Source organism: Rhinatrema bivittatum, chromosome 9 (assembly GCF_901001135.1).
Source record: "Rhinatrema bivittatum chromosome 9, aRhiBiv1.1, whole genome shotgun sequence".
Taxonomy (NCBI): domain Eukaryota; kingdom Metazoa; phylum Chordata; class Amphibia; order Gymnophiona; family Rhinatrematidae; genus Rhinatrema; species Rhinatrema bivittatum.
The window spans coordinates 213020689-214012233 of NC_042623.1; the positions used below are offsets into that span (position 1 = coordinate 213020689).

The following is a 991545-nucleotide window of genomic DNA, read 5'->3' on the forward strand; positions in this document are numbered from 1 at the left end:
TTTAATAGGACTGGGCCTCGGCGCGCGTCTGGCGTTGGGGCCCCCCCGGGTGGGGAGGGCGAGCACTGACCTGACCTTCCCCCGGTGGGGCTCCGGCGCCGGTCGCGCAGGTCTTCGGTCATGGCCGGGATCGCGGCAGAGAGGATGTGAGTTAATAGCAAATTCTGCTCAAGGCAGCAGTTCCGCTCAGTCACTCTGTCTTGAATTAACGTAGGACCGTAGAAACTGTTTAAGCATTCTGTTCATTCTTTCAGTCTGTCCGTTAGATTGGGGGTGGTAAGCAGAAGTCAAGTCCAAGGAGATGTCAAACTTTTGACATAGGGCTCTCCAGTACTTAGCAGTGAAATGTACTCCTCTGTTGGACAGAATATGCTTAGGCATTCCATGAAAATGGAAGATATGTTTGATGAAGAGTCTCGCTAACTCCACGGCTGAGGGTAATCCTGGTAAGGCTACAAAATGTGCCATCTTGGAGAAGTGATCAACGGTGACCCAAATGGTATTGTTCGCATTGGTGGTAAGTCTACCACAATATCAGTTGCTATGTGTGTCCAGGGTTCATCCGGCGCTGGCAGGAGTTGAAGCAGGCCCCACAGACGTCCGGCTGGCGGCTTTTGCTTGGCACAGACAGCGCAGTAACCCACATAAGCTTATACATCTTTTTTCATGGTGGGCCACCAGTAATACCACTGTAATATGGCCAAAGTGCGACTCTGGCCAGGATGGCCAGCCAGGCGGGAATTAGCGCCCACTTCAACAGTTTCTTCCTTTGATTTCTAGCCACAACCGTCTTTCCAGCGGGTACAACATGAGTGGCTGCAAGAACCACCCTCCCGGGATCAATAATGTGACAGGGTTCGTCAGGCACATCCTGAGGTGAGAAGGATTGTGACAGTGCATCAGCCCGGATGTTCTTCTCTCCCGGACGGTATTTCAAAAGGAAATCGAATCTGTTAAAGAACAGTGACCATCTTGCTTGACGGTGATTGAGTTGTTGTGCATGTCTGAGGTACTCCAAGTTCTTGTGATTGGTATACACTACTATCTGATGTTGTGCACCCTCCAGCCAAGGACGCCACTTCTCAAAGGCCAGCTTAATTGCGAGTAACTCTTTGTCTCCGATTCCTTAATTTCTTTCGGCAGGCGAGAACTGCCTTGAGAAGAATGAGCATGGATGGAGCACATTGGATTCGCTGTACTGGCTCAAAACCGCTCCCACGCTGACGTCCAATGCATCGACCTCGACGATGAATGGGCGATGTGAATCTGGATGGCAGAGGCACGCTTTTTTTGAAAAGCCTCTTTGAGAGACAGGAAGGCTGATATAGCTTCAGGAGACCAGTTGGCAGGGTTGGCTCCGTTTCTGGTCATAGCAGTGAGAGGGACCGTCAATGATGAATAGCTCTTGATAAAGGAACGGTAGTAGTTCGTAAAGCCCAAGAAATGGCACAGTGCCTTCAGGCCTGTAGGCTGGGGCCAATCTTGGATGCTTTCTAATTTCTTGGAGTCCATCTGAAACCCGTTTTTTGAAACAATGTATCCCAGGAAGGGTACAGATTCCTTGTGGAACTCACACTTCGAGTTTCGCGTACAAGTGGTACTCCCATAGGCGTCTTAAAAACTCTCTTGATATCCTCTTGATGTGTTTGTAGATCCGGGGAAAAGATCAGGATGTCATCAAGATATACTACTACACATTGATATAGTAAGTCCCGTAAGATGTCGTTCATCATATTTTGAAAGACTATAGGTGCATTACTTAATCCGAAGGGCATTATGAGATATTCAAAGTGTCCATCGTGGGTGTTAAAGGCTGTCTTCCATTCGTCACCTTCACGAATGGGCACCAAGCTGTAAGCTCCTTTGAGATCCAGTTTAGAAAATATCTTGGCTCCCTGGAGTCTGTCAAATAGTTCAGAAATTAAGGGCAGGGGATACCGGTCAATGATGGTAATTTCATTCAGACCCCTATAGTCGATGCAGGGATGTAAGGTGCCATCTTTTTTCCCCACTAAAAAGAAGCCTGCACCAGGCAGGGATTTGGAGGGTCTGATAAAATCTTTTTGAAGGTTCTCTTGTATATAGGCGGACATGGCCTTAGTCTCAGCTGCAGAAAGAGGGTAAACTCTCCCTTTAGGAGGCTCAGAATTGGGTTTCAGGTTTATAGCACAGTCAAATCCCTGTGGTGTGGAAATACATCTGCTGCTTGTTTAGAGAAGACATCCTGGAAAGAGGCGTATTGTGGAGGTAGGCCTGGTAACGATGGTGTAGTGGGCATACATATCATTGGAGAAACTTCCGCGAGACACCAGCCATGACAACCAGGTCCTCACCGGGATAATTCCAGCATTGCCCAGTTAAACTGTGGCATATGATCTTGTAGCCAGGGCAGTCCAAGTACCACCAGATGCATGGCCTTTTCCAATATGAGGAAAGAGATGGTTTCAGAGTGTAAAGCTCTGGTGTGCAGGCCGATGGCCTTGATAATCAACGAAACTTCTCCAGGCAATGGTTCCCCATGGATTGATGATAATAGCAATGGCTTAGCTATTGGTGTGGTAGGAATCTGTAGATGTTCTACTAAGCATTTAAGATGAAATTTCCTCCGGCACCGGAGTCTATGATGGCAAGGGTCTGAAACTCAAGACCTCCGCAGAGGAGTGAGACTGGTAGAGACAGTGGAGGAGCGGTGAGGCCTAGGAGGAGGAGTCCTGCGGATCCTAGGCCTGCCAGTTTCCCAGACTGATGGGACAGGTTTGGACAGCGTGGCCTGATTGGCCACAGTACATGCATAACCCCACGCATTTGCGGAATCGTCTTTCTTTAGAAGTTAAATGACTTCTTCCTAATTGCATAGGCTTGTCTTCTTCTAAAGGTGCAGACGGTAGGCTTGAGGCAATTGGCACAGGTTTAGGACAGTTAGCTCCCGGGACGGGCTTCCGAGGACTCTTAGCCTCTTGAGTCCGGTCTCGAATCCAGCGGTCTATTCTCCCAGCCAGTTCCATGAGAGATTCAAGGGTATCAGGCAGATCGTGAGCCACCAGTTCATCTTTTAAGCGAGAGTTGAGACCCTCATGAAGATAGCACGTAAACGTCCTGTGTCCCAGTGTGGTTCTGATGCTAAAATCTTGAATTCGATTGCATAGTCTGCTAGCGGCTTATTACCTTGCTAGAGATTGAGCAGAGCAGATCCAGCGACTGTGTGGCAAGCCGGGTCATCGAAGACAGACTTGAAAAGTTTCAGAAATCCTGATATGTCATTCAGGATAGGATCTTCACGTTCCCATAATGGTGAAGCCCAAGCCAAGGCTCTTCCTTCAAGTAGAGATAGGATATACGTGGTCTTGGAAGCTTCTGTGGGAAAGAGGGTAGGTTGCAAAAAAAAAATGCATATTGCATTGGTTAACAAACCCTCTACACATTCTTGCTTCACCCGTGAAGCGGGTAGGCGTGGATAACGGTACGGTGGTCTTAACAGTCACCACCAGAGACAGCAATTCTTTCACTGGAGTTGCTGAAGTATTCAGTTGTGCATGTAACTGATTGAAGGCAGCAGCCAGGCTTTCCAGAGACTTTGGTTGCCCAGGAATGGCCTGCAAGGCTGTGAGCTGAGCCGAGTCCATGGAGTTCGCAATCTGTTGGGTTTGTGGCATATTGTGGACTTTTGGTCGAAGTGGCGATGACTCCTCCCATGGGGAGGGGCCCTGTGGGGAACCACAACGATTGGCTAGACTCTAGTAAGCAGACACTGAGGAAAGAAAGCTTTATTAACAGCTGTTGATGAGTTGAATCTTACCCAAGGAACGGACAGTGCAGTAGTCCAGCAATGTTACAGTAAGCTCAGACAGTCTCTGTAGTAGTTGGTCTCACCCCGATGAAGCAAAGGTCCGATAGTGTTCCGCAGTGCGGGATATGCCGTTAACTTGAAGGATGGAACAAGGAGAGCTGGAGCGTAGATACTCACAGAGTAGCAGTGCTGATAACTTCCTTAGGTAGTTGAATGAAGAGAGGGACCCAAGGTCTGAGGTGCGGGATACCCTGAACAGAATAGGCCCTCAAGGAGCGAGTACCTAGGAGCGTCGAGGGTTCCTGAAAGAAAGCAGACAGGACCCCTGAGGAGTGGGTGTCCTTCAGAATAGGCAGATTAACCCCGGAGGGCGAGGAGAAGCGAGAGGCCCCGAGGAGCGGGTAGCCTGAACTTCCGTAGGAGCGAGATACCCCGAAGGGTAGTGAGGAATCCAAGCGAGCAGCTTGGAAGTGGTCAATGTAGCAAAACCGAAGTCCTTGCTAACTCGTTGAATTGGAGCGGAGCGGAGGTTTAAGTACCCGGAGGTACTGACGTCATGCGGTGGGGCCACCCCCGAGGTTCCCGCCATGACGTATTCAAAAACGTAGGCAGCAGGTGCGCGCATGCCCAAGAGGCCTCAGGAAGAAGCATGGTGGACGGGGACGCCCATGCTGTTCGGAGACGCTGAGGGTTTCGGCAAAAAGCAGCGGATGCAGCCATCCTTCCCAGGGAGGAGGAAAAGGGTAAAAGAGAGGTGAGGCAGAGCGGTCGCAGCTGTCTGAGACCGACAGACGCAACATTCAGTTTATACAAGGGGTAATAATCACATAATTATATTTAAGTGTTATCACCACTATAAAACTCAATGGAGGTAATTTTGAAAAAGATTTATGCGCATAAACATAGCATATATTACATCAGTTTTCAAAAGCCCATTTAAGTGCATAAAAATCTTTTTAAAATTATCTATTATAGCTCTAGGGCAACTCTCAACAAAGGCTGCATGTGACCTGGAGGGAGGACTTTTTTATTCTTGTTTATCTGACAACAAGTTTCAGCTGGGGCCTTCATTTGGGAATATGCAGGCTTTTGCCCACTATTATTCCTCTCACCCCTCCCATCCAGCCCAGGCATTGCAGCAACTTTCCTCTGGCTTACAGGCCTGGACTATTTGAGACTAGTGGAGGATGGCAGAAGTGTGATGTCAGGTAAGTAATTTTCAAGAACTGACCATTATAAAAGGCATTCTGACTTTCCCTGTTATCACCAGGACCTGGCTGCTGCAATAAGGCGCACTCAGCCAGACAGACAGTTTAACCCACATCTGAACTTATATTTTGTGTGTAAACCTTACTGCCAATGCAGGAAGGAATTTAATGCTCACATACTGAGCGCTTGAAAATGTGAGTACTGCTTAGCGCCCTTGCATGAAAACCCCACACAAATGAGGGCATTAAGCAGTGCTCCCAGATGCAGAGAGGAGCGGTGGCCTAACCCAAGTTTTTCTTAACCTTGGAAAATTTACTCCTGGTCAGAGGTGGAACAAAGTTTCCAGTGTTAGTGGCAGAAGTGGCTGAGCCATTTCGAGGAGCCAATGCAGGAGTGTGAATGCCTGACAAACCCTTACTGGTCAGCTCATTGGGCTCCAGCCACTGCCCACACTGGTCCTCAGCAAAGCAGTGGGGAGGGGGAGGGAGGAAGAGGAAGCAGGCGAGCCTCCTGCAGCAGCTTTCACTTGTGGCAGTGCAGCAGAGACAGGGAGGGAGGGAGCTGTGAAGCACCAGTGTGGAGCCGGCCGGCCAGGAGGTGCAGTCTGCAGCCAGAGTAAGTCCTCGCCATGCATCCCTCCCTCTCCACAGGATACCTGCCATGAGCCTGCTTTAGGGGAGTCCATTTTGTGGCTGGGCATTAGGGAAGTGCACTGCAGAAGCTGCGCTTCCTCCCCACAACTGAATTTCAGTGCACAGTTTCAACACACAGGTAATTGCATCAGCCAGTGAACTAGCACTAGGCCCAGATTCTCACATAGGCAATGGCCTACTGTGTCAAACTTTAAAGGTGTCACCCAATCCTGCCAATGGCACCAGCCCAAGGTTCAAGGCATACAGGCCTGGATCCAGGTATTGCCTTGCCCACAGTGGAAAGACAATGAGCACGGGGCCTGTGAGCTGGCACACGCTCACAGACCGTGCAGTGGCTCTTTCTGTTGCACAGGTTTCCTGACTGGCAGGAAGCCAGTATGGAAGGAGGGGGTGTTGCAGGGCCTGTGAGTGTGTGCCAATCACGGGCTCTCATCTTCTTTCCATTGCTGCCGTGGGCAAAGGTAAGGGAAAGACTGGGAAGGTGCCATAGGGTAGTGGTGTTTATAGAAGGAGGAACTCCTGCTAAGACCTTTTTCTTCAATCCCACGACATCTAGGAGACACCTCCCACCTTGAGTGTCCCTATACACACTGGAGCCCTAAATCCAGGCCTGGTTAACACAACTGTTTTATTAAGGTTTTCTAATGTAACTTGTCTCTTTACCTGTAATGCCATGAAACACATGTAAGTAGCTTTGGTTTATGAAAGCATGGCGTGTGCTACTTACAGGGAATGAAGCTCCAGAGGTACAGCCCAATTGGACCGTGCAGAGTTTCATATGGATTGCCGAATGCATTGAACATGAAGAAACCTGTTCCCACCAGAGCAAACGCTATCAGTGCGGCGGCGAAGAGGAGGACGCTGACATGGATACTTGCAGGGATTATGTTCAGCAAATCTGGGAAAACTGAAAAACAAATAAGGAAGAAGTTATCGCAAACATGTAGGGGGTAACTTTCAAAAGCTTCGGTACCTTTTATGCTGACCGAAATAGAGCTAGGCCGCCTAAGTCAGCCTTATCTCAGTAGATGAATGTTTAGCTGTCTGAAACCTTTGTCAAAAATAATGCTTTTGGATTGAATATTGCTGCACTGCATGATAAGATCATATGTTTATCAAATTATATTGAGTATGTTTCGGCACTGGGATGTTTGGACTTTCTGTTGGTATACCAAATGTTTAGATTTGCCAAGGGATTGGATAACACCATACTAAGTGATAAGACTGTTGCGATTCCGGGCCGCCCCCGGAATCGTCACTCACCGGCTCGCGGGCTGGCACGGGCTCCGCGCTCCCCAGGGCTCCGGGGACACCAGAGACTGCAGGCCCGGCGTTTCTCCAGCTCGCCCGGGCCTGCAACTGCTTCTACTGCCGCTTCCCTGCCTCGTCGGTGCAGCCGGCGCCTCGCGGCGCTAAGCCCCGCCCCCTAGACGCGCGCGCGCGTCTTTCTCTGTTTTTTAAAGGGGCCAGCGCGGGAAACCTTGGGGACGCCCCTGGATGACGTCAGACGCCCCCAGGGTATTTAGCCCTGCAGCCAGATCCCAAACGTCGCCTTGCAACGAGGTTCCCAGGGTTGTTCCTGTCTTCAGTTGCTGCGTTCTGCTTGGTGTTCTTCCTTGGCTCCTGACTCGGATCGGCTGACGTCTCTCCTTGGTTTCGGACCCCGGACTGGCATTGGTATCTTCTGGCTTCTGACCTCGGACCGGCTTACGTTGACCCTCTGGCTTCTGACCTTGGACCGGCTTACGTTGACCTTCTGGCTTCTGACCTTGGACCGGCTTACGTTGACCTTCTGGCTTCTGACCTCGGACCGGCTTACGTTGACCTTCTGGCTTCTGACCTCGGACCGGCTTACGTTGACCCTCTGGCTTCTGACCTCGGACTGGCTGACGGCGATCCATTGGTTCCTGACTCTGGTTCGGCGAGCAACGACCCTTCGGCTCTCGACCTTGGATTACAGCTGACCAGGCCCCTGCGGGCCCTCCTAAGTCCCAGCGGCCGGGTTCCTACGGGCTCCTCCTGGGGGGACTCCGGCTTCCAGGGTGAATCTCCTAAGTCCCAGCGCTGAACTCCTACGAGCTCCTCTCGGGGGAGGATCGGCTTCCAGGGCGAAGGTTTCCTCCTCACCGAGCCAGCGCCACCATCACCTCCATCCTCGCCGGAGCCCTTGGTCGCATAGGGCCTCCAGAGTCCCGTCTACGACCGGCCATCAGTCTGTCCCTGCCGCCTCCCGGTCGGGGTCGCTGCTTCTACCACCTACAGCAGCTCTTCCTAAGGCTCCGATCGGCCCAAGGGTCCACGAATCCAACAGATTGCAAGGCCATGGACCCGGCGGATCTTGCCGGTCTAAAGGCCATTCCCGGCATTGCCCAGAAGCTGCAGCAACAGCAGTCCTGCCTGGATACGCTGATGTCGGCCGTCCAACGCCTGGCGGATCGCGTAGATGGGGCCTCCGCAGCCCACTCCGCAGCATCCACATCTATGGTCAACCCGACTTCTTCTGTCCCGGTGCAGATGCCAGCGCCCCCGAGGTACTCGGGGAATCCGAAGACATGTCGAGGGTTCCTCAACCATTGTTACATCCGGTTCGACCTCCTGCCTGCGCAATTCACCTCAGACCGGGCAAAGACGACTTACATTATTTCGCTTCTGGACGGGAAACCGTTGACTTGGGCTTCCTCCCTGTGGGAGCGCCAAGATTCCCGCTTAAATAACTTAGTTCAATTTGTCCAAGCATTCCGGAGGATCTTTGACGAACCGTCCCGGGCCTCCACAGCTGCCTCAGAGCTCCTCCAGCTGAAGCAGGGTAACCGTCCCCTTGAGGAATTTGCGATGGAATTCCAGACCCTGGCTACAGAGCTGGCCTGGGGCGAGGACAGCTTGCATGGGATCTTTCTGGAGGGTTTGTCCTCTCGGCTCCAGGATGAGCTTGCGGCACGAGATCTCCCAGACGACTTGCAGGAACTCATCGAACTCGCTGGACGTGTGGACCGGCGTATCCAGCGCCGCTTCCGAGAGCGAAGGCCCGCTCAGGGATCCTCCGTCCGGCGATCCACTCCGCCGCAAGCCCGGTCCTCTCCTCCTGCAGCCACAGCTCCAGCTACAGACGAACCCATGCAGTTGGGCCGTGGTCCCCTTTCCTCCGAGGAACGTCAACGCCGACGTGCCCAGGGACTGTGTCTATACTGTGGGGGTCAGGGGCACTTTTTGGCCCGCTGTACCGAGCGTCCGGGAAACGCCCGAACCTAGAGCTCAGCGGGGAGTTGACTCTAGGCAACATTTCACCTAGCTCCCCATGTACCGTTCCGGTACGACTCTGCCTTCCGGAGGGAGGCTTTGATACCCTTGCCTTAATCGACTCTGGGTCCGGGGGGAACTTCGTCCTCCGGGAGCTAGTTGAACAGCTACAGCTCGAGGTCTGCTCGCAAGACCCGCCTGTGCGGGTTTCCTCCATTCAAGGGAGCCCACTTCCTGGTTTAATATCCACTCGCACCAGTTCTCTGAAGCTCCAGGTTGGAGCCCTCCACCAGGAGGAAATCTCGTTTCTTATTTTAGAAAAATCCATCCACCCGGTCATCCTGGGTCTACCCTGGCTTCGGCAACACTCTCCGGTAATTGATTGGGGTACCCTCCAGATTACCTCCTGGAGTCCTGCGTGCCGTCGGCATGCCTTCCTGCACGTCCACTGCGACCTATCGCACTCTGCACAGCTCCGTTAATGGTACCTCCACAATACCATGCCTTTCAGGATGTCTTCTCGAAAGAAAAAGCAGAGCTTCTCCCGGAGCACCGACCCTTTGATTGCGCAATCAACTTGCTACCAGGAACCACTCCGCCCCGTGGGAGAGTCTACCCTCTGTCTCTGCCTGAGACCCAAGCTATGTCAGCCTATATTAAGGAAAACCTGGACCGGGGTTTCATCTGACCGTCCAAATCCCCGGCCGGGGCCGGGTTCTTCTTTGTAGGAAAGAAAGACGGGTCTCTCCGCCCCTGTATTGATTATCGGGGCTTGAATCAAATTACTCGCCGAGACCGTTACCCGTTGCCTCTGATTCCAGAGCTCCTGGATCGCCTCCAAGGGGCCCGTGTCTTCACCAAATTGGACCTCCGAGGTGCTTACAATCTCGTTCGTATACGCCCTGGGGATGAGTGGAAGACCGCTTTTAACACCAGAGACGGCCATTACGAGTACCTTGTTATGCCATTTGGGCTTGTAACGCCCCAGCGGTGTTCCAAAACCTTATGAACGAGGTCCTCCGTGACTTCTTATACACTTCAGTGATCGTATATCTGGACGACGTATTAATAATTCCCAGGATCTCGAGACACATCAACAACACGTGCGGCAAGTCCTGCTGAAGCTAAGGGAGAACCACTTGTACGCTAAACTGGAGAAATGCCAGTTCGAACAGGATCCTTACCCTTCCTGGGATATATTGTCTCCTCGACGGGCTTCCGAATGGATCCGGACAAGGTGAGCGCCATCAAGGGTGGCCACAACCATCAGGAATAAAAGCGCTTCAGCGGTTCTTAGGATTCGCCAATTTTTACCGCCACTTCATCCCGCATTACTCCAGCCTGGTAGCTCCCCTGACGGCCCTCACGCGGAAGGGTGCGGATGCACGAAACTGGTCCCCTGCTGCGACGCAGGCTTTCCAGGATCTCAAGGAGGCGTTTCTTCAAGACACTTGTCTTCGGCACCCTAACCCTCAACGCCAGTTTATAGTAGAGGTAGATGCTTCTGCTATCGCGGTAGGGGCAGTGCTACTCCAAACCTCTCCCACTGGCAAAACCTGGCCGTGCTCATACTTCTCCCGCAAGTTTTCACCGGCCGAAAGGAATTACGGGATTGGCGACAAGGAGCTGTTGGCCATAAAATTGGCGTTCGAGGAGTGGCGTCAGTGGTTGGAGGGAGCCCAACATCCGATCATAGTATATACCGACCACAAGAACCTGCAGTACTTGTCTCATGCTCAGAGGCTCAATCCCAGACAGGCCCGCTGGTCCCTCTTTTTTAGTCGGTTCGACTTCTCGCTTCGCTACCGACCCGCAGCCAAGAATGTACGGGCAGATGCTCTATCCCGCACCACCGAGGTTGATGATACCACGGAGACCCCTCAGTATATTTTGGACCCAGCCAAAGTCCTACTGGCAGCCACAACTTTAGGGTCCGAAGGTAGGACGGTGGTCCCAGTCCGTTCGCGGAGGAAGGTTCTGGCATGGGCCCACGACTCCCTGACGGCAGGCCATCCTGGGATTTCTCGAACCCTTGAATTGCTCACTGAGTTTTACTGGTGGCCACGTGTGAGGGAGGATGTCCGGCACTATGTTAACTCCTGTCCCACATGCGCTCAGCAAAAACCCCCACCGGGACGTCCGTGGGGCCTACTCCACCGCTCCCTATTCCCGCAGAACCATGGTCCCACCTCTCCACAGACTTTGTGGTGGACTTGCCTCGCTCTGAGGGGAAAACCGTAATTTGGGTCACTGTCGACCGCTTTTCTAAGATGGCACATTTCATCCCGCTGCCCAAGCTGCCCACGGCTCCTGAGCTGGCTGACCTATTCGTCCAGCATATTTTCCGGTTACATGGACTGCCCTCGCATATCGCGTCGGATCGCGGTCCTCAGTTTACGGCCAAGTACTGGCGGGCATTATGCAAGAAGTTTGGCATACAGTTGGATCTTACCACGGCTTTTCATCCCCAGGGCAACGGCCAAGTGGAGCGGACCAACCGGACACTGAAAACCTTCCTCCGAGCTTTTGTGATGAGCTCCAAGACAACTGGGTCTCTCTCCTTCCCTGGGCGGAGTTTTCATACAACCGCCACAAGCACTCCGCTACAAGCCAGTCTCCCTTCCGGCTAGTTTATGGGAGGATCCCCAGACCTCCACTGCCGTTACCGGTACAGGTCTCTTCCCCCGCAGCACAACTAACAGCTAACCAGCTCCATCACCTTTGGATGCCACGCAGGAGAAGCTTCGCAAAACAGCAGCCCGCTTCAAGGCGTATGCGGACCGGTCTCGGCGACCCGCCCCAGTATTCTTACCCGGGACGAGGGTATGGCTAAGCACGAAGCACATTCGATTGCGGACTCCCTCCATGAGGTTAGCACCCCGTTACATTGGACCTTTCCCGGTGGCAGAACGCGTAGGGGCGGTTTCTTACAGATTGCGGCTGCCCTCCTCGCTCAAAATCCATGATGTCTTCCACGTGTCCCTCCTCAAGCCGCTGGTGCTCTCTCATTTTCGGGCAGCTCCGCCTGTGCCCTCCAATGTTTCCTCGGATCCGGACGTCACCTACACGGTAAGGGAGGTCTTGGATGTCCGGTGCCGTCGCCACCGTTGGGAGTACCTACTGTCTTGGGAGGGTTATGGTCCTGAAGAGAACTCGTGGGAGCCCTCCGCCCACATACTCGACAAAGACCTCCTTCATCAGTTTCATTTGGCCCATCCGGATAAACCACGGCCCCCCGGGAGGGGGCGTAGGAGGGGGGGTACTGTTGCGATTCCGGGCCGCCCCCGGAATCGTCACTCACCGGCTCGCGGGCTGGCACGGGCTCCGCGCTCCCCAGGGCTCGGGGACACCAGAGACTGCAGGCCCGGCGTTTCTCCAGCTCGCCCGGGCCTGCAACTGCTTCTACTGCCGCTTCCCTGCCTCGTCGGTGCAGCCGGCGCCTCGCGGCGCTAAGCCCCGCCCCCTAGACGCGCGCGCGCGTCTTTCTCTGTTTTTTACAGGGGCCAGCGCGGGAAACCTTGGGGACGCCCCTGGATGACGTCAGACGACGCCCCAGGGTATTTAGCCCTGCAGCCAGATCCCAAACGTCGCCTTGCAACGAGGTTCCCAGGGTTGTTCCTGTCTTCAGTTGCTGCGTTCTGCTTGGTGTTCTTCCTTGGCTCCTGACTCGGATCGGCTGACGTCTCTCCTTGGTTTCGGACCCCGGACTGGCATTGGTATCTTCTGGCTTCTGACCTCGGACCGGCTTACATTGACCCTCTGGCTTCTGACCTTGGACCGGCTTACGTTGACCTTCTGGCTTCTGACCTCGGACCGGCTTACGTTGACCTTCTGGCTTCTGACCTCGGACCGGCTTACGTTGACCTTCTGGCTTCTGACCTCGGACCGGCTTACGTTGACCCTCTGGCTTCTGACCTCGGACTGGCTGACGGCGATCCATTGGTTCCTGACTCTGGTTCGGCGAGCAACGACCCTTCGGCTCTCGACCTTGGATTACAGCTGACCAGGCCCCTGCGGGCCCTCCTAAGTCCCAGCGGCCGGGTTCCTACGGGCTCCTCCTGGGGGGACTCCGGCTTCCAGGGTGAATCTCCTAAGTCCCAGCGGCTGAACTCCTACGAGCTCCTCTCGGGGGAGGATCGGCTTCCAGGGCGAAGGTTTCCTCCTCACCGAGCCAGCGCCACCATCACCTCCATCCTCGCCGGAGCCCTTGGTCGCATAGGGCCTCCAGAGTCCCGTCTACGACCGGCCATCAGTCTGTCCCTGCCGCCTCCCGGTCGGGGTCGCTGCTTCTACCACCTACAGCAGCTCTTCCTAAGGCTCCGATCGGCCCAAGGGTCCACGAATCCAACAAAGACAGTATGTGAGACTGCACGGCTTTTATATTGCATAAATAAGAAAATAATTCTTGGGGGAAAAAGCAATATTATTTGCAATAATAAATTATCCCGGGTGTTGACATTTGCCTTTGGGCAATGATTATATAGTACAGTGATTTATAATACATAATAGGCCATTTTTTTGTCCTATAAGATATTCCAATCACAATTATGAATGCCCGATATTAATTTAAATGTTTTGTTGCCATGCTTCTTTGGGCCACAGTGATTTCATTTCATATTTTAGCTAACACGTGTACTTTTGGCTGCCTAAAAAAAAAAAAAAAAAAAGAGGCATTCTGAGCAAGGTGGGATTGGGTATGTGAGCGTGTGGGGGAGGGAGGATTGTTTTGGAAGCATGTTTGAAAACTATGCACTTATGTTTCATTTTCAGGAAGGATGCCAGTGCCATGCGCCACCTTTTCATGGAAGGGTATGCACCAGTTCTTTTAGCTACATTAACAATCTCATATTCAAACCACAATGTGCATGGGCTGATAAAAATCGGTGCTTTTGCATTAGACGTCTTACTGAAAATGTACCTTTCACTTCTCTAGGCCCAGTGTTACATAATCTCTTTTCATTTATTTATTCAGTCATCATTTCTAATTATATTCTATGCAGAGAACAGGTTATTTAAAATGGAGAGGGAATGCGGGTTCTAGGACCCTGTGGCTCTATGTCAGAGGGGAATCGATCGATCAACATAGAACAATTTTATTCTATATCAAAAATCAATTTTTTAGGACAAATTATCACCAGATCTTGAACAGTAATAAAAAACTGACAGGGTCAAAAACCCTCATACCCTTCGAACCACAGACTATTAGGACACCAAACATTCAATTAAAAAATGTAACAAACATACCTTGCATCCACACCAATCACACAGCACACTTCACACATCACCACAAAAATAAAAACCATGTATAAATGCTCAACTTGTACCCCTAGATACAATGTATACAAAATTCTCAAAGTATACCCCTATTTCCTGTTGCGTCCGTCAGTCTCAGACGGCTTCAACCTCTGTGCCTCACCTTTCTTCCTTCTCTCTCCTCAAGCCTTGGGAAGATGGCTGCTGCCGCGTCTTCATGCCGCTCTCTCTGGCGTTCCCGGATCGGCAACGGTGACTGTGTTCGCCATGATTTTCCCGAGGGCCTCCTAGGGTGCACGCGTGCACGCCACCCACGTCTATATCCATGTCTTGGCGGGAACCTCGGAGGCGTCCCCTCTGAGTGATGTCATCACATCCTGGTATTTAGCCTGCCCTTCGTTTGCTAACAAACTGAGTTAGCAAGAATTGGAATTGCTCCAGTCTAAGCAGCTCTGCTGCTTCCTAGCTGTCACAGGAAGCTCTCTTTGCCCTTCGGAGTAATTCTCCTAACCTGGGTACCCGCTCCTCAGGGGCCCTTCTGCTCTATTTCAGGTACCTATCCTGGGATTTCGGGTACTCGCTCTTCAAGGGCCTGCTTTCCCTATTCTGGTGCCTGCCACTGAACAACTTCTGCCTGCCTGGACCATCAACTATACAGCTTCTGCTTCAGTGAGTACTAACCCTCTCAGTCTCTCTTCTCCAGCTTCAGCGCTCCTTGCCTACATCCGGGACCTATCCCTGCTACGCCGCGCTGCCTATCACCTACTCGAGTGTGAGACTGGTCTCCTCTGCTGAGGACTCCTGGACTACTTCACTGGGTTACCTCCACTGCTGCCCGCTCCCCGGGCAGTACTATCGAGCTGTACAATAAATACAAACTTCTTTGTGTCTGCGTGTAAAGAGTCTAGCCTAGTACCTCGGTTCTTCATGGGCTCCTCCCCGTGAGAGTGGCCATCACCGCAGCACCCAAGAATCCACTCCAACACCTCATAACCATAACATTTCCCAACAACAAACCAATTGAAGATACAACTGTATACATGTTCTCTGAAGTATAACTAGTCCTGGGGGAATTCTGCGCTACTGCGGAGTACAGAATTTGTGCAGAATTCCCCCTGCGCAGAACTGCCATTTTCTGCGGAGAAAATAGCAGAGGAGACCCTGGCATTCCGCAAACAGAACGCGCGAAGACGAAGGCCCACGTGTGCCACGGATGCGCTCCACTCGCGGCAAAGATGAAGGCCTTGGTGCGCCGTTTATGGCAAAAATGGAAGGCCCCCATGTGCCGCGACCGGAGTGTGCTCCGCTCGTGGCGAAGATGGAAGGCCTCCGTGTGCCATGAACAGAGTATGCTTCGCTCGCGGTGAAGGTAAAGGCCCCGGTGAGAGAGAATGTGTGTGTGTGTGTGTGTGTGTGAGAGGAGAGGTAGAGGGGTGGGAGAAAGGGGAGGGGGGGTGAAGAAAGGGGAGGAGAGGGTGAGAGAGCATGGGAGGTAAGAGAGCTGTGGAGGATGCTTGAGTGTGGGTTTAAGAGAGAGGGAGCCTATATGAGGAGATTGTGAAGGAGTGTGAATGTGTGTGAGAGATTGGGAGCTTGTGTGTTTGAAAAAGGGATCGTATGTATGTGAGGGTGCTAGCCTGTGTGAAGGGATTGTGTATGTGTGAGACAAAGCCTGTGTGAAGGGGTGCGTGAGAGAGAGACATAGGTAGCCTGTGTGAGGATGTATGTGTAAGAGAGAAAGGGAGCTTGTGTGGGTATGTATGCAAGAGAGAGGGCCCTGTATGAGGGGATGTGTGTGTGTGCGAGAGAGTGAGGGAGCCTGTATGAGGGGATGTGTGTGTGTGCGAGAGTGAGGGAGCCTGTATGAGGGTGTGTGTATGTGTATTAGAGAGAGGGAGCATGTATGTGAGAGAGGGAGAGACAGAGGGAGCATGTGTGAGGGGCAGTACTGAGAACGGGGTCAAAATCTGGGACTGGCAATAGAGTGGAAGGGGTTGATTCTAGTAGGTGGAGTAGTTGGGGCCTGAGAGGGCAAGTGGCCAGGGGAGTAGGGAGTGGAAGGGGCACTCTTACAATGAATTTCTAGGGAAATTCTGCTCAAAATATTTAAAATTCTGCATCTTTAAGTAATAACTTTTTTCTGTATGAATTTAAAATGTAATTACTTAAAGACTGTCATGTTGCGATGGAGACAATCCGGATGTGGATCCTTAGGCCGACCGACCCGAAGGAACAGTCGGTAGGCAGAACTCCCACTGGGCAATTGGAGCTTCAGCTGGAAACCCGTGACTCCTCCAGAGGAGCTGTGGGAGCCCGGGTTGCTAGGACTTAGGAGTCTTCGCCCTGGAAGCCCGAGGTCCCCCCAGGAGGAGCCCGTAGGGACCCGGATCGCTGGGACTTAGGCGAGAACGAAGAAACCCAGGAGTGGAATCCGGACTGGAGTCTGGGCAGGCGGCGAGCAAGCAGTGGTCGGGTCACGAACCGGGGTCAAGGCAGGCTGAAGATAACAGGAGTCGAAGTCACGGACCGGAGTCAAGGCGGGCTGAAGATAACAGGAGTCGAAGTCACGGACCGGAGTCAAGGCAGGCTGAAGATAACAGGAGTCGAAGTCACGGACCGGAGTCAAGGCAGGCTGAAGATAACAGGAGTCGAAGTCACGGACCGGAGTCAAGGCAGGCTGAAGATAAGCGTGGTCAAGCTATCCGAGGTCAAGGCAGGAGACAGGCAAGCGGAGTCAGGCAAGCAGGGTCAGGCAGGAAACAGACAATCCAGGAACGCAACTCAGAGCTACCAGAAGTAGGGAACCTCGTTGCAAGGCAAAGAAGGCTAGGAACTGCAAGGCTTAAATAGCCCAGCAGCGTCTGACGTCAGAAACGGGAGGAGCCGAGTTTTCCCGCGCTGGTCCCTTTAAAAACGGAGATCAGCCGCGCGCGCGCCTGGGGGCGGAGCTAGCCGCGAGAGAACGCCGGCGGCCGTGAGGGAGCTGGCGCATGGCGTCCGAAGGCCCCATAGGGCCGCGGGGGGGTCGGAGCGGCAGGAGGAAGCAGCGGCAGAGGTCCCGAGTCCGCGGAACGCGGGAGGAAGCAGGGGCTGAGGACCCGAATCCGCGGGCGCGGCAGCTCTCCGGGACCCGAGGAGCAGGTAAGGCCTCGGACGCCACGGTGGCGACCAGACCGCAACAGTACCCCCCCTCTACGCCCCCTCCCTCTGCCGAGGGCCAGGCTTCCCGGGATGGTCCAGATGAAATTGAGTTAGCAATGATTTGTCCAAGATGTTCCGAGCTGGTTCCCAAGAGTCCTCCTCGGAACCGCACCCCTCCCATGCCAGCAGGTACTCCCAGCGACGGGCATGGAAGCGAACGTCCAAGACTTCTCGTACCTGATATGTAGTCTCTGTAGACGTAGGAGAAGATAGTGCATCAGTGGAAGGACGGTGGTACCGGGACAGCACCACCGGTTTCAGCAGAGATACGTGGAACACGTTATGGATGCGAAGTGATGACGGGAGACGAAGTCTGTAGGATACTGTACCAATACGCTCTGCAACTTGAAAAGGGCCGCAGTATCGGGGAGCCAACTTACGAGAGCGGTTAGGTAGCTGGAGATTCCGAGTGCTTAACCACACCTTGGTACCTGGCAGAAAAACTGGTGCTGGTCGTCGAAGACGGTTGGCATACTGCTGGGACTTCCTTGCTGCCGTGGTCAGTTTGAGTTGAATCCCCTTCCAGAGATGATGCACTTGACGAGCTGTGGTTAAGGCAGCAGGTGATGGAATAGAAATAGGAAGCGGCAATGGTGGTCTTGGGTGACGTCCATAGACGATCTGGAAAGGGGTTCGTCCTGTGGCAGTATGGGTGTGATTGTTGTAGGCGAACTCTGCCCAAGGCAGGAGAGAAACCCAGTTGTTTCCCTTTTCGGAAATGAAACTGCGGAGGAAAGTTTTAAGAGTGCGGTTCGTGCGCTCTGTCTGGCCGTTAGTCTGGGGGTGAAAGGCCGTGGACAAATTTAATTGGACCCCAAATTTCCTGCAAAGGGCACGCCAAAAACGAGCTGTAAACTGTGGCCCTCGATCCGATACGATACTCTGTGGTAGTCCATGAGCCCGGAAGACGTGGAGAGTAAACAGAAGAGCGAGTTCAGGTGCAGAGGGCAGCTTAGGCAAAGGTACCAGGCGAATCATCTTGGAAAAACGGTCTACGGTTACCCAAATCACCGTATTACCGTCCGATGGGGGTAGATCCACTACAAAGTCCGTGGCTATGTGGGACCAGGGTTCCACGGGAATAGGCAGTGGCTGCAGGAGCCCCCAGGGCCGCCCACTAGGCGGTTTCTGTCGGCACATACTGGACATGAGTCGACATATACTCGGACATCTTGTCGCATTCGAGGCCACCAGTAATATCGGCTAAGCAGATCGAGCGTCCTCTCCCTGCCGGCATGACCCCCAGAAAGAGAGTCGTGGCCCCAAGCTAAGACTCTTCTGCGGTCTTTGTGGGAAACCACCACTCGTCCTAGGGTGGAAACTGTGGTGCTGGCTAACTGGATTTTAGCGGGATCAATAATGTGTTGTGGGAGGTCTCCTTCTCCTCCTGCATTTCATAACGGGAGAGCGCGTCAGCCCGTATTTTCTTCAAGGCGGGCCGGTACTTCAGTATGAAATTGAAACGATTAAAGAAAAGGGACCAACGGGCTTGTCGAGGATTAAGGCGTTGGGCCTGGTTGAGGAACTCCAGGTTCTTATGATCGTATAAATTGTAACCGGATGAAGGGAGCCCTCCAACCATTGTCTCCACTCCTCCAGTGCAAGTTTGACCGCCAACAACTCCTTATCCCCAATGCCGTAATTGCACTCGGCAGACGAGAATTTCTTGGAAAAGTAGGAGCAGGGTAGGAGATGTCCGGAGTTAGAGACTTGCGAGAGGACCGCTCCCACAGCGATGTTAGAGGCATCGACTTCGACAAAGAATGGCCGTGTTGGATCCGGGTGCCGTAAACAAGTATCGTGGAGGAACGCCTTCTTTAATTGTTCGAAAGCCGCACAGCACCCTCAGGCCAATGGCGGGTGTTTGCTCCTTTCCGAGTTAGCGCGGTTAGAGGTGCCACCAAGCGAGAGTACTGAGGAATAAAGTGTCTATAGAAGTTAGCAAACCCCAAGAAACGTTGCAATGCTTTTAGCCCCTCGGGTCGGGGCCACTTCCTGATGGCGAAACCTTGCTGGGGTCCATCCGGAAACCAGTAGAGGAGACTATATACCCAAGGAAGGGTAATGACTCTTGCTCAAAGAGACATTTTTCGAACTTAGCATACAAATGGTGGTCTCGTAAGATCTGGAGTACTTGTCTCACATGTTGCCGATGGGAGGTAAGATCCGGGGAGTGTATGAGAACGTCATCCAGATAGACGATCACGCAGGAGTGCAACAAATCACGCAGAATCTCATTCATCAAGTGCTGGAATACAGCGGGAGCGTTGCACAGTCCAAACGGCATCACTAGGTATTCATAATGACCGTCCCGGGTGTTGAACGCCGTCTTCCATTCGTCCCCGGGGCGGATTCGGACCAGATTATATGCGCCGCGGAGGTCCAATTTAGTGAAGATTGGGCTCCTTGGAGTCTGTCCAACAATTCCGGAATGAGAGGAAGCGGATACAGGTTCTTCTTAGTGATAGCATTGAGCCCACGGTAATCAATGCAAGGCCGCAAGGCTCCATCCTTTTTTGCAACAAAAAAGAAACCTGCTCCGGCGGGAGACTTGGAAGGGCGTATGAAGCCCTTGGCCAGATTCTCGTGATGTATTCGGACATAGCCCGGGTCTCAGGCTGAGACAAGGGATAGACTCGTCCTCGGGGGGGTTGTAGTACCTGGAAGCAACTCTATCGCACAGTCAAAACGCGTCGGTGTGTTGCGGTGGTAACAATTCTGCTTTTTCCTTGGAGAAGACGTCCAAAAAGACAGCATACGGAGCCGGTAATACCGGCGAGGTGTAAGCCAGCGGAATTCGTTGGAATCTTTTCGCTTGGAGGCAGGATTGGAAGCACTCAGAACTCCACTGGGTTAATCTGAAAATCCTTTCCAGCGAATCACAGGAGAATGTTTCTGAAGACCAGGGTAACCCAAGAACCACCGGATGAACAGCTCTCTCCAACACAAGCAACGAAATCTCCTCTGTGTGTAATACGCCCGTCTGCAAAATCAACGGTATAGTCTCGGAGGAGATGCACCCCGACAAGGGGGTCCCCTGAATGGAGGTTATCCGCAAGGCAGGAGTCCTGGATCGCGTAGGGAGATTCAGCTGTAGCACCAAATCTTTAGTAATGAAGTTGCCTCCAGCCCCAGAGTCAACTAGGGCTTGCGTGAGGAAGGAAACGCCAGGATATTCCAAGGTTACCGGTATAGTACATTGAGGAGCAGGGCTCAGGCAGCCTAGGGGACACTCCTCCCTTACACCTAGGCGCGGAGTTTTCCGCCCGTTCTTTACACTGTGCAAGGTAGTGGCCCTTACCGCCACAGTACAAGCACAGCCTCAAGTCCCGGCGTCGCTGTCTTTCTTCGGGTGGACAAAGACGAACGGCCCACTGCATGGGCTCGTCAGAGGCAGTTGCTGGGCAGGTGCAGTTCCTCGTGACCCCGAACTTGAATTCGAGAACCTGGGGGTCACGGACGTCGAGCGTCGGAACGGGCGCCCCTCTTTCGCCCTCTGCTGCAAACGCCGATCAATGCGACCCGCCACGTCAATCAGGGAAATCAGGGTCTCCGGCAGATCCCGAGCCGCTAGCTCGTCCTTAATACGACCGGCTAAACCCTCCAGGAACACGCCCCGGAGAGCCTCATCCTGCCAGCCTACCTCGTGGGCGAGGGTGCGAAAATCCAACGCGTAGTCCGCCAAAGTCCGTGATCCCTGCCGGAGCTGGAGTAACTCAGAAGTAGCGGAGGCCTGGCGCGGCGGCTCATCAAAGGCCGCTTTGAATCTTCCACAAAACGGTTCAAATCCCCCAAGGCAGGATCATTGTTCTCCCACATGGGGGAAGCCCAATTCAGGGCCCGTCCGTCCAGAAGGGCAAAATGTACGCCACCTTGGTGCCATCAGTAGGGAACTGGTTGGGCAGTAATGCAAAGCGCACATAACATTGGTTTTAAGAACCCTCGACATGCCTTGGCATCCCCGGCATAGCGAGAGGGTGCTGGGAAGCTGCGTAGGGGACTGGAGGGTTACCAGTGGTGCAGGAACGGGTGCTGGTACCGGAACAGGAGCGGACGGCTCGGTATCCATGCGAGACGCCAGCCGCCTCTACTGTAGCCGCCAGGGAGTCCAGACTTGCTGTTGCTGAACCAGCCGCTGGGCCAAACCCGGGATGGCCTGTAGCCCGGCGAGGTCTGCCGGATCATGGCCTTGCAAACTGTTGCGATGGAGACAATCCGGATTGTGGATCCTTAGGACCGACAGACCCGAAGGAACAGTCGGTAGGCAGAACTCCCACGGGCAATTGGAGCTTCACCTGGAAACCCGTGACTCCTCCAGAGGAGCTGTGGGAGCCCGGGTTGCTAGGACTTAGGAGTCTTCGCCCTGGAAGCCCGAGGTCCCCCCAGGAGGAGCCCGTTAGGGAACCCGGACCGCTGGGACTTAGGCGAGAACGAAGAAACCCAGGAGTGGAATCCGGACTGGAGTCTGGGCAGGCGGCGAGCAAGCAGTGGTCGGGTCACGAACCGGGGTCAAGGCAGGCTGAAGATAACAGGAGTCGAAGTCACGGACCGGAGTCAAGGCGGGCTGAAGATAACAGGAGTCGAAGTCACGGACCGGAGTCAAGGCAGGCTGAAGATAACAGGAGTCGAAGTCACGGACCGGAGTCAAGGCAGGCTGAAGATAACAGGAGTCGAAGTCACGGACCGGAGTCAAGGCAGGCTGAAGATAACAGGAGTCGAAAGTCACGGACCGGAGTCAAGGCAGGCTGAAGATAAGCGTGGTCAAGCTATCCGAGGTCAAGGCAGGAGACAGGCAAGCGGAGTCAGGCAAGCAGGGTCAGGCAGGAAACAGACCCAATCCAGGAACGCAACTCAGAGCTACAGAAGTAGGGAACCTCGTTGCAAGGCACAGAAGGCTAGGAACTGCAGGGCTTAATAGCCCAGCAGCGTCTGACGTCAGAAACGGGAGGAGCCGAGTTTTCCCGCGCTGGTCCCTTTAAAAACGGAGATCAGCCGCGCGCCCGCGCCTGGGGGCGGAGCTAGCCGCGAGAGAACGCCGGCGGCCGTGAGGGAGCTGGCGCATGGCGTCCGAAGGCCCCATAGGGCCGCGGGGGGTCGGAGCGGCAGGAGGAAGCAGCGGCAGAGGTCCCGAGTCCGCGGAACGCGGGAGGGAAGCAGGGGCTGAGGACCTGAATCCGCGGGGCGCGGCAGGCTCTCCGGGACCCGAGGAGCAGGTAAGGCCTCGGACGCCACGGTGGCGACCGAGACCGCAACACTGTCATGTAAATTGTGTTATTTTGACCAATATAAAGTTTGCAGAATTTTAAGTTTTGTGTGCAGAATTCCCCCAGGAGTAAGTATACTCCAACACAGGCCACAGTTTCGCTGAAACAGCTTCTTCAGGGTGATTTGTTAATGAATAACATGCATATATATATCAACATTGTTTTTTAGAACATGTTTACATTGTAATATTTTAAGATAAGTTTTTATGGACACATAACTCACTTGTTTTCACAGGAGTGGTTGGTGGAAAACTCGATGATAAATATAAAAGTATATGGTCTCTGAACTTGCAACATATCTTGTTGATTCCCGATCATTGACGCGTCTACTTTCCTTTCTAAAACCTTTATATTAGCTGACATTCCCACCATCATTTCCCACAGTGTCTCAAGTGTTACCACTGCAGGACGGGCGGGTAGTCCTGGATTATTACCTTGGGATTGTTGTTGCAAATTCCCATCTAAAGGAGTTGCTAACTCCAAATCTATTCCTACAATAGATGAGTTGCACTCCTGGTAACAGGTGCTTCACCTCCGATAACCTCGGCTGAAGCTCCCTCGGGACTTAACTCCCCCAGTCTTTGTGCAGGTGGTATGCCGATATTAGGGCTAAGAGAAGTCTCATCCGCAGGCACACTCAACCTTCCCTGGTTGAGTGGCACACCGGAATCCTTGGTCTTCTCTACATTAATAGCAGGAGAGAGCATAAATCTACTTATTTCCTGTTGTATTGGTGATGGTAAGGGAAGTGGGGGAAAAATCCTCACTTTCCCTTTACGCTTGGGAGGCATAATTCTATATAAACAATTCAATTACAGGATATAACGTAGTTATGCTCTGCTTATGAAACCCAATCACTAACGAAACAACAGAATCTTAAGCAGAGGGATGGTAATAAGTTACAGTCCATAATATTTGAAAATACCTTTGAAAATGTCCAACATAGATGTTGCAAGTTCAGAAACAGATCAAGGAGTCAGTTGACAGGATAAAGGACTAGAAGATTCCCATAAGAAAAATTTAGAATTTCAAGCAGCAGTTGTTAAAGACAGGGGAATAATTACTAGGAGACTGGAGACTCTAGAGATAGTGCCAAAAAATATAATCTAAGATTCTTGAATTTTCCTAGAGTGATTGGGGAATTACCCTCAGTCACTCTGAAAAAATTTCTAAAGGATATACTTGGCATAATCTCTGGAGAAAATATTTCTATAGTAAATTGTTACTTCCTGCCAAAAAACAGAAATATTAATAATAGAGAGGAGTTGCCATTTCAAGGAGACCTCACCAACTTTCTTGAGACTAGTGCTCAGATAATTGACTGGGGAACCCTATTAGTAAATTTTTCCTTAATTAGTGATATAAATTTAATTATGAAAAGTTATTTTCAAAAATATCCAGTCAACTACATGGAAAAGTCAATAAAGATATTCCCTGACCTGGCATATTCTACCCAATTAAGAAGGAGAGCCTTTTTGGCTTATCGCCAAGAGGTGATTTCGTTAGGATATACCTTTACACTAAGATTTCCGTGTAAATGTATATTAAGAAAACAGAATGATATTTTTCTTTTTTTCATACCGGAACAATTAAAAGATTTTCTCGAACAGAGACAAGTTCCATCTTCATCCCCAGTCTCAAGTTAGTAAGATGATATGTGTTATAGTAGAACTTATGAGATACCCTATTACAATTTAATAAAAGTTTTTCTTTATAAATTCCCCATGGTTTCTATCTAACGCTTCAACAAGCTCTCAAGGCTGTTTGATACTAATGATTTTGAAGTTGCACTCAAGATTTAAATTGTTAATTAATGGAGAAAATGGAATTTCTTTTATAGTTGCAACTCAACTCATGTATTTCCAAATGCAATACTATTTTTTATGTTTGTATTGTTGAAAATGAGAAATAAAGAATTAAAAAAAAAAAAAAAAAAAGTATATGGTCAAGAGAAAGTTGCTGTGCAAAGTGCAACAATAGCCTATTGAGTATGAGAGTTATGCCTCTTTCACAAACAACTTTTTGAGATATATTTACTTGTTCATTTAAATAGTTAAAAAATTGGTATAAATTTTTTTTTTTTTGGGGGGGGGGGGGCTGGATTAATTAGTGTGTGTACTGAATCTTTGCTTCCAGTTGGCTGCAAAGCCTCTTAGTTCAAATCCTACAGGTATGTCCATTTATAGCCTGAATCGAATTACACATCAGGAGCAATGAGGACACAAAGTAGACCTTAAAATTCTTTTGTAAGATTTTTCATGTAGTTTGCTGGTCCTTAGGGTGGCAAGCTCAAGGTTCCAAACTTTGCATAGGAACTTAGCAGCAAAGGATGTAATAATTCACAAAATTTCAGGGCCCCTAACAGGGGTTATTTGGCTGCAGTGCCCGGACAAAGTGGCCATTTTGTGTTGCATGGAGAACAGTACTCTAAGAGTGACCTTCATTCAGCTGCCTCTAGTTCTTGAACCAATAGAGATCCAGCCGAAAAATTGTGCATATGTTGTGTGAGGCCCTAGCAAATATCCACAAATTTTATTAATTTTGAATGATCTAGCATGGATGATTTTCTAAATTGGTCCACTTGACATGAAATGTTTCCTAGGCCATGTAATGCAAACAGAACTTTTGCATCACATGAGAAAAGAATATCAGCATTGGTCGGATTTGGTGAGAAATAGTTGACAGGAGAAGTCTGATAAACCTATCTGATGATGCAGTGAAGTTTTAAACCCAATGAAACTAGTGCTATTTTACCTTCAAGTTTTATTTCCTAATATTGATACTGCCCTTAGGCAGCAGCAATATTCATGCAGCGCCCCTTTCAGGTAACGTAGGTACACTGCCACCAAAGGAGAGGGAACTGTACAAGAAGACTGAACCCCACCTGAACCCATGGGTGGAAGTGGATAGGGTGGGGTTGTGGGTACATTAGCACTGGGGGTAGATAAAACCAGGTGCCCCCTATTCCCCTCTGTGTTTGATTCTTTCTCCCAAGGCCCTTTCTTTCTCAACCCTACTCCTGGAATGAGGTATAGCAGGAAAACTCGCTACACTGATAGAATACCTTCGGTGCTCTTTACTGTGGATAGGTAACACATTCAGTAACAAGGACAAAAAGGAAAGAGGACATACGTAGAGTACAGGTTAACAGAAATAAACAACAGTGTAATCGGTACTAAAGCAAACAATCAATATAACAATGAACCATGTAATTGCAAGTAGTCATGAACTAAATAGATTTGCAATGAGAATACCCCCCTCAAATTATAGATTCTGAACTCTTGCTCAGACATTGGGCACCTCCACAAAAACCTGTTCAGTCTTTATTAATATGGTTTTGTCCTTTTGTAACTGTGCACAGCACCACCCCCAAAGCAGAGGAGAGGGGGAAAAAAAAATAAAAAAACCTCTTGTGGAGTCCAGATGGCAGCAAAAAATAATTGGTAACCTATGTAGTTAAAAAAAGTACACAATCCCACAGATAAAAGTTTTTTTTTTTCTTTCTGTACGTGTATTTTCTTTGTCAAACTAATTTCTACCCACTAGTGTTCTCTTAAAAAAGCAGCAGATTTGAGTTTGCAGGTCCCAGATTACACAGGAGCTGGCCTATGACCAGCAGGGCCAGTGCAAAGTTATTTGGAGCACTAGGCAAACCTTCGACCATGTTTCCCCCACCTCCAGCACAGCCCTTCCTCCTACCTGCAGCAGTAACTCCAGCACAGTACTCCCTTCTTTGGCAGCATTGGCTGTGGCACAGCATCCCTTTGTGCCTGGTGCTGGCAGGATTTTGCCGCCCCCAAAATGTTGGCGCTCTAGGCGACCACCTAGTTTGCCTAATGGTAGCACCAGCCCTGAGCTATGACCCTGTTTGTATAGAGGATACTGCCCAAAGGACTCTCTAATAGCATAAACTCCTAGAATGTCTTCATCACTTAACTTGTCCACAGCTGCTTCCACACTGAGACTCTCTTTCTCCCTCTGGGAGTCTGTCTCCTTCCTTCTGTCTGCCGGCTCTCCACCCAGCTCCCAGGATCATTTTTAACCACACCCCTCCAATACATGGGCAGGCATACAGGGATGTGGTTTATTTTTTCTTTAGTTGTTTAAGTTACTGTGCTTCTTGGGCAGAGGTAAACACTATGCAGCTGGGTGCTCCAAGATGTAAGAGTCAATGTCCCCATGCTGCAGTGATAAAACAATAAAGTTATTGGAAGCTCCTAAAGTCCCTTCCACAAAACTATTTTATGCAAATCAGTTCACTTATCTGAGTTCTGCTGGAGAAAAAGTGTATCTGCTGGGCTCTTTTAGGAATCCTCTTAGGCACATCTTTTTCTCTCTTCTGGCTAGCTCTCTCTCTCTCTCTCTCTCTCTCTCTCTCTAGGGCAATGCAGGACACAGCCCTACTCCTCCTCTCAGCCCTTTCCAGCACCATACTGAGGCTCTTTTCTTGGTCTAAGAAAACACCACTAGCAGCCATGTTTTTAGGTTCTCTGCTCTCTGATTGGTCAAATGTTCTCTGCTTTTCCTGGGTGATTCAGCAGGCAATACTTTTCTTATGTGGAAACCCAGTGGATGTGGGACAACAGGATATTTGGACTTTGGCCAATTGTTTTTTTGGCTACTGTGGGCCGCCTTTAAAAATGCCCACAATGATTTACCTGGCTCCCCATTGGCTCATATTAGCTGTACTTCCTCTGGGGCCAATGCAATGAAGTGCATTCAACCTAGCGCACAGGTCTATGAGCGGTTGGGCTCACTACACTAGCATCTGATGCAATAAGGAGATTAGCGCATCCAAAATGCATGCCCAAATTTGTAGTTGACAGTACCCATCACATGTAAATTCCATGTAGATGAGACTATTAGCTATTACCCCTCAATGCAGGAAATCACAGGGCACCCAACGCACATTTTTAATGTCTGCAAATTTAACTCCAGCCCCAGAGGTGGCGTAAAGTCAATTCATGAGTCAAGGGCTCATGAAAAATAAATATGGTCCTCTATGCATCATCCCACTTGGTATTGCTATGACACTTAACTTTACTACTTGTGGGGTTGACAAATAACGCAAAATAATGCAGAAATTGGCCTGAAGAAGCGAGTTAAAAATGGACACTCGTATTGCGTGCCCGCTGCAATTGTGGGCACCCAATGCATTTCAGTGCGATGGACGCACAATTCTTCCCTAGCGTGCCCTTTTTTTGTGCAGCCCCTCATTTAAATACTGCATCGGGTACCCAGGGGATGCGGCTGCGTGTGCATTAGGAAAACAGGCGCTCAATATGAGTGACTATTTTCAGTGCGCAACTTATTGAATTGTCCCTCTGTGTTTTCCTGTGTCAGCTCTATTCTGTTAGCATCAGGAAGGGAGGGGAAGGCTTCTTGCTCCTAAGGCTTAATCCTGTAACATCTGACTCAAGAGGTACAAACTGCTGCACATAGTTAATTTCTGTTTCTGTATAGCAGCGGACTGACTTCAAATTGCAAGTGCCTAACTTTTATTAGCAAACCTGAGGTACAGTGCATCAGTTCAACAGCACTCATTGTCCATGCACTGCCCAATCCCCATACAAATACAAGCTGGGAATTATGCACTTACTTTTAAACCTGCTTCGTTAAAAAAAGAAAGGTCTATCTGTGGCTGTGTCTAGGTTGAGCATGTAAAACAGTGCTTGCATGCATGCTCGCACAAATAGGAGTAAAGAACACAGACGAATGTTGCAGAGTGTCCTTAACATGGCTGCTCATTTTTAAAGCAAAATGATACAGCTGGGTGTCCCTTGGGTAACTAGATGCAAGGCATGTGGGCTAACAGTGCCAACAATGCGAGTTATTCAACATTGTTCTGAATGGAAGCCCATGTGCACTGTTAGCCGCTTACAGAAGGGCAGTGTTCAGAGAGGCCCATTTATCCTGGTACAGTGTTATTTGTCCAGGTAAATGGCTTTAGAATTTGCCTTCTCCATTACCAGCGTCAGCAAACATCTTACCATAACGCTCTTCTGAAACGAGCATGGTCACTAAAGCAGCCTGGTGCTGCTTCTACTGTGCCACGACTGCGATGAGCCCCAAAGGAAACCGTGTGAGCTATGAAGTAGGTCTGAGGCCTCCTACGGACCCTGTGCATAACCAAATGTTACTGGCATTTTGCCATGGAAAGTACATTTACAGTTAGAGTGTCATTAAAATTTTAAAAAAGTGACAACATCGGGGAAAATTGGCCACAATGGTGCTGTTCTCTTGAATGAGAAGAAACGCTTCTTCACTGCAACAAATGAATCTGCGTGTTGGGTATGAATGCCGGCGACATTTAGAAAATGAACGGATGACCCAGAAAGTAATGGGAATCAGCTGGGAGTCAGCGAAGCAGAAGGCTTTCCCACCCAGTACAACAGGGATTGCTGGCTGAGCAAATCCTCCCCTTCCCTTTTTTTTTTTTTTATCATCCAAAGAGATATACTGGTCACTAGGGAATATTTAATGGGAGCAAACACTGAATTAAATCATCTAACCTCGTTTACAGGGTCTATCTTAGCTGACAGGCTGCAGTCCACAGAGATAAGTTGCAGACACAAAGACATATATCATGCATAAGAGAAACATTTACCAGGACGTTTGTAACTCATTATAAAGTGCAATCCCTTTATTTGTGTGCACTTATGGAGACATGCATGACACACAATAATATCCCTCAGCAAGGTCATGAAGGTTACACAGCCATCAGGTTACATCCATCGACTGGCAATGCCTCCAGCAGCTCTACCCTAAAGCTGCATTTACAGCTCTGAGTGATATTCTGCTATCAGTAAGCTGAAAACTATACTTCACAGAGGGGAAATTAGGGATTTGCAATTTCCAAGGGAGAGCACCTGAAGTGCTGATCGAAAAAAGGGGGAAGTGGGGAATAATCCCTGGAGAATTCTCCCAGGATGACTCCTACCACACTTCGGCTGCAATGGGCCATCTCACAGTGACAGGTTGCTGAGGGCTAGGGGTGATCTTAGATTATAGATCCTGTCACTGTATTCTTCTCAGGACTTCCTCCAGAGTTGCTGGCAATGAAATGTTGCAATGGCACATGAACAAAAGGAATGATCAGGAAAATGCATACAGTCTATGTGTGTGTAGTGTGAGGGTATCATTACTAATCAACACCAGGTAGCCTATCAGAATACACCAGATCATTAGAAAGTCCCCTCCCTGAACAACTGTGCCAACATGCTTATTGATTTTACAATATCAGATTTATTTATTTTTTTTAATTTGATAGGTGAATCCTCTGCCTATGGAAAAAAATAAAACATTTTCAGCACCTCCTCCTTCTCCTGCCCTTGTCAAATTTCAGTGAAAAAGCATGCAGCAGATTTCACAGATTTGTAGGCCGCCCTGGCATTAAGTATTAGGTTGCTTTGGGTCCCTGCCACTTCTTTTACGGGGTAATTTTATAACAGCCCACCTGAATTCGGCAGCAAACACACGCACAAATTACACCAAATTTCAAAGTGGAGCTGCACGCATAAATCCACCTTGAAAATGATCCCAGCAAAGCTACGCACCACAATTACACCTATTAATGTGCATGGAAAATCTACATGCATACTTCTGAAGATGCATAAATCCAGACCCCACCCTAACTCCACCCCCAGGAACACCTGCACTCAGTAGGGTGAATTTTAAAAGCCCTACCCATGCCAAAGATGGAAGATATGTGCAAAAGTCAGGCCGACGCGCTCTGCGCAAATTTATTAAAGTGCCTGCTTAGGTGCTCATCTCCTGATACACGCACAAATACGATGAAAAAAAAGGGCAGGGTGCGGGCGTGGTCTGCGTGGAGTATGGGCATCCAGGACTTTAATATGAAATGGGCACGTATTTTTGCACACAAGCGCACACTGGGGTCCCCTGCCGTTTAACTTTACTACTGCTATGGATGATGTGCAAGTAATAAGCAAAAAAATAAATAAAGTAATCAGTGGGGTTTTAAGGATTGGCGATAGGGTAAAAGGAAGGCTTTTTAATTAGGGGGGTGTTGAGCTGGAGGTGGACTCTTGGCCTGGTGCAGGATTGGTAGGGCCCTCAGGGAGGTCCCCGAGGGCGCCTGCCGCCAGGAGGCGGAGCACACGAGGAGACAGAGGCAAGCTGGAGCTTCACGAATAACAGTCCGGGGGTTCCACAGGTTGAGCCCTTGGATACCCGGACTGCCTGGGCTTAGGTGGGCCTGGAGAGGTAGCGGAGAGATGTGCCCACCAAGAGCAAGGGTGCGCGGCTAGTGGAGAACAGCTGAGCTAGACTGGAACAGTGTACCGAAGACCACTGGAAGAGAACAGGAACTGAAGGTCCTCCAGACAGGATAGGCAGAGCCTAGTGATCTAGCTTGTAGAAGGCCGCGGGCAGCGTCAGAGCAGGCAGACCTGGTGGTCACAGGAGAAGCGAAGAGAGTTTCTGAGTGAAGCACAAGGGTCAAAGCCAGGGTATCCGTCCGAGGGTGGTCAAAGGTGAGCAGAGGTCAGTTCCAGGTATCAGTCCGAGTGTGGTCAATGGTGAGCAGAGGTCAGTTCCAGTCAGCGGTCCAAACGTGGTCAGTGGCGAGCAGAGGTCAATATTGGGTATCAGTCCAAACATAGGCAGAGACAAGCCGAGGTCAGTACCTTGAATCAGTCTGAGAAGGTACAACTTGGGAAGCGGAGCAGGAATCAGGAACAGACGCTGGCACACAGGAAGGACCACGGGAACACAGACGCAGGAACACTGGAACAAGCACAGAAACACAGGATCGCAGGAACCCTGGAACAAGCACAGGATCAAGGAAGCAGGAACACAGGATGGCAACTAGCCTCTCACGAATGAGACGACAAGAAACTGGAGCCTGCCCTGCCTTCTACGCAGGGCTCAGGCGACTTCATCGTCGTGCACCGCTGAGGAGTTTCCCGCACTTGGCCCTCCAAAGGGCCAGGTGATCCGCACGCGCATGCCCAGGGGCAGACCCAATGCCGATGAGGACGCCGAGCCCCGCCGCAAAGAGCAGTGCGAGGTCGAAGGCCCCAAGGGGCCTGTAGATGTCATGGGATGCCACAAGCGCTGGGGGCAGGCTGCGGCTGCGAGGGAAGATGAACCAGGCCTCACGGAGGGGAGCCCAAGGTGAGCAGGCCCGGCCATGGCACCAGCGCGGCCGGGGCGCGCAATAGTACCCCCCTTCTAGGCCTCCCCCCTTACCAGTCTAGGCTTCTCCGAATGCTGATGATTAAAGGTGCGAAGGAGATCTTTATCAAGGATATGGTGGGAGGGCTCCCATGAGTTCTCCTCCGGACCAAAGCCCTCCTATGCCAGGAGGTACTCCCAGCGCCCTCTATGGCGACAAACATCTAAAACCTCCCGCACTTGGAGGATGGCTTCTGGTTCTGCAGCAAGCTGAGTGGGTTGCGGTGGTCTTCGCAAAGGCTAGGATAGGACCAGTGGCTTGAGTAAGGATACATGGAATGTACTGTGAATCCCAAGTTTCGGAGGCAGTTTCAGCTGGTAGGTTACTGCTCCCACTCAGCGAAGAACAGGGAACGGCCCTAAGTACTTAGGGACAGTTGTTGCGAGGGCAGCCGGAGGCAGATGTGCCGTGTGCTGAGCCAGACGTTTTGTCCAGGAAGGAATACAGGGACGGCCAGACGATGAGCGTCCGTCATCCGCTTAGCACACTTGGCTGCTTGACACAGGCATACTTTGACCTGATCCCATAGGTGGCAGATGGTTTGTGCTGTGGCTTGCACTGCAGGAGATGGCACGCTGAGAGGAACTGGTAGAGGCAGATGGGGCTGTCAACCGAAAACTACTGCAAATGGAGATGTCCCAGTGGTGGATGTAATGTGGGTATTATGTGACAGTTCAGCCCACGGGAGAAGGTCGACCCAGTTATCTTGCTGGTCATTAATGTAGGACCAGAGGAAGGCCTTCAGAGAGCGGTTGGTCTCTCGGCTTGGCCGTTGGCCTGCGGATGGTAGGCGGAGGTCAGGTTTAGGGTGATGTTGAATTTATTGCAGAGGGATATCCAATAGTTTGCAGCGAACTGAGGGCCACGATCCGAGACAATCTCCTGCGGCAATCCGTGGAGACGGAAGATGTGATTCAGGAATAGTCATGCAAGTTCAAGAGCCGACGGTAGGCCAGGTAAAGGCACAAAATGGGCCATTTTGGAGAAGTGATCTATTATGTCCCAGATTACTGTGTGCCCCTTGGAAGGGGGCAATTCCACAAGGAAGTCTGTTGAAAGACTAGTCCAGGATTCAGTGGGTGCTGGGAGAGGCTGAAGAAGCCCCCAAGGTCGTCCAGTGGAGGGCTTTTGTTGCGCACAGACAGGGCAAGAGTCTACGTAGTCTCGGGAGTCTTTTACCATACTGGACCACCAGTAATGTCTGTGGAGCATCTCAAGTGTTCAGGCCCGACCAGGATGGCCAGCGAGTCAGGAGTCATGAGCCCAACGTAAAACTCGCTCTCGGAGACGAGGCACCACTGTCTTACCAGCTGGCATGGTGGTAGTCACTGCGATGGAAATACATGAGGGGTCAATTGTGTGAGCTGGAGTTTCGGGGGTATCCTCCGGCTCTACCGAACATGACAAGGCATCGGCGCGGAGATTCTTCTCAGCCGGGCGGTAGTGCAATTCAAAATTGAACCGCGCGAAGAAGAGAGCCCAGCAGGCTGTCGTGCGTTCAAAAGCTGAGCCTCTTTCAAATGTTCTAAGCTTTTATAGATGGTGTAAATGGTGAATTTGTGTTGTGCTCCCTCTAGTCAGGGGCGCCACTCCTGGAGGGCGAGCTTCACGGCCAGAAGTTCACGGTCCCCGATGGTATAATTGTGTTCTGTGGGAGAGAACTTATAGGAGTAGAATGAGCATGGGACAAGGACTCCCTTCGTAGAGTATTGGCTGATAACTGCTCCGGCGCCAATGGCGGATGCGTCAACTTCTACGATAAATGGACAATTCGGGTCCAGATGGCGGAGACATGGGCCAGTACGGAAGGCCTCCTTAAGGGCCTGGAACGCAGACTGGGCTTTGGGACTCCACTGCCGGAGGTCACATCCCTTCTTAGTCATGGCAGTGAGTGGAGCAGCTAGTGTGGAGTAGTCTGCAATAAAGTGATGGTAATAGTTCGTGAATCCCAAGAAACTGTTGAGAGCCCATAGGCCAACCGGCTGGGGTGAGTCACGAATACCTTGGAGCTTGTCTGGGTCCATAGTGAATCCTTGGCTGGAGATGATGCAGCACAGGAATGGGAGGCTAGACTGCTCAGAGACATTTTTTCAAGTTTGGCGTAGAGGTGATGGTCTCTAAGATGCTGGAGGATGGTCTGGACATGAGAGTGATGGCATTCCAAGTCTCTGGAAAAAGTCAAGATGTCGTCCAGATAAACTACGATGAAGGAATAGAGGAGATCACGAAAGATCTCATTCATCATCCTCTGGAAGATGGCTGGAGCGTTGTATAGCCCGAAGGGCATGACTACATATTCGTTGTGTCCTTCCCGCGTATTGAACGTGGTTTTCCATATTTTGTCTGGTTGAATGCGGACCAAGTTGTAGGCCCCGCGTAGGTCCAACTTAGTGAAAATTCGGGCCCCCTGTAACCAATCGAAAAGCTCACTAATGAGCGGTAGTGGGTACCAGTCCTTGCGAGTGACGGAGTTCAGGCCTGAGTAGTCAATACACGACCTTAAAGTACCGTCCTTCTTCTTGATCAATAAAACAGATTTAAATATAAAACAAAAAAAAAAAGAAGAGGAGAGGAGAGGCCCAAAAAACAAGGCAGAATTAAAAAGAAAATTAAAAAGAAAATTCTTAGGAATACAATTCTGCCATAAGCTAACAGAGCATCATCCCCAGTAGTATAATGGGTACACGATCAATCAAACTGATTGACAGGTGAGATAAGGATGACAGCAGCCAATCAGCGTTCACTTCCGGTCTAAGCCCCGCCCACGCCCCGCCCACTCCCCATAGAAGTGAATGGGGGCATAGCCACGCCCCCCCCCCGCCCTCTACCACGCCCCCCAACCACACCCCTTCCGCCACAGGCCCCACCCCTTCCGCAGCCAATCAGCGTTCACTTCCGGTCTAAGCCCCGCCCACTCCCCATAGAAGTGAATGGGGATGTAGCCACGCCCCCTCCCACCTCATCCCGCCCCTCCCACGCCCCCAGGCCCCACCCCTTCCGCCACAGGCCCCACCCCTTCCGCCCCGGCCCCACCCCTTCCGCCCCTGGCCCCCGCCCAGACCCCATCGATGCTCCTCCCCTCCCAATAGAAGTGAATGGGGAGCCCCTCCCACACCCCACCCCCAAACCGCCCCCCCCATGATGTCACGGATGACCCCGCCCACACCCCAACCCCAAGCCACACCCCCCTGTGATGTAGCGGGTATGACATCACCGGACGTCCACCCCACACCGCCCCCCAAAAACACACCCCCTAAAACGTCATCAGAAAGGGTCCTGTCGCTTTTTTAATGATGTCAGTATTAATGGACTCTGGCTGTTTTTGATGATTTCACCGGAAGTACAATACAAAAGTCCCGAAATATGCGCTCCTAGAACCTCCTGATGCCTTTTAATGATGTCGGAGCCGGGTAGTATGCTTTTAGGAGGCAGGAAAACTGCAGGAAATATGCTTTTTTTCTAGCCACTCTGTTTTTAAAAAACCAAACAAAATACAAGCTGATAGGAGGCAGAAAAACAGTGGCTCGTTCTGTTGACAAGGATTTGGTTTTTTTTTTAAAACAAGTGATTGAAGCTACCGGTGGTGAATTGCATGAACTGCAGGATCAAACTTTGCAAAAGACAGGTTTTTTTTTTCCAAAAGACTAGGGACCGGGTAGTATAAAGGGTACGCTGTCACTCAAACCCCCAAGCCAAACCCCCCAGTGATGTCACCAGAAGCCCAAGCCCACCCCTCCAAGCCCTTGCTGTAGATAGGCATGCCCCAATAAAAAAAGTTACCAGAGAGCAGGCAGGAAACTGTGACTCATTCTGTACACAGAGACGGAGAATCCAATTACACCCCTTCCCTCCGCCCCCTCTGCCTCAATCCAACCTTCCCCCAGACCTAAATCTGAGCAGAGGATAATTGAAAGCAGTGGGGGGTGTAGGTTTGCAATGGTGAAACACAAGGCTTTAGTTTTGTTTTAAAAAAAACAGACTTCTGTATTTTACAGCCATATAAAAAAACAAGAATGCACCAGCGGATCTTAAAGAAAATTTATAATGAGCCAGGAAATACCGGCAGTTTTGGCGGTATAACACCTCTTTTGCAGGCAGCTAAAGCATGTATGCTGTCTGTGACCAAGAAACAAGTGATTGATTGGCTTACAGAACAAGATGCTTATTCTTTACACAAACCTGCTAGGGTACGATTTAAAAGAAATAAAACCATAGTGTCAGATATAGATTGGCAATGGCAGGCAGATTTGGTTGATATGACAGCCTTGTCTGGTTATAACAGAGGCTACAAATACATTTTGACGGTGATAGATGTTTTGTCAAAATACGCATGGGCTGTGACCCTAAAAACAAAAACAGGTCGTGAAGTGGCAGAGGCCTTTGAAAATATATTTAAAGGTGGTCGTGTTCCCAACAAAATACAAACAGACAGAGGTAAAGAGTTTTTAAACAGATCTGTGAAGAGTTTGTTAAAATACAGGGGCATTCAGCATTTTGTGACCAACAACGATGTTAAGGCAGCAGTTGTGGAGAGATTTAACAGGACTTTAAAATCCAAAATGTGGCGATACTTTACAGCGCGCAACACTTTTCGCTATGAAGATGTGCTTCCGGCTTTTATGAACAGTTACAATCGCAGTTTTCACAGAACAATACAGGCCCGCCCCATCGATGTAACAACCTCAAACTCACTGCGGTTCTGGAAAGTAATCTACGGCAATAACAACAAACATGAAACTGCTAAGCCTTTTTTAAAAAAGGGGGATCATGTTAGACTGTCAAAAACTAAAGGGAAATTTGAAAAAGGTTATGAACAAACATGGACAGATGAGATATTTATAATTACCGACGTCCTAAGCAGGGGACAGAAAACAGTGTACAAGATACAAGATTATGGTGAGGAAACCATTCAAGGTTCTTTTTATCCTGAAGAATTACAGAAAGTCAACCCTCAACAGGACAGAATATACCGCGTTGATAAGGTTCTAAAGGTAAAAGGGAGAGGTAAGAACAAGCAGTGCTTTGTGAAATGGCGAGGATGGCCTGAAAAATTTAACAGCTGGATAAAAGCATCAGAGATTCAAAACATTTGATTTGAAAAGGCCTTGTCTCATAAAAAGAAAAAAAATGAATGAAGGGGGATTTTACGTAACGCTGCCTAGTAACGCCTCTGTGAGAATATTTCCACAAAACAACAGCTCTAATTTCACCACACAATTAGCTAGACCTTTGGACCTACAGGGACCGTGGGAAGTGGGTCTGGTGGAAATACAGTACCCGAACACATGGGATAATATTAAAGAAGACCATAAATATGTTGTCACCACTGGTGAAGGAAGCACAGAGCATCACTTTGTTGTACGAAGAGGGTATTATGCAACCGTTCAAAACCTGACGGATCAAATGAACCACGACATGAACAGTGTCCTCAAAGCCACGGCACCACGAATCATCTATGACCCCAATATCCGAAGAATCAAATTAAAATCAGAGGACAAAGCAGTAATTTCTGCAGGGGGTGACTTAGCGACCATTTTGGGGCTAGAAGCTAAAACGAATACGAACCGCTCGCTATTTCCAACGGATATCACAGGAGGGTTTAATACCCTATACCTGTATACGGATATTGTAGAGCACCAGCTGGTGGGAGACCATTTTGTACAGCTGCTTCGTTGTGTTCCCACTAAAGGGGGTAAGGACGAGTTTATCACCTTCACTTATGATAAACCGCATTATGTTCCTGTGAACAAGCAGCACATAGACACCATAACATTTGAAATAAAGACGGACCAGAACCAACACGTCTCATTTCGCTATGGGAAAGTGATCCTTAAGCTACACCTGCGACCCCGGAAAACTATTTTTTAAAATGGTTGTGGTTAAATACTATGGGGACCCTGGCGCATACAGAAATTACTATGCAGCACAGGCCGGTGAAGGCCTTTCGGGGTATTACGGTGCTCCGGTCATGTACGGGGCTGGGATAGGCGGAATTTTTCGTAGTCTCTTTAGAAAAGCAATACCTCTTTTGAGAAGGGGTTTTGAGATTGTTAAACCTCATGTGAAAAGTGCAGCAAAAAACATCGCCAAAGATGTTATGGGCCGTGTCACAACGGCGGTTCTGCATAAAATGAACAATAACACAGAGCAGGAGGGGTCAGGATTAGTGGTTATTAGAAGAGCTGTTAAAAGAAAGAGAACCAATCAACAGGGGCCTCCTGAACCTTTTAAAACAAAGAAGACCAAACGTGCCAAGTCTCAAAAGACTAACCGCAAGGGGAAGAAGAGAAACCTCTCCGCCAAGAAGCAAGATATATTCTAAAAACTATGGCTTTTGTACATCAGGGGTCTGAAGAATGTTTGAAATCAGAACTGGATCTGTTTCAACTGGCCCCCACACAAACCAGCATAGAAAAAAGTGTTTATGTGGAGATTCCGCCATTATCTGCCTTGTCAGAAACAGCCCCTTTAGATTTTTATATAGCCGGACATGGCGAGGATTACCTGGATTTGAACAACACGTTGCTGTACCTGACCTGCAAAATCGTGAACGAAGATGGGTCCGATCTTGAAGTAGGGGCCAGAGTAGCTCTCGTGAACTATCCAATAGCCTCTATTTTTAGCCAGCTGGATGTCACTCTCGGAGATAGACTCATTAGTCAGAGCAACAACTGTTACCCTTACAGAGCCCTCATAGAACTGTTTCTCAATTACGGCGAGGGTCCTCTCAAAACACAGTTTACAAGCGGTCTATTTTATAAAGACACAGCCGGAAACCATGAAGTGAGAGACGTGGGATCGCGTAATAAAGGTTTTACCGAAAGAGCTGTTTTTACAGCCGCTAGCCATAAAGTAGAGCTTCTGGGACATTTACATAGCGATCTGTTTTTTCAAGAAAAGCTGCTCATAAATGGCGTGGATGTGAAAATTAAACTAACGCGGAACAAAGATACGTTCTGCTTAATGAGCGGAGATGCCAACGAGAGGTACAAACTCATTATTTTATCTGCAGCCCTCTTTGTAAGGAGAGTGAAAGTGTCACCGGGAGTGCGCTTGGGGCATGCAGAAGCGCTGCTGAGAGCTAATGTCAAGTACGCCGTGGACCGTGTAAGTCTGAAAGTCTTTAGCATACCGGCTGGCGCCCGTGTGACTAACCAGGAAAACCTCTTTTTGGGACAATTACCCAAAATTATCGTATTGGGCTTTGTGGATAATGACGCTTTCAGCGGTAATTACTCTAAAAACCCCTTCAATTTTAAACATTACGATATTAACTTTGCTGCGCTGTATGTGGATGGTGAGCAAGTCCCAGGGAAACCTCTCCAGCCGGATTTCGATAACGGCTGTTGTATCAGAGAATACATGCAGCTGGTTCAAGCAACGGGTAAACATTTGAAAGACAGTGCTCTCTTGATTGATCGTCAAGAGTTTTACCAAGGTTATACCTTGCTGGCCTTTGACCTATCACCCGACCAAGAGTGCACGGACCACTACTCTTTGATTAAAACCGGTAATCTGCGGGCTGAAATCCGTTTTGCCATCGCTTTGCCACACACGGTGAATATGATTGTGTATGGTGTCTTTGACAACGTGATAGAAATTAACCACAGAAGGAACGTCCTTTTTGATTATCTATGATGATGAACACCGTACAGATCTACCGTATTTTAAAGAAGGATCCGTATGTTACAAAATCTTTTGTAGACGTCCTACCCAGTGACTGGCTGTCTGATGTACAAATAGAAAGGAAACCTGCAAGCTTGGTGGTAAATACCCACCCCCACGACCTTCCTGGAGAACACTGGCTAGCAATATACGTGACTGAAAACGGCACAGGAGAATTTTTTGATTCCTACGGGCAACAGCCTGATAGTTTGTTCTTCCCTAACAGTATTATGAACTTTTTCAATAAACATTGTGAGGATGTTTTATACAGCAGCAAACAGCTGCAACACCCTGTATCTACAACCTGCGGTAACCATTGTGTGTTTTTCCTACATCAACGTTGTAAAGGGCTGTCTTTTGAAAATATTTTAAAACTGTATTCCGAAGAATCGTTGCAAAATGACAAAATGGTTTTACAATTTGTAAAAAACAACAAACAGAGAACATGTTGTATGTCTAAATCTTTTCGCTGTCTGTTTCATACCCCCCAGGTGTGTGTACCGTACCAAGAACATTGTACTAATCCTAAATAAAAACAATCTCTCTTGAGAGTTTTTGAAAAACAAACCAAACGTCTATAGTCTATATTTTAAAAAAGCCTTTTTTTTATTTGAAAAGATATAATTACACCTTCAACCATCTGTTTGTATCAAGTACTTTACGTCTTTTACGGGGGAGGGGGTCTTTGCACTTTGCAGTCTTTGTGTACATTTCAGCAGTTGTCGCTGAAGGATTTTCCTTGAGCTGTACCAGCAGATCCCTGTTGGCTGGATTACCCATGACGGTGGAGGGCATGTTTAATTCTGCCAGGGTTTGCATGAACTCTCCCCAACCTTTGGGTATCCTCCGATGTGAAAGAGCACGGGTCTGTGTAGCTCCACGAATCAGGTCTAATAGGTTAGAGCCACTTACAGGTCTTCCCTTGTATACAAAAGTCCCATTACTCTCCCAGGATGCAATGTCCTTATTCTTTGACAGTTTATTGAGCAGTATTTCTGCATTTTTTCTACGGTGCATGCTGATGCTGTTTAACACTTCCTGCAGGATGGGGTCTGGGGGGCTTTTGTGCTCTAGAAATGCAGAGGTTGCTGTATCATCCTGTGGGGGTAGATACAGATTTATTCTTTCTTTTTCCATTTCTCCGTGTCTGTTAAGCACCAGATAGCGCTGTAGCACTTCTGAATAGCGTTTGGCTTTCTCATATTCAGACATACCAGAACTTTGAAGTATACCTTTCATTTCTTCATCGAGTCTTTGAACAGCTGTGGTTCTAATATTTTCCTCATGAACTGAAGGGCTTCTCAAACGGTCAAGTTGTTGACTAGACACTAAATACATTTTTTCTGTGTGCTGCATTAGTATTTTAGCTCAAAAGCCCCGTGATGAGTGGTAGCGCGAATCCTAGCAGAGGCCCGATAAACCCCCCTGACTGTTTGACCAGCTTCTTTTTTTTCTTAAGTGTTATTCTTTTATCACCCAAAATCCTTATGGCTTGACGTTTCCTTTTCAAGATGTTTATCTGCTGTTGTGATAAAGGAACATTACCTCTCAGAGTGTTTAGTGCGATCTCCGCTATGGCCCCCACTAAATCGTTAGAAGCGGCCTTTAGGATAGCTTTTCTCCGTTGCGGAGAGGCTTGAACTAAAAGTTTTAAAAGGGCTAGGTTCCGCTTTAAGCGAGCAGACATGATCTCTGGGACACACACAAAACAAATATGTGGGGGAGAATATATATTCACTTCTTTTTATGGAGGGGTTGTGTTTTTTCACAATATACAGTGGTCCATTCTGGTGGAAAGATGTTTGTCCTCAATCTGTAACGCTCAGGGGTCGTAGCATTTAAATCCACGATGAGATATCCATATGGCTTTCTGGTGGCATCCTCAAAGGCTTCTAAAAAGAAGCGTGACTTACCGGGGTACATCTGTCTGGCTAAAATAGCGATTTGCAACTTGTCTCTAGGATTCTTAAAGAGCACCATATATTTGGTATTTAAGGCTATAGTTCTGCTTGTTTTGCCTTGACAGAAGACATTTTGTACAATATATATAACAAGCCATAAAGCCCGTTAAAACGGGCTACATCCCTCTGTCTCTCACCTCCCCCTCATTCTCTCTCCCCTCACTCTTCACCACCCCCCTCCCCCACCCACTCCTCTCCACCCTCCCTCTCCTCTCACTCAGTCCCCCCTCTCCCTCCCACTCAGTCCCCCCTCTCCCTCCCTCCCACTCACTCAGTCCCCCTCTCCCCCTCTCCCTCCCTTCACCCACCTCCATTTCCTCCCGGCGCCGTAAGCGCGACTTCCCGCAACCCTCACCCGGCTCCATTAACTCCTCCCGCTCCTGCCGGCAGATCTCGGGGGGGGGTCACTCCCGCGCGCGCGGCAGTGACCCCCCCGAGATCTGCCGGCAGATCTGGGGAGGAGAAGTAGCGGCACCGCGCAGCGCGCGGTGCCGCTACTTCTCCTCCCGCTCCTGCCGGCAGATCTCGGGGGGGGGGGCGCGGGAGTGACACCCCCCCCCGAGATCTGCCGGCAGATCTCGGTGGGGGGGGCGCGGGAGTGACCCCCCCCCCCCCCCCGAGATCTGCCGGCAGATCTGGGGAGGAGAAGCAGCGGCACCGCGCGCGCGCGCGGCGCCGCTGCTTCTCCTCCCGCTCCTGCGGCCCCACCGCCATTTTTTTTTTCTGATCGACATCCTTGCCCGCACATGCACAGTAGAGCTGCGCTCTACTGCGCATTTGCGGGCCGTCGGTCACAGGCCATTTATAAGGTAGATACTCAGATTTCTGTGATGCACGTATTGTGTGAAGGCTTTCTCGATTTCATCACTTTTACAAGCAGAAGCCATCAAATCGTCTATAATAACCATATTTATTTTATTGGTTGGAAACAGTTGATCATCATTAAAAGTATCAGGCAAAGAATCCATAAAGGTAATAAAAGGATATTTACACAGCATTTCTTTATACAAAGGTTGCCAGCAACTATAACACCATACAATATTATCAGGCATGTCAGTCAACACACGTCCAGCGTGATCTAGCAGGTTTTTAACAAAGAAGCTTTTGCCGCTATTTGACGGTCCGGCTAAAATACACGAAAATGGGTGCCTCCAGCGCACATCCACAAATTCAGTATCCATAAGGCAGTGTATTAAAACCCTCTTTTATCACCCTTTTATCGTATACGACCCTTTGTGTTTTCTTAAGTAGGCCGGTCTCTATCGCCCAGGTCTTTTTGTTTCTAATGATCCCAGATTGTTGTACCTGTATCTTTTTAGGACTCTTGTCCACGGCGTCAGTTTTATAGTCAAAGACGAGGTCTTTCAAATTAGTGAAATTGATCTTTTTACAATTTTCTACATTTAACGTAAACCCCTTCACTTTCATACAGGTCTTTCCGCTGGATAGTTTGTAGCCATATGTTTTGGGCCCAGCCGATACAAACTCTGTGATATGCTCGTCTGCGGGTATCTCGCTCGTCAACTGTCCTAAATAATCTCCCAAAGGGGGATCGCTGGCACCCTCACGACTCACAAATATCACAGAGTCTGTATCGTGGTACAGACAACGTTCTTGCAAACTGTCAAGCAGTTTGTACAGTTCTAAACGAGCATAAGCAGTTGTGAAACAGGCAATGAAGATGTTTGTATTACCTGACAATATGCTGCGGTCTTTTGAATGCTTCCATGTCACACAGGCTGTTTCATCATCAATAAAATCGCATGATGAAACATCATATTCGGGTGAAAACAAATACTTATACAGATCGTCAGGATCTCTCACAATACTTGTAACAGGTAGGTTTGTTCTTTGACCAAACTTCCCCCACAAAGAGTTTAAGAAAAGCTTGGCAATTTGACGCTTTGCGGGGTTTATACTAACCTGTTCAGGCCTTAAAACTACACCTTCTTTTTTGTAAAAATCAGATATATACATGTTTTGTTTTTCTACATCAGTACACCACTGAGGGTAACCAGAGGCCTCCTGTTTTTGACGGAGATGCATTTTTATGTATTCAGAAAACAGGCTGACAGATTTACATTCAAAGTGCCATATTTCACATATTTCAGCAACCACATACCCTTTTGCAACAGCCTCATTCATCTCCACAGTGCACCAAGTCCCTACGAGGGCTCTCTCCTCATCCGTGTGGTTGCACATATCCTGCAGACTGTTGTCAGCGCATGTGCGGCACAGCGGGAACATGAGCTTACCGCTCACACGGACCGGTAATACTGGGAAAAAGATCTTTCGTGGTGGATAAACTTTGGCTTTAACAAGCCCAAAATAGTCTGAGAGGGGACCAAAGCTGTCATAAATGATTTGCGGGTGGCCAACAGGGTATTCCTTGGTTTTATTGACAAAGGGGTAGAGGCTGGTAAAATCATAGTAATGTATTTTTTCATCAGCCCTGGCTTTATAGTACAAACATGTAGCATTGGTTCTACCACCAAAGAGGGCATCTCTGGGTACTAGCTGCTGCGGCAGGCCTGATTTAACCAGAAAGTCTGCACAATCCCTGATATTTTCTTTCACCATTCTCTTCCATTCGTGTTCCCACAAGCTTATGACCTTAAACCCTCTTCTTTTCAGGAAATCTGCTTTGATTTGTGTTTTGTAATTGAGAAAACCAAAGGTTGTAGCCGTTAAGGGGTTCTGGTCTTTATCGTTATAACAGCTCGGACAACCGTGGAAAAAACAGCCGTTAAATTCAAAAGCTGTTGGTACCCCATCAATAAGTGCATAACCGTCAAGAAAATAGGGACCCACCTGCTTTTCACCCCCCTTTAGAGCATGGGTGATCTGTATTTGCTCTGTGGCCTCTGTATACATCAGCCACTGTATAGAGGGTGTTGAATATCTCTTTGTGTGTCTGTGATAGTTGTCTGGAGGGACGAGTGCCACGGTCTTGGGTTCTAAGAACATAAACCTGTACATAGCCATGCACACAGATGCCAGTGTTATATATTGGAAGGGGTCTATACACCTTTTCACAGTTTTAGATCCACCATCCTGCTCTACAACCACCTCTCTCTCTGTCAAAGCCATGATTTCATTTCTGTATAAGACACAAGCTTGCCTCAGAATGTTCACATCCTGTTGGCAATAATAGGCCAGCTCCTTTTGTAAATCAAAGGTGTTATTTTGATTGTCCCTGTACCATTTTAAAAACTCCTCTCTTTCTCCAGACATCATATACCCATCTCCATAATACTCAACACCGGGCATAGGTCCCACATAATTTTGATTAACCCTGGTGTTAAAAAAATGCGGGAAATAACCCTTACAGCCTTGAAACCCCAGGGCTTGCGGAAGCTTGCTAAGCTTCATGGGCAGGAAATTTAAAGAGTCTTTAAACCGTATACCCAGGGGTTCTATCGTGATTTCTAAGAGCTTAGCACCCTGAGCTAACAAGCGCACATCCATCTTTTCCTTTAGCAGCTCTCTAACTACAAAATAACCATCATAGCCTTTAGAATTATGCGCTATGAAGGTGTATCCTTTGAACTTTTTGTCACAAAAAATCTTAACAAACTTAGAAATACTCTCAAGACCTTTGAACTCCCAGTTTCTTGTGTTGTTTAAATCTGTTGCATATATATAATTTGGAACGTGAAAGCCTGTTTCCTGAACACATTCACAATCATAAAATATATATTTTTCAGATATTTGTGCATGATCAATAGGGGGCATAAAACACAAATGCTTGTCACCAGCGATCAAGGGCTCAGAACAAAGCTTACATTGTCTGACCCGGCATTTATGTTTTTTATCAACATACGATTCACATTTTTCGCACAGTATTTTAAGCAAACACTCAACTTCTTTTTTTAAAGCCAGAACTGTATGCCTTTCTAAACACTCTTGAGAACGACAATACAGCCTGCATTTCGGACATCTCTGTTGTACCCCGATATTGTCTACACACATTGCTGTTAAACAGAGACGGCACCATAATGTACAATTATGATCGTGACTATATGGTTTCTGGCAAAAATGACAGAAGTTTCGCTCCCCATAGAGCTTTTTTACATCTAAGATTCCATAAAAATGGTCATCATGTAGCAATATAAATACAGTTTTCTGGAATTCAGGTCTGTCCTTTGTCTTAAAACACCCCCATTCTTTTGTATAAAGCACAACTCTTATGTTTATACCCAAATGTTGTTCAAATGTTGAGACATCATCTAGCATGACCTTTTTATGTTCTGACCACCCTAGCTCTGTGTGCAGTTTTTTAGCACGGTCTAATAGCTCTGCATCTGTGAGCTTTGTTGGTGACATGAGCACTGTAACACTCCCTGCAAAACATAGTTTATTATCTGTGTTGTTCAAGTCTATTAAATGCCTTCTCTTTTTATGTATGATTTGACTGTACAGAATAGACCTTAAAACCCTTCGTGACCCGCCCCCTCTGTTCCTTATAACAAGAATGACTATGCGGAATGTCTCACCAAACTGTATCTCTCTATAACTCTGCAGGAGTTTACTAACTTGATCTAAGAAATCATCAGCGTTCAAATCCTGAGGGTTTAACTTTCCCGAATACAAAGAATTATGAAAACCTGTAGAATGTAAATGAATCTGTATATAATCATGGGGGGACACGTTATGGCTTATTTCATTTAGAACATGCTGTATGCCTTGTCTCACAACATTTTGCGCATCTATGAAAGAATCTATTCTATCTAAATTAATAAAACGAAATTCCTCTGAATAAAGCACGCCATTAAATTTTTCTAAATCACGGTTCCACCTTCTCACAAATTGCACAAAATTAACCGGTTCATTTTCTACAGCTGCATTTTCAGAGGTCTCTGGTATACAATTATTTACCAACCCCCCTGAAACATTGTCATCGGTACAATTATCTAAGAACATGCTTTCACATTCTTTCTCTACTTCCACCCTGTGCACAGGTCTGTTGCTGTCTCTCTCATCTTTTCTTTCGGAAATAGGCTTTTTTGCAGTCTTTTCACGGTCTAAAATTAAAAATAATAATAATAATTAACATGGGTGGGCTCATACTTTTTTTTTGCAATATTTTAAGAAGAATTTTTCTTAAACTATAACAGTATAGATTCTTACTTTTTTGTTTATCTCTCGGTTTTTTGTACGGTCTTTCGTCAGATTTCTTTGGCATATGCTGCTCATGGTCTGTTATGTAAAAAAAACAAAAAAATGGTAATACCTTTTCTTTTACACAGCTGTGAACTAATTGTTGTTTTACCCGTACAGATATAAAAAAATACTTCTTACCTTCAACTGCATCTTCAGACTCCTTTCTCTTTCTTTTGGAAATAGTTTTGTTTGCACCATTTTCACATTCTAAAAATTACAAAATAAAATAAAAAACACAGGGTCACACACACTTTTGATGTCTTTGTAAATAGATCTCTGCTTCGTTGACTGTTATGAAGGAAAAAAAGAGAGACATTTGGGAGGGTCATAGACATTAAGGAAAACCTATTTCTCACCATTATTTGTATTGCCTTGTTGATCTAAGGCATTACTGCAGCCAGGCTGTTCTTCTTCTTCTATGTTCAAATGTGTGTCTGATTTTGCAATATTTTCCTGTTCTAATGATAAAACAGACAAACACTGTTTTTACTACTGTTTTTTTTTAAAATCATATCTAAAAATATACATTAAAACTATTAACTCACCTTTTAATTTTCTTTGTTTTCTACGTTTCGTAAGTGACATTTTATTAATAAACACAGGCTTCTGCCTTTCTTTGTTTGAAGAATCCATTTCTGTTTCAAACTCCAGACTGCTGAATCTTTTCTGGTCACCGGCTATACCCTTTTATCACCAGCATTAGGTGGGGCGTAACCACCAACAAACCTCAAAACCTGTGTATTGAAACAAAAAAAAAAAAAAAGCTACCTGGCCTCTCTGTCATGTGATGGACATCTTATAGAATAAGATTGTTCTCTTGCTTGGGTTATCATTTACAGGGCTTTTTGTATGTATTATCAATATCTCTTTAGATCTGAAGCCCATTCACAAAACTATAGTATATTGAACCTTTTTTTTTTTTTTTTGTGATTTAATGTTTTGCTGACCATTGTTTTTCCCTGATTAGATTATGTGTCCCAGACAACTATCCGCACCTACCTCATTACAATATACATCCCCCCCTTTTGTTCATGAAAGGTAGTGTGTTACCAGAGCCCTCTTAGGTCTTGGGGCACTTTACAAAATAAAAATCGGCCTCTCTTGAATGTCTTGTCATTCTGGTCTTTTTTTTTCCCTTCCAAACATTGTCTCATTCTGATTAGATTAACCATTTACAGATCTTGGATCCAGAGAACTTCCCCCCCCTAAAAACTTCCATATCACCTTAAAGCACAATTGACACATTTTGTTAATTCTGATATATTTATTAGTTGTTTTTATTAACTAATTTATACACATGGCAAAATTTGTTAAAATATTACAAAGTATTTCATTGTCAATACATACTTCTGAAATACAGACAAGAAAAAAACAAAGACTGCTTTATTATACATTTTTAAAAAAGGACTGGTGTTTTCTACCATAGATGATGGCATTTATATATTTTATCATTAAAATCTCATCTGTAGGTTTAAGCAAACTGTTTAGTTTTTGAACAGGATTTTCAGCAGTTTTCACACTGTGTATAAGATATATGATCAGATTCATATCGTCATTGTTTAGGCTTAATACACCTCGTTTATATGCAGCTAGTACCACAAGATTCAAAACACGTTCTAGGCACAACCTGTTACAAGCGGTCCTTAATTGTTCCTGTGTGTCAGAGGCAGTCCAATAAACGCAACTATGATCATCCTGACTCGGATCGTCGAGAACACAGCCTTCGCAATTTTCATACCGTATGCCAGACAGACATTTTTTAAGAATACTATAGACAGCCACCCTTACGATCGATCTAAATGTTGTTTTTCGAAAAACTCCATGCACCGGCGGTGGTTTTGGGAATCCTATATAGCTCCACCAGCTGAAATCGTGCACATCTTCAGGATTGTTGTTTTTTTTTTGATCACATGTATCTGGTTCTTTTATATTTGGACAGAAGCAGCAAATACAGTTCATTTTGATACCTGGTGTGTCTCCATATTCTTCTGTTTGTAAAGATCCTTCATTTTCCTATAAAACATAATGTAAAACATTAAATTAAAACCTCTTCTAAACAAACTCTCTATTATAGATAGCTCCCAAACACGCCACCCCTAAAATGCATCATTAGAAGGAAAGAGATTTTTTCTTACCTTACACTCAAGCTTTTCCAATAATCTGCTTCGGCATCCAGAGCAGCTTTGTGCAGCTCTAAATCTTCAGAATCTAAAGCATTTTCATTGATCAAGTTTGGATCCTGCGAATCAAAAAGCTTTTGCCCCAACGGAAGTTCATCAAAATCTGGGTCAGTGCTTCCTCCTTCTTCTTCTGCCCTCCGCTTTCGTTTATGGCTCCTCTTTAGTTTTGGCTGTTGAACGATTTTCATTTCAAGACGCTTAGGTGTTTCATATACGGCCATTTTCAGGAACAATTACAACAACTCTGCTTGAAGATTGTTCTCACGTGATCACTATCACATGATTATTTCTATATCCGGTCTTGCAAGTTTGGGCGTGTCTAACAGAGAGGGGAGGAGGGAAGGGTTGTGGGGGAGAATACAGAAGTCTGTTTTTTTAAAAACAAAACTCCACATCAGACACTATGGTTTTATTTCTTTTAAATCGTACCCTAGCAGGTTTGTGTAAAGAATAAGCATCTTGTTCTGTAAGCCAATCAATCACTTGTTTCTTGGTCACAGACGGCATACATGCTTTAGCTGCCTGCAAAAGAGGTGTTATACCGCCAAAACTGCCGGTATTTCCTGGCTCATTATAAATTTTCTTTAAGATCCGCTGGTGCATTCTTGTTTTTTTATATGGCTGTAAAATACAGAAGTCTGTTTTTTTTAAAACAAAACTAAAGCCTTGTGTTTCACCATTGCAAACCTACACCCCCCACTGCTTTCAATTATCCTCTGCTCAGATTTAGGTCTGGGAGAAGGTCGGATTGAGGCAGAGGGGGCGGAGGGAAGGGGTGTAATTGGATTCTCCGTCTCTGTGTACAGAATGAGTCACAGTTTCCTGCCTGCTCTCTGGTAACTTTTTTTATTGGGGCATGCCTATCTACAGCAAGGGCTTGGAGGGGTGGGCTTGGGCTTCTGGTGACATCACTGGGGGGTTTGGCTTGGGGGTTTGAGTGACAGCGTACCCTTTATACTACCCGGTCCCTAGTCTTTTGGAAAAAAAAAAACCTGTCTTTTGCAAAGTTTGATCCTGCAGTTCATGCAATTCACCACCGGTAGCTTCAATCACTTGTTTTAAAAAAAAAACCAAATCCTTGTCAACAGAACGAGCCACTGTTTTTCTGCCTCCTATCAGCTTGTATTTTGTTTGGTTTTTTAAAAACAGAGTGGCTAGAAAAAAAGCATATTTCCTGCAGTTTTCCTGCCTCCTAAAAGCATACTACCGGCTCCGACATCATTAAAAGGCATCAGGAGGTTCTAGGAGCGCATATTTCGGGACTTTTGTATTGTACTTCCGGTGAAATCATCAAAAACAGCCAGAGTCCATTAATACTGACATCATTAAAAAAGCGACAGGACCCTTTCTGATGACGTTTTAGGGGGTGTGTTTTTGGGGGGCGGTGTGGGGTGGACTTCCGGTGATGTCATACCCGCTACGTCACAGGGGGGTGTGGCTTGGGGTTGGGGTGTGGGCGGGGTCATCCGTGACATCATGGGGGGGCGGTTTGGGGGTGGGGTGTGGGAGGGGCTCCCCATTCACTTCTATTGGGAGGGGAGGAGCATCGATGGGGTCTGGGCGGGGGCCAGGGGCGGAAGGGGTGGGGCCGGGGCGGAAGGGGTGGGGCCTGTGGCGGAAGGGGTGGGGCCTGGGGGCGTGGGAGGGGCGGGATGAGGTGGGAGGGGCGTGGCTACATCCCCATTCACTTCTATGGGGAGTGGGCGGGGCTTAGACCGGAAGTGAACGCTGATTGGCTGCGGAAGGGGTGGGGCCTGTGGCAGAAGGGGTGTGGTTGGGGGGCGTGGTAGAGGGCGGGAGGGGGCGTGGCTATGCCCCCATTCACTTCTATGGGGAGTGGGCGGGGCGTGGGCGGGGCTTAGACCGGAAGTGAACGCTGATTGGCTGCTGTCATCCTTATCTCACCTGTCAATCAGTTTGATTGATCGTGTACCCATTATACTACTATCCCCCAAAACCCGCCCCCAAAACTTCCCTGTTAGAGGAGCTTCCCCTAACAGGGAACCGAGAATCAATGAAAAAACAACTGAGAGGGATCAAAGAATACATATTTTTCAGAAGGAAATGTGACCAGGGAAATCTCAACAGAAAAACAGGCTCCTAAAGCTATAACCTCATTACGCATATTAAGAAATTTCTTTCTTCTCTCCTGGGTAGCCTTAGAAAAATCAGGATATATCCAAACATTGTACCCCATAAACAAAATATGAGCCAATGAAAATGCAATCTAAGAATCCTAACAATCATGTAATGAAACCAAAGTAACGAACAAAGTAGCCCTGTGATCTTCATTTATACCAGCAGATTCTAGCAACTGGTGGTCCAGTGGGGGTCCCGGGAGCGATCTCCCGCTCTCAGGCCGTCGGCTGCCATTAATCAAAATGGCGCTGATGGCCCTTTGCCCTTACCATGTGACAGGGTATCCGTGCCATTGGCCGGCCCCTGTCACATGGTAGGAGTAATGGACGGCATGTGCCATATTTAAAAATGGCGCAGGCCATCCAGTGCTCCTACCATGTGACAGGGGCCGGCCAATGGCAAGTCTTGGGGGGTTCAGGAGGGTGAGGGGTTGTAGTAAATTAAATTTAAAGGGTTGGGATTTTTTTTTGGGAAACGAATACATATGTAACTAATGAACGGATCGGGGTCCCCCGAGAATGGATGCAATGGATTTGGGTCCGGACGAATAGGAATCCCGAATGGGACGAATCCATCCCTGCTGCACATCCCTATACGCAGCTGGCCCAAAATCTGGAAGCAATAAAGATACAAAACAGCAAGATGGTATTTTTGAAGATTCTACAGCTCCTTTTATCAGGGCTGGGATCAGCGTTTTGTGTGCCTGGAGCAGATATTTAGAATTACACCCTTCCCCTCCCCTTGACTTATGAGTTGTTGCTCTAGCACAGTGCTCTCTCCTTTGGGGCCAAGGCACAGCTCTCCCTTCTGTGGCAGTGGCTTCACCAAACCACCCCCTTTCTCTCTCCTCCGGTCCAGTATTCCCTCTCTCTTCATCTCCATTTGATGCCCTGCATCCCCCTTTTACTCTCCACACCCACTCCTTGTCATGCATTCTCCTCTCCACTCTTTGTCCAGCATCGTCCCCTCTCTTTCACATCCATCCATTACTGAGTGCATTCTCCTCTCTATCACCCAACCCTTGCCCAATGATTCGAGTCTCTACCACCCATTCCTTCCCTGGCAGTTTCCTCCTTTCTCCTGGCAGCTCCCCTCTCTCTGCCCAACAGCAGTCCTCGCGCTCTCCCAACTGCCTGCTGTCCAGGTCATGGCTGGCTGGTGATTGAATAACCCCCCAAGGCAGGAGTAGGCTGGACCCTCTGGCTAGCTGGCTAGGAGTCAAGATTTTCTGCCTGACCAGCCACCTCCCTTTCAAATTGAGCTCTCTGGTTCTGGTGGCTGGCAGGACTTAGCCAATGGTGCGCAAAGACAGGAATGGGCATACCTGGGAACTTTTGACTTCCAGTCACCTTGAGATTACCGTGGATTAGTGGGGGGGGGGGGGGGGGGGGACGGGGACGACAGGGGGAGGCCAACTGCACAGTGGGACCGGATACTCACAAATCTGCTCTCATAAACACTTTTACATGCTCACACTTACTTTCACTGCTCATTCTCTCACATTCTCACATGTCCATTTACACCTTTACTTCTGCCATTCTCCCACCAACACACACACATACACCTCTCCCTCTTCCATACACACATGCCCACTCACTTTCACACCCATGCTCACTTGCACTCAGCTCTCTCCTACTCTCCTACTCACTTACATACACTCTCAGATCTCTTCTTCCTACACAAATACATACTCGCTCACTCTCACAGACATGCTCATTCATTCTCTCTCCCCACCTTTCAAAACACACTAGCAACAGCAGACTCTAACTTGGGCTCCTGGAGCAGTAGCAGCCTCTTCCTTCTTCTCCTGTGCTGCAGAAGTGGACGCTGCCTGTTTCATACTCCTCGTTTGATGTACGGGCAGGAAATCGCAATGTCAATTGGCCAAGGTAAACAGGATGGGGTGGGCAAGTGGCTGGTTACAGGAACAGGCTGTGCAGGAGCAGGTGGTGTCACGAGGAAGCAAAGTTAAGAGTTAAAAAGGTCCGGAGATGGTAGAAATCACTGTTGAGTTCCACCTTTTTCAGCCGCGCAAGACCAATGATGTTCCTTTCTTCTTTCTGGGTCCAAGTAGATTGGTTTTGCTGCAGCACCCGGAGATTTCCGGTATTTGCCCGGAGACCCATGACCAGGCAGACAGGTCCACCGGGGCATACCCAATCCCCAACTAGGCCAATCTGTCTCTGGTTCCTGCACAAATGAAGTCCTGAATGCTATAGATGTTTGTGCAGTGGCAGCAGCAATAGCTTCAGAAACTTGAAACAACATTTGCACAGGGCCTGCAAGCCAGCATGGACTCACAGGCCTTGAGGCAGACCCGACCCCTCTCCCGCACAAGCTTATTCATTGTAGATAACCTGAATGACTGAGAATGCCCTAGGACAAATTTGAGAACCACTGCGCACTGCCTTCAATTAACAACCTGTCCCCTGCAGATAGGAGGAAAGCTAGGAACAAGAGGAAAGGAGGGGGCTGGATTAGGGAGTAGAGGGCTCTTTCTTGCTTTTTCACTGTGCTCTGTTTGCTCCAGGTTCAACCACCCTCTCCTGTTCCTTGCACACTGCCTGGGAGGGGAGGGTTTGGAACAGGCAGCAGAGGACTGTTCTTTCTTACCTGACATTCAGGGCACTGGCCAATGGAGGCATCAGGACAGAGCCCTGTGTGCTGATGCAGTGGGCCCCCCTGCTACAACCATAGGTAAAAGCAGCCCTTCTGGGGATGCCTTCTTGGGCCTGACACCCAGGGCAGCCGCCCCCCTTGTCCCCACCCCCCCAGTCCCGGCACTGGCTTTTATTAGAACTGAAAATGACTATTAACATGAGTCAAGCGCAGATTTGAACTCTGACCTCTCAAGCTGGGCATCCTAAATCATCAGGTTTCCTGAAGGTACGCTAACCAGTTCTTCAATTATTTTATTACGCTAGGTGTCTCAAATTTAGTGGTGGTGGCTGGACAATTCAATTGGCAAAGTTATTGTTTTGAGTCCGTGCCCAAATTCATTAGCAGAATATTCCGTGCATGCACAAACAGCTGGCAAGTCACCCAGGGCCGGGTCAGCCAAGTTACTGTTTCATACTGTCATTCATCATGTGATATATCAGCATTGTGCTAAGCTTGGGTGCTGGCGTTAACAATAGGTAACTCTAGCTGCTCCATTACCTTAATGAAGAGAACCTAAGCCATCTGTGGTCTTGATCCGCTCTCTGCTGTATAATCACTAGTTCAGAACAAATTCCTCTAGAGCTGAAAATAATTCTCTTGGGGGATGCAGTGAAACTCGTATCACCCAAGAGGACCAAGGCTAAGGGGGGGGGGGGGGACCATTTCATTAGGATTCAGAATGCAGAGGCTGTATTTTAAACTGCATATCACTATGGGATTGATCAGTGTTACACTATAGTCTCCCCTGCTTCACAGAAGGATGTTTTATAGTATATTTGTAATCATAAAACCAGCAAAATGTAAGGTTTATTTATTTATTTATTTATTTATTATTTTGTTATACCGAGTTTCATGACTAGAATCACATCAACCCGGTTTACAATTAACAATGTGTGTAAGGTAGAGAGTAACATAGTAAACAATATTCCCAATTCAAACTTCAAATACAGAAAACAATATTACGGATGTGAGAAAGTTACAATAAAACAGGGAAAATTAACTAGGATCTGGAAAGGGGGAGAAATTGAACAAAGAAATATTTACATTTCAGTCAATTGCATCAATTAATATAATTGTATAGCAAAAATGAATATATATGATACAGTTGTGAAAGACGATAATATGGTGCTGTGTGTGAGTGGGTAGTTGGTGGGTTCTTATTTCAATCCAATTTTTGAATACGAGTTTGTGCTGATGGGTGGAGGATTTAATCAAGGCCTGGGAATGCTTTTTTGAAAAGCCAAGTTTTTAGTCTTTTCCTAAATGTTAGAGTGCATGGTTCTTGTCTCAAGTCAGGTGGGATAGAGTTCCATAGAGTTGGACCTGCTGAAGAGAAAGCTCTGAGACTGAAGGATTTATGTTGGTAGGTTTTGGCATGTGGAGCCTGAAGTGATTCTTTGTAGTATTCCCTGATGGGTCTGGCAGATGTGTGTTTTTTAAATGGGATTTGTAGGTCGAGTTGAGTGTGTTGGTGGATGGCCTTGTAGATGATAGTGATGGATTTGTACATGATTCTGTAGTGGATCGATAACCAATGAAAGTCTTTGAGAATAGAGGAGATGTGGTCGATTTTCCTGGAGTTTGTAAGGATTCTGGCTGCTGTGTTCTGTACCATTTGTAGAGGCTTGGTATAAGAAGCTGGGAGGCCTAGTAGTAGTGAGTTGCAATAATCTAGTTTGGAGAAGATTATTGCTTGCAAGATTGTTCTAAAGTCCTGAGCGTGGAAAAGTGGCTTTATTCTTTTCAGAATATGTAATTTGTGGAAGCAATCTTTGGTGGTTTGGTTAATGAATGGTTTGAGGTTAAGACGGTTGTCTAAGATGGCTCCTAGGTGAGCGGTTTGAAGGAGGGCTGGTGGCTTTGAATGTGTGTTGTTGTTTTCCGGTGATATGAGCAGGTATTCCGTTTTCGAAGCATTGAGGACTAGGTTTAGGCTGGTGAGGAGATGTTTGATTTCTAATAAGCGACTATCCCAGTATTCCATTGTTTTCGAGATTGATTCTTTTATAGGGATCACAATCTGTACGTCGTCTGCGAAGAGGAAGTGTTTCAGGCTTAATTTTGTGAGTAGTTGACATAGCGGTAGCAGGTAGACATTAAAGAGCGTGGGTGAAAGCGATGATCCTTGCGGCACCCCTCGGTTGGAAGGGTGATATTGGGATTCTGTATTGTGAATTTTGACTCTATATCTTCTGTTTTCCAGGAAGGTTTTGAACCAAGTTAGTGTAGCACCTGTCACTCCTATGTTTGCCAGCTGTTTTAGAAGGAGGAAATGGTTGATGGTGTCAAAGGCCGCCGAGAAGTCAAGGTACTAAACTATTGTGAGTTTTATGCAAAAGACAGTCAAAATGAAACAAAGTGAAACTATATGATATAATATAAAGGGTGTGCCAAAATCTGAAGGAGCAATCCATGACGGGGGAAGGGGTGGTGGTGGGAAGGGTTGGTGAGATTTTGATGTGTGCTAACCAGGAGAGAGAACCCAGGGTGATCATGTCTGACGTTCGGAGTCCAACGACATGATCACCCTAGATAGAGGAAAACCGTGTGATAAGGCGGTAGTCAGAGCCAGAGGGACCCTAGGGTGCAAAGTGAGAGGTGGTAATACCTTCGTACAGGTCATTGGTGAGACCTCCGATGGAATACTGTCTCCAAGTTTGGAGGTTTTACCTCCAAAAGGATACAGAAAGGGTGGAAAAGATCCAGAGAAAGACTCTGAATGACTTAAAGCCCTAAACATGTATACCCTAGAGGAGAGGAAATGAGAGACAGGGGTGGGAGGGAGATATAACAGAGATACTTAAATACCTCAAAATTATAAATAAAACAGAATAAACAAATCTATTTCAGAGGGAAGATTTGCTCCAGAACAAGAGATCACTGTTACGCCCGTCAGTCGCAGACGGCTGCGAACGCTCTTGATCACCTCTTTTTACACAGCATTGACTCTGTTGGAAAGACTTGCAGCCTCTGCCAGCTATTGCCGGCCTGCCTACTACTCCCAGGCCTCCCTTGTCGGCATGGACGCTGACGACCGCCATCTTGTCCTTGGAATCCCATAGGCGCGCGCGCGCATGGGCCAGTCTTAAGCACGACATGGCGGGAACCTCAGGGACGTCCACTCCGGATGACGTCATTCCACCAGGATACTTAAGCCAGCTGGCCCTGCCTACCGACGACTTGGCAACGAGTTCCGTCATTGCTGAATCTGCTTCGCTCACTAGGGACTTCCCGTTCCTGTCGCTGCCTCTTCGGCATGAGACGCTCTGGGTACCCGCTCCTCGGGGGCCCCATTCCTCGTCTCTGGCTATCCGCTCCCCGGAGGGCCTAATGCCGTGGACTTCTGCCTGCCCCGTTCCTCGGGGTTTCTCTTGGAACCTTCGCTACTGTGAGGACCTCTGCTCTGCGGACCACTACCGTACCATCTTTCGTGAGGAACCCTCTTCAGTGTACCCCGCACTGCGGACCACTACCGTATCACCTCTACTGAGGAACCCTCACCGGTGTATCCTGCGCTACAGACCACTACCGTATCATCTCTATAGAGGAGCCTCATTGGTGTACCCTGCTCTGCAGACCATTGCTGTATCTTCACTATAGAGGTATTCCCTATCGCTCAGACCCTGAGACTTTCTCCTGCACTCCCCGCTCCTCGGGCAGTGTTCTCTCTTTCTTAATAAAGACTAATCTATAGCTGTTTCTGACATCAGCTGAGAGCTCACCTCCTGACGGTGAGGCTCACAGGGCTCCTCCCTGTGGGCGGTACCATTTCTCACCTCAGCCCAGGGCCCACATACCTACAAATCCTAGCAATCACAGTATGATGCTCCAAGGGAGTAGACTGGGAAGCAAGATCAAAAAATATTTCTTTAATAAAATGTATGGTGGATGCATGGAATGATCTCCTGGTGCAGCTGGTGAAGCAAAAGAGAAACAGAATGTAAGAAAGCCTAGGATAAGCACAGAAGATCCCATGCCAGAGATTAACTTGCATCTATGGCATTGCATCAAGAATGAAATTGTTCTAAGATCCTTGTCTGCTGTTATATTCTATGTTATTATATATGTTGCAATTAAAGCTGGAGTAAGATTTTGACTATAGAAACAATGGGCACCTTTCATTTTAGCCTTTCACACCTAAGAATCCCGCCCAGATGAAGTCCATCTCAACCCTTCCCACTGCCATTTATAATTGGGTGTTGGAGCGATGGGCCACCCATGAGCTTTTCTCTAATTAGTCCCCGCCCTCCTCTCTTTGTGACCAATCAAGGTAGCCACCCTCAGTACAGGGCCACAGACCACAGTTTCCTTTGGAACCTGGTATGTGTGCATCCTGCGCCCCCGCTTGCTGATGTCACTTTTGTGCAAGGACTGGAATTTACCAGCCCTCGTTGGGGAGCAGAGGTGGCACAGTGAATGTTGCCCCTGAAGTTTCCCCAGCACCTGGAATCAACCCTAAGTTTCTTGCACAGTGGTGTGCAGTGTTATCATTGGGTCGGCCCATAGAAATGATTTGTGGTGTTGGGTGCAACAATAATAACTTGTTCCGGAGAGGAGGGATATCTTGATGTATGGGAAGTTGTCTTTGATGTACTAAATAAGCTTCACCTGTATACTATGATGTGGTGTTTAAAAATATATTTCATCTGCATTATAAAATTGAGGGACAATCCACAGTTATTAAACCAGACAAAATAAACAGTGATTGGATGAACAGCGATTGCCAGAAAACTAACTCTTTAAGAATTTTACATTCCAGAACATACCTGATGTTTTTTTTCACAATTGCAATGAGCTATAGTGCGGCACCCAGAACATGACAAACATGACAAAAATGTTGGATCTCAAGAATGTTTGGGGTTTTTTTTTGATGGATGGAATATTTGACCCAGCGACCATTACAGAAAAATGGGATGAGGATTTAGCATAAACTTTGGATGAAGATGACTGGAAAGATATTTGGGGTTCGACTCTTAAACTGTCTAGCTGTAACAAGGTCCAGGAGTTAATGTTCTGCCCGAGATATCCCCTGTTTTTCTCTAAATTTAGTGCTTCTAGCCCTTTATGCTGGCGGGGGTGTGGAGAATCTGATCTCATTTTCATATGTGGTGGGACTATTCCATTGTAAGTGACTTTTGGCAACGGGTAGAGGCTTTGATTAGAAAAATACTGGGCTGGCTTATTCAGTTTATTCTCTGCCTCTGTTGGGTAGATGGGGTGATATAGAGTTGAGTAAACCTGCTAAATCCCTTGGTGTTCATATATTGCATGCTGCTCATATTATGACCGCCTACTATTGGAAGTCAACTCCCTTGATTGCACACTGGAGGTCAGTGTAAGTGGACATTGCTATTATGGAAAAAGTCTCCTCTCTCCTTAATAGGCCCGAGGCCTATGATAATATAAGGACGTTATACGGACAGTGGAAACAACGTATTGAGTGATATTTTTGAGTGTTGTTATCTTTGCTATTACCTCCGTCAACACCTCTGTTCTTTTATATTTTCAATTATACTTTTATATTATTATTTTTACTTCTTTGTTATTGATAAGGGTCATGACATGGTATCCTACTTCTCTTCATATTTACAATTTTGCTTGCAGTGATATTGCACAACTGCTTCCTCTTAGTAATGTCTTGTGTTATTGCATCCCAAAATAAAGACAAAAATAAACCCTACCACTTTAAAAGCAATAGATAACAATTCATAGTGCAATCATAGGTCAATCTTTCATGACTCTTCAAAAAAAAGTGCTGATTTTTGCCGGTGGCATAAAATGGGAGAACGTGCTTACTGAATGGAACTCATATTGCAGCCTGATCTACTAAAGATGTTTATTCCCCCTCTCATTTTGCGTCTCTGAGAAAAAGTAAATAAATATGCTCCTAGAAAGTAATTTTCTTATTCAATCTTCACAAATTACTTCCAAGTTCAAACTGTCTCTTTGAAAAACATGTGGCTGGGATTGTTGGTAGATAATGTTTAAAGCGACTTAGTAACAGGGCCGGAGCATCCCAATAGGCGAGCTAGGCAGTCACCGAGGGCGCCAGCCATTAGTGTGGTGGCAAAGAGCAGCCATGTGGGGCTGCAAGCGGAGCCCATCCCACTCACAGCCAAGAGCAGTAAAGACTCGGCAGGCCGCAAGTGGAGCTTATCCCGCTCGCGGCTGAAAGGAATAGAGACTCCACAGGCTGCGAGTGGTAGAGACTCAGCGGGCCATGAGCAGCACCCACCCTGCACACAGCTGAGAGAAGCAGAGTCTCGGTGGGAAAGGCGCTTACATTTGTGTGTGTGTTCAAGAGAGCAATGGTGTTAGTGAGAGCGAGGGAGAGAGCCTGTGTAAGGGTGCATGTGTGAATGAGATAAGAAACCTAGGTGTGTGTAAGAGAGGGGGGCCTGTCTGAGGTATGGGCCAGAGCCAGGGCTTGGCGGGGATGGGGAGGAGAGGGAAAGGGGAAGGGGCAGGCGCAAGGCAGAAGATTTGCCTAGGGCGCCTAATGCCCTTGCATCTGCCCTGCTTAGTAAGGTATAAAAAAGGACTGATTATTTACCATAAAAAGAATGTTGCTGTTATTGCTGAACAATTCATGGCAGTAATGTACCATAAACTAGGAACAGTGTCCTTCCTAACAGGTAGATGCACAATTTGTAGCGCAATTGATTGCAAAAAAACATGTCAGGGAGCAGTTTTTGTATTTGACAATTTCTAGGTATGATGACTAAGTGAGTGTTAGTATCCTGCAAGAATAGATTATGTACTAAGCTCATTTGTCCTCTCATACAATATCTTCCATTCAAGAACGCGTCAAAACGCTTGCAAAAAAACGTTTGCTAATATAATAATAATATAATTATATTTTTTAAGTGAGTTAGGCTTTAGATAGCTGGGAAATTCCTCCAGGGTATTCATTAAACAATTCGGAAGCTCTAGGTACTTACATGAAAATCTGACAGGTCTGCCGCCTAGCCCGCACTGCCTGACCCATTGGCCATGGAAAAGCCCGTACTGGATGTCGCCGAGAAACTTCTGCAGCTCTTCTCCGGTGGCGTTCACCAGCAAGGCTCCGGTTTTGCAGAGCACCGACCCCCGGAGCCACAGCTGAGTCCCGATGGCCGCGGCCGCGCCGAGCGTGCAGGCGAAGCTGAGGATGCCAGCCGTGCTGAACAGTACTTTCTTCTGCCGGGTCGGCATGCCTGCTCAGCCGGCGGCTTTCGGGAGCACAGCGGCCCCAGGACCGCAAAGAGCCGTCACGGCCAGCGGGAGAGCGCGAGCGCAGGGAATCGCGCGTTATCTACCGCAGGTCGCGCTCTGGCCAGCGAATCCCAGGGAGACGTTCAATTCCCCTCTTCCTGCACCGGCCGGTTCGGGACGCGAGTCTCGATTTTCCAAACCTTCTAAGCAATAAGCAGCAGGCAGTTCTGCGGCCTCTCCTTTTCCATCCCTTAGTAACGGCTGCCAAGGGCCGGAGATGTCATTCGACGAATCCGATCCGTGTAATTTGATAAATGCCTCCGCTCCCCTCGCTCCTCGGCAGCCTTTCGCCTGATTGGACGAACAGCGATTGCCAGAAAAGGAGGCTTCGATCCCCTCTTAACCTGCCTGTCCGTCCGAGATGCTAATTTCTTTCTCTGCATTTCATTTTTCCCTGGAGGCCTATAAAACTTTATAATTTGCAGTTATACCAATTTCTTTCTTTACTGATTTGGAGGCGGCTGCACAAGCTGATGCAGGGCAAGATTAATGACCGCAGCCAGAGAAGTGGTGGATAACGCTTGCCCTCCTCCGCCTCTCTACTACTAATAGAGAACTCGGCCAGTTTGTGTGCCTGTTCTGGCAGGGCACTGCCCACTTTACCCGCGCAGACATGTTCTTATCTGCAGTATTTTATAAATCGAGTTCCAATTTGTGCATTATGCATCAGTATAATGCAATAATATCGGGATTTCATGTGCATGCCTATGTTTTTGACGTGTGTGGATACACGCACAGCTTGGAAAGGGGTGACAGGGTGTGTATATATATAAAAAAGGAAAAAGGCCTGCGTGGGGCTGTTAAATGGCAAATGTGTGATGCATATATCTTTCTCTGTTGTGGCCATAAGTAGGACCAGGGATCGACCACCCTATGGGTTGCGTCAACCCCACCTCAGGCCAAGGGTCCACCTCCAGTGCAACATGAACTTTCCACACACAATTAAAAATTATGCATTTATAATAAATGATTTTCCATGGAAAAGGACATTGAGTTAAAAATATTACTTACAACATGCATGTTATATTTACATGTAGTACTGTGGTGCCAAGAAGAAAACCCTGCCAAAACAAGACACTTGGAACCCATATGGACTTAGGTCTATTGTAACACATACTCGTGTGGTCTTGACCCTCAGAAAGCCATGAGTAAACTGAATTACAATTACAATATAGTAAACTCCCAAAACAGTAGCAACCCTACCAATGAAAAGAAAACTCTGCAAATATTACACCAGGCCCTAAAACACCAATACACCTCCTATTAGAAAAACAGAACAAGTCAAGCTGCAATAGATCCTTACACAGAAATTACATGCTAGCAGAATATAGACTTAGTTTTTGGGTACTTGCCAGGTTCTTATGGCCTGGATCGGTCACTTTTGGAAACAGGATGCTGGGCTTGATGGACCCTTGGTCTGATCCAGTATGGCATATTCTTATGTTCTTATTTCACCTCGGTCATACATGCGGAACACCCAATACAGAATAAAGAGATCATAATAAAGTATAAATAGAAACTTGTAGACAAAAACTCAACTCAGAACAACAAGCCAGACTCTGTATGCAGTGCAATATTGGAAAACAGAATTACCATGCCTCATAAAACCTCAATCATAATAGTAATACGATACAAATAAAACATAAAAATTTCAAAACAGCTGACAAAAAGAATAAAATCCAACAATTAAACTCCTTTTCAAATACTGTAAAATATTTCAAAACAGCAGACAGCAAATAACACTCAATAATTAAAACTAATAAGAATTTAAAGAACCCTTTCTGTTATGCTCAGGCTTGTGAACCCTTGGACCGACGAGAGGATGGTATACCTTAGGAAGTGGATCCATAGGTTCTCCCGTCGGGTGGCGAGGCAGAACAGAGGAAGTGACCAGCTGATCCTTGGCACTGGAGACTGAGGCGACTGTGGAGGCAGACGAAGAGTTGTGACGTCAAGGAGAGGAACTGTGTCTTCGCCACTGGAAGCCCACGGTCCCCCCAGGAGGAGCCCCTAGGGACCTGGGCCGCTGGGACTTAGGTGGACCTTTGAGAGGTCAAGGAGCCATGAGGTCAGTGCAAAAGCTAACTGGAGCTTCACCACTGGAAGCCCACGGTCCCCCCGGGAGGAGCCCATAGGGACCCGGGCCGCTGGGACTTAGGTGGGCCCTTGGAGACAATAGTCCAGAAGAAGTCCAAGGTCAAGTGCCAGAGGGTCGTTGCTCACCAGTCCGAGGTCACACACCAAGGAATCGCCGCTTGCCAGTCAGAAGTCACACACCAGGAATCACCACTTGCCAATCCGAAGTCAGGAACCAGGAACACCAAGACGAGACAGGAACCAGGAACAAGGATCCAAAGCACTAGAAGACTCACCGAAGCAAGCAGACTTAAACAGCACTACAAGAGACATTGCCAAGTCAAAGAATGAGCAGAGGCAGTCTCCTTATATACTTCCTCTGCTCTGGATCATTGAGAACAGCTGAGAGTAGTTAAAGGGATGAGGTCCCTTTAAATCTATCAAGGAGGCACGGCCTCGTGCCTAAGATGGCGGTGGCCATCTTGGATTTCCTCCGCGGAGGAAAGACTGCCTAACGCCGCGAGGGAGGAGCAGGGACGGCTCCCCACCCGGCGGCCATCCCGGGGCCCATGCCGGAGCGACGGGCACAGACTCAGCAGACTCATAGAAGCTGCCGCGGCGGGTTGCCGCCACGGGTAAGGTAGGGGGCCGTGGCCGTAGCCGCCCACGGCCGCGGAACACAACACTTTCTCCATATCTGGGAACTTTGATTTCCAGTCATGCTGAGATTGTCGTGGATTAGTTAGCAGAGGCAGGATGGGGGCACACAATCTTTCTCCTCTCTTTCCCTCACATGTTCTCTGTTCCCTGCCCCCACTCACATATACATATGTTCTCCCACAAACACATGCTCTCTGTATGCCTCACACAGACATATGCTCTCTGTCCCCCTGTCCCCCATGCCATTCCTCCCACACTCCGTGTTCCCATCTCCCCCCCCCCCCCCCCATCTCTGTCCCCTGGCCCTCACAACACACCTGCTCTCACACACACACATCCATGTTCTTTGTCCTCCCCCCACCCCACACACAGAAATGCACTCTGTTCTGCTCACACAAACATACACGATCTGAAGCACCACATATGCACTATTTCCTCAGATAGTGCAAGCAGCAACCTTCTTTCTCTATTTTGTGGGATAGACACTTTTGTCAGCTGCATGGGCCCTACTGTACCACATCCCCTCTTTGGTTGTGCAGGCATGGCTGCAGCTGCTTCTGATCCCATCTTCATCCACACAGGCGCTACAGCCGCTCCCGATCCCCTCTTCAGCCGCCTGGGCCCAGTTGCAGCTGCTCCTGATCCCCTCTTCATCCACGCGGGCCCAGTTGCAGCCGCTCCCGATCCCCTCTTCAGCCATACAGAACCAGCTGCAGCCACTCCCGATCCCCTCTTCAGCCGCGCGGGCCCGGTTGCAGCCACTCCCGATCCCCTCTTCAGCCGTACCGGCCCAGCTGCAGCCGCTTCTGATCCTCTCCTCCAATGCTGGTACTTTCTTCTAGCCCTGCAGAGCCCCTGCTTCCAGTCTCAGATTGGGTCTCCTTCTTCCCGCCTGCACGGACCCACTTCCTCTTCCAGCTCACGTGCGGAAAGGAGGCCCAATCACACTATCCTGCTCTAAAGTCCAGGCTGAAGAGAGTCGGTGGAAGCTCTATGCTGTCAACCCCAAACCTGTGGCGCTCTAGGTGGCTGCCTAGTTCACCTAATGCTTCCACCAGCTCTGATCCTGTTTCCCCATCTTTTTAGCATTTTTTACATGACCTCACTATGAAGGGTTATGCACATGATATCCAGGTTCCCCACCCCCCACCCCACCCTGATTATGAGTGATGGAATGGAGGAGGTGGGCAAGGTTAACCAAGGTTTACAAATTGTGATGTAATGGTTGGATCGAAACAGAGTGAAGCTAAATAGCAGTGAGTCTGAAGTGCTGTGGTTGAGTAAAGTAAATCCCCATGCAGATTTTTGAATTGTGCTTAATAGATTAAATTAGATCAGGAACTATTAATTAATGGACAAATTTCTGTAGTTGTAGAGTCTTCATTTGGTTTCTTATGCATAGTCTGTCAGATACGATGTTATTTATCTTCTGTTCGGTATATGAAATGTAAGGGCATATTCCATGCCATCCAATAATATGGACAATAATGTATTCTGTAGTGCGTAATTCAATAGCAAAATTATTTTATATCAATTTATATTAAAAATTTCTGATAGTCGTATTACAAAAACTGGAGAGGAACAAAGGAATAGAGGAGTATTCATATCACACATTGCTAAAATGCAGAAAGGAATCACCCTTAATTCACAGGTGACGTTTAGTTGACTTTAGCTATAGGATCAGTTCTCGACTACTCCTGAACACAGAAGCTCAGAATATGAAAGAGGAGCATGAATCCTAGCAAAACACTACTTTTGGAATTTAGGCCACCATACAGAAGATAAATCAATAACAAAATTATATTAAATCAATTTATATTAAAATATCTGACAGTCTAATTGATTTATCTTCTGTTAACATAAGAACTGTGGTACAGGCATCAGGCATTTCATGACTGTAATTCTACAATTTGGTACACTGTCAGAACACTACAGCCAGATTTGTTAGATGGTCTGAGAATGAAAGAGCATGTCTCCCCTCTCCTAAAGCATTTACAGGGGTTGCTAATCTGAAGGGTGAGGAGGTATTGATGTTACCTATTAGAGCAGCAGGTAGATTTTAATTTGGGGTACATTTTAACTGTATGTATGTATTTTGTTTGATTACTTTTAATTTTGTAAATCAATATGGGCCTTAGGGTAGCAGCAATAAAGAAATGTAAATTATAAATAAAAATACATAAATCTCAAAATCAGGCTGGTTCAGTTCCACTGGTAAGATTGATACAGGATCATTTTGATTTTGACCTGAATGACCCAAATCCCCTCTAGGTCCTCCCCAGCTTCAGCAAGGTAACCACGACTGGGCTCAGATTTCTGTATTCTATTCTGTATAAATTTCAAAAGCAGTGTTTTGCTAGAGTCATGGGTTCATGCTCCACTTTCATATTCTGAGCTTCTGTGTTCCTACAGTTCTGTTAGGCTTGGCTCCTCAAGGAGTTAGCAATCTGTTATGATTGACTCCTCAAGAAGGGAGGAGTTAGCACTCTGTTGTGGATTAGACTGCAGAGTTAGCAATCTGTTGTAGATCTACTCCTCCAGAGAGGAGGAGTAGCAATCTATTATAATTCTGCTGCTCGGAGTTAGCTATCTATTATCGAGCTCCTCCTGTAGGGGGGGAGTTAGCAGTCTGATATGGATCTCCTCCTGGAGAAAGAGGAGAACAATCTGTTATCAGTCCCTGCTGCAAAGGGTAGTAATCTGTTATAAGTCCGCCAGGGAGTTAGCAATCGATTATGGATCACCCTGCCAAGGGGAAGAGCTAACAATTGTAATACTCCGTAGGCGGAGTTAATGATCTGTGGTGGGTTGGCTTCCCACAGAGTGGCAGTCGTATAATACCACTCTAGTAGTGTAAGGAATGAACACTTGAGGTAAATTGGTGAATCCCTGTGCTGATGGCAGATGACAGCGCCCCCAGGAGGATATCCTGAGAGGGGCCACCGGCTAAACTGGAGACAAACACAGATAATTCTTTATTTAGACAGGAAGTAGAACCACCAGAGGTGGCAGTAGTGAGCTGATGTGCCCGGCAGGGCTGAAGTTTCTCAGACTCTGGAATTGCGGTCTCTGGGTTGCTGAGCTGTAGAGAGAGACTATATGTAGTGAGTAGACAGGGTATGCTGGATACATAGCCAGTAGTAGATGATACACTCACAATGGTAGAGGTCTGTAATGGCTTCTCTGCAACAGAGTCTTCAGTATATTCAGGAACAGGAGAGTGCTGGTTCCTATAAGCAGTCTGAAATGAGAACTCACAATATCTGTGTGTGAGATGGCTTATGGAAGAGAAGAGAGTCTTTGGAGGGTTTTAGGAACATAGGCCCTTGAGGAGCGAGTACCGGTTCCTATCTGCAATCTATAATAGTAATGCACAAGATATAGGTATATAATAGCTTCTGAAATAGAAGAGAGTTGAGAAGGGATTTAGGAACATGGGCCCTAATGGAGCGAGTACCGGTTCCTATCTGCAATCCACAATAATGACTCATGATCTCCGTACCTGCAATAATGTCTTAGACAGAAGGGAGTCTTGGAGATTAGGAACATAGGCCCTCGTGGAGCGAGTACCAGTTCCTATCTGTAAAAGAACTCACTGTGTTCACGTCTGCGGGGTGGGTTTTTTGTTTATCGGCTGGGCAGCCGATAAACAAAACGCGAACGGGCCCGATGGGAAAAAACCCACATGTGAATCTGAACCGGAATCCGAACCAATTCCGGTTCCGATTCACATCTCTAGTAGCAAGCAAAGACCTGTTAAAGTGGAAGCAGATGATGTCACTTCGGGGGGACGCCCCCGAGGTTTGCGCCCTTGCCGGTACAAACCAGGTGTTGCGATTCCGGGTCGGCCCCGGAATCGCCACCCACCTGCTCGCGGGTTGGCGCGGGTCTCGCGCTCCCCAGGCCCCCAGGGACGCCGGCGGCCGCAGGCCCGGCATCTCCCCAGCTCGCCCGGGCCCACAGCTGATTCTGCTCTCGCTCCCCTGCCTCGCCGGAGCAGCCGGCGCCTCGCGGCGCTAAGCCCCGCCCCCTAGACGCGCGCGCGCGTCTCACTCAAATATTTAAAGGGGCCAGCACGGGAAACCTTGGGGACGCCCCCTGATGACATCAGACGCCTCCAGGGTACTTAAGCCCTGCAGCTGGACCAGAACGTCGCCTTGCAACGAGGTTCCCAGGTGTTCCCTGCCTTCAGTTGCTGTCTTCCTGCTCCGTCTGATTTCCGGTGTTTCCTAATCCTGGTCTGGCTTATGGCGATTCTCGGCTTCTGACTCTGGACCGGCTTACGACTACTCTTGGCTTCTGATCCTGGTACGGCTTTCGGTGTTCCCTCTGGCTCTGGACCTCGGACTGGCTTACGACGTCTCCTGGCTCTCGGACCCCGGTTTGGCTGACAACGATCCTTTGGCTTCTGATCCCGGACTGGCAAGCGACGATCCCCTGGTACACGACTCCGGCCTGGCGAGCAACAACCTTGGACTCCGTCTGACTCTGCCCCCGCGGGCTCTCCTAAGTCCCAGCGGCCGGGCCCCTACGGGCTCCTCCTGGGGGGGCGCCGGCTTCCAGGGTGAATCTCCTAAGTCCCAGCGGCCGAACTCCTACGAGCTCCTCTCGGGGGAGGCTCAGCTTCCAGGGCGAAGACCACCTCACCACTGGACCAGCTCCACAGTTCCTTCTTTCCTTGCCACGGCCCTTGGTCGCATAGGGCCTTCCAGGATCGTCTTCCAGCCACCCACAGCTCCGTCCTTGCCGCCTTCCGATCGGGACCTCCGCTATTACCCTACTCAGCGGCTCACCATCTGGTTCCGATCGGTCCAAGGGTCCACGAATTCAACAGATTGCAAGGCCATGGACCCGGCGGACCTTGCCGGTCTAAAGGCTATCCCAGGCATAGCCCAGAAGCTACAGCAACAGCAATCCTGCCTCGACACCCTGATGTCAGCCGTCCAACGCTTGGCGGATCGCGTGGAGGGGACTTCCGCAGCTCGTCCCGCAGCATCCACGTCTCAGGTCAATCCGGGCTCTTCTGTCCCGGTACAGATGCCAGCGCCCCCTAGGTACTCGGGAGATCCGAGGGCGTGTCGGGGATTCCTCAACCACTGCTATATTCGCTTCGACCTCCTGCCGGCGCAGTTCACCACGGATCGGTCTAAGACGACTTACATAATTTCCCTCCTGGACGGGAAACCTTTGGCTTGGGCTTCCTCCCTATGGGAGCGCCAAGACCCCCGCTTGAATTACCTCGTGCAGTTCGTCAAGGCTTTCCGGCGGATCTTTGACGAACCTTCCCGGGCTTCCACAGCCGCCTCAGAGCTCCTCCAGCTGAAGCAAGGCAATCGCCCCCTCGAGGAATTTGCAATGGAGTTCCAGACCTTGGCCACCGAGCTGGCCTGGGGGGAGGATAGTTTGCATGGAATATTCCTCGAGGCTCTTTCCCCCCGGCTCCAGGATGAACTTGCGGCTCGGGACCTCCCAGACGACCTTCAGGAGCTGATAGAACTGGCCGGACGCGTGGATCGGCGCATCCAGCGCCGTTTTAGAGAGAGAAGGGTCACCCAGGGACAGCTCGCTCGTCGAACCACGCCACCTCAGGTTCGAGCTTCGCCTCCTGCGGCAGCCGCTTCCCCGCCTGAAGAACCCATGCAGTTGGGCCGGGGTCCCCTCTCGGCCGAGGAGCGGAGACGTCGGCGCTCGCAGGGCTTATGCCTTTACTGTGGTGGTGCAGGACACTTTCTGGCTCGCTGCACAGCGCGCCCGGGAAACGCCCGAACCTAGGGTCTAGTGGGGAGTTGACTCTAGGCAGTATTTCTCCGGACTCCCCATGTACTGTTCCAGCTAAACTCTGTCTTCCTGGAGGGGGTTTCGATACCCTGGCACTCCTCGACTCCGGGTCCGGGGGGAATTTTATCCTCCGAGACCTGGCGCAACAACTACAACTCAAAGTCGTGCCTCAGGAACCACCCTTGCGAGTATCGTCCATCCAGGGGACCCCCCTCCCAGGAACCATAGCTACTCGTACGACTCCGCTTCAGCTTCAGGTGGGCCTTCTTCATAAAGAGGAGATCTCTTTCCTCATTCTTGAGAGGTCCATTCACCCACTCGTCCTCGGACTGCCCTGGCTAAGAAAACATTCTCCGGTGATCGACTGGTCCTCTCTCCAGATCACATCGTGGGGTCCAGGCTGTGCCCACCATTGTCTTCCTGCTCGCCCGCTACAGATGCTTCCGCTCCTGGCCACTCCTTTGACTGTGCCACCCCAGTACCAGTCTTTCCAGGATGTCTTTTCCAAGGAGAAGGCAGAGTTACTCCCAGAGCATCGCCCGTTCGATTGCGCAATCGACTTGCTCCCGGACACCACGCCTCCTCGTGGGAGAGTATATCCTCTGTCCTTACCCGAGACCAAGGCTATGTCCGCCTACATTAAAGAGAACCTGGACCGAGGGTTCATCAGACCGTCTAACTCTCCGGCTGGAGCCGGCTTCTTCTTCGTGGCCAAAAAGGATGGGTCTCTTCGGCCCTGTATTGATTACCGGGGCCTGAACCAGATTACCCGACGAGACCGCTATCCATTACCTCTGATTCCGGAGCTCCTGGATCGCCTGCAAGGAGCTCGCATTTTCACCAAGCTGGACCTTAGAGGGGCATACAACCTCGTACGAATCCGACCAGGCGACGAGTGGAAGACCGCCTTTAATACCAGGGACGGCCATTACGAGTACCTCGTCATGCCCTTTGGTCTCTGCAACGCTCCAGCGGTGTTCCAAAACTTAATGAACGAGGTGCTACGTGACCTCTTGTACACATCAGTCATTGTTTACCTTGACGATGTGTTGATTTACTCCCGGAACCTCGAGGAACATCGGCAGCATGTACGACAGGTTTTGCTAAAGCTGAGGGAAAACCAACTGTATGCGAAATTGGAGAAATGCCAGTTTGAGGAAGAATCTCTGCCCTTTCTGGGATACATTGTATCCTCTACCGGCTTCCGCATGGATCCTGAGAAGGTTGCTGCCATCCGGAACTGGCCCCAGCCAGTGGGAGTGAAGGCTATCCAACGGTTCTTAGGCTTCGCCAACTTCTACCGCCACTTTATTCCGCACTACTCCTCCCTGGTGGCACCTTTAACGGCCCTCACGCGCAAGGGCGCCGATGCACGAAATTGGTCTTCAACCGCCGTCCAGGCCTTCCAGGATCTCAAAGAGGCCTTTCTGCAGGACACTTGCCTCCGACACCCGGATCCCCTACGTCCGTTCGTTGTGGAGGTGGATGCCTCCAACGTGGCCGTGGGAGCCGTCCTGTCCCAAGTCGCCAAAGACGGGAAGACCCGGCCATGCTCCTACTTCTCCCGAAAGTTTTCGCCTGCTGAGAAAAACTACGGCATAGGAGACAAGGAGCTACTGGCCATTAAGCTGGCCTTCGAAACTTGGCGTCAATGGCTAGAGGGGGCCCAACATCCCATCGTGGTTTACACGGACCACAAGAACCTTGAATACTTGTCCCATGCACAGAGGCTCAATCCGCGGCAAGCACGCTGGTCCCTCTTCTTCAGTAGGTTCGATTTTGTTCTCCGATATCGGCCAGCAGCCAAGAATACTAGGGCAGATGCCCTCTCACGCGTCTCTGAGAGTGAGGACGGTCCCAACCCTCCTCAATACATTCTGGATCCGGCCAAGGTCCAAATGGCAGCCACCGAACTAGCACCGGCAGGGAGAACGGTGGTTCCTGTGCGTGCCCGAAGGAGGATCCTAGCATGGGCACACGATTCTTTGACGGCGGGGCACCCCGGGGTAGCCCGGACTCTCCAGCTTCTGACTGAGTTCTATTGGTGGCCGAGAGTAAAGGAGGATGTCTGCCTTTACGTCCAGTCCTGTCCCACATGTGCGCAGCAAAAACCTCTGCCTGGTCGCCCCTGGGGACTCCTTCAGCCACTCCCTGTACCCGCGGAGCCGTGGACCCACATCTCCACAGACTTCATCGTCGAGTTGCCCCCGTCACAAGGGAAGACGGTGGTCTGGGTCACGGTTGACCGCTTTTCTAAGATGGCTCATTTTGTGCCACTAGCCAAACTACCCACGGCTCCTGAGTTGGCAGAACTCTTCGTCCATCATGTTTTCCGCCTACACGGTTTGCATTCAGCAGCTTTGGCACTCCACGCAAGAGAAGCTCCGCCACACCGCCGCACGCTTCAAGGCTTACGCGGACAAGTCTCGGCGACCCGCTCCGGTATTTCTGCCCGGTTCCAGGGTGTGGCTCTCTACCAAGAACATCCAGCTCAGAATTCCCTCCATGAGACTAGCTCCTCGCTACATCGGGCCCTTCCGGGTAGCCGAACGGGTTGGCACGGTTTCCTACCGCTTACGTCTTCCCTCTACCCTTCGGATACACGACGTCTTCCTCGTTTCTCTCCTCAAGCCAGTGGTCCTCTCTCGTTTTCGACCTCTGCCTCCGGAGCCTTCCGAGATTGCTTCTGATCCTGGGACCACGTACACGGTGAAAGAGGTCTTGGACGTTCGGTTCCGTCGTCATCGCTGGGAGTATCTTCTCTCCTGGGAAGGATACGGCCCTGAAGAGAACTCGTGGGAGCCCTCTGCCCATATTCTGGATAAGGATCTCCTTCGCCAATTTCATTTGGCACATCCGGATAAACCACGGCCCCCTGGGAGGGGGCGTAGGAGGGGGGGGTACTGTTGCGATTCCGGGTCGGCCCCGGAATCGCCACCCACCTGCTCGCGGGTTGGCGCGGGTCTCGCGCTCCCCAGGCCCCCAGGGACGCCGGCGGCCGCAGGCCCGGCGTCTCCCCAGCTCGCCCGGGCCCACAGCTGATTCTGCTCTCGCTCCCCTGCCTCGCCGGAGCAGCCGGCGCCTCGCGGCGCTAAGCCCCGCCCCCTAGACGCGCGCGCGCGTCTCACTCAAATATTTAAAGGGGCCAGCACGGGAAACCTTGGGGACGCCCCCTGATGACATCAGACGCCTCCAGGGTACTTAAGCCCTGCAGCTGGACCAGAACGTCGCCTTGCAACGAGGTTCCCAGGTGTTCCCTGCCTTCAGTTGCTGTCTTCCTGCTCCGTCTGATTTCCGGTGTTTCCTGATCCTGGTCTGGCTTATGGCGATTCTCGGCTTCTGACTCTGGACCGGCTTACGACTACTCTTGGCTTCTGATCCTGGTACGGCTTTCGGTGTTCCCTCTGGCTCTGGACCTCGGACTGGCTTACGACGTCTCCTGGCTCTCGGACCCCGGTTTGGCTGACAACGATCCTTTGGCTTCTGATCCCGGACTGGCAAGCGACGATCCCCTGGTACACGACTCCGGCCTGGTGAGCAACAACCTTGGACTCCGTCTGACTCCGCCCCCGCGGGCTCTCCTAAGTCCCAGCGGCCGGGCCCCTACGGGCTCCTCCTGGGGGGGCGCCGGCTTCCAGGGTGAATCTCCTAAGTCCCAGCGGCCGAACTCCTACGAGCTCCTCTCGGGGGAGGCTCGGCTTCCAGGTGGAAGACCACCTCACCACTGTACCAGCTCCACAGTTCCTTCTTTCCTTGCCACGGCCCTTGGTCGCATAGGGCCTTCCAGGATCGTCTTCCAGCCACCCACAGCTCCGTCCTTGCCGCCTTCCGATCGGGACCTCCGCTATTACCCTACTCAGCGGCTCACCATCTGGTTCCGATCGGTCCAAGGGTCCACGAATTCAACACCAGGCCACAAGAACCTGACAAGTACCCAAACACTAAGAAGATCCCATGCTACTGATGCAATTAATAGCAGTGGCTATTCCCTAAGGGGCAGATTTTCAGAGCCCTGCTCGCGTAAATCCGCCCAAAACCGGGCGGATTTACGCGAGCAGGGCCCTGCGCACCGGTAAGCCTATTTTACATAGGCCTACCGGCGCGCGCAGAGCCCCGGGACTCGCGTAAGTCCCGGGGTTTTCGGAGTGGGCGTGTCGGGGGCGGGCCCGAACCGCGCGGCGTTTTCGGGGCGTGTCGGGAGCGTTCCGGGGGCGGGCCCGGGGGCGTGGCCGCGCCCTCCGGACCCGCCCCCAGGTCACGGCCCGGCGCGCAGGAGGCCCGCTGACGCGCGGGGATTTACGCCTCCCAGAGGGAGGCGTAAATCCCCCGACAAAGGTAAGGGGGGGTTTAGACAGGGCCGGGCGGGTGGGTTAGGTAGGGGAAGGGAGGGGAAGGTGAGGGGAGGGCAAAGGAAAGTTCCCTCCGAGGCCGCTCCGATTTCGGAGCGGCCTTGGAGGGAATGGGGGTAGGCTGCGCGGCTCGGCGCGCGCCGGCTATACAAAATCCATAGCCTTGCGCGCGCCGATCCAGGTTTTTAGCAGATACGCGCGGCTCCGCGCGTATCTACTAAAATCCAGCGTACTTTTGTTTGCGCCTGGAGCGCAAACAAAAGTAGGCTATTCGCGCTCCTTTTAAAATCCGCCCCTAAGTAAACTTGATTAATAGCCATTAGGGATGTGAATCGTTTTAGGACGATTAAAATTATCGTCCGATAATTTTAATATCGTCTTAAACCGTTATGGAACACAATACAATAGAGATTCTAACGATTTATCGTTAGAAATCGTTAGAATCGTAAAACCCCCTAAAACCCACCCCCGACCCTTTAAATTAAATCCCCCACCCTCCCGAACCCCCCCCAAATGAGTTAAATAACCTGCGGGTCCAGCGGCGGTCCGGAACGGCAGCGGTCCGGAACGGGCTCCTGCTCCTCAATCTTGTTGTCTTCAGCCGGCGCCATTTTCCAAAATGGCGGCGAAAAACGGCGGCGGCCATAGACGAACACGATTGGACGGCAGGAGGTCCTTCCGGACCCCCGCTGGACTTTTGGCAAGTCTCGTGGGGGTCAGGAAGCCCCCCACAAGCTGGCCAAAAGTTCCTGGAGGTCCAGCGGGGGTCAGGGAGCGATTTCCCGCCGCGAATCGTTTTCGTACGGAAAATGGCGCCGGCCATACGCGTATGGCCGGCGCCATTTTCCATACGGAAAATGGCGCCGGCAGGAGATCGACTGCAGGAGGTCGTTCAGCGAGGGTTCCGGCGCCTCGCTGAACGACCTCCTGCAGTCGATCTCCTGCCGGCGCCATTTTCCGTACGAAAACGATTCGCGGCGGGAAATCGCTCCCTGACCCCCGCTGGACCTCCAGGAACTTTTGGCCAGCTTGTGGGGGGCCTCCTGACCCCCACGAGACTTGCCAAAAGTCCAGCGGGGGTCCGGAAGGACCTCCTGCCGTCCAATCGTGTTCGTCTATGGCCGCCGCCATTTTTCGCCGCCATTTTGGAAAATGGCGCCGGCTGAAGACAACAAGATTGAGGAGCAGGAGCCCGTTCCGGACCGCTGCCGTTCCGGACCGCCGCTGGACCCGCAGGTTATTTAAGTCATTGGGGGGGGGGGTTCGGGAGGGTGGGGGATTTAATTTAAAGGGTTGGGGGTGGGTTTTAGGGGGTTTTAATGTGCCGGTTTTGCGATTTTTCGATTTTTCGATTTTTCGATTTTTCACGATTTTTCACGATATTTTACCCCCCCAAATGGCAACAATACGATTCCCTCCCCCTCCCAGCCGAAATCGATCGTTAAGACGATCGAGGACACGATTCACATCCCTAATAGCCATTAATGGACTTCTCCTCCAAGAACTTATCCAAACCTTTTTTGAACCCAGCTACACTAACTGGTTTGGGAACACTATTTCATTCATTTCTTTTAATTTTATATTTACTAATTTTTAAAACAGTAACAATAAAAATTAAACAGAGGGAAAATATCATTGGTTACATCAATATCTAACAAAAGAGCAAATATAACAATATCCAAAAGGGAAAATCATTCACTCAGGATCCAGGAATCTCCTTCCTGAGAGGACACAACCCCCAATCAAATGATAGGAAAGAAAGACAAACCACTAACAACTGAACTAACCTATTTCCATCTCTGCTCCCACCCCCACCCCCCACAAAAACATCTCTATGGCTTAATCGCTGCCTACACTTAGGATACTATTGGAGGTCAAATCTTGAACTTCCATCCTTCTGTTATAAGACATAAATGGAACCCATAAGTGATGAGAATGTCCAAATTGTTTTAAAATCTTTTCTGATAAAAGTCAATTTCTAGTAGAAACCATGAACAATTTATCCATTCCGTTGAGTCAGGAGAAATCCTTTCAATGAACAAAAATCAATGCTCAAGCAGCATTCAGAAGGTTTTCAGAAACAAAGCAGTCTACCCAGCTGGCAAAAAAAAAAAAAAAAGGAGATACGAGGCCAGAAATACATAGTCAAGGATCACTGGAAATAATCACCTTCAAAATACCTGCAATTATCTGTTGTAACTTACTCTCCAAAATCTGTATGACAGAACAAAGGTAAATAAGATAAGTTCCCCTTCTCCTCACTGGCAGGATATATAGCATCTATCCTATTAGAAGTCAAATAGACCGGACAGAAAATTGTATGCTGCCTTCCTACTATCAACAACGAAATGGAACAATAGACATTAAAAGTAAAAACTGCTGTTCCATTCTTTCCCAGAGAGCTCCTTTCCTATTGCCTGAGCCCGAATGGTCAGTACCTCTAACTGGAGTGAGCAAGCATCTACTTTTCAAGCTTTATATCAGTTCTACTATACCTGCCCTGGCCTCTATTCCAAGGGAAAATCCACACTTTTCACCAAAGATGGAAACCTGATTAGCAAAGGTCCTCTGAGGTTGTTACAGCTCACAGCAGAAAGAATGCAAACACACAGGCAAGGTTAGATTAAAACGTTTCAAAAGAACAAAAGAAAAAACTATATCAAATTGCTGAGAGAACATACAATTTATCCATTCCTTTGAGTCAGATCTTTATTAGATCTTTAAGAATTGAAGGGGGCACCAACACAGGATTTATGGAGAAATGTCCTAGTTCCTTGGCCTTACAACCTGGAAGCCCCAGCCCACCCTCTGCCCAAGCCTATCCTGGCCTTTTTAAAATTTCAAATAAAAGCAAAACCAATTCGATTTAAGGAGGAGAAAAATAATTCCAACCTTTTGAAAAGCTGTGACAATACCGGAACAAAGCAAGGGGAGGCTTACAGGTGCCAAACCTAGATTGGTATTTTAGTGCTTCCCAGTTGAGTGCGCTTATTCAATGGCATTGTCAGGAGACTCCAAAGGCTTGAGTCAGAATCACAGCGGATGGAGCAGGTGATCCACCTTTATTTATTAGGACCTGGCAGAGAGGGAGGATGGATGTCTCAGGCTTATGTCCGCACTTACAACTGATAATGGACATTTGGGAGACGTGGAGGCCTCATTTAGCTGGGGGGGAAACCCGCTTTTTTCCTTAGGTCCTTTCTGTTTGATAAGCCCTTCTACCCAGGCACACTGCCCTATAAGATCAGGTTCTGGCGGGACAGAGGGCTTTACACTTTGGAGCATCTATGGAATGGTCGTACTATGCTACCCTTTAGCGATCTACAGAGGTCACATTCTCTGTCTCCTAATGATTTCCTTACTTACAGTCAACTTTCCTACTACTACTATGCTTCAGCACTCATTGGCAAGGCTCTTGAGCAAGGCAAATCTCTTTTTGAAAATTATTGCTCCAATGCAGAGAAGGTGGCTAAACCTATCTCCAAGATCATGACACTCATCAAAGGGGTACCTCAGACTAAGCTGAAATTTCAATTAGCCTGGGAGCGTGATATGGGGGAGACGCTAGGGAATGGTGACTGGGAACACTCATTTATTGCAACTAGTAGTTCGTTGTCCTCAACAATTAAAGAGAATGCATATAAAGTTTTATATCGCTGGTATCTCACCCCAGACAATGTCGGTTTTGAGGGGGGGCAACAACCTGTGCTGGAGAGACTGCGGTGCGGTTGGTACCTTTTTTCATTTGTGGTGGGAGTGCCCAAAGTATAGCTCGTTTTGGGACGAGATACTTAATTTTGTCTATGAGGTAATATGCATTCGCATAACCAGGGATCACAAAAGTTGTCTGCTAAACATGCTCCCACATCAAGGTAACAGATTGGCCAATAGATGGATCCAACAAGTGGTTTCTGCGGTCAGGTGTGAGATAGCGCTTTGGTGGCGTAAGCAGGGGCCTCCTACGTTGGGATCCATCCAGTCCAGGTTAGATAGAATCTATCATATGAGTAAACTCAACGCAGTCCGCCAGGCTAGATTGACCCTCCATAGGGACATTTGGTTGTACTACTTAACCTAGAAGCTTGGTAATGCGCCCAATTCGGCTGACTGAAGATTATAACTATCCCATCGAATTATCTCATTCTCTCTATGCCTCATTTTTTGTAATAATGACTGGGGAGGGGGGGGGAGAGGGTATAAAGGTGGGGGTGAAAAAATCCAGATGAAATCAGTTTAAGGGGTTGATGCTGCTTGTTTATTGTTTGGTACCATTACAAGATGCTTGTAGCTATTGTTGTTAATTGGTGCCTGTGGTACTGGCACTTTGTTTGCTGTTATGTTCATTTGGTTATATTCAATAAAAACTTCAATTACAAAAAAAAAAAAGCTGTGACAACCATTTCATTTTAACTGTATTAATTAACTGCATTAATATTCCCTAGCCAACTAATAGGAAAATATCCAAACACAGTCGACAATGTTCCCTCTAATTTTCTGTGGGCTGTGTGCACAAAAATGGTTCTTGGGTGGAATCACTGGTTCTCCCAGCAGATTCACCTTTATGTTAGCTTACTTTCCTCAATGTCCTGCAGTGATTCAAATTCAGAAGGCGAAATATAAGCTTCCCAACCAGTCAGACCCTCCTGTTCAAGACCAGCCAGTCCTGACTGCAGGGCAAACAGAAACACCGAAGTTCCAGGCTCGGCCACCAGGTGGTATTGTCCATAACTTTCTTTGGAGAAGACGAAGGATTATTTTCTTCTCAGGATTATCCTTTGACTGCACAGGAGTGCCTCCATCATTTGGGAACTTTACTGCCTTTTTTGACAGGGCAAAAGTCACTTCAGCATCTAGGCTAGGGGTTTTCAACCCAGTTTCTTAGGTCACACCTAGCAAGCCAGGTTTTCAGGATATTCACAATGAATATGCATGAGCTAGATTGGCATGCACTACCTCCATTGTATGCAAATCTATCTAAAGAATATTCATTGTGGATATCTTGAATGCCTGACTGGCTAGGACTGGGATGAGAATCCCTGGACATTCCATCACCTATGTGCACTCAGGAGCTGCTCCATGTGAAAGCTAGGATATGTCTCTGGATAATAAAGGAGTCTCTTTATTTGAAGACTCTGGCACATCTTTAGACAGAGAGGGTTAAGCGCATCAGAATGTTCTGGTTCATTCTTTGGCTTTCTACCTGGAGATAAGCACTGTGCAGTTATTGGTATGCCTGTAGCTTCATACAAAGGTTCAAGAGTGCGTTCAAAGCAAATGCTGCTTAGTGCCCTCTATGGGTGCAGGCTCCAACAGGAATCACATGTTATGCGTGCCGGCTGTGGCAGACCCTCACCTTTCCACAGTGGCTCCAGCTCCAGGTTCCTCCTCGCTGGTGGTGGTGGGCTGTCAGCTCCATCCTCGGGCCTCCCCCGGTGCCTCCGGCCCAGCTGCAGTCCCTGGTCCAGCTACAATGTCTAACACTTCTCATTGGGCCTCTCTGCATGGCACGCGGAAAGATGCTGCTACTCGACTCCGTGCTCCTCCCTAGGTGCGCACGCATCAAACAGTGTTTAAGCAGGGCCCGAGGCGGGAACCTAGCCGTGGCCCTGGGTGATGACATCAGCAGAGCTTCAGTATTTAAGCGCAGGCTCCGCTCCATAGCTTTGCCTTTGCAACAGGTCCCCTCGCTGGTCGAGTTCTCGTTGCCTACTAGTGATTCATCTCTGCATTCCTGTTCCTCATGTTCCTGGTTCCAGTCTCCTAGTTCCTACATTCCTGCCTTGTACCATACCTCGGATTGCCTACACGGACTTTGACTCTGCTTTGCCTGACTTCGCCTTTGACTCTCTCCAAGCCCGAACCTCTGCTTCGCCTGATCACGCCATTGATTCTCTCCAGACCCAGACCCCTGCATTGCCTGCCTATGGCGTTGCCTCCCTCCAGACCCAGACCTCTGCATTGCCTGACTACTCCGTTGCCTCTCTCCAGACCCAGACCTCTGCATTGCCTGACTACTCCGAAGCCTCTCTCCAGACCCAGACCTCTGCATTGCCTGACTATGTTTCTAGACTATCTCCGTAAGCAGACCTCAGCCTTGCTTGCCACTGCTTCCAGATTGCCACCAGACTTGACTCAAGCCTGTTTCTCAACGACTCTCCAGCTTACTTCCTGGACTTGGTCTACTCAGGCTTCGGCCTGCTCTTGCTCGGGCGCCCTCTGTCTGCCTTCGTTCCTTAGGTGCCCGAGTCTCTGGGATACTACCTTGTCCAGTTTAAGACTGTACCATCTCTCTCCTGCTGTCTCTGGGCTGAACCCGATCTCCACATCGACTATATACCGAGACCCACCTAAGTCCAGCCAGCCCCGGCACCCAAAGGCTCAACCCATGGGGAACGAGGGCTGGTATTGGTGAAGCTCCAGCTGGCCTCTGTCCATCAGCCCACTCCGCCTGCCGACAATAGGTCCCTACCTATGGGTTGCTTCAACCCCACCTCAGCCCAAGGTTCCACCTCTGGAGCAACAGGTTGCAAAGGCCATGAACTCCTCGGAGCCGCGTGCCCTCCAGGCCATCCCTGGCCTGGCATCCAAGGTACAAGAACAGCAGCAATTTTCTGAGGCACTGGCCTCCTCTTTGGATTGCCTCCATGCCCGGCTTGATGCCCTCACCAGCAATCCGGTTCCAATACCAGCTCCTCCTCATCCACAGCCGTCATCTTCTATGCCTTGAGCCCTGCTGGCCCTACCAGCACCCCCACGCTTCAACGGTGTCTCCAAGTTCTGCAGAGGGTTTATCAACCAATGCTATATGCAATTTGCTCTGCAGCCCTCCATCTTCCAGGACGAATTAACCAAGGTCACCTTTTATCCTGTCTCTTCTCGAAGGGAAGGCATTGGCTTGGGCTTCGCCCTTATGGGAACGATCAGACTCACTCCTAAGGGAGTTCTCAGTTCGTGGCTGTGTTTCGACAGACCTTTGATGATCCTGGGTAGCATGCCATGGCAAGCACCAGCTTGTTACATCTTCATCAAGGTCAAAGAAGTCTCTTTGACTATACCATTGAATTTCAGACTCTGGCTTCTGAGTTCGTTTGGCAGGAAGACTGCCTATGAGCTATCTACCTGGATGGACTTTCCTCGCAGCTGAAGGATAAGTTGGCTGCAAGGGAGCTCCCGTCCTCCCTCGAGGACCTTGTAGACTTGACAGGCCAAATTGATAATCGTCTCCATGAGCGTCACTGGGAGAGTCAGATGCCCAAGAAGCCCTCTCGGGTTTGATCTCGTTCGCCACCGACCACCAGCCCTGCCTCAGGTAAGGTCTCTATTGTGGCCAAGCAGAAGAACCCATGCAGTTGGGCCGTGGGTGGCTGACCCCGGAAGAGCGCCTCCGGCGGAGATAAACCGGTCTGTGTCTGTATTGCGGAACACTTGGCCATCATCTACAGACTTGCCCTGTCCATCCGGGAAACTTCCCGGCCTACGTTCAGTAGGGGTCCTGAACTTGGGCGCACCCTCTCTGGCCCCTCAACTGTCTGTGCCGGTCACCCTGATCTGGGACTCCCAGTCCTTCCCAATTCTTGCTCTGGTGGATTCCGGAGCAGGAGGTAATTCCATTCTCAAAGACTTAGTTCAACTCCTGGGTATAAAGACCCGTTCTCTGGAGACCTCCTTGTGCATAACTTCTATTTATGGGGAACCGTTACCCGGTCAATATTCCTCACCACTGAGCCAGTTCAATTACGCACTGGCGCCCTCCATATTGAAGAACTTGAACTGTTAAACCCATTTTAAAAAACCCAAACTTGATTTTACGCAATTGAATAATTTTAGACCCATATCTCTTGTCTTTTTTAGCTAAAATAATAGAAAAAGTTGTTCAAAAACAACTTGATAATTTTTTAGAATCCAACAATATTTTATTTCCAAATCAGTTTGGTTTTAGAAAGAATTTTAGCACAGAAACAGTTTTAATTGCACTAACAGATATGGTTTTAATGTAGGACAGAGTTATTTTTTAATACTTTTAGATTTGTCCTCCGCTTTTGATACTGTGGATCACATTATTTTAATTAACTGTTTAAAAGAAATAGGAATTTCAGGCATAACCCTTAAGTGGTTCGAATCTTTTCTCTCCAATAGATCCTTTCAAGTCAAAATCAGTAACCCCTTTTCAGACAAAATTCAAATTCAGACAGGTGTACCCCAAGGCTCCACATTGTCAGCCACACTTTTTAATATCTATGTTCTACCTATATGCCACTTTCTTGCGGCTTTAGGTTTAAAGTTTTACATGTATGCAGACGACATACAGTTTTTAGTACCTATTGAAGAATCCATTGAACATACTTTTAAAATTATTAATGTCTATCTTTCCGCTATAAAGCATTACAACAGTTAAAGTTGATATTAAACATGGATAAAACTGAAATAATTTTATTAGAGAGAAAATGTAGCTATAAACCCATCCCAAATTTAATTCTTGAAAAAAATGTTATTATAACTCCTTCATACTTTGCTCGCGATCTTGGAGTAATCATTTACACCGAATTGAATATGAAAAAGCATATCGCTATAAAATTGAGAGATGGATACTTCAAATTATTAACATTGAGAAGACTAAAACCGCTTCTGGAACATCAAAATTATAGAACTGTTCTTCAGTCCCTCATATTTATAAACTTAGGCTATTGTAACACTCTACTTCTTGGTTTACCTGCCTCCACCATTAGACCACTTCAGGTACTACAGAACTCCGCAGCTAGAATTCTGACAGGAAAAAAGAAATTTGACCATATTACCCCAGTGTTGGTTTCGCTTCAATGGCTACCAATAAGTTACCGAATACAATATAAGGCTGCCTGCATAACACACAATTTGATTTATGGAGACCAAACAGAATGGCTGAATTTTTCTTTAAAGCTACATGTACCTCAGAAGAACTTACAATCTGCTAATAAGGGCCTGCTAACAATACCAACGATAAGGTCAGCCAGACTGAGCCAAGTTAGAGAGTGTGCAGTGTTGATAGCGGGAACCAAACTTTGGAACAATTTACTAACAGAGTTGAGATTAACAACAGATAAGAAAAAATTTAAGGCCGACCTTAAAACCTGACTTTTCAAATGCACGTACACAGAAAATGGAATACAGGTTTAAATACATGCACACAGATTTTAAAATGCGCGTACACAGATTTTTTGGCCAGGCAGATGTTGAATTGTTTAATATTTAGTAATGTCTAATACCTTTGTTTTTTACTGTTTATTAGCTTGTTTGATTTTTAGTTATTTTAATAATACTTTGAGGATTGGTTTTATTTTATTTTTAAATTTTTAATTCTTATCTTTTAACAGCTAAACTTTATTATTGTGCTTTCAAACTTTTAGCTGTTATCTCTTATTATTGAATGTATTTATTTTATTTCATTATTTGTTTTTAAATTGTAAACAGCTGTGAAGGCTATGGCCAATGCGGTGGTATATAAAAAACAATAAACTATAAACTATAAACTAGTTTTGAAAAAATCCATCCACCCGGTGGTCTTAGGACTAACATGGCTCCAATGTCACTCTCCCCAATTTGACTGGGGTTCACTGAAACTGGTGGAGTGGGGTCCTTCCTGCCACCAGTCTTGTCTATGTAAAGTGGTACCGCCATCTGCAATTCCTCTGGCTGCCACTTCTTCAGGTATACCTGCTCCTTATGCGGATTTCGAAGACGTATTTTCCAAGCAGAAAGCAGACCTTCTTCCACCACTGCAGAGGTTTGATTGTCTTATAGACCTCCTACCTGGGACCATGCCTCCCCGAGGGCGTACCTATCCTGTGTCTCTCCCAGAGACAAATCCATGATGGATTACATTCAAGAAAATCTTGCGAAGGAATTCAATCTACCCCTCTACCTCTCCTGCTGGAGCAGGATTCTTTTTTGTGACCAAGAAGGATGGGTCGCTTAGGCCATATATTGACTATCGTGGCCTGAACTCCATTACCCGTAAAGGCAAGTACCCTCTGCCGCTGATCTCAGAACTATTCGATCGCTTGCATGGAGCATCTATATTTACTAAGTTGGACTTACGTGGGGCGTATAACTTGTTATGAATCCGTCCCGATGACATTTGGCAGACTGCTTTTAACACACGAGATGGGCATTACAAATACCTGGTGATGACCTTCGGTCTTTGTAACGCGTCCGCAGTTTTCCAACGAATGATGAATGACATTTTCAGAGATTTGCTGTATACCAAGGTTGTGGCGTACTTGGATGATATCCTTGTTTTTTCTAAAGATCTGGCCACACACCGCACTGATGTCTGTACCATCCTCCAACGACCTCTTGAGAATCACTTATTTGCTAAGTTGGATAAGTGTCTATTCGAGAAGTCCAGTCTGCCTTTCCTCGGATATATTATTTCCCAATGAGGATTCTCTATGGACCCTGCCAAGTTGAAAGGAATCCAGGACTGGCCACAAACCATGGGTCTTAAGGCTCTCCAGTGCTTCCTGGGATTCTCAAATTATTATTGCCATTTTATTCCACTCTGACTGCATTGATTTGCAAGGGCTAAGATACTCGAAGTTGGACACCAGAAGCCATTGCAGCCTTCCACCGCCTCAAGCAAGCCTTCCAGGTGGGGTCTTGCCTTCATCATCCAGACCCGAACCGCCCCTTTCAAGTCGAGGTGGATGCCTCCGCAATTGGGGCTGGGGCGGTCCTGATTCAATGCACTGCTTCTGGATCTACAGTGCCGTGTTCGTTCTACTCTTGCAGGTTCTATCTGCGGAACAAAATTATAGTGTCGTGGATCACGAGTTACTAGCCATCAAACTAGCCTTGGAAGAATGGCGTCCATGGTTAGAGGGCACACAACACAAATTCATCGTATTCACTGACCACAAGAACCTGGAACATTTGAGCCATGCCCAATGCCTTAACGCCTGTCAGGCCTGATGGGCCTTATTCTTTTCCAGGTTCAAATTTGAGCTTTGTTACCATCCAGCTGAGAAAAACCTCCGGGCAGATGCCCTATCATGCTTTTTCAAACCTGAAGATAGTCCAGAAGAACCCAGTCACATAATAGATCCAGCCTGTATTTGACTATCCGCTACTCACCCAGTCCCTACTGGGAAGACTGTTGTGCCCTGATGACTCCGAGAAAAAGTCCTCCGGTGGGCACATGATTCAAAGTTTGCTGGTCACCCAGGGCGAGCATGAACCTTGGTGCTGCTCCAGCGGTTCTTCTGATGGCCCACTATGGTCTCTGACGCTAAAGCATACGTCGAATCATGTAACACTTGTGCGCAACAAAAACCCCTGGTCGGTCAACCTTGGGGCCTACTTCAACCACTTCCAGCTCCCGAGGAACCATGGACCCACCTGTCTATGGATTTCATTGTGGACTTGCCTCCATCGAAGGGCCACACCGTTATATGGATAACCATAGACCGATTTTCAAAAATGGCCCATTTCATCCCTCTACCGAGCCTACCAACTGCTCCTGAACTGGTACACGTATTCTTCCGTCACATCTTCAGATTACATGGCCTACCCAAGGACATTGTCTCTGATAGAGGTCCACAATTCATTGCTAGATATTGGCACGCTCTTTGCCGAAAATTCGGCATTAACATCAGTCTAACAACTGCTTCCCACCCTCAAGCCAATGGACAAGCTGAGCAAATGAATCACTCTTTAAAGGCCTTTCTCCATGCTTACATTAATGATCGTTAGGACAATTGGTCTGAACTTCTTCTTTGGGCATCACCGTTCTCCATCGTCTAAGGAAAACAACCACGACCACCACTGCCCATACCATTGTCTGTATATTCCCAAGACCTCTGCTTCACCTGACCACGCCATTGACTCTCTCCAAGCCTGGACCTCTGCTTCACTTGACCACGCCATTGACTCTCTCCAAGCCCGGACCTCTGCTTCGACTGACCATGCCATTGACTCGCTCCAAGCCCTGACCTCTGCTTTGCCTGACCACTCCGTTGCCTCTTTCCAGACCCAGACCTCTGCATTGCATGACTACTCCGTTGCCTCTCTCCAGACCCAGACCTCTGCATTGCCTGAGCCTCTCTCCAAACCCAGACCTCTGCATTGCGTGATCAGGCAATGCAGAGGTCTGGGTCTGGAGACAATCCGAGGTATGGTACAAGGCAGGAACGCAGCAACAAGGAGTCTGGAAGCAGGAACATGAGGAACAGGAATGCAGAGATGAATCGCTAGTAGGCAACGAGTACTCGACCAGCGAGGGGACCTCTCTCCAGACCCAGACCTGTGCATTGCCTGTCTACTCCGTTGCCTCTCTCCAGACCCAGATCTCTGCATTGCCTGACTACATTTCTAGACTATCTCTGTGATCAGACCTCAGCCTTGCTTGCCACTGCTTCCAGATTGCTTCCAGCCCTGACTCAAGCCTGTTCCTTGACGCCTCTCCAGCTTACTTCCTGGACTTGGTCTACTCAGGCTTCGGCCTGCTCTTGCTCTGGCGCCCTCTTTCTGTCTTCGTTCCTTAGGTGCCCGAGTCTCCAGGATACTACCTTGTCCAGTGTAAGACTGTACCATCTCTCTCCTGCTGTCTCTGGGCTGAACCTGATCTCCACATCGACTATATACAGAGGCTCACCTAAGTCCAGCCAGCCCCGGCACCCAAAGGCTCAACCCATGGGGAACGAGGGCTGGTATTGGTGAAGCTCCAGCTGGCCTATGCCATCAGCCCACTCCGCCTGCCGACAGTAGGGACCCATAGGTCCCTACCTATGGGTTGTTTCAACCCCACCTCAGCCCAAGGTTCCACCTCCGGTGCAACAGGTTGCAAAGGCCATGAACTCCGTGGAGCTGCGTGCCCTCCAGGGCATTCCTGTCCTGGCATCCAAGGTACAATAACAGCAGCAGTTTTTTGAGACACTTGCCTCCTCTTTGGATTGCCTCCATGCCCGGCTTGATGCTCTCACCAGCAATCCGGTTCCAATACTGGCTCCTCCTCAGCCACAGCCGTCATCTTCTATGCCTCGAGCCCTGCTGGCCCTACCAGCACCCCCACTGTGACTCCAAGTTCTGCAGAGAGTTCATCAACCAATGCTATATGCAATTTGCAATGCAGCCCTCCATCTTCCAGGACGAATTAACCAAGGTCACCTTTTATCCTGTCTCTTCTTGAAGGGAAGGTGCTGGCTTGGGCTTCGCCCTTATGGGAACGATCAGACTCACTCTTGAGGGAGTTGTCTCAGTTCGTGGCTGTGTTTCGACGGACCTTTGATGATCCTGGGTGGCATGCCTTGGCAAGCACCAGCTTGTTACTTCTTCGTCAAGGTCAAAGAAGTCTCTTTGACTATACCATTGAATTTTGGGCTGAACCCGATCTCCACATATTCACCATTCTGTGAGCAATAGTGAGCATAAAAATATTTATAAATCTTGGGCACCAGTCTAATCTTTATGTACTAGGGCAAAAATGTTTATCTATAATTTTTATGTTTTCTATGCTTATTTTGCTTCCTTCTCTCCAGTATCACTGTTGTGGCAGTGGACCCTTAAACCAAGAGGGAGTTGGTGCAACCTGCAGGGAGGAGCCCTGAAGGTCCCCTCTGTCGGCAGGCGATGCTGGCTGAAGTAAGGGCCCAACTGGAACTTCACTACTACCAGTCTTCATTTCCCTTAGGTTCAGCCCTCAGGTGCCGGGGCTGGCTAGACTTAGGCATGGGCCTCTGTGAAGTTGAAGATTCATTGAGATGAGAGATGCAGGCCAGCACAGAGAAGAACAGAGTTAGCATCCAGCAGGGGTCAGGGCAGGCGGTAGGTGAACAAGGTCCATTTTTGGCTGTGGTTGGGCAGGCGGAGTTCACTCAGCATCAAAACTCAGGCTGGGGTCAGGGGCAGACGGAGGTCTAGCAGCATCAGGGTCCAGTCTGAAGTCAAAGCCAAAGGTCCATCCAAGGAGACAAGGAATGAAGAAGGAGCAGGAGGATGAGGAGCCACACGAGCAAGGAGAAGACACTGAAGACAGATGGAGACAAAGACTGACCACAAAGAAAACAGGATCTCAATCACACAGCCATGCAGGAACCAGGAACAAGACAGAACTCAGGTACACAATCAGGAAGACACGAAGCAGGAACCAGGATCAAGAACATGCAGAGGCAAACCACCGCTCCAAAGGAGTTGACCTATTACTGAGGCATCTGAGGGGCGTCGGAGGAAGCCTTAAATAGGAAGCTGCTCTTACGTCATCCGAGGGCGCCACGGGTGATTTCCTGCCATGGGACCTTTAAAAGATAGCAAGTTTGGCGCGCACACCTAGACATGCCCAAAACAACTGGTGGCGGTGTTCCTCCGGCTGGCACGTCGGGCCTGTTCATGCGCGGCGGCCTGCTGCACTGTCATCCAGGAGGCCTGCCCCAATTCCAGAGAATACTGCCCACAGTTTGGGGCTGGAGGTAAAAGCCACTGGTCATGGGTCCGTCTCGCAGTCAGCCAAACGCAACACTCTCACTCCCTACTCTCTTTTCCTTCTCTCCAGCCTCTTTTTTCCACATCCCTTTTGCTACTCTCTCCCTCCCCATTCCTCCCTCCAGCCATTTTCTCCTCCCCTTGGGCCTGAGCTTTGGCTAGCTTTTCCTCCTTTCAGGCCACAGTGGTAACAGCTTTTGCCAGGCACTAAATTTGAGCATCCAACCTTGTACATAAATGGTAGTGCTTTATTACAATTCATATTTTTGACACAAACTGCATTATGAAATTGCTTTTATGGTTGTAATTTTGGCCTAGCACGTCACTATTTATTTACTTGTGTGTTTTTATCTTAGATGAAGGAGATTCTTGCACTGGATGATTTCACACAAAGTGCCAGAACAGTTTTCACTGGAAACAGTCTCTGCTTCAGTGCTTATTGCATATTGTCCATTGTTCCTCCTGAACAATGGACACTGGCATTTCCTGGTTAAAGCATATGCTCTAACCCGTTAAATTATTCGTATCATGTTATATTTATTCTACCTGCCTCTATCTTCCTTCCAGCTTGTCTTTAAGTCTCCAAGTTTTCCATACCTTGTTGATTGTAATTTTGACTTATTCCTTTTCCTTTGTTATCTATTATTTACCAGAATTGTTACCTCAGTTTTACCCTTTGTTAAAATGTAAACCGATCCGATATGGTTATCTACTATGAAGGTCGGTATAAAAAACTGCTAAATAAATAAATAAATATATATATATATTGATATGGTCATCCAGCCATGAAGGGCGGTATAGAAAAGCGTTAAATAAATAAATAAATAAATAAATATTGGGTAATGTTTCTAATTACACTGTGATAGCTTCCATTTGCTTGAGCAATACACTATATACAGTTCCTTGGAATGGGGGTTTGTCCAAGCCTGTGGATTATTTCCATAACCCCTCTTACTCTGCCTTATCATAAAAACACCATTTGCTTCCACTTACTAACTGAATGAAAATGTCACACATAGAGGTTGATGTAATAAGACCTGTGCAAAAAATGTGCACTATTATTTTTCTGGTTTTTTTTTTAACAACCATGCTAAAAAAAAGTTTTCTAATGTAATAAGAATGATATGTACAGTACTTGATAACAAAAAAAAATCAGTGCTATTGAGTTTCTAATTTTACTAGCCTGTCTATTCTCTGTTAGCATTTTACAGTCTGTTTTACCATCCTTTTTTCTCAAAATGCATCTTCAAGTCAAGGAACCTTTGCATATATAAGAGTCACACTTTGGCTTAATGTAAAGCATAGGTTTATTCCATAAAGTGGTTAAAACAAAATAAAAAGTCCTGATTATCTTTAGGATAGCAATATTCTGTTGGATAGCAATAAAATTATCTGAGTCAGATAGAAGAGGACCGGAAGGCTCATCTGCATACTGCTCCCAGCATCCCCCAGGAGAGGAGTCCAGAGGTCACCACAAGTGATCCAGGGATTGAATTCCACAGTCCCAGCTTCCCGAGACCCTGCCCCTTTGCAGTAGAAGAAGACGGAAAGGATCATCTGCATACTACTTTCAGCATCTCCCGAGAGAGGAGCCTAGAGATCACCGCAAGCGATCGAGGGATTGAATTCCACAACCCCAGCTTCCAAAGTGTTGCAACTGTCCCTTTCTGATGGCTTAATTCTAGTGTCTGTCTTTCCCACCCACTCTGTTACGAGCGCGCGCGGGCGCGGTCGTCTTGGGACGGCAGGACCCCAGGAGGAGCCCAAGGCCACACCGTGGGAGGTGAGCTGAGCAGGCATGGTGAGCCAGGCAGGCAGGAACAGAAGCAGGAAGTCCGGACCTCAGCCGGACCTGCATGCCCATGGTAGCCAACACGGGGAAGTTGACTAGTGAACGGTCCCCCGACTGTTCCCGGCCCTTTCGGACCTGCCGCAGGGAACGGCAATGGGCAGCAGGCCGGACAGAGGCGAGGGCAGACAGAGTCCTTAAACAGAAGACATCAGACGGGGCAGAAGCAAGATGGAGACATCAGGTCAAGGGCTGAAGCGAGACACAGGAAAGGTCCAGGCGAGCAGGAACTCCGATGCTGGGATACTCACATCCGAAGCCCCCTCGGCTGGCAGAAGCTCAAGAGCCCGTGGGACGAATCCCTCCTGTTGGCCACTCCAGGGCCCAACAGGACAGAAGGCTCAGGAACCAGGTCAAGGCAGAGACAGGTAGACATCCGGACAAGGGCTGAAGCAGACACTGAAGACAAGGCTGGACGGGAACATTGCACTGTCCATCAGGGCGCCCTACTCAGCCCACCCGTGGGACTGAGTCGCGGACCACCCTGTCCCAGACGCGCCCTACACAGCCTAGGAAGGCTGGTCGCGGACCACGCTGAGAAGGAGGGCGCGGGGAAGACCCAGGCGAACAGGACTCTGATGCTGGGAAACTCACATCCGAAGCCCTTACGGCTGGCAGGCACAGGAACAAACATCTAGGCAGGGTCAGAGACAGGCATCAGGAGACATAGAGGTCCTGGACCGGCAAGGTTACAGACAACTGTAATGCACAATCTGCAGGCCAAAGACAAGCAGGAGTCGGAGTCACGGACCGGAGTCAAGGCAGGCTGAAGACAAGCAGGAGTCGGAGTCACGGACCGGAGTCAAGGCAGGCTGAAGACAAGCAGGAGTCGGAGTCACGGACCGGAGTCAAGGCAGGCTGAAGACAAGCAGGAGTCGGAGTCACGGACCGGAGTCAAGGCAGGCTGACGACAAGCAGGAGTCATAGTCACGGAGGACCTGGATCGGGAGAGGCCACAGGCAACTGTGTAACCCAATCCGAAGGCCGAAGACAAGCAGGAGTCAGAGTCACGGACCGGAGTCAAGGCAGGCTGACGACAAGCAGGAGTCGGAGTCACGGACCGGAGTCAAGGCAGGCTGAAGACAAACAGGAGTCGGAGTCAAGGCAGGCTGACGACAAGCAGGAGTCGGCATCACGGAGGACCTGGATCGGGAGAGGCCACAGGCAACTGTGTAACCCAATCCGAAGGCCGAAGACAAGCAGGAGTCGGAGTCACGGACCGGAGTCAAGGCAGGCTGAAGACAAGCAGGAGTCGGAGTCACGGACCGGAGTCAAGGCAGGCTGAAGACAAGCAGGAGTCGGAGTCACGGACCGGAGTCAAGGCAGGCTGAAGACAAGCAGGAGTCGGAGTCACGGACCGGAGTCAAGGCATGCTGACGACAAGCAGGAGTCGGCGTCACGGAGGACCTGGATCGGGAGAGGCCACAGGCAACTGTGTAACCCAATCCGAAGGCAAAGACACAGTGAACAGAAAGTCCTTAAATACTGGAGGTAGAGGGCAACTCCCTGGGAGGAGCTTGCCAGGACCGCCCACCGCTGGTCCTATAACTAGGGTAGAGAGCTGCGGGCCAGCCCCTAGGGAAGGGCGTCGCCCAACAGGAAGTCCAAACACTGAGGCTGCAAGCCACCGGCACAGCTAGGCCTCTCAGGCCCTGGAGCAAGTCCTGGATGATGCGCAGGCGAGGCCCTGGCTTCAGAGCGGCCTCTGGAGGAAGGTAAGAGACCTCCTGCAGCGCAGCAGCAGGGGGGATCGCAACACACTCAACCCTTGATTTCTAGACAAGAGACACTTTCTCATTAAAAATCAATCAGGCTCTTACCTAAATCATACCATTGTACCAGCCCTTATTGAAAATTTAATCATCCCCTTGTAGGACCCTAGCTGATTAATTAGTAAATATACCTGTAATTTTAAAGTACTAAAATTCCATCTCCCTTAGTATCCTAAACTTAACTAGGAACTCAATAAAATTAAATGAAGGCAGCAGTCCAGCAGTAAGAAGGGGGTTTTCCAGTCTTTTGCATTGAGTGTCACATGTACAATTTTTTATCCGCCGGTGAGAGATTGTATGTGTGCACTCGGTGCAAAGAGCTCCTGGATCTCAGGGAACGAGTCCGATCTCTGGAGGCTAGAGTAGCAGACTTGGAGGAGCTGAGGCAGACAGAGAGGTACATTGATGAGAACTTCAGGACATAGTAGGCAAGTCCCAAATCCAGTCTGGCAGCCCCAGTGCTGCCTTGGATCAGAAAGGTCTCCCAGTAGAACATCATCCTGGTTAGCAGGAAGTGATCCTGTAGCAAAGCCCTGCTCTCCAGGTGATGTATTGTCCTCTCACATTAAGGACCAGTCTCCCAGGGCTACTGCACAGGAGGGAAGGGTTAGGCTGGCCATCATAGTTGCTGATTCAATTATTAGAAATGTAGATAGCAGGGTGGCTGGTGGACATGAAGACTGCCTGGTAACTTGCTTGCCTGGTGCGAAGGTGGCAGACCTCACGCATCACCTAGATATGATTACAGACAGTGCTGGGGAGGAGTAAGCTGTCGTGGTACATATGGGCACTAACGACATAGGAAAATGTGGGAAAGAGGTTCTGGAAGCCAAATTTAGTCTTTTAGGTAGGAAGATGAATTTCAGAACCTCCAGGGTGGCATTCCCTGAAATGTTTCCTGTTCCACGTGCAGGTCCCCAGAGGCAGGCAGAGTTCCAGTGTTTCAATACGTGGATGAGATGATGGTGCAGGGAAGAGGGATTCAGTTTTGTAAGGAACTGGGGAAACTTTTGGGGAAGGGGGAGACTTTTCCGAAAGGATGGGCTCCACCTTAACCAGAGTGGAACCAAGCTGCTGGCACTAACTTTTAAACTAGAACAAGGGGGAAAGCCGACAGTCACTCAGCAGTGAATGAATCCTTAAAGGATACTAATGAAACAAGAGAGTTAGGGCATTCCAACAGAGAGGTTCCAATAAAAGTAAACGTAGTCCATGTGCCTATATGTAAAAAATCACCTGAGCTAAAGATTTCCAAATTATCCCTAACAACTGAAAAGCAGGTTGTTAATACAAACAAAAAACACATTTTGAAATGTATGCCAATACTAGAAGTCTAAGAAGTAGGATGGGAGAGTTAGAGTGTATAGCAGTAAATGATGAGATTGACATAATTGGCATCACAGAGACCTGGTGGAAGGACGATAACCAATGGGGCGGTGCTTGTTACGTCAGCCAACCACGGAACCCATGGCCAGCCTTCTTCACCTACCACCGCTGCCATCCTGGGAACAGACATGGGCTCCTCTGCGACACGGTGGGAGCGCCTGCACTGCCCCCCTCTTGGCAATCCTCAACGTAGTGGCGCGGTGGAGATGCCGCTGCCATTTCTCCCGCGGTTATGCCTCGCGGCAGAAATGCCACAGTCGGCCTGCCTCCTTCTTCTGGGTGCCCCAGGCGCGCGCACACGCCTCTCAGCTCAATTTAAAGGGCCCGCGATGCGCTAAGGCTGCCGGCCCGTCCAGGTGACATCATCACCAGGACCTATTTGTCAAGCTCTGACAGTCAGAGCTTGCCTTTGCAACAGGTTCCCTCGCTCCCTATTGTCTCCAGCTTATTCTTTGGATTCCTAAGTTCTTTGCCTTTGGATTGACTTTCTACAAACTTCGACTTCTGCTTTGCCTGACCACGCTGTTGACTCTCTCCGAACTTCGACCTCTGCTTTACCTGACCACACCATTGACTATCTCCGAGATCAGACCTCAGCCTAGCTTGCCATTGCCTTCAGATCGCCGCCAGCCCTTACTCAAGCCTGCTCATTGACACCTCTCCTAGCCTACTCCCTGGACGTGGACTTATTAGGCTTTGGCCTACCTTTGCTCAAGCGCCCTCAGTAAACCTCAGTTCCATTGGCGCCCGAGTTCCAGTACCTTACCCAGTCCAGAGTATTTATTTATTTATTTAAAAAAGTTTATATACTGCTTTTACAATTCAAAGAATTGATCAAAACGGTTCACAATAAACATACATAAAATGATATTTAATGAACTAAAAACAATTAATTAAAATTAACTAAGACACACCATAACAACTAAAAAAGACCTGACAATAAACAAAAATACTATCATAAACTGATTGTATAACTAAGAACTGTTAATGATTAATGTAAGTAATGAGGGGTTGTAATGGAGTTTATATTTAAGAGGTGATCAGTGAACTATAAGCTTTCTGAAATAAATACATTTTTAATGATTTCTTAAATTGTTGTGAGGAGGGTATAAGGCGGAGGTAATCGGGGAGTGTGTTCCAAAGTATAAGGCCAGCTACTGAAAAAGCCCTTTTCCTAGTTATTTCAAGTGTAGCCAACTTTATAGTGGGTACATCTAGGAGGTTTTTTGAAAGTGATCTTAGTTGTCTGGCCGGTGCATAAATACGGAGGTTAGCATAGAGCCATGTTGATGTTGCGTTATAAATGAGTGCATGAATGATGGTCAATACTTTGTAATGAATTCTAAATTTAATCGGTAACCAATGAAGGGAGAAAAGAATTGTGGTGATATGTGACCTATGAGCAACGCCTGATAGTATCCGTGCAGCTGAATTTTGTATTAGTTGCAGTGGATAAATAGCTGAATCGGGTAAACCTAAGTGTAATGCATTGCAATAATCCAGACCAGAGAGTATCAAAGACTGTAAAACTGTACGGAAATCCTGAAGAAAAAGAAATGGTCAAATTCTTTTCAGTAAATGAAGTTTGAAAAAGGATTATTTTGTAATATTGGAAATATGATTTTGCATTGAAAGATCTGAATTAATTATGACTCCCAAACTACTGGTAAAAGTACCAATTGGAATAGAGATACCCTTGAAAATTAGATGGGAAGGAGGTCCTGTAGATGGACTAGCAATAGATGAAAGATGTGTAAGTGTAGTTTTAGATGGATTCAATTTTAAACATTTATAATCCAGCCAAGAATTTATTGTGGATAGGTACAATGAAATTAGAGAAAGAGTATCCGACCAAGAAGTTTGATATGGAACTAGCATTTGAATGTCGTCTGCATACATTCGAAAGTAGACGTTTAGTGCTGCAAGAATATGACATAGAGGAAGTAAGTATATATTAAAGAGTATAGGGGATAATGATGAGCCTTGTGGGAAACCAGAAGAAGATGGATAGGGATCTGAACAATAATTATTAACTTTTATTTGTTGATATCGATTTGCTAAGAAAGATTGGAACCAAGAAAGAACAGTAGACTGAATCCCTAAAGATTTTAAACCTAAAAGAAGTATATGATGCTCCAAGGTATCAAATGCTGCTGAGATGTCTAAAGATATAAGAATGTATTCAGTGTAAGCATCAAATCCACGAAAAACTGTGTCAAAGCAAGATAGTGTCTCTGTATTATTATTATTATTTATAGTTTTTATATACCGGGAGTTCCTGTATACAATACATATCACTCCGGTTCACAATTAACAGAAGAACTACTGCCGGGGGGCAGTTTACATGGAACAAATCTTGGAACAAGTAAGAACAGTTGATCTAAATAAATAGGAAAAAACAAAACTAAGCTCACTTTAAGTAAATAAATAGGCAATAGATAGTCTTGATTAAATAAGGCAGAAAAACCGTACATTAAAACCAAAGGACAGGGTTGTTAAATCTTCTAGTTCTTAGCTCTCAGGGAATGCTTGCAGGAAGACCTTTCCTAAAACCATGTTGGCCTGAATGAAAGAGATCGTTATCAGCAAGGAAATCAGAGAGTTGGCATAGGACCACTGATTTGATTAATTTAGTTAAAGGAGGAATTAAAGCTATAGACCTCAAGTTATTGAGGTCTGAACTATCTTTTATTTATTTTTTTGAATTGGGAGAATTGCAGTGTTTTTCAAATTATACGGAAAAATTCCAAATGAAAGTGATTGATTGACCAAATCACTTAAGAAATTACATGTAAAAGGAGCAATAGCTTTAAACAAAGAACCTGAACAAGGATTAAAAGGTGAGTTAGTTATTTCTGTTTTTGAATAATTTTCAAGATTGTGGTATCTGAGACGGGATCAAATTCCGACCATACCATATGGTCTGACGGCTCTTTAAAAGTGGGATAAGGTAGGTGCTGAAATTCTTTTGAAATTTTTTTGATTTTGTTTTTAAAATGAGAAGCTATATTATTACAGTCTATAAGACTATAACACGCCACCTATCGTCTGCTGTCTCTGGGCTGAACCAACCTCTCTTGCTAAACAACCTCGAGGCTCACCTAAGTTCTGCCGGCCCCAGCACTCAAAGGCTCAACCTGCGGGGAATGAGGGCTTGTATAGGTGAAGCTCCAGCGGCCTCTGCCTATCAGCCCACTCCATCTGCCGACGGTGGGGACCCGTAGGTCCTCACCTACGGGTTGCGTCAACCCCACCTCAGCCCAAGGGTCCACCTCCAACGCATCAGGTTGCAAAGGCTATGGACTCGGCAGAGCCGTGTGCTCTTCAGGCCATCCCAGGCCTGGCTTCCAGAGTACAGGAGCAGCAACGATTTCTTGAGGCTTTGGCCTCCTCCATAGAGCATCTGCACGCCCGACTGGATTCCTACCCAGTGGATCTGGCAGCATTGAAATCCATTCCCAGACTCGTAGTGAAACTTCAAAATCTCCTGGCAACCTTGGAAGAGGTGGTGGCGGATGTTAACCATCTAGCTGCCCAGCAAGACTCCTTGACTCAACTAAACGCCCCACCGCCTTCCCCAGCGGACTCCTTACCGGCATCCGTCTCTGGTCGGGCGATCATTCCTCTCCCCCAGCTCCGCCTTGTTATTCAGGGGATCCCAAATAGTGCTGGGGATTTTTAAACGAATGCCATATGCTTTTCACTCTCCAAGCGACGTTGTTCCCGAATGATTTGGTCAAGATGACCTTTATCGTATCCCTTTTGGATGGTAGGACGTTGGCATGGGCCTCTGTTTTGTGGAAGCGCTCCGATCCCATGCTCTCCAACCTTCTGCAATTTGTGTCCGCCTTCAAACAAGTATTTGAGGAACCTGGCAGGCTTCCAGCTATGGGATCAGATCTTTTACAGCTACGCCAAGGAACTCGCTCTCTTTCTGACTACGCACTTGAATTCCGTACCCTGGCCATGGAATTAAATTGGCAGGGGGACAGTCTGCACGCCATTTTCCTGGAAGGATTGGCCCCAGGATAAAAGATGAACTGGTGGCATGGGAACTTCCTACTTCCCTCGAGGGCCTTATCCACCTAACTGGGAAGATTGATAGGTGTCTTCAGGAGCGGTCTCGAGAGAACCGCTCTACCCTGAAGAGTCGCCCCAGGGAATCACCCCTTTCTTGCGATCATCCCCTGCCTTCTGGAAATTCTTCGGAGGAACCCATACAGTTGGGTCACGTTCATCTTCCAGATGAGGAGAGATCCCATCGCCGTCAACTCGGACTCTGTCTCTACTGTGGGAATTCGGGTCATCTGTTACCTCAGTGCCCAAGGAAGAGTGCGATCTCAAGTCGAGAGACTCCTAAGGCAATAGCTCTAGGCCTCACCATGGCATCACCTTTATTCCTGCTACCTGCCTCTGTAGAGACATCCTTCATCAGTTTCTCCACTCAGGTCCTTGTGGACTTCGGCGTGGGGGCAAACTTTATCCAGCAGGATCTCATGGACTAGTATCAAATTCCCACAAATGCTTTAACTCTGCCACTGGCTCTCTCTTCGGTCCATGGGAACTTCCTCCCCGGAGTAGTGACACGGGCCACTCAACCCCTTACTCTGAAGGTCGGCCTGGATCACTCAGAGCTTATTTCCTTTTATATTCTTCCTACGGTGGTAAACCCTGGGCCTCCCATGGCTATGGAAGCACCAGCCTCAATTTGATTGGGCCACGGCCAATCTGATCCAGTGGGGACCACAGTGTTCTGAATCCTGTCTGGAATTAATTGAGTCTCCCGGTCCTTAACCGTGGCTACCGTCCTTCCCAATCTTCTTCCTTGCCAGAAAAAGGAAACCAGACCAGATCCAGTTCCCCTCAAAAGGATGTTTTGAGGGCAGTCTTCGCTCAACTGGAGGACTAACTGACTCACAATACGGCTGAAAATGAAGCCCTCATAAAGAAACATACCCGGGCCATGGAAGGATTCATGTCCCTTTTGACCTTTAAAGAAAATGAGGTCCGGAACTTATATGCTCTTTTGCAACAAGGGAAGGAGAAACCTTGCTTCACTCTGGTTCCAGCCGACGCCTCAAGTAACTCCGGAATATCTTACTCTTTACCTTCCATAGCACTGCAGGCACGAGATTCCCATAATTCTGAGAATATTCAGTACCCCAAGCCATGAAACCCTCAGAGGGGGGGCCTGGAGGAGGGGGTACTGTTACGTCGGCCGACCACGGAACCCGTGACCGGCCTTCTTCACCTACCGCCGCTGCCATCCTGGGAACAGACACAGGCTCCTCCGCGACACAGAGGGAGCGCTGCCTGCGCTGCCCCCCTCTCAGCAGTCCTCCGCGTAGTGGCGCGGTGGAAATGCCGCTGCTGTTTCTCTCGTGGCTCTGCCTTGCAGCAGAAATGCCGCCCTCGGCCTGCCTCCTTCTTCCGGGTGTCCCAGGTGTGCGCGCGCCTCTCAGCTTGATTTAAAGGGTCAACGACATGCTGAGGCTGCCGGCCCGTCCGGGTGACATCATCACCAGGACCTATTTAAGGCAAGCTCTGACATTCAGAGCTTGCCTTTGCAACAGGTTCCCTCACTCCCTATTGCCCCCAGGTTATTCTTTGGATTCCTGAGTTCTTTGCCTTTGGATTGACTTTCTCCGAACTTCGTTCTCTGCTTTGCCTGACCACGCCATCAACTCTCTTCGAACTTCGACCTTGCTTTGCCTGACCACACCATTGACTATCTCCGAGATCAGACCTCAGCCTAGCTTGCCATTGCCTTCGGATCGCCGCCAGCCCTGACTCAAACCTGCTCATTGATGCCTCTCCTAGCCTACTCCCTGGACATGGACTTATTAGGCTTCGGCCTACCTTTGCTCGAGCGTCCTCAGTTCCATTGGCGCCCGAGTCCTCAGTTCCATTGGCGCCCGAGTTCCAGTACCTTACCCAGTCCAGAGCAGGACTAACCCATCTATCATCTACAGTCTCTGGGCTGAACCAACCTCTCTTGTTAAACAACCTCGAGGCTCATCTAAGTCCTGCCGGCCTCGGCACCCAAAGGCTCAACTCGCGGGGAATGAGGGCTGGTATAGGTGAAGCTCCAGCGGTCTCTGCCTATCAACCCACTCCACCTGCCTACGGTGGGGACCCGTAGGTCCTCACCTATGGGTTGCGTCAACCCACCTCGGCCCAAGGGTCCACCTCCGACGCATCAGTGCTTTATCAGGGTACAAATTATATCGCAATAATAAGGAGGATCAGCTTGGTGGGGTGTGGCACTTTATGTCCGGGAGGGTATAGAGTTCAGCAGTAGAATCTATATAGATAGAAATCCCATGTGTGTTGAGTAAGAGTATAGTGATAGGACTTTACTACCATTAGACAGATGATGAAATGCTAAGAGAAATCAGTGAAACTAACGAATTTGGCAGTGCAATAATAATGGGAGATTTCAATTACCCCAATATTGACTGGTTAAATGTAACATGAGGACTTGCTAGAGACATATAGTTCCTGGATGTAATAAATGACTGCTTCATGGAGCAATTGGTTCAGGAACCAACGAGAGGGAGCTATTAATTTTTAGTGGAACGCAGGATTTGGTGAGAGAGGTAATGGTGGTGGGGCCACTTGGCAATAGTAATCATAATCTGATCAAATTTAAACTAAATTTATTTATTTATCTATGTTATTTATGCCATTTCTATACCGTCTTTAACAATACAGGATTGAACAGGATGGTTTACAGTAATTTCAAAAATAAAATCAATCATAAAATAATATAAATATATTTTGTAAAATTAAAATAAAATATTGTAAAATATAAAATAACATATAAAGTAAAATAAACTATAAATAAATAAAATAAAATCAGTAAGAGAGAAATACAATTTGCATAATAATTCCCTATACTTGTAAAATACTACACTCTATGTTCCCTATACTTAAATTACTAAAAATTCAAGAAGCAGCCAGAAATATCGAAGAATACGAAAACTTAGATCAGAAAATTCCCGTGAAAGTGATTTCTAATGATGATCTGTAAGTGCCCTATCCCTGATACCGGGGTTGTTGAGATCTTCCTGCACTGAGCAGGGATACGGCACTGCATGCAGGAAGATCACAACACTCCCGGTATCATGGTTAGGGCACTGTGTGCAGGAAGATCACAACACTCCCGGTATCAGGGATACGGCACTGCCTGCAGGAAGATCACAACACTCCCGGTATCAGGGATAGGGCACTGAGTGCAGGAAGATCACAACACCCCCGGTATCAGGGATAGGGCACTGCATGCAGGAAGATCACAACACTCCCAGTATCAGGGTTAGGGCACTAGTGTGTGCAGGAAGATCACAACACTCCCAGTAACAGGGATATGGCACTGAGTGCAGGAAGATCACAACACCCCTGGTATCAGGGATAGGGCACTGTGTGCAGGAATATCACAACACTCCCGGTATCAGGGTTAGGGCACTGTGTGCAGGAAGATCACAACACTCCCAGTATCAGGGATATGGCACTGAGTGCAGGAAGATCACAACACCCCCGGTATCAGGGATAGGGCACTGTGTGCAGGAAGATCACAACACCCCTGGTATCAGGGTTAGGGTACTTCATGCAGGAAGATCACAACACTCCCAGTATCAGGGATATGGCACTGAGTGCAGGAAGATCACAACACCCCTGGTATCAGGGATAGGGCACTGTGTGCAGGAAGATCACAACACCCCTGGTATAAGGGTTAGGGCACTGCATGCAGGAAGATCACAACACCCCTGGTATCAGGGATAGGGCACTGTGTGCAGGAAGATCACAACACCCCTGGTATCAGGGATAGGGCACTGCATGCAGGAAGATCACAACACTCCCGGTATCAGGGTTAGGGCACTGTGTGCAGGAAGATCACAACACCCCTGTTATCAGGGTTAGGGCACTGTGTGCAGGAAGATCACAACACCCCTGGTATCAGGGTTAGGGCACTGTGTGCAGGAAGATCACAACACTCCCGGTATCAGGGTTAGGGCACTGTGTGCAGGAAGATCACACCACTCCTGGTATTAGGGATAGGGCACTGCATGCAGGAAGATCACAACACCCCTGGTATCAGGGATAGTGCACAGCGTGCAGGAAGATCACAACACTCCCAGTATCAGGGATACGGCACTGCATGCAGGAAGATCACAACACTCCCAGTATCAGGGATAGGGCACAAGTTCTAGTCACATTGACTGATCACATTACTTTTTTTGTCAAGCTACCAACTGTTTCCATTTCCCATCCCCCATATATTGTCAGTGGGAACCTTGGTAACATGAATAAATAAGAGGGCAGCCAATAGGAATACATATTCATTCCTAAACTGACCTTAACTGACCTGAAAAGTGTCAAATTGTATCATTTTCTGTTAGCGCGCACTAACAATGGTTAGTGCGCACTAACTGGTACTTTTCCAAACTGTTTAAAACAGTCCTCAATCATACCCATTCAAAAGAAAAAATCTATTGCTTTTACAGATTTTTCCAATTTGAGACCAATTGCCATGCTAACTTCTTTCTCAAAAACATTAGAATCCACTGTTCTACACCAATTAAAAGAATACCTATCAGACCATAACTTAATACATCCGAATCAGCATGGTTTCAGAAAGGGACATTAGGGATGTGAATCGTGTGCCCGATCGTCTTAACTATCGAAATCGTCTAGCAGGAGAAGAAAATCGTGTTTGGCACGATTTTTTAGTTAAAAAAATCAGTTTTTCCGATTAGTGCGCACTAACGGGAGTTAGTGCGCGCTAACAGGAAGTTTCTAATGATTGATTTATTATTGCACAAATAGGTTCAGGGTATGTTTCACCTAAGCTTTTAAACAGCCGTCCAGGGCAAGGATTCAACGGAGAGTTAGATAATTTTTGTTTGTTGATGATTTTTTGAATAGTTTCAACTGAAACGATGTCAAAAGAGGACCAGTGATTAATGGGTTATTGGTCATTATAATTGGGATAAGGCAGGTTTTTAAATTCTTGAGAGATATTGGTAACTTTTGATTGAAAATATGATGCAATTTGATTACAAGTATTGTTGTCAATATCAGGTACTACTTGAGAATCTGGTGATGTTAGTGATTTAACAATATTAAACAGTGTAGCTGGGTTATTGTTGGCTAGTTTAATTTTGTTAGCAAAATATGTTTTTTTCTCAAAGTTAACCTCTCGCCTGTATATTCTTAAAATGCAGTAGTAGTTAGTTTTGGTAAGGGTGTTTTTCTGTTTTCGCCATAAGCGTTCTTTCTTTCGTAATACCGTTTTTAGTTTACATAGTTTGTCATTATACCAAGGAGACTTGGATTTTTGTTTATGTAAGGATATCACAATAGGCCCTACAGAACTTTAAATTGCTGATCCTCTCGGCGCCATTTCTTTTAGCCTCTGCCGCTGCTCTCTGAAGGGAAGACCTGCGCAATCGGCGCCGAGCCCTGTCCGGGGAAGGTTTGTAAGGTCTGTAATCCAGCTCCCTCCCGAGCGGCCTCAGCGCCGATAGCAGAGCCTCAGGAAAAGTTTAAAAACAAACCAAACTCTGAAAAAGAAAAAAACCGCGCCGAGACACGCCGAGTCCCGCCCACCTAGCCAGCTGCAGCCTATCACAATAGGCCCTACAGAACTTTAAATTGCTGATCCTCTCGGTGCCATTTCTTTTAGCCTCTGCCGCTGCTCTCTGAAGGGAAGACCTGCGCGATCAGCGCCGAGCCCTGTCGGGGGAAGGTTTGTAAGGTTTGTAAGGTCTGTAATCCAGCTCCCTCCCGAGCGGCCTCAGCGCCGATAGCAGAGCCTCAGGAAAAGTTTAAAAACAAACAAACGCTGAAAAAGAAAAAAACCGCGCCGAGACACGCCGAGTCCCGCCCACCTAGCCAGCTGCAGCCTATCACAATAGGCCCTACAGAACTTTAAATTCCTGATCCTCTCGGCGCCGCGCGCCGAAGGAGTGCGACAAAGGGGCCTGCCCCTTTGTGCGCCCCTTCGTGCAGCCCTGCAGAGCAGCCCCTTACAGTTCAAACTGACCCGGAATTTATTGAAACAAGCCTAAATGCACCTGTATCTCATTTCGCAGCGCAGTTCAGAAATTCATCCCAACACATTCTTATTCCTGGTCTTTCACCTATGCCTTTACCATTCATTCAGCATGTAAATTAGCAGGCAACCACCACCTATCACTCAAATAGCAACAGACATCATTGTCCAAGCACTCTGCAGTTACCAGCATTCCAGCCTTTCAACGTCCAACCCACTCTCAACCAACACCCAACACACAACATTCATCTCAGAACCTCAAAACATCTCTTCAAGAATCCCTCCCTCACCTCATGCATACATACAAGCTGCATCCAACTCACATCATACACTCCAAGCTGCATCCAACACGCATCATCTGGTTCAACACAGCAACTAAAACTTCATCCAGCACTCCTCAGCCTGACCTTCAATCAACCTCAATCAGCATCCAACACTACTCATCCAGACCTCAGTCATCATCAACCAGCATCCAGCACTCCTCATCCAGACCTCAGTCATCATCAACCAGCATCCAGCACTACTCATCCAGACCTCAGTCATCATCAACCAGCACCCAGCACTCCTCATCCAGACCTCAGTCATCAACCAGCACCCAGCACTCCTCAGCCTGACCGTCAATCAACCTCAATCAGCATCCAGCACTCCTCAGCCGGACTTCAGTCATCCTCATTCAACTTCCAGCATTCAACACAGAGTTCGCTAAACATCTAGCACAAGCACTCATAAGATGGAGAAACCATTTAACCCTCATCTCCACAATAGTCACAACAGTCACAAACACCTTATAAACATCCCACTTATGAAAAATAACAAAAACTTACTTTGCCTCACCTTTCTTCTCATTAATGCTCAATCATTAACCAAAAAATGCATGTTAATATCAGACATATTACAAGGAAAAAACCCTGACTTCATCGCCATTACAGAATCCTGGTTCAAAAACACCGATCAAGTCATTCTGAACCAACTTGACAACAATGCCTATGACACTTTCTCAATCCCTCGTAATTACCGAAGAGGAGGCGGTCTTCTCCTACTTATCAAAAAACATTTTTCATTGAAAATGATCCCACATAATCTCCCAAAATAATTCGAAGTTGCACTCTTCGACTCACCAAATTTACAAATCTGCCTTGTCTACTGCCCACCTAAGCTTCTTGATAGCAACATCTCTCCACTGCTCGAGTTCCTTTCTACCTATATTAATTTGAAAAAACCTACAATCATTCTTGGTGACTTCCACCTTCATATTGATGTCAACCCAAGATCCCTAAATTGCCAAACCCTTATTGACATGCTTTCAAGCTTAAACTGCTCCCTTCAAGTGCATAACCCCACTCACAAAGCAGGTCATACTTTAGACCTAATTTTTACTAATAACTACTTCTCTAATACCACCATTTCCCATAGCCCAGTTCCATGGTCTAACCACCATCTTCTACTATGCAAGACCCAAATAAATTCCAACAATCCAACCTACTCAAAGGATACACAAAATTTCTTCAAATACCAACCTCCTTTTCAATCTGATCTTCTCCTGCAAGAACTGGGTTATCAGCTTTCTAATCTCGACCTCTCTAACATAAATAACGCCATCCAATCCTGGTTTCAAATTACTGAAGAAACCGCTAACAACATTAACCCAGAGAAAATCAAACGTCTAAGGAACAAAAGAGAACAACAAAACCCCTGGTTTAACACCACTCTTAAAAATATGAAAACGGCTCTCAGGAAAATCGAAAAAGAGTGGCAAAAAAACAAACAGCCATTATTACAGCAGAAATACCGCACACATCTAGCCGCCTACAAAAAAACCATCCTGAACACGAAACGTGATTACTACAGTAAAAAAATAAATAACTCAGCCAACAAATCTAAATCATTGTTCAACATAGTAAACAACCTCATCGCCGAAAACAACAATCACAATACCACCACAACAAAAAATTTAAGCCAAGACTTAGCTATCTTCTTTAAGAACAAAATTTCAAGAATTACTGACACCTTCAACACCCCATCAATCATAGAAAAGCATCCTTTATTAAACATAAGTCCTTGGCTTGAATTCAATCCCATTTCCAACTTGGAAACTGAGAAAATGCTGAAAAAAATAAACCCTGCACGTCATGACTTGGACACCATCCCAACCCGAGCTCTAAAGGAAATCGCTCATCCCATAGCCCCAACAATAGCAGCAATCATCAACAAATCTCTTATTGAGGGTGAGCTTCCTACCAAACTAAAAATCGCTACTATCACGCCACTACTTAAGAAAAAAAACCTCAACCCAGAAGATTTAAACAACTACCGCCCAATATCAAACCTTCCCCTCTTTGCCAAATTGACAGAAAAGGCGGTTCTGAAACAACTAAACGAACACCTTGATGACCATAATATTCTATTTCCCACACAACACGGCTTTAGAAAAAACCTCAGTACAGAAACCCTCCTACTCAATCTTTCTGACACCTTATTAAGAGGCCTCGATAACAAACTAGATCACCTTCTGATCCTCTCGATTTGTCAGCAGCCTTTGACACAGTGGACCACAAAAGGCTTATTTTTAGTCTGGAATCCATCGGTCTCGCTGGAAAAACCCTTAACTGGTTTTCCTCTTTCCTTAAAAACAGATTTTTCAAAGTTTCCTACAACAGCTTTTCATCTGAGGCCATCCCTCTGGATACTGGAGTTCCTCAAGGGTCAGCTTTATCACCCATTCTCTTTAATATCTACCTTCTTCCTTTATGCCATCTTTTAACTAGCCTTAACATTATTTTCTACATGTATGCTGATGACATACAACTTCTCATTCCCATTACTTCGTCTTTAGAAGATTCAATGTCAAAAGCAGCCTCACACCTTGAAGCAATACGAAAACTACTAAACAACCTAAAATTATGCTTAAATATGAGCAAAACAGAATGTATACTAATTACAAGGAAAAACTCTGGTATAACATACACTCCTCCCTTCCAATTTGACAACATTCAAATTCAACTCAAAGACAACGTTAAAGATTTGGGTTTCTGGCTAGATAATTCAAATTGTATATATTCAATTCAAACTGTATATATTGTATATAGGTTAGATGCTACAAATTATACTCCCATTCATTTGTATTCATATGTTACAATGTTTTTTACTTCAATAGTTTAATCAATTGTTATCTTGTTAAATGTAAAATAGGGCAGATCTCGCCCTATTCAACCTGTTACCTGGAAACCGATGTGATATCTCGATCGAATGTCGGTATACAAAAGAAATAAATAATAATAATAATAATGAGCTAAATCTTAAAAAACACATCGCAGCAAAAACAAAAGAAGGCTTCTTCAAAATTCAAACACTCAAACACCTTAAACCGCTGCTTCACCCCCGGGATTTCAGAACCGTTCTTCAAACCCTCATCTTCTCCAGTATTGACTACTGCAACTCCCTTCTAATTGGCCTTCCCAATGCAACCTTAAGACCACTGCAGTTACTCCAAAATGCAGCTGCCAGAGTCCTAACTGGTAAAAGAAAATCCGACCATATATCCCCAGTACTCCACAACTTACAGTGGCTTCCTGTTAAAAAAAGAATAGAGTACAAAGTCATCACAATTCTACATAAGACAATTCACAAAGCAGACTTCACTGCCCTGGACAATATTATACATCTGCATAAATCATCACGTACAACAAGATCTACATATAAAATTCAGCTGGATGTCCCTTCATTACCACAAGCCATACTTTCCTCCACCAGAAATAGAGCCATCTCTATAGTCGGCCCAAAATTATGGAACTCTTTACCTCTACACCTCAATTCACAAGAAAATCTTAAATCCTTTAAAAAGGAACTTAAAGAATGGCTACTCTCACAGTCTTACAATGACTGTTCACCCAATGATAACAGAGCATAAAACCTTTTTCATATCCACCTCTTGCCCCTTTTTATTCCAACAATCCTGATTCTCGCCCGACTTGCAGAAACCTTCTCTCTCATTAACGGCTTCAACCGTCAACTTCAAGCACTGCATACATTCTTATCTAATGTTCAATGTACTTGTTAACTTTTTACTAAGTTAATACTCTGTTTCAATCTGTTTTAATGTTATGAATTCAAATGTAACTGGTTCGTTGTAATGTAAACCGGAGTGAAGGCATTGTCAGCTGTACCTCGGTATATAAACAAATGCTAAATAAATAAAAATAAATAAGATATGGTTTTCAGTGGGGATATTGAGTCCAGAGTTTCAGAGATGATGGTATTCCGGTTTTCTATTGATTTTATTCACGTCTTCTAGCAGAGCCATAGGTAATTTGGGTATCACGGACTCAAGAAAGTCCTCAGACATGATAAATTTTTCTCTTTTTTATGGTTTTGACCGAACCTTTTACTTTATCTGAATCTCTGACAAATGTGGAAAAAGAGATCAAATGATGATCAGACCATGGGATTTTTTTCATTTCTATATTTATCTCGAGGTATTACAACATGATCTGAATTATAGAAAATGAAATCTAGAGTGTTGTTTTTGGAGTGGGTGGGCTCTGTAATAAGCTGCTGCCATCCTAACCCAGACATGGCTTCTAAGAAAGAGATTTTAGTGCTCAATTGGTTGTTTGAATTAACATGTAAATTGAAATCACCTAAGATTATTGTCTTTTCTAACTAAGTTCAGTGAGGTGATAAGTTCAAGAAATGTAGATAAATGTGATTCTAATGTTGTCGGAGGACAGTACACAACTATTATATTTAAAGTCGATGACATTATTACAAGCAGTTCAAAAGGATCTGTGTTTGGAGTGAGTTTCCTGATTGGGCCAAGGGAAGATTTTATAAAGGCCAATACTCCGCCTCCTTTACGTTTTACTCTAAAGAAAGAGAAGGCGGTGTAGTCTTTTGGACATAAACTGTTTATGATCACAGTGTCCGTTTCGGCTGGCCATGATTCAGTAATCAACAGGAAATCTGTTTTTTTTATCATTTAAGATATCACTGAAAACAGGAGTTTTTTGTCTAACAGATTGAGCATTGCAATAAATAATGCTTAAGGCAGAAAAAAGCACAGAACATGTCATTAGCATAGGAGTAATTACGTTTAAAGGATGCCTGTTTATGTTTTTTGAAATATAACGTCTATTGCAAGAGATTATTGAGGGATTATAAAGACCATTACCAATCACTATAGGAATCTCCATGATTTAGCCGAAGCCGACTGTATCCTTCTCAGGTCTCATGAAGGGGCTCACAAAGGGGCATGCCCCTTTGTCTTGCTCCGGCGTCACCGCGGGTTAAAACAGCATCACCCCTGATGACATTTCAGAAAGGGGGCGTGTCCAGCCGAGATTTGGCTCGCTGCAACGTGGGACAGTTCAGGTTGTAGAAATAAGCAATTCAGCAGACTTGAGCCAGGTAACAGCGCCCTTGATGATAGTAGAGCTGCAGAGGACATGGCAGGGTTCTGCCCCTCTGGCATCACTGTGGGTTAAAACAGCGACGCTCCTGAAGACGTTTCAGAAAGGGGGCGTGTCCGGCCGAGATTTGGCTCGCTGCAACGTGGGACAGTTCAGGTTGTAGAAATCAGCTGTTGCGATTCCTGGCCGGGACAGCCCCCGGCCAGGATCCCTACCTTCACTCGGGCACCGATGCAGGACCCCCTCCCGAGGAGGCGAACAACGCGCGGGTCGCAGCGCGATTCCCCCGGCGTTCCCTCATGCCGCATCGGCAATTATCAGATGCCTTGTAATTAAGGTTTGGTGTGGTGGTCTAGCTGTGTACTCTCTGCCTTGCCTGCTGCCTGCCTTGACCCTGCCTGGACTCCAACTCTGCCTTGCCTGCCGCCTGCCTTGACCCTGCTGGACTCCGACCCTGCTTGCCTGCTGCCTGCCTTGACCCTACCTGGACTTCGACTCTGCTTGCCTGCTGCCTGCCTTGAACCTGCCGGGACTCCGACTTGCTTTGCTTGCCCCCTGCCGTAACCGTTGCCTGGACTTTGCACTCCACCTCCCGGAGAGGAGTTCATCAGGACTGTTCCGTGGTGAGTACCGTCCGGACCAAGGGTCCACAGCAGTACAGAATTACAAGGCCATGGACCCGGTGGATTTGTCTGGCCTCCAGGCTATTCCGGGCCTGGCTCAACAACTCATGCAACAGCGGCAACAACAGCAGCAGCAACAGCAGTGCCTAGAGACTCTGACGCGAGGAGCAGAAGCTGCTGCCCCTCCTCCAGCAAGCCCTAATCCTTCAACTTCCGTGAAACTCATGCCAGCTCCACCACGATTCGCCGGAGAGGCTAAACAATGTCGAGGATTTCTGAACCATTGCTTCATCAGGTTCTCTTTGCAAGAACAACAATTCCCTACGGATCGTGTGAAGACCTCGTTCATCATCTCCCTATTAGATGGAAAGGCGCTGGCTTAGGCCTCCCCAATCTGGGAACGCGGAGACGCCATCTTGAATGACTTGCTTCGGTTTGTTCAGACCTTTCGCCAAGTCTTCGATGAGCCTGGTCGTCTATCCACCGCCTCCTCTGAACTCCTCAACCTTCGCCAAGGCACCCGCACCTTGGCCGATTTTGCAGTGGAATTTCGTACCTTGGCTTCCGAGCTAGGATGGCATACAGATTGCCTAAGAGGTATCTTCCTGGAGGAGTTGTCTCCCCGCATTAAGGATGAATTAGCTGCACGGGAGATACCAGACGACTTGGAGGCATTGATTGATCTGGCAATCCGCATTGATCGACGATTACAACAGCGTGCTAAAGAATCTAGACCAGCCCGACGCATGGTTCCGTTAGCCCCTTCCTTCTCCCGCCCCATGGTCAACCCAACTACATCTGAGACATCTTCAGAAGGCAGAGAGGAACCCATGCAGTTGGGGAGGAGCCACTTGACTACCGAGGAGAAGCAGTGTCGATGAAGGATGGGGCTTTGTCTTTACTGTGGAAACAAGAGACATCTTCTGGCCCATTGTCCTGAACATCCAGGAAACTTTCGGACCTAGGCATCATTGAGGGGCTGACCCTAGGGAGCAATTTCGCTCCTCACTGTACTGTTCCAGTCACGCTACATTACCACCAAGGATCCCTCATGACATTGGCTCTTATCGATTCGGGATCAGGGGGAAATTTCATCCTAGCTGAACTGGTCCATCAGCTACAATTACCAGTACTTCATCGCAAATCACCCTTATACATTTCTTCGATCCAAGGGGAGAATCTTCCAGGTCAAATCATTGCCTGTACCGCCCCGATAATCCTCCATACGGGGATTCTTCATAAAAAGAAGATATCCTTCTTTATTTTGGAAAAGGTGGTCCACCCCATTATACTGGGCCTCCCCTAGCTGCAAAGACACGCGCCCATCATCGACTGAAGGACTCTTCAAATTACAGCCTGGGGGTCGGATTGTTTCACATCTTGTTTGGACCAGAGACCACAACCCAAGGTTCAATTAGCTGCCACCAAACTCCAACTGCCTCTTCAATATGCAGATTTTGCAGAAGTCTTCTCCAAAGAAAGGGCAGAGATCCTCCCAGAACACCGTCCGTTTGACTGTGCTATAAATTTGCTCCCTAATACCAGTCCACCTAGAGGGAGGGTCTATCCGCTATCTGGCCCAGAATCACTTGCCATGTCTCAATATATCAAAGAGAATCTTGAACGGGGGTTTATTCGTCCATCTTCGTCCCTGGCCGGAGCGGGGTTCTTTTTTGTTCCAAAGAAAGACGGGTCTTTGAGACCATGCATTGACTACAGAGGACTCAATGCAATCACTCGCAAGGATCGTTATCCTCTCCCAATGATTCCGGAATTATTAGACCGTCTGCACGGAGCCAAAGTATTTTCTAAATTGGACTTGGGCGGCGCATACAACCTGGTTCGAATAAAACCAGGTGACGAATGGAAGACCACGTTTAACACTTGCGATGGTCACTATGAATATCTGGTGATGCCGTTTGGACTTTGCAATGCGCCTGCGGTGTTTCAAAATCTAATGAATGAAGTATTTCGGGACTTGTTACATCAAGGAGTAATAGTTTACCAGGATGATATACTAATTTATTCCAAGAATTTGGCCACACACCACACCGATGTCCGAAGAGTTCTTCAACGCCTGAGAGAAAACCGGCTATTCGTCAAACTGGAGAAATGCGTGTTCGAAAAGCAATCCTTACCATTCCTGGGCTTCATTGTCTCCACCACTGGCTTCTGTATGGACCCGGACAAGTTAGCTAGCATCCGGGAGTGGCCGCAACCAGTGGGACTCCGCGCCGTGCAACATTTTCTTGGTCTTGCCAATTTTTATAGGAATTTCATTCCACAATATTCGCACATTGTGGCACCCATCACGGCTTTGACCATGAAGGGAGTGGATCCCAGGAATTGGCCTAGCAAGGCTATCCAGGCCTTCGAGAGACTCAAGACAGCATTTCTTCAAGAGCCCTGCCTCCATCACCCAGATCCTGCTCGGCCATTTATTGTAGAAGTAGACGCCTCGGACGTGGCCGTAGGAGCAGTACTTAGCCAACACTCCAACCAAGGTACACTCCTCCCATGCTCCTATTTCTCCCGTAAATTTTCTCAGGCCGAGAAGAATTATGGCATTGGAGACAAGGAGTTGTTGGCTATAAAGATGGCGTTTGAAGAATGGAGACAATGGCTGGAGGGGGCACAACACACTATTACGGTCTACACAGACCATAAAACTTGGAATACCTTAGCAAGGCACAGCGGTTGAACCCACGCCAAGCCCGCTGGTCGCTATTCTTCAGCCGCTTTGATTTTGTATTACGATACCACCCGGCAACCCAGAACATCCGTGCAGATGCCCTTTCTAGGCTACACGAAACCGAGGACACACCTGAAACCCTTAACTATATTATAGACCCAGCTAAAGTGATACTTGCCACTACGGAGACGGCGCCACCAGAGTTGACGGTGGTCCCCCTTCATCTGTGTACTAAAGTACTCTCTTGGGCACATGATTCCTTTACGGCTGGTCATCCTGGAAGACAACGTACGATGGAACTGTTATCTCACTACTACTGGTGGCCCCAGATGGGTCGGGACGTGCGTGCTTATGTTGACTCTTGCCCGAAGTGTGCCCAACAAAACCGTTACCTGGCCGGCCATGGGGCCTCCTCCAACCCCTTCCACCACCTCAAGAACCCTGGACCCATGTTTCCACTGATTTTGTAGTGGACCTCCCTCCTTCCTCTGGGAATCGGGTTATATGGGTCGTGGTCGACCGATTTTCAAAAATGGCACATTTCATACCGCTGCCCAAATTACCATCTGCCCCTGAGTTGGCTGGGCTCTTCTCTCTTCATGTGTTCCGCCTGCATGGTCTCCCACGCCACATAACGTTGGACAGAGGGCCACAATTTACCGTTAAATACTGGGGTGTGCTATGCAGGAAATTTGGTGTGCAGTTGGACTTTACCACGGCCTTTCATCCTCAAGGGAATGGGCAGGCAGAACAGATCAACAGAGGATTGAAGTTGTTTCTTTGCTTATTTGTGAATGACCGCCAAGATGATTGGTCCACACTGTTGCCCAGGGCCGAATTTTCGCATAATTTCCACAAGCACTCTGCTACGGGGAACTCCCCATTCCAAATTGTCTACGGCAAGCTGCCATGACCTCCTCTTCCTCTATCCTTCTCTGTCACTTCTCCAGTAGCTCATCTTTCTGCACTACAACTGCATGAACTATGGGAGGTCACTAAGGCCAAACTTCTATGTGCGGCTGAGACTACCAAGCGGATGGCGGACAAACATCGTCGACCTTCTCCACTGTTTAACACGGGAGACCGAGTTTGGCTCAGTACACACCACATACGTCTCTGGGTTCCATCCATGAGACTCGCTCCCAAGTATATTGGTCCTTTCTTCATTAGTAAACGCCTGGGACCTGTAACTTATCGCCTGCGGCTTCCAGCCAGCCTTCGAATCCATAATTCTTTCCATGTCTCATTGCTGAAACCAGTGCTTCTCTCTCGGTTCCATGCTGATCCACCTCGCTCACCGACTGTTGCATCTGAGGATGATCCAATTTATCAAGTACGCGAGATTCTGGATGTCCGTCGTAAGCACAGGAGGTGGGAATATCTGATTGCATGGGAGGGATTTGGCCCGGAAGAGAACTCGTGGGAGCCATCAGCGAACATTTTGGATAAAGCTTTACTCCAGCACTTTCATCTAACCCATCTTGGGAAACCCGGTCCTTCCAGAAGGGGGCGTAAGAAGGGGGTTACTGTTGTGATTCCTGGCCGGGACAGCCCCCGGCCAGGATCCCTACCTTCACTCGGGCACCGATGCAGGACCCCCTCCCGAGGCGGCGAACAGCACGTGGGCCGCGGCGCGATTGCCCCGCGTTCCCTCATGCCGCGTCGGCAAGAGCGCCGCAGGCCCCGCCTCTTAAAGGGGCCGCAGCGCGAAGACCAGGCCGGCCCCGGAAATTGACGTCAGCACCCAGGGAGATTTAAACCTCTCCCTGGAAATTATCAGATGCCTTGTAATTAAGGTTTGGTGTGGTGGTCTAGCTGTGTACAATCTGCCTTGACCCTGCCTGGACTCCGACTCTGCCTTGCCTGCTGCCTGCCTTGACCCTGCCTGGACTCCGACTCTGCCTTGCCTGCCGCCTGCCTTGACCCTGCCTGGACTCCGACCTTGCTTGCCTGCTGCCTGCCTTGACCCTACCTGGACTCCGACTGCATTGCCTGCCGCCTGCCTTGAACCTGCTGGGACTCCGACTTGCTTTGCTTGCTGCCTGCCGTAACCGTTGCCTGGACTTTGCACTCCACCTCCCGGAGAGGAGTTCATCAGGACTGTTCTGTGGTGAGTACCCTCCGGACCAAGGGTCCACAGCAGTACATCAGCAATTCAGCAGACTTGAGCCAGGTAACAGCACCCTTGATAATAGCAGAGCTGCGGAGGACAAGGCAGAGTTCTGCCCCTCCGGCGTCACCGGGGTTAAAACAGCGTTGCCCCTGATGATGTTTCAGAAAGGGGGCGTGTCCGGCCGAGATTCGGCTCTCTGCAACAGCTCTAAGACTACATTTTCAAAAGGGAAACTTTGATAAAATGAGGAAAATAGTTAAAAAAAATGAAAGGTGTAGCTGAAAAGGTTAAAAGTGTTCAACAGGCATGGACATTGTTTAAAAATACAATTCTAGACACGCATTCCAGATGTATTCCATGCATTAAGAAAGGTAGAAGGAAGGCAAAATGATTACTGGCATGGTTAAAAGGTGAGGTGAAAGAGGCTATTTTTTTTTTGTGCTATTTTCCTTCAAAAATTGGATCCATCTGAAGAAAATAGGATAAAGCATAAGCATTGTCAAGTGTAAAACATTGATAAGACAGGCAAAGAGAGAATTTGAAATGAAGTTGGCCGAAGAGGCAAAAACATAATAAAAACTTTTAAAACTATATCCAAAGCAAGAAACCTGTGAGGGAGCCGATCAGGGTTAAAGGGGCTCTTAGGGAAGATAAGGCAATTGCAGAAAGACTAAATGAATTCTTTGCTTCCGTGTTTACTAATGAGGATGTTCGGGAGATACCAGTTCCAGAGATGGGTTTCAAGGGTGATGAGTCAGACGAACTGAACCAAATCACCATGAATCTGGAAGATGTAGTAGGCCAGACTGACAAACTAAAGAGTAGCAAATCACCTGGACCAGATGGTATGCATCTTAGGGTACTGAAGGAAGGTTAGTGCAGTTAGTGTAGCTGGGTTCAAAAAAGGTTTGGATAAGTTCTTGGAGGAGAAGTCCATTAATGGCTATTAATCAATTTTACTTAGGGAATAGCCACTGCTATTAATTGCATCAGTAGCATGGGATCTTCTTAGTGTTTGGGTAATTGCCAGGTTCTTGTGGCCTGGTTTTGGCCTCTGTTGGAAACAGGATGCTGGGCTTGATGGACCCTTGGTCTGACCCAGCATGGCAATTTCTTATGTTCTTATGTTCTTAAATTTCTGATCTATTAGTTAAAATTTGTAACCTATCATTAAAATCATCCATTGCAGCTGAAGACTGGAGGGTGGCCAATGTAAACCCAATATTTAAAAAGGGCTCCAGGGTGATGAGTGTGCCTGAATAGAAAACCAACATGGAGAAAGGCAAATGCCCCAGAATTCTCTGCTTAGCCTGCCTTGGCTGTATGAACTCTAAGTGACTTATTGAGAATGACTTGCAGAATTCCCAGGATATCTGGACAGGCAGTCAAGCTGGCTCCATACTGTGATGACTAATCATAGGGTCACAGAAAGCAGAAACCAACGGCAGGAACTTCAGGCTATATGGACACTACAGAGGCAATCTTTCTCAGAGGTTTCTATAAACATAGCCACAGATGTGTTAAATCCCCTGACCAGCAAGATTCTATCAGAGCAAAAGATTACCTAAAAAGTGTTGGTAAATGGGCCCCACCTTGGAGAAATACTCAGGGGTAGCTAGGGATGATCTTATCATGCTGTTGACATGACAACCAATGTAAATTATTCTCTAAGGCAGTCACGCACACTAGAATCTTCTAACCCAGAACAATATTGAATGTTATCTATAAAAGAAGGATCATTTCCTGTATATGAGATGCTGGTGGTCTGTTTGTAAGGGTAGTTGGAGGTATACCTATTTAAACAGGCCTTAGAGTGTGCATAGGTATTCCTGCAACCGCTCACTCCCTGCACACTGCACAGTCAATTGTATTACCAGCTGTTTTAATATTTTGTTTTGTTTGGTATTGCATTAGGTTTGAATCATATTTTAATGTGTGTTCAGTTGTAAACTGCCATGAAGTATAGATGTGTCGCAGGCTATAAATCTTTTAAATAAGTAAATAAATAAATATAGTGGGAGAAATGAGGCAATGGCAACCGCTTTTACCTGGAAAATATATTGCTCTGAAAGATCATCTTAGAAATGTAATGGATAAGGCAAATCAAAATAATCTAATTGAGGACACAGGGCTTACATAACTGTGGCAAAATGGGGTTTTATGTGCCTGTTACAATTCTCTGCTGTGCCCCTATGTCCTCTGCCTTCTACGGTGAGGATGTCCTCCCTTTGCACATCCCTAAGTTACCATGTTAGAGTTATAACCTGATTTGTGCAAGGTTCACAGTTGTTGGCGGCCCAGAGGCTTTCTTTTGGTTATCCAGGGCTGATGGAGTTAAAGCTAGTGCATTTCTTCAAAACAGAGGCATTAAATTTATTTTCCTCAAGGGGTGTGTGGCATTGTAATGTTCTGCTAGTGTGGTAACCAGGGATGTGAAGTGAAACTGTTTTTCATTTTTTTTTCATGTCATTTATTATTTTTCAGCTTATTTTTATTTTGCTTGTTTTTCATGTAATCCCCATCTCAAGCGTACATGCAGGCAGTCACGGGGCTCAATACTGGGGCTAAGTCTTGGCAGTACAGCTCAATCTCGTTCTTGCCCTAAAAGGTAGATTCTATGTGGGGAAAGATGGGAGAATAAATCTCCTAGGCCCTGGGTGTTCTCCCCCCCCCCCCCTTATCTTCTAAGTGCAATAAACAAGCATGGATATTGTGTTGATGTTCCAAGATAATCTTCATCAAGGTAGTTGCTTAATAGGAGTAGAATTGTTCTTGATACAAGACTCTTCAGTAAAATCCTTAAGGCAACTCAAACATAGTACATTGATGAATCTGTAATCCCTTGATCTATCTCTCAGGGTCTCTTCTTTTTCCTTGGAAAGAATGTGAAGCCTTCCTGGATAAGTTAGAATGGATATTCCTTCCCTGAAGGACCTTCCTTGAAATACCTGGGATCTAATGCTTGCTTCTGAACTCACCAAACTTTCTCTTCTCCTTCTCTCATATACCTTATAGGCACTTCCATAGCTTTTGGTACCTCTGTTCCTCCTTGCTTTTTCCGGGTACCATATAAGCTGGGTATCCACTGATTACCGAAATGGAAAGGGAATCCCTTGGAAATAAGTAATACTAGGATGACCAAGAAGTTTAATCACTCCTCTCTCAGGGTAAGAAAAGTGGACAAATATTATGTAAAGCATAACTACTAAAAGAAAAAATTACTTAGATTTAATTTATCAACCACTGGGTGTGAGCTGGAAATTAACCTCTTTACTTTCTAAGGGGGTCATTCTCTAATGCTATCGCTATAGCTCGGGACGGAGTTGGCCCTGAAAGAGGAGGAGTTGGGGCGGCACCGGGGCCGACGCTGCGGACACATCGCTGGCGGTGAAAGGTAAGATTCCTTATCGCCGCCAGTTTCGAGCCGAATAACTATACCTTTTATGGTGTAGTTATTTGGCGCGAAAGCCGGCAGCGATCGCACCGCAGAGGTGCGATCACTGCCGGCTATCGCAGGACCGTCCCCCGCTTCACCCCCCCATTACCACCGGATTCTCTAAGGTCTGCGACCTTAGAGAATTCTCTAAGGTCGCAGACCTTAGAGAATCCAGGCCTTAGTTTCCTCAGCCAGGGCTTTAGGCTTTTACATTACAAGCTTAAGGAAATTGAAACAGATCCTACTATTTCAAATGCAAATTAAAAAAATCCACACAGACACTAGGATTAACTTGTTTCTATGCAAGCAGGAATAAACCATTGCAGCAGCCTCCAGAGGGGATGCTATGGCAAAGATGGTACATTCCTCTACTCTAGACTGCCCTGACCAAACTAATTAGGAAATGCAGTAGAACAGTCTTGAAATCAAGATCCTATTGCAACTTTGCACAGCATCCTGTGGACAGACCACCGAGCTTCCCCGGTACTGGCTAATTACCGTAAATTTTAATTAGGTAGTGTTAGTTGTATAATTCATTTTTCTTGCTTTCAAGTTAAATATTTTCCAGTTCACTGTACCTCCTTTTTTCTTAATGAACTGTTTAGTTAGTTAGTTAGTCCTGTGTCTGAATGATCAGTGACCTGTAGAGATGAGCTTTTGGTTATCCCAGTATTTTTTATATTTAGTCTATAAGGTGTTATTTCTGAGAACTGTGAGTTCCCCTGGATTATGTAGGGGTTGCATTGTCACTAGAAACCAAGGGACAGCTTGTGGGGCACAGCATGTTCTGAAAGGATTCTAGTTAATGGGTGGGGCATGTGCACAGGTGCAGGCAAGATCTGTGCAGTGTTTGCTGGGATCTTCCCAATGACCAACGGGTTAATCCTGAGTGGGTGCTAAGGGTAGCGCTTAGGTGTTACATAACAGTAGCACTGATATCTAAGAGAGCTATAAACTAAGTAATAATATAAGCTTGTTTAAGATAATGATGTCAACAGAGCTAGCATTTTTTCAGTACAAAATTAGATGCTACTCAAGATGTGACTGTAACCGGTGTTTGTTCAGTTATATTAAGATTTTTTACAGAATCTGTGAATGAATGCCTAACCTCTGGACTAAGCTCATCTACAGACAAAGACAAGCACCATTTCTTCAAGAACATGGATATGACATAAAGAATATGTTAGAAGCTCCACTGACGGGCCTTCAGAATAACTAGGCAGCTGCACGAATTTGCATCATGGCTGGCAAAGGAACCACTAACCACATTCATGTATGGTGTTAATCTTGTGTCTTAAACCTGATGTTAATGGATACAACAGGATTGTCAACAGAAATTGTTTTGCTGTTCAGATATTTGAATTCCCTCGCCATATTTATTAGTGTTGCATAAAAGGATGGACTTTAGGTGCAAACACTCCAGTGATAGACACGCTCTCTCTCTCACAGGAAAAAAAAACAAAACAAAACAAGGTAGTGATCAAAAGAGGTTGCTTTAAGAAAATCATTTGGGGATTTCAAAGAGCCAGCCAGTTCATTGCATGTGGCAGTCTTTGAAACATTCATTCCTACTGCTTCAAACAGAGCCATTTTAGCTCTCTCATTTGTCACTTCCGAAGCTTGAAATCACTTTACTGCCCAGAAGGATTTGAACTTTTTCAAATCAACCATGCTACTTTGAAAATAGCGTCAAACAAGCAGCATGAACACACTGACTTAAAATACTGAAAGCCAAGGACAGTGTCTGCCACAGTAGAAACTTCAAAAGGCAAAAAGCCAGAGAACCTTGATTCCTGTTTTGAAGCAGTACAAACATTGGTTTTGTGAATCAGTCATCAATGTGAGGGAAAGAAAGACATTGATATGGACACAGAAATTGCCCTGCATGAAGTCCGAAGGTGGTTCAAGAAGAGAATGAATTAAGAATATCTTGTGATCAACCCACACCTACACAACAGACGTTTAAATAAATACTGCTGTGCAAACAGTTATCTGCAACCCAGGAGAGCAACTCATGATACATTCAGGTTTTGCTGCAGATGTTGCCTACCTAGATTTAGAAAGCTTTCACAGTATAAGCTCCATGCCTAACCCAGCAGTGAGTTTGTGAGACATGGGGTGGGGGATATTTTAAGACCGCCCACATCAGTGGAAAGTCCATGAATAATTTTTATTTGTGGGATTTTTGCCCATTTTCAAGGTGGAAGTAGGTGCCTACTTCCACTTCGAAAATTACCCTGGGAAAAACTGCCCGCACATGTTCGCACCCTCTAACTTGTGTGGATCGTCTCCTGGGAAAAACCTAAGTTTGCCTAGCTCCCAAGCCTTCCCCATCTCCTTGCTGGGGAACAGTGCTTGTCGCTGCAGATAACAGTCTGCACATAGAGGCCCTAGCCACATACTTCTACCCACATTTAGGGCAGCCACTTTTCTAAAAGTTCATTTCTGCAGGCAATGCATTGTTTTGCCTGCTGGAGTGACTTTGAAATTTGCCCTCTTAATTGGGAAATGCAGTAAAGGTATCTGTATTCATAATCTTAAACAAAAGATTTGTTCTCTGCAAAAAAAAAAAGAGAGAAAGAAAGAAAGAAAGGGGGGGGGGGGGGGAGGGGGGAACACACTAAAATACCTATAGTACCTGAAAGTAATCTGCTTTCAACTGCTTTCAAGCGTCTGAAAAAGTGGAATATAAAATAATTAAAAAAATAAAATAAACATGAATTGCTTTTATCTGAGAAGGAGGAGGAGGGCCATTCAAGGAAAAGTCACAAGCAAAAAAGAAACAAAGGTTATAACCTGTTGACCCCCCCCCCCCCCCCTCCACACACATGCACACAAAAGACAGAGGTTTGAGCATGCTACCACTTAAGTGAACAGAAAGGAAAAAAAAAGGGGGGGGGGGGGGGAGGACAATGCAGCTGTGTAACATGAGCCACCAGCCCAGGAAACACAGAATGAAATTGAAAAGATCATCAGACCCTTTAGTGTGAAGGTACTTAACTGACCATTGAATAGATTAGTCAGATATTCAGGTTGGGGATTTGCATGTACAGCCCCCTGGACATCTGCTGGAAAATTTTTAAGAAATATCACTAAAAAATCAGGGAATATATGAGAGAAATGTACTGGAATACAGTCCTAGGAAGGCAACAGATTTTCACCCTAACAAATGTATTCAGACATGTGGGTATCAAGATCTGAGACAACAGGCGGAAGGCCAGGCAGGATAGAGAAGTGTGCACATTCTTTATCTCTCTCTCGTCTTGCCTAGGCCTTTTGGTTGAGAGGTGACCCAAACAGGGTCAGACAACAAATAAAGCAAAAGCCAGGCTGAGAGAAAGTGGCTTATCCAAGCTGGGTAACTGTTATGACTGTCGCTGCCTGACATCTCCACTCCGCCCTTCTTACCTCTCTGGTGACTCCTCCCACGGTTGACGGACGTCTGGCTACCGCGGCGTCTGCCTGCCGTCCTCTCCGGCATCCCCGGTCCGGCTTGGACGCTGCCTCCTGCCATGCTGTCCAGCTGGCTTAGGGCGCATGTGCTGCGCGGCCCTGCTTCAAATACTTTCTTTGGCGCGAATCTCAGGGGCGTCCCCCTGTGATGATGTCACGCATCCCGGATACAAATAGCCTACGCTACTGCTAGCTAATCGAGTTAGCAAAGGGATTAATTACGGATGGGATTCATTCTCCGTACCTAGCTACTCTGCCTCTCCATTATTTGATTTACTCTATTGAGGTACCCGCTCCTCGGGGGCCTCTCTCTTCTCTTTCAGGTCGCTGTCTGGAACCGGTACTCGCTCCTCGAGGGCCCATGTTCCCGGACTCGCTGCCTGGACTTCACTTCTGCCTGGAAGATACCGCTGCCTACACCATCTGTGAGTTACTATCTACTTCTCTCAGAGCTGTTCCCTGGAACCAGGTACTTGCTCCTCGAGGGCCTACCTCTATTCCAGCTCCTGTGTTTCCTACCGAGAGAAACCACTGTCACAGCCATCAAGGGATGGCTGTTCCAGAGCCCTGAGGGACTACAAGCCCAGCCGGGCTTCATCTCTGCTCACTACTGCCACCTCTGGTGGCTCCTCAATACTGTTAATAAAAGATCTATCTGTTTTGTGTGTCCTAAAGCTGAGCCTGACCTGTGGCCCCTCATGGGGCTTCCTCCTGTGGGCGTGGTCATCTGCCACAGTGTCCAAGGGTCCACCCAAAACCTTATAAACAATGACAGTAACAGCACATGATTAACTATGAGCTTAGTGGTGCTAAAATCAGTGAAAGCTGAGGGAGGAGAACAGGAGGACAGCAGCAGGCCTGTAGTTCCCCCTTTGAGTGAGGTGACCCCAATGACAGATCTGGAAATCAAGTGGTTCCCCCCCATGAGCAAGGGGATCCCAGCGGCAGTCTGGGAGTGTGGAGTTGGATCCCCCAGGAGGGCATAGACCCCAGTGGCAGACCGAGAAGCTGATTTGGGTCCCCCAGGAGGGAAAGGACCCCAGCAACAGACCAGGAGGCGGAGTTGGGTCTCTCAGCGGAGCAAAAGGAGACAGTTTAGATACAACGACCCTCTCCCAGGCCAACACTGCCCACCAGCCCAGTTGCATCCTTTCACATGGATAAGACTTGGGATAAATGGGGGAGGATAATAATAATACTTGAGTAAGGGGGAACACAAGAGGTCCCTTCTAGCTATAGGGTGGTATACTGTGGGGGCTCAAAAACCCAAAACTGCCAAATATTAAATGTTCTTACTACCTTGTAGAAATGTAGATAGTTGTGTAGACTGCGACTACTAACTACAAGTAGATAAGTGTGCTGCTTGAATGGTATTAGGAACGTACATATTCATGTAGCAATGTATATACTTGTAAAGGCTAATAAACCTGTATATATTTGTACAAACTGCCAGCCTTGTTCACAGTCCCATTTGTTTTCCTTGGAGTGAAGGAGGGGAAATCCCACCCACTTCCTCCCCAGGTGGAGGCACCAGGTGCCAAGGTCATGAGGACCAATGGAGTTTGCCCTAGCAGGGGCTCCCGCCAGGTCGGTCCTGGACTGAGGAAAGCCCTGCAACGTAAGCGGTCAAGGGGGCATTACACTGCGTTCAGAAACACTGTAAATATTTTCATCTGCATTTTCAATATTTATTTGGCTTAAAATTTTGTTTTAGACTTTGAAGAGAGCAAAAGACTCCACCCAGGAACACACCGCTTTATCAAAGACTTATACAAGATCATTTACAAAGCTTCCTGCTGATGGCAACAAACAATTCGACCTTGAAGAATCAGAATGCTGAGGATATAATTCAATGTATTCACTGTAAGATGTAAAACTTCCAGAAGAATGCTTTTAGGTTACTTAAAAAAAAACCCAAAACAAAGCATAAAAAGTGGCTGAATTAGCACAAGTTTGAAACTTATGAGCAGTAGCACATCTTTCATGTTCATAATACAGTTACCTTAAAAAAATACATCTTTACATCCATTCACCTCATGCTTAGATCAGGAAGGTTTTTTTTTTTTTTTTTTTGATAAATTGTAATTTAAATTGAATTCAAATTTGATTTAAGGGATCAGAAAACCTTTGGGGACATTCAGTTAATTTCAGGTTTTAATTAAGAATCTTCCACTTCAGATGTTTGGATGCTATGAAAGTGCTTAGAGTTCCCAACTTGTATGATAGAGGACTCTGTAGTCATATAGAAGTTGACCATGAACTTCAGAAATAAGTCATCAACTGAATGCACTTTTTTTTTTTTAGATTCACTAACCCACATCATTCAATGTACCTTTTCCAAGCCTGACAAGTTGATCGACTTTTAACATTTATTTATTTATTTAGAACTTTTCTATACCGACAATCATGTAAGAATACATATCACATCGGTTTACAGCAAAACATCAACATCAGTTTACAGTGATATAACTATTTTGTAATACCATTACATAGAACAGGGATTACATCAACTGGGATTTAGGGTTATAAATATGAAATGAATTAAAAAGTTAAACTGATAACATGTAGAACTATAGAACTGGTAGCAACAGAATTGTCAAAGTAAAGTGTGCTGGTAAAAACATGATTAAGACGTGTCACATTATTTTCTACAATTATTTGGCTGGGTTCAGCTTAGCTTGCTCCCCTGTGATGATACAGTTGTTTGTAAACTGAAATGGTCTTCAGCATTATGTCCTATTGTGTTTCAGGTGGACATTTTCTTCATCTTGATTTTGATGGGCTCCCAGTGGTAATGTCACCACTCAGCTTGATGTACTTTACTTTCTAATGCTGTCCTTTAATGTACTTGGATATATCTATGAAGCAATACATTTTATCAATTTTAATTTTTGTGCAATCATATTTTTTAAAGCTATCTAATTTAGGAAATCATATGATAAATTCATATTTCTCTTTTTTTTTTAGTTTTGAAAAAGGAAAGGTTCAGTAGTGTGAGGATCACACTTGTCCAATGCATTTTCTTATTTCATGATTTGACGTAAATAAATGTAGGCAGAAAATGTATGTTGTATATTAATTTCAATTTTTAATATAAGCTACCTTTTTATCCCAGAATTCCTCATTATTTTTTAAATCTGACATCCAAGGAGTGTTGTAGGACTGGGTCTCCCTCCAAACAGCATAACAGGTCTCTTAAGAAGTAGAACAAGTTCACTGGGCCAGTTGGAGGAGGAGGGGAACAGAGGTAAAACACCAAAAGGCAGCTGGAAGGCGACGTTTCTGAAAATCTCGGAACCCGGCGATGGTGCTGCAGTCTGGGTCGAAGTTCCGGTGCCACCAGCAACGCCGTTTCTTTAGCCTGCTACTGTCTACTCTCCCTGCCCCTTCGGTTGTTGCACGGAGGGCATTTTTTTTTTTCAGTTTCGGAGTGTGCTCTCCTGCCAGGGTGGAGAGCATCCAAGGTGCAGTCGGTGGCGATGGGAGGGAAGTCGGGCGCGGTGCCCGAGGCGTTTCCCCATGCTCAGCTGCCCATTTCCAACCTATCATTGCCATTGCCATCCCAGAGAGATGCCGTCAGTTACCGAGAGGTAGGGAGCAGCGCCTGGAGAATTTGAAGGCGCCCCTCCTTGCTCTCCTCCCCTCCCCTTAATTGCTCTGACGTAGCCGGCGACAGGGCCGGTGTCAGGCGGAGTGAGGGGAGCCAGCGCCGGCTCTCCTGCAGTATCCGTGTCCGGCTGCGCAACTGCATCCGTTAGCGCCGAAGTTCAGGGCTATTTTATTTTTTTCAATTCCATTTGAAACCGGTTTAGTTGTGATTGGAACCCCCCCCAAAAGGAGCGGGAGAGAGCGAACAGGAGAGGGGGTGCGCCGGCCGATGCACAGGAGCACCTGGAGGCTCCCGGGAGCGGGGCGCGGGCCCCAGCAGGTAGAGCCGGTGCCGAGGCGCCTGACCCGGAAAGCGAAGAGGCAGCGGGTTGAAGCGGGCGCTTAGCAACCGAGCGAATTAAGTAAAAAAAAAAAAAATATCTCTGATTTCCTCTCCTCCCAGCTTTCCTTGCATGTAGCGAATTGCTTGTTGCAAGAGTGGACGGCGGCGGCAGCACCGGCATCGGTTTTCCGCTCTCCGGAGCTTGGGGGTCGGCTATGATCGCGGTGGAAGTGGGACGGGGGCACCGGGAAACGTCCCGCCCCCACTTCCCAGTGTCGCCCGGCTCCAGGTTAACCCCGGTGGGAAATTTCCCCTCCACGAACAGCAGTAGCAAAGCCCTGACCTGACCACAATGCCCCCCCCATGCACTTTAATATTTTATACTTTCCCGATCTTCAGAAATAAACGACTCAAAGTAATCGCCTCGCCTTTTTTTCCTCCCCTTAATATAAGGCCGTTCTTACGAGCTAACCCGGCTCCCTCAAGCGTTCTGCTCTCACAGTGCTAACAGGTGCACGGCAAAAATGCAAAGGAAAGCGGCAGCCGCGCGCCCGGGCATCCTCCCGGCCGGGCTGCCGTCTCGCGCTCGCCCTCCACGCCGTACTTTTTCCTGAAGTTGGGTCGGGCTGACGCGGCGCTCCCCGGCCGCTTTGCAGTGAACTCATTGCCCCGTGCGTGCTCTCTTTCTCTCTCCTTAGGCTGCAGAGAGTGCCGCTTGGCTGCTCCCTTTCCCGTTCCTCGCGCCGGCGAACATGAAAGATCATGGCCGCCTTCGGGCTTCTCAGTTATGAGCAGAGACCTCTCAAACGCCCCCGCCTGGGGCCGCCCGACGTCTACCCGCAGGACCCGAAGCAGAAGGAGGTGAGATACGGCGGGGCAGGCGTGGGGGATAGAGGGAGGGGTAGGGGGAATCCTGCGTCGGAGGGAGCCGGCAGGGCTGCTGTTACTCGCTGCAAAGAATTCGCCTGGAGAGCAGTGCTCGGTCTGGGCCTGAGCACTGCCTCGTTTTACTTTTCTGTTACACTGCATCAATTCCTCTCACTCTGGCCAAAATTAAAAAAAAAAAAAAGCGTCCTATATTGCATTGCATTATTTATTTTTTTACTCACGTAACTGAAATGGGATTGCACAGCTTGTCATTCTCTTCAGAAGCAGATTACTTTTCAAAATCCTAAATTCTTCATTAATTATTATAATTGTTTTTAAAGTGCTGTAGACTCTGAGCCTCCAGTCAGCCATTTTTTTAAATTGATGTGTTTTTTTTATCCTAGAATCATGCAAATGTATGCAGTTTTGAGCTAATAGGATTATCATTGATCATCAATATCTCTTTAACTGCAGTTGTCTTTGCCTCATTTTTCTTCTTGTCTCTACAGATTTGGGAGTAAAAGTAAATTACAGTAACTATGCTATGCATATGCAATGGCCACAGTAGGCTGCAATTAAAAACAAGTAATTATAAAGAATTTTTGTTGTAATTCTAATTGGCTGCAATTTGTCATGGGACTTGTTTGTTTTTTTTTTTCTGTCACCTGCGCCCCTGTCTGCACCTTCTGATATGGTTTAGTATTCACATACAAAAGCAGGCTGAGATAATACTATTTTTTGCTGTAATAGTTAAGTCTCACCTGTCTCTTAACAATCAGCCTATTCAATATTTTGGTTACATTTTAAGTGTGTTGAATGGTTGGCTACCCAAACTGTAACGTTTTATGGGAATTGGGACTCAATTGTGCAGATGACACTAAGATCTGCTAAGATTGGATGACCCTGAGGGAGTAAACAGAATGAGTTGTGATCCAAGGTAGCTTGAGGAATGGGTGCGTGTTTAGAGGTGAAGAGTCATGCATTTGGGGTACAGAAATCTGATTATAGTATACAATGGGAGTTGGGGGGTGGGGAACAAGATACTGATGCACTCTAATCATGAGAGAGACCTCTTAGGTGATTATGTCCGATCTCAAGGTAACAAAATAGTGTGATCAGATCTAGAGGGATATTATAATGGCTATGGAGAGGCATAACTAGTAGAAAAAATGGAGGGGTGGGGGTGATAATGCCACTGTCCAATGAGTTTAATGCTAGAGGTCATTCCTTCAAAGGAATACAGGCAAGTTGGAGGTGATCCAGAGAAAAACTTCCAAAATGCAGTGACTATACCAAAAGCCATATGAGATTGATGTAAGGCCTACCTGTGTATACCCTAGAGGGGAGACATGAGGGAGAGATGATACAGACATTAAAGTACCTCAAAATGTAAATACAGTAAATGCACAAGAATCACCTTTTTGTTTTTAGAGGAAAGAATGAGCTAGCACAGACCTTTTCAAACCTGTCCTGGGGATCTGCATGAGACAGTTCCATATACAGAGTCTGCTTGTTATGCAAATTTATCTCATGCATATTCATTGTGGATATCCTGAAAACCCGACTGGCTTTGGGGTCCCCAGGACAGGTTTGGGACACCCTGATCTAGAGCAGGAGGGCACTGTGTGAGGTTCCAGAAGGGTTAACAGGGGCGCAGCACCAGAAAGGGTGGTGGATCAAGGAGGCTGAGGAAACAACACCCCTAACAAAAATTCAAGAAAAGTTGGGATAAGCACAGATGGTCCCTAGTTCCAAAGAAGTGAGGGGAAAGCCAGATCCTGCCTGGGATGTATGGCATTGCACCAGGACAGAAATCAGGCAGACTAAAAGGGCCTTCTGGTCATTAGCTGCCATCATGTTCTAATTGGGAAGGCTCAGGCTGGCCTGTGTATTCAGGTCTGAAAGTTGGGTACATGCATATGGCTTAATTTTAGCTTTAGTTTTGGTTTTCCTTGTCCGTGATTAGGCAGATTCTTTGTGCATAAGACAATATGCTCTGTGGTATAATGTAAATAATAGGGCAACTGCCCAGATAGCTGACATTTAGAGTACTGTGCCTGGCTGTATCTGCAAGCCGAGCATTAGCCCAACAGGCTTATTACCTTTTGTTGTGATATATAGATTGAAACATGGCCTAAAAGGAAATATTTGTTCATCTGACGTGCGTGAGTCACATTCTTTTATGGTTAATTAGCTAAGAAAAGATAAATTGGTGGTTTCATCATGGATTTCTCAGTGATAATATATTATAGTGCAACATGACCAAGTTTTAACATTATTAGTTTAGGAAAAGAAATACAGGGTGAACCCAATGTGCTTTATAAACTTACTTGGGCAAATGACAAAATTATCAGGCATATAGGATTTAAGTTGTTCTATTGTCATCTTTCTTTCTTTTTTATAGTTTTTACATTTTAATACTGACCTGCCCAAGACATTGTAGTAAAATAAGTACAAATAAGTACAAAGAAGAATATTTGTATCAACTGAGGGAGACAAAGAAATTAATCAAGTTGGCAAAAAGTCAAGCGGAAGAGAGGATTGCCAAGGAGATAAAAAATGGTGACAAAACATTTTTCAGATACATCAGCGAAAAGAGAAAGGTCCAAAGTGGTATAGTGAAATTGAAAGGTGGTAATGATCAATGTGTGGAGAGAGACGAAGAAATGGCAGAAATATTAAACGAATACTTCAGCTCTGTGTTCACTAAAGAAGACCCTGGAGAAGGACCATCTCTACACAACAAGAAACTGGAGGGAAGTGGAATAGATGAAAATCCTTTTACAGTAGAAAATGTGTGGAAAGAGCTAAAGAACCTGAAAGTGGACAAAGCCATGGGGCCTGATGGGATTCATCCAAGGATATTGAGGGAGCTCAGAGATGTTCTGGCGGGTCTGCTGTGTGACCTGTTCAATAGATCCCTAGAAATGGGAGTGGTGCCGAGTGATTGGAGAAGAGCGGTGGTGGTCCCGCTTCACAAGAGTGGGAACAGGGAGGAGGCTGGCAACTACAGACCGGTTAGCCTCACTTCGGTGGTGGGAAAAGTAATGGAGACACTGGTGAAAGAGAGAATAGTGAACTATCTACAGTCCGGAGAATTGATGGACCAGAGGCAACATGGATTCACCAGGGGAAGATCCTGTCAGACAAATCTGATTGACTTTTTTGACTGGGTAACCAAGGAATTGGATCAAGGAAGAGCACTCTATCATATACTTGGATTTCAGCAAAGCTTTTGATACGGTTCCGCACAGGAGACTGGTGAATAAAACGAGAAGCTTAGGAGTGAGTGCCGAGGTGGTGACCTGGATTGCAAATTGGTTGACGGACAGAAGACAATGTGTGATGGTAAATGGAACCTTCTCTGAAGAGAGAGCGGTTTTAAGTGGTGTACCGCAAGGATCTGTGTTGGGACCGGTCCTGTTCAATATCTTTGTGAGCGACATTGCGGACGGGATAGAAGGTAAGGTTTGTCTTTTTGCGGATGACACTAAGATCTGTAACAGAGTGGACACGCCGGAAGGAGTGGAGAGAATGAGACGGGATCTAAGGAAACTGGAAGAGTGGTCGAAGATATGGCAGCTGAGATTCAATGCCAAGAAGTGCAAAGTCATGCATATGGGGAGTGGAAATCCGAATGAACTGTATTCGATTGGGGGGGGGGGGGGGGGAAGGCTGATGTGCACGGAGCAGGAGAGGGACCTTGGGGTGATAGTGTCTAATGATATGAAGTCTGCGAAACAATGCGACAAGGCGATAGCAAAAGCCAGAAGAATGCTGGGCTGCATAGAGAGAGGAATATCAAGTAAGAAAAGGGAAGTGATTATTCCCTTGTACAGGTCCTTGGTGAGGCCTCACCTGGAGTACTGTGTTCAGTTCTGGAGACCGTATCTACAAAAAGACAAAGACAAGATGGAAGCGGTACAGAGAAGGGCGACCAGGAAGGTGGAGGATCTTCATCGGATGACGTACGAGGAGAGATTGAAGAATCTAAATATGTATACCCTGGAGGAAAGGAGGAGCAGAGGTGATATGATACAGACTTTCAGATACTTGAAAGGTTTTAATGATCCAAAGACAACAACAAACCTTTTCCGTAGGAAAAAAATCAGCAGAACCAGGGGTCACGATTTGAAGCTCCAGGGAGGAAGATTCAGAACCAATGTCAGGAAGTATTTCTTCACGGAAAGGGTGGTGGATGCCTGGAATGCCCTTCCGGAGGAAGTGGTGAAGACCAGAACTGTGAAGGACTTCAAAGGGGCGTGGGATAAACACTGTGGATCCATAAAGTCAAGAGGCCGCCAATGAAGAGTGGGTGACTCGCCATAATGATGGCTACTGCCTGGAGACAATACCCTTATTCAATAAACATACACATGCTTACTGTGACTCCAACATCGCTCTAAGCTTCAACAGCAAGAGGAAATGTGGAAAAAAGGATTTGCACTCACAAAGAGGGGAGTAGCTGGCTTGTTACGGCGGTTACTACCCCAAACCAAATGTGCCTGATACTTCACTTTCGATGCATATCCAGCATAGCTCTCTGCTTTAACAGCAGGGGAAAAGAAAAACTGATGCTTCACGCATATCCAGCATAGCTTCAACAGCAGGGGAGAAGAAAAAAGGATTCGCACTCACAAAGCGGGGAGTAGCTGGCTTGTTACGGCGGTTACTACCCCAAACCAAATGTGCCTGATACTTCACTTTCGATGCATATCCAGCATGGCTCTCTGCTTCAACGGCATGGGAGAAAAACTGATACTTCACGCATATCCAGCATAGCTCTCTGCTTCAACGGCAGGAGAGAAGAAAAACTGATACTTCACGCATATCCAGCATAGCTCTCTGCTTCAACGGCAGGAGAGAAGAAAAACTGATACTTCACGCATATCCAGCATAGCTCTCTGCTTCAACGGCAGGGGAGAAAAAAAAACCTGATACTTCACGCAAATCCAGCATAGCTCCCTGCTTCAACGGCAGGGGAGAAGAAAAACAACCAATAAGGGCTGTATAACATAGTCTGGGTAAAACAAATAAGCATGGGTGTAGCTTGCTTTTTGCGGCGCTTACTACCCCTACTACACCTAACTAATCAAGCTAGATATTTCACTTGGATGCAGCTCCATCACTGCTCTCTACATTAATGGTGGGGGTGGAAGGGAAATAGAACCAAGAGCTAAGAGAAACAGATAAGTATGAGAGAAAAAATGTGTGAAGCTTGCTGGGCAGACTGGATGGACCGTTTGGTCTTCTTCTGCCGTCATTTCTATGTTTCTATGATTTAAATTCAGAATTTTGTCACATGGTAGGTAGTGGCTGAAGTGGACCAATCATCTCATGCAGCCTGTGCAGTCGTACTGTCCCCACTGCTAGGGATACATCCCAGCTGCCAGCTACGCTGATCTCTCCTGAGCCATCTTTCTACTCCACTTTCTCAGGTAGATGAGGATGCAAGATCCCCACTCGGTTGCCCCCCAGCACCCACTTTTCTCATATTGAATAATTCCTATCTATATATCGGGGAGGGGGGGGGGGCAGGAAAGTAGTGCTTACCTGCTCCTTCACTCAATTACTATTTAAAAATTGTAAATGGAAAAGCCAGGTTGATTTTCCACAAGAGAAATTTGAAAACAGGTAGCAGAAATAGGGAGGTGACAAATGTTAAAACCAGACATTTAATGCTTTTCTTACTGTGCTCTGTTTTTCAATATTTATTGAAGTTCTAGTACTTTGTACCAGACCTTATTGATCTGTTTATACAAACAAATGTGTGCTTAAGTATTTGTTAATACTATGGTGGAATGGTTGGTCATCGAGTAGGGAACAGTATAGATTAGTGATGCCCAAACATCTCTTGACCCCAAGGCTGGTTGGATTTTCAAGATTTCCATAGTGAATATGCAGGTAGTTACCTCCAGTACCTATGTGTAATTCGCATTAAAGAGCCTGAAAAGCGGAATATAAATCAATCAAATAAATACATAAATGAGATGATTTGCACACACCAGGTCTCAGATGTATACCGATATTTCTGGCTTTGTTACTGTGGGGCTACAAAGCCAGATTTTGGAACCACTGTAATAGTGGAAGTTTCAGCTGTTTTGGTGGCTGGTTGAGGTGTTGATTGTGTCTAAAATGAGTTCTAGGCTTGTTCCATTGTTTTATGTTCGACTAGCTTGATTTGCATGTGAGGTGATTTCCTGCTGTACATGTAAATAGCAAATCACATTTGAAAATTTGCACGTATGTTTTTGCTTTAAGTTGCAGGAGACAGAAGTATATCATAAGTTCAATTACAAAAACCTGTGAGCACACTGGTTGAATAACATCTTTAGTGTGCCAGCCAAAACTAGTCTCTGTTTTGATTGTTTCTCCCTATTTGTACCTCTGAGTTAAGGTACTGAAACACAGATGCATATAGAGTCATTAGAAGGTGCCTTATCAATTTATTTTATTTTTTTCTTTGAAAAAAAAAATCTAGTATGTGTGGAGTGAATTGCATTAGTCTGGTTCTGAAGCTCTGTTGAATACATTTTGAATTTTTGTTCTGTTCCTTTCTGGTGAAGCAGCTTCCTGAGCATTCCTTCACGTTTTACCAGTAGGGAATGTTATTAGAAGATAAGTGTGTACCATCCAACAGGACATACCCCTTACGAAACCAGTTAGGCATGCATGGAAATTAGACAATTTCATGATTGACAGCCGGCTTAAATGTCAAATCCAATATACAAATTCTCCCTACAGGTGCTTGGATACAATTTTTACACAAGCTTTGATGAAGCATTTTGATGTTCTTCAAAGTTTTTAAACACTTTTCTGCAGAGATAGGGTGGAAGAGCAGTAAAGCCAAGGAGTCTTGCTGGGCAGACTGGATGGGCCGTTTGGTCTTCTTCTGCCGTCATTTCTATGTTTCTATATATGAGTGTGGGCTTAAAAAAAGACATTTTACATGGCATGCTTATTTAGTCTGGGTTATGAACAAATGAAAATTTAGTAAATGGAACTGATATAGACTTTTAATGATTGCAATGGGATTTGCTCATGAGAAAATGTGTATTCTTTTTCCACATATCGATTCATTTTAAGTGAAGATTTCCATTCTCCTTCTCAAGGCTGCTTGACCACTTCAAAGTGGATTACAGTGTGCTAAGGAGGTTGTTGCAGGGAGGTTAGGCGTGTTTGATATAAAACAAAATACTTTTTGAGGGCATGGGTTTGGTGTGTAACAATGAGGTGGGGGTACATAGTCATTAAATGCAATGGGTAAAAGAATATCCTTAGGGGTCGGACGCTGGTAGAATAGGCGCTAATCAATCCCCTAATGCAATAAGGGGATTAGCGCATATTCAACGCGCGTCCAACGCTGAGTGAATCTAATAGCACTCATCACATGCAAATGCACGTGAATGAGACTATTAGGCATTCACTCCCGATGCAAAAAAAAAAAAGTGCGTCTTGGACACACATTTAACTGTCATCTTTTAACCCCTGCCTGGAGCAGGTGTTAATACTGTGCGCATTAAAAAAAAAAAGTACAGAAAAGCAGAAAAAACTGCTTTTCTGTACTGCCTCCTACTTAATATCATTGTGATATTAAGAAGGATGAAAAATAAAAGAAACAAAAGTAAAAAAAAAAAATTGACAGTCTGACCCATCACGAAAATCACGGTTTTCTACCGGTGGACAGCCAAGTCACGAAAACGGACTCTGATAAACCCGGCATCAATTTTTGGGACTGCCACCCGCCTGTAAGGAAAACAGACGCCGAGTCTGTCGGCGTTGATTTTCGTGAACGCCATCCGTCGGTAAGGAAAACAGAGGCCGATAAACGCGGCCTCGGTTTTCCTTACTGCCGTACGCCGGTCACAGAAACTGCCGCCGGGTTTATCGGCATTTGTTTTCGTGGCTGTCCGCCGGTAAGGAAAACCACTGATAAACTCGGTGTCGGTTTTTGTGACTGGCGTATGGCAGTCACGAAAACCGATTGGTTCGCGTTAGCAAGGATGCGCTAGGGTCACGCAAAACTGAGCAAGCAAAACGCGCTAGTGTCCCCCAGTGCCTCTCTTACCGCCGGGCCTAATGTAACTAAATTGAGATACTGTATCGCACGCACAGGAGAGCGGGCGTTTGCCCTCTCTCCCACGTTTTTACTGTATCGGCCCCATTTGTTAGTTCAGTCCCATTACTTAGATCCCTGTCAATCCAGGTTTTTGGTGAGCTTTTAGTGCTAACTGCTTTAACCTCATTAGTTTAAGACAAACAGTAGATAGCGGGACTTTGTCTTTGCTGATGCTGGAAGATGGCTGCCTTTGACACCATGGATCACTCAATCTTGCTTTCAAGGCAGGTGATGTCTGTGTCAAGGGCCATGGCTTTCAGTGCTTCACCTTTTTTTTTTTTTTTTTACCCAATTGATAGTTTGGAAGGGAGGATTTCTATTCCAGGTCTTGTGGAATATGGAGTTCTTCAGTGAGCTGTGTTATCCCCTACTTTTAACATTTATCTTTGCCCGTTACTGAGTTTCTTCAGATCTCTTGGTTTTAAAGTTCACTGCTTGCTGACCACCTCCATATGTATTGTCCTTGTTTAGGCAATCGATGGGAGTTAGTCCAGCATGTGGTGTTTGTTTGATGTCACTGCTTGGATGGGAAATAAATTAATGCTTAATCCCTTCAAAACAGGGAATATTTAGCTTGCTAAACCTGGAATCCCTACTGATCAATTAGCCAAACTTTGTGCAAAGTGGCTTGGAATGCTTTGAAACCCTGCGCTCTTGCTGGTGTCGTATACTGCTTCTATTACAAGCCAGGCTCAGTTTAAAGTGCCCTCAAAAACCTTTCCTGAGAGAGTGTAATCCTCCAGGTTTATGCTTCCCTCAGCCTGAGTATTGTATTTCTCTTTTTGTGGCATTACTTCTAGAAAACTTTGTATGGGTTGCAGATGATGCAACATGCAGCAGCTTGCATGGTCTGTGATGGCCACTTTACACGGGCTTCCGTTGCCTTGTAGAGTACGTTTCAAAATGCTTTGCTTTGTTTTTAAAGCCATTCCTGGTTTGAGGCCAGACTATCCTTAGAGTAGTGGAGTTCTTTTTGGCTGCTTTTAGTTAAAGATTGTCAGCTATCCAGTGCCTGAGCAGGGTCTTCTACCTTGGCATCCGCCATGGTTTCTAACTCCCTTCCTAGGGAACTGCAGCAAGAGAATGACCCATTACAGCTTAGATAAGATTTAAAAGCTTAGATTTTTAGGGAAGTTTTTAAACTGAATCTTTTATACTGAATCTTTCAGAAGTCGCTATTACATTGCTGGCTCTCGAGTTTATTTGGTTGACTCATTTTATTTTAATGTTTCTTTTTCATTGATTGTATTCTGACTGCTTTTATTGTTTTTATGACCTTTGTTGTGATTGTTTACTGTATTTATTTTTCTCTAATTTGTGCAATGCTTAGAGCCCTAGAGTTAGCTAATAAATACAAAAAAAAAGTATTTTTATTCAGGTACACAATGATAACATACAGATTGTTTCTCCAGAATGACTTGTGCCACGGATGAATGTTGATAGCCATTTAAGAATGGGTTTTTAAATGAAAACTGTCTAGTGTATGGCATTTATTTCTAGGACAAACATTTAGGGAGAGCAGTATTTGAAGATGTTGGCAACTCAATTGTAACTAATATAACTGAGCTCTAAGGATTAAGCCTCATTTTCATATTAAGACTATGTTAGGCTTTCTCTTATTGACATCAATAAACATCTTGGCATTCAAAAATTCATGACCATTCATTTAGAATATAAATGTGTTTTATTAGCATCTCGTCAGCAAACCATCTCCCCACAGACACAACATGGAAGAAATATAGAAACCTGATGGGAGAAAAAGACCGTATGGCCCATCCAGTCTGCCCATCCATTCAATTAATTTAGCATAATTCTCATCACTTCCTTAGAGATCCCTTGCATTTATCCCATGCTTTCTTTAATTCAGAAATTGTTTTTGTCTCCACTACTTGCACTGGGAGGCTGTTTGCATTCATCTGTAAAGAAATATTATCTAAGATTACTCCTGTCTTTCCTCTTTCAACCTCATCACGTGAATCCCCCTTATTCTAGAACTTCCTTTCCATTGAAGAAGGCTCACCTCCTGTGCACAGAAATCTTTGAGATATCTGAATGTCTCTATCATACCTTCCCTGTCTCCCCTGTCCTTTCCTCTAGGATAAGGTGGCCTGAGTCGGGCACAAATATATATGATCGCATCTCCATTCAAATAAAGCTCAACATTGGACTATCTTTTGGCTTCTAATCCAATCTGTTACCCTTTCCTCTAGGATATACATGTTCAGATTTTTCAGTCTATCTATACTGACCAGTTTAGTAACCGCCCTCTGGACCGATTCCATCCTATTTATATCCTTTTGAAGGCGCAGTCTCCAGAATTGTACACAGTATTCCAAGTAAGGATTCACAGGGACCTATACAGGGGCAATATCTCCTCCCTTTTTCTGCCTACCTTTCCTTTCTCTGTGCAGCCAAGAATCTTTCTGGCTTTTATCGTTGCTTTATCCATTTGTTTGCCCACCTTACCATCATCAGATACAATTACTCACAGGTCCTGTACTTCCTTTCTGCTTAGAAGAATTTCACCTCTAATAATAAATACATTATGCTGCATTTTCTTTAGCATTAAATCTTAGCTGCCAGATCTTAGACCATTCCTCGAGCTTCAATAGATCACTCCTCATATTTTCCACTCCTTCCTGGCTCTCTACCCTGTTACAGATTTTGGTATCATCGGCAGGAAAACAAACCTTTCCCGACAATCTTTCTGTTATGTGCGCTCACAAAAATGTTTAAAAGAACCAATCCAACGACTGATCCCTGAGGCACACCGCTAATAACACCTCCTCCTCCTTAGAGAAAAATCAATTTACCACTTCCCTTTGTCGCCACCCAGTCAGTCACTCTAGGATCCATATCAAGGGTGCACAATTTATAAGTCTTCTGTGCAGAACCATGTACACTAAATCTAATGCTCTCCCTTGATCTAACTCTCTGGTCACCCAGCCAAAGAAATTGGTCAGATTCATCTGACAAGATTTACCTCTGGTGAAACCATGCTACCTCAGATCTTACAATCCATTGGATTCCAAAATCTGCACTATCCTCTCTTTTAGCAGTGATTCCATTAGTTTGCTCACCACAGAGGTCAGAATAACTGGTCTGTAGTTCCCAGCCTCCTCTTTACGTTCACTTTTATGAATAGGAGCCACATCCACCCTTTTCCGGATTACTCCAGACTCTAAAGAAGCATTGAAAAGGTCAGCCAGTGGAGATGCCAGGACATCTCTGGGTTCCCTCAGTACTCTTGGATGTATCCCATCTGGTCCCATTGCCTTATCTACTTTAAATTTCATTAGCTTCTCAAGAACACACTGTTCTGAACATCAGCTCAGTGTGCTATGGAAGTCCAAAAACGCAAACAATTTAGGAATTTTAGGAACTTAACATATCATATTTATATTCCGTCATATTTACTTACTTAGTCATATTTATTCACAGCGCTATACAACTATATTATTTAATGAATCTGGCTGAAATGTAAATATTGCATTGTTCTTTATTCACCGCGCTATATAACTATATTATTTAATGAATCTGGCTGAAATGTAAATATTGCTTTGTTCTTTTTCTCCCCTTTTCCAGATCCTAGTTAATTTTCCCTTGTTTTATTGTAACTTTCTCACTTCCTTTAACTGTTATACTGTATTTAAAGTTTAATTGGAAATATTGTTTATTACGTTACGCTCTGCTCTATTCACTTTGTTAACTGTAAACCGGGTTGATGTGATGCCAATCATGAAACTCGGTATAACAAAAATAATAAATAAATAAATAAATAAATAATTAGGAAGGGAATAGTGAATAAAACGGAAAGTGTAATAATACCTCTGTATCGTTCCATGGTGAGACCGCACTGTGTGCAGTTCGGTCGCTGCATCTCAAAAGAGATATAGTTGTGATGGAGATGGTACAGAGAAGGGTGACCAAAATAATAAAGGGGATGAAACAGCTCCCCTATGAGGAAAGGCTAAAGAGGTTAGGGCTGTTCAGCTTGGAGAAGCAACGGCTAAGGGGGGATATGGTAGGGTCTATAAAATCATGAGAGGTCTAGAACGGGTAAATGTGCATCTGTTATTTACTCTTTCGGATAATAGAAGGACTAGGGGGCACACCATGAAGTTAGCAAGTAGCACATTTAAAACTAATGGGAGAAAAATCTTTTTCACCCAATGCACAATTAAGCTCTGCAATTTGTTGCCAGAGGATGTGGTCAGTGCAGTTAGTGTAGCTGGGTTTAAAAAAGGTTTGGAGAAGTCCATTAACTGCTATTAATCAAGTTGACTTAGAGAATGCCTTTGCTATTACTGGCATCAGTAGCATGGGATCTACTTAGTGTTTGGGTAATTGCCAGGTTCTTATGGCCTGGATTAGCCTCTGTTGGAAACAGGATGCTGGGCTTGATGGACCCTTGGTTTGACCCAGTATAGCAATTTCTAATGTTTTTTTTACCTCGTTTCCAATCTTGTTTTATATGGTCTTCTCCAGGCCCTTCCACAGTGAACATAGAACAGAAACATCTGTCATGCAATTTTGCTTTCTCCTCCGCATCTACATATTCCTCCCACTCACCGTTGAGACTCAAAATGCCACTTTTGCACTTCTTTCTATCACAAAAAAAAAAAAAAAGTATTTCTCTGCACTGTAGAAATGTTGTTATACTTTTCTTGTTTGGAGATTGCCGATTTCCAAATTCCACTCTGCAATAAGTGGTTTGTGAACTTGCAAAATTGATAAGAATATAAAATTTACCATATTTGGTCAGACCAAAGGTCCAAAAAAGCCCAGTTTCCTATTTCCAACGGTGGCCAGTCCAGATCACAGGAACCTGGCAGTATCCCAAAGGGTAGATAGATTTCATGCTGCTTATCCCAGGGATAAGCATGGATTTCTGCAATGCCATCTTAGTAATGGTTAATGGACTTTTCCTCCAGGAACTTGCCCATACCTTTTTTAAATACAACTAACTAACAAGCTTTCACCACATCCGTTGACAACGAATTCCAGAGCTTAATTATGCTTGAAGTAAAAAAAATATTCTCTCTTAGTTTTAAATGTACAGCTTGGTAACTTTGTTTTGTGTTCCCTAGTTCTGTACTTATTGAAACACTAAACAATTGATTCACATTTACTTGTATCATGCCACACATTATTTTATAGACATAAGAACATGCCATACTGGGTCAGACCAAGGGTCCATCAAGCCCAGCATCCTGTTTCCAACAGTGGCCAATCCAGGCCATATGAACCTGGCAAGTACCCAAAAACTAAGTCTATTCCATGTTACCATTGCTAGTAATAGCAGTGGCTATTTTCTAAGTCAACTTAATTAATAGTAGGTAATGGACTTCTCCTCCAAGAACTTATCCAATCCTTTTTTAAACACAGCTATACTAACTGCACTAACCACATCCTCTGGCAACAAATCCCAGTGTTTAATTGTGCGTTGAGTGAAAAAGAACTTTCTCTGATTAGTTTTAAATGTGCCACATGCTAACTTCATGGAGTGCCCCCTAGTCTTTCTATTATCCGAAAGTGTAAATAACCGATTCACATCTACCTGTTCTAGACCTCTCATGATTTTAAACACCTTTATCATATCCCCCCTCAGCCGTCTCTTCTCCAAGCTGAAAAGTCCTAACCTCTTCAGCCTTTCCTCATAGGGGAGCTGTTCCATTCCCCTTATCATTTTGGTCGCCCTTCTCTGTACCTTCTCCATCTCAATTATATCTTTTTTGAGATGCGGCGACCAGAATTGTACACAGTATTCAAGGTGCGGTCTCACAATGGAGTGATACAGAGGCATTATGACATTTTCCGTTTTATTCACCATTCCCTTTCTAATAATTCCCAACATTCTGTTTGCTTTTTTGACTGCTGCAGCACACTGAACCTCAGCCATCTCTTCTCCAACTTGAATAGTCCTAACCTCGTTAACTATTCCTCATAAGGGGATTATTTCATCCCCTTTAAGGTGAATTTTAAATCGAGTGCGCATGCGCCCATAACGCATGTATCAGTGCAAGAGTGAGGATACACTAGAATTTTTAATTGTGCATGCACACTAAACACGTGTATGTTTTAACATTTACCAACCGCGTGGAAGTATGCTCCTAATTTTAAGAGACATACACACAGCTAGCACATGTATGTCTTCAATAGGACTATGTTGGCTTTTATGTGCGTATGTCAGCGAATTCTAAAAAATGCTCGTGTGAGGCACATTCCCCGTTTTCCGCTTAGTACACCAGTTTGTTCAGTGAATTTCAAGATCTTTCACACCTCTCTGGCTCTTCATCTTGTATACTGCCCAGTTGACCCAGACCCCTCATCCTGTCCCATAAGCCCTAAATCTTGAGATCTATAGACTTGTTCCTCATCAGGAGCAGCAGTAAAGTTGCGCGGATATCTAGCCTATGCACGCTGTGATTTTTGGTTTTGAAATTCAGCATTATATGCAAATGTTTTGGCCCAGCCCTGGAACAACCATGCTCCACCCCTTTTCTACCCCCTTAATCCTCACACTCGCACTACATAAACATGTATTTTGTGGCTTTTTAAAATCTGCGCTGCGCTTATTTGGGCATTTTTGCACGAGCGACACTTTTAAAATTGCCCTGATTATCAGTTTGGTTGCCCTTGTATGTATCTTTTTTAGTTCTGCTCTATCTCTTTTTGAGATGTGGTAACCAGAACTGCACAGATTATTCAAGATGAAGTTGCACCATGGAACAATAGAGTTGTCATGATATTCTCTCTCTTACCTTCCATTCGTTTTCTAATAACCCTTAGCATTCTATTTGCTTTCTTGGCTACTGCTGCCCACTGAGCAGAAGATTTCAATATATCAATGATGCCTTGATCCTTTTGCTGAATGATGACTCCAAATGTGGAACCTTGCATTATGTAGCTATAATTTGGGTTACTCGTCCCTAATGCATCACTTTGCAGTTTTCTGCATTACATTTCATTTGGTATTTGCATGCCCAGTCTTCTAGTTTTGCAACATTCTCTTGCAATCCATCACAATCCTTTTATGATTGAATAATTTTGTGTTATTGGCAAATCTGAGCACCTCACTCATTGTTCCCGTTTCCAGATTGTTTGTTTATAAATGTGTTAAAAAGCAATGGTCCCAGAGCAGATCCCTGGGGCTCTCCATTATTCATCTTTCTACATTGGGAAAATTTACCATTTAGCCCTACCCTCTGTTTTCTATCTTTTAACAAGTTCCCAATCCACAATAGCACACTGCCCCCTATCCCATTACTTTTTAGTTCCCTAAGAAGTCTCTGGATTCCAGAAAGCATTTAACAATATCAGTAATTTTATTCTTTGATAGTTTCTACCATTTTGCCTGGCATAGACATCAGACTCACTGGTCTGTAGTTTCCTGGATCACACCTGGATTCCTGTAAAAAAATAAAAAAATTGGTGTTACATTGGTAACCTTCCAGCCTTCAAGTACCATAGACGATTTTAATGATAGTTTACAAAATACCATTAGCAGGCCTGCTTTTACACTATTCAGTTTTTTCAGCCCTCTGGGATGTATATCAACTGGTCCAGGCGATTTGCTACTCTTTATTTTGTCAGTTTGCTCTATTACATCTTTCAGGTACATTGAGATTTGTTTTACTTCCTCTGAATCATCATCTTTGAATATCATTTGTGGAATGGGTATCTGCCTTACATCTTCCTTAGTGAAGACTGAAGCAAAGAATTCATTTAGCCTCTCTACTATGACCTTGTCATCCCGGAGTGTCTCTCTTTTATCCCTTGATCATCTAGTGGTCCAAATGACTCCCTCTCAGGCTTTTTACTTTTAATTATGAGTTTTTGCATCCACGGCAAGCTTCTTTTTAAATTCTCTCTTAGCCTTCCTTATCAGTGCTTTGCATCTAACTTGCCAGTTCTTATGCTGTTTGCTGTTTTCATTTGGATCCATTTTCCATTTCTTGAAAGATGTTCTTTTAGTTATTATAGCCTCTTTTATCTCACCATGCCAGTAAGTCATTTAGTCTTCCTTTGTCCTTTTTCTAATGCATGGAATATATCTGGTCTGGGCTTCCAAGATTGTATTTTTAAACAACGTCCATGCCTGATATAAACTCTTAACTTTTGCAGCTACTCCATTTTCCTCATTTTATCATAGTTACCCTTTAGAAAGTTAAGGGGTAGATTTTCAAACCTACGCGAGGGCGTACATGGATGCCCGATTTTAAAACATGCACGCGTAGGCGGGCATGTTATAAAATTGGGGGTCGGCGTGCACAAGGGAGATGCAGACTAGTGCATCTTGCGCATGCCGACACCTGCGGCCTTCCCCCGTTACCTTCATACCCTTAGTCCTATTCTAACCCCCCGACCTCTGTCTTAACTTTTGCGCCTACCTCCGGGCAGGCGTAAGTTGTGTGCGCCGGCAGCCTGCCAACACGCGATCCTCCAACACAGCGACAAATGGCTGCTGTGCCAGAGGCCTCTGGCCCTGCCCCACCCCCGGACCGCCCCTTTTTTTAAAGCCCTGGGACTTAGATGAGTCCCGGGGCTTTATGCACGTCGCCAGGCCTTTATAAAATAGGCCCGGTGCGCATAAGCCAGTCTACGCGCGTAAATCCTTAAAAATCCGGCCCTAAATGCACAGTAGATTTCTCCAGTTAAGTCAAATTTAATCATGTTGAGATAACTGTTGCCAAGTGGCTCCAAAACTGTTACCTCTCGCACCAAATCTTGTGTTCCACTAAGAACTAGATCTAAAATAGCGTCCCCTCTTGTTGGTTCTTGTATCAGCTGATGCATGAAGCAACCATTTATTCCTTCTATGAACTTGACAGTCTGCTGCTGATTTTATTAACATTTCATTGTCTTCATTGTGGCCAGGCCGATGGTAAAAAAAAAACAAAACCAAAACAGTGGTAAAGGGTGGAAATAGCAAGAGATGGTTGAAAGGAAGCCCATCCCAGTTTGGCTGTTTTTGGAGACCCTGTTTTATTATGCACAGCGTCACATGTGCATTAGTACAGAACCTCTGCTCTTGTGAACCTGTTTGCCCTCTGTCATTGCTGCTATTCACCTTAAGCTGCTACATGCGTTCCCAGCACCTCTTGGGCCCACGCCCATGATCAGAGTGTCGCGGTACTTCAGGGATAGTAGATAAAACTCCTTTTATATCCTTGTGAACAAGACTAGTTTACATCTTGTGATATTTGGCAGCTTTCATCCACTTTTGTGTCGTAGCCCTTAATTGCTCATTGTCACTATGTAATGTTCCTTTGTTAGACGTAACGAGTATGAACAAGAAAACAGAATTATCGTCAACCCTGTGGTATTCTTTAATGGGGGGAAAAACTTCTGGGAGAGAATCAAAATGGCGCCTTGAGGGGCAGACGCGATTGCTCAAGCTCCGGTCTTACCTTGTTTTTTTATCTACTTTGCTCTTGGTTATGCCGCACACTAAAGGAAAGGCCAATTGAGGGTTGTAACCTCAACTCCCCCTCAGCCAGCAATGATTTAAACGAGGATAGAGGGCTTCTGCTCTGGTGCGGGACTTGCTCCCGACGTTGGCTCCGCTGTCTGCGCAGGAGTAGATCAAACTCCTGCGCCATTGGAGGAAATATCTTTAAGCCCCGGAGCTCCGGTGACTCCCTCACCACCATCACACGATGCGGCTGGGAGACCGGGCGGTTAGTTGGGGTGGAAGACGCCCGAAGAAGAGACCGCCATTGATGCAGGCCCTCCAGCTAAATTTGTGTCCTGTGATGCCAACGTTGGAATGTGGACATCTACCCCACTGGTTGCAGAAACAACTATAGGCTCAGCGGCAGGACAGTCTGGATTCCCCGTCAAAATGCCAGCCCTAGAAGGGAGAGAGCTCATGGAAGACCCCCAGAACAGCGATGGATATCCTCAATCTCCCATGGTAACTTTTTCCTATAAACCATTTTTGGTTAAACCTTCAGTTGTGACTTTAGATTCGGTATGGAAGGCTATATCTATGTTAGAAAGCTCTATTGTTTCTTTAACAACGGCTTTGAAAGACTCTCAAAACCAATTTACCTCTTTAAAACCTGAGGTCACAACACATTCATCTAAAATAGAAGACCTAGAATTTAAAGTGTCTCAAATTCAAAAAACCCAGACTGCTCTAATACAGGGAGAATCTATAATATCTAAGAGAGTGGAGAACTTGGAAAATTCAACTAAATATCTGAACCTCAGAGTATTAAATTTTCCTAAATGTCAATTCGTTTCTCCTAGAGAGCAATATAAAAAGTATTTGCAAGAGATACTGCATTTTTCACTGGACATGATACCACCTATGTCAGTTTATTTCCTTCAAAACAGTATGAAAGTGAGAAATTCCTGATTCTATGCCAGTTTTGTCATCGAATGTAAATCCTCAGTCACCCGTGAATGTCTCTGAATTTTTGGAAACATCTACTGAAGCTCAGGTTGAAAATAGAGGAACTCATTTTTGGCTAAATTTGTTTTCTCTACTGATCGGGACAATGTCCTCAAGATATTTCTTCGAAATAGAGAATCCTTGTATTTAGGCCAGGGAGTTTGGATTTATCTAGACATCTCCAGAGTAACACGTCAGAAAAAATCTTGAATTTATGCCCTCTGGCGCGATTGCTGGGTGCTGAAATAACTATACGTTATCCTTGTAAGTGTGAAATTAAAATTGAAAATAATAGATATGTATTTTTTGAACCTTCCCAATTGGGTTATTTTTTGGATTCCAAGCAACAATCTGGTGAAGACAACCAAGTAGCTACCGGTGAATGAATAATCCTGCACTTCCCCTCTTTAAGTACTTATTTTTTGTGTTTAGTATTGCTCTATTTTGTATTGATTCTCCCCAATTACATTGTAATTCAAGAAATGGTTTAAATATGCAAGTAGAATTATTAATTTTTCTTTTGATAATTATTTGCCAATCTTGTGTTTTCCATGACATGTTATTGATGTCTATATAATTGAAAATTCAATAAAGAAAATTATAAAAACTTCTGGAGGCTAATTGAAAGAAATGTATCTCCTCTTTGATATATATATATGCTGGCATTTGAATTCCTTTTTGATAGCAATTATATATAAACATGCTTGGAATTGGATACAAGGAATTAAAAGCTTTTTGGGTTAGATGGGTCACGAACATAAATAAATTTATGCTTGAAAATTTCCCCAGTCTTCAATAGATGGGAAAGATAGTCGTCCCCCCCCTGCCATTTGCCTCTCGTTATACAGTGTTAAGTATTTGATACTAGCAAAATCTATGCACTTGGAGTTGAGAGGCGGTTTCTTTTTTTGGAATTGCTGAACTAGGCTTAATAATTGTTTTGTCACTTTTCTGGTCACTTTGAGTTTCACTGGCTGCTGTTCTGAACAGATTTGTCTCTCTTTAAAGGATTTATTCAGGCAACTGATTATTTATTACATATTTGTATAATGCAAATCAAACTTAAGCAGTTTCCAGTACTGATATTCATAAAATTATTTAAAACAAAATTAAAATGTAAAGAAAACAGTAGGAAAACAGACAAGATAAAGATAATATAAAAAAATGAACTTGATATAATCTCAAAATTTAGCACATCTTGCAAAAACAATTATTCGTTAATGCATATTATAAACCTGCAAGAAACAGATTTAAAAAATAACGCAAAATACTCATTAAAATGCAAGGCAGACGTTTCCAGAAATAAATAAATTAAAAGGTCATGACAGTACAATTCATTTAAAATTACTGTGCCCATCATATTTTAAATCAGTTAAAAGCCTCCTGAAAAAGAAAACCCTTGACCAATTTCCTGAATGTTAATAAGATCTCTTCCTTGATAGGACTTAGTGCATTCCAAAGCTTAGGCCTTTTTAGATTTTTTTTGTTTTTGTTTTGTTTTTAAACTTGTGATTCATCCAGTCTAATGACTTAAAAAAAATTTTGCAAATTAGATCTCAGTGACCAATGGGGACAGTAACATTTTAGAAAAGCATTAAAACTATCCAGAACAAGGCCTTGTATACGTTTAAAAACTAGCATCAATATTTTTAATTGAATCCACCAATGTTTTGGTAACCAATGATATTTTAAAAGTACAATGGACCCTTGAGTTACAACCAGCCTGACATACGAACAACTTGGGTTACAACCAAAATTTTAGTTTTGAGTTACAACCTGAATGCCGGCCAAGGCCATGTGTATCCGCTTGTGCGTGCGGTTGCATCTAATTGGGCGTTTTCCCCTGTCAATCGTGTTTTTTTGGGCTTGGTGGGTGGGACTTCTGCTCTGCTTTTGCAGTGATTGGCTGCTGCTGCCGATGATGCCTGTCCATATCAGGCGCACCCAGAGCTGCAAATGTTCACAGGAGCACATAAGCAAACTCGGCATGGCATTGCAGCACGCAACAACATCACTGGTGACCAAGGAAGCTTCTGTGCAGCAGCAGAAAGGGAGTGTAGCACTCAGCTGGCTACAGCAAGGTATCGGGAGAGGAGGAATGAGTATGCTGGGAGGGGGAAATCCTCCCCTTCCTCCTTTCCTGCAAGCCAAAGATGTCATCTTGAATGGTGGGTACAGTATGAAATTGTTTCTGGTAGGCTAGGCACATTTTATAACTTTTTGGTGAGTACACTATGAAAATTAATTTACCAGAAACACAAATAGACATATTGTTCAGCCCTTTTTTATTATGAAAAGGTTAAGAAAGGGGTGTTTTGGGAGGTTTGGAATGCATTATGGGTATTTCCATAATTTCTTATTGGAGAAATAGTTTTGAGTTACAACCAGCCCTCGCGAACGAATTGAGCTCGTAAGTCAAGAGTCCACTGTATTGGCAAAATATGTTAGCGGATTGAGGTCCCAGACACTATTCTGGCAACTGAATTCTGTACACATTGCAGTGCTATAAAGATTGTTTGAGGAAGACTGAAATATAATCAAGAGAGGTCATGACCAGGGGGTGAACAATGATTTTCAAATCTGTTCCATTCAGTGAGGCAGATTGCACCCTCACCTGACCTATAGTTTCCCGCATCACCTCTGGAACCCTTTTTAAATATTGGGGTTACATTGGCAACTTTTCAGTCTTCAGTTACAATGAGTGGTTTAGTGATAGGTTACAAATTACTTGTAATAGGTCTGAAATTTCATTTTTGAGTTCTTTCAGATCCCTGAGGTGTGCATACCATCTGGTTCAGAAGATTTGCTGCTCTTTGGTTTGTCAATCTGGCCTGCTATATCTTTCAGGTTCACAGTGATTTGGTTCAATTCATCTGAATCGTCATCCTTGAAAACTGTCTCCAGAATGGGTATCTCTCCAATATCCTCATCATTAAACACAGAAGGAAAGAATTCATTCCATGATGGCCTTATCCTCCCTAAGTGCCTCTTTAACCCCTCAATCATCTAATGGTCCAACCCACTTTCTTGCAAGCTTCCTTCTTCGAATTTTTTAAAAAGTTTTTATTGTAAGTTTTTGCCTTTATGGCAAACTACTCTTCAAATTCTCTTAGCCTGATCTGCAAGCCCCAATGGTGGAGGCGGACTTGGACGTTGTTGCTGTCATGGAGATGTGGTTCACGGAATCTCATGATTGGGATACGGCAATACTGGGCTGTAACTTGTTAAGGAAGGACAGAGAGGACAGGATAGGAGGAGGAGTGGCTCTTTATGTCAGAAACAATATCCAAGCATCTGAGCTGCAAGGAAGATGGGGCAAAGAAGAAGCACTATGGGCCAACCTAAAAAACGATGATGGGGCATCCATTTTTATTGGAGTGGTTTACAGGCCTCCAAATCAAATGGAAGAGCTTGACAGAGATCTGTTTGAAGACATCCAAAAGATGGGAAAGAAGGGAGAAGTGGTGATTGTTGAAGATTTTAATCTGCGGATGTAGACTGGAGAATCCCTTCTGCAGAATCTAACAGTTGTAGAGAGATAGTGGATGCCCTGCAAGGGGCTCTGTTCAAACAATTGGTAATGGAACCCACGAGGGATGAAGCTATACTAGATTTAGGGGTAGATTTTCAAAGGGTTACACGCATAACCCCCGAAAAGCTGCCCCTGGATGCATGTATGTCTCAGGGCTTCGAAAAAGGGGCGGGGCTGGGGGCATGACGACGGTCCGGGGGTGGGGCCGAGTGCTCCGACACAGCGGCCTGTGCCGGGGCATAGCGCACCGGCGCGCGCAAGTTACAAATGCCTCGGGCAGGCGTAACTTTTTCAACAAAGGTAGGAGGGGGGATTTAGTTAGAGCTGGGGTGGGTTAGATAGGGGAAGGGAGGGGAAGGTGGGGCGGGAGAAAATGTTCCCTCCAAGGCCGCTCCGATTTTGGAGTGGCCTTGGAGGGAACGGGGAAAGCCATCAGGGCTCCCCTTGGGCTCGGCGCGCGCAAGGTGCACATGTGTACACCCCCTTGCGCGCACCGACCCTGGATTTTATAACATGCGTGTGGCAGCGCGCGCATGTTATAAAATCGGGCGTAGATTTGTTCGCGCCGGGTTGCACGAACAAATGTACGCCCGCGCATAAGTTTTAAAATCTGGCCCTTAGTGCTCACTAATGGAGATAATGTCTCTAATGTCCAGGTGGGTGCCCACCTCAGCACCAGTGATCATCAAACGGTATGGTTTCATATCACAAACAGAATATGGAGAAGAAGCACGAAGACCCGAGGTTTGCAGTTCAAAAACACAGACTTTGATGAAATGGGGAAGTACCTGGAGGAAGAACTAGAAGGCTGGGAGAACAAGAGAGATGTAGAGCAACAGTGGGCCAAACTAAAAGGAGCAAATACCAAGACAATCTTTGGGAAAATTGTTTTCAAGAAATTAACGATCTCTTATCCAGCTTAAATCTAATTCTAAACCAATCAAAAAGCGAATTCCTGCTAATCTCTCCGGATAATTGCAAAATCACTACAAACCCGCCAGCCAACTTGCAAATCTCAAAAGTCAGAGATTTAGGAGTTTCCATAGATAACCGGCTAAATTTAAAATCGTTTATCAACCAAACAACCAAAGACTGCTTCCACAAACTTCACGTATTAAAAAGAATAAAACCCCTATTTCATTTCCATGACTACAGAACAGTGCTCCAAGCAATAATATTTGCGAAAATAGATTACTGCAACGCTATCCTACTAGGCCTCCCAGCTTCCCATATAAAACCTCTCCAAATGATACAGAACACGGCAGCAAGAATTCTAACAAACACAAGGAGAAGAGATCACATTACACCAGTCCTTAAAGACCTTCACTGGTTACCAATCCACTACAGGATAATTCATAAGTCCCTCACCACAATCTACAAAAATATCCATGGACTGGCTCCACTCCATCTACAAATAGCTCTCAAAAAACACTCCTCCAACAGACCCATCAGAGAAGCGTATAGAGAATATCTACAAGTACCACACACCAATACCACCCAACATATAACATTGAGAGATCGTGCCTTCTCCACAGCAGGTCCACCACTCTGGAACTCAATCCCCTTAGAATTACGACAGGAACCATGTCTTCCAACCTTCAGGAAGAGACTTAAAACATGGCTATTCTTGAAAGCATTTCCGGACCCTTAATGATTCTCTTCCAACAAATGCAACATCTTCTATTAATCGGAACCAGACACTACCAACCATTCAATACAACGTTATGTTTCTCGTTAAACTTTTATCTTTCCTCTCACTCTACTCCCAGTTAGAATAACCCCTGTTATATTGTAACTTATTTTTCTATGCACTTGTTATAATTTGTAATGTATACTCTTATGTTTTAGTTATGTTCGTTATAATGTATTGCTCACCCCTTGTTTTATGTAAACCGACATGATACGAACTTCCGTGAATGCCGGTATAGAAAAACACAAATAAATAAATAAATATGTTAGAAAAGTAAAGAAAAGCAAGAGAAAAATCAAACCTATCCCCAAAGGGAGGAGCACAAGGAAGAATATCTGGTGGAACTGAGGGAGACAAAGAAAATAATCAAGGCAGCAAAATATCAAGCGGAAGAAAGGATTGCAAAGAGGTAAAGCAAAGTGACAAGCATTTTTCAGATACATCAGAGAAAGGAGAAAAGTTCAAAGTGGTATAGTGAAATTGAAAGGTGAAAAGGATCAATATGTGGAGAGAGACGAAGAAATGCAGAAATATTAAACGAATACTTCAGTTCGGTGTTCCCTAAAGAGGACCCTGGAGAAGGACCATCGCTAGTTAACAAGAAACTGGAGGGGAATGGAGTAGATGTAACTCCGTTTACAGAAGAGAATGTATGGGAAGAGCTAGGAAAACTGAAAGTGGACAAAGCCATGGGGCCTGATGAGGTTCATTCCCAGGATAGTGAGGGAGCTCAGAGATGTGCTGGCGGGTCCGCTGAGTGACCTGTTCAATAGATCCTTAGAAACGGGAGTGGTGCCGAGTGATTGGAGAAGAGCGGTGGTGGTCCCGCTTCACAAGAGTGGGAGCAGAGAGGAGGCTGGAAACTACAGGTCGGTTAGCCTCACCTCAGTGGTAGGAAAAGTAATGGAGTCGCTGCTGACAGAAAGAATAGTGAACTATCTACAGTCAAGAATTGTTGGACCAGAGGTAGCGTGGATTCACCAGGGGAAAGTCCTTTCAGACAAATCTGATTTGACTTTTTTGATTGGGTGACTAAGGAATGAGATCGAGGAAGAGCGCTCGATGTCAACTACTTGGATTTCACGAAAGCTTTTGATACGGTACCTCACAGGAGGCTTGTGAATAAAATGAGAAGCTTAGGAATGAGTGCTGAGGTGGTGGCCTGGATTGCAAACTGGTTGACGGACAGAAGACAATGTGTGATGGTAAATGGAACTTACTCTGAAGAGAGAATGGTGTTAAGCGGAGTGCCGCAAGGATCAGTGTTGGGACCGGTCCTGTTCAATATCTTTGTGAGCGACATTGTGGACGGGATAGAAGGTAAGGTTTGTCTTTTTTGCGGATGATACTAAGATCTGCAACAGAGTGGATACGCCGGAAGGAGTGGAGAGAATGAGATTGGATTTAAAGAAGCTGGAAGAGTGGTTGAAGATATGGCAGCTGAGATTCAATGCCAAGAAGTGCAGAGTCATGCATATGGGGGGTGAAGGGCTGATGTGCGTGGAGAGGGGAGAGAGAGAGTCTTTGGGGTGATAGTGTCTAACGATCTAAAGTCGATGATACAATGTGACAAGGTGATAGCTGGGCTGGGCTACATAGAGCGAGGAATATCGAGTAAGAGAAAGGAAGTGATGATCCCCTTGTTACAGGGCCTTGGTGAGGCCTCACCTGGAGTACTGTGTTCAGTTCTGGAGACCATTTCTCCAAAGGGACAGGGACAGGATGGAGGCGGTCCAGAGAAGGGCGACCAAAAAGGTGGATGGTCTTCATAAAATGACTTATGAGGAGAGATTGAAGAACCTAAATATGTATACCCTAGAGGAAAGGAGGAGCAGGGGTGATATGATACAGACTTTCAGATACTTGAAAGGTTTTAATGATCCATGGTCAACAACAAACCTTTTCCGTTGGGGAAAAAAATCAGTAGAACTAGGGGTCACGACTTGAAGCTCCAGGGAGGAAGACTCAGAACCAATGTCAGGAAGTATTTCTTCATGGAGAGGGTGGTGGATGCCTAGAATGCCCTTCCGGAGGAAGTGGTGAAGACTAAAACTGAAGGATTTCAAAGGGGCATGGGATAAACGCTATGGGCCGGATTTTAAAAGGGTTACGCGCATAAGGTACACGTGTAACCCTTTTAAAATGCCCCTGCGCGCGCGCTGAGCCTATATTGCAAAGCCCCGGGACGCGCGTAATTCTCGGGGCTTTCTTGGGGTTGGGCTTGTCGGGGGGCATGATGCGGTCGGTGTGTCATCGGGGGGTGTGTCGGGGGGGCGTGATGCGGTCAGCGCGTCATCCGGGGGCGGTGCCGCAGGCGTGGTTTCGGCCCGGGGGTGTTCAGGGAGCGTGGCCGCGGCCTCCAGACCAGCCCCCGGACCGGAACATGGCGCATGGCAACCGGCCTGGCGTGCGCAAAGTTACGCCTGCCTCGAGCAGGTGTAACTTGTGCGACAGAGGTGTGGGGGGGGGGGGTTTTGATAGGGCCGGAGGGGTGGGTAAGGGAGGGGAAGGTGGGGGGAGGCGGAAGAAAAGTTCCCGCCGAGGCCGCTCTGATTTCGGAGCGGCCTCGGCGGGAACGGGCAGTGCGCGCAGGGCTAGGCGCGCGCAAGTTGCACAAATGTGCACCCCCTTGTGCGCACCGACCCCAGATTTTATAAGATACGCGCGGCTACACGTGTATCTTATAAAATCCGGCGTACTTTTGTTCGCGCGCGCGCTGTGTTTTAAAATGTACCCCTATGGATCCATAAAGGCTAGAGGATGGGAATGAAGAGAAGAGCCATGGGGGTGGATTACTGGAGTGGAGGCTACTTCCTGGTGATTACTACCCTTACTCAATAAACCTTCACAAGATTAATGCAACTCCAGCATTGCTCTCTGTTTCAATGGCAAGGGGAAATTTGGAAAGAGGATTTGCATTCAAACAGCAGCCAACAAGGACTGAACGTCACAATCTGGATAAACAAATAAGCATGGGTGTAGCTTGCTTATTACAACCGTTACTACCCTAAACCAATTAAGCCTGATACATCACTTTGAATACATATATAGCGTTGCTCTCTGCTTCAACGGCAGGGGGAAATGTGGAAAAGAGGATTTGCATTCAGACAGCAACCAATAAGGCAATGATCTGTGCAGTCTGGGTAAACAAGCATCGGGGTAACTTGCTTGATGTGGTGGTTACTACCCTTAACCATTAAGCCTTATGCTTACCTTTGATGCAACCAACATTACTCTCTACATCAATGGCAGGGGATGGCAGGAAACTTGAATCAAACAGTTACCAACAAGGTCCCTGAAACTGGTGGTTGGTGAAACAGATACGTATGGGAAAATAAGTGTGGGAGCTTGCTGGGCAGACTGGATGGGCTGATTGGTCTTTTTCTGCCGTCATTTCTATGTTTCTATGTTTCTTATCCGTGTTTTACACTTAACTTGACAATGGTTATGCTTTTTCCTGTTTTCTTCAGATGGATCATTCTTCCAATTTTTGAAGGAAGATATTTTGGCTAAAATAGCCTCCTTCACCTCACCTATTAACCATACCGGCAATTGTTTTGTCCTTCCTTTCGCCTTTCTTAATGCATGGAATACATCTGGACTGCACTTCTAAGATGGTATTTTCTAACAATGTCCACACCTGTTGTACACACTCAGCTTTTGTAGCTGCACCTTTCAGTTTTTTCTAACAATTTTTCTCAAAGTTTCCCTTTTTGAAAGTTTAGTGCTAGAACAGTGGATTTAGTTACTGTCCCCCCTTCCAGTCATTAATTCAAACAATCATATTATGATCACTATTGCCAAGCAGCCCCACCACCGTTACCTCTCTCACCAAATCCTGTGCTCCACTTAGATCTAAAATAGCTCCCTCTCTCGTCATTTCCTGAACCATTTTATAACATGCGCGCATGTGTGTGCCAAATTTTAAGTGGGGGCATGCAAATCCCATTTCTGTTGTGTAAGTTGGGGGATTTTAAAAGAGGTGTGTTTTGACGCCATTACCAGTTCCATTTAACAAGCTAGGTCCTTCAGACCCCCTGGTTTGATAGCCTGTACCCTCCCCAGTTATCCCAGACCCTTTAAACCTCTCTGAAATGGCTCTAATGTTTTCTTTTATAACTTGCACGTCATACATAGCATAAGTAAAGTTGCATGACAGGGGACCTCGGTGTGCACTGGGATGCGTAAATATTTACACAGTCCTCTCTTGGCTAGGCTTTGAAATGCCCATGCCTCTCCCAGACCATGCCCACACCCCGCTCCTTGAAAAGTTTTGAGATGTGCATGCTGGGGCATTCACGCGTGTATCTGGGCACTTTTTAAAATACGGTTGGTGCACGTGAGCCTGACTTATTCGTGCATCCCCTAATTAATGCACGCATCAAGCTTTTAAAATTCATCTTTAAAACTGTGGAACATATTTAGTGAGGGGTAATGAGCCAAGTAAAGTGCTTCAGTTTTGCTCATATTTAATAAAAGTTTGTCAGCTAGCCATTTTTTAATAGAAGGTAAACAAATCAAGAGGTAATTAGGGTCTTCCTTATAGGACCTTTTCACTGGATATAAAATTGGATATCATCTGCATAGATGAAAACCAACAAAGCTTGCCCAAGACCTTATAGATTGGGGTGATGTAAATTTTGAACAGGGATGCTGAGAGGGTGGACCCCTGTGGGACCCCATTATACAAATCAAACAGCTCTGACTTCTGCCCTGGTAATACAATGCACTGAGTTCGTCACTGTGTGTAAAAAAAACCCCAAAAAACAAAAAAAAACCAACAAAAAAAAAATCCCTGAATCATTGAAATAAGGTTTTTTCCCCTCCTTCCCCATCTGTTAGCTGGTCCGACATGTATGGGCTTCAGCGATGGATTTGGGTCATATAGCATCTTGCGCTTTAAATTTTCTTGAATAGAACTCTCAAATGATTGCGTTTTCCATTGCAGAATTTGCTTGTCTGCCACTGCTCCCCTTGAAGTATAGCTGGTTTGTCTGAAAACATCATAAGAGTATGAATATTGTGGTTATAAGAAAGTTGTCGTGAAACTCCCCATTCGGATGAGCTTCTTGTTGCAAACTGCTTTGGCATCTAACCATGTTAGAAATATACCTGTGCCTTTAATGCTGGATCCCAAACAAACTTATTTGTACTTGGATATAGAAATATGCACTTGCATCTCTTCTGTATCATATTGCTATGTTGTAGTAAAACTCAGAACAATATTTTGATGTAAACTTTCCCAGTCAAGTCCTGTGTTTTTTTTCTGCAGGATGAGCTGACTGCGGTGAACGTAAAGCAAGGCTTCAGCAATCAGCCAGCGTTCTCTGGAGATGAGCATGGATCGGCCAGAAACATTGTCATTAACCCATCAAAGGTAAGGCCAGGCTGATATGGTGACATTACGCTTGTGTTAGACGGTCAGCACCACCTACCAAGAAATCCTCCTCCTGCAGACTCTCTCTTATACAACACTATATGTCTGTGGGGCAGTAAAGTAGTGGGTTTTTTTTTTTTAATTCCATGTTTTGGGTTTATTTTGGATATCAGGCTGTGCTCTCCTCAGGAGTAGCTTTGGTAATGTGGCATCTTTTGACAAGTTGGGGACAGGACGTTCCTGGTGGACACAGTTCATGAACTACAGAGGCCAGACTTTAGTTTACTTTCGTACTTTCCCCATCTAATAACACTTCTTTAGTCATCTTTCCACATCAAATTTTCAGTATGTCAGAGGGTCCAAGGAGATCCTGACAGGAGTATATATTCTGGAAAGTAGGCTTTCTATTAAAATTGAAACAACCCCCATCTCCCCCCCCCCCCAAAAAATTATAACCTCCCCAAAAATCAGACTTGTATAAAAGAGAAGTACTGTACATATCCCTGAGAGTACCATTTTGATAGCCAACTTTCATATCTGCTCTGTTGAAATGCCACTCTAAAATGTGTATCTCAGTGTTGGAGGTTCTTTATGGCTAAATTGTTCTATGATGAAGTAAATAATATTGACATTTTGAATTGCATGACATGCAAATATTTCTCTGCTGGAGCTTTTGTTTTTATCTTGTTTTTTTTAATGTCATGTGTTAAAATGTTCCTGTGCTGTCTAGCCAGGTTATAAATGCTTGAGTGGGTGTCTCAGGGCTTGAAGTGTGTGCTCTAGGGCAGTAGGCCTCCAAATTAGTCCTTGGGGATCCCCCAACCAGTCCAGTTTCCAGGCTACTCGCAATGAATGTGCATGGGATAGATTTGCGTACGCACGTGCTTCACATGCTAATCAAAAAATCCACCATACACTTCCAGAGTTACTGCTTAGTGAAAATGCTTACGGTGTTTTCGGAAATCAACAATCAAATTTGGCAATAGGCAAATATAAAATGAGGATTTGTCAATTACAAGCTAAGCACATAAAAAAGGGTGAAGAACCTTTAGTACTTGAAGACTACAAACCAGATTTTCAGGACCTCTAATGACTGCATGAGAGAGTTGTATGCACACTGCCTTAATTATATGCAAATCTATCTCATTCGTATTCATTACATATGCCCTGAAAAGTGAACTGATTTAGGGTTCTTCAGAGCCAAGGTTTCCCCCTCCCTGACTTAGAACAGTGAAGTCTTAAAACAGCCCCAAAATAAATTTTTTTTTTTTTTTAAACAATCTAAAGATTTTTTTTCTTTTTGTGGAGATGAAATGTGTTCTTTTGCATAGATATGAAAAATATCCAAAAATTACAAAAGGGAATTTATCAATTTATGATCACTTGTCTATAAATACCCAGTTTCAAACCCATGAACGTCAATTTCACAAGATATCAAATGCATAAATAATAAATCCATGAATACTATTGTGTTTACAAAATTTGCATATTATTCACACTTAAAAAAAAAAAATATATATAACCAATCACACATCCATACATTCCATATGTATTCCATTCACACACACGAATTATATATTATGAAAACCTGTACATTTTTCAATTAAGACACAATTTATAAATCTTCAATATATGCGCACAATTTTTTCAATGAATTCTCCACAGAAAATCTCAAAATCCCGATACTGCTGAACATGTTCTTCTCTCAATATGCTGACAAAATACTAGTTAATTCAGTAAATGTTTATTTAAAATCTTGATGACCAAAATTTGAACACTTCTTCATAAAGTTTCACTGCGTGTATACCACGGAAATGTATAAATTAGACTTGAATTAATGGTGGTAATTCACAAGTAATCTCACAGTCTTCTAACACTGTTTGTCTTCCTTCATACTACGATGAACTGCAATGGCGGCAGTGTAGTAGCAGTAAATATTAGGGATGTGAATCGGGCTTCGGACGATTGAAAATGTCGTCGATTATTTTCAAAATCGTCAGAAATCGGGGGCTCCCCCGAAACGATAGGAAAACCCCACGATATTGATCGTGGGGGTTCTCTTATCGTTTTGGGGGAAAAACGGCAGACAAAAATAACCCCTAAACCCATCCCGACCCTTTAAAACTAATTCCTTTGCTACCCCCCCCCCCTCCAAAAACATTTTACAGGTACCTGGTGGTCCAGTGGGGGTCCCGGGAGTGATCTCCCGCTCCCGGGCTGTCGGCTGCCACTAATCAAAATGGCGCCGATGGCCCTTTGCCCTTACCATGTGACAGGGTATCCGTGCCATTGGCCGGCCCCTGTCACATGGTAGGTTATAGGAGGGAGGAGGAATAGCCTAGTGGTTAGAGCAGTGGACTATGAACCAGGAGACCAAGGTTCAAGTCCCACTGTCACTCCTTGTGACCTTGGGCAAGTCACTTTACCCTACATTACCTCAGGTACAAAAACTTAGATTGTAAGCCCTCTGGGGATAGAGAAATACCTACAGTACCTGAATGTAAACCGGTGTGATATCTCAATTGAGATGAATGTCGGTATATAAAATAAATAAATAAAATAAAATAAATAATAATAAATAATCTTAAATTGATAAATTCCCTTTTGTGATTTTTGGATATTTAATTAGTAGGGAATTAGCATATACCTTCAGTGATATTTTTGAACCTGCAGATATGATAAATGCCATACAGATTTATGTTAGACATTCTGCTCTACTGTATATAAACAAATACACATTTCAGAAATTAAATAGTTTTAGAGGTCTAACAGACTTTTTTGGTGGAGGAACACTGTCTCTTATTGATATAAAAAACACTTAGAAAAGGCAGCTTGCATAAAATTAACATTGTTTAGAATACAGGTACTGTCTGACTTCAGTATGTCAACAAATGCTGGGCTTTGAACATGCAAAGTTTGATTTAAAAATAGATCAGAGAAGGCGGAAGGGAGGACCTGCAGAAGCATGTGTGTATGTTCTGAAAGATGTGCATATAGCATTAAGGCACTATAATTCATAAAATAAAAATGGATGGCAATAAAGTGTACCTTTTTTTTCTATCTGATAAGCCTGGTTTTAAATTCATTAATTAAAAAAGGCTAAACTTTAATTCAGTACCTGCGGCTGAGACATCATACCATGCACTTGTATAGCTATCACGCTCCTGCAGTTGGCGTAATTGCAATACATTCACCTTGATGAGGGCACTTATTGTAAGATGTAAGCTTAATGAGATCTGTGTCTTGCTAGGATGAGTTCATGATAGCTGTTCTTTACTTTCAGGGAATTAAAGCAATCTATGTTCCATATTAACTTTTTAAAACTGTGCACTTCTAGGTTTTACCAGGCTTGCTTTGCTGGAAATAATGCAGTACAATTGATACCATATTTCCACTACTTTTTTGATGGCTTTGATGTAGCTTATGGAGAGGGAATTTCTGCAAAAATTGTAATAATCAGACTAGAACACACAGGCCCTTTCATGCATCCACTCTAAGCAGATGCAATGAGTCAATTCTTCCAGAAATTTTCATCATGGGAAGTGTAGTTAAAAAGGCCACATTTCCTGTAGTATTACATTTCTGTCGTGCTTGTCATTGTACAACATGACCTGACAGTGCATGATGTGCGTCTTTCCTTGGGGTTCTGGAAGAAAAACGTAGTCGTTGGAGCTCTCAGTAACAAGTGAAAGGGGGGAACATAGCTCTGTCAGGTCAGAGTCAAGAATTGGAGAGAGGAGAGAAACAGCTTGGACAGAGGATCTGTCACCTCACATCGCCTCTTCTGTCCCCTTTCCAGGAACCACCAGGATCTGGAACTGCTTTCTCCCTCATTGGTAGTTTGTGTGGTCTGGGCAAGCAACTTCTTTCCACCATTCTCTCCCTTCCCTATTGGGCTTGGGCTCATTTCCTTCTCTTGTTGGCCTACTCCTTCGGCTTCCCTTGTGCTGGGGAATAGCATGACTGTGACCTCCGACCCACACTTTCTTCTCGTGCCTTAGACCAGCCACGTACTGGGAAACGCATGACCCAGACACACTCCTCTCTCTGCCAATCAGTACTTAGTGGAAGGACAAGCCGCTTCTTCTCTTCCTAGTTAGCACCAGCTAATTGAACAAACCTTGAAATTACAAGGAAAAATTAGGTATTTTTCAAAGCCATTTTTTGTGGATACAGTTGGGTTTACCTATGGGAATGGACTGTTTGCACGTTGCCCATCTTGGTGCAGATAAAATTGCATGTAGTGTTCTGCAATGCGTGTAACTTTACCAGCCTTGTCTGCTGAGGGGGCTGTCTTTAGGTCGGGAGAGAGAAATAACACATGATGTTATCTGCATTGTTCTCAATGATAAAATACTTGCAGGAAAAAAGCAGGGTGCAGATTTCAGCGGATTCTTTTTCCCAGGCCAATAATCAGATGAAAAGTATGTGCTTACTGTTGCTTTGTCTTGGTGCAAAATAGGGCAGTTTGATTATTGGTCCCCAAAAGAATAACTGACAATTTTTTTTTTTTAAACTCTTGACTCCAGGAGATTAAATTGCAATCAGAATTACGGACAGAATGAATGGACAATACTGACGACATCATTAATCCTTTTTCATGCCTCCTTAAAAGGGGATGCAGTTGTTTTTTTTTTTATTCTTTATAAGTTTTTCATTCACATTTACATAAAGTGAATAAAATGGAGTAATGTTTTTGTTTTCTTAAAATGTACGTTCACCTTGCCAGTTCATCAAGTCCAGTGAGATATTTCAGTATATGAGTTGCAGACTCTTGCCACACAAACTGGGCATGTTTGGTTTACATTTTCGTTCAGGGGCCTTTGTGCGTGGTACCTGTGTGCTGAAAACACACGTCAGAACGTGCGTGGCCTGTGTGGACTTTCCACACGTGGCAGCCCCTTCCTGTGGATCCCTGCAGCCATGCTTGTTTTTGGTCTGGTAGTTTTCTTCCGTTTCCTAAAAGCAGACACAATGCAAAACTGAGTAAGTGAAGACAAAAAATAAAAATAAACTTGTCCTTCTGGCACTGTCAAGCAAGAATAAGTGTATTTTAGTTTCTGAGTTACAGGGGGAGGCCTGGTGCAGTAAATTTCCTGATAAAGAGGGCAGTTTCAAGGGGATTTCTGTGGGCAGACAGTTGTTTGTGCCTTTAATTTGTTTCCTGTAAGGCTGGATAATTAGCCTGAGGATGGTGTGAGCGGTCTGCCCCTAGGTGCTTGTAATTTTCCTCCTCATCACAGAGGCATTATGGCTAAAATTCAGTTTCCATTGTACTTCCTGCTTTGCCCCCTTCTTAATGTGCCTTGGGCAATTGTTGTTACTGTTCCTGCTGTATTTATTAAGGACTCCCCCTCCCCCCCCAACTTGAAGAGCTCCAAGGGGGGGGGGACCACTTCCACCCATCCCAGCTGCTGTTGCAGACACAAGAGCCAGCAATATGACTCAAGTTCAAAAATGTGTTTCCACCCCTCTCCTTAAAGAATGTTCTTTTTTTGATGCATTGTGACAGCAGTAACATAAATGCCAAGAGTATTGTTTTTTCATTCTATGTGTTCATGATTCCCCCCCCCCCCCCAATGTTTCTGTGATGAAGCAATTGTCTGCTTATTTTTTTTTTTGTTGAGGAAAAAAAACTTCCTTGCATATAGTTTTTTTATTTTTTAGTTTTTTTATTTTTGAGAAAAGAAAAGGAGTTTGCTATGAGAAGGTTCTTGCTGTTTTTTTACACCTGTGATTTCGCTGTTTTGTTTTGTTTTTTTAATCCCGTTCCCCTCTTCTAAATTGTGCACAGTGCACGAGTGTGCACATTCACTGGTGATCATCTTGTTCTCCTTTTCATTCCCCAGATTGGCGCCTATTTTAGCAGCATTTTGGCAGAAAAGCTTAAACTCAACACTTTCCAGGATACAGGGAAAAAGAAGCCACAAATTAATGCCAAAGACAACTACTGGCTGGTGACAGCTCGCTCTCAGAGCACAATTCACAACTGGTTTACGGACCTAGCGGGAAACAAGCCGTTGACTGCGCTGGTGAAAAAGGTACCACGGCGTCCATGCTTTGCATCTTCCTTCAGAGCCATGCACGGAGTCCACATTACTGCCATTTTATCTCTTAAGTCGCTTTTGTTCAGGTTGAAACCTTTGAGATGGCTGCACAGCAGGATCTGTTTTTAGGGGAAGAGCTGAAAGGGTTGGGCCGACATGCTTTTGGTCAATATAGTCCTAATCCACTCCAATATATCACAGAATACAAAATCTGCATTGGACCCTGTGGCTAATATGAACTTTGCAGATCAGTGTAGAGTTAACGACTGGCTCTCTGGGCAGCCTGAGCCAGACTTCGTTCTATCACGTTGCCTCTATGGATTTGCCCTTTTTGTAAGAAAAGTAGAACTACAAGTTCGTGGCCAGAATGATATAAAAACAGGCCTAGCTTTTTCGGTCTAGACTGCAAAAACTAGTAGCAAAAAGCAAATTTTTGCAAAATTCGGTTCAGATGAGTATAAGTGGAATGAAGATTCCTGTAGTATGAGATGCAATGCCACATTGGTATCTCTGCACGCCTTCCGTCTAATTGTGGATCTCCAGCATTTCATGTGTTCTGAACTAGATTCATTACATGCAAAAACCCCATTCAAATTTTAAATAAATATAAATCAGTTGTGAGGATGATAAAGTACTTCCCAGCTGTTCAACAGCTCCAAGCTCATGTCATCCAAAGATTTGTCTGCAATTTATTTGTGTTTTGTTTAAAACTTGGATGTGGCTTTTTGCACGTGAGGGTAATTTTTATAATTGCCCACGTACGCGCATACCCCTGCGCGCGGGATACGTGCACACATTTCCGCCTGCTTGGGAGCAGGCGTAAATGTGCGCTCATATGTTCAGAAAAAATTGAATGTGCGCATAAATGGTTTCCCCTGCCCCATCTCTGCCCCCTGGGAGCGCCTCCTTCAAATACGTATGAAATCGCTTCCAGTTGCAACCCCAGGGTAATTTTCAAGAAGCCCGTTTACGGGAGTTACTCCCAACAAATGTACTTCAGACTTCATGGAGAAGCTGGAGATCCGTGATTGTTCGGGAGGAAAGCAAGAGAGACTGTCGTGGCTTTGACCCTCATTTTATGAAAATCTCTGTTCCCTGTACGTTCCCGGATCAGTCCAGACTCCTGGGTTTTGCCTCCCCTCCAGCAGATGGAGACAGAAACGTTTTAACGGACTCTGCCCTATACTCTGAGGTGCCACCTAGAGTCTGTCAGTATTTCTGTCTCCAGCAGATGATGGAGGTGAAAATCCCTTCAGTCTGGTTTAGCTAGTTTTTACTTTAAATTAGGATTAGATTCTAGAATTTGGTTTAATTTTTTATTCTAAGGCTTTCCAGTTTAAAAAAAGAAAAGCGGATAGTCTTTAAGCCTCCCAGGGGGTTGTCAGGTCCTGGTGGGACCATCCTCCCTAGTAATAGAGGCTGAGGAGCAGGGGGTTGAGGACCCAGTAACTGCCAGCGACTGAGGGTGATACCGGGGAGCCTGGTTCACTCACCCTCAGAAGGAAGGAGTGCAGAGCCTTTAAAAAAAATTTCTGGTATTTTTCTCCATTTTATAGCTGGCCCAGCGTCCTCTTCGGCTCCTCCTTCCCTCTCACTGCTGCTTGATAGTCTGGCTGCGTACCGCTGAGCTCCCGGGTTATTTTTAACCCTCTGCTTACCTCCGAGTCTCCGGGCTAAATTTAGTCTTCTAGTCATGCCACGTGGTGCGGCCTGCTCTGCATGTGGGAGCACGCGCGGCTCTCAAGAACCGGCATTTCTTCTGAATGCCTCTCGGGAGGGGAGGGCTGTCGGCTAAAATTCACACAGCAGCGGCTCTAGAGTGCACCGAGAGCCTGGGAGGCTTGATTCACAGTGCCAGCCCTCAGACCCGTTCCTCTTGAGCGCGGGAATGGAGGCCATCTTAAAACATTTAGAGATCAGGAGAAAGCTGCTCTGGGGGAGGAGAATTCCCCTCCACCTCTTTCACAGTGACCTGGGACCTCTGGGGGGGGAGGGGGTGGCAAGTTGCAGGTGGATCAAGCATTCCTCAGGAGATGACCCCATGGGAGGGCCTCGGATATGTCGTCTTCTTTATTCTCCTCAGACTTTGTTTTATTGCTCCACAAGGTCTTTAAGGCCCGGAAAGCAGCTAGATATTAGGGTAGCAAGGTCCCTCGTCCAGCTCCAGCGTCTTCGGGGACTGGAAAGGAGGCCTCCTCGACCCATAAGTGTCCCAAGTCCCCACCGGTGGTGGGATCCACGAAATCCAAACGTCATGTCAGGTCTGTTTCTTGTCCAGTGGACAGTTTATCTTCGGACCATTCAGATGACGGGGAGACCCCCCCGCAGGATTATCAGGGGCCTGATGCAGACCAGGATAGCCAGCTCCAGTCTACCAAGCAACTGGGTGTGCCTATGGTTGAAGGTGACAATCCCAAGGTGGTACGCTTGTTCCGGAAGGATAAATTAGGACCATTCATCCCAGCTATTCTGGAAGAGTTGGGGATTGAGGTCCCTCAAGAGGATTCTCGACTTGGTGCTGTGGATCTGGTGATGGTTGGACTCAGGGGTCCAGCTCGATCTTTTCCCTTCCATATGTCAGTTACTGACCTCTTGTTTCGTGAGTGGAACATTCCGGACCTGAGATTGAAAGTCAGCCAAGCTATGGACAGATTATACCAGAGGAAGCTCGGGACCTTCTCAAAGTGCCCAAAGTGGATGCGGCGATCTCAGCAGTGACAAAAAAGACCACCAACCCAGTCACCGGAGCCACAGCCCTTAGGACTTGCAGGATCACGTTAGAGTTGCAACTTAAGAAGATTTTTGAAGTCTCGGCTCTAGGGGTTCATGCTGCCATGTGCAGCAGCTTTGCACTGAGGGCCAGTCTCTGCTGGGTGCAGCACTTACAATCGGCGGCATCCCTTTCCGATGCAGAAGCGGTTCAGGCTGGCTGCCTGGAGGCAGTGATTGCCTACAATGCAGGTGCGCTTTATGATCTCCTGCGTACTTCGGGCAGAACTATGGTTTCGGCTGTCTCAGCCCGCAGACTTCTCTGGCTTAGGAACTGGTCTGCAGATGTTTCTTCCATCTGGGATGGAAGAAACATGGAAGATGGAAGATCCCATCCAAGCTGGGACCCTTGCCCTTTAAGGGAAAGCTGCTCTTCAGCCAACAGTGGAGGACATGATTAAGTTTCTGGGGGAGAACAAGGTCCATAAGTTACCAGAAGATAAGCCCTGGACGAGAGGATTCTTTCCTCAGCTGTCAAGATTCCGAGGGAATCGCCATTTTCGTTCTTCCCGATCCTCCAGGTCTTCGTCTCATCAGGGTCCAAGCTGTCAACATTCCTGGAACCAGTCCTTTCGAGGCAGACTTCCTGGGAGGGTCGGTGCCCCACAGACTCATGGGGGCCTCAAGTCAGCACAATGAAGCGAGGCCAGTTTACTCCTCCATACCAAAGATAGGGGGAAGGTTGTCTCTTTTTCTAGAGGAGTGGACCATCTTGACCTCCAATCAATGGGTCCTAAATATAATAGAACACTGCTGCACTTTAGATTTTGCTCGGCTGCTCCAGGAGTGCTACCTGGTTTCCCTGTGCTCTTACCAGCAAAAACGTCTGGCAGTACAAGACACCCTAGGACGTCTACAGGACTTGGTTGCCATAGTTCCGGTACCCACAGGAGAACTCAGGTGAGGTCGCTACTTCAATTACTTCGTGGTACCCAAAAAGGAAGGCATTTTCCGACCCATCCTCTACTTAAAGAGAGTCAGTTGGACTCTAAAGGTGCCTTGTTTTCGCATGGAAACTCTTCGCTCTGAGATAGCGTCCATTCACAGGGGAGAATTTTTGACGTCTCTCGACCTGACAGAGGCATACTTGCACATATCCATCCGCCCTGATCATCAGAAGTATCTGCGGTTCACAATCCTCGGACATCATTTTCAATTTTGTGCACTGTCTTTCGGTCTGGCAACGGCACCCAGGGTGTTCACCAAGGAGATGGTGGTAGTAGCAGCGGCTCTTCGGAAAGAGGGTGTACTGGTACATCCCTACCTGGATGATTGGCTGATTCAAGTGAAATCAGAGGACCTTTGCCGGACGGCGATTCAGCGGGTACTGCAACTGTTGAGCTCGTTAGGCTGGGTTGTCAATCCCAACAAGAGTCATCTAGTTCCTTCCCAGTCCTTGGAGTTTCTGGGTGCTCGGTTCGACACGCTCCAGGGCAAGGTTTTTCTTACCGAGGAGAGACTGGCCAAGGTTCAAACGCAGGTGCAGTCTTTGCGGTCCATGCCTCGTCCCAGAGTCTGGCATTATTTACAGGTTCTAGGTTCGATGGCTTCCACTCTCGATCTGGTTCCTTGGGCCTTTGCGCATATGTGTCCTTTTCAGTCAGCCTTGCTCTCCAAGCAATTTCATCTTCTCCTACCACTGACAGACTCTGTGCACTCCAGTCTTATTTGGTGGCTCTGGCCAGACAATTTGCGTCGAAGGGTGGACTTGGAAATTCCCTCTTGGACAGTGGTAACCACCGATGCCAGCCTCTCCGGTTGGGGAGCAGTCTGTCGGGGGAGAGCGGTGTAAGGCCAGTGGTCAAGAACGGAGTCCTTCTAGTTGATCAATCGATTGGAGGCCAGAGCGGTTCGGTTGGCTCTGCAAGCTCTCCTTCCTTTGGTAGAGGGAACATCAGTAAGAATACTCTCCGACAATGCGATGACTGTGGCCTACATCAGTCGTCAGGGTGGAACCAAGAGTCTTCCAGTGGCGACGGAAGCTCAGCTTTTAATCAGCTGGGCGGAGCAACACCTGTACAAGATAGCAGCCTCATATTGCCAGAGTAGACAATGTGCAGGCCAATTTTCTCAGCTGCCACCAGTTGGACCCGGGAGAGTGGGAACTCTCCGAAGAGGCTTTTCAACTTCTGTGTAACCACTGGCCCAAGCCCTCTATGGACGTGATGGCGACATACAGCAATGCCAAGGTTCCTCGATTCTTCAGGAGCAGAAGGTGTAGATGCTCTTGTCCTTCCCTGGCCGAAGGACATTCTGTTGTATGTATTTCCGCTGTGGCCGTTGGTCGGCAAGGTTCTGCGCCGAATCGAGACTCATCCCGGTGAAGTGATACTCGTTGCGCCAGAGTGGCTGCGACACCCATGGTGTGAGGACCTCGTGAATCTGGCAGTGGACGGACCGCTGAGATTTTGTCCATCTCTTCTGCGCCAAGGCCCCATTTGTTTACGAGAGGCAGATCGCTTCTGTCTAGCGGCATGGCTTTTGAAAGTCAGAGATTAAGGAGTAAGGGTTACTTGGATGCAGTGATTGCCATGCTCTTACATTCTTGTAAGACTTCAACCTCCATGGTGTACATTAGAGTTTGGGGTCTTTCGAGACCTGGTGTCTGGACCACGAGGTGGAGCTGTCCAGGGCTTCGATTGCGGATGTTCTGGCCTTTTTGCAGGCAGGTCTAGCTAAGGGGTTATCTTTTAATTCCCTACGAGTTCAGGTGGCAGCCCTTGGTTGTTTTCGGGGGAAGGTGCAGGGTGTTGCTCTAGCATCCCATCCAGATGTGACTCGTTTTCTGCGTGGAGCTAAGCATCTGCTTCCTCCGGTTCGGAACCCCTGTCCCTCGTGGAAGATTAATTTGGTTCTCCGTGCCCTTTGTAATGCACCTTTTGAGCCGTTGAAGCGAGCGACCCTGAAAGATCTGATGTTGAAAGTCGTCTTCCTTCTTCAGCAAGGCGTGTTTTGGAGCTTCAGGCCTTATCTTGCAGGGAGCCCTTCTTACGGATTTCTGAGGCAGGAGTTTCCTTGAGGATGGTTCCCTCTTTTCTCCTGAAAGTGGTGTCCCCCTTTCATTTGAATCAATCGGTGGAGCTCCCTTCCTTTGCGGACCTGGATTCTTCTACTTCCAAGTCTAGGAATTTAAAAAAGTTGGATATCAAACGGGTGTTGTTGCGTTACTTGGAGGTCACGAACAGTTTACGTCTCTCAGACCATTTGTTCGTCTTGTGGAGTGGTCCCAGGAGGGGTCATAAAGCTTCAAGGGCCACTATTGCATGCTGGCTCAAGGAAACTATTGTTTTTGCATATCTGGTTCAGGGCTATCCGATCCTGGTGGGGCTTCGGGCTCATTCTACTCGGTCGCAGGTGGCCGCCTGGGTGGAATGTCAACAGGTGTCACTGCAGGAAATTTGTTGGGCGGCTACATGTAAATCTACACATACTTTCGCCAGGCATTATCGCCTGGATGTCCGGGCCCCAGAGCCCGGTTCCTTCGGGGCCAGTGTGCTCCGAGTGGGACTCTCTGTCCCACCCTGGTTAGGGAAGCTTTGGTACATCCCAGGAGTCTGGACTGATCCGGGTGCGTATAGGGAAAGGAAAATTGGTCCTTACCTGCTAATTTTCATTCCTGTAGTACCACGGATCAGTCCAGAGTCCCGCCCATGGAGAAATGGAGAGTCCGCTCGGCCAGTTGTAATTCATATTCTGCAGATTTATCGAATGTTCTTATACTGTATGCCCCCCTTTACAGGGTAAGAGTATGGGCATGGTTTCTTTCGTTCATTACGTTACGAGTTTTCATTCTCTGTGTTCTTCGGGGGGGGGGGGGGGAGTTTTGATTTAGTGGATGTTATGGTTTAACCTTTCTGCTTGGGTACAGTGTAATACTGACAGACTCTAGGTGACACCTCCGGGTATAGGGCAGAGTCCGTTAAAACTTCTCTGTCTCCATCTGCTGGAGGGGAGGCAAAACCCAGGAGTCTGGACTGATCCGTGGTACTACAGGAACGAAAATTAGCAGGTAAGGACCAATTTTCCTTTTAGCATGTGATGGTGGTGGTGTGGTGGTGGGTGGGGTGCAATTTTCAAAACTTCGCATTTTTGATGCCCGCAGGTGCTGCACCAGCATTGAAAGTAGGTGTAAGCGCATGCCTTTCCTTTTCAAATTGACGGAAAGAAAGTACCACCTGCAGAGATTTGCAACCCCAGTCAAAAACGTGCATAGTTTTGAAAATGCAAAAGTTACATGTGTGGTTGGTCTCTCCACCCCTTGCCTAACATGGCCTCAGAAAAACATTCAGGCAAATGTAGGCAAAAGTTCATGCGTTGTGGCACAAAATGTTCCTTCCCCCATGTAGCCGGGGAAAATTGCCCTCATTATGGGTTCCTTTTTGCTTGATGATATTTTGAATTAAGTTTTACAAACATTTATTTTGATGTTGCTTTTTGGAAACTTTATAGATGTGAAAGGCACAGCATTTTATTCTTTGTGGGCAATGTCATATTTTTATTCTGCCTGGATGACAGGGAGCCAGGTGCTAACCCTGTATGAGTCTAACGCATTCCTACAATGATTCGGATGGGAGAGTTGACGGGCCATCCAGTGTGGGGCCCTAGCCACAGCTCTTGTAACCCATTAGACGAGAGCAGAGCCTTGGAGGACTTCCAGTTCAAGGCAGATTTGAACAGACACAGAGGTTTGAATTCTTTGAGGATAGAAATTTAAAATACATGAGCTGCAGAAATGTCCTCCATATTTGAGTATCTTTTAAGAAGCTAACTTCTTCTCCTAGTGCCTAACATTGATTTTTGTTTGCAAAATAGTGGAACCCTTCAGAGTATGATTTTAGGCCATTGAGGGAAGAAGCAGCTGGCTGGAGGGCATATCAGGATTTTTGATAGGGAAAAGAATTGACTGGATGACTGAGAAATTTTCTAGACATGACTTCAGGTAGCTGGTACCTTGAATTTTTGCTGTTCTTTAAAAATGTATAATCCAAGTAAAGAACCTGAATTAACAACCCAAAACTTGCTAGCAGAGAGGTTACTTTCTTTATCTCCTTTCTTTCCTTTAAGGCTGTTTTTTTGCAAAACCTGTGCTCTATGTTAAGGTTTATGCTGGAACAGACTTTCTGCAAAGGAGAGGACAAATCCTGTCACACTGTCCCCTTTGCTTTAGTGTGTGCGTTTCTCAGTTGGGCTCATAAAGGCAAGGTGTTGCTTATACTGTAAGCCATTTTTTTGCCAGCTGCTTCCTTGCAGTGCACAAGTGGAGAGGGAAGGGAATCGTGCAGATCAGTGTTTTCCAAATGTTTTTGCGCTGTGGAACACCCGGCACAGGGTTCATTTCATCGTGGCACACCACCACCTTCATAATCATCTTTTCTTCCTTGTCATCCCACTGCTCACATCATCACCTCCCCCCTCTCCCCCTCCCCCTCCCTTTCCTTTTCCCCATCCTTCACTTTTCTTCCTTCAACCCCCTAGCATCATCATCATCTTTGTCCTCTCTTCCTTCTTCCCCCACCATCCTGGAATCATCACCTTTCCCTTTCCCCTGACATCACTTTCTTTTCCCTTCTCTCTCCCCCACACACTGACATCACCACCTTCCCTCTCCCTCCACCCGTATGGCATCACCACCTTCCCTCTCTCTCTCCGACCGTACGGCATCACCTCCTCTTCCCTCCCCCTTCATCTTTCTGGCAGCATCACCACCTCCTCTTCTCTTTCTCCTAACATCACTTTGTTTTGCACTGGCATTATCACTGCTTTTTCTTCTTTCTCTCTCCATCACCTGCCATCATTATCATCATCTCTTCCCTCTCCCATGGCATCATTACCACCTTCCCTCTCCTCCAACCTCTCTCCCTACATTCACTGGCAACATCACCACCTTCTCCCTCCACCCTTCTAGCACCATTATCATAATCTTCCGTCTTCCCTGGCATTATCACCTTCTTACCTTCCCTCTCCTTCTTCTCCTCTGGTATATCATCACCTTTCTTGTCCCCAGCCACCCATCCCCAGTCTAGCCCTTTGTCATCGTCATCATCATCATCATCATCATCATCATCTTCCTCCCTGTTTCCCATCCCCAAAGCCAGCACAAGTATGGGAAGTGCTTACCTGCTGCTGCTGCTGCTTCCTCCTGCAATAGTGACAGCACGAGGCCCGTGTGTCTTGCAAGAGAGAGCGAGCAGAGAGGGAAGCAGCAACAGCAGCAGATAGGCGAGGCTCTCCGTCACCCTCTGCAGGCAGGTGGACATCCTGCAGGCTAGGAAGGGAGAAAAACAGAAGACTGCCGGCGCCTATCTCTTCGTACCTAGCTCTTCTCGCGGCACACTGGTCGGGAAATGCTGGTGTAGGTTGATCTTCGTTATTGGGTCCTTGCGTCTTATTGATGATTGCGGACACAATCATGGCATCATTACCAATCAGAAATGAAGCCGTTTGTTAAGTTATGCCTGGTGAGTGTTGCTTTTCTTATCTGTATTTACAGGTTCCTATCCTAAGTAAAAAAGATGATGTGTTTGCTTATTTGGCCAAATACTCTGTGCCACTACTGCGAGCAGCATGGCTGATCAAGATGACATGTGCGTACTATTCCTCTATCTCCGAAGCGAAAATTAAGAAACGTCAGGCAACAGATCCAAATATTGGTAAAATATATCATTAACTTTCATCCGTAGCTGTGAGTTTTTGTCTTGACGAAGTTAGGCTGGGTTACCCATTATAAGAAATAATAAAAGATGATGTACGTAAGCTTTTAAGACCATTTGGGCCCCTTCTTCACAGATCATATCTAAAACTAGAACCTCTCCATATCTAAAGCTCATGTGCTGCATATTTGGATAAATCTTATGCTGGTCCAATGGAAGGTATCTCCATCTGCATGCATTATTTTGTCTAAAATGTTTTTGTTTAACAAAAAAAAAAAAAAAGCAAGATCTTGCAAAGTGAGTGTGGTGTTCGGATTTTTTTTTTCTTTTTTGACTTGTTGGTTTCTTCCTGTTCCTTTGTATTTCCAGCTCAGTTGGAACCAGCACTGGGATTTTGGCACCATGAGCCTTCATTTGCAATTAACTGGGTATTTTACACCTCTTTTATATATCACCCTCCTAACTTAAATTAGTCCAGTCATCACAGTGCCAGTCCTTGGCAGGTGGACTTTAAACCGGGGTGCCATCTGAAACTGGGCCATCATGGGTCCTAAATCCAGCCACTAGGTGTCACTGTAGTGTGTTGACTGACTGACCTTTCCTCCTCCAGGATCTGCGATCGTAGCCTCCGCAGCATCCGACCCAGGGAATGGGATAACCTAAGCTGTGAATTGAACTCAGTTTCCTCTGCATGGCAGTGTGGGTCATTGAGCCACCAGGTCACCCCTAACCTTCAGGCCGATACAGTACAGTGCGCTCCGATGGAACGCACTGTTAGCCTGCTCTGGGACACTCGTTTTCCCTTACCCCTTATTCAGTAAGGGGAGGAAAACGCACGTCCAACCCGCGGCACCTAATAGCGCCCTCAACGTGCAAATGCATGTTGATGGCCCTATTAGGTATGCGCGCGGGATACAGAAAGTAAAATGTTCAGCCAAGCCGCACATTTTACTTTCAGAAATTAGCGCCGACCCAAAGGTCGGCGCAAATTTCTTCCAGCACCGGGAAAGTGCACAGAAAAGCAGTAAAAACTGCTTTTCTGTGCACCCTCCGACTTAATATCATAGCGATATTAAGTCGGAGGTCCCGAAAAGTTAAAAAAAATAAATTTTGAATTCGGCCCGCGGCTGTCGGGCCGAAAACCGGATGCTCAATTTTGCCGGCGTCCGGTTTCAGAGCCCGTGGCTGTCAGCGGGCTCGAGAACCGACGCCGGCAAAATTGAGCATCGGCTGTCAAACCCGCTGACAGCCGCCGCTCCTGTCAAAAAGAAGGCGCTAGGGATGCGCTAGTGTCCCTAGCACCTCCTTTTACCCGGATCTACCGTGTCACCTAATTTAAATAGAGAATCGCGCGTACCGGCGAAGGGCCGGTGCGTGCGCCGGGAGAGCGGGCATTCGTCCGCTCTCCCGCGGACTTTACTGTATCGGCCTGCTTGTTTGTCTAATGGTTTTCCTATGGGCGTCATATATGAAACTTTTTTTTTTTTTTCTGAAATTGAACCCTTGATGGTAGTAGCTGGTGACACTGCTGCATGTTGTAACAGTACTGAGAAACTCTATTTAGTTTGACCATACCAGAATTTTGTTTTGGAGGCACAATGTGAGAATGATCTGGAAAATATGAATTTACTGAGCATCTTTTAAAAAAAAATCTTTTTATAACCATTTTCTACTTTGGGCGTAACAAATGTCTTGTTGTATGCCAGCCCTTGGTACTTTTGGCATAAGCAGTTTTAGCAGTTCTACAAGAAACATACAGATCTATTACAGTATGAGCCAGTGGGTTTCAACCCAGCCCTTGGGACACACCCAACCAGTCAGGTTTTCAGGACATCGTCTATGAATATGCATGACAGAGAGTTGTATGCACTGCCTTCGCTCCATGCAAATCTATCTCATGCAGTTTAATTGTGGATATCTTGAAAACCTGACTGACTAGGTGTGTCCTGAAGACTGGGTTGAAGCATTTTACATTGCTGGAAAGCATCTATCACATTTGAAAATTCCTTTTAAATGGAAAAGATTTGCCCGTGCCAGCATTGGCAAGTATTGTCCAATCTTCTTGGCTTTTAATCATGCAGTTTCGGGGGGTCTTGACACGTGGTATGTGGCTTTTGGAGATGGTGGGGGCCGCTTTACCCTAATTTTATTCCTGAGTATTGGGAATGAGATAATGAGTGTGGGAGAAGAAAATGCTCAACACATAATGCGAGACACACATGCAAGCACTCTTTTATGCTTGGAAAGCCATCTCCTAACTTGCCGTGCCCCATTGGCTTCATAGGGGGGGGGGGGTCACACTAACTTTTTAACGTTGTAATGAAACACATTCTCCACTTGTTGGGTTTAGAACAAGCTGAGGAAATTGCCTCTGGAGATCTTCATATTTCTAGCTTGGGCTCATCTGTGAAGATGGAATGCAGTGGTTGGTCCTGAGCTTGACTCAGAAAGCCAGTAGGATAGGTGGAATATCTGGTGCATAATCTCATTATCTTCCTGATAAGAGTGGCAGAGCACTTAAACGGTCTGCAGAACTTGTGTCGTGTTAGCCAGTAAGGCTCATGGCACTTTTTAGCACCTTTATCTGTTACCATGAAAGCAATTTCATGGTAACAGGTAAGGTTTGTCTTTTTGTGGATGACACTAAGATCTGCAACAGAGTGGACACGCCGGAAGGAGTGGAGAGAATGAGAAGGAATTTAAGGAAGCTGGAAGAGTGGTCGAAGATATGGCAGCTGAGATTCAATGCCAAGAAGTGCAGTGTCATGCATATGGGATGTGGAAATCCGAATGAACTGTATTCGATGGGGGGAGAAAGGCTGATGTGCACGGAGCAGGAGAGAGACCTTGGGGTGATAATGTCTAATGATCTGAAGTCAGCAAAACAATGTGACAAGGCGATAGCTAAAGCCAGAAGAATGTTGGGCTGCATAGAGAGAGGAATATCGAATAGGAAAAGAGAAGTGATTATCCCCTTGTACAGGTCCTTGGTGAGGCCTCACCTGGAGGTACTGTGTTCAGTTCTGGAGACCGTATCTCCGAAAAGATAGAGACAAGATGGAGGTGGTCCAGAGAAGGGTGACCAAAAGGTAGAAGGTCTTCATCGAATGACTTATGAGGAGAGATTGAAGAATCTAAATATGTACACCCTGGAGGAAAGGAGGAGCAGAGGTGATATGATACAGACTTTCAGATACTGAAAGGTTTTAATGATCCAAAAACAATGACAAACCTTTTCCGTCGGAAAAAAATCAGCAGAACCAGGGGTCACGATTTGAAGCTCCAGGGAGGAAGACTCAGAACCAATGTCAGGAAGTATTTCTTCACAGAGAGGGTGGTGGATGCTTGGAATTCCCTTTCAGAGGAAGTGGTGAAGACCAGAACTGTGAAGGACTTCAAAGGGGCGTGGGATAAACACTGTGGATCCATAAAGTCTAGAGGACGTGAATGAATGTGGAAAAAAGGATTTGCATTCACAAAAAAGCAGGGAGTAGCTTGCTTGTTACGGCGGTTACTACCCCAAACCAAATAAGCCTGATACTTCACTTTCAATGCATATCCAGCATAGCTCTCTGCTTCAACGGCAAGGGAGAAAAACTGATACTTTACGCATATCCAGCATAGCTCTTTGCTTTAACGGTAGGGGAGAAAGACTGATGATTCACGCATAACCAGCATGGCTCTCTGCTTCAATGGCAGGGGAGAAAGTCTGATGCTTCACTTTCAATGCATGTCCAGCATAACTCTCTGCTTCAACAGCAGGGGGGAAATGAAGAAAAGAGGATCTATATACAGACAACAACCAAAAAGGACTGAATTACATAGTCTGGGAAAACAAATAAGCATGGGTGTAGCTTGCTTATTGCGGCGGTTACTACCCCTAACTAATTAAGCTAAATATTTCACGTAGTGGTGGTGGTGGGGGTGGAAGGGAAATAGAACCAAAAGGCTACTAAGAGCCAAGAGTAACAGATAAGTATGAGAAAAAAATGTGCATAGCTTGCTGGGCAGACTGGATGGGCCGTTTGGTCTTCTTCTGCCGTCATTTCTATGTTTCTATGTTTCACAAAACCCCCAACTCTTTTTTTTTTTTTTTAAATTACTAAAAGAAGCCATATTTTTCTGCTCCTGTTTGCCCAAGGCCTCTTCTTTGTGGGATCTGATGGGTACTTATGAAAAGGGGATGGAAGGATGAGGAATACCCCTAATTTTGTGCTTCCCATCTGTGAAACGTCATCGGGGCCTCCTTTTTGTGCATCCTCCTCTTCTCTTGTGAGGTGGGAGTAGTGGGGGCAATCAGCAAAGCCATTTCCACAGGTAAGATTCTGTTTGGCCCACGTCTTTTTGATGATTACTTGTCCCACGCACAGGTTAGAGAACCTGTGTACGTAAGTAGTTTGGTTACTTTGATCCGCGCATCTGCACAGGTGTTCCCAGGGCGGGGTTTGGTCGGAGGAGGGCACTTGGGCAGTTAATTTGAATAATCAAAACTGCGCATGTAAATTTGTCTTAAAGTACCTGCACAAAAAGAGCAGGCACAAATCTGTGCTCGTGCTTTTCAAAAGTCAATAATCGAAGCAAAACCACCAGCGTGTTTTTTTTGCTTTGATTATTTTGGCAAATCCTGTGGGTAAAAACTACCCACAGGGTTTGCTGAAATGCATTCGGGTTGATTGCCTGCATGAAGGGCAATCTTTAAAAGTATCTCGCTGAACTTTAATGACCTGAATCACAAACAGCTCGATACTGTAAGGTGCGGTTGGAGATTAACTCGCTGTGGGCGCACAATTGGGATGCGTAAGGCGATCCTGCGATACAGTCTCCAGTTTCACGCGTCCTTAGCGCTTCTTGAAACCGACCCGTAACCGACCCGCACGCAGCATGTAAATGATATGTAAATGAACGAATTAGCTATTTAATGAACGAATTAGCTATTCCCTCCGATACTGTGACGCGCGCTCCGACTATCGCTTTTTTTCCCTGCCGATTTGCCGCACGTTTAACCTGTTAGTTTACCGCCTACCCCTACCCCTGCGATAGAGGCAGGAGTAAGGGTAAGCGGCACACTTTCCCCCAGCCCCCGCTCACCTGCCCTGGCTGCGTCCATGGGTGCCGGTCTCCGGGGTAGCCCCAGTCCTCTCCCTCCTCCCGAAGCAAAAAAAAAAAGCGAAAAAAAAAATCCAATGCGGCCCCACTTCGGCAGCTCCCATTTGGCGGAGACGGCAGTGTAAAGCGAGACGGACCTTCGGCGGAGACGGCACTGTAAAGCGACACAGACCGCGGTGCAAGGAGAGGAGGAGAGAGAAGACGCAACTTACTCCAGCCAGCCAGCCCTCCTCCGGACAGCGGCTCCTCTGCCTCCCAGCTGCCGGCGAAGATAGACGCCCGAATGGGTAGGCCCCTCGTGCAATTTGACCTCAAGGCGTGACGTCACGACGTTTGGCGTCACGGCATGCGACGTCACGCCTTGAGGTCAAATTGCACGAGGGGCCTACCCGTTCGGGCGTCTATCTTCGCCGGCAGCTGGAAGGCAGAGGAGCCGCTGTCCGGAGGAGGGCTGGCTGGAGTAAGTTGCGTCTTCTCTCTCCTCCTCCTCTCCTTGCGCCACGGTCTGGCTCGCTTTACAGTGCCATCTCCGCCGAAGGTCCGTCTCGCTTTACACTGCCGTCTCCGCTGTAGGGGGGCTGCCGAAGGGGAGCTGGCTGGAGTAAGTTGCGTCTTCTCTCCTCCTCTCCTTGCGCCACAGCCCCCCCCCCTCTCCGGACATCGGCGACGACCGCGGCTCCTGCTCCAGCCTCCAGCTGTCAGACAGACGCATCGCACGTGGGGAAAGCGGTCCCTATGCGTGCAATTGGCTGCTCAAGACGTGACGTCACATGCCGTGACGCCAAACGTCGTGACGTCACGTCTTGAGCAGCCAATTGCACGCATAGGAGCCGCTTTCCCACGTGCGATGCGTCTGTCTGACAGCTGGAGGCTGGAGCCGCGGTCGTCGCCGATGTCCGGAGGGGGGGGGCTGCAAAAGTAAGTCGCTTTGTCGCTTTAAACTGCCCCCCCCCCCCCTCCCGGAGCAAGGCTGCTTTTCGCGCCCTGCTTCGGGAGGAGAGGAGAAGGGACTAGCAGGCTCGAGCCTAGGATTGCCCGTCTCTCCCCTCGCTCTCTTGCTACTTTTTCGGTTTTGTTTTTTTTGCTTCGGGAGGAGGGGACAAGACTGGGGCTGCACCGGAGACCGGACGCGGCCAGGGCAGGTGAGCGGGGGCTGGGGGAAAGTTTGCCGAGCATCGGAGAACATAACTGTCCACTTCCTGGTACCTGTCATTTCAAATGTCATTTGAAATGCCATTTGAAATGACAGATACCAGCGTGGCTGTGAAGCGTTAGGCCCGCACACCCAGGATACTGTATAGGCGCTCTATACAGTAAAATGGGTTGCGCGGGCCTAACCTTCGCCTAACGCTTCGCAGACGCGGCATGCATTTGCATGCAATTTGAAGAGAGTATCGAGCAGTAGGTGAAGAGAACTGTGCGTGCGGGGAACGAGGGTGCGCCTGGCACTGCCGCACTCTTTCTAACGCGGCATAACTGTATTGACCTGAAAGGGAGCAGGGCTAGGGGTGGGGTTAGGGCAGGGAGGGGAAAGTGCGCTCATGTATTTCATTTTGAAATCCAGGCGCTTAACTCTTGCACATACTTTACACCTGCGGGGACTTCTGTAACCACACTTTTAGCTAACCTGAATTTTCAAAGGACAACTCCTGGCGGAGTTCTGAAAATTTAGTTTGCAGGACTTGCATGCTACGGTAGTTGTGTTTCTGCCAGAACTACTCTCTAAAATAAACACTACAGGATTTCTTTCTAGAGTTAAGGGGTAGAATAATTTTCTGAATAACTTTAGGCATCAGCCATAAGATTTTAGGAGCCAGGGGAAAATGCCCAACTGAAGTGTAGGTTTTTTTTTTTTTTTTTAAACTCATTTCTTTTTTCATTAATTTTTCTTGTTAATTTTTTTTTGTTTATTTCACTTTTGCCTTTATTCTCCTCTAGCCTCTTCTTCCACCCCCATCTCTGCCCCCCTCTCTCCAGTCTCTCTGCTTCATCACTTCATTTCCCCTGGGGCAGCTGCAGCTGGAGGAGTGGCCTCCCTCTTCCTGGGCCCTGACCTTAGCTGCATTATCTTATCTTCTGGTCCAGGCTCAAGGTCTGATGCCAGAGGCTTTTCCTGGGCTGGGGCCCACCGCAGTGGAAGAGGTGGTTCTTCTGGACTGGGCCTGACTGCAGCGCAGTGTAGATCCAACACTCTAGCTGCCATGCTCAACTCCCACCTCCGACCAGCAGCAAGAGAATAATGTGGGCGAATGGGTCCCACAGTACTATGAGCATCTCTGGCTGCTGCCACTGCTCAGTCCCCACTGCCTGCCTGATCTTTCTCTAGTGACACCGTACTCGCATGCAGGAAGAGTGGGGACTAACCCTATGCTCATAGGCCCTTTTTTCAGAGCAAGGCTTGTGAATGCAAGCTTGGTCCTCGGGGGGGATGGGGGGCTTAGCACATCTTGGAAATGAATGAGGGGGTAGAGTGATAGTGGGCAGGGTCTGCCCAAAACCTTCAGTGGGTGAGGTCTTGGGTTGGTGAGAAGCCTTGCTTGGGCACCTTAAAAAAAAAAAAAAAAAAAAATGATTGGGGAAGGGCTGGGAGAATGGGGCTGCGATCTCAAGTACTGGTTGCGAGCCAAAGTTTGGAAAGCATTGGTTTAGTGCGTGCTCTGGAATTAATATGGACCAACCACATTCAGGAGCCACCAGTTGAATTGTGTTCTGGGGAAAGGTTTCAGGCCAGCCCTGACTCTCTCTGACCCTGCATTCTGATACATTTTGGTCTTGTAGTTCTGGTTTCAAATTGAAGAAGCAGGACTGTAAATTGCATGGGGCAGGTTCGCTCAGGAAGCCAAAAAATGGCCAAAAGATTCTCTGCAGAAACGGGGTCACTTAGCAGCTCGGCGGTCTCGTACAGGTTAGATTAAACGGTGACTCTTTTTTTTTTTTTTTCCAGCATTGTTGTGCTCTGAGTTGTAAAACGTCATTCCTCTTGAACCAAACTTGAAATGCCTTTTCAAACTGATACAAAGTGTACATAAGTATGTACCATGTATACATTAAAAGCAATAGGGCTTCAATTTTTAGGTCTTTTATAAAATGTAGATTTAGTTGTTAGTTTTCCAGCTAATTAGGGGGTCTTGAAAGATGCAGAAACTTGGTGTGTGTCGGTGTTTTCGTGGCACAAGTACTATTGCTGGGTACTTTTTTCCTGTTGCAACACGTACAGCTGGGCAGCCATTGGCACGGAAAAGGTACACAATCAGGAGGAGAGAAAACTAATGGAAGTACTCTCTTTCTGGGGTTCAGCTAGTAAACATAATTTTTTTTTTTTTTTTTGCATCAGGTTGTTTATAGATTTTAGTCAATCAGAAGCCCTAAATATGCTACACACAGGACACAGAATTTTCTTTAAAACAAATATCATAAATTAACCTCTGCTGAAATTACTCTTTAAGTTTTAATCTTAAAATGCTTCAATAAATATTGAGACTTCTGGGGTGACAGTTGCCTACTGAAAAATACAGGTTGGGATCCTGACTGCATATATTTCCAAGAAGGCTTCTGTGGTTACAACCCCGACAGCCATGGTACGGCTGTTTCGGGATTTTTAAGAAGGCAGGCACTGGCGCCCTGGTTAATTTCTGTTATATAAAATGGCACTGGCCTAGCCAGGTTCAGGTTGGTATCATTTTCTTATTAAAAAAAGACATTAACAATTGCGCTGGCCTCAGTCTGCCAGCAACATATACAATAGCTGTATCGGTAGGGCTGACGCAATTGAGGCTAGCTTCTACTTGAAGGGGGTTTGGTTAGTTACCCAGCTAGAATTTAGTTGGATAAGCACTCAATATAGCAGGGTAAGCCATTTAACCGATCATTTTTACATTATCCATCTAAATAGCATTTGAATATGGACCTCAATATTTATAAACAGGATAAGTCTAGACCAGTGAGATGTGTGTTTATTTTAAATTATTGAAAACAAAATAAAATGTTCGGTTTGTTTCATACAAATGCACATTCCCTGTAAGTACCAGGATCAGTCCAGACCGTTGGGTTGTGTCTCCCTTCCAGCAGAGGGAGTCAGAGAAAAAAAAACTGAAAAGGTACCCCTCTTCACTGCGATCCCTCAGTATTTTCCCTGACTCTCAGCAGAAGGGTTGACAGAACCTGCAGTCCTGATTTTTCAATTTCTTTAAATTTAGTTACATCTTTTTTTTTTTTTTTTTTTTTTACAGAGTTCTAAGGCTCTGGATGATTTAGTTAACACCTTTGGCTACAGCAAGTTGGTTGTATAAAAAAAACCCAAAATAAAAACTCAGTGCGGTTTTATTTTCCCAGGCTTTTCACTCAGCAGCGGTAGAGGTAAGGCAGGAGCTGGCAGCTCTAAAAGCCTTGTTCCCGGAGGGCCGTCTATCTCTGGACGGGGTTTAACCGGTGGGCCGGTCCCTCCCCTCGGCGACCCGAGACGAGTTTCCTCGGGTGCTGCAGTGTTCTTCTTTTTTCTTTCCTACCGCGCTGTTTGGACCCCCCTCCCCCTGCCGGGATGCCACGAGGGCTATCGTGCTCAGCATGTGGGGAGGCGGGGTTGCGCCTCTCGTGGGATGGGGTTTGCGCCGCTGCCTCCCCGGGGGGAGGGCTCGTCTGGGGGTGATTTTGGGCCCATTTTGCCTCGAGGCACGGAACGGTGATCCGATTTCTCCTCCCAGTCTGAGTCCCGTTTGACCATGCGATCCGGGGCCCACCCCCTCGGGGAGCCCGGTCCTCCCCCCTTAACTATCGGATCCCTTAAAGGGCCAGTCAGTTTTTTCTTCAAAATTTATTTTACTTATGCATAGGGCTTTCTTGGAGGCGGGAGCTCATCAGCAGGATGAGCAGCTCCCTCCCGTGAAGATTGCGCGGCGGGACACATCTCTGGATGCCCTTTCGGCCCCTGGGGGGGGGCTCTGGATCCTGCTCCCTTGGGATCTTTTCTGGATCTCTCCTCCAAAACCTAGATGGGGGTGTTGATGAGTCCGCTCCAGTAGAGGGGGACGACCTCAGGGTTTCTCGGCTGTTTCGCTGGGTGGAGTTGGATCCCTTGATCCCCTATGTCCTGGAGGAACTGGAGGTTGAGGCACCAGTCCCCAGTTCGGAGCCAGTTAAGAGGAAACCAGTACTCTAGGGGCTGCGTGCCCTGCCCCAAACTTTTCCTTTCCACCCAATGCTTAAGCAGTTGGTCACTCGGGAGTGGGAATCTCAGGACGCGACCCTGCGGGTGGGACGGGCAATGGACAAACTCTACCCTTTACCCGAGGAAGCCTTGGATATCCTCAAGATTCCCAAGGTGGACGCGTCGGTTACTGCAGTGACCAAGTGGACCACCATTCCTGTTACGGGAGCAACGGCTCTTAAGGACTTACAGGATAGGCGGCTAGAAGTCCTCCTCAAGCGCATTTTTGATGTGTCAGCGCTCTGTGTTAGAGCGGTGGTCTGCAGTAGCCTCATGCAGCGAGTAACCCTCGGGTGGGTCCAGCAAATGCTCACATCACAGGTGTTGCCGCCAGAGGAAGCAGATCAGGCGAATAGGATGGAGTCCGCGGTAGCTTACACAGCAGATGCATTATATGATCTGTTGCGGGCATCTTCACGCAACATGACCACTGCAGTTTCGGCTAGACGGCTTCTCTGGCTCCGGAACTGGTCCGCGGACGTTTCTTCCAAAACTCAGTTGGGCAATCTTCCTTTTAAGGGAAACTTGTTGTTTGGGGAGGAACCTGACACCCTTATTAAGTCTCTTGGTGAGAATAAGGTGTATAAATTGCCAGAAGACAAGACTAAGTCTTCCAGGCCCTTTGGGGCAGCGTGTTACCGTTTCCGAGGACAGCGCAGATTTCGGCAGTTGCGGCCGCCTGCTTTTCTCGCCAGACACCTCGACCCGATGGCAACTCGGACAAATGCAAAGGCACCCCGGTTTTTCAGTCGTCTGAGAGACCACAGGTCGGAAGGAGTGGATGCTATTGTTCTTCCGTGGTCTCGCGGCGTACTACTGTATGTGTTTCCGCCTTGACCACTAGTGGGCAGAATGAGACCACATAGGGTCTGTCATTCTGGTAGCCCCAGAGTGGCCCCAAAGGCCGTGGTTTGCGGATATGATCTCGTTGCTGCTCGACGGTCCGGTGCATCTCACTCACCTTCCAAATCTTCTTCGATAAGGTCCAGTATTTTTAGATTGAGCAGATCACTTTTGTCTAGTGGCCTGGCTTATGAGAGGAGGCAATTGAGGAAGAGGGGATATTCGGATATTTCTACCCTCTTGCAAGCACGGAAATTGTCCACGTCGTTGGCCTATATTCATGTTTGGAGAGTTTTTGTCTCTTGGTGCCAAGGTTTGAACGTCCCCCCGCGTCTGGCTTCGGTGGCACACATCCTATCCTTCCTGCAGGAGGGACTGAAGAAAGGTCTAGCTGCAGTTCTCTCTGGGTGCAGGTTGTGGCACTGGGTTGCCTGTGGGGCAAGATTGATGGCTTTTCGCTGGCAGCTAATTCAGATGTGTCCCGTTTTTTGAAGGGGACCAAGCATTTGCGCCTGCCGGTACAACAAATTTGTCCTGCCTGGAGCTTGAATTTAGTTCTTAAGGGCTTATGTAGTCATCCTTTTGAGCCCCTCTGGCGGGCTACATTGAAGGATTTGACACTTAAGACTTTTTTTTTTTTTTTTGGTAGCCAATACCTCCACATGGCAAATTTCAGAGCTTCAAGCTTTGTCGTGCCATACCAGAAGGCTTGAAAGCGCACTCTACCAGGTCTCAAGCGGCCTCTTGGGCAGAGAGCCAGTCGGTCTCGCCGCAGGAGATTTGTAGAGCAGTCACTTGGAAATCCTTGCATACTTTTGCGAAACATTATCGTATGGATGTCTGGGATCCAGAGGTCGACTGTTTTGGCAGCAGTATTCTTCGTGCGGGACTCTCCAGATCCCACCCCAATTAGGGCAGCTCTGGTACATCCCAGCGGTCTGGACTGATCCTGGTACGTACAGGGAAAGGAAAATTGGTTCTTACCTGCTAATTTTCATTCCTGTAGTACCAAGGATCAGTCCAGACGCCCGCCCTTGGGTTTTTTGGAGAATCTGTTTTTTTCTGTATGTTTTCTTCCTCCTTACCTCGGCAGAGTTCTTTACAGGCATGGGAAGGAATCTTCTTGATTGATATGTTATGCAGTGGTACGGTTTGTTTCTTTTACCACACGTATTGTTGTAGCCACTGGTTGATATGTTTGGGGATTTGTTCTCCTTTATTGGTTATTCTGCTTTGATATCGTATATACTGAGGGATCGCAGGTGGCACACCAGGTTAAGAGGGGTGTCTTTTCAGTGTTTTTTTTCTCTGAAACCCTCTGCTGGAAGGGAGACACAACCCAGCGGTCTGGACTGATCCTTGGTACTACAGGAATGAAAATTAGCAGGTAAGAACCAATTTTCCTTTACTAGTGACCATTGTCTAAACTATCTATTTATATTCTGATTTTCAGCCATTTCAAATGCAGATTATATTCAGGTACTCTGGGTATTTCCCTGTCCTCAAAGGGCTCACAATCTAAGGGGGTCATTTATTAAGCTTCAATATTTTATCATGGGGAAGGCAAAATATTGCAGGGGAGCATCCCTATGATATTTTGCTCTCCTTGGCAAAATATTGCAGCAGGTTCCTGGTGCTATTTTATCTCATGGAAAAATTTTGCAAGATAAAATATCATGGCAGAGATTATAAAAATGCATAATAGCAGCTTGCTTCCCAGAGAGTCGCCATCGTATTAAAGAGGCCATGCTCCCTGAAACCCTCCCTTAGAAGTGTCCATAGCCCCCCTCCCCCCCACCCCCGGAGAGTGATTGAGACTCCTGCTGTCTGTCAAGATGGCATGGACCCTCAAAATAAAACGTGCACAGTCATGTGGTGATGTCCCGCCCCCTTCACAAACTCCTCCCCTTCATCAGAAGCCTTCCCCTCGGCCCAACAATTTACCCCTTTTCCAAAATATATTTTTATTTATTTTTATTTAAACAAATTTATATACCGTTTTCCAGTAAGGCTTACTGACCAAAACGGTTTACAGCAGTAAATAACCTTAACAGTTAAAAGGTTAAAAATTAATACTAAATAAAACTTAAAACAGTAAAATAGGTATGAATAAAAATACAACATTTTAGGTAATCAATAAAAATAATGATGACTAAACAGAGAATGGCCAATTACATTAAAAAATTTTAAAGTAAGAATAAGTAAAGTAATATAATATAATACAAACTTATTTAGTCTTATTTACTTAGCTAAGATGTTTCTAAATCTTTAAAAGCCTCTTGAAAGAAATAGGTTTTTAAAGCCTTCTTAAATTCCTTCCGGCTGCTTATTAGCCTAAGCGAGTCAGGCAATGCATTCCACAGAATGGGGCCAGCAACCGAGAAAGCTCTATTTCTTGTTATACTCAATGCCGCATTCTTCACTGAGGGAATTTCCAATAAATGTTTTCCTGTAGATCTTAGTTCTCTCTGTGGTTTATAGATATGTAAAGTGAAACACATCCAAGTGGAGTCACTATTGTTCAACAGAGAATGGATTAACATGATGATTTTATAACGAATTCTATATTTAACTGGAAGCCAGTGTAATTTGTGCAGAATAGGTGAGATGTGATGTTTTAGTGGAGTACCGGTAAGAAGTCTAGCTGCCGAGTTCAGTATCAATTGTAAAGGCTTAATAGTAGAATCAGGCAATCCCAAATATAAGCCGTTACAATAGTCTAGACCAGACAGAATCAGTGCTTGAAGCACTGAGCGATAATCATGAGAAAATAAAAGGGGCCGCAATCTTTTCAGAACATGCAATTTGAAAAATGAAGTTTTAACCACTTTTGAAATGTGTTGCTTTAGTGATAAGTTAGTATCTACCCATACACCGAGGTTACGTGCTAATTTAGTAACCTGTATGGTTTCAGTACCTATGGTTAAGCAAGTTGGTGGGGCGTTGGTAGGGTTGGATATAAAGCTTAAACACAGAAGCTCTGTTTTCTTTTTATTGAGCTTTAGACGGTTATGAGCCATCCATTGCTCAATTGTACTGATATAAAGTTGGATCAGAGAAAAAGTATCTGCCCAGGATGACTTATACGGAACAAATAGCTGAATATCGTCAGCATAAAGTTTGAACTGAACATTCAGTGCAGATAGAATTTGGCACAAAGGTAAAAGATAAATATTGAACAATATTGGAGACAACGAGGAGCCCTGAGGAACACCGGTTGATTGGGCATATTTTTGGGAAGAAAAGGTGCCTAAATTAATTTGGCAGATACGGTTTGAGAGAAAGCTTCTGAACCAGCTCAAAACTGTCGATTTGATACCTATAAGTTGTAGAGCAGATAATAATAATTTATGGTCCAGCGTATCAAATGCTGCTGAGATATCTAATAAAATGACTACATAATCCGTATAAGAATCGAAACCTCTCAGGAAGGTGTCAAAATATACATAATCCCTGGTGCCTAGTGGGACCCCATCATTACATAAGAAAAGGGCTTGGTGGTCTAGGGGAGCCTCCTGGACTCCTCCTTCCCCACCCCCAAATCCCCCACCAGAAAGAAGGGTCGTTGATGGAATAAGGTTGGCCTGGAGCATATCATAGCTCCAGGCTGGTTGATGCTATCTTCCAAAATGGTATCAACTGGCCTTTTTGGAAGATTGTGTCAACCCTTCGTTTTGGTGGAAGGTGGTGATGGTGGGGGGGGGAGTCCGAGGAGTCCTCTAGATCACAGGCCCTTTTTTTTATGTAAGGGGAGGTGCACACTAAGCACCAGAAATTGTGTATTTTTGAAAGGGGGAACCAGTGGATGGGCTAATTTGGTTGGGTGGAGGAAGAGTTTCTGACAAAGAGGTGGGATTTGTGAAGGGGTGGGCCATTGCCATGCAACTAGGTGCACTTTTTTTTTTAATTTTAAGGTTCTGCTCAGACAATGGGGAGTCGGGGATCTTGATAGATTCCCAGGGGGAAAGCATTTTTACTGGTTTGGAGGGTGTAATCTGGGCCTCTGTACCCTTTAAATTTTACCACAGGACCATCGGGACCTGCATTAATGTCCTGAAGCTTCTGCGGTAGAATATCTACACCTTCAAATGCAATAAAATAACGGGGCTGGCTTTTTTTCTAAGTTAGCTACTTTATTTTATTTGCATATAATCTTTAAAAAAAAAAAAAAGTGTTAAAAAAAAAAAAAAAAGCGCTGACAGTCGTGTGCAGGAAATGGACACACAATTAACAAGCATCCATTTCCTGAACCCCTGGCTAGGTGCCGATTAGGACGGCCAATGCTCGCGGGCTCCCGTTATTAGGGAGGCGCTAGGGGCATGGAAGCGTCGCTAGCGCCTCCTTGACAACGTGACCCCTCCCAGGAGGGGCGCCTGGGAGCACGTTAGGAAAGTGGGCGCTGACTGTTCAATGCTCGCTTTCAGCGCACAAATATTGCATTGGCCCCTGTATGTGTGTAAATTTATTTGGATTGAGCTGAAGGCATTCTTGCAGGTGGAGTTGGTAAGGGGTTTGGATTTCAGCTCATACTTCTGGATTTTTGAAACTACATAAATATGTCCTGAAAATTTTGTTTGCATACAGTTTAGCAGTTGTAACTTTGTGCAGTATTTTTGGTGGGGTCATTTTTAAAGCAAACCTAAGTGCATAAGCTTGCTTTGAAAACTGATGTAATGTAGGCATGTTTTTGCTAGCTGTTACAAATTTATACTCCTATATAGGATAATTTTGAAGTGCTTTTCTCACGGAAATGACTTATTTAAAATCACCTGCCTGATACAGGCTGCACGTGTCTTAAGTATACCCTCAGTAAGAAGAGGCATTCCTGGGAGTGGAGTTAGGGAGGGGTTTGCATTTTCCCTCATGCTGTTGCATTTTCAAAAGGATTAGCAGGGGTAATTGTGGGTGGGTAATTCTAGTGGGATAATTTTTACAGGGAAAATATGCACATGCTTTATTTTTTGGCTACTGGGGTAAAGTCCACACAAAATTGCCTTCAAATGTATGCAGGGTGATACAGAATTACTCACATAGCGCAGAGAAACCATAGAGGAAGCTTCTTTGGACATTTTATCAACAGATTTATTTTCCACAGAAAAAAAGGAATAGATGGGCTACATCTAGAAGGGAGAGCCTGGATCTCCATCAGTGCAGCTGTTAGACTGTCTCAGCACGTTACCTCACAGGATGATTTTGGTCATACCTATACTAGAACCTACAATAGGAATGTGCAGGGCAAAAAAATTTTGTTTTGGTTCATTTTTGTGTTTCAGTTTGTTTAATGTCTATTTCAGTTCGGTACATTTGCTGAACCACAATAAACATTAGAAAAGAAAAAAACCCCAAACCCCATTCTCTGAAATGTTCCCTGTTCCACACGCAGGTCTCCAGAGGCAGGCAGAGCTCTGGAATCTCAATGCGTGGATGAGACGATGGTGCTAGGAAGAGGGATTCAGTTTTGTAAGGAACTGGGGAAACCTCTAGGGAAGGGGAAATCTTTTCCTAAGAGATGGGCTCCATCTTAACCAGGGTGGAACCAGGCTGCTGGCGCTAACCTTTAAAAAGGAGATAGAGCAGCATTTAAACTAGAACAAAAAGGAAAGCAGACAGTCGCTCAGCAGCGCATGGTTCGGAGGGAGGTATTAGAATTAGGGCATCCCGACAGTGAGGTTCCAATAATAAGAAAAGTAGTCTAAGTGCCTGTAACTAAAAACTCACCTGAGCTAAGAAAAAATCCCAATGAATCCCTATCAATTAAAAAGTAGAATGAATATACAAACAAAAAACACACTTTGAAATGTTTGTATGCCAGAAGTCTAAGAAGTAAGATGGGATACTTAGAATGTATAGCAGTGAATGATGACATAGACTTAATTGGCATCTCAGAGACATGGTGGAAGGAGGCTAACCAATGGGACAGTGCTATACTGGGGTACAAATTATATCACAATGACAGATAGGAGCATCCGGGAGGCGGGGTGGTGCTTTATGTCCAGGATGGCATAGAGTCCAACAGGATAAAGATCCTGCATAAGGCTAAATGCACAATCAAATCTTTATGGGTAGAAATCCCTTTTGTGAAGTCCCTAGTGATACGAGTATACTACCGTCCACCTGGCCAAGATGGTGAGACGAACAGTGAAATGCTAAGAGAAATTAGGGAAGCTAACCAAATTGGTAGTGCAGTAATAATGGGAGATTTCAGTTACCGCAATATTGACTGGGTAAATGTTATCATTGGGACATGCTAGAGAGATAAAGTTCCTGGATGGAATAAATGACAGTTTTATGGAGCTATTGGTTCAGGAACTGACGAGAGAGGGAGCAATTTTAGATCTAATTCTCAGTGGAGCACAGGATTTGGTGAGAGAGGTAACGGTGGTGGGGCCACTTGGCAATAGTGATCATAATATGATCAAATTTGAATTAATGACAAAGGGAGACAGTAAGGAAATAAGCTCTAATGCTAAACTTTCAAAAGGGAAACTTTGATAAAATGAGAAAAACAGTTAGAAAAAAAACTGAAAGGAGCAGCTACAAAGGTAAAAAGTGTGCAAGAGGCGTGGTCATTGTTAAAAAAAAAAACACAAACAAACAAACAAAAAAACCCATCCTAGAAGCACAGTCCAGATGTATTCCACACATTAAAAAAGGTGGAAAGAAGGCAAAACAATTACCGGCATGGTTAAAAGGGGAGGTGAAAGAAGCTATTTTTGCCAAAAGATCTTCATTCAAAAATTGGAAGAAGGATCCAACAGAAGAAAATAGAATAATGCTTAAGTGTTGGCAAGTTAAATGTAAGACATTGATAGGCTAAGAGGTAATTTGAAAAGAAGTTGGCCGTAGAGACAAAAATTCACAGTAAAAACCTTTTAAAATATATCCGAAGCAGCCTGTGAGGGAGTCAGTTGGACCGTTAGATGATTGAGGGGTTAAAGGGGCACTTAGAGAAGATAAGGCCATCGCGGAAAGATTAAACGATTTCTTCGGTGTTTACTGAAGAGGATGTTGGGGTGATACCCGTATCAGAGAAGTTTTCATGGATGATGATTCAGATGGACTGAACAAATCACAATGAACCTAGAAGATGTGGTAGGCCTGATTGATAAATTGAAGAGTAATAAATCACTTGGACCGGATGGTATACACCCCAGGGTTCTGAAGGAACTCAAAAATAAAATTTCAGATCTGTTAGTAAAAATGTGTAACCTATCATTAAAATCATCCATTGTACCTGAAGACTGGGGCGATCTGGGAAAGTATAGACCAGTTAGCCTGACTTCAGTGCCAGGAAAAATAGTGGAAAGTTTTCCTAAAAGCTTTCCCACCTGACACGTAACCTGCCCAAATGCAACTGCAACACACCACGCCCCCCTACACAAGCATCTCGCATCACCATCTTCCCTCCCTTGCACCACCTCCTCCCACCTATCCCCCCCATTCCCCCTTTCAACCCTCCCTGCCAACATTAACCTTAAAATATCCTCAACAAGTCATTTATGTACATATGTTATATACTACATCAAGTCATTTATGTACATATGTTATATACTACATCAAATGTTCCATGTAATCCTGTTATTTCTGTTATAATTCGTTATATTTATTACAATGTTATAATTTATTATATTTATTACAATGTTATAATGTAAAATAGGGCTGTTACTACCCTATTCTTTGAGTTATCTGGAAACCGATGTGATATCTCGATCGAACGTCGGTATATAAAATAAATAAATAAATAAATAAATAAATAAAAAATCCCAGAACATATAGAAAGATATGGTTTAATGGAACAAAGTCAGCATGGCTTTACCCAAGGCAAGTCTTGCCTCACAAATCTGCTTCACTTTTTTGAAGGGATTAATAAACATGTAGATAAAGGTGAACCAGTAGATGTAGTGTATTTGGATTTTCAGAAGGCATTTGACAAAGTTCCTCATGAGAGGCTTCTAGGAAAAGTAAAAAGTCATGGGATAGGTGGCGATGTCCTTTCATGGATTACAAACTGGTTAAAAGACAGGAAACAGAACGTAAGAACATGCCATACTGGGTCAGACCAAGGGTCCAACAAGCCCAGCATCTTGTTTCCAACAGTGGCCAATCCAGACCATAACAACCTGGCAAGTACCCAAAAACTAAGTCTATTCCATGCTATGTTACTAGTAATAGCAGTGGCTATTTTCTAAGGGGCGGATTTTCAGAGCCCTGCTCGCGTAAATCCGCCCAAAACCGGGCGGATTTACGCGAGCAGGGCCCTGCGCGCCGGGAAGCCTATTTTACATAGGCCTCCCGGCGCGCGCAGAGCCCCGGGACTCGCGTAAGTCCCGGGGTTCTCGGAGGGGGGCGTGTCGGGGGGGGGGCCCGGTCGTCGCGGCGTTCCGGGGGCGTCGGCAGCGTTTTGGGGGCGGGTACGGGGGCGTGGCCGCGCCCTCCGTACCCGCCCCCAGGTCGCGGCCCGGCGCGCAGCAGGCCCGCTGGCGCGCGGGGATTTACGTCTCCCTCCGGGAGGCGTAAATCCCCCGACAAAGGTAAGGGGGGGTGTAGACAGGGCCGGGTGGGTGGGTTAGGTAGGGGAAGGGAGGGGAAGGTGAGGGGAGGGCAAAGGAAAGTTCCCTCCGAGGCCGCTCCGATTTCGGAGCGGCCTTGGAGGGAACGGGGGGAGGCAGCGCGGCTCGGCGCGCGCAGGCTATACAAAATCGATAGCCTTGCGCGCGCCGATCCAGGATTTTAGTGGATACGCGCGGCTCCGCGCGTATCTACTAAAATCCAGCGTACTTTTGCTTGAGTCTGATGCGCAAGCAAAAGTAGGCTGATCGCGCTTCTTTTAAAATCTACCCCTAAGTCAACTTAATTAATAGCAGGTAATGGACTTCTCCTCCAAGAACTTATCTAATCCTTTTTTAAACACAGCAACACTAACTGCACTAACCACATCCTCTGGCAACAAATTCCAGAGTTTAATTGTGCATTGAGTGAAAAAGAACTTTCTCCGATTAGTTTTAAATGTGCCACATGCTAACTTCATGGAGTGCCCCCTAGTCTTTCTGTTATCTGAAAGAGTAAATAACTGATTCACATTAACCTGTTCTATACCTCTCAGAGAATAGGATTAAATGGACAATTTTATCAGTGGAGGAGGGTGGGCAGTGGAGTGAATCAGGGATCTGTACTGGGACCCGTGCTTTTCAATATATTTATAAATGATCTGGAAAGGAATACGAGTGAGGTAATCAAATTTGGAGATGATACAAAATTATTCAGTTAAATCACAAGTGTATTGTGATATATTGCAGGAGGACCATGTGAGACTGGAAAATTGGGCATCCAAATGGCAGATGAAATTTAATGTGGATAAGTGCAAGATGATACATATAGGGAAAAATAACCCATGCTATAGTTACACAATGTTAGGTTCCATATTAGGAGCTACTACCCAGGAAAGAGATCTAGGCGTCATAGTGGATAATACATTGAAATCGTTGGTTTAGTGTGCTGCGGCAGTCAAAAAAGCAAACAGAATGTTAGGAGTTATTAAGAAGAGAATGGTGCATAAAACAGAAAATGTCATAATGCCTCTGTATCGCTCCTGTGAGACCGCACCTTGAATACTGTGTACAATTCTGGTTGCCGCATCTTAAAAAAGATATAGTTGCGATGGAGAAAGGTAGAGAAAAGGACAACCAAAATGATAAAGGGAATGGAACAGCTCCCTATGAGGAAAGACTAAAGAGGTTAAGACTTTTCAGCTTGGAGAAGAGACGGCTGAGGGGGGGATATGATAGAGGTGTTTAAAATCATGAGAGGTCTAGAATGGGTAAATGTGAATCGGTTATTTACTCTTTCGGATAATAGAAAGACTAGGGGGCACTCCATGAAGTTAGCATGTGGCACATTTAAAACTAATTGGAGAAAGTTCTTTTTCACTCAGTGCACAATTAAACTCTGAAATTTGCCTGCTAGGATTAGGGAAATGTTTTCATTTTATTAAAAAAAAAAAAACCCCTGAAAACATTTTGTGTATTTTCATGCAACACCGTTTTGAATTCAGATATGTCATTCATTTAGCATCGCGTGGCAGACCTGATTCTTTTGTAAATGCAAAGTAATGTCTTAAGAAAGAGACATCATGAGTTCTTGCAGATGTTGAAAGCATGGGTAAGGGCTGGTGGTTTCGTATCAAAACAAATATTTCCTCCTACATTATTAAAGGATGCATATAGTTACACAGAAGAATGATGGAACTTTTCAATGGGGATGACAATCAGGTGATTCGTTCTGCTGAAAGTGGAACTTATTGTTTGTGTTTAAAAAAAAAATAAATTTCTAAGCAATAAAAACAAACCATAATGAATACTTCACTGAAGATCTTGTTGGAAACTGTGCTGATGCCAGTGCTGGACTTTCTTATTCATTTTTAACTTTTAATTAGGTGACAGCCAGTTTGTGAAAGCTGGGAAGCCAAGGGACAAAAATAACAGGGAAAAGGGTCTGAAAGAGCAGGAGATCATATCATTTTGATTAAAGGTGGGAGTTCCTTGTCTAACCCCGAAAATAAATGGCCCTTAAACAAATTGCAGACCATGCCAAGTGGGCAGCAGAGTTGATTCTGTGGCATTCCTGCGTGGGATATGACCTGTCGTGATACTAGGACAGTGTCTGCATGTTGGCTCTGTCACTGGATCATTCTGGGAGCTGAAAGCCATATGTTCTGAGTGGAGGTTCAGTTCATTGAATATATAGGCAAAAACAATTAACAAAGCCTGCTGCCTGCAGCTCTGTAGGTGCTGAAAAAATTGTATAAAGAGATGAAAAAAAACCTTTTATTTACATGGTTTTTTTTTTTAGTTCTGCATTTGTGACATAGTTTACTGGGTGTCTGTTGCTGTAATACCTGTTGAATCAGGCTGCTGACAGCTTGATGGAAATATTCCATTTTTTAATATGATATGAGGATAATTTTCAAAAGCCATTTATTCAGGTAAAAAGGCTGTCTGAAAACTGCCCACCTTCTATGTGCATGGTACCTTTTATCTACGTTTCTGTAGAAGTGTCCCCTGGGTGGGATTAGTTAGGGGATGCAACAGTATGCATAGTTTTGGCTCAAAAAAGTATCCCACAGACAAAGAAGGTGCAGATCTCTGTGGGCCCTCTTTTCTTTTCCTCAGGCAATTTTCAAAGGGGAAAGTAACTTTTTTGAAAATTGGTGCAAAGCCCTTGAGTAAAAGTACTTGTGGACTTTTCACCTGGCTGCACAGGGTTGAAAATTGCTTCTGTTAGTAGGATCTATAGGCTAAGATGGAATCAAAAGCTACTCCTCTTTATTGCAGCTGTGTGTTCTGCTCTTGAGTTATTCAGGGCTGGATTTACACATTTCTATGCCCTAGGCCAAAGCACAATTCTGCGCCCCTCCCCCTTTTCTGTCCGACCCGACCTGCGCTGAAATACTTTGAACCCGACCTGGCCTGCGGGTTTGGGTCGGGCCAGAGCACAAAATGCAGACGTCTGCCTATATAACCCATACGGGGTACGACAATTACTTCTTTGGTTAGTTCAAATTATTCCCCCAGATGGCATATTCGATACAAAAAACAGCGAATAAAATTGACATAAAATGCAGAAGATTTACATCGATTCTCATCTGACATAGAATTTTATTGAAATGTTTTGTGTCAAACTTACATTACACCACATTAAATGATGTTGCATAAACAAGCCATAAGTTGTGTATGTTTCATGTTTTGTAATAAAAATCTCAGCCCCCTTATAATTTGGGGAACAGCCCCGTCAACTTTTTCTGCTTACTGCTTACTGAATTAACAAAACAGGTACATAAAATATATCATTACTACTTTTATATACTATTATCAGACCTCGGCGATTCCCTCCTGTCCCAGGTCGGCGTCGGTCCATCGGGGCCAAGGGAGTTGGGCTCGGGTTAAACCACCCACTTGGTCACTGGGGAGGCCCTTCACACCGCAAAAGGAAAAATAGCAGCGCCGAAATAAGGAATAGAACCCCGGCTGAAATCTAAACAAAGAAGGGAGCCGGTAAGCCCGCCTACCATACCCCAACGTCAATTCCGGCGACTCAAAGCCCTTTAAAGGGCCGAGACCGCTCCAGGCGCACTCCTTTTCATTTCCTCGGCGATTCCCTCCTGTCCCGGGTCGGCCCTCTCTGCGCGGTCAGCGTCGGTCCATCGGGGCCAAGGGAGTTGGGCTCGGGTTAAACCACCCACGTGGTCACTGGGGAGGCCCTTCACACCACAAAAGGAAAAATAGCAGCGCCGAAATAAGGAACAGAACCCCGGCTGAAATCTAAACAAAGAAGGGAGCTGGTAAGCCCGCCCACCATACCCCGACGTCAATTCCGGCGATTCAAAGCCCTTTAAAGGGCCGAGACCGCTCCAGGCGCCGCGCGCCTGGCGTCGCACACCTAAGGAGCACAACAAAGGGGCCAGCCCCTTTGTGCACCCCTTCGTGCGCACCAGAGCACACCAGACCCTAGCAGTGGCAGACACTCTATACTATCCTCATAGAAATTCCTACACACACCTAATACAGGCCCTCCCAAGCATTCATCCAGCCACCCTCTGCATTCATCCAGGATCCATAGCATTCATCCAGCCACCCTCTGCATTCATCCAGGATCCATAGCATTCATCCAGCCACCCTCTGCATTCATCCAGGATCCACAGCATTCATCCAGGATCCATAGCATTCATCCAGCCACCCTCTGCATTCATCCAGGATCCACAGCATTCATCCAGCCACCCTCTGCATTCATCCAGGATCCATAGCATTCATCCAGCCACCCTCTGCATTCATCCAGGATCCACAGCATTCATCCAGCCACCCTCTGCATTCATCCAGGATCCACAGCATTCATCCAGCCACCCTCTGCATTCATCCAGGATCCACAGCATTCATCCAGCCACCCTCTGCATTCATCCAGGATCTACAGCATTCATCCACCCACCCTCTGCATTCATCCAGGATCCACAGCATTCATCCAGCCACCCTCTGCATTCATCCAGGATCCACAGCATTCATTCGGCCTCCATCAGCTTTCATCCACTCATCCCACGATTTCAATTAGCCAACACAGTACAATCCAGTCTCCCCATCACTCAATCAGCGAAAAACCAGCACCGCCATAATACTTTAATCATTTTTCCCTCTAAGATTCCTCCTCAAGTCCTCAATTCCTTTACGCCTTAGAATTTCATCTGCTGGCAAATCCCATCAAAGTGTTCTCTTTAGGCCATCATGATGTCTGCATACCCGTTACACTCATTGCACCACAATATCTGTTTCAAGACGAAACCTTTGCTACGTTATCAACCAATAACTCGCAGAAATCTCACTCTGGTGATGATCTCTCCCTTTACACAACTGCTGGGACTGGCCCTCTTCACCTTAACACTTTTTAATGCTCAGTCAATTACCAAAAAAACTCACATCCTTCACGACTACCTGCTCGATGCCAAACATAAGAACATAAGAAAATGCCATACTGGGTCAGACCAAGGGTCCATCAAGCCTAGCATCCTGTTTCCAACAGTGGCCAATCCAGGCCATAAGAACCTGGCAAGTACCCAAAAACTAAGTCTATTCCATGTAACCATTGCTAATGGCAGTGGCTATTCTCTAAGTGAACTTAATAGCAGGTAATGGACTTCTCCTCCAAGAACTTATCCAATCCTTTTTTAAACACAGCTTTTCCTGGCGTGTAGCCAGATGGACTCAGAACAAATGGGATAGTATCCGCGTGCTAGCAGTTGGAGACAGATCTGACGTCAGCACGGGGGCGTATATATCCCCACAGGAAGCATAGCTATTCAGTAATTTCCGTCTCCAAAGCAGTTTGGAGTGCCTGCACGCTAGTTGAGCGTGCTTTCCAAGACTACTTTAATTTTTCTCTTTTTTCTTCTCATTCTAGATTCTACTTTATTTTTTCCCGTCTATTCGACTTAGAGCCCCGCGCTCCTGCAGTAGATACCCAAGGGTTCCTCCCCCAGCGAGCTCCCGGGGTGATTGCCGTGCTCCCCCGGCGGTGAAAGTCCTCGGTCCTGCCGAAGCGCGGCAGTGACACAGCCCCCGGACGCAGTTCGGGTGAGGCATACGAGGCCCTCTGTCCCGGCGTGGATGAGGTAGCGGGTGCATATCCTCAATTGCGGCGGTGAGGTGGTCCCTTCCCCCGCAGCCGGAGACCGCCTGTGTTCAAGCCGGGAAGCGCCGAAGCTGGTACATCTCTTCCTACGGGTCTCCGAAGCGCAGAGGATCGGCGGCGTGGCACGCCGAGGAGGATGCCATTGTGGGGCCTTGCTCAGGTACTCCGCGCCCGTAATAGGCGCGGCTTTCTTCCTCCTTTGGCGTATATGGCTTTGTTTCGGTGATTTGCTGAGCTCCTATTTAATGCCACTGAGCGTATATCACCCCACATCAACCCCCCTATTAAAATACCTTGCTTTAAGGTATCCTTTCCTGGCGTGTAGCCAGATGGACTCAGTACGAGTGGGATAGTATCCGCGTGCTAGCAGTTGGAGACGGATCTGACGTCAGCACGGGGTATATAGCCCCACAGGAAGCGCAGCGATTCAGTAATTTCCGTCTCCAAAGCAGTTTGGAGTGCCTGCACGCTGGTTCAGCGTGCTTTCCAAGCCTACTCAAGTATCTCTGGAGATCGCCCCACTGATGGTTTGGGCAGAGGCGAATCTGCAAGACGTCTCCGCCGTCCACATTGCCGGGAAGGACAATACCACAGCAGACTTCCTCAGCAGAGAAAGCCTGAATCCAGGAGAGTGGCAGCTGTCCCCCACAGCTTTCCAGGTGATTGTCGATCATTGGGGGATTCCGGCCATGGATTTACTGGCGGAGAAGTCCAATGCTCAGGTACCCAGATACTTCAGCCGCAGGCGCGACCCGTTTTCGCGCGGCATCGATGCCCTGGTCCAGCCATGGCCTCCCGGGACTCTACTATACGCCTTTCCTCCGTGGCCTCTGCTGGGCGCCCTCATCCACAAGATTCAGACACACCGGGGCCTAGTTCTTCTAGTGGCACCAGACTGGCCAAGACGACCCTGGTACGCGGACATGAGAAGACTACTGGCAGGGGAGCCTCTTCCCCTGCCTCCTCTCCGGGACCTTCTACGTCAAGGTCCCATCCTCCACGAGGATCCAGCTCAATTCTCTCTTACGGTCTGGCCCTTGAGAGGGCTAGACTGAAGAAGTGGGGTTACTCGGGGCCCGTGATTGATACACTCCTCCGCGCTCGCAAGTTTTCCACATCCCTCACCTACGTCCGGATCTGGAGAGTATTTGAAGCATGGTGCGACACTCATGGCACCAATCCACATGCCACCACCATACCTATCGTGTTGGATTTCCTGCAGGATGGACTTCAGAAGGGTCTCTCCCTCAGCTCCATCAAAGTTCAGGTTGCGGCACTGTCTTGCTATGGTCCCAGGAGGGATGGCAAGCCCATCGCCAAGCACCCAGATGTTTCTCGTTTCCTGCAAGGGGTCAAGCATATTCGTCCGCCACTAAAGTGGCCTGTGCCCTTATGGAACCTTAATCTTGTTTTGGATTTCCTCGCGTGATCCACCTTCCGACCCCTTCGGGGCTTATCTCTCCGGTCTCTCACCTTGAAGTGGTGTTCTTGCTGGCGGTGTGCTCTGCACGACACATCTCTGAGCTACAAGCACTGTCCTGCCGTGAGCCCTTTCTACGGATCACTCCGGAAGCTATCCATCCTCGGACGGTTCCCTCCTTTCTCCCTAAAGTGGTTTCACAGTTTCATCTTAACCAAACTATCTCCTTGCCTACCACGGTAGGTTTGAAGAAATCTGAAGAAGGCCGTTTATTACGCCATCTCGACATCGGCAGATTGCTGCCCAGGTATCTGGACGTGACTCAAGACCTGCGAAAGACGGACCACCTGTTCATCCTACACAGCGGGAAGAAGCAAGGTGACGCAGCCTCTCGGCCCACCATTGCCCGCTGGATTAAAGAAGTTGTCAGAGCAGCCTACGTGGAGGCTGGGAAGGTGCCGCCTCTACAGGTTAAGGCTCATTCTACCAGAGCGCAAGCAGCATCTTGGGCTGAATCCGAGATGCTGTCGCCGACTGAAATCTGTAAAGCAGCGACGTGGTCCTCCCTTCATACCTTTTCCAGGTTCTACCGTCTGGATGTCCAGGCCAGGGAGGACTCAGCTTTTGCAAGGGCGGTACTACATGGTCCTCAGGCAGCCGCCCGCCCCGGCGGGGAGTAAAGCTTTTGTACATCCCACTCGTACTGAGTCCATCTGGCTACACGCCAGGAAATGTTTGGATTACTTACCTGGTAATCCCCTTTTCCTTAGTGTAGACAGATGGACTCAGCATCCCGCCCAGCTGCCTGTGCACATGGGTTTCACCGGTTCCGGGTACGCTGGGCATTTGTTTACATGAGTGCGTACACTCTACCAGTCTCTGCACTTTCCGGTTGTGAATGCTGGCGGTCTCCAGCCACTGTCAATCGGTCAGGGGAATCCTGTTTTCACTTTTCACTTTTCACTGAGCGTCAGTACACACATCCATAATAGCTTTTGCAAGGAAGATTACTGAATCGCTGCGCTTCCTGTGGGGCTATATACCTCGTGCTGACGTCAGATCCGTCTCCAACTGCTAGCACGCGGATACTATCCCACTCGTACTGAGTCCATCTGTCTACACTAAGGAAAAGGGGATTACCAGGTAAGTAATCCAAACATTGTTCCCGCCACCCCCCCTCCCTCCCCCCCTCGCTCCCTCCCTCTCCCCCTACCCCTTGCATTTAATTGTACATAAGTGCACTTGCCTCCAATACACTGTAAATAAGTTTATATGCTAAGTTTACAAGTGCACACACACGCCTCCTGAACATTGTTTATGCTTATTTAATCTTACATGGATATCCAATTTTCCTTTTTTTTTTCAATTTACACTTTATTGAAATTTTTTTTATATATATCATCCATAAATTCAGAATAAAAGGAAGAAATCTTGTTATACAACATCCAAAACATTATTACCGATATCAATTACTGAAAATCAAATGTTGAACAAGAAATTATAAATGGGGGAGCTAACAATAAATCATATCTTAACAATAATCAAAAAGGCGAGAGGATGTCAATGGATTTACTTAGACCTTATTTTAGATGTTACTATTCTCTGTTTGTCTCAGATTTATCTACAAGAAATGTCTCCAAATGTGTGGGGTCCGAGAAAATAAATTTATTTCCCTGAAAAGTAATATAACATTTTGAAGGAAATTTTAAATAAAAAGTTGCCCCAATCTCTAGGACTTTACTTTTCAGGGAGAGAAACTGTCTTCGACGTGCCTGGGTAGGCCTCGAGACATCCGGAAATATATATACTCTTTGCCCACAAAAGGAACATTCTTTGTTCCTGAAAAACTTTTCTAATACCTGATCTTTCTCTCTCTCTAGGGAGAAAGAAACAAATAAAGTCGCTCGTTTATTAATAATATCCAGAGATTCCTCTAAAATAGAAGAAATCCCTGGACTTTTCTCTTGATCTCCTAATGGCGGAGTTCTAGATGAAACAGGAAAATAAAAAATCTTAGATATAATTGGGATCTTATCTATATCATAACCAAGATTTTCTATTATGAATTTCTTAAACTTTTCATAAGGTGACAATAACCTCGTTATTGGGAAGTTAACTAAACGTAGATTTTTAATACGTAACATATTTTCTATGTTTTCAATTTCTGAATGTAATGACAGACTATCTACAATATGCATATTTTCGGCATTTTGGATATTTTGCACATTACCAGTTATAGATTTCATAGCAGATTCCAATTCATACAGTCTCTTTCCCTGTTCTTCAATTGAGGACTTATTTACATTTACCAAAGAAGTAAGAGATTCCTTCACATTTGAGACATTAGAGTCTAGTCTGACTAACATCCTCCACAAGTCTCTCAGCGTAATATCTGTTGGCTCTTTAGGGCTCAGCAGATCCTTACTAGGAACTCCCAGTGTAGGTCTATCTCCAGCTCTCTGAGATGGTCCTTCCAAAGGGCTTTCGGGAAGAAAAGAATAACTTTCCTCCCTATTCACACTTATTTGACTGTCCTCAATAGTCCCTTCCACTTTTGTAGTTCCTGGAGGTTGCGGTGGTGTAATTGGGCCATTGCCTGGACTCAAGGACACTTCAAGAGTGGCACTTTCGCAGTCCATTTGTGGCACTTTCCTATTGACGTGGGCATCCATAGGCCCAATATTTGGGGCTGGAGAGGAGGTGAAGACTCTTGCTTTGCGCTTTTTACCCATAAAGAAATCAAAATAACAATTACCTGCTTCGGCAGAGTCAAAGGGAGTGTATCAAGAGACAGTCAGCAGCGGTCGGAGGCAATCCAAGACAATCGGAGGCAATCGAAGGCGGTCGAAGCCAGTCAAAGCCGTGCGCGCCGCTCAGCCGTGGGTTTTAAGTGGTCTCGCGGTCCTGCAGAGATGACGTCAGCTGATTCGGTGGCTCTCGTCGCAGCTGTTCTCCCCTCTCACCAAGCCAGCACAGCAGGTAAGCGTCCAGCGTTCCTCTCGCCTCTCTCTCGCTCCCCAAACACAACGCTCAGCCGCGGGTTTTAAGTGGTCCCGCGGTCCTGCAGAGATGACGTCAGCTGATTCGGTGGCGCTCGTCGCAGCTATTCTCCCCTCTCACCAAGCCAGCACAGCAGGTAAGCGTCCAGCGTTCCTCTCGCCTCTCTCTCGCTCCCCCGGATATCCAATTTTCCATGTCGTTCAACAAAGTTGTACCCTTGCTCGTTAACTCTCTTTCCTTGTACTTCCATATTTTATCCAGCTTTGTATATTATCCAACTATTTCCCAGTTAGCCCCCCATCCTCGTTCATTGTAATTTCCTTTCTCAGTTACTTGTGAACCGACATGTGTCCTACGAATGCCGGTATATAAAAATGTTAAATAAATAAATAAATAAATAAATAAATAAAATAAAATATCACTAGCCGCATATTGCTAAGAGCCTATTGAATGCATATTGAGCGCAAATTGCTGACCGCTTATTGCTGAAAGCCTATTGAATGCATATTGAGCGTATATGGCTGACCACCTATTGCTGAAAGCCTATTGAATACTAATTGAGCATATATTGCTGACCGCTTATTGCTGAAAGCCTATTGAATGTAAATTGTGCATATACTGCTGACCGCTTATTGCTGACAGCCTATTGAATGTAAATTGTGCATATACTGCTGACCGCTTATTGCTGAAAGCCTATTGCATGCACATTGAGCGTATACGACTAACCGCTTATTACTGAAAGCCTATTGAAGGCCATTGCATGTATATTGCTCACTGCATATTGTTGAGTGCCTATTGCATACCATTGAGCTGGTTTCTTGGCCGCCTATTGCTGTGCACACGTTGAGCGCCGGTTGTATTAAGCACCTATTGCTGCCGCATATTGTTGCTGTGCGCCTGCTGTATTAAGCGCCTATTGCTACCGCATATTATTATTGAGTGCCTGTTGTATTAAGCGCCTATTGCTGCCGCATATTATTATTGAGCGCCTGTTGTATTTAGCGCATATTGTTCAATGGATCAGAACACTGCAGAGTCTTCAGCGACGGCGCCGCCTGCTTCAGGCATTGCAGCCCTTGGCCTCTGCTCTGCATGCCACCTTAGGGCCACGCGCAGTGATGAGCTAGACTCTCTATGTGCCCAATGTGTGGAGGCCGTGCGGCCCTCGGGCCAGGACCGGTCTCAGCCACGATTTGTGGACAGTTCCCCAGGGGCTACCCCGGAGTTAGGGGGCAGTCTCGACCAATCAGGAATCCTGGGGGAGCTTGTACCCCGGCGATTAGAGGCTGCTTCCATTTCCTGGGTGGACCTCTTTAAGGGGATTCATGCCTTCGTACAGATGCAAACGGCTTCCCGGCCAGGCCCTGCGGTTCCTGCTGTTCCTGTGGTTCCTGCGGTGGCTGCGCCTGCTGCTGCGGGGGCCGCTCCTGCGGATCCGGTTCCTGGACCCTCACGCCCTTATCGGGAGCAGGACTTCCCGCCGCTGGACAGTCTGAATCAGTCAGACCAGGAGGTCTCACAGGACGAGTCTGAACTCCCGGACGAGGGGGACCTTCCCCCAGGGACTGAGCCATATAGAACCATGAGGCGGTTCTTCCCTAAAGAGGATCTCTCCGACCTGGTGTCTCAGTGCTTGGCGGAATTGGATATTACAGGTCCCAGCGCTTCGGTACCCTCTGCGCAGAACCCCCTGCTGGAAGGTCTTCGCCCTACAGCCCGCCATTTTCCATTCTTACAAGCAGCACAACAACTGATCGATTTAGAATGGGCGGCACCAGCGGCTGCCTTCAAAGGGGGTCGGGTCCTGAAGAGCATGTACCCATTGGCACCGGCTATCCAGGACCTGCTGGCGTGCCCTCAGGTGGACGCCTTGATTAGCGCTGTGGTCAAGCGCACTACCATTCCAGTTGAAGGGGGGACGGCCCTCAGGGAGCCTCATGACCGGCAACTGGACGCCATTCTGAGACAGGCCTTTGAGGTGACAGCTTTGTCTTTGCGGATCGCCACCTGCTGCACGGTGGTGACGCGTGCCTGTTTGTCACAGGTTAGAAACAATGCTCCAGCGGCGGACATGGAATCCGCTCTTTCGTTCCTTACAGATGCGGCATCTGACCTGGTCCGGACAACAGCTAAAGGGATTTCATCCTCCGTAGCTGCCAGGAGGCAGCTCTGGATCCGGAGATGGTCGGCTGATGCGCCTTCTAAGACACGCCTCACCAGATTGCCCTTTAAGGGCTCTTTTCTATTTGGCAGCTACCTTGATAAACTGGCCAGTGCATGGGGTGCCTCTCCAGTGCCCAGATTGCCGGAAGATCGGTTCAGAAGGGGCCAGCGCGCCTTTCCAAGGCCCTCCAGGGGCAGGAGTTCACAGCGTTTCGTTCCTTACAGGGGTCGCTACCAGGCACCACGTCCTCCGGCCAGGAATCAGTCCTTTCGGACCAAGCAGCGCAAGAGGGGAGCGGGCCCGGGCTCGGGTCCCGGCCGCGCCTCCCAATGTGAATCCGCCGATTCATCTGGGGGACGGAGCCATAGGGGGCAGGTTGACCCTCTTCTACCCCAGATGGGTCGAGATTACATCGGACCAGTGGGTCCTCTCCGTTATCCGGGAGGGATATTATCTGGACTTTCATCATCTCCCTCCGGACAAGTTTGTGGAATCTTCATGTCCCATACACAAGAAGGCAGCATTGGAAGCTACTCTGGCGAGGCTCCTGTCCTTGAAAGCCATCATCCCAGTACCTGCCTGAGAAGTGAATTCTGAACATTATTCCATTTATTTCATGGTACCCAAGAAAGGGGGTACCTTTCGGCCTGTCCTGGACCTCAAGTCGGTCAATCAATATTTACGGGTACCGAGGTTTCGTATGGAAACTTTACGCTCCGTCAAGGCCGCAGTACAGCCAGGAGAATTCCTCACGGCATTAGACCTGTCAGAGGCATACCTGCATATCCCGATCCATCCGGATCATCAGCGCTACCTACGCTTCAAGGTTCTAGGCCGCCACTTCCAGTTTCGGGCTCTGCCCTTCGGGTTGGCAACATCACCACGGACATTCATCAAGGTGGTAGTAGTGGTAGCGGCGGCACTCAGGCGGGAAGGAATACTGGTCCATCCCTACCTAGACGACTGGCTGATCAGGGCAAAATCACGAGAGTAGAGCCTTCGGACAACCGACAGAGTGATAGCCCTTCTGGAAAGCTTGGGCTGGGTAATCAACCTCAGCAAGAGCTGCCTACAGCCTTCCCAGTCACTGGAATACCTGGGAGTACAGTTCGACATCCGGGCAGACACAGTCAGTCTCACCATCAAGAGGTAGTTGAAACTTCAGCAGCGTATCCAGTATTTGATGGGAGCCAGTCGGCCCACAGCCTGGGATTATCTGCAGGTTCTTGGTCTCATGGCATCCACCCTGGAAGTGGTCCCTTAGGCGAGGGCCCATATGAGACCTCTACAACACGCCCTGCTCTCTCGCTGGAGCCCCCGTCTACGGAACTACTCCACGCACCTACCTCTACCAGCCAGAGTGCGGACCCAGTTGCATTGGTGGTTGCAGTCCAACCACATGAGCAGGGGGTCGAAGATGTCCTCACCCACGTGGATCTTGCTCACCACAGATGCCAGCCTGAGCGGCTGGGGAGCACACTGCGAAGGACTCACTGCACAAGGGCGATGGAACAGAGAAGAGTCAGCGTGGAACATCAACCGTCTAGAGGCCCGGGCAGTCCGATTGGCATGCCTTCGATTTGCTTACAGACTGAAGAACAGAGCAGTCAGAGTGATGTCCAACAACGCCACCACGGTGGCATACATCAACCGTCAGGGCGGAACCAGAAGCCGACAGGTATCTCTGGAGATCGCCCCTCTGATGACTTGGGCAGAGGTGAATCTTCAGGACATCTCCGCCGTCCACATTGCCGGGAAGGACAATACCACGGCAGACTTCCTCAGCAGAGAAAGCCTAAATCCGGGAGAGTGGCAGCTCTCCCCCACGGCCTTCCAGATGATTGTGGATCATTGGAGATTCCGGACATGGATTTACTGGCGGACAAGTCCAACGCTCAAGTACCCAGATACTTCAGCCGCAAGCACGACCCGTTCTCACACGGAATCGATGCCCTGGTTCAGCCATGGCCTCCAGGGACTCTACTGTACGCCTTTCCTCCGTGGCCTCTGCTGGGTGCGGTCATCCACAAGATTCAGAGACACCGGGGCCTAGTTCTTCTAGTGGCGCCAGACTGGCCAAGAAGACCCTAGTACGCGGACATGAGAAGACTACTGGCAGGGGAGCCTCTTCCCCTGCCTCCTCTCCGGGACCTTCTACATCAAGTTCCCATTCTTCACGAGGATCCGGCTCAATTCTGCCTGCCTTTTCAATTCTGCCTGCCTTTTCAGCACCATTGTTATAGTTATGTTTACTTTGCACCCCTGTTTTATGTGAACCAGCATGATGTGACTGATGTCTTGAATGCCGGTATATAAAAATCTAAATAAATAAAAAATAAATAAAAAATTCTCTCTTACGGTATGGCCCTTGAGAGGCTAGATTAAAGAAGAGGGGTTACTCGGAGCCCGTGATTGATACCCTCCTCCGAGCTCGCAAGTTTTCCACATCCCTCACATACATCCAGATCTGGAGAGTATTTGAAGCATGGTGCGACACTCACGGCACCAATCCACATGCAACCACGATCCCTATTGTGTTGGATTTCCTGCAGGATGGACTTCAGAAGGGTCTCTCCCTCAGCTCCATCAAGGTTCAGGTGGCTGCGCTGTCTTGCTATGGTCCCAGGAGGGAGGGCAAGACCATCGCCAAGCACCCAGATGTTTCTTGCTTCCTGCGAGGAGTCAAGCATATTCGTCCGCCACTGAAGTGGCCTGTGCCTTTGTGGAACCTCAACCTTGTTTTGGATTTCCTCGCAGGATCCACCTTCAGGCCCCTTCGGGGCCTGTCTCTTCGTTCTCTACCCTTGAAGATGGTGTTCTTGCTGGCTGTATGTTCAGCCCGCCGCATCTCAGAGCTACAAGCATTGTCCTGCCGTGATCCCTTTCTCAGAATCACTCCGGAGGCTATCCATCTTCGTACGGTTCCCTCCTTTCTACCTAAGGTGATTTCACAGTTTCATCTTAATCAAACCATATCCTTGCCTACCACGGCAGGTCTGAAGAAATCTGAAGAAGGGCGTTTATTACGCCATCTCGACATTGGCAGATTGCTGCCCAGATATTTGGAACTTACACAAGACCTACGAAAGACGAACCATCCGTTCGTCCTGTACAGCGGGAAGAAGCAAGGTGAAGTGGCCTCGCGGCCCACCATCGCCCGCTGGATTAAAGAAGTTGTCAGAGCAGCGTACGTAGAGGCTGGGAAGTCTCCGCCTCTACAAGTCAAGGCTCATTCTACCAGAGCACAAGCAGCATCTTGGGCAGAATCCAGGATGCTATCGCCTGCGGAAATCTGTAAAGCGGCGACGTGGTCCTCCCTCCATACCTTCTCCAGGTTCTACCGTCTGGATGTCCAGGCCAGGGAGGACTCAGCATTTGCGAGGGCGGTACTACATGGGCCTCAGGCAGCCTCCCGCCCAGGCTGGGAGTAAAGCTTTTGTACATCCCATTTGTTCTGAGTCCATCTGGCTACACGCCAGGAAATGTTGAGATTACTACCTGGTAATCTCCTTTTCCTTAGTGTAGACAGATGGACTCAACATCCCGCCCAGCTGCCTGCATACATGGGTTTCACCGATTCAAGGTAAGCCATGTCCTCTGTTTCCATAAGAGCGTACACTCTACCAGGTGTCAGCGCCTTCCGGTTGGGAATGCTGGCAGTCTCCAGCTACTATCAATCGGTCAGGGGAATCCTGTTTCACTTTTTCACTAAGCGTCAGTACACACATCTATAACAGCTTTTGCAAGGAAGATTACTGAATAGCTACGCTTCCTGTGGGGATATATATGCCCCCGTGCTGACGTCAGATCCGTCTCCAACTGCTAGCACGCGGATACTATCCCATTTGTTCTGAGTCCATCTGTCTACACTAAGGAAAAGGAGATTATCAGGTAGTAATCTCAACAATATTAACTGCACTAACCACATCCTACGGCAACAAATTCCAGAGTCTAATTGTGCGTTGAGTAAAAAAGAACTTTCTCCGATTAGTTTTAAATGTGCCCCATGCTAACTTCATGGAGTGCCCCCTAGTCTTTCTACTATCCGAAAGAGTAAATAACTGATTCACATCTACCCGTTCTAGACCTCTCATGATTTTAAACACCTCTATCATATCCCCCCTCAGTCGTCTCTTCTCCAAGCTGAAAAGTCCTAACCTCTTTAGTCTTTCCTCATAGGAGAGTTGTTCCATTCCCCTTATCATTTTGGTAGCCCTTCTCTGTACCTTCTCCATCTGTGCCATCACGGAAACCTGGTTGAAGCCAACAGACACAGTCTTAATTAATCAACTTCCTACACAGATATATGATATCTTCTCCCTACCCAGAAAAAAGAGAAAAGGGGGAGGCCTCCTCATAGCTGCTAAAAAATCTCTCAACCTCACTCTTCAATCTATCAATACAATTCCCAAACTGGAGATAGGTTTTTTCAAATCTAAGTCACTCCAAATCCTCCTCACCTACGCCCCACCAGGACTTTTAGAACAAGATGCCTCCCCTATGGTGGAAATCATAGCAAAATACGTAAATCTAGATTCTCCAGCCATAATCCTTGGAGATTTCAATTTTCATATCGATGCCAATCCTCGATCTTCTAACTGCGAAGCCTTCCTATCAGCCCTTTCAGACATGGGCTTCAAACAACATATCAACCAACCCACACATAAAGCAGGTCATACCCTTGACCTTATCTTCACAAATTCCAACCTCACCCCACTTTCACCCCCTTTATGCCTCCCGGTTCCATGGTCAGACCACTTCATGATCACCTCCACCATTAAGTCATTGACAGGATTTTCTGCCCCACGTCAGGTGACCACTTTGCACTACAGGAAACCATGTCCTTCAGAAGACCTAGGCAATTCTCTAATCAAAGAACTTCCTAATCTGGATCTATCTAACCCCAACTCTGCTATCACCTCTTGGCAAACTATTACTGAAATGATAGCCAATAGTTTATGCCCAATGTCTAAAAAAACTATAGACCCTTATCGAAAAAATAAACAACCATGGTTCTCTAAGGAGCTCCGTACCCTGAAGCAAATCTAAGACGGAAAGAAAAAGAATGGAGGAAGAACCCCCCAACCCCCATTCTCTGACCACATATAAAGCCGCCCTCCACCATTACAGAACGACAACGCTTCGAACAAAAAGAGATTTCTATGCCCTCCGTATTCATGATATGATCTTCGATGCGAAGGCCCTTTTCTCATACGTATCGGAACTCACCAAAACTGCTCCCCCTACTATTCCAGACGATACAGCCCAATCGAAAGCCAATGATCTGGCCTTATTCTTTCAGAATAAAATCTCAAACACCCTAGCTAAATTACCTACCAACCCAAATTCACTGCCTCTGGATACCCTCCACTGACCAAGCACAGACAGAAGCTTGGAATCCTTTGATCCTACCCACACTATAGAGGTGGAAAATCTGATAAAAAAAATGAAACCTTCGACCCATCCGCTGGACCAAATCTCTTCCAAATTCCTGATTCTCATACCAGAACACATTTCCAAACATCTAGCTGATATTATCGTTCCCTCTCACAAGGAATATTCCCAGACGCTCTCAAATCAGTCACACTTAAACCCATTCTCAAAAAACCGAACCTGGATCCGGATGACCTCAACAACTACCGCCCCATCTCAAATCTCTCGTTTATAGCCAAGATCATGGAGAAAATTGTAAATAAGCAGCTTTCAGACTACCTTGAGGACCATAACATTCTACACCGTTCACAATACGGCTTCCAAAAAGGACACAATACTGAAACCCTTCTCATCTCTCTCCTTGATCAAATTCACATCGGCTTTGACAAAGGTCAATCATTCCTTCTAGCCCTTCTTGACATATCCGCAGCTTTCGATACCGTAAATCACAATACCCTACTAAACCGGCTGTCAGATTTAGGTATTACTGGATCAGCTCTCAGATGGTTCGACTCCTTCCTTAGCAACAGAGGCTATAAGGTTAAAATCAATAACAAGGAATCCTCTCATACCAATGCCCCATTCGGAGTTCCTCAGGGTTCCTCCTTATCGCCCACCTTGTTTAACATCTACATACTCCCTCTCTGCCATGTACTCTCAAATCTAAATCTTAAGTTCTATATATATGCCAATGATGTACAAATTTTAATCCCCAACTCAACACTCAAATTATGGAACTCTCATTTACAAACGATCAACCATCACCTTTCAAGCATTAACCTGGTACTCAACACTTCCAAGACTGAACTTCTGCTAATAACCCCAGAAGGCAGTCCATTTCATAACCAACTGCATTCTAACATACAAATATCTCATGCCCGAGATCTTGGAGTTATAATAGATAGTCACTTGAACTTAAAGCAGTTTATAAAACACACAACAAGGGAGAGCTTCTACAAGCTACAAGTACTCAAAAAACTCAAACCGCTCCTATTCCACCACGACTTCAGATCTGTACTTCAAGCTATTCTTTTCTCCAAGATAGACTATTGCAATTCCATTTTGCAAGGTCTACCGATCTCCACTATAAAACCCCTCCAGTTGCTCCAAAATGCAGCGGCGAGAATTTTAACAAATACTAATCGGAGAGCGCATATCTCCCCCATCCTAAAAGATCTCCACTGGCTCCCTGTAAACTTCAGGATCCTTCACAAATCACTGACAATTATCCACAAAAATATTCACCATCAGACTCCTGTTGATCTTTCACACTCGCTCAAACTGCACTTGACGACCAGACCCTTAAGAGATGCCTACAAGGGATCCTTACATGTTCCCCCAATCAAATTTGTACAACACGCAAACATCAGAGACAGGACATTCTCTACCGCAGGACCCCTCCATCTGGAACGCTATACCCCCGGACCTCAGGCAGGAAACCTGTCTACTAACTTTTTAAAAGAAACTAAAGACATGGCTATTCTGCCAAGCCTTCCCAGCCAATAGCACAACAGCCTGATTTAGATTTATCATATCACTTATGTAAATAATCAAAAGCTAATCATGCTCAAAAGTCATCACGAGATTCTGCCTCTACCTCCCTCCCATACGCCATTGTATATAGTAATTTATTGTATATAGTAATTTATCTTTGTTCTCCCCCTCTTTTTTTCCTTCTCCCAGTTAAGGCATCCTTGTTAGAATGTAACTTTTATGCTCCTTCAAATTGTCTTGTTGTATGGTTGGTTATAGTTCTGCTTCGTTTGATGTAAACCGAGTTGATTTGATCTGTATCAAGAAAGTCGGTATATAAAAGCCTTAAATAAATAAATAAATAAATAAGACAGTGATATGAGCGTCATGAATCACTTGGAATCACTATTGTAACGCTAAATCTGGAATTTTCCTTTAACTCGTGGTTTACGCTGAGTGTGTGAGAGAGAAATAGCAAATGCTTTTTGCTTGTGACTGAGCAAGACAGCGCAAACTGTAGAGATGGGCAGCGTAAATGTACCGCTTAATTTATTTAAAGTATATGGATGTAATTTTAAAAAACAGCATTTTATATGGCCTTTTCAAAATAATACTGAAAAGTTACTGGGACAAAACCTGAGATTTTAATATTCCTCCTACCCTCTGCTGTCCAGCTAAAATTTGTCTGGTTAACTCATTACCCCTACACCAGGGCTTCCCAAACGTTTAGCCAATGTGACCCCATTTTAGCACTTAAATTCACATGACCCCAGAGGACAACCATACCTAATTAGCGGGGGTGTAGTTCGCCTCCAACAATCCCTCCACTCACCATTCCTGCACTGCAACTGATCCCCTCTCTCAACCTCCATCCCCCTCCAGAGGGCCTTTCAACCTCTGCCCCTCCAGCTGAGCCCCTCTTACATCGCCCAGTTCCTCTCCCCTTCCCAGCCTAGCTGCTCGCTCGCTCACCCACTCCAGCTTTTTACATCCTCCCCACTGAATCTCTTTCACCTCCAAGCCATTTTTGTAACCCCAATTGATCATCTGTCATCCCCTTCTTCTCTTTTCTTGCATCCCCCCTCTCACCTTCCACAGCCAATCCCTCTCCCACTGATCCAACCCTCAAACCCTTCCTGTATCTGATCCCTCCCTTCAAACAGCTCCCATCCAAACATCCCCTTGACTAGGATCAGCAGCAATATTTTCCTTTGGGCCTCAGGCGACAAGTGGATGACAACTAGTGGGAAGAGAGGGCAGGCTGATGACAGGGGCAACATTTTATTTCTTAGTTAAGTTCAGTGATGGGAGAGGATAGAGAAGAAGTGATAACCTGCACCGGCCTGTGCACACTCTGCCCACTCTTCACCAACGGCTGGTCCAATGCCTGACGTTGATCTGCAACAGGCAACAGCATTAGTAATGAAAGTCAGCACAGGATCTGTAAGCCAGTAAAAGCTCACAGGCCCTGCACTGGCCCCAGTCCCTCCTCACACATGGCTTCCTGTTAACGTGGAAACTCAAGTGAGGGCGGGACCATTGCAGGACCTGAGAGTGCATGCTAGCGCAAAGATCCCATGCTAATTTCCACTGCTTCTGCTGCTGGTGATGTCTGGAGAGGACTGCCCTTTGAGGCATTTGTGTCCCTGGCTGGAGGTTTTGTGACCTCATTTGGGGTCCCAACCCACAGTTTGGGAAGCTCTGCCCTACACATTTTAGCTGGATAAAAAGAGGCAGTGATAGAAGTTCTAACTGTATGGTTCCATTTTAGCCATAAAGTTAGCTGTGTATGTCTGACTGGAGAAAGATAGCTGTCCTAAATTTACTAACTAACTAACTAACTAACTAACTAACTAACTATTTATTTATTTATTTATTTATTTACTTACTTACTTACTTACTTACTTACTTACTTACTTACTTACTTACTTACTTGCTTAGTTTTATATACCGTCATTCGGTAAAGCCATCATAACGGTTTACAAAGTTCAGATTGCAATACTTTTAACAACTATGATAACCTTAACCTGGTATAGTCAGTGCAATGCTTTGCAAGCTATGTTCTGCTGACTATCTGGGTTAATTTACCGTGCACTGGCCTGTTGAGTATCAACCTCACAGAATAATTTTGGATGCACTGTACCCTCGCCAGTTTTCAAGCAGAGTTCTCACTGAGCACTTCACTGCATTTATGCACACACTTTTATATAAGAGTGATACATTTCTCTGGCTTGCATGTGTCTCATTTTGAAAGGATTAGTCTCCCAGGGGAATCCATCTTGAGTTGGCAGCTGCCTCAATAGGAAAAGTGTAGACATGCTTTCTGCTTGGGAGCAAAGCCTCATCTCGAGAGTGGTAAAGAACAAGACATGCTTGCAGGAAAATGAGCAGGCTTTCATCTGATGCGGCCACTGGTCTCCTTCCAGTTCTCGGACACCCACAACATGGCCTGTCTGAGCTGAATCAAAACTATTTTTGTACATACTGGAAGGGTGTACTAGGTGTAACCTCTAGGTGGGAAAACCTGGATAGTGGACCCAAAGGCTCACATCTCAAAATTTGCACTGTTTTAATCACTCTTATCATGCCACTCCGAGAGTCCAGGATCCCCTGTGGTGGGGAGCTCAACTTCAAGACCCTTTTACGTTGTTCACCCCAAAATCACTCTTCCAGTCCTATATAAACAGTACTGAATATCTCTTAACCAGAATAGCAGCAATGATCACACAGGAAACTGGGTGGGTTCTAACTTAATTTTACTGATAGATTGTAAAAATGATTTGATGGTTCTTTTCAGCTCAAATTGAAAAAATAGCTATTTGTTATAAAATGAGATTTGATAAATTGAGACCATTTTTCTTTTCCAGCAATAAGTCCTCCAATTACCCCAGCCAAATCCTTGAGCAGTCTGAATGAGAAGAAAAATGTACCCTAATTTACTTCCAGCACAAAAGAAAGTCCCATTTCTCATTCCTCTCCTGTAGTCTTCTCTATTCTTCACGTTTCACTCTGTGGTACCAGTGATGTACCATAATTTTTACTCTTACCAGATGACTCTCACCTGCATCAGTAGCACAAGATCTCCCACCATTCTCCTCAGATCCTCTTACAATGGTTGAGAGTCTGTTAGAAACATACATGGAAATGTCAACAGATGAAGACTAAACGACCCATCCAGTCTGCCCTGCAAGCTTCCACACTTATTTTTTTCTCATATTTATCTGTTACTCTTGGCCCTTATTAGTAACATTTTGGTTCTAGTTACCTTCTACCCCCATCACTGATGAAGAGAGCAGTGCTGGAGCTGCATCTAAGTGAAGTATCAAGCTTAATTGGTTAGGGGTAGTAACTGCCACAATAAGCAGGCTACTCCCATGCTTATTTGTTTATCCAGCCTGTGCAATTCAGTCCTTGTTGGTTGTTGTCTGACTATAAATCCTCTTTTCTTCATTCCCCCTGCCGTTGAAGAGGTGAGCTGCGCTGGATATGTATTCCAAGTGAAGATTCAGGTTTAATTGATTCGGGGTAGTAACTGCCGTAACAAGCAAGCTACTCCTCCACTTTTTTGTGAATGCAAATCCTTTTTTCCACATTTCCTTTTGCTGTTGAAGCATAGAGCAATGTTGGAGTCACATTAACCGTGTGCATGTTTATTGAATAAGGATATTAATCACCAGGTAGTAGCTGCCGTTCCCGCAAGTCCCCCTATGCCTCTTCTCTTCATTCACATCCTCTAGGCTTTATGGATCCACAGTGTTTATCCCACGCCCCTTTGAAATCCTTCACAGTTTTGGTCTTCACCACTTCCTCCGTAAGGGCATTCCAGGTATCCACCACCCTCTCCATGAAGAAATACTTCCTGACATTGGTTCTGAGTCTTCCTCCCTGGAGTTTTAAATCGTGACCCCTGGTTCTGCTGATTTTTTTTTCCAACGGAAAAGGTTTGTCATTGACTTTGGATCATTAAAACCTTTCAAGTATCTGAAAGTCTGTATCATATCACCCCTGCTCCTCCTTTCCTCCAGGGTGTACATATTTAGATTCTTCAATCTCTCCTCATAAGTCATTTGATGAAGTCCATCCACCTTTTTGGTCGCCCTTCTCTAGACTGCCTCCATCTTTTCTCTGTCCCTTCGGAGATATGGTCTCCAGAACTGAGCACAATACTCTAGGTGAGGCCTCACCAAGGACCTGTACAAGGGGATAATCACGTCCTTTCTCTTACTAGATATTCCTCTCTCTATGTAGCCCAGCATTCTTCTGGCTTTAGCTATCGCCTTGTCACATTGTTTCGGCGATTTCAGATTGTTAGACTCACACCCCAAGGTCTCTCTCCTGCTCCGTGCACATCAGCCCTTCACCCCTTATCGAATAAAGTTCTTTCGGATTTCCATACCCCATATGCATGACTCTGCACTTCTTGGCATTGAATCTCAGCTGCCATATCTTTGACCACTCTTCCAGCTTCCTTAAATCCCGTCTCATTCTCTCCATTCTTTCTGGTGTATCCACTCTGTTGCAGATCTTAATGTCATCCGCAAAAAGACAAACTTTACCTTCTATCCCGTCCGCAATGTTTCTCACAAAGATATTGAACAGGACCGGTCCCACACCGATCCTTGCGGCACTCTGCTTAACACCGCTCTCTCTTCAGAGTAAGTTCCATTTACCATCACACATTGTCTTCTGTCCATCAACCAGTTTGCAATCCAGGCCACCACCTTGGCACTCACTCCTAAGCTTCTCATTTTATTCACAAGCCTCCTGTGCGGGACCATATCAGAAGCTTTGCTGAAATCCAAGTAGATGACATTGAGCGCTCTTCCTCGATCTAATTCCCTAGTCACCCAGTCAAAAAAATCAATCAGAGTTGTCTGACAGGCCCTTCCCCTGGTGAATCCATGCTGCCTCTGGTCCAGCAATTCTTCCGACTGTAGATAGTTCACTATTCTTTCTTTCAGCAGAGACCACCATTACTTTTCCCACCACCATGGTGAGGCTAACCGGTCTGTAGTTTTCAGCCTCCTCTCTGCTCCCACTCTTGTGAAGCGGGACCACCACCGCTCTTCTCCAATCATTTGGCACCACTCCCATTTCTAGGGATCTATTGAACAGGTCACACAGCAGACCCGCCAGCACATCTCTGAGCTCCCTCAGTATTCTTGGATGAACCTCCTCAGACCCCATGGCTTTGTCCACTTTCAGTTTCCCCAGCTCTTCCCATACATTCTCTATTGTAAATGGAGTTACATCTACTCCACTCCCCTCCAGTTTCTTGTTAACTAGCGATGGTCCTTCTCCAGGGTCCTCTTTAGTGAACATTGAACTGAAGTATTTGTTTAATATTTCTGCCATTTCTATGTCTCTTTCCACACATTGATCTTTTTCATCTTTCAATTTCACTATACCGCTTTGAACTTTTCTCCTTTCTCTGATGTATCTGAAAAATATTTTGTCACCTTGCTTTACCTCTTTGGCTATCCTTTCAACCGCTTGACCTTTTGCTGTCTTGATTACTTTCTTCGTCTCCCACCAGATATTCTTCTTTGTGCTCCTCCTTTTTATGATCCTTTATATTTCTTGAACGCTGCTCTTTTAGCTTTTATTTTGTCAGCCACCTCCTTTGAGAACCAGATAGGTTTCATTTTTCTTTCTCTTTTCTTTACTTTTCTAACATATAGATTAGTTGCCTTGGTAATTGCTCCTTTTATTTTTGTCCATTGTTGTTCCACATCTCTCTTGTTCTCCCAGCCTTCTAGTTCTTCCTCCAGGTATTTCCCCATTTTATCAAAGTCCGTGTTTTTGAACTGCAAAACTCGGGTCTTCGTGCTTCTTCTCCATATCCTATTTTTGATATGAAACCATACCGTTTGATGATCACTGGTGCTGAGGTGGGCACCCACCTGGACATTAGAGACATTATCTCCATTAGTGAGCACTATATCGAGTATAGGTCCCTCCCTCATGGGTTCCATTACCATTTGTTTGAACATTGCCCCTTGCAGGGCATCCACTATCTCTCTACTATTGTTAGATTCTGCAGAAGGGATTCTCCAGTTCTTAAGTGATGACACTTCTTCTTATGTCCTTTCTAGGCAAAGGGTGCCTTTTGCTCTAGGTATCTTAACTCAGAGTCCCTGGGCCCTAGGGTCCTCAGAAATGCAAAATGCAAAAATTTATTTAAAAGGGGAAACCAAACGAGGCAGGAAGGGTGGAAAAAAACTTCCTCCTCGGTTATCCAAAGTTTTCCAATGAACCATGGACAATATACTGCAATAAGGCTCGCTGTCTGCTTACTTGTCCCGGATTCTATTGAGAGAGACCCCAGAATCCTAACCCAGGAAAAATACAATAAACTAGGAACATCATAGGGAAATGCTGCCCTTTAGAAGGTTAACTAGGGAAATCCAACTCAAAAATCCATGCTCTGAGATGGTGGTAGGGGTTTATAAAGGCTTTGAACACACCATTTTCTTCTCCCACATGGGGGAGGCCATAACCAAACTCTCTGATCTATCTCCCCAGAATTTGTTTCAAACTGTAGTGTCTTGTCAGGAATCCTATGGTTCTTTACATAGTGATATAGCATTGTCTAGAGCAGGGGTGGACAATTCCAGTCCTCGAGGGCCACAAACCTGTTGAGGTTTTAGGATATCCTAATGAATATGCATGACATAGATTTGCATACAACTGAGGCAGAGTGCATGCAAATCTCTCTCATGCATATTCATTAGGGATATCCTGAAAACCAGACTGGTTTGTGGCCCTCGAGGACCGGAAGTGCCCACCCCTGGTCTAGAGCCAAGGGGCCTTGCAGACAGTAGGGCTAGTGACATAATATATGGTGGTAAATAGTAACCAATTGGCTCACCCAGTCTGCCCAGTTGCTGTCCTCTCTGAATTTTTAAATTATTTTGGGTAGATGAGCATATAAATTGCTTATATTTAAACCAACACCAGCTCCTGCACCTCTATCTTTTACCCAGCATCTATTCCCTGTCCCTACCACTGTCCCCTACATTTGCCCCATGCATGTTTAAATTCTGTAATGGTGCTGGCCTCCACCGCTGCAGGTTGTAGGCCATTCCAGGCATTGTTCTAGACCCCTTTGCTTCTTAGAAACTCCAACATCCAGGGCCCCTCCTATGTCTTACTCCCGAGCTTTGTAATAATCCACAGGCCAACTTAATAAGGTGCTTGTGCATGCAGACCTTACTGCTGATGCAACAAGTTGTTATTTGCGCACAACATGCGAGTATAAAACTGTGCGTCCTGCTTAGCGCTTTCATATGGAAATCCCGTGCAAATGAGGGCATTAAGCATTACTTCCCAATGTAGAGAGGTATGCTGGTCTAATCCAGGTTTTCTTAGTGCTGGAAACTTTTTTTTTTCCTGGTCAGAGATGGAGTAAAGATTTTCCAGCACTGATCCTGTTTTCCTCATACCGGAAATGAAAGAAATGAAAATGAAAATTTAAGCAAAGAGGTGGTCTCAGCGGTAATGTGGTTCTTTCTCTGTCTCTTTTGCACCTGCTCCTGTCTGCCTCCCTCTCTCAGCTCTTTCTCCCCATCTTCCTCGGTGTCTGTCGCTTTCTCCCAATCTCCTCCTCCTCAGGTCTGCTGTAAAAATTTTATAGGCGTTTTATTTATTTGCAGTGAGTTTTTTCACCACTTTAGTTACTGACGATGAGTCAGACTCTTTCCCTCCTCGCTTCCACATTCAGCTGTGGCCCAAATGCATCAGCTGATGCTCCCCTACCCACTTCCTCCCTCACCCCCCCCAAGTTATGTGTGTTCAGCCTGTGGTGAAGGCACAGTTTCACTGCTAATGTATTAGCATAACAGCTTACTGCAATAGGATTTTAAAACAAAAAAAATGTAGTGCACATTTTCATTGCTTAAGCTTTCTGCATCGACCTATCAGTTGGATTATCAAAACTAGGGAGGCTGTTATCTGACTACCCCGGGCTTGTTGATACTAGAATTGTAACCCTAGGCCCTCTGAATAGGGTACCTCAGCCTTCGTAGAAGCCTAACCCAGTTATATGGCCGATGTTAGAGCTGCATACACGTCTCTTTTGTGCATGGATGCCTGTAAAATTACCAAGTGCCCTGGGCACAATTTTGGCTGATCTATTAATCTCTCTAGCTATTTCGGGAAAGTTGCAGGTTCCTCTGCGGACTTTTGGAAAATAAAAAGGTTTTAGTTGCTATGCACAAAATCTTCGTGGTGACAACGGAGTAGTGAGTAGAAGTAAAAATTCTTAAAAAACCAAACCCTGTAAAACATACATTTTTTTTTTTTTAGTTTTTAAAATTTGCTTTAAACCTTGATTGTAAAATAAAACTCTTCAATTGTAGAATATTCTGGCATATACTGCACCTGAAATCTATACAATGGCCTGTTTTGAATGAAGAATTCTGTATTTTTGAAATGCAAATGCAAATTAAATACTTTAGCAAACTACAGGAAATGCACATGCAAAACCCGTTAATACATAATGAGCCTTGTGTTGCCCTTATCATAATGTTTTGAAATGTTTCTATTGGAATCGGTCCATTAATTGCTAATGTGGATTTATTGAAATGGTAAAATAAAAATAAAAAAATTCCACCTCTTACTAACATTATTTACCATAAAATCCACAGTAGAGAGGGTATTAAGTCACAGACTGAAAGGAATAGAACGGTATACTCAAAATAATGAAATCTGTTTCGTCTTAAATATTTGTTTCTAATTGAGATGTTGCGCCTTGAGATATAAAATGTAAAAACGTATTTATTTTTCATTTTTTTCTCTTTCACAGAATGGACCCAGATTTTAACGCGGTATCTTCGAGAACAGCTGGCAAAGATTGCAGAGTTTTACCATGCAACCTCTAACCAAGGCAGCAGCTGTGCAGCAGTACCTCAGGAGGTAGAGCAAGCCATGAAACAGTGGGAGTACAACGAGAAACTGGCATTTTACATGTTTCAGGTAACCCGGCCCCCGAAACCATCAAAACACCAAACTCTCAAGTATTTGAAGGACCGTTATCTTATTTTTACTGGACAGGAATTGATTTTCAAACTTCTGCCTTCCCTTCCCCCCTTTTTTATAAGGGAAATATTGAAGAAATAATAAAAGTAATGAGATCTGCAGCTCCTCCAGCCTTACAGCATACTACCAGTGTTCTTATAAAGCAATTAAAGTATAATCAAGCGAGCGTGGAGAAATGACAAATGTGTCTAACCACGGAGTTAGGTATCTAGGTCTCCGGGTTAGGGAATTGCCTTGGGCACAGCGGCTAAATGTAACCGCCAGGATTACTGTTGTGACTGCTTACCCTTACTATAGCGCCTTTAGGTGTGCTTGGTGCCACACATGAAACATTTTGATGATAAAAAAAGGAATGGGCATTCTGGATGGCGGGATTGGATCAGAGAAAGTAAAAATTAATATATTGTATGTTTTCCAGTGCATAGTTTTGCCCCCAGATATGGTGGGCACAAAATACATAGGTACTTTTTTTTTTTTTTAAACCTCTGTGTCTTGTAGCTAAGTTTCAAAGGGACATTACCCATGCCATTTCTTTCTAAAAATTAGCTTCAAGGTGCTCTGCCATTTAAAAATAAATAAATAAATAAATAAATAAAAATTAATAATAAAAAAAAATTGGTGGCATTCAATGCCAGAGGGTGTGCTATAGCTGGGTTATGTAAAAAAAGGTTTGGACACGTTTCTAGAGGGGAGATCCATTAACAACTGTTAGCTAGAGAGAGAGAAAGCTGGAAGACTGTCATTTCTCATTTCCAGGAATGATCAACCAGGAGTGCATCTTCCCTTTTTGAATCTATTGAGGGTTTCATGGGACCCAGAACGGCCACTGTGGGAGACCTTTCTTGGCCTGATGCAGCATGACACTTCCTAAGTATCTGTGGACCTTCGTAAAATAGTAAACGAAGACAGATAAGACCAAAATGGCCCATCCTGTCTGCTCAGCAAGGTGTTTAGGGGGTAGTAACTGTTGCTTTAAGACGACCTCAGATCTATTTGAATTTATGGAGCAGGAAAAACAAACAAACAACTTTGATCGTCTTCATTCAGAGTATCAAAATTTCTTTCTTGGTTGGCATGGAACATCTGGGTAAGCTACGCTGTCCCACCTAGTGCAGCACTGAGCTCTCAGCTGCAAAAATGCGTTCACTGAAAGACAACCACGCCAAAGTAATTTAAAAAATATATATATTTAGGTTTTATTTTGGGCTTTCCGTCTGATATTCCAGTCTGCATTTGCTTTCCTTTGTCTTGCCGGTTTTCTGTAATTCCTGTTCTGATGTGTGTGGTAAACTACATGGAAGGCTGAGCTGATATATCGCATGGGCCTGTCTTTTCAAATTTACTTGCAAATGTTGTGCTTTTCTTTCTTATTATTTTGGTTTAGGAAGGGATGCTAGAAAGGCACGAATACTTGACCTGGATTCTAGATGTTCTAGAAAAAGTCAGGCCAGTTGACGACGAACTTTTGAAGCTCTTGTTACCGCTAATGCTGCAGGTATGTAATACAGTTTGGGAATTTTGTGGAGTGTTGATAAATGTATTTTCATGCACATTTTATTAAGAAAAAACAAACAACAAAACCCAGAAGAACTTATAGGGTATTGAATCTTTGGAAGAGAGTCCTAAATTATTTCATGTATAGGTTTGCCGCTTGGCTCCGTGTCCTAAAGTAGTGGCTTAATCCAGTCCTGGATTTACCCTTTTGCATGCAGGGACCTTGTAATTTTGGTTTTCTTAGGTAAATCATTGGGACAGTCGGAGTTACAAGTCCCCCCTACTTGCAGCAAGGTAAAACCAGGAATGGATTAGCCTGTTTCAGTGTGACATGGAGCCAGGTAGCAACGCTACTCATAAACTCCCAGCAGCAGTGATCAGATGATACGAATGACCTTAGGTGTACTGAACGAAGCAATCTGATATCAGCATGTGCGATGTCATTTGTGAGGCTTCCAATCTTGATGGGGCCTAGTTGGAGGGGGAGCAGCTCAAAATGTTCTTAACGTTTTCCCACTTCTCTTTTCTGCCTTTAAGAGGTAGATAAGGGGTAGGAGATGTACTAGGAAAAAGGCATTTAAAACATGCCTTTTTTTTTTTGTTCCTAGAAGGAATGTGATACATGCAACAATCATTTTCACTTTAGTATTTTATTTTATTTAGAACTTTTATATACCAACATTCATTTGCATATCACATCGGTTTACAATTAACAGGGACTTTAAGGTTAATTGCCCCACTGCAACTAAATTGGTTTACAGTTAATGTTTTAATTACAACAGTATGAGCTAAGTGGAGACATTTCTGTGAGTTACAAGGACACAACCCTGGGGTTATCGGTATTTTTACCAATTCAAGGAAACTTGCCCCTAGATTCATCAAAATGCTATAATATCTCATGCATAACGCCTGTGGTAAGAGAAAGGGGCGTGTTTAGGGTAATTTTTAGAATTACCACACCATGTGGGAACACAGCGCTTTGCATAGATAATATCGCGTGGTGCAGTAAACTTTTCACACCCCACAATTCTTCCTATTTCGCAGCTTGCAGAGAGAGAGGCTATAAGCTCTTCACTTTATTCAAGTATTTATATGTCTATAGGAGGGCCAGCTAACAGCTCGAGGTGCGGTGTTGGTGGTGAGTTTAGGGTTTAGGAGCCAGTTTTACATGCAGACTAAGATGTATGAACAGCACTGTACACCTCGGTGAAGATTTGACATCATTGAATACAGTGAAGGCCTCCCCAGAGTCTGTCTGTCTGTCTCTCTCATGGGAAAATTAGAAAATAATATTGTGAAATAGTGGAGTAAGAAAGGACAAGTATTAATTTCACAGTCTCAAAGTATTTAAAGCAAAAATAGCAGATACTGATCAGTTTTGTCCAAAATACAAGCATGCTGGGGCAAAACTGGAAGATATTTGTGGCATGCGCTAAGCCCGTGGATGAAACGCATTCTTGAAGGGGTTTGGTTTGATGACTTCATCTCTTTCAGCGTTCAGGGAAGATGCTCAAACCTATTTTGTTCACAGACCCGTCTTAATAGGGAAAAAAGTGATGCTTTTAGCCTGGAGAGAGAGTGAGCCCCTGAGCGTGGGGAGGGAAGATTTTGGCACTGTATTTTCTATCTCAATATGTGTTAACAGCGTAATTGTAATTTGGGGCAGAAAGTATAACAAAAGACGATGTCTATGTAACTTTATATATTGCACATAAGGAACAAATGTGCATCGTTACTGTTTCTGTTTATTTGTTTTCAATAAACCAGTTTAAGCAGAATTAAAACAAAAGTTTTTTTTTTAAATAAATTCTCTAAAGATAACTTTTTAAATTCTTTAGCATCAGTGCTGCTTCTCTCCATTCATATCGATTTTTCAATAAAAAGGGTTGTGTTTTAAAGGAAATTTTTTTTTTAAACCGCCTTAATTAAATTGATTGGAGATACTGGTTCAGAATTTAACACAAGGCTGATGCTGTGCTTTTCTCTGCTCTGGTGGACTGTGGCTCTGATCTCTGAGCCAGGAGTCCCAGTGGTACTAGCACACCACGGACGGTTCTGGAGGGGGAACCCGGACCTTCCGGCAGCAGAGAAAGGGGGATTCCTCAATGCCTCTCTCCATGCCTTCCACCTGTAGGCTGCGTTTCTTGTCTGCCTGTATCAGAAGCAGCCAGGACCGAAGTCCTTTTCAAAGTAGCACTTCCAGTCGTTGACTCTGCTGCTCTGTTGGCGGTATTTGTGCATGGGGGTCGGGTTATGTAGCCTGGGCAGCCGTGCTAAAGCTGAAGGTTTTCTTAACTTTCAGATTTGGATCCTAGAAGTAGTTGAGGCATTACAAATGCAACTTGACCGAATCTGTAATGCTGATTAGCTCGACGTTGACTAGGGAAAGTCGCCGCCTACTAGAGGTGATAAGCAGCTCAAACGTTGGCTGAGCCGTGCCCAGTCATACTCTCATTCGATAGGTTCGTGCTCCAGATCCCAACTTTCCCTAGCACCTCCCATCCTGATCACTTGACAGGATGAATGAGGCTTCCTTTATCCAGGCTGCCGCTTTAAAGCCTCCCCCCTACTTTAATTGTCACCGATTAAGTTGATATTTAACAAACTGAAATTGAGCAATGGCTGACCTTGGAGAAATGCTTGTTGTTGCAATTTTTGTATTCCAGCATTCGGAAGAGTTTGTTCAGTCCACTTACCTGTCTCGCCGCCTCGCTTACTTTTGTGCCAGACGCCTCTCCTTGCTGCTAAGCGACGGTCCTAGCCTGTTGCCTGCACATTCGCCACATATGATGATTGGGTCAAATAATCCAGCTCTGGCGGCCCCCAGCCCCACCACCAGTGCTCCTGTAGTAAGTCCTGTACAGCTGGCCTGCTCCGATTTCCATTCCTGCCCTCAACACCGTCCATTGGTTTATGGACTTAGTTGCATGCTGCAGGCAAGTAAAATAGTTTTAAGTGTCTTTTTATATATAACAAGTGCATAGATTTATGGTGTTGATATTTTCATGAGTCTTTCTTTTTTAACTGAGTGATCTGTTCAATTACATTCTTTTTTTTTTTTCCCTTTTCCATTTCTATTAAAAGTTTTTAAAGGGACAATGTTCTACCTTCTAAGCACCTTCTCTTCATTTGAATTTTGTACTTACTAAGGTAAGTAGACAGAGTGTGTGGTTTTGATTTTTAGGCTTAAAAATAGTTTGAGCAGATGACAAAAAAAAGACACATTGCTTTGAATGCGCTGAAACCAGTGCAAACTCAGAGCTGAAAGTAATTTCATATCTAAAAAAAGAAACCCCAAATAAGTGTATTAGTTCGATGTCCATTCTTCATTAAAAACTATCTTAAGAGTTGATTCTGTCTACTAAACTTAGAAAATGCAAACCTTATTGGAGAGAAGATGAGTGCTTTGGGTGCGGGGGGACTGAGAGGACGAGGTTATGACAGCTCATTAAAGAGTTTTTGTGGGTTAACTTTCAGAACTGTGCGGGCAGGTGCACAGCCTGAAGGTGCTCTTCCCGGCAGATTTTGTACCAGTTCTGAGGAAAAGTAGAAGCCGACTCCCTCTCTGAAAATTAGCCAGGCAAGAAGTACCCGCAGAGAGGCTTTTCTTCTGTGGGCACTTTTTTCAGCCAAAAAATAAAAAAGCACACGTAGTGTTTGAAAATGGAAACCCAAGCGTTGTTGCCTTCTGTTGCCTTTCCCCAGCTTGGGAGGGCCTCCACGTGAATGTGGGGAAGAGCACATTTGTACAGCAATGCCGGGACCAGCTGACTCTGTGCCCGGGGCAGATATTCAGAATTACTTCCTTCCCCTCCCTCCCCACACTGGCTGCTTTGACTCAATGCTGTGTCCTTTAGTGGCAAAGGAAGAGCTCGCCCCTCTGGTGGTGGCAACTCCAGCAATCCCCCTCCATCCTTTTGTCCAGCAGCCCCGTTCTCTACCCCCTGCTTTCCCCTCTCCCCCCAATCCATTCTGTGCCCTGCATCCTCTTCTTTCTCCCCATTCCTTCTTTTTATCCCTCCACCACCACTCGCCCGGGTCCCCTTCTTTCCCTCCCCCCTTCTTGTTCTGCATCCTCCTTAGACCTCTCCCCCTCTCTAATCTGCATTCTCCTTTCCCTCCTCTAACTCACAACTTGTTCTGCATCCTCCTCCTCCTCCCCCCACTCCACTCCTTGTCCAAGAGCATCCCTCCTCTCTCTCCCACCCACCCGGCCCCTGCCCAGCAGTATTCCCTCTCCTCCATCCACTGCCAGACAGTAGGAGTCATCTCTCATCCATCCTTTCTCGCTCCTCCCTCCCATGCTCCTCCAGCTGCAATGCTGTGCAGATCTTTGTGCAGGGGCAGCAGCATTAGATGCAGAAACTTAAAATCCGCATAGGGCTTGTGAGTCATCACATACAGGCAGGCCCTGAGGCAGCCCCGACCCTTCTCCCACATGGTATCCTGTAACCCTGAGTGGCTGGGAGACCCCAGGACGGGTTGGGGAACCCCTTTCTGAGGTTCTTCAGTGTTAACTTTATAAACTTCCTCCCCAATGAATTTTTCAGGCCCACAGGCAGCCCTGAAATTTTAATAATTAAACTCAATAATCATTGTGTTACGACCATAGCCTTTCCCAGAACAATCCTATAAAATCACATAATTGACATAACAAAATATTTATATATTTGTGTGTGTGTGTGTATATATATATATATAAAAACTTTGTTTTGTGTGTGTGTGTGTATATATATATATATATATATTTATTTATTTATCTATCTATCTATCGAGTTTTATATACCGTCCGGTTTTGCCATCACAACTGTGCCCTGCATCCTCTTCTTTCTCCCCACACTGTTAAATATTAAACTTTGGTTGACACATACACATATATGTTTTAATGACTGATAACTTTATTAAGCATATGAATTTTTGTTCACTCTGTTAAACATCAAAACTTTGTAAACCGTTGTGATGGCGAAACCGGACGGTATATAAAACTCGATAAATAAATATATATATGTGTGTGTGTTAAATATATATATATATATTTATTTATTTATTTTTTTTTTTTACTCAAATTTCAGAAATCATATCACAATTCCTGATGAATATGTCATCTTTGATTTTTGGAGATAGACTGCAAAAAAACAAAAATCTCAAGAAATACCTAAATTTATCAATTAAAAGAAATTCATACTACATTGGTTGAAGGTAATCCCTGAAATGTCTGTCTGGGCTGAATTGGTACTTTCTCCCATTATTATTCACCATAGGAAAAAATTCAGATTACTTTCTAAAGTAACTTAAAACCCTGTAAAAAGTAGGGATGTGCATTCGTTTTTCATGAATTAGACAATGTCAACAATATTGTCTAATTCATCATGGTTCGGTAGCGCCAATATATGAAGCGATTTTTGCTGAAATTTCAGCAAAATTCGTATTTCATGTTAGTGCGCACTAACGGAGTTACTGTTAGTGCGCACTAACGGAGTTACTGTTAGTGCGCACTAACGGAGTTACTGCGCACTGCACATCTCTTAGTGCGAGTAATAATAATTAGTGCGCACTGTTTTTTAGCTAACTCCTCTGAATTGATACTTTTTAATTTTTAAGTAGCATTTTTTAGTGTGCACTAACATTAGTTACAGCGCACTACTACGTACTTAGTAAGTTCTATTAGGGCGCACTAACTAACCTGTTACTGTGCACTAACGGGCCTTAATGCACATTAACATCTAGCTAATGCACACTGTCTCGTTCGGTGTACTGCGCACTAATGCGGAGATAGTGCGCACTAACTGGTTATTAGTGGGCACTAACGCACTTCGTCGAAAATTGCCGAAAAAAAAGAACCGTGGGAAACTGAAATTTTCCACGGAGCGCCCAATCCGAAGCCCAAACCGATATGTTTAAACAAAGCACATCTCTAGTAAAAAGTCACTCGGTGCCTATATAGCAAACCTGCCTTGCCAAAAACGTACGCTCTGAAACAGCAACAACCCTGTATGAAAAGGCAACACTGCAAATATTCCACCTGGCTCTAAAACACCAATACATCTTCTAATGGGAGGACAGAACAAGCTGGACTTCTACAGATCCCAACACACGAGCAGAGTGGCTCACCTCCGTCACATGTACAGGACAAGGGATCATAAAGCAGAAATATGCAGACAAAAACTGAATTCTTCTTTAATCTCCCTTCCCCTCCCCCTCTCCCCTTCCTGTTCCCTACAGATAGGAGGGGAGGGGGTGGTAAGAGAAGATGAGGTGCTGGATTAGGAAGCAGAGGGCTCTTCTGTGCTTTGCACTGTCTGCTCCAGGCTCATCTCCCCTCTACCCCAACATACTTGCCTGTTACCTAGGAGGGGTGGGGCAAGAAGCAGAGCTATTCTCTGTCTTAGAGGCTTAGGGCAGTGGTCAATAAAGTCATGGTGGTTGGGGAGGGGGCAGAGCTTTATTTGCTTTTGTCTATCCATAAAAGCAGCTCTGCTGACGACTCCCCTTTGTGCTTGACACCAGGGCAGCTGCCCCCCCCTCACTGCCACCACCCCCCCCCATCCTGGCCCCAGCATACAGTTGAGCAGTTTTCAAAAAAGTCTTTTTACCCAGACAAATGGCTCCTGAAAACTGCTTTAGGGTGGTGGTCACTAAGGACCTGACTCATACCTTGTGGTTTTTTAAATAATTGCTACTGTTATGGTTTTGTAAACTAGAAAAGGTTCCTAATTGGGAGGTATGATGGGGGTAGGGAGGGAGGGAGAGGAAGAAGATTTAAATTGGCCTTCAGATTTTTGACATAACTGAAAATCTTCAGTGCAGCCCGTAATTATGATCACGCACAGGGTGTGACAGCATGGCACACCCACACAAGTATAAAACGTAACATAGAAGAGGGAAGAGGGCACCGCCATAGCCTGCCAAAAGCAGAATTTGCCTGTTCACATGACTCGTATCTTGTTTTTGGATCTTAATGTTGCTGTCTTTATGCCAACACAAATAGAAAGATTCGAAAAAGAAAATCGAGCAGAGAGGTGGGGAGAAGTGGTGCTATTGCGAGGCTGACGTCATGCATGTGCAGGCTGCAGACTCAGTCCCGCTGTCCTATTGAAGGGACCTTGCTGGTCCCAAGTGTTACTCTCGCAAAAGCATTTGTTAGTGAAGATGGTGCCTTGACTCAAGTACTCTATTGATTTTCTTTTAAACGATTAATTTCTGTTTTCCCTGATAGTGGTGCTGAGAGAGGTTAGGTCCCACCCTGCCTGCTTGTGGATGAGCAGCACCGGTTCTGCACACCCTGGCAGCGAGTCCAGACCTTGCTGGTGCGGGGTTTCTGATGAGCGCTGTGGAGTGCTGCAGTGTTAGCAAGCTACGTGCAGAGAGATTTCAGATCAGATCTCAAACTAGGCCTTTCAGTTAGCTGGTTTTTTGGATCTCCGTTTTGACCAGAGTTTCACTAGATTGGAGTGAATCAGTGAGGAGCTTGATTTTTAGACCTGTAAAATGCTTGAAGAAAAATGTTAATTTCTCTTACGTAAATTAAAATAGGTTGTATTGAAGATGAAGTTAAAAAAAAACACACTTATTTCTCAGATGTTTTTTTTCCCTTGAATTGTAGCTGAATGTTTTCTGTAAAATAGTTATTTCCTGGAACAATATGAGAAGGAAATTGTAGTGTTAAGAACAAAAGTTTTGTAATGAGCACCTGTTTCTTGGAGGTTGAATGCTAATAATTGGTTTGTGAACTGGAAACTGATTTGAAACTGGCAGGGGGCTTTTGCAGGTCTCGCAATATTTTATTTTTTGGGATGGCAACCTTGAGAATCGTGAGACTGCTTTGGGAGTTCTGGATGTCTTTGCTCCTTTTAGCTCAGGCCTGTTTGGAGTTTGTTTGCTGTGCTGTCGAATTGTTTTTACAGCTGGAAGAGTGCCTCATATCTCACTTTTCAGTCGCAGAAAGCGCTCAATCGAGCTGTGGTTTTTTTTTTTTTAGGGTTGATGCACATAAGAACACGTGGTGGTGAGGGGTCGTGCAGGGAATATCTCACCATGGCACTGTTACGCTTGGGCTCTGGTCAGGAGGCGTGAACACCACCCAGCAGGGTGGCTCCAGGTGGAGAGAGACAGGAAGCTAGAAACAGTGTCTGGTTCCAGGCTGGGTCAAGGCAGGCAGCAATAAGCAGTGTCTAGTTCAGGCTGGGTCAGAGCAGGCGGCAAGGAGCAGAGTCTAAGTTCAGGCTGGGTCAGGGCAGGCGGCAATGAGCAGAGTCTAAGTTCAGGCTGGGTCAGGGCACGGCAGGTCAGAAGGCCCGTAGGCCACACACACACAGAAGGCCCGTAGGCCACACACCATAAGCGGGGCAAGGCAGGTCAGAAGGCCCGTAGGCTCCACACACACAGACAGAAGGCCCGTAGGCCACACACCATAAGCAGAGCAGGGCAGGTCAGAAGGCCCGTAGGCCACACACACACACAGAAGGCCCGTAGGCCACACACCGTAAGCAGAGCAAGCAGGTCAGAAGGCCCGTAGGCCAGGTGAGAACTACGAGGAAGGAGGCCCGAAGGCCGCGCAAGGCAAGGCAAGGAAAGGCCCGAAGGCCACGCAGGGCAAGGCAAGGAAAGGCCCGAAGGCCGCGCAAGGCTAGAGCAGGGAGCCCAGGTGAGCTCAATGCCAAAGCACCGAGGCAACTGTCAGGCAGGGTTATAAGGACACACCCAGAGCACAGAGTGGACAGATAAGATGGACTGGGCCTGTCCGGAAAGCCAGCACTAGAGGGACCCCTGGTGGTGAGGCGGTTGCACTGCAGCCAAAACTGTAACAGTACCCCCTCCTCAAGGCCTCCCCCTCCTCCTGGGTCCCATCTTAGCAGGGGGTACTCAAAGATGAGATCTGGCCCCTCCGAGGGCAACAACAGCTGGAGCAATTCAACAGGCTCAGATGGCTGAGTTAGAAAGTCTGTTAGTGGTACCGGTTTGAGCTCCTCCGGGGGTGGCAGCAGGACCGGTTTAGCAGGCTCTTCTCGGGGTAGTGCAGCAGGTTCGGGCCCCTCTCGGGATGAAACAGCAGGCTGGAACACCTCTCCGGGCGTTGTAGCAGTATCGGACCCCTCTCGGGGCGATGAAGCAGGCTTGGCCCCCTCTCGGGGCGATGCAGCAGGCTTGGCCCCCTCTCGGGGCGATGCAGCAGGCTTGGCCCCCTCTTGGGGCGATGCAGCAGGCTTGGCCCCCTCTTGGGGCGATGCAGCAGGCTTGGTCCCCTCCTGGGGCGACGCAGCAGGCTTGGCCCCCTCTTGGGGCGACGCAGCAGGCTTGGCCCCCTCTTGGGGCGATGCAGCAGGCTTGGCCCCCTCTTGGGGCGATGCAGCAGGCTTGGCCCCCTCCTGGGGTAATGCAGCAGGCTTGGCCCCCCCCTGGGGTGATGAAACAGGCTCAGATGGCAGAGCAGCAAGGTTTGAAGCAGTGCACATAGAAGACTCAAGTAGCACTGCTGTGGGCTTGATACCTCGAGCCACACTCTGAGGCTCCTTATTTTGTTTCTGGAGGAGCAGTTTAGAGAAGGCACAGGCAGTTCTAGGACGTCTAGGGAATGTGCTCATTAGTGTCTCAACAGCAGCTGTGGGCAGCAGAGCCCTGCTAGAGTTAATCAACTCTCTCCGTTTGAGAGAAACCTGTTCCTGAGGCTCTAGCACTGGTGTCACAGAAGCCTTCTTGGCCAGGTAAGTCCTGGGTTTTTCTATCCACAAACTGCCAGCAAAAATGTCTGTTTTAGTTGAGCCAGAAACAGAATACTGGTTAGGAGAGCTGATAGCTTTTTTTAATGGCACAGCTGGTCCTAGAGCAGAACACCGGCGGCAGGGTTTGCCTGGTGGTAACAAACACGGAAGACAGGAGCATTTCCACCACCCTGGTTTAGGAGCCAGACAGTTCAAACATTCCTGATAGACAGAGACATTTTTCTTGTTGCAATTATTGCATGACCAGTGTTCCTGACCAACAAGTTCACAGGCTAGACAGTTCTGATAGCTTGGATAATTCAAAGTCTGACAGGAATTGCAGGTATAAAACTTTAAAGAAGGAGGCATCTTGAATTAGTGAAAAAGTTGACTCACCGGCAGGACACAGACCTATCTCTTCCCCTGGAAATTTGATGGCTTCGGCATACTGTTACGCTTGGGCTCCGGTCAGGAGGCGTGAACACCACCCAGCAGGGTGGCTCCAGGTGGAGAGAGACAGGAAGCTAGAAACAGTGTCTGGTTCCAGGCTGGGTCAAGGCAGGCAGCAATAAGCAGTGTCTAGTTCAGGCTGGGTCAGAGCAGGCGGCAAGGAGCAGAGTCTAAGTTCAGGCTGGGTCAGGGCAGGCGGCAATGAGCAGAGTCTAAGTTCAGGCTGGGTCAGGGCACAGTAAGCAGGGCAAGGCAGGTCAGAAGGCCCGTAGGCCACACACACACAGAAGGCCCGTAGGCCACACACCATAAGCGGGGCAAGGCAGGTCAGAAGGCCCGTAGGCTCCACACACACAGACAGAAGGCCCGTAGGCCACACACCATAAGCAGAGCAGGGCAGGTCAGAAGGCCCGTAGGCCACACACACACAGAAGGCCCGTAGGCCACACACCGTAAGCAGAGCAAGCAGGTCAGAAGGCCCGTAGGCCAGGTGAGAACTACGAGGAAGGAGGCCCGAAGGCCGCGCAAGGCAAGGCAAGGAAAGGCCCGAAGGCCGCGCAAGGCAAGGAAAGGCCCGAAGGCCGCGCAAGGCTAGAGCAGGGAGCCCAGGTGAGCTCGATGCCGAAGCACCGAGGCAACTGTCAGGCAGGGTTATAAGGACACACCCAGAGCACAGAGTGGACAGATAAGATGGACTGGGCCTGTCCGGAAAGCCAGCACTAGAGGGACCCCTGGTGGTGAGGCGGTTGCACTGCAGCCAAAACTGTAACAGGCACAGGTTGAATGAATCGGGACCTTGGTGAAACAGCCTTTCAGCAGTGTTCATACAGTGCAGAGGGAAAATACTTTTCTTTTTCTGTGCGAACAATGCATCCATTTGTATTTCTCAGCATTGTTCTAATGTTTCCCATCTGCCTCTGATGGATCATCTCTGCAGCATATGGTTTTGTTTGCAGATTTGAACTTTACCCTAATAGTGATTAATGTAGAACAGGTAATTTTAATATTATGGTATTTCTTACTCTAATGGGATTTGAATTTTTTATTTTTTTTTCACAACCATTTGCTTGCTTTAAGTGATTTTCACTGCTTGTATTAAGGTGCTCTTTTTTATTTAAAGGTTACCCATGTGAGGATCCCCTCTCCTATGCCAGTAGCTATGTGCTTCAAGGGGGGCAGTCGAGGACATTTTATAGAAAAGCAGTTATCTTGGTGGTGGAGCTTGCTAACAAGAAGGACTATTACTTTTTGATAGAACACTGCACAAGTGGCAAAATCCAGTGATTACTCCAATGTCCAGTGGATCTTGCTGCTGATTGGCCAGTGGAAATGGTTCATCTTCTAATTTACATTAAAGAGACTATGTTCCTTTTGTTAAGGCATTGCCCAGTGAATGGTATTTCGATTCTGTTACGTCTTTTTTTTTTTCCTGAGAAAAAAATATTCTTTAACTATTCTTGTGGTTTTGTTTTTTGCATTGTTCCTTGCAGACTGTAACTCTTTGCTGTCCAAGTGCCTTGGTGTGGAATTATTCCACAAACGAAAATAAGAATATGAATCCAGGCTCGCCCCTGGATTTACTTCAGATAGCTCCATCTAGTTTACCAATGCCAGGTGGAAACTCGGCATTCAATCAGCAGGTGGGTTTTACTTTTCATTTGCAGCGGTTTCTAAAGCTGTGTTTCTGTGGGCCAAGGGAGATGCAAGATTGGATGAAAATAAATGCAGTTTTGAATCTGTGAACTTAGTGCTGCTTTTTGAAATACAACTCCATAGGACATTATATAATTTAATGCAATTTATGATGGTAATTTTCCTTGAAGTAGGGGGGTTTGGAAGGCTCTGCTGATTGGCAGAGGTTTTTACATAAATGCCCTCTAGGTCAGTGGTTCAGATCTGCCTTGGATCAGTCAGTAGTGACTGAAAATCCATTACTTTTTCCGAATGCTGTTTTGTAGCCTATGAGAAATCCAATTGGTGGTTTCTGCCCAATTTTCACTGACCAATCGCAAAACACAAACCGTTTTTTTGCGAATGATTTGCACAGACCCTGAGATAAAATTAGCCTTGCAGCTTTTGAGATGGTCCCTCTAGTGCAAGATTGAGTTACACCGGCATGGTAATGTGGGGAAACGTGCAGTGCTGTCCCTGTTTTGTAGACTGATAACTTGACAGCACTGGAAACCAAAGTTCTCCATCTTCATTCTTTATTGGGCCTGGCAGTTTCCTCCTCTGCTTCTTTGGGACTTTTGCAACTCAGTTGGAACCAGGGGGTGGGGTCTGGCACCATTAAGCCTTGATCCACAACTACCTGGGATTTTGCCCTGTTTTTATATCACCGCCCCCCCCTCCCCTCCCCAATCATTTGGCACTGTCATTTTTGGTGGCCATGCACATAGGGCTCCTCCAGAATCCTGCAATCATGATCCTTAACTCTGGCCACTAGGTGTCACCATTGGGCAATGATTGGTATCCGCTGCTCTCGCTGCCTTCACGGCATCCCTAACCCCTAGAAGCAGAAGAGAGGCCCCGAGAATCGAGCATGCAGCTCTGGCACTTTCCATTATATAGATTTTTATATTCTGCTTTTCGCACTTTTTCAGTGCTTCAAAATGGATTGCATTCAGGCACTATAGGTATTTCCCTATCCCCAGAGGGCTTACAGTCTAACTTTGTACCTGAGGCAATGGAGGGTAAAGTGCCTTATAGATCTAAAATGAAACAGATTTGTTGAATCTGCCAGTACTAATATATTAGGATTCTGGAAGCCAATGCTTTATTCAGTTTCATACTTAGAGGTGTGTCAGTTTAGCTGAAGCTGCAGCTTTGTGACATATTGGACTGCGCTGTGCGATACTGCCTGTTCGTGTGGAAGATGTTAGAATGCTCTAGGAAATGAGTTTTAATGATTTATATATAATATTATCTCAAGGTTCGGGCAAAGATTTATGAGGTGGAACAGCAAATAAAGCAAAGAGGACGGGCCGTGGAGGTGCGGTGGTCTTTTGATAAGTGCCAGGAGTCGACTGCAGGTAAAGACGTTAGAAATGTAAAGTGATTGTGTTAGTGGCAGCTTTTCTTTCTTGTTGGTCTAAGTCAACTGAGGGCCTCCCTTGGTCCAGAGTGCTGCTTGAATTTCCCCATCTCATGCGTTACCCCTTTCTTGGGTAATCTCCTGAAAATATTGTTCTAGAAGAAGACCTTTCTTTGACAGTACTGTTATGTGTGCTGAAGGGAGAGGGGGGCCTTTCCTTCCCTTCTATCGCAGGAGTTCCCCGGAAGATGAGCTTTTGAGAAATGCTGCACAGCAATAACCTCTAAAGCATTCAAATTTCCTCACCTTCTCATTTGTTTTCTTTAAGGGGATCCCCATCCCCACAACAAAGCAACAGCTGTAGAGTTCTGGTCATTTCATCTTCAGGCTGTTGTGTGTTGCGAGGTTTAGTTTATGGCAATCTTAGTAGAGCAGGGTCTCTTGAGTTGTAAGGCTGCATTTAGTGCTCCTTTTTTATTTAAAGTACCGAAACAGCAAGGAGAATGATATTGTGTACATTTATAGGAATTAGTTTTCAAGACCACATTTGGTAAATTTTGGTTTACAGCAATAATTTTAAAATTGCATTTGGGCAGTCACCGTTCTTGCCTGTATCCTATGGCGGTAATGTTACAGTTGTTGCCAAAGGCTACAAGAGGTAGTACCAAAAGAATGCCTTAAGCAGGAAGGCTATAACATGACTGCCAAAATATGTTTAGGGCTTGATTTCTTTCCTTTTATGATGAGAACTTTCTACCCATAAACTCTTTCTTGTTGCCTCTCGTGCCCTGTGACTCATCTTTGCAGTGAGACCTCCCTCTCCCACCCACAGCAGTCAGCACTCCTTGTGACCCCTTTCCCCATTCACATGTGAGACCTTCCCATTCATTTGGGTTGTTAATGGATTTTTTATTTTTTTTTTTTGCGTTTTGGAGTTCTTTTGGTGCTGTTGTCCTTCACCTAGTGTTGCAGTTTTTCTTTTCTTTTCAATGTAATTTTGCTGTGTATTTATGTGTTGCACATTTCTTATAATTTAAATTACTTTTTTGGTCAAGCCTATTCAAATCATAGTAAAAGTAGAGGTAATATATTGTCAAACTTCAAGCATCACACATTGCAATATATATATATATATATATATATTTAATTTTTTGTTTTGCTGCTCACTGGATCCTTAGTTTAATATTTTTTCAATGCAAATATTTGAGAAATTTTATTTTTAAATATTAAAACATGTTGCTGGTTCTTTGATTGTAAGTTTCACAGTTTTCAAAGAAATTCTTCTGGTGTAACTGGTTCTCATTCTTTCTAGGTGTTACTATCAGTAGAGTTTTGCACACGTTGGAAGTCTTGGATCGACACTGCTTTGACAGATCGGATTCCAGCAATTCAATGGAGATGCTGTATCACAAGATTTTCTGGCCAAACCAGACCAAGGATAGCCAGGAGGTAATGAATATCTAGAAAAATATATTGATACACAGAAGGTGGTGCCCACCATCTCAGCTGATCATTTTATTTTCCGTTTTGTGATACTGGGACCCTACTTGATCTCAGAAATGTTTCCCATTGCGAAAGATGCTCTGTACTTGTCATGCTTTCTTAATTTTGATACCATTTTTTTATGCACACCATTTTCAGAAAAAGTCCACCTGCTTGTTCACTTGCTGTAAGTGTTCACACAGTGGCAATGGGCACCAGTATGAGTGTTTGTCCCCATGGTGGTAATGAAGCAGGCAGCTATCAGCCTGGGAGCCTAAGATGTGCAACTGTTCAGATTTAAAAGAACTGGAGTTTCTGAAGGGGGAATAAAAAGGACTTGGCATGGATTCATTGGAACTTGTCCAATCAGGCTAGCTTGATGAGGAAAATAGAGATGATATATACTTTGATTCTTCCGGAGCATTGATACTTTTTAGCTCATAGGTACTTGTACAAATATGTGTACAGAAGAACATAAGAAATTGCCATGCTGGGTCAGACCAAGGGCCCATCAAGCCCAGCAGCCTGTTTCTAACAGAGGCCAAACTAGGCCACAAGTACCTGGCAAGTACCCAAACACCAAGGTCATCCCATGCTACTGATGCCAGTAATAGCAGAGACTATTCCCTAATTCAACTTGATTAATAGCAGTTAATGGACTTCTCCAAGAACTTATCCAAACCTTTTTAAAATCCTGATACACTAACTGCACTAACCACATCCTCTGGCAACAAATTCTAGAGCGTAATTGTGCGTTGAGTGAAAAAGAATGTTCTCCAGTTAGTTTTAAATGTGCTACTTGCTAACTTCATGGCATGTCCACTAGTCCTTCTATTATCTGAAAGTGTAAAAAACCGGTTCACATCTACTCGTTCAAGACTTCTCATGATTTTAAAGACCTCTATCATATCCGACCCGCGACCTACCTTTGGCGGACCCGATCCTCGGCGCGGCCTTGGGGACCTGCCCGAAGCCCGACCTTGCGACCGGACCCGAGGCCTGCACCCGACGCTGGACCCGACCCCTGGATGATGAATTGGCGGCTTGCGTGATCGGCACGCACCCGTTGGGGTAAGAGCCCACCTCAAGCTAGGCCTTACCAGGCCCGATTGCTGTCCAGCATCGACGCTTCGCCCCTCCACGTCACAGGAGGCGGAGGACAGCAACAGGCCCTTTAAAGCCTCCTGCTGACCTTAGGCGCCTCGTGCTGGGCGTCGCGCGCCAAAGGAGCGTGACTAAGGGGCCTGCACCTTAGTGTGTCCCTTCGTGCTCCCCTTTCTTGCTCCCCCTTCAGTCCTGTCCACCCTCTCGTCCCTTCCCCCCCTTCCGCCCTGCCCTTATAGCCCTCCACCCTATCCTATCCTGAGCTTCAATACGCTGTAATTTAATTTAATTTAAACTTTTGTCTCTCTGGACCTCTCGATAGTAACACTTCCTTTAATGCTGCACCTTTAATGTACTTCCTTTTTATTTCAACATCGCCATTGCTACGTTATACTGTTTAATAGCTATTCTTACTGTCTGATTGCACAGCATCCTGTATTGCTTGACATAACTACTCCTACTGCTGCACACCTCCCGGCACAACAACCAAATATTTGTAATGGCAACCTACCCCATCCCCTGCATTCACCACCTATCCTTCAGACCCCCTTTCCTTCACCTCCACAAACCCCCTCCCCATCGTAAGTCCCTTATCCCCATCCTCATCTCCCCCCGGACTCAATTACTAGGTCTCACAACCCTTTCCATAGTCTTATTCATTGCACAATCCCTCTCCAAAAAAAACCCCTATCTCCTAATTGACTGTAAGCCTGATATCTGTGCCGTCACAGAAACATGGCTCAAAGACACTGACATCGTCCTCCTCAACCAGCTTCCCACACCCTCTTATGAGATCCTCTCCATTCTGAGACCTAAGAAAAGAGGCGGAGGCCTCCTTTTGGCAGCTAAAAAGTATTTAAAACTCATAAGAACATAAGAAAATGGCATACTGGGTCAGACCAAGGGTCCATCAAGCCCAGCATCCTGTTTCCAACAGTGGCCAATGCAGGCCATAAGAACCTGGCAAGTACCCAAAAACTGTCGAAACTCCCTCCAAACTTGAAATTTGGCCTGTTCAAATCCCCGGAATTACAAGTCTGCCTAGTCTACTCCCCCTGCCTTCCTTGAATGGAACCCATCCCCACTCATTGAATTCTTTTCGGATAATATCAATATTGAAATCCCTGCCATCATACTTGATGATTTCAATCTCCATGTAGACTTCTTCCCACTTACGTCATCCTGTGAAACCTTTCTTAACTCCCTCCACGCTATTGGCTTTAAACAAATCATCTCATCCCCTACCCATAAAGCCAGGCACACCCTAGACCTTATCTTTATCAATTCTTGTTCCCTGGTCGGATCATTTCCTCATTGAAACACTCCTCTCTTTAAATGCCCCGACCAGCAGTAACCCTGACCAAAGTACCACTATTGTGTCCAGAAAACCCTGCTCTATTGAAGACCTAATATCATCCTTATCTGCCTCCCTACCCAAACTTGACTGCACCAACCCTGAAGCTGCCCTAGCCTCGTGGAGCAATCTCACCCTGGACATTGCCAACAAACTATGTCCAATCACTAGACGTGAACTACACCCATCCTCTAAAAATCTGAAACCATGGTTTCTCACAGGACAAGCAGGATGGTTGTCCTCACAAATGGGTGACATCGAGGATGGAGCCCAACCACGGAAAACTTCTGTCAAAGTTTCAGGAACCCTGACTGGCCCCTACTGGGCATGCCCAGCACGGCACTAACCCTGCAGCCAGCAGGGGTCTCCCTTCAGTCTTCTTTTTTCCGCGCAGCAGTAGCCACGCGGTCAAAGAGCTCTAAACCACGTTCCTGACAGGAATTCTTCAATTAAAAATTTCTGAAGAAAATTTGCCCCTCAGGGGTCTCCCTTCTTCAAATTTTTCATCCGCGGAAATTCGGTAAGTTTTTGCCGTCGTTTGGTCGACTACCGTCGAGTTTGGCCCTTGAGGCCCGTTGGCAGTCGACAGTCCCACGGCTAAATTTTTGGCCTATGGCCATGGCGGCGGGGTTCTGTCGGTGTCCGGACTGTACCCGAACTATGTCAATCACAGACCCACATAGAGTCTGTGTTTTGTGCTTAGGAAGCGAGCATGATGTCCTGACTTGCACCAAATTTGCTCTAATGACACCAAAAGGTCACAAAGCCAGAATGGAAATGATGGGACTCCTCTTCCATGCTCGTACCCCAACGCCATCGATTGCATCGACGTCATCGGAACCGGCACCGTCGAAGTCTCATCATCATCGACAGCCCTCCGGTGACCGTCCGCCATCGACGACTTCACGGCCATCGACTCCTGTCCCTTCCCCTGATCATCGAGGGGATCGGAAGGAGAAACATCGCCATCGACGTCATAAGTCTCGGTCCGTCGAGGAATCGATGTCATCGACCTCCGTACCGTCCGAGCCTCCGCCAAAGAAGTCTTGACCAGAAGTGGCACCATCCACTACTGTCTCGCAGACACCGAGGCAACCCTCACCCCTCCGGGGTTTGGGAGCCGCGACTCCACCGGTGACGGTGGTCCCTCCGGCTCAGCCTCAGCCTCCCTCTCCCGTCAAGCCGGGTCTCGTTACCCCAGGTCTCCGGGCAGAACTGGACCCGGTTGGTCCAGGAGGCCATCGACAAGGCGATGCTACGGTTCCAGACTCCTCCGGCACCGACTCCGGCACCGAGAGTGGAACCGGTCACCGATCCGATTCCAGCAGCACTGGCGCCGCTGCTTGCCCGGATGGAAGCGCTTATGAATGCCCTTCCACCGGCAATACCCGGATCACCGACAGCCTTCTCATCAGGTGGAGAAACACCGTATCGAATTCCCCCTTCGGGGGTAGTTCCATCGGTGCCTTGTCGTCCCTCGCCACCGATACTTTCCTCGGGGGCGATACGCACATCAGCTCCACCGAGGATTCCGATGCCGACACCGATTCCCTCGATGCCAACACCGGTTCCTTCGATGCCGGCACCGATACCGATGCCGGCATCGATTCCATCGAGGACGTTCTCGATGCCCCCGGTAATTCCTTCGAGTTTCTCGGAGCCTCAACCGGGGCCTTCAGGTATTCAGCCCACTCATGGTCCTAAGGGTCAGCAACCTGATCCTTATGACACTTGGGGTGATGATACCTCGACTGACACCAATGATTTGCCTTCACCACCCTCTCCTCCGGAGAGTAGAAAGCGTTCTCCCCCTGAGGACCTCTCTTTCATAAATTTTGTGAAGGACATGTCGGAGTTGGTCCCTTTCCAGTTTCAATCTGAACAAGATGACAGGCACCAGATGATGGAATTGCTCCAATTCCTGGATGCCCCTAAGGTCATCACCTCTATTCCAATTCATCAGGTTTTTCTAGACCTTCTCAAAAAGAATTGGGAATCTCCTGGATCTGTTGCTCCGGTAAACAAAAAAGCTGACTCTACCTACCTTGTACAGTCAGCACCTGGCTTTCAGAAACCACAATTGGACCATCATTCTGTTGTGGTAGAATCAGCTCAAAAGAAAGCTAAACGAGTAAAGCCACATTCTTCCATACCTCCTACTAAGGAAAACAAATTCCTAGATAGTATAGGTAGGAAGGTATACCAAGGAGCCATGCTGATTTCTAGGATAGGTTCTTATCAGCTGTATATGACTCAATATAATAGAGTCATCCTTAAACAAACGCAGGAGTTCTCAGATGCCTTACCAGAACAGTTCCAGCCACAGCTTCAATCCCTACTAAATAAAGGATTTGAAGCTGGGAAGCATGAAATAAGAACAGCTTATGACATCTTTGATGCTTCCACTAGACTTTCTGCTATGGCTATCTCTGCTAGACGCTGGGCTTGGCTCAAGTCATCTGACCTTCGTCCGGAGGTTCAGGACAGGCTCTCTGACTTGACTTGTCTAGGGGATAACTTGTTTGGTGAGCAGATTCAGCAAATTGTTGCTGAACTAAAGGATCATCATGAGACACTTAAACAGCTCTCATCCATTCCTCCTGACTTGCCTTCTAAACAGCCGTTTAGAAAAGACTCCAAAAAGTCTTTCTTCCAGCCACGGAAGTATTATCCCCCACTAGCCAGGGCTAGGCCTGCGAGGTCTTACCATAAAACTCAACCTCGCCAGTCTCGTAAACAAAAGCCCGCACCAGCTCCACAACCTGGCCCTGCGGCGGGTTTTTGACTCTCATTTAGAGAGCACTTGCCAAACCCCTCTTCCAGCCATACCAGTAGGAGGTCGGCTGTGCCACTTTCTAGAAAGGTGGCGTCATATCACCACAGATCAGTGGGTGATAGCGATAATTGCACAGGGTTACCATCTCAACTTCCTGACTCTGCCTTCCGACTCCCCACCCCTGCAGGCGTGGAGACTCACCGATCACTCTGTTCTTTTAGAGCAGGAAGTTTCTCTTCTCCTACACTCAAACGCTATAGAACCCGTTCCTCCCTTACAACAAGGACTAGGGTTCTACTCCAGGTACTTCCTGATCCCAAAAAAGTCAGGGGGACTTCGTCCCATCTTGGACCTACAGGCCCTCAACAAGTACCTTCACAAGGAGAAGTTCAAGATGGTAACCCTAGGCTCGCTTCTCCCTCTGCTGCAAAGAGGGGATTGGCTATGCTCTCTAGACCTCAAAGACGCATATACCCACATTGCGATCACGCAATCTCATCGCAAATATCTGCGTTTTCTCGTAGGCCGAAATCACTACCAATATCGAGTGCTACCTTTCGGCCTGGCATCCGCACCACGAGTTTTTACCAAATGCCTCGTGGTAGTGGCAGCTTTTCTGAGGAAGGCAGGTGTCCACGTCTACCCCTACCTGGACGATTGGTTAATCAGGGCCCCAACCCAGCAGATAGCTCGGTCCTCCCTGACCCTAACAATTCAAACTCTGCTTTCTCTAGGGTTTCTTGTCAGTTACGAGAAATCCTATTTAGTCCCATCTCAAACCTTATCCTTCATTGGGGCAGACTTGGACACCTTACAAGCAAAAGCCTTCCTTCCTCATCCACGGGTTCAAATCCTTGTGTCCCTAGCTCGCCAGCTGCAGTCTCAACCCACAGCTACAGCTCGCCAATTCCTCATTCTACTGGGACACATGGCCTCCTCAGTTTATGTGACTCCCATGGCCCGTCTGGCCATGAGAATCACGCAATGGACTCTGAGACTGCAATGGACACAAGTTGTTCAGCCTCTGTCCTCCATTGTTCGCATCACCGATGCACTCCGTCTGTCTCTTGCCTGGTGGACAAATCAATCCAACCTCCTACAGGGCTTGCCTTTTCTTCCACCAGATCCCCAGGTAATCCTCACCACCGACGCTTCCAACATCGGTTGGGGAGCCCATGTAAACAATTTACAAACTCAAGGGTTCTGGTCACCAGAGGAAGCCAAACACCAGATAAATTTCCTGGAACTGAGAGCAATCCAATATGCTCTCAGGACCTTTCAAGATTGCCTATCAAACCACACAATCTTAATTCAGACGGACAACCAAGTGGCCATGTGGTACATAAACAAGCAGGGAGGCACAGGCTCCTTCCTTCTGTGTCAGGAAGCTGCGCAGATTTGGGCAGAAGCCCTCTCCCACTCTATGTACCTCAGGGCCACCTACCTGCCGGGAGTAGACAATGTATTGGCAGACCAGCTGAGCCGTGTCTTCCAACCACACGAGTGGTCACTTGACCCCTTGGTAGCGACCTCTCTGTTTCACAAATGGGGTTATCCCCACATAGACCTCTTTGCGTCCCCTCAGAACCACAAAGTAGACAATTACTGCTCTCTCATTCGGAGCCAGCACTCTCGGCTGAGAGATGCATTCTCCCTCACGTGGACAACCGGTCTGTTCTGTGCATTCCCTCCACTTCCTCTTCTGTCGAAGACTCTCGTGAAGCTGCGTCAGGACAGGGGAACTATGATCCTGATAGCACCGCACTGGCCACGCCAAGTGTGGTTTCCCATACTCCAGGATCTCTCCATCCGCAGGCACATTCCTCTGGGAAAGGACCCGCATCTGATCACTCAAAACGACGGATGCCTCCTCCATCCCAACCTTCAAGCCTTGTCCCTGACGGCATGGATGTTGAAAGGTTAGTCCTTCAGCCTTTTAACCTTTCAGATTCAGTTTCTCGTGTCCTGATCGCTTCACGAAAGCTTTCCACAAGGAAATCTTATTCATACAAATGGAAAAGGTATACATCATGGTGCACTTCTCAGTCACTTGATCCCCTTTCCTGTCCAATTTCTAAATTCTTGGACTATCTCTGGCATCTTTCAGAATCAGGTCTAAAGACCTCTTCCATTAGAATGCATGTTAGTGCGGTAGCCGCCTTCCACAAAGGCATTGGGGGTGTCCCTATTTCAGTACAACCCCTTGTTACACGCTTTCTTAAAGGCTTGCTCCATCTGAAGCCACCTTTACTTCCTCCGGCCCCATCTTGGGACCTTAATCTGGTTCTTGGTCGCCTTATGAAACCACCTTTCGAACCTCTTCACTCCTGTGACCTGAAATATCTCACATGGAAAGTGTTATTTCTTTTGGCTATCACTTTGGCTCGCAGGGTTAGTGAACTACAGGCCTTAGTCACCTATCCGCCTTACACTAAACTCCTGCAGGACCGGGCGGTACTCCGCACTCGCCCTAAGTTTTTGCCTAAGGTAGTTTCGGAGTTTCATATTAATCAATCCATCATACTACCTATCTTCTTTCCCAGGCCCCACTCCAACTCCGGGGAACAGACTCTGCATACCCTAGACTGTAAACGGGCTAGCTTTTTATCTAGACCGTACAGTTGCCCACAGGAAGAGCACTCAATTATTCGTCTCTTTCCATCCTAACAAGTTAGGGCAACCTGTGGGTAAGCAGGCTCTTTCCTCCTGGTTGGCGGATTGCATCTCCTGCTATCAGCAAGCTGGCATTCCTTTTCAAGACCGTGTCAAAGCACACTCTGTGAGGGCCATGGCGACTTCAGTAGCACACCTTTGATCGGTGCCGCTTCCTGACATCTGCAAGGCTGCAACCTGGAGTTCCCTCCATACATTTGCAGCCCACTATTGTTTGGACAAAGCTGGAAGACAGGATTCCATCTTCGGCCAGTCTGTCTTGCGTAACCTTTTTCCAACATGATGTACCAACACCCTTCCACCTTCCCGGTAGGGTGCGGATGCCCTCTCCCAAATTCCACCCCAGTTGTTGTGCCTGTTGCACGCCGTTGGGTGCATTTGGTGCATGTTAGGACATCCTCAGCTCGGTACTCACCCATTTGTGAGGACAACCATCCTGCTCGTCCTGTGAGAAAGCAAATGTTGCTTACCTGATGTAACAGGTGTTCTCACAGGACAGCAGGATGTTAGTCCTCACGAAACCCGCCCACCACCCCGCGGTGTTGGGTTCGTTTTTATTTTATTTTTCGGCACTGCCTGTAGCTTTGAAACAAGACTGAAGGGAGACCCCTGCTGGCTGCAGGGTTAGTGCCATGCTGGGCATGCCCAGTAGGGGCCAGTCAGGGTTCCTGAAACTTTGACAGAAGTTTTCCGTGGTTGGGCTCCATCCTCGATGTCACCCATTTGTGAGGACTAACATCCTGCTGTCCTGTGAGAACACCTGTTACATCAGGTAAGCAACATTTGCTATACCACTGAGCTAAAACTAATGAAAAATAAACTTAGACAGAAAGAGAGAACATGGCGTAAGGACCCATCACCTCTACATACCTCTAGCTACAAATCCGCCCTTCATTGCTACAGACTCTCCACCCTCAAGTCCAAACGCGACTTTTACGCCTCAAAAATACATGAATATATGTACAACCCCAAAGCCCTATTTTCTTATGTTGCGGACCTCACCAAATCTGCTCTGCCCTCCATCCCTGACTCTGAAGCCTCCACTAAATGTAAAGAACTGGCACTCTATTTCCACAGAAAAATAGCAAATATACTCCTTAGATTCCCCAACACTCCATATTCCATCCTACCTGGTACCAGCCCAACTACCGCCTCCCTTGACTCCCTTGACCTCACTTCCTCTAAAGAAATTGAATCAAGTCTTAAAAAGATTAAACCTGCCACCCATCCTATAGACACCATCCTCACCAAAGCACTCCTATCTATCCCCAACTCCATTGCCAAACTGCTAGCTGTCATCATTAATTGCTCACTCTCTTCCTGCATAGTCCCAGACACACTCAGGCAGGCAGTGGTCAAACCCCTACTCAAAAAACCATCGTTAGACCCTAACGATCCATCTCAAACCTCCCATTTATCTCCAAAATTATGGAAAAGGTAGTCAACTCACAACTCATGGATTACCTCGAAAACAATATTCTTCACCCTACACAATTTGTCTTTCGCAAGCACTTTAACACAGAAACTCTCCTACTCACCCTCTCTGACCATCTCATCAGAGGAATGGACCAAGGCTACTGCTACCTCCTTGCCCTCCTTGACATTTCTTCTGCATTCGACACTATAAGCCACAACCTCCTCTCCCGTCTTGCTGACATTGGCATCTCTGTCTTAGCCCTCCTGTGGTTTAAATCCTACCTGACTAATAGAAAATTCTCAGTCAAAATAGGTAATGCTGAGTCCATCCCCTACTCCCTCTCACAAAGGGTCCCACAAGGGTCCTCCCTCTCCTCCACCCTATTTAACATCTACCTTACACCCCTCTGTCAGCTTCTCTAAGACCTTGGCCTAAAGTTCTACTTATATGCCGATGATGTCCAAATCATCATACCTGTCCATGACTCTATCTCTGATTCCCTAAAGTTCTGGGAAACATGCTTTTCTTCTATTAACACCTTACTCTCAAACCTCCACCTTGCCCTAAGCACCACTAAAATGGAACTGCTCTTCATTTCCAAACACCAAACTCTGAAACCCTCCCTGGCAAACGACCCAGCATTCAGCTCCATATCTATGCAACCATTTGTAAGAGACCTCAGGGTCCTCATAGATCAGCAATTGAACTTAAAGAAATACATCAGTACAATCCTCAAAAAGGGCTTCTTCAAGCTCAGTGTTCTAAAAAAAATTAAAACCCTTACTCCATACCCATGATTTCCACACTGTCATCCAAGCCACCCTATCTTCTAAAATGGATTACTGTAACTCCCTCCTCCTAGGGCTCCCCTACTCCACCATAAAGCCGCTTCAAATGCTCCAGAATGCGGTAGCAAAGACTATTACAAATGCCCTTAAATCAGCCCACATCACCCTTATACTTAAAGACCTACATTGGCTCCCCATCCCTTCACGTATTCTATATAAAACCCTTACCATCATCCATAAATCCATATACAGTCACAATTCCAACTGGCTCGATGACCCTTTCTGCCTTACATGCTCCAACCGCCCCACCAGAGCAAATAATAAAGGAACCCTCTATGTGCCCTCCCTCAAAAAGGCACACCTCTCCTCTGAGGGATCGTGCCATCTCCATTTCTGGTCCCACACGATGGAACTCATTACCTTGACTCATTACCTTGCACCACCAAATTCAAAAAGAAACTAAAGACGTGGCTCTTTAAGCAGGCTTTCCCAGATTAGTTCTCTATCACGTTAACCTGAAGCTGCGTCAGCATTTGACCTGAACTCATGTATATAGTGTTAGATATATTGTTCTCCTGTTATTTTTATACTGATAGTTTTTTGATATTTATTCTATTATTTATATTTTATGTGTAGCTCTGTGTGCTTTCTTTCGGCCTCCTCTTTTCTCTTCTGTCCCACCCCCTGTCCCTGTTTTTTGTACTTTCCACCTTTGGTTCGGATGTGAACCGGTATGATGTACCCACTAATGCCGGTATAAAAAAGTTTTTAAATAAATATCCCCTTCAGCCATCTCTTCTCCAAGCTGAACAGCCCTAATCTCTTTAGCCTTTCCTCATCCCTTCATCCTCTTCAGCTGTTCCATCCCTTTTATCATTTTGGTCGCCCTTCTCTGTACCTTCTCCATCGCAACTATATCTTTTTTAAGATGCGGCGACCAGAATTGCACACAGTATTCAAGGTGCGGTCTCACCATGGAGTGATACAGAGGCATTATGACATTTTCTGTTTTATTAACCATTCCCTTCCTAATAATTCCTAACATTCTGTTTGCTCTTTTGACTGCTGCAGCATACTGAGCTGATGATTTTGTGTATATATGTTTTTATTGTGAAATAGTAATACATCATAACAACCATTCAAAAAACAGTGATATTACACGGTGAATCAGACTAGCATACACTCTGTATCTCAACAGACATTAACAAAAAGGCAAAAAGAGTAGCTACTGATTACAACTAAGGAGAAGAAGGTTAAGCAGTTAACAATGCCAGTGGAAATTCACAAGGACAATTTTGTATTATAGCCCTGGTATTTCCATCTATTGATACTCCTACATAACATCCTAACAATGAATCAGAGGCTATTCCCCAAACCCTAATTCCTCCCTCCCCCCCCCCCCCCCCCCCACCCCCAGGGTCTAGCGCCGTGACTTGAATGAAAGTAGAGAGTCCTTCTAGGTTAGTCAGTGATGCACTTGGGGTGCTAGAGGGAGCTACCTCCCATCCGTTGTGGGCCTTAGATAAGAGAAAAAGGGATCCCAGATCTTATGCATTAAATCTCTGCACTTAACCGATAAATTATTTGCAATTTGATATTCATGGGTGCCTAAATTTAACATTTTCACGAACCAGTGATCTATGTGAGGGGTGCGCTCTGACATCCATTCTGTTAAGATTACCTTCTTGCCCACCAAAGCTGCTTTTAACAGAAAAGTTAGCTGGTCCTCCTCTACAATGAAATCTGCTGGGGCCGCACCAAATAGCCATATGTTAGGGTTGGGAGGTATGGGACGGCCCCAAAGTTTCTCACAGAATTGTATCAGCTCCTGCCAAAATATTGTGACCTCGGGACAGTCCCAAAAACAATGTGTAAGAGACCCAGGATTAACACCACATTTCAGGCACATTGGGGAGGCACACAATTTATACTTAAATGCCAGAGCCGGGGCTATATACCCTCTCCATAGAAACTTGTATTGAGACTCTCGTAGAAGCTCATTAGTTGTGATGTTACGAATGGTTTCAAAAGTAGCTCTGAATTCCTGGAGAGAAAGTTGAAACGCCGGCCAAGTTTTCCAGTTCTGGTAAAGTGTAGTAAGAGCAGTGACATCAGAGTTCTCTATTAGTTCTTTGTAAAATCCGGAGATAGTCGGACCTTTCTTAGAGGTAATGGTCAGGAGGTTGGTGAGCTTTTGATTCTTAAGCCAATGTGGAGAGTCCTTGCCAACGGACTCAACGAAATGCCGCAGTTGCAGGAATGCAAAGAAATCTGAGTTCTGGAGTTTGTACAGGACCTGGAGATCTTGGAAGCTGTATACTATGCCTGTTTCTCTATGTGCTATCTGAAAGAGGTAGGTTAACCCTTTTTCCCGCCATTTAGAAAATACCGTGATCCCCTGGCCTGGGGTAAACTGGGTGTTATGAGCAATACTAAGCAGGGGTGTGGTTGTGTACTTGAATCCTGATTTTTTACATAGGTACTTCCACGTGCTCCGGCAAGACTGTAAAAAAAGGTGGGATCTGAGGTCCCTAGGTAAGTCTTCGGACTGCGCATGCAACAGACCATTCAGAGATGATACCCCATACCATTCCTTGAGATAGGTGCAGGGAGTAAAAAATGTCGTCTCAAATAACCAGTCCTTGAGGAAGCGGAGGTTACAAGCCACATTGTACGAGAAGATGTTTGGGCATCCTAGACCACCCTTCTTCTCTGGCTTTTTTCCCTCTCCACAGGAAGTTTGATAGAGTTGTATTTATCACTTGACGGTCCCGCCATTCAAGCCACACAGGGAGCATTTGGAGTGTATACATCCATTTTGGTAAGAGTACCATTTGGTATAAATGGACCCGTCCCCGTAAGGATAAGGGCAGAGGAGCCCACCTTGCTAGCATATCTGTCATTTGTTTTAGCTTTGGTTGAACATTAATTCGATATATAGTGTCTAGGTCTGAAGGGATAAAGATACCTAAATATTTCAGATGGCCTGTTGCCCATTTTAGAGGAAATGAGTCATGCCAAGTAGTCCACTCTGTGTCACAGATGTCTAAAGCTTCAGACTTGTCCCTGTTAATTTTTAAGCCGGCAAAGGCTCCAAAGTTAGATTGAATGTCCAAAAGAATTGCGGCTGTGTGAGGAAGACTAATATGTCATCAGCAAAAGCCGCTATTTTAAAAGCCATCTTTCCTCTCTGGAAGCCATAAATGCCGGGGTGTTCCACATTGACTTTTCGCAATAGCGGATCAATGGAAAGGATATATAACAAGGGGGACAGCGGGCAGCCTTGCCTCACTCCTCTCTGTAGAGAGAATTTCTCAGACTTTTGGCCATTTATGAGGATCCTAGATGTTGGGTGATCATACAACAGGGCAATGTAATTGAGAAATGCCCCTTTAAAGCCATAGCGGTTGAGAACCGAGAAAAGATATTGCCAGGACACTCTGTCGAATGCTTTCTTGGAGTCAAATCCTATGGCCAGCGATGGGATGGCTGCTTGCTGTGAAAATTTCATAGCTGACAGCAGTTTCAACACATGACTTGTAGCCCTTCTACCCTGGACAAAGCCTACTTGGTGTTCGGAGATAAGTAAAGGTAACAGACTGCTCAATCGGTCCGCAAGGATTTTGGCCAAAATCTTGAGATCGCTGTTAAGGAGTGAAATCGGTCTGTAAGACGCCGGGAAGCAAGGGTCCTTTCCCTCCTTCGGGAGTATGGTGATTATCGCACTATTGAACCCGTCTGGGAATTTTTGGCTGTCAAGTCCTGCCTGGTAGTAGTCGGTTAGTGGGACCGTGATGAGATCTTGCAATATTTTAAAAAAATCATATGAGTAGCCATCAGGACCCAATGCTTTGCCTTTGGCTACTCCCTTGATGACTCGAACAACTTCATATGTTTGAATAGGCTGATTGAGAAAATCCCGTTGAGTTTCTGACAGGGATGGGAGAGCGAGATCCGAAAAGAATTCTTGTTCTTGGCTTGGAGACAGGTGTAAGTCGTCTGAATAAAGGGTTTCGTAAAAGCAACGGAACACGTTACCCATGTCTTCATTAGTAGTCACTATCTGACCGTCCTTGGTCCTCATTTTGTGAATGAATGTTCGTCTCCTGGCACCTCGTACCAAATTTGCCAGAGGGCGGCCAATCTTATTGCCAAATTTAAAGAAGTTATGATTGGCAGCCTGTAACTCCTTAAAAGACCTGGCATGTAAGAGTGTGTTGAGCTGTTCCAGGATACAATAGTAACTCTTTTTATTTACTTCAGTCGGATCAGAGAGCCACTGAGTCCTAGCCCTTGTCAGCTGAGCTTCCACTGTCAGGATTTTTGCATTAGTTCTTTGCTCTGGCGCTAAGATATGCTATTATATCACCACGAAGAACTACCTTGCTGGTTTCCCAGAATAAGTGTGGTGTGTCCCTGTGTTGGTGGTTGAATTCCTGAAAGCTTCTCCATTTTTCTTTTAAGAAAGACTGGAAGTCTGGGTCTGAGGCAAGCCTAGTTGGGAATTTCCAAGCTGTGTCTCCCCTTCTGCTCCCATCCAGCTTTAGCTTCACTGTAACTGGTGAGTGATCTGAGATAACAGGTGTTTCAATTGATGCGGTTTGAGCATTAGGAAACAGAGTTCTAGCTATAAGAATGTAGTCTATTCTTGACAATGACCCATGTGGGTGTGAAAAGAAGGTGTAGTCTCTTTCCGTAGGGTGTAGTGTCCTCCACACATCAATAAGATCTAAATTGTGGCACAAAAATTCCATGCCATTAGAAGCAGTGGTACGTGTGGGTGGGCCCGCCTGAGATCTATCCAAGCCTACGTTGTGTACGCAATTAAAATCGCCTGCTATTAGCAGCGATCCCTCGGTATGAGTAAGAATGATGCCTAGCAAATTCTTATAAAATGCCGTAGCATTACTATTTGGCGCATATGTTACAAATCATCACATCTAAACCTTTCCAGCAGCCTATTGCTAGGACATATCTGCCCTCTGGGTCCGCTACTGACTGTTTTAAATTAAAATCTGCAGATTTATGGAACAAGATTGCCACTCCTGCTTTGCGGCCCTGCGCTGGAGCAAAAACACAGTCGCCAACCCAGTCCCGTTTCAACTTCTGACTTTCCCCCACACTCAAATGCGTCTCCTGTAAGCAAGCAATTTCGTTACCTAGTTTCTTAAAATTATTTAGGATTTTTTTACGTTTGATTGGTGTACCCAGACCATGGACATTCCACGATACCAATTTACTCATGTGATGCCCTCGCTTGTATTTGGAACCAGCCGTTTAGGTTGTCAAATCCCCTGGGGGAGGAGCCCAGCCCCTCTCCTCCCCCAAAGATCCAGCATCCCGTCTCACTTCCCCATAGCCTAGCTTCGGACAATCTGGTCTCCCTGTCCCAAAACATGCTTCTGACCCTGTTCCCAAAAATTCCCCAGAAAATCCCCTCCCTCACCCGCCCCCCTCCCTACAACCTATCCCCCCAAAAGAACATATTAAACAGTATATCTCCCCAGAGATGGGAGAGTAGGGGTCAATGTCAGGATGATCCGGCTCCCTGCCGCTGATAGAGAATTTCTTAGGCGCCAGCCTTTTAGGTCCAAACATAATGTCTATGGGGGCTGTAGCTACGTGGCTTTAATTTGTATATCCACGACGTGTGCAGGTTTTGAGGGGAGGCTGCGCGAGCTTTCTGGGCGGCCACCCCTGAAATAAAGGAGTCCTGAACAGCAGAAAATAAAGTCTTTCCGTCTCTCAATAAGCCCCTTTCCGTCCGATCAGTCGTGCTGAGCCCACTCTGGCTAGGCCAGCAGAACAGTCCATAAGTCTATATTCACATTCTTACCACAAAGAACAGCATACCTTTTGGCCCGAGCTTGTCTTCCTTCAGTTAAGAAGTCATGGGCTTCAGAAAATCCGTAGCCGCCCCTGGTGAAGAGAAGGTGTGCATTTTCCCATCTTTCCATACTTTTAAGGTGGCGGGGTATTGGAGGGCAAATTTAGTATTTGTTTCTACGAGATGAGAACTGCCTCCGGAGCTGAGACACGCGGGCAGAATAATCCCGTGTAAGCCGTATCTTATGACTATTATTGGTAAGGTCTTTTTTCTGTCGTGAAGCCGCCCAGATCTTTTGTTTTTGCGCATAGTTCATAAATTTTGCAATCGCAATACGAGGTCGCGGGTCCGCCATCTTTCTCGGGCATACTCTGTGGGCCCTTTCCACCGTGAGAAGTCCTTTGAGCTCGGGTAATCCCACTGCTTCCGGTAACCACATCTCAAGAAACTCCCTCAGTCCGTTATCGTTTACCGTTTCAGGGATGCCTAAAAAACGTATGTTTGATCTTCTAGACCTATTTTCAAGGTCGTCTATTTTCTCCTGGCATTCCCTGAGTACCGCCTCTTGCGTTTGAAGCTTCTTCATTGTTGTTTCCATGTCCGTCTCGACGGCCAGCACCCAATTTTCCACGTGGTCCAGCCGGGGGCCTAGGTCTAATAAGGCCTCACTCACTCCTATGAGCTTCTCGTGGATGCCAGCTAATTTTTCATCTAATGTAGAGGCGACAATATCTCTTAAAGTGTTAGCAGTGATCGCGCCTGGCACATTAGCCTCTGCGTCTGTTTCCGCCGCCACTGCTGCCATCTTGTTCTCGCCAACCTTCCCGCTGTCTTTTTCCTTCTCTTTGCGAGTGCTCCGTGAAGCCATGGGTTGCGGTGTTTTTTTCATATATTTGACAATAGACATGAGCTAGCAAACGGGAGATGTAAAAAAGTCCGTAAATCGCCTTTTTTCAGAGTTTAGCCGGTGTTGTGCGAGCGGGGAGCTCGGAGCTGAAGGGAAACGCGTCCTCCTCAGCACATCACCCCACTTGACCCCCGAGCTGATGATTTCAATGTATTATCCACTATAATTACGGTATGCAAATGAATTGAAAATGTGTTAGATGAATATTAGTAAAGTATTGTAAGTTGCAATGTCTGTCATTGAACAGATGGAATAAGTAAAGTGCTATTGGAGTCAAAGTGGGATTCCTTAATATTTGACTGAGATTGCTGGGAATGAGGCTGTTCTCTTTGGAGATGTAATGCATTTTATTTATGTATTATGTATACTTTTTTCTGTTACATTTTGTTTTGCTTTGTTTCTTTTGTGTATTTATGTGAATATTGTGATTTGTATTTTGTGAATTTTGCTGTATTTTGCCTTGGTCTGGCCTTTGGACTAAGAAAAGTGGAATATAAGAAGGTGAATGTAGGGAGAAGTTAAGATGGCAGCATGGGTTAGCCACGGAGGTTTGCTACGCCATTCTGTTTCTCTTAACCTTTTCTTCCGCTGAGATGTCCCCCAAGAGGAAAGGGAAGGTGACAGTGTTTCCCTTCATGATTCCACTTCTCAATGACTTTGTTGCTTCTATTCTTGCTGGTGGGGTCATGATCCCCATTGGCAATTCTGGTGTAGGAGCACCCCATTTGTCTGGGGAGGAGGCATCTTTGAGTCCCTTTGATTGCCGACTGGCACTGGTGATTCGGAGCAGCTGTTCCACTGGTGCAATTGTGACACAGACCGCTGAGGTCATCAAAGCTGCAAGTGGTGAGGTCTCCATTCTGAATATTTTACCAGTGACAAGGGGAGGCTATGAGGTGTTTGTGGGTCAATGACATCAAATTCTGGGCTCTGGAGGTGAGAGGCTTCTTGAAACTGGTAGTTTATCATTTGTTGAACTGGTACAGCCCTCGATTGATTCAGCTCCCTCTCAGTTTTTCAATGCTGTCCAAGCCAGCAATAGTGACTCTTGATTCTTTATGGGATTTGATGGTTGAACTTGCTGTTTTTCTCTTGGTGTGTACAGCTAAGGTTAACACTATTTCTGGAAAACTGGATACCTTAACGCTGGATCATGAAAGGCAACTGCAGGAACAGTCTGTGAGGACTCAATGCTTAAGAATATAGTTGAAACTATCCAGACTGTAAATGCCAGGATCATACAGGAATGGGGGACTCTCACAAGAAGAGTGGAGTTTATTGAGAACCATTTAAGAATTTAAATTTGTGTCGCCTTAATTTTCCTAGAGTTATTGGGGTATTGCCTCGGGTGACTTTGAGGAAGTATTTGACAGAAGTTCTACGTATTTCCCCAGAAATTATCCCTTCATTTAATAATGTATATTTTCTTCCTTGTAGTGTTATGTGCTGAACACACTTATGACGCTTCTCCATGGATACAAGAACACTTAGGGGCGGATTTTAAAAGGCGCGCGAATAGCCTACTTTTGTTTGCGCTCCAGGCGCAAACAAAAGTACGCTGGATTTTAGTAGATACGCGCGGAGCCGCGCGTATCTACTAAAAAACCTGGATCGGCGCGCGCAAGGCTATCATTTTGTATAGCCGGCGCGCGCCGAGCCGCACAGCCTACCCCCGTTTCCCTCCGAGGCCGCTCTGAAATCGGAGCGGCCTCGGAGGGAATCCTCTAACACCCTCCCCTCACCTTCCCCTCCCTTCCTCTACCTAACCCACCCGCCCGGCCCTGTCTACACCCCCCCCCTTACCTTTGTTGGGGGATTTACGCCTCCCGGAGGGAGGCGTAAATCCCCGCGCGCCAGCGGGCCTCCTGTGCGCCGGGCCGCGACCTGGGGGCGGGTACGGAGGGCGCGGCCACGCCCCCGGACCGCCCCGGGCCGTAGCCACGCCCCCGTACCCGCCCCCAAAACGCTGCCGACGCCCCCGAAATGCCGCGACGACCGGGCCCGCCCCCGACACGCCCCCCCTCGGAGAACCCCGGGACTTACGCGAGTCCCGGGGCTCTGCGCGCGCCGGGAGGCCTATGTAAAATAGGCTTCCCGGCGCGCAGGGCCCTGCTCGCGTAAATCCGCCCGGTTTTGGGCGGATTTACGCGAGCAGGGCTCTGAAAATCCGCCCCTTAGATTTTGTAGAAAGCACAATTTTTTATTGAGCAATATAAGTATTCTTGGGAGATGCTGGATGCCATTTCTCTGACAAACTGACCACAAACATCTCGTATATATGAACTGATCCTTCTTTTATAGGTAAAATACAATACGTACTAGGTCAGAAATTCTTAAGTTGCGTGACCACTTGGAGTATCATTTACATAGGTTGTCATGTCAACAGCATGATAAATAATCCCTAAATTACCCTGACCAGTTCTCCAAGTTGGGGCCCGTTTACCATCACTCTTTAGATAATCCTTTATTCTGTTAAAACCTTGCTGCTCAGGGAAATCATTATATCTTAGGCTGTGTGCTGTGTTTACAGATGCCCCTGTTACAGTTGCCCCTGTAACCAACATTCTAGTCTGAGGTTCTAACCGTTTCCTTCTGCTTTTGTGACCCTATAATTAGGCATCACAAATATTCACCAACTTCAACTGCTGTCCAGGTGTCCTTGAAATTCCTCCAGGTCAGGCTCAGTTGGGCAATTAAAGTTCACATAGCCAGAAAGGCTAAGATAGCAGAGGATTCTGGGTCAGTTGCCGTCTCCATGTTGGTCTCAAGCTCAGGCACACATATCATTAGATCACATGCCAGACAAGAAAGGGTTGTTCAATCCCCATCAGATTCTGTGAATTTCACAGTACTTTTGGAAATTCTGAAAGGGCTATTTTTTTTTTTTGGTTTCTTTTATTTATGAACAAGACTTAAGTTTCATTATGAAGTATTACTTTAAGAATATGAATGTTAATTTTCTGGGTCAAGTTGTAAGGATTTTTCCAGATCAGGGAAGGAGGAAAGGCCTTATGCCAGGGAGTACAAGACTTGGAGGCTTCTTTCCTGTTGAGGTACCCGTGTAAATGTGGTGTTAAACTTTAATGCTAATTGTTGCATCTTTTTTGCTCCAGAACAATTGAGAACTTTTCTAGATTCTAGGAACATTGCTTTGCCATGACTAGACCATGTAGGTCAAGAATAGGCAGTCTTTATTTGTTGCAGGCATCCCATGTTATAGCCCAAGGGTTCCCAGCCTTTCAGGAAACGTGGACCCCTTTTCAGCTTCAAAACATTTCACAGACCTCACACACTTCTCTTTAATATTTACATGCTATAATAAAATAAATAATATACTACACTCCAGAAACGTCCATAGTGTATAAAACTTTGATCTAACCTGAATACATAGGGAGGGCAATGTCCAAAGCTATTTAAAGTTGCCCTAATAATTACAGGTTGAGGCCAATTCACCTTACAGGGCAGCTGCAATGGGGAAACGGAAGCACGTTCAAAACGTTCCATGTTAAATAGCCAGGAAAGAAGGAAAGGTTTTCTTGCTTTACGCCAGGAAGTGAGGGCTCTCAGAGCCTCCTTCCTCCTGCAGTATCCTTGCAAATGTGTTGTTAAGCTCACAGCAGATTGCTTATATTCTTTCTTCCAGAACAACTCCATCCTTTTTTAGATTCACGACAATCTATTTGGCCCTCAGTGAACTAGCTGGAACAAATATAGACCTGACTTGTAGTAGCAGCAGCAGAGATACTCAAGTTAATTGCTGTTTCTTATTGGTTTTATTTTTTTCTTTTTCTCCTCTTATCTCCTCCCTCCCTTATATTTGTTGTCTATAATGGAGTATTTCCTTTTTTTCTTAGTGATGTTAACCTTCATGTTTTTTAATACTTATTATATTTCCTAGCTTTCTGTGCAAAAATAACAAATGTTCCAGGTTGGCAACTTGGTGTGACCTGATGGAAAACCAGCACCAGTACCTGTAGACCTGCAATCTAATTTTCAAAGGGAAACTGCCTGTGGAGTTTCCTTTTGTAAACTCAGTCCCGCAGGAGTCGGCTAATACTTTCGTACCTGTGTACTTTCCATCTGCTTTGAAGCAAGTGCGAAGTACATGCATGACAATATGCCCAAGGATTTCAGCATCCAACCCACGCGGATACTTTCCCCTTACCCATCCTATATATTCCCTATATGCAACACCTTGCACTTGTCCACATTAAACGTCATCTGCCACGTGGACCTGCACGTGGAACAGGAAGCATTTTGGAGAATGCCACCCTGGAGGTTCTGGATTTCAGCTTTCTACCTAAAATCCTAAATTTGACTTCCATAACCTCTCTCCAACATTTTCCTATGTCGTTGGTGCCCACATGTACTACAACAGCCAGCTCCTGCCCAGCACTATCTATAATCCTATCTAGGTGACGCATAAGGTCTGCCACCTTCGCACCAGGCAGGCAAGTTACCAGGCGGTCCTCACATCCACCAGCCCCCCTGCTATCTACATTTCTAATAATTGAATCACCAACCAGAACCATGGTGGTCCTGTCGTCCCCCTCTCTCTTTCTACCTCTGTCCAGCATGATTCCAGGGGGGTCCTTTCCTTCGCTCCCCTGATAGGCTGCCATCCATTCTCACTCCCCTTAACCAGGTTAATCATGGTTTCTGTCCCCTTATTTATCCTCTTATTTCTTTATGCCATTCTTATTCCTTCTCCACTCTGATTTCCTCCACATACAGTCGTAGTTACATAGTAATGACGGCAGAGAGAGACCAAAATGGGTCCATCTAGTCTGCCCAGCAAGCTTCCCAAGGTAATAACTGCCGCGCCGTGCAGGTTACTCCCATGTTTCTGTTAAGGGTAGTAACTGCTGCTCCGTGCTTGTTAAGCTTTATTTATTCCCATCCTCTAGCCTTTAGGGATTCACAGTGTTTATCCCATGCCCCTTTGAAATTCTTCACAGTTTTTAGTCTTTACCACTTCCTCCGGAAGGGCATTCCAGGCATCCACCACCCTCTCAGTGAAGAAATATTTCCTAACATTGGTTCTAAGTCTTCCTCCCTGGAGTTTCAAATCGTGTCCCCTAGTTCTACTAAATTGTTTCCAATGGAAAAGGTTTGTTGATAACCATGCATCATTAAAACCTTTCAGTTATCTGAAGGTCTGTATCATATCACCCCTGCTCCTCCTCCATTTCCTCCTTTCTTTGTTTGAGCCATTCTGCTCACATTTTTGGTGCAGCTATCCCCTCTTCTCTGTCAGGCCAGGCAGAGCGCGTGGCAGTAGTGGGGAAATGTTTGTCACTAGTGTGATAACTTGGCATTCCTCTGCTTTCCTCATAGGCTGCAAAAGGTTCTGGCAGGCACAATTGGCCCCTCTCTTCCCCAGATCCTCAAGAAGTGATGCAGTGGGGGTTTACAATCATTCCCTTTCTTCTCTACCTTCGCTGAACATGTGGCAGTGCAGTTTGAGGCTTCTCATGGATGTGAATGGCCCCTCTCTGTCCCTCTTCCTTCTGATCTGCAGCATGTGGGTGACGTTTTCGGGGCCATAATAGGCCCCATTTTCATTCTCCTGGCCTGTGGCAGCAACCCACTCACTTTCTTCCTAGCTAAGCTTTCTTGCATCCCTTCTGGAGGCGTCCCTGGGATCGTCTTGTGGATCCCAGGTTGGAACCACTGCTATAGCCATTTCTTCCCTTTTTCTTATTGGTTGCTTATTTTTTCATAGTTATTTTTGCTCCCTTTATAAGTGGGGGCTGTGTAATGAGATAAGTTTATATTGCCCCACCCCTTTTTTTTTTTTTTTTAAATCTCTCTGAATGTTTTGTCTTAATGTGAATCTTATTTTGGTTGCTATGCAAAGTTTATTAATTTGTATTACTTGATACAGTCAATAAATATAAAGTTAAAAAAGGACACTAGACTAGAATCTCAGTATTTTGTTTCACATGATCTTGTCGGTAGCCATTGCCAGCATGAAGAAAAGACCAGCATTTTTTTTTTTTAGTTCAAACTTTTTATTTAATATAAAAAATGTCAAAGCCCAATAAACAAATGAGAACAAGAAGCTTGGAGACATTGTATAAGACAAAATACAGAGAAAACAGTATGTAGCACCAAAATCAAAGACTGGGAAGGTAGCTCTGTACAGGACTCCAAATTTGAGACACTGGAAAGGCTCTGCCAGTTTTATCAGCCTCAGCTGTTTCCTATTTATGTATCAAATACACTGTATTCCACCAAAAGGTAACATTTTTAAAAAGGAGCAATCCTTCCAGCATCCCAGAATAGACTGTCAGTGTTGTTAAAATATTTTGTAAGATGGTGATAGAGTATAGCTGCCTTTAAAATAACAGTGCGTTACGGAAGAGGAATATGCAGGGGCAAAAGTTTATACACAACTTCCACACTTTGGAGCTGTTGCAGTACAGTGCGCTCAGCCGAGCACACTGTATAACCTGCAGTCAGACGTGGGTTGAATAGGTACTAATGAATCCTCTAATGCAATAAGGGGATTAGCGCCTATTCAATGCGCTTCCGATGCAAATGCATGTGATTGAGGCTATTGGCATTCACTCCAGATGCAAAAAAAATAATGTGGGTCTAGGGCACACATTTTGTGCTCAGCAATTAACGCCTGCCTGGAGTAGGCGTTAATTCCTGAGCGCTCCTTAAACCAGTACAGAAAAGCAGAAAAAAATGTTTTTCTGTACTGCCTCCTACTTAATATTGTTGCGATATTAAGTAGGAGGAAAAACAAAATTAAATTTAAAAAATAGAAAAAAAACCAAAAACACTGGCAGTCGGGTGCAGGAAACAGACGCTTGAATGACAAGCGTCTGTTTCCTGAACCCCCTGGCTGTGTGGCGTTTAGGGAAACCGACGATGATAAACTCTGGTCAGTTTTCCTAACCGGTGGACCGCCGACGCAGATTGGGTTCTTGTTAGCAAGAAGGTGCTAGGGGCGCGCAAGCAACCCTAGCACCTCCTTTTCTAACGCGACCCCCTAATTTAAATATTTGCATGGTGCCCCCCCATGGGGGCGCCAGGGGCGCATTAAGAAAGCGGGCGCATATTTATTGCATCAGCCCCTTTGAGCCAAAAAGGCTGAACGTTATCACAGTAAAAAAGAATCTGATCTAAAGTACCAAATGCAGAGCTATAAAATCAGCAAAGATTAGAATTTCCTGGCGTGTAGCCAGATGGACTCAGAACGAATGGGTATAGTATCCGCGTGCTAGCAGTTGGAGACGGATCTGACGTCAGCACGGGTGTATATATACCCCCACAGGAAGCGTAGCAACTTAGTAATTTCCGTCTCCAAAGCAGTTTGGAGAGCCTGCACGCTCGCTGAGCGTGTTTTCCAAATCTACTTTCTATTTTCTACTTTCTACTTTCTTTCAACTACAACTTCTACAACATCGAGCCCCGCACTCCTGCGGTGATACCCTAAGGTCCCTCCCCCAGTAGAGTTTCCCGGGGTGATTTCCGTGATCCCCCAGAGGTTTAAGTCCTCGGTCCAGTGGCCGAATCGCGGCAGGGACATAGCCCCCGGGCGAGGTTCGGGTGAGGCATACGAGGCGCCTCGGTCCCGGCGTGGACGAGGCAGCGGGTGCATATCCTCAAACGCGGCGGTGAAGGTATTTGCCCTCTCCCCCCGCAGCCGGAGACCGCCCGGGTTCCAGCCGGGAAGCGCCGAGGATCAGGTAAGGCGTACATCTCTTATTTCTGGTCTCCGAGGAACAGAGGATCGGCGGCGTGGCACGCCGTGGAGGGCGCCATTTTGTGGGCCTTGTTCAGGTATTGAGCGCCCGTAATAGGCGCAGCTCTATTCCTCCTTGTGCGTATATTGCCTTATTACTGAGAGCATATTGCATACCACTGAGCGTGTATTGCTAACCGCCTATTGCTGAGAGCATATTGAATGCCATTGAGCGTGTATTGCTAACCGCATATTGCTGAGAGCCTATTGAATGCCATTGAGCGTGTATTGCTAACCGCTTATTGCTGAGAGCCTATTGAAAGCCATTGAACGTGTATTGCTAACCGCATATTGCTGAGAACCTATTGAATGCCATTGAGTGTGTATTGCTAACCGCTTATTGCTGAGAGCCTATTGAATGCTATTGAGCGTGTATTACTAACCGCTTATTGCTGAGAGCCTATTGAAAGCCATTGAGCGTGTATTGCTAACCGCATATTGCTGAGAGCCTATTGCTTATCATTGTGCGCCTAAATCCGGGAGAGTGGCAGCTGTCACCCACAGCCTTCCAGATGATTGTGGATCACTGGGGGATTCCGGACATGGATTTACTGGCGGACAAGTCCAATGCTCAAGTACCCAGATACTTCAGCCGCAAGCGCGATCCGTTCTCCCACGGAATCGATGCCCTGGTGCAGCCATGGCCTCCAGGGACTCTGCTATACGCCTTTCCTCCATGGTCTCTGCTGGGCGCCATCATCCACAAGATTCAGAAACACCGGGGCCTAGTTCTGCTAGTGGCACCAGACTGGCCAAGAAGACCCTGGTACGCAGACATGAGAAGACTACTGGCAGGGGAGCCCCTTCCCCTGCCTCCTCTCCGGGACCTTCTACGTCAAGGTCCCATCCTCCACGAGGATCCAGCTCATTTCTCTCTTACGGTCTGGCCATTGAGAGGGCTAGACTGAAGAAAAGAGGTTACTCGGAGCCCGTGATAGATACACTCCTCCGAGCTCGCAAGTTTTCCACATCCCTCACCTATGTAAGGATCTGGAGAGTATTTGAAGCATGGTGCAATACTCATGGCACCAATCCACATGCGACCACAATTCCTATTGTTTTGGATTTCCTGCAGGATGGGCTTCAGAAGGGTCTCTCCCTCAGCTCCATCAAAGTGCAGGTGGCTGCACTGTCTTGCTACGGTCCCAGGAGGGATGGCAAGACCATTGCCACGCATCCAGATGTGTCTCGCTTCCTGAAAGGAGTTAAGCACATTCGTCCGCCATTGAAGTGGCCAGTGCCTTTGTGGAACCTCAACCTTGTTTTGGATTTCCTCGCGGGATCCACCTTCAGACCCCTTCGGGGCCTGTCTCTTCGTTCTCTATCCTTGAAGATGGTGTTCTTATTGGCGGTCTGTTCAGCACGCCGCGTCTCAGAGCTACAAGCACTGTCCTGTCGTGATCCCTTTCTGAGAATCACTCCAGAGTCTATCCATCTTCGCACGGTTCCCTCCTTTTTACCTAAAGTGGTCTCACAATTTCACCTTAATCAAACTATATCCTTGCCTACCACGGCGGGTTTGAAGAAATCAGAAGAAGGGCGTTTGCTACGCCATCTCGACATAGGCAGATTGCTGCCCAGATATCTGGAAATGACAGAGGACGTACGAAAGACAGACCATCTGTTCGTCCTGCACAGCGGGAAACGACAAGGGGAAGCGGCCTCTCGGCCCACCATCGCCCGCTGGATTAAAGACGTTATCAGAGCAGCTTACGTGGAGGCCGGGAAGTCTCCGCCTCTACAAGTCAAGGCTCATTCTACCAGAGCACAAGCGGCATCTTGGGCAGAATCCAGGATGCTGTCGCCTGCAGAAATCTGTAAAGCGGCGACGTGGTCCTCCCTCCATACCTTCTCCAGGTTCTACCGTCTGGATGTCCAGGCCAGGGAGGACTCAGCATTTGCGAGGGTGGTACTACATGGTCCTCAGGCAGCTTCCCGCCCAGGCTGGGAGTAAAGCTTTTGTACATCCCATTCGTTCTGAGTCCATCTGGCTACACGCCAGGAAATGTTGAGATTACTTACCTGATAATCTCCTTTTCCTTAGTGTAGACAGATGGACTCAGCATCCCGCCCAGCTGCCTGTGTACATGGGTTTCACCGATTCAAGGTAAGCCATGTCATCTGTTCCATAAGAGCGTACACTCTACCAGGTGTCAACGCCTTCCGGTTGGGAATGCTGGTGGTCTCCAGCTACTATCAATCGGTCAGGGGAATCCTGTTTCACTTTTCACTGAGCGTCAGTACACACATCCATAACAGCTTTTGCAAGGAAGATTACTAAGTTGCTACGCTTCCTGTGGGGGTATATATACACCCGTGCTGACGTCAGATCCGTCTCCAACTGCTAGCACGCGGATACTATACCCATTCGTTCTGAGTCCATCTGTCTACACTAAGGAAAAGGAGATTATCAGGTAAGTAATCTCAACAATAGAAGGATCGATTTTCTTAACAAGGGTCCATAAAATCCAAAGCGCTCGGGAAAAATTGGTTTGTGTTAAGGATTCTGAGAGAGAACAGCAGATCACTTTAATGCAAAAATATTCCCATTGTTTGACAGTTAAATGTCACATTCAACTCATGATCCCATACTCTTTCCACTCCCTTGGGAATTGAAGTAGGGGGAATATTTAAAATGCTGTAAAATCAGGAAGCTATATGTCCATTAGCCATCACTTTAAAACAAGTAGGAATAATCGTGGGAGCTTCGAAAGAAAGGACAACTCCCCAAGATGAGACACAATTGGAAACAGCAGACGGGTGGGAGATTGAATTTGAAGGACAAGACTTGAATTGACAAACAATTTACCATCCCTTAAAACCTTTTGGATGGATAAAATACCATCCAAAATGTTTCTTTGGGCAATTTTAAAGATAGGATTGTTCCAAAGAGGACAATAAACAGAGACCACAACAACCATCTATTTTTTCAGCAGAGTTGAAAGCCCGACAAGTAGAGTTAGACCTGCAATTTTCTTTACACTGCATTAATTGCAGGAAAGCTTTTTGTTTCCATATTTCTGATCCACACATGCTTAGTAGGCAGATGATGCATTTGTTGTTAATGATTTCAAAACACATCAGTGCAGAATTAGACAGTGGCCATGTATTTGTACGCATTTTCCTTGCATATTATAGATAAAATTACATCGTTTCCCAAAAGACAGGGTAGTGTCTGTATCCCAGAATCAACCTCAAGTTTGCAAGTTCCTCTCATTCATCAACAGCTCATCTTAGCACAGGTCATGTGGGTTTAACTGTCCGCTCAATTTAAGTCAGCTGAAATCCTCAGTTAGCTGTAACCTCCAGCATGGATTGAAGCAAATTGGGAGGTGCTACTGTACTGACCAGTTTGTCACTTGATGCCTCAACTATTAGTCCTGAATTTATACTTTTTGAAGTATCACCTTTTGAGAGGAGATTGATAGATTTTGTGTTTTAACAGAATATACTTAGGATTTAATTCCAAACAGATATAAAGCTCTCAGAAATTGCATGTCTCTGGATTAAAAAGGAAAGGAAGCCAAAGAACAGGACCAACGGTAAGCGAGGAGTTGAGAAATGAGGAGCTTGATGCTTTGTGGTGGAGCTTGAGCTCCTGGATTACTGTGTTCTGCACCCATTTTGTTGTGCAGTTGTGTATCTTGGCCACCAGATGGCAGTGTGAAGTAAATAACTTTGGGCATTATTACAGATGTGTGCTTAGTTTCTGTGGCTTTGTTCTCATAGAGTACCAGCGATGGACATTCTGCTTTGAACTTCTCAGCCTATAGCTAAGGTAGTAAAGTTTGAGCAGAATTTAGGTAGGTCCATCTCATGCACCTACTTCTCTGGTCTCAAGAATAAGGGCCCTGCCACAGAAGGATATTTATTTATTTATTTTATTTAAGTTCTTTTAATATACCGATGCTCAAGACCAAGTCTTATCGTACCAGTTTACACTGAAACAAGGAGAAACCATTTAACAACTGTATAGAAGATAAAGATTGTATAGAAGATAAAGATAAAGATTTACTTGTTATGCACGTACCACTGTGATGGTAGTGTTCTTTTTTTTTTTTTTTTTAAATGTAAAAATGCACGAATGAGCTGAGCCAATGTTCCTCTTCAGAATGATTGTTGATCAGATCAGTGTTAAATCATCCTAGTGTTTGAAAACTGCTAGAGCTTGCAAACATGTTTTTATGTATAGATCCTGAATAGCACAAGTATCTGTGAACTTCAGCTGCAGGAGAGATTTATTTTTTTATTCTGCTTTGTGAAAGCAAACTGGCAAAGCATTTTCCATATCCCTGCCTTTCAGAAGAAGGAATAATTGCATTCTGTAATTCATCCAGGGAGAAGGGTCTATGATGATTTGTTGAAATTTTCCAAATGACAGGTTTTTAGGAGTATATTTCTGATGGTCCTGTGGGATCTTCAGTGCCTCTTATTCACTCATGAAGTAGATTGTGTCAAAGGGGCTTTATAGTGAACAAAGTCACCCTGGCACTGGGCCTACATACAGAATAGTTCTGATCCAGTTTTGCTCATGATGATCATGAATTCACCATTTATTTTAATATACTTATAGACCACAACCCAAAAATTTTGTAATAAGCAGTTAACAATGAAGCATGGACATTACAAGTCACATCTAATTTTGAAAAAATAAAGCATTAAAACTCTAGGAGGTCAAAAGCCATTAGACAGATAACTGAAAAGTTATCACTCTAATTGGCTACCCAGGGATATTCAGCGCCATATGCTCGTAAATTCTAGGCACAGATTGAGATATGTGCCTAAAATTTAGGCGCATAAGTTGGAGGCGTTCCGGGGCTGGCCAGAGTCGGCTACATAAGTTATGAGGCTGACTCCGATATTTGGAGTTAGCCGCTTATCCAATGTGGCTAACTCTGGGGCTAACTCTGGTCGGCCCATAGGGCTGTCCTGTGGTTAGCTGGTTTGACATAACTGGCTAACTTTAAGATAGCCGGGGATTTTTAGTCTCCTTTTACTGAACTTGTATCTCCTTGTTTGAAAGTGTACAGTTGCTCGCTTTTTACTACAGCGTTTGTGCAAGAATCGCCTCATTTCCCACTGTCTGTTTTATCAGTAGCATGTTCTTTGCTACAGGAAGCTGTGGCCAGACAGCTTCTTCAAAGAGGCTAAATTTTAAAATCGCATTAGTAGAAATGGCTTTGCTAACAGTCTTTGTTGCAGTAGCAAAACTATTTGCATGTTTTGAGCAATTTACCAGTTTTGGTTTTTTGTAACGTTTTCCATTATAAATGCACAAACTGCTCCATGACTTTTTTATGTCATTGACTTTTGTCATCTCAGTATGTTGGATATATCTATTGTGCCGAGCACTCCTTGCAGACGAACACACTTTTTTTTTGGGGGGGGTGGAGATAACTCATTAAAAGTAATATTGTACTCTGCCTTGACTCTGCTTTGGAAATGCAGAATATAAATACAAAATAAAATACATTTAAAAGCAATTTCTGTAAGGGCGCTGCTGCCTGACCTTGGGGGGGGGGGGGCATGGGGGAGAGGGGTTGGGTTGGGGGTTCTCTATCCGCCTTACTGCAGCTTTCTGAATCTTTCTTTACAGAAAATCAAATTTTGGGGGAAAAAAAAGGAGCACCATCAAAAGCATAGAGGTGGAAGAGAAAGGTGCCCTTCACTGAAAGGAGAGAGGCTGTAACCAAGCGTTAGCATTTAGTCTGCACCTTTAAACAGCTGTACTTCAAAACTTCCTGCTTTGAGATTTCAGCAAGGCCTTTAACACAGTTCCACAAAGAAGACATAAATAAAATGCGTGCCCTTGGTATGGATCTTAGAGTGATTCACTGGGATAGAAACTGGCTGAATGGGAGGCAAGAAAGGGGAGTGGTAAAAGGAGTTTTCTCTGAGGAGGGGTTGTTACTAGTAGTGTGCCTTAGGGATCGGTCCTTGGACTAGTTCTTTTCAGCTTTTTTGTGAGCGACATAATGGAAAGATTTGTCTTTTTGCCAATGATACCAATGGACAGCCAGGAAGGAGTGGAAAACATGAAGAGGGATCTAATGAAGCTTGAGAAATGGTCTAAGGTCTGACAGCTAAGATTTAATGCTAAAAAATTTAGAATAATGCATTTAGTATTGAAGGTGAAATTCTTCTAAGCACAAAGAAAGAGCTTAATCTGCAGGTAATTGTATCTAATGGTGGTCAAACAGGTGGATAAAGCAACGGTAAAAGCCAGAAAGCTGCTTGGCTGCATAGGGAGAGGAATGGTCAGCAGACAAAGGGAGGTGATTTTGCCCCGTATAGGTCCCTGGTGAGACCACATTTGGAATGCTGTGCACAGTTCTAGAGATCGCACCTTCAGAAAAATATAAACAGGATGGAGTCTGTCCAGAGGGCAGCTACTAAAATAGTCAGTGGTGTTTGTTCTAAAGCTTATGGGCATAGAGTTAAGATCTAAACACTGAGAGGAGAGGATCACCTTGCTGGTGGCTGAAAGGAATCAGTAAGTTTTTGCTTTGGACATTGTCTTTTTTAAAAGTATTGGGGCAAAGTTAACTATCTGGGAATATTATTTAGTGTGTTTGTGCCTTTAATAGTCAGAAAGGCAGTGAATAAACAAGTTAGACTGTATTTTTAAATAGTCAATAAGGTAGCTAGTAAGCAGTAGATAGTGTGTTCTGCAGACTTTTAAAGAACTGAGTGTTTGTATTTAATACAAACTGAGTGTATTGAAAAAAAACAAAACACCAAACCCCCCCCCCCCCAAAAAAAAAAGTAGGCAGAAGCTAGAAATAAGCTAGGAGCAGTGTATACCTAAGTAAAAAAAGTTGAATAGTTCAGCTCAGTTACTCACCTTGGAAAGGTGTTGAGGTAGTGTGATTGGGTTTGAATAGGGACCAACATTTGTTAATCAAGAGAGCAGTGAGTCACTCTGGCTGACTAACTGAAGTTAGACTGTTTGTATTTCCCAACCCTCCCACCCCCACCCCTAGCTCATCCCGTAATTTATAGGCAGGTGCCACTTTCACAAAAAAAACAAACAAAAAACTTTATTGAGAATTCAATCAGACCCCGATAGGCCACTACCAGACACATAGTGAACTCACTAATACATTTAAAGGACGTTAGACACATTCCTACTCCCATAGCAACCTAAAACTTAACTAGGAACTGATCAAAATTGAGATGAAGGCAGCAGTCCAGCAGTAAGAGGGGGTCTTCCCAGTCTTTTGCATAGAGTGTCACATGTATGATTTTTTACCCACCGGTGAGAAGTTGTACATGTGCATGCGATGCAAAGAGCTCCTGGCTCTCAGAGAACGAGTCCGATCTCTGGAGGCTAGAGTGGCAGACCTGGAGGAGCTGAGGCAGACAGAGAGGTATATAGATGAGACCTTCAGGGACATAGTAGTCAAGTCCCAACTTCAGACTGGCAGCCCTGGTGCTGCCTTGGAGGAAGAAGGTCTCATGATGGGAGAGCACCAACCAGGTGCAGCAGGAAAGGATCCTGTAGCAAGGACCTGCTCTCCATGTGATGCATTGTCCTTTCGCAATGAGGATATCTCCCCAAGGCCTACTGCCCAGGAGGGAAGGGTTAAGTCGGCCGTCATAGTTGGTGATTCGATTATTAGGAATGTAGATAGCTGGGTGGCTGGTGGGCGTGAGGATCGCCTGGTAACATGCCTACCTGGTGCGAAGGTGGCGGACCTCACGCGTCACCTAGATAGGATTTTAGACAATGCTGGGGAGGAGCCGGCTGTCGTGGTACATGTGGGCACCAACGACATAGGAAAATGTGGGAGGGAGGTTCTGGAAGCCAAATTTAGGCTCTTAGGTAGAAAGCTTAAATCCAGAGCCTCCAGGGTAGCATTCTCTGAAATGCTCCCTGTTCCACGCGCAGGTCACCAGAGGCAGGCAGAGCTACGGAGTCTCAATGCGTGGATGAGCCGATAGTGCAAGGAAGAGGGATTCAGTTTTGTTAGGAACTGGGAAAACTTTTGGGGAAGGGGGAGTCTCTTCCGAAGGGATGGGCTCCACCTTAACCAGGGTGGAACCAGACTGCTGGCACTAACCTTTAAAAAGGAGATAGAGCAGCTTTTAAACTAGAACAAAGGGGAAAGCCGACAGTCGCTCAGCAGCGCATGGTTCGGAGAGAGGTATCTTCAAAGGATACTAACGATGCATTAGAATTAGGGCATCCCGACAGTGAGGTTCCAATAATTAGAAAAATAGTCCAAGTGCCTGTAACTAAAAACTCACCTGAGCTAAAAAACTCTAACTTATCCCTATCAATTAAAAAGCAGAATGAAAATACAAACAAAAAACAAACTTTGAAATGTTTGTATGCTAATGCCAGAAGTCTAAGAAGTAAGATGGGAGAATTAGAATGTATAGCAGTAAATGATGACATAGACTTAATTGGCATCTCAGAGACATGGTGGAAAGAGGATAACCAATGGGACAGTGCTATACCGGGGTACAAATTATATCGCAATGACAGAGAGGAGCAGTCGGGAGGAGGTGTGGCGCTTTATGTCCGGGATGGCATAGAGTCCAACAGGATAAACATCCTGCATGAGACTAAATACAAAATTGAATCTTTATGGGTAGAAATCCCTTGTGTGTTGGGGAAGACTATAGTGATAGGGGTATACTACCGTCCACCTAGTCAAGATGGTGAGACGGACAGTGAAATGCTAAGAGAAATTAGGGAAGCTAACCAAATTGGTAGTGCAGTAATAATGGGAGACTTCAATTTCCCCAATATTGACTGGGTAAATGTATCATCGGGACAAGCTAGAGAGATAACGTTCCTGGATGGAATAAATGATAGCTTTATGGAGCAATTGGTTCAGGAACCGACGAGAGAGGGAACAATTTTAGATCTAATTCTCAGTGGAGCACAGGAGTTGGTGAGAGAGGTAATGGTGGTGGGGCCGCTTGGCAATAGTGATCATAATATGATCAAATTTGATTTAATGACTGGAAGAGGAACAGTGGGCAAATCCAAGGCTCTCGTGCTAAACTTTCAAAAGGGAAACTTTGATAAAATGAGAAAAATTGTTAGAAAAAAACTGAAAGGAGCAGCTACAAAAGTAAAAAATGTCCAAGAGGCGTGGTCATTGTTAAAAAAAATACCATTCTAGAAGCACAGTCTAGATGTATTCCACACATTAAGAAAGCTGGAAAGAAGGCAAAACGATTACAGGCATGGTTAAAAGGGGAGGTGAAAGAAGCTATTTTAGCCAAAAGATCTTCATTCAAAAATTGGAAGAAGGACCCAACAGAAGAAAATAGGATAAAGCATAAACATTGGCAAGTTACATGTAAGACATTGATAAGACAGGCTAAGAGAGAATTTGAAAAGAAGTTGGCTGTAGAGGCAAAAACTCACAGTAAAAACTTTTTAAAATATATCCGAAGCAGAAAGCCTGGGAGGGAGTCAGTTGGACTGTTAGATGATCGAGGGGTTAAAGGGGCACTTAGAGAAGATAAGGCCATCGCGGAAAGATTAAATGATTTCTTTGCTTCGGTGTTTACTGAAGAGGATGTTGGGGAGGTACCCGTAATGGAGAAGGTTTTCATGGGTAATGATTCAGATGGACTGAATCAAATCACGGTGAACCTAGAAGATGTGGTAGGCCTGAATGACAAACTGAAGAGTAGTAAATCACCTGGACCGGATGGTATACACCCCAGAGTTCTGAAGGAACTAAAAAATGAAATTTCAGACCTATTAGTAAAAATTTGTAACCTATCATTAAAATCATCCATTGTACCTGAAGACTGGAGGATAGCAAATGTAACCCCAATATTTAAAAAGGGCTCCAGGGGCAATCCGGGAAACTACAGACCGGTTAGCCTGACTTCAGTGCCAGGAAAAATAGTGGAAAGTGTTCTAAACATCAAAATCACAGAACATGTAGAAAGACATGGTTTAATGGAACAAAGTCAGCATGGCTTTACCCAGGGCAAGTCTTGCCTCACAAATCTGCTTCACTTTTTTGAAGGAGTTAATAAACACGTTGATAAAGGTGAACCGGTAGATGTAGTATACTTGGATTTTCAGAAGGCGTTTGACAAAGTTCCTCATGAGAGGCTTCTAGGAAAAGTAAAAAGTCATGGGATAGGTGGCGATGTCCTTTCGTGGATTGTAAACTGGTTAAAAGACAGGAAACAGAGAGTAGGATTAAATGGACAATTTTCTCAGTGGAAGGGAGTGGACAGTGGAGTGCCTCAGGGATCTGTATTGAGACCCTTACTTTTCAATATATTTATAAATGATCTGGAAAGAAATACGACGAGTGAGATAATCAAATTTGCAGATGACACAAAATTGTTCAGAGTAGTTAAATCACAAGCAGATTGTGATAAATTGCAGGAAGACCTTGTGAGACTGGAAAATTGGGCATCCAAATGGCAGATGAAATTTAATGTGGATAAGTGCAAGGTGATGCATATAGGGAAAGATAACCCATGCTATAATTACACAATGTTGGGTTCCATATTAGGTGCTACAACCCAAGAAAGAGATCTAGGCGTCATAGTGGATAACACATTGAAATCGTCGGTTCAGTGTGCTGCGGCAGTCAAAACAGCAAACAGAATGTTGGGAATTATTAGAAAGGGAATGGTGAATAAAACGGAAAATGTCACAATGCCTCTGTATCGCTCCATGGTGAGACCGCACCTTGAATACTGTGTACAATTCTGGTCGCCGCATCTCAAAAAAGATATAATTGCGATGGAGAAGGTACAGAGAAGGACTACCAAAATGATAAGGGGAATGGAACAGCTCCCCTATGAGGAAAGACTAAAGAGGTTAGGACTTTTCAGCTTGGAGAAGAGACGGCTGAGGGGGGATATTATAGAAATGTTTAAAATTATGAGAGGTCTAGAACGGGTAGATGTGAATCAGTTATTTACTCTTTCGGATAGTAGAAAGACTAGGGGGCATTCCATGAAGTTAGCATGGGGCACATTTTAAAACTAATCGGAGAAAGTTCTTTTTTACTCAACGCACAATTAAACTCTGGAATTTGTTGCCAGAGGATGTGGTTAGTGCAGTTAGTATAGTGGTGTTTAAAAAAGGATTGGATAAGTTCTTGGAGGAGAAGTCCATTACCTGCTATTAAGTTCACTTAGAGGATAGCCACTGCCATTAGCAATGGTAACATGGAATAGACTTAGTTTTTGGGTGCTTGCCAGTTTCTTATGGCCTGGATTGGCCACTGTTGGAAACAGGATGCTGGGCTTGATGGACCCTTGGTCTGACCCAGTATGGCATTTTCTTATGTTCTTATGGTCTTAACCATCCCTCCTCCTGCTAACTCAAAACAATCTCAGGGCACCTGGATATCAAACGTTCCCAGGTATGCAGAGCAAAGCATTTTTTTTTATCATTATTTTTCATTATTGGGTCTTTGTGCCTGTTATTTGGAAATATTTTATTGGTCTCTAGAAATTTTTGGTATGAGTTTTTAATTATTGGATATTTCATTCATCAGCTGGTTTTACTGCTATTGATTTTATATTTCTTGATTTCTTTTATGACACTGGTGATGTTTCTCTTTTTCCTTTGTTACACTGCACACACAATCTCTGGCTTTTTGCGGTTTCCAGTTCAATTTTCATTGGCGTGTTTCTATTTATACTTTATGGTCTCTTTATTCTTTGTTAGGTAAGGATCTGAATGTGTGACTGAGATGAAGTATTCTGCTGATGTGTACTTTCTGTGTAGGACTGTATAGCAGCCTGGCTTGGTCTGTTTTCCTAGTAGGAGGAGTATTGGAGTTTTACGGTCTGGTGTAATATTTTCAGTTTTGCCTTGTAAGTTTGAGTGCTGGAAATTGGCACTGTTTTGATATGGGATGTTTATGCAATTTCTGTTCAGACAGAGTATTTCTCACAGGACAAGCAGGATGGTAGTCCTCACATATGGGTGACATCATCAGGATGGAGCCCAATCATGGAAAACTTCTGTCAAAGTTTCCAGAACTTTGACTGGCCCCTACTGGGCATGCCCAGCATGGCACTAACCCTGCAGCCAGCAGGGGTCCCCCTTCAGTTTTCTTTTTTCCGCGCAGCAGTAGCCTCGCAGTAAAGGAGCTCTGAAGAGATTCCTGACAGGAATTTTCCTCACAGAATTACTAAAAGTTAAATTGCCCCACAGGGGTCCCTCCTCTAACTTTTCTCAGTCTGCGGTACTCCAGTAAGGTTTTACCTGTTTTCCATCGATTACCGTCTAGTTTGGCCCTCGCGGCCTACTGGCCTTTGACCGTACCGTGGCTCGATTTTTTGCCATGGCGTTGGGGTTTCATCGGTGCCCGGACTGTACCCGCACCGTGTCTATCACAGACCCCCATAAAGTCTGTGTAATGTGTCTAGGACGTGAGCACGATGTCTTGACCTGCACCAAATGTGCCCTAATGATACTGAAGGGTCGCAAGGCCAGAATGGAGAAGATGGAACTTCTCTTCCGTGCTCAAACCCCGTCTCCGTCCATTGCATCGACATTGTCAGAACCGGCACCGTCAACTTTGCGCCAGCATTGACCACAGACCGGTGACTGACCGGCATCGACGACTTCTCGGCCATCGACACCCTCTACTCCCCCTCAGGATCGAGGGGATCGTAGGGAAGAACATCGCCATCAGCACCGTAAGACTCGGACCATCGAGGGAGCGAAATCATCGACCTTGCCATCGTCCGAGCTGTTGTCGAAGAAACCCCGTCCAGGAAAGGTACCGACCATTCCTGCGACTGGGTCACTGAGGCAACCCTCACCTGATCTGGGATCGGGAGCCGTGACTCCGCCTTTAACGGTGGTCCCTCCGGCTATGCCTCTGCCTCCTCTTCTGTTCCAGAGCCTGGGCTGCTTGCTCCAGGTCTCCGAGAAGAACTGGACTGGATGGTTCATGAGGCCATCGACAAGGCGATGCAACATCTTCAGGTTCCTCCGACACCAGCACCGCCTGTGGAACCGATCATCGACCCGATTCCAGCAGCGCTGGCACCGCTGCTATCCAGGATGGAAGCGCTTATGGCCGCTTTTCCAACGATGGATCCCGGATCTCTGATGGCTCCAATGCCCTCCCCACTGACAGCATCATCGGGAGCAGAAACACTGTTCCGCATCCCTCCATCGGGAGTTCTGCCTCAGCCATCGATGCCAATACATCCCTCGCCACCAACCCATCCATTGGTGCCGATACGTCGGTCGGTGCCACAGAGTCATCCATCGATGTCCTCGATGCCCGCACCGGTGCCTTCGATGCAATCATCGGTGCCTCTGATAATTCCTCCGATTCCTTCGGAGCCTAGACCGGGACCTTCAGGTATCCAACCACCCTGTCCCCTTCTAGTTCCTAAAGGGATGGGGCTGATTGTTATGATACCTGGGGTGATGATACCTCAACAGACACAGATGATTTACCTTCTCCACCTTCACCCACTGAGAGTAGGAAGTGTTCTCCTCCAGAGGACCTCTCCTTTATAAACTTTGTGAAGGAAATGTCTGAATTGGTTCCCTGCTAATTACAGTCTGAACAGGATGATAGGCACCAGATGATGGAGTTGCTCAAATTCCTGGATGCTCCCAAGGTATTTACCTCTATTCCCATCCATCAGGTCCTTCTCGATCTCCTCAAGAAGAACTGGGAACATCCTGGATCAATTGCTCCAGTACACAGGAAAGCTGACACTACCTATTTGGTGCAGTCAGCCCCAGGTTTTCAAAAATCACAGCTTGATCACCACTCAGTCGTGGTAGAGTCTGCACAAAAAGAGGGCGAAGAAGTCAAAGCCTCACTCGTCTGTTCCTCCTGGAAAGGAACAGAAGTTCCTAGATACCATTGGTTGCCGAGTATTCCAAGGGGCCATGCTCATCTCCCGAATTGCCGCCTATCAGCTTTATATGACCCAATATAACAGGGTCATTGTTAAGCAGATACAAGACTTTTCAGACTCCCTGCCTCAGCAATTTCAAGAACAATTACAAACCCTAGTAAACAAGGGTTTTGAGGCAGGCAAGCATGAGATTAGAACATCTTATGACATTTTTGACACTTCTACCAGAGTGTCTGCAGCTGCTATTTCTGTGGGCCTGGGTCAAGTCTTCTGACCTTCGCCCAGAGGTACAAGACCGGTTATCCGACCTCCCTTGTGTCGGAGATAATCTGTTTGGCGAACAGATTCAACGGACGGTGGCAGAATTAAAGGACCATCATGAGACTCTAAGACAGCTCTCTTTGATGCCTTCCGACTTCTCCTCAAAACAGCCCTTCAGAAAGGACTAACACCCTCAAAGCCAAACGTGACCACTACGCCTCCAAAATTCATGACTTTCAAATCAACCCGAGAGCCCTGTTTTCTCTCATCTCAAACCTCACCAAGACATACCCAACGACTTCACCATGCAAGGACCCTAACACCAAATGCTACCAACTCGCCCAATATTTCCACAACAAGGTCGCCACTATCGCCGCCCGCTTTCCCCAAGTTCCCCCACAGACCAATTCTACTCCAAAAGTCACTGACTTCAAAATGGACACATTCGAAAACACTTCCCCCACTGAAATCTCTGCTATACTTAAGAAAATGTGCCCCTCTACCCATCCCTATGATTTGATCCCCTCCAAAATGCTCTTGACCATCCCTGACAGCATTTCCCTACATCTAGCTGATATCATCAACACTTCCATTGCCACTGGGGATGTTCCTACACAACTTAAATTAGCCGTTGTCAAACCTATTCTTAAGAAACCTAAACGACCCTTCCGGCCTGTCCAACTACCGCCCTATCTCCAACCTTCCATTCGTCGCCAAAATCCTTGAAAACACTGTTAATACCCAACTCTCAAACTACTTAGACCAACACCAAATACTATATCCATCACAACACGGCTTTAGAAAGCGTTTCAGCACTGAAACCCTTCTTCTCTCCCTCTCTGACTTCGTCATCAGAGGCTTTGACCAAGGTCACACATTCATCCTAGCTCTATTAGACATCTCAGCAGCTTTCGATACTATCAACCATACTATTCTACTTGACAGGCTAGCTGACATTGGCATCTCTGGGACTCCACTACGCTGGTTCATATCATACATAAGTGACAGACAATTCAAGGTAAAAATAGAAAACCATGAATCCGAACCAATCGACATCACAAGGGGCGTACCTCAAGGCTCCTCTTTATCATCCACTCTATTTAACATGTACCTCCTCCCCCTTTGCCAGCTGCTTTCAAATCTCAGTCTTCCACACTTTGTCTACGCAGATGACGTACAGGTTCTTATACCGATTTCCGATTCCATCTCCAACGCCCTAAAAAGATGGGATAGCGCCCTCACATCCATCAACTGTCTCCTCACTCAGCTCAACCTATCCCTAAACCCCAACAAAACTGAACTCATGATCATCTCCCCCCAATCCATCAATTCCTTACCTACACTTGCAACCAATTCATCCCCCTCTCTCCCTACATTCTCCCAAACTGTAAGAGACCTAGGTGTCACACTTGACCCTCAATTCAGCCTTCAGAAATTTATCTCCTCCACCATCAAAGACTGTTACTACAAACTACACACTCTCAAAAAACTTAAACCCCTCCTGCATTTTAATGACTTTAGAACCGTCGTACAAGCCCTTATATTATCCAAAATAGACTACTCAAACGCTTTGCTCCTAGGTCTCCCGAAAAAACAGCCTTGCCCCCCTTCAGCTACTTCAAAATGCAGCTGCACGTATATTAACCGGCTCCCGTAGAAAAGAACACATCACACCTGTCCTCAAACAACTTCATTGGCTTCCCATCACTGCCAGAATCCAGTTTAAAACTCTCACCCTCATACACAAAGCCGTCCACAATCCTGACATGCTCTGGTTCTCAGACAGTTTACACATCCATTTCTCCTCCAGACCTGCTAGAACACCCTATACAGCAAATATTCACACACCATCTCCCAAATTTTACCACCTAACAACCACGAAACAACATGCGCTATCCCTAGCTGGACCCTCCCTATGGAACTCTATTCCCACACACCTACGCCATGAGACCTGCGCCAAAAAATTTAGACAAAATCTCAAGACTTGGCTTTTCACACGAGCCTACACATGAACCCCCCAGCTTGTTACTCCTTTTTCCCACACCCCTTCCCCGCCCCTCTCCTCGCCCTTAAGCATACTACCTAATCTCCCCCCCTCGCCCCCCCCAAGCATACCACCGATTCCTCATTTCCCCCCCAAACTCCTTCCCAGAATTTTTATTGTAAATAATTTACTTGTATATAATTTCTCATCATACACAAGTATATAATACTTGTATCTAATTTTTCATTGCTTATATTTAACCATGTTATTACGCTTATATATTTGTACAGGATTTTCCATCTGTTTTTTTCCCCTTTTCTTCCCACTACCCAGTTCCCTTATCAGTTTCATTGTAAAGCCCTGTTGGCCAGTTCATGTTACATGGAAACCGATGTGATGTTTGCTTAACGAATGTCGGTATACAAACATTTTAAATAAATAAATAAGAAGTCATTCTTCAGCCCGAAGAAGTCTTACGTGCCACCAACCAGATCCCATGCCACGAGATCTTATCAAAAACCGCAGTCTCATCAAGCCCGTAAACAAAAACCACAAGCAGCTCCTCAACCAGGACCTGCTTCAGGTTTTTGACTTCCACCTAGAGAGCAGCAGCCAGATTCCTCTGTTGCACATACCAGTGGGAGGTCGATTGTGCCACTTCCACAACATGTGGCATTCAATCACATCCGACCAATGGGTATTGGCAATCATTGCTCAGGGTTATCATCTGAACTTTCTCGCCCTGCCACCAGACTCCCCACCTCTACAGACGTGGAGAACATCCGAACACTCCATTCTTCTGGATCAAGAGGTTTCCCTCCTTCTCCAGTCAAGAGCAATAGAACCCGTTCCATACTCTCAGCAAGGCCTATGGTTCTATTCCCGGTATTTCCTAATCCCCAAAAAATCGGGAGGTATCCGTCCTATTCTGGACCTACAGGCCCTCAACAAGTACCTCCAGCGAGAAAAGTTCAAGATGGTCGCCTTGGGATCACTTCTACCTCTTCTATAAAGAGGAGACTGACTCTGCTCTCTGGACCTCCTGGGCGCTCTCTGGACCTCCTGGACTTATCGCAATATGGGTGTCCATATTGCGATAAGTCCATCTCATCGCAAGTATCTGAGGTTCCTAGTAGGCCCCAAGCACTATCAATACCGAGTGCTTCCATTCGGCCTAGCGTCTGCACCACGAGTCTTTACAAAATGCCTCGTAGTCGTCTCAGCCTTCCACAGGACACAAGGTGTTCACGTCTAGCCCTATTTAAACGACTGGTTAATCAGGGCTCACACTCAGCAAGCTGCTCTGTCATCCCTCAATCTAACCTTACACACTCTAATTTCGTTAGGCTTTCTCATCAATTACGACAAATCCTACTTGGTCCCATCTCAAACCTTGTCGTTCATTGGGGCAGACTTGGACAGCTTACAGGCAAAGGCTTTCCTGCCTCGACAACGAGCACTGACTCTTGTATCTCTTGCTCACCAGCTGCAGTCTCAGCACTCTGAGACTGCACGCCAATTTCTCATCCTCCTGGGACACATGGCGTCCTCAGTCCATGTCACACCAATGGCCCGCTTGGCCATGAAACTCATGCACTGGACTCTGAGGTCTCAATGGACTCAAGCTATTCAGCCTCTGTCGGCCATTGTCCACGTCACAGACTCACTCCGTCTGTCTCTCGCCTGGTGGAAAAATCAGACCAATCTCCTCCAGGGATTGCCCTTCCAGGTTCCAAATCCTCAAATCATTCTCACCACCGACGCTTCCAACCTCGGTTGGGGAGCCCATGTGACCGATCTGCAGACACAAGGATCTTGGTCTCCCGAGGAAGCCAAACACCAAATAAATTTCCTGGAACTTCGAGCTTTTCAGGATCGCCTCTCAAATCAAGTCATCCTGATTCAGATGGACAACCAGGTGGCAATGTGGTACATCAACAAGCAGGGAGGCACAGGCTCCTTCCTTCTGTGTCAGGAAGCTGCGCAGATTTGGGAGGAAGCACTCTCCCATTCAATGTACCTCAGGGCCACCTGGTTGCTGGGAGTGGACAATGAGCTGGCAGACAAGCTGAGTCGCGTCTTTCAACCGCACAAGTGGTCGCTCAACCCCTCAGTAGCGAACTCCATTTTTCAACAATGGGGATATCCTCGAATAGACCTCTTTGCGTCCCCACAAAACCGCAAAGTGGAAAACTACTGCTCTCTTATTCGCAGCAAACCCTCTCGACCCAGAGATGCATTCTCCCTCTCGTGGGCAACCGGTCTGCTCTATGCATTCCCTCCACTTCCTCTTCTCTCAAAAACTCTCGTGAAGTTACGTCAGGACAAGGGAACCATGATCCTGATAGTACCTCACTGGCCATGCAAAGTGTGGTTTCCAATACTTCAGGATCTCTCCATCCGCAGGCATATTCCCTTGGGAAAGGACCCGCTTCTGATCACTCAGAACGACGGGAGCCTACGCCATCCCAATCTTCACGCCTTATCCCTGACGGCATGGATGTTGAAAGGTTAATCCTTCAACCACTTAATCTTTCTGAACCAGTTTCCTGTGTCTTGATTGCTTCACGGAAGCCTTCCATGAGAAAATCTTACTCTTACAAATGGAAAAGGTTCACGTCATGGTGCTCTTCTCAGTCCCTTGACCCCTTTTCCTGTCAAATCCCGAAGTTTCTGGACTATCTCTGGCATCTATCTGAGTCAGGTCTAAAGACTTCTTCCATCAGAATTCATGTCAGTGCGGTAGCCGCCTTCCATAAAGGTGTCGGGGATGTCCCTATATCAGTACAACCCCTTGTAACACGCTTTTTGAAGGGCTTGCTCCATATCAAACCTCCACTACGTCCTCCGGCCCCTTCTTGGGACCTTAATCTGGTTTTGGGTCGGCTCATGAAACCACCATTCGAGCCTCTTCACTCCTGTGACCTTCGATATCTCACATGGAAAGTGATTTTCCTTTTGGCTATCACTTCAGCTCACAGAGTTAGTGAATTTTAGGCTCTAGTTACCTATCCGCCTTACACTAAACTTCTGCAGGACTGGGCGGTACTCCACACTCACCCTAAATTCTTACCTAAGGTAGTTTTGGATTTTCATCTTAATCAATCCATCATACTACCTACCTTTTTTCCCAGGCCCCATGCCAACCCAGCAGAATAGGCTCTGCATACCCTTGACTGTAAACGGGCTCTAGCATTTTACATAGACCATACAGCTGCCCACAGGGAAAGCACTCAATTGTTAGTCTCTTTCCACCCTAACAAGTTAGGGAAGCCTGTGGGTAAGTAGACTCTCTTCTCCTGGTTGTCGGACTCCATATCCTTCTGCTCTCAGCAAGTGGGCATTCCATTCCAAGACCGTGTTAAAGCACACTCTGTGAGGGCCATGGCAACTTCAGTAGCACACCTATGATCGGTGCCGCTTCCTGACATTTGCAGGGCTGCTACCTGGAGTTCCCTCCACACCTTTGCAGCCCACTATTGCTTGGACAAAGCCGGAAGATAGGATACCATCTTCGGCCAGTCTGTCCTTCGTAACCTGTTTACATCGTGACGTACCAACACCCTTCTGCCTGCCCGGTGGGGTTCAGGATGCCCTCTACCAAATTCCGCCCCAGTTGTTGTGCCTGTTGCACACCTCTGGGTACATTTGGTGCAAGTTCAAACATCCTCATCTCGGACTCACCATATGTGAGGACTACCATCCTGCTTGTCCTGTGAGAAAGCAAATGTTGCTTACCTGTAACAGGTGTTCTCACAGGACAGCAGGATGTTAGTCCTCACGAAACCCGCCTGGCGCCCCGCGGTGTTGGGTTCATAACGTTTTGTTATTTTATTTTTCGGCACTGCCTGTAGCTTTCAAATAAGACTGAAGGGGGATCCCTGCTGGTTGCAGGGTTAGTGCCATGCTGGGCATTCCCAGTAGGGGCCAGTCAAAGTTCTGGAAACTTTGACAGAAGTTTTCTGAGATTGGGCTCCATCCTGATGATGTCACCAATATGTGAGGACTAACATCCTGCTGTCCTGTGAGAACACCTGTTACAGGTAAGCAACATTTGCTTTATCTTTCCCTTGTGTCATTCTTAACAATAAAAATAATACTGGGCCTTTATTTTTTATTTCCGCCATGAATTGTAATGAGCAGTGTGTCACAGATGTGAGCGTGGTCTGTCAGGTGTGTCACGATGGGAAAAAGGTTGAGAGCTACTGCTCTACACCATCTTTTAGGTGAAATAATAATAAAGTATTCTAGATTTATAGGCTTTTCTGATATGGGGGATATTTTCCCTGCCATAAAAAAATGTTTCAAATGTGCGTGGCATTTCTGACCTGTGCAGATAACATGAGGAGCCTATCTATCTCACTGCTGTTAAACCATATGAGCTCGTATAGTAAAATGAAGCACGAGATTTCATTTTGTTAATAACAAAGTTGATGTCTTACTGTAATAGCATCCTTTGATGTATAGATTTTTTTGTAAGTTATAATACATTTTTAAATAAATATTTTACCAACTTAAGAATTAGATTGTGGGAATTATCTGGCTAGAGGAAGCTTAAAAGCAGAGGGAACTGCTACAGTTAGTGTATGCATACTTTATTTTATGATAAATCCTTACTTGAAGGTGGAAAACATAGATTTCCACTTTTCCTCCATTCTCACCACTGCAAAGTTTCAGCAGCTGTGATGTTCCTGTGAAAAAAAAGGATTTATTTTATGTGCAAGATTTATCCAATTAGACTGGCATGGGTGAAATTTCAAGACCAGATCGGCCTCCTCTGTTGGATGTATGTGGACTCCAAAGCACACATGCATTGGTGTATTTGGGAAATTCTTATATGGGTTCAGTGAAGGAACCAGAACTCTTCTAGAGTTCTACATGTCTCTCCTTCAAAGAGGAAATAGAAAATATAATTAGGGGAAATGAAAGGTCTTGTAATGAAATAACCAGTCTAATTGCTTGCAGGATTCTGTGTTGACACTTCATTTCCTGTTTGCTTCAAGACTGGTTCTTTTAATCAGCTGCGAAGTAACCGGACCCATGGGAGGTATTTGTATCCTGGGAAATGAGTTTACGTTCTCCCCAGACTGAAATTATTTCTTCGGATTTCTTTCTCCTCTGTCTAAAAGTCACATGTGTAGGGTTGTCTGGCCTCTATGCTGGTGATGCTCTGTGCCGTTGACGCTACAGTGACGTAATTTGACTGCCAATCTTTCTTTTTTTTGTCTTTAGATCAGCATCTTATCGAACAGAGCCACTAATGCATGAGGCACTGTTCCGACACAATCGCTCAGTCTTTGGTTCACCAGCATTTCACCAAACTTCTCCCTCCTCCTTTGAAATGTGGTTCGAACTCTTAACTTTCTTGCCATTTCCTTCATTGTAGCATTGCCGAGCTGCCTACTTTTCTTAGCGTTATTCTCCACGCAGTGGGCGTTCTGCTGATTCCTTGTGGCTTGTTGGATTTCTTTGGAAGCTTTTGCTTTTATTGGCTGCTTATTGTATTATTCAGCTGTATACACTTTCTAGTGAATTCAGGAGGAAAGCAAGCTGTTTTCTGCAGAAATGGCTTTGACTTGGGGAGAGAGAAAAAAAAAACCCCACTGACTTTTGCCAGAAATAGCTTTCCTCCTCTTTAGAAGAAGATGTTCCAGAGTGCAGAAGTCTTTACAGGAAATGCCACTGTTTATAACGGGAAACAACGTGCAGCTGGCGGGAGAAAACTGTCGGAGTTATCATTAATGTCATTTATCTCTGCTGCATCTCCTGAATGTTTTTCTTGGAAGATTTTCGGAGCTGACTTTGTTCTCTTTTCATCTTGGAGGGTCTTATGTTCTTGGTCTTGTTTTGATAAACATTTTGAAATCAGAAACTTGAGTTCCTCCATTTCAGCCAACATTAAACATTAAAGTGCTTAATGTAAATAAATATGGTCTACTCTGCATCCAGCAGTGCACTTTAAAACCTTTCTGTCAGACTGAAAATGAGCTACTAATAAGTGGCAGAGATCTGGATATTTTACTACGCCAGTACGTACGTTTACCCTGCTTTTAGTTTGCATAAATCATTGATCGTTTTTTAAATGCACTCTAACCCGCATTCCTACATAGCAGGAACAACCTTAAGGCCAGGAGCCATGCACCAGGGCTCCGTCCAGAACCTGGTGTCAAGGGCTGTAAATCCCGGGCTGTTGAATTTTGCCCTTATAAATGACCACGATCCCACCCCCCCAACCCCCATGCAGGGGCTGTGAATGCTGCAGCACATTTATATTTGTTGACTAGCAGGCTGAAATACCTTGTTGTGTAGGCAACTGATTCACCATTCTGCATACCTTTGTCCAGAAAAGCAAAATTAACTTGTAAGGAAAAAAAGAATTTCCTTCCTAAGTGCAGGGCTTGTTTTGGGTCCGCTGGTTTGGCGCTATGATACCTTGATTACAAGACCGCACTCTGAAGAAGAACTTTGGTTCGAAATGAAGAGAAGTGGCATGGGGGTGGCTTGTGGAAATGATGGCTACTACCCTTATTCAATAAACATACGGTTAATGCGACTCCAACATTGCTTTATGCTTCAACGGCAAGAGGAAATGTGGTAAAAAGGATCTGCATTCACAAATAAGTGTGGGAATAGCTTGCTTGTTGCGGTTACTACCCTGAACCAATCAAACCTGATCACTTTGAATACATATACAGCGCAGCTCACTGCTTCAACGGCAGGGGGGAATGAAGAGAAGAGGATTTATATTCAGACAACAACTAACAAGGACTAAATTGCACAGGCTGGGCAAACAAATAAGCATGGGAGTAGCTTGCTTATTACGGCGGTTACTACCCCTAACCAATTAGGCTTGATACGTCACTTTGCAGCTCCAGCAGTGCTCTCTACATCAATGGCAGGGGTGGGACTCAAACCCTGGTCTCCTGGTTCGTAGAATGCTGCTCTAACCACTAGGTTGCTACTCCACTCCAGTACTTGTGCACTGTGGATGGGGAAAGAATTTCATGAGCCTGTATCATAAGATAATAGAGACCTAGTGCTGGCCTGATTGCTCAGGTGGCAGGTGCTGTGCACTGCCATGCAGAAGGTATCCTCTTAGTTTGATCTCCGAGTTAGGTCTTCCACTCTAGGGATGCTGCAGAGGCTGCATTCATAGTCCTGGGGAGTGGGCTGGGGTATGTAGGGAGTTGTGGTCATTGCTAAAGAATGACATCTAGTGGCTGGATTAAAGGCCCATGATTAAAGGAAAATTGGTTCTTACTTGCTAATTTTTGTTCCTATATTACCACGGATCAGTCCAGAAACCTGGGTTCATCTCCCCCTATCAGCAGATGGAGACAGAGAGAAAAACCTCGCTGACACCGTATCTAAGCAACCATGCCAGCTGCAGTTCATCAGTATATATCTATAACAAAGCAGATAATAGCAAAAAATATGGAACCATTAAACAATTAACAAGAACATGGAATGCAACAGAGAACAATCTTACAGCTAAGCGGATGACTCTCCCCTTAATATAACCCCCTTCTAATTGGGCGGGCTCTGGTACTACAAGAATGAAAATTAGTAACTGCAAATTTCCTGTGGGGAAACAAGTTGAGATTCCGCCCACGAGGCCGCTTGCGAATGTGTGAAGTGAGCACACAAGCCTTCTGGAACTGGACGACCCCGTGTAATATACGTGGAAGAAATAGCCTCCTTCAACCATTGTGCAATTGAGGATTTAGAAGCCTTGGAGCCTCTGTTAGGACTACTCCACAGCATGAAGAGGTGATCGGACCTCCTAAAGTCATTGGTAATCTCGAGGTAAAGCAATAAAGCTTTCCGAACATCTAGACATTTGAGCTCCCTCGCATTAGGATCTGATGCCGGTAAGTTATGAAAAGCCGGAAGTTCCACTGACTGATTGACATGGAACACTGAAACCACCTTTGGTAAAAAGGAAGGTACCGTCCGTAAAAAAAAAAAAAACAAAAAACCCAAAAACTCCAGATTCTGAAATCTGAAGGAAAGGATCTCGACAAGATAACGCCTGTAATTCAGAAATTCTTCTAGCCAAACAAAAGGCGACAAGAAAAATTACCTTAAGTGTCAAATCCTTTAACGTAGCCCTTCGGAGCGGCTCGAAGGGAGGTTCACACAGAGTTCTAAGAACTAGATTAAGGTTCCAGGACGGACAAGATTTCCGAACTAGAGGACGAAGATTCATCATACCGCTAAGAAAACGAACCATGTCCGGATGAGACGAAATAGAGGAACCTTCAGTTTTGTCACGGAGAGAGCCCAGTGATGCTACCTGCACTTTAAGAAAACTAAGAGATAAGCCTTTGGTGAAGCCGTCCTGTAAGAAAGATAATATTTCAGGAATTAAGACCCTAAGGGGCGAATTCCCCTGACGGAACACCAGGACTCAAAAATCTTCATACCCGAATATAAGAGAGGTTAGTAGACTTCCTTCTAGACTGTAACAATATGATGACTACCGAGTCCAGGTAACCTTTCCTTTTCAAACGTCTCCTCTCAAAAGCCATGCCGCTAGACAAAAGCGAGCAGCCTGGTCGAACAATATAGGACCCTGTCGAAGAAGAAGCATCAGGTGGCCGAAGCGAAGTGGGCAGTCCACCACCAGGTTGACCAGATCCGCAAACCACGGATGCCGAGGCCACTCCATAGCCACCAGAATCACCTCTCCACAATGATTTTCTATATGATGTAGATCCTTGCTCACCAGCGGCTACGGAGGAAAAACATATAGTAGAACTCCCTGAGGCCATGGTAGAACCAGAGCGTCAACCCTTTTGTCCCCATACTGTCTTCAGCGACTGAAGAATCGGAAGGCCTTAGCATTCCGAGAGATTGCCATAAGGTCGATGTGAGATAGGACCCCCCAACGATCTCGAATTAACTGCCATGGCTGTCTCTGAGAGTTCCCACTCGCCTGGATCCAAGTGTGTGCGACTCAAGAAATCCGCCTGAACATTCTCTGTTCCTGCGATGTGGAATGCCGCTAATCTCTCTAGATGTCGTTCTGCCCAGAGCACCAACCTCTGCGCCTCTAGAGCCCACTGCCTTGCTTTTGGTTCTGCCCTGCCAATTTATATTCACTACTGTTGTCGCGTTGTCAGACAGAACTCGAACCGGACGATTCCGTAGTAGTAACGGCAGAAAACTCCTTCAAGGCCAAGTGAACTGCCCTGGTCTCTAGACGGTTGATAGACCACGCAGACTGTCTCATGGACCAGGATCCCTGAATCGAATGGGACTGACAAACTGCTCCCCATCCAGAGAGACTGGCATCGGTAGTAACCACCATTCAATCGGGAACTTTGAGGTCCACTCCCTGATTGAGATTGGAAGCCTGAAGCCACCATGACAAACTGTCTCTGAAAACCCTCGAGAGGTAAGCGGATATGATATTCTTCCGATACTGGCTTCCAGCGGGACCTCAATGCCATCTGTAGTAGTCTCATATGGGAAAACACCCAGGGAATCAAGACCAGCGTGGAAGCCATAGAGCCGAGTACCTGTAAGTAGTCCCAGACCTTGGGTACCTGCAACCACTAAAAACCAGTGGATCTGGGCCTGAAGTTTCAAGATTCGATCTTGAGAGAGAAAGACTCTGCCTACAAGAGTATCGAACTGAGCTCCTAAATACTCCAAAGTTTGTGTTGTTGATAGCTGACTTTTGTCATGATTCACTACCCAACCTAGGGACTGTAGGACTTTGAGAACTCGATGAACTGACTTGCGGCATAGAGACTCTGACTTGGCTCTGATCAACCAATCGTCCAAATATGGGTGAACTAGAATACCCTCCTTTTGAAGGAAGCTGCCACCACCACCATCACCTTGGTGAAAGTCCGCGGAGCCGTGGCGAGCCCAAATTGAAGAGCCCGAAACTGAAAATGTTGACCCAGAATCATAAAGCGGAGAAAACGCTGAGGGTCCTGATGGATGGGAATATGTAGATAAGCCTCCATGATATCCAAGGAAGCCAGGAATTCTCCTTTGCATACAGCCACTATGACTGACCTGAGGATTTCCATCCTAAAGCGTGGCACCTTTAGTTTTGCATTGACTTTCTTTAAATCGAGTATTGGCTGAAATGCGCCCTCCTTTTTGGGGACCTGAAAATAAATGGAGTATCTCTCCTGACGGAGCTCCACTCTGGGAAGTGGTGCTACCACACTTAACCAACATAACCGGTCTAGAGTCAGTTGTACTGCCACTCGCTTGACCGGATAGCTGCATGGGGAAATTAGAAAAAGTTCCCATACGGGACGAGCAAATTCTAAAATGTAACTATTTCTTATCACATTGAAAACTCACTGGTCCTGAGTGATCTTGGCCCACTCGTCGTAAAAGTGCCGTAAGTGACTTCCTATAATAGGAATGATGGAGTGGACTAGCCTGGCATCAATGGGTAGACTTACCTCCTGCCAAGACGCCACCAGAGGACCTCCTAAAGGACCTTCTGGCTCCACAAAAGGATTGTCCCCATGCTTGCCCCCACGAAAAATATTGTCTCTGTGGTCCCGGCATACCTCAAGTAGGCCACGATCTTCTTTTGGACCGAAAACGAGACCATGATTGAAAAAACTATTACCCTTAGGTTTATCCTTGGGTAACCTGAGGACTTTATTGTCTCCAAGAGACTGGATCAGCTGCTCTAGATCCTTTGAAAAGCAAGGATGCCAATTGTGCCTTAGAGGAAACATCTGCCGCCCAATTGTGAAGCCAAAGCAACCTTCCGGTGGCCACAGCTGATGCCATTACTCTGGAGGAAGTACGCACCACATCATAGAGGGCATCTGTACCGTAAGCTATAGCTGCTTCCACACACTCAGCCATATCCGCGTCCACACCTGATTGAGAGAAATTACCTTGGAGCTTCTGTACCCACCTGAGACAAGTACGCTGCAAGAAACTTGAACAAAGCACGCACGCAAACCCAGGGACGCCACCTCAAAAATCCTTTTAAGGTGTAACTCCATCTTACGATCTTGTACGTCTTTTAAGTGCACCACTGGAATCGTGGTGCACTTAATCACAGCAGACACCGCCACATCTACTTTCGGGAGGGAAAAAAATTCTAAATCCTTTCTGGTAGAGGGTAAAGTTTCCCTATGGCTCTGCCAACCTTTAAACCAGAATCAGGAGTCCCCCCATTCCTCTTCTACTAACTTCCTAACCGACTTATGGTAAGGGAAAGAAGTTGGAGGATCTCGGATGGTACCTAGTACCAGGTCCTCGCTGTCCAAATCCTGGTTCTCCTGAGGCATTTTAACCCCAAGAACCTGGTAAGCCAAGGGAAGCAAAACCTCCTGCTCTTCCCTTTTAAAAAGGCGGACCACCTTAGGATCCTCCGCCTCATGAATAAAAGAGACCGAGTCATCCCCTTGACCCGCATCCTTGGTAGCCGGAATAACCGGAGCCACCAGGAGAGCTTGGCCAGACCCCGAACCAGTACCATCAGGAGCTATGATAGCGTCCTCCTGATCAACCGTCCCAGCTGCATCACCCTGCGGACGAAAAATCAAGCCCTGTGCTGAAGGAACCCTATTACCGGGCATAGGAGACCTCCTGGGACCCTCCGGCTGGACTGGTAGAATCTGCGGCTGTGTAGTTCCCCCAAGCCGCTTTCTGTCTGGCCATGTAGGCATCATGAAGTAAAACACAGTCTGTGGAGAAAAGCCTCCCTGCACCAAATCCAGCATGGTCTGGTTGAAAAACAGGCAAACCAGAGCTTTCCTCCCCTTCTGGCCCTCTCTGCCCATTCCCCAAACCGGAAAGGACCGGAGACAGAGATAGAGGACCCTCCCCCACCCCCCATCCCTGGCGACTCGGGAACTGCCACGGCAAAATCCAAAATGGCCATCCTTCCTGCGATGGCCGGGTGAGGTCAAAAAGAAGTTGCAGCCAGTCCAAAAGACAACGATACTCGACACTGTTTAATGGGAGAAGGAGCCACAGATGAACTCTCCCCACCTTCGGCACAGTTAATGCATAACCCTGACCTATTAAGCCGGGAAGAATCAGAGCCGCATGAACAGCATGTCATGCCGTGAGCCATAAGGTAGAGATAAAGTTAAAATCCTTTCTCTGAAGGTACTCACCACGACAGAAGAAAAGGTCCCCCAAAAGCTCCTACCTAAGGGCAGGAAGTCGTTCGCCTGTAGAGCAGTGCTGGTGCAAACATAGTTTTTTTTTTTTTTTAATTAGCTTTAATTAATGAACAACCTGCCCTGAAAAATAGGCAAAAATAGCCAAAAAATTCTTGTAAAAAAGTATTGTAAAGAGCCTGCAGCCACCTCAGCGGCCTGGTGTAGGGAGGGATCTGGACAACCAGATTTACACCTCACGGGCGCTCAGACCAAGCACACACAAGGATACCAACCGCCAGCTCGGCCGCCTCAACCGGACAGGGAAGAACCCTAAGGATTCTAAAATAATAAAAGAAACCCCGGGAGGAAGGCTCAAAAGAAAAAAATTAGTCAACTGCAGCCTCTGCAATCTGCTGGAGACAGAGAAATACTGACGAACTGCAACTGACACGGTTGCTTAGATACGGTGTCTCTGCCTCCATCTTCTGATAGGGAGAGATGAATCCAGGTGTCTGGACTGATCCGGGTACGTACAGGGAAAGAAGTTCTGTGGTTGGCCCCCAGTGGAGGACTGTCACCACAATGATGAAGGAGAGGAGAGATTGTAATGGTAGTGGGGGTGGAGAATCTCTGGGTAGTTGTGAATGAAGGCTTATGGCTCCAGGATCTCAGCACTGGTTCCAATGAGTTGGACGAAAGTACCATATATAAAAAAAAAATGATAAAGCTGCAACAATTGAAAATGCATAGTCCAAAAGGCCATTTGTTGCGGTAACATGTAATGCATGAAGAACCAATGGAATATAAACTAGTAGATAGATAATCAGAGCATGCTCATTTGCACAAATGCAGACTATTTTTCTGATCACCTAGGGAGCTATGTTTACTGCAAAAGGAAAGCTGCAGTGCTCTGCCTGGGAAGCACTCAGTAGCCTGTGAGCACTTAGTTATGGTTGCCATTGAAATTAGGGGCCCGTTTTCGGTTGGGTAAATGTACAGGGTTGGTAATCACAACTTTTCTCTTTTGAGCAGGTTGCGCCCAATGATGAGGCTGTGGTAACCCTACTTTGTGAATGGGCTGTCAGCTGCAAACGCTCTGGCAAACACAGAGCTATGGCTGTGGCAAAGCTCCTGGAGAAGAGGCAAGCTGAAATCGAGGCAGAAGTACGTACTGTCATTGTCTAGCCTTGGAGCAATATTTTGAGCCGTGATCTCCAAACTGAACAAACCAAAAAATGTCTTTTCTGTTAATGTAGCAGCATCTAAACTGCTGGATCATAAGTGACCCATTGGATTCATAGTAAGTTTGAATTGTAAACTAGATAGCACATTTCTTTCCATGATTTAGACGTCATGGTGGTTCTTTTTTATCGACTATAATCTGTTTAAGTAGCTAAGTCACCTGGTTTGGAGCAAGATAAGAAATTCATGGATGTATTTCTCACTCTCTTTTTTTTTTTTTTTAAACAGCTCTTAAATAAAGTTTCAGCAAACACTAGAGTCCTTGTACTTCAAACATGAAAACTGCTGACTGCCTTAATGGAGGCCTATTCCTTAGAATGTTTTTCCTTAATTGTCATAGTAGTTAGCAAAGAGGGCTTTATTTGCTTTACAAACCACAGTAAAGAAAGCGTTTGTATATTTTATTGCAGATCATATTTCAGAAACACGACCCAGTGTCTTGCATGTCCTCTCTCCTCCAACCAGAATGCAGAAATTAGTTTATGAAGTCTGCAGTACAGTTAATCCCCATCATCATGCACTTGTAAACCCATGGGTTAATCCCTCCAAGTGAAAGAGGTTGATTAGTAGTTTCTCAGCCCAGTATGGCCAAAAGCAGTCTTGGATCGTGAACTTTTAAACGACACATGCATTCCAGACTTTGGGGAATGAACCATTTCCCTGTACGTACCAGGATCATTCCAGACGGTGGGTTATGTCCCCCGTCCAGCAGATGGAGTCAGAACAAAAACTCAGGGGAGGTCCCATATAACCACGCCTCCCCGTCTCAATTCTCAGTATAGTTCTGACTCCAGCAGATGTGAGCAGGGGACACTGAGGTCCCCAGCATTTGGCCTTAGGGTTTTAAGCTTTTGGTTTATTTCTTTCTGAGGGATCAAGTACTGTTTAAGAGAATATTACTTGATTAGAAAGTTAGCCTTTTTAAAAGTTACAACTAGGGAACTGCTCCTTTTCCCTAGTTAATGGTGACTTGCTGACAGGCTGTTGGCCGTTGTCTTCTTTTTTCATTTCCTGCCTCCTCCCGTTGGTCTTTTTTTTTTTTTCACAGGGCTGGAGGTAAGTTTTTTGTTTTTGTGGTTTGGTTATTCTAGGTCACCGGAGGATTCTCCGTTTCAGAGCGCTTAGGTCCAAGGGAGCACATCGGTGGGGCTGATCCCTCCCCTCCTGCCCTCATTTTTGGTGTACCCGCCCCACCCCTGTGGTGTGAGGAGCCTCCTGACCCGCGGCCCCGCGACGTCACATTCCCCGGGGCCGCTTGCCGTCGGGAAGTCGCATACCCCGACGGTCTCTTCGGGTCGGTGGGTGGGGAACCGGGCCGGACCCGCAGCCACTTCGTTCCGGCTGCCTGTGGTGATTCGCACGCTCGAACTGCCCCTCCCCCTCCCTCCCTCCAGCGATGCAGCGGCAGACGGGCTGTGAAGACGGAGGCGGTCAGGGGAATTCCCTGTCCTGAGAAGGTTGGCGCTTCAGTGGTTCTTCGGGAGGGGAGGACAGCCCACCTCCGGGGGAGACCGAGCGGCTTCAGGACCGCAGGGGCAGAAAGCAGCAGGCCCCGTTTCCGCAGAGCGCGGGAACTGTGGCCATTTTGTTTAAGGATACGATCGTCGGCCTCTCAGATGACGATGCAGAGGCCCACATTTCGGCGACCCTACCGCTTCCTGGGGCCGGAGCCCAGCCGGTTGGACAGCTTGGTGGGCATTCAGATGTTCCTTTCTCTGGGGTCCTTGCTTTCTCCCCGGAGTTTATAGTCCTGATGCACAGGGCTTTTGTACATAGCAGGGACACTCTGCTGGGAGGAGGGGGTCTGCCTCCAGCTAAGCGGCCGTGCCTGAGCCCATCCCTGGGGGGTCTTTTTCCCCAGGGTAGCACCCCTTCTTCGGGGGGAGTCCCGGGAACTTCTCGGGGGTCACCTTCTACTTTGACAGCGCCGCAGCCAGCGGGGGGTGGAGATCCCCTCATGGACCCGCTCGCCGAGGACCCCCTCCCTGACAGCTCAGGTTGAGGGTGATGATCCTAGAGTCCTCCGCATTTTTCAGGCGGGGGAATTAGATGACCTCATACCACACATTCTTCAGGAGATGGATATTGATCCTCCCCCAGATCCAGTGGCCCCAGACCCGAGCGTCAAGAAGGGGGATCCACTCCTAGCGGGCCTTCGTCCTATGGCTAAGGCTTTTCCCACACATCATAATAACCTTCAGTTGATCGCCAGGGAGTGGGATACCCCGGAGGCCAATCTTAGGGTTGGCAGGGCTATGGATAAATTGTATCCTCTCCCGGCGGATTTTTTAGAGCTGCTCAGAGTCCCCGCAGTGGACTCGGCGGTCTCAGCGGTGACGAAGCATACGACCATTCCCGTCACTGGCGGGACGGCATTGAAGGATATTCAGGATCGGAAGTTGGAAGTGTACCTGAAGAGGGTATTCGAGGTTTCGGCGCTAGGCATGCGGGCTGCTATCTGCAGTTCGCTGGCCCAACGTGCAGGACTCCGGTGGGTACAACAGCTGCTCACGTCTCAGACCCTGCCGGACGCCGAAGCCCAGCAGGCGGACAGGTTGGAGGCCGTGGTCGCCTACGGAGCAGATGCCTTGTATGATCTTATCAGAGTACAAGCGCGAGCCATGGTGGCTGTGGTGTCGGCACGCGTCTTCTTTGGCTAAGGAACTGGTCGGCTGATGCTTCATCCAAAACCCGCCTGGGATCTCTCCCTTTCAAGGGCAAGTACCTGTTTGGGGAAGACCTGGATCAGATCATTAAGTCACTCAACGAAAATGCGGTTCATAAGCTGCCGGAGGATCGACCCCACTCTTATAGAACCTTCAATGCCAACAGAAGTAGGTATCGGAATCAGCGTAAGACACGCTCCACGAGACAGCAGCCGCCTCGGGCTCCCTCCTCTCATTCGCATACTTGGAACCGGTCCTTTCGGGGCCGTCGGCCCGGTAAGGATGGACACGGGACGGGCACCGCTCCGAAGTCATCCCAATGATGCCAGAGGGACCCACGAGTCGATTCCCCGGCTGGGGGGTCGACTTGCGCTTTTCTACGAAGCGTGGGTCCAAATAACCTCAGACCAATGGGTCCTAAGTATTCTAAGACAAGGTTATGCGTTGGATTTTGTGCGCACGCCTCCGGACAGGTTCCTGTTCTCCCCCTGCGGGTCCCTTCTCAAGTGCCGGGCCGTTCGGCAGACACTAGATCGTCTACTTGCTTTGGGTGTGATAGTGCTGGTGGCGGCCTCCGAATTGGGCCGGGGCCACTATTCCATCTATTTTGTAGTGCCCAAAAAGGAAGGGACCTTCCGTCCCATTCTGGATCTCAAGACCATCAACAACTCCCTCAAGGTACCGCGGTTCCGCATGGAAACGCTCCGTTCGGTGCTGGCTGCGGTGCACCCGGGGGAGTTTTTGACCTCCTTGGATCTTACGGAGGCGTACCTGCATATTCCGATCAATCGAGCCCATCAGCGGTTCCTCCGATTCAAAATCTTGGGGCAGCATTTTCAGTTCCGGGCCCTACCCTTCGGGCTGGCCATGGCCCCGCGGGTTTTCACGAAGATTATGGTGGTAGTGGCGGCGGCGCTCAGAAGGGAAGGAATCCTGGTAGATCCCTACCTGGACGATTGGCTCATCCGGGAAAGTCGCAAACGCAGGGGATCCAAGTGGTCGACAGGGTGATTCGGCTCCTCCATTCCCTGGGGTGGATCGTCAACTTCACGAAGAGCAAGCTACATCCGTCCCAGACGTTGGACTTCCTGGGAGCGCATTTCGACACGCGTGCAGCCATGGTGTGCCTCACCCCGGAGAGGGCGCGGACTCTACGCGAACAGATCCTCAGATTCCTGGCTCTCGAGGCTCCGACGGCGTGGGACTATCTTCAGGTCCTGGGAACCATGGCCTCCACCATCAACCTGGTGCCGTGGGCCTTTGCCCACCTGCGTTCCCTGCAGAGAGCATTGCTTTCCCGGTGGAAGCCGGTGTCTCGGGATTACCAGGCGGTCCTTCCAATTCCAGTCTCTGTGAGGAACAGTCTCAGTTGGTGGTTGGATCCTCATCAACTGGCTCAAGGAGTGTCCCTGGAGCCCCCGGACTGGATGGTGGTGACCACAGACGCCAGTCTATCGGGCTGGGGAGCGGTCTGTCAGGACAGCTCCATTCAGGGGCGATGGTCGGTGGAGCAATCGACCTGGCCCATGAATCGACTGGAGGCCAGGGCTGTTCGGCTCGCCCTGCAGGGATTCCTACACTTGGTGCGCCGTCGAGCAGTGCGGGTACTATCAGACAACGCCACCACGGTGGCATACATCAACCGGCAGGGGGGCACGAAGAGTCGACTAGTATCGTTGGAAATCGACAGATTGATGGAATGGGTGGAGCTTCATCTACTGCGTCTGGCAGCCTCCCACATAGCGGGCGTCGACAACGTACAAGCGGACTTCCTCAGTCGACAGCACCTGGATCCAGGGGAGTGGGAACTCTCGGAAGAGGCGATGGATCTGATAGTCATGCGCTGGGGAACTCCCCGCTTAGATCTCATGCGACGGCCAGGAATGCAAAGGCCGCTTGCTTCTTCAGTCGAAGAAGGGAACATGGAGCGGAAGGAGTCGACGCGCTGGTACTACCATGGCCACGTCAGTGTCTTCTGTATGTCTTTCTGCCATGGCCGCTGGTGGGAAAGGTTATTCGAAGAATAGAAGCCCATCAGGGTCCGGTAATACTCGTGGCGCCGGAGTGGCTTCGGCTGTGGTTCGCAGACCTCCTCCACCTAGCGGTGGGCGACCCGCTCCGACTCGGGCACCTACTGCGGCTCCTGCATCAGGGACCAATATTTTTTCCAGCGGCAGATCGCTTCTGTCTTGCTGCTTGGCTTTTGAAAGGCGCAAACTGAGGCGTCGTGGTTACCCTGAGCCCGTTATTTCCATGCTATTAAGGGCGCGTAAGAAGTCCACATCGGTCACGTACGTTAGGGTGTGGAAGGTCTTCGAGGAGTGGTGCGGCTCGCATGACATTCAGGCACCGCAAGCTTTGGTGGGACAGATACTTTCTTTTCTACAGGCGGGACTGGATCTGGGTCTTGCTTATAATTCTCTCCGGGTTCAGGTGGCGGCTCTGGGAGCTTTTCGTCAGGGGGTGGATGACAGCCTTCTGTCTTCCCATCCGGATATCCTGCGTTTCCTTAAGGGGGTGAAGCATATAAAACCTCCAATCCGACCACCATGCCCGTCGTGGAACTTGAACCTGGTGCTTCGGGCCCTCTGCAGTCCACCTTTTGAGCCATTGCAGTCCGCTTCCATCAAGGATATCACCCTCAAGACCGTTTTCCTGGTGGCAATCAGCTCAGCACGTTGGATCTTGGTTGCAGGCTCTCTCCTGTCGAGAACCATATCTTCGCTTTACTCCTGGCGGAGCTTCTTTGCGTACGGTGCCATCCTTCTTGCCCAAGGTGGTCTCGGGGTTTCATCTTAATCAGTCGGTGGAACTCCCATCCTTCCCCTCTTTGGAGCCGGGTGATCTGCACAAGCTAGATGTATGGCGTTCTCTCATGCACTATCTGGAGGTGACGAATGAGTTTCGGCTTTCCGATCATTTATTTGGCCTATGGTCGGGACCCCGTAGAGGGTGCATGGCCTCGAAACAATCCATTGCTCGCTGGCTGAAGGGAGCGATCATAGCGGCATATCTGGGAACAGGTAAGACTCCGCTGTTGGTAATCAAGGCGCATTCTCTTCGTGCCCAGGCAACTTCCTGGGCGGAGAGCTCCTCCGTTCCCGCCCAGGAAATCTGTAGGGCGGCCACTTGGAAGTCGCTTCACACTTTTACCAGGCATTATCGCCTAGACGTCCGAGCGCCGTCGGACGGTCAGCTGGGGGACAGGGTCATTCGGGCAGGGCTGTCTGTGGCCCACCCGTAATGGGAAAGCTTTGGTACATCCCACCGTCTGGAATGATCCTGGTACGTACAGGGAAATGAAAATTATTCCTTACCTGCTAATTTTCGTTCCTGTAGTACCATGGATCATTCCAGACACCCTCCCTCGTTTTTGGGGGTATTTGTGTGTGGGACATCTCTGCTTACCTATCTCTAACATTCTTTTCTCTCTGTACTGCTGGTACTGCGGGTCTGTCTTCCACGCAGTACTGTTTGCAAGTTTCACAGTTTATAGTTGTTAATTCCAAATCTAGTTGCTGGGCCTTTGGCCAGCGATGGTTCTGTTTTTGGTTACTTGATCCCTCTGTTCTTCTAATCTCTTCTCGTTCGGCTTTGATAGTCTGTTTACTGAGAATTGAGACAGGGGAGGCGTGGTTATATGGGACCTCCCCTGAGAGTTTTTGTTCCGACTCCATCTGCTGGACGGGGGACATAACCCACCGTCTGGAATGATCCATGGTACTACAGGAACGAAAATTAGCAGGTAAGGAATAATTTTCATATTGGTATAAGAGAACTTTTGGTGAATCGGAGGAGTACAACGTAAAGCAGTGCTTCAAAAGGGCCAAAATGGATTATAGACTTCAGTCCATTGGCTTGTGCTGCCACCTTCGAGGTCCAGTATCATTTATGAGTATTTTTTTTGGCCCTTTTTATAACTCATAGAGGCTCATTTTCTTTGATGTCCTCTGAAAGAGAATTAATCACCCAGTTTTATAACAGTGTGCTGAGGGCTGAAAGCCACATGCACAAAGCACACGCGGACTTCAGCATTAATTTTCAAAGCAGATTTGTGCATGTTAGTCCTCTTTGAAAATTAGTGGGACTGCATATACACATGTCATAAACGTGCACTTACACCTGCTAGGGCATAAACACAGAAACGTTTACGTGTACAAATGATTTCCCCACCCCGAACTCTACCCCCGAGGCTGGCTATTTGCAATACTTTGAAAAAGTGCATGTGAAATTGCTTCCGTGCATTCTCTTTTATGTGAATAACCCCCTGGGTAATTCACATAAACGCTTTTAAAAATTATGCATAAGTATTCAAGAACCAGATAGTTTGGTGACCACTTTCCTGTCTGCATCCTGTGGAACGCGGTGCTGTGGCTGTCAAACTCTTATTCTTGTGTTTAAAAATGTGTAAAAATTTGAACACCAAAATTGGTGGGGTTGTTCTTTTCTCTTTTTATAATAAGCTACTTATGATAACGAAAGTTTTGTCACATCCAAAGAAGTATCTTTAAGGGGCTCACTGATTTGCTTTGTGTGTTTTTGTTTTATTTTTGAAAGATTCTGCCACTGATTTCACATGAATTATGCAGGATTTCACCACTTTTTTTTTTTTTCTTCCTCCTTGGACTATTTTGATACTAACTCTCATCATGAAAGCTTTGGTGAAAAAAGTAAATGAATTCTCGTGAAATTATTTGAAAGGGGGAATTTGCTGTTTAAATTTCCTTAATTTTGCTGTTAACGCCAGTCTTCTGTAGCACTCCAAGTCTCACTGATGGTACTTACAAATTAATAATGAGCTATATGTATTTATCTGGCACACTAATCATGGCTTGCGTTTGCTAAATTTGCAGAGGTGTGGTGAGTTGGAAGTTCTGGATGAAAAGGAGTCCATTAGTTCCGCTTCTCTCGCTGGGTCCAGCCTTCCTGTCTTTCAGAATGTTCTTCTTCGGTTCCTGGATACACAAGCCCCTTCATTAAGTAAGTACTGGCTTCGGAATAGAAGGTGCAAGATAGTTTAATGGGTTTAGGTAATGAGTTTGGAAATTTTGTGTTAGAAACTCTAGTGAATCTTATTCAAGAACTCTTTCCCATTCTAGACCTGTGGAAAACCTTTTATTGAATTAAGGGCCTATGTATTTCTGTGTGGGACTACCAGTATAATCCCAGTAAACATTTTTTTTTCCCTTTTTTAAATCTCTGAGACAGTTTCCAGTCTTGGACTTAAGCAAAGAACTACCCATCTGAGGATTAAGTTATGTTTTATAGCAAGTAGCAGAGGCCTGTGCTTATAGAAAATTTGTTTCCTGCACTGTAGTCCTGCCACATCAGGGGACCCTCCTCCTGGGTGGATGCAGCTGGAAATGTCTAGGAGTATTGGCCCGTCCGTACCACAGTTGTCTGCCAAATTTCAGCCTAGTCCTTCCACAGAGATGGCCCTTGATAACATGCGTATGGTGTGCACAGAGGCAGCCTGGACGTCGACAATTCAGTCCCCGGGACCTAAAAGTGATAAACTAAACATTTTGTAAAGAGACGGGCACTTCATAGTGTATTTTACACTATGGACAGATTTTTATGTGGAGCTTTTTTTTTTCCCCCTGTCTGAAGTTGTGAGAAATTTGAATTCCTTGGGCAAAATATGCGCCATCTCCAAACTGTGCAAGCAACCCAACCTTCACCCTTTTTAAAAAAAAAAAAAAAATTTTTGCATGAAATTTAATTGTGGCCCCTTGGCTTGATTTGACAGATTCCACACTTATTTTATCCCCTCACTGCACAATCGCTTAGTTTTTTGTTTTTTTTTAAATCGATATAGTGCAGCCGGGATGGAAATGGCCACATCCTTGGCGTGTGGGTTTAGATCATGTGGTGGTGTGAGGGAAGGAGGTGTATAGTTTAATGGTTGGTTTATTTTATGGCTTTTCTTGATAGCTGACCCCAGCAGCGAACACGAGAAGACCGAGTTTGTGAATCTGGTGTTGCTCTTTAGCGAGTTTATTCGACATGATGTCTTCTCTCATGATGCCTACATGTGCACCTTGATATCCCGTGGAGACCTGTCTGTCAGCACAAGAGCTCGCTCGCCTAGTGGAGAAAACGTAGAGGAGCACTTTGCAAAGGATCATGATATTAAGCTGGAGGTACGGAGAGCGATTTCTCAAGTCCTATTCAAATCGGGCTTCTTAACTTGATAGTTAGATATGGTCAAAACTTGTAGACCTGTGTGCGTGCATGTAGAACAGAGGGGTGATAAACGGAAGAGCCAGCCCTGTGTCGCTGGGACTTTGATATCTCAAACAATGTGCCACTTTAGGTCGCATTCTTTCTATTACAGTGGGCTTTATTTTTTGTTCACCATCAGAAGAAAGTGGAAGCTGAAATGTTATAGCCAAATTTTAAAAGTGAATCTGTTTATTACTTGTTTTATTTAAAGCTTTTTTAAAATTTAGTTTTGTTTTTAAAATCTACATTATTACTAATTAAGGGTGGCTAGTCTGGTGTTGTGTGTACATTTTGAATTGTAGACACTCGGCAGTTTCTTGCAGTCAAATTAATGTCTCAGCTTGAACAGTATGTGTATTCTGAAAAAATTATCCTAATTTACATTGTCTATTTGTTAGGAGAGTTGGAGGTATGCCCTATAGTATTTTCTATATATTCCTGGGCAGTTCAGGTCCATAGCAAAGAGGGACAGGCCAAGACTGTAATTGAGTGAATGAAGCCTGTGGGTTATTTTGAAGAATTCTCTTCTCACTGCATTCTTGGCTGTGACCTTTTGCAGAGCCTTTTCTCGTGATGCTACATCCCTCTCTTTTTCGCTCAGCAGTTGTGTGCATCTCTGGCTTGGTCAAGAAAAGGCCGAGGGAGATTTTCAGGCCAGAAGCTGGCCCGGAGGAAGCGGGGGCTTTTAATCTTTGATGCCTCCTTTTGCACCCCCGTGCCTCCGTCTGTACACACTTTCACTCCTGCAGGAAGAGACTCGCTTTCCTGAAGGAACGTGACAGCGGGAAACTTAGCTGGCACCATCTTCTAAAAAGAGGCCTTGTTCTTTTTCATTTTAGTTGACTGCAATCTGCCTGACTGTCAAGCTTTGGAAATATGGATTTAGAGCCTTTTCAATTTTGAAGGGTTTTCTTGCACAAGGGAAAATGTATGTAATCTTCCCTGTTCTTGGAATTCAAAATATCTTGCCTGGTACCATGGTGATTATGTGAAGAGATTTGATTCTGTGTTATGAATTGGAAGATACAACTTCTCTTTCTGGACTGTGACTGTGATTTTTCCTTCTTCCCCCCCCCCCCCCCCCTTATTATTAGGAACATGGTATTGGAGAACATCTAGACATTGACTCAGGAACCGCTAATATATTTGATGATGTAGATAAGAATGACTTCAAAACAGACTTCAGTTCTGAATTTCCAGTAAGCTCAAGCTTCCGTTTTGGGAGCCATTTACTGATTTTTTTTTTTTTTTTTATCCAGTTTGTATTGGTTCATCCTTGTATTTTATCTCAGGTTAACAGTGCCCATCTGTTAGGTTGCTATAATAGTCACACTATTATGTTTCATAAATGCTTGATCTGTGGAACTCCAAAGGGGGAGGCATTTGCTTGGCTCAGATGATGTGCTGAAACTTAGTAAGCCGTGGGATGAATTTTCTTCTTTACATATCATTTAAATTGAAGAAAATTATGATGCCAACTGAAATATGTAATTTTGGTAGGGTTGGAAGAATAAAAGCTAGATCTTGAGCTTGATGAGAGAGATTGTCTTGCAGTCTCTGAGTGCAGACAGTAAGAGGAGGATAGTGGCAAGTGCTGTATGTGGGGAGCCTTCGGTTTGGGCCTCATGACTGGCGTGATTGGGATGTTGAGTCATTTCACAGGTAATGAATTTGGGTCTTAGCCAGGGTTGATGGGCCTACCCCAGTTAAAGGAATTATTGCTAATTAAGAGGGTAGTTTTTACTTTTTTAATGCAAAGTCCATGAATACTTTTTATCCATGGATTTTGCACGAGTTGGATAATTTTCCCTTTGAAAAATATCCAACAATAAAGTACGAGCAGAGATTTGTACCTGCTTTATCCGGGGTACATTTTTCCATTTAAAAAAAAAAAAAAAAAAAAGTGCATAGGTTTAAAAATACAAAATTGTGTGGTGCTGTCTCCTCCAGCATAACCCCGCTCTGGGAACTCCTCCTCGAAAACGTTAGTTAAAAGTGCATATGTTGTGGAACAGAGTGTGTGTATATTTATCCACATATGGGGGAGGGGACAGCAGGAGAGTTTTCAGTTGGCCCTTTTCTCCATCGACAAGCGGGGCTGAATTAACCATGACGTGTGGGGTGACGTCATCCGACGGCACTGAGCAGACCTTCCTGAGTATGCATGGCAGTACCTGAATGAGCACTGCCTCGTGAGACTATTCAGTTTCTTTCTGTCTACGTGCTTCACGGACGGTTACTCTCTCTCTTTCTCTCTTAGTTTTGTGCATCTTAGTGGGGTTGTGGGATTTTTTTTAAAATTATTATTTATTATATTTTTATCTTTTTTACAGTTCTACTGTCTCTTTTCACTGCTTCACTGCCCTGAAGCTCCCACAACAGCACTTTTCAGTGCTATAAAAAAAAAAGATTTGAGGATGCTGGGGAAGGGGCATTGTCCCGAGTGGCTTTCTGGTCTTTGATTGCAGCCGAATCATGTTGCTCTCTCTCTGATGGACACTCTTGTCAGCCACTGCTGCTTCGGTCCCGAGCACAGCTCTGCCGATTGCTACCACTGTGTCTGGATCTATCTATCTATCTATTTATTTATTTATTTATCTATCTATCTATTTATTTATTTATCTATCTATCTATTTATTTATTTATTTAACATTTTTATAGACCGACATTCGTCAGGGACATCACATTGGTTTCCAGAGAACAAATAATGCAGCGTAACAGAGCTTTACAATGAACATAATTTCAACTGGGGAGGGAGAAGAGGGTAATAACAGGGAAAAATATAACAAGCAAACAGCAGGTCGGGGAAAGATATGAAAGACGAGCAGTAGCGATCATATAAATCAGATACAACAGGGGTCAGAGGGAGGGAAAGGAAAAAAGAGAAGGGTGTGAGAGGCCAAAGAAAGGAGAGGCAGTTAGAGGGAGGGAAATGTATCAGAGATGTGTTAAGGCTAAAGCAGGAAAAGCTATAACAGGGCAAAGTATAATAGGCAAAAGGCGAGTTGGGGAAAGGAAGAAGAGCGAGCAGTAACGATCGTATAAATCGGATATGTGATGGTTTACAGGTGACATAATAGATGTCACCAAGAGCACAGAAAAACCTTGCATATGCAATAGCTGAACTTCACAAGACCCTTGAATGCATCACAGTTCCTTGGGCTCTTGTAAGGAATCCTCCCCTCATTCTCCCCTGGGCCCCTCGGGGTAATACTGTGATGTTGGGGGGTCAAGTCAAGATGTGGGAAAACCCTCTCGCTTGCCTACTGCCCGCCCAGAAAATAATCCACTTTATTCTTGCATGTAGCCAGGCTGAAAATGTCTAAAGAGATTCTTAAGAACTCTCTTCCTGCTACATGGGCCGAACATAATGGCAAAACTGACCGGATGGACCAAAAAACAATGGAAGGAAAATCTGGCCTACCTGACAAGCTGGCTGAGGAATGACCTTCCTTATTTGCTCCCCTTAACACAACTAAAACTTTGCAGCAAGTATTTGAAACCTTTTTGGATGAATGCTAACAATAAACTGGGGATAGTAGGCGTGAAGGTTGCTACATTGGTTGATTTAGTGTAAGATAATTCAACGTGAATTGAGTCTGTGGAGACTCGGGTAGAGGAGCACACAGCAAATAGACTGCTGAAGGACATTTCCAGCAAGATGGATGGTACTGAAACTAGAGGCTGCCGTAAGAATATCTCTATAGTGGGGTTCCCGGAGGGAGAGGAGGGTTCCCCGTTTTCACTCTGTGCTGGGCCTCCTAAAGGCAGAGGGCTATATTTTAAAAGCAGCGCACGGGTGTACATGTGCATGCGCACATGTACGCCCAAATTTATAACTTGTGTGCGCAGACAGGCGTAAGCTATAAAATCGGGGGGTCGGCGTGCGCAAGGGGGTGCACAATTGTGCACCTTGCAAGCGCCGAGCCGCGCTGCTTTCCTCCATTCCCTCCCAGGCCACTCCGAAATCGGAGCGGCCTGAAAGGGAACCTCTTCCCCCTAGCTTGACCTTCACGCCCCCCCCCCGACCTTTGTCTTACCTTTTGCGCCTGCCGGCACGCGATCCTCCAATACAGTGGCAATGGCCGCTGTGTCTGAGACCTCTGGCACTGCCCCTTTTAGCAAGCTCTGGGACTTACCTGCGTCCCAGGGCTTTATATGCGTCACCGGGCCTTTTTAAAATAGGCCCGGCGTGCATAATCCCCCCTACGCGCGTAAGTCCTCTGGATTTACACTGGATTTACCAGAATGCGTGCATCGCATGCTTGCACCTCCTCCAGGCCCTGGCAGTCGCCCACGTGCAATTGTTCTTCAGCTGCACCCTTTCCAGATAAAGTGAGGATTCTGGCTGCTGCTCGCATTAAAGGAGAAATCGGTTACAAGCAGCAAAGGATAATGCTCTTCCAGGACTTCTCGGCGGCATTACAGAAAAAAAGGGGCAGCTATGTGCTAATCAAGGTTTTTCAGCAGAGAGGGTTCTCTTATGCTCTACTGCATTTGTCTAACCTTGGAAAGCAAGAAGCAACGATTCTTTGAAACCCCGCCAGCTGAGGCACAGCGTTTTTGGATCAGATGAGAGAAGCCCATATGCTCATGAAAAGAAGACAGATGGGAAAACTAAAGGAGAGGGATAATGTAAATGTCAGCCTAGCGACTGGTCAGTGTGCTGGGAATGGAGAGGCTCTGAGCTGAGCCTATATAGTATCCCCAGACTTGATATGAGGTTGATGATGTTGGTTTTTCTTGAGGTCCATTTTCAGATACAGTCTGCATGGCAAAGTTATCCAGATAAACATATCCGGTTAACTTTGTAGGCTTGTAGCTGACTATTGAATATAGCCGGCTAACTTTAGGACAGGTCTTTGGTCTGACCAGACTTACAGGTCGATACATTTATGCCGCGTTAGAAAGAGTGCGGCAGTGCCAGGCGCACCCTCGTTCCCCGCACGCACAGTTCTCTTCACCTACCGCTCGATACTCTCTTCAAATTGCATGCAAATGCATGCTGCGTCTGTGAAGCGTTAGGCGAAGGTTAGGCCCGCGCAACCCATTTTACTGTATAGAGCGCCTATACAGTATCCTGGGTGCGCGGGCCTAACGCTTCACGGCCACGCTGGTATCTGTCATTTCAAATGACATTTGAAATGACAGGTACCAGGAAGTGGACAGTTATGTTCTCCGATGCTCGGCAAACTTTCCCCCAGCCCCCGCTCACCTGCCCTGGCTGCGTCTGGTCTCCGGTGCAGCCCCAGTCCTATCCCCTCCTCCCGAAGCAAAAAAAAACCAAACCGAAAAAGTAGCAAGAGAGCAAGGGGAGAGACGGGCAATGCTAGTCCCTTCTCCTCTCCTCCCGAAGCAGGGCGCGAAAAGCAGCCTTGCTCCGGGAGGAGGGGGGGCAGTTTAAAGCGACTTACTTTTGCAGCCCCCCCCTCCGGACATCGGCGACGACCGCGGCTCCAGCCTCCAGCTGTCAGACAGACGCATCGCACGTGGGAAAGCGGCCCCTATGCGTGCAATTGGCTGCTCAAGACGTGACGTCATGACATTTGGCGTCACGGCATGTGACGTCACGTCTTGAGCAGCCAATTGCACGCATAGGGGCCGCTTTCCCACGTGCGATTCATCTGTCTGACAGCTGGAGGCTGGAGGCAGGAGCCGCGGTCGTCGCCGATGTCCGGAGGGGGGGTCTGCAAAAGTAAGTCACTTCGTCGCTTTAAACTGCCCCCCCCCTCCTCCCGGAGCAAGGCTGCTTTTCGCGCCCTGCTTCGGGAGGAGAGGAGAATGGACTAGCAGGCCCGAGCCTAGGATTGCCCGGTCGTCGTCGCTGATGTCCGGAGGGGGGCTGCAAAAGTAAGTCGCTTCGTCGCTTTAAACTGCCCCCTCCTCCCGGAGCAAGGCTGCTTTTCGCGCCCTGCTTCGGGAGGAGAGAACAAGGGACCGCAGGCCCAAGCGTAGGATTGCCCGTCTCTCCCCTCGCTCTCTTGCTACTTTTTTTTCGGGTTTTTTTTTTTTTTTGCTTCGGGAGGAGGGGCAGGACTGGGGCTGCACCGGAGACCGGACGCGGCCAGGGCAGGTGAGCGGGGGCTGGGGGAAAGTTTGCCGTCTACCCTTACCCCTGCCTCTAACGCTGGGGTACGGGGAAGGCGGTAAGTTAGCAGGGTAAACGCGCGGCAAAAAGGCAGGGTAAAAAAGCGATAGTCGGGGCGCGCGTTACTGTATGGGAGGGAATAGCTAATTCGCTCGTTTACATTTAATATACATGCCGCGGGCGGAAGGGGTCACCCGGGTATTTTAAGAGGTGGTAGGGATGAGTTAAAGGGGATAGTGTATCGCGGGAAGGGCTAACGCAGCCGGAAAGTGAGTAGAAGGCGAGTTAGGAGCAGGGTAACCGCAGCCGCACTTTACTGTATCGATCTGTAAGTCAGCTAACTCAGTATCAGAGCAGAGAAGATAAAGTATCTGGATGGCCGCTGTTGGTGTAATTCATTGCAAGCAGGAAGATCTGTTTTGGTGGAGCAGTGAAATTACAAAAATTAATAAAGCGTGGGTATCTCTTCTTTTAAAGCATCTGAGTAAGGTAGCTCAAATGTCTTCCTTTGGAGCGATATTTCCTTTCTGGCCGCTGCCCTTGTTGATCGTATGGACTCTGCTCTCTTGCTATGGGAACTGATTGCATTTATGAACCCTGCAAAGTACTTAGGTTTTCTCCTTTGCTCAGTTTTATTTGGCTTTCCAGGCCCTCAAGTACAGTGTTATATGTTTGGCTATTTATCTTTCTTGTTTTTTAATCTGCCACCTATTATATTATATTTTATTTTTTGCACTGATATGAGAGATAATCTAGGGGTATTGGGATGCAGGATGAGAGGGGGAGACATTGGATGGCTGTAGGGAGTGCTGGTAGAATACAAACTAACAGTTCTCTCATAGGTGAGTGTTGGCTGTTTGGGTATATTTTTGGGAAGGGGTCTGTTTAAAGGTGATACATATTCAGCAGTTTCTTGCTCACCTAGGGGTTTTGGGTATTATATTGTTCTCTTGGTGTTACTTGCTCAGCAGAGTCCGTGGCTTGCTAGGTCAGATTTAGTTGGGAGTCTGAAGTGTGTTGAAATTGAGGCGAGAAAGTTAGTGTAATTAGATGGGGGATTTTCTGGTTATATTAAAATCAGGCAAACATTACTTTTCTTTTTTTTTTTCTTTTCATGGTGTGGTCCTTAGAGTCAGAGGCATCTATGCAGATTGTTAGAATTCAGCCACCTTCCCAGACTCCTTGGCTTTGGACACTTACTGCACGGCAGGGAGCCGTAATTGCACACTCCGCACGTATTATTGGGACCCACTGAAGAGACACATAGGATGTGCGTGCACATTTGTGCATATGATTCGGTGCAATCTGGTGAGAGAGTCGGGTAGACACCCCGATAATGATGTCATACGCTCAAGACTACTTAGTTCACCTGGACTCCTTGCCTTGGTAACAGGCTCCTTGGCCTGTTCCTGGTTCCTGCCTTGCTCACTGTGTGCCTAGTTCTGGATGCTGCTCCTACCTGCTTGCTGCCTGTCTCGACCTTTGGTCATTGTGGATTCTGTCTGCTTGCTGCCCGTCTTGACCTTGAACTGTTCTGGATTCTGCTTACCCTGCTGCCTGTCTCGACCCCAGATTGCCTCCTGGCTTCTACCTGTGCCTGATTGTGTCTTGGGTTCCACTAAGTCGTCCTGGCCGTACGCAAGGTCTCAACCTGAGGGAACGACGGTTAGTATAGGTGAAGCCTCCCCAGGTCTCTCTTTGGTACTTCCATCTGTGGTCAGGCTCATTGGTGATGCTTCTTGCTGGCTCACATCACCGCCTGTAGTCCAAAAAGGCTTACAGAGTTGCCGGGTTGCTACCTCCCTGACACCAGCAAGGGCTGCCCTCCTGATACAGATGTACTGGTTGCTCTAAGCGGGATGTATCACTGCTTGATCTTATATAACTACTTTTTCCATACTATTGGAACAGAATAAAATTCTCCCTGAAAATTGGGTGGGGGTGGGGGGGGGGGTGTTTCAAATCGATTTAAAAGGAAAAATATGCTATAGTTCCTTAAGAAGTTGCAGGCTCAAATTGTGCTGATGCAAGAGGCCCATCTCTCTCAAGTGAAACATAATAAATTGAAGAGAATCTGGGTTGGCCAGGTTTAAGCAGCACTTTAGATGTCACAGAGTAGTGGGTTTGTATTCTAGTGGGTAGGAAAGAATATCTTATTTATTTATTTATAGATTTTTCTATACCGGGGTACGTAAGTAACATCACCTCGGTTTACATTCAAACAGTAATTCAGCATTGCGCTTTACAATATAACATAGTAACTGAACGAATACAAAACCATGTATAACTTTGTATTAATGGAATATGAGCAATATATGAGAGACTGTGGAAATTAAGAAGAGTCGTAGAAGATTAAGTTCATTAATAGTAGGCTTTTTTAAATTACCAGGTTTTAAGGTTTTGTTTAAATTTTTTGTGACAAAGTTCCTGGCGTAATTCAGAGGGCATGGTGTTCCATATTGTTGATCCAGCAATGATGAAAGATCGTTCTTTTGTACTAGAGAGTTTAGTCAGATTGGGTGTTGGGATCTTTAGTTTGGCTAAATTCTGGAATCTCGTTGGGCGGGAAGACGTTTTGAATTGTAGTTGATCTGTGAACCAGTGCATATCCCTATTTTGAATGGCTTTATGTATCAGTGTCATAGATTTATAAATTATCCTGGAAGCCACGGGTAGCCAGTGCAAAGATTGAAGTGCTAGAGTGATGTGATCATGGCGGCTTGTGTCGGTGATAGTGCGGGCAGCTGCATTTTGCAACATTTGTAAAGGTTGAATGGTGGCTTTAGGTAGACCCAGTAGCAGAGCATTGCAGTAATCAATCTTTGATAAAATAGTTGCTTGTAAGACTGTGCGGAAATCATATTGGTATAAAAGAGATTTAATACGTTTAAGCGTGTGTAGCTTAAAGAAACCATTTTTGACCGTATCCGCGATGAATTTTTTAAATGTGAGATTGCTGTCAATGATGATACCAAGGCTGCGTACTTGCTGTGAAATAGTGGAGTTGTCTTGTGAAATACCAGAGTTGATCAGTGTTGTATTTTTTGGAGGTGAAATTATGATAAGCTCAGTTTTATTGGTATTGATAGCCAATTGGTTGTCTGTGAGGATTGTTTTAATTTCTAATAAAGCTGCCTTCCAAGTACTCAGGGCATTTGCGATTGTGCTGGTAATAGGTATGAGTATTTGAACATCATCAGCGTAGATGAAGTGTTGAAGACCCAGTTTTGAAAGTAACCGGCATAGTGGAGTAAGGTAAACATTGAATAATGTAGAGGAGAGAGAGGATCCTTGGGGGACTCCTTGAGAGAGGTTTCTTGGCTTGGATTCACTTCGTCCACATCTAACGCTGTATGTTCTGTTGCTCAGGAATGACTGAAACCATAGTAAAGCCGATCCAGAGATACCTATTTCAGAGAGGCGGATAATAAGGGTGTTGTGGTTTACCGTATCGAAAGCAGCTGATATTTCAAGAAGGGCGAGGAGGTATGATTTGCCAGCATCTAAAGCTTTTAGTAGCACCTCAGAAAGTGATATCAAAAGCGTTTCTGTGCTGTGGTACTTTCTGAACCCATACTGGGATGGGAATAGTATTTGATGATCATCTAAATAATCAGTTAGTTGTTTGTTGATGACTCTTTCCATAATTTTTGAAAGGAAGGGTAGATTTGATACTGGTCGAAAGTTTGCGGGATCAGATGAATCTAGGTTAGATTTTTTTATCATTGGAGTTATGATAGCATGCTTAAGTATAGAAGGAACTATGCCTGTGGTGATGGATTTGTTAATAATCTTTGCAATAGGTTTTGCTATTGTAGAACGTATTGAAAGAAGAGTCTTAGTGGGTAAGATGTCTGTGGGGTGGAAAGCTGGTTTCATTTTCTTTAGAATTGACTCAACTTCAATACCAGTAGTGATCTCAAGATTAGTTAGCTTTGTTTCAAATTTATCTTGAGCGGCTGATGTAGCTTGGTTGGTGTGTGAAGGAGCAGGAGATGACTTAAATCGCGTTAAAATAGAATGAATTTTGTTATAAAAGAACGTAGCTAGTTCTTCACATTTTGAATCATCGTTGTTGTTTGGATTGTTATGTGCTGGAGCAGTAACAAGGCTTTTGACATATTGGAAGAGTGCTTGAGAGTTGAATTGATATTGGTGAATTCTGGCAGCATAGAAATCTTTTTTTGTTTTATCGGTGGTTTGGCGATATTTGTGTAGCAATGATTTGAATTTTAATAAAGTCGTAGAATTTTGGTTTCTGCGCCATTCTTTTTCTGTCTTACGTAACTCCATTTTCATAGCTTTAAGATCAGGAGTATACCAAGGTTTTTTCTTGATTATTTTTTCAGAATTGATTTCTTTGGAATGAATGGGACAGAGATTCTCTGCTATGTTACTAGTAATTTTAAACCAAGAAGAGATAGCTGTTTCAGCGTCTGTGAGATCTAAATTTTTGAGATCTTCTGATATCACATTATTAATTTCATCTGTTTGACCTTGTTTTCGAAAGTAGATAGTTTTTTTGCTGTGAACATTAGTTGGTATTTGCTTTATTGTATGGCAGGTGTCAATCCGAAAGTGGTCTGACCAAGGAATAGGAGTGCAGAGGGGAGGTTTTGTTTTAATATGGGAGTTAGTAAAAATGACGTCAAGGGTATGACCAGCTTTATGAGTCGGGTTAGTCACAGCTTGTTGAAAACCTAGAGCATTAAGAGAGGTCAGTAATGCTTCACAGGATGGGGATAGAGGGATGTGATCAAAGTGTAGGTTCAAATCCCCGAGTATAATTGTTGGGAGGTGAATATCAAAGTTTTTGATAATAAATTCTGTTAGTAGAGATGGGTTATTTTCAAGTATGCTGGGGGGGGAGTAGATCAGGCAAATTTGAAGATCCTTAGATTTGAAAAGGCCAGTCTCCATTTTAGAGGAAGGGGAAGTAGTTTGAACTGTAAGGTTAAATTTCTTTTTGGCAGCCAGGAGAATACCTCCACCTTTCTTTTTGTTCCTTGGAATGGAAAAAACATTGTATGTGTCAGTGGGTAGTTGATTTATTATGGCTGTGTCGGTGTCTTTTAGCCATGATTCAGTGATCGCACATATGTCTGGCTTTTCATCTGTGAGGATATCGTTTAGCAGGGTGATCTTTTTTAGTAGAGATTGTGTATTTAAAAGAAGGATGGAGAAAGTTATTAGACCTAACATTTGAGTGATAGGTGCTACCATAATAGGAGTTAATGTTCTGGTTAATGGAGAGTGTTGGAGAAATCTAGCCGGTTTATGATTCGCATTGAAGTGTTTGATAGTAGGAATGTGGCGTGAGAACATTTCTGATTGGTGCATAGTGACAGGCAATTCTGTAGGAATCTTAAGTTTAGCAAAATGGAAGTGGGTGTTTTTTTTTTTTTTTAATGGTACTGAATGAATGGGCGAGACTCAGGGGCAAGCTCTTTTATTGCTGAAGGGCTCAGACTTTAAAACTTTCTAGACGAGCAGGAAGCCTTTGATGGCAGCGTGGTCAGATAAGGAAGGCCACTGAAAAAAGGGGGAAGAAATAGTAGTCCTGAAGATAGTCAGTAGGTGAGGATTTTGGGTCAAAATGAAGCTTGCTGGAGAATGTCTGTGGTTGAGAGAGGTCCGAGTGGAGCTTGCTGGAGTATGTCTGTGGTTGAGAGAGGTCCGAGTGGAGCTTGCTGGAGTATGTCTGTGGTTGAGAAAGGTCCGAGTGGAGCTTGCTGGAGTATGTCTGTGGTTGAGAGAGGTCCGAGTGGAGCTTGCTGGAGTATGTCTGTGGTTGAGAGAGGTCCGAGTGGAGCTTGCTGGAGTATGTCTGTGGTTGAGAGAGGTCTGAGTGCCAGATGAAGTGATATTACTGTGAATGTAGAGTACTGAGCATTTTTGAGTATTTTTGAGTTGTTTATTTTTTTTTTTTGTTTAAATTCTTCGATTTAATTATTTAATTAATTCAAGGAGTGAAATTTGGGAAATGGGGTAGGTCCTGGTCCTGGAGTTCGCAAAGGGGCGCGCTAAGGGGCAGGCCCCTTAGGTCGCGCTCCTTCGGGCGCGCGATGCCGGGATGCTCAAAAATTTAAAGTTCTTTTCCTTCCTTCTGATTGGCTGGCTGTTTAGAGGGGGCGCGGTTTACTCACAGCGATGGCAGGCAGTGAAATTCTTCTCTGTTGATTTTGGTATCGCGTGCCTCCTCTGCACGGCCCACCTCAGAACGGTAGGCAGGCAGTGACTTGATACATAGAGCTGTTTCAGACTTTGATTTTTCTCAAGGTCTCATACCTGTAGGGTAGAAAAGGCACTTCACATCTTGCACTGCAAAAGGAATTGGCCTACTACTTGAGGAGAATGCGGCCTCATCAAGCCTCACAAATGTTTGTATATTTTGATCCCATCAGGCTGGGTATAGCAGTCGCCAAGCATACCATTTCCCACTGGCTAGCGGACTGTATAGGCCATTGTTATGCGATGGTTGGTCTTCAGACTCTGGTCTCTATCAGGGCTCATTCATGGTTACTTCGGTTGCTCATAGAAACATAGAAATGACGGCAGAAGAAGACCAAATGGCCCATCCAGTCTGCCCAGCAAGCTTCACACATTTTTTTCTCTCATACTTATCTGTTTCTCTTAGCTCTTGGTTCTATTTCCCTTGCACCCCCACCATTAATGCAGAGAGCGGTGATGGAGCTGCATCCAAGTGAAATATCTAGCTTGATTAGTTAGAGGTAGTAGGGGCAGTAACCGCTGCAATAAGCAAGCTACACCCATGCCCATTTGTTTTTACCCAGATTATGTTATACAGCCCTTATTGGTTGTTTATCTTCTCCCCTGCCGTTGAAGCAGGGAGCTATGCTGGATATGCATCGAAAGTGAAGTATCAGGCACATTTGGTTTGGGGTAGTAACCGCCGTAACAAGCCAGCTACTCCCCGCTTTGTGAGTGTGAATCCTTTTTCCTTCTCCCCTGCCGTTGAAGTTATGCTGGATATGCGTGAAGTATCAGTTTTTCTTTTCCCCTGCCGTTGAAGCAGAGAGCTATGCTGGAAATTCGTGATGTATCAGTCTTTCTCCCATGCCGTTGAAGCAGAGAGCCATGCTGGATATGCGTCGAGAGTGAAGTATCAGGTACATTGGTTTGGGGTAGTAACCGCCGTAACAAGCCAGCTACTCCCCGCTTTGTGAGTGCGAACCCTTTTTTCTTCTCCCCTGCCGTTGAAGCAGAGAGCTCTGCTGGATGTGTGAAGTAACAGTTTTTCTTCTCCCCTGCCGTTGAAGCAGAGAACTATGCTGGATATGCATTGAAAGTGAAGTATAAGAATGGAGTGATCAAGCTAGTTGAAATGCATCAGGAATAGAGGAAGGTGGAGGTAGTAATTTGGTTATTTGGTTTGGGGTAGTAACCGCCGTAACAAGCCAGCTACTCCCGTCTTTGTGAGTGCAAATCCTTTTTTCCACATTTCCTCTTGCTGTTGAAGCTTAGAGTGATGTTGGAGTCACAGTAACCATGTGTATGTTTATTGAATAAGGGTATTGTCTCCAGGCAGTAGCCATCATTCTGGCGAGTCACCTACTCTTCATTGGCGGCCTCTTGACTTTATGGATCCACAGTGTTTATCCCACGCCCCTTTGAAGTCCTTCACAGTTCTGGTCTTCACCACTTCCTCCGGAAGGGCATTCCAGGCATCCACCACCCTCTCCGTGAAGAAATACTTCCTGACATTGGTTCTGAATCTTCCTCCCTGGAGCTTCAAATCGTGACCCCTGGTTCTGCTGATTTTTTTCTTATGGTAAAGGTTTGTCGTTGCCTTTGGATCATTAAAACCTTTCAAGTATCTGAAAGTCTGTATCATATCACCTCTGCTCCTCCTTTCCTCCAGGGTGTACATATTTAGATTCTTCAATCTCTCCTCGTACGTCATCCGATGAAGATCCTCCACCTTCCTGGTCGCCCTTCTCTGTACCGCTTCCATCTTGTCTTTGTCTTTTTGTAGATACGGTCTCCAGAACTGAACACAGTACTCCAGGTGAGGCCTCACCAAGGACCTGTACAAGGAAATAATCACTTCCCTTTTCTTATTCGATATTCCTCTCTCTATGCAGCCCAGCATTCTTCTGGCTTTTGCTATCGCCTTGTCGCATTGTTTCGCAGACTTCATATCATTTGACACTATCACCCCAAGGTCCCTCTCCTGCTCCGTGCACATCAGCCTTTCCCCCCCCATCGAATACAGTTCATTCGGATTTCCACTCCCCATATGCATGACTTTGCACTTCTTGGCATTGAATCTCAGCTGCCATATCTTCGACCACTCTTCCAGTTTCCTTAGATCCCGTCTCATTCTCTCCACTCCTTCCGGCGTGTCCACTCTGATGCAGATCTTAGTGTCATCCGCAAAAAGACAAACCTTACCTTCTATCCCGTCCGCAATGTCACTCACAAAGATATTGAACAGGACCGGTCCCAACACCGATCCTTGCGGTACACCACTTAAAACCGCTCTCTCTTCAGAGAAGGTTCCATTTACCATCACACATTGTCTTCTGTCCGTCAACCAATTTGCAATCCAGGTCACCACCTCGGCATCATCAGAGGGAAGTTTCCATCAAGGATGTTTTGCAAGCTGAAACTTGGTCATCTTTGCATACCTTCACGTCCCACTACATTCTTTAGCAATTTTTATGTAATAATTTATGATTACTTTTTGTAAACCATAGCGATGGAAGTTTACTCTGCAGCGGTATAGAAAAACTGTACAAATAAAACAAACAAATAAACAAATAAATACAACCTTTCTAGGGTTGACAATAGCTTCAGGCAGGCAGTCTTGCATAACCTGTTTTCTGAATAGTTCACTCTCCAAGAGGACTAATTCAGCCCTGCTTGTTGACAGACTTATAAAATCCTGAGTTGGGTAGAACAGGTAACTAGGAAATAGTTATTTTTTAACCCTATCAAATAGTACTTAGAGAACATGCCATGAAACTGACAGGTAGCAGATTGAAGATGAATCGTGAAAAGTATTTTTTTTTCCCTTGCTGCACAATCATGCTGTGGAATTTTTTGTCAGAAGATGTGGTCAAGGCACAGCTAGGTTCAATTGGGGTTTAGACAAGTTCCTGGAAGAGAAGTCCCTAAACCATTATTAGCCAGGTAAATTTGGGAAAACCACCACTTATCCCTGGGGTTGAGCAAGAAAAATGGATCTGTTGGATTCTTTTGATCTGGATTGGCCACTATCTGAGCCAGTAGGCAGGTTTGGATGGATCATTGGTCTGGCTCAACATGGGATATCTTATGTTCAATGACGGATTTAATTTTTTCTGGCCCTAGGGACAGTTGGTGTTTTCCTGCCCCCTCCCTCTCCCCCGCAACCCTGTGCTCATGACAGGAAGGGAGGGGCAGGATTGAGGAGCAGAGCAGTTTTTTCTTTGCTCTTCTGTCCCCTCTAACCTCACTTCCTCCCTTCCTATTCTCTGCATGTTGCCTGGGAGGAGAGGGGAGGGGCTGGAGCAGGAAGCAGAGGACTGTTCTCTGCCGAGTAAGATTCAGCCAGCCTGCTGCCTGCAGATTGTTGCTGCCCTTGGCTCAGGCCTAGTATGCATATTGGCAAATCTAGGCCTGCTTACGTTCTTAAAAAGGCTACCAACCACGTTTTGTTCAGAGAAGGCTTAAAATGACGTGCCCGTTTAGAGGAATTAGAGCTAAATAAGGAATATTTTCTTGGATCCTTATGACCTACAGGTCGATACAGTATAGTGCGCTCCGGAGCACACTATACTGTATCGGCCCTTGGACGCACGTTTTCCCTTACCCCTTATTCAGTAAGGGGAGGAAAACGCGCATCCAACCCGAGGCACCTAATAGCGCCCTCAATATGCAAATGCATGTTGAGGGTCCTATTAGGTATGCCTGCGTGATACAGTATAGTGTGCTCCGGAGCGATATTAAGTCGGAGGTCCCGAAGAGTAAAAAAAAGTTAAAAAGAAAAAAAAAAAAAAAGAAAAAAAAATGTAAAATGGGCCGGCGGCTGTCAGGCCGAAAACCGGATGCTCAATTTTGCAGGCGTCCGGTTTCTGAGCCTGTGGCGTCAGTGGGCTTGAGAACCGACGCCGGCAAAATTGAGCGTCGGCTGTCAAACCCTCTGACAGCCGCTGCTCCGGGCTAAAAGGAGGTGCTATGGACGCGCTAGTGTCCCTAGCGCCTCCTTTTGCCTGTTTCTACCGCACCACCTAATTTAAATACTGAATTGCTCGCACCGGCGAGTGGGCGTTCGTCCGCTCTCCCGCAGACTTTACTGAATCGGCCTGCTAAGTAGTTGTGTTGGTGGGGGAACTTGGATGATAATGTTCATATACACAACCATTTGTTTTGTGACTTTCAGATTTTTTTCTCCAATGCCTGGTGATTGCCTGGCATGTGAAAATGTGAATCCTGGTCTGGATAGTGGAATCTCTACCAACAGTGAAAAATCTGCTAAAAGGGAAAAACAGAGAGAGTTAATTTTTCCTTCTAACTATGACCTCCTGCGCCACTTACAGTATGCAGCGCATTTCCCCATACCGCTGGTAAGTGAAGTTGCTTAGCTTTGATATTCTATGCTGCTGTTTTTCAAGAACTAAACACAAACACAAACATCATTTCAAGAACTAAACACAAACATCATTTTTGGCCAGTGGTTTATTTCAAGGAGTTCATAATTGTTAGTAGAGAGGTAAGCTCAATTTTCCTTTGAAAAGTATGCAAATGTTTTTACCATAGCTGCAGCCATTGCACGACAGAAGTGGATGCATCAGTTTTGCTGCAGTGTAAAAATGAGCCCAGAGTGGTAAACTGCCTATCTTTTTTTCCATTGGAGGGCTAAAAAAAGGATGATGCAAGTGGTGTAATTATTAGCATGGGACAAGGCTCTGATTTATCTGCTGCTTTGTTCTGCAAATGTGTTTGTTGGGTGACTAATAGGGAAGTCCTGCATTGTATGTTGGATTTTGGTTTTGCATATCCTGAGCAAAAGCTAGTTGTGTTCACTATATCTCCTTTTACAGTAAATGTCACGCTGCTTGTACTTGTTAATGCTGTCAGAATATCTCGGGGGAACTATTCTAGCCTTACTGTTCCATGCATCACCAGGTTTCGGTATCTCTGTTTGCAAATCCCACGGTTTCTCATCAACCTCCCAATTACTTCTTGTCTTTCTATAGCATTTTTTTTGTTTTATTATAATATATATTTTTCTAGGACACAGATTGTCACTGTGCACATGATTTTGTAGGAGATACCACATCAACAGGGTAAAACTAGAGATCATTGCCATTAAAATTGGTAGCTGTGAACCACTTAAGGGCTTTCAGAAGTGCTATTGATACTGCCAATCAAATGATTGGTCAGTGGAGCAGAGTTAGCTCTGACTTCAGAGAAAGGTAAGAAAATCCCCCAAAACGGAAGCAGTGTGAGCAAGCTTGCGAGACGCACTTAGACAACCTAATAGGGTCGATAATGAACTAAATGTAAAATCTGTGGAACTTGCCACAAAACCACAGTGTGCGGGGAGAGGGGTGGTGGCGATGATATGTTGTCCCATCAGTAGTATAAAAGTAGGGATATTACCAGGGTCAATCTGGTGACTGCTCAGAAAAGACCTGTTTATATTCTTTGCGTTTTGGAAGATCATGCAGCTTTGTAAATGCATTTTCTCTCTTTTCATGTATCCAGTGATGGTTTTCTTAAAAAAAAAAAAAATGGAAACGTTGGGTTTCACAGGTCAGAATGGGATTCTTCTCTGATGACAGATGACCTCTTTTACTTTCTTGTCACATGTAAAATAAGGAGAAGATGGTAATCATGAAAAGCGAATTTACCTTAGTTCCTGGCATTTTATAGAAGAAGCTTGAGGAGGTTAAGCCTTCGCCAGATTATTTGCCTGAACTTTTAGTGTTTAGAAAAAAAAAAGTTGCTGGTCTGCTCTCCTTCCTTTTTTTTTTTTATTAAGTGCTAGTTAGTAGTAAAAGGAATAAAAGCAAGGAGGAGGAGGAAGGAATCCCCAGCCCAGCTTGCTTCAGAACCAGGATGGCTGCTGCCAGTTGCAAGCGCCATTCACCGTGCCACCAGCATAGTGCACTCGGCCTGTAGCATCTCCTCCAGTGAAAAGCCCTGAACCATCAGCTTATGCTTGCACTCCCCGCCCAGGCTGTTGGTGTCCGATCAGTGCCGCTGAGCGGGGTTGCTGCAGCCTGGGATCCCTCTGCACCAGGCTTCTGAAGCCCACACAGACCTTGCAGCTCCGAGTGTCGAGAGAAGCAGATTCCCAAATCATTGTGGGAGGGCTGGAAGTGAGCACCAGCCTGAGCTGCTGCAGTATCAGGGGCTGCCCCCTCCCCCCCCGAGTTTCACCCATGAGCCCCCCTGCTGCTCTGGGGAGTAGAGCAAGTCTGGAGGCAGGTAGTGGAGACTGAGTTGAACCTGATGGTTGTAATGGAGAAGATCAGGCTCTTTGTGGATACATCCAGACATTGGGGTATCAGCAGCAGTCTGCAATGCAGTCCCTGGCTGTTATGGAGGTATCAATCCTTGATCAGCTGCAATGGACCTAGTCAGCTGGGAGACTGCAAGGCACACTGGGTACTCCAGCAGTAGCAGCTACAGTCTGAGGTGAGGGAATGCTTTGTTTAGTTAAGAGAAGCTGCAGTTGATGGTGGCGAATGCATTACCTTGCCAAGGGAAGTAGTGTCTGGGGTTATAAGGAGTACATTGCCTTACAGTTCAGAGCTGTAAGAAAAGAAGTATGTTAGAGACTGTGGCAAGGGACTGCAGCTGTGCCATGTGCCCCCCAGAGGATATGGGCACAATGGGTCGCCTCCCAGCAGCCATTATGTCTGTGATTATTACCAATCATGGGAGCCGAAGGATGGAATGGAGTTGGCTGTAAGCGGCAGGCAGTGCGTGCGTGGTCAACAGTGTAAAAGCTGCAGCAAACAGCGGAGGAAGGAGCTTCCCAACCACTTCCTCCCTCTGAAAGATGCAAGGCTTGCTGCACAAAACAAGGCGGGGGTGGCAAAACAGGCAGCTCTGGCAATGTACTATATTGTGTTTGCCTTAGCCTCCCCAAAGGAAAGACTGTCGTCACCTATTCCGCACTACACAAAGGATCCGGGTCGATGACCTGGCAGAAAATCGGCAGTGCATGCATCTTTCTTTTCCGAGGGTTACAGGTTGGCACATTCTCCTTTAGAGAAAAAATACTTCGTGTTAACTGTCTGAGTGTTACACAAATGTGAACCAAAGGAAACAAATTGCACATCTTAACATTCTTTAATACAGTACTAATATTCTCTCACAGAATTCCTTATTCAACGGGATACTCAGATCTATGAGTCACAGAGAGCGTTGAAATGTTTTTGTTCATCTGTGTGTATGGTGATGAGGTGTACCCTTTATTTGTGTATGTGGATCTTCTTATGAAAAGATAAACTTTACACAAGCACTTTTTTTTCTTTTTTTTACAGTACATTTGCAATTCAGTATTTTTCATGCTACTTCACTAATGAGTATATGAGAGAGAGCTCTTAGCAGTCATATACCAAGTCAAAAAACAGGCAAGTGAGGAGGAAAAAAATCGCAATGCAAAAATTGCCCATAGAAAATGTATAAACAACCATAGTGCTTACAGTTGTTCAGGTTCATTTCTGTCAGGAGGAAAAAAGTTGCATTGATGCTTCTCCAGCAAGTTTTTAAACGGTTTGTGTTACATGCCCACCTATAATTGTTGGACTAAAAACCTCTAACTGGTCCACTATTTACTGAAAAAATTCCTGCATCCAAATTTTAGAAATTTTTCTTTTTTTTTTTTAAATTTTATAATAAAAAAACCCAAAAATATAACTTTCCTAGATTGCTGTGTTTCGTCATGCACCAAAACAGCCTCAACTGACAATGGCCAATCATTTCACATAAGCTGCTTCAAGGTATGATAGCACTGAAATTTGTTCAGATTGCCCACACTTAAATGGAGCTCCGCTCTTAAGTGATTTTTCACTGGTTGGAGGTTTTTAGTCCAGTGATTATACACTGGCATATGCCTCAAACCTTTTAAAATCATAGCAGAGAGGCATCAGTGCAACTCTTGAAGTCTTTTTCCTCCAGATAGAAATTAACATGTTCAGTTATAAGCATTGGATTGCACAATTAAAAGCATTGGTTGTTTATAACTTTCTGTGGGGAATTTTTGCATTGTGAATCTTATACCAAGTCAATCTGGTTTTTGGGTTAAATGTAATGAAACCAGACAAATCTCTCAGTCCGGTTGCAGCATACATTTGTGAGTATGGGTGAATACTTAGCTCTTACTATACATACGCATGACTTACTGAGCCACGTAGCACGGAATTGAACCAAAGCCTTTTCATCTGAGAAACTGGATGGATGTATTGCTTTAAGTAGACAACATTTTCTGACTTCCACGGACTTGACATCTGTTTCTTTATATACTTCCATATTAAGACATTATTAGGCAGTTGAAATAAGAATTACAACTAAACTAGAAGTACCCTGCAGAAAAATATTACTGAATAACTGCTGAGGAGGAATGTGGGATAATTTCCCATCACAGAACCCTTCAGTATGGTCTATTTTCTGTGAAGAGAGATATATACATAGGAGGTAAACTTTTTTACATTGTGCCTAAATTACATGGCAAAAACTTATGGACCCAATGTTCAAAGATATATGGCTGCCTAATTTATCCAGATATAATTTATCCGGCTAACTTAGGATATTCAGCAGCATGGATATGCTATTGAATATAACTGGATACATTCTAGTTAGCCGGATAAGTTATATCTGGATAACTTTAAACCTGCTACTGAGGAGGTCTAACTTATCTGGCTAAGAAAGCAAGATAAGTTGCTCCGCCTCGATCCACCCATTGTCTGCCCCCAAGATATTTGGCTATCTACTTTAGCCAGCTAAATACTTACCTGGCTAAGTGGCGGCCACTGAACATAGCCAGATATTCAGTGGCTGCCACTTAGCTGATAAGTCTCTGTTTATCTGGCTAAGTAGTGCTAAATATTGGCCTCTGTGTAAGTTACACCAGGTTTCAAAGTGGACTTCCATTCATAAGTCTGCTTTGAAAATTATCTTGCCAAATTTACCTGCACATATTTGCACCTGCTATTTGGAGAGCATACATTTTCAGGAACGTTTACACTTGCACATTTTGAATTTTTAGAAATATGCACACAGGTCCAAGCCCCTCCCCAGCTCCACCCCCATGAATGTTTGCCCTCAGTCTGGGTGAGCTTACCACTATACCTGACATAAGTTTACCCACATATTGGGTGGGCAATTTTGTACAAGCTCATTTCTGTGTGTAAGACGCTGTTTTATCTCCAGAAGTCTCTCTGAAAATGACCCCTACCATCAGTTGTGGCGTTTGCCAGTTGCCATTGATGGTCTTCTTTCTTGAATTACAAGTAACATGAGAACTTTATTGCAGAGAGATATCTTGCATGTCGTGAGATAACGCACACTGTCCTCTTTGGCTATGGCTGCATTTGTTGTAGACTTAAGTTGTTGAACATTCAGGTCAAAGTGAACTTTAGTGTGCTGTAGCATTGCTGGAACTGATCCCTGGTGTCCTTTTGTATTCAACCGCATGCATGCTGGAGGGACAGTGAGCATGATTTTTTAAATTTCTTTCTATTGACCATGCTTTAGTAACAAGTTTAGGTTTTTGTTATTTTTTTTGCACATGGCAATTATACTAAATACAGAAAATGTTTGGCAAGAAAAAGCTCTATACGGAGCTGCACTGTAACATTTCTGTATTTTAACTCCCAGGGCAGGCAGAACAATACTTAGGTATGGAGTGTGTCGCACAACTTGCTTTGTAAATGTAGGTCATCTGTGTGATCCCGTCCTACTTTCTGTGCTGTGAATGTCCTAGTTATGTTTGATCGGAATGCTTTGGAGAAGTAAAAATATAAGATGGGGTCAAAACATAGGTTGGACACAGAAAGCAACAGGGTGGATTCCTTTGCTTTAAAGAGGTATTGTTTCATAGCACAGTCAGTAATGATGTTACTCTGGCTTAAAGTGTAGGGAATGCGAACAATGTGGTAAGGCAGGAAACATACTATATACCCTGCAGTCACTAACAGGATATTCACCAGTGCTTGTTTTGTGTTTTGGTAATCATCTGTGTCTTTATGTTTGTACAGTTGTTTGATGGCAAGAAAATTAGAAATTAAAATAACGGCTGAGAAGTTGAAGAATATTGCTATGCTTATGAAGTTAGACAACACATGCCAGTCTCTTCCAAATTTCTGTTTGAATTCCATACAGCCCACAACTGGTTGTTCTCTAACATACTGGATGGGAATCAACATGTTTGGGACCATAATAAGAAGAATAAGTGCCCACACTACTGTTGATATCAATTTGGCAAATCCGTGCTTTTGTATTTGATAAAACTTGGAATGGTTTATGATCTGAAGGCAGCGGTCCATGCTGACAAATCCTAAAAAGGTGATGGATAAATACATGTTAATGTAGATGATGGAAGCTGTGACCTGGCAGTGGAAAATCTTCAGCTTCCAAGGGGCAATGCCCAAGTCGACCGCAATCTTAAATGGCAAGGCTAGTGTCAGTAAGAAGTCTGCCGTGAGCAGGTTCATGAGGTAGATGCTGGTGCACTTTCGGCTCTTGTCTTCTCGGGTGAAAGCCCAGAGTGCAAAGCAACTTCCGATGAATCCAACCAAGAAAAACCAGATAGTAAAAATAGGTGAATGGTTCCATTTGGTGTAGATTGAGCATTGTGAAACATGCTTGAAGGTGTCGGCAACATCTTGTAAAAAACATGCAGAAAGGTTGTAAGAAATAGTTAATGATGTAGCAAGAACCTATAAAAGACAGATAGGGGAAATGTTCAACTTCATTTCTGAAGAAAGTTAACATTTAGCTTTTGTAAAAGGAAAACTGTACTCTTTGGGGGTAATTTTCAAAGGAGTTACGCGCATAAATGTAACTACTATTGTAGCAATTTTCAAAAGCCATTTACTCACGTAAAGTGCACTTATGCGAATAAATCCTATGGACGATTCAATGGCATATATTGTAGCAATTTTCAAAAGCCCACTTACTCGAGTAAGTGCATTTACATGCGTAAAACCCAGATTTACGCATGTAAATGCTTTTTAAAATCCGCCCCTTTGTGAACACTGCAGCATTGTGAAATTGCAGAGGGCAAGCAGTAATACCTGCACCGCGTTCACTGAAAACATTACTTTCTACTCATTTTCTGAAGTCCCCTCTTTCCTTGCAGTCAGCATAGAAGGGATAACAAATGATATTAGCTCTGATTCATCCATATTTGTTTCATTAGTCATAAATGTTATGGCTCAGGGTGCTTGAATAAAGTGATATTTGCCTTGTTTAGTCTATGTAACATGTACAAATAAAGATCAACAAACCAGCTATAGGTAGTGTTTTTTCTTTAGACTCAAAATACTTTAGTGACTAGCTTTCCAATGTTTGCTTCCAAAGCCATAAAACAAAAAATAATTAGAAGATGGACAGGGACTTCGTGTGCTCTAAAGGAGGGGCAAGATAGGTGGGGACAGCTATCTACCTTATAAATGGCCTGTGACCGACGGCCCGCAAATGCGCAGTAGAGACCAGCTCTACCGCGCATGTGCGGGCGAGCACGTCGCTCTGAGGCAGCTTCAGAAAGAAAAAAAAATGGCGGCGTCCAGTGGCAGCGGCGGCGGCGGTCGCACGGCGCGTGGCGGAGGGGCGGTGGCGGCGGTAGCGAGCGGCGGCGGGTACCGCGCGGCGCGGCGACGGCGGTACGAGCGGCGGCGGTAGCGACGGCGGTGGCGGCGGCGGCGACGGCGGTTCGGTGTGGGGTGGGGGCGACGGCGGGTAGCGGGCGCGGTGGTGGGAGGGGTAGCGAGGAGGGAGAGAGAGAGAGAGGGAGGGACGGGACTGAGTGGGAGGGAGGGACGGAGAGAGAGTGGGAGGGAGTGACTGAGTGGGAGGGAGTGACTGAGTGAGAGGAGGGACTGAGTGGAGGAGGGATTGAGTGAGGGGGAGGGACTGAGTGAGAGGGAGGGAGTGGGACTGAGTGAGAGGGAGAGGGGGGACTGAGGGAGGGGACGGAGGGAGTGGGGACTGGGAGAGAGAGGGAGGGTGGGACTGAGGGAGAGTGAGTGGGACTGAGTGAGTGAGAGGGAGGGGGGAGGGAGGGACTGAGTGGGAGGGAGGGATTGAGTGAGGGGGAGGGACTGAGGGAGGGAGTGGGACTGAGGGAGAGAGAGGGAGGGAGGGAGTGGGACTGAGGGAGAGGACGGAGGGAGTGGGGACTGAGTGAGAGTGAGGGGGACTGAGTGAGTGAGAGGGAGGGAGAGAGGGGGGAGGGAGTGAGTGAGACTGAGTGGGAGGGAGGGGACTGAGTGATAGGAGAGGGAGGGTGGGGAGGAGTGGGTGAGGGAGGGGGGTGGTGAAGAGTGAGGGGAGAGAGAAAGAGGGGGAGGTGAGAGACAGAGGGATGTAGCCCGTTTTAACGGGGCTTAACGGCTTGTATAAAGATAAATGGGTCTTTATTGGCACAGATCAGGGACAAGTACTTTCCTGAAGGTTTACTAAGGTGAGGCATGTAGTATTAGGGAACAGGCCCCATACAAATGATGGGAGCTGCTGTAAATAACATTCATTGCCACATGCCGCACCTTTTCCGCAGATAAGCAGGTTGAATTAGCCATGATATCTGTCTTAGCCATGATATTTGGGGAACATCCCTCCGGTTCTCTAGGTGGCGGAGCTCCAAAGAGCAACACAGAGTTCAGTTCTGTGTGCCTGCCTGTGTACATCACCACGTGGCTCCCAGCCTGCCTTAGTCATTGTTCTTCCACGTTGCAGGTGGCACGCGGAGCTCCATGTCTCTCATTGATACTTGGAAACAGCTGGGTTAACTCCTCGTGGACTCAAGCAAGCAAAGTGAGGATGCCAAGACCTTCAAGATTCAGATTATGTTGATTACAGATGGATATACTCTCTGCTACATCTGCCTGGGGCCTGATCATGACCAGGCCAACTGCAGGGACTGCAGACAGAGAGCGGCGAAGATTCAGAGGCCTAAGAAAGACTGAAGTCTGCCCAGGGATCCACCCAGTCCTCTCCAGAGCCCAGAGGGAAGGAGAAGAGGGCCTGTTCAGTTGGACCTTCAGATGATGAAAGGGGCCCCATAGAAGTGCACCCTAGCTGCCTTGATAAATGGAAAGTGTCAGAGGAACAGCGATGCCATAAGTCCAGGCAAGTCGCATTCGACACACCCAATGCATCGACGCGAAACACCCAATGCATTGATGCATCGACGCGAAGCATCGACATGAGGAAAGACATCAGACAGCATGGGCGTCGAAGCATGGCCATCATGATGGAAATCAAAGCCCCGAAGAGCATCATCTGATGTTTGCTCAATGACGCACTAGCCCTCATCGGGGACACCACGAAAACCCTCTGAAACAAGGGAGGCCAGCAGACCATTAGGTCCCACATGCGGTAGATATGGGTTTGTCATCTACTGCCCAAGATTGGAAGGGGCTGTGAGATGTGGAGCTTGCATCAGCTCAAGGCTCGAAGGAGTCCTCTTAATCGTCTAGGGTCTTCTCAGACCTGTCAGCGGCTTCAAGTCAAAAACAGGAAGGATCTTACCTACAGGAATCTCTAGAGATAAGAGACAAATGGGACCCACACGCACGCCGAGAACTGGTACATCCAAGAGGCCTGGATTTAGATATACTGCTGGCGGCAGTACCTCCCAGAAGGGGCCCAAGGGAACCCGCCCTAAGGGAACACGGATCTCTATCTGACCAGGCGATGACACAGATATCGCAAGTGCTGATGTGTTTCCTATCTTCGCTGGAACCAACGCCATGGCCAGGAAGTGCAAACTCCATGTATAGCACCACCCCAAGCAGGGGAAAAGTTGACCGACTGGGAATGTCTCCCCCATGGGACCAGCCACAGGAAGTGTCTCCTTATGACTCTTCCGCCTTGTCACCAGATTCCTTGACAGGATACCTATCAGAGGAACAACCTTGGCCCATTTCCCCACCAGAAGACCTCTCCTATTCCAAGTTCATGGAAAAGGTGGGACGTACCCTTAAGGTTGAAACCAGGAAGGTGCAGGACCTGAGAGCGGCGGTCCTGGGGATTCTTAAGATCTTCGAGTCACTGGCGGAGCCGACCTTGTTGCCATCACATGCGGTTTTAGACAAACTGATGACTAGGGCATGGCCGCTTCCCTTCTCAGGAGCATCAACCTTGCACAAAACAGACCTCAAGTTTAGAATGCGTGAGTTGCCCTTTTACAGCATGTTGTAATTTCCTCATGCCTCTATCGTGGTAGAATCGGCCATGAAGAGAGCGAGAAAGCCTCGACTACACGCGAGTGCTCCCCCAGGGAAAGATAGTAAGTAGCTGGATAACTTTGACAAATGCATGTTCCAGGCCGCGATGCTGAATGCACAGATCCACAGCATCAATTTTAATTCACTCAGTACTTGTACGAATGCCTGCAGTCACTAAAACCTATGATGATGGCTACTGATCCAGATGGCAGCCCTCCGCCCGCAACTGCATGCGATGGAAGAGGGACTGCGCCATCTACTCCGTACAGTTTATGAAGCATTCGACACCTCCGCGAGGATTTCTGTGGGAGCCATTGTGGACAGATGCCTGGCCTGGTTACAGGTGAGTGCCATCAGGGAAGATGTACATGAGAAACTTGCTGACCTTCCCTGTCTCCCCGACAACCTTTTCGGGGACAAACTGCTGGAGACGGTGACACAACTGAAAGAACAGGATGTGGCACTACAATCGATGACGTCCTGGGGAGAGCAACAACCTAGAAGGAAGTTTTATTCGACCTCTCAGAGGATGCAGGCACAAAACTGCTGAGGCAGGTCTTACCCTCTTTTTGCCCGCAACCATATTAGCCATCTAGAAAGCCTCAAAATTGCGCCCGACAACGCAATCCACATCAGCAGCTCCAAGCCCCCCAACAAGGGTTTTAGGAGCAACCGATTTGCTGGCCCTAACGTCGAAGTCAGAGACAGCCTCCCAGATTTAACAACACAGGGAGAATGCCATGATCAAGACGAGAACACCACCTCCCCATCGGTATGCCTTCTGGTGGGATTGAAGGGGCTGGTTCCCATGCTGCCTCAGGAATCCAGGGGAAGGCTATATCTCCCGGAGGCAGAGGGCCCACATCCAACGTACCGGTGGACAATACCACTTCTCCCAGTCCAGGGAACGTGGTTTTCAGCGCACGATACCCCCGCCTACACCGAAGCTGCCCTGAGGATCTGTCATTGAATTACTACTTGTTTCAGCCTCACCCCAATCGTGGTGACCGACAAGAACTATCAGCATGGGGGGAAGGCTCCAGGAGGCATACCCTGTGGCAATCACATATTCTGTGTACAGCGGCGTCAGGGGACTCAACAGACCGAGAAGGACGACCCGCGTTGACGGCCTCAACAACCAGCACCTGTTAGCAGGTACACCTGCAGCCCGGGGGAGGCATGACTAATCAGACCCCTGACACTTGCCCCGAACTAAACATGACCACGCAAGAGCAAGATGCGAACAGCATTCCCCTCACTCGCCCCTTGCTGAGGAGGAACAGGGGGCAGAAAGGCACCCCCTAACACCTTCTCCGGGATACAGGACAAGCCACAGTGTCTCCCACTGATGGACAGCATAGAAATTGAGAGAACAGTTCTAACACACTTGGACCTACCACACCCAATTCAGTATGTGCTAGTCTCATCCAGGAAACACTCCACTAGGATGAACTATCAAGCCAAGTGAGCCAAATACTCTAGGTCAGTGGTTCTCTACCTTTTTTCTGTCAGGACACACCTGACAGATGGTTCTCACATGCGTGACACGCTGAACACATGACCATCATAGGGCTAAATGTAAAAGTACAGTTTGCATCCAAAGGAACTCCCCTGACCCACAATTATTGATGTAAAGCAGAATCATGACATTCCCCGTACAACTCATATATTCTGGTTCTAGTGTCATCTCAGTAACAGCAACACAAACTCCAACTACCAGGCTCAATAGCCCTACTTATGAAAAGACAGCAGTTCATCGCTAATGCATGTCTTCTTGAGAAAATACAACAAATAAGACTGATACAGTAAAATACCTCACCTCGGTCACATACACAGAACCGACCTAACATACTCCCAGGATCTGCAGTAATGCACATAAACTAATCCGCACACAGTTACACTTGTATTATGGAATGCACTCAAACAGTAATAACCCTACCTATGAAAAGGCAACACTACAAATATTAAATCAGGCCCTAAACACCAATACACCTCCTATTAGGAAAACAGAACTAGCCAAGCAGCTATAGATCCCAACACAGAAATAATTGTATAACTATACTAATAAGCAGAATAAATGTTTCACAACAACTATGAACAGAATAATATCCAACAATTAAAAACTCATAAAAATTATTTAAAATTCTCCAAATACCAATAAAATATTTCAAAACAGCAGACACACATAATATCCAGTAATTAAAATGGCAGTCAATCAAGAAAATAAACTTTAAAAGCCACCTTTACTAACTCCCTCCAGCAGCTCTCCTACTCCTCTTCCATGCAGGCCAGTAGCATACACCAGAAGCAGTAGTAGCTGAAGCTCTGTACTCATGGTCCTCTTCCTTAGTGCCCACGACCATTCTCTGTCTCTCTCACACACAAACACAAACACACACACACACACACACACACACACGCGTTTCTTACTCCCATGCTGTCTCTCACATACACACACACACGTTTCTTACTCCCATGCTGTCTCACACACACGTTTCTTAGTCCCATGCTGTCACACACACACGTTTCTTAGTCCCATGCTGTCTCACACACACACACACACGTGTTTCTTAGTCCCATGCTGTCACACACACACGTTTCTTAGTCCCATGCTGTCTCACACACACACACACACGTTTCTTAGTCCCATGCTGTCACACACACACGTTTCTTACTCTCATGCTGTCTCACACACACACATGTTTCTTACTCCCATGCTGTCTCACACACACACACACATGTTTCTTACTCCCATGCTGTCTCACACACACACATGTTTCTTACTCCAATGCTGTCTCTCACACACACACACACACACACGTTTCTTACTCCCATGCTAGCTCTTGCCACATGCACAGGCTTCTCATTCCCATAATCACTTTCTCTCACACACTTTCTCTCACACACATTCCCATAATCACTTTTTCTCACACACACACACACTCCAGTCACTTCATTGTCTCTCCTATATACACACATCACCTCTATGACCAGTTTCTCTCAATCACACACATGCTCTCTCTCACACACTTTACATAGATGATCTCATTCAAATGCTCTCACTTACAAACAGGCTCTCAGTCACAGTTACACATGCATACTCTCAATCACACATACATTCTCTCACTTACAGACAGGCTGGCTGGCTCTGTCTCTCATTTCCCCCCCCCCAGCACAAATGGTAGTTTCAGCAGCCTCCTTCTCTAGCCCCCGCAGGCCCAAGAAAGAAGAATCCCATCGGCCACAGGCAGCAAATTCTGCTGTCTCCTGTGCTGATTTCTGGCTGCTTCTGATTTCGCTTCTGGCTCACGCTACTGTTCAGGGCTGTTGCTGCCGCCGCTACTTTTTTGTGCAGTATGACTCTTTCTTCTTCCAGCGCACCCCACTGCACATCACTTCCTGTTCCGGGCCAGGGTGGGGGCAGGTGCGGGAAGAAGAACAGGCCCAGCCACAGTTGTCAGCCTAACACTGCTGCCATTCCCATCCGGGCTTGAACGTGCTGATAGCCTGCCTCTCGCTCGGTGAAGGAAGAAGGGGGAAGAGCAGTGAGAGACTGGTAGCACGCGACACACCTGCAGTTGCTTGGCGACACACTGGTTGAGAAGCGCTTCTCTAGGTGGTGTGGAGAGCAGGGACTTGACCCTTTCTCGTGCCCCTCAGAATGCCTGCTGCATTATCTCCGTCCCTTATATCAAGCAAGACTAGCAACAGCATCAGTCAGAGTGCATATAAGCGCTATTGCAGCCTCCCTCAAGATGGCGCTCCAGTGTCATGCCACCCACTGGTCTCCAGGATTATGAGGGGTGTTCTCCAGCTGCACCTGCCATTAAAAAAGCCGCCAGTTCCGTGGGATCTGAATCTGGTCTTGGAGCAGTTGATGCTACCGCCCTTCAAACCTATGGACAGTAGTCACATGAGGTATCGCTCCTGGAAGGTCCTTTTTCTAGTGGCGCTCACCTCAGCAAGGAGAGTCTGTGAGCTACAAGCACTAGTCCATTATTTACCATACCTGGAGTTTTATCATGATAAAGTGACTTTAAGGACTCATCCATCATTCTTTCCTAAGGTGGTATCAGCCTTCCAATTTAACCAGACGATCATGCTGCCGACCTTCTTCCTGAAGCCACACCAGTCGGAAATGGAGAAACGGATCCACATGCTGGATTGTAAACGAGCCTTAGCGTACTACAAATGACGTTCACAATCAAACACTAGAGCCTCTCAACTATTCATCTCTTTCAACCCAAATGCTCCAGGTCACTAAGAGGAAGGTGTCATCGTGGATTTCCCAATGCATTGGGTTCTGTTACAACAAGAGAGAGGAAATCTTGTTCACCAAAAGCTCATTAGGTCAGAGCAGTGGCAGCCTCTATGGCATACTTAAGTGAAGTGCCTATTCAGGACATATGCAAAGCAGCCACGTGGTCGTCGCTGCACAACTTCACGACACATTACTGCCTGGACCAGCAAGCAGCCGCAGATGTAGCGGAAGGGCAAGCCATTCTGCTGGCGGGAACAACAAAGGAGACTGTCCGCAAAGGAGGGACAAGTTGAGCACACCCCCATGCAAGAATCTGAATGGGCTACGCATCAGCTCTAACGCCAGGGGGTGCTCAACCTTCAGCTTGTGCCTCCTCAGATATCATGGCTAATTCAACCTGCTTATCTGTGGAAAAGAGCAAATTTGCTTACCGTAAACGGCGTTTTCCATTGATAGCAGGGGAATTAGTCATGCTAACCCACATCCCCGTACAGTTTCTGGACAGTGCATTCGCAAGCTGGGATAGCAGACTGAGGCAGGCTGGGAGCTACGTGGTGATGTACACAGGCAGGCACACAGAGCTCAACTCTGCATGTTCTTTGGAGCTCCGCCACTTAGAGGACTGGAGAGACATTCCCAGATATCATGACTAAGAGAGGTATCATGGCTAATTCACCCTTCTATCAATGGAAAACACAGTTTACGATAAGCAAACTTGCTCTTAGTAAATAGACCCCCTATGTTTGATAAGGTTTGAGGAAACCATTTTGACAGCAAATACACGCATCAGTTACACCAGTTTTCAAAGTGAACCTGTGCGCATATTGATTACAAATTAGTAAGCAACTTGTTAAAGCGAGTTTCAAAATGTATATGATTGCTCTGCTTATACTTAAAGAAATTGCTTTAGATATTTGTTATTTTTGTTAATTAAATTTGTCCCTTAACAGATTGGACAAACGTGTGTGTGTGTGTGTGTGTGTGTGTGTCTGTGTAGATATAGATAGTTCCCTGTATGTTCCTGGATCAGTTCAGACTATGGATTATGCCTCCCTTCTAGCAGATGGAGACAGAGAAAAACTTGAAGAGCACCCTCACTTAACCTGGTGTGCCTCCTGCATCCCTTCAGTATTTCTCTGTCTCCAGCAGATGGAGGTGGTGCAAACCCTGCAGTCTTGCCCTGATTCTGGAGTTTAGGCTATTTCCCTTTGGGGGAAAAAAAAAAAAAAAAGCAATCTTTATAGCTTTGAATGAAGCAGGCAGAAAAAAAAAAAAAAGAAACAGAACAAACAGGAGTAACTTTCCAGTCCTCCCAGGGGGTTGGTGGATCCTGCATGGTCACCCCCCTGGTTGCAGGTTTTGGAGGTGGGGTTGGTTACCCCGCATGGCTCCAGCCAGGTAAGGAGCGGGGAGGGGGGGGGGAGATTACTGGTGGTCTGGTCCCTCTCTTATCCTGTGGCAATCTCCAGATTAAAAAAACAAAACAAAACAAAAAAACCCAACGAGCAGCCTGTTGAATTTATTTTTTGGTCGGCTGCAGTCTCTGACGGCTCCACTGCAATTTCGCCATGTTTTCAGGCTCCCTGCCATTCCCTCTCGCCGCGATTTCAGTGAACACGATGCCGTGGCCATCTTTATGCGTTGCCTGCGGAGAGGCTCTCCCGGTCAGTCATTTGCTCCTACTGCCTTCCTGGAGGAGAAGGCAGCTCTTTTACTGGAGCAGCAGCTTCAGCAAAGCCCCGAGGTGCACTTAAAAGGTCTGCACCTTGGGAGCCTCGGGCTGACCCGTTTCCTCTCAGCACGGGAATGGCAGCCATTTTGAATACCTTTGCTGAGGCTCAGGCAAGAGCTATGGGGGCAGGGGAGCTTCCTCCAGCATTATCTCTGGTCCCTGCCAGTCCTGATGATCCCTCAGATCTGGACCAGGACATTTTTCAGGAGGATCCAATTCCCCAGGTGGGGATGGGGTTAGTCCTAATCCTTTTTCTTTGGATTTTGTCCTCTTTATGCATAAGGCTTTTTTGGCTTCTCTGTCTCCGCAGAGTGGTGCTTTGCCTTTGAGACTTCTGCAGGGACTGCCCTCAAAGGTTGCCAAGCGTCTGGAGCTACCCGCATCTCTCCGGGTCGCAAAGTTATGGGGCTCCATGGCTTCAAGCGGTTCAGCTCCTCTGGAGGTTCCAGGCAGTGGGGCTGTGGATGCAGTGGCTTCTCCTTTCCCTCCTGCAGGCGGGGGATCTGAAGAGGAGCAGGGGAAGCAGGCTCCCCTGGATGGAGATGACCCTAAAGTGGTCCGTCTGATTCATAGAGAGGAGTTGGAACCTCTCATTCCTGCAGTCCTCTCAGAGCTTGGAGTAGAGCTTCTTCTTCATGCTGTGCCGCAGGATTCTGTGGACCCGGTCCTGGCGGAGTTGCGACCGCCGACCCAAGCTTTTCCCTTCCATCCCATGCTTCAGCAGCTGATGGACCCGGGAGTGGGACGCTCCAAATGCTGGCTTGCGGGTTGGTAGGGCTACGGATAAGCGCTATCCTTTGCTCGAGGAGTCTCTGGAGCTCCTGCGGTCCCACAGGGTAGACGCTTCAGTATCAGCTGTTACGAAGAGGACTGCAATTCTGGTCGCAGGATCAGCAGCCCTCAAGGATCTCCAAGATTGGAAGCTGGAAGTCCTTCTTAAGCACATCTTTGAGGTTTCAGCCCTTGGTATTCGAGCAGTGGTGTGTAGCAGTTACATGCTGCGGGTGAGCCTGTGCTGGGTCCAACAATTGCTAATGTCCAGAGATCTTCCTCCGGGTAAGTCGGAACAAGCAGAACGCTTGGAAGCTGTGGTGGCATATGGCGCTGATGCTCTGTATGACCCTCTCCGCACTTCCTCTTGCACCATGTCATCCGTAGTATCAGCGAGGCGTCTCCTGTGGCTGCATAACTGGTCAGTGGATATGTCATCCAAGGCTCAGCTTGGGGCTCTGCCGTTTAAAAGGGGGTTTTCTCATCGGTGATGATTTGGAGCAGTTGATAAAGTCCCTGGGTGAAAACAAGGTTCACAAGTTGCCAGAGGACAGACCAAAACCTTCCAGAGGTTTTCCGTCATCCCGCTCACGCTTTCGGGGACAGTGTAGGTTTCGGCAGCAGCCGGCAGGGCAGCGGCAACCTATGGCCGGGCCCCAATCCTGGAGCACTTCCTTTCGAGGCCGCAGACCCTCCCGGGAGGGAGGATCTTCCTCCTCACTCACCTCCAAGACTCAGTGAGATAAGGCCGGCCCATCCCTCGATCCCTCGGGTTGGGGGTCACTTATCCCAGTTCCATGAGGCATGGGCCAGAATTACTTCTGATCAGTGGGTGCTAAGCATTTTAGAACACGGCTACACTTTGGAATTTGCTTGGCCTCTTAAAGATTTCTTCCTAATATCCCCATGCGGTGCACGGGCCAAGAGGCAGATTATTCGTCAGACCCTTGACCACCTACTGTTTCTCAGGGCGGTGAAGCCGGATCCTCCGGAGCACTGGAAGATGGGGAGATACTCCATCTACATTGTAGTCCCAAAGAAGAAGGGATCCTTCTGACCTATTTTGGATCTCAAGAAGGTAAATAAGGCTCTCAAGGTGCTGCACTTCCGCATGGAAACTCTGTGCTTAGTGATCGCGGCGGTCCGCAAGGGCGAGTTTTTAGCTTCTCTGGACCTAATGGAGGCATACTTGCACGTACCCATTCACGAAGATCAGCAAAAATTTCTTCGCTTCATGGTCCAGGGTATGCATTTCCAATTCTGCGCTCTACCGTTCGATCTTGCTACCGCCCCCCACACATTCACCAAGGTCATGGTGAATGTGCGGGGGGCGGTATGAGGCCTCCTCATTCATCCCTACTTGGACGACTGGTTCATCAGGGCAAAGTTGAGGGATCGCTGTGTAGAAGCTATCAGCAAGGTGGCCCGTCTCCTGGAATCGCTCAGCTGGGTGATCAATCAGGCCAAAAGCAACTTTGTCCCTTCTCAGACGATGGACGTCCTGGGAGCCCAGTTCAATACCAGTGTCGGGAAAGTTTTTCTTTCGCCGGACCAAATGACCAAATTGATAGAGCAGATTCATCGCTTGTTGTCGCTCCCACTGCCCAAAGCCTGGGACTAACTTCAGGTCCTCGGCTCCATGGCATCTACTCTGGAGGTGGTTCCCTGGGCCTTTGCTCATATGAGACCATTACAATGAGCATTGCTTTTCCAGTGGGATCTCAAGTCTGAGGAGTTCCAGTTCCCCCTACCACTCACCGATCACGCCAGGTCCGGTCTTAGGTGGTGGCTTTGCCCGCACAACTTATCTCGAGGGGTAGGTCTGGAAGTTCCAAGCTGGATAGTGGTGACCACGGATGCCAGTCTCTCCGGCTGGGGAGCAGTCTGCCAGTCTCATTCAGTTCAGGGCAGCTGGTCCCTGGAGGAATCCAGCAGGTCGATCAATCTTCTGGAAACCAAAGCGGTTTGGCTGGCTTTGCAACACTTTCTCCCGTACCTACGCAATCAGGCGGTCCGCGTCCTGTCCGACAATGCGACGACGGTGGCCTACATCAACCATCAAGGAGGCACCAGAAGTCAAGCTGTAGCCGATGAGGTGGAGCAGCTCACGGCTTGGGTGGAAGAAAATCTTGCGCTGCTAGCGGCATCTCACATGCCGGGAAGGACAACATACAGGCGGACTTCCTAAGTCTGAAGCGCATAGATCCATGAGTGGGAGCTTTCGGACCAAGCAATGGATCTAATTTCCTGCAGGTGGGGGACTCCCCACATGGACTTGATGGCGACGCGAGACAATGCCAAGACTCCTCGCTTCTTCAGTCGCAGAAGAGATCACGGCGCAGAGGGGGTCGATGCGCTAGTACTTCCTTGGCCGACATCAGTTCTCCTGTACATGTTCCCTTCTTGGCCGCTAGTGGGCAAAGTTCTTCGCAGGATAGAAGTTCACCTAGGGAGCGTGGTTCTAGTGGCTCCAGAATGGCCTCTGCGTCCATGGTTCGCGGATCTAATCAATCTGGTGGTGGATGGGCCCCTATGTCTCAGACACATCTTCTTTGTCAGGGTCCACATCTTCTTTGTCAGGGCCCTATATTTTTTGACCAGGCAGATCGCTTTTGTCTAGTCGCCTGGCTTTTGAAAGGAGGAGATTGAGGAAGAAAGAGTATTCAGAGGAGGTTATTACTATGTTTCTGCAAGCCAGGAAAATGTCTACCTCTTTCATATGTCAGGGTGTGGAGAGTTTTTGAGGTGTGGTGTCGTGAACAAGAGATTCTGCCCAGACACGCTTCTATTGCTCAGATGTTAAGTTTTTGCAAAATGGCTTTTAATTCCCTCCATGTACAGATAGCGGTCCTAGGCACTCTGGTTGGCAGCTCAGTAGCATCGCATCCAGATGTGGTGCGTGTCCTCCGAAGAGTAAGGCACTTGAAGTCCCCCGTCCGTCCTGTATGTCCGTCGTGAAGTCTTATTTTGGTGCTTTGCGTCTTGTGCGATCAGCCATTTGAACCCATTAAAAAGGCAACGTTAAAGGACCTCACGATGAAAACTGTGTTCTTGGTGGCTATCTGCTCAGCTCGCAGAATCTTGGAATTATAGGCTCTCTCTTGTAGGGAACCCTTTTTGAGAATTTCTGATTCGGGAGTTTCTGTTCAAACAATCCTGTCCTTTTTGCCAAAGGTGTTTTCAACCTTTCATTTAAGTCACAGTTGAGCTTCCAGCTTTTCCTAATTTATCAGCCGACGCCCCGCATGCAAGAGAGCTTCGTTGTTTGGATTTATGACGATTGCTACTATACTATTTGAAAGTCACAAATTCTTTCAGGCTGTCAGATCATTTATTTGTCCTTTGGAGCGGTACCAGGAAAGGTCAGAAGGCTTCTAAGTAAACATCTAACTAACCTAGGCATCACCTACAACATTCACGCGGATGATGTCCAAATACTCATCCCCTTTTCTGACTCTTTACTTATGGCCTTAAAGACATGGGACAATTGCCTCACCTCCATCAACCATCTCCTCACCAACATGAACCTTGCGCTTAACTCTGGCAAAACTGAGCTCCTCATCATATCCCCTAACACCACACTTACTCCATCTCCCCACTCCCCCTTAAACCCATCTCCCTACATGCACGTAACCTAGGCATTACGATTGACAATCATTTGAACTTAAAACCATTTGTTAAATCCATCTTAAAAGATTGCTATTTCAAACTACATGTACTAAAGAAAATGAGACCGCTCCTTCATTTCTCCGATTTTCGAACTGTTTTTCAAACCATCATTTTCTCCAAAATTGACTATTGTAACTCCCTCCTCCTTGGCCTCCCCACCTCATCCATCAAACCCCTTCAATTGCTACAGAATTCCACAGATAGAATTCTCACTAATACATGCAAAAAAGACCATATTACACCCATTCTGAGCGACCTCCATTGGCTCCCAATCGCTTCGAGAATCCAATACAAAAGCCTTTCCCTCATACACAAGACTCTTTTCAATGAAAATATACAATGGCTACCCGACGCTTTCATAAATCTAATAGACCCACCAGATCAGCTTGCCAAAGAATCTTATATTTACCTTCTCCCAAACTCACACACCTCTCCTCCACAAGGGCCTGAGCATTCTCCATAGCAGGTCCTTCAATGTGGAACACAATGCTCCCCTGACCTCTGCATAGAGCCATGCATACAGAAATTAAAAAAAAAATTTAAAAACATGGCTCTTTAAACAAGCATTCGACTAACACCACCCTCCTTATTCCCCCCCTGCGACCCCATCTCAAATCCTCATACCACCTCCTCCCTTTGATTTTCCGCCTTAATGTAATTCTCTTACATGTGAATCTTACTCTTCCACCTCCCTACTTTCATGAAATTAGCTTTTAACTAATTTACATTTCTGGCCCCCTATCATGTCCTGTCTACTGTCCTGAACCTAGTTTCCATGCTGTTTGATTTATTTACCCATTTTGATGCTAACTCTATTTGGTTCCAGCTGCTCCATGGATCTGTTATGCCTCAGTATAATAAGCTCATATTCTTTGTAAACCGATGAGTTGTACATAGTTTATAATTTGATTGATTTAAATACGTTTTACTTATACTACACCTATATGATACCAATTTGCTCCATGTAACTGTCATGCTTCATACTATAAGCGCTATATTCTTTGTAAACCAATACGATGCTTGTATCTGTTATGCTCCATTCTATAAGCACTGTATTCTTTGTAAGTGTTGTGCTCCATTCTAGAAGCGCTGTATTCTGTGTAAACCGATACGATGTGCAAACGGCAATTGGTATATAAAAGCCTTTAAATAAATAAATACATAAATAAATAGATGATTGCACGCTGGTTGAAAGAGGCTATTTCGTCCGCTTACATTTGTAAAGGGCAACCTGTTCCTGAGGGCCTAAAAGCCCATTCTATTCGCTCTCAAGCAGCTTCTTGGGCCGAATGCCAGTTAGTGTCGCCTCAAGAGATTTGTAGAGTTGCTACTTGGAAGACACTCCACACATTTGCTCGCCATTACCACTTGGAGGTTCAGATTCCAGAAAGCTGCGATTTTGGCAGCGGCGTACTTTGTGCAGGACTCGCAAGATCCCACCCGGTTTAGGGAAGCTTTGGTACATCCCACAGTCTGGACTGATCCGGGTACATACAGGGAAAAGAAAATTGGTTCTTACCTGCTAATTTTCGTTCCTGTAGTACCACTGATCAATCCAGACACCCACCCTAGGATTAGGAGGGGGTAGATTGGGTGTGGGTATTTCAAGATTCCGTGTGCGCATATTCAGGTTTTTATTGCAGCATACTAAGAAAGAACACTACAGGTTGCTTTCAGTGTTACACGTTTATTATTGCAATTTTGTTATTGCTTGATTCGTTGCTATTATGGTTTATTATTCTGCTTGGTTAATCTAAATACTGAAGGGATGCAAGAGGCACACCAGGTTAAGTGAAGGTGCCCTTCAAGTTTTTCTCTGTCTCCATCTGCTGGAGACTGAGCACTGGGAAGGAGAGGAATGAGAGGAGAGGATCTCCTTGCTGGTGGCTGAAAGGAATCAGTAAGTTTTTTGCTTGGGACATTCTTTTTTAAAAGTATTGGGGCAAAGTTAATTATTTGGGAATATTATTTAGTGTGATTGTGTTTCTGCTTTTAATCGTCAGTAAGGCAGCGAATAAACAAGTTAGACTGTATTTTTAAATAGTCTGAAAGGCAGCTAGTAAGCAGAACTGAGTGTTTATATAAAAAAAAAAGTAGCCAGAAGCTAGAAATAAGCTAGGAGTAGTGTACACCTAAGTAAAAAGGTTGAAAAGTTCAGTTCAGTTACTCACCTTGGAAAGGTGTTGAGGTAGTGTGATTTGGTTTGATTAGGTACCAACATTTGTTAATCAAGAGAGCAGTGAGTCACTCTGGCTGACTAACTGAAGTTAGACTGTTTGTATTTCCCAACCCTTCCACCCCTCGTCCATCCACCGCTAGCTCATCCTTTAATTTATAGGCAGGTGCCACTTTCAGAAAAAAAAAACAAACCAAAAACAACAAAAACTTTATTGAGAGTTTGATCAGTCCCTTGTAGGCCACTACCAGACATATAGTGAATTCACTAATACATTTAAAGAACGTTAATTAGACACATTCCTACTCCCATAGCAACCTAAAACTTAACTAGGAACTGAACAAAATTGAGATGAAGGCAGAAGCCCAGCAGCAAGAAGGGGACTTCCCAGTCCTTTGCATCGAGTGTCACATGTATGATTTTTTAACCGCTGGTGAGAAGTTGTACATGTGCATGCGATGCAAAGAGCTCCTGGCTCTCAGAAAACAAGTCCGATCTCTGGAGGCTAGAGTGGCAGACCTGGAGGAGCTGAGGCAGACAGAGAGGTATATAGATGAGACCTTCAGGGACATAGTAGCCAAGTCCCAACTTCAGACTGGCAGCCCTGGTGCTGCCTTGGAGGAAGAAGGTCTCATGATTGGAGAGCATCAACCTGGTGCAGCAGGAAAGGATCCTGTAGCAAGGACCTGCTCTCCAGGTGATGCATTGTCCTTTCGCACCGAGGATATCTCCCCAAGGTCTACTGCACAGGAGGGAAGGGTTAGGTTGGCCGTCATAGTTGGTGATTCGATTATTAGGAATGTAGATAGCTGGGTGGCTGGTGGGCGTGAGGATTGCCTGGTAACATGCCTACCTGGTGCGAAGGTGGCAGACCTCATGTGTCACCTAGATAGGATTTTAGACAGTGCTGGGGAGGAGCCTGCTGTCGTGGTACATGTGGGCAACAACGACATAGGAAAATGTGGGAGGGAGGTTCTGGAAGCCAAATTTAGGCTCTTAGGTAGAAAGCTTAAATCCAGAACCTCCAGGGTAGCATTCTCTGAAATGCTCCCTGTTCCCCTGCTCCGGAGTCTCAATGCGTGGATGAGACGATGGTGCAAGGAAGAGGGATTCAGTTTTGTTAGGAACTGGGGAACCTTTTGGGGAAAGGGGAATCTCTTCCGAAGGGATGGGTTCCACCTTAATCAGGGTGGAACCAGACTGCTGGTGCTAACCTTTAAAAAGGAGATAGAGCAGCTTTTAAACTAGAACAAAGGGGAAAGACGACAGTCTCTCAGCAGCGCGTGGTTTGGAGAGAGGTATCTTCAAAGGATACTAATGATGCATTAGAATTAGGGCATCCTAACAGTGAGGTTCCAATAATAAGAAAAGTAGTCCAAGTGCCTGTAACTAAAAACTCACCTGAGCTAAAAAAATTCTAACTTATCCCTATCAATTAAAAAGCAGAATGAAAATACAAACAAAAAACAAACTTTGAAATATTTGTATGCTAATGCCAGAAGTCTAAGAAGTAAGATGGGAGAATTAGAATGTATAGCAGTGAATAATGACATAGACTTAATTGGCATCTCAGAGACATGGTGGAAGGAGGACAACCAATGGGACAGTGCTATACCGGGGTACAAATTATATCGCAATGACAGAGAGAAGCACCCAGGAGGCGGTGTGGCGCTTTATGTCCGGAATGGCATAGAATCCGACAGGATAAACATCCTGCATGAGACTAAATGCACAATTGAATTTTTATGGGTAGAAATCCCTTGTGTGTCGGGGAAGACTATAGTGATAGGGGTATACTACCGTCCACCTGGTCAAGATAGTGAGACTGACAGTGAAATGGTAAGAGAAATTAGGGAAGCTAACCAAATTGGTAGTGCAGTAATAATGGGAGACTTCAATTATCCCAATATTGACTGAGTAAATGTATCATCACGACACGCTAGAGAGATAAAGTTCCTGGATGGAATAAATGATAGCTTTATGGAGCAATTGGTCCAAGAACCGACAAGAGAGGGAGCAATTTTACATCTAATTCTCAGTGGCGCACAGGATTTGGTGAGAGAGGTAATGGTGGTGGGGCCACTTGGCAATAGTGATCATAATAAGATCAAATTTGAATTAATGACTGGAAGGGGACAGTAAGCAAATCCATGGCTCTTGTGCTAAACTTTCAAAAGGGAAACTTTGATAAAATGAGAAAAATAGAAAAAACCTGAAAGGAGCAGCTACAAAAGTAAAAAGTGTGCAAGAGGCGTCATTGTTAAAAAAAAAAAAAAAAAAAAAAAAAAAAAAAAATACCATCACAGTCTAGATGTATTCCACACATTAAGAAAGGTGGAAAGAAGGCAAAACAATTACTAGCATGGTTAAAAGGGGAACTGAAAGAAGCTATTTTAGCCAAAAGATCGTCATTCAAAAATTGGAAGAAGGATCCAACAGAAGAAAATAGGATAATGCATAAACGTTGGCAAGTTAAATGTAAGACATTGATAAGACAGGCTAAGAGAGAATTTGAAAAGAAGTTGGCCGTAGAGGCAAAAACTCACAGCAAAAACTTTTTAAAATATATCCGAAACAGCCTGTGAGGGAGTCAGTTGGACCGTTAGATGATCGAGAGGTTGAAGGGGCACTTAGAGAAGATAAGGCCATCGCAGAAAGATTAAATGATTTCTTTTGCTTCGGTGTTTACTGAAGAGGATGTTGGGGAGGTACCCATACTGGAGAAGGTTTTCATGGGTAATGATTCAGATGGTCTGAACTAAATCACGGTGAACCTAGAAGATGTGGTAGACCTGATTGACAAACTTAAGAGTAGTAAATCACCTGGACTGGATGGTATACACCCCAGAATTCTGAAGGAACTGAAAAATGAAATTTCAGACCTATTAGTAAAAATTTGTAACCTATCATTAAAATCATCCATTGTACCTGAAGACTGGAGGCATCATGGACGAGGGCTGAAGCAAGACATCATGGACGAGACAGGAACTTGGGCAAAAGGACATTGGCACTGTCTCTCAGGGCGCCCTACACAGCCAGCATGGCTGGACTGGTCACGGACCACCCTGTCCTACAAACGTGGGAGCGGACAAGCGCAGGGAAGAGGAAGCGGTGGGTTACTGCACTCCTGGCAGTCTAGGGCAGGTTGCTGTACTCCTGGCAGCCTAAAGCAGGTTGCTGCACTCCTGGCAGCCTAAAGCAGGTTTGCTGCACTCCTGGCAGCCTAAAGCAGGTAGGAACTTCAGGAACTGGATCAGGTACAAACATCAGGAACATCCGGAACAAACATCAAGGCAACAGGCAGAGACAGGACAAGGAGCCGTCAAGACAAGCGAGACACGGAGGACCTGGATCGGGAGAGGTCACAGGCAACTGTGGAGCCCAATCCAAAGGCCAACAGGAACTGAAGTGAAAGTCCCTTTATACTGCTGTATGCGGCAACTCCCTGGGAGAAGTTCACCTGGACCGCCCCTCACTGGCCCTATAACTGAGGTGGAGAGCCGCGGGCCAGCCCCTAGGGAGAAGGGCGTGGCCGGAACCAGGAAGTCCAAGCAAGCACAAGCAAGCCACAGGCAGGCCTCAGGAACAGCTAGGCCTCCCAGGCCCTGGAGCAAATCCTGGATGGTACACAGGCGAGGCCCTGGCTTCAAAGCGGCCTCCAGTGGAAAGGTGAGATACCTCCTGTAGCGCAGCAACTTGGGGGATCATAACAGTTACACAATGTTAGGTTCCATATTAGGTGCTACAACCCAAGAAAGAGATCTAGGCGCCATAGTGGATAAGACATTGAAATCGTCGGTTCAGTGTGCTGCGGCAGTCAAAAAAGCAAACAATGTTGGGAATTATTAGGAAGGGAATGGTGAATAAAACAGAAAATGTCATAATGGCTCTGTATCACTCCATGGTGAGACCGCACCTTGAATACTGTGTACAATTCTGGTCGCCGCATCTCAAAAAAGATATAATTGCGATGGAGAAGGTACAGAGAAGGGCTGTCAAAATGATAAGGGGAATGGAACAGCTCCCCTATGAGGAAAGAATAAAGAGGTTAGGACTTTTCAGCTTGGAGAAGAGACGGCTGAGTGGGGATATGATAGAGGTGTTCAAAATCATGAGAGGTCTAGAACGGGTAGATGTGAATCTGTTATTTACTCTTTCGGATAATAGAAAGACTAGGGGCACTCCATGAAGTTAGCGTGTGGCACATTTAAAACTAATCAGAGAAAGTTCTTTTTCACTCAACGCACAATTAAACTCTGGAATCTGTTGCCAGAGGATGTGGTTAGTGCAGTTAGTATAGCTGTGTTTAAAAAAGGATTGGATAAGTTCTTGGAGGAGAAGTCCATTACCTGCTATAAATTGAGTTGTCTTAGAAAATAGCCACTGCTATTACTAGCAACAGTAACATGGAATAGACTTAGTTTTTGGGTACTTGCCATGTTCTTATGGCCTGGATTGGCCACTGTTGGAAATAGGATGCTGTGCTTGATGGACCCTTGGTCTGACCCAGTATGGCATGTTCTTATGTTCTTAAGGGAGGTATAACCCACACACGGATCAGTCCTGTAGTACCACTGGACTGATCCGTGGTACTACAGGAACGAAAATTAGCAGGTAAGAACCACTTTTCTTATAGACCTGTTTTGAACTTTCTTCCAAAATACAATTATGTAAAAGGTATTTCTGCAGATAAAGGACTCATACTTGTGGGAAATGCCTTTGAAAATTCTTCTCTGTTTCAAACTCTTTGATAGCTTTTATTTCAGATACTGATGATGTAATCCAACCTACAGTTCTTTTCTATATTTGAACAACATCATATGTAGCTTATTTTGTACTGATTTCTTGAAAGCTAATCACAGATGTGCAATTCTGGTTACTGCACCTCAAAAAAGATACAGCAGAACAAGAATAGATACAGAGAAGGGCAACCAAAATGATAAAGGGGATGGAATGATTCCCTTATGAGAGAGGCTAAAGAAGTTAGGGCTCTTCAGCTTGGTGAAGAGACAGCGAGGGGAGATATGATAGAGGTTCATTAAAATGAGGGGAGTGGAATGGGTAAATGCCAGTATGTTTACTCTTTCAAAGAACATGCCTCGAAATTACTAAATAGAATATTTAAAACAGTACTTTTTTACTCAACACATAAAGCTCTGGAATTCATTGTCACAGGATGTGGTGAAAGCTGTTAGTGCAGCTGGGTTTAAAAAAGATTTGGACAAGTTCTTGGAGGAAAAGTCCATAAACCATTATTAAAGTGGGCTTGGGGAAATTCATTACTTGTCCCAGGGATAGAGAGCATGAATCTATTGACCTTTTGGGATCCTGCCAGGTGCTTGTGACCTGGATTGGCAACTGTTGAAAACAGGATACTAGGCTTGATGGACCTTTGTTCTGACTCAGTATGGCAAATCTTATGTTCTTACATGACAAATAAAAGATATTGCCTACAACATGTTTGTTTGATCTTTTGTTTCTGCACAATAATGTGAAAAATAATATTTAATTGATACAGCATGCATTGTTTTCCTCATTGACAAGCGGGCAAAAATTAGCTATAACGCCTTGGTGATGTCATCTGATGGCGCAGACATGGACCCAGCACTCGAAGCTCAATAAAGACTTTACTAAGCATGTGTGGGAGTTCCTGCATGCACGAACTGTCTCATAAGCCCCTCAGTCTTTTGTTGTTCGAGCTATTTACAGATGTGTCCTAGTTTCTCTCAAGACTTTGGTTTCTGGACTTAGTGCTTTTACTGCCTTGTTCCGTCTTTTGTTTTTCTACTGCTGTCTTGGCAGCCCCTCAAATAGACCTTTTAAGCTCTAAAAGAATGGATAAGGCCATGAAGCTGCAGTTAGTGACTTCAACTGTAGGCACTAGAGGTCCATCACAGATATGCACAAAGTCTGCTGTTGCTACTTGGGCCCACACTGTGCAGCTGTGGTCAGATGTTCCATAGGGTACAGCAACATAATTCCTAGAAATATTGTGCTGCCCATAGGCACAGGACAAAGGGTTGTGATTTTCACTGCCAGACATCAGAGAGCACAGAGCTTATAGATTTTGGGCACCTTAGTCTTCTGCCTTTTCTTAGCGTGTAGCCAGTTGGACTCAGGGCCAATGGGTTATGTGCTCCCCTGCTAGCAGATGGAGACTGAGTCAGGTTTCAAAGCTGACTTCACCCTGGATATACCCCTGCAGTGACCTCAGCCATTCAGTATTCTCTTCAAAAAGCCATTGTGAACATATTATTGAAGAACCTGATTAGAATTTGGATACAACTTGAATAAAAATTTGATTAAAAAACTGGAGACCGCAACTGTACTCAACCAACATAAGTGCTGAATCCCAGCAATACTATAGATGCTCTGAACTAGGGATAGGGCAACAGCTTACCAGTAATCACATGGAATCGAGATTCACCTCATGGGCGATTCCTTGGTGCCTCTCCTGGGCAGCCATGGGCAGGATGCTGAGTCCATTTGTCTACACTAAGGAAAACAAAATTATCAGGTAATTTCTCCATTTCCTAACGTGTATCCGTCCGCTCTTTTCAACGTCATCCAGCACTAGCAGCTTCTTGCTTCAGATCAAAAAAGGGAACGTCAGTAGCTAATGCAATTTAAGCAAGGAGTAGTTTTTTGATGATTTTAAGACTCATGTCACCCCCTCCTCTGGTGGGAAGAAGGGTTCACTCCTTCTTTCCAGAATGGCTCTGTCACCAAGGACTGGTGGCTCAAGGTTACTGCTTATGCTTATCATTCCCTCCTTCATTCCAAGGGATTTTATTCTTAAGCTCCAACCTTTCCCAATTTGCCCAGCTGGAGGTGAAGTTCCTTCAATGGGAGATGGTCCAATTTGTCCCTTTCCAGGAGTGGGGCCAGGGGTTCTATTTCCAGTATTTCCTAATTCCCCATGAAGTCAGGGAAAGTGAGACTTGTATAGTCTTCTAAAAGTCCTGTATAAGTTATTGGTGTGTTAGAGGTTCAAGATCCTTTCTTTCAACCGAGGGATCAGAGGTATGTTGTGGATCTGAAAGATCCACAACATACCTCTGATCCCATTCCCATTCATCCCATTCCCATCCCATCCCATTCATCCCATTCCCATTCATCCCACCCATTGAGAAGTTCCTTAGGTTTGGAGTAAAGAATGTGCACCACCAACATAAGGTGCTCCACTTTGCTCGGCAGCTCTGAGAGCGTTCACAAAATGCCTTGCCATAGGGGTGGCAAAGCTTCATCAGCGTGGAGTCTGTGTTCCCATACCTGGCACATCTCCATCAGAACTTCTGGAGTCCCTCAAGGACTTTTTTTTTTCTTCAAGCCTTTTTTTTTTTTTTTTAAATGTCAATAGCGTAATCTGACACCGAATTCATGTGAAATTTTTTATTCTATTTTTTGCTGCTCAATTGTGTTTGAATCCACCAGTGTTTCCATAGTGATTTTAATATGGCGACGTTCCAATTGTTTTTATTCCCTTTTTATTGGTTGTTGTATGTGTTGATTTTAACTTTGGGGCTGGGTTATTTTTAAGTGCTTCTGCTGTGCAGTCCTCAGCTTGAGAATACACATGAGTAATGGCTCTCTTTTCAACAGAGAAAGCAAGATTTTGCTTTCCTGTAAACAGGGTTTTCTGTGCACAGCAGGATGAATTAGCTATATTTAATACCTTCTTGTGTTTCTGGAACATTGACTTCCTCACTTAAACTTTGGAAGAGACTGAGGGGCTCATGAGGCAATACACTTTCAAATGAGCTGTGAGAGCTGAGTCTGTGTTGGCTCTATCGGATGATGTCACTCATGCTTAATGGCTTAATTCATCTTGCTGTCTATGGAGAACCCTCTTTAGAGGTAAACAAACTTGCTTTATCATAACAATTTAAATCACACACATCCAGGCAGAAAAGTCATTGAACCCATCCCGGAATCTAATTAGGAAATGCATCTTTAAGTGCTGTATCAGTTTTACATGTAGAAAAATGTTTAAAATACCCATATAAAATAAACAACTGCAGAGACATTCCTATAGAACAAACCTGCTATTTATACTCCTGGGAGAATTCTGCGCAAAAAAATTTAAAATTCTGCGCACAAAAACTTAAAGTTCTGCAAAATTCTGCAATACTTTATATTGGTCAAAATAACACAATTTACATGACAGTCTTTAATACAGAAAAAAGTTATTAATTAAAGAAGCAGAATTTTAAATATTTTGAGCAGAATTTCCCTAGAAATTCACTGTAAGAGTTTCTCTTCCACTCGCTCTTCCTACTCCCCTGGCCACTTTGCCTTCTCAGGCCCCAACACCTGCCAGTATCTCTCCCCTCCACCTCTAGACTCAACTCCTTCCACTCTATTGCCAGTCCCAGAGTTTGACCCCGTTCTCAGTACTGCCCCTCACACAGGCTCCCTCTGTCCCTCCCTCTCTTACACACATGCTCCCTCTCTCTAATACACATACACACCCCCTCATACAGGCTCCCTCACTCTCTCGCACACACACACATCCCCTCATACAGGGCCCTTTCTCTTGCATACACATCCACACAAGCTCCCTTTCTCTCTCTCACTTACGTCCTCACACAGGCTACCTATGTCTCTCTTTCACGCACCCACACAGGCTCTGTCTCACACATACACAATCCCTTCACACAGGCTAGCACCCTCACATACACATGAGCTCCCAATCTCTAACACACATACACACTCCTTCACAATCTCCTTATATAGGCTCCCTCTCTCTGAAACCCACAATCAAGCATTCCCCCCCCTGCTTTTACCTCCCATGCTCTCTCACACCCTCCCCTCCCCCCCCACACCCCTTCCCTTGTATAGGCTCCCTCTCTCTGAAACCCACACTCAAGCATCCCCCCCCCCCCCACTCTCTTACCTCCCATGCTCTCTCTCTCTTTCACCCTCCCTCTCTCACACCCATTCTCTCTCACGGAGCCTTTATCTTTGCTGCGAGCGGAGCACACTCCGTTTGTGGCACAGGGGGACCTTCCATCTTCGCAGCGAAAGGAGTGCGTCCCACGGCACACACTGGCCTTCGTCTTTGCGCGCTCCGTTCGCAGCATGTCTGGGTCTCCTTTGCTATTTTCTGTGCAGAATTTGGCAATTCTGCGCAGAGGGGGATTCTGCGCAAATTCGGCGCTCCACAGTGGCGCAGAATTCCCCCAGGACTATATTTAATAACAAATGCAGAAATCGATTGCTTAGAAAATACTGGGTGGGATTACAAGCATGCACTTTGCTTTGATGTAGCTTAAAGAGTGTGCTATGATAACTATGTAATTACATGTGTGCTTAAGTTAGCTGGCGTAGCATAAAAGATTCAAGATGTGTACTACTCGACAAGTGATTATGGGGGGGGAGGACATAGAACAGTTGAATAGTTATATAAGGCATGCTGAACCAGAGTCAGACCCGTGCACTAGCCTACAGCGATCGTTTTTCATTGTACTCTGCTTAATGGGCCAGGTGAGGAACCTCATCATTCTCTTCAAATCTCAGGGAGCCGGCATATGATTTACAGTCCAAGTAATTGTGTCTGATTCATTGCCTTCAAATCTTCATAAATCCTTAGCTGCTAAGACTGAGTGATTCGAGGCAGCCTGCTATGTATAACCATGGATAAGGAGCGAGAATTAGATTTCAGTGCAGCTCCTTTACTGAAAGGTTGGCTGCCCTGAAATGTTGCACCCCAGATTAAAAAGCACAGTATAGATCCTTAAAAGGAATGATGACACTTTTTTTTTTTTGGTTGCATTTTCTTCCAGATTTTTAGAGCTTTTTGCCCTAGACTAACTTTTGTCCCTTGCATCTTTAACACACTGTGTGAAAAACATTTTCCTAGGGTAATTGAGGGCAAGCATGGGCACCCAATGTCAGTATCCCATGATGATGCTATAAAAAAAAAAAAAAAGTTATTTTACTTTCAGAGGTTGCACGATTGTATTTGAGGGCAAGTTTAAATTTTTCTGCAGAGCTTGCGGTCTCGTGGGTACTGTGAGCCCGCTTTCAATAGGAGAGCGCCTCACAGAGTTTCCTTTTGTGGCCGTCGGTTTGTAGCTGTGTTCTTTGCAGCAGCAGGTATAAAGCATGTGCATGGACATTAGAAAATGAAATAACCGCAAGTACTTTTACCCCCCACTTTTTTTCTTGTGGACTAAAGTAAGCATGTGCGTATGGGGGAGGTGGGGAATTTTTACATGGGTAAGCACACATTTATCTAATTAATGCCTTCTAAAATAGCTCTGCATGTAATAGCTCTGCATTTCAGCACAGCCAATTTGGCATCAGCTTTAAATCTTTCCCTTCTAAAACAGGTAATGCAGTAAACTACTGGAACACCCAAAGGGGCCGATGCAATAATGACGCTAATTAAAAAATAAAATAAAATGGGGGGCGCTGTTCTGCCTGCCACGAGGATGGACATGTAGTCCCGGGCTCTCCCTCCCAGATCTGATTTATCTTGCTGAAAACTTAACCTGCAACGCTGCGATTTTTGTGGAGCTCAAGCAAACAACCTCCCGACTGTGTTAGGATGACTACAAAATGTAAAACCGCGGATTTAAAACAGTTTTCATTCTCCAAAGTCCCGGCAGAGCTCACGGACGTCCATGATGCTGGGCCTGAACAGGCCGCATTGGAGAGTAGAGAGGTAAATTTTGGTGCCGCCTGCAGCAATGCGGATTGCGCAACTCGAGCCCCCTGCGCTTATCACACAGCTCCGAGATGAAATCCGGGGCTGGTTTGTTGAATTTAGATTGGACCTGAAATCGCATAAAAAGGAACTGCTGGCGTCTATTTCTGAGCTGCGCGAGGATTTTGCAGCGCTAGGGCAGCTGGTAGATGAAGTGGATCTACGGACAGAAAGCCACGCAGAGGCCATTCACATGATTCAACAAAAACAGGACCACATGGACACCACGATTACTGCGGTGGAGGACAAGCTTGAGGATTTAGAGAACTGCACCAGGAGGTGTAATATCCGCATTCGGGGTGTACCGGAGTCCCCGGCATACTTTAATGCATCAGAGGTGGCGGTGCGGATTTGCTGCTTTCTATTATCAGGAGGCACTTCACCTGATGAGCTGACAGTGATTTGGGCGTTAAGCTTGAAAGAGCACATAGAGCTCTGGGCTCCAGATCTGATGCTAAACCTAGAGACATAGTACTATGTTTCCATAGCTTCACTCAAAAAACCACTGTTTTGGAAGCTGCGAAGAAGCAAAATGTGTGGATGTGGGAAGGTAATTCTATTACCATATATCAAGATTTGGCCTCCTCCACGCTTCGGAAACGGTTTGAGTTGCGAGACATCACTGCCTTTCTCTGCAAAGAAAACATCAAGTATCGATGGACCTTTCCTTTTGGATTACAGTTTCTTATAAAAGGCACCAATTTTCGTGTCAAAACACAGAGCGAAGCTGTGGCAGGGTTGGAAAAAGCTGGCTTCAGTCCTAATATTCTGCCTGCTCAACTACCAGCTAAGTCTCAACGTCTGGCAGACACACCACGATGGCATAGAGTGGGCAAGGGGGGTAGGAGGCTTCGGAGGCACTCAGAGGATTCACAGGTGGCCCTCTCCAATCAAGGCTGACCAGCTGCTGAGACCTTTAGGTTTCCCTACTGATATGTGAGCTTTTGGAGAGGCTCTATTTCTCACTTCCACTTGCCTGGGATTTTCTCTCTACCCAGGAGACTGAGGAGCGATGACAATTTCCTTTTACTTCTGTACTTTCAGAATGTTTGCAGGTTCACAATGTTATTTATGTTATTTGTTATATTGATCTTGGGGGGCCCCCCCCCTGTTCTCGATGGCATGGGGCTCACCCCTACCTATGGTGTTGCCCATCCTGTTTATTGGATGGATGGGGGGTGGGGGTGTGTGTGGGATGGGGGTTTTCATGCTCTCTGGGCTTATACATCTTACTGTATCTCACGGTACGCTTTCTGCACAATTGGAGAATGTGGGCAATACTGTTAAGGTGAAACTTTTTAGCTAGGAGTATGGCAGGTCTAATGCGTGTTATCTCTCTTAATGTCAAGGGTCTCAATCATCCTCATAAGCGCTCGCTTTTGGAGCGGGAGTTAATGGCTAGCGGAGCTTCTATTGGGCTTATCCAGGAAACCCACTTACGAAAACGTTATGAGCGCCTCCTAACATACCGGCAATTCCCATATAAATTTATGGCGGCCAGCACGAAAGATTCTAAGTATGCTGGGGTAGGTATACTATTAGCCAAAGATTTTACCCATAAGGTCCTTTCATTTTTGGCTGATCCCCAAGGGCACTATGTTTTACTTAAGATATGAGTAGGCGGGGAGGTGTGGACACTGCTCTCTATCTATGCCCCGAACACGGGACAAGGCCCCTTTTTCAGATAATCTGTTGTTGCAACATGCTGCTGGCTTTATTTTGCTTGGAGGGGACTTCAATATTACCATTAACCCCACTCTGGACAATTCTGCCCAGATATCCTCCGCCTCCAGAACTGCTAGGTCCTCTTTGCAATCCTTGCTTGACAGATGGGATCTCCATGATGTCTGGCGACATAGATATCCCACTTCTCGCTCATACTCGTACTATTCTCACGTCCACCATTCATATTCTCGGATAGATTTTTTTGTGGTGGATTCCCAGGTGCAGAATAGGGTGGCTGAAGCAGGGATAGATCTGATTACCTGGACGGATCATGCGCCGATCACACTCGCTCTTAGCACCCCGACAACCCATCTTGGGAAAAGATTTTGGAGATTGATTGAGTCTTTATTGAATGACAAGGTTTTCTTGCTCAGTCTAGAAAATAGCTTGCAGTCTTACTTTAAGATTAACTCAACCCCTGACTGCTCACCTCCATTGGTGTGGGAATGTTCTAAGGCTGTTGCCAGAGGGCTACTTATTTCTCAAGCCACCTATTGTAAGAAAAGAAGGAGAAAAGAGGGCACTATTGTATACCACCATTTCTAGTCTATCGCTCCAACACCAGGCCACCCAGTATCCCAAGATATATAAGCAGCTAGACAAGGCTAGAGCAGAGCTGAATACCCTGGACGCTGACGCTACTGCATTAGCTCTGGAGATTACTAAACAACAGTTTTACGAGGAAGGCAATAAGGCGGGTCGACTTTTGGCCCGACGCCTTAAGAAAGTTTTAGCCCAAAATAATGTAGCCCAAATTAAAAGTGCTGGGGGAAAGGTCTGCATGACTTCCGACGACATACGCCAATGCTTTGCTGAGTTTTACTCAGGCCTATATGGGATGGACCAAAACATACGGGAGGGGGATATTGATGCTTACTTGGCGCAGGTTGAGTTGCCCACTCTGACGTTTGACCAACAGAATTGGCTAGATGCACCCATAATGGACATGGAAGTTCAATATGCTATCAAATTGTTGAAGGCCGGGAAAGCACCGGGTCGCGACGGTCTCACCAGGGCTTACTATAAAAAAATTAGCGACTACTTTAATTGGACCTTTGACAAATATGTTTAATTATTTGCGGGGTCCGGTAGGTTTGGCGAATCATGCTAATGTCATCGGCATCACTGTTTTAGCTAAACCTGGGAGGGATCCGGAGCTCTGTGGCTCTTATTGCCCAGTATCTTTGATAAATCTTGATTTAAATATTTTGGCTCGAATTTTAGTGGAGCGCCTTAAATCAATTCTGCCGGGCTTGATTCATAATGATCAAGTCGGATTCGTTCCCTCTAGGATGGCAAGTGACAATATTAGGAAGGTAACTGATATCATCGAATGGGTACAGAGCAAACAAATTCCAACAGTATTGTTAGCCATTGATGCTGAAAAGGCCTTTGACCTTGTTCATTGGCCTTTTCTCTTCCATGTCCTACAAAAAATGGGATTTGGTGCATACTTCCAACATTGGGTGCGCGCACTCTATGATTCCCCGAAGGCCTGGGTAAAGGTGAACGGAGGTTACAGTTCCTGCTTTGATATCCAGAGAGGTACAAGGCAGGGCTGTCCTCTTTCGCCTATGTTATTTGCACTCTTCCTAGAGCCTTTGGCATCCAAGGTGCGGCAATCCTCTGAAGTAACTGGTGTGCAACTTGAAGGTATACACTGTAAAATGTCCCTTTTTGCGGACGATGTTCTTTTCACTTTGACTAATCCTTACGCTTCTCTCGTAGCAGTGGTGGAGGAGTTGGAGGCCTTCCATAAAGTGGCTGGGTTCCGAGTCAATCATGATAAATCTGAATTGCTAAACATTACCCTACCACCCCTGGAAGTGGAATGCATATCTGGAGCATTTCCCTTTCGCTGGGCAAAACAATCTATTAAATACTTAGTTCAGATAGGGGCTAAACTATCGGAGCTTTTTAACTACAATTATACCGCATTGTGGAAAAAAATGGTCCGGGATCTCCATAGTTGGGGGCGGGAACTTTTTTCTTGGATGGGACGCATAGCAATTTTGAAAATGAATGTCCTACCGCGCTTACTATATTTGTTTTCTATTCTGCCCATGCTAGTTCTGAAAGCAATACTTAAAGTATGGCAAAATAAGTTTTTTGATTAAATTTGGAACAGGAGACCACCTAGGGTCTTGCGGGCTGTTCTCTACCTCCGCCGCCAGAATGGGGGAAGAGGGGTCCCTAATCTTTCCTGGTATCATGGAGCAGCACACATGAGGGCTATCATTGCTACTTATCATACTCATGACTTGAAGTAATGGGTACGCTTAGAGCGGGCAATGATAGGGGTAATGCCACTACAAGCTTTATTTTGGCAACCTAAACATACCTGGAGAACTATTGATTTTATGCCAACTGCTTTACAAGCCACACTTACTAACTGGTACCAGTGGAAAACTACCATGGTAGGATCCTTTTCCTATCACCAATCATCCTTTCTTTTTCACAACACTGGCTTTCCAGCAGGATTCACTTCCCGCCTTTTTTATAAATGGGTGACCCAGGGGCATAGTTAATGTCAGTCATTTCTGGAAAGAGGGTACCTTAATGTCACCTCAGGATCTTCAGGACCGCTTTGGTGGGGATCCTGAAGATTTCCTGGGGTTGGCTCAGACTAGACATTTTTTGCATAAGTTATCGGCAACTCAGGTGGTTCGCTCTACTACCTCTTTATTTGAGACATATTGCGCACATGCCGATAAGATTACAGGGGTTATCTCCAAATTATATACTCTATTGAGTGCGCATAACCCTTACTCCTTCTCCCATATAAGAGCATGGACTACTGACCTTGGGGAGGTACTAACTGAAGATAACTGGGATATTGTGTTTCAACAGACTGCTAAAAGCTCAATCTCCTCCGCCATTCAGGAGCACTGCTATAAGTTACTGTATAGGTGGCACCTGACCCCAGTTCGATTGCATGCTATGTACCCGCATGTTTCTGATCAGTATTGGAGGAATTGTGGGCAATTGGGCACATATCTGCATATTTGGTGGACGTGCCCTCTTGTTCAGCCTTTCTGGACCGCTTTGCAAAACTGGCTGCAGGACATTACTGGTATAGATATCCCATTGCATTCCACACAGGTTCTGCTGCTTCTTCCTAACGAAGACTTGCCAAACCCATGCAATCCTTTACGTCACAAGTCTATATTGCTGCTCGCTGTGAAATTGCCAAGGCATGGAAACTACCCCATCTGCCGTCATTATCTGCAGTGATCCATAGACTCCACTTGTGTTATAGGATGGCACATCTAACTGCTCTTCGTCGAGATCATATGCCTGTTCACTGCCGTACCTGGGATCCCTTTATCAAGTGGTTAGCCACTCATGACACCACAGGGCACACATGAGGCATCTGTTACAAACTAGAGCGCGCAGGAAGGACTACTCGGAACCAATCTTGTTCCTTACTGTGATTTCTTTTGAGTTATATACCCTTGGCATTACACTTTGCTTTATATGCTGATGTCATACCTGTGTTGAACACTCTGCCTACATTGAACCTTGACGTTATCTGTATGTCTTTGTATCAATGATACTACTGTATTCAGAATAGCGAGGGGGGAATTCAGGGGGTTATATTTTTTGATAAGCTTATTGACTTACCGGCTTTCTATGTGCTGTATTCTTATGATCTTGTTGTCAATAAAACTTTACATTTAAAAAAATAAAATAAAATAACTCGGCAGATCGCCGAGTTATGAAGACCGACGCCAGTAAACTCGGCGTCGGTTTTCATAACTGGCTGTCTGCCAGTAATGAAAACAGCCGCGATAAACTCACGCAAGCGATCCTAGCGCCTCCTTCCTAGCGCGACCCCCTAATTTACATATTGCATGGCACCCCCCCTGCCTGTCTACCAGTAATGAAAACGGCAGCTGAGTTTATCGGCGGCTATTTTCATTACTGGCAGACGGCCGGTTATGAAAACCGACGCCAAGTTTACCGGCGTCGGTCTTCATAACTCAGCGGTCTGCTGAGCTATTATATTTTATTTATTTTACTTTAAAAAAGAAGTACAGAAAAGCAGTTTTTTCTGCATTTCTGTACTTCTTTTACCTGCGCTCAGCTATTACCGCCTGCTCCAGGCAGGCGTTAATTTCTGAGCGATAAATGTGCGTCTGAGATGCACATCTTTTTGCATGGGGAGTGAATTAATAGGCTCATTCACATGCATTTGTGTGTGATGAGCGCTATCTCATTCACTCCATGTCGGATGCGTGTTAAATAGGCGCTAATCTCCCTATTGCATTAGGGGGTGGATTAGCGCCTATTTATCCCGCGTCCGACTGCAGGTTATACAGTGTGCGCGGCTGAGTGCACTGCATTGCATCGGCACCAAAGAGTTGTTGCTATTGCTTCATCAGTCCCGACATGGGTACCGCCCTGCAATTGACATTTATTTAGGGTTAATTTTACTTGGTGTTCTGGTTTGCACCTCTTTCTTAGGCTGAATTTTTGAGGGTGAGAGGGGCTTAGTGCTTTTATGCCACCTCCTGTTATTGCCGGTCAGAAGAAAAGTCACTAGTCTCACCTCTCAGAGGACCTCAAACTGCTGTCTGAGTTGCAAGAGTCTGCCAAAACTGTACTGTTAAACTTGGCATATGTTGTTGGTAGATCACATGGGAGTTGGTCTTGAATTAAACTGTTGATTTCAGCATCATCCAATCTGTACTGCATGGAAGGTCCTGAGTTTCAGAAGGTAATTTTCTCCAGCCAGTTTGCTGCTGGATATATATATCTGTACCTGATAGTTTCTACCACAGGTTAGTACACAAACTAGATTTAGTGTACCAAAGAAAGAGAATAACCATTGGCTCTTTGCTATGGGAGAGAGTGATATAGTTTGCTGTATTGTATCTTTCTTTATGCACAAAACATAAATTTTAAAATTGTAAAGGCATGTGAATTTAGTTAATATGGTTACCAGCTTTTTAGCCTTTTCTTACGGCCATATAAATATATATCCTCATTCTAATTTATGGAATAGCATTTAGCTTCAAGTTGGATTAATAAGAAATCCAAATATCTCTTACTGAGGGGGGCGTTAACATCTTGAAAATAACTTTTTGCGTTCCAAGTTTCTGCATACTGCCAGTTCGTGGCTCAATGTGTTGCTTACACCTAAATAAATTCCTTGTCTTCCAGTGGCCTAATTTGTTAGTCCATGAGTTTGTTTCCCCTATTGTCAGGCGATACCCAAGCAAGGGGGGTACCCCTCAGACCTCCTGTGCTGTTTTTGGGATGAGGAGCAGAGGTGCTATAGGCAAATTAAAAGAAATGAAAACATGGGATTTAAAGACTGAATTTATGGCAATTGAGTGAGGGCAATGATGTAAATACCACTGTAAAGTTAAAGAAATAGTTCCACACAGAACCACTGGATCCTGCTTTCTGAAGTGCACTCGCTCATACTTCAATTTAAGTCTGAATCCTCTTGGCCACACCACCCCCTGCCCCCCCCCCCCCCCCCTGAAAATTTGGTGTGCATTGTCATGGAATACACACATACAGTGGCTATATAAAATCAGCATCCCCTTTTAAATTGTTTTCCTTGTAGCCTGGAAGTAAAATGCACTACTTTGTCCCCAAGTTCTTTTGATAGGTCCTTGGAACTCATGGCTGGGTCGTTGTTTTGAAATGCACTACCCAACAGAGAGAACCTGGAAGTAAAATGCAATAAAACAATGGTTTGTTCCATGCATCCACGCATTGTACCCCGCAACTGCCAAATAAAAAATATATTCCAAAATTTCTTAGAAAATGAAGTAAAAATAAAAGAACATAAAATACCAAATTCACATACCGACCACCATTCAACACAGATATTCTTAAAGACAATTTAAACAAAGAACTAACGAACATAAACTCTACAAATAGTCACAACGCAACTACCGACTGGATAAACAGAACCCCACTACTTTAGCAAATGAAATAAACCCTCTAAAAATGGCCTACATTAAAGAACCAAAACAAAATAATCCATGGTATAATGAACAAATAAAAAAAACAAAACAGATCCTTAGAAAGAAAGAAAAAGAGTGGCAAAATAATAAAACAACTGAGAATCTAACAATATACAGGAAACAACTAGCCTACTACAAAAAAACTATTCTAGACACCAAAAAAAAAATATTACAGTACAAAAATAGAAAAATTCGCAAACAATGCCAGAACACTATTTAACATAGTGAAAAACCTAACCAGTGACAGCACAAATAACAAACTAACCCTACAAGAGAACCAATGCAACGAAGTCGCCCAATTCTTTAAAGAAAAAATTGAGAACTTAAGAAAAAAAATCCCCAACACAACAAAACAAAAGATTCAGATGCCCATTAGGGACGTAAACAACTGGTCAGAATTTGAAGAAATATCACACACCGAAGTTGAGAAAATGATAAGTCAAATGAACCCTGCTATACATGTAATAGTCACCATACCCATCATAGAACTAAAAAAACTAGCCACCACGGTAGCCCCAACGCTAACCAAAATCATCAACCTCTCACTTGATGAAGGAATAATGCCTGATAACTTGAAGGGTGCCATAATCAAACCAATCATTAAGAAAAAGAACAGCGACCCACTAAATCTCAACAACTATAGACCAGTATCCAACCTACCCCTAATAGCAAAATTAATTGAAAAAACAGTACAAAAACAACTGTCAAACCACCTTGAAGATAATAACATATTATACCCAGCACAACATGGATTCCGCAAACACTACAGTACAGAGACCTTATTATTAGCTCTATCAGATACTATATTAAGAGGCTTTGACACAGGATCACACTACATCCTGGTTCTACTAGATCTCTCCGCAGCATTCGACACGGTAAATCACAAAATACTGTTACGATTTGTGGACCCTTGGGCCGGTCGGGACAAGAGGTGGAAGCTGTGGAGGACCTCAGCTACAGGTCCCAACCGGGAGGCGGCTCGATGGACCGGAGTAGGTTTGAACGCAGGAACAGGATGGAGTCCTATGCGACCAAGGACTCGAGGATGATACGGAGGTTGGACGACGTTGGGCCCTGGAGTAGGGATCTCTTCACCCTGGAGACCGGCGCCCCCCCGAGAGGAGCTCGTAGGAGCCCGGCCGCTGGGACTTTTGGAAATTCGCCCTGGAAGCCGGAGCCCCCCCAGGAGGAGCCTGTAGGGGCCCAGCCGCTGGGACTTAGGAGAATCTTCGGGCCCGTGGAGCGGTGAAGATCCGAGACGGAGTCCAGGAAGGCAGTAGTTCGGAATCGAAGATGGAGCCGGGGCAAGCCAGAGGTCAGAAGTCATACTGAAGTCGAAGGACAATTCCAGGAGCGGAGTCAGGGATGGAGCCGGGTCAAGCCAGAGGTCAGATGTCGTACCAAAGCCAAAGGACAGATCCAGAAGCGGAGTCGGGGACTGAGCCGGGTCAAGCCAGAGGTCAGAAGACGTACCGAAGCCAAAGGACAGATCCAGAAGCGGAGTCGGGGACGGAGCCGGGTCAAGACGGAGAATGGTCAGCAGGCAAGCCGAGTCGGAGTGAAGCTGGAACCAGGAACGCAGCAACTGAAGACAGGAACCCTGTGGACCTCGTTGCAAGGCAAGGAACGTTGTGACTGCAGGGCTTAAATAGCCCTGCAGCGTCTGACGTCATCAGCCGGCACCCTGAATCTCCCGCGCTGGCCCCTTTAAATGCAGAGACTTGCCGCGTGCGGCTAGGGGGCGGGGCCAGCCGCGGAAGGACGCCGGCTGCTTCCTCGGCGTGGAGGCGCCGTGCCCGGGGCCTGTACGGCCTGAACGCGGCTCGAGGGGGCCTGGGACCGAGTGGGCGGTAAGTGGCGATCCCGGGGCCGACCCGGGATCGCAACAAATACTAATCAATAGACTGAAAGAAATAGGACTAACTAACAAAACAATAAACTGGTTTGAATCTTACTTAAACAACAGATATTTTCAAGTCCAAATCAATAACACACTTTCAGACAAAGTCTCACTACTAACAGATGTCCCACAGGGATCAGCCTTGTCTCGCAACACTCTTTAATATTTACTTACTACCAATATGTCTCCCTTAGCCCTCTCCTCTTTCTGGCCTGTTCCCATCCCCTGCCCCCTGTTCATTGTAATTCCTCCTTTAATTGAGTTACTTGTAAACCGGCGTGATGTGCCATACGAACGTCGGTATATTAAAAGTTGTTAAATAAATAAATAAATAAATAAATAATATGTCATCTACTAGCAGGACTTGGAATCATACATTACATATTTGCAGATGATATACAACTACTGTTACCCATTGTAAACACTATTGAGGAAACAATGAAACTAGCCAATATGTACCTGGAAATAATCAAACAACTACTAAATCAAATGGAACTGGTCATAAACATTGACAAAACTGAATTCCTACACCTTGAACGCAAAAAGATACATCCCATACAACCCACAATCATAACCAAAAATAATCAAGCTGTGGAATTAGCAACAAAAGTACGGAATCTGGGAGTAATAATTGACCCTGAATTAAACATGAAACAGCACATCTCTCAGAAATTAAAAGAAGGATACGGTAAACTGATGACACTGAGAAGACTAAAACCCCTGCTAACGATAAACAATTTTCGCACAGTTCTACAAGCAATGATATTCGCAAGTACAGACTATTGCAATTCTTTGCTACTAGGGCTACCACAATCAACAATTAGACCACTGCAAATATTGCAAAATTCCGCTGCTAGAATTTTGACTGGCAAGAAAAGAAGTGACCACATTACAGGAACACTGGCCGAACTACACTGGTTTACAATTGAACAAAGAATTCAATACAAAGCATTATGTATAATCCACAAACTAATTCACGATGAGAAAGCTGACTGGCTCAATACAGCATTACGTGTACACGTCCCAAACAGAAACCTGAGATCCGCCAATAAAGCTCTACTGACCATACCCTCTGTTAAATCAGCACGCCTTACTCAGGTGAGAGAAAGAGCACTGTCACTGGCTGGTCCTGTGCTATGGAACACCATGCCACTCGAGTTGAGACGACAGAGAGATTTTAAATTTTAAATTATTCAGAACCAACTTGAAAACATGGCTTTATAAACAAGCTTTTTGTATAGACAAAGAGAAGGAGAAATACAGCTGAGTGAAAAGGTCGCACCAAGCAAATAAGTTGTTTTTAACTGTAAAATATATCATTACATTAAAATTCAAATCAATATTTCTTAAACTACATATAGGTTTAATTTATACACATAGTTTATTATTACTAAAATGTTACCGTACTTTGATGGCACATAGTTAACTTGTAAATCTATACCATTCATATTTTACTTTATCGTGCCTCCATGTAAACCGTTGTGATGGTTACCTAACTTAACGACGGTATAGAAGAATTTTGAAATAAATAAATAAATAAAATAAATAGCTTGGTTGGATAAATTCTACCCCCCTTCAGCAATCCCTAAATATTTTAAGCTCTAATGTACACACCAAGTCAATTGGCTCTACCTGTTTTATGTTTAGTAATTCACATGATGGCAGGATAAATTCAGCATGCTGGCTCTCTCTGCTGGATAGTGTATTTCAAAACAAAGACACAACCATAGGTACCAAGCAGCTATCAAACAACTCGGGGACAAAGTAGTGGAAAAGCACAGATTTGGGGATAGGTATAAATTAATTATAAAGTCCTTGATTATCTCTTGGAGCATGGTCAAGACAGTTATTAAAAAGTGAATCATGGACAGGACCCTAGATCAAATCATCCCTCCAGACTGTAAATCCAAGCAAAGAGACTGATTAAGGAGGCAACCAAGAGGCCAATTTTAACTTTGATAGAACTATAGGCTTCCATGGCTAAGACTTATCAAAGTATGTATGTGATAGCAATATTTATTTTATTCAGTTTATATCTTGCACTTTCTATAATATCCCAAGCACTCCACAAATGTTCCCTATATAGTAGGGTAGCAAGAAGGAAGCCCATAGTCAAGGAAGCCCACCTTGAATTGTGTTTGAAACATGGAAAGGAAAACTTAGAGGATATTGTAGTTATGTGGCAAAGTTTTGTGGTCTGCTGAAACTAAAATAGATGGATCCATGCTAGGGATGTGAATTTAGATGATCCAAATGTGAAATTTGATCTGAATGAGTCATTATTATGGTCATCCAAACAGAATAGGCCCAGTCCTCTGATAATACCAAATTATTTTCGGCTCATTCAGTTGGTCCCATTAAAATCTATAGAGACTCACAAGCAGAACTACCCCTGTAAAAGTATATATCTTCGCAGTTTTTTAAAAGCCCATTTACATGCATAAAGACCAGTTTTACGGGCATAAATCATTTTGAAAAATACCTCCTAAGAGGTAATGCATATACACATGTATATGACCAAGAGCAGATCTACGCAAGTATTTTATAACATCTAGGTATGATAAATGCACATTTTATAAAATATGTGCATCTCTACCCTGCAACATATGCACATATTTATTTTATTTATTTATTTTTATTTATTTAGCTATTTTCTATACCGGCTTTCACGACCAGGGGTCACATCAAACCGGTTTACATTGAACAGTTTGTGCATTAAACATAGAACTGGAACAACTAACTGGTGCAGAAAATACAGTTACAATGAACAAGGAATTATACAACTGGGAGAGTGGGAAGAAGAAGAAGAAGAGAGTATAACAATTAATAAAAAATGCATTTACAATGGATCTTTACAAAATATGTAACTTAAAGACCCGGACTGGGAGCAGTCCTGGTCTGGAGTAGGTGGTGGATGATTAAGACTTTATAATGGAGTTATGAGATGATGTGAACTCTGAAAAAGTAATTAAGGGATAATATTAACATGGGTTAATCTAAGATCGGAAAGGCTTTTCTGAAAAGCCAGGTTTTTAGTCTTTTTCTAAAAGTTAGTAAGCATGTTTCCTGGCGCAGCTCTGATGGGATAGAGTTCCATAAGCGTGGTCCTGCTGTTGATGGTGCTCTGTCTTCAAGTGATTTGTGTTTGAAGGCTTTGGCGTGTGGAACCTGTAATGCTTCTTTATAGCAATTCCTGGTTGGTCTGACTGTGGAGTGTTTTTCCAGGGGGATTTGTAGATTTAATGGTGCGAGATGATGGATGACTTTGAAGATGGAAGTTATGGACTTATACATTATTCTGTATTGAATAGGTAGCCAGTGAAGGGCTATCAGGATCGGGGTTATGTGGTCGAATCTCCTAGAGTTGGTCAGAATTCTGGCAGCTGTGTTCTGCACCATCTGTAGCGGTTTTGTATGAGAAGCTGGAAGGCCTAGTAGAATGGAATTACAATAGTCCAGCTTGGAAAATATAATTGATTGTAAAATTGTTCTGAAGTCGCGGGAATGGAAGAGCGGTCTGATTCTTTTGAGGATGTATAATTTGTAAAAACAGTCCTTGGTCGTTTGGTTAATGAATGGTTTTAGGGTTAGGCGGTTGTCGAGGATAACTCCTAGATCTCTTACGTTTGTGGTTTGCAGGTTGGCTGGTGGATTTGAGGTGATCTTGTTATTGTCGTGGGCTATGATGAGGAATTCTGTTTTTGAAGCGTTGAGAATCAGGTTCAGACTGTTGAGGAGGTGTTTGATCTCCGTTAGGCAGCTCTCCCAGAGTTCTAATGTGTTTGTAATGGATTTATTTATGGGGATAACGATCTGCACGTCGTCTGCGAATAGGAAGTGTTTTAATTTTAGTTTAGTAAGAAGGTGGCAGAGTGGGAGAAGGTAAATATTAAAAAGGGTTGGAGAAAGGGAGGAACCCTGTGGCACCCCTTGTGAAGACAGATGGTATTGAGATTCTTTATTGTGGATTTTAACCTTGTATCCTCTGTTCTCCAAGAACATATGTATTCTTGAAATGACATATCAATGCATTGAACGTGTGCACTTTTTCTATCTATTTAAAAAATATACTTGCATATATTTAACATGTGAAAGTAAAGTAGGACTTGCGTAGGTTGGCCAATTTTAAAACATGCCTGTATAAACAAATTTAACTAGTTTACCAATTAGTTCACCAGTTAACTCAGTACTTGTCCGGTCATTGAGATTTTTCTCATTCTTCAGTCTGAACTCCCCCCAGTTCACCCAGACCTTCTATCCAGTCTACTATACATTAAACACATTTAATATCGCTTATGGATAATTAGTTGTAAAAAACAAACAAACAAAAAAACCCAAATACATAGACAAGTGTATGTCTTTAAAAATAGCAACTTATGCACGTGTTGGCCCACCCGGAATTCCCCTACGCCCCCTCCCTTTTTTTATTCGCATATATGTATGTGTGAAAATTAAAATATGCTCATAAATTTTATTTTTATAAAATATGGAATATGTGAGTAGAAGCTTCTTAGACGCGCACATGCTAATTTTTACAGGTGTAACGTTTTGAAAATGTACCACTTACATAGTCAACAAGCATGTTTTGGGGGTGTTGTGGGGTTCATACTATGTTGGTGCTCTTTGCTCCTATTTTGATGCCATGGGGTGTTCATGCTATTCTTGATGTCTTGGGTGCTATTGCCTCTGCTGTTCATACCTGCCAGCAAATTTCATAATACTTGGATGTAAAACCCTAAAATAAGATTAAAAAATAGAATGCATTGCTTCCCTCATTGACTTTAGTGTAAATGAAATTCTGATCTGAACTGAATGAATGAGCAGAAAATACAAACTGAAGGTTTTTACCATGTCAATTCCACTCGTTGCTACTGTGGACAGACTGAGACCATTCTGTTTTTGCCCTATTGAATGGATCAAACCAAGAGAAATGCAGGACTGCATCTCCTTGCATGTAATGGGGTAAGGCCAGGACTGGCTCAGGTAGCTCTAGGTGATGTGGAGTCATATGGTAACCCTGCTGTTTACATTTAGATTACCTGATCATGGTGGAGAGTATAATGCAGGGATAGCCATAAACAGGCCAGGTTTTCAAGATATCCATAATAAATATGCATGAGATAGATTTGCATGTATTGTTTCCATTGTATTCAGATATATCTCATGCATATTCATTATAGATATCCTGAAAACCCGGCCTGTTTGTAGCTCTTGGTCACAATTGCTATAATGAATGACACTGTTAACTTAAGTTGGACTTGTTTGCAATTAAAGGACAACAAAAGATCTTCTAGCAGTAGAGATGCTTCATATAGTGAATTTTAGATCACTAAGCATGATACGATTTTGTTGTTTTTCATCAAATAATGCAAAGATAATATGCAAACTTTGTACAAACAATGAGCAGTCAAATCCCCTGATAATTAAGCAGACAGGAAATATATTCTGCCTACACAGAAGTAACCATTATGTGTGGATTCTTATCATGAAAATTGCCAGTAACTACAACCTAAAATATGCATATCTCTACCCCGCAACCTTTAAACTTCTATAGATATTACCTGAATTTTTCTGTTTTTCGCACTTCAATCGCTGGTCTTGAATTGGATCATAAAAATGCGAAAGGCTATAAAGTGACTAATGAGGGTGATGGATGTCAGTTGCTTGCACTTTTATGACATTACAAAAACATTCTGATAGTTACAGGTAAAATCTACTTGAAACAATTAGGGGTACATTTTAAAACACAGAGCGCGTGCGTACTTTTGTTCGCGCACCAGGCGCAAACAAAATCCGGGGTCGGCGCACGCAAGGGGGTGCACATTTGTGCAACTTGCGCGCGCCGAGCCCTGCGCGCACTGCCCGTTCCCTCAGAGGTCGCACCAAAATCGGAGCGGCCTCAGAGGGAACTTTCCTTCCGCCTCCCCCCACCTTCCCCTCCCTTCCCCTACCTAACCCACCCCCCTGGCCCTATCTAAACTCCACCTACCTCTGTCGCACAAGTTACACCTGCTCAAAGCAGGCGTAACTTTGCGCGCGCCGGGCCGGCTGCCACGCGCCACGTTCCGGTCCGGGGGCTGGTCCGGAGGTCGTGGCCATGCCTCCGGAACGCCCCCGGGCCGAAACCACGCCTGCGGCACCGACCCCGGATGACGCGCCGACCGCGTCACGCCCCCGACACGCCCACCCCAAGAAAGCCCTGGGACTTATGCGCGCGACAGAAGCCTATGCAATATAGGCTCGGCGTGCGCAGGGGTGTTTTAAAAGGGTTACGCGCGTACCTTATGCGCGTAACCCTTTTAAAATCTGGCCCTTAGATTTTTATTTTATCATCCTTTTTATTTTTTTAAAAAGATTAACATGTGAAATTAATAGAATTGCATAACTGTTTTCTATTGGATGTATGACTCTTTCACAAGCCTTACTCGTAAGACGAGAGATGTCATGAAGTACCCTGAGTTATTAAAGCCTATCTTTTTTCCTACCTGTTCTGAGCGAGCGAGAAATTGTCATCTGCAAAATAAAAATGTTGCTAAAATTTTAAAATGGAATTTTTAAAATAGTTTATTCATTAATAATAGTAATAAAGCAGAAAGTTGCTTTTATTATCCAGATTATGCAGTTGTCTGGCTTCTCCCTTGTGGTGTTACCACTAGAGAGGCCTTGCTGGCATAATAGCACTGATGACAGGAATTGGAGAGCCTAGTCTATGGCCACCTGAAATTTCCATATGGTAATTGGGACTCATATTTTATTTTATACTTATTTATCTATTTATATGAATTAAAAAAAAATTTTCAAAGTGAATTTAGTGCTCATGAAACATCACAAAGTGACATCATTGGAAACGGATTGCTTTATTCACAAAATAGGCACAGCACAGGCTGTGGCAGTGCAAGCTCCACCCCGCCATATTTTGCTCTGACAATGAGCCTTGGCCTTGCTCCAGAGGTAAGAAGGTAATTTAGTCTCCCTGCTGTGCAATCTTTGGCCCCTCTATTGAGATGGCCAGCTATCAGCCTGAGCTGGTTTTGACCTAGTGTCATGGAAGTGATAGGCTCCAAACAATTGAGAATTTCTGTGAACCATTTAGTGCGTCTTTTTTTTTTTTGGTTTGTATTGGTGACATTTCTTTGGATTCATATTTTTTTAAGTGTAACCTTTACTCATTTTATCATTTACATTAATGAGATAATACAAGATATATGAAAATTACCAACATATTGAAAAAAGGCAATAATTTGGAACAATCATAACAAACCCACTTAATGGGGAGCATTTAACAGAGATGCTAGGGGAAAATAAATTCCATATAGTATAATACAGCACATCAGTTTCGTAGTACTTATTTGTTTCCCCCAGTCTTATCAAAAAGAAAATACTTCAATTGAAGAGGATTAGAAAAAACAAATTGATTTTTCTGTAAAGAAACTAAGCATTTACAGTGATATTTGAGAAAAAATGTAGTACCTATATCTAGTACTTTTTGACGTTGTGATAAAAATTGTTTCCTCCAGGCCTGAGTAGCCCAGGAAACATCAGGAAAGACCTGAACCTTTTGACCACAAAAAAGGAAATTTTTATAGGAAAAATGTTATTTAAACATCAAGTCTTTTATCACATTCCAAACAAAAAGATACGATAAGGTAGCTTCTATCACTCTATAATCAAGACAAGACTCTAAAAAGTTAAGAGACCTTAGGACTATCCAAACCAAAAGTATCAAGTCCTCCCTCGATTCCTTGTAACAGTTTTTTCTTAGGTAAATGATAAATCTTTGATACAGGCATTTAAGGAATATGCAAGATCTCATCAATACCTATAAACGACACTTGACCGACGTGCCGCAAATGCGCAGTAGAGACCAGCTCTACCGCGCATGTGCGGGCGAGCACGTCGGCCTCAGGCAGCGTCAGGGAAAACAATGGCGGCGTCGAGTGGCGGTTCGCAGCGGCGGCGGTTGGCGGTTCGCGGCGGCGGCGGTTCGCAGCGCCGGCGGGCGGCGGTTCGCAGCGGCGGTTCGCAGCGGGCGGTGGCAGCAGCGAGGGAGGGAGGAGAGAGAGAGCGGGAGGGAGGGGGGGAGGGAGTTCAGGGAGGGAGAGGGGGGACTGAGTGAGAGGGAGTGAGTGGGACTGAGGGGGGGAGGGAGTGGGACTGAGGGGGAGAGGGAGGGACTGAGTGAGAGGGACTGAGGGGGGGAGGGAGGGAGTGGGACTGAGGGCAGAGGACAGAGGGAGTGGGACTGAGTGAGAGGGAGGGAGGGAGAGAGTGAGAGGGAGGGACTGAGTGAGAGTGAGTGGGACTGAGGGCAGAGGACAGAGGGAGTGGGACTGAGGGGGAGAGGGTGGGAGGGAGAGGGGGGACTGAGTGAGAGGGAGGGAGAGGGGACTGAGTGGGACTAGGGAGGGAGTGGGACTGAGGGCAGAGGACAGAGGGAGTGGGACTGAGTGGGAGGGAGGGACTGAGTGGGAGGAGTGGGTGGGGGAGGGGGGTGGTGAAGAGTGAGGGGAGAGAGAATGAGGGGGAGGTGAGAGACAGAGGGATGTAGCCCGTTTTAACGGGCTTAACGGCTTGTTAATATATAAATTAATATATTAATATATTTCATAAACAATTCATGTGCAGACAACCTTGTCTTAGGAAAATTAAAATACCTCAAATTCCTAATGCTTTGATTGTCCTCTAATATTTCAAATTGATTATGGATATAATATAAACAGTTCTTAACACGGGATGCACATGTTGCCTGAACTGTAGCCACTCGGCATGTATTCCTGCCAAAGAACCTACTAGTGTGTGAAATTTAGTCTCATGTCCTCCATTCTGAATCTTGGCAAAGATCCTGGCAGAGATTATGATCCAACTTGGCAATTAACCTCCAAAGATCCATTAATGTAACACACTCGGGGTCCACTAAATGTTTGGTGACTCACTGCTGTAAGAGGAACTGATGATATCTTGAGTACAGAAAACTCAGAACAGTGATTGAACCCTTCGATAGTTCCAACTCAAAAAAAATCTCACTTGCCTGAGTATTATTTATATGCACTAATGTATCCATATTAGAAGAATCAGAAACATGAGCATTCTAAGCTTGCGGTTGAGGGGGCGGTGGGTTATTGCCTGGGCTTAGAGAATTTCCAGAAGAAGAGCTCTCCAAGCTTGAATCTTCAATAGGCAATTCTGGAAGTGTAACATGCACGTCCATTGGGCCTTGAGTTATCACAGAAGCCGGGAAGATGTAACTATTTTACTTTTCTTCTTCCTTCCCATAGGCACTTGTGGTATGCCCCTTTGGGGCATGGCTTTGGCTGCACTCCGCGATGCCCTCATTGAAATAGGAGGGCACCGTTGATTGATGACATCACTGGGGCAGTAGGGGACAGCAAAGAAAGGCTGTACCTCGTTAAGTCTCACTCTGGCTCTCACCCGATGTAATCGGTAGACTCACAAGCTGACAGTGCTTCCAGTATCCACTCCATTGTCTGCTAGCTCTCCCTGGATTCATATTTTTTTAATGCTTTTAATCTGTTTTTGTAATTCACCCAAATGTTTTTGCATGTACTTTTTGCTGACTCCATGGATTGTTCTGATTCTGTTATTTACCGTCATATTTTTTTTTTCTTTCCATATACTTTTTTTGATGCTGGGGCAGCCATGTACAGCTGGCTTGTGTATTAAATATGCCAGTGTGCCAGCTGCCTGTGACAATGTTTAGTAAACTCTTAAACTACAGATGCGAAGGCTTGCTTTCCTACTTGTATCTTTAAACATTTTAACAAGTTTTACATTCCATGTAATACTTTCAGCATCTCTTTCTGTGCATTAAAGAAAGGACTGATTTATTGATTTTATGCTGTCTGGAAGGCTGGCATACTTTGAGTGATTTATAGTTAAGCCTCCCTTTGAGAGATGTCTTTGTGACCAGCATCACTATCTTGTTGGTAGAGCTGTAAATTTATATTTAAGCATATTAATTTTAAGAGTTGAAAAAGTAAAGATCCAGTACTGTACCTGTGCTGTTCTTGAGCTCTTGTAGACTTCCTTTCTGACTAGCAGTACGTGGTGCAAGTGGTTTTTCTATGAACAGAATGACGCACTTGAAACTAGAGCTGGGAACTTCACGGAGTGGAAGGCACCTAAAAATGAAACTCATTAAATGCCTGTTTATCAATGTACAAAATACCTCTGTGGAAAAGAGAAGTTTTTATTTTGTCACAGCAGGACTCTACTTTATAATGTGATCATGTACAGCAAGAAATGGCCAATTACATTCTGTTGGTTTAATTCGAGTATTATAACACAGGTTCATAATGAGTTATGTACTTTTCTTCAACATTAATACTGAGATATTGCATGTAATACAAAAAATTTCTCCTAGGACAAGTAAGATGGTAGTCTTCACAGGTGGGTGACATCATCAGATGGAGTCTGGCATGGAACACTTTTCTCAAAGTTTCTAGAAATTTTGACTAGCACACTGAGCATGCCCAGCATGGTACTATCTGTGCAGCCATGCAGGGGTTCCTCTTCAGTCTTGTTTTTTCCGTGAAGCAGTTGCCATCATGGTCTAGGAGTTCTCTCTCCAAAAATTTTTCAAAGTTCTTTTCCTTCGGAATTTTCTGTTTTTTCTTCTGCATGAGTTCTCTCCCGCTATTGTTTCCCTCCACCGTCGTGGTAGGTTTGTTTTTTCCGTTCTTTGCAGTCGATTCCGAGCGTGTCACCTTCTGGTGGCCATCAGCTGTGGACCACTTGCTGGTTTCTTTTTATGGTGTCAACCAGTTTTCGGAAATGCCCCCAGTGCAGCGGACCATGTTCATCACGGATCCGCATGAGGTCTGTATCCTCTGCCTGTGGGCTTCCCATGACGTCCGTGGGTTCCCCAACTATGCTCAGATGACTCCCAAGGGCCGTTGTTCCCAGCTAGACAAAATGGAGCAGCTTTTTGGCGCCATAAAGTCGGCTTCATCGACTCCAGCATCAGGGACCTTAACACCGAAGGGTCGCAGGGACCCCTCCGACTCGGCATCACCGTCCATGTCCCACCTGATCCCCTTCGGGAAGAAAAGGGCTTGGGGGATCGGCCTTCTCCATCATCTGACCATTCCAAGGCATCCAGATTGTGGGCTTCCTCTGCACTGGAGAAAGACTGGGCCGAGCACTGAGGGAAACACCATCACTGTCACCAGTAGTTGTCATCGCACGGCACCAGTATCGATGCCAAGGGAGCACCGGCCTATGATGAGCCTCTCCCAAAGCAACCCTCTGGAGAAGAGGCACCATCTTTTTTCAGGCCCAGGAGTCCCAAGCGTTCCCCACCGATTCCGGTCTCGGGCACTGAGCCTCCTAGGCCCCCCATGGAGGCCCCGGTGACGCCTCGTCCACCTCTTCCTCCTTCATCTGTGCTTTCATTGCCAGATTTTCAGGAGGAGTTGGACCACAGGGTGCAACAGGAAGTACTCCATGCCCTCTGGACCGCCCCTAGCGCTGACCCCATGCCGTTGCCGGAACCAGTGCCTGTGTTGCTAGTGCCCTATTGGGCGCCCTACCAACACAGCTGATCACCAGGGCCCCTCAGTTCCTAATCTGCCTCCGACATCACCCTAAGGAGCGATTCCAGTTCTCAGATCCTCCGAGGAGGAAGGAACACAACTGCATCCAAGGTCCACGAAAGTGCCTCCCCTTCCTGAGCCCGTTCCTGGGCCATTGGGAGTACCGGGGCCGCTGGTTTCCTTGGTGCCTTCGGTGCCTCTGGGGCTATCGATGCCCCTGAGGACTACGGCACTGAGGTTGCCCAGACAACCCTCGATGCCATTACTGGGGGGAATGGGCATTGGTCTCTCTCACTATCCCTCCGGGGACGTTAGTGAGGAGGATGCAACATAAGACTCTTGGGCAGATGATTCTTCTGAGACATTTTCCGAGGACTCTGGCGATTTTCCCTCCGAGCCTTCTCCACCAGAGGAGAGACGTCACTCTCCCCCATAAGACCTCTCCTTCACAGGCTTTGTTAGGGAGATGGCAGAAGCCATCCCTTTCCAACTCCTCACAGAGGAGGACGTCCGCCACAAAATGCTGGAGATCCTCCAGTTTGTGGATATACCGAAGGAGGTGGTGGCTATCCTGATCCACAAGATCCTTTTAGAGCTTCTCTACAGGATCTGGGAGCATCTGGGATCTGCCCCTCCCTTTAACCGGAAGACAGATGCCCTCTATCTAATCCAGCCATGCCCTAGGCTTCCAAAAGTGGCAGCTCCCCCATCAGTCTCTGGTTGTTGAGTCTTCCCTTCAAAAGGCAAAAGGATCCCGCACCCATTCATCCGCCCCTCCAGGCCAAGAACACATGGTCCTGGATGCTCTTATCACCTCCTACCAGTTGTACATGTCCCAGTACAACAGGAACCTATGGAAACAGGTTCAGGAGCTGGTGGAGAACCTGCCTCAGCAGCAACTGCTAGAGGCAGTAGTTCAGAAGGGTCTGGAAGCCAGCCTATTCTCGATCTCAGAGCCTTAAACAGGTTCTTGCACTGAGAATGCTTCAAGATGGTATCCTTGGGCACCCTGATCCCTCTCCTTCGCTAAGGAGACTGACTCTGCTCTCTCGATCTGAAGGACGTTTATGCCTATATAGCCATATTCCCATCTCGCAGGAAGTATCTCCGCTTCTTAGTGTGCCACAGGCACTTCCAATACCGGGTGCTACCCTTCAGCCTCGCCTCTGCCTGGCTGTAATGGTGCACATCTACAATGCAGTGGAGTGTACATGTTCCCCTACCTAGATGACTGGCTCATCAGGAGCACCATGCAAGAGAGTGTTCTATGCTCCCACTGCCTCACAGCCAAGGTGCTTCAGTCACTGGAATTCGTAATCAATCTTCCAAAATCCCATCTCAGCATAAAATGGCATTTTTTGGAGCTCTGCTGGATATGACCCTTGCCAGAGCGCTTCTTCCCCAGGACTATGCCCAGGCCCTAGCGTCCCTAGCGCACTATGTCCACCAGAGTCACAAGATCTTTGCCAGGGTGCTTCTCTGCTTGCTGGGGCACATGGTGGCCTCGATACATATCACCCCACTTGTCCAACTAGCCATGCGCATCGCGCTTTGGACACTTCGCTCTCAGTGGCTCCAGGCCCTCTTGGCATCAGTGCAAGTTACCCCATTACTCTGGAATTCCCTCTCCTGGTGGGAGAGGCTGCCCAACTTGGAAAGAGGTCTTCCCTTCCAAACGCCATCTCCCCAAGTGGTGCTGACCACCGATGCCTCCGCCTTGGGTTGCGGTCTCATGTGGACAGTCTCCGCACGTAGGGCTTATGGTTGAAACAGGAAGCGTGTTATCAAATAAACTTCCTGGAGCTGCGAACAATTCGGTACGTGCTCTCGTCGTTCCACGATTGCTTGGCCCACAAGGTAGTCTTGATCCAGACCAACAACCAAGTTGCGTTGTGGTACATAAACATGCAGGGGGTGGGCTTCTTCCTGCTTTGCCCTGTCCAAGGGCAGGCTCTTATCTTGCAGGGACAGACAATGTAGTGGCGGATCACCTTGAGTTGGGCTTTCCATCCACACGAGTGGTCACTGAACCCGACAATTGCAGACAGGCTCTTCTGCCTGTGGGGCAGTCCAGAAGTGGATCTCTTTGCTTCCCCCCAGAATTACAAAGTGCCCCAGTTCTGCTCCCTGTACAGGGAGGACGGGGAACCATCCTCAGATGCCTTTGCCTGGTTTTGGGGCAAGGGCCTCCTGTATGCGTAGAAGACACTTGGGAAGCACCAGCAGGACAGGGGCATCTTGATCCTGGTTGCCCCATATAGACCATGGCAAGTCTGGTTCCCGATCCTGCAAGATCTGTCAATCCAGGTGCCCATATGGCTGGGCTGCTCCCATGACCTGATCAAGCAGGATCAGGGAAGGTTGCAACACCCGAACCTCCAGTCGCTGGCCCTCACTGCCTGGATGTTGAAAGGGTGTTCCTGCAGTCCCTCGATCTCTCTGATAATGTGTTGCAGATACTGGTGGCTTCCTGAAAGCCTTCCACTAGGAAGTCTTACCGGTTGAAGTGGAGGAGGTTCTCTGTCTGGTGTGAGGCGAAAGGCCTAGATACTTTCTCATGCCCCATTCTGCGACTATTGAACTACTTATGGTCCCTCTCGGAGTCTGGGCTACAGACTACCTTGATCTGAGTCCACCTCAATGTGATCAGCGCTTATCACCAGGGGATAAGTGGTGCATCCATTTCTGTGCTGCCGAAGGTGGACTGCTTCATGAGGGGCCTGTTTCAGCTAAAGCACCCTCTGCATCCTCCTGTTGAGTCCTGGGACCTCAGCATGGTACTATCACGGCTCATGCAGCCTCCAATCGAGCCTATGTGCTCCTGCGAGCTTAAACATCTCATCTGGAAAGTAATTTTCCTGGTTGCGGTCACCTCCGCTTGCAGGGTCAGTGAGCTTCAGGTGTTAGTGATGTATCCTCCCTATCATGAAGTTCTTTCATGATAGGGTGGTTTTACGCACACACCCTGAGTTCCTGCTTAAGGTGGTGACTGATTTCCATCTTAATCAGTCCATAGCTTTGCCCACCTTCTTCCTGAGACCCCATTCCCACCAGGGTGAACGGGCTATGCACAGCCTGTACTGCAAACATACTCTCGCCTTTTATCTTGCGCGCACGGCAGCCCACAGGCAGTTCACGCAGCTCTTTGTCTCCTTTGATTAAAAACAGACTTGGTGTTGTTGTGGGCCACCAGACCCTGTCCAACTGGTTGGTGGACTGTATATCCTTCTGCTACAAGCAGGCGGGCCTTCCGCTTGGAGGCCACGTCAAGGCGCACTCAGAGCCATGGCAGTGTTGGTGGTGCACTTCTGTGCGGTCCCCATCGCTGAGATCTGCAAGGCTGTGAAGTGGAGCTCCCTGCACATGTTTGCCACCCATTACTGTTTGGACAAGGATGATCGCCAGGACAGTACCTTTGGCCAGTCTGTCCTTCGTAATCTTGTCCAGGCATAAGAACCCAACTCTCCCTACCTGGTTCTTGCTGCCTCCCATTGCAACCCGCAGCACTTCTGTTGTTGTGCCCATTGGCATATGGTTTAGTGCTGTTAGTCCTGTTATTGCTGGGGACTGCATGCAGCTTGGTATTCACCCACCTGTGAGGACTACCATTCTGTTTGTCCTAGGAGAAAGCAGAGTTGCTTACCTGTAACAGGTGTTCTCCTAGGACAGCAGGATGTTAGTCCTTAGGAAACCCACCCGCCATCCCATGGAGTTGGATTCACTGTTGGTTTGTTTTTATTTTTCGCTCATCTGTTCGCTAAGATACAAGACTGAAGAGGGATCCCACGTGGCTGCGTGGATAGTGGCATGCTGGGTATGCTCAGTGTGCCAGTCAAAGTTTTCCGTGCTGGGCTCCATCTGATGATGTCACCCATCTGTGAGGACTAACATCCTGCTGTCCTAAGAGAACACCTGTTACAGGTAAGCAACTCTGCCTTCTTACCTGTATGTGTTAATTTACAATTTACAATCCTCAAGGACTGCCAACGTGTCGCTATCCGCAATGAATAGAGATATTTGTATAAATCTGATCACCCGGTTAATTTATATATTTTGACTGTCTTGAAAACCTGACTAGTATGCAGATTTTTTTCTGTATTGGGTAGTGTATCAGAACAGTTTATCTTCTTTTTTTCTGTCTGACATTTGTATATACCTCTGTCAGCTTGAACTATCATGGCATGGGCTTTAGAAATGTTTAGAACAGATGGCCTCCCTTTTGCCCTCATCGACTATCCGTCCGCTGCAATTGTTGCAGAATGCCGCTGCACGGCTAATATCTGACACAAAAAAATTTGATCATGTTTCCCCAGTTCTGATGGGTTTACATTGGTTGCCGGTTCAGTTCCGTATACAATACAAGTGCCTAACTTTAATACATAAAGCAATATATGGCACGAATTCGGAATGGCTGGATGCCTCCTTACGTATCCATGTCCCATCACGAAATTTGAGGTCCCTTGGGCAGGCCTTGTTGACCATTCCATCGCCCAAGCTGGCTCACCTTAGTTCAGTGAGAGAGAGGTCCTTATCTTTAGCAGGGCCAAAAATGTGGAATTCCTTACCCGCTGAGATTCGGACAGAGGAGGACATTAACAGCTTTAGGAAGCAGATAAAAACCTGGCTATTCGAACAGGCTTTTAGCCTGAATAGTTGACCCCGTTTTCCATAGTAGTACAGAGACACTAGGAGAGGAGGGAGAGGAGAGTCTAAGAGGGAAGGAGGGGAGATGGGTGGGTGGAGGGGAGGAGGGTAGATGGATGGGTGGAGGGAAGGGGGGTACCTGGGAAGATGTGGCAGAATTGTTGGGATTTGAAAGGGTTTAGTTTAATATATTTTTAGTCAGCTAGCTTTTGGTTTTAATGTATTTTAGTCATGTACCATGTTTTGTTTTTAGTATATATGTGTTTGAAGGTTGCTACTGCAACTTCAATCAATGTAAACCGCCTTGAAATGAACTTGAAAGCCGGTATATAAGATTGAATAAATAAATAAATAAATAAATAACTCTATTTCACTTCAGTTTTTAGAAATCAGGGTCAACAAAAGGTGATAACTTTTTTTTATTGGATTAACAATACATCTGTGAGGTTCCGTTCATCGGGTTAATGACTAAACCAAGCAATTACATTGAGTTTGAATAGTAAAGGGATGGCCAACTCCGGTCCTCAAGAGCCACAAACAGGTTTGATTTTCAGGATATCTGAGATGAATATGCATGAGATAGATTTGCATACAATGGAGGAATTGTGAATATCCTGAAATTCTGACTGGTAAGATATGCCCTGAGGACTGGGTTGAGAAGCACTAGTCTATATTAAATTCTTTTTTGTGTTGGTTCCAAAGTATTTAATCATCTTAACTGCAAAGGTTTTGCATTCTTGTTTAGTTCCAAAATGTACTTTTAGTACCCTGATTATGAGGTTAAAGTGGCGATCTCTTGAGAAATATTTACATCTTGATGTGTCACCTTATTGTTCTCCGTAAAGCATTATTTTATGTATGTGAAGGTTTATTTTTGTCCTTAATGTTTGGCCTGTTTCACTGATGCCTCCATCTACACTTTTTTTTTTTACTTTTTTGGGTTTGGATCAGGTTTACTAAATTCCTAGAGGATGCTTTTATGTTCAATGTGTTTCCTATATGGGCAACTCTGGTGTCCTGTGAAATGCACTGGCATAGTTTGCATCATGGTATCTTTCAGGGTTTTATGCAATTTTCTCTTTTTTGAATTTGTTTGACCCTTCTTGTTGTTTTTTTTATTTCAGGATAAGTGGTTACTAGAAAGCTAGAACTGGAGGAGCAAGTAATGTTTCTTTCAGTAATGTACTGAGTTAGTCCAATGAAAAGGTCTCTCCTACAAGTTGTTTGTTGATCTTTATTTTTACATATCCAAGTAGACTAACATGGCAATCACAAAATCTTCTCTCGTTAATATATTTTTGTTTAAAAAGGTATATAAAACTCATATGATGTGTTTGTGAATTTCTGTAATTTTAACATCCCTTATGGTTTGGCAAAATGGTCCCTATTTAACCTATTGGTAGAGATAGAGAACACACACACATATTCACACTTGTTAGCACAGTACAAAAAAAATCTGAATTATATCATGCAAGAAAACAGTAACTGGTATGCTCTGCTTTGCTTCCTTTTCTTGGCCTTTCTGGCTGATTAGCTATTGCTGTAATACAGTTTAAAAACATAACAAAACAAAACAAAACTGCAGTGCATCCTCAGAGTACAGTTACATGAGGTGATTCCTGCTATATCAATACAAAAAGTCCTTCAGATACTGTAAATGTAATTGAATTCTTACACATGAACCACAAAATGCAAAACACTGTGGAAAATCAAATTTGAAGTGAAAAAAAGAAGTGTGAAAGATGTATATACATACACCTGTAATCAACCCCTCTCCTCAATATGAAGGGTAAGAAAACATAAGAACATGCCATACTGGGTCAGTCCATCAAGCCCAGCATCCTGTTTCCAACAGAGCCCAATCCAGGCCATAAAAACCTGGCAAGTACCCAAAAAAACTAAGTCTATTCCATGCTGCTTTTGCTAGTAATAGCAGTGGTTATTCTCTAAGTCAACTTAATCAATAGCAGGTAATGGACTTCTCCTCCAAGAACTTATCCAATCCTTTTTTAAACACAGCTACACTAACTGCACTAACAACATCCTCTGGCAACAAATTCCAGAGTTTAATTGTGCGTTGAGTGAAAAAGAACTTTCTCTGATTAGTTTTAAATGTGCCACATGCTAACTTCATGGAGTGCCCTCTAGTCTTTCTATTATCCGAAAGAGTAAATAACCGATTCACATCTACCCGTTCTAGACCTCTCATGATTTTAAACACCTCTAACATATCCCCACTCAGCCGTCTCTTCTCCAAGCTGAAAAGTCCTAACCTCTTTAGTCTTTCCTCATAGGGGAGCTGTTCCATTCCCTTTATCATTTTGGTTGCCATTCTCTGTACCTTCTCCATCGCAACTATATCTTTTTTGAGATGCGGCGACCAGAATTGTACACAGTATATAAGGTGCAGTCTAACCATGGAGCGATACAGAGGCATTATGACATTTTCCGTTTTATTCACCATTCCCTTTCTATTAATTCCCAACATTCTGTTTGCTTTTTTGACTGCCGCAGCACAATGAACCGACGATTTCAATGTGTTATCCACTATGACGCCTAGATCTCTTTCTTGGATGGTAGCTCCTAATATGGAACCTAACATTGTGTAACTATAGCATGGGTTATTTTTCCCTATATGCATCACCTTGCACTTATCCACATTAAATTTCATCTGCCATTTGGATGGTCAATTTTCCAGTCTCAGAAGGTCTTCCTGCAATTTATCACAATTTGCTTGTGATTTAACTAATCTGAACAATTTTGTATCATCTGCAAATTTGATTACCTCACTTGTCGTATTTCTTTCCAGATCATTTATAAATATATTGAAAAGTAAGGGTCCCAATACAGATCCCTGAGGCACTCCACTGCCCACTCCCTTCCACTGAGAAAATTGTCCATTTAATCCTACTCTGTTTCCTGTCATTTAGCCAGACGAAAGGATGTCGCCACCTATCCCATGACTTTTTACTTTTCTAGAAGCCTCTCAAGAGGAAATTTGCCAAACGCCTTCTGAAAATCCAAATATACTACATGTACCGGTTCACCTTTATCTACATGTTTATTAACTCCTTCAAAAAAGTGAATCAGATTTGTGAGGCAAGACTTGCCCTGGGTAAAGCCATGCTGACTTTGTTCCATTAAACCATGTCTTTCTATATGTTCTGTGATTTTGATGTTTAGAACACTTTCCACTATTTTTCCTGGCACTGAAGTCAGGCTAACAGGTCTGTAGTTTCCCGGATCGCCCCTGGAGCCCTTTTTAAATATTGGGGTTACATTAGACACCCTCCAGTCTTCAGGTACAATGGATGATTTTAATGATAGGTTACAAATTTTTACTTATAGATCTAAAATTTCATTTTTTAGTTCCTTCAGAACCCTGGGGTATATACCATCTAGTCCAGGTGATTTACTACTCTTCAGTTTGTCAATCAGGCTTACCACATCTTCTAGGTTCACCGTGATTTGGTTCAGTCCATCTGAATCATTACCCATGAAAACCTTCTCTGTTACGGGTATCTCCCCAACATCCTCTTCAGGAAACACTGAAGCAAAAAAAATCATTTAATGTTTCCGCGATGGCCTTATCTTCTCTAATTGCCCCTTTAACCCCTCAGTCATCTAACAGTCCAACTGACTCCCTCACAGGCTTTCTGCTTCGGATATATTTTAAAAAGTTTTTACTGTGAGTTTTTGCCTCTACGGCCAACTTCTTTTCAAATTCTCTCTTAGCCTGTCTTATCAATGTCTTACATTTAACTTGCCAATGTGTATGCATTATCCTATTTTCTTCTGTTGGATCCTTCTTCCAATTTTTGAATGAAGATCTTTTGGCTAAAATAGCTTTTCACCTCCCCTTTTAACCATGCCGGTGATCGTTTTGCCTTCTTTCCACCTTTCTTAATGTGTGGAATACATCTGGACTGTGCTTCTAGGATGGTATTTTTTAACAATGACCACGTCTCTTGCACACTTTTTTACCTTTGTAGCTGCTCTTTCAATTTTTTTTCTAACTATTTTTCTCATTTTAACAAAATTTCCCTTTTGAAAGTTTAGCACGAGAGCCATGGATTTGCTTACTGTCCCCCTTCTAGTCATTAATTCAAATTTGATCATATTACATACTCTAGTATAATCACGACATGCCAAAAAACAAAATAAAACCCACCTTTTTTTTTTTCCAAGTGGTGTTCCCTGACATTAATTGACAATTTTTCTATCCAAATTTTTTTAGCAAACATTGTTGCTTATTTTCAAGTCTTATTCTTGTCCTAGACACTTCAGGTATTCAGAGTAGTCTTAATGTAGAAGATGTCTACTAAAATGTTTTCCAAAAAAAAGTGCTCAAAAATTGCCATGGAGTCTCAGGACTGAAGCTAACAGGCGGTGATGTAAATCCCAGGGCTCCAAAGTAGACCACATTTCACCCCCGCAGGGCTGCTTTCAGGAGACAGAACTAAGACGGCCTCACAAATGAATAAAGAAGTTTTCATCGTAAGTGGAAGATGTTTCTGTGCGAAAGGAAAAATCTATAATACTTCATTATCAAACCCACTTTAAGTTAATTCAAGAAATATGACATGCCTTCATAAATAAAACAAAGTTTATGCATAGCTGGGACTCAACTTTAAAAACAACTCTGCTCTGGGTGAATTTAATCATAAAATAGGTGGGTAATAAATCCAAAAATGTAACATCTTGCAAGCAACTTACTTCCCTGTGGGTCCAAACAGAACTGAAGCAATCAATATCTGCAGCAACGCCAGTAGGTCAACTAATCAGCTCAGAGTCATGTGATCCTTATTCCACCAGTCACAGAGGAGCCTGCACCCTCTTACATGCATCAAATGAACCTGTAGTTGAAGATACATAAGAAGATCACATGGTGGTACTTGGCCAATCATTTCAGCAGCTGAGCCTTACTATATTGCATTTCAAATAGCTGTGTAAATAAAGAACTGAATTCACAGGAATACTTGTCATTTCATTTCTTTGAACTTATCAGGCTTATGGCCTTCTAATGAAATATCCACTATTGTTCCTGCTGAGAGATCACCCCCCACCCCACCTCTCTGCATTAGCTTAAATTTTTGGATAACGAAAAAAACGAAGATCATGTAATGAGCATGACAAGTATAACTAGGGACCTGTGTTCTCATTTTTATTTTATTTTTTCTTGAATTTCACTGTTATAATAATAACAAAAAAAAAAAAAAATCAGTGGAACAGTGTTTTTTCTCCTGTGTATTGTAACAGTCATTTTTTTTTGTGGATTTCTTTTCTGGTTATAACATTGAAATTTCCCAGGAAAAATAAATTTAAAATGATGATTGCCAAGTACAACCAGTTTTCCACTAAATGGACATCCTTTCTGGCATTTCAAATATAGCTTAAATGTTCAGTAGTACATGTTCAAATTTTCTGTGTTGTCTTTCCAATATAGATCAGTTCAGAAGGGGACAAAATTTCATATCTAACCGGAGATGGCTGACAGTTAAGACCCTTCCAAAAATGTTTCAAAGGTCAACCTGTTTCTCCTGTTGCTGCTGTCTGAGTATTTTCACAGGCCAGCCCTGACTTGGAACAACCCTGGTTGAGCTGGCGTTGGTGCACTCTGCATTTGCCTAGGTTGCACACACTAAAATCGGGCCTAGATCTGATGATCTCTTCTCCCTTTACCCTCTGGCTATGTCTCCCACATCCTTTGATCTGTGTGTCTGTCTCTGCTCTCCCTCTTGCTCTCTGAATCTTCCCCATATACTTGCTCTCTCCCCCAACCCTTTTTGTCTCCTCTTTGCTCTCTCTCTTTGTGCATCTCTGTCCTCCCATTGCTATCTTCATTTCCCCACTTCCCCTTTAAGAACATAAGAACATGCCATACTGGGTCAGACCAAGGGTCCATCAAGCCCAGCATCCTGTTTCCAACAGTGGCCAATCCAGGCCATATGAACCTGGTAAGTACCCAAAAACTAAGTCTATTCCATGTTACCGTTGCTAGTAATAGCGGTGGTTATTATCTAAGTCAACTTAATTAATAGCATGTAATGGACTTCTCTTCCAAGAAATTATCCAATCCTTTTTTAAACACAGCTATACTAACTGCACTAACCACATCCTCTGGCAACAAATTCCAGAGTTTAATTGTGCGTTGAATGAAAAAGAACTTTCTCTGATTAGTTTTAAATGTGCCACATGCTAACTTCATGGAGTGCCCTCTAGTCTTTCTATTATCCGAAAGAGTAAATAACCGATTCACATCTACCCGTTCTAGACCTCTCATGATTTTAAACACCTCTATCATATCCCCACTCAGCCGTCTCTTCTCCAAGCTGAAAAGTCCTAACCTCTTTAGTCTTTCCTCATAGGGGAGCTATTCCATTCCCTTTATCATTTTGGTCGCCCTTCTCTGTACCTTCTCCATCGCAATTATATCTTTTTTGAGATGCGGCGACCAGAATTGTACACAGTATTCAAGGTGCGGTCTCACCATGGAGCGATACATAGGCATTATGACATTTTCCGTTTTATTCACCATTCCCTTTCTAATAATTCCCAACATTCTGTTTGCTTTTTTGACTGCCGCAGCACACTGAACCGACTATTTCAATGTGTTATCCACTATGACGCCTTGATCTCTTTCTTGACTAGTAGCACTTAATATGGAACCTAACATTGTGTAACTATAGCATGGGTTATTTTTCCCTATATGCATCACCTTGCACTTGTCCACATTAAATTTGTCTCACGTCTTTCTCTTGTGCTGTCTAGAGCAGTACTGTGTTGTCTCTACAATACTAGCCAGCCCACGTGAGTGAGGAAAGTTTTCTGTCTCCTTGTGCAGCCTTTTTGTTATTAGCACTTGGTTGTATAGGTCATAGTCAGCCCTGTCAAGTCTCCCACATTCAGCGGATCGTCCTCTTTCCTCCCAGTGGGGTAACAAACTTCTGACCAGTGGCAGAACCAATCACCTGCCCACATTCCCTGTTTATCTTCTTCCCACGCAAGTCCTTGCAGCCACTTGTGTGAGCAGAGTGGTTTGCTGCTTCATTGCACAGTGCAGCTGGTGGCAAGCCCCGTTGACTGTTGTGCAGGCTGAGGGAAGTGCGACTGCACAAAAAAACTCACCCAGAGGTCTCAGCTGCCTGCCAAGCCTGGATGGCTTGGTTAAAATTAAAAAACAAAACAAAACAAAAACCCCTCAGTACTGAAGAGGATCGAAGGTTTGACTTGGCAAGCCAGTGATTTCAGTGGTGCCGCTGAAACGGAACGGTTGTAGTGACAAAAGGACTGTGCAGCCAGTGACTTGGGCAGAAACACTCCCTTGTGTTTTCCTGCTTCCACATTCGGGTCCATGCATTAGAACACTGCTGCCTGAGTATAGACTTTCCTTTGGCCTGCCGCTGTACTACCGGGCTGTGGATCAGAGACGGGCAGGTCCAGAGAGTGCCATGGTTTAGGCTTTGATGTGTGAGCCTGGGCGGGGAGTGAAGGAGATGAGGGTCGAGTTGCTCCAGGGTGGTGTCTTTTGTGTGAGTTGTTGCTCTGGGGATGGGGAAAGTGTTTTGGTCCAGGGAGGAGTGTCTGTATGTATGTATGTGTGTGTGTGAGTTGAGTTGTTCTTGGGAGTTTGGGAGAGTAATGTGGTTAAGACAGGATGGGGAGGGGCTAAAGAGATCAGTGGAGAAGCGAGACTGAAGGGGGAAGGCGACAAAGCAGTTAAAAAAAATAAACAAATATATATATATATATATATATATATATATATATATATATATATTTATTTATTTTATTTATTTTAATTTTTTATATACCGGCATTCGCGATGGGAGTCGCATCATGTCGGTTTACAATTAACAGGGTGTGACAAGAGGAGAAAAACTTAGAACATTAACATGTGATATAAGAAGAAATAGCAGTTACAATAAAACAGGGACATAAAGTAACTTGGAAAGTAAGGAAAGCGATAGAAAATTAACAATGTGATAAAAAGAGTAACAAGGTAATATACCGTATATAATAAATTTATATAATATAATAAAATATAATATATAATATATAACATACCGTATATATAATATACCGTATATAATATACCGTATATAATAAAAGCAACATAAAAAACATAAAAAACATAAAAAAGCAACATAAAAAACATAAAAAACATATATTTGTAGTATATATATATATATATACTACAAATAGATGAAAATAATTTAAAATATCAAATGAACTGAGATCACTGCCAGGAGGAAGAGGACTCCATGGCTATGGCTATGATCTTCACTGATTGCTGCCTTTACTGTTGTCCCTGATAGCATGACATAGGGAGAGGAGAAGAGCTGCTGGAAGATGCTAGAGAAAAAGAAGAGAAGGATGAATAGGAGGAAGAGAAGGGGGAGGGCAGATGCTAGGGCATGGGGAGATTGTGTGGTGGGTAGGAGTGGAGTTGGGGGTGAGATTGGGTACAGAAGGGTGGAGAGATGGTGTAAAGTACCTGAGGGTTTTGGGAAAAGATGGGAGTTGAAGAGAGAACTGGGGGTGGGGGGGTGGTGGTGGTGGTAGAGAGTACTGAGGAAGATGTAGAGGGGACCCGGTTATAGGTGGAAGGAGAGTTAGGGAGTACTGGATAGTGGGTGGAGGGAGAGAGGAACATCCTGTGATGGGGGAGGGCTGAAGATGATAGGAGATGTAGAGGACAGATAATGGGGGTGAGAGCGTGAGGATCCTGGATTGTATGTGCACATTGGGGGAGAGGGGAGACAATGGAAGAAGTGGGAAGGAATGGGAGAGAGCGTAGGAGAAAAGGGAGTAAGAATGAGGAAAGTATAGAAGAATAGGAAGAGGTGACAAGAAGAGAGGAGGTTATTTAAATATCTGCTCTGAAGAAAAAAAAGAATTGAAACAAAAGAAAAACTGAGAGGGGAACTGAAAAGAATTGGGGAGCAGAGAGAAAATGAATTAGAGATACACGGGATGGAAAATGCATTTTGGCGAGGATTTCCTGCCTTTTCATTCTTGTGCTAGAAAGCTGCTAGTCTTCCTGAGGTAGAGGAAATGGCCATCTTTCCTCATTCATCCCTAGTGTTGTCAGTGTAAAAATATTATTGGTTGGGCCTTGGTGGACAGGCATTAAAAAATGCTTTCTGAAAGAACTGGGGTATTTGGGGGATGGGGGTGGCGTGCAGTTGAAAATATGATACACTTCAAATCTCCCTCTTAAAAATTGGACCCTATTGGTACTTTTGCTAAGCAGGTATGACCTCCTTTGAGCATGTTTCATCCACTTCTGAAATGTGCTCCGTAAGGATTGGACTAGAGAAACTATTTTAGAGCTTTATCTATTTATTTGTTTATTTATTTATTTATTTATTTATTTAAAGCTTTTCTATACTGACTTTCATGATACAGATCAAATCAAATCGGTTTACAGGGAACAGAAGCATTATAACGTTAACCATAACCAGAAGGAGCGGAAAGTTACAATAAAACAGGGGGATGTAACTGGGAGGTGATAAGCAGAGGGGGAAAGAAAATAACTAATTACAACTAAAGCGATGGCAGATACTAGAGCCTACATCTGATCTGTGGCATGGCAAGATGCTGGCCTAGATTAGGGGAAGGTTTGTCTGAATAGACTTGAAAGACAGAAGACAGGATTCTTGTCTGATGTCCGGTGGTATGGCATTCCAGATGGAAGGTCCCGCTGTAGAGAAGGCCCGTTCTCTGATAGAAGACAAGTGAGCCACTTTGTTAGGGGGGGCGTGTAGAGCTTCTTTATAAGCTTCCCTTATGGGTCTGGCAGAGTTGTGAAGTTTGAGTGGGAATTGCAGGTCAAGGGGGGACCTGGTGGTGAATGGATTTGTGGATAATAGTGAGGGATTTGTGAAGGATTCTGAAGCTAACCGGGAGCCAGTGCAGATCTTTGAGGATGGGCATAATGTGATCTCTCCTTTTGGTGTTTGTCAGGATTCTTGCGGCTGCGTTTTGGAGCATCTGAAGGGGTTTCGTGGTTGATGCTGGGAGGCCTAGCAGAATAGCGTTGCAGTAATCTACCTTAGAGAACAGGATGGCCTGGAGAACAGATCTGAAGTCGTAGTGGTGTAATAGAGGCTTCAGTCATTTCAGCACCTGTAGTTTATAGAAGCAATCCTTGGTAGTGTGGTTTATGAACTTCTTTAAACTCAGGTGGCTATCGATTATAACTCCCAGATCTCTTGCTTGTGTAATGTTAGGGTGTGACTGCTGGTGTTGGTCACCGTTATCTGGAGCAATAAGAAGGAGTTCCGTCTGGGCTGAATTAAGCACCAGGTTAAGGCTGGTGAGGAGGAGGTTAATCGTTTGCAGACAATTGTCCCATTGCTTGAGTGATTTTGCATTGGATTCGGTTATGGGAATCAGGATTTGTACATCGTCTGCGTAGATGTATTTCAGTTTTAAAGTCGTGAGTAATTGGCAGAGGGGAAGGAGGTAGATATTGAACAGGGTGGGAGATAAAGAGGATCCCTGGGGTAGAATTGATGCGTGGGGATTCCTTATTATTGACTTTGTAGCCTCTATCGCTGAGAAATGAGTCAAACCATCTAAGGACTGATCCTGTTATCCCTATGTCTTTGTGACAGAGAGGATTTTTTGTTCTAATGCAGGATAAGAGAAGATTTGCCTTGCATTTTGATAGTTTGGATTTACTGTACTGTTTAAAATAATGAAAACAGAAGACTGTTATTTATGCATGTTTATGCAATTAGATGTGTGTCTTTTCTGTATTGCTTACTTTATAAGGGCTGCGCTGTTGACCATGCTTCCAAAAGGTCAACAGTACATTTCTTTACCAATTTCTGTTAGTATGCTGCAGTTGTTAATGCATCCCATAAAAGAGCTGTAGGAAACACATTTATGACATTGCATCAAAATTATCTTAAGAAAACACACACCATTCTAATTACTACTAAAAAAAAAAAAAAAAAAAAAAGTATAAGATTTATTTTAAGTACAACATTTTGTTCGTGAAAACAATACGTTTCTCTATAATCATAGATTTTATTTTTGTTAATGTGTAACCACAATTTTTTCAGATTTTCTATTTGATCTTGTAATTATACTGTAGACCCTTCTGTTACTTGGCCTGTTTTCTTAATCGGATCTCTTACTATGGAGTCTACTCATTAAATGATGAGAGAGGGTCAATTGTAAGAAGATAGTTGTTATCTTGGTATTCAGTAAGGCTGTATTGCCAAAATTTTGCATGGTAAAACTGGCAAAAATATACGGTGATAAAAATGTATCTAGCCATCAATCATGATACAGAAATCAGCTCTTGAAAATTCCACTTGCAGACTCACAGGGATGGGAATTTTCAAATCGGTGTGTAGGCGCACATGTGCACGAATGCATCAGTCCGAGCCCTGGGACACGTCTGTTTTATAACTTATGCACATATTATAAAATTGCCTAGCCGCATGCACATGCCCTAAATTTTAATTTGGCGCACACTTGGGTATGCAGATCCGGCTTCTAATGCATAAATTGGGAGAATTTTGAAAGAGGTGCATTCTGACACCAATCCCAGTTTTACCAGTTCGTTCCCAGTTTGTCCAGTTAAGAGAGAGGTTCTCCATCCCCACCTGGTTTGATGGCCTTCACTCCCCCCAGTTAGCATCGATCCTTAAACCCTGCACATCTACCTAATTTTCTTTAAATTTTAAGTTACACGGCATCCAAAGCAGAAATAAAGTTATGTGGCAGGGGACCTTGGTGTGCGCCCGGGTCATGTCAGTATTAACGCACACATCTTTGATTCATGCACCGAAACACCCAGGCCCTGCCTCTTTGAAAATTTTCTAGATGTGTGTGCTCCGGGAGATAAGTGAGTATCTCGCCAGCTTTTAAAATCCTCTCAGAATGCGCGAGCCCAACACATTTGCACATGCCCCATTTAATGCTCTTGTTGGGCTTTTAAAATTCACCTTTAAACGCACAGGACTGAATGTAAGAGTTTGCTGTTCATAGGCAGGGTTGGAGATTGGAAAGAGGGCGCTGTCCCTTTCCTCTACCACCCTCCAACGACCCAGAGTGCTATAGTAGTGCTCCTTTGAAGTGGCCTCGTGGCGCAGGCTTCTCCATAGCACAGTTGCACTCCTCTTTGGCTTGGGCATTTGGCACCTTCAAAATTTCGCATCCTATGTTGCGTTTTCTAAATACCGGCCTATAAATGCGAACAGCCTTAATGGCTTTAAGAACAAGACAAAGGTACTGATGAAGGGCAAGAGGGAGAGAGCTGCTGCTGACACAATGGCCTGGGGCAGACTCCTGCCACTAGGCCAGTATTTCCCAATACTTTCAAACTCAAGGAACACCTATATTACAATAATGTTGTGAGGCAATTGATGTCCACTGGACAGAGAGTGTGGCCATGGAGAGGACTAGTAGGGCAAAAGAAAATCTAGGGAAGTACTGAAAACCGCTATCAGTCTCTCTTTCAAATTTTAAAGCAAAGGCAGAGAGGGGGCTAAAACACACATGAACTCAACACAATAAACTAGCACCCTCTATGTACAAGTGCAGATGGGAAACGTCAGTGTAGTATGGGCATCTAAATTGGTCCGTTACCTTGGCTGCTACATATGACTTCTAGAGTTCTCCATTGTTGCTGCTGCCAGTGTTCGGTGAGTCTCACCCAGTACTCTGAGCACACTCAGCTTCGAGATAAGATAGAGGCTGAAAGGACCCAAAGGAGGCAACTCAAGAGGGGGGAGAAGAGAGGGTGCTGTGTGCAGTATGTGTGATGCACAGCTGTCCATGCCCTGCATGCTACCCGTTAACGCCCACACTCCAGGGTTCATGCTGAAGCTAGAAAAAAGAGACGTGCTTGATTCTACATGTTCTCAGAAAGGAGCTCCTGCATGAGAGGGATTTATATGTGTACTGCCTCAATTGTATGCAGATCTATCTCATGCATATTCATTGTGCATGAGATACCTGACCTGTTGATGGCTCCCGAAGGCTAGGAGTGAATACCACTGGATTATGGAGAGAAGGAAAGGAAAAGAGAAGAAGCTGGAAGGGTGGAAAAGAGATGGAGAGGATAAAAGGACAGAGGGAAGAAGGGAATGGGAAGAGGGGAAAGAGGGCAGAGGGAGAGAGATGGAAGGGAAAGAGGAGGAGGAGACTGGAAAGAGGTTGAAGAGCACCATAGAGGTTGGAGAAAGGAGGAGAGAGGATATAGGAAGCTGATAGAGGGGGTCAAAGGGCAAGAAGCTGGAAGAGCAAAGAACCCCCTAAAATAGAATAGGTGAAAAAAATGGTGGTGGGGTGGGAGCTGGTAATAATAAGGTATGATGTAAGTGAGGATGACTGCACAGCACTGCCACGTCATACCAGCAAATCTTGATAGGTCACTATCATCTTTTTTTTGTAAGAAATTGAGGGTTGATTATGATATGCGATTATATAATTAGATTTCAGACTGTCTTTATTTTATTTCCCAGTAAAAGGACTCAAAATGGGTTGCATCATGAAGAATAAGAACAATAAATCAAAGTACAAATAACAGAACAAAAATCCCTAAAATAGAACTTCCTTTTGGGATCCTGTCGGGTACTTGTGATATGACTTGGCTACTGTTGGAAACAGGATACTTGGCTTGATGGACCCATGGTCTGACCCAGTATGGCAAGTCTTATGTATCCCATTCCTCACTTTCAATACAAGTAGCCCACAGGATATATAAACAAAAAATGATAAATAACATCATTCTAAAAACAATGCATAAACTGTTATATAAAAAAATTATTCCTCAACCACTAAACACACTAACTCATACATGCACTCTTCTTCTCTGAACCCAGTCCTCCCAGTTGGTCCTGAAGGAAGGAACAAGCAGATGAGATATTTTTACAGCTTTCTGCATGTTAATGGTCCAGAACGACACACAAAGTGTAAATCTCATGCTAATATGGGGAAATCATGAAATATAGTATTGAGAACATTAGTCATTAGGTTTTAATAAGTTGAGAGAGGAAATTATGCCAGCTCCAGGCCCCCCCGAAGATTTCTTCCCTTCCCCTGCCATGATTAGGCCACATTCTTTTATTTGATTTGAAAAGTTTTGCCCCTGCTAATTTGTTTTGATCAAAGCTTTAAAAAAAAAAAAGTGAATTACTCTTTTAGGTTAAAAGGCAAAAGTAACAAATGTAATTCATGTATTTCATAAAATAAAAATTGAGCATGCTTTCTCAAAATAAGATTTCAGTCAGTTTATATATATGCACTAGGCTATGTATATGTTCCACTTCGGTGTGACTTAGTGCACGATATCTGCAGATTTTATCCCCCTTTAATGAACAGCTCTCCTCAGTGCGTATGCAAATGACAGTGTTAAAATGTGTTATACCTAAATAGCTAATGCTCACTAAATGTGTTAATGCCTGTTTCATAGCGTGATTCGACTCATCCCATGACTGACCATGTCAGATACTGTTTTACTGAATTAGACCCCTGTTTCTCACAGGACAAGCAGGATGGTAGTCCTCACATATGGGTGACATAACAGGATGGAGCCCAATTACGGAACACTTTTGTCAAAGTTTCTAGAACTTTGACTGGCACCTACTGGGCATGCCCAGCATGGCACTAACCCTGCAGCCAGCAGGGGGTCCCCCTTCAGTCTTCTTTTTCCCGCACAGCAGCAGCCACGCAGTTAAGGAGCTCCACAGAGATTCCTGACAGGAATTTTCCTCACAGAATTAGTGAAAACTTTCTTACCCCACAGGGGTCCCTCCTTCAACTTTTTCAAGCCGCGGTACTCCAGTAAGTTTTTTTCCCGTTTTCGGTCGATTCTCATCGAGTTTGGCCCTTGCATTCTACTGGCCATCGACCGTACCGTGGCTCAAATTTTTCAAGGCCATGGTGTCTGGGTTCCATCGATGCCCGGGACTGTAACCACACCATGTCCATAACAGAACCTCATAAGGTCTGTGTAATGTGTCTCGGATGTGAGCACAATGTCCTGACCTGCACCAAATGTGCCCTAATGACACCAAAAGATCGCAAGGCCAGAATGGAGAAGATGGAACTTCTCTTCCGTGTTCAAACCCCGACGCCGTCGATTGCATCGACGTCATCAAAACCGGCACCGTCCACTTCGCACCAGTATCGACCACCGGCCGGTGACCGTCCGGCATCGACGACTTCTCGGCCTTCAACTCCCTCTACTCCCCCTCAGGACCGAGGGGATCGTAGAGAGACATCACCATCGGACGTCTCGGACCATCGAGGGAGTGAAATCATTGACCTCGCCATCATCCGAGCTGCCTTCAAAGAAACCCTGTCCACAAAAGGCACCGACCTTTTCTGCGACCGGGTCTCCAAGGCAACCCTCACCCGGACGGGTATTGGGAGCCGCGACTCCGCCTTTAACGGTGGTCCCTCCGGCTATGCCTCTGCCTCCTTCTCCCCTTCCGGAGCCGGGGCTGATTGCTCCAGGTCTCTGTGAAGACCGGATGGTTCAGGAGGCCATCGACAAGGCGATGCGTCGACTACAAGTTCCTCTGGCACAGACACTGGTGCCGATCGTGGAGCTGACCACCAACCCAATTCTGGCAGCATTGGCCCCTCTGCTGTTGAGGATGGAAGCGCTTATTGCCGCTTTTCCACCGATGGATACAGGGTCACTGATGGCTCTGGTGCCCTCTCCTCTTACTTTGTCATTGGGAGGAGAAACACCGTTCCGCATCCCTCCATCGGGAGTCTTACCGATGGCTCAGCCATCGATGCCCATGCGTCCGCCACCGATCCATCCATCGATGCCCTTGATGCCTGCACCGGTGCCTTTGATGCTTTCATCGGTGCCTCCAGTTCTTCCTTTGATTCCCTCAGAGCCTAGACCTTGGACCTTCAGGAATTCCACGGCCCATCCCCCTCTGGTTCCTAGAGGGGCAGGTGCTGATCCCGATGATACCTGGACTGATGATTCTTCACCAAACACCGATGACATGCCTTCACCACCTTCTCCTACTGAAAGCAGGAAGCGTTCTCCTCCAGAGGACCTTTCCTTCATAAATTTTGTGAAGGAGATGTCTGAATTGATTCCCTTCCAATTACAGACCAAACAAGATGACAGGCATCAAATGATGGAGCTGTTGCAATTCCTGGATGCTCCCAAGGAAATAACCTCCATCCCTATTCACCAGGTTCTTCTGGATCTCTTCAAAAAGAACTGGGAACACCCTGGCTCTGTTGCTCCAGTTAACAGGAAGGCTGACACCACCTATCTGGTACAGTCAGCCCCAGGTTTTCAAAAGTCTCAGTTGGATCACCAATCTGTGGTTGTAGAATCGGCCCAAAAGAGGGCAAGGAGATCGAAACCCCACTCTTCCTTTCCCCCAGGCAGGGAGCAGAAATTTCTAGATGCTATTGGTTGCCGTGTCTTCCAGGGCTCAATGCTCATCTCCCGAATTGCCTCTTATTAGCTCTATATGACCCAATACAACAGGATCTTATTTAAGCAGATACAAGAATGACAGACTCCCTGCCTCAACAGTTCCAAGATCAACTTCAAACCCTAGTGAACAAGGGCTTTGAGGCAGGCAAGCATGAGATAGATCATCTTACGATATCTTTGACACTGCTACCAGGCTATTTGCAGCTGCTATTTCGGCAAGAAGATGGGCCTGGCTCAAGTCTTCGGACCTTCGCCCTGAAGTACAGGACAGATTGTGCAACCTGCCCTGTGTAGGAGGCAATCTGTTTGGCGAGCAGATTCATTGGACGGTGGTAGAACTCAAGGATCATCATGAGACCCTGAGACAGCTCTCTCTGATGCCTTCTGAGTATTTCTCAAAACAACCTCTCCGAAAGGACACTAAGAAATCATTCTTCTGTCCGAAGAAATCCTACCCGCCACCGTCTAGAGCTCGTTCTACGAGATCTTTCCAAAAAACCCAGTCTCGTCAACTTCGAAAACAAAAGCCTCAAGCAGCTCCTCAGCCGGGCCCTGCTTCCGGTTTTTGACTCCTGCATAGAGAGCAGCAGCCAGCTTCCACTGCCTCACATACCAGTGGGAGGTCGATTATGCTATTTTAACAACAGCTGGCACTCAATCACCTCAGACCAGTGGGTCCTAGCGATAATCGCTCAAGGATATCATCTGAACTTTCTCTCCATTCCACCTGACTCCCCACCTCTACTGACGTGGAGAACATCTGACCACTCTATCCTCCTGGAACAGGAGATCTCCTTCCTCCTCCAGTCCAAAGCAATAGAACCAGTGCCCTACTTTCAGCACGGCCTAGGGTTCTATTCCCGGTACTTTCTAATCCCCAAAAAATCGGGAGTCATTCATCCAATTCTGGACCTCCGTGCCCTCAACAAGTACCTCCATCGAGAAAAGTTCAAAATGGCAACCTTGGGTTCTCTTCTTCCTCTTTTGCAAAGAGGAGACTGGCTCTACTTTCTAGACATCCAGGATGCATACACACATATTGCGATAACTCCATCTCATCGCAGATTCCTGAGATTTCTGGTAGGCCCAAGCACTATCAGTTCCGAGTGCTTGCATCACGAGTCTTCAAAAATGCATCGTAGTAGTTGCAACCTTCCTCAAGACCCAAGGTGTTCACGTCTATCCCTATCCAGACGATTGGTTGATCAGGGCTCCCACTCAGCAAACTGCTCTGTCGTCCCTACATCTTACCTTACACACTCTGATTTCGCTAGGATTTCTTGTCAACTACGATAAATCCTTTTTAGTCCCATCTCAAACTTTATCATTCATAGGGGCAGACTTGGACACCTTGCTGGCAAAAGCTTTTCTGCCTCATCAGCGAGCTCTCACTCTCATCTATCATGCACATCAGCTGCAGTCTCAACACTGCACGAATGCATGCCACTTTCTCATCCTGCTGGGACACATGGCGTTGTCAGTTCAGGTTACCCCAATGGCCCGCTTGGCCATGAGAGTCATGCAGTGGACTCTAAGGTCACAATGGACTCAATCCATTCAGCCCCTGTCGACCATTGTCCATGTTACCGACTCACTCCATCAGTCTCTAGCCTGGTGGAAAAATCAGATCAATCTCCTCCAAGGCTTGCCCTTCCAGGCTCCAGATCCTCAAATAATTCTCACCACCGATGCTTCCAACCTCGGCTGGGGAACCCATGTGGCCGAACTGCAGACAGAAGGATCTTGGTCTCCAGAGGAAGCCAAACACCAAATACATTTCCTAGAGCTTCAAGCAATCAGATATGCTCTCAGGGTATTTCAGGATCACCTGTCCAATCAAATCATCCTGATTGACGGACAACCAGGTGGCCATGTGGTACATCAACAAACAGGGAGGGACGAGCTCCTACCTTCTGTGTCAGGAAGCTGCGCAGATATGGGCGGAGGCCCTCTCCCACTCGATGTACCTCAGGGCCACCTACTTGCTGGGAGTGGACAATGTGTTGGCAGACAAACTAAGCTGCACCTTTCAGCCGCACGAGGGGTCTCTAAATCCCTCAGTGGCAGACTCTATCTTCCAACAATGGGGTTACCCTCATATAGATCTCTTTGCGTCACTTCAAAACCGCAAAGAAGAGAACTTTTGCGCTCTCGCTCGCAGCCAACACTATCAGCCACGAGATGTTCTCCCTCTCATGGGTGACCGGTCTCCTATATGCATTCCCTCTGCTTCCACGTCTCTCAAAGACTCTTGTGAAGTTAAGTCAGGACAAGGGAACCATGATTCTGATAGCATCTCATTGGTCATGCCAAATGTGGTTCCCAATACTTCAGGATCTCTCCATTCCCTTGGGAAAGGACCCGCTTCTGATCACTCAAAACGACGGGTGTCTACGCCACCCCAATCTTCAAGCCTTGTTCCTGACAGCCTGGATGTTGAAAGGTTAATTCTTCAGCCACTTAACCTTTCGGAACCAGTTTCCCGTGTCCTGATTGCTTCACGGAAGCTTTCCACGACAAAATCCTACCTTTATAAATGGCACAGGTTTAAGTCGTGGTGCTCTTCTCAATCCCATGACCCCTTTACCTGTCCTACCACGAAGTTTCTAGACTATCTCTGGCACGTGTCAGAATCTGATCTAAAAACATCCTCCATCAGAATGCATGTCAGTGCGGTAGCCGCCTTCCATAAAGGTATTGGGGACATTCCTATTTCAGTACAGCCCCTTGTAACACGTTTTGTGAAGGGCTTGCTGCATCCTCCGGCTCCTTCTTGGGACCTCAACATGGTTTTGGGTCGGCTCATGAAACCACCATTCGAGTCTTTCCAATCCTGTGATCTTTGCTATCTCACATGGAAAGTGATCTTCCTTTTGGCAATCACTTCGGCTCGCAGAGTTAGTGAGTTACAGGCTCTAGTCACCTATTTGCCTTACACTAAACTTCTGCAGGACCAGGCAGTACTCCTCACTCACCCTAAATTCTTACCTAAGGTAGTATCGGAGTTTCATCTCAATCAATCCATTATACTACCTACCTTTTTTCCCAGACCCCATTCCAGTCCAGGAGAACAGGCTCTGCACACCCTTGACTGTAAACAGGCTCTAGCGTTCTATCTAGACTGTACAGCTGCCAACAGGAAGAGCACTCAATTGTTTGTCTCTTTCCAGTCCATCAAATTGGGGCAGTCTGTGGATACTCAGACTCTCTCCTCCTGGTTAGCGGACTGCATATCCTTTTGCTATCAGCAAGCCGGCATTCCACTTCAAGACCGTGTTGAAGCACACTCTGTGAGGGTCATAGAGACTTCAGTAGAACACCTACATTCGGTGCCGCTTCCTGACATTTGCAGGGCTGCCACCTGGAGTTCTCTCCATACCTTTACAGCCCATTATTGCTTAGACAAAGCTGGAAGACAGGATTCCAACTTCGGCCAGTCTGTCTTGCGCAACCTATTTACAACTTGACGTACCAACACCCTACCGCCTGCCTGTTACAGTTCAGGATGCCCTCTGTCAAATTCAACCCCAGTCTAGTGCCTTGCACACCTGGGTACATTTGGTGCATACTCTGACATCCTCAGCTCGGTACTCGCCCATATGTGAGGACTACCATCCTGCTTGTCCTGTGAGAAAGCAAATGTTGCTTACCAGTAACAGGTATTGTCACAGGACAGCAGGATGTTAGTCCTCACGAAACCCGCCCGCCACCCCGCGGTGTTGGGTTTGTTACTGTTACGATCCCCCCTGTTGCTGCGCTACAGGTGGTCTCTCACCTTCCACCGGAGGCCGCTCCGTAGCCAGGGTCTCGCCTGTGTTCCATCCGGGACTTGCTCCAGGGCCTGAGAGGCCTAGCTGTGCCTGTGGCTTGCATGCCAGCGTTTGGACTTCCTGTTCGGCGACGCCCTTCTCCTAGGGGCCGGGCCGCAGCTCTCCACCTTATTTATAGGACCAGCGAGGGGCGGTCCTGGCAAGCTCCTCCCAGGGAGTTGCCTTCTACCTCCAGTATTTAAGGACTTTCTTGTCATTTGCAACTGGCCTTCGGATTGTGCATTACAGTCGCCTGTAACCTTGCCGATCCAGGTCCTCCATGTATTGATGGCTCCTTGTCCTGACCTTGCCTTGATGTCTGTTCCTGACCTTGCTTTGATGTCTGTTCCTGAAGCTGCCTGATTCCGTTCCTGTTCCAGTTCCGGTTGTTCTGCCCTATGTCCTCGTCTGGCTCCTGAGCCTTCTGTCCTGTTGGGCCCTGGAGTGGCCAACAGGAGGGATTCGTCCCCCGGGCTCTTGAGCTTCCCTGCCTGCCAGCCGAAGGGGCTTCGGATGTCAGTATCCCAGCATCGGAGTTTCTGCTCGTCTGGACCTTTCCTGCACCCTCCTTTCCTCAGCGTGGTCCGCGACCAGCCTTCCTGGGCTGTGTAGGGCGCGTCTGGGACGGGGTGGTCCGCGACTCAGTCCCGTGGGTGGGCTGAGTAGGGCGCCCTGTTGGACAGTGCCATGTCTCCTTCCAGCTCTCCTCTTCAACGTCTTGCTTCAGCCTGTCTTGGATGTCTGCTTCAGCCCCGTCTGACGTCTTCTGTGTAAGGACTCTGTCTGCCCTCGCCTCTGTCCGGCCTGCTGCCCATTGCCGTTCCCAGCGGCAGGTCCGAAAGGGCCGGGAACAGTCGGAGGACCGTTCATCAGTCAACTTCCCAGTGTTGGCTACCATGGGCGTGCAGGTCCGGCTGAGGGTCAGACTCCGTGCCTGCTCCCCATGCTTTTGTACCTGCCTGGCTCCCCATGCCTGCTCAGCTCACCTCCCTGCTTTTGCCGTGGCTCCCCATGCCTGCTCAGCTCACCTCCCTGCTTTTGCCGTGGCCCAAGGGCTCACCACCAGCTCGAGACGACTGCGCCCACGCGCGCTTGTAACAGTTACGTTTCTTATTTTATTTTTCGGCACTTCCTGTAGCTTTTAAACAAGACTGAAGGGGGACCCCTTCTGGCTGCAGGGTTAGTGCCATGCTGGGCACACCCAGTAGGTGCTAGTCAAAGTTTTAGAAACTTTGACAAAAGTGTTCCGTGATTGGGCTCCATCCTGTGATGTCACCCATATGTGAGGACTAACATCCTGCTGTCCTGTGAGAACACCTGTTACAGGTAAGCAACATTTGCTATATTTAATTTTCTTCAGTGGGTTTTCTTTGGTGGAGACTGTATAGTGAGACATCTTATGGTAAACCTCTATAAGAACATAAGAATTTGCCATGCTGGGTCAGACCAAGGGTCCATCAAGCCCAGCTTCCTGTTTCCAACAGAGGCCAAACCAGGCCACAAGAACCTGGCAAGTACCCAAACACCAAGAAGATCCCATGCTACTGATGCAATTAATAGCAGTGGCTATTCCCTAAGTAAACTTGATTAATAGCCGTTAATGGCCGTTAATGGCCTTAACTTCCAAGAACTTAACCTTTTTTGAATCCAGCTAGACTAACTGCACTAACCACATCCTCTGGCAACAAATTCCAGAGCTTAATTGTGCATTGAATGAAAATGATTTTTCTCTGATTAGTCTTAAATGTGCTACTTGCTAACTTCATGGAATACCCCCTGGTCCTTCTATTATCCAAAAGTGTAAATAACCAATTCACATCTACTCGTTCAAGACCTCTCATGATCTTAAAGACCTCCATCATATCCCCCCCTCAGCCATTTCTTCTCCAAGCTGAACAGCCCTAACCTCTTCAGCCTTTCCTCATAGGGGAGTTGTTACATTCCCTTTATCATTTTGCTTGCCCTTCTCTGTACCTTCTCCATCGCAATTATATCTTTTTTGAGATGCGGCGACCAGAATTGTACACAGTATTCAAGGTGCGGTCTCACCATGGAGCGTTACAGAGGCATTATGACATTTTCCGTTTTATTAACCATTCCCTTCCTAATAATTTCTAACATTGTTTGCTTTTTTGAACTGCTGCAGCACACTGAGTTGACAATTTCAAAGTATTATCCACTATGCTGCCTAGATCTTTTTCTTGGATGGTAGCTCCTAATATGGAACCTAACATCATGTAACTACAGCAAGGGTTATTTTTCCCTATATCAACACCTTGCACTTGTCCACATTAAATTTCATCTGCCATTTGGATGCCCAATCTTCCAGTCTTGCAAGGTCCACCTGTAATGTATCACAATCCGCTTGTGTTTTAACCACTCTGAATAATTTTGTATCATCCACAAATTTGATAACCTCGCTTGTCGTATTCCTTTCCAGATCATTTGTAAATATATTGAAAAGCACCGGTGCAAGTACAGATCATAAGAACATAAGAACATGCCATAATGGGTCAGACCAAGGGTCCATCAAGCCCAGCATCCTGTTTCTAACAGTGGCCAATCCAGGCCATAAGAACCTGGCAAGTACCCAAAAACTAAGTCTATTCCATGTTACCGTTGCTAGTAATAGCAGTGGCTATTTTCTAAGGGGCGGATTTTAAAACGAGCGCGAATAGCCTACTTTTGTTTGCGCTCCAGGCGCAAACAAAAGTACGCTGGATTTTAGTAGATACGCGTGGAGCCGCGCGTATCCGCTAAAATCCTGGATCGGCGCGCGCAAGGCTATCGATTTCGTATAGCCGGCGCGCGCCGAGCCGCGCAGCCTACCCCCGTTCCCTCCGAGGCCGCTCCGATTTCGGAGCGGCCTCGGAGGGAACTTTCCTTTGCCCTCCCCTCACCTTCCCCTCCCTTCCCCTACCTAACCCCACCCGCCCGGCCCTGTCTAAACCCCCCCCTTACCTTTGTCGGGGGATTTACGCCTCCCGGAGGGAGGCGTAAATCCCCGCGCGTCAGCGGGCCTCCTGCGCGCCGGGACGCGACCTGGGGGCGGGTCCGGAGGGCGCGGCCACGCCCCCGGGCCGCCCCAGGCCGTAGCCACGCCCCGGAATGCTCCGACACGCCCCGAAAACGCCGCGTGGTTCGGGCCCGCCCCCGACACGCCCCCGACACGCCCCCTCCGAAAACCCCGGGACTTACGTGAGTCCCGGGGCTCTGCGCGCACCGGTAGGCCTATGTAAAATAGGCTTCCCGGCGCGCAGGGCCCTGCTCGCGTAAATCCGCCCGGTTTTGGGCGGATTTACGCGAGCAGGGCTCTGAAAATCCACCCCTAAGTTAATAGCAGGTAATGGACTTCTCCAAGAACTTATCCAATCCTTTTTTAAACACAGCTATACTAACTGCACTAACCACATCCTCTGGCAACAAATTCCAGAGTTTAATTGTGCGTTGAGTAAAAAAGAACTTTCTCAGATTAGTTTTAAATGTGCCACATGCTAACTTCATGGAATGCCCCCTAGTCTTTCTAATATCCGAAAGAGTAAATAACCGATTCTCATCTACCCGTTCTAGACCTCTCATGATTTTAAACACCTCTATCATATCCCCCTCAGCCATCTCTTCTGCAAGCTGAAAAGTCCTAACCTCTAGTGATGATAAGGGGAGCTGTTCCATTCCCCTTATATTTTGGTGGCCCTTCTCTGTACCTTCTCCATCGCAATTATATCTTTTTTGAGATGTGGCGACCAGAATTGTACACAGTATTCAAGGTGCGGTCTCAACATGAAGCGATACAGAGGCATTATGACATTTCCTGTTTTATTCACCATTCCCTTTCTAATAATTCCCAACATTCTGTTTGCTTTTTTGACTGCCGCAGCACACTGAACCGACGATTTCAATGTATTATCCACTATGATGCCTAGATCTCTTTCTTGGGTTGTAGTACCTAATATGGAACATAATATTGTGTAACTATAGCATGGGTTATTTTTCCCTATATGCATCACTTTGCACTTACCCACATTAAATTTCATCTGCCATTTTGATGCCCAATTTTCCAGTCTCACAAGGTCTTCCAGCAATTTATCACAATTTGCTTGTGATTTATGCAGATTATGCAGCACAAGAGGTTGCGCAGACAGCTCTACTCTGAACAATTTTGTATCATCTGAAAATTTGATTATCTCACTCGTCGTATTTCTTTCCAGATCATTTATAAATATATTGAAAAGTAAGGGTCCCAATACAGATCCCTGAGGCACTCCACTGCCCACTCCCTTCCACTGAGAAAATTGTCCATTTAATCCTACTCTCTGTTTCCTGTCTTTTAGCCAGTTTGCAATCCACAAAAGGACATCGCCACCTATCCCATGACTTTTTACTTTTCCTAGATGCCTCTCATGAGGAACTTTGTCAAATGCCTTCTGAAAATCCAAGTATACTACATCTACCAGTTCACCTTTATCCACATGTTTATTAACTCCTCCAAGAAGTGAAGCAGATTTGTGAGGCAAGACTTGCCTTGGGTAAAGCCATGCTGACTTTGTTCCATTAAACCATGTTTTTATATATATCTCTCCCCAACCCTGTTTAACATCTATCTTCTCCCCCTATGTCATCTGCTCTCGTCTAAAGATCACACACTTCGTATACGCCAACGACGTCCAGATCCTGTTGCCAATCACTGATTCTATCTCCAATACCATCAACTTCTGGAACAATTGTCTACAGTCCATAAACTCCCTCCTCACTAGCCTCAACTTAGTTCTCAATACTTCAAAAACAGAACTTATGCTGATCACCCTGGATGACAACTTTCAGGCTGCCAACAATCTAATCACACCGCTAAGGATCTCCCCCAGACACGTAAGAGACTTGGTGCTACCATCGACAATAGGCTGAATCTCAAACAATTTGTCAAAAACACAACGAAAGAATGCTTTCACAAGCTACACATTTTGAAAAAGCTAAAACCTCTCCTCCATTTTCTGGACTAGAAGAGTCCTCCAAACAATTCTATTTTCTAAAATTGATTATTGCAACTCTCTGCTAATTGGCCTCCCAACTATCACCATCAAACCACTACAAATGTTGCAGAACTCAGCTGCCAGGATTCTAATCAACTCTAGTAGAGGAGAACACATCACACCTATTCTAAAAAACCTACACTGGCTCCTTATTAAATCTAGAATCATATTCAAAGTACTAACCATAACCCACAAGGCCATTCATTCCCAAACTTCGCTAGATCTAAGCGACCCACTTCGTCCTCATGCATCACTGAGACCTATCAGAACCAGATACTTAGGCACCATACATGCACCTCCAGCCAAGTCACTGCTAAAGAAACGAGCATTCTCGACTGCCAGTCCCTCTCACTGGAATGCCCTCCCCACGGACCTTCATCGTGAAACTTGTAGTCGAACGTTCAAACAGAAACTCAAAACTTGGCTTTTCACAAAAGCCTTCAGTTAAATGTCTCTCCCTATGGGTTTGATTCACGCATTTCAAACTTCAATAAGCTGGACTAAATCACCTGGACTGGATGGTATACACCCCAGAGTTCTGAAGGAACTAAAAAATGAAATTTCAGACCTATTAGTAAAAATTTGTAACCTATCATTAAAATCATCCATTGAACCTGAAGACTGGAGGATAGCAAATGTAACCCCAATATTTAAAAAGGGCTCCGGGGGCGATCCGGGAAACTACAGACCGGTTAGCCTGACTTCAGTGCCAGGAAAAATAGTGGAAAGTGTTCTAAACATCAAAATCACAGAACATATAGAAAGACATGGTTTAATGGAACAAAGTCAGCATGGCTTTACTCAGGGCAAGTCTTGCCTCACAAATTTGCTTCACTTTTTTGAAGGAGTTAATAAACATGTGGATAAAGGTGAACCGGTAGATATAGTATACTTGGATTTTCAGAAGGCGTTTGACAAAGTTCCTCATGAGAGGCTTCTAGGAAAAGTAAAAAGTCATGGGATAGGTGGCGATGTCCTTTCGTGGATTGCAAACTGGCTAAAAGACAGGAAACAGAGAGTAGGATTAAATGGGCAATTTTCTCAGTGGAAGGGAGTGGACAGTGGAGTGCCTCAGGGATCTGTATTGGGACCCTTACTGTTCAATATATTTATAAATGATCTGGAAAGAAATACGACGAGTGAGATAATCAAATTTTCAGATGACACAAAATTGTTCAGAGTAGTTAAATCACAAGCAGATTGTGATAAATTGCAGGAAGACCGTGTGAGACTGGAAAATTGGGCATCCAAATGGCAGATGAAATTTAATGTGGATAAGTGCAAGGTGATGCATATAGGGAAAAATAACCCATGCTATAATTACACAATGTTGGGTTCCATATTAGGTGCTACAACCCAAGAAAGAGATCTAGGTGTCATAGTGGATAACACATTGAAATCGTCGGTGCAGTGTGCTGCGGCAGTCAAAAAAGCAAACAGAATGTTGGGAATTATTAGAAAAGGAATGGTGAATAAAACGGAAAATGTCATAATGCCTCTGTATCGCTCCATGGTGAGACCGCACCTTGAATACTGTGTACAATTCTGGTCGCCGCATCTCAAAAAAGATATAATTGCGATGGAGAAGGTACAGAGAAGGGCTACCAAAATGATAAGGGGAATGGAACAACTCCCCTATGAGGAAAGACTAAAGAGGTTAGGACTTTTCAGCTTGGAGAAGAGACGACTGAGGGGGGATATGATAGAGGTGTTTAAAATCATGAGAGGTCTAGAACGGGCAGATGTGAATCGGTTATATACTCTTTCGGATAGTAGAAAGACTAGGGGGCACTCCATGAAGTTAGCATGGGGCACATTTAAAACTAATCAGAGAAAGTTCTTTTTTACTCAACGCACAATTAAACTCTGGAATTTGTTGCCAGAGAATGTGGTTAGTGCAGTTAGTATAGCTGTGTTTAAAAAAGGATTGGATAAGTTCTTGGAAGAGAAGTCCATTACCTGCTATTAAGTTCACTTAGAGAATAGCCACTGCCATTAGCAATGGTTACATGGAATAGACTTAGTTTTTGGGTACTTTGCCAGGTTCTTATGGCCTGGATTGGCCACAGTTGGAAAACAGGATGCTGGGCTTGATGGACCCTTGGTCTGACCCAGTATGGCATTTTCTTATGTTCTTTCTTATGTTCTTAAGCTAGCTGTCCGATGCTGTAACCATAAATTCTCCTGTCAGTTGTACTTTAATACGCAACCATGCTTATTAAGTCTGTCGTAAATCCGAGTTTGTTGACTGTTATTTATTTGTTGTTATTTGTAATAATTTTAAGTTGTTCTCAGCTTTATCTATAAGTTGTTACGAAGTTAGCCCTGTTATTTGTACCCTCTTGTTCGATGTAATTTCCAACTTTGGTTCTATGTAAACCGACGTGATATGTACCAGTACATGAACATCGGTATATAAAAGCCTTTAAATAAATAAATATATAAATATATATTCTGTGATTTTAATGTTTAGAACACTTTCCACTATTTTTCCTGGCACTGAAGTCAGGCTAACCAGTTTGTAGTTTCCCGGATCGCCCCTAGAGCCCTTTTTAAATATTGGGGTTACATTTGCTATCCTCCAGTTTTCAGGTACAATGGATGATTTTAATGATAGGTTACAAATTTTTACTAATAGGTCTGAAATTTCATTTTTTAGTTCCTTCAGAACTCTCTGGTGTATTCCATCCGGTCCAGGTGATTTACTACTCCAGTTTGTCAATCATGTCTACCACATCTTCTAAGTTCACCGTGATTTGATTCAGTCCATCTGAATCATTACCCGTGAAAACCTTCTCCAGTACGGGTACCTCCCCAACATCATCTTCAGTAAACACCGAAGCAAAGAAATCATTTAATCTTTCCGCAATGGCCTTATCTTCTCTAAGTGCCCCTTTAACCCCTCGATCATCTAACGGTCCAACTGACTCCCTCACAGGCTTTCTGCTTCGGATATATTTAAAAAAGGTTTTACTGTGAGTTTTTGCCTCTACAGCCAACTTTTTTTCAAATTCTCTTTTAGCCTGTCTTATCAATGTCTTACATTAAACTTGCCAACATTTATGCATTATCCTATTTTCTTCTGTGGATCCTTCTTCCAATTTTTGAATGAAGATCTTTTGGTTAAAATAGCCTTTTTCACCTCCCTCCTTAACCATGCCAGCAATCGTTTTGCCTTCTTTCCACCTTTCTTAATGTGTGGAATACATCTGGACTGCGCTTCCAGAATGGTATTTTTCAACAATGACTACGCCTCTTGCACACTTTTTACTTTTGTAGCTGTTCCTTTCAGTTTTTTTCTAACAATTTTTCTCATTTTATCAAAGTTTCCCTTTTGAAAGTTTAGCACGAGAGCCGTGGATTTGCATACTGTTCTTCTTCCAGTCATTAATTCAAATTTGATCATATTATGATCACTATTGCCAAGCTGCTCCACCACCATTACCTCTCACCAAATCTTGTGCTCCACTGAGAATTAGATCTAAAACTGCTCCCTCTCTCATCAGTTCCTGAACCAATTGCTCCATAAAGCTATTATTTATTCCATCCAGGAACGTTATCTCTCTAGCGTGTTCTGATGATACATTTACCCAGTCAATATTGGGGTAATTGAAGTCTCCCATTATTACCGCACTATCAATTTGTTAGCTTCCCTAATTTCTCTTAGCATTTCATTGTCCGTTTCACCATCTTGACCAGGTGGACGGTAGTATACTCCTATCACTATAGTCTTCCCCAACACACAAGGGATTTCTACCCATAAAGATTCAATTTTGCATTTAGTCTCATGCAGGATGTTTATCCTGTTGGACTCTATGCCATCCCGGACATAAAGCGCCACACCACCTCCCGGGTGCTCCTCTCTATCATTGTGATATAATTTGTACCCCGGTATAGCACTGCCCCACTGGTTGTCCTCCTTCCACCATGTCTCTGAGATGCCAATTAAGTCTGTCATCATTCACTGTTATACATTCTAATTCTCCCATCTTACTTCTTAGACTTCTGGCATTAGCATACAAACATTTCAAAGTTTGTTTTTTGTTTGTATTTTCATTCAGCTTTTTAATTGAGGCACTCCACTTTTTACCCATTTCCACTGAGAAAATTGACCATTTAATCCTACTCTGTTTCCTGTCTTTTAACCAGTTTGTAATCCACAAAAGGACATCATCTCCTATCCCATGACTTTTTAGTTTTCTTAGAAGCCTTTCATGAGGGACGTTGTCAAACGCCTTCTGAAAATCCAAATACACTACATCTACCAGTTCACCTTTATCCACATATTTATTAACCCCATCGAAAAAATGAAGCAGATTTGTTAGGCAAGACTTGCCTTGGGTAAATCCATGTTGACTGTGTTCCATTAAATCATGTCTTTCTATATGCTCTACTATTTTTATCTTTAGAATAGTTTCTACTATTTTTCCTGGCACTGAAGTCAGGCTCACTGGTCTATAGTTTCCCGGATCGCCCCTGGAGCCCTTTTTAAATATTGGGGTTACATTGTCCACTTTTCAGTCTTCAGGAACAATGGATGATTTTAATGATAGGTTACACATTTTAACAAATAGATCTGAAATTTCATTTTTGAGTTCCTTCAGTATCCTAGAATGCATACCCATCCAATCCAGGTTTATTTGCTACTCTTTAGTTTGTCAATCTGGCCTACTACTTCATCCAGGTTCACAGTGATTTGGTTCAGTTCGTCTGACTCATCACCTTTGAAAACCATCTCCGGAACTGTTATCTCCCCAACATCCTCATCAGTAAACACAGAAGCAAAGAATTAATTTAGTCTTTCTGCAATGGCCTTATGTTCCCTAAGAACTCCTTTAACCTCTCCATCATCTAACGATCAACGGACTCCCTCACAGGTTTCTTGCTTCGGATATATTTTAAAAAGTTTTTATTATGAGTTTTTGCCTCTACGGCCAACTTCATTTCAAATTATATCTTTACCTGTCTTATCAATGTTTTACATTTAACTTGACAATGCTTATGCTTTAGCCTATTTTCTTCTGTTGGATCCTTCTTCCAGTTTTTGAAGGATGTTTTTTTCGGCTAAAATAGCCTCTTTCACCTTACCTTTTAACCATGCCGGTAATCGTTTTGCCTTTCTTCCACCTTTCTTAATGCGTGGAATACATTTGGACACCGCATCTAGGATTGTATTTTTAAACAATGTCCATGCCTATTGAACACTTTTAACCTTTGCAGCTGCACCTTTTTTTCTAATTTCCTCATTTTATCAAAGTTTCCCTTTTGAAAATTTAGTGTTAGAGCTGTAAATTTACTTATTTTTCCCCTTCTAATCTAATCTATAGTGAAGGAGGAGTTTGAGGACTTTGGGTATGCAATAATCAAAACATTATTCCTCCCCTCCCCATCACCTGTATAAGTTAAAGCCTGAACCCTGTGGCAGCGCACATATGTTTACATGCATAGAAGGAGCGTGGGCAAACTGGAAAAGTCGAAAAATGCATGGGAATTGTATACTTGAATCTCTGTGTGTACTCTTATGGCATATACATTGCATCTGCTCCTTTACAAGTGCAATGTATGCAGGTACTTTGTACCCGTGTTGTGCACTCCAGCCCTGGTTTTGAATGGGAAACTCCATGAGCTTGTTGCCCCCACAGGACTGCAAGTCCCCTGGACTCGATGTGCATGCGAACGATATGCATTCTACAGTGGCCCTGGATTTTCTCTTGTCAAAACAAGAACAAGGTGGATCCTTGATTGTGTGACGTAATTGGTTGGGGTTTGTAGGACATTGCACGATAGACTAGACCTTGTAGTTATCAAGTCTGTTGGTAATCAGTATCTATTACCTTAAAAGGTAATAGATACTAAAACGTTTGTTTTCTGTTCCCTCCTCATTCTATCTCTTCTCATTTTTCTGTATTATCTTAAATAGAGAATATAGGGAGGGTCATTCATTTTCAGTTTAAACCGATTTTCACCCATAAATTCCCAGATTTTTTTCAAAGCTGAAAATAAGTTTAAACTAATATTCACCTTAATTTTAGGTAAGATTTTAAAGCTGCTCGAGAGCTGAAGATACAGTGTTTTAAGGCCTCCAGCCCCTACTGGGAGCCAGTGTTTCAAGTACCACGCAGGCCATGTTTCAAGTCCCACTTCACCTCCTAAGCAGCCAAAGTGCCTGCTGTCTGGTGCTGCAAATGCATTAGAAGCAGGCCCTGTTGACCAGAAGCTCTCGCCAGCAGTGCTGCAGAGCATGGACATGTCAGTAACGAGCTGCTGAAGGAGAGAGGAGAAGCCTGGTACTGCCACTAGTAAGAGCTGTTTCAGTGTGGGGAGTGGGGGCAGGGGGACAGAAAAGGACATGCTAGGCAGAGGATGGGAATGCTAAGGAGTGGTTTTCAGAATACCCATAATGAATAAGCATAGAATACTCGAGAATCTGCTTAATTTTTTATTGTCCTGGCCTCAGTCCACAAAAATTAATTCCGATACTTGCCCGGAAAAATGAGTTAATTTTTTCAACTGATTTTCTCCTGTTTTTGTGCTGATAAATTCCTGGGAAAAATAAAGAGCAATAAAAACTGAAAATGAAGGTCCCTAAATATAGCAGATAAGAACTGTTAGGCCCATCTAGTCCACCTATTTTCATTCCTGTTGCAGTGCTATGGACTTGCGTTGTTCTCTGGCTTTCCCCTTTTTTCCTTGCAGCCAGGGATTTTCTGGGCTCATGCCATGTTTTCTTGAATTCTGTTAACTGTTGTTTGTGTCCGCCATCTACTTTGGAAGGCCATTCCATGCATCCACCATCATGTGAAGAAATACATTTTCTGGTATTTCTCCATAGTCCAGATCAGAGGCAGGCAACTCCGTTGCTCAAGGGCTGTTAGCCGGTGGGATCTTCAAAATATTCACCCTGAATATTCATGACATTCATTTGCATATACTGCCTCTGTTTCATGCAGATGTATCTCATGCATATTTGTTGTGGATATTCTGTACACCTGACCAGCTTCTGCCACGTGAGGTCTGGGTCTGCTTACCCTGGATCAACCTCCTCCTCCTAGAGCAGTGGTACTCGAACCAGTCCTCTGCCAGCTGGGTTTTAAAAATACCCCTAGTGAATATGCGTATGAGAGATTTGCATGCTCTGCCTTCATTCTATGCATATTCATTGTGGGTATTCTGAAAACCAGACCTCTTTGTGGTTCTGACCTGAGCTTGCCATATTTGGTTTATTAACTAGGGATATCCTGAAACCCCAGCTAACTAAGGGAAGCCCGGGGACTGGTTTGAGCACCACTATTTGAATGTCTTCATCATATCCACCTTGTCCTCCCCCCTGTCCTCTAGTTTAGGGTAAATGTAGCTCCTGTCTCAATTGTGTTGTGCCTCCTCTCCCTTCCTCATTTTAAATCCCTGCTTTTTTGGCTGGGTAGTCAAGATTGTTTCCCTCTTTTCCTGCCTATGAATGTGGCCAGTGGGTGAAGCGTACTTCTGCTGTTGGACGTTATACTGTTTCCCACTGCAAGCACCAAATATTTAACCAAAACACCAACACGGTTTCACTGGAAAAAGGGCAGTGAGGAGGGAAAGAGATAAGGGAAGGTATGTGAAACCCGCTCTTTTTGCTACTGTGCACAACACATAAACTGAGCCAACTTCTTCCATCCTAGCACATAACATTTGCAAGGACCTCCACTGCAGAGTTCAACGAGTGTCACGGTTTTACTTCTGAATTAATTTCTTAGAATTTGTATCTGCAGCTACCAGTAGAACTGCACAGTTCTCCTTCTGTGGATGAGTAACCTAGGTGGTGTTTTTGTTGTTTTTTTTTTCCTGGAGTCCATTCATATTTGCTAGGGAAAGATTATTGCCAGATCACATGCTTCCCTGCTTTTAAACTCTCTATGTTTTTGCCTTTGTCATATTTTTACTGTAATGACATTGAAAGCGCCTCCTGATGCGGAGGTGCAGTGGGATTAATGTAGTCTCAGTGTTTAGCACATGCAAAATTGAGGAAAGTACACCCATATATTTGCAAACAGCTGCTGCTGGCTCCACTCAAATGTACTAACAAAATTACATAATTTGTATCCAATTCAATGTTTTAAGACAATTTAGATTTGAAAACATTAAGGAGAATTAAAAATCCCAGTGCATTCATAAATTAGAGGATGCACGCTGACCGAATTTTAAAAGCTGCCCAGGTGCATGCATATCTCCTGCAGCATGCACATCTCACTTGAGTTCCAGAAAGGGATGGGGCGTGGGCATTCTGGGGTGAGGCCAAGAGATATGCGCATAAGTACTTAGGCGCTTGGGTGTGCTCCCAGGTCTAGTGCTGCATAATTTACTTCTGCTATGGAGGATGTGTAACTTAAAAAAAACCCAACAAAAAACCCAGCCATTTCTAAGGGGTTTAAAGGATCTGGGGGTGTGCAGGCTATTAAAAAGGGGAGTTTGGAGGGCCTAGCTCTTAACTGGGCGAACTGGTGGTTGAACTGCTGAAACTGGCAATGGTGAGGATGTGCACCTGTTTCAAAATACCTTGACTTATGAGGTAGGAGCGGGATTTACGTGACTAGGCTCACACACACTTAGTTTAATACATGTCCAATGTATTTTATAATGTGCACTTGTTATGAAATCACCGCATCCCTGGGCATGCATTAAATTAAATTAAATTAAATTAAGGGTCGCACAGGAGTGGTGGCTGTCAGTGAGGTTTGGGAAAACGGATGCTCAATCTAAGAGCATCCGTTTTCTCCTGCTACCCAGCGTATACACGCACAAGATACATGGCCTGGAACGTATATATTGTGTGTATATATAAGGCATCCAGAATTTTTTTTTTTTTTCAAAAAACTTTTGTTTTACTTCAATCTGCTTTCTTTGGTTTCTCCTACTTAATATTGTGACAATACTATTAGGAGGAAATACAGAAAGCAGGGTTTTTATTTTTTGTTAATGCACCTTTGAGCATGGCATACCTTTCTCACAGGACAAGCAGGATGGTAGTCCTCACAAATGGGTGACATCATCAGAATGGAGCCCTGTACGGAAAACTTTTCTGTCAAAGTTTCAACAAGCTTTGACTGACACTGGCACACTGGGTGCACTGAGCATGCCCAGCCTGCAATTATCCCTGTGAGCCACAGGTGTCTCCCTCAGTCTTCTTTTTTCCGCTCTGCAGTCAGCATAGCGGTTGGAGCTCTGTGAGGATTTTTTAACTAATTACCTGATGGAAACACTTAACTTTTCACTTCAAAAAATACTTTTCCCTGCACGGGTCTCCCTCCGCGTACGTTTTTACGACGCTCGGTGAGTACTAATTCTTATTTTTTCGGTCGGTTCCTGTCACTATCTAGAGACTGTTAACCGACTGAAGCCTTCCCTTCCCCCATTTTTCAGTTAGCTTTAAACAGCTTGCGAGTGTCTCTGTGACACTCTGCTTGCTTATGCTAGTGGGGTAGGGATTTTTTCCTTAACTTTAGGACCTCTGTAGCTTCAGGTCCTTCGTTCCCTGGTACCCTCACGCAATCGATACCCTATCGCTACTACCGGTACCCTCCTAAACCGCCCTGGGCTTTTATATGTCATCAGCGCCCCTCCCCCCATGGTGCCCTGATGCCTTTATCCATGTTTTTTGCCTTTCAGTGCTACCAGGCTTTTTTCCTCCTATGCACTGTTTTTTTCCTTGGGCTTCCTCGGTGCCGTCCCTACCCGGATGCATGCCATTGACGCACATGCTGTTAGTCACTGCCATGCATACTCGGGTCGCCGCCACCTTTGCCCGAGACACTTTTTAACGATCCCAGGGTCACTTCATCGATGCCACCCCCCTTTTTTGGGGATGCCATCGATGCCCCATCCTCCCCACCGATGTCCAGCCCTTTTCCATCGGTGGGCATCGGTGCCACATCGATTTCGTCGGTGGGCATCGATGCCTGATGCTTGTCCGTCGATGGCATTGGTGCCGGATGGCTTGTCCGTCGATGGCATCGGTGCCGGATGGTCTTCCCCGTCGATGGCATCGATGCCAGGTCCTTTTGCATCGACGGACACCGATGCCCAGGTGTTTCATCCATGGGCATCGATGTTAGAATGCATCCATCGAGGGCAGTCGATGCCAGGCTGCTCCCATCGGTGGAATTTGATGCCCAGGTGGGTCCCATCGGTGGGTATCAATGCCGGCTCGATTCCGTGGATGGGCGTCGATGCCAATGCCAGTCTTATGGCTGGCATCGATGCCCATGCCGATTCCATGGCTGGCATTGATGCCGGTATGGATTTCATTGACCGGGAGATCCATGCCATCGATTCCATACGTGCCCTTATCGATGCCACCGACACACATGTCTGGGGCACCGATGCCATGTACACTTGGAAATCTGAGTCGGTCCAAATCGATACCGTCAACGTCTGTGGCCCTATAGTTGATGCCCGTGGCCATGCCACAAAAGGCATAAATGCCCGCCTCCATGCATCGATGCCCTCGACACCTACGTTTTCCTTCGGTGTCCTTGACGCCCTATCGATTCGACTACGACTCAGTCGATGCCGGTATCTTTTTCAATAATGGCAATGTTTTTCGATTATTCGATTCCACATCGTTTCAAAGATACCTATGCCAGTGCTGTCAGTGCCCGTCACTGTCATCATTCTCCTGGCCAGTCATCGATGGTTTTTCCTACCCATTTTTGACGATATCCTCGAGGCCCCTTAGGCTGCCTTCAATATCGTCAATACCGACATAGCACCGCCACATAATACCCTCGCCTCCTCACATTGCTCCACGCTTTGGGTTCTTTTTTAAGCCCCGTATTAGCTTAAGACACTCCATTGTGTCAGGAGCAGAGCAGGTGTGCTGACAGTCCGTCATCGATCGCCTTCCAGGACAGCGAGGGCTTCCATCTCGGCGCTGGGGAAAGACCGGGCCGAGCACCGTGGCACCCATCATCGCCGACATCGTGATCGCCGCTGACGCCATCCAGCACGTCGGTGCCATCCTTCTCCAGGCTGGACAACGCTCGGGCAGAGCAACATCACCACTACCATCAGCACTGTTCCGTACAGTTTTGGCAGTCCTTGGTGATCCAGAACTTCCGGATCCAGGTCAGACGGCTTCTGCATTGGCGTCACGACACATCGAGCCGCTGCGACGAGGGAATGGAACATGAGTTCCATAATGGGCTCCCCTGTTCCTGGCGTGCCCCACCATCAAGTGGTGTGGGACTGTGGCCATCTGTTACACTTAGCAGTCTAAGCGCCAATCACACCTGGCCTGTCTCCTCTGTACCTGTGCCACCATACCGGGTTTCAGAGTGAGATGGACGTTTACGTCCCCGGCCTTCCCCTCGAGGACTCCGGAGACCGACGGAGTCAACAATCTTCACCGGCTCGTCTTGCGGCGATCCACGTCGGATGGTAATTATCGCTTCGGCGGCATTCCCATAGAGTTGTGTTCTCCCATTTGGACCGTGGTTCGAAAAGTTCTGGGTCATGTGCCTTTAAGAACTGTATTAGTGTCACATATCGCTATGTTAGCCACAATACCAGGAGAACCCCTCTATCTTCTTGGGATTGCAGCAGGGCTTCTTCTCTTGTCAGTAACAAGTCCCTGTGCCGACCAATGCTCTGACTCTTGGTTCCCTCCCAACCAAAGTTCCAGCTGCATTGGCTGATCTGCTAAACATGAGATTCAGCAACCATTGCCCCATGTACAAGTCCACCTTGAAGCCTGGCCACAGGTCTCAGTGTCTCCTTGTACAGCATACAGAAATGCGGGTACCACTTACCGCTCACACTCCTGCGGGAGCCTACATGATATCCTCCATTGGGACACCTCCTGGTCTCCCATCTGGTCAGATATCAGAGCGGCCACCCCACCTTGTACCAAAGTCCCGGTACACTCCCCCAGGCGCTACGAAGTGCAGAGGGGAGAAGGGAGGGGGGTTGGGGAGTTTTAATTGCACTATTCTTTCTTTTAACAGAAAATAGTTACTCCCCGCACATCCTGGACCTAAGAAACTCCAACTTTCTTTAGAAGTCACAGGTACAATGGTATCTTTGGTTACCATCACTCCATATTGCAGTAAGTACATTATTTTAATGTTTCTATGTGCTTTATGGTGAGTCAACATTACAACTCCAAGCTCTGCCGCTGGCACCAGCTTCGGTAAGTGAACTGTCTCTTGCATCACTGTTGGTGAATGCTGTTTTCTCTGCGGAGTGTAACATCATTCACTTTCCTTGCATAGACTACTGCTAACCACTTTCAGTACATGCAAGGAGCTCTCACTTTTTTCATGACTCACTATACATTTACTAACTGGGATTACTGTCACTGCCATAAATCCTTTCTGTAACACTTCTGGACACCACAGTCTTAAGACCCTCTTGTCCAGCACGCGCACAGACATTCTGATACATTCGTATATGTCCCTGTGCATATTTTCCATAACCTCAGCCCTTCAACTTTTCATGGTTGGGCTATGGGGTTTCTTCCCACTATGCATTTTTCTCATAATTCAAAACTGCTATGGGTTATATTCAGTGACATTCTATACTCAATGGACCTAAGTGGTTTCATTGCTTTCGTCCCTGATTCTTATCCCAGTTCGAACTAGGACCTAGTCTCCTTCGACTCATGCTCGCAATTCCTTAGGGTTATAAAGTTTCTCCTGAAAGCTTTCAACCCATTATGCGTCTATTGCACTCCAGCATAGTTTCTCATAAACTTCCTGGACGTTGCACCCATGAGTTATGCCCTTATGCCTTCCAATACTGCTTTTGCAACAATTCTTTGTGCATACAGACAGACAGCATAGGGACAATGTGCTTTCCAACTCATAAGCACGCATTACTTCTTAGCTGCTCTGCTAGACAGCTGCGCAGCTCTACCCTTGGCCCTTGTTCATTTCATGCGTCCTTGGGCCACATATTTAAGAGATTTAATGAACGCTCTATCAGACCTTCTCCACGTAGGTTCTATCCTCTCGAATGGTCTCAATTACATGTGTACAGGGAAAATCTTTTAACGCCGAGTTTAACTAAACTTTCCTCTGCGTCTGCATCATTCCATACGATGCACAGGTTCTGCTCCCTGCACATGTTTCCTATGCGTTCCCTTAGATGCCTTTTCTTCCATCAAAGGCCTCTTCAATATATCTCTTCTGCTGCCTCTCGTAGCCAGCATTCTTCTAATGTTGAACTGGGATGGGGTTCATAGAAACATATAGAAACATAGAAATGCCGGCAGATGAAGACCAAACGGCCCATCCAGTCTGCCCAGCAAGCCTCACACATTTTTTCTCTCATACTTATCTGTTTCTCTTAGCTCTTGGTTCTATTTCCCTTCCACCCCCACCATTAATGTAGAGAGCAGTGATGGAGCTGCATCCAAGTGAAATGTCTAGCTTGATTAGTTAGGGGTAGTAGGGGTAGTAACCGCCGCAATAAGCAAGCTACACCCATGCTTATTTGTTTTACCCAGACTATGTTATACAGCCCTTATTGGTTGTTTTTCTTTCCCCTGCCGTTGAAGCAGAGAGCTATGCTGGAAATGCGTGATGTATCAGTCTTTCTCCCATGCCGTTGAAGCAGAGAGCCATGCTGGATATGCATCGAAAGTGAAGTATCAGGCACATTTGGTTTGGGGTAGTAACCGCCGTAACAAGCCAGCTACTCCCCGCTTTGTGAGTGTGAACCCTTTTTTCTTCTCCCCTGCCGTTGAAGCAGAGAGCTCTGCTGGATGTGTGAAGTATCAGTTTTTCTTCAGCCCTGCCGTTGAAGCAGAGAACTATGCTGGATATGCATTGAAAGTGAAGTATCAGGCTTATTTGGTTTGGGGTAGTAACCGCCGTAACAAGCCGGCTACTCCCCTCTTTGTGAGTGCAAATCCTTTTTTCCATATTTCCTCTTGCTGTTGAAGCTTAGAGTGATGTTGGAGTCACAGTAACCATGTATATGTTTATTGAATAAGGGTATTGTCTCCAGGCAGTAGCCATCATTCTGGTGAGTCCCCCACTCTTCATTGGCGGCCTCTTGAATTTATGGATCCACAGTGTTTATCCCACGCCCCTTTGAAGTCCTTCACAGTTCTGTATTCTTTTCCCCACTCCCTGACTGAGATCAGTATGCTTCCCATACTTCTCAATCCATCATATCAGTAACCTTTTATTCTCTCACCAGTCAGTCCCAAATCATAGACTTACTGATGTTCTTAGGTTCTGGTAGCGTCACAAAACCTTCTAAACATAAATCTTGCTGTTTAATATGGCAGGCTTTACCTCCTGACGCTAAAAAAAAAAAAGAGAGGTATTACCCCTTTTACTTTTCCACCATTTTTTCTTACTCCCTCGGATTCTGTTCTCCAGACATCCTCCACATAGATACACCTTTCTCTTAGTAGGTGTATCGTTTTGGGAGTTGGGTTCCCGTTTACGGTAATCCTCTCTGAGTCGGCTTACCATGGATTATCCACTGATCAAGCCGCCTCTATTTCTCTAATCACGGAATGAACATATATATTCTCCTTATAAGTCTCATACATTCTACGTTTGAGCCTTTCCATTCCTCTCTTCCACAGTTTGGCAAGGGAACTTCTTTCCCTCTTAATGTCATTCCTGCCAGCAGGGTCCATGAGTTATGCACTCTTTCCATACTCACCTGACTCCGTTCCTCCGTCACTGAGTGGTTCTACGCATTCAACTTTCTATCCTTTTCAGGTAGATGTTGCATCTCTTTTACTCAGGAAATACTCTGCCAATTTTTCCTAACCTCTCTGTCTCGCCCTAGGGAGAGAGTGGGTTTTCCACATTCCTGGACAGTAATGCTGCGCTTACATTCTATCTACATTGCACTGCATTCCATGTGAATTCCACTTGACTCTTTCCTCCATGCAAGAGTCAAGCAGCGACTTCCAGTGGCCACACAGACCTAATCCTTCTGATTAAGTGGTCTATATTTTCTTTCCTACCAACAAGCAGACATTTCTCTACAACACTGTGGGTATCCACATACTGTTGTGTCCGTCTTAGCCTTAACAGCTTCCCTTTGGTTACTGCTGCTTGTACTTTTTTATCAGGCTGCAGCCTGGAGTCCTCTCCATACCTTCGCAGCCTATTATTGCTTACATTTGACTAGCCGGCATGCTCCATGTTTGGCCAGTCCGCCTACTCTTACTTTTTTCAATTCACTACCCAACATCCTTCCACGAACCCATTATGGTGTTGCGGATGCCCTCCGTTCCCATTTCCACCTCAGTCATTATGCCTTTGCGCATCTGTGGTGTATCTGGTGCATTCTCAGGCATCCTCAGCTCGGTACTCACCCATTTGTGAGGACTACCATCCTGCTTGTCCTGTGAGAAAGCAAATGTTGCTTACCTGGTGTAACAGGTGTTCTCACAGGACAGCAGGATGTTAGTCCTCACGAAACCCGCCCGCCACCCCGCGGAGTTGGGTCTGTATACTTTTATTTTAGTTTCGCTTGCGCTTTTTAGCTATAAGACGAGACTGAGGGAGACACCTGTGGCTCACAGGGATAATTGCAGGCTGGGCATGCTCAGTGCACCCAGTGTGCCAGTGTCAGTCAAAGCTTGTTGAAACTTTGACAGAAATGTTTTCCGTACAGGGCTCCATCCTGATGATGTCACCCATTTGTGAGGACTAACATCCTGCTGTCCTGTGAGAACACCTGTTACACCAGGTAAGCAACATTTGCTTTATGCCAGCCCTGGACTGGCGTAAAATTTGCCGCATTGACCACGCAGGAAGTTTTTTGCATTGCCGGGATTAGCTAATAGCCTCATCTACGTGGAATTTACATGTGATGAGCGCTATTAGCTATGTGGTGATTTGGTGGCGTGTTTTGGATGTGCTAATCTCCGTATTGCATTGAGGGTTATGGATGCAGATCGAAAACGCACATTCAGTCCCATGTTAAACCATGCGCTAGCCGCTGTGCACAGTGGGGTAGATTTACAAAAAATGCGCGTTCGTGTACTTTTGTTGGCGCACCAGTCGCAAACAAAAGTACGCTGGATTTTAGTAGATACGCGCGTAGCCGCTAAAATCCAGGATTGGCGCGCGCAAGGCTGCGGATTTTGTGCAGCCGGCGCGCGCCGAGCCGCGCAGCCTGCCTCCGTTCCCTCCAAGCGGCCTCGGAGGGAATTCGCTTTCACCCTCCCCTCACCTTCCCCTCCCTTCCTCTATCTAACCCACCCCCCCCGGCCCTATCTAAACCCCCCCTACCTTTGTCGGGGGATTTACTCCTCCCGGAGGGAGGAGTAAATCCCCGCGCGCCAGCGGGCCGCTAGCGCGCCAAGACGCAACCCGGGGGCGGTTCCGGAGGGTGTGGCCACGCCCCCGGACCGCCCCGGGCCGAAACCACGCCCCCAGGCCCGCCCCCGAAACACCGCGTCCCGCCCCCAAAATGCCGCGCCGATTGGCCCCGCCCCCGACACGCCCCCCTCGAAAAACCCCGGGACTTACGCGAGTCCCGGGGCTCTGCGCGCGCCGGCAGGCCTATGGAAAATAGGCGCGCCGCAGGGCTTTTAAAATCCGCCCCAGTATTGCATCAACCCTTAAGTACATTAGGGAACAGGAATTTTATAAAACAGGGGAAAAATCCCTGGGTGGTTGCAAATTAAGGGTTAGGGTATCAGGATCCCGTTCCTTGCTTCAAATGAGCTGGAGCCCCGAAGGAGCAGTGCAAAACTGCTGAGTCAAAATAAAAAATCAAAATCTTCTCTACGTTTATATATTAATAGATGTACAATATGTATATATTGTGCTAAGAGTTTATTTCCTTGCATTTTTATATCAACATTCAAACACAACATGTAGAGCAAATGCAGACTTTATTTTTCATGTGCTATATAAATCTTTTGGTTTCTGTTATTTAGCGATCTGTGTTACAGGCATTCACTCCCGAGGCGCAGAGTAAAGGAGAGTACTTAAGTACTTTGCGTGTAAAGGCTCTGTTGCTTGTAAAGGACATTGAGGTACTAACAAAGGCTAAGTAGCATGAGACAGAAATGTAAACTTGCCCTTTGTATTGAAAATGTAGCCAAAAGGGAAGGGCTGTCGGCATGAGCCCCCCCACAGCAGTTCTTGGGGGAGGGTTTTCTGAACGTCATCTGTTTTTAATTTACACCACGTAAGGTGTGCAGGTTTTTTTTCTGATGTCTGCTTTTAACTGCCAGGTTGTTGATGCCATTATTGAAACGCTCTGAATACCTAACAATTGCGTGTGTTGCCACACCCTTTTAGTCTCTGCACCTTTCGGTGTGCGTCCTTTCCATGCACCCTGTATTCGTTCTGCTCTTATCCATGAAGGTGGGAGGGAATCCATGCCACATGTATTATTTATCCTGATATTTCATCTGAGAGTTCTGCAGACAATTAGCGAGCCAGCAGGCATCCTCCCTGAGCACACCGTGGACTTGGAGCATGCCGTAAAGATCTGCAGACACCCTTGGCTCAGTGTTGCTGATGGCTGTTAGCACAAATGTAATCATGGAGACTTTTTATTAGCATTGGAAGACTTGAACGTTTTGTAAAGTATAGGGGCTTTGTCACTATGTTCCTCATTAGCATTTTAGCCCTTAGACTTTTATATTCGATAACCGTGAGCTCCAAGGTGCCATCTCTGCTGCTCCTAGGCTGCTGAGCGGTAAATGCTAACGTGCGTGTTTCCTTGGGGATAGGGGAGGGAATAACGCTGCAGATTCTGAAGGAATAACTGCATTGTTTTGTTTTTTTTGTGGGGGACCAGGGCAGAAGGTTTGGCAGTCTTAAGAGGAGGAGAATACCTCACTATATATGTATATTTCACTCCCTGTTTCACAGAATTGGCAGAAAAATAACAATTTTAAATATGACTCTTGCAGTGCTGCTCAGTTTTTTCCCAATTTGTATTTGTGCATCCACTTCTGCTTTATGGAATTTGTTTCTATTGATTTAAAAGCAAGAGTGAGAAGGGAGCTCTGGAGTGTGGTACAGCAGGTTCTCCAGGCGGTGGCAGGGCATGGAGCATTGTGTGTCTGCAGATCTTAATACCTTAGTGCAAGGGCCAACTCCGGCCCTCAACAGCCACACTCAGGCCTGCTTTCATGATATCCACAATGAATGTGCATATTTGTATGCACTGCCTCCACTATATGTGAATATATCTCATGCATATTCATTATGGATATCCTGATAATAAGGTCTGTTTAACTTTGTGGCCCTTGAGGACTGACGTTTGCCACCCCTGGTCTAGTGGTTAGAGACTGGGCTGAGAAGCAGCAAAGCCAGGCTTCAAATCCCATTTCTTCTGACCTAGAATAAGTCACCTTACCCTCCTGTGCCTTAGGCACCCACTTAAATTGTAAGCTCTCTAGGACAGGAACCTACCTACTGTACCTGTATTTTTGTAGATTGCCTTGAGCACAGTTTTGGAAAGTGAATAAATATTAAGGTCCTACTTAAGCCTTCCCATTCTGAGAAAATAATTTTAGGGAATAAGACTCTAAATTGCAGAAAGTATGTATGATTTATGGTTTTCATTTAGTGAATCTGTGAGCAGGATGCATTTTTTTCTACTGTTAATACATTAAAACTCCGAGGCTTGCAAAGATTGTCTTGCACTCTTGTTTTAAACTGGTAGTTATTGCCTACTTCTCAGGCCACACTCACTGTTCTGGTTTCCAGGATATCTTCAATGAAGAATGCAAGGGATATATTTGCATATCACTGAGTCATATTGGTATATACAGATATATCTGATACATAGTCATTATCAATATCCTAAAAACCTAATTAGGCAGGAAAACTCGAGAACAGGGTTGAGAACCATAGATTTAAACCATAGAACAGCTGTGTTGATAAAGATATGCTTATTTCTTTATCCATGTATGGGTGTAGAATAACATATTTTGTTAAAATTAAGAAGTTGGTGGGTGTGCTATGTCTTACATGTATTAAAACCTTTTTAAAGATAGTTTGGATTATTTTTGGATAAAAACATTTTGTAATAGAAACAACCTCCTCTATTCTTCACTTTTGAAGCTCACCAGACAAGAGAGGCCATATGGCTTATTCTGCTTTCATTTTCTCTGTTTTACTATTTATTTCTGCCGGGAGCTCTTAATTTGGCCTTTAAAAAAACAAACAAACCACATTCATAAGTGTGGTCTATCATTTGGATTCTTGCTACATGGGTTCTTGACTTCTCTTTGTCTCTGACACTCTATCAGGCCGATGCAATATCGGCTCGCATAAAACTGGCACTCATGATTGAGCACCCACTCCTAACGCATGCTGATCAACCTCTCCGGGGCTCCCGGTGCAATATGCAAATGAACTGTCCCTAGCATCTCCGCACCATGATATTAAATCGGAGGAAGAATTTTCTGCTTTTCTGTTCACTTTTTGGGCTCCTCAAAACTTAATGCCTGCTCTGGGGCAGGCATTAATTGAGGGTAAAAATGTGTGCGTTCGGCACACTTTTTTTTTTTTTTTGCATCGGGGGAAATAGCTAATAGCCTCATCAACATGAATTTACGTGTGATGAACACTATTAGCTACGCACGTTTTGGACGCGCTAACCCCTGTTTTGCATTGGGGGTTATGAATGCAATCCAGTTGTGTGTTGAGCTGTGCGCTGTGGCCAGCGCACGGTATTGCATTGGCCTGTATGTGAGTGCAGATGAATCGCTTTGTTTCTCAGTGCCTCTGGGTTCAAGATGTAAAGAAAGGGTTTCTATTAATTTGTTTTCTTCATCAACGAATCATTCTTATTTATGAACTGCACACACTTCCCTGAGGCGTGGGTGACCTTCTGGATTTATACATTTCTGTGGCATTCATGTTTCCACACCTAGCAAACAGTTTCTTAAATAGCATTCTCCGAAATGGTTGGCATAGGAGAAAATAAATAACCGGGTCGAGGCACACGTTTGCAGAGGACAGTAGCAGGGTGAATTCTTTGAGGTAGTAGAATGTGATTTTTGACTGGCAGCTGAAGGTGGATCCAGTCTGACTTGCAGTGTATGGAATTCTGCAGATGTGATAGGGCACAAAACAAATGCAAAATACAAGCATAATGCTGAAAATGTTGCGGCTGGATTTTTTCTTGGCTGAATTTGTTTTTTTTCTGAACTTCCGGTAGGAGTTATATATTTTTCTTGATATGGAGCTATAAAAGAAGATGAGCAAAGAGAACACAATCCAAAAAATACCTACGGAAATGTAGTTTGAAACCTTATGCCACTGTATACCAAGTTCACTCTTAAGTCCTGTACAGTTTCGAGAATGTTCTTCTGTAGGAGTTCTGTTAGTTAAAATCATGTTTGGAATTAATAAAATCATCATAATAGCCCATATGCCTCCAGAGAAGATCTTGCTGCAAGTAACGCTTTGGAAGAAGGAAGCAAGGAAAGGTTTTACAATTTTATAGTACCTGTCAAAACTTATCAAGCCCAAGAATATAATTCCAATGTACATGTTGAGATAAAAAATCACAGCAGAAAACCGACATACGACCACACGCATTTGCCATGGCCCATTGTCCAAATCATTGACAAACTTGAAGGGGAACGTAAAAGTCATTAGCAGGTCTGCTATGATGATATTCTTGAGATACACAACAAAGCTTCTGTTGCTAGAAATGTGGAAGAAAATCCAGGCAGCCGGGCCATTGAGCAGGATTCCTCCAATGAAGATGAGGCCGTATGCCAATGGCAAGATTTGCTTGGTTATAGTAGTGCTGGGAATGCATTTGTGGGAGATGTTTGCACTAGAATTGATGGTATCTGAAAAATTCATTTTGTTGGTCCTAAAAACAGATAATGAAATGCACATAAAGCAACATTCATCAAACAGTTATACACAAACATAAACAAATAAGATTAAAAAAATGAATCAAATAGATCCAGTGTAGATGGTGAACAAAACAGATAAGGACCAGAAAGGGGATGGGGGCGGTGTTAATCATCTGGTTGGAATGAAGCAAATTACATTCAGGGACAGTAAGTATTTCTCTGTCCCCAGAGGGTTTACAATGTGCTTAAGTGATTTGGCCAGGGTCACAAAGAGCATCAGTGGGATTTGTATCGTGGCTTGCACTAGGCTACGTCGTTAAGGATGGATGAGCAGAAGACATTGCAGGAGGAATAAGAAACTTGCTTTCTTTTGTATACTAATATTGTTTATGGTTTATGGGAGTGCTGGTACTGTTGTAAAGCGTTTTATATTGCACCTGAATGGCTATTGAGATGCCTTACAGTTTCTACTAAGCTCCTCCTTCCAGTTGGAAGAGATCAAGAAGCTGATGTACTACAGTGTAGTACAAATTGCTTTAGCTTGATTTCACTGAGGTGTAGATATTTTTTTTTTTTGCATGCTTGTGTTTGCAAAATTGTTTTACAGGTAATTAGGCTATGTGTTCATAGCTAATGAAGAGCCTTGAATAATTTTGTATTGTAGTCACTCATCAATGAATTAAAATAAAATTTTGCAAGTGTAAACTAAATGTGAAAAATATCTATTTGCAAAGCAAACAGTAAAATTTCATGCACTGTGAGGGGGAAATAGTATTCATTATTCCATTTAATATGTACTGTTTGCTCTTTGTACGATTTGTAATCCTGGGGGAATTCTGCGCAAAAAAACTTAAAATTCTGCAAACTTTATATTGGTCAAAATAACACAATTTACCTGACAGTCTTTAAGTAATTACATTTTAAATTAAAACAGAAATTAAATAAAAACAGAAAAAAGTTATTACTTAAACATGCAAAATTTTAAACATTTTGAGTTGAATTTCCATAGAAATTCACTGTGAGAGTGTCCCTTCCACTCGCTCTCCCTACTTCCCTGGCCACTTCCCCTCTCAGGCCCCAACTCCTCTACCTGCCAGTATCTCTCCCCTCCACCTCTAGGCTCAATCCCTTCCACTCTATCTCCAGTCCCAGAGCTTGACCCTGTTCCCAGTACTGCCCCTCACACAGGCTACCTCTGTCCCTCCCTCTCACACACACACATGCTCCCTCTCTCTAGTACACATACACACCCCCTCATACAGGCTCCCTCACTCTCTCTCGCACACACACATCCCCTCATACAGGGTCCCTCTCTTTTGCATACACACCCACACAAGCTCCCTTTCTCTCTCATGCATACATCCTCACACAGGCTACCTATGTCTCTCTCACGCATCCCTTCACATAGGCTCTCTCTCTCACACATACACAATCCCTTCACACAGGCTAGCACCCTCACATACACACAAACCCTTTTTCATACACACGAGCTTCCAATCTCTCACACACATACACTCCTTCACAATCTCCTCATATAGGCTCCCTCTCTCTGGCACACACACTCAAGCACCCCCGCTGCTCTCTCTCACCCTCCCCACTCCCCTCCCCATTCCTCTCTCCCTCCTCTCCCCCTCCCTTCTCTCATACCCCCTCCCCCTTCTCTCTCACACTCACACACACCCCTCTCTATACACATTCACTCTCACCGTGGCCTTCATCTTTGCCACAAGCAGAGCACAACACGCGGGACGCTCATCTTTGCCGCAAACGGCATGTGCTCCATTCGCAACATGCCAGGGTGTCCTCTGCCATTTTCTATGCAGAATTTATCAATTCTGTGCAGGGGGGGGGGGAATTCTGTGCAAATTCTACACTCTACAGTAGCGCAAAATTCCCCCAGGACTAAGCATCGTTCATCAGAATGCGATATGGCGTTAATGCACACATTAACATCATAACGCATGCGATAATAATACTATCGCATGGCGTGAATGCAGGTTTTTGGAAGGGGCGGTATTAGGGAGGGGGTTTGGTGGGATTAATTAAAATGAGGGGCAATATTGCACCGTGCGATAGCATAACTCATGCTGTTGCACGGTTTTAACGCTGGAAATAACTGCACCTTTTTTCCTGGCATTAAGCTGTGTGATATGCCTGAAACGGACTTAAAGCAATTCGCGATAAATTTTGCAAATTGCATTTTACCATTTCTGGGCTTGGGGGGGAGAGAGGGGGAGGAGAGGAGTAGAGTGAAATGGAGAGAGAGAGAGAGCCTCTGGGGAAGCCTTCACAGTATTCAACTATTTATATGTAGGGATGTGCATTCGTTTATTACGAATTAGGCAATTTCATTCGGCCTGGTTTGGGGGACCCGAATCCTGAAACGGATTTTTTGCGAAATTCAGGAAAAATTTGTTTTTCGGGTTAGCGCTGGGGGAGGGGCACATTTATTAAAAAAAATCCCAACCAAACCCAACCCTTCAAATTTACTTAATTACAATCCCCCCCACATCCTGATCCCCCCCCCCAAGACTTACTGAAAGCCCTGGTGGTCCAGCGGGGGTCCCGGGAACGATCTTCCGCTCTCGGGTCATCTGGCCTGCCAGGAATCAAAATGGCACCGGTGGCCCTTTGCCCTTACCATGTGACAGGGGCTACCGATGCCATTGGTCGGCCTCTGTCACATGGTAGGAGCAATAGACGGCCGGCGCCATCTTAGAAAATGGCGCGGGCCATCCATTGCTCCTTCCATGTGACAGGGACCGACCAATGGCACCGGTAGCCCCTGTTACATGATAAGGGCAAAGGGCCACGGCACCATTTTGATTAGAGACAGCTGACGGCCCGAGAGGGAGAGATTGCTCCTGGGACCCTGCTGGACCATTAGGGCTTTTAGTAAGTCTTGGGGGGGGGGGGGATCGGGATGGGGGGTTTATAGTTAAGTAAATTTGAAGGGTTGGGGTGGGTTTTTTTTTTCCGGTTTGTTTTGGCGAAAATTGCCAAAAAAAAAATAAAAACGACCCGTTGGAAAACAAAGTTTTCCACGAAGCGCCCGATCCAACAGATTAAAACGAAGCACATCTCTATTTATATGCCTATAGGAGGGCCAGCTAATAGCTCGAATTGAGGTGGTGGTTTAGGAGCCAGTTTTACATGCAGAGTGAGACATACGAACAGCATAGTACACCTCGTGAAGATTTGAAGTCATCTCACAAAGATGAGATTTCTACTATGTTATCTCAGCCTAGCTTGATGGTACCCTATTATAGAGTCCATCAAGCCCTAGTTAGTGCTTAATGGACTCTATAACAGAACTCTATAACAGTGTCCCCTAAACCCACAGGACACTCAGTAGGGAATGTTCTGGCAAGGGAATTATTTCCTGCTGTGTTGCACTTCATTATTTTCTTTGTGATATTCTATATCTTTCTACTTTAGGTTCTGGGTTTTAGGATTTTGCAAAAAAATTAAAAGGAAACAAACAGTTCTTCGGGAATTGTGAAATAACATAATCTTTTATTAGATTACATGCTTTTCCATCACACACATTGAGTGTGATACAACATTTTAAGACACCTAAAATATTAAATATATACAATGATAAATGTACCATAAAACATCATATACCGTATATAAATCACAATACAGTAAATACAATAGCATATCACTTACCTCTGTTATTAGTATGTTAATTGTTTAATGTTTGGTGGTTTACAACTTGTCTTCACAGTTCGTTAAACCTATAAAGAATATAATTTAATGGGACTGAATGATATTTTGTAAGTCAGCTTACTGTGTGTTATAATCCACTGTAGCATTTTTCCAATGGTCCCTGTTGTAGCTTTCTCTGATATGCCATAAAATAACAGTAATCATATTTATGATTGGTCATACATCATAAAAGGAGAGAACTAAATAAGAGCTTTTATGTGGTTACAATATCACTTTCTCGAATAGCTTACAGCCTAAACTTGAGGACAAAATTGCACAGTGATCTGTAGGTAGAGGAGCTGAATCTCCAAGTTTACTGCACTATGACTTTTTAAATTCAGTGCTACATTGCCAGACGTGTATGTCGCTAAGCTTTTTTTGCGAGAGGAAGAGTATGTATCCTCATTAAATCTTTCTAGTACGATCTGATGTCTCCGTTCGTTATGAAATTAAGGCTAACTAGCAAAGGTTTTGACCTAACATCCAGCCTCTTAGGTCATCGTGGACTTACTGTAGCCTGGTGGCACTAACGTGGTTGGTTTCTAGGGAGTTGTAACCTGCTAGTGCTAACCTGGCTATCCCATGGCCTACAGTATCTCTGGGTTGTGCTTTCTTTCTCTGCCTTTTGTTTTGTCTTTATCTCCTCTCCTCTTGTAAGAGTGAAAGGGGGTTGTTTGCAATACTGCTACCTTCCAGCCATATTTCTAGCACTGTCATAGACGATGACAACCAGATGAGGATCATTTGCCCTTCTAATATGCCCAGTTATATCATAAACACCAGTTGATCTCTGGCTCTCCTCTTACCTCTGTTATTGTGGTTCCTTTGTGCTTATCCTAAGCCTTTTTGAATTCTCTTATTGTGTCTTGTCTTCATTGGGAGGCTATTCTATACATCCACTACCCTTTCTGTGAAGAAATATTTTCTGATGCTGCTCCTCTGTCTACCTCTTTGGAGTCTCATACTGTGACCTATTTTTCTAGAGCAGGGGTGCCAACTCTGGTCCTTGAAAGCCACAATCAGGCCAGATTTTCAGGATATCTATAGTGAATATGCATAATATAGATTTGCATAGAGTGGAGGGCAGTACAAGCAGATCTGTGTCGTGCATATTCATTGTGGATATCCTGAAAATCAGGCCTGGTTCACAAGGACTGGAGTTGCCACCTCTGCTCTAGAGCATTCTTTCATCTGAAAAAGGTTTTTCTTGTGCCCAGTTTATATCTTTGTGGTATTTGACTTTCTTTACCATATCCTCCTATCTCTTCTCTCCTCTAGGGTAAACTTATTTAGATCCTTACTTCATAAGAACATAACTGCCATACTGGGTTAGACCAAAGGTCCATCAAGCCCAGTATTCTGTTTCCAACAGTGGCCAATCCAAGTCACAAGTCCCTGGCAGGATTCCAAGGTGTAGAGTCCATGCAGCTTATGCCCAGCGATAAGCAGTGGCTTTCCCCAAGTCTACCTGATTAATAACTGTTTGACTTTTTCTTCCAGGAGCTTGCCAAACCTTTTTTGACTCCAGCTATGTTAATTGTCTTTACCATATCCTCTAACAATAAATTCCAGAGCTTAATTGTGTGTTGAGTGAAGAAGTATTTTCTCAGATTTGTTTGAAATGTGCTACTTACTAAGGAGTTTCCCCTAGTCTTTTTGAGGTCCATATTCAAAAGCATTTAGCCAGCTACATGAATATTTGGGTACTTATCTGGCTAAATTCTAGCCAGCTACTAAGCTAACTGGATAGAATTTAGCTGGCTAAGTTAGGGTCATTCCAGGAGTGTAACTGGGGGGAGTTCAGTTAGCCAGTTAAGTTATCTGATATTTGGGTTAGCCGGATGACTTAGTTGGCTGAGTCTGGTCGGATCAAAGAGGTGTCCTATTGTTACGCGGCTATAGTTAGTCGGCTATATTCAATAATGCAGTTTCACTATTGAATATTCTTCCAAAGTTAGCCAGATAAGTTTATCAGGTTTACTTTGTTAGCCAGATTGTGTCTGAATATGGACCTCTTTATTTTTTGAAAGCGTAAACAACTAATTTGCTTTACCCATTTCATTTCACTCATGATTTTATAGACCTTTGTCATATTTGCCCTTTGCTGTCTCGTCTTCAAGCTGAACAGCCTTGCCTCTTTAGCTTCATAGGAGAACAGTCCATTCTTTTTAAAATTTTGGTTGTCATTCTCTGAACCTTTTCTGCTGTATCTTTGAGATATGGTAACCAGAATTGCACATAGTACTCCAGATATGGTCACACCATGGAATGATAGAGGTATTATGATATTCTCCATTTTTATTCTCCAGTCCTTTCCTAATAATTCCTTCCATTCTATTTGCTTTCTTGGCCACCACTGCACATTGAGCTGAGCAGTGACTCCTAGTATGAAACAACACTGTGTAACTACAGTTTGGATTACTTTTTGCTATGTGCATTACTTTGCATTTGCCCACGTTCAATTTCATCTGCCATTGGGAGACTAGGCATCCAGTTCTCATAAGGTCTGCAATTTCTCACAATCTGCTTATGATTTAACAACTTGTAGTAATTTTGTGTTTTCTGCAAATTTGATCACCTCACTCGTTCCCTTTTCCAGATCATTTATTAAAAAGCAGTGGTCCCGGTACAGATGCCTCAGACACTCTACTGCAGAGCTTTCCAAAGTGTGTGTCGCGACACTTTGGTGTGTCGCCTGAGGTGTGCCGCGCAAGCCCGGTGCACGTGACACACCGGCAAGTGGGAGCCAATGCAGCCGCCAGTGGAGCTCATCCCACTGGCGGCTGAGCAGTAAAATATCGCTGGCAGGAAGATCGGCAAGGCCGTGGTGGAGCTCACCTCACCACGGCCCGAAGAAGAAAAAGGTCATGTCGAGACGTGCAGGTGCTCCTCCTCCTTCCTGCCCATGCGGCCCAGGAAGAAAAATGTTGCCGGAGCCGCACGGGCAGAAAGGGGGAGGAGCGTCAGCCGCGTCCAGAAGAGGAGCAGCAGCGGGGAGAGAAGAGGAGGAGGCCCGGAAGTAGGGTCGCCGCCGCGATCGGCCCGAGAAGATCAGGGCCGCTGCAGAGCCCATCCTGCAGCGACCCGTGAAGAGGAGGCCCAGAGGTAAAAGAGCGGCTGAGGGCCCGTAGAGTGCGTGTGTGAGGTGAGTTGAACGATTGTGTGCGTGTATGAGGTGAGTTGAGCGATTGTGTGCGTCTGTGAGCTGAGTTGAGCGATTGTGTGCGTGAATGAGGTGAGTTGAGCGATTGTGTGCGTCTGTGAGCTGAGTTGAGCGATTGTGTGCGTGAATGAGGTGAGTTGAGCAATTGTGTGCGTCTGTGAGCTGAGTTGAGAGATTGTGTGCGTGTATGAGGTGAGTTGAGAGATTGTGTGTGGGAGTGAGGACCTGAATGTTTGCAGAGACAGCATGTGAGAGAGTGTGTGTGTGTGTGTGAGAGAGAGACAGCATGTGACAGTGAGAGCCTGTGTATGAATGATTGTATGAGAGAGAGCATGTGACAGTGAGAGTCTGTGCTTGAGCAAGACAGCATGTGGGAGTGAGAGAGAGCCTGGGTGTGTGAGAGTCAGACAGCATGTGCAAGAGAGAGACTGTATGAATGATTGTATGAGAGAGAGCCTGTGAGTGTGTGAGAGAGAGAAAGTATGTGAGAATGAGAACCTGACTGAATGTTTGAGGGAAGAAGATAGATGGAGAGAAAAGAAATAGAAAAAAAGACAATATGAAAGGAATTGGCAAAAAAATAAGAAAGGGGAGGTGGAACAAAAAAGCCTGTGACCAACCGATTAGAAAACTAAGATCAGACAGCAAAGGTAAAAAAAAAAGAAATAAATTACTTTTTACTGATTGGCACATGTAATCTTTGGTAATGTGCAAGAGTAGCACTTTCTCTATGCTGATTTCACAATGTACGAGATCAACATGGAGGAAGTGGAAACCCACGGGTCCTGCACAGAGGAGGCAGCAGAATGGGCTTCAGTGCCAATAGCAGCAATCAGCGCCTCCCCAATAGCCATGCGGCAGCAGTGACAGTGGCAGCAGAGGAATGAGAGAGGCTCCGAGGTTGCTGGCAAAAGAAAGAGAGGGGGTTTGCCTTTAGTGTGTGCCTGCCTGAGGGTGTGTCTGTGTATCAGAATGTATGGGTGTCTTCCTGGGGTTTGTATGTGTGAGAATAGGTGCCGGCCTGTGTGTGGTGTATGTGTGTGTGAGAATGAATTGGTGCCTGCCTGGGGGTCTGTGTGTGTGAGAATGAATGTGTGCATGCCTGAGGGAGTGGTGTGAAATTGAATGGAAGCCTGCCTGGGGGTCAGTTTAAGTGTGTGAGAATGACTGGGAGCTTGCCTGGGTGTGTGTGTTTGTGTGTATGTGAGGAAGCCAGACAGAGTATGTATGAGAAAATCCAGGGGAGTAAGAGTTTGTGTGGGGGTGTGTGTGTGGAGGGAGAGAGAGTGTCTTAGAGCTTGAGAGTGTGTCAGTGTCTGTGAGAGCGAGAGGTTATGGTGGGTATAAGAGCATGAATGTGTATGTATGTGACAGTATATGTGTGAGAGAGAATGGAAATGTGAGTATGTGTGAGAGAGAGAGGATAACCTCCTAATCCTTGACAATGTCAGGGTGACTGGAAATCAAGAGCTCCCACGTATGGACAGCAGGGGCTTTTTAAAATCCTTATTAGTTTTAATTATTGGGTGTTATTTGATATATGTGCTGTTTTGAAATATTTTATTGGTGTTTAGGAAATTGTAAAAAATGTATATGATTTTAATGAATAGAAATTCTATTTATCAGTAGTTTTAAAATATTCTTTTATTAGTATGGTTTTACTATTATAACTGATGCTTTATGTTTCTTGATTTTATTTGTTTTATGAGGAATGATGGTTCTGTTTTTCCATTATTAATACACAGTCTGGCTTCTTGGGGTTTCCATTTCAGTTTTTGTCTAATTTGTGCTCCTTTATTTTGTATTCTTTATTTGGTGAGGGTCTGTCTCTGCTCTGTGTGTGTGACCATGATGAGAAATTCGCTAGCATAGGGATCTATAGCAATTGTTTCCTCAGTAGGTGGTGTATTGGTATTCTAGGACCCAGTATAATATTTACCCTTGCTTTTTCACAGGTAGGGTTATTGTTGTTAGAGTCCTTGGTGTTATTACTGTTATGTTATGATGGGATTGCAGTATAGATTTTGAGTGTCTTTTTTTTTTGCGAGGTTTTATTTTCGTTCACAATGTGCCTGGCAGTGGAAGGTGTTTGTGCTGCTGTTACTGTGAGGTGACACCAGAATTTGAAAACATCTTTTAGTATGATGAGATGTAAGGGAAACATTCAAGCTCATTGTTTGGGGGAATTTCAGTGGATGCACAGAGTTACAGAACTGGAGGTGCAGGATTTATATTGACATTCTGTCCCTTCCTATAAATTCCAGTCTTCACTCTCATAGCCATATAGAATTAGTTGAATGAGGCTATCAAATAATTTTATAGTGTGAAACTGGCCAGCTTTTTAAAATTACGCAGAAGACCCTTTGGACTTTCTTATTAACACCAAATATTCAAATCTGTGTTCATCCCATCAAGCTCATATATCTCATTAAAGAGGTAAATTGAATAACACAATAACTTTGTTTTATTATTGTTACTCATAAATTATAACAATAACTAATCTTGGAATATTATATATTTTTAATATAAATGAAAGATTTTCACAAGATAGGTTGTGTCGTGAAACATTTTATTATGTATATATTTAAGGAAACATACATAAATTGTCGAAATACATTTTGTTCGTTTAACCTTTAACCTCTGGTTTGCTAGTAGACTGAATTACTGTGTCCCGAAATTATGTTTGTCTAAAAAGTGTGTCACCAACATGAAAAGTTTGGAAAGCTCTGCTCTACTGTTTATCTTTCTCCACTGAGAAAATTGACCATTTAATCCTACTCTGTTTCCTTTTTTTTTTAACCAGTTCGCAGTCCACAATAGGATATTGCCTCCTACCCTTGACTTTTTAAATGTTATCAGGGATCTCTGAGAAACTCTTGAAAATCCAAATACACCATATCCACTGGCTTACCAATATTCACATGTTTATTAACTCTTTCAAAAAAATGTAGCAGATTGGTGAGGCAAGACTTTCCTTATGTAAGTCCATGTTGGCTTGTCACGTTAAACTATGTCTGTCTATATATTCTGTAATTTTGTTCTTTAGAATAGTTTATATGGTCTTTCCTTTCACTGATGCTCACTGATATATAGTTTCCCGGATTATGCCAGAGCCTTTTTTTAAAGATTGGCATTATATTGGCCACCCCTCCAGTCTTCAGGTGCAATAAACTATTTTATTGATATGTTACTAATTACTAGTAATCAGAGGCATACTAAATGAGGGGGGGGGGGAACAAGTGGGGTGGTCTGCCCCAAGTGGCAACAGGGGGAGGAGTGCCATTGCTGCCGGCAGGAAGATCCTGCAGCGGCGTGGAACAGTGATGTGGCGGGGGAAATCCCACCAGCAAAAGCAAGGACTTGCAGCAGTAGCAGAGGCCAGCGGCGCTGTCAGCATTTCCTAGAGCCAGCAGCAAAGAACAGGCCCTGCATTTCTGCTGGTGCTTCTGGAGCCAGCGGCTGAAAAAGAGGCCCTGCGGTGCCAACAGCAACCGAAGAAGGGAGAGAATGGCCCTGTGAGCGTAAGTGCCGGTGTGTGTGTGTATGAGACAGTGAATGTATAGAAGAGTGAGTGTGTGTGTGTACGCCTGTGTGTGTGTGTGTATATATATATATGTGTATGTATATGTGTGTATGCTACATACATCTGACACTATACCTACTAAAGCACTGCTGTCCATTCCATATATCATCGCCAAACCATTAGCAAACATAATTAACTGCTCCATCTCCATTGGCAAAGTCCCCGACACTAAAACACGCTGTGGTCAAACCCCCTCCTCAAAAAACCCATCCTTGACCCCAAGGACCCTTTCAACTACCGTCCCATCTCTAACCTGCCATTTATAGCTAAAATCATGGAAAAGGTAGTTAATGCCCAACTTATGGATTACCTTGACACCCACAATATTCTTCACCCGTCCCAATTTGGTTTTTGGAAGCATTTCAACACTGAAACGCTATTACTCGCTCTCTCAGGTACCCTCCTCAGAGGCACAGATCAAGGCCATCAGTATATCCTTGCCCTCCTTGACATCTCCTCGGCTTTTGACACCATCAGCCACCACCTCCTCCTCTCTCGTCTATCAGAAATAGGCATCTCAGGTTCAGCCCACCTCTGGTTCAAATCCTACTTAACCAACAGATGATACACTGTAAAAATAGGAAATTCCGAATCCTCCCATATCCCTCTCTCCCAAGGCATCCCACAAGGCTCTTCACTTTCCTCCACCCTTTTCAACATTTATCTGCTACCCCTCTGCCATCTCCTCTCTGACCTAGGTCTCAAGTTTTTCATATATGCTGATGATGTCCAAGTACTCATACCTATACAAGAATCCATTACCAACTCCTTAAAATTCTGGGAGAAATGCTTATCCTCCATAAACACCCTCCTCACGAACCTCCACCTATCCCTTAACACTACTAAAACAGAGCTGCTCGTCATATCTAACCCACAGAACCCTAGGCTAGCCCCCTCAAGCAACTCCTCACTCAGTTTGTCCTCTTTTCAGCCATTTGTACGTGACCTCGGTGTCATGATTGACCAACACCTGAATTTCAAAAAACACATCAACCCAGTCCTCAAAGAAGGTTTCTTTAAGCTTCATGTTATGAAGAAACTCAAACTTCTACTCCACTCAAATGATCTCCGCACAGTCATTCAAGCGACCATCTGCCCAAAAATTGATTATTGTAACTCCCTTCTCCTGGGTCTCCCGTACGCCACCATAAAACCACTTCAAATGCTACAAAATGCGGTAGCCAGATCCTCACTAACACCCACAAATCCGACCATATAATCCCCGTCCTCAAAGAACTTCATTGGCTCCCTATACCTTCTCAGATCCTCTGTAAAACTCTTACCATTATCCACAAAACATTATACAATCACAACTCCAACTGGCTCGAAGAGCCACTGCACTTCATCCTCCACAACCGCCCCACTAGAACATCACACAAAGCTTCCCTCCACACTCCCTCCCTCAAGAACGCTCACCTCACCTCCACGAGGGAGCGAGCTCTCTCAGTTGCAGGACCCTCCCGTTGGAATGCTCTTCCCACAGAACTCCGCACCAAACCATGCCAGAATAAATTTAGAAAAAAGATGAAGACCTGGTTCTTTAAGCAGGCATTCCCAGCATAGGTCGTCCAGCCCCCCACTCTTTCCGCCATGCTATTTTCATTATGCTATATATCATTTCATCATAATGGCAATTACAATTATGTTAGAACCTTGCTTATTATTATCCTCACTACATTAGATAATTTTATATATTCATGATCTCATTAGATATTCATGATCATGCTATAGATATTTTATTACTTTTATTGTTGTATATATAATTCATTGTAAATGTTAATTGCATGCATTGTGCCAATTCGCACTCTATGCCCTTGCATTGTTAATCCCCCCTCCTGTTCTTCCTACCCCCACTGTTTCGCTGTATTTCTCTGTTCCATGTAAACCGATATGATGTATCCACGAATGTTGGTATAGAAAAATTGTTAAATAAACAAATATATATATATATATATATATATATATATATACACATACACACACACACACACACATGAGGGGGTGTCTCTATGTGCCTGTGTGTGTATGTGAGACAGGAATCATGTGTGAGAGAGAGATGGAGGAAACATGTGCATTTTTCTCTTTCACACAGACACACACACACTCAAGCTCCCTCTGTCTCTCACGAAGCGCGTATGTGAGAGAGAGGAATAATATTTTGTTTGTGTATCTGTGTGTGTACCCCAGTTCACGACAATCTCAGGGTGACAGGTATGGAGAGTGGGGGATTTTAAAAATCCTTATTAGTTTTAATTACTGTGTGTATTTGATGTCTGATGTTTTGAAATATTTTATCAATGTTTAGGAAATTTTAAAAAATTTGTACAGAAGCTTCTAATTATTGAATATTCTATTCATCAGATGTTTTGAAATGTATTTTGTTTAGTGTGGTTTTACTATTCTGATTGATTTATATTTCTTGATTGTATTGTTTTGAGGAATAGTGATTTTCTGCTTTTCCATTGTTGCACTGCATACAGAATCTGGCTTGTGGTTTCCAGTTCAGTTTTTGTCTGCATGTGTGTGTGTGAGAGCGATGGAGGAAGCATGTCTGTGTGAGAGAGAAAAACACAGAGGAAGTGTGTGTGTCTCTCTCTCTCTCTGTCTCTCACAAAGCATGCATGTGCGCATATGAGAGAGAGGGAGCATATTGTGTGTGTGTGCGCATACGTGCTACCAGTCTACAATGATCTTAGGATGACAGATATGGAGAGCGAGAGATTTTTAAAAATAGTTTTAATTATTGGCTGTTATTTGATGTCTGCTGTTTTGAAATATTTTATCGGTTTAGGAAATTTTTAAAAATTTGTATAGGAGCTTCTAATTATTGAATATTATTCTATTCATCAGCTGTTTTGAAATATATATTTTTAGTATGGTTTTACTATTCTGATTGATTTTTTATATTTCTTGATTGTATTGTTTTGAGGAATAGTGATTTTCTGCTTTTCCATTAGAACATTTATTTATTTATTTATTTATTTATTTATTTATTTATTTAATATTTATTTCTATACCGGACTTCACAAATAGAATTCACATCAGGCCGGTTTACATGGAACTTAGGGGATAAACAAGTGTAACCAAACAAGAAGGCTGAAACAAGCAAAGTTACATAAAACAAGGGCATTGAACTTGGGGGCTAAAGTAGCCAGGAAGAAAGGTAGAGCGGAATTAGCAACACATAAATAATATAAAACGGGTTATGAGATTAGTAATTATCTCATTCCTTGGGCTGAGTCCGAAGTGTCATTTTGACTAGGGGAAGGCTTGGAGGAAAAGCCACATCTTCAGTTTTCTTCGAAAAGTATGAAGGCAAGGTTCCAGTCTTAGGTCAGTCGGTAGTCTGTTCCAGAGGACAGGGCCTGCTGTGGAGAAGGAACGATCTTTGGTGGTTTTTAGACGGGTGTATTTTGTGGGTGGGACTTGAAGGGTTCCTTTATAAGCTTCTCTGATGGGTCTTTCGGACGAGCGGTGTTTGAGAGGGTTCTGAAGGTCTAGTGTGAGCTGTTGGTGGATAGATTTGTGGATTATAGTGAGAGCTTTATATAGAATTATATTTTATTGGCAGCCAATGTAAGTTTCGAAGGATGGGGGTAATGTGAGCACGGTGGTTGGTATTAGTTAGGATTCTGGCTGCTGCGTTCTGGAGCATTTGTATGGGTTTTGTGGCTGAAATGGGAAGCCCCAGGAGTAAGGCATTGCAGTAGTCTGTTTTTGTTTTCATGCAATACTGGGTCAGACCAATGGTCCATCAAGCCCAGCATCCTGTTTCCAACAGTGGCCAATCCAAGCTATAAGTACCTAGCAAGTACCCCAAAACTAAGTTTATCCCATGCTAGTAATAGCAGTGGCTATTTTCTAAGTCAACTTGATTAATAGCAGGTAATGGACTTCTCCTCCAAGAACTTATCCAAACCTTTTTAAAACCCAGCTATACTAACTGCACTAACCAATCCCCTAGCAACAAATTCCAGAGTTTAATTGTGCGTTGAGTGAAAAAGAACTTTCTCAGATTAGTTTTAAATGTGCTACATGCTAACTTCATGGAGTGCCCCCTAGTCCTTCTATTATCTGAAAGTGTAAATAACCGATTTACATTTACCCGTTCTAGACCCGTTCTAAACCTCTCATGATTTTACACACCTCAGCCATCTCTTTTCCAAGCTGAACAGTCCTAACCTCTTTAGTCTATCCTCATAGGGGAGCTGTTCCATCCCCTTTATCATTTTGGTTGCCCTTCTCTGTACCTTCTCCATCGCAACTATATCTTTTTTGAGAAGCGGCAACCACAATTGTACACAGTATTCAAGTTGTAGTCTCACCATGGAGCGATACAGAGGCATTATAACATTTTCTGTTTTATTCACCAGTCCCTTCCTAATAATTCCTAATGTTCTGTTTGCTTTTTTGACTGCTGCAGCACACTGAGCCAATGATGTCCATGTATTAACCACTATAACGCCTAGATCTCTTTCCTGGGGTGTAGCTCCTAGTATGGAACCTAACATCGTGTAACTATAGCATGGGTTATTTTTCCCTATGTGTATCACCTTGCACTTATCCACATTAAATTTCATCTGCCATTTGAATGCCCAATTTTCCAGTCTCACAAGGTCCTGCAATTTATCACAATCCGCTTGTGATTTAATTACTCTGAATAATTTTGTATCATCTGCAAATTTGATTACCTCACTATTATTCCTTTCCAGATAATTTATATATTGAAAATCATGGGTCCCTGTACAGATTGCTGAGGCACTCCACTGCTCACCCCCCTCCACTGAGAAAATTGTCCATTTAATCCTATTCTCTGTTTCCTGTCTTTTAACCAGTTTGTAATCCATGAAAGGATATCGCCACCTATCCCATGACTTTTTATGTTTCCTAGAAGCCTCTCATGAGGAACTTTGTCAAATGCCTTCTGAAAATCCAAATACCCTACATCTACTGGTTCACCTTTATCTACATGTTTATTAACCCCTTCAAAAAAGTGAAGCAAATTTGTGAGGCAAGACTTGCCTTGGGTAAAGCCATGCTGACTTTGTTCCATTAAACCATGCCTTTCTATGTGTTCTGTGATTTTGATCTTTAGAACACTTTCCACTATTCTTCCTGGCACAGAAGTCAGACTAACTGGTTTGTAGTTTCCTGGATCGCCCCTGGAGCCCTTTTTAAATATTGGGGTTAGCCACCCTCCATTCTTCAGGTACAATGGATGATTTTAATGATAGGTTACAAATTTTTACTGTCTCACTGCTTACAGAATTTGGCTTGTGGTTTCCAGTTCAGTTTTTTCTGCATGTGTGTGAGAGAGAGAGATGAAGCATTTGTGAGAGACACGGAGAAAGCATGTGTGTATGTGACACTACAAGGATGTATGTGAATGTACAGTATTTTACCCCCCTGTATATATAGACTCTTCTCCTTGTTCCTTATGGACACAGCGTTCTGTGTCCCCTGTCTTCCTGGTCTCCCCTCCCTTGTTTTTTGTAATTTCTGTTAAGATTTATTTATTTATTTATTTATTTATTTATTTATTTATTTATTCATTCATTCATTCATTAATTTTCTATACTGATGTTGGTATATAAACCTTCATACCGGTTTACAATATTTCTTTAAAATAAAATGAAATATAAAATACAATTTTTCATAATAAAACAGAATACAATAAAGTTTAAACCAATCATAAAAAAAACTTCTATCATATAAATACTTAAAATAAAGTAAAATTACATAACAGTTCTCTGTAAACCGATATGATGTACCCACGAATACCGGTATAAAAATAAATAAAATAAATAAATAAATGTGAGAGAGGTACAGAGAGAGTGTGTATGTGTGTGTCTCACATGCATACATGCTCCCTCTGTCTCTCACCAAGCGTGTGTGTATGAGAGAGATGGAGCATATTGTGTGTGTGTGCGCATGCATACCCCCAGTATACAACAATCTTAGGGTGACAGATATGGAGAGCGGGAGATTTTTAAAATCCGTATATGTTTTAATTATTGGGTATTTGACGTGTCTGCTGTTTTGAAATATTTTATTGATGTTTAGGAAATTTTAAAATTATATTTTGGGGGGAGGGGGGTGCCAAAGAAGTATCGCCCCCAGGTGCCAAATACTGTAGGTACGCCTCTGCTAGTAATATACAAAATTACAGGCCGATTCAGTAAAGTCTGCGGGAGAGCAGGCGAACAGGCCACTCGCCTGTTCGCGTGATACAGTATTTAAATGAGGTCCAGCGGTAGAAACGGGCAAAAGGAGGCGCTAGGGACACTAGCGCGTCGCTAGCGCCTCCTTTTTGACAGGAGTGGCGGCTGTCAGCAGGTTTGACAGCCGATGCTCAATTTTGTCTGGTTTTCGACCCAACGGTCCCTGGCAGACTTCCAATTTTTTTTTTTTTTTAAACTTTCTTTACTCTTCAGGACCTCTGACTTAATATCACCATAATATTTCCCATGTGTGGCTTGGCTGCACATTTTACTTTCTGAATCGCGTGCGAATACCTAATAGGGCCATCAACATGCATTTGCATGTTGAGGGCGCTATTAGGTTCGGTGGGTTGGACGCGCATTTTCTGCCCCTTACTGAATAAGGGGTAAGGGAAAACACGCGTCCAATGGCAGGATAACATGCGCTCCGTCGGAGCGCACTGTACTGTATCGGCCTGATAGTAATGATGGCAGAAAAGGCCAAATGGTCCATCTAGTCTGCCCAGCAAGTTTCTTATGATAGTACCTGCAGCTCCGTGCAGGTTTCCCCATGTTTCTGTTGAGGGTAGTAAATGCCAAGCCTTAAGTTAAGGATAGTAATAATAATAGCAACATTTTTATGGGGTGAGCAGCCTTTATAATTCAGACAATGCTACTTATTTATTTATTTATTTATTTATTTATTTATTTATTTATTTATTTATTTATTTAGCATTTTTATATACCGACTTTCCAATAACAGAGTTACTGATCAATTCGGTTTACATTTTAACAGTAACATTGACAAGTAAATGTCTTACAATGAACAGGTCGATATAACTTGGATAAGTATATAAGGGGTTAATAACATTTTAAAAGATACTTGAACTTGAACTTGCTTTACTTTTGGACGGCTGTGGAAGCAGTCCTATGCTTTTTCACTAATGTCTGCATATCAGTATCTCGGACTTTAAAAATCATGGCCCAGTGTTGGCTGTTGTCTGAATCCAATTCCTCTTTCACCTCCACTGTTGAATCAGAGAGCGATGTTGCAGTTGTATCCAAATCATGGAAGCTAATTGGTTAAAGGGAGTAACTGCCACTCCATGCAGGTTATCCCCATATACCCGTTTCTTTATTTCCATGCTCTAGCCTTTAGGCATCCACAGTCTTTATCCCATGCCTTTTTGAATAAATTTACTGGTTTTGTCCTCACGGCTCTAGGGTGTATGTCATCTGGTCCAGGTGGTTTGCTACTCTTTAATTTGTCAGTTTGACCTATTATATCTTCCTGGTTAACCGTGATTTGTTTCAGGTCCTCCAAATCATCACCATTAAATACTGTTTATGGCACGAGAATGTCTTCAACATCCTCTCCTGTAAATATTCTGGACAGGTGGATGGTAGTTTACCCCCACCATACTTTTTCCCATCAGACATGGAATTTTAATCCCTACAGTTTCCACAGAGCATTTAGTCTCATGTAGGATCTTTATCCCTATCCTTGAGATACAATTTGTACCCTCATGCAAATTATATTGTAGTTCCAGGATGGCAAATATTGAAATACTAATTCTCATCTCATATAGTTGTGGGTGCAGGCTCTGTATCAGACTGTTGTCTAATCATTCAAACTGTGTTTCTGAGATCGGCTGAAGGAATCCATTTTATTACTAAGTGACATATCTTTTATTTCCTCCGAAGAATATAGCTTTACATCATCAGGGGACTACTGTAGGAGATGGACATGATGATCTGAAAATTTAGTACTGAAGTTAGCTGCAGGGTATATGAAGAGAACCAGGAAGGCACAACTGGGGAAAAGTGTCTGAAAATTCATAGTAAATAAAGTAAAATTTATATATATTGGTTCCTTTCAAATGAGTATTCTGTTGTGTTACATAATGGTAACGTACATTCATGGAACATCATTAACACAGGTATTAACTGATTTTGCTGGCGCTGAAGGTTTGCTATAACAGTGGCATTTATAAATGTATCTTTTCTCGTATTATCACTTTTTTTTTTTGTTTTTTTTTATTATTTTGCACATTTTAAACTGTAGGTAAGGGGGCATTTATGTGTGTGCGAGAAAGAGATGAAGCGTGTGTGTGTATTAGCGTGCAGTTATTTGCATGTCTTTTTGATGTGCTAAAAAAAAAAGGTTACACGGCCCTTTCCATTTCTCTTGTTACCCATTTATTTAAAAAGGTAGTCAATGTACAGAAATGCTAGAATATCAAACTTAATAAAGACAATTACCAGCATGCTCATCTTCCCCCCTTCCCCCCTACATAGCTCCCCATGCCCACCCCCTCCTTCCCCCTACCCTCCCCCACCCAACCCACTCCCTGTAATAAATCGACCATGTTTAATAATGCTTGATATAATTATATACCTGTAAAACTAGTTATCATGTTAAAATGCTTATTATGTTTATGTTGCAATGTTGCTATCTATTAACATCTTATCACCTTAGCCCCAAGTTATAATGTTATCTATGTTACAATGTATCAACGCTAAGACACCTTAGTCTTACCAGTTTTTCACGAGTTAGAATGTAAACCGATGTGATATTACCCAATGAATGTCGATATATAAAAACAAACAAATACATTAAAATCATTCTCTTTAAACTTGTGGAATTATCTGATAGGTACATCTGGCCCTGCAGTAATTCCCTTCTTGCAAAACCCCTGGAAAGGTCTCGGGGCTCTAGGTTGCAGTTAAGGATTTCACCATGTTTTCATATGTGACTAGCTCATTTTAAGCTTTGGAATATGTGAAGCAGGACCGAAAGGAGCATCCTGATAATGCACATAAGAATTCACATAGCGTCACCAGGTACGATTATAATCTTTGGGAGCAAAAAATTGAATTATTCAGCTTTTACGTAAGCAAGGCTTTTGATTTGCAACATCCAGCTTTAGAGACGTTATAAGTCAACTTACGTTTCTTTGTTGGCATAATCCTTCGTGTGCGGTAAGGAATGTATGGCTTCCATCACACTGTGTGACCTGCAGTTCTAAAACCCTTTTTCTTGGCTGCACTGGAGATCTTAGGAAGTGAATTGTTGAGAGAATGATCTGATGTCCCAAGCTAACTAAACTCTCTCAGCTGAAATAATTGGTGATCAGAATCAGCTTTAGCTTCTAACTTATTTCCTTTTCCTTGATACTACACAGCATGGCAGGGGCAGTGTACTTCTCAATAAAGTGCAAGTTTGATTTTGGTGATAGCAGTGCTGTCTTCCTGGAAAAAAAAAATGTGTTGGTATTCACAGGATGTGTTTTTTTTTTTTTTTTGAGGAACCACAGGGCAAATCAAAAGTTGCTGGTACATGGTACTGACAGGTACCCCTTGAAAAAAAGCCCTGCTTGAAAGTTAAGTGGAAAGGCATGTGCATGTGTTATTCTAAAACAGATTTTAGTTTGTTCTTTCTATTAGTTTGGAGCTGATCTGCTTAACAGTGTTGGTCTCATTTACTAGTGTTCAGCAGTTCTCTTGGTCTGCATGTTTGGTTTTTTTATAACATCAGAATCTGATAACAGTCTTAGTGCATTCAGTAGTACAGGGTCCTTACTTTTTTGTTTTTATTAAAATAAACTAAATTTAGCTGAAAAAACTGTAGAAATTTCTGGTTTAACAGGGACAGAACTGTAGCATGTCTCTTTGCAAAAGTTTCTTTCTTGATGGACTCTGCATGGTCAGAAGGCAGTATCCGAATACAATCTAAGGATCCAATTTACTATGACATATCTCCCATTCTCTGTCAATGTGGAAAAAAAAAGCTTAGTAGATCGGGCATTATATCATGTAAATAGGTTTCTAAAGTTTAATTCAGCAGTGTATAGCTCCTTTTAGAACAGCTTGTAGAAATCTCAATGGCTGAAAAATCAGTTCTCATGACCAGCTTATTATATTATAGATGTGATCAATGTACAATATTAAACTTCACCCTGTGACTGAGATAGGCAACTCCGGTCTTGGTGTGCCACAAACAAGCCTGATTTTTAAAATATCCACAATGAATGTGCATGAAGTAAATTTGCATGTGTTACCTCCACTGGATGTAAACATATCTCATGCATACTCCTTGGGGGTAACCTGAAAACTAGAGCTGTTTGGGGCACTTCAGGACTGGAGTTGCTCTATGATATCCTGTTTTGAGAGAAGGCCGCAGGAACATACAGACTGCTGAGCCAAAACTTGCAAAAGGGGGGGGGGGGCAACATGGCACCCAGATTAGCAATAACCTGAAACAAGCCTTTTTCTGCCTTCATGGTAGAATATGTGGTAAGATGAAGCCAAAAACTACTGCTACAGCTTTGTGCACCTTTGAGCAAGCTTCTTGCCTTTTTTTTTTTTTTTAAGTCATATTGCATAAGAAAAGTTATAACCTACTTACCAGATGTTGTGGTGTAAAGTTCTGGTAACAATCTTAGTTCAGGAGAAAACTGTAGTCTTTTGTAAGCTGATTTCTTTTAAAGGACCAACAAAAAAGATGTTGTAGTACATGAGCTTTCTGGACTCCAAAAGTCCCTTCTTCAGATACTGTGTCCACTTAGTAATATGTTGAATCTTTTCTGGGTGCTGTAGCTAAGGGCAGCGTGCGTCACCCACTAGACAGGTGACAGGGTCCCTCCATCTCCTACTTCATTTCCAAAATGAAATGCTTGCAGCACAGCTTGAAGAAAGTTTTTTGAAATGTTTTAAACCTTGGCAGATGTTAAGTACTGCAGATGTCCAAAACTAGTGCCTGATCTGCCTTCTGCTTGGAGCTAAAAGGATATTTGGCAAAAGAACAAGATTAGCTGAGCTGAAAATCACAGCAAAAGCCCTCCAGACCTTTTTCCCATGCTTATCTGTGACCTCTTTTCTTTAGCTAATAGCTACATGTGCACAGGGGTGTGTTTGGTGTGCATATGGCGTCTGGGACACGACATAATGTTTGCTCTGAGACCTTCCATTGCTCATATATTGTTTTATATAGATATATTTTATTTAAATCTAACTACTCACATTCCAATATATGCATTTTCACAGACATAAGTATTTCACATGTTGCAGCTCTGCACCTTCCCCCAGACAGTCTCGTGCACTACTGATGTCAACTTTAAGGAATCTTATTTCCATATGCTCTTGGTCCATTGTTGGGACTATGATGAAACCTTATTTATTTATTTATTTATTTATTATTTTTATATACCGACATTCGATCTCAATTGAGATATCACACCAGTTTATATTCAGGTACTGTAAGTATTTTTCTAACCCCAGAGGGCTTACAATCTAAGTTTTTGTACCTGAGGCAATGGAGGGTAAAGTGACTTGCCCAAGGTCACAAGGAGCGACAGCAGGAGGACACAAGGAGGACCCTCTGGACCTCATTGTAACCTTATGTTACAATGAGGTCCAGAGGGTTCATAACCTGCTCTGCCCAGCTGCTCTGGGAGGTCCTTTGGGACTAAAAGAGTTGGATGTAAATATCAGATTAAATTATATCCAGCTTTAAACCAGAGATGATACTGTCTATAGTCTGCTACATCCTGAGTATGTGGGCATTGTGATAGGCACTAGCTAGGGAGTGAAAGGATCTCCAGAGGGATAGAGAGTTGTCTTTACTGAGGGAAACTAGATGGAGTGCCTCCAGGAATTGCATGGTGAGCATAAGATGGTGAAGAGCTAAACCGACTTGTCTTAGGAGGGGTCCTGGGCATAATTACCTCTGGATTTTCTCATTGCTTCCAATACAACAACTGTGGAAATGTTCCTGCTAGTGGGTAGAGTAGACCCCCTTGTGCACCTGACATTGCCAGGATTTGGGGTCCGGGTGATGTTTCCTGCCACATTCCAGAACCTTGGAGCAGTCTGCAGCACACGTCATGGGGTGCAGCCAGGTATCTTGTTTAATTTGAATAATGAATGACATAAAGGGAAGAGGTATGACCACATATGTTATTTGTGGTCATATTACAACTCATTGTTTTTGCACCAATTATCTGACCATTGCCTTTGGCACTTTAATTAAGAATTACCCTGAAGGGCTAGGACTGAAAGATATGATCCTGCTGTTTCATTAGGAAATGAGTTATACTGGTCAGAATTATTCCTGTTGGCTCCTTTGCAGACCCAGCAAGGGATTTTGTTAGTCAATTACTGATGAAGCATGGATGGTAAATGCCTGTAAGTAAGATAACTGCTGTTCAGTTAGATGACAACTTTTGAAGCCATTTAGATATATAAATAGCAGTGCATGAATGTGAACCTGCTGTCAGTGTGGCTCAAACTATAGGTAGTGTTCCACAACATACTTACTTCTAATCATGTATAGAGGAGGCGTGGTCGGAGGGATGGAAAATAATGCTCATATATTGCATTTTCAAATCTATGCATGTTGTTTTCCTTTGGGGGGGAAAAAAAAGCATCTGCACAAAAAGCAGGCCTTAAATGCCCATGGATGCTTTTTATCTGCAGCAAATTTCACAGCAGAAGGCCATGTAAACTTGATCTTTGTAAATTAGTGCTAAATCTGTAGATAAAAAGTAAATACCGACTTTGTCTCAATGCAGATGGTTTTAAAATGTCCCCTTTTATCTCAGAATAAATAAATCCCTGGGAAGATACGACAGTGTGGGGTGATGGTTTGTATTGCCGTGTGCTAATCGGATAGGGCTTGGAGGTACAGCTCCTGTAAAGCCCATCTCAGGACCACTGGCTGTGTGGTAAAAGGATGATGACATTTATTTACATGTTGTGTGTCATCTGTTAGTTTGTTTATCTCGGAACAATCTGCGCATCCTAGCCGATGGCCTGTCTGATTGTTGCCAGTTTATGAAGAAAAAGAATCATTTCCTTTAGTTATGCATTAGTCTTGCAAAAGCATCCTTTAACAATGTTGAGGCTACAGAGGAAAGAAACAGGATCTGTACAGTATTGTGGACTTAGTTATACAGGATTATTTACTTTCCTGAATGGCTGTTTTAAGCAGGGCTGGTGGTGGCCACCTAGAATGCCACAGTTTTGGGAGTGCCAGAGACAGGACTGGACTGGACCAGCAACGATTCAGGGCCAAGCCTTGCAACAGCAACTGGAGCTTGTTGATATGCTCTCTGCCATATCCTCTACTGCCCTCGCTCTGCCGGCCTTCTCTCGTGATAGTGGCTTTCAGCAGCACCGTGACCTGGCTTTGCTTACAGGTTCGTGGCAGGTCTGAAAGTGGGAGCTGGTGAAATCACTCCCTGCCAGTTTCTCAGCACACCCTGGGTCCAGGGGCTAGAATGGGGGGTGGGGTAGGAGAGAGGAGCAGGAATGCTTCTGGTGGTGGAGGGTGGGGGTCACATTACTGGTTTCACCTGGGTCTAATACCTTAGTTTTATCTTCATGTTTTGTTTATATTCCTTCTCTACGTACATTTTAAAGAAATAATTAGATCACCTCACTATAAAAAAAAACAGAAAAAACCAATTGCACAGCATCCAGCTTGAGCAACAGTCGATTACTGAGATGAGATATTAGAAGAGAGAGATGGCTGATTGAAATTCACAATACCAGAGATCCAAACCACAAATACAATGAAAATGAATAACATAATAAAGATCATTTATAAATGATGTGACCAGACATCAAGATAAAGTGATAAACAGATTGGAGGAGTGTATCATATAGGCTGAGATACAGGTGCCTTGTTATAATCATTTACCTCCTTCTCACCACTTCTGAAATGCTATTTCTTCTTATTTTTATTTTAATTTTCTCATGTGCAATACTAACCAGGTTTCAGTTCATGAAGCCAAAGCTTCTCATTTGTGACAACTTCACGTTTATGAAAACTTGGCTAAAGGTGATGCAGCAAACAAGCTGCGATAGTATAAGTGCACGATTCAGGAAAATTCACGGTGCTTCAAAAATCTTGCAAAACATGAAAGTACTGAATTTATAAAGAAAACCATATATAATCCAAAACAACTTGCTACATCATTGCCTGACGCAGGCCGCGTTTTGATCGTCCTTCAGCAGGGCTACCATTACAATGGCGCTTCTCTTCTGTCAAGTATAATGGTTGGACTCTGGCTTAAAGTCACGACGGGTGATGTATGCGCTGACTCTAAAAGAGAACCAATCAAAGTCATGACTTAATAGTAAGAAACTGAAAAAAACAAGAGATGTTGAGAAAGAATCAGATTAAAAAGAGCCAGTCTAAGTCTTCATTTAGTCCATTGGGATCCAAAGCCTGCAGCTTATAAATGCAAAAATGTTCACAATAATTCAGTCTTGCATATGTGTCCTCCCCTCTCAGATCTTAGTACTTGATCAAACACAGTCCGTTTGAGTTGGCTGAATTCATGATTAAAGTCAATGCAATGTTGAAGGAGCTTGCAATTTTCTGGCATGAAGGCAACTCCAGTGTTCTAGGAAAGGTCACAGACTGCTCTAGTGGTGCGTCCTACACATATCTTAGAATAGGGACAAATAAGAGATCATAAATTTGGATGTGCAATTAGTAGTGAAATGGTGGACCACTTTGTATTGTATGAGGGAACCACTTTGTATTGTATGAGGGAACCGCTCTTTTGCCAGTTAAGGTATTGACCGCTATTTTATAGAAAAGTGACAGACAGGAACTATCTTCTTACATTAGCCAGCCATCATTCCCTCTCATTTAAAGCAGCACAGTTTTTTTTTTGTGCATGCTGAATTTGCTCCAGCCTAGCAGAATCCAAGAACATGCGCAAATTTGGAAATCTCATTTTTTCAGAATGTGGTTATAGAGCTGTTATACATCAAGCATAGCACAGAGCAAAATTTTCAGATCACACTAGTTTATTAGATTACAAAGCACGTGACTCTGAGTCAAGAACAGGATGTGTGCTTTGATATAACACTAAAGCCGCTAGTTTTGCGGCGGCCATCAAATGACACTGGCATGTTCTACCATTGTACAATGTTTTTAAGGAAACTCCTCTAATATTTATTTATTTAGACATTTTATATATATCGTTCTATGTAACATGTTGTTTCTGTATGTAAACCGGAGTGAAGGCAACTCTGCTATACCTCGGTATATAAAAAATGCTAAATAAAAATAAAAATAAAATAAAATATACCGTCGTTCCATGTAAAGATCACAGCGGTTTAAAAGATGACATTCAGAGTTATAAATTTAACAGATAACATACATGACTTTCTTGTACATGAAGCTTTGATTGATACCGCAGACCCTTCAAAAAAGGAGATTTATGGACATCTTGCCTGTTCTAGCAAAGTGGTTCACCATTTCACTACTAATTGCACATCCAAATTTATGATCTCTTATTTGTCCCTATTCTAAGATATGTGTAGGACGCACCACTAGAGCAGTCTGTGACCTTTCCTAGAACACTGGAGTTGCCTTCGTGCCAGAAAATTGCAAGCTCCTTCAACATTGCATTGACTTTAATCATGAATTCAGCCAACTCAAACGGACTGTGTTTGATCAAGTACTAAGATCTGAGAGGGGAGGACACATATGCAAGACTGAATTATTGTGAACATTTTTGCATTTATAAGCTGCAGGCTTTGGCTCCCAATGGACTAAATGAAGACTCAGACTGGCTCTTTTTAATCTGATTCTTTTTCAACATCTCTTGTTATTTTCAGTTTCTTACTATTAAGTCATGACTTTGATTGGTTCTCTTTTAGAGTCAGCGCATACATCACCCGTCATGACTTTAAGCCAGAGTCCAACCATTATACTTGGCAGAAGAGAAGCGCCATTGTAATGGCAGCCCTGCTGAAGGACGATCAAAACGCGGCCTGCGTCAGGCAATGATGTAGCAAGTTGTTTTGGATTATATATGGTTTTCTTTATAAATTCAGTACTTTCATGTTTTGCAAGATTTTTGAAGCACCGTGAATTTTCCTGAATCGTGCACTTATACTATCGCAGCTTGTTTGCTGCATCACCTTTAGCCAAGTTTTCATAAAAGTGAAGTTGTCACAAATGAGAAACTTTTGCTTCATGAACTGAAACCTGGTTAGTATTGCACATGAGGAAATAAAAATAAAAATAAGAAGAAATAGCATTTCAGAGGTGGTGAGAAGAAGGTAAATGATTATAACAAGGCACCTGTATCTTAGCCCTTATGATACACTCCTCCAATCTATTTTATCACTTTATCTTGATGTTTGGTCACATCATTTATAAGCAATCTTTATTGTGTTTATTGAAATTCACACCATGGTTATGTGTAGAAAAAATAAAACTCTGCTCAAATTAGCAATGCCGCACAGTAGTATTTTAAATGTATATTGAGGCATTTTGTATTAATGGACCTCATATAAAGGCCTGTTCCTGTGCAATCAAATTATTTAACAGCAAGTTCAGCTTCCTTCATTATCTGAAGCGTTAAGATAAGTTTTGGGGCCACTTTGCTTTTACTAGTTACTAGAGGATTATTTTAAGTGCATTGAGAAAAAATATTTTCAAAAAAATATTTATATATTTGGGATTGGTTATCTTGATCCCGGACAAATGATTATAAATGCAACGTAGGCTCTAGCTCAGTTCACAAAAATTAAGCCACCACATCTAATGGTGCAGTCTAGGTGGTTGAACAGTAAATCTGATCAGTGGAAATGTTTACCTTGAATTTTCAATGACGTGTTTCTTACTATTTTGAATAGTTCCTACTAAAAATGTAACCTTTTTAACAGACATGGTTTATAGCCCCGAATGCTTTATTTCCTGTAAAGTTTGTTTTTAAATGGTGCATGAAAATGTGCTTAAAAAAATAAAGGATTGGTCAATTCCAAAATATAAAAAAACCAAAGAAATATCAAAAGGAGAGAGAGAGAGAGCGAGCGCCTCTGTAGAGAAGAATGTCACTCTACTATTTACATCTAGAGTGCATTGTACAAATAAACTCTTCTTGTACCTTTCATAGGTTCCAACAGCAGAAATTCTTCAGTGATGTCAACTTTGCTGTTTGTACCTCCTACTGTGTATGTAAACCCACCCCGAGTTTAAAGTGCCCCTGTTAGAGTGGAGCGCTCTCCTCTAGCCTCCCCTTCGCGGATGCTATTTAATTTTGTGAAGCATTTAACTTTGTCTTGAATAAGAATATGCTGTGTATTCTATTGGTTAAAAAGATTCGTATAGAATTACTTTTATTTTCCTCCTTGGGGATTTGCTATAAAATTCTCTCTCTGAAGCAGCCCCCCCCCCCTACCCTCCAATAAGCAAAATGTATCATGTGTCAGGATTATAATGACGATCTACACAGCCTTTATCCTCTGTTAAGTGATTTGAAGGACTGAATGCACCTACACACAGTGACTGTGACCCATAAATATCATTGAATATTTATTTTGATGGTGTTGATACTACAAAAATTTTGTTTCAAATTTATATCCTAAAATGATGTGACTTGATTATCGCTTTCTGAATTGTCACATTACCTTAGAGTGCAGTCTGATGCCAAGTATGACACTTCCAGGTGCTATATAACATATCAGTGTAAAACAATTATCCTTGACGGTTTGTTTTTCTTTGAATACTTAAAAAAAAAAAAAAAGCGCGCTTTGCTTTGGTCAATCCAAAAGTTCAAACACAATCTCTCCTTTTTTTTCTCGTTGTTATCAGTCATAAGGCCTCTTTTTTTTTTTTCTTCATAGTCTGGGAATAAGAGATGCAACTGCTAGTGAACATTATTAAATTGTGGTGTGTTTGAATGATTCCTGCAGTTTTTGAGGCTCAGTTTTGGAGTGTTAATCCCATAATGGGGCCGATTCAACATTTCTAAATCCTGCAAATGCCATCTACTCAGACCCGCTATATGGTCAGCTAGGCACCCCGCCTAACCTCCGCCTGTTAAGTTAACTTCTGTCCTTTATCTCCGGCTATCCTAGCCCCCCAAGTTCATGTTACCCTGTTTTAATGTAACTTTGCTTCTTGGTTAAATTGGTTTGTTAAGTTATATCCCCCTTGTTTCCTGTAAACCGACATGATATGATACGGTTCATGAATGTTTGGTATAGAAAAGAGTTGGAGGGGCAAGATGGCCGCCCGATAGGATGCCGAGGAGGCAGGCTCTCCGCGTCGAATTCCTATAACCATATTCTTATATCATACTGGACGACGAAAATGCCGCATACAAAAAGGAAGGGGAAGGTTCGGGGGGCACAGATGAGCTTACCTGTGGCAGACCCCCTCCAGACGCAGATAGAAGGCTTCTTCGATGCTGCAGTAAGAACACCGGTGGGGCTGGTCGCTGGGGGAACGGTAGATGAGCGAACACCGTCCCCTCTGACCCCAGATACTTCCTTGAGCCCCGGTGCGCCGGTCAGACCTGTGATCCCTACACAGGGTGAAAGCTCTTACATACCAGCAAGCGCCTCAAGCAGTTTGCTTTTTGAGCTTGAGGAAGCGAACCCAGTGGAAGCTGTAGCCGGGAGAGAAGGAGAGATGGCCGCGGCAGCAGTGAGTACACCGGAGTTTAGAGCGATTTGCCCTGTGCAACGGTATGGCTCCTTGGTAGAGCGGAGCCCGATTCAGCCCACAGAAATGTTGGGTGCTGAATCGCAAAAAGGAACCGATGGGGGAGTGAGAAGTGTCCAGCCGGACCCAGAGACTGTGAATATTATCTTGGGTCAGCCTGAAAGTATTTCTTTGGGGAATGTATGGTCTGCATTAAAGGCAATTGAGTCCACTTTGAAATCTTTGGCAAATACAGTAATGGAAACCAAAAATCAAACAGTGATAAATAATACTTTGATTGGAACTTATAATCTTAAATTTGAAAATCATGAAGAGAGAATAACTAGAGTGGAGTCTGTACAACAAAATATAATTAAAACTGATTTGGTTTTTGAGAAGAGATTGGAGAAAATTGAGAATACGTTAAGGGGCGGATTTTAAGAGCCCTGCTCGCGTAAATCCGCCCGGATTAACGCGAGCAGGGCCCTGCGCGCCGGTGCGCCTATTTTACATAGGCCTACCGGCGCGTGCAGAGCCCCGGGACTCGCGTAAGTCCCGGGGTTCTCCGAGGGGGGCGTGTCGGGGGCGGTCCCGGTCGTTGCGGTGTTTTCGGGGCGTGTCGGCAGCGTTGTGGGGGTGGGATACGGGGGCGTGGCTACGGCCCGGGGCGGTCCGGGGGCGTGGCCGCGCCCTCCGTACCCGCCCCCAGGTCGCGGCCCGGCGCGCAGGAGGCCCGCTGACGCGTGGGGATTTACGCCTCCCTCCGGGAGGCGTAAATCCCCGGAGAAAGGTAAGGGGGGGGTGTAGACAGGGCCGGGCGGGTGGGTTAGGTAGAGGAAGGGAGGGGAAGGTGAGGGGAGGTTAGAGGATTCCCTCCAAGGCCGCTCCGATTTCGGAGCGGCCTTGGAGGGAATGGGGGTAGGCTGTGCGGCTCGGCGCGCGCCGGCTATACAAAATCGATAGCCTTGCGCGCGCCGATCCAGGTTTTTAGCAGATACGCGCGGCTCCGCGCGTATCTACTAAAATCCAGCGTACTTTTGTTTGCGCCTGGAGCGCAAACAAAAGTAGGCCTATTCGCGGAGTCTGAAAATCCGCCCCTAAGAATTCTGAATTTAAGAGTAATAAACTTTCCAGTTATAAAGAAAATCTCTCCACATGAATTGTTTAAGACATATATGAAACAGATTTTGAAGCTACCTGAAACATATTTACCAGTCTGCACAAAAATATACTATTTACTGCAAAGAGGTACTGGAGGAGAAGAAGAGGGGAGAGATTCTCTGAATATATCTGAACTTTTGGAATTATCAATAGACTCTGAAGTTAAAGAAAGGAAGTCTATGTTGGTTTCATTTGCTTTTCTTTCAGACCGTAACCATATTTTGAAAATGTTTCTTAGACACAGGCAGGCCCTGTTTTACGGTGCACAAATCTGGATATATCCCGATGTGGTTAAACTAACACAAAACCGTAGAAAGGAATTTCTTGCAATGAGAGAGAGGGTTACTAACTTTAGGTGCCCGTTTTGTCTTAAAATATTCCAGCAAGTGTTGTGTTAGATACCTAAACAACAATTATGTATTTTTTGAACCTGAACAGCTCAGGGAATTTCTGACTGGCCATGCACAAAGTACCCCTGTTGATGGATCGGCATAATGAGATATTACTGTTAGAACCTATCGAATACCTATAGTAATACTTTTTCTGTTTTCTTCTTCATGCTCAATTTTCTTTTGCCCCCAATAATGCCTATATTTAGGTTAATATACTCTTGAAATTGTATAAATATATTGATAGTTTGTGATCTTTCTGGGTATTGTTACCGTGTTTCTTGGAGAATAATGCATGTAACAAATGTAAAAATTTAAAATAAAAAATGAAAAAAAAAAAAAAGAGTTAAATAAATAAAATTTTGCATGGAGCCTAGTGCACAGGTTAACGAGTGCTTGGATGTGTGTTTTGGATGTACGACCATAACCTCTGATGCAATAAGGGGATCAGTGCGTCCAAAACGCGCTTCCAAAATAGCACATAGCTAATAGTGCTCATCACATGTAAATTCCGTGTAAATGAGGCTATTAGCTATTACCCCGTGATGCAAAAAACTCCTGTGTGCCTGAGGCGCACTTTTTAACCCGTAAAATTTTATGCCTGAGCTGAAGCAGGCATAAAGTCTTCGCGCACATCAAGGGCTCAACTTGAAAACAAAAAAAAGACTGCTTTTCTGTGGTTCCTCCTACTTAGTATTATTGCGATACTAAGTAGGAAGAACCTCAGAAAACAGCATCATGCAAAAAAAAAAGTCTTAACATAAAAAAAAAATTTGGGAGCCCACAATATACACACTCAGGGCTGTGTATATTGTGCATGCATATTGTACCAGTAAATTAGCTGCTGCAGGATAAAACGGATGCTCATAAATTGAGCATCCATTTTGGTAACCTGCATACACAGAGCATTTAATATGAATTTATTTGTTACTTCACTTACTGCTGACCGGTCCATTCACTGTCACATGTCAGTGAAATGGCCAATCCTCTTTCAGAAGGCTGCCCTGAAAGGGGATTGGTATTTTCATTGACACGTGTCAGTGAAAAGGAGCAATTGGGAACAGCCATGCTGGGGGTGGGGAGGGAGATCTGGCCAGGCTATTGTGGATGCACAGCCAGTTCTCCTGGGCTCCCGATGCAGAGTGCTAGGGGCACACAAATTATCCATTGTGCGTTCCTTTTAGCGCGGCAGCTCATTTGCGTATGTCATTGAAAGCCCAGGAGAGGTGGATCTGCGTGCGTTCAAAAAACACGAGTCCACTTTGGACCCACGTTTTTAACATGCGCCAATGAATGTACCTGCTTGGGGATGTATAACGTCGGGCTGATATTCAGCAGGATCTAGGTGCCAAAGAACAGAGTTAAGCACCCAGATTGTGTTTAGCAAAAATGTCCCCCTCTTGGTGCCTAAATTTAGGAATCCAAAAAAAAACCCGGTGAACCTGTAGGCAGGATTTGGTTGGAGGGAGAATATTCAGGTACCTAGCACTGATTTTGAGCATTAGGGAGCCTAAGCTATGTGACCAAAACTAGGTGTGGGGATTGCTTTCTTAAATCTAGGCTTGCTTCATGTGCAGCAAACCTAGCAATCCCACCTCTCATGAGGAAAAAAAAAAAAAGTTTATTTGTCCACCTACCCCTGAGATCTTCAACCCCTTTGATGTAACAATAGAAAAAGAACCCTCCCTCACAATCTTACAATTTCCCTCCCACCTGCCCAGTGGAAAAGAGCAACCCTGCAATCTCCTTTCTGCTTGAAGTGCTGTGTAAAAAAAAAAAAAGACTGAGCTGACAGAGATGTGCGAGTGTAGCAGCAGGAATGGGCTCCTACTGCTGTGGCAGAGGGAGGATTGAGAGAGCACGTGAAAGCCTGCAGGGAGAAGGAAAAGTGGCAGCCATGGGAGGAGGAGGGAAGAGGGGTTAGGGGTGAAAGAGCGGCTGCTGGGGGAAGTAGAGGGGATAAATGTTAGTGACTGCAGGTGGGGGTGCGTGAAAAGGAAAGTGTGGAAAAGTTAAATAAAACCAAATATGTAACTACAAGGATTCTTCGTTTGAATTTTTACATTGCTTCTGTGATTTCAAAATGAATGATTTTTGTAAAGAAGTTTGACTCAATCTTATATGTACTGTGTTAGTTGAGCCGCTAAATAGTAGAAATATATTTGCTGTTATGGTGTTTATAGTATGAATGTAGTGTGCATATTCTATGAAATGATGTAAGTTTATTTGTAGTCGAAAACATTTTGTAAAACCCCCCCAAAAACCTTTTTGAGTACATGTGTCCTTTCTCAGTGTGCTTTTATATAATGCTTTTCTTATACCGATATTCGTTTGCACATCACATCGGTTTACAGAGAACTAAATATAAACAAAAAGGTATCAGAAAATAGAAATTACATCTCAAAAATTAAAACATCTCAAGGTTAAAACAAACAGGTGAGATAAAAGGGAGGAAAAGGATATAAAGGGAATACATAAGAAAATGCCACAGAAAATTTAAGCAAAACCTAAAAACATGGCTGTTCAAACAAGCATTCCCATGACTGACTGTACTCTTTACCTGCCGCATACTTCACTGTTAACCCCCCTCTGACTCCCTCTTCCGACACTTGTTCCCCCCCCAAAAATAAAATCTCTCTACTGTACACTTACTATACGTATTTCAAATATGGTTCCTCTATCAAATATTTCTGTAATCCTTGGTACTTGTCCTGCAATGATATTTATTTTAAAAAATGGTTCTAGTTTCTAAGTTGACTGTAAAGCTTGTTGCATGTATTGCTCCGTTAAATATTTGATTGTAAAGCTTGTTGCTGCATTATGGTTCCTTGTAAACCGAGGTGATGTTCTGAACGTGCCGCGGTATATAAAAATCTCGAAATAAATAAATAAGGAGAAATGAATTATTAGTAGAAATTTATAATTTATATAAACAATATAACATAAGAAAACATTATTAATTGATATGTAGGAGAACTGAGTAAGTGGCGATAATAACGTGACTCGTGTTTGAAGGAGTAGTAGAGGAAGCGTGTGTTGGGGTAAGCTTGATGGAATAGTCAGGTTTTTAATTTTTTTTTTTAAAGTGTGTGAGAGGGTTCGAGTCTTAATTCTAGGGGCCTTGAGTTCCAGATGGAGGGGCCAGCAAGGGATAGTGATCGTTCACGGGTGGAGAGGAGGTGTGTAGATTTGGGTGAGGGTGTAAGTAGGGTTCCAGTGTTAGCGGATCTGGTGGTTCTTTGGGGGGTCTGGTTGTGAAAGGAGGCATCGAGCCAATGAACATTTTGATTATGTAGGGTTTTGTGGATTAGTTTTAGACTCTTAAAGAGAATTCTGGAAGTAATTGGGAGCCAGTGGAGGTCTTTTAGGATCGGTGTGATATGCTCATTTCTTCGGGTATTTGTGAGGACTCTGGGACTGGCGTTTTGTAAGAGTTGCAGGGGTCTGATAGTTGAAGCTGGGAGTCCTAATAGTAAGGTGTTACAGTGATCGACTTTCGAGATTATCAGTGCCTGTAGAACTGCTCTGAAGTCACCGTGCTGTAGGAGGGGCCTTAATTTCTTTAATACGTGAAGTTTGTAATAGTCTTTTATTGTATTGATTATAAATTTTTTAAAATTTAGTTCATTGTCTAAGGTTACGCCTAGGTCTCTCATTTCAAGAGTAATTGGATATTTAATTTGATTGGGTGCCAGGTCAGAAACTATTTTATCATCTATATAAATAAAAATGTTAAATAGTTTGTACGTCGTCGCTAATCTCGCCAACCGCTTAACCGAATGCGTTCAAATTTGCACACAACATTCACTTCCCATACTGGAAGGATCTTATACACTTACATTACATATAGGTCACACCTGTGACAGGTAATTCAAGTTTAAAAATTGCTTACACAAAACAGCGACATCTGGTGGCCGTCGGCGCAAGCGCAACCTCTTACACCTTTCACACACACTCACACACCACACCCCACCCCCACACAGGGCTATTGTCTTTCATTCACACTCCCTCATAACACACAGAAATCCACACTCATCACACCACACACCCCCACCCACACGCCTGCCAATGTCACTTACTTCACCCACCCTCCCAAAACACACCAAAACACGGATTCCTGGCTGCTACATTGGGAAGCCACGCATTTCACACACCCTCCGAATTTAAATTAAAGTACCCTCTTCCACCCACCCACGCACTGCACTCCGATCACACACTACACCTGAAACAAGTCCTTGCTTCTCCGCCGGCACCACAGGAACAGTCCGGGACACATCGCATTCAGTAGGGCCATCGGATGCCGTCAACAAAAATGGCGCCGGCGGACCTTGCCCTTACTATGCTATTCGGAGACAACAATGACGTCGGTACACCATGTGACATAGTAAGGGCAAGAGCCCGTCTGCGCCATATCCTCAGCGGACATTTGCCCTTACTAGGTCAGGAATCCTGACGCACATCTTTCACCGATGATGTTTTGCAACATGGCAGCCGGCGGACCAAACCCTAGCACACACCCTCGCCACCGGCTGGCAGTTTTCACAGGTAGCCGGGGAGGAGCACGGTGGAGGACCGTTCTTATTTTCCGCCGCGCGTTTTTCACAGGGGAGGGGGGGCACTCATTCTCCACATCTCCTGAGAGGGGGGCTGTAGCGTGGGTTGCTGTATTTTGCCGGGCTGGGGGGGGGGGGGGGCGGGCCAGGAAGGTGTGCTTGCATATTTAAACTATTCTTTGCTGGTGCTGTTCATTTGGGGTACAAAAAAAAAACCACACAAACTGTAACCTTTACTGCTCTGTTCTGTTTTTTTCAACTTAACCAGGCTCAGCCACAGCAACGCGTGAACCGATTGCTTTCAAATTTGGACACAAGCTTCACCTCACATACGGCAAGGTTATTCTACACTTACGTTACATATATGTCACACCGGGGGCTGGTAAAAAAAGTTTTAAAATTTGGTTCCACAAAACAGCGACATCTGCTGGACGTAAGCGCAAGGTCTTACACCTTGCACAAACGCTCACACCCCACACACACGTGACCAATGTTTGGGATTCACACACCCTCCAACCAGACACAAATCCACCCTCCTCACACACCCCCGCACACATGCCAATTGTACTTCACACACCCTCCCAAAAGACACAAAAACCCACAAAATTCCAGCATGCTACACCAGGAGGCCACTCACATGCCACATGTTTGCTATTCTCACACCCTACGAACTCACACAAAAACACCCTCCTCACACCCCCCACACCCATGACTTTTCTACTTACTGCCCACACCCTCAGAACGCACGCAAAACGGCAGAATAGTTCGGGCTGCTCCAGCTGGGGGGGGGGGGGGCAACACATCGCATACACTACGGCCGTCGGCTGCCAGCAATCAAAATGGCACCGACGGCTCTGTCCCTTACTAGGACACTTGGGAACGCCAATGGCGGCAGTAGCCCATGTGACATAGTAAGGGCGAGGGCCCGTCGATGCCATTTTCTGGACTGGCAACCGGCGCACCTTCGCCCTTACTGTCTGAGCGAGACGACCGCTCCCATTGCTCCACCCCACTGACAGAGTAAGTTCTAACAGCCGTCGGAGACAGTTTCAGTGCTGGCTGCCAAGGGCCCGGCGCTAATACTTCCATGCAGGAACGAACGCCCGCTCCACCGACTACCATTTTTGACAGGTATCGGCGGGCCTGCAGGGGGGGGGGGGCGTGGGGATGTTCTTGCGTCCATGTTCGGGGGGGGGGGGGGCAGGGGGCGGTTATCCCTATTCTCTTTTCTTTCTTTTCCACCTAACCTGGCTCTGTCACTGCAACGCGTGGCCGGGTACAGCTAGTGCACTCATAAATTTAAGAAAAAACTCAAAACATGGCTATTTAAACAAGCTTATAATTAACTCCTACTTTTCTTCATGTAAACTTCCATCCCTATTATCAATGCAACCATTCTCAACCCTTTATTGATAACTACCGCATCCACCATTTATCACGTATCCCCTCTTCACCATTTAACATGTATCCCCTTCTTCATGTGATTACCGTTTCCTGTTAACATACCTTTACTAAATAACTCTTCATTGTTACACTGCCATGTCTATCATAGATTGGGTAAGCCCACTTCCCCCCTTAACCTTACAGAGTCACCTGCCATGCTCCATTTAACTCTGGTATCCCATTAACATTGCATTTGTGGTTAACTCGTTATTGTTAATGCTGTATATATTTTATACCTTTGTAAAGCCTATCTTTTCCGAGCTTCCCCGAGGTCCCTGCCCTGTTCTATGTAACTTTTTCGTTTACTGATATCGTTGTTTGATGTAAGCCGGCATGACGTTTCCCACGAATGTCGGCATATAAAAATCCTAAATAAATAAATAAATGTGTCTTGTGACATAATAGCAGTTCTGTTTTGGAGGTATTAAGGGCTAGGTTCATTTGGGTGAGCAGATGGTTAATGTTGGAGAGTTTTTGTTATAGATTCACTGATGGGGATTAGAATTTGTACATCATCTGCATAGATGAAGTGCGTGAGTCCTAGGTCAGTTAGAAGATTGCATATGGGCAGCATATATGTATATTGAACAGAGTAGATGATAGAGATGATCTTTGGGGTACCCCTTGAGTTAGTTCAATGGGTTTAGATTCATGGTTGCCAAGTTTAACTTATAAAATCTATTTTCTAGATATGACTTGAACCATTGCAGAGCAATGACAGGCCAATTTCAATCAGCCTGTCTAGTAGGATTTTGTGGTTGATGGTGTCAAATGCTGAAGAGATATCTAACATTACTAGAATGTATGATTGGCTATTATCTAGTCCTCTGAGGACTATGTCAGTGAGGGAGGCTAAAAGGGTTTCAGTGCTGAAAAATTTGCAAAAACTGAATTGGGATGAATATAAGATATTATATTTTTCCAAGACAGTCAGTGTCAGTGTGTGCTAGGGTTGGGCTTGTGAAGAGAGAAGGGAGTGCTGAGGGATCTAGCTGTGGAGGGGGGATGAGGCTTGGGTATTGAGCTGAGCAGAAGGGAAGGAAGTGCAGCATTTGAGTCCTCGTGATACTTAATTTTCCAGGCATCCGATTAGTTTTACTTTCACTCTATATAGATCATTATACAAGCTGCAGTTCACTCCCAAAATCGAAGATTACTTTGAATAGTTGTATTACTCAGAAAGCAATTTTCAAAAGTTTTTGTACGGGCAAAGGCATCTTCTGACAATTGTTTCTGTACACCCACGTAAAAGTACTCTTAGCCCCATCGAGAAGGAGTGGGGCTGAGGGCGGAAAGAGCAAAGCACACACACAGGGATTTCATTTTGAAAACCCTGTGCCTGATTTTACCACATGCACTTTGCATCAGGAAATGACCCCCTGAGAACAAGGGAAACTCTGTTGCTGCAAGCTACCAGCACAGCTTAAAAATTACCCCAAACTGGCCCCTTTTATTGGCTCTACTTTGAATTGCACGCTGCATGCCCACATGATAGTGCTGCTGAAAATCAATTTGCAATAGGTCTTACCACAAGATGGTGCTGTGGTATTTGTTTGTTACTAGCTAGATTCTGAAAAGTATCCAGCTGTTCATAGTTTCTCCTAGCTGAAACCTGTTGAAATTCCCTGGTGGTCCCCTTTCACTGTTTTTCTCCCAAGTCTGAACCTAGCAATCCCTTCCACCCTTCTCAGCCGTGATGCTGCACTTCCTTCCCTTCTGCTCAGCTCGATACCCAAGCCTCATCCCCCTCCACAGCTATATCCCTCAGCACTCCCTTCTCTCTTCACAAGCCCAACCCTAGCACACACTGACCCCATATCCAGGCCAATCCAAGCATACTCTGACTTGCCCCTCCGTGGCTTAACCCCAACACACTCTGACTGTTAAACCCCCCCCCCCCCCCCCCCCCACGATCGGGTCACTCATGAACTCAACCCCAGCACATTGTGCCCCTAAGCCCAGCACGTGCCTCACCCCACCTTCCTAGCCTGACCCCAGCACACTGTGCCCTTTCCTCCCCAGCTCAACCTCTGTACACTGTGATCCTTTCTTACTGGGCTGAGTCCAGCATTCTTTTACCCCCTAACTGGCCCAGCCCCAACATTCCCCCCCCCCCCCCCAACCAGCTCAGGCCCCACACACATTGATTCCCTCCTGGCCTCCTCCCCAGCCTGATCCCAGCACACATTGCCCCCTAACTTGACCCTAGAATACTCTGATTCCCCCCCCTTAATAACCTGAACCAAGTACTCATATCCCTCTCCCCAGCTTGAAATAAATAAATAAATAAATAAATAAATAAATAAAGTAATTGTTAGAAGACTTACCTGTCCTGTAGTTCCACAAGTAGAGTCCAGAAGGTTCAGATTTTTTGGTGGCCAGAGTTGTGCCAGAGGCAGTGACAGTAGCAGGACAGAGACTGAAGACAGCGCCCAGTCCTGCTATGAGGGACTGCCAGGGGCAAAGGCCAGACAAAACTGAAGAAAGGAAAAAGAACCTGTGAGAGAAGGCAAGGACCACAGCTACCCAGAAGCAGCCTTGTGTTGCCAGCGATCAGTTGCTGTTGGTGCTTGTGGCAATGAGTATGAAGTGCACTCAGAATGCAAAGGCCTCCGGACCAAGGTGGGTCACAGCTAATGATGGAAAACATTTCAGGAAGTGACAACAAGCACTGGAGAGAACAAGGCAGAGGATCGCAGGAAAGGAATAAACGAAGAGATAAACCATGAGGATTGAGCTACCATCAATGGCCAGCTTAAATAATTAAAAAAAAAAAAAAAAGAAAGAAAGACTGACACTGTTGTCAGAGATCTCCTCCTGAGATGAGAGCTGCATTAAAAAAAAAAAAAAAGAGAGAGAAGAAGTTGCTGACCTCCTGCTGCTGAAGGTGTCTTAAGGCTGATTTAGGTATTTTTATTTTTTAGTTTGTTCTGGAAACTGACGTGGAGCTGTTGGATAAGGGAAAGCATGTTAGAAAGGAGAGTGCAGGAACTTCAGTGACATCATCACAGAAACCAATGTTGCAAGTACTGTTAGGGGGGGAAGGTTAGCAAGTTTAAGTAAAAAGGAGAAAAATAGAAACTAATAAGCACAAACAGGAAATAATATTCAGGATAAAAAAAAAGGATACCTATATAATTAAATCCAATGAAACTTCTCAGGAAGCATCACTGGCTTCCCTAGTTACCAGTGAGTAGGCTGGCAAAAGTGTACAGAATTTAGACAAAGCACAGTGTAGGAATTTAAATTTCACAGAGATTTAAAAGACATTAAGATTACACAAATTCAACTGAAGTCAGATACTGTAGGGAAAAATAAAAAGGGAAAGAATAAGCATAGTATAAGGAGAAAAATAATCAGCTCTGAGGACTATTTGGCGCTATGATGTCATCAGATATTGAGACCAAGCAGACAGAAAAGAAAAAGACAGTTACAGAATCAGAGCAGTTGGTGCCTGATCGTTGATGGAGCAGGCCCTGTTAAGCCAGTCCTTTCAAATCAAGGCCTAACTAATACAGATAAGTGCAGTTACAGAGGAGAACAGAGAATGTATGATTGAGGAATGATAGTAAATGCAAAGGTAGTAAACAGCATTGGCTGTTTTGAAGCAGTAGTGCTAGGGTTATGAATTATATATATTTTTTTATTAGTTAGAATATAAAGTTGCAATTAAACAACAAGTGCCACACTTGTTGTAGTATGCGGAAGATCCTGGAGCAGTGAAGTTAGTTAGTTTTGCTTCCTTTTAAGTTGTTTAAGATTAAGTTTAGGAGGGAAGATTTCAAGATAAAAGAAAAGAACTGGCCAGCAACGAAAAAGTAGCGACAAAGATAAAAGAAAAGAAGGAAAAAAGACAGATAGGTGACTGTGGTATTGATGAACTCTCAAATTTGAGTAATTTCATACTTCAGTTAATTAAAAGAACTATATAAGTGAAGTGATATATATAATATATATATATATATAGAGAGAGAGAGAGAGTAACAATAAGACAATTCTTATTTCTGATTGTATTTTAATAGTTTGTTTTTTACTTGAAATGATTTCATGTGGTTTTAATGTTATAAGGAAATAATATATATTAATTGTATATAAAACTAATAAATTTTCATTAAATGGGAAATATAAATAAAATTGAGAGTTTGAATTGATTTGAATTGGTTATTCCAATGATTTTTAAGCGGTAAATAGTTTTTCTATATTTAACATCTGACTACCTTGCTGCCACACGACTACACTACTCGGCCACAGGAGTCTTCTAACAGAAGTACATTTACCCGGCTTACACTAGCATGCTTTGAACTTCCTCTCATTAGGTGAAATAGAGGAAAAAAAGACACCCCCCCCCCCCCGAAAAACAAAACATACATTCTTCCCCTGCCTACCAAATTCACTTAAACCAAGGCCTCACTGGCCCCTCCCCCCAGCTTCCTCCCACCCCAGGCTTTACCCCATCACTGCTCCACAGGATTTCTGAGGGCAGGAGCAATTCTCAGTTGTCAGACAACATAATAGCACCAGTTGGGGGTTGACCTGAGGCCATTTTGGAATGCTGGAATAGCTGTATAGGAGCAGCCAGGGATTGCTCCTGCCCCTGAAAGAGCTGGATCTGTGATAGAATAAGGGCTGTAGTGGTGGGAGATCTTTGGGAGGGAGTTCTTGGGCATTGGAGGTCCTTGGTTGAAATGGGTTCAGAGAGGGACCGCAATCTCTTCCTGGACATTTTTTAATTTTTTTTAATTTTCAAAATTCCTGGATAGTGGCTGGTGGGGAGCACATGTGCGCTATCAGCACGCACATATTTATATATGCATGTATCTATAATGTAAATCTTCTTGGATTCTAATATAAACATACTTGAGTCTTTGGTTGATCTGCAGTCTTTTCATCAACTATATGAATCCCCCCCTCACAAGAAATGGAGGTTTGAGCATGCTACCATGTAAGTGAACTGCAGCAGAGAGAGAGAGAAAAAAAAGAGAAGAATGCAGCTATGTAACTCGAGCTGCCAGCCCAGGAAACCCAAAATACCCCTTACTGTGAAGGTGCTTAACTGACCATTGATTAGATGAGTCACAGATTCAGGTAGGGGATTTGCATGTCGCAGCCACCCCTGGACTACTGCTAGTAATCTTGTAGGAAATATCACTAAAAATCAAAGGATTTAAACTCCTAAATTACAGAACTATGACTGTGAAAGGGATTTATGAGAGTAATGTACTGGAGAACAGTCCTTGGAAGCATACAGATTCTCACCCTAATAAATGGTATTCAGACACTTGGGTACCGAGTTTCCAGACAACAGAAGGAGGGGCATGTACATAGTTTCTGTCCATGATCCTGCCTGGGACTTGGCTTTTTGTCTGAGAGAAGGTGACTTATCCAGGATGGGTGACAGTGAATGAATGGCCAAGAGCATAGCAGAGCTAAAATCACTGAAAGCTGATAGTGCAGAGGGCCTGAATCACTGAATGCTAAACGGCCATTAGCCTAGTGGAGCTGTAAAACCCCAGGGTCGCACGCTGAGGACAGGCAGCAGACTGGAGAGACAGGTCAAGGTTGGGGCAGGTGGCAGTCAAGGTCCAAGGCAAGAGGTGAATATCAGAAGATCAGGCCAGAGGGAGACGAGGCTAGGACAAGAAGACAAGCTGGACAAGAGAGGCTGGGCAAGGCTATACAAGGATGGAACAGGAACACAGGAACAAGCTGGAATGCAGGACAATCAGGAATGCAGCAGCAACATGTACTGCTCTTAGGAGGAGACCCATTGCTGAAGTGTCTGTTGCTCCTCTGAGGGATCCTTTTATACTGGCGGTCACATGATGTCATCAAAGGGTGCCAAGGCTGAGTTCCCACCTCTTATCCTTTAAGTGGCTAACTGGTGCACAAGTGCCTAAGGAGGGCTGGAGGACACAGTAGTGTCCCGAGCCACTCCTGGCGGGGCCTAGAAGCTGGTGGATTCCAGCCATGAAGACCTGTCGACAGCACGGGAGTGAGTGAGGCGGCTCCTGGGGCCATATTGTGAGCTGCTGAATCTAATACTATGGGGCTGATTTTAAAAGCCCTATGAGCACAGGGCCTAAAACCCCAGGATGCGTCTTAAGTCCTGGGGCTTTACAAAAGGGGTGTTCCGGGGCGGGGCCAGAGGCCTCTGGCACAGCGGCCATTTGTCCAAAGCAGGTGCAGAAGGTAAATTAAAATTTTTGGGGGGATTAGGATAGGGCTGGGGGGAGGGGTGGAAAGGTTAGTTTAGAGGGAATGGAGGAAGCCCACAGGCGTCTGCGCGCACAGGATGCACAATTGTGCACCCCCTTGTGCGGGCTGACCCCTGATTTTATAACAAGCACACGCATGTTATAAAATCGGGTGTACATGTGCGTGCGCGTACGTATGAAAATCTACCCCTATGAGTCACTGGGTGCTAAGCGGAAATGAACCCATATATGCGAGTTCAGCACTGAAACTTATATAAACCGTTCCGTAGTTGGAGATCTGCAGGGAAAAACCTATTGGAGGTGCTAGCGATACACAGTAGACCTGTCTCAATGAAATCAGGGAGAGAACCTTTTACATTGCTGGCCCATCTCTCTGGAATAGTTTACCTATGATCTTAGGAACATCCAATACCACATAACATTCAGAAAACATATAAAACCTTTTTATTTTTAACAATTTACTGTGGTTAAATCTATGGTTGTACAGTCTTTTTCCCATCAGAAGATGCTTTTTTTATTGTTGCTTTTTTTATGATTCTTATATATTTTATGTTGCTTATTATAACCATTCCTTTTATGTTTTTATCTACTGTTATGCTGTTATAGTTATGTATGAGTTATTTTTACATTGCTTATGAGTGTTTTTGTTGTTGCACGCTGAGAACTGAGGATTGCGCAGACTATAAATGGTAAAAATAAATAAACAAACGCCCTGATTTACCTAATATCACAGTGGCGAGAGAAGGAGTTCCTAGAATCTTCATACACTAATTACATTCTCAGGAATTAAAACTTGGGAACATCTGGCTTAGGGATCTATTTACTAAAGTACATTCATGCTAACACAAGTGCTAAGACTTTATGCAGACTAATGAGAAAAATTGAATGAGCTACATCTCATGCAACTGCATGAAAATAAGCTCATTAATATTAAAATAGTTTTCCACAAATTAAGTAAAGTAAGGCAATTTGAAGTAACCCTTTGTTAAATTTAACTACAGCTCAGGAGGTGTAGCTAAATTATAGTGTTAGACTGGCCACATTGGCCCCTCTCCTTCCCTTGCATCCAAAATGAAGGTCCACATGGTGGACCTCGCCCAGCATCCACATTAAAGTGGCCCCATTGGTCCCTCAGAATAGAGCGTGAGGTCATCTGGAGAGGAGGAGTTTTCCTTCTTGCCACCATATTTTTGCTTTGGAGACTGCAGAAGGTGGGGAGGGGGGCCTAGAGTCAAACCTTGGAATAGGTTTGTAGTGCTCGGGGAAGGGGGGGGGGCCCAGAGAGTTGATATGGAGGGGGTAAAATCCTGAATCCCTTGATCTGGATGTTGGGAAAGGACGGGGGAGACAGACAAGGCCACTTTGATCTGGATTCTGCGAGAGGGACTGCTATGGGGACCTTCATTTTGGAGGCTTGGGAGGGGCTGGGGGAACTATCATGGGGTCTTTCATTTTGAAATCCAGAAGGGGGGGTTAGTCATGGCTCACATCCATCCTGCATGAGCTACTTGGGGGTAAGGTAGGTGCATTACCAGTCAAAACCCCTATTTTAATGACAGCCTAACATCCTTTAGTAAATTGGGCATTAAACTGCTAGCTAATGCCTGCATTAAAATTAATTGTTCACTTATGTTAACTGATTTTAACACACTTTAGTAAACAGGTTCCTTAATTTGTCAGATGGGTAAAGTTATTTTCTAATGCTGCTGCTTTAAGGCTATTCATAAAAACTTTTACAATAGATGTTCATCTTTTTTTGTTTTAAAGCATCCTGTATCTTTATGGCTGGTAAAAGGCAAGTGATGAAGGTTCAAATTTTCAGCAGGTTAAGAGAAAGGAGAGAGGCTCTGCCTAAGTGACATTATTATTTTAAGTTTTGATAACCCAGCAAACAAGTTTACCTCAAAACTTCAGGCAGTTACATAAAAAGTGCAGAGCCACTGGCCATAAAAGAGGGACATTTCTAAAAGGTTTCAGCAGATAAGTAGCATGTATGTGCCAAAGTAGTATTTTTTTGCAAAAGCCTGAAGTATGCACATGCTAGCAGAGCAGTGCTTAAAATGGCAATGCAGAAATAGGGGCAGTTTAAGGGGTCTTCCAGGGCAGGGTTTGGATGTTTGTGCTCGAGTTGGTATTTTGTAAGTACTGTATATTACCAAACTTGTACGCATGATTTTACACCTGCTGAGTTGTGGAAATGAAATTGCACGTCCTTTTTTTTTTTCTTCCCCTTGTTTTTTGGGTGGGAGGGTCTGGGTGAACTGCCGGAGGTGTTGGCGAACTGGTGATTACAAATATGTACACAAGTGGAGTTCATGCATGCTTTATTTTTCCCCTCCTCTGCACATGACCTGCAAGCATTATTTCACGTGTAAAATGCATGCATATACTTCTATAAAATAAGTATAGAAAGTACGTGGCTTCCTGCACTAAAAGAAAAATCTGCTCGTACTGAAACATACACGTGTACTTTCAGGGTACTTTGTAAAATGTGTGGCTCCTGGCACACAGCATATACAATACAGGTGTGACTTTTTCCCTGTGCCCACTTCTGTGTGCATCTGCTGACTTATGCATACCGTTTACCCTCAAAATTTGCTTAAAACTTTGCCTTTTACTGTGCTCCCCGAGCCAGGGTTCTGTTGGAAAGGCTTGGAGAACCTGAAGGTCTGCTTTAAGACGTTTGGGTATCTTATTATCTGAATCATGGTTTGAAGTGGGAGTTGTAGTGAGATTTCCTGAAATTAGTATAACATAAGTTTGAAATGCATTCCTATTTTGGTTTCAAACACATTTTGACGGAATAGAGGTGAAGCTCTTCAGGAGCGTTTGTCAGGTGGATTTCACTGAATGCTTCCATCTGAAGGATTTTGGTGCATGATGTCTTGTTTCACTATTGCGTGCAAAAGGTCACCATGTCAATACAAATGGTTTAGTTTATTAAATTTTCTATACTAGCTTTTCAGTAAATCAAAGAAGTTTGCGTACAGTTGAAATCAAATAAATTCCATTAGAAATTTGTTCCATTGAAATCCACAAAGATTTCAAGAGGGTCTCTGCAGAGTATTTTTTCACCCAGGCATTTCAAGCATAATGTTATGTATTTTTCTGGCAGTGTACCCTGGAGATCAACTTTGATGTATGGTTTTTAGTCCTTGTTAATTTTATCTGTTCATACTCATCTCAGTTGTGTATGTTACCTGTGTAACCCACCCCAAACATTGGAGGGCACGGGATAAAAGTAATTTTAAATAAAATACCTAAATACCATATGTTTAAAGATAATATTTAAAAAAAACCAATAATGAAGATATCATACCACAATTTCATATCTTAAAACATAATTGCATGCCTCAGTTGGACTTAAGCAGCGTGCCATAAAATCTGTCTCCTTTCAGCATGCAATGCTGGCACCCACTGTTATCTTCCCCCTCTTTATTATTTATTTTTTTTTAACTTTTTTTGGACCGTTTCTTCTTTCTGACAAATATTTCAAAACTTTAAAACTTCAGTCCCAGTTCTCCTACTTTTCCATCTCATTTCCAGCAAAGAGAAATTAAGATCATACCTGGGCAAATCCTGTGCTCTTGTTAAGACAGCTGCCTCCCTGAGTCCTGCTGAGGATGATTTGACATTTACAAGTCGGTCAGCCTGTAAAAAGGAGAGAGTAAGATTGGGTAAGGATCGGCATGCATCCCAGCCACGTGGTGTAGGGGGTTTGCGTGTGAATATCCATGTACTGGAATATGGACTTGTTATATTGAGTTTCATGGTAGATGAATATATGGCTGCAGTGAGAAGCAGTAATGTCCAGAAACTGATTGCTTCTGAATGTGACTATTCATGCATGATAGACTATTATTTTGAGACAGAAGTGAGCCTGTATTCCCTTTATGAAACAGTTCAGAAAAGTACATGAAAATGAACTTGATATTGCCTGAAAAATAACTTTTGCTCTTATAGAAAAAGGTAGAGGAAACTAATAGTAAAATCTGTTCTGTTACTTGAAAAAAAAATTAATTACATTTCTTATTGCAGGGGTGAATATCTCTTGTCCTTGAGAGCCCCTAACCAGTTGGATTTTCAGGCTATTTCTAATGAATATGCATGAGAGTTACATGCACACTGCCTATATTATATGCAAATCTTTTTTTATGCTTATTCATTAGGGTTAAAACCCAAAATGGTTAAGGCAAGGGCCCATGTTTCCCAATTAGTTTACCATCAGGTTTGGCATGGGGAAAATCAGCACTGCCTGATGCTCTAGTCCAGACCAGCACCTCGGTTCAGCCCTCACCACTTTGCTGCAATAAGACACTAGCAGAGGTGGTTAAACATGCATGCAAGAGTTCCTTTTTGAGCATGTGTGGTCAAGCATGCCTCTCCTTTCTAGCTTTAGCATGAGCCTGGGAGAGTGAGAATTAATGGACATGGATAGTTGGGTCCCACTTTATGCTGTGCTCAGATTGCACATGATGTCCCTCTTCTCATGCTGTCCAGGAAGGCAAGGGTGCACTCTGTTCTGGGGTTAAAGTCTTCACACAGTTCAACAGCCCTGGGGCATAGATGTTTTGATAGGTGGAAGGATTGTAGTTCTTCAGGGAACAAGGTGAGGGTGTGACTCTGGCCGTGGGTGCTGTTTCAGTAAGTGTAAGCTATGGATTGCTGTAGGCACCCAGGGATTGCCACTGCCTCCTCTTCCCCTTCCTTTCAACCTTTGTCTTATCCCTGAGCTGAATAAGATGGAGAGAATGTACACTTAACACTGGATGTGAGTGCACCCCGTGTGCTGGGAGCAGCATAGGGGAGCTGTGGCAGCCACATGAGGAAGTCAAGGTAACCAACTGATCTGGATGTCCACACCACACTGACTTCTCTCTTCTCCTGCATATGTACATAAAAGAATTTGGTCCATTGAGATGGGTTCATGTATATCTCTGCCCCTTCTCTGCCTTTATTTTAAAATTTGAAAGACAGGTGCTTCCATAGCTCTTCTTATAGCCGTACAAATCGTCTCAATGTCTGCACTGCCTGCTCCACAGAGGCTGGTGTGCTACACAATATTATTGGTGTAGGTGTGGCTCGGGTTTGAAAAGGTTGGGGAACATTGAACTAGGTAATCACTTAGAACATAACAATTTTGGGGGTGGCACCAGGGGCTTTGTTATGCACGAGTACATAGGGCTCTGCTCTGGTGACTATTGGCCAGTGCCTCATGTTTCAGCAGAGAAAAACCCTTTACTTCCTGCTGTAGTCCCTCCCCTCCTAGGCAGAGTACAGGGAACAGGAAGGAAGAGAGGGAGTGAGCCTGGAGAAGACAGAGCAAAGCAGTCCCTCACCTCCTGATTTCCTCCCTTTCTTCCTGTCTGCTGGGAACAAGATGGGAGGGAGTGAGGCTTAAAGTGAACAAAGCATAGCTAAGAAGAGCCACTCCCCTCCCTATTCCATTCTAGCTCCTCCTCTTCTGTCCTGCAGGGGAAGGGTAATGTGGCTGAAGTGGATAATAGTGATCTTATCTGGACCGGTGGTATATAGAACACCTAAATAAATAATAAATATATTTTTGTGTGCATAGTTCTGGTTATAATTTGTGGTCACTTATTCTTTAGGGACCTTCATTTTCAGTTTGAACCAATTTTTACCCTAATTTTATGTATCTTGAACAGCTGCAAAGGCAGCATTTCCAAACCTCTCCGAAGCTAGTGCAGGCAGATCAACATGCTGTATTCAAGCCCCTCCCTCCTTCCCCTCCGCCAAGAAGTGAAAATATGCTTCAGACTTCCTCCCAAAGGCAGCCAAGCTCTCCTACAAGAGCCGAGAAGAGCCTTATAGGCTCAGCTTTGATGACCTAATTTCCATGTGCTGAAAGGAGCCTGATGACCTCACCTCCATGTGCCTGGGAAGTCACTGCTTAGCTGAAAGCTTTCCCGGCACATGGAGATGAGGTCATGCAGAAGTGAGGCTTCATGGCTCTTTTCAGCTCCTTTAGCTGCCATTGGGAGAAGGGTTGGACAACTGGTTGAGCTCTGGGAAAGGGCTGAAACCAAAACATTGGCCAGAGCATGGCAGGATCTCTCCCTCTCTGGCTCAGTGCAGACTCAGAAGTGCAGTGTAGGGCTGTTCGGCAGAGTGCGGGAGCATGAGCTTGCTATCGAGAATGGAGGGAGGAGGAGCCTGGAGTTACCACAGCCTGTAAGGATGAATAATTTTTTTTTGGGGAGGGGGGGGGGGGGGGAGAGATTTTTGAGAGAGCGAGAGAGCTTCTGTGAAGGGTGAGAGAAGGGGGGGGATTCTTGTGGGGGAAGGTGGAAGGAGATTTTTGGAAAGGAGGCAGGCAATGAAAGAGCAGGAGAGTGGGTGAAGAAGGGGGAAATACTGGGGAGAGGGGTAAAAGGATCAGGATCACCTGAAGAATTGTTTGAGGAGAGGTTATATTAGGCGGTTTGGGAAGGAATCTGACACTGGGAGGTTTCTGTCGACCAAAATAAATTGTAATTTTTTTCCACTGATTTTTTCCTGTCTAGTCAAAATAAACCCTGATAAATTCCCAGGGAAAAAACAAATGAAAATGAAGGTCCCTTATTCTGTATATGGTGAGGATTTTTGTGTTCTATATAAGTGACCGACACCAAGTATTCTTTTAATGTATAGTTTCTATGTAATCAGCTTATATTTTCCCATCTGGAGGTGTATTGCTAATTTGGATTTTTAGTCTGCCTTTCCAAATAATGCTTAAGGTGGTTTACAGCATTTTTAGAATTCAGGTACACTAACTCTCTTCCTCAAAGAGCTTACACTCTGAAAGGTGAATTTTAAAAGTTGTGTGTGAAAAAATGAGCACATGCATGCACAATTAGCTGCTATTTTATAAACCTCAAGCATATACACACAAGTAATGGTACGTGAATAAATTTGCTTGTATAAAAGAGCAGGCCAGGAGCTTTCTGGGGTGGGGTGGGGGGGGTCAACATTTATGCAAATAAGGTACTATTTTAAGATTTGTGAACATGACGTGTGTACGGCTGTTACCTGCACATATTTACACCTGCTAAATATCTTGTGTAAGTCAGAATATTATTCTTTGTAGGCAAATACTGACTGGGGTGAGGGGTTTGGGGTAATTGGAGGGAAAGCAGACTGAAGAACCAGGGGGATCTTGATGATCTAGAGACAGATTGAGCAAATACCACCGCTCCTGTTTCTTTCCTAGGTGCGCACCAAGCTATAAAGGTCCCGCAATGGAAACCCATGCTCTTGGTGCCTTCCAGTGATGTCACATGGCCAGGTATTTAAACCGTTATCGTGCAAAACAGGATTGCCTCGGCAATGGTCGTCTGTTGGTCTTCAGCCTTGCTCTAGTCTTCCGCCTTCAGCTTTGGCCTTAGCCTTGTTTCACATTTGCCTTCAGCCTCAGCCTCAGCCTCACTCCACATCTGTTTTCAGCTTCTGCCTCAGTCTTCCTGGACTTGTCATAGCTTGGCTCGTGCAAAGACTCGTTCGCCTGCTGTCAATATAGATCTTAGGGCAGTGCTATGAGGTTGTATCAGTTGCGCCATGGCAAGAGGGGTTCAAGCTCATGTCGCTTGCAGCACATGCCATAATCAGTTTCACCAGTTTGTCCCCCAGTTCACCTTGTCTAGAGCTAGGTCCTCCAAACCTCTTTGGTTTAATAGCCTGCAGTACTCCCCATTAACCTAGACCCCTCAAACCTTTCTGCAATGCCTGGAAAAACTTTTATTTAGAAGTCAATAGCAGAAGTAAAGTTATGTGGCACTGGATCTGGGTGTGCCCCTGGGCATGTAAGTATTTACGCACACATCTCTTGGCCTCGCCCCTCCCAGACCATGCCCCTTTTTCATGCTGTGAGATATTTGTGCCGTGGGAGATGCTCACGCATGTGGTTGTTGCGTGTAAGCCATACTTGTGCGTGCCGGGCTTATATAATTCACCTCTCAGTGTTTATCTGAGGTAACGGGATCTACTCAAGGACACAAGGCATGTTACTGTGGGGATCGGGGGGGGGGGGGGGGGGGGGGGGAAGATGGTTTATCTGGATCTCAGGCCATTCCATTTCCCTTCTGGGGAGAAAGAGTAATTCAGTTCTGGGGCCTGCTGTAATATTTGCATTGATGCCATTTCATAGGTAGGGTTGTTGCTGTTGGACGTTACTGCAGTTTTGATATTGCAAGTTTGCTATATAAGTTCTGAGTGACTTTTTTTTTTTTTTGCAGGGTTTTTTTGTTTCACAATGTGCCTAGTAGTGGATGGAGTTTGTCACTGTTACTGCAGTGCCAAAATAATCTGGAATATTTTTGTATGATGAGTAATAAGGGAAAACACCCTAGTTCAGGCCAGTCAATTCAGAGTCTACCTTCAACTAATATTGTATAGATTGTTTTTAAATGTATGTTTTATATATTTTTTGATTTGTTGTTTTTGTCTACCTTGAAAAATCCCAGAAAACACATTCATCAGGCACTAAGAAGCAATTTCTGAAGTTTATTTGTATTTTATATATATATATATATATATTTATTTATTTTTTTTTATTTTATTTAACAGTTTTATATACCGAAGTTCTGGTAACAGAGTTACTAATCATTTCGGTTTACATTACAACAATTGAATTGACAGTATATAGAATAATGTCTTACAATGAACAAGGTAAATTGAACTTGGAAAAAATAAATAATAATAACTTAAATGAACAAGGAGAGTATAATTTAAATTATATATATATATATATATATATATATATATATATAAAAATACAAATAAACTTCAGAAATTGCTTCTTAGTGCCTGATGAATGTGTTTTCTGGGATTTTTCAAGGTAGACAAAAACAACAAATCAAAAAATATATAAAACATACATTTAAAAACATCTATACAATATTAGTTGAAGGTAGACTCTGAATTGACTGGCCTGAACTAGGGTGTTTTCCCTTATTACTCATCATACAAAAATATTCCAGATTATTTTGGCACTGCAGTAACAGTGACAAACTCCATCCACTACTAGGCACGTTGTGAAACAAAAAAACCCTGCAAAAAAAAAAAAAAGTCACTCAGAACTTATATAGCAAACTTGCAATATCAAAACTTGCAGTAACGTCCAACAGCAACAACCCTACCTATGAAATGGCATCAATGCAAATATTACAGCAGGCCCCAGAACTGAATTACTCTTTTTCCCCAGAAGGGGGAGAGAGAGTAATTCAGTTATATATATATATATATATATATATATATATATATACAGAGAGAGAGAGAGAGCGAGCAAAGTTGTATGAAAGTATGGGGAAATTTTAAAAACTTTACATTTTGCTTCAAAGTAGTGTGCACAGATACTTGAAATAAAAGTATGGTCATACTTGTATTCTTTTAGGGTGAGCAAAATTTCAAAAATTGTCCTCCCTATGTGTGTTGTGTTTTTACAGAATTTTTCTGGGAGGGATGGTGATGATGGTGCCTTTGATATTGGTCAATTAATTAACCAAATCTGGGAGTGGGTGGGTAGCGGAAAGGGTGACCTAGGGGGTGGGACGCAAGGCTGAAAATTCACCTAGGGTGCCCAATACTCTTGCACTGGCCCTGGGTTAGGGCCTTCATAGAGCAGAGTTGCTCATACCTGTCTTGTTGTATAATTAAGGTTTATAAATAATTTCTCTGTAACATATTTTAAATGTGTAGTTTCAGTAACCAATAACCATCTTAAAAAACTTACTTGGATTAGTGACCCAGGGAATGTGAAACTGCAGTCCTTGAGGGCCATAGACTGGTTTGATTTTCAGGATATCCTTAATGAACACACATGAGAGATCTGCATATGCTGCTTCACTTGTAGACATCTACATTTCATGCATATTTATAATGGATATCTTGAAAATCAAACTGGCTTGCATCTTGTCATATCTGGATTAGTTTGGCCTAGTAGTTATTAGCATAATGTGTTTGCTGTCAAGGCTTAAGCGTGATCTAGGATCATACATGCCTAGACCCAACTGAGGCTGGTAGCAGTCCAAGGTGAAGTGATTTTAGCCTGTGGGCTGGAGTTTGGGGGAGACCTGTTTGTAGGGTTCTTAGATTATGCCTTAAGGACCTGTGAGATGGATGCATTTCTTGAGAAGATCGGAAGCTTTTTCAGCCACTGGAGGTCACAGGACAGGTCCAAGCATGACATCTCTGTTAGGGAAGGAGAGAGGATGCATTGTACAAGTGCACCATAGAGGAAATCCAATTGTGTGGACACTTCCTTCATGGCTCTTCATATATATTCTTCCCACATTAGCCCTGCTAAGGCCTGGGATAGATCCAGAAGCTAGTGTAAAAGGTTGGGGCTAGCAGGACAGGACATTTTTTATTGGTCTTTAGGAGTCTAAGAATTGCTCTGGAATTGGAAATACAGTGATGTATCACCACCTGTATTCAGGTTTGACTGATGCCCCAGAGTCATCTGGATTTAGTAATTAATGACATCACAAAATGCCAATCATTACAGTCAAATTGAGACAACCTGTAAAAAGTGCCTTAGGAGTTCATTTAATATTCTACACAAAATGCATATTAGGTTTCTATTAGATGTAAGATTTGTTTTCACAATTCACCCATGAGGGGAAGGGAATCCTTAAATAACGTCTGGCTTTTGCCATGCATGAGTTACAGAAATGCCTGTATTCTCCTGTGACCAGTACTATTAAAATCTTTATGTAATGGGCGGTCTGGATGCTTTCTTTTGTCTCTGTATTTCCTAATCTGTGTGTGTGGATACTCTGATCTCCTCCCTGGAGACTTGTGACATAAATACACTACCCCCAGACCTCCGACAGGAAACCTGCCTCATAAATTTTAAAAAGAAACTGAAGACTTGGCTTTTCGGTAGAGCCTTTCCTGTCTCCTAGACTATATTCTACTAAGATATTATTCAATCAGCTGTGCTTCAATAACTAGCAGAATGTCATATAATCATGTTATAATGCTAGAGTTATTCTCCTGAGGTGGGCTTCAAGCCCCTTCTCTCTGTTATATCTCTCTACTTTGATTATCTTTCTCTTCATTTCCAATTCCAAGTTACTCACCCTTGTTATAATGTAACTTTTTACCTTCTGCTCCCAATCTGTCTCCTCTTTTGAGGTTTGACTAGTTATTGTTAATGTACTATCGTTCTATGTAAACCGAGTTGATTTGATCTGTATCAAGAAAATCGGTATATAAAATCCCTAAATAAATAAATAAAAATAAATAAAGCACAAGAGCAAAGCACAAATGCTTGCTCATCTCTCTTTACTCCTATTCTTTTTTTTTTTTTCCTCTGGTATGTGGAATCATATATTGTAAATCTAAGGTAATACGTGTATTCCAGGCATATCAGCACACACTGGACTTTTTGTTCATTGCTGAGAAAAGATTTTTGTCTCTAAATATACAGGGGTAGATTTTACAAATCTACGCGGGATTTTATAAGATACGCGCGTATCTTATAAAATCCGGGGTCGGCGCGCGCAAGGGGGTGCACAATTTGTGCACCTTGCGCGCGCCGAGCCCTGCGCGCGCTGCCCGTTCCCTCCAAGGCCGCTCCGAAATCGGAGCGGCCGCGGAGGAAACTTTCCATTCACCACCCCCCCCGCACCTTCCCCTCCCTTCCCCTACCTAACCAACCCCCCCGGCCCTATCTAAACCCCCTCCCTACCTTTATCTTAAAAGTTACTACTGCCTCCGGGCAGAAGTAACTTATGCGCGCCGGCGTGGCAGGCCCCGACACAGGCCGCTGTGTTGGGGCACTCGGCCACGCCCCTGAGCCGGAAACACGCCCCCGGACACACCCTGGACACGCCGCTTCACTCCTGACACGACCCCCGACATGCCCCCCCAGGCAAGCCCCGGGACTTACGCGCGCCCGGGGCTTGCTCGCGCCGCCGAGCCTATGCAAAATAGGCTCGGCGCGCAGGGGGGTTTTAAAAGGGTTACGCGCGTACCTTATGCGCGTAACCCTTTTAAAATCTGGCCCACAGATTATTCAAAACCATGAACACACTGACAACCACTACTGTATTACTGTTTTTCTTCTCTTAAGAGGCATAAGCAGTAGGAAAAAGGAGGTCAAACCTCTGTTCAAGTCAGTGTGAGATCTCATCTTGAGCACTGTGTCCACTTCTGGAGGCTGTACCTTTGTAAGGAGATAGGCAGTCAAGGCTTAATTTATGGGGGAATGGGGTGAAACGTAGATCTGGCACTTCTTTTCAGGCTTAAGAGGCAGAGGAGCAGGGGTGCTCTGCTCCAGCCCTTCCCCTCCAGGAAGCCTGCAGGGAAGAGAAGGAGAGAAGCTGAGCCTGAAGCACACAGAGAAGAGAATGGCCACTCTTCTCTCTAATCCAGCCCCCATTTCTTCTGTATTGCAGGGAACAGAAGGGGAAGGGGTGATATTGAAGAAGACATTGTAGTGCAAAGAACAGACATTTTAAAAAAAGGTTTGAATTGGCTCGTTTGAAAGTTATGAGCAGTAATGCCAATTGTTAAGGCTTCAACCCTGATCTTGATGATTGACACATCTGCTCACAAATTTCAGTCTTATACTAATTCAAATCCCTTTTTTTTATCCATTACTGAGGGCTTAATTTCTGGTAGAACAACCCAGCCCAGCATTCTGCCACCTTTTTTCTGGGACCCAAGAAAGCAGAGCAGGGCCAGCAGTGTACATCAGTTCTGGCTTACCTGAGGATCCAGTAGTTGTGTGGATCACTTATGCCCCCCCCCCCCCCAGCCCTCGGAAGAAGCCTGAGACAAGGCTTTGATTTGTGTGTGTGTGTGTGAGATTCACATCTGGCCCTGCCCATTTCACCCCATCCACAGTTCCACTTTCTTTCTGTTGACAAATTAAGCCCTGGGCAGAGAAGGGTTCCCAAAATGGCACAAAGTCTGCTCCAAAAGCCCTATGAAATGAGACTTCAGGACCTAAATATGAATGCTCCACAGGGAGTGAGAAGAAAGTATGGAGAGATTTGAATATTTGAAAGGCATAAATAATGCACAAGAAGTAAGCATTTTTCAGTGGAAAAGAAGCAGAACAGAGTCTTGATAGGACGATCCAAGCGTAACGTTTGACAATATTTCTTTACAGAAAGGGTAGTGGATGTGGTGGAGGCAAAAGCGGTAATAAAATTTAAGAAAAGCATGGGATAAGCACAGAAGTGAAGGGAAAGCTGGAGATTTAGTAAGGTTTGTGGTTTTGCAAAGGAAGAAAATTGAATAGACGAGATGGGACTTATCTCTGTTTCTAGATAAAGGTGAGGGATCTGAGCGTAGTTAATGGAAGATTGATAATGAGTGAGGAAACCAGTCTATTAAGTTTCTGGGTAGTTTTTGAAGCTCCCTTTTAGTATCCTGATCATGAGGTGATTGATGGCATGATATAGCCATGGAAAAAATATTTCCCTCCAGCTGTGCTATCGTGTGCCTGTTCTTATTCTTATCTTTATATTCTTACCTGTGTAGCAGATCTAAAGGATCCCATTCTGGAAAGACTGAACCAATCCTTTGGCAGGGGAGCAGAGTGATGTTTTGGCTCCCCCAAATGGGAGAAGCAGATGGTGTGCTCTGATTGATTATAAACCCCTGCCACCGTCTCAGGGGGGTGGATTCTTAGATGGAGTTTCTTGAGTTGCCTGTCTGTGCAGCCCCCACCTCTGATTTTTTTTTCAGAGGAAAGGACTCTGGACAGAGACCTTTTGCAGACATTTTGTTCATTGAAGAGGAAGGTTTTGTTTTCACCACTCCTGCCTCTTATTTTGCTTCCCTTTTAGGTAAGAATTGCTGTATTGTTTTGCTGAGTGGCCTAGGGACTCAGATTCTGTGTCCTCTAGAGGAGGAGGTGCCTTTCATCCAGGAAGAACCTGAAGAGTAGCTGCGTTATCAAGGAGGAATGAATTCACATTCATTACCAGAGAGAGGGAGTTTAGTGTGTCACTTCAGCGCAGGTTACTATTGATCCAGGTGAACAACACTCCTGGAATTTAGAGACATGAAGAAGGGCCAGCTTGGTACTGCCAGGAGAAAGGAGAATAGGGAAGAATAAAGGTGAGGTATGATATCTGGGACTTTGCATTCTGGTGATTAATGAGAATTAACGTCGTCCAGTTCTATGATCAGAATAGCGGAACATTGACTTTACTGTCTTTGAAGGAGGAGGCGTTAAGTTCTCACAGAAATTGGCTTGATTCAAATGGGAGATATCTGCTGGAAGTAGAAAAGTCACAAATTTATGTGAAATTCTGATTTTACAACAATTGGACTTTAATATCAAGGCGCTGTAAAGAACTTTCATTCCATCTTAACAACTATCTGTAAAATTGAGTTGGAAACCATCCAGCTTCCAGCATGATTATTGCTCTCTACCTTTATGAGATTATCTGTGCTGTTTATGCTGTACTGTGGGGTCGAGTAAGAGCTAAGCAACACAAAAGGGCCTAGAAGGTAATCTTCTCCCTGCAAGGAGTCCTGGACACTCAGAATTTGAAGACCTTTTTGAGAACTGAGCACGTAATAACTGAACTGAGGTGTGCGCGCCTTGGCACCTATGCCATACTGTCTGCCCGGGGGTTATACCCGTTTCACCAGTGGAGTCGTCTTCACTTTGCTTTCACTGGATAAGTACATAGCATGAGTAGAGGAGCATGACTATACGATTCTTTTATGCTAAATATAGTCCAATGTGGACAACTGTAGGGCCATGGGATATGTGCTGACATGGGTTGGCAGTTTTCAAAAAGGTTTTTTAATGTCTGGATAATTAAGCAGTGACCTGGGTAAAACTGGCTGAAAATTGGCTTTCCTCTCTGCGGGTAAAAGCATCCATGCTGTTTCACCTCTGTCACAAAAGGGTAGAGCTGGAAGATAATGCTAGGCATTTTAATTTTCAAAATCCCATTACTGATTTATGGCGTGGAGGTTGCACCTGCTGGAAAATGCATGGGCCAGCCCCACATTTTCAAAGGGAAAGTCTGCAGGGAGCTTCCCTTTGCAAATGTGCCTGTAAGCAACACAGGGAAGTTAACAATAGCCACCCCTCCTAGTTTGTTGCATTGTATTTTGCAGAGTTTCATGCATTTTATTTCTGCTTGTTGTCCAATAGCTCTCCAGCAAAGTGAGCAGCAAGACTCAAACTGCCATTTAACAAGGAGAAAAAGGCACAAAATATAGCAGGTTATTGTGTCTCAGACTGAAGTAAGTAGTCATGCAAACAGATACAAATGTGTGAGTCTTAAAATGAGTCCAAGTAGCCCCATATGTTTTTTTTAAAGAAACTTTTAAGACTAGAGAACCACTTTGCTGAATGAACAGTTTGCACTGTGGCTTCCTGCAGTGAACAATGAGCTATGAATCAGCAGCATAGAGCAGTAGTAATAGGAGGTAAATGTAAGAAGGGCAGAGAAGGAAGAGGAACTGTATGAGGTTTGCTGAAATACCTGCAATATTTCCAGTAGCAATTGCTATGAGCTGGTCTTTTCATGAAGACAGTAAGAATACAAGGCCGGCCTTAATACTGAGACCATCTTCCAGTAAAGAGAGAAGCTGAGGAGCAGACAGCATTGCACAGTATTTGTGGTCCTGTAGAGCTCAGAGCTATAATTTCTGAAAGCTCAATTGGCCTTTACTTACTAAGAATCTGTGGTTCAGCTGTGGCTTAATTTTAATACCGTGTTTTCTGTTTTTTCCCTGCATGCATGACAACTAAGAGTTCAGGTTTCAATACGTAAATGACTGAATATATTTGAGGGGGATGGGAGGGGTTGGTTGGGGGAACGAATGTTCTTGCACAATAGTTTGGCTTCCATATGTTTCCAGATTATAAATTGCATGACCCCCAACTCATGGGGTCTGGTCCTTGCTTTGCTCTTGTTTTAAGGCTAGACTAAAGTGTTGTTATTTTTTGTCTATAGGCAGAAAATTTAGTACATCTGGTTGTTAGTGTCAAGATGCATTTCCTACATTTATCTTGCTTTACCTTATATTGACTTGGCTATGTCCAGTTATGTTCGTATGAAGATATTACCCAGAGTAAATTTAGAAAGTTGAGTGTGTGTGTGTGTGTGTGTGTGTGTGTGTGTGTGTGTGTGTGTATTTCTGAAATGCTTGGATTTTAAAATGCATTAATCTCCTGTATGAATGAAAAAAAAAAAAAATATATATATATTTAATGTTTATGGTAAAATTCAATAAAGATTTGCCCTAAATATATAGGCTGCCACGAGTAACATATATATTTTTATTTCACATTAATATTTACATAATATATATATATGCTGTACAAGGATTTTTTGCAAAGAAACAGGACTGCAATGATGGTTTTATACTTCTGTGTATTCACAATACATGCGCACTTCTGATCTTCTGATGCTCTGAAGTGATCGGACACTTTCACTCCTGGATCTGATATTTGATCTGTTGAACAGCCTTTGTGAAAATGATTTGCACATAAAGAAGTAAATGATTGGATCCAGGCACACATTGCATGCAGAGAGAAAGAGGGTAGACTCCTTGCAGTAGTACAAAACTCTATGTGCAGACTCATCTAAAACGTCATCTAACTGTCTAAAGGTAAAAGGGATTCTGCACAAATGGTATGGTAGAAAGCAGGTGAAAAACACAGCCACAACAACACGTATACTTTGGTTATGTTTTCTTCTTCTGCTTGAAGGACTAATAAATTGTTTACTAGACTTATGTATATGCCTGGAGATTGAAATGTAGCATACAATGAGAACTATCAATACAGCTACAAACAGACACATGTCAATATAAATGACTGCTTCATGCCATCTTACTCCCAAGGAATTTTTAAGCTTTATGCAGTCCTCCACGTTGTCTTTTGTCGGCCCAACGTCCGTGAGAATTACATTTGGCAAGGCCAGGGCAGCCATACCAACCCATATTCCCACCGACAAGGTCTTTGTGAAATTTACATTATACATTTTGGAGCTCCCAAAGGGTTTAACCACTTTGAGGTATCGGTCGATGCTGATGAGACCAAGAAATGCAATGCTGATATACATGTTGGTGTAAAACCAAACCATAGAGTATCGACAGAGAAAGAAGTTAAAGTTCCATGGTCCAAGTCCTGAAGCTTGAATGATTTTGAATGGGAAGGTCAGCGTCATTAAAAGGTCTGCTACCATGATGTTCTTGAGGTAAAAAATGAAGCTTGTCGTACTTCTGATGTGGAAGAAAATCCACACAGCCAAGCCATTTAGCATAATGCTCCCCAGAAAGATGATGAGATAAAGGATGGGTAGTCCAATCCTTATGAGCTCACTGCCTTGGGTAGAATTGATATGTAGATCTCTCGTGGAATTTGATGATATCCTGTCTTTTTGATACAGATGGTATTCTGTAGCGGGTTAAAAAAAGATGGAATAAGCTATTGTAACTGGTTTACTAGGGTTCTGAAACATCTTTTATGCATTTAATGAAACATAATAATTACTTCAGAAATATGTTGGCTTAATTACGTGAGGCTAGACCTTGAATATGAAAGATAAAATGTTAGCTATGCATTATAAATCTGTTCTGAATTGGTAAAATATAATATTCCGTCACTAATGTTCTGGTCTAATCTCCTTTTATCTGGCTGCTTTCAGTAGCTATCTATTAAATATCAACTATTTTACAGAATGTTATGGATCAGATTCATGTCCCAGGTGCTGACACCTATCTCCCGCACAAATCAAAGCCAAATCAACGAGTTTGAAGGTTGGGTTCAATCTTTTTTTTTTTTTTCCCCCAACACAGTTCCTTCCTGTGTGTGAGATGCATGCTGACCCTGTAGTTTGAACTGGGCCCAATATGCAGTGCTGATTATGGATGTTGGGCATCATATCTGGTATATTAGGCCTCACATATGTATATAATGCTGGATTTCTAGAAGGATGCAGCATTCTGTGGCTTTATCTCAGCAGTCCTCTGGAGTGCGGTTGCCAAAAGGTTTAATAGGTGGATGCCATATCATAGAATAAAAGTACTATTTGACCAAAACCAATATGTAAATTAAAAATTCAGTAATCTAGATCAAATCGGTCCTTGGGCTATCCCACAACCAGCTGGGGTTTCAGGCTTGCCCTAATGAATACACATGAGAGATATTTGCAGCTACTGCATTCATTGTATGCAAAAATATTCCATGCATATTCATTAGCGATAACTTGAAAACTCCACTGGCCGTGAGGGGGCCCGAGGACTGATTTGAGTACCACTTGATATAGATGGAGCACACAGGATCAAATTGTGTCTCTTTACTGTAAATCTGTTTTCAAGAATGAGCCTCATGGTTGCAAGGTTTTGGAAGGAGCCCTGGTACATGACAGTCACTGCAACAATTGAACTGAAGTTAGCGGGGAGAGGAAAATTTCCCCGGGTAGCTGCGTATGAAGGCTTACGATGCCAGATCTCAGACCCAGTTTTGAGTGAGTTGGGAGCCCAAATGAGTTAGGAGCAAAGTGCAGGGTTGCAAAAATACAGAATTAACAGCTGTGTTTCTTGGGTTTGATATATGCCTGAAACTCTGTTCCTTCTCTGGTGATGCCTGTTAACCATTCTCCGAGCCCTGTACAAGGCCTGCACTCCTTGTGAAAGAAGCTGACTGATGTGCTTTACCATGAGCTCGCAAGAGAAAGGAGCTATGCCGGACTTTGTCTGATTTTATACAAGTTGTGCAGAAGACAGCTTTTAATTTAATAAGTGGATGTCTCCTTTTCCAGGCATATGATGTGGCATTGTAGCAGTGCACCCAGTTTGGTGGAGGGCAGAGGGATATTTTAGCCTGCTCAACTATTAGCCTGACTAGGTTGAAATAGTTCTTCAACAGTGACTATATGAAACATTCTATAAATTATACTATGGTTTAATATGCTGCAATCTAGTAATGCTTAAATATTGAAACTATTCCCGGAGGCTGACACGTTTTGGTTTAGCTTTCTTACCATAGGTGGTGTTAAAGGGTGGCTAGTTCCACCCTAAAAAAAAAAAAAAAAAAGGCTTGCCACCCTAGTTTTATACATCAGATCAGGTAGAGATAAACCAAAGCCTTGCCTGATTCAATACTGAGACGGATCTGTCAGCCATGCGATTTTCTGGCTTAAATTCACCTCCAAGCTATCAGCAGCTGGCAGCAGGAGTTGTGTTTAAGCAAATGTCTTCTCCTGCTGCTGCAGGGCCCAACTCATAGTTTTTACTGCAAGATCGGCTCTGTGGCTGCAGGAGATGAAGTTGTTTAAACATGACTTCTAGCACCCACAGCACAATCATGGGTGAGGGAGGAAGGCATTCTGCTCCCCCCCCTCCCAAAAAAAATGTAAAAGGACCTGCAATCAGGTGCTGGCCAGCAGATCCTGTCCCACAGGTAGCTAAAGGCAGGCCCGGCACCATCAGATGTGCAAACCATGCAATTTCACAGTATGGCACACCAGGTGGGGTGGCATCGGGAGCAGGGAAAGGCCCATGCTGCCACTGGTGGACCCGATCCCACCCGTGGCAGAAGGAGGAGGTCTGTGGTGCCTCTGGTGGACCCGATCCCATCAGTTGGAGAAGCAAGAGGCCACAGCAGAGGAAGCGTGTCTGGCAGCTTCTCCTCTGGTGCTGGCCCTGTGGTACTGAACACTTGAGGTACTAGAACTTCCGGTATTCTCTCGAGATGAGAATACAGGAAGTGCTAGCACCGCGAGCGTAGAATTACCGCAGTGCCAGCTCAGGAACAGGAGCTGCAGAACAAGATGGAGCAGGCTGGCAGTAGCAGCGGATGAGGAATGACCCAAGGACGCTGACTACCTGGTGTGTGTGTGTGTGTGTGTGTGAATGGGAGGCTGCCTGTGAGGAGTGTGTTTGTGTGAATGGGAGGCTGCCTGGCATGGGGGTGTTTGTATGTATGGGAGGTTAAGAACATAAGAAATTGCCATACTGGGTCAGACCTAGGGGTCCATCAAACCCAGCATCCTATTTCCAACAATGGCCAAACCAGGCTACAAGAACCTGGCAAGTACCCAAACACTAAGAAGAGCCCATTCTACTGACGCCAGTAATAGCAGAGTCTATTCCCTAAGTCATCTTGATTAATAGCAGTTAATGGACTTCTCCTCCAAGAACTTATCCAAACCTTTTTTAAACCCAGCTACACTAACTGCACTAACCGCATCCTCTGGCAACAAATTCCAGAGCTTAATAGTGCGTGGAGTGAAAAAGAATTTTCTCTGATTAGTTTTAAATGTGCCACACGTTAACTTCATGGAGTGCCCCTAGTCTTTCTATTAACTGAAAGTGTATATAACCAATTCACATCTTCTTTTTCAAGACCTCTCATGATCTTAAAGACCTCTATCATATCCCCCCTCAGCTGTCTCTTTTCCAAGCTGAACAGCCCTAACCTCTGTAGCCTTTCCTCATAGGGGAGCTGTTCCATCCCCTTTATCATTTTGGTCGCCTTTCTCTGTACCTTCTCCAGTGCAACTATATCTTTTTTGAGATGCAGTGTCCAGAACTGTACACAGTACTCATGGTGCGGTCAAACCATGAAGCGATACAGAGGCATTATGACATTTTCTGTGTATGAATGGGAGGCTGCCTAGTATGGGGGTATGTGTGTGAGTGAATGGGAGGTTGCCTGGGATTGGTGTGTGAATGTGAGCCTGCCTGTGTGTATGTGCACATGCATGCATGGGAGCCTTCCTGGGATGAGCAGGGTGTGTATGTGTGAGAATGGGAAGCCTGCCTGTGATTTGGGTGGATGTGAATGGGAGCCTGCCCTGGATGAGTGCATGTAAACTGGGAGCTTGTCTGGGGTGGGTGTGTGTGTGTGTGTGTGTGAAAGAGAGAGAGAAAATGGAGGGTGCAGGTGGATTCCAACCTGCCAGCAGCTGAAATGAAGATGAGGACCTGGGGCTACTGGTAGATTCCAACCAAAGAAGAGCTGGAGATGCCTGCGGGTTTGTCTGAGAGCAAGTGTATGTGTGTATGAGCTTGTTGTGTGTGTATATAAGAAAGAGAGGAGAGAGTTTATGCAACCCCCTCCCATTACTCCACGATAATCCCAGGGTGACTGGAAATCAAAAGTTCCTAGGTATGGAGAGCGTGAGTTTTTAAAATCCTTTTTAGTTTTATTTTTCAGGTGTTATTTGCTGTGTCTTCTGTTTTGAAATATTTTATTGGTGGTTGGGTCATTTAAAAAAAACAAATTGTATATGAGTTTTTAATTAAGTGATCTTTTATTCATCAGCTTTTTTTTGAAATATTAGTATGTTTTTAGTATTATGATTATGTATTTTATTACTTGATTTTATTGTTTGATGTTTGAGGAATGCTGATGGTTCTGGTTTTTCATTGTTGCACCGCATAGAGTGTCTGACTTCTTGTGGTTTCCAGTTCAATTTTTGTCTGTGTGTTTGTATTTCTACTTTATGGTTGCTCTATTCTGTATTTGGTGAGAGTCTGTTTATGTTCTGCATGTGTGAGCGAGGTGAGGTATTATGCTAATATGAAGTGTATTAGTGTATTCGGGGTTTCAGACGGTTAAGTCCACACCCAACACACATCAAAATAGGCCTAATACCATATAGGTTCCAAGTGACTTTTTTTGTAGGGATTTCTGGTTGGCATCACAGCAGTGCATGTAAATATAATATAAATTATATTTTTACCTCAGAATACTGTACTTTGATATTTTTCATGTAAAATATAAATGCATAACTCTTAACTGTGTGTGTGGAATGGGGTCGGGGGAGGGGCATGTTGTGTAAGGCTATAAGGTTCGCCTTATAACCTTACCAAGGCTAATACCCTTGCACCAGCCATGGGTTCGGGGAGGGGGTGGTGGTGTCATTTTTAAAAGTTTGTATCACTGAAGGGAGCTGGGCTTTTTTTTTTTTTTGGTGGGCCCGGCACAGAGAATGAATGAACAGGGGGGCAGCAAAGTAATTGTTCTCACAAGGCAGCAAAACGTCTAGCACCAGCCCTGACTGAAGAAAGAATGAGGCCCATCAGACCACCACAGACCCATCCCTTGGCAGTTGAAGGAGCAAAGGACCCAGCGACCACCATGGAACCCATGGTGTGTGTGGAATGGGGTCGGGGACCCAGCGACCACCATGGAACCCATGGTGGTCGCTGGGTCCTTTGCTCCTTCGACTGCCATGGTGGTCGCTGGGTCCTTTGCTCCTTCGACTTCCAAGGGATGGGTCTGTGGTGGTCTGATGGGCCTCATTCTTTCTTCAGTCAGGGCTGGTGCTAGACGTTTTGCTGCCTTGTGAGAACAAGGCAGCAAAACGTCTAGCACCAGCCCTGGGGGTGGGATGGGTTCCATGCCCTGCAAGGCCTTCACCCATCCCATTGGTGGGTGAAGGCCTTGCAGGGCATGGAACCCATCCTTTGGTGGCCCAAGGAGCAGAGGACCTGGTGGTTGCCAGTGGACCCCATCCTGCAGATGGTAAAAGAAGAGGCCCAGATAAGAGGGTGAATCCCTAAGTCTGAGTGTGTGTGTGTAAGAGAATGTGTGTGTGAGAGAGGACAGAGTGTGTTCTTTCCCCCTCCCTCACTCATCCAGGACAGTCTCAGGATGAATGGAAATGAAAAGTACTCTGGTATGGAGAACTTTAATTATTGGATGTTTGCTGTTTTGAAATATTTTATTGGTGTTTGGTAAATTTAAAAAAATGTTTACTATGTTTTAAATTATTGAATGTTCTATTTGTCAGATGTTTTGAAATTTTTTTTTTTATTATCATGGTTGATGATTTTGTTCGTTTTATGATGAATGATGATGGTTTTGTTTTTCCATTGTTACACTGCATATAGAGTCTGGATTATTGCGGTTCCCATTTCAGTTTTTGTCTGCACATTTCTATGTATACTTTATGGTCTGATTATTCTATTTGGTGAGGGATTGCATTTGAGACAGATTTATATTTTTAATTTATTTAAATGTTTTATATACCATTATTCCATGTGAAAATCACTAGTTCATAACGGTTTACAGGTAAACATTCATAATTATGTTACAAGGTGGATGATGTTTTGCAGTGTACTTGTTCTGTTTTTCTAGTTAGATGTATTTGTGTTTTAGGGCCTGGTGTAATATTTCCAGTGCTGCCTCTTCATAGGTAGGATCGTTACCATTTGAGTCCTTGGCTTTAGTGCCGCTAAAGTATGACTGGTTTGCTATAAATGTTCCAAGTTTCTTTTTGTTGGCTTTGTGTTACAACACAAAATGTCTGGCAGTGGAAAGTGTTCGTGCTGTTACCGAGGTGACGACAGAATTTGAAATTTTTTTTTTTTTTTTTGTGGTGGATATATATATATATATTTTTTGGTGAATTGTAAGGGTCAGCGTCCTAGGACTGTTATCTCGGGACTTTCTATGTATGCAGATTGTGTTACAGAACTGGAAGTGAAGGATTTATATTGAGATTCTGTCCCTTCTTGTAGAGATTTTAGACTTCACTCTAATATCCATATAGAAGAATTGGTTGAATGATGCTATCAAATAATTTTAATGGTTGTTTTGCTGGGAGGTTGTTTGGTTTTTTTTGTTTAATTGCACAGAATGATCCTGGGACTTTTTCTTATTGTATCTTTATAGTCAATTTAATGGTGGCCTGGGGGGGGCCATGATGACATTTTGACTCATTCCCTTCCAATGCTTTGCTTGCTCCCCTGTCACCTCCCCAAATACTTCTGTCTAACGACAGCAGTGTTTCTTACCTTCAGTTTACAGAGCATGTACCCACAAGACAGATGTTTATGGCTCTTGAGAACTGGAGCTGGCTGCCCCTGAGCTAGGGGCAAAGCTCCACCCTCACCGTGATTGAGTGGACCCTGTGCTACCGCATGCTCTGCTATGGTTTTTTTTTTTAATGAAATAGGGGCATTGTAACTAAATAAATGTGCTCACACTAGTTGAAGATGCAGTGTTTCATACCCTCTACAAATAATTTAACCATCAAGCTAAGTTTTAGTGTCAACAGCATAAAATGATAATGGTATTGGTAAAAGGTGTGAAAATATTATGCAAAGTAAAGGCAGAATTTTCAGCTCATCTTAGTGTTATAATTTAATTTTATTTATGCTAAAGGTGCTTATTCCAGTAAATATGCACTGCTGCGTTGATGGATGTACTGGTTATAGCAGAGACGAAGGGAAAACCACTATGCTAGAAACTTGTTTTTGTTTTTTTGCCAGTAATCACAGAATTTGACTAAAAGCAATACATGCATTTTCCCAGTGAGAATAGTCTGCCTGCTTCCTCTCTGATGCATTACTGATCTGTTTTTAAATGCTTATACAACAGAATAGCTCTTTTGCAGGTTGGGATTAAATTTAGAGGGGCGACTTTCAAATAGCATGGTTGCAAACTGTGCGGACTGTTTTAATGCATTTATGCAGATTTTGAAAAAGAATCTGTCAGCATTGTTTCTCTTTAAAAATAAGCGAGACCAAAGTCTGTGAGTTAAGGGTCTGCCTGCTTTGCACCTGCTATTTATTTATTTATTATTTATTTATTTTTAATTTTTATATACCGATATTCCTGTAAAGAATACATATCGCACCGGTTTACAAGGAACTGAACAGTCGCCTCCAGGGCGGAAATACATTAAAACAGTCGCCTCAAGGCAGAATACATTAACACAAGTATACAGGAAAACTATTAAAAGAGAACTTTCATAAACTCAATTAAACGTAACTGTCAACCATAAATCAGGAACCATAAATCAGGAACATATGTACAGAGGTAGGTATATCGTCTGTCGCTTCACCAGATTTTAGCTCTCAGGGAAAGCTTGAGTGAATAGCCAAGTCTTTAGCTTCTTTTTGAATGTCGGAAGGCATGGTTCTTGGCGGAGGTCCGGTGGGAGCAGGTTCCAAAGATGGGGACCTGCAGTGGACAGAGCTCGTTTCCTCAATGAGGTTTTTGTTGGCTGGGTGTGAAGCATGTTCTGGTATGCACTTCTGATCGGTCTATTGGAGACGTGTTGCTGTAGTTGGAAGGATAGGTTGAGGGGGGAGATGTTGTGTGTATGTGTGCTATGTGTGTGTATGGCCAGAGGAGAGGCAGAATAGCATGTGTGCATTTGAAAACTGAGTGTATATGTTCTGGTTTTCTCCCCTTGATCTAACCCTCCCTAGGAACTCCTAATTTGAATGTGGCATGTACTTCTCCCAGCATTAGGGAAGGGTGGTTTTACCCGAAGTACCTTTTTTTGAAAATTGCCATCTACGTTGGTTCAGCATAGGTGGTGATGCACAAGAGCTTTTGAGATCACATAAGTCCCTTCATCGGATGCATGATGTTGGCCCCAGTCAAATGTATCTCAACCTGCAAAGAGCACAGCTTTCTCCAGGCCTCATATAGCTACTAGAACTCTCTGTTGTAATAAAATGTGAGACAAAAGTAAAAAAAAAAATTGTAACTACAAAGAGGTATAGTTGTGTTTCTGTGGTTATTTTTTTTTTAAGTGAAATTCAGCTGTCTCAAACTGATGTAACTTTTATCCCTATCCAGTGCAGCTGAATATTAAGGAAAGGCACTTTCATTTCATGTTTTACGCATGTAATGACAGGATGTAATCTCTCGCAGTGGTGAACATGATATTGCTCATCTGGGTGTGTCGGTCTGCATCTGGCAAGATGTTTGTGGAACTGTGGGTGGTGGGTGAAGCCTCTTACAGTGCACCGGGCAGGAAATTGTGCAAAACAATGGGATTCTTCTTTCCTCCATGCAAGTCCAACAGAATGGGGATGTAACGGCAAAGGGCTGTATTAACGTGCAGAGAAGTGTTAGGAAGGGGCAGTTCCCTGTCCCGTGACAACAGATATCATCTGCAGCCAAGCGAGACTTGAATTCACTTTTTTCCTGCCATCTGCTTTCAGTTTACCTGGCAGCTTGTTGTTAGCAGCGTTCAGTCCCATTGTTTCTTGTTGACTTGCATTGAAATTTAGTGGATGCGCTCGTATGAGATCCAGCTTCGACGTGGACCGCGCCACTTGTAAACTCCTAGGCAAGAACACAGAAGGGAGAATAAGTAGAAACATAGTTAGGGTTGCAAGCAGGAGTAGCCTTCAACGTTTTAGCAGGAAAATGAACTTATGGTACTGGTTGCTAGATTAGTCTGCAGATAGAGAACATAAGAACATAAGAAATTGCCATGCTGGGTCAGACCAAGGGTCCATCAAGCCCAGCATCCTGTTTCCAACAGAGGCCAAACCAGGCCACAAGAACCTGGCAATTACCCAAACACCTAGAAGATCCCATGCTACTGATGCACTGATGCAATTAATAGCAGTGGGTATTATTTAACAGGCCGATTCAGTAAACTCCACGGGAGAGCCGGCGCTCTGAGGCGAGTACCCGCTCTCCCGACGCGCGCCCAGGCTCCTCTCCTGGGCGAGCGATTCTTTATTTAAATTAGGGCCCGTGCTAATAAGAAGGCGCTTGGGATCCTAGCACGTCCCTAGCGCCTCCTTATTAGCAGAAGTGGCGGCTGTCAGCGGGTCTGACAACTGACACTTAATTTTACTGTTGTCGGTTGTTGAACCCGATGACAGCCACGGGTTTGGAAAATGGATGCTGGCAAAATTGAGAGTCCATTTTCCAACCTGCGGGCCGTGGGCAGATTTTTTTTTTTTTTTTTTTTAATTTTTGGGGCCTCCGACTTAATATCGCTATGATATTAAGTCGGAGGGTGTACAGAAAAGCAGTTTTTTCTGCTTTTCTGTACACTTGCCCAGTGCCATCTGAAATTAAAATGTGCAGCTTGGCCGCACATTTTACTTTATGTATTTTGGCTGACTAACTAATAGGCTCATCAACATGCATTTGCATGTGATGAGCGCTATTAATTTCGGGGGATTGGCTGCGCGTTTAAGGGGAAATAATAGCACATCAAAAAACGTGTGGCCAAACGGGGGCTAAATGGTATGCTTGGGTGACCGCACCGTTCTGTATCAGCCTTTAAGTAAACTTGATTAATAGCAGTTAATGGACTTCTCCTCCAACTTATCCAAATCTTTTTTGAACCCAGCTACACTAACTGCACTAACCACATCACCTGGCAACAAATTCCAGAGCTTAATTGTGCGTTGAGTGAAAAAGAATTTTCTCCGATTAGTCTTAAATGTGCTAATTGCTAACTTCATGGAATGCCCCTGGTCCTTCTATTATCCGAAAGTGTAAATAACTGATTCACATTTACTCGTTCAAGATCTCTCATGATCTTAAAGGCCCTTATCATATCCCCCCTTAGCCATCTGTTCTCCAGGCTGAACAGCCCTAACATCTTCAGTCTTTCCTCATAGAGGAGCTGTTCCATTCCCTTTATCATTTTTGTTGCCCTTCTGTGTAGCTTCTCCATCGCAACTATATCTTTTTTGAGATGCGGTGATTAGAATTGTATACAGTATTCAAAATGCAGTCTCACCATGGAGTAATACAGAGACATTATGACATTTTCAGTTTTATTAACCATTCCCTTCCTAATAATTCCTAACATTGTTTGCTTTTTTGACTACTGCAGCACACTGAACTGATGATTTCAAAGTATTATCCACTATGATGCCTAGATCTTTTTCCTGGGTGGTAGCTCCTAATATGAAACCTAACATCATGTAACTAAAGCAAGGGTTATTTTTCCCTATATGCAACACCTTGCACTTGTCCACATTAAATTTCATCTGCCATTTGGATGCCCAATCTTCCAGTCTTGCAAGGTCCTCCTGTAATGTATCACAATCCGCTTGTGATTTAACTACTCTGAATAATTTTGTATCATCCGCAAATTTTATAACCTCGCTCGTCGTATTCCTTTCCAGATCATTTATAAATATATTAAAAAGCACTGGTCCAAGTAGAGATCCCTGAGGCACTCCACTGTTTACCCTTTTCCAGTGAGAAAATTGACCATTTAATCCTACTCTGTTTCCTGTCTTTTAGCCAGTTTGTAATCCACGAAAGGACATCGCCTCCTATCCCATGACTTTTTAGTTTTCTTAGAAGCTTCTCATGACTGACTTTGTCAAACGCCTTCTGAAAATCCAAATACACTACATCTTTATTAACCCTTCAAAAAAATGAAGCAGATTTGTTAGGCAAGACTTCCCTTGGGTAAATCCATGTTGACTGTGTTCCATTAAACCATGTCTTTCTATATGCTTTATTATTTTGATCTTTAGAATAGTTTCCACTATTTTTCCCGACACTTAAGTCAGGCTCACTGGTCTATAGTTTCCTGGATTGCCCCTGGAGCCCTTTTTAAATCTTGGGGTTACATTGGCTACTCTAAAGTCTTCAGGTACAATGGATGATTTTAATGATAGGTTACAAATTTTAACTAATAGATCAGAAATTTCATTTTTGAGTTCCTTCAGTACCCTAGAATGCATACCATCCAGTCCAGGTGATTTGCTACTCTTTAGTTTGTCAATCTGGCCTACTACATCTTCCAGGTTCACAGTGATTTGGTACAGTTTGTCTGACTCATCACCCTTGAAAACCATCTCCGGAACTGGTATCTCCCCAACATCCTCAGTAGTAAACAGGGAAGCAAAGAATTCATTTAGTCTTTCTGCAATGGCCATATCTTCCCTAAGAGCTCCTTTAAACCCTCTGTCATCTAACGGTCCAACTGACTCCCTCACAGGTTTCTTGCTTTGGATATATTCTACAAAGTTTTTATTATGAGTTTTTGCCTCTACGGCCAACTTCATTTCAAATTCTCTCTTCGCCTGTCTTATCAATGTTTTACACTTAACTTGACAATGCTTATGCTTTATCCTATTTTCTTCGGATGGATCCTTCTTCCAATTTTTGAAGGATTTTTTTTTTTTTTGCTAAAATAGCCTCTTTCAGCACACCTTTTAAACATGCCGGTAATCGTTTTGCCGTCCTTCCACCTTTCTTAATGCGTGGAATATACCTGGACTGCGCGTATAGGATTGTATTTTTAAACAATGTCCATGCCTGTTCAGAACACTTTTAACCTTTGCAGCTGTACCTTTTTTTTCTAACTATTTTCCTCATTTTATCAAAGTTTCCCTTTTGAAAATTTAGTGTTAGAGCTGTAGATTTACTTATTGTCCCCCTTCCAGTTATTAGTTTAAATTTGATCATGTTATGATCACTATTGTGAAGTGGCCCCATCACTGTTACCTCTCTCACCAAATCCTGCATTCCAGTAAGAATTAAATCTTAAATAGCTCTCTCTCTTGTTGGTTCCTGAACCAATTGCTCCATGAAGCAGTCATTTATTACATCCAGGAACTTTTTCTCTAGCAAGTCCTGATGTTACATTTACCCAGTCAATATTGGGGTAATTGAAATCTCCCATTATTATTGCACTGCCAAATTGGTTAGCTTCCCTGATTTCTCTTAGCATTTCATCATCTGTCTGACCATTTTTTCCAGGTGGTCAGTAGTATACTCCTATCACTATACTCTTACCCAACACACATGGGATTTCTACCCATATGGATTCTACTGAGCATTTAGTCTTGTTGCGTCCGTCGCTGCTCGACGCCCTCTTTACCTCTGTGGCGACTCCCTCCGGGTCTGATGGACGGTTAGCTGCCGCGGCGTCTTCTTGCCATCTTCCTCCGGCATCTCCGGACCGGCATGACGCTGCAGATCTGCCATGTTGCCTGATGACGTAGGGAGCGCGTGCTCCGATTGATGTACCAGCAAGGGCGCGAACCTCGGGGGCGTCTCCCTGGGATGACGTCATCCGCTTCCAGTATAAAAGGTCTCAGTATTCGCTAACGGATCGAGTTAGCAAAGGGATTGCTGGGGATTGCTTCAGCTTTTCTCCCAAGCTACTCTGCCTCCTCGGACTTACCAGGGGTACCTGCTCCTTGGGGACCTCGCTCTTTTTTCTTTATTTCAGATTGCAGATAGGAACCGGTACTCACTCCTCGAGGGCCCATGTTCCTGAACACTCTGAAGATTCTCTACTGCCTGGAAGCTATCGCATATACAGACATTTGTGAGTTACCTTCGCTCTCTCAGAGCTTTCCCTGGAACCAGGTACTCGCTCCTCGAGGGCCTAACCATTTCCAGCTACTGAGCTTCCTTAAGACCTTATGTGAGTTGTCACCCAGTTCTGGCTGTGAACACAGCATACCCTGTCTACTCACTATCTATAGTTTCTCTACAGCTCAGCAACCCTGGGACCGCTATTCCAATACCTGAGGGACTTAGCCGTGCCTGATATCAGCTCACTACTGCCACCTCTGGTGATTCTACTAACCTGTCTAATAAAAGAATTATCTGTGTCTGTCTCCATACCCAAGCCTAGCCGGTGGTCCCTCTCATGATATCCTCCTGGGGGCGCAGTCATCTGCCATCGGCCCAAGGATCCACCTATCTACATTCCTCTACAGCTGAGTGCCCTCTCCAAGCACTCCGCTGGTAACAGATTGCTACTCCTTCCCTATCAGGAGTCTTCAACAACAGATTCATAACAGATTACAACTCCGCAGTCTATACCTTAACAGATCGCTAACTACTCCCTCTACAGGAGCTGAGCATATCAGATTGCTAACTCCTTTTTCCACAGGAGCCAGTTCATAACAGATTGCTAACCCCTTTTTCCACAGGAGCCAGTTCATAACAGATTGCTAACTCCTCCCTTCTTGAGGAGTAGAGCATAAGACTGCTAACTCCTCCCTCCCCAGGAGCCGATTCGTAATAGATTGCTAACTCCTCCTTCCACAGGATTATCCAGCAACCGATCTATAACAAGTCTCTTGTATGATCTTTATCCTGTTGGACTCTGTATCCTCCCGGACATAAAGTGCCACACCCCCACAAGTTGATCCTCCCTATCATTGTGATATAATTTGTTCCCTGATATAGCACTGTCCCATTGGTTATCCTCCTTCTACCAGGTCTCTGTGATGCCAATTATGTCATCTCATCATTTACTGCTATACACTCTAACTCACCCATCTTACTTCTTACACTTCTGGCATTGGCATACAGACATTTCAAAGTGTGTTTTTTGTTTGTATTAACAACCTGCTTTTCAGTTGTTAGGGATAATTTGGAAATCTTTAGCTCAGGTGATATTTTACATATAGGCACATGGACTACGTTTGCTTCTATTGGTATCGTGCTGGTGATAATTTTTATAGAATCCCTTGTTTGTTTTTGGATCCATTCCTAAAATAACATTTTTATTGCATCCTTCATACTAGTTAAACCTCTATGCAAATAAATGCAGTGTGTATTTGGTTTATTGGATTCAGGAATCTTTGTAGATTTTGAGGCCACCATAAGAATAATAGAAAAAAATTGTAGCACTTGAATTTCTGAGATCACATTGGTCTTTGTTAGTCCAATTAAAATTATGACAATCTGCAAAGATTCCAGTATTTTTCTCCAGGGCCAATATGGCCATGAGAACTCGGCACTAATGGAAGCTATACAAATGCTATAGAAAATTAGTAGTTGTAATAGTAATAAGATTCCTTGGAGGTAAAGCTCAATTTTCTATTTCCAGCCCCTGAGTGGTAAATCCTGGATACTGGCCCCAAAAGGCTCGCATCTCAAGTTTGGATCCTAATTGCACAGTTCTCACGAACCAATACCGCACTCTTGAGAGTTCAGGCTCCCCTGTAGGGGGAAGCTCAGCTGCAAGGCCCTTTTGCATTGTTTACTCCATCTCATTCTCTTGAAAACAGCACTGATGATCTCCCAACATAGCAGCAATAATCACACTGGAGATTGGGTGGGTTCCAGCTCAGTTTTACTGATAGGATGTACAAGTGAATTGATGGTTCTTAACAGCTCAGATTGAAATAAATAGGCAATCGATTGTTACAAGATGAAATTTAAAGAAATTTGTGACCATGGCTTTCTAGAAAACAGTTCTCCAATTATTTTAGCCAATTCCTTGAGTAATTGGACTCTCTATTTCTCTTCACTTTGCAAATTACTTCCCAGATCCTCTCATGGGAATGGAAAAGAAAAAGTTTATCCCAATGTACTTCCATTGTATATGAAAGTTCCAATTCTCATACCCTTCCTGTTGTCCTCACTATTTTCCACTATCAATTCTGTGGCAGCTAATGGGCCCCTTTATCACATTTCCCTTCTCCGATTTATGTGTTTAATTTATATTCAGGCACTTCAAAGCAGATTACGTTCAGGGAGAATCATCAGTACCCGAAGTCCATAAGGACCTACCTCAGCTTCGTATGGAAATGGATTTGAGTCCATCCCACTTTGCTGACACTGGTTTTTCCCCAGTCCTTTCTAGGGGAAAGGTGCTATGTCCTCTTTAAAACAGCAGCATCCTATCCCCTCTGCCTTGGGGTGCTCAGTAACACAAAAAAAAGGAAAAAAAAAACCCCAAATCTTACTCAAAAGGGGAAACAGAGTAAGAGGCAGGAAGGGTGGAAAGAGCTTCCTCCTCTAGCAACTAAAACAGTTACCAAAAACATGGGCAAGAGGTACAGGGATGAGGCTTTCTGTCTCCTGACTTGTCCCATTCCCTGCTTAGTACGACCCCAGATTCCTAACCCAGGAGAATAATGAATGAGGAAAGCGGAAGACCTGCTACCCGTTGAAGATTAACCCAGGAAATCCACACTCTAAAATGGTGGCAGGGGCTTTATGAAGGCTTTGAACACACAATCTGCTTTTCCCACATGGGGAAGAAATACCCAAACCTCTCACTAACTAATCTCTCTGTACCTCCCTAGGAAAATGTTTCAGTCCTTTTTGGTAAGGAATCCTTGTGGTTCCTTACACAATGTTTGACTACAGCAATTAATAATGAAGGGCATATCTCATCACCATGGGTGGTAGCTGGAGGGAGCCTTTGTGGGCTTGGGGATTAGTTTTCCAGAGGGTTAACTGACTTAACTTTGCGAGTTAGCAGGTTAAAACTATAAAAAAAAAAAAATTGCTGCTGCTGACTAAATGTAACTCATCTGTATCCACAAGATGATCAGCTAGGCAGAAAAGGGGTGGATTTATGACAGCCAGGTACTGCTGAATTTTTTTATTTTTTTATTTTTAGAGCGAACAGGTATGTTTAGCTGCTCCACCCTGGTCACACACAGAGCAGCTAAACGTTTCTAGCTATCCTTGCCACTCAGGTGGAGTTTTTGAAAATGTAACCATTTCTGCCTAAGAAAAAAGCTTTCAAGTTTGAATCTCCAAGCGTTGCAATGCAGCCCGTGGCTGGATCCACGAGCCGCTTCTTCCCTCCATCCGCTGCCCTGCAGCCTGACTTCCCTCGCGGCCAGGAGGCCGCTATCTTCGCTGCTCCCGCGACCAGACTGGAGCTTCCGACACCGCGGACCCTCGCAGCCCAGCCGCCCTCTTGCCAGCATGGCAGGAGCCGTGCCGGGCATTTCCACCATGGCCTGGAGGTTGCTGAAGCCGGGACCTGATCGGCTGTGCCACCCCCAGACCTCTCCTATGCGGCTGTCGCTGCTGCCGATGGGGCTTGCCCTGAGGCCCTTCTCCGGCTTCCCTCCCTCTCCTGCACTGCAGCGGCAGCATGGCCGCTGTCCATGTTCCTGCCCCCTTCCTCCTAGGGGGGCGAGGCTGCGTCTCCTTTCCCTTTTTAAATGGACAGCGCAGGTGTGGCTCCTGAACTCCTTCCAAGCTCCTCCCAGGAAGTTTCCTCTTCTAGCCCTCTAAAGGGCTCCATTGACATTCAGTCTTTGCCTTGGAATCGGGTCGTACCACTGCTCCTGGTTCATTGTTCACTCCGGATCCCATGTCCTGGTTGACTGCTTCCTGGGACTTCCGTTCCGTCCGGCGTCCGCTTCCATGGTGGCTGGGACCCAGGTCCGGAAGAACACTCACTCTGGTTGATCCCTCGCCAGGTTGCCACTCTGGTGGCTACTAATCCAAGTGAACCTCTGTTCCAGCGTCCTTCTGTTCATGTCCTTGTGTCTTCAGTCTTCCATGTCTCAGGTTCCCTCGTCTCACCTTCCAAGGTAGTACCCCTGGACTGTCTTCTCGGTACTGACCTTTTGCCTGTTCCTTGACCATCCTTGCCTGCCCGGACCTATGCCTGTGACCTGACTATGCTGATTGCCTTCTGGAACCCGACCTTGCCTTGGCTAACTACTCTGGACTGATCTCTTGTTGCCGACCCTGGCTTTCCACATGGACTCCTCTTGCTGGTCTCCCATGACCTCCGGCCTTCTTCCCAGGACAATGACCGCGCATCCTTGTGGTGGTGGGCCTATCCTGAACTGTCTCATCTGAGATCCTACGAGGCCCACCTGAGACCATCTCCTCCTGTACTCCGCCTCCTGGTGGCAGGCACCCTCTGGGTCCGACCGGAGGGCCGGACCAATCCTGCCCCAGGCCAAGGGTCCACTTCATGCGCAACACCAAGTAGTTGTCAAAGTATAACACTGTGTGTTGCTGGGGTACTAGTGAACCACTTGATGCATTATGGATGTTTGGTGTTATTGTTTCAGTGTGTTGTGTTAAAACTTCATTTCTCATCACACCAAAATATCACCACATCAGATGAAAATATTTGCTAAACAGCATGGGTCTGCTATACCAAGAGCTTTCTTCATAGGTAGACTGGGAAAACACATGTTTGTATTTGTGGAGAGTTGTTCTATGGATCGCCTACATCCTTTAATTGTCTGTTTATAGTGCCACCCTCCTCATTGCATTCTCTGTGATAGACCAATTTCTCGATGACTTCCCTTTGCCTTGCTCCTCCATTTTGGTTGTCATATCCTTCTGCTACATTTAACAGTTTTACACTGTGAGTTCGTCCTTCAGTCCAGAAGCTGCAAAGCAGATGATAAGCCACAGCTAAAGACTCATTGGTGTGTCTCCAGCGCGCTTGCTGTGGTGCACTATCAAATCTGTACTTTATACTGAAAACCAGAACAGTTTGTGGCCCTCAGGAGCCAGTATTTAGAACCCTTGATCTAGATATGCTCCAGCAACATTAATTTAGTTCACTTTATTGAAAAAAAGAAAACAGTATACAGCTGATGCTGCCATTCATATCTGTTCGATGAATGCCTTCCACTAAACGAGGGGTTACAGTTTGTGGAAGTGTCTACCAATCTCACTTTCAGACACAGTAGTTTAATGTGGCAGCCAGTGCCACTATTCTGCTTCTAAATGATTGAGAAGTAACTGGATCATCACAGGGTTAATTAAAAAATATATCTGCAAAATACACTAAACTCTTTACTCTGCACCCTCTTTGCATATGAAAATCACACTCTCTCTCAGCAGGAGAACATAAGAAATTGCCATGCTGGGTCAGACCAAGGGTCCATCAAGCCCAGCATCCTGTCTCCAACAGAGGCCAAAACCAGGCCACAAGAAACTGGCAATTACCCAAACACCAAGAAGATCCCAGGCTACTGATGCAATTAATAGTGGTTATTCCCTAAGTAAAATTGATTAATAGCCATTGTAAAATAAAGTAGTTGCTGTTAATGTTTAAAACTTTATTTGATGCATATATAATTACCCATCTGTAATTTTTCAATATTTCTGAATTTGTAAAACTGTATTCCCTTCTGCTTCAAAAAACAGATATTGAAAACAAAGAAATTGATGTATTATTCTTCAGTTTAGCTAGCTCTAAGGCAGGCTTTTTAATCAATGTGTGCACCACAGGTGTCTTTAAATGGCCTTAGTCAAGAGCCTTCCTTAATTGACAATTGAGGCCAAAGGTTTTAACAGACTGGCCTCCATTGTCTTCAATAAATTGGATGGTTCATCCTGTGAGCCAAATCCTCAGTAACAACCTCAAAGAAAGACAAAAGCTATTAGATTCAACAGCAAAATAATATAATTTAGGTCTTTATAAATAACAGAGATTTTATCCCCAAAAAAGCAAACAAATTGCAGTCTGAAGCACTACTAGTAGATAAAATACAATGAACTACAGATGGCGTCAGGAATTTGGTAGCCACCTGAAAGAGACTCTTATTGCACCTTTCCATATGTAGGCCTTCTGAAGATAGCTTATTGCACCCACCCATGAAATGAGACTGTTCCATTTGGTTCTCCATTTTCAATTTTAGTACCTTCTTTCTCCTTCATTTCTGTTTTTTGCTCTTTAAAAACCCTTCTCAATTACTGTGTTTTGCCCCTCCAGTTTTACACTGCATGTCATCAAGGTGTATTTTATTAACAAAAATAATCTGCCCCACAGTTGGAAAGCAGTGACCCCCTTATCAGAGATTTTATGCCAAAAAAGCAAACAAATTGTAGTCTGAAACACTACTAGTAGATAAAATACAATGAACCTCAGATGGCGTCAGGAATTTGGTAGCTACCTGAAAGAGACTCTTATTGCACCTTTCCATATGTAGGCCTTCTGAAGACAGCTTATTGCACCCATCCATAAAATAGGTAAAACCACAGATTCTGTAGCACAGAACTGAAATTCTATGCTTCCTATGAACCATCTTGTATATAGTCTGCTGTCCATGTGCCCACCTAATGGGGATGCTGTAATCCACTATCATAGCCATGAGTTCTTTGATGTTGGCATCATAGAGACTGAGACGGTTCCATTTGGTTCACCATTTTCTTTATTTTAAATTTTAGTACCTTCTTTCTCCTTCATTTCTGTTTTTTGCTCTTTACAAACCCTTCTCAATTACTGTGTTTTGCCCCTCCAGTTTTACACTGCATGTCATCAAGGTGTATTTTATTAACAAAAATAACCTGCCCCACAGTCGGAAAGCAGTGACCCCCCTTATCAGTAAATCTACTACCCTGCCAGTAACTTCCTGCTGAGAATTTCACTCAGCCCATCAGGAGGCTGCCCTCCCTCTTGGTGACTGACAATAGAAAATGGTTGGAGAAAGGTCAAGTCACAGCATGGAACTGAATGTAGAATACTTCCCAACTGGCTCTGGATTCTGGAGGACAATGAAATATGAAATTGCATAGATCAATTCATCAGTGAGACAAAAACAGAAAGGGAAAAAGGGAAAGAAAATATGAGAACAAGGCAAACTAGAGTTAGTGATTGAAGTGTTTAGATTCTTCTTTTGTCTTATGCTTATTTTATTTGCTTCATGCATGTGATATGTCATATCAAGAGATTAATTTAGGAAGTGTAGTCAGCTCCCAGCACTCGAAGGCTAGAAATGTCTCTTATGAATATTGTTGTGGAGATCTTGAAAAAAGACACACCTGCATACAGAGCTAGCTCCTGAGCAGGATAGAAAGGAAACGGGCGCAAGATGAAATGTGTGGTTACCCAAATCCCTCCTGTTAAATCCTCAGGTTTAAACCTTTGAGCAGAATAGAGAGGAAGGGGAAGTAGAATCTGCAGCCCTGGGGTAAAAGGCACCTGGCAACAGTTCAGGATCACAGAGGCCTGCTCATCCTTGCATCCACCACCTCCTCTAGGGAGGCCAGACCAGAGGGAAAGGAGAGCAGTGTTGTAGTAAAATAGAATCTTCTGGAGGTATTCTGCAGTTTGGAAGAGAGACCCAGTAGAGCAATAATGCCAGGTTAGTAGCAGTGTTGAAAAGAGGCTTTTGCGCAGCAGAGATGGATGCATAGCGAGTCACTGTCCTATGCTAGATGTGTATTCATTTAGAGACCAGAAGCAGCAGCAGTAGAAAATAAGAGAGTGGATATCTTCCTGAAAATCTTAGGTCCCTATAAAGCAGAAGTAGACTGGAAGTCTCTATAAAGTATTGTCAAGATGAGAACTGTTCAAAGAATTTTGCCTAATATACTGGTAATGACTTTCGGTTTCTGCTTAGTTGAGGTTTTTCCTCTTAATTTCCAAACATGTATCTGCTGTATCTCTTAATTTAATTTTAATTTAAAAATGAAAGGAGAAAACAAGACAATGCATCATTCTTACTAAAAAAGGGAATAACACAATTCTTCAGGAAGGGGGAGAAGCAAATAAGCATCTAGGCCCAGAGGTGAGGGCAGTAGTCTGCTATGTAGAATCTTCCGAGGAGGGACATGTTGGAGGTATTCCATTATCATTTCAGTTTGGGAATGCTTGCTTGAAGAGGAAAGCTTTTAGGGCTTTTTTTTAAAGAAAGTTCTTTTTTGGAGATATCTTATTTCTTAGGGTAGGCTGTTCCTTAGGAGTGGTCCTGCGGAGAAGAATGCTCATTCTCTGTTTTCCTCAAGGTGGATGAGCTATGGAGGTGGGGCATCTAGTAGCATTAGGCTAGAAGATTTGAGTGGTCGGGAGGGGATGTGGATTTTTTATTGTTGAGGAGAACCATGCAAGCAGGAATGTAATTTTAGGTGTTCACATTCAGTGCAGATCATATTTAATTTCTGGAGTCGGGCATATGCACCTTGAGCATTGTACCAGTTCTGATCACCCCCATCTCAAGAAAAACACAGTGGAACTAGAAAAGATGCAGAAGAGGCCGTCAAAAAAGAATAAAGGGGATGGAAGGACTCCTATGATGAGAGGCTACACAGCCTTAGGGCTCTTCAGCTTGGAAAAGAAACGGCTGAGAGGGGATATAAGTTTATAAAACCATGAGTGGGGTGGAACAGGTAAATAAAGGATAATTATTTATCCTTGCAAATAATAGTGAAACCAACAACCAGTTTCATGACAAATCAGAGAAAGTAGTTTTTCACTCAGCACACACTGTGGAATCTATTGCCAGAGGATGTGATCAAAACGACTAGCATAGCAGGATTTAAGAGTTTTGGACAGGCTCCTGGAGGAAATGTCCATAACATATTATTAGGCAGGTAGACTAAAGAAAGCTGTTGCTATCCCTGGGACTGAGTAACAGGAGTTAGATCTACTTTATGGGATCTTTCAGGTACTTGTGACTTGGATTGGCCACCGTCGGAGATGGGATGGACTTTTCTCTGATCCTGTGTGACAATTCTTATGTTCTTATGATCTGTCTCTCCCCCCCCCCCCCCCCCCCCCCCCCCCCTCATTAAGTTGCCATCCTACATCTTAAACAATGAAGCTCTCTTTGGAGCTACCACAATGCTGCATTTAAAGCTGCCGTCAGGAGTGGAGCTGATACCACTCTTGCTTCAGTGTCTGCAGTCATTGCCTTCACAGCAGTTCCAGCCTCATCTGTCCTAAGAATGGGAAGCCAATAAAATAAACCTAGGTCTCTTATAGAAGTTATCAACAATAAAAGAACACTTGTGCCTGCCTACTATGCTGTCACAAATCTTACTCAAACTGTGGTCTTCCTCCTTCTCCTTTAACACTAAGATCCTTTCTGAGCCAATAATCAAAAGATCTAGGTTCCTAATGTGATGCATAGATCTCCGTAAATAAAAATTTCCTTCTGCTCAGCCCCTAAATTTGGGCACTTAAAATATGGGTGTGTGTTAGGGGTAAGGTCAAGGAAGTAAGTTAGGTGCCTAGCACTGATTTTTGGCACTAAGCACCTAACATAGGTACCTAAGTGTAGGTGAATAAATAGGCCTAAATTTAGCATCCTAAAATTAGACATATTTTCAGCCAAAAACTTAGGTCATGACTGAAAATTTGACTAATTTTAGGCATCTAGGGAATATCGAGAGGCGAAGTAGTTTTAGCTTGCAGCTGAAAATGATTGGGAATTATTGATTGCTGGGAAATATTTGGACTTAAAAGTTTGGGGAGAAGTGAAATTGTGGGGTAAAATAACTTCTAGTGTACCTTGATTAAAAGCTAGGAAAGGTAGATAATTTCTTTGAGGGTGTGTGTGTGTGTGTGCCTTGCTTTGAAAGAAGAAACGGGGAGGCAGTTAATCTCTCTTACAGGGATGCAGTAAAAAATGCGGGAGAGCGGGCGCTCCATGTTGAGTGCCCACTCTCCCGACGTGCACCCAGGCACCTCTCCTGGGCATGCAATTCTGATTTAAATGAGGTGGTGCGCTTATAAGGAGGCGCTAGGGACAATAGCGCGTCCCTAGCGCCTCCTTTTTAGTGGTAGAGGCGGCTGTCAGTGGGTTCGACAACTGACGCTCTATTTTACTGGCATCGGTTTTTCAATGTGCTGACAGCCATGGGTTAGGAAAACGGACACCGGTAAAATTGAGCATCCGTTTTGCTAACTGCTGACCAGCAGGCAGACTTTCTTAAACATTTTTTTTTTAAAGTTTTGGTTCCTCTGACTTAATATCGCTAAGATATTAAATCGGAGGGTGTACAGAAAAGCAGTATTTTCTGCTTTTCTATACACTTTGGGGTAGATTTTAAAAGAAGCGCGATCAGCCTACTTTTGCTTGCGCATCAGACTCAAGCAAAAGTACGCTGGATTTTAGTAGATACGCGCGGAGCCGCGCGTATCCACTAAAATCCTGGATCGGCGCGCGCAAGGCTATCGATTTTGTATAGCCTGCGCGCGCCGAGCCGCGCTGCCTCCCCCCGTTCCCTCCAAGGCCGCTCCGAAATCGGAGCGGCCTCGGAGGGAACTTTCCTTTGCCCTCCCCTCACCTTACCCTCCCTTCCCCTACCTAACCCACCCACCCGGCCCTGTCTACACCCCCCCCTTACCTTTGTCGGGGGATTTACGCCTCCCGGAGGGAGACGTAAATCCCCGCGCGCCAGCGGGCCTGCTGCGCGCCGGGCCGCGACCTGGGGGCGGGTACGGAGGGCGCGGCCACGCCCCCGGGCCGTAGCCACGCCCCGTACCCGCCCCCAAACCGCTGCCGACACGCCCCCGCAACGCCGCGCGCTCCGGCCCCGCCCCCCCGACACGCCCCCCTCCGAGAACCCCGGGACGTACGCGAGTCCCGGGGCTCTGCGCGCGCCGGGAGGCCTATGTAAAATAGGCTTCCCGGCGCGCAGGGCCCTGCTCGCGTAAATCCGCCCGGTTTTGGGCGGATTTACGCGAGCAGGGCTCTGAAAATCCGCCCCTTTACTGGGTTGCTTAGAAATTAAGGCCTGCCATTGGGTAGGCATTAATTTCTGAGTGTAAAATATGTGACTTGGCTGCACATTTTCCTTCAGTATCCCAGGGACTAATTAATAGCCTCATCAACATGCATTTGCATGTGATCAGCGCTATTAGTTTTCAGGGGCGTTGGCCTCGCATTTTTGATGCACTTAAACCCCTTACTGTGTAAGGGGTAATAGACTAGCATTGAAAACGCGCAGCCAATTGCAGGTTAAACGGTGCGCTCAGACGAGTGCGCCTTACTGTATCAGCCTGTTAGTGTCTTTCTTTCCCTCTCACTCACCCCTAAGTTCTTTCTTTGATTTATAAAGTCTTATCCCATATAAGAGGAAAAAAGACATTTTCTTAAAAAAAAAAAAAATCAATCAGGGATTTATCTAGACCAAGGGTATGATCTAGTCCTTTTCAATTAGTTTAATTGACCCCTTGCAGGTCATTGCCAAATTAACATTAAATATTTCACAAAAATTTAAAGGACTCTGATTTACACATTTGCTGCCATAGCAACCTAAATTAACTAGGAATTCAACAATATTAAGATGCTGACTGTATTCCAGCAGCAAGAGGGGGGCCTTCCAGTCTTTTGCACTGTGTGCCACATGTTTGATTATCTGCCATTGGTGAGAGGTTGTATGTGTGCGCCCAGTGCAAAGAGCTCCTGCTCTCAGAATGAGTCCAATAACTGGAGGCTTTGAATGGCAGATCTTGAGGAGCTGAGGCTGACAGAGAGGTGTATAGTGGAGACCTTTAGGGATATAATCCATGTTTCTGTATTACTAATTTATTGTTTTATGTTAATTTATAGTTTGTAATTTTGTTAACTTATTGGTTGATTCTTGATCTCCCATTTCTGTTATTGTTTAATTCTGTCCTATCTTCCGACTTCCATGTTATTACTCTCCCTGTTTTAATGTAACTTCTCATTTCTACTTATACGTTAATTGGTTTCCCCATGTTTTAATGTAAACCGGTACGATAAGACCTGGTCTTGAGTGTCGGTATAGTAAAAGAAGTTAAATAAAATAAATAAATAAATATAGTAGCTAAGTCCCAACTCCAGTCTGCCAGCCCCTGTGCTGCTTTGGCAGAGCAAGGTCACTTGGTTGCAGAGCATTACCCTGGTGTAGCAGGAAGTAATCCTGTAGCAAGGACCTGCTCTCCAGGTGATGTATTATTCTCTCATGCTGAAGATGAGTCTCCGGGGGCTAGCACCCAAAAGGGAAAGGTTAGGACAGCCATCGTATTCAATTATTAGAAAAGTAGATAGCTGGGTGGCTGGTGGACCCGAGGATCACTTGTTAACTTGCCTGTCTGGTGCAAAGATGGCAGACATCACACATCAAATAGATGTGATTTTAGATCATACTGGGGTGGATCTGTCTGTCATGGTACATGTGAGCATCAATGATATAGGAAGGTGTAGGAGGGAGGTTCTAGAAGCCAAATTTAGGCTCTTAGGTAGAAAGTTGAAACCCAGAACCTCTAGGGTAGCATTCTCTGAAATACTCCGTTTCATGTGCAGGGCTGCGAGGCAGGCAGAGCTCCGGAGTCTCAAAGTGTGGATGAGACGATGGTGTAGGGAAGAAGAAGAAGCCTATTTCAAAAGGATGAACTTTGCCGGCATCTACCTTCAAAAAGGAGATAGAACAGCTTTTAAACTAGATCATGGGGGAAAGCCAACAGTTGCCGAGTAGTGTCTGCGCTACCATCCCGCTACGAAAAATCTCAAGGCAGATGCCCTCTCTCATTCCTTTGTCCCAGAAGACGTGGAAGAGCTCCCTCGCCATATATATACCCAGCTCGGGTCATCCTCTCCGCGACCATCACCATTCCTTTGGGGAAGACGGTCGTCCCTCACCGGCTCTGGAACACAGTCCTGCAATGTGCCCATGATGCCCGCACCGCACCACGGACCATCCCAGGAGAGCTCGTACCCTGGCTTCTCTACAACGCTTCTACTGGTGGCCCACGATCAGACGCGACGTCGGTGATTATGTGGATTCTTGCCTGATTTGCACCCAGCAAAAACCTCTCACAGGCCGACCCTGGGGCCTACTACAACCCCTTCCAGTGCCCACAGTCGCACATTGCCACGGATTTTGTGGTAGACCTTCCACCCTCTAATGGCAAAAGTCATCTGGATGATAGGGGACCGGTTCTCCAAAATGGCACACTTTGTCGCTTTGTCCGCTCTTCCCTCCGCTCCGCAGTTGGCACAGCTTTTTGTCCAACACATCTTTCGCCTCCATGGCCTCCCCCAGCATATAGTCTCAGACCGTGGGACGCAATTTATGGCCAAGTTTTGGAGGGCCCTTTGTAAAAAAATTCAATATTTCGCTAGACTTCACCACAGCCTATCACCCACAAGCAAATGGACAAGCAGAGAGGACCCATTGAACCCTTAAACAGTTCGCAGTTACGTCAATGCACAACAGAACAATTGGGCATCCCTCCTGCCTTGGGCAGAATTTGTGTTAAATTCTCATGTCTCCTCAGCGACCAAGACGTCTCCTTTCCACCTTGTATATGGTCGACAGCCTCTTCCTCCGCTGCCAATATCATTGTCAGTATCATCTCCAGCGGCTCAGCTAAAAGCCCAAGAGCTACAGACTCCTTGAAAGATACCCAATGGCTCCTACAAGAGGCCAGTCACAGAGCCAAGAAGATGATGGATGCCCACCGAAGACCGGTGCCTCAGTTCAGGCCAGGTTAAAAGGTTTGGCTCAGCACTCAAAATATCTGCCTTAAACTCCCATCCATGCACCTTGCTCCACGATATATTGGGCCATTCCCAATCCTTCGACGCTTGGAACCTGTCACCTACCAGCTTCGCCTGCTCCCATCACTGCGGATCCATAACTCCTTTCACATCTCGCTCCTGAAACCCTTGGTGCTCTTCTGGCCCACCAGGAAACAACCTGAACCACGGCCAATAGCCTCTGACAACAATGCCACCTACCAAGTTCATGACGTACTGGATATAAGGAAGCGAGGCTGTAGATGGGAATATCTTCTCACTTGGGAGGGTTTTGGCCCAGAGGAAAATTCCTGGGAACTCGCCACCAAAATCCTGGATAAAAGTCTGCTTCTACAATTCCACGCTTCTCATCCCAAGAAGCCAAAACCCCCTGGAGGGGGGCCACTATTATACTCACAGCCCGGGCCGGGCCCTTCTCTGGCGCCATTCCCCGAGGCCGGAGGGCCTCTGTCGCTGCTAGTGCTGGTGCAGGCCTGCCGGTGTGCAGGACGCCCCCGGCAGACTCCAGGCCTTAGGCGAGCGCACATACCTTCGGCAAAGATTTAAAGGGCCCGCAGCAGGAAGATGCCGTCGGCCCTTCCCACTGACGTCAGGGCTCTGCTCTTTAAAAACTCTCTGCTGACGTCCCTTTGGCGACTTGGCAACAAGTCTCCTCTGGCTGTGCTTCTGGTGCCGTGCTTGTTCCTGCATTCCTGTCTTCCAAGTTCCTGTTCCTGTCTCCCGAATTCCTGTTCCTGTCTTCCTTGTGCCTGCTCCTGCCTCCCAGTCCTGTTCCAGCTCCTACTCATTCTCCCTCGGACAGATCTTCCTGGCTTTGACTTCGGACCGGACTTCACGCCTCTTGCTTGCCGCCTGCCCTGGACTTGGATCGGACTTCACGCCTCTTGCTCGCTGCCAGCCCAGCAATAATTGTCGGAGCTTCATCACAGGGGCCCATCTAAGTCCAGCTGGCCCCCGTAACCCAAGGGCTCAACCTGCGGGGAACGGGGTTGGTAGTGGTGACGTGTCAGCTGATCGGCCCCTGTCGTCCATCAGCCTCGCCTCCTGACATTGGGAACCTGTGGTTGGTCTTCCTCCCAGGTGGTGACAATCCCAACTCAGGCCAAGGGTCCACAACCCACATCATGGTTCTAACAGGCCCTTTTAAAATCAGGACTTAATTTAGGAATTATTAGGAATGGAATGTAGAATACAGTGAATGTCATAATGCCTCTGTATTGTTCCATTGTGAAGCCCACCTATAGTGACTGTGGGCAGTTCTAGTTGCTGCATCTAGAAAAAGATATACTTGCATTGGAAAAGTAACAGAGAAGGGTGACCAAAATGAAAAAAAGGGATGGAACATCTCCCCTACAAGGAAAGGCTAATGAGGTTACATAAGAACATGCCATACTGGGTCAGACCAAGGGTCCATCAAGCCCAGCATCTTGTTTCCAACAGTGGCCAATCCAGGCCATAAGAACCTGGCAAGGCTCTTATTTGTTTTATTACCGAGTCACATTATTTATTTGTTGTTTTTATTGGTTTTATTTGATTTCAGTTTTGCTATGTGCTGTTTTATTTTTATAATCATTTAATATATTTTATTTATTTTTATTTATTTATTTATTTTTTTTATATACCGACATTCAAACATGGATATCACATCGGTTTACATGAGAACTTGAGTGATAATGTGACAACGGTCAAATTATCTTTACATTGTAACATTGTGAAACTTACATTTAAGTGAAAAGTTTAACAGTTATAACATTTTAACAAAACATTGACTGACAAACGCTATTTAGTTTCTTGGCATTAATATTGTGGTTATGTATGTAAAGATATTCATTGCCTAGGCCTTTTGTGTTAGACGATCCAGAAATTCAAATAAATGTAAATGTTCAGCTTGGAGAAAAGATGGCTGAGGGAAGGGATATGATAAAAGGTCTATAAAATCATAAGTGGAGTAGAATGAGTAAATGTAAAGTGGTATTTACTCTTTCAAAAAATACATTAGGGGAGACACTATGAAGTTAAGTAGCACATTCAAAACAAATTAGAGAACATTTTTTCATTGTATGTACAGTTAAGCTCTGGAATTCATTGCCAGAGGATGTGGTTAAGGCAGTTAGTGTAGCTGGGTTTAAAAAAGGTTTGGACAAGTTCCATAAGCTGTTATTAACCAAGTAGCCTTAGGGAATAGCCACTACTTATCACTTTATTATAGCAGCATGGGATCTATTTATTTGCTTATTAGTTATTTTATTTGATTTTTAATTTGATTTTGTTCCTAAACCTGCTTTTTTTTTTATCTATGTTGTGTTTTGTAATTACGAATGTTATATTGTAAATTGCAATGACCTTTGAAGTGGAGGTCAATAAATAAATATTTACTGTTTTGAATCTTGCCAGTACTTGTGATCTGGATTGGCCACTGTTGGAAACCAGATACGGGGCTTATTGGACCCTTTGGTCTAATCCAGTATGGCAACTTCTTATGCTTTTATGTTGTTAGATCAGGCGCTCAGCTTTCTCTGAAAATTGACCTCTTTGTGTTTGGCCCTGCCTGCGTGTATTCTGTTACTATTTTGCCTCCTATAATCTCGGCTGGATGTCTGTTCCAGGTGCCTGCTAGCCTCTCTGTGAAAGTATTTTCTCTAATTCCTTTGAGCTTGCTTCCCTTCAGTTTCATCTGATTATCCCTTATCCTTGCACTTTTTCATCCCATTGAAAATCTACCTTCTGGTACATTATTGAAGCTTGCTGGATACTTGAATGGTTTGCATCATAACTCTCTTTTTTATTTTTTCTTCTTCTAGAGAGTTCATCTTTAGATCCTTCAGCCTCTCTGTCTGGCTTACTCATGCACCATTTTGGTGACTCTTCGTTGAATTGTCTCTACCTTGTCAATATCTTTTTTGTAGATGTTGTTTCCAGAACTGAAGTTTTCAAGGTGGGATCCAACTAGAGTGATATTACTTCGCTCTTTCTGCTAGTGATACTTCTCTCTATGCACCCTTGTTGCTATTAGCTTTCCTTTGTTTCACCGATTTGACCACCTTGAGGCAGTGGTGATTTTGTGCCAGGTCAGTGACCCGGAACCTTTTTTGGCCATCTGTAGAGTGGAGTAAGTAGAGTGATGACAGTGGGAAAAAAGCTGGCTGCGGAGTGTGTCATCCAAGCTGTTTGTGTAAGTATTACCTGTACCTATCCTCCACTTCTGGACCTGACGAAAGAATCTGGATGATCACAGCCCCACAGACCTGCACCAGTGCTGCAGTGGTGAAGAACCTTAACTATCCCTGGCAACCTTAACTACTGCTGTCTGAAAGAAGGAAGAGGAGCATGTGCGATTGCACATGCTCCTCTTCCCCCCAGGAACCTTCACCCCCCCAGGAACCTTCACTCCCACTGTCTGGAGGAGGGGGGGGGGAGAGAAGAGTATAGGAGGGGCAGCAGCAGCAGCAAGGTGAGAGTTGAGAAGATGTGGGGAAAGGCTGTGGCGTGCATGAGCTTGGGGGTCCTAGGGGAGAGACTCGGTGATGGAGACAGGATGGTGGGGGGTGGGGGGTGGGGGGAGATACAGAAAGACTGGTAGGGATTGGCTGAGGGAGGCGGGTAGAGAAAGAGATTGCTTGGGGTGGGGGGAGGTTAATGCTGTAGTGGATTTGAATGGGACAGGTCTGCACCACTGTGCTACGTGGGAAGATAAGTTGGGGTGGAAGTGGCGAGAAGGTCAACGCAGACTCCACCTGACCTCGGTACGTGTTTACAAAATTACCTGTGCCTTGAGATGATGACCTCCAGCCCTCTTTATTGTTTGAAGATTTGCTAGTTTTTCACCTCTCCAAAAAGTATTTTGCCGTTGTATTTTTATATCCCAAATGCATGATTTGGCTTTTTCTTTTTGAATTAAAGTGTAACTTTCCATATTTTTTACCATTTTTCAAATTTTTTTGTTATATTGCAGTTTATCTAGTCCTTCTGGAAAGGCTACTCTGTTGCCAGTCTTCATCTCATCTGCAAACAGGCACATTTTCCCTTCTAGTCTGCACAAAATCACTTATAAAGTCATTGAAGAGGATTGGGCCTAGCACTGATCTTTGTGGTGCTCCGCTGGTCACTTTCCCTTGCTAGAGTGGACTCCATTGACTTCCATCCTCTGAGTCTTGTTGCAAAATCATTTTCTCATGCAGTTTTATAATTTTCCGTCCAACGACCCAGACTGCCTTCCTTTTGTGCACCAGTCTTCTATGTGGAGTAACATTATAGAGACAGATACTCCTAAGAACATAAGACTTGCCATACTGTCAGACCAAAGGTCCATCAAGCCCAGTATCCTGTTGCCAAGACAGGTCACAAGAACCTGGCAGGATCCCAAAGGGGTAGAAAGATTCTAAGCTGCTTATCCCAAGAATTTCTTCCGCTCTGCCTTAATAATGGTTTATGGACTTTTCCTCCAGGAGCTTGCCCAAGTCTTTTTTAAATGCAGCTATACTAATAGCTTTCACAACATCCTCTGTCAATGAATTCCATAGCTTAATTATGCGTTGAGTAAAAAAATATTTTCTCTTATTAGTTTTAAATGTATTACCTAGTAACTTCATTGTGTGTCTCCTGATCTTTGTACTTTTCGAAAGAGTAAACAACTGATTGTTTACTCATTCTACTCCACTCATTATTATTTTATAGATCTCTTTCAAATCAGCCATCAGACCACAGCCATCTCTTCTCAGGGCTGAAAAGCCCTAATCTGTTTAGCCTTTGTTCATTGGGGAATTGTTCCATCCCCCTTTATCACCTTGGTCACCCTTCTCTGTACCTTTTCTAATTCTGCTATATCTTTCTTGACATGTGGTGAGCAGAACTGCATATTTATTTATTATTTATAATACTCAAGATGAGGTCGTACCATGGAGCGATACAGAGGCATTATGATATTCTATGTTTTATTCTCTATTCCTTCCCTAATAATCCCCAGCATTCTATTTGCTTTCTTGGCTGCTGCTGCACATTGAGCAGAAGATTTCAACATATTTTCAACAATGATACCTAGATCCTATTCCTGAGTGGTGACTCCTAATGTGGAACCTTGCATTATGTAGCTATAATTTGGGTTTCTCTTCCCTAAGGGCATCACTTTGCACTTGTCTACATTAAATTTCATTTTCCATTTACATACCCAGTCTCCCAGTTTTGCAACGTCCTCTTGCAATTTCTCACAATCCTCTTGTGATTTAACAACTTTGAATAATTTGTGTCATCAGCAAATTTTGATCACCTCACTTGTTGTTCCCATTTCCAGGTCATTCATAAATATATTAAAAGCAGTGGTCCCAGAACAGATCCCTGGGACACTCCATTATTCACCTTTTTTCATTGGGAAAATTTGCCATTTAGCCCTACTCTGTGTTTTCTACTTTTTAACCAGCCACAATAGGACACTGCCCCCTATCCCAACCCTCCAGTCTATGGTTCCCTCCAGTCTTCAGGTACCATAGACTGGAGGATTGCCAGTGTAACACCAATTTTTAAAAAGGGATATAGGGGTAATCCGTTGTAGAAACTATCATAAAGAACAACATTGCTGAACATACAGAGAAGCTTAGTTAAATGGGACAAAACCAAGATGGATTTAGCCATGGGAACTCTTGTCTCACAAATTTGCTGCATTTTTTTTGAGGGCATAAATAAATGTGGATAAAGGAGAGATAGGTGCCTAAGTTCAGGAATTAAGTGGCTAGATCTTCCAACATGGGAATTTTGCTTCTCGACTTTCTAAATTTAGGGGCCTAAAATTGGGCAGGGCTAGGTTGAGGAAAGTAAGTTAGGTACTCAGAGGTCCATATTCAGCCAATGTGCAGCTCGGCAAGTTAAGCTGGATAAAGTTAGTGACGCCGCTGAATATGTCTGGCTATCCTAAAGTTAGCCAGTATCTTTGGCTAACTTTAGGACAAGTCTATGGGCGATCATTCTTAGCTAGTTAACTCTGTTCCTCCCAGTTATGCCCCTGATTTATCCAGCCAAATGTTAGCCAGATAGAAAGTTATCCAGCTAGAATTTAGCCAGATAAGTGCCCAACTAGCAGTCCTAAGTTTAGGAATTGCAGTCTTATGATCCTAAAATGAGGCCCCCATTTTCAGACCACAACTTAGTCCCCTAAATTGCCTACACTTGTAACTTCAGTAAACAAAAGTGAGGTGCCTATGTCAGGCACGCACCCTTTTTTGCAATATTAGCTTGAGGCATTACTGAAATCCAGACAGGACATATCTACTGCAGCCCTCTTGTTCATGATAGATGTATGATTCACTAGCTTGACCCACCAATCTTATGTAGTGAATTGGCTCTGCCCCATCATGAAGGAGACCAGGTTTCCAGTTCTGGACTTCCCCATTGGATCAGCAGTCTTAGGGGTACTAGGGAGGCAGGAGAAGGAGAGCACTTCAGCTGTTGCACAAGGGTGTAACACCTATAGGTGGGATACAGGGTTTATGCATACTGGATTTCTAAGGAAGCATGACAGTAAAGCCAATCAAGGGCTCTATAGCAAATTAATCTTGCTTGTGAAAATCCTGGAAACATCTCTTTTCATTATTCAAAAGTTTTCTCTTAATGAGTAAGAGGTGGGAAAGCCACAGCATCAACACAGAAGAGACATCAAACTATATTGCTTCAATGTCATAGTAATGAAGGCAGAAAAGGACCAAATGGTCCATCCAGTCTGCCAGCAAGCTTCTTATGCTAGTATCTCCTGTGCCATGCAGGATACCCCATGTTTCTGTTAAGGGTAACAACTGCCACTCTGTGCAGGTTACCCCCATAAAAAAATGTACTGCTAGCAACATTTTAACTGGATGATGCACCTTCTTGAAAATTCAGGCAGTGCTGCTTGATGTGCTTTAGTTATGGACTTGACCATAGAAGCAGTCTTGTGTTTTTTTTCCCTTATGTCTGTACATCAGTACCCCAGACTGTAAAAGTCAGGGCTCGTGTTGCTTTTCTCTGAATCCAATTCCTCTTTATTTTCCACCCACACCCCCCCCCCCCCCCCCAAACAAAGTGGAGAGTGATGTTACAGTTGTATCTAAAGCATAAAGGCTTATTGGTTAAGGGTAGTAATCCCACACCTTCTGTTAAGGGTAGTAACTGCTGCTCCCTGCAGGTTAACCACATGCTTATTAGTTCTCTGGCCCATAAAAGACGGGCCGTCATTGGTTGCCTTCTGAATCCAATTCCCCTTTGCCCCCTGCCATTGAAGCAGAGAGCAATGTTGGAGTTGCATCAAAAGTATCAAAGCTTTTTGGTTAAGGGTCGTAACTGCCGTACCAGCAAGTTACTCCCAAGCACCCTTTTCTTCGTTTCCATTCTCTAGCCTTTAGGGATCCACAGCGTCTAACTCATGCCCTTTTGAGTTTTTGACTGTTATAAACATTGTGGATCCTTAAAGGCTAATATAGAGAACATGTACCAAATGTTTCTACTAATACAGTATAGGTACCGATATGGCATCTGTTTTCAATTTATAAGCTACTTAACCGTAGTGCTGGTGGTCTAGGTCATAGTGACATTTGGATCCTTTTCATGTTTTGTTGTAAGAAGTTTATTCTACATGCAAACAGTGCTTATGCTAATTCTGATATTATCCTTTAAATTGAGGATACTGATCTTTGAATCCAGCAGCACATGTTTTCCCTAAATATAGCTGAGCTTATGAGCTGCAAATGCAATACAAATGGTACCTGAAGTATCCCTAAAGGAATGAAGGATACCTTTATTTCTTGGGTGCTTTTTTTTAGCGCAGCCCTGTGCTTTGTGTGATAGTAAGCTATATCTATAAAATAACAAAAGCTGAATGTATTTTTGCAGGGAATATTTGGCTACCAGAGCTTTGCAGATTTATGAGATGGATAAGGCATTTGAAAGAGTTTAGTTTAGCAAAGCTGGATACAAGTAATCAGTCACACAATGTTCAGTGACTCCTGCTTAACAGGTTTTGACATGAATAATCCTAACAGCATGAGTAAATAGAGCCCAACGTATTTGCACAATTCAAAGTCTCCTTCTCTTTTGCTAAAGTTTCAATTATATGGGTGAGCAGGACTAGAATGCACGCTTTCAAAACAGAACCTACAGAAAAAGCCAGATTTTCTGTTTAATATTTTGTGAAAATATAAAATCAAGTTTCTAACTTCTAAAATCCACACAAAATGCATTTCCAAAAGAGAAGACAATTCACTAATTCAGTGCTTATCAAGGCTGTCACTTTCAACCAAAGGGGAGAGTTCAGTAAAAAGGTATTCAAACATACCAGGGTCGAGAAACCTGGTTTACATGTTTGCTGTTTTATAAAACTCCGAAGAAAAGTTAAAGAAGGGAGAGAACAGTATAATATAACAGTATAGGAAGATGTCTGATGTATTAGCTCTCATATGTCTTTTATTATGACTTTTATCTGGAAACAGATAAAGCCCAGCATTCAATAATTGATAGCAACATTTGCATTCTGATATTCATTTAGCAACTTCTCAAAGAATAAAAATAAAGATCTTTACCTGAAATGCTGTTCAATCCATTTGGCTTTGTAATATATCCAGATTAAAAGCTCCTATGTATCATGTCTAAAAGTAATTTCCAGTAGAGCATTTTTCCACAAATTTTAATAAATAAGTTTACATTTTTTTCCCTATTTTCCAACTAGCAAAATGTAATTCTAGTTTTTTTTTTTTTGCTAGCAAAAATCCTAATAACTAGTGCACTTTGAAAAGGTAATGTGCCACCCTTTCAGCATGATTGCCTTTTGAAATACCTGTTGGGAGAGTCTCTAAACTGTTCCAACCAGGAAAAACCACATCCCTCATTTAGTGAGAATGACTCACTGGCAAATCTAAGAGAGCTCTGCAAATGGGTTCCAGTCTAATTTACCACTGGCTGGGCAATTAGACAGTGATTCAGAAAAGAGCAGGTTGTTAGTGCATAGGTTGTGGGGTGACGTGCTGATCTTTCATTAGCGTACCTTTTGAAAAAAATCAATTTTTCAACTCAAGCTTTGTGCTTTGGCTTCATTCTTTGTAGTGTTTTTTTCATGACTAAGTGGAAAAATTTTAACCTGCAGAAGTGACAAATTTCTTGCCTGCTTTATTTTTATTTCTCAAATAAGTGCAGAAAATTACAAGATGTAACAAAGTACTGTATTCAAACCTATGTTCTTATTGATTAATATCTATCTTTATATATTTTTTAAATATATAGAAAACTCTCTGCTGCAGGTTTGGGGAGGGGGGATGGTATGTACTTCTAGACATTGCCTATTTGGTTAATTCGTGGCAGGCTTTCAGCCCTGGCTTGCCACTTCCTTCTGCAGTTCACAGCGCCTGGTTTCCCATCCAAGTGCTAGTCACGCTCAGCTCTGATGGGTTCACGCAAGGTGGTGTGAAACTGGAGGCTGCAGCCTTAGTGGTTTCCAAAGTTGATTTTTGTTGTTCATTTGTTCCCCTAGCATTTACCCTCCTGGTGGTTTCTGCCAGCCCCATCCTCACCAGGAGAGCTGCCTGGGTGGTGCCAGTGACCAATGGCTGCAGGACTGGAGGGAGCGCCGCCTTCGAGCTGCTTCTTCAGTAACATTGGCTGACTGGCAGGGTTTGACCCACCAGTACTGGCAGCTGTCTTTCCTTCCCGAGTCTGAGTATGCTGCTTCTGTGTCAGTAAAGTACTTAGGGCATTCTTTGTCCCATGCAATACTGCAAATGCAACTGAAATTAATATATTTATCAAGCTTTGGAACCAACATTGAAATGTCACTGCATATTTATGGAGGTTGGTACAAATCATCCTTCAGTCCTTGTTTACCACTGACTTGTTGAATACCATAGTGCTGCCGCCTTTTAGACAAATCTAACGTTGCAGCAAGTAGGAGGGCAGCCCTTATTGTAGTGAGGGATCTTAACCACTAGGAAAGTCTATCCAGAAGTGGGTCCCATTTTAGAAGAAACATTTGCTTAGATAGTATACTTGGGAAGCCTCTGGCTTCCTCTTCCTCCTGCGCCTCACTGCTTATGTACATAATCACAAGTTATGTACACCGCCTTACCAAATGTGAGGATTTCAGTCTTGATGCACCATGTTGTACCATTCTAACCTACTTTTTCAGGTTTCTTGGCTACAAATCAGGAACTCCACCTTTGCACTAAAGAAACAGTTCCCTAGCTGTACTAGTATAAGAAGGCACAGTATATATTTCTCATGAATTTAGAAAGTCTAAATTGTTGGTAGACAAATGGCTGCCAGTTGTGATTTTCTGGCTGATCCGTTTTTATGGTTTTATAGATAATGGCTTCTTTTTTGGATATTATTTTATGTATTATTTATAATTGATACTTGTTTTGCATGGTTCTTGTTTGTTTACTGAGCTTTGTTTTATTACTGTAACCTGCTTAGGATAACTGATGGTTAAGATAAATGGAATATGTGTGTAGAAATAAATATCCCCTGATTACCACATATTAAAGTATTTTCTACACTCTAGGCCTCTTCTGAAATAGGAGAGAAGCTATCTAAGATGGGGTTTTTTGTAGCATTCATCTCGAGTGAAGCACCTGATGAAGGGTTGGATTACTGGGCTAACTGGTATTTATTAGCTGTAGTAGATCAGATAATGATAGCCTGAATAGCATACATTGTTAAACCTTCTATATGAAAATGACGTATTATACTGCATCAGGCCTTTTGTTGCTTTCGCTCAGTGTATGTCTACTGCTTTATCTTGGTGGTAGTTCTCATTTCTCTGGCAATTCCAGTGACCTTCCTTATTCATTCCTAGCTGTTGTAGGGGGTTTCTCGGCAGGATGGATACCTCCTCTATTGCCAGAATAGGGGCACAGTTGCCCTTATCGTCTTGGTCTGAATGCATTGTTTCCCTCTTCATGCTGTTAGATTTATCTTCGGGATTTGATACAGTCTATCATGACTTTCTCAATTAAAACAAATCTGGATAGGTGATATTTCTTTAAGGTGGTTTCTTCTTTTCTTCATCAATGGACTTAAAGGATTATGTTGCCTCATCAACTAAAGACAGAGGTTCCTCAAGGCGCTTCTCTTTAATATTTACATTGCTCTTATTTGTCAGATCCCAGCAAATATGGAAGTAGGCTGTTGTTTATATGCTGATGACGTTCAATTTTTTCTGCCAGTCAGTGCTTCGTGCTTGGCTGCCCTTGATAAAATTTGAATCTGTTTATCTACTGTGAATGAGTGGCTAGCCAAGCACAAACTATTGCTAAATTTGGGAAAAAGTGAAATTTTATATCTGGCAAGATTTCCTCCTTCTTCTAGACCTGATCATCTTGAAGTTGAGGGGATGCGTATACCCATAGTGAATCAGACACGCAATTTGGAGGTAATTATGGACTCAACTTTTTCGAGGTGGTGAAGAGCACTTAAGTTAAGCTACATATGCCAAGACTATTAAAACTCTTTCATGATTTATCAAATTTATGAAACATAATGCATGCACTTGTTTTATCCCAACTGGATTATTGTAACATTTTGTACCTTGGCTTGCCAAGGTACAAAATTTCTATCCATGCCCTTCACGTGGTACAGAATTATGCTGTTCACATAGACACTAGCACTTCTTTACAAGAACACATTACGCACAAACATTTAGATTTACATTGACTTCCCATAAAATGTCGAATTATGTTTAAAACCATTTTACTTGTTTCTAAGGGTATTAATGGGTTGGTTTCTTCCACTTTTAATGTTATTTTAAAACTAAATCAACCAATACGCTGCCTGAGGTCTGCTTTACAGGGCTTACTAACTGTCCCCTCGTTTAAGCAAATTAGACTGGAAAAATCAAGGGAATGTCTGTTTTATGTTCAAGGCCTTCTCTGAAACGTGCTGCCAAAAGAGATCAAAGAGGAGCAAAAACTATTGAATTTTAGGAAGCTGGTCAAGACTTATCTGTTTCAAAGAGCCTTTTCCTGAGCAATGTATAACTGTTGACTAAATATTAGAGGCAACCTATTATGTTTCATCTGTTGTGTTTTATTGAAGGTGATTTTGTCTTTGATTGTTTAATATTTTGCTGTTTTAATGTCAGGTATGAATTTTATTGTATTTTATATTGTTTTATGTTTTATCACAATTTGAGTGAACATGTAAGCTGCTTGGAAACATAGACAAGCAGTATATAAGTTAGTAAAATAAATAAACAAATAAAATGTACGTGATAGGCCAGAATTCAATTGGCATAAATCACGAACATGGGTTTCATGCAGCTCAGCTCTGCCTCAGGTAGGGTGACCAACTGCCCGGTTTTGAACCGGATAGTCCGGTTTTCCCCTCAGTTGTACAGTGTCCGGTTACACTGAGTAACCAGACACTGTAAAATTTGGTCGAGACAGGCAGCAGAGTTAGAAAATGGTGGCCAGACTGGGGACCAATCAGATTACTTTGCTTCTGGCTACTGCACCAATCGGCTGGCTGGACTCATGCATCGGAAAAGGGTGGTGCACACAGGGTCCATGGCCCCGCCTGTCCCACCAGTTAGAGAACTGCTGTGAGTGAATGATTGACAAGGTGAGCTTTTATGCTCCCATTCCTGCAACTTACTCGCAACAGAAGTTACATCAAGATGTAATTTCCTCTGCAAGCATGATAAAAAAAAAATCCAACAGTTCTTGTTTTTGCCCATTTTGCCTGTGCTTCTGCTGCTAGTAAGTCTCAGTCTTCTCTGATTTTTGTGGCCACTGTGCTATGTCCTGCATGCACACTGTGCACCATGGGAACTGCTGCCTTAGTTTTGCTGCTGCTGCTGTGTGTGGGACTCGGCAGGACTTGCTGCAGTCGTCATGTGGGGTCTGCTGCTATCTGGCTCAGCACTACCACGTGGTGCACCTGTCTCCAGTCCAGACCCGCAAACCAGGACCACCAGGTCACGTGGGGGTCAGGTCAGGACTTGCTGCCTTCTGTCTTCAATCCAAGCTGGACTTGCAACCTCCAGGACAGGGACCACAGTTATGGAAAATTGTGGATGGATGGATGGGAGGACTACGAGAGCTGGTGTCTGGGGGAGCAAAGCAGGAGCAACGAGTAGGGTGGGGTGGGAGCATTAGAGAGAGAGCAAGAGGACTGAAGGGGGGTAGTGAGGTGAAAATAAAATAGGGGAAAGTAGGAGGGAGGCTGAACAGAAGAGGGGGAAGAGGCAGAAGACAGAGAAAATGGGGACTAAATGGGGATGATAGGGGAATTAGGCAGGTGCTGCAATGGGGGTGAGAGGAGAGAAGGATTTTGCTAAAGGTGGAAGAAACTGTTGGGGGGGGAGGGACTTTTCTCCCCCCCCCTCCCGCCAGCCTCCTCCTCTCTTCCCATCCTCTTCTGTCTCCTCCTATCCCCACTGCCTCTTGCTCACCACCCCCCTGTCCTTTTCTATCAGCCCCTTCTCACCTGCCACCAGCCATTTCCCCTTGCTACCTGTGCTCATCTCTCTTGCCATCTCCTTTCAGCCCTTTCTCTTCCCCCTATTTCCACCACCCTCTCACGTATGCCCAGATGAGGCACATTGGAGATAGCACCTCAGGCCTGGATGGTTGTATGCCCTGGCTCCTCTTTCCACCCCTTTCTGCCATACACCTCCCTACTAGCAGCATTTACTGTGCCCCATCATTTTGCCAAGGGCCAGTACTACAACATCACAAATATTCCAGAAAAATTCCCCATCTCAAGCAACACACACACACACTCACACTCACACCCTCACACCCTTGAGCAATTCCAACCCCCACTCAGAATGCAACCTGTAGCTCACCCTCCCCATCAGGAGCAAGCCATTCCCTCCTCAGTCTGTCGGTCAGCATTCCCATTCCTTAAACTGGCCCTAATTTATCATGTGCATGAGAACAAATGTGTGTTAAGAGGTCTCCAAACTTTATCCTCAAGAGCTGCAATTCAGTCAGGTTTTTAGGATTTCCACAATGAATTCGCATGAGGTCAATTGTATACAGTGGTGGCAGACTGCATGCATATTCATTGTGGCAATCCTAGAAACCTGACTGGATAGAGGCTCTTGTGAGTTTGGGTACTCCTGTTTTAGAGTGTGTGTGTGTGTGTGTGTGTGTGTGTGTGTATAGAAAGAGAGAAGTCCATGCGTGCTGTCCATCCTCAATAATTACATAGTCTCTAGAATCCAGAATTCACAGGTATGGGGTGTGGGGAATTCTTAATTATTCGTTTTAATTATTGGGTGTTAATTGATATATTTGCTATTTTGAAAAATGTTATTGCTGTTGAAAAACTTTTTAAAATTTATCAATTGGATATTCAATTAATAAATTGTGTTGAAATAATTTTTTTTATTAGTATGGTTTTATTCTTATGATGTATTATGATGTATTGATTTTATTTTATGCAAATGAGAGGAAGGGGAGGGGTGCCACCTTCTCAGGCTTTGAGTGTCCAGTCCTGGTCCGTGGGAAAAGTTGGTAACCCTAGCCTCAGGGCCTTTCAGTTTATGCCTGTTTTATAGTACATGCACATGTTTAAATCAGCTCATGCAGTGCTAAATAACTTCTGCCCTATACTGTTCTTTACTTCCATATTTTAAGTCATGAAAGCAAGTTTGTGTAGTCCAGAAAAGGTTAATTGTAGATAAACTACTTTTTGCAATCTTTTAACACCAGTTTTCAAGTTTCAGCTTGTTACAGCCGCTCCTTCCCATACTAAAAAAAAATGGAACTGTAACATGCTGGTAAGAACAATTTGTTAGAACTGTAAAGCTGTGTTGTAATAATCGGCAAAAAATCCACTGACGCAGATAATTTTAATGTAAATTAGCTTTTTTTTTTCTAACTAGCGCATGCGGGCTCATTTGTATGCCAGTGAGTATGATGTTCAGCAATTAACCTTCGGCGATGCTAAGTAACTCCCGGTTTACATGAAAATTGCAACGTCAGAGCAGTGGTGTAATAGGAAGTGAGCCTGGCAGCACCGCACAAGTTATGTTGTGAATGAGCATCTGTTGAAACTGATACGTAAACCTGTTTCTGCTTAATATACAGAAAGGAGACACCTAGGATGAAGGAGAAAGGGGGGTAGAATGAGGGAAGAGGATGATGGATGCATGGAAGAGTGACCCAGTGGAGGTGCTGGAGACAAGGACAGCATCTGAATTCAAGAAAGCATGGGACAAGCACAGGAAATCTCTGAGGGATTGTAGAACCGAGCAGTTGTGAGAATGGGCAGACTATAGATAGGCTTTTTCTGCTCTCGTGTTTCTTTTTAATTATTAGCAGTACAAATATGTAGTGCGTACAGTGCAGTATGTTTTTCTACAGTAAATCTAATACATAACTGGATTGCAGGGGCCCTCAAAGGCCACAACCCATTTGGGGTTTCAGGATTGCTGCAATGAATATACATGAGATCTGTCTGCCTGCACTGCTTCCATTATTTGCAATTTTATTTATTTGTTTAGACCTCATGCTAATTCATTGCAGAAATCTTGAAATCCCGACTGGATTGCGGCCCCTCAAGGGCCACGTTTGGAGACCTTTGGTCTACAGGCTCACGGAGATTCTTCCTCTATGCCTCTTATGTGTTTTGCCTGTTAGCTGCCCTTAGATTTGCAAACTCTAGTTTCACTTTAACATTATTTCCCTGTTTTGCTAATGACTAAGGAAGTAATTTTCAAAAGGATTTACACATGCAAATGTAACACATTATTGTGGCAATTTTCAAAAGCCATATACCTATGTAAAGTGCACAGAAGAACTTTTCCCACGCGGCTCCCTCCGCCTCGTTGAGCCTCCTCCGACCGGCAGCTGAGCTCCGCCCACCGTACTCCCGACCAATCGGAGTTCCTCTTCTTCAGACAGCCAATCAGGCTGTCCCGACCGGCCCATAAAAAACTGCTCCTACAGGCGCCGTGCACCGTGCGTCGCGCGCCGAAGGGGCGCACAAAGGGAAGGTGCGTGACAAAGGGGCCTGCCCCTTTGTGCGCCCCTTTGTGCGCCCCTTAGTGCAGACCTGAGTGCAGACGTCTGGAATATCACCATCCATCCTACTATCGCAACAATCCGACATTTGCAGTAAGTACAGAAAAACTCTGACCAACCCGTACTACTGCATGCCCTCCACAAGCAAAATTATATTTATACCTCCATCAACTCTAATCAGCACGTACACCCCAGGGACATCACTTTACTATTCTAACACCACTTCAAAGAAACACATCAAATTCACGCCTAGATAACCTACACTAAACTACTCACAATACCAAACATGACTGTATCATCCATCCCCATCATCTACAATGCCAAGAAATTCACAACAAAAAAACAAGCTACACCACACTCCTTACAAAAAAGACTCATTCCCATCATCATCTCACCCTTAAACCAACTACTTGGCCTCTCACTCTTCACCTTATCACTGTTGAACGCACAATCTCTGACTAAGAAAACTCACATCCTACATGACTACCTTCTGGAAACAAACACGGACCTATTTGCAGTCACCGAAACTTGGTTAAAACCAGAAGACATCGCTACTATCAACCAACTCCCTACGCACACGTATAACATATTCTCCATTCCTAGACCCAAAAAAAGAGGAGGCGGTCTCCTCCTTGCAGCAAAAAAAACTCTAGGAATGGAGCTAAAAACTACAGTATCCTCACACTCCCTAGAATTCGCAGTTTTTAAAGCCGCCCACCTACAAATAGGTCTCATATACGCTACCCCAGGATACCTAGAAAATGATCCTTCACCTCTAATAGAAAATATAACTAAGCACATCAATACCGACAATCCAGCGATACTCCTGGGGGACTTTAATCTTCACGTGGATGTAAATCCTCACTCAACGAGCTGTGAAACATTCCTAAATGCACTAAACTTCATGGGTTTCAAACAACTAATCAAAGAACCTACCCACAAAGCAGGTCATACGCTGGACCTCATTTTCATAAACCAAGATCTCTCTCCATCCTCCAACCCCACATGCCTCACAGTTCCCTGGTCAGACCATAAGCTGATCAACACTGTACTAAAAATAAACCTACCTACTCCCCCAAAAAAACAAAATAACACTATCCAATTCAGGAAAATATGCAGCCAGGAGACAATCAACAACAAGCTAACCACTGAACTTAACAAGCTGGACCTCACAAACGCGGACTCAGCCATATTATCCTGGAACAACATCACCAGAAAAGTGGCCAATTCTTCATGCCCTATTATCACCAAAGCCACCCAAGCAAATAAAGACAATAGAAAACCCTGGTACACACCAAAGTTAAAATCTATAAAACAGGAGCTCAGAAAAAAAGAAGTACTTTGGCGTAAAAACCCAACATCTCCTAACCTCACGACATTCAAATCCACGATGCACCTATACAGAACATCCATCCTCCAAGCAAAAAAAGATTTTTACTCACAAAAAATTTACCATTTCATCTTTGACCCCAAAGCGCTTTTTTCACTGGTCTCTTCTCTCACGAAACCTCCATCAACAGCCATACCAGATGATAAAGCGGCAAGCAAAGCAGGAGAACTCGCAACTTACTTCAAGAATAAGATCCCTAACCTACTAGCGCAGCACAAGAACAACAACAATTCTACGCTAGACACACCACAGATTACCTGCCCATCACAAAAGACATGCCTGAGCGAATTCGAAACCACCTCCTCCTTAGAGATAGAAAACATCCTAAAAAAAATCAAACCTTCCTCACATCCTCAAGATACCATTCCCATCAACCTCCTCATTTCATGCGCCAAAACCATATCCAAACACATTGCACAAATCATCAATTGCTCCCTATCTCAAGGACTAGTTCCCGACTCTCTCAAAATGGCAATCATAAAGCCACTCCTAAAAAAACCTAATCTTTCACCGGATATACCAGCAAACTTTCGCCCAATAGCAAATCTACCATTCATCGCTAAAATATTAGAACGAGTAGCAAATAAACAACTCACAGAATACCTTAACAACAACAGCATTCTCTCTCCAACCCAGTTTGGTTTCCGCCAATCCAGAAGCACAGAAACCTTCCTAATCTCCTTAACGGATTCCATCTTACTGAATCTTGAAAAAAGATGTCCCTGTCTACTCATCCTCCTAGACCTATCAGCAGCATTTGATACGGTCAATCATAACTCATTAATAGATCGTCTTTCAGACATTGGAATTAGAGATACAGCTCTCAACTGGTTTAAATCGTTCCTTAAGAATAGACAATACAAAGTCAAGGTCAACAAGGAAGAATCGCAACCAGTTGCTTGCGACTTGGGAGTCCCACAGGGATCGTCACTCTCACCAACCTTATTCAATATCTACCTCCTCCCACTTTGCCAACTCCTTGTCAACCTAAATCTCATACACTACCTATACGCAGATGATGTACAGATTCTAATCCCAATCACTGAATCTCTACAAAAAACTCTGGACTTCTGGAATACATGCCTACAAGCCATCAACAACTTACTCGCAAGCCTAAATCTTATTCTTAATCAAAACAAAACTGAATACCTAATCATTTCTCAAGATGGAACATACTCACTTCCCAGCACCAACCTCATTCCTCAACTAACTTTTTCACCACAAGTCAGAAATCTTGGAGTCATCCTTGACAACCAAATGAATTACAGAGCTCTCATCAACAATATAGTAAAGGATGGATTCTTCAAATTACAAGTCTTAAAAAGACTTAGACCACTCCTCCATCTCCACGACTTCCGACTGGTTCTACAAGCAATCATTCTCACGAAAATAGATTATTGCAACGCTCTTCTAGTGGGCCTCCCCGCAAACACCTTAAAACCATTACAGATGTTGCAAAACGCTTCGGCAAGGATTCTAACCAAGACTAACAAAAGAGACCACATCTCACCAATCTTAAAAAACCTACATTGGCTGCCCGTCAATTTCAGAATACGCTTCAAAGTGCTCTCAACAATACACAAAGCACTACATAACCTAACACCACTCGAGCTCAAAATCCCTTTACAACTCCACACATCTACTAGACCAGTGAGACAAGCCTACAGAAACAACCTCCAGACTCCACCAATGAAATCAACGTTAAGCAAAAGAGCATTCTCCACAGCTGGTCCCAAACTCTGGAATAGTCTCCCATCAGAACTCAAATCAGTACAATGCCCCATTATTTTAAAAAAAAAACTTAAGACGTGGCTCTTCCATCAAGCTTTTCCATAACATCAGCCTGCTGAATAATATCTGCCAAGGACCCCTCTAGGTTATTCTCATTCATCCTACAAGAGAGCTATATAAGAACCTCAATTTATTTTTAACAACCAACAAGAGAATTACACAAGAACTATCCAAGTTCAGCTCTGGAACTTCTTTGAAACCCCAAAGAATACCTCAAAAATTCCACAAGGAATACCAAAAGAATTCTTCTAACAATCTTCAACTCCTTGGCAGTCCAAAACCCAATACCCACCCTCTTGACAGTCCCACGCCATTGTTTAGTGCCTCTACCCACCTTTAGGCTTTGTATATAGTACTTTTTATGTTATCAACCCACATATTATTTCCAAGTTATTTTCTTCCTGTTCCTTGTAAGACATTTACTTGTCACTGTTGTTATTGTTCAAAATGTAAACCGAATTGATCAGTAATTCTGTTACTGGAAAATCGGTATAGAAAAGTTCTAAATAAATAAATAAATATATGGTAAATCCTATGGCCAATTCAATGGCATATATTGTAGCAATTTTCAAAAGCCTACTTGGGTAAAGTGCATTTGTACGTGTAAAACCCAGCATTAGGCCCAAATGCTTTTGAAAATCTAGACAGTTATGAGTTATTAGTAAATTGCTTGACTTTAATTGCTGCTGTTTCTTGAAATCATTGCAAGAATTCATGACACTGGAATCCTAATCTTAGGCTGGACTGACGAGAGAGTTTAATTTTTTGGTCACATTTTACACATTTAGTCACTTACTTTTACAAAAAGAAAGAGAAGTTTGTTCTTTAAGAGTGTTGAACTGTTTGCCATTTTATCCTTGAGGGAGTAGCCAGGGGGTGGGTAAACTTTTGCCTGAGTTCCACGTTGGTCCCCTGTGGAGATTTGAAGAGCCAGTTACCCCATCTCCCTCTCGGTCACAGATGGGGAGGGGAGGGTTGTGCTTGAAAACTCTCGCCGCCTTCTACCTCCCACCCCAGTCTCACATTGGCATGGATTAGCGGGGTGGGGAAAGCAAAAACTCTTTCCCTTTCTTCCCCCACAAATGCATGCTCTCGCGCCTTTTCTTTTCGCGCGCGCACATGCACTTTATCCCTCCCAGGGCCAATCCCAACACTTGCCCCTTCCTGCCTGTAGGTCCAACCGCAGCAGTCTCAACTTTCTCACCTTTTCAACTATGGCTGCTACTGGATGTTTCAGCTGCAGCTGCCGCCTCCTGGCTGATATGCCATTGCCTCCTTTTGCTTCTGGCTTGCACAGACTGTTGCCTCTCCCTCCTTCGATCACCAAAAGGAGGACACCAAGCTTCCATGTGCTGAATGTAGCCTGCAGGCTGTAGTTTGCTCCCCACTGAACAAAATGAGGTGTAATCCAAGAAAGCTGAAGGAATGGTCAAGTGTTTGTCCGTTATGATTTGATGCAAAGAAATGCATAATCTTGCATTTTGGGTGGCAGAAATCTGAGGGAGTAGTGCACAATGGGGGGTGGGGGGGAGGTGGGAAAAATGATGTTCATTAGTTAGGTGAGCTTATGATGACCTCCAGGTAGTGAAAAAGTGGCCAGAGCTAGAAGTTATGCTTCTCCCTATGCATCCTAGCATCCCAGTAGAAAAAAAAAGAGCGAAAAGCTCAATACAGTGAGATGTTACCTAGAAAATTGTCATTTTCTGTGAAAGGATATGGACAGAGTGGAAATGACCTAGAGAGAAGTTACCAAAATAGTGCACGGTCGACACCAAAAGCCATTGAAGATGGGCATAAGGCCCTCAATATGTAAACCCTGGAGGAAATGAACTGAGATTATGAGAGACATTCATCAGGAAATATTTCTTCACAGAAATAACATATGCACACGGATGCAGGGAACAGTCTTTATCTGGCTATTTTTGATGGAGACAAAAACAGGAACAGAATTCAAGAAAGCCTGGGTTAAGCACAGAGGGGATCAAGATTCAGATGGTTTGTCCGGCTAAGTTTGGGTCTTAGTCGGATAAACCATGGGTTTTAAAATTTCCCACTGCTCTGAATGCCTGTTTATCTGGCTAAACAGCTAACTGTTTAGCCAGATAAAAATTAGCAGGATGAGTTGGAAGCATTCCAGGGTGGAGTTAAGTTAGCCAGACAATTTGTCCATCTCACTGAAATATTCAGAGTTATCCAGATAACTTATCTGGCTAAGTCTAGTCATGACTGAGAGCTGTCCTAAAGTTAGCTGGATAATTTTGTCTGACTAACTAGGACTTTATCCGCTAGATTCGGTGGCATACCTAATAGGAAGCGCTCTACTAAGCATCCATGACCATTCGCCTGGCTGACTTTTGCTGAATAAATTGTCTGTTTGCTGCACTGTTTACTGCACTGCTGCACATTGACCTCAGAAGTGAGGAAAACCGAAAGATTGTTTAAAACGCCAATGAAAGGATATGCAGCAAAGGTCAGATGAAGGGACACTATATAAATACTTTGGATTTAAATAATACTGAATTGACTCCTTTCCACTGTCCATACAAAGGCCTCTGCTTTGCTGACGTAAGCTTCGTCGGGGGAATGTATCTCAGCACAGCCTTTCCTGCATCAGCAGCATGATGTATTTATGGCGCCTCTGTATTATGGGAGCACAGTTGTATTTCCCGAGTTGCTTATTACACTTTATATGGTAGCTTCTTGACTCAATAGCCCAACATTTATTTAGTAGCATGCATTCAAACACTCAACTGATTATTCACGCTTGTTCACTTAGCAATGCGATGGAACTCGTTCATTCATAGAAACCTTTAGAACACCATTTTGGTTTAAGTGGATCTTCAGCAAAAGAAATGTTTAAATCACTAATACTGCATTCTAACTATTCCAGTGATTGATATATAGTCCTGCGTTAATGTTTTAAGGTTCAGTAATATGTCTAATATACGATTTTTTCTGTGCATTAATATAAATGGTAGATGAGTAAGAAGCACAATATATACAATTTTTCAGGATTGTTTTTATGGTCGGAGTGAATGGGTAGTGATTGACAGGGTATGTATGTGTGTGTGTTTACATGGTGATAGGTGGTTCTTTTTCTCAGGTAGTTTTTTACACCTTGATTAAAAATCTGCCCAAAACTGGTGAATTGAGCCGTTTCAGAAGTGTATCTAATTGGTGTGTAAGGTAAGCTGTTGGGGTGAATGTGAGATGGTGTGTATGAAGGGTTTTGGGCAGATTTTTAATCAAGGTGTTTTTTGGTTTAAAGAGGATTTAGTGGTATGTGGAGATTTGGCGAGAATTCATCCCTGAAGAAGCCTGTGGTTTTCAGGTGAAACAAGGATCGCTTGTTGGAGGAGTCCAGTGGACAGTGCTGAATCGTCATTTGGACGCTGGAGGTTAAACAAACTTTTTATTGGAAAGGTTAAGCCTTTCAGTGATGATATATATTGTAGATCCAGCTGTCCATAAGCATTTTTGGAGAATGTGATTTATTTGATTATTTCTTCGTTGAGATCAATTGAAGTATTTGCACATGGTATTGTTTACCTTTGGGTGGGATTCATTGTACTGTATGTCCATATACATTTCTGATGAATATATAATCGAATATGTGTGCATATTAAGCAATATAAAGTTTTTATTGTTATGACTGAATGGTGTGAATGTGTTGTATGTTGAGCTAGATAGTATTTTCTGTCTAGTTAGGATTTTTATTGTGTGGTCTCATGAAAAATAAAAAAATGTTTTCACAGATTTGTGTTTGATGTGATATAAGCTATCTCACTTACAAACAGGCTCAATCACACACATGCCCTCTCTCACAGCCACAAGCCAGCCAAAAACATGCTCCATCTCTCTTGTACACACACATTGACACACAGAAGCACTCTCCCTGTCTCACATACACATTACACTCTCACAGAAGCACCTTGCTTTCAGACTTGCAGCATTTTTCACTTTTACTAAAAGTGAAAGTGATGATCCCAACCATTAAATAAGAAAACCACATTCCTATCAGAAGGCGAAATGACACCCTTCCTTCAGGTTCTGTCCTCCCAAGGGACAGCCATCACACCATACAGCTTATCTTGTTTTACGCTTTCAGGCAATAAAGCAAGTGTCTTTCTTCAAACTATCAGTGGGAGATATGGAACTGAAAGACATCCTTAGTCAACTTCCCTTTTAAATGGGAAGATTCCAGTCTTAGTCATTTAAAAATATACATTTTCTAAAGGCTTAAAAAAAATAGCAAAACCATTTCAGATTGGAACTATTCTAGTCTTCATGCTTAAATTATGCTTAAAAAAAATAGCAGTTAATGGACTTCTCCTCCAAGAACTTATCCAAACCTTTTTTGAACCCGGCTACACTAACTGCACTAACCACATCCTCTGGCAACAAATTCCAGAGCTTAATTGTGTGTTGAGTAAAAAATAATTTTCTCCGATTAGTCTTAAATGTGCTACTTGCTAACTTCATGGAATGCCCCCTAGTCCTTCTATCATCCGAAAGTGTAAATAACCGATTCACATCTACTACGGTGTGAGTAGTGTGTGGTTCTATGGGAGAGTGAGTGGATAAGGATGAATAGGTGTGCAGGAGGGATTTGACTGTTGTAACAGGTTTTGCACAGATGTGCAAGTGGAGTTAGGGCGCATGAATGGGTGATATGTGATAGTGGTGTGAGTACTGTGAGGGGCAGAGTAGGTGGTGTGAAGGAATGAGTGGGCTTGGGTGGATGTGAGGGTGAGTGCTGACTGTTTCCAGTAGTGTCGGTGCCTATGGTAGGGAGTATGTGGGTGGGGATGTGTGCAGGCCCGGTACAACCGGGTATGCATACCATGCATTTGCACGGGGCAGCACATCTGGGGGGCGGTGGCCCTGCGGCTGAAGGGAGAGGTCTGTGTTTATTTGCGTGTGCGCACCAAGGCACACACCACTTCTACCCTCCCCCCCACCAAGCAGGAAGGCCAGTGGACCATAGTGGAGCTCATCCCACCATGGCCCGAAGACAGTAGGAAGCATGTGGGGCCATGGTGGAGCTCATCCCACCACAGCCGGATGACAACAAGAGGTCCACAGGGCTGAGGTGGAGCTCATCCCACCACAGCCTGATGACAACAGGAGGCCCTGTATGTATGTGTGAGCTTGTACGTGTGTGTCTGTGTGAGAGCCTGTGTGTGTGTGAGCACATGTGTGTTTGTTTGAGAACCTATGTGTGTGTGTGAGAGCCTGTGTGCTTGTGTGTGTGTTTGTGAATGTTTGTGTGCCTGTGAGAGCCTATGTGTCACAGGCACACACACACACACACACACATATATAATGTATCTGTGAGGGAGAAGGAGCCTGTGTATGTGAGAGAGAGAGAGTGTATCAGAGAATTAATGTTATTGTGCATATGTGAGAGGGAAAATAAAATTTGTATGGCCCTATCTCCCCCAATCCACGATGTTCTCAGGATGACTGGAAATCAAAAGATCCCTCGTATGGAGAGCAGGAGATTTTTAAATCCTTGGTAGTTTTTAATTATTGGGTGTAATTTGATAATTCTGCTCTTTTGAAATATTTACATTTTTTGGGGGGAAATAGAACATTTTTTTCATTATTGGATTTTTTATTTGTCAGATGTTTTCAAATATTTTCTTGGTGTTTGGGAAATTTTGTATATTCTATTCATTAACTGAAATATTCTTTTTATGAATATGATTTTACTATTATGATGATTTATATTTCCTTATTTTATTAATGTTTTATGAAGAATGATAATGTTTCTCTTTTTCCATTGTTGCTCTACATATAGAGGCTGGCTTGTTGTGGGTTCCAGTTCAGCTCTTCTCAGCACGTTTCTGTTTATACTTTCTGTTTTCTTTATTTAGTATTTGGTGAGGGTCTCTCTGTGTTCTGCATATGTGACCGAGGTGAGGGGGTGTGGGCGTGCTAGAGAGCTGGGCTTTATTTGATGGGCTGGGACAGAGACTGAATGAATCGTGGTGGTGGGGGGTAGCACAGTAATTGTTCACACGGGGCAGCAAAAAACCTAGCACCGACCCTGGATGTGTGTGAGGGTGTGGTTTTATGGTGTGAGTCATGAGGAGAAATAGGCTTGCAGGGCAGCGGCAGAGTGTTGCCACTGGGTGTGCTTGGTTGTATAGAGATGTGAGGTGCATTGTGGGTGGTGGTGGTGCTGCTGCTGCTGCTGTGAGGGGGTGAGTGGATAGGGATGGATAGGCGTGCAGGAGAGTTGACTGCTGTAACTGGGTTTGCAGAAATGTGCCAGTGGAGTTGTGGGGGCATGTGTGGTGGTGATGAGAGTAGGTAGTGTGAATGGGTGAGTGGTGTAGGTGACTGCGGTTAGAGATGTGTGGAGAGTGTGCGTGGGTGGGGGATGTATGTGAAGGTATGGCTTTTTTGGGGTGTGTGTGGGGGTGGGGAGGTATGAGTTGGCAAGGTGTGGAAGCGGCAGAGTGTTGTGACAGGGTTTGCAGTGATGTGGGGTAGACATATGGGTTGTTTGGTGGTGGTGTGTGGCGGAGTGAGTGTTGTGAGTGGCTTTGGGGATGGTGCATCTAGTGTGTCTGTTGGGAGGTTGCATGTGGGTGGGGGTTTGGAGAGAGGTGCCTCAGGATTTTCTTTTTGTAGGAGTGGATGGTGACCATGCTGTGAGTTGATGTTTGAGGGGGTGAATGGTGCACCCAAAACATGTTTGCGTGATGGGTTGCATATATTAGGGGTGTGTAGAGGACTGGGGGGATGGGGCATGGAATTACATGGCAGCGAGTGCAGGAGTGTGGGCACTCTTTTTTCATTGCACTCTGTCATCCTTCCTACTGTCTGTCTACTTCCTGATCCTTTCCTCCTCCCTCCTGCACACTCTGTCTGCACTTGTCCTGTCTGTTCTCTCCCTTCTGCCTCCCTCTAATCTCTTCTCCTGGGCTGTTTCTCTGCCTGCTGTGTCCTCCCTTCACACTGTCACTGACTTGGGGGATGTTGTAAAGCCCTAGTAGGAGTTTGAATGCTTTGCTGGCTTCCCTTGTGTTGCTGGAGCCTGCTGCAGCATGCAGTTAACCTCCCGTCCAGCAGCTTCTCTAGCTCTCCCACTCAGCATTTTTCTCGTGCTGGGACTTGCTGTCCCATACTATCGGCCGATCTGTGCATGCATTGCAGCAGTGCACACTTCATTGTGCTGAAATGATCACTGGAGCCCCTAATATTCTTAAAATAGAGAGCAACAAATGGCTTGTGATCCACCTCTCATTCATTATACCTAAGACAGGTTTTGCAACATTTTGATTTTCCTTTTGGATGATATTGTAATTATAGTTTTTGATTCAATTATAAGATGGTGACATCTTCCAGAGATGGTTTATAATCATAAACTAAAGGTTTATTTTTAATCAAAGTGAATACTGAATTTTTTCAACTATTAGCAAATCCATGCTATATGTAAATTGTGCTTAAAGGTTGGATCCATACACCCTTTAGTGAAATAAGAAGCCTAAATATGGGCAATAACACTTTTCTCCCAAATAATGGCGCCATAGCTGATTATTCCCATGTTTATTTCTTTATTATAAAATAAAACAATTTTTAGATGCTGTGCACCTAGGAGATGTATAACTCGAAATGGGTTGAATCATCTCAACAGAATTCCGGTACATGCTTGAACACATATGCTTTGGAAACGTTTCTTTTACTTCACAGTGGTTTGACAGAATTAATTGTATAAAGTCTGTGGGTGTCTAGTTATTTTAATGTTCTATAAACAAAATGGTTATTGCCTTGTGAACCACTGTGTTCCATAAACATGCTGGGCTTTGTTTTCAGAAGAATTCCTTGCATCCTTTCTATGTGGCAAAGCTCTTGAAATTAAGATCCATTGGGGCTTTTTTTTTTTTAAAGGACTACTCAGTCTGTGCCTATGGAGAAGGTTTTTGTTTTTTTTTTTAATTCAGTAAGGCTCATTGTGTCTAGGGTTGCCAACTGTCTGGATTTTCTCTGGACAGTGTAGATATTAAGGGTAGTATCTGGAAGGCAAAACGGGAACTAAAATGTCCGGAAATTGTCCAGATTTCAGTCCTCTAAGTGCAAATGGGGAGGGGATTCACCTACCATGTGTCTTCTTTAGCCCAGTGCCAGTGCTGCTTCTCTCTTTCGTGCAGGGCTGTTTGTACTGTGGGGCATTTCAAATAGCTGTCGCTTCCTCTGTGCATCACAGGAGAGGATGAGAGGCTGCGGCATTAGCTGCAGGAGCAGCATCACCTTCATTCTTGTGGTGCAGGCCCAGAAAAAGCAGTGGTGTTGGCCCTCGCCAGTAGGATGAAGGACATACCATTACCAAGGTAGGAGCCGGTTGTAGCAGCTGTGGGACAACATCGGGCTGTAGGACTGAGGAGCAGGTGGCCATGCAGAGTCTGGCTGGCAGGTGCAGGAAGGCCACAAAGTGTCGGGCCTGCAGGGCCGAAGGAAGGCAGAGGAGCAGGAGCTCAAGAGGTAGCAGCCTGCTTGGCTTGCCACCCCAGATTAAAATAAAATCACATTGGGCTGGGCTAAATGATCCTCCCCTCCCCCAGGCTGACAGCAGGAGCAGTCTCATGGTGTGAGCTGAGAGGCTGGCCCTGTGGCAGCGGGAGATGAGGGCCCAGTTAAATGCTGCTCCTGCTGCCGGCCCGGGGAGAGGTTCAGGAGGAAGGCTGCAAGACTTCATGCCATTGGATTGAGAGGAGGGCCTGCCACACAGGAAGAGTTGCTGATGGTGGAGGGAGGAGAGGGAGGAGAAGGGGAAATGAGCCTGTGGGACAGCATCTGGAAGGGGAAGGGGCTGTGAGAAAGGAAAAAGAGCCTGAAGAGGGTAAGAAGGGTATTAGAGCCTGAGGGTGGAAAGCATATTGGGGAGGAGGTGAGAAGGGAAAAGCCTGGGGATGAGAGCATCTGGAGGAAGGGAGTCAGAAGGGGGGGGGGGGAATGTGTCTGGAGGGAGGGGGGCTTTGAGAAGGGTAAAAAGCCTTGGACGGGGTGAGAGAGTATAAGTCTTATAAGAGAGGGTTGAAGAGGGAGTGAGTGAGATGGAAAGATTTAAGGAGGCTGGGAAGGGCTTGGTTGAAAGGCAGTGTAGAGACGGGGTCAGTGGCAGGAGTGTTACTCTTTTCATTTCTCACTTACCACCAGCCTTCCATCTCCCACTGTCACCCTCCTCTCCAGCTCCTTTAATTTACCCTTTTATCTCTCATTTCTTTCTCAGGCTCCTGTTCCTCCTCTTTCACCCACTCCTTAGATCTTCATCTGTATTCACCCTCCCCCAGCCCTCATCTACTTTCCTCTGACTCTCTCTCACCAGCCCCGGTTCCCTCCCTGTCACTCACCTCCCCTGGTATAATCCAGCCCCTTTCTTTTCTTTTGTACCTCCTACCTAGATTCCCATTCCCTCCTGTTTACCTCCTCACTAGTCCCATTTCCAAATTCACCGACTTCACTGACCTATCTCTTCTGTTTTTGTATTTTGCACTTCCTTCACTATTGCACTGCTGTAGTATCTAGCTTCTTGAGGTTTCCATTTCAAGTTTTATCTGCATGTTTCTGTTTCTAATTTGTGGTCCCTTCCTCTATATTAGGTGAGGGTCTGCCCATGTTCTGCATGTAGTTCCTGTGGGGGGGGGGGGGGGCCGGATCTGTAACAATCCAATTTGTTCATTTTCCCTAATAGGAGGTACATTAGTATTCTAGGGCCTGGTGTAATATTTGCTGCTTATTTGTAGGTAGGCTTGTTGCTGTTTGAGTCCTGCGAGTTTTTGTTGTTATGATATATAGTAGGTTTACTTTATAGGTTCTGAGTGTCTTTTTTTTTTTGTATGGTTACAAAATGGCAGTGGAAGGGAGTGTATGTTGCTGTCCTGAGGTGACACTAAAATTTGAGTATATATTTGAGCAGGGACTGTCTTTTTGTATGTTTTTATAGCACTGCCTGTGACGTGTAGTACTATAGAAATGTTAAGTAGCAATAGTAGTAGTGATAAGTTGTAATGGGAAATGTTCTACCTGCATTAATGAGGGAATTTCTGTGGATGTGATGTGTGTTACAGAATTGGAGCTGCAGAGTTTATACTGAGATTCTACACAGATCTGCAGCAATTGGTTGAGTGATGCTATCAAATAATTACAGTGTTAGGTTGCCTGGGTGGCTGAAACTGGCTGGGGGTTTCTTTATGCATAGAAAGCCCTAGTCTTTTATAGCTCATTTACAGGGGTGTGGGGGGGTGGGCATGTTGTGTGGAAATGTTACCTTGACTTGCCCCATTACCTACCTAGCTTTTTATGTATTTATTTTTATTTTTAGCCATGCTGGGTCAGACCAAGGGTCCATCAAGCCTAGCATCCTGTTTCCAACAGAGGCCAAACCTGGCAATTACCCAAACACTAAGAAGATTCCAAGCTACTGATGCAATTAATAGCAGTGGCTATTCCCTAAGTAAACTTGATTAATAGCCGTTAATGGACTTCTCCTCCAAGAACTTATCCAAACCTTTTTTGAACCCAGCTACTCTAATTGCACTAACCACATCCTCTGGCAACAAATTCCAGAGCTTTATTGTGCGTTGAATGAAAAAGTATTTTCTCTGATTAGTCTTAAATGTGCTACTTGCTAACTTCATGGAATGCCCACTGATCCTTCTATTATTCAAAAGTGTAAATAACCGATTCACATCTACTCGTTCAAGCCCTCTCATGATCTTAAAGACCTCTATCATATCCCCCCTCAGCCGTCTCTTCTCCAAGCTCTCTCATTGCTCCCCCCCCCCCAATACTTCTGTATAGAGCAGGACTTCCCAAACTTTTATCCAATGTGACCCCATTTTGGCACTTGAAAATTCACATGACCCCAGAGGATGACCAATACAAATTAGCAGGAATCACTCCTCCTCCTCACCCCTCTCAACCTCTGCATCTCTCACCTCCCCAGCCCATCCCTTCTCTCTCACTTCCTCCAACCCTTTTCACATCTCCCAGTAGATCCTCTGTCACCCACTCCCTTTCTCTTCATCTCCTATTGTCTCCTCCATCTGATCTCCTTTCACCTTTTAGCATCGTTTCCTCCTCTACATCCCTTTTTTCACATCCCCAGTTTTTTACATCCCGCAGTTGATCTTCTGTCATTCCCTCTCTCTCTCTCACTCTCCAGTGCTAATTCCTTTTCATCTTATCCAAACCAAAAAACCCCTCTTGCCTCTCATTCCTTTCTTCAAATATCCCTTTCTCCAAACATCTCACTGGCCAAGGTCAGAGCTAACAGTGGGCAGACTGATGACAGGGGCAGCGTTTTTCTCTTGGTTATGTTCAGTGGTTGGTGGGGAGAGAGGCACAGTGGCAATCCCCACTAGCCCATATACATGCAGTCCTCCCCTTCTCTTCCCGATGTGATCTGCAAGCGACGGCGACATTAGTGATGAAGTCAGCACAGTGCCTGTCAGCTAGAGTAAACTCACAGGCCCTGCTGCAGCCCTGATCCCTCCATGCACAGGCTTCCTGTTACTACAGAACCTATGAGCGCGTGCTGGCTCACAGGTCTCATGCTGACTTCTACTGCTGCTGCTGCTGGGACCTAAAGAGTGCTGTTACATGAGGCACTTGTGACCCCCAGCTGAAGATTTTGTGACCCTCTTTGGGTTCCCACCTCATAGTTTAGGAAGCCCTGGTCTAGAGACATCACTGTGCATGGCCTATTGAAAAAGGAGGAATTCCATCGGCTACATTGTCTGAAAGAGGAGGCTGCTGCGGCAGTCAAAAAAGCAAACAGAATGTTGGGAATTATTAGAAAGGGAATGGTGAATAAAACGGAAGATGTCATAATGCTTCTGTATCGCTCCATGGTGAAACCGCACCTTGAACACTGTGTACAATTCTGGTCGCCGCATCTCAAAAAAGATATTATTGCGATGGAGAAGGTACAGAGAAGGGCGACCAAAATGATAAGAGGAATGGAACAGCTCCCCTATGAGGAAAGACTAAAGAGGGTTAGGACTTTTCAGCTTGGAGAAGAGACGGCTGAGGGGGATAAAATCATGAGAGGTCTAGAACGGGTAGATGTGAATCGGTTATTTACTCTTTCGGATAATAGAAAGACTAGGGGGCACTCCATGAAATTAGCATGTGGCACATTTAAAACTAATCGGAGAAAGTTCTTTTTCACTCAACGCACAATTAAACTCTGGAATTTGTTGCCAGAAGATGTGGTTAGTGCAATTAGTTTAGCTGTGTTTAAAAAAGGATTGGATAAGTTCTTGGAGGAGAAGTCCATTATCTGCTATTTAAGTTGACTTAGATAATAACCACCGCTATTACTAGCAACGGTAACATGGAATAGACTTAGTTTTTGGGTACTTGCAGCCTGGATTGGCCACTGTTGGAAACAGGATGCTGGGCTTGATGGACCCTTGGTCTGACCCAGTATGGCATGTTCTTATATTCTTGTGCTTCCAGAGGGTAGAATGTGTGTGTATGTGGAAGCAGAGTGTGTGTGTGTATGTGGGGGTAGGAGAAGAGTACATGTGTGTGAGGAGGAAGTTTGTGCAGGCAACCACCACCACTGCTCTGTCCTTGCTAATCCTAGACATCCTCAGAGCATCTGGAAATCAAATGTTCCTAGGTATGGAGATTTTTTAATCCTTATTTTAATAATTGGATGTTTGATGTGTCTGTAGTTTTGAAATATTTTATTGGTTTTTGTAAAAGTTCAAAATTTTTATATGAATTTTTAATCATTGGATGTTCTATTCATCAGTCATTTTGAAATATTCATTCTTTTTATTAGTATGATTTTACTGTTGTTAATGTTTTATATTTCTTGATTTTATTTGATGTATTATGAGGAGTGGTGATGTTTCTGTTCTTTCCATTGTTGCATTGCATGCAGAATCTCTGGCTTGTTGCTGTTTCCATTTCAGTTTGTCTGCACATTTCTATGCATACTTTATGGTCTCTTTATTCTGCATGTGTGACAGAGGTGAAGTGTACTTCTAGCATGTAGTTTCTGTGGAGGGATCTGGAGCAGCCTGACTAGTTCTGTTTTTCTAATGGCAGGAGTATTGATGTTTTAGGGCCTGGTTTAATATTTGCAAGTGTTGCTTTTTCATAGGAAGGGTTGCTATTATTTGACTGCTGTTATCACTGTTTTGGTCTGGGAGGTTTACTGTATTGCAATTGTAATTTCTAAGGGCCAAGCCTACACCCAACTTATGTTACAATAGGACTAATACCACATAGGTTCCAAGTGTCTTTTTGCTGGGTTTTCTGGTCGGCACCTCAGCAGGGCATGTAAAACTAACAATCATGTTATTGTTGATTTTTTTTTTTTTTTACCTTGGATTGTATTTTGAATGCCTTTTTTTCATTTAAAAGCTGTTATTGTAAATGCATAATTTTTAACTATGTGGGGAGGGGCACAAGGTTGTAAGGTTCACCTAGGGTGCCTAATAACCTTGCACTAGCCATTGAACAGCCATGAGCTTGCCGGGTTTCCTCTGCTTGGCTTTAAGTAGTATCAGTTTGATGTTTCTGCTAGTCACTGGGGATTTTTAACAATCGCTCGAATTCTGTCCCGGATTTCCCTGGATCCTGTGCTTGTGCCCAAATGAAACTTGTGAAGTTCTAGCAAACACTGCGTTTGTTCTGGGGCTAGCGTGTGGTGATCTCTTTAGCCAGTTGCTCCTGCCGAACTGGATGATGCCCCAGCTGGGGTGGAGGGCTATGGCTGGGGCTGACAGAAGGGTCAGTACTCCAGGATGGGTAAGGAAATGCTTGATACAGCAGATGTTTCTTTGGTTCCTTGGGGTTTTAGTGGTTGTATTTAATGGGCCTTGTATTCTCATTTTATAAATGGAATCTCTGTAGCTTGTGATACTTTATATTGGACCAACAGAGATTATGGTATTTTAAAGTAGATTTAAATTTTCTAAAATAAAAATAATTTAACAATATTTTATTTATTTATTTAATAATTTTTATATACCGACTTTTCATGCGAGCATATCAAATTGGTTTACAGTAGTTAGCAAATATTCATTTAAAAATATTTGCATTTCCAAAGGAAGAAAGGAAGTAGATACATAGTTTCATAATGTAAATAAATAAAATAGTAAACTAAAAATAGTAGGCTAAATAATAATAAATTTTAGACAGTTAGAAATAAGAGTAAGTAAAGATAATAAAAAATATATACATTACCTTGGTATGAGATCATTAGATTGAGATCATTATGTTAACAGCTCTTGGAAGGCTTGTTTAAAAAGCCAAGTTTTAATGCCCTTTTTAAATAATTTGATGTCTGCTTCTAATCGTAATTCCTGTGGAATGGAATTCCATAGTTGGGGTCCAGCAATAGAGTTCTTTCTCTTACATTATTTAGATGTGCAATTTTAAGGGAAGGAATTGGCAACATCCCTGTTCCGGTTGATCTAGTGATTTTTGAAGGGATGTGGAAATGAAGTGATGAAGTTAGCCATTCTATTTTTTCATTGTAGAGGGTTTTATGAATTAGGGACAAGATTTTGTGCTGGGCCCTGTATTTGACCAGTAGCCAGTGGAGTTCTTTTAATATTGGGGTGATATGTTCAGATCTTCTAGTTCCTGTCAAAAGTTTAGCTGCTGAGTTCTGCAGCAGTTGCAATGGTCTTGTGGTATTTGCGGGTAGGCCTAAAAATAGTAAATTGCAGTGGTCTAGTCTTGATAAGACAAGTGTTATGTATGTATTTTAAATTCTTAAAGTTTCAAAGTGTATTCAAAAAAGTTTAAAAATCTCATCCAACCTGAAGAAAATGTGAATTACTTAGTGTACAGTGAGTTATTAGAAAGTTTGTGACACTAATAAATGACTAGTATTTACGATTCTCCCTCAAATCAAATGCATGTGCCCTAAGGGCAGGTGACAGTAACAGTAGTGTGTGGATATGGAAAGAAACTGTCAGCAAAAAGTTTACTTGGTTCCTCTAAGTGTTTGAAATTTTTACAATTGAAAGCTGGCAGCCCTAATTGTGTCCTTATACAGATCTGGAGAAAATTTGTTTAAACACTGCAGACGTCTTCAAAATCAGTTTGTGGAACACTTCAATGAACCTAGAAAAATCAGAAATGTGCATCTGATCATTTTTCTCAAAATCATATGAAGAAATTTGAAGCAGTTTTTGTCAGCTTGCAGATCTGCTTTTAAATTTCTTTCAAATCTTTCCCAAATCTCTAAATAAAATCTGATAGGTTTCCCAGGAAAATCAGAAAATTCTGTTTAATTTGAACCAGAAATCTACCAGATTAAAGTTTGCACATTTCTCTATTTGAGTAATCTTCCACTTGGGGCCTGATTTACCTTCTTGGTATCTAGGCCAGGGCTGAAAAGGAGGTTGCAGGGCAGGGCTGTCCTGAGGATGTGCTACCTATTGTGCAGCCTCTCTGTCAAGTGCTAGTCAGTCTGAGCAGCAACTTCATAAGAACATAAGAAATTGCCATGCTGGATCAGACCAAGGGTCCATCAAGCCCAGCATCCTGTTTCCAACAGAGGCCAAACCAGGCCACAAGAACCTGGCAATTACCCAAACACCAAGAACATCTTATGCTATTGATGCAATTAATAGCAGTGGCTATTTCCTAAGTAAACTTGATTAATAGCCGTTAATGGACTTCTTCTCCAAGAACTTATCCAAACCTTTTTTGAACCCAGCTACACTAACTACACTAACCACATCCTCTGGCAACAAATTCCAGAGCTTAATTGTGCGTTGAGTGAAAAAGAATTTTCTCCAATTTGTCTTAAATGTGCTAACTTCATAGAATGCCCCCTAGTCCTTCTATTATCCGAAAGTGTAAATAACCGATTCACATCTACTCGTTCAAGACCTCTCATGATCTTAAAGACCTCTATCATATCCCCCCTCAGCCGTCTCTTCTCCAAGCTGAACAGCCCTAACCTCTTCAGCCTTTCCTCATAGGGGAGCTGTTCCATCCCCTTTATCATTTTGGTTGCTCTTCTCTGTACCTTCTCTATTGCAATTCAATTCAGACCTGCACACTTAAAGGCTCGGGGTGGGCCTTTGGTAATCCTGTAGTGCTCCAAATGCTGCTGGCCTGCCCCTTCACATTTGGAGGGGTGGGTCTGACAGGATGTTACTATCCACACTGAGTGGTGCTTAGAAGCAATTGCCGCTGGGACTAAGGTACCCCTTTCAGTCTGGCACACCTAGGCAGCTGCATGCCCTGCATAGTGGGAAATCCATCTGCTTCCTACTGTGTGCTAAGACTTTTATATTTAAATGAAAATAGCGTATTAAGCCAAATTAATGTGTCCTAAAATTTGATTCATGCTGTGAATGATAATGAGAGAGGAAAACGTAACTTTGGTAGTCTGTCCAAGATGATATTCTGTCATTCTAGGAAACCTATAGTTCTTATGAAGCACTCCTTTGATTTTTTATTTATATTTTAAAATCCTTACTGTGACAGTTGATGCCTCCTGAATAAAATTTTTATTTAAACATTTCTACTCACCTCATCATAAAATTTGTTTATCTCAAGGTGAGAGAGAACAAAAAAGGTCACATAAAAGTAACAATAACCAAGCATAAAATAATTAAAAAAAAGTTTACAATTACATAACAATTATAAAAATAACATAAGCATCGTAAAAATGTCTAAAATGGCCCACTCACAAAAAATTGGTACTGAAAATTGTGTGTAATGCTGAAGCTTCTGTTCTGCAGCATTTGAGCAGAGTTAGTCCTCAAGGTACTATGATGTGGTGATCCGATTACATGCCAGAACAGTCCCAAGCCCAAACTTGTCTCCTCCATTGTCCTCTCACTATTGGGATATAAAAATATTCACTAAGAAGAAAAAATTAAATTTTCCCTATGGGGAGTGAATGGGAGGCGGTAGAGGATGCCAAAATCACTCCCTGGGGCCTCTGTTTCCCCCCCATTGTAGCAAGTGTCACTTTGCCAGCTCTTCCAATGAGATACCTAGTAAACGTTTCACACAGAATTACTTACAAAACAAGCCAGGATGCTATTCCAGTCTCCACTAGGAGTTGCAGCTGTAAACGTGTACTGTAAAATGAAGTCTCGGAGGCTTAGCTTGACCTCTGCTGAAGCCGGTTGCACTGGGAGCTGGGATCCTGGTCTCAGACACTGTAGAGTCAGCAATGAGAGTGTCATCTGAATTCTCTCCATCAACTTCTCCTAAATTGCATTCATGCTGGTTACTTCCTTTTATACAATGAAGTTTTGTGTCCCTATCATGTAATGTTTTGAAAGTCACTCAATGTCTGCACTGTGTGTGCACGTGTTGGTTCAACAATTTTATTTTAGAATGATGCATAAAGCCCTCAATTCACATTTTAATCATATATTTGGTTTTCCTGAAATTTATAGTAACCTGTGACACTGCATTTGTTTGCATGAAAATACCAGTGCAGTGTCATTTCATGGTCTATGTTTCCTCTATAAGCTTTGTTTCTACTCACATGTGATTGTTAAAGTCCATGTGTAATAAATAGAATTACAGAACTTAATTTATCTCTGGACTGTGGTTTGTTTCAACTTATCTAACAGATAAGTTAAATTTCTAGGTTACATTCTATTTGCATCAATTCTGCAATTTGTTCTTTAACAAAATGCTCATTTTAGTATAATTTTTCATGGCAGTTTTGTAACGATGTCCATCCAATCCAGGTGGGTTGTACTTCTATTTCACACTGTACCTTATGACCATGAAAATCTTTTACACCACAGCAATTATAAAACTGCACTGAGTACAGTGGTCTTGGGGTATACATTTGTGGAATATGAGCAAAAGAACATTAGAATGAAATTAGATGTGATGCTTGTGCATGGTCTACACGGTTGTATGATTAATATGTGTTGCTGGAGTATCCGTTTCCATAGTCGTGCTTATATATCTTCTTCTGGTGACCTTGGCTAGCATTTTTCTGAATGGCTTGCACAGGAAGATGTATATCAGAGGATCCAAGCAAATGTTTGCTGTTGCTATCCACAGCGTGCTTTCTTTAGCAATGAATAACTGGTTTTGCCTCTTGCAGTCAGCCACGCTGCCGGTCTGGCTGAGGGTGTAGGGCACTCTAGTGAAATGAAAGGGGGAAAAACATATGAAAAACACAGCTACAATAATGAATACTCGAAACGTGGTGCTTTTAGTCTTTTGGAAGTTCCTGCTTTTGGATTTTGTGTAGGATTCATACACTTTCTTGGCAATGACCGAGTAGACCAGAACCATGAGAATAAAAACGGTCCAGAAGATAAACTGGCAGATATAATTTACCGCTTCATGCCATTTCAAGCCCAGCTGATTCTTGAGAGAGGCACATTTCTTCACAGATGATGGTGTTGGAGTCTGATTTGATAAAATTATGTTTGGCAGGGAGAGGCTGAACATGAACAACCAGACGAGCATGGAGAGTATTTTCGCAAAGGAAACGTTTTGCAGCCACTTCTTCCCAAATGGTTTGACGATCTTAAGGCATCGATCCAAGCCAATAAGTCCAAGCAGTATTATACTAACATACATAGTCTCATAAAATATAACGGCTGAAAAGCGACATACAAAGGCTTTGAGTTGCCACGGTGCTAACCCTGCGTCGGTTAGAATCTTAAAAGGGAGCAAAAGAGTCATGATGAGATCGGCAACCAGAGTATTCTTTAAATAGACGATAAAAATGGATGTGCTGGGAATTCTGAAGAAAATCCAGACAGATAAACCGTTCAGCGAGATTCCAGCAAAGAACAGGCAGGTGTACAGCGCTGGAAATACTGTCCGTTGAACACTGATGTCTCTCTGGCAGTTTTTGGGGAAGGGGGATGATCCGTTGGAGATGTTGAAAATGTCTGAGCTCATTGTATGAAGGAAATAACTGAAAGATGACGGGGGGGGAAACTTATTACTGATTTTATATATTGTTTTAAAGCATTTAGTCACAGAAATTAAATTTGCTAACGCTATTGGAAAAGTTTCTATACTTTTACAAAAATACACAGTTTGTCTCTGTTTCATTTAACAGTCGTCATGTCTTTTATTTTAAAAATCTGTTTTGAAATGAGAATTAGTAAGAAAGCATGTACTCTTTTAGTGTGAATGTTAAGTTCATGACACTATTTTACAGGAAATCAACCAGAAGGATGTATAAGAACCTTGTCTACGGGATGCAAGATTAAGCTGAGCTGCAAATTGCAAATTGTAGCGCTGGGTTTGAGTGTGTGTGTGGACGGGTCACCGCTGGAAATGTTACCTGTAGTGGGGAGCAGTTTTCAAACCGCCTACCTTGCTGGAAAATTTCCATGCAATTTTTACCCACAGTATTTGTAACAATTGTCATAGGGAAAGTATCTGCGCGCTTTCACGCTGAAACTCGCTGCGGGTGTGGAATATGACAGGCACTGGCGCCTGGCTCTTTCTGCCATCCTCCCATGCATTTTATTCTCCCCCCCCCTCCCGCCCCCTCCCAATGTGGCTAAAACAACATGTGGACTTTTAGCTGCACTGAGGGCAAACCGGTTTTACACGGGTAAAATGCTGGTCACCCCTGGAAATCACTTTGAAAAATGCCCTAAATTGGGAGGGGAAGGGAGAAAAAAACCCTTTTAATCGTCTTTCCTAAAACAATGATTTAATTCAGTATATAGTAATTAAAGTTTACTGGCCCTATAAACATATAATACACTCTAATAAATGGCAGTGCTTTCCTGTTAAAGTATGTATGGCTTACAAATATTAAATACCTAGTTTGCATTTCTGCGCATACCTGGATGGTTGTCAAGATGAGACGTGGTCTTTACTGTTGTCTGCAGAGATGCTTCATCCTCGTTGCAATCTAGTGAGAGTAGCGAAACAGGATTTGTAAGTGTATTAGATGAAACTTGTTTTAATATACTTCCTTATTTGTTTCTCAGGAGGTTTGCATACCATGCTTTCCTCTTGCTTGCTTGACCTCTAGTTTCTGTACTCTAAAATCCCAGTGGTACGTGGTCAGCAGCTTTTTATGAAGAGGCAGAGGATCTCTTGCTTTGAGGCTTTCTGGTGATGAAAATGCTTTGAGAGTCTAAAATGAACCTTGAGAGTTCACTGTAGTTTAGTTTCACAAGCAGGCAATGGTGCACTTCTGCTTTTCTCAATCTTCTGATATATAAGAAATGTTTTATGTCTGTCTTCCTCTCTGCTCGTCAGTTTCCCAGCAGGGGTGGACAAATATTTAGATTTTAAATGCAGCAGGTAAAATTTTTAGGAACCGGGGAAAATAATTTATTTCCTTATAATTTACCTGTTTTCTCTTTTTGTTATCCTTTGGGGTTTTTCTTGTTTTGTTTTATTTTTAATTTTGTTTCTTTACTCTTTTATTAAAAAAAAAAAAAAATTGTTCCTTTTTGCTGTTCTTTCCTCTCCCGTCCTTCCGGTCTCTTCTGCCCTCCCAATGCCTCTTGTGCTCGGTGCAGGGCCAGTGGCAGGAGGCTGACCTGAGCCACAGCAGCAGTGGCTCCTCGTGAGGGGGGGCTAGGATGTTTGGAAATGACCTGATTTTATCTCACCAGCTGCAGGTCGGCATCAGAACCACCCCTGCAATTCTACAATACAGTGTGTGTTTTGGAAGTTACTCTTTATTCTATAGACTTCAAGCTACACTTAAATCAAAGCCTAAAAAGTTCTACAAAACAGTAGCTTGGCCCCTGGGCTGGTGAAAGCAAACTTTTTTTTTTTAAGAGTAAAGAAGTTTGAGAAGTAATGGTCATGATATGAGGCTACAATGGGGTAGACTTAGGAGTAACATCAGAAAATATTTCTTCACAGAAAGGGTGGATGGATGCTCCCAATGGAGGTGATAGAAGCAAAAACAAGAACAATTTAGGAAAGCACAAAACAAATACAGATCATCATGAAAAGCAATGAAGAGAAAGGAAAGCCAGAGATCAACTGGGCAGACTGGATGGTCCTTAACTGCTGTCATATTCTGTTTTTATGTTTGTCTTATGGTGAAGAGTGACAATAAAAGTCATGTGTGTAAACCCCCACCAGTGAAGACAAACATCAGCTCCAAGTGTTGGGAATTTTGACAATTGAAAATTTGTAAGTGTACTTCAGTTGTGTGAGGTTGCCTTGAGTCTAGTTCCATTCTCCCCCCCCCCCCCTCCTCCTATGTGTGCATGTATAAACCTCTCTCTCTCCCATCACATCAGATAAGTGGACATATCATAAGGTTGGCCATACCGGATCAGATAAAAGGTCCATCAAACCCACCGTCCTGTTCCAACAGTGGCCAATCCAGGTCACAAGTATCTGGCAGGATCCCAAAAGGTTGACAGCTTACATGCTGCTTATACCAGGGAAAAGCAGTGGATTTCCCCAAGTCCACCTTAATAATAGTTTATGGACTTTTCTTCCAGGAGTTTGTCTAAAGCTTTTTTAAACCCAGCTGCACTAACAGCTTTCACCACATCCTCCGTTAATGAATTTCAGAGTTTAATTATGCAATGAGTAAACAAATATTTTCTCTTATTTGTCTTAAATGTATCACCTAGTAACTTCATTGAATGTCCCCTAGTCTTGTTGAAAGAGTAAACAATTGATTCACTTTTACCCATTCCACTTCCTTCATTATTTTATAGACCTCTATCTTATTTCCTCTCAGCCTTCTCATCTCCATACTGAACAGTCCTAATCTCTTTATCCTTTCCTCATAGGGGATTTGTTCCATCTCCTTTATCATTTTGGTCACCCTTCTCTTTACCTTTTCTAATTCCGCTATGTCTTTTTTGAGATAGGCACACAATACTCAAGGTGTGGTCGCACCATAGAAAGATACAGAGGCATTATGATATTTCTGTTTTGTTCTTTTCTTTTTCCTAATAGTTCCTAGCATTCTAATTGCTTTCTTGGACACTGCCACCCATTGAGCCGGAGGATTTAAAAATATTATCCACAATAACACTTAGTTCCTTTTCGTGGGTGCATTGGGTCTCTGGCATCTGGGGGCCAATGCATGTGTGCCTCTGCAACACCCCCCCCCCCCAATCCTTCTTGTACTAATGCTTAAGGTCACAGAAAATCAGTGGCATCTCTAGACAAAATAATTTTTTTTGGGGGGGGGGAAGAGCCAAAATAACATTTCCTCTATCATACCCACTTCCCTAGCATGGCCTCCTGCTTTAAAACTGGCTAAAAAATTCTTAATAAGAAAGTCCAAAAGGTCTTCTGCATAATTTAAAAAAGCTGGCTAGTTTCGCCCTTCTAGTAAAACTATTAAAATTATTTGATAACTTAATTCAGCTAATTCTATATGGCTAGGAGAGTGAAGTCTGGAATGTATACAGGAAGAGAAAGAAAGTCAATATAAATCCTGCACCTCTAGTTCTGTGCATCCACAGAAATTCCCCCAACAATGGAGCTTGGATGTTTCCCTTACAGCTCAGCATACAAAAAAATATTTTCAAATTTTGGTGTCACCTCACAGTAACAGCAGCACAAACATCTTCCACTGCCAGACATGTTGTGAGCTAACATAAAACCCCGCAAAAAAGACACTCAAAATCTATACAACAAACCTATCATAACATAACAGTAGTAACACCAAGTACTCAAACATCAAGAACCCTACCTGTAAAAAAGCACAGGTAAATATTACACTGGGTCCTAGAATACCAATACACCACCTACTGAGGAAACAAAACAAACCCGATTGCTATAGATCCCTACACAGCCACTACAAGTGTAGGGATAAATCAATTACTAATGAAAAAATAGAATGGTTAAATGCCTCCTTACATTTACATATCCCAGAAAGGAATTTAAGATCTGCTAATAAAGGCTTATCTGTTCCATTGGTCAAATCTACCCATTTGACTGAAGTGAGAGAAAGAGTTATCTCGATTGCAGGCCCTAAACTGTGGCACTCTCTCCCTGCAGAGCTAAGATTGCAAAATGATTTCCAGATTTTCAAGAAGAATTTAAAGTCTTGGCTGTTCAAGGAAGCATATGAGATTTGACTATCGAAACTGGATTAAGGCTCACAGTTTACGCTGAAGCAGCGTTTCTTTTAGAAGCTTTTTTAAATTTTAATTGTATTTATATACAATACAACTATACAGTGTATAGTTGTTGGATCTTATTTGTTTTGTTGTTTATTTTATAAACAGTTATAATTTTGCAAACAGTCATAATTGAATATAGAATGACGGTATAGAAATGTAATATATAAATAAGTACACACTAGCAGAATTTCTCATCTTGGTCACACGCACAGAGCAGAGACAGACCCTCACCAGATACAGAATAAAGGATCACAAATTACACAAAAACTGACATGGAAACCCCATCAAGCCAGACTCTGTGTGTAACAATGGAAAAGCAGAACCACTATTCCTCATAAAACAAATAAAATCAAGAAACAAAGCATCAATTATAATAGTAAAACTATACTAATAAAAAATATATTTTAAAACTACTGACAAATAGAATAACTTCTATTAATTAATTAAAATCATATTCTTTTTTAATTTCTCAAGCACCAATAAAATATTTCAAAATGGCACACATCAAATAACACCCAATAATTAAAACTAATAAGGATTAAAAAAAAAAAAAAAAAAAAAAGCCCTTGCTGTAGATAGCTGGGAAATCTTGATTTCCAGTCACCCTGAGATTGTCTAGGGTTAGGGGAGGTGCACAAAGTTTGTCCTCTCTCTCTCTCTCACATACTTACATGTCTGTTCTCTCTCACACATACACTGTCACATACACACACACTTTTATGCACACACACACACACACAACCTCTATCTCTCTCTCTCTTACACAGACACTGACACCCTCAGGCTCTGAGACCTTCTTTCTACCCCCACCCCCACACAAGCTCTTACTCCCCTGGATTCTCTCATACACACACATGCTCTCACTGGCTCCCACACATACACACCCAAGCAAGCTCTCAGTCATTCTCACACAGACCCCCAGGCAGGCGTCCATTCAATCTCACCACCATTCCCCCCCCCCCCCTCAGGCATGCACACATTCATTCTCACACAGACCCCTAGGCAGGCACCTATTCATTCTCACACATGCACACACACTCACACGCACACCCCCAGGCAGACTCCCATTCATACACACGCACACACTGAAGGCAGACCCCTTTCTTTCTTTTGCCAGCAACCATGGAGTGTCTTTTGTTCCTCTGCTCCTGCTGTCACTGCTACCGTGTGGCTATTGGGAAGCGCCGGTCACTGCTACTGGCACTGAAGCCAGTAGCAGTGATCGGCCAGTGCATCCTCTGTGCAGGCCCCACAGTATTAAAAATTTGCGGGGCTTCCAGTTCCTTCATGCAGATCTCATATGTTGTGAGATCAGCATAGAGAACGAGCTACTCTTGCACGTTTCCATATGCCAATCACTAAAAATGCAAAAATTTTGTTTTTTACCTTTGCTGTCCGATCTTAGTTTTCTAATCTGTTGGTCACAGGTTGTTTTTCCACCTTCCCTTTCTTGGTCTTTTGCCAATTCCTTTTACAGGGCTTTTTTTTCTTCTGTTTCTTCTCTCTCTCCACCTGTCGTCTTCCCTTCTTCCCGCAAACACACACAGGTTCGCTGTCTCTCTCTCACAGATACACACACACTCAGGCTCTCATTCTCACATGGTGTCTCACATATACACACAGCTCTCACTCTCACATGCTCTCTCTCATACATATACATACTGTGTTTCTTCATATGCTGTCTCACCAAAACACACAGGCTCTCTCTCTCTCTTGCTGTCTCACTCACACACACACACACACACTCACACACACACTGTCTCTCCGAACATACAGGCTCTCACTCCCACACAGTCTTTCAACTCTCACACATACACACTCTACAGGGCCTCACCTCTGGGCCTCCTCTTCCTAGGCCGCGCGATTTTGGTGCCCAATCTTATTTTTGTTGTTATTGCGCCTTGCAGAGCGAGAGAGACCCCTGGACTAATGCAGAAACTTACCGGTCGCTCCCGGACAGCACCGCCCGTTGGGCCTCTGGTGTGACAGCAGAAAAGGAACGCACACTCCTCGGTTAAAATGATACATCAACGATTTGCGGAAGAAAGTAAAAGTTTAAACTTCCACCGCTGCGGCAATCGCGCCAGTCCCCGCACCACTTCCACTGTCTACAAACCGCCAGTGTCTGAAGGGCTTCTGTGGCTTACGTCAACACATTTTGGTGCGATTTGGAATGAATGGCCATGCGATTTTGGTGCGATTTTGGCGTGCGATTTTGGAATGAATGGCCGTGCTCATGGCATGAGCGCCAAAATCGCACGGGCATTCATTCCGGCGGGGGCCGTACGTTCATCCAGGCAGAGGGAACCGGAGGCCGTTTCGCCGCCCGCTCCCTCTGCCTGGATGGATGCCCGTGCGAAATTGGGAGGAAGGGAGAAGGGACTGCCGTAGCAGGCCCGAGCCTTGCTACTTTTTCGTTTTGGTTTTTTTTTTTGCTTCGGGAGGAGGGGACCGGACGGGGCTGCAGGAGACCGGGCTGGACCGGAGACCGGACGGGACCAGGGCAGATAAGCAATGTTTTTTACACTACACTAACGCCTACTAGGGGGAGGCGGTAAACTAGCACGTTAAGGCCGCGGCAAAACAGCGGGTTACTGAGGAGATAGTATCAGCGCCCGTTACAATATCGGAGGGGAATAGCTAATTCCTTCATTATACAGCTTTTTCATTCATTTACATGCTGGGTGCGGAAAGGGTTATGCGTCTGTTTTAGGAAGCGCTAGGGACGCGTGAAACTGGAGACTGTATCGCTGAATCGCCTTACTCGTCTGTATTGTGTGCTCCCAGCACGTTACAGACGGGGAATCTTTAACTGCACGTTACTGTATCGACCTGTATATGTTCAGTAATTTTGTTCTTTAGAATAGTTTCCACCATTTTTCTGGCACTGTAGTTTCCCAGATCACCCAAAGCCGGCGTTACTTTGGCCACCCTCCAATCTTCAGGTACCATTGCTTGATTTATTTATTTATTTATTTAGATCTTTTATATACCGGTATTAGTGGGGACATCATACCGGTTCACATATAACTGAAAGCTTGGAAAATACATTTCAACAAGGAGAATGTAACTGGGCGGGGGTAAACCAAAAGGCAGTAGGAAGGATAGAGAAAACAAGATTTGATTTTAATGATAGTTTGCAGATTACTGTCTGCAATTTCATTTTTCATTTCTTTAACACTCTGAGATGTATACCATTTGGTCCAGATGATTTGCTACTCTTTAGTTTGTCAATTTGCCCTAATACATCTTCCAGGTTCACTGAGATTTGTTTCAGTTCTTCTGAATTGCCACCTTTTAAATATCACTTCTGGCCTGGGTATCTACTTTACATCTTCCTCAGTAAAGACCAAAGCAAAGAATTAATTTAATCTCTCCACTATGGCCTTGTTTTCCTTGCACCCCTTTTACTACTCAATCATTTAATGGTCCAACTGATTTTCTTGCAGGCTTTTTGCTTCAAATGTAGCAGAAAAAGCTTTTGTTATGAGTTTTTTCTTCCACAGCAAGCTTATTTTCAAATTCTGTCTTTGCCTTCCTTATCAACTTGCCAGTACTTATGCATTTTCTGCATTCAGATTCTTTTTCTATTTTTTTTTTTTAAGAATATTCTTTTGGATAGAATAGCCTCCTTCACCTTACCTTTTAACCATGCCAGCAGTCATTTGGCCTTCCTTCCATCTTTTTTAATGTATGGAATACATCTGGTCTGGGCTTCCAATATGGTATGTTTAAGCAACATTCATGCCTGAAATAAACTCTTGACCTTGCAGCTGCTCCTTTCAGTTTTTCCTACTTATTTTTATCATAATCTTCCTTTTGAATATTAAATGCTATTGCAGTAGATTTCCTTAGTGTCCTTCCTCCAGTTATCAAGTCAAATTTGATCATGTTATGATCACTGTTGCCAAGTGGCCCTAACAGTGTTACCTCTTTCACCAAATCAAATGTTCCACTAAGGATTAGGTTTAAATATCTCCCCTTCTTGTTGGTTCTTATACAAGCTGCTCCATAAAGCAATAATAATAATTATTTTTTTAAATCTAGAAACTTTATTTCCTTAGCATGTCCTTGTGTCACATTATTCCTGCCCGATTCTGGCCGAGTTTCGCTCTCATATAGAGCTGCCTCAGGGGCTACTGAATAGAAGAACTTTTGAAAAGTACGCACTTCAGTCAACGATCAGCAATGGTATACATACAAATTGTAAGGTATTCTTAGTAGCGCATCTGCTATTTGTTCCGTGAACACAATCATCTCTGAAATTGTTGTTAAAGCAATATCCACTGGACAACTTGAAACCAGAACTTAATAGCGCGTCTGATTATGTATTGCGAATCATTGTGGATGACTGACCAAAGGCTTCTTCTAAATATAGGAGAAGCCTTTGCTCATAACATTGAAGGTCAGTCCGGGGACAGAGCCGGTTTAGCACAAAACCTTTTTTTTAATTTTCCCCTTCTGAATCCTAGGTGCGTCTTATGGTCAGGTGTATCTTATGGAGTGAAAAATATGGTATATTGCTCGGTACAAAAAAAACTGGATAATCCACAACTCACTGCTGGACTTCTGTCTACACCTTCATTGTATTAAGTTGCTAAAGTTTTAAAGCTGATTATGGAGTCAGCATGTATCTCAATTTAAGAGGTTTTAAATTATTTGGTATCTTTTTAAAATCTCACATTTTTAAAATGATAACTAGGTGACTCTTATTAGTTTGTGAATGATTACTTTTAGTCTTCTTGTTAGTCAATCACTAAAATCAATGTTAATTGTATGTTTTGCAAAATGGCTAACTGACTTGTATTTTCAAGATTTTCTCCTAACTGGTGGTGGTGGAGGCGCGGCATTTATGTAACAGAAAAAGAATCTGGGGTGGATAGGAGATGGGGAAGGGGATACGTAGGAATAAAACTAGTGAGTAGTTGCCTAGGACCCTGTACTCTAATCTTTTCAGATTAAGTAAGTGAACTTTCAAACTCACAGTTTTAATACTTGCAAGCAAATACTAATTTATACAAGCTCAAAAAATAACCCAAAGTCCTATTTCGAAACACTCACAGTTCCTAACAATGGCAAACAAATACTAACTTATACAAGCTTACAAAATTAGCAGCTCAAATCCTATCATCTCTAAAATCTCACAATTCTTAACACTGGCAAATGCTAACTTCTACAAGCTCACAAAATAACCCAAGTCCTATTTCTTCCACTTAATTTCTAACACTTTCAAACAACTACTAGCCTTAAAAACTAACACACAATAAACACAGCCACCCTTTAAGAATGTATTTTTTTTTCAGATTTTAGGCATTCTTACCCAGCAAGTCCAACTTTCTATCCACAGATGAAGGTTCTGCAGTCAGCACTTCCTCTGGAGCATCGCTAGGCATGGTTCTTTCCTCGCTTTCAGCCTTGCAAGCTCATGTAGCATGTGGACAGTGAGCTGATGCGTGCTCAAAGACCCCACTATGTTCCATTTCCCTCCTTGTCTGATGTGAGTTTCATGAACAGGACCTATGTGGGAGGAGGGACTCTAGATGCCGTGCAAACTAGATGCTTGCACTGTAGGTGAGTGCTTATGTGAACCTGGAGAAGAGAGGCAGAGAGAGTGCAGGGGAGCTAGCAACTAAAGTTCCTAGTTGTCAGTAAACTTACTGACAATCAGTAATAAAAACTCAAACATAAAGAGACCAATATTCAGTAGGCAGTTTATTGGAGAAAAGAGAGTAAGCTGTGATGACTTACTCTTCTAGTGCTAGAAGTGTGAACTGTGGGTAGTTTACGCTTCCAGCACTGATTCAGGCAGACACAGCGCTAAATTGCTGGGAGCGGATGAATTGAGATCTTGCTCCTAGCAAGGGTGGGGTTTTTTTTATTTTTGGGGATTGGGATAGGGGGGTGTTCACACCAGGCTATTAATACTGCAGGTGGGTGGGAGGGATTGGGGGAATGTTGCTGGAATAGTACCTGTTTTGAAAGACAAATGGGTTGGGACGGGAGCAGGAAGGGAAGCAGCGATCTGTCCTGGGGACCCCAATCAGTTAGGTTTTTCAAGATATCCACAATGAGTATGCATGAGGGGTTTGCATAAATTGCTTCCATTGCTTTTCAAATTTACCTTATGCATATTGATTATGAAAATTCAGAAAATCTGACTGACTGAGTGTCCCTCAGTACAGGTTTGGGTACCATTGGCACTGAGTACTACAGCTCCCTATTCCATGACATCTCACAACATGGTCTTAAGCACCTCCAACTTTTACAGAACATGTCATCAAGATTGTTGACAGGAGCCAAATCATTTGACCACATGAAACTAATTTTGCAAGGGCTACCCTGGCTCCCATTTGAGAGCAGGATAAAATTCCAACCTTAAAGAGCTTGACTGCAGAGTATCTATCCCAACTGCTGATCACTTAACCTGCCTCAAGGGAATTGTGGTCCTCCCAGCTGGCCCTTTCATCCTGCCCTCTGCCCGCATCAACTAGATTAATATGCACAGGGCTTCATGCATTCATCTGCACCAAAACTATGGTACAAAGTTCCACTAGAGTATGGATACTTGTTACCTTACCTTCCACAGGCAAATCAACACTTGGCTGTTCGAGACCTTCCCCTAGACCAGGGGTGGGCAGTTCCGGTCCTCGAGGGCCACAAACCAGTCTGGTTTTCAGGATATCCCTAATGAATATGCATATGAGATATTTGCATGCACTCTGCCTCTGTTGTATGCAAATCTATGTCATGCATATTCATTAGGATATCCTAAAACCTCAACAGGTTTGTGGCCCTCGAGGACTGGAATTGCCCACCCCTGCCCTAGACTGTAGAGCAGAGGCTTCTCTTCTTATTTACTGCCCTGTCCACACCTTAACTGTTGTAATTCAATCCCTTTCCTTAAGGTTTGTCTTTAATAAGGTTGTTTATGGTCCCCTTATTGTGCTCAATGTATCTCATCATTTCATGTGATCTGCCTTGTGGAATATCAAATGAATATAAAAAATAAAATAAAATATTATAATCTTATATTGACTTTTGACCTGACCATATCAAATAAAAAGAAAAACCAGACAGGCTGGCTGAATACTGTCCAGTTCTTCAGAAGCTATTCTGAAGAACAAAATTCTTCACCATACGAATTGACGCAGACTAATAGGAAGGAGCCAACATGGATTTAGCATAGGGAAGTCTTACCTTTTACAATCTCTTCGATGTTTTTGAACATGTGGATAAGGATGAGTCAGTTGATTCAGAAGACATTTGACAAAGTCCCTCAGAGATTTACCATGAAATTAAAAAGTCATGGGGCAAGAGGCAGTATTCTATTGTGGATTGGTAACTGGCTAAAGGATAGGAAACAGAGTATGACTGAATGGTCATTTCTCTCAATGGATAAAGTTCAATAGTGGAGTGCCGCAAGAATCTATACTGGCGTATGTGATTTTTAATATATTTATAAATTATCTGAAAAGGAGGGTAATGAGTGAGGCGATCAAATTCACAGACAACACAATTATTCAGAATTGTTGGATCATGAGCCAATGGTGAGGAACTGCAAGAGGATCTTGCAAGATTGGAGGATTGGGCGTTTAAATGGCAAATTACATTTATTGCGAACAAGTGCAAACTGATGCATATAGTGAAGGATATTTCAGTGCTATAAAGTACATGAAACTAGGTTGTTCTAGATGTCACCACCCAGGAAAAGGAGATATTGTGGGCAATACCTTGAAATTCTTGGCCTAGTTCGTGGTGACAGCTAAAAAAGCAAACAGTATGTTAGGTGTTATTAGGAAAGGAATAGAAAATAAAATAGAGGACATCATAATGGTCCATGTTTTGACCACATCTTGAGTACTGTGTGCAGCTGTTTTTGTTCCATCTCTAAAAAGGGGTTGCAATGGGGTGACCATATCTAATCCACATTGAAAGAGCTGCATTGCCAGATGATGTGGTTAGTGCAGTTAGTATAGCTGTGTTTAAAAAAGGATTGGATAAGTTATTGGAGAAGAAGTCCGTTACCTGCTATTAGGTTCACTTAGAGAATAGCCACTGCCATTAGCAATGGTAACATGGAATGGACTTAGCTTTTGGGTACTTGCCAGGTTCTTACGGCCTGGATTGGCCACTGTTGGAAACAGGATGCTGGGCTTGATGGACCCTTGGTCTGACCCAGTATGGCATTTTCTTATGTTCTTATGCATTGGTTGCCGGTGCAGTTAAGATCAAAATTTAAGCTCTTTACCCTCGTACACGAGCTTATGCTCTCTCAGAGTGGATGTATTCTACAAAAAAAAAATTGGAATGGTATAAATCAAATCGCAATTTGCGGTCATTAAATAAAGCACTGTTAAAGGTTCTATTGAAAAATATGATTGGTTTACAGAAAACAAGGGTGAGGGCTTTCTTGTATGCAACCACTGTTTTGTGGAGCTCTCTGCCTGACCAATTGAGGACTCTTAACTGATGTGAAGGACTTTTTAGAAGACAGCTAAAATTGATTCTGTTCTCTGAAGCCTTTGAGTGATGGTCATAACTGTTTTTAATTGTTTTATGAATTTATGTATATAATGGTGTTTTATTAATACCTTGTATGGTTATTTAATATTGATTGGTGTGATCTGCACTGAACACTCTGAATGAAGGGTGCAGAATATAAGCTTTTGTATAAATAAATAAAATAAAATAGAAAAGTTAAAGAGAAGGGTGACCAAACTGATAAAGGGAATGGAACTACTCCCCTATGACGAAAGGCTAAAGTGGTTAGGGCTGAGAAGAAACAGCTGACAGGCAATATGATAGTGCTATAAAAATATTAGTGGGGTGGAACAGGTAAATAGCAAACAGTTATTAACCCTTTCAAATAGGACTAGGGGATAATCCTTGAAGCTAATAGGTAGTGCATTTAAAACAAATTAGAGAGAGTATATTTTCACTCAGCACACAGTTAAACTGTGGAGTTTATCAGTGGAAGTGGTGAAAGTAGTGTAGCTGGGTTTGAAGTCCATAAACCATTATTAGCCATGTAGACTTAGGAAAGCCACTGCTTATCCCTGGTTATGAGCAGTGGTGTAGCCAGAATTGATTTTTTGAGTGGGCACAAGGTTAACGGGTGGGCTGTAGGTTTGCAGGTCTGACACCCACCTACTAGTTGAATTCTTATTGATAAATAATGCCAAATACTGCACCCTACAATGGCTTTCTAAGTAGTTTGTTACAGCCAGTATACATCATGCATGAAACTTTAAAATAATTTACCTCAATTATTTTTAAGCACTTACCAGCATTAAAAATGTCTTATTAATCTGAATTATTTATATTTATTGCAGTTTATAAATGCACAAGTATATCATGTAAAAAGCAATCAGATCCAATCATGTAATAAAACAAAATTAATGTATTCTTTCATGAATCATCTTTGCAGAAAGCCAGAAATCTTCATAAATACAATCAAATATAATTAATTATCACAACAGGTGCAGAGCAGAGCTAGGGCAATTCACATTATAACATGAAAAAAAAATTTTCAAATTCTAGTGTCTCCTCAGCAAAAAATATCCCTCCACTGCTATTTTGTGAAGTAACACAAACTCCTGCAAAGAAAGAGACATCTAGAACTTTTCCATACCATAGTCATAGCACTGACTCTCAGGATTCAAATAACAGCAACTTTATGAAAAAACAGCAATGCAAATACTACACCAGGCCCTAGAATGTTAATACATCATCTACTGTAACAACAGAACAAGTTGAACTACTACTACAGAGAAACTACACGCTAGCAAAAATACTGCATTTCAGTCACACACAGGCAAAACATTCTTATGCACACACAGATGCACATCCAGGCACCCATTCTCACCCACATGCACACAACCCTGACTCGCATTCTCACCGACACGCACGTAAACCCAGGCTCCCATTCTTACCCACACACACGTAAACCCAGGCTCCCATTCTCACCCACACATACACGCAAATCCAGGCTCCCATTCTCAACCACACACAAACCCAGGCTCCCATTCTCACCCTCACATACACACATTCAAGCTCCCATTCTCACCCACACACAAACCCAGGCTCCCATTCTCACCCTCACATACTGATGTGTTCTCCATGAGGAGTTAGCAATCTGTTGTCAATCTGTTAACAAAGCTCTGTAGTGAAAGCTGGGAGTTAGCAATCTGTCAGAAAGTTCTGTTGTTAAAGCTGGTATTTAGCAATCTGTAGTTATTTAGAATAGTTGTGGGTGGATCCTTGGACCAGTGGCAGGTGACCACGCCCTCTGGGGAAATCCCGAGAGGGACCACTGGTCAGGCTTAGTGTAGGAGACAGCACACACTAATTCTTTTATTAGACAATATAGTAAACATCAAAGGTGGCAATAGTGAGCTGGAAGCGCTCGGCTGGGCTGTAGTCCCTCAGGTATTGGAACAGCGATCTCAGGGTGGCTGAGCTGTAGAGAAACTAAGAAAGTGAGTAGGCAAAGCATGCGGCGTTCAGGAACAAGTCCTTGATGGTAACACTCACACAATAGTCTCTTAAGGCAGCCCAGGAGATGGTATATATTAGGCTCTCGAGGAGCGAGTACCTGGTTCCAGGGAACGCTCTGATAGATACAGACTCACTGATGTTAAGCAACAAAGACTTCTTAGAAGCAATATATTAAACCACCAAAGGTGGCAGTAGTGAGCTGGAAGTGCCCAGCTGGGCTGTAGTCCCTCAGGTATTGGAACAGCGATCCCAGGGTGGCTGAGTTGTAGAGAAAGTAAGAAAGTGAGTAGGCAGTATATGCAGAGTTCTGGAACAAGTCCTTGATGGAAACACTCACACGATAGTCTCTTAAGGGAGCCCAGGAGATGGTATATATTAGGCCCTTGAGGAGCGAGTACCTGGACCCAGGGAAAGCTCTGAGTGATAGATGGAAACTCACAATGTTGTAAGCAGCGATGTAAGCGCACTGTACTGTATCGGCCTGTTTATGTGGTAGCTTGCTCACAGTGAGGTCAGTATTCAAAATGGTTTGTTCAAACCTGGGAGGGTTAAATAGGTCCCACCGTTCTGATAAGTTTTAGCCAGCGGAATCGGGATAAAGAGATGTTATGGCGGCAGGGCCAAGTAAGTCTATCCTTCCTCAGAGCAGGAGTAAAGTTATCCGGGTATATGTACCTGAGCTGGCTTGGTTCAGTATTTATGTATTCATTTAACAAATGTAATTACCCTCATAATTAGCTTGAACTAAAATGCAGATTACAATAAAACCTACATAATTCCAAAACAATCTGAAATATAAGAAAGATATAATAGGATAATATAAAAATATACATGACAGTAACAGTAGTGCATAATAGTAGCAAATAAGAACATAAGAAATTGCCATGCTGGGTCAGACCAAGGGTCCATCAAGCCCAGCATCCTGTTTCCAACAGAGGCCAAACCAGGCCACAAGAACCTGGCAATTACCTAAACACTAAGAAGATCCCATGATACTGATGCAATTAATAGCAGTGGCTATTCCCTAAGTAAACTTGATTAATAACAGTTAATGGACTTCTCCTCCAAGAACTTATCCAAACATTTTTTGAACCAAGCTACACTAACTGCATTAACCACATCCTCTGGCAACAAATTCCAGAGCTTTATTGTGCATTGAGTGAAAAAGAATTTTCTCCGATTAGTCTTAAATGTGCTACTTGCTAACTTCATGGAATGCCCCCTAGTCCTTCTATTATTCGAAAGATTTAAAAGTAGCCTCAAAAAACTGGGTTTTTAAGACTGGATTTTAAATAAGGCCAGAAAGGTAGCATGATGTACCGACTGAAGAAAACTATTCGAGGTATATAGGACAGCAAGGGGAAATGCAAGGAGTTGGGAGTTGATAGTGGAGAAGGGCACAGATAGGAGTGACTTGCCCAATGAGCCTCCCTCCCAAACCCCTTCGAAATTGATTAAAAAAATATTTTGAGGTCCCAGGTTGTTTCCTCCTTGGTTCCATAATAAATGTCCCAAACTACCCCTTTTCTCCCCCCCCCCCCCCCCCTTTAGGCATGAAGACTCCTCAGCTGGGATCGCAGATCTCGAGTGCTATCCTGGCCACACTCGTGGAGGGGGAGGGGTGGGAATTGGGCCACAGGCCCAAACTTTACCTTTTTTTAAATTGTGCCACTTAACTGGATATCTTTGAATATATCCTGCTAAGTATCAAGTTATCTGGCAGAATCCTGCCAGTCAGTAGCTTTGATGGCAGCTGCGTGTTGTGGAGGGTGAAGGGCTGCTGGCCAGTTTGTTAGCAGCCCTAATCCGATCTACAGTAGGTGTTAGGTAATATCAGCACGGAGCAGCGAAGACAGGGTGCAGTAAATAAATAATGAAGCCTCATTAGCAAGGACCATTAACAGATTTCCGATTGCTTTATGCAAGGAGCCTGGCAGATGCCAATGGCAGATATGCAGTGGGAAAGGAGCACGTGGCATGAATAAAAATGAAAGTAGTTTGTGCTTTGAGCGCTACTGGGCAGGTTTGTCCGATATAGGGTCTGAGTATTGCAGGCGCTGGAAGAGCTTCTCTTCCTGCTCTAGCTGTATGTTAGTCAGATGAGCGTTAATGAAGATACATGCACCACATTTCAGAAAACCAAAAAAAATCTGAAATAGAGCAGAGTAAGATTCTGGTGTGTTAAACCATACTGCATGCAGGAAGTAGTCTCTGTGGTTACTAAAAACAACAGAAAGCCAATTAATAGTCTGCAGTTACTGTTGACAAATTAGTTTGTAAATAGCAACAGTGATTATGTGACTTTATCACTTTAATTACTACAGGTATGGTGGTGCCCAATTTAAGTTTAAAGCTGACTGGTCAAGGGGTTGCAAGAAACAAAATATTTAGGATTCCATTTTTTTTTCTTTTTCTTTTATTCTAGAAGTTGAGCAATAATTTGAAGATTACCACACTCGATCTTTCTATTTCCATCACTTTTTTTTTTACAATTTTCAAATTTTCGTGCATATCCTTCCTGTGAGGCCCATGCCTAAACAACCCAAGTCTCCCAGATTTTCCAAAATACTTCTCCCACTCCCTGCCAGGACTCCTGATACAGATCAGCATCCGTGCTGCTGCTGCAGGCAGAGAGGAGTGGCAGTATCCTGCATCCAGCAGCAGGCAGGGACCTGCAACAGGGCTCACATGCTGTCCCCATGGCAGCTCTGCCTCCTCATTTTCCCAGTGTGCGCTTCCGAAAATCTATGCCACTTCCGTGGGGTTCAAATTTAGCCAGGCTTAAAAAGGACAGAGGCATTTTCCAGAGCAAATTTTAGATGTAATTGGATAACAAGTGTTTTCAGCAGTTAAATTTAAATGGGCAACGCTGGTTGCACAAATATCAGGCCTGTATCTAGCAGATGAACACATTTGAGTGGGTAGATTTAGGAGGCTTTTCAGCTGCAAATTTTGCCGGTTAGGTTTGGCTGGAAATTTTGCTCAAGATAAATGGGGAAAACTGCTCAGTTGTCTTTGAAAAATGAGCTCATAGTAGATGACTGCAGAAAAACTGCAAGTTGGTCCATGCAGTCTACCCAGTTGTTTCTCACTGTAAGGATAATGCCAGCTGCCAGCCATACAAGCGTGATCACATGTAGGATATTGCTCTTTATCCAAGTCAGTTTTTGTTGTCTCATTGGTTTTCTACCATCATGGGTAGTTGAACAACAAGATCACATACTTGCTCCAATAGCCACCTCTTCCCACCCCGTGCCTCATCAACAAGCTTAGCAATCATATAAACAGCTATCAAATCTAGAAAGGTTTGCCTGAACACTCAGCCTCCCGAGTCTCCCTGGCCTTGTTGAGTTGTTCCTGGCTACCACTAATCTGCTGGTATTAACCCAGTTGGTTTCAGGGAGTTGAGGCCTGCAGGTTCCAACCTGGCTACACTGTGGTCTGCTGTATCAGGAGGTTGTGCGACCTTTATCTGTCCTTTGTTTTCATCCTGTCACCTTGCTGGACAGTACCCAGCTATCACCACTCTTCTAGTTTTCACTCATTTGGTTTCAGTGGAATTCTAGCTTACTGGTTCTAATCCAGCTATCCCATGGCCTACAGTATAGCTAGATTTTGTTTCCTTTATCCATCTTTTGTTTTCTCATATCACACCTCCCTGCCTCCAGTTTTGGAGATGAATGGTTTGAAATACTGCAGCTTCCCAAATCTGTTCTTACCACTGTGCTTGAATTCTGTCACAGTACTCTGTCTGCCACCTCTGTTCAAAAGTTACTCTAGGCATCAACCAGCCTCTCAGTAAAGAAGTATTTTCTTGTTTTCTGTCATTTCATGAAACCTAGTCCTAGAAATTATTTTCTAATGGAAAATCTCCCCTTCCTGTGATTTATTGAAGCCTGTCAAATATTTTAATTTTCTGTCATATGTCTCCTTTTCCTTGTTTCCTCCAGCCAGTACATTTGGAGTATCTCAAGCCTTTTTTTTAATAGGGTTACAATATATGGCAGCCCTTGTATCATTTTATGAATGGTATCCATTCTCTGGATGTCTTTACGAAGAATCATCCTCCAGAACTGAACACACTACTGAAGGTGAGGGTTTCACTTGTGACCTACACAAGGGCAATGCTATTTCCTTTTTCCTGCTGAGTGAGGGGAGATAAAGGGTTGAAGGCAGTGGGGGAACCAATGAGCAGAGATGAAATGGGAGCAAAGCCAATGAGAGGAGACCGTAGAGCAAGCTGGAAAGAAGGTGGGGGGAGCCAGAGAGAGGGTTAGTGGAGCGCTGAAGAGGAGGAGGGAAGGAAATGGAGGGCCATTGGGGGCGAGAGAGAGATAGGTAGAGATGGAGGGCTGATGAGGGGGCTAGATGTGTGTGTGGAAGAGACTGACACAGACATGGGGGAAGAGGAAGGATGAGCGACACTTCAGGAGGGGTAATGGAGGGAGAGCAGCAGGGGAGAAGAGGGAACTGAGATGAAAGCTTGAGTGAGAAGTCTGAGAGATACATGGAGGACTAAAGACAGGAGATCTAGAAAAGTTGACAGGAGGAGATAGACAAAATAAAAGCAGAGAAGAAACAGAATAGTATGATTAGAAAAATCCCTCTGCACAACAAAGGCAGATTTTTTTCTTAATTTTCAGTGTAGTTGTTGGAATATACAGCAAAAATGATACCTGTATGAATGAGGAAGTAGCACTGAGCTGCTCCTGGTACAGCTTAAACTCACCAAACGGTATGATTTGCAATTTTGTGCGGAGGGGGGGAAAGATAGGAAAGAGAGATGGCGTGTATTTTCAATATTTTTCAAATAGCGAGTACCGCCTGCTTGGGCAGGTATAAGCTAATTTTTGTGCAAGTAACTCTTTGAAAATTCAGTCCTCTGTTTACATGTGTTAATGGCCATAGTTTACATGCGTTAATTCATTATAGTACATCTGTCCCTGAATTAGTGAACCAACATTAGTTATCAGTATAGACACGCTAAACGATGGTTTATTCTTGCCCACACTGTCAGAGGAACTGAAAAATTAACCAGTGATGCCCAACACATTTTATTTGTATCCTCTGCAGTCTCTGAGTGCCATCTGTTGTTGTACTTCAGCAATTGCTGTCTAGCATATTCAGATCTACTCCTGCATCTTTAAGAATATCTCTGATTTTTTTTAAAATAATCCACAGATCATTTAAAATTTTGTCTTACTTCCCCCTGCAAATCCATTTACTGTAGCAAATGCTCTGTCCTTTGGGGGTGATTGCTCAAATACCAGTACTTTATTGCAAATGACATGGTTGCAAGCTTTGCTTTTATTACACAGATTGAAAACATACTTATATAGTTCTGCTGAGTTACGTATAATGCTACAAAAAATTTAATGTTGTCAGCTCTTATGATTATTTACTATATGCAAATTGATACTTTACAGTTGTGGCACAATATAAAAGTGTTGAAACACAGTCACATAGGTAAGCACAAACATTTTGGCTTACTGCCAGGTACACAGAAACAACCATAAAAGCAGAGGTGTAGAATATGTCACTGAAAAAGGTTCAAGATGACAAATCGAACAGAAAAGATTAATGCGAGAAACATGTTTTAAAATTGTGCCATAGCTTTGAAGAATTATGCTGCTAAGCGATTCATGAGATATAAACTTTATTTAATCAGAGTCCCATTTAATTATTATGGAATTTTCTTTAACGTATTTCCTATAATTTCAGATTATAAATGTGTGTGTGCGCTGCAAGTTAGCCCCCTGAGCCTTAAAAGCAAAAAAAAAAAGAGAGGGCGTCAGGAAACAGAACCTAGATTTTAAAAATCTTTAATTAAAAAAAAAACAACCCAATAACAACCTGGTTCTAGAGTACGTGCTGTTGCTGGAGGTTTGTTTACAAACTCCTTTTATAAACCACTGGTAGGATCCGGGATTTATGCTCCCTCTTTATCTGTCAAAGGAAAGAAGAAGCAAGTCTGAATAGAGAGATGTCTTAAAGATGGCCCAGTGGCAGAACCATGTGGTGCCATGCAGGAGAGCAGAGTTCTGTTCTAGTCCCTGCTCCTGCTCTTTGGAGGCAGCATGACAGTCCTGGGGAGGGAGGTCTGTCCGACCAGTGCCGAAGGAAACCATAGGCTGTGCTTTCTGGCCAAGGACCTTCATTGCAGCAGTTAGATTTGGAGGAGCCAGAAGCTGAGTGCTTAAGCAGCCAAGAAGCTGTCAGGCAGTAAAAAAAAAATAAATAAATAAAGGAAAAAGGTGTGTAGCAGAAGCGGTCATACAGTCAGCATTTTTTCCCTTTGATGTTGCCATTGTTAGTGCTATGCAAAGGTTTATGATGTCATAGTCATCAGATAATGACGGTATCTGTAGAATTTTGCAGGTATAGAAGAACAAGCCTGCAGGAGCAATTTTTTTGTTACACAGGCAGATAATTAGTACTTCCCCCATAGTGAAAAAAAAAATACTATAGAAGCAGAGTTTGGGTCATGCATCTTAACTTTTCATGGGAATGTGGACAAGTTACTATTATAAATATTACTACTTAACATTTTTATAACGCTACAAGACATATGCAGCGCTGTACAAACACGCAAATACGTTCAAGTTCCGTGATATCCCCTAAGTGTGTAATTGTTATAACAGTTCTTGTTAAGATCTTGAGAAAAACTGGTTGTAATGTCTGAGAGCTGATGGTTTTGCGGATTGTATCACAGAATTCTGTTCGTTCACATTGAGATGTAGGCTTTGAGAGGCTGGTTTTGTGTGACGTCGTTGTGCACTAATAAACTACTTTGCATAATTTTTCCTCATAGTAACTTAGCTAGACATTTAAATAAAATTTAGCAAACATACAAGTAGATTCAAAAGTTTTAGTATTTGCAGTCGAAAAACATTTTAAAATGGACTTCCTGTGCTGAAAGGGAAGACAGTGTGCACAGTTGCAAAAAACGACATGCTGTTTGCCATTTTTCCATGTAAAGTGAAGTTTGTGAAATTTCCCTCCCTTTAGTACATTGGCATCATATATTTTGGTAACTCGCTGTAAACTACTTTCAGTTGCATCTTTTTGAACAAGACAGTCTATAAATGTTAAAAAGAAAGAAAAATGAAAAACAAAATAATGCTAAAATGTAAAATATTCCATTTTGGAAGGCTTGTTGGTAAGATCTCAGCATTGTTATCAGTCATTTCCTACCTTAATCATCTTTGTGGAGGTTTTGCACGTGTTTTGAAAGGGTAAGGTGATCTTCTGGGAAGTGAATCAGTAAAAGCCAGTGTGGAAGGCACCTGCACGGATATGTTATGAATTCTTAATATAAACTGGTCAGTTATGGGACTTTGTTCTCGGCTACCTTCATGTGTACGCTTTTATGTGTAATTATAAGATTACTACTACTTAACATTTCTATAGCGGTTCAACATTCCCTGCTCAGTAGAGCTTACAGTCTAATCAAGACAAATATACAGCTCAACAGACAATTGTTAAAATTAGTTAATGAGGCTGTGGGTGGGACCATCAGGGGTTAAGGTTTATTTAAAAGCAGCCTCAAAAAGGTGGGCTTTTAGATGGGATTTCAACAAGGCGAGAGAGGGAGTGGGGAGCATGTTGCACTAGCTCACATGGTGCAGCCAGGTGGAAAGCATGGAGTCAGGAATTGGCGGTAGAGGAGAAGGGCACAGAGAGGAGTGACTTGTCTGAGCAGAATACATGAGGAGAGGTGTAGAGTGAGAGAGGAGAGGTAGTGAGGTGCTGCAGAGTGAAGGCTCTTGTAGGTGAATAAGAGGAGCTTGAACTGTTTGCCAGAACGGATAGGGAGCCAATTCAGTGACTTCAGAAGAGGGTTATGTGAGCATAGCAACTTTGGTGAAAGATAAGTCACACAGCCATTAAGGCACATCTTTTGGACGGTTTATGAAGCTCTCAAAATTTCTGTTCAAACATTTTGAGCCAGATATGCAAAACCAATTGTACCTCCTCCAACCTCAAAAACAGAAAACTGATCAAGGTTGACCAATAAAGCATTGTGGCTGTATAATTTGCACCAGGTATTTTAAAATTAAAATAATGCAGCTTTTGCAGCAAAGTTTGGACTTCAGTGATACCATTATTAATGATTTTTGCAAGGTATCTGAATATTTTTTAAATGCCTTTTCCTACGGTATTCAAATAAATCTTCCTTATTTTTTTTTATTCTGGTTGCTTCTTAGACGTGACTTTGTCTGAAGCTCATGTTTGTAAATTTTTAGTTTTAAGGAATTTTTACCAGTGTTGAGAGCCACCCAACAAAACCCTTCACTTTTATTTCAGAATTTTATGTTTTGATGACAACATATTAATGTCTTCTCGATTTGTAATTTCTTTTCACATAGCCATCCCACCAGCAATAGTACATGGGGATGAGTGTACAGGTTTTTAAAAGAAGAACGCTAAACTACATTGTGGTCATTTTCTCTCCTCACAAGGGTATTACATGTAAGAATTGAACATTGCATTGCCTAAGGAACTGTCACATTACACCATAGTTACTAAGGTGCAAGAAGCAGAGTAAACTCAGCTCTTAGGCCTTGGCAAAATCTCATTCTTTTCCCCAGCACTTTAAGCATGCCCCCCTCCCTTTTTGTCTTGAAATATCTTATGCATTAAGATAGTGTCAAAATGTGGCACAAAAGTCAGCTGTTTGCTTTTACAATAACATCATAGCTTTTGTCTCTGAAATAAATTTGGCACAAAGCAGAAAAGCAGGATGAGGGGAATTGCGTAACCTAAAAAGCTGCAGAGAAGCTGCGCTGGACCAAGCCTTAAATCTGCCCCTTTGTGTTTTTTCATCTGTCTTTTCATCTTTTGATTTTTTTTTAGTATTTATATTTCTAATCAGTCAGTTTCATTTGTATGTACAGTATTTTTAGATGCTTTTCTAGTTACATCGATCATACATTGAGTCTGTACAAAATATAGTGCTTGCTATCTAATAGAAGTTGAGTGCCATTTTATTTCAGTTTTAATTTTGCCACCCTCATGGTGAAGAAGTGACCTGCAAATTATTTTGCAGGCTATGACCAATAAAAAAAAAAAACCCCTTTTAATTAGTCTTTGAGTAGATACAATAAACAGAGAACACAAGACATTCTTATTACCTAAACTGCTGTTATGTGGTATTGCATTTACTGGATATAGATGACTCTCTGATGTCATTAGAATAAATGGCTTAGGTAAAAAGAGCACCTATTAACATAGTGTACTATCAGCCAAAGTTTGTATATGTCTGAAATTCTATTTTTTGCGTAGATAGGTAAGGTTAATGCTGCACAAAATTAACCTACTTCAGTTGAACCTACAATGATGTCTGCTCAGTATTGTCCTTACCATACTTCTTACTTCTTGGTCTTAGTTTTGCATAACTGATGGGCATTTGTTCTTCAACATATTTAATAAGGAACTTTAAAGGACTTGCATAGGAAAAATATATTAAAGGGTCCAGACACGCGTTTAGAGATGCAAGCCACAAGGTGCTTTCTTTCACGTAAAACAGTGTTTTCTGAGCAGAGCACCGAAAGACATCTCTTGTTTGGCTCAGGGTGTAAGGGACCCGGGCAAAATGGAATGGGACAAACAAGTGAAAAACACTGCAATGACTATAAAATACTTTCATATTTACAGTTTTTCTTAGGTTTCCTCCTGACACTTTTGGTTCTCTTAAACGACTTGTATAGCTCCTTTGTTATGAGTACGTAACACACAATTATTATGGCCAGATAATCCAGAAGATAAACTGACAGAATGAAGTTTATTATTTCATGCCACACCAATCCAAACTCAGATTTGAGAAATGTACATTTCTTCACATTTTTAGGGTAGGCTTCTTATTTGTCAAGATCATGTTGGGTAGTGAAAGACAGAACATGATGATCCATATTGCTACAGACAAAATCTTGGCATATAAAAGGTTCCCGGGGCTTGATGACTTGAAAGGTTGGACGGTCTTCTGGTAGCGATCAATAGTAATTAGTCCAAGGAACGATATGCTTATATACATAGTGAAATAAAATACTACTGATGTGATCCGACATACAAATGCCCGCAGTGACCAGGGCCCAAGTCTTGAATCGCTGAGAATCTTGAATGGAAATGTCACGATCATGAGAGAGTCAGAAATGACTGAATTCTTGAGAAAAATGATGAAATTGGATTTACTAGAAATTTGAAAAAATATTCGGATTGCCAGGCCATTCATAACTGCTCCAACCAGAAATATAAATGTATAAAGCAGGGGGAAGAGGACTTGATTTACACGGCTGTTTGTGATGCAGGAGCTGCCATTGCTTGTAGAGTTTGTAATGTTGGGTGCCAGTTTTATTTCTTCTGCGATATCTTCCAGCCCTAAAATAAAACTTCTGTTTAGTAGTGAAATCTAGTATCTGCTTTCATTATGGCTCTCTTTTCCAAAAATCTTCTGCCGGTTCATACTAACATAGTATATGACAGCAGATAAATGCCATGTGGCCAGTCAACTCTGCCCAGGGTTGTTCAGGGTTGTAACTGTCGCTCCATGCAGGTTATCCCCCCATTCAAAAAAACCCCTACAATGTTACCTCCTCCCCACTGATAGCAAATAAGGAGCAATTTTTAAACACTCCACTTGGGTGTAATGTACCCAGTTTTCAAAGAAAGAGCATGCACATACTTCTCCTTTGAAAATGAGCCTTAGGTACAAAGGACCCATGGATTTTGCATCTGCTTTTTCTGTGGGTCAAATTTCAATGGAAAATAGAGTTGCAAATACAATCTACGCACTATGAGGTCAATTTGAAAAGCGTTGCACATGCAAAAATGCACCGCGCACGAGCAACTCAAATTGTAAAAAGCCACAGAGTAAGCGCATATATACTAGTGTGTGTATCAGAGAGCAGGAAAGGGTGGGGTATGGGCAGAGCATGTGCATTCCAGGGCGGGGCCAACAGTTTTGCGCATAACTTTGCATTTTAAAACTGTAGAGTGCGGCACCCGTTGGCTTTTATCCACATAACTTTTCTGCCGCTGCAGACGAGGGGCAAGTCTGTAGATCTCAAGCTTTAGAGCTTACAAGATAGTGTGAGGGGTCTTGGTCAACTGGGGGGCATGCAGGATGAAGAACCAGAGAGGTCTTGAAGACTTCAATATTAACTGGGCAAACTGGTAGACTACTTGGAAAAGCTGGGTTCTGCCTTGCGTGAGCATGTTTTAGAATCCGCCTATATACGCATGTAAAAGCTGGCAAAATTCTAGGAAAGATATGCGAAGTAAATTTTCTCAAGCAGTATACTTTCATGCAAAAGGGGTAGATTTTAAGACACGCGATTTTATAACATGTGCGTGCAGGCGTACGCATGTTATAAAATCGGGGGTCGGCGCGCACGGGGGTGCACAATTGTGCACCTTGCGTGCGCCGAGCCGCACTGCCTTTCCCCATTCCCTGCTAGGCCTCTCCAAAATGTTCCCTTCCCCCTAGCCTGACCTTCCCACCCCTTCCCCTAACTTACCCCCCTGACTTTTATCTTACCTTTTGCGCCTGCGTCTGGGCAGACGCAAGTTGCGTGTGCCAGCAGCCTGCCAGCACGTGATCCTCCGACTCAGCGGTAATGGCCACTGTGTTGGAGGCCTCTGGCCCTGCCCTGTGCCGGACTGCCCCGCCCCCAGACCGCCCCTTTTTGCGAGCCCCCGGGACTTACACGCGTCCCAGGGCTTCATGTGCATCGCCGGGCCTTTTTAAAATCGGCCTGGCGCGCGTAACCCCCCCCCCCCCCTCCACACGTGTAAGGCTTTTAAAATCCGGCCCTAAGTGCGCAGATGATTTAAAATTGCAGTGTATCTCTGTTCCCGCACAGATACGCATGTGTATGGGCACATGTCAATTTGTTTTAAAATTAGCCTGATTGTTTTACAGTTGCACCCATGGGAATGCTAATCTGGATAAAAGTACATGTATACTTTTAGCTGGATTGAGTAAGGGAACTTTTCAGACTGCTACTTCACGCCTGGTAAATTATTTAGCTGCATAAAGTTTTTTTCAAGATTGTAATTTTTACAACCACCAGCATAATGGTAAAGTCTGTGTATTTTTAGTGAGCTTACATGTATAAGTTTGTTTTGAGAATCCTCAGGTAATCGGCTGAGTGCTCAGCATTATAGCTGCTCCCAGCAGAGCATGTTTTGAGTGGGATATAATATATGCATATGGTTTTTAAAATCAAGAAGTATGCTCTTGAGTTGCAACTTCGCTCCCCTGGTGCATGTAAAAATGTTAGGCAACTTATGCGCATGAAATAGGATTTCATGCGCATAAGTTGCTTTGAAGATCAAGCCCTAAATGTGTAGTGGCATTGAACATACACCAGTCTGAAACTGTTTTTATTCCGGCTGTTGTAAAAGGCTATCCTCTTACTCAGAGGAGGAGATTTAGCTGCACGCAGCATGCACTTCTGCTTTAAAATCTTAAAATAAAAACACCTGGTGCCAAGCTTTACCGAAAACACTAGATATGTTACTGGAGCTTTCACATGATGTGTTACTGGAGCTTTCACATCTGTGCTGTATATTCTGGGGAAAAAGGAGAGTCTTTGTAACTTGTTTTTTTTCTTTAGAAAAAAAATGTTATTCCCAGGTGTACAAAAATAGGGATTAGCCCTTTCTAAACTGTATCTTTCATTAACTGGATTTTCTTGTCTGGCACACCTCCTGTTTGAAAAAAATCTACAAAATACTAAGAAAATACAGTGCAGTATGGGTATTGGTTAAGCATCATCTACTAGGGTGAATGATTGGTGAAAGCATGTTCTGTCTGCTTCACGTTTTAAGAAGTCCTTTCTGGATTCCGAAGTTCTCTGTCTGGTTGCTGTTCACATCTGTTCTATATTTTTTCCTGTCTATGTGACCCCTTCTCACCTTTTGCAAGGGCTGAGCACTGACTGCTCATTACTGCACTGAAGTGCTTCTTTCTCTCCCCTTTTAAATAAATGATTGGAAGAGTGACAAATACTCTTTCATCTGGATTTTACCATTCACCAAAAAAATTGGCAGCTGCATATGTGGTGTAAGATTTCCAAGGTTTGCTTCATTTTTCTTACTGGGTCAGTAACAAACTACTGTCAAAAATGAACCAGAGCACATCCTTGCAACCACATTAAGACATTTGAATCTTGGAATCCAAAAATGCCTTTGTTTCTGTATTGCATCATAATCCATTACATGAAATGTTAATGCTTATGTTTCCCACATACTGTATACCATGATTTCAGCCAGCCTTCTCTGCTTCCTCACTAATCTAAATAGCCTTTTTCTGGAATGAGAGAGATCTTGTCAGAATATCTATTTTCTGATATGTGTACTTTGCCCATTGCATTGTATATTTTTGGACGATTAAAATCTAGGACTCCTATTAGCAAATGTATTTCTTGTTGATCCTTTAGAGTAGCGTTTCAACCACTACATCCCCTCTACTGAAAGTTTTTGATGTGGATGTACATATACGATGCTGCTGAACAGCTGAGGTCTCTGCAGCTCAGCAATCCAAGAACACTAAATTCTGTCTCTTGCAAAATAATAATAACTGATGTGTACTTAATTGGAAAGCCCTGTGAAAATAAGGTAGCATAATCCAATTATTTTGAAACCTAAGACTCATTTTGACACTCTCTTTTTTTTTTTTTAAGCAATCTTTGGATAGTATTTTTTTTTTTCATTCCCTATCTCCCTCAGAATAATGCATGCAGAATTACTCTAGGAGGACAGAGGATCTGGACAGCTTTCCTGGTTTTAAGATGGGCTGACTGCCTTGTTCTAAACCATTGCAGTGCAGTTCTTCAATATTGGACTATCTTTTCGTTTAAATCTTTATCTGCAGTATACACATGTGTAAGATGTTGATAGTCTATGAAAATGAGTGCACTACTTGCTTTCACATTTGTATTTTTGGTATATATTTGACTACTGGTAGCCTTATGTTCTCAAAAACATGGAATTAGATACTGATATTGAGGAGCTCAAATAATGTGACATTACTGCTTAACCTAAGATTGTTATTGTATTAGTAAAATTGATTCTAGCTTTACATTTTTTATGAAATTCCTAAAGCTTTTGAGATGAGAATAGTTGTTTCTTTGGCATTTTCATTTATAATATAATGTTTTATAGGTTATTCTAGCCCAGGGATAGGCAAATCTGGTTCTGGAGTGCCACAAACAGGTCTGCTTTTCAAGCAGGGCCGGATATAAGAGTTTTGTACCTATAGGCAGGGGGTGGGAGACCCTACAGATGGAAAGGTGGGAGGGGGAAGTCCCTCCTTCCCCATCACCTCCCAGAGTGCCATAGCAGCACATCTTTGAAGTGAATTGCTAGAGCAAGCTCCTCCTTAGCATAGTTGCACTCCATTTTGGCTAGGTATTTGGCACCTTCAAAATCTGGTGCCCTAGGCAGTTGCCTGTGTTGGCTGTGCCTAAATCTGGGCCTTATATTGAGGGCATCCCCAATGAATATGTGTGAGATATATTTGTATACAGTGGAGTCAGTGAATGAAAATATACCTCATGCATATTCATTTATGATATCTGGAAAACCAGGCCTCTTTGTGGCACTTCAGGAAAGGAGTTGCTCACCCCTTTCCTAGTAGTACAATGGGTGACCTATCAAAAGTAAAATAATTGGTTGGGGGCTGACCTTATGGCTTAGCTATAGTGCTGTAGTGCCCAAAACCCAGCTTTAATACCCAGTTTAGCTTCTGCTGCCTGGTCCAGCTCAGGCTGGGCATGTTGCAGAGGTAGTATTCACAGTCCCTAGGGGCAAGGAGTCCCAGCCATTGTACCACAGTGAACCCTGCTGGCCAGACTTAGGGTGCATATGTGCCAGGTTCCAGAGGGGTCTGTGGGTCCGGGCCAATTACTACAATGGCAGAATTGAGTTTGAATGGAGATACATAGACAAGAGAAAATCTCCAGGAAGCTGCAAATGGAGGCTTATGGTGCCATAGCCTACTAGAGGCTGGTTCTGATTGAGCTGGAAGCTCAAAGAAGCCGAAGGAAACTAACAGATTCCTAAAAAAAAATGGCTTTAATCATTCTAATAAACTATGCAAATGGAAACCAACACAAAAGAATTATCTTTCTTAAAAAGAAATGTTACCTGAATACTCCATTGAAGGATGCAAAGGTGTTCAACCTTTGGGTATGACAGAGAGAGAATATTGCTTGTAGAGCTCACTGTGGTGAGTTAGGACTGAGCTTCAGAAAGATACTTTGACTTTGTAGATTCTTGTAGTAAAATCGGGACTTTGAATTCCGAGTGAGATTGACAGCACCATGTCACAGCTGCAGCCCCTTGGAAAGGTAGTCTTTAAGTAGAAGAGGTCTTGTCTTTGCCTTGTAGGGTTCAATTCCAGCTAATGGCACCAATGCTTCAAACTTTTATGTCCTTTCAAAGAGTGGGAAAATAAAAAGTTTGTTTTGTTTTTTTTTAAATTAAACCTTGTTTCTTATTCTTTAGCTCTAATTATATTTTATTGAAACACAGCATACGGTACATGAAAAAATGATCATGTATTGCGGAGTATCCAGACTTGATGTGCAGTATGACATCTGATATCTGTTTTTTATTCTACCTCCTGGATGTGTTATGTTATTATTTAGAAGCTTCTCTGGCATACTCTTCAGGATGATTGTTTGCCAGGAAAGGTTTCCTCAGGCGTTGAGGAGTCACGTTGCTGTCTGTTTATTACTAATGTGACAGGTAATTGTATTATTACAGAATATGTAGATGCTTTCTGAAGTTTTTATGAGGCTCTTCTTATCTGTAGTTACTATCCTGCACAGCTAGTTCTCTCTCTAGTATAATCTTGAAATGCTGTGAAACAAGCTCCTGTGTATGAAAGCTGATAAGAAACAGATTGATCATTTTTTAGAATATATATTTTTCTTTTTATTCCTGCCCTGTTTTCTATTTTTTTTCCATATCATTTTCATCAAGCTGAATTTCTAGACTACCATTGTTTTGTTATACTGCCCAGCAATTTAGAACCAGAATTTTAACCAGAGGCTCTCTAGCTCTACTCAACTTAGCAAGGCATAACAACATAAGATTTGTCATACTGAGTCAGTCAAAGGTCCATCAGACCCAGCATCCTGTCTCCAACAGTGGCCAATTCAGGTCACAAGTACCCAACAGGATCCCAAAGAATAGGTCCAAACCTTCTTTCTCATAACAAGCGAAAAGCAGTGGCTTTCCCAAGTCTACATGGATATTAATGGTTTATTGACCTTTCCTCCAGGAATTTGTTTATACCCTTTTTAAACCCAGCTATTCTGACTACTTTCATCACCACCTCTGGCAACAAATTCCACAGTTTAATGAATGAATGAAAAAACACTTTCTCTCATTTATTTAAATGTGCTACCTATTAGCTTCGTGTAGTTTCCCCTAGTGCTGAAATCTTTCAAGAGTAAATAACAATTTACTGTTTACCAGCTCCACTCTACTCAAAATTTTATAGACCTCTATCATATCTCCTTTCCTCTTTAAGCTGAAAAGTCCTAACCTCTTTAACCTACCCTTGCACAGGAGCCGTTCCATCATATTCATCATTTTGATAACCCTTCTCTGTATCTTTTCTAGTTCTGCTGTATCTTTTTTGAAATGGGGTGACCAGAACTGCATCCAATACTCAGAGTTCACACCATGGATTGATCTATACCTTTCCTAATAATACCTAACATTCTGTTTGCTTTTTTGAATGCTGCCGACCACTGGGCCAAGGATTTTAAAGAATTACCCGCAATGACTCCAAAATCCTTTTCCTGGGTGGTGATGCCTAATTTGGAGCCCAGCATCATGTATCTTTAGTTTGGATTATGCTTTCCTATATGCATCACTTTGCACTTGTCCACATTAAGTTTCATCTACCATTTGGATGCCCAATCCCCAAATCTCACAAGGTCATCTTACAATTCCTCACAATCGTCTCATGATCTAATAACTGAATAATTGTGTCATCTGTGAATTTGATCCCTTCACTTGTAATTTAACAAGAGGCTCCCAAAAATGTATCTGGGAGTCATCTCCAGCACATTTCTAGTACTGCCACTAAACTGACTAACCTTACCTATGGTAAAGGAAATAGACCTTCAATCCCGCATACAGCCTTCCAGTACTTTCTGTGATAAACCTCCATAATGAGAGCTCCTTATCTCAACATTTTCTGTAATCCAACTTAGTCAACAGGAAAGTGGGATCATGTGATGAGGATGAAAGGAGAATAAACTCAGAAGTAATCTAAGGAAACATTTATGTACAGAAAGGGTGGCAGATGCATGTAACAGCCTGCCAGTGGAGGTAGTAGAGACAAGCACAATATCAGATTTCAAAAAGAAATAGCGAAGTACAAAGGAGATTAAGGGACTGTAACCTGAGTAGGAGTTGTGAATGGGTCCTATGGTCTTTATCTGCCATCATGTTTTATGTTTATGTGAAACCTTTCAGTTTCATGCATTTCCATCCCAGACTCCATGTCACGCCTACGTTGAAACATCTTCCTTGGCATGAGGTTGGAGTTTTGTTTTGCTTTTAATTGGGACTTGTTTTAAGGTTGATCTGGACTGTAACATTTCCTTTCTTTTGATCTTTTGCTCTTTTCTAAAATATGATTTGGTTGAATGAAATTATCTAATATAGATTATAAAAGTCTGTTTTGCTATAAATAGTTGCACAAAACAGTGTTTGCATCTTTGCATCTATTCTTAATTTTTGTACTTGCTAATGGGCCAGTGCAAGTGACTCGCCTGTTTGCAGCTTTTGGGTGGGAGGTCTGGATGAACTGAGGGGAGTTCAGGGTGAAGTACTTGATGGTCTAGGTGAACTGGTGGAGGTATCAGCTAACTGGTGATTTCAAGTATGCATGCAAATATTTTTAAAATGGTATATGTGCAAAGTTTTAAATATACCTGCCTCAGTATCGTGTGAAAATTTAGTACCACAATTTAGATTTGAAAGATAGGCTCCCTATGTTGAAAAGGAGTTTATCTACACCAAACTTTTTATTCTTAAAATGTAGATCTATATAAAGCTTTAATATTCGTTGTTGATATCCTGAAAGTCTGACTGGCTGTTGGGTCTCCAGACCAGGTTTGAGATGTCCTGACCTATAGCATATTTAGTAGATGCTACAGAGATATTTTTGGCCTACACGTTTTCCCCTTCCTTTGATCTTCTAGCTCACTTGGAGCTGACCTCTATGATGTCTGCAGCACCATGAGCCTGCATTCACATCTAGCTGGGATTTACCACTCCTTTCTTGTCCATTCATCACATTATTAAATCTCATCCAGGAGCCACAGTCTCTGACTCCCTTTGGAAACTCTGCACTCCGTCTAGATAGTATAGTTGTGTGCAAACTTTTAGGCACCCCTTGTCAAATTATATGTTTCAATGAATCTCCTAATGAACAGAAGCTGGTATAGTCTCTACATGATACAAAGTTAAACACAACTGTGCAACATTTAATTCAAAATTACCAGTATTTGCTGATTTTAACAGATTGAAAATAATAAAACAGTGAATATGGCATGTGCAAAAGTTTGGACACCAAGTTGATTCACTGGCATTTTTTTTTAAAAGCAGCAGCTGTTAAGAAATGGAAGTTACTGAATTTTGTGTGCTTGTGGCAGAACAAGCCACAAGCATATCAAGGTTTTGTTTTGCATACTGTAGTTGATGAGTTTTGTGATGAGTTCGTAGAAAAGGTTTCTTTCTGACAGCCCTTTCATGCAGCTCATTGCTGTGTAAGCAACGCTGTACTGTGGATGTGTGGACAACTAGTCTAGTGTCGGCTAACCTTTTTTTGCAGGAGGAGGAATAGCCTAGTGGTTAGAGCAGTGGACTATGAACCAGGAGACCAAGGTTCAAGTCCTGCTGTCACTCCTTGTGACCTTGGGCAAGTCACTTTACCCTACATTGCCTCAGGTACAAAAACTTAGATTGTAAGCCCTCTGGGGATAGAGAAATACCTACAGTACCTGAATGTAAACCGGTGTGATATCTCAATTGAGATGAATGTCGGTATATAAAAATAATAAATAAATAAATAAATATTTGCTGTGATCTGTGGGTTCTGTTTGCAGATCTTACTTTTTTTTTTATTCATGAATTTTGAAAATTAACAAGTTAATACAACTTGACAATAAATGGTACACTAGAGATAAAGTACAAAAAAAGGCAAAATGTAATTAGGAAATGTATATCTCAGACCACAAAGAAGGAGGAAATCCAGTGAAAATAGGAGAAGAAATATTCAAAGAAAAAAGAAGAAAAAGACCAATCAAATACTAAGGGTAAGAATCTTCAAGATACATTGCACTGCAAATTATGGAAATTACTGGCTTGGCATTGTCTGGATCTAGCATTAAGAAAAACGTTTAATTGGGAAGGATCAAAGAAGACATGTTTAACACCCTGAAATTTAACAACACATTTACATGGAAAATATAGCCAGAATAAAGCCCTCCAACTCCAAGATGCATCAACAAAAATTGTTTCTCCTCGTTGTTTGAGTTGCTTTAGACGCATCTGGAAACATACAGATCTTGAATCCTAAAAAGGGGACATCATGGTTTCGAAAAAACAATTTCAAAATAAAATCACGATACAAATCTAAAGCAAAGGTGACAAGTAAAGTAGAAGAAACAACTTCTTCATTTGTTGAACTCTCAAAGAAAGAAAAAAGATGAGATGAATCTAGTAGACCAGCATCTGCAGGAACCTCACTCACTTGTCAGTCTTTCAAATTCATGGGAACATAATAGGCTTTGGAGATGGGAGGAAGCAAAGTTTCCTTAATAGATAAATTCTCCAGAAAATATCTACATAACATCTCCACTGGAGTAATAAGCCTTTTCTTAGGAAAGTTAATGATCCTAATGTTCCGACGATATACAACATTCTCAAGATTTTCTAACTTATTTTCAAATATAAATGACCTACCGAAATCGTTTCAACAGATTTCTGCAAAGTTAATCCCATGGTCTCACATGAATCCACTCGCTTTGAAATTTCAAGGATTTGAGAATGCGAAGTTTGAAACAAATTAGCTAACACGTTGCTGTAGCACAAACTGAGAAACTTGATTGAAAAGATTGGCTATAGCTTCCCAAACTATATCCAGAGTAATAATAAAAGGCTTGGCCATGAGAGTTAACATTACCTCTTTGAAAGCAGTCCCATGCCATGAAATAGCAGAAGAAAAAGAACGCAGCTCCTGGCATGCTCAAACCCTCTGTTCTGTGCTCAACTCCACCTTTCGGGCACATCCTGACGCCGAAGCAGTTGGCTCCATAATGTCGTCTAAGCACGACATGGGTGAAATCATCTCGTCTGCAGTAACCTTCCTCCCACCCCTCTGATACGATTCCTAACAAACTCCTCTTATCTATTCCTAAATTCATTGCTAAACCCATAGCTAATATCATAAACTCATCAATCAACTCTGGCTATGTACCAGACTCCCTCAAGCAAGCTATTGTCAAGCCTATTTTGAAGAAACCAAAGCTTGATCCCTCTGACCTTTCCAACTACCGCCCCATTTCAAACCTCCCATTCATCTCTAAACTTCTAGAAAAAAGCTATCAATAAACAGCTCACAGAATATCTCGAGGACAATCAAATTCTCTACCCCTCTCAGTACGGCTTCAGGAAATTCCACAGTACAGAGACCCTTCTACTCTCCCTCTCTGACCATCTTTTAAAAGGTCTTGACAAAGGGCAATCATTCCTTCTCACCTTTCTAGACATTTCTGCTGCCTTTGATACCATTAGCCATCACATTCTTCTTCAACGCCTCACTGAGATCTGAATCTCCGGATCTGCCCTAAGCTGGTTCCAATCGTACCTCAGTAATCGCAACTTCAAAATTAAATTTGGAAACCATGAATCCAAAGCTATTCCACTTAACCAAGGAGTCCCACAAGGCTCCTCCCTGTCGTCCACCCTTTTTAATATTTACTTCCTACCCCTCTGTCACCTTCTCTCCAGTCTCAAGCTTCCCCATTTCATCTATGCAGACAATGTACAGATACTTATCCCTATATCAGACACACTCCTGAATGCCATGAAAATCTGGAATTCCACGCTTTTCTCAATCAACAAGCTACTAAACTCTATTCATCTTGCCCTCAACACCACAAAAACTGAAATTATGCTAGTCACGCCACCAAATCACCCCATTATGCTTCCCCTCCCATCTCCCCAACCCTCCTCATTACAGCTCTCCCAACAAGCCAGAGACCTAGGGGTCATCCTCGACAATCACTTTAATCTGTTCATCAGCAATACCCTAAAACATGGTTTCTTCAAACTCCAAACCCTCAAAAAATTGAAACCTCTTCTACACCCCCCTGACTTTCGCACCGTACTTCAAACAACGATCCTTTCCAAACTTGATTACTGTAACTCCCTTCTCCTGGGGTTACCTAAAAACGTCACTCAACCCCTACAAATTCTCCAAAACACCACCGCTCGAATTCTAACCAATACATGCAGAAATGAGCACATAACACCTGTATGAACTCATGAACTGTATGAACTCATGATTTGTATGAACTCATGAACCTTCACTGGCTCCCCATTACATCACGCATTCAGTACAAATCCCTCTCACTTATTCATAAAGCCCTTTACAATCCTGAAATGTACTGGCTTAATGGCTCCCTTAAATTCCACCATGCCAAGAAACCCTCAAGACACCAATACCATGCTACCATGCAAACCCTTTCGCACAAAACCACTAAACTAGCTTCCACCAGAGCACGTCTTCTCTCAGTATCTGGGCCAACCCTCTGGAACACAATGCCAGTAGATTTACACCTAGAGGTCTGCCATAAAACATTCAAACGAAAACTCAAAACATGGCTCTTCACTAAGGAATACTCATAGTGTTCATCACCAAAGTATACCCATAGTGCTTCTCAACACTATCCTTGTTGCTGCCTGTATTCTCTCCCCTCCCCCTCAACCTTTTTTTTTTCTCCTTTCCCCTCTTCCCAGCCTACCCACAGTCCCTTGTAATTCTCCTCCCCTCCTCTTTCCTCCTTTCCCTCAATGCACCACTTTCCCACGTCCCTACCCCGATAGATCCTTCAGTTCTAAATTCATGGTCTCGCATATAATGTCTATTTCTCACAGTCGCAATTATCTTGTAAATTCACCTATTATGTCATTATTTATATATCCACACAATTGTATATCTTGTAAATAAATCCTTGCAACCTATGCAGTTTTGCCTTCCCCTCCCCTTCCCCCCTCCCCCTTCCCTCCTCCTTCCAATCTTTCCTTCTTGCTACTGCTCCCAAACATTTCTCCTAATGTTATCTCTGTTTACCTATAATTACTATTTAAGTTTCTATATTAAGCCTCGTTGTTAATTTGAAGTTTTTAATCACTGTTTTCATATAAGTTCTATGTAAAGCCTTTGTTTGCTGATTTTGAAGTTTTACTGTAAACCGATCTGATGTTCCTTACGAAGTTCGGTATATAAAAGCCACAAATAAATAACCTAGGGGGGGGGGGGGGGCAGGTTGTGGAGGAGGGGCCGGGTTGTGGAGGATTTTGGCTTGGCTCCGGATTTAATGATAACTCTGTCTGGGGCAGCTGGAGACAGACCACTACTAGACAAGCTGCCCAAAGACGCTTACACGGAGCTAAGGGGAAGATCTTGGCTCCAGAATACATATTTATCCATCAAGCCAGTCATAGACAAGCCTTTGGAAATATCCGGGAACATTCTAGCCTTGCACTTCCTCTTACCCATAATAAAGAAGAAGAAAAGAAAATTTGAAGGTAAATATTTAGAGGGTAAGAAGGGAATTAATGGAGCAACGCCCCTTAGCGTGTGGCTAGATCTGACTAGTTTTTAAACAGTTCTAGCAGAGATTTTTCTTGGTCTTCCCAGGGCTGGTGCAAGGGTATTAGGCGCCCTAGGCGAATCTTCTGCCTTGCCCCCTCCTCCTTCCCCTGGTCCAGGCCTCGGCTCTGGACTCAACCTCATTCACTCAGGCAGGCCCCCCTCTCTTACACATACTTAGGTTCCTTGTCTCATTTACATACTCACCCTTACACAGGCTCCCTCCCTCTCTCTCACTAACACCATTGTTCTCATACACACACACAGTCCCTCTCACTCACGCACAAACAGAAGCACTGCTGGTGGCCAAGTCTCTGCCGCTTGCGGCCTGCTGAGTCTTTACTCCTCTCAGCTATGAGCAGGATAGGCGTTGCTCGCAGTCCCACATGGCTGCTTTTTGCCACCCCCTAATGGCTGACGCCCTAGGTGACCACCTAGTTCGTCTATTGGGACATGCCAGCCCTGGGTCTTCCAGATCTTCCCTTGACTTCAGCCGTTCCATGTAACATTCATTTCTTAACAATTTTTCTAACAGTTGAAATTACTAACTGGAAATGTTTAGAGAACTTTTTATAGCCCTCCCACACTTAGTAAAAGTGAATTATCTTTATTTATTTATTTACAAATGCTCAGGCATCTTCTGCTTTGAGGAGCCCATGGTTGTTGAAAATAGAACAACAATCTCAACCTGAGACGTTTAAAAGGGTTAGAATATTGTTCAGCCATATAATTGTCTTTGCCTGACTAACTGAAAGCCTAATGAGTCAATCAACTTTTTCAAAAAAGTAGTGATGAATGAATTGGAAGGTGTCCAAACTGAATATTTTAAGGTGAATTTTCAAAATGTTATGCACATAAAGGGGTAGATTTTCTAATAGTGCGCCCGTGCGTACTTTTGTTCACGCACCAGGCGTAAAGAAAAGTACGCCGGATTTTATAAGATATGTGCGTAGCTGCGCGTATCTTATAAAATCCGTCGTCGGCGCAAGCAAGGGGGGTGCACATTTGTGCAACTTGCATGCGCCGAGCCTTGCGCGTGCTGCCCGTTCCCTCCGACACCGCTCCGAAATCGGAGCGGCCTCGGAGGGAACTTTCCTTCCACCCCCCCGCGCCTTCCCCTCCCTTCCCCTACCTAACCCCCCCCCCGGCCCTATCTAAACCCCCCGCTAACCATTGTTGTAAAAGTTACGCCTGCGCCAGTGGGCTGCTGGCGCGCCATCTCCCGACCCGGGGGCTGTTCCGAAGGCCTTGGCCGCGCCCTCGGAATGCCCCCGGCCCGGCACCACGCCCCCTGGAACGCCCCCGAACGTCCCGCCGCCCACCCAACACGCCCCGACACGCCCCCCCCTAGCGAAGCCCCGGGACTTAAGCACGTCCCGGGGCTTGCGTGCGCCGCCGAGCCTATGCAAAATAGGCTTGGCGCACGCAGGGGCGTTTTAAAAGGGTTATGCGTGTAACCCTTTTAAAAATCTACCCCAAAATATAGCACATATGAGTGTAAGTAGCCTCTACTTGCATATTCCATATTTTATAAAAGTAAAAAATATACATGTATGTTCACTTGTATGCACACGTGCATGTATTAAAAAGGGCGATCTAAGGGGCAGGGGTAACAGTTATGTAAGTTGTTGTTTTAAAAGACACACACGTACATTTTCCAAATTGCGTATTTTTCACCTGTTAATTATCTGGTGTAAGTGATATTGAATGTGTTTATTGTATACTACTGACTAGAGTTCAGGCTAAAAAAAAACCAGGAGGATCTCGGTGAGCTGGTGGACTAATTGGTAAACTGATTAATTTAATTGACGCCTGCCTGTTTTAAAATTGACTGACTTATGTGTAATTCGGAACTTATAAAAGTAAGTCCTAGTTTACTTTCATCCCTAAAATATTTGCACAAATATATTTGAAACAGGTGGGTAAAATATGTGCATTCAATCTATTGATATACATGCAATGCATTGCATCTTCAGCACATAAGCTTAGGTACATGCATATGTTGCTTGATATCATTTGTGCGTATTATAAAATACAATAGTAAATATGTGCTCGGCCACATGCATACGCATGTGGGGCCCATCACAGTTATTTGAAAGTTATCCTCCCTATGTTCTCTCTTTTATTTTCAATCTATTAAAATCCCCTTTAGTTCCACCAGATATTCTTCCTTGTGATCGTCCCTTTGGGATCCTTTATATTTATTAAATGCTGTTCTTTTAGCTTTTATTGTATCAGCCACTTCCTTTGAGAACCAGATAGGTTTAATTTTTCTCTTGCTTTTCTTTACTTTTCTAACATATAGATTAGTTGCCTTGGTAATTGCTCCTTTTAGTTCGGCCCACTGTTCTTCCACATCTCTCATTTTCTCCCAGCCTTCTGCAAAACTCGGGTCTTCGTGCGACTTCTCCGTATCCTATTTGTGATATGAAACCTTACCATTTGATGATCACTGGTGCTGAGTGTTGTGCGTCCTGGCCGTGTGGGTACCGTGACCGGGCCTGCTCACCTGGCATTACCGTCTTCTAATATAGGCTTACCCACTGCCACTAACCCTCGGCATCCCCGTCGCTCTCTGTGGCCTCCCTCGGCACCTCCATCCCTTCAGGCCTCACAACGGAGCTCCCATCGGGGCTCCGCATCCTTGCCCAGCTTGGCCCCGCTCCTAGGCGCTCGCGCAGCCGCCCTCTCAATTCTTAAAGGGCCCAGCACGGGAAACCGGAAGTCGCGCCCCGATGTCACCAGCCTTCCATATATAAGGCAGGGCTCAAACCCGTGATCTCCAGGTGGAAGCCCATCTCAGTGTTGCACTGGTGGTGGACCCTTAGCCTGCTGCAGGATTGGCAATCAGGTCGACACAGTTGGTGTAGTGAGTTTGCCTTCATGTTCCAGTGTCTCCTGTTCCAGCATCAACTATTCCAGCGTCTCCTGCTCCCGTGTCCTTCCCAGGTAGTGCCTATCTGGACTGACTTCTTGATACTGACCTCTGCCTGCCTGACCATTCTTTTGCCTGCCTGACCATTCTTCTGCCTGCTGCCTGGAACCGACCTTCGCTTGCCACAACTATGCATGGACTGACTCTGGTATTGACCCCGTTTTGGCTGACCTCTCTTGGACTGATATTCTGGCTTGACCTTTGTACTTCACTCGGACACTCTCTTCCGGTCCCCGGTGACCATCGGGCCTACGTACTTGGATAACAACCGCGGCTTCCAAGTGGCTGGATCTGCAGGCACTGCCTGTCTCTTCCGGAGGACCTCTCTGAGCTGTTGCCTTCCCGAGGTCTCCGGAGCTTCTGGTTCTGGTCTAGTCCACTCACTCTGCATCAGCCACGCACCCTTGCTCGTGGTGGGCACACCTCTCCGATACCTCTCCGGAAGACCACCGGAGGCCCACCTAAGTCCAGGCAGTCCGGGTACCTAAGGGCTCAACCTCCGGAAACCCTGGACTGTTATTGGTGAAGCTCCAGCTAGCCTCTGTCTCCTTGTGTGCGCCGCCTCCTGGTGGCAGGTGCTCTCTGGGCCGACCAGAGGGCCATACCAATCCTGCAGCAGGCTAAGGGTCCACCACCAGTGCAACACTGAGATGGGCTTCCACCTGGAGATTACAGACATTATCTCCATTATTGGGCACTAAATTGAGTATAGCTCGATCCCTCGTGGGTTCCATTACCATTTGTTTGAACAGAGCCCCTTGCAGGGCATCCACTATCTCTCTACTACTGTTAGATTCTGCAGAAAGGATTCTCCAGTCTACATCCAGCAGATTAAAATCTCCAACAATCACCACTTCTCCCTTCTTCCCATTTTTGGATGTCTTCAAAGAGATCTCTGTCAAGTTCTTCCATTTGATTTGGAGGCCTGTAAACCATGCCAATAAAAATGGATGCCCATCATCTTTTTTAGGACAGCCCATAATGCTGCTTCTTTGCCCCATCTTCCTTGTAGCCCAGATGCTTGGATATTGTTTTTGACATAAAGAACCACTCCTCCCCCTTTCTGTCCTTTCTTAACAAGTTATAGCCCGGTATGGCCATATCCCAATCATGAGATTCCATGAACCACGTCTCCGTGACAGCAACAATGTCCATAATTTTATTGCCCCAAACTACGAGCATTTGTGCTCGTAGCTTTCCATCTTTTCTCATTCAGGTTACTGCTTTTCTTGGGCTCCTTTTGTGACTTATTTAGCTGACTTTTGTTATCCACTTCACCCTTTTCCATTTCAGTGTACTTGGGGGATGACATTCTAATGTCTTTCTGCCACCCTGGCATCTAGTTTAAATGCCTTATGACATAGGATTTGAATTTATCACTTAGGATCCTTTTTCCTGCCACAGACAGATGTAAGCCATCTTTGACAAAGAGCTTTTTACTGTTCCATACACAGCCCCAGCCCCCAATATATCCAAAACTTTGTTCCTTTCACCAGGATTTGAGCCATACATTGAAGTTATCAATATGGCTTAGCCTCTCCTTCCCCTTTCCATGAACAGGTAACACTTCTGAAAAGGCAATGGTTGTCGCCATGTGACTAGTCTGCTTCGCTAGAGACTAGAAAACTCTCTGTACCGCTTGGATGCTTCTAGCAAGTCGATAGTTCCCAGATGGATGATAATATCAACTTTAGAGTCTTTGCTTTCTTCTTTGTTAGCTTTGACTATCTGAATAGCATTTCTGCTGGCCGATGATCCTGGAAAGCTTTTAACTGTAGTATTTCCCTCAAAAAGAATTCCCAAATTAGTGCCTCTGATGACAGTCACCGAGCACAATGAGCTTTTTCCTTTGGTTAGTGATTGTATTATGGAATTTCTGTATGCATTGGGTTTCTTCTTTCTTTTCAGATAGCACATCAATTTCTTTCACAAGAGTTTTTTCATTATCTAATACAGAGAAGGCATTTTGTATCTGTGTCACTTAAAAGAGTGTGTGTCTCCGCATCACAGGTCTTACTCTACCAGAGCCCACTGTAATCCCATTGTTTTTGGGTTCCTTAATGCCCTGTGTGAGTGGGGGAGTAGACGTGGGCTGCACAGTTGTGAAGAATGGGTGTCTGTGGGTCACGGGTCTTATCCTACCTGAGCCCACTGTAAACCCCTTTTTCTTTGACTTTTTTGTTTTTTTCTGTCATGAGGAATTAATTCCTGAATATTGTAAAGTGGGTGAAACATTCTTTATTGCAGCTAATTCAGCTTTAACTTCAGCTAGCTCCTTTTTCAAGGAAGAGAGTTCTGAACAAATGGGACAAGCCCTAAGTTTCCAGATGATTTCCCTCAAAATAAAGGCTTCACAATAGTTACATTGGATAGTCCTCATTTTGGTAAATTTATTTGATGGATAACACATAAGGAATGACCAAATTTCCAAATTATCTTGTTGCCAATTATGTATTCAGGCAGTCTATATCAGAAAAACAAACCCATGGGTGCGTGCGTAGAGGGGCAGGGTGGGAGGGAGATAAACAACACTTGGCCAGAGCTGTTCACTGGACACTGTATCTGCTATTGATTTTGAACAGACCCTCCCCCATTGGCTACCTAAGTTAAGCTTTTTACTTAGCTCTACACAAGAATCTGTAGTTGTAGCTGTCTCTTTGAAATTCAAAGCAGACTGAATAGTTCATTGCCCCCTGCCCAAAGCTGAAGAGCCCACTCCCTTATTTTTTTTTTGGTGGTGTTTTTTTTTTTTTTTTGCAGAGGACAATTACCCCTAAGGGTATGAAATGCTAAGATGAGCTTGCACTTTTCAGGCTGCATTGGCTATCATCTGAAAGTTTAGCAGAGTTATTTGCTTTCCTAGGGCAACCCAGAAAAATTCAAGTAGCTGCATTTTGCATAATTTGATGTCTATATACAGCTATTGCAGGCAGACCCAAATTTAACACACTGCAATAATTGAGATGAATGAGAAAATAAAGGGAATCACAATGGAGGTTGAATCACTATAAAGAGTCTAATGAATTTTACAACTAACACGAGCCATTACTTTTTGACAGTCTTGGGTATTGATGCGCATACTTAAGGAAAAAAAAACACCACAGGACTGTTTCTATGGCTAAGTCCTCAAGCAAAGCATGTTAAGCAACTCTGACATACACAGGGGTAACATGCACGGCGTGGCAAATACCATGGGAAGCTTTCTGGGCAGACTGGATGGACTATTGTTCCTTTTCTTACATCATTTCTATATTTCTATGAATGTACCAAATAGTGTCACATTACATACAGGCAAAGTTCTGAGGTCGCTAGCAGAGATCCTGAACTCTGACACGAGCCATGTTTCACCACAGGATTGCCTCAAGAGAGGGAAGCATCCATCTACAAAGTAAAAATAATAAAAACAATGAAGTGAGGTGAAAGGAAAAAACCCATATACAAATAAAAAAATTAAAAACCATAAATACATACATACATAATACATGGAAAAGGTATATGTAAAGTAGAAAAACTTACAAACACAGGCAGCAGCACTAAGCTTTGGAGAACAGCTTTGAAAGTGAAAAGTGATGACTACAAGGGTTTTATAAACTGGAAAAGGGCGCCAAAAGAACATGTGATGTCTAGGGACCAATCAGGTACAGGAAAGGAGAACCAATGGGAAAACAGTGTGAAAAAAATAACCAATCAGAACAGGTTAAGTGCACGCCAACTATTCAGTCTCATGATTGAGACCGGACGGGTTTACAGTATTGAGTGAATAGATACACTGCTGTGACGGTACAATAAAAAAGCAGCATGGTTACCTCCACGATGGGGAGGGGACAAGACTCCAGAAAAAACTTTAAATCAGTTATGTTTAGAAAAAAGCCAGTGAAACACTAGAGGAGCTGTAGAGCGAAAAATATGAATATTGCTGCAGTACTCAAAAATGCAAGCTTTAATCCTACTTATAGTTTGGCCAACGTAGAGGAAGGCGCATGGACAAGAAATTACATAAATTATCACAGAAGAGTTAGTCTGTATTGTTTCAAGGGATAAGAACGTCCCGTAGATGGGTGGATAAATTCTGAAATGGCGAGTGAATTATCACAAGTGGTGCAGTAACACTAAGAGTCTTGAAATGGTAATGGGAGTAAATCTGAGGAAACCAAAGTCATGGAGATTATACCCATGTTTAAAAGCGAAATGGAGAGTTATGAAATAGCTGTAGAGGAGAGAGTACTGACTAGTGATGGCAAATATCGTAGATTGCACGTGAATGACGAGATGCGGGTAGGTCTATCAGTGTCGACATTTTTACAATGTGTAAAAAGATGATCTCAGTGATGAAAAGAACCTATTTCAAGGGCTTTTTTATCCACACAGAGTGGATTACCCCATGAGAGAAAATTAGTGGACATATTACGGGCTTTATTGCGAAATGAACATAACCAAGTAGGAAAAACTGATCAATAGGGATGTTTTGTCTGAGAGATCGAGGATGACAGCTATTGTAATGGAGAAGAGTGTTTTTATCAGTGGGTTTTTGATAAGTGGATGTATGAAAACAATTGTCAATAATGTAAATAGTGATGTCTAAAAATGAAATTGTGGAAGAGTGGTAATACTAAGAAAAATGGAGATTGATGTCACATGTGTAAGCAAGTCAATGAAAAGGAAGAATTAAATAATGGACCCCAGTCCAGATAAAAAAAAAAAAAAACAAACCATCATCCTCCCCACCATCATGGCAGTAATCATGCTGCCTTTTTATTGTACCTTGAACAGCATTGGATCTACTCACTGAATACTATACACCTGTCCTGTCTCAATCATGTTGTGGAATGGTTTGGCACATTCAAAATTAAAATGTATTAGTCATCTTACAGTGATTCATCCTCTATTGTGATACCCTTTATTTTTCTCATTTATATTATTGTGGGTATATACCTTTGCTCCTACCTATTGCTATAATTGAGATGAGCAACACGAAGCAAATTCACCACAGATTTGAATGCATTTATATTCTAGAACAGGCACGATTGCCTCACGATTCTAATCTTCAAATAGATGGTACAAGCTACTGCTGCAATTTGGGATTCCAAATTTAAGGCTGAGTTCAATCTGACAACCAGAGATTTTGCCTCAGATATTGGATGAATCAGAATGAAGTATAGGGGACACAGTCACATTTACAGACTGTCTTGACAATCTTTCTTTTGTATGTTTAAAATTAATTTTACTCTGTAGTAATCAGGATGCAGTGGCAGTAAGATAGATGAGTTAATCACTGTAGTAGGATCAGACCTTAGAGAGGGATATCATCTGCATAGATATGGCTAGTAAAATCATACGACCGACTGATCCTTCCTAATGGTTGCATAAAGATGTTAAAAAGCAGCGGCAATAAGAGAGAGCCTTGGAGAACCCCACAGCTAACTTTCCTTACCGATGATCTAGAATTGTTGATATACCAAACTGAATCCTCCCAATAAGGCAGAAATAATCTAATTAAGGACCACACCTGTCAAGTCCACTAATTTACATCTCTGCAAAAATATAGAATGATCCATCAGGACAAATGTGCTTGACAAATCAAGAAGAACAAGAGAGCTGATTTACTTCTATCAGAAAGAGAGCGTGTATCTAAAATAGAGACCAGCATGGACTCCATACTACAACCTGCACGAAAACCAGACTGACTACAATCCAGACCATCAACATTATCTAAAAACTGTGAAATCTGTAACACATTTGCTGTCTCAACCTTTGCTAAGTAGGGAATACCAGATGTAACTCAGCCATGCCTGTCTTGAATACTTTTGCCCCGTGTTTATCTATGGTTTTTGTTTTTTTGCATTTTTAGGGCCCTCCCCTTGGTTTTCCCTACTTTTTTATGGATATGGACCAGAGATATAAATTGCTTCTGGAGCATGCTCAGCATCGGAGAGTTAGGAGATACTGAAAAGAACGTAAGGTCTTTCTGCATCCCTGGCATTCTCATCAAGAGGTGTCTTTCCACTCTTTGGTGGACTAACCAGGTTGGAGGGACTTTGCCTCCTGCTAAAAGGACTGACCCAGTAATTGCTGGAGTATTGAAAAATGAGGTGTTTTGCAGAGAGAATTTTGAAAGATTTTGAGGACTGCAGAATTTTGGATATTTTTGGAATTTGGATCAGTTACTGAAAGAGGGGAACAACTTCCCCTCGCTTGAAGAGTTGTATCTTCAGGTTTTCCTTGCCTTGTGCCCAGAAAACAACAGAGGAGAAGACCTAGATGACATTAAGAAAATGCTATATTGGGTCAGACCAAGGGTCCATCAAGCCCAGCATCCTGTTTCCAACAGTGGCCAATCCAGGCCATAAGAACCTGGCAAGTACCCAAAAACTAAGTCTATTCCATGTTACCGTTGCTAATGGCAGTGGCTATTCTCTAAGGGGCGGATTTTCAGAGCCCTGCTCGCCTAAATCCGCCCAAAACCGGGCGGATTTAGGCGAGCAGGGCCCTGCGCGCCGGTAAGCCTATTTTACATAGGCCTACCGGCGCGCGCAGAGCCCCGGGACTCGCGTAAGTCCCAGGGTTTTCGGAGGGGGCGTGTCGGGGGGGGGGGGGCGTGTCGGGGGCGGGCCTGAACCGCGCGGCGTTTTCGGGGCGTGTCGGGAGCGTTCCGGGGGCGGGCCCGGGGGCGTGGCCGTGCCCTCCGGACCCGCCCCCAGGTCGAGTCCCGGCGCGCAGGAGGCCCGCTGACGCGCGGGGATTTACGCCTCCCTCTGGGAGGCGTAAATCCCCCGACAAAGGTAAGGGGGGGGCTTAGACAGGGCCGGGTGGGTGGGTTAGGTAGGGGAAGGGAGGGGAAGGTGAGGGGAGGGCAAAAGGAAGTTCCCTCCGAGGCCGCTCCGATTTCGGAGCGGCCTCGGAGGGAACGGGGGTAGGCTGCGCGGCTCGGCGCGCGCCGGCTATACAAAATCGATAGCCTTGCACAAGCCGATCCAGGTTTTTAGCAGATACGCGCGGCTCCGCGCGTATCTACTAAAATCCAGCGTACTTTTGTTTGCGCCTGGAGCGCAAACAAAAGTAGGCCTATTCGCGGAGTATGAAAATCCGCCCCTAAGTGAACTTAATGGCAGGTAATGGACTTCTCCTCCAAGAACTTATCCAATCCTTTTTAAACACAGCTATACTAACTGCACTAACCACATCCTCTGGCAACAAATTCCAGAGTTTAATTGTGCGTTGACTAAACATCTTTAGTCTTTCCTCATAGGAAAGACTAAAGATGTTTTTGAGAGAAGTTTGAAGTTATCTGTTTTTCCACAAGCTAATTTATCCTTACCCCTCAGCACCTGGTTAATGCTGCTGTTTCAGAGGACTACCCTTTCTTCTAGGGAGAAGACAATTTTGAGGGGTACATAGATTCATTTGCTAGAGGAAGAACAACATGGGGAATGCACCATGTCACTCTTGTGTTTGTTGTTCTGATTTTTCTGCTGTTAGTTTTGATTTTTATCATTTTGGCCTGAAATTTACTTTTCAAACTTTAAGTAAACTTTTATTTAAACACCATCCTTAGAGAGTCCATGATTTCTTACAAGCCACATCCCCTAGAAGAACTCCTGTGCTGTGAGTATACTGACCAGTTTGAGCCAGTTGGTGTGCGAGTGAAGGTCAGAGACTGTTACACACCATAGCACCAAGGGCTCCTCCCCACCCATCCACTGGATGAATCTGGTGTCCCCAGGGGATCTTGTGAGACATGTTTGAGAGTGAGAGAGGTCCGGGACTTTGAAGAGCAGCCTGGAGAACTATGTGACCCCATTTTATTCAGTGCACCCCAAGAAGGGGGGAATTACACAGGAATGGGGCAGTAATTACAGCTCTGGGAAAGATTTAGAGAATCCTTTTTTTTAATATAGAGGTAACAACAGATTTCTTTAGGGGAGCCAGGAAATGACCCTAGACTAGAGAGACTAACAGTATCTCCCAAACATAAAATGGGATCAGGGAATGACTTCATCAAATAAGATGGGAGGGGTCAAGCTTTAAAAAAGTAGTCTGAGTCCAGGAAGGAATGGACTTAGCACATTAAGCCATGCGATATGCCCAAAAAGGAATTTGCAATATTTATCACAAATTCCTTTTTTTTGGAGGGGAGACGGGAGTGGAGAGAGTGAGAGACTGAATTTATTGAACCTATGTTCATCCAAAATTTACAAAAGGGCCCTCATCAACTGGTGAAGGACAAAATCCTACACAGCTGAACTAAGACAGCCCTTAGCAATTAGTTTTTGATCTAACTCTGACTGTAGCCCAACATTGTTCCAATTGTTCCAATAGCAAACCGGGGCTATTGGAACAATAGGGAGGGAGGCAGGGGAGAGAGAGAGAGAGACTCTTTATAAGGCCCTCATAGTAGTCAACTATTTATACCATTATAGGGGCAAGCTAGTAACTCGAGGTGAGGTTTTGGTGGTGGTCTAGGGTTTTGGGGCCAGTTTTACATGCACTGTGAGACGTACGAACAGCACAGTACACATCGGTGAAGATTTGACGTGATTTGGAGTGAGGAAATTCACAGACACGTGAGATTTCTACAATGTTCTCTCACCCTAGCTACCAGGGTACTATCAAGGTAGGGCGAGAGAACATTGTAGAAATCTCATCTTTATGTGACTTTCCTCGCTCCAAATCACGTCAAATCTTCACCGATGTGTACTGTGCTATTCATTTGTCTCACTGTTCATGTAAAACTGGCCCCAAAACCCTAGACTACCACCAAAGCTTCACCTCGAGTTACTAGCTTGCCCCTATAATGGTATAAATAGTTGACTATTATGTGTGCCACCCCAGAGGCTCTCTCCCTCCCTCCCTCCACTCCACTCCCCTCTCCCCTCCAAAAAAAAAGGAATTTGTGATAAATATTGCAGATTCCGTTTTGGGCACATCACACAGCTTAATGACCGGAAAAAAGGTCATTTCCAGCGTTAAAAGCATGCGTTACACTACTGCATGCTGTGTTAATCCCCTCATTTCTATAGACCCCTACCCAACCCCTCCCCTTTGAATAAATTTCAAAAATGTGTATTTGCATTGTATGACAGGATGAGTAGTATAGAGAATGGCAGAATTGATTGGGGGGGGGGGATTGGTAGGAGCAGTATACAATGCGGAACTCCTATAACATAAACAAGTCAAATGTACATCAGACTATACAGCAATGTACCCTGTAAGATGTGCATGTGTGTGTGTGTGTGTGTGTGTGTGTGTGTGTGATTGTGTGTATGTATGCGCTCACAAGTCGTTTGCAGGAGAACACAGCACGTACAAGAACAGGAAAATAGAATGGTCTTTTATAGAACACTGTGCCCAAATTTCTATACCTTTACGCATGAGAACATTTTTGTGCACACAGCCCTCAAAAGCTTAGAGGAAACATTGGTCATGCAGCAGGATATTATTTGCAAGGCCATGATGTGCCTTGTAACAACGGTTTGAAATAATACCATTTAAAAGCCATCACTTCCTGTTCAGGAGACAGTCTGATGTGAATCGGTTGGCAGAAAGAGAAAGGGAAGATTTTACAGCTTATGTCGTCATGACCAAAAAAAAAAAAAGCATTGGATTCCTTATGATAACATTTATTTGTCAAGGTTCATATATGGTTTATGAGATGGTAAAGCCAATAGGATTACAAATTTAAAAAAAAAAAATTGTTTGAATAGTGGAAATCGGAACATTTGTGTGGACAAGTAAGCATTAATCTAAGTCAACACTTTTCCAAGAATCAGCCATTAATGCATTTCAGCTGAGGTTCTGTTTACACTAAAATTTCTCTGAGGAAATTCAAGCAGTAGTTTATTGAATTAACAAATATTGTGGAAGGCACACACACATGTAAACAATATACCGTGGTGTGCACTCTGCAGAAATCACATGTGGTGTAGAGTCATTTGCACAATTGGTGCCCACGCACCACCAACATAAAAACAATGAGGGTCGATTTTAAGACCCCCAGGCGCACGTGTCCATGTGCGCACAGTTCCTGTCGCGCACAAATGATGCAACCGATTTTATAACTGCACATGCTGGCTGGCTGCTGGCTCGCCCCACCCTCGCCGTCTAGACCACACGCCCCTTGGGCTGCCCCTTCTTTTGGCCCGGCATTTTTGCGCCTATCAGTGGTTATGCTTGTGGCCGGGTCCTTTAGAAAATGCACGCAGGGACCTTTGAAAATCAACCCAAATGTGTACCGTGTGGCACCAGTCAAAGACCCTGCAGGGCTGGAGAAAAGGAAGCTTCTTGAACTACAGCTGAGCAGGAACACGGTGCAGAGAGGGCAGAGAATGTGAGGGAGCAGATTGCAAGCTCTTAGTCTCTGATTCAGATAACTTTATAGGCATGACAATTTTGCAAGTGATCCAAACAGTTGTATTATACATAATTAAAATAAAGGATAAGAAATAGGAAAAAAAATGACAAAATAATAGTCCAGTAAAGATATAGGAAGAACAATATCAAGGACATGTCTCAGGTTTTGGTGCTGGTCCATATTGTCACTGCTCATTCTAGAGGAGTAAAGTTCCTAGATGAAATAAATGACTGCTTCATGGTGCAGCTGGTACAAGAACCAACAAGAGGGGAAACTATTTTAGACCTAGTCCATAGTGGAACCCAGGATTTGTTGCAAGAGATAATAATATTGGAGCCACTTGGCAATGGTGATCAGATTATCAGATTTGACTTAATAAAGAAGGAGCACAAAAAAAGAAATCTACTGCAATTTTCAAAAAGGTGACTGGTAAAATGAGGAAAGTAGTTAGGAAAAAACTGAATGGAGCAACTGCAAAGTTTGAGTTTAGCTCAGGTATGGACGCTGTTTAAAAAATACCATCTTGGAAGCCCAGACCAGATGTATTCCACACATTAGTAAAGGTGGAAGGAAGGCTAAATGACTACAGGCATGGGCTAAAAGCTGAGGTTTGAGAGAGGCTATAATATCTAAAAGAACATCTTCAAGAAATGGAAAAAGGGATCCGAATGAAGAAAACAGGGAACAGCATAAGCATTGGCAAGTCAGGTACAAAGCATTGATAAGGAAGGGAAAGAGAATTTGAAAAGTCAGTTCGACCATTAAATGATCAAGGGGTAAAAGGGATGACAAAGCATAGCAGACAGACGAATTAATTCTTTGCTTCACTGAGGAAGATGTAAGAGATATACTTATGAGGATAAACAAAAGAGATAGATGCCAGTTTGTCTTTTACAAAAATTTATTGTGGTGGAGACGTGTTAAAAACTGCCCGACTCAGGCCGAGTTTCGCCACTCTTAAAGAGGCTGCCTCAGGGGGCTCAAAAACGCTCATTTGGACCGATTCCCATTCAAAAAAGCAAAAGACTTAGTAGTGCACTACTGTTTTAGAGACATCCACAGTGTGGGTTTAACTTTGGTTGTGTGTGTTATATGGCATGTTCTCATTTCTTTGGTATATAAGTGTGTGAACCTCACTCTAGAGATTGCATTCAATACGTGCTCCTTGTGACCGGATGTTCAGTCTCCACTCCTTTCAGTTGTTTTCAGAGATATACTTATGCCAGAAATGATATTCAAAGGTAATGATTCAGAAGAGCTGAAATCTCAGTGAACCTGGAAGATGTACCAGGGCAAATTGGCAAACTAAAGAGTAGCAAATCACCTGGACCAGATGGTATATATCCCAGAGTACTGAAAGAACTGAGAAATGAAATTGCAGACCTGCTTTTGGAAATTTGTAAACAGTAATATCTATGGTACCTGAAGACTGGAGGGTTGCCAATGTAATGCCAATTTTTAAAATGAATCAGGGAGTGAACCAGGAAACTACAGACCAGTGAGTTTGACGTTTGTGCCAGGCAAAATGGTAGAAACTATCAAAAAGAACAAAATTGCCGAACATATAAATAAGCTTAATGGGACAAAGTCAACATGGATTTAGCCAAGGGAAGACTTGCCTCATAAATATTCTACATTTTTTTGAGGGCATAAATAGACATGTGGATAAAGGTGAGCCAGTTGATATAGTGTATCTGGATTTCCAGAAAGCATTTGACAGTCCCTCACGAGAGACTTCTTAGGAAATTAAAATGTCATGAGATAGGGGGCAGTGTCCTATTGTAGATTGCCAACTGGTTGAAAGACAGAAAACAGAGCGTAGGGCTAAATGGTAAATTTTCCCAATGGAAAACGGTGAATAGTTGAGTGCCCCAGGGATCTGTTCTGGGGCCACTGCTTTTTAATATATTTATAAATGAACTGGAAGTAGGAATAACAAGTAAGGTGATGAGATTTGCTGATGACACAAAATTATTCAAAGTTGTTAAATCACAAGAGATTGTGAGAAATTGCAAAAGGACATTACGAAACTGGGAGACTGGTCATGCAAATGGTAAATGAAATTTAATGTGGACAAGTGCAAAGTGATGCACTTAGGGAAGAGTAATGCAAATTATAGGTAGGTTTATTTATTTATTTTATTTTAAACTTTTATATACCAACATTCAAATGGATATCACATCGGTTTACAAATAACTGGGGGGGAATAACTTTAACAGAGAGAATGGAAAATAAAAGTTACATATAACAGGGATATTGAAGGAACGGGGGAGAGGGAGAAAGTGCAAGGTTCCACATTAGGAGTCACCACTCAGGGAAAGAATCTAGGTGCCATCATTGAAAATACATTGAAATCTTTTGCTCAGTGTGCAGCAGCAGCCAAGAAAGGAAATAGAATGCTAGGGATTATTAGGAAAGGAATGGAGAATAAACCAGAGAATATCCTACTGCCTCAGTATCGCTTCATGGTGCAACCTCATCTTTACTATTGTGTGCAGTTCTGGTCACCACATCTCAAAAAAGGTATAGCAGAATTAGAAAAGTTACAGAAAAGGTGACCAAAAAAGATAAAAGGGATGGAACAATTCCCCTACGAAGAAAGGCTAAAGAGTTTAGGACTCTTCAGCTTGGAGAAGAAATGGCTGAGAGGTCTATAAAATGAGTGGAATGGAATGAGTAAACGTTAATCAATTGTTTACTCTTTCGAAAGGTACAAAGACCAGAGGACACACAATTACATTATTAGGTAATACATTTAAAACTAATGAGAACATTATTTTTTACTCAACACATAATTAAACTCTGTAATTTGTTGCCAGAGGATGTGGTGAAAGCTATTATTGTAGCTGCATTTAAAAAAGGTTTGGATAAGTTCCTGGAGGAAAAGTCCATTAATCATCATTAGGTAGAGTTGTAGAAATCCACTGCGTATTCTTGGGATAAGCAGCATGGAATCTTTCTACTCCCTGGGATTCTGCCAGGTACTTGTGACCTGGCTTGGCCACTGTTGGAAACCACATACTGGGTTGATGGACCTTCGGTCTGACCCAGTATGGCAAATCTTATGTTCTGGTCAGATTACATTTCTGGCCTGGTGATTGAATACCACATAGTTTGCTGTAATAGCTACAATTTTTCCTTCCAGGATGAGGCAGAGTTTTTCTTGCCCATTATAAAATGCTATTGAATATATGTAGCATTTTATAATGGCGATAAGTATTCAGAAATAAGTCCCTGCCCCAAAGAGCTTACAATCTAAGAAGAGCATGAGGGGAGAGAGAGGAAGACAGACAGCTACAAACTAAGCCAGGACAAGATAGCTTTGATGTTCTCTGTCAGCTGTGGGAAATGTGCATCTCTGATCTTTGTATTTTGCACAGCACAAGAGGAAGTGCGTTAGTCTCTCTGAGTGCAGGATCACCACAGCCATTGCAGCAGAGCCTGAGCTGAAAACTCTCCCTCAAATGCTAATCTGACACCTTGGTTCCTGGGTATTGGGCTGGGGTAGGGTGGGGTGATTTCTGGAGATACCTGGGAAATCTGAGGGTACCAGCTCCTCCCCTTCTGTTCTCTGTAGGCTGCCTGGGAGGGATGAGAATGATTTTGCTCTGTTCTGGGGAAAACAGGAGAAAACCGTGGCTTATAACACAAACCAAATGTTGTATCCTGCCACCAGGCCAGAAACTTGATCTGTCTGGGTGAATATGGATCAACACCAAAACCTAAGAATTTTCCTAGTTCTCCTTGTAAATTTATCTTAATGCTATCATTTTATAATTTTTTTTTCCATTTTTGCTTTAATCACTTAATGTAAAAATTGCCATGCCAATAAAGTTGTCTGTTCCAGTTTCAGTCTCACCCTCTCATTCCCTGCACCTGGCCGGGGCCAGAAGGGGCTGGAGCTGAGAGCTGTTCTCTACTGAGTGAGATGCCTAACAAGGAGAAAAGTCCTGGGGTCAGGGAAGGGGGATAGTGCTGGGATTGTCCCCTGAGGGGTAGGAGAAAGAGAGAAAAAGTGAGTGTGTGGGCCCAGCTCCACACCAAATCTAAGGATAACAACTGAAAAGTTCCCAGGTACATTTTTTCCTGGGGCCTGGCACACAGCAGTGTGTGGGGAATGGGGAGCCCATCACTATGTGCAGGCCCTGGAAGCTCCAGACCGGACCTGCCTGCTGATACCACTGCTGATGGAGGAGACTGCACTTATATGTGCCATCAAAGGAGGGAATGAAGGAGCACTCTGCTGATCTGGGAACCACTGCTGGTAGAGGAATCAGAACTCGAGAGTATTAAAATCAGTCAATTTGGGGGAGAAGGAGGGAGATGCTGGGCAAAATGGGAATAGCATGTGGGGGAGATAGAAAGGGAGAGAGATGCTGGGCAGTAGGTGAAGAAAGAAAGTGTGTCCCTGTTCCAGAGAGCTTACAACCTAAGCATATAGGCAGAGGATGAGGGAAGAGAGAGGGAGACACTGAAGAATAACCATCATTTTTATAGCGTGAGGGGGGAGAGAGGAGGACAGACAGCTACAAACTAGGCCAGGAGAAGATGACAGCTACAGACAGAGCTGGCCAGCAAGGAGGTAATTAGAGACAGGCAGATGAAAGTTTTGTGGGAGTAGACCCTTGGACCAAGGTGGAGTTGGCTCAACCCACAAGGAGGAGCCATGTAGGTCCCCACCGTTGGCAGGCGAAGATGGCTGGAGCAGAGGCCCAACATGTACTTTACCAATAACAGCCCTCGTTCCCCTTAGGTTGAGCCCTCAGATGCTGGGGCTGGCTGAAAGATGCGAGCCTCTGAGGAGATGTAGATCCATCGTGTAGGGTGTTAACAGGAAAGCACAGAGATAAACGGGGGTCAGTATGAGCAGTGGTTGGGGCAGGTGGCAGGCAGCAGAGACTGGTTACAGGTTTTGGTCAGAGGCAGGCGGGGTTCGTTCAGTGTCGTGGTTTGGGCAGAGGTCTGGGCAGGCAGTGGTCAAAGGCAGGTGGAGGTCAAGCATGTCAAGGTACAATCCGAAGTCAAAACCAGGAGTCCAATCCAAAGGGGCAAGGAGAGGACGAACAGCAGGAAAGATGAGACACTGAAGACAGACAAGGGGAAGCAGACCATGAAGACGAATACTCAGGAGAAGACCAGACTTGCGAGGGAACCAGGAACCTGACACAGGAACTCAACAGGACACACAGCGGAACAGGAACCAGGAATGTAGTAGCAAACCACTACTCCAACAGAGTTGACCTATTGCCGAGGCGAGGAGCAACTGCCAGATTGGCCTTATATACCCCTCAGGCAATGATGTCATCAGGCAGCGCCGATCCCAGTTTCCCGCCTCTATCCCTTTAAAGAAGTGCAGGATTGGCACGCATGCCTAGGAGGGCACAGGCCTAACGCAGTGTCGGAGGCTGGCTGAGCATGGCAGCCTGCTGTGCCAGTGGGGTGGAACAGCCTCGGAGCTCCCAGGAGTGGAAGAGGTGGATGGCTTGTAGCAGGCTGCCACATGCAAGTCTTGGCGTCTTCTGGGGCCTGCTCAGGTCCAGGGCTGGAAGTAAGAGTGGTGGATCATGGAATGGACCCGTGACCCGCCAAATGCAACAGAAAGATAGGATTACAACCTCTCCAGGTCAAACAGGCTGATTCATTCATGGTTTACTCCCTCCCCCTCCAGCACTGCATGTATAGAGTTCCACTTCCTAAGAAAATCAGAGCAACTCCATGCATGCATGCGAGGGGAAGGGGGAGTTACAAAACTAGAACTTGGATCTGCCTCTTTGGTTGACCTGGGGTGAGGTATAACCCTAAACCCCCCTCTCCCCCAAGAAAAACACCTTATTTTAATTATGTGTGTAATCCTTTTCTTGGAAGTGGCATAGTTCTTCAAGGATCCACAAAGTAATTTATATCTCTGGAGCTGTCTACAATGATGTCTTCGCTCCCCTCCTGTATCCCGTAGGTGTGCGTCCTTTCTGTGAGGGGAAGCTTGTGGCCCAGGCGGGGAGTTTTTCTTTATCTGTGTGTGTGGGTTCATTTGAACTAGTGTTGTAATGATGCTTGGCTGGGACAAAAATAGAGCAGGGCACAGAGCTGAGTATTCAAAATAAAATAGTTTACTGATTGTTTCCAAAATGTAATCAATGTCCAACTTGTGAAAATAACTGAAAGTGCAGTTGGATTTGTTCTCTCTTTGTGGCTCAGGTTCCTGGGTGATTCCTCCTTCACTGAGTGTGTAAGGTGCCCAGTCTGAAATCCTGTCCTGCCTAGGATCCTCTTAAAGCATAAAACAGTCCTACCTGAGTTCCAAGTTGATTTCTTAAACCCAGCCTGTGGCTGTGTCCCGGGAGGGAGACCCAATGGGGGGTCTCCAAATCTGGACCGCTCCCTTCTTCCTCAAATCTGTTCTTGGCGACCCTTCAGAGGGAAAGGTCCGGTGCTGCATAAATATTAAACTCCACTGGAGAGGAGAGGGTGACAAAAATCTCCTCTCAAAACAAAAGGGGGTTGTTACTAAAAAATGTCCAAAAATCCTCTGGGATAGGTTCTGTCACTGCAGTCCTCTCTGACCTAGAAGGGAGCTAGCAGGTCTTCAGAGTCCTGGCCCCTGGATCAGGGGAAAGCCCATCACCAGGAGTACCAGGCCACAACCCAACAAGCAACTCTCTGCAAAACTAACCAAGTCTCTTTCTCTAAATTAAGGGGATATCCAGCCTGGCAGGAGGGGCACAGAAAGGAATATCCTCCCCCATCCCCCCAAAAAAGGTGCTGAGTGAGGGAGTAGGTCCCACTATAAAGAAACACCACCAGAGCTCCTCTCTCTACAAACTTCCAAGTGAAATGCCACAGCTCCTATTACCTCAAGCCCTACTTACAAGAAAGATCCACCCACACAGGCTGCCTCTGCAGGAGGTGCTGAAACGTGCTATACTTTCCAGCTGACTAAGGGGATGCTAGGGGCATCGAGTGCCAGCCTGTGGGGGGATGGGACACATCTGACTTATTGTTTTAAAAATTAGATTTTAACATTCTTGGCAGGGTCATCAGAAGTGGTAGGCGAGACGAATGGTTGCCCGGGACACCAGTTACCTGGCAATGGCCTGAATCTAGGTGTAATAACTGATGCAACAGATGGGTGTCGGTACTTGCGTCATGATCTCTGTCCTGCAGTATTTAGCAAATGCATTTTTTAAATTATTTTTGCCATTTTTGGATCAGAGAGGTGTGTTGTGTACAACAACTAACTTTTGCTTCTGTGCCCGTCTCTGCACTGCCTATCTCCCTGAAAATCATAAGTCAGACTTGGGCTTATCTGTAACAAGGTTGCCAGGGCGAAGCGGGTACTTATGTTCTGCTACCTAGCCCATCGCTGGCACAGTGATGCCAGCTCATCCCTGCTTTACACTGCGACCTGCATGTGGACAAAGCGTGAGGTGCTGGGGAGCTGCAGTGATTTTGAAAGTAGCAAGAAAACAGGAGGTAAATACCTCTCCTACCTGTAGAAAAGTATTGGGGGATCAGGGAGACTCATAGGGGAGGGCAGGCTTCCAGGAACTCTGGATAGCCATGTTGGGGGAGCAACAGGGGTGCTGGGGTTTGTGCAGGCTGCTTGTGTTGTGAAGGCAGCGGAACGATCAGCGGGTTGCCAAAGAGTGTAACATTGTGATCCTGTGATGCAGGGCTGGCACGCTATCCTTTTCCCCCACCACTATGCCATCCCATTGTCATTAATTTTCTCATAACTACATGGCTGCGAGAAAGTTAATGCACATTAGTGCATAGGGGAGTATGAGCTTAAAAGCTCATTATCCCTCTTATTAGTTAAATAATTAGCATGCACTTAATTTGTTCTAGAGTCACAGGGCAGAAGCAAATTTTCTGTGCACCATCAATTTAAGCAGTCCCCCTACACCCCTGTCAAGCTGTTATTTTTATCTATGTTTACGACTAATAATAATCTCTTGCAATTTAAGGCTCCTATACCTTTTCTTGACATTGGCAGCATAAATTGTGCTTTTTTTTTTTGCTCTGGTTCATACATGTTTAGCAATGCTGTTTAAAGAAGACATCTGTCAGAGATTATACTGGGATGGATGCTCACCTGTAATCCTTCTCCAACAATTTATTTATTAAAAGTTTCTGACGAAACCTGTTTAACTAAACTGTACCAGACCTGATTTTAATTCTTCCCTAATAGCTATCAGACAGGCCTAAGATATATAATGCACCCATTTCCGGCTTTGGAAAATTGGTAATTATTTCCTTATTCTGGTCCATTACAAACACAGCAGTGCTGTATCTTGATGTCTGCTTTTAGAATCTAAGCAGCGGTCGGAGCAGATTGCCATCTCTCTCAAAACAAAATTTTTTTTTTTTTTTAAATCCATCTTTATTATACTATTGAAAAGAAGTTCCCTGAGGTAGCAGCAAACACCAGTTCTTACCTGTAAACCAGCCACTCTTGCTTTGAGTTTCGGAAGAGAGCGCTTCTGGTTGAACTTGCTGAATGTAAGAGCTCAGACTCCCGTTATCTGCTTGGGTCTGTGCCTTACTGTGCCTGGTGATTATTCACGCAGCCTGAAAGTAAATAAGCTTATTCAGCTCCAGCAGGTGTGCTTCCTTCCTTTTGCAATTTAAAATGAACAGCCGCCTGTTTTCAGAATGAAATAAATAATCATCTCATTTGGCAGGTAATCTTTTATTTTTATTCTTCTCAGCTAGAGTTTGTGTTTGATTTAATTCACTGCTAGAGGGTGATTGGAGAATACATGCACTGTGCCAACTCCTAGAGCAGCCCCCTCCCCCTCCTTCACACATTTTAAAGGTCAGAAAGACAATTGAACAGCTCCAGTTCTGCTTGAAGGCCAGCTGGCAGACAATATTTTATAGAGTTCGCAGATGTTGTTCCTTTATAAAGTCCACCCAGTGATGTCTTCTTTTTTTTTTTAAATGGAAATTAGACTCATGACCACTTTCATGAGTCCCCTCTGTGACTTCCAGGTTGTTTACTTTATTTACTAGATACAAATTTATTTTCTCCCCTTACTCTTTGTTACTGCATGCTGAAGAAAAGCTAATAAAAGTCAAGCTGTCTTCTATCGTCCTATGATATCACCTAGCAATCTGCTGGTTATGGGCTAGTGATTTTACTAAATGGAGGAACATAATGTGAACTTCATAAGTCACTTTCATTAGCAGTTACTGTGCACAACTAAACAACTTTGGCCTAACATCCCAGGGATCTTAAACACAAAACATCAAAAATTCTCATCTCTTGAAAAAAAAAAGTGATTATTTTAAGGAGCTTTTACCTATGAGAGTTATTTATATCCTCCTATCTTTCCCACCCACTCCTAAGTTGTTTCTTCTTAAACAGTTCTTCCAAGGTTTTAAGTGCATAATATTGACCTAAGTAACAATCCAACAGCTTGTTATCAGAATGTATTTTATTTAGTGTAACAACTGTGGTGCTTATATCCCAAGGCATCCCCTTTGGAGACATAAAGGCTGTCCAGTTTTCCTTCAGTTATCTGCAATAAACAAGGAGCTGACTCATCTAGAAGAGGAATTGTTTAGGCTTTGAAAATCCCTCTCTTTCTCACAGTATCCAGAATATCACCCCTAACTCCCACAGAGGATTCTGAAACCCAGGAAAAAATGGATTACACTGGGCTCTGGTAGAACACTCAGTCTCCTCAACAGAAAAACAACCAGGACATCCTCTCCTGCTCCCACAGAGGAATCAAATATATAGGAACAAATTGATTGCAGTGGACTCTGCTAGAATAAGACCTGTGACCCAGAGACAATCCAGTCTTTTCAACTGAGAAACATCCAGGATATCCACCTCCTCTCCCACAGAGGAGTCGGATATCTAGAAATAAATTGATTGCAGTCCAACGTCCCCTTTGATAACCTAACATAATGCCTTTTGAAAGTGAAGCTCATTCTGCAACAGAAAAGGAAGACGACACCCAAGGTAACCAAAAACCATTTAACATTATCAAACCACATAAAAGGAAGCTCCTTCTGCTAGGAGACTCAGTCATTAGAGAAACTAATTTGAGAACTAATTTTGAAGGGGGCGCGTTAGTTAAATGCCTTCCAGGATCCTCAGCTGGTAGAAATGCAAACCAGGAAGTCAGTGCAATTATAAAAGAAAGTAAAGGTTCTGATATCAATGTTATCCATCTGAGAATTAATAACCTCACTAGAAACAGTATCCAAGCAGTACAGAAAGATTTTCAGTGTCACAGGAAGAAGATTAAACATATGGTAAAGAATATTGCTTTTTCTGAAATATTACCTGTTCACAGAAAGGGAAAGGAAAAGATAAGCCAGATAGAAATTTTTAATTGATTGCTCAAAACATGGTATAAAGAAAGGGGATTTGGATACATTGGAGGCTGGGGCCATGTATGGAGCAGTAAAAGACATGACCTACATTTGATAGTGGCAGGAAAGAAGATCCTAAGCGAGAAATTTCAGGCATACATTATCAGGCATTTAAACTAGAGGATGAGGATAGCAGAATGTGGCCAATGAAATTGGAATTCCACCCTCAAGCAATACAGGAAGTGAGAGGAGAAAATAAAATCAATCAGCTCAACATTCCACACTTAAGTAAAAGAGCAGAACAGGTGACTATGAAAAGCAGTAAACCAGGAGAGGAAAGCGGGAATGTTTTTTGACTACAAATGCTTGTAGCCTGGGCAACAAAATCCCAGGCCTGCAAGCCCTAATGATGGAGGTGGACTTGGACATTATTGCTATTATGGAGAATTGTTTCATTGAGTCTCATGATTAGGATAAGGCCATCCCAGGCTATAACCTGTTAAGGAAGGACAGAGTGGAGAGAAAAAGGGAAGAGTAACTGAAATGCAAGGACGTGGGGTAGAGAACAAGCATTATGGACTGTGTGGGAGACCGAGCAGCATTTCCCTAGCTGGAGGCTCAAAGCCACACTGACTCCAGTTTTTTGTGTTTTTTTCAAATGCACTTTCACTTTCTTCAAAATAACAGAACTTCAACACAAGAATGAATGCCTATCTTTGCAATACACTTCCCACTTTATGGGCTTTAGGTCAGCATAGATTTACAGGAGCTGCCTCTCCTGGAGAAGTAGGGGCCTTCTGAACCCAGCTGGGCTTATACTCTTCTCCTTACCTAGCTAATCTTGCCCTTAGGACTCTCCCTGCCCCAGCAGAGTCCCGCCTACAGAGCTCTCTCCCTCTGTGGGGTTTAAGGTGAACCAGGCATCTAGCCTGGTCCTGCACATGCAACAAGGGGGAAAATGGGGTCACTCCATTACAGACTCTCCTAAAAAAAAAAAGATGGTTCTTCATTTACACTAGTATGATCTGCAGGCCTCTGACACAAACTGAGGAACAGGACAGAAATCTGGGAAGGAAGGGCGAGGTGTTGCTCATTGGAGATTTTAATCTGTCGGATGGAATTGGAGTATTGCTACTGCAGAACCCTCCAGAAGTAGAGAAATGGTGGACGCCCTTCAAGGGACTCTGCTAAAACAAATGGCAATGGAACCTACGAGGAAGGGCATACTCACAAATCGGGATAATGTCTCTAATGTCCTTGAGCACTAGTGAACTTCAGACAGTTTGGATTGATATTGCAACCAGAATAGAGAGAAGTCACATGAAGATCCAGTTTTTGGATTTCAAAAATACAGACTTTGGTAAAATGGGGAAATATTTTGAGGAGGAACTTAGAAACCTGGAAAACATGGATGAACATTGGGCCAAATTAAAAGGAACGATTTCAAAGGCCACAAATCTCTATCAGGTCGATACAGTAACGTTGAGTTAAAGATTCCCGGTCTGTAACGTGCTGGGAGCGCACAATACAGACGAGTAAGGCCATCCAGCTATACAGTCTCCAGTTTCACGCGTCATTAGCGCTTCCTAAACCCTTTCCTAAACCCTTTCCGCACCCAGCATGTAAATGAACGAAAAAGCTGTATAATGAAGGAATTAGCTATTCCCCTGCGATACTGTAACGGGCGCTGATATTATCTCCTCCGTAACCCGCTGTTCTGCCGCGGCCTTAACCTGCTAGTTTACCGCCTCCCCCTAGTAGGAGTTAGTGTAGTGTAGTGTAGTGTAAAAACATTGCTTACCCGCCCTGGTCCCGTCCGGTCTCCTGCAGCCCCGTCCGGTCCCCTCCTCCCGAAGCAAAAAAAAACCAAACGAAAAAGTAGCAAGGCTCGGGCCTGCTATGGTAAGTGTAAAAAGTGTCAAAAGTGTTAAAAACAAAAAACCTGTGTGTTATATAAAGAAATAAAACAATTTTAAATACCTGTCGGAGGGCCGTGGGTCCAGGCGGCTGGTGGGCGGCGGGCAGCCATCAGCGGCATCCGGTAGTCCCTTCTCCCTTCCTCCCTCCCTCCCCTGCCTGGATGAGCGCCAAAATCGCACGGGCGGGTCGGCAGCGGGGGGGGGAGGGGCGGCAGCGGGGGGGGGCGGCAGCAGGATCCGGGAGCGGCGGGTAGGCGGCAGCGGGGTCCGGGGGGGGCAGCGGCAGCAGGATCCAGGGGTGGCAGCGAGATCCGGGGAGCGAGTAGCGGCAGCGTGTTCGATCGGGCAGGCAGGTAGGTGGCAAAATAAAGATGGCCGCCTGCACGGGAAAATCGTGCAATTGGCCGCTGAAGACGTGACGTCACGACGTTTGGCGTCACGGGGTGTGACGTCACGTCTTCAGCGGCCAATTGCACGATTTTCCCGTGCAGGCGGCCATCTTTATTTTGCCACCTACCTGCCTGCCCGATCGAACATGCTGCCGCTACTCGCTCCCCGGATCTCGCTGCCACCCCTGGATCCTGCTGCCGCTGCCCCCCCGCTGCCGCTGCCCCCCCCGGACCCCGCTGCTGCCTACCCGCCGCTCCCGGATCCTGCTGCCACCTCCCCCCCGCCCCCCCCCCCCCCCCCCCCCCCCGGCTGCCCGACCCGCCCGTGCGATTTTGGCGCTCATCCAGGCAGGGGAGGAAGGGAGAAGGGACTACCGGATGCCGCTGATGGCTGCCCACCGCCCACCGGCCGCCTGGACCCACGGCCCTCCGACAGGTATTTAAAATTGTTTTATTTTTTTATATAACACACAGGTTTTTTGTTTTTAACACTTTTTACACTTTTTTACACTTCCTGGTGCCTGTCATTTCAAATGTCATTTGAAATGACAGGTACCAGCGCACCCAGGTTACTGTATAGGCGCTGTTACAGCGCCTATACAGTAAAATGGGTTGCGCGGGCATAACCCTTCCCTAACGCTTCACAGCCGCGGCATGCATTTGCATGCGATTAGAGGAGAGTATCGGGGAGTTAGTGAAGAGAACTGTGCGTGCGGGGAGGAAGGGTGCGCCTGACACTGCCGCACTGTTTTTACCGCAGCCTTACTGTATCGAGCCGTATGTAAGAAAAGTAGACAAGTAAAAGGAAAAAGAAACTGATTTGGTTTCTCAAAGGAAATGGATGAAAGAATAAAGACAAAAAGAACAGTGTTCAAGAAGTACCAATGTTCCCCAAAAGAGGAATATAGGGAAGAATACCTGGTGAAGTTGAGGATAATAAAGAAATCAAGCACGCAAAAGGTCAAGCAGAAGAAAGAATTGCTAAAGTGGTAAAGCGAAGTGAACAAAACATTGTTTGGATATATTAGGTGGTTTAGTAAAATTGAAAGGAGACGAGCGATGTCTTGAGAAAGATGATGAAATAGCAGAAATATTAAAAAATACTTCAGATCAGTGTTCACTAAAGAAGAGCCTGGAGAAGCACCATTATTGGTTGATAATATGTACTAGTTAAAGATAATGTATATTATTGTATATAATACTTTTTGGAGTGTATAATTTATATATGGTTATCCACAGTGTATAAGGTTATACAAAGTCCCTTACTGAATGTATAATTTGCAATGCTACTTATGTTCTTCTGTTGTTTTCCATCAGGTACTGTTCCTTTTCTCCTCTTCCTGTTTATCCCTCTCTTCTCTCACCCCTTCTCTCTTCCTATCTGCTCCATCTCCCCCCAACCTGGTTTTTTGTAATTTCCTCCTTCAGTTATATTGTAAACCGGCATGATGTACCCACGAATGTCGATATATAAAAACTAATAAATAAATAAATAATAACATGGATGGGAGTGGGGTATATGCTATGTTGATACAGAAGAGAATGTATGGGAAAAGCTAGGAAAACTGAAAGTGGACAAGGCCATAGGGCCATGAAATACAGCCCAGAATATTAAGAAGTGAATTTTAAAAACTTAGTGTGTGCATCGGGGGATGCGCAAACAAGTTGGGCTTGCACACGCCCACCATATTTTAAAAGCCGCCCAGATACGCTTGTATCTCCCTCAGCGCGCACATTTCATTCTGATTCAAAAGGGGCATGGTCTGGGCAGAGTCTGTGTGGGACATGTGTTCCAGCACAGGGCCAAGAGCCGTGTGTGCAAATACTTGCACACCTGTGCATGCATTCAGGTCTAGTGGTGAGTAAGTTTACTTCTGCTATGCAAGAGGTGTACATTTAAAAAATAAAGAAAACTAGTCATATCTGAGGGGTTTTAAGGGTTCGGGCTAACTGGGGAGCGTGAAGGCTATTAATCTAGGGGGGTTAGAGGACCCAGCTCTTAACTAGATACTGGTGGAAGCACTTGTGAAACTGGCAGTGGTGTGGTCGCGTTACCCTTTTAAAATCCCCCGATTTACGCAGTAGAAGCGGGATTTGCTCACCCACTTACAATTAGGCACACTTGTGTGAACAGCCAGCAATTTTATAATATGTGCGTATATATGCAAGGAAGTTATAAAATGGCCGCGTCCCTGGGCATGCACTGACGCACAAGTGCTAATGTGCACCCATGCATTGGTTTGAAAGTTACCGTATCTATGGGAGCTCCGAGATGTGCTGGCGAGATCCCTAGAAATGGAAATAGTGCTTCAAGATTGGGGAAGAGCTGTTGTGGTCCTGCTTTACAAGGGTGGTAGCAGAGGGGAGGCTGGAAACTATAGTCTAGTTAGCCTCACCTTGGAGGTAGGAAAATTAATGGAAACTCTGAAAGAGAAGATCAGGTGGGATTTTGGACCCGATGCAGGATTGGGTCACCAGGAGAAGGTCCTGACAGACAAATCTTATTGATTTTTTTTTTTAAATTGGTTAACTAGAGAATTGGATCAAGGAAGACAGCTCTATATGCTTTACTTTGGAATTCAGCAAAGCTTTTGAAACAGTCCCTCATAAAAAGCTCATGAATAAAATGGAATGCTTGGGTGTGGGAGTAAGTTACTAACTGGTTGACTGACAGGTGATAATGTGTAATGGTAAATAGAACCTGCTCTGTTGTGAGAACAGTCTTAAGTGGAGTGTCTCAAGGATTGGTTTTGGGACCGGTTCTGTTCAATATCTTCATGAGTGACATTGCAGAGGGATTAAACGGAAAGGTTAGCCTTTTTCGGATGATACTAAGATCCGCAACAGAGTGGACACAACTGAAGGAGTAGAGAGAATGTAAAGTGATTTTAAGAAAATTTGAAGAGTGGTCAAAGAATGGCAGCTGCAATTCAATGCCAAGAAGTATAGGGTGGGGTGCAGTAATCCTAAAGAATTTTATGTGATGCCCCCCATCACAAAGGACTTACGTGCATGGACCAGAAGACGGATCTTGGGGTGATTGTCTCTGGTGATCTGAAGATGTAGAAAGATGCTGTGCTCCATAACCAGCAGGAAAATAGAGGTGATAATGCCCTTGTAGAGGTCTTTAGTGAGGCCTCACCTGGCATATTGCATTCAGTTCTGGAGATAGTATCTCAAAACGTATAGAGACAGGATGGAAGTGGTCTAGAGGAAGATGACCAAAATAGTGTGGGGTCTGTTTCCGAGGACCTTTCATGAGAGTTTGAAGGATCTAAGTATGAATACCCTGGGAGAGAAGAGGTGAAGGATCTAAGTATGAATACTCTGGGAGAGAAGAGTACCTTCAGAACCTGACAGGTATTAACAATGCACAAACTTTAAACCTTTTCCGTTGGAAAGGAAACAGTAGAATTATGAAACCCCCGGGGGGGGGGAACCAACCAATATCAGGAAATATTTCTTCACAGAGAGGGTGGTAGATGCCTGGAATGCTCTCCAAGAAGAGGTGGTAAAGATGAAAACAGCAAATGATTTCAAAAGGCCATGGGAGAGACACTGCGGATCCCTAAAGGCTTGAAGTTGAAATAGAAGAAAGGGGTGGTGTAATGTTTCTGTATGGGGATAACCTGCACGATACAGCAGTTACTACATAAAACAAATTGCTGAACAGACTGGATGGACCTTTGGTCTTTATCTGCCATCGTTCCTATGTTACTATGTTATGTTAGTAATGGAGAGACACTTTACAGCTTTAAATCCTGATGGTTATGTTCACAAATAATCATTGTGCTTTAGTTTAGAATGCACTGACAGCATCCCTTCTGCAACTCCCAACTCTAAGACCCTGAAAACAGATATCTTCCCTCAAAGGTTATATATTCTGCACAATTATTCTGTTTCAGTAAATAAAATCTGTTTTGTTGGATTTCTCTGTAGTGTTTGATGGACACATTTGTTCCACCTTATTAAACAGACTTCATCTAAAATACCATTCATAGCAGTACATTAATACTGGAGTGACAACATTTTTTAAACATATTAAGGAAAGCGTGCATAGTAACTATTCTTAAATGTTGTAATGGGGTTTATGGATTTCTACTCTTCGGTAGCCAGGACTGTGACATAGGTGCCAGTTCTATGGGTGCCTAAGCACTCCTAATATTGAGACATACCTTTTCACTGTATCCAAGGCAGGGTGATTTCTACTGAGTTTAGCACACCCAATCATTTTGAAAGGTTGGCTCCCAAGGACTGTGTAGTTAATAAGATTTTTTTTTTAATATTCTGCTTTTCACACGTTTTTCAGCATTTCAAAGCAGATTACATTCAGGTACTGTAGGTATTTCCCTATCCCCAGAGGGCTTACAATCTAAGGGGTGGATTTTAAAAGGGTTACGTGCATAAGTTGTGCGCGTAACCCTTTAAAACCCCCCCTGCACACGCCTAGCCCCGGGATGCGCGTAAGTCCTGGGGCTTTCCGGGGGGGGGGTGTCGGAGCCCTCGCGACATTTGGGGTGTTCTGGGGGGCGTGTCGGGGGCGTGGGGCCGGCCCAGGGGGCGTTTTGGGGGCATGGCCGAGGCCTCCGAAACGGGTCCTGGGCCGGGGAATCGCGCGCCAGAGCCCACTTCTGGCAGGCGTAACTTTTAAAACAGGTAGGGGGGGTTTAGATAGGGCTGGGGGGGTGGGTTAGGTAGAGGAAGGTGCGGGGGGTGGACGGAAAGTTCCCTCTGAGGCCGCTCCGATTTCGGAGCGGCCTCGGAAGGAAAGGGCAGCGCGCGCAAGTTGCACAAATGTGCACCTCCTTGCACGCGCCGACCCCAGATTTTATAAGATACGCACGGCTACGCGCGTATCTTATAAAATCTGGCGTACTTTTGTTTGCGCCTGATACGAGAACAAAAGTACACGCGGGCGCACTTTTAGAAAATCTACCCCTAAGTTTGTTTTTTTTTTTTTGGTAAACAATTTTTATTGGGTGAGCAGCACACATAAAAACAGCAAAGTAGTAATACAAACATGATCAACATTTCCACCCAATGAGATTTTAACCCCCATTTATGAGAAAGAAAAAGAAAAAAAAAAAAAAAGAAAACACTCACATCCCTCCATCCCTCCCCCTCCCTCCCCACCCCTAGAGAGTCTCCAGACATGTCGTATTGGGAAGCATCAGGATGGCAACCTATAACATTTATGCAGTACAATCCGTATCAGTATAAGCACACAATTTATACAGGTAAGCATAACCCTATGGATTCCCGAAGGGCGCCAAATTTCGAACAGTGGAGGACAGAGATCTGTAATAACATCCCCAAATCTCTTCAAATACCCGTTTTTTCCGGGGAGAGAATCTTTTGTACATAGAGCCATATTCCAATTGGAACATGTCCGTCATCAAAGTACGCCACATCTCAAGCTTCGGAGCTTCGGCCTCTAACCACTTGACCAAAACACATTTTTTAGCCATAAGGCAAGCCTTTGCCATTAATCCCACATTATCAACATTAATGCTATTGTCCCCCACATCATTGTTAAGAATGCAGAACGAGCTTGACCATTGAATATCTATGGCCAATAACTTGGACAAAAATTGACGAATGGAAGACCAAAAAGTCTGAATGGGAGGACAGTCCCACAAACAATGAATAAGCGAGGCAAATGGACTGGAGCATTTGAGGCAGGCTGCCGAGGCCACAATTCCCATGTGAAACGCTCTAGCGGGAGAGTAGACAATCCGGTGGAAAATCCTCTGTTGCATTTCCCGCAGACCCACATTGTTAGTTATAAGGTTGATAGACAAATAAGAATGTTTAAGCATACGCTCCTCCAGCTCTTCCTTGCAATCCCTCGCCCACTTAGGAAGCAGTTTTTGATAGATACCATAGTCCTGTATCACATGTGAATAGGAATATAAACATGATAAGGATCCTTTGCATGACTGAAAACAAGAAATTAAGGCAGCATAGTGTACATTAGTCATCTTCCCAGAATACCCCCGTATCAATTCAGACACAAGTGCACAAAGCGACCCATAAAGGGGTCCAAAAGTTCTCCCAGTCTCCATTGAGCACCCACTTTAAATGGGTGATTTGACGGAAGTATGGACTTAAATATTAATGAGTGTTCCCTAAGTGGGTACTGTGGTGATAAGGAGGGAGACAACCCCAGCATTTGTCTAAGAGTACGCCACACTGTCCTAACAGTTTTAACCAAAATAAAGCGGATCGGTAACTTTAAATAGGCCTCCGCTGTAACATGCAGTATAAGGCTTGGGTCCATTGGGGTGCAAATGGCACGTATCAGATCCAGGTCCGAGTATTCAGCTGTTCCAAAGAACCAGTCCCCCAGAAATTGCCAATTTGCAGCCAATGAGTATAAATAAAAATTTGGAAGACCATACCCCCCTTCAGCTTTCGGCCCCATCAGGGTAGCCATAGAGATACGTGGCCTTTTATCCCGCCATAAAAATCTGCCTAACTCTCTATTTAAGCTCCGTCTATCTTTAGCTAGTATTAGAAAAGGCAACATCAGCAATTTATATAATAATTGGGGTGCAATAACCATTTTGAGAACAGCGATACGACCCTGGAGCGATAAGGGGAGAAACTTCCAATCTTTCAACTTAGCGCACATTTTCTGAATCGTGGGAGGGATATTAAGGCCGTACCACTGATGAGGATCTGAATGTATAGTTATACCCAAATATTTAATCGTGGAAGAAGCCCACTTCACCGGAAAATTCCCCCAAGTATCCTTTAAGGTTCCCAGCAAATCTAACGCCTCAGTTTTGTCCAGGTTTAATTTGAAGCCAGACAGCCCTTGATAAATATGAAAAATCTCCAACGCAGCTGGGAGGGCTGATTTCGCCCTTGACAATAAAAGCAATATATCATCTGCAAATAGTAAGGTGAGGTAAGATTGTTGGCCTACCGTGATGCCTGTCACTGTGGGCGTCGCTTTAAGTTTGCAGATGAGGGGTTCTACCGTTAAAATAAAGAGAAGAGGGGAGAGAGGGCACCCCTGACGAGTTCCTCTCTGCAAGCAGAACTCCCCGGATAGTTCCCCATTCACTAAAATCCTCGCAGTGGGGTTTGAATATAATAGATTGATATAATCATAAATCCTACCCACGAGTCCTACTTTAATCAAAACGTGACGCAGAAAAGGCCAGGCCACTCTATCAAAGGCCTTCTCCGCATCGCATGTAACCAGCAGAGGATCCACAACTCGGCCCTTAGCGCTGAGCTCCAGAGCAACCAGCACTTTATGAATGTTTACCGTGGAGCGCCTTCCCATCACAAAACCCACTTGATCTGGAGAAATAAGAAAAGGCATTAGAGATTTTAATCGATTGGCCAATATTTTTGCATAGAGTTTGATATCTAAATTGAGCAACGATATTGGTCGATACGATGAAGGTACCAATGGATCTCTACCTGCCTTTGGTAGGACAACAATAGTGGCAGCTCTCATAGTGGGGGGCATTTCCTGTTGATCTACCATTTTCTCATAGACTAATTGCAAAATCGGAGCTATCTCATCTTTCAACCCCTTATAAAATGTAGAGTTCATACCATCCGGGCCAGGTGCTTTTTGATTAGGGAGCATTTGAATAGCCTCCAGAACCTCATCTAGCCCAATGGGGCGTTGCAACCGTTGAAGTTGGGCTGCATTCAACTGTGGCATATTTAAGGCCCCCAGAAAATCTGCTATCTCCCCTTCCTGAACCGGATCCGCTGAGTATAATTTCTTATAATAATCAGAAAAAATTTCCGCTATTTCTCTGGAATTGGTCTTGATCCCTCCTTGAGGGTTACGTAAGTTGGAAATATACTTGGAAGATTCCTGCGCTTTCAGCAACCTCGCCAGTAGCCGACCCGCCTTATTGCCATATCGGTAAAAATTAAATTGCCTGTGTCGCAGCGCCTGTGTTGCTCTAGTATGGAGTAGATCATTAAGTGCAACCAGCGTCTCCCGAAATTGGGAAGACAGCTTAGGATCAGAAGTGGAGTATACTTTGCGTTTCAAAGTTCGCAAACGTTTTTCCAAGGAGAGGATATCCCTATCCAATTGTTTTTTTTTTAAACTAAAATAACTAATGATATCTCCCCTTAAGACAGTTTTTGCCGTCTCCCACAAAAGGATCGGTTGATCCATGTGCTGGGCATTGAACTCCATAAAATTTTCCCATTTACCTTTTAAAAAGGCAGGAAAACCTGGGTCGGTCGCTAACGAGGGTGGCAGGCGCCACTGAGTCTGAGCCTGAGGACCCCCGATAGAAAAAACCCCAGAAACTGGGCAGTGATCGGATATGACCAGCGTTTCAATCGAGGATTTTGTAAATTTGGAAAAAATAGACTCAGAAACAAGTAGATAGTCAATCCGAGACTTAGCGGGATGAGCTTTAGCAATATGAGTGAAGTCACTTTCCCCTGGGTGGAGCACCCTCCACAAATCTACAAGCGATAAATGTTGACAAAGGAATCTGGGTCCCTTTCGCTCACTCGCCTGCTGACCCCCCCTAGCTGGGAATCTGTCCAGTACAGGGTCCATAGTAAAATTAAAGTCCCCTCCCAAGACCATAGGACAGTCCCCCATTTTACTGAGTTGCGCAAGAAGATCGGTGTAGAAGGTATGGTCATAAGCATTTGGGGCATAGATAGATGCCAACAAAATTTTGGAGCCCATAAGATATCCTTTTACAAGCACATAGCGCCCCTGAGGGTCCACAACGGACTCTATCAATTGGAACGGGGTGGCTTGATGAATCATTATAGCTACGCCTCTGCTCTTAGATGTTCCTGTAGCAAAGTAAAGTTGTGAAACCCACTTTTTTTTTAGCTTGAGAATTTCGGCAGGGAGCATGTGAGTCTCCTGCAAGAAGACGACCCCTAAGTTTGTACCTGAGGTAATGGAGTGTAAAGTGACTTGCCCAGGGTCACAAGGAGTGACAGCAGGACTTGAACCCTGATCTCCTGGTTCATAGCCCACTGCTCTAACCACTAGGCTACTCCTAAAAGTCTCATTCACAGCTGTATGCCAAATTTAGTGAAAATTAAATTTGATGCAACCTGTTTGACAATCAAATGTTCCACTTTTGTGTTATAAACAGTGACTAATCCTTAGACACAAAGGGGGTCTATTTTCAGCTACTGTGCAGCTATCTTGCTAACTAGCAGGGTATATTGGAGTTAGCCATATAACTTATACGGTTAACTCTGTTCCGCCTGGAAATGCCTCTTGCCTACCCCCAGAATGCCCCTGACTTTTGCAGCTAAATTCTAAAATTTAGCCACATACGGAGATTGACCTCAAAGAGGTAGTTTTTCTAAAGGTTTAACTAGCTAATTTTGGGAGTGGCTAAAACTTGCCAGTTAAAAACTGACCCACTCTGATCAGCCACCTTTAACCAGCTAAATGAGCAATGTTCACAAATTTAGTTGGGTAAAAAGTGGGCAGCCTGAGAGGCAAGATTAGATTGGGGGGAGAAATTTAAGTGATTAATACTGATTTTCAGCGCTAACTCCCTAACTTGGCTGGGCAAATCTAGGCTCTGCAATAGCAATCCCAAATCTGGCTGATTGGCATTCAAGAGCAAATGAGAGCAATCTTGATCAAACTAAATATCGAAGTAGAGAGACGTGAAAACACAAATCATGTGTCTGTTTGTAGGACTGCCCCTAAATCAACCCAAAGATACTCTGAAAGGGTTGAATAAAGATAGGTCTATTTTTATGTTTTATTTATTTATTTATTTATTTATTTATTGCTTTTTTATAAACCATCAATCTGTAAGAACAATCTTAACGGTGTACAGTATTGACAAGAATTACAGTAATGTTACAATATAAAATTAATAAAAAGAATAAAAATAAAATAACAAATTAAAGCATACAAGGTAAAAACAAACTAAAAATATGGTCTCAAGGTTACACATTGCAAGCATACCTTGGCTGCTAAAAAAAAGTTTGTCGTATGCCTTTTTAAAAAGCCATGTTTTCAACATATTTTTAAAGGCTTTAAGATCTTTTTGCATTCGCAATTCACAAAGTATTTGATTTCACATTGTTGGGCCTGCTATAGAAAAAGCTCTCTCCCTGACTTCTGAAAGATGGGCAGATCTAATGGAAGGGACTGATAAGTCCTTTGTTGTTGTGTAAGTGAAGTTGAGCATTGAGCCATTCTGTGTTGTCAAGGTATATAGATTTATGAATCAGACATAATATTTTGTAATCAATTCGGTATTTGCTTGGTAGCCAGTGAAGATTGATTAAAGTAGGTGTATTGTGGTCAAATTTTTTTCCACTGCATATAACTCTTGCAGTGGCATTCTGGAGTAACTGCAGGGGTCTAATACAAATTGAAGGTTAACTGAATAAAATAGTTATAATAATCAATTGCAGAAAATATTAGAATTTGAAGAACTGTTCTGAAATGATTAAAATCTAATAGATCAATAATCACTCCTAAGTCTCTAACTTGAGTTAGTCTGCATAAAATTAGTTCTAAATTGGAAATCTTTATTGATAGTACTTTTCCTGCTCAATAGAACAATTTCTGTTTTTTGATGGTTAAGGATCAATTTCATGTGTGATAATTGTTTGACAGAAGATAAACAGACTTTGAAAGTTTTGAGAGTTTCTGATAGAGAGTTTTAATGGGTCTTAAAAGTTGCACATCGTCTGCATAAATGAAGTGAGTTATTCCTAGACCTGTTATTAACTTACAGAGCGGCAAAAGGTAAAGGTTGAAGAGGGTTGCAGATAATGACAATAGAGATGTGTATCGTGTGATCGATCGTCTTAACGATTGATTTCGGCTGGGGGGGGGGAGGGAATTGAATTGTCGCGGTTTTGTGTTTTTAAATATCGTGTAAATCGTAAATCGGGGGAGGGCAGGAAAACCGGCACACTAAAACATCCCTAAAACCCACCCCGACCCTTTAAAATAAATCCCCCACCTCCCGAACCCCCCCAAAATGTCTTAAATTACCTGGGGTCCAGTGGGGGGGGGTCCCGTTGTGATCTTCCACTCTCGGGCGTCGGGCGCGTTGATAGAAAATGGCCGGCGCCATTTTAAGCAAAATGGCGCCGGGCATATTGCCGTACAGCAAAATGGCGCCGGCCGTGCGGCAACACGATTCGAGTGCAGGAGGTCGTTCCCGGACCCCCGCTGGACTTTTGGCAAGTCTTGTGGGGGTCAGGAGGCCCCCCCAAGCTGGCCAAAAGTCCCTGGGGGTCCAGCGGGGGTCCGGGAGCGATCTCCTGCGCTCGTGATGTCGGGGAACAGAAACCAAAATGGCGCCGGCGCTACCTTTGCCCTGTCATATGACAGGGCAAAGGTAGCGCCGGCGCCATTTTCTATCAATGCGCCCGACGCCCGAGAGTGGAAGATCACAACGGGACCCCCCCACTGGACCCCAGGTAATTTAAGACATTTTGGGAGGGGGTTCGGGAGGGTGGGGGATTTATTTTAAAGGGTCGGGGTGGGTTTTAGGGATGTTTTAGTGTGCCGGTTTTCCCGCCCTTCCCCTCCCCCTTCCCCTCCCCCTTCCCCCGATTTACGATTTTTGACGATAAATCGGGGGAATTCCTATTAAATATCGCCTCTAACGATTTTTGACGATTTAAAATATATCGGACGATATTTTAAATCGTCAAAAAACGATTCACATCCCTAAATGACAATCCTTGAGGAACTCCAGATTCAATTTTGATATTTTGGGAATAGTGAGTGTTTATCTTTACTTGGTAGGAATGATTAGAAAGAAAAGATTTGAACCAGGAGAGATTTTAAAGTGCAAGTAAAAACTTTTAATTTGTACCACTTTTTCTGTGAGTTCATAAAGAGCTTTTTTAGTCCATAAAAAAACAAAAGTTGAGCTGAAAAACAAAATTCATGTCCATATATAAGAACATAAGAAAATGCCATACTGGGTCAGACCAAGGGTCCCATCAAGCCCAGCATCCTGTTTCCAACAGTGGCCAATCCAGGCCATAAGAACCTGGCAAGTACCCAAAAACTAAGTCTATTCCATGTAACCATTGCTAATGGCAGTGGTTATTCTCTAAGTGAACTTAATAGCAGGTAATGGACTTCTCCTCCAAGAACTTATCCAATCCTTTTTTAAACACAGCTATACTAACTGCACGAACCACATTCTCTGGCAACAAATTCCAGAGTTTAATTGTGCGTTGAGTAAAAAAGAACTTTCTCCGATTAGTTTTAAATGTGCCCCATGCTAACTTCATGGTGTGCCCCCTAGTCTTTCTACTATCCGAAAGAGTAAATAACCGATTCACATCTACCCGTTCTAGACCTCTCATGATTTTAAACACCTCTATCATATCCCCCCTCAGTCGTCTCTTCTCCAAGCTGAAAAGTCCTAACCTCTTTAGTCTTTCCTCATAGGGGAGTTGTTTCATTCCCCTTATCATTTTGGTAGCCCTTCTCTGTACCTTCTCCATCGCAATTATATCCTTCCGGTGAAGGAAGAGCTAATGAATATTCCCCGACATGGCACCATGTTTCAACCCTTTATTTTAACCCTTTCAGAGTATCTTTGGGTTGTTTTCGGGGTGGTTCTACAAACATAATACATAATTTGTGTTTTTCACATCTCTCTATTTCGATATTTAGTTTGATCGAGATTGCTCTTATTTGTTCTGGTATACTACAGTCTTAGAATTTGTGCTTACAAGAACTGCAGACTTTTTTCTTTGACTGGCATTCAAGCCATGATGCATTTAAAAAAAAAAAAAAAAAAGTACTCTGAGTACCAATTCCCCCCTCACTCCTGGCACCCAATATGTAAAAAAAAAAAAAAAAAGGTGCCTTTCTCTCTCTCTCTCTCCACTATCCTCCCTTCCAGAATGTGATATTTAAAAGAAACTGTGCCCCACTGCCCCCTCCCCTCTTCAACATCACACATTAAAGAATATGCCCCTCAAGGTCCTGTCCCCCGAATCCTTGAATCTCTTTCCTTATCCCCCTCCTGGTAATCCAGTGCCTCGCCCCCACCTACCACCCTGAATCAACCCTTAGCCTTCTGAAAGGATGAATCATCCCCCCCTTCCCCAACACTATCCACAGCACGGCTCACACCTGAATGTCACCTTCTGAAAATGTGGATCTTCAACTTGGAAACCACTTCCTGTTCATTCTCTGCGCCCCTCAAACCCCAGCATAAAATGCTTATGTGTTACCGTACAAGGAAAATACAGGCAGTTTGTTGATTAAATCAGATATTTAGTTTGCACAGGAAAGTTGTATATTTTCTGTGCAACCCACTTGAAAAAAAAAACCTGTGATTTTTGAATATCTGGAAAATTACAGGTGAAATATACAGTTTTAAGCATGCAATATTTTCCCCATAACAGGAATAGTGTGTGTTTCACAGCATGTGTTGACATGGAAAATTAAATCTGCTTCAATTTTGTTGTCTAGGGTGAAGCTTCAAGTCATGAATGCAACCAGAGAATCATTCTCCTTTATGGTGTTGGGAAAGAGCGCGATGAGGCAAGGCACCAGCTGAGGAAAATTACCAAAGATATTCTGAAAATTCTGAATAAGAAAAGCACTCCTGAAACTGGTGGTAAAATATCTAACAGCATGATATTGTTAACCTTTCTTTACCTTCTTATGTAGTAGGTTGAGCTTCTCACGTACAAACAGCCCAAAGAAGCAATGTTCCAAAAATAGAATCAGTAAACAAGGGGAACAGCAATATAGTGTGATCACCTAAAATTCTGTCTATATTGTGAAAGCTGGTATCGTAGGAGTTGCTCATTTGCCATTAAGCAGGCATATTAGCCATAAGGTATATTCATCTACCAATCTACCCACTACCACCAATTCAACTAAGGTAGTGTGTCTTATATTTGTATTTTTTATGCAAATAAAATCAAGTGAAGAATGTTTACAGAGCACTTGTATTCTTCAAGATACAGAAATTAAAAAAGCACAGCACATGGATACTTAGAGTATATTTTGTCAGTATTCTTTGGCTGTTATTAGATCCAAATGTTCTGCATGCTACTATAAACATCTGCTGGCTTCTGTAAATACCCAACATTGCAGTGTTGGAGCCCAGCACGGAAAGCTTTTGTCAAAATTTCTAGAAGTTTTGACCAGCACATTGAGCATGCCCAGCATGTCACTATCCATGCGTCCACATGAGGACCCCCTTCAGTCTCTTCTTTTCCGTGGTGCAGTTGCCTCGTGATTTGTGGAGCTCTTCTGTTTTCTTGTTTTCTTCAACAGTATCGAGTCTTTTTCCCATTTTTCCTTGTCTGGTCCCCCTTCGTGGTCGATGCCTCCTCTGTGTAGTAAGTATTTTACTGCCTTTTTTGTTGCAATTTGCGGTCGATTCCCAACTTCTCGCCTCACGGTGACAGCCTGTCATTGATCGCATGCTGGATGTTTTTTCATGCATCGACCGGTTTTCGTCAGTGCCCCCAGTGCCCGCGGACTACGTCCATCATGGATCCCTATGAAGTTTGCATCCTCTGCTGGGGGCCTCGCATGATGTCCGTGGGTGTCGTCTGTGTGACCAGATGACCCCCAAAGGCTGTCGGGCGTGCCTCGATAAGATGGAGAAACTTTTTGATTCTTCCAAGTCAGCTCCTTCCACTGCTGGGTCGGAGCCCTCGATGCCAAGAGGTCTTGAGGAGCCCTCGATATACTCCCTATCGCTGTCCCTCTTGCCAGCTCTGCAAAGGATTGCGGGGATGGTGAGAGATAATTTGTGCTTTCACTGCTCTCCCAGACATCGGGGTCCTCCACCTCCTCGGCACCGGGGAGGGACTAGGCCGAGCACCATGGGAGATCCTGCAAGCATTGCCACCAGTCACCGTCAATGCACGGCTACGGTTCCGGTGCGGTACCGGCGGCTGCTGTACCGCCACTGAAGTGACATCAGTCATCAGAGGCCCCATCCTGCGATGCCCCTGGGAGTGCCAGGCACCATGCCACCTCAGAGACCTGAGGATGCTTCATCCCCCTCCCTCAGTCCTGGCTTCATTGGACTTTCAGGAGGAACTGGACTTCAGGGTGCAGTCCGCGGTGCCCAAGGCGCTTCAGAGCATTGAGCTTCCCGTGCCACTGGCCCCCATACCTGTGCTCAAACCTCCGCCGTTGATCCTAGCACCCCTACTGGAACGTCTGGAGGTCCTTTTAGGTGCCCTGTTGACACAACCTGTGCCCAAGAGGCCTTCAATTCCCCAGCAGCCACCGAGGCCCTCCACCGGAGCGATTCTGATCCTCTGGTTCTCTGAGGAGGAAGATACAGCTGGCACCATGTTCCTGAGGCCACGTTTCCCTGAGCCCTTGCTGGGTCCTTCCGGCCTCCCTCAGCTTTTGGTCCCCTTGTTGCCAGGAGAATCGTTGATTTCCGCGGGGCCTTCAAGGCCTCTGAAGGCATCGGAGCCCAGGGCTGATGCCCCAGTGAGGAGGAAGGGCCTTACGACCCTTGGGGAGATGATTTCACTGAGTCATCGACCCCCTTTCAGAGCCCTCCCCACTGGAGGAACGGCACTGGTCACACCTTGAGGATTTGTGATTCATGGGATTTGTCAGGGCCATGGCCGAAGCCATCCCCTTTCAGTTGCTCATGGAGGAGGATGCGCGACACAAGATGCTGGAAGTACTTCAGTTTGTTGATGCTTCCAAGGAGATCGTGGTGGTTCCCATCCACGACATCTTCAAGGACCTCCTCATTCAGATGTGGTAGCATCCAATCTCTATTTCCCGTCAATAGAAAAGCTGATGCCAATTACTTGGTGCAGTAAGCAGTGAGGTTTGAGAACAACACCTCACCCACCAGTCGGTGGTCATGGAGTCTGCTTTAAAAGAAGGCCCGGCGCTCCAGCACACACGCCTCTACCTCCGCTCCCCCAGGGTGAGAGCATAGGGAGCTTGATGCTGCCTACCAGCTATACATGGCCCAGTATAACCGGAACCTTTGGAAACAGGTTCAGGACCTCGTAGAAAGTTTGCCTCAACAGCTACAGGAGGCACTCTCATATCATCCTACTGGGTTTAGAAGCTGGTAAGCATGAAATGCGATCCACCTACGATGTCTTTGAAATGGCAGCCTGCGTAGCCACAGTTGGCATCTGTGCCCGCAGAATGGCCTGGCTCAGAGCTTCCGACCTCCGTCTGGTGGTACAGGAAAAGTTAGCTGACCTCCCCTGCACAGGTGACAACCTTTTTGGGGATAAGGTCCAGGATGCAGTAGTGCAATTGAAGGACCACGACACCCTTCAACAGTTCTCCGCAAGTGCCTCCGATGTCCTGGCCTCGGCCAGAAATCCTCCAGGCTGGGTTCCCGGAAGCCCTTCTATAGGTAGAGGAAGTATTATCCTCCAGCCTCCCAGGCTCGCACACCATGCACTAGCTTCAGGGGCCACCCTCTCCAACAGTGAGCACCTAGGCCCCAACCGGTGCCCCGGCCACAGGTTTTTAACTGGCGGCGAGGGAGCGAGAGTCAGTTGAAGAGAACACATCGGACCAATGGGTCCTTACCATCATCCGTTAGGGGTACCATCTCAACTTCAGTTGACTCACAGGGACCTCTCCTCCCTTGCTCATCGTGGGGTTCATCCGCCCAAAGGTCACACTGCAAACGGAACTCTCCTCCCTTCTAACGGCAGGCGCGGTAAAGCCGGTCCCTCAACCCCAACAGGGCTGAGGGTTCTATTCGAGGTATTTCCTCATTCCAAAAAGGAACGGTGGCTTGTGCCCCATCCTTGACCTCAGTGTATTGAACAAGTTTCTCTTGAGAAAAATTCAAGATGGTCTCTCTGGGTACGCTGATTCCTTTCCTGAAAAGAGGAGACTAGCTCTGCTCTATCATTCTCAAGGAGGCATACACTCACATAGCCATTTTCCCCGGCCACAGAAAGTAGCTCCACTTTGTGGTGGAGAAGGCTCATTACCAGTACTGGGTACTGCCTTTCAGGCTGGCCTCAGCCCCCCGCATTTTCACAAATGTCTGGCTGTGGTGGCGGCCTATCTCAGGCATCGGGTGTGTGCATGTCTTCCTGTATCTAGACGACTGGTTGGTCAAGAGTGATTTCTGCTCAGGGGTACTTAGTGCCCTAGCCCTGACAGTACAGATGCTACAAGCCTTGGGGTTTGTCATCAGCTACCTCAAGTCTCACCTCCGCCTGTCTCCTCAGCTGGACTTTATAGGGGCCAGACTGGACATGGTGCAGCCAAAGTCATTTTTACCCTGGGATCGAGTTCTCACCCTCACCTCGCTAGCGGCCTTTGTACCAGCTGGCAGGTGACTGCCCGCCTTCTATTCCGTTTGCTGGGCCACATAGAGGCTTCTGTCCATGTCACCCAGCTCACCCATCAGTGCATGCAGAGGGTTCAATGGACCTTGTGGTCACAATGGCGACAGGCCTCCCAGGATCTCGAGACTTGTGTTGCAGTCACGACGCCTCTGCGGGTGTTGCAGTCCTGGTGGAGAGGGGAATTCCCTTCCAAACTGCTCTGCCTTAGGTGATCCTCTCCACCGACGCCTCTCCTCAAGGCTGGGGAGCCCATGTGGAGGACATCCACCCGCAGGGTCTCTGGACAGCTCCCGAAGCCGCTGTCAAATAAACCTTTTGGAGATTCGGGTGATCCGTTACGCCTTGTGGGCGTTCAGAGATCGGTTGTCGTGCAAGGAAGTCTTGATTTGGACAGCAATGTGGTATATCAACAAACAGGGAAGCATGGGCTAGTTCCTTCTCTGTTGCAAGATGGGTCGTTGTGTGGACCCTAGGCCCTGACACGGGATGTCGCTGTGAGCGACATATCTGCCTGGACATCTGAACGTGCTGGCGGACCGTTTGAGTCGCTCCTTCTAGCCACAAGAGTGGTCCCTCAACCCGGATATAGCAGCCAAGCTTTCATTGGTGGGGTACACCAGATGTGGACCTTTTCGCCTCCCCACTCAATCACAAGGTGAGCAGGTTCTGCTCCATGTTGTCTGGAGGCGGGCATCTGGCCTGCGATGCCTTCTCCCTCCATTGGGGAAGAGGCCTGTTTTATGGGTACTCTCCTCTGCCGCTTCTCTTGAAGATGCTGCTGAAGCTTCAACAGGACAGAGGGACCATGATCCTCGTGCCGCCCTTTTGCCCCGACAGGTCTGGTTCCCGCTTCTGCAGGACCTGTCGGTCAGGGCCCCTGTCCAGCTGGGGATTGCGCCTAATTCTGATTATGCAGAACCAGAGCACTCTGCACCATCCGAACCTCCAGGCCTAGATGTTGAGCATGTAGTCCTTCAGCCCTTGGCCCTTTCGGACAGTGTCTGCCAGGTGCTGGTGGTTTCCAGGAAGCATTCCACCAGAAAGTCCTAGAACCTGAAGTGGAAAAGATTCTCCATCTGGTGTGTGGGGCATGGCTTGGATCCTTCCACATATGACCCCTCTGCCAGCTGTTGGACTACTTGTGGCACTTTTCCGAGCCTGGGCTTCAAACTACCCCGGTCAGGGTTCATCTCAGCGCTGTCAGTGAGTATCATCGGGGTGTTGCTGGCACGCTCATGTTGGTTCAGCCCTTAGTAGGTCGATTTATGAGGGACCTGCTCCAGTTAAAGGCCCCTCTTTGGTCTCCTGCTGTGTCCTGTTGGTCAGGGCCCCTGTCCAGCTGGGGACTGCACCTAATTCTGATTATGCAGAACCAGAGCACTCTGCACCATCTGAACCTCCAGGCCTAGATGTTGAGCATGTAGTCCTTCAGCCCTTGGCCCTTTCGGCAGTGTCTGCCAGGTGCTGGTGGCTTCCAGGAAGCCTTCCACCAGAAAGTCCTACAACCTGAAGTGGAAAAGATTCTCCATCTGGTGTGTGGGGCATGGCTTGGATCCTTCCACATATGACCCCTCTGCCAGCTGTTGGACTACTTGTGGCACTTTTCCGAGCCTGGGCTTCAAACTACCCCGGTCAGGGTTCATCTCAGCGCTGTCAGTAAGTATCATCGGGGTGTTGCTGGCACGCTCGTGTTGGTTCAGCCCTTAGGTCGATTTATGAGGGACCTACTCCAGTTAAAGACCCCTCTTTTGTCTCCTGCTGTGTCCTGGGACCTCAACATTATCCTGGCACAGCTCATGCGCCCTCCCTTTCCGCTGCGTTCTTGCGACTTGAAGTTCCTCACTTGGAAATTTATTTTCCTGGTGGTGATTACTTTGGCTTGTGGAGTCAGTGAGCTTCAGGCCCGGGCTACGTACCCACCATACACGAGGTTCTTCCATGATCAGGTAGTCCTGTGTATCCACCCTAAGTTTCTGCCTTAAGTTGTGACTGATTTTCACCTTAATCAGTCCATCATTTTACCCATCTTCTTTCCAAGGCCTCATTCCCACTCAGGGGAACGAGCTCTGGACTGCAAGAGGGCCTTGGCTTTCTATTTAGATCACACAGCCGGCCACAGACAGTCCACTCAGCTCTTTGATACCAACAGGCTGGGAGTGCCAGTGGGTAAACAGACCTTATCCAATCGGCTGGCGGATTACATCGCCTTCTGATATGCGCAAGCGGGCCTTCCGCTTGCAGGCAGAGTAAAGACTCACTCTGTGCGGGCCATGGTGAAGTTGGTGGCTCATTTGCGAGCAGTCCCCGTCGTTGAAATTTGCCGAGCCGCAACCTGGAGTTGTCTTCACACGTTTATGGCTCATTACTGTCTGGATAAGGATGGGCGTCAGGACAAAGCCTTTGGTCAATCTGTCCTGCGCAGTCTGTTCCAGAACTGAACCCAACTCTTCCTGTTTCGTGCCTCTGTGGGAACCAGACTGTCCCCTGCTGACCCACAGTGCCACAGTTGTTGTGCCCACTCGCTTTCGGTCTCTCCTTCTATGGGGACAGTCTAGAGCTTGGTGTTCACCCACATGTGAAGAATACCATCCTGCTTGTCCTAGGAGAAAGCGCAGTTGCTTACCTGTAACAGGTGTTTTTCTAGGACAGCAGGATGTTAGTCCTCAGGAATTCCGCCCACCTCCCTACAGAGCGGGGTTCTCCCTCTGATTTGTTTTATTTTTCGCTCGTATGTTTTCTATGTTATGAGACTGAAGTGGGACCTCAAGTGGACATGTGGATAGAGGCAGGCTGAGAATGCTCAGTGTGCTGGTCAAAGCTTCTAGAAACTTAGACAAAAGATTTCCGTGCCGGGCTCCATCGGATGATGTCATCCACATGTGAGGACTAACAACCTGCTGTCCTAGAACACCTGTTTACAGGTAAGCAACTGCGCTTTACTGGAGGTCACAATCATGGCACTATTTTCTAGTATACAACATGCTAGAGTGTTTCTGAAGGATTGTAGAAGTGTGTGGGCATATGTTTCAGTTACCGTAAACAATGGCTCAAGAATGTTCTTCCTTCTACCTGCTTTAAAGGCTGGCGTGCAAGCACTGAAATCAGCTGCTGTGATGGCATGCCTTGAGATGGCTGCATACCATCTTTCTGATGTGCTGATGCCTGGAATCACTTTGCTACCCTTTTTTGGTGCAGGATGCCACTGCTATGTGAAACTGAATTGCTAGTACTATAGAAAAATTAAAGTGAGTGCATTGCACGTTCTGTTCAATTGCAGAACAACGATACAGAAATTGTAAAATACAAGATGCTCAGCCTGACAAATTGTTCAACTGACTGACAGATGCCTTATCTTTTGTTTTTATTTTTTTACTTTTTTTAATTAATGTGCAAGGCCATCAGCAGTTAAGCAGTTTTACTGTGCATGGACAGATGAACTTGGTTTATGCTGTATCTATTTTTCAATGTGAAAAAACCCTGAACAATACAGGACTAAAAAGTTAAATATGTGTACACTATCATTTATGGTACCAGAGTGTTATCTCATGGCACTTGGAACAGGCCGAAGACCTCAATTTACATTTGTCCACTCCTCTCAAGGTGCTCCCACCAAAATGTCCACAGAAATAAATTGTTCACATCAGAAGCGATACCTCATAGAAGACAATTAACTTGCAATGTAGTGTTATCGTTTTAGCTCTTTTTTAGGGTGTAGTTTGTAATTCGAGGTCCTTTTTCACTAAGAAAGAAAAAGAGAAGGAGTCGTTTAAAAATATATATTTATGCTTATTAATGAAAAGTTTGGGAAATTTCATTTGGGCATAAACTGCAGCTTCAATATATAAGCAGTTCAGTGTTGTAAAATGGCATTTGTCAGTATTTTAATTGATGTAATTTGCAATCACTTTGATTGTGCATTCCTTTTTCCTCCTCTTTCCTTGTGGTTTTCAACTGTAAATAGATTTCACAAAAAGACAATTTTATATAATGAAGAGATAGCAAAGGCCAACAGAAAGGTTTGTGTAAAATAAATAAAAACAAAACTGGTACAGAATTCAAGAAAGCCCGGGATAAGCCTAGAGAATCCTTAGTGGCAAGGAAGTGAGACAAAAGCCAGAGGTTAGCTGGGGTCTATGGAACTGCATCGGGAATGAACTTAGGCAGACTACATGGGCCTAATGGTTCCTTATCTGCCATTATTTTTTCTCTGTTTCTATGTTTATAACAAACCTAAAATTTGGTAAAAATAAAGCAAATCCCAGTTAGAAATGTGACTATTGTAATCTTTCCTTAACCCTGTGAAATTCAAGTGCACTGTATCAGAATGGCCTCTCATGAATGACATTCCCTGGACACAGTGGGGCCGATGCAATAATGTTCGTGGAGAGAGGGCGCTGACTTTTTAGCGCCCGCTTTCTTAATGCACGCATGGCGCCCGCAAGGGGGGCGCCATGCAATATGTAAATTAGGGGGTCACGCTAGGAAGGAGGCGCTAGGGTCGCTTGCGCAACCTTAGCGCCTCCTTGCTAACGCGACCCACCGCGGCTGCCGGTTATGAAGATCAACGCCGGTAAACTCTGCCTCGGTTTTCATAACCTGCCTGTTGGCCATTTTCATTACTGGCAGACGGCCGGTTATGAAAACTGACGCCGAGTTTATGGGCACGGTCTTCATAACTCGGCTGTCTGCCAAGTTGTTATTATTATTGTTTTTTTACTTTAAAAAAGAAGAACAGAAAAGCAGTTTTTTCTGCTTTTCTGTACTTCTTTTCAATGCACTCGGCTATTAACGCCTGCTCCAGGCAGGTGTTAATAGCCGAACGATGACGCACATTTATTTTGCATTCGGAGTGAATGAGTAATAGACTCATTCACATGCATTTGCATGTGATGAACACTATCTCATTCACTCTGCGTTGGACGTGCGTTAAATAGGCGCTAATCCCCCTATTGCATTAGGGGATGGATTAGTGCCTATTTATTCCGGGTCAGACAGCGGGTTTTACAGTGCGCTCGGCCGCAGTGATATCCTTGGAATGCCCATTTCCCCCTTTCCCCCTCCCCAAACCCCAGCCAAACTGTTTTTTTTTAGGATGTTTCTAATATATATGCATAAGGTATTTGTATGCATTGGCTTTAAGAACTAGATTGCTGTATATACAGTATCCAATGCATATTCATATTGGATAACTTTAAATCTCAGACCAGATAAGAGAGCCTTAGGACTGGCCTGGTCTGAACATGGTTATTCTTGAGGCCAGGTACCATGTTAGTAGGTACAGTGTGAGAATCGCTTCACTTAAACTGTACATTAGTTATAGTAATGGATTTAGCTTCAGTTATCCATGTTTTGATTAAACACAAGACCATTTTGACTACCCAAAACAAAAGAAACAAGCTGCATTTTTCATTGTAAATTGAGTGAAATAAATACTTTATGCAATTTGTTTTAAATCTGACTAATTCTTCCATGGACTGTCTTCCTTGTTTTAGCATTATTTCAATGTACATTGAAGCTATGTAACTTTTTGCCAGAGAATGTGATCAAGGTGGCTAACACCATCAGCATAGCAGTGCTTTGAGAAGGTTCTCTATGAAGCTGGCCTAGTTTGGTGGTGAAGAAGAAAAAGAAAGATAACAGCAGGGTTTAAGAAGGGTTTGGAGAAGTTACTGGAAGTTATTAACTAGGAGGTCCATATTCAGAGGCATTTAGCCGGATAACTTGCTAGTTATCTGGCTAAATGAATATTTGTGCACTTATCCTGCTGAATATTAGCCAGATGTCTTTATCCAGCTAAAAGGTACCTAGTTAATTTAGGTGCATTCTGGGGATTTTATAGGTGGAGGTATATTTGCTGGATAAGTTCTCACAGGACAAGCAGGATGGTTATCCTCACAAATGGGTGACATCGAGGATGGAGCCCAACCACGGAAAACGTCTGTCAAAGTTTCAGGAACTTTGACTGGCCCCTACTGGGCATGCCCAGCACGGCACTAACCCTGCAGCCAGCAGGGGTCTCCCTTCAGTCTTCTTTTTTCCGCGCAGCAGTAGCCACGCGGTCAAAGAGCTCTAAACCACGTTCCTGACAGGAATTCTTCAATTAAAATTTTCTGAAGAAAATTTGCCCCTCAGGGGTCTCCCTTCTTCAAATTTTTTCATCCGCGGAACTTCGGTAAGTTTTTGCCGTCGTTTGGTCGACTACCGTCGAGTTTGGCCCTTGAGGCCCGTTGGCAGTCGACAGTCCCGCGGCTAAATTTTTGGCCTATGGCCATGGCGTCGGGGTTCCGTCGGTGTCCGGATTGTACCCGAACTATGTCAATCACAGACCCACATAGTCTGTGTTTTGTGCTTAGGAAGCGAGCATGATGTCCTGACTTGCACCAAATGTGCCCTAATGACACCAAAATGTCGCAAAGCCAGAATGGAAAAGATGGGACTCCTTTTCCATGCTCGTACCCCAACGCCATCGATTGCATCGACGTCATCGGAACCGGCACCGTCGAAGTCTCATCATCATCGACAACCCTCCGGTAACCGTCCGCCATCGACGACTTCACAGCCATCGACTCCTGTCCCTTCCCCTGATCATCGAGGGGATCGGAAGGAGAAACATCGCCATCGACGTCATAAGTCTCGGCCCGTCGAGGAATCGATGTCATCGACCTCCGTACCGTCCGAGCCTCCGCCAAAGAAGTCTCGACCAGAAGTGGCACCGTCCACTCCTGTCTCGCAGACACTGAGGCAACCCTCACCCCTCCGGGGTTTGGGAGCCGCGATTCCACCAGTGACGGTGGTCCCTCCGGCTCTGCCTCAGCCTCCCTCTCCCGTCGAGCCGGGTCTAGTTACCCCAGGTCTCCGGGCAGAACTGGACCGGCTGGTCCAGGAGGCCATCGACAAGGCGATGCTACGGTTCCAGACTCCTCCGGCACCGACTCCGGCACCGAGAGTGGAACCGGTCACCGATCTGATTCCAGTAGCACTGGCGCCGCTGCTTGCCCGGATGGAGGCGCTTATGAATGCCCTTCCACCGGCAATACCCGGATCACCGACAGCCTTCTAATCAGGTGGAGAAACACCGTATCGAATTCCCCCTTCGGGGATAGTTCCATCGGTGCCTTGTCGTCCCTCGCCACCGATACATTCCTCGGGGGCAATACGCACATCAGCTCCACCGAGGATTCAGATGCCGGCACCGAGTCCCTCGATGCCGACACCGGTTCCTTCGATGCCGGCACCGATACCGATGCCGACATCGATTCCATCGAGGACGTTCTCGATGCCCCCGGTGATTCCTTCAAGTTTCTCGGAGCCTCAACCGGGGCCTTCAGGTATTCAACCCGCTCATGGTCCTAAGGGTCAACAACCTGATCCTTATGACACTTGGGGTGATGATACCTCGACTGACACCGATGATTTGCCTTCACCACCCTCTCCTCCGGAGAGTAGAAAGCGTTCTCCCCCTGAGGACCTCTCTTTCATAAATTTTGTGAAGGACATGTCGGAGTTGGTCCCTTTCCAGCTTCAATCTGAACAAGATGACAGGCACCAGATGTTGGAATTGCTCCAATTCCTGGATGCCCCTAAGGTCATCACCTCTATTCAAATTCATCAGGTTTTTTTAGACCTTCTTAAAAAGAATTGGGAATCTCCTGGATCTGTTGCTCCGGTAAACAAAAAAGCTGACTCTACCTACCTTGTACAGTTAGCACCTGGCTTTCAGAAACCACAATTGGACCATCATTCTGTTGTGGTAGAATCAGCTCAAAAGAAAGCTAAACGAATAAAGCCACATTCTTCCATACCTCCTACTAAGGAAAACAAATTCCTAGATAGTATAGGTAGGAAGGTATACCAAGGAGCCATGCTGATTTCTAGGATAGCTTCTTATCAGCTGTATATGACTCAATATAATAGGGTCATCCTTAAACAAATGCAGGAGTTCTCAGATGCCTTACCAGAACAGTTCCAGCCACAGCTTCAATCCCTTCTAAATAAAGGTTTTGAAGCTGGGAAGCATGACATAAGAACAGCTTATGACATCTTTGATGCTTCCTCTAGACTTTCTGCTACGGCTGTCTCTGCTAGACGCTGGGCTTGGCTCAAGTCATCTGACCTTCGTCCGGAGGTTCAGGATAGACTCTCTGACTTGCCTTGCCTAGGGGATAACTTGTTTGGTGAGCAGATTCAGCAAATTGTTGCTGAACTAAAAGATCATCATGAGACCCTTAAACAGCTCTCATCCATTCCTCCTCACTTGCCTTCTAAACAGCCGTTTAGAAAAGACTCCAAAAAGTCTTTTTTCCGGCCTCAGAAGTATTATCCCCCACTAGCCAAGGCTAGGCCTGCGAAGTCTTACCATAAAACTCAACCTCGCCAGTCTCGTAAACAAAAGCCCGCACCAGCTCCACAACCTGGCCCTGCGGCAGGTTTTTGACTCTCATTTAGAGAGCACTTGCCAAACCCCTCTTCCAGCCATACCAGTAGGAGGTCGGCTGTGCCACTTTCTAGAAAGGTGGCGTCATATCACCACAGATCAGTGGGTGATAGCAATAATTGCACAGGGTTACCATCTCAACTTCCTGACTCTACCTTCCGACTCCCCACCCCGGCAGGCGTGGAGACTCACCGATCACTCTGTTCTTCTAGAGCAGGAAGAATCCCTTCTCCTCCAGTCAAACGCTATAGAACCTGTTCCTCTCTCACAACAAGGACTAGGGTTCTACTCCAGGTACTTCCTGATCCCAAAAAAGTCAGGGGGACTTCGTCCGATCTTGGACCTACGGGCCCTCAACAAGTACCTTCACAAGGAGAAGTTCAAGATGGTAACTCTGGGCTCGCTTCTCCCTCTGCTGCAAAGAGGGGATTGGCTATGCTCTCTAGACCTCAAAGACGCATATACCCACATTGCGATCACGCAATCTCATCGTAAATATCTGCATTTTCTAGTAGGCCGAAATCACTACCAATATCGAGTGCTACCTTTCGGCCTGGCATCCGCACCACGAGTTTTCACCAAATGCCTCGTGGTAGTGGCAGCTTTTCTGAGGAAGGCAGGTGTCCACGTCTACCCCTACCTGGATGATTGGTTAATCAGGGCCCCAACCCAGCAGATATCTCGGTCCTCCCTGACCCTAACAATTCAAACTCTGCTTTCTCTAGGGTTTCTTGTCAATTACGACAAATCCTACTTAATCCCATCTCAGACCTTATCCTTCATTGGGGCAGACTTGGACACCTTACAAGCAAAAGTCTTCCTTCCTCATCCACGGGTTCAAACCCTTGTGTCCCTAGCTCGCCAGCTGCAGTCTCAACCCACAGCTACAGCTCGCCAATTTCTCATTCTACTGGGACACATGGCCTCCTCAGTTTATGTTACTCCCATGGCCCGTCTAGCCATGAGAATCACGCAATGGACTCTGAGACTCCAATGGACACAAGCTGTTCAGCCTCTGTCCTCCATTGTTCGCATCACCGATGCACTCCGTCTGTCTCTTGCCTGGTGGACAAATCAATCCAACCTCCTACAGGGCTTGCCTTTTCTTCCACCAGATCCCCAGGTAATCCTCACCACCGACGCTTCCAACATCGGTTGGGGAGCCCATGTAAACAATTTACAAACTCAAGGGTTCTGGTCACCAGAGGAAGCCAAACACCAGATAAATTTCCTGGAACTGAGAGCAATCCAATATGCTCTCAGGACCTTTCAAGATTGCCTATCAAACCACACAATCTTAATTCAGACGGATAACCAGGTGGCCATGTGGTACATAAACAAGCAGGGAGGCACAGGCTCCTTCCTTCTGTGTCAGGAAGCTGCGCAGATTTGGGCAGAAGCCCTCTCCCACTCCATGTACCTCAGAGCCACCTACTTGCCGGGAGCAGACAATGTACTGGCAGACCAGCTGAGCCGTGTCTTCCAACCACACGAGTGGTCACTCGACCCCTTGGTAGCGACCTCTCTCTTTCACAAATGGGGTTATCCCCATATAGACCTCTTTGCGTCCCCTCAGAACCACAAAGTAGACAATTACTGCTCTCTCTTTCGGAGCCAGCACTCTCGGCCGAGGGATGCATTCTCCCTCACGTGGACAACCGGTCTGCTTTATGCATTCCCTCCACTTCCTCTTCTGTCGAAGACTCTCATGAAGCTACGTCAGGACAGGGGAACTATGATCCTGATAGCACCGCACTGGCCACGCCAAGTGTGGTTTCCCATACTCCAGGATCTCTCCATCCGCAGACACATTCCTCTGGGAAAGGATCCGCATCTGATCACTCAAAACGATGGATGCCTTCTCCATCCCAACCTCCAAGCCTTGTCCCTGACGGCATGGATGTTGAAAGGTTAGTCCTTCAGCCCTTTAACCTTTCAGATTCAGTTTCTCGTGTCCTGATCGCTTCACGAAAGCCTTCCACAAGGAAATCTTATTCATACAAATGGAAAAGGTATACATCATGGTGCACTTCTCAGTCACTTGATCCCATTTCCTGTCCAATTTCTAAATTCTTGGACTATCTCTGGCATCTATCAGAATCAGGTCTAAAGACCTCTTCCATTAGAATGCATGTTAGTGCGGTAGCCGCCTTCCACAAAGGCATTGTGGGTGTCCCTATTTCAGTACAACCCCTTGTTACACGTTTTCTTAAAGGCTTGCTCCATCTGAAGCCACCTTTACGTCCTCCGGCCCCATCTTGGGACCTTAATATGGTTCTTGGTCGCCTTATGAAACCACCTTTCGAACCTCTTCACTCCTGTGACCTGAAATATCTCACATGGAAAGTGTTATTCCTTTTGGCTATCACTTCGGCTCGCAGGGTTAGTGAACTACAGGCCTTAGTCACCTATCCGCCTTACACTAAACTCCTGCAGGACCGGGCAGTACTCCACACTCACCCTAAGTTTTTGCCTAAGGTAGTTTCGGAGTTTCACATCAATCAATCCATCATACTACCTATCTTCTTTCCCAGGCCCCACTCCAACTCCGGGGAACAGACTCTGCATACCCTTGACTGTAAATGAGCTCTAGCTTTCTATCTAGACCGTACAGTTGCCCACAGGAAGAGCACTCAATTATTCGTCTCTTTCCATCCTAACAAGTTAGGGCAACCTGTGGGTAAGCAGGCTCTTTCCTCCTGGTTGGCAGATTGCATCTCCTTCCGCTATCAGCAAGCTGGCATTCCTTTCCAAGACCGTGTCAAAGCACACACTGTTAGGGCCATGGCGACTTCAGTAGCACACCTTCGATCGGTGCCACTTCCTGACATCTGCAAGGCTGCAACCTGGAGTTCCCTCCATACATTTGCAGCCCACTATTGTTTGGACAAAGCTGGAAGACAGGATTCCATCTTCGGCCAATCTGTCTTGCGTAACCTTTTTCCAACATGAGGTACCAACACCCTTCCACCTTCCCGGTAGGGTGCGGATGCCCTCTCCCAAATTCCACCCCAGTTGTTGTGCCTGTTGCACGCCGTTGGGTACATTTGGTGCATGTTAGGACATCCTCAACTCGGTACTCACCCATTTGTGAAGACAACCATCCTGCTTGTCCTGTGAGAAAGCAAATGTTGCTTACCTGATGTAACAGGTGTTCTCACAGGACAGCAGGATGTTAGTCCTCACGAAACCCGCCCGCCACCCTGCGGTGTTGGGTTCGTTTTTATTTTATTTTTCGGCACTGCCTGTAGCTTTGAAACAAGACTGAAGGGAGACCCCTGCTGGCTGCAGGGTTAGTGCCGTGCTGGGCATGCCCAGTAGGGGCCAGTCAAAGTTCCTGAAACTTTGACAGAAGTTTTCCGTGGTTGGGCTCCATCCTCGATGTCACCCATTTGTGAGGACTAACATCCTGCTGTCCTGTGAGAACACCTGTTACATCAGGTAAGCAACATTTGCTTTATCCAGCTATCTCTGATATTCAGTTAGTTGGATAAGTTATCTGGCTAACTCTGGTTGTGCTGTCTAAAGTTAGCCGGATAAAGTTATCTAGCTAATTTTAAGATAGTTGACTATATTCAATAGTGTGCCTGCACTATTGAATATACCTCTAAAGTTAACCAGATAAGTTTATCTGACTAGTTTGCTATCCGGACAGTGATTGATTATGTACTCCTACATGACTTTGGGAAACCCACCACTTACCCTTGGGGATAAGCAATAAAAAATTGGATCTACTCTTTGCTATTGGCCGCTGTTGGAGATAGGATGCTGGGCTCGATGGACCTTTGGTATGACCCAGCATGACACCACTAATGTTTCAGTTAATTTGCCTTGTATAGCTTTGATCTGTGTGTGATTATAGCTTGGTGATGGTGTTTTTCTCAATATGTATTCTATTATGCTTTTTATTTATATGTATATTTTGTGTTATGACTTTTATTTATATGTATTTTTATTGGACACCACTTTGAGCTGTTACTAGAGAGTGCCCTTCTGTAGACCGTTGTGATGGTTATCTAACTTAATGACGGTATAGAAAAGTTTTTAAATAAAATAAAAATAAGATTTCTAAATGAATAAGGAAATGAGTAACTTTGCAAAAGTTAAGATTTGCTTTCCCTATTTGTTTCATACCTATGGAAGTCCCAGAGTTTTTATTGTGAAAGTTTCTTGTATTTTTTTTTTTCAGATAGCACATGCAGAAAATGTAATACAAATGGTGCTCCTTCTGACTCATAGAATAGCTGTCCTTCCAGTCATATCTGAGATCTATGTGGCTTTTATTATATGGAATGTAATAACTGTGCTTTCTTGCTGTATCTTTTTAGTTGGGGATGAGGGACAGAAAGTGAGGAAGAGCAAGCAAGAGGCTTTTCCAACCCTAGAGACTGTGTTCATCAAACTCCAACAACTGTCCTACTTTGATCAGCATCAAGTGACTTCTCAGGTATTTTCATTGTTGATATTATTTACAACACCAACTAGAATGAAAGCGACTTTGGCATTCAGAAATGATGCACTTGTCACTTGTACATTCAGGGCATGATTTTACAATTTCAACTGACTTTACAACAAATGTCATTTAACGTGTTATGCCCCGGAATTCCTGTAGAAGCATATTGAAGACAATTTTCAAAGCCATTTAACTTGGAGAAATTGGCTGTGTGAAAATTCCCTCAATCCAGCTAAAAGTAAGCGTGAGGTTCCATTGCACCTGTACTTTATTTGACTGGGGGACGTGTTTAGGGCAGGATTGGAAACGAAAGTACATAGATTGGATTTTCAAATGTTTGCATGCTGTTTTCCAATTAAAATCTAATTAAAGAGAAAGCAGATGCAAATTATATTCTATTTTTATGTAGCATGTTTATCTTATTTTTTCTATACTAGGAAATCATTGTAACTGTGCAGTGGAGTGGAATAGCAGCCTAGTGTTTGGAACAGCAGACTGGAAACCAGAGGAGTCTGGGTTCAAATCCTGCTAATCCTCCTTTTGATTGTGGGCAGGTTACTTCACCCTTTATTACCTTGATTACAAATTTAGAGGCTCAATTACTAAGCAGGGTATTTTCCACAATAATAAAATACAGCCATGAAAAATACCACAGCTTATCTATCTTGCAAATTCCACGTGATGGTGGCCTTGTACTATGAATTAAAGGGGCCAATCTGCCCTGATTAAACTCTACCAAGTGTGACAAGACCCCTTGAGATGGCAAAAGTCCCCAAACTAAATGTTTTAAAGGTTGTTAAATTGCATCACAAACCCCCCCCCCCCAGAGGTCAGTCCCCTAGCTTAGCCCATCTTCTCCTCCTGGACTTAAGAAATTTGCCCTGGTAGTCTAATGAGAGCCGAGAGCTCCCTAGGCTCTAAACCTGGCCGCAGCCATTTTCCCAAAATGGTGCCAGCTGCCCCTGTTATGGGGCAAAAGGAAGCTGCTGGCTGGCACCATTTTGAAAAATGGCCAGTGCCAGGTCCAGAGTCTAGGAAGTGCTCCAGGCACCTACTAAACCACAAGGACAAGTTTGGTCGATCCAGAGGGGATGGGAGGGTGGATGGGCCAGACTTGAGGGAGGAGGGGAATTTTGAAAAAGGGAAAAGGTTTGGGGTGGAGCTTGTGCCACAATTTAATGGCCTATAAAGTTTATTTTGGGGACTTTGATTGCCTTGAGGGGGTGGGTTGGGGTTCTTTGCCACACTTTGGGGTGTTTGCTCTGGGCTGATCAGCCCCTTTGATTCACCTACATAGGAGTATCGGTACCTCTATTAGTTCCCTGATACTCCCAGGTAAGCTGTTAATTTATCAACATGAAATTGTTTAGTTATGAGCTATTTTGCATGCATTTGCATGCAAAGCAACTCTTTGCCATACCTGCGATATCAGGGGTGAAAAAGCACATAGCATATAAAATACCATGTGTTATTGCTGCGTTAAGATGTTTATCATATGGTAAATGCCTAATGCAGCAAAGTAAATGATCTTCTTAGATTGTAAACTCAATGGGGACAGGGAAGCACTGACAGTGCCTGAATGTAAACCACTTTGAATTGGTGACTTGTTACAGTAGGTGCAATATGTCATAATGCCTCTGTATCGCTCCATGGTGAGACCACAACTTGAATTCTGTGTACAATTCTGGTCGCCGCATCTCAAAAAAGATATAGTTGTGAAGGAGAAGGTACAGAGAAGGGCAACCAAAATGATAAAGGGGATGGAACAGCTCCCCTATAAGGAAAGACTGAAGAGGTTAGGGCTGTTCAGCTTGGAGAAGAGATGGCAGAGGGGGGATATGATAGAGGTCTTTAAGATCATGAGAGGTCTTGAATGAGTAGATGTGAATCGGTTATTTACACATTCAAATAATAGAAGGACTAGGGGGCATTCCATGAAGTTAGCAAGTAGCACATTTAAGATTAATCGAAGAAAATTCTTTTTCACTCAATGCACAATTAAGCTCTGGAATTTATTGCCAGAGAATGAGGTTAGTGCAGTTAGGGTAGCTGGGTTCAAAAAAGGTTTGGATAAGTTCTTGGAGGAGAAATCCATTAACTGCTATTAATCAAGTTTACTTAGGGACTAGCCACTGCTATTAATTGCATCAGTAGCATGGGATCTTCTTAGTGTTTGGGTAATTGCCAGGTTCTTGTGGCCTGGTTTGGCCTCTGTTGGAAACAGGTTGCTGGGCTTGATGGACCCTTGGTCGAACCCAGCATGGCAATTTCTTGTTCTTATTGTTACGCTTGGGCTCCGGTCAGGAGTCGTGAACACCACCCAGCAGGGTGGCTCCAGGTGGAGAGAGACAGGAAGCTAGAAACAGTGTCTGGTTCCAGGCTGGGTCAGGGCAGGCAGCAATTAGCAGTGTCTGGGTCCAGGCTGGGTCAGGGCAGGCGGCAAGAAGCGGTGTCTAAGTTCAGGCTGGGTCAGGGCAGGCGGCAAGAAGCAGTGTCTAAGTTCAGGCTGGGTCAGGGCAGGCGGCAAGAAGCAGTGTCTAAGTTCAGGCTGGGTCAGGGCAGGCGGCAATCAGCAGTGTCTGGGTCCAGGCTGGGTCAGGGCACAATAAGCAGGGCAAGGCAGGTCAGAAGGCCCGTAGGCCACACACACACAGACAGAAGGCCCGTAGGCCACACACCATAAGCGGGGCAAGGCAGGTCAGAAGGCCCGTAGGCCACACACACACAGAAGGCCCGTAGGCCACACACCATAAGCGGGGCAAGGCAGGTCAGAAGGCCCGTAGGCCACACACACACAGAAGGCCCGTAGGCCACACACCATAAGTGGGGCAAGGCAGGTCAGAAGGCCCGTAGGCCACACACACACAGAAGGCCCGTAGGCCACACACCATAAGCAGGGCAAGGCAGGTCAGAAGGCCCGTAGGCCACACACACACACACAGAAGGCCCGTAGGCCACACACCATAAGCAGAGCAGGCAGGTCAGAAGGCCCGTAGGCCACACATACACAGATGGCCCGTAGGCCACACACCGTAGTCAGGGCAAACAGGTCAGAAGGCCCATAGGCCACACATACACAGAAGACCCGTAGGCCAGGTAAGAAAAGCGAGGAAGAAGGCCCGAAGGCCGCGCAAGGCAAGGAAAGGCCCGAAGGCCGCGCAGGGCAAGGCAAGGAAAGGCCCGAAGGCCGCGCAGGGCAAGGCAAGGAAAGGCCCGAAGGCCGCGCAGGGCTAGAGCAGGGAGCCCAGGTGAGCTCGATGCCGAAGCCCAGAGGGAACTGTCAGGCAGGGTTATAAGGGACAGCCCAGAACATAGAGAGGAGAAGGGAGATGGACTGGGCCTGTCAGGAGATCCAGCTCTAGAGGGACCCCTGGTGGTGAGGCGGTCGCACAGCAGCCATAGCCGTAACAGTACCCCCCCCTCAAGGCCTCCCCCTCCTCCTGGATCCCATCTGTGCAGGAGGTAATCAATAACGTGAGACCACTCCGGGGGTGATGCGGCAGGTTCAACTCCTTCCCGAGGCAGTAAGGCAGTCCATAACCCCAGCTGGGGTGATAAGGCAGACACAACCCCAACCTGGGGCAGCAAAATAGTCCATAACCCCTCCTGGGACAAGGCGGCAGGGTTAGACCCCTCCTGGGGTAGCAGAGGTGGTGCAGATTTCCATAACCCCTCCTGGGATGACAAGGGGAACACAAACCCCACCTGGGGCAGAGAAATAGTCCGTAACCCTTCTTGAGGCGACAGTAGGGCCGATCCGGACCCTTCCAAGGTCGGCATCAGGACCGGTACAGACCCCTCCAAGGGCGGCAGCTGGACCAGTACAGCAGGCTCCGATAGTTGAGTAACAAAGTCAGTTGGCAGGCCCGGTTCGGACCCCTCCAGGGGTGGCAGCTGGGCCGGTACGGACCCTTCCCGGGGCGGCAGCTGGGCCGGTACGGACCCCTCCAGGGGCGGCAGCTGGGCCGGTATAGCAGGCTCAGATAGTTGAGTAACAAAGTCAGTTGGCAGGCCCGGTTCGGACCCCTCCGGGGGCAGCAGCAGGACCGGTACGGACCCCTCTGGGGGCAGCAGCAGGACTGGTACTGTTACGCTTGGGCTCCGGTCAGGAGTCGTGAACACCACCCAGCAGGGTGGCTCCAGGTGGAGAGAGACAGGAAGCTAGAAACAGTGTCTGGTTCCAGGCTGGGTCAGGGCAGGCAGCAATTAGCAGTGTCTGGGTCCAGGCTGGGTCAGGGCAGGCGGCAAGAAGCGGTGTCTAAGTTCAGGCTGGGTCAGGGCAGGCGGCAAGAAGCAGTGTCTAAGTTCAGGCTGGGTCAGGGCAGGCGGCAATCAGCAGTGTCTGGGTCCAGGCTGGGTCAGGGCACAATAAGCAGGGCAAGGCAGGTCAGAAGGCCCGTAGGCCACACACACACAGACAGAAGGCCCGTAGGCCACACACCATAAGCGGGGCAAGGCAGGTCAGAAGGCCCGTAGGCCACACACACACAGAAGGCCCGTAGGCCACACACCATAAGCGGGGCAAGGCAGGTCAGAAGGCCCGTAGGCCACACACACACAGAAGGCCCGTAGGCCACACACCATAAGTGGGGCAAGGCAGGTCAGAAGGCCCGTAGGCCACACACACACAGAAGGCCCGTAGGCCACACACCATAAGCGGGGCAAGGCAGGTCAGAAGGCCCGTAGGCCACACACACACACACAGAAGGCCCGTAGGCCACACACCATAAGCAGAGCAGGCAGGTCAGAAGGCCCGTAGGCCACACATACACAGAAGGCCCGTAGGCCACACACCATAGTCAGGGCAAGCAGGTCAGAAGGCCCATAGGCCACACATACACAGAAGGCCCGTAGGCCACACACAGTAAGCAGAGCAGGCAGGTCAGAAGGCCCGTAGGCCAGGTAAGAAAAGCGAGGAAGAAGGCCCGAAGGCCGCGCAAGGCAAGGCAAGGAAAGGCCCGAAGGCCGCGCAGGGCAAGGCAAGGAAAGGCCTGAGCAGGGAGCCCAGGTGAGCTCGATGCCGAAGCCCAGAGGGAACTGTCAGGCAGGGTTATAAGGGACAGCCCAGAACATAGAGAGGAGAAGGGAGATGGACTGGGCCTGTCAGGAGATCCAGCTCTAGAGGGACCCCTGGTGGTGAGGCGGTTGCACAGCAGCCATAGCCGTAACACTTATGCTCTTATATAAATACATTTTTTAAAAATTGCAACCTATGCGGTTTTGCATTCTTCAGTTTCATGTTCTTATGCCCCTTCCCTCCACCCAGACACATGTACTGCAATTCACAACGTTCTGTGTAATCTGCCTTGTGCCTATCCTAGGAAAATGTGGAATATCAATGGGAAATAAATATAATTCCGTGGGTCTTATGTACACTTGAACAATTTTGAAAGGAAAAATGCATGCATTCCTTTTAAAAATATGGTACAAATTCCATGGGATTTTGCATCTAATCAGGGTGCATAAAAATTACCTCATTATGTTAAATTTCAAATTTAACATTGGGCTGGATAAATTGAAAGTTTTTTCCCATTTTGTGCCTAAGGAAAAAAATAATTTTGGGGACATGTAAGCAAGAGTTAGAAATATTGCAATATCAAGATGTATTTCCTTAAATCTGGTACTATACAGTCTTTATTGGAAAGGGTTAAGTACTAGGCTGTATGGTTTCTGTGCCATGGAGACCATCGTCCTTCTGTTTGGCATGGTACCGATCATATGGATCATGTTACTCCATCACTGTAGTCCCTTTCACGGTCTCCAATCATCAGGACATATAGTTTGCAATTGTTTCTGTAGTCTGAACAAGCAGTTGTTCTGCTTGTTCAGACTACAGAACATTAGTTGAATTCTGAATATGCCAATGAAATTAAAATGTTTATAATTACGGATTAAATGAATGCATTTCAGTTTATAGAAATCTGTCTCAAAAACATAGAAAGCTACCATACTGTGTCAGACCAAGAGTCCATCAAGCCTAGAATCCTGTTTCCAATGGTGCCCAATCCAGATTGCAAGTATCTAAACATTACATAGATCCCATGCTACTAATGCCAGTAATAGCAGTGGCTGTTCCCTAAGTCATCTTGATTATTAGCACTTTATGGACTTCTCCTCCAGGAGCTTATCCAAATCTTTGTTTAAACCCAACTACTCTAATCACATCATCTAGCAATGAATTCCAGAGTAATTGAGTGTTGAGTGAAAAAGAATTTTCTCCGATTTGTTTTAAGCGTGCTACTTGCCAACTTCATGGAATACCCCCTAGTTATTCTATTATTTGAAAGAGTAAATAACTGATTCACATTTACTTGTTCTAGTCCTCTCATGATTTTAAAGACCTCTATCATGGTAGAAGGAGGATAACCAATGGGATAGTGCCATACCAGGGTACAAACTATATCGCAATGATAGGGAGGAACACCTTGGTGGGGGGGGGGGGCAATTTATGTCCTGGATTGCATAGAGTCCAACAGGATAAGGAGCCTGCAAGAGGCTAAATGCACAATAGAATTTTTTATGAGTAGAAATCCCACATATGCTGGGGAAGAGTATAGTGATAGGAGTATCCTACATCCACCTGTCCAAATTAGTAATACAGTAATAATGGAAGATTTCAATTACCCCAATATTGACTGAGTAAATATAACATCAGAACATGCTAGAGAGATAAAGTTCCTAGATGGAATAAATAACAGCTTTATGGTGCAATTGGTTCAGGAACCGATGAGAGAGGGATCTATTTTAGATCTAATTCTTAGGTGGAGCACAGGATTTGATGGAAAAGGTGTAACGGTGGTGGACCACTTGGCAGTAATGATCATAACATAACATTTGAATTAATGACTGGAACAGGGGCAATAAGTAAATCCATGGCTCTAGCATGAAACTTTCAAAAGGGAAACTTTGATAAAATGAGAAAATAGAAAAAAACTGAAATGCGCAGCTACAAAGGTTAAGAGTGTAGAACAGGCCTGGACATTGTTAAAAAAAAAAAAAAAATTACAATCCTAGAAGCACAGTCCAGATGTATTCCATGCATGAAGAAAGGCCAAACAATTACTGGTGAAAGAGGCTATTTTAGCCAAAAGATCTTTCTTCAAAAATTGGAAAAAGGATCCATCTGATGCAAATAGAAAAAAGCATAAGCATTAGCAAGTTAAATGTAAAACATTTATAAGACAGGCTAAAAGAGAATTTTAAAAGAATTTGGCCATAGAGGCAAAAACATAATAAAACCTTTTTAAAATGTATGCAAAACAGCCTGTGAGGAAGTTGGTTGAACCGTTAGATGATCAAGGGGGTAAAGGGAGTACTTAGGGAAGATAAGGCCATCGTGGAAAGACTAAACAAATTCTTTGCTTCAGGGTTTACTGAGGAAGATGTTGGGGAGATACCTGTTCTGGAGACAGTTTTCAGGGTGATGATTCAGATGAACTGACCCAAATAACAGTGAACCTGGAAGATGTAGAAGGCCATATTGACAAACTGAAGAGTAGCAAATCACCTGGACCAGATGGTATACACTCCAGGCCTGTTCAGATCTATTACAAGTAATTTGTAACCTATAAAATCATCCAGATATTTAAAAAGGGATCCAGAGGTGATCGGGAAGCTATAGACCAGCGAGCCTGGAAAAATCATGGAAATTATTTTAAAGAATAAAATCACAGAACATATAGACAGTCATGATTTAATGGACTCAGCCAGCATGGATGTACTCAAGAGAAGTTTTGCCTCACAAATCTGCAACAATTTTTTGGAGGGGTGAATAAGCATGTGGATAAAGGTGAACCGGAACATATAGGGGCGGATTTTAAAAGGCCCGCGCGTGCCGGCGCGCGTAAGTCCCGGGGCTTTCGAAAAGGGGCAAGAGGGGGCGTGTCCGGGGCGTTCCCAAAACGACGCGGCATTTCGGGGGCGTGCCGCGGCGTTTCGGGGGCGGGCCCGGGGGCGTTGCGCCAGCCCGGGGGCGTGGTCGAGGCCTCCGGACTAGCCCCCGGGACCGGAGGACGGAGCGGGGCTGCCGGCGACGCGCGCAAAGTTAGGGGGGGGTTAGATAGGGCCGGGGGGGTGGGTTAGGTAGGGGAAGGGGGGGAAGGTGGGGGGAGGGCGAAGGAAAGTTCCCTCCGAGGCAAAAAAGAAAGTAAACAAAAGCAGAAGTTTTTATATTGGTGACTGTGCACTAAAACATATCACTCCACCTTTTGTTGTCATGTTTAAAAATGTATTAGCACAATTTATTGCCAAAACAAGTGATCAAGGCTAGCTGGGTATTAATAGGGTTTGCACAGTTTTGTGGATGACAGGTCCATTAACGGTTATTAGCCAAAGTCTTGAGGATATTGTCACCTTCCTATATCTAAGAGTGATCCAAAAGCAATGGATCTCCCATTTTGGATCTACTGGACTGGTCACTGTTGGAGACAAGATGCTGAGCTTGCTGGACCAATAGTCTAGCCCAAAATGTCACCACTTACATTCTATTGTACTATAAACAGAAATGTGAAAAGCTGATTCTTTGAGGAACATCTTTAATTCCTGCAATGTTAAAATCTGCTTGCATTTATCTTTCCAGATTGCAGGTAATGTGCTGGAACAGATAACCAGCTTTGCCTCAGGAACGTCATACCATCTTCCCCTGGCTCACCATATTCAGCTCATCTTTGATCTCATGGAGCCTGCTCTCAACATCAATGGCCTTATTGACTTTGCTATTCAGGTAACAGAGAAGTCACGCTTGTCTTTTTTTGCCCTCAGGCAATTCAAAATGAAAACTCTCCCATGATGTCTCTACAAATAGCAAAAGAATGGCACAGGCCTGTGATAAATAACTTTTTGCAGTATTCATGGCACTAAACTGGGGGCATTTATAGCTATGTGATTAGATATAGTAGTGAGGAACTATCTAAAATAAACATTTGATATTGGACTACTCAAGCTAAAGTCCAATAAAATTGTACATGCTGTATAAAAGAATTATTGTGTGTCGTCTAAAAGGGGAAGACTTGGTATTGCTAGTTTATTGTAGAAGCAAATCTTGGGAAGTGTAGCACAGAACGAGAAACTGCAAGTTCAGCTACAGTAAGTAGCTGTAAAATATTTTCAGTATAAACATGAACTAATATGCAGTGTTATGTAAGTATGTTGTATCAGTGTTATATGTGGTTTGTCCTGAACAGTACCTCGTATTAACCTGTTTTCTGGATTAACAGGAATATAGCAGTATGTACTTCAGGGCCTGATTTTCAAACACATTTACATACTTAAAACTGGGTATTACACGTGTAAATGCCTTTTACCCATATAACTGGGCTTTTGAAAATTGCTACAACATGTGGCATTGAATTGTCAATAGATTTTACTCGCATTAAATGCACTAATTGTGGGTAAATGGCTTTTGATATTTGCTACCATGTATGTTATATTTATATGCATAACTCTTTTGAAAATTCACCGTGAAGCTTTGAACAAAAAAAAACAACCTAATCTAATGAAATTCAAACTCATGCACAAGAGCAAATCTTTGCATGGCAGATCAAAATATCAGCCTCACTGGCTTGAATGTTTGCTGTGAGAAAACAGTGGCCCAGTATAGATGGTTCCAGGGTTTTGGCTCAGAAATTTTGCAACATAGAAGCCATAGATTTCAGAGAGAGCTGTGAGGCTGAAAGTGAAATTGGGTAGATTAGTTTACTGAACAGAACAGCAGTTATTGTTTTTGGGTACTTTATGTGCCTGGAAAACGTTTTCAGCTAGAGTAAAAATTATTTTTTTAAGTCACTGCAAACCTAATCATTAGGCGATATGACATGATATAGACTTTGCTCTATATTGCATTATTAAAACTAGCAGGACTCATTTTTTTTTCTGCTGCTTTTTAAAAAATGAAATACTTGTGTGTGTGTGTGTGTGTGTGTGTATTATTTATTTAGTGGGCAATGGAACTGAATTACTAGTTTATTTTGAATCTGACACTCCTAATGAAGTAGAGTCCAGCATTTAAAAAGTACACTGAATGTTCAGACTGCCTTCTACCACAAAATGTGCTCACTGATATTTTTATCACAAAGTACTTCCTTCTGTTGTGCAGCACAGTATCTAGACACCAGCACTTTCCTAGGATGAAGTTACTTTTTAAGTATTTTACACTTTGTTATACTACATCTTCTCCCCTGCCCCTCTTTTTTTTTTCTGGCGTATCTAATCATTAAAACATATTAGTCTGTAGTTCTGAGGCTATGGACTCCTCCTTTTGTAACAATTATTGTCTGACTATTGTAACTTGTACCAGGCCAGTAAAGACCAGAACCCCTGAGGAGTTATAGAGTTGGAGGCAGATAGATTCCCCATTGTGACAGGGAGTCAGACTGTCAAACTTATTAACAAAAGAAAAATATTGGAGAAACCAGAGACTTTCCTGGCCCTTATTAAGCAGTGGCATCCCTGAAGGCAGAGAGGCTCTCTTCTAGGGGTTTCTCCATTTGCCTGATCATATTCCTAACCAAAGACATAACACAACCACAGATAATGGATGTATCTGCCAGGGTGGTAAATCTGCACCAGTGATGATTGAAGCCAAGTGCACAGACAGTTGGAGGCGCAATCTCGAGCTAATAGTGAAGTCACACTGATGTTTATGGTGAACAGAACAGAATTTTAGTATGTTTTTGTCATTTTGTATCACACAGACTTATATTGAGTGGTGCATACAAGCTTAAAGGGCCATCCAGTGCAAACGGACAAACTGCAGGCTTTTGAGTGTGCTGGATAACAGCATGTGACACATTTGAAAACTGCTGTTAAAGGTTACACCCAGTGCTCTAGAATTAAAATATGTAGGTATTTCCTGTAATTTGAAAAATATTTTTCATATCTTTTAGCTCCTGAATGAACTGAGTGTTGTGGAGGCCGAACTACTGTTGAAGTCATCCAGCCTGGCAGGAAGTTACACAACAGGCCTGTGCTTGTGCGTTGTAGCAGTGCTACGACATTACCATGCCTGTCTAATCATAAATCCTGACCAGACAGCACAAGCGTTTGAAGGGTTTGTAGACACTGCAGTCTTCTAAACTTATGTAAAGTGTTTGCTTGTTGAACATAGAAATAACTTGCAAAATCAGATAAAAATGATTGCATGGTGACATTGCATGAAATATAAGCTTTCGCAAATTCTAGTCTCTTGGAGTAAAGGTATAATCCTATGTGTTTGATATCACAGTCTATCTTCAAGGAGAAAGTTCTGTCACAGGTGTACTAAATTGATTTTTCCCTATAAACACAATAATGGGAAAACCCCCTTAAGAGCATCTGGCACGTCGTCAACCGTGCCCTTTGCAGGACAAAGTGAGAGCACAGGACAGTTGGTACACATCATTCCCTGCACACTGTGTCACACAACGCAAATAACACCCTGGACATTAGTGTTGAAAAGGAAATTAAAATAAGGCCACAGGCTTATTAATAACTGAGCCCTGACAATTGGTCTAGCTAGTGTACCTGAGCCCTTGTATGGCATAATGTGCATGATATAGACAATGTGAAGGAGAGATCAAAATGCCCAGTCTATCCTGAGCAAACAGGGATGGGGCCCTTTTAATGAGGATGCAGGTACTGAGCCTTCTGGACAACCGCCCTGTACAAGCAGGGCCGTCTGGGCCTGTGACACGGCTGCTTTGCGAGACACCGGCTTGCTGCTAGACCATGGTTTGTCTCCCAGGTGGCTGATGACTCCAGCCATTCTGTTGGGCCTTGTATGTAATAGTGCCCCAACCGTATGTCCCTGCTTTTTTTTCCCCCACACCACAAGGCATGGATACCCTGGCCTGACAACGACAAGATACAGATAATAACACATTACAATTTATGTTGCAAAATTCCTCATTTAAACAGACCCTGAGATCTAACTAATACAAACTGTACTAACTGTTCTTAGTGTACAATGTATCTGTAAAGTGGGAGGATGGATAAATGAGCCCACTGGCAGCCTGCCTGACCCTGGAAGAAAGAGGTCAGGCTAGTCCTTGTCCTAGCCTTTATCCCTCATCACGGTTCCCCAGCTTCCCTGGAGCAAGGCCTTCAGTGGGGCCATGGACCCCCTTGGCGCAGATGGGAGAGCTGGCCCCCACCATCCCATGGGGTATTAGGGACCCCGGTGGCTGCTGGCCACATTTAAACAGCTGTGAAGGATGAGGCCTATGTGTCAGAGACCATACTATGGACACCTGCTGTCAGGAGGCTCCCTCCCACCCCGTCCCTGCATGGAGCAAGGTGAACCGTGGGCCAGTCTGTTATAGGCACCTATTTACATATGGCATTCATGCATGTGGATTGGCGCTGTGCCTGTTTAAACATGTAGCTTTGATATTTTTAATGATCAACAAGATGCATGCTATAAATCTTTTTATTTACACACCAAAAACAAATGAAACACAAATACAGTTGTGCTCATAAGTTTACATACACTGGGAGAATTTGTAAGATGGGGTAGCATTATAAGAAAACATGAGTGATCAGACAGACATATATCTGTTATCTTTAATGTATTTCAAATTAAAGATCGATTTAGCTCATTCACACAGATGTTGCACAGGAGACTACTCATTGCTGCTGCTTCGTCATGGTAACAAGTTGGAATTTTGTAGCCGAGCTGGGGCTTGCCTGAGCAAATTCTGGCATAATCTGGCAGAGTTTCTTGGTGTATTTTTAAAAAAAAGTTAGTCTCTGTTACATGTTACGTTGCTTATGGCCGTCAAAAATACGAAATGAATTTTAAAAATATAAAAAACTACTGTCCAGCAAGAAACTATATGTACGCGAGATTGTTTTAAAATTTCACAATTATTGTAACACAAAATTGGCTGTTTCTCAAAAACCTTACGTGATGTACAAATTTCGTAGTAATATCTGAGATCAGCATAAAAAAATCTATATGGAACACCAAAAAGCCTGAAGGAAACAAAAACTTTGTTTACCAGTGTATCCAAAGATTTGAAAATGCTAATCAGTACTGTTCAAACTCTGATCAAGAAGTGGAAAATTATGGTTTCTGTTAATACCAAGGTAGACCAAGAAAGATTTCAGACACAACTGCCAGGGAAATTTGTCAGGATGCAAAGAAAATCCCACAAGCAACCTCTGCTGAAATACAGGCTTCTCTGAAACAAAGTGGTGTGAGTGTTTCAGCATGCACAACAAGGAGATACTTGAACAAAAATGGGCTGCATGGTAGAGTTGCTATAAAAAAAATAAAGCCATTGCTGTAATACACCAAAGAGCACCTAGAGAAGCCTCAAAACATCTGGAACAAAATAATTTGGAGTGATGAGACCAAAATTAAACTTTATGGTCACAGCCATAAATGCTATGAAGGAGAAGTGCACCATCCCTACTGTGAAGCATGCAGATGGATCTCTTCTGTTTTGGGGGTGTAAGCTACAGCGGCATAAGGAATTTAGTCAAAATTGATTGCAGAATGAATGCAGTATCTTATCAGAAAATATTAGAGAATTTGCATTCATCAGCCAGGAAGCTGCGCATGGGGCTCACTTAGATTTCCAACATGACAATGATCTGAAACATAAGGCCAAGTTGACCCTTTAGTGGCTGAAGCAGAAGAAAGTGAAGGTTCTGGAGTGGCCATCAAGGACTCCTGACCTCAACATCATTGAGCCATTTTGGGGAGAACTCAAACATGCAGTTAATGCTAGTCAACCAAAATATTTACAGGATCTGGAGGCTTTTTGCCAAGAGGAATGGGCAGCTTTACCACATGAGAAAACAAAGCCTCATTCACAACTATCACAAAAGACTGCAAGCTGTCATTGATGCAAAAGGGGGCAATACATAATATTAAGAAATAAGAGTATGCAAAATTTTTGAACATGACCATTTATTATTTTCCTTATTGCTATGGTTTGTTTAATGTTCGTGCTATTCTGTGGTGCATAATGGTTTAACCTGAAACATTTAAAAATAGACAAAATGGAGTGCCATAAGGATCGGTGTTGGGACGTTCTGTTCAAAATCTTTGTGAGAGACATTACGGAAGGGATAGAAAGTACAGTATATCTATTTGCAGATGGTACTAAGATCTGCAACAGAGCAGACATGCTGGAAGGAGTAGAGAGAATGAGACATGATTTAAGGAAGCTTGAAAAGTGGTCGAAGATATGGCAGCTGGGATTCAATGCCAAAAAGTACAAAGATGCATCTGGGGTGCAGTAATCCAAAAGAGCTATATATGATGGGGGGGTGAAGGGCTGTTGTGCACGGATCAAGAGAGAGACCCTGGGGTGATAGTGTCTAGCAATATGAAGATGACAAAGCAATATGACAAGGCGATAGCTAAAGCCAAAAGAATGCTGGGCTGCATAGAGAGAGGAATAACCAGTAAGAAAAAGAAGGTGATAATCCCCTTGTACAGATCCTTGGTGAAGCCTCACCTGGAGTACAGTGGTCAGTTCTGGAGACTGTATCTCAAAAGGGATAGAGACAGGATGGTGGCGGTCCAGAGAAGGGTGACCAGAATGGTGGGTGATCTCCTTCAAATGACTTATGAGGAGAGGTTGAAGGACCTAAATATGTATACCCTGAAGAAGAGGAGGTGCAGGGGAGATATGATATAGACCTTCAGATATCTGAAAGGTTTTAATGATGCACAATCAACAAACCTTTTCCATTGGAAAGAAATCAGTAGAACTAGGGGTCACAAAATGAAATTCCAGGGAGATCGACTCAGAATCATGGAGAGGGTGGTGGATGACTGGAATGCCTTTCTGGAGGAGGTGGTGAAGACAAAAACATTAAAGGATTTCAAAGGGGCATGGGATAAACACTGGATCCCTAAAGGCTAGAGGAAGGGAATGAAGAAAAGAGTGCTTGGGGGTAACTTGCTGGTGTGGTGGTTACTACCCTTATCCAATAAGCCTTCATACTGTTGATGCAACTCCATCATTGCTCTCTGCTCCAACAGCAGTGGGAAAAGGGGAGTTAGATTCAGACAGCAACCAACAAGGACACTGAATTTGTACAGTCTGGAAAACAATAAGCATGGGGATAACTTGTTGATGTGGTGGTTACTACCCTTAACCAATAAACCTGATACTTTTGATGCAACTCAAACATTGCTCTGTGCTTCAACGGCAAAAGGTAACAGGGAATTGGACTCAAACAGCAAGCAACAAGGGCCCTGACTTTGACAGTCTGGAAACTGATAAGTATAGGGGTGACTTGTATGGTGCAGTAGATACCACCATAAGGTTGCTGGGCAGATTGTATGGATTGTTTGGTCCTTTTCTGCCGTCATTTCTATGTTTTTATGTTTCAGACGTGTTTTGTCTGAAACATAAAAACATGTGTAGCATTTTCTTAAAATGCTACACATCTTACAAATTCTACAAGGGGTATGTAAACTTATGAGCACAACTGTATGTACCTCTTTTGTATTATTTATAGGAATGTTTCAATAAGATGAAATATTCTTTGTTTCTAAGAATAATACTGTTTTCTATTTTTTTTGGCATTTTGCAGATTGTGTGGTGTAGTAAAACATGTTGTTAATCCATCAGAATGCTCTTCCCCAGAAAGATGCATTTTAGCCTACCTCTATGATCTTTATGTATCATGCAGCCATTTAAGAAGTAAATTTGGTGACCTCTTCAGGTTGGTACTGTATATTGTTTCTTCATATGTTTGTTGTTTTTTTCAAACCTGCTTTATCTTATGATATTTGCACTTGGATGTAATTTTTTTGGGTGGTGTAAATTTTGGATCACAGTCTTCAACAGAAGCAGGAAGCCCCTGTTCTTGAAAAATAACTCTAATGAATATGCATTAAATAGATTTACATAAAATTGAGGAATTGTGCATACAGATCAATCTTATGCATAGTCACAAGGGCAGTGGTTCTCAACCCTGTCCTTGGGGTTTTCAGGATATTCACAATGAATATAGTTCTGCCTTCACAGTACTATTTAATATGTATAAATGTTTCTTATTGTGCTGCCACTTGTCATTTGTGATGTTGTTCATTTTAGATTCCCTGCATGTTTTTTTAAATTGTTTAAATGTTGCTGAGCTTCTGATTGGTTCTGTTCCTGCTTGCTCTCCCTCTGTCTAGGTTCTCTTGTTTCTTCCTATTGTTCTTTTGCCCCTTTGAATCCCTGGGAGTCCTTACTTCCTGCTAAGGTTCAGTTTGGACCTGGCTCTTGACTTGCAGCTCTCCAGAACTCCTCTACAGCATCGCTCCTTTCACCTTGCTTCCTTATTTCCTTACTTCCTTGTTCACCTCTGCTGGCAGTCTCAGCATCTACTTTGACTGAGCTCTAGGTTTCTCATCACAGCTATGTCAGTTCTGCTGTCTGTGCAATTATCTTCAATACCATACCAATCACACAGCTCGATACTGTAAGGTGCGGTTGGAGATTAACTTGCTGTGGGCGCACAATTGGGACGCGTAAGGCGATCCTGCGATACAGTCTCCAGTTTCACGCGTCCTTAGCGCTTCTTGAAACTGACCCGTAACCTTTTCCGCACGCAGCATGTATATGATATGTAAATGAACGAATTAGCTATTTAATGAATGAATTAGCTATTCCCTCCGATACTGTGACGCGCGCTCCGATTATCTCCTTTGTAACACGCTATTTTGCCGCGTCCTTAACCTGTTAGTTTACCGCCTACCCTCTACCTGGTGTTAGTGTGGTGTTCGAACAGCTACGTACCGGACTGCTCCATGGACAACCTCCATATATACTAAAATTTGCAGCGTAAAGTTGTTACATATATATATATATATATATATATATAACTAAATACCTTGTCACTTTCCGAATCCCCCCATCTCCACACGGGCGGGTGGGATTGTGGTCATCGAGGCGGCGGCGGGAGCCGGCGGGCGGGTGGGCGCCCGTTCATCCAGGCGTTTGATCCAGGCGGCGGCGGGAGCCGGGGGGCGGGTGGGCGCGCGTTTGATCCAGGCGGCGGCGGGAGCCGGCGGGCGGGTGGGCGCCCGTTCATCCAGGCGTTTGATCCAGGCGGCGGCGGAAGGTGGCGGGAGCCGGCGGGCGGGTGGGCGCGCGTTTGATCCAGGCGGCGGCGGGAGCGGGCGGGTGGGCGCGCGTTTGATCCAGACGGTGGCGGGAGCCGGCGGGCGGGTGGGCACGCGTCACACCTTGAGCGCCGAAATCGCACGGGCGTACACAGGCGTGCATTCATTCACTGACGGCGGGGGCTGCCGGAGGCCGCTTTCGCCGCCGGCTCCCTCCACCTGGATGAATGCATGCCCGCCGGCTCCCGCCGCCGCCTGGATCAAACGCGCACCCACCCGCCCGCCGGCTTCCGCCGCCGCTTGGATCAAACGCGCGCCCACCCGCCCGCTCCCGCCGCCGCCTGGATCAAACGCGCGCCCACCCGCCCGCCGGCTCCCGGCACCGCCTGGATCAAACGTGCGCCCACCCGCCCACTCCCGCCTGAATCAAACGCGCGCCCACCCGCCCGCTCCCGCCGCCGCCTGGATCAAACGGGCGCCCACCCGCCCGCTGGCTCCCGCCACCGCCTGGATGAACGGGCGCCCGCTAGCTCCCGCCGCCGCCTCGAAGACCGCACGCCTGCCCGCCCGTGTGGAGATGGGGGATTCAGAAAGTGACAAGGTATATATATAAAACTTTATTCCCTTTTGTTTTAATTTTCGCCCTGCGTCTTGCTTCGGGAGGGGGGGAACCATCCACTTCCTGGTACCTGTCATTTCAAATGTCATTTGAAATGACAGGTACCAGTGCACCCAGGATTTATTTTATTTTATTTATTTATTTAAGGTTTTTCTATACCGGCATTCATGATAAGATCATATCATGCCGGTTTACATATAACAGGGGGTGCAAAAACTGTTCTTTTAACAAGTGTGAAGGAAGCAAAAGTTACAATAAAACAAGGTTGTAGACCTGGGGGAGGAAGGAGACAAGGATAGCAGCGTAAAAATTTACAGAGGTAACTTATTTACAATGTGCAGTGATGTCTCTTTATGGATATTTACATTGGGCATTGAGGTCTCTCAATGGATATTTGACTCCGGAAAGGCTTGCTTAAATAGCCAAGTCTTATGTTTTTTTTTGAATGTTGGTAAGCAGGGTTCAAGTCTAAGATCCGGTGGTAAGGTATTCCAAAGAGAGGGGCCCGCTGTAGAAAAGGCCCGGTCTCTGAGTGCCTTATGGGAGTGTAGCTTTAGTTGGGGGAATGGTCAGGGAGCCTTTGTAGGCGTCTCTGATAGGTCTGGATGATGAGTGCATTCTGAGGGGGATTTGGAGGTTGAGAGGGTCCTGTGAGTGGATGGATTTGTGGATGATGGTGATGGACTTGTGTAGGATTCTGTAGTGTATTGGCAGCCAGTGAAGATTAGATAGAATTGGCGAGATGTGGTCTCTTCTTCTGGAATTTGTCAGAATTCTGGCTGCCGCGTTCTGTAGCATTTGAAGTGGTTTTATGTATGAGGCCGGGAGACCTAGCAAGATTGAATTGCAATAGTCCATCTTGGAGAAAATTACGGATTGCAAGACTGTTCTGAAGTCATGAAAGTGTAGTAGTGGTTTCATTCTCTTGATTACCTGCAGCTTGTAGAAGCAGTTCCTGGTTGTATTGTTTATAAATGCTTTTAGGTTCAAGTGTTTGTCTATTACTACCCCTAGGTCTCTTGCTTGTGTAGCAATGGTGTTAACTGGTGAAGTTTGTGGGGAGTTGCTGCTTTCAGGGGTGATGAGGAGAAGTTCTGTTTTGGCCGAGTTTAGAATCAGGTTTAGGTTAGCGAGGAGTTGGTTGATCTCTTGTAGGCAAGTTTCCCAGTGCTTGAGGGTTTTTGCGATGGATTCTTTGATGGGTATCAAGATTTGTACGTCGTCAGCGTATAAGAAATGTTTTAGTTGTAGGTTAGTTAACAGTTGGCATAGAGGAAGAAGGTATATGTTGAAAAGGGTTGGGGATACTGTATAGGCGCTGTATTAAGCGCCTATACAGTAAAATGGGTTGTGCCGGCCTAACCTTCGCCTAACGCTTCGCTGACGCGGCTTGCATTTGCAAGTAATTTACATAGAGTATCGAGCGGTATGTGAAGAGAACTGTGCGTGCGGGGAACGAGGGTGCGCCCAGCACTGCCGCACTCTTTCTACCGCGGCCTTAGAGTATCGACCTGACAGTGAGTGTTAAACTGCTTATCATTCAATAAATGTTTTGGTTTGAAGATCTTGAGTTCTCTCTGACTTCAGAAACTACAAAAGGAAGAGGTTTAATTATCTGTATAGGCTCCTAAGCTAGAACATAGGGAGCTGAGAACAGAATAAATATGCATGAAATAGATTTGCATGCACTGCCTCTCTTGTATTCAAATCTATCTCATAAGAACATAAGAAATTGCCATGCTGGGTAAGACCAAGGGTCCATCAAGCCCAGCATCCTGTTTCCAACAGGCAATTACCCAAACACTAAGAAGATCCCATGCTACTGATGCAATTAATAGCAGTGGCTATTGCCTAAGTAAACTTGATTAATAGCAGTTAATGGACTTCTCCTCCAAGAACTTTTCCAAACATCTTTTAAACTCAGCTACACTAACTGCACTAACCATATCCTCTGGCAACAAATTCCAGAGCTTAATTGTGCGTTGAGTGAAAAAGAATTTTCTCTGATTAGTCTTAAATGTGCTACTTGCTAACTTCATGGAATGCCCCCTAGTCCTTCTATTATTCGAAAGTGTAAACAAGCGATTCACATCTACTCGTTCAAGACCTCTCATGTATCATATCCCCCCCCTCAGCCATCTCTTCTCCAAGCTGAACAGCCCTAATCTCTTAAGCCTTTCCTCATAAGGGAGCTGTTCCATCCCCTTTATCATTTTGGTCGCCCTTCTCTGTACCTTCTCCATCGCAACTATATCTTTTTTGAGATGTGGCAACCAGAATTGTACACAGAATTCAAGGTGCAGCCTCACCATGGAGCGATATAGAGGCATTATGATATTTTCCGTTTTATTAACCATTCCCTTCTTAATAAATCCTAACATTCTGTTTGCTTTTTTGACTGCTGCAGCACACTGAGCCGACAATTTTAAAGTATTATCCACTATGATGCCTAGATCTTTTTCCTGCGTGGTAGCTCCTAATATGGAACCTAATATCGTGTAACTACAGCACGGGTTATTTTTCCCCTATATGCAACACCTTGCACTTGTCCACATTAAATTTCATCTGCCATTTGGATGCCCAATCTTCCAGTCTTGCAAGGTCCTCCTGTAATGTATCACAGTCCCTTGTGATTTAACTACTCTGAATAATTTTGTATCATCCGCAAATTTGATAACCTTACTCATTGTATTCCTTTCCAGATCATTTATATATATATATATTGAAAAGCACCGGTCCAAATACAGATCCCTGAGGCACTCCACTGTTTACCCTTTTCCACTGAGAAAATTGACCATTTAATCCTACTCTCTGTTTCCTGTCTTTTAACCAGTTTGTAATCCACGAAAGGACATCACCTCCTATCCCATGACTTTTTAGTTTTCTTAGAAGCCTCTCATGAGGGACTTTGTCAAATGCCTTCTGAAAATCCAAATACACTACATCTACAGGTTCACCTTTATCCACATGTTTATTAACCCCTTCAAAAAAAAATGGAGCAGATTTGTTAGGCAAGACTTCCCTTGGGTAAATCCATGTTGACTGTGTTCCATTAAACCATTTCTTTCTAAATGCTCTACAATTTTGATCTTGAGAATAGTTTCCACTATTTTTCCCGGCACTGAAGTCAGGCTCACTGGTCTATAATTACCCGGATTGCCCCTGGAGCCTTTTTTAAATATTGGGGTTACATTGGCCACCTTCCAGTCTTCAGGTACAATGGATGATTTTAATGATAGGTTACAAATTTTAACTAATAGATCAGAAATTTCATTTTTTAGTTCCTTCAATACCCTAGGATGCATACCATCCGGTTCAAGTGATTTGCTAATCTTTAGTTTGTCAATCTGGCTTACTACATCTTCCCGGGTCACAGTGATTTTGTTCAGTTCGTCTGACTCATCACCTCTGAAAACCATCTCTGGAACTGGTATCTCCCCAACATCCTCATTAGTAAACATGGAAGCAAAGAATTAATTTAGTCTTTCTGCAATGGTCTTATCTTCCCTAAGAGCCCCTCTAACCCCTCGGTCATCTAATGGTCCAACCAACTCCCTCACAGGTTTCTTGCTTCGGATATATTTTAAAAAGATTTTATTATGAGTTTTTGCCTCTATGGCCAACTTCATTTCAAATTCTCTCTTCGCCTGTCTTATCAATGTTTTACACTTAACTTGACAGTGCTTATGTTTTATCCTCATGCATACTCATTGTTATTATCTTGAAAACCTGACTGTCTGAGTGTGTCCCAAGGATTGGGTTAAGAGCCCCTGCGCAAGGCATATCCTGAAAAACCTGACTGATTTGTGGCCCTCAAGTCTAGAGGGTCCTTTCTTGATTCATGTGATTTGGGTTGTGAACTGGATTTTGGATTGTGGTCCCTGAAGCCAGAAAACCTTTTCTGGATTGATGTTTAGACCAAAAAATAGTGTTCGAGATTTGTGATTTAGAAAAACCCAAAAGAGTTTACAACCAAAATACAGTTCAGATCATTTTATGTTCCTTTGCTTTATGGTCCAAAAAAATCAGCCCATCTTTCTCTCCAAATGTTTAGATTGTGAGTGCTTTTTTTCTGGACATTTACTAGAATAATCTTTTTCTGCTGGTCTACTGTCCCCCAGGCATACTACAAAAAGATTGTTCACCACTGATTGAATTATTCGCTAAGGTGTTTCCATCACCAGAATCTAATTGTAGGAGACTTTATTGATTGATTGATTGTGTTTTATATACCGTCATTCGGTTTTGCCATCACAACGGTTTATAAAGTTTTGATTTTTAACAGAGTGTCCAAAAATTCATATGCTTGTTAACATAGTTATCTTAGTCGTTCTAACCATAGTTTGGTTGTTAAATTGGAAAGGTTAACTTACGTGCTTTGGATTGGTTCTGTATGTTTATATGGGCCGGTAGGGTGGGAAGTTGTAGCATAGAGTCATAGGGTGTTTTGGTAGGCTTTGGTGAACATCCAAGTTTTTAGTTCTTTTTTGAAGGTTTTTAAATTTGTTGTGTTGAGAGGGAGTTCCATAGTTCGGGGCTTCCTAGGGATATGGCTCTCTTCCAAATTGAGGTAAGTTTGTGACGAGCAGGTGGAATTTTTAATAGACCTTTGTTAGCTAAACGGAGATTTTGGTTTGGTGAGTGGAGTTTTATGGATGCACTTAGCCAATTTGTTTTTCATAAATTATTTTGTGTATTATGGATAGTATTTTGTAGTCTATCCTGTATTTGGTTGGGAGCCAGTGTAGTGAGATGAGAGTTGGAGTAATGTGATCATATTTTTTCGTTCCTGTGAGTATTCTGGCGGCTGTGTTTTGAAGGATTTGGAGAGATTGGATGGTGGAGAGAGGTAAGTTGAATAGCAAGGAGTTGCAGTAATCCAGGTTGGAGAAGATGAGGAGTTGGAGGACTGTTCTGAAGTCGTTGGGGGAAAATAAAGGTTTTAGGTGTCATAGGGTTAGGAGTTTGTGATATCCGTCTTTGATTTTTGCGGAGATGTGGTTCTTGAATGATAGTTCCTTGTCAATTATGACTCCTAGGTTGCAGGCATGGGTAACAGGGGAGATTTCTGTCATTTGATTCATTATATTGAGTGGTGGTATGTGCGTAGGGTTGTTCTTCCTATCCAGTATGATTATTTCTGTCTTATCAATGTTTAGGATAAGTCTCATGTTGGTTAGTAGTTGCTTTATTTTGGTGAAGTAGTTGGCTGTATTTTTTGTAGGTGACTTCCAGAGATTTGTGTATTGGGATAAGTATTTGGATGTCATCAGCATATATGAAGTGAGTCAGTTTAAGGTTTGAGAGGAAGTGGTATATCAGGAGAAGATAAATGTTGAAGAGTGTTGCCGATAGTGCGGAGCCTTGGGGAACTCCAGTTTCAAGGTTTATTTTCTTTGAGAGGATGCCATTGACTGACATCTGGTAGGTCCTTTGTAATAGATAGGATGAGAACCATTGTAGGGTTATTTCATTTACGCCGATTTCGGAGAGACGGTCAGTCAGTATTGAATGGTTTACCGTGTTGAAGGCTGCTGATAGGTCTAGTAGGACTAGAAGGTAGCTGTGGCCGTTGTCAAATCCTTTGAGTACGGTGTCGTTTAATGATAGGAGTAGAGATTCAGTGTTTAGTTGTTTCCTGAAGCCGAATTGCATGGGAAGTAGGATGTTGTTCCTTTCCAGGTGGTTACAGTGTTGGGAGTGGACGAGTTTTTGAAGAATTTTAGCACTGAATGGTAGGTTTGAGATGGGTTGGTAGTTTAGTGGGTTTTCTGGATCAAGGTTGGTCTTTTTCAGTATGGGTTTGATAATTGCTGATTTTAGGCAGTCGGGGTAGTTTCCTTCTGGGAGGGATAAGTTCACAATGTCAGTTAATGTTTTGATTATTGATGGTTCGATGGCTTTGATCATCTGTATGGGTATGCTATAGATAGGGTGCTTAGCTGGGTTTATTTTTTTGATGATATTTTGGATTTCCAGTGATGATGCTGAATCAAAGTTGGGCCAGCTTGGCGTTTGGTTGATTTGTATTTTTGGGTCTTGCGTGTTGTTGTTGAGGTGGTTGTTTATGAGGTTTTTGATTTTTTCATTAAAGAAGTCTGCAAAGTCGTTGCTTGAGAGCTTGGAGGTTTGTAATGTCTGGTCATTGGAGGATTTGGTTAGGCTATGTACGATAATGAAGAGCATTCTTTAACCTCCATGTAGAGAAAACACCAATAACCTTAGCCTGTGAAATGTTTTTAGAAGCAATGGAAGCTCTGGGATGGTCACAATTTGTCTCGAAAGCCACTCATAAGGCAGATCACACACTAGACCTAATATTTATTAATACAAGTAACTGCCTAATCAATATTTCCCACACAATATTGCCCTGGTCTATTCACCAATTAATAAAGGTAGAGATAGCCTTCACCAATCAAATCCATAATAGTATAGAGAATAAACTTACTTTCACCTTCAGGAAACAAAATTGAGATGGAAGTGCTTGCTGAAGCAATAGAAAATAAGCTCCATGGACTAAATTAAACCAATTCCACATTGCTGCGTCGGAGGTGGACTCTTGGGCCGAGGTGGGGTTGATGCAACCCATAGGTGAGGACCTACAGGTCCCCACTGTCAGAAGGTGGAGTGGGCTGATAGGCAGAGGCTGCTGGAGCTTCAACTATACCAGCCCTCGTTCCCCACGGGTTGAGCCTTTAGGTGCCGGGGCCAGCAGGTCTTAGGTGGGCCTCGAGGTTGGTTAGCAAGAGAAGTTGGTTCAGCCCAGAGACAGCAGTTGATAGGTGGCGTAGTCCTGCTCTGGACTGGGTAAGGTTCTGGAACTCGGGCACCAATGGAACTGAGGTTGGTGGAGGATGCTCGAGCAAAGGTAGGTCGAAGCCTAATAAGTCCACATCCAGGGAGTAGGCTAGGAGACGCGTCAATGACAGGCTTGGATCAAGGCCGGCGGCAAAGCGGAGGTCGTGGAAAACAATGCTGAGATCTGATCACGAAGAAGTCAATAGCGTAAGTCAATCAAGGCAATGGTCAGGGTCTGGAGATATGCTGTAGTGTAGTCAGGTATAATAGAAGTCTGGGTCTGGAGATAGGCAGTAGCGTAGTCAGGTGTAGCGGAGGTCTGGGTCTGAGATAGGCAGAAGCGCAGACAGGCGTAGCGGAAGTCTGGAGATAGGCAGAAGTGTGGTCAGGCGTAGTGGAGGTCTGGGTCTGGAGATAGGCAGAGGCGTAGCAGAGGTCTGGGTCTGGAGATAAGCAGAAGCATAGTCAGGCATAGCAAAGTCGATATCCGTGCAGTCAATCCAAAACATAGACAGGGCAGGAACAAAGAGAACAGGAACCAGGAACAACGAGGGTCAGGAACAAAGCGTAGAGACGATTCTCTAGCTGCAACGAGTACCTGAGTAGTGAGGAGACCTGTTGCAAAGACAACACTATGGAGCGAGGCCTGAGCTTAAATACACTGAAGAGTTTGATGTCATCATCCAGGGCCATGGGCAGGTTCCCGCCGCAGGCCCTTCAAAACGATCAGTGAAGCACGCGCCTTTAGTGACGTCTCCTCGCGGATCATGCGGAGAGGCTTGACGAGCAATGGCATCGTGACCTGAGATGCTGGGGACTGTGGCGGAGCCGGAGGCACCAGGGGCAGCCCGAGGTTGGAGTTGGTGGCCTACCGGCGCTAGCAAGGAGGAACCAGAAGCTGGAGTCTGTATAAGAAGGTGAGAGGGCCGTGCCACGGGTCTGCCGCGGATGACTCGCGTAACACACATCAGCATTTGATTCCTGGGATAAGATTGTCAATGACACAGCTGAAAACCTTAGTCCTGTCCAGACGAAAATTATTAACGCCTAACATAAGCCCTGGTACAATGATGAATTAAGCATTAAACAGAAATTTAGAAATTAGAGAAACAATGGCAGAAATGCCCATTTGCTGAATCCCTAAGAAAATATAAATCTTTCCTTACAAAATACCATACACTAGCCAATAAAAGCAAAAAATGTTACTATGCTAAACAGATTCATGGAGTTATATTTAATTCTAAACTGTTCTTTTAGGCTGTTAAACATTAATCATGACATCTTCTATCTCGGGAAACTATAACTTCACAAAGGCCACTTGCAATGAATATGCCACGGCATTCTTAGACAAAATCAATAAGTTGAAAACTCAGTTCTCTATCTGTTCTCCAACAAAAGCATCTGAACATTTGAATGGCATGGTTAAGTTCAACAAAGTATTGAAACTGGAAATTAGTCAAATCATTACTAAAATTAAACCTGCCATTCACCCACGTGACCCAATTCCAGCCAGTTCCTGGAAACAAGTACAAGGAATCACTCTGACAATCACAACATTTAACGTGTGTCTCTCAAAAGGAACTATTCCAAATGGGTTAAAACAAGCTGTGATAGCCGATCTTAAAAAATAATACTGGGAGAGCTGTCGTCCAATATTCAACTTGTCATTTCTTGCAAAAGTTCTTGAGAAAGCAGTGTTATCTCAGCTTGTAAATCACAGGAAATCACAGGAAAGATCAAATCAGTCTGGATTTAGGAAACATCAGTCAACTGAGACATTACTTCCCTCATTTAGCTTGACACAGATGAATCTTATTGTCTTATGCTAATTGACTTAACGGCCGCCTTTGACACTGTGGACCATAACCTTTTATGCCATCAGATGAAAAACATTGGGATCGATGGCATGGTTCTCAGATGGTTCTCTTCATTTCTATCTAACAGAACATTCCAAGTCAAACTGGGCAACCATATATCTGATATTTCCAATGTGATACAGGTGTCCCTCAAGGCTCAGCCCCTCTCAGCAACACTATTCAATATAAACATGCTCCCTCTATGTAAATTACTGATGAATCTAGGAATAACATTCTTCTTGCATGCTTATGACATACAGTTTTACATTCCACTCTCCAGATCATTTGAAAATACAGCTTTAATACTCTCTACCTATAAGAAAGCTGAGCCTTGTGATTTCGCAACTTAAACTAACATTAAACTCTAAAAAGACTGAAATCATTTGGCTGAGTAGAAACTCATCGATAGTTAAATCACCTGGCCTTAACCTGGGTAATTTTCATATTAATTCCTCAAACCAAGTACAGGGTTTAGGTATACAGCTAGATGAGAACCTTACAATGAAAATGCATTCAGTAAATTAATGAAGACAGGTTATGCCCAGTTGCGTATACTTCATCAGTTGAAACCATTATTAACTTTTGAGGACTTCCGTGCTATATTGCAAACTCTAATCTTCTCAGACCTAGACTACTGTAACTCTTTACTACTAGCATGTCACTTAAAACCACTAAAACTATTACAAAATGCTGCAGCAAGACTCTTATTAGGATCTAGGAAATATGATCACATTACACCCTCACTAATATCACTGCAATGGTTATCAGTACGCCAGAATCTACTGTAAAGTATTAACGATAATATTCAACATCATTCATTCCAATAACACCAGCTTGTTGGGAGTGACACTACAACCATACAATCCACAGCGAACATTAAGATCTCAAAATAAAGGACATTAACTATTCCCACATTACAGAGCACACATCTGACGCAAGTAAGAGATCGTGTGTTGTCCGTAGCGGTCCAATGCTCTGGAATTCTCTGCTTGAAACACTACATATTTTACCAGATAGAAAGAGATTTAAATGTGAGCTAAAAATATGGCTATTCAAAAATGCCTAACTTAAAACATCAGAATATACAAAGCAAAAAAGACAAGAAGGACAAAAGATAATAATCTAATCATGAAGAGAACGTAAGATTCTCAAAACAATCCTTTAAGTAAGATGTGAAAACTATCATTTCATTTTAATTTTTCCATACACGTTGCCTTAAGTACTAGATCAATTATTAGTATGTACTAGATAATTTCATTTGATAGATATTAATGTCCGTCTATGAATACCACCTCTGTAACCCATCATTCATTGTTGAGTTATAACTATGAATGTCACTTTGTAAACCATTGTGATCTATACATGGAACGACAGTGTATAAAATGTCTAAATAAATAAAAAGAAATCTCGCCTTCTAGTAAATGTCCAGAGGAGAAATAGAAAAAAAATAGCTTTAAATATTTGTTTGTTAAATACATGCAAGGAAATAAGTGACTATGCATAAAATTCTATGTTCCAGACTGCTAGAAATAATTTCAAATAATTGACATCATATACCTTTGAGATACCTACAGTGTAATTTATTACCAGTAATACAGAAAAGTGACAGATTTGTTCATTTAGCTTGTCAGTATCAAAGAGCAGTTGCTTTATTGAAAGGGAATAACAATTAAAATAGCAGCTCCATGAGGCAAAGTATCTGATCTTTCTGGGGTTTATCATAAGGTTTCAGTTTAACATCACTAAAAGTGAAGCCCAGCTGCAGGAGGTGACTTGAAGGCATTTTCCTCTATTTTATGCATTTGGAGGTTGGTAACCTCCCCTTTCTAACCTCTCATTTACATTACAAAAGTTATGATTCCATAAAAATCATAAAACATAGTCACAACACAGAAATACCTTTTAGTAAAGTTGCCTAATGTGCATCTTTCTGCTGTATGATTTTCAAATTTGTTTCTGATCTCTGCCTAGTGCAGTGTAGGTGCTGAGATTTGCAACTCTGTATAATGTCTTTTAAATTAAACCTTGCATAAAATAAACAGTAGAAAAGTCTCACCTCCACAGGGCCCTTTTTCAGAGCTTGCATTAGATTGCTGTAGCAGCAGTGATCAGCGTTTCAGCACATTGAGAGCAGTACCTCTTTCATAGTTCCTTTTATTTGTGGTCTGCCGTTTTTTTGTTTTCTGATCTTACCAGGCTTTGGGCATTCTGTTTAATGCTGACAGACCTCTAAATTCGGAAGTAGCTGCAGCTCTGCCAGTCTTGAAAGAGCATCCTGTTTTATGCTCCCATGGCTCAAGTAGTTTAGTTTACATTCCATCTGGTTGTGAAAGCATTTTCTGTTTATCTGTGCTAAACAATAAATATCAGTAGAAAGCAGAAGTGCTTTGTAAATGACAGCTTTTAAACAAGAGTGCATTTAAGTGTTAATGAGGACAGTTTAGACGGTGAATAATATGCAAACAAAACAAACAAACAAAAAAACCCCAAAGCCAAATAATGTGTTTTGCCAATACCAATGAATTCTGATGCATTTGTTCTCTTGGTTTTTCTACAAGAAAGTGGATAGTGACTTTTCCCTGTGTATTAGGAAGGGAGTTAATCTCTTATCTCCAATAAAGCAGAGTTTGCTTTGTTTTCTGATGAGTGGATGTATTTGGTAACCTAAGGTAATTTGTCCTCAGTTCACTTCTTGCTTTAAAAACCTAAAACTGAAACAGTCAAATAAGATGACATGGTCTAGGCTATCAAAGCAGACAGATCTAGGGATACCAGGACCAAGTCTACTCCCATATCTAGATTTCTCTTCAGGTCATCGGAAAGGCAAAGAAAGCCACTCTTCAGTACTAAAACTCTTCCTGAAGCCTGAGTGATTTCTATCCAGAATGCTTTGTTTTCTGATGGGTTGTGGATGTATTTGGTAACCTAAGGTAATTTGTCCTCAGTTCACTTCTTGCTTTAAAAACCTAAAACTGAAACAAAATTTTCCTAAACTTGTGAGACTGAATTTAAGAATAGTGGTTGCTGGAAAATTTAGAAAAATGTTGCTCAACCGATGGCTTCCATGACATCATTGGGGGGAGCTGATGGGTAGAGGAAGAGTGACTGCCTCCCCCAGTATAGAAACATTGTTGAGTTGGTGACATAAACCTCTTGCAGAGCTAGCTACTAGATCTCCCTCCCAACACCTTTCCACTGGAGAGAAATGACGTGGCAAACAGTCTGGGAGATCTGCCGGCACTTGGAAGTGAAGCAGCCAGTGGACCCAGAAATGCTGCAGGTTTCTCACAGATGCTAACTGCAGATACTTTAAATCAACAGAAGGGGCCCTCCAGATCATGATTGCCTGGGACTTTAGTTTCAATGGAGATAGTGGGGGATGCTAAGACAGAAATAGGACTGGGGAGTTTGGCTGTTGCTACTGGGGAAGTGGAGGAGCATTTGGAATTGTTCTTTCCGGTACCAGGGTCATGTCCTATGACGTTCATATTGGCTCCCCTGCTGAAACCTCCTGAGAAAGTTTGACTAATAATGGCTAGGATGGAGGCCTCTTTGACAGCATGCCTCCTTTCACAGATATGTAAAAACATTTTTCATGAATCCACTCATATACCTAACATTGATAGAAATCTCTAGAAGATCACATTTTTCACTAGGCGGGAAAGCGAAGTTAAAATCTGCAATTTTCCATATTCCTAAAACCTGGAAGCATGATATTCTAAATATTCATTCTAACATGAATGGAGTTATTGATTGATTGCTTTGTTTTTAACTTTCAGTAGTGCCTGTTCAAAGGTAAAGCAGACCATCTATAGCAATGTCCAGCCTTCCAACTCCAACTTATTGTGGGATCCAGAATTCATGATGGATTTTATTGAGAATCCTTCTGCTCATAATATCAATTATTCCATGCTGGGCAAGATCCTTTGTGACAACGCAGCCAATCGCTACAGCTTTGTCTGCAATGTGCTCATGAACGTGTGCATGGGGCATCAAGATGCAGGAAGGTAAGAAGGTTGATTGAAAATGGGACCCCATCCTAAAAAATTGGGTGCCTCATGGATGCTGGTGATACCCACTGCCAACAGGCATGATACATCAGAAGGAAATAATCAATTCACAACTTTTTTTTTCTTTTGTTTGTATGTCAAAACACCTCTGTTTATTATTGGTCCCAATAAGTAAGCGGTCCATATTCAGTAAGCCAGTGAGTGGCAAAATTACCGATAACCACCCCCTGTTCAGAACAATGATGATTTAGGGAAAGTGGCACCACCCTTTTTTAAAGAAAGAAAAGGGGTGCTGGGCTGTAGTAGACAGTTTTATTTTATACATTTGGGCAGGGGGACTCTTATGGCCACCTTTTTAAAAAAATGTTTTGGGGGTGGAGCTGAGTGGTCGGGGGGGTGGGATAAGGCTGCTGCTGGCCTGTGATTATCACTATTATTATTTATTTTTTTAATTACCTAGCTATAGTCTGAATATAGTCAGTTAGGTTTAAAGTTATCCGGGTAAGCCTACCTGGATAACTTTACCTAGCTTTAAATATCAGTGAAGTGTCTAAGCCCTGCCCCTGGAATATCCCTGCACTATCGCTTTTTCTTTTATACAGGTAAGTTTTAGCTGGTTAAAATCTTAATCTGGCTAAGCCAGTCAATGGGGGTAGATATTTAAACGTTTGTGTTTGTTCAGCTACATCAACTCCTTTGAATTAGAAGAAAGAATGCTTATAGTAAGGTATATGCTGTGCAGTAATTCATTCATCTAGGCCATAAACAATTGTTAATCATCATCTATTATAGAGTCCCAGCATAGTCTGTTTTGCCTACTACAGGTTGCTTCCTGGGCAAATAGGAGCCTACCCCCATCCCTGGTTATTTATTGATTTTAAAATATTTCTATTCCGCTCTTCTTATATTCAGGGCGGATTGCAAAAGTACATTCATAATATTTCACCATATAAAATAATAAATGTCCAATTATAGCTAACATAAAATACGAACACTAAATATAAAATCAAGTAATCGGTAAAATACGAACACAAAATATAAAATTAAATAATCTCTAAAACAAAAGGTCAAAATAAGCTATCTTAAAAAGTTGGGTTTTCAGGTATTTTTTAAATAGTTTGGGATTGTTGCAACTTTTTATTTCTAAAGGGAGGGTATTCAAAAATATTGGACCTGCTGCTGAGAGAGCTCTTTCTCAAGTTTCATCGAGGCATATCAATTTTGGTGACAGGATGTCAAGGAGGTACTTGGTTGCTGAGCGAAGTGATCTTGCCGGGGAGTAGAATTTCATAATTGTGTTTGCCCAAGGTGAATGTAGGTTAAACATTAAAGAATGAACAATTAATCCCAGTTTATATTGGATATGGAACGATATGGGTAGCCAATGCAATTGTTTTAGAATGGGGGGTGATATGTTCACGACTTGGAGTATTTGTTAATAGTCTGGCAGCTGTATTTTGAATGATTTGTAATGGGCGTATAATGTATTTGGGGATACCGATTAGTAGGGAGTTACAATAGTCTATACTTGAAAATAATAAAGATTGTAGTATTGTTCGGAAGTCATTTGGTTCAAGGAAAGGTTTTATGTGTCAGAGAAGTCATTAAATCAGATTTGGCTTTCCAGTCTGCCATTCTTTGTTTTGAGGCCACCTCCTGCTATTGTGGTGCGTGGAGGAACCTTTATTCGTCCCGTGGGGGGCTGTACCCCCACTGCACTAGTCAGGCCCCTTCTTTGCCACTTTTCCCGTGCTTGAAAGATACTTGCTTTCCATCTCTGACCCTGCTGAGCGTGCATGTGGTCTGGGATCGTGGGCATGGCCTATTCGGTTGCTGCGGCTCTTCCATGGGATGGGAAATTGCTGATAAGATGGGAAATTGCTTCTTCTATGCTGGCAGTGTGTGCGTGTTCGGGGCCAAGACCCGGTAGTCTTCGGCGGGGCGAGGTCCCATTAGGCAGCTGTTGCTTGCATCTTCGGGCTGTGGTGCTCGTTGGTGAGGCCAGTTTGGGGGCAGGGGTGGGGGAGAGGTTGTGTTTGTCAGTCCAGGTGATTGTGGGGTCTGGCACCTTTCTGGGTAGTGTAGCGACCCTCCCAGCTATCAGAATGGTGAGAAGAGGGACTGCAACCCAAACGAGGCATCCCGTGGATTGTCGAAAGCAAGCCATGAAAAGGATGGATGCGGTTTCCAGCGGGGTGGGTACCCGGAGCAGGCACTCAGCCTTATGGTGTCTTTGCTCGGGCAACGTTAAAATGAGAAGTTTTATGAAGCGATTGCACTGTAGTTCAGGAGGGTGAGGCTTGCAGCTTCGTTTCTCTGCTTAGGCATGCAGGTGAGTGTTGTTCAACCCAATGCGCATCTGAAGTGGGTACGGCTGGTGTAATGTTGGTCAGGAGGTACAACCCTTTTTGGTCATAGGTTCTGACTGTCTTCCCACCAGTCGCCTTCCAACTCCTGCTGTTTCCACCTCACTGGTAACCCAGAACATTAGTAGCACACTTAGGGGCTGCGGCGATTATTTTCCACTTTTGCAGTGTACAAAAAAAACCCGTTTTTTTTTTTCGGAGTAAAGCATTTAGGCTGCAAAGCCTAAAGGAGAGGTATGCCATGGAAAGTAACCACTGACCAATGCTCAGATACGGACCGGCCCCCAGGCTTCGCCTCAGTACCTCGCTACAACAAGAGTCACCAATGCCGACACCAAAAAGGTGCAGTAGTTCCATGCTGGGAACCTTTAATTGTTAAAGGCTTTTATAGCTACAGCACAACCCCTGGAGGGTGTTAATGGGATTAATGCGGGGGCCCCATTTTGCGCAACTCATACAATGCGCACAGCAGCTCCTCATCTTCCCCGCCTTGAGTCTCCTTTCAGTGCTTTCAGCCTCTGTCTTATACCAGGCTGAGAGAGACAGGGATAATGTGCAGTGAGCCTGGGATGTGATTTGCTCCAAGGCCATGGTTAGAGGCAGTCTGCTGGGCTTGAGTTACCCTGGAACTGGCCATGGCAAATCTTGTTCTCTTGTATAGGCTTACAATCTTAGTTTTAGACTGCCAGCATTAGAATGCAGGCATTTCAGTTCATTTGTTTGTCTCCCTATGCACCTACTGCCTTGCTGGATTTTGAGTTCATACAGGCATTTTGGCGTCATTCTATCTCTATGCCTCGTATTCAAGCTGTTGCAGTTAATTGTAGCCAAAGACCCTTAGTTAAACGCCTCACATCCCTTTGTATTGTCTGATTGCTGACACATGATCAGATGCAGTGGTTATCAATGAGTTGTATGCAGGTCACAGATAGCTTATGTAACACAGTGCCTCCTCATCTTCGACCTCTTTAGTCACTTACGTGTCCTTTCAGCCTTGGTCTCATACGCATGCTGAGATGGACAGGGCAATGTGTAGTGAGCCTGAGACATGACTCACATTGAGCTTTTTGTTCTGGCACCCATATGCAGCAGCCGGAGCCGAACTAGCTCACCCCATCCCCTTCCTTATTTCTTCAGCACTTGTATATAGCCTTAATTTGCATAGAATCCTGTTTTCAGACTTCTGACTTTACAGGCATCTTAAGTATGTCATCCAATTGCATTTCTAACTTTTGTGCATCCTCTGCTGACTTATTACCAGACTATACAGGCAGTCTGGAGTCATTCTGCCTACATGCCTGGTATTTAAGCTATGGTAATCAATTTTACCTGCAGGCTCCATAGTTTAATTCTCCTCATCATTCCATACAGGTATGCCTGATTGGGCATGTACACAGGCAGCAGACGTAAGTGAACCAAATAAGTTTACTTTACAGGGATAGATTTCTAAAAAGATTGACTGTCCTTCAATCAGTTCTTTGCAATGTATCTTGTCCTGCATGGATAATGAGCAGTTAATACTGGACTTTCATACCAGGGAGCCCAGAGCATTCGTAGCACAGCAGTCTGTCATCCTCATAATCTGGAGGTGCTGAGACAATCCTTTGAGAAGGCAGCAGTCACCTTCATCACCCCCATCACTTGCATGTTCACATTTTGTGAGTGTCTTCCTTCTCTCTTCCTTTAGCAAGTCAATTATGTCATCCAGACCCTTATCACCTTTGGAGATTCCCCCACAGCAAGTAGCACATGTGTTCCTCGGCTTTCAGACAGCTCGCACATCTCAGGTCTGAAGATACTAACAATGTTCTGAAATCACTGTCAGCTTTAGGTCTGTAAGTTAATTGTTGTATCTGGGTTATTGTTCCTTCAGGTGCCCATACGATTCTTGTTTGCAATGTCATAGAGTTGATTGGCTACATTGCTTATCACATCATCCAGGGAAACGGTGGCATCCTCTTGACCTGCAGCATGGTGCAGGTATTCCTGTGAATGAGGACAGTTAAGTGCTAGCCAGTTTGATGTCTCTGCAAAGAGCATTCTACTGGGCAGTGTCGTGGGCATGTCACCATCTCTGTTTCCAGCACACATTTCAACCTCCTTGTGTTTGCTGATATGGCGGTAAGTACTTTTGAGTGATCCTGTGGCTCTTGCAACCTCATATTACATATAATAAGTATTATAAATCTTACTGCAAGGTTGTAGATGCAACCAATTTGGCAAATCTATCCGTGGGCCTCACTTAACCTAGGCATATCACATTGCCTTACCAAATAGGTTTTTGCCCCCGATGTGGTGACACAGGCCGGCAGAATGAATTACTAAAAGGGTTCTGCCCTTACCAGCGGTCTTCTCTTCGGCTGCTTGCCATCAAGAGTGTGGCAGAAGTGCTATTTTGTGGCCTCTGAAACCCAATGTTTGTACTATCTGCCCTGGTTCACGCCTTGCTGTGTTCAGCCTCAAATATGACTCTCTCCCATATTCAGTCAGAGGGGACGTAATGCAGTAACATGGCCAGTCATGTGAACATACCTTTGGCTAGCCCCCGGCAATTTAGACCCTCAGCTGGGGATGGTAAAGTGATGGAAAAGCTTGTCTCGTTTGGCTTTTGCAATCCCGCACTCAAGGAGGTGGTTGTGCTACCATCTCATCCCTTACCTCAGGCAGCAGATTGCCCTGAGCTGCCTTTGCCCTGACAAACTGGAAATTATGCATCGCGGAAGCGTACATCTGCAAAGTTGCATGCAAATGAGAAACCATGCGCAAATATACTCAAACATACACACGCAACATATACTTGCTATATGCAGGGTTTGCACCAATAAATGAAGCAAAAGTATATGCGTTGTGCCTCCCTCCACCCCTGACCTATTTCCACCCCCAGGAATGCTGCTTTACGATGCATTGAAGGTGGAAAATTTTCAGAGCCCATTCTGCAAGTTAAAACCTGTTTACCTGCTGAAATAGCTTTTGGTAATAGCCCGCCCCATTTTTCCATATGTATTTCATCTCCATTCTTTCAGTTCAAGTGGGAAAAATTGTGCATGAAAATCAGTGCAGATTTTTAGTGATAAATCGACTGAGGGCAAACAAGATGGCGGCATAGTGAGACAGCGGAATGCCAGTTGCCTCTAAGCTTTCTAAAAAGTGACTTTTTCCTTTGTTATGCCATCAAAGAGGAAGGGGAAGGTGAGGATTTTCCTTCAAGATCCCTTACGTGGATCTAGCCAGCTGGACATCATGAGTTTCCTGTCCCAAGCAGCGGCTTTAGAGGGAACAGAGGAACCCGATGCAAACACTGTGACAGGAGAGTGGGCTGCGTCGATGGAGGAGGCGTCCCTCGGCCCCGACCTTCGTGCGCCCCCGGCACAATGTGATTACACCAGGGGAGCCACTCAGTCGCAGCCGGATGACGCGTCTGGAGTGCCAGAATTGGAGGGAGCATACCCTGGAGGAGCACGAAGAGAAGAACCGGGACCGGCAAGTGTGAATTTTGGAGTTTGTAGAGAGGAGCCCAGTACATCAGGAGAACCCTTGGTTTTGGAGGAGGAAGAGGTTCCCGGGCCAGAGAGGATATCGAATCATTGGCTGCTCCGGATGAGTCGTCATTGGTGCCAACGAGGCCTGTGGCTGAGACTCTTGAGGCTATTTGGGACCTGGTTGCAGGTCATGGGCTTTCTTTAACTCAGCTGGAGAAGAAAGTTGATTCCTTAAATTACAACCTTCAAGAGAAAATATTAGGAATCCAGGAACAAGAAACTGTCTTGCCAAATAGGCTAATTGAAGTGGAAAAAAAGGTTCAAACTATTTCAACAGTAAATATTGCAATTATAAAAGAACAATTGTCCTCTTCAAGACGTTTGGAAATATTAGAAAATGGTTTGAGACAGTTAAAGGTGAGAATTTTAAATTTCCCCAAAATCATGGGAGAAATTCCATATATTACTTTAAAAAGGTTTCTAATAGGAGCTCTTGTTTTTTTCTGATCAGAATATTCCCTCAATAAATTCATGCAGATTTCTGTCTAATAGGGCAACTGTTAGAAACGATAATGTTAACGTAGAAATACCAACTAACCTGACTAGTTTGCTTGAGAGTTCCAATATAGATATTATTGAGAGAGAGGTTTTATTAGTTTCCTTTATAGCAACCCAAGATTTGAGCAATGTGATGCGCAGTTACTTCAAAAAATTTCCTGTGATTTTTTATGATCAGGAAGTTAGGATGTACTCTTACATGGCTCCGATTACACAACTTAGGAGAAAAGATTTTTTGTCATATAGACAAAATGTTACCTCTTTGGGGTTCTCTTTGGGGTTCTCTTTCTCATTACGATACCCCTGCAAATGTATTTTAAAGAAGGGGGAGGAAACTTTTGTCTTCTTTCAAACTGAACAGTTACGGCAGTTAATAGAAGCCCGTAAACCTGTAACATCATCTCCCAATGCTTAAGAGGAAGATATACATATGAGTATACCACTGAAAATCCTTGCATAGCTCATACCTAAGTTAACTTTCTGTGTTTTTTCTATTCCTGGTTATAATAATATGTTTGCCCTCTTTATATTTTCTTCAAGGATTTATTTAAAAATCCTTAGTATAACGATTGATTTCTGGAGAATGCCATTGATGGATTATATATGCAATATGGTAATTGTTAAATGCTATAAAAACTTAATTTAGAAATTAATGTATAGTATAATCCACTGTGGAAAAGGATATTCAAAGTGGAAAAGGATATTCAAAGATTGTAAAATGGAAAATGACAAATAAAGAATTAAAAAAAAGAAAATCAGTGCAGATTTTATAAAAAAAAAAAAAATACGAGTCTTGCTCTTTTATTTTTATTTTTTCACAGCCAAAGGTTGCTTGCTGACCTCTGATCAAGTGTTCACGTCATACTAACTGATCTCGATACAAGCTGTTTTTGTGGGCTCCAGCAGCAGGATTTTGTAATGTTCCAAGCATGCAACCCTGGAGGGAGGCATCAAATGTCCCTTCCCTTGCTTCTAGGCATTAGTGGTTTGTCTAGGCAGATCTCGTCTCGTAGTCACTTCCTGAAGTTGCACTCATCTTTATTTTTTTTCCCTGGATATAAAAGAGAGATGGAATTGAAGCCTCTGTCCTATCTGCCTTTATCTTTATTTAACTGTAAATACAGACAACTGGGAGCCCTGCTGATGTGTCTCTGGTACATCTCACATTTGTGCTGCAAGTCCGAGTCTAATTTTATAGCCTTTTTCCAACTTTCACTAAGGAAGTGGAAGTTGTACAGTCAGCTGGATTTTGTCATACTCGCCCCTTTCAAATCAGCTATAAAAATCTTCCCTCACAAGAGGAAGTTGTTGCCTGTAAGCTGTGATTTAATCATAATTTTGGTACAGTGCATTGGAGAATTTAAAGAAGAATTACTTTGACTGTGGTTCCTTCGTGGTGTCTTTTCCCCTGTTAATTGGGTGTGTACATTCTAAATTGTACCACAGATTTGTCTCAGGCTTCGTTTCTTAGCACTGTAATAATGAGGATAATTTAGTAACATTTTTTTTAGACATCTTAAAATCTTTATTTGAAGATAATATTAAAATAGCACTTTCCAAATAAACTGTGGCAGTAATTCTCAAAAGGATTTATGTGCATAAAACTGTGATTTAAAACAATTGATGATATAGATGCTACTTTTATGTGCATAACTCCTTTGAAAATTACTTTCTCTATGCAGAGCGTTAGAGACAGAACCCCCCAGTATATGACATCCTAATTCCTGGCCTATATTACCTGAATGATTACCTAGCTTTCTACAAATAATGAAATCTTTCACTTGACAAAAGTTTTGCAAGCATGCAGGTTTCAATAGAAACAACTTTGCCTACATTCACCCTTTAAAATGGATAATGTTACCCAGAAGAAGTTAATTTTAAATTGCCTATTGTGAAAGAATAATATGTTTCTCTTACACCAAAGGTTTTCCAACCTCTTAGGGAACGCAGATCCCTTTTTTGCCCTCTCAAAGTTTTGCGGACCCCCATACGATTCTTCTTAATTTTTGGATGCCATAACAAAAGAAATGATATGCACGCCAGAATCATTCATAATGCATAAAACTTCATATTAAATGATGCTTACTGAGCTAAACTGCATACAGAGGAAGAGCGATTTCCAAAGCTATTTAAAAATTGCCCTCACAGGTTGGGGCCAGCAGCGGCTTACACCTTTCAGTGCAGCTACAGGTTGGGGGGGAAAATGTAAAAAAGATACTAGGCTGGTGACCTTGTGTGACCTGCCAGAAAACCAGCACTGGTACCTGCAGACCTGCAGTCCCCGCTGAATTTCCCTTTTAAAACTCTGGTTGGCGGGGGAGGAAATGGGAATTTTGTTCCTGCATACTGTGCTCCCGCTTTAAAACAAAGCCCATGCTTGAAATTACGCACGAGGATTTCTAAATTAATTTCCCGCGCATCCTGTCCCTCCCCCAGCCTAACCCTGCTCCCTTTTTCCCTGCAGGTAAGTGTGCACGCTGTTCAACCCGCAGGTGCTTCTACTTTCACTAGCGGGGAGTGGCAGTTTTCAAAGGGCCTTTGTACGTAGGCAAACAATACCTGAATGTGACCTGCTTTGAAGTGCCCACAGGCGGAAAATAAAATAAATCAATACATAAACAGGTGTTTACCACATAAAAAGTTTTGAAAATGTCCCTCCATGAAAATTGACCCTCTTTTAGCCTGCTTTTCTTTTATACTTTAATTTCTTTTAATGATTATTACAAACACATACAGAAAATGATAGTGTCAAAATAATTTAGAAAAAGCAAATAGCTTCTTTTCAAAGGGAAGGCTTAAGAGATCTCTGTGTCTGTCTGTGTGTCTCCCTAAATAACTTTTGTGTTTAATATTATATCCATACCTAGCTGTTGTCTTTCCTCTTCCTCTTCTCCTTAATCATTGGGGCCCTCTATCCCTCCCTCTTAATCCCTTGAAGTTGTTTCTCCCTTCCTCTGGTCCAGCATGATTCCTTCCCTCACCCAGACTCTGCTGGTCCCTGATAGGCTGTCATCCACTCTCACACCCCCTAACTAGGTCATTCATGGGTTCCTGTCTCCATCCTTGTCTTCCTATCTCATTTCTCATCACCTTGTCTTTCCTTTCATACTGTCAACCCCAGTCCCATGTCCTCCTTTTCTTACTCACTTTGGGGTAGATTTTAAAAGGTTGTGCGTGCACATGGACGCCCAATTTTATAACATGCACACGCAGGTGCCTGCATGTTATAAAATTGGGGGTCGGCGCGCGCAAGGGGCTGCACAATTGTGCAACTTGCGCGCACTGAGGCCCGCGGCCTGGGAGGGAACTTCCCAACCCCCTAACCTAACCTCCCGCCCCCTAGCCCTATACTAAACCCCCCTGACCTTTATTTTACCTGTTGCACGCGCCAGCAGCCTGCTGGCACGCGATCCACCGACACAGTGGCAAATGGCCGCTGTGCCGGAGACCTCTGGCCCTGCCCCCAGACTTCCCCGCCCCTTTTTCGAAGCCCCAGGACATACGTGCGTCCCGGGGCTTTACGCGCATCTTCAGGCCTTTCTAAAATAGGCCCGGCGCATGTAACCCCACCTACGCGTGTAGGCTTTTTAAAATCTACCCCTTTATTGGTACAGCTCTCCTCTCTCTCTCTCTGTCAGGCCAGAGGCAGAGCACGTGGCAATAGAGGAGAAATGTTTCTCACTGCTGTGATCACCCAGCCATCTCCTGTTTTTCTCATTGTACGGCAATGGATGCTTAAGGTTCTGACATCTGCAAGCGGCCCCTCTCTTCCCCACATCATCTGGTCATATGGCAGTATGATTTGAACCTCCTAATTTATGCAAACATCCCCTCTCTGTCACTCATGTTTTTGGCTTTTGCAGCACGGCAGATTAAAGTTTCTAGGGCAGCAACGGGCCCCACTTTCATTCTCCTGGCCTAAGGCAGCAGCTCAATTATTCACAGATAGCAGCAGCCCATTCTTTTACTCCCAGCTAAACTTGCTTGCATCCTTTCTGGTGGACCCATGTGATGGACTCGTGGAAATGTCTGAATCCATCCTTCCACTTCTCAACCCCCTGTTCTCAGGGCCGGTGCAAGGGGATCAGACGCCCTAGGCGAGCCTTCTCCTTTGCCCCCCGCCCCTCGGTTGTGCCACCACCCCCCAGTCTCGGCCCCGACTCCTACCTCATTCTCGATCACTCCCGCTGACTTTGTGGTTTTCTGGGTCGCGAGCAGGTTGAGCACTGCTTGCGGCCCGCCAAATCTCCACTCCTCTTTGCCGCCGCTTGCAGCCCCATATGGCTCGCACCCAATGGTGCACCAAGAGTCTCCGGCACCCGGGGGCCAATGCATTTGTGTGCCTCTCCAGCATCCCCCCCCACCTTAATCCTTCTTGTACTAATGCTTAAGGTCACAGAAAATCAGTGGCATCTCTAGACAGAAGAATTTTGGTGGGAAGCCAAAATTGCATTTCTTTATCTACCCACCTCTATAGCATGGATCCTGCTTTAAAATTGGTTATAAAAAAAAAGTGTTAATAAAAAAGTCCAAAGGGTCTTCTGCATAATTTTAAAAAGCTGGCCAGTTTCACACTTCTAGTAAAACTACTATAAAATTATTTTGATAGCCTTATTCAACTAATTCTATATGGCTATGAGAGTGAAGTCTGGAATATATGGGAAGGGGCAGAATATCAATACAAATCCTGCACCTCCAGTTCTGTAACTGTGCATCCACTGAAATTTCCCCAAACAATGGAGCTTGGATGTTTCCCTTACAGCTCATCATACTAAAAGATATTTTCAAATTCTAGTGTCACCACACAGTAACAGCAGCACAAACACCTTCCACTGCCAGACACATTGTGAACTAACACAAAACCCCGCAAAAAAAGACACTCAAAATCTATACTGCAATCCCATCATAACATAATAGTAATAACACCAAGGACTCAAACAACAATAACCCTACCTGTGAATAAGCAAGGGTAAATATTATACGGGGTCCTAGAATACCAATACACCACTTACTGAGGAAACAAAACAAACCTGATTGCTATAGATCCCTATACAGACACTACATGCTAGCAGAATCTAATCATGGTCACACACACACAGAGCAGAGACAGACCCTCACCAAATACAGAATACAAAATAAAGGAGCACAAATTAGAAAAAACTGAAATGGAAACCCAAGAAGCCAGACTCTGTGTATTAACAATGGAAAAACAGAACCACCATTCCTCATAAAACAACAGAATCAAGAAACATAAGGCATCAGTTATAATAATAAACCATACTAATAAAAGAATATTTTAAAACTACTGATAAATAGAATTTCTATTAATTAAAATCTTATACATCTTTTACAATTGCCCAAACACCAATAAAATATTTCAAAACAGCACATATATCAATTAACACCCAATAATTAAAACTAATAAGGATTTTAAAAAGCCCCTGCTGTCCATACGTGGGAGCTCTTGATTTCCCGTCACCCTGATATTGTCGAGGATTAGGAGGTTATCCTCTCTCTCTCTCACACATACTCACATGTCTGTTCTCTCTCACACATTCACTGTCACATACATACACATTCATGTTCTTATACCCAACCATAACCTCTCGCTCTCACAGACACTGACACACTCTCAGGCTGTAAGACACTCTCTCCCCCTCCACCCCCCCACACACTTTTACTCCCCTGGATTTTCTCATACACACTCATGCTCTCACTCTCACTGGCTCCCTCACATACACACAAACACACACACCCAGGCAAGCTTCCAATCATTCTCACACACACACACTGACCCCCAGGCAGGCTCCCATTCATTTTCACACCACTCCCTCCCCATCCCCCAGGCATGCACACATTCATTCTCACACACACAGATCTCCAGGCAGGCACCAATTCATTCTCACACACACATACACCACATACAGGCAGGCACCTATTCTCACACATACAAACCCTAGGAAGACACCCATGCATTCACACACATACACCCCCAGGCAGACTCCCATTCAGACACATTCACACACTTAAGGCAGACCCCCTCTCTTTCTTTTGCCAGCAACCTCAGAGCCTCTCTCATTCCTCTGCTGCCACTGTCACTGATGCCGAGTGGCTATTGGGGATTGTTGCTACTGGCAGTGAAGCCCATTTTGCTGCTTCCTCTGTGCAGGCCCCGTGGGCTTCCACTTCCTCCATGCAGATCTTGTATATTGAGAGATCCACATAGAGAAAGTGCTACTCTTGCACATTCCCAAAGATTACATGTGCCAATCAGTAAAAAGTAATTTATTTTTTTTTTTACATTTGCTGTCTGACCTTAGTTTTCTAATCGGTTGGTCACAGGCTTTTTTTTTTTTCCAACTTCCCTTTCTTATTTTTTAGCCAATTCCTTTTATATTGCCTTTTTTCTATTTCTTTTCTCTCCATCTGTCTTCTTCCCTCAAACACACAGTCGGGTTCTCATTCTCACATGCTTTTTCTCTCTCTCTCTCTCTCTCTCTCACACTCACACCCCCCCACACACACACACACACACACACAGGCTCTAACTCTCACATGCTCTCTCATACAATCATTCATACACACAATCTCTCACTGGCACATGCTGTCTCACTCTCACATACACAGGCTCTCTCTCACTCCCACATGCTGTCTTGCTCAAGCACAGGCTCTCACTGTCACATGCTGTCTCTTACACACACAGAGGCTCTCACATGTTGTCTCTGCAAACATTCAGGTCCTCACTCCCACACACAGTCAACTCACGCTCACTTATAATCTCTCAATTCATCTCATACACACACGCACGCGCACACACACACACACTCTACAGGCCCTCAGCCTCTCTCTCATCTCTGGGCATCCTCTTCACGGGTCACCGCAGGATGGGCTCTGCAGCGGCCCTGATCGTCTCAGGCCGCCCGCAATGTGGGATCCACGGCGGCGGCCCTGCTACTGGGCCGCCTCCTCAGCCTGCTGCAACTTGGGATTCGTGGCGGCCCGTAAGCACTGCTCCTCTTCTGCACGCGGCTGATGCTCCTCCTCCTTCCTGCCTGTGCGGCTCCAGCAACATTTTTCTTCCGGGGCTGTGCGGGCAGGAAGGAGAAGGAGCACCTGCTGGTTTAGACGTGACCTTTTTCTTCGGGCCGTGGTGACATGAGCTCCACCACGGCCCTGCCGATCTTCCTGCTGTGTGTATCCGGCACACAGCACATCAGTAGTTCACTGCTCAGCTGCTAGTAGGATGAGGTCCACCGGTGGCTGCATTAGTCTTCATGTCAGCCATCAGCCTCTCCCCCTATGGCCCTGCTCCCGGGGGCATTGGCTCCCCTCGGTATACTACTGCTCGGCGCCCCCTAATGCTCAGCGCCCTTGGCCCAGGCCTAGATCACCTAGTGCTTCCACTAGCCCTGCCTGTTCTAAGAATAGTTTCCAGCTAGCAGTCACATCTGGATAACTTTCTCTTATTTCTTGAGTTATTTTCTCTAAGTAATATAATCGACCATATCATTTGAATCAAAATCCTCAATACACACTAAGGAATTATGCCATCTACTTGCTGCTAATATTTTAGCTGCTATCAATATATGATTAGGCAAAGTTATACCCTTCAGACTTTTCAAAGAAACTGCACCTTTGAGATATCCTAACAAGATTAATGTCAGTTCCATTGGCAATTATTGACCCGTTAGTTCCTTAACCCCGGATGATACCTTCACTTTGAACCACAGAGCATTGCCACCACAAGCTCTTCAATGAGAGAAGGCTGTTAATACACAGTTTTGTTTTGTTTTTTTACTTTTATTGATCAAATCTATTGATTAGTGTGCATCTATGTTGCCAATGTAATGCCAGTTTTTAAAAATGGATCCTGGGGTGATCCAGGAAACTGTAAATGAGAGAGTCTGTGACAGGCAAAGTTTAATGTGACAAATCCAACATGATTTTAGCCAAGGGAAGTCTTGCTTCACCAGTCTGCTAATTTTTTTGTAAATAAGCATGTGGATAAAGGTGGGCCAGTTGATACAGTGTATCTGGATTTCCAGAAAGCATTGACAAAGGCCCTCATGAGAGACTTCTTGGGAAATTAAAGTGTCATGGGAGAGGGGGCAGTGTCCTATTGTGGATTGGCAACTGGTCAAAAGATAGACAACAGAGAGTAGGGGTAAATTTCCTCAATGGAGAAAATTGAATAGTGGAGTACCCCAGGGATCTGTTCTGGGACCAATGCTTTTTAATATATTTATAAATTACTTGGAAATGGGAACATCAAATGAGGTGATCAAATTTCCAGATGACACAAAATTATTCAAAGTTGTTAAATCACAAGAGGATTGGGAAAAATTGCAAGAGGACTGGGAGACTTGGCATGCAATTGACAAAAATTTTAATGTGGACAAGTGCAAAATGATGCATGTAGGAAAGGGTAACCCAAATTATAGCAACATAATGCAAGATTCCACATTAGGAGACACTGCTCAGGACAACGATCTAGGCATTATCACGTTGAAATCTTCTGTTGAATACGCAGCAGAAGCTGAGAAAGCCAAGTACATTGCTGGGAATTATTATTTTTTATTTATTTATTTAACATCTCTTTTATACCGATATCCGTTCGCACATCGCATCGGTTCACAATAAACAAAAACTTTTGGGCGGTGCCCTTACATGTAACAGATAACTTAGTGAACTAGGAAAAATACAATTAGGAAAGGAATAGAGAATACAATTAGGAAAGGAATGGAGAATAAAACAGAGAATATCATAATGCCTCTGTATTGCTCCATGGTGCAACATCTTGAGTATTGTGTGCATCACATCTCAAAAAAATATAGCAGAATTAGATAAGGTGCAGAGGAGGGTGACCAAAATGATAAAGGGGATGGAACAATTCCCTTCTGAGGAAAGACTAAAGAGGTTAGGACTTTTCAGCTTGGAGAAGATTCGGCTGAGGGCAGATTTGAAAGAGGTCTATAAAATAATGGAATGGAACAAATAAACGTGAACTGGTTGTTTACATTCTCAGAAAGTACAAAGACTAAGAGACACACAATGAAGTTACTAAGTTATACATTTATAACTAATAAAAGAAAAATCTTTTTTCTCAATGCATAATTAAGCTTTGGAACTGGTGAAAGCTGTTAGTATAGCTGTGTTTAAAAAAAGGTTTAGACAAGATCCTGGAGAAAAAAATCCATAAACCATTATGAAGGTGGAGTTGCACAGGTAAATGTGCATGTGAAAGCAAAAATGCACATATATTCTTGTTGATTTTAAAACTGCATGCGTGCAAATACAATTTGAAAATTCACCCCAGAGTGCTCAATTTTATAATATAGTGCAGACTTCAGCCATAATTTTCCAAGGAGACGCGCATAAGGTAGGCATGAACCCTAGTGTGGTATACATGTGAACATTTATACATGGAAGCAGGTTTAAATGCTCACGTGTACATTTATGAACGTACTTTGGATTTTAGAAAATACATGCGTAAATGTTTTTACACATATTAGAAAGAGGCCATTTCTCGCACACTTTTACACATATTAGAAAGTATAAAAGTGTGCGAGAAATGGCTTTTGCATATACTTTTCTGCTTACTACCTCAGAGTAATTTTCAAAAAGCTTATATATGTGTATAACAATGTTTTATGCGCTTATAAGCTTTTGCAAATTAATTGCTAAATGAATTGTATGATACTCAGTAAGGTCGTTTTATAGTAAGATGCATAGCGGTGCCAAAAACATGCATCCCCAAATTCTGTAGGATTTGAACCCCAACACAACATAAGTTACCATGCTGGGTCAGAACGAGGGTCCATCAAGCCCAGCATCCTGTTTCCAACTGTGGCCAATCCAGGTTACAAGTACCCAAACATTAAATAGATCCCATGCTATTAAAGCAAACAGCGGCTATTCTCTAAGCCATCTTGATTATTAGCAGTTTATGGACTTCTCCTCTAGGAACTTATCCAAACCTTTTTTAAACCCTGCTAAGTTAACTGCCTTAACCACATCCTCCAGCTCAAATTCCAGAGCTTAATTGTGTGTTGAGTGAAAAATAATTTTCACCAATTTGTTGTACGTGTTACTTGCTAACTTCATGAATTGCCCCCGAGTCCTTGTATTATCTGAAAGATTAAATAATCGATTCACATTTACCTGTTCAAGTCATTTCATGATTTAAAGACTTCTATCATATCCTCCCTCAGTCATCTCTTAACTGAACAACCCTAACCTCTTTAGCCCTTGACCATTTTGGTCGCCCCTCTCTGTACTTTCTCCAGGGGAACTATTTTTTGAGCTTCAGCAACCAGAATTCAAGGTGCAGTCTCACTATGGAGCAATATAGAGGCGTTAGTACATTCTATATTTTATTTGTCATTCCCTCCCTAATAATTCCTAACATTCTATTTGCTTGTTTGACTGCTGCGGCACACTGAGCCGACAATTTCAATGTAATATCAACTATGATGCCCAGATCTTTTTCCTGGGTGGTAACTCTAATATGGGACCTAGCCATGTAACTACATCATGAGTTATTTTTCTCTATTATGGAACCTAACATCGTGTAACTACAGCAAGTGTTATTTTCCCTATATGCAACACCTTGCACTTGTCCTCATTAAATTTCATCTACCATTTGATTGCCCAGTCTTCCAGTCTCACATGGTCCTCCTGCAATTTATCACAATCCGCTTGTGATTTAACTACTCTGAATGGTTTGTGTCATCTGCAAATCTGACCACCTCACTCATCATATTTCTTTCCACATCACTTATAAATATATTGAAATGCACAGGTCCAAGTACAGATCCTTGAGGCACTCCACTGTTTGCCTTTTTCCATTGAGAAAATTGACCATTTAATCCTACTCTCTGTTTCCTGTCTTTTAACCAGCAAACAAAAGGACACTGCCTCCTATTCCATGATTTTTTAGTTTCCTTAGAAGCCTCTCATGAGGGACTTTGCCGATCACCTTCTGAAAATCCAAATACACTACATCTACCAGTTCACTTTTATCCACATTTATTAAACCCTACGAAAAAATGTAGCAGATTTGAGGCAAGACTTCCCTTGGGTAAATCCATGCTGGCTGTGTCCCAGCAAACCATATGTTCAGTGATTTTGTTCCTTAGAATAGTTTTCATGATTTTTCCCAGCACTGAAGTCAGGCTCATTGGTCTGTAATTTCCCGGATCATCCCCTGGAGCCCTTTATTGTTAACTTTATATTTATTGAATTTTTATATTATAAACAAAGTTAAACACTAGCATGCGGAAAAGAACAGATGAGTTTGCATCATCATACAAAAAGGAAATATAACAGTACACAAGAAGGCAAAATATAAACATATTCATCTCCAAAAAAGAAAACTTCTAAAAAAGGAGGTGGCAAACTATAGGAGTTTACCGGAAAATGAGTAACAAAAACTGGCTTAACGTAAAGAAGTAGCACCTTCTGTAAATGGATCTTTTCAATAATCCTTCTGAGAACCAGATGACACTGTTGGCACATTCTGGAATGTAAAAAGATTCAGTTCAGATTAAGTTGTTCAGGAAGAAAAAAGACATAATTATCATGGTCTCTAACAATATACTTACAAGGATATATGAGAACAAAGGTATAACTCTTAGGAATAACTTTAGGTTTTAAAGCAAGAACATTTTTCCTTCTTTCCTGCGTAGTTCGAGCAAAATCTGGAAAAATCCTTTGTCTCAGAAAAAAATGAGGTGAAATTGCTAAAACTTCTCCTCATTACTTCACTATCATTGTGCTTGTAAATAAAAGAAATTAGCAACGTGGATCACTTTATTATCTCAATGGCTGAACTTTCTAGAAATCAGATAAATTATTAGCAATATTGAAAGAAACTGGCTGAGAATACTGTGCGGTAAATTCTCTATTAACAGGGAGGAAAAGAACTGTATTAATTAAGGGAAACTTTTCAGATTCAAACTGAAGAACATCCACAAAGTATTTTTAAGAGTGATAAATGGAGTTTCTCCCATAGTCTTAGGAAAATGAAGGAATCTAAGATTTAAATGTCTGATGTGATTTCCAATAACTCCACTTATCAAGACAGATTAAGAGTCTGACAATAGACATTGAAAACTTGTGTATCTTTGATAGATTCCATATTAGATATCTTTTCCGGAATGGCAAGAATTTGAGAGTCACAATTTATCTTCATAGATTCAAATGTGTTAGAAAGAAGGTAAATCTTTTTGTTAGTTTTTTCAGGAAGCTACCAAAGCCCACTAATAGATCACAAATTGTGTCCAATGTTACAATTGCCAACTTGATGGTCAAAAGATAGAATTCCCTGGTGGAGTCTTGTTGAGTCTATCTCATACCACCTGTCAATGCTGGCTCAATTGATGGCAAGAGCTCTCCCTGATCAGCGGCCGGTGAGGAAGACAAACGGGCAACAAAACACTCTCTCCCGGATTCCCTGAGCAGTGATAGAGGCAGCGACTGATCAAACACTGAGCCACCAACAGCACCCTCCAAGGTAGGTGCTGGCAGGACATCATCACTCTGTATCTCTGATGACAGTGTAGTGGCGAGCCTCTCCGCAGGTGGCAATCTAAGATCCTCAGGGCCAAGCATGACTTCTCCAGGTGAGTCAGGTGCTCCCTCACCCGATATTACAATGGAGCCACAGTCCCAGTATGTCCTGACATGCAGGGCATGTAGGATGGAATAAACTTCTACCTGGGAAGAGGCGCATCGGGGGGGGGGGGGGGGGGAAACACCCACACCCACACCCACTTTGAAGGTATAGTACAGGTAACAGCTGACATGCCCTACTTCATGCTACCATCTTGCCCCTCCAGTCTAGCGCCTTTTTAAATTTCAGGGTTACATTGGCCAACATCCCGTCTTCAGGTATAATAGATGATTTTATTAATGATAGGTTACAAATTACTAGTAATAAGTCTGAAATTTCAATTTTGAATTCTTTCAGAACCTCGGGGTATATACCATCTGGTCCAGGTGATTTTGCTACTCTTCAGTTTGTTAATCTGGCCTACTACATCTTCCAGGTTCACTGTGATTTGCTCAGTTCATCTGAATCATCACTCTTGAAAACCATCTCTGGAATGGGTATCTCCCCAACATCCTCATTAATAAACATGGAAGCAAAGAATTAATTTAGTCTTTCTGCGATGGCCTTTTCTTTCCTAAGTGCCCCTTTAACCCCTCAGTCATCTAACGGTCCACCAACTCTATATTTTAAAACGTTTTTATTATGAGTTTTTGCCTCTATGGCCAACTTCTTTTCAAATTCTTTCTTAGCCTGTCATATCAATGCTTATGTTTTTTCATGTTTTCTTTAGATGTATCCTCCTTCCAATTTTTGAAGGAAGTTCTTTTGGCTAAAATATGGGACTTCTACCCATAAAGATTCTACTATACATGTAGTCTCTTGCAGGATCTTTATCCTGTTTAACTCTATGCCATCCTGGACATAAAGTGCCACCCCCTGCCAAGTTGATCCTCCCTGTCATTGCGATATAATTTGTACCCTGGTATAGCACTGTCCCTTTGGTTATCAACCTTCCACCAGGTCTCTATGATGTCTATCTCATCATTCATTATTATAACTTCTTAGACTTCTGGCATTGGCATACAGACATTTGAAAGTGTGTTTTTTATTTGTATTAACAACCTGCTTTTCAGTTGATGGGATAATATGGAATCATTTAGCTCAGGTGATTTTTTACTTATAGGCACATGAACTATTTTTGCTTTTATTGGAATCTCTCTGTTGGGATGCCTTAACTCTCCTGCTTTGTTAGTATCTTTAGGAGATACCTCCCTCTGCTTTCCCTCTTGTTCTAGTTTAAAAGATGTTCTATCACCTTTTTTAAGGTTAATGCCAGCAGCCTGTTTCTACCTGGTTAAGGTGGAGCCCGTACTTTCAGAAAAGACTCTCCCTTCCCCAAAAGGTTGCCCAGTTCCTTACAAAACTGAATCCCTTTTCCCTGCATCATTGTCAAATCCCCATATTGAGAATCTGGAACTCTACTTGCCTCTGGGGACCTGCATGTGGGAGCATTTCAGAGAATACTACCTTGAAAGTTCTGGCTTTCAGCTTTTCTCCTGAAAGCCTGTATTTGGTTTGCAGAACCTCCCTCCCACATTTTTCTATGAAATGGGTGCACACATGTACCACAGCAGCCGGCTCCTTCCCAGCACTGTCTAAAATCCTAGCTAGGTGGGATGCGAAGTCCTCCACCATCACACCAGATAGGAAAGTTACCAGGCGATCCTCATATCCACTAGCCACCCAGCTATCTACATTCCTAATAATCGAATTGTCAAATATGACAGTTGACCTAATCCTTCCCTCCTGGGCAGTAGCCCTGGGAGACTTGCCCTCGTGTAAGAGGACAATGCGTTACCTGGAGAGCATGTCCTTGCTATAGGCTAACTTCCTGCTACACCAGGGTGATGCACTCCCACTAGGAGACCACCTTCCTCCAAGACAGCACCAGGGCTGCCAGATTGGAGTTGGGGCTTGGCTACTATGGCCCTGAAGGACTCCTCTATATACCTCTCTATTTGCCTCTGCTGCTCCCGATCTGCCACTCTAGCCTTCAGAGATCGGACTTGTCTGAGAGCCAAGAGCTCTTTGCACCAAGTGCATACAATACAGCCTCTCACAGATGGGTAAGAAATCATACATGTGACACTCTATGCAAAAGCCTGGAAGGCCCCCCTCTTGATGCTGGATTGCTGCCTTTATCTTAATTTTGTTTAGTTAAGTAGAAATGCGTAAATTAGTCCTTTAGATTTATTGGTGTATTTATTATTAATTTAGTAGTGACCTGCAAGGGGATAATTAAACTCTTGATAAGGGCTGGGACAATGCTAAGTTTTAGATAACAGCCTAATGGATTTTTGTGAAAGTATGTCTTGCCTATAAATCAAAGGATGAGCTAGGAGGTGGGTGGGAGAGAAAGATAGACACTAACTACCTTTGGCTTGCTTTTTATATCAGGCACACACTCATTAAAGAATATACCCCACTATTTTACCTTGCCCTCTAACTTTTCAAGTCCTAAAATTTCCCATATCAATACTTACTGATCCTCTTCAGCACCAGCAATATGATTTTCTCCTTCTCAGTGCACCCGCTGGATTGAGGGTTATTGAGCTGTTCCCCTGCAGCATAGCTTGTGCTTCTAAGGCAAGTTAGTAATACACAATCCCTTTACTGATTCACATAGAAACATAGAAATGATGGCAGAAAAAGACCAAATGGCCCATCCAGTCTGCCCAGCAAGCTCCCACACTTATTTTCCCATCCTTATCTGTTTCACCAACCACCAAGTTCAGGGCCCTTGTTGTTAACTGATTCGAATTTCCTGCCACCCCCTGCTGTTGATGCAGAAAGTAATGTTGGTTGCATCAAAGGTGAATCATAAGGCTTAATGGTTATGGGTAGTAACCGCCGCGTCAAGCAAGTTACCCTGATGTTTGTTTACCCAGACTGCACAGATCAATGCCTTGCTGGATGTTGTCTGAATGTAAATCCTCTTTTCCACATGTCCCCCTGCCGTCGAAGCAGAGAGCAATGCTGTATATGTATTACACTTCAGTTAGTTAGCCTGAGTGACTCACTGATATTCTTTCTGTTTAACAAATGTTGGCACCTACTCAAATCAATTATACTACTCAACACCTTTGAAAGGTGAGTACTGACCGTTTTCAACCTTTTTATTAAGGTACACACAAACTCTAATCTATTAACTACCTTTGGCTTGCTTTTTATATCAGGCGCGCACACACACTAAAGAATATACCTCAGTATTTCACATCTCCCTCAAACTTTTAAAGTCCTAAAATTTCCCAGAGCAATACTTACCAATCCTCTTCAGCCATTGGTAAGTATTGATTTGGGAAATTTTAGGATTGTGTAAAGGTGTTATTTTGCATGCCTGGGTAAGATCAATGACCAGGAAAAATTGACCATAAGCACTGTTATAACAAAGGGAGTGTGCATGGTACTAAATCAGAATGCAACCCTAATACAATATGGATTATGTGGTATAATGTCTAGATATATTAAATACAGTAAAATCATGTGTCCGCTGTCACAATGTCCTGCTCTACTGCTGCCATGGGACTGCCATGCTCTGATGTTCCCCACCTGAGTGAATATCATGGAACTGCCAAGCTACAATGCACTTCCTAGAGTACCAGTCTTAGGGACACTGTGTCCTCATGCACTACACCTGAGTACCATGTCTTGATGTTTCCTCAACTGAATGTGGGTCATGAGGTCACTGTGCCCATATCCCCCCCCCGCCCCCAAACACCCACACCTTCAAGTGATGATCATGGGGATCATTGTGCCCTGGTGTCTTTCTTAAGCCCTTGTCTCTCAGATAGCTCAGACCAATGTTATGGATGCCCTTAAAGCAGAGCCTCAACCATAGGTGCCCCTACTGGAGGGGCACAACCCTATTGCTTCCAGTAATGCCTCCTATGATTATCATCAGAACCAGTGCGACCCTGCTGGAATTGCCTGCAGAGCCTTAGGAGGAGAAGCGCTACTGCCTTTGCAATCACTGGAGGGAGATGCCCTGAGAAGGAGGGAAAACACCGCAGACCTGCCAGAATCGCTGGTGAGGTTTTAGGAGGAGGAGCGTTGCAGCCTCTCTGCAATTGCTGGTGGAGCTGCCCTGAGAAGGAGGAAGACCACAGCAGCCCTTCTGGAATTGCCGGTGGGGCCTTAGGAGGAGGCATGTTGCAATCGCTGGCAGAGCTGCCCTGAAAAGGAGGAAGAGCACCATAGCCTGCTGGAATCACCAGTGGGGCCTTAGGAGGACGAGAAGTGCCACAGCCATGCCAAAATTGCTGGTTCAGCCTGAGTAAGAGGAGCAGTGCTGCAGACCCGCCCAATTTGCCACCGGGGCCTTAGGAAGAGGAATGCTGCAACTCTGCTAGAAATGTCAGAGAGGCCTTAGAACAGGGGTCCCCAAACCTGTCCTGGAGGGCCACCAGCCAGTCGGGTTTTTGGGATATCCTCAATGAATATGCATGAGAGAAAATTTGCATGCACTGCCTCCATAACATGTAAATTTTCTCTCATGCATATTCATTGAGGATATCCCAGAAACCCGACTGGCTGGTGGCCCTCCAGGACAGGTTTGGGGACCACTGCCTTAGAAGGTGAGTCGCTGTGGCACATCTGGCGACTCTAGCAGGGCCTTAGGAGGAGGAGCGAAGGGTTCTGCTCTGCAATAAAAGCACAAGGCCAGAATTGGAACCTGAGTTGGCCCCAAGAAGTCATGCTGTTGGCTGCAGGGGCTGAAGAAGGAGATTGCAGCTGCTATTTCAAGAGGTTGGGAAAGTGAGAAGAGAGCATGAGCATGTGTTTGTGTGCAAGTGAGAGAGCATTTATATGTATGTGAGAGGGAGCATGTATGTCTGTGAGAGCATTAGCATGTGTGAATGAAAGAGTGTGTGTGTATGTGTGTGACAGCATGTGTGTGTGAGAGACTAAGAGAAAGCATGCGTATGTGTGTGTGTGAGGAGAAAGTTTGTGCTCAACTACCCACCTTCCTTTCTGTCTGCTAATCCATGACAATCTCAGGACATCTGGAAATCAAAAGTTCCTAGGTATGAAAAGCAGGGATTTTTATAAAATCCTTATTAGTTTTAATTATTGAATGTTATTTGATGTGTCTATTTTGAAATATTTTATTGATGTTTGGAAAATATTTATGAGTTTTTAATTATTGGATATTCTATTCATTAGTTGTTTTGAATTAAACTTTTTATTGGTGTGGATTTACTAGTATTAATAACATTTATATTTCTTGGTTTTATGAAGAATAGTAATGCTTCTTTTTTTTCCGTTATTGTACTGCATACAGAATTTGGCTTGTTGCAATTTCCAGTTCAGTTTTTGCCTGAACATTTTAATTTCTATTTTATGGTTCCTTTATTCTGTTTTTGAAGGTCTGTCTATGTTCTGTGTGTGTGACTGAAATGAGGTATTCAGCTAGAATGCAGTTTCTGTAGAGGGATTTGTAGCAGCTTGGCTTATTCTGTTTTCCTAATAGGAGGTGTATTTGTGTTTTAGGGCCTGGTGTAATATTTGCAGTGTTGCCTTTTCATAAGTAGGGTGTTGCTCTTTGAATGCTGGCAGTTAGTGCTTTTCTGATATAGAAAGTTTATTGTATTGTAATTCTGTTTTCTCCTGGCTTTATGGGGGCCAAGCCCATGCCCATGGTGTTTTACAGAAGGCCTAATACGATATGGGTTCCAAGTGTCTCTAGCTTTTTTACAGGGTTTTCTGGCTGGCACCACAGCATTGCATGTGATATTTTACCTCAGAAGATTGTACTCTGAATATCCTTTTTCACATAAAATCTGTTATAAATACATAACTTTTAATAGTGTGTAGGGAGGGCATGACAGGGTGCAAGGCTATAAGGTTTGCCTAGGGCACTTAGTACCCATGCACCGGCCTTTGGCATTGCTGCAAACATTTAACAATGTCTCTCTACTCTGGGGTCATGTGTTCTGTAATGGGTAAGGGTACAATTTTTCACTTGGCCATAGGCACCGCATTGCTTAGCTATGGCTCTGCCATAAAGACCAAAACTAGAGTTTAAACTGCACCCTATAAATAATTGACATACTCTAAGCCGCATGAGTAAAATAGCAGCCATTTACATACATGATTTCCAGTTTAATACAAAAGTCTGAAACCATTGTAAGACCAGTCCAGAAACATCTAAATTTGATAGACTTTTCAAAAGGACATTGAAAGTGTCAAAGGTAGTCAATAAATCAAGCAGGATGAGGAGAGACTACCCCCTGCTCCACCATTCCTGTTCCTGCCATGCACTGCTGACCACCACCATTAATGCTGTCTCTCCTCCTGTGTTTTGGCCTGAAATCGAACACCCCATGAACATCCATAAAATCCTAAAACTGCAAAGTAAAGGGTCTTTCCGAACATGCAGTATTGGATATTGCCATCTTTAATGAATTTAGAAACTGTGTGCTAACCAAAGAATAATTTATCATCACTGAACCTGCCAAATCTTGCTAATACTTTTAATCAGCTGGGGTGTGGAAGGGTCCCTAGTGCGAAAAGTAGGTTTGGTCTTTCGCAGGCATTCTCTGTTATGACTGGTTGAAATGTAGAGCATGTATCTTATTGTTACATATCTAAAGCACTTACACTATATACTAATGAGTCTGCTGGCCAAAACCTCACATATAACATCAATTTTCTTCTTTAAAAAGGATCAGGTTCTAAAATTGACTGGGGAATAATTTTTTTTCTACAATCTGAATTAATTTCTGGGAATACCTTCCTGCTGTATTAATTGCATGAGTGGCTTATATTGTGCCCTGAGTTTACTCTCTGTATCGATAGAGAACAGCAGAGACTCCTGAAGAGCTGCAGATTAGTTGGAGGAATTTGTAAGCACCCACAGGAACCTCCATGACTTGGTGCTATCCACAATGTGCCAACAGGTTTCCAGAGAAAACGTGCAACGTTGTAGTGAGCTGAGCTGTGCTGTGCTTTGCAAAGCTATCTCGCTTATGACATGGGTGTCGCTTACATAAGTAAGAGTTCAAAAAGTGGAACCTAGAATTGCAGTTCTGTTTCAGAAATGTCAGGTAAATATTTGATAATTTAATATATACTTTTTGGAATGTAAAAAGTTATTTTCTACTTCTGTTTTTTCTTTTCAGGATTAATGACATAGCAAACCTCTGCACAGAGCTGACTGCATGCTGTACTGTGCTCAGTTCAGAGTGGCTAGGTGTCCTGAAAGCTCTTTGCTGTTCTTCCAATCATGTCTGGGGTTTTAATGATTTGCTCTGCAGTGTGGACGTAAGTTAAATCATGAGTCTATCATTGCTATTCTCATAGCATAAACACCAATAATCTCGTTTTAAAAAATATAGATGTGTGACCAAAGGCTAATATGAATGACCATCACAGCCCAGGTATAAGCCTACTAAGGGATGCTTTATAACCTTGACTTTGTGCTGGAAGTTTTAAACGTCATTCATGATTTGGACATAGGTATGACAATATCTTTTGCTTATTTTTCACGATTTTTAGAGCTGCAAATAAAACATCAAGATATTTTTTGACCGGTTTTATGTAAATAAAATAAAAAAAACCTTTTCTGCATGCTAATTTTTGAACCGGGATAAGGAACACGACTCAAACATAAATTTTCAAAAGAAAAAATCAATGGGTGTATGATGAAATGTCCCAGATGTTACAAAATAACCTCTTTAATCAACCCGACATTGCAATGTTTCAGAAGGATCATTTCTCCCTTCTTCAGGAGCAGATGCAAACACACTGATAAAATAAAACCCATTATTTGTCATGGAGAAATTGAGATTCAAGGTAGCAGTACGATAATTGAAAAAAAAAAACAAAACCCAGCTGTGGGTTGATTTTTAAAGCAGAGCGCACTTGTCCATGTGCACGCAGTTCCCGGACAGCCCCTTTGGAAAGGCCCGGCACTTGTGCGCATACCGGGGTTTACGCTCGTGGCCAGGCCTATTATAAAATGTGCATGGTACGCGCAAGGCCCGGCCATTCGCATAAACCCTGGTATTTGCACGTGCAAGGCCTTTTCTCAGTATGGTGCTGTATAAATACAGGATTTCTGTCACTGTTCTATGCACAATGTGAAAATATAGTTGAAAGATCATTAAAGCTAAACATTCCAGTTTAAAGGTATATATATGTGGTCTCTTTCATATCTGCCAAACGTACAATGTAATTAACCCCAAAATGATATTTTTTGGAAGTAAGGTACCATTTAAAAAGCCTGAGGGGCTATGCATCGAGAGGGTAATTTTGCAACTGCCTGAATACATTCTGCCAAATTACAAGGTGAACAATTAGCCCTGGCAAAATCCCCCCCACACATATTATGCCTGCATGTGCTGATAATTTTATTCACATATCATATTCCTCAGATAAAGCACTATTTTACCTGCAGAAATCCCTTTTGAAAATTACCCTCTTATATTTCAGTTCTTGTCATTTAATTAATTAATTTATATTTTTTAAATATACTCGAACCAATTTTATGACTAGACTCAACATTCAGAGACATAGTATTTTTATGTACTACCACCCAAAATTTATAAATATTGCTTTCTTTGCAGGTGAGCGACCTTTCATTTCATGACTCGCTGGCCACCTTTATTGCTATACTCATAGCGAGGCAGTGCTTTTCACTGGAGGATGTCGTACAGCACGTGGCACTTCCCTCGCTCCTTGCAGCAGGTACTGTAGTAGTGACGGCTCTGCACATGTGCGGTATTCATGTGCGCGCATCCTTGCGTAAATCTTGGTGGTACATAAAGGCTTGCTGGCTTTCTTTTTTTTTTTTGTTCTGAAATGCAAACTGTCAAAACTGAATTTCCACTGCCTGGGCTTCATTTACCATTTCGTCACGCTAAGCTTGAGAAATACCATTGTGCACAATAAGTAGATGTTTATAAGCCGTAATGCATTCCACATGTTTGTCAGCAGTACTTTAATTTAAAATGCATTTATGGAGAGAGTTCAAAAAGATAAGAAGGTTTACTTTGGAAATCTTTGTCTTCCTTCCCAAGAGCCAGTGGTAGGAATTAGAGGAGTCATAAGGAAGTGGGTGGAGGAGGCTGGGAAGGGAAGAAGGGAGTTGCATAATTTGTTTGCAGGGAATAATTTGGTTTGCTAGGTGTCTTCATTCTCAAAAGTTGCAATTTTTCTCTGCTTAGTACCTTTGTGGGATGGGATGAGTAGCTCATGATAAATTTACCCTGCCTCAGTCCTCCTTCCTCCTTGGGATGTGCTCAGATTTTGCCAGTTTATAGGCAGGGGGAGGAGTGGGGTAGGAACACTTGTTCTTAGATGGGTAACAAAAGTATTCATTTTAGCAAGTGGTATCTCTGGCAGCAGAGAAGCATTTGGTAGGAGAGAAAAGGAGCCAAACTTTTTTTGAGGGGGAAAACAGTGCTGTTGTCACCCTTTCCTAAACTGTAACTTAATGTTCACACTGCAAACCTTGTTTTAAGATTCTGTAACTTGTAAGCTGTGCCAAGTGTTTGAGATGGCGGTGGTGGGGGGGGGGAGGTAGTGAATATACTGCTTTACAATAATTTGAACAGAGCCTGTAGCTTATAAAAAAACTTTGCACTGTACAGTACTAAAGATATCTTAGCGTTCCATCTGCATGGGACAGAGCTCTAGCCACAACCATCATTAATCCAGGTGAGTAAGTGTAAACAATATCTCATAAATACCTCGGCATTAGCTTAAAACTCCCGTGCATATGTGCTACAACTGTAATGTGAATCTTTGAAATGCGTCTTTGACTGACATGCATCAGAAAGCGTAAGAGAAACATATATCGGTGTAATGAATAAATGTTGGTGGAATGTGTACAAAAATGAGAGCATTAAAATAGAAAAAAATAGTGGCCAGGACTGCAATCTTTTCTAATGGCAAAGTTTTTGACAAGACATATTTTGATGCAGCATTTTAGTGTAAATTGTTTCTAGGCTGGGATGTTGGGGAAATGTGAAATGATTACTTTTTGCATTTATATTAGAACCTCATGCTATACCTGTCCTTTGCACAGCGTGTGGAGACCCAGATGCTGAACCTGGGGCCAGAATGACGTGTCGGCTTCTGCTCCATCTCTTCAGAAAACCTCAGGTCTGCCCTTTACCCCCAGCTACTGGTATGTTAGCGGCTGAATGGTCTAACAGAAAATGAACTGTGCTTTTCTCAGCCAGACCTCCCCTGTTGTGCTTCTCTTGGGTTTTCTGCGCTGGGACTGAAAAATTCAGTGACAAATAAGAATAAGTGACTTCAGAGGCAATGACACTTTAAGATAAATATTTTATATACTCTTGAATGTGTCAGATGATATATGGTGTGAAAATACCAACGTTAATATTTGTTTCTGCAATTCTAGGCTTACGTCGTCCTTGTATATTGTGAACCTGGGAAGTCAATGGTTTTCTTTATCCATTTCTGCCTTTGAAGAGGCTTTGGGAAAGTAGAGGCAAGAGGTCAAATCAGAGTGTACTTTTCCCAGTCATAGCAGGCAGTACCATTAAAACAAACAACGGGCCCGATCTACTCAAGGGTTTTCTTCCCCTATTTAGTATCTACGGGAAAAATGCTGAGTATAGAGGCCCTTATATTAGGATTTAATACAAAAATTAAGGAAAGCAAAAGAGGTTGTTTTGTATCATTTAATGGACCAACCTAATGTGTTACAAAACTTTCTTGCATTTATAATGTGTCTATCAGATGAGAAAGGACCTTCTAATAGAGACCAGAAAGGTTATTTAAAAAAAAAAAAATTTTTGTTCATTTAAAAGATATAACACATCCTATTTTCTTTTAAGTGGTGGACCAGTGCAGTACAGTTATTTTGCGCATAATAATGCGAGGATGCATTTAAGTGGCTGCGGGAGATTTTCTTCTAATGAATGAGAGTACCCTTTCATTAAAGCATATTGAAATCCTTATTGAGGACTGAACAATATACTTTATGTTCTTTGTTAGATTTAGGGGCAGATTTTCAAGCGCGTATGTCCCGGGGCTTTGAAAAAGGGGCGGGAAGGGGGCGGGGACATGGGCGCTGGTCCGGGGGAGGTCCGGGGGCGGGACAAAGGCCTCCGGCACGGCAGCCATGCAGGGGATCGTGCACTGGCAAGTTACGCCTGCCTTGGGCAGGCGTAAAGAAGAGAACAAAGGTAGGGGGGGAATTTAGGTAGGGCTGGGGGGGGGCGGGTTAGATAGGGGAAGGGAGGGGAAGGTGGGGGGGAATGGGGAAAGCCATCGGGGCTCCCCTAGGGCTTGGCGCACGCGAGGTGCACAAGTGTGCACTCCCTTGCACACGCCGACCCCGGATTTTATAACATGCGCGAGGCTGCGCATGGATGTTATAAAATCGGGCGTAGATTTGTGCACGCCGGGTTGCGCGCACAAATCTACGCCCGCGCGCATGTTATAAAATCTGGCCCATAGGTTTTTCACCAGCCAGTTAGCACTCATAGAACTAAGAGGCCAGTGTACTAAAGTGCGTTATGTCACAAGTATTAATATACGTAAAATGCTTTCACAGGCTGTTAACGCTGGTAAACTAGCTTGAGATTGTGTTATTGCAAAATCTATGCTAATGAGGTAGAGAAGCAAAGCTATGCAATATAACCTATTATCAGCACAGTGAAAAAATATGTGCGCAAAATGCTTCGCAGATACGTTAATGCAAAAAGCCTCTACACTGTGGAGAGGTATAGTTAAGTTTTTGTGATACCATTTGCATGCATGCATATATTTGCATGTGTATTATTCAGCATCTATGGCAGTTACCTTGCTTGTGGCTCACTAACATCAACTGTTACTATATGTGATAAATACAGCGTTTACACACGTTAACAGCCAATGTTAATATACTTTTGTACATTGGCCTCCCCCTCCCAATACTGAAAAGTGCCTACTAATTGTGTGCCATTATACATAAGTCCTGTTTAGCAGTTTCTCCCTTGGGTTTCTTAATGGGTGGTATAGGACATAAGGTGTAAAGGCATAGTACGTCAATATTTGGTATAGGGTACAGCCTGCTAAAAATCTGTAGATATATTTGAGCATCTGTACACAATTCATAGGAAACTTTAGATGATCTGCAGGAGACTCAGCATGTAAAACTATACATTATACCTACTTTACTGTCTGGTACCCAATGCAATTCACAGAGGGTAGTGATATACAGTAGGTCCTGTCATTGTAATACTAAAGATGCATTTTTCAGTAGCTGCACTTACTAACAGGCCGATACAGTACAGTACAGTGCGCTCCGACGGAGCGCACTGTTACCCTGCTCTTGGACACGCATTTTCCCTTACCCCTTATTCAGTAAGGGGCGGAAAATGCGCATCCAACCCATGGCACCTAATAGCACCCACAACATGCAAATGCATGTTGATGGCCCTATTAGGTATGCGCGCAGGATACAGTAAGTAAAATGTGCAGCCAAGCCGCACATTTTACTCTAAGAAATTAGCGCCTACCCAAAGGTAGGCACTAGTTTCTGCCGGCACCGGGAAAGTGCACAGAAAAGCAGTAAAAACTGCTTTTCTGTGCACCCTCCGACTTAATATCATAGCGATATTAAGTCGGAGGTCCCGAAGGGTGTAAAAAGTAAAAAAAAAAAAAAAAAAATGTAAATTGGGCCGGCGGCTGTCGGGCCGAAAACTGGACGCTCAATTTTGCCGGCGTCTGGTTTCCGAGCCCATGGCTGTCAGCGGGCTCGAGAACCGACGCCGGCAAAATTGAGCATCGGCTGTCAAACCCGCTGACAACCGCCGCTCCGGGTCAAAAGGAGGCGCTAGAGACGCGCTAGTGTCCCTAGCGCCTCATTTTGCCCGTTTCTACCACACCACCTCATTTAAATACTGCATCGCGCGCACCGGCGAGTGGCCGGTGTGCGAGCCGGGAGAGCGGGCGTTCATCCGCTCTCCCGCGTTTTTATTGAATCTGCCTGTAAGTACTTCTACTGGAAAGCCCTAAGCAAAGCAGTTAGTTTATTCAAGGTGGAGCCTATGAACATATTACTTACCATCTTAATTTGCATCTGACATGAAATGGTATAATTTCCACCCAGGTGGAAGAATGTCAGCTATGACCATGTATGTGACCAATCAGGGACCCACGTTTCTGCTGACAGACAGCATACTCTCTATCTCCCTTCCTCCTCCTCTTCCAGCTGCACATCTCAGTCATGAAACTTGTAATGACTCAGCCAGGTTCTGTATTGTCCTCCACGTAAGCTTATTGATGAAACGGTGAACATGGAAGCTGATCATTTCCCTGAATAGAACTCAGAACTAACTGCAAAACTGGCTCTTGCTAAAAGCCAAAGGAAAGCCTTGATAATGAGAAATGTTCGGTCATTACTGCTGTGTGAGATAGCTTCACTTGCCCTTTGATTAATCAAACTTAGCGCAGCTCTGGGCTCATGAAAAATAACTGAACAGGTCATCAAATATCTCCAAAATGTAAAAATGTTTTAAATTTTAGTAGCTTGTATGTGTGGTGATTCAGTGCATCCCTGCCATTTTGCCAAATCACGTACATTTGTGCACAAACTGAATCTTTACTGGCTGTTCCAGTGCATATTTCCATTTTCCTTGCTCAGAGATAAGTGACACTCTTCCGTGCAGGTCAAATTTGTTTTCTAGTTTTGTTTATGGACTGGGAAATGTATTTGTTTGTTCGACAAGTGGCTTTTGTTTTGCCCTGTCTTAGGTAAATCTTCCACAGGAATTCGTTCTTCATGTGACCGTCACCTTTTAGCTGCTGCTCACAACAGTATAGAAGTGGGAGCTGTGTTTGCTGTCTTAAAAGCTATTTTGATGCTTGGTAAGACTGGTGGATTTTTTTTTTTAATATGCAAGAAAGATATTAATCTTTAAAATGCAAAAAAAATGTTTAAGCAAAAACACTGAAGATGCTATATATTAATTGTGACAGGATAAGTAATTTGCTACACACCACAATTTAACACACATGTATGCTTCTCAATGTCTCTTTCTTAGCTTCTAATCTGCCACGAGTTCAGTATTTTGTGTTTGATAATTGCTAAAGTATGTCAGTTCCCAATAGATGGTGGATTATCCAATTTCCAAACTAGAAAATAGTCTGGTAGCAAATAGTGCAGTAAAATGTTTTTTCTTAATTATATTTTAGACAAGGTCACCAGACAGGCATACTTGTAGAATGGGTGAGATCGTATTAATTTCTATAACAACTGTCTGTCAGAAGGGAGAAATACAGTGGCAACACTCAAGAATATTGTCATTTAAAAGGTGTATTGTAACCTAATCGTTTGCCTTCAGCAATAAACAGATGTACATTTATTTTCTGTGTTTAAAGAATAATGAAAGGATGCATTTAAGTAGCTGTCGGAAAGTTTCTTCTAATGAGTGAGGCTACCCTTTTGTTAAACCTTACTGAAATAAATCCTTTCTTGGAACACTTGTGGACTTTATATGGTAGGGACCGAACAATATCTCTAATAACAAAGAGAGTTATATACTAATTATTGAGTCATCATAGACACTGGAGAGCAGTATATCCTGTATGCAAGCTTATATTATATGTCCCAAATTTTTGAATTGCTGGGGTCCAATAACCACATATCATACAGTAAAGATATTCACATCCCTGTTCCAGACCTTCAGTGCCATCGGGGGTGGGAGTGACAGGTGGGAGGGAATAATTAGTAAATATTTACTAGACTTAGAAATCCCTCCATCCTACCCCATCCATCCAGGCCTGTAGGGCATGCCGCAGCAACAGTAGTGTGAGGACTTTTGAACCTCAAATGACTTAACAGAAATGTACCAGTCAACTGTATGGAAACCAGTGACTCGCTGGGTGTATTAAAATTGTGTAAGCAAATTAAAGCCTGCCATTGCATGCCACTGAGCTACCAGACTAGCCCATTATTCCCTAGAGATTTATTGAGAAACAATTCGGAAATTGTGCATGCTATGTGTTACAATTTGTGGATCCAACAGGAGAGACTAACAGTCTTACCTTGGACCAGAGATGTGAGCAAAGATCGTCGGCAGGTGGTCAATGACAAGAATCAGATAGATGATCAGGGCAAGCAGAGAGTCCAAATAGAATGTCAGGCAGAATGTCAGGGCAGACAGCAAACCATCCAAGTCCAGAAATCCAGCAGAAGGTCGGAGCAGGCAGCAAGCAATCCAAGTCCGGGAATCCAGCAGAAGGTTGGGGGAGGCAGCAAGCACTCCAAGTCTAGGAATCCAGCAGAAGGAAGAGAACAGTGACAGAACTTATTCACTATCGGACTCACAGGGCAGGACCAGGAAACAGGGAGAACACAAGGAGCAGAACAATCAGCACAATGCAGGAGAAGCAGAAAACCTACTCACCAAGCCTGTTGCCAATGCAAAGAAGAAGCTGCTTAAATGCTAGTTGCCTCTGATGTCTTCCACGGGAACTTCCATTGGGGGCGTTCAACATGGCGGGAAGGAGGGGCCAAAACGGAATGTGTCTCACATCACGCTCCTCTTGGAGGAAGCCACTGCTGCTGCCAACGACAGCAGTCAACGTGCCATGGGAATGCCACAGACAGGCCAGAATCGTTTCGTTACTTAACAGTACTTCCCCTGCAAAATCCCTTCCCCTGTCTCCTAGGCCTGGGCTTAGATGGAAAGCGTTGATGAAATTCATGAATAAGTTGAGGAGCTTAAATATTACTGGCAGGCTCCCAAGAGTTTTCCTCCGGGTCATAACCTTTCCAGGAGATCAAGTACTATAGTTCTTTTCTTCCTTTCCTAACATCCAATATCTTGTCTACTTTATACTGTGTGTCATCTTCAACTATTGTAGGTGAAGGCTGTCTTGGCTTTCTAGTAGACCAAGACAGAATTGCAGGCTTGAGGAGAGATACATGAAATACATCATGAATAAAGGGATATGGAACAGCTCCCCTATGAGGAAAGATTAAAGGGGTTAGGACTTTTCAGCTTGGAGAAGAGACGGCTGAGGGGGGATATGATAGAGGTGTTTAAAATCATGAGACGTCTAGAACGGGTAGATGTGAATCGTTTTTTTACTCTTTCGGATAATAGAAAGACTAGGGGCACTCCATGAAGTTAGCATGTGGCACATTTAAAACTAATCGGAGAAAGTTCTTTTTCACTCAGCGCACAATTAAACTCTGGAATTTGTTGCCAGAGGATGTGGTTAGTGAAGTTAGTATAACTGTGTTTAAAAAAGGATTGGATAAGTTCTTGGAGAAGAAGTCCATTACCTGCTATTAATTAAGTTGACTTAGATAATAACCACCGCTATTACTAGCAACGGTAACATGGAATAGACTTAGTTTTTGGGTACTTGCCAGGTTCTTATGGCCAGGATTGGCCACTGTTGGAAACAGGATGGTGGGCTTGATGGACCCTTGGTCTGACCCCGTATGGCATGTTCTTATTTTCTTATGTTCTTATGTTCTTAATTTGAAGGGTGGAAGGTAGTCTGAGTTTATATATGACATTTCCTATTTGTCTTTTAACTTGAAAAGGTCCCACAAACCAAGGAGCGAACTTTGAGGGCATTTGTAATCGGAGATCGTGGATACTTAACCATACCAATTCTCCCGGCTGGAACTGTGGTGCTGGTGAATAGCAGCCCATTCCAGAAGCTGATGGGTATTTTTCCATAGATCACGTAGTTCTTGGGTAGCAAGACTGACAGCTTGATATGTTGATGTTGTAGTAACAGGCAGTGGTACTAGAGGATGTCATCTGAAGACCAGATAAAAAGGTGATGTCCCAGTGGCTTGGTTAACATGATTATTATGACACATCTCTACCCATAAAAGTAAGGAAGACCAATCATCCTGACATTGGTTCACATAAGATCGTAGGAAGGTTTTAAGTGATTGATTAGTTCTCTCTGCTAATCCATTAGATTGAGGATAATAAGATGAGGAGAAGTCAAGTTGAATTCCGAATTTTTTACAAAGGCCCTTCCAATAATTTGCAGAAAACGGAACACCTCTAACAGGCATATATTGTAACATAGAAACACAGAAATGATGGCAGAAAAAGGACCAAATGGTCCATCCAGTCTTCCCAGCAAACTTGATAGTAACAGTCACTCTGTTAGTATCCCTAAACCTTATGATAACCATAAAAATTTCACTAGTAACATTTTTTACTGGGTGATGAGCTTTCTTGAAAATTCAGACAGTGCTGCTTGATGTGCTTTGCTTATGACTCAGACATAGAAGCAGTCCTTTGTTTTTCCCCTAATTATCTGCATATCAGTTCCCCAGACCGTAGAAGTCAGGGACCCTCTTGGTTGTTGTCTGAATCCAGTTCCCATTTTCACCCTGCCATTGAAGCAGGGAGCAATGTTTCAGTTGCATTTAAAACATCAAGGCTTATTGGTTAAGGATAGCAATCTTCATGCTTTCTGCTAAGGGTAGTAATCGCTGCCCTAGCAAGTTACCTTCCCTGCACGCAGTCCTGTGCTTTTTCCCCTTATATCTGTATATCAGTATCCCAGACTGTAGAAGTCAGGGCCCTCAGTGGTGGTTTGAATCCTATTCCCTTTTCCCCCCTGCCGTCTAAATGGGGAGCATCTGTTAAAGATAGTAACTGCTGCACCAGCAAGTTGCCCCCCTGCACGGTATTCTTCATTTTCATCCTCTAGCCATCTAAGCGGGGAGCAATGTTGCAGTTGCATTAAAAGCATCAAGGCTTATTGGTTAAGGGTAGTATTTTCCATACCTTCCTTCACACCAACAAGTAACCCCCCTGAACGCTTTTCTCATATCAGTTCTCTAGCCTTTAGAGATCCACAGTGTTTATCCTATGCTCCTTTGAATTCTTTGTTTTCATCTTTAACCTGTCCTCTGGAAGGGCATTCCAGGAATCCACCACCTTTTCATGAAGAACTATTTCCTGATGTTGGTTCTGGAGTTTCGTTTTGTGACCCCCCCTAGTTCTAATGTTTTCTTTCCAACAGAAAAGATTCGAAGTTCGAGCATCATTAAAACCTGTCAGGTATCAGAAGGTGTGTACCTACTCTCTTCCACGGTTTACATATTCATATCCTTAAGCGATACAGGTTTTACAATACAGACTCTATATCGTTTTGGTCGCCCTTCTTTGAACCACCTCCATCTCATCTCTAACCTTGAGATACGGACTCCAGAGGCCTGTACAAGGGCATTATCACCTCCTTTTTCTTGCTGATTATTCCTCTGTGTGCAGCCCAGCATTCTCCTGGCTTTAGTTATTGCCTTTTCACATTATTTTGCCATCTTCGGAACACCAGACACTATCACCCCAAGATCCCTCTGTCGGTCAGTGCACATCAGTCTTTCACCCCATCACATACAGTTCTTTGGATTACTGCACCCCAGATGCATGACGCTGCACTTCTTGGCATTGAATCCCAGCTGCCAAATCTTCAAGCTTTATTAAATCACTTTTCATTCTCTGTACTCCTTCAGACATTTCCATTCTGTTGCAGATCTTAGTATCATCTGCAAGCAGACAAACTTTACCTTATGTTGCGCCCGTCGGTCGGCTGCAACTGCTCTGCTTTACTTCTTTTTCTCCCCTTTCTCTTTCTTTGGGCAAGATGGCTGTTTCTGGTGCTGAGTATTGAGGGCCTCGGCGTTTCCAGACCAGCATGGGCATCCCCATCCACCATGCTCACTCCCGTGGCCTCCTAGGGCATGAGCACACACATCTCCGACGCTCAAATAGACGTCATGGCGGGAACCTCGGGAGCGGCCCCACTGTATGATGTCAGTACCTCCGGGTATATCTAGCCTCCGCTTCTGCTACCAATTTGAGTTAGCAAAGACTTTGCTTCGCTACTCTGCCTGCTCTAAGCTGTTCGCTTAGACACCACTTTCACACTAGGGCCTCACTCCAGCAGAAGCTCTAGACATCCGCTCCTTGGGGTCTCTCGCTTCCAACTTCCCTTTGGGGTCCTCACTAACCAAGACAACTGTTCCTCGGGGGGTCTTTTCTCTCTTTTCATTTCCAGGATATTGGACCATTGGGTATTCGTTCCTCGAGGGCCTATCTACTTCATATCCTGCATCACGGACCTTCGGTCCCACCATTCTACCATCAGGAAGATGCCTTCACTCTGTGAGTACCTCTACGATCCGGCGCTCCAACTCCACCCACTAGCCGCGGTGTTACCCGCACTGCAGGCTCCTGCCTATCGTGAACATCTGGGTGAGACAATACTTCTGAGCCTGTTGAGCATATTGGCACTTCATGGATCAGTGCCTTACCTTCCTGCTTCACCATCTATTTACAGCAGTACAATAAAGACTCTATCCATTCTGTCTGCTATCTGTGTCAGCCTATCGCAGTGGTTCCCCACGGGGCTCCTCCCTGTGGGCGAAGTCATCTCCACTGCGACCAAGGGTCCACAATGCCTCAAACACAACACCTTCTATTCCTTCCACAATGGATCTCACAAAGATATTGAACAGAATCAGTGCCAACACGGATCCCTGAGGCAACACTGATCTCTCTTCAGAATAGCTTCCATTTAGCATTACATGCTGTCTTCTATCAGTCAACCAGTTTGTAATCCATGCCACCACCTGGCGCTTACTCCCAAGCTTCTCATTTTATTCAGAAGCCTCCTATGCGGGACTGTATCAAAAGCTTTGCTTAAATCCAAGTAGATCACATTGAGTGCTCTTCCCGATCCATTTCTCTAATCACCCAATCAAAAAAATCAATCAGATTTGTCTGTCAGGACCCTCCCCTGGTGAATCCATGCTGCCTCAGATCCAGCAATCCACCGGATTGTAGATAGTTCACTATCCTTTCCTTCAGCAGAGTCTCCATTAATTTTCCCACCACTGAGGTGAGGCTAACCAGTCTGTAGTTTCCAGCCTCCTCTTTGCTACCACTCTTGGGAAGCGGCACCACCACTACTCCAATCTTGCGGCACCACTGCTTTCCAGGGATCTCTTGAACAGATCCTTTAGCGGACTCATCAGCACATCTCTGAGCTCCCTTAATATCCCATGGCCTTGTCTCAGTTTGCCTAGCTCCTCCCATATATTCTCTTCTGTAAATGGAGTTTCATCTACTCCATGGCCCATCTATGGTCTTGTTAACCAGCAACGGTCCTTCTCCAAGGTCTGCTTTAGTGAATACCGAACTGAAGTATTTCTTTACTATTTCTGCCATTACTTTGTTACTCTCCACACATTGCTCTTCGTCACCTTTCAGTTTCACTATACCACTTCTGGCCTCTCTTCTTTCACTGATATATCTAAAAAACCTTTTTGTCCTCTCGCTTTACCTCTTTGGCCATCCTTTCTTCTGCTTGACCATTTAATTTCCTTATTTCTTTCTTCTCCTCCCTCAGTTTTAACAGATATTCTTCCCTATGTTCCTCTTTTTGGGATCCTTTATACTTTTTAAATGCTGTTCTTTTTGCTTTAACTTTTTTTCAGCCACCTCCTTAGAGAACCAGATTTGTTTCTTTTTCCTTTTACTTTTGTTTACTTTTATAACATATAGATTTGCTGCCTTTGTAATAACTTATTTTAAATTGGCCCTCTGCTGTTCCACCTCACCCATTTTCTCCCAGCCTTCCAGTTTTTCCTCCAACTATGTCCCCATGTTGGCAAAGTCCATATTTTTGAAATTCAAAACTCAGGTCTTCATGTGACTTCTCTGAATTTTGTTTGCAAAATTGACCCATACAATATGATTATCACTGGTGCTCAGGTGAGCCCCTACCCCTACCCAAACATTAGAGACGTTACAACCATTAGTGAGCACTAGATCAAGTATCACACCCTGTCTCATTGGTTCTATTACCATTTGTTTGAGCAAAGCCCCTTGAAGGGCCTCCAATATCTCTCTACTTCTCATAGATTCCGCAGAAGGGATACTCTAGTCCACATCCAGCAGATTAAAATCTCCAATGAATAACCGCCATTCTTTCCCACCTTTTGAATGTCTTCAATAAATTCTCTGTCCAGTTCTGTTTGAGTTGGTAGCCTGTGGATCATGCCAGTAAAAATGGATGCACCATCTTCTTTTTTTTATGACGGTCCATAATACTTCTTCTCTACTTCATGTCCCTTGCAATTCAGTTGCTTGGATACTGTTTTTGACATAAAGAGCTACTACTCCCTCTTTTCTGCCTTCTTTCTTAACAAGTTACAGCCCAGATGGCCATATCCCAACAGTGTCCAACTCTGCCTTCACCATTAAGGCCTGCAAGTTTGGGGTTTTGTTGCCCAGACTAGGAGCATTTGTAGTTATAGTTTTCTAGCTGCTCTTTTTAGTCATCTTTTGTGCTTTTTTGAACTGATTGATTTTGTTACTTTCTCTTCCCTCTTCCTGTTTTGCATAGGGGTGACATGCCAAATTGACTGGCTATCTCCTGCCACCCCCATTCCTTAGTTTAAGTGCCTGATAATGTAGAATCTGAATTTTTCACTTAGCATCCTCTTTCCTGACATTGACAAATGTAGATTCAAGCCATTACCATGTTTAGTAAGGACTATTTTATTTGTTTCACGCTCTCCTCTTTTTGTTAATTGACAAATGTAGGCCATCCTTATACCATAAAATCTTCTATTGCTCCATATATGGCCCAACCTCCAATGTATCCAAATCCACATTCTTTATACCAGGTTTTGAGCCAGGCATTGAAATGATGACATAACCTTTCCTTTTCCTTTCCAGGAACAAGTAATACTTCTGAAAGGGCAATAGTCTTTGCTATGTGTCTAATCTTTTTCCCTAGATTTTGGGAATCTTTCTGTACTTTATGGACACTGTTTCTAGCGAGGTCATTGGTCCCCAGATGGATGGATAACATCAGAGTTCTTACATTGACCACTTGATTTGCATTTTTGTTAGCTGAGGATCCTGGAAGGCATTTAACTTGTGTTTCCATCAAAATGAGTTGCCAAATTGGTTCCTCTGACTGGGTCTCCCAGTAGCAGCAGCAGCTTTCTTTTATGACATTTGATCATGTTGAAGGGTTTCTGGGTGCTTTGGGTGACTACTTCCCTTTCAGACATCTTTTCTTATTCTGTTACTTGGGCTTCTTCATTTTCCAATGCATTATGTAAGGGTAGCAGCAGGGAGAGTGGCTGTCTCTTCATCACAGGCCTTATTCTACCAGAGCCCACTGTTTCATTGTAAACCGGTTTGATATGCATTTTATGCAGGAAAATCGGTATAAAAAAACTTAAAATAAATAAATAATCTAATTATTCCTGGGATTCTGAATCCTGGATGTCTGATTTCTCAGTGGGTGTGGGAAAGACACTCAATATGCCTCAAAGTTGGGGAAACCTAGTATCTCAGAGTCACAGGTATTGTTCTATCAGAGCCCGCTATAAACCATTTATATCTGGTTTTCTGAATCCTCTGTGAGAGTTGGGAGAGATATATGGATGCTGCAAGAAGGGAAGGATATTTGAATCTTGTATAATATCTCCTTAATATCCTTGTATAATTAGCTCCTTATTCATGGCAGACAGCTGAAAACAAATTAGTCAACCCTTAATTCACCACAATTGTTGCATTGAATAAAGAACGTTTTGCTAATAGTGACTAATAAGCAAGTTGAATTGGTACTTCAGGCCCATATTATTCAGTTATCCTAAATCCTTGGAAGAAATACTTAAGAAGGAAACACTTGAGGGGTAGGAGGGAATAAATAGCGGAGATAAGGCAAAACAAATATTGGGAAAAGTGCAGAATAAAGTTATATTAAATTAGATTGTTAATCTTAGCCAAAACATTTATCCCGGACTTTTTCCAGATTTTCAGAGAATTACCCCCTCTTCTGAAGCATTATGTATATTAAAAGTTTCCATGCACAGTCCCTAGCATTTGTGTAGATAGCAGACAGGGATCTAAATAATAGAGGTACATTTGATAATCAAATACACACATTCTATTTTTCTCCCTGACCTAAGGGTACCCTCCACACATTCCAGTTGTGCTGGAGGACAGCGATTCACAGTCAGGCCATTTTACCCTGGCTAAGTGGCTTTAAAAATTACTCTCCATGGTACCTATTTATCAAATTGCGATAAGGTGTGTTGCTAGTAAATAAGTGCCAGCAGTCTTACCAATGACATGTGTTAGCACAATTTGATAAACTGGCCCATCTGTGTGTGGTCCAAGAAAACAAACCGGTAGCCGATCCAAGATGGCTGTTAGCAATGAAAACAAGTAGATGGATCGGAGTAAACAGGATTTTATTCAAGCTTGCCCGACTCTGGCCAAGTTTCGCTCAGAGAGCTGCCTCAGGGGCTTACAAGCCACATCAATTGGCTTAAAACATCACAAGGTGAAATCAAGTCGAAATAGCACAGAGGATTTATTTGGTTTTGAAGCAGAGCTCTAAAAATATTGGTATTACATACCAGATTAGTGAAGGCATTCGGAGAAGAAAGCTCGCATAATCAGCATTCAGCAGCGGATATCCCAGCGTGCACATCTCAAACCGTTCCAAAATGTGGCAGGGTGTGGCCAAATTGTTAACTGGGCAAACTGGTGGATGAACTGGTAAACTGGGAATGGCATGAGCCAGGCACCCCTTTTAAAATCCCCCAACTTAAGCAGTAGAAGCAGGATTTTCATCCACTTAAAATTTGGCATACATGTGCATGTGGCCAGGCTATTTTATAATATGCACGCATATACACGCTCTAGTTATAAAGTAGCCACATCCCTGGGCACGAGCCAATGCATGCGTGCAAATGTGCGCCCGTATTTTAAAGTTACCGTCCCTATGTTGTTTCAGGTGAGCAATGAAGTTCTGCCTTAGTTTTGTGCAGTATATGACATACTCCATCAAGAAACTTAATTAGTTAACAGTTAGCTATTTCACTATTACAGATCTCATAAGCAACAATAAAAATAGTTGTTTGTTTCCCCACTTTGCTGTGCTGGGGTCTGCCCTCTTTCTGACCGAGCATAGGAAACCGATAACTTACAAAGGGCAAGGCCAGACTCTCTGCTACCACTAATTTGCCCAATTCCTGGGGAAATAGAATTTGCTGGGAAATGAATTAATATTTAGGCTAGCAGGACATCATCACTAGTTGAAATTTTGAACATGGTCTATGAGGAGTCAGTTTTTAAGCTAGAGCATGTTTAATATGTGCATATACTTGCTTCTTATTTAAACAGTTCTATCTGCAGTGGTCAGATCTTTAAATCAGATTTTTAATGTTTTACCTATGTATTTTTGCCATCTAGGTGATGCCGAGATTGGCAACGGCAACATCAAATCCTCCTACAACGATGACTTTGCTATCAGCAGTCTGTTGGATGACATTAATGATGATGAAATTTTGGGTGCCTCAAAGACCATGAAGTCATGTGGAAAAGCTGTATCCATAGAAACTGCTAGTTTAAGTGAATATGCTAGATACGTACTAAGAACTATTTGCCAGCAGGTAATTAATTAAATGTTACTTCTAGGGTTTTTTTCCCCCATCTATTATTACTTTGGTGGATTTAGTTTAAAACTTTCTAGATGGCTTAATATAGTGCAGTGCAGGAAAATTGAGGTAGATATTCAGTTGTGGGCAGTCTGGTTAAATTAATTTAGATGGGATCTGAATTTACACAGATAAAGTTATCCAGATAAGTTTATTGAGATAAGTTTAGGACTGCCTTGTGGCACAACCAGAATTAGCTGGATAATGCTGAATATTGGCTTTATCCAGCTGAGTTATCCAGATGTCAGCCCTGATCTGTGATGCACCTCATTTATCCAGCTAAGTTTTTTTCTGGATAAAAACTTAGATAAATCATCAGGGGTCAGCGCAATGGAAAAATCCAACTAACTCTGAACTTAGCCTGAGTAACTGCTTTGAATATGGCTCCTTAGATGCACATAGTGTAGATGAACATGTAATGAGCATCTTAAAGAATAACTAAGCTCAAAACCCGTAAGTCATTGGATTAGTAAGTTCTCAGAGTTAGTCATAAAGAAGAGAAAATTTAGACCTGTATTTGTTATGCCTCATACTAAGCAGAAGGCCCGTATAAGGGAAGCCTTGTCTTCGTCTCCCTTACCTGGACCAACCCAACCTCAGATTTCCTCATTCTTTATGACTTCAACAAATATACAACCGGAGGACGGGGCCGCTGTAGTTACGGATTTTGAGCGAGAATCTGTTTCTCAGGCCGAAGCCATCTCTTTGAGCCCCAGTGCTCCCAGTACCCCATCCCCGCCAACAGTTTTAAGGGATGATAAAGGGTATTCTCTCTTTAATGAGAAATCCACTGATTTAAATCTAGTATCTAATATAGAAAAGGGAATGGGGAGCCTAGCTGTAGGGGGTGGTGAGGAAGATAAGCCTGAAATGAGAATAATTATACCTGCTAGGACTTCTGAAGTAACCATGGACAACTCTCTGGGCTGCAATTAAATCTCTTGAAATGGCATTAATAAAGTTAACTAATACTAATACAGAATCTCAACAAAAAGTATTAGATGTAGAAAAAGTTATTGTTACTCATAAAGATAAATTGGAAGTACAAGAAGAACGTCTGGTAAAAATGGAAACTATTCAAAAAATTTGATTAAGACAGAGATGTTGAATGATAAAAAACTAGAATACATGGAGAATAATTTAAAATACTCCAATTTAAGGATATTAAATGTTTCATTTCAAAAAATTATTTCTCCTAGAGAAATGTTTAAGGAATATTTGTTACATATTTTGAAAATGCCAGAACAGGCTATTCCAGCATTGGCAAAAATTTATTATAGCCCTAAAAAACCAACTACAGGAGACATGCAACCAGAGCAGTCCATGAATATATCAGAAGCTCGAGAAACAACCATTGAAACAGAGATACCGTTAAGAGAAACTATTTATTTCATTTATGTTTCCGTCAGAAAGGGATACTGTGTTACGGTTATTTTTACATAATAGATTGCAGAAATATCATGGACAACAGATTTGGATTTATCCAGTTCTGTCAAGGGCAACTCAATTAAGGAGACAAGAGTTTCTTAGATTAAAAATTGATACCCTGGCTAGGGGGGGCAAAATTTTTCTTACGGTATCCCTGTAAGTGTGAATTATGGTATAAGGACCATAAATATGTATTTTATGAAGTTTCGGCATTACAGGCATTTCCAGATACACCCCCCCCAAGTGCAGCGAATGGTTGAGAGTAAAAAAAAATTAGAATTGTTGTATCTCTGACATGCCTTACATGAAATGTGATTTACTTTGTGGCTCGTTCTAATTAATTATTCAAATGTCTTACGGTTTTCCTTAAGAAAAATACTGATATATTGATTATAAGGGAATTTTGAAAGTAATATAAAGCTATTACTGTATGATCATATTTCAGTATAAGTAATAACTTTGTTGTTATAATTAATGTATAGCCTAAAAAAAAAAAAAGAATAACTAAGCTCAAAAATATTTGGAGATGCAGTTTTTGGATTAAAATAAGTGACATTTTGTTGCCATCTTTTCATTCCTAGTCCACATGAATAATTGCATCATGTCCCAACTTGTGCATATATTTTACATAAACCATTACAATTTCAATTTTTCAAGCAGAGAATGAGTAACTACATCTCCCTGTTTGGTTTGAATAAATAATCATAATCATAATCATGATGAAAAGTTGCTTTAATTATTTTAACCTTTACAGCAGAGGAGATATTTGATGCAATGGGAGATTGAATGACAGCTACTGACACAAATTGCCACATTTTGATTACTTGCAGGAGTGGGTAGGTGAACACTGCCTCAAAGAACCGGAGAGGTTATGCACTGACAAAGATCTAATTTTAGATCCAGTTCTTTCAAACAAACAAGCACAGAAGTTATTGCAACTTATCTGCTACCCTCATGGCGTTAAAGAGTGCGCAGAAGGTGACAATCCACAAAGACAGCACATTAAACGCATCCTTCAGGTAAGCGGATATGAGGGGTCACAAGACCAAAAATTTAACAGAAATACAAATCAATCGGTCAGTTGCACAGGAAGGAGAATTAAAGGGGCCGGCTCGATGATATGGCCAAAGTGGGTGGGAGCAGGAACAATAGAGCACAGTCATGTGACAGGGATAGCAAAGAGATAGCAGAGCACTATAGCAGTCTTGCCAGTAAAGATAGCAACAAACCTGCAGTAAGGCAAAGGCACATTGGCACGCCAGTTAATGAAGGAGCCTGTAGGTACTTTTTGTTAGATTTTTTTCAGTGCAAAGCAAGTGGAGTGAGGCAGGAGTGGAGACTAGAAGACTCAGCTTGGTTTATTTGCGTTCAGTAAGCTGGTCAGTAGACAACGCAATCCGGCTAAAGGCAGCCAGATAAGACATCCCTGATTTTCAGGAGATAAACGTTCCACTGAATATACTCGCCTATAGGTAGCTGGATAACATTGAAATCTGACCGACTTTAGTTTGAAAGTTATCTGGCCTGCTGTACTCAAAATAAAGCAGCTTAAGTGGCCCCAGAAAACACTTTAAAAACAGTGCTGGCGTAGTGCCCGATCCATCCCCAGCCACCAAATTAAAAAAAACCAAAAAGACCGTGATCACTGGTGACTCGAGGGCCCCCCCACCCTCAATTTCCCTGATTTTTAAGTGAAAAACCTTGATCCATTCCCCACTGATCCACAATCTCTATTCCATCCCCCTGACCCCTCCCCAGATCCCTGAAATCCCCGCCGGGGGTGCGGTGCTTCCTAGCCGCTTCCAGCGCTCATCTGACAGCAGTGCTGCATGCTTAACATCATAATGTGGCTCTCGGCAAGAGCCCTGCAGAATCCCACCATTGCCCTCCTTACGTTTCTGGGCAGCGTGCTCTTAACCTTCAGAAGCAAGGCTTTTGGAAGGGATGGACGAGATGGGCGGTTGCCCAGGGTCCCGTCTGGAGCGCAGCACCCCACAGCCTTTTCTTCTGTGGCCACATCATCGGAGGGTGGCACTCCTGCTGGCTTCATTCTGGGAGGCCCCGCTCCCTGCACTTGGCAGTTTGGAGGAAGATCCTATCCCTGCAGGCAGCCAGAAGTTCAGAGAGTCCCCACCCTCCCACCTAAGGGCTCGTCTGGAGTGTCGGACAGCCCAGCGACGGGCCTGCTTTCAATTTTAAATATACCTGCCAAACAGGCTAGAAAAATCTCCTCATTCTGGTAACAGCAGCCTGAACTCTTTAAATGACACTTTGAGTTTCAGGGGTATCGGGTAATTTAACATCTAACTCTGCTGGCCTGAATCCACGGCGAACCATAAATATGCCATGAATGGAACAAACTGTAAACTAGCCATACCATTAACTAAAATCACACGATTTCTAACTTTGGGCTGGATTTACTTTTCCCCTATTCGTCTCTATGGGAAAAATGCTTAGTAAATGATCCCCTCCCCCCCTTGTTTCTTCCCCCCCCTGCAGAATCTTGATCAATGGACTCTGAGGCAGTCTTGGTTAGAACTCCAATTAATGATCAAGCAGTGCATGAAGGAGCCTGTAAGTATTTTCTGTTAAATCTGGTCAATGCAGCGCAGGAGGAGTAAGTCAGGAGTACGGACGGCAAGAGTCAGCTTGGTTTATTTGTGTTTTGCTGCAGGGCTCTGGATCTGTGGCAGAAATGAACATTTTGCTGGATAATATTGCAAAGGCCACAATTGAGGTTTTTCAGCAGTCTGCTGAACTAAACAATACCTCCTCCACCATTGGAATTAGCCTCTTCAACCCAAACTCTGCTGGAAATGTTGACTCAAATAACACAAGCCAGAATGTCAAAAAGGCATTCCTAAGGTATTCAGAATGTGAGATGGCTGCTTATAGTAATGAATAGAATTCCATTGTGTACTGTAAGGCATAACTGGACTGTGAGTCAAGATTTGTTTTCTAGATGAAAAATGTTCATAATTAATAATAATTTCTGAAGAGAATGTATGGCTGTAGTGCTTATGAAAATTAATTTTTTGGGGGGAGGGGGTATCTTTAAGGCCTGCGTTAAGAAAAAGGGGCATGTTTAGGGAAATTTTAGAATGACTGCACCGTGCGGTAACATACCGCTGCACCGTGCGGTAACATACCGCTTCACATTGGTAGTATTGTGTGGTGCGGTAAACTTAGTGCACCCTGCAATCCCTATTTTTCACATCTTGCGCTAAGAGGGGAAAGAAGAGGGAGGGAGAGAGAGAGAGAGAGCATGTCTATCTACAAGGCCCTCATAATATTGAAGTATTTATATCTCTATAGGAGGGCCATCTAATAGGTCGAGGTGAGGTGGTGGTTTAGGGTTTAGGGGCCAGTTTCACATGTAGAGTGAGATGTACAAACAGCACAGTACACCTTGGTGAAGATTTAACATCATTAGGAGTGAGGAAGGTCTCACAAACATGACATTTTGTATTATGTTATCTCACCCTAACATAGTTACCTCACCTCGACCTATCAGATGGACCTCCTATAGAGATATAAATAGGTGCACACAGTGAGGCCCTTCCCAGAGGCTCGTGCTCACTCTCTCTCTCTCTCTCTCTCTCTCTCTCAAGCCCAGAATTGACCAAAACATTTATCGCAAATTGTGTTATGGCTATTTTGGGCACATCGCACAGCCTAACGCCAGGTAAACGGTAGAGATGTGAATCGGAACCAGAATCGGATCCGATATCAGTTCCGATTCACATCTCTATAGATGTGAATCGGAACCAGAATCGGATCCGATATCAGTTCCGATTCACATCTCTAGTAAACGGTGTAGTTATTTCCGTCATTAAAACCATGCGATAGCAGGCATTATGCTATTGCACTGTGCGATATTGCCCCTCATTTTACTAAATCCTGCCCAAACCCCTCCCTGATCCCGCCCCTCCAAAAAATTTGCATTTGTGCCGTGCGTTATTGTTCATAATGCATTTTGATGAATGACCCTATAAGTTAGTTGAACAGGATTGCAAAATGACATTACCAGGCATCAGCAATAGTTAACATTATGAAAGATGTAGTTAACAAGACCATATATTTCATAAGATTAATCACATGTATGGTTCCAATATATAACTATGGAAGAAAAATTCTAGAAACATTCTCCGTGACATGTTAGTATAACAAGGGGATGAATAAGAGCAGTCAGTAGATTGGGTTCCTCGCAGACATAAAGTTTTGGTGCCAGAAGATTGAAGATTCATATCCTGAATCCCTAGAAAATAGGCTGTGGCATAGTAACCTTCACTTGCTAGTAACATGTTAATGCTACACCAAGGACATGCGGCGAACATCCATATGGCATTCTGAGAATATCTAACCAGCATATAGCCAACTGGCCTTGGTATGTCCTCAGGCACAGAATTCCCAATGGCATTGGCACTGCTAGAGACACTGACTTCAACTTCTTTGATGTGCCTGTTCCCTACTGTACAGACCTTGCTTTCCCCGAGGAAATACTTCTCTGCTGGATACACTGATTCCCCGCTAATGCTGCCACTGCCTGAGACACTGACTCTTCTCTGGCTCTGCATCTCTGAGAGATCTGTTTTTCTCTGCTGACTGACCGTACACCTTCTCTTGACACTGTCACTTTTTTTTAGACATTGACCTCTGACTAGCTTGATAATGGGTTAAAACACTGTTTGCAGTTAGCACTGGTACTTCTTGAGATGGTGATTTTCCACTGGACACAATGGGGTAGATTTTAAATACTTGCGCAAACGAGTACTTTTGTTCGCGCACCAGGCGCGAACAAACGTACACTGGATTTTATAAGATACGCGCGTAGCCGCGCGTATCTTATAAAATCCGGGGTCGGCGCGCGCAAGGGGGTGCACATTTGTGCAACCTGCGCGAGCCGAGCCCAGCGTGCACTGCCTGTTCCCTCCGAGGCCGCTCTGATTTCGGAACGGCCTCGGAGGGAACTTTCCTTCGCCCTCCCCCCACCTTCCCCTCCCTTCCCCTACCTAACCCACCCCCCCGGCCCTATCTAAACCCCACCCTTAACTTTGCGTGCGTCGGCCGGCTGCCCCACTCCGTGGTCCGGTCCCGGGGGCTGTTCCAGAGGCTGCGGCCACGCCCCCAGAATGCCCCCGGGCCGAAACCACGCCCACGTCGCTGCCCCCAAAACGCCACGCCCCGCCCCCTAAACTCCGCGCCATCCCGCCACGCCCCCGCCACGAAGCCCCGGGACTTACACGCGTCCCGGGGCTCTGCGCGCGCCGACGGCCTATGCAAAATAGGCGCGCTGGCGCGCGAGGGCCCTGCACACGTAAATTCTTCCGGATTTACGCGCACAGGGGTTTTAAAATCCGCCCCAATGTTCTCAAAGACATAGGTTTTCCAATTCACAGTAAAATCCTTCCGGATTTACGCGCGCAGGGGTTTTAAAATCCGCCCCAATGTTCTCAAAGACATAGGTTTTCCAATTCACAGTAAAATCCTTCCGGATTTACGCGCGCAGGGGTTTTAAAATCTGCCCCAATGTTCTCAAAGACATAGGTTTTCCAATTCACAGTAACTCCTATCCTTTCCCCCATTGTCACACATTGCGCTGCCTAGATTCTTCATTGTCTCTTCTCTGTTTATAGTCCCTGAGCCCCTAGTGTCTTTTCTCTGTTTCCTGCATCCCTCTCTCTTCTTTTACTGCTTTGTCTCCTTCCTATTCCTGAGTCCAGTATAACTAACAATAGGCTGTATGAAATCACTGATACTACATTTGGATTTCTTCCAGTGTCCAAACCTCAGCTACAGAATCTTGTCAACCTGAGTCACATTTTATAACATGCACTTTTAGAGTGTTTAACTAGGATATGATCTAGAGCAGACTATGGTGTGATTACTAACTAGGATATGACCTAGAGCAGACCATGTAGTGATACAATACTAGGATATGATCTAGAGCAGACCACGGTATGATATGTTACTTGGATATGATCTAGAGCAGTCCATGTGGTGACAGGTTACGTTTATTTTGATTTCAGTTCCTCTGAACGTAGAGGTGTCTGGCTGGTGGCCCCTCTGATAGCTAAACTTCCTACTTCGGTACAAGGCAGAGTTCTGAAAGCAGCTGGAGAAGAACTAGAAAAGGGTCAACATTTGGGATCATCCTCAAAAAAGGAGAGAGATAGACAAAAGCAGAAAAGGTAATCAAAATGAACATTTTTTTTTTAAATGCGATTTTATTTTGAAATAAAAATGCAGCTAGCTCAACTGAAGTCTTCCTCATGAATATATTTCTCAGTGTAGATCAGTTCTTCCTTACTGTGAAGCGGGGATATTTTAAAATGCTTCAAATGAGCCTTTAGAGCATGTGCAGTATTTAGGAAGTTTATGCTATGCTTGTATCATGCTTTTCAGTAGAAGTCTTGTTTTTTTCACAGGCAGTTAAGCTTTTTTGGCAAAAGAGTGCAAGCAAATAATAGACAATTTGGGTAATTTTCAAAGGGACTTTCTGCATGAAAACCAGTGTTTTACACATAAATGTGGCCTGTTACGAAATTGCCTGTGGGTAAAAGTACATGCACATGTCTTGATTCTGTGTGTAAATTTACCCAGACTGAGTAGAGGTGTTCATGGGGGGTGGGATTGAGGAGGAGTTTGGATCTGCATACATACTTTATAAAATGCAGCAGTTTGCGCATAACTTTTCAGAAAACATTTGTGTGCACCAAATAGCAGGTGTACAGAAGTCTGCTTTGAAAATTGATGCAATTTGTGTCTCTTTTTTTTTTTGCCAACATTTTATACCGGTGTTTGAAAATTATTTTCCCTATCAAGTTAATTTTTGAGTCACACGAGTAAAATGAGCAGATGCGCACATAAGTAACTTGCACACACGTATATGCTATTTTATAAACATCAAACGTACGTGGGCAGTTTTTGTCCTGCACATTTTTCTGTTCTAGAAAGGGGTGGCCAAGGAATATTCCAGGGTGGGGCCAAGAGGAAGACACTTAAGTTGCTATTTTATAAGAGATTTACATGAATGCATTAGGCAACTTTTTTGTGCAATTTTCCTCCTGCTGATTATCTAGCACAGTTGATATCAGACTCGTCTGCTGTTGTTGGGTGGGAGGTCTGGGTGAACGGGGGGGGGGGGGGGTGAAGAACTAGTTGGGTCTCAATGAAGATGGACTGGGCGAACTGATGGCGGTATCCGCAATCTGGTGATTTCAATTACATGCATGTTTGTAAAAATATGCCGGTACCTACTTCCGCATATAAATCAGGGTTTTGTGTGAATAAGTTCTTTTTTTTTCACGTATAAATATATATGGTTATGAAATGGAAAGAAAAAGTATACGTTTTCAATGCATTGCTGATATTTGCACAGAATGAAACATACGTGCATATGTTGTGAGGTACTAGCCACATGTATTTTATAATTTGTGCAAACCAGATATATGCAGATTATAAAATACTATAGTATATCTCCATTTGCCCATATATAGGGCCAAAGTTATCCCATAAGTGATATGAAACAGTTTGCAGGGTACCAAACCTTTCTTTGTGCATGTCTTTTAAAATTGACAGCAATGTTTCTATTGACAGTGAAATGGCTTGACTGAGAGAGATGAAAACTTCCATACTTCTAGAACCTGCAATCCTTTATGTAAACTTGTAAACTTAAGCACGCTTCTTGAGCCACCTTGTTTATTCAGAAGTTTTGACTGTTGCCTCGTGTGTTAGAAACCACTTGCAAAAAAAATAAAATCTGTCCTGAAAATAATGTGGCATCTTATCTACTGTGCGGGATACACAAAACCACTGGTTCCTCCAAGAGTGGCATGGAAACATGGATTAAGCTGGCTGTTGTATTTGAGAAGTCAGCAGCTTAGAGCCCTAGCTGCAGGAGCAAAGGTCCAGCATACAATGAGATCTAGGGCAAAAAGTCTATGCTTTCTGTTTCTAACTGATGCATTAAGCGGGATTTTAGAACATCGCGAGTAACTGACGTGGCAGCTGCTTGCGCGTAAGCTACACCAGTATTCAAAATCAACTTATGTGAAAGCTTACGCACAAACTCGCCCATACAAAGTTGCACACACTCTTTGCAACGCATAACTTGTGCATGTTAATTTCTGTGCATACTTTTTTTTAAATGAAATGTGTGCACATAAAGCAAAGCTCCAACCCCTTCCCCAAACGCCTTTATTTTTTTTTTGTGCACGTAAAATTGTGCACGAAATCAGTTCACATACACTTTTACATGCACAAACACCAGAAAACTTTATAATAAAGCCATTTATGCACATAAAACTGTGCTTGTAATGACTTTAAAATTAACCACCTTTTTGTACTTTGCATCATACTCTTGATTGCCAGACAAGCAGTCATGAAACACTCTCTTTTTTTCTTAACCAGGAAAGAATATTATTGGATATACTGTACTTTATTCTTTTATAGTATATTTTCAGCTTATTTTCCTTTGTAAAGTAATAAATATTGTAAGCTTGAAGCAATTCCAAATAGAAGTGGTGAACATTTTTCCTATAATTTAAAAAAAATGACAAAAATAAACTCGCAGGCAATTGCTTTTTCTTAAAATATTTACAAAATTGTGGAAGTGAATATTATCCAACCCAAATACACTTAAATGCATATTTTCCATAGTTTACTTATGTGGCAGTGGTCTGCACGATTTAAAAAAAAAAAAAAAAAAAAGCATTGCATAGTCAAAAGTCCATTGTCATTTCCATCAATATTGATGCTCTATGGAGGGGGGAGAGGGAAACGTTCTTGAAGTGTATTCAATACAGCATTTTTCTACTTGCACGTGACTCAAAATGAACGAGCCTCATTCTGAATCCCCTCCTGCAGCACATCGGAATGTTTACTCTTGCTGTCTAGCCCAGTCACATGGACTGGAATCTTTACATTGCTTTCTAAGTGTGACTGACATCTAAGCCTTTCTTTTCCTTTTTCTTTTTTTATTTTTTATGTAGGGCTCTTCTGTTTTGCTTTTAACGTGGAATGATGTGAGTGTGGTCTATAGGACAGTGAAATGAGAATGGGGGTAGAGCAAGGAAGTGTAATAACTTTGGTAACTGAATATTGTACGTTTGCCTCCTTTAAAGCATGTCTCTCTTGAGTCAGCAACCTTTCCTTTCTTTGGTACTTACCTGCCTTAAGGGACAGGATGAGCAACGGGAGGGGCTTCTAACTTCACTGCAAAATCAAGTTAACCAGGTAAAATGAACACATAGTACAAACCCTTGTAATGAGTTACCGTAGACTCAGTTTTGCATATATGGAGTAGCACAAAACTGAGAAAATAAAATGATTTCCAAGTGAGACTTTTAGAAAATATCAAGCTAGCATATGTTTTATTCAGCATATAGAGGGAGAGGGGTGCAGCTCAGTTCTGTCCCGTAGTTATTTAAAAGTGCTGCTTATTTTCCTCTTTCCTTCTGAAATAACTTTGCTGCTGCTGTTCCTGTTCTTGCCCTGCTGTCCCCATAAGAGTTGAATGCTGGCTTCGCCTTCTGAATTGCGCCTTGCATAAAGGCCACTGTAGGCAGGCAACAAGCCAGTATGGAGCATGTGTCAAGATTGCAACGATTCTCTAATTATGGCTTTTTCAGTAGCGTCCCGTTGTCCTCATTGCTCTGTAAAGTGGCCCATTTTGTCTGGATGGAGGGGGGGGGGGGGGGGGGGAGACGTGCAAGGCTTCCCCAGAGCATCTGTTAATAAGTGTACTGACTGGAGAGAATGCCGTACTATGTTGTAGGCAATGCACTTGGTCATCAGAGCTCTTCCCCATGCCTAAATAAAACTTGCATTTCTGTGGTGGTTGCCTGCGATTGGCCTTGCATGTTCTCACTTTAAAGTACAATGGGCTTCCAAATCTTCTTCCTTACAAAAATGCAACGTAAATATTTTGGGTTATATTAAGTTGTGCTGTTAGCTTGTGCCACTGGCTTGGAACCTCATTTAAACCTTTTTGCAGAACAGGGCAGTCTTAATTATTTTTCCATGTCTAAACAGGAAAAAAGAAGAAAAGTAATGATTGTGATCTTCATTATACAGAATATGGGGACAGACTTAAAGCTCTAAACATGTATACCCTAGTGGAAAGGCGAGAGAAGGGAGATAAGATAGAGAGATTTAAATATCTCAGAGATATCAGTGCATAGGAGGTGAGTCTCTTTCAGCAGAAAGGAGCCTGGAGTGAGGGGTCATGAGATGAAAGTGAAAGGGTACACTGAGGAATAATCCAAGGAAGTATTTGTTCACAGAAAAGGGTGGTGGATGCATGGAGCAGCCTCCCCATGGAGGAGGTGGAGACGAGGACAGTATGACTTCAAGAAAGCATGACATGAGCACAGGGGGGTCTCTGAGGGAGTGGTAGGGATTATTGACCTGAGCGTTTGTGTGGATAGGCAGACTAGATAGGCCCCATGGTCTTTGTCTGCCATCATATTTCTATGATTGGGTTGGGTGATATTGACATATCTAAAGTTTTTCTATGCCTGTGGATCTTTTATTAACACTTTTAATGCCTGCAAGTGAAAAACAAGTCCAGTATATTTATGTCCTTTGCTATATTTTATAAATTGTATTATCAAAATGTAGCAAAATAAATCAGTGTTCTTGGAATCAAACTGTTCATAGATTTTGAGTAACTGGAGGGAAGAACGATACCAGGATGATGTTAAAGCTCGGCAGATGATGCACGAAGCTTTACAACTGCGACTTAATTTGGTAAGCTGTATCCTTCCATTCTCTGAGTTATATATTTTGCAAATTTCAAGATGACCTGGTCACTGTTAATTGGTTACGTCTTGCAATGGACGCATGTATATTGAGTTTGTCCACTGTAGACTGTTGTAATGCTGGGAAGGAGCAGTGTTTTGGTTCTAAAGGCACAATATAGTGTCAGATTGAATCACATTTTATAGATCAGAGCAGTGACTGTGACTGTTAAAATTGATCTTCACAGTTATGCACTTGAAGCGGTATATGTATTGTGGATAATTTTGAAAGCCATTTATCTAGGTAAAGAGGCTATCTGCAAACCGCCTTCTCTAAGTTGCTAAAAGTGCCCGTGCACTGCTTCAGAATATGAGCACTTTTAGCTGCATTTAGTGGAGGGGGTTCCCTGGGGTGTGTTCTGAATGGGATCATAAAATAACAAATGGAGATGATAAGCAGGTGCAAAATGTAATTGTGCAAAGGGAATGCATGCTTTCCCTGTGAAAAATTTGGTATAAAGTACCAGTGAATTTGCACCTAGGTGGGACGTTTGAATATCACCTTCCCCACCCTGCCCCAGATAGCTATAACATTCCCACCATAAATTGAAATGCATTTTGTATTCTTGTGTTATGTCTAGAGAGCTGTGCTAGGCCAAGATGATTTTATAGTTGCATTGACTGCTTTCTATTGAAAAACCCTTGAATGTAGAGAGATAAAAATGTTTTTAATGGTCAAGGTAATTGCCAGGTTCTTGTGGCCTCTGTTGGAAACAGGATGCTGGGCTTGATGGACCCTTGGTCTGACCCAGCATGGCAATTTCTTATGTTCTTATGAGGTACAAAATAGTTTATTTGCTGCAGTAGAGCTAGGGAACATAGGTATACTGATGTTCTTTCTGGTATCCTCCTGCATTCTAGGTTGGTGGAATGTTTGACACTGTACAGAGAAGCACACAGTGGACTACAGACTGGGCTCTCTTGCTCCTTCAGATAATAACTTCAGGAACTGTTGACATGCAAACCAATGAGTATGTGTGTGCAATCAGTAATAAATGATAGCTTATGTAATATGTATCATTGGACTATGGGTTGATTTATTATCTGAATTATGGAAGCACCGTTCTCTAATAAAAGAAAGCAAGAGACTAAGCCCTAAAAGGTTAATGAAACTAAAATAGAAAATGCTTGTAAAAGGTAACATTAAAAAATGTAGCATGGCCTGGATGATGGGAATAATTGAACCCTCTGGATCTGCCCCCTTTCTGATTCCCTGTTCTGCAGCACTTTTCTCGGTTATCCTTCTCTGATGAACTAAAGAGTTCCACATTGCTTGTCTGTTCCTTAAAATCCACTCACCTTAGCTATCCAGGGAGGAAGCCATTTTATGAAAGACCCCTGGGCCCAGCTCCTTTTCTTTGGAACTCAGCTTAGGCACAGCATCTCTCCCTTTCCCACAAATGTATTTGTGGGAAAGGGAGAGATCAGAGTATAAATCTGGAAGTGAATATGGGAAGGCAAGTGATAGCAGCTGGCTTCCAAATCAATTGCCCAGTGATGGCAGCCGTTTCAAAATGGGCTGCACTTTCTATGCTGCTTTCATCTCAAGAAGTGGTTGCATGTAGCAGCTCTGATTTCCTGTGTTTCAGCAGACTGAAAAGATTTGGAATATCATAGCTATTAAATTGGCCAAGAAACAATTATGTAGAACAGAATAATATTTTTAGAATTTATTTATTTATTTATTTATTTATTTGTTTATTTTATATACCGACATTCGATCTGAATATTTTGCAGTCACTTGCAGTCTACATAGCGAGCGGCATAAATCTGAAATATTCAGTAAATATTCTGAGTTGCTGGGCATGCCTGTGGGGAATGTCATGGACTGCCAGCTGCTAAGGACAACAAGCACTGAACATGATACATAAATAGAACATCATTACACTTCAACAGATCTGTAAAGGTTAGAAAGAAGAGGTCAGTCTTGAGATGAGATGTGAAGAAAGGGATTAGGCAAAGAAAGGTGGAATTGTATTTGTGAGAAAAAAGCACATCTATAACTCCATTATTAATTTAACAACTAATCTTTGGCATATTGTTTGCACTAATGGAAGGGCTGTTCCATTGACCTTCTTTTTGTATGTTAATGTGGTGTCAATGCAAGTGAGTTGAGTTGCAAACTGGTTACAAAAGAGGAACATTATATGCTCATTAAAACATGGTTAGCTTACTGCACATCATGATCACCAGAGACAAAAACAGGATGCATGTTTTTTTCTTCACATTTAAAAGGACATGTTATGGTAGCCTATGCAATAAAAGTGATGCTAAAGTCATTTTTAAAATGTTACTTAAGCTGTGCAATATTCAGTAACGTATTTCCCCAATAGCATGTTTATGCTATCATTGTGCACACAGACCTTAAAATGCAAATTCTAAATATAGTGAGTATGTCCAAGACAGTCTCCTCCCCCACCCCCTGAAACTGTTTATTGCTTTTGCTTGGCAATGGCTGTTATATCATTGTGGGTTCTGTGGCAGGACCCCCTATATTCAACAGGCAAGAAGGGACTATCCTTACCTCAAACCCTGTACCTATGAGCTTAGCAAGTTTATCATCTCAAAGCCAAAAGGCCATCAAGGACAGCAATAATAAACACAACCATGCTATTTGATAGTAACTTGTGAAATGGCTCTTTATTAGAAACAATAAAACCACTGTGCCTTCTACATTGTGGAGCACACAGTGCTTGATGGTAGGTGAACCCTTTCAATAATGTGAATGCTAATAAGTAAGTCCTCAAAAATTTAAAATTGAACAGATAAGTAAGTTAGCCGGATAAGACTTATCCGGCTAACTTACACAGGATATTCAGCAGCAAGGCCAGAAAGATAAAAGTTAGCTGGATAAGCAGGTCTAACATATTTTGTTAACTTACGGGCCGATACAGTAAGGAGCGGTAGGAAGAGCTGCGTTAGTGCCGGGCGCACCCGCGTTTGCCGCACGCACAGTCCGGCTCACCTACCGCTCGATACTGTTTTTAAATAGCTTGCAAATGCAAGCCGCGTCCGAGAAGGGTTAGGCCCGCGCAATCCATTTTACTGTATAGAGCGCTATACAGTGCCTATACAGTAACCTGGGTGCGCTGGTACCTGTCATTTCAAATGACATTGGAAATGACAGGTACCAGGAAGTGGACGGTTCTCCTACACTCGGTTCTCCTACGCTCGGGATTGCCAGTCCTCTCTACCCTCCTCACGAAGCAACGAAAGCGAAAAAGGAGAAAAGTGACATGTGACATGTAACTTACTTTTCTTGCAGCCCTCCTCCGGAGACGCACCGCGGCTCCCCTGCCTCCCGGGGGCAGCTGGCGGCGAAAGCGGCCCTGCCGGCGAAGATGGATGCCTGCACGGGCTCTCTGACACGATCGCTCCAGCTGCGGCCACTTCTCCTGCGTGCATTCAGCCTGTGCGTGCAATTTGGCCGCTCAAGGCGTGACGTCACTACGTTTGGCGTCATGGCGTGTGACGTCGGCGTTCGTTGATGCACTGCCTTGAGCGCCGGCAAAGGTGAATGAATGCAATTTGGGCGCTCAAGGCAGTGCATCAGCGAATGCCAACGTCACACGCCGTGACGCCAAACGTAGTGACGTCACACCTTGAGCGTCCAAATTGCACGCACAGGCTGAATGCACGCAGGAGAAGTGGCCGCAGCTGGAGCGATCGTGTCAGAGGGCCCGTGCTGTCTTTCGCCGCCGGCTGTCCCCGGGAGGCAGGGGGCAGCCCCCGGGAGGCAGGGGAGCCGCGGTGCGTCTCCAGAGGAAGGCTGCAAGAAAAGTTTGTTACACTTCACATGTCGCTTTTCTCCTTTTTCGCTTTCGTTGCTTCGGGAGGAGGTTAGAGAGGACTGGGCTGCCCCTTTTTTCGCTCACTGGCCAGGGCAGGTGAGCGAGGGCTGGGGGAAAGTTTGCTGCCTACCCTTACCCCTGCCTCTAACGCAGGGGTAAGGGTAAGCGGTAAATTAGCAGGTTAAACGTGCGGCAAAACTGCAGGTTTAAAAAGCGATGCGAGGGAATAAGCGATGGGAGGGAATAGCTAATCCGATCGTTTACATCTCATATACATGCTGCGGGCGGAAGGGGTTTCCCGTTGATTTAAAGAGGCAGTAAGGATGGGTTAAAAGGGTTAGTGAATCGCGGGTTGGACTAACGCGGTCAAATTGTGAGTAGAAAACGGGTTAGAAGCAGGGTAACCGCGGCCGCACTTTACTGTATTGACCTGAAAATCAGATAAGTACAAATATCACTACTTATCCAACTAAGTTATCTGGATAAATAGTTCCTCCCCGATCTGCCCATTATCCGTGCACAAGATATCTGGCTAAGTACTTATCTGGCTAAATAGTGCTGCATATAGGCCTTTCAATACCTGTGCAAAGTAGGTGTTCAGTTTTCGGCTTTAGTGGGCAGTCACTAAATAGGTGGAGGAAAGGATAACACACAATTTACAGGAGGACATATGCTAATGCCTCATTTGCATAAGGCTTCCCTTCGTTTCCATGCGCATACATGATATTTTTATTGTGTTCACGTTAACGACATTTTAGGCTGGTTTAAGCATGTATATTAAGGGCTGGATTTTGAAAAGGTTACGTGCGGTGGGCCTAAAGCCCTGGGGCTTGCGGAAAGGGGGCGGGGTCGGAGGATCCCAGCACAGTGGCCATTTGCCGCTGTGCAGAGGATCGCGCGCCGGCAGTTGGCCGGCACGCACAAATTACTTCAGCCCCAGGGCTGAAGTAAGTTTTGCAATAAAAGAAAAAAAAAAAGGTAGGGGGAAAAGGGCGGGGGAGGTAGGGGAAGGGAAGGTAGGGTGGGGGGTAGGGAATGGGGAAGGCAGCGTGGCTCGCTGCGCGCAAGGTGCACAAGGTGGACACGCTCGCACTGGTTTGAAAATCTACCCCTAAGACTTCTTGCGTAGTATACTAGTTTTAGCATGTGCTAAATGATTTTAACGTACACACAAAGCTTTTGTGCATAGGCCCAACAATTATGTAAGTCAATATTATGACCCAATACATGTAAACATTTTGCACTGCACCCTCTTGGGAAGAAGAGTAGAAACACAAAAGGAAATACAAATCCTATAGTATTACTGAACTTCTTCAACTGCCCTTCTATAGCTTTCAACAGATAATTTTTCCATAGCAGCAGGATGTTGGGATTCATTTTGAGAGCAGGAACCTATGGTTTATTTCTCTGTAAATATCTCCTTAATATTGACAATTGTAGCCTTCTAGATACTGTAGGGACTCTCCCCCCATGGTTGTGTGGCTTACATATACTACACAGCAAACTAACCTTGAACCTGTTTGCTTGAAAGGAACATTTTTGAAAGCTGTGGAGGGTGGGAGATGGGGAGAGATTGGAATAAATAAAATAATTGTTGAATGAATGGGAAGGCTTTCATTTTGTACTTATGGAAATGCAAATATATGAGGCAGTCAAAGGAAAACAGACCTTGCCTTAAATCACAGGATTCTTTAATGTGATAAGCAAATAAATATCGTTGCAGTATGCTTTGTAATGTACCACATACTTACACACCCAGATTAGCGATGATAGTCGCTTATACAAGGATATAGGTCAGATTTATATTTTGGGCAAATGCTTTTAAAAACCCTGTATGAAACTTTCCTTGTACAGTTTTGAAATCTTTTCCTCAAGTATTTAAATCCTTTCAGCTTCATGAAAGGAAAAAAAATCCATAAATACTATGCAAACAAAATGTTGCAAGACTTACAGTGGGACTTATGCCTGAAAGCTTTAAATTTAATAATTGGTTTCTATGCCCCACAGTGCTTTATACATGTGTTAGATTCCTGGAGGGTTTAACCCCTCCCTGTGAAAATCTTTCCTTCTAGAAATTGCAGGAAATAAATGTATGTCCAAGAGATGCAACATTTCAAAATAGTGCAAGCAAACTAACCAGCAGGCCGTTTGCCCCTCTCTTTCACAACAGTTAAACGTGACCCGAGTTTAGAATAGTAACATTTCTATGTAAACCGAATGACCTGCGGCGATCGTTATTTGATTAAGCTACTAGAGCCTAAACATTAGACAGAGTGAAATGCCGTTCTTATCTTTTTCTTTACAGCGAGCTATTCACAACTGTGCTGGACATGCTCGGCGTTCTGATTAATGGGACCTTAGCCTCTGACCTATCAAATGCATCCCAAGGGAGTTCTGAAGAGAACAAAAGAGCTTATATGAACTTAGTGAAAAAGCTAAAAGTAAGTCAGGTTCTAGTTGTGTACCAGCACTGACAAGAGTATTGTATTTTAATTATTAGGCATTGGTTACTCAGGGAATCTGGAAGAACTATAGAAGCATGTTATTAATTAAAAGATACGGTAATTTTTGCTCTTTTGCATTGATGTAGTTGTCTTTGCCGTGTTTTATTTCTTTTAACTGCATATAATTGGAACCTCTTGTTTAAAGTAAAAATAGTATGCTGCTCTAGAAAAAATGAGATATTAAATATATATGCATAAAAAGTATTTGAATGCTCATGTTTAAAGAAAGGCAAATATTTCATATTGAAAGTCATTTTAAAATTTTGAAATATGAGTGTCGTCCTTTCTCACTTCTCTTTTCTTTGTTAGAAAGAACTAGGTGACAAACACTCAGAAAGTATTGACAAAGTCCGCCAGCTGCTGCCTTTGCCAAAGCAGACATGTGACGTGATCGCTTGTGAGCCAATGGGATCTCTGATTGACACCAAAGGGAACAAAATTGCAGGATTTGACTCCATAGATAAGAAACAGGCAAGAGAAAAAGCTTACTTTTCAAGCCAGAGATCTGCTGGGTTTCCTTGAACTTCCTCTGACCTAGAAATTTGAGGCACTGGTAATCTGCTTGCATTTTGACAATACCAGCAGGTAGTTTGTAACTGGTGGGATTTGCCAAAATAATGAAAGCAAAACTGCACTGGTAAGTTTAGCTTTGATTATTGACTGAGGAAGAGTTGCTTGCTTTTTGTTTGAGTAATTTTTAAGGGAAGCTTATGTGGAGGTAGTTTTGTTTATTAAGAACTAATCATATAAATGTCTCCTCTGACCAGCCCTCCCCCGAAGAATGCATCCAAACATATACAGGTAAAAGTACTTATATTACAGATATATGAGGGTAATCTTATAAAACGTTCTAGGGTGGGCAGTAATCAGAAACCCTTTGATCATTGTCATTCTTATGAGAGCATGACCTATCAGAATAAAAAAAGTATATTTACATATAAAATAACAAATAGTCAAGACCAATGAAGCCAGTGTTAACTACTGAAGATAAAGAAGATACATTTATAACCCTGCGTGTTTTTTAAATATGGATTAACCCTGAATTTTCAAAGCAACCTTATTGTGCAGAAGTGCATTTTGAAAATTTGCACAGTATGGGGCGGATTTTCAGAGCCCTGCTCGCGTAAATCCGCCCAAAACCGGGCGGATTTACGCGAGCAGGGCCCTGCGCGCCGGGAAGCCTATTTTACATAGGCCTCCCGGCGCGCTCTGCGCGCGCCGGGAGGCCTATGTAAAATAAGTCCCGGGGTTCTCCGAGGGGGGCGTGTCGGGGGCGTGTCGGGGGCGGGCCCGGTCATCGCGGCGTTTCGGGGGCATGTCGGCAGCGTTACGGGGGCGTGGCTACGGCCTGGGGCGGTCCGGGGGCGTGGCCGCGCCCTCCGTACCCGCCCCCAGGTCGCGGCCCGGCGCGCAGGAGGCCCACTGGCGCGCGGGGATTTACGCCTCCCTCCGGGAGGCGTAAATCCCCTGACAAAGGTAAGGGGGGGGTTTAGGTAGGGGAAGGGAGGGGAAGGTGAGGGGAGGGCAAAGGAAAGTTCCCTCCGAGGCCGCTCCGATTTCGGAGCGGCCTTGGAGGGAACTGGGGTAGGCTGCGCGGCTCGGCGCGCGCCGGCTATACAAAATCCATAGCCTTGCGCGCGCCGATCCAGGATTTTAGCAGATACGCGCGGCTCCGCGCGTATCTACTAAAATCCAGCGTACTTTTGTTTGCGCCTGGAGCGCAAACAAAAGTAGGCTATTCGCGCGCCTTTTAAAATCCGCCCCTATGTGAACAAAATAATTCACATAGGGGCGGATTTTAAAAGGCGCGCGAATAGCCTACTTTTGTTTGCGCTCCAGGCGCAAACAAAAGTACGCTGGATTTTAGTAGATACGCGCGGAGCCGCGCGTATCTGCTAAAAACCTGGATCGGCGCGCGCAAGGCTATGGATTTTGTATAGCCGGCGCGCGCCGAGCCGCGCAGCCTACCCCCGTTCCCTCCAAGGCCGCTCCGAAATCGGAGCGGCCTCGGAGGGAACTTTCCTTTGCCCTCCCCTCACCTTCCCCTCCCTTCCCCTACCTAACCCACCCGCCCGGCCCTGTCTAAACCCCCCCCTTACCTTTGTCGGGGGATTTACGCCTCCAATCCCCACGCGCCAGCGGGCCTCCTGCGCGCCGGGCCGCGACCTGGGGGCGGGTATGGAGGGCGCGGCCACGCCCCGGGCCGTAGCCCCCCAACGTACCCGCCCCCAAAACGCTGCCGACACGCCCCCGAAACGCCGCGACGACCGGGCCCGCCCCCCGACACGCCCCCCTCGGAGAACCCCGGGACTTACGCGAGTCCCAGGGCTCTGCGCGCGCCGGGAGGCCTATGTAAAATAGGCTTCCCGGCGTGCAGGGCCCTGCTCGCGTAAATCCGCCCGGTTTTGGGCGGATTTACGCGAGCAGGGCTCTGAAAATCCGCCCCATAAAGTTCCACCTGCTCCAATGAAGGTGTAACTTGTTGGATTAAAAAAAAAATAATTCCATATGTGTGCAAATCCCAACTCTGCCCCTGAAGCTCCTCTTTCCCAATTTGCATAAAAGTATGGGCTTAACTGGATTACATGTGTACCTCTGCACACACTAAGAACTGGGCTATTTTAGTAAAGCTAATTGCACAAACAAAACTGTTTTATGAACAGAATGGCATTCAAAATCAGGCCCTTAGTCTGAAAGTTGCCTCCATTGTTGCTTGGCCCCTAAACTTGGTGCAGGGTGGATATGTTAACGAGCTCTGTCACTTGCAAGGCAACTCCTTAGCATGTCAATAGAATAATGCAGTTTGGTTTGGGTTTGGCTTTGTGTTAGGGTCTCCGATTGATAGTAGTGGAACCACCGATTAGACCGCTTACCTCGTGACGGGAATCTCAAAGGCAGTCCGAGTCAGGTTAGGCAGCAGACCACGAAGTCCAATAGTCAGTCCGGGTCGGGGCAGGCAGCAGACAATCAGGAACCAAGGCAGCAGATAATCCAGAGGCAGGCAGCCGGCACGAAATCCAGTACTCAGTCCAGGTCGGGGCAGGCAGCAGACAATCAGGAACCAGAGCAGCAGATAATCCAGAGGCAGGCAGCAGGCAACGAAATCCAGTACTCAGTCCAGGTCGGGGCAGGCAGCAGACAATCAGGAACCAAGGCAGCAGATAATCCAGAGGCAGGCAGCAGGCAACGAAATCCAGTACTCAGTCCAGGTCGGGGCAGGCAGCAGACAATCAGGAACCAAGGCAGCAGATAATCCAGAGGCAGGCAGCGGGCAACGCAATCCAGTACTCAGTCCAGGTCGGAAAACAGGCAAAGGACAATCAGGAGTGGAGGCAATCCCCAGGCGAAAGCTCCTCAGAACAATCGTGGCCGAAGCAGTGAACTGGGGAAACTGCTCCCTTTAAATAGTCTATGTTCCCGCGCAAAACGGAGCCAGTGCCGGCGTCTGACGTCAAGGGGGCGGAGCCAACGCATGAGACCGACGGTGATTGGCTCCCCCTGCTGCGCGGAGACGCTGCTCTGCCTGCCGAGCAGAAACGCCCCGATCCCCGCCAGCTTGCGCTACCGACGTTGCCGGGAACGCCCTGCACCGCCCCGGAGCCGAAACGCCGCCACCAGCGCGCTGCCCTGCCGCGGGCCGCGCGCCAAAGGTAACAGTACCCCCTCCGTAAGACCTCCTCCTCCCACCCCGTGGCCCAGGCTTGGAGGGAAAGCGAAGATGAAAGGCCCGCAGCAAACGGGGCGCTTGAATATTAGAAGAAGGCTCCCAGGTATTGTCCGCCGGGCCAAAGTGTTTCCAGGAAATCAGGTATTGAAGCCGACCCCGCACGCGCCGAGAGTCCAATATTTCCCGCACTTCGTAACGACCGTCCTCCGGAAGAACGGGTACAGTGGTCCGCCGCCGGCGCTGGGGCCAAGAGAGGACAGCAGGTTTCAGCAGGGAAATATGGAAGGCGTTGTGAATACGCAGGGAGGAGGGAAGGCAAAGGGCATACGTGACCGGGTTGATCCGTCGCTGAACCGGAAAGGGCCCAATGAAACGAGGCGCAAACTTGGCAGATGGGAGACGTAAACGAAGATGACGGGTGCTCAACCAAACGAGATCCCCACAACGAAGATCAGGAGCCGGAATCCGTGTTTTATCCGCCTGACGCTTCATGGCAGCAGCATTCTTGACCAATAAGGCATGCGTGGTGGACCACAGGTGGGACATAGAGGCGACCGTGGCATTGACCGCAGGACAAGTGGAGACCGTGCGGACCGGCAGGGGGAAGTTCGGATGCCTGCCATAGACCAAAAAGAACGGGGAGCCTCCTGTGGCCCGACGAACATGATTATTATGGGAGATCTCGGCCCAAACCAGTAGAGAGGCCCAATCATCCTGACGTTGATTAACATACGCCCGAAGAAACGTCTTGACAGATTGATTAGTGCGTTCTGTGAGACCGTTGGACTGAGGGTGGTAGGCAGACGAAAAATCAAGCTTCACTCGTAGAAGTTTACAAAGATTTGTCCAAAAGCGGGCCGTAAACTGTACACCCCGATCGGAGACGATACTGAGAGGAAGGCCGTGGAGGCGAAACACGTGGTGCAGAAAAAGATGAGCCAGTTCCGGGGCCGAGGGCAAGCCAGGAAGAGGAATGAAATGAGCCATCCGGGAAAAACGATCCACCACCACCCAGATGACAGTATGACCCCCGGAGGACGGAAGGTCGGTAATAAAGTCGGTGGCAATATGAGTCCACGGAGACGTGGGGGGAGGAAGTGGACGCAACAACCCCAGGGGCCTCCGTCGAGGCGTTTTGTGGGCCGCACAGATCGGGCAAGAATCCACAAAGTCTTTGACGTCCCTCTCCCAAGTCGGCCACCAATAATGACGTGAGAGAAGTTCCTTGGTACGAGCAACCCCTGGGTGGCCCGCCAGCGGATCGGAGTGGCACCACCGGAGAACCCTCAGACGCGACCGTTTAGGGACCACGGTCTTTCCGATGGGTACAGTGAAGGTGGCAGCCAGTTGAATTTGGGCTGGATCAATAAGGAAGCGGGGAGGATCCGGAGTATCCAGTATGTCAAAGCTACGGGAGAGTGCATCGGCTCGAACATTCTTCTGGGCCGGACGGAAGCGGACTAAAAACTGGAACCTGCTAAAGAAAAGAGCCCATCGGGCCTGCCGTGGATTCAGTCGCTGGGCAGTCGCCAAGTATTCGAGATTTTTATGGTCAGTATAGACCGTGATGACATGACGAGCACCCTCCAACAGATGTCGCCACTCTTCAAAGGCCAATTTTATGGCTAATAATTCCCGGTCGCCGATGGTATAGTTGCGTTCTGCCGACGTAAACTTCTTAGAAAAGAAGGCACAGGTCACCCAGTGCTCCTCAGGCGAGTGTTGAAGAAGAACCGCCCCCACACCCACCGCCGAGGCATCGACTTCGAGGGTAAACGGCCGGGCAGGATCAGGGCGTCGGAGACATAAGTCAGTGGTAAATGCCTTCTTCAAGCGATGAAAGGCCTGTATCGCCTCCCCCGGCCAGTGCTGCGTGGAAGCACCTTTCCTAGTGAGGGCGGTTAGCGGCGCCACCAAAGAAGAAAAATGAGGAATAAACTGCCTATAATAGTTCGAGAACCCCAAAAACCTTTGTAAGGCACGTAATCCCACAGGCTGAGGCCAATTGAGGATGGCATTGAGTTTATCAGGGTCCATAGATAAGCCCTTGTTGGAAACAATATAACCGAGGAAAGGTAACTGATGTTGATGAAAAATACACTTCTCCAGCTTGGCGAACAATTTATGCTCCCGGAGGCGTTGCAAAACTTGCCGAACATGGAGCACATGTTGAGACAAAGAATGGGAAAAAATCAGTATATCGTCCAAATAGACAATGACGTAGGAGTAAAGAATATCACGAAAGATGTCATTTATCATGTCCTGAAAAACCGCCGGGGCGTTGCAAAGCCCAAAGGGCATCACCCGATATTCATAATGACCGTCATGGGTGTTAAATGCGGTCTTCCACTCATCCCCTTCTCGGATTCGTATTAAATTGTATGCACCCCGTAAGTCCAACTTGGTAAATATCTGCGCCCCCTTAATCCGGTCAAATAACTCCGAGATGAGGGGAATAGGATACTTGTTCTTTCTGGTGATGGAATTAAGACCACGATAGTCAATACAAGGCCTTAAAGACCCATCCTTTTTCTTAACAAAAAAAAATCCAGCTCCCGCCGGGGATGTGGAAGGGCGAATAAATCCCCGATCTAAATTCTCAGCAATATATTGACGTAATGCTGTGGATTCAGGTTCTGATAGGGTGTAAATTCGTCCCTTAGGTGGAGTCTGTCCGGGGAGGATATCAATGGCACAGTCATATTGGCGGTGAGGTGGTAAGGATTCCGCGTGTCGTTTACTAAACACGTCCTGAAAGTCCTGATAAGGAAGTGGGATTCCTGAAGACAATGACGTGGTCTGTACGGAGATGGCTGGCAGATTCGTAAGGCAATGTTGAAAACAGAAGGGACTCCATGCTGCGAGTTGTAGGGAAGCCCAATCGAAGCGAGGCTGATGAATCTGTAGCCACGGTAATCCCAAAATGATCTGATTTACTGATGATGGAAGAACAAACAGCTGAATGTGTTCCAAATGACAAATACCGGTACGGAGCAACACGGGTTTGGTTCTATAGATGATATGCATTCCCACCGATTGCCCCGAAACAGAGGTTACCGCCAGAGGAGTGGGTAATGATTCAATCGGTATCTGATATTTCTGCACCAAATGTTCCTGGATGAAGTTTCCTGCCGCTCCTGAGTCTATGAAAGCTTGAAGGTGCACTGATTCGTTGGTAAGACAGATGGTTGTGGGTAATAATAATTGGGGAGAGGGAATGGTGGGACCCAGGGAGGCCTCTCCTACCCGTCCTAGGTCCGGGAGTTTCCCGACTTGTTGGGGCATTTATTGAGGAAATGCCCTGCTCCTGCGCAGTACAGACAGAGATTCCTTGCTCGTCTGCGATTTCGTTCCTCAGGAGTTAGGCGGAAACGATCAATTTGCATGGGTTCCTCCGAGTCTCCAGAAGCCTGAGCTGTAGAAGGAGTAACCATAGGTTGTTGAAACGTTGGAGCCAATCGGAAATTTCTACGGGTAGCAGCTCTCTCTCGCATTCTTTCTTGAACACGTAAGTCCAACCGGATGGCTAACCGGATCAAGCCCTCTAATGTCTCCGGAGGATCTCTGCCAGCCAATTGATCCTTAATCTGTTCTGCAAGGCCTTGTCGGAAAATGGCCGTGAGACTCTCCTCTCCCCACGCCAGTTCAGCTGCTAAGGTGCGAAATTGGATGGCATACTCTCCCACCGTACGGGATCCTTGTCTTATTTGAAGCAATTCATTTGCCGCGGAGGATGAACGTCCTGGTTCGTCAAATATCAACCGGAATTCCTTGAGAAACCGGTCTAATGAACTGAGGATAGGATCATCTCGTTCCCACAAGGGAGATGCCCAGGCCAATGCCGGGCCCTCGAGTAAAGACAATAGGAAGGTAATCCTGGTCTTATCATTGGGAAAGGCGGCGGGTTGCAAAGAAAAATGCATTCGGCACTGGTTGATGAATCCCCGACATAAGGCAGCGTTACCATGGAAGCGAGGCGGAGGCGGCACCTTGACTGGGACCGGAGTGGCCACTGGGCTGGGAGCAGGTCCCGTAGGTAGAAGAGCCAGCGCGTCCATTCGTGCCACCAATCGGTCCAAAACTCCCGTGACTTGGTCTAAGACCCCCTGCTGTTGCTGTATTTTATTAGCCATCCCAGGGATGGCTTGGAGAGCGGTCAAATCAACGGATTCCATGGCTTCGGCCAACTGTTAGGGTCTCCAATTGATAGTAGTGGAACCACCGATTAGACCGCTTACCTCGTGACGGGAATCTCAAAGGCAGTCCGAGTCAGGTTAGGCAGCAGACCACGAAGTCCAATAGTCAGTCCGGGTCGGGGCAGGCAGCAGACAATCAGGAACCAAGGCAGCAGATAATCCAGAGGCAGGCAGCCGGCACGAAATCCAGTACTCAGTCCAGGTCGGGGCAGGCAGCAGACAATCAGGAACCAGAGCAGCAGATAATCCAGAGGCAGGCAGCAGGCAACGAAATCCAGTACTCAGTCCAGGTCGGGGCAGGCAGCAGACAATCAGGAACCAAGGCAGCAGATAATCCAGAGGCAGGCAGCAGGCAACGAAATCCAGTACTCAGTCCAGGTCGGGGCAGGCAGCAGACAATCAGGAACCAAGGCAGCAGATAATCCAGAGGCAGGCAGCGGGCAACGCAATCCAGTACTCAGTCCAGGTCGGAAAACAGGCAAAGGACAATCAGGAGTGGAGGCAATCCCCAGGCGAAAGCTCCTCAGAACAATCGTGGCCGAAGCAGTGAACTGGGGAAACTGCTCCCTTTAAATAGTCTATGTTCCCGCGCAAAACGGAGCCAGTGCCGGCGTCTGACGTCAAGGGGGCGGAGCCAACGCGTGAGACCGACGGTGATTGGCTCCCCCTGCTGCGCGGAGACGCTGCTCTGCCTGCCGAGCAGAAACGCCCCGATCCCCGCCAGCTTGCGCTACCGACGTTGCCGGGACCCGCCCTGCACCGCCCCGGAGCCGAAACGCCGCCACCAGCGCGCTGCCCTGCCGCGGGCCGCGCGCCAAAGGTAACACTTTGCAAGCTGGGTTATTCCAGGAAAGTTATCTACATATGAAGAGGCACAGTTAACTCTTCCCTGGAAGCCACAGCCCGCTTACGTGCATCCTAATACTCCCGTGGTGCCAATGAAAGGGGCACAATTGTTATCAAAAGCGCCCCTTTACCATAGAAAAATTAGTCTGGTGGGTCTGTAGGGCCATCCTCTACTCCCGCCAGTCCCGTAAATGTTAAAAATAAATTATTACAATTTTAAAATTATCTTTTTCAAACTCCCACCTCCAGCGTTTTATCTCTGCACTCTTGTTAAAAAAAAAAAACAAAAACAAAAAAAAAGTCATTGGAGGTAACCCCCATATCCCTTCCCCAGATCCCTGCCCAGTTTACCCCACCATTGATTAAAGGAATTTGTGCAAAATTCCAGAAACTGCAATACTCAAGAAGTGAATCCTACTGTAATTTACTTGTGGTAAAATAGTGAGGTATGTGCTGTTTTACCGCAGCTTAGTAAATGGAGCCCTAAAACAGGAATTCATCTGAAAAAAGAGAAATTTATGAAAGACTGAAAACAGATATTTGGTGCAAGTGGAAAGGAAGTGCATTTATACCTGATCCATTAATACACCTCACTGCACCAGCAGACATGGGCACAAAGACTTTATTCATCCAGATGCCTGCTTTGTGTCCCAAAGCCCGCAGACCTGCATGTGCTTAGTCCTGCCTGAGGCAAGAATATCTTCAAGTTCTATTGCCATAGCTCTCTTTGAAGACTGTGGGATCAATTTTGATACTTAAAAAACATTTTATTCTCCCAGGACAAGCAGGATGGTAGTCCTCACATATGGGTGACATCATCAGATGGAGCCCTGTCACGGAATACTTTTGTCAGTTTCTAGAACTTTGACTGGCACACTGAGCATGCCCAGCATGCTACTAACCCTGTGGCCACACGGGGTCCCTCTTCAGTCTCTTTTTCTGTGCAGCAAGTTGCCTCGCAGTTAGGAGCTCTGTGAGAAATTCCTCACGGAAATATTTGAAGTTTACCTTCTTAAAATCACCCTCACCGGGGTCCCCCATCACGCTCCGTTCCCTCCAATGCTCGGTAACTGTTTTCCCGTGCTTTGCGTTTGGTTCCCGGCGGCTTACCTCTCGGTACCCGACGGTCACCGACCGCGTTCCTGCCATTTTTTTCGGCATGGCAACTGGGTTTAGGAAATGCCCCGAGTGTCCGAGGACCATGTCCATAATGGACCCACACAATGTTTGCGTTTTGTACTTAGGTCCCTCGCACGACATCCGTCGATGCCCTAGTTGCGCACAAATGACCCCCAAAGGCGGGTTTGCTCGACAGGCAAGATGGAGCATTTGTTTTCATTGAGACTTTCTGCTCCATCGACTCCAGTTCAAATGGCTCTGACAGGAGAGGGTCCATTGACCTCGGAGACGCCTCACCAGGATCATCGTGGAGCGGGTGACCGTCCATCACCAACACCCTCAAAGGCATCGGCGTCATCGTCCTCAGTGCCGGAGAAGGACTGGACCGAGCACCAAGGGAAACATCGTCACCGGCACTGACGTGCGTCTTCGCCTAGTACCGGCACCAATACCGCAGCAGCATCGATTTCCACCAAGCCACCTACGAAGAGGGCCTGGGGAGAGGAGCCCCAATCTTCCTCTGGACCCTGAACCCTGAGGTGTTCCCCACCGATATCGGTGCTGGCTACTGAGCCTCCACAGATCGCTGCCTCCTACCCCAGGTGCAGTGCTATCCATGCCAGCCTTCAGGGAGGAATTGGACAGACTGGTCCAAGAGGCAGGGCTCAATGCCCTCTGGTGCTTTAAGTTGCCACCGGCGCCAGCCCCTATACCGGCGCCGGAACCGGCGCACTCGATGTTCGCACAACTCTTCAAGTGCCTGGACACCCTCGGTGCCCTACCGACTCAGCCCGTGCCATCGGACACCCTGGCATTGAGGCCTCCGCAGGTCCCGATTCCCATTCCAGGTTCCTTGGAGGACGAAGAGGGGACTTCTGGCCCAATCCCGGCATCGGTGGATCCCATGCCGTAGCCCATTCCAGGGCCATCGGGACTGTCTGTGCCAAGCGCACCTCATCTGCCTTGATGCCTTCGATGCTGGCACCGCTTCACTTGATGCCACCTCGACATCTATCGATGCCACCTCGACATTCATCGATGCCTTCTCTCCCTCTAGGCTCTGGCATCCTTCCTCCCTCAGAAAGACTGGCAGGTGAGGAAGAAACTCCCTATGATCCTTAGGAGGAGGCACCATCGGACTCACAAACTTCCGATGAGTTGCTCTCAGAACCTTCACCCCCTTAAGAAAGGCGTCAATCTCCTCCTGAAGACCTCTCCTTTGCTAGCTTTGTCAAGGAGATGTCTGAAACTATCCCATTTCCATTGGTGATGGAGGAAGACGCACGCCACAAGATGCTGGAGGTCTTACAATTCGTAGACACTCCAAAAGAGGTAATGGCAATACCAGTGCATGAAGTTCTTCTTGATCTTTTGCACCGCCTGTGGGACCATCCAGGAACTGTACCTCCAGTCAATAGAAATACAGATGCTACATACCTGGTCTATCAGAAAAGCCAATTGCCCCATCATTCTGTAGTGGTGGAATCACTCCTCTGCTCCTCCTGGTAAGGAACAGAGTCACTGGATACATTGGGGTGCAGAGTCTTTCAAGGGTCCATGTTAATAGCGCGAATAGCTGTATACCAATTATACATGACCCAATATAACAGAAATCTCTGGAAACAAGTCCAGGAATTTGCTGACATGTTACCTCAACAACATCAAGAAACCTTAACTTCCATCTTACAAAAGGGTTTGGAAGCATGAGGTGAGAGCTACTTACGACTCTTTTGAAACAGCTTCGAGCCTTGGCAGCGGGTATCAGTGCTAGACGCTGGGCCTGGCTTAAGGCCTCAGACCTCGCCCGGAAGTGCAGGACAAGCTTACAGATCTACCATGCATAGGAGAAAACCTGTTTGGCGACAAAATTCAAGACGCAGTGGCCCAGTTAAAAGGACCACCATGAATCCCTGCGTCAGCTGTCCACTGTCACTTCAGAGGTACCCTCTGTAGCCCACAGGGCCATACATAGGAACACCAGGAAACAATTTTTTTTTTTCCAAAATAATTTTTATTGGTAGCAAGAATATGCATCCATACACCAAATAACATTATTATATACAATACCCAAAATGTAAACAGTCAGCTACACAAGTACAGTGCAATTCTCGCTTCCCTTATTTTCTTTTAATCTCCCATGCTCCCCACCCATCACCTCAGTCGATAGGCTTTCCTGCATTCCCCCAACCCCATACATCCCAACATCACATTCATCCCGGTTTTCCCAGACATTCACCCATCCATTCTCCACATACACCGCAGCAGTAACCCCCCCCCCCCCCCCCCCCCCCCCCCCCGGAGACTAGGGAATTCAATGCCATGATACAGTATAATCAATTTCCAGCAGACCAGTTTGTGTTTCCTTGGGTAGTATTGCAAAGAACGCCTACCAACATCCCCCATATTGCTTGTCCCCCTTATGGTTGCCAGCAATATAGTCCATCCGTTCCATTTGCATGAACATAGCCATCCTGTTGTGCCAAGCCGCTAAAGTGGGATATGTTGCAGGTTCTATCCACACCGATAAGGTCGTGTGGCATGCCAACAGGGCGGCCATTCTCCTGAATTTTACCAGAGTGGGTGCCCAGTAGCAGTGCCGAAAAAGGGTGAGTTAGCAGGGCAGTACCGGAAGCATGAGTAATGATACCAGTGCAGCGAGTGATCTTATCCAGCACCGCCACCCAGAACTGCGTTAGCTTCTGTCATTGCATAAGACGATGTAGCAAAGTGCCCTCCTCCAGGTCGCATTTAATACACAGCGGGGAGTCAGTGAGGCCCACCCTGAACTGCCGAACATCATCATAATAAGTCAAGTGAAGAATTCGAAACTGTAGCTCACGAAGCCCCACGTCTGGGTTTTGAGCATGAAGAGATTTAAAGCAGTTCGCCATATAGTAAGCCGTAATATCACAGGTCAGGATAGTGGACCACCGACTCGCCAATGGCTGTAGGAAGTCACGTGTCCTGCGGGCCTGGCCTATGGACTTCCATCCAGCTATAGTGTTATGAAGGCATGCTGCATCAAAAACTGCATTTGCAAAAACAGCTTCTGCGGCCACCGCCTCCGATGTCCACGTGAGAGATTGCAAATAATGTCGAACCTGTAAGTAGGCAAAAAAGTGGCGTGGAGATAAGTGGTAATTCTTACTCAACATTTGGAAGTCCAGGAGGCCGTGAGACTGAGTTTTATAGATGAAAGGCAAAGACCACCCCACGACTGGCCCACTGCTGAAAGATGCCTCCGGATTCCCGGCCCGGTAAGAAGTTCAAGTTACCCACCAGCGGCATCAGCAAGGAAGTGAAGGCCGCCAGGTCATGAAGCGCCCGCAGCCACCTCCAGGCACGAATACAAGGGTTCAGTAGCCACTTAGGGAAGTCCGAGTTTTGGAGTTGGGAGGGTTGAAGCTGTAACAGAGCGGCGACCAGGGCGCCATCATTCTGCACACTAACCCCTGCTCACAGTAACAATAATTATCTGTTAGTCATTCTCCCACAAATCTCAACTGGCAGGCGACATTATAAAGCCGAAATCAGGCATCCCGCACCCTCCCACCTGCCTGGGGTTTTCAAGCGTATTATATTTAATTCGGACCGCTTGGCCCCTCCACAAAAATAGCAAAATACTAGAATGCAAATGCTTTAAATCACGTACATTAAGCCAATGAGGGAGCATGTGGAGCACATAGAGAATTTTTGGAAAAATTACCATTTTCATCAGTGCGCACCTGCCAAACAGAGTGTGGGAGAGATCGCCATGCCAGTAGTTGTGCCTGTACCTTATTGATAACTGCAGAGAGATTCAATTCATACATTTGTCCCAAATCCCTGGGGATCCAGACCCCCAAGTATCGCAGTTTACTGGGAGCCCACGCAAATGGGAAGGGTCCGCCCCAGGATTGTGGTAGTGCAGGGTCTAGTGCCAGGGCCTCAGATTTGGAAAAATTAATCTTTAGCCCTGCAATACTTTGAAATTGGTCAAAAATATTAATAATCACTGGAATGTTATGGTGCGGTTGTCCTACAAACAGTAAAATGTTATCGGCGAAAAGTGCTATTTTTAAGGGGTGGCTGCCAATGCTAAGTCCACAAAATTCCTTTTCTCCCCGCAGTCTGTTAGCTAGAGGTTCCACTGCCAGCACAAATAAGAGTGGGGATAGCGGGCATCCCTGCCTTACACCACATTGTATTGTGAAAGGGTCCGTAAGGGTGTCATTCAGCAACATACATGCACTAGGGTTGCAGTATAGTGCCTCGGCCATGTCATAAATGGGCCCGAAAGGCCATATTGCTGCAGAGCCCAGAACAGATATTCCCATGATATGGAGTCAAAGGCTTTCTCAGCATCAAGACTTAGTATCAAAGCCTCTTTCGTCGGATGGTAACTGATGGCTGCTATGAGGCGCCTCACATTCCAGACACCTTGTCGCCCCTTGATAAATCCAGTCTGGTCTGTATCAATTATAGCAGGCAAACACCCATTTAATCGCTTAGCGAGTATGGTCGTTAACATCTTTACATCTATGTTTATCAGGAGTATAGGCCTATATGAGCCAACCTCCAAAGGATCCTTATTCTTTTTTGGCAGGACCACAATGACTGAATGGTTGGCCTCAGCAGGGAGCCCCTTGCTAATGAGCAGCTCATTATAGTGTGACGGGGGGGGCCAAAAGTTGAAATTTCAAAATTTTATAAAATTCGGACCCTAGTCTATCTTGGCACGCCGCCTTCCCCACCTTCAACCCCTGTATTGCTGTGTATACCTCACTATCATTGATAGGTGTATTCAATACAATTAGCTGGTCCGCAGTCAGCTGCGGCCAAGTCAGCCCCTGAAAAAACTTCTCTGTGGGGCCAGGTCAGGGATCTTTTTAGCATACAGCATTTTATAATAATCCAGAAACCTAGCTGATATATCTGCAGTTGTCGTCTTGTGCCCTCCATCCCGACCGCGGATACCGGTTATGACTGTCCGCTGATTTCGAGGTCGTACCAAGTTAGCTAACATTCTGCTTGCTTTATTGCCATACTTATATAGCTGAAATTGATAATACCTCAGTGATTTAGAAACTCTCTGATGTAGTAAAGAGCTGAGTGTGGCACGCGCTTGATCCACCAGATCTTTATCAGTTAACGACATGGTGTGCATGTGTTGGTGCTGCGCTTTTTTTAACACGCCAGTGAGGCGTAAAATTTACGCATTGCATTCTCTATTTACTTTGACAACATGACCGTGCATCATTGCGTTGTCTATTTGCTTTGACAACATGACCGTGCATCACTGCCTTCCCAGCCTCCCAAAGAAATCCCGGGGAGATCTCTGGGGAAGTGTTGAACTCCACATATTCCTTCCACTGAGCCTGCAAATGAGCATGAAACTGTTTATCCAAGAACAAGTCAGGATGCATGCGCCATGAAAAAGGACCCCGAGGTCCTCGCTCCCCCTTTAGCGTGAGAGTCACCGGGGCATAGTCTGAAAATGCAATAGCCCCAATGTTAGCATCCACAACCCTGGAGAACATGCCCTCCGATATTAATAAATAGTCCAGGCGGGAATATGACTGATGTGGGTTAGAGTAAAAGGTAAAATCTAACTCATTAGGGTGGTGCAAGATCCACCATACATCTAGCATGTGGAGTTCCTGACATAAAAAGTTCACCCCTAATTTAGAAACATTGGCCACAACGAACTTAGGTGGTTGGCAGTCAAGTTGTTTATTTACCACTGTGTTGAAATCCCCCCTACCACCAAAGTATGACCAGGGAAACTTGTCAAGATGCCCACCAGCCCTGTAAAAAAACTCGTGTGAGTATACATTAGGAGCATAGAGGTTGCAAAACACCACCCGCTGTTGATAGAGGACACCAGTAGCTACCACATAATGTCCCTCATTGTCGTGGCACGCCCAGGTAAGCTGGAAAGGCAATTGTTTGTGTATGAGAATGGCAACTCCCCGCTTATGGGCAGAAAAAGATGAATATATGCACTGCTCCCCCCCCATTCACGTTTTAGTTTCCCATGCTCTACATCATTAAGATGTGTTTCTTGAAGAAACGCTACCTGGGATTGCTGGCATTGCAGCATGGAAAGCAATTTAGACCACTTTATTGGAGAGTGGATACCATCCACATTAAGAGACATGATTTTAACCATTGCCATGATCACTACACATGCATTGCCCAACCAAGGGGGTTTTTGCCCCCAGCTTTAAACACAATACAGAGCGATCTTGGGGCTCCCCAGCCTGAGCTCTCTGATCCAGCAAAGCCAAAATGTATCTTATTATTCCCTGGTCTCTATCCCTTCCCCTCCTCTGGCCAACCCAACTAGCCCTCTCCCCCCCCCCCCCGTACATCACATACACATCCATGTCCCCCCAGGCAAACACCACAGATGCCCCAAGAGGCACAGGGACCTTCCCCATCCAGAACCATTCTTTCCAAACGGGGATAATTACCCCCCGACCCCCCTCCTTGTTCCCCCAGCTTAAGACCACCGTAAACCTTTAGGTCCTCCAATAGAGTCAGTCCCGCTGGGCCCAGGCCATAAACTCCACTGTAGCATAAGGTTCAAAGGCCTGGTACTGTGACAGTCTCAAAAAGAGAAAAATAACAGGAAACTGTAAGAACCAGCAAAAACATACTCTAGCACAGTGGTTCTCAACCGATGTGTTGTGACACACCATTGTGTCACCAAGCACATCCAGGTGGGTCACCACACTTCCTGGTCCCCTGCTGACCCAGCTGCTCCCCCTACCCGAGCAAGATAGGTCCTACACACGGGCTTAAAACGCTGAAAGCCCGGGCGGAACGCAGCAGGAGAGCTGGAGTCAGCAGCACCGCCCCCCCCCCACCCCCCGCGGCCCGGAAGAGGAAGTGGTGAGCAGCGGGTGCCATGTGCAGGAAGAAGGGACCATGCTAGTGCGGGCAGCATCGGCCCGAAGAAAAGAAGAAAGGCGCAGTCTGAGGAATGAGCAGCTCGGCTCAGAGAAAAACGAAGAATGTCGTCAACCCACACAGTCGTTGGGACTCCTTGCTCCGCGAGGGCTGAAAATGAAGTAGATTGCTGCTGCCTTTAGGGTTAGAAGTGGAGGAGGCTGCTGCTGCCACTAGTTCGGGGGATGGGGGAGAGTGAGTGAATGAGCAAGCATGTGTGTTTGAGATCCTGTGTGTGTGTGTGTGTGTGTGTGAGTGAGAGGGCATGTATGTGAAGGATTGAGAGCCAGTATATAGGAAAGAGAGTATGTGTGTGATTGAGAGCTGATTTAGGTGAGGGAGCATGTGAGTATGTGATTCACACATGCTCTCAAAGTGAGAGAAAGACAGCATGGTGTGTCTGTGAGTGATTGAGAGCTGGTTTAGGTGAGAGAGCATGTGAGTATGTGATTGAGAGCCTGTGTGTAAATGAGAGAAAGAGAGAGCATGTGTGTCTGTGTGTGACTGAGAGCTGGTTTAGGTGAGAGAGCATGTGAGTATGTGATTGAGAGCCTGTGTGTAAATGAGAGAGAGAGAGCATGTTTGTAAGCATGTGAATGAGAGTCGGTGTGTGAGAGAAAAGGACAGCATGTATGTGTGTGATTGAAAGCCTGTGTGTATAAGCCTGAAAAGATAGCATGTGTGTAAATGTGTAATTAAGAGCCTATATAAGTGAGAGAGAAAAAGCATGTGTATATGTGAGCCAGTGTGAGAGAGAGAGAGAGGAGAAAGTTGCAAGCAAACCACCCCTCCTCCTGCTAATTCAAAACAATCTCAGGACACCTGGATATCAAACGTTCCCAGATATGCAGAGCAAAACATTTTTTGTATCCTTATTATTGTTGCGTCCGTCAGGCTCAGACGACTTCACCCGACATGCCTCACCTTTCTCTCAGCTTTCTCCACCAGCCTCGGGAGTATGGCGTCCGTGGTGTCTCCTTGCCGCACTCTCCGGCTTCCCCAGAGCGGCTCTAGCGCGGCGTTTGACCATCTTGACCCGAGGTCTCCTAGGGCACACACGCGTGCGCGTCCCTACCTTTGTAGCAGTGTTGGCGCGAACCTTGGAGCGTCCCCCTCGAGTGACGTCACTGCTTCCACATATTTAAGGTTGCCCATTTGCTGACTCTTGCCGAGTTAGCAAGGATCGGTATGCCACGGTCTGAAGCTACTCTGCCACTTCTATCAACTGGAAGCTTCACCCTTCGGGGTTCTCTAACCTGGGTACCCACTCCTCGGGGGCCCTCTGCTTATTTACAGGTGCCTATCCTCTTACAGGTACTCGCTCCTCGAGGGCCTGTGTGTCTATCCTGGTGCCTGCTCCATTCTTCAACCTGCTGGAAATCCATCTAACAGCTAAAGAGAGTGAGTACAACTTCTACCAGTCTGTCTCTCATCAGGTCCTCGCTGCCTCTCTTCATCAGGCCCTACATCACCATTGTGGAACGGGTCTCCTCTGCCAAGGACCACAGACTGCTAACACCTATCATCTCTACTGCTCATTGGGATTCTCTCTGCTCAGCTACGGGAGTGTGTTTAACATCTGTCAGTCTGTCTCTCCTACAGTGCCTTATTGGACATCTGCATAGGGGCCATTGTGGGACGGGTCTCCCTCACCAAGGATTACAGACAGCTACCAGCTAACCTGCTCTCTACTGCCACCTCTGGTGGTCATCCTAGTTGTACAATAAAAGAAACTATCTCTGTGTTTGTGCTATTGAGTCTAGCCCGGTGCATCAGTCTCCCTACGGGGCTCCTCCCCGTAGGAGATAACATCACTGTTGCCCTTGAGAATCCACCAAACACCTCGATATCATAACAATTATTTTTCATTACTAGGTCTTTGTGTCTGCTATTTTAAAATATTTTATTGTTATCTAGAAATTTTTGATATGAGTTTTTAATTATTGGATATTCCATTCATCCGCTGTTTTGAAATAATCTGTTCTTTTTGTTAGAATGCTTTTACTGCAACTGATTTTATATGTCTTGATTTGTTTTATAAGGATGGCTGATGTTTCATTTTTTCCTTTGTTGCACTGCATACAGAGACTCTGGCTTGTTGCGGTTTCCAATTCAGTTTTTGTCTGCATGCTTCTAGTTATGCGTTTTGGTCTCTTTATTCTTTGTTAGGTGAGGGTCAGCACATGTGATTCAGGTGAGGTTCTCTGCTGGGGTGTAGTTTCTGTGTAGGGCTCTATAGCAGCCTGACCATTTTCCTAATAGGAAATGTATTGTCTTAAGGCCTGGTGTAATATTTTCAGTATTGCCTTTCCTTAGGTAAGGTGGTTACTGTTAAGTGCTGGAAATTGGTGCTGTTTTGGTGTGGGATGTTTACCATTTATGCAATTTCTGTTCAGATACAATATGTATCTTTTCCTTGTGTCATTCTTAACAATAAAAATAATACTGGACCTTTACTTTTTATTTCCACCATAAATTGTAATGAGCAGTGTGTCGCACATGTGAACGTGGTCTGTTATGTGTGTCACGATGGGAAAAAGGTTGAGAACCACTGCTCTAGCACGTGCAGTAGCCAAGAACTCAGTGAATTGAGAGCTCTGTCCACACTCGAGGACAAACTGCCTGCCCTCAGCGTCACTCACATCACTTGCACATGCTGTGGCATTTCACCTACTTTCCAGATAATATTATTTAAGCCGCTCCTGGGTTATCTGGCATTGCCAAGAAGGTTGAGGCTTCCTCCTTCAAGTTAAGGTAAAGCGCCCGATTGTCGTGGTGCACCCTCAGCTTCGCCGGGTATAGGAGGGCAAACCGAATTCCCCTTTTATAAAGATCTGAACAGGCGAGTGACATTTGTTTCCTCTGCGCTGCCGTAGCTACGGAGAAGTCATTAAAGAGCAATATTTTGTGGCCTTTGTATTCCACCGAAGACTTCTGGCGGAAAGCACGGAGCAGCTGGGTTTTATGTGTCCAATTAAGAATGTGCGCCATAACTGGTCAGGGTCTGGCCAGTGCCTCACGGGGCGGTCCCACCAGGTGAGCTCGTTCACACTACAGCTTGTCATCCGGAAGCACCAGACCCAGCTCACCGGGGAGCCATGTTTCCACGAATGTTATCAGCTCACCCTCCTGCACCGATTCTGGCAGCCCAATTATTTTGAGGTTATTTCTTCTGCCTCTATTCTCTTGGTCCTCCAGCTTATCCAGAAGGTCTTTTTGTTGAGCCTGAAGTGCCGCCACGTGCCTCTCAGAGTCTGCCAGCTGGTCCCCATAGTCAGAAAGTACCTGCTCCACCTGGTCCAGCCGCTTCGCCTGCCCTTCCAGCGTCCCCTTTAAATCGCCCATAGAAGCCTGAATCTTAATTAGCCGCGCATCTAGCACCATGGAGATGCTTTGAGAAATCTGCTGGAGTACCTCTTCTGAAACTGCTGCCAGCATCTTAGGGGCCTACGTTGCGGCCGCCATCTTGGCCATGCTTTGCCGCTACTCTATGCCGCTCCTCGCAGGCCGCTGTCTCATGCCGTCCTCAGCACACTAAAAAAATCTCCGGTGGTGGCACGGACCGTTCAGAAGCCCTACTGAACAAAAACGCCGTGAAATTGCTGATTTTTTCATACGTTTAGCTGGGGAAACTCGGAGGGGAGCCGCGGAGCTCAGACTCCGAACTTCCTTGCTGGTGACGCCATCACCAGAAGTTAGGGAAACAATTTTATAGACCACGTAGGTATTATCCTCCCACATCCTGGGCATGACCTGCTCGGGCCCCTCAGAGAGGACATGCACAACAAACAAGAACTCCTAGAGCACAACCAGCTCTACAAGCTGGTTCTGCGACTGGATTTTGACTCCTTTCCAGAGAGCAGCAGCCACCTTCCCCTGATCCCACAACCCAATTTATCGGTAGGAGGCCGCCTCTGCCACTTCGTAACCAAATGACAACCGATTACAATGGACCAATGGGTACTATCCATCATAACCCACAGTTACCAACTAAAATTTTCAGCAGTACCCCTGCACTCCCCACCCAGTCCAGCATGGAGCTGGGATGATCACATAACCCTTCTCGAGCCAGAACTCTCAACCCTTCTGTATGCCAGGACCGTAGAACTGGTTCCCTCGACTCAGCAAGAGAGAGGGTTCCACTCCCGTTATTTCCTAATCCTAAAAAAGACCGGAGGCCTCCGCCCTATTCTGGACCTCCATTCCTTAAACATCTTTCTTCACAAAGAACAATTCAGAATGGTGTCCCTCGGCACCATGCTCCCCCTACTACAACAGGGGGATTGGCTCTGGACCTTCAGGACGCTTATGCCCATATAGCTATCTTCTCCCCTCATTGCAAATACCTGCGATTTGTAGTGGGTCACGGGCATTACCAATACAGGGTCCTGCCATTTGGCCTGGCCTCGGCGCCCCGAATGTTCACGAAGTGTCTGGCAGTCATGGCTGCACACTTATGCCGCAAGGGCATCCATGCCTTTCCATATCTCGACAACTGGCTCATAAAAAGCCAGTCCAGGCAAGGAGCTCTCGACTCACTCGATCTCACTATTCGCCTTCTACACTCATTTGGATTTCTGATAAATTATCCAAAATCCCTCTTGATACCCTTCTCACCATCTCTCCTTTATAGGAGCAGACCTAGACACCGAAGTGGCCAAAGGGTTCTTACCCAATGACCGTGTAACCACGCTGTCCAACCTTGCCAGCTTTATCCGCAGTTGACAAACAGCCTAGGCTTGCCAAATGCTCACTTTACTAGGCCACATGGCATCAACAATCCACATCACTCCAATGGCACGTCTAGTCATGAGACTGACTCAATGGACCCTAAAAACTCAAAGCCACTCAGCCACTTTCGTCCCTTGTCCATATAACCAACCAGCTTCTTCTGTCCCTTGCTTGGTGGACACACAAAGCCAACCTACAAACAAGTCTTCCCTTCAAGCAACCGTTTCCTTAGGTGACCTTAATCACGGACGCCGCCAACCTAGGTTTGGGAGCCCATGTCGAAGGCCTTCAAATCCAAGGGACTTGGACAAAAGCCAAAGTGACCTATCAAATCAACTTTCTAGAGCTTCGAGCAATGTGCTACGCCTTTTATGCATTCAGGGACTGCCTATCCAACAAGGTCATCTTAATTCAAACAGACAACCAAGTAGCAATGTGGTACCTGAACAAACAGGGGGGGCATGGGCTCTTATCTGCTCTGCCAAGAAGCGGTTCAGATTTGAGCATGGGCACTTACCTGCCAGGTAAGTGGCTTCTGTGAGCCACTTACCTGACATGCACACAGAATGCAGTGGCGGACCGCCTCAGCCGAAGTTTCCAGCCCCATGATGGTCTCTGGATCCCTCTGTTGTGGGCAGAATCTTCCACCGGTTGGGTCAGCCGGATATCGACCTCTGCGTCCAGCTAGAACCACAAAGTGGACCAATTCTGCTCTCTACACAGGGACGAAAGAGCACCAACCATGGATGCCTTTGCCTGTCCCTGGAACACAGGCCTGCTATATGCGTATCCTCAGATTCCACTAATAAGCAAGACTCTCGTGAAGCTGCAACAGGATCGAGGCTTAATGATACTCATAGCCCCATATTGGCCACGCCAAGTCTGTTTTCCCATACTTCTCAACCTCTCTGTCCAGGAACCCATTCGCCTGGGCACGGCGCCCAACCTCATAACAGAATCACGGCAAGTTGTGCTACCCGAACCTCCAGACCCTATCCCTGACGGCCTGGATGTTGAAAGGTTGATACTACAGCCCCTCAACCTTTCTAGTAGCGACTCTCAAGTCCTCGTAGCTTCACGAAAGCGGAAGTCTTACTGCTCTAAATGGAAGAGATTTACCGTGTGGTGCACACAGAAGGACCTTGATCCTTTTTCTTGCCCCATACCAGCACTCTTGGATTATGTCTGGCACCTCTCGGAATCTGCCCTACAGACTTCCTCCATATGAGTATAGCTCAGTGCCATCTCTGCTTACCATCAAGGAATAGAGGATGCCCCGATAACGGCTCAACCCCTTGTAAGTCACTTCATGAGAGGCTTAATACAGATTAAGCCGCCTCTACGACCACCGGTTGTGGCATGGGACCTCAATGTGATACTTGCATGGCTCATGCGTCCTCTTTTTGAGCCCCTGCACGCCTGCGAACTCAGATATCTTACATGGAAAGTAATTTTCCTAGTAGCAATCACATCTGCTCGCAGGGTAAGTGAGTTACAGGACTTGTGATCTACTCACCCTACACAAGGTTCCTCCATGACCGGGTAATTCTCTGAACTCACCCTAAATTCCTTCCTAAGGTGGTATCAGATTTCCACTTAAATCAGTCCACAGTCTTGCCCACTTTCTTTCCGAAGCCTCATGCTCATCCGGGTGAGAGAGCTCTGCACACCTTGGACTGTAAGTGTGCGCTGGCATTTTATTTAGACCGCACTACGGTCCACAGGAAGTCCACCCAACTCTTTGTTTCTTTTGACAAAAGCAAGTTTGGAGTTGCAGTGGGCAAGCAAACTCTCTCCAACTGTTTGGCAGACTGCATTGAATTCTACTACCAACTAGCTGGCCTTACACTTCAGGGACGAGTGAAGGTGTACTCAGTCAGGGCCATGGCAACGTCAGTAGCACACTAACGTTCAGTACCGATCGCCGACATCTGCAGGGCTGCAACATGGAGCTCTCTCCACACCTTCACAGCCCACTACAGTCTTGACAAGGCTGGGCGACAAGACTCCGTCTTTGGCCAATCTGTCCTACGGAACTTATTCCCAGTGTAAAAACCCAACTCGTCCTATCTCGACTCACTGTAAATTTCAGGGTGCCTCATCATTGCCAATAGCACCCCAGTTGTTGTGCCTGTTGTACATGTTGTGTGCTGGTTGGCCTGCTTCCTATGAGTCAGCCGGTAGCTTGCTATTCACCCATATGTGAAGACTACCATCCTGCTTGTCCTGGGAGAAAGCAGAGTTGCTTACCTGTAACAGGTGTTCTCCCAGGACAGCAGGATGTTAGTCCTCACGAAACCCACTGACTATCCCGCGGAGTTGGGTTCGATAGCGCTTTCCTATTTTATTTTTTGCTCGTACTTTTTGCTACAAATGAGACTGAAGAGGGAAGAGCTGGTGATGCCTCGTCCCCCTCCCTCAGTCCTGGCCACTCCGGACTTTCAGGAGGAGTTGGACCACAAGGTGCAGTCCGTGGTGCTGAAAGTGCTCCAGAGCATTGAGGTGCCGGTGCCACCGGCCCCCATACTGGTGCCCAAGCCTCCACCATCAATGTTACCACTCCTGCTAGAGTGTATGGACATTCTTTTTGGGCACCCTTCCGACACAGCCTGTGCCCGAGGGACCCTCTGTTCCCCAATGGCCACCGATGCCCTCCACTGGGGCGATCTCGGGTCATCCGAGGAGGAAGTTGCGGCCTGTACCGTGTTCCCTGGGCCTTCTGGCCTCCCGCAGCCTCCACTCCCCTCAGTACCAGGGGAACCATTGATTACCGCAGTGCCCTCGAGGCCTCCCAAACCATTGGAGCCCAAGACTGATACCCCTCATGGACCTCACCCACAGCACGCTGGTCCCAGTGAGGAGGAAGGCCTTATGATCTTTGGGGTGATGACTCCATGGAGTCGTGCTCCGAATATTTGGACGACTTCCTTGTGGAGCTCTCCCCGCTGGAGGAATGGCACTGGTCGCCCCCCCCCAAGGACCTATCTTTTGCGGGGTTTGTCAGGGCCATGGTGAAGCCATCCTCTTTCAGCTGCTTATGGAGGAGGACACACGACTTAAGATGTTGGAAGTACTCCAGTTCGTCGACACTCCTAAGGAGATCATGGCGGTTCCGATCCACGACAGCTTCAAGGACCTCTTCCTCCAGATGTGGGAACACCCCATTTCTATCTCCCCCATCAACAGAAAGGCTGATGCCACCTATTTGGTGTAACAAGCCCCAGGGGGGAGAGCTGAGGAGGCTCAATGCTTTGGTCAGGAAGATCTACCAAGGCGCCATGCTGGTTACCCGCATCACCGCCTATCAGCTAAGCATGACCCAGTACAACCGGAACCTCTGGAAATGGGTCCAGGACTTCACAGAGGGCCTGCCCCCAACAACAGCAAGAGACGCTTTTGACCATTGTCTTATTGGGTCTAGAGGCTGGCAAGCATGAGGTGCATTCCATCTATGATGTCTTCGAGACGGCAGCCCGCTTAGCCATGATGGGTATCGGTGCCCGGAGAATGGCATGGCTTAGGGCCTCTGACCTCCAGCCGGAGGTCCAGGAAAGGCTAGCTGACCTCCCATGCACAGGTGAAAACCTCTTCGGGGCTAAAGTCCGGGATGCGGTAGGCAATTGAAGGACCATCATGACACCCTTCAACAGCTTTCCGCTAGCACCTCTGACGCCACATCCTTTGCCAGGAAGTCCTCCAGGCCGGGATCCCGAAAGCCCTTTTACAGGCAGAAGAAATATTATTCTGCGACCTCCAGGGCTCGCAAGCCTCTTATCAGCTCCATGCCTAGACCCCAGCTGTTGCCCCAGCAAGCTCTGACCACAGGCTTTTGATTCCAGTGAGGGAGTAGAAGTCAGTTGACCATACTCCTGACGCTGGAACTCCCAATAGGAGCAGGCTCCTTGGCTTCGCCCATCACTGGGAAGAGATCACTTCAGACCACTGGGTCTTTACTATTATCCGTCGGCTCCCAGAGACCTCTCTCCCATGTCCAACGTGAGGTTTGTCCGCCCAGCAGGTCGTTCTTCAGATGGAACTCTCCGCCCTTCTTGTAGTGGGCGCAGTAGAACTGGTCCCTCGCCATCAGCAGGGCCGAGGGTTCTATTTGAGGTATTTCTTCATTCCGAAAAGGAATGGTGGCTTGCGCCCCATCCGTGACCTCAGGGCATTTAACAAGTTTCTCGCAAGAGAAAAGTTCAAGATGGTCTCTCTGAGCATGCTGATTCCACTCCTCAGGAGACTGGCTCTGCCTCCTTGATCTCAAAGAGGCTTATGCTCACATAGCCATTTTCCCTGGCCACTGAAAGTACCTCTGCTTTGTGATGGGGAAGGCCCATTCCCAGTATAGGGTGCTGCCCTTCAAGCTAGCTTTGGCCCCCCGCGTTTTCACCATATGCCTAGCGGTCGTGGCTGCCTATCTCAGGCATCAATAGGTGCATGTCTTCCCTTATCTAAATGACTGGTTGGTCAAGAGCAATTCCTGCGCAGGGGCCTTGAGTGCTCTGACCGTGACAGTGCAGATGCTACAGACTTTAGGGTTTGTTATCAACTACCCCAAGTCTCATCTCTGTCCGTCTCCCCAGCTGGATTTCATAGGAGCCACCCAGGAATCAGGCTCTCACTCTTGCCTCGCTGCCACCTTTGTCCGTAACAGCCAACAGGTATCTGTTTGCCTTCTGCTCTGTCTTCTAGGCCACATGGAGGCTTCTGTCCATGTGACCCCTCTCAACTGCCTGTGCATGCAGAGGGCTCAGTGGATCTTACGGTCCCAATGGCAAACCAGCTCGGTCAGGATCTACCTTAGCGCTGTTGGTGCATACCATCGGGGTATCTCTGGCACACCTATTTTGGTGCAACCTTTAGTAGACCACTTCATGCAAGGCGTCTTCCAGCTGAAGACCCCCCCTCCCCTTTTGGCATCCTGTGGCATCCCGGGATCTTAATGTTGTCCTAGCATGGCTCATGTGCCCTCCTTTTGAGCCGCTACAGTCCTGCGGTCTGAAGTTCCTCACCTGGAAGGTTATATTCCTGGTGGCGATTACTTCGGCTCATAGAGTCAGAAAACTTCAGGCTCTGGTTACGTACCCACCGTACACGAGATTCTTCCACGATCGTGTAGTCTTGTGTCCGCATCCGATTTTTTGCCCAAGGTGGTGACTGATTTCCACCTTAATCAGTCCATCGTTTTACCCACCTTCTTTGCATGGCCTCATTCCCACTTGGGGGAGCGAGCTCTTCATTCCCTGGACTGCAATAGGGCCTTGGCTTTCTATTTAGACCGCACAGCTGGCCACAGGCAGTCCACCCAGCTCTTCATGTCCTTTGATTCCAACAGGCTGGGAGTGGCAGTGGGTAAACAGATCTTATAGAATTGGCTGGCAGATTGCATTGCCTTTTGCTATGATCAGGCAGGCCTCCCACTAGCTAGCAGAGTGTGGGCTATGGCAACGTCGGTGGCTCATTTGCGTGCAGTCCCCGTCGTTGACATGGAGTTCCCTTCACATGTTTGCGACTCATTACTGCTTGGTCAAGGATGGCCATCAGGACAGTACTTTCGGTCAGTCCGTCCTACATATTGTGTTCCAGACTTGAGCCCATCTCTGCTCGTGCTTCTTGTGGGAACCAGACTACCCCCCTGTTCACCTACAGCGCCGCAGTTGTGTTGTGCCTGTTGGCACATTGTTCGGTTGCTGTTGGTCTCTCTAGTTGCAGGGGGCTGTCTAGAGCTTTGTACTCACCCACATGTGAGGACTACCATCCTGCTTGTTACAGGTGAGCAATGCAGTTGCTTACCTGTAACAGGTGTTCTCCTAGGACAGCAGGATGTTAGTCCTCAGGAATCCTGCCCACTTCCCCACTGAGTTGGGTTCTCCCGGTTTGTTTTATTTTTTTGTTTGTATTTTTATCTATGTTACAAGATTGAAGGTGGGCCTCATGTGGACATGTGGATAGCAGCAGGCTGAACATGCTCAGTGTGCTGGTCAAAGCTTCTAGAAACTTTGACAAACGTTTTCTGTGCCGGGCTGCATTGGATGATGTCACTCACATGTGAGGACTAACATTCTGCTGTCCTAGGAGAACACCTGTTACAGGTAAGCAACTGTGCTTACTTTTGAAAACACAGGAAGTCTAGCAGAAGTTTAAAAAACCACAAACATTTTTTAATACTGTCCAAAAATGTGTTTTTTGTTGTTTTTTTACTACCTTCTCTTACTTTTATAAAACTCCATCAGTTACCCATGGGAAAGATGCTTTTAAATGGTCAGTGTTGATTTCCCTGCTAGGGATTGGGGGAAGTGGTCTTGCCTTAAAAAAAAACCCCAAAAACTGCTTTGGTCAGTCCCGATGCTTACATTATCCTAGACAGAATTCATACCAGCTTGCTTATCCTGTATAACCCCATCTCTTTTTGAATTCACACCTTTCCCCCTTTCTCTTTCACACTTATTCTGTCGCACCTCACGTATATTTGCACTCCATGCAGTTTCTGCATGTGTACAAACTCATTTTGATTTATTCACCTCTCATTTGTGCAAGGCTGCAGCTTAGGTTGGACATTTTTGGTGTGGATTGTTTTCAAAATATATATATATGAGTAGAATCCCATAAGGAAGATGAGTCTAGCTGGAATTTGGCCCTGCTCTTTTTCCCCGCATACAAAATCAGACCAGGAAGCACCATGCTGCTAACATCCAAAGGTTTATAAAGAGGAGGAGGAGGAGTGAGCCCAGCCTGCCAGCCAACAAAAGTACAGACTGCATTCAGTTTCTGCTTTTATAGACTAATAAATTGTTCTGTTCAGAATAGGCTTTGATTCTTCCAGTTTGGTTCATAACTGAATGGAATAATGTTTTGTTTCTGTCCTCATATGAGTTCAATAGTGCAAAGAGTGAAAAGTAAGGAAACAAATTGCTACTTCAACCGGTATACAGTTTGTATTTATAAATTAATAGATAATGTTGGAAATTGGGTATATTTCCTCTGAATTTATAAAACTATGATTGAGAGTTAACAGATGTAACTATAATTTACTATATGCTCTTAACATTTTAAACTATTTCTTTTCCTGATGGAAGTAAAGACTTCCCAGCCCAGTCCATGTACTTTCTTTCACTGCATTTAAAACAAACTTCAAACCTGTTTTAAAAGCATTCTTTAATGGCCAAAGACTGTTCGCTTTGCAGTACACAGTATAAATCAGGTTTGAAACCAGTTTCTAAACTATTTGGCTAAAAAAATTGAATAAGAGCTGTACTATGAATAGAGATTTTTAACCATAGCATTCAAGAAAATAAGTTGAATCATTAACTTCTATTATACACTGCAATATTTGAACATTTTTACCGTTTTGTATACTATTGCACCATACTTTTTCCATCCTAATAGAAAAACTTTACATATGCAATGATCTAAAATTGAAATTTTAAGTCTTTAGTGCTGTGCTTTGGTACAAAAACATTCAGTAAAAAGCTGATATTCTAAAAAAGGCTAAAAGATCCATACATTGACCATTTTTCTGGCTAAGCAGGATGTGGGTTTGCCCGCGATGTGGGTTTCAAATTTTACACTGCTCTGAGCACCTGACTTAACTGGCTCATTGTTCAGCTGGATAAGCTGTAGGCGTTCCGGGGGCATTCCCAGGTGGAGTTAAGTTAACTGGATAAAGTATTCAGCTGAGTCCAGTGTTCATTTCATATCTGGATAAGTTTATCTGGCTGACTAGCAGTTTATCTGTCTATATTTAGCGCGTTACCTAATTGACAGCACTTGGCTACATATCCATGACAATTTATTTAAAAACCTTAACCAGGTAATTTGTTCACTTGCTAGTTTACTTAATATGAACTTCCGAGGGCCTGAATTTAGGGATCTAACAGGGTTTTATCAAAATGCGTTATGGCGTTAATGCCCGCGATAATGCATGCAATAGTTATCGCAATGTGTGGCGCTAATGCAAATTTTTCAAACTTATTCAAAGGGGCGGGATTGGGGAGGGATCAATGAAACTGAGGGGCATTATCATAGTGTGTGTTACGCTATCGACATTTTTAATGCCAGAATTAACTACACCTTTTTTTTCCTGGCATTCTGTGTGATATGCCCGAAATGCAATTTGCGATAAATCTACAAATTCTGTTTTGGGCATTTTTGGGCATGGAGAGAGAGAGAACAAGCCTCTGGGGTAGCACACATAGTAGTCAAGTATTTATACTGCTCTAGGAGGGCCATCTAGTAACTCAAAATGAGGTTTTAGTGGTGGTCTAGGATTTTGGGGCCAGATTTACGTGCAGAGTGAGATGTAGACCTTGGTGAAGATTTGACGTGATTTGGAGTGAGGAAAGTCACACAAAGATGAGATTTCTTCAGTGTTCTCTGGTCTTAGGTTAATGGACTCTCTACAAGGGTATTATCAGCTACGGCGAGAGAACATTGTAGAAATCTCATCTTTATGTAATTTTCATCACTCCAAATCACGTCAAATCTTCACCAATGTGTACTGTGCTGTTTTTATATCTCACTGTGCACATAAAACTGGCCCCAAAACCCTAGACCACCACCAAAACCTCACATGGAGCTACTAGCTGGCCCTCCTATAGTGATATAAAGAGTTGACTACTATGAAAGCCTTATAAAAAGTCTCTCGCTCTCTCTCTCTTGCTTTCTTTCTCTCGCTCTTGCTCTTTCTCTCTCGCTCTTGCTCTCTCTCCAGCCCAAAAGTGAGATATGCCTGTCTTGGGCACTTCGCAACTTCCGAGGCGTGATAATTTTATCGCACCGTGCGTTAAAGTACTTATATGAAGTGCTAATATAGTACACGGTGCGGTAACTCAAGTTATATCATAGCCGTGCCCCTTTTCCTTATCGCGGGCGTTATTCATGTGCAATTTGATGAATCTAAGCCTAAGTTAGGGATTTGTTTTTAACCAAATTTAGGCTCCTGTTTTCAGCTAAAAATTCAACTAAATTTAGGTTCATAAATTTAAGCCTGCCATTGTTTTTCCATAAATGTGTCTAGTGCTAAGAATCTGGGTTAATCACCTTGGGGCCGATGTAATAAGACCCACGGCAAAGCAGGCGCTAGTTATGAGTGTGGGTTTTCATCACCATGAGCGACTGAAGCTGCCGCTTCCGTGGGCTGTAAAAAACATAAATTACACATTTGCATGCAGAAATCTGTGAACATACGGAACAATGCATGTACCTATGTAATAAGCGGCCACATCTGCGCTCAAAACCTACGCCGATAATCCATGCATAAAACTGAACGAGCGAATGGGTATCCCTATTAAGTGCAAGATGACCCTGGAAAGTATTTTTAATATTTCAAATAACTATGCTGCAGAAAACATGGCAAATACTTTTACATGCTAATTCACACTGACATGCAGCGAGATAGGTGCTCAGTTTGGATGTGAGTTAGCAATCTTGCTGCTCTTCTGATCATATGTCTGTTCGCCCAGGGAAGCGCCTACCTCAGCTGGCTGCTCGGACGCCGAGAAAAACACTTAACTAAGCTGGCCACTCTGAAGCCGAGATAGGCATTTAAGCTAGGTGTTTATGAGGCCTCTCCTGTTCTGTTCGTGGCAGAAAAATCTATACAATCAGGCGCCCAGAAAGGCACCTAGCTTACCTTGCTGCTCAGGCGCTGAGCTAGGCACTTACTTGGTCACGAATTATACAATTGGGCACCCAGAAAAGCGCCTAACTAAGCTGGCCACTCGGACGCCGAGATAGGCACTCAGCTAGGTGGTTTTCAGGATGCTCGGATGCCGGAAATAACTACACCTTTCCCATTGGCGGTGCAGGGCGAAAGTGTGCAGCGCACCTGCAGCTTCAGCGGATGAAAATGCACCGCCGCAGTGTGGCCACCTGCTCAATATCGTCCCCCTGCCCCTTTTTTCCCCGCAGCTCTAGGCCTAAGTTAGCTGGATCCCACACCCTGGAATTTCCCCATCCTGTCCACGACTTAGATAATTATTTAGTTGTATATATATCATCACCTGGCTAAGTAATGGCTGCTAAATGAGGCTGAATATTCACTTAGCTGAATAAGTCCGAACTTATCCGGCTAAATGGCACTGAATATCAACTTCTAAATTTCTATTGGTTCTGAATGGGGACAAGTTCATTTTCAATAACATCCATGAGGTTTTATTTAAAAAAAAAAAAAAAAAGAAACTTTTTCCCGTTCTCAGCCTGTCAAAAAAATATCTTTATTGTGTAGGGCCCAAAGATTTTAAAAGAAATAAGTATGTCAATGTAAAACTTTTACCTTTGAAACAGGGTCTTCAGGTATCCACAAAACAAAAGGTGTCGCCATGGGATTTGTTTGAGGGGCACAAAAATCCAGCCCCCTTGTCTTGGGCTTGGTTTGGAACTGTTCGTGTAGACAGAAAAGTAATAAAATATGAAGAACAGCATCACCTCCTTCTGTTCCACACTCATCCCAAACCCAAGCCACGAAGCTACTACCTCGAGCCATTACCTCTGCCTCTGGAGGAGGAAGAGGAAGAACCAGGCACGCCTGCATCTCAGGAACCAGAGGGAAAGTCAGCAGATATGTCCGATCCTGGCAGAGCCACAACAGATGATGAAAAGAAAACAAAAACCAGGAAGCGGAAGGCAAAATCCAATGCAAGAATTGATGTAAGTTACGAGATGCATTGAGAAAGATGCTTGTAGTTTCTGTCCAAATGCTGTCCTTTTTGAACTATTGCCAGTGGACACGGGGATTGATAGGCAAGTAATACAGTACAAGATCAAAAAAACATCTTCATACATTAGGTATTCAGTTGTGGTGCCACTGGATTACATCATTTATTTATTTATGAGGGGTTTTTTTTTTATACCGAGGTATAGCAAAAGCCTTCACCCAACATCAGGTAGCAAAAGATTATAAAAGATTATCTAATCGTAAGGAGATTGGATTGGATCTCTTCCATCAGCAGTATGAGGAATTTATTGCTAGAACAAATAATGTTTAACATTTTAGAAGGTGTGGAGCAGGTTTGTAAATTCCCATAACACTGTAGCAAAGCTGCAACGTTTATTTGATGCCTTCTTTCTGTGTGGTGCTTATAGATGACTGAAGAATTTTATTTTAGTTATTAGTGATCAAGAGGTTAATTGGAATGGTCTATGTGGCAGGTGAGAGGAGGGAGGTACAGCACATTTAATAGCTATTGAAGTGTTTAGCTTAAAGTTGTACAAAACTTTATTGGGAACACTCAGTAACATCCTCGCTTGGTGTGTCTTCTAGTTCAGGATGCATACAAAATAACTATCTCTGTACAAATGAAAATGCTTAATTGTAAGTGCTGTTTTACACACAATTTTCAAATAAAAATTCTTGGAAAAAAAGATTACATCTAAAGCAGTGCATACATTATTTTTTTCAGGGTAGGTAGCTAAGTTAGCGAGATAGGATTATCCGGGTAATTTAGCCAGGATATTCAGTGGTGCAGCCACATTACTGCATCCGCATAAACTGGATAATCTGGCTAATTTTAGACTTGCTCAATAACAGGTCTAAAGTTAGCTGGATAGTATAGCTAAATAAGTTTGAATATCACTACTTATCCTGATGTTAGCTGGATAGTGTTGCTAAATAAGTTTGAATATCACTACTTATCCTGATAAGTTAGTTGGATAGTATAGCTAAATAAGTTTGAATATCGCTACTTATCCTGATAAGTTAGCTGGGTAAGTAACTCTTCCCATTTATGCCCCCTTTCTGCCCACCATTTAAACAGCTAACTATTTAGTCAAATAAGCAGTTATCAGGCTAAATGGTGGCTGCTGAACAAGACCAGATATTCAGTCGCTGCCGCTTAGTTGGATAAGTCACTGCTTATCCAGCTAGGTAGCGCTGAATATCGAATTCTAGATGTTACCTTGCATTAATTCATTGTTAAATGATTAAAATGTTGATAAAAACTAAAAATGATTAAAAAAAAAAAAAAGCAGTGTATACCTAAAGAAATGACCCAATTTAAAAACACAAAATTTGGAAAATCTTTATTTTGCAAAGTTATAATCAAATGGAGAAGTAGCCAGCAGGTGAAACATCAGATTTTGTGTTTTCCTTTTATGACGAATGAAGGCATGAAATGATTGTAGAGTGTTTTTTTCTGCTGTGTGCTTAGGTTTTAATATTGTAGAACATGTGCTTGTTTTATAATTTTTCTTGGACAGCTTCTTTCAGCATATACTTTTATTTTTAATTTGAAGGAATGAGGATGATTTATAATACAAGCTTAGGAAGATGATAACGTCTATGTTTATATAGCCAGATTGCTAAGTAAATTATTTGCCAGTTCCTTGGCTGTTTTTTGCTTCCTCTTTTGGTCTTAGTTCTAGAGGATTCCTTTCATTTTTAACTAATATGTTTTGTTCTTTTATTTTGATCACAGCTTCTTATGTATGTTGTTCCCATTAGATTTGTAATTTGCATGGAGTTCTGACTAAGTTCAATAGAACAGAAGTCTAAATTCCTTATGTTGATAATGATGGGAGAATCGTAAGTTGGAGGACAAGTTTCCTAAACTTTAAACAGTGAGACTGACTCAGGAATGATTAATAGGCAGAGGAAAACAGAAAATATGAGTTTTTCCTTTTGTTGAACACGTTTCTTTCTGTTTGGTCTGTAGCACTTTAGCTTGTGAAATGTTGGCGTTTGCAGTGTGTGATTTAATACAGGATTAGATTTTTCATTACTTATGGAGCGTCTGACGTTCTATGTACATTTTTATATAACATGATACATTGCAGGCTAAGATATTGTCTGGTGGAAGCACCCATTGGAAACTTCCAGAAAAGTTTCCTTGTGTTACAGTCCTTTAGAAGCAGCTTGGGACGTGCAATCTATATTTTCAGCTGTCGATCGGTAAGCTTGTGGCCCCGTGTGCAGCGAGACGGTTGTAGATGAATTTTTTAGATCCCTGAAGAGTTTAGTAGGAAAGTCAGCATTATTTGAGACTGAGTAGAGAGGATGAATGTCAGTGACTCTTTCTTTGCTATTAAAGGAATACACCCAGAATAATGTGTACAGAGCACCTCCCAGTTATTCGCCAATGAACTCTCAAATGATGCATCACTCCCAGCCAGCCACTTGGGGATACAACCTTATGGGTCAACCACAGCAGCCAAACTTTTTCCTACAGAATCAACCCCTTCTTCCAGGTATGTGACTGCTGGTGCCATAAGGAAAGAAAGTAGTCCAGGGATCAAAAATACATTTAGTTTTAGTCATCAGAATAGCTTTTACATTAGTTTTGCTTCTCCTAACTATTACGGGGATAAATCTGAACTTGCCCACATTCATGCAAAGCCTTTTTAACACACATTTTACAATGATTTATAAGGTGAAACTATACATGTTCTTTCCCTTTGAAATTTATCCTAGGCGAGCTATATGCACACACTTACACCTGCTGATTTGTGGAGGTGGTTTCTCTGAGAAAAATAAGTGTGCTTTTGAAAATTTAAACACATGCACGTAAGTGCAAACCACCACCGCAGGAACACTTCTTCACACTGTGGATAATAGTAAACATACAAAGGGCATATGTGCATTCTTTGCATAGAGGAGAGGCAAGTTTTAAAATCCTATTTCTGTGTGGGGAAACTCTGTTAAGGTTTCCTGTTAAAAGAAGGTGTGATGTTCATGACTGGTTATATAGCAGTTAAAATGAAAGTAACTTCTTATGAAATCATGAACTTAATTTTCTTTAATCAGACACCATGGGCCGGATTTTAAAAGGGTTACACGCATAAGGTATGCGCGTAAACTTTTAAAACCCCCCTGTGCGCGCCGAGCCTATTTTGCAAAAAGGGGCGGTCGGGGGCGTGGCCAGGGGTCGCAGTTTTGGATTGGGGCATGTTCAGGGGCGTGTGGGGCGGTATGGGGCGTGGCCGAGTGCCCCGACACAGCGGCCTATGTCGGGGCCTGCCGTGCCGGCGCGCGTAAGTTACTATGCCCGGAGGCAGTAGTAACTTTTCTGATAAAGGTGGGGGGGGGGTCTAGATAGGGTCGGGAGGGTGGGTTAGGGAGGGGAAGTGCGGGGGGGGGGTGGAGGGAACGGGCAGCTCGGCGCGCGCAAGTTGCACAAATGTGCACCCCCTTGCGCGCGCCAACCCCGGATTTTATAAGATACGCGCGCGCTCTCTTTTAAAATGTACCCCCATATGCAATACCAGTGGTTCCTACACCTGTCTTGGGGGACACCCCCCCCCCCCCAGCCCAAGACCTTCCTTATGGAGAAGGTAAATGGGGCGTCCCATACTTCAGGGACTCCCATTCCACCATGATAAACTCATCCCCACACTATGAATATAGTGTTCTAGGGCCCCACTTCTATTGATTCACCATAGGTCCTACCACCCTCCTAAGGTCAGCCCTGCATTAGGGATATGCATTAGTTTCAAAAGAATGGGTAAAAAGAAACAAGTAGGGTCCAATTCATTTCTTCGGGGAGCGGGGAGACTCAAAATGAATTGAGAAGGACCCCTAAATTAAGCAAATCCTATTTATTTCATTCATTTTGAATAGAATGATTTCTATAAGCCATTAAAAGTCAATGGCTGCATATAATTCAGTAGGAGAGTAACAGGTGTGGAGTTAGGAATTGATTCAAAGTATAGAGTAGCCAGCTAGCAGACATGGGTAGGACGCACATGTTGACAAGGAGACAACAGGGATGATATATCGCAGCAAAGCATGTTTCCAATCTAACCTATCTCTGTACATTGGATACTGTGACACTGATCTTGAAGACTTGGCATGTTAGAGATTTGATGTGCATTTCTTCTGAAGACATTGTCTGTGAAGGAGGACACTGAGCGCTGAGTTCCTAGATATCTTTTCCCAAACATTTTGGCTGCTGCCCATTTTAGACTGTCAGTGTGCCAGTCACACAATAGAGAAAAGCAGCTAGACCGCGCTGTATCAGAAGCTCCTTGTCAGAGAAGACTTGTGTTGCTTGCTGTTCTATTTTTCCTTTCTGTAGACTGGAGGCAGACCGGAGAGTTGCTTTCAGAGTGAGGGTAAGGCAGAGATTGAAGCATACCAGGCTGCTTTGAGAAGCCTGTCACTAAGCTCAGAAGTGTCAGAGAACTAGTGCTCTCACAGTGTGACACTCAGTTGAAGCATTGTCGCTCTGTTACCCACACACACATTGGCACGGCATAGTCTGTGGGCATTATGGTATCATTGAGAAATATGACATTTTAATATCCACATCCCCAGTAATTGAATCAATCATGTCAGGGATAGGGAAAGGCAGAGCAAGTAAAGAAACGTTTCCAAAATTGGCCAGGTTCACAGTGCCAGCAACAACCAAAGAAGTAGTCCACCTTAATTGAATGCCCCTCTATAATCTCACATTGGCTCTCCCACCCTGTTTGACAGTTGATTACACTAGGGTGGTTTGCCCCAAAATGCCCTCATTTAAAGGAAGAAATACTGGCACGAGACATATGTTCAAGAAAAACAATTTACTATACTGAATGTCATAAGAGGTAGGTAATAAAAGAGAGACCTAATGCAAAACCACAGAATCAGGAAATGCAGCAGACAGATACAGGATATGGGAAAAATACAACCCTAACAAATTAATAAAAAACCTGGCCCAACTATCATTGTGAAACCCATTTCCATGTACTAAAATGTGATAGCATTTTAATTTGGAAAGCCCATTTCACAAGAAAATTCAAATTCCACCCAGCTTCTTGGAGGTTTTTGTGCCTCTCGGCCTTGCTTCCATGCCCAGACCTTACTGCTTGGAGTTCTCTTTACTACTGTGCCTTACTGTCATACTCCAGAGCTTACACCTTACCAGTCTTGGGTGGGGGGGGGGGAGAGATAGTGCTTTGTACCTCTCATGTTGCTTTGGAGTCTTGAAGCCTCTCTTTGCGCTGCTTGGCCCGTTTATCTGTGCCTGCCTAAGGTTTTTTCCTGCCACTTTTTCTGCTGTCTTTCCCCTTCATGCTGCCTTACAACGCTGATGCTACGTTTGGTGCCAGTTTGCCCCTTGAGATGCCATCAAGGGTTCATGTCACTGTTGGTGCCCTCTTTTGGAGTCTTGGGGTAGTTTCTCACTTTTACTGCTTTTTGGTTCCTCTAACAATGATTTGAAGAACTCCTGCCAAAACTGGTACTCCTTTGCAGAGTCTTAGGCGATTCATACCACCTTTGGTACCACTATCCAGTATCCATAGTATTTATAGGTACCCGTGGAGTTCTTTCCCCCTTCTGTTGATTTCTTCCTACAAGTTTTAAGACAATTGATTAGAAAACCCCAATTTTGGAGCCCAATATAAGCTATAATGCTTCCCCCATTGACTGTAATGACAAATGGATAAAAAATCAAACTAAAAAACAATGTTTTTTCATTTTGAAACTAAAGGAACAAATTAGGTTCTCCACAAAACAAATTTTGAACCAAAATAATTTGTTTTCCTCCTGCACATCTCTACCCTATACCAGCCAGTCAGATTTTTCAGTTTATCTACAATGAGTATGCATGAGAAAAATGTACATGCCATGGAGGCAGTGCATGCAAATCCTTTGCATGCATGTTCATTGTTGATTTCCTGAAAACCTGACTTACCTGCAAGTTCTCCAGGACATGGTTAGAAACCACTGTACTATGTATTTGTTTGTTTGGGCAATACTGCTTTGATGCCACAGGTATATCTGCAGACCTGATAGGTTCTACGTCTGTAAAGCTACATGTTTCACACGATTTAAGGAAAAGTATTAGAAAAGTGGTCACAAGGGATGTACATTTGGTTTGCATGAATGATAAAAATACAATGAATGAGGCTATTTTCATTCGTACAAACTGAAAATTAGCCTCGGATGAAAATACCTGAAAATTTTCAGATATTTTCAAATTCATGTAGAGAAAAAACCAGGCCTCCAGTGGGACTAGTCCTTTCGCTGAGGCATGACACTGGGCCCGACATCGAGGCCCAGGCCCAGGAGTAGGACTTTCGACATCTTCTTTTCTTAGTTCTTTGACTAAAAATGATGTCCTCCGCCCAGAGGACATGCCATAGTGACATCATTGTGGTGCTTTCCTCCACAAAATGATTCACCCATTGATTTAACTAAAAAACAAATGAAATGAATTAACCAGTAATTTTTTTTTTTTGTGGGGTAAAACTAAAGAAACACATTAAACCCAAAAATAATTTTTTTCTCTCTGCACAGCCATAGTGCAGACTAGGAATGTGGTACAATGATGAATGTTTTCTTCTGATCCCTTTTCTTTCTTCCGTCCCACCGCAGGCCTTGTGGCTCTCTCAAGTGGTAACAGCAGTCATCAGTGAACACAGGAACAGAGCCAGCATGCTCTCAAGGGCTTCCTTGAGAGGGCTGGAGAGAATTGAATGGATTGGAGGCTAGGGATTGGGAGTTAGGAAGGAAGGGGTTGGAGGACCCCCTGCCTCCTCCCGACTAACCTGCTTTCCCAAAAGATGTATTAAATGTTTGCTGTGGATAGAATGCCCTGAAATTTGGCAGGATAGCTAGAATCTTAGTGCAGCTTGCACCAAATTTCATTCATTTCCATCCCAGAGAAACACCTTTGCTACCTGCATTATATACAGACATTTCAACAACAGTAGGCACTTTTCTAAATTAAGGAAATATACCTAAAAACAGTATATACCTTACAAAAGTTAATTACTACAATTTATATGTTTATTATATGGGCCTGAAAAAACCCTAATTAAATTTGTGGAGATTTTTAGGTAGTTGGCTACCCAGAAGAAAGGAAAATGCATTAACATTGTTCTGTTTTAGGTGGTTCCAGACTGGACCCCACTGGTTCATTTGCTCCAACAAACACGAAACAAGCCCTGTCCAACATGTTGCAAAGACGTTCTGGCACCATGATGCAGCCGCCCTCTCTTCACGCCATCACATCTCAGCAGCAGTTGCTGCAGATGAAGCTCCTGCAGCAGCAACAGCAGCAGCAACGCCTACTACGGCAGCAGGCCCACACGAGATCTTTCCAACAGGTTTGTCCGAAGCCAGCACTCACTTGATTATCATTTTAACCCCCAGCTGGTAGCATAGTCTTTTCAGCCTTTATGAATGCTACTTCAATAATTTTGTATCACCTTCTTTTAAAAGCCCCAGCTTAAGATTTGCACATTTATATTGTTAAGAATTTGTCTCTAGCAGAAATAATACACTACTTTTTTTTTTTTTTTAATTTACCCAACAATTGGAACCAGTCTCTGTTGGACTACAGCACCCAGGAGACTTTATTCACAACCACCCAGGGTTTGTCCTTCTATTTTATATTCCCCTTCAGCTCACTTAGTCCAGTCTTTGCCTTGATGAGCCTTAGATGGGGCCTGCAAACCTGGGCTCACCCAGAGCCCTACAAAGTCTGTCTGTCTCGGTACTGCCTGCTCTGCACCTCCCATCCCCTCACCACCCCCTACCAAGGCTCTGAACACAGCCTGGAGAACAAAAGACCTGATATGGGAAACAAACCCCATTCTTCTGCATGACTGTGCACCATGCTGCCCAAATCTCTTAGTGAAGATGTACGAATCATCAGCCCCTACAGGAATCGGGTTATACAAAGTAGTCTGTGCATAGACAAGTCTTAAATTTGCCACATAAGTGCCACATAATAAAACCCTCTTCAGCTCGAGGAATATGTTTAAGGCATTTTTATACATTCTGTAGTTCCTAGATGTTTGATTTTTAGTATAATGTGTATGTGTGTATAAATAGAGATATCTGTATACACACACAATCCTATTATAGCAAATATGATTCAGGGGTATTTAATAGTAAATAATCTAAAAAGAATGTTTGTGATTTAGTTTTCTGCTGACTGCAACATAATCCTAATAAGTTTTAGTCACTGTAGAACATTTAAGATTATACAGTTATTTTTTTTTAATTTTGCAAGATCCTTTGGTTACAGGCAATTGAATTCCATATAATGGAAAAATCCTCTGAATTTGTAGGAATGTTAAGGGCCTTAACGCTAGTGTCATTCAGAGAGAGATAGAGCGAGCACCTCTGAAAGAAATCAATATGTCACTCTCTATTTATACCACTGTAAGAGGAGCCACTTTTAACTCGATGTGGGTCTTGGGGGTGGGTGGGGGTGGTATTTTACATACCCAGTAGAGGTACCAACAGCAAAGTTGACATCACTGAAGATATTCTGCTGTTTGAATTGATGAAAGGTACAAGAGGAGTTAATTTGTAGAATGCACTCACTACCTAGCTTGTTTGGCTATGCCGCTGAATATACCTGGCTAACTTTAGACCTGCCATCGAGCAAGTCTAACTTATTTGGTTGACTTAACTGGATAAGTCTGAGCAGCTGCACTTATCTGGTTAAAGTAACCAGATAAGTATCCTCACCCATTGCCTACCCCCAAGATAGCTGGATAAAGACTTATCCGGCTAAGAGGTGGCCGCTGAACGTAACTGGATAGTCAGCGGCTGCCACTTTACCAGAGAAGTCCCTATTTATCCAGCTAAGTAGCCCTAAATATTGCCTTTGATATGTACTCATTATTCTCTAAAGTGATGTGTCTAGATCTCACATGTGCATGTGAGAGGTTGTTATCTATTTCACTAGAAGTTAGATTTTTTTAAAAATTGTGTCAATATAATGCTTTTTAAAATTGAGGGGGCTTGGTCCCAGTGAAAGATGCACAAATGATTTTCCCATTTTTAAGAAATTGTGAACTTTATTTCTTTGAAGGGAATAGAAAAGAAGCTTTCAAGCTAAAATGAACAGAAATTGATAATAGAGCAAGACATAGAGAAGTCCATATTCAAAGGCATTTAACCGGATAACTCAGAAGTTATCCGGTTAAATGAAGATTTGGGATGGCTTAGATAGGGGTGTTCCAGGGTTTTAGGAGAAAGAGTTGAGTTAACTGACTGTTATCCAGCTAACTCCTAGTATTCAAAGTTAGCTGCTAATGTAGCCAGCTAAATCTGGTCAGTCCAAAGAACTGTCCTAAAGTTAGCTGGATCACTTTAGCAGGCTAATTTTTTTTAACTTTATTTTTTATTAGCATTTTATATCCAAATATGAAACATATTTGAAAGAAAAAAGTATGTATGAATATCACTTTAAAAAGTATTAGAATTATAAGAAATAACAATATAGCATTATATACTTACATCAGACCACCAAAAGGGGAGAAAGTCTAGCAAAAAAGCATTAGGGCACAGCCTAAAACAAGAAAAAAAAAAGGATTCTATATAATTTAAACTAGACGTCCCTGCCAACTCTATAGCATAGCATTGCCTCGACTACAGGCTTGCTTGTGCTGGTGCTGGTGCTGCTTCTTGGATTTGCTTGCTGCCTCTCTGAACTGGATTGTGCCTTGGACCTTCTCTTGCTTGCCGCCTGCCTCTTTGAACTGGATTGTGCCTTGGACCTTCTCTTACTGGCTGTCTGCCTCTGGGGACTGGATTGCGCATTGACCCCCTAACCTGGCTGCCTGTCGTGGTCCTGGTTCAAGTCAAGGTAAGACTGTTACACTATCATTGGGTCCATTATCACGACTGTAACAGTTAGCCGAGGCCATGGACCCAGTAGACCTAACAGCCTTACAGGCCATTCCCGGACTGGCCTCACAAGTACAACAACAACAACAACGAGTGCTGGACCAGGTGACTGGGGTTTTTGAAAGATTGGCTGCCCGTATGGATGCCCTGGCCGTCGCCTCTCCAGTGGCCGTGGCTTCTGTCACACCACCTCCTATGGTTCTATGGCTTCCACCTCCTCCGCGTTTCGATGGAAATCCCTAATAGTGCTGGGGGTTCATAAATCAAATCTGCATGCATTTCTCTCTCCAATTTTCACTGTTTTCCACAGATAAGACCAAAGTCACATTCATCTTATCACTATTGGAGGGACCAGCCTTGGCCTGGGCATCACCTCTCTGGGAACGAGATGATCCCCTATTAAGTAATATGGATGGTTTCCTGAAAGACTTTCAATTAATTTTCGATGAGCCCGGCCAATCAGCCTCCGCAGCTTCAGACCTGCTTCAGATCCGACAAGGGTCCCGCTCTCTGGGAGAATATGCTATCCAGTTCCGGATTCTTGCCGCCAAACTCTGCTGGAGCGACGATAGTCTCACAGCAGTCTTTCGTCAAGGGCTGGCCGAAGCCATTAAGAATGAGTTAGCCCCTCGAGAACCACGAGAATCCCTAGAAGAATTGATAAGCTATTCGTCTGGACCTCCATTTTCAGGAGAGGTCCCGGGAGCGGGCAGCTCTTCGATGACCGGCTCACACCAGCCTTTCAGCGGTCACTTGTGGTTCCCAAAGCTCCGGAGACTCAGCTCAGTATGGACGAACCTATGCAGATCGACCGATTCTGGATCTCGACCAAAAAGTGGCACCTTCGAAGTCAGAATAATCTCTGCTTGTATTGTGTCAGAACAGGTCATTTCGCCCTAACAAGTCGGGAAACTCCCGGACCTAGGACTGGTGGGAGAGGCCTCCCTGGGTCATGCTACGTCCTCTCCGCAAATCTTGATTCCAGTAACTTTATCCACTGCCGGAGGTTCCATTCATCTCCAGGCATTCTTGGATTCCGGTGCTGCTGGTAACTTCATAGAGGGAAGTCTTGTCAATACCAACTTCCCACAGAACTCTTGAAAACCTCTCTTACAGTCTCTTCGGTATCTGGACAACCCCTGGGGAATAAAATTTGCTTATCACCAAGCCTATTAAAATGACAACGGGGCTGCTTCACCAAGAGACTATTCAATTCTATGTGCTTCTCTCCGCTGTTAATCAGGTGATTCTGGGATTACCCTGGTTAAGACTACATCAACCCCAGCTGGACTGGGGATCACTGCAGTTAGCAAGTTGGAGTTCCTACCGTCGTTAAAACTGCCTACTCCCGGTGAAACCACCCAAGCCTCACATTTCCTGTTCAGCAATTATTCCCTCTGAATTACCTCACCAGTATGCCAAATTCACGGATGTTTTCAGCAAGCAAAAAGCAGAGGTCTTACTTCCACATCGGGCCTATGACTGTGGAATAGAATTACTTCCAGGAAGATTTCCTTCCAGGGGTAGAGTCTACACACTATCAGGACCCGAGTCAGAAGCCATGACTCAGTACATTCAAGAGAATCTGGCTCGAGGATTTATTAGACTGTCCTCCTCTCCAGCAGGGGCTGGATTCTTTTTTTGTCAAAAAAAAAAGATGGTTCCCTTCGACCATGCATTGATTATAGGGGATTAAATGCAATTACTAAGAAAAACCGGTATCCTATTCCCCTTATTTCTGAACTCTTCGACCCATTTGCAGATGATACAAAATTATTCAGAGTAGATAAATCTCAAGTGGATTGTGATAAATAGCAGGAGGACCTGGGAAATTGGGCATCCAAATGACAGATGAAATTTAATGTGGAAAAGTGCAAGGTGATGCATATAGGGAAAAATAACCTATGCTGTAGTTACACAATGTTAGGTTCCATATTAGGACCTACCAGCCATGAAAAAATCTAGGCGTCATAGTGGATGATACATTGAAATCGGGAGCTCAGTGTGCTGCAGCAGTCAAAAATCAAACATTAGGAATTATTAGGAAGGGAATGGTAAAAAAAAAACGGAAAATGACTTAATGCTTTTGTATCGCTCCATGGTGAGATCGCACCTTGAATACTGTGTACAGTTCTGGTCGCCACATCTCAAAAACAATATAGTTGCACTAGAGAAAGGTACAAAGAAGGGTGACCAAAATGATAAAGGGGATTGAATGGCTCCCCCTATGAGGAAAGGCTAAATAGGTTAGGGTTCTTCATCTTGGAGAAGAGACGGCTGAAGGGGGTTATGATAGAGGTCTATAAAATCATGAGAGGTCTAGTATGGATAAATGTAAATTGGTTATTTTCTCTTTCAGATAATAGAAGGACTAGGTGGCACTCCATGAAGTTAGCATGTGGCACATTTAAAACCAATCAGAGAAAATTCTTTTTCACTCAACACACAATTGAGCTCTGGAATTTGTTGCCAAAGGATGTGGTTAGGGAATTAGTGTTTGGAGAAGTTCTTGGAGAAGTCCATTAACTGCTATTAATCAATTTGATTTAGGGAATAGCCACTGCTATTACTGGCATTAGTAGCATGGGATCTACTTAGAGTTTGAGTACTTGCCAGGTATTTGTAACCTGGATTGGCCACTGTTGGAAACAGGACACTGGACTTGATGGATCCTTGGTCTGAGCCAGTATGGCAACTTCTTATGTTCTTAGATCTGGCCAAAGCAGGAAATCTCCTGAGCTTTTGCCCTTTAAATAAAACAAGTCAGTTGCGGAAAAATAAATAAAAAAATAAATCTACAATCTTGTGGAAAAAGAAATGTTACCAGCATGGGATATCTTCTCTGCAGAACTCTCCAAAAGTCTTGAAACATCCAGACTGTCTGTCAAAACATCTTTCATACCTTGCTCTTCTGCTGCTGCAGCTCCCTAGTTTTTCTAGCAAGAGGGAAATAAAAGATTATACTAATATGGGAATACCAGCCTCAGGAACCTGTAAGATCTTCAAATATTGTTTAAAAAGTTCAAGTGGCGATCAGTCTAATCACAGGAAAGTTGTAAATATGAAGATTTAAAGCTGTAGCGTGAATTTTCCAGCTTCAGTTGTATTGCTGTTTGAGCTCAAATTAATATGATTGAACATCAGAGACTTGGGAAACAGGTTTCCAAAGAGCTCAGTTTCATCTCACAATTAGCCACCTTCTCGTCCTGCACAAGAGATCTCAAATGTATATCCAGTGTGAGAGTAGCTAATGAAGAAGATTTTTCCAAAGCGGCCATTACAAACTATATACTTTCTAAAGTAACAACAGGAGGTTTGTCCATCGGCATTTTGCCCTTATGTCCAGCAATCGCAGCAAGGATCTCTAAATGAGTTGGAGGAGGTCTTTTCCTTCCTGCCACTCGAGTTCCACTTTCCATCCCACTGCATCTGAACGACACTGTGCTCTACTCTGCGTGCGTCCCCTCTGTACAAACCAAGTAGGGAGGTGCTGACTGGTAATGCCAAATAGGTGTCCAACTGCTCATGGATCTCCTAAGTTGCCATTTTAGCAAAGACACAGCTTGGGGAAGTTGGTGTCACACAGTCATCAAGTCTAAGAGAGACCTCCGCCAGCAACAGACTGGCTGCCCCACCTCCTGCCAAGTCGGTCGCCGATGTTGGAAAGCTGGCTAACTTTAAGATTGCCAGTTATATTCAGTATTTTGGCTGCACTATTTAATATATCTCCAAAGTTAGCTGGATAAGTTTATCTGGCTAGCTTTGCTAACTGGACAATGACTGAATATGGACCTCAGAGAAATTCACATTTAGAGATTTGTTTACATTGAAATCAATATTCAACACCTCGTAGCCAAATAATTCTGATTTATCGGGCTAAGTGGCACTTTTCAATATTTGGCCACATTCAAAGGCTGCCATTGAGCCAAAAACTATTAAATACAGCTAAGAAGTGGTCAGGATAGGGGTGTTCCAGGGTATGGCTATTTATCCAGCTAACATAACCGGATAAGTGCAGATAAGCCCCTTAACAGAATTGTGAGGGTAACCTACACAGGGCAGCAGTTATTACCCTTAACAGGAACATGGAGTAACCTGCATGGAGCGGCATTTACTACCATGGGAAGCTCGCTGGGCAGACTTGATGGACCATTTTGTCTTTTTCTGCCATCATTACTATGTTACTATATGATATTCAACCTTATCCAGCTACTGATGAGCAGTTCTAAAGTTAGCCAGATAAACTTTTGAGAGCCAATCGGCTGCACCACTGAATATCCCGTTATGTTAGCTGTATATGTTTATCTAGCTAAATATTTCAGCCGGATAGAGGCTGAATATCTTCCTTAATGTTTCCAAAAGCTGCAAACTGACTTGGACCAACGTGAGATCTCAGCTTAGTGCTTCCTTCATGTTGGATTAAGAACATGCCTTACTGGGTCAGACCAAGGGTCCATCAAAGCCCAGCATCCTGTTTTCAACAATCCAGGCCATAAGAACCTGGCAAATACCCAAAAACTAAGTCTATCCCATGTTACCGTTGCTAGTAATAGCAGTGGCTATTTTCTTAGTCAATTAATAGCAGGTAATGGACTTCTCCTCCAAGAACTTATCCAATCCTTTTTTAAACACAGCTATACTAACTGCACTAACCACATCCTCTGGCAACAAATTCCAGAGTTTAATTGTGCGTTGAGTGAAAAAGAACTTTCTCCGATTAGTTTTAAATGTGCCACATGCAAACTTTTTTATTCACTGTCAGTGATACAAAATGAATGTGTGTGTGTGTGTGTATATGTTACATCGGTATTACCCGTAGTTTATTATTTATACATATGTCTTAAACATTAACAATGACTTGTAATTCTGTAAATGATGTTGCCAAGATTGCATGCAGAAAGCAAGTGGACTTAGCATACATAACTTCATGACTCCCCAGCTTTGATACTGGATTCTAGGTCTGCTCCACAGAAGTGCCTGCCGGGGAAGGACTGGTATAGGCATGGTATTTTTTGGAACATGACATGAAACATTCTTTAATGAAGGCAGCATTTTGGTGATTGGTTCCTGTAAGGAAGAAATTTGTATAGTGTCATTTTAAAGTGAATTGACAGCAGCTTCACAGTAGACCATGTTAGGCATGAAAAGAAAATGTACATTGGAAAGCACATGCAATATCACTTAGAGCAATTACGGCAAAGTTCAAGCAGGATCTCTTTCCAAACTCTGAATTGCTGGTGGAAATCCTAGTCATTGTGCAAGAGCAATATCCAATAGCTGGATTTGGAATTCCAGGGTTGTAGGAGCCTGGCTTCTAGCTGGGGGTTTCATTTTCTCGCAAAGGTTCTGCCCCTGTGAGCACACAAAAAAAGGAAGATGAATCCTAGATTAAGGAGTCTTGAAATATTAGTATTAAATAAGGGCATAATATAAATTGCCTGTTTTAGCATTCTGAGAGATACCTCAGTTCCTGACAGGTTGAAGTCTGCATTTGCTGTTTGTGTTTCTAGATACAAAAAAAAAGAGAAAAAATAAACCAACCCTTCTGTCTCAGAGTAACTGCCTAGTGGTTAGAGCAGTGGGCTACAAACCAAGGAAACCAAGGTTCAAATTCCTCTGCCGCTCCTCGTGACCTCGGGCAACTCACTTTACCCTCCATTGCCTCGGGTACAAATTAAGGCCTAGAGGCACTCAGCCATAATGTTTTTTTGTGGGAAGTTTCCCACTATCATAGGAGAGGGGGACAGGGGTGTTGCCGCAATAGTGTGTCCCTCCCCTGAAAAAAACATTGGCGCTTTGTTTTGTCTCATGGTAAAAAAATGCAGGACAAAACAATGTGGTTAGGGCCCTTTAGGTGTGAGGGATTGCCATGGCCGTAAAGGACCAACTGCAGAAAAAATTCACTGACAAAAAGAAATTGAGTGGATGTCAAAGCTGATACTTGGCTCAACCTAGGGGACACCACTTGAGGCAGCCCTGACACTCATAAGTGTAAAAAAAAAAAATTGTTCATGGCCCCATCCCCCACAATTGTATCATCAATAAAGTGTGGCCCATACTCCCCTTACCCAACAAAATACTGTGACAGACCTCTCACCCCGCACTCCAATAATACGCCAAAAACATTGTGGGTTTGGTGCCCCCATCCCTTCCCTTTGGTACCCACGTTAGTATCCCGGAACTCCTACATTAGATTTAACGAAACCCAGGAAGAAGTGTTGATTTATTGCGGCTGACCACTTTCTCAGCCAGCTGTGATAAATTATTTACATATAATTGCCTCTTAATGAGCTGCTTTGCATGGATTAGTAAAAATCATGCATGCAAATCACATTCAAAGCAGCTTATTGTAATAGGGGAGGGACTCTGGGCAGGGCCATGCTAAATTTTGCGTATATTATGCAATATCACTGCAATAGGGCTCCAACATAAAATATCGCCGCGATAAGGCTCTGTTGTGCAATAAACAGCATGTATTGCCGATATATTCTATTTAATATGCATTAGAGACCTATCGCAGCTTGATGCATCTCTTGTTAGATTGTAAGCCGCCTGGGGATAGGAAAATACCTACAGTATTTGAATTAATCCACTTTGAAGTTCCAAACAAGTGGAATATAAAACAAACAAATAAATGTTTCCTCCTCATGGTTTTGGCCTGCTAGGAGCAACGCTGGATGCGCCGGGAGCTGGATGATAGTTCCAAGCTCCCAGATATGGTAAAGGGTTGTGGGTGTGGGGTCAGGTTGGGTTGACACGCTGGGAAGGGGGCAGCAATGGGGAACTTAATACTTCATTACATTCGTACTGTGCACCCATTTTACAGCAGCAGGAGCAAGGTCCATACCATAAATCATGCGCTGAGATTTCAAAATGAAATCTCTGTGCATGTTGTCTGCTAGCTCTGTCTGCCCTGCACTTCCAGCCCAGTTCATTTGCAGTGCAGGTAAATGCACCCATGCTACTTTTGCCTGCAGAGGGGGAGATCAGTTTTTCAGATTAGCACGGTAAAATGTTACGAAAATCAAGTCTCTAAACTGTTTGTGATCTGTGATTTTTATTATTTTGGAACAGACAAGGTGATATATCTTATAAAACCTGTACCTTTTAAAATACTTTTTCGGGGGATAAATCTGACAATCTTGTAAGTAAATAGAGTAGCCAGATTGTCCTTTGTGATTTGTGCTTGTGAATTCTTTCCTGATTCTAGGAAGAAGCTATCAGAATTTTACAGAGATCGCATTGTTCTGCTCAAAGTAGTAACAAACCATTTGCTCACAGCTTTGGAATTTCTCCTCTGGTTGCTTTTGCCACCTGGGATGCAGCTAGTTTTTACTCTACCTGGCCAACGGCTTTTGCTATTGATTCCATCTGGACTGGAGCTTTAGTGCTCAAGTCCATAACCTTTTACGTGTGCTTCTAAATACAACTTCTTTTCTTCATAGCATGTGTTGTGCCGCAGACTTCCTTTCCTACATTTTAATTCTTAAGAAAAGTCCATTTCACTAAATGCTGCAAAATTTGTGGTTTCCTGTCCACAGCTCATTTTACCTTGTATGGTAATTCAGGCTCATAATCTAGAATTTTTCCAAATGAATCTCTGGATCAGTGCTTTACATTTATGTAAAGCTACGAGAAGTCTCAGGGTGCTCTCACATTGACCGCAGGTTTCTCTCCTTTTGCATCTGGCAAACTTCTTTAGAAAATGGTGGGTTTTGGGGTGAAGGAGTGCACTAGCTTTTCTCAGTTGTCTCAATGACTGATTTCAGATAGAAAAAAAAAAAACAACCAGGGGCCAAATATTTCAGACTTTGGGAGATTTGAGAGGGAGCAAGTTTGTTTGTTTGTTTATTTAATACACTTTTAGACTGCTTCCCTGGTCATAAGGCCAATCAAAGCGATGAACAGAAGTGGACTGGTCACAGTAATTAAAACATGAATACCAACTTTCCCCAAGTAGTTTTAAAAACAAAGGTAGAGCATTTTCAGCTACAGATCAAAGAGTTCATAGACAGGTTTAAAAAAAAAATAGGCCTATACAAAGCCTCAAGAATTTCCAAATAATTTAGGGAAAACCCACCCCCTGCTCTGGTGAAACTTGGGCCCTGCATGCGTATCATCTACTGATTTCCCATCATGAATGCCTTGCCCTCTCCACCTCCACCGCTGACAAGATAAAATAAAGATACCTGACTCTCCACCTTCGTTGCTGACTGGAGAATATAACAAATAACCAAATTAAAGCTCCAGGCTCAAGAATTTAATCACCGAAACCAATCATTGCTGGCTAATTCAAAGAGTTTCTCTTCAAAAATTCAGAGTTAGTAGGGAAAGCAGGTACGTTTATCCCCATATTCTTTGCAAGTACAACGTACACGTGGTAAGATATGTGGAAGAATTTGAAAATAAAATTCCCACATGTACTTTACTTTCTGTGGACTAGCCCCGCCTCCTTTTGGCTCAGCTAAAATTACATACACCGTTGTAACAGTGTTCAAACTTTAAGAACATAAGAAATTGCCATGCTGGGTCAGACCAAGGGTCCATCAAGCCCAGCATCCTGTTTCCAACAGGCCAAACCAGGCCACAAGAACCTGGCAATTACCCAAACACTAAGAAGATCCCATGCTACTGATGCAATTAATAGCAGTGGCTATTCCCTAAGTAAACTTGATTAATAGCAGTTAATGGACTTCTCCTCCAAGAACTTATCCAAACCTTTTTTGAACCCAGCTCCACTAACTGCACTAACCACATCCTTTGGCATCAAATTCCAGAGCTTTATTGTGCGTTGAGTGCAGCATACAAAAGGGGCAATTTGAAAGAGGAGTTTTTACGTGGTTAAACATGTATTCACCTGTGTTAAAAGCTTTTGAAACTCACTCTCTCTGTCTAAACTGAAATAAAATAGAATTCCAGAAGCCAGCCATGGAAATTTACCTAAGCTTGATCATTGCAAGTAGCTGCAGTAGCTTGCCCTGTACGGAATCAGCACATCAGATCCATGCACACTTCTTGAGATCTTTCATCTGAACTACAGGAGAGCTGCTCCAGGAGTGGGGAGCTCCCCATGAGTTACAAGGGGCAGGCTGGGGCCAACTTAAGTCAAAAAGTATGAATTTACAGTCTCTGGTCTGCACAGAGATCCAAATTGTAGAAAAAAAGAGTCTAGGTAAGAAATAATTTTCTTCTCTTGAATGCATTATGCTGTGCTTTTGTTGAAATGTCTGCAGATGAGATCTAAGCTCCCTTTCAAGTTGGCAGGCTAGTTCCTGCTCTGTTAAAGCTTGTTTGTCATAGAAAATCATTCCTACAGTTTTCAAAAATGTATATTTGCTTGTATGCTTTAAAATATCCAAATGAAAATGTTTAACTTTTCCCATTCCTCACTGTTCTTACAAGAACATGAAAATGTAATAGATCCAAAGATCAAGCCATTGTTCTTCTTGCTTTGATCCTGTATGCCTGCTTGGAATACAGCCGGCTTTTTATGCACTTCAGATGCCACGATTTTTCAGTAGCTGTATGGGAATTTTTCACAGTACTAGGTCATTTATATCAGTATGGGTCAGCATACTCTGATACACTGGCTGAATATTTTCTTTTGTCTGTCACTTAGATATTTTGTCAGCATTTGCGGCCTCCTTACATCCTTGTTGCAATTATGCATATGTACATCTTGTAATCTTGTAGAAGGGATCTCCACTGGTCACATAACTCCTGCCGCCTGTATATTTCTGTGCATTGTGCCTAATGGGCTTACTACTTTTGATATATGGGTCTGTTATGCTACATATTTTCTTTTTAAACACATCAGCATGCCAACTGAATAAATGATTAAACATTTGTTTTATTGCCTAGGTTTGCTTTGATAGGGTCATTGATTTTAAAAAGACAATTACCTATATACTTTTGCAATATGCATTAGGTAAATAATTTGTTTAAGGCTGAACAAAATTACATTTAATTCTCATTCTCTGAGTTGGAAACTGCTACATTTTGTTTCAGGTTATAACAAGGCCGCCTATGGTCTGAATCAGTATTCTGTTGCAAATAAGTATGTTTTGTCAATCTTTTTCAGGGCCAGCCAGTAGACCAGGCTTCTTTATTTGCTCAACAAGCACGACCTTCCTCCCAACTTCAGCAATACCCAGGGATACATCAAGCACAGGTGCTATTACTAGTCCAGGAACGTACTGACATGCAGTATGAATGATGTATGACAATACTACAAAATATACCTGAACTCATTTCTGCATAAAGTTACAGGGTGATGTTCAAAGGAAAATGTAAATGTAACACCAAAGCCTTTGAAAATTGCTGCAATATATGCTTTTGGATTGTCTATGGGTTTTACCTGCATTATGTGCACATAACAGGTAAATGGGCTTTTGAAAATTGCTATAAAAGTATATAATTTTACATTTTCCTTTGAAAATTACCCTGGCAATCTGAGGACAATATTCACAGGGTTAAATAGGTTTTCTGCACCTTACCCCCCCCCCCCCCACACACACACACACCATGCATCTACTTAACCGCATTTAGGTGCAACGTTCTTAGGGGCATGTTATGGGCAGGATCCGAAGACAACACACATGGATTGTTTTCCATAGAGATTTTTACCTACAGGAAAAGCAAATGAAAAAGTCCACAAGTAGTTTGTTCACATGTACTTTCCCTTTGGAGTTGTCCTCACTGTCGGGCTGATACAGTAAAATCGCAGGAGAGCGGGCGAGTGCCCACTCTCCTGTGCACGCGATTCAGTATTTTAATTTATTAAAATTAGGGCCAGCGGTAAAAAGAGGCGCTAGGGACCCTAGCGCATCCCTAGCGCCTCCTTTTTGACAGGAGTGGCGGCTGTCAGCGGGTTTGACAGCCGACCCTCAATTTTGCCGGCGTTGGTTCTCGAGCCCACTGACAGCCACGGGTTCGGAAACCGGACGCTGGCAAAATTGAGCGTCCGGTTTTCGAGCCGCGGGCCCATTTTAAATTTTTTTTTTTTTTTTTTTTACTTTTTTTTAACTTTCGGGACCTCCAACTTAATATCGCCATGATATTAAGTCGGAGGGTGCACAGAAAAGCAGTTTTTACTGCTTTTCTGTGCACTTCCCCGGCGCCTGCAGAAATTAACGCCTACCTTTTTCTTAAAGTAAAATGTGTGGCTTGGCTGCACATTTTACTTACTGTATCGTGCGGGAATACCTAATAGGGTCATCAACATGTATTTGCATGTTGCGGGCGCTATTTGGTTAGGGGGGGTTAGACGCGCGTTTTGGACGCGCTATTACCCCTTACTGAATAAGAGGTAAAGCTAGCGCGTCCAAAACGTGCGTCCAAATGCCGGCTAACAGGGCGCTTCGTCGGCCCGTGTGTGTTGAAAGGAGGATAGGTGAAAAAGACTGAGGGTTAATGTAGTTCTGATAATTGAGTCCTTGTTTGTGGTTGGTGATGTTCCCTGCTTCCCCTGTACACAAGTGGTTGCATAGATTTATTATTACATCCAGGTAGTGTCAAGATTTTGTAACATTTATCTCTATTTCAGCAATGGGCTAGCAAAACCTAATGTGCAAATAGGTGTAACATAGACCTAAATCAAGTACACTGAGAGCTTTGCATTAAAATAATACATTTCCTTTGTGCCTTTATATATTAGTAGGGATCTTTCTATCAGTGTTTATTACAACAAAAATAAAACTATTAACCTGGAAAAAGTCATTTTTTCCCCACTGATTTGTCCTGTGTTTGTTCTTAAACACTGATAAATTTCCAGGGAAAGTAAAATAAATCCTGAACACTAAAGTCCTTATGTGTTAGCTATATGGAAGCTTGAACTACTTGAGCAGAAAGCAGCAACAAAAACCTGCCTTCCCAAAAACACACTGCACTGCACATCAGCTCTGTGAAAGAACGTGTGATTGATTATACGGAGGAGCAGAAAATTAGAAAAGATGGACGATCCCCAAAAGAAACAAACAAGACTGAAAAAGTAGAACAAATGTTTTCCTCGGCTTATTACTTAGGAATAAGCTCCATTAACTTTTTTGTCTGTTAATGTTTAGCTGTTCTTGGTTTTGGCAGCACATAGTCCAGCTTGGTGATTCATGTGCCCATACTGTCAGCATTAAGCACAAGCTACAGTATGCATTTGACACTTTTTTTTTTTTTGCAGACTATTCCCCATGGATACACAATGTACAGTTCTCCAATGCCTCTGCAGCAACAACAGGCTGGTAATGTAGTGCTTTCCCCTACTTACAATCCTAGAACATATGCAGGAGCCCAGTCCAGCCCAGCCGTTATGGAAAGACTAAGACAAATGCAGCAACAGTCAAGCGGTTATATTCAGCAACCGGCCGCTGCTTACCTACAGCCTTTAACCAGCACTCAGCGGTAAGAACTTCCCGTTGAATTGAGGGTCCTGCTGTTGCATTTATATGTTTGGGTTCTGGGGCCTATGGCATTTAGTTTGAACCCCATTCAACTGAAAGTATTCAGAATTAACACTGTAAAATAGTGGAAATCCAATACTTGGTAGATAACCTGGAGCCACAAAAATAAATATTATAAAATGCTGAACTAAAAGAATTCTTTTGAGCCAAGAGCCTTAATTATATAACAAGATTGTTACACACAAGGAATTTTAAAAGGTGGTTTCATAAACAATTTTTTTCTGTTTTTCTTACTTTGGATAACATTTGAAATGGATCTCTATATTTTTTCTTATTTTGCTGTTCTGATTGTCTCACAGGTTTCTGTACCCTAGGTTGAAGGGTGGGCAAATCCTTTCCTCAAGAGCCACAAAGAGGTCTGTTTTTCAGGATAACCAAAAATATGCAAATTAACCAGGCTCTTGGACCATCTGCCTAAAAAATATATCTGATGAAAGTCCATTTCGGAGACCTGAAAACAGGTCTGTTTGCAGCTCTCAGGGACTGGAGTTGCCAGCCCCTTTCTTACATCATTAGTGGTGGAGTAAGAGTATCATGAGAAGTTTGCACTATGTCAGGGCAGAAAGAAACAGTAGCTCCTTTCGGCAGTAGCATGGAGATATCTTGTGTAATATCAGAATACTATTTGCCTTTCCTTTCTCAGAGGGTAACAAACTAACCCCATGAAGAACATGTTAGGTATCTACCATTAAAAATGTCCCATGGCTTCATAAATGGTTGTTAAAACATCAGCTGCACCCCTTTGAAAGATTATGGCAAAAAGAGAAAATCTGACTCAATCTCCGAACACTGTAGGTGTCAAACACAAAGTTGTAAGAATGCGATCACGGAAGCAAAGAAGTCTTGTTAATCTGGTAATTGCAACAGGCTGAGAACAGACCAGAGGAGCTGTTCCATATAATTGGGGAATTTATCACAATCACAGGAGATTCAGACATCTTTGGGTGTCATTGAAAGGAAGGATTTAGAATCACTACCACAAAAGCAAGAAGGACAAAGGCACAAGAAAAATGGGTAACTTAGATTATATGGGGGATTTTGAGTTGTTTCGGTTGGTGATGGGAGATGGAAGTGGAAAAATTATTCAGCGTATGAGGCCAAGTACCTGAGGCCTTGTTCTATCCCCTCATATTTAGTTAGGTGAAAAGAACTGCAGTTATTTCCTCTTATTGCTATGACAGTTAATGCCAGTCATTAGCAGGGTATAGTTCCTCCAGCCCTTAAAGAGGCAGTAGTTTGTCCAGTGTTGTGAAGAACCAGAAACGACGCAATATTAGTGGGTATCTACTGTCCAGGTAGTAATCTTCCTTTTTTTCGTAAGAGCCTTGAGAAAGTGGTGTATCAGCAGATTTTGACACAGCTGAGAGAAATTTAGGATTTCCGTGCACGTCAGTCTGGTTTCTAGAAAGGGCATAGTATGAAGACAACTCTTTTGGAACTCACAAATGGTATCCATATGCAGACAGACAGGGAAGCAAATTGCGTTTTTGATTCTGCTTGACTTTTGCCCCTTTTGACACCATTGATCGTGAGCTGCTGCAGCACCAAATGAGAAAGGTGGGAGTTTCGGCTACTGTCCTCGGTTGGATTACATCATTTCTGGAAGGCCATTCACAATGGATTGATTTGGGGGGTGGGGGAAGACTATGTATGGCTCAGTTTTTGGCATGCAGAATGCCATGGGGTTCTGTGCTTTCACCACTTCTTATTAACGTGTACCTGGCTCTAGCACTATGACTGATACAAGTAGACTATTTTTTCTTTGCAGATGATATACAAATTGTCGCTTTTATAGAGGGAGATCAGAAGCAAAGGGAAAGGAATCTGAATGTATGAAATTAGTAGCAAAGTGGTTGGAGCAAACTAGGCTTAAGCACCATTCAACCAAATCTGAGGCCCGATAGATCAGTAGATGGGGAGAGAATTGTCCATTTATCATCAATACTAGAGTCGATCTCATTCCCAAAGATGTCATAAAAGGTTGTAAGTTCACGCAGACTCCCATTCACTGCAGAAACAAATATCAATAGTTTGCACTTCATTATTTTCTATCACATTTGCCAATTCTGCTATTTGTAGAGAAGAAAGCAGAAAGGTTTAGCTCTTATTATTCATTTGTTACTAATCTCACAGTTTATTGAAACTATCTCTGTGTGAAGGGTTTCCATTTTCTCAGTTGAAATGATTACAAATACTTTAGAATATGGTGGCAAGACACATGACATGGGTATAGACTAGTGATTATATTACCCGTTCTGAAGGAGTTACATTGAATTTTAAGATCTTCCCAGTAATTTTTAAATGTTTTCATATGGCAACTCCATCTTATCTGGCAAGCATTTTTTAAATTATGTTCTGGGGAAAAGCCTCATATCGTGTCAGCAGTCTCTATTGACTATCCTGCCTTGACTGTGGCTAAGCTGACAGTGACCCATTAGTGTGCAATTGCTCCATATTTATGGAATAATGATCTATGAGACTTGCAGGCAGAAACAAATTCCTTGTCTTTCAAAAAAAAAAAATTAATGGTAGTACTGGGAAGGCTGTAACTGGAGTGCTTGGGTGCAGATGCAAAATCTTTTTTGTTATTTTTGTTAGTGTGTGATGATATTGTTTTTTTCAGTGATTATAATAACTGTAATTTTGATATGGTTACCTTATTGTAACTCGCTTTCACTGGTTTCTGAAAGGTGAGAAATCAGTTGAAGAAATGACGACAGAAAAAGACCAAATATGGCCCATCCAGTTTGCTCAGTTGAGATGCTTTGTCCAAATGTTGTATAAATAAGTGCTGGCTGCTGAACCTGTTGGCAATCCGTGATGGTCCTATGTATTTGCTGGGGGTTTGTACAGCAACTTATTGAACTCTGGATATTCCCCTAGGCTCAGTCATGGATTCAACCAGTGTTGTTGATGTAGTCTTTTCTGGCACACATCTCCCTTGGTGAGAGAGGTAACGGTGGTGGGGCCGCTTGGCAATAGTGATCATAATATGATCAAATTTGATTTACTGACTGGAAAAGGAACAGTGTGCAAATCCAAGGCTCTCATGCTAAACTTTCAAAAGGGAAACTTTGATAAAATGAGAAAAATTGTTAGAAAAAAACTGAAAGGAGCAGCTACAAAAGTAAAAAATGTCCAAGAGGTGTGGTTATTGTTAAAAAATACCATTCTAGAAGCACAGTCCAGATGTATTCCACACATTAAGAAAGGTGGAAAGAAGGCAAAACGATTACCGGCATGGTTAAAAGGGGAGGTGAAAGAAGCTATTTTAGCCAAAAGATCTTCATTCAAAAATTGGAAGAAGGATCCAACAGAAGAAAATAGGATAAAGCATAAACATTGGCAAGTTAAATGTAAGACATTGATAAGACAGGCTAAGAGAGAATTTGAAAAGAAGTTGGCTGTAGAGGCAAAAACTCACAGTAAAAACTTTTTAAAATATATCCGAAGCAGAAAGCCTGTGAGGGAGTCAGTTGGACCGTTAGATGATCGAGGGGTTAAAGGGGCACTTAGAGAAGATAAGGCCATCGCGGAAAGATTAAATGATTTCTTTGCTTCGGTGTTTACTGAAGAGGATGTTGGGGAGGTACCCGTAATGGAGAAGGTTTTCATGGGTAATGATTCAGATAGACTGAATCAAATCACGGTGAACCTAGAAGATGTGGTAGGCCTGATTGACAAACTGAAAAGTAGTAAATCACCTGGACCAGATGGTATACACCCCAGAGTTCTGAAGGAACTAAAAAATGAAATTTCAGACCTATTAGTAAAAATTTGTAACTTATCATTAAAATCATCCATTGTACCTGAAGACTGGAGGATAGCAAATGTAACCCCAATATTTAAAAAGGGCTCCAGGGGCGATCCGGGAAACTACAGACCGGTTAGCCTGACTTCAGTGCCAGGAAAAATAGTGGAAAGTGTTCTAAACATCAAAATCACAGAATATATAGAAAGACATGGTTTAATGGAACAAAGTCAGCATGGCTTTACCCAGGGCAAGTCTTGCCTCACAAATCTGCTTCACTTTTTTGAAGGAGTTAATAAACATGTGGATAAAGGTGAACCGGTAGATATAGTATACTTGGATTTTCAGAAGGCGTTTGACAAAGTTCCTCATGAGAGGCTTCTAGGAAAAGTAAAAAGTCATGGGATAGGTGGCGATGTCCTTTCGTGGATTGCAAACTGGCTAAAAGACAGGAAACAGAGAGTAGGATTGAATGGGCAATTTTCTCAGTGGAAGGGAGTGGACAGTGGAGTGCCTCAGGGATCTGTATTGGGACCCTTACTGTTCAATATATTTATAAATGATCTGGAAAGAAATACGACGAGTGAGATAATCAAATTTGCAGATGACACAAAATTGTTCAGAGTAGTTAAATCACAAGCAGATTGTGATAAATTGCAGGAAGACCTTGTGAGACTGGAAAATTGGGCATCCAAATGGCAGATGAAATTTAATGTGGATAAGTGCAAGGTGATGCATATAGGGAAAAATAACCCATGCTATAATTACACAATGTTGGGTTCCATATTAGGTGCTACAACCCAAGAAAGAGATCTAGGTGTCATAGTGGATAACACATTGAAATCGTCGGTGCAGTGTGCTGCGGCAGTCAAAAAAGCAAACAGAATGTTGGGAATTATTAGAAAAGGAATGATGAATAAAACGGAAAATGTCATAATGCCTCTGTATCGCTCCATGGTGAGACCGCACCTTGAATACTGTGTACAATTCTGGTCGCCGCATCTCAAAAAAGATATAATTGCGATGGAGAAGGTACAGAGAAGGGCTACCAAAATGATAAGGGGAATGGAACAACTCCCCTATGAGGAAAGACTAAAGAGGTTACGACTTTTCAGCTTGGAGAAGAGACGACTGAGGGGGGATATGATAGAGGTGTTTAAAATCATGAGAGGTCTAGAACGGGTAGATGTGAATCGGTTATTTACTCTTTCGGATAGTAGAAAGACTAGGGGGCACTCCCTGAAGTTAGCATGGGGCACATTTAAAACTAATCGGAGAAAGTTCTTTTTTACTCAACGCACAATTAAACTCTGGAATTTGTTGCCAGAGAATGTGGTTCGTGCAGTTAGTATAGCTGTGTTTAAAAAAGGATTGGATAAGTTCTTGGAGGAGAAGTCCATTACTTGCTATTAAGTTCACTTAGAGAATAGCCACTGCCATTAGCAATGGTTACATGGAATAGACTTAGTTTTTGGGTACTTGCCAGGTTCTTATGGCCTGGATTGGCCACTGTTGGAAACAGGATGCTGGGCTTGATGGACCCTTGGTCTGACCCAGTATGGCATTTTCTTATGTTCTTATGTTCCCTCTATTGTACTTAAAGAAAAGCACACGTGACCGCCTACGTTACACATTTTCCAAAGTTTTGAATTGGGTGTATAGCATGTGCAATATTTTTTTATGCTTGAAACATAAGCTACATAAGTTTCTGCAAAAGACCTGCATTCTTTGCAGGTTCTGATATCTTTTATTTGACCAGTGCAAGAATTATCCAAAGTTATGGACAGACCCGATTGGCTACTTAGTCGTTTTCCGCCATCATCTACTATGATACTATGCTGTTCATAAGTTTTTGAGACCCCTCAGGTCCTTTTAAATATCAGCAGACTCTGTGCTGCAAAATAGCCTCAATGTTTTGTGAGTGAATGCCAATTAACTTCATACTTTGATACAGGACATTAACCCAAGTCCAGTCAAGAATGGGTTTCCATTGTTTAATGCAGGGCTTCCTAAACCTATCCTGAGAACCCCTCAGCCAGATGCATTTTCAAGATATCCACAGTGAATGGGAAATAACCCGCTATGTACCCGCTATGTACTAGTTTATCTCATGAAAACCTGACTGGCTGTGGGGTGCCCCAGGCAGGTTCAGGAAGCCCTGGCTTTTAATGACTGTCTGAGAGGGCCCATTGAGAGCAATCATGCTGAAATAACTTTTTGTGCCATTCAGAGGTTTGTCCTCTGTAGTTTATCAAACCTTCGTATATCATAACAAGATTGGTCAATTGTCTCGTGAGCAATACAAAATCACCCAGTTCAAGCAGAAGGCAACATTAGATAGAATAATAATAATTAAAAAAAAGGGCTTATAGCCTAGAATTATCAGGAAGATTGTGATTTTGTTTTTATAATGCATTGTGCACAATGGGAAGAATGTTTTTCTTTGTAAGGGAAGCCACAAAATTAGACTAACATAATCAATATAACTTCTGTTCCTAGAATGCTAGTAACTAATTCATATGTGCCTGCCAAAAATAGACTTTTACAATTTGCTGACAAATCTTTGGTATCCTAAACATACTTGATATTTGCATGCTTATGTGGCAAATGTACATATAAGGTGTCATCTTTCCCTTCTAGTATTCCTTTATTCAAGTCCTGTTAGATATCCACTAATAGCTTTCAAATACAGAATAAGAGGTTGGAATAGTCAAATCGGGTTTGCAGCTGTATCTTAGGGAAGGTGATTATATAAGTGTGCGCAGTGGGATAAAGTTGGGAGCTTAGTAGTATGTGTATGAGCGAGAGGTAGGAAAGCAGGACCTCCAAATATCCACCAGGTGAAAATCCTCCATAAGAGCTCTCAAGTTTTCAATATGGAATTTGGCTAGTGAAGAGATACCCTTTGATGTGTCTAAAATGGGAGATATAGCCACATTAAAATCGCCACTCAGTATTAAGATACCTGAACAAAATGTAAGCAAGATTTGTTGTAGCTTCTGGAAGAACATGCCTTGGTTTCTATTAGGGGCATATATGTTAACCAGAGTGTAAGGCATACCATTCACTACAATTTGTAAGAGTAAATATCTACTCAGAGGATCTTCAATACTAAGAATACATTCACAAATAAAATTCTTAGAGAACAATATTCAGACCTCAATGTATTTCACAGTTTTGCAACAGGGAATAAAAAATAATTGTGAAAATCCAGGGGAGCAAAGTAAATATTCGTGTCTTCGTGTTAGATGTATTTCTTGGACAAAAGTCTGTCTGAGAAAGATCCAGCTCTCGAAACAAGAGGCTTCTTTTATAGGGGGGAGACCTTTAGCATTAATTGAAGTTATACGAAAGGATGATATTTACCTAAGAAACCAGTACAAAATAGAAATAACAATAATATATTGCCAGGGCAGAAACTCCCCAAAAAGAGAACATATTGCAGAGAGCACATAGAAAGTCTAGATACTTTAATACAACACATAAAACTAGGCCAGAAAAACAATTGTTCATACCGGTCCACATAATGATACAGTATCCAGGTTTAAAAAAAAGAAAATACAGCTTAGAATATAAATGGAGGGCAGCATCCCAACCTAACAAAACAATTCCCCCCAAATAACTAAACTGGTCTGCTAGAACCTCCATGCAGACCTTTACCACTTTCATCGGTTGACGAGTTACCATCGTCAGTGGCGTGGATCCCAATCACCATTCATCAAATGTAAAAACAAAAGGAACACCTAAATATTAAATGAACAATGTAATAGGTATTGAGACTAGAAGCCCTATGTATTATAGAGGCAAAGCTACCTGCTTTGAAAACTTCAACAGATGAACTACAGAGACTTTAAAAAAAAAAAAAAAGCATTGCTCCGAGTGAACAAAAAGGATAGAGTCGTCGTGTCCTTGTTAGGCATGGAGCCCCCGGAATAGCGTCGAAGCCTTCTGTTTCATTTTCCAACATGTTGCCAAGTAGGAGATGGAAGGCTTAGTTGACTTAGTAGACGCTGAAGAACCGACAAATCTCTGAGGTCAGAATAGGGATGGCGTCATCCGGAGATCGAATTTTATGCATGACCCCCATCTAGAGAAAAAGAGAGTCCAAATGTATGCATCAATCTGTATCTAATGTTGTCGTTTCTCAAAAATGCTGTGATTTATTTATTTAAAAATTTTTTCCATACTGTCGTTTAGTTATGTACCATGACAACTGTTTACAGGGAGGCACAAATATTTGTTTGTGTATACTATTCTAACATGAGTGCCCATAAGGTTTCGGTTACAAGTTTTCATAAAATAATGTATATGATAAGTGACATGGATCTAGTCCATTTATATGAATGATAAGGTAATCACACAAGTATTGTGTTTTATACTTTCTCTAATATTAGCGGTGAAATTCGACAAAAATAATAAAAAGGCACTTTCATGTCTAGGTGACTTTATGCTGTGCATTGATGTTTCTTTATCTTTCTTATTCTCCATTCTTGCTGTGAAATGCTTTTTTGAAAAGCCATGTTTTTAAACTTTTTCTGAATACTTTTAAATCACTTGTAATCTTGTTTCGAGTGGCATTGTATTCAACAGTGTTGGTCCAGCTAAGGCTAGCACTTTCTAACTTGGGTCAGTCTCGCTGTTTTGACCGAGAGGATGGTTAGAAGGGCTCTATTGGCTGACCTAAGATTTCTTTGAGGGACATGTAAGCGTAGCGCCGTGTTTAACCAATCAGCTTTTTCTTTGTTGATTAGTTTGTGAATTGTGCAGAGTGTTTTAATTGAATTCTTTGCTCTATTGGCAGCCAATGTAATTCGGCAAGTGTTTGGGTGATGTGTTCTCTTTTGCTTTTGCCTGTAAGTACTCTGGCAGCAGAGTTGTGTAAGATTTGTAGCGGTCTTATTGTTGAGTACGGTAATCCTAAAAATAATGTGTTACAGTAATCTGTGCTAGCGAAAATAAGTGCCTGTAACACTGTTTGAAAGTGTGCTTGGGTTAGCAAGGGTTTTAGCTTCCTGAGGACCATGAGTTTGGTGTAGCCTTCTCTAACTTTCAGTGATATGTGATGCTTAAGGCTGAGTTCTGTGTCAATTATTAATCTTTGCTGGTTTTGAAGCATGGCTTGTGAGAGATCTGCAAAGATTGAAATTTTCTGTCCTTCCCATTGCCAAGTGTTTTGCTTTTTAGCAGCAAGAGCCACCATTTCTTTGATCGCAAAGTTATGGAAACAGACCCCAATATCTCTATTGCAATTTACATTTGGGGCTCACAAAACTCTGTGTGCTCTATCCAACTTGATATTGGGTATACCTGTCCATGTATCTACTTGAGAGGAAGTGAAAGTACTTACAGAAACAAGTAATCAGAGCAGTGCAGTCAGCCTTTTCAGGGGACTCCCAGAAACCTTGAAAGCGGAGATTACCCCTTCTTGCACAGTTTTCTAAATCTGCCAGTTTTTCTTTTATAAACAAATTGTCTTCCTGGAGCTCAGAACAAGTATCCTTAACACTTTTGGAGATTTCAACTTGAAAATCAAGATGAGTATCTAAATCGTTAACCTAGTGTCCCAATGTTGCAATTTCTTCTCAAATTTCTTCCATGTGGTCTAGTATTTCTTGCATATAGGTTTTGATGTCTTTTCTCAAGCTGCTGAACCATTCGTGGAATTCAGCACAAGTGGGAAGTTCTGATTCTGGGTTAAAGGTCATCCTCAAGGCCTGTAGAGCCAGCGCCATCTTCGCTTTCCCCCACACCGTCGCCGCACTCCCCTGCATCAAGTGCGCCGTCCTTATGATAGGAGAAGTGTCGAAAGTCGATATTTTTTTGCTTGGAGACCATAACACTCTGCGATCCCAAATGCTATGCAGGAGCGTAAAAATATTTGTATAAGTGGCTTCAATGCAGGCAGGTGGTGAAGGGACTGAGATCAGGCTGCCATCTCCACTGATGATGTCACGTCCTTCCTCTTCAGTGGATAAATTTATCCAGCTAGCTTTAGGACTGCTGCTTGGCATTCCTAATCAGGCTTTTCCTAGCATGTAGCCAGATGGCTCAGGACCAATGGGTTATGTGCTTCCCTTCTAGCAGTTGGAGACAAGAGTCAAGTTTCAAAGCTGACGTCACCTTAGATATACCCCGGCAGTGATCTCAGCCATTCAGTATTTATTTATTTATTTAGCAAATTTTCTATACCAGACGTATCATCACAACGGTTTACATATTTAAAAGAATAAATACATAGTTACGAAATAAAATTCAAGATAATATTAAAGTTAGAGTAACATACAGTATCTCTCTGTCTCCTAGCAGATGTGGACTGTGTCTCCTCTATCGGGAACACAATACTCTTTGGAACAGGAAAATTTACCTCTAAACTTGCGAGTCTCCCTCTCCTGCAGTAATACCTAATGGTCCCTCCCCCAGTTGAGAATTCCTGAGGCGATTTCCGAAATCCCTCAGAGATGATCCTTGGGTCTGGTAGTCGGTTCCCGGTGTGGACTTGCTGCTGAAGAAGCAGGAAGCAGGGCACAGGAAGCCAAGAGCGCAGTGTCGGTCTATGCCCTCTCCCCCCACAGCCGGAAACTGTCTTTGTTCTCAGCCGGTAAGTGGTGAGCCCGGGTAAGTAAGGAAGAACTCCTCCGATCCAGAGATGTAGAAGGGCTTCGGTAAGTCTTTCCTCTGATCTCCTTGGTCGGCAAGCTATACTGATGACGTTCCCGATCCCGCTGCAGCAAGGGAAGGGGGTTTCAAGCGGGTTGAGTGGCCCCCTGATGGGCTAGGCCCCTCTCCAAGCTCAGTGGGCACTCTATGAGGTAGGCACCATTTTGCGCACGGTTTTGTGCGGTGCCATCTACCCCCACCTTCCGTTGGTATGCGTGGTGCAGGCCGGCCCTATTGTGTACCAAATACGCATATTGGTGCGCACATAGTGCCCGTCCTGCACGGAGGTGCGTTCGTTTCTGTGCGCCTAATGCGCCCCAGAGGTGCACGCATGCCTGTGCGCCTATTGCACCCGGAGGTGCACGCTTTCCTGTGTGCCTATCGTGCCTGGAGTTGTGCTCGTTCCTGCGCGCCTAACTCACCCTTAGGTGTGCGCGCTCCTGAGCATATAACTGTGCGAACTCCTGGGTGCTTAACTGAGCTCATAACTATGCACAGACTCCTGCACATAACCAGATGCCTCTTACACACGTCGGGGCAGAATTGTGTGCGCTTGATCTCAAGTGCTAACCAGCTGAATGCACAAGCGACAGGAACTATGGCTCCTGCAGCTAAGAAACACAAGCGCCACTCCCTGTATGCCACCTGCCATACTAGGGCCACACTGTGAGGGGGCCCAGAGAGGGCTGGTCTTTCAGAGCTTCTCCAAGTCCGGCCTCTCCCTTTCTGAGGATGGGTCGGCCACAACCTTATCTGGTAGCGCCCCGGATCTAAGCAACCCCGGGACTGCATCCTGTCCAGGAGAAGGCAGTTCAGCGGCCCCTACCCCAGTTCTCCCTGGGCTAGTATGACTCAGAAACCTTTTCTTGGTTGGAATTCTTCCAGGGCCTTCAAGCTTTTGTTCAGGCACTGTCAGCGGTTGCCCCTGCCCAGTCTGAGCCCAAACTGGCATGGCTTCATCCCACCAGCTCTACTAGCACACCTCAGGATATGCCTCGCCTCACCAAGGGCATCCCGGACAAGGACCCAGACACCACGGACGACGATGGGGATGCAGACTCATTGGAGGATGGGGAAATCTCGCCAGGCCTGGAACCTTACCGGACCATGCTACAGTTTTTCCACAGAGATGAATTGCTGTCCCTAGTCTCCTAGATGCTAAAGACTCTGGGAGTGTCCGGTGCGGACTCTGTCGGAACCAAAAAGGAACTCCATGTTGATGTCTCTATGGAAATCCTCTTATTATTTCCCGATATTGGAAGTCATCCATGAGTTGATTGACCTGGAGTGGGACACCCCGGAAGCCAGTTTTAAAGGAGGTCGGGCCTTGGAGGCCCTGTACCTGCTGGACCCAGTGGCTAAGGAATGCCTGTGTTTCCCGAAAATGGATGCCCTGGTCTGCGCCGTCTTGAAGCAGACAACTATCCCAGTAGAGGGAGGAGCAGCCTTGAAGGATGCACACGACAGGAGGTTGGAATCCATCCTTAAGCAAGCCTTTCACGCGGCAGCATAGACTCTGCAGATCGCTTCCTGCTGTGCCCTGGTGGCTCATTCATGTCTGCTTCTGTCTCGGGAGAGGCTGATAGCTCAGGGGTTCCTCCCATGGAGACGATGGAGCCCGCCGTGGCCTTCCTAGCGGATGCAAGCTCTAGCTCAGTGCGCACCTCGGCCAGAGGAGTAGCCTCAGTAGTTGCAGCCAGGAGACAGCTATGGCTGAGAAATTGGTCAGCAGAAGTGACCTCTAAGGCAAACCTCATGAAGATGCCCTTTAAGAGATCCCTTCTATTTAGAAGCGAGTTGGAAAATCTGGCCAGTTAGTGGGGTGAATCTCCAGTACCTCAACTACCAGAAGATAGGAAGAAGAGGTCACAACGCCCCTTGCCCAGGAGGGGTCGGGCCAAGGGCTCTCAGCGTTCCAGCCCTACAGAAACTTGTTGTTCCAGTCATCTCCTCCCCAGGGAAGGTCTCAGCCCTTTTGGAACTGACAACCAAAAGAGGAGCTAGTTCAGGCTTCATTCAGCCTGAAATGCCTAATGATGTTGGCCGACCCATCCTCGGGATGAGGCGACAGGGGGCCGACTATCCTTCTATCAAAGGTGGGTCGAGATCACGTCGGATAAATGGGTGCTGGACATCATACGAAAAGGATACGATCTAGAATTTAACAGCACCCTTTGGACACGTTAATGATGTCGCCTTGTCATTCCCTTCACAAAAGACTGGCAGTGGAAGCCACGCTAGTAAGACTTCTCAGTTTGAGGGCTATAACCCCAGTACCCATATCCCAGGAAAATATGGTTTATTATTCCATCTATTTCATTGTACCCAAGAAGGAAGGGTCATTTCGCCCCATCCTGGACCTCAAGAACGTCAGTCGTCATCTGCGGATAAACCACTTCTGCATGGAAACTTCGCTCGGTATTAATGGTCGTTCAAGTGGGAGAGTTCTTAACATTCCTGGACCTCTTGGAGGCCAACCTTCAAGATCACCAGTGTTTTCTACGCCTTGCAGTACACGGCTGCCATTATCAGTTCTAGGCATTGCCCTTAGCCTGGCAACCGCCCCCCGAACGTTCTCCAAAATGATGGTGGTCATAGCGGAGGCACTGAGGAAACAAGGGATCTTGGTACACCCTTACTTAGACAACTGGCTGATCTGAGCGAAGTCATTGGAAGAGAGTCTCCAGCTGACCAGTTGGGTCAGGTCCCTGCTTCAGGAACTCGGGTAGTGAACATGGACAAGAGCAGTCTCAAGCCCTCCCAGTCCTTAGAGGTACCTGGGAGTCTGGTTCGACACCAAGCAGGCCAAGGTATTCCTCCCTCCCTCGACGGTAAGGAAACTGATCTGCCAAGTGCGGTGGTTAAAGAACACAATGCGCCCCAGTGTGTGGAACTATCTCCAGGTCCTCAGCTTTATGGCATCAACACTGGAGGTAGTACCATGGGTGAAGGCACAAATGAGACCACTCCAGTGCACCCTGCTGTCACGTTGGAACCCACTTTCTCAAGACTACTCGAATCTCCTCCACTTACCGATGGAAGTATGATCTCGGCTCCAGTGGTGGCCTCAGGAAGTGCATCTAAGCAAGGGTGTAAGCCTGTCTTCACCAAACTGCTAGTCCTCATGATGGACGTGAGCTTTCAAGGGTGGGAGCCCACTGTCAGGAACTGATAACCCAGGGGCAATGGACCAAGGAAGAGGCGCGCTGGAACATAAACTGCCTAGAAGCCAGAGCGGTCAGATTAGTGTGTCTACAATTCAGCCACAGGCTCCAAGTTCAAGCAATCTGCGTGATGTCTGACAATGCAACAACAGTAGCCTATATCAACTGCCAGGGAGGAACCAAAAGCCACCAAGTGTCTCTAGAGGTAGACCCCCTTATGGAATGGACAGAGCTAAATCTACAAGGGATTTTGGCCTCCTACATAGCGGGACAAGACAACATCAGAGCAGACTTCCTCAGCAGGGCGATACTGGATCCTATAGAATGAATGTCAACCAGAGCCTTCCAGCTCCTAGTAGATCGCTGGGGCCTCCCATCCATCAACCTGCTGGCCATATCTCTCAATACGAAGATCCCCCGATTCTTCGGTCGCAGAAGAGTTCAGCAAGCCCAAGGAATCGATGCTCTGATTCAGATCTGGCCAGAGGAGATCTTACTGTATGCCTTCCTTCTGTGGCCTCTACTGGGAAAGGTCATCCACAAGATCGAATGACACAGAGGACTAATCCGTCTGGTGGCCCCAGACTGGCCCAGACTCCCGTAGTATGCAGACTTGCGGAGGCTTCTGGTGAAGAGCCCCCTATGCCTCCCTCCACACAAGGACCTTCTCCAACAGGGTCCGATCCTTCATAAGGACCCAACTCAATTTTGTCTTATGGTCTGGCCCTTGAGAGGGCTCGCCTGCCGAAGCGTGGATACTTGGCGAGCGTAATCGCCACCTTGCTCCACACACACAGAATTTCTCGATGCCCCTGGCGAATGTGAGGATCTGGAGAGTTTTTGAGGCCTGGTGCGATGAACATGGGGTGCCCCCTCAGATGACCAAGATCCCCTTGATCCTGAGAATTCCTACAGGAAGGCCTAAACAAGGGATTCCCTAGACTCCTTGAACGTTCAGGTGGCGGCTGTCTCCTGTTTCAGAGGCGATGTGAATGGAGCCTGCTTGTTGACGCATCCAGAGTTGGCCTGTTTCCTGAAAGGACTTACACTTCAAATCGCCCTTAAAGTGGCCACTTCCCCTATGGAAACTCAACCTTGTATTGGACTTCTTGGCATAGCCTTCATTTTGACCACTGTGTGCTCTGTCCCTACGCCTGCTAACGCTGAAGATCGTATTCTTGGTGTCAATATGCTCAGCTCGTCGCATATCTGAACTATAGGTGCTGTCATGTCGGGAGCCGTTCTTCCGACTGACTCCAAGAACGTTGCAGATTCGCACCGTCCCTTCCTTCTTACCAAAGGTAGTCTCTGAGTTTCACATGAACCAGTCCATTTCCTTACTGTCCCTAGATAGACACAAGAACTCAGAAGACTACCGCCTCCTACACCAGTTAAATGTCCTCAGGCTGTTAATACGGTACCTAGAACATACAGAACCTATGCGCAAGACAGACCACTTATTTGTTCTTCATGGGGAAAGGAAACCAGGTGAAGCAGCTTCACGAGCTACCATAGCCCACTGGATCAAGGACATGATCACAGGAACCTATGTAGAGGTAGGGAGGCCTCTACCCCTTCAGGTGAAAGCTCATTCCATTAGGGCCCAGGCAGTATTCTGGACAGAAGCTAAGCTACTGTCTCCCATTGACATTTGCCGAGCAGCGACATGGTCTTCCTTGCACACCTTCTCCGTGTTTTACCTCCTGGATGTCCAAGCTGACCGGGCACAGCCTTTGCTAGGGCGGTGCTAACTGGACCATGGGCAGCCTCCCACCCATCTGGGAGTAGCTTTTGTACATCCCATTGGTCCTGAGTCCATCTGTCTACAAGCTAGGAAATGGAGAAATTACTTACCTGATAATTTCATTTTACTTAGTGTAGACAGATGGACTCAGCATCCCATCCATGGCTGCCCATGAATAGTGACAAGGGAACGAGCATGAACCTCATCCCCAAGGGACTATGGGTAAGCCATCTCTCTACCCCTGGATTGGGGTTGCTATAAATTGGCAGGGATTGAGCATTTATGTCTGGTTGAATATGGGCACAGTCACCGGCAATCAAGTCTTAATCAAGTCTTAACCCAGTTTTGTTTTCAATAGTTTGTCCACAATGGCTTTAGAAGAGAATACTGAATGGCTGAGGTCACTGCAGGGGTATATGTATGGTGATGTCAGCTTTGAAACCTGACTCAATCTCCATCTGCTAGCAGGGGAGCACATAAGCCATTGGTCCTGAGTCCATCTGTCTACACCAAGGAAAACAAAATAGGTAAGTAATTTCTCCAATGTTAGCCAGATAACACTGAAAATCAGCATTATCTGGCTAAGAGGTAGATTTACTAAGCCGCAATAAGCGATTAGGGCATGCAATATATAGGGCATAGCATTTATTGTGCATAAAATGCTGTTTATTGCACGATAATCACATATTGTGCATCATTCATAATATTGTGTGACATTTTGATAAAAATCAGCCCCCTATTGAAATTAGCTGCTTTGCATGCATTTGCATACATAAAATTTACTAATGCATGTAAAGCAGTTGATGTAGAGGTAATCCTATGCTAGTAAAGTAATGCAGCTTGTCAGAGCCTCATCATTTGCCAAAAAGTTAACTGCATCAGGACTTGCACTGAAATTAAAAGGGCCATGCAGCCCAGAAAACACCCTCCAATGTGTAAAATATCCTCCTCCCCCCCCCCCGGAGAATCTAGGGATAACCTGCCCATCCACACTGCCTGTCGAGGTGGCTCTGCATTAAAAAAAAAAAAAAATATATATATATATATACACAAATGAAAAATTTTAATGCCATGCAGCGATGCCAAGCCCCTTACCAAACCCCTCCCCCCCTAACATTAAAAGTAGTCCCTAGTGCTTAGCGGCCTCCTCATCCCACTCCTTGACCCCCTTCCTTGAAATAAGTCCCCATACCTTGTGAAGAAATCCCTGCCACATGATGAGGCAAAGGCGGGTTGGTGCCATTTTAAAAGATGGCACTGATCTGCCTCTGAGGCACTCTAGGCCCACTAGACACCAGGGTCTTCTTCCTTCCCATCCCCACCACTTGTCACTTGACAGGGGCAAGATCAGGTCGACACCATTGTCGACTGGGTGGGGTGCATGTGGGCGCCCCTGCCCCATCACTGGACCCGGATTCATAATTTAAAGGTTTGGGGGGTGTAGGAGATGGGACTTCATTTTTGGAACTTGACACCTTTGAGGGAGGGGAAGGGGAAAGGCTGGGGGGTACATTATACCCCACTGAGTTGAGGTGTTCGTTGGGGTGGGGGAACCCCCTGAACCCTCAATTACTTTTATTTACAACTTGGGAGGCGCCTTTTTCACAGGAGAATTTGACACACAATTTTTTTAATGGAGGAGTCTGGGCCACCTTGAATGGCGGCCCTGGGGTTGAGCTGGGGATCATCATTGACCCCCAGCTCAACCTTTTCTTTAGCCACGGCACTTGTTTTATTTTTAGATTCCGGGCAGTTTAAATGTGATGGGGGAGCCTTGGGCCATGTTAAACCCTGCACCACATATAATTGACACCATTCCCACCACAGACATAAAAAAACTAACTGATATAACCTCCTACACATTAGCCAAAATAATTAATCTATCACTCAATGAAGAAGTAATGCCAGACTCACTGAAAAATACAATAATCAAACCAATTCTGAAAAAAAGAAACAGTGACCCAAACGTCTTAAGTAACTATAGACCTGTTTCAAACCTGCCTATGCTCACAAAATTAATAGAAAAAGCAGTACAAAAGCAATTAGCAGAACATCTAGACAACAATAACATACTCTACCCATCACAACATGGTTTCAGAAAACACTATTGTACCGAAACATTACTAATCTCGCTAACAGATAGCGTACTACGCGGATTTGATAGCGGAAAACACTACATCTTGATACTACTAGATCTATCCGCAGCATTTGACACAGTAAACCATATCATACTATTAAAAAGACTGGAAGAAATTGGATTACAAAAGAAAATTGATTGGTTCACATCCTATCTTACAAATAGACCTTATCAGGTAAAGATAAAAAACACAATATCAGACAAGATCAACCTAAAAACAGGAGTCCCCCAGGGCTCAACACTCTCAGTGACTCTATTTAACATTTACATTCTCCCCCTCTGCCACCTTCAGGCAGGGCTAGGTATCATACACTACATATATGCTGACGACATCCAACTAATTCTACCAGTTGAAGAATCAGTTGAGAAAACACTGAACTTTGCAATGATGTATCTAGACATAATAAAACAACTATTAAACCAAATGGAACTAGTAATTAACATAGAAAAAACAGACTTTATACACCTTGAATGAAAAAACATTGTAAGAATTCAAAATCCCATCAAACTTGAAAACAATAAGCTAGTGGAGTTAAATGATAAGGCTAGAAACCTAGGAGTAATTATAGACACAGAAATCAGCCTTAAACAACACATATCAATAAAAGTAAGAGAAGGCTATGCCAAACTAATGATCCTTAGAAGACTAAAACCCTTGTTAACTCAAGAACACTTTCGTACAGTACTACAAGCACTAATATTTGCTAGCACGGACTACTGTAACACACTTTTCCTAGGATTACCATATACTACAATCAGGCCACTGGAAATACTACAGAACTCAGCTGCCAGAATACTTACTGGAAAAGGCAGAAGAGATCATATCACCCAAACACTTGCGGAATTACACTGGCTCCCAATAGAACAAAGAGTACAATTCAAAACACTATGCACAATTCATAAACTAATAAATGACGAAAACGCCGACTAGCTAAACACTGCCATACGATTACATGTCCCTCAAAGAAATCTCAGGTCGGCCAATAAAGCACTACTAACCATTCCCTCAGTCAAAACAGCAAAGTTGACCCAAGTTAGAGAGAGAGCACTATCTTTGGCAGGTCCACTATTATGGAACACATTACCACTTGAACTGAGACTAATGAAAGAATTAAAACTCTTCAAAAAAGGCCTAAAAACTTGGCTTTTCAAAAAAGCATTTCACAATGAGAGCACTGACTAACAACAAATACATACAGCTGAAAGTCACCATAAAAAGGTAGAATTGACAATTTTATTATTTTTACCTATAATTAAATATTAAATTAAAACAGTATACACATATATGATTATCCCAAAATCATATAAATAGTTACCCCAACCCAATTCTCATTTAGAGTATATTATTGAACTATGTAACCGTAAAATATTGGCATACAATGGATAACTTAGAAACCAAACCAAACCTATTTCGTGCCGAAATGTAAACCGTTGTGATGGTATATTACTAAACGACAGTATAGAAAAGTTTTTAAATAAATAAATTAAAATAAATAAATAAATAAATGTCACAAGTACCGCTTTTTAAAAAGGTGGGGTATTTTAGCACGGCTGACAATAATAAATATTTACATCAAATTGTAAATTAATAACCTTCTTTGCATGCACTTGCATTATTCAAGCATGCAAATCACATGCAAGGAAGGACTTTGTAATAGGGGAGGGTACCAGGGCTGGGCCATGCAAATAATTGACCACCTGCTGAATATCACTCCTTATCATTCTCTGTTTTGTTCTTTTCCCTTTTTGGGTCCTTTACCATTCCGGGAAGATGGGCATGCAAGTTCTCTTACTTAAACCAACACCCAAGCCCCTTCCCCTATCTGCCCAATTCCTTTTATCGAACCATTCATCCCTGATCTTACCACTACCACCTTACATTTGCAACAAAGGTTTGTAATATTGCGCAAAGTGGGAACCTCTTTTTCGGGCCGATACAGTAAAAACGCGGGAGAGCGGGTAAACGCCCGCTCTCCCTGCACGCGCACAGGCCACTCTTCTGTGCGCGCAATACAGTATCTTAATTTATTTAAATTAGGTCTGGCAGTAAAAAGAGGCACTAGGGACACTAGCGTGTCCCTAGCACCTCTTTTTTGACGGAAGCGGCAGCTGTCAGCAGGTTTGACAGCCGACGCTCAATTTTGCCAGCATTGGTTCTCGAGCCCGCTGACAGCCACGGGCTCAGAAACCGGACGCTGGCAAAATTGAGCGTCCGGTTTTCGACCCGATAGCCGCGGGCCCATTTAAATTTTTTTTTTTTTAAATGTTTTACTTTTTTAAATTTTCAGGACCTCCAACTTAATATTGCCATGATATTAAGTCGGAGTGTGCATAGAAAAGCAGTTTTTACTGCTTTTCTGTGCACTTTCCCGGTGCCCGGAGAAATTAGCGCCTACCTTTGGGTAGGCGCTAATTTCTGAAAGCAATTGGCTTGGCTGCACATTCTGCTTTCTGAATCGCTCGAGAATACCTAATAGGGCCATCAACATGCATTTACATGTTGCGGGCGCTATTAGGTTCGGGGGGGGGGGGGGGGGGGTTGGACACGCGTTTGGATGTGCTACTACCCCTTACTGAATGAATAAGGGGTAAAGGTAGCACGTCCAAAAAGGTAGCGCATCCAAAACGCGCGTCCAAATGTACTGTATCGGCCCATTTGTTAGATACAGAGTGATTTTCAGAGAGCCTGTGGAGCCCTCAAAATGTGCGGGTTAACCAGCATGCAGATATTAAAAAAATGAAATCCCTGCATGTACATGAGCTGGCTCACCCCGGGTGCACCTCTGACTAAAGTATGTGCACTGTTGCCAGCATTCATACTTGTCCTCCCTCCATCCCCACATGAAGGGGGAGAGCAGTTTTCATAGGGGCCTTCTCCGAGGGTAAACTCCCATTCACCCACAGAGAATCCCTTTGAAAATTTCACCCACATAATATTTTTATGATGCTTTGCTTCTGCATATATAATAGAATTATTATATAATGAGTTAGAACTGACCCAATGGATTGATGGTGAAATGTCAGACTAAATCACATGAGCATGATTATATATCCTCAGGCATGTGTCTGTGTATTGGTCTTTTGCCATATGGGGCAATCAGGTTTAATAAACTGCAGATAGTAGAAGTCTGGGGAAAAAAGCACGCACAGACTTTTGCTAGTTCTATCTTTTTTGTGGTGCATTGTTGTTTTGCTTTTTTAAGAACAGACATTAAAAATAGTTTTTTGGAACTGCTGATTATATGTTGTGGTTAATTTTTAAGTACGCCTACCACAAAACAGCCTCAGATTTTTATTTATTTATTTTTTTAATTCTATGTACTGTGCAGTAGTTTACACATTTTGTTTTATATGTAAACCTTCCAGACAGTGCAAAAAAGTTAGCTGCATATTTAAAATCGATGTTCATTTGACTCTCAGATTTAAAGCAATCTTATATCCTGTGAAAGTAGTCACAAAAATCTGCAAGGTAGTAAAACTCTGCATTGTACAGAATCTGAGCATTCACAAAAGTTATTTTCCTTATTCAGGTTGACTCATCAAACTTTACAGCAGAGCCCTTTAATTGGAGGAGCAATTGATACAGTGCCAACCTCAACTCCCCACCCCAACCTTAGCGCAGCACAACTGCCTCAGGAACAGATGAGACAGAGACAGCAGCAAATTCGGCAGCAGAGACTGCTTCAGGTAGGAGACTGTATGGGCTATGTTAATTTACACAGCAGAGAAGATCAGACCAGTTTCTGATGTATCAAGGGAGAAAGCCACAAGTGCTTTGTGGTATCACTTAACCACAAACTATATTTACTCAAATCTTACTGCCAGTGTATGTTTCAGCTGTAATTGGTCTCCTCATTCAAAAGGTTTCTTATCTCTGCTTTCTGAGCTGGAGCCTCCATAGATCAAAGGGAAGAAGAATGGTCTGGTGGTAAGAGCTCAGCATGTGCTGTCCTTTAAAAACCACATGGAAACATTTGTTTCATTATATGTCATTTCCAATCCTCATATGGTAAGATAGTAAACAAATACCCAAAATAAACAGAAAACAAAATGAAATATTTTTGTCATGTCCCTAGTAAGGACATTGGACTGTGATACTGAAGAAGTCCTGAGAGATGAGTTTTAAGAATCTCCTCTAACTTACCAGTATGATCTTGGGCAAGTCATTTTATCTCCCTGTGCCCCAGTAGCTGTTTGAAAACATGGCATTGGTCTTCATCTGGCTTTCCTGGTCAACAAAATCAATTTAGAAAAAAGAACAATGCTTATCACTGGCCATTTGAAAATGCCCGAAAAATCCCAGAGGATTAGATGGAATGAAAAGTCGTTTGTTCTTCCCAACAACTGATGAAATAATTCTGGTAAAGTCCACAGGGTTATTTTTAGGTCACCACACTTTAGGGTAGATTTTAAAAGAAGCGCATGCGCTTCCTGGCGCGCACTGATTTTATAACGTGCACGCCAGCATGCGCATGTTATAAAATCCAGGGGCCGCACACACATGCGCGCCAGATTTTATAATCCACACATGCACAGGCGGGCCTAATCTTAGAAACACGCTCGGCGAGGAGATCGGTCTCTCCCAGTTCCCTTCCAGTCCGCTCCAATTAAGGAGTGGACTGGGAGGGAATTTCCCAACCCCCCTACCCATACTCCCTCCCTCTTCCCCTCTCCTCCCCACCCCCTAAACTCTTTCTCCTACTTTTTAAAAAAATTTTGTTGCTTACTGCTCCGTCACCAGCAGTCCTTTCCCCGGCACAGCGGCAAATGGCCGCTGTACCGGCCGCCTCCAGTCCCACCCCTCCTCTCCCTGCTCCCCGGACCGCCCCTTTCCTTCGGCCCGGCACTTCTGCGAGTAACGGGAATTACACGCATGGCCAGGCCCCTTTGAAAAAATGCGTAGCACGCGCAAGATCCGGCCACTCGCATAACCCCTGTTTTTTATGCACGTGGCCGATTAAAAATGTGGCTGTATGTGTTTAACTTTACTGGAGGAAATTAAATGTAAAAATGCACGCTGCTATATCTGAAACAGGTCTTTCCGATGTATTATATTCTCTTTATGCTAGAAACAGAGACCTGTAAAAGTTGTGGAAGATCCTCTGATATGACTTTCTGTAAGTGCATGGCTTTCCAAACATAAACCTTTTTTCTTTTGATATTGAAATAATAATATTTATTCTGGGGTTTTGTTTTTTTTTGCATCCAGTTTTACATATAGACTTTCATTCTCTCTATTTTCATTTGTGACCAAGGCTACAGGGTCTTCCATTTCCTAACAGATTGTTGGTGACTTTATTACCAAACCATAATCATCTTTCAGTTACAGCAGCAGCAGCAGAACCAGCAGCAGCAGCAGAATCAGCAGGCACTTAGTCTCCAAGCAATGCAACCACAGCAATCTTTGGTATGTGACAATAGTAAAAAAAAACAAACCAAAAAAAAAAGGTTTTAATTTTCATAGTTAAGGTAGTAGGACTAACTATAGTTTTCAAATTATGAACTTGCCCATTGCTAAGCTCCATTGTTGCCTGTTTTTTTGTTTCTGGTTTTCTATACTTTAATGTCCGAATACTTATTATTTAATGAGAGATTTAATCCTTCTGGTTTGGTTTGGGTCTAAACCAGTGGTTCCCAAACCAACCCGACTGGCTGGGGGTCCTCCAGGACAGGCTTGGGAATCTCTGGTCTAAACGGTTTCATATCTGCAGTGCGGTGAGAAGGTAGAGTGTTAATCCTCCCATTTCACACAGGTTGTCAAGTCTCAGCCAAATAGCCAAGAAAGGATCATCCTCAACTCATGAGTTAAACTGTATATTTGATCTTAGCCTCTTGGATAGTTGTGCATTGCAAGGTCCCTATTTAGTACACATGCAGACCTTCCCATGTCTAACCACAGTGCTTTGAAATAATCTAAATGGCCACCAATGCTAGTTATTACGGTATTTTCACTGTGCCACACTGATCTGACTGCAGAATTACCTTCCAATATTTAATATTACTCGCTTTTCTTTGTGGCAACCTCAGCACTTATGTATTTCAAATAGGGCACTTTAAACGCACTGCTAAATTCTGCATCTGCTTTTTCTTTACCTATTACAACTAAGGATATTCTGCGCTTAGGGATGTACAGGCCCAAGTTTTTTGTTTGTTTGGGTTTTTTTTGTTTTTGTGGAGAGGGTTTGTTTTGTTCAGGTCATTGCCAAACTGAAAAAAAAATATTAAATACCATCCTCCCACCTCAACTGAAACCTCAGAGCTAGGGACATGGCCCCCTCCGACCTTCCTTGCCTTTGTCAAAATCGCCCAGGCCTCCCCAGCTAGGCTTACCCTGGGCCCTCTGAGCCAGCATCCTTTCTCCTAAAGCAATTGCATTGTTATATACAGCATGGTGCCGACCACAACTGAGACAGGTGCTGAAGTGAGATCACTTCAGCACCATTCAGGAGTGCCAGCACTGCCATTTTTAAATGCACGGAGACCAGGCAGGAAAGAGTGGTCATCATTCCTGCCCTTTTCAGGACACTGACTACCCATGGAAAGTGTAAGTGGGGCTCAGGGAGGTCCCTGGTGCCAGTGATTTGTTTAGGAGGTGGGATGGGAGAGGGGGGTTGGAGGGGCCTCGTTATGTCCAGCTGAGCCTGGTTAAACCCAGCTGGGTAGGCCCAGGTTCCACAGGGATTTTGGTGCATAGTTGGAGGGGCCTGGCTTGGACCTTGCCCTTCAGTGTTGGCCCACGCTGCATTTTCTTCATCGGGTTTCCATGTTGACAGCAAGGGTAGATGCAGGTGGCAGAATGGCAACACCTGTGGCACCCTAGCGCCTAAAAAATGTGCAAAAATGGAGGCTTCACTAATCAATATTAAAGATTGCATAGAGGGATTATCAATAGAAGTTTCTTATCAAAAAGCTATTACTTGAATATCGAGCACTAGTCTACTTCATTATTTACACTTTGTCTGTACTCAGTTTCTGTCTTAATTTTTACTACTTTAATTTTTAGCTTCTAATTTTTAATTTTCAGGAGGAAAAGACCTCAGGAGACAGAGAATGCCAAATGGGCATCTGCTCTTATTTTAATCACTGGTCATAAAAACCTCCATCCTTTTTTTTTTTTTTAAGAATTTTTATAATGAATAAATGTGAAAAACCTACTCGTGAAAAATTAATAGTTTAAATCTCTTGAATATTCCACAGATAGCTCATGTATAATGGCCACATTTATAGATGAAAACTCTATTTATTGATACAGCATTTCAGAATTGCAACGAATAGATATTGATAATGGAGAAACACTGACGGGCACACATTTTGCCATCTGCTGCATCGGGGCATATTTCTATCTTTGGCTCTCCTTCTGATTGCTATATTCGTAGAAACTAAAAACAAAACTATGAAAAACGAGATCTTAGTAGAAATTTTAAATACATCCCTCTATTTACTTGATTCTTAGCTTTTCCTTTTCCAACTTTAACTCTGATTTCGATCTACTCTTATCCCTTATGAAAAAATGGAGCAGAAAAGCTAAATGCACTAACTTCTCTTTATATTAACATAACTTTTGAATTTTCATAATGTAAATGTAAAACGTATCAATTATAAATTAAGCATATATTCTACCTACCTCATTAAAAGTCTATTGAACTAAAAACGCTTATTAATACTGTTAAAATATATTTTGATAATTTTTTTCAAGTTCTGAGAATAATATTTGAATTTCTATTCTAATCTAACTTCCATTTTTAATTAAGATAACTTCCCATTGAAACCATTTTTCATTCAAAGATTTTACATTAAAATTTGTTTACATAAAAACGGGATGCACTTCCAGAGGTTATATTCTTAGATACTCACTGTCAATCAAAACATTGGTATATGTCCATCCTATACAAATAAATGCCAATTGATGTAACTGTTTAATCCATTTGATTCCATGGTATTCAGTTTGAATATCCACCTTGATTATTTTTTATTTAAAATTAAATCTTGATTTCCTTTCCATGGATATAGTGCAACATATTCTAGAGCAATACATTTAAGAGATTTGAATTTGAATTTGAAGGCCAAACAATGTAGGACAATCTGTGCTGTTAGCTTACAAAGGCTGAGACAGATATGATGCTCCACCAAGCAAGTATATAAAGCTCTTGATGTTTTGCCAAGATATACCTTTTGGCAAGGACAGATCATAAGATAACCTCTGTATCTCTGCATGATGCAACCTCAACTTGAATATTGTGTGCAGTTGGTCACCACATATCAAAAAAGGTATAGCAGAATTAGAAAAGGTGCAAAATGATAAAGGGGATGGAACAATTCCCCTGTGAAAAAAAGCTAAAGAGGTTAGGGCTTTTCAGACTTGAGAAGAGATGGCTGAGGGGAGATATGATAGGGCTATAAAATAATGAGTGGAATGGAATGAGTTAAAGTTAACCAGTTGTTTACTCTTTCGAAAAGTACTTTTTAAAATATATCCAATGCAGAAAGCCTGCGAGGGAGTCAGTTGGACCATTAGATGATCGAGGGGTTAAAGGGGCACTTAGAGAAGATAATGCCAGCCATCGTGGAAAGATTAAACAATTTATTTGCTTCGGTGTTTACTGAAGAGGATGTTGGGGAGATACTTGTTCCAGAGAAGGTTTTCATGCGTAATGATTCAGATGAACTGAACCAAATCACGGTGAACTTAGAAGATGTGGTAGGCCTGATAGACAAACTGAAGAGTAATAAATCACCTGGACAGAATGGTATACACCCCAGGGTTCTGAAGGAACTCAAAAACGAAATTTCAGATTTATTAGTTTAAATTTGTAACCTATCATTAAAATCATACATTGTACCTGAAGACTGGAGGGTGGCTAATGTAACCCCAATATTTAAAAAGGGCTCCAGGGGCGAACCGAGAAACTACAGACCAGTTAGCCTGACTTCAGTGCAAGGAAAAATAGTGGAAAGTGTTCTAAAGATCAAAATCACTGAACATATAGCAAGACATGGTTTAATGGAACAAAGTCATCAAGGATTTACCGAAGGGAAGTCTTGCCTCACGAATCTGCATTTTCCTAGCGTGTAGCAGATGGATTCAGGACCAATGGGTATAGTGTGCTCCTGATAGCAGTTGGAGCAAACAGAATGTTAGGGAATGGTGAATAAAACGGAAAATGTCATAATGCCTCTGTATCGCTCCAAGGTGAGACCGCACCTTGAATACTGTGTACAATTCTGGTCGCCGCATCTCAAAAAAGATATAGTTGCGATGAAGAAGGTACAGAGAAGGGCGACCAAAATGATAAAGGGAATGGAACAGCTCCCTTATGAGGAAAGACTAAAGAGGTTAGGACTTTTCAGCTTGGAGAAGAGATGGCTGAGGGGGGGATATGATAGAGGTGTTTAAAATCATGAGAGGTCTAGAAATAGGTAAATGTGAATCTGTTATTTACTCTTTCGGATAAAAGAAGAAGGATTAGGGGGCACTCCATGAAGTTAACATGTAGCACGTTTAAAATTAATCGGAGAAAATTATTTTTCACTCAATGTACAATTAAACTCTGGAATTTGTTACCAGGGGATGTGGTTAGTGCAGTTAGTGTAGCTGTGTTTAAAAAAGGATTGGATAAGTTCTTGGAGCAGAAGTCTATTACCTGCTATTGATCAAGTTGACTTAGAAAATAGCCACTGCTATTACTAGCATCAGGAGCAAGGGATATACTTAGTTTTTGGGTACTTGCCAGGACTTTTAGCCTGGCCATTGATGGAAACAGGATGCTGGGCTTGATGGGCCCTTAGTCTGACCTAATATGGCAATTTCTTATGTTTCTTATATTTGACCATGAGGGATACAATGAAGTTACTGGATAATACATTTCAAACTAATAAGAGAAAATATTTTTTTACTCAATGTATAATTAAGGTTTGGAATTCTTTGCCAGAGGATGTGAAAGCATTTAGTGTAGCTGCATTTAAAAAAGGTTTAGATAAGTTCCTGGAGGAAAAGTCCATAAACCATTATTAAGGTGGACTTGGAGAAATCCACTGCTTATTCTTGGGATAAGCAGCTTGGAAACTATCTGCCTCTTGGGATCCTGCAAGGTATGTGTGACCTGGCTTGGCCACTGTTGGAAAAAAGGATACTAGGCTTGATGGATCTTTGGTCTGACCCAGTATGGCAAGTCTTATGATGTTAAGTGCTTTTACACGTAGTAAAGTGTCTCCGTTTATATTTATCTCCAGGATTCTGAAAGATTTTGGAATTCTGTACTACAAACTGAATAATGACCTCATTTCTGTCCAACTGGTTTATTCCCATTCATTGAAGTTTGCCTTTTCTCCACAGTTGATAGCGTTGACGACATAACCTTTCGCAGTTGTGTTTTCTCTCTTGCATATGCAAATCTCAAATCCGTGGTTTTAAATGATGGCAACAAAAATAATAGGGATGAAATAATCTTGAAGATTTTATTGGATATTGGTGAATATCTCAAAATGCTTGTCATCATGCTCTCATTTCCTTTTTTTTTATCCTTCTTGAACATACTATTGGTTCCATCGATGCCGAGAGATCGCGGGGAGCTGTCTGATACGCTTCCCCTAGCAGTCCCTCTCGCCAGTACTTCCAAGGATCGAGGGGATGGGGATAGATCCTCGATGATCTACCTGCTCTCCAGGACATTGGGATCGTCAGCTTCCTCGGCACCGGGGAAAGACCAGACCGAGCACCGAAGGAGATCCCGCAAGCATCGACACTGGTCACCTTCGACGCACATTTCCGGTTGCAAAGCAGCATCAGCGACAGCCAAGCTGCCATCAAAATGGCACCAGCCATCGGAGGCCCCATCCTCTGATGCCCCCGGTAGCCCTAGGAGTGCCCCACCGACACCGGTGCTGGGCACCATGCCACCTCGGAGACACGATGAAGAGCTGGTGACGCCTAGTCCCCCTCCATCATTCCTGGCCACTCCGGACTTTCAGGAGGAGTTGGACCTCAGGGTGGAATCCGTGGTGCCCCCATACTGGTGACCGAGCCTCTGCCATCATTGTTAGCACCTCTGCTGGAGTATCTGGACATTCTTTGGGCACACTTCCGACGCAGCCGGTGCCTGAAGGACCTTCGGTTCCCCTATGGCCACCGATGCCCTCCACTGGAGCAATCCTGATTCTCGGGTCCTCTGAGGAGGAAGATATGGCCAGTTCCGTGTTTCCTCACCCACGGTTCCTCAAGCCTTTGCTGGATCCCTCCAGCCTACTGTGGCATCTGGTCCCCTCAATGCCAGGGGACCCATTGATGCCTATGGTGCCCTCAAGGCCTCCGAAGCCATCAGAGCCCAGGGTTGATACCCCTCACGGACCTTGCCAACGACCCGGGGTGACAACTCAACGGACTCGTCCTCGGACTACCCGGAAGACCCCCCCTCTCACAGCCTGCTCCACCGGAGGAATAGCACCGATCACCACCCTAGGACTTGTCCTTTACGGGGTTTGTCAGGGCCATGGCTGAAACCATCCCTTTTCAGCTGCTTACGGAGGAGGATGCACGACACAAGATGCTGGAAACAATCCAGTTTGTCAACGCTTCTAAGGAAATCGTGGTAGTCCCTATCCACGATATTTTTAAGGACCTCCTCCTTTGCATTTGGGAGCACCCTATTTTCATCTCCCCTGTTAACAGAAAGGCCGACGCCACCTACTTGGGGCAACAGGCCGTGTGTTCCGAAAAGTGTCACCTCCCCCACCAGTCAGTGGTCATGGAGTCCACCTTGAAATAGGCCCGGTGTTCCTGCACCCATGCCTCCACCCCGCCAGGCCATGAGCACAGGGAGCTTGAAACCCAGGATAGAAAAGTCTTACAGGGTGCCATGCTGGTGGCCTGATTTATATGACCCAGTATAACCGCAATCTCTGGAAATGAGTCCAGGACTTCAGGGAAGGCCTGTCGCAACAGCAGCAAGAGGCTCTCTTGGCCATTGTCCTGCTGGGTCTCGAAGCGGGAAAGCACAAGGTGCGATCCTCCTATGATGTCTGAGACAGCGGCCCATGTAGCGGCAGTGGGCATTGGTGCCAGGAGAATGGCCTGGCTTCAGACCTCTGGCCAGAGGTGCAGGATAGGCTGGCCGAACTCTCCTGCACAGGTGAAAACATTTTGGGGCTAAGGTCTGGGATGCAGTAGCACAGTTGAAGGACCATCATGATATCCTTCAAAAGCTATCCACTAGTGCCTCCGAAGGCCTGTCGTCGGTCAGGAAATCCTCCAGATCAGGTTCCCAGAAGACCTTTTACCAGCAGAGGAAATATCCTCCAGCCTTCCGGGCTCATACGCTACGCACTGGCTCTAAGGGCCGTCCTCGCCAGCAGCAAGCCCCAGACACCAGCTAGCCCCCCCCCCAGCAAGCCCTGGCCATGGGCTTTTGACTGGTGGCCAGGGAGCAGAAGTCAGTTGACCATACCCCTGGTGCCAGATCCCCCAGTGGGAGGCAGGCTCCTTGACCGCCCATTGCTGGGAAGAAATCACGTCAGACCACTGGGTCCTTACCATTATTTGCCAGGGGTAGCGTCTAAACTTCAACAGGCTCCCAGAGACCTCTCCCCCATGTCCATCGTGGGGTTCGTCTGCCCATCAGGTCATACTTCAGCCAGAGCTTGACACCCTCCTTGTGGCAGGCGTGGTGGAACCAGTCCCTCACCATCAACAGGACCCAAGGGTTCTATTTGAAGTATTTCCTCATTCCGAAAAGGAATGGCGGCTTGCACCTCGTCCTCAACCTCAGGGCTTTGAACAAGTTTCTCATAGGAGAAAAGTTCAAGATGGTCTCTCTGGGCACGCTGATCCCACTCCTCAAAGGAGGAGACTGGCTTTGCTCCCTCGATCTCAAGGCTTATGCACACCTTGCTATCGTCCCCAGCCACCGCAAGTACCTCCGTGGGGAAAGTACATTACCAGTACAAAGTGCTGCCCTTTGGGCTGGCATCGGTCCCCTGCGTCTTTATCAAATGTTTTAGCGATGGTGGCCGCCTACCTCAGGCATTGCTCGGTGCACGTATTCCCCTACCTGGATGACTGGTTGGTCAAAATGACTCCTGTTCAGGAGCCTTGCATGCTCTGACCTTGTCAGTACAGACGCTGCAGATGGGTGGGGTTCATCATAAACTTCCCCGTCTCATCTCTGTCCATCTCCCCAGTTAGACTTCATAGGCGCCAGGCTGGACACCCTGCAAGTGAAAGCTTTTTTGCCCTGTGACCGTGTGATCGCCCTTGCCTCGCTGGCCACCCTTGTCTAGAAAAGTCAAAGGATGCCAGCTCGCCTTCTGCGCCGCCTGCTGGGCCACATGGCGGCCTCCGTCCATGTGACCCCTCTGACTCGCCTCCACATGAGAAATGCCCAGTGGACCCAACGGTCCCAGTGGCGGCAGGCTTCCCAGGATATCGAGGCACCCATCTTAGTAACGGAACCTCTAAGAATGTCTCTTTCTTGGTGGGAAGATCTCTCTAATCTGGAAAGGGGGCTTCCCTTCCAGCCCCCTCCGCCTCAGGTGATTCTAACCACAGATGCCTCCCCTCAGGGCTGGGGGGAGCCCATGTGAATGATATCTATACACAAGGCCTCTGGACTGCCTCTGAAGCCTGCTGCCAAATAAACTTTCTGGAGTTTCGGGCAATCTGATACGCCCTGTGGGCGTTCAGGGACCGGTTGTCGTCCAAGGATGTCCTGATTTGGACAGAGAACCAGGTTGCAATGTGGTATATCAACAAGCAGGAGGCAACAGGCTTGTTACTCCTCTGCCACAAGGCGGTGCAGGTGTGGACCTGGGTTCTTTCTCAGGCCATGTCGCTTCGAGCTAGATACCTGCCGGGCCATCTCAACATGCTAGCAGACCACCTATGTCATTCTTTCCAAAAACACGAATGATCCCTCAACCCGGAGGTAGCGGCCGAACTCTTTCGCTGGTGAGTACGCCGGATGTGGATCTCTTCTCCTCCCCACTCAACCACAAGGTGAGTAAATTCTGCTCCCTGGTGCCAGGGGATGGCCTTCCGGCCTGTGATGCCTTCTCCCTCCACTGGGGGAAGGGCCTGCTGTATGCTTATGCTCTTATCGAGGACTCTGATGAAGCTTCAGCAGGACAGAGTGACCATGATACTTGTGGCACCTTCGTGGCTCCAACAGGTTTGGTACCCACCCCTGCGGGACCTGTCCATGCGGGCGCCCATCCAGCTGGGGACGGCACCCGATCTCATCTCACAGAATCAGGGCATGCTGCACCATCCCAACTTCTGGGCGCTGGCCCTGACGGCTTGGATGTTGAGAGCATAGCCCTCCAGCCCTTGGGGCTCTTGGACTGCGCCACCCAGGTCCAGGCAGCATCTCAAAAGCCTTCCACCAGGAAGTCCTACAGCTTGAAGTGGAAAAGATTCTCCATTTGGTGTTCGGGTCATGATCTGGATCCTTTCTCATTCCCCCTTCCTCGGCTATTGGACTATCTCTGGCATCTCTCTGAGTCCTTCAGACCAGCTTTGTCAGGTGCACCTCAGCATGGTCAACGTGTACCATCGAGGTGTCACTGACACGCCCATTTCGGTCCAACCCTTAGTGGGCCGCTTTATACGGGGCCTTCTCCAGCTGAAACCCCTGCTGCGGCCTCCAGTTATTTCCTTGGAACTCAACGTGATCCTGGTGCAGCTCATGCATGCTCCTTTTGAAATGCTGCAGTCCTACAATCTGAAGTTCCTCACTTAGAAAGTCATATTCCTGATCACTTCAGCTCGTAGGGTCAGCGAGCTTCATGCTAAATGTTAAACCATGAGGTTGTAGCATTCTCGCTATTTGATAAATCTATATTTGCTATCTCAGATTGTAATTTTTCTTGAAGGATATCAAGATTAAAAGGAGGTCGATCATCAAAGGATCAGTATTTGTGGACATAAGACTAGTTTTACAAGTAATAGAGGAGTGAATCAGGAAATGGTCCAACCATGGTGTATCTGTGTTTGATTTATGTCTAACGTTGTCCAGATATCTGTATTGATAAATATGAGGTCTAGGGTGTGACCTGCTTTGTGCGTCGGGCCTTTGATAATTTGTTTTAGACCTAAAGTCGAGAGACAGTTGATGACCATTTCACAGGAAAGTGTTTGTGGGATGGCATCCATGTGAATGTTAGAATCGCCTAAGACTATCACTGGTTTGTTTAAGGCTAAATTGGCTATGAAAAATTCTATTAAGGGGGAGCAATTATGATCTAACAACCCAGGCGGACAGTATAGCAGACAGATTTGTAAATTAGTGGAGTCATATAATGCAATTTCATAAGATGGGTAAATATTTGTTGACAATAATTTTAATGCAAGTGTTTTTTTTGCGACCAGCATTAATCCTCCTCCTTTTTTTCTTGATCTGGGTATTGAGAAGGTTCTATAGTTCAAATTGTCGATCTGGTTGATTAAGACTGTGCCGGAATTCTTTATCCAAGTTTCCGTAATGGTGATTGTTGTGACTGTCGCTGCCCGACGTCTCCACTATGCCCACCTTACCTCTTTAGCGACTCCCTCTTTGCCTGTTGGAAGTTTGGCTGCCGCGACATCATCGTGCCATTCTCCTCCGGCGTCCCCGGACCGGCTAGACGCTGCACTCCGCCATGTTTCCCAGCAGCCTAAGGGCGCGCACACGGCCCCGACTCAAGTACCAGCAGTTGTGCGAACCTCAGGGGCGTCCCCCTGAGGTGACGTCATCTCCACCGGATATTTAAGGTCTCTGAAATCGCTAACTAATCGAGTTAGCAAGGAGTTGGATTTCAAGGGAAAGGTTTCCTTACGCTCAGAGCTACTCTGCCTCCTCGGACTTACCAGGAGTACCCGCTCCTCAGGGGCCTCGTTTCTCTTTGCCTTTCAGGTCGCAGTCTGGAACTGGTGCTCGCTCCTCGATGGCCCAAGTACCCGGACTTGCTACTGAATACCACTTCTGCCAGGAAGGCATCACTGCCTACAACACCAGTGAGTTACCATCTCTCTCTCAGAGCGTTTCTCTACAGCTCAGTTATCCAGGATCGCTGTTCCAGTATCTGAGGGACTACAGCCCAGCCGGGCATTCCAGCTCACTACTGCCACCTCTGGTGGTTCCATATACTAATAAAAGAACTGTGTGTCTATCTCCATACTCTGAGCCTGACTGGTGGTCCCCTCGGGATCTTTCCCCGGGGGCGTGGTCATCTGCCACCGGCCCAAAGATCCACCCACAATGACCTCAAACACCAACAGCGATAAAATCAGGTTTCGAGTCCTTGAGTAAGTCAGTAATTATTGGGATTTTTTTTACGACAGATTGTGCATTAAATAGCAAAAAAGTCAAAAGGATGCAATTACTGTAGAGGTTAGAGATATTATGAGGAATACTGGTGAGTAAGTGCTCATGGTTTTGCCTTGATCTAAGCTGTGAAGGCTTACAGAACTTGAGAGTCTCTGATTCTTTTTTGTAGATGCCATGTCCACAGCCGACTGGGATGTGGTTGTCAGCCATGTTCAGAAGACCTGGAAATGAAGAGTAGAAAATTACAGATTGCACACTGAGGTCCGCAATAAAGGGGCATGCCCCTTTGTTGCACTCCTTCGCCATGCGATGCCCGGTGCCTTCGGCCCGGTGCTCACGCTTATGACCCCCTTGGCACCCTTGATGACGTCATGCAGAGGGCGTGTTCAGCAACCGAGGGGGGAAATGGTGAAGCAGTAAGACCAGGGCCAAGAGGCAGTGGAATGAAGGCAGGCAAACAGGCAGAGCAGGCAAAGCAACAAAGAAAGCCTCTTGTGGGTATGAGGCAGACAGCAGGGAGGTGGCAGCTTAATCCAGGCAGCGAGTCTTTGCTTCGGCCTGGCAGTCACGCTTAAGACCCCCTCATTGCCTACATTTGATTTGTTTGTTTTCTTTTACGCAGTTGAGAGCATTTCAAAGTGTTGTCCACTATAACTTCAAGGTCCTTTTCCAAGAGGGGGTAAGGTATGGATCCTTTGTTGGTGGGGGAAAAACTCTACTTTCAAGCTCAGACTGACAGGTGTGTTCTTTTCTTGCATCTTTGCTTTCTCTAGTTTCCTGGGAGAGGAATACATTTTTTCATTTTGTTTTCATTTATAAGTGCCCAAAAAACACTCCGGAATCGCTGGAAGAGTGACTTGACTTTTGAAACACTGGTGGATTACGGCACAATAAAACATAAAATGCAGTACCACAGGATTCTCATTTGATTCTTTTATAGGCTCTTTCCTCTATCTATGGCAGGAATATCTTAAACTAAGGTCAGGTAAACTTCTAGCCTCCACAGCTTGGAAAACTAGAAACCCCAGGTGGGCAAGGTATCCCTTACTGGGTGGGAAAACCACTTCCAAACTGGTAAAAGTTTAAAAATCCCTGTCTCTGCACAGAGAGCTCGAAAACTCTCTCTCTCCAGGGGTGAAGACTCCTGTGAGGTGTCCTAAGTGATCTTGAACAGTTCTTTACTCACAGTTAGTTCTCTCGATATTTCTTGCTCTTAGGATCCCTGATTGGAAAAATTTAGGCTGGAGTAGCAGCTTCAATTGTCCTTTGAATGGGTAGGAAAAAGGGCAGCAGAACCTTCCTCCCAGATCTTCCAAAACAAAGTCTTTCCCCAAAATTGATGCCTCGGATCACCACCTCATCTGTCCTCATTAAGGGTACAGAGGAGCAGGTATTTCCTTACCTACACAGGCCCAAAAGCAAGGCTCCCCATTCCCTGAGTCCTGGTAGTTTGCAGGGTCTATCCAGGCTTCCTACCTCGTAAAGTCTTTAGGGCCCAAAATATTCCTAGGTTGCTGCTATTACCAACTAGGGACTGGATAGAAAAGTGCAGTTGCTTACCTGTAATAGGTGTTCTCCTAGGACAGCAGGATATTACATATGGATGACATCATCTGATGGTGCCCAGTATGGAAAACTTATGTCAAAGTTTCTAGAAGCTTTCACCAGTATCCTGACCATGCTCAGCATGCTGCTATCCGCGCATCCACGCAAGGTCCCCCTTCAGTCTCATGACATAGCAAAAAACGAGCAAAAAATAAAACAAACCGAAGCAGAACCCACCCCGTAGGGAGGCAGGCAGGATTCCTGAGGACTAATATCCTGCTGGTCTTAGGAGACCACTTGTTACAGGTAAGCAGCTGCGCTTTCTCCTAGGACAAGCAGGATGGTAGTCCTCACATAATGGATGAATACCAAGCTCCAGACTGTCCTCATGAACTGGAGATACCAGCAGCAACCAAACAAGGTACCAATGGGCACAACACAACTGAGGCACTGTAGGCCAGCAGGGGACTATCTGGGTCCCATAGAAGCACGAAGAGGTGGATTCAGGACCAGAACACATTGAGCAGGACGGACGGACCAAAGGCACTGTCTTGATGTCCATCTTTGTCCAGACAGTAGTGGACCGCAAACGTGTGAAGAGAACTCCAGGTGGCGGCCCAAAAAATTTCGACGGCAGGAACTTGCACGTAAGTGTGCCACCGACGTCACCATAGCCCTCATAGAGTGAGCCTGAAGGCCAGCGGGAGGCCTGCCTGCATGTAACAAAAGGCAATGCAATCCACCAGCCAGTTTGACAAGGTCTGTTTACCTACTGCCACTCCCAGCCTGTTGGAATCAAAGGACACAAAGAGCAGGGTAAACTGCCTATGGCCTGCAGGGCGATCCAGATAGAAGGCCAAGGCCCTTTTACAGTCCAATGTATGGAGAGCTCATTCCTCTGGGTGGGAATGAGGCCTCGGAAAGAAAGTGGGTAAGATGATGGATTGATTGAGATGGAAATCAGTCATGAACTTCGGCAGAAACTTAGGATGTGCACGTAGGACCACACGATCGTAAAAGAACTTTGTGTATGGTCTGTATGTGACCAGTGCATAAGCACATAAGAACATGCCATACTGGGTCAGACCAAGGGCCCATCAAGCCCAGCATCCTGTTTCCAACAGTGGTCAATCCAGGCCATAAGAACCTGGCAAGTACCCAAAAACTAAGTCTATTCCATGTTACCGTTGCTAGTAATAGCAGTGGCTATTTTCTAAGTCAACTTAATTAATAGCAAGTAATGGACTTCTCCTCCAAGAACTTATCCAATCCTTTTTTAAACACAGCTATACTAACTGCACCAACCACATCCTCTGGCAACAAATTCCAGAGTTTAATTGTGCATTGAGTGAAAACGTTTTAAATGTACCACATGCTAACTTCATGGAGTGCCCCCTAGTTTTTCTATTATCCGAAAGAGTAAATAACCGATTCACATCTACCCTTTCTAGACCTCTCATGATTTTAAACACCTCTATCATATCCTCCCTCAGCCGTCTCTTCTCTAAGCTGAAAAGTCCTAACCTCGTTAGTCTTTCCTCATAGGGGAGCTGTTCCATTCCCCTTATCATTTTGGTAGCCCTTCTCTGTACCTTCTCCATCGCAATTATATCTTTTTGAGATGCGGCGACCAGAATTGTACACAGTATTCAAGGTGCGGTCTCACTATGGAGCGATACAGAGGCATTATGACATTTTCCGTTTTATTCACCATTCCCTAATAATGCCCAACATTCTGTTTGCTTTTTTGACTGCCGCAGCATACTGAACAGACAATTTCAATGTGTTATCCACTATGACGCCTAGATCATAGGGTCGTAGGATCAGCGATCCTTTGATGATCACATTTCGACCTCCTTTTAATCTTGATATCCTTCAAGAAAAATTACAATCTGAGATAGCAAATATAGATTTATCAAATAGCGAGAATGCCACAACCTCATGGTTTAACATTAATGATTTAGTTGCTGATAGTATAAATCCAGTTGTTACAAAAAACATTAAAAGACCCCTGTCAATATAATCAATGGTATAATTCCAACATCAGAAACGCCAAATGCGAGCTGAGAAAAAAGGAAAAACTGGCGAAAATACAAAACTATCCCCTCTTTAACTGCCTATAGAACATACCTAACATACTATAAAAGACTCATTAACAATGCAAAGCAAGATTTTTATTCAAATAAAATTCATAAATTCCATCACAATCCCAGGACTTTATTATCCATAGTGCATAAACTTACCAGAACTGCTAATGATTACCAAGCACCATTACCAGAAAACAGATGTAATGAAATTGCCCACTTTTTTAAGGATAAAGTTATGAACCTAATCACCAATAATCTCAGTAGCAATGCTCAACCCATCAACATGGGAAAAAATAAATTTTCAGCTGGACTAACTTTGATTTAATCTCTTCTCTTGAAATTCAATCTCTAATTAACAATATGAGCCCTGCCAACCATCCATTAGATAGTATCCCCATACTCTCGTTGAAATCAATAGAAACCACAATTACCAACACCATTATGGAAATTATCAATCTGTCCCTCTCCGAAAGCAATTACCCGGACAGTCTAAAATTAGCAGTAATTAATCCTATTATAAAAAAAAAAACAATCTTGATCCAGAGATCCTAAATAACTGCCATCCCATCTCCAACCTACCATTCCTTGCCAGACTTACTGAAAAAGTCGTTCACACACAGCTTACTGAACATCTAGAAAAAAAAATATTTTGTTTCCCTCACAGTTCGGCTTCAGGAAACACCTCAGTACTGAAATTCTTCTAATTTCTCTTAACGATACAGTGTTAAGAGACTTTGACAATGGCCAAAGCTATTTACTGGTTCTGCTAGATCTGTCAGCTGCCTTTGACACTGTAAATCATTCCATACTTCTCGACTGTCTAACAGAAATTGGGCTGACAGAGAAAACACATCATCCTACCTATCAAACGGGAACTATCAAGTGAAAATTAATAATTCCCTTTCCGACAAAATTCCTCTCAAAACTGGTGTCCCCCAAGGTTCATCTCTATCTGCCACATTATTTAACATCTATTTGCTCCCCCTGTATCACTTACTCTCAGGTCTTGGCTTGACTCACTATCTTTATGCTGATATTAATTCCAATCCAAAATACATTAGACTCAACATACAAAATAACTGCCATGTATCTCTCTATAATCAAACAATTACTGACTCACATGAGACTTATACTAAACATTGACAAAACAGAAATCATACTCCTAGAGAGAAAAACTAGCCCAACATCTCTACCTCCACTAAAACTTGAGGACCAAAAGTCTGAAATCTCCCCTGTTACACACGCATACGACCTTGGAATTATCATTGACAGTGAATTAAGCTTCAAAACACACATTGCAGCAAAAATAAAAGATGGATATCACAAACTACTAAGATGACTAAAGCCCTTTCTAAACCCAGATGACTTCAGGACTGTACTATAACTTCTCATATTCGCTAATATTGACTATTGTAATTCGCTCTTACTTGGCTTACCTCTTTCTACCATTCGCCCCTTACAAATTCTCCAAAACTCAGCAGCTAGAATCTTAACTTGCACCAAGAAATATGAGCACATTACCCCAATTTTGACATCATTACATTGGCTACCAATAAAATTCCAAATTGAATACATGGTACTTAGCAACTTACATAAAATAATAAATGAAGAACAGACAGACTGGTTAAATGCAGCAATCAAACTTCACGTACCTCATCGAAACCTACGATCAGCTAACAAAGGTCTATTAACAATCCCGTCAGTACGATCTGCACAACTCTCTCAGGTTCGTGAACGTGCAATCTCGCTTGCAAGCCCAAAATTATGGAACGCTCTTCCCACTGAATTACGATTACAAGCAAGTCTCAAAACATTCAAAAAGGACATAAAGCCTGTCTATTCACAAAGATATACCAAGATCCCCAATAATCCACTCATCCTCTACAACCTACTCTCCACATTCACTCCACGATCTTAACTTCTTATAGTCTTGCTTTTAATATTTATTCTCTTTTAATGTTTAAATGTAAACTTATCATGAGTGTTGTTGTTTCTTTGTTATTATTTTAGTATGCACTGTATTTACCTGTGTTAGAAATTGTTTCTGTCATGTTTTGTTAACCGTTGTGATGGCTACACCGAACGACGGTATATAAAAATCAATAAATAAATAAAAGAAATGGAGAACAAAAAAAAATAGCATATTGCCTCTGTATCAATCCACAGTGCGACCACATCTTGAGTACAGTGCGCAGTTCTGGTTGCTGAGCTAAAAAAAAAAATAGAACTAGAAAAGGTGCAGAGAATAAGACGAGGGAGGTTATCAAATTTGCAGATGAAACAAAATTATTCAGAGTAGTTAAATCACAAGCGGATTGTGATACATTATAGGAGGACCTTGCAAGACTGGAAGATTGGGCATCCAAATGGCAGGTGAAATTTAATGTGGACAAGTGCAAGGTGTTGCATATAGGGAAAAATAACCCTTGCTGTAGTTACACGATGTTAGGTTCCATTTTAGGATCTACCACCCAGGAAAAAGATCTAGGCATCATAGTGGATAATACTTTAAAATTGTCTGCTCAGTGTGCTGCAGCAGTCAAAAAAGCAAACAGAAAGTTAGGAATTATTAGGAAGGGAATGGTAAATAAAACAGAAAATATCATAATGCCTCTATATCGCTCCATGGTGAGACCGCACCTGGAATACTGTGTACAATTCTGGTCGCTGCATCTCAAAAAAGATATAGTTGCGATGGAGAAGGTACAGAGAAGGGCAACCAAAATGATAAAGGGGATGGAACAGCTCCCCTACGAGGAAAGGCTGAAGAGGTTAGGGCTGTTCAGCTTGGAGAAGAGATGGCTGAGGGGGGATATGATAGGGGTCTTTAAGATCATGAGAGGTCTTGAACGAGTAGATGTGAATTGGTTATTTACACTTTCGAATAATGGAAGGACTAGGGGGCATTCCATGAAGTTAGCAAGTAGCACATTTAAGACTAATCGTAGAAAATTCTTTTTCATTCAACGCACAATAAAGCTCTGGAATTTGTTGCCAGAGGATGTGGTTAGTGCAGTTAGTGTAGCTGGGTTCAAAAAAGGTTTGGATAAGTTCTTGGAGGAGAAGTCCATTAACGGCTATTAATTAAATTTACTTAGGGAATAGCCACTGCTGTTAATTGCATCAGTGGCATGGGATCTTCTTAGTGTTTGGGTAATTGCCAGGTTCTTGGTGCCTGGTTTGGCCTCTGTTGAAACAGGATGCTGGGCTTGATGGACCCTTGATCTGACCCAGCATGGCAATTTCTTATGTTCTTCTGTTATGTTCTTAAGGATAACAAAAATGATAAATGGGAGGGATCAACTCCCCTGCTATGAGAGGCTCTGCAGGTTAGGGCTTCTCAGTTTGGAAAAGTATGTGTGGGACATAATAGAACTTTATAAAAGTGAGTGTTGTAAGAATGGTTACCATTTCAAATAATATTTAAATAAGGGAACATTTCATGAAATTAACAACCAACAGATTTGAAACAAATCATAAGACGGTCTTTTTCACTCTGTGCACAATCGGGCCTTAGAATGTATTGCCAGAAGACATGGTCAAGGTAACTAACAAAGTGGGTCGAAAAGAGGTTTGGACAAGTTTTTGGAGGAAAAATCCATAACACATTATTTACCAGGTAGACTAAAGAATGGTATGGCTATACTTGGGAGAGAATAAGTGAAAATAGATCTACTTTATGGCTTCTGCTGGGTACTTGTGACCTAGTTTGGCCACTGTCGGAGACAAGATCTTTGGCTTGATATACCTTTGTCTGGCAAGTCTTATGTTCAGTTTGGATCTTCCCTCCCCAAAACTTACCCATCCCTCTGCCTTCTGATCCCAGAACCTCCTCCATCTACCCACAGATCCTGGAGCCTCCTTCCTGCTTCTTTCTTCTCAGATTCTGGAAAACTACTTTATTTTTATTATGTAAAATAAATGTACATTATTACATATGCAGTATGTTGCAAATTTATACAAATGTTCCATATAATTTCAGAAACTTTGCCAAAGAATTTTCTAACTCTTGTCACAGAAATTACCCTTGAGCTACTGCAGGAAGTTGGAACCTGTGGTATATAATTAGGGACTTTCATTTTCGGTTTTTATTTTTAAAATTTTTCCTGGAAATTTATCAAGGGTTATTATGTCAATAACAAAAACAGGAAAAAATCAGTGGAAAAATGTCTCATTATTTTTCTGGGTAATTACTGGAGTTTATTTTGATGGACAGAAGCCAGGACAATAAAAGAATATTAAGCAGAATCTCCCACAGCAGCATTCCTGTCCCTTTCCTAGCATGTCCCTTTCTCTCCCTATATCTCCAAGACTCTCCCTCTCCCCCCCCCCCCCCAAAACCTTATTGCAACAACATTGCACATACTAGAGGCCTGGACGTCTCTCCTTTAGCAGCAGCTTACTGAGGCTTCCGCATCTAGGCATGTGCAGGGGAAATAAAATTCATTTTCATTATTCGGTTCATTTTCGGGAGATTTTTTTTCCCACCAATTTCAGTTCATGGATTGCTTGATTCATTTCATTCATGTGAAAAAAAAACGAACAAATGAAGCAATACCCCCCCCCAAAAAATAAAAACCCAACAAAAAACAGCAAAAAACTGAAATCAAATCCTCTCTCCCACCCTTTTAGAAAAATGCTGGAGCCAGGATCCCCCCAGGCCCCACTTACCCGGTCCATTGGGGATCCACCAGCAAGGACTAGGCTGAAGCATCGGCATAGGTTGGAACCTGAGCCCTGGCCCGACGTCATGACCCAATCTGGAGGCCAGGTCCTGGTGCCAGGGCCTCAGCCTGGACTCAGGCCCACCACCACAACCTGACCCAGAGGCTGGGTCTCGATGCTGAGGCCTAGGTCTGGACCAAGGCCAGGGCCCCGGCTTTGGGCCTAGGTCTAGGCCCAATGTATTAGTTTAAAATGAAATGAACGTAGGTTTGTTTCATTTAGGGGGAGCCCGTTTGAAACGAATTAGCCGTATTCATTGCGTTTTGCAGTTTTGTTTTAAACCCTACTGTACGCTGCAGCACTGCACTTCTGCCTTTGGGCGGGGCTAGGAAGCCTGATGGGAAGTGCTTCTGGTGGGCATAGCCCATGTCAAATGCTGCATTGGTGGCAACAAACAGCGTGCACTTTGGTGGCCTGAGGGAAGGGGAAAGTGGAACTTGAAACGTTCCACTGATTGCAGGTTGGGACTTGAAACGCTGCAGGGGCTTTGGCCACACTGGCTTCTAGCAGTTGCTGGATGCCTTGAGACACCATTTGCAGCTCTGGAACTGCTCTTTAATCAATCTACAATTATGGTGAAAATCAGTTTAAACTGATTGTCATTTTTGGAAAAATCTGGGAATTTATGGGTAAAAATTGCTTTAAACTGAAAACAAAGTACCCTAGGAATATAATAACAGATAAAATTGAGTAAACTGTGGAAAAAAAATTAGCAAATTCTAGGGACTTGTGGGCCTGTTTTTTTTTAAAGCATTTACATGTGTAAATGCACTTTACCAGTATAAATGGGTTTTTGAAAATTACTACGATAGTATGTTACAATTACACATATAACACCTTTGAAAATTCACTTGTATGGGAACAATTTTCAAAGTCATTCATAAGTGTAAATAGCAATTCACACATGTAACTTAGCTGTTTAAAAATTGCCTTCAGTATGACTAAAAGTATGTGCGTTATGGTACAATAAGCATTCTTTTAGTGCCATCTAAAGAAGGTATTTCAGAAAGCATGTTTAGCAAGGGGAGGAATATAATGCATGCAGATGACATTTTGAACACACTGCTGCTTTTTTTTTTTTTTTTAAATAAAAAAAATAGGTGCAAACATATCCATAGCAAGTTTCAATGTGAAAATACTTAATGATTACTCTTTAAAAACTGATGCAAAAATCAGTGGATAAAATGTACCTGTGGACCATGTCCTAGTGTAGACAGTTGAAAATTTCCCTTTTTATGTACTAATTGGAAAGTAGAGTTAGATTTTGTTTCATTTGTACCTGGAAACCAGACCAAACTGTCCTCAAATTGTTAACCTCCCCTTTCAGGTGTATATATTCATATTTTTGATTGGCACCTTCTCCACATAAATATGTTAAATGTGAGAAAATGTTTGCACTCTAGTCATAAGCCATGAAATGTTTTGTCAGACATGTTTCAACTACTATAAAAAATAATTGTTTTGGAGTTATGAGCTTAGTATTTTCTGGCAGTTTTATTAGAGCATTAGGCTGTTGTAAGCCCTGGCAGTAAATTAAAATGTCATCTTGCAGGATAATATAAAGAAGTTTTATAGATTGTAAGCATTATCTTAATTTGTTATAACTCTGTGATGTATAAACATTCTCTTGATTTTTGTGGACAACTTAGTGAGTAATTTGGCAGGCTGGTGTCCAAAGCTGAGCTATTATTATATGGCTATGTTCTCGGCGACTGTCCCTTTCCTCTTTCTTTGGCCAGTGTGGCCTCAGCAGGAGAAATCCTGCCTGTGAGAAAATTCCTTCTGGAATCCCAGGGTTGCACTGGATTGCAGGAAGGGTGGGGGCTGCGATAGGATGAACAGCATAGTAGTGAAGGCTCTTGCTGCAACTTCTTTCTGCAGAGCCAGGCAGTAAGCACGTCATGGTAGTGTCTTGCATCGCTGAAACACAACTTATCCCTACAGACCCCCCCCCACCAGTGGCTTTAACCAATTGATTGAGAAGGGAGCTGTTTTATGACATTCAGCCATGCCTCCCTAGAGAGATGTCAGACTGACAGTGTAATTACAACTGCCCTACCATCGACATGCGGCTACGATGTCATCACACCCTGTATAGAGACAGTGTATCCCAGGCAAAGGAAATGAGGATCAGGGGCATGTCATGACTATATCACTTTATAGGCAGAGTACATTGGTAGGGATCACAGTAAAACGTCCCTGGCGTGTAGACCAAGAACAAAGCTGGGCAAAAGAAGGGTCATTAGCATCCTGTGGCCTCACTTGCTCTCTCTCTTTCAGTGCCTCTAGCATTCCTCTTTACAGGTAGGCTCTGGCAGCAGTCTTTCCCAGCCAGTACAACTCTTCCCTCCCCAAGCAGAGATAGCAAGAACTGATGCCCCTGATGACACAATCCATTGTATGGTTGGAATAAATGCCACACAGGTAGTCTTGCTTTCTGTAGCTTCAAGCAGCCCAACAGCAGACATGCTCCCATCACTGCCCACAATCCCTACAGGAATCTTCGAAGCAAGATGAAGCCTCACCTCCCAATGGCCCTTCTGCAATTCTGTGGACACACAGGTTGGGATTGACAATTGCTTTAGGACTCATGGATGATGGGTCTGGAGGTGGATCTCTTTCCTTACTTGAAATTAAGCATCAGAATACACGATTCATCCACCAGAGGGGCCATTGCAGGATACTGGAACCCTTCTGCTCCTTTATTGCTGCAACCTCCAGCCTTCCTTGGCAGACTTCATTTGGATTGGACAATGGTAGCTTCTCTGATATGTCCACAGCCTGTGCTCCTCACTACAGCAACATGGGCTCCCCTCGCCACATAGTATTTAGCACTTGTGCACCACAGCCTTCCACTGTCCTTCCAATGAGAGTTCTTAATAGAAAAATTGAAACATAGAAATGATGGCAGAAAAGGTCCAAATTGTCCATCCAGTCTGCCCAGCAAGCTTATGGTAGTATCTGTCGCACCGTGCAGGTTACCCTCATGCTTATCAATTTCCCAAACCATAAAAGTCAGGGCCCTCATTGGTTACTGTCTGAATCGAATTCCCTGTTAGCCCCCACCATTGAAGCAGAGAGCAAATGTTGGTTGCATCAAAAGTATCAAGTTTATTGGTTAAGGGTAGTAACTGCTGCACCCGCAAGTTACCCCCATGCTTTTTTGTTTCCCCAGACTGTAAAAGTCAAGGCCCTCGTTCATTGCTGTCTGAATCCCACTCCACTTTTCCCCTGCAGAGAGCAATGATAGAGTTGCATTAATAGAATGTAGGCTTATTGGCTAAGGGTAGTAACCACCGCACCTGAAAGTTTACCCCATGCACTCTTTTCTTCATTTCTATCCTCTAGGTTTTAGGGATCCACAGTGTTTATCCCATGCCCCTTTGAATTCGTTTACTGTTTTCATCTTCACCACCTTCTCCGTAAGGGCATTCCAGGCGTCCACCAACCTCTCCATGAAGAAATATTTCCTGACGTTGGTTCTGTCCTCCCTGAAGTTTCATTTGATGACCCCTAGTTCTACTGATTTCTGTCCAACTGAAATGGATTGATGATTGTGCATCATTAAAACCTTTAAGGTATTTAAAGGTCTGCATCATATGTCCCCTGTATCTCCTCTCTTCCAGGGTATACATATGCAGATCCTTCAGTTTCTCTTCACAGGTCTTCTGATACAGATCTCACACCATTTTGATCCCTCTTCTCTGGACCACCTTCTTCCTGTCTTGAGCCCCCTTCAGATATGGACTCCAGAACTGAACACAGTACTCCAAACGAGGTCTCACCAAGGACCTGTACAAGGGCATTATCACCTCCTTTTTCTTACTGGTTATTTCTCTCTCTATGCAGCCCAGCATTCTTTTGGCGTTAGCTATTACCTTGTCACATTGTTTTGCCATCTTCAGATCTCCAGACGCTATTACCCCAAGATCTCTCTCCTGGTCCGTGCACATCAATCTTACATCCCCAATCACATAGAGCTCTTTTGGATTACTGCATCCCAGATGCATGACTCTGTACTTCTTGGCATTGAATCCCGGCCACCAAATCTTCGATCATTCTTCCATCTTTCTTAAATCTGTCTAATCCTTCAGGCGTGATCACTCTATTGCAGATCTTAGTATTATTTGTAATAGGCAAATTTTACCTTCTGTCCCTTTTGTAATATCATTCACAAAAATATTGAACAGAACTGGTCCCAACACTGACACCTGTGGCACTCCACTTAACACAGTTCTGTCTTCAGAGTAGGTTCCACTTACCATTACACTCTCTGTCTCCCTATCCACACCACCACCTTAGCGCTCACTCCCAAGCTTCTTGCTTTATTCACAAGCCTCCTATGTGGGACCATATCAAAAGCTTTGCTGAAATATAAGTAGACCACATCTAGAGCTCTTCATCGATCCAATTCTCTAGTCACATGATCAAATAAAATCAATCAGGTTTGTCTAAGACTTCCCTCTAGTGAATCCATGCTGCCTTGGGTCTAGCAACCCACCAGGTTGTAAGTATTTCATTATCTTTTCCTTCAGCAGTGTCTCCATTAATTTTGCCAACACTGAGGTGAAGTTAACCGATTTATAGTTTACAACCTCCTCATTGCTATCACTCTTGTGAAGCAGGACCACAACCACTCTTCTCCAGTCCGGTGGCACCACTCCAGTTTCCAGGGATCTATTGAACAGATCCTTCAGCGGACCCACCAGCACATCTCTGAGCTCTGTGAATACCAATGTTTTTGTTTAATATTTCTGCCATTTTTTTGTTATTTTCCACACATTGCTCCTTGTCACCTTTCAATTTCACTTCTGACCTATCTTTCATTGATATATCTGAAAAATGTTTTGTCTCCTCTGTTTACCTCTTTGGCCTAACTTTCTTCCACTTGACTTTTTGCTTTTATTTTTTTTTAATTCTTTCTTTATCTGCCTCAGTTTTAACAGATGTTCTTCCCTGTGTTCCTTTTTTTGGGATCCTTTATACTTCTTGAATGCTGTTCTTTTTGCCTTTATTTTTTCAGCCATTTCCTTAGAGAACCAGATCAATTTCTTTTTCTTCTTACTCTTGTTTACTTTTCTAACATATAGAGTTGTTGCTTTTGTAATAGCTCCTTTTAACTTGGCCCACTGTTCCACCTCACCTGTTTTCTCCCAGTCTTCCATTTCTTCCTCCAGGTACATCCCCATTTCGACAAAGTCTGTATTTTTGAAATTCAAAACTTGGGTCTTCATGTGTCTTCTCTGTATATTATTTGCAAAATCAAACCATACCGTCTGATGATCACTGGAGCTCAGGTGAGCTCCTACATGAATATTAGAGACATTATCACCATTAGGAAGTACTAGATCGAGTATCACACCCTCTGTCAAGTGTTCCATTACCATTTGTTTGAGCAGATTCCCTTGAAGGAGATCCGCTATCTCTCTACTTTTACTTCCGCAGAAGGGATACTCCAATCCACATCCAGCAGATTAAAATCGCCAGTGAGCAACTCTCTGCCCTTCATTCCCACCTGTTGTTTGTCTTCAATAAGTTTTCTATCCAGTTCTTATTTTTGAGTTGGAGGGCTGTAGATCACACCAGTACAAATGGAAGCATCATCTTCTTTTTTTGGGACGGTCCATAATGCTTCTTTTCCCCTTGTCCCTTGCAATTCAATTGCTTGGATATTATTTTTGACATAAAGAGCTACTCCTCCCCCTTTTCTGTCTTCTTTGTCCTTTCTTAGCAAGTTATAGCCTAGCATTGCTGTATCCCAATCATGAGAATCTGAGAACCATGTCTCTGTAACAGGAACAATGTCCAAGTCTGCTTCTACTATTAGGGCCTACAGGTCTGGTATTTTGTTGCCCAGACTACGAGCATTTATAGTCACCTTTTCTGTTTTTTGAATTGATTGATTTTGTTACTTACTCTTCCCTCTTCCTGTTTTGCTTGGGTGTGACATACCTAATGCACTGGCCACCTCCTGCCACCCCTACTTCCTAGTTTAAATGCCTGATAAAGTATGATCTAAATTTTCCACTTAGCATCCTTTTTCCTGCCATTGACAAATGTAGGCCGTCCTTACCATATAATCTTCTATTGCTCCATACACGGCCCCAACCTCCAATGTATCCAAACCCACACTCTTTACACCAAGTTATGAGCCAGGCATTGAAGTTATCTATATGGCATGACCTTTCCTTTCCCTTTCTATGAACAGGTAATACTTCTGAAAAGGCAATAGTCTTTGCATGTGTCTAATCTTTTTCCCTAGCAGGGAGAAGCAAATTATATTGGGAAAATATAGAGTAAAATTAGATTAAATTAGACTTTTAAACTTAGCCCAAAACAGGAACAGGTACGTGGTTCTGGAACCAGGTACACTGTGCTAGAATATTATGTGTAACTGGACTTGGTAGTCTTGGCTTACCAATTGCTGAGCAACTATTTATACCATTTATACTATTTATACCATTTATATTTGGAGGCAGGCTACTTTTCCATGGGCCACCCTGTACTTGGTTATTGAGTGTTGAATGCCTCAGTACTTGAGTTTCATTGTGCTTATGTTATTTTGCTTTTCATGCCTCTTCAGACAGGGTAGCTCATAAAAAAAAAATAATACTGTATAAAACATTTTGTAAAGTTTTAAAATGTTATTCTCTTTTACCCAAAAATGTTTAATCTTAATTACCTGATAACCAGAGTAAAAAATGAATACATACTGTTATGCCACTGTTGTGCGTAAGCAATGGGAGCACCATTAAAATACTATGCATCCTCACTGCTTCTTTAGTGCCGAGGGAGAGACAGGAGCTGTTTCTTCCAAATATTGCCCAGATAGCTTTCTGAACCCTAAAACTCAACAGATCATATTGGATGTATAAAGCTGTTTTATTGCATGGTGCTTTTCATTCTATAATTAGTAGAATAACTGAAAATATTATTTTAGCTTTGTTCAGCATAATTCTTTGGAAAATTGTAGAAAATATTAGGGTTATTTTTCCTTTAACTTGGATTCCTTCCATCACTTTGGATAATAGGCACAGCCATTTTTATAAAGCAGCGGTGCCTGGAAATCCTGATGTCTGTGTCATCAGAATAAAGTGCACATGCTTTGTTGAGGATGAATGTGCTGCAGGGTTTGAGCATACAGAACATTTATGAACTTTTATTGATTGTCTGCCTGCCGAGAAAATTCTGTTACTTATCCTTGCAACTAACAGCGTAGAAAATAAATCAAGCAATTTTAATTTTATTTTTGTATACTTTTTACAATAAGAAAGCAAACTGAATATGCTGAATTGCTCAAGAAGCTCTTTAATATAAATTTATGAATCAATGACTTTTTATATAAAATATCAAAACCTTTTGCAATGTGTTTGAAATTTGTCATGATTACAGGACCATGATCTGTCACTGTTATGATTTGTATCTTTTCCAGGTATACGCAATGCAGTGCAGAGAGATAATGAACACTGTTGCATTTCTCATCTATGCTAGTAATTAACTTTAGTTTTAAATAATGTGGTAGTGCTGGAAAAAATAATTTAGTAAATGCTAAATAAACCAGACAACTGCGATTTTTAAGGAATTCTCACTGAGAATGGCAAGTAGAGGACTTGAAGGGCTTTTCAGCAGATGGAGTTTGTTTTGCTGTGGTATTCAGTCCAAGGAAAATGAATCCTACCCTTCTGTCTGACTGAAAGAACTTGCGATATCTAATAACTCCATGTGAAATTCAGAAGGTTGAAGGGACTGATGGCAGCATGCAAGTTGTTGACTAGATTTTAACTCTGACTTCAACCCATTTTATTTTTTGACTCTTCAGCACCACAGAATATTTGTGTGCATCTTTTGTGGTAGATGTCCACTTAAATTATTATTATTTTTAATTTATTTCTTAATTTTTAGTAGAAGTTTTGTTTTCAGTAGATGGTTAGTCATGACCCAAATACTTACAATTGTATATTTATTTATTTTTAGTTTTTATATACCGATCTTCTTGCATTAGATACAAATCAAACCGGTTTACAAAGAACGTAAACTTGCCTGTAGGCTATACATAGAACCATGAACATTTAAGAAAAACTCTGGGAAACATAGTTAGAAAGTTAATTAACCTGGAAAACAATTTGAATTATATAGAAATAAAAGTCACAATAAGCGATTGATTCAATTAAATTGGGCTTGGATTCAATTAGGTTGAAGAAAATGAGATGAAGTGTAGACTGCTAGGAAAAGGGGAAGAATAGGCAGAATAAGACCAAAGGGTAACTGGAGGTCTCTTCAAGGGAAATGAGTTAGAGAAAATGAAAAGTGAAATATGAGAGCAAAAAATAAACAAACCAAGCCAAACTTGTGATGAGGAATGAGCAGGGATATGCTACGAAAAAAGGAGAGAATGTGTTAACTAAAATGCTGTTTCTGGAAAGGCAAGGTTGAATAACCAAGTTTTTAGCAAAAAGCTCAAACTAAAATACATAAAGAAATATTTTTGGAAAATGTCTCTAAAAGTGCTCAGTAGATGGGAAAAAACAGTTTTGTAAATTGTTTTGAAGGAAAAGTGAATTTTATATTAAAAGTAATTAAATGCAAGTTTAACTTGTGCCTTTTACTTGTTCTTCCCATAAAATACTTGCTGTCTGCATTAACATCTCTTGGTTTTAACTGTCAATAACGTCTTATTCATTTGCTTTAGTAGTACAAATAAACCATGTAAAAGCTAAACAATTATATGTCCTTGGTGCTGTTTTATGAGGCTTTTAGAAATGTTCTCTAGCTATATGTAGGCAAAACCTATAAAACAAATAAACCATAGCAGAAATTACTGTTGATAATTCCCTTTTTTTCATTGAAATCAGATTATAAAGTTCCCAAAATTTACTGCATTTTACTTTATGAGACTCTCATAGGACTTAGTGGCTTGATTTTGCCTTAGTCTGACACAATATTTATTTGAAGAGCATGGAAATTTCATTTTTGCAATAAGGGACAGTTCTTTCATAAAAGCAAAAACATGTATTTTCTTCCATATGTTTGGTCTTTCGAATGAGTTATCAACAGATCAAGAAACTCAAAGATATGCAGCTGTTCTAAGCCACAGTTAGAAACTGTGATGTCAAAGCAACATTCATTATTAGATTATAGTCTATGTATTGGCACAAAATAGCATATTACAAAGAGTATTGGTCTGAGGATGACTGAAACAGCTGTATCCTGACTTGGATGAGTAAGGCCTTTGTTCGGATTCCAGTCTGGTTCAGATTTTAGCCTCCGTTTTTCACAAAGAGGTCTGTACTTTCAGCATTTGGGTTTCTGCAACATTTGCATTTTAAGAACATAAGAACATAAGAAAATGCCATACTGGGTCAAACCAAGGGTCCATCAAGCCCAGCATCCTGTTTCCAACAGTGGCCAATCCAGGCCATAAGAACCTGGCAAGTACCCAAAAACTGTCTATTCCATGTAACCATTGCTAATTGCAGTGGCTATTCTCTAAGTGAACTTAATAGCAGGTAATGGACTTCTCCTCCAAGAACTTATCCAATCCTTTTTTAAACACAGCTATACTAACTGCACGAACCACATTCTCTGGCAACAAATTCCAGAGTTTAATTGTGCATTGAGTAAAAAAGAACTTTCTCCGATTAGTTTTAAATGTGCCCCATGCTAACTTCATGGAGTGCCCCCTAGTCTTTCTACTATCCGAAAGAGTAAATAACCGATTCACATCTACCCGTTCTAGACCTCTCATGATTTTAAACACCTCTATCATATCCCCCCTCAGTCGTCTCTTCTCCAAGCTGAAAAGTTCTAATCTCTTTAGTCTTTCCTCATAGGGGAGTCGTTCCATTCCCCTTATCATTTTGGTAGCCCTTCTCTGTACCTTCTCCATCGCAATTATATCTTTTTTGAGATGCGGCGACCAGAATTGTACACAGTATTCAAGGTGCGGTCTCACCATGGAGCGATACAGAGGCATTATGACATTTTCCGTTTTATTCATCATTCCTTTTCTAATAATTCCCAACATTCTGTTTGCTTTTTTGACTGCCGCAGCACACTGCACCGACGATTTCAATGTGTTATCCACTATGACACCTAGATCTCTTTCTTGGGTTGTAGCACCTAATATGGAACCCAACATTGTGTAATTATAGCATGGGTTATTTTTCCCTATATGCATCACCTTGCACTTTTCCACATTAAATTTCATCTGCCATTTGGATGCCCAATTTTCCAGTCTCACAAGGTCTTCCTGCAATTTATCACAATCTGCTTGTGATTTAACTACTCTGAACAATTTTGTGTCATCTGCAAATTTGATTATCTCACTCGTCGTATTTCTTTCCAGATCATTTATAAATATATTGAACAGTAAGGGTCCCAATACAGATCCCTGAGGCACTCCACTGTCCACTCCCTTCCACTGAGAAAATTGCCCATTTAATCCTACTCTCTGTTTCCTGTCTTTTAGCCAGTTTGCAATCCACGAAAGGACATCGCCACCTATCCCATGACTTTTTACTTTTCCTAGAAGCCTCTCATGAGGAACTTTGTCAAACGCCTTCTGAAAATCCAAGTACACTACATTTACCGGTTCACCTTTATCCACATGTTTATTAACTCCTTCAAAAAAGTGAAGCAGATTTGTGAGGCAAGACTTGCCCTGGGTAAAGCCATGCTGACTTTGTTCCATTAAACCATGTCTTTCTATATGTTCTGTGATTTTGATGTTTAGAACACTTTCCACTATTTTTCCTGGCACTGAAGTCAGGCTAACCGGTCTGTAGTTTCCCGGATCGCCCCTGGAGCCCTTTTTAAATATTGGGGTTACATTTGCTATCCTCCAGTCTTCAGGTACAATGGATGATTTTAATGATAAGTTACAAATTTTTACTAATAGGTCTGAAATTTCATTTTTTAGTTCCTTCAGTACTCTGGGGTGTATACCATCCGGTCCAGGTGATTTACTACTCTTCAGTTTGTCAGTCAGGCCTACCACATCTTCTAGGTTCACCGTGATTTGATTCAGTCCATCTGAATCATTACCCATGAAAACTTTCTCCATTACGGGTACCTCCCCAACATCCTCTTCAGTAAACACCGAAGCAAAGAAATCATTTAATCTTTCCGCGATGGCCTTATCTTCTCTAAGTGCCCTTTAACCCCTCGATCATCTAACGATGATATTTTTGTGCTGGTGGATCCCTAGCTCTCAATGTTTGGAACTGAATGCTGTCCTTTGGCACCTGTAATATAGCTCTCAGAACATGGAGATAACTCCCTTTTAAGCCATAGATGAAATCCTCTATGATAGAGATTGTTTTCTGCTCTCTGATTTTAGGAGGGCAGTCAGTAATCAACTAATTAAAGTGCTTCCCTGCATTCTGTCTTTAGAAGGTCACAAAGAAATACAAATGAGGTAATTTTATGCAGGGATTATACATGTAAAATCAGTACATACACTTGTGTATTCTATTTTATAAACCTCAAGAACATGTGCATAGTTGCAGCATTGCATGTAAATGTTAACAAGGAAAAATGGGTGTTTAGGGGCATTCTGGAGCAGCTTTTGGAGATACATGCACAAGTTGCTGTTTATACCTGCATACGTTACCAAACTTGTCTGTATACTTTTATACTTTTAGTCCTACTGATTGCCTCATGTAATTGAAATCACACTATTTTTTGGGTTGGAGGGTCTGGGTGAATTGGTGGAGGTGTTGCCAGATTAGTAATTTCAAGTGTTTTCAGAAGCAGAGTACAAGCATACTTTGGAAAATACCCACCTCTGCATTTAATTCTGGGTTATTACGTGTGTAAAATATCTCTATGTAGTTTTATAAAATTGTTAGAGAAAGTATGCATGTTATTGCATTGCAAATATATGCACATAATTTTAGGGCAGAAATACATGGTATTTTATAAACTGTGTGGCTTTCATCCCACAGTTTAGAAAATACTACTATAAATATCCCCACGGGCCCACTTATTTGCACACGTAGGGGTAGATTTTCAAAGTGTTATGCACGTAATATACAAGTGTAACCCCCGAAAACCTACCCCTCCGCGCGCCGAGCAAGCCCCGGGACGTGCGTATGTCCAGGGGCTTTGAAAAAGGGGCGTTGCGGGGGGCAGGGCGGGGAGCAGACTGGGGGCAATCCCGAGTACTCCGGCACAGCGGCTGTGCCGGAGGTTTGCGTGCCGGCAACTGGCCGGCGCTCGCAAGATACGCCTGCCTTGGGCAGGCATAAAAAATAAAATAAGGTGGGGGGGATTTAGGTAGGGCTGGGGGGTGGGTTAGATAGGGGAGAAGAGGGGAAGGTGGGGGAGACCGAAAGAAGAGTTCCCTCCAAGGCGGCTCCGATTTTGGAGTGGCCTTGGAGGTAACGGGGAAAGCCATCGGGGCTCACCTCGGGCTCAGCGCGTGCAAGGTGCACAAGTGTGCACCCCCTTGAGCGCGCCGACCCCGGATTTTATAACATGTGCGCAATAGCGCACGCATGTTATAAAATTGGGTGTACATTTCTGTGCGCCGGGTAGCGCACACAAATGTACCCCGCGTGCATAAGAATTAAAATCTGGCCCATAGGAAGTAATTTCCCAAAAGATTTACATGTTTAAAACTGGGTTTTATGTGTGCAAGTGCACTTTAAGTATGTAAATGGATTTTTGAAAATTGCTAAAATAGTATGTTATATTTACATGCATAACTACTTTGAAAATTACCTCCATGGTGTACTACAAACAATTTTGAAAGTAGGACTTCTAGAGGTTGATATTCAGTGCCAGTTTGCTGTTTAAGTAGTGACCTTTGAATATTTGGCCCCATTCAGCAACCAACATTTAACCGGATAACTATTTATCTGATTAAGTAGTTAGCTGGCTAAGTCGTTGGCAGGATAGAGTGTAACAGGGAGGAGTTATTTATATGGCTAATTTAGTGGCAGGTTTAAAGTTAGCTGAGTATACTTAAATAGTTCTTCCAAGGACTTAGGTTAAGTGAATAATTTAAGACATACCAATCTAACAACTTGTATATTATTCATTATTAGCAAAATGTCTTTTGTTCAGTGTAACATTTGTGGTGCTTATGTCCCAAGGCCTACCATTTGGAGACTTAAGGGTTGTCTAATTTGATTTCAGCTGTTTGCAATTTAAAAGTAGGTGATTCATTTGAAAGAGGAATTGTTCAGTTTTCAAAGATCCTCCCTGGGGACTTCAGGGGAGAGCTACCTGTCGACCTGCAGATTTGCCGCCGTAGCCCTGAGCTGCCCAAAGGAGGGTTTTCCTCCATTGCCTGGTGGTTCCTGTCCCTGGTCATCCTGGAAGCCCTGACATCATTGACCCGGGATGCCAGGAGGGGCCTATTTCATTCGATCTCTAGCGGTGCATAGACCGGGACTTCAGGGGAGAACTACCTGCAGATTTGCCGCCAGAGCCCTGAGCCACCCAAAGGGGGGGAGGGGGGGGAGGAGGTTTCCTCTGCTGCCTGTTGGTTCCTGTCCCTGGTCGTCTTGGGAGCCTTGACATCATCAGCCCGGGACACCAGGAGGGGCCTATTTAATTCAATCTCTAGCAGCGAGCAGCCTCCACCAGCGTGCCGGGCGCACAGCTTTGCTGAAGTCCTATCATCTGCTTGTTGTACCTTCAGAAGATCTTTGCAAGTAAGTCTCTTCTCTGGTATATTTCTTATTTTTTGCTTTCCCTTCTCTGGTCTCATGGGAAAGAAGAGAATAGGAACTCTTTGTTTTCCCATTCCAAATCTTGCAGTTCCCTCTTCAGTGTCTCAGTTGACCATTGACAGGTTCATGCAACCTTTGAACTCTAGTACTCCCTCGGGGTTGTCTCATCTTAGCAGGGTGTCTTCTCCCCCTTCTACTGGGATCTCCATCTCCCTCAGCCCCAACTCTCGCTTACCACCTGGATTGGACTCTGTGTCATTATCTGATTCTCAGATCCCGATTCAGCCTCAGGGTGATGTGAAGACTTCTCCTGTGGTGGGAGAATCTGTATTGATGGCCTCTCAGGTATCTGTTGTGATCTCTAATGATCCTCTGGGGACTTTAGCTTCTAGCTTTTTACCATTAAGCCTATCTGAGAGACCTGCACAAATTACCTTGGAGACACTTTGGACTGCTATTAAAGGACGGGAACGTTCTTTAGGGTCCAAATTTGAAGATGTTATCGAAGTTGTTGGCCAAATTCAAACTCAGGTTTTGGGTCTAGGTTTAGTTATAAAAGGGAATACAGAACATATCTTTCAAGTGGAGAAGCAGTGTGAGTCATTGGGTAAAAGTGAAGCAGCCTTGATTAAGGGTCAGGAATTCACTCATTGTAGATTAGAAGCTTTAGAAAATAATTCTAAGAAATTAAATTTGAGAATATTTTCCTAAGTCAGTTAGTATTTCTCAAGTTGAATTATTGAGGAAACTTTATACTGAGGTTCTTAAAGTGCCTTAGGATTCAATTCCTCCTATTACTAAGGCCTTCTATATACCTTCTAGACAGGCTGCTTCCTTATCCAGTAGTCCTCCTATTCAGTCTAATGTCTTAGATAACTTAACAACTATATTTCAAAGTTCTCAGAAATTCAAGCTACTGCTACTTTACTTCTAGTATATGCTTTAGAGCAGTGGTTCTCAACCTTTTTTCTGTCGGGACACACCTGACAGATGGTTCTCACTTGTGTGACACACTGAACACATGACCATCATGGGGCTAAATGTAAAAGTACAGTTTGCATCAACAATTATAGGTGTAAAGCAGAATTATGACATTCCCCGTACAACTCACCTTACAAAAAAGATATTCTGGTTCTAGTATCATCTCAGTAACAGCAACACAAACTCCTACTACCAGGCTCAATAGCCCTACTTATGAAAAGACAGCAGTTTGCCATCAATGAATGTCCTCTTGAGAAAATACAACAAATAAGACTGATACAAATGCTTACATGCTAGTAAAATGCTTGCTTATTTATTTAGTTATTTGTTTTTATATACCGACATTCGATCGAGATATCACATCGGTTCACATGTAACTGAACAGAAATAAGACATTGGCTGCTTATTTTTTACATTGTAACTTATATAATAAATTAGGTTAACTTACATAATAACTTTGAAGTGTTAACATTTAACATGTGATTTGGAGAAAATTAGAAATAAAATAAAGTGACACAGAGATTTAACTATTTACAGTGACTTTTACAAAGGGAACATCTAGGGTAGTTGACAGGGGACTGGGTAATTATCGGGGTGAAAGGGAAAACAGGGTGTCTTGCAGGAGGTAAAAGTATGACATTAGGGCAGTGTGCATTTACAATACGGTATGGGTTTACAGGGGAAAATGGGGCGGGGTGGGGGGTTAGTGGGGAGAGAGTTGATATACTTGTGCCAAAGGAGGATGAGGAAGTTTGCGGGTTGTATTCAGGGTTTGGTGGAAGATGCATTTAGAGGGGTGCAATCATGGGAGAAAGGAAGATTCACTTCTAAGCGGAGGTAAGGGGCCTGGGCGAAGGTGCTAAGTTTCTGGCAGGAAGGCTTTCAGGAAGAGCCAGGTTTTGAGGTGTTTTTTGAAGATTTAAGTCGATGGTTCCATTCTGAGGTGGGGTGGGAAGGAGTTCCATAGCATGGGGCCAGCTATTGATATGGCTCGTTTTCGGGTAGAGGAGAGGGGCGCTGTTTTGGAGGTGGGGGATGGAGAGGAGCCCAGTCTGTGGATCTGAGGTTTCTGTGTGGGGTGTTTGAGAGTATAGCAGAGTTTAACCAGTCCATTTTCTTGTTGATCATTTTTTTATGTATGCGGGTTAAGGTTTTGTATTGGATTCTGTGGCTGATGGGTAGCCAGTGTAGTTCTTTGAGAGAGGGGATGATGTGGTCACATTTTTTTATATTTGTGATGGATCTGGAGGCGGCGTTTTGTAGTACCTGTAGTGGTCTGATGGTGGCGTTGGGGAGGCCAAGAAGAAGTGTGTTTCAGTAGTCGAGCTTGGAGAAGAATATTGTTTGGAGGACGGTTCGATAGTCATGGGCATGAAGAAGGGGTTTGTAGTTTAAAGAATCCGTTCTTGATCATTGTGGAGATATGATGTTTGAAGTTTAGCTCGTTGTCAATAGTACCTCCAAGATTTTTTGTAGCATGTGTAAGTTGACTCCATGTGGTTAGGTGTGTAGTTGCTGGGGAGGGGTGAGGTGTGGTTGTTAGATATGTGTAGGATTTCGGGCTTGTTTTGGATGAGGCAGAGTGATAGTTGTGAGAGAAGGTGAGTTATTTTCATGAGGAGTTAGTTCCAGATTTTTAGAGTATTTTCGATGGTTTTGTTTATGGGGAGCAAATTTGTATGTCATCAGTGTGTATATATAGTATGTGAGGTCTGATTCTGAGAGGAACTTGCATAGTGGGAGGAGGTGTGTTAAATAGGGTGGAGGATAGGGATGATCCCTGCGGGATGCCATGTGGAAGAGGTATCTGTGAGGATTCTGATATATTTATCTTTATATTGAATGTTCTGTTTGTGAGATATGACTGGAAACATTTGATTGTATTGTCTCGTAATCCAATTTCTTTGAGTCTGATTAGTAGTGTTTTATGATTGATGGTGTCGAATGCGGTGGATATGTCGAGGAGTATCAAGAGGTTGGATTGGCCATGGTCGAGACCTCTAAGGATGGTATCGGTGAGGGTGAGAAGGAGCGTTTCAGTCCTGAATAGTTTCCTAAAGCCATGTTGTGCTGGTAGTAGGATGTTCTGGTTTTCGAGGTGATCCATGAGTTGATTGTTGACTTTTTTCGAGGATCTTGGCTATGAATGGGAGATTGGAGACTGGTCTGTAGTTTGCAGGGTCAGATTTGTCAAGTTGCGGTTTTTTGAGAATGGGTTTGATTACTGCGTTTTTGTCGGGGAAGATGCCTTACTGGAGGGATAAGTTGATTATATCAGCTATGGGTCTGGTGACGAGTTTTAAGGTTTTGATGGGTATGGGGTCCAGTGGGTGGGTGGCAGGTTTTGTCTTTTGAATGATAGTTTCAATTTCAGTGGATGCGACGGGTTCAAATTGTGATCACGTGGTATTGTGTAAGGGAGGTTCTGGTAGGTCAATGTTGACTGGGGGTATCTTGGCGATGATGTTGGAGACTTTGTCTTTGAAGAAGTGCACTAGGTTTTTGCTGGAGATGGTGGGGGTGTCGTGGATTGTAGCATTCTGGTTTGGGTTGGTTAGGTCTGTGACGTAGGAGAAAAGTGTCCTAGGGTTGAATTGATATCCGTGGATTTGTTTTGTATAGAAATTTCGTTTTGCTGTGTTGAGGTCAGTTGAGTAGATGTGAAATATTGTTCTGTATTTGTCTTTCAGTTCTGGCGTTGGGGTTCTTCTCCACTTTTTTTCTGTTTGTCTCAGGATTCGCTTTGTGTTTTTTAGTTTGGGGTGTACCATAGGGTCTTGTGCTTGCCTGATGTTTTGATTACTTTTCTTTGTTCTGAATCTGTTCTGGATTTGCTAGGGAGTTAGCAATCTGTTCTGAATCTGATGCTTGATGGGAGGAGCAATCAGTAGTTAGCAATCCGTTCAGGATTTGTACTTATATATGAGAGTTGAGGGTGGATCCTTGGACCAGTGGCAGATGACCACGCCCCCAGGGAATGATCCAGAGAGGGACCACTGGTCAGGCTCATAGTTAGGAGACACACACTAGTTCTTTATTAGACAGTATACTGAATCACCAGAGATGGCAGTAGTGAGCTGGTAAGCCCGGCTGGGCTATAGTCCCTCAGACACTGGAACAGCGATCCCTGGAGGCTGAGCTGAAGAGAGACTGATATATAGTGAGTAGGCAGGGTATGCAGATGGTAACACTCACACAATGTCCCAATGAAGCCCATGAGCTGGAAAGTATAGGCCCTCGAGGAGCGAGTACCTGGTTCCAGGGAAAGCTCAGAGAGAATGATGGTAACTCACTGATGTAGCTGATATAGTTGGTAGTGAAGACTTCCAGGCAGAGGAGTACACGAAGCAAGTCTGGGATCAGGGCCCTCGAGGAGCGAGTACCGGTTCCAGACTGTCACCTGAAAAAACAAGGAGAGAGCGAGGCCCCCGAGGAACGGTTACCTCTGGTAAGTCCGAGGAGGCAGAGTAGCTTAGGTAGCGAAACCCTTGCTAACTCGATGTGTTAGCAAATTCCAAGACCTTAAATATCCGTCGCGGGTGACGTCATCTTCGGGGGACGCCCCCGAGGTTGGCGCCAATGCCGGTACTTCAATCGGGGTCGCACCACGCACGCGCCCCTAGACCTCCAGGAAACATGGCAATTGCAGTGTCGAGCCGGTCCGGGAACGCCCGAGGACAAGTGGCAGGAGAATGCTGCGGTAGCCAGTCTTCCCGCGGACGGAGAGGGAGGCACCAGAGAGGTAAGGAGGGCAGAGAGAGGGCGTCGGGCACCGACGGACACAACATTCTTAGAGTGGGGCATTTTGATTTGGCTATGTCTGAGTTGATAGAAATCCATGAGTTGATGGCGGAGTTGACGTCATTCTTGTTGAGGTTCTTTAAGGCTTTGGGTAAGTTCAGTGAGGTCGTCGCTGGAGCAGGGTTTGATGAATTCGATGTTGGTGTGACTGGCTTTGTGAGTGGGAGTTGAAGTTGGAATTCGGTTTGGATGAGTTTATGGTCGGACCAAGGTATTGCAGTGGTTGTGGGTGGGTGTACGTTGGATATTTTGTTGTTGATGAAGATTAGGTCAAGGGTATGACCGGATTTTTGGGTGGGGGTGTTGATGATTTGGTTGAATCCAATAGCGGACATGGTGGAGAGGAGGAGTTCGCAGGTTGGAGAGAGAGATGGGTTGCGTCGATGTGGAGATTGAAGTCCCCCAGTATGATGGCGGGATCTTGCATGTTGATGTTAGTGGTTATGGTTTCGATCAGGGGGGATAGGTTGTGTCGAAGTAGTCCAGGGGGTGCATAGAGGAGGATTTGGAGATTTTTGGATTTAAATAGGTTGGTCTTGAAAGGAGGGGGGAGGTTGAGTGTATGGGATGAGAATTTGAGTTTTTTATGTGCTATGAATAGTAGGCCGCCTCCTTTTCTTTTTGGTCTGGGGATGAAAAATATGTTGTAGATGTCTCTGGGGAGTTGGTTCAGTAGTACGGTGTCAGTGCTTTTCAGCCAGGATTCAGTGATGCAGAAGATGTCGGGTAGGGTGTCTAGGAGTAGGTCATGGAGGATGGGGATTTTCTTTGTGATTGACTGGATGTTGATGAGGAATAGGGTAAGGACGGTGAGTGTGGACCACAGGATGCTGGGGTTGATGGGGATGTTGGTGAAGCATCTGGCGTGGTAGGTGTGGTGTGTGTGTGGGTTTTGTTGGGATTGTGGGGGATGGGGTTGGGGTTATGGCGGTGGATGAGTTTGGGAATGGGGCGAGGTGCTGCCATGTCTGGTAAATGGGGTGGGCTAGTGTAGGCACTGATTTTTGGAGCTTGGAGTGGAGGATAGGGGTGGTGGGGGTTAGTGGTGGTTGCTTAGGGATGGGAGGAAGGTAAGGTGGTAAGGTAAGAGAAGATCACAAAGGGGCACAGTACGGGGCAGGCCCCTTAGTTGCACTCCTTCTGCCCGCGACACCCGGCGCAAGACAGTTACGGTACGCCGCCGCTCTTTAAATCGATCTGTCCCTCGTCGCGTGTTCAATGAGGTCAGTGGATGGAGCGTCACTTCAGGAGGGCTGGTCCTGTCGTCTCAGCGTGGACGGCCGGTGTTGGGAAGGCCGCGGTGGGCAGAGGGCGTATGGAGGATGGCAAGGCGTGCTGGAGAAGGCTATGGTGGCTGGCGGCGGATGAAGGCCCGATGCCGGACCAGGAGCGCTGGTAAGGGTCGTGGCGACCGGCAGCGTCAGGCGAGGGGCGAAAGCCAGAATCCGGGCGGGAGCGCAGGAGAGGGCCTCGGCGGTCGGAGTAGTGTGGCGGGGTCCACTTCGGTCCAAGAGCGCAGGAGAAGGGGCTGTTCCAACTCACCGCCACTCTTTAAATCGATCTGTCCCTTGTCACGTCCTCGATGAGGTCAGTGGGCGGAGCGTCACTTTAGGAGGGCTGGTCCGGTCGTCTCCGCGTGGGAAGGCCGGTGGTGGGAAGGCCGCGGCGGTCGGAGGGTGTCCAGAGGACAGCAGGGTGCGCTGGAGAAGGCCGCAGTGGCTGGCGGCAAATGAGGGCCCGATGCTGGACCAGGAGCACTGGTAAGGGCCGCGGCGACCGGCAGCGTCGGGTGAGGGGTACAGGAGAGGGCCGCAGCGGTCGGAGTAGTGCGGCGGGGTATGCTTCGGTCCAAGAGTGCCTTCACCTCATCCACATACATAGAACCAGCCTAACAGCAGTAATGCATATAAACTAATTAGCACACAGTTACACCTGTATTATGGAATGCAATCAAACAGTAACAACCCTACCCATGAAAAGGCAACACTACAAATATTAAATCAGGCCCTAAACACCAATACACCTCCTATTAGGAAAACAGAACTAGCCAAGCAGCTATAGATCCCAACACAGAAATAATTGTATAACTATACTAATAAGCAGAATAAATGTTTCAAAACATCTATAAGAGAATAATATCCAACAATTAAAAACACAAAAAATATTTAAAATTCTCCAAACACCAATAAAATATTTCAAAACAGCAGACACATCACATAATATTCAGTAATTAAAATGGCAGTCAATCAAGAAAAATACTTAAAAAGCCATCTTTACTAACCCCCTCCAGCAGCTCTCCTACTCCTCTTCCATGCAGGCCAGTAGCACACACCAGAAGCAGCAGTAGTGGCTGAAGCTCTGTACTCATGGTCCTCTTCCTTAGGGCCCACAACCAGTCTCTCACATACACATATGCCAGTCACACCCCCATGACCAGTTTCTGTCTTTCACACACCAGTCACCTTCCTGAACAGTCTCTCTCTCTCATGCACACACATACCCAGGCTTCCCACTCCCATGTTCTGTCTTACATATACAGGCTTCTCACTCCCATGCTGTGTCTCACACACACCCACCCACCCAGGTTTCTCACTCCTATGCTAGCTCTCTCCACTTGCACAGGCTTCTCATTCCCAATATCACTTTCTCTCTCACACACACTCCAGTCACCAACCTGACCAGTCACTTCCACATCACCTCTCTGACCAGTTTCTCTCAATCACACATATGCTCTCTCTTACACACTTACATAGATGATCTCAAACAAATGCTCTCACTTACACACAGGCACACTCTCAATCACACACACATTCTCTCACAAACAGGCTGGCTGGCTGGCTGTCTTTTTCCATCTTTCACTTCCTGCCCCCCCCCCCCCCCCCCCTCCGAGCACAAATGGTAGCTGCAGCAGCTTCCTCTTCTAGCCCCCGCAGGCCAAGAAAGAAGAATCCCATCAGCCACGAGAGGCTAATTCTGGTGACTCATTTGTCGATTGCCATCTGCTTCGGAATTTGCTCTGGGCCCATGCTACTGCTCAGGGCTGATGCTGCCGCCGCTACTTTTCCATGAAGCCTGGCCTTTTCTTCTTCCCGCGCACCCCACTGCACATCACTTCCTGTTCTGGGCCATGGGGTCAGGTGCGGGAAGAAGAAAAGGCCAGTCGCAGTTGACAGCCTCCACTAACGCTGCTGCCGTTCCCATCCGAGCTTGAACGTGCTGGCCCAGGCAGCAACAGCAGCAGTGGAAGATTGTCCATCTCTCACTCGGTGAAGGAAGAGGAGGGAAGAAGAGTGGGATACCGGTAGTACGCAACACACCTGCCAATGCTTGGCGATATACTGGTTGAGAATCGCTGCTGTAGAGCATGATAGAATTTGGACGATGAAAATTCTTTTTCATGCCTTTGATAAAAGATTTTGTGGCAAACAGTTATCTTTATTTCCTGATGTCGCTAAAGTGACACAGCAAAATGGAAAGATTTTTTGCTTAAAAAACATGTGGTTAATATTAGTGCATCATTTCTTCTTCAATTTCCTTGCACATGTATTGTTAACTTAGGTACACTGAAATATGTTTCTTTGATCCTGATCAGCTAGACGTTTTTTTGCAGAATAGAGAGAGATCCTTGCTTATTGCTGTGCCCCTACCCGCGCTTCATGCAGACAGGGCCTTACCTCCGCGGCCCTGTGCCGCCGCTGACCTTGCCGGGCGCTGCACCCGGACACCGCCGCTCCCCGCGGCTTGGAGCCGCTGCCAGTCGCCGCTGCCAGTCGCCGCTCCTCTTCGCGGTCTGGAGGCCACCGCTGATGCCTCTGCTCTTTGCGGCATGAGCCAAAGCCTATGCCTGTCCTCTCGCGGCCCTGAGACTGCCGCTGAAGCTGCCCCCCGAGGCCCTTCTTCAGCAGCTGGATGCCGCGTTGCTGCACCTCCCACGTCGGGGCCTGCGCAGCCCAGCTCCTTCATGGTTTGGCGTCTGCAGGGCCACTGTCCAGGGTCCTGCAGACTTCCTCTGACTGCTCCTCCTAAGGGGCAGGCCCGTGGCTTTCCCCCATTCTTATTGGGCCAGCCAGGCATGGTCCTCCAGGTAGCTCCTCCCAAGGAGTTGTCTCTCAGCCTTACTTAAGGGTTCGTCCGTTACTTCATCCTTGTCTTTGCATCTATCCAGATGCTCCTGAAGACGTCTTTTCAGTTCTGATGCTGTTCCAAGTCCGGATGTCCGTGAGTCCAGATCCTGATCCTTGTTCCAAGTCCGGATGTCCGTGAATCCAGATTCTGACGCTGTTCCAAGTCCGGATGTCCGTGAGTCCAGATCCTGATCCTTGTTCCAATTCCGGATGTCCGTGAGTCCAGATCCTGATGCTGTTCCAAGTCCGGATGTCCGTGAGTCCAAATCCTGATCCTTGTTCCAAGTCCGGATGTCCGTGAGTCCAGATCCTGATGCTGTTCCAAGTCCGGATGTCCGTGAGTCCAGATCCTGATCCTTATTCCAAGTCTGGATGTCCGTGAGCCCAGATCCTGATGCTGTTCCAAGTCTGGATGTCCATGAGTCCAGATCCTAATCCTTGTTCTGGATGTCCATGAGTCCAGATCCTGATCCTTGTTCCATGTCCGGATGTCCGTGAGTCCAGATCCTGATGCTGTTCCAAGTCCAGATCTCCGTGAGTCCAGATCCTGATCCTTGTTCCAAGTCCAGATGTCCGTGAGTCCAGATCCTGATGCTGTTCCAAGTCCGGATGTCCATGAGTCTAGATCTCCGTGAGTCCAGATCCTGATCCTTGTTCCAAATCCGGATGTCCGTGAGTCCAGATCCTGATGCTGTTCTAAGTCCAGATATCTGTGAGTCTAGATCCTGGTCCGTGTTCCAAGATGTCCCATGATCCAAGATGTTCCTAGTTCCAAGATGGCTGTGAGTCCAAGTCCAGTGATGTTCCTTGTTCCCTTCCTGATGTCGTCCTGGTCCTGATATTCCAGGTCCTGAAGAACCCATTCCTCCGGCGAGTCCTTGTTTTTAAAGTCCGAGGTTTGGTCCTCAAGTGCTAAGTGCCAAGATTTATCTCCTTGTATCCAGTCCTGACTCCGGAGGCCCCAAGGGGTTGTTTCGCTCCTGTGCTATGAAAATTCCTGAGCTCGCCCCGCTCCCCTCGTGGTCTGCGACCAGCCTCCCAGCTGTGTAGGGCACTTAGGGGACAGTGTGGTCCGCAACCAGCCCCACATGCTGTGTAGGGCGCCTGAGGGTCTTGCTCATTCCCACCTGTGTCCTTGTTCTATGTTCTTCTTCCGAGTATACAGTGTGGTCCACGACCAGCCCCACGTGCTGTGTAGGGCGCCCAAGGGACTCGCCTTCTTCATCCTAGTCTATGTCTTCCAAGTCTACATTCCAAGTCTACGTTCCGGGGTAGATTTTCAAAAAGCGCGCCTCAGCGTACTTTTGTTGGCGCATCAGGCGCAAACAAAAGTACGCTGGATTTTAGTAGATACGCGCGTAGCCGCTAAAATCCTGGATCGGCGCGCGCAAGGCTGCCGATTTCGTGTAGCTGGCGCGCGCCGAGCCGCGCAGCCTGCCGCTGTTCTTGCTTTCGCCCTCCCCTCACCTTCCCCTCCCTTCCTCTATCTAACCCACCCCCCGGCCCTATCTAGACCCCCCCTTACCTTTGTCGGGGGATTTACGCCTCCCGGAGGGAGAAGTAAATCCCCGCGCGCCAGCGGGCCTCTAGCGCGCCGAGACGGGACCTGGGGGAGGTTCCGGAGGGCGCGGCCATGCCCCCGGACCGGCCCGAAACCACACCCCCGGGCCCGCCCCCAAAATGCCGTGTCCCGCCCCGAAAATGCCGTGCCAATCGGCCCCGCCCCCGACATGCCCCCGACACGCCCCCCTCGAAAAACCCCAGGACTTACGCGAGTCCCGGGGCTCTGCGCACGTAGGTAGGCCTATGTAAAATAGGCGCACCGGCACGCAAGGCCCTGCTCGCGTAAATCCAGGCGGATTTACGCGAGCAGAGCTCTTAAAATCTGTCCCTCCATGTCTACATCCCAAACTCCACGTCGTACTCCTCAGTTTCAAGTTCCAAGCTCCTAGTCCTTGCCCGAGACTTGTCTTGCCTTGTCTTCCTAGATCCGTCCAGCTCTGTTCCAGTGCCACCCATTTCCGCACACACACCTCACCATAGGTGCAACTCATGTCCCGATCTGAGCCATCCTGTGGCCCAAGGGTTCCACTCCATGAGCTAAGTGATGCGCACCGAGCCACTCCATCGGCCCTTGAAGGCTGCGCTCACCACACTTATTTCCTCTTAAACTAGCATTCCTATTGTGTCTATGATATAGCAATTTGAGGTCTTTTAAAGACAATCTTGCTAATGACTTTCTTCATTATTTTTCTTTTTACTGTCGTCCAATATTCTGTAATGTCAGTTTTGACTTAAATTATTAAAAAATTATTGAAATAAGAGTTTAAAAAAAAGTTCCTCCCTTATCTTGCAACATCCAGGATATCGCACTCAGTTCTCAAAGAAGATTCAGGAACCCAAGAATAAGTTGTTTACAGTGGGATCTGCTAGAACAAGACATGTGACTATATGATTCTCAATTTCACCAACTGTGCAGCATCCTGAATATCCACCCCCCACTCCCACAGAGAAATCAAGACATACAGGATTCATAAACTGAGGGAGATGAAGAAAGAAATCAGGAAAGCAAAAGATAAGTGGAAGAAAGGATTGCTAAAGAGGTAAAGCGAGGTGACCCAACATATTTCAGATATCAGAAAAAGTAGGGAGGCCCGAAGTAGTATAATGAAATTGAAAGGTGACAAGGAACAAAGTATGGAGAGAGAGATGAGGAAATGGCAGAAAATTAAATACTTCAGTTCGATAGTCACTAAAGAAGAAACTGGAGAAGGACCGTTGCTGGATGAGAAGACTATAGATGGGGGTGAGGTAGATGAAACATCGTTTACAGAAGAGAATGTATGGGAAGAGCTAGGAAAACTGAAAGTGGATAAGGCCATGGGGCCGGATGAGGTACATCCCAGGATACTGAGGGAGTTAAAAGATGTGCTGGCAGGTCTTCTGAAAGAACTGTTCAGTAGATCCCTTGAAACGGGAGTGGTGCCATGTGACTGGAGAAGAGCTGTGGTGGTCCTGCTTCACTAGAGTGGTAGCAGAAAGGAGCCTGGAAACTACAAGCTGGCTAGTCTTACCTCAGTGGTGGGAAAATTAATGGAGATGCTGCTGAAGAAAAGGATAGTGAACTATCTACAATCCAGCAGCTGGACCCGAGACAGCATGGATTCACCAGGAGAAGGTCCTGTCAGACAAATCTGATTGAATTTTTTTTTTTTTTTTATTAGATGACTAGAGAATTGGATCAAGGAAGAGCACTCATGCTTTACTTGAATTTTAGCAAAGCTTTTGATACGATCCCAAATATGAGGCTCACGAATAAAATGAAAAGCTTCGGACTCAGCACCAAGGGGGCGGTGTGGACTACAAGCTGGTTGACTGACAGGAGACAGCATGTAATGGTAAATGGAACCTATTCTAAAAAGAGAACGGTGTTAAGTGGAGTGCCACAGGGATCAGTTTTGGAAGCATTCTATTCAATAATTTATTGAGCAACATTGCAAAAGATAAAGTTTGTCTATTTGCAGATTATACTAAGATCAACAACAGATTGGACATGCTTGAAGTAGAGAAAATGAAAAGTGATTTAAGAAAGCTTGAAGAATGTTTTGAAGACTTAGCAGCTGGGATTCAAAGCTGAGAAGTGCAGAGTCATGCATCTGGGTGTGGTAATCCAAAAGAGTTGTATGTTATGGGGTGAAAGACTAATGTGCATGGACTGGGAGAGGGACCTTAGGGTAATAATGTCTTGCGATCTGAAGGTGGTGAAGCAATGCAACAAGGTGATAGCTAAAGCCAGAAGAATGCTGGATTGCAAAGAAGGAATAACCAGTAAGAAAAAGGAGGTGATAATGCCCTTGTACAGGTCATTGTTGAGGCCTCACTTGGAGTACTGTGTTCAATTCTGGGCACCATATCTCAAAAACGATAGAGGAAGGATGGAAGCGGTCCAGAGAAGAGTGACCAAAATGGTGTGGAGTCAGTATCGGAAGACTTATGAGGAGAGGTTGAAAGATCTGGAAGAGAGGGGGTGCAGGAGAGATATGATACAGACCTTCAGATATCTGAAAGGTTTTAATAATGCATGTTCCTCAAACCATTTCCATTGGAAAGCAAATACTAGAACTAGGGATCATGATATGAAGCTTCAGGGTGGATGAGTCAAAACCAACGTCAGGAAATATTTCTTCATTGAGAAGTTGGTGGATGCCTGGAATGCCCTTCCAGAAGAGGTGGTGAAGACGAAAACAATAAATGAATTCAAAAAAGGTATGGGATAAACACTGTGCATCCCTAAAGGCTAGAGTTGGAAATTAAGAAAAGGGTTCATTGTAGGGGGGAGCAGCAGGCTACTATCCCTAACAGAGTTAGCTTACATGGTTTTGACACAAATGCAGCATCTCTCTCTGAGTCAGTGGCGGTGGGGGGAGGAGGGGGGAATTGGATTCAGATGACAGCCAATGTTGGGTTCTGACTTTTATGGTCCAGGGTACTGATATGCAGACATTATGGAAAAAGCGCTGGACTGCTTCTGCAGCAAAGTCCAAAAGCAAAGCACGTTGAAGCAGCAGCAGCATTGTATGAAATCAAAAGACCATTCACCCTGTAAAAATGTTGCTAGCAGTAATTTTGTTATGGGTTTGACAGTTGCTTGGTTTTGGTTGTTAATATTATGCCCTTAACTTGCACAGAGCAGTGTTAGTACCCTTAACAGAAACGTGGGGGGGGAGGGGGGGTATCCTGCATGGAGAGGCAGTTACTACCATAAGAAACTTGCTGGGCAGATTTGGATGGACCATTTGGTCTTTTTCTGACATTACTGTGTTATATTATGATGTTACTGCTCTGCCTAATGTTAAAGTTATTTGGGTATATTCAGTGGCACAGCTGTGTCACTGAATATTCCATTAAGTTAGCTGGATAACTTTATCCGGCTAACTTAACTACCTGGTTAGCCTTTCAGTATCGATCCCATACTGTTCAGAGGTTGATAGCATACCATAAATGTATTAGGTTAAATCTAAGTATCTGGGGGGAGGAGTCAAGATGGCGGCACGCACTGAGCCCTAAGTCTGAGCTCTCTGGACTTTTGTTGAATTTATTCCCTTTGAAGAAATGCCTGCTAAAAGAAAAGAGAAAGTACGGACCTACCCGTCCGTGCAGACTCCTTATTCAAGTTTCCAACCGGAGATAACTGGCTTTATGTGCCCCCGCGCACAACAGAGGAGAACCGAGGAAGCTGATGTGCACGACGGCATGGGAGAGCCATCTGGGCCGGCAGGGGAGGTGTCTCTTAGCCCGGAAGAGAGGAGACCGCCTGTGCAGAGAGCTGGCGAGGAGCTAGAAGGGGAAGAGCCGGTGGCAATTCAAACCGGCACTCCTTCACAGAGCCCCTCGCGTTTGCCAGACGGTGTTGATCCGGGTCCCTCCACCTCGAGCCCAGTGGAAGAACAGAGAAATGCGGTGATATCTGAGTCCAGCGGGAAGCTGGAAGAAAGCATGAACGCCGACAATGCCCCCAGGCAGCAGTTAATAGCTATACCAACATGGGCTGCACAGGTAACGTTAGATTCTCTATGGGACTTTATGGCTGGGATGGCCTCTGCAATAAATTCTTTGAGTGATAAATTGGAGCAATCTAATTCACAAAGCCTTCAAAATTCCACTGATATACAAAAACAAGTCGATTTACTGAAAGGAAAAGTCAGTGGTTTGGAAGAGAAAGGCAATGAGTTTCAGAAGTATAAAATAGCGATTAAAGACCGCGAGGTTCTATCTAGGCCGATGGAATTCCTTGAAAATAAATCTAGACATTTAAACCTTCGTTTGACAAATTTTCCCAGAGTAGTAGGGGAGATTCCATACACCACTTTAAAGAAATTCTTCATGGAAAAATTGGAAATTACTGAAGCAAATTTTCCATCTATCAACACCTGCTTTTTTCTTCCTTTCCCAAGACAGTCAAAGTGCCAGTAATGTTCCCTTTGCAGGAAATCTAACGGGTTTTTTGGAAGATTCAACCCTGGAAGTTATAAATAGGGGAACACTTCTGGTATCCTTTATTACATCGAAGGTTATTGGCTTGGTGATGAAGTCGTATTTCAGGAAATATCCTATAAACTTTCATGAAGCAGCAGTGAAAATATTTCCAGATTTAGCCCCAGCCACGCAGGCCAGGCGTCGAGATTTTTTAAACCTCAGACAAGAGGCTGTTGGGCTGGGCTTTACAGTAAAAATTTTGTTTCCTTGTAAATGTTTCCTTTCAAAGGGTAATGAACGCTTTGTGTTTTTTACGTCAGACCAGTTAAAAGAATTTATAGATGCCAGGGAAAATTAACATCTTAACCCAGTAAGATTGATATGGAGTGTTGGTAAAGTGTATCTGCCATCAGTCTTTCTACAGTTATTTTTTGTGTTGTACTTCCTTAAAAGATTTCAAACTTCCTCCCCACTATATATTCTGCTGGGAGTGGGAATTTATGGTTGAAAGCATATAATGTTTAATTATGTGATTACCCTAACTTGTTTGTTTCCTGGAATGTTCTTTGTTTGTTTCCTGGAATGTTTCTTGTTTGGATGTTTCTTGTTTGGATGCCTTGGAATGTTTCTTGTTTGGATGCCTGGAATGCCCTTCCGGAGGATGTGGTGAAGACCAGAACTGTGAAGGACTTCAAAGGGGCGTGGGATAAACACTGTGGATCCATAAAGTCAAGAGGCTGCCAATGAAGAGTGGGTGACTCGCCAGAATGATGGCTACTGCCTGGAGTCAATACCCTTATTAAATAAACATACACAGGCTTACGGTGACTCCAACATCGCTCTAAGCTTCAACAGCAAGAGGAAATGTGGAAAAAAGGATTCACACTCACAAAGAGGGGAGTAGCTGGCTTGTTACAGCGGTTACTACCCCAAATCAAATAAGCCTGATACTTCACTTTCAATGCATATACAGCAAAGTTCTCTGATTCAACGGCAGGGGAGAAGAAAAACTGATACTTCACACATCCAGCAGAGCTCTCTGCTTCAACGGCAGGGGAGAAGAAAAGAGGGTTCGCACTCACAAAGCGGGGAGTAGCTGGCTTGTTACGGCGGTTACTACCCCAAACCAAATGTGCCTGATACTTCACTTTCGATGCACATCCAGCATGGCTCTCTGCTTCAACGGCATGGGAGAAGACTTATACGTCACGCATATCCAGCATAGCTCCCTGCTTCAACGGCAGGGGAGAAGAAAAACAACCAATAAGGGCTAATAACATAGTCTGGGTGGGGCAAATAGGCATGGGTGCAGCTTGCTTATTGCGGCGGCTGCTACCCCTAACGAATCAAGCTAGATATTTCACTTGGATGCAGCTCCATCACTGCTCTCTACATTAAAGGTGGGGGTGGAAGGGAAATAGAACCAAGAGCTAAGAGAAACAGATAAGTATGAGAGAAAATATGTGTGAAGCTTGCTGGGCAGACTAGATGGGCCATTTGGTCTTCTTCTGCCGTCATTTCTATGTTTCTATGTTTTATAACTATTTTTCTTTCTTTTTACTTTCCTTTTATGAAAAGGAAAAATGTAAAGTTAGGAGTAAAAATTTTGTTTATGTTATTAAGAACCCACTGTATTTTTTTATAAGCAAATAATATTTTGTTTATCTATTGGAAAATATAAATAAAGAATTAAAAAAAAATCTAATTATCTGATTGGAGTAGTTTGTTAGTGGTAATCCAGAACAAAGCAAAAACACTATACAGCTTTACCTGCTCTTACTGATGATCTACAGTGGAGACCAATATATCTCATGCTTCGTTATCGAGCTTTCAAGGATCAGCCTTGCCTTCCTCTGCTACAGAGTTAATTGACTCTGAATCCCTGCCATGAAATTCTAAATCTCCTCTGTTGAGGGTTCTTAATCCTTATATAAATTATTTGAAAAATGCTAACATAATGAAAATATTGCACTTTTCTAAACGTTTCTCACACTTTCTTAAGCATTCTTTACGATGAAGTTCTGTAGGAACCCCCTATGCACCTGCTGATTGTGTCTGTGTGTGTTTTTTACCATCTGCATAGGTGCAGACAGTTTACGCACGTAAAATTCATAGCTACTGGGGAAATTCTGGGGAAAATACACACACACACAAAACTCAATGGAAGGGAAACTACGCTCTTGTGCACTAACTGAAGACAGACAGAAAGAATAGCAGAAGAGCTGCAGCAGGAGCAAATACATACACAGATTCCCCCCAACAATATACATTAGCATCTCAATCCCACGCAATCCTACCATGTACACACAAACTCCCTCCCATCACATACATCGCTTTCACCCCCCCACGCCCCCAAAACACATGCATAAATGCTGAGGGTAAAGAATACCCGTCAAAAAGGTTTTTGTGTACTCCGTACATACACTGTTCAAATCTTGTTTTAATTTTAAGTTCTTCGGTTAAAAATTGTGACAGCTATTCAGTAATAAAAAAAAAAAGTAAATTGAAGCAGTGAAGTCTTTGATACTATTAAATTGCTTTCTATTTAAAAAATATGAATTTTACTGTGATACATCATCTGTGGCAATTACGCCAAGTGGAGCATATATTCAACAAGTGTTACAGAGCAGACTTGCCAAGAGAAACACATTTCCCCAATTCACAAGCCAACTCATCTGCATTTTCCTCATACATATCTATGACAGCTCTTTATACTGTAGGTAAAATATGGTTCCTTGTGTTGTTAGATGGGATATGTGCCTAATGCAAGTTTTAGTGTTTTATAAATAGGGGGAAATCTATTACAGCATTAGCAGATGTGGGAGAGAAGGGAGACGTTGGAAATATTTACGGCCCTCTGTGGAATGTTTTTTCAGGGACAAGTTATAAACGTACCAGGTAGAGTAGCATAAATACAGGAGTATGTAAGCTGAAAGGCTTTTTTTTCTGAGTACACCTTTAGTTAGGGCAGTGGTCTACTTGAAGAATTAGCTTCCAGGCTTCCTTTTAGAAGAGTATGGACACCATGCCCAACCTCTGCAATATCCATTGGGCCTGATATTCAGCACTACTCAGCTAGTTAAGTTTGGACCTAGCCAACTAAGCAGCACTGTGTGAATATTGGGACATAACCAGCAGCTGCCATTCAGAAATTTATATCCATCTAAAACGTTAGCCTGTTAAGTGAGAGGCGAAGCAACTTAGCTAAATAAACACTGATATTCAGTGCTAGTTATCCAGACAAGTCTAGGACTGCTATTCAGCTGTCCTAAAGGTAGCCAAATAAATTAATCTGGCTAACTATAAGATAGCAGAGTATATTCAGCTATGCAGCTGCGCCGCTGAATATCTCTGCCAAATTAGCTGGCTAAGTTTTATTGGGTAAATTGTGCAGTCAGATGGTAGCTAAATATCGTCCCTATTTGTTTTATTGATAGAGAGAGTTTTAGATGTCAGGTCCACTTCAGATTTGGGCAGCTTGTGGTGCTCATTCTGACCTGGTCACATGCCTGATTCATGCAGCAATCATTTAAACCACAAATACTGACATGAAAATGCTTACCATATTTGTAGGGCACGACAGTGCTTTTCTTGTTTGCTTTTCTTCTCTATAAAAAATAATAAAATGTCAAGGATGTAGTTTTACTGTTCTTGCCAGGGTTTTTTTTTTAATTTGTAGGGACTTGAATACCACTGTTTAAAGTACCGGTTGCGGTTCTCCAACCTCCTTGTTGGTTGATGTTATGTTTTGCTAAGGAAATAAAGCGAGAATCGCTTCCTTCAATACATAATAATCCAGCATCGCTCCTCTGTCATTTGTGTGATTTGTACTATGCAGTCTTCCATTTATGTATCTGCTTTTGAAATTAAAACTGGTGAGGCTAGGTTCAGTCAGTAGATGTGCCTAGCCTTTCATGGTTATGATGTCCTGATCTTTGGGCATATTTTTCTTAACTTTGTAAAGTATGTGCAAATAAGCAATTATTGCTGTAATTTATCATGCTGTAATATGTGGGTTCCCACCACTTCTGCTATAGAAAAATAGATGAGTTTTTCAGGTAAGCATATTAGATTAATTAATGTAGGTTTGGTATTGTTTACGTTTGGTTTGGATTACCTGTCTCTTGTAACATTCTCTTCTATGCCAATCCAATGACTATTTTTATAATGTAAAAAAAAAAAAAATACGTACGGTAATGCAAGTGATTTTGCCAACATTAGCAATAGGAATATTGTTGAGTTAACACTATCCTTACACCTGTGCAATATATCACGTACGGTAGTCAGAAACTGAAAATCTGTTTTAGCTAAATTCAGAAAAATGTACTTTTCACAGGTGAATCATTTTGAATGTGGTCCTATATGTAACAAAGTTTCCTTTTTCTTGTATCTTCTTGTTGCAGTTTTCTAGACAAGGCTTACAACAGACTCAGCAGCAGCAACAGACAGCAGCTTTAGTCCGTCAACTTCAGAAACAGCTGTCTAGTAAGTACAAACATTTACATTCTGAGATGAGCTCTCATCCCTTTTTTTGCTTCTTTTTTTCTTGCTTTTTCTGTTTTTCTCTGTGGGCAATGCCTTTCTTACCCTTGCATTTTCCCCCTGTTGTTTCTGACCCAGTCTGATCCGACCTTTCATGAGCTACAGCACCATGAATCATCACTCGCAACTACTTACTAATGGAGTAGGTGATGGCAGAAAAAGGCCAGTGACCCAGGCAGTTTGTCTAATTATTCTTTTTTTTTTTTGCCTCCTATTTTATGATGATGCAGGGAAGAGAGTTTTAGATTTTTTAAGAACCAGGGAACATTTTGGACAAGGGGTAGCCTATTCTGATGGGATGGGCTCCACCTTTACCAAGGTTGAACCGGGCTGCTGGCACGAACATTGCTAAAAGGAGATAGAGCAGCTCCTAAACGAGATCATGGGGGAAAGCAGACAGCTGCTCAGGAGCACATGGTTCGGAGTGAGGTATTGCCTAAAGATACTGTCCAAACAAAAAAAAGTTAGTGTGCCGACAGAAGAGGTATTGTTGCAAGGACTGAAGTAACTCAGGTGGATTTAATTTCAGAGCAGACAAAACTAAATGATTTCTTTGCTTTGGTCTTTACTGAGGAGGATGTTGGGAAAGATATCCACACCGGCAACTTTCTTTGAAGGTGATGATTCATAGGAACTGAAGCAAATTACTGTGAAACTGAAAGATGTAATAAGAGCAATTTGACAGATTAAGGATTAACAAATCATCAGGCCCAGATAATATTCACCCCAGAGGCCTAAAAGAAATACAAAATTGTAGATCTTTTACGAGCACTCTGTAACATATCATTAAATTCAGCCACTGTGCCTGAGAATGCATATCTTCAAAAAGGGCATCTGGTTGGGAAACTATAGACCAGGGAGCCTGATGTTGGTGCTAGGCAAAATATTAAAAATCTATTTTTAAGAACAGAATTACTGGTCATAAGGACATGGGGAGAGCTTACATGGATTCAACAAAGGGAAGTCTTGCTTTACCAATCTATTAGAATTTTTGGAAGATTAAATAAACATGTAGCTGAAGGTGAGACAGTTATAGTGTATCTGGATTTTCAGAAGGCATTTGACAATGTCCCCACAGAGACTCCTCAGGAAATGAAAAAGTCATGGGATAGGTGGTAATGTCAGTTGGTAACTGGTTAAAAGTTAGGGAACAGAGCTGGACTAAATGGTGAGTTTTCCCCAATAGAGAGAGGTGAATGATGGTGTGCCCCAGGGATCTGTTCTGGGACTGATGACGTTTTAACATTTACATAAATAACCTGGAAAGTGAATGTATGAGTGAGGTGATCGATGACACAACTATTCAAAGTTGCTAAAGCATGTGGGAACTGCAAAAGAACCTTGCCTGTCGGGGAAACTGGACATTTAAGTGGTAGGTGAAATTTGTTGTGGAAAAGTGCAAAGTAATGCAGATAGGGAAATATAATCTTAACTCTAGGTACACAATGCCGAGTTCCATATTAGTAGTTACTGACCAGGAAAAGGATCTTGGAGTCATTCTGGGCAAGACATTGAAATCCTCATCTCAGTGCAGTGGTGAGGGTCAAAAAAAAAATTGAATGTTAATTGGAAACGAATGGACAATCAAACTAAGTATATCATATTGCCTCTGTATTGATCCATGGTGCAAACACACTTGGGGGCGGATTTTCAAAGGGTTACGCGCGTAACCCCGAGAATCCGCTCCTGCGTGCGGCGAGCCTATTTTGCATAGGCCCGGCAACGCATGCATGTCCCGGGGCTTGAAAAAGGGGGCGGGACGGGGTTGGAGCCTCCAGGCCATTTGCCGCTGTGCCCGGGATCGTGGGCCAGCTGTCAGCCGGTGCACACAACCTACACCTGCCCGGAGGCAGGTGCACCTTCTAAGTTAAAGATAAGGGGGGGTTTAGGTAGGGCTGGGGGGCAGGTTAGATAGGGGAAGGTGGGGGTGTGGAAGGAAAGTTCCCTCCGAGGCCGCTCCGATTTCGGAGCGACCTCGGAGGGTAGGCTGCGCGGCTCGGCGCACGCAATGTGCATAAGTGTGCACCCCCTTGCGCACGCCGACCCCAGATTTTATAACATGCGTGCGGCTGCGCGCGCATGTTATAAAATCGGGCATAGATTTCTACGCACCGGGTTGCGCGCACAAATCTATGCCCGCGCCTAAATCTTAAAATCTGGCCCTTGGAGTATTGTGTGCAGCCCTAGTTGCCCCATTTCAAAAAAGATATAGTGGAGCTAGTAAAGGTACAGAGAAGGCAACAGAAATGATAAAGGGATGGAATGGCTCCCTTATGAGGAAAAGCTAAACAGATTAGGGCTCTTCATCTTGGAGAAGACATGAGAAGGAAAATGATTAAGGTTTATAAAATCATGACTGGAGTGGAACAGGTAAATATGGAATGGTTATTTACCCTTTCAGATTGTACCAAGACTAGAGGGACAGTGCATGAAACAAATGGGTAATAAATTGAAAACACATTTAATTATTTCTTCACATAGCACACAATCAAGCTGGTGCCAAAGGATGTGGTAAAGCCATCTAATGTAGCTGAGATTAAAAGGGGCTTGGGCAAGTTCCTGAAGGACTATAAACCATTATTAACCAGGCAGTCTTGGGAAAAGCCACTACTTATCCTTGGGACTGATTGGACCTTCCAGGTTATTTGCTTGTGACCTGGATTGGCTCAGTTGGAGACAAGATGCTGGGCTCAGTGGACCTTTGGCTGACTCAACATAGCACATCTTATGCTCTACAGCAGTGCTGTGCCCACAGAATGACCTTTTGGAAAATTGACCGCCCTATCTGTGGATAAACTTGCATGTAAAGGCCCTGTATGTGCTTAAGTTTATCCACAGTGAGCAGAGGCATTCTCAGGGGTGGCGTTGGGGAGGGGGGTTTGCATTTACACACACGCTTGTGTGTTTGCAAAAATATCCTAGTATTTTTCCCCAAAAAACTACCTACACAAATTAGCAGATGTAAATGCATGCATGTAGTTATACTCATTATTTTCACTTTGAAAATTGTAAAACCCATGGTAAATGACTTTGCATCAATGCATGTAGTCTTAAAATTACCCTCAATATGGCTGTGTTGTTAAAGTGCCAAGTTTCAAAAAGATTTTCACAGGTAAATGAATGCCTATGGACCCTACCTTTGAAAATCCCCCCCCCCCAATCCAGGGATAAAGGGTGGTGTTGCAGATGGGATAAGGACGGTGCAGGTCACATATATGCAGGAATTTCATTTTTCAAAAATTCCTGGGTAATTGTGAATGAAAGCTCATGGTAGTAGAATCCCTGTAGCCTTGCTTATGAATGAGCTGCAGGAACTACCAGATCCAAAATAATTATATATATATATTAGGGTGGCCCTTAGTTGTATATGATTTTGTTCCAATCTGTGTAAAAGTACTCTTGTAAAATTTCAGCTCAATCAGATAATATTAAAATGGCCTCCAAAGGCCCTGACGTTTCAGACTTTAACAAAATCGATATTTTTTGTACTAAACTGTTTTTATCTTCTTTATCATACTTTTTTCAAAAGTATAGAATATGATTGAAAGAAAATTTAATTTACAATAACAAATGCTTCTGGAAGGTTGTACATCCATCAAGAAAGTTCTGAGGCCTATATATACATATAGATGGCATCACTCAACAACTCTGTCAGTTCAATTCAAGTCTTACAAGCCAGTAAGGCAGATTTCAAGTTACAGTTCTATTCATTAAGATTTTAGTAAGTTCTCGTATTAGTGAATTTGTACTTAGTGAAGTGTAGTTCATTTGTGGTATCATCATCATTAAAGTCCACTTCAAGACTTTCACGCTACTTATGGAAAGATTATGAATGTAGGCTCATTGGAAACATAAGAAACCAAATTGTAGGAGCGAAACTACCTTCAAATCGGCAAGTACTCAGTGTTCTTTTCTTCAATTTACGTGTTGTTAAATTATCAATCAAAGAAAGTGCGACTTTAGTTGTAAAAGAAGTTCTTGTTTTTTGGGAAAAGGGCTGAATTCCCACAGAACGAACTGATCATTGCGTTGAAAAAGTTACAGCACTACATAAAGAATGGTAAGATTTACAGAAGAAGTTGGGTAGAGACTGAGATGTGAAAGGGAAAAAAATAAACAAAATTCCTGGATAAATTAGATGATTTATTTGATGTTGCACCTGAAAATGCATTAAATATCATTAAAAATGAAGAGAATAAGAAGTTTTTATTATTGCAACACAAGAAAGGATGACCAGGTTCCATGGCTGGCACTGATCGCAAATTTAAAGCCAGTAAAGAAAAAAAAACAGGAGCATAGAAAAAGAAACAGGGCGAAGAAAGAGAACGTACAAGAAAATGGAACGAAACATCATGGTTCAGCTACCATCATTGTCAAGCAGTGATGGTGAAGATGAACATTTTAATGAATCCTGCTCAAGATACACAACCACACTCAAGTGATACCATGACAGTGAGCGAACCAAGTACTTTGGGTATGTGAGGTACCCTTGATTTTTTCACTCCACATCTGTCTGAAGCACTAGACAGAGGCAAAATCTCCATCCTCTAATGGCTGCAGCAGAGGCTTTCAAATGTAACACTGAAAACGTAATTATTAATTGTACTGCATTTCAACATTGACGGAAAGAATTCAAGGAACAGAAATTAAAGGAAAATTTAACAGATTGCAAGATTTTGGTGTTGCACGGGCTTAGCAAGCTGCTTTCAGCTTTATCTAGCGTGGAAAAGGTTGACAGATTAGCCATAATTTTTACTTTTCATGGCAAAGAACAATTATTAGAAAGCATCTACAGGGAAAGATCAGGCTGTAGCCGTTTAACAAGCAATGTTAAAATGGGGCATAGAAGAAAAAATACAAGCGTTGAGTTTTAATACAACTGCAAGCAACAGTAGTCGAATAAGTGGTGCCTGTACAAATCTTGAGAAAACGTTTGATCGTGATTTACTCTAACTTCCGTGTCAACATCTCATCTTTGAATTAGTCTTGTGAAGTAGTTTTGGTGCAGTAATGGGTGCAACTTTCGGACAAGATGTGAATTTGTTTAAAATATTTAGGGAAGCCTGGTTGGCCATAGACAACAAAAAATACTGTAGTGGGATAAAAGATGTCACCAAACATGTTCTTGTCAGTATGCTGGAATTTCTACAAGAAGTGTTCCATATACAGCATAGAGATGATTACTACGAATTATTAGAATTGGCCATGACCTTCCTCGGTGGTACTTCCCTAAAAGGAGACTCATTTCACATTCCTGGAGCTGTGAGCCATGCTTGGTAGATGGCAAAGGCTATTTATGCCTTTATATATTTATTCCAAGATCAATTTAAACTGACCAAAAAAGAGAACGATTCAATCAGAAGAACATGCATTTTTCTTATCAGACTCTATTTCAGAGCCTGGTTCCTAACCCCACTGGCTCTGAAAGCTCCGTATCTAGATTACAATTTTTTACTGAAATTAATCGAGTATAATGTCTTAGATCCAGAAATTAGTATTTATTTATTTATTTATTTAAGATTTTTATATACCGACGTTCATCAGGGATATCACATCGGTTTACAGTGTAACTGAAATTGGCGCCTGGGAAGGCGTTTTACATCGAACAGAGATAACGAAGTAACATGAAAACAAATGAGGATGCGATTTACATCAAACAGATATAACGAGTTAACATGAGAACAAAAGAGGGGGGGAAATAAGGGCGAGAGATAATCAGAAAAAACGTTATGAACAAAATTTACAGAAATTTACAAATATATATAGAGTATCAATATATACAGAATATTCATAAAAATAGCAATGTCCTAGAAGGACAAGTGTGTAGAGTTGGAAGAGGGAGGGGAGGGGATGGGATGGGGAGGGGGTGGAGGTGGATAAGAGGGAAGGAGGGGTGGAGGGGGGTTAAAGGAGTAAGCGAGCTAAGAGATAGGGACATGTTAGACGGCTGAACAGAGGGGGGGCAAGGAAGTACCTAAAGGTGGGGGTGAGGAAAGGGGAGGAGGGTAGGTGGGGATGAGAGAGGAAAGAGAGGAAATTAGGTGTATGCCTTGGTGAAGAGCCAGGTCTTCAGCTTCCGTTTGAATGTTTTTGTGCATTCTTCTTGTCGTAATTCGACAGGCATAGTGTTTCAAAGGGTAGGCCCGGCGATAGAGAGCGCTCGGGCTCTCGTGGAGGTAAGTTTGTAATGTTTGGGAGAAGGTGTAGGCATGGAGGCGAGATGTTGGTGTCTGATGGGCCTGTTGGATTGGTGGAGGCGGAAGGATTCGTTGAACCAGTTCATTTCAGGGTTGTATAAAGCCTTGTGGACAAGGGAGAGAGCCTTGTATTGGATGCGTGATGCAATTGGGAGCCAGTGTAAGTCTTTTAATACCGGTGTGATATGGTCGTTTCTGCGTGAGTTGGTCAAAATCCGGGCTGTTGTGTTTTGTAATATTTGAATGGGTTGGATGGCGTTGTTCGGTAGACCAAGGAGGAGGGCATTACAATAGTCTGTTTTGGCAAAGATGGTGGTTTGTATAACTGTGCGGAAGTCGGGAGGATGTAGTAGGGATTTTAGTTTTTTTAGGGAGTGTAGTTTAAAAAATCCATCTTTTAGTATATTACTGATGAATTTCTTAAGCGAGAGATGGTCGTCAAGGATGACTCCCAGATCACGGACTTGTTGGGCAAGTGGTGTGTGGATAGTGGGGGGGTTAGGATGATTTTGGGGTGAGATGAACATGATTTCGGTTTTAGTAGTGTTAAGAGCTAAATGGATGGAAGCTAAGAGATTGTTTATGGCTTGGAGTGCATCCTTCCAAATGTCCATAGCTTTTGGTAGGGATTCGGTGATGGGTATGAGCAACTGGACATCATCAGCGTAGACAAAGTGAGGCAGCTTGAGACTAGAAAGGAGGTCACAGAGGGGTAGCATGTAAATGTTGAAGAGGGTTGAGGACAGAGATGAGCCTTGTGGGACACCCTGATTGAGGGGGATGATTTTGGATTCGTGGTTTCCTAATTGAATTTTGAAGTTTCTGTTACTGAGGTAGGAATTGAACCAGTTATGGGCAATACCTGTGACGCCAATTTCAGATAAGCGTTGTAGGAGAATGGAATGGCTGATGGTATCAAAAGCGGAGGAGATGTCGAGAAAGGCGAGAATAAATGATTGCCCTTTGTCAAATCCTTTAAGAATATGGTCTGACAGGGAAAGTAGAAGTGTCTCAGTGCTGTGGGATTTCCGGAAACCGTATTGAGCAGGCGCTAGGATACGGTTATCTTCGAGGTATTCTGAGAGTTGTTTGTTAACAGTTTTTTCGAGGAGTTTAGAGATAAAGGGGAGATTAGAGATGGGGCGGTAATTAGCGAGGTCAGAGGGGTCAAGTTTAGGTTTTTTTAAGATAGGTTTGACGATTGCCTGTTTGAGGGGAACAGGTACTTGGCCAGAGTTGATAGACAGATTAATGATGTTTGTTAGAGGTTTAGCGATGAGGTTAGGAATGGAAAGTAGATGTTTGGTGGGGATTGTGTCCGAGGGGTGGGAGGAGGGCTTGGCTTTCTTGATGAATGATTCTATTTCAAGTACTGAGGTGCAGTCTAGAGAGGAGAGAAGTTTGGTGTTGTCATTAGTGATAGTGTGGTTGAAGTTATGTTTGGGGAGGCTGAGGGGGGAGGTAGAAGTAGTATTGAAGTTGGCCAGCAATTTGTTTATTTTGGTTTGGAAGAACGTAGCAAGTTCTTCACATTTGGGTTTAGCTATTTCATCTGGAATGTCGGGAGCTGCTGACTTAGTGAGTGAGGCTACGTAATCAAAAAGTACTCTAGGGTTAAATTGGAATTGATGTATTTTGGTAGCGAAAAAGTCGCGTTTTGTCTTATTGAGTTTTTCACTGTATAAGTGTAAGGAGGATTTGAATTGGGCAAGGTGTGTAGGAGAGGGATCGTTGCGCCAGTAGTAGTAGTGCTGCCATGAAGTAGTAGTAGTTGCGCCAGTAGTAGTAGTGCTGCCATGAAGTAGAAGTAGTTGCGCCAGTAGTAGTAGTGCTGCCATGAAAAAATTTGCAAACCATTTATGGTATCTATCACCAGAAACTGCGGCATTCACATTCTTTGATGATGAAGTTCCACTAAACATTAAGCAAAAAGTGGCTACTATAATGATGTCTACAGAAGACAGCGCTGCAGAAAATCAAATAAATGATACATTGTTAGTAGTGAAGACCTCAACCGTTTAAAAGAAAAACACGTCTATGAGGTTATTTCCGCAGAATTGAAGATATGCTACTCAAGATTTTCAATAAACACAAATTTTCTAAAAAACTACTTGGAAAGATGATGTCAGCTTCTAACGTGGGTTGTAAATATTGAAAAGCATTGTTAGTAGTTAATGACGTGGCTGAGAGAGGAGTGAAGCTAATCCAAGAATATCAGCACATTCTGACCAATAACAAAAAAGAAAAGCTATACATTGTGCAGATTGTTAGAAAACACAGAAAAAAGTACCCAGATGCTACCAAAACTGGTCTAATGAAGCAGTAAAATCTGGTATCTTATTACATTTTTATTGTTGCTATTTCCATTTTAGACGTTATTTTGCGAAGTATGTATTTTTATTTTCATTTCAATTTTTGCTCAATATCTTGACTAATTTTTATTTCATGTACATAACTGTATGAAGAAAATAATTATAAATAAAATTCTTTCGATTATACTTAATTATTATTTTCCCAAACAACATTTGAAAATGAAATACAAAATTTTTAAATAAGAAATACTAATTTTCGGTGAAATTTGAAACTAAGGCCTTTGGGGGGTCACCTTAAAATAGTTCAATTGAGCTGAAATTTTGCAAGGAGCACTTTCTCATACATTGGAGCAAGATTAGGGGTTGGGAGCAAAGAATTTCAAAAATTGAAAAATAAGGGCCACCTAAGATAATATATATATGTATATTTTTTCTAACCTGCATGCACACATGGCTGTGCCAATTTTTTTTTTTTTTGCAAAACAATTTTTATTAGTAACAAAGGAATAGCATCCACAAATAACACATTTCAGGAACACAGCCAAAAGTACAGAAACATAGATCTTTTAGTAAGAACCAGTAAGCAAATATCCTCATAATTCATGGCAGCATGTACCCTCATTATTTTATGAAAAGGATAACTCCACCCACCCCCTCTATAGTCTACCACCCCAAGAACCAAGCCCAACTTTACATGGCCTGAATCATTTCTCAATTATACCTCATACAACCACCATGTCTGGTCTTCAGGGTAGGTTAGGGTAGGGAGGGAGGCGAATAGTGCCAATTTTATAACACGTGCGCGCATGCTCTAAAATCCGATGGCCGCATGCACGTGTGCCGGATTTTATAATCTGTGCGTGTATGTGTGGGCGGCACGCGCAAAAAGGGAGAATTTATTCAAACTCCACATGGTGACCCTTTTGGGCCTTCCCCAGTTCTCTCCCAGTCTGCACCAGTTAAGGAGCGGACTGGGAGGGAACTTCCGTACGCCTCTACCTAAACTCCCTCCCTCTTCCTTTCTCCTCCCCACCCCCTAAACCCAGGGATGGGCAATTCCAGTCCTCGAGGGCCGCAAACCGGTCGGGTTTTCAGGATAACCCTAATGAATATGCACGAGAGAGATTTGCATGCACTCTGCCTCAGTCATATGTAAATCTTTTTCATGCATATTCATTAGGGATATCCTGAAAACCCGACCGGTTTGCAGCCCTCGAGGACCAGAATTGCCCACCCCTGCCCTAAACCCTACCTATCTTTTTTTTGTTTGTTTTATATTTTACTTCAGGTCCCAAGCTGAAGTAAGTTGCGTACGCCGGCCAGCTGCTGGTGCGCGAGTCTTCGAGACAGCATTCAATGGCGCTGTCCGGGTCTGCTCCCTGGCCAGACCCTGTCTCTCCCTGGCCAGATCCTGTCCCTCGGCCTGCCCCTTTGAAGAGGCCCAGCACTTGTGCACGTACCAGGGTTTACACGCATCGCTGGGCCTCTTTGAAAATTCGCCTGGCGCGTGCAAGGCCTGGTCATGCGCATAAACCCTTTAAAATCTGCCTGATAATATTTTATTCCATTAGCACTGTTAGCACTGCTGCATAATTATTGAAATGGTCACCCAGCCTGTAGGATTTATGACAGACTGCTAGATTCTGCCCTCTTGGGCAGCCTCTTACCTTTTCTCTGCTTGCCCCGCGGCCTGGAGGCCACAGTCCCAGGTCTTGCGGCTGGAGCCGCTCCTCACTCTGCCCTCTGCGGCTTGAGAGCTGCTGACAATGCTGGGCCTGTTTCTCGGCCCCGCCCTGCTCTTCGGCATTAGCAGCAGCATGGTCGCTGGCCATTGTCCTGCACAACTTCCCGCTTTTGGTTCCTAGGGCGCGGGCCACGCCTCTTCACAAGATTTAAAGGGCCCGCGGACGGATATGCCCCGGCCCCACTTGATGACTGTTTCCTGTTTCAGCCCTATAAGAGGGCTTCACCTTCAGTCCTGCCTTGCTTTGCATTGGAGTTACTTGTTCCTGGAAGTCTAGTCTTCCAGCGCTCCCTCAGGCCTTCGTTCTTCGTTGGAGCTCCATGTCTCATCTGCTTCCTGTGTCTGTGGTTTCCTGATGTTCCATGTCTTCGTGTCCTGAGGTTCCACTTCCTGATGTTCCAGGAGTCCAGATATTCGTCTCTTGTTCCTGATGTCTGTGATGTTCTTCGCCTGTTCCTGATGTCCGTGATCCAGTCCAGATGTCCTGTACCCCTGAATCCTCGTTGCCACGCTTCCTGGCGTGCCACGTTGTGGTCCGCGACCAGTCCCACGGGCGGGCTGGGTAGAGCACCTCATGGTGTAATGCCTTCCTCACTTCTGCAGCACAAGCCTCTGGGAGACTTCTGCTTCTGTCCTTGTCCCTAGTCTACGGAGTTCCTTGTGCCTGCTCCGTCCATGCCAAAGACTCTTCCAGTACCTGTGCCATTCCAGTGAGGTCCGCGACCAGCCACTGGCAGCTGTGTAGGGCGCACCCCGGTGCAGGCCTCGACAGCTTCTGAAACATGTTCCTTTCATTATTCTACATCTCAGTCTAGAGACTACTTCAAGTCCAGCGTGGTCCGCGACCAGTCCCGTGGGTGGGCTGTGTAGGGCGCGCTGCGTCGCAGTCTCAACCCAGTACTTTGCTTGAGTCTTCGTCTGTGCACCCAAGTACCTCGTTCCTGAGTCTTCGTCTGTGCACCCAAGTACCTTGTTCCTGAATCTTCGTCTGAATCTCCATGTTCCGGACTTCGCTGCTCTAGTCTCCATCAGGCCTGCCGCTTCTTGCCGTTACCCAGCGGCAGGTCCGAAAGGGCTTGGAACGGTCGGAGGACTGTTCAAAAGACCACCATTGCGTTGGTGGCCTTCCCGAAGCGTGCAGGTCCGGCAGAGGGTCAGATCTTGTTCTCATCCATGCTTGGACACGTTTCACCAACACTCGGTGCTGTCTTGGATTCGTCTGGGATCGTGCCGAGGTCCAAGGGCACACAATCCCCTCAAGATGGGATCGCTCTCCTAGCATTCCCCCAACATAACAGAATGCAAGGCCTTTCAAGGCCTCCCAAAACATAACAGAATGCAAGGCCTCTCAAGGCTTCCCGAAACATAACACAGACATATTTCCTTAAATATAATATATAGAGTATATGTGAACCACTGGTGTATATATATTTTCTCACAGGACAAGCAGGATGGTAGTCCTCACATATGGGTGACATCACAGGATGGAGCCCAATCACGGAACACTTTTGTCAAAGTTTCTAGAACTATGACTGGCACTTACTGGGCATGCCCAGGATGGCACTAACCCTGCAACCAGCAGGGGTCCCCCTTCAGTCTTCTTTTTTCCGCGCAGCAGTAGCCAAGCGGTTTAAGGAGCTCCACAGAGATTCCTGACAGGAATTTTCCTCATGGAATTACTGCAAACTTTCATACCCCACAGGGGCCCCCCTTTCGAATTTTTGCTTCCGCAGTATTCCGGTAAGTTTTTTACCTAGTTCCGGTCGATTCCTATCGAGTTTGGCTTTCGTGGCCTACTGGCCATCAACCGCACCTTGGCTCAATTTTTCAAACGCCATGGCGTCTGGGTTCCATCGGTGCCCAGATTGAACTCGCACCATGTCCATAACAGACCCTCATAAAGGCTGTGTAATCTGCCTTGGGTGTGAGCATGATGTCCTGACTTGCACCAAATGTGCCTTAATGACACCAAAAGGTCGCAAAGCCAGAATGGAAAAATGGAACTTCTCTTTCGTTCCCAAACTCCAACGCTGTCTATTGCATCGACGTCGTCCAAACCAACGCCGTCCACTTCGCGCCAGCATCAGGCACTGGCCAGTGACCGTCCGGCATCGACGACTTCCCGGCCATCGAAAACCTCTAAGTCTTCGGACTTGCTCCCTGAAGTACAAGACAGATTGTCCGATCTGCCTTGCATAGGAGACAATCTGTTTGGCGAACAGATCCAGAGGTCGGTGGCGGAACTCAAAGAGCATCATAAGACCCTTCGCCATTTCTCTCTGATGCCTTCAAACAGCCATTCAGGAAGGATACTAAAAAGTCATTCTTAAGAACATAAGAAAATGCCATACTGGGTCAGACCAAGGGTCCATCAAGCCCAGCATCCTGTTTCCAACAGTGGCCAATCCAGGCCATAAGAACCTGGCAAGTACCCAAAAACTAAGTCTATTCCATGTAACCATTGCTAATGGCAGTGGCTATTCTCTAAGTGAACTTAATAGCAGGTAATGGACTTCTCCTCCAAGAACTTATCCAATCCTTTTTTAAACACAGCTATACTAACTGCACGAACCACATTCTCTGGCAACAAATTCCAGAGTTTAATTGTGCGTTGAGTAAAAAAGAACTTTCTCCGATTAGTTTTAAATGTGCCCCATGCTAACTTCATGGAGTGTCCCCTAGTCCTTCTTCTATCCGAAAGAGTAAATAACCGATTCACATCTACCCGTTCTAGACCTCTCATGATTTTAAACACCTCTATCATATCCCCCCTCAGTCGTCTCTTCTCCAAGCTGAAAAGTCCTAACCTCTTTAGTCTTTCTTCATAGGGGAGTTGTTCCATTCCCCTTATCATTTTGGTAGCCCTTCTCTGTACCTTCTCCATCGCAATTATATCTTTTTTGAGATGCGGCGACCAGAATTGTACACAGTATTCAAGGTGCGGTCTCACCATGGAGCGATACAGAGGCATTATGACATTTTCCGTTTTATTCATCATTCCTTTTCTAATAATTCCCAACATTCTGTTTGCTTTTTTGACTGCCGCAGCACACTGAACCGACGATTTCAATGTGTTATCCACTATGACACCTAGATCTCTTTCTTGGGTTGTAGCACCTAATATGGAACCCAACATCGTGTAATTATAGCATGGGTTATTTTTCCCTATATGCATCACCTTGCACTTATCCACATTAAATTTCATCTGCCATTTGGATGCCCAATTTTCCAGTCTCACAAGGTCTTCCTGCAATTTATCACAATCTGCTTGTGATTTAACTACTCTGCACAATTTTGTGTCATCTGCAAATTTGATTATCTCACTCGTCGTATTTCTTTCCAGATCATTTATAAATATATTGAACAGTAAGGGTCCCAATACAGATCCCTGAGGCACTCCACTGTCCACTCCCTTCCACTGAGAAAATTGTCCATTTAATCCTACTCTCTGTTTCCTGTCTTTTAGCCAGTTTGCAATCCACGAAAGGACATCGCCACCTATCCCATGACTTTTTACTTTTCCTAGAAGCCTCTCATGAGGAACTTTGTCAAACGCCTTCTGAAAATCCAAGTATACTATATCTACCGGTTCACCTTTATCCACATGTTTATTAACTCCTTCAAAAAAGTGAAGCAGATTTGTGAGGCAAGACTTGCCCTGGGTAAAGCCATGCTGACTTTGTTCCATTAAACCATGTCTTTCTATATGTTCTGTGATTTTGATGTTTAGAACACTTTCCACTATTTTTCCTGGCACTGAAGTCAGGCTAACCGGTCTGTAGTTTCCCGGATCGCCCCTGGAGCCCTTTTTAAATATTGGGGTTACATTTGCTATCCTCCAGTCTTCAGGTACAATGGATGATTTTAATGATAAGTTACACATTTTTACTAATAGGTCTGAAATTTCATTTTTTAGTTCCTTCAGAACTCTGGGGTGTATACCATCCGGTCCAGGTGATTTACTACTCTTCAGTTTGTCAATCAGGCCTAACACATCTTCTAGGTTCACCGTGATTTGATTCAGTCCATCTGAATCATTACCCATGAAAACCTTCTCCATTACGGGTACCTCCCCAACATCCTCTTCAGTAAACACCGAAGCAAAGAAATCATTTAATCTTTCCGCAATGGCCTTATCTTCTCTAAGTGCCCCTTTAACCCCTCGATCATCTAACGGTCCAACTGACTCCCTCACAGGCTTTCTGCTTCGGATATATTTAAAAAAGTTTTTACTGTGAGTTTTTGCCTCTACAGCCAACTTCTTTTCAAATTCTCTCTTAGCCTGTTTTATCAATGTCTTACATTTAACTTGCCAATGTTTATGCTTTATCCTATTTTCTTCTGTTGGATCCTTCTTCCAATTTTTGAATGAAGATCTTTTGGCTAAAATAGCTTCTTTCACCTCCCCTTTTAACCATGTCGGTAATCGTTTTGCCTTCTTTCCACCTTTCTTAATGTGTGGAATACATCTGGACTGTGCTTCTAGAATGGTATTTTTTAACAATGACCACGCCTCTTGGACATTTTTTACTTTTGTAGCTGCTCCTTTCAGTTTTTTTCTAACAATTTTTCTCATTTTATCAAAGTTTCCCTTTTGAAAGTTTAGCACGAGAGCCTTGGATTTGCACACTGTTCCTTTTCCAGTCATTAAATCAAATTTGATCATATTATGATCACTATTGCCAAGCGGCCCCACCACCGTTACCTCTCTCACCAAGTCCTGTGATCCACTGAGAATTAGATCTAAAATTGCTCCCTCTCTCGTCGGTTCCTGAACCAATTGTTCCATAAAGCTATCATTTATTCCATCCAGGAACGTTATCTCTCTAGCGTGACCCGATGATACATTTACCCAGTCTATATTGGGGTAATTGAAGTCTCCCATTATTACTGCACTACCAATTTGGTTAGCTTCCCTAATTTCTCTTAGCATTTCACTGTCCATCTCACCATCTTGACCAGGTGGACGGTAGTATACCCCTATCACTGTAGTCTTCCCTGATACACAAGGGATTTCTACCCATAAAGATTCAATTTTGTATTTAGTCTCATGCAGGATGTTTATCCTGTTGGACTCTATGCCATCCCGGACATAAAGCGCCACACCTCCTCCCGACTGCTCCTCTCTGTCATTGCGATATAATTTGTACCCCGGTATAGCACTGTCCCATTGGTTATCCTCTTTCCACCATGTCTCTGAGATGCCAATTAAGTCTATGTCATCATTTACTGCTATACATTCTAATTCTCCCATCTTACTTCTTAGACTTCTGGCATTAGCATACAAACATTTCAAAGTTTGTTTTTTGATTGTATTTTTATTCTGCTTTTTAATTGATAGGGATAAGTTAGAATTTTTTAGCTCAGGTGAGTTTTTAGTTACAGGCACTTGGACTACTTTTCTAATTATTGGAACCTCACTGTCGGGATGCCCTAATTCTAATGCATCATTAGTATCCTTTAAAGATACATCTCTCCGAACCATGCGCTGCTGAGCGACTGTCGGCTTTCCCCTTTGTTCTAGTTTAAAAGCTGCTCTATCTCCTTTTTAAAGGTTAGTGCCAGCAGTCTGGTTCCACCCTGGTTAAGGTGGAGCCCATCCCTTCGGAAGAGACTCCCCCTTCCCCAAAAGGTTCCCCAGTTCCTAACAAAACTGAATCCCTCTTCCTTGCACCATCGTCTCATCCACGCATTGAGACTCCGGAGCTCTGCCTGCCTCTGGTGACCTGCGCGTGGAACAGGGAGTATTTCAGAGAATGCTACCCTGGAGGTTCTGGATTTAATCTTTCTACCTAAGAGCCTAAATTTGGCTTCCAGAACCTCCCTCCCACATTTTCCTATGTCGTTGGTGCCCACGTGTACCACGACAGCCGGCTCCTCCCCAGCACTGTCTAAAATCCTATCTAGGTGACGCATGAGGTCCACCACCTTCGCACCAGGTAGGCATGTTACCAGGCGATCCTCACGCCCACCCGCCACCCAGCTATCTACATTCCTAATAATCGAATCACCAACTATGACGGCCGACCTAACCCTTCCCTCCTGGGCAGTAGGCCTTGGGGAGATATCCTCAGTGCCTTGGGGAGATATCCTCCTCCTGGGCAGTAGGCCTTGGGGAGATATCCTCAGTGCGAAAGGACAATGCATCACCTAGAGAGCAGGTCCTTGCTACAGGATCCTTTCCTGCTACATCTGGTTGGTGCTCTCCCATTATGAGACCTTCTTCCTCCAAGGCAGCACCAGGGCTGCCAGTCTGAAGTTGGGACTGGACTACTATGTCCCTGAAGGTCTCATCTATATACCTCTCTGTCTCCCTCAGCTCCTCCAGGTCTGCCACTCTAGCCTCCAGAGATCGGACTCGTTCTCTGAGAGCCAGGAGCTCTTTGCATCACATGCACATGTACAACTTCTCACCGGTGGGTAAAAAATCATACATGTGACACTCGATGCAAAAGACTGGGAAGCCCCCCTCTTGCTGCTGGACTGCTGCCTTCATCTCAATTTTGATCAGTTCCTAGTTAAGTTTTAGGTTGCTATGGGAGTAGGAATGTGTCTAAGTTCCTTTAAATGTATTAGTGAATTCACTATATGTCTGGTAGTGGCCTACTGGGGTCTGATCGAATTCTCAATAAAGTTTTTGTTGTTGGGGTTTTTTTTTTGGGTTTTTTTTGTGCAAGTGGCACCTGCCTATAAATTAAGGGATGAGCTTGGGGTGGGTGGGCGAGGGGTGGGAGGGTTGGGAATTACAAACAGTCTAACTTTAGTTAGTCAGCCTGAGTGACTCACAGCTCCCTTGATTAACAAATGTTGTTCCCTATTCAAACCTAATCACACTACCTCAACACCTTTCCAAGGTGAGTAACTGAGCTGAACTATTCAACTTTTTTACTTTGGTATATACTGCTCCTAGCTTATTTCTAGCTTCTGGCTACTTTTTTTTTGGGGGGGGGGGGGTTTGTGTTTTTTTTTGTTTTTCAATACAATGCACTCAGTTATTTATTAAATAAAACACTTAGCTCTTTAAAAGTCTGGAGGACACTTTAATAGTCAGGCAGACTTTTAAAAAATAAACACACTACCTACTGCTACCTTATTGACTGACTAAATACAAACAGTCTAACTTGTTTATTTATTCACTGCCAACCTACTGCTACCTTATTGACTGACTAAAAATACAAACAGTCTAACTTGTGTATTCACTGCCTACCTACTGCTACCTTATTGACTGACTATTTAAAAATGCAAACAGTCTAACTTGTTTTATTCACTGACTGACTATTAAAGGCACAAACACACTAAATAATATTCCCAAATAGTTAACTTTGCCCCAATACTTTTAAAAAAGTCAATGTCAATGTCCCAAGCAAAAACTTACTGATTCCTTTCAGCCACCAGCAAGGTGATCCTCTCCTCTCAGTGTTTCGTCCAAAGAAGTCCTATCCACCACCTTCTAGAAGTCGTTCCATGAGACCTTTCCAGAAGACCCAGTCTCGTCAACCTCGGAAACAAAAGCCGCAACCAGCTCCTCAGCCGGGCCCTGCTTCTGGCTTTTGACTCCTGCATATAGAGAGCAGCAGCCAGCTTCCACTGCCTCAGATACCAGTGGAGGGTCGATTGTGCCATTTCAACAACAGATGGCACACAATCACCTCAGACCAGTGGATCCTTGCCATAATCTCTCAAGGTTATCACATGAACTTTCTCTCCATTCCACCGGATTCCCCACCTCGGCTGACGTGGGGAACATCCAACCACTCACCACTCCTGGGACAGGAGGTTTCCCTCCTCCTCCAGTCCAGAGCAATAGAACCAGTGCCTTACTCCCAACAAGGCCTAGGATTCTATTCCTGGTACTTTCTAATCCCCAAAAAGTCAGGCGGCGTTCGTCCAATTCTGGACCTACGTGCCCTCAACAAGTACCTCCAGCGAGAAAAGTTCAAGATGGTAAGCTTGGGTTCCCTCCTTCCTCTTCTGCAAAGAGGAGACTGGCTCTGCTGTCTAGACCTCCAGGACGCATACACACACATTGCGATAACTCCATCTTATCGCAGATTTCTGAGATTTCTGGTAGGCCCCAAGCACTATCAGTACCGAGTGCTACCGTTCGGTCTGGCATCTGCACCACGAGTCTTCACCAAGTGCCTTGTAGTAGTAGCAGCCTTCCTCAGGACTCAAGGTGTTCACATCTACCCCTATCTCGATGATTGCTTGATCAGGGCTCCCACTCAGCAAGCTGCTCTGTCGTCCCTACATCTCACCTTACACACTCTGATTTCGCTAGGATTTCTCGTCAACTATGCAAAATCCTGCTTAGTCCCATCTCAAACTTTGTCCTTCATAGGGGCAGACTTGGACACCTTTCAAGCAAAGGCTTTTCTGCCTCAACAGCGAGCTCTCACTCTCATTTCTCTCGCACACCAACTACAGTCTCAACACCGCTCGACTGCACACCACTTCCTCATCCTGCTGGGACACATGGCATCCTCAGTACAGGTTACTCCAATGGCCTGCTTGGCCATGAGAGTCATGCAGTGGACTCTGAGATCACAATGGACTCAATCCGTCCAACCAATATCAACCATTGTCCACATCACCAACCCACTTCGTCAGTCTCTAGCCTGGTGGAAAGATCAGATCAATCTCCTCCAAGGCCTACCCTTCCATGCTTCAGATCCTCAAGTAATTCTCACCACCAATGCTTCCAACCTCGGCTGGGGAGCACATGTCACCAATTTCCAGACTCAAGGCTCTTGGTCTCCAGAGGAAGCCAAGCACCAAATAAATTTCCTGGAGCTACGAGCAATCAGATGTGCTCTCAGGGTATTTCAGGATCACCTTTCCAACCAGGTCATCCTGATTCAGACAGACAACAACCAGGTAGCCATGTGGTACATCAACAAACAGGGAGGGATGGGCTCCTACCTACTGTGTCAGGAAGCGGCACAGATATGGGCGGAGGCCCTCTCCCACTCAATGTACCTCAGGGCCACCTACTTGCCGGGAGTGGACAATGTGTTGGCAGACAAGCTGAGTTGCGCTTTTTAACCACACGAGCAGTCTCTCAACCCCACTGTAGCGGACTCAATATTCCAATGTTGGGGTTACCCCTACATAGACCTCTTTGCGTCACCTCAGAATCGCAAAGTAGAGAACTTTTGCTCTCTCACTCGCAGCCAACACTCACACCCAAGAGATGCATTCTCCCTCTCATGGGCAACTGGTCTCCTATATGCATTCCCTCCACTTCTGTTTCTCTCAAAGACTCTCGTGAAACTACGTCAGGAGAAGGGAACCATGATCCTGATAGCACCTCACTGGCCACGCCAAGTGTGGTTTCCGATCCTTCAGGACCTCTCCATTCGCGGTTACATTCCCTTGGGAACGGACCCGCTTCTGATCACTCAGAATGACGGGTGTCTGTGCCACCCCAATCTTCAGGCCTTATCCCTGACGGCCTGGATGTTGAAAGATTGTTTCCCGTGTCCTCATTGCTTCACGAAAACCTTCCATGAGAAAATCTTACCTTTACAAATGGAACAGATTTAAATCATGGTGTTCTGTTCAATCACTTGATCCCTTTACCTGTTCCACCACGAAGATTTTGGACTATCTCTGGCACTTGTCAGAATCAGGTCTTTTATTTATTTATTTAGAAACTTTTATATACCGGTATTAGTGGGGACATTATACCGGTTTACATAACTGAAAGCTTGGAAGGTACATTTCAACAAGGAGAGAGAAAACTGGGAGGGGGATAAACCAAAAGGCAGTAGGAAGGATAGAGAAAACAAGAAGGTCATAACTAGTGAGAAAACAATTTACAAATTTACAATGAATGTCTCCTTAGAATAAGGAGAGGGCGGTCACCTGAAAGGGGGGAGGGGATTACGGAGAGGAAGTGCAAGAACTATTCTGTGTAGGCATGGTTGAACAGGAGAGTTTTTAGTTTCTTTTTGAATTTAATTGCACAGTGTTCAAGGCGCATGTGGACAGGTAGAGAATTCCAGAGAGCCGGACCGGCAATGGAGAAGGCACGGTCGCGGGTGGAGGAGAGATGAGCCATTTTCAGGGATTGGACATGTAGGGTGCCATTGTTGGTAGATCTGGTGGCTCGGGTGGACAAGAGGGCAGTGAAGGGGAGGTCGAGCCAGTTGGAGTTGTGGGTGTGGATGGACTTGTGTATTATGGTCAGGGTTTTGTAGTGTATGCGGGACAGAAAGGGGAGCCAATGTAGGTCCTTGAGGATGGGGGTAATATGGTCGTGTTTGCGTGTATTGGTAATGAGTCTTGCAGTAGCATTTTGCAGAAGTTGAAAGGGTTTTATCGAAGACAGTGGGAGCCCTAAGAGGAGGGCATTACAGTAATCTATTTTGGAGGTGAGGGTAGCTTGAATCACTGTACGGAGGTCATGGGTGTAGAACAGGGGTCTGAGTTTCTTTAGAACATTGAGCTTGAAGAAGCCAGCTTTGAGGATAGAGTTGATGTAAGGTTTCATACTAAGATTGGGATCAAGGAGGATTCCGAGGTCCCTAACGGAAGGTTGCGCTGTGAGGAGGTTAAGTTTAGGGTCGTTAGGCAGGAGATCAGGAGGATGCGAGGAGATGTGGAGGAGTTCTGTTTTGTTCGTGTTGAGTGCAAGCTGGAGGTTGGTGAGGAGGGCGTTGATAACTGCAAGGCACTTTTCCCAGTGCTCCAAGGCATCGGATATAGAGTTGTGAATGGGAATGATGATCTGAACATCATCAGCATAGAGGTAGAATTTGAGTTTCAGGTCGGAGAGGAGGTGGCAGAGAGGGGTGAGGTAAATGTTGAAGAGGGTGGATGACAAGAATGAGCCTTGCGGAACTCCTTGTTGTAGGGGGTATGAGGCTGATAGGTTGTTTCCGATTTTAACAGAGAACTTTCTGTTAAAGAGATAGGACTTGAACCAAGCTAGAGCTATTCCTGAGATGCCGATGCTTTCTAGCCGTGTCAGGAGGTGGTGGTGGCTGATGGTGTCAAAGGCCGCTGAAATATCGAGAAGGGCGAGGAGGTAACTGTGGCCTTGTCCTAGTCCTCTGAGAAGATAGTAAGGGAGAGCAGTAAGGATTCAGTATTAAAGTGTTTTCTGAAACCAAATTGGGAAACATGGAGGATATCATGGTTATCTAGGTAGTCCATAAGTTGTGAATTGACCACCTTTTCCATAAGTTTGGAGATAAAAGGGAGGTTGGAGATGGGGCGGATGTTGGAGGGGTCTTTCGGATCTAGGGAGAGTTTCTTGAGGAGGGGTTTGACAACAGCATGTTTGAGGGGATCTGGGACTGTTCCATGGGTGAAGGAGCAGTTGATGATATCTGCTATGGTGCTGGCTATGCTGTTGGGGATGGCTATTAGAGCTTTGGTGGGGATGGTGTCGTTGGGGTGAGAGGCTGGCTTAAGTTTTCGAAGGAGGCCTGTGATTTCTTTAGAAGAGGTGAGGTCTATTGTGGTCATTGAGGGTTGGAACGGGGAGGGGATGGAGGGTGGGTTAGTCAGGGGAGAAGGGTTGGAGGGGGAAAATCTAGAGAGAAGGTTGGAGATTTTGCTTTGGAAGTAGCTGGCCAGTTCTTCACATTTTGCCGCAGCCTCAGCATCTGGAATGGTAGGAGGGATAGGGGTGGTAAGGCTAGCGACATAGGAAAAAAGAACTTTGGGGTTGAATTTATAGTCGTGAATTTTTTTACCATAGAAGTCTCGTTTGTGTTTGAGGGTAGACAGTCTGTATGTGTGTAAGGTAGTTTTGAAGCTGGAGGAATGTTGCGGGGTTGGGTCCTTGCGCCATGTTCTCTCTTTTTGTCTTAAAACTTCTTCCATCAGAATGCATGTCAGTGCGGTAGCTGCCTTCCTTAGAGGTGTTGGGGATGTTCCTATTTCAGTACAACCCCTTGTAACACAATTTCTGAAGGGCTTGCTCCTCCTCAAGCTTTCTCTGCGCCCTCTGCCCCTTTTTGGGACCTCAATCTGGTTTTGGGTCGGCTCATGAAACCACCATTCGAGCCTCTCCATTCCTGTGATCTACGTATCTCACCTGGAAAGTGATTTTTCTTTTGGCGATCACATCTGCTCGCAGAGTTAGTGAATTACAAGCCCTAGTTACCTATCCGCCTTATACTAAACTTCTGCACGACCGGGCAGTACCCCGCACTCACCCTAAGTTCTTGCCTAAGGTAGTATCGGAGTTTCATATCAATCAATCCATTATACTACCCACCTTCTTTCCCGGGCCCCATTCCAATCCAGGAGAACAGGTTCTGCATACCCTTGACTGTAAACGGGCTCTAGCATTCTATCTAGACCGTACAGCTGCCCACAGGAAAAGCACTCAGTTGTTTGTCTCTTTCCATTCCATCAAATTAGGGCAACCTGTGGGTAAGCAGACTCTCTCCTTCTGGTTAGCGGACTGCATATCTTTTTGCTATCAACAAGCAGGCATTCCACTTCAAGACCGTGTTAAAGCACACTGTGACAGGGCCATGGCAGCTTCAGTAGCACACTTCCGCTTGGTGCCGTTTCCTGATATTTGCAGGGCTGCTACCTGGAGTTCTCTCCATACCTTTACAGCCCATTATTGTTTGGATAAGGCTGGAAGACAAGATTCCATCTTCGGCCAATCTGTCTTGCGCAACCTTTTTGCAACTTGATGTACCAACACCCTTCCACCTGCCCGTTAGGGTTCAGGATGCCCTCTAGCAAATTCCACCCTAGTTGTTGTGCCTGTTGCACGTCTTTGGGTACATTTGGTGCATACTCGGACATCCTCAGGTCGGTACTCACCCATATGTGAGAACTACCATCCTGCTTGTCCTGTGAGAAAGCAAATGTTGCTTACTTGTAACAGGTGTTCTCACAGGACAGCAGGCTGTTAGTCCTCACGAAACCTGCCCGCCACCCAGCGGTATTGGGTTCTTTACATTTTCTTATTTTATTTTTTGGCACTTACTATAGCTTTTAAACAAGACTGAAGGGGGACCCCTTCTGGTTGCAGAGTTAGTGCCATCCTGGGCATGCCCAGTAGGTGCCAGTCAAAGTTCTAGAAACTTTGACAAAAGTGTTCCGTGATTGGGCTCCATCCTGTGATGTCACCCATATGTGAGGACTTACATCCTGCTGTCCTGTGAGAACACCTGTTACAGGTAAGCAACATTTGCTATATTTTTGGTCTTTGCTCATTGGGAGGAGCGTTTAAGTAGATTCTGAAACCTTGCCAGCTCAGTAATGCCTGCTGCACAGTTTACAGTCCCGCTGACATCAGACCTGGAAAAAGGCATTTCTCTTAATTCCATTTTAGCCTGAGCCATTCCCTCTGCATGGACAGATTTGTCAGTTTCAGTCATGCAAAACTTACAGTAAACTACTGAAGGAAAATAGGTTTCAGTGATGTTTTCTGCAGGGAATGTTGTATCTCAGGACACTCCACGTGTCTGAGATTGCTAATGTTTTTGCTACTGTTTGTAAACACTCTGTAGGTATGTGCTAGTAATGGCTCTTTTTGCTGCTTTATACTAATCAGGCATACTTATCTAGCCTTAACTGTGGTGGTCTGATCATACAAAAACTTGAACCAAGCATGTTGCTGCAGGAGTACCCTTAGGTTTGCCTTGGTGGTGCAGTACCTATAATTGCTGTATTACTGTTTATAGCTAAAGTCGCCCTTAAATAAATATATGTGTGCCTCATTCACTGCTATACATGCTTTGCTTATCATTTTCATGGCATGCTTTGCTATATCATTTATACATGCTTTGCTATATCATTTTCATGGCCTGCTAAAAGCCCTGACTCAGAATGGGAGCAGACCTTTAGGACATAGGCCCCTTTATTACAAAATCATCTTCAGAAGCAGAAACTGGCTCCCCCTTTGAAACCCTGGTACTTTCCTTCTATGGAAGCTTTGTTCTTAGCCTGCAGTACAGACTCTAAGAAACTCTCTTGAAGAGACGGGACCCTCCTCCCCGTGGCTGAAACTGATGATGTCTTTGCAGACATCCAGTGCTGTACGCTGTCCAAGAACAGTTTCTGCAGCAAACAGATTGCAGATGGGAATCTCTTTGAAGAACAGTTTTATTAGATACAGGATCTGCTGTGGAGACCGGTTTTTCATGGGGCTTTTTTTTTCCAGGGATAACTGTTTGAAATTCAAAATTTACAGTAGCAAGAGAGATGCAGAGTTGTAGTAGCCATATTAGTCAAGACTAATGAAGGAGTGTACATGGCTTTAAAGTTCATGCACTCCACGTTCAAATTATTCTTATGTTGGCCCCAGAAAACTTATTGCAGCCTAGTAATATAACAAAGAGTTATGCTTCATGTATAATTTTCCTATGCGTATATCTTATTTTGAATGTCTTTTGAAACATTTCCCTTTCATCAGCAGAAAAGATGTATTATTATTATTTTTTTAATTGGCATTTTCCTCCTGCTCCTTTGGACTTCTCGCTCAATCGGAACCAGGGCTGAAATCTTGCCACCATGAGCTTTCATTCACATCTACTCCATGGATCTTTCCCCCCATTTTCTATGCCCTCCAAATGTATTTTGGGTCCAGCCATGTCAGTAACAGACCTCAGCTGGGGACCATGCGTCAGAGCTCCTCCTGTACCCCAGCAATCTTAGGCCCCAGAGCTGTCCACTAGGTGTCTTCCTTGAGCAGTGTTGCCGACTCTCTCCTCCTCTCGGTGCCTGCCTGTAAATCTTCTTGAGAATTTGGAAAGGTGAATAATTAAATCTAAAATCCATTCCTAGTCCAAATGCACTCATGTATGAAACATCATTAAAGAATAGAGAGAGCTGTGTACAGCCAGTTACAAGACTTATATATAAATTTGACTGCAAATGATTTATTTTTCATTTGTAGTTTGTGGAATAGGTGGGGAGCCTTAAGACGACATGCCTTTAAATCACACTTTGCTGCTTGGTGCCATAACAATCTTCCTCTAGTCACGGTAAAAGATGTTGCATTGTGTAAAAATGAGAGCACAGGAAAAGCTTTCTTTTATTGCAGGCAATTTACTATAAGTGGATTCCACTATACATCGTCTGATTTGGTTATAAGACTGACTATTTTTATGACATTTCTGAAGCATAAAAGGATGTTGTTTGCTTCTTGTGATATGTTTGTATTTTCTTTATTCTATACACTTATAAAATCTTATTTTAGTTTTCAAAATAATATAAATGCACAATTGCCTCCCCCCAATGATGCCTAGCAGATGTTTGTTTTTAATATTTATGGAAAACAATATGCATAAGATAATGGTAGTAATGCTAGGGGTTTTATAGCACCATCCAAATAAGGTCCTAGAGGGTCTGTTTTAATATTTAAGGTTCACCTACGCAGTCACCACTAAGATGTGTGTTTTTTAGTACACATTCTTTGTATCTGGACTTGAACTATGTAAAGGATGAAGGCACAATATTAACCTTCTTACATCTAGATTGACCAAAATCAGGGGCAGCTAACAGCATGCCTGGGTCACACAGAGTCTGAGATACGAGAAAGTTGGCTTGTTGAAGATTACCTCCATTCTTGGTAATGGATAAATCCATTACAGTAGCTCACAACTGACCTTAGCCATTTAGCAGAAGTTCTTGCTTTAGAAGAAGTGCTCTTGCAAGAAGACAAATCTGTTATAGATGTCATCAATTTGCCAGTCATTGACATTATCTTGCAGATAAATATGAACTTGCCTAATGAACTCCTACTGTAGTTATTCTGTTTTTAAATTTAGGATTTTTTGCATAATATGCAGATAAGTGTTAAAGGTTAGAAACAATGCACACTGTCCATGTGCTAGACATGCATGTTTCTGTTGACAGAAAATAAATGTTATGGTCGCCTTGTAAAAACACTCTGGGGCAGATTTTAAAAGGGTTACGCACGTAATATACGCGTGTAACCCTTTAAAACCCTTCCTGCACGCACCGAGCCTATTTTGCATAGGCCCAGCGACGTGCGCAAGCCCCGGAACGTGTGTATGTCCCGGGGCTTGAAAAAGGGGGCGGGGCATGGGTGGGGCCGAAGCCTCCAGGCACAGCGGCCATTTGCTGCTGTGCCTGGGATCACGGGCCGGCCATCGGCCGGTGCGCACAACCTATGCCTGCCCGGAGGCAGGCGCAACTTCTAAGTTAAAGGTAAGGGGGGGTTTAAGTAGGTAGGGGAAGGGAGGGAAAGGTGGGGGGGCGGAAGGAAGGCTGCGCGGCTTGGCGCACACAAGGCGCACAAGTGTGCACCCCCTTGCGCGCTGACCCCGGATTTTATAACATGCACGTGGCTGCGTGCACATGTTATAAAATCCAGCGTAGATTTGTGCACACCGGATTGCGCACACAAATCTACACCTGAGCCTAAATCTTAAAATTCGGCCCTTTGTATGTACATATGTATGATATATGATTGCATCAGACCTCTGAGAAAGCATTATGGTAGCCTGCATGGAGCGGCTGTTACAACCCTAAATAAGAGTGGTACAAAAATATTGGGCTACCAAAAAGGCTGGGGTGACCTACTTTGAAGGAGTATGGTTAAAGTCTGAATATCAGTGAGCATGGGGAGGCTGGATTCTTAGCTGTGGGTATTATTATAAAACTTTGTAACAAGACATAGAAAGGGACTTGAGTATTGGCTTAACAATTGGTCATGTAAGAAGCAAAGTTGAAGATGCCAAGGCCTGAAATGGCTACCTAGCAGAGGTGATGAAGGCCATCACTGTAATAGATTGTAGGCATGCTTGGGCCAGATATGGAAGGCAGAGATAGGAAAAAATCTGGGGAGGGGAGAAGTTGGTATTGGGTTGCATAAGGGGGATTTCTATGTGTATCTACCCAAAATAGATAAATCTTAATTAGACAGACAGGATGGGCCATTTTGGTCATTTTGTGGCATCATTTACTGTCTTACGATCTTTTCTGTTTACATAGGTAATCAGCCTCAGCAAGCAGTGAATCCATATGGACATCCTTCTTCACATTTCTGACTCCAAGGAAGGAGAACAAGACATAATTTTCTGTTTGCACTGAAGAAAACAGTTTCGAAGCCCAGGCAATACACAATCCAAGCATTAGATCATCATTTTACTTATACTTTTTGTGGTGCAATATGTAATAAAAATTTTATTTATTTTTATTTTTGCATTTGTTAACATTTAACTACATGTTGGTATATGGAACTATGGGCCTTTTTCCAGGCACATTTTTGTTGCTCAATATTTGAATCTGGTGCTTTATTTAGTACTGTTAGTTTACAAAAGATAAGGAGTACTGGATTTATTTATTTGTGGAATCAAATTTCTAAAAATGCACTGGACCAAAATACTGAATTGAAAGGCACTTTTTTTTTTTTTTAGGAATCCTGGTTGATTTCTGCATTGATTTTTGTTGTTGACCTTTTAGATTTTCAGCAGTAAAAATTACCATTATCTCTGTAAGTTTCATAAGCACTTTATAAAGTTCTTTCTTTGCTAACGTATGCATTTTTACTCTTGCTGTTATTGTGAGGAAGAAGTATGGAGATGTGTTCTGCTTGAATAAAATAGCCCGACAGTACAATGCAAATAAACCTAGCAGAGGTAGCAGTACTGCAGAGATTCTTTTCTCACTGGAATGTTCATTGGTGCAGGTTACGTCAATGTTTGCTTCAAAAGGACTAAATAACCATGTATTTTTCTCTGATCTACTACTAGATGTATTTATTGTATATTTTGTATGGTAAGTATATATAATTTTAACTTTAATTATTAATGTTGGCAGTGATAGTTTGTTATGCATATTTATAAATTTGTGCGAAAGGCATATACAATCCTATAATTTATTACAGAGAAATAGTAATTATTTTAACAATGTCAAGTATGTGATAAAGGTTCTCATACTTGTGAGTGAACAAATTAAAATACAAGTAGTTTGTGTAACTTAAAAAATATACTATATGCATTTTTGGGGGGAGGGGGAACGTTAGAATTAGGTAAATTAATTTTGATTGTGAAATTTACAGGGCATTTGAAGACAACTGGATATTTTCCTTGTGTTACTGTATCTGAATTTGTCTTTGGATTGTCATTCTTATACAGCAGTAATATACTGCAAATGGATATATGTGCAGAACAGTAAGTAATCCCTCCATCAGGCTACATAAAACAAAACTGCTGTATAGACTTAACACCAGTAGATAGAATTGGAGAAAAATAACTTTATAAATATCTTCCTGTGTGACTTTTGGTATTTGAAGGACACAAATGATTTTACAGAGGCTCTCAACTATTCCATAAATTCACTTCTATCCCTTCATTGCCATGCTTAAAATGATTAAAACAGCAAAACTACTTGCAGCATTTTTTTATTTCAGATAATTCAAATAGAAGTGAAAATCAGGAAGTATTTCTAATTTCAGCTTTTATTTTATTCTCCAGATGTTGTTTGCATTTAAATATTCTTAAATCTTTACCTGTCTAACTACTCCTCCATTTCTAACACATTTATTTATTTATTTGATTTACATTCCGTTTTTTCTGGCACTTCAAAGCAGATTCCATTCGTAGATCAGGATAGCCCTTTAGGGTTGTGTGGAGGAAAATTTAAGATCAGTCTTGAACTGGGCTGATTTCCCTGGTTTGAATTTGATGGAGTTTTCAGATTCCTTCCCCCCCCCCCCCCCCCCCCCCCCATACACACACACTTTTTTGCTGGGGGAAATGCATGTTTCCCTTTAAAAAAAAATAAAATAAAAAATTAGTTAAGAATTCAACCCGACTTGCTGCAGATTCACTAAATTGCAGCCCGGCACACCCTGTGAATCTGCTTAAATATTAATGCAGCTTTGCCAATTTGAAGAATTCATATCTAATTATTTATATTTTTATTTTAAAGTTTTCTAAACTAATTTGATAAACCAGATTTTTTTTTTAAGTTTGCAATCCCTAGGTATTGCTTGATGCGAGAAGAATTTCCCAGAAATAGAGCACCTTAATGTAAAGGCATGAATATAGCATGAGCAGTTATAGAATGGACTCAAAAGGATGTAAAAGAAATATAAAAGGTTACATGCATTTACTCCCAAAATAGCATGCAAGAGATACAGTATCCCAAGGTAAAAAAGAATGGATTGCATATATATATATATATATATATACAATCCATGAAAGAGCAAAAGAGGGAACACAAGTCAAGAAAGAGGCAAGTTGATGCATTGAGCCATCTAGCTAATATCAATGACTGAAGTAGTAGTAATAATAGAGAGAGATTTAAAAATAGCAATGAAAGAACTTCATGGATGTGTGATCTGGTTTAAAAAAATTTAGATCAGTCTTCCCTGCTAAATTTTGAAATGCAATTTTTCCAAATACCTTGTATTACCTAACCTTAATACCTCCTTTTGTCATTAAGTTCTATTGATTTTTTTTTTTTTCAGAGATAGTGCTCAGGTGCTTGATTTGTCCTAAAAGAGCAGCGACTTTGTAAAATATTGAGTGCACTTTAAAAAGCAGTGTCACAACTTCCTTCACACAAATAGCATTCCTATAAATTGTTCTCAGTAACAACAATTAGTTCTGGCTTTTTTTTGTTTGTTTTGGTTTGATCTTTCCACAGGCCAGAAGGAAATATTGCAGAAAACTATTATAACACAATTACTATTTTCACCATTTTGTATGGCCATATATGTTTTGGTTTATGTGCATTAAAAAAATTTACATATAAATTAGCTTCTTCTGTTTTTTATATATGACACATCAGGTAAAGTTTTACGTCAGTTTATTCATAGCTGGTATTTCATTTCTTCAAAGAAAAACATTCCACTAGAATGGAAAAGAAAATATGGCACAGTGCTGGGGGCATGAGCACTGTGTGCAATATGAAATCCATGCACTCATGAAATCTGCAGGTCATGCCAGCAGACCTAGGTATGGTGAGGGAGAGGGTCCTGCTAATGCGGCACAAATCCTGCCTTCCAGTGCCAAAGGGCCAGTTTCACTTCCAGGTTCCTCCCCCTATCGTGCATGGGTTTTCTAGAGGTCTGCAGGCTTGGACACTATTTAGCAGCTATAGGAGAGCTTGAGCTTGTTAGGAGACAGAGGAGGAACCAGCAGTGCCTCTGCCTCTTGAATTTTGCCTTTCACACCAGTGCCATGACACTCTGCTCATAACAATCCACAAACCATTGTAACAGAGAGTGACCCAAATCTTCAGACAATGAGGGAGAAAGCAAGGGGGAAAAAACTCAGCAGATACAAAAGTGTGCACCACACAGATCTACCGATAACATGATTTATATCCATTCAATCCATAAGTAGAGCCTCTGTCCAATTAAAAGAATCTTAAGTTGACTTTGACCAAGCGAGATGCTCCATTTCAAATATTCACCAAATCTAGGAGTATCAATTAGTCATAGCAGAGAGTTTAATGCATTTCCATTTGAAAAATCTATAGCCTTCTTTTCCGAAGAACAATATTGTTCAGTTCAAACCGCAGCTCAGTAGTAATAAAGGGTAGACCATAATATATATTTTATAAACTATCTCTTTCCAGATATTCTGGATTTGGGTAGCCCCACCATATTTCCGGTGAGCCTGACTTCATTGCCCGGAAAAATCATGGAATCTATTATAAAGAATAAAATCCCAGAATATATAGATAGACATGGTTTAATAGGACACAGCCAGCATGGATTTACCTATAGGGAAGCCTTGCCTTCTGCTACATTTTTTTGAAGGGGTGAATAAGGATGTGGATAAAGTTGAATCGGTAGATGTGGTGTATGGATTTTCAGAAAGCGTTGGACAAAGTCCCTCATAGAGGCTTCTAAGAAAACTAAAAAGTCATGGGATAGGAGGCGATGTCCTTTTGTGGATTGCAAACTGATTAGGACTGGTTAGGACTTTCCAGCTTGGAGAAGAGACGGCTGAGGGGGATATGTTACGGTCAGCCTGTATAAAAGCAGGCAGAGCATGAGGGGAAGTGCAATATTTTTTCAGTGGTATTTTGAGCTGAGTTTGGAAAGCAGGAGAGGACTGGAGTGTTTCTCTATTTCCCCCATTATCCCCCATTTTCCCCCTCAGCCATCTCTTCTCCAATTTGAAAAGTCCTAACTTCTTTAGTCTTTCCTCATAGGGGAGCTGTTCCATTCACTTTATCATTTTGGTCGCTCTTCTCTGTACCTTCTCCATCATAACTATATCTTTTTTGAGACGCAGCGACCAAAATTGTACACAGTATTCAAGGTGTGGTCTCACCATGGAGCGATACAGAGGCATTATGACATTTTCCATTTTATTCACCATTCCCTTTCTAATAATTCCCAACATTCTGTTTGCTTTTTTGACTGTCGCAGCACACTGAACCAACGATTTCAATGTGTTATCCACTATCACGCCTAGATCTCTTTCTTGGGTGATAGCTCCTAATATGGAACCTAACATATTGTAACTATAGCATGGGTTATTTTTCCCTATATGATTCACCTTGCACTTATCCACATTAAATTTCATCTGTCATTTGGATGCCCAATTTTCCAGTCTCACAAGGTTTTCCTGCAATTTATCACAATCTGCTTGTGATTTAACTACTCTGAATAATTTTGTATCATCTGTAAATTTGATTACCTCACTCGTATTTCTTTCCAGATCATTTATAAATATATTGAAAAGTAAGGGTCCCAATACAGATCCCCGAGGCACTGCACTGCCCATTCCCTTCCACTGAGAAAATTGTCCATTTAATCCTACTCTCTGTTTCCTGTCTTTTAGCTAGTTTGTAATCCACGAAAGGACATCGCCACCTATCTCATGACTTTTTACTTTTCCTAGAAGCTTCTCCTGAGGCAGGAGGAAACAGTAACACTAGATAAAGAAAAAAAATCCAAGAGGGGCAAGCATTCCCAGGATCCACATGTTTAGCCTCCAATGAAGAGACATCTTTATCACCAAGGAACCAACACAGAATGTAATAGGGGTTGACATTGCTGAATTCAGTGAAAGTGGAGGCCCAATTAGAGAGGTGCATAAGGGGACTACATATACTACTATCACTATGTGATCAAAAAAAGTATGATTGACTGGCAGTGGTCTGGCCTAACTGAGGCAAAAGCTGGGCTAATGCCAATATCAGAAAGCCCTTTGTGATAGGAGGAACATACTTTCCTCCACTGAACCTATCCATGGCCCAAAGCGCAATACATTTTAAGGGCTGTTGGTTGACAGACTTTCTCAGAACCAGTTGGCTAGTTCTCTGATGTATCACTTTGCTCCTAGATAACCTTTAAAAGTGTATATACTTAAGTATATACACTTTCAAAGTCCTCATCACATCCATTAAATATTTATTTATTTAGACTTATATTCCACTTTTTGCACTTTTTTCAGTGCTTCAAAGTGGATTACATTCAGGTATTATAAGTATTTCCCTATCCCCAGAGGGCTTACAATCTAAGTTTGTACCTGAGGCAATGGAGGGTAAAGTTCAATACATGTATTGAATCCTGGAATTATTGAACCCACCAGAATCATACTTTCTCCCAGGAGCTAAATAGTGTGCAAAGTTGTGATTTTGGGTCCCTCCTGACGCAGTACGAAACATGGTCTGTGCTGGGGCACCGTGTAACTTCTGTCACCAAATTTGGAAATATCTTGATGATACATCTGAGAATTACAATTAAAAGATATTCTAAGTCTGCAAATACATGGACACTTGAGATTGTTTTCTGCCCTACTGTTTTGGGTGCTTAAGATGGAGCTAAATTGAAGATCAAACAATTGTATTGCTCTGTTCTATTCTGTTCACATATTGCAACCTTGAGGAGGTCCTTGATGACTTCCTAGTCATTGATGAATAGCTAAAAACGGACTTCTACCAACAATGACAGATGTCTCCAAGGCTTCCTACTGCTGTTTAATCTCTCAAATAGAATATCACCAGAGAATAAATATCAGCTCATCTTTCACCACTAGCACGCAAATATCAGACCATATAAGACTGATGGATTGCTATATGAACGTTTTACATAGGGCCTTGGGGGACTTGCATTTGAGAAAAAGACTTCTTTACTTCTCCGATGTTTACCTTACCAAGATGGGCTAAAGTGGTTGGTGAACTGTTGAAGCATCTGAATCACAGCCAGTATTCTGAAACAACCTCCTCTGAATGACTCCAATCACCTTCTCCCATCCAGACCTCTAGCAAGAGAGGTCTACTGGCAAGGACAAGAATTTCTCAGTTCAAGGAAAAAGGTCTCCTTAGAAAATGTTGGAGGGACTCCATGATCCCAAAGAAAATGATGAGCGAGGTGGGAACCTTGTTCATCTTGGTGGAAGTGGAAGTGGGGTCTCTGGCTGTCATCTTAAAATGCCCCTGGTCTTTCCCATGAGGAAACCCTGGGCTTACTGTCTCGAGCAGATGGCACTAATGGGACTGAACAGAAGTGCAATGAAATGCCCCACTGGGGCAGGGTTCAAGGATGGTGGCCTTCTGCAACACACACCTTCTGAGTCTAAAATTGGATCATCCTGCAGGAGCTCTGAGCTGGATTACTTGAGTTTGCCAAAAGCACAGTGGAGGAAATAGGCTCTGGTATTTCCAGATGTAGTTGGGGATCCCTAGATTGTTAGGCCATGTCTTCTGTGCCAATGGTCCAAGGTTATTGCACGGATGGTGCCAAGCGCACTGATGGCACAGAGATGACAATGGCACTGGACACTTCTGTGTCAAGTGCCTACATCAATAGTGTCAAGTACACCTGCATTGATGGCCTAGCCGCTCCTAAGGTGCCAGGCATGATGCTCCTGAATCCCAGCACCCTGTGCTTTCACATCCTGATCAATTCCAAGACAATGGCAGATATGGAATTCGACACAGCAGGGAGGGGGGGGGGGGAGGGGAGTACTGTTAGAGGAGCTTCTGCTAAACTCAAATTTATCTGAAGTAGGAGAGCATCTCATGGTTATCAATCCAAGAGAAAAACAAAAGCTGCTATTTTTTTTTCAGCACTGAACATGCTGTTTGAGGGGTTGCCTAGGCAACAATTAAAAACTAGAAAGGCAAGGCCTTTTAAAACAGAGAGAGAGAGAGAGAATTCATGTCCATGCAGTTGCACGGATAAAAAGAGACTTAAGGGCTCACAAAGCAGCATGCAAGGAGTAACTTTTGAGCATGCTTAGTACTAAAAGCTTAACTGAGCTAAAAGGGATGGGTTTATTCAGCACCTTTGGATGAAGTCACTTGCATATCATGACTAATTCAGCCTGCTTGTCAATGAAAAAATAGTGTTGCAGTAATCCATGCTGGCCATGACTAGTAACTAGGTAATTGTTCTTAAATCTGTAGATAACAAAAAAAATGTTTGACTTCTCACTAGTTTAAACTTGAAGAAGCCAATATGAACTATAGCCCTAATATGGGACTTCATGGAATGCCTAGGATAAAAAAGAATGACCAGATTATGAACGTCTGCGCAAAGGGGAAGTATCTCAGCTATTTACAGCAGGATCAACAATTTGGTTGCTGGGTGAATGAGTGACCAACATTCTGTCTTCCTAAAGTTCAGTGCCAGATTATTGCTTTCCATCCAATTATTTACTGCTTGTAAACAATCTTCAGCTGTTGCCAGAGCCTGAAGGTCTTTGGATTTCTGCCTAAGGATCAGCTTGAATATCATTTGCATAGGTGGTGTTCCCCATTCCAAAAGAAGCATGGGGGTAGATTTTCAAATAACGCGAATAGGCGTACTTTTGCTGGCGCATCAGGCGCAAGCAAAAGTATGCTGGATTTTAGTAGATACGCGCAGAGCCGCGCGTATCCACTAAAATCCTGGATCGGCGCGCGCAAGGCTATGAATTCTGTATAGCCGGCGCGCGCCGAGCCGCGCAGCCTACCCCCATTCCCTCCAAGGCCGCTCCGAAATCGGAGCGGCCTTGGAGGGAATCCTCTAACGCCCTCCCCTCACCTTCCCCTCCCTTCCTCTACCTAACCCACCCGCCCGGCCCTGTCTACACCCCCCCTTACCTTTCTCCGGGGATTTACGCCTCCCGGAGGGAGAAGTAAATCCCCGCGCGCCAGCGGGCCTGTTGCGCGCCGGGACGCGACCTGGGGGCGGGTACGGAGGGTGCGGCCACGCCCCCGGACCGCCCCGGGCCGTAGCCACGCCCCGTACCCGCCCCCAAAACTCTGCCGACACGCCCCCTAAACGCCGCGACGACCGGGCCCGCCCCCGACACACCCCCTCGGAGAACCCCAGGACTTACGCGAGTCCCGGGGCTCTGCGCGCGCCGGTAGGCCTATGTAAAATAGGCTCACCGGCACGCAGGGCCCTGCTCGCCTAAATCCGCCCGGTTTTGGGCGGATTTAGGCGAGCAGGGCTCTGAAAATCCGCCCCATGGAGTTCCCCTATGGGTTGGAAATAAATGCTGAACAGCTCGGGGAACAAGGATGAACCCTGAGGCACCTCCATGCAAATAGTTTTCCATGTTGAACATTTATTTCTTACTTTGACCTGCTGACAACAATCAGATAAAAACAGTAGAACCCATTCACAATGTGAATTCCCATGCTCAAGGCTTTCAGACAATATAGAAATATAGAAATGACCGCAGAAGAAGACCAAACGGCCCATCCAGTCTGCCCAGCAAGCTTTCACACTTTTTTTTCTCCTCTCTCATACTTATCTGTTACTCTTGGCATTTAGTAATCTTTTGGTTCTATTTCCCATCCACCCCCACCATTAATGTAACCTTTTGTTTCTATTTCCCTTCCACCCCCGCCATTAATGGTAGAGAGCAGTGCAGGAACTGCTTCTAAATGAAGTATCTAGCTTAATTGGTTAGGGGTAATAACCGCAGCAATAAGCAAGCTACTCCCATGCTTATTTGTTTACCCAGCCTGTGCAATTTAGTCCTTGTTGGTTGTTATCTGAATATAAATCCACCTTTCTTCATTCCCCCTTGCCATTGAAGCAGAGAGCTACTCTGGATATCTATTTATTTATTTATGTATTTAAAGGTTTTTATATACCGATAGCCGTTTGCACATCGTATCGGTTTACAAGTAACCCGAGAAAATACAGGATACGCATTGAATGTGAAGTATCAGGCTTAATTGATTCGGGGTAGTAACCGCCATAACAAGCAAGCTACACCCATGCTTATTTGTTTACCCAGACTGTGTAATTCAGTCCTTGTTGGTTGTTGTCTGAATATAAAATCATCTTTTCTTCATTCATCCCTGTTGCTGAAGCAGAGAGCTACACTGGATATGCATTGAAAGTGAAGTATCAGGCTTGTTTGGTTTGGGGTAGTAACTGCTGTTTCAAGCAAGCTACTCCCCGCTTTTTTGTGAATGCAAATCCTTTTATCCACATTTCCTCTTGTCGTTGAAGCATAGAGCACTGTTGTAGTCGCATTAACCATGTGTATGTCTATTGAATAAGGGTATTATCTCCAGGTATTAGCTGTCTTTCCCGCAAGCCACCCTCTCTTCATTCACATCCTCTAGACTTTATGGATCCACAGTGTTGATCCCACGCCCCTTTGAAGTCCTTTACAATTTTGGTCTTCACCACTTCCTCCAGAAGGGTGTTCCAGGCATCCACCACCCTCTCCGTGAAGAAATACTTCCTGACATTGGTTCTGAGTTTTCCTCCTTGGAGCTTCAAATTGTGACCCCTAGTTCTGCCGATTTTTTTCCAACGGAAAAGGTTTGTCGTTGTCTTTGGATCATTAAAACCTTTCAAGTATCTGAAAGTCTGTATCATATCATCTCTGTTCCTCCTTTCCTCCAGGGTGTACATATTTAGATTCTTCAATCTCTCCTCATAAGTCATTCGATGAAGACCATCCACCTTTTGGTCGCCCTTCTCTGGACTGCCTCCATCCTGTCTATGTCCCTTCAGAGATACGATCTCCAGAACTGAGCACAGTACTCCAGGTGAGGCCTCACCAAGGACCTGTACAAGGGGATAATCACTTCCCTTTTCTTACTCGATATTCCTCTCTCTCTGTGCAGCCCAGCATTCTTCTGGCTTTAGCTATCGCCTTGTCACATTGTTTCCCCGACTTCAGATCGTTTGACACTATCACCCCAAGGTCTCTCTCCTGCTCCGTGCACATCAGCCTTTCACCCCCCATCGAATACAGTTCTTTTGGATTTCTGCACCCCATATGCATGACTCTGCACTTCTTGGCATTGAATCTCAGCTGCCATATCTTCGACCACTCTTCCAGCTTCCTTAAATCCCGTCTCATTGTCTCCACTCCTTCCGGCGTGTCCACTCTGTTGCAGATCTTAGTGTCATCCGCAAAAAGACAAACCTTACCTTCTATCTCATCCGCTATGTCGCTCACATAGATATTGAACAGGATCGGTCCCAACACTGATCCTTGCGGCACTCCGCTTAACACCGCTCTCTCTTCAGAGTAAGTTCCATTTACCATCACACATTGCCTTCTGTCTGTCAACCAGTTTGCAATCCAGGTCACCACCTCGGCACTCACTCCTAAGCTTCTCATTTTACTCACCAGCCTCCTGTACAGAACCGTATCAAAAGCTTTGCTGAAATCCAAGTAGATGTCATCGAGCGCTCTTCCTCTATCCAATTCCCTAGTCACCCAGTCAAAAAAGTCAATCAGATTTGTCTGACAGGATCTTCCCCTGGTGAATCCATGCTGCCTCTGGTCCAGCAATTCTCCCGACTGTAGATAGTTCACTATTCTTTCTTTCAGCAGCGACTCCATTACTTTTCCCACCACCGAGGTGAGGCTAACCGGTCTGTAGTTACCAGCCTCCTCTCTGCTCCCACTCATGTGAAGTGGGACCACCACCGCTCTTCTCCGATCTCTCGGCACCACTCCCGTTTCCAGGGATCTATTGAACAGGTCACTCAGCGGAGCCACCAGCACATCTCTGAGCTCTTTCAGTATCCTGGGATGAACCTCATCAGGCCCCATGGCTTTTTCCACTTTCAGTTTCCTCAGCTCTTCCTATACATTCTCTACTGTAAATGGAGTTACATCTACTCCACTCCCCTCCGGTTTCTTGTTAACTAGTGACAGTCCTTCTCCAGGGTCCTCTTTAGTGAATACCAAACTGAAGTATTTGTTTAATATTTCTGCCATTTCTTCGTCTCTCTCCACACATTGATCTTTTCCACCTTTCAATTTCACTATACCACTTTGGACTTTTCTCCTTTCTCTGATGTATCTGAAAAATGTTTTGTCACCTCGCTTTACCTCTTTTGGCAATCCTTTCTTCCGCTTGACGTTTTGCCTTCTTGATTACTTTCTTCATCTCCCTCAGTTCCACCAGATATTCTTCTTTGTGCTCCTCCCTTTGGGATCCTTTATATTTCTTGAACGCTGTTCTTTTAGCTTTTATTTTGTCAGCCACCTCCTTTGAGAACCAGATAGGTTTCATTTTTCTTTTGCTTTTCTAACATATATTTTGCTTTTCTAACATATATTTTGACAAAATTCCCCTTTCAACGAACTGCGAAGCCTTCCTCACCGCAATGTCCGCAATGGGTTTCAAACAACAAATCAACAAACCCACTCACAAAGCAGGACACACACTCGACCTCTTCTTTACAAATGCCGGCATTTCCCAAACAAATCAACCTGACTGTCAACAAGTCCCATGGTCAGACCACTCCTTAATCTCCTCCAGCTTTTCCCTACTACAACCAGATTCCAAGCCTGACTCAAGACCTTCTTTCCTCTACAAAAAAACATGTAACTCTGAACTCCTCAGCAAACTTCTAGCCCCAGAATTACCATCCATCGATGTTTCTACACCTAACAGCGCTCTTCAATCATGGTCCAAAATAACAAAATCAGTAGCAAACACACTTTGCCCACTGACCACCAAAAAACACTCTTCAAAGGCATCCAAAAGACAACCCTGGTTTAATGATGAACTGAGAAATCTCAAACAACTACTTCGGCAGAAAGAAAGAAAATGGCGTAAAGCCCCTTCACCAGCCTCACTCTCAGACTACAAACGCACGCTCCACCAATACAAAAGCAGTACACAGAAAACAAAAAGAGACTACTATGCCCGTCAGGTTCATCACCTCATCTTTGACTCAAAAGCCCTATTCGCCTTCGTTTCCAATCTCACTAAACCTATCACTCCTGATATACCACCCGAATTCTCTCAGACCAAAGCAGACGAACTGGCTCTTCATTTCAGCAAAAAAATCTCTGACCTCCTCAATCAACTATCACTAACCACTAGCTCCCAAGACAACACATACCTTCTCCCTAACAAAGATATACAGCTTAAAGCATTCGAACCCATCACTCTCACAGAGATACAATCAGTGCTGAAGAAAATGAAACCTTCATCACACCCTTTTGATCAAATTCCTTCCAAAATGCTACTTCTCATTCCTGATACTATATCAAAATCCCTTGCCGAAATTATAAACTGTTCCCTCTCCCAGGGTATCTACCCAGATGATCTAAAAACAGCTTCAATCAAAACCCCTCCTAAAAAAACCGAATCTAAATCCAAGTGATCCCAACAACTTCCGCCCTATTTCCAACCTTCCATTCATAGCCAAAATAATGGAAAAATTGGTGAACACCCAACTTTCCAACTACTTGGAAGACCACGGCATTCTGTCTCCAAACCAATATGGTTTTCGAAAAGCTGCAAGCACAGAAACACTACTTCTTGCACTTTCAGACTTCCTCCTCGCCGGCATCGATAAAGGCAAAGCATTTTTACTAATCCTCCTCGACTTCTCGGCGGCCTTTGACACCGTCAACCATTACCTCCTCTTAAAACAACTGGCAAATATTGGAGTGACAGCTACTTCACTAACATGGTTCAAAACCTTCCTGGAAAACAGAGGATATAGGGTCAAAATTCACAATACAGAATCCCAATATCACCACTCCACCAGAGGGGTGCCACAAGGTTCATCCCTCTCACCCACCCTATTTAATGTATACCTCCTACCACTCTGTCAACTACTCACAAAACTAAGCCTTAAACACTTCCTCTTCGCGGACGACGTACAGATTGTGATCCCTATAAAAGATTCAATCTCGTCAACAATGGAATATTGGGATAGTTGCTTATTAGAAATCAAACACCTCCTTACCAGCTTAAACCTAGTCCTTAATGCGTCGAAAACGGAATATCTCCTTATAGCACCTGAAAACAACATCACGCTCTCAAAGCCACCTACCCTCCTACAAACCACCCATGTAAGAGATCTAGGAGCCATCCTAGATAACCGTCTTAACCTCAAACCATTCATAAACCGAACTACAAAAGACTGCTTCCACAAATTACATATTCTGAAAAGAATAAAGCCACTTTTCCACGCGCAAGATTTTAGATCAATCCTGCAAGCAATAATCTTCTCCAAACTAGATTATTGCAATTCTCTACTACTAGGCCTCCCAGCTTCTTACACCAAGCCTTTACAAATGGTACAGAACACAGCAGCTAGAATACTTACAAACTCCAGGAAAATCGACCATATCTCCCCCATCCTCAAAGACCTTCATTGGTTACCGATCCACTTCAGAATTATGTACAAAACCATTATGATTATCTACAAGAACATCCATCAACACACTCAACTTGACTTACAAATCCCTTTTAAAAAATACACATCCGCCAGACCCATCAGGGAACATTACAAAGAATCACTTCAGGTACCTCATGCCAAAACTTACCAACATAAATCCTACAGTTCAAGAGCTCTTTCATCAGCAGGTCCAATCCTTTGGAACTCCATCCCACCGGACTTAAGACAAGAACCATGCGCCCCAACTTTTAGGAAGAGACTAAAAACGTGGCTTTTTAAAAAAGCATTCCCAGAACTGGATTAAATTCCCCACCCATCAGCACAAACACAAAGTTAGTGAACTGTAATAAACCCACTAACTTCATACTCAGTCACAGCATCTTATTATTATACTTCACAACAGCATCATATTTGATCATTTTTGCTACTCATCTATATTTTTATAATACTATACATATTTATTAATTGATACAGTTGGCTAAAATGTTAATATTCTTCCTTCAGTTTCCTCCCCCTTTCAGATCCTAGTTATTTTTCCTTGTTTTTTGTAACTTTCTCACATCCTAAATATTGTTATTATATCTGTTAAGTTTCATTCTATATGTGACGTTGAATTGGGAAATGTTTTTACTATGTTACTCTCTGCCTTTACTCACATTGTTAATTGTAACCGGGTTGATGTGATTCCTATCATGAAACTCGGTATAATAAAATAATAAATAAATAAATAAAATAAATATAGATTAGTTGCCTTGGTAATTGCTCCTTTTAGTTTGGTCCACTGTTAATCCTCATCTCTCTAAGAAGATTGTGCACTGTGTCAAATATCAAGGAGATGGGCGCTGTTCTGCCGGCGACAATGATGGCTGCATAAAATTGAGCTCTCCCTCCCCAATCTAATTTGCGCTTTCAAAACTGCTTTCTGCAACGCAGCAATTACCTAAGGAAAGAGAATCCTTCACACAGGTAGTGACCATTATGGCAGCGAAAAGAAAAACTGCCGATTTGAAGCAGTTTTCTTTCTCTAAACTACCACCAGAGATATCAGAGGTTCCCACTGACAGGCCGGACCAAGCCACTTCGGAAGGCGCCACAGTAAATTTTGGAGCAGCTTCTGGCAGTGCGGAGGACACGGAAATCGAGGCCCCGGCGAGTATCACCCAATTGCGGGATGAGATCCGGGGATGGTTAGTAGAGTTTAGTTCAGATCTTAAAAACCACAAAAAAGATCTACTGGCCTCTATTTCAGACTTACATGAGGACTTTGCAGCATTGGGGCAGAGAGTAGATGAGGTCGATGTTCGCACCGAGGGCCACGCTGCAGCCATTAATACTCTGAATCAACAACAGGGAAGCCTGAATAACGAGCTTACCACACCCCAAGATAAGATTGAAGATCTTGAAAACCGCACCAGGCGGTGTAACATACGAACCCAGGGGGTTCATGAATCATCTGAGTATGCTAATGCTGCTGAGGTGGCTGAGAAGATTTGCAGTTTTATTCTGACCGATGGGAATGGATCCAGCAATGAGACTCCTGATCAGCAAGTGGCCATCAAATTGGAACGAGCCCATAGAACTTTGGGACCCAGGTCCGATGCTAAACCTCGAGACCTGGTGCTGTGTTTTCACAGCTATACTCAGAAAACCTCGGTTATGGACGCCGCTAAAAAGCAGAATAACTGGCTGTGGGAAGGCAACTCTATCGCCATATTTCAAGATCTGGCTTCTTCCACGCTGCGGCGGAGGTATGAAATGAGAGAAGTTACCTGTTTTATGAGACAAGAGAATATCACATATAAATGGACATTTCCGTTTGGACTACAATTTGCCGTAAAAGGGACAACTTACAGAGTCAAGACGCTGCATTCAGCCGTCGAGGCACTGGAGAAAGCTGGCTATAGTCTCACCATAGCTGCCACTAAGCCCACATCTGACTATCGGAAGCTAGTGGATCAACCAAGATGGCACAGAGTGGGCAAGAGTGGCAAGCGACTAAGACGACACTGAAGAATCGAGAGCGGCTCTGTCGGATCATGTCTGAAGTGGCAAGGGCTCAGTTATTTACTGGCTCATCAGGGGTTTTTTTTGTCATTGGACATTGTGTTCCTTTGTAGAGTTACTGCAGTTGATCTTTGCATGATATTTCCTTATATATTTTCTTGTGATGCATATGGCAGGGGCCTGTTTCCGTGGGGTTAAGCTTGTTTACAACAACAAGTTACAGGTTGACAGTATGCTACATGATTGTGACTGATCTGGGGAGGGGGGGCGCTGATGGTGGCCATCGCCGACCAAGTTGGAGGCCCTCCCGCTTATGGTGCATGCCATCCTCTTTGATGGATGGGTGGGGGGGGGGGGGGGCGTCTCTTCTATGAAAACATATCTACAGCACTACATCTTTGGGGTTAGTCCCTGGGCTTCAGGGATTAGAGGTCATAGTCAGTTGAAGGACCCTTTATTTTATAATGTATGGCGGGGATATTGAGGGTTGTTTCCCTTAATGTAAAGGGTCTTAACAATCACCACAAACGGTCCCTATTAGAGCGGGAGTTGGTAGCTAATAATGCCACTGTGGGGTTCATACAGGAAACCCACATACGTAAGCGGTATGAACACCTCTTGAAATACCGGCAATTCCCACATAAGTTTTTAGTGGCGAGCACTAAAGACTCCAAATATGCCGGAGTGGGTATCTTGTTGGCTAGGGATTTCACACATGAGGTTCTTGCCTTTATCTCCGACCCACAAGGCCAATATGTCCTGTTGAAGATTCGTACAGGGGTTGAGGTTTTGACTCTTGTTACCATCTATGCTCTGAACACGGGACAAGGCCCCTTCTTTAATACTATTGACAATTTATTGCTAATGCATGCTGAAGGCCCCTTGATCTTGGGAGGGGATTTTAATATTACTATCAATCCAGCTGTTGATAATTCTGCCCAGTCCTCCCTCGCATCTCGGGCGGCGCGGTCCTCCTTGAAATCTCTAATGGCTCGTTGGGATCTACATGACATATGGCGACAGAGGTCCCAAAGTACGAGACCCTACACGTATTATTCGAATGCTCACCAATCCTATTCCAGGATTGATTTCTTTCTTGTTGACTCTGATCCAAAATAGAGTGGTGGAGGTGGGAATTGATCCCATCACTTGAACGGATCATGCGCCAGTGAGTTTGGCAATTAAACTGACCTCGACCCATACGGGACAAAGATTTTGGAGGTTAAATGAAACACTGTTGACGGACAAGGCCTTTTTGTTGAAGTTGGGGCAAGAGCTTCTTTCATTTCAATACCATTCCGGAGTGTTCCCCTCCGCTTGTATGGGAATATTCTAAGGCTGTCGCCAGGGGATTGCTCATCTCACAGGTGACATTTTGTAAAAAACAGAAGGGGGGAAAAAAGGGCACTCCTACATGCATCAATTGCCCAGCTCTCTCGGCAGCACCAAGCCAGGCAATGCCCTAAAATCTATAGGCAACAGGGAGATCAGAGCTCCAAATGTTGGATATAGATGCTACCAATTTGGCTTTAGACATTACTAAGCAACAATATTATGAGGAAGGGAATAAGGCAGGATGCCTCTTGGCTAGACGCCTTAAGATGACACTTGCCCAAAATAATATTGCCAAAATTAAAAATTCTATGGGTGGGGTATTCATGACTTCTGATGACATACGTCAAAGCTTTTCAGAGTTTTATGGGGCGGACCCCGATATTGTTGACTCGGATATTGATAACTACTTAGACCCAGTTGATTTGCCAATTTTGACTCCCGACCAACAGGCACGGCTTGAAGGGCCAATAACAGACTTAGAAGTCCAATACGCTATCAAAATGCTGAAGGCGGGGAAAGTGCAGGGCCTCGATGGTCTCATGGAAGGGGGGGCGGCTACTGTAAAAAGCTGGCACACATCTTGTCTGGACCTCTCACAGAAATGTTTAATGCCCTGCAGGGAACCGCGGGCTTAGCCGCACATTCTAATGTAGCAGGCATTACTGTCATTGCGAAACCCGGAAGAGACCCGGAACTCTGTGGTTCTTATAGACCGATCTCCCTGATAAACCTTGACCTTAAGCTGCTGGCGCGTGTCTTAGCAGAGCGCTTAAAGGCTATTTTACCCACCCTGATTCACAATAATCAGGTCGGTTTCGTCCCAGCTCGGATGGCCAGTGATAACATTCGTAATTGATATCATAGACTGGGTTCAGGGTAAGCAGATTCCCGCAGTTCTCCTGGCTATTGATGCTGAAAAGGCCTTTGACTTTGTTCACTGGCCCTTCTTATTTAAAGTTCTGCGAAAAATGGGTTTTGGCCCCTATTTTCAGCGATGGGTGCAAGCCCTCTATGATTCCCCGCAGATGAGGGTAAAGGTGAATGGTGGTTATGGCTCATGCTTTCCTATTCAGAGAGGTACCAGACAGGGTTGCCCACTTTCCCCTATGTTATTCACTCTTTTTCTGGAGCCCCTGGCCTCGAAGGTGCGTGCTTCACCCAAGGTGACAGGGGTTGCACTCCCGGGAATACATTGCAAAATGTCTCTCTTCGCGGATGATGTCCTATTTACACTGACGCAACCCTATGATTGTTTAGCGGCTGTGGTGGGCGAGCTAGAGGATTTTCACAGGGTAGCCGGTTTCCGGGTTAATCATGATAAATCTGAGCTGTTGAATCTTAATTTAACCCAATCCGAAGTGGATCACATAAAGGAGGCCTTCCCCTTCCGATGGACGACACATTCTATTAAATATTTGGAAGAAAATATAGGGGGATCTCCATCACTGGAGTAGAGAGACCTTTTCTTGGATGGGTCGCATTGCGATCCTAAAAATGAATGTTTTGCCTCATTTATTATACCTGTTTTCTACTCTTCCTTTACTAGTGCCAAAGGTGGTCCTCATGGTCTGGCAAAGAAAGCTTTTTGGTTACATTTGGAGAAAATGACCGCCCCGGGTGGCGCGAGCTGTGCTCTTCCTCCCTTACAAAAGTTGCAGGAGAGGGGTTCCGAATTTAGACTGGTATCATGGTGCAGCTCATCTGCGAGTAATTGTTGCCGCTTATCAACAGAATGACATTAAGCAATGGGTCCGCTTAGAACAGGCTATGGTAGGGGTAATGCCCATCTAGGCGTTATTTTGGCAGCCTAAAAATACGTGGTGGCCTTTAGATTTCCTTCCGATGGCGCTACGGACCACCTTACCATATGGCCCCAGTAGTGAAGCCAGATTGTGTGTTCCCATACCTATTACCAGCTGACATACCTATTTCATAACACTGAATTCCCGATGGGTTTGAGCTCTCCGGTTTTCCACAAATGGGTGCAGCAGGGGGTAGTAACTATCAGCCACCTATGGAAGGCGGGGGATTTGATCTCATCACATGATTTTACAGACAGATTTAGGGGGAGTATGCAGGACTTTTTGGGGTCTGCTCAGGTCCAACATTTCTTATGAAAGGTTCGGGATGCACATTCAGTCTGCCCCACCAAATCATTATTCAAGACATATTGTGATCATGCTGATAAAATCCAAGGAGTTATTTCCAAACTGTATACTCTCCTAAACACACAATCACCCTATGCCTTTGCACATATTAAAGCACTGGAGACTGAGTTGGGTGTTGTAGTTACTGAGGAGGAGTGGGATTTTGTGTTTCAGAGAACTGCTAAAAGTTCTATTTCTGCTGCAATCCAGGAGCATTGTTATCAATTATTGTATAGATGGCATTTGACTCCGGTTCGCTTGCATGCTATGTTCCCTCACATTGCTGATAAGTGTTGGAGACACTGTGGACAGGTGGGATCGTATCTCCATATCTGGTGGACATGCCCAGTTGTGACTATCTTTTGGAATACAGTACGAGGCTGGCTACGGGACGTGCTCGATATGGACCTTTCATTAGGACCTCTCCAGGTTTTGCTGAACTTACCCAGTGAGGGTGTGGATACATTTCTGCAAGTCTTTGTATCTCAGATGCTCATAGCGGCATGCTGTGAACTTGCCAAGGCGTGGAAATTGCCTGATACACCTTCTCTTCCAGCGGTGCTCCACAGACTACATGTGTGTTATCGGATGGCGCACCTTACATCAAACCGTCAAGACAAGCTTCCCATCTTTCAACGTTCCTGGGAACCCTTTCTCAAGTGGAAGAAGGGACAATCTCTGCAAGACGGAGTCTAGACCGACACTTAGGAAGCACTACGACATAGATCCGGCAAAATAACCAACAAGAGACAATTTTGGGATATGACTAGATATATTATCTTAGGCGTACTGAATGAACATTCCATCGGTGCATGCCTCACCTGCATGATCTATTGGACAATGTATTCGTGGCTGACCTATTGGTTATTATTCTGTGTAGTGTAACTGTGGACTGATGCAGAGAAGAGACAGGGAGGGGGGCGAGGAGAGCATCAGGGTTTCTTACTTGAAGCTTGTATTGGTCTAACATAGTTGCTGTTGTCTGTTGCTTGTTTACTCTGACCAATAAAAATTTACATTAAAAAAAAAATATCAAGGAGATATCCAGGAAGGCCACTTGGACAGCCCCATCCAAATTCAGTTGGATTTGGATGGGGCTGCCTTTGCTGCACTGAAGGCCAGTGAACTAGTTGTAGCTATGAGGAATGCTGGGGTGGAGTCCGTCTCATGGCCTCTGCTGGTATCAAGTTGCCCTAGTGCATTCAGTGGGTCAAGGTTGACCAGAGTGGCAGGAGTGAGAGAATTTCTTTGGTAGTGACCCCCAGGTCTGGTCACCTACCTGATACAGTCTGCAAGGAACAATGGTGGAAATTTTGAATAGCCTGCATTATTAGCAATGAACACAGGCAATTTAGTTAATTTTCAAAGTAAAGCACGCATTGTTTCCCTTAGAAAATTAGCAAGTGCACAGTACACACAATAGAAGCTCCCATGAACATTGTACCTGCTGTTTGTGCAGCAGTTGATGGAGGGGATGCACGTGTACATTTGAAAATATCAAGTACATATTCTATTTTACTCTTCCAACCTAAACATTCCTAAAAGAATGCTGCTTTTTACCTGGCTAAAAATACACATGCTGTGGAAGCCCATGTGCATGCTTAGATGGGCAGGGAGGGCAATTTTCAGCTCAGTCATTTTAGCAGAGTAGATGACTTTGGAAACTGTCCCCTCTAAATTCATGAAGTCCGAAGGTGGAAGGCAATAAACTGGTCCTCTTGAGAATATTACAGGTCACTGCATTTGTTAAGCAATCCCTTGAAGGGTCAGGACTGCAGACTGAATGGATTTGAACGTGCTCATTTAGAATTAGAGTAGCTTTGAGTGTGGCTGTGTCTGGTATGCCAGCAGGTGCCAAATCTAAGTGGCACTAAACAGCCTCCTTTGTCAGATAAGGTGAATGGCACTCCCTGTAATGTGGCTGGTCAACCTCCTTTTCTTTTCATGGGTCACGGCTGGCAACAAAGGATGGGTATGTATTGTTGGGCACTTGTTTGTCTTTTGAGCTGAGAGATTAGTGAGATCGGGCAAGTATGGGGGTTCACCTCGGTATGGCAGCAGGGGGCATTTGTGTGTGATGATTAGCAAGCAAGGCATAATGTTGGCTCCAACTCATTCCCATCCTGTGCTGGCTGCTGTCCAGGTTGGCTCATCCAGACATGTTAATTTACCATGTGGGCAATAATCTTGATGTCATTAGGTCAAAACTATTTAATTATAAATCTTATTCCGCTATATACGATTACAATTGATCAGAGTGGATTACATATTTACATTCATAATACATTTACAACAGTATACAATAAAATCACATAATATGTTGCAATGTAACATAAAATCCAATAACTCATTCTACTTCACTTATCACTCATAAACCTGACATAATAGCAATGCTTTAATCGCATTCCTGAATTTCAGGAATTACATCACTTTTCTCATGTCCAGGCTGCCTGGAATACATTGTTTAATTAGAAATTGTCTGTGTTTGCTGGAGGAGTCAGTTGTGGCTGTGGGTTACTGCGGAAAACAAAATGGCACCAGCCTCAGAGCCAGCTGTCACCATTTTTGAGTCAGGACTCAGTGGGGCAGGAGTGACTGGGGTTCAGCCCTGTCCCTTTCTACTTCACAGACCCCAAGAATGAGGGAAATGACCTCGGGGGAGGAGGGAAGGGATAACTTTGTTGTTTTGGTGGCTCTCGGTTTTGTTTTTAATTGAATTTCCTAAACATAAGACAATAAAGAAAAAAAGAATTGAAAGTTTTTTAAATTAGTTTTTAAACAAAACGAATATTTTGTCACTTTCATTTTTGAATGAAATGAAAAAAAAGCATATTTCTACTTGCCCATGTAACACAGCAGCAACATAACAGAAATGGACTAATGTGTTTCATTTATTGATACAAAAATATAAGTAACTAGCAGTACCCGGCCACGCGTTGCAGTGGCAGAGTCAGGTTCTTTACCCTCCCTCCCCCTTCCCCTTGCTCATTTACCTCAGTCACTAATCCTCCTCCCCCTTGGTCACTCACCCCCCCCCCCTTCCCTCTCCTGTCCCCACTCCAACTCTCTCCCCTCACACTCACCTCTCCCCTCATTCTCCCTCCCCTGAAATGTATGCTTTCTTAGGTAAGAGGACCCAGACTGTAAGAAGCAGCTAGGTTGCCAATTGAGAAAAAAACACCGAAATAGAAATTGGTGGTGGTAAATGTGGTCCGTCAGTGGGAGGTTGTGCGTGTTCTGTATCAAAACAGGGGAGTGGCTAACCAAGTTAGCACTCTCTATTTAGTTAATTTTTTGTAGAGGGCTAATTTGGTGCCTTTCCGAGATCAGGGACATTTTGTGTTTGTGTGTGCCCTCCGTCTTTCCACCCCAAAAGAACCCCACCATAAACGCAGTGTTTAAATATGCACCCCACACCCCGGCGAAATACAGTAACCCACCCTCCCTCGAGAGTTGCATAATGACCGAAACACCCCCTCCCCCCCCCTGAACACGCACGCAAGAAAATAACTACGGCGCCCCACCGTGCAGCCCCCCGGATACTTGTGCAAACAGTCAGTCAGTGGAGCGGGTGTTCGGTTCGAGATCGAAGTCTTGCGTTCGGGCCGTCGGCTGCTAGTAATGAAAATGGCTCCGACAGCCCTTTGACCTAACTATGTCACCGTGGAGGAGTAATGGGAGCGCTAGGTTCCCTGACATAGTAAGGGCAAAGGTCCGCTGGCTGCCAGTCCTGAAAATGGCGTCGACGGGCCCTCGCCCTTACTATGTCACATGGGCTACTGCCGCCATTGTTGTCTCCGAGTGGCAAAGTAAGGGAAAGGGCTGTCGGCGCCATTTTGATTGCTGGCAGCCGACGGCCGTAGTGTACGTGATGTGTCCTGGACCGTTCTTGGCCCCCCGCTGGAGCAGCGCGGACCTGTTTCCGCTTTTGTGTGTGTTCGGAGGGTGTGGGCAGTAAGTAGAACAGGCATGTGCGTGGGGGGTGTGAGGAGGGTGTTTTTGTGTGAGTTCGGAGGGTGTGGGAATTGCCAACATTGTGACATGTGCGTGGCCCCCCGGTGTAGCAGCCTGGAATTTGGTGCGTTTTGGTGTGTTTTGGGAGGGTGTGTGAAGTAAGTCCAATTGGCATGTGTGTGTGTGTGTGGGGGGGGGGGGGTATGAGGAGTGTGGATTTCTGTGTGTTCGGAGGGTGTGTGAATTAAATACATTTGTCATGTGTGTGGGGTGTGTGAGTGTTTGTGAAAGGTGTAAGAGGTTGCGCTGACATCAGACGTCCACCAGATGTCGCTGTTTTGTGGAACCAATTTTTAAACCTTTTTTACCTGTCACAGGTGTGACATATATGTAATATAAGTACAGAAGAACCTTCCCGTATGCGAAAGGAAGGTTGTGTCCAAATTTGAAAGCAATCGGAGCAGTGGTTTCTGAGATTAGCGATTTTGTACAAACTATTTAACATTTTTATTTATATAGATTGTTTTTCTTTTTCATGCCTTACAGTTGTACTGTTGCTTAAACATCAATTAAGTGAATTGAAAGAACTGCTTAATCAGGTTTTTAGAGTTGTCATTGAGAACATTTTTTTTAAATGTATATTGTGAGCAAAGCCCTTTCCTCAGGTAAAACAATGCTTTACTCACAGAACTGGGTTTTTAGAAAATTGCCAGTCTGTGTGCTTTTATCTGCAGTGAGAAGCAGCATTCCTGGGGGTGGGCTGCTTGAGGGGTTTGCACTTATGATCATCCTTTTGAATTTTCAAAAGTATGCATGGATTTTTCTTTTCTTGGAGATAATACCCACACAAATTATGTGCAAATGTGTGTGGATAGTTTTTATGGGATAATCTTCAAAGTGACAGTACACGCTTACTTTGAAAATTAGTGCAAAGTCTGTGAGTAAAAAGTACAAGCAGATTTTGCATCAATACAGTTTTAAAATTACTCCTTGTATTCAGATAAACCAGAGTAAACCCCAGATAGATTTATTTGATCCTAAATCCCATCCTGACTTGACAAAATGAATCAGAAAATAAAGAAGTCTGTCTGAACAAGTTGTTGTATGAGGAAATGTAAGATTCATGGACCCTTATTACTTGATGAGGTTGATTCAGCCTATGGGGAAGGCTCCATAGGCCCTCAATGACAGCTGGCGAAGTTATGCAAAGAAGAGACGGATCAGGAGCTTCATCTATACCAACCCCTTTCCCCTTGGATTCCGGAGCCTGTTGGGTCTTAGGTGAGAGTCTCTATGGTAGTGATGTAGGCGAAGGGCCAGGCTAGGGTTAGAGAGATGGGAAGCAAGCTAGAAGGGTCAAGGATCAGTGGCAGGCAAGAGTGGTCAGTATCCAGGCAAGGATCAAGGCAGGCAGCAAACAAGTGGTCAAAGTCCAGGCTAGGATCATTTCCAGTTCAACGCTAGGCTAAAGACAAGGAGAAAGACTAACAACACAGCAGGGAAGCAAGGCTGGATGAGATGAAGGCACAGGATCAGGAACGCAGGATTCAGGAAACAGCAACTTACACTATACACTGGATGCAGGTGACCCATTGCTGAAGCAAGGAAGGAGTGTCCCAAGGGCCCTCAAGTAGAACAATAGCTGGTGACATCATCTAAGGCTGCCATGGCCTTTTCCTGCCATGGGCCTTTTAAATGGAGCCAGGTTGGATGCGTGCCCTCCTATGGAGGAGCGGCAGCAGTTCCTGGTGACATTCTGCCACACAGGTGAGCTCCGGGGACCCGACACAGAGGGGTAGGCTCAGCTATCTGTGGTGTTGGGGGTGAGTGCGATGGCCTGCAGGGATATCCCGCACACCGGCAAACGTAACAGAAAAGGAGTTGGTGGTTACCACTGAAAACCTACTAAACTACTGCTAAAATTTGGATTTGCCCTTGAATCTCACGACTTTGGACTATATTAATGCAACCATCCATGGTCCATATAAGGGATGTCCTTACGGAATGAGAGGGAATTGGAGCTGTGTAAGGTCCTATATGACACTACTAGCGCCATCCCCCCAAATCACTTCATCTTCCAGAGCCGCAGTGGATCAGGAATTGCAGTGGCAGAGACTGGAGACAGTGGCCCCTCTCCTCACTCTTCAGCTTCTGGAGAGTGCGCCCTCTTCTCCTCCTCCCCCCCCCCTTCTTTTCAATCTTGGGTGGGAGCCCACTCTTGTAGATTCACTCAGATCCCCGCATCTCCTTAAGCTCAGCTCTGTACAATATAAAGTTTCAAAAGTCCTTATGGCAAGTAACAATAAAAGAATTACTTTTACTACTGAACAGATGGGAGGGGGGGAACGAGGAGAAGAGGGAGCACTCTCCAGAACTTGAAAAGCGGGGAGAGGGGCCCCCAGTGAGGTTGAAAAACATCTGCCACTGCGGCTTTTAGTTGCCCTGAACTCCTGTAAGTAGTCATGCTCCCAATAGTGTCACAGATTACACTTCATCTGATTGGTTCATGCTATATGCGCAGTTTTATTTATGTTCTTAAAGGTGAATTTTAAAAGCCTGGCATGTGCCAAATTAGAGAGATACGTGCACATGTGGGGCTGGTGTGCCCCAAGCGAATTTTGAAAGCTGCAAGATGCATGCGTATCTGCCGTCACAATCACATCTCACCTTTTTTCGGGGCCTGGCCAAGAGATGTGCGCATAAATACTTATGTGCCCCGGCACGCCCGTGGTCCCCTCCTATGTAACTTTATAGGGATGAAGTGTAAGTTAAAAAATTAAAATTAGAGAGATATGGAGGGTTTAAACTATATGGGCCAAGTTGGGGAAATGTAGGCTATCAAACTAGGGAGGTTGACAGGACCTAGCTGGTAACTGGGTGAACTGATGAACGAACTGGTAAAATGGAATGGCAGTGTGCGCCCCTTTAAAAAATCCCCTCTTACATGGTAGAAGCAGGATTTGCACACCCATGCACATGCACACTGCCAGGCTATTTTATAACATGCGTGCATATATGTATGCATGTTATAAAATGGTTGTGTCCTTGGGCGTGTGCCGGTTTAAAAGTTATTGTCTTACAGTACACATGGACCAATTGATACCAACATGTGGGAGATAACCACACATAAGGTGGCTCCCTAGGATTCAGGAGAATGACAGGGAAGCAGTCTAAAAAAATAACTTTAATGTTTTTAATTTTGTTTAAAAGTGATTTAATGCTTCTGGTTTTTCATCAGGGTCTAGTTTTGTGTCCCCTATAGGGGTGATTGGCAAGGTGTTAGCCCTCCTGTATTATATATATTTTCAGTCTCAGCCAAGAAGGGACCGCCCTCAGCTTTTGACTCAGACCTTAGATTTAATCATAGCCAAAAAGAGACTGAGAATTATATTCTGCTGTACTTAATGTATATGCTTTTCAGATATTCTGTAATAATTACCTCCTACAATCTTTATTGAGGCTTTTAGTTCGAAACAACTTGATCAGAGCTCATGTCTTCTTGTATTAGTACAAAAGAACTAAAATGCATATTTCCCAAAATCTAAGGTAAAAGTTACATTTATCTTTCCTTGGTAGCTAACTTATGACATGTGTATGTGTATGTATATATATATATATATATATATGAGCAGGTTGTTTTTTTTGGGGGGGGGGGGCCCGAGAGGTTAACAAAATTGCAATTTGTTTTGGCAATGACAGTATTCACAGTTGGCCATGTGAATCAACAATGCTGAGGCAGCTGCTACACATCTCCAAGTGTAGGGAATGTTTCTCCCATCTTATACAAGCGCTAAAGCCCTAACTAAACCTTTTCGTTTCCCCTAAGCTATGCCACAGTCACGTGCACTTTACTACAGATTTAATATTTGTTTTCTGAAGGTGATACATCAGCCAGAGACACAGACTGGGCTCTGTTCAGTCAAAAACTGAGTAATAGTCTGTCCAAGTTAGGATAAAATTTACATTTTAAATAAAAGGTTTTCAATACATAATGGAGATTAGCAGAATCCTACTCACTGGAGATGTTAGAAATTGAGGTGTTAAGATATTGAAGACACCCTTAATGAGTCATGACTCTATGGGTTCAGTACATTGTTTTAATTTGATAGATGAATAATTTTAGATTATCCTTAGGTTGGATCAATAAAAAGTATCACAGTCTATAAGTAATAGTTTTTTTTAGGACCAATACAACTAGTGGACCTGTGTACTTCAGTAGCTAGAAGCAATTAAGACCATATTTCTCACTATCATTGACTGTCAGAAAATTGTCCCTAACCTCTGTTGAATAATTTAATCTCTAGTAGGATGTCTGAATTCGTTCCCAGGGAATTTTATAGTATTGAAACCCACTACTGTGAGAATAATCATAAGCAAAGATATTTCTGGTGGTAGAACAAACAACTGAATGTTCCATTCTTTTCACAAACTGTAGCTTTTAGGGCTGGTCCCGCAGATCAAGTTGGCGCTGCATTGCAAGGGGTCCAGGTTCAGATCCTCCCTGCATCGAAGCTGGTTGGGCATGGTATGCTCAATGTGTTCAGAACCGGAGAGAAAGGAAAGATGGCTTCCACTAACATGGGGTTGCCTGCTGCCCAAACAGCTGCACTGAAGGGCTCAATCTGCAAACTAGCAAAGGTCCTCAGAGCTGCCCAGGTGTGTCTGGTGAGGAGGAGCAGAAGATGTGTTTGTGTGTGTGGGACAGGGGAGACAGGCAAAGAAATATCCCCATAGCTATTCATGATTTTTTTTTTTTTTGTTATATCTTCCTTTGTGACATTAGATCAAGGTTTTCACCTTCAGATTGGATATTTGAAATGTTCCATTCTCTAAGATCACAAGTCTTCCATGATTACACAATATAATAGCATAGCACAAAATATTCTTAAAATTATATCCATGTCAAATCAGTGTGCAAAGTGAGTAGAATCTAAAATATTAGGGTCAAGCTGGCAAGCTCTGCAAATGAGGGAGTTTGCGTTTACTTATGCACCAATGACCAAGGCCTGTAAGGCATTAGCTGCAGTGCTATAAGTATCCCATTCTCCTCCTGCTGATGAGATATGTAAGCCACTACTGACCAGTGCTTTGCATGACAACAGTGCTAACATGAGTGATATACTGGAAGTATGTGGAATGTTGTATTTGGAACTTGCTTCACTGAACACATGGTGAAGTTTTTCCTAGCATTAATGTAGAAGTTATCAATTCATCAGCAAATGATTAATGCCCCTGTTTTATATGATGTGAGCAAAATATTTCCAACTTCTAGCTAGGTATGGTATAATCAGACTTAGACAGTAACATTTCTGAGATGAGAATCAAGAGTAATTTTACAATACTTAACAATCCAAAATAAATACCAGCATACAAAAAAATAATTTTCAATAGTTATTTTGTTTTTCTGCTTTAGGTAAGAGAGGTTACTTAACTCAGAAAATAATTTAAAAAAATAGAATGTAAGCTGAAAATTTGTATTCAGTCATTCAGCTAGTAGTGAGTGTGTGTATATATATATATATATATATATATATACATACACACATGCACACAAACAAAGGTGCTCAACAAACAAACCCAAATGAAGAAGTGGGAAAAAGCTCTAACATAAATTGATGTGATAACAATTAAACCAGTACATCTTTATTATCAGTTATACAAAATGAATAAAATACTAGAACACCTTAACCTACCTAAATGTGTTACAACAAATAGCCACACCCAACTGCTAATGTATGCATGTAAGTTTGACAATAGAATAAAATTTTAAGTATAAATCTCTCCCTGTTGCTATACTATGTAAACCAAGCAACCCTCTGTATTACAAGTTTGAATGAGAACATAAACTCAATATAACATAGTCAGCTTGGCATTGTATGTATGCACAATACTAGAATCCACCTATTAGCGAGTAAATACAATGTCATTTAAATATCAAATCTGTTCACAAACATGGATCATAGTGCCATTACAATATAAAAGCATTAACATGTTATTACAATGAAAAGCACATAAACAGTGAATACAGACTTCATAGGTGATAGCTGACAAAATATTAATCCAGAATTAAATTACAACAAAAACATTGCATATAGTCATGAATTAAACCATGATGTATTTATTCAATGATCAAGTCTAGAAAATCACGTTTTGCATTTCTTTGTAATAACATGTTAAGAGATTTATACTTTAAATTGTATTCTATTGTCAAACTTACACGCATACATTAGCAGTCATGTGTGGCTGTTTGCTACAACACATTTAGGCAGGTTAAGTTCGAGTATTTTATTCATTTTGTATAATTGATAATAAAGATGTACTGTTTTAATTGTTCTCATGCAAAAAGGCTCTTAGGTGTATCCAATCAGTATCTCAGAAATATAAATATATATATATATATATATATACACACACACACATACACATCCTTCTGTCTCTGCAAACAATTTATATTATTTCTATACTTTTATGCTGTTATCATATTACTTGTTGGCCAAACGATATAATTTACTTCTCAAGACTTTTTAAATAATAGTACCCACAACCAGAAGTTCACTAATCAACCCACAAAAAATAACTAGTGGCTGGAAATGGAGTAAAGAATTGAAACGTCCTGAAGCAGCAGCTCAAGTCACGAAACATGGTCATATCGGCATTTTTGGTCTGACTCCAGGAGTTGATACCGACCTCTTCCTTTGAGATAAGTACTGTTTATAATGGACAGTCTTTGAAAGATTTATTAAAAAAGACACACATTAAGCTTAATAAAAGGTTTTAAAAAAAAGGGGGGGGGGGGTTTCCAATGATGGTAGCCTAGTGGCTTGAAGCACCGTTAAAAGTTTTCTATTTGTGACATTTAATAAGATGCGCTGTCTGAGGTTTTTCTCCCCTTCACCTCCATAGATTTAGTTATTTTTTGGTTTAGAACTGTTGCGTTTGTGCCTATTCTTGCCCTCGCTCCACCCTCTCTACCTTTGTGGCAACTCCCTTCGGCTCTGACGGACAGATGCTGCCGCGGCTTTTCCCTGCCTCTTCGTCCCGGAGTCCCCGGGCTGGCTTGACGCTACAGATCCGCCATGTTCTTGATGATGTAAGGGCACGTGCTCCAGACTTTGTACCAGCAAGGGCGCGAACCTCGGGGGCGTCCCCCCCCCCATAGTGACGTCATCCGTTTCCAATTTGTTTTGCAACTACAAACTGAGTTAGCAAGGAACTCCAATGGGACTTGCTTCGGCGGTCCACGCTACTTGCAACTACGATCCGAGTGAGCAAGGGGAAACCTTTCTCCACTGCTCGGTCTCTACAAACTTACCTAGGGGTAACCGCTCCTTGGGGGCCCCGCTCTTTCTCTTCTTGATTTCAGATTGCTAAGACGGGATCTAGTACTCGCTCCTCGAGGGCCTGCGTCCCTGAATACTCAGAAGACTCCTCACTGCCTGGAAGCGATCGCAGACGTGAACACTGTGAGTTCTATTGCAGATAGGAATCGGTACTCGCTCCACGAGGGCCTATGTTCCTAAACTCTGAAGACTCCCTTCTGTCTAAGACGTTATTGCAGGTACAGAGATCATGAGTTATTGTTGCAGATTGCAGATAGGAATCAGTACTCGCTCCACGAGGGCCCATGTTCCTAAAACTCTTTACAGACTCTCTTCTATTCCAGAAGCCATCCCATACACAGCTATTGTGAGTTCTTATTACAGACTGCCTATAGGAACCAGTGCTCGCCTACGGCTCCTGTTCCTGGATGTACTGAAGCATCTATGTTGCATAAGAGGCCATTACAGATATCTACAACTGTGAGTGTACCATCTTCTACTGGTTATGTATCCAGCATACCCTGTCTACTCACTACTTATAGTCTCTCTCTACAGCTCAGCAACCCAGAGATCGTAATTCCAGTATCTGAGGGACTTCAGCCCTGCCGGGCACATCAATTACTACTGCCACCTCTGGTGGTTCAACTTCCAGTCTAATAAAGAACTATCTGTGTTTGTCTTATACTCCAGCCTAGCCAGTGGTTCCTCTCAGGATCTCCTTCTGGGGGTGTTGTCATCTACCATCGGCCGAGGGATTCACCACTTCTACTAAGTGTTTATTCTTACACTACTAGAGCAGGTATCATATTGACTGTCACTCTGTGGGAGCCAACTCCACATTAGATAACTAACTATGCCTACGGATTATTACATATCGCTATCTCCTCTCCTTGGGGAAACATCATTCTACAGAAGACTAACTCCGCCTCCCTGGTGGTCACATCACTAACAGATTGTTATCCTTCTATTCTCAAGGAGTGATTTACAATAGATTACTATTCCTCCTGGCGGGGTTATCTATAACAGATGATAGCTCTTCTCTCTACAAGAGTATTCAGCAGCCAGATCGATACAAGATTAACTCCTCCCCTTTGGGGAGTAGATCCATAACTGCTCGCTAACTCCTCCCTCCTGACGGGGTGAGTGACATCAGATTGCTAGCTCCGCCCTTCGGGCGGGAAGAGCAATAACAGTTTGCTAATCCCTTAGCAGTTTCCATAACAGATTACTAACTCCTCCCATCTCAAGGAGAGATTGGTAACAGATTGCTACTCCCTAGCAGATTGGTAACAGATTGCTAAATCCTTAGCAGATTTCTAATAAGAACACAGTGGGATGGTTAGTGAACTTCTGATTGTTGGTACTGTTTTAATTGTTACCACATCCATTTTTCCCACTCCTTCAGAGTGTATTTGGGTTTATATATATATTTTTCACCTTTTTATAGCTCATAAAGGCATTCCAGAAAATAAAGGGATTCCAATGTCAATTGATAACAAGCATGCTTGTCAAATATTTGTAGGGTTTTTAAAAACAGATACACATATACACATGATGCATTTCAGTAAGGTCATTTAAAACTTCAAATGATGGCCTTTGGCTTTCTTTTCATGTATATGTATTATTTTGCAAATGAAAGTTCACCATATATATTGTAATAAAAAGATAAATGATAGAAAACTGATACAACAATTGTCCACATACAATTCAAGAGTATAAAAATATTTTTATTTAATAGAAAGTAATTTTATTTAGTAGTTCATTGTTTATTCTTTTGGGAAAAAAACAAGCTTGTTGAACTAAAAGTGCCTTAAGTTAAAGCTATGAAATCCATTTGATGATTGAAGAAACCAATGCTATTCAATACCAGTTCATAATGCAAGCTGGGAAAGAAGGGAATTAGCTTCACTTTATACTTGTCTATTGTACATTTCATCATGTGGATATATTCAGAATCATTTTAAATGCCCATGGCTTCCTTTCATTAAATATCTTTCAAAATAACCTTCATCCAGATATTTTTTCATGTGCGTTCATTTTATCTGCCGTCATTTCATTTACTTTAATGTATGTCACACTAAAGTCACTCCCAAGTTGGTTCTTTGCTATGCATCTGTATGTGCCAGAATCAGAAGGGGTTGGATTCTGAATGACTAAAGTCCCTTGTGGATGAAGAAGTTCACTTCCAGCAGGTCTGCCTTTACTAGCTGTAGAAAGTATTGAGTGGTCAGGCAGTTCCCATGTAATATCTGGCTTGGGTATTCCTATTGCCATACAGTTGAGCTGAATGGCAGCTCCAGCTGTTGTATGTATGCTTTGAGGTGGTCTGTTTGTAATCCTTGGAGGATAAGCTATAATTGTGATGGGGACAACTATTGTTGTCTCACCAGCACTGTTCTGAGCCTTGCAGATATAATTTCCTTTGTCATGAATATTCACTTGTCGGATAACTAAGGTACCATTTTCAAACAGCACATATTTCTCTTTAATTTGAGGTCTGTCTATAACATAACCACTTGGAACTGTCCAAATGATGTTTGGTTTAGGGATTCCGTCAGTAAGACAATGAAGAGACAGTGATTCTCCTGTGATACTCCTTATTGCTCCTCTTGGATGTGTAAGAATAGTAGGTTTCTGGCCAACTTCCAAAATAATTAATTTTTCAATATAACCAACTTTATTTCTTGCTGCACAACGATATTTTCCAACATCGCCTCTTGTTGGATTATAAATGTAAAATGTTCCATTGCTTCTTATTTGATATCGTGGAAATTTTTGTTCATTGGAAAACTTTGTACCATTTGGTAAAAGCCAACTTATTTCTGGAGTAGGATTTCCATCAGCAGAGCAGTTCAATATGGTGGTTTTTCCAGAGCTTGCTATTATTTTTTCATTGAATGGATTTTTGAACATTGGTCGTCTTAACATATCTACAGCCTCCAACTGAACCACCAACACGCTTTCTCCTCCATCACTACGAGCCACACAGACAAACTCTGCAGTGTCTGAAGCTCTTACATTGCGAATTTCTAGAGTCCCATTTTTATGTACCACTATTCTACTTCCATAGTAAGGAGCTGTTAAGAAAATGTTATCTGGCATAATCCACATAATTTCGGGTAGAGGAGTCCCTTCTGCTCTGCAGTCAATCAGCTTCTTTGTATATTTCACAGCCGTGTCTTTGATTATAGTTTTGTTTGAATACAAACCATTTATTAACGGTGGTTTTGAGGCCACCTCCAATTTATAAAGTTTTGTGTCATCCCCAGCAGAATTGCGAGCTACACACATGTATTCACCAGTATCCAAAAGTTTTACTTTAGTGATTGATAATGAGCCATTGACATGCAAGAGATATTGATCACTGGAGGCTGAAATCATATCACTAGAAGGGAGCAACCAGAATATTTTTGGTTTAGGTTCTCCAATTGCCTCACAATCAAACAGAGCAGTGTTCCCAGCTTGTACTTTAGAAAGGGTCCTATAATTGTCTTTTATCTGTGGTGCTATTGTGACTACAGTTATGTGCACTCTCATTTCATCTTTTCCTAATGTATTTTGGGCATAGCAGGTATAGTCTCCTTCTTCACTTTTTCCTACCTTGTTGAGATACAATGTTCCATTGTCAAAGAGTGTATATCTTCGAAACCTGCGTCCACTGTCATCCGCTTGGAGGACATTATTTATCATTGTCCCATCGGGCAGACTCCAAGATATCTCTGGTAGTGGTGACCCAGAGGCTTTGCAGTCTACTTTAAAGTCTTTTCCGTATGGTACCTGCTTTTTGAAATGCTGCTTTTGATCAATTTTGGCGGGTCTCATGGTCACACTGACTTTCATCAATATCAGGTCATCTCCAAGATGGTTTCTTGCCACGCATAAATAGTCACCTGCATCCTTTTCTGTAACTGACTCAATAAACAGTGAGCCATTTGAATAAACATGGATTCGACTTCCCATTCTGTGAAAAAGAACAGAAGCATGCTCAGTGCATTGTATTATTAGATGATAAATAGTGGCAATCTTAGAAGTGCAAGAAAATGGAAAAATATATTTCTACTTTTAAAAAAGGCTCTTAAGAATGTTTACATTACAATTTACATAACTTAGAAACAGTTTTAATATTTTAGGATATTTTATTGCTATGATGTATTTTATTTTACTGTGTTTTTATTAATTTATATTGCTCTGATGTTTACATTAATTTACTAATTATACTAATAGGGCTGGGAGGGAGAGTATTTTGGTTATTTATTATTTGGATATATTATCCACTTTTTTCAATACAAATTCAGTTCCAGCTTTACCCCTAGTGAGTATGGGAGAAGGGGTAGAATTTGTATTTTAGGGAAGTTTTTGTATTGGATTCTTTGTTAAACTTTTTTGGGTCTGTGAAGAAGTATACAGAAAATTTACTCAGACTATCTTAAAGGACCAGGCACAGCTGTCTTGCCCAGTCCTCCTTAAAATACATGCCCACAGGGAATCATGGGTGAAGGGAGGAGCCCCTCACCAGAGTTTAAGAACTTGGGGTCCGGAAGGTTTAAACAGGCCCCGGGGAAGCAGACAGAGACCAAACCTATGTTAAGACGTACTACATTTAAGGATTGTGAATTACCTGAAGTTTAAGACCTGCTATGTTTAAAGATTGTGAGTTACTTGAAGTTAAAGTGAGCTGCACTGTTGTTTTGTTTTTGGTTTGTGCACTCTAAATAAACTGTTTGAACTTCAAGAACCTTTGGAACCAGCTCACAACAGGCTTGTCCACTCACAACAATGAAGAATTGGAGTTTCCTGAGCTCTTTTTTTTTGGAGGATCCTGATCTATATCATAAAGACTCTAAGTTCCAGAGGCAACACAAACAAGACAAATACAGTTATGCTGTTAATTTAGAGGAGGCCAAAGAGGAAGGGTCCGAGGAAGAACAACAAATCACTCAGAATGTCTTACCTGACCCTTTTGAGTGGGAAAAGTGTGGTGAACCTGGGAGCTTCCAGTGGGCCCAGAGGAAGGATGAATCCTTTAAGCGGGCTCAGGAGCATATACAGAGGATGGACGGAAAACTTGTCCCTGGAGTACAGGTTACAGACCTTATCCCTCTGTATTTTGTGATGAAAGGAGATCTACTTTACTGATTCACAAAGGGAAATGTGGAAGGGGAATTTATAGAGCAGCTCTTAGTTCCAAAACTGTATCACCAGAAGGTCATGGAACTAGCCTATAGCCACCTTTTAGAGGATCACTTGGAGGAAAATACCGAGAGAAAATATGGGAACAGTTCTATTGGCTAGATCAACATAAACAGGTCCAACTACATTGCCGGTCCTACCCTACCTGCCAAATCACTAAGCCTGCTAGCATAGGGCAGTATCTCTCATACCCATATCCATAATCGAGATCTCTTTTGAAAGGGTGGGCATGGACCTTGTGGGGCCACTAGAGAGATCTGAGGAAATAAGTACATCCTCATCATCATGGACTATATATACTACAAGATATCCGGAGACAGTACTCTTACATGGAATATGAAGACCCACAACAGTGGCAACCATCCTAATGGAGGTTTTTTTATGACTTGGGTTGCTCAAGGAGATCCTGAGGGATCAGGGAACCCAGTTTGTGTCTAAGGTAATGAAACAGCTCTGCACCTTGCCCAAGGTAAAAACACTGCCTCAGGGGCTACAATTAAACAATCAACATACACCAAATGAATATCTCACAAAAAAATATTACACACAAAAAATATTATTAAGATCTCTTAAATATTAAAAAGAATATTTAAGAGATCTTAATAATATTTTTTTGTGTGTAATATTTTTTTGTGAGATATTCATTTGGTGAATGTTGATTGTTTAATTGTAGCCCCTGAGGCAGCGGCTACAAGCTGCGAAACTCGGCCTGAGTCGGGCAATTGACTTGAAACGTCTCTGCATCAATAAAGTATTGAAAAAGATTAAGGCATCTATTCTTTTTGTACTCACCTGACGGTATCATAGATCGCCTACCTCTTTGCTTCCAAGGTAAAAACACTACAAACCTCAGTGTATCAACTGCAGATCAATGACCTCATCAAGCACTTTAATCAAATTCTCAAATAAATGTTGAGGAAATTTGTAGATGAAGATGGCAAAAATTGGGATGCATTGTTATCCTATGTGTGTTGTGGTTAAGTGTGTTTTGGTGGATCCTTGGGTGCTATGGAGATGATCACGGCCACAGAGAGGAGCCCCGTGAGGAGCCACAGCACTGGGCTCTCCTCACGGGGCCCAGTGCTGTGGCTCCTCAAAGACACAAATTAGTTCTTTATTAGACAGCTTGAAGAGAGCCACCAGAAGTGGCAGTAGTGAGGCAGTCAGTAGTTGCAGTCTCAGGGACCTCAGCAGAGGGAGCCCTTCTCTCCTTGATGATGTCAGGAGGTTCCGCAGCAGGTCTCCCAGCGAGGAGATACTGTGGATGAGATAGACTGACAGAATGCTCACTAGGTGTTTACTGTTGGTATGCGATTCCACCAGGTATGTTGTAGAAGGTACAGGCACCGAGGCAGGGAGAGCAGGCCCTTGAGGAGCGAGTACCTGTTCCCTGAAAGGCACCTAAAATTAAGCAGAGGGCCCCGAGGAGCAGGTAACCAGGTTAGCAGTCACCCCGAAGGGCAGAGAGGGAGCTTCCTTCGGCAGCACGGAAGCGGCAGAGTAGCATAGACAGGAATGGATTTGAGTCCTTGCTAACTCAAAGAGCTAGCAAACTAGTGAAGGTAATATATCCGGTTGGCGTGACATCAGCATGAGGGAATGCCCTCGAGGTTCGCGCCAAGGGTGGTACAAAGACGTGGGTTGCGCGCAATGAAGGGAATCTCGGGAAAAACCTTGTGGACTACATTTTCCGAATGCAAGATCACCTAAAAAAGGCTGGGGAAGCGGCCTGCCTATGCCTAGAAAAGGCTCAGGGTATCCAAGCGTGAGCTTGCAATCACCCCATGCACCAAAGAGAATTTAGCTGTGGCACCGGGTACTTGTCAGCCTTCCATTTTCGGAAAGCAAGTTGTTAGCCCATTGGCAAGGACCCTATGACGTTTTGGAGAAAATAGGGCCCATGGATTACAAAATAGCCCAGCCAGGTAAATGAAAGAAAACTCAAATTTACCATGTCAACCTCCTGAAGAAATGGGTTGTACAGGAGTGTGGAGTAGGACAAGGAGAGTTTGGCTAGAATTCAGACCTGAGGTGGATCAAGCCCAGTTTCCTTTCAGAGAGCAGCTGTCCAGTGCACAGACAGCTGTCTTAAAGCAGCTAATAGAGCAAAACAATGATTTTCTTGAACCTGCCCAGTTGTACCCACATGATCCAGCATGATGATATTAAACCTCCTGGAATTGTGGTATGGCAATGACCCTATTGAATTCCTGAGTCCAGGAGCCTCATCATTGAGAATGAAGTAAAGCAGATGCTTCAACTTGGGGTTATAGAGGAATCTAACAGTGATTGGTCCTCACCCATAGTGTTGGTGCCGAAGCCAGATGGGAGCATAAGGTTCTGAACTGACTGAATTGAGGTCAATGAGGTCTCAAAAATTGATGTGTACCCGATGCCATGAGTGGATGAACTGATTGAGCATCTGGGATCAGCACAGTTCATCTCTACCTTTGACCTTACAAAAAGCTATTGGCAGGTACCTCTCATGCCAGCAGCAAAGGAGAAGACTGCGTTTAAATGCCAGTTTACCTTCCTCCCCATTTGGACTCCATCGTGCATCTGCAACTTTTCAGTGCTTGGTCAATCACTTGCTCTGCCCACATCATGGGTATGCAGTCTCCTATTTGGATAACATCATGGTGTACAGCCCAGATTGGAAGACACATCTAACTCAACTCCAGGCCATGCTAACCAGTCTAAGGAAAGCAGGACTAATGGCTAACTCCAAGGGAGGGCAAGGAGTCCAGTATCTTGGATACACTCTGTGGAAGCATAAGGTCCATCCGCAGACCAGGAAGATTGAAGTCATCATCCAGGTGCTGGTCCCACAAACAAAAGCAAAAGTGAGATCATTCCTAGGTTTTATACAATACTACAGAAGCTTTATCCCCAGTTACTCAGAGAAGGCAGAGCCTCTTACAAGGATGTTGAAGAAAGCACCAGAGAAGGTGCAGTTGTCAGCTGAAGCAGAGAAGGCCTTCAGTGCTCTGACAGAGGCTAAACCTGTCATGATAAGCCCAGGCTTCGCCGAACCCTTCACGATGCAGACAGATGCCTCAGAAGTAGGCTTAGGAGCCATCCTAGTCTAAGAGAAGGATGATCAAGAACATCCTCTGGCATACATTAGCCGAAACCTGATGTCAAGAGAAAGCTGTTACTCAAGAGAAAGAGGTTTGGCAATCAATTGGGCCTCCGAGGCCTTGTGCTACTACTTCCTGGGATAGAAGTTCATGCTCATAAAGGACCACCAACTGCTCCTATAAATGAATGGAAATAAGGAGTCCAATGCGAGGGTGATGAGGTGGTTCCTGGCCCTACAGCATTTCAACTATTGAATAAGACATTGAGCAGGAAAGAAAAACACCAGTGCAGATTTCCTATCCAAAGAGGTGTCACTTGTAAGGGCAGGCACTCATCCTGCAAGGCTGAGCTGAGGGGGAAGTTCTGTGAGGAAGTATACAGAAAACTCCCACAGATTACTTTAAAGGACTGGGTACAACTGTCTCACTTGGTCCTCCTTAAAATCCACAGAGAATCCTGTATGAAGGGAGAAGCCCCTCACCAAAGTTTAAGAATTCAGGACCTGAAAGGTTTAAACAGGCCCCAGGAAAGCAGGCAGGGAACGACCCTATACTAAGACCTGCTACATTTAAGGATTGTGAGTTACATGAATTTAAGATGAGCTGCACTGCTTTGTTTTTGGTTTGTGCACTGTAAATAAACTGCATCTAAGAATCTTCCTCCTTATTTCTCTGGTTGTTTCCCAAGCTGCTACTGTCCAAGTTACCACAGGGCAAAAGAAATTCTCTGATGACAGTGTATAAGCATGAAATAAAATGTAACAAACATTTTTCAATGGAGAAGTGCTAGAACAAGAGGCTCATGACATGAGGTGGACATGTTATGGACTCAAAAGTAACATAAGGAAATATCTATTTATGGAAATGGTGATGGATGCATGGAAGAGCCTTTCAGGAAAGGTGATGGAGGCCAAAACAATAACAGTATTTAAGAGCCTAAACAGCTTCCTACTCTGATGCAGCAGGACCTTTGCAATGACAGAAACAAACCTTGCAAATATAAAGAAAATGATAATTTTTTTGCTAGTTTCCTAGGATTCCGGCTTGGTTGGAATTTGCCTTTTTCCCCTCAGACTCATGTGTGTATGGGAATAGAACTGAAGGTCCAATGATCTTCAGTTAAGCTCATCAGATTTTTCCTCCAGTTTTGTTCCCATTCATAGCAGCTAGCAGCAACCTACATGCCCTGCAACATGTGAATTAGACACAGAGGGATAGCCAGGAAAACTTTACCTAGATATTAGGCAGAACATACCCGAATAAGTGTTCCACTTAACATACCCAAATAAAGTTTAGGACTGGTATTTTTCCAACCAGACTTACCTGGCTAACTCTAGCCAGGTGGCACTGAATATCAGCACACACTAGCCAAAATTGAACTATTTTACCACTTCTTTTTATCTGGCTAAATTTCGAATGGGTGATAAAGTTAATTGGATAAAATTTACATAGGGAGCAGGAAAAAAGTTTCAAATCTCATCATTTTATCTGAGTAACTCCAAAAGTAACCCAGATAAAGCCTATGAATATTAATCTTGCAGCTCCCTGCCTGGAAGATGTCACTGTTGAACGCCACACGGATTTCTTTCTCTGCATGATCACAGTCCCAGCCAGTTGGAAAAGGATGAAGCAGGATGAGGATCTGGGTTTACTCCATAGCAAGGAGCAATACTTTTCCTGAGCTATTGGATCAGGTAATAATGTTTTTAATAAAATGTTGTTTGCTTCCCCCAATTATGTACAAAACTACTCACTTCTGAGTATATACGTCAACATAACCAAAGTCTAAACATAATGGAGTATGCTGAAATACTGCTTTTAGTAAAGGTATAATTTTGAAAGCTTCTTCTAAACATTACAAGGATAATGCTACTCCTAACTATATATATAGTGAAAAAACAGAGATCTGATCTTACCTGTGCCATTGGTCTACAACTGCCTTGGACGGTAACCTCCACATTATCCTGGGCTTCGGCTCTCCAGAAGCAGAGCACTTAAGAAGTAGCTTATCACCATAATTCAATGCTGTTGTTTTTGGAGATGCTGTTAAAATCCGAGGCATTTTCTCACTCTGCTCCACCACTATGCTTACCACCCTCCTCTCGGACCCAGTTGAGCTGGTAGCAATACATTCATATTTTCCACTGTCCGAGGCCGCTAGGTTTCTGATGTAAAGTGTTCCATTAGAAAACAGAAATAACTTAGAATTTATAAATTGCAAAGGCTTTACTTCTGTTCCATCAACGAGTACCCAGTGTACACTGGGATGAGGATTTCCTTTAACAGTGCAAGGGATTTTCAAATTGTCCCCCCTCATACCTGTAACCTGCTGTCTTTTGTCTTCCAGAATAATAGGAGGTGCTGCAATTACTTGTATTTTTATGGTCAGAACATCAGACCCAGCAGGGTTGATGGCCACACACTTGTAAATCCCACGATCATAAATGGTCACTTCTTTGATTATTAAAGTACCATCTGGTTTCATAAGCACACGATGCTGCCCTGAAGAAAATTCAGAGACCAGGGTTTTGTTGGCAAGAATCCAGGAAATGGTAGGGATGGGTCTTCCTTCAGCTTTGCACTTCACCTCAACAGAATTACCCGAATGAACTGTAATCTCCCTTAGTCTACCTTCCAAGATCCTTGGCGGGTAAGCCACCACAGAAAGAGTGACCAGGAGACGGTCAGAGCCATGCTGGTTAGTAGCCACACACAGGTACTGTCCACGATCCTGAACGCTGACACTCTGGATAGATAAGGTCCCATTGGTAAATACTTCTAGGTTGCTGCCACGCTTGCTTTTTGACATAGATGTTTCTAATAAAATAATGAAAATTATTTTTCCTATTTGATTGAATTCATTGTCAATAAAAGAAATCAATTTAGACTGCATCAAAAAACTTTATATATATATATATATATATATATATATATGTATATGCATTTTTATACCAATATATGGCTTGTCATTAAGAAAAGCAGTATAGAAACTCTAAATGAATGTCAGAAATTGCTGTATTTTTTTCCTCAATACTAATCCTGTTATGAAGCTTAAACTCTGTATACAAAGATAGTTAAACTTTAACATAAATCTTAAGAAAATTTAGAGAAACTGCTAAAATAAATGAGGCAGCTGTAAAAAAAAAAAAAAAAAGTGATTTTAGATTAATTTATGATGGTATTACTGCTATACCACTGGATAATGGAGAATCTAGGCCACCGTGGTGACTCCTTAAGTGATTTGTGGGGAGGGAGCTGAGACGAATGCTGTGGGGGGGTATGGCCCAAAGGTTGTAGACAGTTGCTGATGTAATAAGGTGTGAGAAAAAGCTTGGTTGCTCATTCCCCCTCCTAAGTCATGCAGTGTTCTTTACCATTAGCTTATTTTTTTCAATGAATTGAGGCACTGATATCAGTCTGAAATGCTATCAATTTACAATGGCCTGAGCTGAGGTTTTTGGTTTGTTTGGGTTTTTTTAATTCCATGGTAACTGTAAACAAAGACAAGTGTAATTCATTTCATTGTATCTTAGCCAGTCAAATAGCAGTCATAAATTCCAGCTACAACCTATTGTCTACCTCATTACCTAAGGCCATCTAGATATGATTGCTGCATGCATATCACTGATATATCAAAAAACCTAAATGAGAAATTATAGTAAATCTAAATGAAAGAAAGTTTACCTGATGAGATTTTAGTCCAGTGTATTGTTGGTAGAGGATTTCCAGTGGCTTCACATGGAATGAAAGCATCCGAATTGGCCAATACTGTAAAACTCGCTGCATTTCCGCCTTTAATCCTGGGCTTTGTTGGTCTGTTTCTAGAGAGGGGCTCTAAAGCTAGGACGTTGCTGGTTGTCATGTCTCTGTCTGCTGTCTTTTCTGTCCAAGTAGTGAATGCATTATTTCTGCTTTTGCTGAAATGAGGGGTATAGCTAGTGTAACTCTGGGGTGACTTAAGTATTGTGCGAGTATTTACAGTTATGGTTTTTCCTCTATCTTTCGCTTTTGGTGCTACCTTGTGCCAAAACTTGTTCCCCCACACAGGAGAAGAGGAGCTTTTCCCAAGAGATGGTTGTGTTGTTACCATCATGAAGGATGCTAAGGGAGTAGGATGCTGTATTTTAGGGTAGCCGATATGTGTTACAGCAGGAGAATATGTTCTTGTCATTAAGTCAGGTATAACAGTAGGGAGTGCTTTTGATGCATGTTGCAGGATTTTATTTTTGAAGTGGTTTTTCTTATTTATAGCATTTCCAACAGTAATAGCTTGTATTTTTTCAGTTGACAACCATCCAGATGTTTCAGTCACTGGAGTGCTTGTAGTGCTCTTGGGGAATGATGATATTGCTTGGAAGGCAATAATTTGGTTGCCTTTAATGAGAATATGAGCTGATTTATTGGGCAGAGCTGTTTCAGATGTAGCATTTGTCTTTTCAATTGTAGAAGGAAGTGTAAAGGACATATTTGGAATTGCACTGGAATTTTCAAAAGGATTTGAGTCAGGTTTGTGGGTGGTGGACTTAATTAATGTTTGAATTGGTACTGGGTTGTAAGTGGATATCTCCATTGGTAAGGTGCTGGGAGTTCTCACAATTGTCGTAATTCTTTGCAGGATTGTATTCTTCTTCCGTGGTCTTTTTCTCCTCAGTCCTTTTCTCCTTACTGGGGTAGATATTTGGAGAGTGGTAGTTGTCACAGCTGCAGAAGAGACATTAGCAGAAATTATAGTATCTGTATAAGCTGGTATTGGCATTTCCTTTGTTTTGGTTGTAACCAATGTAAAGTTAAAAGAACGTGTTAGAGGACTTGCCTCCTTAGTAGCTAAAGGTGTAGCAGGATCAGATGTTGTAGTAATATAATCTTGTTTTAAAGAGCTGGTTAGAGAGTCAGGAGAACTAGTTTGATTTATAATCCTTGAAACGGTTGTTAAATACAAGGCAAAATCTCCAGATACTACTGATTTAGTTTTAGTTGATGAGCTGGCTATGGATGATGATGTTGCTGTGGCGGTTGTTTGTGTCTTTGATTTCCATAATGTCTTCAGTATTTCCTTTTGAATATTATTGTTTCCAAAGAATTGGTGCCAGGGAATTTTCCCCCTTAAAGTGTTGGATGATGATCTGTTTTTTGGAGTCAGCATGGGTTTCAAATCCAAGTATGTTTCATTCCCATTCGTTGATAGAATTGTCAGAACATTATCGGTAGAGGCTGACTGATATACAGCAGTTGTTGGTGATCTGCTAGTGAAAGACTGGGTTCTGTCAGTGTACCTGGATAAGGATATGGTTGACTCTGTTGGAGCTATTTCTGTGGTAGGCTCTGTTACCATTTTAGAAGAAGTATGTGTTGCTGTTGCAGCTGTACTGTCTGGTGTTTCCCCTCTGATCTTGTGAGCAGTAGTTGCTGGTTGCACTGATGGCATGTTTAGAATGGCCACTTTGGAAAGTGGGCTGTATGTAGTCCTTGCAATGGGCACTGGGGCGGAAGCAGTGAAAGAGTTATTAGACAAATGTTGGCCTTTTGTGCCAAGCTCTGTAGTCAAAGGTACAGTGTTACTTGCCTTTGGGAATTCCTTTAGCTCAGGTCTAGCAAATTTGTATCTATGTTCCTTTATGTTTGGGATACGATCAGGTTTAACAATTCGTCTTTTGCCAGAAATTCTTCTTCTTCCAAAACGTTGCCTTGCAATTGGTGTATTTGGGGTAACATCTCTTATTATTTGAATCTGCTGATGTGTGATAATGGTTGATCCTGGGGGCAACCCAGGAGTTATGATTTTTTGTGTACTGTGAAAATAAATGTGACCTACAGCATTTTCTGGTTCTGTGATTGTCATTAAAGATATTTCATGGTTAGATTTAGTTGATGATTTATTGAGAGAGTCAGTAATTGAACTGTGTTTATGCACTATATGCTGAGATGTTACAGGGGTAGTATCCTTTGTCACATGCTCTGTTGGTGTTGCGGAAGTGATGATATAAGATTCCCCCCAGCTTCCCCCAGCATCCTTCAGCTTCTTTGAGGTGTTAACATCTTTTGATGTACTATAAAATAGACCTGAAGTTGTTGGCATTCCTTGGCTAAGTGACTTAGTTGTTACCGCTGGACTTCTTTGCAAGGTTCTTGGTGATGTTAGCATTGATGTTAGTACCATGCCTGTAACAGCTATGCCTGTAGTTGTTTCTTCTTTAGGCCTTTCAGGTTTTATAATACTTGGGCTAATTACTGGTAATATTTGCTCAGTAATCATTCCCACAGTTGTTTGGGTCTCCAGACTACTTGCTGATTCCAATTCTGCTGGCATTGTACTAACTGGTATTTTTCTTAGAGCAGTCACTCTGGGCATTTTTGTTGTTAATATCAAAAACTCCTCATCTGTTGGTAGGTCATCACCAGAGGATTGTTCTTCTTCTTCTCCTTTGGATGATTTTCTGAGGCTGTTTGTATTTCTGGCTTGTGGGTTTGCTGTGGAATTTTCTTTTATGTCTGGTATCACTGTGTGCTTTTTAATTTTTTCTAAAAATGCTGCCCAGCGCTGAGGGTCAAGCCGCCTTGTTGAATGACTGAACTGTCTTTTCTGCCCCCAGAGACGTCTGCTTCCTTTATGCATGCTTTTATGGTGATTGATCGCTCTGTTGCTGTTTCCTTTAATTTTGGCCTGAGTCAGGTGTCTGTGTCTAGAAGGTGAAATCGTAGCTGCCTGGCTTACATTGCCTTCAGCCTTCAATCCATTTTTGTGCTCTCTGACATTATCTAGTTCTTCATTGCCAGATCCATCTTTTTCTTCCTCTTCTACTATAATTATTTCCTTGTTTTTTGAATTTTCCTCATTCTCCTCGGTCAATACTTCAAAAACCAAAATATCAAGACCATATTGGTTGGCTGCTACACATCTAAAATAGCCTCTGTCTTGTTTTGTAAGTTCTTGTATTTTTAATGTGCCATTTGAAAAAATGTGTTTGCTTCTTGAGGACTGGTAAAGCACAGTGTGATCTGGTAAAACCCAACTAACTGATGCATCAGGGATACCAGTAGACTGGCATGGAAGGTAGAGTGTATCGCCAATAGATGGTGAAAGCTGAGCCCCATTTATATGATAATGCTCCACATCAGGGTTGACTACAGTAATCTGAAATGTTAAGAGATCAGCATCCTTATAATTTGTGCCTATACAGTGATAAATGCCAGCATCAAAAGCATCAGCAGCTCGTAATGTGAATTTCCCACTTTTACTAACTGTGATTTTCCCTTCCTCGCTAGCATAAGGAGCTCGTACTTTGCTTCCATCTGCCAGGATCCATTCAATTACAGGACTCGGTTCGCCGATGGCCTTGCAATCCAGCTCCACTGTTCCACCAGCTATAATTGAATGCTCTGTTTTTGTGCTGTTGGTTTTTAAAATCATGGCCCAGTTATATTTTGGAGGGTTTTCATCAATGTTTGAAAGCGAGATTTGAGCATCAGTTAAATATCTAATATGCAGCGTGGTCAGTGTGGTGGCTGTTCTATCCAACTGCAATGTAACCTGGTCTTGCATTAGCCAGGTGGGTTCAGCTCTGAATTCAGCTTCAATATTGGTAAAAACATCATCTCCATCAGAGTTAATCTGCTTATATTGGTAACTAATATAAGGTGATTTTGTAAGCAAGAGTTCTCTTCTCAGTTTCATTGGGGAATCGCTGTACATAGCCAGTATGCTCCATAACTGTTGGATATGATCATAATCAATGTTGCATACCAAAAATGTGGAAAAGGATGTTTTTAACACTGTGTAGTTATCTTTTCTATCCAGTGAGATCTGTGACAGCTTTGAGGGGATTTGAACATTACAAAACAGGTGTGCTTCATTGCCCGCTTGGTCTGTCATGTTTAAAATTAGTGATCCTATAGGTGCAATAAAATCTTTGGAGGATACTGAAATAAAATCTCCTTCTTCTGCAGTGGTGATATTTTTAATTTTAAGAGAACGGTCTATGGTTGGTTTAATGCAGATCAGATCTGCTGATGGAATCTCAGATAAATCTCTGCCTTTGTATTTCCTGGGATTGGCACAAACTGGGCATTGCTGAACACCAGAATTACCTCTGTCTCTCTTGCATTTTATCACCTCTGGGGAAAAAAACAAATTTAATTTATTATCAAAGTTTTGCAAAAGGTTAGCATATAAATGTTACAAATATATACATTTTGCAGAAGAAAACAAATATATAGCTTAAGAGGCAAATAATAAAACAGGCCTAGGGATGGGGAAGTCAACTGTGTCCATGTTCTGAATCCTACTTAAGATGATTTCATCCATCCTCTAATTGTTGTCCTGATTTCTGAGTGGGATGTATGTAAATGGATTTGAGTCAAAATCAGAATATCTGTGAATGGCTCACAGTTAAGGGATACACAGGAAGTTTCTCATGATATGAGTGGCCCTTCCACCTACCCTGAAATATTTGGCTTCCATCTCATAGCAAACATCAAGTATCCCGCTTGGAGCCATCATGTTCTGCCTCCATGAGCTGGGCCAAAATGTGCCACCTGAGTTGTGATTAACTTAGTTTGTACCTCTTCATATGACAACTGTGATTCTGATTGATTATACATTTTGAATTGAACTATCCTCTCCCTCAGCCCCACCATGCACACAGTTCAAAGGGAACACAAACATTATCTGAGCAGCCTTGCTGATCCCTAGGAAGGATTGTAGTCAACCTATATGAGGGGATTGCACACAGTTTACGGAGAAATGCTTCATCTAAACAGAGTTGGAATTTAGGGCACAGAATGTTGAGCATCTGCGCATCTTGAAAAGTCACTAAGGAAGGCATCCTGTAGTATGTTAAAGCAGCACTGCCTCCTATTTTCTGAAAAAGTGAAATTTGCAAGTACATTTTTTAGTTTATTATATTACTTTTTGGCAATTTACTTTTAAAAGCTATAATCACGGCTTTTATAAAAGAAAAATCAAATTCTGAAAAATTCAGGGAGGTAAACTTCATTTTTAGTCCCTGGTAATTCTGCTCTTTGAATTGCCTTGCTTCATATGCCCAGCTGGTTGTTCTTGAAGTCAACAGGCACTTAGCACTTGATGACAGAAAAGTAAATAGGTATTGCTGTTTATTTCCTTACTCCTGTTTGATAATGTGCAGTTCTTTATGCATTGGACATTTATTTCTTTTTGGGTTAAACAAATTGTGATTTAAAGTATCACAATGTAGAAATGTACAGATAATATATTATAAAGACATACCTGGCATTTGCTGGGCCCATTCTGCAAGCCATTTGAGATTGCAATCACAGGACCAAGGATTTCCATGCAGGTATATGCTCTCTAGCTCTGACATGTAGAAAAACATTTCTTTTGGAAGTGATGTTAGGAGGTTGTCCGATAGGTATATGTGCTTTATGGATGAAGTTTTAAATATCTGGATGTATCGCAAAGTGACAAAAGTGTCTGGATGAAGCCGGCTAAGCATATTTCCCTCTAGGTGAACCAGTTTCAGAGAGGAGAGTTCATAAAATACATCTGGGTTTAAAAATGCTATTTCATTGTGATCGATGTGTAGCCTAATCAAGTTCTTGAGACCATGAAATGTATTCTTATGGAGGATTTTCACTTTGTTATAACTCATTTTTAAAACCTGTAGAATTTAAAAGACAATGCAAGCAGAAACTGTTATCAAACATATTGCCTACATAGATAAATTTATTTTCATGATGCAAACTATTTCATATTCTAATTTGACTACTCCTGCCTGTGCTGCATCTATTATGTGGAAAAATGGAGGACGCAGCACAGGCAGGAGTAATGCTGATTCCCCCACACTGTATCTCAAACATATAGTGGTCAATTTACAACAGGGTGCCTAGCAGCAAAAATAGCTATGTTGTTTCAAGGCTGTATAAATAAGCCAAACTTCTACGCAAGGTAGCCTCATATATTGTGTTTTAATGTTGGGTTGCTAATGTGTCTAAAAATGTATGCATACCATTACACATTGTAAAACAGTGATGTAAAGTATGTTAGTGGCATAACTACTACATACATACTATTAGGGAAATTAAATGTACATGTGGAGTTTTCAATCCTATGAATATCCTCTGGAACACTTCCATTTCATGTGACCAAAAGTACGCATATACATTCAGTCAGTTAAAAATTCATTTTTCCTGAATTTGGAGGACTTAAAAGGTTAACTCATAACACCAGCAATTCTGGGTCAAACTGAGGGCCCATCAAGCCTAGTAAGTTGTTTCTAATAGTGGCCAATCCAGATCCCAAGTAACTAGTAAGATCCTAAACAGTAGATGGAGCCCATGCTGCCCAGGGCTAAGTAGTGTCTTTCCCCAGAATCTACCTGGTTAATAAGAGTTTATGGACTTCTCCTCCAGGAACTTGTCCAAACCTTTTTGAAACCCAGCTATGCTATTTGTTGCGCTCGGTGGACGGAAGCGCCAGGGTCGCTCCTAGGCGCGGGACAAGATGTCTGCCCCTGCGGTGAGACTAGTCCCTATGGGTGGACACGAGGAATCTGGAGGGCCGGAACCTCCACCAGACCTGCACGCCCCGGAAAGACCACCAATGCTATGGTGGTCTCTGAACGGTCCTCCAACTGTTCCCAGCCCTTTCGGACCTGCCGCAGGGAGCAGCAGAGGCGGCAGGCTGGACAGAGGTCAGGTTAGCTGAAGGCCTTGGATCAGATGAGACAAGGTCTAGGAACTTGGAACAGACGAGATGGGTGAGCACAGTCCCTCAGGGGCCCTACATAGCCCGTAGGCTGGTCACAGACCACACTGTCCTCCAAGTGCCCTACACAGCCAGAAGGCTGGTCGCGGACCACGAGGGGAGTGGACATGCTCAGGACGAGACACAAGGAAGGATTGAGCAACCCCTAGGATCCTCTGAAGTCGGAACAGGAGACCTTGAGGGCCGGTAATCAACAATAAAAACGAACCTCCAGAGGCATGGGTTACTCGGAGCCTGGGTCATCAGACTGGAACATCAGGAATACTGCAGATATCATCAGGATCAAGAGACAAAGACGTTAAGGAAGCCAGGCAGGAACAAGACAGAGAAGTCCTAGGGAGGACTGATCCCTTGCCAAGGTGATGGGTGAATGAGCGAAAAGTCCTTAAGTAGACAGAAGAGGCAACTCCCTGGGAGGAGCTCCATAAGGGCCGCACCTGCACAGGCCCTTTAAATCAGAGGAGAAGCTGCAGGCCCACCCCTAAGAAGAAAGGGGCAGGACCCTGGACAGCGGCTATACTGCCGCTGAGAAGACGGAGCAGGGCTGAGCCGAGGAAACAGGCCCCGTCACAGAAGGCAGCTCTCCTGCCGCTTGAAGGAGGAGGGAGAGCGGCTCCAGCCGCAAAGGACAATTTGGGGATGTGGCCTCCAGGCCGCGGAACCAGACAGCAGCGTTGGCGGCTTCTGGAGCCGTGCCGGAAAGATGGCAGCCAGGTCGCGGGAGCACCCAGCGTCAGCAGCCCCAGGCAAGGCCCCGGCTTGAAGTGCGGCCTCTGGGCTAAGGTAAGAGCCTGCTCACGGCCCTGCCACGAGTAGGATCGCAACACTATTTTTACCATATCCTCTGGCAATGAATTCCAAAGCTTATTTTATTTATTTATTTATTTAAATATTTATTGCCTGTCTATAACAGAAAAGTGCTAGGCGGAATATATATAAACATAAACAATCAGCTTAATTGTGCATAGAATGTAAGAGAATTTTCTCAGATTTGTTTTAAATGTGCTACTTACTAGCTTAATGGAGTATCCTCTAGTCTTTGGATTTTTTTGAAAGAGTAAATAACCAATTCACATTTACTCATTCTATGCCACACATGGTTTTACAGACCACTGTCCTATCCCCCCTCAGCCATCTCTTCTCTAAGCTGAACAGCTCTAACTTCTTTAGCCTTCCCTCATAGGGGAGCTGTTTCATCCCCTTTCTCATTTTTTTAAAATTTATATTTATTGATTTTCAAGTTAAACCCTGTACAATGCAACATGCTCTATGTAATAGTACAAATTATATTCAACAATTGCAATAAACCCATGAAACATTTACAGTGCAAGGCAGGTTAAATCTATACTGATTGTTTTTGCATGCATCAACGTTATAAACAAAAGTATCAAAAGGTAATCCCGTTGGGTATCCCATTCCCCTCCCCCCCTCTTATACCAACATTTTTCTACAATAATGTTGACCGTGTTGGTTTTTGTTGGACATCCAATATCCTCCATCACATGCCTATAAAGCAATTGCATAGATGAATACAGTCAAAGGAGATCTCCAGAATTCCAAAAGACATTGAGGCAATCATGTGGATCAAGGCCATGCCCTGTGGAAAATTTGTTCTCACACCCCTGAATAGCATCGCCTGAAGAGGTGCCATCAGAGAAGATCCTAGTGGATCATAGCTAGCTGACTGAAATCAATAATATTTGGCAGACACCTATAGATCTCTAAGACCTATGTATAGTATCTGCAGTCTGGGTTTGAGTAGTGGGTTCTAGATAGTTGTAAAAAGGTTCCCAGATGCTTTGAATCAAGGTGAGTTTCTTTCGAGAAATATTCCTAGCTGTTACATATTCAAGAGTGCTCAAATTGATCATTCTGGTAAACCATAAGTCTACACTTGGTGCTTTATCTGCAAGCCAGTGAATCAGAATCATCTTTTTCCCCCATCAGACCCGCTCTGTATAGATAATGTAAAATGTGTAATGTGGGATCCAATGTCAATGAGGTTGGGGATCCAAAGAGCCATAAATTTGGGTTTATTGGTAATGAGCGACCGAGGATGCGTGAACACGTGTGGGCTATATTACCTCAAAAGGAAAGAATTACTGGACACTCCCAAAAACAGTGTCCATATGTACCAACACTCGTTTGGCATTTTGGACATTGCACAGTGTTAGTCAGTTTAAATTGGTGCGCTTTAGAGGGAGAGCATTGTCGGAAAACTCCCGAATCCCACGGACATGGTCTTTAAAATCCTCAAAGAATAATTGGAACAAGGGCCATGTCGCTCAACTGCTATAAACTCTCTGCAAGTGGTCCCATGGCCCCGTCATCGAGAGTGCTGTATAGTACCAGGTGATAAGCTTTTGGGTCTGATGCGGCAAAAATAACTTCCTAAGTTTGGGGGTGGACAGATGCTCAACAAACGAAAGTTTATTACTCGATAGGTAATGTATTTGTAAAAATGCAAAGTAATCAGTCGGTGCTAACCCAAACTGAGTTTGCAGAGAGGAAAACTCATATGGTTTCTGATTAGTCACGCCATACAGTTGGTAAATTTATTTGAGGCCCTGCTGGTTCCAAATTTGAAAAAGTGAACTGTGCATTCCTGGCAGAAAGTCGGGGTTATGAGCAATGGTGATCAGTGAGGTTAGTCTGTGTGAGATGGTGAAGAGTTGGAGAAGATGCCACCATGTCTTGCGACACGTCTGCAGCAAAAGGTGAGATTTGAGATCTACATGGATTTTGGAGTAGGCTATATGTAAAAGGGGGTTTAATGCGGTAACTTTATACCATTCTAGCAGACTCTGGTAAGGGACATATGTGGACATGGAAAGGAGCCAATCTTTCACCATTCGTAAATTGCAGGCCAAATTATACCAAACCAAGTTGGGACAGCCCAACCCTCCGTCCACTACTAGTTTGCACAAAATGTCTATGGATAGGTGAGCACTTGTTTTCTCCATAAGAAAATACGTAGCATTCTTGTAAAGTGTTTCACATCTTGTTTGGACAGCCAAAGAGGAACCATTTGCAAGATGTATAGCCATTTGGAAAGTAATATCATTTTGAAAATGTGTATTCGGCCCCCTAAAGAGAGCGGTAGTGTTTGCCAATGTTCCAATGTGTTGGACGTCTGGGCCAGGAGGGGTTTTATATTGGCGGCATATAAGTCAATGATATGTATAGGAATTTTGAAACCTAAATATTTTAATTCTGATGTGACACATTGCAATGGAAACTGTCCTCTCCACGTAGTTTGTATCGTGCCAGTAATGTCTATCGCTTCGGATTTTTCGTGATTGATTTTGAGCCCAGCAAAGGTGCCAAAAAGTTCTTGCAGCCACAATACTTCTGGGAGTGACGTTTCTAGGTTCAAAATAAAAACTAATATGTCTTCTGCAAATGCAACGATCTTAAACGAGTGGTCTGGTCCGCCAAAACCAGTGATGTTGGGATTTGCAGCTATTTTCCATAAAAGAGGGTCAATAGTATTGTCCACTGTGATGCCCAGATCCTTTTCCTGGGTGGTAACTCCTAATATGGGACCTAACGTCTTGTAACTATAGTATGGGTTAGTGTCTATCTGCATCACTTTGCACTTGTCCACATTAAATTAAATCTGCAATTCGGATGTCCAATCTTCCAATCTTGTAAGGTCTTCCTGCAATTTCTCACAATCCGCTTGTGATATAAGAACTCAGAATAATTTTGTCATCTGCAAATGTGATTACTTCACTTGTCTTTCCCTATTCCTGATCATTTATAAATATATTTAAAAGCACCAGACCCAGTATAGATCGCTGTTCTACTCCACTGTTTCCTTTCTCCACTGAGAAAACTGAACATTTAGTCCTATTTGGTTTCCCATCTTTTAACCAGTATGCAATCCATAATAGGACTTGCTTCCTGTCCAGTAACTTTGCAATTTTCTTAGGAGTCTCTTACGGGGGATTTCATCCAATTCCTTCTGAAAATCCAAAAACAGTATATCCACCAGTGCACTATTATCCACATGTTTATTAACCCCTTCAAAAAAATGTAGTAGATTGGTGAGGCAAGACTTCCCTTGTGTAAATCTATATTGTTTGTATCCAGTTAAAACATGTCTTTCTATATGTTCTGTGATTTTGTTCTTTAGAGTAGTTTCTACAATTTTTCTTGGCACTGAAGTCAGACTCGCTGGTTTTTAGTTTCTCGGATTACTCCTGGAGCCCTTTATAAAGATGGGCATTACATTGGCCACCCTCCAGATACAATAGATGATGTTAATAATAGGTTGCAAATTACTAGTAATAGATCTGTAATTTCATTTTTTAGTTATTTCAGAACTCTAGGGTGTAAGCCATCTGGTCCAAGTGATTTCATACTCTCTAGTTTTTTTTTCAATCTGTCCTATTACATCTTCCAGGTTCACCATCAGTTGTTTTCAGTTCTTCTGAATCATTACCATTAAAATACCATTTCTGCGATGGATATCTCCCTCAACATCCTCTTCAGTAAACACTGAAGCACAAAATTAATTTAGTCTTTTTGCTATGGACTTGTATTTCTTGTTCCCCTTTAACCCCCTCAATCATCTATTAGTCCAGCCGATTCCCTCACAGGCTGTTATGTTTGCCAGTCACAGCAGCCCACTGCATCTGGCCACACTTATTCTGACACCGCTGCAGACCCAGGAACATGATGGCAGAACGCCGATGGTCATATGCTTCAGTCGCCTCTGATTCTCCCAGGCTACCACCGTACCTTAGGCATGCACATTATATAAGCCCCACAGCAGGAAACGCTGAGCTGCACCCTCCAGTGTTGTCAGGCCAATTGGCCTATTTAAGCAAGGGCCTTGTGGCATTACCATGCCTCAGCAATGGATCTCCTGCATCTGCAGTGTGTGCTGCTCCTGTGTTTTGGTTCCTGATTCCCATCTGCATTCCTGGTTCCTGCCTTTAAGAACATAAGAAATTGCCATGCTGGGTCAGACCAAGGGTCCATCAAGCCCCACATCCTGTTTCCAACAGAGGCCAAACCAGGCCACAAGAACCTGGCAATTACCAAAACACTAAGAAGATACCATGCTACTAATGCAATTAATAGCAGTGGCTATTCCCTAAGTAAACTTGATTAATAGCTGTTAATGGACTTCTCCTCCAAGAACTTATCCAAACCTTTTTTCAACCAAGCTACACTAACTGCACTAACCACATCCTCTGGCAACTAATTCCAGAACTTTATTGTGTATTGAGTGAAAAAGAATTTTCTCTGATTAGTCTTAAATGTGCTACTTGCTAACTCCATGGAATGCCCCCTAGTCCTCCTATTATTCGAAAGTGTAAATAACAGAGTCACATCTACTTGTTCAAGACCTCTCATGAATTTAAAGACCTCTATCATATCCCCCTTCAGCTGTCTCTTCTCCAAGCTAAACAGCCCTAACCTCTTCAGCCTTTCCTCATAGGGGAACTGTTCCATCCCCTTTATCATTTTGGTTGCCCTTCTCTGTACCTTATCCATCGCAACTATATCTTTTTTGAGATGCGGCGACCAGAACTGTACACAGTATTCAAGGTCTCACCATGGCATTATGACATTTTCCGTTTTATTCACCATTCCCTTCCTAATAATTCCTAACATTCTGTTTGCTTTTTTGACTGCTGCAGCACACTGAGCCGACGATTTTAAAGTATTATCCACTATGATTTCTAGATCTTTTTCCTGGGTGGTAGCTTCTAATATGGAACCTAACATTGTGTAGCTACAGCAAGGGTTATTTTTCCCTATATGCAACACCTTGCACTTATCCACATTAAATTTCATCTGCTATTTAGATGCCCAATCTTCCAGTCTTGCAAGGTCCTCCTGTAATGTGTCACAGTCCGCTTGTGATTTAACTACTCTGAATAATTTTGTATCATCCGCAAATTTGATAACCTCACACCTTTCCAGATCATTTATATATATATATATTGAAAGCACCGGTCCAAGTACAGATCCCTGAGGCACTCCACTTTTTACCCTTTTCCACTGAGAAAATTGACCATTTAATCCTACTCTCTGTTTCCTGTCTTTTAACCAGTTTGTAATCTACGAAAGGACATCGTCTCCTATCCCATGACTTTTTAGTTTTCGTAGAAGCCTCTCATGAGAGACTTTGTCAAACGCCTTCTGAAAATCCAAATACACTACATCTACTGGTTCACCTTTATCCACATGTTTATTTACCCCTTCAAACAAATGAAGCAGATTTGTTAGGCAAGACTTCCCTTGGGTAAATCCATGTTGACTGTGTTCCATTAAACCACGTCTTTCTATATGCTCTATAATTTTGATCTTGAGAATAGTTTCCACTAATTTTCCCAGCACTGAAGTCAGGCTCACTGGTCTATAGTTACCCGGATTGCCCATGAACCTTTTTTAAATATTGGGGTTACATTGGCCACCCTTCAGTCTTCAGGTACAATGGATGATTTTAATGATAGGTTACAAATTTTAACTAATAGATCAGAAATTTCATTTTTTAGTTCCTTCAGTACCCTAGGATGCATGCCATCTGGTCCAGGTGATTTGCTACTCTTTAGTTTGTCAATCTGGCCTACCACATCTTCCTGGTTTACAGTGATTTCATTCAGTTCATCTGACTCATCACTCCTGAAAACCATCTCCGGAACTGGTATCTCCCCAACATCCTCATTAGTAAACACGGAAGCAAAGAATTCATTTAGTCTTTCTGCAATGTCCTTATCTTCCCTAAGAGCCCCTTTAACCTCTCGGTCATCTAATGGTCCAACTGACTCCCTTTCCTCATTAAGCCTTCCTTGTCCAGCCTTACCTAGTCCTTTCTGTCTTGTCCAGTGTCTCCTTCGCCCGCCTTTGGCCTGACCTCTGGATTCTGACTTCTTGCTTGGATTTGACCATGATTGCCTGCTGCCTGGACCTGACCTTATGCTTAGACCGGACCATGATTGCCTGTCGTCTAGACCTGACCTTTTGCTTGGACCTGACCATGATTGTCTGCTGCTTGGATCTGACCACAATTATTTGCTGCCTGGATCTGACCATGATTGTCTGCTGCCTGGATCTGACCCCTTGCTTCACCTTACCACATCTATTTGCAGCCTGCCCCACCTTGGCCTGCCTTTGACTCCTTAAGTCTGCTGCCTGCCCTAACCCCGGCATGCCCTCTGATTCTTGCTTGCCTGACTGCCACCTAAGCCCTGCTAGCTGCCAGAACCCAAGGGCTTCACCTGCGGGGGGGGAGGTGGCTGGTATGTGAAGCTCCAGCCTGTCCTGCTTCAGGATGCGTTTGCAAGCTGTCGGCATGGGCCTCACAGGTTTGCCTACAAGGCTGCATCAACTACCCCACAGCAACAAAGGCTCACACCCACACCACCCATCACACAGGCTTCGTGCTTTAGATATATTTAAATAATGTTTTATTATGAATTTTTGCCTTTACAGCCAGCTACTTTTCAAATTCTCTTTTTGTTTGCCTTATCAATGTTTTACATCTAACTTGCCATGCTTTTTCCTATTTTCATCAGAAGGATCCCTTTTCTAATTTTAGAAAGAAGTTCTTTTGGATAAAAATAGCCTCTTTCACCTCACCTTTTAACCATGTTGGCAGTCATTTGTCCTTTCTTTCACCTTTTTTAATGGATGGAATACATCTGGTCTGGGCTTCCATGATGGTGTTTTTAAACAATATCTATGCCTGATGTAAACTCTTAACCTTTGCAGCTGCATCTATTACTTTTTTTCTGTTTTCCTCATTTTATCAGTCTTCCTTTTGAAAGTTAAATGCTAGAGGAATAGATTTACTTAATGTCCTTCCTCCAGTCATTAAGTGAAATTTGATTGCGTTATGATTACTGTTGCTGAGTGGCTCCACTACCATTACTGTTTGCCCCATATCCTATATTCCACTAAGAATTAGGTCTAAAATAGTTCCCCTTCTCATTGGTTCGTGGACCAGCTGCTCCATAAAGCACTCATTTATTACATCTAGAAACTTTACTTGCCTAGCATGACTTGATATGATATTTACCCAATCAATATTTGGGTAACTGAAATCTCCAGTTATTACTGTGCTACTCAAATGTGTTTGTCTCCCTATTTTCTGTTAGCTTTCATCATCTCTCTGTTCATTGTAGCCAGGTAGACAGTAGTATACCCCCACTGCTATACTCTTCCCCATCACACACGGAATTTCCACCCATAAAGGTTCTACTGTGTATTTAGTCTTTTGCAGGATCTTTATCCTGTTGGATCTATGCCCTCCCTAAGATAAAGCACCACATGCCCACCAGGTTGAAATACACTATCATTGCAATATAATTTGTACCCTAGTATAGCACTATTCCATTGGTTATACTCTTTCCACCAGGCCACTGAGATGCGAATTATGTCTAGCTCTTCTATACATTCTATTTCTCCTGACTTTTTAGACTTTTGGCAAGAGCATACAGACATGTCAAGGTACATTTTTTATTTGCATATACTACTTTCCTAGCAATTAACAGGAATAATTTGGAATCTTTTAACCCAAATCTGTTCTTTACTTATAGGCAAGAGCTACTTTTGTTTTATTGGGATGTCATTATCGGGATGCTCTGTCTGTTTCTTTAGTATTCTTTGAAGATACAGTACCTGTCTCCAAACCATGCACTGCTGAGTGACTGTCAGCTTTCCTCTTGTTCTAGTTTAAAAACTGCTGTATCTCCTTTTTAAAGGTTAGTGCCAGCAGCCTGGTTCCACCCTGCTCAAAATGTAGCCCAATTCCTAATAAAATTAAAGCCCTCTTCCTTGCAGCAGCATCTTATCCACACATTGAGACTCCAGAACTCTGACTGCCTCTGGGGTCCTGCACGTGGAACAGGTAACATTTCAAAGAACTCTGTCTTATAGAGATCAGACTCATTCTGTGAAAGCCAGGAACTCTTTGCAACAGGTACACTACACACATAACCTCTACATGTTGCACTTAGTACAAAAGACTGGAAGGCTCCCATCTCATTGTTGGACTGCTGTGTCCATATTAATATTGTTTTCTTAGTTAATTTAGGTTGCTTTTGGAGTAGGGATGTGTAAGCTAAAGTCCTTTAAATTTATGTGGTGTACTTAATATTAATTGCAAGGGGATAATAATTAATCTATTGATTAGAGCCGGGTCATTCCCTTGTTTTAGATAAATCCCTGATTAATGTTTGGTGTGTAAATGTCTCATCCACTTATTTAAGACTAGCTGTACCCAGCAACGCGTTGCTGTGGCTCAGTCTGGTTAAATGGAAAAGAAAGAAAAGAGAAAGCACACGTTTCAAATATGGTTAATTTCACAATGCTTGTGGGTATACAATATTTTTTGTTGTTCCATTGTCTGTGCAGATATAGAGATTGTCTGGTTTGCCGACTTTAGAACACGCAACATATAATTGTCCATGTGATAAGCAATCCGTGTCTAGATGTAAACCACATAATTCTAGAAATGAAAAAGAATGAAAAAAGAAAAAACATAAACTATACTCACTAAATGAACGGTATGGTAAACGACACAGTTCAATTCCAACGCAATGTCACACGAAATAATTAAATCAAAATGAAAATAAATCGAAATCTATGAAAATTCAATTTAACAATGCAATCGGAAACATTGAAATGGAATCGTAAAATATTTAGTCCAAGCCGTTAAGCCCGTTAAAACGGGCAAGATTTTTGTCCCCTCTCCTCCTACGTCTTTGCTCTGCTCCACTCCCCCCCCCCCCCCTAGTACCACGAAGGGCCAGAGGCGGCAGTGGTGGTAGAAGCTGCAGCGGTGACCGAGGGGGATCTCGCGAGGCGTAATGGTCATGCCATCCCAACTCCCTCCCCCCTTCCTCGGTGGCAGAGGGACAGGCTCAGACCCCTTTCACTCTATCCTTTCAGGCCCCAACTCCTTTGCTCTCCCATTCCCCTCTACTCTGAACCCCTTCCACTGTAACCTATAAGTGGAGAGCTGGGGGGGGGGCTAGAGAATCTCTCTCTCATACAGCCCCCTACATAGGCTTCCTCTCTCTCTCTTGCACATACACTCTCCCTCTGTCCCTCACACACGCACACCCAATCCCTCTCACACACATACACAATCCCTCACGTAGTCTCCCTCTCTCTCTGGCACTCACACTCACATTCAGCGCACATTACCACACTTCTCTCTCACACAAATGGGCGAGATTTTTGTCCCCACCCAACCTAGGTCTTTGCTCTACACTCACAAGAACTTGCAAAGTTCCCATGACAGTTGTGTCTGGAAGAGAGAGGAAAACACTCCGCCCCCCCCCCCCCTGCAAAGGGCAGGCGGCAGGCACTGCAACAGATTTGGGACACATTGCCTAGCTTACTTTGCTCTTTCTGGCAGACCTGTGCCTTTAAGAAATGCGATTGGGGGCTTGAGAGGGAGCAGGGAGCAGGGTTCTGGCTTTCACTTTCATCACGGTGCTTTGCTGGGAGTGGGGGTGGAGCAATGCCCATGTAAACTCTTCCCGTGGCGGCTGAGACCCACGGGCGGGCTGACAGGACTGCCTTTCCCCTCCCCCCCCCCTCCCCCGCAGTTGCGGGATATTTACTTGGCTTCTCCTTATCTGCTAGACTCGGTGCGGGGGAGGAGGGCGAGCTGTTCTCTGTTCAGCTCTTTGCGCTTTGGCTGCTGCAGGCTGCAGCTGCTTGTGATCTCTTCACAGCTGCTTTCTACTGCATTTGCTCTGCTCCGGCCATCCCAACTCCCTCCCCCCCTTGCCCGGCAGTGGACATACTGGCTCGGCGACTCTTCTACCCTTTCCTCCTCCTGTGTGTAACTGTCCGGCAGTCTCTACTCCCTCCCCCCTTCCCCAGCGGGGGAGGAACAGGCTGAACCGTTTCTCAGAGTGGCGACTCATCTGCCCTTTCCTCCTCCTCTCTGTGACACCCAGCACCTAGCACAGAGCTCAATGGTCCACACATCTGCAGTAGAGCTGCTCTCTACTGCGCATTTGTGGGCCGTGGGTCAGAGCCCATTTATATTGTAGATAGCGTGTGTTGCTTGTAAGTCCAACAGATGGCACTGTTTTTCCAAAAAAGCATGTTTTTACCTGTCACAGGTGTGACATCTATATAATATGGGGCGGATTTTCAGAGCCCTGCTCGCCTAAATCCACCCAAATCCGGGCGGATTTAGGCGAGCAGGGCCCTGCGCGCCGGTGAGCCTATTTTACATAGGCCTACTGGCGCGCGCAGAGCCCCGAGACTCGCGTAAGTCCCGGGGTTCTCCGAGGGGGGCGTGTCGGGGGCGTGTCGGGGGCGGGCCCGGTCGTCGCGGCGTTTAGGGGGCGTGTCGGCAGTGTTTTGGGGGCGGGTACGGGGGTGTGGCTATGGCCTGGGGCGGTCTGGGGGCGTGGCCGCGCCCTCCGTACCCGTCCCCAGGTCACATCCCGGCGCGCGGGGATTTACGCCTCCCTCTGGGAGGCGTAAATCCCCTGACAAAGGTAAGGGGGGGCTTAGACAGGGCCGGGTGGGTGGGTTAGGGAGGGGAAGGTGAGGGGAGGGCAAAAGGAAGTTCCCTCCGAGGCCGCTCCGATTTCGGAGCAGCCTCGGAGGGAACGGGGGTAGGCTGCGCGGCTCGGCGCGCGCTGGCTATACAAAATCAATAGCCTTGCGCACGCCGATCCAGGTTTTTAGCAGATACGCGTGGCTCCGCGCGTATCTACTAAAATCCAGCTTACTTTTGCTTGCGCCTGATGCGCCAGCAAAAGTAGGCCAATTTGCGCTATTTGAAAATCTACCCCTATAGGTATATAAAAACACGCGCGTATTCGAATGCAAAGTTGTGTCAAAATTTCAAAGCAATCGGTGAAGAACTTTCGGAGATTTAAGATTTTGAACATTTACATTTTTATTTATATAGGTAAGAGTATAAATCAAAGAATGTGCATAAGGATGGGTGAGCAGGAAAAGAAAGACACTAAAAAAAAATAAATTTATATTTCCTTACTTTTAATCAGGTACACATACATACTAAAACATTATCTACCTTTCCTTTCTTTCAATCAGGCAGACATACTTAAAATTACCTAGCTTTCTTTTTTAATTAAGCACACAAACTAAAGAAGAATTTATCCACAATTTCACCTCTACCCCAAACTTCAAATCCCCAAATTACCCAGCAAAGCAAAACTCATCCTTTTCAGCCACCAGCAAAATATTCTGCTCTTAATACTCCCTCTATTTTCACTTGTGTAAAAGGTATGTACATCTTTGAAAATTTACTCCATTATGGAGATAATATAAGAACATAAGAAAATGCCATACTGGGTCAGACCAAAGATCCATTAAGCCCAGCATCCTGTTTCTAACAATGGCCAATCCAGGCCAGAAGAACCTGGCAAGTACCCAAAAACTAAGTCTATTCCATGTTACCATTGCTAGTAATAGCGGTGGTTATTATCTAAGTCAACTTAATTAATAGCAGGTAATGGACTTCTTGTCCAAGAACTTATCCAATCCTTTTTTAAACACAGCTATACTAACTGCACTAACCACATCCTCTGGCAACAAATTACAGAGTTTAATTGTGCGTTGAGTGAAAAAGAACTTTCTCCGATTAGTTTTAAATGTGCCACATGCTAACTTCATGGAGTGCCCCCTATTCTTTCTATTATCCGAAAGAGTAAAAAAGCGATTCACATCTACCCATTCTAGACCTCTAATGATTTTAAACACCTCTATCATATCCCCCCTCAGCCGTCTCTTCTCCAAGCTGAAAAGTCCTAACCTCTTTAGTCTTTCCTCATAGGGGAGCTGTTCCATTCCTTTATCATTTTGGTTGCCCTTCTCTGTACCTTCTCCATCGCAATTATATCTTTTTTGAGATGCGGCGACCAGAATTGTACACAATATTCAAGGTGCGGTCTCACCATGGAGCGATACAGAGGCATTATGACATTTTCCGTTTTATTCACCATTCCCTTTCTAATAATTCCCAACATTCTGTTTGCTTTTTTGACTGCCGCAGCACACTGAACTGATGATTTCAATGTGTTATCCACTATGTCGCCTAGATCTCTTTCTTGGGTAGTAGCACCTAATATGGACTCTAACATTGTGTAACTATAGCATGGGTTATTTTTCCCTATATGCATCACCTTGCACTTGTCCACATTAAATTTCATCCGCCATTTAGATGCCCAATTTTCCAGCCTCACAAGGTCTTCCTGCAATTTATCACAATCTGCTTGTGATTTAACTACTCTGAACAATTTTGTATCATCTGCAAATTTGATTACCTCACTCGTTGTATTTCTTTCCAGATCATTTATAAATATATTGAAAAGTAAGGGTCCCAGTACAGATCCCTGAGGCACTCCACTGCCCACTCCCTTCCACTGAGAAAATTGAGATTAGACGCCACAGTCTTTTTAAAATAGATACGCCTCCACTTCAATAAACTTTTGAAAAAGACTGTGGCGTCTAATCTTGGTTTTCTTCCTGATGGCTTCTTAGACCGCCTACCTTCGTGTTTTTTGGGACCCACTGAGAAAATTGTCCATTTAATCCTACTCTCTGTTTCCTGTCTTTTAGCCAGTTTGTAATCCACGAAAGGACATCACCACCTATCCCATGACTTTTTACTTTTCCTAGAAGCCTCTCATGAGGAACTTTGTCAAATGCCTTCTGAAAATCCAAGTACACTACATTAGGGATGTGAATCGTTTTTTGACGATTTAAAATATCGTCCGATATATTTTAAATCGTCAAAAATCGTTAGGGCCACGATACAATACCAATTCCCCTGATTTATCGTCAAAAAATCGTAAATCGGGGGAAGGGGGAGGGCAGGAAAACCGGCACACTAAAACCCCCTAAAACCCACCCCCGACCCTTTAAATTAAATCCCCCACCCTCCCGAACCCCCCCCCAAATGCCTTAAATTACCTGGGGGTCCAGCGGCACACTAAAACCCCCTAAAACCCACCCCCGGCACACTAAAACCCACCCCGACCCTTTAAATTAAATCCCCCACCCCAAATGCCTTAAATTACCTGGGGGTCCGTAGCGGCGGTCCGTAGCTTAAATTACCCCCAGGTCCGTAGCTAAATCGGGGGAAGGGGGAGAGCAGGAAATCCGGCACACTAAATCGTGGTGTCTTCAGCCGGCGCCATTTTGCAAAATGGCCGCCGCAAAATGGCGGCGGCCATAGACCAATACGATTCGACGCAGGAGGTCGTTCCGGACCCCCGCTGGACTTTTGGCAAGTCTTGTGGGGGTCAGGAGGCCCCCCCAAGCTGGCCAAAAGTTCCTGGGGGTCCAGCGGGGGCCCTGGAGCGATCTCCTGCCGCGAATCGTTTCCGTACGGAAAATGGCGCCGGCAGGAGATCGACTGCAGGAGGTCGTTCAGCGGAGGTCCGGAACCCTCGCTGAATGACCTCCTGCAGTCGATCTCCTGCCGGCGCCATTTTCCGTACGAAACGATTCGCGGCAGGAGATCGCTCCAGGGCCCCCGCTGGACCCCCAGGAACTTTGGGCCAGCTTGGGGGGGCCTCCTGACCCCCACAAGACTTGCCAAAAGTCCAGCGGGGGTCCGGAACGACCTCCTGCGTCGAATCGTATTGGTCTATGGCTGCCGCCATTTTGCGGCGGCCATTTTGCAAAATGGCGCCGGCTGAAGACACCACGATTTAGTGTGCCGGATTTCCTGCTCTCCCCCTTCCCCTGATTTAGCTACGACCCGGGGGTAATTTAAGCTACGGACCCCCCGGTAATTTAAGGCATTTGGGGTGGGGGATTTAATTTAAAGGGTCGGGGTGGGTTTTAGTGTGCCGGGGGTGGGTTTTAGGGGGGGTTTAGTGTGCCGCTGGACCCCCAGATAATTTAAGGCATTTGGGGAGGGTGGGGGATTTAATTTAAAGGGTCGGGGTGGGTTTTAGGGGGTTTTAGTGTGCCAGTTCACGATTTTAACGATACTCTAAACACCCAAACGGTGACAATACGATTCCCTCCCCCTCCCAGCCGAAATCGATCGTTAAGACGATCGAGGACACGATTCACATCTCTACACTACATCTACCAGTTCACCTTTATCCACGTTTATTAACTCCTTCAAAAATGTGAAGTAGATTTGTGAGGCAAGACTTGCCTTGGGTAAAGCCATGCTGACTTTGTTCCATTAAACCATGTCTTTCTATATGTTCTGTGATTTTGATGTTTAGAACACTTTCCACTATTTTTCCTGGCACTGAAGTCAGGCTAACCGGTCTGTAATTTCCCGAATCTCCGCTGGAGCCCTTTTTAAATATGGGGGTTACATTAGCTATCTTCCAGTCTTCAGGTACAATGGATGATTTTAATGATAGGTTACAAATTTTTACTAATAGGTCTGAAATTTCATTTTTTAGTTCTTTCCGAACTCTGGAGTGTATACCATCTGGTCCAGGTGATTTACTACTCTTCAGTTTATCAATCAGGTCTACCACATCTTCTAGGTTCACCGTGATTTGATTCAGTCCATCTGAATCATTACCCATGAAAACCTTCTCCAGCAACATCCTCTTCAGTAAACACTTCAGCTGACAAGCTAGTAGGCCCATTGCCATGATTCTTCCCTTCTCCGAATAGAGCCTCCACATACTGTGCCCCTAGCTGCAATCTTGTTGAGAATGCTTCCCCAGTATGCAGAATAGGCAGATGTGTTCTCCAAGAGTAAAGTTGAGATGCTGCCTTTTCACTGAACATTCGACTGCGCCATTAATTTATTACCCGGTTCAAACCCTCCGTGAGGGAGAGTATATCCCTTGTGAATTCCGGAGACTGAAGCCATGTCCCAGTATATCGAGGAAAACCTTGACTGGTGTTTCATTAGGCTATTGCACATCTCCTGCTGGGGTCTGGTTCTTCTTTGTGTCTAAGAAAGATAGTTCTTTATGCCCTTGTATAGATTACCAGGGGCTGAATGCCATAAAGAAAGACTGCTAGCCCCTGCTGCTCATTTCCAAGCTCTTTGACCACCTCAAGGGGGCCAGACTGTTCACAAAGTTGGGTCTCTGTGGGGGCCTACAATCCAATCTAATTTGAATAAAGCAAGGGAATGAATGGAAGACAGTGTTCAACACTATGAATATCTGGTAATGCCCTTTAGCCTGGGGAACACCCCTGTGGTATTCCAAAACATAATGAATGATCTTCTGTATGTCTGTATAATGGTGTATCCCTTTGACATCCTCATCTTCTCAAAGAACCTCACGTCACATTGCCAAGACATTTGTTAAGTTGTCCAGTGACTACAGGCAAATAAATTGTTTGCTAAACTGTAGAAGTTCATCTTTGAGAAGGAGAGCCTACCCTTTCTAGGATACATTATTTACAGTAGTGACTTCCATATGGACCCGGAGAAGGTCAGGTGTATCCAGGATTGGCCACAACCTTCTGGCCTCCACGCTTTGGAGAGGTTTTTGGGCTTCACAGTTCATCCCCAATTATCCCAGGGTCATAGCCCCACTCACAGCGCTCACCAATACCAAGACATGGCCTCCTGAAACGGTCATGGCGTTCCTAGAGTTTGAAGAAGGCCTTCCTCCAGGAACCGTGCCTCCATCATTTAGATCCCACATGTCCATTTATCTTGGAAGTCGATGCCTCCTCCTGCAAAACCAGATTACGATATATACCAACCACAAGAACTTGGAGCATTTTCACCATGCACAATGTCTAAACGCAAGCCAAGCCCTATGGGCTCTGTTCTTTGCACATTTTGACTTTGAAGTGAGTTATCGACCTGCATCCAAGAATGCCTGGGCAGATGCCCTCTCTCAATCCTTTGAGGCTGAACACATGCCTGATCTCTCCAGGCACATTATTGATCTGGCTTAGATTTTTTTGGCTTCTTTTGTGACCGTTCCTCCAGGAACGATGGTCGATCCACACCAGCTCTGACAGAAGGTATTGGAATGGTCCCACGACTCCGGTGTCGCAGGTCACCCTGGGCGGGTCCGGACTCTCGTGCTGCTCCAGCAATATTACTGGTTGTCCCAGATGCATAGAGATGTCAGGGCCTACTTGGACTCCTGTCCTACCTGTGCACAGCAAAAACCATTGGAGAGATGACCTTGGGCTTATTACAGCTGTTGCTGGCCCCCAGGGAACTCTGGACCCATCTGTCATTGACTTTGTGGTGGAACCCCCCCCCCCCCCCCTCTCTCACTTTGTTCTCCTTCCTGGCCTTCCTTCAGCACCTGAACTGGCCTGGCTGCTTACCAACCACATTTTTCGCCTGCATGGCTTGCCCAAGCCTATAGCTGTGGATCGAGGCTCCCAGTTTACTGCCAAATACCGGTGCTCGCTTTGCTGGAAGTTCAACATCACATTGGATTATACTACTGCCTACCACCCTCAAGCTAACGGCCAATTGGAACGAACTAACCGAACCTTGAAAGCCTTCTTGAGGCCTTATGCCAATGAGTACCAGGACAATTGGGCTGCCTCCTTTTGTAGGCAGAATTTTCCCACAATTCTCATATTAGCTCTGCCATGGGATCATCTCCTTTTCAGATAGTGTACGGGGAAACAGCTTTCCCCTCTGCTGCCACTCCCATTGTCCGTTCCTTCTCCAGCGGCCCAATTAACAGCCCAAGAGCTCCAGGAATTCTGGATTCATACTGAAAAGATGCTTCAGAAGACTCTGCAAAGAGCCAAAAAGATGAAGGATACTCACCAGCAACCAGCGCTGCAATTTAGACCTGGGGACAAGGTTTGGTCGCGTACCCTCCATATCCAGCTCAGAATGCCTTCCATGAGGCTTGCACCTCACTACATCAGGCTGTTCTCAGTTTCATGTCAGGTGGGGCCTGTGACCTACCAGTTGCGCCTACCCACCTCTTTGGGAATCCACAATGTTTTCCATATCTCCGTCCTCAAGCCCTTAGTCCTCACATGGCCATCTCGGAAAGTACCCAGACCCTAAGAGGTATCCACTGAATAGAACCAGGTCTATCAGGTGAATGAGATACTGTTCATTTAATGTCAAAACAAAAGGTGGGAATACCTGATCTCCTGGGGAGGTGTATGGCCCAAAGGAGAATACATGGGAACCTGCCTCAAACATCTTAGACAAGACAAGAATCTCCTAAAGGCATTCCACACTTCACACCCTAAAAAACACAGGCCCCTTGGGGAAGGGTTTAGAGGTGTGGGTACTGTTGCATTTGGCTGGTCACAGGTCTGTCCCATGACTGGCTGCTCTTTCCTTCAGCCCTGGGTCACAGGGAGCCCGCCAATGCTGTGGCTAGGCCCCAGTTGAAGAGACGGCCGACCACCGTGCAGGCCTGACATGCACTAGCTGAGCGGGGCGTCCCTAGGTGTGTGTGCGTGACTCTGGCACCTTTAAAGGGCTCACAGTGGGAAATCCTCCATGGTGGCCCGGTATGACATAGCTATATAAGGCCTGCTTTGCCCTACCTCAGATACCTCGGCAATAGATTGAACTCCTCGGAGTAACTGTTTGCTATGTCATTCCTGGCTCCTGATCCTGCTTCAGTTCCTGTGCCTTGTGTTTGTGTTCCTGGTTCCTTCCTGCTTCCTCGGAGTTCCTGTGTCCTCATCTCATGGTCCCTCATCTGTCTTCAGTGTCTTCCTGCTGTTCCAACTTGCCTTCCTTTCTCTTGGATTGACTCCTCGGCTTGACCTCGGTTTTTCCCCCTTTGGATTCCTGGCTTGACTTCGGACCTCTTCTTGACCACATGGGACTTCTGCCTGCCTTATGACCCCTGCTTGCTTCTCGTCGTGTTGAACGCTGCCTGCCCTGCCCTTGGCCTGCTCTTGTCTCTGCTGTCTGCTACCTGCCACGACCCCTGCTTAGACTGACTTCATTTTCTTCTAGCTGGCCTACTGTCTCTTCTGCGATGGATTCATCTCTGCACAGAGGCCTGTGCCTGTCCAGCCAGCCCTGGCACCTGAGGGCTCAACCTAAGGAGAATGTGGGCTGCTATTGGTGAAGTTCCTGTTGGGCCCCTGCTCCAGCCAGCTCCGTCTGCTGACGGTGAGGACCTGCAGGGCTTCTCCCTGTGGGTAGTGCCAACCTAATCTCGGTCCAAGGGTCCACTTCTGCAACAATTTTGTCTTCCTAGACAAAAATGACCTTTTTTTTAACTTGGGGTGGTTTTAAAAGGCCTGCATAAGTAAATCCCAGGGTTTACGCCCATGAGTGGGCCTTGTGTGCGCCTCATAAGTTTTCAAAGGGGCCCGGCCACACACACAAATCCTGGAATGTGCACAAGTTCCAGGCCTCTTCAAAGGGGTGGGGCGGGGTCTAGGTGTGGTGGGCAGGATGAAGGCTGGCCAAGACAGTGGCCATTAGCCACTGTCCTGGATAAGTGCCTGCCAGCAGCCAGCTGGCATGTGTAAATTACTGCTGCTCCTGAGGAGCAGCAAGTAATACAATAAAAAAATTCAGGGCAGGTAGGTTAGCTTTAGGGGGTAGGGAGGAGATGGGAAGGGGAACGAAGGTTAGGCAGGGGGTTAGGGAACTGGGGAAGGCCCAATTGCGTTGCCATGTGGACTTTGCATAAATTCACCCCCCTTGCACGCGGCCAATGGATTTTATAACATACGCGCACCAGGAACAGAGGGCACATGGACCTGCATGCACATGTTATAAAATCTACCCCTTAGTGTTTCATGATTATTCTGATGACTTCTTTGGTGCCTATTAAACTTATTTTTCGCCAGGAACCTGTGGTTAACTGACTGGACATATGATAGTAAATACAATGGGCCAGAAAGATGCATCTTTGATGTTTAATAGATGCATGTATTCAGCATCACTTATATGCTGCTTCTTAGAATTATTGTTTACATCATGGATTCCTTTAAAGCTATCTTGTTGTCATGCCCAACTCTAAATGTTAATATGTATTTGTTAAAATAAGATTTTAAATTAGGCTTTTGTTTTCTGGGTTTGGGTTGTAAGTTTTGGTTGTCTTGGGTGTCCAACACAAGCTCCTTGCTGCTGGTATCACTAGTTCCTTGCTGTTTCAGTACTGCTAACTTGCTGCTGTTAGTGGATGTGGCACAGTGGATTTCTGGGTTTTCACATTCAATTCTGGGCTTCAAAATTGGAGCTTTCAGATTTTCATCTGAAAGCCATGACAAATGCTGTGCTGCCACAATTGTTGTCAGTATCAGAAAGTTGGTGCTGCTACTAGGAAAGAGATCCTGTTGGGCACTGAAGACAGAAAAAATATATTAACCCCAAAAACCTAAGCCCTAATTTGAAGCAGTACTTGTATCTTTCTTTTCCATGACTACTATGTGAACATTCACCAAGGATGCAGTTTGTCATTCAACATTTTTTTAGGGAACAAAGCATGAAACACCCTCTCTATTACATTAAGGTTGAAATGTTCCTGGTTTGTAAACTGACAATGTCCAACTGGGCTTCAGTCTCCTTCCTCTTCCTCCCATCCTGCCTCTGACCGCCATAAAATACACACAATTGGTCATCAAGGCCATGATGAGAAAACATAATCTTTCATTTTTTTAGTGTGTTTCAAAACTATGAAAAATTGTTATGTTTGAGGTGGTTGTCTGTCCTTCTGTCACAGGAGCTGTCCAGATCAGGGTGCTGAACAGCAGTGAAATATGCTTTAAAAAAAAACCCCAGGTCAGTTGTGGGAAACCTCTAGTCCTGGAAAAAACACAACCAGTCAGCTTTTTAGGATATCCCAGGTGAATGTGCATGGGAAAGATTTGCATATACCCTGTCTCATCTATATGCAAATCTATATCAAGCATATTTATTAGGGGTATTCTGATAGCCCAATTATTTACATTCCTCAAAGACTAAAGGTTTCCCACTCTTATTGTAGGTTTGTCATTCTTGTTTCCAGGTTAATCCTGCTACAATCATATTTTTATTAAAATTGAAGCATATTGGAAGAAAACATCTAAGTGTTATGTTATATTTACTATTGAAAGAAGTTATGTAGCTGGTTAGAATGAAAGAGTACTATAAATCCATGGAATTGAAGCTCCTCTGTGTAATAGCTCTCTCTACGTTATAATGCAAATGAAGGTAAACACTGTTCCTGCCTGCCCCGTCCGAAAAAAAAAAATCACTATGTATTTGTAGTCAATTTTGCTGCAGTGAAAAACTTCATAAAAATGGTGATTAGTTTAGTCACTGGATAAGCAATTGACTGTTTAGACAGGGTCTGACTGCCAACACAACTTAGAATAGGTCCTTGAGTCTTTTGCCAAGGCTACAATTTCCTGTAGAGACTAACCACAGCATCATGCACACCAATATCCTTTCCTTCTAAAAACTTTGTCATCTTAATCATAGCTAACTGCAATTTTGCCATGCATTGGAGGTACTGCTGATTTTCTTTCTTGCATCATAATGAGCACAATTGTTTTATTTTATTTTGGATATATTTTTATGTTTTAAATTGCATGATCCTCATACAATTTATGCAAGTGCTCTTTAAATATAGGCTTAAAGAAATTGATTCATTTTAATAACTTACCTTTATGAATTCTACAAGTCATCAGGGCTGGATTTAAAATTATGGTGCCCATAGGCAGAAGACTTAGAAAAATCAGAGACCAGTAGGGGTGCCCAGTTTTCAGGCATCTTCAGAATTTGGCACCCAAGGTGTCAAATTCTGTGTCTATGTTGCCTATGCCTGCCCTGCAAATCACCTAAGTTCCCTAATCAGGTGTGATTTTATAGTACTGTATATCTAACAATTAATAATAAATATCTCACTGTGAAGAGACCATGAATCTATTCAAATTGTAAACAAAAATATCAATCATACAACAGATGATAAATCCCAGTTTCAGAAAGTAGCTCTATTTCTGTTTTATATAAAGGCTATTTATAGTGGGGAAACTATAGAGGACATTCCGTTTTTTATTGCCATGCACAAATAAAAATCCTGATTAATTTTGGTTTTTAATTTTTAATTTCCTTTTTTTATTTATTTTAAAGTTTTTTTTATACCGACATTCATTTGCATATCACATTGTTTTACATGGAACAGTTTTAACAACAACATATGAGATTTACATGGAACAGTTTTTAGCAGCAACATATGAAATTTGCATTGAACTAGTGTAACAGTAACGAGAGCACAATTGAGGCAAGTACATGAACTAGTATAACAATAATGAGGATAAAAATAAGGCATGTCGGTAGGAGGAGGTAATATTTCAAGACCATGAGGCAGGTTGCAACAGTTTAAACTGCAGTTGTTAATTGGAAGGGAATAAGTTAGTGGTTAGGTGCATAGATAATCTGGATGCAACAATTGTGTAGAAAGGTTATAACAGTAGCATTATTTAATATAATGTGGAAGAGGAGTAAGTGTGTTTTATTGTTATGATGGCCTAACAGTCATAAACTGTAAATTAAATTGAGCAACCCATTGAGGGAATGCAATATAAAAGTCAAATGAATGAAGAAATAAATTTATATGCCAATTCAAGTAAAGTGTACCATATAGTTGCAAAATGAAAATATTCAAATGATTCACTATTGAAATCTGTGACAGCAGAAACCTCCATCTCACAATGCAGTAGCATACCACTTTATTTTTCATTTGCTAGTAACATTAGTACTCAAGAAAAATGCTGGAGGAGATCACAAGACCTGTCAAAACCACTTCTGGAGATGGGAGGCTAATTCAGGCTTTGTCTGTTCAAATTTGTTTTTGAATGAGACTGCCAACAAACTTGCAAATTAGTTCCAAATATTGATGATTTGGGGGGGGGGGGGGTCATAATCACAAAAAAAATTACATAAGAATTTAAAAAAATTCTTTCTCCACAGTTAATATGAGCTCAGATGATCTTTGTTGATTTTCATAGTTTTCCCTAGCCTCAATCCATTCTTTACTTCCACCCCTTACCCCCCCCCCCAAGAAATATACAAATACATAATTAAGTCTTACCTGTAATGCATATAAATCATAGAATGCCTTTTCATGGATTGTATGAATCTCATTACTATGCAACATCAACAGCTCTAGCTTCATTAGGCCAGAAAAATCTGATTCGGTAAGCTTTACCAAACTGTTGTAACTGCCAAACAACAACAACAACAACAAAAATCAAACAATGTCTTTCCAGGTCTGGATTTGAACTTATTTTAATAGGGTATTTTAAGGGGGTAGACATTTTTGGAACACAATCATTACTGTGTATTTTAGCAGGGCCGGTGCTTCTATTAGGTAAAGTAGGTGGTGTCCTAGAATGCTGAGATTTTGGGGGGCAGCAAAATTCCACCAATGGGAGGTCCAATGGGGTGTTGTATCAGAGGCAATACTGCCAAAGCAGGGAGTACAGTCCTTGAGCCACTGCTGTGGGTAGAAGAAAATGTTGAGCTGGAGCTGTCACCAATAGATAAGTTGGGGGGGGGGGAATAGCCAAAGTTTTTCCTAAGGTGCTATATAGACTTGCACCAGCCCTGTGTTTAGCAATCCAAAACTAATGGGCAAAAATAGCTACGTTGCTGATTACTATATCTTGCTTGGGCTGCTCTGTTTGCAATATGTTGTTTGTTTGTTTTTTTTGGACCAGCAGCTTTTTCCTTCTTATTGACCCAGCAAAGGCAATGTTACCATGAGTCTCTATTCACAGTTGTCCAGAGTTTGTCCTTCATTTTTATTCTGTCACTCTCCTTCTTCTATACCTAACCATCACAGAAACAGGCATAAAGCATGAGCCTCATCCTATTTCAAGTATGCAAAGTCACTCGGGTGACATCAGTTTCCTGTTGAGAAAAGCAGTATGATGGACTATGCCATTAACACAATCTAAGGGTAAGAAACCACCTGCTTCATTTATGTAATTCTCTGAAACACTAATTCACCCTCATCCCTATAGGAATCAATGGAGAAAACTCTAGCAATTATAGCCATGGAAACATATTTATAGTCAATCTGAGAAAACAGACCACCACCATCCTAGGGGTAGATTTTCAAAGCCAAATAACCTCATAACTGCATATTAAGGTGGGTAGATTCATGGCTTTAAAAATGTACTATCCTTATTTTTAGGGCTAGCTGGCCAACCGGCCTGATTTACTAAGCTTTTTCCCATAGAGAAAAAGCTTTAGGGATAATCACCTAATTTAGGACCTGATTTACTGTGTGCAGGGGTAGTTGCCTAAATTAAAGTTCAGTAACCTATTGAAACTCTACCCCTTAGCAAACAGAGCATGAGGAACAGCTGACATACAAAGCCCACATATATCTAAATAAAAAAAACAAAACATTTTGTTCCTATCTATACAATCTTTACCATGCATCGTTCACTCATGCATCATTCCCCATAAAGGGACAGCATTCATAATACGCATTTCCTTCTCTTACATACTCATGCAATCCTCAACTTCTGCATTACTGTCACACTCTTAAAATCTCACAACCCCCTTCTATGCAGGTCAACAAAACTAGAGGCACTGGCCTTTGGACACTCATCTGGTTAGTGGAGGGCTCCACTATTGCATCACTGACCGTGCACCCACAGCAGTCATGCCATAATAGAAAGAATTCTGTCTTCATATATGTCTGGAGGCCAAAGAGAATAACTATTGCAACTCATTGTTAATGTCCCTTCTCTAAAACACACTATTTAGAATCACCAAAGAGCATGGGATGCATGTCTGGTTTTGCCTAGGTAGCTCAAAACAGTCCTAGGCCCTTTAAATACTGATCCCAGTGATCCCTTATTACAGCTTGTTTTTATAAAAATAGGAGAAATAAAAGTATCTACATAATGGTGGTGTCAAACATACCCAAAATTGATGCGTTCCACATCTGATGGGATTTGACCTGGGATGGCTTTGAGGTACCTGAATGTACAATGGACCTCAGTAGGTACATAGCAAGCACAAGGCTTGGGGCAGGCTCTAATAAAGCTAGGAAGAGCTGCAAGGCAGAAACTTAAGAGCAACCCCAGCAAACATGGTCTTCCTCTGTTGACTGCTTCCATCCTTTCTTTGATTGTCCTAGAACAGCATTCATCAAAGGAACCATAAAACAAACACAGCTCTGTAAAACAAAAATCAACAGAGCATTAGATGATATTTCAGCCAATATCAGATCTTTTCCTCTGCAGGCAACTATAGCAAAATCATTCAGTGCATAAATGGCAGATCAAGTTACCTAGATTTGCCATAATGAAATAATGCAGGGCACTGCACACAGTGGAGCTCTAACCTGTGCCGAACTCTAGTTTTTCATGCTGAAATCTTAATGGAACTACAACTTACTCCAGAATCTCAGGAGTGTAACCAACACAGATGAATGTAGTATTTCTCATTTGGCATGATGTAATTGTGATTCATGCTTTCCTTGTATGCATAATTATACTAGATAGAGGGGAAACATTGCAACTTGAGCTATAGTTCAATTTCGAGAACCTCTGCTATCCAGTGATTATTTGGCACAACAATATAGCTGACTTTTTGTTCTATTGAAGTGCATTGGAAAGAACCAGGACTTAAGACATATACCGGAATGGAGTTCACTTAACAGGGTTCCACTGTCTTATACATTCTTTCATGATGCCTCACTGTTAAAGAAAACCCATCCAGGAGAGTTATTGCTTACAGGTATTGTACACCCAGTTCCAAAGCTAGAGCGCAAGAGATCCCGAAAAGCTGTTCTGACAAAACATGCTTCATTCAGTTATAAATCTGCTCATATTATTTCTATGCCAGAGAACACGCAAGCAGCTTCTCTGCCAGATCATTACTCCAAAGAAAATGAATTGATTGGAGAGGATGTGACATGTTGGCAAGCTTGTTTTCCAGGCAAATAGATGACTGATACCACTAGGCTGTATTCCTTCTCTCTCTCTCTCTCCTGCTCAAGAAAAATGCCGCCCCTCTCAACGGAGGCTTTCCCTCTGCATGGAGCTAGCCCTGCTTCCAGCTGCTGTGGCTGGGAAGGGTGGCACAATGGGCTGCTCCCGTTTGTCTCGGAATGGGCAGTCTAAGGATGCTCGTAGTCCTGGGGACCGTGTCACTTTGTCTGGTATATATTAGTATAGTTCTCAGGACAATGGGATCCTTAGAAATATAATCTACAAGTTACCTCATTTGCACCTTTTCCTCTAATGTTAATATAATATTCACTGGAAACACAAACAGAACACTTATTTTTCATAAAACATTTAAAAAAAAACAAAAAACAAATCATTTAAATATTTTAGCTATAGTCCCCATGTTTAAATAGATGCTGCTATAGATGATATAAACACACCAAAAGTCTTAAGTAAGAGTGAAAAAACCCGATCCCACCTGAGAAACATTGTCAGGGAAGAGCAAGGACCAAGGAGAAACTACATCGCAAGTTCACGTACCTTCGATCGTAATAATCTTGCTGGGGATTCCCTCTCCCAATAAGTGATTGTTTTTGTGATATTACTATAGATTTGCAAATCCTCAAAATAAAAATCTTGAGAAAATCCACCTCTTGCTGCCAAAGCAAATAAAACAATTTTCTGATTGATTACCCGATATTCAGCTCCACTAAGCCATAACAGCTGTACAGATCCGGAGTGTTTTAGCATGAGCCGTGCAGTACTTGAGTTGCTGAGATGTGTTTCATTCTGCTTCACACGAAACTGTCTACGAAAATTCTTTGCCTCTCACATAGGCTGTTCTCTTTCTGCAAGCTGAAAATGATCCTTGTTTTCCTCAAAACTGTTCTGAGAGTGGGTTTGTTTGTTTTTTAATTATTTTATACCAGATTTGGGTTCTTTTTTTGTGAGAACATTCTTATGTTTCCTGTGAGGTTGAGTCTCTCCCAAACGTGCAGGTCAAAAGCTTGCTTTTCTCTCTCGGGATCCCTTTTCTGCATTTTTTTTTTCAATAGATACAAAAGTGCTTCCTCATTTCGTCTTTCCTTTTCATGTTTTTTTTTTTTTTTTTTTTAACTCCTCTCAGGAGAATCTCTGTCTCTCCCCTCTGGCCCCCCTCTGCATTCACCCTTTCTATCCTTGGCTCAATGCTGAATACCCAGCCTAGAGTTCTTGCAGGATTTTTTCTCTACCAGAAAACTTGGGATGTTAAGCAATTACTGATTGGTTGATACATTAAACTCGTGATTGGTTACTTAATGCTCTCTCCTGGTAGGGCAGTTTAATTTTGCAGATTCCTGTGTTTTTCCTCCCCCCATGTCTCAGGTTTTTGTGGTAGTTTCATCTGATTTAGAAGCATAGTTTCTCAAATTGTACTTTTATTTTTACACAAGCCATTTACAGTAATATGAATGGCAAGCAAAAATGATGAACAATTGTATTTACAATACTGAAACCCAAACATTAGGTGGTTAACCTAGTTTAAATAGTACATTACTAATTACATTTAATTAAATTAAAGATTTTTTTCAAAGACTGTAACTTGAGTGGAGGACTGACAAAGAAAATTCTATGTAAGTTTTTAATTTCATATACTTGATTAGCTATAGTTTCATGTTGGTTCAACTTTCTTTTTCACTGATTTGCTTGCTGCATTTGTAGCACTAAGGTAAGAATGTAAGAATTGCCATACTGGGTCAGACCAAGGGTCCATCAAGCCCATTATCCTGTTTCCAACAGTGGTCAATCCAGGTCACAAATATCTGGCAAGTACCCACACATTAATTAATTAATAACAGTTTATGGATTTTTCCTCTAGGAACATCCAAACCTTTTTTAAACCCAGTTACCCTAACTGCTGTAACCACATCCTCTGGCAAAGAATTCTAAAGCTTTATACGCTGTGAAAAATAATTGTCTTCACTTTGTTTTAAATGAGCTACTTGCTAACTTCATGGAGTGCCCCCTAGTCCTTTTATAATCTGAGAAAGTAAATATCCGATTTACATTACCTTTTTCAAGTCCTTTCATGATTTTGAAGATCTCTTTTGGCAAGCCTTATGGGGGTCAGGAGGGTCCCCCATGGCTTGCCAAAAGTCCTTGGTGGTCCAGCGGGGGTCTAGGAATGATCTCCTGCACTCAGGCCATCGGCTGCCAGTAATCAAAATGGCGCCAATAGCCTGTGCCCTTACTATGTCACAGGGGCTACTGGTGCCATTGGTCAGCCCCTGTTACATGATAGTAGCACAAGATAGCGCCAGCCATCCATTGCTCCTAACTTGTGACAGGGGCTGACCAATGGCCCCAGTAGCCCCTGTGACATAGTAAGGTCAAAGGCTATTGGCGCCATTTTGAATACCGGCAGCCAAGGTTGTGAGTGCAGGAGATGGCTCCCGGATGCCCCGCTGGACCATCAGGGAGTTTTGGTAAGTCTTTGGGTGGAAGGGGGGGGGGGGGGGCAGGAGGGGGAGTGGTTGTAGTTAATTCAATTTTAGCCAGGAAATGAATAAGAATTAATGCATGAAAGTATCGGTGGCCCCCCTTTGCCCAGTGCAACGTATCTGCCCCCCGACGATTACAAATCCCGAATGCAATGTATAGCATCCCTCTGCACATCCCTAGTAATTTAATCTTTCTGCAATGGCCTTATCTTCCCTAAGTGCCCCTTTAATCCCTTGATCATCTAACAGTCCAACTGACTCCCTCGCAGGCCTTTGGCTTCGGATATATTTTAAAAGTTTTTATTGTGAGTTTTTGCCTCTATGGCCAATTTTTTTTCAAATTCTCTCTTAGCCTGTCATCAATATCTTACATTTAACTTACCAATACTTATGCTTAATCCGATTTTATTCTGATGGATCCTCCTCCCAATTTTTGAATGAAGATCTTTTGACTAAAATAACTTCTTTCACCTCACTTTTTAGTCATGCTAGCAATCGTTTGACCTTCCTTCCTCCTTTCTTAATGTAAGGAATACATATGGACTGTGCTTCAAGGATGGTATTTTTTAACAATGTCCATGGCTGTTGCATATTTTTTACTTTTGTAGCTGCACCTTTCAAAATTTTTTAAACTATTTTTCTCATTTTATCAAAGTTTCCTTTTTGAAAGTTTAGTGTTACAGCTGTGGATTTACTTACTGCCCCCCCCCCCCCAGTCATTAATTCAAATTTGATCATATTATGATCAGTATTGCTAAGTGGCCCCACCACTGTTATCTCTCTCACCAAATCCTGCACTCCACCGAGAATTAGATCTAAAATTGCTCCCTCTCTCACCAGTTCCTGAACCAATTGCTCCATAAAACTGTCATTTATTCCATCCAGGATCTTTATCTCTCTAGCATGTCCTGATGTTTCACTTACTCAGTCAATATTGGGGTAATTGAAATCTAGGACCAAAAGTACATGCCAGAGCAGACTGCACTTTGAAGCAATATCACATAGTACAAAAAGTGCAGATAAATTGCCAATCCTGACAGAGGACTCAAAGCAGGTTTCAAAGGTGAAATGAGTTTTTATTAATTCATTAGGCAACTCCACTGGTTTATATCACAAGAAGCTTTACGGCGTCCCCCGACACGGTCCCGTGTTTCGCCTAGGGCTGCATCGGGAGGGCACGCCAGCAGGGATTCACATATGAAATACTGTAAAAAATCAATCGAAAGTCAGGATGCTATATAGGTCTTACAGCCGAATAGAGGTACAAACAGGTTAAACCATAACTCTTACCTGACAGCTGATGTGCTTAATTTTGACAGGGAGCGCGCTTGCCCTAGACGCTGTCAGGTATTTAAAGAATGGCAGTGGCGCCAAAACTACAGGTGAACCAATGACGTGGATCTGATGACCCCGTTCATTGGTTCCCATTCCTGTAGCGCGCCCTAGCAACATTGTATGCGACCAAGCTTGTGAGAGATCTAAGTAAACAGGAACCATTCTATCTCCCGATTAAGTCCCTTAGGGGTAACTGAGTCTAAAATGAAAATCCAACGCTGTTCAATGCGGCCAAGCTGTTCAGCATAGCAGCCACCACGAGCAGGTCGTGGAAACACCTCGATGACACTGAACATGAGGTCTGAAAGATTGTGAGATTTTTTTACCCAGTGGTCTACTAATGGTTCATTCTCTCTGGAATGCCGGATGTTAGAGCAGTGCTCTGTAATACGTGTTTTAACCATCCTTGTGGTTTTACCAACATATACTAGTGGGCGCGGACAGGTGATCACAGAAATAACTCCAGAGGTGGTACAGTCTGAATATGAGCGGAGAGGAAAAACTCTTTTGGAAACTGGATGAATAAAGGAAGTGGTAGATGTTGTGTGGGAGCACACTGTGCAGTGGCCACAGGGATGGTGTCCAAGTATGTTTGGTGGATTCTGCCTCTGTACAAGATCTGCGTGGAGTAGTTTGTCTCGCAAATTCTTACCCCTACGATATGTGAAACGTAGGGGACCCGGGAACACCATCTCCATGGACATTGCTCGCCAGTGTCTGCGAATCATAGTAGTAATTTGTCGACTAAGGGTAGAGAAAGGCAGGATACAGTTGATAACCGGGGTGTCAGAATGGGAGGATGGGAGAAACAGAAGGTCTCGATCAGTAAATAGTGCACGTTTCATAGCTTGTCTTACCACCCGCCTGGGATACCCCCGAGATAGAAACCGGGCTGACATTATTTCGGCTTGATAGATGAATTCTTTCCGAGTGGTGCACAACCTACGTAGTCTAAAGAATTGACCCGTAGGAATGTTGCCTCTTAAGGTGCTCGGATGACAGCTTTGAAAAGCTAACAGAGTGTTTCTGTCTGTGTCTTTACGATGAATGGTGGTCAGAAATTGATCATTATGGACTGAGACATACTTGGCCACAGGGATGGTGTCCAAGTATGTCCAAACATACTTGGACACCATCCCTGTGGCCACTGCACAGTGTGCTCCCACACAACATCTACCACTTCCTTTATTCATCCGGTTTCCAAAAGAGTTTTTCCTCTCCGCTCATATTCAGACTGTACCACCTCTGGAGTTATTTACGTGATCACCTGTCCGTGCCCACTAGTATATGTTGGTAAAACCACAAGGATGGTTAAAACACGTATTATAGAGCACTGCTCTAACATCCGGCATTCCAGAGAGAATGAACCATTAGTAGACCACTGGGTAAAAAAATCTCACAATCTTTCAGACCTCATGTTCAGTGTCATCGAGGTGTTTCCACGACCTGCTCGCGGTGGCTGCTATGCTGAACAGCTTGGCCGCATTGAACAGCGTTGGATTTTCATTTTAGACTCAGTTACCCCTAAGGGACTTAATCGGGAGATAGAATGGTTCCTGTTTACTTAGATCTCTCACAAGCTTGGTCGCATACAATGTTGCTAGGGCGCGCTACAGGAATGGGAACCAATGAACGGGGTCATCAGATCCACGTCATTGGTTCACCTGTAGTTTTGGCGCCACTGCCATTCTTTAAATACCTGACAGAGTCTAGGGCAAGCACGCTCCCTGTCAAAATTAAGCACATCAGCTGTCAGGTAAGAGTTATGGTTTAACCTGTTTGTACCTCTATTTGGCTGTAAGACCTATATAGCATCCTGACTTTTGATTGGTTTTTTATAGTATTTCATATGTGAATCCCTGCTGGCGTGCCCTCCCGATGCAGCCCTAGGCGAAACACGGGACCGTGTCGGGGGACGCCGTAAAGCTTCTTGTGATATAAACCAGTGGAGTTGCCTAATGAATTAATAAAAACTCATTTCACCTTTGAAACCTGCTTTGAGTCCTCTGTCAGGATTGACAATTTATCTGCACTTTTTGTACTATGTGGTAATTGAAATCTCCCATTATTACTGCACTACCAATTTGATTAGCTTCCCTGATTTCTCTTAGCATTTCATAATCTGTCTCACCATCTTGGCCAGGTGGATGTTAGTATACTCCTATCACTGTACTCTTCCCCAACACACAAGGGATTTCTACCCATAAAGATTTGATTTTGCATTTAGTCTCAGGCAGGATCTTTATCCTGTTGGACTCTATGCTATCCCAGACATAAAGCTCCACCCTGCCACCTAGATGCTCCTCTTTGTCATTGTGAATTAATTTGTACCCTGGTATAGCACAGTCCCATTGGTTATTCTCTTTCCACCATGTCTCTGAGACGCCATTTACGTCTGTCATCATTCATTGCTACAAAACAGACCAGAAGGCAAATATTAAGCAAGACAGACCAACTGCCTTAGATTAAATAATCAATTTTTCAGGTTGTCAATAGTGATCTAAAATTAATTGTATAGGATCACGGCAGAGTTCAGTGTACACCTTGGTCTATTAATGTGACTTCTAGTAAGCATGAAATTAGCTGAGCAATTTCACCATATCCTACCGCTTGAAAATCTTTTTTTAAATTTTGCCTCTGTTAAAGCCCCTGAAGCAGCCTTCTGTGCAACTCGGCCAGAGTTGGGCTCTTTTTATCAAGTGATATATCTGGAAATAAATTATTTAATCTAAGGCAGTTGGTCTGTCTTGCTTAATATTTGTCATTCATTGCTATGCACTCTAATTCTCCCATCTTACTTCTTGTAGGGATGAGAATCGTTTTTTGACGATTTAAAATATCGTCCGATATATTTTAAATCGTCAAAAATCGTTAGAGCCGCAATACAATAACAATTCCCCCGATTTATCGTCAAAAAATAGTAAATCGGGGGAAGGGGGAAGGGAAGGGGGGGCGGGAAAACCGGCACACTAAAACAACCCTAAAACCCACCCGACCCTTTAAAATAAATCCCCCACCCTCCCGAACCCCCCCCCCCCAAAATGCCTTAAATTACCTGGGGTCCAGAGGAAGGGTCCCAGTGTGATCTTTTACTCTCGGACCTCCGGTGCTTGTAGAAATGGCACCGGCGCTACCTTTGGTTTTTCCGTATGGAAAAACGATTCACGGCAAGAGATCGCTCCCGGACCCCCGCTGGACCCCCAGGGACTTTTGGCCAGCTTGGGGGGCCTCCTGACCCCCACAAGACTTGCCAAAAGTCCAGCAGGGGTCCGGAACGACCTCCTGCAGTCAAATCATGTTGTCTATGGCCGGCGCCATTTTGCGCAAAATGGCGCCGGCCATAGACAACACGATTCGACTGCAGGAGGTTGTTCCGGACCCCCGCTGGACTTTTGGCAAGTCTTGTGGGGGTCAGGAGGCCCCCCAAGCTGGCCAAAAGTCCCTGGGGGTCCAGCGGGGGTCCGGGAGCGATCTCCTACGCTCCTGACCTCGGGGGAAAAAAAACAAAATGGCGCCGGCGCTACCTTTGACCTGTCATATGACAAGGCAAAGGTAGCGCCGGCGCCATTTCTACAAGCACCGGAGGTCCGAGAGTAAGAGATCACACCGGGACCCTTCCTCTGGACCCCAGGTAATTTAAGGCATTTTGGGGGGGTTCGGGAGGGTGGGGGATTTATTTTAAAGGGTCGGGGTGGGTTTTAGGGTTGTTTTAGTGTGCCGGTTTTCCCGCCCTCCCCCCCACTGGACCCCAGGTAATTTAAGGCATTTTGGGGGGGGGTTCAGGAGGGTGGGGGATTTATTTTAAAGGGTCGGGGTGGGTTTTAGGGATGTTTTAGTGTGCCGGTTTTTGATTTACACGATTTTCACGATATTTAAAAAACCCAAACGGCGACGATCCGATTCCCTCCCCCTCCCAGCCGAAATCGATCATTAAGACGATCGATCACACGATTCACATCTCTACTTCTTAGACTTCTGGCATTAACATACAAACATTTCAAAGTGTGTTTTTTGTTTGTATTAACATTCTGCTTTTCAGTTGACAGGGATAAATTGGAATCTTTTAGCTCAGGTGAGTTTTTAATTATAGACACTTGGACTACTTTTCTTATTATTGGAACCCCTCTATTGGGATGCCCTAACTCTGCTTCATTAGTATCCTTCGAAGATACCTGCCTTCGAACCCATGCACTGCTGAGCAACTGTCGGCTTTCCCCTTTTTTCTAGTATAAAAGCTGCTCTATCACCCTTGTAAAGGCTAGCGCCAGCAGCCTGGTTTCACCCTGGTTAAGGTGGACTCCATCCCTTTGGAAAAGAGTCCCCCTTTCCCAAAAGGTTCCCTAGTTCATTACAAAACTAAATCCCTCTTCCTTGCACCATCGTCTCATCAATGCATTGAGACTCCGGAGCTCTGCCTGCCTCTGGGGATCTGCATGTGGGACAGGGAGCATTTCGGAGAATGCTACCCTGGAGGTTCTGGATTTCAGCTTTCTACCTAAGAGCCTAAATTTGGCTTCCAGAATCTCCCTTCCATATTTTCCTATGTCATTGGTGCCCACAACAGCTGGCTCCTCCCCAGCACTGTCTAAAATCCTATCTAGGTGACTTGTGAGGTCCGCCACCCGTGCACCAGTTTGATATGTTACCATGCAATCCTCATGCCCACCAGCCACCCAGCTGTCCACATTCTTAATAACTGAATCACCAACTATGATGGTTGACCTTACCCTTTCCTCCTGGGCAGTAGTCCTGGGAGACACATCCTTGGTCGTTTTGGGACAGTTACCCAAACCTATCATATTGGGGTTTGTGGATAATGATGCTTTCACCGGTAATTACACTAAAAAACCCTTCAATTTTAAACATTATGATATTAACCTTGCTGCACTGTATGTGGATGCTGAGCAAGTCTCTGGTAAATCTCTCCAACTGGATTTCGAGAATGGATGCTGTATCAGAGAATACATGCAGCTGGTTCAAGTGATGGATAAACATTTGAAAGATAGTGCTCTGTTGATTGATCGTCATGAGTTTTACCAAGGTTATACCTTACTGGCATTTGACCTATCACCCGATCAGGAGTGTATGGACCACTGCTCTTTGATTAAAATTGCAATTTGTGGGCTGAAATCCGTGTGTGGCAAAGCTTTGGCAAAACTGTGAATATGATTGTGTATGGTGTCTTTGACAACATGATGGAAATTAAGCGCAAAAGGAATGTCCTTTTTGATTATCTATGATAATGAACACCATACAGATCTTCCCTATTTTAAAACAGGATCCTTATGTTACAAAATCTTTTGTAGACATCCTGTCCAGTGACTGGCTATCAGATGTATAAACAGAAAGAAAACATACAAGGTTGGTAGTAAATAAATACCCACCCCCATGACTTCCTGGAGAACACTGGTTAGCAATTTATGTTACTGAAAATGGCAAAGGAGAATTATTTTGATTCCTATGGGCAACAGCCTGATAGCTTATTCTTCCCTAACAGTATTATGAACTTTTTCAATAAACATTGTAAGGATGTTTTATACCACAACAGACAATTGCAACATCCACTATCCACAGCCTGTGGTTATTACTGTGTGTTTTTCCTGCATCAGCGCTGTAAAGGGCTGTCTTGAAAATATTTTAAAATTGTATTCTGAAGAACAGTTGCAAAATGACAAAATAGTATTACAACTTGTAAAAAAAACCAAATGGAGAACACATTGTATGTCTAGATTTTTTTTGCTGTTTCATAACCCCAGATGTGTGTACCATACCAAGAATATTATGCTAATCCTAAATAAATGCACCCCCTCCCTCGTGAGAGTTTTTGAAAAATGAACCAAATGTCCATAGTCTTTTTTTTTTTTTTTTTTTAAGTATTTCTTTTTATTGAAAAGATATCATTACACATTCAACCATCTGTATGTGTCAAGCACTTTATGCCTTTTACTGGGAAGGGGGGTCTTTGTGCTTTACAGTGTAGTTGTCACAGTAGGATTTTCCTTGAGTCGTACCAACAGATCCCTGTTGGACGGATTACACATGACCATGGAAGGCATGTTTACTTCTGCCAGGGTTTGCACGAACTCTCCCCAACCTTGGGGTATCCTCTGCTGTGAAAGAGCTTGGGTCTGTGTAGCTCTATGAACCAGGTTCTAATAGATTTGAGCCACTTACAGGCTTTCCCTTGATTATAAAAGCCCCATTACTCTCTGAGGATGCAATGTCCTTATTTTTTGACAGTTTATTGAGCAGTACTTCTGCATTTTTTCTATAGTGCATGCTGATGCTATTTAACACTTCCTGCAGGATAGGGTCTGGAGGGTTACTATGCTCTAGAAATGCAGAAGTACTGCTCAGTAGAGATGTGAATCGTGTCCTCGATCGTCGTAACGATCGATTTCGGCTGGGAGGGGGAGGGAATCGTCCTGTTGCCGTTTGGGTGTGTAAAGTATCGTGAAAATCATTAAAATCGTGAGCCGGCACACTAAAACCCCCTAAAACCCACCCGACCCTTTAAATTAAATCCCCCACCCTCCCGAACCCCCCCCCAAATGCCTTAAATTACCTGGGGGTCCAGCGGCACATTAAAACACGGCACACTAAAACCCCCTAAAACCCACCCCGACCCTTTAAATTAAATCCCCCACCCTCCCGAACCCCCCCCAAATGCCTTAAATTACCTGGGGGTCCGTAGCGGCGGTCCGTAGCTTAAATTACCTCCGTAGCCTTAAATTACCTCCGTAGCGGCGGTCCGTAGCTAAATCGGGGGAAGGGGGAGAGCAGGAAAACCGGCACACTAAATCGTGTAGTCTTCAGCCGGCGCCATTTTGCAAAATGGCCGCCGCAAAATGGCGGCGGCCATAGACCAAAACGATTCGACGCAGGAGGTCGTTCCGGACCCCCGCTGGACTTTTGGCAAGTCTTGTGGGGGTCAGGAGGCCCCCCCAAGCTGGCCAAAAGTTCCTGGGGGTCCAGCGGGGGTCCGGGAGCGATCTCCTGCCGCGAATCGTTTTCTGTACGGAAAATGGCGCCGGCAGTTGATCGACTGCAGGAGGTCGTTCAGCGGGGGTCCGGAACCCTCGCTGAACGACCTCCTGCAGTCGATCTCCTGCCGGCGCCATTTTCCGTACGGAAAACGATTTGTGGCAGGAGATCGCTCCCGGACCCCCGCTGGACCCCCAGGAACTTTTGGCCAGCTTGGGGGGGGCCTCCTGACCCCCACAAGACTTGCCAAAAGTCCAGCGGGGGTCCGGAATGACCTCCTGCGTCGAATCGTTTTGGTCTATGGCCGCCGCCATTTTGCGGCGGCCATTTTGCAAAATGGCGCCGGCTGAAGACTACACGATTTAGTGTGCCGGTTTTCCTGCTCTCCCCCTTCCCCCGATTTAGCTACGGACCGCCGCTACGGAGGTAATTTAAGGCTACGGAGGTAATTTAAGCTACGGACCACCACTACGGACCCCCAGGTAATTTAAGGCATTTGGGGGGGGGGTTCGGGAGGGTGGGGGATTTAATTTAAAGGGTCGGGGTGGGTTTTAGGGGGTTTTAGTGTGCCATGTTTTAGTGTGCCGCTGGACCCCCAGGTAATTTAAGGCATTTGGGGGGGGGGGTTCGGGAGGGTGGGGGATTTAATTTAAAGGGTCGGGGGTGGGTTTTAGGGTGTTTTAGTGTGCCGGTTTTCCTGCCCTCCCCCTTCCCCCGATTTACGATTTTTTGACGATAAATCGGGGGAATTGGTATTGTATCGTGGCCCTAACGATTTTTGACGATTTAAAATATATCGGACGATATTTTAAATCGTCAAAAAATGATTCACATCCCTACTGCTCAGTGCTCAATAAAATGTCAAACAATAAAGATATTGCATCCTGGGAGAGTAATGGGACTTCTGCATATCTATGGATCCTGATCCAATCTGAGAATGACCACAGTATATTAGAATGCAAGTACATCTAAGGCCAGTAGAAACCTGTGACAAAAAAAGAAAAAAAAACTGCATCTCTGGATGACAAAAAACATGTCATGATATAAAAGTAATGCAGGAACAGTTTCAAGATTTATCAGGACAGTCCCTACTGTGTCACTGCTGTGTGTCCTCCAGGACTATGGTCTAGTTACTGTCGAGCCCACCTCTTCTTTCTGGCACACGAAAAGGAGGAAAATGAAGAAAAACCCTGATTTTCTACTGCTTTTTCAGTATTAAGAGAATCAAAGGTCTTATCTAAAGAGATAAAAGTGTAATCATAAAATAAAATCTCCTTTATCTTCTGGCATGATTAGTTTGGTATACCAGTGAGTTGAAAATCAGGATTGAAGTAAAATAAGCAAAAAAAACCCAAAACAGTAGCCAGGTTGTTCATTACATATAAGTAGAATATTCTTAGATGGAATCATGGAAAGAATCATCTTTGCAGGATGTAAGATTGCCCCCATAATGCTAAGGGGCAGACTCTGCCCCAGACCTTATGGTCTTGCCATATATTATAAGTTAATATCAAGAAATTGGTTGCCTTGTAGGAAAAGAGATGAGGAGCAAAGATGGAAGAGAATGACCTCTTAGGCTGACTCAGTAATGCCCGCCAACTGCAAGAAAAGTATTTGCTTATTTTTACTTTCACAAAAAATAGAAGATTATGGGGTAGATTTTAAAAGAAGCGCGATCAGCCTACTTTTGCTTGCGCATCAGACTCAAGCAAAAGTACGCTGGATTTTAGTAGATACGCGCGGAGCCGCGCGTATCCACTAAAATCCTGGATCGGCGCGCGCAAGGCTATCGATTTTGTATAGCCTGCGAGCGCCGAGCCGCGCTGCCTCCCCCCGTTCCCTCCAAGGCCGCTCCGAAATCGGAGCGGCCTCGGAGGGAACTTTCCTTTGCCCTCCCCTCACCTTACCCTCCCTTCCCCTACCTAACCCACCCACCCGGCCCTGTCTACACCCCCCCCTTACCTTTGTTGGGGGATTTACGCCTCCCGGAGGGAGACGTAAATCCCCGCGCGCCAGCGGGCCTGCTGCGCGCCGGGCCGCGACCTGGGGGCGGGTACGGAGGGCGCGGCCACGCCCCCGGGCCGTAGCCACGCCCCGTACCCGCCCCCAAAACGCTGCCGACACGCCCCCGCAACGCCGCGCGCTCCGGCCCCGCCCCCCGACACGCCCCCCTCCGAGAACCCCGGGACGTACGCGAGTCCCGGGGCTCTGCGCGCGCCGGGAGGCCTATGTAAAATAGGCTTCCCGGCGCGCAGGGCCCTGCTCGCCTAAATCCGCCCGGTTTTGGGCGGATTTAGGCGAGCAGGGCTCTGAAAATCTACCCCTATGTGTTTGGTATTAAATAGGTAGTCAGAAAAACAGGCAGCCAAAAAACAGAAGTTTGTGTATTTGTTATTAAACAGGTAGTCAGAAAAGCAGGCAGCCAAAAAGCAGAAGTTTGTGTGTTTGGTATTAAACAGGTAGTCAGAAAAGCAGGCAGCCAAAAAGCAGAAGTTTGTGTGTTTGGTATTAAAAGGGTAGTCAGAAAGGCAGGCAAAAAAACAAAAGTTTGAGTGTTTGTATTTCCTAACCCTCTCACCCCTCTCTCAACCACCCCTAGCTCAACCTTTAATTTATAGGCAGGTGACACTTTCACAATAAAACAATTTAAAAAATATTTTAAATATTTTAAAATATTTTAAAAATTAATTGGCCTTTTAACTTAAATTCAGAAATTCCCCACAGCTTATCAAGAGTTTAATCATTTCCCTTGTAGGTCATTACCAGATATATAGTGAATACAGTTACACATTTAAAGGACCCTAAATGTATCCAGTCCAACTCTCATAGCCACCTAAAACTTAACTAAGAACTGAACAAATTTAAGATGAAGGCAGCAGTCCAGAAGCAAGAGGGGGACCTCCCAGGCTTCTGCATACGTGTCACATGTATGATTTTTTACCCGCTGGTGAGAAATTATATGTGTGCATCTGATGCAAAGAGTTCCTGTCTCTCAGAGAATGAGTCTGATCTCTGTAGAATAGAGTGGCAGACCTGGAGGAGATGTGGCAGACAGAGATGTAAATATATGAGACCTTCAGGGTCCTCATTATAACCAACTCCAGGGACTTGTTTATGATGTCCCTGAAGGTCTCATCTATTTAGTCATCAGGTGCTGGCAGGTAAAGACTTTAACCCCTTTGCAGACCACTGTGTACTTGGCATTAGCTTTCAGTAGAGCTTCTGCATGCTCCAAATGCATTCCCAGGGACACTTTTCCTTACAAAGAGGGCTGTGGATAAAATAAGGAGTTTGTAGTGCTCATTGGCATCGCCGCTCATTAAATAGAATGTATCTTTGTTCCGCGTTAGTTTAATTTTCACATCCATGAAAACAGATTGCTATGTAAATGCCCCAGAAGGACTATGTTATGGCTATCTGCTGTAAAAGAAAAAAAAAAAAGCTCTTTAATTAAAACTGACATTATGGGGCCCCAAGTCTCTCACTTCATGATTTCCGTCTGTGTCTTTATAAAACAGATCACTTGTAAATTGGGTTTTGAGAGGTCCTTCACCATAATTGAAAAGCAGTTCTATGTGGGATCTGAAAAGGTATCAGTTGTTGCTCTGACTAATGAGTCTGTCTCAGAGAGTGACATCCAGCTGGCTAAAAATAGAGGCTACTGGATAGTTCATGAGACCTATTTTGGCCCCCATGTCAAGATCTGCCCCTCTTCTTTCACAATTTTGCAGGTCAGGTACAGCATCGTATTGCTTAAATTCAGGCAATCCTCACCTTGTCCGGCTATATACAGATCTAAAGGGGCTATTTCTGACAAAGTAGATAATGGTGGAATTTCCACATAAATACTTTTTCGATGCTGGTTTGAGTGGGGTCTAGTTGAAACAGATCCAGTTCTGATTTCAAGCATTCTTCAGACACCCTGGTGTACAAAAGCCATAGTACTTTAGAATATATGTTTTGCTTCCTGGTGCAGAGGTTTCTCTTCTTAGACTTGCGTTTAGACTTCTGAGACTTGGCACTTTTGGGCTTCTTTGTTTTAAAAGGTTCAGGAGGCCCCTGTTGATTGGTTCTCTTTCTTTTAACAGCTCTTCTAATAACCACTAATCCTGCTCTATGTTGTTGTTCATTTTATTCATAACGACTGTTGTGACACGGCCCTTAACATTTTTGGCGATGTTTTTTGCTGCGCTTTTCATATGAGGTTTAACAATCTCAAAACCATTTCTCAAAAGAGGTATTGCTTTTCTAAAGAGACTACGAAATACACCGCCTGTCCATGCACCATATTTGACTGGAGCTTTGTAATAACCTGAAAGCCTATGCCCGGCCTGTGCTGCTTAATAATTTCTGTATGCATTGGGGTCACCATAGTTTTTAAATACAGCCATTTAAAAAACAACAACTTTCCGGGGTCGCAGGTATAGCTTAAGGATCACTTTCCCATAGCGAAATTTGATGTGTTGGTTCTGATATGTCATTTATTTCAAGTAATGTGCTGCTTGTTCACAGGGACAATGTGGCTTATCATAAGTGAAGGTGATAAACTCATCCTTACCTGCTTTAGCGAGAAAACAGCGAAGAAGCTGCAAAAAATGGTCTCTCACCAGCTGGTGCTCTACAATATCTATGTACAGGTATAGGGTATTATACCCTCCCATGATATCTGTTGGAAATAGTGAGCACCGCGTATTCATTTAGCTTCAAGCCCCAAAATGGTCGCTAAATCACCCTCTGTGGAAATTACTGCATTGTCCTCTGATTTTAATTTGATTCTTCGTATATTGGGGTCATAAGTGATTCATGGTGGCATGGGTTTAATGAGACTATTCATGTCATGGTTCATTTGGTCCATTGGGCTTTGAATGGTTGCATAATACCCTCTTCATACAATAAAATGATGCTCCATGCTTCCTTCTCCCAAGGTGACAATGTACTTGTGGTCTTGTTTAATATTATCCCATGTGTGTGAGTACTATATTTCCACCAGCCCCGCTTCCCTGTAGGTCCAAAGGCCTAGCTAATTGTGTCGTGAAATTAGAGCTGTATTTTGTGGAAATATCCTCACAGAGGCATTACTAGGCAGCATTATGTAAAATTCCCCTTCATTCCTTTTTTTTGTTTTATGATACAAGGCCTTTTCAAATCAAGCATCTTGAATCTCTGATGCTTTTATCCAACTGTTACATTTTTCAGGCCACCCCCGCCATTTCACAAAACACTGCTTGTTCCTACCACTCACTTTTATCTTTAGAACTTTATCAATGTGGTATATTCTATCTTGTTGAGGGTTGACTTTCAATAATTCTTCGAGATAAAAAGAACCTTGAATGGCTTCTTCACCATGTATCTTGTACATTGCTTTCTGTCCCTGTTTAAGATGTTCATTATTATAAATATCTCAACTGTCCATGCTTGTTCGTAACCTTTTTCAAATTTCTCTTTAGTTTTTGACAGTCTAACATGATTGACCTTTTTAAAAAAGAGCTTAGCAGGTTCATGTTTGTTGGTATTGAGTAGATTACTTTCCAGAACCACAGAGAGTTTGAAGCTGTTACATCGATGGAGCAGGCCTGTATTGTTCTGTGAAAGCTGTGGTTATAACTATTCACAAAAGCCTGAAGCACATCTTCATATCGAAAAGTGTTCTGCGATGTAAAGTATTGCCACATTTTGAATTTTAAAGTGCTGTTAAATCTCTCCACAACTGCTGCCTTAACATCGTTGTTGGTCACAAAATAATGAATACCTCTATATTTTAACAAATTCTTCACAAAGCTATTTAAAAACTCTTTACCCCTGTCTGTCTGAATTTTATTGGGAACATGGTCACCTTTAAATATATTTCCAAATGCCTTGGCCACTTCACGACCTGTTTTTGTTTCTAGGCTCACAAACTATACATATTTTGATAAAGCATCTATCACCATCAAGATGTATTTGTAGCTGCTGTTATAACCGGACAAGGCAGTCAGGTCGACTTGATCAGCCTGCCATTGCATGTCTACATCTGACACTATGTTTTTGTTCCTTTTAAAATGAATCCTAGCAGGTCTGTGTAAGAATAAGCATATTGATCTGTAAGCCATTCAATTACATGTTTTCTGGTCACTGTTTCTTTACATGCTTTAGCAGCCTGAAAAAGAGGATCTATTCTACCAAAACTTCCTACAGTGCCTGGTTGTTTTTGTATGGACGTAAACACAGAGATCTGTATTTAAAACAAAAACTCACTTTTGCAGTCCCCCAACCCCCACTCCAAAAGTATCTACTCACATTTCACTCTGCCAGGCTGTGTCACTGGGCATGCATATCTACAGTGAGGGGAAGAAGGAAGGGGGAGATTCTCCCTGTCACAGTGTACAGAATGAGAGAGAGTTTCCTGCCACATCACAGCTAATAACTTTTAAAACAGAAGGGCTAGAAAAAACCTGCTTCTGGCTCTGTCATTATTAAAAGTGACAGGGACATTTCTGATGACATTCTAGGGGGTACATTTTTGGGTGTGGGGTGGGTTTGGGTTGTACTTGCAGTGAGATAATCAAAAACAGCCAGAGTCCATTAATTCTGTTGTCATTAAAAAGTGACAGGGCCTTTTCTGATGACATTCTAGGGACCATATTTTGGAGGTGTGGTGAGGGTTGGACTTCTGGTGATGTCATACCAGTGACATCATAGGGGGTTTGGGGTGGGGTAATGGAGGGGCCACTCCATTCACTTTTAGGGGGTGGAAGGGGTATGGGCAGAGTTAGGGGCGGGTGAAGGAATGGCCAAGGGAGGAGGGGGCATGGCAGGGATGGGAGGGATGGGGCATGGGTGGGGCTACATTCATTCACTTCTATGCGAGTGGGCGGAGAGTGAGTGGGGCTTAGACTGGAAGTGAATGCTGATTGACTGATGTCAGTTTTGAGTGACAGGGTACCCATAGATTACTGCTGTCCATTTAAACATACTACTATCATTTACACATGGCCTGTGACTGAAGGAGTTCGATTCCATGAACCCCTGAAGACTGCATAGCTGTGATGCCTCTCGTCTCATCATGCTGCAGTGAAACGCACAGCCATCTTGATTTACTAACATTTGCAACGCAAATAACACGTAATGACGTACTTACGCACTAACGTTTAGTGAACGTGACTCCATTTTGGATTCATATTTTGTATTGTATTAATACGAACGCTGTCGCGAATATCTAACCCGTCAATTAAATGACGAAACAATAGTCTGATCATAAGCTACACCTACTAGAGACCACGCTAGCTATTGCTTGTTCAGCAGTTTGTAAAATGTTTGTTCAGCAAAACCAGAACGCATGTGTGAAAGATAAGAACTGTAAAGTGTATAAAGGTTTGCTCCGAAGGGGGCGTGGCATGCAGTTGTACTAAGCCGTTGTCTTAGCTGCATCTTGCTGGCAATAAAAGTCTATCTTTACGGATCAATTGTCTGGACCTCCTTACTGACAAAAAAGAGACGGTTACATTGGCGAGCTCAGCCAGGAGGTACCGGAGACGCTATTTTAGCTCTCCAGAAGGTCCGGTAGGTTGGTGGCGGAGCGGTCCCCCTGATACACCTGGTGAGTGGCCACCGCTGAGTTCAGCGATCAGGTTTCTAAGGGGATCGTTCCACAGAAATTCTGCCGGGACCTCTGGATTGATGATCCGGGAAGAAGGCTTTCCTGACGATCGGAAGACCCCTGCAGGCGAGTATTATGGGAATCTGGAAATAAGTAAAGACTAGCTAGCTCAGGAAATAGCCCGGTCTTTTCTGGCTGACCGAGGGGGCCTTGATCACACCCCACGCAGTGTGTTAGTAGGAATTATGCTCCGAAGACCACGCGGATAATCTGTATGGAAATAATAAGTAGCGTATACGACAGTGGGAATAGGTTTCTTGTTGTGTGAAAGAGAGTGAATGGCCTCGCAGTTCTAGACCGGGCGACCGCGTTCTAGTCGGGGCAATTGTGACCCTTTGTGTCTGACGGATACGGACCCCTTACCTATCCGTCTTCCCTTCCCTCCTTTGTCTGTGAACTCTATCCTAATGGGAGGGAGCGGGTCGACTCCGTTAAAAGTCATGACGGAACACTATAGCGAAGTGTTCGATGAACATAAATGTACGAAACCCGGAATGATTCAACGATGCACCCATAAATGGCCCGGTTTCTGTGTAAATTGGCCTCCTACAGGAACCTTTAATTTCCAAACGGCCACACGGGTCCAGAAAATAGTTATACGAGAAGGGAATCCGGGTTGCCCTGAGGATATACCATACATAACCGCGTGGATCGCAGTTATTGAAAATCCTCCATCCTGGGCGAAGAAATTAGTGGAGGGAGCCGCCCTCGTAATGGTGGCTCAAGCATGTAAGATGGGAGACCGGAAATCCCCAAACCGGAAGAGAAAGGGCAAAGCGGCCATATTGGACTCTACAGAGCATGCGTCAGCTGAGGCGGCCATATTTGTAGTACAAGGGAATCCACGGACTCCAGAAAAAAAATTAAACCCATGCCGCCTCCAGCATTGCCCGACGCTGAAAATATTTTGCCGCCGCCATATGCCCCTTCCTATCCCCCCACATATCCCATGCCACCAAGCCCCCCAGTCCCCTCCAATGCGCAAGCTGATCCAAGAATGGCACTAGCTCATGAAGAACGACCTGGAACGGCGACCGCAAAGGAAGAAGGCGGCGGCGAGGCATCCGTATCAGACGGAACTCGCAGTAAGACCCAAGCCGCAGCTAGTTTGCAATTACCAATCAGGGAAACATCAACTGTTGTTCCCGTAGTCCCAACTGAAGAAAACGAGCATCGTACTACGCAAACAATAAGATTATTTACTTACATACCTTTTACATCCAGCGATCTTTTTAATTGGAAACAGCTGGGGCCATCATACGCTGAAAAGCCAGAACAGATGGTAGACTTTTTACGGGGCATTTTCGCTGCCCACAACCCTAACTGGGCTGACATCCGGCACCTAGCCTCTATTCTTTTCACCACTGAAGAACGCCGGCAACTACAACTAAACATGGAAGAGGCAGCTCGATTAGGAGCCGGATCAGACGGACGTCCCGAAGACGCAGTAAGGGACTTAGCCCCGACTGCGGATCCTAACTGGGATTTCCAGACTGCGGCAGGGCGGGAGCGCATAACCGCCTATCAGACCGCGTTTCTTGAGGCTTTAAAGAAAGGGAAGCAGAAGGTTGTAAATATGGGAAAAATCAAAGACGTGGTGCAGCAGAGAGATGAATCCCCCGGAAACTTTTTGGAGCGATTAATGGACGCATATCGTCAATACAGCCCATTTGATCCTGAGGATCCCAAATATCAATCTATCATACTGATGAGCTTCGTTAGTCAGTCCTGCCCAGACATCCGCCGGAAGTTGCAAAAGCAGGAAGGGTTCGAGGGCATGAATATCAGCCAATTAAAGGTAATGGCTGATAAAGTGTATGTAAACCGAGAACCGGATGGAGACAGCAAGGAAAAGAAAGAAACTAGAAAGTTAAGAGAACGTGTTAGTCTGTTAGCCGCAGCGTTGGAAGAAACTAATTTCGGGAACCCGTCTAGGCAGTATAACGGGTATCCCGGATTCCGAGGAAGGGGCAACCCACCATCAAGAGGGCTGCCAAGAGGACGAGCGAATAGAGGAGGATTGGTTAGAGGTGGAAAAATGCCATTGGGAACCAACCAATGCGCATATTGTAAACAAGAAGGGCATTGGAAGTCTGAGTGTCCGGTGCGCCGGCAAGCAAAGCCGGGCGAATACGCACCGCCCAAATCTAAAGAAGCAGAATGGCAGATGACTGTAGGCGAAACTTCCGGCGAGGATAGCGAAGCATGACTAGAAAGGGGAACTCTTCCTCTAGACCCCCTTGTGGAGATAAAAGTGGGGGCTGAAACGTTCAAAGGACTGTTGGATACGGGTGCTCAACGATCTGTGATGACCACAGCCATCACCACGCCTACTTCAAGAAACATCTCTATAGTTGGGGCTTCCGGAAAACCACTAACTGCTCCCTTCCTTCAAAAACGGCAAGTTACAATAGGAGGACAGTTAGTGTCCCATCAATTCCTCTACGTGCCAGGGTGCCCAGTACCTCTCATAGGAAGAGACCTCCTATGTAAATTAAGGGCTACCTTGCAATTCGAACCTACCGGTGAAATCAAGGCATCCTTTGCCGATAGCCCAGTTTCCCTGATATGTCCACTACAAGAAGAATGGAGACTGCATCTCCCCGTTCTTGAACAAATCACTCTGCATCGATACAAAGGGGACACCCCTCTTAACGAACAGCGCAGACAACTGATGGATAGTGTGCCCCAAGTATGGTCCGAACAGAACCCGGGAGGAATAGCTATCGACGCTACCCCCATATGGATAGAAATGAAGCAGAATGCACAGGTGATCAATCAACCTCAATACCCCATTCCATACATGGCCAGAGAAGGAATTGAAGTACACCTGCAGAGACTGTATGATTTGGGAATTCTCAGGCGAATCCGATCTGCTTGGAACACCCCTCTACTGCCCGTAAAGAAACCCGGTTCTTCTGATTACCGACCTGTACAAGATTTACGGAAAGTGAATAATCAAGTAGCAGATCTAGTAGCCCTTGTACCAAATCCATACTCAATCTTGGCTCAAGTTTCTCCTACCTCCAAGTGGTACAGTGTCATTGACCTCAAAGATGCTTTCTTCTCCGTTCCAGTAGCAGAAGAATGCCAGAAGATCTTTGCCTTCACATGGGAAAATGCACAAACTGGAATCAAGCAGCAGTACACATGGACTCGCTTACCGCAAGGATTTAAGCACTCTCCCACGATGTTCGGGGAGCAACTGGCAAAAGACTTGAAGATGTATCAAGTCACGTATGGGCCAGTCATACAGTATGTGGATGACCTTCTGTTGTTTCGTGAAACGTATCACGAATGTGCTATAGCCACACTCCACTTATTAAAGACGTTGTACTCAAAAGGATACCGTGCAAGTAAAAAGAAGGTGCAAATTTGTGAATTGGAAGTAGAATACCTGGGATTCCAAATCCGGGAAGGTACCCGTTGCCTTGGAATATCCCGTACCAGTTCAATACGAGGTCAACCTGTACCCACTTGCAAGAAAGAGCTCCGAGCGTTCCTTGGAGCTGCAGGATACTGTAGGCTGTGGATTGCTAACTACGCTGTTATCGCCCAGTCCCTGTACGACAAGCTGCGGGGAAAGGAGGCAGAATCTCAGCCTTTTCAGTGGGAAACCCATGAACTGACAAGCTTACAACAACTGAAAGATGCCTTGATTGAACCACCTGCACTAGGATTGCCAGATGTAATGAAACCATTCCATCTATTCGTCGATGAAAAGAAAGGCATGGCCATTGGGGTATTGACTCAAACTCTAGGCTCATGGGAAAGACCTGTTGCATATCTGTCAAAAGGAATGGACAATGTTGCAAAAGGATGGCCAGGTTGTCTAAGAAGCATTGCTGCTGCATGCTTACTAATTCCAGAAGCAGTCAAATTAACTTTTGGACAACTCTTAAATGTAACAACCCCCCACACCATTCAAGGACTGCTAGAAACCCATGGACCAAAATGGATGACTAATTCACGTCTTGTAAAATATCAAGCTCTGCTATGTGAAACTCCTGAAATCCAAATATAGGACAGCAAAAACTTGAACCCGGCCACTCTTATGCCGGCACCTGAACCCGTCGCACATGACTGTGAGGAGGTCATGACTACAATACATTCCAGCAGACCAGACTTGAGAGATCAACCATGGCAGGGAGCATGGACATTATTTACTGATGGAAGTAGCCAAGTTATTGATGGAATTCGAGTTGCTGGATATGCTGTAGTTTCTGAAGACGACATTATTGAAGCTGAGCCCCTACCACCTGGGACATCAGCCCAAAAAGCTGAACTAATCGCTCTCACTCGAGCTTTACAATTGGCAGAAGGACAGACTGTGAATATTTATACAGATTCCAAATATGCTTTCCTCACAATCCAGGTACATGGAGCCCTATATAAGGAGCGAGGGTTCCTAACAGCCGAAGGAAAGCAATTGGCCAATGCATCTGAAATACATCAATTACTAGATGCTGTGTGGGCACCACAAAAGGTAGCTGTCATGCATTGTAAAGCCCATACCGGAAAGTCAGATCCCGTTGCAAAAGGAAACCAATGGGCAGATAAAACAGCAAAAGAAGCAGCCCGTGCACATTTATTATCAATCCCAACTACAACATATCCACTTCTACAATTCCCAACAGAAACTCCTACCTATTCGACAGAGGAAAATGACTGGGCACAGGCTGAACAGATCCACCATCACAATGGCTGGTGGATTCTGCAAGATAACAGAATATGGATTCCAGAAACATTAGCTTGGACTATTGTCAAGGAAGCACATAACAAAACCCATCTCGGACGAGATGCACTGGTAAAGTTGCTGGGAAAGACGTATTACATCAATAAAATAATCCAACTAACAAAACACGCAATCAGCCAATGTGTCACATGTGCCAAAAATAATCCTAGAAGTGGACCTGGTCCATCACCTGGACATATTTTAAGAGGAACTACACCTTTCCAAGTTTGCCAAATTGACTTTACTCACATGACTCCGTCCAAAGGCTACAAAGCAATGCTGGTGGCTGTCTGCACCTATACCGGATGGATCGAAGCCACACCAACACGAACTGAAACCTCCAAAGAAGTTGCGTCCTTGCTCCTTCACCAAATCTTACCACGCTACGGATTACCAAGACAAATCAATTCAGACAATGGACCAGCATTTACCAGCGATGTTATCCAAAGACTAAGTAAAATCCTCGGTATCACATGGCATCTGCACTGCGCATGGCGACCGCAGAGCAGTGGATCTGTTGAACGGGCTAACAGAACGCTGAAGAATCAGATAGCTAAACTATGTCAAGAAACAAAGACCAAATGGCCAGACATCCTACCCTTAGCCTTGCTACATCTCAGATGCAGTCCAAAACGATCAGGGCTAACACCGTATGAGATGATGTATGCAAGACCTCCACCTCTCCCTTCTTTTCCCGAATCATTGCAGATACAAGGGGAGTTGTCACTAAGTAATCAGCTCAAAGGACTATATAACACAGTCATTGCAATTCAGGACTATACATGTGACGTTGAACCGTTAGTTTTGTTAACCCCAATTCATCCATTCCAAGTTGGAAATTCTGTATGGATGAAGGACTGGGATGAATCCGATTTCCTCAAACCACGTTGGAAGGGTCCATACACAGTACTACTCACCACTCCTACTGCTGTAAAGGTCTCTGGATGTCCTTCCTGGATTCACTGGACTCGCCTAAAACCTGCTGCCTCCAATTGGCAAGTCTCCAGGATTGGAGACCACAAATTAAGATTCACTCAAACAGGCAACAAGATAGTCCAGATTAGATGATTATAGTACTTTGCTAAAGAGTACTAACATATACATTTTTTCTTCCTTTCAGAATTAATCTACTGAACTACTTACAATTCAAGTCCAACGTGTTCACCCTCAACTTTCGGCTATGACAACCAGACTACTACTAGTTATTCTACTGATTTCCTGTTCTACAGCTACATCTCTTGTTCTACCTCTAAGCAAAAACTGCACTGAATGTGTCAAGTTAATCCGTACCACTACTCTAGATGGATTCCAGATTGTCTCTACCATTATACACCAATCTCAGCCACCCGACTCATGTGCAGCTCAGCCTGCGTGCTCATTGAATACTACTCAAGGATACCAGTCTTTTCACCGGTGCCTACAAAATGACAAGGTCATTTGTCATACACCTACAACTCCCAAGTACTATAACATCACGCTGACCGTCGGATTACCAAAGAGCTATACCTCAACCATCGTTCCGGAAGGAAAAGGCATCCTGTACTACATCAACTCGACCAAAGTCCTTATTGGAGGAGAATCTACTGCCACCATTACCTTCGACGCCTGTGAAGCCATTGGAAAGCACCCAAGCGCCCTCCACTGCGGATCCAAAGCCTGGAAACAGGCCTATGCTCACAACCATAAGTACCTTTGTCCTTACAATCGGGTGGCCAATCCATCTCAATGGCTACCCTGTCAAGGAGACTTAATTTTATCAGGATGGGCTCTGGTATGTGACTATACAGGAGGAGGATATCATGGTTGCCATGGAATTGGCCGGTTAACTGCAGTAGCTGGTAATACCATGTCCATACAATGGCCCATACGGGGTGAAGGATATCCCTGGCAAGATACTTGGGGCTTTGGAATCGATGGAACAGGGAAAGACCCCATGACCTATATAACAATTACCCAGCGTCGAGACAAACCTCGACCAATCATTCATCAGACTACTGTTGTAGGATATCAGTCCTTCTTTGATGAAATATCCCACGCATCAGAAGAATTGAAAAAACATGCATTCTCCAATCAAGCAAAGAATATGTTTGTCAATCTGGCTGAGAATATAGCTCTCTCTCTTGAAGTTAAAAATTGTTTTGTCTGCGGGGGAACGCACACTGGAGAACAATGGCCATGGGAAGCCAAAGAGGTCTTCCAAACCGATCTCAATCAATTGAACATGACTATAACTTACAAACGGAAACCACACCCATATGAATGGGCTCTCCAGACAGATGTCATTGGCAGACATTGCATATCTCGACAACATTCCCGAGTATATACTACCTCTGTTGGTAATTCCCCATGTACGGGGGTGCTTACTGCGAATCTAACCAAACAAACCTGGTGGCAAACTGAGAATTTGACAATGCCTACTACCATGTGGACTGAAACAGTCCTCAACAAAACGTGGACTGCTGCTGGAGCGCCAACTACTCTCTTCGCTGCACCAGACGGTTACTACTTCGTTTGTGGCCGCCGGGCATATGAATTACTACCGCTCAACTGGTATGGCACCTGTTTCCTAGCCACCATACGACCAAGTTTCTTTCTCTTACCAATCACAGCGGGTGAAACGTTGGGTGTACCTGTCTATAGCCCTATGAAGCCAAACAAACGTCGCAGAAGCCCTAAAGTTTCTATTGGTGATTGGAAAGATCAGGAGTGGCCCCCTGAGCGAATTGTACAATACTACGGCCCTGCCACATGGGCTGAAGATGGATCCTATGGATATAGAACTCCAATATACATGTTGAATCGCATCATTCGCTTACAAGCAGTACTAGAACTCCTGACCAACGACTCTGCTATGGCACTCAATATCTTGGCCAAACAAAACACCAGAATAATAACAGCTGTCTACCAAAATCGTTTAGCCTTGGACTACCTCCTAGCACAAGAAGGTGGTGTCTGTGGCAAATTTAACCTCTCAAATTGTTGTTTGCAGATCGATGATAAGAGCAAAGTTATCGAGGAAATTACTGATCGCATGATCCGATTAGCTCATGTCCCTGTGCAAACATGGACCGGTATCCTTGATTGGACTTCCTCACTACCAAATTGGCTTACTTCAATCCCCGGATTGAAGGACATCTTCATTCCTCTTTTGTTTTTTATTCTAACTTGCATTCTGTTCCCTCTTTGTTTACCTCTTATTTTCAGAAATCTACGATCTATGATTGAAACCATTGCTGATCGCAGGGCTGCAGCTCATATTATGATGATCAATAAGTATGTGTCGATTTCTACTTTCCCTGATTCTGAAGCATCTGACTCTGATGATATCTCTTTTGATTCTGATAATGATTATTTTGATACTAAACTCTAAACCCACCTAATTCACCGACAGGACCACTTTTGTTACTAGGGAAAGCCGGGCTACAAAGGGGGTTGACGCCAGTAGGGCCCATCCGTCTCAAACCCGTGAAGTAACCAACGACCTAGTAACATTTTAGGGTCCACCTTACAGTTATTAGTATTGATTCTTGCTTCTCTTTTCAGTTACTTAACAGCTGCAAATGATACTTCCACTCTCCATCGGCGTTGAAAGTATCAAAGGGGGGAATGAAGGAGTTCGATTCCATGAACCCCTGAAGACTGCATAGCTGTGATGCCTCTCGTCTCATCATGCTGCAGTGAAACGCACAGCCATCTTGATTTACTAACATTTGCAACGCAAATAACACGTAATGACGTACTTACGCACTAACGTTTAGTGAACGTGACTCCATTTTGGATTCATATTTTGTATTGTATTAATACGAACGCTGTCGCGAATATCTAACCCGTCAATTAAATGACGAAACAATAGTCTGATCATAAGCTACACCTACTAGAGACCACGCTAGCTATTGCTTGTTCAGCAGTTTGTAAAATGTTTGTTCAGCAAAACCAGAACGCATGTGTGAAAGATAAGAACTGTAAAGTGTATAAAGGTTTGCTCCGAAGGGGGCGTGGCATGCAGTTGTACTAAGCCGTTGTCTTAGCTGCATCTTGCTGGCAATAAAAGTCTATCTTTACGGATCAGTTGTCTGGACCTCCTTACTGACAAAAAAGAGACGGTTACATGACTTGCACCTAGTAAATCTAAATATTTTATTTTTATTTATTCTACAAACTAATTTCAAATGTGTCAGTCATTAGGATTTTCTCAAGAAAATCCATATTGAACATTAATTGGAAGAAAGTAGATCATTGAGTTAAATGATCAAAATTGATATGGCAGAAGTTTATATTTGCAGGAAATATTTGAACTCCTCCACTGCTCCAGTCTTCTATAGCACATCTTCCACTTTGCTGCCTAGCACGATCCTTTTTTGCCAAGCCTTATATATAGCATATATAAGGCTGACCCCCCCAAGCTGGCCAAAAGTTCCGGTTCGGTCCAGCGGGGGTCCCGGAGCGACCTCCTGCCATATGACCTACCTGTCACGTGGTAGAAGCACAAGATGGCGCCGTGACCATGTGACAGGGGCTGACCAATGGCACAGGCAGCCCCTGTGACACAGGCTATCGGCGCCGTGAGGAAATCGCAAAGGAATGCAGGGATGGTTTCCTGACTCCCCGCTGGACCACCAGGGAGTTTTGGTAAGTCTTGGGGGAGGATTAAGGAGGGTGGGGGGTTTAAATTTTTATTTAGGGAACCGGGAAACGTTTGGACTGATCCACAACTTATGGATTTCTCCATACTTTCATATTGAACGGAATCGACCCTCACCTTCAACGTATCAACATTTCAACGAAAACATTTTGCCTGCACATCCCTACTAAAAATAACCAATTCAATGAAAACCATAGCCTGCCATCCAAAGGGACTCTCAGATGTAATGCGGGTATATCGCCATCAAGTTGCAACCCTTATAATCATGGTCTCATTTTTATTTGTGAAATAAAGCACAACTTGAACGTGAACACTTTGTGGGGAGCTAATACATTTAAACCATGATCTAAAATCATTTGAAATATTCAAAAATTCTTCCCAGCTTGAAGAAAACCAAAGAGCAAAATGTGAAATCAAAGACAAAACATCCAACATAGCCCACATGTCGAACCACAGCACTACTGGTTCTGAAATGGTGAGTGTATATAAAAAAAATCCCATTCCTTATGTCCACGAGATTTTCAATGGGGGAAGAAGGAACTGGGGTTGGTTCCTTGGTGCTTTCCTGTTCATTGAAAACATTTTTAGTTTGTACTATTGTAAAATAGCACATATTAAAACAAATAAGATGAACATTTATTTTAAAAATGAAACAAAACCTCCCTCCCTCACCAAAGGAATGAAGAAAAAAATAAATCTGTGCTCCCTAACACATGAGAACAGTGAGATGCCTCTGAACTGAATACTCTGCTGACAGAATCTAATTGAAACATACAATGTTAGGACAGATAAGGACCAGAAGGCCCCAGATCATTCCTGCTGTAGTGCCATAGTTGATTTCTGGTGTTTCCCCTTACTACTTCTTTCTGGGGCCAATGTAATAAGGTGCACTGAAGCTGCCACGGGTTTATGCGCACCTGTACATGTGGTTGTATGCATGTTTTCCTGCGCAAAGCTCTATATGGGGATGTAATAAGGGTTCTTCTGCGCGGGAAAATAGTGCATACGAACATGCTTACAGACCTGTGGTTTTTCCTGTGCTAATGCATGCTAATAGCTTGCAAAGGTCAGGATGTGAATAGCTAATCATAGGCAATGCAGGGAGCTGCGCTAATGCAGGTTTTTTACCACTTTGGTCAGGGAACGAGTTAAGTGTCAGCGCCACCTCGGGGGGGGGGGGGGGGGGCCTATGTCGGTCTTCGAGCATCCTGAAATCCACTTAGCTGAGTGCCTATCTCAGCATCCGAGTGGCCAGCTTAGCTAGGCGCTTTTATTTATTTTATTTAACATTTTTATATACCGGGCTTCATGCAGGATTGCATATCAGCTCGGTTTACATTATAACTGAACAAGACATGCATGTAGAATGCAAGTTACATAGAACAGGGACTTAAAACTTGGAACAGAATACATGGGTAAAATAACTTAAACATAAAGGAAGAATGGGAAACTTAAAATTATCTTTGAATGTGAAGTGTTATGTTTCGGGCTTGATTGAGAGTCTTTGGATGGATTATTTGCCAGTGTGTGGAAGTTGATGTGATTTATTATCATGATTTGAACGCTTGCTCGAAAAGCCAGGTTTTAAGTCTTTTTTTGAAATTGATTGGGCAATGTTCTGTCCGGAGAGAAGAAGGTAGCGAGTTCCAGAAGGATGGACCTGCTGAGGACAAGGCTCGTTTGCTAAGCGAAGTTTTTACGTGTGTTGTTTGGAGAGTGTTTTTTATAAGCTGATCTCGTTGGTCTGGATGGTAGATGAAGTAGAAGAGGAAAGTTGAGTTCAAGCGGACTGCCCTTGTATATGGTTTTTTGAATGATAGTTAATGTCTTGTAAAGTATTCTGTACTTAATTGGGAGCCAATGTAGGTCCCTCAAAATGGGGGGTGATATGATCTCTCCTGTTGGTCTTGGTTAGTATCCTGGCTGCGGCGTTCTGCAGCATTTGAAGGGGTTTAAGGGTGTTAGCTGGAATGCCGATTAGCAAGGAATTGCAATAATCGATTTTCAAGAAAATGATTGCTTGGAGTACTGATCTGTAGTCTTGGAAGTGCAGTAGTGGTCTGAGGCGTTTAAGGACTTGTAATT

General features: G+C 44.3%; 8 protein-coding genes across 13 annotated transcripts in view; 2 read left to right on the plus strand and 6 right to left on the minus strand.

Moving 5' to 3' along the window:
• Positions 1-61134, minus strand: part of CLRN1 (clarin 1) — a 132132-nt gene extending 70998 nt beyond the window's left edge. Inside the window, exons 1-2 of the mRNA XM_029616561.1 lie at positions 60514-61134; positions 6377-6556 (exon numbers count right to left, since the gene is read on the minus strand). Coding sequence (XP_029472421.1) covers positions 6377-6556; positions 60514-60766 — 433 coding nt within the window. The 5' untranslated portion in view covers positions 60767-61134. The remainder of the gene's footprint in view (positions 1-6376; positions 6557-60513) is intronic.
• A 63421-nt stretch (positions 61135-124555) lies between these two features.
• MED12L (mediator complex subunit 12L) lies at positions 124556-889233 on the plus strand. The gene is made up of 45 exons (XM_029616044.1): positions 124556-124929; positions 125553-125715; positions 154737-154841; positions 160691-160882; positions 170148-170307; positions 217928-218097; positions 219545-219655; positions 222321-222590; positions 231293-231442; positions 232735-232834; positions 234149-234285; positions 288144-288275; positions 295873-295999; positions 296954-297162; positions 298339-298444; positions 313722-313903; positions 620465-620612; positions 637081-637199; positions 645784-645927; positions 648089-648252; positions 652737-652868; positions 667308-667535; positions 693676-693817; positions 695122-695242; positions 696585-696686; positions 700268-700381; positions 710785-710984; positions 713288-713476; positions 714957-715031; positions 715132-715322; positions 718487-718648; positions 721583-721694; positions 723120-723209; positions 724121-724230; positions 729356-729491; positions 729864-730025; positions 761331-761693; positions 764072-764228; positions 768856-769073; positions 781694-781783; positions 783785-784005; positions 805048-805204; positions 806841-806924; positions 859134-859215; positions 886464-889233. Exons 2-45 carry the CDS (start codon positions 125617-125619, stop codon positions 886517-886519), a joined length of 6519 nt encoding a protein of 2172 aa, XP_029471904.1. The 5' UTR covers positions 124556-124929; positions 125553-125616; the 3' UTR covers positions 886520-889233.
• On the minus strand, positions 316625-376350 carry GPR171 (G protein-coupled receptor 171). Its single transcript, XM_029616036.1, is given in 4 exon segments — positions 316625-320095; positions 320097-320233; positions 366687-366811; positions 376313-376350. Coding segments are annotated over 4 exon segments (1173 nt in total). The 5' UTR covers positions 376318-376350; the 3' UTR covers positions 316625-319189.
• On the minus strand, positions 377047-440374 carry P2RY14 (purinergic receptor P2Y14). 6 transcript variants are annotated; one of them, XR_003858640.1, is made up of 3 exons: positions 440008-440374; positions 377585-377724; positions 377047-377382 (listed from the first exon to the last, which is right to left on the minus strand). XR_003858640.1 is itself a non-coding variant. In XM_029616038.1 (3 exons), exon 3 carries the CDS (start codon positions 418944-418946, stop codon positions 417921-417923), a length of 1026 nt encoding a protein of 341 aa, XP_029471898.1. In that variant the 5' UTR covers positions 418947-418956; positions 422615-422682; positions 440008-440374; the 3' UTR covers positions 417653-417920. The 6 variants fall into 6 exon arrangements, 4 of the variants coding, with proteins under 4 accessions (XP_029471898.1, XP_029471899.1, XP_029471900.1 ...); XR_003858641.1 differs by having other exon boundaries at positions 377047-377400; XM_029616038.1 differs by lacking the exons at positions 377047-377382; positions 377585-377724 and adding exons at positions 417653-418956; positions 422615-422682.
• GPR87 (G protein-coupled receptor 87) lies at positions 478093-514322 on the minus strand. Its single transcript, XM_029616042.1, has 3 exons — positions 514005-514322; positions 487725-487843; positions 478093-479200 (listed from the first exon to the last, which is right to left on the minus strand). Exons 2-3 carry the CDS (start codon positions 487756-487758, stop codon positions 478161-478163), a joined length of 1074 nt encoding a protein of 357 aa, XP_029471902.1. The 5' UTR covers positions 487759-487843; positions 514005-514322; the 3' UTR covers positions 478093-478160.
• LOC115098925 (P2Y purinoceptor 13-like) lies at positions 541182-544491 on the minus strand. Its single transcript, XM_029616043.1, has 2 exons — positions 544418-544491; positions 541182-543529 (listed from the first exon to the last, which is right to left on the minus strand). Exon 2 carries the CDS (start codon positions 543511-543513, stop codon positions 542497-542499), a length of 1017 nt encoding a protein of 338 aa, XP_029471903.1. The 5' UTR covers positions 543514-543529; positions 544418-544491; the 3' UTR covers positions 541182-542496.
• Positions 889234-918522: 29289 nt separating the features above from the next.
• On the minus strand, positions 918523-962843 carry IGSF10 (immunoglobulin superfamily member 10). Its single transcript, XM_029616367.1, has 7 exons — positions 962189-962843; positions 960618-960873; positions 958771-958900; positions 934331-934721; positions 928771-933198; positions 927003-927903; positions 918523-920777 (listed from the first exon to the last, which is right to left on the minus strand). Exons 2-7 carry the CDS (start codon positions 960812-960814, stop codon positions 918824-918826), a joined length of 8001 nt encoding a protein of 2666 aa, XP_029472227.1. The 5' UTR covers positions 960815-960873; positions 962189-962843; the 3' UTR covers positions 918523-918823.
• Positions 962844-982369: 19526 nt separating this feature from the next.
• Positions 982370-985886, plus strand: LOC115099623. The gene is given in 1 exon segment (XM_029617354.1): positions 982370-985886. A coding segment is annotated over 1 exon segment (3495 nt). The 5' UTR covers positions 982370-982391.
• Positions 985887-991545: the final 5659 nt, after the last annotated feature.

Coding starts and splice junctions, on each gene's coding strand:
- IGSF10 (XM_029616367.1), bottom strand. CDS start 960,814: ATGGAAGCAGTCAACAGAGGAAGACCATGTTTGCTGGGGTTGCTCTTA. Junction 958,901..960,617: donor GTGGAACGCATCAATTTTGG/GTATGTTTGACA, acceptor GTTGTTTGGCAG/TTACAACAGTTTGGTAAAGC. Junction 933,199..934,330: donor ATGGGCCCAGCAAATGCCAG/GTATGTCTTTAT, acceptor TTTTTTCCCCAG/AGGTGATAAAATGCAAGAGA.
- P2RY14 (XM_029616037.1), bottom strand. CDS start 438,603: ATGGAAGCCATACATTCCTTACCGCACACGAAGGATTATGCCAACAAA. Junction 418,957..438,550: donor GATTATGCCAACAAAGAAAC/GTAAGTTGACTT, acceptor ATCTGTTTTTAG/GACCAACAAAATGAATTTTT.
- GPR87 (XM_029616042.1), bottom strand. CDS start 487,758: ATGGGACTGAACGCTGCTAACAACAAGCTGCCAG. Junction 479,201..487,724: donor TGCTAACAACAAGCTGCCAG/GTAAACTGAAAG, acceptor AACCCGCTACAG/AATACCATCTGTATCAAAAA.
- LOC115098925 (XM_029616043.1), bottom strand. CDS start 543,513: ATGAGCTCAGACATTTTCAACATCTCCAACGGATCATCCCCCTTCCCC.
- MED12L (XM_029616044.1), top strand. CDS start 125,617: ATGGCCGCCTTCGGGCTTCTCAGTTATGAGCAGAGACCTCTCAAACGC. Junction 700,382..710,784: donor AAAAGCTATTTTGATGCTTG/GTAAGACTGGTG, acceptor TTTGCCATCTAG/GTGATGCCGAGATTGGCAAC. Junction 718,649..721,582: donor GATAGACAAAAGCAGAAAAG/GTAATCAAAATG, acceptor CCTCCTTTAAAG/CATGTCTCTCTTGAGTCAGC.